This window comes from Bos grunniens, chromosome 16, assembly GCF_055505025.1.
Source record: "Bos grunniens cultivar Pamir isolate PY7600 chromosome 16, Bosgru_T2T1.0, whole genome shotgun sequence".
Taxonomy (NCBI): domain Eukaryota; kingdom Metazoa; phylum Chordata; class Mammalia; order Artiodactyla; family Bovidae; genus Bos; species Bos grunniens.
Window position 1 is genome coordinate 21,573,823 of NC_141180.1, and position 914,756 is coordinate 22,488,578.

The 914,756-nt window shown below is 41.7% G+C and overlaps 2 protein-coding genes and 2 long non-coding RNA genes across 25 annotated transcripts; 3 read left to right on the plus strand and 1 right to left on the minus strand.

Moving 5' to 3' along the window:
• Positions 1-36,119: 36,119 nt before the first annotated feature.
• Positions 36,120-68,700, plus strand: LOC147356308 (protein Cryzl2). Its single transcript, XM_086343674.1, has 10 exons — positions 36,120-36,395; positions 36,477-36,585; positions 38,617-38,713; positions 40,997-41,055; positions 41,862-41,927; positions 42,683-42,792; positions 44,191-44,272; positions 48,888-49,069; positions 51,065-51,293; positions 66,955-68,700. The coding sequence occupies exons 1-10, from the start codon at positions 36,220-36,222 to the stop codon at positions 67,021-67,023; spliced, it is 1,179 nt and encodes a 392-aa protein (XP_086199800.1). The 5' UTR covers positions 36,120-36,219; the 3' UTR covers positions 67,024-68,700.
• An 8,559-nt stretch (positions 68,701-77,259) lies between these two features.
• Positions 77,260-154,936, plus strand: SEC16B (SEC16 homolog B, endoplasmic reticulum export factor). 11 transcript variants are annotated; one of them, XM_086343668.1, is made up of 27 exons: positions 77,260-77,313; positions 78,018-78,137; positions 110,750-111,099; positions 112,569-112,681; positions 113,925-114,052; positions 114,799-114,907; positions 116,349-116,493; positions 119,639-119,790; positions 120,181-120,242; positions 122,237-122,372; positions 123,129-123,363; positions 128,698-128,791; positions 131,151-131,232; positions 135,160-135,277; positions 136,490-136,601; positions 138,431-138,536; positions 140,195-140,335; positions 141,717-141,836; positions 142,688-142,760; positions 144,048-144,332; positions 145,157-145,212; positions 150,270-150,422; positions 150,571-150,669; positions 151,084-151,192; positions 151,326-151,405; positions 153,066-153,164; positions 153,787-154,936. In XM_086343668.1, exons 4-27 carry the CDS (start codon positions 112,625-112,627, stop codon positions 153,853-153,855), a joined length of 2,820 nt encoding a protein of 939 aa, XP_086199794.1. In that variant the 5' UTR covers positions 77,260-77,313; positions 78,018-78,137; positions 110,750-111,099; positions 112,569-112,624; the 3' UTR covers positions 153,856-154,936. The 11 variants fall into 11 exon arrangements, 10 of the variants coding, with proteins under 10 accessions (XP_086199794.1, XP_086199791.1, XP_086199789.1 ...); XM_086343672.1 differs by lacking the exons at positions 77,260-77,313; positions 78,018-78,137 and adding exons at positions 89,531-89,603; positions 119,065-119,186; XM_086343665.1 differs by lacking the exon at positions 77,260-77,313 and having other exon boundaries at positions 78,023-78,137; positions 113,932-114,052.
• A 3,106-nt stretch (positions 154,937-158,042) lies between these two features.
• On the plus strand, positions 158,043-725,490 carry LOC147356310 (uncharacterized). Of its 12 annotated transcripts, XR_015142699.1 has the most exons (11): positions 158,088-159,628; positions 160,918-160,977; positions 161,503-161,628; positions 195,105-195,193; positions 205,776-205,905; positions 228,953-229,025; positions 347,771-347,871; positions 550,932-551,082; positions 663,137-663,221; positions 721,648-721,752; positions 724,805-725,490. It is a non-coding gene; the product is annotated as an uncharacterized LOC147356310 (long non-coding RNA). The 12 variants fall into 12 exon arrangements; XR_015142705.1 differs by lacking the exons at positions 347,771-347,871; positions 550,932-551,082; positions 663,137-663,221; positions 721,648-721,752; positions 724,805-725,490 and adding an exon at positions 294,598-296,448 and having other exon boundaries at positions 158,089-159,628; XR_015142701.1 differs by lacking the exons at positions 347,771-347,871; positions 550,932-551,082; positions 663,137-663,221; positions 721,648-721,752; positions 724,805-725,490 and adding an exon at positions 283,271-283,929 and having other exon boundaries at positions 158,095-159,628.
• LOC147356311 (uncharacterized) lies at positions 301,747-309,853 on the minus strand. The gene is made up of 3 exons (XR_015142711.1): positions 309,721-309,853; positions 303,095-303,207; positions 301,747-301,970 (listed from the first exon to the last, which is right to left on the minus strand). It is a non-coding gene; the product is annotated as an uncharacterized LOC147356311 (long non-coding RNA).
• Positions 725,491-914,756: the final 189,266 nt, after the last annotated feature.

Consider the following 914,756-nt stretch of genomic DNA (forward strand, 5'->3'; position numbering starts at 1 on the left):
CTTCAACCCGTTACTGCTCTATGACCACAGCTCTCAAGATGACTTCAGGCAGATACGTTGAAAGTCCTATATTGCAACGCATCTGTGACATATAACAATCCATTCCTTCTTAAAAGTTACTCTTAATTTTAATTACACTCACCCGTTCTCTCATTTGTCTCCGAGCATTCCTTCTCTACCTTCTTTTTTGGCTTATTTATCTTCTCCTTGGAATCTCCCTTGACGAGCACTCTTTTCACTTTTCAAGTTTTCCTCGTGATCCGACACAACCTCAGTGTTTCAACTATGCCGATTACAGAGATGAATTTCATTGCTGTACCTTTATCTCAGATCTCTCCCTTCAGTTCTAGCTGATCCTGGCTCAGTCTAGCTGTCCCAAAGTCAGCTGGGACTTCACATGTTTAGAATATAACTCTCTGTCCTCTCCATCAAATTAGTTTCTCCTCCTGTAGACAGAATCCTAACTCTTGACCCCATATTTGTCATCCAAGAGAGAATTCTTTGGATTTTTCTCTTTCATTTCTCAAATCCAATCAATTACCACGCCTGGCAATTCAATTTGCTCAACATCACTTGATGTGTTCCACCTCTCCACCTTCACAGATGGTGTTCTCTTCCTCTTTCACCTGCTGCTGCTGCTGCTGCTAAGTCGCTTCAGTCGTGTCCGACTCTGTGCAACCCCATAGACAGCAGCCCACCAGGGTCCCCCATCCCTGGGATTCTCCAGGCAAGAACACTGGAGTGGGTTGCCATTTCCTTCTCCAATGCATGAAAGTGAAAAGTGAAAGTGAAGTCGCTCAGTCGTGTCCGACTCTTCAAGACGCCATGGACTGCAGCCTACCAGGCTCCTCTGTCCATGGGATTTTCCAGGCAAGAGTACCGGAGTGGGGTGCCATTGCCTTCTCCTAGACTAGATCTTCTCCATCTTTCACCTAGACTAGAACAAAATTTATCTAATAAATCTCCTTTGTTTTGTCTGCCTCAAAGATAGAGGGCACCATGGGTGCCACGACAACCACTTTCTAACTGTTCTCTTTACAATTTATTTAAAACTCAAATCTTGCCATCCCACTTTTCTGCCCCCAAACCCTCTGTTTCTCCATTACAGGTAGAATTATCTACATTTTGTAACACAGCATTCAAATCCCAGGGTTATTTAGCCTTTACCTTTTTCTCTAGCTTCGTTTATGTCTTAATCTTGTCTCCAGCAACTCAAAACCCTGCGTAGCCTATGCAATTTTTTTTTTCCCTTCCATGTCTTTGCCTTGTTGTTCCTTCTAGAAAGCTCCACTTCCCTTCACCTCATCTACCCCAACCCAAACCTAATTGCCCATCCCCCGATCTCTACATGATTAACCTTTCATATCCTTTAAGATAGAACTCAGTTGTCAGCTCGTTCAAAAGCCAAACTGATGCTGACCCCTCCTGCAGTTTTCACTAAGTGCCTCTCTTCAATGAGCTCATAAAAGTTATTGTTATTACTATACTTTGCAACTATCATTGCATTGTAATTATTTGTTTATGTATCCCCACTGGATGGTGAACTCATCAAGAGAAACAATTGGGTTTTATTCATATTTTAAGTTGGAGAGCTTAGCAGAGTATCTAGCTCAGAAATATTTGTTGATTTCAATTAATAAATGATTTAGTTGAACAGAATATGCTCTTTGAAGAAGCTCTGTGTCTTTGTGATTATCATTGCTTAAAATGTAGCTTTCACTGGGCTTTTCCTACCATATAGACTTCATAAATTTAAATGTTTTTGTTCTGGCGAACCAACTCTAAGAGTATTAATAGTAAAAAACAGTGACCTATGAGTGTAGCTAATATGGTCTAGACTGGAGTATGGAACCACATGGGACCATAGAAACAAAGCAGGACAGAATGATGGAAGGAGAGGATACAAGCTGGAATGAATACTGCCTGCCATCTCTAACTAGGGTTTTCACTAACACCGTGGTGCCGAGTGATGGATATTTATCAGCAGAATTTCGCTGATAGTGGCTCCTGGATTGTCTGGGAAGTCAGATATCACCTTGAGGTTTACATAAACTCATCTGGAAACCCCATCCCATGTCTTATGGGGAAACCAATGCTCTCCCCAAACTCCCTGAAGTTTTTCTGGGCTCCCCATTCTCTTGATAATCAGGGTTTGATTTCTGGCTTCTGCTGAACTCTGCTTCTTCACTGTCTGTCCTGCAGCTGTTCCTTTATCTTCATTTGGCACTGACTCGAGGGTAGGTTATAGCCCCTTCTCCTAGATCTCCCACCCCAAATTCATGAGAGGCAGCTGTGTGCAGTAGACTCTTCCTGGAGATTCAGAGATAACATTTGCCAGATAGGTGGCTAAATGGTAAATACTCTGTACTCTTCAGCCGCCAATTTACAACTGCAAATTTGATCTTCTTGCTCTTTCTACCAACCAGAAGTTCAGCCTCCTGACATTTTGCCTAGCCTCCTCTCCCACTCTTTCTCCTCATTTACTTCTTTTCTCTTCTTGTATTTTCCAATTTCTTATGAAGAATGATTTTGTGATCTTTTGTTGTTACTTTACAACACATACAGAGCTTGTACTTTCACTCCTTAGGCATCTCTCAAGATATTATTCTAAACAAAGACAAGTTTTACCTATAAAGAAGGTAATGCCAGTTCATTAAATAATATTTTCTTATGACTTGATTAGTTTCTACTTATGATACATATATGTTTATGTGTCAGAGAGCTAAAAATGTAATAGTCTTCATTTTAATTCATATGATTGCTTCTTCCCAACTAAATTTTTTTTAATAAAATCTTATGTAAAAGAACACCTTTAGTTCTTACTAATGATTGGTGCCTGTGCCAGGAGGTACCAACCAACACATATAATCACCATCCTGGCTTATAAGTTGGGACAACCAAGAAGTAGTTGTTATAGAATTTTGTCTGAACTGGGCCTTAAAATAGTCTCAACTCAAGTCAATACCTTTAAATAAACATTCCTCATGTTTGATACATGTGAGGTGTGTGTACTAAGTCACTTCAGTCATGTCTGACTCTTCATGACCCTACAGACCATAGCCAGCCAGGTTCCTCTGTCCATGGGATTCTCCAGGCAAGAATGTTGGAGTGGGTTGCCATGCCCTCCTTCAGGGGATCTTCCCAACCCAGGAATTGAAACTGCATCCCTTATGTCTCTTGCATTAGGAGGCGGGTTCTTTACCACTAGCACTACTTGGGAAGCCCTTGATACTGTATGTGTGGCTAATTGGAATGGAATATTTCTGAAGAGCAACAGAACAAATATCGATGGTTCCTTAGCTTCTGGAATCCCAAAGAGATTTTTCTCTTTTGGAAAGACTTTAATTCATTGTTTCCAGCAAATATTTGTGAAGAGCCTACTGTGGGTCAGGCAGTATGGTGAACCCTGGGGACTGAGTGGCAAAGAAAAGAGTTGAACTCCCTGCTTCATTGGAGCTTATATTCTAGCAGGGAACACAGTCAATAGAAAGGAAACAGATAATCACACACTGTGGTGAGTTCAAAGAAGAAGGTCAGCATGGCAAGTTGATAGAGAACAGGTGGTGGGTAGGAGTAGTTTGGGAAGTCCTCTTTGAGCTTTGACCTGTTATCTGAGACCTAAAAGATGAGAAGGAACCAGTCATGTAAAGAAATGGGGAGATCAGTTAAGAGGCCGTTGTAGCAGCCCAGGTAGAGTTAATGGGGGTTTAGGCTGGGGTTGTAGCAGTGGAGAGAAAAGAAAGAGGTAGTCCAGATAAGTTTGGTGGTACAACTATAGTAACATTGGCTGATATTCCATATATTCAAAGAGAGAGAGAAAGAAAATGAGGGATAATTTCTATGTTTGTGGCTTGGACATCTATGTAGTTCATTTGGACACTAAGATGAAGATCAGAAGAACAGGTTTAGGTTTGGAAATCTAGTGTTCCATTTTGTATCTATACATTTAAGATGCCTCTTGAACATTCAGATGGTGATATCGAATCTATGAATCTGAAGTTCTGGGAAAGGTTAGGGCAGGAAATACCTATTTGGAGTCATTCAGCACACAGATACCATTTAAAGTCACAGGATTGGATGAGCTCTCCAAGAAAGTTATCCCTGGAGAAGAGGACTCAGGCCTGAGCACACTTAGAGGTTGTACAGAGAAATGAGAGGCAGAAAATGACTGAGCAAGTGTGGCCCACGAGGCAAGCTAAAGCCCAAAAAACATTGTACTTTGAGGTCAAAGAAAAGATGGGACAATTAAGCCAGGGACAGACCCATGTCCACTCTATGCTGCATACTTCAGTGTAAGATTCTGCTCAACCTGTACATTTTCTTAGCCTGTAGGTAGAGGTGAAGAAAGGTTTCTAACATCAAACCTTCCAGAAAAGCTTTTGCAACCTAACTGGGTGTCTGAAGAGGTATTTGCATGTGTTCTGGTTCTTCCAAGGCTGTGACTGAACACAGTAGTGCTAGGTAGTCAACAAGTGACTCCAGGCTGCCTTCATGTTGGCGTGAATCTGTTGGCTGCTTCTTGGTGGATAATTCCAAAAGATCTTTGTGATGAGAACAAAGTGTAAAGGCATGATTATAAAATTAGTATGGGAGTTTCACAATTTCCATGGTAAAAGCTGGATCATCTTTGTTAATCTGTGCCTAATTCCTTTCTGCAGGAGGCAGGAATAGCTAGAAATAAAGAGCCGTGCCTCTTTGTCATCCAGTTCCTTTGGTTAAGTCCAGCTCCCTGCTGAAAGTAGGAGCATCAGTGGAAAGAAACCCAACATTTCATCTTATCTTACTATAAACAGCACTGACATTTGAAAAAGCATGCCTTTGATGGCAAGTCCTGTGCCAATGCAGGATACAGCCATTTCGATACAGGCTGTTTTATTACAGTCAATTTGCTGACACACAGCTTTGACACAGTCATTTTGATGCCAGGAACATCTTGATGTGGCTGCCTTGAAGTGGCTGTTTTGATATGGGAACATTCTGATTCTGCTTAAAAACAAACCAATAAACTTTTCGCCTAAAAAAATTATTGCCAAGTAATGCACATTGACAGACCTCCTCAGCCATTCCCTGAGCCCTATCTCAATCCCACCTCCCTCCAACAGATGCTGGACTGTAAAGGTGGACAGGAGGACCCCTGAAAGGAGAAAATCATGATGAAGGAGGAAGGAGACTGGAACTGTGGACCCAGCTCAGCAATACAACCTGAAGAGAAAGGTAACTGCTCTTGAACCCACCCTGTCTTTGCACCTTAAAAAAGTCAGTTCATCTCCATAAAATGGCAAGTGGCTGAATAAATTCTGCTCTAAGAGAAACCCCCATCCTTAATCCCATCCCCTCACCTTGCAAGAGCTGTGCCATGACCAGGCATTTCTTCTCTTTTCCAAAGAAAAGAAAACTAAACAGAAGCTTGCTGCTAAGTCACTTCAGTCATGTTCAACTCTGTGCAACCCCATAGACGGCAGCCCACCAGGCTCCCCCATCCCTGGGATTCACCAGGCTCCCCCGTCCCTGGGATTCTCCAGGCAAGAACACTGGAGTAGGTTGCCATTTCCTTCTCCAATGTATGAAAGTGAAAAGTGAAAGTGAAGTTGCTCAGTCGTGTCTGACTCTTAGCGACCCCATGGACTGCAGCCTACCAGGCTCCTCCATCCACGGGATTTTCCAGGCAAGAGTACTAGAGTCGGGTGCCATTGCCTTCTCCAAAACAGAAGCTTAATAACATCTATACTTCCTGTGTGAATGGGAGATACCCAAGAAACAGTAACTCCAAGCAGGCATTTCTTTGGCAGGATATGTACAATTGAATGAAACATCTACTTTTAAGCAGGGAGCTTAGAAAGAGCTACAGCCCTGCATACTCAAACTGGAAGCAGCAACTCCAGGCTGCCAAGCAACAGAAGTGGACGTGGCAGAATCATATAGTTGGGTTGGTCCAGGATTGATATTTTGCCATTCAGATGTGACTAGATGATAGGGAAAGAAAATAAAATGCCTTAGGCCCATGGTCTCACTTATATTATCAGGGACCCATCAGGGATCTATTATCAATTGTCCAATTAGTTGAATGGAGAATATAAAATGACTTTCTCTAGAGCAAATTCTTTTTTCTCTCCAAGAGCTCACTCTTTAAGCAATAATAGAACTGAAACACTCTGGGAAACCAGTTAAGTTATTAATATGATTAATGGTATAATTTCTCCAGTACTAGGTGTTCATATCATTAACATACATGAGATAAAATATTAAATATTTTCAAAAGATGAATCTCTGTCTATTTCTGCCACCATTATCTCTTTAAAGATTTGAAATGTTATTTAATTGAATTTGAAGATGTCCTTGGAGGGTATTGAATGAAATGTAATATGAAAATCTATGCAGTGCACATGATTTGTTTTCTCAAAATATGAATTTCCCCCCTCCCCAAACCCATTTACTTCTTTTACTGCAAGCATTTCCTATTTTATTTTAGTTTCAATCCTTCCCAAATACTCTGATTTCAATTGAGGTCAGTAGATAATGTATTAACTCCGCTATGTGCCAGTCATTTTGCTAGGTAATACATTTTGCTAGGGAACAAAAATATAAATATGAATCAGAAATAGCCTGCTCTCAGAGAAATATTGGGGGAAATTAGACTTGTCTATAAACAAAATACAAAAATAGAGTTGTCACCAGGCACTCATGCATTTGAATATCATCTGATAAACTGGCATAATTAGAATGACTTGGGACCACAATGACTAGATTTATTAAGCCCCATTGGGAGAAGGAAAGGGAAGATGGCATTTAACTGTGGATATCCTACTTGGGTGATAAGCACTGTGTTGTTTCACGAATCTTATCTCATTTAATCCTTCGAACAGTCCTATTTTACAAAGGAGTAAACAGCAATTTGGCAACATTAAGTACCTTGCCCAGGATCACACAGCTCAGGTTTGGTGTTGGAGGCTTAATTTAAACCTGGAGGAATCCATGCTCCTTCCAGTCCCCTCAAGGAAGGCAGCAGTGTGAATTACAGTTGAGTCAAGAGAAGGATTGGCAGCTCTTGACACTGATGTTTGAAAGACTGACTTTGGGTTATTAAAACTATATAAATAGAAGGGAAAACACACGGTAGTCATAGCCAATCTAGATCCACCGCTGAGCAATTCTGCAGGCACTTCAGTCAAAACGGCTTGGTAAATATGACTTGGTAAAAGCTTTGTTGGGCTGTCAGTGAGAGTAACAAAAAAGTAACAAAAACATAAAGTTTACCTTTTAAAATGACTACACCAATTCTTTAGCTTCTTTTTTAAAAATGTTAAAACAATTTTTTTTGGAGTATAGATTTACAATGATGTGTTAGTTTCAGGTGTACAGCGAAGTGAATCTGTTATATGTATACAATATGTCCACTCTTTTTTTTTAGATTCTTTTCCCATCTAGGTCATTATGGAAATATTGAGTAGAGTTCCCTGTGCTATACAGTAGGTCCTTATTAGTTATCTATTTTATATACAGTAGTGCCTATATGTCAATCCTAATCTCCCAATTTATCCCTTTCCTGCCCTTAACCCCTGGTAACCATAAGTTTCTTTCTACATCTGTGATTCTACTTCTTTTTTGTAAATAAGTTCATGTGTACTCTTTTTTTTTAGATTCTTCATATAAGTGATATACTGCTACTGCTGCTAAGTCACTTCAGTCGTGTCCGACTCTGTGCGACCCCATAGACGGCAGCCCACCAGGCTCCCCCGTCCCCGGGATTCTCCAGGCAAGAACACTGGAGTGGGTTGCCATTTCCTTCTCCAATGCATGAAAGTGAAAAGTGAAAGTGAAGTCACTCAGTCGTGTTCGACTCTTCGCGACCCCATGGACTGCAGCCTACCAGGCTCCTCCATCCATGGGATTTTCCAGGCAAGAGTACTGGAGTGGGGTGCCATTGCCTTCTCCGATAAGTGATATATATTTGTCTTTATCTGACTTACTTCACTCAGCATGACAATCTCTAGGTCCATCCATGTTGCTGCAAATGGCATTATTTTGTTCTTTTTTATGACTGAGTAACATTTTAGCTTCTTGAATGTAGAAATTTACTTTTTACTCCAATGAGAAAAAATAATAATTATAATCAACATTTATTGAATACACACTAATGCTGGGCTCTCTGCTGAATATACAGAATCACAGATTGAGATCATGGATTTAGAACCAGGTTTAGAGGGTTCAAATCTTGATTTCACTACCTGTTGCCTATTACCTTCACTGAGTTACTTAACTTCTCTGGGCCTTAATTTCCTCATTAGAAAGACTCCATAGTGTCTGATAAGTAAGCATCAGTGAGATCAGCCATTCTGATGAAGTTGGAGTGTGTTTAATGACTATCCTGGGTCATGAGTGAGTTTCCTGAGTTCATCCACCCATCAATAAATCCAGGCCTCCTTCCTTGGGGTTCACTGCAAGGTGGGGGGTCACGTACACAGGGTGAGCAGGATGGAACCAAGTGTCAGAGCACGGTGGTCATCACGGCTGCCGGAAGGCACTATAAAATAAGGGGAAGTCTGTGGTAGAAGCAAGGTCCTCATATGATGCCAAAGGGAAGTTGAGCTGGCAGAACCACCAATGTGGATCACAGTTTCAGGGAAGTCAGGTGGTCTGCTCCCACTCATGCCTGGCTGCTCCAACAAAGGTCCCACAGTGTCTCTGATAGCCAGACTCTGAAATAATCCCCAGTGGTCCCCATTGTTTAGTAGTCACTTGCTCATACAGTTCCCCTCCCACATGGCATCAGGGTTGATCTATGTAATAGGGCAGAAGTGATCCTATGACACTCCCAAGATTAAGTAATAAAAGACACTGTGACTTCTGTCCTGGTCTCTCTCTTCTCTTTTTCAGATCACTCATTCTGGGACAAGCCAGCTGCCCTATCTTGAGCATCCAGATGGAAAGGCTCACATGGTGAAAAATGGAGGCTTCATGCTAACAGCCATCTAAGTGAACTTGAAAGTATTATATTCTCCAGTTCCGATCAAGTCTTCAGATGATGGCACCCCAGCAAGTTGCTTCATTGCAATCGAGAACCTGAGCAGAAAAGTACCGAGTTAAACCACTCCCAGTGGGTTCAATCCCTGGGTCAGGAAGATCCCCTGGAGGTGTGTATGGCAACCCACTCCAGTATTCTTGCCTGGAGAATCCCATGGACAGAGGAGCCTGGAGGGCTGCAGTCCATGAGGTGACAAAGAGTTGGACTCAACCGATTTGACTTGGCATACACACAAGCCACTCCCAGATTCCTAACATTCAGAAACTGAAATAATCAATGTTTGTTTGTTTTCTTTGATGCTAAGTGTGGAGGTGAATTGTTAACAGAGCAACAGATCACCAGCACACACACACACACACACCCTCCTCTCTCCACTCCTTTTATTTTTCGACCATGGACATGTGGCTTGTGGGAACTAAGATTCCCAATCAAGAGCACGGCAGTGAAAGCACCAAGTCCTAACAATTGGATCACCAGAGCACAGCCTCAGCTTCTTTTCTTTCTCTCCAGGAAGGAGGGAATCTTTTCTACTCTTTAGGGAAAATCAACTGCCCAGAGACAATGCTTCTCTTCCTATCGGATTCAGATGTATTGATTGACTGGCATAATCTTCTTAATGGGTTTGTGTGCGTGCATGCTAAGTTGCTTCAGTCATGGCCAGCTCTTTTCCACCCTACAGACTGTATCCTGCCAGGCTCCTCTGTCCATGGGATTCTCCAGGCAAGAATACTGGAGTGGGTTGCCATACCCACCTCCAGGGGACCTTCCCCACTCAGGGATCAAACTGGTGTCTCTTGCAGCTCCTGCACTGGACACAAATTCTTTACTGTTGAGCCAATGGGGAAGCCTCTTTAATGGATTTGGAGGTTCCCCAAAAAGGAGACACTTTTTTCTCCTTTTTCTCTCTTGTCCTCCCTCCCCTACTCTACTTTGAAGAAAGGGGATTTGCTAATAACTTTAAATTAATATATCAAAAATATTATTCTACCAAATGCATTATCTCCTTTAATAACCCTATGAGATGAGTGTTCTTATTATCCCCATTTTCTCACAAAAAGTTATCTTGCTTTAGGTCATGTAGCTGGTAGGTAGCCTAATCAGGATTGAACCTCAAGTTTGACTGACTCCAGAAACCACCTCCTTACACCAATTATTCTGATGTGTGATATTAGAATCTAATGAAAAGATGAGATTTGTGGAGTCTGCATATCCACAGTAAAGTACAGCACCTAAAATGAATCATTAGTGAGTATTGGTTCCAAGAAATATTTATTTATTCTAAGTACAGTTAAGTAGCTGACATATCCACCTATGTTTCAAACTTGTTTCTAGAGTAGGATAAAACACTTTCCCAGGCAATCTCCTCCATCTCACACGAAGCAGGCAATTTGGCTAAAAGCAGACGTAATAGTGGGAGAGGTTCTTCGACTTCACTCCAGACCCAGCTGAAACCCTTCCACATTCCCTTCCATTCTCCAACGTGGCTCTCACATGTTCTTCTTTCTCAGCAAATCTGCAGCCATCCTTTCCACCCACACATGTCACTTCCCCTTCACTCTCAGCAAGTGACTCCACAGCCACTGACAGGGAAAGTACAAGCCACCCTAGACAACCTTGGATTCCTCCCAGCATCCTGCAGCCTGGCTCCCACCAGACATACCCCGTCCTCCTCCTCTGTGGTTACAATGGAAGTCTCTCTCCTTCTCTCTGCAGCTGAAACCCCTGCCTGTCCTTTGCATCCCAAACCCTTCCACTTTCTCAGGAATCTACTGTTTCCTTCTTCTCTCTTTACTGCCCACCTCACCCTCCCCGGTGAAATCCTTTCATCAATAAATAAAAATGTTTGTTTCAGCTTAATAAAAACAAAACAAACAAGCATCCTCCCGTGGTCTCTGCTCTTTTCCCCTTCTCAGCCACTTGTCTTAGGAGTTGCCTGTGCCTGGTGTCCCTCATTCTTTACCTCCCATACACTCCTCACCCTCACTACATCTCAGTTCATGCCATCAACGTTTTTCTCAAGCTACATTACCAAGGACACCAATGATCTCCTTACTGTAAAATCCTAGGACACTGCGCACTCCATTCATTTCCTCCCATCTCAGGGTTTGACACTATTGTTCACCATCTCTTAAACTGCTTTCTTTGCTTGGCTGGACTGTCTTTCTACCTCTCTAGCTGTACTTCTTTAAAGCTCCTCTTCCACTGACTTTCCCTTGGAGCCCTGTCCTTTTCATTTCTCAATCTGTACCCCATTTCCAGTCAAAACTGATGATCACACCTTTGACTATCTCTGAAATCAACTCACTTATTTTCATTTCCTCCTCCACTGTCTAAGCCAAGCCTGTCTCCTCTAACCAGGATTACCACCAGCATCCCCTGACTGGTTTGCTTGCCTCCAGTCTTGTCCTTCCCTAATCCATTCTTTATCCTGCAGACAAAGTGATCTTTCTAGAGTACAAAATTTTCAAGATAAAACCCTAACTTCCTGGCATGGCATGTGTGACCTCTTGTGACCTAGCCATCTGGCACAAAAGCTCTCTCTCCTTTGTGCCCTCTCCATTGACACAGTCTCCTGTCTGATCTCAGTGAATGGATGCTGGATTCTCTGCTAGCAATCTGTCCTTCAGTTCAGTCGCTCAGTCGTGTCCGACTCTTTGCGACCCCATGGACTGCAGCATGCCAAGCTTCCCTGTCCATCACCAACTCCTGGAGCTTGCTCAAACTCATGTCCGTTGAGTCGGTGATGCCATCCAACCATCTCATCCTTTGTCGTCCCCTTCTCCTTTTGCCTTCAATCTTCGCAGCATCAGGGTCTTTTCAAATGAGTCAGTTCTTCGTGTCAGGTGGCCAAAGTATTGGAGTTTCAGCTTCAGCATCAGTCCTTCCCATGAATATTCAGGACTGATTTCCTTTAAGATGGACTGGTTGGATCTTCTTGCAGTCCAAGGAACTCTCTAGAGTCTTCTTCAACAACACAGTTCAAAAGCATCAATTCTTTGGCGCTCAGCTTTCTTTATAGTCCAACTCTCACATCCAGCTTTGACTAGACAGACTTTTGTCGGCAAAGTAATGTCTCTGCTTTCTAATATGCTGTCTAGGTTGGTCATAGCTTTTCTTCCAAGGAGCAAGCATCTTTTAATTTCATGGCTGCAGTCACACAAAAAAATAAAGTCCGTCACTGTTTCCATTGTTTCCCCATCTATTTGCCATGAAGTGATGGGACCAGATGCCATGATCTTAGTTTTCTGAATGTTGAGTTTTAAGCCAACCTTTTCACAGTCTGTCCTTTGTATCAATTTAAGTAACTCCTCCTCTTGGACATCGCTCCTCCACTAACTTATATGCCTGCATGTTTCTACCTATTGTGGATTAGGCTGAAGTACTTTCCCAGGCAGGCTTTTGAGTCTCATGTAAAGTCAGGAATTTGGCTAAAAATGTATATCACAGTGATGGGTAGCTTGAGCCAACATATCTCCTAAATACTTTCTGATTTCCTTCATTTCCTTCAATCATAGAACATTTGTCTGATTTCTCTCTTTAGACTCAAGGCACTTAAGACCATGACCATCAAGTACACTGGTTAAGAATTTAGGCTCTGGAGAAAGATTGCCTGAATTCAGAATCAGACTCTGCAATGTCCTAATTTTGTGACATTAGATGACTCGCTAATCTATGCTTTAGTGTTGTCATCTGCAAAATGGAGGTGATAAAGTACTTATAGAGTTACTGTTAAGATCAAATGAGAGAAGCTAAAGAAAGCATTTTGCATGGTGCCTGGCATATAGCAAGCACTCAAAAGAGAGCTGTTATTATTTTTTAAATATAATTTTATTTATTTTTTACTTTTGGCTGTGCTGGGTCTTCATTGCTGCGAGGGCTTTTCTCTAGTTGTGGCAAGCGGGGACTACTCTCTAGTTGCCATTTGTGAGCTTCTCATTGTGATGGCTTCCCTGTTGCAGAGCATGGGCTTTCGGGTATGTGGGCTTCAGTGGCTGTGGCTCCCAGGTTCTAGAGCACAGGCTCAGTAGTCATGGCACATGGACTTAGTTGGTCTGCGGCATGTGGGATCTTCCTGGATCAGGGGTGGGATGCTTGTCTCCTGCATTGGCAGGTGGATTCTATACTGCTGAGCCACCAGGGAAGACTTGTTATTACTTTTGAAGGCCGGTACTGTACCATTTATGTCCATAGAGCTACTCACTAAATATTTATGAAATGAATATATGAAGGAAATGTTTGTATCTAAGCTTTGTCATCAAAATTCTTAATCTTAACCCAAAAGTGATTAATAAATAAGCTAAGCATCATGCATACAAATTACACCAATACTGTCACTGGTCACTTGGAGCTTTTTGGAAATGAGGTCATTCTATTTCTACCCAAGCGCTCAGGGAATTATTCTCCCTAGAGGAGGGAGGTCTGAATCAAACAGGACACCTCAATGTTCTTGAAGGCGTCATGACTGACTCTGAGGTAATGTCTTCTTTACATAAATGTGACTGTTAAAAGCAAGGAAACATTAAGGTAACTGTTTCATGTTTTCCAGTAATTTAAGACTACTGGGCCTTCCATTCTGCCAGTGTCACAGACACCTTCATCTCTCTCATCCTGCTCAAGGGGAGGGGCTGTGTTCTTAGGGTGCTTTCCCTTCTCTCCCATAAAAGCTAGACTTTAGTTTAGACTTCACAAACTTTTGTGATTTAAAAGTCAGGTTTTGGACTTACCTGGTGTTCCAGTGGTCTGCCTGCCAAGGTAGCGGACAGACATTCAATCCTTGGTCCGGGAAGATCCCATAGGCCTTAGAGCAACTAAGCCCGGGCACCACAACTACGGAGCCTGTGCTCTAGAACCCTTGAGCCTCTCCACAACAAGAGAAGCCACTGCAATGAGAAGCCCACTAACCGCAACTAGAGAAAGCCCCGCCCTGTGCAGCAGGGAAGACCCAGCAGAGCCAAAAAGAAGTCAGTTTTTAATAACAAAAGTACCACCACTAGAGGCTTTGATCAGGGGAGAGATAAAGCAGAGTAAAATTATTTAACAAAGGAGGGTTTTTTCCCCAAAGAAATAGTCAACAAGGGAACTGAGGAGCCTAAGACAAGTATCAGAGTAAGAGAAAAAACTGCACCAGACATGCACAGCAGCAAGCTGCCAAATATGTGTGTGTGTGTACGCATGCATGCGTGCTGTGTCTGACTCTGTGCAACCTTATGGACTGTAGCCTGCCAGGCTTCTCTATCCATGGCAAGAATACTGGAGTGGGTTGCCATGCCCTCCTCCGGGGGATCTTCCCGACCCAGGGATTGAACCTGTGTCTCTTACATCTTCATTGGCAGCTGGGTTATTTACTACGAGCGTCACCTGGGAAGCCTGTGTATGTGTATACATATGTAAATAAATAAATGTGCATCCCACTCATTATTACTCATTGCCTCCCTCATTGGCCTCCTGCCTCTTCTAGGGATAGGGAGGCACTGACACAGTATTTTTGTCTTCATAAAGGAAGGCTGGCATCTAGGGAAATGACCTTGATAGACTGAACTATAAATACAATGTTAATCAGAGCAATTTGCTCTTGAATTGTTCCCCCTTTCCCATTATCCCAAAGCAACTCTATGAGAGAGGCAAAAAAGCACATTCACTAGCCACTTAATGAGTGTGCAAGTAAAGGTCAAAGCTTTCAACCCAGTGAGAAGGTAACCTGAGTCCTGCTTCCAGAGAAAAATTTCCCAAGATCGGCTACATCTAAATAGATCCCATAGATCCCTGGGCCAAAGGGTCTCTGTCTCAGTGTCATAGAGCAAGATACTCAGGAAAATAAGGTTAGGGTTTTAAATAACATATAACTATTCATGTTTGCTCCCTAAACAACCCTGAATCCAAGACCAGCCGTCTTGCAAATGTCCGTCCTTCAGCATGTCTGGGATGGGGAGAAGCCTAAGAAAGAGGATCGGTCTATTGTCATTAATGGGTAAAGGAAACAGCCACTCATATTCAGAGCCTATTGGTAATAATAAAACAGCACATTACTTTTGTTTGTTGTATACTCTTTGTTGTTAGTGTTAAATGCTCAATTGTGTCCAACTCTTTGTGACCCCATGGACGGTAGCCTGTCAGGTCCCTCTGTCCATGGAATTCTCCAGGCAAGAATACTGGAGTGTGTTGCCATGCCCTCCTCCAGGGAATCTTCCCAACCCAGGGATCGAACCCTCATCTCCTGCGTTGCAGGCATCTGAGCCAGCAGGGAAGCCTATACTCTCTTTGGGTGAGCATTATTTTTCAGGTCAAATAAATGGTTGATTTCAACAACAGCAGCCCTCTAAATATCCTCCAAATAAACCTCATCAAGTGGACATTCCACCTAGTGAAAAGAATATTTTCAGCATAAAGGTTGAACACAAAGAGAAGCCCTTGGTCCTTTGGCCTAAGAGGCTCTGCGGCCAATTTAGCTGCTGCTTTACAAGTCAAAAGCTGGCTTTTCAGCTGCCAGCCCTGGGCCCTCCACGTGAGCCTGGGGAGCTCTGCCTCTAGTGACCCGCTGAGTAATAAAGGTTTGTGGAGTTGCTTTGTTTCTTTTTGTTTTTAAATCAGAGCTAAGCTGACAGTCTACATGAAGATGGGGAGGGCCAGGGCAAGTTAAAATCCACCTCCGGCTCCACAGGGAATGAAGAAGCTGAGGCTCGTTCCTGTCAGCAGGTGTGAGTCAGACACACAGGGAGCAGCCAAATGGAGTAAGAAGGTGCCATTTTGTCATCAATGTTCCCACCACCACCGCACAGAAATGAATAGCTGGAGAAAATGATCCGGGATAAAAGAATGGTCCGGCTGGGAGTCAGACTGAATAGACGGTTCCCACTGAACACTGCTTCGTTATGCAGCTTTTCCTTTCAGGGAGGGATTCCGATTCTTGGTGGAACCAATTGTGACAAGGGAGTGCTGACAACCCTGGGAACCAGTAACGCGGGCCTTTGATTTGTTGCTTTGAAGCCCAGTCCTGTCGCTGAATTGTTAGTCGAGTTAGGCAAGTGAACTTGGCCTCCATGAGTCTGAGTTTTTAAAATCTGGATCTGTAGGCTTTATTTTAGATTAATGTTTATGCATGGTGCCCAAGTTGAGGATATCATCAAGTTAGTTTTTCACCATCCCCCACACTTCCCCAAGAGTACTCTTTTTTGTCATTTTGTTTTACTTATTTATTTATCTGGGGGCTTCCCTGGTGCCTCCGATGGTAAAGAATTCGCCTGCAATGCAAGAGACCTGGGTTCGACCCCTGGGTTGGGAAGATCCCCGGGAGAAGAGAATGGTACCTATTCTAATATTCTTGCTGGGGAAATCCCATAGACAGAGGAACCTGGCAGTTTACAGTTCATGGGGCTGCAGAGAATCGAACATGACTGAGTGACTAAGCACACACACATACTTATTTACTTGGGCTGCACTGCGTGGCTTGTAGGATCTTCCCTGACCAGGAGTCAAACTCAGGCCCACAGCAGTGAAAGCATGGTGTCCTAACCACTGGGCCACCAGGGAATTCCCTCTTCTTGTTTGTTTCACACTAAGGGTTTGCCTTTCCATCTCTTCTCTTCTGGTCCCTGCCTGGAGGGATAGCCACTGGCTCGATGTTTAGCCCACACTAGAAAAGTATCAAAGGAGCCTAAATAGACTCAGAATAGAATTGTCTCATAACTAGTTTTCTAGTGAAAAAGATCAGAATTTAATCTCACTGCTTCATTCTATCTCATTTATCATTTCTGTATGCTTAACTGTTTCTATATGTTTCTGTAGCTTTAGCTGTTTTGTAAGCTAGATGTAGTTCATTCAAAATTAATTTTAAAAGAAGGACCTGCAGTTCATCCCAGAGAGTGGGAGAATTTCTAGAAATCCTTTCAATTGTCACAAAGTCCAGAATTTTAAACAGAAAACCCCACCAAATATTATTTTACAATTCTGTGGTTCTCAACCAAAGTGCACACTGAACATATTTTGGGACCCCACTCTAGATCTACTAAAGCCAAATCTCGGGTCCTTTGGCAAGTGAAATTGGCAAACTTGCTACCATGTGATTCTGATTCCTGCACTTGGATGAGAACCGCAGAAAAGGTTACTCAGATCAAATGGACCCCAGGTGACCCTGGTGGAGCCTTTTCTTTCTCAAGAGATGCTTATTTCTTCCTTCCAGTTGCTCAGGCCAAGAGCCTTGGCATCATCCTTAACTTTTATTCTCACACCTCACATCCAATCCATCAACAAATCTTGTGGGCTCTGTCTACTTTCAAAATGCTTCTAAGAAAAATAAATGTGTTCATATACTTAGGATTCATCACTTTTGCTGATACCCTAATACAGTCTTTTTTCCTATCAAGAAGCTATAGTGATTCTTTAAAATTAATCATTTCGTTTCTTTGCTCCAAAACCTCCTGTGGTTCCCCTTTCAGTGACAGTAAAAGACAAAGTCCTGACCTTAGCATTCAGGGCCCTGCTGACCTAGACCCTGCCACCTGTCTGCCCTCTCCTCCTATGCTCTGCTTCTCCAGCCACAGTGGCCTCTTTGCTCCTCTTAGCACATTCTCATCTCAGGTCCTGCACATTTGCTCTTCTCTCTTTGAAAACATCTGTCCTCCACAGGCATCCACATGGCTAACTCCATCACCTCCAACAAGTCTTTGTTCATGTGGCCTTTTCCGTGACCTCCTCATGGTTACTCTGACTGATCTTGGGTGGTCTCAGTCTGCAGGAGCTCGAAGCAGGGCTTGGGTTCCCAGCCAGAGATAGAGGCTAGGTCACAGCGGTGAGTGCACCAGAGCCTAGCCACTAGACCAGTGGTCAGTGACAAGGGCCCTGGTCCTTCAGCTTTGCAGAAAAGCATTCCTACAAAGATGGAAAGTAGTGAAGCAAGTGTTTATTAGGAGAAAAAAGAGTACAGTGTGGATAGACACACGGGTGGACTCTGGGACAGAATCACCGAGTTGCAATCTCGTGGCAGTTTGAATTACTTTTATGGGGCATTTCTTCCAGGTTTCCTTTGGCCAATCATCTTGATTTGCCTGGTTCACAGTCTCTATTTGGTATATCTCAGGATTCTCCCATGTAGGCACACCCATCTCCTAGCCAAGATGAATTCAACCAAAAATGTGTATGGGTATAGCATCCCTTGACATCACTCACTGTTTGATCTCCAAGAAAACTTTCTGTGCTGTTGTGTGGCTGGGGAGGTCTCCTGACTTCCAGAATGAGAAATATGTGGTCTGGGCAGGGCCCAGTCTCCCCCCTTAATTGTCCTGCTATTCTCTTCTTGGAGTTTCAGTCCACAGAGACTGAATCTCCAATTGCTTTACTCTGGGGGAGGGGAGCACCTAGCTCATGACCACATGAGGTCATGACCTCATGACCACCCCAATTTCCTTTATCCCAACTCTCCCAGTTGCTCTTATTCTGATCTACTTTTCCTTTCTCCCCCAAAGCGCTTATCACCTTTCCATAGATAATGTATTTACTGTGTTTTGTTTATTCTTGATCTTCTGTTCCTGGAATATAAGCCCCATAGAGCCATAATCTGTATTTGTTTTGTTTCCTAATGTATCCCGAACTGTGGTTTTGGAGAAGACTCTTGAGAGTCCCTTGGACAGCAAGGAGATCCAACCAGTCCATCCTAAAGGAAATCAGTCCTGAATATTCACTGGAATGCTGAAGCTGAAATTCCAATACTTTTTGCCACCTGATGCGAAGAACTGACTCATTTGAAAAGACCCTGATGCTGGGAAAGATTGAAGGTGGGAGGAGAAGGGGACGACAAAGGATGAGGCGGTTCAATGGCATCATTGACTCAATGGACATGAGCTTGAGTAAACTCTGGGAGTTGGTGATGGACAGGGAGGCCTGGCGTGCTGCAGTCCAAGGGGTTGCAAAGAGTCAGACACGACTGAGCAACTGAACTGAACTGAATGTATCCCAAGCCACCAGAACACCAGAATACCAGAGCACATAGTAAATGCTCAATAAATACTTATATCATTTAATGAATACAAATTCCTGAATCCAGAGAGAGCAAACTAAGTGCTGAATGCTGCCTCCACAAAGTTCGATTCTAACTGGGTTTGCTGCTATGGGGACAATCAGAGCCTGTCTGAGATTTTAAGACCTTTGTGGTCCTGTTGCCACAAATGCCATGAAGTAGGTTACCCCTGTTTTTCAAATCAAGAGCTGAGAGTTGTTGAACTTCTTCTATGCTGACAACCAACAGCTAAATCAAATCGTTGCTAGAAATTTTACTTTAGCTGCATGTTTGTGTGTTATGTTTTATTACGGAGGAAAAGGAGTGAAACAGAATATGGCTTTAGTCGTAGGACCTCCAGTTTCTACCTGATGGGTAGGGGTCAAATACCAAACTGTGAGAGGGTCCCTCTCTGAAACAAGTTAGTAATAGAAATGCAATTCATTGCAGAGAACTTTTTTTTTTTAAGAGAGGGAGATTCCACTTCAATATCTATTTTTATTTTATTGGATATTATTTTAATCTCCCCTCAAAATGGTTCGCCCAGCAGGGCAGAGAGATCAAGAGCATCATGGCGGCGATCTGAGGCGGTAGCACTCACCCTCACTGGAAACAGCCTCTGAAACCTTCCCCCTCCCAGGACAATGCTCTTAATTAGCCGCACCATATTTCTCAGAGAACAAAAGCTCCCCACCCCTCACAGGAAAAGCTTTTCCAGGAGATATCTCGTTGGGGAAGCGCCAGGCACACAACAGGGAGAGGAGAACAGACAGGCTGTTCTGGGCTCTGCAAAGAGACGCAAACTCTGGATTCCCGCGGGAGCTACAGAGGTTAGCGGGCACATTTTTTCTCCACGTGACAAGCATGTGCTTCACAAGCCCTGAGGTGACCAACTTCAGAGGCCCCCTTTTCTCCTCCCTCTCCCTTGGCTCCTCCTTGAGGGGGTTAGGGACCTTGGCGGTGGGTGGCAAAATCAGTTGGAACCATCTCCAGAATCGAGCATCTGGGGAGCAGTAGGGAAGGAACTGGGAGTTTATTTCAGGTGACAGACATAGAGCAGGCCCCTATTTTTTCCTGCGACTAGAATAATATTTCTGGAACGGGAGGCTTGAATCATATGTCTCTTCATATCACTGTGTGGGAAGTCTCAGTTACCAGCCTAACAATGGAAGAGATGTTGGTGCTTTTAGGACTTGGTGGGGGCCCAGCAAAGGAGTCTGGGAGCTTGAGGGGGGAGGAGGGGAGGAGGGGGAGGTGGGGGGAGGGGGGAGATGGGGGATGGGTGGGGGGGAGAGTGTAAGCAGACAAGGCAATTACCTACCGGCAAAAGGACTGCCTCACCTGAGCCTGTTTAGGGAGCAAAGAGGAGAGGGTGAGTCTTCTTTCCAAAAACAAATTTGCCCTTCTCCCCCTCCCCCGCCCACCCCCATTAAATGTGTTTTTTGAAAAACACTGAGAAAAAAAAAATCTTGTTTAAGTGCCTCTTCCTGAGTAAGTCCACTGTCAGGAAAGGAAAATCCAAACGGCTCAAATAGTCTATTTTTGTGCCCAGAGGCTCCAGGCCCTGCACACAGACTCTTCCTTACCCTGAAGGAAAGGAAACTGGGCGTGAGGCCTCCCTGTCACAGAGGCCGGAACTGAGGAGCTTGTATTACTCGAAGGCCTGGTCCCCGTACAACCTCCATTTTAGGAAATAAAGATACAGTACAGGATGCTTTGGGGCTGGCCTGAGTGGTATTGGTAAAGGAAAAAAAAAGAAAAACTTCTCTGATTGTTCTCTAGGCAAACAATCGTGGCACTAGATTTTAACCGGAAAATTCAATCAGTTGCCTCAGTGTTGTGCTTCTTCTGGTCGTTTGGGTTTATTGCTCTTGCCTGCCTCCTGGCTACCAGGCAGATAAGAATGAGAAGCCTGATTAAGGGTTTTGATACGTAGACCAAGCCAAAGTCCTAAGTCAGTAACAAGCATAATAAAACAGCAGTCACCGAGGTAGATAAGGCCTCCCCTTGTACATTTTGCTTCAACTGTCTACACCATTTGCAAGTTTGTTGTTTCTCCTCTGTACAGCCTTTTACCCAGTTCAAGTGTGGTGCTTAGGACATCCAACCAAGGAAATGGGGTTCAGACCACTCCCCCTTCCAATCCAACAAGGCCTTGCCTCCACTCTGCCTTTCCTGAGGACCACAGGGTACACTGCGAAGGGCGGCCAGCTTACAACAGCCACACCTCGCAGGCTATTCCTGTCTCCTCTGCTATCTCCCCTGTGAAGCTGACCTTAAAAAGAAACCTCTGCTTTTAAAGGGTTTCCTGGGGAGTTGGTAACTGGGGATGGAGGAAGGAAACTGGAGAGGTCCAGCTAAAGGCAGAGACTAATTCCTTATTGACTTATTAACAGTGACCCTGGCTCAGGCAGAGCCTCCTAAAATACAGATCTGATCGTGGCACTACCCTTGCTCATAATCCTTCAATGACTCCCCAGTACCCTTAGGATAGTCTCTATATCCCCCTGAAGGCTCCTCATGAGCTGGCCTTGGCTTGCCTTGCTCTCCCCCACCCCCCACCCCGCCAACACACACACACACACACACACACACACACACACACACACACACACACACACACACTGTGTAGCCGCACATCCCCTGCCCTCCCTGCCCAATTCCACCAGTTGAATTCTACTGAATTTCTTTATAGATCCTTAAATAGCTGCAGCTTCTCTTCCCCAGCTTTCAAGCATGTCTTTCCTTTCTGCTCCTAACTCATCCTTTAAATTCTTTCGTTGACTATTTCTATTTCATGAAGCTTTCCTTCACCACCATGACTCGGAGTTAGGTTTCTCCTCTGTGAGGTCCCACAAGCCTTCTACTAAACCTATCACTTACACACTACTTTGTAATTACGTGTTCGTTTGTCTGTCTGCCCTGCTGGATGGTAAACACCCAGGGCAGGACTAAGGCATCTGTCTTGCCCACGATTTTCTTCCCAGTGTGCTGGCCAGTGCCTGGCACGCCACAGTGCCCCGCAATGATTTGTTGAATAAATGGGCATTATGCCAACATGACAAAAGAAGTCCCTATGGTCCTCCCCAGATTTGTATTTGCATGTTTATTTAAGTGTCTGCTGAGACACTAGGAAGAGCCCTGAATTACAAAGACATGTTTTGGGACTTCCCTGGTGGCCCAGTGGCTAAGATTTTATTCTCCTAATGCAGGGAGCCTGCATTTGATCCTTGGGTCAGGGAACTAGATCCCACATGCTGCAACTAAGAGTTCAAATGCCATGACTAAAAGATCTCACAAGCTACCAGTAAGACCCCAGGCAGCCAAATAAATAAATTAATTGATATTTAAAAAGAAAAGGCTTGTGTTGGACTGCCCTGGACCTCCTTTCTCCTTTTCCATGATGCCTTCCCCGAGATCTGATGTGTAATTTTCCCAGTCAGCTCATGGCCACTGGTGGAGTTCCTTGTTTGTGCATATACTGGCACCTGTTTGTGTCATATTTAGTCATTTATTCTATTTTTCCTTACTTTGAAACTTAATTTACACTTAATTATATTTTCCAAATGGTTTCATACGTATGCTTTAATCTTTCCCTACATTTTTCTTGAAAATAGGAAGATTGTCTTCTTTTAGCAATCCTTTTGGTATCTAATGTTGTTCACAATCTGTGTTCAATGAATAGAGGTAGGATGACAAAGTGAAACTTTTCTGTAGGAATTGAATTTATTACAGCGCCATTGTGGACATGCCTGCTCGATATATTTGGTGATGTGGCAACTGGACTGTTTCTTAAAGGAAACTGCGGTTCCAGGACGGGCTTGGAAACTGTAGCCCAGAGCTACTAGGGCGCCACAGCCCTGGTCCATTGGCAGAAAGCCCACAGCCTGGGGAAAATGTTGTTCCAGGGTGCCCTCTAGTGATCTGAGGCACCACTAGATCAGAAGCCAGGGCCAGAGGCTCTTGAACTTCAGCAGGAAGCAGGATCCAGGGGGAAGCCTAATAAAACTACAGATGCCAGATTGCGATGCCAGCTGGGAGACCAGTCCTTCTAATCAGTACCTTCAGGGTTCTGATGCATGGTCCACAGGTCATACTTTGTGGAATACAGACTAGGTGATGCCCATCAGAGAAAATGTGCCAAATACATAGTCTGAGAACACTCAGTCTCATTTTTCTGCTTGTCAGGCTGGACCACTGACTGCTGGCTGACTCTTCAGATGTGGATGTGAGTGAGAAAGAGGGAGACACAGAGGTAACCTAGACCTCTGGAATGAAATACAATCCAGGATACACAAGAAGAGTCAGCAGCATTTTTAGCTGGAACACCGAGCAAACATTTTAGGTAGATCGTGTTATTAATACCGTCTCTTGAGGTCTGTTCTCCAGTCTAATGGAGGGGAGCCCCTCTCCTCTTTTTGTGCCCTTCCTAGCAATGGGTTCTTATTGCACACACACTCCACAGTGAACACTGTGTCAGACTGTTCACATATATCAGTATATTATCTCTGGAAGTCCCTGGAATGATCCCAAGTAAGGCATGCATTATGCCATACAAGCAAGGGGAAAGATTGCAGGGCAGCTAGTTCAAGCATAGGCACCAGCTAGAAACCACTTTCCTGAATTCTGTACTTATGTTCTGTTAAGAAAACTCACTAGCAAGATAAATAGAGCAAAAACCGCATCCTTTTCTCTATTGTAAAGGAGCTAATTCCTACTCTGAAACCAAGTAACATCCATCAATGATAAAAAAATATTTTCGTCTCTGAATTCCTATCTGTACAGTCATCCCTTGATAACCTGGGGGAGTGGGGGGGGGAGACTTTGTTCCCACACCCCCAGTGGATACCAAAATCTACAAATGCTTAAGTGCCTTATATAAAATGGTATAGTACAAGGACTTCCCTGCTGGTCCAGCGGTTAAGACTCCACGCTTCCAATGCAGGGGGCATGGGTTTGATCCCTAGTCAGGGAATTAAGATCCCACAGGCCACGTGACACAGCCAAAGTGAAAAAAAAAAAAAGTGTAGTACAGTCTGCTTCCATATCCACAGATGTGGCACTCATGGATGCAGAGGGCTGACTGTACTTTCCTTCCTTCCTCTTGATAATTTCAGTTGAAGGCTGCTTCTTTAATTAGGGGCTGTTAGCACATTAAAAGGCAATGGCACCCCACTCCAGTACTTTTGCCTAGAAAATCCCATGGATGGAGGAGCCTGGTAGGCTGCAGTCCATGGGGTCGCTAGAATCGGACACGACTGAGAGACTTCACTTTCACTTTTCACTTTCATGCATTGGAGAAGGAAATGGCAACCCACTCCAGTGTTCTTGCCTGGAGAATCCCAGGGATGGGGAAGCCTGGTGGGCTGCCGTCTATGGGGTTGGACAGAGTCGGACACGACTGAAGCGACTTAGCAGCAGCAGCACATTAAAATATTTGTTGAACCTTGCAAGGTGATAAATTACGCTGATTTGCAGTCTAGTACTTAGGGCTAATTATTTTATGTACTTTCTCCTGTGCTAACAGCACCTAATGAATTCAGTTAAATGGTAAAAATCACATTTATTGAGTGTCGATGTGTCCGGACACTGTATTGGCTGTGGAAATGTAAAGGAGACTAGGTGAGGTTGAGTGCCTACCCCACGGGGGATAAGAGTCTAGAGAGGACATTATCTCTGATGCGATGTGGTGAGTACCTTATCAGAAATATGAACCCAGGGTTAGGATAGCACAGGACAATTACTTGTCTCCATGGGATAGAGAAATGCTATCACAGATATACTCTAATATTCCAAACATTGACGAACATTAGGATTTTCATGGGGAGTGGGGAAAACCCCATCATTCATTTCCAAACTATTTTGGATCAAATCACTCTTCTTGCAAATAACAATATTTTCTTTCATACTACCCTCTCCTCCCTTACTGTATCTTTAAAACAAAACATAAGATGCTGGCCTGATACCATCTGATTTCAGTCCTGCTCTTTAGCTTGTCTGGAAAACTTTAAGCATAGGCTCACAGAGCCCTTAATGAGAAAGCTCATTAAAAAGCCGTCTGAAATGGGGAAACAAATTATATGCACAACACAGCCCACTCTTTTCCTCTTCATTTCCTTCTCCCCTTCCCAGACTGCGACATTATAAATGAGAAGGCGAAGTGAGTCATCAGATTGGAAAAAGGCACTGTCGCATGGATCTGTCTTTACCTTGCCGCTTTGATGACATTTATCTTGCTTCACTGCAGCACTGAAATGTTGCCCAAACAGCAGGAGGGCCCTGCGTGTGTAATGATGGCCTTGGTAAAGCCTTTGATTGTGTGTATTTGGGTGGAACTTGAGCTTGTAATTGGGGAATGTGCACATTGTCAGATTTCAGAGCCTCTCCCTAGAAAGCTTGTTTATTCCTGGGGAAAGGGGAAGTTTCTTTCCTTCTAGGTGTATCTGTGACCACCTTTGGAAGGTTTTCTCCAGAGTATGACTTCAAGATGGCAACAGTCATATTCAGGGCTGACCCAGCTACAGGGTGTCTTGTTAAGTCACCGTGTACTCCTCTCAAGTGGGGAATTTCATGAGCTAGGATTGGCTTCCAGCCTCCTGGCTCAAAAGGAAGTGATGGTAGTGATTGTCCACTGGGAGGAAGACATGGGAGGTGGGTTTTATTTTTTTCTTCCTTCTTTTCATCTTGGAGTTTGCAAAAGGAACGCTACAAATGCCAAAAATTCCTTCCACACCTGGTAGCTGGGCAATGTTTGCACTTGGGCAAAACTTTGCACTGCCTTGCCCCTTGATGTATATAAATTGCTAGGGTTGAAGCACTTACAATAAAACGCTTGCTACCTGGTTCTTTTCTGTACTGAGGTGGAGAGCTCCTATCCTTTAAAATCAGAAGACTAAGGTTGAGGTCCTGCCTGTAAGCTTCCTGGCTGTTTGACTCTTGAGAACTTGCCAAATGCCTCTGAATCTCTAAGCTTACCATGTGCCAGGCCCTGTGCCAGGCATCAAGAATGCAGAAATCGAGAAGTCGCTGGCTCCACCCTGCAGTCCGGTGTAATCTCTTGGGGAGACAGGTGCAAACACAGTTACAACACAATGTGGGATGTGCTTTATGGAAGCTACAGAGGAGTTCCCAGGGAAGTAAGAGGAGTGGGGACTCTGTATGTTCTGGAAATAGGAGAAGAGTGAGAAGGTGAGCAGTAGTGAGACTGTGGTTAGGGAAGGGCTCCCAAATCAGGAGCTTGAGCAGGATTTTGAAAAAACAGAGAGTTCACTTAAAGAGAAAGAGAGAGAGAAAGATGATAGAAAGAACCCTGGCTAACAACATTAAAGAAGTGGCAGAGGAAAGGAACCTTAAGGACAAAACTGGGCGGTGGGTTGAGAAGTAGGAGGAGAACCAGCAGAGACTGGCTTCAAATGCTGCAAGAGGGAGGCCAACGGTGATGGGGACTGACTGACAAGCATCCATCAGGCCAGTGGCATTTAGAGGAAGAATAGAGTGGAGAGCAAATGGGAAGAGAGCAACAGAGCCAATGAGCATCTGCCTTTTATTATTATCATTATTATTGAGGTATAATTGGTTTACAATATTATATTGATTTCAGGTGGACAGTATAGTGAGTCAGTATTTTTACAGATTGTACTCCATTAAAAGTTACTATAATTCCTTGTACAATACATCTTTGTAGGTTATTTATGTTATACATAATAGTTTGTACCTCTTAATCCCTTTCCCCATGGTGCCCCTTCTTCCTTCCCTCCTGCCACTGGTAACTGCTAGCTTGTTTGCTGTATCTTAAATGTTTCTTGTTATATTCACTGGTATGTTTTACTTTTCAGATTGCACATGTAAGTGATATCATACAGCATCTGTCATTCTCTATCTGACTTATTTCACTAAGCATAATAGTCTCTCGATTTAGCTATGTTGCTGCAAATGGCAGAATTTCATTCTTTTTTATGGCTGAGTAATATTCCACTGTGTTTACATCCAACATCTTCTTTTTTATCCATTCATCTTTTGATGGATACTTGGGTTGCCTCTGTATGTTGGCTATTATAAATAGAGCTGCTGTGAACATTGGGGTCCGTGCATCTTTTCGAATTAGCATTTTAATTTTTTTCAGGTACTTAGGAGTGGAATTGCTGGATCATATGACAGTTCTATCTAATGAGCATATTTTTAACATTGAATGGACTTGTGTGTGTGTGTATGTCGAGTTTTTTAGAATCACAAAGAGATGAACAAAGGTTTTTGTTGTTTTTGTTTATGATTAAAGCATGTATATGGTTATATACTATAGCACAGGAGGCTGTGGAGAGGGAGAAGTTAATTTCAAGGGGAGAGATGGGATTAAATGGGGTTAATTCCTACCTTATGGGGTCCTTCAGGAAATGGTGAAGGACAGGGAAGCCTAGGGTGCGGCAGTCCATGGGGTCGAAAGAGTGTCACACATGACTTAGCGACTGAAAAACAATGAGTCTTTCTGAGGATTAAATTAAATCTCCTGGGGAACCTTTTTTGTAATGAGATACACACATGTGAATATGATTATCCTGCTATTGAAATAAAACCTGAGTGCATCACAAGGCATTTGAGCTCACTTATCACTGGGCTCTGAGATAGGCAAATCTCCCTCTCCATAGCCTTTTTGTGTGAGTTGCTTTCCTGTTTCCTCTTACCACCACTTTAGACCTAGAGCCCAAGAATGAATTGAGCCTTCCTTGACATTTCTTCCTGCCAAACAACACAACTCACCAGTTCTCCTGGATCACAACAGGAAGCTGGGGGTTGATAAGTGAGAAGCAATTAAGGGAGAGGACAGGAGCCTCTGTTTTGTCAGGAGGTGGGACTCGCATCCAGCTCTGTTAGAAACTTGCTTTGTCAGTTTATTAACTTTTTATCAGGTAAGTCTGGAGCCACATGGGCTGTGAAGTAGACTGTCTCTCATAGACACCAGTGGCCCCTTTTCCATCTCAGTTTCATGAACTGTAAGTCTCATTAGGGCAGGGATTTTTTGCCTGTTTTGTTCACTAGCAATTAGAACAGTCTGGCACAGGGGTGGTGTCTAATAAGTACTAACATTAATAAGTGAATGAATTTATCCATTCATCCATCTTTCCATTTACTCAGTTGAAATGGACCAACCATTAAACTCATCCTAGATAAAGAGAGACAAATAATACTTGCTAGCATTTTTTAAAAAGTACATTCTGTGCCAGGCACTTTACATATATTAGATTATAATCATTTTACAAATGGGAAAACAAGACCCAGAAAGAGGTCACTTGGATGAGGATATATGGCTGGAAAGTGGTGAAGCTGGAATTCCTCCCTGAACCCATGCTCTTTCTACACCACCATCTGCTTCTCCATCCTCATCTCTCACCATTCTCTGACTCAAATCATAACTTCAGTCACAGCTGACCACCTATAATTCCTTGAATGTGCCACCTTCTCTCTCATACATTTCTTTGCCTGGGACATGTTTAATTCTGCTCTTTGTCTGGCTAATTCTTCCTCATCCTTCTTCTAGGAGGCTTTCTTGAAATGATGCTCTCTAGGTGGGGTAGGTTGACCTTCTGTGTGCTGTCACAGCCTCCTTTGCAGTGCAAGGTCAGGACATTTCACAGGCATTGTAAAAATCTTTTTTTTTTTTTTTCCCTCATGCTGCGTGGTTTTCAGGATCTTACTGCCTGGACTAAGGATCGAACTCATGCCTCCTGCAGTGGAAGCACAGATTGCTAACAACTGGACCACCAGGGAAGTCTCTTAGAAGCCTATTTTCATGTGCCTTTCTCCACTAGATGGTGAGAGGTTCAAGGATAGGACTGCCATCATAATAAGAGCTGCCATTCATTGAGGGCTGCCATGTGCTGGCTTTTTTTGATTTAATTCTCACAGCTACCACCTGAGGAGGCCATTATTACATTTGTTTTATCGATGAAAACAAAGATGGAGGCTCAGAGAGGTTAAATAACTTTCCCAAGGTCACAATGGCTAAGTGACTAAGGCAGGAATCCAACATAGGTACATCTGGTTCCAAGGCCTAAATTCTTTTCTTTTTCTTATGTTATCATCAGAACCATCCACAGTGCTCACAGCTTAACTGTTGGGATAAACAGATAAATACCACCTGAACAATGAGATTAGCAAGCTAATCCAAGTTTATAAAGCTCTTGGGGGAAACATGTAGAAGGAAAGGAGTTGTCCTCTTTGGGGGAGGTGGGGTTGGAAAGGCTTCATAAAGTTGCCAGACTGCTTGGGAACTTGTAAACTGATTCCATAATGATGGCTTAAGATGGAAAATAGATTCCTGCATCAAATGTTGGTGGTTAGTTTTGGGGCCCATGGCAGACATAGCCCAGGTCACCACTGCTTCCAAATGAGTCCCTCTGGGTGCCAGGAATTTAGTCCAAATGCCTGCTGGTACCTGCTTAAGTGGTAACCAGGCAACCAGTCAGCACATTGTTTCATTAAAATCTTTTTGTGTGTGTGTGTGTGGTGTGTGAAAACTACTTTACATAATCACATTTTTAACCTTACTACACTTTAAATAAAATCAATACATTTTCAAGCTCTTGGCTATAAGGAATAGGGTAGTACTTCTAATTATGTGTTACCTTTTCCTGCTCTTGTGTCTTAACTGCAGGCATCCCTGGAGGCTGGTTTCTCTCTATTCTCCTCTTCAGGGAATTCATCTATTTTCTAGGCTTGAACTACTGTAAAATTCCTATAAAATTAAACTTAAAACTACAAGTAAAAAGCATGGCTCTGTAATGTATGGCACAATACCCCCTTTGTCTGCCCCGGATCGGTGAGGGAGGAAACAGTGGGTGGCCGGCCTCTGGCATCAGGCAATTAGGAGGCTTCTAAACTGCTCCGGTTCCTAGCTGTGGTCTCAGGCAAGTTTCTTACTCTGCATTCCCGATCTTTAAAAGAGTGAAAATAATAGTAACAGGACTATTGTGAGGACTAAGAAAATAATGCAAAAGCACTTAGTGACTGGTTTGTTCTAAGTCACCAGTAAGTGCTGGTTGTAGCAATCACTATTATCACTTGCATCACTGGCAGGATAAAGCAATTTGGATGACAGTGATTTGAAACCTATGAAGTATTATGAAAATGTGAAATATTATTATGTGTATTGTATTGTGTTAAATCCAAAGAGCTTGATAGAAAGGGCATTGAATAAGAAATCAGGAAAGCCAGGTCCTAACAGATCCTAATGCTACTTTAGCCAGTGACGTGCAGTGTGACCTTGAGCCAGTCCCTCTTCGAGTCTTCACTTTCTCACTTGTAGATGAAGCAGTTTTTTAAATCATCTTTCTAAGAAACTTGTTTATTTTTAGCTGTACTGAGTCTTCCTCACTGTGATTGGAATCAGGTTTCAGTAGCTGTGGCTCTCTGGCTCCAGAGCGCAGACTCAGTAGATGTGGCACACGGGATTAGTTGCTCTGTGGCATGTGGGATCTTCCTTGACCATAGATCCAACCCGTGTGCCATGCATTGCAAGGTGGATTCTCAACCACTAGACCACCAGGGAGGCCCCATTGCTTAGATCATTTTGATGAGCCACCCCAGCTCTGAAATTCTATTATTCCATGAATTTCGGTTCCATGAAGCTGAAAAATTATGTCACAAATCTTACAGAATTCTTGGAATAGACTAGAAGGTTAATATGGCCCACATATATCAATAACCAAAGTCCGTCTCTGAGGTTGATAAAAGTTAACCCCAACTGCAACAGTCAGAAAGAGCAGTCTGGGGGAATCCAGTGAAAAGGCAAACTACAACAAAGCTCAAGACTCTTGGGAGACATCTTTTTGGTAGAAGATAATAACGTATCTCTAACGGCAATACTGCACTAGTCAGAAAAAAAGGATAAGATTATGTGTATCAGGCAGATGTGTTCTTAAACCGGAAAGTATGTGCAAGACCCTTTAACATTTTTGGATGTGGCTTTGAACAGTAAAGTGCTGGTAGCTCTCTTACACAGCTTGTGGGGCATCAGTCTTTTTTCCTTCCTCATGTCCTGAGTATCTACTTTGTGTTAGATGCGGTGGTAAACTGGGTTACTGAGACACACAGACTATTCTCAAGATGCTGACAAACTATTGGATAAAGCCTTTTAACCCTGTGAGCTTCTTTTACATGTTCAGTGTAGTCTTGCATGATGTTAATGTTGTTTATACATTGCTTTTCTACTATTCTGTGAAAGCATAGCTGTTTGTGTATTCATCTCTCTACCCTCAGCCTTCCAGCAGCTTCTGGGTGTTAAATATTATCTCTTCAAGTGAGTTGTACCAGAAGGAAGAGTCATCTGTTACTCTTTTACTTCCTAATGAGCCCTCAAACTGGTTTATAGGGCAATTATAGATGTGTTCTCTTTCTTCTCAGAGGACTGATTAGTCCAGATTTAGCTGCTTGTTCTCCCCCAGGACTCAAATTTTATTCTTCCTCCCCTCTTTCCTACCTTGTTGGTGGTGGTTTGGTGGCTAAGTCGTGTCCGACTCTTGTGACCCCATAAACTGTAGCCTACCAGGCTCCTTTGTCTATGGGATTTCCCAAGCAAGAATGCTGGAGTGACTTGCCATCTCCTTCTCCACTTTCATAACTTAATCCCACAGAAAACAAAATGACCAAAAATGATAACAAAAACTAGATAGTACTGTGTGGTGGCAGCACATTGATGGGTAAACGAAATACTTCTTTTGCCACTATAGCAACTACTATTAAATGTCTTATCACTTACCTTTGAAGTTCTTTGGAAAAATGAAAGTTATTTTGCATATAAGTGCTTAAAATCCCCTCAATTACCTGAGATACTTTCATTTCCTTCCAAGACTCTTCTAAAAGGGATGTCTGCTATTTTTTTCAGATACTGTTATGAATGTAGAATGAAGTATTGGTAGATTTCTTCAAACTCACTGATTTTCATTTTCCCTGAGGATGACAAGGATATTATGAAAATGACAATAGAAAAATTTCCATAAGAATACTTAATAAAAAATAAAAAACCTGATGCTTAAAGACACTTCCAATTATCTGAAAAATTGATACTATGTAACAGTGAGAGACTTTATTTTTTGGGGCTCCAAAATCACTGCAGGTGGTGACTGCGGCCATGAAATTAAAAGATGCTTGCTCCTTGAAAGAAAAGTTATGACAAACCTAGACAGCTTATTAGAAAGCAGAGACATTACTTTGCCAACAAAGGTCCACCTAGTCAAAACTATGGTTTTTCCAGTAGTCATGTATGGATGTGAGAGTTGGATTGTAAAGAAAGCTGAGTGCTGAAGAATTGATGCTTTTGAACTGTGGTGTTGGAGAAGAGTCTTGAGAGTCCCTTGGACTGCAAGGAGAACCAACCTGTCAATCCTAAAGGAAATCAGTCCTGAATATTCATGGGAAGGACTGATGCTGAAGCTGAAACTCCAATACTTTGGCCACCTGATTTGAAGAACTCTCATTTGAAAAGACCTTGACGCTGGGAAAGATTGAAGGTGGGAGGAGAAGGGGATGACAGAGGATGAGATGGTTGGATGGCATCACTGACTCAACGGACATGAGCTTGAGCAAGCTCCGGGAGCTGTTGATGGACAGGGAAGCCTGGCGTGCTGCAGTCCGTGGGGTTGCAAAGAGTCAGATACAACTGAGCAACTGAACTAAACTGGAATACTCATTCAACAATTCAGTGATAAGCGTGTATTAGGTGCCTAAAAGTTGCATTGTGCAAAGTACAAACATAAAGGAGATTAAGAAATGGGTGTTCTTTCAAGGAGCTCAATTAAACATTGCTTGCTTTATGTAAATCAACTATAATTCAATACAAAATTGCTCACTTTATATCTTGTATAAATACTTATGGGAACTTCCTTGGTGGCTCAGATGGTAAAGAATCTGCCTCCGAGGCAGGAGACCTGGTTCGATCCCTGGGTCAGGAAAGTCCCCTGGAGAAGGAAATGGCAACCCACTGCAGTATTCTTGCCTGGGAAATCCATGGACAGAAGAGCCTGGCAGGCTACAGCCCATGGGGTTGGAAAGAGTCAGACACAACTAAGTGACTCTTACTTCACTTGATAAATAGTTAATATTTTACAAAATATTTTCCACATGTAAACTCATTTCATCCCAAAATCAATCCTCATTTTACATTTCATGAACTTGAGATTTCTTGTTGCTCACTGTTATTTGGTAACCAGAATATTGACTGCTTAAAAAAATAGTTTTGTTTCTGGTTGAACTGGATCTTTGTTGCTGCTTGGGCTTTTCTCTAGTTGCGGAGATGGGGGGCTACTCTTTGCAGCGGTGCTCACTGTGGTGACATCTCTTGTTGCAGAGCACCGGCTCTAGGGTGTGTGGGCTTCAGCAGTTGCAGGCTCGTCGGCTCTAGAGCACAGGCGCAGTAGTTGTGGCACACAGGCTTAGCTGCTCTGCGGGCATGTGGGATCTTCCTGACCCAGGGATGGAGCCTGTGTCTCCTGCACTGGCAGGTGGATTCTTTACCACTGAGCCACCAGGGAAGTCCCAGAATGCCATTATGATGATGATAATGTTGGTAATTCTCTACTCCTTGTGGTTTGGTTTATGTACATAATGACTAAGAGTTTACAAAGTATTTCGTGGAAGATAATGTCTTCCACTTTCTCACCCTCCAGTCCTTGTTCCTCTTCTGCTTAGTTTGCCCCTGAGGGAGGTGGGGCTAAAATGACTACCAATTTCACCACCACCCCTGTTCCGCCCCTTGCCAGTGCTCTTAAGAGAACAGTGACCTTCACTTTTCTTAAATTCTTTTCCTACCAAAGCCTTTCTTTAGACCATAATTTTAGAAGTTCATTGCTACTTCATTTTTGCTTTCTAGTTTTCCTTTATTCCATTCCTGGTCATTCCATAATTCTGTGCTACCTTGGACTATTGTTTCCATCAAATAGAGAATTTAGCAATTTAGGGATTATTTTGCCTGATGCTTTCACTTTTGAGGGGAGGAACTGGACTCCACAGAATTGAGAATTGCCAAAAACACACAAATAGGTGGTAGAGTTGGGCTTGAACCTCAGAGGCTATATGCTCTTTGACCAGATGTCCTTTTTGAGGAGTTTATTTTTGTTTTTTGGCTTCTAGGCTTGCATGATATTAATTCTCCTACCAGGGATCAATCTAGACCTTCTGCAGTAGAAGCACAGAGTCCTAACCATTTGAACTGCCAGAGAATTCACCAGACTACCAAAGTAATGCTCAAAATCCTCTAAGCCAGGCTTCAACAGTATGTGAACCGTGAACTTCCAGATGTTCAAGCTGGATTTAGAAAAGGCAGACGAACCAGAGATCAAATTGCCAACATCTGTTGGATCATCAAAAAAGCAAGAGAGTTCCAGAAAAACATCTGCTTTATTCACTATGCCAAAGCCTTTGACTGTGTGGATTACAAAGAGCTGTGGAAAATTCTTAAAGAGATGGGAATATCAGATTACCTGGCCTCCTGAGAAATCTGTGTGCAGGTCAAGAAGCAACAGTTAGAATTGGACATGGAACAATAGACTGGTTCCAAGTTGGGAAGGAGTACGTCAAAGTTATATATTGTCACCCTACTTATTTAACTTATATGCAGAGTACATCATGCAAAATGCTGGGTTGGATGAAGCACAAGCTGGAATCAATATTGCTGGGAGAAATATCAATAACCTCAGATATGCAGATAACACCAACCTTACGGCAGAAAGCAAAGAAGAACTAGAGAGCCTCTTGATGAAAGTGAAAGAGGAGAGTGAAAAAGTTGGCTTAAAACTCAACATTCAGAAAACTAAGATCATGGCATCTGGTCCCACCATTTCATGGCAAATAGATGGGGAAACAATGGAAACAGTGAGAGACTTTATTTTCTTGGGCTCCAAAATCACTGCAGATGGTGACTGCAGCCATGAAATTAAAAGAAAAGCTATGACCAACCTAGACAGCTTATTTGAAAAGACCCTGATGCTGGGAAAAATTGAAGGCAGGAGGGGAATGGGACGACAAAGGATGAGATGGTTGTATGGCATCACTGACTTGATGGACATAACTTTGAGCAAGCTCTGGGAGTTGGTGATGGACAGGGAAGCCTGGCATGCTGCAGTCCATGGGACCGCAAAGAGTCAAACACTACTGAACAACTGAATTGAACTGAACTGAGGGTAAATACATAATTCATTAACATAGCTTAAGACAAACATAAGGGACTGAACTGAAGACAAACATTTCCATAAGAAAAATGCATTGGTTAGCTCAAGGTTTGACAAAAGTTAAGTTCAGGTGGAACCAGGTATCATCATGGCAACACAGAATTTTAAGAGAAACCTCTTTTTAAATTTGTGTAGAGAAGGGGAAAACATCTAACACTTGTTGGTTACCTCCTGCACCTTTAGAGAGAAACAAAAAATGTCTGACACTTGCAGCCTATTTCCTCCGTTTGGAGACCCCCAGCTTTCCTGCCTGTTACCCTCTCAAATCCTAGTAAGATGTTGAAGGCAGCCATAAAGCCTTTATGCATTTAGGATTTTGCACATGCAGAGGTCCACCCTCACGGACCGTAGTTGTTTATTTATACCTTGTTTTGTTGAAGTATAGTGGATTTGCAAAGTTATATCAGTTACAGGTGTACAATATAATCATTCAATATTTTTTAGAGTTATTATAAGAAGTTAAGGGAAGAGTTTATATCAAAAGATGTGAGGTCAACAGTGTCAAATGTCCTTTTGAAGCAGTCAAGAAATAGTCTATGAACAGAAAATACTTTTGGAAAAGAGTACTTTGATAAAAATCAATAATTACCCCAAAGTTATAAAATATTGGCGGTATTCCCTGTGCTGTACATTACATCTTTGTTTCTCATTTATTTTATACCTAGTAGTTTGTGCCTCATATTCCCCTTCCCCTATCTTGCCCCTCCCCTCACTTCCACTATTAACCACGAGTTTGTTCTTTATACAAGAACCTCAAGTGTGGGTTAAAAGTCTCCCGAATTGGCGACAAAAAACGATAACAAACGTTAATCTCCGGGAATCTAGTTCTATCTACTCTTTTTTTCCCTCCACCCTCCCTACACGCCCCGCCGCGGGCTCCACCTCCGGGGGCGGGGAGGGGGGCGGTCCCCGGGGGACCAGGGGGCTCCGGCGCCCGGGGGAAGCTGGCGGGTGGCGCGGTCCGGGCTGTTGCCGCCTGCCTGGGTCAGTTCATGTCACACGCCCCCGGGCCTGTCGCCCGGCGCCCTCGCGCTCTTCCGGTCACCGGGGCGGGGCAGGCGGCGGCCGGCTCTTACTGCCGCACTCGGACCTCTCCCCTCTGGCGACACTTGCTCTGGGCCATGGCGGCGGCGTGGGGACGGTTCCTGTCTCGGGCATGGCTCTGCAGGTGCGACCTGACTCATCCCCAGACCCCTAAGGGCGGCCCCAGTTTCGGCCCCAGTAACCCGACCCTTGTTCCGCTTTGCAGAACGGCCTGGCAGGGCTGCGGCCGAAACTACCGCGCCGCGCTGTGCGCCGAGTTGAAGCGGCCCCTGGTCATTGAGGAGGTGACCCCTCGCCCTGTCCAGCCGCACGAGGTAGGTGACTGGCCCGGCCCCTGGACGACCCCTTCCCCGCGGCCTCCACTCATGACCTGCTAGTCCCCTTTCGGACTGAGTTCCCGAGTGCTCAGCTAGGGGGCGCCCGTGAGACTGGAGCACAACTTTCTGCTGGGCTTCTTGATGGGCCCTTTCCAGGGTCACAAAAGCCCATGCAAAGGGAAGCTTGTTCCCCAAACACAAATGTAGAAGGCCCCAGAGCTGTTGCCTCAGAAACAGAGAATTCTAAAAAAAAAAGAAACAGAGAATTCTGATTTGCACACGACTTTGCATAACCGCCTGCAAGTTATTGATTTAACACAGATAAATGGACTCCATTCTTTGCTTTCCCTCCTTCAGTTGCGGCATCTAATTATCTGCCCTCCCTCCTCCCCTCAGCCAGCCCTATTTCCATGATAATGTGCCTTGTGCCCTCCTCTGGTGTACTGCAGTGATTTGGGGTGGGTGGGATTATGTTAGTGTTGTGGGCATCTACCCACATTTAGGGAGGTGGAAAATGTGGTGGTCACTTTGGCTTTGCCTTTCGATCACCCTGGTGACACTCATCTGGTGTGGAGAATGAGACCGTCTGACAAGGTGAAACAGACAGTGAGTCTCAGGGTTGGAGACCCCTGGGAGGGGAAGAAATGTGGCTGCAGTCCCAAAGTATCACTAATGCAGACCCTGGGACTAAATGGATAATTTGGGTGACTGTAGGCTAGCAGCCAGCCCTGCTTCCTGGGATTCACATGCTGAAAGACATCCATGTTGAGTTAAGGTAGAGTGGCTTCAGGAATTTATATGTGCTATGTGTGTCAGCACACAATGTTTGAGACAGTCATTGAGAGAGCACACAAACAGGTTGAGAGCTGGGCTTCTTCGTTCTGTTATTTGCCCAGACTGTTGTGTCAGGAATTAGCTCATGAGAGTTGGGACTATGTGTGTTTATCCATCATTAAATCTCCATAGTCTGGAATGGTGCCTGGCATGTGGCTGATGCTTAAAATATTGTTGAATGAATGCATTTTGTTCATAAAATATCTTCTCATCAATATGGTCACCTCTGTATGATATAGGAAATGTAAACAGATAAATGAATGTCACCGATTCTGTCTCAGCCTTCATTTCCTCCCATGATTCCAAGCCCTGTTGAGTTGGGTTGGTATGTGACAGTAGTTCTTTAACTTCAGGCTGCATCAGACTTATCTTGTCAAAGCAGGTTGCTGGTCCTCTAAAGTTTCTGATTCAGTAGGTCAGGGGCTGAGAATCTGAACATCTAACAAGTTGCCAGGTGACACTGAATCTGGTAGTCTGGGGACCACACTTTGAGAACCACTGCTTAACAAGGGCCACAGAAACGGCTACAGGGCTGCCTCTGCTCTCTCTCTGTCATGAAACACATAAGCTGGGGAGTCTAGTTCTCGCTTCTAGAATTCCTGAATCCCACAACAGCTGATCATATTACCCTCTGCTTAAAATCTTTTAATGGCTTCCTTGTTCCATCTATCCTTGGGTTGGGAAGATCCCCTGGAGAAGGAAGTGGCAACCCACTCCAGTATTCTTGCCTGGAAAGTCCCAGGGACAGAGGAGCCTGGTGGGCTGCAGTCTGCCGGGCCGCAAAGAGTCGGACACGACTGAGCAACTAAGCATACACTGGGCCTTTGCACAGGCCACTGCTTTTGTCTGTGCCAGGCTCCCCCTCCCCACTTTGAATAGTTAACTCCTCACAGTTCTTACTTCCCTCAAAGGTCAAATCTCCCCATTATGTGCTTTCATAGCACCATATATTTCTATCTAACATTTCGTGTAGGAGTTGTAGTTTAGCCCATAAACTTTCCTAATTATCTGGTTAATGTCTGTCTTCTGTACTATACTCTTAGCTCCTTGTCTATTTTGTGTTGTGATTGTGCACCAGTACTTAGTTCAGTACCTAGCATATAGTGGACATTCAGTAAATATTACCATATAATTGAATGAATTTGTCTCCAAAGATGTGTACTGATCTGCCTTGTTGCTCTATTTCCTTTGCAGGTCAGAGTTAATGTTCATTTCTGTGGGATTAACTTTGCTGATATTTTGGCCTGTCAGGGTCAGTATCAGGAGAGGCATCAACTTCCCTTCACACCCGGTGAGTATGAAAGGGCAAAGTGATTGCTTCAAAAAGAGAAGATATAGAGACTTTTAAAAGAGCTGCCTGATGGACATGTCAGATCAGATCAGATCAGTTGCTCAGTTGTGTCCGACCCTTTGCGACCCCATGAATCGCAGCACGCCAGGCCTCCCTGTCCATCACCAACTCCCGGAGTTCACTCAGACTCACATCCATCGAGTCAGTGATGCCATCCAGCCATCTCATCCTCTGTCGTCCCCTTCTCCTGCCCCCAGTCCCTCCCAACATCAGAGTCTTTTCCAATGAGTCAACTCTTTGCATGAGGCAGGTACACACTGCTATATTTAAAATGGATAACCAATGAGGACCAACTTTACAGCATGTGGAACTCTGCTCAATGTTATGTGGCAGCCTGGATGGGAGTGGGGTTTGGGGGAGAATGGGTACATGTATGGGTGTATCTGAGTCGCTCTGCTGTTCACCTGAAGCTTTCACAACATTGTTAATCAGCTATACCACAAAACAAAAAGTTCAAAAAAAATCATAATTGGTAAAAAAAAAAAAACGATCCATGTGCTTCATGAGTAGTTCCATGGTGGTGTTTGCCGGCTATCAGTGGTGATTCAGATATGTCAGCTGCGGTACTTCCCTGGTGGTCCGGGGGCTAAGACTCCATGCTTCCAATGCAGGTTTGATCCCTGGTTGGGAAACTAAGATCCCACATGCTGTGTGGTGTGGCCAAAAAAAAAAAAAAAAAAAAGACATCTCAGCCTCACTGTAATTAGAATCACTAGATTCTAGTGATTCTAGTGCTGTGAGGGAAGGTTCTATGACTGTCTTGTTCAACATTATCCTGCCTGCCCACCCTGGCCCCATTAGTACTCTTGTATCTGGCTCATACTAAATACTCAATAAATACTTGATGGATGGATTGATTGAAATACAGTTGACAAGCAATGTTATGTTAGTTTCAGGTGTACCAGTGACGTGACATTTGCATACATTATGAAATGACACTACAATAAGTCTAGTAACCATGTGTCCCATACAGAGTTATTACAATATTACTATTTCCTTCTGCTGTATATTACATCTCTGTGGTTTTATTGTTTTCTAACTAGAGACTTGTACCTCTTAATCCCCTTCACTTACTTCATCCACCCCTTAATAAATACTTTGAAAAGGCATAAATGAACAAATAAAATTTTATGTATTATTATGCTCACCAGAATCCTGATCAGAATCATCAATGGCCATAGTCATTCTCTTTCATTCCTTGACAGTTCCTCAATTTTACTTTTTCAATGAAGGATCATAAACATCTGGTTGCAGCTACAACTCTCAGTCCTCACGAATGCATTCCCCAAGAAACCTAATATCAAAGGATCAGAAAGAAGATATAGAGTTTATCCATTTCTTAGTGGGCTGCTCTCTGACTTGCATTATACTCAATCTGATTACATTTAGATCCCGAGTATGTGGACCAATGACTCATTTTTGTTGGTGAAATTTATTAAAAGAGATATAAGTATAGTTTGGTGTGTATCTATATATATACATAAGTAATATACAGTTATATACTGTAAATATACAGTACATGTATATTTTATACAGATAGACACCACTAAGGATACAGTGATTGCAAAACAGTTGCAGTGTTTTGGCCTTAGGGCATTTGGTTTTGCTTCAACAGTTGGAACCGGTTCCCTCTGTTTGTGTTTGCTGACATGCTGGTTGAGGGGGAAGAGGTCTTACTCAATTGAGTTTTTCTTCTGGCAGCTCAAGTGGGAAATGTATGATCATTAAACTCAGAAATTTTGGAGGTGGAGGAGGAAAGAGCAGACAACACCAGTTCATCCAACTGAACCAAGTGCTGTATGCATGAATATAGTTCATGTCCTTGAGGGGCCTCATAGTCCAGAAGAGGAGACCTGGGAACAGATAAATACCATATGATGCATATTATCATGGGGGTGCTGGAGGAGCCCAAGGCCCCAGAGATCATGGTCCAAAGTACTTGTATACTCATGATTCTCTATTTTTTTGCCCATTCTTGAAATTTTCATTTGTGTCATGGTAAGAATGGAACTGCTATAGCTTTTCAAGTTGTATCATGAAATCTTAATTCACTTTCCTGTGTGTTGGGTATAACACTCCTATTCTTCTTCCTGGATGGGGTAGGGGGCAGAACACAAACCCTTTTGGCTCCAGAAATCTCATAGGACACCCTGTCGATCAGAGTTTTCTTATCTCTCTGGTGCTGGGCTTTACAGATAACCTGATTTTTAAAATTTGTTTTAGGAATGGAGTTTTCTGGGATGGTACTGGAGACAGGCACAGATGTCAGCACGGTGAAAGAGGTAAATTAGTTGAATCTAGGGAACTGATGTGTGGGTAACTATGAGAAATAGTTTGTAGCCAGAGGGTCTTGCTTTTCCTGGACTTTGCCAGCAGACACCAAAGGCAGAGCGGGGAGAAACGAATTCTGAATTGAGGGAAGGAAGCCTGTCCTGGCTTAGTTAAACTTTTTATTACTAATGAAAGGCAGCACCTGGGTTTTAGTTACTGAAAGGATAGAGAATTCTCAAGTTTCAGTATTTTGTGAGAGAAATGAATACTGGGATTCTAATTCATATCAGTTTTTTCCTTTCTTGGTTAAGTCATCGTCCAAAATGTGCTCAAACTGGTTTGGCCGCCTGATGGGGGTTGTGTGAAAACAGCTGAATTATTTACTAAGTAGTAAAACTGAATAGATAATTAAGGGAAGCTGTGTCTTGCTGCTGCTGCTGCTAAGTCACTTCAGTCATGTCCGACTCTGTGTGACCCCATAGACAGCAGCCCACCAGGCCCCACTGTCCCTGGGGTTCTCCAGGCAAGAACACTGGAGTGGGTTGCCATTTCCTCCTCCAATGCATGAAAGAGAAAAGTGAAAGTGAAGTTGCTCAGTCATGTCTGACTCTTAGGGACCCCATGGACTGCAGCCTACCCGGCTCCTCCATCCATGGGATTTTCCAGGCAAGAGTACTGGAGTGGGTTGCCATTGCCTTCTCCACTGTCTTACTGGATCAGAAAGAACAATTTTCTTTCTTTTTTGGATTAATTTGGGAAGGGGTCCAATGGCAAGAGCGTACATTTGAACATACCCTTAATGGCATTTTCCCTTCAGGGAGATCGAGTCATTGGCCTGCCTGGCTTTAGTGGTATGGCTGAAGAATGCATCATTGACCACAAGGTAGCCCTACTCCTCAATATTCATCCTTGGAGATTCTTTTTCTGCTGTCTTTCATTTTCACCTATCCCTCAGTCCTTCTCCTTTCTTTTTTTGTATTCTTTTGGTTATATCTTGTTTCTCAGCCAAGCACTTCTTTCTTTCAAATGCTAAACCCTTTTTTTTGGTTTGCTTGTTTTGGTGTGACAACCATTGCATAGAGCTTTGTTTGTGTCGAGTGGTTTAATGAAGAAGGGCATTTTGTTTTCTGAGGCCTGGAACAATCGACTGGCTGTCCAACTGGACCATAGTTAGGTGGTTTTGGTAGAAAAACTGGTTTGAAGCCTGGATGTAATGAGCTTCTCCGCACCAAGCTTGTGAAAGACAATCCTCCTGGGAGGTAGCAGGCTGGTGTAGGGGTGTGGCTGTCCAGGATGTGAATGGTGCCCCCTAGTGGTGGCTAGTACACACCTTTTTTTTTAAACAGCTTTATTTAAGGTAAAATTTTTGTACCTTGTTATTCACTTATTATATTAATACCGCAGTGGCATGTGTTATAGCCTGTGCATATTGGTTCCTTCCTCATCCAGATGCCAGCTTTAGGATTTTTGAAAGCTGATGTGCCCAAGTCTTGAAATTGACCATCACTTGCTTGGTCTTGACTGGGCTTGGTTCCTGACATGTGTTGCCCTTTGCAAGTCAAGTCATAATATGTATTGAGCAGCCTTTATGAAGAGGTACAGTGCTTAATCTGTAAGTCACTGTTATCTCTTTTATAGAACCTGTGGCAGATTCCAGAAAAAGTGTCCCTCCGAGAAGCTGCTGCTCTGCCCGTGTCGTATGGCACTGCTATTTTCGCCCTGGAGCATCGGGCCTGTACCCAGCCTGGGTGAGGACTATGTCGACGACAGAGGGATAGATGGTACCTCTTCTAGTACCAGAAATGTCCACCAAGACCGTGGCCCTCTGTTTCCTTCCCTGACCCTGTGTACATTCTAAGTCCCTTCGGTCATGCCCGACTCTTTGCGACCCTATGGGCTGTAGCCCACCAGGCTCCTCTGTCCATGGGATCCTCCAGGCAAGAATACTGGAGTGGATTGCCATGCCTTCCTCTAGGGGATCTTCCCAACCCAGGGATCACACCGGAGTCTCTTACATCACCTGCATTGGCAGGCAGGTTCTTTACCACTAGGGCCACGTGGGAAGCCCTCCCTGACCCTCACGGCTATCTAAGGAAAAGCCAAAGGAAAGGAGTGGCCCAAGATTGGAGCCTGGTGACAGTGGGGATACCCTTTTGCCTGAGAGGGGACGGTAGACTTGGCCAATATGAATTTGGAGAAATCTTTCTCTCAAGTCTGACCCCTCTGGAGATCACTTCCTAGAAAACCTTACATTTTAGAGAGCTGGTTTATTTCAACTCATTTCACTCTGGTTTTAGTGGAAGTCAGTGGCATTTGTTTCTGTGAGGCTTGGCTGGGCATCACAGATCACAAATACCATAGGCAGGTGGTGTGTTGGTAAAGAATCCACCTGCCAATGCAGTGGACACGGGTTTGATCTTGGGGTGGGGAAGATCCCTTGGAGAAGGAAATGGCAGTCCACTCCAGTATTCTGAAAAGTTTCATGGACAGAGGAGCCTGGCAGTTTACAGTCCATGGGGTCTGTAGACTGGAGTCCCTTTGTGTCTCACAAAGAGTGAGACAGGCCTGAGCACTGAGTGACTGAGCCCAGCCCACACACAGTGGTATTTGCCTCTGTGAGGCTTGGCTGGGTATACTTAACAGGTATTTCAAGCTCAGAGGTGCTGAATTTCTCACTTCACCGGGAGCATTCCCACAGCTTCTTGCTCTTTTCTGAGAGCTCAGAATTGCTCCAGGGAGATGGGCTTAGAAGAGCGGCGACTGCTACGTGATCATCAACTTCTGAAAGTTGGCAATGTTTAGTATGGGAGTGATTTTAGGACAGAATTTAAGAAGCAGAAATTGGAGTGGTAGCGCAAAGGAAGGCTACCAATGAAATGAGGAAGAGGCTACCTAGAGAGATTAAGGACCCTCACCTGGGAATTCTTCAGGACTGGACCAGATTAGCACTGATCTACATATATGACACGGCCCAGGAGGCTGGAGAGTGTTCATGGACGTGTACCTGGACACGAGGGGGTTAAACTCATGTGATGAACTCTCAGTTCTCGTCTTGCTTTAAAATGTCCCATCTTCAGAATGTTCATGAAATCATATTGCTGGATGACTTTTGGTTTCTTGAGTAACACTCCTCTTTCCCTGCACAGAGAAACTGTTCTAGTGACGGCAGCAGCTGGAGCCACAGGCCTCGCCGTGATAGATGTGGCAACAAACATTCTTCAGGCCAAGGTATTTGCAAGTTCGAGTCTCCATTAAAAAATATCATACCTCCTGCTTTCAAACATGGAATATATTCCTTTATTTATAAAAAAATCAGGTGTGAGGTACTGGGAACGTTAAGTAGCCTGGAGTAGAGTCTTGCCATCTATTTGCTTGCAGACTAGTGAGGGGACTGAGGAGTAAGTCTCTTGTGCTTCCAGTTATTAGACCTTGGTAAGATTCAACTCGCCTCACAGCTTCTGAAGATTCTGTTCCTTCTACCTGTAATGCTCTAAACTGTCTTCCCCTGAACTTCAAATTTAAACTCAGATGCTGCTTTTTCAGGGGAGTACTCTCTGTCCCTCCCCTCCATGGGACTATCTCTATGTGGTCTCTGAGCGTCCTGTAACTCTCTTTCATAGTGTGATTAGCCCTGTTGGATCAGTGTCTCCTTCCCACTGGCCTGTAACCCCCCTCAAGGCAGGACCAGTATCGGTTTGATCCATTATTATAATTGCAGCACCTAGCATGGTGCTGAGACCATCGTAGGCATTCAATAATTATTATTATTATTTTGTAAATTTATTTATTTGGCTGTGCTGGGTCTTAGTTGCAGCATGTGGGCTCTTCAGTCTTCATTGTATCCTATAGCTGTGACATGAGTAACTCGTAGTTGTGGCTTGTGGGGTCTAGTCCCTTGACCAGGAATCAAACCTGGGCTCTCTGCTTTGGGAGTGTGTGGTCTTAGCCACTGGACTATCAGAAAATTCCCGAAATAATTATTTCTTAAGTGAATAAATAAATACATGAAAGAAAGACCCAGTTAAGTGGCAGAGAAGAAGAATTTCTTGGAGAAGGACATTTATGCTGACATTTACAGTTGAATAGCAGAAGAAGAGAAGGGAAGGGAAAGCCGTTTAAGCCAGGGGAAGACAGAGACACAGGTACTAACATGATTCCTTCAGGGAATGGCAAACAGCATCTGTGGAGCAAAGGATGTGGGCAATGGTGGGGGGTGACTCTAGAGAGGTGGAAGGGATAGGATCATGAGGCACCGAGGAATCTGAACCCTTCTTGGAAGCTGTCAGGAGCTATTGAAGATTTCGCAGAGGAATGACATGATCATCTTTGCATTTTTGCAGAGTTCACTTTGGTAATGATGGGGATGAGGGATGGGACAAGGTCAGGGGGTCAGGTGTAGTCTGGAGGCAGTAGGGCAGATTCTTGAAGCAGTTGAGGCCCGAGGTGATGATCCTTGAAAGAGGGCACTGGAGGTGATGATCAGAAAGATACCAAAGCAGAAGAAAATAGAGAATTTGGTAACGGGAGAGCATCCTAAAATAGTTGAAGGAACAAGGACCTTGAAGTTGGCCTGCTGCGTTGTGTTTAGTTACTCAGTCGTGTCTGACTCTGCATGAGGTCTGTCTGACCTCATGGACTGTAGCCTGCCAGGCTCCTCTGTTTCTGGGGATTCTCCAGGCAAGAGGACTGGAGTGGGTTGCCATGCCCTGCTCCAGGGGATCTTCCCAACCCAGGGATCCCCACATTGCAGGCAGATTCTTTACCATCTGAGCCACCAGGGAAGCCCTGGAGTTAGCCTGACCTAGGTGCAAGTTCTCGCTCTGTCTCTAGCTTAACAGCTTCAGTCACCTCATTTGTATGATAGTGCTTTTCTCATCGTGTGGTTGTGGGCATATTGAGATCACATGTGTCATGTACCAGTCTGAGGCATAGTGTGTTGGGGAGGATCCTTTACAAAGGGATCCTGGTATTATCAGACATTGAGTGGGAAGGCGCAAACTAGATGCACTTAGAGATTTGCCATTTGCTGGGACTGAGAGCCTCGGAGGAAGTGGTGAGCTCAGTGTTGGATGTGCTGAGTGTGGCTTCCTCTGGAGCCTAGAGGCACAAACATACTGTCCTGGTTTGGTGATAATTGGACTGATCTGGAATTTCTCCAGGTGGCAGCTCTCTTCTCACATTGACTCTCTTTTGGGAAGGACATGTGAGTTCTGAAACTAGTCTCAGATACCAGGAGGCTCCTCATGGGATATTAACACATTCACACTCAAAATAAGGGCTTATAGCACCTCTCTTAAGTGGGAGACCAAAATTAGTCTCATTGTTTAGAAACACTGACTATTTTACATTTCTGGGAAGACAAGACTGTACTGTTTGTTTTAAATAGATACAAGAAATTAAATACAAAATTTTGCTTTAATTCCAATGTTTAATCCCAGGAGATGTGGATTCGATCTCTGGGTCAGGAAGATCCCCTGGAGGAGGAAATGGCAACCCACTCCAGTATTCTTGCCTGGAAAATCCCATGGACAGAGGAGCCTGGTGGGCTACAGTCCATGGGGCTGCAAAACAGCCATGCTCGACTTAGTGACTGAGCATGCATGCGTGTATTTTCTTTAGCAGGAATAATGGTTTTAAGCAAAAGCAAACAAACAAAAAAATAATGTCATCATGTCACTGCTCAGAACATGTCATTTTGATAACACCTTCCATTCACAGCGTCTCAGGTTGCTTTCACATTGCCTGCACAGCAATTATCTTACCCTAGTCCTCACAGAACCCATGGGAGATGGGGAATGGAAATGTTTATTATCCCTATTTCACAGATAAAGAAAGTGAGGCACCTGGAAAGAAATGATTCGCAGCAAGCCTCCCTGGGACTTACAAGGAATCCTGGAGTTGGAGTCAGGTGCCCAGCCCTAGTCTGGTGTGTGCCCACTGTGTGCCCACTGTGTGTGGGTGCTGCTGTGCAGGGCAGCTGTTTGAGGGTTCCACTGGGGAGCATTTGAGGGTAACTTTTAGCTTCAAATAGTTAAGGGTGAGTCTGGACTCTTTTAAGGGCACAGATGTTCTTGGGTGTTTGAATGCACATTCTGAATGTCACCTTGAAGCCAAAGTGCTTGGGGTGGTGGGGGCTGCCCAGTGAACAGGCACCTCTAGGCAATGTTGAGGGATTCCCTGGTGGCTCAGATGGTAAAGCATCTGCCCGAAATGCGGGAGACCTGGGTTCGATCCCCGGGTCTGGAAGATCCCCTGGAGAAGGAAATGGCAACCCACTCCAGGATTCTTGCCTAGAAAATCCCATGGATGGAGGAATCTGGCGGGCTACAGTCCATGGGGTCGCAAAGAGTCGGACACGACTGAGCAACTTCATTCATGGAGGCGGTGCTTCAGTGTCCGAAGCTTTTCTGAAGACTTCCAAACCTCAGACCTCCTCACAGTATGGCCCACAGCCATTTATGTCCTCTTTGGCAGGCCGTAGGCATGGCTTTCTCCCAGCTCGAAGGAGTGGGCTTCAGTATCAGTAGCGTTGGATTTGAATAGTTGTTCTACCACCTGCTACGTGAATAATCCTGGCTTAAGTACTTAACCTCTCTGGGTCAATGTTTCCATCTTCAGAATGGGACTAACTGTAAGTCCCCCATGATGTTCTTATTAGGTTTAAATAGAATAAATAATTGCCTGTGTTTAACAATAGATTCAATTGATCTAACACTTTGTTTCCCAAGTGCTTATTCCTTTTAATTTTAAAGATATATCTTAGTTTATGGATGGGGGTAACTGAAACTTAGAGAAGTTGGCAGGTAATGCAGACAGATGTTGAAAGCATAAACTCTAGAGATGAATTACCTGAGTTTGGATCCCAGTTCTGCCTCCCATGAGCTGTGTGACCTTGGGCAAGATACTTGACTTCTTTGGCCTGTCTCTTCATCTTCAAAATGGGGATGATAATAGTGTGTATATTATTGGGCTATTAAAGTGAAATGAGTTATTAATATATGTAAGGCATTTAGAATAGTGTCTGGCACAGAGTAACCACTATGTAAATATTAGATCTTACTAAGTAATTTGCCTTAAGTAACACAGCTAGTTAGTAACAGAGTCAGGATTTGAACTCAGGTCTGTCTGACTTTAAGCTGTTTCCACCGAATCATGTTTTACCCCCTGAGAAGCCCTTTCTGATCTTCTGGCTCTAGGTTAGGTGCCTCTAGCTTGCACTTCAGAGCCCTCTGTGCTTTCCCCATCATACTGCTGGATCATGCTTTCTTGGCTCCAAGCTTGGTATTTAGGTTGTATCCTTACTACTTGACTCATAATGGGTACTCAGTAAATGATGGGCTTCCCCTGGTGGCTCAGATGGTAAAGAATCCACCTTCAATGTGGGAGACCTGGGTTCAATCCCTGGGTTGGGAAGATCCTCTGGAGGAGGCATGGCGGCCCACTCCAGTATTCTTGCCTGGAGAATTCCCATGGACAGAAGAGCCTGGTGGGCTACAGTCCATGGCGTTGCAGAGAGTCAGACATGACTGAACGACTATGCACAGCAATAAATAGTGGTTTTAATTTTCATTTGAAGAAGACGTTGTGTCTCCTGAATTATTTCTTAGCTAGACCCATTGAGCTTCCAGGGTTCCTGGAAATGTGGACCCGGTTGTCAGTGGGGCATGGAGAGGCCAGCACATTGATGCTGTGTGATGGGCCTGCTGTGTTGGATTGAGGCTGGTGCTAAGCAGAGGTCATATTGGTTTCCTTGATCAGCACCCTTTGTTTGGAGGCTGGGTGGGTCAGGTGCGCCCCTTGCTATGTATTCTGGACCATCTGAAGTGTTGTGTTCTTCATGTAGGTAATAGCTGCAGCTGGAAGTGATGAAAAGTGTCAGCTGGCGATGCAGAGTGGGGCACAGTCCAGCGTGAACTACAGTCGGGGCAGCCTTAAGGAGGCTGTGGGGAAGCTGGTGGGCAGTGGCGGGGTGAACGTGGTCATTGACATGGTGGGAGGAGACATCTTCCTGGAGGCTCTCCGCAGGTAGGTGAGGTGGTCCTCCTGGGTGGGCTAGACCGGGGGCTCTGCTGAAACCTTCCCAGACCTCTGGCTTCCTTCTGGCCTTCTGCTTTCTTGTTTTTGCTGCTCACTTTTCCTGTAGGCACTGGCAGCAACGGGAACAGCTGAGTGGGTGGGTGAAAAGGAATAGAAGCAGAGGGAAAATCAGGAAATGCTTAAATATAGCAAAAACAAAATAGCCAACTGGAAAATATCCAAAAAAAACAAAAAACAAAAAACTGCAGACTCTCTAGTTGGCAATATCAAATGCTTTAGAAATTATACATGTGTTAAATTCAGCTCTGCCTGCACCCACTAGCTACTTTATATACATGGTATGGGTAATTCTTTTTATTTTTAATTAAACTTTTTATTTTGCATTGGAGTATAGCTGATTAGCAATGTGATAGTTTCAGGTGGATGGCAAAGGAACTCAGCCATGTATATACCTGTATCCATTCTCCCCCAAACTCTCCTCTGTGGGTAATTGTTGAGGAGATCATTGTTTGGATGTTAGAATTACTGGGGTGGCAGACCCCCAGTTCATTATGCACCAAGGGAGAGTCTCTTTTGATCTTACTGGTTTCTGAAGCTACCACCAGTGTAGGTGTCTTCTTGACTTGTTTTATTTAAAAAAAAAAAAAAAAATCACTGGAGATTTCATGGGACTGTTGTATCTATACTAATTCTCATTCCGTTTCAACCAGGAAGTCTGCAGTGCTCTGATAGTATTAGCTTCATTTCTCATGTCATCCTGGCAAGCATAGTTTTGTGCTTTATCTTAGCTTAAGGAGAAGAAGCAGAGAGAGCAGCTTGCCCACAGAAGGGATCCGTGTGGTCCCCTTACAAGACTGGTTAGTTCCTCTGCTCCTTACTGTCTGTCTTGCTTATGGCTTATTTTTTGTCTTTTCCTACTGAGAAATCCAAACTGGTGCAGAATGGTTCCCCCCTGCTAGTTTGCAAGGTCAAGAGGAATTCTCAACTGGGAATTTAATGCATGTTGCTTTTTTTTTGTTAATTGTGGTAAAATACAGGTAACCTAGTATTTAACATTTTAACCATTTTAAGTGTACAGTTAAACTGGTTCACCATCTCCAATATTGTGTAACCATCTCCAATACAAACTCTGTACCCATTAAACAACTGCCCGCCAACTCCCATAAGCTCTATTCTATTTTCTGCCTCTCTTAATTACTGTCCGTTGCTTTTTCTTCCCTCATACTGTTTTTTAGTGTGGTAAAAAGGATATAACAAAAGGCTTGCTATATTAACTGCTATAAAATGTAGAGTTCAGTGGTGTTAAATATATTTACATTGTGAAACAGGTCTTCATGACTTTCTTCTTGCAAACCTGAAATTCTGTACCCATTAAATAACTCTCTTCTCCCCTTCTCCCCAGCCCTTGGTAATCGCTATTCTACTTTGTTTCTGTGAATCTGACTCTTTAGATACCCCAGATAAGCAGAATAATACAATATTCATTTTTCTGTAAGTGGCTTGTTTTACTTACCGTAATGACCTTAAGGCTCATCTGTGTCTTAAAATGGGACAGAGTTTCCTTCCTTTTTAAGGCTAAATAATACTCTACTGTATGTATATAACACCTTCTGTTTACCAGTCCATCAGTGGATGGACATTTGGATTGTTTCCACCTCTTGGCTTTTATAGATAGTGCTACTGTGAACTTGGCTCTTCAAATACCTCTTCAAGACTCTGCTTTCAGTTCTTTTGGATATAGACTCAGAAGTGAGATTGCTGGGTTATATGGTAGTTCTGGTTTTGAGTTTTTGAGGAATCTCCATGCTGTTTTCCATAACATTTGCACCATTTTACAATCTCAGCAATGTTCCTTGAGGGGTCCACTTCTCTAGATCCTTGCTAACACTTATTTTCTCTTTTATTTTTAATAGTAGCCATCCTGGTGGCTGTGAATGTGCATTGTCTTTTATAATCTTTGTTTTTTCCTCCTTTTCTCCTCAGCCTGGCGTATGAGGGCAGGATCGTAGTGGTAGGTTTCGCTGGAGGAACCATTGCTTCTGTACCAGCCAATCTGCTGCTGCTGAAGAATGTTACTGCCATGGGGCTGTACTGGGGCAGATACCGGCAGCAGAACTTTCCCATCTTCTCCAGAAGCCTGTCGTTAGCACTTCAGTACTGCCAAGAAGGGCGCATCCAGCCACACATTGGAGAGGTTTTTGAACTGGAAGAGGTGAGATGCTCTTGTGTTCAGTTGTTGAGTTGTGTTTGACTTTGCAACCCCCCTTGGACTGTAGCCCACCAGGCTCTTCTGTCCATGAAATTTTCCAGGCAAGAATACAGGTGTAGGGTGCCATTTCCTCCTCCAGGGGATCTTCCTGATCCAACAGTTGAACCCACATCTCTTGTGTCTCCTGCATTGGCAGGTGATTCTTTACCACTGCCCCACCTGGGAAACCCCTGAGACACTCTTAAGGAATATGATATAGCTAGTCAGTCAGTTCAGTTGTTCAGTCATGTCCGACTGTTTGCGACCCCATAGACTGCAGCACGCCAGGCTTCCCCATCCATCACCAACTCCCAGAGCTTGCTCAAACGTATGTCCATCAAGTCGGTGTTACCATCCAGCCATCTCATCCTCTGTCATCGCCTTCTCCTCCTGCCTTCAATCTTTCCCAGTGATATAGCTAAGGCCAGGAAATATGTGTCAAACTATGGGATAGTTTCTCTCTGCATGCGTGTGTGCTAAGTCACTTTAGTCCTGTCTGACTCTTTGTGACGCTATGGACTGTAACCCACCAGGCTCCTCTGTCTATGGGATTCTCCAGGCAAGAATACTGGAGTGGGTTGCCATGCCCTCCTCCAGGGGGTGGATATTCCCAACTGAGGGATTGAACCCCGGTCTTCTGCATTGCAGGCAGATTCTTTACCACCTGAGCCACCTGGGAAGCCCCGGTTTCTCTCTAGAAATTATAAATCTTCCTAATATGGAATTAAAGGATGAAAACACAATGGGGTCTCACAGGCTGCAGGATCATAGGATTTCTCTCTGTCTTGTAGGTTGTGTAGTTATATACTAAGGCTTAGTAAATCAGAGGGAAACTGAAACTGTGAAGGCCATGAAGGAGCTGGATTTTGAGGGCTCTGTCTACATTGCTGGTGTCTTAAACAGAGGGTTGTGATAGTACTTTAGAAAATGATTTACTGGTGTTGATATGAACTCTGAACTGCACAGCATACGAGTTTAAAAAGGAAGCCCTTCATTTGACCTTTGGTTTTAGAATGCAGACTCTTTTAAAGTACAACCAGATGATCTAAGCTGGAGTTCTGTGAACAGAACAGCAAATCATACTCGGTATCAAATGACTGTAATTCATCCATTAGTCACTGTAGTTAATTTTGTTGGCTATTCAAGCCCTTTTTTCACTACATTACAGTCCCATTAATGTGGCTTCAGCGTCCTCCAAAGTGTAATTATGTGCATGCATATGCAATGTAGTTGTAAATGCAAATCTGTTAGATATTCACTGTGAAGGGTTTTTCTTTTTGGACAGTGCTGCATGACTTGTGGAACTTTAGCTCCCCAGCCAGGGATCGAACCTGGGCCCTGACAGTGCAAGTGCTGAGCCACTGGACTACTAGGGGATTCATGGAGTTTTCTTTTTTTTTTTTTTCCCCCTTAATATGTTTTACTCTTGAAACGACTGTTTTGGTAACTCTAGTCAGCCACTGGTGGAGGCGATGGTTTGTTCATATGCAGATTAGTGGAGCCCCAGGTGCCAGGTTTCATTCTCTCCACCTTCCATTTTTATGGTTTTCCTAAGATGAGATGAGACACATTCTTCTCAAACGTGGTTTACTTTCTTCCTCATCTTTTTGGTATGTCAGTCAAGAAGGTAATCTTCAGTGGTAAAAAGAGAAACTTATTGGCCATCAGAAAACTGATTGGATTCTGTTTCCAGCTTTGTCCCCATCTATTTGCAATTTTGTGGACGTCCCCTCACCTTTCTGATCTTTACTTTCCACATGTGTAAAGTTGAGGAGTAGGCATTCCCTTGTGGTCCAGTGGTTAGGATTCGGTGCTTTCACTGCTGGGGCCCAGGTTCAATCCCTGGTGGGGGAACTAAGATCCCATGAGCCACATGTCATGGCCAAAAAAATGCTGAGGGTTAGTATCTATGGCTTTCAGTTTATACTTCTGAGCCACATTCTGAATGAGAGTGAGCTGCTCGGCTCTGGGGCTCCATCTCTGCTGGGACCTCAGTGAAGTGAAGTGAAAGTGGAAGTCGCTCAGTTGTGTCCGACTCTTTGCGACCCCATACTGTCTATGGAATTCTCCAGGCCAGAATACTGGAGTGGGTAGCCTTTCCCTTCTCAAGGGGATTTTCCTAACCCAGGGACCAAACCCACGTCTCCCACATTGTAGGCGGATTCTTTACCAGCTGAACCACAAGGGAAGCCCAAGAATCCTGGAGTATGTAGGCTATCCCTTCTCCAGCGGATCTTCCCAAACCAGGAATCAAATGGGGTCTCCTGTGTTGAACGCAGATTCTTTACCCATTGAGCTATCAGGGAAGCCCCGGGACCTCAGTACTGCATATTTTATTTCTTGTGTTCATGCTTTTCTTTTTGGAAAAGGTTCTGTGGCTTAAAAACTTGAAAACCATCAGTTTAGAGAATTTCTGTGTCCCTTTCCTCTTTTATTATGTGACTCGTAAACTGAGGTTTGCTTTACCTGAGGCTCATATACACCTGCTGATAGAGGATAAGAACAATTAGGCAGTAGCCAAGTGGAAACATGTGCTAGTTTGAGCTGTTTCTTCTCTGCTTTGACGTGTTCTAGGTACTGCTCAGGCATGAAAGAAAGCTAGAGGTGATTATTGTTTTAATTACCCACACTGAAGTTCTCTCTTCTCTTAAACATAGATTACCTAATTATTAACAGTTCTCAGCTTCCATTTGCCTACTCTGCAATGAGGACTCTGCATGTAGGATTTTTCTAGTTCTTCCCACTCTGCTGACTTTTCTGTGATTAACTGTTGTCCGAGGCCATGTTCCCTAACACATTTCAAGCATCTCATTCACACTCTGTCCATTTACTATTTCTTCCCTTTCTTCTTCTTTCAGTATGCAAGCTATTTAGAATACTAGTAATAATGGCAGCTCACAGACAGTAGGTGTTTATTATGGGTCAAGAGCTGTGCTAAGCACTTTACAGGCATTTTCTAATCAATCTTCACAACAAACCTTTGAAATATGAACAATCTTTTATCATATGCTACAGATGAAGAAATCAGAACTTGTAAATGGTAAGAAACCTGTCCAATGACATGTAGTAATGACAGACCTGGAATCTAGTTCAGGTATGTCTCTGACTCTGGAATCAGAGCTCCTTAAGGTAAGGTCAGACTCTGTCCTTAAATCAGAAAATTTCTTCTTAGAAACCGTATCCTAGAGTATGAAGTTTATCCATCTGTCATGCAGGCATCTATGTGAACAAACTTATTGTTAAAGTGACCAGGAGTTGTGAATTTTTAAAATGAAGATTAAATGAAATTATAATTAATTTCACTAAACTTTAAAGCTTTTGTAATAATATTTTTTTCATGTAAATCAGTCAACATATTGGACACATTTGTCAGAACCTGCTTGGGCTTGGAAAATGACCGTTGTACTTGTATTTCTATAATACCAGAGATATTGGTGCTTCCCATCTTATATTTTCTCCTGAATATGTAGACTATTGGTTTGACCTTGATAGTTGATATTAATATTGTTCCTGACCAGAGTTCTTGTACTCCTTAATCAATAGAAGTTGATAAGAGGCCAGAGGAAGAAATCAGGCAAGGCTTTGCAGAGACAGCAAAAAAAGGAGTAGTTTCCCTTGCTCACTCCCTGAAGTGGGGCAAACTGGGCCCTCAAATGGGCTGAGGGTAGGGTCGGGCTGGAGAGGGCCTTAGTGGTGTGCCCACCCCCTTGGTGGTGCCGTTTGCAGAGATCATGCCGCAGCCCCCGGCTTTTGCCCCCAACACCTCGGAAGTAGGTTTTTCGTCTTTTTGTATCATGTTGTTCATAATTTGCCCCAACTGCACGTGTGTGCAGTTATTAGACTTTTTAAAAGAATATTTGCCCGCTCTGTGTCTTAGTTGAGTCACACAGGATCTTCAGTCTGTTGCAGCATGCAGGTTCTTTCGTTACGGCATGTGAACTCTTATTGTGGTGTGCAAATTCTTAGTTGAAGCACGCAGGATCTTTAAGTTGCAGTATGTGAGATCTAGTTCCTCGACCAGGAATTGAGCCTGAACCCCCTGCACTGGGAGCATGGAGTCTTAACCACTAGAGCACCAGGGAAGTGCCCATGCAGTTATTTTTAGTCCCTTCCAGTTTCTTCGTGTTCTGTTGCTTGAGGGGACATTTGTCCAGGTTGTAAGCACCACAGCAAAGGGTCCCAGCTTCTAGTCTGTTTCAACATGGTCTCATATTTTGTATCATAGCCTTTTTAGTAGGCATGAGGTATGAACATCTGTAACCTTCTGTGCTTCTCCTTTACCTACTTGTAATTACTGGTTCCATGTTTGTCATTCCCATAGTCCATAAACTCCATGGAGGCAGGGACCATGTGCTGCTGCACCTCTGTGTCTCCAGATTCTGCCGGGTACACAGTATCGGGTACAAGTATGAATGATTGAGAGTATGGAGCTCTAGGGTCAGACTGCCAGAACTCACACCCTGGCACTGCAGCTTAACTGGCTGTGTGATTTACATCTTTGTGATTTAGTTCCCTCATCTGTTGGGAGGGCAGTAACATACCCAACTATTGCAGGAAGGGGGGCCCCTTCCAGGCCCCAAAAGTGGGCTCTTGCCTAACACTCAGAAATTAATTGTCTGAGGAGATACAGGTGCTGACAAAACAAGAGACTTTATTGGGAAAGGGTGCTTAGATGGAGAGCAGGAGGATAAGGGAACCCAGAAGAATTGCTCTGCCTCATGGCTTGCAGTCTTGGGTTTTTTGGCGATGGGCTTAGTTTCCCGGTTATCTGTGGCCAATCATTCTGACTCAGGTCTTTCCTGGTGATGCACACATTGCTCAGCCAAGATGGATGTCAGGGAAGAGGATTCTGGGAGGTCGTAGGACACCTCCTTTTGACCTTTCCCGGATTCTTCTGGTGGGTGGTGGCTTGTTAGTTCCGTGTTCCTTACTAGGACTTCCTGTTGTAAAATAACTCACACAAATGGTTACTACATCTGGCACTGCCTGGCCAGGGTGGGTGGTTGCAGGCAGTGTTTCCCCTGACACAGTCTCCTAGGGTTGACGATTAAAGAAGATAATACACATAAAAGCACATAGCAAACATGTTTAAAGGAAAACGTGTAGTCATTGTAAAATAACTGAGTTGAGCGTTTTCAGTCCCTAAACTGTAACACTTTGCATCGACTCTTTGTGCATAAGTCGCTTCAGTCATGTCAGACTCTTTGCGACCCTGTGGACTGTAGGCCTCCAGCCCCTCTGGTCCATGGGATTCTCCAGGCAAGAACACTGCCATGCTCTTCTCCAGGGGACCTTCCCAACCCAGGGATCCAACCAGCGTCTCTTATTTGTCTCCTGCATTGGCAGGCAGGTTCTTTACCACTAGCGCCACCTGGGAAGCCCGTTGACACTTTAGAGGACAGGCTTAGAGACACAGTCTTCAGATTTTGAATTTTTACTAGAATTTGTTGTTTTCTGAACTGTTATGTCTGTACCATGATGGGTGGATCATGAATTAGCACTGTGATCTGCTCAGAGGGTGGCATTATTTGGATGTGCTGGGTTTCTTTTCTGTAGGGAGCCGCCCACACACATCTCGACCTGACACAATACTTCACGGATCTAAACTTGTTCTGTGAAGGTTGGGTGAGATCACTCCATGAACAGATTTAATGGCTGGAAATTGTTTGAGGTTTCCTCAGTGTATCTGTGGAATATTCTAAAGAATTAAATTACTCTATTTTGATAGGATGTGTATTATTTTAGTCCATTGTTCTAGACCCAGTTTATGGGCCCCTCACATCAGCCAGCCCCCTGCCCTAGGCCTTGGCCACTTATCACACTTCTCTTGTCCCCGCAGTGATGCAGCCCAGGGCCCATCCCTAGGGTCCGTCTCCTGACGCTGTCGACTGTCTCATACTTTCCCTAAGTATAGGGCTGATCTTAGGCAAGGTCGCTGCTTTGTTCATTAGGGAGCTGCTGAAGCTCTAGCTTCTCCAGAAACCAGATGCGGGGCTCTGGGTAACACCATCCAGAAGTGTGTGGGGACTCCCCCGCAACTGGACAAGCTGGGACAAGTGAGAGACCGGAGATAAATCGCTTGCCTTTCCTCTTTTCCTGATGGCTGTTTCTATGTGCCTTGGGTCCTGTACTGCCTCTCCAGAGAGGACCCATGTGGACAACAGCCAGCTGCATCTGCCCCTGAAGCTATGAGCAGTTCAGGATTGGTAACACTCATCTTGTGCTTCTTCTTCCTTCTTCCTTGGTTCACCCGTTTCCCTCATCCTGCCCCGCCAGCACTGCAGTGCAGCATTAGAACATATGTTTTGATCAGGCTGTATTTTCTAGGGAACCCAGGCTGACACTTAATATTGAAAATTTATTTATTTTTGTGTTTAATAATATATGGCTTGACTTTTTTTTAAAAGTCAGGTTTATTGAGGTATAGTTGCATATTCAAAATCCAAAATTGCATATTCAAAATTCTCCAAGTCAGGCTTCAATAGTATGTGAACCATGAACTTCCAGATGTTCAAGCTGGTTTTAGAAAAGGCAGAGGAACCAGAGATCAAATTGCCAACATCTGTTGGATCATTGAAAAAGCAAGAGAGTTCCATAAAAACATCTACTTCTGCTTTATTGACTATCCCAAAGCCTTTGACTATGTAGATCACAACAAACTGTGGAAAATTCTGAAAGAGATAGGAATACCAGACCACCTTAACTGCTGCCTGAGAAATCTGTATGTAGGTCAAGAAGCAACAGTTAGAACCATACATGAAACAATGGACTGATTCCAAATTGGGAAAGAAGCATGTCAAGACTGTATATTGTCACCTTGCTTATTTAATTTACATGCAGAGTATATCATGCGAAATGACAGGCTGGATGAAGCACAAGGTGGAATCAAGGTTGCCGGGAGAAATATCAGTAACCTCAGATATGCAGATGATATCGCCCTCATGGCAGAAAGCAAAGAAGAACTAAAGAGTCTCTTGATGAAAGTGAAAGAGGAAAGTGAAAAAGCTAGCTTAAAACTCAACATTCAAAAAATTAAGATCATGGCATCTGGTCCCATCACTTCATGGCAAATAGATGGGGAAACAATGGAAACAATCAGAGATTTTACTTTTTTGGGCTCCAAAATCACTGCAGATGGTGACTGCAACCATGAAATTAAAAGATGCTTGCTCCTTGGAAGAAAAACTATGACCAACCTAGATAGCATATTAAAAAGCGGAGACATTATTTTGCCAACAAAGGTCCATCTCATCAAAGCTATGGTTTTTTCAGTAGTCATGTATAGATGTGAGAGTTGGACTCTAAAGAAAGCTGAGCGCTGAAGAATTGATGCTTCTGAACTGTCATGCTGAGAGTTGCTTGGACTGCAAGGAGATCCAACCAGTCCATCTTAAAGGAAGTCAGTCCTGAATATTCATTGGAAGGACTGATGCTGAAGCTCCAATACTTTGGTCACCTGATGCAAAGAACTGACTCATTGGAAAAGACCCTGGTGCTGGGAAAGGTTGAAGGTGGAAGGAGAAGGGAACGACAGAGGATGAGATGGTTGGATGGCATCACCAACTCAATGGACATGAGTTTGAGCAAGCTCTGGGAGTTGGTGATGGACAGGGAAGCCTGGCATGCTGGGGTCTCAAAGAGTCGGACATGACTCAGCGACCGAACTGAACTGCATGTAGTAGTGAAAGTCGCTCAGTCACGTCCGACTGTTTTTGATCCCACGGACTGTACAGTCCGTGGAATTCTCCAGGCCAGAATACTGGAGTGGGGATCCTCCTTCTGCAGGGGATCTTTCCAGCCCAGGGATCGAAGCCAGGTCTCCCTCATTGTAGGTGGGTTCTTTTACCAGCTGAGGCACCGGGGAAGCATATAGTAAAACTTTGTCTAGCTTTGACAAACATACAGTCATGTAAGCACCGCCCTGCAGTCAAAATGCAGATCATGTCTGTCACTCCAGAAAGTTCCCTTGAACTGACTCATTTGAAAAGACCTGGATGCTGGGAAAGATTGAAGGTGGAGAAGAAGGGGACGACAGAGGATGAGATGGTTGGATGGCATCACCGACTTGATGGACAGAGTTTGAGTAAACTCTGGGAGTTGGGGATGGACAGGGAGGCCTGGCATGCTGCAGTCCATGGGGTCGCAAAGAGTCAGACACAACTGAACTGAACTGAACATTTTTATTTACTTTATGACTGAGATTTCTAGGTCATGTGGTAAGTGTTATGCTTAACCTTTTTTTTTTTTTAATTTACACATTTAATTGGCTTTATTTATTGAGCAGCAGATCCCCCGACTGCCCCTGCCAGTCTACAGTGGTGGCTAGATAACATCATTAGATAGCAATACCAATTTAAGACTCTCTGATAGAGAACAGAACATCCCCCCATTTGGGGAAGGGGTGAGGAGGAATGGATTGGGAGTTTGAGATAAATAGATGCAAACTGTTATATGTAAAATGGATAAACAACAAAGTTCTGATATATATGTGTGTGTGTATATATATATATATGTATATAGTACAGGTAACTACATTCAATATTCTGTAATAAACCATAATGGAAAAGACTATGAAAAAATATATATCTTTAACTGAATGGGGGCTCCCCAGGTGGTGCTAGTGTTAATAGAACCCGGCTGCCAATGCAGGAGACATAAGTGACACAGGTTTGACCCTGGGTCGGGAAGATCCCCTGGAGAAGGAAATGGCAACTCACTCCGGTATTCTTGCCTGGAGAATCCCATGGACAGAGGAGACTTGTGAGCTATATAGTCCACAGGGTTGCAAAGAATCAGACGTGACTGAAGCGACTTAGCACGCATTCATAACTGAGTCACTTTGCTGTACATCAGAAACTAACATGTTGTAAATCAACTATATCTCAAGTAAAAAAAAAGAACGTCAGTTTAAAAGCAATCTATGCAGAATTCTAAATATAACGTGCTTATGCTCCTCAAGGAAGGGCAAGCTAGATAAATCAGTATTTTGCTCTCTATACCTCAGCTGCTGAGAAGCAATTCTGTTACAGGCTCTACAGCCCATGATTTTGAAGGCAAGGTTGCTACTATTGCATTTCTTTCAAAGCCCATAGTACATAGATTTTCTTTCTTTTTGTATATTCTGGATTAGAAACTGGTGCTTCAATATACGGCCTTCCCAGGTGGCTCAGTGCTAGAGAATCTGCCTGCAATGCAGGAGACCTGGGTTCAACTCCTAGATTGGGAAGATCCCCTAGAGAAGGAAATGGCAACGACTGTCTGTGTGGACATTTCAGTACAAGCATTGTACTGGTCTGATATGATATGTTTACCTTTTAATAACTATCAAACTGTTTATCCAAGTGGTTGTAATATTTTGCATGTCCCCCAACAATGTAGGAACGTTGCTTTGCCCCTGCCAGAACTTAGTGTTGTCAGCTGTTGTCTTTAAATCCATCCGTTCAGTGGGTGTGTAGTGTGGTATTTGATTCTCGGTTTAATTTGCATTTCTCTAGTGAATAGTGATCCTGAATATCTTTTCATATGCTCCTTTGCCAGCTGTATCTTTTCTGGTGAAATGCACTGACTGACTTGTAAAAGAAGATTCAGGTTCCCTTCTATCAGAGCAGTGGTCTGATAAATATAATTCAACTATGACAGTGTATCATTGACTAAACATTTCTACCTTTTAAAAACAATCCCACTCAGTCCCCGATATACTTATTCATTCATGAGTTTGTTTTATTCATCAAATGTTTGCTGGGTACATTCTGTAAGACTTAAGGAATTTTTTTTTTTTTAGTTGGGACAGTCTCAGGACAGTGCTGTGTTGGGAGGAAGAGCTGCTTTCTAATGGGAAACATGAATCAGCATAATATGTTTAGGGAACTGTAGGTTACGCTGACTAGGGTTCCCAGGTGGTGCTAGTGGTAAAGAACTCGCCTGCCAATGCAGGAGACTTAAGAGACCTGGGTTCTATCCCTGAGTCAGGAAGATCCCCTGAAGGAAGGCATGGCTGCCCGCTCCAGTATTCCTCCCTGGAGAATCCCATGGACAGAGAAGCCTGGCAGGCTACAGTCCATAAGGTCACACAGAGTTGGACACAACTGAAGTGACTTAGCACAAACACACACACACAGGTTACTCTGATTACTCCTGTCTAATGAGCTAATTAAAAATTCCAACAGCAGAACCTAAAACAGGTTCTCACCCTGCCTCTACATTCCAGGTTGCTTATCTCCAGAGACAAATGTAATTGACTTCAGCCACGGCAGGGCAGAGAACCAGGGTGCTGGATACAGTCTGTGTATCTATCTAGGCATCAGTATGGAGCAGCCTCTCTCTCTGTGACACAGCCTGTAGGATACAGAAGAGGTTGGGGGGGCAGGGATGTCCCCAGCTATCTGAATTATCTATCAAAAGACTCTGGTCTAAAGCCATGTGCTTCACTTCCTAGTCTCTGACTGAGAGTCTTATCACTCATTAAATATCTAGTTTCAACACCACCAGTAGTCTATTTTCCTAGCCCAGATAGAAATTGAAAGGTAGAAAGGGACAGAACTGGGTTATTTTTAGAAGCAGCTGTCACAACAGAGGTAGCATCTGGACATAGAGTTAACAGAGCATCTAAAAAACAAAAGGCAGAATAATGGATATTCAGAATTATGAGATTCCCAAGTCGTGGAACAAAAAGGTTCTATTTTCTTCCATCCCCCATATTATCTTCTAAAGAAGTTAGATAAATGTGCTACATTTTTATGAAGATTTATATGCAGACAGATTGAAAGTAAGTTTTAACATTTGAAGGGACAGCTCTATTTTTATGTTAACATTCATTTGCAGAGGATTCCTCATGTCTCTAGGATGCCAGGTGAAGAGAAACACCACTCTCTTCAGTTATGTTTGTTTCCCCAAGTATTTTCTGTTGTTGGCCTGTGACAGATCTCCGGGAACAAGCGACTTCTAACTGACAGGGAGAGTGATGCAGCTGTGAGTCACCTGGAGACGTATCTTTGAGTTATTGACAGGGTGAAGATGAGTGTTTCAGACATCTGTCTTAGACATCTCCCACCTCCTCTGAGTACATCTAAATCTGCATAGATTGGGAAGGTCTCTGTAAGGCACAAAGCCCTGAAAGACACATGTTCCTGAGAAACCAGGCATTTCATGCTGCGGGGAGATTGCCACGATTGATTTGCTTCTGTGCTTATTTTTATTTAGTTATTTTTCTTATGCTTTTGGGGGAGGATTTCAAGGGGAAAGGCTTGGTTAATCAAAATCCTTTTTCAAAGCACATTTTCATTGTTGGACCACACAAGGCCCCTCTTTGGCTTTTATGTCTGTATATTTATGGCTGTCTCTATTTACTTACTCCCTTATCTTCCTTTCCTCCCCTCAGAGTCAGTCTTTATAACGTATTTGATGCTTATCTTTGGATTTAAATTTCTCTGTAAAACACACAGAATCATTTTGTGTGCTAATCTATTTTCAAGTGATGTAAATGTGCGGTAGATCTTATTCTGTTTTTTATTTTTTCATGCTGTGCCATCTTCTAAAAAAAATATTGATTTATTTGGCTGCTCCAGGTCTGAGTTGTGGCCCTTGGGATCTTTGATCTCTAGTTTCCTGACCAGAAGTCAAATCTGGGCCCCCTGCACTGGGAAGTGTAGTCTTAGCCACTGGACCACCAGGGAAGTCCCAGTGCTGTCTTTTAAAGATCGCCTCACATTGCTGTTCCTATGTCCAGTTCATTACCCTTCATTGCTGCATAGTAGTCTCTGCATCTACCATGGTTTACAGATCCCTTCCCTAAAGATAAAATTGATGTGATTGCCTGCCCCTGTGATTGGTGCTATAATGAACAGCCTCATGGGTGACTGTTAGGACTTGTGCAAGTGTTGCTAGGGGAGTATTTTCCCAGGAATAAAGTAGTTGGGTCATAGGGTGTATGCCTATTTTATCTGACTGCCAACTGTTCTCCAGAATGACTTGCCCTGTCTATGCCTCTACCAGCAATGCATGAGAATGTTTTTATTTATTTACCACCCGTCGGTATATAGCATGGTGGCTCAGCTGGTAAAGAATCCACCCGCAATGCGGGAGACCTTGATTTCGATCCCTGGGTTGGGAAGATCCGCTGGAGAAGGGAATGGCTACCCACTCCAGTATTATGGCCTGGAGAATTCCATGGACTGTATAGTCCACGGGGTTGCGAAGAGTCGAACATGACTGAGCAACTTTGACTTTCACTTTCTTCCCAGCTTTCTGATGGCTTATTCAAATTTATAAGCATAAAGTGGTATTTTACCATTTTAATTTGCATTTCCCTGGTTTCTAATTATTTTTAGCATCTCTTTGTATATTTGCAAGCCTTTCAGGTCTTCAATTCTTTGAACTGTAATTTAGCCCTTTGGAAGTTTTCTATGGGAGATTGCTCTTTCTTACTAATTTGCAAAAGTTCCTGTATAACCTATGGTTCTCAAACTTTAATGTGCACAGGAATCATGTTAAGATACACATTATAATTCAATAAGAGTGGGGTGGGGCTTAAGGCTGTGCATTTCTAATAAGCTCCCAGATGATGCAGAAGCCTGTGGTCCTGAACCACAATGTGATTAACAAGGTTCTACGTGTTAGTTTGGGGGCTTCCCAGGTGGCTCAGTGGTTAAGAATCCACCTACCAAGCAGGAGATGTGGGTTCAATTCCTGGGTCAGGAAGATCCCCCGGAGAAGGAAGTAGCAACCCGCTCCAGTTTTCTTGCCTGGAAAATCCCATGGACAGAGGAGCCTGGTGGGCTACAGTCCCTAGAGTTGCAAAAGAATTGACTAAAACGACAATGTTGAGGCTTTGAGAAAGTCTGTCCTTCCAGAGTTGTCAAGTGTGTGTCACCTTTGTTTGCATTTAATATAATCAAACACATCAATGTTTTGCCTTGTGATTAGTGGTATTTGGAGCTATTTCATAAGTCCTTTGTCATCCCTGGTTCACAGTGATTTTCTTCTCTATTTTTCTTTTTTAACTTTGTACTTTCATTTCACATTTAAGGATTTAAATCCATCTGAAATTACCTTTGATTTAGATATAAATTAGGTAATCAATTTTAATTTTTCTCCTTATAATGAGCTTGCTTTATCAGACTCAGTAGTTCATTGTTTCTCTATTGATTTGTGATACTGCCTTTGTCTTATTTTAAGTTCCCAGGTACACATGTGTGTGTCTGCACTCTGCTTTCCATTCTGTTTCCTGGTTCACATGTTTATTCCTGTAATAGTATTTCACTGTTTTATATTTATAGCTTTGAAGTGTGTTTCAGTATCTGGAAGAGTATCTTCCACCTGTTCTTCTTTTTCAAATGTGACTTAGATATTTGTGAATCTTTATCCTTTTAGAAAAATTTTGAAATAAATTTCTTAAGTTCCTCAAAATTCTAGCTGAACTTTTGAATGGAACTGTGTTGACTTTACAGATTAATTTGGGGGAGAAGTGATAGTTTTACAGTTTTAAGTTCTGTAATTTGTAAACAGGGACATTTTGCTAGTTATTCAGATCATTCCTGTTTTTAAATAGAATTTAAAGTTTTTCTCCTTAAAGTCTTCTGGATTGCCTGAGTTATGTTAATTACAAGTACTTTTTGTTTTTGTTGCTCTTGAGAACAATATTTTCTGTTGTGTTTTCTAGTTGATTATTTTTGATATAGAGAAATATTAATAATTTTTGTAAGTTCATCTTATATCTTGTTAAGTTTCCTCCATGACTTTTCATGACTTGATAGCTCATTTCTTCTTATCACTGAATAATATTACGTGGTATGGATATACTACAGCTTGTTTGCCCATTCCCCTTCAGAGGGACATCTTGGTTGCTCTCAAGTTTTGGCAAATATAAACAAAGCTGCTATAAACACTCTTGTGTAGGTTTTTGTGTAGATATAAGTTTTCAACTCATTTGGGTAAATACTTAGGAACGCAATTACTGGATCATATGGTAAGAATATGTTTAGTTTTATAAGAAACTGCTGAACTATCTTCCAAAGTAGCTATATCATTTTGCAACTACGATTCCCACCAATGATGAATGAAAGTTGCCATTGCTCCACATTGTTATCAGCATTTGATGCTTAGTTTTGAATTTTAGACGTTCCAACAGGTGTGTAGTAGGATCTCACTGTTGTTTTAATTCTCTAATGACATATGATGAATGTCTTTCGTAGGCTTACTTACTGTCTGTATGTCTTCTTTAGTAAAATGTCTGCCTAGACCTTTTGCACATTCTTAAATGGGGTTGTTTGTTTTCTTATTGTTGAGGTTTAAGAATTCTTTGTGGATTTTAGATAAAAGTTCTTTATCAGATATACATTTTGCAAATACTTTTATCCCAGGCTGTGTTTTATATTTTTATTCTTTGAAGTGTCTTTTGCAGACAGCAGTTTTTAGTTTTAATGATGTCCAACTTACCAATTTTTAAAAACTTAATTCATTTTATTTATTTATTGGGTCTTTGTTGCTGTTTGAGGACTTTCTCTGGTTGTAGAGGGCTGGGGAGCTACTCTCTTGTCGCAGTGCAGGGACTTCTCATGTGGTGGCTCCTCTTGTTTTGGAGTATGGGCTGTAGTAGCTCTAGTTGGAGCTGACGGGCTCTAGAGCTTGGGCTCAGTAGTTGTGGCACACAGGCTTAGTTGCTGCACGGCATGTGGAATCTTCCCAGACCAGGGATTGAACCTGTAATCCCCTGCATGGGCAGGCAGATTCTAATCCACTGTACCATCAGGGCAGTCCTACCAATTTTTATTTTCCTAGATTATGCTTTGATGTTATATTAAAAAACTCATTGCCAAGCATAAGGTGCCTTAAGATTTTTTTTCTTGTTTTCTTCTGGAAGTTTTATAGTTTTGCTTTTTACATTTATGTGTAAGATTCACTGTGAGTTAATTTGGTGAAAGACATAAGGACAGTGTCTTGATTAATGTTTTTTGCATTGGATGTTCGTTTGTTCTGGCACCTTTTTTTTTTTTTTTTTTAAGAATATTCTTTCTCCATTGAATTGCTTTTGCTCCTTTGTCAAAGATCAGCTGACTGTATTTGTGTGGGTCTATTTTTTGGTTCTGTAATAGTTCCATTGACCTGTTTGTTTATTCTTACACCACTGTCACAATCTTGATTACTGTGGCTAATTTTTAATTTATGTTTTATATCTTTGTATTTCTAAAAAAAGGATTTCAGAGAGATTGTAATTTCAGTTGCACTGGAAACAAGGTAATTAAAAAGAAAAAGAAAAAGAAAAAAATTGTAAAAAATTACAGTATTGATCCTTCTGGCAGTGGCTCCATTCTTTTCAAAAGCTAGAATATTCAGAAATATTACAGTAGAGTATGGGCAGGCCTGAAGAGTTTTAACCTGATGTTATTTATCTGATAATATTAAAAATTATAGTTCAGACAGAAAAATTCTGAGGTTAGATTATCCTCACTGTTTTCCTTTGAGTTTGTGGTGATCAGTTACTTAGTTAATGTTGCATTAGATAGTTACCTACATTTTGTTGGAGACATGATAATACTTTAGCTATTTTAAGAATTGATCCAGTAACAAATCTTTGTTGAAATATGCATAGTTGCAAGTCTGACCACATATTTTTGGATTTTCTTTTTAGGTCAATGATGCCTTCCTTCATGTCACACAGCGTAAATCCACAGGCAAGGTGCTTCTCTCCCTTAAATAAATTTTCACTTCAGCAAACTCAGCATGTCTAAACCCAAACTCATCATCTTTCCAAAGAAACCTGATTTCCCATCCATGTTTTTTTTCCCATATTACCACCTTCCTTATTAATCCAGTTTCAAGATCTTTTAGAGTCATCTTTTATTCTGTTTTCTTATTCCTAGATAGTGTGATCATGTACTTTATTGTCCAGACTTGGACACAGTTGAGAGTGAAAGGATGCTGTTAGTAATTACACCAGGAGAACAGGTGTCCCAAGATGTATGATCACCTATTCATAACGCATCCGTGGCCAAGTTCCGTCATCTCCACCTCTAAGAAGTCTTACACACCACATCCTGTTTTCCATTCTGACTAATCACGTCATATCTGCTAATTCCAGTGACCTCCTAACTTTCCTACCTTTAATCTACCCCCTCCCTCTCCATTCTTGTTATATGTTATTGCCTTGGTGACCTTCCCAAAGTGCAGCTACAATTGTGTGTTGTCTCAGAACCCTACAATGGCTCACCATTGTCTCCGTGGTGGTGTTTGGACTCCTTGAACGAGCATTTCACCACGACCAGGATTTTGCCCCTCTCTGCTTTCCGGCCCATATTGGACAGCAGCGTTGGTCTCTCAGTGTACACTGAGATTGCTTGTCTCCTCCACCTTCCTCTTCTCAAGCTATTTCCTCTTCTCCCTTATCTTTGTTAAACATAAGCCTTCCTGGCCTCTGAGACCTACCTCTGCCACGAGCTTGTCCCCTCAGGTGCGTGGCCATCTCTTCTCTACTTTCCTATAGCACCTCCCTCAGGCTGTGTCACATTCTGCCTTGTACCAGCAGGAGTGGCATGTCTAAAGGAATGAACACAGGATTCTGAATTCAAGAGGTGGGTTTGAATCTCAGTCTCAGCACGTTGGAGGTGGTTAGTTAAGGTCTTCAAGCTTTCATTTTCTCCTGAAAAGTGGATGTTACAGTCTCCACCTCACGAAGTTATTCTGAGCAATACATGCAGTGATTGGGCAAAGCACCGGCACACAGTAGGTGATTAGCACTTGCTAGTTACTTGAGTTCTTTCTTTCTTCCCTTCCCAAGATAGCGTAAGTTCCTAGAGAGCAGGTACCATGTCTGAGTCACCTTTGTACCACACACACCTAGCACAGTGAGTTACCCTTGAACTGAATTGAATTTGAATGATCTGAAAGTCTTAAGTTGTGGGATTAAATTAAGAACATGTTACCTTGGGAACAGCCCAGATGTTCACCAACAGACCAATGTATATACATACAGTGGAGTACTATTCAACCTTGAGAAAGAAGGAAATTCTGACACATTCAGAACATGGATGAACCCTGAGAACATTGTGCAAATTGAAGTAAGCCAGTCCCAAGAGGCCAAATACTGTTTAATTCCACTTATGTGAAGTACCTAGAAATGTCAGATTCCTAGAAACAGAAAGTAAAATTGTGCTTGCCAGGGCCTGGGGTGGCGGGGGAGGAAATGGGGAGTTATTGTTTAATGGGTCTAAAGTTCCAGTTTGGGAAGACGAGAAAGTTTTGGAGATGAACAGTGACTGCAAAACAATGTAAACATAGTTAATGCCCCTGACCTGTTCACTTAAAAATGGCTAAAAGGGCCAATTTCATATTGCATATATTTTACCAAAATAAAAAATAAAAGAATATATTACCCTCACATCCGAGTGACTTTATTCAGAGAAGAGAGCAGAGAGTAAGGAGAGTGACTGGCTTAGGTTGAAGGATGCTCCTGTCTCTGCTTGAGTCCTGGTCTGTGGGGAGAGGTCCTTTCTTTTTTGGTTATAAACATTGTTCTCCAGTCCTCCTTATTGCCACTCAAAAGGAGGGAAGTAAGATGGGGGCAAAAACACACACCCGATACCACTGGAATGGAAGTACTTCTACTTGTTTTTGATGAGCTCCAGTTCCAATAAGCGTGGTAAGAAGCTTTGTTTTCTTTTTCTAACCATTTGTCAGAAGTTAAAGAAAACAGAAAACCATATAAGATGCTGTTGAAGTACGCTTACAAGCAGGTATGATATGATCATTAAACCAAGCAGTGAATTGACAACTAGATGAAACAGACAAATTGCTTGAAAGATGTAAAATAAGAAATTCAACACAAGAAACAGAAAATTGGAAAGAGGCTTTGTTTTCTGATAAATATCCAGGCCATTCAAAAACACCCATCTTCACAGGGTTTCCTCACCAAAAAGCTTTTGGAAAAACTGAATTATGAAATAGAAAGTGAACATTTAGGGAGAGAATTAAAACCGAGAAATTAGCAGAAGGAAGGGGGAGGGGGATGAGATCAGGGACCCACCATGTGTCTGTTGTGGGCCCACGTGGAGCTGCCATGAGAGCCAGAGCTCAAACTTCTTCCATGCCTGGCTGCCCATTTCAGTCTCTGGGGGCTGCATGCTCTGTGGTTCCATTGAATGACAAGGCTCTCTTCGCCTGCATTCTCCCCACACTTACTTCTTAACATGAGCTAATTTTGTATTTAAATGAAAGTTAGTTTTCAAAAATATCAAGACACCTATTTTAAAATTTTCTGATACCCTTTGGGATAATTGAAAGACATGCTGGATAGACCCCAGGAGAGAAGGAAGACAAATTAAGATTGAGAAGACTGTACAACCTCTCCCCCTCCCCCAGGCAGCTCCCTTTCCCACTGTTCAGAGCTGATCAGTAGATGTCACTAGTAATAAAGATCGATTGTCCCCAGCTCACTAATGTCAAAATGACTTAGATTGAAAGAGGCAGTCATTAAGGAGAGTGAGTTTCTTCAGGTTTAACAAGTATTGGTTAGAACCTCTAATGACCTGTTCTCTGCTTGCCTGTGTTCCTGCTTCATTGGAATGATTTGATTTGAAAGCATTTGACTCACATTTTAGTCATCGTTTGGTTGTTCCACCATCTGAGCCATTAGTTAGTCTGAAAAAAGAATCAGTGCAGCTCCAAGTGACAGCATTTATTCTATATTCACAGACTTTTCCCAGTTCCCCATTGTAGGCTGGCTGCTGAAGAAATCACTCCCACACAGCTCCCTCTTCTTTTTCTCTAACTGTGGGTCTATCCACCTGCACACACTTCTTTCGACAACAGAAGTGGGATTTTGTGCTGTTAGCTGTGGGGTAATCCTGTCTGCATATCACCCGTGTATTTGTCCCTGCTCCTTCCTCTGCAGTCTGCCTGGCTATAGAAAGCTATCTTTTCTGTTGGAACTATGGTTGTTGTTGTTCAGTGGCTAAGTTGTGTCTGACTCCTTGCGACCACAGGGACTGCAGTACACCAGTTTCCCTGACCTTCACTCTCTCCTGGAGTTTGCTCAAACTCATGTCTATTGAGTCAGTGATGCCATCCAACCATCTCATGCTCTGTCGCCCCCTTCTCCTGCCCTCAATCCTTCACAGCATCAGGATCTTTTCCTATGAGTTGGCTCTTAGCATCAGGTGGCCAAAGTATTAGAGCTTCAGCTTCAGCATCAGTCCTTCCAATGAATATTCAGAATTCCTTTAGGAATTCTTTGGACTGTAAAGATGGCTGAGCACTGAAGAACTGATGCTGGAACTATGGTAAAGACAACAAAAGATTTGCTCTTTGGCAAGTAAAGGAAAATAATAGTATTTAGACAAAATCACTTTTATTTAAAACCCAAACTAAGTAAACTAAGAAAAATTCACATTATTATTTCTTTCTCTTATTTGCCTTCCAAGATTGTATAACTGGATCAAGAGCAGTGATTTTTCAAAATGTTTACTGTTTATACAGGTCATGCAAGGGAAGGAAATGGTTGTATATGATGTACATCCTCATGCACTTGTTCAGTTGCTATGTCATGGTCAACTCTTTGGGACCTCATGGACTGTAGCATGCTAGGCTCCTCTGCCCTTCACTATCTCCTGGAATTTACTCACATTCATGTCCACTGAGTCAGTGATGCTATTTAACCATTTCATCCTCTGCTGCCCCATTGTCCTTTCCCCTTCAATCTTTCCCACTATCAAGGTCTTTTCCAGTGAGTTGGCTCTTCGAATGAGGTGGCCAAACTATTGGAGCTTCAGCAACAGTCCTTCTAATGGATGTTCAGGGATGATTTCCTTTAGGATTGACTGGTAGCAGTTATTGAAAAGAATGAGACAGGGATTTCCCTGATGATCTTGTGGCTAAGATGCTCCAAGTGCAGGGGACTTGGGTTGAATCTCTGGTCAGGGAACTGGATCCCACATGCTGCAACTAAAGATTCCATGTGCCAAGCTGAAGGTCAACTTGGTAAGTTGAAGTTGGTGAGTGCTGAAACTAAGACCTGGTGCAGCCAAATAAATCAATAATGAGAAAAATCAGGGAAGACAAGAATATGTTAGGACCCCGTGGTGAAAGAAAGCATGGTGAGTGAAAGGGGTTGAACAAAAGCTAGTGGTACTGGAGCCTAAGAAATGAAGGCGAGTGTTGTGGGATGAGGCTTCAGGGGGGACCAGGTTAGGCAGTGCTGGTGGGTCAGTTCTGGGTGTTTTGCCTTTACACTACAGCCAGTGGGATTCCATTGAAGGGTTCTAAGCAAGGGTTGGGAAGGGATGGAATGCCCAGAATGGAATAGTCTATAATGGGCAGAAAGGATTGGAGAGGAGGAGATCAATTAGGAGTCTGTGAAAGTCCCAATGAGATGGGATGGTAACCTTGGACTACGTTGGTGATGATGGGGAAGGAGAGAAAGGAAAGGATGAGAGCTGTGCAGGAGGAAGAGAGAAATGTTGAGATGACTCCTAGTTTCCTGAGAGGTTTTTTGAGAGGAGGGACATCAAATGAGAATTGGGGAGAGCAAGATGGTGGAGGAGTAGGTGGACGTGGAGTACATCTCTCTCCATGGATACATCAGGAATATACCTTCAGACACAGAAGTACATGCAGAACACCAGCTGAGAACAGACAGCAGTACCTGACCAGCAGAAGAGAATATATAGAACCACGCAAAACTCGGTAGGACTAAAGAACTAGGGGGAAAAACAGGAGTGTTAGTAGGACCGGACCTGCCCTTAGTGGGTAGGGGAGCTGAAGCAGGCGTCCGATCCCCACATCAGGGCAATTGTCTGAGTCAGAGGAGAAATATTTAAGGCTGAGAGTGTGGCAGCCTAAATGGAATGAGAATCAGACAGTCACTGCTGCAGCCATGCATACCCTGGACAGGTATGCAGGTTCCTTGGAAGGCGCAGCGGCTGGGAGCTGGAGTTTAGGGATTGTGGAGCAATCCCAGGTCGAGGGCTGCTGTTGACTGCAGAGAGATGGATCGAGAGGATGAGAGGGAGGAGACTGTGGTGGGAAATGCCTGTGGAGGAAAGCCAGGCAGCCATGGAAGCAAGGCGATACTACTGTGTCACATGTAGGGGGTGGAGCTATCACCATAGCCTCTCTCTCCCCACACGCTAGCTTCAGGCAGCTGAACAACAGAGAGGCTGGCCCATCAAAGGCCTGACGCACTGAACTACAGAGTAGGGTGCCAGCCAGGGGGTGCCCTCTAGGTGCCTGATGTGCTGAACAACAGAGAAGGACTCCAGGCAAGGGAGCCCTCTAAGTGCCTGAATGGGTGGAGCTACAGAGAAAGACTGACCAAAGAGGTCTTCTGATTGCCAGCTGCAAGAGGCTCAAAAAGAGACTCTGACAGGGCCATAACTCCTGCGGTGGAGGGAGTCCGTGTCCCTTCACACTTGGAACTGCCAGGGTCCCCACAAGCCAAGCAGCTGCGTCACCTTCATGCTCAACTCTCACTGGGGCAGAGCTGCCACAGGCAAAAATAGTGGTGTCTATGCGCGCCAGGTCGCTTCTGTCATGTCCGGACTTTTTGCGACCCTATAGACAAGCACAGCCGAAAGGAGCTACCCCGCGTCCGAGGTCAGGGGCGGCGGCCGCGAGGAGCTACCCGACATCCAAGGAGCGGTGGCTGCGCGGGTGCAGGAGGGCCTAGAGAAGCTATTCCACGTTCAAGGTCAGGAGGGGCAGCGGTGAGGAGATACCCCTCGTCCAAGGTAAGCAGCAGTGGCTGCACTTTGCTTGAGCAGCCATGAAGAGATACCCCACGTCCAAGGTAAGAAAAACCCAAGTAAGACGGTAGGTGTTGCAAGCGGGCATCAGAGGGCAGACACACTGAAACCATAATCACAGAAAATGGACCACAGACTCTTGTCTAACTCAGTGAAACTAAGCCATGCACTGTGGGGCCACCCAAGACAGGCGGGTCATGGTGGAGAGGTCTGGCAGAATGTGGCCCACTGGAGAAGGGAATGGCAAACCACTTCAGTATTCTTGCCTTGAGAACCCCATGAACAGTATGAAAAGGCAAAATGATAGGATACTGAAAGAGGAACTCCCCAGGTCAGTAGGTGCCCAATATGCTACTGGAGATCAGTGGAGAAATAACTCCAGAAAGAATGAAGGGATGGAGCCAAAGCAAAAACAATACCCAGTTGTGGATGTGACTGGTGATAGAAGCAAGGTCTGATGCTGTAAAGAGCAATATTGCATAGGAACCTGGAATCTTAGGTCCATGAATCAGGGCAAATTCTAAGTGGTCAAACAGGAGATGGCAAGAGTGAACATCGACATTCTAGGAATCAGCGAACTAAAATGGACTGGAATGGGTGAATTTAACTCGGATGACCATTATATCTACTACTGTGGGCAGGAATCCCTCAGAAGAAATGGAGTAGCCATCATGGTCAACAAAAGAGACCGAAATGCAATACTTGGGTGCAATCTCAAAAACGACAGAATGATCTCGGTTCGTTTCCAAGGCAAAGCATTCAATATCACAGTAATCCAAGTCTATGCCCCAACCAGTAACGCTGAAGAAGCTGAAGTTGAATGGTTCTACGAAGACCTACAAGACCTTTTAGAACTAACACTCAAAAAAGATGTCCTTTTCATTATAGGCGACTGGAATGCAAAAGTAAGAAGTCAAGAAACATCTGGAGTAACAGGCACATTTGGCCTTGGAATATGGAATGAAGCAGGGCAAAGGCTAATAGAGTTTTGCCGAGAGAATGCACTGGTCATAGCAAACAGCCTCTTCTAACAACACAAGAGAAGCCTCTACACATGGACATCACCAGATAGTCAACAATGAAATCAGATTGATTATATTCTTTGCAGCCAAATATGGAGAAGCTCTATACAGTCAACAAAAACAAGACCAGGAGCTGACTGTGGCTCAGATCATGAACTCCTTATTGCCAAATTCAGACTGAAATTGAAGAAAGTAAGGAAAACCACTAGACCATTCAGGTATGACCTAAATCAAATCCCTTATGATTATACAGTGGAAGTGAGAAATAGATTTAAGGGACTAGATCTGATAGAGTGCCTGATGAACTATGGACGGAGGTTCATGACATTGTACAGGAGACAGGGATCAAGACCATTCCCATGGAAAAGAAATGCAAAAAAGCAAAATGGCTGTCTGGGGAGGCCTTACAAATAGCTGTGAAAAGAAGAGAAGCGAAAAGTAAAGGAGAAAAGGAAAGATAAAAACATCTGAATGCAGAGTTCCAAAGAATAGCAAGAAGAGATAAGAAAGCCTTCCTCAGTGATCAATGCAAAGAAATAGAGAAAAACAACAGAATGGGAAAGACTAGAGATCTCTTCAAGAAATTTAGAGATACCAAGGGGACATTTCATGCAAAGATGGGCTCAATAAATGACAGAAATGGTATGGACCTAACAGAAGCAGAAGATTTTAAGAAGAGTTGGCAAGAATCCACAGAAGAACTGTACAAAAAAGATCATCACGACCAAGATAATCACGATGGTATGATCACTCACCTAGAGCCAGACATCCTGGAATGTGAAGTCAAGTGGGCCTTAGAAAACTTCACCACGAACAAAGCTAGTGGAGGTGATGGAATTCCAGTTGAGCTATTTCAAATCCTGAAAGATGATGCTGTGAAAGTGCTGCACTCAATATGCCAGCAAATTTGGAAAACTCAGCAGTGGCCAGAGGACTGGAAAAGGTCAGTTTTCATTCCAATCCCAAAGAAAGGCAATGCCAAAGAATGCTCAAACTACCACACAATTGCAGTCATCTCACACACTAGTAAAGTAATGCTCAAAATTCTCCAAGCCAGGCTTCAGCAATACGTGAACTGTGAACTTCCAGATGTTCAAGCTGGTTTTAGAAAAGGCAGAGGAACCAGAGATCAAATTGCCATCTGCTGGATCATTGAAAAAGCAAGAGAGTTCCAGAAAAATATCTATTTCTGCTTTATTGACTATGCAAATGCCTTTGACTGTGTGGATCACAATAAACTGTGGAAAATTCTTCAAGAGATGGGAATACCAGACTACCTGACCTGCCTCTTGAGAAACCTATATGCAGGTCAGGCAGCAACAGTTAGAACTGGACATGGAACAACAGACTGGTTCCAAATAGGAAAAGGAGTACATCAAGGCTATATATTGTCACCCTGTTTATTTAACTTATATGCAAAGTACATCATGAGAAACGCTGGTCTGGAAGAAGCACAAGCTGGAATCAAGATTGCCGGGAGAAATATCAATAACCTCAGATATGCAGATGACACCACCCTTATGGCAGAAAGTGAAGAGGAACTCAAAAGCCTCTTGATGAAAGTGAAAGTGGAGAGTGAAAAAGTTGGCTTAAAGCTCAACATTCAGAAAACGAAGATCATGGCTTCTGGTCCCATCACTTCATGGGAAATAGATGGGGAAACAGTGGAAACAGTGTCAGACTTTATTTTTTGGGGCTCCAAAATCACTGCAGATGGTGACTGCAGCCATGAAATTAAAAGACGCTTACTCCTTGGAAGGAAAGTTATGACCAACCTAGATAGCATATTCAAAAGCAGAGACTTTACTTTGCCAACAAAGGTTCATCTAGTCAAAGCTATGGTTTTTCCTGTGGTCATGTATGGATGTGAGAGTTGGACTGTGAAGAAGGCTGAGCACTGAAGAATTGATGCTTTGGAACTGTGGTGTTGGAGAAGACTCTTGAGAGTCCCTTGGACTGCAAGGAGATCCAACCAGTCCATTCTGAAGATCAGCCCTGGGATTTCTTTGGAAGGAATGATGCTCAAGCTGAAACTCCAGTACTTTGGCCACCTCATGGGACGAGTTGACTCATTGGAAAAGACTCTGATGCTGGGAGGGATTGGGGGCGAGAGGAGAAGGGGACGACAGAGGATGAGATGGCTGGATGGCATCACTGACTCGATGGACGTGAGTCTGAGTGAACTCCGGGAGTTGGTGATGGACAGGGAGGCCTGGCATGCTGCTGTTCATGGGATTGCAAAGAGTCAGACACGACTGAGCAACTGATCTGATCTAATCTGATCTGATTGAATATAGTTCCCCATGCTATACAGTTGGATAATTGCTTGATTTTTAAAGAGTATCTCTCAAATATTTCAACATTTGATTTTATCTGAAGCCATTGTGCTCTTTTATACAGAACAATGGACAAAGTGATGAGGGCCCGATGATCTGATATACCTCAAAGACATACAGAGCCAGACAGGATCCAGAGGACACCTAAATTGATCCAGAGGGTCAAAAGAGTCCTTTGTGAGGGATGATAAAAGAATTAGGGCTTTTCATTCTAGGAAGACCCAGGCTGAGAGGGGAATATAATTGAAATTTATAAAATAATGAAAATCATAGGATAAAAATATGAACTTACAAAATCCCAGAGCACAAGAACTAGGGACAACTTTATCATTTTAAAGAAATAGTTTTAGGGCGAAGTAAAAATAGCACTTCCTTCCACAGAAATAGTGAGTATATGGAACTTCATACTTAAAGGTTGGCCAGGACCAAACCAACAAGTATAAGAGAAACACATATTGTTGGACGGTAGAGTCATAGGAGATTATAAAATGAAATTAAAACCATTGGGTAAATCTTTCTAATTTTGGAGGATGACAACATGGAGACTGGCCATTAAGCTTTCCTGTCCCTATCTGGCATTTTGTCCAAATCAGGGTTCCTGAGTGAATATGCCAGAAAGGACAGAGCACAGTTCAGAGGGCATGGCTGCAAGTTTTACCTCCTTGACCTTAGGGACTTACTTCTTTATAATGTACCCTGGTTTCCTCAAGTGGGGAAAAAAAAGGTAATGTCAGCATTAAAATCTGCCTGACTATTGTGAGAGATTCAAATGAAAGCCTGTTTCTGGAAGTGCTTATTTATTTATTTTAAAATATTTATCTATTTGACTGTTTCAGGTCTTAGCCACAGTATGCAGAATCTTCATCGTGGTCCATGGACTCTCTAGTTTTGACATGTGGGTTCTCTAGCTGTGGCATGATGGTTCTGGGGCAACTTGGTTCTAGTGTGTGTGGGCTCAATAGTTGTGGTGCGTGGGCTCAGTTGCTCTGCAGCATGTGGGATCTTAGTTCCTTGACCCGGGATCACACCTGCATCTCCTGCATTGCAAGGTGGATTCTTAGCCACTGGACCACTAGGGAGGTCCCTGGAAGTGGTTTATAGTTGATAAGAAGATGTTATCTATATGAACTTAAAAAGTTCTGCTTTTATGGTAGCATTTCTAGTTTTCTGTCCACTGGGTGGGTTGACCTTCATCTTGCCTTGCCTGATCTTGCTTGGCTTCCTTGGGGAGCAATATTTCCCAGTTCAGAGCAAAGGAAAGGACTGAGGGCTAGGAACAATCCCGCATCTTCTCGGGAGGTGGAGAGAATGCAGATATATCTTCTCTCATCCCCCTTTCCTCCCTGGGAAGATGAGGAAGTAAAAGCTAAGGAGAAATTTGCAAGCATCTCTTCTCCTTTATATGTTTTGAGTGATAAAATGTCACCTAAAAAGCCAGTCTCTGGATAGCTTTGAGGGTTCTTTTGAATCTTGGGAAAACTACAAAAGGCCAATATAGGGGGCAGATGAGAAAAACCACGGGGACTGGTTTCTCATGGTTTCCTGTAGGTTTAGGATTTAACGGATAGAGAAAAATTGGGACTCAAATTTCCTTTAAAGATGGTCATTGCAGTTCACTATGGCCGGAAAGCTGATGGACATCCGGAGGGAGAGAGCACGTCTTGTCTGGAAGGTCATCTGAATTTTGGATGTGTCCCTTGGGAATCTGACTTAGAGCAGGTAAGGCAACAGCAGGAAGATACACTGATAACAAATAACTTATCTCCTTCATAGCAAATATGGACTGCTTCACCAGGCTTCCAAGCATTCCACCATCCACCCTGCCCTGACCTCATTTCCCATGAGGTATAGTGGGAAGGGAATGGCCCATGAGTCAGGCAGCCCTAGATTTGAATTTTGGCTTCACCACGAATTATCTGAGTGTGCCTTAGTCTCCAGTTCACAAAACGGTGATAATAGAAACTCCACTTATCTCTGAGTTGCAGTGAGGAGCAAGTGAGATTATATTTGTGGAGCACTTAACATAGTGCCTGGCACATCATAGTCCCTAAATCAATGTCAGCTTTTGTCACTATCCAGTACCCTGGACTCTAAGGAAACCAATCACTGGAGACTGCAGCCGTGTGAAAGCAGGGGCCAGGATGCACTGTGCTCACTGTTGCATCTGTGGTGCACACACAGTGCCCAAAGAAACACATCTTTTCACTCCAAGAAACTGTCATTCCCTTCAGTGCAAGTTGTGCCCATTCTGAGCTCAGCTGAAGTCTTGTTTTCTCAGTGAAACCAGCTTATATTGACCTTGCCTCCTGGTACCTCCCAATGGCACACAATTCAGCTCTCAGGTAGCCAAGGATTTGCACAGTTGCCTTGTTGCCAGGTGGCTCAAGGGTAAAGAATCCACCTGCCAATGCCAGAGGCACCAGAGTTGTGGATTCAATCCCTACGTTGGGAAGATCCTCTAGAGGAGGGCATGGCAAGCCACTCTGGTATTCTTGCCTGGAAAATCCCATGGACAGAGAAGCCTGATGGGCTACAGTCCAAGGGATCGCAAAGAGTTGGACATGACTGAGCATGCATGCCCTTGTATTGTATGTGGTAGTGTTATCTTTCAGTGATATTCAACATTTAGGGGGTTAGAGACCCAGCCTGAGAGTAAATTTGTTAGACTCAGAACCTGCCTCTGATACTCTTTCCCCTGCATGGAACCCAGGGGTGGAAAGTGACCATCGTATCGCAGACCTGAGAGAAACTGTTCTTCGGTGCTCCTTTCGACACATGACACAGTGGGATGCTTTGCAGAAACCTCTCACTCTGAGGTCCTGGGAAACAGAGTCTGTGGCACTTAGAGCTTCCTCATTCCTGGTCTCTTTGAGTTGAAGGGACAGCTGTGCAAAGGATGTTATATTTTTGCTGATTTGTCTCAAAAAACACAAAGCAGCATTCAGAGTATCTTTCATAAGACCAACATTCACATATCAATTGGAGCCACTTTTGTAACATAAAGTGATAGCTTAAAACATTACCCTTCTTTTCCTTTTGTTCTGAAGCTGCAAAAGCCAGTGCTAGAAGCTGGGAACCAGGTCTGCTGAGTTTCTCTCTCCCTTTCTTCTTGGAATAAAGGATCAAGGGTAGTGTCTTTTTGAAGGGAGAACAGGCATGGGGAAGTGGCACCCACACCTGGATGTCTCCTGCTGTTAGTCTGCTCCAGTCTCAAGTCCACTTTCTGATGTAGATTCCAGGGCACCCTTCTCAGTTCTCATGGAGCCAGGGACCACTGTGACCCACCAGGGACCCCTCCCTGCAAGTCAGCATCAATAACCTATTGAATAACTATTCAATAACCTGTTGAATAGTTCCCTTTTGACTTGAGCTTGTAACATTTCTTTTTTTTTTTTTTTTTCATTTTTTTATCCTGTCCTTTTCTTTAAAGGTTATATTTTTAAGTTAAAAATAAGCACAAGGAGACCTTGTGATCCTCTTCTCACTGACCCAGATATTTTAAGTGCTGGAGGATTGACTGCAGCATCTCATCTGGGGATATGGGCTGGCTCTCAGGAGCCAATTAGCTAAAGGTAATAATAAAATATTAATCCTATTTCCGACACATACGACCCTCTCCTGTTTTCCCTGTACCTGCTGCTGCTAAGTCACTTCAGTCATGTGCGACTCTGTGCGACCCCATAGATGGCAGCCCACCAGGCTCCCCCTTCCCTGGGATTCTCCAGGCAAGAACACTGGAGTGGGTTGCCATTTCCTTCTCCAATGCATGAAAGTGAAAAGTGAAAGTGAAGTCACTCAGTCGTGTCCGACTCTTAGCGACCCCATGGACTGCAGCCTACTAGGCTCCTCCATCCATGGGATTTTCCAGGCAAGAGTATTGGAGTGGGGTGCCATTCCCTGAGCCTATCCAACCCTATTCATTCTTCAGTGTGTTGTAGAAAAAGCCATGGACTTGAGGATAAAAGATTTGGATCAACTCCTGACTTAAAGTTACAAACTGTCTGACCTTGGGCGAGTCATGACATTGTGTCTGGGAACCTTGGTTTTTTTGCCTGTGAAAGAGGAACATTGATCATCTCATGGAGTGAGAATCGGGGGCTTAGGGTCCGGCCTGGTGACTGGGGTACACAGAACAGCCTCCAAAGAAATACTTACCAAACTCCAGAAAGCCCCATTTGAGTAATCCTGGAATCATGAATCCCTCCTATTTTTGGGTTTCTGTGTTATTGAGTCTATCTGCACCATACAAGTTAACAGTTAACTAACATTGACTTTAAAACGTGGCTCTAGTTTCTTCACATTCCCAGTTGGTGGATGGATAGGTTCTTTGCAGAACTGCACTGTGCATTTTTTTCCCCCTTGTGTCGTTGTTACAATAATAGGCACTTGATCATTGACTGATGGAGTACATTACTTTTTCAACTAAATTTGGGTTCTTAGCACAATGCAGGTTATTTTCCTCATCTTTATCCCTCCTTCACTGCTTGCTGCTAATAGTGAGGTAGCAGGAAGTCTTTGAGGCTTTCATTATCTTGTCATTTTGTAGCTTCTCATCAAATATATGCTCTATGTATATTCAAAGATACTGCTGACCTGCCATGAACACAAAATTGAATTGTTTATCCACTAGGAGGATGGGTTTTCCCCAAATCAGCTTTGTTTTCACACTTAGGCAGGGTTAAGGAGGGTCCATCGAGCTGGATGTGTGCCTGGTGAGGCTGCCCATTCCCCTGTTCTGACCCTGAGGTTTATAAAGAAGAGCTGAAGATGACCCTCTTAGGCGATGATAGGCGAGCAGTGAATTTAATAGAAGCCCCAAGAGTCTGCCCTTTGGATAAGAACACTATTCCAGCTGTAACATCACCTCCATGGATTGCCTCTTATGGGTTGAACTGTGTCCTTCTCCTCCTCACAAAAGGCATGTTGAAACCCTAGACCTTAATTGGAAATAGAGTCTTCATCAGTTTAGTTCAGTCGCTCAGTTGTGCCTGACTCTTTGTGACCCCATGGACTGCAGCACGCCAGGCTTCCCTGTCCATCGCCAACTCCCAGAGCCTTCTCAAACTCATGTCCATTGAGTCAGTGATACCATCCAACCATCTCATCCTCTGTCTTCCCCTTCTCCTCCCACCTTCAATCTTTCCCAGCATCAGGGTCTTTTCCAATGAGTTAGTTTTTTTGCATAAGGTTGCCCAAGTATTGGAGCTTCAGCTTCAGCATCAATCCTTTCAATGAACATTCAGGACTGATTTCCTTTAGGATTGACTGGTTTGATCCTCTTTCAGGCCAAAGGATTCTCAAGAATCTTCTCTAGCACCACAGTTCAAAAGCATCAATTCTTTGGTGCTCAGCTTTCTTCATAGTCCAACTCTCACATCCATACATGACTACTGGAAAAACCATAGCTTTGACTAGATGGACCTTTGCTGGCAAAGTAATATTTCTGTTTTTTAATATGCTGTCTAGATTTGTCAAAGGTTTTCTTCCAAGGAGCAAGCATCTTTTTATTTCATGGCTGCAGTTACCATCTGCAGTGATTTGGAGCCCAAGAAAATAAAGTCTGTCATAGATATAATCTTCTAGATATAGATATAATCAAGATGAGATCATGCTGGATTAGTGCATGTGTGCTAAGTCGCTTCAGTCCTGTCTGACTCTTTGTGACTCCATGTACTGTAGCCCGCCAGGCTCCTATGTCCATGGGATTCTCCAGGCAAGAATATTGGAGTGGGTTGCTGTGCCCTCCTCCAGGGGATCTTCCTGACCCAGGGATCGAACCCTCATCTCTTATGTATCCTGCACTGGCAGGCGGGTTCTTTGCCACTAGCGCCACCTGGGAAGCCCGTACTGATTACAGTGGACTCTAATCCAGTGACTGGTATCTTTTTATTTATTTATTTAGAAATAATTTTCCTTTTTTTTTTTTGGCCCTGCTGTGTGGCTTGTTTTCTGACTGGGGATTGAACCCAGGCTCTTGGCAGTGAAAGCACCTAACCTAAGCACAGAACCACTGACAAATTCCCCAGTGACTGATGTCTTTATAAGTAGGAGGGACTTGGACACACACAGAGGGAAGACAGTCATGTAAAGATGGAGTCAAACATTGGGGTGATGAAAGGTTGTTGAATCACGCGAATACACCGGGATTCTTGGCCCCCGGAGGAGAAGAGTTCAATTTGGGGCCAGAGATGAGGCTTGATTGCTCAGAGCTTTTGTGTAATAAAGTTTTACTAAAGTATAAAGGAGATAGAGAAAGCTTCTGACATAGGCATCAGAAGGGGGCAGAAAGAGTACCCGCTTGCTAGTGTTAACAATGAGGTTATATAATCCAAAGAATGTCTGGAGGTTGTAAAGACCTCATCAGACCTACTCCCATAATTTACATTTTAAGATAACACTGTCCTCAGGCAAGATACATCCTTGTAAAGACCAGGTCTACTCCCATAATTTACATTTTAAGATAACAGAAGGTTGAATCCGAAGACTGTCCTTAGGCAGAATACATTATTGTTATATAATCCTAAGGAATGTGGAGAAAGAAAAAAGTTTGTCCTTTCTTCCTCCTTGATAATTCTAGACCCCTCTCTCCTTGGGGACCCCTAGACTCCCTATCAACCTGCCTAGGAACTGACTCTCTCAGTGATGCAGCCGTAAGCCAAGGGATGCCAAGGATTGCTTAGAGTCATCAGAAGCAAGGACAAGGCAGTAAGGATTTCCCCCGTGGGGCCTTCAGAGGGAGCATGGTTCTGCTGATTTTCGACTTCCAGCTCCCTATGAGAGAATAAGTTTCTGTTGTTTGTGGTAATTTGTTATGGCAGCCCTAGGAAATGAATCCACTGCCTGAGAGTCTAAAGAAAATGCAAAAGAGAGGTTCTAATTAGAATCGATTACCCATCTTCCCTGAAAGGCATTGGTACTAATCCATCATGCCTTCCCTTGTCATTACTTCTGTGCAAGACTCCCAGACCCCCTTCCTTACACATCTTTGTACATCTCCTTATTTGACTCCCATCCTCCTGACTCCAAAACCATCTCCTATGTCCTCAGCCTCTTCTCTGAATGTCCTATCACCTCTTTGCTTGGATACCTGACTCACTCTTGGGGATGAGGGGACACCCCTCAGGTGTCCCAGGGCCTGATTATGGGATTGGTGTCTGCTTTGCTCCTCATGGCCACTCCCAGACCTATTTGAAAGACAGGCCCTTGAATCTCTAGAAACCTCTGCACTGTAGTCCTCCACCAACCTGCCGTCACCCCCTGATCCAGGGATGCTTCAACCCCTGCCGGCTCACTTCCACCCTCATCTGTCCTCAGTCTTGGTGGATGGCCTGCTTAGATCAGTCAGCCCCAGTGCTGACTACACTCTAAAATTATTCAAGAAGCTTAAAAAAAAAAAGCACAGGCACCACTCCCCCTCTTCCCAGTCGATTGAACTGGAATCTTTGGGGGTTGGAGGTCTGTGTAGGTTTTAAGAGCTCCCAGTCATTCTAGTATGTGAAGGTTTGAGACCATCAGTAGAGGTGATCCAAGTATTATTCTGGCTTCTCGATCCTTAAACTTCCTTACTTTCAACAATCCTTTTCCCCTCTCAGACAGCCACTCAGTAATACCGGTGTTTGTCATTACTAGTACCTGTCCCCACTCAACAATGTTGGTTTCTGGCATTTCACTGTGACTGCCACTTCCTCACTTCCAGCTCACTCCCTTTAGAACCCCAGTGCCAACCATCCTTTGACCTCGCTGGGTCCAGCAGGCCATCATCTCTACCTCTTTCCACTTGTCTGTTATGCCCCCTGGCCTTGCCTTCCACCTCCCCAGTGTGAGTCCATGGCCCAGCTCAACTCCGCTGCCTCTCTACCCTTCTGCTGCCTGCACCTGGCAGACCCCAGGATCTGATAACCCTCTACTCACCCGTTCATGTCTGCATCCAAGCACCAGATCTCAGATAGTGACTGAGTGAAAACACACAGCCCCTGACTGGTCTTAATTTTATGAACACAGGACTCAAGTGGATTTGGCAGTGCTACCTCGTTTCCTTAGTTCATTCATTCCCCTTTCTTTGAGAAGCTCTTTCACACCTTCCCTCTCCAGACCAGCTCACGGCAGGAGCCTTTTCACACCTCCAACAGGTCAGTCTTGTTCGTGCTTCACAAAGTGTAATCACAGTGCACTCTGTTTCCATTCTTTCTCCAGATCTTGCCTGGAGCACCCCTCACTGAACTGTCTCTCCTCAGGGAAGTATTCTCGGACTCTTCTACCTAAAGGAGCCCATCTCAACCCTGACACTGTCTATTCTCCATCGCTTTCTTATTTTCTTCAGGGCACTGACTGCTGTCTCTTTTATTACATGATGGATTGATTTTTGTTTGCTTGTCTGCCTCCCTTATCAGCATGTAGGCTTCATGAAGACAGTTTGCTTCTGGTTTGCCTAGGTCATGGCTAGATCCCCAACACCGGGGACAGAGCCTGGCACACACTAAGCTCTCCAGTGACTGAAGACATGAATGAATGAACGAACAATAACAACAAAAGGATCTTTGTTGTCTGTTTTTTTGAAAAAATTTTATTGGAGTGTATTTGGTTTACAATGTTGTGTTAGTTGCAGGTGTACAGCAAAGCGGATCAGTTATACACATGCACATATCACTCTTTTTTTAGATTCTTTTCCCATATAGGTCATTACAGAATATTGAATAGAGTTCCCTGTGTTATACAATAGGTTCTTATTAGTTATCTATTTTACACATAGTAGTGTATGCATGTCAATCCCAATCTCCCAATTTACGACCCCCCCCCCCCCCGCCCCCCGCCCCCATCGCCTGGTAACCATGTTTGTTACCTTGTTGACTTAGGAGGCAGTATAAACAATGATGAAACGTTTGTAGGCCTGGATTCAAAGTCTGGGTTATCCTTGCTGGCTGTGGGACTTTTGAGCAAACTGCTCATTCTCTGTGAGTTTTAGCTTTCTTATTTGTAAAAAAAGAAAGCTTTTCTCATTTTGTGTCAGTGACACATGGAGACATGGGTATCTGGGGAGAGTGGCATGCCGGGAGAAGGCATGGGAACTCCCTGTGCCTTCCTACACACCTCGTTCTGTGCGTCTCTCCTATCTGGCTATTACCAAGTTCACCCCCTTCACCCAAAAAATCAAGGTGAATCATGGACCTAACTGTGAAAGCTGAAACTGTGAAGCTTCTAGAAGAAAACATTGGAGAATATATTCATAACTTTGGGGGCAGGCAAAGATTTCTTTCATGAGATCCCCAAAGCACTAATTTTAAAAGAAAGAAAAATGGATAAATTGGACTTCATCAAAATTAAAAGTTTCTGCTTATTAAAAGACAGTTAAGAGGGAGGAGGGATAAATTAGGAGCTTGGAATTATATATATTTGTATATATCTGAATCACTTAGCTGTACACCAGAAACTAACACAACAGAAGAAATCAACATAGTAAATCACAACATAATAAATACATAGTACATATACAACATAGTAAATCTCAACTATCACAACGTAGTAAGTCAACTATACTTCGATAAAAAAGACCTTAAAAAAAAGACAGTTAAATGAAAAGGCAAGCCATAGACTAGGAGAAAATATTCCTAATAAATATCTCTAACAAAGGACTCAGATCCAGAATTAGAACTCCTATGAATCAATAATAAAAAGAAAAAAAATAAAGCTTAAAATGGGCAAAAAAAAAAAAAAAAGAAAGAAGAGCAATAATAGGAACTACTCCTTAAGGCAGCTGCATGGATTTTGTAAAATTAATCTAAATGCTTTTAGCTGTAATAATTTAATATCTATTCACAACAACCCCTGAGGGAGTTACTATTAACCCCATTTTACAGATAAGAAAACTGAGGCCCAGAGCTATTCAATGACTTACCTGATATCAATGGGGCTAGAGAGTGGCAGAGCCAGGACCTCAGCCTGGTAGTAAGGCTTTAGAGCCCACACACATAACCCTTGTAATATACTGCCTCTCCTCAAAAACCCTTTGCTTAATCTCTCCTGGGAAGTTTAAGATGTTTTCCCTTCTCATAACTTAGCCTTGAACATGAGTTTGAGCAAACTCCAGGAGATAGTGAAGGACAGGGAAGCTTGGCGGTCTGTAGTTCATGGGGTTCCGAAGACTCAGACATGACTTAGCGACTGAACAACAGCAACTTAGCCTTATGGTGGGTAAATGCTGAGACTGGACTGTCATTAGAAGTAATTTAATTTAAGGGATGGAGCGTAAACTTCTTTCAAGAGGAAACATTTGTGCATATTGTGATCTGCTGTCTGTTGTGGTTCACCAACATCTGAGTTGATTCCTTGAATCTGCTAGTGAAACTGTGAAGTAGGTGCCTGTGAGAAACCATGTATTTGGGAACATAGCAGTCATTGCATTTTCTCCTTTTTATTCAGTTGTTTGGTTACATATACACACATCTATACCTTTTCAATTTACTGGAGATGTCTGAGCCAAGGAAAATGCTAGTTTGTGAAAATATGGGTATACTTTTTGCATATTTTCCTAATGTGTCTCTTTTTAAGTGAGGGAAGTGTGTGGAAAATGAGATTGCTAGATGGTCTTTGGATCAGGGTCACAAGTCCCATGTAAACTAAGGCCCAGGATCGTCCATAATAGCCTGAGCAGTAGATGTGTTCTCAAACAAGAAACCTCATATTTTGAATATTCTTTCCTATCTCTTTTTGCATTGATTCCTTTTCTTCTCATCCTTGAAATTACCTTAGGTTTATTTTCCTCTCTTCATCTCTTGTAGCTGACATCACACATATGGCATTTATTTACATCTGCTTTTTACAGATTTCTGTTTGTATCCTTCATTTGTCTAAGTCAGTGATTATTAACAAGATAACAGAGCCTAAACTAATCATAAGACAAGATGGCAAATGCAGGTCATATTTAAGTATTCTTTGCATAAATCTAAGGAGGTGTTCTTTGCATTTAAGCAAGAGTATGGTAATTATGGGTGTCTTCACTAGTTATGACAAATCAGGTTATGTATGATCTATTCTTAATATTTGCAGCACAGTGTTGTGAGATGATCTCTGAGAGCCAGAGCCCTAAGTTCTACTGTGTGACCTTGGGCAAGTTATTTAACCTCTCTCATCTCTAATTATTTCTATCTAAAATGATGAGGTGAATCCAAGATCATTTTAGGTTAAAGTTTTTTGGCCTCTATTTTGTAATTGAAACTAAGGAACAACATTTATTTTTAAAACATTATTTTCAAAATATTTCTATAATTAAACTATTTTATCTACATCAGGTCTTTTTCTCATTTAAGTTTAAAATTGGGAGCTTCACCCATTCCAGAGCAATGAATATATATACACAATATATGCTTTCTGATTCATACACACATCTACTTAATACATAGTCTTTAAGGTGATGGGACATCTTGAATTTTCTATGATTGTACCAATTTAAAAAAAACAACTCTGTGGTGTTTCCATATAAGTAATTTTACATCCAAGTACATCCATATACCTCATTTCATTCTAATTCAGGAACTGTGGCCAGTGGATACAGAATGACCTTGCCTGTAGTTTAATTATGTAAAATATGTTGGCTGTTTGGTCACTGGTCAATAAGAGCTTATTTCTCAATTTCTGGCTTTGTTGCTGAAAGCAGGGATTGACTGGTCAATTCCAACTCCCTTTTCCTCAGGCGGCATTTTCCCAAATGATTCCTGAGTCACCCCGAGAGGCACAATCTGAGGCAGTATGGGTTACAGCTCTGTCACAGGGCTGTGTGCACATGCCATAGAGCCCCCTCACTGCACTGCACATCACAGGAAGGTGTGAAGGTGTGGCCCCCCTCTGCCATCCGTCTCAAAGGAGAGGAGGGCCATGTGAGGTCTGGGCTACAATAGTGTTTTACATTTCTCTTTGGCATGGCTTGTCTGCTCCAGATAAGCGCAAGAACATCTTCAGAATTCTTGAGTGTATTTGGAACATGAAGGAAAAAACCCAAATCTATTTAAAATTCAGCAGAGGGCCTCAGAAACAGAAGTGCTCAGGCAAGTTACCACTTGTCAATAATTTTTACATAACAGAAGCAGTTTTATTGCTTGTTCTGATTATATAAAGAAATTTTTTCTTTGAGAAAGATTGAAATACATGTAAAATTATAGAGAATAAAATAAAAATCATCTGGAAGCCCACCATCCTAAGATATCTAATTAACACTTTTGTTAACTTCCACACACTTCTCAAGTATACATGCCATTCACATACAGATACTTTTATATACATGGGATGTAATAAATGCTGTTTATTGTGAAGCCTTTAAAAAAATCACATCCATCCCTGGTTGTTGTCCTTGTATCGCCTCCCCCTCAAACAAAGCAAGTATTATTAACTGCTGGGGATATACCTTTTGTATACTTTTATCTATATAGATACATAGTTATATATAACCACATATTATAATATATATGCATATATAATAGCATATGGGATAATATTATACTTTTCACTCAATTATATGTCATAGAAACCCCAAACAGAATAACATTATACCTTTTTTATTTTGGCTCATTAATGTTTCATAGAAACCCCTTCAAATCAACCCCTTCAAATCCCGTCAAATTATATCTCTAATTCATTATTTGTCATTAGATACCTGAATATTCTACAACTTAAATGTCTCATAATCCATTAAAAAATCTCTCTATTTATGAGCATTTACTTTTTCAGTTTTCTGCCATTCCAAGCTCATGATTTTTTTCAGCTCAGGCTCATAATTTTTTTAACTTTCTAAAATCTATGATGCTGTCTACAAGTCTAAATTTTACTTTTTTCACTTGAATTTTTTGGTCAGTTATTAACTTGCTGTCATGATGTTTAGAAAGTCATCATGATGTTTAGAAAGTCATCATAATATTTAGGTTTCTTTTGGAATTCTCATTTAGATACATGAAAGGGTCTGCGATTTCTTTCTGTAATTACCCAGACCTTCTCAATATGGTGGTTAGAGCATGTTTCCAGCCTCAGGATCTACATACAAATAATTCCGTCTGGAAACTGTTGCTGAAGCAGAAAGGTTCTGGGCAGCTGACGTGGCAACACAGCTTACAGTGTCTGCCAGTTGTGAGGAACAGCAGGCTGTCATGTTGGGATATAGCAGAAGCAGCAGCAGCAACTCCTGATTTAGGGGCAAAAGATGTAAGTACTTACTTTGACCATTAACCAATTAACACAAAGCAAACTCAAACTGAAGAAGGCTAAGAGGGAATACAGTTCCCACTAGAGACCCCTTTAGAAGATTCATTTGAGAAACATTTGGTCTTAACCAGAGTAGAAAGTTTTCAAGCTGGCACATGGTTTTCAGCAGAAGGGGAACTCACAGGGTCTTGTTTGAAAAAAACAAGCTTTAACTGTGGCTAACGCCCCTTTCAAGTCTTAACTCCTCCAAGGACCTGCATACTCTGGCAGGGGCTGTTCCCTGTGGGATAGAGTGCATTGCTAATGTGCAAAAAGGACATGTGATTTCAGCAAAGATAAAAATTTTAGGCAGGTTTGGTTATGGGAAGATCAAAGGAGGCTAGCACTTACAGTGTTTGAGGGAGGGAGAGAGCCTGTTAAATATTTAAGGTGGATTCAAATTGGTGAAAGCTAACTTAGAGGCAGTGGTGGAAACTTCTATTCTCAAGCTATATAGATGACCAGGGGCGTGGGGCCTGCCAACCCAATGACAAATGAAACCCTGGCATGGATCCTTACCTTGAGCTGCTGTTCCTGAGACTGCCACCCTGGAAATCATGTCTGGAGTTCCTGGTATTTTCAGAGTTTCTAAACCATATGTTTATGTGTTGGTGATTTTTTTTTTTTTTTTCCTGTTGAGATCTTTTACTTTGATGTTCAGCTCTTTATAAAACCTCACAAAGGATCAGCAGTGGCCCACCCTAAGTGTGGTTAACTTACTAACAGGTATTTCTGATGGTTACCTCTATGCTGGGGGCACCTAAGTGAACAAGATGAAAGATGTCTCTGGTCCAATAATGTTTGCTGCCCAGCAGAAAAAGCAGATGTTATGAGAAGAGGGATGAACAGTGGGTGGGGAGTCAGGAGACCTGAATTCTGGGCAAACCATATGGCACTCTGGGCTGCAGTTTCTGTGCTATAAAATGAATGGGTGGGAGGGATAACTCTGTCAGTAAATGATTCCTTATCTACTGTGAGTTTTCCCCTTGCTGAACAGCTTTTTACCCAGCATTGAATTTGCTCCATGTCTCATTTGGGAATGAGTACTTTATTTATGAAATAGATTTCACATGTCATCATCTAGGCTTTATCAAATTGTGATTTTATTTTTTAAAATAATTTTTTATTAATTTATTTATTGGCTGTACTGGGTCTTCTTTGCTGAGTGGGCTTTCTCTAGCTGCAGCAAGGGGGCTACTCTCTAGCTGTGATGTATCGGCTTCTCACGGTGGTGGCTTCTCTTGCCGAGCAGGAGCTCTAGGGTGTGCCGGCTCAGTAGGTGTGGCTCCTGGGCTCTAGAGCAGAGACTCAACAGCTGGGGCACACAGGCTTAGTTGTTCTGCGGCATGTGACGTCTTCCTGGATCAGGGATCAAACCCGTGTTTCCTGCATTGGCAGGCGAATTCTTTACCACTGAGCCACTAGGGAAGCCCAAATTGTGATTTTCTGTGACCTAAACCTGAAGGATCCTTTTTGGATGGGTGCACATATAGTATGATATTGGTAAGAGGATAGATTGTTTCTGAAAAAGATGTCTTAAAGGTAGTGATTCCACACAGACTCATCTTAAATATCTATTTCCAAGTGGTTATCGATTGGAACTTTTCTAACTGCTGCTGATTTTTGAGGAGCAAAGACGCAAGAGCCTGGCACTAAGGAAAATGAAATTTCTTAAAATAGGTGTGACCCACAGGCTACAGCTTGACAGAAATTAAATTGAATCAAGAATAAGTCAGGCTGTGCTTCCAATAGAATAGGGAAAAAAAAAAACCTACAAGTGACTGTGTGTTGCGTCCTCAGCTTCCCGAAACCCAGCACCATCAGCTCAGTCATTTTTAGCTTTGGAAATTGTGGGCGTCTCATTAACATGTTTTAATAGAATCTGAAGGATAAGATCAATTTATTTAACATAATTAGTATGCATATTTAGCCTTGCCTAGCACCCACCCGGGCATTTATATGTCCCTTGCTGCCTCCAGCCCTTCTAAATGGCAGAAGTGTACTTCCTGACCCAAGTAATCTTCTCCTGGGCTATGAGCTCCATCCCTCTATGGCCTCCTAAGGAACCACATCCATCACTCATTTCCCTTGTTCCCCCATCTCTTTAGCTTCTCTTTTACACTGGCTTTCCACTCCACCATAGGGAAAAGCATGTTCAAGTGTCTCCCATTTTATACCAACCAAGCAGCCAGCCAATAAACAATCCTCTTTAATGTTCTACCCCTTTTCTCACCATTCCACGAACCCTATGGAATCCCGTGGGTACTTTCAAGTTCCTATGTAACTTGATCTCTTACTGTTTTTATTCTCTTTACCTCTTCCTATGTCTTATGCCCTGGTTTCCTTGATGCTGTTCCAACTCCTCCTTCTTAGTCTTCATGAACTTCTCTTTCTTTGCCTTTTACCTTTAATTCTTCATCTCATTTTTTATTTTAAAGTCTGTGCTGTTCCTTGACAATGTCATTCATGTCCATGGTTTTCATTATGACTTGTGTGCTGATAACACATAAATCAAAACATACACACATCTTCAGGAAAGAAGCAACATATAAACAAATAAATACCACCCACCACACATTTGAATCCCTGCAGACTTTTCTCAGGAGCTTGTGACTCATATTCACTGTCCAAAACAAGTATGTTGGTATATACACTCCCCTGAAAGGGCATTATCTTCCTGTCTAATTGAATATGGTGAGAGCCATATTCACCAGAGCCTGTCCAGCTGGGCCTCCCCTCTATGCCTTTGCACTTACTGATTCCTCTTCTGGAACCACCCCCATGCCTCAATTCACCTGATTAAGTCCTAATTATCCAATAAGGTTTAATGAGTTTTTTCCTTCCTCCTAGTAAGATTTGGTTGAGTTGGTTGCCCTTCTGTGATCATATAAGAAGCTATGTAACATTTATCACTTTTATCTAAGGTGATTATTTTGTTTGCCTTTCCAGTCGATCGTGAAAACCTAAAAAGCAGAATTATATCCTTATTCCTGTGTCCCTAACGTCTACAACAGCATGAGGCACATACTAGTTATCCAAGAAACTATTGCAGATTGAATGAATGGTGGGCCAATGGCTGCCCATGGCTCCAGGTTGCTATTTTATCATCTTAGTCAATCCAGTGAGAAGACTTATTTCCCAGCAGTTCAAGCATAAGCTCTGGGAGCATGCTTTGTGGACTTGTCCCTGGACATGTGCTAACTGCCAAATGAATCACTTCAGGCAGGGAGCTGCAGGACTCTGTCATGTATGAATTTTGTGTCCATTTTAGAACGGGGATGGGATCAGTCCTACCCATGCTACATAAACTGAGAGGGGGCAGGGAAGCTCATCATAGAAAAACTAATGCTTTATTACCAGAAGCTGGAGGAAAGGAGGCAGGCAGGCAGTAGTAGCACATGTCCTCCACACTGTGTGCAATCTGGATGCTAGGGACAGCTGGGGCTGCCCTCTGCTCCGCATGCTGGCGGAGGCAGCTAGGACAGTCTCCAGTCTCAGCCCTCATCACTGCTGTCTTTATCCACTCAAGCTGCTGTGATGTGGTACCATAGACTGGCTAGCTTATAAACTACAGCAATTTATTTCTCATGGTTTTGGAGACTGTCAAGCTGAAGGCCAAGGTGCTGGCAGGTTCAGTGTATGGGGAGGGCCTGCTTCCTGGTTCATAGATAGCCATCTTCTCACTTCTCACATCTTCTCACCTGTGTCTTCACAAGGGGCATGGGATCTCTCTGGGGTCTTTTTGAATAAGGACACTAATTCCATTTATGAGGACTCTGCTCTCCTGACCTAATCACCCCTCCTCCACAGTCTCCACAAATACATCAGTCTGGGGACTAGGTTTCAACATACGAATTTCGGAGGGATACAAAAATTCAGTCTTAGCAACTCTAGTTTTGCATTCTAGGCTCCAACCACACTGAACGTAAAGCCTACTGATGATGTGCTATATGCGCAGGTCCTCCTTCACCTCTGAGCCCTTATCATATCCATCCTCTTGCTGGGAACACCTGCTCTCTTGCTCTCCCTGCCCTGCTTCCAGGCTAACAGACTCACATCCTTCTTTCCTGGATGTGAGTCTTCCTTCACGTGGCCTTCACTGAGACATCTTTCTTTGCTGGGAAGACTTCTCTGACCAGGTTTGGCGCCTCTGGTGTGTGCTTCATCTGTTTCTTACTGCCATCCTCTCCTAGCACTGACTGCTGGCATTATTACTACTTGTCTGTTATAAACTCCAAGAGGATAAGGAACAAACTCACCGCGGTCACTTCCTGTGGCCTGCACTTAACACCTAAGACAGTGCGTGGCACATAGTAGGCACTCAGTAAATACATGATTAATGAAGTACTCAGCTCCTCACCCATTTCTTGGTTGTTAAATAGGAATTGGGATTTTTTTGGGTTTCTTCTACATAGTCCTGGGCTTAGCAGCTTTATTAGAGAAACTGTGGAGAGCCAGCTCGTACAGGAGAAAATATTCTTATTACAGTGAATAATGAATCATATGTGTCTAAAATATTATTTACTGAATGAAGGAAATAATTTTTAAAAATGCTCCCAGGGTGAGGCTATATACCCCAGTCAGGTTCATTCAGTGACATCATCCCTCTAATCAATGTCATTTGGACCAGCGCTAGGACATGGTGTCACAGTGTCACAATGTCATGGATCATAGAGAGTATTCATCCTTAGTGAAAAAGGAAGTATTCTTAGGAGGTTTGTACAGAAGCTATGTTGCAGAAGCAATGTGGAGCAAGGCAGTAAGTATTTTCTCAGCATGCAGAGAATCTATAACGTCCATATATGGACAGCTCCCAGAAAATAATGAACTTTGGCCATCTCCCTTTCTATGACTACAGACATTTATTCTTAGAAAAGAAACTTCTCCATCAGCTTGTCGTGTCCTTCAGTGTCCTCCAGAAACTGAAGTCTGAGCTTTGTTTTTTGGCATCATAAGCGGCTCCTATGGAAATTGTCCTGGTGTGCTAAATTCAGCATTAGAACAGCACTCCTGGGGATCTTGGCTTTATCTGCAGTCACTTATTCAGGCCGAGAGAACAAGAATGTGAGTGCCGCTAAAATACGTGTATGCACTCATGCTGTGCACACATGGGCTCTTTCTATATGTGGAACAGTGGGCAGAGGAGTAGAACCGTCAAAGTGGTATGCACCTTTACTGACTGACAAATGAGACAAGGAGGAAATACAGAAGTTAATGTTTGAGTTTCTATTTTTATGAATATATATTCCCATATATATGTCAAGTTCAATGAGCCTATTTACAGTGACTGATAACTTTGAAGTTTATGGAATGGGTATTTAAATAACTGCAATTTTGTATTAAATATGCTTGCATGCATGCTAAATTGCTTCAGTCGTGTCTGACTCTTTGCCACCCCACAGACTGTAGCCCGCCAGACTCCTCTGTCCATGGGATTCTCCAGGCAAGAATACTAGAGTGGATTGCCATGTCCTCCTCCAGAGATCTTCCCGACTCAGGGATCACACCTGTGTCTCATATCTCCTGCATTGGCAGGTGGATTCGTTACCACTAACACCACCTGGGAAGCCCTGTATTAAATATATCACATGGTTCTTACTAACCAGTACGCTTTTCTGAACAAGCCTTGACTAGAAGTCCTGTAATTGATTTTCTGCCACTTGATGACTGATACTGACACTGCATGAGTTTGGTGAAGTCTCTTACCTTTTCTGGACTCACTTTCATTGCCCCTAAATGGACAAACTCTGCCAATACCACTGGGTGATATAAATAAAGAACCAAGGATGCCTGTCTCGGGGGAAGACAAGCTATGAATGCAGTGGATTATGACGATGAGAGAGAGATCAGGAGAAAAATTAAAAGCAATAACCCAAGATTAGATTTGAAGCCAATAATAAAGACCAGCTAAGATAAAAGCTATGAACTACCATGATGAGAGAGCCTAAGAACTTATGCCCTGAACAGCCCAGAAGGGATCTCTCCTGTTAGGATCTTTTACACAACACTGGCACCAAGCACTGGTGAACACTTCCCATGTGCAGGCACCGTGCCAAGTGCTTTTCCTAGCTCGTGCATTCATCTGGCATCAAATATTCATTGAGCACCTCCTACATGCTGTGAACTGTACATTGTCTTACTCATCCTACAACAACCTTGTGAGGATATCTATTATAATACAATCACTTAACAAATAAGAACACTCAGGTTAAGTAACCTATTTGAAGTCTTACAGTTAGTCAAGGGATGCTCTGGCACTCGAATCCAATTCACACTGCAAAGCCTGAGCCCTTAACCATCATATTGTATCATATTCATGAGTTTTGCCACCGTTTAGATTGAAACACCTTTAACAGCAGGTAAGGAACCTGGAATACAGAGAGGCAGAGATTTATGGCAAACCTCTATTTAACAGGCACTGTGGTGTTTTGCCATATATGATTTCAGTCTATCTGCATCACAGCCCTGTAAGGTACTTTTTCAGTGCAGTTCAGTTCAGTCGCTCAGTCGTGTCTGACTCTTTGCGACCCCATTTCCTGCTGCACTCCAGGCTTCCCTGTCCATCACCAACTCCCGGAGTTTACTCAAACTCATGTCCATTGAGTCGGTGATGCCATCCAACCATCTCATCCCCTGTCGTCCCCTTCTCCTCTCGCCTTCAATCTTGTATCAGAGTCTTTCCAAATGAGTCAGTTCTTTGCATCAGATGGCCAAAGTATTGGAGTTTTAGCTTCAACATCAGACCTTCCAATGAATATTCAGGACTGATGGACGGGGAGGCCTGGTGTGCTGCAGTTCATGGGGTCACAAAGAGTTGGACACAACTGAGCAACTGAACTGAACTGAACTGATTTCCTTTAGGATGGACTGGTTGGATCTCCTTGGAGTCCAAGGGACTCTCAAGGGTCTTCTCCAACACCACAGGTCAAAACCATCAATTCTTCAGTGCTCAGCTTTCTTTATAGTCCAACTCTCACATCCAGACATGACTACTGGAAAAACCATAGCCTGGACTAGATGTACATTTTTTTGGCAAAGTAATGTCTCTGCTTTTTATTATGCTGTCTAGGTTGGTCATAGCTTTTATTCCAAGGAGCAAGTGTCTTTTAACTGCATGGCTGCAGTCACCATCTGCAGTGATTTTGGAGCCCCTTATAATAAAGTCTGTCACTGTTTTTACTGTTTCCCCATCCATTTGCCATGAAGTGATGGGACCAGATGCCATGATCTTAGTTTTCTGAATGTTGAGTTTTAAGCTAGCTTTTTCACTCTATTTCACTTTCATCATGAAGCTCTTTAGTTCTTTGCTTTCTGCCATAAGGGTGGTATCATCTGCATATCTGAGGTTATTGATATTTCTCCCGGCAATTTCAGCTTGATTGATTCCAGCTTGTGCTTCATCCAGCCCAGCGTTTCTAATGATGTAATTTGCATATAAGTTAAATAAACAGGGTGACAATATACAGCCTTGATGAACTCCTTTTCCTATTTGGAACCAGTCTGTTGTTCCATGTCCAGTTCTAACTGTTGCTGCCTGACCTGAATACAGATTCTCAAGAGGCAGGCCAGGTCGTTTGGTATTCCCATCTCTTGAAGAATTTTCCACAGTTTATTGTGATTCACACAGTCAAAGGCTTTGGCATAGTCAATAAAGCAGAAATAGATGTTTTTCTGGAACTCTCTTGATTTTTTGATGATCCAGTGGTTTTGGCAATTTGATCTCTGGTTCCTCTGCCTTTTCTAAAACCAGCTTGAACACCTGGAAGTTCATGGTTCACATACTGCTGAAGCCTGGCTTGGAGAATTTTGAGCATTACTTTACTAGCTTGTGAGATGAGTGCGTCTTGAGAAACCTATATGCAGGTCAGGAAGCAACAGTTAGAACTGGACATGGAACAACAGACTGGTTCCAAATAGGAAAAGGAGTTCATCAAGGCTGTATATTGTCACCCTGTTTATTTAACTTATATGCAGAGTACATCATGAGAAATGCTGGACTGGAAGAAACACAAGCTGGAATCAAGATTGCTGGGAGAAATATCAATAACCTCAGATATGCAGATGACACCACCCTTATGGCAGAAAGTGAAGAGGAAATCAAAAGCCTCTTGATGAAAGTGAAAGTGGAGAGTGAAAAAGTTGGCTTAAAGCTCAACATTCAGAAAACAAAGATCATGGCATCCGGTCCCATCACTTCATGGGAAATAGATGGGGAAACAGTGGAAACAGTGTCAGACTTTATTTTTCTGGGCTCCAAAATCACTGCAGATGGTGGCTGCAGCCATGAAATTAAAAGACACTTACTCCTTGGAAGGAAAGTTATGACCAACCTAGATAGCATATTCAAAAGCAGAGACTTTACTTTGCCAACAAAGGTTCATCTAGTCAAGGCTATGGTTTTTCCTGTGGTCATGTATGGATGTGAGAGTTGGACTTTGAAGAAGGCTGAGCGCCGAAGAATTGATGCTTTTGAACTGTGGTGTTGGAGAAGACTCTTGAGAGTCCCTTGGACTGCAAGGAGATGCAACCAGTCCATTGTGAAGGAGATCAGCCCTGGGATTTCTTTGGAAGGCATGATGCTAAAGCTGAAACTCCAGTACTATGGCCACCTCATGCGAAGAGCTGACTCATTGGAAAAGACTCTGATGCTGGGAGGGATTGGGGGCAAGAGGAGAAGGGGACGACAGACGATGAGATGGCTGGATGGCATCACTGACTCGATGGACGTGAGTCTCAGTGAACTCCGGGAGTTGGTGATGGACAGGGAAGCCTGGCATGCTGCGATTCATGGGATCGCAAAGAGTCGGACACGACTTAGCAACTGATCTGATCTGATCTGATCTGAGTGCAATTATGCGGTAGTTTGAGCATTCTTTGACATTGCCTTTTTTGGTACTTTTTAGACTTTATTTTAAAAATGAGGAGACTGGGACCGATAAAGTTGGAATGATGGTTTTCCAAAGGCACATGGCTGAGAAGTGGCAATGTTAAAACTAAATCCAGATTTTAATTCCTATTTCCTTTCTCCTGTGCCTTTGTTACTTCCCCTACTTCCCAAAGTGATTGAGGGAAGGAAATTGCACAAGGAAACATAAATGGGATTGGGGCTGTGAAACCTGGAGAGAAGAAGAAGGGTAAGTGGCATGACATTTCCCTCTATTTGAAGAGTTTAAGTGAGTTTGAGTCACATATGTGTGTTACCATCAAGGAGGAGTATCTTTATTTTTGAAAATATTTACTTATTTGGCTGCATCAGCTCTTAGTTGCAGAGGCTCAGTAGTTGCAGATTGCGGCCTTAGTTGTCCTGTGGCATGTGGGATCTTAGTTCCCCAACCAGAGATTGAACCCATGTCCCCTGCATTGGAAGGCAGATTTTTAACCACTGGACCACCAGGGAAGCCCAAAGGGAGAATATCTTAACTCTAAAATATTGAGGTGTGTTTCTATAAGGAGTCTGAGGACTTACCAACTGGAGAACAAACACTTCCTGCCCCAGGTAAAGCAAGAGAGTCACTGGCCACCTAGGTACCTATAGAGTCTTATGTAAGAGAGAATTTTTATCCAGCAGTGGAAAGTTTGGAGTGCTACAGGTCTGGAGATCAAAGAGCTGTATGCCTTGGCCTGAGTCTCTGGCTTAGACACTGCATCACCTGCACAGATGGATTCCTTCCAGAGATTCTTCCCAGCTCATCAGTTATGTGTCCAAATGTCTGCTCTTGTTCAAACATTTCCATCAAATGGCAGGGAGTGACTCCCGGGGATGCAAGGTATGTGTATGTGAACATGTGTCTGCGTGGGATGTGTGTGTACCTGTCGTGGTCCAAGTATGAAATTTTTTTTGAAGTTTTTCCTGTTTTGTTGTAAAAAGTAATACAGATTTGAGTTTTATTCCATTATATTCCATATTATAATATTTTTGTTTGTTAAAAATTAAGGTAATATTTTAATTTGCTTATAAAATAAAATTCGTGCTGATCCTGTGGCACCCTGACAGTGGCTACAAGTTGTCCAGTGTGAGAAGCATAGGACTGCATTGTCATGAAGTTTCTAATTCTGATGTTCTTACCTTAACCCATTGTTTTATGTCATGTGTTAGTTGTGTAATATTGTCTCTCAATTTTTCCCTGATCTCATGGTTCAGTGGGGACACTGGGTCAAATGTGGAGGAGGAGCTGTGGATTTCAGAGCAGTAATGGATAACCAATTAATTCCTGACTGATGACTGACTGATGACTTGTACCAAACGCTTCCTGAGTACTTCATAGCATTTTCAGGGAAATGGTAATAGTTAACATTTATTGAGCATTTAGTATACATCACGTTTGTAGTTTTTTAATCTAAAAGTGTACCCTTAAATGATAGCTTTCTGAGAAAGGTTCTGTTATTATTGTTCCCATCTTATAGAGCAGGAAAAGGAGATATAGAATAACTTGCCCAAGTTCACACAGCTAGTAGATAGTGGAGCTGAAATTCACACTCTGCTTTATCCTGCCCATTTCCAGTTGGCTTTGGGGGCTTGGAGGACTCTCCCAGCATGTATAGCCTTTTATTTCATTTAGCAGGTGCGTGAGTCATCTTTGCCTGATGGAAGCTTGACGTGGGGTTAAAAGTCAGAGCAGTATCCATCTGCCACCCCACTCGTCCAGGTTCAGGGGGCATCGATAAAAAGGGAAGGGTGAGGAGAGGAGAGAGTGAAGCCCTGTCTCCTTCACTTCTAGGGTAAGAGCAACAGTCCCAGGATTGGCACGGGTAGCTCATGCTGCCTGTGCCAGGGTAATTGTCTCTGGCCCTTACACCAGGTTTTCCTGGCACGTATCCTTGCTGATAATGGAACTGCTGACAGGCATGTGCTGCTATGCCTCTCACCTGCCACCCAACCCTCCTGAAGAAGGAGGTTAAACCCTTGGTTGCCAATCCCTGGCTGAGGCCATGAACTCTGTATCTCCAAGGCAGGCTCCAGGGGCTGGCTTTGCTGGAGTCTACGGCTGCTCTGGGCTAAACCTTCCCCTCCCCGCCCGCCCCCGACTCCTTGCTGGAGCCAGAGCTATGAGATGCTAGCTGACTAAAAAGCGCTTCACTGTATCAGATGTTTTTGGAAAGTCTGGGGTCAGCATTATCCAGTCATTCCCCTTTAACTGAAGTTTTACATTTTGAATCATGATTGAATGTTTTTCTTTTGCTGTCGTATTGGAGAGGCCTCTTATGTATTTCTAGGCACCTCACTTAAACAAGGTATGCAGAGAATTTGTGTTTCTGTCTCATTTATGCCCTATATGGCACCCCTTCAACCACTCTTCAGTCAGTCCCCTTAACTCACTGCCTTAACATTCCCTTTTACTTTCCCTAGGAACTCTCTGTCAGAGTTTAGTTCTATACTCAGGCTGGGAAAACTACTGGATACTATCTGCAGCCAAGACTGTTGCTGCTATACATTTCAGAGGTCCATTCATTTATAGGTAAAGTCTTTATTGTGCTCTTGTCACACACCAGATGCTGTGCTAGGCCCAGTGGTCGTAGCATGGACAGAACCACAGATGCTCAATATCCTCATGGAGCTTCAAATCCATCTAAGGGTCCAGTAACAGCTGCATTTCTTGCCTACTGGTTCCTCTGAGGACACGTTCCTGGTTAAAGCCCACTCCTGTTTTCCACACTGGCCAATCCAGACCATCACCACATTTCTCAAGTTTATCAATATAAGCTCACTTTGATCTCTAGCAGTCTACTCTGCAGAGAAGTCTCAGTAAGTACTCAGTCCCTTTTTGAACAGACTTGTCTCCATCCAAGCCTATCTTCACCACCTTAATCTCTTTCTTGGAGGGAGAAATGCCCTTTATTTAAGCTAGGCTTAACTTTTACTTCTATACTTCCATATGATCAGCCTCTTTTGAGATTTAGTCCTTCAGTAATTGTATTTCATTTCTGTATCTCCAATCTCCATATGAATCAGCATATAACCTTTTTCATCTTGTCTATGCTAAGCCAGTTCTTCAATCCTGAGTGCTTTATAGTAGTCCTGGCTATTGTCCCCTCTTCTTCATACCCAGGCTTCTCAAAAGAATAATTCTTACTGTCTCCTTTTACTTAATTTCCATTTGCAGCACAAGTGATTTCTGTGTCTAATTCCTCACACCATTGACTATAGTTCCAAGGAAATTGTTTGTGTTGTGATCATCAAACCTCCTTATTGGTAAAACCAGTGTAGGGAGAATACTTGCACTCTTGCCTCTTTCAATGTCTCTCCTACATTTGGCATTGTCGATGACTCTCCCATTTCTGAAGCCATCACCTTCCCTGGCTTCCGGGACACCATTCTCTCCTGGCTTTCGGCCCACCTTCATTATTGTCTTTCACAGGCTCCTCTTTCTGTGTGCAGCTTTTCGATATCTACTGCTTCAATGAACTGAAAACCTCTTTAGGGTTATTAATCTCACTGTCCCCAGTGCGAGTGACAATGCTGGGCATGGAGTGGGTGTTCAATAAAGATTTGTTTCGTGAACGTATGACTTCCAGAATCATCTTTCCAGAAGAGCAGACTGAGCACAGCCAAGCGATCTTGGAAGCTTCGGGGACTCACTGCTCCATTTTAGCAACTTGGGTAAATAATTAATTACTGCTATGACAGTACCACATTTGGATATAGTATTGATTAAAAACCATGTTAGTTGATTTTGTCTTTGAAAATAAGTTTATTGTAGGAAAAGTTAGAAAACATGAACAGCCAGAAGAAAAAAATAAAATCATCCATAGACCCATTACCCAGACAAATAATTACCGGTTATCTGTTGACATAGGGCCTCTCAGTTCATTTCCTAAATTTTTACTTTCAGTAAAGAAATGGGGTCAAGCCTGGAGAGTATCTCAGCTACTGAGCTGGCCTTTGCAAGGCTCACTGGTCATTAAATCCTAGTGCTCAGGGATTCATGGCAAACCTGACCTGGATCTAGGTGGGTGTTCACATCTAGCAGCACTGTTATGGTGGGAAGAGATTAGCTGCATTATTAGTGATGATGCTTTTGTTAGATAGATGTCACACTAGGATATTTGCACCTGGTTGAAGCAAGATCCTCTGGTGGTCTGGTATCTGGAGAGGAAGGCAGAGAAAGGAAATTCACAACAATTAGTAATTGATGAGGCTCCAGTTCCAGGGCTTAACTTCCCTGGTGGCTCAGATGGTAAATTGTCTGCCTACAATGCAGGAGACCTGGGTTTGATCCCTGGGTCAGGAATATCCTTTGGAGAAGGAAATGGCAACCCATTCCAGTACTCTTGCCTGGAAAATCCCATGGACGGAGGAGCCCGGTAGGCTACAGTTCATTGGGTTGCAAAGAGTTGGACACGACTGAGCGAATTCACTTTCACTTTTCTTTCCAGTTCCAGTGGACACTTGGCATACAGAACAGAAATTGGGCAAGATGACAGGACACTTGGGGAAGGGAAAAATGTTAACACTAAACTGTTTCAGCGTATGAGAGCCTATGAGATCATGTGAGGGCACTGCAATCAGGACTTGAGGTGACAAGACCAATTTTAGCCCAACTCCTTTTGGGGATGAGCTGCTAAGGTACTGTCAAACTGAGTGAATTTTGTTAGAAACCAGGAAGATTTGAGCTACCAGGTTGAAAGACTTAGTAACTGTTGATTTATGGGACTAGGGAAGGCAGGGACTGATAAATCCCAAACCTTTTGGAGTGCTGAAACCCCATACAATCTGTTTCATTTCATGACCCATATAACTGTGGTATGCCATATGTCTATATAAAATAATTAAAGCTAATTAAGATTAATTTTGGTTGGTGAGTATATGAAGAGTTTCATAATAACTCTTGAGATGACTGGAGATGCTTTGGGACATCACAAAAGGAGCATTTGCAATAATGGGGCTAGATGTTTAACCCAGACGCGTGAGATGAAGGCTAGAAACAGAATGACAATTCTGTGGTTGAAAGAACACTGAAATAGGAGTTAGGAGTTGTAACCACTGCGCCGGGAAAGTGATTATCTGAAAACAACAACAACCTGGTTTTGCAGCACTTGCCAGTTTCTGTGCTGTAAATACCCCTGCTGTGGTGGACTTCAAATTATCAACAGTTTTACTGTTGGCTCACATAATTCTTGGATAATTAATAATCACACTTTGGTAAGCCCAATGCAAGACAAGTCCAGTACATCTAGATCATCTTAACTGAGCTTCTAGCTAGCTTTGTGATGTTGACTAAATCACTTTATCTCTCTGGATCTGGTTTTATCACCAATCAAATGAAGTTGCTAAAATAACCTGTAAGGTCTTCCAAAGTTAACATTTCAGTGACAGAGCTGTGTTATAGGGCAGGGCTGTGCTGTGCTGTGCTTAGTCGCTCAGTCATGTCCAACTCCTTGCGACCCCATGGATTGTAGCCCTCCAGGCCACCTCTGTCCTTGGGGATTCTCCAGACAAGAATACTGGAGTGAGTTGCCATGCCCTCCTCCAGGGAATCTTCCCAACCCAGGGATCTAACCCAGGTGTCCCACATTACAGGAAGATTCTTTACTGTCTGAGCCACTAGGGAAGGCCAAGAATACTGGAGTGGGTAGCCTAGCCCTTCTCCAGAGGATCTTCTTGACCCAGGAATTGAACTGGGGTCTCCTGCATTGCAAGCAGATACTTTACCAGCTGAGCTACCAGGGGAGCCCTTGGGGGCACAGCTAACATCATGTTATAAGCCAAAAGAGTTATATCAGATCTTCATGAATGTTATTGTGAGATATTGGGACACATAATTTGACATGTGAGTCTGTGTTGTAATCAACCATGTTCTGATTCCTGTGGTCATTGTGTGTGTCCTTTTCCAGTACCTCTTCTCTGGAGGATTAAAAATGACAGTGAGGTTATTAGTGAGCCAAGGCTCAAAGCCCACCAGAGGGGTAATAAACCACGACAGGAGTCAGAGATTCTATATTCATCTGTCATGGCCTCGGAGTCAGTTGAAGGGCTGTGGCAAAATCTTTTTCTAAAAAACTTAATTAATGAAGCAGGCTCTGTCAGGTCTTAGTTTCAGCATGCAGGATCTTCCTTGTGGCGCACGGACTCCCTAGTTGTGGCACTCAGGTCCAGATTGTGTGGCCTCAGTTGCTCCGTGACCTGTGGGATCTTAGTTCCCTAACCAGGAATTGAGCCCTTGTTCCCTGCCTTGCAAGATGGCTTCTTAACCATTGGACCACCGTGGAAGTCCTCTGTGTCATAATCTTATAGCTTAGGTGCCTTAGCCTATTTGATCATGAGCTCAACCATGGACCATTAGTCCAGGCCTTCCCTGGACTAATAAACAGCATGACAGTTTAATTTGCTCAAAGCTTTTTGATGACAAGGACTGTGTCCTTCATACTTATGTGTGTCAAATCCTGACACATAATAAGGACTCAGTAAGTGTTTGTTGAAAGAAAGGATAAACATCTGAGCCTTTTTAGAGCAAATTCTGAGTTTGATTTGTATTTTCTCCCAGCTCTATTGAGATGTGATTGATGTATAACATTGTATACATTTAAGGTAGACAGCATGATGATTTGCTAAATTTTAAAATATTAATTCAAAAGTCGACATGAGCTTCTTTGTGTTCACCAGAAGAACTTTATTTTTCAAACAAGAGAAATTATTTTCTTGTTGTAATAGAAACTTTTCAGTGCCTTCAATTCAGTATTGAGCATTTAAATTTGCCTTCCATCTGGATAACACAATTAATGCACAGTCAGAATCCAATGGCGAGAAATTCAAATGAGAAAAACCTAAACCAGGCATTTACTACCCACCAGTGAATACTCTGGGCTTCTCCAGTGGCTCAGAAGGTAAAGAATTGGCCTGCAGTGCAGGAGACCTGGGTTCGATCCCTGGGTTGGGAAGATCCCATGAAGAAGGAAATGGCAACCCACTCCAGTATTCTTGCCTGGAGAATCCCATGGACAGAGGGGCTGGGTGGGCTACAGTCCATGGGGTCACAAAGAGTCGGACATGAGTGACCAACTAACACGCACAGTGTGTACTCTGCCTGCCTCAGCCAGTAGAATTAGCTCATCTCCTTTGAAATGAAAAGATAACATTTATTTATAAAGCATACATAATTATATATCATTCAGTTCAGTTCAGTCACTCAGTCGTGTCCCACTCTTTGCAACCCCATGAATTGCAGCACGCCAGGCCTCCCTGTCTATCACCAACTCCCGGAGTTCACTCAGACTCACGTCCATGGAGTTGGTGATGCTATCCAGGCATCTCATCCTCTGTCGTCCCCTTCTCCTCTTGCCCCCAATCCCTCCCAGCATCAGAGTCTTTTCCAATAGTCAGCTCTTTGCATGAGGTGGCCAAAGTACTGGAGTTTCAGCTTTAGCACCATTCCTTCCAAAGAACACCCAGGACGGATCTCCTTTAGAATGGACTGGTTGGATCTCCTTGCAGTCCAAGGGACTCTCAAGAGTCTTCTCCAGCACCACAGTTCAAATGCGTCAATTCTTCGGTGCTCAGCTTTCGTTACAGTCCAACTCTCACATGCATACATGACCACAGGAAAAACCATAGTCTTGACTAGACGAAGCTTTGTTGGCAGAGTAATGTCTCTACTTTTGAATATGCTATTTAGGTTGGTCATAACTTTCCTTCCAAGGAGTAAGTGTCTTTTAATTTCATGGCTGCAGTCACCATCTGCAGTGATTTTGGCTATACCTCATTTTATATCGCTTCACTTTATTGTGTTGTTTTACTACCTGAAATCTTGGGCCAAAGCTGCATTGAGCAAGTCTCATGGCACCACCTTCCCAATAGCACTTGCTCACTTTGTGTCTCCACGTCACATTTTGGTAATTCTGGCAATATTTCTCTTGTTTTCTTTTTCATTTTGTACGCTGGCAGTATTTTAGGTTTTTCCATTGTGATCATATTTGTTATGGTGATCTGTGATCAGTGACGTTTGATATTACTATTGTAATTGTTTTGGCAATTTTTAGCAACAGAGTATTTTACATTTATTTATTTGTTTGTCTTTGGCTGTGTCACCACCTAGTCGTGGGCTCAGTAGTTGTGGGTTTAATTGCCCTGTGGCATGTGGGATCTTAGCCACATGATCTGTGGGATCAACCAGGGATCAAATCTGTGTCCCCTGCATTGGAAGGCAAATTCTTAACTACTGGGTCACCAGAGAAGTCCCCAGGGATTTTAAAATTAAGGTATATACATTAAAAAAAATTTTGTTATTTATTTACGTTTGGCTGTACTGGGTCTTTTTTGCTGCACGTGGGCTTGCTCTAGTTGCAGCGAGCAGGTCTCATTGCAGTGGCTTCTCCTGTTGCAGAGCATGGGCTCTAGAGTGCAGGGGCAGTGGTTGTGGTGCATGGGCTTAGTTGTCCCATGGCCTGTAGAATCTTCCAGACCAGGGATCAAACCTGTGTCCCCTGCATTGGCAGGTGGATTCCCAACCACTGGACCACGATGGAAGTCCTACATTTTTTATAATTTTGTAGACATACAGCTATTGCACACAATAGAGGATGGTATCATGTACAACATAACTTTTATATGCACTGGGAAACCAACAGATTCGTATGACTCACTTTATTTCAGTGGTCTGGAATTGAACTCGCAATATCTCTGAAGTCAGCCTGTGGTCCTCATGATGACCCTCCTAAGTTAAGTATTGTTATTCCTCTTTCAGGGGATCTTCCTGACCCAGGGTTCAAACCCATGTCTCCTGAGTCTCCTGCATTGGCAGGCGGATTCCTTACCACTGAGCCACCTGGGAAAACCCACCTTGTTATTCCTCTTTCAGAGAAGAAACAGAGGTTGAGCAATAGAGCGTCCGTGGCCCAGACAGGAGTTAACAGCCCATAGGTGGCACTCTTCTCCCCAGGCCAGGCTGCCTCCGGGCTCTCTGCACTTCCTCTCCGTCGGGTCTCTGTCCTTTGTTTGCTGTGCAGGTTTGCATTCTTTCACATGTGCAGGAACCTGGCTCAGCCCACTACCAGGCAAACAGAAGCAGCAGCCTCTGACTGGGTTCTGGGCAAACACACCAAGCCGGGTCTGGACGAAGGAGGGAGCTGGGCTGTACTTTGCCCTCGTGAATCAGCCCATGGAGGCTGGGCAGTTGCAAAGGTAGCTGACAGGCTGTAGATCTGAGAGCCAGGTAAGTCTTGGGAGATGTGGCACCTGGACTTTGACAGTGTCTAGGAGGGGAGAAGACACTCCTGGAGCGTGCGAAGGGAAGGTGGCGGCTGTCAGAGCAGGTGTGTGGGGACTCTAGTGCCCTTGTAGGCTTTGTCTTGGCTGTGCTTGCTGTGCTGTCAAACTAGGAAAGGCAATATTGACCTTAGTGGGGCCAGGGAAGGTCATTTATGTGGATGTGTGAGTATGACTTGTCCCTGTGCATGTAATGCCTTCATTGGAGTATCTTAAGTGCTTTTCATTTGGGGTCCTTAATTGTAACCTGAGCCCTAACAAGCTGGAATTGGTATCTTGGCAACAGAAATCAACTGGAGTTGACTTTGGTGAAGGGAGTGGGTAATGTGTCTTTGCCATCAGAGAAGGGCTGTCTAGTGAAAATATCTGGGGATGAGGTGGAAGAGGCTTTCGTCTTCTTTTTTTTTAAATAGATTTCTTTCTTTCTTTTTTTTTTTGCTGTGGACCATTTTTAAGTTTTTATTTATAAATTTGTTTCAGTGTTGTTCCTGTTTTATGTTTTGTTTTTCTGGCTATAAGGCATGTGGGATCTTAGCTTCTTGACCAGGGATTGAACCCACACCCCCCTGCATTGGAAGGTGAAGTCTTAACCACTGGACTACCAGGGAAATCCTGAGGCTTTCTTCTTGTTGAGCTTCCTTGTGTCCAAATGCTTTCAAATCCCATAGGCCCCCTTCAGGAAGGACTCAGGTAGCCTTTCACTGTGTCTGGGGCATTTGGCCTTTGCTGAGATTTGCTGGAAAAGGCTCTCAGTACACCTGACTTTTTCAAGGATGTAAGCTGACAAGGGAAGGAAGGTGCAAGTTTAGCTGTGATTGTTCTGGAGGTAGAAGGCACTTCTGCGCCTTGTTCTTCTGGAGCATTCTGCTTACAGCTCTCTGCTCATAGCTGTGGACCCTGGCTCTGCGGCATTGGAGCAGAGTGACATCTTGATTTCAACACACACACCCTTTGACCTTTGCTTCTGATATTTATTATTATATTGAGCTGGGAGTTTCAGGAGTGGGAGCAAGTTGTGGATCCGACCCGAACTTTTCAACCTAATGTAGTTCCCAAGGGAGAAGGAGCATGGGGTCTGATGGAGCCGTGTATCCTCCTGACACAGGAGACTCCTGAGCAGCTGTAAGGGGTGATGGGTGCTTTCCTTTGAAGGCAGCTGGGTGCTGGTGCTGCTCTGTGATACAAGCAGAGAAGCTTGGAAGGTAACTTGTCATTGGGAGCTGTATCCCAGTTTGAAGAATAAGTGGGGAAAACCAGTTTGATCCTGGGGAGACTTCCAGGTTTTAAAATCTCCGGGCAGGAAGATTACTGAGACACGGCTCTCTAGTTTGTCACAGAAGCAATCCCAAACCCTGTGTCTCCTCACCTCCCCTGGAGGAGGGGCAGGCATGGGCAGGTTATAGAGCATAGTTCTCTAAGACTTTAAGGATTTAGAAAAGATGTCTCTTGAAGTCACTCTAAGCTGCTGCTTCTTCTTTTTAAACATCTATTTATTTGGCCACTTTGGGTCTTGGCTGTGGCACGTGGGATCTTTGTTGCAGGCGTGGGCTCCAGAACAAGCAGGCTTCAGTAGTTCTGGCATGTAGGCTTAGTTGCCCCGAGGCATGTGGGTTCTTTCTGGACCAGGGATCAAGCCTGTGTCCCCTGCATTGGCAGGAGGATTCTTCACTACTGCACCACCAGGGAAGTCCCTAAGCTTCTTTTTATTTAGGAAATCTTTTCAGCTACTCACCCCACGCTAATCTCTATCTCTGATGACACTGTTATTCACTGAACCACTACTGTATCCCAGGCATAGTGTTCAGCACTTTGCATAAGTATCTCTAACGCTGACAGTGTTAATTATTCCTTATTTTATGGGTAAGGAAATTAAGGCTGGAAAAATTTAACTTGCTAATAAGTGGCAAAGTCAAGTTTTTTTTTAATTAGAAAATAATGTATTTATTTGTTTTTTTTTGGTTGTGCTGGGTCCTTGTTGCTGCATGCTGGCTTTCTCTAGTTTTGGAGCGTTTATCATCCATGGGCTTCTCATTGCGGTGGCTTCCCGTCTTGTGGAGCACAGGCTGTAGGTGTACAGGCTTCAGTAGTTCCAACATGTGGGCTCTAAGGCATGTGGGCTTCAGTAGTTGTGGCATAGGGGCTCGTTAGTTGTGGCTCTTGGGCCCTAGAGTACAAGGGCTCCTGTAGTTGTGGTGTGTGGGCTCAGTACGTGTGGCTCACAGGCTTTAGCTACTCCTCGGCATGTGAGATCCTCCTGGTGTGCTAAATAACTTCAGTTGTGTCCAACTCTTTGTGATCCAATGGGCTGTATAGCCCACCAGGTTCCTCTGTCCATAGCATTTCCTAGGCAAGAATACTGGCATGGATTGCCATGCTCTTCTCCAGGGGGGTCTTCCCGACCCAGGGATTGAACCCGTGTCTCTTTTGTTTCCAGCACTGGCAGGCAGATTCTTATCCACTTTACCACCAGGGAAGCTCAGAGTTAGGATCTGAACTGGGTCTAGCTCTGTCTAAAGCCCACTTTATTTCTATGACAGCACAGGGCCTCCTGAATGACTGTTTGTTGGTGAAATAGGTGAGCACACATGTCTTTAATTGGAATACTTTGATTGTGTTTTGCAACTTCATATATTGTTCTTTCTCCCAGGCCTCCCACATCTATTGTTGCTCCAAATATACTTTAAAATTTTTATAACAACCTCAATATAATTGTCTAGCCTGTTATTTATTTCAAGTATCTGCTTGCGATTTTTTCAGATGTCTCTGTCTCAGCGCCTGTGTGGTTTGTTTTAGATAGAAGATTTTTGAGGACCATGGATGCTTCTTTCACAAAACCTAATTAAGCATCATGCTTGGATATAGGCCTAAAATGATCATTTGTTTTCTTTTTGTTTTGTCTGACGGGAAGATAAAATAACTACACAGCCGACTCAAAACATTAGAGAAATTCAGAAGATCTAGGATGGAACCTTGGATTCCCCAGTGGCTGCCTCAGCCATTGGGGAGGCCCCCAGCACCATCAAAGGATCCAGACCGAGGGCTTTGGAAAGATAGATACTATCAGCCTATTCCCCACTCTTGGCACAATGGAGAGAGGGTCCATCAAAGGCAAGATGTGGGCAGGAGCCCCCAGCCACAGCAGGACCCCAGGGAAGACCTCCAGGAGCCTCACTATGCAGCCAGATCTGGGGAATGGCGTCCACCTGTGTCCGGGGTTGACTATTACGAAGGCGGTTATCCCAGTCAATTGTATTCAAGGTATGAGTTTAGAGCTTGGACTTGATCCAGCTCTCCCAAATGCTTGTGAACAGATCGTTCTTTTCCGTCTTCCTTTTCCTTTTATTTCTCTTCTTCCTTTTCCTCCTCCTCCTACATTGACTTAGCTAAACCCTTTCCTTTCCCAGGCTAGATTGTGGTGACTGAAAATATAGTTTATTTCCCTTTGTTAGTCCCTAGGGGTGCTTCTTAAGAAGCCATCACAACACAATTGGGTGTTGGGGGCAGAGGAGAGAGTAGAAAGAATGGTGAAATTCAAGACGGCAGATGAGACCCTCTTACTCTGGCATCACAAAAGGCAGGATTTGTAGACTATGGAAAAGCTTTTCCTATGGATGTCTATAAAAAGCTCCTTATCCTCTTTGATGACTCTAACCCAGGGTTAGCACCGAACCCACCAGCAACATAAGAGTCCTAGTACCTAGAACAGCACCTACAGTGTGATGCCTACACAGAAAATATATACATTGAGTGAATGATTGGGAACTTCAAAAAATCAGAGAGCAGATAGAAGCTTGGAGTCTCCAAGTTCAGAATGAAAAGGTCTCTGTGAGGTAATTCTGGGAGAATCTGGAGTTTCTACTTTTGGCCTTCATGTTTTATGCAATGTTGCAAGCCATCTATTTTTCACTTTAGCTTTTTCAGGTGGGATGATATTTTCCTGCTTCTAGGTTTAAGGTTGAAATTATGACAGTTATTGTAAAGAATTCTGTCCCTATGAAATAGTAAAGAATTATTGATTGATAAAAATAGTGTTGAATTCTTGAAGGAAGGTCTGTTAAGGGTAGAGGCAATAACAGCAAGCAGATTTAAGATGGTCCAGTTTGACTTTTTCATCTCATTTCCATCTACAATATGCATGGGAATTCCAGTGGTATATTGGGTACTTTACACAGTTATCTTGGGAAGGGGGTTCCTAAGGTGATATCAGGGCAGGGTCTTCTTAGATAATATTTCATGTTGTTGGATGTGTGTATTTGAGGAGTAAGAGGGATCATGAGGAAGGAGAAGAGACACTCAGCTGTGGTTTTACTGTAAAAATTGCAGCCTTGTTCTGACACAATGATTCTACTCCTGCTCCGATTCTAGATTTTCGGTTGTAGGATGAACCATAGCTTTAGAGCAGATTCTAGACGGGTATCTCAGTTTTGTCCTCTGGAGTTGTTTTGTCTGTCAAGCCCTTCATTGTTTTTCTTTTTTTAAAAAATCGTTTATTTATTTGGCTGTGCCGGGTCTTAGTTGTGGCACTTAGGATATTTGATCTTCGTTGCGGTGTGTGGAATCTCTAGTTGGAGCATGTGCGATCTAGGTCACTGACCCGGATCAAACCCAGGTTCCCCGCGTTAGGATCATGAAGTCTTAGCACCAGACCACCAGGAAAGTTGCTCTCCATTGGTTTTTCTTTTGCTATGCTTATCCTTGAATGAGTGGCCTTTTTTGTGATTCTTTAGGTGGAGCATTGAGGATCTCTATCAGAGCTATTACTCTCCAGCCCTAAGGGAAGAATATGCTTATGGAAGTTATTACTACCATGGACACCCACAGCAGCTTCAGGAAGAAAGAGGTATGGAATAATCTCCAAGAAGCCTTTGGGATGGTACCACTGGTCTGACAGGGCAGAGGCCAAAAGGGCCATGCTCAGAGCCTCATCCTAGGCCTCCACCCCCACCTGCTTCTTTCTTGGTCAGATGCTGCTGCTGCTGCTGCTGCTGCTAAGTAGCTTCAGTTGTGTCCGACTCTGTGTGACCCCATAGACAGCAGCCCACCAGACTCGCCCGTCCCTGGGATTCTCCAGGCAAGAACACTGGAGTGGGTTGCCATTTCCTTCTCCACTTGGTCAGATGAGGCCACAGCAAACACACTGCTGCTAGACGTCTTGAGAAGAGATAGAAGAGTCATTTCTCTTTGTACATGTAGGTGTAGTTGATGGTACTGAAACTATTTTTATGTTATTAGTGTTATGGATAGTTTGTACTTCATCCATTTTTTTTCTACTCCTCATTATAACCAAGATTATAGTCTCTCCCTGATCAAGTAACAGTGAAGTCAGTTCTTAACAGTGGAGTCATCAAGTGTGTGGCTGGGCTGTAATGAGCCTGACCATCACAGAGTGGCAGATTTGCACAAAAAGGAATTTATACCCTAAACCAACAGTAAGGATTTAGGTATGTGTTAATGGCAGCTTCTGACCTGCTAGTAAAGAGAAAAATCTGTTTGAGTGCTGAAAACACACACACACACACACACACACACACACACACACACACGATCCCCACTGTTGTACTATCCTATACAGTCATGCTGATTGGTTCAGAGAAGACTGAGATTCATCTTACAGACTTGTTGGCTTTCACTTACCAACTTTATTCAATTTGACAAATACAGTCAGCCCTCCAAATTTGCAGGTCTGCCTCCAACTGATCATTGAAAATATTTGAAAAAAAGAAAATTCCAAAACTTAAAACTTGAATTTGTTGCTTGTTGGCAACTATTTACACAGCACCTATGTTGTATTTACAACTATTTGCATAGCATTTACATGGTATTATTAGTTTTAGAAGTCATCTAGAGATGATTTGAAGTTTATGGAGGATGTGCATACATTCTATGCAAATATTATACCATTTTATTAATATATAAAAGACTTTAACATTCTCAGGTCCTGAAACCAATCCCCTAAAGCATACAGAAGGATGACTGTATGTCTTTATACCTGCCATGCTCCAGTAACCCAGCTTCACAACTTGCTAGAATCTCCGAACTTTTAGGAATAGGAAGTGACCTGTCTTCGTTTTGTTTTCTCTGAGGGTGCAGTGCCAAGGCAAGGGAGTCCTTATATCTGGCAGGAAGATCATCGAGATCAAAAGTACCTCAATGATCATCAACATGAAAACCAGAATAGTCCATTTGGAACAAATAGGGAGACCCAGTTCCAGTAAGTATGCAAGGAGAGGCTGGTTCTACAGACTACGTTTGGCAAACTTGATGTCATCTGGTACTGGTCCCTCATCTTTAGAAGCCCGTCTGCTTTTGTTCTGGCCACAAGGATGGAGCTCAGGCTGGCCTGAGCCAGTTGTTCACATGGACCCTGGAAGGAGGGGTTCTTTATTCTGAGTGGCAGTTCCCCAAACCTGCCTAAGCCCCCAAACCTGTGAGGTTACTTGAGGTCCCTCTTGAAGGAGGGCATTAATTCTATGTTGGCCTTGGAACAGATGTGGCCTTGCATAAGTTCTTACAATTGCATCCTGCCTGGGGATGGGGTACTTCTCCTCTGCCCAGTCCTGTGCCCTAAGAACGGTCTCTCCCCTGGGATGAGAAGAGCAAGGAAGAGCATTTTGTACATGTACCTGTCTGGTACCCTTAGGCCTTTCCCTTCCTGAAACTCACCAACCCGCCTGCTCTGATTTAAGTCATTCTGGGATGTCAGGCCACAGAGATCCAGCCTTCTCTGCAGAGTTTGGGGGCCACTTCTAGTAACTGTGCTATGAACCCCGGACGTTCCTGTTTTTCTGGTTTAATAGACTGTGGCAGCACAAGAGAGGACAAGGCTTTTCCCTGTGGCACATGGGCCAACCCGACACCTGCCCACACTTTGCGGCAGAGCAGCCTCTGGTACAGAGCAGCTCAGCCTGCTGGCCTGCCCTGGATCCCCTCTCACATGCTCCTGTCATCTTGCTGCAGATCTAAGAGTCGGAATCCTTATAAAGACAGTCCTGCTTCTAACTCTGGACAGGAGAGGCCCGAGGACCTGTTCATGGAGAGTCCGCTAACTGGGGCACAGAAAAACAAGGTAACCTGAAGTGACACAGGGCGGGTGGCCTGTGACAGTGCATCACAGCTGACATCATCAGCAGTGGCAGGGCAGGGCCCTGGGGACGGGGGTCCCTAGTGCCAGCAGTCTAAGGGGTACCATTCCTCCCCTCTTGGCATAGCCTCCATGCCCATGTCCTCCTTTCCCTGATTCCTGTTTCAGTCTTCTGGGTCTGGGGCCCTTATTGAGCCCTTTTGCATTTTTTTTTTTTTTTGCCAAGTTAGCTGTCAGGAAATGTCACCCAAGTCACTCCAAGGTGGGAAAGAAAAGAAGTGTTACCGGTACCCCGGTGGACTAGCAATTTGGTTTACTCAGGAAGTGGGAAGTTGCTAGCATCTTTTAATTTGGGTATGAAAGCAGAATTTTAAACTTTTCTTGACTCTTCCTTTTCTCTCTTCTGAAATCTTACTGGGTGTACCAGTTGGGCTATGAAATGGAGCTCTTGAATATTTTAAACTTTCAATTTTGGAATAACTTTAGATGTATGGAAAAGTTACAAGAGACAAGGTCTTAATTTTTGACAGTCTTGTATTAATCTTCTATCCCTGATTAGGTTTGTATGATTTGGGGGAACAGTTTCTTCTGTACACCTAATACTTAACAGGGCCGGGCACCTATTAGGACTAACAGTAACAACAACGCAATAACAGCAGTCATATATGAGTACAGTACTTTACAGTGTGGACAAAGAGCTTTTGTATCCGTTGTTTGTATCTGTTTTACAATCCTCCCAGAATATAAATTCTGTGAATTTCTTTAAAAAAAAAAAATTTATTTATTTGGCTGTACTGGGTCTTGGTTGCGCATGCATCTTCACTGCAACACGCAGGATTTTTTTTTTAGTTGCAGCATGTGGAATCTTTTAGTTGTGGTGTGCAAAATTTCAGCTGCATCATGTGGGATCTAGTTCCCTGACCAGGGATTGAACCTGGGCCCCCTGTATTGGGAGCACAGAGTCTTAGCCCCTGAACCACCAGGGAAGTCCTTTTGTACCTGTATCCTTAGGGAAAGCATTGCACCTGGAGCATAATAAGTGCTCATTAAACAGTTGGCAAATGAATGCAAGAGGTAAGTACTTGAACTATATAGGGTAGGTATGATTATCTACATTATAAATGAAGGTACTGAGCTTAGAGAGTCTACATCACTTGTTCAAGGTCACAGAGCCTGGTATTAACAAAGCTGGAATTTGAATTAAAGTCCCCTGACCCCAGGACCTGCACTCTACCCACAGCCAAAATGAATCCTTTAGTGAGAATTGTCAGTTGAATGATCCCTTCTTTTCCTTTCAATATGTCCACATTCATTAGATTTATTTGAAAGTTTGAATTTTGTTGCTTTAAAGAAACACTTCGGAGGACTGTGTCTCTGAAAGTGCCTCTGATTCTTCCCATGTGTTCTTGTTGTTTTTAACTTCCAGCCATCACTGATGGAGGAGTCCAACCTTCTCTGGCAGCATGAGTCTGGTCTCACCTCCAGCAGCTACGAGCTCAGTCAGTACATGGCAGATGCTTCTGAGCTCTGTGACCCCATGACTTCAGCCATCTGGAGCCCAGTTCAGGCTGGTGGGTACTGACGTGATTAAAGGAGTTGGCTGAGTCTGATGAGAAGAGGGCTGGGTGGCACATTTCTTGGAAGGTCAACTTTACCTGGTATTTCCAAGAGTAGATCCCTTGTCTGCCTCATTTGCATATGTAGGTCCCCTGGGCAGAGTGGCCAGCTTTGGCTCCATTCCCCATCTTTTCTTTGGTACTGAAGAATGCATCATAGCTGATTCTTGGAAAGGAACACGGCCCACGGCCATCATCAGGTTGGGAGAGGAGGCCCTCGGAGGTACTGTAGGTAACAAGGGAAGAAAATAAAGACCAGAGTCAGTTCGGGAAAGTCAAGGCAGGCCACAAAGGTCTGGATGTAGGAGATTTGCCCTGAGTACTGGGACTATGAGAGCCAGTCCCCAACCTGTCACCCTTATGAGAGTCTAGGCCTGGTACATTATCATTTGGACTAAACCATCAATTCCTTGCATTATATTCTTCTTTTTTCTTTTTAAAATTAATTTTTTATTGGAGTATAGTTGATTTACAATGTTGTTATTTTCCGCTGTACAGCAAAGTGAACCAGTCATATGTATACATATATCCCCTCTTTTTTGGATTTCTTTCCCATTTAGGTCACCGTAGAGCACTGAGTTGAGTTTCCTGTGTATACAGTTGTTTCTCTTAGTTTTCTATTTTATACCTGATAGTGTATAGATGTAAATCCCAATCTATCGATTTATCCCATGCTCCTTTCCCCTCTTGGTGTCCATATTATGTCTGTGTCTCTCTTTCTGCTTTGCAAATAGGTTCATCTGTACCATTTTTCTAGATTCTACATATATGCCTTCATATATGATGTTTCTTTTTCTCTTTCTGACTTGTTTCACTCTGCAAGAAAGTCTCTAGGTCCATCTGCATCTCTGCAAATGGCACAATTTTGTTCCTTTTTATGGCTGAGTAATATTCTATTGTGTATATGTGCCATATCTTCTTTATCCATTCTTCTGTCAATGAACATTTAGGTTGCTTCCATGTCTGGGCTATTGTAAATAGTGCTGCAATAAATTTCAGGGTGCATGTATCTTTTGGAATTATGGTTTTCTCCAGGTATATGCCCATGAGTGGGACTGCTGGGTCATATGGTAGTTCTGTTTTTAGTTTTTTAAGGAACCTCTACACTGTTCTCCATAGTGACTGAACCAATCCACTTTCCTACAAACATTATAAGAGGGTTCCCATTTCTCCACACTCTCTCCAGCATTTTTTGTTTGTAGGTTTTTTGATGATGGCCATTCAGACCAGTGTGAGGTGATATCTCATTGAAGTTTTGATTTGCATTTTTCTAGTAATTAGTGATGTTGAGCATTTTTCATGTGCCTCTTGGCCATCTGTATGTTTTCTTTGGAGAAATGTCTATTTAGGTCTTTTGTTCATTTTTTTGATTGGATTGTTTGTTATTTTGATATTGAGCTACATGAGCTGTTTATATATTTTGGAGATTAGTCCCTTGTGTGTTGCTTCATTTGCAAATATTTTCTCCCATTCTGTTATTATTATTATTATTTTTTGGTCTTGTTTATGGTTTCCTTTGCTGTGCAAAAACTTTTAAGTTTAATTAGGTCCCACTTATTTACTTTTGTTTTTATTTTCATTATTCTAGGAGATGGGTCAAAATATCTTGCTGTGATTTACATCAGAGTGTTCTGCTTGTTTTCATCTAAGAGTTTTATAGTGTCAGCCTTACATTTAGGTCTTTAACCCATTTTCTGTTTATTTTTGTGTATATAGTGTTAGGGAGTGTTCTAATTTCATTCTTTTACATGGGTTGTTCAGTTTTCCCAGCATCACTATTGAAGATGTTATCTTTTCTCCATTATCAAATATTGGGTAACCGTAGGTGTGTGGGTTTATCGCTGGATTTTTTTATCCCATTCCATTGATCTATATTTCTGCGTTTGTGCCAGTACCATGCTAATTACTGTAGCTTTGTAGTATAGTCTAAAGTTAGGAAGCCTGGTTCTTCCAACTCTGCTTTTCTTTCTCAAGACTGTTTTGGCTATTCAGGGTCTTTTGTGCTTCCACACAAATTATAAAATCTTCTGTTCTAATTCTGTGAAAAATGGCATTGGTTATTTGATAGGGATTGCATTGAATCTGTAGATTGCTTTGGGTAGTACAGTCATTTTCACAGTATTGATTCTTCCAGCCCAAGAACATGGTATATCTGTCTATCTCTTTGTGTTGTCTTTGAAATCTTTCGTCAGTATCTTATAGTTTTCTGAGTACAGGTCTTTTGCCTCTTTAGGAAGGTTTATCCCTAGGTATTTATTCTTTTTGTTGCAATGGTAAATAGAATTGTTTCCTTAATTTCTCTTTCTGATCTTCCATTGTTATCATACAGGAATGCAAGAGATTTCTGTGCTTTAATTAAGTATACTGCAACTTTAGCAAATTCATTGATTAGCATCAGTAGTTTTCTGGTGGCCTCTTTAGGATTGTCTATGTTTAGTATCATGTCATTTGCAAACAGGATATTTTTACTTCTTTTCCAATTTGGATTCCTTTTATTTCTTTTCCTTCTCTTTTTGCCATGGCTAGGATTTCTAAAACTACGTTGAATGATAGTGATGACTGCAGGCATCCTAGTCTTGTTCCTGATCTTAGAGGAAATGCTTTCAGTTTTTCATCATTGAGAATGATATTTGCTGTGGGTTTGTCAGGTATGGCCTTTATTATGTTGAAGTAGGTTCCCTCTATGCCCACTTTCTTGAGAATTTTTTTTTATCATAAATGGGTGTTGAATTTTGTCAAAAGTTTTTTCTGCATCTATTGAGATGGTTGTATGGTTTTTATTCTTTAATTTGTTAATATGGTACATCACATTGATTGATTTGCATATACTGAAGAATCCTTGCATCCCTGGGATAAATCCCACTTGATCATGGTATATAATCCTTGTAATATGTTGTTGGATTTGGCATTATAGTCTGACGTATTCTTAAAGGCCTAAATCTGACTTGGAGCATGTATTTCTTCTAATTATGTAACCCACCCAGAACCTTATCTTGGTCCCAGTTGAAATTTGCAAAGAAATATGTCTGTGGAATATTTCTTACATAAAGCAAAGCAGTGGTTGTAATGCTAACAGTGTCCACCTGTATTGGTTGGTCAGAGGACATCTCAGCAGCTGGTCCCAAGGAACCCATGAAGTTCTATGTCCCTCACATGCCTGTGAGTTTTGGGCCAGGAGGTCAGCTGGTGTGTGTGAGTCCCAGCTCTCCCAGTGATGGACAGACAGCCCTTGTTGAACTGCACAGCATGGAGGTAAACAAGATTCTGTGTCCCCTGAATGTCAGCACGTTACTCCCTGCTTCCCTTGCCTGAGCCCTGGCATCTCCAGGAATAGAGTGCTCTTGGAGGGGCCTGAGCCATGTACCCTGTGGATTGGTGTGTGTGTGTGTGTGTGTGTGTGTGTGTGTGAAGGAATGTGTGGGGCTCTTCTCTGAAAGAAGTAATGCTAGACTGATGTTTTACCTGTGATACTGTTGGCTCATATCCAGCAACTAGAGAGCTCATTTTTGTCTTTCTTCTTTCTCCATGAGGCATTGAGCCACACCCTAGGACCAGCTCTGGGTTCTGATACTGGACTCACCTGAGGAGTGGGGCACTGGGGGCACATAATCTTGAAGACCAAACTTGAGTTTTTTGTTCCAGGTTATTCTGAATGATTCTGAGGAACAAGAAGAGATGAGGACTTTCTCAGGACCACTGATCAGGTAAATCGCCATAAAAGTTGCCAAATAAGGGCTTTTGAAACCTATAAAATCTTCCTGCATTTTGGGGATTTGGGCTTGGCTTTCTTGAAAGAAAATATCTGTCCCCATTGGAATGGAATCTCTGTGCTACAAGTTGGAGCCAGATGTGGCTTGAGTCATTTTGACAAGCAATTTGAGTGTTGAAAGACAGAAAAAGGTTTAAAAATCTGAAATCAGTTCTATTTTACAAAGGCTATGTGGTAGGAGGTTTTAATGTTCTGGGTACTTAATAATACTTAAACTGGTAGAAAAGTGGGGCACAGCCTCGGAAATCATAGGCAAGTTGCTCATATGGAAAACATTTTTCTGGAGAGATGTATAACTCAGTCAGCATGAGTTCCTAGACAGTGTGCAAGTCTGCCCTCTGCAGGATTGAGCTAGAACTGCTTTTACATTCCTAGTCATGTTTCTGATAAATACTGAGGATGTTCTTTGTTGTGGAGAGAAGAGTTCAGGCTGGTGTCAGAGGTGAGATAATGCATTCTGAAGCCCTTTAAATATCATCACAACTATACAGATGTGTCCTTATCCTGAAGCTTCCCCCTCCAAGAAAATCCCCGGGGTATTTTGACAGTTCCTTCAAGTAAAAATGAATTGTCTCCATTTTTACACACAGGTGTAGCAATGTGGCCTAGAGTACCGAGTTGGGTGTTTGGACACCTAGGGTACTGATCCCTATTTGACTGACTTCATTAAATAATCTCAAGCAAATAATAATTCCTGTTTATGGAGCACTTTATATATGCTACACAATTAGCTAATTCCTTTTTGTATAAGGTAGACTTTAAAACAGTGTTTTAATAGAAGTATAGTTGATTTACAATGCTGTGTTAGATTCATGGGTACAGCAGAGTGATTCAGTTATATATAAATCTGTTCCTTTTCACATTCTTCTCCATTATAGGTTATTATAAGACACTGAGTTAGAGGTAGACTTTTAAAGAAATTTTATTTTGTTTGTTTATTTTAGCTGCACTAGGTCTTCGTTGCTCCACACGGGCTTTCTCTAGCTGTGGCAAGTGGGGGCTACTCCTTGTTGCAGGGCACTGGCTTCTCACTGCGGTGGCTTCTCTTGTTGTGGGCACAGGCTCCAGGCGCGCAGGCTTCAGTAGTTGTGGGCACAGGCTCTAGGCATGCAGGCTTCAGTAGTTGTGGGCACAGGCTCCAGGCATGCAGGCTTCAGTAGTTGTGGGCACAGGCTCAGTAGCTGCAGAGCCAAGGTCAGTAGTTATGGCACGTGAGTTAGTTGCTCCACAGCATGTGGAATCTTACCAGACCAGGGACTGAACCTGTGTCTCTTGTATCCGCAGGTAGATTCTTATCCACTGTACCACCAGGGAAGCCCTGGAGGTAGACATTTTAATCACCCCTGTTTTATCAGAAAGAGCAGAGGCTCAGAGGAGATAAGCAACTTGTGTAGGCTGAGAAGTTTAGAAGGGAGCTTCCCTGGTGGCTCAGAGGTTAAAGCATCTGCCTGCAACGTGGGAGACCTAGGTTCGATCCCTGGGTCAGGAAGATCCCTTGGAGAAGGAAATGGCAACCCACTCCAGTATTCTTACCTGGAGAATCCCATGGACGGAGGAGCCTGGTAGGCTAAAGTCCACGGGGTAACAAAGAGTTGGACACGAAGGCTGGATTTAAATCCAGGGTTGTCTGATCTCAAAGTCTGTGCTCGAACCTGCCACCCAAATAGTCATTTCAGGTCTCTGGGCCTCAGTTTCTTCCTCTGCAAAATAGAGACCGTGGATGAGAGAATCTCTGAGGTCCCTTCCTGTTCTATATGGAAACAACTGCCCTGTAACTACAGACTCACTGTCCCCATCCTGGGTTGTCCTGTTTCTACTACTATCTCAGTCCCAGCCCAGGCACCGCCCTCACGCTGTAGGAGGGGCTTGTGGTCCTGCCTGGGGGAGGAATCTGTCCCTCACTCTTTGCTCCTTGAAATCTCTCCCTAGGGAAGATGTGCACAAGGTGGACATCATGACGTTTTGCCAGCAGAAAGCAGCACAGAGCCACAAATCTGAGACACTGGGGAGCAGAGACTCGGCTCTACTCTGGCAGCTGTTGGTTCTCCTTTGTCGGCAGAATGGGGTCAGTATCACCGCGGCCGGAGGATGGGCAGGTGCAGGCTGGACTGAAATTTAAATTTTCCTGGGAGAGAGAAGATTCATCTTGGGGCATAATTATAAAAGGTAGCATTAAAGAAGCAACAAATGGCCTCAAGAAAAGAAACTGCTGAGGTCAATGCCAGAGTGCAAATGCTATAACTTTTCCCTGCTCTTCTCCACTGCTGCTGCTGCTGCTGCTAAGTCGCTTCAGTCGTGTCCGACTATGTGCGACCCCATAGATGGCAGCCCACCAGGCTCCCCCTTCCCTGGGATTCTCCAGGCAAGAACACTGGAGTGGGTTGCCATTTCCTTCTCCAATGCATGAAAGTGAAAAGTGAAAGTGAAGTCGCTCAGTCGTGTCTGACTCTTAGCGACCCCATGGACTGCAGCCTACCAGGCTCCTCTGCCCATGGGATTTTCCAGGCAAGAGTACTGGAGTGGGGTGCCATTGCCTTCTCCACTAGCCTCTGGTTATTGCTCAGTTCTTGGGTTACTGCACCAAGCAGATAATACACCTATGAGAGTGTGCATATTTCTGGTCACCTTTGTGGCTCCTGACAGGCAGAAAATAGCCATGAGAATGAAGGTGGAGTTTCAACTACCACAATGCAAAAGGGACTGTCTTGTGTTTACATGTGGGTCTCCTCCTGAAGCGGACGGGCGCTCTGGTGCCCCGCCTTCTGCAGTCTGGGGTACCAGCATGGTGACGAATGGGAATGGGATTCTCTTTGCTTTGCAGTCCATGGTGGGGTCTGACATCGCCGAGCTGCTGATGCAGGACTGCAAGAAGCTGGAGAAGTACAAGCGGCAGCCGCCTGTCGCCAATCTCATCAACCTGACGGATGAGGACTGGCCAGTGCTGAGCTCGGGGACCCGGGACCTGCTCACCGGGGAGATTCCTCCCAGCGTGGAGACGCCTGCGCAGATCGTGGAGAAATTCACTAAGCTGCTCTACTATGGAAGGAAGAAGGCAAGTACCGCGCCCACTCCTGCTTAAAATAGTCTGGGCAGCTCTATAGCTCACCCCTCCCCAATGATATGAGTGACATATACTTATTTTATAACAGTAAGTTCAGAAAGGTACAAAGGAAAAAAAAAACATCCAAAGTCCTACCATTAAAAGATAATACCTGTTAAAATTTTGGTATATGTACTTCTAGTATTTTCTGTGCATATGTATCAATATTAAAAGTTAAATTAAATTACATATACAAGTTTTTTTCTTTTTTTCCCTTAAGACTATATGGTGAAACCCTCTCATGGCATTAAACTGTGCCACTAAAAACTAGATTATATTCCATTATATGAATGTATCGTGTTTTATGCACAATTCACTGCTGTTGACTGTATAGGCCATGTACACTTTTGCCATTCTCTGGTAACTCAGTGGGTAAAGAATCCACCTGCAATGCAGGAGACCAGGGTTACACCCCTGGGTGGGGAAGATCCTCCGAAGAAGGAAATGGCAACCCACTCTAGTATTCTTGCCTGGAAAATCCCATGGACAGAGGAGCCTGGTGGGCTACAGTCCATGGGGCTGCAAGAGCCAGACGTGACTTATCCACTGAACCACCACCACCATAATTATGCAATTCAAAAATCTTGTTATATAAATCTTTGGATGATCTTTTTATTATTTTTTAAGATAGATTCCTAGAAGTGGAACTACTAGGTTAAAGAGTATGTACTTTTAAAAGGCTCTTCACACATACACTAAATTAGTTTCCAGGAAGTTTGTTTACAAATGATACCTCCATCAACTATATCTAAAATATGCATTTCAATACTGAATACTTTAATTCCACTGATGAAGTGATGTCTTCCATATTTTTTGATATGTAAGTTAGACTTTGACATTTTTATGTTATTTATTAAATTTTAAATAGAAGTATATTTGACAAATGGCAAGATAAAGTGTACAATGTGATTTGATACATGGTGTGAAAGGATTCCCCTCACTGAGTTATTAACATATACATCACCTCACACATATCCCTATTATTTTATACCCTAATTTTGAAGTTGAGCTCACATTTTACAAAAGTCTGAAGTGAAGTGAAGTGAAAGTCACTCAGTTGTGTCCGACTCTTTGCTCCCCTCCATGGACTGTAGCCCACCAGGCTCCTCTGTCCATGGGATTTCCCAGGCAAGAATACTGGATTGAGTTGCATTTCAGTAAACTTAAATATTTGCATAAATGGTTGAAATCAATTCGAATCAATTAAAAATTAAAAGATAAAAGGAATATAACAGGAGAAATGATGCTGTTCCTCGCTCCCTCCCAACCACAAGATTTTTCCTCTCTGAAATATATGGAGGTATTTCCTCCATATATAATTATTTCCTCCCTCTTTGCCCTCATAGCATATTACATATCATGTCTTCACCTTCCTTTTGTCATTTAACAAAATCTTATAGGAAACACTCAATATTGGCATTGGTAAATTTTTTTTCCGTAAAGGAACAGACAGTAAATATTTTAGGCTTTGCTCAGGGACAGAGGAGCCTAGTGGGCTGCCGTCTATGGGGTCGAACAGAGTCGGACACGACTGAAGCGACTTAGCAGCAGCAGCAGCAGCAGCAGCTACTTAGTTCTGCTGTTATTGTGTGAAAACAGCCATGGATAATCTGAAAATAAATGGGTGTGGCTGTGTTTCAATAAAATTTTATTTATGGACATAGAAATTTGAATATATCACTTTCATGTGTAATGAAGCATTATTCTTTTTTTTGATCTTTTTTCAATCATTTAAAAGTGTAAAAACTTTTCGTAGCTTGTAGGCTGTACCAAAACAGCAGTGGGCTGAATTGGGTCTTCGGGCCACATTTTGGTGACTCTTGTTTCTTATTATATACAAATACCTTCCTCATTATTACTTAGAGCTACATGGGTTTATATAGGTGAATTATAATCAATTCAATTGAACTTCTGTAGATTGACACTTAGATCATTTCTAGTCTTTTGCAATTACAAATAATGCTGCAATGAATAACATTGTCATTTTGCCCTGGGGAGAGAATATATGTAAGGAAAGTTTGTAGAAGTGGAAGCTTTGGATCAAAGGGTATGTGGTTTGTAATTTTGATAGATACTTACAAACTGACTTTTTAGAGGTTGTACTGATTACTCTACCAATATAGAGAGTGCCTGCTTCCCCCCACTCTCACCAACCCAGTGTGTTTCTTTTTGATATGTGCCAGTGTGAGAGGTGAAAAAAATATATAGTAGTTATTTGCATTTTTCTTATTATAAATGAAGCTGAATATCCTTTAATCTGTGGATATTTTTGTCACAGATTTTCCACATTTTTCTGTGGAGCTTTGATACCCATATATTGATTTGTAGGAGCTCTTTACTTTTTTAGGATTTTCTGTCTGAAATAACTTTTTTGGAGTGATATATAGAAAGGCTTTTCCTGCTTCAAAATTAATTTATGAAAATAAAGTTGAAATACTTTTGTGACTTCACCTTTACCTTTAAATCTTTAATTGTGTGTGTCTTTGTATGTGATGTTATCTTTTAAATGAGAGATGGACATGATACTCAGTGAAAATGGGATCAACTTGTAGCATATATGTGTGTGTGTATAGTCATTATATATTTAATATATATATTCACTAAATAGTAGGCACTGCTATTTCTTGCCTGGAGAACCCCAGGGATTGGGGAGCCTGGTGGGCTGCCATCTACGGGGTCGCATAGAGTCGGACACGACTGAAGCAACATAGCAGCAGCAGCAGCAGCTATTTCACCAGTGATTCACTTACTCAATAAACATTTATGTAGCAGCCACTTCTAAGGCATCAAACCCAGTAGGGGATACAGAGATAAATCAGTGATGATCTCTTTCTTAAGAATAAGTAATGACCATAACAACAACAATAATAAAAGAAAATATTTGAAAAATACTTTCTATGTGCCAGATACTCACCCATCAGCTTATATGCATTATCTCATTTATCTTCATAGAAACCCTCTAGTTTAGGTTCTATTCTTATTCTACGTATTTATAAATGAGGAAAGTTAGTAATAAAGCAAGGTTTAGATTTAGGAAGCCTGGTACCTGAGCTTGGGCTTGTAACCACCCACCACGTCATCTGTCATACTATGACCCAAAGGTCGCAAGGGTAGATAGAGCCCTGTGGGAGTTCAGAGAGATCTGTGAGGAGCTGGACTCCACAATATTTTTAAAATCTTATATTAACATTTGACTAGGGTCTTAATTCTGGCATTGTGCAAGATTGATAGCCTCCATATAAGTTTCCAATTCATCACTTATTCTTAAATTATATTTTGGGGGATGCAGATTTTTGACTAAAGTAGTATTCCCCACCAATCAAAATGGTTGTCTGAGGAGGCCTTACAAAGAGCTTAGAAAAGAAGAGAAGCAAAAGGCAAAGGAGAAAGGGAAAGATACACCCAACTGAATACAGACTTCCAAAGAATAACAAGGAGAGATAAGAAAGCTTACCAGTCTTTAGTAAATCCTCCTAAAAAATACTACTATGAAATAGTTTAATGTACAAAAATATCTATCTTCTTTTCCCCAAAAAGAACATTTTCTTTTTTTTTAAGATTTCATCTGGGTTTCTTTTTTTTCAAATTGAAGTATAGTTGATATATAATGTTGTGTTAATTTTTGTTGTACAGCAGAGTGATGCAGTTATACATATAGATACACTTTTTAAATTTTATTTGGCAAAACTAATACAATATTGTAAAGTTTAAAAATAAAATAAAAATTAAAATTTTAAATATTTTAATTAAAATTTTAATATTTTAATTTAAATATTTTTAAATATTAAAACAATATTTTTTAAATATTGTTTTCTATTATGTTTTATTACAAGATTTTGAATATAGTTCCTGGTGCTATACAGTAGGAACTTATTTCAAAAAGAGCAATCTTAATGTCATTTTTACTTCTACTGAGGCTGAATTTCCTAACTGTGATTGTTTAAATTTATTCTCTCTTCAAATATGATAATGTGGGAGATGTTGGGATAATCAAATACATTTTCATTTGGAGGTGGAAATACCTCATTAGTAATCTCCTGTCCAAAAATCAAATTATTTTGGGGACAGTAAGGAAATTACGTGGTCAGTTACAAGGTTGTATCTGACTCTTTTGTGACTCCATGGACTATAGTAGTCCACCAGGCTCCCCTGTCCATGGGATTTTTCCAGGCAAGAATACTAGAGTGGGTTGCCATTTCATCCTCCAGGGGATCTTCCTGACTCAGGGATCAAACTGGCGTCTCCTGTGTCTCCTGCATTGGCAGGTGGCTCCTTTACTATTCAACCTCACATATAAATTAAACTCTTACTAAATAGTTTTGAAAATTAAATGAAGAGATAAATATATGTATGTGTATGTTTTTAAATTTGCAGCTTTTGACCCATGTCACCAAATTAATGGCATGATTACTTTGACATATGAAGTTGACTAGTTAACTAATAAGCACTTGATATTTAGTAAGTAGTTAGTTATGGTGTTAGGAGGGGTAGAATAATGGCTATGTATACTGGCTTAAACATAATAGCAGCCTTTTTCTCTTCATGTGATAGTACTGGGCAGGTGAACAGAAGATGGGGCAGCCCTCCTCCATAAGTAACCCAAGGGCTCAGCTGTATGAGGCTCTACCATCTTCAACATAGAGTTTCTAAGGCTCCTGGGTATCATCTGCATTCCAGCCAGATGGGGAAAAGGCCACGGAGGATTGAGCATGGGGAGTTCTATGGGCCAGACCCAGAGGCTGCATGCATTGCTTCCATTCCCGTCTGATAACCTAGAACTCAGCCACACCTCAGTGCCAGGGAGGTAAGAAATACAGTCCAGTTCTTGGCCCAGGAAGGAGAGCATGGATTTGGGTGAGGAACTAGGTGTCTCTGCCACAGTTGTTAATAAACAGTTCCTCTACTATGCCCTGTGAACACCATCTTACAACTCATCTTTAGAGACGCAGTCCTTGGTGTGAAATGCCTCTCATTCTTGGTGCTTAGGCTCATGAAAGTATCATGTGACATTTTCTCAAGAGATAAAGGTAACCATGTTTGTGGGGAGCTAATGAAATCATGTAATAGGTTCTGATAACATGAAGGTTGGAGAAAGGGACAATGGAGAGAGCTGCCAGCTGAAGCTGGTTCCCTACTCCTTCTTTCTCAGATTCACGTGGGAGGCTCTGCGAGTCTTCCTGGAAGCCTAGCCTCCACCTGCTCAGGGGGCAGCGGCGCCCAAGCACAGTTGCTGGTTGTGTTAGAGGAAGGTGAGCAGGGTACTGACGGTGGTGTCTGTGTTCTCAGGAAGCCTTGGAGTGGGCCATGAAGAACCATTTGTGGGGCCATGCTTTGTTCCTCTCCAGCAAGATGGACCCAAGGACCCACAGCTGGGTCATGAGTGGGTGAGTCGGGGACTTGCACAGGGAGAGCCCAGTGGAGCGGAGAGACCTCCCCTCCAAATGTGGGGATGAGGGTAGGGAGAAATACAAGACGCACTGAAGAGCTCCACCCTCCAAGCGTCTTTCCAATTCTAAGTCGGGTGTAGTATTTCTCTTCTCCAGATCCTTAAAACCTAGGCGCGGATACATTCTTTTTAGCTGCTGAGTTGAACAAAACATTTTACTGACATTTTCTCAGGGTCAGAGCTTTCAAAGATTAAACAGGATTCTGCATTGCAGTAGCCTTCTCTCATTGGAAGAGAGAAGTTCCTAGAACTCTAGAGAGTTCCATCAGTGAGGGGGTGGATCACTTAAGGGTGACTGACAGAGCCTTAGGACTGAGAGGTAGTAACTCACTGCTTAGTCCTGCAGTGGGGTGTGGGTGCTGGGAAGTAGGGAGGGATACAGAGTAGCAGGACTGTGAGCTGTGGTAGAAAGGGGTTTATCGGGCTGGAGATTAGATACAGAAGACTTCATCAAATGGGAGATGTCAAGATTGAAGGGATGCCCTCGGTCATAGTTTGCACTGGCATACCAGGACCTGGGTGCCAGGAGGCACTGGGAAGAGGGCTCAAACCAGAATGGGATGGGAATGGAGGTGTGAGTACCTAGCCAGGAGTTTAGAACAGGGTCGATGAAACAGTTAAGGAGACCCAGGATCAAATGGAGGTGGTGGGTGTAGCGGGTGCTGGGGTCAGCCCTTCAGGCTGCAGTTAGCATCCGCGGGTGGTTGGGGACAGATGTGTGGCAGGATTGGGGTGGGTGGGGGCCTCCCATAAGGAGCAGGCTGGGGTCAGACAGTGAGAAGGATGTTAACTCAAAATTTATCTTCCCGTGTTGGTTAAAGCCTTGAAGCTACCTTCTCAGCTCGTTGTTTAGTTGCTTAGTCATGTCTGACTCTTTGCAACCCTGTGGACTGTAGCCCGCCAGACTCCTCTGTCCATGGTCTTTCTCAGGCAAGAATACTGGAGTGGGTTGCCATTTCCTTCTCCAGGGGGTCTTCCGACACAGGGATTGAACCTGAGTCTCTTGCATTTGGCAGGCAGATTCTTTACTGCTGAGCCACCAGGGAAGCTTTATCTTATATTTAAGTGAAGTGAAGTTGCTCAGTCGTGTCTGACTCTTTGTGACCCCATGGACCGTAACCTACCAGGCTCCTCCATCCATGGGATTTTTCAGGCAAGAGTACTGGAGTGGGTTGCCATTTCCTTCTGCAGGGGATCTTCCCAACCCAGGGACTGAACCTGGGTCTCCTGCACTGCAGGTAGGCTCTTTACCATCTGAGCCACCAGGGAAGCCATCTTATATTTAAGTTGGCCATAAATCCTGCTGGGCAGAGTTGGATAAGAAGATGGACACCCCCACTTTAAGTTGGGTCTGTGGGGCTCACATCTGTCCCACTGCCTGGGAGTCTATTCTTCACCATGGTCCCTGCTGAGTCTCTTTATTACTCCGACCCTCAGTCTTCCCAGTAAATGGTGACCACCGTGTTCTTCATTATGTTCACTATGGGCCAGAATAGTAAGGAGCACTGAACTTCTATGAGGAGAAGCACTCCCAGCTCTGGAGGAAGGATGCTTTTAAAGACAGCATTCTGAGGGATAAATCTCCTTTAGGTTTTGGAAGTGAGCATCCCACAACCCTGAGCTGTAGTGTACATCTCTGCTACGGATTTCCGCCTTGGGCCATTGATGTTTGATGGGGCCCAGTGAATCGTGAAATATCTCTCTCACTGAGTATGCTTAAATCTCAAATCAGCCATAGAGCTTATTATATCCTTGTTAAGCAGATCCCACGGTTTGTCATCAGCAGGATCATTTCTGGTCCCTGCTCTATGCCTCTTCAGTTACTGAAAATGACTATTTAGTACTTGTGAGCAAAGGCACGAGAGACCCGGGTTAGCAAGAAGCCCCCCAAAACCAGCACTGAGAACTGTAGGCCAGGCCTGGAGGAGGACTGCCTCGGGGCAGTGGGTCTCGAGGGTGGCTGGGGAGGAGGGGTCTGAAAAGAAGAGGTTCAGGTTTACCGTTGGGCTCTCAGGGTTCATTGACTTATGTGTGGCTCATCTCCGTGATGGATGAAGGTCTATAAAAATGGTTTGCTCAAGAGTTAGGGTGTCAGTGCTGAAGTGCAGAAGGTTCTCCCCGGGTGGTAAGGTCTGTTTGGGGTGTGTGGTGGGATGGGTGTCCTAAAGTGGGATGGAGCTGAGCCATAACCAAAAAGCAGAGAGAAACTCAAGTTTCAACAGAAGCCACTGCAAGGCAACGGGTTAAAGGTGCTCTTGATTGGGTCCCCACTGATGGTCGGTCCCCTCTCTCTGCAGCTTCACCAGCACACTGGCGCTCAACGATCCACTGCAGACTCTCTTCCAGCTCATGTCGGGAAGGATCCCACAGGCAGCCACGGTACCCTTCATAACAGGAGCTCAGCATCCAAAGGGTTTAGTGTGTGGGGACTGCTCAGGGACAAAGTGATGGCTTTAGAGATGACAAATAAAATAACTGTCCCTTAATCCCCTCCCATGTGCCTGGCCCTGTGCTAAGTCCTGTGATGGATATTATTTCATTTAATGTGTGGAGGTAGGAATTATTATCCCTGTTTTGCAGTCATGAAAACTGAGATGCAAAAGTGTAAAATGACCCAAGATCACAGAGCTAGGGGCAGAGGAGTCAAGATCGGTACAGGTCTGTCCGATTCCGAAGATCTTGCTCTTTCCACAAATCCACAGCTACCTGCTGAGTGGAGAATAGTGAGTGAAGCTGAGGCTGCTCTCCCCGCTTACCACAACCAGGCTTCCTTTCTTCCCCACCACTGCACGGGATCCTTCAAACAGGGACACTCTAGATTCTACAGGTCATCAGCGTGAGATGTGGTTCAAGAGAACCCTGAGGCCACCTTGATAGTTTTCCCATTATAAGAGACTTGATCTTTTTGTCCTAAGGTATTCCTTCCTTATCCTCGAAGTCCAATAATTTTAGTAAGATATATCTTGTTGACCATCTGTGTCGATTTTTAGGGGAATAGAGCACGCTCTTTTAATATGTGCATCCATCTCTTTTTCAGGAAAAATTTCTTGAATTATATCCTTCAGTATTTGTTTTGTTCTCTTATATTGGTTTTCTTTTCAGGAACTCCCTCTATATATAAAATATAATATAATATATATATATATATATATATATATATATATGATTCTTTCTTTTCTTCTTTTTTGCTGTGTCCCTCCTGTGTGTCTCTTACTATGTTTTCATCAGTGACTCTTGCTTGCTATGCTCTTTGAAATTTTGTCATTAAAAAAATATATATATTTATTTATTTGACTGTTTCTGGTCTTAGTTGTGGTGCTTGGGTTCTTTGTTGTGGGAATGTGGGCTTCTCTCTGGTTATGGTGTGTGGGCTCCAGAGCACGTAGGCTCAGCAATTGTGGTGTCTAGGCTTATTTGCCCCATGGCATGTGGGATCTTGGTTCCCTGACCAGGTATAGAACCCACATTCCCTGCATTGGAAGGCAGATTCTTAACCACTGAACCACCAGGGAAGTCCCCTCCATTTTTGTCTTTATTTCTTTGATTTTCCTGCCCCCTCTCTCCTGAGCTTTGCAGGTTACATTTGTCTCCTCCTGTTCTCCACCATCTCTTTCCTCTGATCCTATAACTTAGCTTTAGGCCTTTGCTTCATAAAAGAAATTGTTTCATTATTTTACTTACATTCATGATGAAATATTTGGTGACCATTCTTTGTTTTGTGGTATCATTTTTTTTTTTGGTGAATGTTCTCTGTACTGTCTTCCTTCCTTTTATCTTGATGGTATATTTGTACAAATTCTGTATTTGTTCCTTCACAGGCTTCAAGCCTTCCTTGGGCCAGTTATTTACAGGAGGTTTGAGCTGGGGAGATGCCAGGGCCATCTTCCAGGCCAGCTGGCATTTCCACACAACCTGGTATTTTCTGTGAGCATCTTTGCTTCTCCCCAGCCAGTGGAGATGGCTGTGGGATCCCCTCTCTCTGGTGTTCTCTCTCTCTGCCTCCCGAACCCACCTCTGCTCAATCTCTTTTGGAAGCCTTTTCTTGTATTTAGAGGCTTGGGTTTTTGCTGACATTTAGTTTTAATGAAAACACACTCACACTTTTGCTTTTTTGTCCTTCTTATTGCTTGTGGACAATTTCAAGAAAAGAAAAGAGAAATACTGACTTTCATGCCCCTTTGTCAAACGAACTGGCTATATTAGAACATGGGATGCACCTCACAGTTCTGCCGAATGCCTGTGCTCTGCAGTGAAATCCTACCATGTCACAAAACGCTAAATGCAGGGAGTGATGTAATCAGCATATGGTCCATTGGGTCTCAGTGTACTGGTAGAGTTTGCTAAATGATCCCTGCTTTGGGGTGAGAAAACCAAGGAGCCAGAAGTGATATGACAGTGTGGTATTTGACACCGTGTTGGAGAGTTCCCTAGCATCATAGCAGCCAGTAGAAGGCCAGACTTTGGTCCTTAGAATAACAGGTGCAGTGGACGAAGCATGGAGACTGGAAAACAGAGATGTGGGCTTCTGTCACAGGCTTAACCTAGGCTCTGCTCCTCAGAGTCTAGCTGTGTGAACTGGGTCTTGTTACTTAGTCTCAGAGTCTCAGCTTTTCATCTTTGTGGGCATTTTGATGCCTAACAGAGCTATTGTAAAAATTAAAGGAGAGAGAATATCTGAATGTATTAATGACCATACTTGGCCCATTGAAGTTAGTTAATAAGTGTTCTTTCTCTCTCCCCACCTCCATAGACCTGCTTTACAGTGATTTCTGCTCCCCCGCCCCACCCCCCAAATCACCTGGGGAGAAGACAGAAGAATTGCTTCTAAGTTTTTGTTCTTTTAGCAAGAGCTTTTCTGTTGCTGGTTCCCTTAGTTCCAGCCAGAAAGAGCCTGGCTCACACGTTAAAATGGGGATAATAATAGTACTTAATGCATGTGATTGTTCATAGGAGAAATGCTTAGCACAGGCTGCGGCCCAGGGTTAGAGTGCAATAAGTGAGAACTGCTATTATTTTTGTGATTTATTATCATCATTCCTCTCATTCACACTGCTTTGCCCAGATAAACAAAGAGTATCTATAAAATGGAGCTGGAGAAAGCATCTTTTGTTCTGTGGGATAATTACAAATACAATAGCAAATAATTGTGAATTGTTTTGACCTCAGATCTTAGCTATTACTGTCAATCTCCTGTTCTGTCCATTCTGTGTAACAAATTGGAGGACAGACTGGTCTGCAAATCACCTCCTTTCCTCTGCTGTGCTTCCGTGTGTGTGAGTATTTACACCTACATGTAATTTATAAAGTGCAAACCAAGTGCAATCTTATTTTATCGTCAACAGTAATCCTGTCAGGTAGACATTATGATCTCGATTTAAGAAATGAAGAAACAAAGCTTCAAAGGCATTAAGAAACTTGCTCCAGAGGCAGGGCCCCTGTTGAATCCAGAGCCTGTGACATTGTTTTGTTTATTGCTATTTCCTCTGCCCTGAAATTCCCCGTCATTCAGGAGAAGGACGGCCCATCCGTTCCCATGGGGCTTCCACCCGCGTCCACTTCTCTGACTACCCTCTACCGCCTCTCACTAGCGACAGTGCTGGCTGGGCGCCTTGGCCTGTTTTCTCACTCCTCAAGAGGCGATAGGAATTAGATTTCACAGAGTTGTGCGAAGATTAAAGAAGGTCATGTGTAGAAGAGGACTCGGTAAAAACAGAAGACATTAGCCATTTGGTAAAATATTAAGGAGCCCAGTGTTCCCCTGTTTTCTTACAGGTTAATATGGAGTCCTCTCATGAACCAAGGGTTTGTGATCCTCCTTCTTCCATGGAAATATCAATATTTTTTTTAAAAAATTTTGTCCCCAGCTATTGAGATTAGGGGTATCAGGATGAAATTTGAAAATTAGTGACTAGTAGTGTGATTTTATTTTTATCTACCTCCCAATATTGGAGAAGGAAATGGGAACCCACTCCAGTATTCTTGCCAGGAGAATCCCATGGACAGAGGAGCCTGGCAAGCTACAGTCCATGGGGTCGCAAGAATCAGACATGACTTAGCGACTAAACCACCAAGGACCACCTCCCAATATTCCTGTGTAGGTGTGTATGTAATGTGTCTGCCTACCCATCCTTCTAAGAATTTTGCTTTGTTAAAAAAAAGAAAACTCAGAATCAATGAGTGGCTGCACTGCAGGCAGCCAAATAGGCATTCCTGGCAAATCAGAAAATAGACAACAGCCTTCCTTAACCTATGCTCTGGCCGGGCTGTATTACTCAGCCAATGTGCCATTTTTCTGCTACTTTTCAGTGTTGTGGGGACAAGCAGTGGGGAGACTGGAGGCCACACTTGGCAGTGATTCTGTCGAATCAGGGCGGGGACCCGGAGCTGTACCAGCGCACGATTGTCGCCATGGGGGACACCCTAGGTAAGCAGAGACCAGCTCCGACCCCTCCTCGCCTCTGTCTCCAGGCCAGCTTTAAACACCCCGTGCTTAGACTTAGGTTCCGTGTTGGGCCCGAATCTATGTCTCAGGCATTCCTTTGACCCAGGAGCCTCAGTGTTTTGGGGACAGAAAATCCAGGGAGAGGAGTGTCCTTACCTTTCCGTTTCCCAGATTTCTGCTGCGAGCAAGTGCAGGCCAGGCCCCTGAGACTCCGGGGTCCCGCCTCTGCAGGAGGCTGCCCTGAGTGGTTGCTTCCTGTGCCCGGGTCAGAGTCCCCAGCAGATGGAGTTAACACCTGGAGCATCTCCCCTACTGTTGTTGTCGGTCCCCCAGTGACCCAGCTCAACCAGATAGGAAATTCTATTTTTGCCTGAGCCCCCCTGGGTAACTGTGTAGCTTTTATTTCTATCATCTCTTTGTGAATGTGGCCTTTTAAACACTTAGGGGCTGTTGGATGTTGCAGATCAGTGGTTCTCAGATTGGGTCTAGGGACAGAATATTTAGAAAATCATTGCTTTGTGGCACTTCGTGAAATACTGCTCTGCTAAACTTAAAATAGCTACAGGTGAAGTTGTGCCCAGTCAAATGACAAGTTATTCAGCACCTGAGTAGAAAGAACTAACTTTTGTTGAACCTTCTTGGGTGCCAAGCTAATTACTTTGCCTGCTTGAATTAACTCAGTGTTGAACTAATGAAAAAGGTATGGGAGAACACTTAAAAACTGGGAACAATTTGGTAATGAATGTGATTTTTATGAGCACTGGGAAAAGTCTTCTGTTATTTGATTTTTGCAGGGGAGGCATTAATGCCCCAAGAAGCCTAGTTTAAAAACCGCTGCTTCCAACGGTCTGCTTCTCTGCTCAGGTGTAGGCATTTCTTACCTATTTCTCCCCTTCCAGAAGGACTAAAATGCTTAGAAACGTCCTCATCAAAAGTCCATTAGGGGGAATGTGAAATAGTGCCTTCTTCTAGCTGGAGAAGTGAAATGGAATGTCGGAGGGCAAAAATGGGGTGGGAGAGGGAGTGGGGTTTGGGGTCTGTGGCTCGTGTCATGGAGAGCTTGTTCTTTTATTCCCGTGAAGCTGTCTGCTCCCACCTCAGAGCCGCTCTCAAGCCCTCTCCCCTCCCACCCGGATGGTGGGTCCCTCCCTTGGTGGGCGTGTTCCCTGACCCAGGCTTGTTCTCCGCCTACAGCTGGGAAGGGGCTGGTGGAGGCTGCTCACTTCTGCTACCTCATGGCCCACGTGCCCTTCGGCTACTACACCGTGAAGACAGACTACTTGGCCTTGCTGGGCAGTAGCCACAGGTATGCCAGTCTTCTGGGGGACAGAGAGTGGCGAGGACGTCTTCCGGGGGATTGGGTTAGCCCTAGCTGGGTTTCATGGCTTCCTTTTTCCACGGTCTCTTGTGAATTTTCAGCTGCTGCTGATGGTTTTTCAGCACAGGTAGGCTCTGGGCTGAGAGATGCCGGGAAGAGTGCAGCATCACACCGCCAGGGGTACTCAGGCCCAGGCCTTGCTCCCGGAAGCTGCGAGCTGGGGCCCGTGGGTTGTAGTGTGCCTCTCTGGCCACTCGGTGGCGCCCTGGCTCCATGACCAGAGACTGACTCTTGGAAAATGCTAATACGAGCGCAGTGGCTTGAGGCTGTGCGTTAGGCAGCCGTGGACCTATTTTCAGAACCGGCCTTGGGCAAAATCTCCAAGTGGAAGAAGTTTGTGTTTCGCCCCCACAGCTTACACTGACTTGACATACAAGCTACTCAAAAGTCAGGCCTGTCATTTATTCCCTGCCGTAACATTAGACTTCTCACAAAGAAGGACCTTGATAAGCCCCTAGACAGTGAATAAATGGATGAAAAGACCAGGTTGCTCCCCAGCCACCCTCCACATTCTGGATCTTTCTTTCTCTCTCTCTCTGTGATAGTTAAGATTTCCTAAGCTCTTACATTGTACCAGCTGTTTTATTTGCACCATTTCCTTCAATCATTACACATGTACCCTGTGAAGAAAGTGTATTTTTAAGCTTCACTTTATAGAGGAGGGAAACTGAGGCACAGAGAGGTGGAGTAACAGGTCTAAGATTGTACAGCTGAAGTGCGGTCAGGCTGGACTTGGAATCCAGACTGTCAGGCTTTTCTTCGTAGAAACGCATCATCTCATGACCTGTCAAGGTCATGGTCTCTGATAGCACATAGTTAATTTGTCAGAGAAGCCTGTCTGGGCCAGATGTGACAAATAAGTGAAATGGGTTATGCAGTGTCCCCAACCCTTTTGGCACCAGGACTGGTTTCGTGGAAGACAATTTTTCCACGGATTTGGATTGGTGGGGGAAAAAGAAAACCTCGTATGGTTTCAGTATGATTTAAGTGCATTATATTTATTGTGCATTCTATTTCTGTTGTATTGCATCAGCTCCACCTCAGATCTCCAGGCGTTAGATCCTGGAGGTTGGAGACCCCTGGGTTAAGGTGTCCCCCTCCTGTGTACTGAATGAGGATGTTTCTGGAGATCCAGCCCTGACCCCAGGGGAAGCCCCAGTGATTATGGTTTCAGCCCCCACGGCAGCTGTTTTGGGGCCCATGTGGACTCTGAGGGCCCCCCAGATCACGTTTGCTCAGTCTGCTTTCTCACTGGAGCAAGCGTCCGGTGTAGGGACCGTCATTTGATTTTTGGCTCTGCGGTGCTACTCTCTCTCTGCAGGGCCTTCTTTCTTCAGTGCTCCCGGAACATCACATGGCTCCCTCTTTCCTGCTCTTCTGCTCAGGCTGGGGTGACCTGTCCCAGACACCCACTCTGGGCTCTCAGGGCACTAAGGCTGGTGCTCAGCATGTTTACATGCTGGGAGATGCAGTGCCCCTCTGAGCTGGGCATGAGAGCATCTTGCCTTAAGTGACCCTCCAGAAAAGATGGCAGGAACCGCCCCCACTCCCTGAAGTCCCCCCGCTTGGCCCCCACCTTCCCCCAGAGCTTTTGGGGGCACAGATTCTCCTTCTTCTCTTGGAGCTACCCCAGGGATCAGCCCAGGACAGAAACTCTGCCGTGAATGGATGCAACTGGAGTTTGGCTATCTATGAGTGAAATCCGTCCCCCACCCGCCCCAACCTCAAACTCTTTTATTGTTATTCTCTGGTTTTAGTCAAGAGTTTTTGAAATTTGCAACAACTGAGGCTATCCAGAGGACGGAAATCTTCGAGTACTGTCAGATGCTGGGCCGTCCCCGATCCTTCATCCCTTCTTTCCAGGTAACTGAACGCTCACGAGGCCCTTTCTGCATCTGACGGCTGTGGGCGGCTGGATTCTCAGCCTTGCTTTCTGGCAGGTAGTGGCTGGGCTAAGTCATCCACTGGACTTTTCCTCATGAGCTGGAGTGTGGGAAGGGTTAGGATGTCTTTCTAGGTCCCCCCAAGGTCTGCGTTTTTAAGACAGGAAAGCAAAACCTGGCAGCAGCCTCTGTGCTGTGGGCTCCTGCCGCCCTCCTGATAAAGGAGAATCGGGCAGGCACCCCTGGGCCCCACACCTGTCTGCAGCTCCTTCTGCTCTTCTGTCTCCAAACAGCTCCATCTTCTCCTCGGCTCCACGGCCATCCTGCCAGGAGCGGCCCCCGGCTGCTCACTGTTCCTACTCTCCTCTGACCTGCCGCTCCCATCTCTCTTGGATGCCTCCATCTTTAACTCTGGAATTCCTCCCTGCTCTGTCCTTTGGCCCTGTCTTCCTTCTTCCTCTCAGGGCTGCAGGTGTGTAGGCAGCATCCATGTCCAGGTTCTAACCTGTCAACCTCTCTACTGGATGCCCTGGTGTCCCCTTGGATCCCCAGAGACTTCTTCAGTGATTGTAGTGAGAGAGTATCTGGTGGCAACAACACACACACACTCACACACACAGACCACCACTACCACCACCACCACCAAACACAAAACAAAGCCTTGGAGATGAATGGATTACTGTCTGTAGGGCAGTGACCCAGTTAGTATCTTCTGTAAGGGTTTTACCAAAGACCCATCTTTTCCAGCGCAGCCCTGCCCAGTGGGCTCCTTTGTGTCCATGCAGGTCTTCAGTCTCTTTCTCTTCTGTAGTCATCCCACCTCTTAGCTGTCTTTGGACTGATAGCAGTGAGATCAGCTGTTTTTAGGGAATGAGTTTTGCACACCTGGCGTTGTGCTATGATCCCCTGACTGAGCGATCTCTAATTCTGTGAGGCAGGCATGATTACTGTCTTTTCGCAAGAGAGGTTCCAAGGAGTTACATGCTATTGGCTCACATCTCTTGGGTACCATTTGCTCTAGGGACTTTACGTGGGTTATCTCATTGAATCTTTGAAACCACCAAGGGGGAGATCGTAGTATCATCCCCGTATTAGAGTGAGGAAACCGAGGTGTAGAGAGGAGGTGGGGGAACTAGCTTCGTGCTCCATACCAGCATAGAGCTGGAGTTTGAACTTGGGTCTGCCTATTCCTAGCCCCTCTGTACTCCATCTGGCTCTGTCCCTCATGCTTCTCTGAGCCCTTACCTGTATCTGTCTATACTCTCCCTCTTAGGCTTGAAGCCCCTGGCACCAGAGGCATTTTTTTTTCTTCTTCTACCTGTGCCCCTGGCGCCTGGTTCTCTGCCCCCCACACACCAGCCTTCCCAGAGATACAGGCTGCCTGATAAGAAGTGGAGAGGCTGGTGGATTTCCATGGTGACCAGCACCTAGGGAGACTCAGCTGATGTGCCCCCGTTCTCTGCAATGATGGAACTGCAGGCTGGGTTTGGAACTGTTCCTATACACAGATAGAATGCCCTAAATGTTGCAAGGCCCTCTTTAATATTTGGACCCAGAGTTAGCGGAAGTTGGCAGTCCACTGACTTCCAAGAAGTCTTATCTCCACTTCTCTCTTTCTGGCCCTGCTCCTCTTCGCAGGTGTATAAGCTCCTTTATGCGTCCCGTCTGGCAGATTATGGCCTCACGTCCCAGGCCTTGCATTACTGCGAAGCCATTGGCACAGCCCTCCTGAGCCACGGAGAGAGCAGTCACCCTGTGCTATTAGTGGAACTCATCAAGGTGAGCTTCTCAAAGGGCTCTCTGCAGGTGTGTTATCTTCAGTGTTCAGAGAAAGCTATTGTAAAGCGGCTCAGAGCCCCATTTCATCTTCTTTGAACATGCTATAAAATTGGAGCCCCTGGCTGTCTTTGACCACATATGCATGCCCAGATGTGATAAGCAGAGGCCTGACACTGCATAAAGAAGGATGCTATGGGTGGAAGGGGCGGGGGACGGGAGTGGGTTTGAAATGGGACTGGAAACCAGGCGTGTGCTGTGCAAGGAAGTCATTCTTGCATCTGCCTTTTTGGTACAGTAAAAATGCATGTTATGGCAAACCATTTTAATTATAAAAGCTGGGCTTAGAAAATATATTTTAGTGATTAAAATGGGAAATGATCCTTATTAAAATGCTTTTAAATGCATGGAATATTTTATCACGTGTGAGATACATTCAAAAAAGAGAAAACAAAAACATCAACTTTTAGTTCCTGGGAAAGAAAACAATCAGGCAAATAGTTGTTCCAATTAATTGAAGAAAAATCCTTTAGCTGAGAGTGAAAAGGCAGCCTACCATCACTTTTTGCTTTGCTTTAAATGCGGCCCAAGTGTTGGATTCTGTAGCCAGTAAAATCTGTGCTACTGAGCGCCCTTAATGGCAAATTTCTGCCAACAGGATGATGGTTGTAGGCAGCTCAGGAGCCAGAAGGGAGGAGTCGGAAAGTTTGGGGACTTTATGATGGGATGTTGTTGTTTGGTCATTGAGTTGTGTCCTACTCTTTGCGACCCCATGGACTGTAGCCCATCAGGCTCCTCTGTCCATGCGATTTCCCAGGCAAGGATACTGGAGTGGGTTGCCATTCTCCCCTCCAGGGGAATCTTCCTGACCCTGGGATCAAACCTGTGTCTCCTGCATTGGCAGGCAGAGTCTTTACTGCCGAGCCACCAGAAAAGCAATGACTGAATAGTCTTGCAACATAAGCAGTCCTTCGACCGGCAGCATGGGCTTCACCTCATGGGGGGCTTGTTAGCAATGCTGGATCTCAGGCCCCACAGACTTCTGGCATCAGAATTAGCATTTTAACAAAATCCCAGGTGGTTCCTACCAGCTCTGAAGTTTGAGAAGCACTGCTCCTGAGAACAGCTTTGCAGAGACATAGAGCAGAGTAGCAGTTTCTCCTCATATTTTATTTAGTATCTAACACCAGGATGGTTTAACTGTTTATGTTGCGATTTGAGGAAGGTATCTGCTGAATTTGCTATTCGGCAGTTCTTTGTAATCTGATTTACAAGTGAGCAAAGGCTTCCTATCTTCTTTTTTCTTACTGCTTCTCCTCATGGTCCATTTCTCCTACTTTTCTCCCTCCTTTTCCCTCTCTTACCATCTGGAAACCGGGCACAGCTGGCAGAGAGACTGAAGCTGTCAGATCCTCTGGTTTTAGAACGCCGCCGCCACCGAGGAGACAGGGACCTGGAGCCGGAGTGGCTGGTGCACCTTCGGGGGCATCACAGGGAGCTGCAGGTGAGGGGGGGATGGTCAGCGGGTGGGCCTCTGCTCGCCTCTTGGCTCTTCTAGACACAGGGTAGGCAGGCACTGACCTCGGCAAGTCCCCAACACCATGGAGGGCCGTGGTGTCCTCTGTCCCCAAGGAAGCACAGCCTGATGGGGGGAGGGGTAGCACTCAGCTTCCACACCCCCCCCACCCCCACCCAGCCCCCTCCGCTAACGTGCTCCCCTCCCGGGTGGAGACATTTTCCTGTGTTCCCCTGTGTGACGGTGGGACCCTCTCCCGAGTCACCTGGCCACCCTTCTCCGAGGTCCCGGAAAATACATGTTATGACCATCAAAGCTCCCGTCTCTCTCTGTGAGGAACAGTGGCTCACTGTGGCCCGGTGTCACTTTCATGTAATGTAGGGCAAATGCTGAAAAGACTTCCGGACCTTTCCTTTTTTTTTTTGTTCTGACAATTGCAAAAGCGGCTGGTAGTAATTGTCATAGTAATTGGAACAGGGCCTCCTCCATTTCCTTTCTTCCTCTGTCTCTGAGAAAGGGGCAGGTGGATTTTTTTTTTTTTTTAGACACATGCGGCCCTTGCTTCCCCTGTGTGCTGTGGGCCCTGGGGCCTGTGGTTTAGTTCCCTCCTCTTGCCCCTTCCTCTGGGAGAGGAGGATGCCCTGGCCTCTGCCTGCTGTCTCCGAGCAGAGTCGGGAGGTAGGAAGACCCGTGGGCTCCCAACCCCTCACAGCCCCCACACTCACCTGAGGCTCCCTTACCTCATCACTGCTGAAGTGTCTTGACTTCATTTCAAATCATGTTTCCTTGTTTTTGTTTTCCTTTGTGTCACCTAAGAGGATTTTACTTTATCTTAATAGCAAAAGGAAGCAGGAGACATTGGCCGTCCTCAGTCTGCTCAAGCGGTTATTTCGGAAGCCAGAAAAACTCCAGGTACCTAAACTAATGAACTGAGTGTGTAAATAACTGACTCTTGGGATCTGATTATAGGAGATAACCTAACAAAAAACTTTTCCCCTTCCTTGCCTGGAGTGCCTTCCTCGCCCGTGTCAGTCTGACCTGTGGTCCAGGCTTCTCTCTGCACAGCCCCGCCGGCCACAGCCTTCCCTTCTGTTTCCGCATTGTTAGAGGTTTTGTTTCACATTCAGGCTTTAATCTTGTTGTTGCTGTGCTGTTATATAGTTGCTTCACTTGTGTCAGTACCATCTCCCCAGGTGGATGCATTTCTTGATGCCTGAGGTGGCGGATCATCTGTATTTCATGTTAGCGGTGGGTACATTGGAAGTGCCTATGGCGTTTGAGCATCAGCTGCTGCACACGTGAAATAGGCTTTTCAACAGATCCCTTCTTTTCCCTTAGGATGCTTCAATTGTTGGGCTGGGCAGACATTATTATCCCAGTTAACTCCATGCTGTTTCCCAAATAGCACTCACTGGTGGGGTGAGGACGGGGTCTCACGGCTTTGCTTCCAGCTGGTTCCCAGGCTTTTGTACCTCCTTTAGGAATGACTAAGGGGATAGCAAGTATGGGCAGGCCTTGGTCTCTGTTTCCCAGCTTTGCTGCTGTGCCCCAGAATCGGTGAGGGGAGAGGGATGCAGGAGAGCAGGCTGGGTGCTCCTGAGTGGTCACTTCCCCTGGGAAACAGCCGTGTCTCCTGTCACCCTATCAAGCGGGTAGGTCAGCCGACCTCACTAGTCCCATAATTTGGGCCAACCATCGTCCATGTCCACAGTCCACACCTTGGTCTGTCTCGTCAGCAACACAGTGGAGCCAGAAAGAATGTCACCAAGTCCCCTTCCTGGGCCAAAGCTCTTATCTTTCAAAACAAAGCCATCATTTCTGTAGTCTGATTTGGGTTTTACATTGAAACTTTCTAAATTCCAAGTGCCCCAGTCCATTAGTTAAATCCACAAAAAAGTTTATCCAAAAGCTAAAAAGTGTGGAGTTAGACTAAATGGTCATTCCTGCCATCCCGACCCCCTGGTTTAAAAAGCTCAGAGATCGTACAAGCTGTGAGGGAGATAGTTTTGAACACTCTAAATCCTAAGCAGTGGAGGTGTTACAATCGCTGCTGTGTTATACTCGTCACATCGATGGTGGCCACGTCAACTGGCCTGTCCTCGTCACTGCTTTCCAAAGAGCAGGCTTGTTCCTGGTGTTTAGTCCACACAAAGGCCACATTACAGCTCTCACCTCTTCTTCTTTGTCTTGTGTCCTTAGAAAACACTTTCTATCAAGGTCTTTCTGGACCTCAAGGCAACTCAGAAGCCTATGGTGACCGCTCAGCTCTGTGGCCAACTCTGGAGCAGTCGGGCCCAGCCCAGCTCAGCCCACAGCAGCCTGGCTCCTACCCAACAGGTGGCGGTTCCGGGCAGATGGGGGTCCCAGTGCCTCTCTACTCGGTTCCTGAGACCCATCTTCTGGGGACCAGTGGCAGCGTGGCAGTGACAGGGGCTCCCGGAGGAACAGCCTGGGAGGAAGCCCAGCAGATACACCTGCCCCCTGGTAAGAGCTGCCAGGAAGGCAGCGAGCCTTGGGTGGGGAGGTGTGGAGGGGACCAAGCAGAGGAGGGCGGTGCGGGGGCCAGTGTGAGGTGTGGGGTGGGAGCTTGTGAAGCCCTGGGTGGTGGGTGCGCATGTGATTGAGGGCTTCCGGGTGTCAGACCTGGGCTGGTAGCTTTGCGTTCATCCGAGGGAGATGGCTCTTTCCCATTCCAGCCCCGCTCTCTGCTGGGATAAACACAGCACAGCCTCCAGCAGCCGCTGCGCGCTCCCGTTGGATTCTGGGAGAGTCTCCGGGAGAGAGGCGGTAGAAGGCCAGACAGTGCCACTGTGCCTCCGGCTGCAGTTTAGGTCAAGTCCTCTTTCTGAAGTCAGCTGTGTCAGGGGCTGTGGGCAGAGGCTCGTGCTTCTGTCCATCAGGTCTTGGACAACGGGGGCTGAGTGTGGGTGAGCACTGCTGAGTGATGCCAGGGAAGTGCTGGAAGCCAAACAGAAGGGTCAGATCTTAGATCTTCTAAGACAAGGTCCTATCCAAGATGGGAGGCTCACACATAGGGGAAGCCTGGGAGGATCCCTGTGATCCAGCCTGACGTGGCTTTCATTTCCAGGGTTCCCATGGAATGATCTTGGTTCGGGGTGGAGGTTGGGTGAGTGGCATGTTCTGGTGTGGCTGGAATTGAGAGGCTTGTGCAAATGGACCTCATATTTATTCTGATCCACTGGGGGCTATGTGCCCAGAGCTCCAGCCATTTGGCAATTAGGAAAGCTGACTGTGGATAGAAGAGAAAGACCCAAGTTCACATCTTGATTTCTGTTGTGATTTCTCAGTGTCTCCAGAAACCCTCCAGCATCCTGATGGGCAGAAGGCTATTTCCAGACCCCAGGTGAGAGGATAGAGTCCCCAGATGACAGCACCCACTCTGAGCTGTGGATTCCCTCCAGCTGCCCCAGTTGCTCAGCCACATGCAGGCACCTTCCTGTGCCCTGCACCAGCCCTTCCTTCCACATTGCCCCTTGTTTCTTTCTACACCAGATCCTGAGAGGTGGAGAGGAGACTCGTTCTTGTTCATTTCACTCCTGCCAACCTGTGTCCGTGGGGGCAGGACTGGGTTTACCTCTGGTCTCGCACATCAGCCCCCTCCAATGCCCTCTTCTTACTGATGCACTGAAAACTTGCTGTGCTCTGCGCCATCAGGGAAGACTCTTGATATTTCTATCTTTAACATTTTTACCTTGCTCTATTTCTGAGAAGGACCTATGGCAGCTGTGTCTTTTCTCTTCAGGTCTTGGAGGTAACCATGTCTAGTTAATCATCTATTCAGCTGTTGAATGAATGAATCCCTCCACTAGTAACAGGCATTGCTGGTCCAGATTTAAGATTCTCTCTAGCTTTTCCTGGTTGGAAGTGATGTCATAGAACTATCTTGAGTAGTAACTAAGCTACAGACCTTAAAACTTGTTTTTTCCCCTAAATTAGTGCTTTATTGTTATATAAAATCTGAAAAACAAAGAGAATATGTCATATAAAGTGTCAAACAGCCATCACTCAGAATCACATAGCCAAATAGTCTATTTTATTCCTATATTTTTTCTATGTACACATTTCTCATGCTATCTAAAAGCAGAGCCTTCCTATGAAACCTTTTGTAAGTCTCAGTGATGTGAAGGGAAGAAGCAGTTACCTCAGTACACATCTTGCTAACAATGCACAAAATGAATCGAGATGAAGCGCAGATGCTCAGAGATGTGGTTCAAAGCCACGTGAGATGCTGAGTGTAGATTCTGGTAAAAAAGCTTAGTGGGGCCAGTCTCGCTGCTTGGGATACAAGCTGCCTCTAAAATGGCTCCTACAAAACAAACGCTGAATGCTTTTTTCACTTTCTAACTTTTTTGGTAAAACTGAAAGTCCTCTTTGGATTTTTTTGGTTGTTTGTTAGTGAAAATAGGTACTAATGTCAGTCTTTGGTAAAAGCAAAGTTGTATGATACAAACTTTCAAAAAGTGAAGGAGACCATCTATATGGGTGTATATATAGATGTGTATACGTCAGTTTTCGTTCCAATCCCAAAAAAAGGCAATGGTACTACCGCACAATTGCACTCATCTCACATGCCAGTAAAGAATGCTCAAAATTCTCCAAGCCAGGCTTCAGCAATATGTGAACCGTGAACTTCCTGATGTTCAAGCTGGTTTTAGAAAAGGCAGAGGAACCAGAGATCAAATTGCCAACATCCACTAGATCATGGAAAAAGCAAAAGAGTTCCAGAAAAACATCTATTTCTGCTTTATTGACTATGCCAAAGCCTTTGACTGTGTGGATCACAATAAACTGTGGAAAATTCTGAAAGAGATGGGAATACCCGACCACCTGATCTGCCTCTTGAGAAATTTGTATGCAGGTCAGGAAGCAACAGTTAGAACTGAACATGGAACAACAGACTGGTTCCAAATAGAAAAAGGAGGATGTCAAGGCTGTATATTGTCACCCTGTTTATTTAACTTCTATGCAGAGTACATCATGAGAAATGCTGGACTGGAAGAAACACAAGCTGGAATCAAGATTGCTGGGAGAAATATCAATAACCTCAGATATGCAGATGACACCACCCTTATGGCAGAAAGTGAAGAGGAACTCAAAAGCCTCTTGATGAAAGTGAAAGTGGAGAGTGAAAAAGTTGACTTAAAGCTCAGCATTCAGAAAACGAAGATCATGGCATCTGGTCCCATCACTTCATGGGAAATAGATGGGGAAACAGTGGAAACCATGTCAGACTTTATTTTTTGGGGCTCCAAAATCACTGCAGATGGTGATTGCAGCCATGAAATTAAAAGACGCTTACTCCTTGGAAGGAAAGTTATGTCCAACCTAGATAGCATATTCAAAAGCAGAGACATTACTTTGCCAACAAAGGTCCGTCTAGTCAAGGCTATGGTTTTCCCTGTGGTCATGTATGGATGTGAGAGTTGGACTGTGAAGAAAGCTGAGCGCCGAAGAATTGGTGCTTTTGAACTGTGGTGTTGGAGAAGACTCTTGAGAGTCCCTTGGACTGCAAGGAGATCGAACCAGTCCATTCTGAAGGAGATCAGCCCTGGGATTTCTTTGGAAGGAATGATGCTAAAGCTGAGACTCCAGTACTTTGGCCACCTCACGCGAAAAGCTGACTCATTGGAAAAGACTCTGATGCTGGGAGGGATTGGGGGCAGGAGGAGAAGGGGACGACAGAGGATGAGATGGCTGGATGGCATCACCGACTCGATGGCCGTGAGTCTGAGTGAACTCCGGGAGTTGGTGATGGACAGGGAGGCCTGGCGTGCTGCGATTCATGGGGTCGCAAAGAGTCGGACACGACTGAGCGACTGATCTGATCTGATCTGATGGGCTTCCCAGTGGTGCTAGTGGTAAAGAACGTGCCTGCCAATGCAGGAGACATAAGAAATGCGTATTTGATCACTGGGTTGGGAAGATCCCCAGGTTGGGAAGATGCCTGGAGGAGGGCATGGCAACTCACTCCAGTATTCTTGCCTGGAAAATTCAATGGACAGAGGAGCCTGGCAGGCTACAGTCCATAGGGTCGCAAAAATTCAGACATGACTGAAGCGACTTAGCCCACGTGCCTAAATGTGTATATATATATACACATACATGTGTTTTTAAATGGTTGAGAACATATGTAGATGAAGCTTTATTTTCTATTTTTAATACTATAAAATGAGATTTTCCATGTCATTCTTAAATATGATTTTTAGAATTGGTATGATAAATTCACATCATTGCTCATGCGTTTATTCATTCACAAATACGGAGATCCTGCAGTGTCCCTGGTCCTGTTATCGAGGGTGGGGATACGTAGGGAACTAGACAAAGCCTAATTTCATGGGGTTTCTGTTCAATAGAGGCAACTGCAAATACAGCACTGTATGCTTGAGGGATGTTCCTTTAGACGGTGTGTGGGAGGGAGTGCGTCTCTGAGCTCAGCATGGATGGTGGACATGAGCCAGGTGAGTATTCAGGGAACAAGTGTTCAAGGCAGAGGGCATAGCAAGAGCAAAGACCCTGTAATAAGATGACCTGGTACAACTGAGGGAGAGTATGGGCTGTATCTAGAGAGAGGGACGAGGGAACTCCTTGGTGGTCCAGTGATTAGGACTTTGCACTTTCATTACTGAGGGCTTGGGGTCAGTCCCTGGTTGGGGAACTAAGATCCTGCAAGCTGTTCAGTGTGGTCAAAAAAGTAAAAAAAGAAAAAAAAAAAGTTGAGAGGGCTAAGAAGCCAGACGAGAGAGACAGAGAAAGGCAGGATCATAGAGGGCCTGGTAGGCCCTGGAAGGAGCTCGGATTTTAATTCGTCTTTACTACTTTGTTAAACACTTCAAGTGTCTCTCTCTCCCTTTTCTTTTCTACTCTTTCTCCTTACTTCTCCCTTCCCTTCCCTTCAATATGTAAAACACAGTGATGGACATTCTAATATATAAGCCCTTGTGTATTTCTTAAATTACTCAGTTAGGAGAGAAATTCCTAGAAGGAAAGTCAGACAGCTTGGGTTTGAATCCTTGCTCTGCCCTTAACTAGCTGTGTGACCTTATACAGCTTGCTTAACTTTGCCGTGTGTTAGTTTTCTCATTTGTTAAATGGGATGATAATAACAATACCTACTAACAAGATAGTTGTAAGGTTTAAATGACTCGCTGTATATAAAATGCTCAGAATACTACTTGGTACACAGTAAGTTCTATACTCATTAGAACAAAAAATGAAACTTTTTCTGTATTTGCCAAAGTGTTTTTTCTAAAGGTTATACCAATTATCTTTTTCTGAGAGTGCAAATTGTAAATACAACACAAAAGGACAAATACCGTATGATTCCACTTATACAAGGCGTCTAGAATAGGCAAACTCATAGAGACAGAAAGCGTAGAGGTTCTCAGGGGCCAGAGGGAAGAAGGGAAAATGGGGAGTTAGTGTTAATGGGAACAGAGTTTCTGTTGAGGTTAATGAAAATTTCTGAAAATGGAAAGCGGTGATGGTTATGCAACATCATGAATATTCTAATACACTGAACTGTACACTTTAAGAGGTTAAATGTGTAAATTTTATGAAATGTATTGGGTTGGCCAAAACATTCATTTGGATTTTTCCATAAGGTGTTACAGACAAACCTGAGCAAACCTTTTGGGCAACCCGATATATTCTACCACACACACCATTAATACAAAGGGATGTGGGTGTATTTTACTCCCCCCGGTACAGTTGCTCACAGTTCATTTTGAGCAAGTCAGCTAGGAAGTGAGGTATGGGATAAGTTAGATTCAGTGGTTGTCACCTTCCCTGATCTTTGCATTTAGGGGTTCCCTGAAGGGTGTTTCCTGGCTCTCTTCGTCTCCAGTGGAAGCATTCCATACCCCTGCTCCCGGCCTTGGCATAGTTCTGGAAACCCCATGCTCTTGGGGACTAGTAGCACAGTGGCCAAAACCCTGTAGGATTAAGGATAATCTGAAGATGGAGACTGGGCTCTGCCCTTGTCCTGAGATGTTCAGCAAGTTATTCCTCGTGGCTAAATCGTGGTTTCCCTTCAGTCATATTAGATCCTGTAAGGCTGCTGCTGCTGCTGCTGCTAAGTTGCATCAGTCGTGTCCGACTCTGTGCGACCCCATAGATGGCAGCTCACCAGGCCCCGCCGTCCCTGGGATTCTCCAGGCAAGAACACTGGCATGGGTTGCCATTTCCTTCTCCAGTGCATGAAAGTGAAAAGTGAAAGTGAAGTTGCTCAGTCGTGTCTGACTCTTAGTGACCCTATGGACTGCAGCCCACCAGGCTCCTCCGTCCATGTAAGGCTATCCCTGCTGATTTATCGAGCAGGTCAGGTGAGGGAGTATATGTAAATATGCCTTTGTAACCTGTCAAGTGCTATAAAGATGTTACTTCTCTTTCCTCTAATTCCAGGTGCCACTGATTCCCAGAGCTCGAAGTATTTCTGATAGTTCCATCGTATCAGTCAAGGAAGATGAGGAGGAGTCCTCCGAGAAGGCAGATAAAAAATCTTCCCAAAATACCGTCCAGAGAGAAAAGCTCGGAAACGTGAAGGAGAACACAAAGGTGGAGGGGTCTTTTCTTCCAGATGGTGGTGCAGCGCTGGGGAGCCGGGCTCTTGTGGAGTCCCCTCCTCTCCTGTCTCACCACCGTCATGGTGAGGGGGAGTTAATCTCCACCCTATAGACCACAGAACTCCCCCTCTCTCTTCCAGAGCTCAGGGTTTGGCTGGTTCAGCTGGTTCCGCTCAAAGCCCACCCACAACGCATCCCCCTCTGGAGATGAAGATTCGTCTGACAGCCCGGACTCTGAGGTGACCTCGGGCGGAAGGTTGTGGTGGGGGGGGGCTGGATAGGGAAGCTCCCTCTTCTGTGGCCCCTTCTGAGGAAGTTTCCTCAACTCCAGGAGGGCCTGGAGCTGGCCTCTCCACCCTGGTCTGGATGAAACTGGTTTTGTGATGGGAGGTTGTGGGAGACAGATTGGTCCAGTGAGGGGAGAGGCAGATGACGAAAGGCCTGAAAAGTTAGGATGTAGAATTTTAACTTTCGAGAGCCGGCAGTGACTTGGCTTATTGAGCAGAGGAGTGGTATGAAGAGAATGGAGTGTGGTGGAGAGGAGGCCAGCCCTGGTAGAGGGTGGAGGCCGCCATGTGGGTGCTGCAGGAATGCAAGCAGGTGGCATGGACGTGTGGAACCATCAGCGCCACCCTCCTTTCTCCACTAAGCAGGAGATGCCCAGGGCAGCGTCTCTACCTCAGCCCAGCCCAAGCCTCTCACTGACACCTTCCCCAGATCCCCAGTCTCTGCTGGGTGCCAGTGCCTTCTCCAGGGACACAGGTATGCCAACCTCCTGTCCTCTGGGCCCGCTGTGGTCCTCTCTGCAGTTTCCAGGGTTTGGTGGGGAGCCTTCTGGGAGTGGGGACTCCTCTGTCCTGAGTAGTTGGAACACCCCTGACTCATTGCTTCCTAGGTGGAGATGAAGTCCGAGGGTCAGTGTCTGGTGTGGGGACAGCTGAGGGCCCGGGGAGTGGAGGCTTGTCGGGACCTGAGGTGAGCAGCCCACCTGTGTGTGAACTGAACTTTCATGGGGGCTGGAGGTGCTGCCCCGTGAGGGCCTGACTCGTGGAGAGTATGGAGAAAGCTTCTGTAGTGGTTTGCTAGGGCTGCCAGAACAAGGTGTCATAGACTGTGCCGTTTAAACACCAGATGAGTATCTCCTCACAGTTCTGGAGGCTGGAGAGCTGAGATGGAGGTGTCCGCAGAGTAGGTTTCTCCTTGGCTTATAGATGGCCATGTTCTCCCTGCATCTTTATGTGGTCTTTCCCTGGTGTGTGTCTATGTCCAAATTTCCCCTTCTTACAAGAATACCGGTCATAATGGGTTAGGGCCCATTCTAATCACCTTTAAAAAAAAATTAATTTCTGTTGAGTATGGGGCTTCTCTGGTGGCTCAGATTGTAAAGAATCTGCCTGCAACGCAGGAGAGAAGGGTTTGGTCCCTGGGTCAGGAAGATCCCCTGGAGAAGGGAATGACCACCCATTCCATTATTCTTGCCTGGATAGCTTTACAATGTTGTGTTGGTTTCTGCTGTAAGCAATGTGAATCAGCCATAAGTATACCTATATCTGTTCTTTTTTTGAATTTCCTTCCCGTTTAGGTCACCATGGAACACCAAATACAGTTCTCTGAGCTGTGCAGTAGTTAATCACCTCTTTAAAGACCCTGTTTCTGAATGCATTCTGAGGTCTCTGGGTTAGGACTTCAAGACAAGAAGTCTGGGGCAGGAACACGAGTTAGCCCACCACTGCTTCCTTATGTGATGTCTAGAGAGCGGCCTCGGGACTTCCTGGGAGTCCAGTGGTTAAGACTCTGTGGGTCCAGTGCAGGGGGCACAGGTTCAATCCCTGGTTGAGGATCCAAGATCCCACATGTCACAAGGCACAGCCAAAAAGACAAAAAAATGAAATGAAAAAAGGGAATGTCCTCTTTCCCTGTCCCCAGTAGGAGCTAGAGTTCACCAGTATCCCTTGCAAGGATTGTGATAAAGCCTTGACGAATTGTCCAGTATGGATTTCATGCCAGTTGCTAGGAAAACAATTTTATTTCTTGGGGCCTGGTTACGGCACTCTTGTAGTATTTTAGGCTTTTCAAGGAATATTAGATTACTTTTTATGATGCTATTAGTACGTTTTTTGTGGCCTTTTCTTCTCACACAGCAGCACCTGAGCCTCTGCAAAGCTCCCCCAGGCTCCAGGGGTGGCTGTGCCCACTGGAACTGTTTTTTTACTCAGGATTCCCTGAGCTGTATCACATTTGCATCTTTCTTTTAAATTTTTTAAAATTTATTTATTATTTGTTTATTTTGATTACGCTGGGTCTTTGCTGCTCTGTGGGCTTTTCTCTAGTTGCAGTGAGTGGGGCTCCTCTCTGGTTGCAGTGCATGGGCTTCTCATCGCAGTGGCTTCCCTTCTTGCGGAGCACAGGCTCTAGGCATATAGGCTCAGTCGATGTGGTACACAGGCTTAGTTGCTGTGAAATCTTCCTGGACCAGGGATGGAACCTGTGTCCCCTGCATTGGCAGGTGGGTTCCCATCCACTGCATCAGCAGGGACTGCATCTCTTGACCAAAGTTGATTCTCAGGGAAGCCCCTGACAGTCTAGAATCCAGGAAGTGGTGACTAAGAGGATTTTCTTTTATTTTCCATCACAGGGTGTTTCCACTGAGCTCTACTTCAACGCTGGTGTTCTGCTTCCCCCACCCTCTGTGAAAGGGAGTGTTCCTCTCTACAACCCATCTCAGGTTCCCCAGGTAAGGAGGTCCTGAGGGAGGGGGGGTTTGGAGCATGGGTTCTGAGTGAAGGAGACCCTGGTTTATAACTTACTGATAACCACTTACTATGCCTGAGTTCTTTAGCAATGACTAACCTCTGTAAGTCTCAGTTTCTGCGTCTGTATAATAGGGTTAGTAGTAACTACTTCACTGGATAGTTATGAGGATTAAATCAGGCAGTCTGAAAATGCTCAGTCAGTGTCACTATTATTAATATTGCTCTTGACCTTTCATAGGTCTTAAGACTCAAGAGAGACAATTTGTGTCGGTGTTGTGTGGTTGCACCAGAGCAGTGTCCTGAGGGTGAGGGGATCATTGCAAACTTTGGTTGAAACTAAACTCCCTGCTTCTGCATGATCTGAGGCAGACTGCTTGCTCGGATGTGTTATTGGCTTCTCTTCTTCATAAAATCAAATTTCTTTCTCCTTATTTAAGAGGTAAAGGTGTTGTGTGAAAGTGAATAATGAGAATACCACATGGGAAGCCAAATGCTCCTGAAGGGTTCTAGACTTTCAGGATGCCTAAGCTCAATCCAGCCAGTCAGCCCTCAGCAGAGTCATGCTTGGGGTTATAACCTCGTGCTGTGCTTGTCTTTTTCCAGCTCTCCACGGTTACCAGCCTGAACCAGCCAAATCGCCTAGCTCAGCGCCGCTATCCAACCCAGTCATGATGAGAAGGACCACCCATCCCAGGCTGGTCTCCCTGAAGCACAACTGTTATGTTGTTCTTGTTTCTTAATTTCCCAGCCCCTCTGCCATATTTGGGCCCCAAAGACGGTTGTGCTAGCCAGTTGCTTCCACGGGGTATGGAGGAAGCAAGGAGACAGGGTCTCCCAGGACACAGCTCAATTCAATCTCTTAAGATAAGCTTCACAGTGATGGTGGAAATGACTTCTTCAGGTGGAAAAGCTGGGTATATCATCAGTCTGGAGGGGACTGGAATGCCATGGTGGCAGCATTAAGGACGCGGCTGTAGATCCTTGGAAAAATCAGGGCTTAAGAATTCCTCTGCGGGAATTGAAGATAACAGCGCTGGACTCTGCAGCAGCAATTACTGGGGGAGAGGCACTCAGAGCAATATTCTAGATTAACTTTGACTCCTTCCACAGCCTTAGTTACAGACCAATTCATGGCTCGAGTTAGCAAAGGATTTTTGAATCTTGGAAACTCGATCATTGTTTCCTGTCATCATTCTCTCTTGGGTGACATTTCAGCAGTTTCCTTCTTGGTTTTGGTTTGTGCACATTTTTTTTTTTTTTTTTAATGTGGTTCAGATTAATTATATTTCTCTCACTTTCTTAGCTGGTCCTATTTTTTCACATTCTGGCATCTGGCTATCAAGTTAGATTGCTGTAGGCATCATATTGTCATGGTAACTACCGAACCTAATGATGCAAATGGATGGAACATCAGTGTAATAAAGGACGGAAAATGTTCCCTAAAAATTCACCCCTTGCATAAGAGGAGGATCGAGTGTCTGAGATTGTTAATACTTCCCTTCCTCCCTCAGGCCTTTGCAAATTGATGTTCAGAGGGTCAGAGGAGCCCGAGGGAGGAGGGGACCCTCTTGGAAATTTCCATTTCTCCTTTCAAACCCCCAATAGGAATGACTCTTGCTGTTTGTCAGATTTGTTGAAAATTGCTCCTCACACAGAACATTTCTTTGCATGTGTAATTGTACATACAGGTTTTGTACTTTAATGTACTACAGTTCTGATGTTGATAGTGATTAAACCAGATAATTTTATAGCAGATGCTTGTCTCTGGCTGATTTTTGCAGAGGGAGAGTACACACTGTGTGGTCTCTTCCCTGAGGTCTTTCTAATAATGGTTTCATTGGGTGATAAGGTGCAGACAGCTGGAAAAAGCCCTTAATTAATGAAGAATCTAGGGACTGATCCTCTTAACTTGTCTACCGTTATTTTTACAATTAAAAAAAAAAAAAGAACAAACCCACCTCTCATGAAAATCAGTTACTCCGTTAACTAAATGTTGCACATTCTGTCCTCTAAGAAGTTTGTTCATCTCTCAGATTAAATTAGGAAATGTCCGTGTAAGTGTTTTGCATCTAGAAGGGCCTCAGTGAGTGCTGTCCTTGTCTTCCTGAAGACTGCAGCCCCTTCAGTTTGGTGTGCTGACACCCAGTGGCGGAACAGTGTCAGTCGTGTGTGAGTTTCAGAGGCACCAAATTGTTTAGATTTGAATCCTGGCTCATCCACAGTTCACCTTGTAATCTTGGACAGGGTAATCTATTTGTTCTTGTCTTCAATTCCCTCTTCTATAAAATGAGGATACTAATTACCATTGCAATTATAATAATTACAATAGTAATTATAATAGTACTACCACATAGGACCCTGGAGGAGGGCATGGCAACCCACTCCAGTATTCTTCCTTGGAGAATCTCCATGGACTCCAGGCTCCAGGAGAGGAGCCTGGCAGCCTGCAGTCCATGGGGTCGAAAAGAGCTGGACATGACTAAGCACATGAGGCATCGCATATGGCAGAAGAATAGAGTCAATCTCTTAAAAAAGTACCTAGTACATGCTACACATTATATGTGTGTGTTTCTAAAAAATTATCAGTGTACAATCTAATAAGTAAAATCGCCTTAATCTTGTTGCCTACCAGATTAAACTGGATGTTTATTCACTTAAAAATTTTACTGAAGTATAGTTGATTTACAGTGTGGTATTAATTTCTAGTGTACAGCAGAGTGATCCAGGTATATATATGTGTGTGTGTTTATACACACACCTGCTTTTTCATCTTCTTTTCTGTATAGTTTATCACAGGATATTGAATTCCCTGTGCTGTACAGTAGGGCCTTGTTGTCTATCCCTTCTCTGTATAATAGCTTGCATCTGCTAATCCCAAACTTCTAATCCATTTCTCCCCTGCCCCCTCCCCCTTGGCAATCACAAGTCTGTTCTCTATGTTTGTGAGTCTGTTTCTCTTTCATAGATAAGTTCATTTGTTTATATTTAAATTCCACACATAAGTGATATCATATGGTATTTCTTTTTCTGATTTACTTCACTTAGTATGATAATCTCTAGGTCCATCCATGTTGTTCCAAGTGGCATTATTTTGTTCTTTTTTATGGCTGAATCATGTTCCACTGTATATATGTACCACATCTTCCTTATTCATTCATTTGGGTTGTTTCTATGTCTTGGCTATTGTCAATAGTGAACACTGGGGTGCATGAATCTTTTTGAATTATAGTTTTCTTTGGATATATGCCCAGGATTGCAGGATCATATGGCAACTCTATTTCTAGTTTTTTGAGGAACCTCTATACTGTTTTCCATAGTGGCTGCATCAACTTACATTCGCATCGACAGTGTAGGAGGATTCCCTTTTCTCCACACCCTTTCTAGTTTTGGTCGTTTGTAGGATTTTTAATGGTGGCCGTGCTGACCTGTATGAAGGTGATACCTCATTGTAGTTTTGATTTGCATTTCTTTAATAATTAGTGATGTTGAGAATCTTTTCATGTGCCTGTAGGCCATCTGTATGAGATTGTTCCTTCTTGATGCAGGTGTGTAATGGGAAGAATAAATTAAAATTAGTTTTCAATAGGTGTTCTCATGACGAAGCTGGTTTCTCTCCGTGCATCCCGGCTGCCACCAACGTTAGACCATGTGGCTTAGTGCCCCCAGGAACAATGACAGGGGAAGTCCTCTCTCATAAAAAGAAGCACTTTAGAGGAAGAGAGTGAGGACCTAAGAGGAAGGCAAAGATGCCTGTGTTCTTTCACTTCTGCCTCCTGTTGGGACTATTCATGGAAAACCAGGGACTACAGTGTCAACAAAGGAGGCCTTGAGCTTAGTCACTTTCCAGGCAAAGGAAGTAGTGTGTGCAGCAGCAGACACATTTTCTGAGGGGAAGATCAGAGGGTTTTATGCAGTGGAAAGGGCGGAGGCCTTGGCACTTATGCTAATTCATGTTTGGAAGCTTGTACTCCAGCAAAGTCAGAATGCATCCATTCATTGGTGTGTGGTTGGTTAAAACAAGTCCTGCTGTTCACTGGTCAGGAAGGAACCCTCAGTTGAGTGCAGTAAGGGTCTGATGGACTGGGGTCACTCAGAGGTCTTAGTAGTTTATCAGCTTTTATTAGTGGTGGTGATGGTGGTGAGGTTGCTAAAGGTCATGATTGTTTTAGAGCTCTAGCGGTTAAAACCAGTTGTGAAACAAAGCATATGCAACCTGTAAGAACAAGATATTTTTTCCCTCCTATATAGATAAAAGCTTGAGGATATAGAACAGGCTGTGCTAGAAATATGCTGCCAGGAACAGGGAGCCTGAGAACACTGGGGCTTGTGGCCTGTTGCCTCACCTACAGCTCCTGGGAGGCTGCAGGCCTCTGCAGGCCAAGGAGAAGCTGGCTTTGGCTTGGGAGCTGTAGCATCCTGGCCTTGGGGATGACCATGGTCTGAGGCAGAGCCTCCGGGTCCCTGCAACCTGGTGCCCATGGGACTCTTGGAGGCAATGACTGTGCACCAAAGGTCACAAGGGACCCGTCGTGCCCCAGCAGATGCCAAGTCAGGACTGGATCAGACCAGCCACCTGCAAGGAGAGGGGCTGGCTCTGTCAGCCACAGACCTTCTTTCTCATTTGGAGAGAAGAAATAAACAGATCTTTCTCTCTTTAAAAAAAAGACTTACCCAAAGACACTCTTTAAAAGGGAAGAGACTGAGATATTATTAATTGGCAAGTTTGTTTTTGCCCCCACACTCCTCAATGGGGTGTGAACTTGGAGGAAGAATAGTTATAGGAAATAAAGGCGCTACATTTTCCTTAAAAAACAGAGTGGTAATGTGCAAATTTGCAATCCTGCTATATACATATAATTTAATATTTATATGGAAACATTTAAACCTAATGTTCAGTAATTTGGAAGAGAATAAACCGTTAAATTCCATTTAAGTGTCTTTATCACATATCACCATTCCTGCCTTCTGTCTAATCCACTTATGTGGCTATAAAACTACAAACAAGCCTTGCTTCCTCAGTCACCTATACAGCCTCCTCTTTCGCCCTAACTTAAGCTTCAGGTTGTTCAGGATCAAAGCCTCTGCTAGCTTTTTTTTTTTCACCCTAGAAATCACCTTTCTCTTTGGTTTCTTCCTCTGAGCTACCAAGCATAGCAAAAGACTGCCTCCACCTCTTTACTAAAATCAGAATATTTTCTTCCCAAGAGAAAATATGTAAAACGCTCCTGAGCTTGGAAAGAATAATAGGTGTGTAATTTGGGTCTCTCCACTCACAGGGGTTTTTCTGTCACTTTCTCCGCCAAGAGAGTGAAATGGAAGTGGCCTTTTCCCCTCTTGTTTTTGCCATCTTAAGCTGGAAATTGCATATGGTGTGGTCTGAATATAATAGGATGTTAGATACTTTCCTGAGTTTGCCTCAAACATGACCGCCAACAGTGCCTTCTCTCATGAGGTACTTAATCCAGGTACCATTCATTCAGATCCTTCAGAAGTGATTTCTTAATGAGATTTAAAGTTATTGTGAATGAGGATTTAGAGCATGTTCAACAATTTTCATTGCAGTCTCACTTAGTAGAGGAATCTGCTTCCCGTACTCTTTCTTTTTATATGTATCTCTAGGTAATGGTACTTCAAGGGAACTAGGTCAATAGCAGTGTAACTCAAACTTGACTGACCCATGCAAACTGCTTGTTATTTTAATGTGAGATGCTTTTCTGGTCTTTATCCAACTTAGAGCCGATTCAGTGTCCCATTTTTAAAGAATCTCTAGAGAGGAGGATTCCATGGCTTCTCTTGAGGTTTCAGTGTAGAGTTTCACACTCTCAAACATTAGAAAGGTATTCCTAGTACTTTATACCCAAATTGCTCATGTGGCTCTTTAAGACTCTCAGCTGGTCCTCAGCGGAGATGGAAAACAGCTGCTCACCACCACCTGTGCTTGGAACTCTTCCACGCTTTGGAAGCCCATTAAATCATGTCTCAGCTTGTGAAATGAAGGCTCACAAAAAGGGTTTTTTTTTGACCAGAGTTGGGGATTAAATCAGCTAAATGTTTGGAATTTTTTGGTAGCTATGATGACCAGACATTCTGCATTGCAATAACAATAGATATGTATTTATTGAGTACTTATGTAATAGGAGTGGAGCAAGCATGCAGCCGTTAGTCTGTAATTCTTATCAGGAGACCTTGAGCGTAGCCAACAGTCAGTGTCCCAGTGGCAGAGAGTGCAGATTAAGGCCTTCTCCCCGGGGCCCTCTAGGCCCTCCAGCCTCCGGGCCAGTGGATGAGCTGGGCAGCCTGGGGACAGGCTGAGGGCTGGATCCTGAAAAGCTCCAGAGTCCTCACCGTGGCTGGGCACAGGCCTGGAAGCAGCAGCGAACCTTTTCCGCAAACCCACAGTCCATGGAGGCCTCAGCAACTGGAGTGTACGGACATGGCCTTTAAGGTAACAGCTTTAACCGGTTTCTCTCCAAGTTTCAAAAGTGGGTCCAGCTTAGATCAATTGTCACCTGGGAAGTGGCCAGAGGTCAGGGTTAAGTTGCAAGGACATTGTACTTCAGAGTGTCTCTGTGGTTGGGGCTGTTCTCAAAGAGGGGCCATTGTTGTGAGCTGGGGATTAACCTGAGTGGTATTTGCTACAATGTGTATTCCTATTGGTTCTATACAAAGGATTCTCTCCAGTTCAGATGAAAAGCCTGAGGTGCCAGCTGGGCCCTGGGCATCTGGCTCCCACAGTGATGGCGGCTGGGCAGGGTCTGGGGACCTGGCCCTGAGGGTGCTGCCAGTTCACCACCCCTCTTCAGCCAGGCCTGGGCACTGGCGGGAGGACCAAGACTGGTGCTGGATGAATTCTCCTGGGTGGATAACTGGCCCATGCAGGGACCCCTCCTTGTAGCTAAGGCCTGGACCTCAAACCCTGACATTTTGATATTGTTTGGCCTCACTGTGGGTCAGGCACAGTTACTTGCATTTGATAACACTTTGTGTCAGACACTATGCCATACACTCTGTGTGTGTGTATGTATGTGCTTAGTCATGTCCTGTATAGTAGTATTGCAACGCTTTATTAATGGGGAATCTGAAAACTCAAGAGAGAGTTTAAGCAATTTGTCCAAGGTCACTTGGCTCGTAAGGATGGAGCTGGGATTAGACTCCAGGTAGTCTGGCCTCAGAATCTGGGCTTTGAGCTACATTGTCCCTGGACATACATACATTTATCTGTTCACTTATTCATCAAATATTAATTGAATGATGTGTCAGACATTGCATTGCTTTCCCATCAAGAGAATCTTCTCTAAAAATACTCATAGTCTAGTGAGAGAGACAGACACATGAACACAGAAATTGCTGCTTAATGTCAGAACAGTTGTACTTAAAAATATATTCAAAAAACTTAATTACCTTGATATCTTTAATAATAAGGAGTTTCATCTATTTATATAATTTAAGAGCTAATATAATATGTAACATGTTCAAATGGTACCATCTATTGTTGGTTAAGATTAGGGTGAAGTTTACTGCTAGTAGGTAGAAGAGCAAATTCAAACTTTTGGGCTCAAGGGTAAAGTGGCATTAAGCTGCAGGGGGCGAGCATGAAGCCTGAAGGAACAAGAGCCGTGGTGCACTGTGATGACAAGGACAGGGAACAGTGGCATCGCAGAGGAGGATGGTCTGAGTTAGATGTGCCAGACTGCCATCACAGAACACCTGCTTGCTTCCTCCTGCCTTTTCCAGGATCCTGAGGCTGAAACAGACCGACTATTGCAGTGGAACTCTCTTAGGGAAGGGTCCAAGGTGAGGAGTGCGTGTGATGTGTGTGTGTGTCTCTTTTTACCTTTTTTTCTAGACTTTTATTTCCTTGTCACAGTTGCTGCCTATCTGGAAGACAGCCCCTCCTTTAAGCATCTTCCAAGTGGCTGATAGTATGTAGCTATTCATGGAGTCCTATTTACCAGAATAGGATATGACAGATCCTAGGTCAATAAATCCAGACTTAGGGCTAGAAAACTGTAGCTAGGATGTTATGTTCCCCCAGTCTGGCTTCTTAGAAATCTGGACTTTTAAAAAAACTTGTCTCTGAGTTCCAGAAGTCCATTTTGGAACATAAAGGATGATGATCACTGTATTTTTCACTGTCCTTGTGTTCTACAATCATGATTTGAGATCACAAGGAGATCTCATTGTCCTGGAGTAGACATAATCTGAGTTGGGGGCTGTAAGAATTTATTTCTAATACTTCTCTGAATATTTGGATGAATACTCATGAATTGAGAACAAATCAGAGCCTTACACTTGTGACTTCTTTATGTAATTTTTCAGCTGCTTCTCCTTGAAGACAACAACATACCAGCCCCAACCTCACAGATGGTGTTAGTCATCCTGATAATGCACCTCAGTTAATATTCAAGTCGGGATCCAGCTACACTTACTTGCTTTGTGCAACAGGTACTTGAACAACAAGCTGTAGATACATTGACGTTTGCTAAATCAAATTAGTTTTTAAATGTACTGGAGTGGCTTGCTATTTGAAGGTAATTGATGTTAAAACCCTAAAATAAAAAAAATGGTTTGCAAAGAAAATGTTCACTTCAAATGAATCACTCAGTTTATAGAGGCTGACTTTGTGGTCTTGGGGGAAGATACCACAGTAAGAGAAGACTTCCAGTTCTAGGCTCACATCTCCCACTAGCTAAACTGGTGATTTTAAGTAAATTAATAGAATCTCTCAGTGTCCCCAAACTTCTCAGCTAAAAACTTGGATTTGCTCATTCAACAAACAAATTAGGACCTCTCATGGAATAAATGGGCTTCCCTTGTAGCTCAGTCGGTAAATAATCTGCCTGCAGTGCAGGAGACCTGGGTTTGATCCCTGGGTCGGGAAGATCCCCGGAGAAGGAAATGGCAATCCACTCCAATATCGTTGGAAAATCTCATGGTGGGCTGCAGAAGAGCTTGGTGGGCTGCAGTCTATTGGGTCTCAAAGAGTCGGGCATGACTGGGCGGCTGACACTTACTTACTTACACTCATGGAATGGATAGGTGAAAAAAAGGACTAGCTCAAAGAGCTCATGGACAGGATGGGAAACCAAGTGAACAAGTATATTTCAAGATAGCGATTGCTCCAGGAGGTAGCAATGTGCTGCCGAGGGCCCTGATACTGCCTGCCAGGGAAGGAGGTGACTGGAAGGTTCTCGAGGAGGTAACTATGGATGAAAAGACCATGGATTGGAGAGGTTATGTTAACCTGTGTGTAGTGTTCAGTCACTCGGTCATGCTCGACCCTTTGCGACCCCATGGACTGTAGCCCATCAGGCTCCTCTGTCCATGGGATTTTACAGGCAAGAATACTGGAGTGGGGTGCCGCTTTCTCCTCCAGTGATTGAACTTGGAACTTCTGCATTATCTGCATTGGCAGGCGGATGCTTTACCACTAGCGCCACCTGGGAAGCCCTTAGTTAAAGTTTTGATTTCCAGGCTGATAGTCTTTTCCTTTGACTATGAGAACATAATTAAAAATATAAAGCTGTTTTATTAGTATATCGAGAGTGTGTCTGTAGTAATAAAAATGTCAATAATAATAACTGAGATTTTGTGCTAGGTGTTGTTACTTGAGTTCACATGTTTACATTCATTAAATTCTCTTAACATAAAGGAAGCAGGTATTTGGAAGAAATTAAACATGGAGTTCAAATAACTTGGACAGCACTGCACAGCTAACGATGCAGCTCAGAAAGCTAGGTATTGGGTGCTTCATGTATGTTGTCTTATTTAATCATTAAGATAACTCAAAGCAGGTGGCTTTATTTAGCTTCACTTCACACTTGAGAAAATGTAGGCGCAGAGAGTTTAGGTAACTTTCCCAAGATCACACAGTATTTTCGGGTGGGGGGCTGGGATTTGAACCTATGCAGTCTGGCCCCAGAGCCTAGACCCTTAACTTCTTTTTTTTTTTTTTTCTAATTTTATTTTATTTTTAAACTTTACATAATTGTATTAGTTTTGCCAAATATCAAAATGAATCCACCACAGGTATACATGTGTTCCCCATCCCGAACCCTCCTCCCTACTCCCTCCCCATACCATCCCTCTGGGCCGTCCCAGTGCACCAGCCCCAAGCATCCAGCATCGTGCATCGAACCTGGACTGGCAACTCGTTTCCTACATGATATTTTACATGTTTCATTGCCATTCTCCCAAATCTTCCCACCCTCTCCCTCTCCCACCCTTACCTTCTGTTCACTTAGTTTAAAGTGGTTGAATCTGTCCTGCAAACTTGAGCAGGACCACTGAATGTTATCCCCAGTCTGACACTTCTGTCTCATCTAGGGTGAATCTGTGTTCCTCTGTTTTCCATCTGTAACTGAGGAACACTACTCATGATCTTAAGTGTTTAGGCATATGTCTGTTTTTTCCATTAGATTTGTGACTTCACAGGGACAGGGCTGATACAACTTACCTTTATATTTCCAGAACCTTTCACAGTGCCTATGTATAATAAGGGCTCAGTATTCAAAGTAGACCTGAATGAATATTTCCTCGTTATGAGTACTTGAAAACTGTAAGAAAATATTTACAAATTATGTCTGCCCTAGAGGTTGCCATGCGGGATCATCCTATTGTTAGAATTTGATCCATCTCTGGGAAGATTCCCTGGAGAAGAGAAAGGCTATGCACACCAGTGTTCTTGCCTGGAGAATCCTATGAACAGAGAAGCCTGGCAGGCTACAGTCCGTAGGGTCCAAAGAGTTGGACACAACTGAGCGACTAACACTCACTGCATCTTTAGGAATTGAGACGGGTCTCAGTACATAGGAAACACTCAAAAAAAAAATCCATAAATAAATGATAGCTTAGTAAGGGAGGCAAGGGGTGCAAATGAGAATTATCACAACTTTTGGGAAACTGTCCGTGGGAGAGGTGATAGAGATCGCTGGGAGGGGGAGCCCAGGCTCCTTGCAGAGACCCCCAGCAGACCGCCTTCATGGCAGCTGATGGAAGGGAGGTACCTGCTTGAGGTCAAGGCTCGTGGTATTCTGCACTGACCGCTCCTCATTTGACCCTCAGGGGTGCTTATTTCTGGCAGAAGCATTTTTTGGTTTTAGAAGGCACTTCACCCCCTTTACAACCTGTGTAATTGCTATTGGAATGCTTTGCCCTGGTAGTGTCTTAATTAGGTCAAATTTTATACCAAGGGCTTTAACTTAATGCTACATTTGCAATTCTAAGACCCCACCCCTACTCTTGGCACTGCCAGGAAACACTCACATTTTCTAGACATGGCAACATCCTGACCTGGAGCTTGTTTTTGCATTCTTGCATGCAAATGCAGCATGGGGTTGTGGGTGGGAGTGCGGAGCCGGGGGAGGGGGGGGGCCGGGGGGGGGAGTGGGGGGGGTGGGGACGGAAGCCAGGCGAAAGGAGATATGTGTGTCAGGAGAATCATCTAAATGCTTTTAGAAGGGGAAGCCCATTTTTAAGTTGCCCTGCTCCAAGTGCTGCCTGGATGGAGATTGTTTGGATAATTGCAGGATCCGAGGCTGTTCGTGTTTAGTTAAATTATATAGTCTTGCTCTCTGTGGGTTTTACAAAAAGCCATCTTTTTATTATCTGCCTTTCATCAAGCAGAACACACCCCTAGAGTTACACCCTTCCTCTCCTCTCCACGCCACCCCAATAATGAGAAGGAAGCCATCTGCCAAGAAAACAAACACAATATAAAAATTACACAAATACATAATCCCCAACCCAGAAGGGAAGGAGCAGCTGCCGCCTGGTCCAAACAGAAAACAGCTTAATATTTATACAGAAGAGAAGGTCCCCCAACAGGCCATAATTCCTCTGTGGGGTGGGGGCAGATGAGGGGAAGTCAGGGATGGGAATCACCTCCAAGGTCTGGGTCTAAGTAGGGACACGCTGGGAATCAGTTCATTAAGCTCAGTGTTGCTGTCCCCTGTCACAAGGTGCATTCAGGCAGCACCTGGGGAGGCTATCAATCTGTCACTGGAAAGGAATTGGAGGGGGGAGAAAGGAGGCAATTGGAAATGAGGATGGCTGGGGACTTTTCCTCCAGCGGGAAGTGTCGCTAGAGAAATATGGAGCAGGGCCATCCCCAAGGTAAGGTAAACGCAGGGCTTTTGCCCTTGGCCTTGGGGAATGGTGCCTGGGAGAGATGAAAATCTCTGCCATCACATTTCAGACAAGCCTCTTTCCTTACTCCCGATCTGCTCCCGGGGAGAATTTTACTCCCCTCCCCTGAGAAGTGCGCTTTCTAACATTTCAGTCAACTCAGGGCTTGCACTGATTTATATATAACTTGTATCTAATTCCTTAATCAAATGCTCTCTGACTGAATAGAAATGCAGTTATTAGAAACTATGCAGTTGCATGCAAGCAAGGCAATCTTCCGTTTTATTGATAAATCAGAATGTTGAGACAATGCTGCCAAATGACATGACAGTTCTTTCTAAGGAAGAGGCAGTTTACAGAGCTGTGTAAATCAGAAGTGCCCTTAAACTGTGGTTGGGGAGACATGATATGGCAAAATGTCTACCAATAAAGTGGAGGATTACAGCAAATTACCCAGTTTATACATGCAGGCAAAGCTTTGTTTCTCGTGCCATGTTCGAGAGCCAGTAAAGCTTGCAAATGTGATGGGAGCCACTATTTCTGCCTCTGTGCAGCTGTTTATCAGCAGCTTTTTAACACATTTTCACATATTAATGAGGTGGCATAGCAGTTCCAGAATTAGAACAGTGGGATGTATCATTGTCTGCCTTATCTGAAGATATGCCTGCTGTCAGCATCACTGCCAGGGTGTGTACCACGGAAGATGGAAATTTTGGTGGATGAAGCAGGTGCGCGTAACCTCTGCTTCCCTGTGCCTCCAACCCCCTCTTCTCTGATTGTACCTACATTGGCCCTGGCACTGCTGTTTTCAGGTCTTGCTGCACTTTGCAGCTTTATCTTTTTGTTTCATTTTTTAAATTTAATTGAAGTATAATGATCTTATTACATTAGTTTCAGGTAGAAAGCAGAGATTCAATATTTTCATAATTATAAAATGATCACCATGATCAGTCTAGTTACCACCTGTCACCATACAAAGTTATTTTAATATTATTGAGTGTATTCCCATGCAGTACATTACATCCCTGTAACTTATTTATTTTGTAACTGGAAGGCCATACCTCTTAATCTCCTTCACCTGTTTTACTCATCTTCACGCCCCCTCAACCATGGCAATCCCCGGTTTGTGCTCTATAAGTCTGCTCCTGTTAGATTCTGTTTTCTTTTTTAGATTCCACATACAAGTGAAATCAGATGGTATCAATATTTATCTTTTTCTATGTGATTTAATTTACTTAGCAAAAGGCCATCTAGGTCCATCCAGGCTCTTGCAAATGGCAAGACTTCATTCTTTTTTATGATGAGTAATATTCCATTGCATAACTATATCTATATCCTGTGTGCTTTATCCAGTCTATTGATACTTAGGTTGCTTTCAAATATTGGCTATTGTAAATAATGGTGTGATGAATATTGTTTCGTGATTTATGTGTCAACACGGCTTGAGAATTCTTCTTTGCTTCTCCATTTTCTAAAATAATCCCTAATGTTTAGTCAGTGGTGGTGGTGGTGGTTTAGTCTCTAAGGCATGTCTGACTTTTGTGGCCCCGTGAACTGTAACCCACTGGTTTCTCTGTCCATGGGATTTCCCAGGCAAGAATACTGGAGTAGGTGGCCATTTCCTTCTCCAGGGGATCTTCCCCACCCAGGGATCAAACCCATGTTTCTGGCATTGCAGGCAGCCTCCTGTGTTGCCAGCAGATTCTTTATCACCGAGCCACCAGGGCAGCCCTGTTTAGTAGGTACTCCGTAAATAATGAACAAATGAATGAGTGGGTTGGTGGATGGATGAAAGTCTTTGTATCCTCAGAGACTAACCTCTGCAGGCAGCCTACCTGTCATAGTTTCAAGGAGCAAAACAGGTGTGAGGCATGGTTTTCCTTGAATTTGCCTACACGTGGTAAAGTGGCAAATGAGATCTCCGAACTAAGAGCCATCAGAGAATTTAGAGCATTTAACCTGGAGATTTCCAAACACAGCTGGAGCCAGAACACTGCAAACTTTTCACCAGTTTTGTTAGCCTTTACTTGGCAAAACAAAAAGATCCTAAGCCCCCGCATTTTGAGAGGATGAAGAGGGGAAGTTTAATTAGTCTGTGAGATCCCAAAATCTGGACCCATGTATTAACTCATCTCTGTCCTGAAAAAAAAATTCACTGAAACCACCCTATTGTTTTTTATTTATTATTTTTTTTTAATTGAAGATAATTGCTTTACAGAATTTTGTTGTTTTCTGTCAAACATCAACATGAATCAGCCATAGGTGTACATATGTCCCCTCTCTTTTAAACCTCCCTCCCATCTCCCTCCCCATCCTACCCCTCTAGGTAGATACAGAGCCCCTGTTTGAGTTCCCTGAGACATATAGAAAATTTCCATTGGCTATCTATTTTACATATGGTAATATAAGTTTCCATGTTACTCTCTCCATACATCTCACCTTCTCCTCCCCTCTTCCCAGGTCCATAGGTCTGTTCTGTATGTCTATTTCTCAATTGCTGCCTTGCAAATAAATTCATCAGTACCATCCTTGTAGATTACATATGTATTAATGTTAGTATATGGTCTTTATCTTACTTTTTCTGACTTACTTCACTCTGTATAATAGGCTCTAGTTTCATCCACCTCATTAGAACTGACTCAGTTGTGTTTCTTTTTATGGCTGAGTAATATTCCATTTGGAGAAGGCAATGGCACCCCACTCCAGTACTCTTGCCTGGAAAATCCCATGGGCGGAGGAGCCTGGTAAGCTGCAATCCATGGGGTTGTGAAGAGTCGGACACGACTGAGCGACTTCACTTTCACTTTTCACTTTTATGCATTGGAGAAGGAAATGGCAACCCACTCCAGTGTTCTTGCCTGGAGAATCCGAGGGATGGGGGAGCCTGGTGGGCTGCCTCCTATGGGTTCGCACAGAGTCGGACACAACTGAAGTGATTTAGCAGCAGCAATATTCCATTGTGTATATGTACCACAACTTATATTTCTATTCATCTATTAGTGGACATGTTCAAGCTGGTTTTAGAAAAGGCAGAGGAACCAGAGATCAAATTGCCAACATCTGCTGGATCATAGAAAAAGCAAGAGAGTTTCAGAAAAACATCTATTTCTGCTTTATTGACTATGCCAAAGCCTTTGACTGTGTGGATCACAATAAACTGTGGAAAATTCTGAAAGAGATGGGAATACCAGACCACCTGATCTGCCTCTTGAGAAATTTGTATGCAGGTCAGGAAGCAACAGTTAGAACTGGACATGGAACAACAGACTGGTTCCAAATAGGAAAAGGAGTTCGTCAAGGCTGTATATTGTCACCCTGCTTATTTAACTTATATGCAGAGTACATCATGAGAAATGCTGGACTGGAAGAAACACAAGCTGGAATCAAGATTGCCAGGAGAAATATCAATAACCTCAGATATGCAGATGACACCACCCTTATGGCAGAAAGTGAAGAGGAACTAAAAAGCCTCTTAATGCAAGTGAAAGTGGAGAGTGAAAAAGTTGGCTTAAAGCTCAAAATTCAGAAAACAAAGATCATGGCATCCGGTCCCACCACTTCATGGGAAATAGATGGGGAAACAGTGGAAAGAGTGGCAGACTTTATTTTTCTGGGCTCCAAAATCACTGCAGATGGTGATTGCAGCCATGAAATTAAAAGACGCTTACTCCTTGGAAGGAAAGTTATGACCAACCTAGATAGCATATTCAAAAGCAGAGACATTACTTTGCCAACAAAGGTTCGTGTACTCAAGGCTATGGTTTTTCCTGTGGTCATGTATGGATGTGAGAGTTGGACTGTGAAGAAGGCTGAGTGCCGAAGAATTGCTGCTTTTGAACTGTGGTGTTGGAGAAGACTCTTGAGAGTCCCTTGGACTGCAAGGAGATCCAACCAGTCCATTCTGAAGGAGATCAGCCCTGGGATTTCTTTGGAAGGAATGATGCTGAAGCTGAAACTCCAGTCCTTTGGCCACCTCATGCGAAGAGCTGACTCATTGGAAAAGACTCTGATGCTGGGAGGGATTGGGGGCAGGAGGAGAAGGGGACGACAGAGGATGAGATGGCTGGATGGCATCACTGACTCGATGGACGTGAGTCTCAGTGAACTCCGGGAGTTGGTGATGGACAGGGAGGCCTGGCGTGCTGCGATTCATGGGGTCGCAAAGAGTCGGACACGACTGAGCGACTGATCTGATCTGAGGCTGCTTCCATGTTCTAGCTATTGTAAATAGTGCTACAATAAACACTGGGATACATGTGTCATTTTCAATTTTGGTTTCCTCAGGGTATATATCTAGGAGTGGGATTGCTGGGTCATATAGTAGTGAAACCACCCTATTTGTTTTAAGTGAGACACTGGCCTGCTTAAAAGAATTAGCTCATTTCAGCAAATCATAAGCTGCCTGTAGCCCCACAGGCTCCTCTCTGTCTTGACTCTTCAGAGCAGGGGTCCAGGCTGGGCCACATGAGTCATGCAGGGATGCCATCACTAGGCGATAGGAGGCTTTTTACATCCAGGTCAGTCCCTGTAACAGGAGCACAGAAGCCAACACACTGATTTCTAATACATTTCCTTCTGCTCCAGACGTAGTTGCTCTGTCCTTAGGTGGAACATATATGTGTTTCAATCATGTAAATACATGTAAATTCTGAGCTACAAGAATTCTGGTTGGTATGAAAAAAAAAAGACTCTGCACAGACACATCTGCTCAATTATGTCTCCTTTATCTGAATCCCTGGAGCTCATACTGTCTATGCCACACAGCACAACAGCTCTTCGTTTTTACATTGTCTTCTGTGCTGTTAATTATTCACAATCTTATCTCTCCTAAAGAATGGAAACACTCTATTTGAATCCTGTTATTCATTGATAAACTTTTTTTTTGTCAACAGTCTTTTTTTTTGGAAGTGTTGGCTGCTCACAGTTCTACATATGTTGGAGAGATCAGAGATTCTGTCGACCTGGTTCCCAGCCCTGGCCCTATGACTGATGGATGACAAGTGTACCAGTGAGAACTGAAACTTGCAGCACCTGGATCCCTGTCGCTAAGAGGGAAGAACAGTACTGACCTACCTCATGCAATGCAGTGTCATATACATTAACTGTCTAATGATGCTAAAGCTCTTTGAGCATGTAAACGTGAAACATTATCATTATGGTTAATACTAGTCTCCAGGTTGTAAGTTTTTTCTTTCCTCAAAGAGAAGCAGAAAGATTATTTAAAGAAATACTGAATAGAAGGCTACAGTTTGTTCTTAAGTCATGATTGACTTTGATCAGAATGGTGTAAACAGTGCGTATGCGGTCTTGAAGTCCTCAAGATAATTATTTCTACTTCAGGGCATGAAGACTTCTCTTTCTCCTCCTCCCATCAAGGGAAAAAGAAAGAAAGAAAAAACTTGGAAAGCTAATGCTCTTAAAATATAAGACGATTTGTCAGGTCTGGAAATAGTGTTTCCTAAAACCCTTGCTACAAAAGAGGCCCAACTGAGTAGACAGAGCTGGACTCAGTCTTAAACATCTTGCTATGGAAAGACCCAGAAGCAGGAGAGGTTGCAATGAGTTTTTAAAGCCCTTCCAGTTATTTTTTAATTCTAGAATTTCAAGAGAGAAAGGATTCTTGGAGATCCAATATCCTTGTCCAGTGCCCTTTCCACTTGCACTGGTGAATCCCCAGTGGTATGTCTCCAACCGCTGTTGTAACAAGTTGCCACACACTTAATGGCTTAAACCAACATGAATTTATTATCTTGCAGTTCTGGAGCTTGCAAGTCTGAAAAGAGTCTTAGGGACTAAACTTAAGGCGTTAGCAGGGCTGGTTCCTTCTGGAGGATCCGGGGGAGACTCTTCCTTGCCTCTCTCAGCTCTGGTGGCTGCCCACATTTCTTGACTTGTGGCCACATCACAACAATGTCCACTTCCATCATCACATGGCCTTCTCCTCTTCTCTAGCGGTAATCTCCCTCTTCCTCCCTCTTATGATGGGCCTTTTGATTACACTGGACCTGCTTGGATAATCCAGGATAATCTCTCCATCTCGAGATCCAGGCCAAGGGAACAGCGAGTGTCAAGGTCTCAAGGTACAGCATGCTTGATGTGTAATAACAGCCATGAGGCCAGCATGCTGTAGGTGATGGAAGGGGAGGGAGTGGAAGGAGAAGAGCTCCCTGAAGCAGAGAGGCAGATCTCATAGGATGTAGGGTCAAGGTAAGGACTTTGGTCTTTAAGTGAGAGGGAGACTGTGGTTGGGTTTTGAGCAGAGCAGTGACTGACATGATCTTTACATTTTTCAGGGATCACTCTGGCTTCTGGGAGAGACAGGAGGCTCTTGGAATAATCTAGGCAATAGGTCATGGTGGTTGGATCAGGTGGTGGGAAGTGCTGAAATTCTGGATATATTCTCAAGGTTGAGCTGTTAGAATTTTCTGGGGGATTGGCTGTGGGACGTGAGTGAAATACAGAAGTAAAAGTTGACTCATAGGTTTTTGGTTTTAGCAGCGGAAAAATGGGGAAAACTGCAGGAAGAGAGAGATGTCGGGAGAAGATGGAGAGCGTGGTTTGGACATGTTAGGATCTGAGAATTACAAGTGGAGATGTGCCAAGCCATGCAGCTGGAGTTGCTAATCTAGAGTTCAGGGGAGAGGCAGGAGAAGTCTTCAGGAAATAAATATCAAAACCTACAATGTCTGCTTACTTGTTAAAGGACAAAGGCCAAGCCCTTTAATATGACATTTAAGGTTTTTTATGGGTTGATCTCAGCCTCATCTCTCACTGAGCTCCTATACCCAATGCTTCAGTGACTGATATTTTTCAAAACTCCTTGCCCTTTCCAGCTTCATAGTCTCTGGCTCGTGTTGTTCCTTTGACCTGGAAAAAGCACCCCTCCCTTGCTATCAGAATCCTGTTCATCCTTCAAGTCCTGTGAGTCTCTTCTGCTCGCTTTAGTTGAAATCCATCACGCCCTCCTCTGTGCTCCCAAGTAGACAGATGGTGCATTCTCCCTGATATCTGACTACTTTTGTTTGTCTGTATCCCCACTAGATTGTGAGTTCCTTGAGGGTAGGGAAGGACCATGGTTCATTGGTCCTTATATCTCTAAGATGTCTCCAAGATGGAAACAGACAGGGGTGAGATTCTGAAAATCGGAACCCTCAGTCCGTCAGTTTACCGTTGCTGGTTTTGGGGTAGACATGCCCGGAGGACATGGCCAGACAAGAGTAGACTATTGATGATCACACGGTGTTGGTTGAAACCCCCACATGGAACCCATAGACCAGGGAGCTGGCTTCACCCCGTGTGAGTCACACTTTCTTCTTGGTCTCCTGAAGAGCGCAAGGACGAGACTAAAAACTGGCTTCCTTGGTCCCTTTCTTATACCCAAGCCTCGACCCCTGTGTGAAAGCAGGAGGGCATGGACAACTGAGTCTAACAGGGAGATGGTCCAGGGGAATACAGCCTAGAGCAGAGCTGGCCTAAGTTAACCCCTGAGGCACTGGGAGATGGCACGGGGCGTAGGAAGCCAAAGGCTTAGCTTCTCTAACTAACCAATTAGAGGAACACATTCTGGAAATTAAATGAGGGGCCCGATAGGAGAGCAGAGAGCAGGGCAGGGATGTTAACAGCCTTTGACTTTTTAAAAACAATTGATATTTTCTCTATGGCTATGCTGGGTCTTGTTGCTGTGTTGGCTTTTCTCTAGGCGTGGTGCACGGGCTTCTCACTGTGGCGGCTTCTCTTGTGCAACGTGGGCTCTAGGGTGCTTGGGCTTCACTAGTTGTGGCTCCTGGGCTCTAGAGCACAGGTTCTGTAGTTGTGGTACACAGGCCTAGTTGTTCCTCACTGTGTGGGATCTTCTCGGATCAGGAATCAAGCCTGTGTCTCCTGAGCTGGTAGGTGGATTCTTTACCGCTGAGCCGCCAGGGAAGCCTTGACTTGTCGATTGCACGGCTGTCCCACCCCACGTCACGGCCCGGCAGTGCTCACTGTGGCGGCTTCTCTTGCTGTGCAACATGGGCTCTAGGGTGCGTGGGCTTCACTGGTTGTGGCTCCCACTCTAGTGCACCTCCTCCTTGGCAGTGAGCTGCAAGGGGAGGAAAGCCTGAGGCCCACCTCCAGATGGAGCCCGTCCCCACATCTGGCCCTGATTTTCACCAAGAAGGTGTTGAATAAGGTTTCACTGAACTTGCTGAATTGGATAAATCCTCAGGAATGCGCATGAATCCCTAATGTAAAGACTTAAGGGTTACTTTGTGTCAGTGATAGCAAGTGACATAAACATCTATGATTTTCCTGGAATCCTAGTGTAAGACATAGTATAGTGTAGTGGGTGAGAGTGAGGGCTCTGGAACTGTGTGATTGTGGACAAGTTAATCTTCCAGGGCCTCAATTTCCTCATCCATAAGGTGGGAGTAATGATATTTCTCACCTCATAGATTTTTTTTTTTTTGCATTGGTTAAACAAGTTAATACTTAGAGCTGGGTGCATAGTGAATGTTGGGTATGTTTTAGCTATTTTATGTGTCAGTTAATTATAAAATGTCAGAGTTGTATGTTAGAGGATATGTCTAGGTCTGTGTTTTAAGAAGGTTTAAAATTTCTGAGGAAGATTTAGATTTTTATCACACTGTCAGTCTACCCGAATAGTCAGTTCATATCCTGGAAGCAAAAATGACTCTTCTTGTCTAGAGGGACCATCTTATGGGAGCTGGTTATGGGACTGTTATTTAGGCAGCTGCTTTTTGGCATGATCTCAAGTGAAATGTTTGAGCTGGCTCTTCCCTCAGGCTCAGAAGTCACCTGGCTAATGTGAACTTCAATGGTCCTGGGATGCTCAGCTGGAATCTCTGGCTTGTGTTACCCCAAGCAGGTGTTCTGAGACCAAAGGGACAGTAATTGGCAACAATGGTTGTTGGAAGGTTACCAAAGACTGGCTGGGAATAGTCTCATCAGCGCGTGCGCGCGCGTGTGTGTGAATATTCTCATCAGTGTGTGTGTGTGTGTGTGTTCTCTCCAGATAGGTAAGAAGGGTCTTGCTGCATGCATGCTCAGTTGTGTTTGACTCTCTGCGACCTTACAGATTGTAGCCAGTCAGGCTCCTCTATCCGTGGAGTTTCCCAGGCAAGAAGGTTGGAAGGGGTTGCCATTTCCTATTCCAGGGGATCTTCCTGACTCAGGGCTTGGACCTGTGTCTCTTGCATCTCCTACATGGAAAAGTCCAAAAAGGGTCTCACTAGGAATCTTTGAAGCCATATTTTCTTCTGAGCTTTCCTGGCTTTTATTGTTCAGAATTTCACTTCTGTCTTGGTAGTCTGAGGATGTTTTTCTGATCTTTTTCTCCCTTCTATTAATATTGTCCGAATACAATAGTTAGAACTGTGTAGAACTGTGACCTGAGAATCCTCAGAGGCCTTTCTGATGGTGTCATTTTAATGCTGTTACTTACCTTTTTAAACTGCATTTCCCCCCCTTCCTATGAGGATCATCCTTGAACAGTGAAAACTCTTCATGGTATGAGGTACCTGGCAATGGCAGAGGGAGCTCTTAGGTAAACAAAGACTTTTGTTTTGCTGTCTGGTTAATTAAACCTCCCCTTTCCTCATATTCCTGTGTCAATAACGCTGGTCACTTTCTGAATTCCAAGAGGAGGATTTACTTTTGAAATAAGAAAAAAAAATCAATGCTTTAAGTCTTTTTTTGGAACCCTATTTAGTTGGATCACTTATAATCTTTTATTTCCTGTGATAGATTTTACACACGAATATTCATTCAACAAATATTAACTAAGAGTCTGTTGGGGCAAGACCCAGTTCTAGCATTGAAGGGGAATATAAATATGATACATTTCTCTCTCTCTATACATATGACATAGATTATTTTCTAATGATGGGACATGACAAATGCCAAAGTAGGGGACTGTGTGAAGAAAAAGTTGAGAAAGTTGTTACAGGGAGGGAGTAATTCTGATGTCATGGAAATGTGTGAAGATTCATCCTTCCCTAGAGGATATGTACATTCAAAGGGAGTGGTCCACACTTAAACTCTCCCCAGGGCATTGTTGCTCATGGCCCACGACCCCTTTGGGATGGACTTCGCGGCTGCCTATGGGGTCCTCTGCTCGCTTCTGAGAGGAGGCAGTTCAGTGTGAGGCAGACCCTGCCTCTGCTCTCTGCTTCTTCAGCTGCTGTGTGCCTTTGGGTGAGTTACTCAACTGCTCTGAACCTCAGTTTGATCGTCTGCCAAACAGAGAGAGTAGCACCTACTTCATGATGTAAAAGTTGAAATGAATTCATATATGTACCATACATGGTAACTAGAAAGTGGGCAGTTCATGTAAATTCCCTCCATTCTTATACCAAGATTTACATTTCCTTTTCCTTCTCTTTTTAATTTCCTTTTTCTCTTGTAGTAGGGGTGAATGCCCAAATCACTTCAATTATTCTCTCTGGGTTCCAGGCACATCTGAGATTAATATCAGCTAGAACCTGAGCATCATTGCCAAAACATGAGCTCCTTAAGCTGACATGTGGACCACAGGAAGGGACTTTTTTCTCAGTGCTAGGTGATGCTAATTGCCAGCTGATCTGAAGCCAGAGAGTTGCTTTCCTTTGTTTAATAATTTATATCTTCTCTGAGAACACTGAGCTAAAGTTTAAAACTACAGAAAGTAATGATTTATCTAAATGCCAACAAAGCTAAATGCAGTAAAATCGCCCAGACTCCCTTTGTGGGTTGCTACTCATGCACCACCCCGAACACCAGGTGACATTTGAGGGAGTATTCGTGTGGACAGCAAGAGAGTTAAGCTCCCGGGGTGTTAGGTCTCAGCACAGCCTTGCTCTGTAGGTGTCACCAGCTCAGGCTGGCTAAGACGCCAGTAGGACTCATGGAAATGGGTGTGTTACAGTCCCGAGGCCCACTGCATAGGGCTGCAATTTATTTCCATTTTTCTTTCATCAAGCGTTCATTGAGTACCTACTATGTGGCAGGTCATCTGCTGGGCATCGTGCAGAGTTACAGAGCTGGAGATTGCCTCTCTCAAGCCGCTCACTCACAGTCTGGTGCAGAAAATGTCCATCAGTGGTCAGTTATCCTGTTCTTCACCCTCCCCACCCATGCTTCCCAAGTAGCAACAGAGCAATAACCTTCTCCAGTATTTTTCCTTCTTTGTGGCATTTTGGGAGGTTGGGACTTGGGGAGGGTGGGGGAATAAGACTGGAATAACAGGAATAACCATTTAAAGCAATTGCAGCGTGCCCAGTATAGTACTTGTTGTTGCTCAGTTGCTCAGTCATGTCCAATTCTTTGTGACCCCACGGACTGCAGCACGCCAGGCTTCCCTGTCTTCCACCACTCCCGGAGCTTGCTCAAACTCATGTCAATTGAGTCGGTGATGCCATCCAACCATCTCATCCTCTGTCATCCCCTTCTCCTCCTGCCTTCAGTCTTTCCCAGCATCAGGGTCTTTTCCAATGAGTTGGCTCTTCACATCAGATGGCCAAAGTATTGGAGCTTTAGCTTCAGCACCAATGCTTCCAGTGAATATTTAGGATTGATTTCCTTTAGGATTGACTGGTTTGATCTCCTTGCTGTCCAAAGGACTCTCAAGAGTCTTATCCAGCACCACGGTTTGAAAGCATCAATTCGTTGGCATGCAGCTTTCTTTATGGTCCAACTCTCACATCTGTACATGACTACTGGAAAAACCATAGCTTTGAACATAGGGACCTTTGTGGGCAAAGTTATGTCTCTACTTTTTAATATGCTGTCTAGGTTCATCATAGCTTTTCTTCCAAGGAGTAAGTGTCTTTTAGGCATTTTATATCTAATATCTCATTTAACAGATCTATCCAGAAGGAAATGAGATTTATGAACTATAGATGGGAACAGATCTGGAATTGTCAGAAGTGTTCCTTCCTGGTCACACTGAGAGATCCAATTTCACTTCACGATCACACAGTTAACAAAGAGCTGTCACTGATTGTGGTTTGACTTTGTGGAAAGCTTGGTACCCTAAGCTGACTTTGATGGCTCAGGTGTCTAAGGAAACCCTCTCCATTATAAGAAGGCTATGAAATCAGTCACTAAGGTGTGGCCAGAAGATATAAACATATCTTTGCACCTTTGTTTTCCTCTAACCATAAATCTCTTCCCCTACACGCACATGGTTGGCTCCCCCACCTCCTTGGCCCCCTTCTCCAGCAGATCTCCCTTAGCACTGTTGTTACACAGAACGCCCCTGCTCCCTGGCATTCCTTTTTTAAAATGTAATTTTATTATTATTTTTTGGCCAAGCTGAGTCTTCGTTGTGGCGCGCATACTTTCTCTAGTTGCAGTGCAGCGGCACTTCTAATTGTGGGCGTGGACTGAGTTGCCCTGTGGCGTGTGAGATCTTACTTTCCTGACCATGGATAGAAAACATCATTGGAAGGCAGATTCTTAACCACTGGACCACCAGGGAAATTCCCTGCTCCCTGGCATCTTTTCTTTTTGAAAAGTTTAATTGGAGGATAATTGCTTTACCATGTTGTGTTGGTTTCTGCCATACAACAGCACAAATCAGTCATAATTATATATATGCCCCCTCCGTCTTGAGCCTTCCTCCAAACCCTGGTGCCACCTCTCTAGGTCATCACAGACACCATACTGGGCTCCCCGTGTTGTAGAGCAGTTTCCCACTTCTTGCTGTTCAACTTTTCTCCATAGCGCAGATAGTCATCAAACAGAACACATTTTACTTCTTTTTTCGTTTGTCTTCTCTTTCCCCTTATGAAAGGCAAGTTCCACGAGGCCTGACAGTCTCTCCATTTCTGTTTCCCTGCTACAGTCTCAGCACCCAGAATAGCATCTGGCCCAGAGCAAGTGATCAACAAATGTTTGTTGAATGAATCAGTGACCTGCTGCTATTAATATTAGGATGAAATGACTTCATGTAGCCTAAGTGTAGAGTGAGGCCCTTCCTACAACGACAGGATCAGGAAATGTACCATTCATTCATTGATTCATTCCTTCAGTGGGTATTTACTATGCAATTAAGTTGTGCCTGGCACAGTGCTGGGCTTTGGGGTAACGAATGTAATGAGACATGGTTTCTGCTTCCAGAGAACTCAGTCTATTGAGGGAAATGGACCCATAAATAATATTAATGGTGATAATGATGATGGCTTGCATTTAATGGAGTGTGCTACAGGCCAGATGCTGTTCTATGTATGACTCTTATGCCCAATTTGCAGATGAGGAAACAGACACACAGTCCACACATTCTGAAATGTGTATGGCATGTGTGACAACAGCTTGCATTGTAACTGGGCACTTCCTTAGAGTGGAGAGGGGCAGGTGGGCAGCTCTGAGAGGCTTATGGGTAAGAATCGCTCTCTTGCCCCCATTGCCTGATTCCTAGAGTTGCTGGACATGTCTCCTTCCCTCACTTCAAGCCTCGCTGCTCTGGACCTAGTCTCCCCTGAGCTCTCAGCAAATGCTCTCCTTCTGACCCTCATGACCCCCTGTTCTTTTGCTCCTGAGTCTGTAGGCCTCTCCAGTGCTCTAGAGCAGGCAGGATGGCTCAGCCCAGACCTCCCAATTCCTCACTCTGTACTCTCAAATCTGCCCTCAGACACCCGACATCAGGTCCTGTGTCCTCTCGGGGAGGGGAGACACTGAGACCATTTCCCAGATTCTGCTCGCTCTGTTGGGGGAGGGGGCTCCACGAAGGCCCACCTTCGCCAAAAGGGTCTTTTGGGAGTCTCCGAAAGGAGAGTGCAACACCGTCACCCCTCTCACCTTGTCTGCCTCCCCTCAGTCCCTTCTGAGCCTTGGGTGACCACCCTTTGCGCATCAAAATTCTAGGAGGTCACTTATCTTTCTCGCCTAATGATGTGTTACAGAAAACAAGCTTCCATTACTTGCAAAAGTGTGACGGGAACATGAATATTAATAACTCCCATGGGTTTCCTGCAAACATCCATCACTGCAGCTTAGAAAGCTTGTTCAGGGTTGCTTGGCATGGGGGTAACTGCTCAGCAGAACAATAATAAAGCATTCATGAACCCAGCTCAGGCGGAGCGCTTCCTGGGGCTTTGAGCTGCCGTGTTCCTGCAGGGCTGAGGTGGGGAAAGAGCTCCCTTGCACCTGGGTTTCGGCAGGAAGAAGCTTTGCTTTGGTTAGGGACAGGACTTGGCAGCTGCACGGGGACCCAGTGGCACTGCATCGGGGCTTTCTTTTGATCGAAAGGAAAGTTCTCTTTGGTGACAGCATCTTGGAGAGCGGGTGCATTAGATTTAAGCTAAGTCAGGTTGGAGTGATGGTAGAATCCAGAGCTGGTCCAGCACAGATTATTAGAACTTCCAGGCTCAGTGTCATCTCTCTGAATACATGGAGGCCACAAAAGCCAGGAGAAAAATCAGCAGCAGGGCCAACAGTAGAGAATCTGGAGAGGATCAGTCCTTTGGAGAACCCTTGAGCAAGGGCCATCCGGATAACGTTGCCCTTGTCCTACCTTCAGGGTTTCCTAATAAAGTCTGCTGATGTAGTTTTCTCCGCAAAAGTCGTTTTCTCCAGGGAGTCTTCAGGTATATACTATTTTCTGCTCCCTGGGTCTCTGGATGCCTATTAGGATCTCAGGGTTGACTCAGGCTGTGGTAGAGCTCCTAGGTTTCCCATCTCAGGCAGCGCTGTTCTAGTAACGAGTGCTCCCAAGATCTGAAGGGAATTCCTGGCAGAGCTGGAGAATGGTTAGATTAAAGGGAGATGGGGTTGAGAAACATCACAGCTCTGCTTCTTGGGTTCTGTTGCCCCAGGAACCCCATGTAATCTTTAGGGTTTGAGCTCCTGGTTTGATGGCTGTTCAAGAACACTATTGCCTGGGTCCCCTAGTTGAAAATTACTATTGAAATTTATTTTAATGTACACCGTGTGTGTTGTATTTAAACATTTGTTACTGTTGTTCAGTTGATAAGTCATATCTGACTCTCATGTAATCTCATGGACTACAGCACCCCAGGCTTCCCTGTCCTTCATTATCTCTCAGAGTTTGCCCAAATTCATGTCCACTGAGTCTGTGATGCTATCTAACCATCTCATCCTCTACCACCCCCTTCTCCTTTTACCTTCAATCTTTCCCAGCATCAGGGTCTTTTCCAATGAGTTGGCTCTTTGTATTAAGTGGCCAAAGTATTGGAGCTTCAGTTTCAGCATCAGTCCTTCCAGTGAATACTCAGGGTTGATTTCCTTTAGGATTGACTGGTTTGATTTCCTTGCATCCAAGGGACTGTCAAGAGTCTTCTCCAGTACCACAATTTAAAAGCATCAATTCAAAATCTTTCGTATTTCTAGCTCACAAAAATTAAACAAAATCATTTGGATTTTCTAGGGACAAATATCTTCTTAGGTAATTTCAATGTGATTAGGGTAGCATCTCTTTTGCTAACTTTAGGTCAATAATGAAATCTACAGTGTTAATGAAAATGCTCATTTTCTTGGGTAGCAGCATGCAAAATCTCTCTGATGCACAATTAACAGTGGTAGGGAAATTTCTGCCATTTCTTCTAGCTGTCAGATTTTCTTGTAGGTGGAATTCCATTGTCTCGCATCAGAACAGGCCATGCAGGTGAAAGTTATGGAAACAGCCATGGCTTTCTTCCTAATGTGCTTTATTGTAGGAGGTCATTGCCCCACAGAGTTTCTGGCATTGGGTGTGTTGAATCATAGTGGCCTCTGCCTGGAGATGTTTATCTGGGAGAAAGCTTGGTATCATCATGGAAGGAATAAAAAGTTGAGGTCAGAATATCTTCAAAGTGAATGTTCACTCTAAAATTTGCTAGCTATGTGATTCTGCCCTTTCTGAGCTTCAGTTTTCCCATCTGTAAAATGAAAATAAAAATAACAACTGCTCTTTCTACTTTATAAAATTATCCTGAGGATAATATGAAACCCTTTTATGGGTAATAGTTTTGAAGACTGTGTTGCTAAAGGGTTGTTGTTTTTGTTGAATATTGTATAGAAATAGAGTTAAACCTTTTCTAAGAATGCTCCCAAAACACTCTTTGAACTATTGTAAAGTGGTTGCCAGGCGTGTGCAATAAAAGTGTGTAACATAAGAAGGCTTCTTTTCCAGTCAGAAAGGGAAAAAATTTTGACTTGGTGATTATAGCATGTAATGTTGACTATTTAAGCAACCTCTATTCAACCTCTATTCTTACGTCAGTCCTTTCTTCTTTGTAAAAGAACCCTGATTTTGTTATATGTCTGCCCTTATCATGATTGCATGTTTCAAGGGAGGCAGGCTTTAGCCCAGAAGCAAGATTGGTCTAAGTCAATGGTTCCTAAACCTTGATGGGCATCAGAATCATGCAGAGGGCTTGTTAAAACACCAGTTGCTGAGCACCAGCCCTGATTTAGTAGGTCTGGATGGTGTCAGAGAATTTGCATCAAGTGATGCCGATACTATTGGTCTGAAGACCAGGCTTTGACAGCCACTGTCTGAGCCAATCCTGGTGGTCCCCTCCTCCTTACCCGTTGTTGTTGCTCGGTCACTAAGTCACATCTGATTCTTTGCAACCCCATGGACTTCAGTATACCAGGCTTCCCTGTTCCTCACCATCTCTCTGAGTTTGCTCAAACTCATGTCCATTGAGTCGGTGATGCCATTCAACCATCTCATCCTCTCTCGTCCCTTCTCCTCCTTGATGTTTAGTGGTTAGGTATAGATACATGGGGCAACTCTTCCCAATGAGATGTGGTAAGTTTGCAGGGGGCTTATGGGAAAGGGGTTCTCACTTTTCAAACGAGACACAGAGAAGAGATGGCTCCTTTTCCACCTCTGAAAAAAGTCTTTGAATGGAGCACCTGGGACTGCTGCAGATATTCTGGGACTATTAAGGGAGCAATACTTAAAAAGGACAAAGTGAACGCTCTTAGAATGATCAATCTTTTTTGGAACCAGGGGCTGGTTTTGTAGAAGACAGTTTTTCCACAGACTGCAGTGGGGGGTAGGGATAGTTTTGGTTTTGCCTGGCCCTCCACCTCCTACTGTGTGGCCCCGTTCCTAAGAGGCCACAGACCAGTGCCATCAGGGACCCTTGATGCAAAGCACCTGGGTCCTTACTGATGTCTTTAGGTTACCCAATTAAATATGGAGTTGCCTACCTTATTAAGTCATTTTTAGTTGGAGTTCTCTGTTACTTTCAGTCAAAGACAATTGATAAAACAACAATAATGTTAAAATTTCTTTTCTGTCATGAGGACAGTGGGGTAGGTTATGGGACAGGATCCCTGAGCCTTACTTCAGGCAATGTGAGATGCCTGGCATTAGAGAATGCACTCAACCGTGAACCATGTGCCTTCATTAAGGTCTAACTATTAGAAGGAGGTTCCGGAAGAACGAGTTTAGGAAGAGCTGGAGGTTCTGAGCAAGTCAGGGTATGAGTAAAGAGTTTCCAACCAACCTGGGAGATGTGAGCATATGAGAACAGGCTGGGCGCAGGAGGTGGAGAGAAGGTAAGCTCAATGCCTTAAGGATAGCAAACTTATGAGGATTTTGTGGGCTGGTAGGTGGGAAGGTGAACCCAGGGTTGGAAAGAACAGCTCAGGAAAGGCAGACTAAGAGGATCAGAATTGGAAGGTAGAAAATAAGCAAATGTCAGAGGAACTTGGGAGCTTATATGCTGATTGAGATATTATGTCCCCATGATACATTATTTTTTTACTATTTTGACACTGGTAAAGCTATTCTTGGGCTTCCCAGGTGGCGCTAGTGGTAAAGAACCCGCCTGCCAATGCCGGAGATGTAAGAGTTGCAGCTTTGATCCCTGGGTCTGAAAGATCCCCTGGAGAAGGGCATGGCAACCCACTCCAGTATTCATGCCTGGAGAATCCCATGGACAGAGGAGTCTGGCAGGCTACAGTCCATAGGGTTGCAAAGAGTCGGACACAAATAAAGTGACTTAGCACGCACACATGCAAAGCTATTTTCAGTTAAAAGACAACATGGGTTCCTGAGGTGGACTTTATCCAATGCTTAGTATGCCATCAGGTCCAGCCTGTGATTTCACGATAATTACTAGAACTCTCTTTCCCTCAAACTTTAGGATTGTTGCAACTGGGTTCTTCTAGTACTGGTGGGCCTGATCTGTGACCTTTCAGTGTTTATCCCATTTCCTTCCTATTGCTTACCCGAATGTCTTCAGTGGGCTGCTGCCTACCAACCCTACCTGCAAACATTACAGGCTGCGGTTCTGCTCCTGCTCCTCTGTTCTGTGCCAGGCCCAAGGGTCCTTGCCCTCAGCACTGGGGATGCAGCAAAGAAAAGAAAGAGCCTTGATCTCAGGATGCTCAGTCTAGGGCAGCACTGTCCAGCATAAATAAAATAAAAGCCACAAGTGTAGCTTTAAGTTCTCTAGTGACCACATTAAAAAAGTGAAATGAAATAGTGATATTAATTTTAATAGTCTATTTTATTTATCCCAGTGGTTCTCAACCAGGGGAGATTTTGCACCCTACGGGCATTTGGCAACGTTTAGCAATGTCATTAGGCAAGTTTTAGTTGTCACAACTTGGAGTGTACTGGTGGCATTTAATGGGAAGAAGCCAGAGATGCAGCTGAACATCCTACAATACACAGGGGACAGCCTCCCATAGCAAAAAGCCATGTAGCCCCAAATGTCTATGCTACTGAGGATGAAAAATCCAGATTTAACTCAATACATCTAGAACATTTCATTTCAACATGTAATCAAATGTAGAAAACTCATTAATTTGATATTTTACATTTTTTAAAATTCTAAGTTTTAAAGTCTGGTGTGTATTTTACACTTACATCTTAATTCAGGACAGCCATGTTCCAACTGCTCGATTGCCATGTGTGACTAGCAGCTACCGGACAGGCATAGGAGGTGTGTAGTCAGAGTCCAGGAAGCTCTGAATGACCTCAGTTTCCTGGGCATAGCATGCCTTTGTGAGACGGACTTGATAAGGAATTGGGATAAAAGGATTGCATGGAGTCTCTCTGATCATTAAACTAGGTAAGAATGCAAACATATTCAAAACAATGCCTATGCAGCCTCTTGCATTATTTCTCTGCAAAAATGTCATCAAGAGATTGTAATTTCTTATTCCCTTAAGGCAAAGATCAGCATACCCTGTTGGGAAGATTACGAAGGTGGTAGCTTCAATGCAGCTCTGAGGATTTAGATATTGATTACTGAGGCTTTCATGCAGTCAAACAAACAACCAAGCAACATGCTTTGCTTCTTCCTATAGTTTTTCCCTTTTGAAAAATGAGAAATGAAATGGGTTCAGGTTAAAAAGGTGTCGTGTAGTAATCAGAGCTTTAGAACCATCCAAACTGACCTTAGTATAACATGCTGTACTTGGTAATCCCCAATTTGAAGGCTTCGCAGTATCTCATTAGTCTGGAGTTGCAGTACAGATAACTCTGTATTGAGTGAGTAATTAAATGTGGCACAAGCAGGGGAATGGATTAGTGACACATTCAGGGGTTCCTCTGAGGGGGCCTTTCCTGCCTCTGCCTGTGAGGGAAAGTATAGAGAGGCTTAGCAGAACTCCTGCAAGGAGGATCCTGGTGCAAAGGCAGAGTGAGATGTCTCGTGTTATCTGCAGGCCAGGGTAACATGCCAGTCAGTGTGGGGATGGGACCTTTTGGAAGCAAGGCCTTGTCTATGAAGCAACCAATTCTGTGGTGCTGCTGGTCTTTTCTGGGCTAATTCTGGGAATTCATCCTCAGCTTTTCTGAGCAAGCTGTTCATTCTGTCTTTAGTAGGACAAGGGCTTGCTGTGTTTACTTGAAGTCAGAGTGAAGAATGCTTCCCATTCTTCTAGGACCCTCCAAATCAGAGCATACCCAACACAGGCAGGCTTTGTCTAAAATGAATAAAGACAAAAAGAGCACTTTCTCATTTTTTACAGTGTCAACATGATGCTTAATTTCATAGAATTGAAGGTTTGGAGAGAGACTCAAGTAGTTTACTTTTCGGCTTCCAGAAAAGCTGTCATTCAACTTTCTCACACACCTGAAAATCCACCCTAATTTTTTGAAGTCCACCAGGGAAGGAGGTTTAAAAAATCTTTTTGGAAACATTCAGGTTCTCTTCAGCCCTCAATGAACATATATAGGGCACTGGCTCTGAGCAAGAAATTATTTAGGAACCATGAAATTAAAGGAAAGAGAAGACAGCTTCTCTTTTGAAGGAGCTCATTAGAGAGACCTGAAAAAGCAGGGGCAACAAGAGCCAAAGGAATGGCACAGCCATGAAGGCCTGCAGGGCTCGAGGAGAGGACACTGAGCTGGGCTGAGCGAGGCGGAAGGCCAACCCCATCGGTCTTCTGCAGGGCTCGAGGAGAGGACACTGAGCTGGGCTGAGCGAGGCGGAAGGCCAACCCCATCGGTCTTCTGCAGGGCTCGAGGAGAGGACACTGAGCTGGGCTGAGCGAGGCGGAAGGCCAACCCCATCGGTCTTCTGCAGGGCTTGAGGAGAGGACACTGAGGTGGGCTGAGTGAGGTAAAAGGCCAACCCCATCGGTCTTCTGCAGGGCTTGAGGAGAGGACACTGAGCTGGGCTGAGCGAGGCGGAAGGCCAACCCCATCGGTCTTCTGCAGGGCTTGAGGAGAGGACACTGAGCTGGGCTGAGCGAGGCGGAAGGCCAACCCCATCGGTCTTCTGCAGGGCTCGAGGAGAGGACACTGAGGTGGGCTGAGCGAGGTGAAAGGCCAACCCCATCGGTCTTCTGGGGTTGGACGCAAGAGAAGGGCCTGATGTGAGGAAATGCCATCTCATGCTCTCCCATCCACTGTCCCCCCTTTAAAATCCAGTCCCTGCAATGTGACGTCAGCAATGCAAGGCAGCACAGGTGCAAGACAAGTCAGGCTCGGTCCCAGCTTCCAGGAACTCACAATGGACTAATGCAGATTTTCAGATCTTCCATAGACACGTGACTCTTGCTCACTCATTTAATAAATTTTACTGGTCTTCTGTTCTGTGCCTGGTCCTGTGAGATACAAGGATATAGAGGATACAGATGCAGAGGGTACAAGACAGATTTAAGTCCTGCTTTATAAAGTTCATGGTGTAGGGGGGTGGGAAACAACAAACACATAATTACAAGTGTGATAAGAATTATAAAAAGGGGGAAATACGTGCTATGGGAGTATATATGAGGTATTCCTCTGATCTAGGAGAGAAGGCTTCCCTTGGGAAGTGTTGTTTAAGTTGTAATAGGAAAGAACAAATCTGACTCCATGTTGGATGTTTCTTTTACTTTGTGTTCTACTGCTGGGCTTTCCGGGTGGCACTTGTGTTAAAGAACACACCTGCCAATGCAAGAGACATAAGAGATGAGGCTTCAATTCCTGGGTCGGGAAGATCGCCTGGAGGAGGGCATGGCAACCCACTCCAGTATTCTTGCCTGGAGAATTCCATGGACAGAGGAGCCTGGTGGGCTTCAGTCCATAGGGTTGCAAAGAATCAGACATGATTGAAGTGACTTAGCACACACATACACCTTCTATTGCTATAAGTTAAGAATGTTGCCTATAGCTTAAAATATACAGGGTAGCCCATTCTCAAGGCTCTGATCTTTAAAGGGATAACACTTCCATTCTTACAGAGGTAAAAAGTTGCAGAATAGAGAATGACATTTATCTTGTAGGAAGTTAACACGGACATCATGAAACGACCTACATGGACAGCTGCAAGAACAGAGGATTCTGACACTAAGAAGTTCACACCAACCAACCACATCCCCTCCCCTTTTGGTATAAAAGAAGCCTGCATTCTAACTTGGGGAAGATGGTTCTTTGGGACACTCGTCCGCTATCTTTCTGTTTGCTGACTTTCCAAATAAAGTCACTCTTCCTTGCCACAACAGCTTGTCTTTTGATTTATTGACCTGTTGTGGAGTGAGTGGTTTGAGCGTGGACCCTGTAACAAAGCCAACATATGAGTGAAGAACTGAGTAAACAGGTGAAGGAGGAGAGAGGAACAAGGGGAGAAGAATGTGCCTGTCATAAGGAAAAGACTCCCAAATATCCAAAGTGGAGACAGTGTGGTGCTTTTTGAAGAACAGAAAAGCATCCCAGATGGTGGCAGCAAGGATGGAGATGAAGCCCAAGAGTTAGGACAGGCCCATCCTGGGCTGGAACATGACTACATGTGCTCTGGGCACAATGGCCAAAACAAATCAAAGCTAAAACAAACATTTTGTCTTGTCTCCCAAAGACATGTGTGCAGGGGAGACTGCGAAGTTGCACAATTTCAGAAGACTGGTGAAGACCCTGGGCATCTTGTCTAGGAGGGTCTCTGCCCAGACCCCTGCACTTGCCACCTCCCCTCCTGCCCCGCCAGCCTCTGGACTCAGGACGTACATGCCCTCCACCTCCAAGCTCCACTCCACTGGTCCCCGGGTTTCTTGTGACTCTGGAGGAATTGCTGTGAGGCTGAGTTCTCAAGTATCTGGCACCCGGTCCACTCAATGAGTGTGTATTTCTGCTGTGTCAGGAGGGGTACCTGGTATTTGATTCTTTCTTCTGCTGAGCTAAGCCCCAAACCCTGAGGAGGCTCCAAGCAGCAGTCTCTACATGCCACTGAGTTAGTTCATCATTGTGCGCCTGCCTCAATTTCCCTGCTTAATACTTCCAGGTACCTGCTGAGGCTGGAGGTTTGCCCAGAAACTCTAGTCCTCAGTGTTTACTGAGTACCTGAGATAGTGATGGAGTGCTGGGGATGGTGTTAAAACAAAACAAAACAACACACCAGAAGAACTGGCCCATGATCACATACATTCAAGTGTTAGTAATAATTTAATGTGTTGAATTATCATTAGTGTTTTGAAAATGTGAAAATCATCTTTTTTATTACTTCAAAGGAGAAGATGATTCTTATTATAAATATGACACTTAAGTAATTTCATCGTTTTTTAAAAATTTTGATCTTGTAGGTGCCAACAATTGCTTCTTTCTCTTTTCAGTTGACAGATAGCAGTTTTAATATTCATTACACTTTTATGTTACAAAATCTGCATGAGGTAAAAACTGGCACTGGTTCCAGGGATGGAACTGAGTCCAAAGTTGTTAATTCGACACTGAAAGTATCTTGCCATTCAGCTCCAGCCTCCTGCCACTGCTCCTGTCCACGTTCTCCACCCTTAGGCTCTCTCCTCTATGTTTGTGCTCAAACTGTCCCCTCGGCCTGGAATGTTCTTCCTCTTCATCTTCACATGCCATCATCCTTGTCCATGAAGACCTCTTCTCTTCCATTTCCATTGGCTTGCCTGTTTCCTCCCCCAGCTCTGAATTCTTCCTCTACCCCTGGTTCCTCATTTTCCATTTTCTTTATAGTCTTTTGCTTGGACCCCTGCTCAGACTTGTGTTCATATGAATCAGCTGTGTATAGCTAACACCGATTTTTGAGGTCTAGCCTAGAAAGCTAATGACAAAATATCTTCCTGATTGTATAATACAATTAAAATAGTTTCTTTTTAAATTGAGGAGATATGGAAAGTATGAAGATCACAGGGCTTCCCAGGTGGCACTAGTGGTAAAGAACCCACCTGACAAGGCAGGAAATGTAAGAGATGAGGGTTTGATCCCTTGGTCAGGAAGAACCCTTGTAGAAGGATATGGCAACCTATTCCAGTGTTCTTGCCTGGAGAACCCTGTGGACAGAGGAGCCTAAAGGGCTATAGTCCATAGGGTCACAGATAGTCAGACACGACGGAAGCAACTTAGCATGCACGCATGAATGAAGATCACAAGGGCTTCTATCAACAATGGAGGGGTAGTCAAGAGTGCAGCTAAATTACTTAGCCTCTCTGAGGCTTAGTTTTCTCCTCTGTGAAATGGAAATGATAAACCCTGTCTCATTGGCTTACTGTATCAGTTGACTATTATGTGTAAAATGCTCAGGAGAGCTTCTGGCAAGCAATAAGTACTCCGTACTTCCAATCCCAAAGAAAGGCAATGCCAAAGAATGTTCAAACTACCGCACAATTGCACTCATCTCACATGCTAGTAAAGCAATGCTCAAAATTCTCCAAGCCAGGCTTCAGCAATATGTGAACCGTGAACTTCCTGATGTTAAAGCTGGTTTTAGAAAAGGCAGAGGAACCAGAGATCAAATTGCCAACATCCGCTGGATCATTGAAAAGGCAAGAGAGTTCCAGAAAAACATCCATTTCTGCTTTATTGACTATGCCAAAGCCTTTGACTGTGTGGATTACAATAAACTGTGGAAAATTCTGAAAGAGATGGGAATACCAGACCACCTGACCTGCCTTTTGAGAAACCTATATGCAGGTCAGGAAGCAACAGTTAGAACTGGACATGGAACAGCAGACTGGTTCCAAATAGGAAAAGGAGTACATCAAGGCTGTATATTGTCACCCTGCTTATTTAACTTCTATGCAGAGTACATCATGAGAAACGCTGGACTGGAAGAAGCACAAGCTAGGATCAAGATTGCCGGGAGAAATATCAATAACCTCAGATAGAAGACACCACCCTTATGGCAGAAAGTGAAGAGGAACTCAAAAGCCTCTTGATGAAAGTGAAAGAGGAGAGTGAAAAAGTTGGCTTAAAGCTCAACATTCAGAAAACAAAGATCATGGCATCTGGTCCCATCACTTCATGGGAAATAGATGGGGAAACACTGGAAACAGTGTCAGACTTTATTTTTTGGGCTCCAAAATCACTGCAGATGGTGATTGCAGCCATGAAATTAAAAGACGCTTACTCCTCAGAAGGAAAGTTATGACCAACCTAGATAGCATATTAAAAAGCAGAGATAATACTTTGCCAACAAAGGTTCGTCTAGTCAAGGCTATGGTTTTTCTAGTGGTCATGTATGGATGTGAGAGTTGGACTGTGAAGAAAGCTGAGCGCTGAGGATGCTTTTGAACTATGGTGCTGGAGAAGACTCTTGAGAGTCCCTTGGACTGCAAGGAGATCCAACCAGTCCATCCTAAAGGAGATCAGTCTTGGGTGTTCATTGGAAGGACTGATGCTGAAGCTGAAACTCCAGTACTTTGGCCACCTCATGCGAAGAGTTGACTCATTGGAAAAGACTCTGATGCTGGGAGGGATTGGGGGCAGGAGGAGAAGGGGACGACAGAGGATGAGATGGCTGGATGGCATCACTGACTCGATGGCCGTGAGTCTGAGTGAACTCCGGGAGTTGGTGATGGACAGGGAGGCCTGGTGTGCTGCATTCATGTGGCTGCAAAGAGTTGGACATGACTCAGTGACTGAACTGAACTGAATTTGGTAACTATTGTTATTAGAATAACCATGGTAACGTTTTCAGACTCTTATTTATACTGTTATTTCTATTAAAAGTACTTAGCAAATTCTAACCAACAGTCTTGCAGGCAAAATTCAGATCCATTCCGTTTTCAAGCTGTGGGCTGCTTCTCTCAGGGCAGAGAAGTGACCTGCTTTCCATCCCAGAAGCATCCACAGATGTCACCAGGAAGTGGAGCAAACATACTTGACTCTCTTGTCTGGGCCTTCAGATCGTGTGTAGCAGCTGAACAGTCACTTCGGGGTGAAACCAACAGAAGGTGAGGGTTCAGTCACTTGACTCAGTGACAGGTGCTGTTTATAGCACTCAAGCTCCTTCCTGGAATGGTTTCATGTTTGTGACACGCACCATGTGTTAAGAGTGCACGCGTTCCACGTTTGGTCATAACACGCCGACCAATGGTTGGCCTAGCCTTTGGTTTAGACAACCAGATGGAACCCCTGGGTTGAGGGTGAACTCCTCCTTATCTCACCCAGCCTTCCTCCTTGTACCACGAAGGCTGTCAGGATGACTGCTCACATCCTGTTAGGGAGAATTACCATAATCACTAATGGGTAGTTAGGGACAATGTTCCAGTTTAAAGACTTTCATGGGCCGTGAAAACTAGCACGTAAATAATAATTTATCAGCCAGTCACATAGAGGATGCCACATGGAATGACATTTCCAGCACTTCAAAATGCACAGAAGCCATATATCATAATGGGACATAAAAGTTACGTGCGAACAGGCTGTAAAACAACAACTGTTTACCTCAGTGAAGGTTTTATTTACATGCCCTCCGGCATGTAAATAAAAGACACTTAAATGTGCTTTATATGGGGCTGAGGATCACAGCTTCCAGCAGAGCCTGGGTTAAGTGGGGATGCTTTGGGTACACACACTGATTGCTGCGTGATTTCAGAGGCTCTGGTAAAGGTCTCTCTAGCTCCCTCCAAAACTCACTTTGCCTGCTTGATGCTTAAAAAAATCTCTTGGAATCAAAGCTTTATAATTACAGAAAATTTAATTTGACAAGTTCAACATTGGATTCAATGTGAAATACCATGGAATACACAAATAGCCAACATTTATAGCACTCTGTTCTTTATTGAGCACTTCCACATGCAGAACCTTCTTTATGCTCCAACACTCCAGTAGGTTGAATCATTGCCCCCAGTTATGAGCCGGGACCTGTAACTTAGAGAAGTTCAATGATTTGTCCAAGGACACATGCGAGTCCCGTCAGGTCTGGGACTTGAATCTGGTGTTTCTGAAGTTGTCTCCTTAGTGCGCTTTCCACAAGAGCAGGCTCTTATATGAAATACCCTACAGAGGAAGTCCTTGACTTAAATTTATATCACACTGAGAGCCAGTTTTTAAAGATAGGGATGCAGATGAGAGAGTTGGGTCAGCGGTCTTCCTGGGCCCTGCTCAGCTGGGGCAGGCCTGGAGGTCCCCTCCTCTGTGATGCCCTCTGCCTGCTTGCCCTGCCCAAGCTGATGGGTGAGTGTACACACACTTCCTTTAAGCTCGACCAAGTTGATCCCATTCCACATTTGCATTCCCTGCTGGGATTGGAGCTCTGTTCTGATTCCTAGTCTCCTTGGCCAAAGTCCTAGAAACTTGCTACCTCCTTGCTGGTTCTCTGTCCCTCTGCTCCCACCCTCAGCTGAGGTTTTGTTCCTCTGCACAGACTTATCAGGACTGGCTGCTGATTGTAGTTTTCTCTATTGTAGGAATTGCCAGTTGTTCATTATTCCTTCGTTCATTGAACACATTTTTATAGAGCACCCAAGACAGACAAGATACAGTTCAGAGTCAATTCTTCTCAGTTCTCAAGGTAACCCTAATGAAGCAGGAGCTTGCCACATACCTTTCGAGACTATGTGTGTGTATTAAGTTGCCTCAGTCATGTCTGACTCTCTGCGACCCCATGGACTATAGCCCGCCAGGCTCCTCTGTCCACGGGATACTCCAGGCAAGAATACTAGAGTGGGTTGCCAGGCCCTCCTCCAGACCTTTAGAGATTATGTAAGTGTTATTGTTGACTAGCTCACCAGATGCCTTGAAGCTGGGTCTTTTTCCTCTAAATCTCTGATCATCCACTGTCAGCCAGAAGAACTGATGGCTTAGTGGGGGCACTGAAGTGGCAGGAGGTGAGTCTGGATCATGGTTGGGGTCAGAACATGGGAAATGGGTTCCAGGAGACCTTTAAGACACCATGGGAATTAAAAAAAATTTTTTTTATCAGAGTACAGTTGCTTTAACCCACTCCAGTATTCTTGCCTGGGAAATCCCATGGACAGAGGAGCCTGGCAGGCTACAGTCCATGGGGTTGAAAAGAGTCAGACACGACTGAGTGACTGAGAACAGCACACCCACATAGTTGCTTGAAAATGTTAGCTTTTGCTGTACAATGAAGTGAATCAGCTGTATGTATACATATAACCTCTCCCTCTTGGGCCTCCCTCCCATTTCCCCTCCCACCTCCCACCCCTTTAGATCACCACAGAGCAGTGAGTTGGGCTTCCTGTGCTATATAGCAAGATAGCATAGGAATTTCACAGTATCAACAAGGTCTGGCTGGCCCTGGCTCCAGGTGAGTCTGTGAGTGCTCTGCTGAGTGACAATCGATGAGCCACAGAGGAAGTGGGATAATTTATAGAAAAGGGTGACAAGGAACGACCTTCAGCATCTTTGTTAAATAACATTACCTTCACAAGCTGCAATCCTTTAGTTTCACAGATACCAGTGGCAAGACTTGAATGAATTTTATCTGAATTTCTGCTTTATTTATTTCCCTGCTAGCTTCATTTCTAAAATCACCTTTGTTGAATGACAACTCAATCAATTCAATAATATGCAATTTTACACAGTAGGAACCTATTCCCATACCCCCCTTCATATTTAAAATTGTCGGCTGCTTCCTTGAATAGCCTATGTGTGTTTCAAAGCCAAGTTATTTTCATCTCCAGACCCCCGAGGGGGAATGACACTGTGAGATGGACAGAGTCCTGACTTGAGGTTGAAGATGCTCCCCTCTTCCCTTTCTTTTTTCACATGCATCTCTCGTTCATCACAGCCTGAGCTGCCAGCTCACGTTCAATTTCCCATCAGTTCAGTTGTGTTAAGGAATCATTGGCTTGATGGGCTTCATTTTAGAAGCTTTCTGAGATGCTTGGCTTTTTCTTACTTTGTTTCCCATGCTTTTTGGAATCTCGCCAGGGTTAATGAAGGTAAAATGAACGTGTATATTTTGGCTTTGTTCTCCACGGCCGGGTAAAGTGATGGACAGGATTATATTACTAGAGGAATTAAGGAGGATATGGGCTGCACACGTTGGTTGATCCACAGAGTCTGTGAGTAATGAACTGGAAAAAAAAAAGCTGCTGATTGAAAATTTGAATCATTAAAAGCTTTGAAATCAACAGCTTCTCTTAGAATTCCAATCTTCTGTGATTTGCTTAGAGTCAGTGCGGCAATGGTCTGAGCCATAGGCCACATTGTCAATCACAGTGAGCAGGGTTTGCTCAGGGCCTCTGTTGTTTCAGAGATTAAACACTTTAAAAAGCTACAGTAACTCTTCTAGGGTACTGGCGTGGTCATCATGGTATAGTGCTCCCTGGACTTTCACTGATTTAGAATTCACATTTTCCATTATTTGTAAATGACCCTCCAGGTTCAAAATATACTTTGTATTCTTATTGAAGCATGAATCAGAATTGCGCTTGCTGGCTGGGATGCTGGGGTGCAGTGGTAGATTGCATGGCTGGCCTAATGCTTTGCCCTCGCCACTCAAGGAAAAAACGTTTTTCACTTTTTGTATATACATATCATGGGGGAAATGATGTGATATAGTGGTTCTTTGTGAATTGAGGGGATTCATAGGGATATTGGAAAGAATTACTCATGAGTGTCAGGCTGTACTGTCGGTATGTCTTATTGTAATGAGATCAAGTACAGCAATGCTTTTCTCATCTGTGAATGACTTATCTGGACATTAAGAAATAACTTATTTTGTAATCAGCCTGTAAAGAAACGGACTGCTGAGAAGACAATATAGATGTTCCCACAGCCATCCACACTAAAACGCATGCTCTTAGCTCAAAGATGATCTCCTCAAGCCCTCATCCAGATCTGCCCTCTGCCTTTTTAGACTTAGATTTGTCTTCAGGTGCAAAGAGTTGAACCTAAGATGCTCATGGCATCTGTGTCTTCTTTGTGGCTCACATGGGCTCGTTTATTTCAGTATTTTCCATCTACATACCTATGTCTGTTATCTCCTTCATATCTAGTAAACATGCAACATGCATACTCATATGTTTAGAGTATGTTATAAAATGTATGGCATTTAGATTTATATAATAGTATTTCAGTGTATTTTTTTCTTTTTACTGTTTTATTTACAGCATAATTTTTCAGAATTTATCCATGTTGGTGAATGTGCTTGTGGTTAATTCTCCAGCTGTATTGTCTTCCAGAGCATGTGTCCACTCTGTTTTGCTCACAGGACCAGATATAGATGGCATTGTTGGCTCAATGCTTTGCTGCCACAGTGCTGTGAAGACCATCCTTTTCTATGCCTGCGTGTGGTCCTGGGTAAGTGTTCCTGGGTGGTAGCACTAGAGTCAGATTATAGGTTATAATAGAGGGGTAACTGAACACTGCATCTCACATGGTATTCTCCAGATGACTGTTCTACTTTTTTCTTCTATGGGAGAGAACCAGGCTTCCTGTATCTCCACATTCTCATCCATATAAATTAGGATATTTCTGGGTATTATTAATACAGAGCATCTCATCATATATTTATTAGTCATTTGGATTTGTCCTTCTGGGAATTGTGTAATCATATCCTCGTCCATTTTACAATTGGGATTCCTGTCTTTCTCATCAATTTGTTGGAATTCCATGTGTGTTTTAGACATTAATTTTTGTCAGTTTTAGCTGACGCAATTTTCTTCTGGTATCTTTTGTTGAAGGAAATTACTTTTTATATGACAAGTGTTTTATTTTGGAAGAATTTGAGATTTACAGGAAAGTTGTAAAGATACTGCAGTGTTCCCGTATTAGCTTCTCCCTAATGTTAGCGTGTTATTTATTTATTTTAAAACTATTTATTTATTTATTTGGCTGCCCCAGGTCTTAGCTGCAGCATTCAAGATCTTATTTGCGACATACAGGTTCTTTCCGTTGTGGCAGCAGGTTGTGTCTGGTTCTCTGACCTGGGATTGAACCCAGGCTCCCTGCATTGGGAGCATGGAGTCTTAGCCACCGGACCGCCAGGGGAGTCCCCCTAATGTTAACATAATTTTTGGCATATTTGTCAAAACCAAGAAATAACACTGGCTTAAGAACACTAACTAAATCACAGATTTTTTCAGGTGTCACCATTCTTTTCTTTGATGTCCTTTTACTGTTCCAGGATCTAATCCAGGATACTGCATTGCTTTTAGTTGCCATGTCCTTAGGCTCTTTTGATCTGTGCTAGGTTCTCAGTGTTTCCTTGCTTTTCATGATGTTCGATGTTTTGAAGAGTACTGGTCAAGAATTTTGTAGACAGTCTCTCAATTTGGGTTTGACTGCCGTTTTCTTATGATTAGCCTGGGCTTACACATTTTTTTGGAAGAAGACCGCAGAAGTAAAGTACATTTCTTAGCACATCACATCAAGGGGTACATAACATCAACATGACTTATTACTGGTGACGTAATCTTGAACACTTGGTTAAGGGGATATCAGCCACTTGTCTCTACTGTCAAGTCGAATTTGTTTCCTTTCCATACTCTGTTCTTGGACATGAGTCAGTGGGTTCAGCCCACACTCAAGGGGAGGGGAGTCAAACTTCACCTTCTGGACAAGAAAGTAACTACATATGTTATTTACAATACTATAAGGAAGAAGAAATCCTTAATTGTAATATAATCAAAAATTGCCAATTTTTCACCATATGGCTTGTGCTTCTGAGATCTTATTTTCTATCTGAAATACCACAAAGATATTCTTCTATACTTTCTTTACATGCACACACCAATATAATGCTCATTTTTAATATTTAGGTTTTTAATCCATCCAGATTTTACCTTTATGTAAGGTGTGAAATAGGGTCTAAGTTAAAATTTTCTCCTTAGGTTTTTTTTTTTTTTTTTAAACTCTCTTTCTTAAACTGATTCTTCCCCCACTGATTTATCCTGTCAGTTGTCCATATATCCCAATTTCTAACTTGGAACTCTTTGGGCTCTGTTTTGTCCCACTGGTCTATTAGTCTGTTATTGTGCCAGTACATAATAGAGTTATGCTATGGCCTCATAGTATGCCTTCATATCTGGTAGGGCATATCAGGGCATATACCTTCGTATCTGGCATTGTGAATTGAATTGTGGCCTCCAAAAAGATATGTCCAATCCAAATCCCTAGAACCTGTGAATGTCACTTTATCTTGGGGGGAAAGTTGTTACATATGTAATTAAATTAAGGTACTTGAGATGAAATGAGCCTGATGACCTGGATAGCTCCTAAATCCAGTAGCATGAGACAGAAGAAGGAAAATACAAACACAGAAAGACACAGAAAAGAAGGCTGAGGTGAAGACAAAGACAGAGGTTGGAGAGAGACAGCCGCTCAAGGACTGGGAAGCACTGCCTCATCCTGCAGAAGTAGCAGAGGCCCCATACCGATTCTACCTTAGAGCTCCCAGAGTAAGTGTGGCTCTGCCAACACCTTTATTTTGGACTTGTGGCCTCCAAAACTGTGAGAGACTGTATTTCTGTTGTTTTAAGCCACCCAGTTTGTGGAACTTTGTTACAGACTCCTCTGTCCATGGGATTTCCCAGGCAGGAATACTGGAGGGGTTGCCATTCCCTTCTCCCAGACTGAAGCCCTGCTGCTGCTGCTGCTAAGTCGCTTCAGTCGTGTCCGACTCTGTGTGACCACATAGATGGCAGCCCACCAGGCTCCCCCGTCCCTGGGATTCTCCAGGCAAGAACACTGGAGTGGGTTGCCATTCCCTTCTCCCAGACTGAAGCCCTAGGAAACTATAAAATACAGTAATTAACTGCTTCAGTCCCTTGTTTTTCAAAATTCTCTTTTATTCATGAGTACTTATTCTTCCATTCTCATTTTGGACAGTTTAATGAGATGTTTAAAATTATCCTACTGAAATTTGGTTCATAATTCCATTAAACTTATAAATTTATTTGGGGGAGATTTTCCATCTTTACAGGATTAAATAATCTTATCTTTTAGTTGTGGCAGCAACTATCTAAATCTATTAGCATTGGGTTTTTTTTTTCCCATTAATATGAACTTATATGACCTAAGGGTTTTAAGATTTTCTCTATAAAATTCTCATATATTCTTTGTTATTTCCAAACAACAACAGTTGTACTTTTCCCTGGCAATCTTCCTGTCTCATTGCACTGGCCAAACATTGAGGGCTATGTAAAGAAGCTGTGGTAATAGTAAGCATTTTTATCTTGTTCTGGTGTGAAAAGGAATGCATTGAAAGCATATTGATTACATGTGAGGTTTCCTGTGAGTGTTTTGGTAGACTGACTTTCTTCTTTAGCAACTTAAGGAATTTTTTTCTATTCCTGATTCAAGGGGTTGGGAAAATAGCCCCCACATCTTGATAGGAGCAGATGCAAAGTTATACTACAAAGGTCCTGGACAAAGTGATGAGTGGAAAATTGTGACCATTTTTGTGCTTTCACTTCCACAGGTAAGTTACTAGCTGTATCTTGCATAGAGAATTTCTGGTTGAAAGCCAGGTGGGGAGTTAGGGACTTCTTAGTTATGAGAGAAGAAAATGCCATGGATGGAAGAGCCTGGTAGGCTGCAGTCCATGGGGTCGCTGAGAGTCGGACACGACTGAGCGACTTCACTTTCACTTTTCACTTTCATGCATTGGAGAAGGAAATGGCAACCCACTCCAGTGTTAATGTCTGGAGAATCTCAGGGACGGGGGAGCCTGGTGGGCTGCCGTCTCTGGTGTCGCACAGAGTCGGACACGACTGAAGCAACTTAGCAGCAGCAGTAGCAGCATCCATGACTTAGAGGTCGGTGTTGATGAAATGAAGCTTTTAATTTAAAAAATTGAAATAGGGACAACAAAGGGGTGGAATACTGAAAAAAAACACCAGTAATGTTTTGTGAAATTTTTCTTTTTTCTTGTTTGGCCATGTGGAACGGGAGATCTTAGTTCCCCAACCAGGGATCAAATCCATGCCCCGGCAGAGGAAGTGTAGCGTCTCAACCACTGGACTGCCAGGGAAGTCCCTGGGATTTTTTTTTAAAAGTGAATTCCCAATAGGTACAACCATCAACTTGATCACAAATTCATCAGCAAATATTTGTTGTCATTATGATAGACCAAGCACTGTCATAGTGACTGGCGGAGAACAAAAAATAAGACAGTTTGCCCTCAAAACACTTTTAATTTATTAGGATTAGAAAGATACCGCAGTCCCTCAAAGAGGGCCAATAATACAAGATAAAATGTAAGAGACTTGAAAAGACAGGCTCAAAGAGATGGCAATAATGCATTCATCTCTTTAAAGAGATTAAAAATTTGAATGTATCTTCAATAATACAATAAAAACCAGTGGAGGAGATTCACTTTTCATAACTAGGCCACAAAAGTATTTGAATTCCAAAAGCAAGAGATGTTTATATTAAAATTTCTTCACAAATGACACCCTACTAAGTACATTTCCTAGAGATTTGAAAGAATTAGTGTAACTTTGAAAATAGCTTCCTATGGTCTGACTCTGAATTAAATGTAGGAGACACGAACAGGTTTCTATATCTGTATTGGAGTCTCTCCACTTACAAACCACTAATAACAAAACTAACTTGAAGCATGTGTTGACATGAGAATTGGCTAGTAGAAACCACTGTGGAAATCTTAAGTTGCTGTGGAACTAGGTCAATAATGGGCGTTGGCTTGCCTCCAGTTGCTTCTGAAAGGGAAAAGGAGTTCGATGACAGTTGAGTGACCATTTAACCTGCTATTAAGGCAGCTTGGCTGGCAGGATGCCTGGTGATAAACAGAAGAAAAAAATTTACAGAAGACAAAAGTAGGAGCTGCAAAAGAGATCAGATACCCTTCTTCTCATCCTGGGCACTGCAGGCTTTCTGAACAGGACAAGTCTTTGTCATATAGGATTGCTGTGTTGAGGGAGTTTGGCATCTCCTCTGGCTGAACATCAGTGAGGGTTTCCCAGTGGCTCAGTGGTAAAGAATCCACCTGCCATTTTAGGAGACATGAGAGACACAGATTCGATCCCTGGGTCAGGAAAATCTCCTGGAGAAGGAAACAGCAACTCACTCCAGTATTTTTGCTGGGATATCCCATGGACAGTGAAGCCTGGTGAGCTACAGTCTATGGGGTTGCAAAAAGTTGTACATGCCTGAGTGACTGAGCACACACACACTCTGAACATCACTGAGACAGCGAGCTAGGAGCCCTTAGGAAACAAAGTTGCCAGGGGGTTTAGAGGGAGCAGAGTCTGAAGATGCCAGTTAATGGAGAAACTGAAAGATTTAATGAGTGGCAGCCATATTGTAGTATTTGAGGGGATTTCAGTCAAGTTAATCCATTTTGCGCAGGGCTTCCACACTATTCTCTTTTTCTTTTGGCCATACCTTATGGCTTGTAGGATTTTAGCACCCCAACCAAAGATTAAACCTGGGGTCACGGCAGTGAAAGGCCTGAATCAACCACCAGGCCACCAGGGAACTCTCCAGACTATTTTCAAAAATTTGCTTTCATCACATCATGACTGTGTTCTAAAGCCTGAGATGACTCACTATGGCTTACAAATGTAGAACATATTCCCAGGCTTAACATTTGCTTTCTCTCCAAAACTCATCTTCAACACCCATCTTCCATTATCTTAAGTGGACTTTCCCTGTTCTAGTTAACAGAGCCCAACAACAGAATTTTGAATGGTCCAGAATGATCAAGATAGAAAATAAATTAATGCTGGTCTCGTGTTTCCAGTGGGGTTCAACACCAAGGCTTGTCTCTGTTGCTCTGAAGTTGCTATTTGTTAACAATAGCATTCTTGTGTTGCAGGAGTTACCTTTCCCTTTGCAGTTTCCTGATTTAAAATCAGCTCTCCAGTGTTGTTCTGATCACAGTCCTTCTATCTTGACCACAGACATTTGTCCTATACCTAAGTCTTTGCTTCTGTGTATTTCCCCACCCCTTTCATCTGTTCTTCTTTATATGAACTGTCATTTCTAGGAGACTGAACTTCAGTAGTAGATGCTTCAATTAGATTCAAGGTCTATTGCTACCCGCCTCCCCCCAACAACCAATTATCCATTTGAGGCTTCATGGTCAGAAATTATTTTCTTTGTGACCTAGTTGGTATGATAAAATTTTTATTTAGCATTGTCTTAAAATTATCTGTAATGTTGCACAGAAAACCTGTTGTATAAATCCAAATACTCTTAGGATTTCTAGTGCATAAATCAAACTTGATGTTTCATTTATGATAGAAATTTGGGACCCATTCATCTCTGTGTCCTCTCCCTTTTCTTCCTAAGCAGTCCCATAGTTTGGTGACCTAGCCTCCTAAATAGTTCTGAAATTAAACAGAAACTCTCTCAATTCTACTGACAGGTCTTTAGTTCAAATTCTTACCATCTCTCACTTGGATTATATAAATAATCATGAAATGTTCTCTGCTTCTAGATACTTCTCCCCTGTCCCACCTACCCTCTCACTTCTACCTAAATTCGACTTTTACCATGTTACTGCTCTGCTAGAACCTTTCAATGTTTCCCCTTTTGTTCCAGGATAATATTCAAAAGACTTCAGTCCTTTCATGGTCTAGTACCTGCCCATCTTCCATCTCCTCTCCTACCCCTCCTCCTCAGCCTGTGTGTGTGTGCTCAGGCACGTCCTACTCTTTGTGACCCCACCGACTGTAGCCTGCCAGGTTTCTCTGTCCGTGAAGTTCTCTAGGCAAGAATAATGGAGTGGTTGCCACTTCCTGCTCCAGGGAATCTTCATGACCCAGGGATCGAACCCAGATCTCCTGCGTCTCCTGCATCGGTAGGTGGGTTCTTTACCACCATGCCACCTGGGAAGCCCTCTGTACCCTCCAGTGGTGCCAAATAACCATAGTTACAAAAATCATACTGTATTTTTTATGCTGATATGCTTTTCTGGGGTATTTTATTTTATCACATCAGTTATTTGGCATGAATCCCCAAAGAGATTCTCCCTGTCTTGGTAAGGTAAGAGAGAAGTAGATTATCATATCCATGTATCTTTTCTTTTGATGGCGGTAGGAAGGACTCTGTCATTTTTTTATTATTTTCTTTATTATTTCTAACTTTTAATATTAGTTTTATGTGAGTTCTCATACTATTTAAAGAAGTGAAATTACCCCTCTCTTTTCCAGTCTCTCCCTAGAAATTTATAGTTGCTTGTTTTTCTTCTAGGTATTATTTCAATTATAGGAATTATACACTAATAACCTTCCTTAGCTTTGGCACTTTTTCTAGCCTGACATTTTCAAAAAGTAATTTTATTGGAGTATAGTTGCTTTACAATGTTGTGTTAGTTTTTGCTGTACAGCAAAGAGAGTCGGCTGTAAGTATACATGTATTCCCTCTTTTTTGGATTTCCTTCCCATTTAGATCATCACAGTTCCCTGAGCTATGCAGTGAAGTGAAGTGAAATTTGCTGTCGTGTCTGACTTTTTGTGACCCCACTATACAGTCCATGGAACTCTCCAGGCCAGAATACTGGAGTGTGTAGCCTTTCCCTTCTTCAGGGGATCTTCCCTACCCAGGGATTAAACCCAGGTCTCCTGCATTGCAGGCAGATTCTTTACCAGCTGAGCCACAAACAAAACCCAAGAATACTGGAGTGGGTAGCCTATCCCTTCTCCAGGGGATCTTCCTGACCCAGGAATTGAACTGGGGTCTCCTGCATTGCAGGTGGATTCTTTACCAACTGAGCTATGAAGGAAGCCCTGAGCTATGCAGTAGGTTCTCATTAGTTATCTATTTTATAGATAGTATCAATAGTGTATATATGTCAAATCCCAATCTCCCAATTCATCCCTCACCCTTTTCCCCTCTTGGATCCATACATTTGTTCTCTATGTCTGTGTTTCTATTTCTGTTTTGCAAATAAGATCATCTATACCATTTTTCTTGGAGAAGGCAATGGCACCCCACTCTAGTAGTCTTGCCTGGAAAATCCCATGGACGGAGGAGCCTGGTGGGCTGCAGTCCACGGGGTTGCTAAGAGTCGGACACGACTGAGCGACTTCACTTTCACTTTTCACTTTCATGCATTGGAGAAGGCAATGGCAACCCACTCCAGTGTTCTTGCCTGGAGAATCCCAGGGACGGGGGAGCCTGGTGGGCTGCTGTCTATGGGGTCGCATAGAGTCGGACACGACTGAGGTGACTTAGCAGCAGCAGCAGCATACCATTTTTCTAGATTCTATATATATGCATTAATATATGATATTTGTTTTTCTCTTTCTGACTTACTTCACTCTGTATGATGTGAAGTAAGTATGATGAGACCATCTGTATGATTGTCCACGTCTCTGCAACTGACCCAACTTCTTTTTATGCCAATATGCTTTAAAAATGCTATTCTTTTGTTAATGACTACTCACCCATCAAGATGCCTCTCTGGAGTCACCTTCTCCTGGCAGCATTTCCTGATCTACAGGCTGGGTTGGATGCCTCTTCTGTGTTCTCTACGAGCTCCTCGTGCATTTCTCTGCCTTAGCATATATCACATTGCATTGAAGTGATCTGTCCAGCTGCCTGTCTTCCTGTCTTGACTGTAACCTGAAACCTAAAGTCTGTCTCTGAGTCATCCTTATATCTGCAGCCCCAGCACAATTCGTGGCATAAAACTGATGCTCAGTAAATGTTTTCTGAAAGGTTCAATTCGAATTTGTAAACTTTCTGAGTAAGGCCGAAGAAAAGTGTAAAGTTGAGAAATACCTGGTAAGTTGAGGTGATACTGACAAGTCGGACATTTCAGGCCAAAAGACATCAATTTTTATGATCTCTCAACAAAGGGTTGGGTCAAATGATTCCATCTGACCTCTGACCTTCCCTCCTGCTGACCTGGGAGAAGCGAAGGCAGTCTGCTGAGTGAAGCAGATGCAGGATGCTGCTGAGTGCTGACTTGGTTTCATCAGGAGATGGTGGAGAACAGTGCTTGTTATTGAAGGCTCCAGGGAATCAGTCTTTTCTTGCCTCAGGGTTGGTACTGCTGAAGGCTGAAGGCTGTGTGTCTGTATGCATGTGCACCACATGTGGGCACATTATGGTCATGACAACAAGCAGGATGTTTTGTAGAAGCCCCAGGGTAAACAGGGAGCCATCTTAATCAGCCTGATTGTGAGGCACCTGAGACCTTGATGATGAAAGGCTTTAATAATTCGAACAGCTAATATTTTATGGATTACCTACTGTGTGCCAGGCAATATTCTAAATGTTTTGTGTTCATTAACTCATTTAATCTTCACAACAACCCCAGGAAGCAGGTCTTCGTTTTAGAGACTAGGAAACCAGGGCTTACATAATTGAAGTGATACACTCAAGATTAGTCAGTTAAGAGATGTTAGGGACAGGGACAACCCCAGGAGCAGGGCTCAGGAGCCCAGCTCTGGGCTGACTGCCTCGACTATCTCATCCTGCTGTCGTGTCATGAGCCGGAGCTAGTGCTGCTCACTTTTTGGGAGCCCAGGTCTGCAGCTGGTCACTAGGGATGACAAGGGGGCATTGATCTTTGAAGGGATGTGGGGAGTCCCACCTGGTGGACTTTTGGGCACATGGGCAACTGAGTTCTAGTCTGAGGGAAAGTCTCAATGGGAGCATATGTAGATCTGTGATCTGTGGGGGGAAGAGCTATAACCACTGGCCAGACAACAGGCTCCCACTGCACGCTCTAGTCCTGGTTAGAAGCTGGACTGGAGGCTGGTAGAATGAACCCACCCTATGAGCACCCTTGCAGTGGAACCTGCTGGGGCTGGAGGTGGCGGTGGAGTAATTCAGCAAAGATCAAGAGGCTAAGTGCCAAGATCTGGGCTGGGAATCTACATACATTGACTCTAATACTCACACTGACCCTGCAAGGTGGATATTCACCCTGTTTACTGATAAGGAAACAGTCTCAGGGAGGTAAAGAGCCCAACTTGCAGCCTTAGTCTGAGCTGAGGTTTGAATCTGTTTCTGCTTGACTCCAAAGCCCATCTTTTTGACCCATAAGTCCTGCCTTTCCTGTATAGTGCCTGCTTTTTTTTCTTTTACTCTTTTCTTTTCCTCATTCTCTCTTCCTTTCTTCCCCTTCCTCCATCCCTTCATTCCAGAACTTCCTTCTGGATCATTAAAGGAGAGCTGTGGCCTGTCTACAGAGTGGGGATATTTCCCCTGGATCTGAGGCAGCACGAGAATTGGGAGAATGGTGACCCACCCCATAAAAATTCACTGCTACATTCGATTTTAATCCCTAGGTGTCTGCAGTCAGATTTCACCTCAGATTCTGTCTTTGTCATTTTTCAACTTTTTCACATGCCTGGCAAGTTGGTGTGTGAACAAAAGCTGAGTATGCAGCTCAGGGAGGGCCCAGCACTCCCTGTGGGCCTGGAAAGAGGATTCATGGCGCAGCTGTGGGATACACAGCCAGCTGGGGGCTGTGAGGCTCAATTGTGGAGACCCCCTGTGAGTCAGCAAGAGCATGGAATCCTGAAGGCCAAAGGCACCCATAGCATATTGCTGAATTGGACAGTGATGAAATCAATATTTTATGTTCTGGAGTCATGTGCTTGTTGAATGGGGTGGAGGAGAGACTGAGAGATAGGAAGTCCTGCAGGAATGGAGACCATGTAATATGGGGCTGAAATTAGATGATGGAGTGGGGATGGGAAGTCATGGGGAGATGGAAAAGGCATCAAGATACTACAAAGGAGTAACAGAATGTGCTTGATTGTGGGCAGTGATAGTGCCATGGGATGAGAAGAGTAAAGCATCATAATAGAACCGGGGAAATCAGAAATGGGAGCTCATTTGGGGAGAAAAGGGTTAATTTTAAACAGTTTTTAGCATTTTTTGATTTTTAGGTAGGTATTTTGAAAAGGATTTGGTTGGAAATGCCTCCATTCTTGCAGAGACCATCCTTGTCTTTCAGAAATGTCTTTCAGTAATTTGAGAAATGTGAATCTCCTACCCATCTCTTCAGGACTCCTGAAGACAGAGATAAGCCTTCTGTTTCCAGTGATCATGGGCCAGATGAAGCCAGCCTCAGGATAATAAACCAGGTAATTATATCCATCCTTGCTATGACAATAATGGTGTCGAGGCAGGCAAAGATTTATCAGAGGCAGCTTCGTTGGCAAGCCCCAGGGAGACTTGAGATAAAGGAACTGATTGTCAGAATCCATCGCTGCAGTGTGACACCAGGGGGTTGTAATGATGGCCGAGGGCCACATTGTGCCTCCAGAGTAAAGAACTGTGGAGATGAAAAGGAGAAAGACACCTACATCCTTGCATGGTACCCTACCAAGTCTGCGTGGATGGTCTGGATCAGTAATTAGAAACATAGCGCAATAAATATTGAAAGAAACTTCTGTAAACATTCTAGAGGACAATGAAATTAGAAATAATAAGCAGATGGGCTTTTATTCAAGGCAAATCGTGCCAGATGGACTCAGTACCTCCTTCTTTTTTTTTTTGTTGGATAAAAGTACAAAGTTGGTGGATGAAGGGAAAATCGTACATTTGATGTTTTAGGTTTGAAGATAGTTTAAACCATTTGAATCTTCCAAGAAGTCTGATTTGCAGAATTGGCTCAGAATACCTGGAATAGAAGCACATACCTGACAAAAAAAAGTTAGATAAATGCTGCTAATTGGGCAATAGAAAATGCTGGAACTCTGGACTGGTAGGATAGCCTCAGGAGTGGTCTTTCAAGGGACCATTGAACTTTGGAGCCTGAAGGGACCTTAAAGATTGTCAGTTCCAACCCTCTAAGTATAAGGAAACTCAATCAAAAGGAGACGATGGCTTCACACAACCAAGGCTAGAACAAGGGTAACTTGACAATTAGTTCTGCAGAGTGCCAAGTCTGCTCTCTACCTAGCATCTCTCTTACGTAGGAAGGGAAATCAATACGTTCAAGTACATCCTGAAAGGATTCTAAATACAAAGACGAGATTATTGGACCCCAAGCAAACAAATGTGTATGTGTGTGTTCAGTCACTCAGACATGTCTGACTCTTTGTGACCTCATGGACTATAGCCTCTAGGTGAGGATACAGAAGTGGGTTGCCATTTCCTCCTCCAGGGGATCTTGCCAAGCCAGGGATCGAACCTGTATCTTCTGTGTCTCCTGCATTGGTAGGTGGATTCTTTACCACTAGTACCACTTGGGAAGCAAAGCCTGGGATACAAATCTGTTTTGTCAAAAGTTTTACTTTCATTTTAGGCTCAAAGGATTTATTAAGAAAAGAAACCACTTGTTACACACACAATGAACAATTTCAACATTTAAGAGAGGATTATTTGACTTGATTTCAATATACAGTCTTTAAAAGAAAACAGAAACAGTAGAGACAGATATTCGGAGAAGGCAATGGCACCCCACTCCAGTACTCTTGCCTGGAAAATCCCATGGACAGAGGAGCCTGGTAGGCTGCAGTTCATGGGGTCACTAAGAGTGGGACACGACTGAGTGATTTCACTTTCACTTTTCACTTTCATGCATTGGAGAAGGCAATGGCAACCCACTCCAGTGTTCTTGCCTGGAGAATTCCAGGGGCGGGGGAGCCTGGTGGGCTTCTGTCTATGGGGTCACACAGAGTCAGACACGACTGAGGTGACTTAGCAGCAGCAGCAGCAGTAGAGAGAGGTATTACATCACCAAATTGGGTTGAAACCTACATCTAGACTTGAACAACACTGGGAAGTCCTGAGAAACAGCAATCTGGAGTCCCAAATGGAAGAGGTCCTGGTTGGTACATCCAACTTACAGGTGAGACTTCACATTGCAGTTTTGGGGCTCCCACTTATAACCTTAGGCTGTGAATGTCATCATCCGTTTGTATGAAAAAATGCAGCTCTGGTTTTTCTTTAGCCTTTACAGTGCTGTTTCACCTTGTGAATCATAAGATTTTCCACACCCCAAAAGACTGACCAGGTCCTTGGGGCTCCAGAAATTCCAGGACCCTCTCCGTTTCTTATCTAAAGTGCTGCTTGGCTTGCTGGTAACAATTGGTGTGCTTGCAGGCTGGCACACAGTCCAGCTAGGGTCAGAAGTTAGTGAAAGGCCTGCTCTCCTACTTCTGAAGCCTCAACAAGACTACCTCCATTAAATTTCCCTAGCAGGATCACGTCCCCTGCAGAGGGTGGGGGCCTCCAACAAAGTGGAGATGGTAGTTGAGAAACAACTGGGAGGCCTCACTCCAGGCCGCACTCCTGAGATCCCGGCATGGCATTCAAGCCACTTTCAGTGGCACTAAGTCATCATTGCTGTGAAGCAACTATTGCCCAAGTGAGGGAATGACAGAAGTTGAGGAGGTTTGGTGACTTGTCCAACTAAGGTCCAACAGCAAGCTTGGAGCAGAGCTAGGATGAAAATTCCCATCTTCTGATTATGGTCAGGCTTTCTTTCACCCACGTTTTGCCTTTAGTAAAATTCTGATAGAAGCCCGGTCCTGCCTGACCCTGTTATTCCTCCAGAAAACTCCCTTCTTCCTCTCTTGGGTCCTTTCTCAACTTGTCTTTCTGCCCTTATACAGTTCCCGGATGCCTAGCGTAGCCTTCCTGACTTCACTGAATTCGCCCCGTTCTTGATCATATTGTATTAGTCTCCTTTCCCGTTGCTGCCACATTCTGAGCTCAGCCTTCTGTCACCCTAAAAACAAATTTCCCCCATTGCCTTTACAGGTGATGGTTTCATCTCCCAAGTGTGCTTCCTCGTTTAAAAAACAAAACACACAAGGACACCTAGTGTATCGTGACCTACAGGGAAGGAGCCTGTCTGAGCACCATCGAGTCAATGCCTAAGAAGTAGACTCTGCATTTATGAAGAGGACTGTGGGCTGGGAACTTTCCTAGGACCCCTCTCAATAGTTCTTCCTTTCTTATGCAGAGTAACTTATTTCCCCCAAACCCATATCCGAGCACCCTGTCTCTACATATTCAACAGGGGACCTTGCGATTATAAGGATTAGTCTTTTGGTGGGTGGCAGGTTGAATGGGGAGGGGATGTTAATAGGTAATTTTGCTCCCTTCACACATAATTTTTATTCAGTCAGAGTGTGGAAGAGTTTTTGCAACAGGTAGTGTTTTGTTTGTTTGTTTGAAAGAAGAGTCATTGTGATTAAATAAAAAATGTAAGCTTATCTCTATTTCCTTCTACTGCTGAAAATAGCTCCTTGACCTTCACTGGTCCAGACTTTCTGCTCTGGGCAACCCATGGGGCAACACTGTTAAATACAATTCTTGAAATTTTTTTCTAAACCTCTTTCTTTTGTTTTTTTTTGATAAAAATCCTTAATGCATCTGTACTAGGAAGCACTCTACTTATCATATGCTATGCATTGAATATTTGTTTCTGTTCAATATTCATAGGTTGAAATCCTTACCCTCAAACTGATGGTATTCAGAGATGGGGCCCTAGTGGGTGATGGGATCTTGAAGGTAGAACCCTCTTCAATGGGATTGCTGCTCTTCTATGGAAGATCCCAGAGTGATTTCCCATCCCTCTGCCATGTGGAGACATAGCCAGAAGGCAATGTCTGTGAACCAGGAACTGGGTTCTTACCAGATACTATTGGCACCTTGATCTTGGACTTCCCGGCCTTCAGAACTGTGAGAAATAAATTTCTGTTGTTTACAATCCACCCAATGTGTGGTATATTGTTATGGCAGCCTTAACGACTAAAACCCCATCCAATGACTACAATATTTTTATTTTATTTTATTTTTTCTTTTACTTACCTTCCATGCAGGGTGCACAGCACTAAAGAAATGTGCCTTTTCCCCTTCCTCATGGAATGTGAGCTATTGGAAAGAGTAGTGTCTGGGCATCACTAGACTTGTGTTTTTATCCTGAGTCTGCCACATGGGAGCCTTGGGCATGTGTCTTAACCTCTCTGTGCTGCAGCTGCTCCTGGGTCCGTTGAATTCAGTGCACTATGACCTCCCTGAAGGCAGGAAATATAGCCTATGTTTCTTTATAATGCCTGACACAACAGGAACAAATTTAGTAAACATTTGGGAATCTTACCTCTCAAAGTTGCTGAAACACATCATCACACACATCCATCACTAACAAATAGCCCTCAATACAATGCCAAATACATGCCTTTCATTACTTAATCTAATCACCATGATTCTGCAACACAGTTATTATCACTGTTTTGCAGAGAAGAAAACTGAGGTAGAGAGAGATTAAGTGATTTACTTCTTTGCCTAGTTGGTAGCAAAGTCGGAATTTAAACTCAGGTCCACCTGTCTTTGTTCTACTAATCTATAGTCAGGACCTAGGCTCCTCATGTAATAACAATACAGTTGCAAAGGACTTTTGACTTTTTAACTGTAACAATCAAGAAGCTTCTTTGCTCTAAGACACAGTAAGAAAAAGCCACAGATTCTGAAAAGGAAGACTGGTGGAGGTGGGAGGCGGGTATTATCTCGTCCTTGAATGGTTTTCTCCAGGACAGTCCTTCTGAGGCCCCACCCTCCCCCAGTACTTGACTTGATTGACCTTGGCTGGTGGGCAGTTTCAGGGTTTGCCTCACTTCTGGGTTCAGATGCTCTATTTCTTTCACTCAGCTAGAGACTTTGGTGAAGTTATGGAGCCCTTCTATGTGCCACACGTTGTATGGGCCCTGAGTATACCCTGTGAACACGATGGGGCTTTTCTGTTTCTTTTAGGGACTTACATGCAAGCCAGGCAGCTGGAGAAGTAAACAAGCAGTTTCTCTGAACAGGTGATTATAGAGAGCTGCACAAGTTCATGGGGTCACATAACTCAGCCTTGGGAGCTGGGGAATGCACGCGACAGGAAGCGGCTTCTGTGTGAGGACCTCGGGAGGAATGGCAGGCTAGCCTGGGGTAGGACAGAGGGAACAACCTAAACAAATCCCTGGAGGATAGAGAGAGCATTTTACATTTAGAGGCTAAAATTTGCATTGTTTTCTTTTGATCCAGAGCCACAGTATTTCAGGAAGAATCCTCCTCCACCCCACACCATGCCCTGGTTTCATTCAGTAATGTCACTGTGCTTGTTTTCTGGCTCTGAGGTCAGACAAACCATCTCCTTCCCCAGTTCCTTCTGGTGGTGTTTACTGGGGTCCAGGCCTCTTAGGACTCCTGGAAGAGGTCATTTTAGTAACTGAAGGGCTCAATGACACACCTGCTTCATATAAAATTCAGCCTCAAAACAAGTAATATTACATCTGAGAGCTGTCAGCGTATTTATCGGGCATATATTTTTTACTCAGTGACAAGTGGGTGCTTAGAAGCAGGTTATGATACTCAGTTTTTATACTGAGTATAAACTGGTTTTTGGTTTTTTTGTGTGTATAAAATGCATGTAGAACATCCCAAGTGGCTTTTACTTAATTATCATGTTTCTTTTTAACCTTCCCAGGGCTAATAATAAGCAAATCCTATTTTTTCTCTTAAATCTTTCTTTGCAATCCCTAGTTGAAAGTTTGTCTTTTTTCTTTTTTCTTTTTTTTGGTACCTCTTTGATAGGTTTGATTAATGTCTTTAGAAAAAGAAAAGATTAGTTTTTCTTACCCTATAATTAACATTACTGCAGAGGGAGCCAGAAGCTGGGGCTGGTGGAAGAAAGCCTGGGACCGTGGCTTCGTCTCCCGTGTGTGTGACCCCCACCTCCACGGGGAGCCGCAACAATGGGGCAGCCTCACTTGTGTTCAGTCTTCAAGTCTCTCCTCTTACTATTTTTGCAGTTAAAGATAGAAATCCCTCTATTTTCTCATTTGCTAGGAGGGGTCTCTCCAAGCATCCTGCCTATTGTCCCCAAAGCAAATCTACTCACAATGTGAAATATTGCATGTACAACTTTTTTTGGTTTTCTTTTTTTTCTCCCCCCAGGTTTTGCAAAGTAACACTGAAACCAACTTCTGCAGTGGAGTGAATCTGCCCAGGGGATATTTTTTACCCTGAATAACAATAACTCCCCTAAGAGTGGAAGTTGCTTTTTTGCAGAGCTATATTATTGTTATTTGGGACTGATTGACTGACTGTCAGTCCTTTCTGCCAGGAACAGAAATGCTAATCAAGGCTTCAGCACAATGGAACTGGGGCTCACACGTCTCTACATCGCTCAGATCCACGTGGACGACGGTTTTGCTAAATCTCATTTTTGTAGGTCTTTCTGGAGATGCGGCCTGTAAGAAACTCTAGCAATCTAGAGAATGTTCTAACTGAGCTCAAGGTAGTACATTTTTCACCAAATTACATTAGCATACAAAACTTGGATTATTGATTTCTTCTTTACTTGTGGTTTCTGGGCAGAAGTCCAGTTTATAGAAGCAAAGAGAACATGCACACACGAGTTGAGATTCATCTATTTGTTTATTTGTTCTTTATTTTAGAAACCTGGGGCGTGATTCAGAGAGGTGGTATGACTTTGTACTCTGATTTTCTCTACCTAACACCTCCATTAGGCTGCACTCAATCCTTCCATGGCACAGGCTTTATATTTTGAATCCAAACTGGAGAGGGAGGAGCAGGCAGGGAACCATTTGCTAGGGACAACAGAATACCTGCCTTTTGCTAAATACCTACTGGATGTCAGGCAGTGATGACCCTGTACTTACAAGATCTCTTCTGGGGTATATCCTCATTTTACAGATAAGGAAATTCAAGCTTACTGAGGTTAAGTGACTTATTTCAGGTCACCTAGAAGCAAGTGCAAGATTAGTGGCTGTTCATTTTAGAAAACATTCTGGCAGTTCCTCAAAAGGTTAAACATAAGAGTTACTGTGTGTGTGTGCTCAGTCATGCCCAACTCTTTGCAACCCCTTGGACTGTAGCCTGCAAGGCTCCTCTGTCCATGGAATTTTCCAGGCAAGAATACTGGAACGGGTTGCCATTTTCCTACTCCAAGGACAGAGTTAACATATGACCCAGCAATTTCATATATAAGTGTGTCCCTAAGAGAAGTAACAACATTCAGTTCAGTTCAGTTCAGTCACTCAGTCATGTCCGACTCTTTGTGACCCCATGAGTCGCAGCAAGCCAGGCCTCCCTGTCCATCACCAACTCCCGGAGTTCACCCAAACTCATGTGCATCGAGTCGGTGATGCCATCCAGCCATCTCATCCTCTGTCGTCCCCTTTTCCTTCTGCCCCCAATCCCTCCCAGCATCAGAGTCTTTTCCAATGAGTCAATTCTTCGCATGAGGGGGCCAAAGTACTGGAGTTTCAGCTTTAGCATCATTCCTTCCAAAGAAATCCCAGGGCTGATCTCCTTCAGAATGGACTGGTTGGATCTCCTTGCAGTCCAAGGGACTCTCAAGAGTCTTCTCCAACACCACAGTTCAAAAGCATCAATTCTTCGGCGCTCAGCTTTCTTCACAGTCCAACTCTCACATCCATACCTAGGAAAACCACAGGAAAAACCATAGCTTTGACTAGACAGACCTTTGTTGGCAAAGTAATGTCTCTGCTTTTCAATATGCTATCTAGGTTGGTCATAACTTTCCTTCCAAGGAGTGTCTTTTAATTTCATGGCTGCAGTCACCATCTGCAGTGATTTTGGAGCCCCCAAAAATAAAGTCTGACACTGTTTCCACTGTTTCCCCATCTATTTCCCATGAAGTGATGGGACTGGATGGCATGATCTTCGTTTTCTGAATGTTGAGCTTTAAGCCAACTTTTTCACTCTCCACTTTCACTTTCATCAAGAAGCTTTTTAGTTCCTCTTCACTTTCTGCCATAAGGGTGGTGTCCACACAAAAACTTATACACCAATGATCATAGAAGCATTATTCATAACAGCCCAAAAGTAGAAACAACCCAAATATTCTTCAACTAGTGAATGAATAAATAAAATGTGTTCCACTTGTATAATGAAATATTATTTGACCATAAGAAGAAATGAAGTTTTGCTGTAGGCTGAGCCTGGATGAATCTTAAACACATTTCGTTAAGTAAAAGAAGTCAGTCATGAAGGCACATACATTGCATGACTCTGTTTATACAACATGTCCCGAATGTAGAGAAAATAGATTAGTGATTGCCAGTGGTTGTAGGGAGAGAGCTTGGGGGCAATGGAGAGTGACTTATAATGGTTCCAGAGTTTCAGTTTTGGGTGATGAAAAAAAATCCCCCGGAATTGATTCTGTTTGCCTCTCAATGCTTCTAAATTCTAAATTGGCTTTAAAATTGATTGTGATGATAGTTGTACAGCTCTATGAATATACTAAAAACCACTGAATTGTACACTTTAAATAGATGAATGGATGTGAATAATATCTAAATAAAGTTATAAAAAAATCAGTGGCTACTGCCCATGATGCTTATAGGGAGAGATGATACTACTCAGATTGGGGAGTAATGCGAGATGTTTCTACTGACAGAGACCAAGGTACCAAACAGCAAGCAGCAGCATCTAGCTTTTAAAATATTTACTAAGTACCTGACACTGTGCTCAGCACCTTATATATGATATCTAATTTCATCATCGCGCTAACCCCATGAGCTTTGTGTTACTTTTACTCTCATTTTCTAGGAGGAAATTGAGATTTAGACTCCGTGATTTTCTCAAGGTTGCCTATCTATTAAGTACTATAGCTGCCTCTTCTAAATAAAGACCTTGGAAACAACTGTGCTGATTTATCCAACTTCCGCATGGTATAGTGGTGGCTAAGAGAGGAGAATCTGCAGCTAGATGACCTGGGTGTGACCCAGCCTCTGCCTCCTAGGTCCTGTGTACCTGTGAGCAAGTTGCTTAAAGTCTGAATTCCACTTTTTCCTCTATATAATGGGATAGTAAAAGTATTAATCACATAAACATAAATAAAGAGTGCTGCAGTCGTGTCCGACTCTGTGCGACCCCATAGATGGCAGCCCACCAGGCTCCCCCGTCCCTGGGATTCTCCAGGCAAGAACACTGGAGTGGGTTGCCATTGAAGGTTGGAGATTAAATGAGATAGTATATGGGAAGCATCTAGGACAGTGCCTGGCACATAGTAAGTGCTCAGTACATGTGAGCTATTATTATATACAGCCACTGGGGGATGGGAAGACAGGGATGCACAAGTCGAAGCTTTTGGCTCAGCTACAGTCTAGTGGGGAAGGCGAGTATAGACAGAATTGAAATCGGGGATGACGGTGGAGAGCAGAAGCGCAGAGGCAGAGTGACTAATGATGCACGAGGGCCACTCTCGCTTGTGGTCCTAGATCTTTGGTCTTCTAGGCTCTGGTATGAGAGTGTTAACTGCAGCCGGATTTTCCTCCCTTGCCCTCAAGGTTTCAGGCATATGTAAGAATCTGGGGAGTTTCATGGTTTTGCTTTTCCTGACAGCTTGGTAAAAACATAATACTAGAAAGGATAGAGCAGAGAGAGTAGAAAAGTTCTTTGATTTGGGCTTCTTGAATATTTACCATTAGATCCTTAGGCTATTATAACAGAAATTTGATCAGGAGATGAAGAGTCTTGAAAGAAGAGTCCGTGAGGTTTGTTCATTCTTGATGTGGGTGTTTCCTCCTATTCCAATTACATGAACCTGAGGGATATGTTGGAGGTTTACTATTCATTGAGAAGCATGAACTGAGATTTATAAGTAAATAAGCCTATATATATGTTATACCTAAAGGTTGAAAGAGAGAGGGAGAATGAATTCAAAACAGGAGATTAGGTTTCCAAGTATGAAGGGGCAGAAGGGAGAACCAAGTATATGGAGAAACTGTTTGATGCATGTGCTTCTGTTTTAGTTCCCCGCAAGGCTTAATACCTCTTGCCTGGAAAATCCCATGGATGGAGGAGCCTGGTAGGCTGTAGTCCACGGGGTTGCTAAGAGTCAGGCATGACTGAGCGACTTCACTTTCACTTTTCACTTTCATGTGTTGGAGAAGGAAATGGCAACCCACTCCAGTGTTCTTGCCTGGAGAATCCCAGGGATGGCGGAGCCTGGTGGGGTGCACAGAGTTGGACACGACTGAAGTGACTTAGCAGCAAGGCATAGTAGGCCTTCAACAAATATGTGTCCAATCTGAACAAATAGATGGTTTATATTTCTAGTTCATACATTGGGGATGACTTCTATGACCTTCAGATTCCAGATTTATGTTTACGCTCTGAGAAGTATTCAGAAAATCAAGCGATAAGTGAAACCACCTCTCTCGGGCATTCTCTTGGCTCCATTGTCCATCCTTGCAAAGAAGCCCCGGGAGGGCCTAGAGGCCAATCTGGTAACTCATCCTGGCTGCGCCTTAGAATCACGTGGGGAGCTTTTGAAACATGTGGCTGCCGGTTGGGCCTCAACCCAGAACAATCAAATCAGACTCCCTGGGGGAGGAGCCTGGATGTTGGCAATTATCTGTTCAAATCCTCCCCAGGTGATTTTCATAGAATTCAGTGGTGAGAAGCGTGGGGCTAAGGCGTCTGTAGATGGGAAATGCGGGTGCTACCTGCCAGAAACCTTGGTGTGTGGTTGACCAGAGGCATAAAACCACAAGTCTATCCTGAAGGAGTGTGGAAGTGTCCGTCACCCTTCAGGTTGCCAGGGTTATTTTCCAGAGATCTCTCTAAGCTTGGAGTGAAGACATCCCCACCTGCGGCTGAGAGGAAGCTGGAAGCTCGGCTGCAGAGAGGAAGGAAGCTGTGGTAATGAACAGGCACTGAACTCCCAGTGGCTTCAGTGCTGTAATTTTGAGATTTCCTATAACCTGAGACTAGGTACCAAGGGGAGGGCGTGTGGGAGGGGATGGGCCACCACAGAGGTGGTCTCCTTGCAGGTGCTGAGCTGGGTCAGCGGAAGGCTCCACGCCTCCTGCAAGGGCGGCAGCGTTCTCTGGAGACCCGGCTCCCACAGCAGCGCCGGCTGCACGGCACTCCGGGACTCTCACTGTCGCTCTCTAACAAGCCCATTAAGATGATCAAAGAGTCACTGGAGAGTTCTAGGGGCCTCTGGAGAGTTTGGAGAGTGTGTCTGCGACCACGGGAGCATATACATCTTGCCCTGAACTGAACGGCCGAGGGAGGATCCGCTTGTACTTTCAGTAGGACCAGACTCTCAGCCATATAGCTCTGAGTGCTCCCTACTTAGCAGAAGCATCCTAGAAAAGATACCTGGCTTCTAGAGGCAGCGTGGCTCCTTCAGGGTCTAAGCTTTCCTTCAGCAAAGGATGTTGTTGGGTCCCCTGTGGAGTTTGGGGCTATCAGGGAAAATGTAGGTTCCAGGAAGGAAAATTTTTATTGTTCTTGAATCAGGAGAATTAGATTATCAATGTCAACCCTTCTCCAAAATGCATTTGCACTCACATTGCTCTCTGCTGCCTTCTCTAGAATCTCTCTGCAACCCACTTTCACCACACCATATCCCCTTCCTGTCTCCCTTCCTCCTCCCTCCCAAAGATTCCATCTCAACTGTTCCCGCTTGATAGAATCTCCCACAAAGGTGCATTTATTACTGACCAGCTTCTTTATCTTGGATAGTATATCACAAGTAGTCAAGACTATTGCTCTTGAAGGTAGTTTCACAGATTTAAGATGAAGAAACAGTATCCATATAGTTCCAGAGTCAAGGAAGTGTGATAGCCAGACAGTAAAAAGAAAAAAAAAATAAGACTGTTGGAGAGTAGAATTTTACTCACTAGAGCCAGCTTGGACTTTAGATATGAAACATTTGATTTATAGTTTCTATTTCATGCTGATAGAAAACTCTGCTTACCCTTATTGGAAGGTCAAATGTGTTGGGTTCTCTAGCTAAGGTAGTTGTTAAAATCTATTTCACATTCAAGGAAAAGGGTGCTTGTTATTCACCACATTCCTATTTTAATTATGATTTTCCTGGCACCATTTTTAACAAGAGGAACCGAAGGCCTGCAAGGAGTGATTTCTCCTATCAGTTCGTAAGCCTGCCTTTCCCCCTCCAAGGAGCTGCTCCAGCTCCACAGATGAAACACGATGGAGGATTGAGTGATTACCTGGCGGATCTGAACAGTGTGGAGTCAGCAGTCAATTAGAATAGTTCAATTATGAAAATCCTTTTCTCTCCCATCTTCTTTGCTCTAGAGAATGATCATCTTAACTCCTGTTGCTCCACTCACCCTGACTTGCAGCTCCTTCTCATCCTCCTCTCTACTTGGGTCTTGGCCCCCCCACCAGCCTAGCCCTTATCTTCCATGCCTCCTGGGCGAGGGAGTCCTCACCTTTGTCCTTTCCCAGGTGAATGGACTCAGAATTGAGCCGCCCTTCAATTCTCATGGCATTTCCCAGGTGTGAGCCCACATCTCTGAGACTGTATGGCAGGCTTCTAGAACTGCCCTTGTCTGAGACTCTCTTTGCACATCCTTTGGCTCCATGGGCTTTTTCATGGATGCTGGTGCTGCCTGTTCTTGCCGGCTTCCCTCATGAGGGACAGAGGCCTGTTCCTAGCCCGGTGTGAGGAGGGGGCCTGCTCCCAGGCACAGACCTCAGGTCCAGCACACAGCCCCACAGGATTTTTGGAAACAGCTGTGTCCCCTGACAACTGGCGCCTCCAGGGACTTCCTCTTCACCATAGTGTCAAGCACTTGCTTGTGTCTTGGTTAGAGGCAGCCAATCCCATATTTGATTGATCCCCGACTGTCAGCCACATCTTCACCACAGCAGCTATTTGGTTATACGCCTTAAACTGGTCTCTGGCATTTCTTGCTGGCAATATGAGCACCCTGTGCGTGTGTGTGAGTGTGTGTGTTAGTTGCTCAGTCATTTCCAACTCTTTATGACCCCATGGACTATAGCCTGCCAGGCTCCTCTGTCCATGGGATTTTTCAGGCAAGAATACTAGAGTGGGTAGACATTTCCTCCTCCAGAAAATCCTCGCAAATCAGGTATCCAACCCACGTCTCCTGCATTGCAGGTGGATTCCTTACCATCTGGGCCTCCAAGGAAGCCCGTGAACCACCATACTAGATATTTATTCCTTTATTCCCTCACTTAATACATGTTTATTGAGCACCTAGTATGCACCAGGCCCTCTGCTGGATGCTGGGCACTAAGAGTTAAACACTACACACATCTTACCCTTAAGGAATATGTGTTAGGTTGCCAGGGCGGCAGAGTACCGCAAACTGCGTGGCTTAACAATATGAACTTGTCCTCCATGGTTCTGGAGGCTGAAACTCTGAGGTCAAGGTGCTGACAGGGTGGAGTTCTTCTGAGGCTGTGAGCAAGCGTCTATTCTAGGCCCCTTTCCTAGACTCATTGATATCATCTTCTCCCAGCATCTTCACATTGTCTTCCCTCTATGCATGGTTGTGACTGTGTCCAAATTTGCCCTTTGTATAAGGACATCAGTCATGTTGGATTTGGGACCCACTCTGCTCTGGTATGACCTCCTATTAACTAATTACATCTACAGTGACTATTTCCAAATAAAGTCAAATTCTGAGATATGAGTGGGTGTGGTTGGGACTTCAACATACTGCTTCTGAGGGGCTGAATTTCACCCATAGAGGTAAGCAGGTCATTTTATGGGGGCAGTAATGGTAATAAGAAGTGTGTGTGTGTCTATATGTATATATATCAGTTCAGTTTAGTCGCTCAGTTGTATCTGACTCTTTGCAACCCCATAGACTGCAGCATGCCAGGCCTCCTGTCCATCACCAACTCGCGGAGTTTACTCAAACTTGTGTCCATTGAGTCAGTGATGCCATGCAACCATCTCATCCTTGGAGTCCCCTTCTTCTGCCTTCAGTCTTTCCCAGCGTCAGGGTCTTTTCAAATGAGTCAGTTCTTTGTATCAGGTGGCCAAAGTATTGGAGTTTCAGCTTCAACATCAGTCCTTCCAATAAATAATCAGGATCAATTTCCTTTAGGATGGACTGGTTGGATCTCCTTGCAGTCCAAGGGACTCTCAAGAATCTTCTCCAACACCACAGTTCAAAAGTATCAATACTTTGGTGCTGAGCTTTCTTTACAGTCCAATTCTCACATCCATACATGACTACAGGGAAAACCACAGCCTTGACTAGATGGACCTTTGTTGGTAAAGTAATGTCTCTGCTTTTGAATATGCTGTCTAGGGTGGTCATAACTTTTCTTCCAAGGAGTAAGCGTCTTTTAATTTCATGGCTGCAGTCACCACCTGCAGTGATTTTGGAGCCCCCAAAAGTAAAGTCTGCCACTGTTGCCACTGTTTCCCCATCTATTTGCCATGAAGGGATGGGACTGGATGCCATGATCTTAGTTTTCTGATTGTTGAGCTTTAAGCCAACTTTTTCACTCTCCTCTTTAACTTTCATCAGGAGGCTCTTTAGTTCTCCACTTTCTGCCATAAGGGTGGTGTTCTCTGCATATCTGAGGTTATTGATATTTCTCCCAGCAATCTTGATTCTACCTTGTACTTCATCCAGTCCAGAATTTCTTATGATGTACTCTGCTTATAAGTTAAATAAGCAGAGTGACCATATACAGCCTTGACGTACTCCTTTTCCTATTTGGAACCAGTCCAGTGTTCCATGTCCAGTTCTAACTGTTGCTTCCTGACCTGCATACAGATTTCTCAAGAGGCAGGTCAGGTGGTCTGGTATTCCCATCTCTTTCAGAATTTTTCACACTTTGTTGTGATCCACAGAGTCAAAGGCTTTGGCATAGTCAATAAAGCAGAAATAATGTTTTTTTGGAACTCTCTTACTTTTTCAATCATCCAGCAGATGTTGACAATTTGATCTCTGTTCCTCTGCCTTTTCTAAAAGCAGCTTGAACATCTGGAAGTTCACAGTTCATGTATTGTTGAAGCCTGGCTTGGAGAATTTTGAGCATTACTTTACTAGCGTGTGAGATGAGTGCAATTGTGTGGTAGTTTGAGCATTCTTTGGCATTGCCTTTCTTTGAGATTGGAATGAAAACTGATCTTTTCCAGTCCTGTGGCCACTACTGAGTTTTCCAAATTTGCTGGCATATTGAGTGCAGCACTTTCACAGCATCATCTTTCAGGATTTGAAAGAGCTCAACTGGAATTCCATCACCTCCACTAGCTTTGTTCATAGTGATGCTTCCTAAGGCCCACTTGACTTCACATTCCAGGATGTCTGGCTCTAGGTGAGTGATCACACCATCGTGATTATCTGGGTCGTGAAGATCTTTTTTGTACAGTTCTTCAGTGTATTGTTGCCCCCTCTTCTTAATATCTTCTGCTTCTGTTAGGTCCATACCATTTCTGTCCTTTATTGAGCCCATCTTTGCATTAAATGTTCCCTTGGTATCTCTAAGTTTCTTGAAGAGATCACTCATCTTTCCCATTCTATTGTTTTCCTCTATTTCTTTGCACTGATCACTGAGGAAGGGTTTCTTATCTCTCTTTGCTATTCTTTGGAACTCTGCATTCAAATGGGTATATCTTTCCTTTTCTTATTTGCCTTTTGCTTCTCTTCTTTTCAGACCTATTTGTAAGGCCTTCTCAGACAGCCATTTTGCTTTTTTGCATTTCTTTTTTGTGGGGATGGTCTTGATCCCTGCCTCCTGTACCGTATCACGAACCTCCATCCATAGTTCATCAGGCACTCTATCAGATCTAGTCCCTTAAATCTATTTCTCATTTCCACTATTTAATTGTAAGGGATTTGATTTATGTCATACCTGAATGGTCTAGTGGTTTTCCCTACTTTCTCTGATTTCAGTCTGAATTTGGCAATAAGGAGTTCATGGTCTGAGCCACAATCAGCTCCCAGTCTTGTTTTTGCTGACTGTATAGAGCTTCTCCACCTTTGGCTGCAAATAATATAATCAGTCTGATTTCGGTGTTGACCATCTGGTGATGTCCATGGGTAGAGTCTTCTCTTGTGTTGTTGGAAGAGGATGTTTGCTATGACCAGTGAAAACATATATATATATGTTTACAGTGGACCTAGTGAGTGGAGATTAGTTCTCTTCACTTTTCAGAGTAGACACACCCTCACAGCAGCTAATATGTATCATGTGATAACTATGTACCAGGCATTGTTTGTGTCTCCTGAGAATATCCTACGTGTTGAACACTATCCAGTGATTTATGTGCATTGACATAACCCTGCGAAGAAACTGAGGCCCAGAGAGGTTATGTAAACAGACCAGCTTCATACAGTAAGGGATGAGAAGCAGATCACGTATATTTTATCCGGAGTGAATCACTTAAACTTTTTATCCCCCACCTCCCTGTAGCACCAGGCTCTAATATTACGGATCTCACTATTGTTTTAGATCTTGCCCCTCACAGGGTGAGGCTTACAGAGATTACCCTGTAAGGCAGCTCTCTGAGTCAGGCCTGCAGAAGCCCTATTGCTCCAGGCTTTTCATCCCTGTGAGCAGAACCTCACCCCTTTGGGCCTTTAAAATAAGCACCCCCCATCCATCTCGGGTTCTATTGGTTACCTGTGCTATATCTTTCAAATATAGTTCTACTCATTTGCTAACTTGCTTAGTGTTTCTCTTCCCGATAGAGTACAAGCCTCATGAGGACAAAGAACCAGTGTTACTGGTGCCTAGCACCCTGCCTGGACCATAGAGGCTTTACGGAAAGACCTATGGGTAAATGGAATCCGCTACAGATAAAGCAGATTTCTTTGGAGCCTTCTCCAAAACGAGATTTTGGTAACGCACAGGGCACGAAATGACTCTAGGAACTCTGGGAACTCATAATAGATAATTGAGTAAAAATTAGACACTTAGAGCATCCTCGCTGGTCCCTGGCACAGCTGCAGAGGACACTGAAGATGTGACTCCTTGCACCAAAGTCTCATTACAGCGATTACTGATAATTATCATCCTAAGTGGAGCAGAGAACCTTTCTACAGCTCTTGCATTGTAGCTACAGGTTTCAATTTCACTTAAAGTATTGATTTCCCTCCCAGAACCCCATCCGCATTTTTTCTTCTAACAGTGGTCCTCTCCTGCTGCTTTGTAGGAACAGGTTGTATGTTCCAGGCACACTTGACTGGACTGAGTTCATGTGGAGGGGAGTAATTTATGGACTAGGCATCCCTGAGGTGGTGGAGTCAGGGCAGGTTGCTGGTGTTGGAAGGCCTGTGTTCTTACCCCGGGATACATATAACTCATACTTTATTTTGAGATTGGGTGTCCTCATTTGGGTGAAAAGGGTAAAATAATTTCTGTCCTGCCCGCTTCACAGACTGTTAGAGTTCAATTAAGATAATGCACAGAAAGCATTATGACCCAGCATGTGTGTGTGCGTACACACATGCTAAATTGCTTCACTTGTGTCTGACTCTTTGTGACCCTATGGACCTCAGTCCTCCAGGCTCCTCTGTCCATGGGATTCTCCAGGCAAGAGTACTGGAGTGGGTTGCCATGCCCTCTTCCAGAGGATCTTCCTGACCCAGGGATCAAATCTGCATCTCTTATGTCTCCTGCATTGGCAGGCAGGTTCTTTTCTACTATCACCACCTGGGAAGCCCTCGTGACCCAGCATAGTGATTAGTGAAGTCGCTCAGTCGTGTCTGTCTCTTTACGACCCCATGGACTGTAGCCTACCAAGCTCCTCTGTCCATGGGATTTTCCAGGCAATAGTACTGGAGTGGATTGCCATTTCCTTCTCCAGGGGATCTTCCTGACCCAAGGATCGAACCCGGGTCTCCCACATTGTAGACAGATGCTTTACCATCTGAGCCACCAGGGAAGTCCTGACCCAGCATATCCACATGTATAGAGTAATAACCTGGTAGCAGCATGGCAGAGTGGAAAGAACAGGAGCATTGGTATCTGACACATGGGCTCAAATTTCACTGCTTATTAGCTGTGACTTAAGTTATTGAAAAATCTGTGTTTCCATTTGTCATCTGTGAAATGGGAAGAATAATATCAACTTTACATGCATATGAGGGCTAAAGGGAATGATAGTTGAGCGGCTCTTGGCATTTAGTAGGTGCAGTAGTAATAGTCTTCCTATTTGTTTTACTTTCTTACTTAGATAATGCCCTTCTATCAGTACTATATTGCTGTCATAACAAATTGCCACAGAGTTAGTGGCTTAAAACAATACAAATTTGTTATCTCATTGATCTTTAGGTCAGAAGTCTAGTGGGCTTGGCTGGTTTCTCAGACTATCTGACTGAAATGAAGGTGTATTGGCAGGCTCTGGGAGATGATCTGCTTCTAGGCTCATTCAAACTGTTGGCAGGATTGAAGTACCTCTGGTTGTAGGACTGAGGTCACCATTTCCTTTTTGGCTGGTGGCTGGGGAGTTGTTCTCAACTTCCAGAGGTTGCATACATTGCTAGGCTTATGGCTCCCTTCCTCCATCTTCAAGCCAGCCATGGCTGCTGGACTCCTTATATCAGATCTTCTGACCTTCTCTTCTGCCTCTCTTCCCTTTTTAAGAGCCTAAGTGATTATGTTGGGCCCACCAGAAGATCCAGAGCCCTATTTTGGGATCAGTAAACATAAATAGGTCCATTTTGCCACGTGACCATTTTGTGACAGTTTAACACACAAAAGTTCCAGGGATAAGAATGTGGGCATCTTTGGTGACCTTTATTCTTCTTACTACCACCCTATGTTGATATCCTATTGCTTCATATGTATTAACACTACTTCCTCAATAAGATCTAATATTCAAGGTACTCATTCAGTGCCTGGCATAGAGTAAGCGCTTGACAAATATTAGCTTCAATTTTTGCTATTGATAAGCAGTTGGCAACAAGTCTTTTAATTTTCCCACCAGTCCTAGCATATCCACCTGGCTGAGGGAATATCACCTTTACTCTCTATTTTCATTATCTCCAGAAAGTGTTTTTGGTCACAGCCCTCGCCCACTAGGCTGGGTTCAGTGCCAATCCTTTGTGTTAATGAATCATAGGACTTAACTTTGTTTAATTTCCCTTGCATCTCTCCTTATAACTCTTCCATCAGACTCTCAGCTTTTTGAGAACAGAAACTAATGCTTTTACTTGTATCATTTAGTAGAGTTTCTGGTATACAATAGATGCTCAATAAATGCTTATTGAATACATGAATGATGAGAATCTATTACACACTTAAAAATAATTGATCAAATAATTACTGGTTGGAATGCATCACTTGTACAACAAAAATATTGAAACACTCAAGGGGAAATGTATGTACCTGGATGCTGTACTTTCTAAGAGACTTGTCTTTACACAGAGGTTTCTTGAAAGATAAATATAGGTTGTGTTTGTGATTCTCTAGGCAGATCTTGTGGAGGAAGGCAGTACTGAAATTGCTGCAGACTTGTGGTAAAAATGGCTTGGAATTCACTGAATGATTTTGCCACTTTTTTTCTCTGAATGCATCAGAGAACAAACAAATACAGAATTGAAATCAAGCCATATCAGCTTGGCTTACTTCTCATTTGCTTACTTACTGGGACTTATTATATCTAACAGCAAAATTGGACCCTAGTGTTATTTCTCTTGGAAATTCTAAGTAGCTCTTCCTTCTGCTTTTTCCCTCCCACATGTCGAATGCTCATTTTCTATCCATTTTGTGAAGTCTCTTAACAATACCGCAAAGAGACAGTGGTCAATAATGATCAAATAAGAGCAATGTTCATAGCATGATATACTTACTGTTGATGTCTGTATGCTTGTTTTCAGCATTTAAAAATTTTATCTATTTCAGTTTGTTACATTGATTCCAGATCAGCCAGGAGGCTGGCTCCTCTTGCCTGGGCCTGAATCCGTTCACAGCTATTTTGAGCTTGGCTGGTCCTTTTGCAATAATTGCTCCCACTCAGGGACTTGGGTCTTTTGATATTTATTTTTAGGTTCAATATAGTCACCATTATTTTAAAGGAACAGTTTTATTATCTGAAACAAACAACCACAAATAAAAAATTGGAGCCAAATCACAGGTCTCAGGACTCAGATGAGGAGTAAAGAAAAATTGTGTGGAGCTATAAATGCTTTCTTCACAGTTTTCCTTCTATTGGGCTGGGGCACATTTTCTGCCATCACAGACCAGTGTTTGGACATCAGATTATGTCTTGATATAGTAAATGTGCTGCCCTCTAGTGGACGGCTGAGAACCCTAGTTTCCTTTGGATTCAGTGCTCCCGTTTTGGAATCTCAGTCCAGCTCGGGTGTGTGGCTTACTTGTGTCACTGAACCATTTTAGGGAAGGTGGTTCTCAAAAGGCACCACTTCTGGTTGATCACTCTTGCACAATTACTTTCAATTCAGAAAATGTTTCTTGAACATTCCCTGTGTACCAGACATCAGTCAAGGTACCTGATAAATACACAGACATCTAATACATGGTTCCTGATTTCAGAAGCTTATGACTTTGTAAAGAAGACAAACTTATACAAGAATAAGTAGAATGGGAAGCTGACTCTGTGAAGTTCTACAAATCCAAGGAATTTTTAAGTGCTATGTATGTAGTGGCACGGCCAAAGAGGGCTAGGACTTAGTACTGGACCAATGGTTGGCTCAGTGCCTGACTCAGTGGTGAGTGTTTCGTAGTGTGATATGTATGATTGTGAGAAGGTTCTGTAATTAGAACATGGTCAGTGGTGTCAGGAAGGGCTGCAGCCAGAAACTTACTGGCATCTTCCTCTCCTGTCACACTCTGACCATTTCTAGGGCCACACTGGATGACCTCAGCTGCAGCATAATAGCTGGCAGCATGGTCAGGAGCAACACACTGGCAAACCGTCCAGCAAGACCGTGTCCATTAACCGACGTGACAGGCTGATGTGCCACACATAGCAGGGCTATGCGAGCCTATGTGTGTGTATGTGACGGCCCAGCCTGCTGACATGAAAAGTAGGCACTAGGGACCCATCCATCGGAGAAGGCGATGGCACCCCACTCCAGTACTCTTGCCTGGAAAATCCCACGGACGGAGGAGCCTGGAAGGCTGCAGTCCATGGGGTCGCGAAGAGTTGGACACGACTGAGCGACTTCACTTTCACTTTTCACTTTCCTGCATTGGAGAAGGAAATGGCAACCCACTCCAGTGTTCTTGCCTGGAGAATCCCAGTGACGGGGGCGGGGGGGCCTGGTGGGCTGCCATCTATGGGGTCACACAGAGTTGGACACGACTGAAGCAACTTAGCAGCAGCAGCAGCAGCAGCAGCAGGGACCCATCAATACCAGCAACTTAGGAGGAAAAGGAGAAGGTGGGAGATGTGGGTAGAGTGGTCATGGAGGAGCAGTCATTAGGGTTTGGGCTGTCGTAGGGACTCTGACTTCCATTCTGAGTAAGGGGGAAGCTATGGCAGGGTTTTGAGGAAGGGGTGCTATAACCTGTTAAAGTTAGTGAAGCAGTCAGCCTGAGTGTTGGGTTGAGAATACACATCATCAGGGAAAGACAGAAGCAGGGACACCAGTTAGGAGGCCCTTTAAGTAATTCAGGTGAGAGATGATGGTGGCCTGGATCAGGGTGGTAGATTGGGGTTATGAGAAGTGGTCAAATTCTGGATACAGTTTGAATGAAGAGCTGATAGAATTTGCTAATGGACTAAATATGGGGTATGGGAGAAGTAGAAGAATCACAAAGGGTGCTAAGATTTTTGGCCTGAGTAACTTGAAGAGTGAAGTTGCCATGAGCTGAGCTGGGGAGGCCTGAGGGAGGAGGTTGAGGGAAAATGAAAGTTCAGATGTCTCTTCGATGTCTCTGTGGAAATTGTGAGCACTCAGTCTGGTGTTCAGAGGAGAGGTGTGGGCTGGAGATGCAAACGGAGAAGTTGTCAGCACAGTACATAGTGTTTAAAGCTAGAAAGACTGTGTGAAGTCACCCAGGGTATGACCATTGGTCAAGAAAAGAGAGCCAAGTACCTGAGCCATGAGATTCATTTAGAGTCACACTTGAGTTCTCAACTCTGACAATCCCAGAAGGAAAGGGAAAGATCGACCTTGTCTTTTCCCAATTTATTTGACCATGGAGCCTGCTTTCCCTCTGTGTGACTGTGGGATTGCTGTTTCATTGAACACATTTTCGAGAAGGCCACATTAGGCTTCTTAGGGCCATAAGGGGAGGAACTTTCTATGATCTACTAAGGAGTTTGGACTTTATCTTGTAGGTGGTGGGAGGTCCCTGAGGGATTTTAAGAGAGGAAGTAACAGGGTGGTATAGTTTTGTGGCAGTGTGGAAGGTAGTTTGGGGAGGGGAGTCTGAAGGAAGAAGACAAGTGAAGAGGTGATTGCAGTGGCCTAGGTGAAAGATGATGAAGCCCTGAAAAGAGCCTTTGGGAATGGAGAGAAAGATTCAGATGAAATGAATATTTAGGAAGTTTAAAATCTATAAAATTTGAAGAGCAATTAGCAATAGTATGTGATGAAAAAGATTCTATGATAACCCTGAGGGTTCTGGCTTACATAGGATTTTCTATAATTACCTATATCCCTTGGAGAGGTCTATCAATGCAAGCTATAAACCAGCATTTCATGTAACTAACTTTTATTTTTAACAAGGTTCCAGTTATATTTTATTTTACAAGGAAAAAAATGGGAATCAATTGACTGCTCAAACAATGCTGCCTTCTTTTTTTTCATTCATAAAGTCATACTGGTTTTACTAATCCAAAAATGCTTAAAAATGATACTTAATAGAGTGAATGTAATTGATCCATTTGAATGTGCTGGGAATTATGATGGTATTTTCTTTAACATTAAAAGTTATATTTTTGGAATTGGTATGTTTTAATCTTTTGTATACATACTACAGATCTAAGAAGAAAGCAGATTACACTGACTAGAAAAATGTTCCTAGGGCTTTGGTTAAGAACCTTGGATGTATGCCTGGGCCCTGTTTTCCAACACTGATAAAAAGTGGGAGACATTCCAGTATTGCTTATTTTGATTGTTCTATGTTCAGAATGCTGGCTGAGAAATGCTGGCATTCCTCTGCCTACTTCATGGACCCTGGAAAGAAAGGAGGCTTCTTTATGGTAGTGGTGGCATGTCCATAGCCTTTTAAATAATCTCTTGCCTGCAATGGTGGCATCTCCTGAATAGCTTAGGCTCCAAAAACTGAATTGAAGAGGACCAAGTCATTTAGGGTTATGCAAATGATGAATAATGTCATATCTTGACTATTAATGAAGTGCAGAAGAAAGACCTTCAGATCAACACCTAAGTAATTCTTCAGAAAAAAATGAACATTTTTGGGGGGGATAGTAAATATTCTGTTTAAAAATATTTTTGGTTTTCTTCTCTCTAGGCACATGTTGGATTGAATCTCCTGATCTGCATTATAAAAGACTGGTCATGTGACTGACTTCAGCCAATGAAATGTAAGTGGAAGTGATGCGCATCACCTCTGGATGAGAGTCAGTCAGAGCCAGTGTGTAATTTGCTTTATTTCCTTTCTGTCGTCATGGTGCCCAGTGATGCTTCAGATGACGGAGGCTCTATTGGGTTTTGTTCTTGAGGAAGGCAATGTGGGGATGAATGCCTACACGATTTGTAAGCTTAATTATTTTAAGTGATTGAGATTTGGGGCCTGTTTGTTATAAAGCTCGTTCTGACTAATACACTTGTAATCCTTCATTTACATATTTAAAAATACTGCTTATATTTTCTGATTACCATATGTTCATTGTAGAGAATTTTGAAAATACATAACAACACAAAAAAGAAATATTCACTGAAATCACCTACATAGAAATAGTTCCTGTTAATATTTTGAGGCATTTTTTTTTTCTCTCATATATTCATGTTAAAAAAATCGAGATCACATTATATACACAATACTGCTTTTTTACTTCATATTATAGCAATAGTCTTTAAAATATAGAAATAATCCTGTATAGTATTAATTGGTGAAGGAGTGTTGTAATCTATTTTTTGTATTTATATCATATAATTTAGAACAAAGTTGTATTTTATTTTTGTACTTTTTCTTGCTGTAAATAACATTCTGGTGAAATATTTATATCCATCTTTTCTTGGATTGCTGCTTATTTCCTTAGATTAGATCGTAGAAGGGGAATTATTGGGCCCAGGAGTATGCATATTTTTTATAATTTGCTACATATTGCAAAATCTCCCAGGAGAAAGGTTGTACCAATTAACACTCCAGCAGTGAGAGATGGGCCATCTTGCCACCCCTGTTGAGTATTCAAATTCCTTTTAATCTCTGTTAATTTGATAGGTGAAAATGCTATCTTGTTTTATATTTGCATTTCTCTGATTGCAAGTGATGTAGAACATTTATTTCATATGTTTATGAGTCATTTGCATTTTTTCTTTTGGGAATTGTCTAAATGGATTCTCAAGTCCCCCTAACGCCCAAACTGTTAAACAGAAAGCAACACAGGAAACCAGAAGCGCAGTTCTGCTGCCACAGAGCCTCGGCACACGTGTTTTGAAGTGTGAGCATCGAACAGGCTTCTCTTATTCCCTCTCATCATGCTTGATTATTTTCTCCGCAGTCATCTCTCTGCACAGCCCATGTCTCCCTCAAGCCTTGGTCTCCCTCCAAGCATCTTATTGCACCAGGCTGTAGTCATGCCTGAACCTGAAATTGTGAAGAGGGAAGGACAAATGTGATCAAAGTTAGTTTTGAGTGGAAGAACATTATTGTGGAAAAAATCCCTGAAGCGTCCCCCTTATGAAGGTCCCTCACTACCGACTGGTATGTTCCCAAAGCAAAGAGGTGGTGGGCACATCCTCTCCTAAAGGGTCAATGATTAACAGCACAGACTGCCTCTCTGGCTTTAGGCTTGAATCTACTGTCCCTGGTGATAAAGCTTAAATTACTCTTCCTGGAAGCATTCTTATTTATTTCATAGACATTGCATTACCCCTGATTGTCTATTTGGTGCTTTTAAGAAGAGAGAAGAAAGAATCTAAATTTCCCCAAAGTGAGTGTTACTTTTTAGCTACTGTGAGATAAAAGACAGATTGAAATGGAGCCAGAGGGACCTGCCCTTCACCCTCCATCTTCATCGGAGTTGGAAGCTCACATTGGTATGTCAGGCAGCAGCTGGCAGGCTCTTTTATCATCATTAATTGTCCGCTGAGTTGTCACAAGGAGAGACTAGAATTCGAGTTTAATTACATCTGTATCATCTCTGATAAAGTTCAGGAGATTCTGGTGGTGCAAAACAGGCATGGGCCAGTGATGTGCCAAGGATACTCTGCAAAGCAGAAACCATGTGTATTCTTGAGTGGGGAAAAAGGTGAATTAGCTGAATTCTGAGGGAAATCAGGTGTTATCAAGGCTGGACAACTCTCGTGAGATATGGTGATGGAGAAGATGGGGGAGGGAAGCTGCTGATGGCATTGAGCTGGTTAAGGGTGATTCGATTTCTGTGGAGCAGGTGTAGGGGACTTTCCAGGGAACAAAGATTCATCCAAGGAAATTTGCTTGTCTTTATGGACAAGAATCTACTGCCAGTGAAGGAGCAAAGACATATGTTGGGTTTTCTTTGAAGAAAATACAATAGCACTCCCACTCCCATTTCTTTTCTTCAGATGGTCTCTGATTTAGTTCTGGAAATATGTGCTGGTGTAGAGTGTGGCTTAAGTGACAAACCGGCTTTGACTAAAAGAAGAACTAAACTACAGTTTAGCAGAAATGGTTCAGAGTAGGTAGCATGGGAGCTGAGTGTATCTGTAGCTCATTGTTTCATGAAATAGTCAACAAGGGCTAAGAACCTTCATCACACTGCGGCAATGGCCCTTCTGCCTGGCTTAGCCACACAAGGTCGCATTCTGATCTTGTATCAGTCCTTATGACCTTCTGCTTCTGGTGCTTTCATTATTGACTGAACCTTCTGCCTCAGAATAAACTTTGGCCTCTGCTCTGTTTCCCTTCATTGGGGCATGGATCTTGTGCTCCAGATTGTGAACCACTAGGCTTCATCTTAACTCTCACTTTCTGAAAGACAATCTGAAGCTCTTTCAAGAGATAGCTCTTGTAGAATTAAGTGTTTTCAAAGAATCATATTGATTGGCCATCTGGCCCTCTGCTTTTCAAAAGGATAATTTTAGTGTGACTCTCATATCTTAGGAAGAACAATTTATTTTAGTCCTTAGCCCTCTTTCAGCATTAAAAAAGAGTAGATCATATAAATGCAACTTGAAAAATCTAAGAAGAATAATTATACATGGATGTATGTATCTCTGTACACAATAAAAGGGCTTTGCCTACATTCTAGATCTCCAGTGAAGTGTTATGGTCTTTTATGTTAGGTCTCTTATACAAACCACTAAACTAATCTTTGTTCTGATTTTTACAGTCAGGTACAAAACTGGTGGTTCACTTAGTAAAGAATCTGCCTGCAATGCGGAGACCTGGGTTCGATCCCTGGGTTAGGAAAATCTCCTGGAGGAGGGCGTGGGAACTCACTCCAGTATTCTTGCCTGGAGAATCCCCATGGACAGAGGAGCCTGACAGGCTACAGTCCATGGGGTTGCAAAGAGTCAGACATGACTGAGTGACTAAGCACAAAACTCACAGGGGTAAGTTTGGAAAAACAGGTACATCAAAATCAGAGTGCTCAGAATTTAAAATATGTTGATGAAGTATAGATACATAAGAAGATTAAAGTTAAATACAAAAAAATATATATGTATACACACACACACACACATATGCATGCTCAGTTGTGTGACTCTTTGTGACCCCATGGACTGCAGCCTGCCAGGCTCCTCTGCCCATGAATTATCCTGGCAAGAATACGGAAATGAATATATATATATATATATGCCAAAATTTTTATGTGATTGTAAGTTTCTTGAAGTCAGAGGTTCTATATTTGTATTTCTGTACAACAATATCAGGGTACTAGGGACAGGGTAGATGCTCAGTAAATATGTACTAAATGTATAGAATATTTACTGAGTATGTTAAGTAGCTGTTAGGAGAAGGCAATGGCACCCCACTCCAGTACTCTTGCCTGGGAAATCCCATGGATGGAGGAGCCTGGTAGGCTACAGTCTATGGGGTTGCGAAGAGTCGGACTCAACTGAGAGACTTCACTTTCACTTTTCACTTTCATGCACTGGAGAAGAAAATGGCAATCCACTCCAGTATTGTTGCCTGGAGAATCCCAGGGACGGGATCCTGGTGGGCTACTGTCTATGGGGTCGCACAGAGTCAGACACGACTGACATGACTTAGCAGCAAGTAGCTGTTATAGTTACCATATGCTCTGGTGGGCTAATCATGTTAATTGAGATGTAGACAGAAGTAGAAGTAGGTGTGGTGCACTAGATACTGAGCTATTATTGAGTGCATTCCACTTTACAGAAGTCATCAGGGTGCCCCTGAGGTCACAGAACAGAGGCACCTGCCTCTGGGCTGGGTTTGTACTACAGGGGCAGCTAGCTGGGTGTAATTCACGCAGGCCTCTGATAAAGGGGAAAGATATGTAAACCCATATAACCATGGAGTGAAGTCAGGTAATAATCACTTTCTTTGTCTCCCACTACTTTCTTTTCTTTTTTTTTTTAGTTGAAGTATATTTGATTTACAAGGTTGTGTTAGTTTCTGGTATACAGCAAAACGATTCAGTTATACATATATATGTGCATATATACACACATATTCTTTTTCAGATTCTTTTACACTATGATCTATTATAGGATATTGAATATAGTTTCCTGTGCTCTACAGTAGCACCTTACTGATTCTCCGTTTCACATGTACTAGTTTGTATCTGCTAATTCCAATTTATCTCCTCCCCCCTTCCTTTGGTAACCATACGTTTGTTTTCTATGTCTGTGTTTTTGTAAATACGTTTTTGTTTTTGTAAATTGTTTCTGTTTTTGTAAATAAGTGCATTTGTATCATTCTTTTAGATCCCACATATAAGAGATATCTTAGGATATTTCTCTTTGTCTGACTGTCTTTACTTAGTATTATCACATTCAGGTTCACCCATGTTGCTGCAGATGCCATCATTTCACTCTTTTTATGGCTAAGTAATAGTCCACTGTATGTTTGTACCACATCTTCTTAATCCATTCATCCATCAATGGGCACTTAACCTGCTTACATGTCTGGGTTATTGTAAATATGCTGCTATGAACACTGGGGCTCATGCATCTTTTCAAATCAGAGTTTTCTCCAGATATATACCCAGGATTGCTGGATCATACGGGAACTTTATTAGTTTTTAAGAAACCCCTTAGAAAGGCAGTTTTCCATTCTTACTGCCTTTCCAAGTCCTTTCTATGGGATTATTTTTTCCTCTGTCCCCAAAGAAATACAGGCAGGCCCTGTCACTCTTCTGTCCAAACCAGAGCAACACAAATAGTTCTCCCATCACTTCAAGTCACACAACATCCTGTTAGGATGGTAACGAATGTATCTAGTCCTGCTGCTGCTGCTAAGTCGCTTCAGTTGTGTCAGACTCTGTGAGACCCCATAGACGGCAGCCCACCAGGCTCCCCCGTCCCTGGGATTCTCCAGGCAAGAACACTGGAGTGGGTTGCCATTTCCTTCTCCAATGCATGAAAGTGAAAAGTGAAAGTGAGGTCGCTCAGTAGTGTCTGACTCTTAGCGACCCCATGGACTACAGCCTACCAGGCTCCTCCATCCATGAGATTTTCCAGGCAAGAGTACTGGGTATCTAGTCCTATGATGTAGTAAAAACTAATTTCGTTTAAAAATAACACTTTCCCCTTTCTCCCAGTTCAAGCTTATTCCAGGCAGAAAACCACGGTCAAGGAAAAGAAATGCTGTCAACTTCCCTCTCTTCTCTCCTCTCTGGTCACTTCTAATCCTCCTTCCACATTCTACTAACTCTGGGTTCTGACTAGGGAGATCATACATCCTAAGAAATTAGGCTAGTCTCCTGGGACCTAGTTATTAATATTCCCTTGTATCAGGGTTCTCCAGGGAAATAGAGCCAATAGGATATTATGTATATTATAAATTATAATTGTCTCATGCAATTATGGGGGCTGGCAAGTCTAAAGTTTGTAGAGCAGGCCAGTAGGCTGGAAACACAGGCAGGGTTTCTAGGGTATAGTCTCGAGGCAGAATTCCTTCTTTTCTGGGAAACCTTGGTTTTTACTCTTAAGGATTTAATAGCTGAATGAGCCCCCTAGTAATTGGGGGTACTCTCCTTTACTCAGTGTCAACTGATTGCAAACATTAACCACAAAATACCTGCATGGCAGGATCCAGGCTAGTGTTTGACCAAACAACTGAGCCCTATAACCCAGCCAAGTTGAAACAGAGTGAACGCTTGCACCTTCTCCTTGGCAGAAGCCTCTCTGTATGTAAAATAAATCACATGGCCACTCCAGCCATGGAAAGGAGAGGAGATAAGAATGCAGGAAACCTCTCTCTTAATGGCGTCTCAAGATGGCAGATATTTAAGCCTGACTCTTGCTCTTGGGGCATTTTTTTTTGGTTCTTTGGAGATGTTCTCTTCCCTCCCTCAACACTAGGGGTCTCTAAGCTTGGTTCCCCACAGGGCATAGGCGGCTCAATTCTGGTAGTCCGGACTTGGCTCCAAGGTAATGGATTCCCTCACTTTGCTGTCCAGACAAGCAGTAAGCCCACATCTCACCTTTGAGGTGGGAGTCAGATGTGCGCACAAGAAGCACATATTAGACTTTCTGAGGAGTCTTTTTGAAATATCTTGTCCTCTGTGTGAGATGAAGCCAGGAGCCACTCATCCCTTAAGGTGTTATTCGCTTAGTTGTGTCCGACTCTTTGTGGCTCCATAGACTGTAGCCTGCCAGGCTCCTCTGTCCATGGAATTCTCCAGGTGAGAATACTGGAGTGAGTAGCCATTCCCTTCTCCAGGGGATCTTCCTGACCCAGGGATAGAACTCTGGTCTCCTGCATTGCACGCAGATTCTTGACTGTCTGAGCCACCAGGGAAAATGAAAGTGTTAGTCGCTCATTTGTGTCCGACTCTGCAACCCCATAGACTGTAGCCTGTCAGGCTCCTCTGCTCAGGGATTCTCCAGCAAGAATATTAGAGTGGATTGCCATTCCCTTCTCCAGGGAATCTGCCTGACCCGTGGATCGAACCCGGTCTCCTGCATTGCAGGCAAATTCTTTACCATCTGAGCCACCAGAGAAGCCCAAGAATATTGCAGTGGGTTTCCTATCCCTTCTCCAGGGGAACTTCCTAACCCAGGAAATTAACCGGGGTTTCTTGGAGTGCAGGCAGATTCTTTACCCACTAAGCTACCAGGGAAGCCCTAGGCCACCAGAGAAGCCCATCCCTTATTACACAATTTTATATACACATACACACACCTTTATTGAGCCCATCTTTGCATGAAATGTTCCCTTGGTATCTCTAATTTTCTTGATGATATCTCTAGTCTTTCCCATTCTGTTGTTTTCCTCTATTTCTTTGCACTGATCACTGAGGAAGGCTTTCTTATCTCTCCTTGCTATTCTTTGGAACTCTGCATTCAGATGCTTATATCTTTCCTTTTCTCCTTTGCTTTTTGCTTCTCTTCTTTTCACAGCTATTTGTAATGTCTCCCCAGACAGCCATTTTGCTTTTTTGCATTTCTTTTCCATGGGGATGGTCTTGATCCCTGTCTCCTGTACAATGTCACGAACCTCTGTCCATAGTTCATCAGGCACTCTATTTATTAGATCTAGTCCCTTAAATCTATTTCTCACTTCTACGGTATAATCATAAGGAATTTGATTTAGGTCATACCTGAATGGTCTAGTGGTTTTCCCTACTTTCTTCAATTGAAGTCTGAATTTGGCAATAAGGAGTTCATGATCTGAGCCACAGTCAGCTCCCGGTCTTGTTTTTGCTGACTGTATAGAGCTTCTCCATCTTTGGCTGAAAAGAACATAATCAATCTGATTTAGGTGTTGACCATCTGGTGATGTCCATGTGTAGAGTCTTCTCTTGTGTTGTTGAAAGAGGGTGTTTGCTATGACCAGTGTGTTCTCTTGGCAAAACTCTAATAGCCTTTGCCCTGCTTCATTCTGTAGTCCAAGGCCAAATTTACCTGTTACCCCAGGTGTTTCTTGACTTCCTACTTTTGCATTCCAGTCCCCTGAAATGAAAAGGACATCTATTTTGGGTGTTAGTTCTAAAAGGTCTTGTAGGTCTTCATAGAACTGTTCAACTTCAGCTTCTTTAGCATTACTGGTTGGGGCATAGACTTGGATTACTGTGATATTGAATGGTTTGCCTTGGAAATGAACAGAGATCATTCTGTCATTTTTGAGATTGTATCCAAGTACTGCATTTCAGACTCTTTTGTTGACTATGATGGCTACTCCATTTCTTCTAAGGGATTCCTGCCCACGGTAGTAGATATCATGGTCATCTGAGTTAAATTCACCCATTCCGGTCCATTTTAGTTTGCTGATTCCTAGAATGTCAATGTTCACTCTTGCCATCTCCTATTTGACTACTTCCAATTTGCCTTGAATCATGGACCTAACAGAAGCAGAAGATATTAAGAAGAGGTGGCAAGAATCCACAGAAGAACTGTACAAAAAAGATCTTCACAACCAAACCAAGATAATCACGATGGTGTGATCACTCACCTAGAGCAGGACATCCTTGAATGTGAAGTCAAGTGGGCCTTAGAAAGCATCACTACGAACAAAGCTAGTGGAGGTGATGGAATTCCAGTGGAGCTATTTCATATCCTAAAAGATGATGCTGTGAAAGTACTGCACTCAATATGCCAGCAAATTTGGAAAACTCAGCAGTGGCCACAGGACTGGAAAAGGTCAGTTTTCATTCCAATCCCAAAGAAAGGCAATGCCAAAGAATTCTCACACTACCACACAATTGCACTCATCTCACACGCTAGTGAAGTAATGCTCAAAATTCTCCAAGCCAGGCTTCAACAATACGTGAACTGTGAACTTCCAGATGTTCAAGCTGATTTTAGAAAAGGCAGAGGAACCAGAGATCAAATTGCCAACATCCACTGGATCATGGAAAAAGGAAGAGAGTTCCAGAAAAACATCTATTTCTGCTTTATTGACTACGCCAAAGCCTTTGACTGTGTGGATCACAGTAAACTGTAGAAAATTCTGAAAGAGATGGGAATACCAGACCACCTGACCTGCCTCTTGAGAAACCTATATGCAGGTCAGGAAGCAACAGTTAGAACTGGACATGGAACAACAGACTGGTTCCAAATAGGAAAAGGAGTACGTCAAGGCTGTATATGGTTACCCTGCTTATTTAACTTCTATGCAGAGTACATCATGAGGAATGCTGGACTGGAAGAAGCACAAGCTGGAATCAAGATTGTTGGGAGAAATCTCAATAACCTCAGATATGCAGATGACACCACCCTTATGGCAGAAAGTGAAGAGGAACTAAAAAGTCTCTTGATGAAAGTGAAAGAGGAGAGTGAAAAAGTTGGCTTAAAGCTCAACATTCAGAAAACGAAGATCATGGCATCTGGTCCCACCACTTCATGGGAAATCGATGGGGAAACAGTGGAAACAGTGTCAGACTTTATTTTTTGGCGCTCCAAAATCACTGCAGATGGTGACTGCAGCCATGAAATTAAAAGACGCTTACTCCTTGGAAGGAAAGTTATGACCAACTTGATAGCATATTCTAAAGCAGAGACGTTACTTTGCCAACAAAGGTTCGTCTAGTCAAGGCTATGTTTTTTCCAGTGGTCATGTATGGATGTGAGAGTTGGAATGTGAAGACAGCTAGCACCGAAGAATTGATGCTTTTAAACTGTGGTGTTGGAGAAGACTCTTGAGAGTCCCTTGGACTGCAAGGAGATCCAACCAGTCCATCCTAAAGGAGATCAGTCCTGGGTGTTCTCTGGAAGAACTGATGCTAAAGCTGAAACTCCAATACTTTGGCCACTTCATATGAAGAGTTGACTCATTGGAAAAGACTCTGAATCTGGGAGGGATTGGGGGCAGGAGGAGAAGGGGATGACAGAGGATGAGATGGCTGGATGGCATCACCAACTCGATGGACATGAGTTTGGGTGAACTCCGGGAGTTGGTGATGGACAGGGAGGCCTGGTGTGCTGCGATTCATGGGGTTGCAAAGAGTCGGACACGACTGAACGACTGAACTGAACTGAACACACATCTTACAATCTTATACCCTTGACATGAATGAGAGGATGGAGGGTTGATTAGTTTTTGTTTATTCCTTTGAAATTCCTCATGATGGCAAAGTGATATCTATGTTTCAAGATTTTAGCCTTAAGTCCCATTTTAGTATCCTGTACAGAGGCACACAAAAATACATACTTCTGTACATTTGTCTATAAATATTATTAGTCCACAGAACTTCCAGTAACAAAGAAAAGTGGGCTAAGGAATTGCGCCTCACAATGCCCTTCTTTGTTTTCTATGTAATACTTTCTGCATGTTTATTGTGACCTCATTTTGCCAGCAGATAGGGGTGTGTGTGTGTGTGTGTGTGTGTGTGTGTGTTTGGAGGTGGTGGGGAGAGGAGGGTAGTACACAACTCTCCAGAGAGTAATTAGTCTGGGTTCTCATATTCTTCTGGGTTCAACCCGGGGTCTCACATCAGACAGCTGTATGGATGCTCTGTAAACCAAGAAGTAGGGTGAATGCTCCTGCTGGCATCACCCTTTGCTATAAAGACATTTAAAACAAGGCCCGAGGCAAGTGGGACATCAAATAACACTATTGCTCTTATAATAGCAAAATATTGAATATTTAAAAGGTAAGCAGGCTTGAAATTTGTAATGGAAAGAAAATACCCCTTTAAGTCATTAAGGAGTATGAGGAACCATAGCCTTTGAAAAATAGTTGGAAAAGTTTGGAGAATTCATAAGTCAAAAGAAGCTGGGTTACATTCATGAATAGGCAGAGCTTTGAGTAAAAAATAAGGGCCAATTCAGAGGTCCATTTAAGAAAGTGACCAGAGCATAATTAAAGTAACTGGCTTCATAGCCAATTTGGAACTCTGTCTCTAGGAAAATGGTTACTATGTGATATTCACAGACAAGCCAGAGAAAATGAGCACGCAAATTGGCATTGAAGAAGAACGTAAGCTGAGGTGGTTAAGAGGGCAGGTTCTTGAATGAGAATGAACAGACCTTGATTTGGCTTAAATAATTTATGATCTGAGTGGCATGAGGATACCTGTAGAACGTTCTCTACCTTAATTTTCTCACCTTGTAAATTGGTGCCTATCTCATAGGGTGGTTGTGAGAATGCTCTTGATACATAGTAAGTGCTCATTAAATGCATTGCTATTATACTTAGAATTTTTGTCTCCTAGAAGCACCAGAAGTCTGATATGAAGATGAACATTTCTGATAAAAAAGAGAAGACAAAGCTGAGCTCTACTAGAGAGTAGTTCAGATTTTCTGTTGAATGGATTTGATTATATAGTCACCAAAATAAATAATTCATTCTGTTTCAGATATAAAAGAGACAAAAGTATGCCAAAGAAAGTGTTTAATTCCACAAATAGAGGGAATGACTTTCCGTTTGCTCTTGTTTCTCAGTGTTTACATTACTGAATCTCTTTTCTCCATAAGAGACCAAAAATTCCCCAGAAGTTGTTTCATCTTCTGATTATATTGCATTATATTGGTTTATAGATATACCTATTAGAGACTCAGTTCTCTAGTCATGAAGATATGACTCATAATAATTAGAACAGACTGCACAGTATAACCAAGACACCCCAAGTCCCATGTTGCATATTAACAGAGGTTTACTTACCCCTTGGACTACAGCCTGTGGCTACAGCTCTCCTGAAGGTTTTCCCTCCAGAATTGAGGTAGTAACCTGGTACCGTTTTATCCTGTGGCTCCCATGATTGCTATGGCCTTTTTGATGTCTTCCAGTGGATCTTTAGTTTCCCCAACTGATAAGCAATGATATGATATGAAGATGATAATGTGAGATGTTCTATGTTCAGCTTGGGGATGGCAAACATTATTTATTCCCATATTCTTTTCACCAGAACCTGGTCACATGGCCCCAAACCTGACTGCAAGGGAAGCTAGGAAATGTAGGTTTTCTATATTCCCATGAGGGGAAAGAGGGACTGGAAAGCATTTTAGTTCATGTCTATGCATGACTTTTGTTGATGTGACGTTAGAGTTTTTGTACTTGTAAACTTTTATAGGATGGGTTGCAAGAGGATTGTTGAGAGATCTTAGCTACTAGATCAAGGCAAAAGCTTCTTGAACTTCAGAACGTGAATGTGTGCATTGATCTACATAGTGGAGAGGACTACTTTGAGTAGGATGGCCCTCGATCCACTGGGCAGGTAGAACTCATTTTTGCTTACATAGGTCAAGATGCTGAAGAAGTGGCAGGTACCATATATTTGCTTGATAGCATCAAGGTCCTTTCAGATATATTCCAGAAGATGTTGTGACCTCTTTCCTCTGGCTGATCTAATTTAACTTGACGTTAACTCGATATTACATATCTTCTATGTTTCTTCTCTAGAATTTCCCTTATTATGCTTCAATTTTCACATCTAAGTCTAGATCATCAAAATGGCCTTTGCTCTGTCTACACTCATGGATTCATACATCAAACAGTTGTTGAGCATCTCTTATGAAGAGACAAGAATGTGTGCATGCTAAGTCACTTCAGTTGTGTCTGACTCTTTGTAGCCCCATAGACTGTAGCCCGCCAAGGTCCTCTGTCTATGGGATTCTCTAGACAAGAATACTGGAGTGGGTTTCCATGTCCTCCTCTAGGGGATCTTCCCAACCCAGTGATGGAACCTGGGTCTTTTATGTCTCCTGCATTGGTAGGCAGGTTCATTTTTGGTTATATCTTCAGGTAGTAAGGTGGCTTTTTTTCCAAGGGGTAAAAGCTTTCATGAAACAATATATTCAATCATAGTCATTCATAGAAGGAGAATATAGTATCCTAAAGTAATAATAATACTATATATCTGCAAGCTTCTCATCTGTGTAGTTCACTCCAGAAGGGGATGGGCAATATGGTAGATTGTTGATCAACTTTGAGAGAAAGAACTTAAGACTGCTCTCACAAAGTTTTCAAATGGCAGTTGAACTGTATAATGGTTGTTTTGTACTATTCTGGGCAAGGCTGGATTGTCTGTGACCCTTAACATCTCTATTTCTTTGTTTCTTCATCTCAGTCAGTGTAAGCTGGACCAGATAATGACCATAGCTCTCTTCAGCTTTTATTTATTTATTTTTAAATTTTATTTTATTTTTAAACTTTACATAATCGTATTAGTTTTGCCAAATATCAAAATGAATCCGCCACAGGTATACATGTGTTCCCCATCCTGAACCCTCCTCCCTCCTCCCTCCCCATACCATCCCTCTGGGTCGTCCCAGTGCACTAGCCCCAAGCGTCCAGTATCATGCATCGAACCTGGACTGGCGACTTGTTTCATACATGATATTATACATGTTTCAATGCCATTCTCCCAAATCTTCCCACCCTCTCCCTCTCCCACAGAGTCCATAAGACTGTTCTATACATCAGTGTCTCTTTTGCTGTCTCATACACAGGGTTATTGTTACCATCTTTCTAAATTCCATATATATGCGTTAGTATACTGTATTGATGTTTTTCCTTCTGGCTTACTTCACTCTGTATAATAGGCTCCAGTTTCATCCACCTCATTAGAACTGATGCAAATGTATTCTTTTTAATGGCTGAGTAATACTCCATTGTGTATATGTACCACAGCTTTCTTATCCATTCATCTGCTGATGGACATCTAGGTTGCTTCCATGTCCTGGCTATTATAAACAGTGCTGCGATGAACATTGGGGTACACGTGTCTCTTTCCCTTCTGGTTTCCTCAGTGTGTATGCCCAGCAGTGGGATTGCTGGATCTTTTTAGAGTCGATCATTTATCCTTTCTGTTCTCGAACACTCTTAAGGTTCTCCTTACTTCTTTTTCTTCCATGCCATGGTGGGAGTATAAGAAGAAACAATTTAATTTAATTTTAATGTCATCTGAAGTCAGATGTATTAGGAAGACAAATCTTGCAGGGGAAAAAAATCTTCATCCCAAAGCTAAATACTATGGTGTTGGCAGTCAGATCAAGCACCAACTTTACGCATTAACTGTGCTCTGTGAGGTTTTCGCTAAAGGTAATAGTTTCATTTCAAGAGGGCATGATATGACCCATGATATTTTCACATTCTCAAGAGTAACAAGCCATGAAAACACAGGATTTATTTGTGTGCATGAGTTCCAAAAATCATCCTTTGATTTTGCATGCTAGGAAAAACATCAGACTGGGGCAATGTTATCAAAGGATCAACCAGGTTATTGTTCAAAACATGGAATTCTGGGCTCCACCCCATAATCATTAAGGTCAAGTATCTGGGGTAGAATCCAGTAATCTGAATTTCTGACAAATTCTCTGGTTTGGGAGCTTAATAAAATTTGGCAACCTCTAAACCACTAACCAAGTCACAGAACTGTCCTCATCTGTAGAAGGAGAATACTGATACTTATTCTTTGTCACACAGAATTGTTGCATAGGTTAAAAGGATAGCATGGACCCAAGGATCTTTACTGAATGAAAATTCCCTGCGAATATAACTTTGAGTTGTTACTGTTGGGGCAAAGCCTAGTCAAACTACCATCTTTTGATCTTGCATTTTCTTGAAAATGTCTCAGGTCCCCCTCTTCTCAGGAGCTTAGTTAGGCCAAGAGTATCAGCATGTGACGCATTCCTTCTGGACCCTCTGCTTTAGACGAGTTCATGTCAACTGCTGCAGCTCCAAAGTGCATGTGGAGTTAACTCGAAGCAAGGCTCTATTTGTGCGCTTGCAGATTTTAAAGGGGATAGCGCAGTGTTCTCTTCTGTTTGTCAGGGACAAACAAAGCTATTAGCTCTAGGTCTAGGGAAAGGAAAAAAAAATCACTTTTCATATTGTGCAACCAACCCTAAATCAGGTCAATCTCTCCCTCATTGCTGGCTAATACCCAAGCCACAGTGAAAAGCTGATGTTTTTGTTTAGAATGGATTTTTGCAGTGTTTATAAACCAAGACTCCTTGAAATTTTCATTAGGAGGATCATACAGTTCACCTCTTGTCCTGCCCTTTCTCCTTTCCCCTGGAATAGTTGAGTGATTTTGAAAATTCTCAGTAGTTTAATTGATTAGTAAGGAGAGTTCATTGTGAAAGTCACCTTTTGCAAAGCAGAACTGAGATTGACACACAGTCAAGATTCTGTGACCTTAAAGGATGAAGAACAAGGAACGAGGAGAAAGTGACCTTCCTTACAGTCCCGGATACGTGAGGATGAGAAGGGAGCAGTTATTTGGAACACGGTGCTGGCACTTTGTGCTAGGCATGGAAGATACATTGTATCATCAAATCCTAACAGTTTATAATCCCGTGATGTACATTTTATTATTACTATATTTATAGGCAAGGAAATAGAGGTCAAAGTGCTTAACTTGCTAATAGGTGGTAGAGCCAGGATTATTTCTGTGTAGCAAACCATCCTAAAGCTTAATGACTTAAAACGATAATCACGTATTGTTGCTTGCAAGCCGGTATCGGCTGACAGGTTCTGTTGATCTGGGTCAGGGTCAGCTAATCTTAGTCGAGCTTGTTCATGTATTTGCAGTCAGTCCCCTGGCTGGCCGGTGTGTGTGTGTGTGGCTGACTGGTTTAGGATGGTTTCCCTTGTGTGTCTGGCAGTCAGTTGACTGTTGACTAGACTGATGAAGCTGTGACAGGTTGTATTTTCCAAAGATGACCACAGTATATTTTTATTCCACATACCCTTTTTACAATTTGACATTGCAGTTTTCTCATCTCTGCCCCTTTCCTTTGAATCTGGGCAGGCCTTTGAGACTGCTTGGACCAATAGAAGGTGTCAGAAGTAATGTTCGGCTGATTTCTAGGCTTAGATCTTGAGAAAATGGCAGCTCCCACTTTCTTCCCTTCATGGCTTTGCTCCTGGAAGTTACCTACAATGCTGTGAGGTTGCAGAGCAGTCACTTGGAGGGGCCACGTGTGGATGTCCAGTCCACAGTCCCAGCTGAGGTCCCAAATGACAGCCAGCAGACGTGTGAGTGAGGGAGCCATAGGTGACCCCAGCTCCCAGGTGTCTGGTCCCCTCAAGCCCTTGAGCTGCCCAGCTGATGCCAGAGGGGGAGAGATGAGCTGCCAGGGCCAGGCCCTACTCAAAGTGCTGGTTTGTAAGGAAAATAAATGATAGCTGTTTTAAGTCACTGAGTTTGAGACACTTTGTTTTACTCCAATAGATAACTGCAGTGGTTATCAGGTCATGTGTCTTATATGATCCAGCAAGCTAGACCGGGCTTGTCTGCAGAGTGGTAGTGGGGTTCCAAGACAGAATGTAGAAGCATTAAAGGTCTCTTGAGGCCTAGGCTCAACACTGGCACACTCTCACTCCCAGTGCATTCTGTCGTGCAAAGCAGATCACAAGCCAGCCTGGTTCAAAGGAAGGGGAAAGAGACTCTGCTTTTTGGTGGGAGGAGCTGAGAAGTCACATGGAAAAGTGCTCGGATGAAGGCAGATGAAACCTCGTGGCCATTTCAGCAGTGTATTGCATTACACAACCTCCTGAGCCTTGGGGACAATTCAGGTCTGTAAGAAAGCTGAAGGGACACTTAGAAACACAATGATTGGTTTTCATGTAACAGTATATAGAGAATGAGGCCTGACTTCTGGCAAACTTGGCCATATAGAATGTCATTTGCAGGAAAGGAAAGTCAAGAAGAGCCATCTTCTTCACCAATGGCACAGGTATGCCATCTTCCTACAGGCCCAGTGGAGGAGGAAGGGAAGAGAACAATTTTTTTTATTGAAATATAGTTGGTTTACAATGTTGTGCTAATTTCTGTTGTACGGCAAAGTGATTCAGTTATATATATATATATATATATATATTCAGTTATATATATATATTCAGTTATATATATATATTCAGTTATACATATATATATATATATATATATATATATTTTCTTCTTGAAATAGTCTTTTCCATTCTGGTTTATCCCAGGAGATTGGATGTAGTTCCCTGTGCTATAGAGTAGGAACTTGTTGTTTATCCATTCTAAATGTAGTAGTGTGCATCTTCTGAATCCAGGATCCATCCCTTTTCCTCCTCCCCACTACCCTTGGCAACTACAAGTCTGTTCTCTGTCTGTGAGTGTTTCTATTTTGTAGATGGGTTCATTTGTAGCATACTTTAGATTCCAGATGTAACTGACATCATATGGTATTTGTTGTGTTAGTCACTCAGTCGTGTTTGACTCTCTGTGACCCCAAGGACTGTAACTCTCCAGGTTCTTCTGACAGTGAAGCATGGTGTGCTGGAGTGACTTAGCAACTCGTGGTTGTTCATGACTTAACAACTTAATGGAAGCAACAACATAATGGCATTTGTCTTTCTCTATCTGAATTACTTCACTTTGTATTATAATCTCTGTCCATCCATGTTGCGGCTGATGGCATTATTCCATTCTTTTTTATGGCTGAGTAGCATTCCATTGTATATATGTATCACATATCCTTTATCCACTCATGTGTTTACTGGAGATAGGTTGTTTCCATATCTTGACTTCTGTGAATAGTTCCATCATGAACATAGGAGTGCATGTATCTTTTGGAATTATAGTTTTATCCAGATACATGCCCAGGAATGGGATTTCTGGATCATACGGTAGTTCTATTTTTAGTTTTCTGAGCAAATTCCATATTGTTTTCCATAGAGGCTGTGCCAATTTACATATCTACCAACACTGTAGAAAGAGAAAATGGAACAATTTTATTCCTTTATGCTGCAGAATACATAGGACGCATATCAAAACCTGATTTACATTCATTTATTGATAGGAGAAACATATATTCACTGTGCCTACTAAAAGGTTGAAGTGATGGTTTGGGGACTATTGTCAAGGCCCTTTCTGCATCCAAGTTCATGAACATTTACTTGTGAAGATGGGTTATGCTGGGAAGCCAGGTTTATTTTGGGGGCAAACGGCATATTTTTGTTAGGTCTGGAGTAGGTTTAGTGGCTCCTGGTAGAGATCTGACTTGTGGGAAAGTTCTACCCAGTTGCCAAGTTACTGGGCTAGGGAACCAAGGCGTGTCCTCTGGCCCAGAAGCCCCAGGCATCTTTTGACTTCTTCTGACCAAGTGAATGGGATTCATTTCAGCTCACTGCTACTTAAATCAGCTAATAGTTATGGAGCACCTCCTGTGTTCCAGTCATATTGTAGGTGCTGAAGACATAGAGATAAAATAAGATCTGGGTCTTGCTTCACAAGTGTTCATGGTCTTGAAATAAGTCAGCGAACCAGTTCTTACCATGCTGCTGCTGCTGCTGCTGCTAAGTCGCTTCAGTCGTGTCCGGCTCTGTGTGACCCCAGAGACAGCAGCCCATCAGGCTCCCCCGTCCCTGGGATTCTCCAGGCAAGAACACTGGAGTGGGTTGCCATTGCCTTCTCCAATGCATGAAAGTGAAAAGTGAAAGTGAAGTCACTCAGTCGTGTCTGACTCCTAGCGACCCCATGGACTGCAGCCTACTAGGCTCCTCCGTCCATGGGATTTTCCAGGCAAGAGTACTGGAGTGGGGTGCCATTGCCTTCTCCAAGTCCTTACCATACAATGTGCTAATTCCTATGACCAGCCAAACAGCTGTAAACAAGAAAGACTGGAGAAGGACAATGAATGGAACCCATGAGTCTGGAACACTCTGGGATGAGAAGGGGTTACACAGAAGAAGTGGGTTCCAATAGGTTGGTGGAACAGCAGATGCAAAGTTCTGGAAGCAAGGCAAGTTAGGATAGGACAAAGAGCCCAGAGGTGCGGAGAGAAAAGCAAGAAGTGAACTCACAGAGGAAGGTAGAAGCCAAGGGAAGTGACACAGTTGGACTTGGTTTTAGGAATCAGAAATATGGAGAATTTATTCAGGGAGAAAACAAGACAGGGGAATTTTGAGAGACTTTTGTGATAATCCAGGCCAGCAGTGATGAGGGCCCCAACCAGGACAGTAATCATAGCACTGAAGTAAACGGAAGTAGAGTTGATTTTTAAAAATTAGAGTGTAGCTGATTTACGATGTTGGGTTAGTTTTAGGTGTATATAGCAAAGTGGTTCAGTTATATATTAGTTTTCAGATAATTTTCCCTTATAGCTTGTTATAAAATATTGAGTATAGTTCTCTGTGCCACACAATAGGTCCTTGTTGGTGATGTAGTTTATGTATAGTAGTGTGTATATGTTAATCCCAAACCCCTAATTTATCCCTGGAGAGGACATTTTAAGGATGTACTATCGTGGGACTTGGATTAAGGGGATGGAGCATCAGGGGAATCCAGGATGATGCTCAGGTTGGAACAGGTGGATGATATGGCCATTGTCTGACATAGGACATAAGAGGGTGAGCAGGCCCAATCAGGGTGATGCTGAATTTGCCTTAGAACATGCTGTGTTGGAGGTCCAGTGGGCATCTAGCCTGACAAAGTGTATCCTGAAGACTTCATGACTGTTTCCTGGGTTGTTCCAGTTTCTTTCTTCTCCCTCTCCTTGCCTGTCTCCATTTTTAACTCACCTTTGCCCTACAAAAACAAAACCTCCAAAATAGTGAAAACTACATTTGAGAGAGTCTCTCTGTTCATATGGAGTATTTATCATACAAGTCTCCACCACTTCCGAGGTCATGCAATGTACTCCCTTCAAAGACCCGTGGGTGCACAGTGCATGGCTCCCACATTTCGTAAATGACTGCTTCTACAAAATGCTGTCAAACATTGGGATGAACCCACTCCAGCCTCACTGGAATGCACAGCCTGGAAGTGGAGGTGTGGGTTGCTCTGTAAGGCCTTTTGCATCTGCTCCCAAACCTAAATCTATCACACAGTGCAAGAAAGTTACCTTCCATGACTTTATACCACTTTACAGTTTAAAAGTTACAACTCTAATTGGGATCTCACAACAATCACCTCAGGTCTGTGGGAAAGATATTGTGCATTCCATTTCACTGATAGGAATTGAGGTAAAGAAACATGGTGTATCTGGAACACAAAGCCAGGCCTTTTCCTTTAAGCTCAATATTCTTTCTGTCCTTGCATCTTGACCCTCTTTGTGCAAGAACAGCTAAGAAACAAAAGAGCTTGACAGGGTCTGGAATTAGATCCTCTAAGCAAACATGGTAGGATCTAGCTTAGGGGACATCGGCTGTCCCTACAAAACTGAAGCTCCTCCATGATGTTCCGGGCAGTGTCACTGGTCAGAGGCTGTTGCATTTGTCTGCTGGGCCCTTTACTGAGGTTGTCTGGTTAGAGTCGTCATCTAGTTTGAACTGTCACTACGGTTCTTTTGGGAGTGCTAATTCATAGAAATATGTATATTAAGTATAAATACAAACTTTCTGCTTTTATGCATAGGTATTGTTCTTCCTTGTCACATCGTCTTTCTTTCCAGCTTAGTAGCTGGTGAAGCTCAGGTACCACCACTTAACCAAGAGCTAAGGTTCATGTCTGAAACTGACAAAGTGGTGAGCAGCTTGCCCCTCTTCACTTACAGCCTACGTCAACAGGGCCAGGGATCTGCCAAAGGAAGAGCAGGGGAAAATATCTCACATGTTTTGTTTACTTGCTTAAGTTGGTGTGCCACTGCCTGGCAGAAGGAGTTTGAGAGAGGATATGTTTTAAACAGATATGCATAGATATTTGCTGGAAAACTACATTCCCCAGTGATATGATAGGAAAGGTATTGCCCAATGACCAATCTCTTATATAGTACAAGGAGAGGTAGTGAAAATATGAGTATAAAGGACTTTAATGTAAGATAAAGGATGCTCAAATGTAAAAAAGAAAAATATATAGAAGTAAAAACTCCTAAAAAATCATTCCCAAGGGCATTCTTTGAATAAATGATGAGACATATTAAAGTCGTTTGAAAGATATAGCACCAATTTCCAGCATGAACAAATGGAGATATTCTCATGAGAATAAGTGACATTCTTGTTTTTGCTGGGGAGATATCCTCTTTTGTTTAGGAAATTGACTAGTGAGAGTGGCTTCTTGGGCTGTATTTCTCTGTCCAGTGGCTCTCTCAGAACCTTGGAGGTTGAATATCACTTGGCAGGCGGTGGGAAGCTCAGCCAGGAGAGAAAAAACCAACACGCCTGTCTTCCTTTAGCCATGGGCCAGCTTTGTGCTCATCCCAATTTCTTGTCAGTCCACTCTTCCAAGCAGGGATATCTTTGGGATCCCTGACAACAGTGTGGAGGAGGGACGTGAACTGGAGGCACGGTAGCTTCAGAAGCTTACCAACGTTGCCCAAGAGAACCCTCGGGGAAGGGAAAATTAGAAGCCATCAGCGTTCCTGGTCACTTCTCCCTAAAGCCCTTTTGGGGTTGATGAAGACCTGGGCAGTAGCAGGAGACAGGCCTGTAGTTCTTCGCAGCCCATGGTCCATGCTCAGGAGCCCCTGCTCTGGTCTTTTGAAATTCCAAGTCACACCCTCTCCAAGAGGATGGTTGGAGTTCCTACACTGTCTGCTCTAGTTTAGCTTTGTCATAATCATTTGGGAAATTGTTTATTTGTTGGGAGGCAGTATGGCTTTGGGAAAAGAACCCAAACTGGCTCAAAAGTCCCTAAGTTCAGACCCTGTTGCTGGCTAGTGATACTGAACTAGTCGGTTTAGCTGTCCAGAGTGGTTTCTACATCTCTAAGATAAAAATGAAATGATTGTACATGGAAAATTCCTACATTAATGTGCACCTGCAATCAGAACTCAGACGTAGCTATTACTATATAAGTATTATTATTAGTAAGTATTGTTACTGCTTTCTATCACTGTTGCTGTCAATGGAGCTGGATGAAGGTTAGGGGTAACCCCTTCATCAAACCCCACCCCAGATTCCACAGTGGAACTTGCTTCCCGGCTTTTCCTAATGCTCTCCCCTGCCCACCCCACCCTCGTGGCACACTCTCACTGCTGGACCTCCCTTGGCAATTCCTTGAAGGTGGTGTTTATACTTGTCCTCTTAATAAAGATGATCCCTCAGCTTCCTGAATGCACAGCAATCTGCCTTGCCAGCCTGTCCAAGATGTTCTCAAATATAAGTGCTGCCACTCATTTTCCCTCCTACCCCTTCCCAAGCTCCATGTAAAGCCATAAACAGTGTGGGATAGATGACTTTTTAGCCAGATGGTATAATAATGATAATGATAAAAATGTAATAAATACTAATTACAGAATATCTACTATGTAGTTAGGTGTTTTCCTATTTCATTTCATTGAATCCTTATTGCAATCCTTTTGGATGCTAAGAACATGCTTGTTCCATTAAACGTTGACCAAACCTGGGGGTCCAGTCATCTTGCCCTCCTTCTATACCATTCATTCTTAAGGATCCCCAAGGCCCAGAGTTTCAGATCGTTTATTCATTTGGAACCAGCTAAGGAACCACAAAAGACAGCAATTAGTCTGATAGTAACAACTGGTTTCCTTTCTCCATCAATCAACACCCCACAGCCTATTGAACAAGCTAGGTGTATCCTATAAGTAATACATCTTATTATGGAGGAATCCCAAAGGTTCAGTACTGGGTCTCGGCCCCCCTGAGTTTCTCTGTGACCTTCAGTGGCTCAGCCAGGCTTTAGGCAGCAGGTGCTGGAAGGGAGGGTCTGTGAAGAGCAGGAGAGGTTCTCCTGGGTGAGGATCTCAAGCCTTACCTGGGCCTGAGCCTGGGAGTGCTGCCTCCTTCCTTAAAGTTTACACAGGATGACAGCTTTTGACTGGGTTATGCTCATGTAGTAGTAATCAGGAGACAGAGAAAAAAATGAAGATGTGTTCATGTGTGTGTGTGTGTGTGTGGTTGTGTGTGTCTTGGGGGAGGAATATGGAAAAGGGCATGACCACTCACATCAGTGTTCTTGCCTGGAGAGTCTGTGGACAGTGAAGCCTGGTGGGCTACAGTCTATGGGGTCACAAAGAATCAGACTCAACTGAGCGACTTTCACTTTTCATGGAGAATTGGGCTGCAGGTAGGTGACCAATCATCCCAGTTTGCCTATGTCTGAGGAGTTTCCAGGGCACAGGGCTGTCACTGCTAAAACCGATATGGTCCTAGGTTAGCCAGAATGGTTGGCAACCTTAGGTGTAAGAGGGGGTAACAGTTAGTCCTTATTCTGAGGGATAATGCACTATTGTGGCTGATGGTTGGCCTGACTGGGTGCAAAGTCTAGCTCTACCTGGGCAAAACAGACCCCGTGCCCCAGTCTCCTCATCTGTAAACTGGGGCTGATATGGTACCTGTGTCATATGTTGCTGTGAAGACTGAAGGACACACCGAATGTCAGGCCCCTGACATACACAAGTAACTGACAGTCACTGTGATGTGCTCTTACCTGGCAACACAGCCCAGTTCCATGGGTACTCCTTCCTGAGTCTAGTTGACCCAAGACCCTATGAGACCCCCTGTTGTCAGCGTTTGGTACAGAATGCAGTCTGATCTGTGCTGCATAGCAACTTCTTGTAGGGTGTTTGTTACTCTTGGAGGGCTTTTTGCCAGACTGAGAGCTCTGTGGGGGGTGGGGGAAACCAGGGCTGTGCCAGGAGTAGAATATTTCCAAAGACAGAGTCTGGTTCTAAGCACAGACTGTGATAAATGTCATAACCCAGGAAGGGGGCACTTGAGGTGTCAGCAGGCAGAGGGCCTGTGTCTCCATTAGTTAGTTAGTGTTAGTTGCTCAGTTGTGTCTGGCTCTTTGCAACCCTGTTGACTATAGCCCAACAGCTTTCTCTGTCTGTGGAATTCTCCAGGCAAGACTATTGGAGTGGGTAGCCATTCCTTTCTCCAGTGAATCTTCCCGACCCAGGGATTGAACCTGGGTCTCCTGCAGTGCAGGCAGGTTCTTTACTGTCTGAGCCACCAGGGAGGTCCATGTCTCCATTAGCCCCCCTCTTTGAAGAAGGGGTGTGGGTGGGGCGAGGGGAAGATAGGAAGGCAGAACGCTAATGAGCTGGCTAGAAACACTGGGGTCAGTCCCGCCCAGACACACCAGACCCTTCTCGTCATCAGATAGTCATGCTCTGAGCACACTCACACATCTAGACACACACACTTTCTGCTGGTTCAGCAGCCTCCAGAAGGCAAGATGTAGGGCTTGCTTTTCCTGAGTTGCCTGATCCCTCTTCTAGCCTCCGTTAGGTGTGCAGACACTGCAGACCTCCTTCTCCGCATTTCTCCCGGTGCCTCTTTCTGCCCGGGTCCTGTTCCACACCTGGCTTTTCTTCCCAGTGCTTTGAAGAGTGGGGACCCTGCTTTGTAGGATAACAAATAGAACTGTCAAACACATCAGCACTGCCGCCTGCAAAGATAAATGGGGCGACACATGGAGCAACCTCTGTGGATCCTGGGGCCCCAGCAGGAGCTGACATTGTGACAGATGGGGGGGCGAGTGGTGCTGACACAATCGGGTCACCTGAATGTCGAGGGGTGAGGGGGGTGTCTGCTCCTCCCTTGGCTCCCCTCCCCTCTCTACCTTACACGTGCTGTGTTGCTGGAGATCATAAAGAGATAGTAGGCAGGTCACCGCTCCTCACCAGCCTTGTGCATCTTCCCTGTCAGTGGCACGGGGCAAGGAAGCAGGCTGTCTGCAGAGCATCCTGTCATCTCAGGAGTGACAACTGAGTTATGTGCAAGGAGAGCCGGTCCTGGGCAAAGACCAGGGCAAAGTTTGTCTTTTTCCCTCGACTTGGTCCTTTTCCAGATCCACCCTGCTTGGTGACACTTTCTCATCAGTCCTTCCAGCAGGCTATGCTCATCTCTGGTTCTCACCCAGGAACCTCTCCCAGTCCTTGCCAATCAGCCCATGCAATCGATCTTTCCACTCTTTTCATATTGTACTCTGTGTCCTGCTTTATCAGGTATCAGAAGGTTGTCCCACTGATGGCTCTCAAACTGCCCTCCTTTCCAAACAGAATACACATCAGCACATTCCCAGCGAGGGGCTGGGCTGGGCTGGACATTCCCGAGTCCCTGAAGGAGGAAGGCCTACAAGAGTTGAAATTCTATTCCAAAGGGATGCAAATGCCTGGCAGCACTTAGGGACAGAGCTTCTGGGTGGTAACTCTTTCTTTCCAACTTTCTCTTTTATTCTGCTTAAAGAGAAGCTTTCCTTTGCTCACAGGTGCTGTTCTCAGCTGAGGTCTTCTCTGGGTCTCTGGTTTCAATATCTATTGCTGATGGGCTGCCAGGGCCCCAGGCAGTTCAACTCTAAACATGTAGTGAGGATCCATTCTCTGTTAAACTATGTGCTGACTGCTCTGAGTTGCGGGGCACAGATGGGTGGCTGTAAAGATAAGCAAGCTGGAATTTGTCACATCTGGGGATTCACAAGTTAGTTGAGAGGAGAGACATGTATGAGCTTTAATACAAGACTAGCCATGAAAAAGAGGTAATGGGGCAGAATGAGGACAGGAGGAGGAAGACTAATCTTGACTTGAGAGGAACAAGGACATGCTCAAGGAAGAGGTGGGTTTTGGTAGGGCTTTGGAGGATGAAGAGGATCTGGACAGGCTGAAATGGTGGGGAAAAGACTGTGTATAGAGAGGAATATGAATTCAGACAGATGGGAGATGCAGAGTCTTCTGGGGTCTGGACTTGATCAGATATGACTGAAGCACATGAAAAGTGTGTGTGTGAGTGAGAGAGAGAGAGAAGGAAAGAGAGAGAGACAGAGCAGGCAGAGAGGAGAGGGGGAGAGAGTGTTTGGTTGGGAGAAAAGATTGGATACAGCCTTAGGGTCTGTATTTCATTCTGTTTTCAGCTTTGGATGGGAAGACAATGCTTCGCTTCTTTACTTTCCATTTAGCTTCTCACTGCAAAATTCTCAGTGGAATTGGATGCTGCTCTAGTAATAAGTAAGGAAATAAACATCACACTGTTCTCTTGGATTCTCCAAAAAAAACCAACCAAACAAACAAACAAAAAAACCGGGGGTGATAGGCAGTAAGGAAAGAAAGGACAGAGGGGAGAAGAGACTGGTATAGAGTGCCTTTGAGTAGAATAAATGAGCTGGTACCAATTACTGAACCTCTTTTAGTTTCCCTGTCTTAAATGGGGATAATATATAACTCCTGGCCAAATATGGGGATAATAATACTTCCCCCATAGGGCTGTTGTGAGGCTAATGGAGAGAATGTATACAAAATGTTTAGTACATTACCTCTCAATACCTGGTGGCTATTATTATGACTATCCCTCTGTCTCCTGACCCATTTTAGCAGGCAACAGCTCTCAGACAGTGTTAATGGGTGGCTGTATAAAAAAAAGCACGTGGTTTGTCCACAGGAATGATGTTGCTGAGGGATGCTCAAAGTCCAGATGATGAGGAGACTTAACAAGATCAATACCACTTTTGGAAAAGATTATATGCTATACTAGGCAGCAAATAGACCATTGAAACTGGATTTGGAAGGCATTTATGGAGTCTATTAGAGATGGTTAAACATACCAACACAGAGAAAAATAAATAGTGGATCACACACATGCAGCCTGCTAGTACTCTTTCTCTGTGTGTGCCCTTTTTCTCTCCCTTCCCCTCTCCTTCCCCATTTTCAGGTTTAGGTAAGTAGGACTGAGTAAATAACTCTTCTGAGCAAAGCTGAAGGAGGAAACAACGTGGCATCATGGCTGTGCTTATCTAGTCATTTAGAGTGTGTGAAATTTCAGGAGCTGAACAGAAAAGTGATGCTTCTATTTACAGGGGGCAGTGAATGAGTTCTCCCTGGCTGATAAGCTGATGGGTTTTCCAGAAATAACTGAAATCTTTTGGTTAGCTTTTTAAGGTTACTAGTGAGCAATTTAGTGCACTGGAGCAATAATTTCGTATTCTCTAGTGGCTTGAAATAATTAGATTATTTTGTGGAATGAATAAATGAGAAGTTAACTCACTGGCATGGATCAGTGTGGTAACATGATTTATTTCTTGTAAAGGTGAATGCTCTAGAGTCTTGACCTTACAGATGATAGTTTTGACTCCCTCCCCCTTCTCATTTATAATATGTTTTGGGTTATTTTGTGAGGGAGGCTGCCCAGTGGAGTGGGAAGAGCGTATGGACTTTGGGATCAGCCAATTCTTGATTCCGTTTTCACGAGGTATGTGACCTTGGGCAAATCACTTGACACACCAGACCCCTCTTTCCACTAATCAGGAAAGGAGTGGTAATAATACTTACCTTATATGAGAGGCATATGAATTAAGCCCGTTACTGAAAGGAAAGCACCTATTACAGCTTCTAGCCCACACTGGGAACCCAAACAAACATTAGATTCCTTTTAGTCTTTCTTGCCACCATATTATCTTAAAATGATTAATGTTTATACCAAGGATAAACATCCAGCACATTAATTAATGGTGATTCTAATCATTTGTTAGGTTAGAAAGAACTTCTGCCTTGATAAAATGCTTTAATGAAAATGTTTACTGCCCTGTTCTTTTGGATGAAGGGGATGGTGTTTAGCATTTTGCTTTATGGCCACTAATGACCCATTTCAAGGCAAAACCTCTATCTTCAAACCAGCCAATAATTCATATATAAAGTTTAAATAGAATCTTGATTAGGGAAGTGCTTTTGTATTCTCCTCTGTTACAGCGTTGTACACAGTGGACATTCTGCAGCCCTTAGATAAAGCACAGAAAAGAAAAAACCAACAACTGAATAGTAGTTGGAGGTTAGAGAGCTGGGAGAGTTTTGGTCAGCTGATGATAGAAGCAGACCTTGCTTTTCATACCTTTGCTAACTTTTGAATATTTGCAGACTCCCCAGCCATGCTGGGTCCAAATGACATAATACAGCAGCATTGGATGGAGGTATGTGCTCTCAGCTTCTGCTAGAACATTACAGCATTAGAATTCTTGATACAATTTATTCCAAGCCTCAAATCTGTGTATCACTTATCTGCTGAATTGAACAAATTGAAAGTGATCACATTTAGGAACTATTAGTGGGAGGTTGGTTCTTCCTCCTCTTTAATAACATCTTGAGAGCTAACGGGGTTCAGTGCTATTCCTCACATCCACCCTGCCTCCCTCCACACAAATGAGCTCGGTTGGAGGTAGGGTTTATTGACATCTAAATGAGCATCTTTGGCTCACTGTAGCATGGATCTAAATGAACACTGCTTTGGTGCATTGAAACTTAATGATTTCCTCTGCATCCAGGTGAGACGGGAATGTTGTGGCATTCAGGTGGGGATGAAGACATATGGAACACAAATCTTCCAGTCAAGAATTAATATCTTGATTATATCATAGGTTATTTTAATATTGGGATGTGGGAACTTTAGGAATGTTCTTCTGAGCCTGGAAAAGTAAAACAATAGCTACAGAGGGGTTGGAAATCAGGAGGAATGCCTAGGTGAGATTATTGATAAGACTAGTTTTTTCTTATGGCTTCATGGTCTCTTTGGGGACTAAAGACACAACTAAAGACTAAAGTTGAGCTATTTCAAATCCTGAAAGATGATGCTGTGAAAGTGCTGCACTCAGTATGCCAGCAAATTTGGAAAACTCAGCAGTGGCCACAGGACTGGAAAAGGTCAGTTTTCATTCCAATCCCAAAGAAAGGCAATGGCAAAGAATGCTCAAACTACTGCACAATTGCACTCATCTCACATGCTAGTAAAGTAATGCTCAAAATTCTCCAAGCCACGCTTCAGCAATACGTGAACCGTGAACTTCCAGATGTTCAAGCTGGTTTTAGAAAAGGCAGAGAAACCAGAGATCAAATTGCCAACATCTGCTGGATCATCGAAAAAGTAAGAGAGTTCCAGAAAAATATATATTTCTGCTTTATTGACTATGCCAAAGCCTTTAACTGTGTGGATCACAACAAACTGTGGAAAATTCTGAAAGAAATGGGAATACCAGACCACCTGACCTGCCTCTTGAGAAATCTGTATGCAGGTCAGGAAGCAAGAGCTAGAACTGGACATGGAACAACAGACTGGTTCCAAATAGGAAAAGGAGTACGTCAAGGCTGTATATTGTCACCCTGCATTTAACTTCTATGCAGAGTACATCATGAGAAATGCTGGGCTGGAAGAAGCACAAGCTGGAATCAAGATTGTCAGGAGAAATCTCAATAACCTCAGATATGCAGATGACACCACCCTTATGGCAGAAAGTGAAGAGGAACTAAAAAGTCTCTTGATGAAAGTGAAAGAGGAGAGTGAAAAAGTTGGCTTAAAGCTCAACATTCAGAAAACGAAGATCATGGCATCTGATCCCATCACTTCATGGCAAATAGATAGGGAAACAGTGGAAACAGTGTCAGACTTTATTTTGGGGGGCTCCAAAATCACTGCAGATGGTGACTGCAGCCATGAAATGAAAAGATGCTTACTCCTTGGAAGGAAAGTTATGACCAACCTAGATAGCATATTCAAAAGCAGAGACATTACTTTGCCAACAAAGGTCCGTCTAGTCAAGGCTATGGTTTTTCCAGTGGTCATGGCACAGCAGCTGCTCCTCCAACCACACCCCTCCTCCTGCTCCCCCACTCACAGCCCTTGACCCTGGCCAGCCTCCCTTGACACAGGCCACCAGATGGGCTCCTGAGACCCTCCCCCACCCCCACACATGGCAAAAGGCTACTGTGTGCAGCTCATTCCGCTGGGGGTGGAGAGTGGGAGGGTGTACGCTAGACCTTGGACTGGCAAATACAGGCCTGGGGTGAGTGGTCAATGTGCCTCAGTTTCCTCCCTAATGACAATGGAATTTTTATTATATCTGAAAAGAGGGGACTTCCCTGGTGGCTCAGACAGTAAAGAATCTACCTGCAATGCAGGAAATGTGGGTTTGATCCCTGGGTTGGGAAGATCCCCTGGAGGAGGAAATGGCAACCCTCTCTAGTACTCTCTCCTGGAGAATCCCTTGGACAGAGGAGCCTGGTGGGCTACACAGTCCATGGAGTCGCAAGAGTCAGATATGACTGAGCGACTGACACACAAACACACACATGTATGGATGTGAGAGTTGGACTGTGAAGAAAGCTGAGCGCTGAAGAATTAATTCTTTTCAACTGTGGTGTTGGAGAAGACTTGAGAGTCCCTTGGACTGCAAGGAGATCCAACCAGTCCATTCTAAAGGAGATCAGTCCTGGGTGTTCACTGGAAGGACTGATGCTAAAGCTGAAACTCCAGTACTTGGCCACCTCATGCAAAGACTTGACTCATTGGAAAAGTCCCTGATGCTGGGAGGGATTGGGTACAGGAGGAGAAGGGGACGACAGAGGATGAGATGGCTGGATGGCGTCACTGACTCGATGGCCGTGAGTCTAAGTGAACTCCAGGAGTTGGTGATGGACAGGGAGGCCTGGCGTGCTGCGATCATGGGGTTGCAAAGAGTTGGACATGACTGAGCGACTGAACTGAACTGAACTGAAAGACACAACCCATTTGGTATTTGGTGATGGAGCTTAGAATCTCTGAGGGAAAATCATGGAAACCAAAGTTCATTCCCTGTAAATACTGGTCAGTCATGGAAGACTGCCTTCCTCAACTCCACATGCCATCCAGCCGTTCTCCCATTTCTCTGATATTCTCTAATGCAAATTGCTCCAAAGAGTTGTCTAAATACATTGTTTCCGTATCTTCACCTCCCAATCTCCTGTCAACCTACATAGCTCAAGCTTCTGACTTTACCAGTTGATTCAGTCCCCAAGTTGTATCTGATTCTTTTGACCCATAGCCTCCCAGGGTCCCCTGTTGATGGGATTTTCCAGGCAAGAATACTGGAGTAGGTTGCCATTTTCTTCTCCAGTTGGTGGAACGCAGTTTTGCCAAGATCACCAATGACCTATCTGTTCTGACATCCACTTTCTTTTCTCATCTTGATGACCTCAAAATATATTGGGGGCAATCCTGACTATTTTCTCCTTCTTGAAACAGTCTCCTTTCTTGGTTTCTATAGAAATTCTTTTATCTTGAGTCTTCTCTGACCTCACTGATCCTGCTTCCCTGGTCTCCTTGGCTGTCTCTTTCTCTTCCACCCAAACACAAAATGTTCCTGAGAGCTTGGACTTGAATCTTCTTTGCATCTCCAAAAGTTTCCTCCTGGGTGGTCTACTCTGGTTTCATGTGTTTAAATGCAATGTTTACAATGATGTCTCTGATATTTGTATTTTCTCTCTCAGCCTCTCTTTTGAGTTCTACACTTATAAATCCAACTGTCTCCTTGACATTGCTACTTGCATACATTCTAAACTGAGTAAGTCCAGAAAGGTACCCTGGGTACCTATTTTCCAAGTCCTGAATATTATATCTACCACCAAGTCCTGTCAATCCACATCCTACAAATACTTTGCTGTGTCCATTGCTATGCTTAGTCATGGCCTACGTCATCTTTCAACTGGACTAGTACAACTGCCTCCTGATTGGTTTTTCTTTCAGTTCATTCTACCCATAGCCGCAGCTTCCCTGCTCAGCACTTACCTGTCAATGTACCATGCCATACTTGCTCTGGCCCTTTCCTCTCTAGTCTTTTCTTACTATACAGTCCTCCTTATTCATCATGCTGTAGTCATGATGCTCTTCTTTCTGCCCCTTGAGCATACTGTACTCCTTTACACATCAAGGATTTTTCACATTCTGCCCCCTTTGCCTGGAATGGTAATTTACGTCTCCAGCTTAATGGCATTTATTATAGGCCAGGCCAGTTCTAAGTGCTTTTCATGGATTAATACATTAAATTCTCATATCACCCACACAAGATAGGAACTGTTATTCTTCTATTTAACTGATGAGGAAATTGATTCACATTTACTCATCTGAATGTTCTTTCCTCCTTTTCGTGTGGCATCTCCCTCTTATTTTTTAGATCTTATCTTAAATAACACTCTGAGGATGCTTTCTTTGTCTCCCATATCTAAAACACTATTTTCAATCTCAGTTCCTTGTTTACACTTTTATAGCATTAACTATAACTTGCAGGGTTTTTTTGTTTGTTTATTGGTTTACTTGTGCTTTTGTCTTCATGGACTGAGATTAGGTCTTTCTCACTCACTGCTATATCTTGTGGCTCAGAATGGCAGCAGACTCTTAAATATTTGTTGATTGAATGAATGAGGGAATGAATGACCACCTAACTTGGAACTTAGTCGATGAGGTAGGTAGGGAGAGGGAAGGAAAAGTGGTGGGAGGATATGTTGTGTGGTAGCACCAAATGAGTCAGAGACCATGATGTTCTTGTCCACATAACTTTATCTGTTCCATCCTAGTCTTCCTGAAACAACAACAAAACAAAATAAACAAACAAATGAGTGAGAAAGAGCTTAAAGAGGAGAAGGATTACTTATGTATATTTCTCTGATCAGTCTAAGCACTAAAGTAATGAAGACCTACAGGGTATACATTTAGTGGGAGGGAGGAATAGACAAAAGCCTAGAACCAGTAATCAGAGTTTGAAGGAGTGACTATAACAGTTTGTCTGGGTAGAGGATTTGAATGGGAGTGCACTGAAAGATAATTTCAGGAAATCAGGTTGGATCCTTGAGCACTGGCTTAGGGAGTGTGGATGTGAATCACTGAAGGTAGAAAGCCACTGAAAATCTTTGTACTAGTAGTTTTGGAATTACCAAGACTCAGGAATTACCAAGACTCAATATATTATAGACATTAAATTTGTGGCCTTGCTGGTATGTAAGCTATAAGAAGTGAGCAGGTTATAAGAATGTATTTCCTCTGTGTTACTCATTGTTCCATCTATGAGGACCCACAGTTTCAGTTCCAGTAAAGCTATGTTAGATGACATTAGCATATAAGTGAGCTTGTAGCTAATTGTAAGAATCTGTACATCAAATTTAAATGATTTAAATAATTATGCAGCTTTTATTTTTATTTTTTTGTCTTGCATTTCTAAATAGTATCACTCCCTGGCTTCACTAACTATCAGATGTTTATTATATTAATGTTGTTATCGTCATCTTTATTATTCTGTATTTTGCATATTTTTGTAATTTTCCATTAATACTTTTTGGTGTAAGAGGGTTAACATATACACAAGAGACAGTTTTCATAGGTTTAAAAATGTTTTTGGGGTGAATTATTCTTGCTTCACTAGCATAAAAGTGACAGTATTTATTTAGCGTGGAATTGGTACAGGGGTAATTGATTGTATCTTTTCCTCTAAACTAACTTCCTTTACCCTTGTGAATCACGTGGTACTCAAAAGACCCAAACAGGATTCATGGAGAGGAAGCACTGCCTTAACAGTGTAAGGCATAACAATAACCCTGCCTTAACTTTCATGAGACTTGATGCAGACAGTACTAGAAATTCTTGGGGAGTAGCCATCCAATCTTAAAAAAAAAAAAAAAATTAAGTGGTCATAGAAGAGGCTAGATTCTCAATCTGGCTTTCTACATTCTGCATGGGTACCTGTTCAGAGATTTGACAGGCCCAGGTACTAGCATTTCCAATTTCCCTCTTTTTTTTTTTTTTCCATTTCAAGGGAATGTTAGATTATATTCAGATCTCTAAGTGTGGTCCAAGGATCCTTGTGAGGTCCATAAGATCTACCAGTGGGTCCATGAAATCAAAACAATGTTAAAAATAATATTAAGACATTATTTAATTTTTCCACTTCCAGGTTCTCATGTGCACAGTAGAGCTTTCCAGAGGTTATGAGATATGACATCACAAGAGATTAAATTGGAGCAGATATGAGATTCTAGTTACTTTCTTTAAGCCAACATCTTTCTTAAAAATATTAGAAAAACTGCAAAATAGTGTGATTATTTTCATGAAAATTCTTTTTTACTGGAAAAATATAATTAAAAATAAAAATGTTATTTATGTTAACATGTGTTAGATAATATTTAAATGAATCAATAAATCACTGTTTTAAACATTTCTTATTTAAAATTTTGAATATGGTAAATATTGTGGCATTAACAATTCTTCTGGAAAATGTAAAAGAGATGTATTAAACAAAAGCCTTTTAGGGTCCTTAATAATTTTTAATAATGTGAAAGGATCCAGAATCTCCAAAGTTTGGTAATTACCACATCGAAGTGACTAGTGTTACTAGTAGTAACTTTTTCTTTGTCAACAGGAGGGACACTGAAGAATTAAAGAAATAGAACACCCGGTAATACTAGCGAGGAGATCAGAGTGGGGCCAGGCTCACATAGGCGAGGTCTCTTGGAGGGGGGAGATCAAGACCTGCCCCAAACCTCTCTATATCCCCATGTCCAGCATTATATCTAGCACAGGACAGTGGCTGCATACAATCTGGATATTGAACAAGCTAATGAGTAAGTGATAAAACACAGCTCATTCTCCTGATAAGGGCATTTGACATGGTGTGCAAGGTCTAATTAGGGCTAGGCCTGCCATCCACAATTGAGATGAGCTTTTATTCAATTTTCAATTCATCCATGTATTCAATGGTTACTTATTGAGCACCTATTATGTGCCAATTGCTATGTCTAAGTCACATTACATCTTCAATTTTCTCATCTCTGTAAGGGAAACTCAAATAATCTGTGAAAACCCTTCTAGCAATGTCTTCCTCTGGATAATACAAGAGCTCTCTCTTTGTCTCCCTTGGATAAGCTAACACAGGGAAGAAGATAACTTTCCTCAGGCAAAAAAGCATCGTCTGTTTAAGTGCTGCTGCAGAAACTTTAGAGGCAGATGGTTGACTGCCTTGGCATTTTACAGATAGAAATGGTCAAGTTTGGAAATGGAAAAAATTTAAACTAGAAATCAGCTAGCTCAATCTTATTTTCTAAAATTTATTCAGTATTAAACTCCAACTGAATAATTTCAATTTAGGGAATTTGGAAACCCTACCAGTGTCTCTCCCTTTGCAGAAAGATGATGATCAGAAGTCTTTTGTGAGAATCTGAGAAATTTTCTGCAGTCAATGCAAGCCAGGAAACTGTGTCATTGTGCTAAAATGGGTCATGAATTTTGAGAGAATGAATGATCCCTTTCCTTTAATCACTTGTCTACAACTTCCATTCTGGTTCACAAAGTCTTAAGTGCTCAAGTTCCATGGGCCTGTTTCTTGATTACTTGTGTGAAGAAGTTCCCACATGTATTTGTCAGTTTTCATTAGATTATGTTACAGTAACAAGCAACCTGTATATACCAGTGGCTTACAACGAAGGTATATTTCTTGATTGCATTTCATACTGGCTGTGAGTCAGAATTACACTGCTCCTGCACCAAATAGCTTCTTCCTTTAAGATTCTAAGTTGAAGAAACAGCCAGCATTTGGAATAGCTGTTACAATGGAAAATGAAAAAGAGATGTGGGCAAAGCATCCAACGGTTCTTATGTAGAATGTGGCATTCAGTTCACATTCAGTTGGCCAAAGTAAGTCTCAGGCAGGCTGCCGTCACGGTCACTGGGGGCAGGGGAGATGCTCCTCTCAAAGGGGGTTCTGAAATCGCCTGGCAGCAGGCAGGGATGAAACAATACTATCTAGCACACCATTCTTTGCATGATATTATATAAACAAACTGCTTTCTCCATTCGTTTCATTTTACTTTATGACAGTTAAGAAGGAAAGAGAATCTTCCTGGAGTTCATGAACTTAAAAGATATGCTTATGGGACTGTTAGAGCATAGTTTGGGGGACTTTCTTGGCATCAGAGATGAGTCTTGCTTTTTCTGCCATGGACTTAGAAAAATAGAGGAAAACAAAAGAAGCAAAATAAACACGTTCTCACTGACAGCATCTCAGTGGTGCTGACAAGGGGCCTCCTTGTCTCTGGCATTCTATAAGAGAGACAGTGAAGAAGAGATCTAGCTACTACACATTTTCTTCTTCATCTCTGTTTCTACCTGTGGAAACTCCACCTGTCTAACCTCTGACCTGAGAGTGTGAGCAGGGGCAATGGCCTGTCACTGAACTCGATCAATGAAAACTCAAGAAAAATGCCTGGAAATGCAACATGTACTCTTTATCTCCCTTTTCCGCTCAAATTCTCTAATGTCTCCTCTTCTATTTTAATTTATACCATTAACACTCTGCACCTGGACTCTTACAATAACCTTGTTTGGTTTCACTGCCTTCGCATTTATACTATGGTCATCTAGTCTACCCTTGAGCGATTGCTCTAATGTATACATGAAACCATGTTACCACCCTGTAAAATTATTCCCCAGGGCCTACATCTTTGATCCACAATTTCATTACCTGAAAAATGGGAAAATAATATCTATTTTGTAGGGATGAGGGTGAGGGTGCTACGTTATGCTAAGTCACTTCAGTTGTGTCCGACTCTGTGCGACTCTAGAGACGGCAGCCCACCAGGCTCCCCCATCCCTGGGATTCTCCAGGCAAGAACACTGGAGTGGGTTGCCATTTCCTTCTCCAATGCATGAAAGTGAAAAGGGAAAGTGAAGTCATTCAGTCGTGTCCAACCCTCAGCGACCCCATGGACTGCAGCTTACCAGCCTCCTCCATCCATGGGATTTTCCAGGCAAGAGTACTGGAGTGGGGTGTCATTGCTTTCTCTGGAGGGTGAGGGTAAAAGGAGATAATACATGCAAAGTGCCTAACACAGACTCTCAATAAATGGCAGCTAATGATGATGATTATGATAAATATCATAACAATCAAAATTTGGCTCCCCATCCCCACCCTGCCATCCCTACCTGCACTGTCTGCTCTCATTTTGTCAAATGATGCCTAGTTCCCTAATCGGCCACCCTGCTCTTCACCTTCATGCCACTGCCCTGGAATTCCGCATCTGGAATGCTTTTCCTCACTCAGTTCACTCAGGTCCCCGCTGCTTAGACTGAAGATGCAGAAGTACCTCACTGGCTGTGTTACTCCCGTCCCTCCAGGAGAATGAACTGTTCCCTGCACGGCCACCCTTGAATCCCTGTATTGTCCTCTTCTATATTCCTGTTTGTCTTTTCTGCTAGAGTGTGAGTCCTCTGAGGACAAAGACTCTGTCTTAGTTACCTCTACAAATGGGCCCCGTTGCCTGGCATGTTCTAGGTTCTCAAAGAAACGACAGACTGCAGGAAGGCTTTGAATCAAAGATAGATTATGATCAAGCAAAGGCCATGCTCAAATTCTAAGCTTGGAGTGGGAAACCGGAGAGCGGGTCTATATCCTGTACTGTGCGGGGGCTCAGCCCAGCCTTGGATAAAAGTGGCTTTGGGATATATGCCTTTAGGAAGATAAATTTATCATGAAAAACAAAAAAATCAAACCCTGAGTTAAAAAGACCTCCAGATGGGCTTTCTCTTGATATAGTAAGTAGGTCCTTTATAGATCCGCTCCTTAGCATCCTAAATCTTGAGATGTCATGCTGCTCCTGGGGTTAGCCAGTTGCTTTAGGCTGAGTAGGCGTGTGAGGATAAGATTAAAACAAGTAATTCTGTTTGCCTGCTGCACACACCATTGTTTAGCTAGAAAAATTAAATTCTTATTCAAGCCTCTCAGCATGTTTAATAAATGCTTCAGGTGCATAGAACCGTGTGTGAGGCAGGAAGGAATAAGGCTGTTCTCTGGGAGTGACACATTTATTAACCTCACTGAGTACTGCAAGCCTGGCACCTGGGATGCTGGTCAGGCCGTAGGCAAACCTGGCAAACATGGATGAGTAAGACCCCCCCGTGGCACTCCTGTTCTGTGATACAGCGTAGCTAGGAGGACAGAGCTCCTGTTTCAGCATCGGGCAGATCTGGGTTCAAATGCCAGCTCTGCTGCCTTGAAGCTCCTTACTTTGGATCTGCTACTTGTTACTCTTCTCATCCCAGGCTTCTCAGTTCAGTCACTCTGTCCTGTCCGAACCAGCAGGGAGGTCACAAGCTTGTTATTTTTTATTATGGTAAAACATTTATAACATGAAATTTGCCGATTTTTCCATTTTTAAGCTTACCAGCTCAGTGGCATTAAGTACATTCACAATGCATCTACTTTAATTTGACGTATGAGGAGGTATTTTTACCCCCTTCTTTCCACAGATGAGAAAACTGAGGCTCTGAGAAATTAAATGATGATGACTCTTTTAAGATTCCTGGAGTTAAACATGAGAAGCTATTATGATTTTCCTTTCAGGACACAGGCCAGAAAACCCTATTTAGACCATTAAGGAGGGAAAGCAGAGAATGGAAATTCTGGATTAGTTCATTCTTTTTCTCTTTTTTTTTAAATTTAGAGAACACGTTATTACTTTCTGTAATCAAACCCACATAGATAAGACCTTACATATTTAATACAGTGCATTACCCCTGTACAAACAGAAAAAATTGGTTTAACGTTTCTAGACCAATATGCTGTTAATTTCTGTACAATGCCAACCCAACATGGTATAACTGGGATTGTTTGTCGTTGTTCAGTTGCTAAATCAAGTTTGACTCTGCGACCCCATGGACTGTAGCATGCCAGGCTTCCCTGTTCTTCACTATCTCCTGGAGTTTGCTCAAAGTCATGTCCACTGAGTTGGTGATACTGTCTAACCCTCTCATTGTCTGCTGCCCCCTTCTCCTTTTGCCTTCAATCTTTCCCAGCATCAGGGTCTTTTCCAATGAGTTGGTTCTTTGCATCAGGTGGCCAAAGTAGTATTTTTTCCAAAGTTGAGAGCACAACTAAAGTTTCCAAAAATTCAAATTATATATATATATATATATATATATATTTATATTAAAGGACCAATAGCAGTACGTTATGCATCAATAGCAGCGACAGCTTTCCCAGGTTCAACAGTCATCTGAGCAGACTTATAGAGACACCCAGCGCATGCCATTTAAGAAAGAAAAGGAAAAAGGAAAACCTCGGAATATAGCAAAGTTCCATTCCTGTTGTGCTACCTGGCACCATTTTTTAAAAATTGGCTTCTCAATCGTCATCTAGAAAGAAAACATTCTAGAATTAGGTCATTAAAAACAGACCTGATAAAGCACGGTCACTACTATGTATCATGAAGCAGGCACGAGGCATTCTGTGTTCACAGAGGTATGATACAATTTTGTTAAGAGTCATTAGGCTTCCTGATGCTTTAGCAGAGATGCCTGCCTCACCCCATGGAGGGAGTGGAAACAGACAGCATGCCGAGACCCCTGCCTCCGCTGTCCGGCGGAGGTGGGTGTCCAGGCCCCAGCTTTGGTGCCGACCTCTCAGGCTGACCCACTCCAACCACAGCTCCAGGGAGGGGGAAGGGAAGGAAATGAGTTAAGTCTGTCTTCAGACGCGTTGGTATTGATTCTGTCAGTTTCTTGCTGCTTGCTGACAGAAGATAGATGGCTCATAACGCAGCTGGGCACAGCACATTAGATCTCCATCTCGGGGCTCCTAAATCATTTCGAAATTTTAAATTCCCTAATCAATATTTTATGGCAAGCACGAGACAGGGATTGGGCCCGCTTCTCTTCAGGGTGTGTGCTCGCACATGGGGTCCTGGTGGAAGTGAGTAGGCTAGAGGGGTCCTCCCTGCCTGGGGAGAACCTGAGGGCAGTCATTTCCTACCGGCCAGAACCAAGGGGCCCTCACAAGTTACATGATCCCAGTAATCACCTTTAAAGGGGAAGAAGTCTGAGGACAAGAGATGATGAGGTTGGTCCTTAGTCGCCTGACTTGTAACAAAACTGAGACCAGAATTCAGGTCTTCTGACTTCCAGCCCAAAGCTCTTTCTGTGAAAGCATGCCTAGCAGAGTGCGTGGTACATAGTAGATACTCAACAAGTGTTTGTTCAGCATTAAGCAAATGTTAAAACTCATAAACAGCCAAAGTTTGAGCCAAATGAGTTTTTGTGCTTATTAAGCGCTAAGTGTCAGCCTCTGTTCTCAGTTCTACACCTGTAAAATACCAGTCTGTACTCACGATCCCATGAAGCAGGGACTATCATTTTCCTCATTTCACATACGGCAGAACTGAGGCTCTGAGAGGTGAGTGGCTTGGCCAAGGCCATACAACTGGTGAGTAAGGAACCTGCATTGAAAGCCAGGCATTCGGGCTTGAGAACTTGTGTCTTAGCCTCTGTGCTGTGTTGGTGCCCCATAGAGACTGGGTTTGCTTTCATCAGTTGTGTTTAGACCCTTATCCAAAGTCCATCTGCGTTTCATCCCTTGAAAGAGACAGAAAAAAAGAAAGAAAAGGACTTTGGTTTTGTAACCAGACAATGGCTTCATCTGCTAAATAATCCACCTGCAATGCCAGAGACCCCAGTTTGATTCCTGATTTGGGAAGATTCCATGCAGAAGGGATAGGCTACCCACTCTAGTATTCTTGGGCTTCCCTGGTGGCTCAGGCAGTAAAGAATCTGCCTGCAATGTGGGAGACCTGGGTTCAATCCCTGGGCTGGAAAGATCCCCTGGAGGAGGGCATGGCAACACTTTCCAGTATTCTGACCTGGAGAGTCCCTATGGGCAGAGGCGCCTGGAGGGCTACAGTCCATGGGGTCCTAAAGAGTTGGGCACCACTGAGTGACTCAGCACATCAAAATGGCTCAAGAAGTAAGCAATCAGCTGTCTAATGCTAGACTTTCAGAGCTGATGAAAGTGAGGGCCAACGTGACAGTGTTTAGCAGCTGGTTTCCTGAGACTTGTAACAGAAAGCAGGCACTTGATGAAGAAATTTTGGTGATTCTGGCAATCAGCAGACCTGTTAAGTGCTGCAATAGAGAAAGGAAAAAAAAAAAAATCCTCACCAGTTCCACTGGCTCACAAAGCCTTTCCCCCTGGATCTGGTCCCTCCCTGACTTTTTCGCCATCTCTTCCCCTTGTTACTCACCCAAACTCATAGTGCTACAGGTTCCTGCTTAGGCCCTGCCTTGCTACCAGATGTTCCCTTGGCCTGAAATGCTTGTCCACATAGCTGTCCCATGGCTGGCTCCTTCCTGTAATGTCGATCTCAATGGAAAACACCAGCTGTTCAGAGAAGCCTTCCCTGCTCCCCCAGTCAAAACTGCCTATTAGACCAGAAGCTCCTTGAGAGCAGGAACCTTTCTGCTGATGTCTAGGACAGCACCTGGTGCACGATAGGTGAGGAATAAATACCAGCACAGTGCAAGAAGGGTAAGTTCTTTGAAGAGGGCCCCTCAGATGGTCAGACAGAGCACACAGAAACTAGGAGAGTAGGGCAGGAAGGGAAGGGAAATTATAAAAGATTTCATGCCTGTTTGTGACCAGCCCCTGGGTCAGGGATCTCACGCCCCCCTTCCCTGGGAAGTTCATGCTAGTTTCGTCTTCTTTAAAAGAATTTTTTTTATTTGTTTGTTTATGGCTGCGCTGGATCTTTGTTGCTGCTAGTGAGCTTTCTCTAGCTGTGAACGAGCAGAGTCTGCTCTCCAGCTGCAGTGCACGGGCTTCTCGTTTCGGTGGCTTCTCTCGTTGTGGAGCACGGGCTCTAGGGCACGCGGCTTCGGTGGTTGTGGTGCACAGGCTTAGCTGTCTCACAGCAGGTGGAATCTTCCCAGACCGGGGATGGAACCCATGTCCCCTGTGTTGGCGGGCGGATTCTTAACCACTGGACCATCAGGGAAGTGCCCATGCAACTTTCTGATGGCTGCAGGGTTCTTCCTTATTTGGGTGTGAAACCTGATTCCACTGCTTCTACCCATTCACTGGTTTTTGTTATTTCATTTTTAATTGGAGGATACTTACTCTACAATATTGGACTGTTTCTGCCATATGTCAACATGAATCGGTCATAGGTATAAATACGTCCTTTCCATTAAACCACTCTCCCACCTCACTCCCCATCCCACTCTTCTAGGTCATCATAGAGCACCAGCTTTGGGAGGAGGTGTGGAGAAAAGGGAAACCTTTTAAACTGTTGGTAGGAATGAAAACTGATGCAGTCATTATGGAGAAGAGTGTGGAGAGTCTTTAAAAAACTAAGAATAAAACTAACCTATGATCCAGCAATCCTACTACTGGGCATATACCCTCAGGAAACCATAATTGAAGAAGACATTGCTCCCAATGATCATTGCATTCACTGGTTTTGATCCAAATCCTGGGGCTGCCTGAAAGCCAGGCTCCATCTGCAAAAAGCTCCTGAGACCCCAAGAACCCCACCGCACTGGGAATACTGTAGGGCCAGGAACCAGAAGGAATCGTGTCAGGTCTGAGCTGCAGGGATTTGATGATACACCACGTACAGTTGAGCTGTCAGAGTCAGCTTGCTCTTCCAAGGGAACAAGCAGGGAATTCTGGGTCAATATCCTCTGAGAGCCGTAGGAGGTTCTGCCGAGAGCCAGGAGGGAAAGCCAAGGACTTGGCTGTGTTTCTTTTAAAGGGTCCTATTGCAAATGCTGGGGAATCATCACGCTCTCATCCATTTCCACATTGTCTGATGCATTGCAGAGCCCTTTCAGGCGTATTCTTGAATGTTCTCATCAATCTTAAACAAGATATCTGAGACAGGGATCACTGCCTCTGGAGAAGGCAGGACTTGCTGAAGATACTCTGCCTGTGACTTCAGGACTATCTGTGATTACACACAGAGTTGTGCTTCTCAAAACCAAGTATGTATAAAAGTCACTTGGAAAGTTTGCTAAAACACAGATTCCATGGGCCTGAGGTGGGTCTAACAAGCACTCAGATGATGCTGATGCTGGCGGCATTGGTCCAGATGGTCCCACCCTGACCGGGTGGCTGCATGTGACTGTCACACAGCTGCCTCTCTCTGAACTCTGGTAAATAGCAGATAACTGCAGAAAGCACGCCACATATGGTATCTCATCTGATCTCAGAGTGACCCATGAGATAACTATGGTTATCATTCACATTCTGCAGATGAGACTGAAGGTTCAAAGAGGTCAAGTAACTTGTCCAAAGTCCCTCGTTCTGTAAGTGCCTGAGTCTGAGTTTTGCTGAACTTTAGAGCAATGGATTTAACCACAGATGGCATTGTCTGTCATGATTAGGGAGCATGGAAACTGCTTCCTGGAAGTCAGAGGGATTTGGGGTTAACTAGGTCTCCTGTCCTCACTGGAAGAAGGGCCTTGCTTCCCACTGAGCACTGAGATGAAGGCTGAAATTTCTTGACTTTAGGGAAGAGCCTGACTTCTTTCCAGGAGTCAAAACTATCCCAAGAGCTAGGTGGTCTCTATGCCACTGTAGTTCCTAAGGCATCAGATCCAACCCAGAGGATTACTTTAAACTTCTGTTAAGATCCGAGTGCCATTGTCTAGGGTGGAGCCACCCTGGGCAAGAGAGCCAAACAGATGTGTTGTGGGAACCTCCAACCCTGTGTGTGCCTCCTTTCATGCTGCTCCCTGCTCTCCCCAGTAGCATTTGGGAACTTTCCTGCATTTTGGTCTTTTAAACTCAACAAGAGTTGTCAAACTCTCAAAATGGAAAGGTTAGCAAATTTACAAATAACTCCTCCCATAGGTCTTTGCATTTTAAAGAGTCTTGAGAGAGAAAAGCAATGATTTACCAGCTGAATTCATTTCTACATGTTTCATTTCTGACATCACAAGGGGTAAGTAGGACAGATGATTTGGGACCTGGGTCTTCCTCTCTTTCCTCCCTGTACTTCATGGCAGCAAGCACATCTGCTGTGCTGTAATTATTGTGAGGCTGCCTGTTTCATGATTGCCATCTCACTGGGTGACAAACTTCACAAGGAAGAGAGACTTCTGCTCTGCTCTCACTATTGCTCAAAACCAAGACCTGTGGTGGGTTTGAAGCTTAGTCACAGCTCAGACGTGCTCAATGTCATGCTGTTTTTCTATAACTGTCATTAGCCATCATTTTTTGCTGTTGTGGAAAGGCATATTCTTGAGAATTAAAGGTAAGCTTAGTCAAATTCTGGCTCAATTTGTAGTCTCTTTTAACTAATTCGACAGTCAAAACTCAGGTATTTTAGAATTCAAAAAGTTGTCTTTTATCAGTGTTCTTCTCTTGTCGCCTGCCTGGAATGGTGCCTAATGCAGGAACCATGGAATCATGGAAGCAGGAAGCAAGAAGTGGGAAGAAAACTGGCTTGTTTTCTGGCTTCTGGTCCTGGCTGGCCTCTGAGCTGGAGTAGTTGGTCTGTTTGGTTTGGGGATGTTATTCTCACCGCATTGGTTGTCTCAGCGTCTGTGGCTGATGTAACGTGTGGTTTGTCTTCCTGGTTCAGTCCGAGTGACTACCCACCCAATTTGTGTCTTGACTCACTTCTTGCTAGCCACAATGATCTTATGAAATTGCCAGGGTTAAAATTTGTGTGCATGTGTGTGTTTGTGTGTGCATACACCTGCCTGTGTGTGTGCTGCAGGATGATATATCTCCTCTGATGGGGGCTCCTCATTCCCACTTGGGGTGATGGAAGCAACAGCTGACTCTTATTATATCCTATCAATGGGAAATTGTGCCCTGAAGGGAGGGGGCCTTAGTTTATCTTTAGCCTGCAGCTGAGGTCTTGGAGTCATGTGGTCGGAGGGTTCTCATGGTCGGGTGGTCACATAGTCTTGAGAAACTGGCACCAGCAGGGAAGAATAGGATATCACCTTAAGGAAAAAACAGGATGCCCACCAGGGCAATGTGGCCACTGTGACTTCATCCCTTGTTTGGCAGGTCACCACAATGAGCCAGTTTTAAACTATATGCTATGAACCCCTTGTGGACTCTAACAGGGTCCTCTCAGGACACTCACTTACATGTAATTTAATTTCCTCGATGTCTTTCTCTGTGATTTTCCTTGAGTTTCTTCTCATCTAGTAGCAGCAAACTGTTCCCACCTCATCTCTTCCATCCTGCCTTCTCTATGGAGTCCAGAAAGGCTTTTTTCATTTTCTCAAGTGCCTGGTTCTTGCACTGAAAACCCTGGGCTTTCAAGATTGCTATCTTTTCTGTGAATTAAAAAAAATTAAATTAGGATGTCAAAGCCACCTTCTTCTTGGAAAACTTAATTCCTTGTTTTCTCTTCTACTCTACCCCCAAGCCATGGATAACTCTGACTCTGAGTTTAGAGGGCTGGTGGGCAACACAAGCTACCAAATTACCAGGAATGAAAAATGCATAGAAAAATGCTTCAAAATATTTTTCTGTTTGATGGAAGGCACCAGTGTTTATGGAGTAGACATTGGTAGCGTCGACCCAGAGTAAATTCTGAACTAACATTAAGGCTCATTTTGAGGTCCTTTGAGCCTTGGAATATTGAGTATATGAAGGTTGATTGGAGACTTTAAGATACCACACACTAGGGACAGCCCAGAATAATGTGGTGATGATTATGACAATAACATTTCATTTTACAAGTATTTTCCCTACAGACTATTTTATAATTCATCCTTTATTTTATTAAGCAATATATTGTGTGAGGCATAGTGCTAGGACATGTTCCTATGTGAGAAGACAAAATTTATTAAATTGGCAGTGTTTATGAATTTCCCTCTTTCTCCAGCCCATCAAAAATAATCTCGTTATTTAGTCCAATTTTCTCCTGCCACCTTTTTTTTTCCCCCAAAAAAGAAAGGATTCTTATTTGTCGAGAAAGAGCTTAAGTTAATGTATTTCACAAAGTGCTGAGAGGGAGGGCAAGAAGATGTGGAGGAACGTCTTTCTCTCCCTCCTCTGCCTCCTCCTCCCTCCCTTCCTCCTCCCTTCTTTCTTTTCCCTTTTCCTTCCATTTCTGCTCCCTCCACTCTCCTCCCCTTCCTTTGTTCCACTTCCCTTCCTCTTCCGTACATCCTCTCCCCTCCGGGGCATTCTCATCGAGGTTCTGGGTTTCTTTCCTATGGGACTAGCCAGAGGTGATGACTCCCAAAGTCTGGATTCAGGCTAGGGAGAGCCAAGAGCCTACACTTGGATTCCCAGCCTGAACCTGATGCTCAGTTAGCTCCATCTGAATTCTGAGACAGGCTGGAACCTGGGACCTGGGACACTTTGCTGCAGTTCTTGCACCTGGACAAACATCTCCTTGAGCAACAAAATACAAAGATATTATAGGGGACTAAAAATAACTGAAAGATGATGCTGTGAAAGTGCTGCACTCAATATGCCAGCAAATTTGGAAAACTCAGCAGTGGCCACAGGACTGGAAAAGGTCAGTTTTCATTCCAATCCCAAAGAAAGGCAAGGCCAAAGAATGCTCAAACTACCGCACAATTGCACTCATCTCACATGCTAGTAAAGTAATGCTCAAAATTCTCCAAGCCAGGCTTCAGCAATATGTGAACCGTGAACTTCCTGATGCTCAAGCTGGTTTTAGAAAAGGCAGAGGAACCAGAGATCAAATTGCCAACATCTGCTGGATCATGGAGAAAGCAAGAGAGTTCCAGAAAAACATCTATATCTGCTTTATTGACTATGCCAAAGCCTTTGACTGTGTGGATCACAATAAACTGTAGAAAATTCTGAAAGAGATGGAATACCAAACCACCTGACCTGCCTCTTGAGATATCTGTATGCAGGTCAGGAAGCAACAGTTAGAACTGGACATGGAACAACAGACTGGTTCCAAACAGGAAAAGGAATACATCAAGGCTGTATATTGTCACCCTGCTTATTTAACTTCTATGCAGAGTACATCATGAGACATGCTGGGCTGGAAGAAGCACAAGCTGGAATCAAGATTGCCAGGAGAAATATCAATAACCTCAGATATGCAGATGACACCACCCTTATGGCAGAAAGTGAAGAGGAACTCAAAAGCCTCTTGATGAAAGTGAAAGAGGAGAGTGAAAAAGTTGGCTTAAAGCTCAACATTCAGAAAACGAAGATCATGGCATCTGGTCCCATCACTTCATGGGAAATAGATGGGGAAACAGTGGAAACAGTGTCAGACTTTATTTTTTGGGGGCTCCAAAATCACTGCAGATGGTGACTGCAGCCATGAAATTAAAAGACGCTTACTCCTTGGAAGGAAAGTTATGACCAACCTAGATAGCATATTCAAGAGCAGAGACATTACTTTGCCAACAAAGGTTCGTCTAGTCAAGGCTATGGTTTTTCCTGTGGTCATGTATGGATGTGAGAGTTGGACTGTGAAGAAGGCTGAGTGCCGAAGAATTGATGCTTTTGAACTGTGGTGTTGGAGAAGACTCTTGAGAGTCCCTTGGACTGCAAGGAGGTCCAGCCAGTCCATTCTGAAGGAGATCAGCCCTGGGATTTCTTTGGAAGGAATGATGCTAAAGCTGAAACTCCAGTACTTTGGCCACCTCATGAGAAGAGCTGACTCATTGGAAAAGACTCTGATGCTGGGAGGGGTTGGCGGCAGGAGGAGAAGGGAATGACAGAGGATGAGATGGCTGGATGGCATCACTGACTCGATGGACGTGAGTCTGAGTGAACTCCGGGAGTTGGTGATCAACAGTGAGGCCTGGAGTGCTGTGATTCATGGGGTTGCAAAGAGTCAGACACGACTGAGCGACTTAACTGAACTGAGCTGAAAAATAACTGTGAGCACATGTAGCCATGACAAATTTGGGACAATAAGATACAAAAGGTCCAAAAACCCCCAATCGCCGTTTCTGAAGAGCCAAGAGCAAAATTAGGGTACTGTGCATGTCTCCTTGTACTTAAACCACCTAAGCCAGCCCTTGGCCCAACACCTGGACCCACCCCCTGTGCTCACCCCATATAGGGAACCAGCTCACCCTTCACCACCCCTGGGGAGTGAGCCAGGGAACCTGTTACTTGTTCTTCTGCCTCCTGCAGCCGCAGGAGCCTCCATAAAGCCTTGCCTGAATTTCTTGTCTGGCCTCTTATCAATTTCTATTGATTGGGGAAAACCAAGAACCCCAGTGGGTATCAGTTCTACTGTGGTGGGACTGAACAGTGACCCAGTAATAGTGGTTCCTCCCATCCTAGTGTGCCATTATTTCTTGCATGCCCAGCTTCCTCGGGAATTTCCTGGGTAAAGAGGGATTGTCAGGTTGGAATTTAAGCCATTGTGTGTCACGCCCTGGGGATCACAGGTGGTGAAGACAAGGGATCCAACCCTCCAGGAGGTCCCTGTGCAGCGGTGGAGAGGGCCAAATGCACGGGAAAGGACAGCATGGTAGGGTCACTGCTATTCTAGGCGTGTGTGCCAGGTGCTGCTGGAGCACATGGAGGGCATCTCATCCGGCCTGACCAGGGGAGGCTGCCTGGACAAGGGATGTCTAAGCTAAGAAGCTGAGAGCTCTGGCAGAGGCAGGGGAGCAAGCAGCTGTGCTGATTTGTGGAGTAATCAGATGAGGACGCTGAATCTAGGCAAGCTGAATAGAATAGACAATGGAATTCCAAGCAGAGACGGAGGAAAAGTAGGACTGAGGATCAGGAAGGGGAATCAAGAATATGAAGCACCTGATGAGAAGATCCGACTCATTGGAACAGGCCCTGATGCTGGGAAAGACTGAAGGCAAAAAGAGAAGGGGCAGCAGAGAATAAGATGGTTAGATAATGTCACCAACTCAACAGACATGAACTTGAGCAAATGTTGGGAGATAGTGGAAGACAGACGAGCCTGGCATGCTGCAGTCCATGGGGTTGCAAGGAGTCAGACATGACTTAGTGACTGAGCAACAACCTCTCTCCTCGAGGGTGAGAACTGGAGCTGGAATGGGGCTGAGGCCAGAGTTGGGGAGGAGAGAGAAGCACAGAGAATCAAAGGCTAAGCCTGGGAATGCCCAGGTTTCAGGGCTGAAAAGGCAGAGGGGCTAGAGAATAATTTAGAGAGCCAGCTGGGAAATCCTAGCAACCTGATCAAAGCACCACCAAACCCTAGGTCCTCTCACAGTCCAGCTTAAGAGTGTGCAGCCCTCACCCCTTTGTGTTTCTGGCCTTACAGGTGATGTTCACCACAGCTACCATCTCTCAAGGGAGTACCAAGCAGCAGGCACTATGCTAGACTAATATATATATTATCATCTGAAGTTCTTAGAATTCAGCGCAGTAAACATCAACTTTCCCATTTTACAGATGAGGAAACAGGTTCAGAGAGGTTAAGTGACTTTCTCAGGGCCCCTGTGCCACACAAGCTGGATCAGAACTGGGATCCAAACTTCTAAACTCCATGATAAACACGGTTGTTGTTCAGTTGCTAAGTTCACCCCATGCACTGCAGCCCACCAGGCTCCTCTGTGCTCTACTACCCACTGGAGTTTGCTCAAATTCATGTCCGTAGCATTGGTGATACTATCTAACCATCTCATCCTCTTTCGCCCCCTTTTCCTTTTGCCTTCAATCTCTCCCAGCACCAGCGTCTTTACCAATGATTACCAATGAGTCGGCTCCTCACTGTTTTTATCGTTCAAAAGGGCTATTGGAAGTGTAGCCTTTCCTGGGAGCTGGCAACAATGCAGAGTGTCAGGCACCATCCCAGAACTGCTGATTCAGAATTTGCATTTTAATGAGTGAATTAGCCACATATTAAAGTTGGTAAGCTCTGCTGCAAGCTACCTCCACACATCTCCTACCTTCTGACCTTGTGTCAGGGGTCCACGCTGCCCCTGATTCTTTGCCTCCTGTCGCCTCCTACAGTCCTGTTCTGGGAAGATGTGGGTTGGGTGCTGTGTGGTTTGCTTGGTGGCCCTACTCTGCTCGTGATAATTAGAGTTTGGCGCTACACTTCGGTTTCTCAAAGGGATGGTTTCTTATAGGAGTGTCGGCATGAAGGAGAGTCAGCTTTTCCATGGTGACGGTCTGTCCCCGGAGATCTGGCACTGGGCCTCGAATGTACTGCTCCCCAACTGTGCTCATCAGATCACTGTGATCCTGTTATTCTCTCTGAGCACACATGGAACCACTGAAGGTTGAAACTCTCCCCACCTGGCTCTCCAGTCTGCCCATCCCTCCCCTTGGGTGGATGTTCCCTGTAGTCTACTTACAGGAGAGGAAGAAACTCAATAGCATTTGGCTGCTGTGCGCAGTTGCTGATTGACATGAAGTGTTAGTGTTAGTAGCTCAGTCGTGTCTGACGCTTTGCAACCCCATGGACTGTAGTGTACCAGGCTCCTGTGTCTGTGGGGTTCTCCAGGCAAGAATACTGGAGTGGGTAACCATGCCCTCTTATGGGGGATCTTCCCAACCCAGGAGGGATGGAACCTGGGTCTCCTGCATTGCAGGCAGATTCTTTACCATCTGAGCCACAAAGGAAACCATGAAGCATCATGAAAATTATTACTTTCTGTTTAGCACATTCATATGCCAGGCACTGTGCTGGGTTTTATGATTTCCATTGTACAGATGTTGAAAAGAATTCTTAGAAATGTGAAGTGATGTACTGAAAGTCACATGGCTAGTAAGTGGTGGAGATGGGATACAGTCCCATAATTACTTGACTCTGAAGTTCATGCTTGTTTCACATTACCTCTAGAAAGGCTTATGATTCCTAATTTCTATTAATCAAAGTGACAGATTATTGTAACTTTGAATCTTTGCAGACTTCTAGTGCAGTGGCTTTTAAATGTTAGTGCACATCAGAATCAGCAGATGGGCTGGTTAAAACTCTGGTTTAGTAGTTATGATGTGAGGCTAGAGCATTTGCACTTCTCACGAGTTTCCAGGTGATGCTGCTGCTGCTGCTGCTCCAGGCCATGCTTTGAGAACCACTGCCCCTCTGGACTCAAAGGGGTAGAGAAGAGCAGAAAACAAAGCACTCGTTGTTCCCATCCCCTCAGCCTGCTGGGCAGTGCTGCTGAGATGCCTGTGCCTTGCTTTTTGCTTCCTGGACATTATTTCACAGGAGAGCAGAGGTCTGGCTACTTGCATCTGTTTCAGTTCAGTATCTCCTCTTGTCTGGGTAGTATGTAGGCTGGTCCACTGCCCTGAACTCAGGAGGGTCACCTTCTAACAAGCTGAGGATTTAAAAAGCATACAATAACACAAACAAAGGCCTAGAAACTGAAAGCATGTTGATTTACGGGCACTGCTCAGGAACTAGTAATCCAGTTCAGAGAATGAAAAAACCTTGGCTCATCCACCCAACTAGAGGGCTTCTCTGAAATTCATGAGATTTGTAAAAAATGGGATTCATCATTTGCCTTTCCCTAGAGTTCTTGCCTTGTTGTATATACCAAAGCTTCCAAACAGAGTTGACTTTGAATTTCCATGATGGACTATCTAAGCATGTTTGGGAGAACACTGGGGGTCTATCTACATGCTAACCCTATAGGCACTCTGGCAGTGAGAGGCACGGTGTACAGAGCATCGGGGCTAAGAGCAAGAGGCTATGGAGTGAGATAGAGCTGGTTGCGAAAGCTGGCTCTGCTATTTAACAGCTGAGTGTCCATGAGAATATTACTTAACCTGTCTGGATCTCATTGTCTCCAGAATCAAGGCTGATATAAAAAATATTTAGCCAACAGATATGGCATGAGCATCAGCCAGTCGGAATGGATGGAGGCCAAATCTGAAGCAACGCCAACTGTAAACAAGCCAGAACCAGGGTGGAGGACTGGCTTGCATTTTCAAATACGATGTGGGTTCCATCTGTGGTTTATCTCTGGGCAGGAAGGAGGGTGTGTGTATGTGTGTGCGTGCATGTGGGTGTGTCCCGCACACTCAGAGAACAACAGGAAGCCTTCCTGGGAGTGAGACCACCTGGCTGTTTCAGGGTCATGAGAGATATCTCTTTTGGAGGCCTTGGACCATAGTCAATTTGGCCTGTCCCTTTTCCGAATGAGAAAAGGTTCTGTGGGTTGATTCTTATTCGGCTATCTTTGGAAAGAGGCAAGGCCAGATTCCTATTATTGCTCAAGATATGGAAAAGTACAAAAGACTGCATAAAGGCCTCTCCCTCCAGACATGGTCGGGGGACCTGAATAGTCCTTGTCCTGGTATACAACCATTGGTTGACCTGGTTTACCTTTTCTGGGGAACAGGACAATGTACCTCACGGGCTTGAATTGAGAAGCAAACAAGACAATAGGTGTGAAACACCAGGCACCCAGCAGGAGCTCAGCTAACGGACGCTCTGTGTTGATCTTCTAGGCCGTGTGCCTAGTGCGGGAGCTCTGAGGCTCAGGGGAGCTCTGTCCACTGCCTGAGAGCCAGGGAGCCAGGTAAATTTCCTGTGATGTTGTATGGACCTTGCTTACTGATACCTGAGTGGGTCTTTATAGGAAACTTGTACTGAGTACTAAGACAGATGAGCTATTTGTTATGCAGGGAAAGTAAAAGAAAAGTACTGCTGAGTTCTAACATGCAGGGGCAGGGGGGAGAAGGCCTTCCTATCTGGGGCCTCGTGAAAGTTTCAAGATTGGTAGCAGTAGTGTAACCACAGTGCGAATAGCTTGGCAGCTGCAGAGGTGAGGGTATGGCTAGCAATGAGGTGGATGACTGCGTCAATGTGAGGACGAGGGAAGGTGGCCACGAGGCAGATGCACAGCCCCATGTCATCCTCAAGGTCAGCTGTGGCCCCTGGCGCCTCTTGCAGGGGCATATGGTAGCCGTGAGTGAGTGAGTGGGGGAAGGAGCGTCTCTGCTCCAGTTCTAGGGGAAACCAGGCTGCTGCAGCCCCCGGAAAACCTGGGATGAGGCAGTGGACCTGCCGCAGGGCAGATGGACAGGCAGATTCAGAGCCTTCCCTTGTCCATGTGCTCTTCTAGACTGCTGTGGTCCAGGAAACAACGACCGACTATGTCTACATCTTTGGATGTTACACCTGTGTCTCTTTCCTCTGTTCTCTCAGCCACTATAGTCCTCATCTTACTCTTGTTAGTTTAAAGTGGGCCACCCCCTCCTCACTGAAACTCTTTTGTCTTATCTATTTATTTATGGCTGCGTTGGGTCTTGCAGTGGGCAAGCTCTTCATTCAGGCATGCAGGCTCTCTCATCATGGCACGCGGGCTCCAGAGACCCTGGATTCAGTAGTTGTGGCACACCAGCTTATTTGCCCGGCAGCCTGTGGGATCTTTCCAGACCAGGGATTGAAATTGCATCCCCTGCATTGGAAGGCAGATTCTTAACCCCGTACCACCAGGGAAACCCCCCTCTTTTGTCTCTTGAGTAATGTGATTTCCTCTCTCAGTCGACCTCGTACTTCTAACACCCCTCCTTGGAAGACTCTTTCCTCCTCATGCATCTTTGTTTCAGGGCTTTCTCTCTCTCTCTCCAGGTAACTGCATCTGCATTCAAGAACTCAGTGGTCCCTGTGCAGGAGCCTGAAATCTCCCTCTCCAGTCAGGAGCTTGTTCTTTAGTATTTGGATATAGTTAGTATTTGGATGCCCTCTGGGTGTTTCCTCTTTGGTTGCTGTCTGGATTATTGTGCTGACCTCCTGATTTAGGAGCTGCTTCAGGTTTCCTCTCCTCTAGTCCACACTCCTCCTGCTGCCCAATTTTTTTCCCCCTAAATTACCCACTAGAACTTATCCCTGGGGCAGCTTCAATGATTCACCAATACCCACAAAAAAACTACCCAGTATGAGTGGTGATAGTGGTAAAGAACCCATCTGCCAGTGCAGGAAATGTAAGAGACACAGGTTTGATCCTTGGGTTGGGAAGAACCCCCTGGAGAAGGAAGTGGCAACCCACCCCAGTATTCTTGCCTGGAGAATCTCATGGACTGAGGAGCCTGGCAGGCTACAGTCCAGAGGGTTGCAAAGAATTGGATATGATTGAGCGACTTAGCACAACTTGAACTAAAGTGTCTCAATCTATGTTGCTCTTAAGTGGGCTAAAAGAACCTTGATGTTTGGGGTCTGCTCCCTTGCCAGCCTCCTTCCTCCTTTCTCTCCCACCCAGTTTGCAGACGCTGACCTTCTTGACCTTGTGTCAGTGTCTCAAATACAGTGCATCTCCTACCCCTCCGTGCCTGTAGACATGCCGCTATCTTTTTCTGAATTGTTCTTCCTGTTCATCTGCTGGTGACATTTGTCTTTTCAGACTTTTCTATGGAGGCATCTCCTCTGTGAAGTGCTTCCTGACACCCAGGCCTGGCTTCCCCTGCACAGTCATGCAGGGCCCCAGGCTCAGAAGGGCCCTGCGTTTCATGGAATGCTCTGCTGTCACCATCTTAAAGTTGTAAAGAATTTAAAAATAAAGGACTGTGCATTTTTATTTCACTCTGAGGCCCATAAATTATGGATCTGGTCCTGTTGCCATCCCCACAACAACACCCACACGGCACAGTCGTGACATTTACTAGGTTGTGTTGCAGTCACTGTGATCCGCCTGCCTCACCTACTGGCTGGTGGGGTCCTTGAGACCATGTCCCATTCATCTCTAATCCTTAGCCCCCAGGGCAGACAGTTACACAGAGTAGGGACTCAGTGAATGCTTGAGGATAGAGTTAATTCAGGGCTGTGAGTTTTTTCTCCTTAGTCTGGGAGAATCCCCTTTCCCTTTCCTTCTTTCTTCTTTTGTTTTTTAACATTTATTTCATTGGAGGACAATTCCTTTACTGCCTTTCCCTTTTAAAAACATTCCCCATGTGAAAAGCAGTTACCAGAAACAGTGAGCTCCAGTTTTAATTATTATTATTATTTTAGCTTGGCTTTATGACCTAGCCTGACTCTATTTACTTCTAGGGGCATCAGTTGACTTATCTGTGAAGTGAAGGGCATGACCAAACTTCAACACTTGGGGGGCTTTTGGGCTGTAACTCTCCAAGCCCCCCCCCCCCCCCCCGCCCTCTCTGTTTTGGTTCTCTCCTTCCGAACAGTCAAGAATCCTCATCCTTTATACTCCTTTTTGAAAAAAAAAAAAAAAAAAACTCGCCTTCTCTCTCACATTACCTCTTTTGTTTTTCATCAGGAAAAAGGCCAGACTCTTCACTCAGCAAAAGTGGTCTTTGTTGACATTTGGAGGGAAAAAAAATGAAGAGAAAAGTCAACGATCCTTCAGAATCTTGGTGTTTGAATATTTAAAGGCTCTGAATGCTAGAGATGTTGACAGGTCTGTGTCAGCTTTCGTTCTGATCCCTAGGCCATTGTTCGCTCTCCAGAAACAAAAGGAGCTCACTTCAAGGGTCCATGTGCAGAACAGATTTGCCGGCCAACTCTTCTGTCTGCCTGGCCTTCCCCGGCCCCCACGGCTGCCTGACTGACTGCTTCGATGCCAGAGTTCTCAGAATGCTCCTCTCCAGCGTGCTCTGGGGACTCCAGGGTGGGGCTGAGGGAGAAGGTGGGGGGAAATTGAGTTGGGAAGAGGACCAAGGCAGAGAACCAACCAGAGTTGGTTCTCAGGGACCCCTCTCTCATTTCTACCATTTTTACTGCTTTTCTATTTGAGGGCTCTGGGTAAGAGGTGACTGGAAAAAAAGGGTTGTAAAGCTAAAAAAAAAAAAAAAAAAATGCATGAAAGCCTCTGTCTATGGACCTAGTATAAAGTCTCAGTCTTGATATCTAGGGCCGCCGTGGCTGGCTAGACTGACTCTGTGGCGTGATTCTTGTCAATAGGAAAGAATATAAATTTTTTATGCTTCCTGTTCTTACTCTCAACCCAATTATAATGGGGAAGTACGGTTCCTGGACTGGTCTCTTCACCCGCTCTCCCTGGCCACAGGCTGGGTATTGGCTGGGGCTCCAGCTTCTTGGCAAATGCTAGGACAGGGTGGTTGATAACATTGCCATAGATGTTAAATGGCCGAGGAAGCCACCTCTTCACCTGAGGGCCTGGATCCTTGCTGAGAGACCATGCCCAGAAGGACTGGCAAGGATAGGTGACGGGACTTGCTGGCTGTGGACACCCCTGTCCTCCAGTCCCCAGACCCTAAATATCTTATTTGTTTTACCAGAGGGTCTTCTGGTAAGCCCAGCCATGGAACACCATGGAACAGAGGGTGGCACGGGATGTGGAGCTGAGGTGATGTGGAAGTCTGGAGCCCACCACACCTGGGATTGGGTCCCAGTTCTGCTGCCTAACTCGCTCTGAAGTAACTCCATGTGCCTGTTGCTATGTTAGATCCTGTAGGGGAAAAAGGAATTTGCACTCTAAATGGGGAGAAAGAAAATCCAACTTTTTGGCTGATAGGAAAGTTTACTTAGCCTCTTCAACTCCACCTCCACCTCCCAAACAAGCCAGACAGAAACCCAGGAATTGAAGAGGAGAAACTTGGCGCAGTATCTTTCACTGTGCAGGAAGATTGGGAGAGGACAAAGGCTGTTGGCAGAAAAATTAGTTCAAAATTACATTCACAGGAAAAACGTGTCTCCGTAGTAGCCCTCTTTAAGGATTTTGGCAGGGAATAAATCCTTACAGTTTCAGATGTCTGGTATGTTTAGATACATATTCGGGGAAAGAGCAAATGGCAAACTGGAATGGTAGACCCGGAAACCTTCCTCCTCCACAGGGACCCAGAGGGCCCCCCGCCACCATGCCCTCTGGGGCATGAGGAGACCCATCTTTGACTCATGACAGCGAGCAGAGCCAGAGCAATTTAGGAGCTACCCACGAGGACTTGGGTCTATGTGATGTGTGGGGAGGGGTGGTTCTGAGTGGTTTAGAGGGGAGAGTAAGGAAGAAGGGGAACTTTAGGAAGGAGTTGAAAGAGACAAGGACTGAAGGAAAAGGAAGGAAAAGGCAGCTTAGGGAAAGAGGGCTTGGTCCCATGGAACAGTGGTCCCCAACTTTTTGGCACAAGGGACATGGAAGACAATTTTGCATGGACAGCAGGTAGGGGATGGTTTCAGGATGATTCAAATACATTACATTTATTGGGCACTTTGGGGGCTTCCCTGGTGGCTCAGTGGTAAAGAACGCACCTGCAATGCAGGAGCTGTAGGAAACATGGGTTTGATCCCTGGGTCAGGAAGATCCCCTGAAGGAGGAAAGTATTCTTTCCTGGAGACTCCCATGGACAGAGGAGGCTGGTAGACCACAGTCCATGGGGTTGCAAGAGTTGGATATGACTGAAGCGACGTAGCAGGCATGCATTGGGCACTTTATTCTATTATTACATCAGCTCCACATCGAATCATCTGGCGTTAGATCCTAAAGTTTGAGGACCCTCTACCTGGAAGATTCCTCTGGGTTCCAGGGAGTGTCCATGTGTAGGCATAATCGGACTTCACCTCAGAGAAGGGAGGGTACCTCGAGGTGGCCAGGATGTCTCAGGGAACAGGCAGGATTTGAGCTGAACCCTGGAGGACAGAAAGATTTTCATAGCCAGGTAGAGGGGGTCAGTGAGGACACTTCAGGTGTAAGGCTGTGTGGTGAATAAGCTGTGTTTTGGTCCTAGCCTCTGCTGCATCCTCCTGTCTCCTTTACTGGCCGCCCTTCCCCACCCTCAACAGGGCTTCTGAGCCCATCCTAGCAGTGGCCGTGGCCCCATCTCCTTGCCCACAAGGCTGGAGCATTTACTCAGGTCTGGGACTAGCCCTTCCTGGGGTCTGGAGGCGATGGCAGACAGCCCTCACCCTGCCTTAAACATCTACGCAGCGGAAGGTGAATTTCACATTTCCAATTATGACACAATCTGCTTGGTGTGGAAGTGGGAGCCTGTTGACTTTAACAGCCCAGCTGTTCCTGTCTTCCGGACGATAGTGAAAATCTCTTCCGAGCAGAGGGGCGAACAGTCTGAAGTTCTGATGGGAGTCCTCCCGGCTGCCACAGAAGAGCAGTTTGTTACGGTAACGTGGCCCTGGGGGCCTCCGTGTTCCTTTCTCATGCGATGCAGATGGGACCACCAGGCCCGGCTGTGCTGGGAGCTATTTTCTAAATGTCACAATTCTCTGAGATGAGTGAGTCCCATATTTCTTACGGTTTCTTAAAGCCTGTATTACAGAGCTGTCATTTGTTTGGGCTTCCTACCAGCTTCCTTCCCTCCCCCTTCTCCCTGTCTTACCCTCCTTATGAGGAGGTGGAGGGAAAAGCCCCTATTTCTTTCTGCTCATCAAACTGAGCCCTGCCTGCTTTCCCAAGGCTTAGTCCTTCCTCTGAACCCTGTGCCTGGCTGCCCTCTCCACTGGAAGGGACAAGCCCTCTTACCACCAGGGATTTTTCAGAGGGGGCCCTTGAACCTGCTCTTGGCTCTTTAACTTCTAATTGCCTTTTAATGCCTCACCTTCTTCTATCTGCCTTTTGAATCCCATCACTCGTTTCCAGCCTTGTAGAAGAGGCTGTCTCACAAAATTAATTGCAAAGCAATGGAAAATGTAAATGTAGTAGAAAACATGATGAATCCCTCTTCTGAGACTAAAGTATGGTTAAAAATGGTTTATTCATTTTTAGCTTAGTCCTCTCTCTGATGAACAGCTGAGCTGGTACAGCTTTTTGGGCTTCTTGGTAAGGGTCAGTATGAACACTCTTACCATTGTTCACATCTGAGGTTTTACTGTAAAGCAATGAATGTAATTTTTTTTTTTTTACATAAATATACCACAATTTTGTGAAATGGAAAACTGCCTTCTTCAATGTTATCAACTGGTAAGTACTTTACACACACCAATTGTGTGTTTAGAATTGATAATGCAAAGGTTTTCATCAAAATTTCATCTGAGTCTGTTCATAAAAAATTGACATATGTCAGAAAGTACAATATTTCAGCATCTAAGTTATATTTGCAAAATGGCTTCTTAAATATGGAAGTGGCTTAAAAAGTGTTTGTCGGATCATAAGTTCTGATTTTTAGTTTCAGAAAGTATCACCCCGGTAACCATACCCTCATGCCCAGGGTGTGTCATTGCATACAAACATTGATCAGACTTCAGCATCAGTTTGTATGTCATACAAGAAAACCACATTCATCTCTCCACCGTCACCTTCATATTGACCCAAAATGTTTCTACCTGCTTTACTCCAATGACTTTAGACTGTCTAACCTTCAGATATGAAACGTTCTTATAATGAAAGGTATTGAAAGAATAGCTACAGGCTCTGAATAGGATTCTTAAAGAGGATCTCAAAAATATTCTAACAATTGTAGCACTGAAAAAAAGAGACTCTGTCCCAAAGGATCCACTTTTTAAAGTTGAAGTATAATTGCTTTACAATGTTGTGTTAGCTTCTGCTGTGCAGTGACGTGAATCGGCTATATGTATACATATCTATTCCCTCCATCTTTGACCCCCCACTATACTACCCATGTAGGTCATCACAGGGCACTCAGCTGAGCTCCCTGGGTCATATACGGCAGATTCCCACCATCCATCCATTGTACACATGGTTGTGTTGTTCTTGTTGTTCAGTCGCTAAGTTGCATCTGACTCTTTGCAACCCCATAGACTGTAGCATGCCAGGCTTCCCTGTCCTTCACTATCTCCTGGAATTTGCTCAAACTCATGTCCATTGAGTCAGTGATGCCATCCAACCATCTTACCCTTTGTCACCCCCTTCTCCATGTATTTAGGTCAAACCCAGTCTACCAGTTCATCCCACCTGCCCCTTCTCCTTCTGTACCCACATATCCATTCTTTACATCTTCATCTGTATTCTTGCTCTGCAAACAGGTTCACCTGTACCATTTTTCTAGATTCCACATATAAGTGTTAATGTACCAACAGGTCCACTTTGAAGGACATGGTTATTGGATTGTGGGCAGAGGAGGTGTCTTCCCCTGACTTCATGTATCTATGTGAAGAGCTACCTCTAGAGTAGCGTTACTGGCTAATCCATGCCTCCTGCACTCCTCCCAGGGGGCAAAGAATAACTGAGACTAATGGTGACTTAGGGAGAAGACTGGTAACTTAGGGAGGACCAGACACGCATGGCTCAGCCCCTTCGGGCTCAACTTTCAGATATGCCAGATCTCTTGGCCCTGAAGTGAGACGCCTGCCCTGGAGAGGTCTTCATGTGTGGGTCTGATTAACTTGGAGATAAAGTATTAGCAAGCCCTCCTGGCCACAGATCTAAAACCTCATGGTCAAAAAACTTGGCAATATTTTGAATTCTATCTTTAGGACTCAGTGTATTTCTCTCATTTAGTGTTTTATTTATTACTATTTACTTTTGGCTGTGCTGGTGTCTTCATTGCTGCACAGGCTTTTCTTTAGCTGCAGTGAACGGGGGCTACTCTGTAGTTGTGCACAGGCTTCTCAATGCAGTGGCTTCTGCTGTGGAGCATAGGCTTGCTCTAGGGCACGCAGCCTTCAGTACTGTGCTCAGCGGTTGTGGCTCTGGGATTCTAGAGCGCAGCCTCAGTAGTTGTGATGCACAAGCTTAGTCGCTTCATGGCATGAGGGATCCTCCTGGATTGGGGCTTGAACCCTTGTCTCCTGCATTAGCAGGCGACTTCTTTACCACTGATCTACCAGAGAAGCCCTCTCATTTGGTTTTAATCTCCAGGGGTTGAAGAAAGAGGTGTTATTTATTAGCCCCAATGGCACCCCACTCCAGTACTTTTGCTTGGAAAATCCCATGGACGGAGGAGCCTGGTAGACTGCAGTCCATGGGGTCGCTAGACTCAGACATGACTCAGTGTCTTCACTTTCACTTTTCACTTTCATGCATTGGAGAAGGAAATGGCAACCTACTCCAGTGTTCTTGTCTGGAGAATCCCAGGGACGGGGAAGCTGGTGGGCTGCCGTCTATGGGGTCACACAGAGTCAGACACGACTGAAGCGACTTAGCAGCAGCAGCAACATACCATCAACTATGTTCATTTGGCTGTATAAATTTTTGTTGCCTTTATGAAAGCAGCTCCTTTGCATTACAGTTATACCTGATGTAGTAAAAAGCTAGGAACAACAAAAGAGGAAGTCTTCCTTGGCCCTATCCCTTTATTTTATTAACTTAAAAAATTTCAAGAGAAAAATTTCATCAGGAAATATGAAAGAGGGAAATGCCCATTTCCTACTTGTGGAAGAAAGTTGTGAGTAACACCACTTGCTTTTGATAAAAAAGGGTGGTTTTTTTTTTTCCCCACAATAGTTTATTTTTATTTTATTTTACTTTTTTGGGAAGGTTTAATGTATCATTCTAGTGGAAGCCTTCCTTCATTGTGATAAAATTATCCCATTTCTTTTTAGAATCGATGGAAATGAACAACTTTTGCTGTGATTCTAATTTCTTCCTACAGTAGAAGCTCATACAGGGCAGGGCTATGCTGTTCAACGTGATCACACCTTCTTAGCTGCTGGATGTTCTGTTGTTTCTCCTTGCCTTCTCCTGAGGCTCAGGTGTGGTTGTTGGAGATTGTTAGGTGGAGGTTTCTGGAGAAAGGCCAAGGGATCTTTACCCCTGAGGACCAGCATCACAGCTGAACTCTAGAAAGATGCTTTTTTCTTCCTGGTCTCCTTGTGCCCATCTGACCTGAGAGCAGGGAGAACTTAGCTCACCTGTCCTTTGGGTTTCCTCACCGGGGACAGATATAGACTTTCCCCTGCTGGTGTGCGTGGTGTGTGTGTGTGTGCGTGCGTGCGTGCGTGTGTGCGTGGTGTGTGTGTGTGTGTGTGTGTGTGTGTGAGTGATCTGCACACAATGAGCTCTACTAGCATCTGCAGTTCTGATCTGGACATTCCGAAACTGGGCCTCCAGGCTTTCAGTAGGCCCCACAATGGAGAAAAATTTCACCAGTTCTAGGAAAAAAATCTAGAAGATCTAGAAAAATCTTACCAGGGTCCCTGAGGCTTCCCCTGTATTCATCCTGGTGCCTTTAAGCTCCAGAGCTCCTTTGGTTGAGAATTAGAGATACATTGGAGATAGACATGAGGCAGGCAGGGGGTTCGTCTGGGGGGAACATTGTGTGGTCAAACCACTCTCTTTCCAGAATCTTCTTGATTCCATCCTTGCCTGTCCCCACAAAGTAAATATTAATACCATCATGGTTTATAGCAGTCACCTTGGAAACCCCAGGCACTTGAGAGCTGGTTTGTCCCAGGTGGGAACAAAATGTATTAGGCCCTTCAGCAAGGGCTAATGTGATTGATGTGCAATATAACCCGACTGCTTCTGAGCCTGGGCCTGGTAATTTGGCCAGGCTTCCCTCTCATCTTGGTGCTCATGGGAATCCCTTCATACATATTCCAATCTAGTTTCCCTTTGGGCTTTCTCTACCCAGTTTTGAACTTCTGGCTTCCTTGCCTCTTGTGGTCTCTGAACTTCGGTTTGAATCTCATCTTTTCAGGAGCTCTGTCTTGGTTGCCCCTCTAGATCTTGTCTCTAGAAGGAAGTGCCCTCTATAGAACCCTATCCCAGCCCTGGACCCTTGGCTGATGCCCTCTCTGGGTGGTGGAAATCAAACAGGTGCCTGATGTCAGATGTGACAGAACCTGAAGGCTGACGCAGGGAAGTTTTGCTTTGAATAAGAGGTGGCCCCTTTTTATTAGCAGAGGGATTTCCCCAGTGGCTCAGTCCGTAAAGAATCTGCCAGCAATGCAGGACACCTGGATGGCCCCTGGATTAGGAAGATCCCCTGGAGAAGGGAATGGCTATCCATGCTAGTATTCTTGCCTGGAGAATTCCAAGGACAGAGGAGCCTGGTGAGCTACAGTCCATGGAGTCGCAGAGTCGGACACAACTGAATGACTAACAGGTTCGTGTTTTCTTATTAGCAGACCTGAAATTGCATGGTCATATCCTATGACATTTCCAGAGCAGGTTTGGCAATATGGTTTTTTGGATACCCCAAACTGTCTCCAGTGTTTTTACAACTTTCATGAAGTTTGTATGTATTTCTCAAAACAAAGTTATTTTAGCTTTTTATTGCAAACAGAGCAGTAAGCCAGAAAGCAGGATGAGCAGGAAAAGAAGTGGGATTGTCACACAAAGCAGAGACAACTTTGGTGAGATTCCTTTCTGTCCTACTGGCCTTGTCTCTGTGCATGTGAAAATTAGGCCAAAAGAGGCTTAAGTAGAGAAAAAGGATTTTAATAGTAGAGAAGACTTGCCTCTTGATGTTTTATTTTCTCCCTCCTCGAATACCGAAACCAGACCCATAAGTCTGGGTGTTTAATTTCTGTTTCTAGGACATGGAAAGGAATTTAGAGTTTTCAGAGCTGTAAGAGAATGAGAAGTGATTTGATTCAAATCCCTGTTCTATAGATGAGGTAGCTAAGGACCAAATTACTGAGCTCAGCCAGCTGAGGCTGCAGTCCGTTGGTGACAGGTATGCAACTCAATGCCAACCTCCTGACTGCCCGCTAGTTCTCTGTCCACTTATGTTCCTTCATGTTCAGAGAGGGGAAAGGAGGCTGGAGAAGTGGAAGAAGGTAGGTCTCAACATCCCTGCTCTCAGCTGACAGCAAGGATGCTGAGTGGAAGCTGCGAGAGAAGACACAGGAAATCAGTTAAAGTATAGCTTTGTGCTTTTCAGCGTCAAGCTTAGGTCAGCTGGGTGAGAAAAATGCAGAACTCGTAACTAGATGTTCCCTCGATTTCTCTAAATTTTGCAATAGAAGGTATGTAAGTCATATGTTTAAGGCAGTATCCAAAAACCTCACAGAAGCAGTTATGAAATATTTTGTTTTACTGGCAATGGGACAAAAAATAATTGGGCATTAAATCAAGGAAATGGGGAAAAGGGAGCTGCAAATCAAGGGAAATGGTAGAAAATTAGGTCTTAGTGGAGAGAAATGTGTACATATGAACTGCTTGATGTTTCAGGGGAAGAAAGATAGTCCTGTAAATCTCCCCCTTTAACCCTTTAAATGTGAGGACTGAGTTGTGCTTGCCTCTTGGTGTTTGGGGAGCCATCCACTTTGCTGAGCAGGCAGTGGGGTGGGGCTTGGCTTCTCCCTGTCCCATATTGTCAGAAATGGAGTGTGATGATTTAGAATTAGCTCTTCTCTTTTATGGGCTTCCCTTGTAGCTCAGTTGGTAAAGAATCCGCCTGCAATGCAGGAGACCTGAGTTCAATCCCTGGGTTGGGGAGATGCCCTGGAGAAGGAAAAGGCCATCCACTCCAGTATTCTGGCCTGGAGAATTCCATGGATTGTATAGTCCACGGGGTCACGAAGAGTCAGACACAGGTGAGCAACTTCACTTCACTTCACTTGTCTTTTACGGGCTTCCCAGGTGATGCTAGTGGTAAAGAACCTGGCTGCCAGGAGACATAAGTTTGATCCCTGGGTTGGGAAGAACCCCCAGAGAAGGGCATGGAAACTCACTCCAGTATTCTTGCCTGGAGAATCCCATGGATAGAGGAGCCTGGTGGGCTACAGTCCATGGGGTTGCAAAGAATCGGACATGGCTAAGCAATTTAGTAAGCACGCATGCACTTGTCTTTTAAGGGGCTTCCCATGTGTCTCAGCGGTAAAGAATCTGCCTGCCAATGCAGGAAACTCAGGGGATGCAGGTTCGATCCCTGGGTCATGAAGATCCTCTGGAGGAGGAAATGGCAACCCACTCCAGTATTCTTGCCTGGGAAATCCCATGGACAGAGGATATGGCCGGCTATAGTCCATAAGGTTGCAAAGAGTTGGACACGACTGAGCGACTGAGCAGAGCAAAGCCCTTGTCTTTAATGGGAGTTTGGGATCAAATTCCTGGGACTCTCACAACCTCTGCATTTCTCTTGCCTCTCACTGGGCAGAGAGTGACCTCAGTCTCTTGGCAGCTTAGAACCAGGGAGATAAGCAAAGGCCTTTGCTGGAGGGCACTAGGGCCCTGCCACCAAGCCACATAATTTCATTAGATCCCACTGAAAGCATGCCTTATTATCGGTCTCCTCTATATGTACTTTCTATAAATTATAAATTAAAAAATAAATAATAAACACCTTTTTAATTGCATATCCTCTATTTTTTCCTCTTGTCAGTTAAAGTGAACTTGCAAAGCTGCTTAACACAAAAAAGCTACACAGCCATCAACTCTTGTTAGATGTGGTACAAGCCGTTACACTGATTTTCCCATAGCTGCAAGGATTAATCACAGATAATCATCACAAAAGGATCACACCCGTATAAATAATATAAAAATAGCAAAATGCCCAAAGTGGAACTACTGACAAAAGAAGAAAACCACTTAAACATGGATACCTCTGACTTGCCACTTAGGGGGCAACGGAGTGGAAACAGAGAGATCTTAATGCTTGCTCTTGAAAAATCCTAGATCTGGTCCATTTGATGAGGGATGTGGGACCAGGAAAGTGCTGAAGTGATTGACTGGCTCTGGGATGGAGGCAGCCTTTATATATTCATTTTTAAAGAATTTATTTATTTATGATGGTGCTGGGTCTGCTTTGCTGCACCCAGGCTTTCTCTAGTTGCAGCGAGTGGGGCACCTGTCTAGTTGTGGGGCACGGGCTTCTCACTGTGGTGGCTTTTCTTATTGTGGAGCAAGGGCACTTGATGGTTACCTGGCTTGGGCAGATAGAGACTCAGTCAGCATCGTTTGGTTCCTTTTTGAGTGGATCACTTGAGGAACACGGGTGTAGGGCACTGGGTTAGGTGAGGAGATGTAGTCATCTTTCTGCTATGACCTTAGGGTTTCATGAAGGGTTGGAGGTTTGAAGCCAGTTTCAAAGCGAGAAAGGCACTTGCCCTGGGAAGAGGACCCAGGACCACAGGGACCACCACCACGTGTGGAGAATTAAGGTATTGGCATAACTGTGCCATCTTAGAACCAGGTGTTGGTGACGGCAGGCAGGCTACAGCTCACGGGTGCCGGCTTGAATAGTGTTCTGTCGGTGTTTGAGGCTATTGTGTGTGCTTTGCTTGTGTGGAGTAAAATGAAGTGGAGCTTGGGCGACATCTCAGCAGGTTAGATATGCTGAGGTCTAAAATGTTTCTCTTCAGATTGTGGATGAGAATACTGCTTCTGTTCTGACTGAATTGGTTCTGCATTTGAGGTTACAGGGCTTGTCCAATCAGTATCTTTTATCAACACTTGAAAGCTAACATTGGAAAAGGAAAAGGCTTAACTTCCCTCCTGCCTGGTCTTCCCAGCACCGGGTGAGGGGTTTCACACACTGCCTGTGCTGGGATTCACAGCTGGATCGACCGGGACCGAGCCCCAGGCCGCATCCCAGAGTCCCCAGTGATCACCTGGTCCTCCAGGAAGCCGAGGCAGGGCCTCTCAAGCTGTTCCGCGTGTTGCTCTCCAGTGTAACCTTCAGGTGGTTCTTCCCTTCCTCCCTCTAAACTCCTGTCTTGCTTTGCTTTGGAATCATGTGGTTGTCAGTCCTCAAGATGGCAAGACAAGGTGTCTGCAGGATAATGAACAGCTGTGGGAAGATAATTAATGCTCTCCGACCTTCCTTACAGACTTTACCACCTCGCCGCAGCACCGCCAGCAACATCTGTGCTTCCTAGCAGCTGAGCTGTAAAACACCCTTCTCCACTCTTTGTGAAACAACCGTCAGACGGGCCAGCACCCACATTAAGGGCAAAACTTACAAAATGCTACACGCGATGAGCTGCGCTGTTCCCAAGACACAGATGTTGAGTCTCTCCATGAGAGAAGAGGGATGAGAACTTTGGGATGTATTTGGTTCTGGTGTGGATGTGGAGGGAAGGCAGAGGTGGAGGACAGGAGGACCCGGGAGGAAAAGGCTTTCAGTCCTTTCTTCCAGGGAAGGTTGCTGAACCTGCAGGCTTTGGAGCCAGTCCAGAAGTGCTTCGTCAATCACCAGGGGAGAGGGTGGGGTCATCTGATAGAGGCCGCATTCAGAACAATGAGTAGAACGGCACAGGCACCATGCAGAGCAGACCTTTGTTGTAGGGACTTAGTGCAGCCGTTCCAGTGTGTACTTTCTGCGTATCAGACCTGGTCTCATGTTCCATGATCTCTCTTCAACCTCAGACATAACAATATTTTATTTAAAAAATTTATTGGAGTATATTTGATTTATAACATTATGTTAGTTTCTGCTGTACAACAAAGTGAATCAGTAATAGGTACGCATACACCCCCTCTTTTTTGGATTCTCCTCTCATTTAGGTCACCACACAGCACTGCTGAGTAGAGTTTCCTGTGCTCTACAATTGTTGTTGCTCAGTTGCTAAGTCGTGTCTGACTCTTTGGGATCCCATGGACTGCAGCATGTTAGGCTTCCCTGCCTTTCACTATCTCCTAAAGTTTGCTCAAATTCATGTCCATCGAGTCAGTAATGCCATCCAACCATGTCATCCTCTGCTGCCCCCTTCTCCTGCTCTCAATCTTTCCCAACATCAGGGTCTTTTCCAATGAGTCAGCTCTTTGCATCATGTGGCCAAAGGATGGGAGCTTCAGCTTTAGCATCAGTCCTTCCAATGAGTATTCAGGGTTGATTTCCTTTAGTATTGAGTGGTTTGATCACCTTGCTGTCCAAAGATGCTCAACATCACTCATTATCAGAGAAATGCAAATCAAAACCACTATAAGGTACCATTTCACACCAGTCAGAATGGCTGCAATCCAAAAGTCTACAAGCAATAAATGCTGGAGAGGGTGTGGAGAAAAGGGAACCCTCTTACACTGTTGGTGGGAATGCAAACTAGTACAGCCACTATGGAGAACAGTGTGGAGATTCCTTAAAAAACCGGAAATAGAACCGCCTTATGACCCAGCAATCCCACTGCTGGGCATACACACTGAGGAAACCAGAATTGAAAGAGACACATGTACCCCAGTGTTCATCGCAGCACTGTTTATAATAGCCAGGACATGGAAGCAACCTAGATGTCCATCAGCAGATGAATGGATAAGAAAGCCGTGGTACATATACACAATGGAGTATTACTCAGCCATTAAAAAGAATACATTTGAATCAGTTCTAATGAGGTGGATGAAACTGGAGCCTATTATACAGAGTGAAATAAGCCAGAAAGAAAAACACCAATACAGTATACTAATGCATATATATGGAATTTAGAAAGATGGTAACAATAACCCTGTATACGAGACAGCAAAAGAGACACTGATGTATAGAACAGTCTTTTGGACTCTGTGGGAGAGGGAGAGGGTGGGATGATTTGGGAGAATGGCATTGAAACATGTATAATATCATATATGAAACGAGTCACCAGTCCAGGTTCGATGTATGATACTGGATGCTTGGGGTTGGTGCACTGGGACGACCCAGAGGGATGGTATGGGGAGGGAGGAGGGAAGAGGGTTCAGGTTGGGGAACACATGTATACCTGTGGCGGATTCATTTTGATATATGGCAAAACCAATACAATATTGTAAAGTTAAAAAATAAAATAAAATAAAAAACAAAACAAAAACTGCTCACTGGGACGACCCAGAGGGATGGTACAGGGAGGGAGGAGGGGGGGTGGTTCTGGATGGGGAACACGTGTATACCTGTGGCAGATTCATGTTGATGTATGGCAAAACCAATACAATATTGTAAAGTAATTAACCTCCAATTAAAATAAATAAATTTATATTAAAACAAAAAACAACAACTCTTCTCTAACACCACAGTTTGAAGGCATCAATTCTTTGGCGCTAAACCTTCTTTATGGCCCAACTCTCACATAAGTACATGACTACTGGAAAAACTGTAGCTTTGACTACATGGACCTCTGTCAGCAAAGTGATATCTCTGCTTTTAAATACGCTGTCTAGGTTTGTCATAGCTTTTCTTCCAAGGAGCAAGTGTCTTTTAATTTTGTGGCTGCAATCACTGTCCGTAGTAGTTTTGGAACCCAAGAAAATAAAATATGTCACTGTTTCTGCTTTTCCCCCTTCTATTTGCCATAAAGTGATGGTACCCAGTGCCATGATCTTAGTTTTTTGAATGTTAAAGTTTAAGCCAGCTTTTTCACTCTCCTCTTTCACCTTCAAGAGACTCTTTAATTCCTCTTGACCTTCTGCCATGAAGGTGATATCACCTACATATCTGAGGTTGTTGATATTTTCCCCAGCAATCTTGATTCCGTTATATGTTCTATACAGTAGGTTCTCATTAGTTATCTATTTTGTATATAGTAGTTCAAGCATAGCAATATTTACTGAGTACCTATTACACCAGAAATGGCTTTAGCAGATTTTGTAACTTCGCACATGATGCAAATGCTTTAACAATAATGTCAACTTTCTCCCCTGGTTTATGAGTGCTAATTTGCATGTTTATGACTCGAGTCCCAGCTGCATTTGCAAAACCTTAGTCTCTTTGTAGTCTCACCCACCCACCCTCAGCCACCATCCACGTATTCCTGGGCATTCCCAGGGGATGTCTCATCAGTGATCAAGGATGTGCCACTCATGTTCTCCTGATCCTAGCTCTTGATGTTGTCTTTTATCCACAGGACCCTTGAGGGAGGGTATCCTGAGGCTGGTACCTTCCTGACTCAGGTGTTGGCTTTTGATGCTCTCTCCCGACATCGCTATTTGCACTTTACTGTACATCAGTGTCACACCTTGTTCTCTGTGCCCTCAAGTGGCACTGGAGTGTCTGGGGTAGCACAAATATTCCTGTGAAAAACAGCTCCTTTGCTTCTGCTTGTGACCCCTGTCTGTATTCGGCAAAGCCCAGCTGGAAATCTTACACACAGGATCCATTTATTTCCTTACTTCCTTTATCCCTCCATGGATGGAGCCCCAATCTCCTCTCCTAGCAGGCCACTTCCTCCCCTTGCAAGTAAGTACCTGGCCTGTGAGGTGGCCATACACCTCAATTGGCCTCACACAGGCCCTTTTTGACCTTAGCCCACCATCGAGTAATTCAGCTAACATCAGGTCTCAAATTGCCTGTCCAGGGGACGTTCACTGCTGTTACAAAGAAAATGACATGGCATGGTGCAGATAAGGTCTAAATAATTTTGAATCAAAGCAGAAAAAGACTTTCTACCAAACAAACTTGAATAGCACCCTTGCTCAGAAGAATATGGAGACTCTGCTGGTTAGAGAGACCACAGCCATGGAGCTCAGGATGGGAACTTGCTGCTGGAGGGTTAAAGAGGCATAGCCAGCACTTTGCAGAGCTGAGAAGGGTGGCACCTTCTTAGAAATGAACTGCAGTCAGTTCTTAAAAGGCTATTCTCTGGCTAAGTGCTTAAGACAAGACTAAAACTACATTTCAGCCTCAAGGAAGCCATAAAGACAGAACCATGTGGGGCCATCAGGAAAGGGCTCAGGCAGGCCCAGGCCTGGTCCCTGCCTACAACTTATCACAGATTCTTCGGCAAGGATGCACAGGAGAGAGACATTCATATTCACTGCCTTTCTCTACACATTCTTAATAAATCCTTAAAAAATCCTTGGTAAACCCCCAAGTTAAAAACTCTTTGTTGTTGTTTAGCTGTTAAGTCATGTCCAACTCTTTGCAAGCCCATGGACTACAGCCTGCCAGGCTCCTCTGTCCATGGGATTTCCCAGGCAAGAATACTGGAGTGGGTTGCCGTTTCCTTTTCCAGGGGTCTTCCTGACCCAGGGATGGAACCCATGTCTCCTGCATTGGCAAGCAGATTCTTTACCACTGAGCCACTGTGGAAGCCCAAACACTTGTTAGATGTTGCTAAAATAGAGACCTGGGCCCAGACAAAATATGCTTGACTAATGGAGTTGAGTCTCTGATGCCTAGACTTTTTAAAACTGTGATCTATTAGAGAGGCTTAGTTCTTTCTGAACCTACCAAGTAGTCAGTCTTCATTATCTGATTTAACGTTCTTCCTTGATCTATGGAATCCGTTTGTTTTGAGCCTGGCACAAGCCCTGACCCTCGAGTTGCTCACAGTCTAGAGGGAGAAAGGAATGCACACATGCTTAGTCACTTAGCCGTGTCCAACTCTTTGTTACCCGTCTTTTCGACTGTAGCCCGCCAGGCTCCTTTATTCATGGGGTTTTCCAGGCAAGAATACTGATGTGGGTAGGTATTCCCTTTTCCAGAGGCTCTTCCCAACTCAAAGATCAAACCTGGGTCTCCTGCATTGCAGGCGGATTTTTTACTGTCTGAGCTACCAGGGAAGCCCAGAGGGGGAAATGGACAAATCAATGGCACAGAGTGTGAGAGTTGGTATCCAGGAATGCATAGAGACAGTCAGAACTCATAGAAAAGATGCCAGCATCACATTTGATAGGGGTGGCTCAGGGGTGGGATTAAGGAAGGCTTCAGAGTGGCGGTAACTCCAGAGCTGAGTCTTAATAAGTGAAAGGGATTCTCAGAGTAAACAGTCGGCATAAAAATATGAAGCCTTGGGGAGCATGATGCATCTGAAGAACTATCGTCAATTCACTATAATTCAAAATTTTGATGTGAGTGTATTGGGGCTAAGTTAAGAGATCTGGTGAGAAACTAGATCGCAGAGGGCCTTGGAAATGAAGGTAGTCATGCTAAGGAGATCACAGATTGTCCAAAAAGCAACAGGAAACCGTGGACTGATTTAAGCATGGGATTGACATGTTTAGAGTTGCCTTTTAGAGTCTTCACTGCCCATTTGAGTGGGCATTTCACTTTTCAGCAGTTGCTGGTGTAGGTTTTCTTCTGCCTGACTTAAGAAAAACATCTTCCAGGTAGGTAGTGCTGTGAGGAATACATCAATTTTCTGAAATAACACGATATGGAAAAAAAAAAGTATTATTTTTGTCCAAATAATGGTGTGCTGGATAATAAAAACTTTAACAATAGCTGCATCATTCCTTATTAGAGGTGAGATGGAACTCAGTCTTGAAGGCAGTGGTGGAGAATCAAGAGAGTAGCTGTGATTCTTGGTTTCGTCATGGTTTTCCAAAGAACCGGAAGAGAAGCACTGTCCTCTTGGTTGAAGGTGTGAGTGGATAGCTACAAATCCTACAGAACTGGTATCTCAGAGGCTTTGGTGGACTGTTCTCAGTTTACATATTTTGACCAGCTCCAGCCTGGAAAGTTTTATATGTGCCCATTTTGGACAAAGTGAGTGATTGAAGCATAATGTCGAGGAGCCTTAACTCTTTGTCCTTGGAGAGCTATCTTGGTCTTTTTGGAGGACACATGTTGACATGGACTGAACCTTGTGAGTGAGAAGAGGAGGGGGCTGCTGGTTGGCTTAAGACAGTTTCATTGGCTGCTCAGTTAATACTGTTCTCAGCCTTTTGGATTTCAAGCTTTTATTATCCAGCACATTATTTGGACAGAAATAATACTTTTTTTTTTTTTTCACACCGTGTTATTTCAGAAAATTTGATGTATTCCTCCACGGCTCTACCTGCCTGGAAGATGTTTTTCTAAAGTCAGGCAGAAGAAAACCTACACCAGTGACTGCTGAAAAGTGAAATGCCCGCTCTTCACAATGTAATTACCTTGACAAGTATTTCTAATTGCCACTTCCCTTCCTCCAAGCCCTCCTTTTCTTCAGACATTGCGAATTTCTGGTAATCTTGGGTTATTATCACACTGAGCTGCTAACCTGAGTCTTGACACTCCTCCTGGAGACCTGTGTCAGAAATAATTATAGCAGAGAGAGGTGATTCTTCCTTGGTTATTAGCAGTTGCTGGTGTTGGTATCCAGCATTGATTAGCAATTTGGAACACCACGTTCCTTGGACTTTGTTTCTTCTTCTGTTCCTTGGAGGACAGAGCACATTGTTCTTCATTTCTTTTGCCTCTGTTTGCCCTTGTCTCTGTCTGTGTGTTTTGAGAAGGTTCCTTTCATGCTCCACTGATTTATTTACTTGTAACCTTATTTTCTGCTCTCTTGTTTTTCAAACCGTTTGCGGGCCATTGGTGAGGTTGAGAGACTTCACCTCTTGGAATTGGATACTTGGTGTGGTTGTGGGAGTTCTGGGAGCTGAGAACTCCCATCCAGGACCATTTAGCACCCAGTAACCCAGGGCTCCAGGCTCCCTTGGTGGCTTGGTGGTAAAAGAATCTGCTTGTAATGCAGGAGATGTGGGCAATGCAGGAGATGTGGGTTTAATCCCTGAGCCAGGAGAAGGAAATGGCAACCCACTCCAGTATTCTTGCCTGGGAAATCCCATGGACAGAGGAGCCTGGCGGGCTACAGTCCATGGGATGGCAAACAGCTGGACACAACTTAGCGACTAAATACCACCAACCAACCCAGGTCTCCAGCAGAAGCAATGGAGAGGATAGAAGGGAGAGGTGAGACTGGATTGAGCAGGAATTGGGAAAGTGAGGGGTTGTTGCCTGCACAGATGTCTGCTGCCAAGAAGCCTGCTTCTTTCCTTTTAGACAGCCTTTCTCCTGTTTGTTAGCTGGGATTGCTATGGGGTGGGAGATGGGGGGTGAAGTTTATAATCATAGCTCTGAAAGGATTCTCTCTGCTTGCATGGTGCATGAAGTGCATATCCTGCCTAATTAAATATCACCCCTGTTCTGAAGAGGCTTTCTTTTGTGTGGCTGCGTAGAGTCAAAAGAACTTCAGGAAGGAACACAGGGCAATTCCTCATCAGAATTCTAGCTCTGCTTCCTTCTTTCCTCCCTCCCCCTCTCTCTGTCTGTCTTTCTTGGATTAGCTGAGCAGAAAAGTAAAATTAAATTAAGATAATTTCTTTCCTGGTCTGTTTATTCTTCTTAAGGTTTACTGAAACCAGAGTCTCAGTCCCCAAGTACAGTTGACCCTTGAACAATGTGGGGTTAGGGGCACTGATCTTCTGCACAGTGGAAAACCTGCAGGTAACTCAAAGTCGGCTCTTTTTATCAATGGTTCCTTGGCACATGCAGATTCAACGAACCCTGGATTATGGAACCTGGATCACGTAGTATTTCCCACTGGAAAAAAAAATGGGGTATAAGTAGACCTGTGAATTCACGTTTGTATTTTTCAAAGGTCAGCTGTATAATATGGGTGCTTCTGTGCTGCAGTGGGGGCTTCCCATGTGGCTCAGTGGTAAAGAATCCACCTGCCAGTGCAGGAGACACAGGAGACATGGCTTTGTTTCTGGGGTTGGGAAGATCCCCTGGAGAAGGAGTTGGCAACCCACTCCAGTTTTCTTGCCTAATGTGGTTGCTGTGCCTTATGGAGACTCTTCCATACTTCTGTCCTTGGATAGACACAGTTTCTTAGACTCTGGATCCCAGCTCTTTGAAAAGACAACTGTCCTAAAGTTCCCCCTGTAATTGAATTTACTGCAGCATAGGATTGAATGGCCACTGGAAGTCTAGGATCTCAGTGTAACAGCCTCATGTGACATATAGTTTATGTGCTCATTTAGTTTTCCATTCAGTAAACCTATATTAAAACACTTTATCATGCTGGGTGATAATCTAAGCATTATTGATATTTATTGAGAATCAATTATGTTTCAGGAACTTGTACACCTATTATTGGAGCGACTCTGTTGCACAGAGCTTACTAACATAGACTTTGAACTTGAACAGATCTGTTTGAAGTCCCAGTTCCATCAGTTGATATACGTGTGACTTTAGTCATATCCACTAACTTCTCTAAGCCTCAACATGCTTATCTGTGAAATAGCGATTATATTACTTCCTACCTGGCAAAGTCGTTGATAGAAATAAATGACTTAATGCATATTAAGTGCTTATATTACCTGGCACAGCATAAATTTACATGATCTTTTCTCATTTAATCATCACAAGATCCAGAAAAATATGTTTGATTGTATTGTAATTCTATTTAGAGGACCCAATATTGGATATTTTGGAGAATTTTATCCAAGATTTTAGAACTTTAAACCATAATGTTAACACTGCTTCATAGTTGAAGCAACTGAGATGCAGAGAGGTGGTGGAATCAGGGCCCTACCCCAAGTCCCACTGACTCCCAGGCCAGGTCTCCACTGAGACTTCACATCCCCCCTCGTTTACATTATAATCTTCATGGCCATCTGGAAGGAATCTCTTTGAACTGTCTAAGACTGTCTACCACTTACCAATGTTAGAATCATCCCTCCCTTGTTTGAAGGGTGAGTACACAGTTCATATTTTCCAGACCATTTTCATCTCTTCTCTGTGTGCACTTTGGGCCTTCCGTCCTCATTAACACCTTGACCAGAAAGGAAATGTGAAAGGAAATAAACCTTAAGCCACTCAATTTTGTTCTTTATTAGCAGCTCTTTTTGAAAGATCTGGTGGATGGGGAGGCTGACTTTTAGCTACAGTGGGTTTTTTTTTTTATAGTCACAGATTTAAATTATTTGGGCTACCTTTCTGGATGTTACTGTGAATAAATGAGAGTTGTTTTTCTGAGTCCCATTGGGCCTGTGGTCACAGAAACCCCTGTCTGCCCAGCCAGCAGCTCTGGCCTTTCCAACTCTCCACCCTTTCTACTGGTGGTCTCTTTGTAGACACTGCCCTGGGGGCTTCTCATTCTGCATCAGAGATGGAAAGGATTCTCTTCAAGGTCACACATTTGTTAGGACCACCATGTTGCATGGGTGAAATGAGGCCTAGATTTGTGCAGGGTGGTGGCCCTGGGCTGACTGGAATTAGAAAAACCCCAAACTGGAAATCAAAACGTCAGACATTTCTCTTCCTTCTTTTTATGTTTTAAAACCTAGTTCACTTTCTAGCTGTACCACATACTCCTTGGAGAGTAAAGCTTTCCTTGGGGTCTCCCCGCTGCTTGTTATCTGGACTACATTCAGCCAGGGCCTGGGAGAGTAGCCTGGAAGCCAAGCCTCTATCAACCTTGTCAAGTGGACTTCCTTCTGTTGGTTTTTGATCTTGTGAGTGTCAGCAGAACACAGTCCCCACATCTTGTGCTCTTTTGGCCTGCTCCAGTTCTTAATTTCTTCTTCCCTGTTTATCACAGAACTCCAACATATCCTTTTGTCTTTTATCACCTAATAGCTTTCTCCTGTCACCTGACTTCCAGCAATCAAGTACGGGCTGAATTTTAATGGTGGATATTACGCAACCGCTTGGGAACTGGGGATGGCAGCTTGGCCGAATAGCTTCAGTTTTCTCATCTGTAAAAGCTTGGGGTTCTTCTAAATGGCACACATGGTCACATTTGGTACTACTTTCCTATGATCTTGTCAATACTTGTTTTAGGAAGTTCCTCTTGAGATTCACAGAGCCAAGCTGGAAATCAGGTAGAATAAAGAATGATAAGTAAAATAACCAAAATGAAAAATAGCTGGGTGACCTTGGGCACTGTGTTTAACTTTTCTGTGTCTTATTTCATTAACTCTAAAATTGAAGACTAGCCTCTGGGTGAGACACAGGATAAAGTGGCCCTGCTTTTGAGGATCTGGTAGAGTAAGAAGAGAGAACGTTCTTTTTATCATTTAAACCATTTTGTTTCTTTATTGGAGTTTAATTACTTTACAGTGTTGTGTTAGTTTCTGCTGTGCAATGAAGCGAATCAGCCATATGTAGACATATATCCCCTCCCTCTTGAGCCCCCCTCCCACCCATCCTCTAGGTTACCACAGAGCATGGAGCTCAGCTCCCTGTGCTATGCAGCAGCTTCTGAGAAAACCATCCTTCAAAAATACTCATGTACCCCAATGTTCATTGCAACACTATTTACAATAGCTATTAATAGGACATGGAAGCAACCTGAATGTCCATTGACAAATGAATGGATAAAGAATGTGGAACATCCCCTCTTAAGCGACCAGTGAGTCTGACTAGATGAGGAAAGGGGAAAGGGCATTACCGTTACTGCTGGCTATTCAGAGGAATGTGAGAAACTCCAGGAACCCCCAGTCCCGTGAGTTCCTGGGAAATTCCTCCACAGAGCAGCAGAACTTCTAGTAGGGATTTCCCCCTTTCATCCCTGTTTGTGTCTACATCACTGTCCTCCATCACTAACGGGTAGAATTCATCCTACTGAAAAGGCCTGAGCCTTCATTTCTTTGGAAGTCCTCTGCAAGCAATGACTTGTGACTGGCATCCAAGTGCTGTTTTCTGTTTGATCTTTAAGACATCCGATGGGGATATGCAACCTGGCAGGTTTAGATTGATGTGCTCACATTCTTCTGGCCCTCCATTCCCCTTTAAAGAAAACTGAGTGTTTTTATTTGAGTCGGCCGCTGTTCCCAGGGCTTCCCAGCTGGCACTAGGGGTAAAGAACCCACCTGCCAATGCAGGAGATGTAAGAGACTTGGGTTCAATCCCTGAGTAGGGAAGATCCCCTGGAGAAGGAAATGGCAACCCACTCCAGTATTCTCGCCTGGAGAATCCCATGGACAGAGGAGCCTGATGGGCTACAGTCCATGGGGTCCAAAGAGTTGGACATGACTGAAGCAACTAAGCATACACACATGCTGTTTGCACCAAGATTTGGGACTGATATGTTTTTAATAGTTTGAGAAAGAAAATTCAGAAATAAGAGAGGTGATTGGGTTGTCAGAACTGGAAGATTTGGGGTTGAGTCTTGGGGAGAGATAAAAAGGAACAGTAATATGTTTGGAGAGGAAGGAAGGAAGAAGGATTTAGGGATGTATAGCCTGCTGGGTCGGAGAAGGCAATGGCACCCCACTCCAGTACTCTTGCCTGGAAAATCCCATGGATGGAGGAGCCTGGTGGGCTTACAGTCCCTGCGGTTGCTAAGAGTCGGACACGACTGAGTGACTTCACTTTCACTTTTCACTTTCATGCATTGGAGAAGGAAATGGCAACTCACTCCAGTGTTCTTGCCTGGAGAATCCCAGGGACGGGGGGGCCTGGTGGGCTGCCGTCTCTGGGGTCGCACAGAGTTGGACACGACTTAAGTGACTTAGCAGCAGCAGCAGCAGCCTGCTGGGTGTTGCTGCCCCAGCGTGGAGTTCCAGGGAGGGAGACCTAAAGTCAGTACCCTGCGTACTGGGGTAAAGATTTGGAGAAGACCCTTTGGTGAGCAGTGAGAGCTCTCCTAGGTCATGGGGGGACCATGCAAGTTTGAAATAGAATCCTCAGCTTTTCCCATCAGGAGTATTTATACTATTCTGCTTCTCAAGAACCATAAATGTACTGGAAAAAACAAGTTAGCAAACAGGTCCCTCTCTTCAATTTTGGGAGACAGCCATGCTATATGAGCTTAACAAATATATTTTAAACTCTGCTGGGTTTCTGATTACAAAAGTCACGCTTGTTCATTGTAGAAAATACAAAAAAGCATCTAGAAGAACAAATATCAACTCAAATTCCCCTTCTGAGAGATGGCCACTGTGAACAGTCTGTTGGTGGACTGTGCAGTCCACACACACTTTTCTAACAAACAGGATGATCGTACCCATCATTTTGTAACTTGCTTTTTCACTTAGCAATAGAGTCTGGATATTTATATATGTCTTTATATATCTAGATTTCCCAGGTGGCTCAGTGGTAAAGAATCCACCTGCCAATGAAGGGGACTCAGGTACCATCCCTGGACTGGGAAGATTCCCCCGGAGGACGAAATGGTGGCCCACACCAGTATTCTTGCCTGGAGAATTCCATGGACAGAGCAGCCTGGTGCGCCAAAACCCCCGGGGTCTCAGAGAGTCAAAGACTGAGCAACTGAACGCACATGCATGCCTTATGTACTTGCCCTCAATGTGGTTTTTAATGTAGGGCACTGACTCTCAGCTGGATCTTCGTAGTTACTGATGTGACTGAGTAGATCAGGGCAAATATGGATTCACTACGTTTGCTCTGGTCCACGTGGAAGTTACCTCTGGTCTCTGCCTCACTCTGCTTTGCTCTGTCTCAGAAATTAAAGGGACACGACTGAGCCTGAGCATGATGATGACCTTCTTGTGAAGGTGAAGAGTGGTTCAACCCTTCTCTTGATCACATTCCTTTCAAAAAACTTGCTTGTTAGCCCCCTACACCCCATTGTTTTTCATATTTTTTGTGACCATGGTTATATCCCTAGCTCAGACCCTTAATTCTTCCCACTTAGTAAGCCATCATAAGAGAGTTCTTATTTGTCTTCTCAGATGGCTCAGTGGTAAAGAACCCAACTGTCAATGTAGGAGATGGAGGTTTGATCCCTGGGTTAGGGAGATCCCCTGAAGAAGGAAATGGCAACACACTCCAGTATTCTTGCCTGGGAAATCCCATGGACAAAGGAGCCTGGCGGGCTGCAGTCCATGGACTCACAAAGAGTCAGACACTATGTAGTGACTGAGCATGCATATATTTATCTTCTACCCACCAGGGTCTCTCCTCCAACCTGCTTTACAGCTGTTGGTATATTAATCATATTAAGCTACAGCCATGGTCTATCCTCTGCTTGAAATCATTTAGTGTCTTCCTGAAGCTGTCTATGTCAGGTTCAGACTCCCTAGACTAGCTTCTGGGATCTTTTTCATATGGCCTCTTGTCCCATACAAGGAAGGAAACTTCAACCTTTCTCTTTCTGTCTTCCTACCAAATCCATTTGGTCATAATCTCCTATGGATTCTACCCTGCTCTTACCTAAGAGCCCTCCTTCTTTCTACCCCTTTGCTCCTGCCTTCGCGTACACCCTGCTAATCCTCTGAACAAGAGTAGACTCTTCCCTGGCTTTCCTGCCTCCAGCCCTCCCCCTTCTACATTGCTCATCACACTGAACACAGGAAGTGCAATATGACCATCATGCACTCCCTTAAAATCTTTAATGGCTTCTCATAGCATCTGGAAGAAGTCCCTAATTTCTTAGCATAACCTAAGCTTCTTCCTGATATGTATCCCCCTGTGTCCCTTTAACACCATTTTGATGACTGTTTTTGCCACGCAGCATGTAGGATCTTAGTTCCCTGACCAGGGATTGAACCCACGCCCTCTGCATTGGAAGCATGGAGTCTTAACCACTTGACTACCAGGGAAGTCCTTGATGTTGGTCTTGAATCACTCTGAGTGCCTTTAGTTCCCTGTGTGCCCCAGAAGTGGTCTGGTCCTGTATACACTGCCCCGCCCTCTTTCATCTCCCCACCTTCCTCCTCCGTGCCCCTGGGTTTAGTGTCCATCCTAAGGGCTTCCTCAGCTCCTTGTTCTCCCTGGTACTTGAAGTCCAGTCACATTGCATTATTGCCTTTTTACTTGTCTGTAGAGAGACTTCAGCTCCATGAGGACAGAGATGATTTTTTATTTGTCTTAATATTTCCCTAACAGCTGATACAGGGGATACAGCAGATTCATTTAGTCATGTTTGGTGTATGAATGAATGGGTAAATACCCTAAGATTATGTAGTGATGCATCAAGCATTCAGACAGAGAGGGAATGGGGCAGTGGGTGCTGATGGTCCTTCTTTGATGATGCAGGCAAAAGGAATTTGATAAATGGTTGTATATAACACACAATTCCCATGATTGCTCTGTCTTCATCCCTCTGTCTGTGCTTGGGGCTGTTGATACCTACACTGTTTCTAGCCTTTACAGTCAGGGTCTCTTTATGTGTTTGTGTGTGGATTGTGGCTGGAACACTCTGCTGTTGGCTGTGATCCTGGGGATGGGGGGATCTCTGTCTGGGAATCTGAATGGAGTCATGACTAACACAGGATCACTTTGACCTTTGCCTATGATTTGATAATGATGGCAAGAGCAATGACAATGATGGTGATGATGGAAAACACACACAAATTTTACCTATATCAAGTTCAGGCTGGGATGTGAGTGATGCTTTTATTCCGAACTGATCACAAGGCCCATCCCTAGTTGACAGTAAGCTTGACATGTCCCTGGTATAAGCCACTAAACACTATGGAGTTGTTTTTAAGAGTCTCTGTGCTTTCATCCAAGGCTCACACATAGAAACATTCAGATTGCTTTGCCTTTCCTTTTAAGACCCTCTAGCATCGTCCTGTTGCATTTGGATCTGAGATCTTTTTAATGGACTGTGAGGTCTTACCATGATCTGAATCCTGCCTGCTCTTCCCACTCTCCTTTCTTCCTTAATCACCCTGTTCCAGTCACTCCAACCTTCTCTTTGCCTCTTCAGCATCTCTTCTTGTGCCATTCTCTCTGCCTGAAATTTTCTCCCTTTGCTTTTTGTGTGACTTATTGCTCTCTTGCTTCAAGTCCCAGCTTGGTAACCATGACCACCCTTCCGAAGAGAGCCCTCCACTGTGCACTGATCACTGTGAGCATCTCATTTTCTTCATAGCGTTGCTCAATAGCTGTAACTGTGAATTTATCTTTAGATATACCTATTGCTACTCTTCAAACCTAAACTCTAGAACTTACTAGCTGAATGACCTTGGGCAAATTATGTAACCCAACTTTCACCCCATCATCTTCATCTGAAAACAGAGATACTTTTCTTGAGAGCATTTACTCTGTGCTATTTATTTAATGTGGATTTATTTCAGCCTCCCAACAGAGGGGCACAGAGAGAGTACCCAATTGCCCAAGGTCACACAGCTAGTTAACGGGGATGGGATCTGAACACGTTTAGTCTGGTTTCAGAGTCCATGCTCTCTACTGCTTTGCCAGGCTAAGTGCAAAAGTTCCTGGATTGCACCAGTGAGAAGCTTCCTCCTGAGCCCTGCTGAGTTTTCTCTGAAAGTGTTTTGCATCATAGCAGGGATATTTACCAGCTTTCTAGATCCATCAGAATACTTGAATTCCCCCTCCAGCCCCTACCACCCCTCCTGGCCTCACTTACCCTCCTTGGAAGCAAATGTGGCTTTAGTGTCCCCCTGAAGGCTGGAAACCAAGCCCCATCTTTCAGAGTGGCCCTGATGAGGTAGAAGCAGGGGCCCCCGCCTTTATGCGTTGGTAGCAGCTTTTAGACAAATATGCTGCGTGTGCTCCTGGCTGCATCTGCTGCCTACAAATAGCCAGCTACAAGGAATTCACTCTGGGTTGATTCTCCTTTTCTTTTCTTCCAGAAAAGGCAAGAACTGTGTGGGGAGGAGAACCTTTACTCTGAAAAGAATTGTGACATGCAGAGCTGGCCTTACTGTTCCACAGATCAGTTCTGAGGACTCGAGCCTGGCGGCAGGGGCAGGGGGCTTGGCCCAGGAGGATGCAGGCACTGAAGCCCATCTTTCCCTAGTGGTCCTGCCATGAGCCCCTGACCGCGGCATGAGAGGTGCTGCCGACAGACAGGCTTTGCCTCCCGGCTGCCAGTGACAGATATCATCACACACGAGCCCGCATTTCCATTTCCAGAGCTGGCTCCTCCTTTCTTTTATGAACAGAGTGTGTTGAAGGCCTGTGGGGATTTCTTTGAGCATCCCGCCTAGTTGATGAGCCCCACCTTTGGGGCTTTTCCTGCAGTAGTTGTGCTCCTCTCTATCCTTCATTCTACCAAATATGTCCCTGTATACCAGGCATGCAGCAAAACACTCTTAAATGAATATATAACCCTCAGTGACTCTCAAATGACCCTGAGCAGATCTCCTCTGCAGGGAAGGGCATCATAAAGAGAGGAGGTGGTGTGAACAAAGACACAAGATCAGGGAATTGTGTATGCCATCAGGAAATCATAAGCTCATGCCTTTGGCCCAAGATAGGATGTAAGTGAGGAGTGTAGGGGTTATTCTTTTGATGCCCTTAGTACCTGTTTTTTTTTTTTTTTTAATTTATTCTTTGCCTTTCTTGTCCCCGCTCTGAGCCCCAGGAGGCTGACTTCTGTGGTTCAATCATACGGGCTCCCTTGCCCTGTGCTTTGCTGTTGGAATTAACGAATAGAAGGCCCGACAAGCCATCAGAGGTTGGGAATGAGGAGAATTCAGGTTGTTTATTTTCTTCCCACCCTCCTCTCCCTCCCAGGCTGGCTGAGGTTCTGGCAGAACTGCAGCCCCTCACTTCTCTAGCGACACTTGTGTCACGGCTCACCTTCCTTCAGTGTCAGCTCTCCCAGGGATCTGGTAATACCATTCCTACTCTTGCTCCTTCAGGCCTAGGGGCAGGTATGGCTTCTCACTGATTCCTGGTCCCTGCGGGACTCACCTTCCCTTGTGTGCTGTGCTCTGCTTAGTCACTCAGTCGTGTCTGACTCTTCGCAACACCATGGACTGCAGCCCACCAAGCTCCTCTGTCCATGGGGATTCCCCAGGCAAGAACACTGGAGTGGGTTGCCATGCCCTCCTCCAGGAGATCTTTCCAACCCAGGGATTGAACCCAGGTCTCTGGAATTGCAGGTGGATTCTTTACTGCCTGAGCCACCAGGGAAGCCCAAGAATACTGGAATGGGTAGCCTGTCCCTTCTCCAGGAGATCTTCCCTACCCAGGAATTGAACTGGGATCTCCTGCATTGCAGGTGGATTCTTTACTAGCTAAGCTACCAGGAAAGCCCTCACCTTCCCTTGCTGGTTACCTAATCCCTACTTGCACCTGCGTAAACAGTCCCCTGACTGAATTCTTTGTAGTTGAACCCTTTAGCGTGCGTGCCATCTATTTCTGGTGGAACCCTGACCAATGCAGAGAATAGTGGGAGACTAGGCTAGAAAGATGGCGCTTAGCTAGATTTTGGAGAACATTAAGGACTATGTTCAGGATTTTATATTCTTTTAATCAGGCTACTTGGAGGTCATTCAGTGTTTCTGAACACAAGAAGGGCTTGAGCAGAGGTATGTGGCGACAGTCAAAATGAAAAGCAGTGAATGCAGGAGAAGGTGCAAAGGTGAAGCAGTGATGAAGAGGCGGGATCACTGGTTGTGTGAGAAATGGAGAAGGAGCCTTTGAGGTTGAGTCCCTGTCTCTAGGACCAAACTAACAGGAAGGTGCCACCGCAGAACTAGGAAATAGAGGGGAAGTCGCTGTTACAGTTGGTTGAAGTTGAGAATGCCTCAAACCTTCATCTATAAATTGTGGTCATGGTTGTCCGCCTCAGAGGGACTGTGGTAGTGTCAACTAGTTCATCAATCACCCCAAGCCTGTTACAGCTCAGAAAATATCACATGGGGATGCTGCCTTCTTGGAAAAAGGCTACTTAGTAATCAAGAAAATAAAATTTTGGTGCCTTTGAAGGTTAATCCACAGCAAAACCATCTGGGGTTTGCTAGATAACAATGAGATCTAAAATAATTTTGTAGATGTGCTTTTTATTTAGACTTGAGATGAGGAGGCAAAATACATCAGATGAGGACACCTTGGGGGAATGAGGGCTACTGAGCTTAGAGAAGGCTGTGGGGAAAAGAGGTTCATTCTGACAGAGCCAGCAGCAGCTCTGAGAGCCATGAGTGGAGGTGTGGGGGAGGTAGGCTTCTACTGATAACACAGAAACAGCTTCTATGGATTGATTCACTCTGCCCATGGGTGGGATGAGCCTCTTACAGAGTGGTGAATGCCTGGTCCTGAATGGAATTAATTTGAAGCTCAACAGTTTCTGTTCAGGTACTTTGTGAAATGACTTCCTTCTTGTGCTATAAATCAGGGTGAAGAGAGTCACATCCTATTCCATTTCCCTCAGTTCCCGCCCAGTGACCCCCATGATTACTTCTCACCTAAACACAGATGCAGAGGTGGGTTAATGGCCACAAATCTACAGCCAGCAGTGTCCAGGGTCATGGCCTTTCATTGCAGGAATGTTCCAGAAGGAACGGGCAGGGGACAGAGCAAATAGAAAACCCTTCATGAGTCAGAAGTTGATAATACTTTTGTTGCTGTTATTCAGCCGCTAAGTCATGTCCGACTCTTTGCGACCTCATGAACTATAGCCCGCCAGGCTCCTCTGTCCATGGGATTTCCCAGGCAAGAATACCGGAGTGGGTTGCCATTTCCTTCTCCAGGGGATCTTTCTGGACCAGGGATCAGACCTGAGTTTTCTGCATCTGCAGGCAGGTTATTTACCACTGAGCCACTAGGAAAGCCCCATGATAATATCCTGTTTCCTATCAATTCAGATGAACAGCGTGAGTTTAATTGGTCACCCATGTGGGTGGCAGATACTCAGAAGAGAGAACAAATGTGCTTTGATTCCCTAGTGGTTCCACCAGCTGGGGAGTTTCAAAGATGACTTTTTAAATCTCAGTTGAAATGGGACAAAGGAAATGTGTTGTGATGAAAACATGTCTGCAATGTAGAAAGATGGCAAGTGAAGAATTTCTTGCTAAGTGGGGGCAGAGAAGAATCTCTTTAGGTCAAGTGGTGTTAAAAAAGATACATGCTATTATACATGTTTCAATGCTGTTCTCCCAAATCTCCCCACCCTCTCCCTCTCCCACAGAGTCCATAAGACTGATCTATACATCAGTGTCTCTTTTGCTGTCTGGTACACAGGGTTATTGTTACCATCTTTCTAAATTCCATATATATGCATTAGTATACAATATTGTAAAGTTTAAAAATAAAATAAAATTAAATTTAAAAAAAGATACATGCTTACATAGAACCCTAATAGTGTGAAGGAATTCAGAGATTTTTTTATTGCTCAGTCTTCCATTTGATAAAGCATACATATTATTTACAAAGCAAGTTCAAGTTTACAAACTGACCCATGCGCATTTTATCTTATGAGGCAGGTGTGGCAATAACTGTTTGCTTGATGAGCAAATTGAGACTCAGAGAGGCCAGGTTTCCTGTTCAAGGTTATGCATATGATAAAGAGGTGAGCCAGGCTTTGCCCATTAACCCTCTAGTCTTCCTGGTGGTGGTGGTTTAGTTGCTAAGTCGTGTCCGACTCTTTGTGACCCCCATGGTCTATAGCTCACCAGGCTCCTCCGTCCATGGGTTTCTCCAGGCAAGAATACTGGAGGGGGTTGTCATTCCCTTCTTCAGGGGATTTTCCCCACCCAGGGATTGAACCTGGGTCTCCTGCATTGAGGAAGATTCTTTACCAACTGAGCCACTGAGCCACCAGTCTTCCTACCATGGCATAATGGTGGATTAGATTATGACGAATGCTGTGTATTTATTTTATGCCAGATGCTGGGCTAAGCACTTTACCTAGGTTAGCCCACTCAGTCCTTATAACAATCCCCATTTTCCATATGGAAACAGAGGGTGCTCCCTCCAGCCTCTGGCTCTACTGAAGCACAGACTGCAGTTCAATGTCAAGGTTGTTACAGGCTCACCTTGTCTCTAAGACTATGATGAAAGAGAAAGGCCAGGAGCATTCAGTTCAGGGGAGTGTGTGCAAGTCTGCGCATGTACAGGGTATGTATGTACAAAGAGCTTCATACTTTTTCTAAACTGCCTTCTAGCCACCTCCACTTGGTTATACTCCCAGAAATGGAAATATCCCATTTCTCAAACTAAACTCATTAGCTTCTCCCTAACATTGTTCCTCCTTTTGCCTTCTCCGCCTTGTCCAGGTGCCTCACCCAGGCTCAGCACTGGGGATTTGTGTTGAAGACCTCTGGACTCTACTTCACCAGAATTGCTCACAGCCGTCCCAGTCGGTCCAGTCCCACTGCTGTGCCTCAGGTCACATCTACGTTACCTGGACTTTAGAAGTCAATGTCTAGTCTGGACTCTTTCTCCTGTTCCATTCCTCTCTCAGTCCACTCTTCTTGAGAGCATCTCATTTGCCAGAAACATGGATCTCATCCAGTTGTTCTCTTTCTTCAAACTCTTCATTGGCCTCTTGTAGTCATTTATTCCTCAGGTGTGAATTGAGCAACTGCTAAGTGCCAAATGCTCTATTAGCAGTGGGTATAGCAGAGTCAACAAAGCAGCTACAGAGCCCTGTCCTCGTGCGACTAGAAAAACGCATGCTCTTCAGCCTAGCATTCAAAACCATCTGCAATTTGGCTGAACTCATCTTTCTGGCCTTTGTCACCTCTCTGCTGATCTGCAGGTAATATCTATATCTCTTGTCATCCTGTCAAACTGTGTATCATTGGGGTCGTTCTTTGTGCCTAGTTGAGTGGTTACCTGAACCTGGAGTTTCTGCTCACTTGTCCAAATTTCCTGTGACCTAACTCATCTGTATCTCTTTCTTGAATTCTCTCCAGACCCTGCTCTGGCCTTAACAGCTCTGGTCAGAATTAGTGTCACCTATACAGTGAGCACAGTGATTTTGAATGTAATGGTCATGTTCACAGTCTGCATTATTTCTCTGCATGCCTGTCTTCTCCTTATACTGAGATGCTTGAGCATCCTTGAGAGGAATGTCTCATCTGTGTTTGTTTTCTTGAGACTTTGTTCGGTGCCTGGCACACAGTAGGTGCCTAATAAATACCAGCAACTTTGAAATGGTTAGAAGTGGAAGTTCTTAATGGTACTTCTCACCCTGCCATCATCTACCACCCCATTAAGAGCTCCTTAAACAAGCTTACTGGGCCTTCCCAGGTGGCACCAGTGATAAAGAACCCCGCTGCCAGTGCAGAAGAGATGCAGATTCGATCCTTAGGTTTGGAAGATCCCCTGGAGGAGTAAATGGCAACCCACTCCATTATTCTTACCTGGAGTATCCCTTGGACAGAGGAGCCTGGTAGGCTACAGTCCATGGGGTCACAAAGACTCAGAAAGACTGAAGTGACTTAGCATGCACGCAACAAGCTTTCTTATACAAATAAGATGTCTTTGTATCCTGGTGTACAAGTGCAGGAAGGCGCTCGTCAGCCTCTAGGTGGCAGTGTTACTGTGCTCAAAGTAAGGTCGTGTGTCAAGTCGGGAAATCTTAGCCCCTTAGGGCACCTGCCTTTCTTTCCTCTTCCTCCCTCTCTCTTTCCTTTCTCCCTTTCTTTCTCTATCCCTCTCCTCCTCCCATCTCCACTTCTACTCATCCATTCAGTCTCCTCATAGGTTTTCAGAAACATCAAGATGCCATTGTAAGGACCGAGACAAATGTACAAGGTCTCCTGGAGACCCAGCCTCCTCCACTCATACTTGGTGTAGAATTTTACTTCTGATACACTCCATTTACAATTTGAAGATGTGGATGGGTTATGCTTTTCTGAGAGCAGGAGATAGAAAGCAGCTGTTTTTAGAGGCAGCCAAGGAGGCAATTCAAAATGGCCTCACACTCTTGGCTGGGTGTGTCTGGGGTGCTGGGGGCTGAGGGAACACCTGGCTGTGCCTGGCAGACCTGAGACAGGCTTATGGACCAGGACTAGGGAGGCTGTGTCTACAGAGGGTGTTTCAGGTCAGCCCAAGATGAGGTGGCCTGGCAGAGTGTGCTGGGGACCCACCCCAGAAGAGGAACGAGAGCAGGGGGTGGTGGTGGCAGGGCCCAGCTGGGTGGAGGTGGGCAGCGGAGCTCCCAGAGGGGCTGCGAAGGCAGGTGGGCTGTGCTCTCTGGGGACAAATCTACATCTCTACGTGCCTGTTTTTCCAGCGTGCCCACTGTTTGAACAATTCAGCGTTTCAAAGTAGGGGTGGGGATGGAGGAGGAGGGAATTAGTAATTTAAGCATGAAAAATGTCCGTTTGCCTCAGAGCAGACTGCCTTTCTGTGCCCTGGCTCCTTTTGTGTGGTTTGGATTTAGACATATCTGGAAGATCCTTTGCCCAGGACTAATAGGAAGGCTCAGGGTGCTGCTTATTAGGAGATGTGACGGCACTTCCTCTCACTGTGAGAACACAGCGGCCTTGTGCCACTGGTTTCTATTTTTTGCCACCAAGAAACCCTCTCTCTCTCTCACACACATACCCCCCTCCACAAACTCCCTGGATTTCCACTCGTAAGTTTGTCTTTGAAACAATTAAAAATCCATTTGTCTTCCTCTAAATCTCATCCTCTTAGATTCTTTTCCTGCCATAGGTTTAAGGTCATTTGATTTAGCAGAGAGGCCCTTTTGTGTGCAGGCAGTTAATGAATCCTACTCTTTCCTCTTGCCAAATTCCTCAGTATCTTTTACGTTCTAAATATGAACTGTGTTTTCTGCTAATTTCTCCTGTGAGTAGCATGTGCTTAGTTATCTGTGACTTTGGGGATCTCACTGTTGTTGTTATCATTAAAAAAGTTGGGGTACTGCTTTAAAAGAGGTTTAGGACTTTACTTCATTTGCTGTCTCCTTATAAAAATATGTTCTTTTTAGGAAATCTTTGTTTTATTCTGTCCCCAGTTCTCTGATTGGTGCCATTGAGCACTGCTACACTTTGGGTATTTGGAGGCTCATGGGTGAGGTACCGTCTTTTCCTGAACCTGGTTGGAACTTGTAGCCCTGTTGTCTGTTGGAGAGTCAACCTTTTCTCCCTCCATGCTTTAAATATGGGGAAGAATGAAGAGAAGAATCTGTCAGGTGGGTCTGGAGTTCAGCCACAGTCTTTAAAATTCTGCAAAGTTCTTTCAACAAAACAATACATATTTTTTCTTTTTTCTTGCCTTCTCTGATGGGCTTTCCAGGTGGCTCAGGAGTAAGAATCTGCCTGCCAATGCAGGAAAAGTGGGTTTGATCCCTGAGTTGGGACGATCTCCTGGAGGAGGAAATGGCTACCCACTCCAGTATTCTTGCCTGGAGAATCCCATGGACAGAGGAGCCTGGCAGGCAGTTCATGGGGTCTCAGAGTCGGACACAACTGAGCACACAGGCATGTCTTCTCTGACGATTTCTCAAATGTGGCTTAAACTGCTTTGTACCTGGGCCGAGGCTGGCACCCTCTGTAACCCTTTGCTGGGTTTCTCCTCCTGTTGTTGGTTTCCTTGCAGCTTCACCAGTGAGCCTAAGGAAACTCACTGCCTACCCATGGGAGGTATGCAAAGCCTGCTCACTGTACCCCTCTCCACTAAAGGATGTTTAGCAAATTTCTAAAAAGTTTGCTATGATAGAAAAGGAAGCTGTTCAGGAAAAGAGATGATGGCTCTAAGGGCACCCAACGGGCTGAAGTGTGACTGTGGAAGTGGGATCAGATTGGCTTAGTGGTTGTAAGTGGGTTTGCAAGTTGGTCAGATTTGGGTTCCAATCCCCAGTCCTTCCTTAGCCTCCCCAGGCTTCCTTTCTTTATCTGAATAGGGATAATCATAGCACCCCAAAAGTTTATCCTGAGGACTACATGACATAATGCAGGCAAAGTTCTTACACAGTGCTAGAACATGCCATGTGCTCAGGGAATGTCATCTGTGATCTATGATTAAGGTGATGACTCTTAAGGCTGGAAGGTACCTTAGAGATTATCCACCACCATCAACTACCATTTCTTCCAGCTGAGCCGAGGCTCTCAGGCAGCTGTTCGCAGTCTCTCAGCAAGCTGGTGACAGCAGCTTCTGCTAGAAGGCAGGTCTCCTGACTCCTAACCCAGCATGCTTTCTCCTGCAGTTACAAGCCCTAGACCTTCCACCCTTTTCTGCTGATGGCAGTGGGTGGTGGTGACACACCAGTTAGGATTACACAGCCATTCATTCAATCACTATTTATTGAGAAGATGCAATGACAAGAATATATGGATCCTGTATTCAGCAATCCTATTGTGTCACTGGGGGAATAAATTATGCAACATTAACTAAAATTCAGAGCAATATAATAGGTGGGCTTCCTGGTGGCTCAGTGGTAAAGAATCCACCTGCCAATTCAGGAGACATGGGTTTGGTCCCTAGGTCAGGAAGGTCCCCTGGAGAAAGAAATGGCCACCCATTCCAATATTCTTGCCTGGGAAATCCCATGGACAGAGAAGCCTGCTACAGTCTACTGGGACACAAAAGAGTCAGAGTTAATGAGTAAACAACAACAGAACAATATACGAAAGTACCTGGGAAGGCAGAGAATAGAGGCCACACAGAGCTGAAGGCTAAGGTAATACTCAATGAAAACTTATTGGGCCCCTGTGACATGCTAGGCACGATGGAACATATAACTTTAAGAGCAGGAACTGTCTCTGATTTATCTTTGCATACTCAGCAGCAGCTAGCATGGTGCAGGCAAGTGGTAGGTAGACAAGAAATGTCTGTAGGGGGAATGAGTAACCTGAGTGCTCTATCTTCTATCATTAGGTTAGGATCCTCATGAGGACTAGCTGGCAGGACCACCATTTCTGCTGCTTCTTCCTCTTCTGCTTGTTCAGTTCTGTACGCTTAGGTGTCCACAGCAGGACAGCAACTCTTGGAAGTTAGCCCTGTGGTGGTTGCCATAATTGCTCTGCCTTAGGAAGGACTCTGCTCATAGGTGTCTGACTTCCCCTGGGGGGCCATTCTCTCCTTTCCATCAAAGCCCTTCCCATGAGGTGTCCTGCACCCTATACCCACAGCACTCTGTGCTATTCTGATCTGATCAGTGATTGCATTCTGTGGTGTTATTGCCCAGCTTGGCTGCTTTGTCAGCAAATGAGCTGAGAGGTGTGTTCTGATTTCTAGTGGGTTATGCTACTTTGGCTGGAGGGATCAAGAGGACCAGTGTGGGTAGATTTATTCCTCAAATAATCCTCCCCAGACACCTTCGTTGGCCGTCTTTGTGGAACAAATGGATGTTGTCAGCGTTATTGATTTGCCCTTTCCCCCTCTCCTGGTGGGCAGTGTCTGCGTCCTCATCCCTCCTTTCTCTCGGGAGCAGTGAGACACTTTAGAGCCATTTCTAGGAAACCTCTGCCCTTCCTTTCAGCATTTTGGAGAAGGGAAAAACATTTTTACATGAGTACGAAATAATGGAGTTGTGATACCCCAGACACTCTGCTTGTGTGGCACACTGGAGTCCATGGAAAACAATTTGGTGGACATAATTTTAATATGGGCTTTTATTTCTGATGGAGGTTCCTTCTCTGCTGGCTTGAGCTTTTCAGTGATTTGTAGATGGTATACAAAGGAGAACATTCTGATTTTTTGCTCTCTCTGCAGTAAGGGAAGGACCAGGGCTCAGAGAACCTTCTTTTAGTCTAGTAGTTAGATTGCTGCTGTCAGTGGCATTGTGTGTTCCTCATGTAGAGGGTGGGGAAAGGAAGCGGGCTCAGAAATGTTAGGCTTGGGTCACATAATCAATTTAAAAATGTTATATTTATTTGTTTTTTTCTTATGAAATTATGGAAGACTCTTGAGAGTCCCTTGGACAGCAAGGAGATCCAACCAGTCCATCCTAAAGGAAATCAGTCCTGAACATACATTGGAAGGACTGATGCTGAAGCTCCAATACTTTGGCCACCTGATGCAAAGAACTGACTTGTTGGAAAAGACCCTGATGCTGGGAAAGATTGAAGGCGGGAGGAGAAGGCAGGAGGAGAAGGGCATGACAGAGGATAAGATGGTTGGATGGCATCACCAACTCGATGGACATGAGTTTGAGCAAGCTCTGGGAGTTGATGATGGACAGGAAAGCCTGGTGTGCTGCAGTCCATGGGGTCATAAAGAATCACACACGACTGAGCAACTGAACTGAGATTAGAGAAAAATCAGAAAATGATGTAAACAAGATCAAGAAAGAATTCTTAAAACATCACAGTGCTAACAGCTTACAGATACATATCTTTTATGACTTAGCATGGCCACTTCTCAGGGTCAGAGTACAGAAATGGCATAACTCCTTCTTTCTATTGAAATAAAAATCAAATCAAGGGCTGCTTTATGTGAACTGAAGTTAATCATAAAAATATCTTGTATTTGTATCTTTTATTGAAATTATAAAATATACTTGTTTATCATATTATTTAATCTTATAATGACCCTTTGATTCAGGTTGTTCTCATCCTTGTTATCGGAGAAGGCAATGGCACCCCACTCTAGTACTCTTGCCTGGAAAATGCCGTGGATGGAGGAGCCTGGTAGGCTGCAGTCCTCGGGGTCGCTAGGAGTCGGACATGACTGAGTGACTTCACTTTCACTTTTCACTTTCATGCATTGGAGAAGGAAATGGCAACCCACTCCAGTATTCTTGCCTGGGGAATCCCAGGGATGGGGGAGCCTGGTGGGCTGCTGTCTATGTGGTCACACAGAGCCGGACACGACTGAAGCTACTTAGCAGTAGCAGCATCCTTGTTATAATAACCTCCCCATCCCAAGACTCAGAAAGATATAGTGACCTTTTCCAATTAATTTTTTAAAAAATCTGGCCACACCATGCAGCATGTGGGATCTTAGTTCCCCAACTAGGAGTTGAGCCCATGCCTCCTGCACTGAAAGCATAGAGTCTTAACCAGTGGACCCCAGGAAAGTCCTGACTTCCTCCAATTAACTAGCAGGTAAATGGCAGATCTGGGTTTTGAACTGAAGTTAATTTCAGAATTAAAGTTCAATCTACGAAATTCTAGAGACCTCATCATTTTATAGAGCTCTGTGTATCAGTCAGTGATTGGTACAATAATGCTGTGTAACAAACCACCTTAAAGCTCTGTGGCTCTCAACAGATTACGTATGCTGTCACTTACACGTCTGCAGATTAACTGTGGCTAGCAGGTTTAGCCTGGCTTTGCCTGGGAGGCTCTGCTTTCGGCTTCAGGTTGACTGTATTTGACTTAATCCTGTGTCTTGTGTTCACATCTGTTCCATGTTGTGTTTATTCTGAAGACCAAATAGAAGAAGAGGCTCTTCTCATGGCGGATCAGTGGAATACGAGATCTAGGATGAACCACATGAGCATATTTAAAGTCCTTGTTCCTACCATGCCTGGCCATAGTCCTTTGGCCAAAACAAGTCACAAGGCCAATCCCATGCAATGAGGAAGGTTATAACACCCACAGTAGGAGGGGAAGGGAAGTGAATAAGATAAGCCATCACAAATATGCAAAATATACTTATCCCCATCCCAACACTCTTAGATTACTCCCCCTCTCTGCACCAGGTTTGACATCTAAGATCTTGCAGTTATAGCAAATCCTATGTGGCTCCTATTGACTGAGACATTTATGAAATAAAGAGACAAGTTATTTGCTTTCCAACCATGTTAACAGGAACAGAATAAATTCAATAAGCACTCCCATTTGAAAAACGTAAGAATGGCAGGCGCATTGCAGTCACTATTGTTGTTCACTTGCTAAGTCATGTCCGACTCTTTGCAATCCTATGGACTGCAGCACGCTGGGCTTCCCTGTCCTTGGCTATCTTCCAGCGTTTGTTCAGATTCATTGTCCATTGAGTCAGTGATGCCATCCAACCATCTCATCCTCTGTTGCCCCCTTCTCCTTCTGCCCTCAATCTTTCCCAGCATCAGGCCTCTTTCAATGTGTTGGCTCTTCACATCAAATGGCTAAAGTATTGGAGCTTCAGCATCAGTCCTCCCAATGAGTAATCAGGGTTGATTTCCTTTAGGATTGATTGGTTTGATCTCTTTGCTGTCCAAGGTACACTCAAAGAGTCTTCTCCATCACCATGATTTGAAAGCATCAATTCTTTGGTGCTCAGCCTTCTTTATGGTCCAACTCTGTCACTGAGACACAGCAATTCTGAAACCCTGCTATACAAATTAGCCAGAGTTCCTTATTGTGTAGGTATAGAATGTTCTTTTATTATACTAGGCTGGGTGGTTGACAACTGTAAAGCCCAAGATAATAACTATTTTAGGTTTTGCAGGCCAGATAGTATCTGTTGCAACTTCTCAACTTGATGTTGTAGTAAAAAGCAGCATAGAAAATATTTAAATGCGTGGGTGTGGCTGTGTTTCAATAAAACTCTATTTACTAAAGCAAGTAACAAGCAGGGTTTGACCTGTGGGCTCATGGTTCACTGATTCCTGGATTAGGTCCTAGTTCTGTTCCCTGGAAGTGACTCACCAATCAATTGTTCTCCAATTCTTTTGGGCGCTAACATTCAGGGGTCTTTCTTTATTCCATTATCTCCCATGCCTATTCACTTCTGAAGAGACCTTTAGAGAATACACATTTCTTTCTGGATAAGCAAATTTTTCAGCCTGCTTTCTTTTGATTTTTTTGATGTGGACCATTGAATCTTTTATAACAATGCTTCCATATAAATTTTTGTTTTCTGGCTGCGAGTCAGGTGGGGTCTTAGCTCCCTGACCAGGGATGGAACACATGCCCTCTGCATTGGAAAGTGAAATCTTAATCACTAGACTGCCAGAGAAGTCCCTCAGCCTGCTTTCTGCTTATAGAAATTTGGGGACAGGAGATCTTATGGCATCTCAAACAGTTAGTCCCAAGTTGAGAATATTTTACCAATACAGATGTCTCAAAAGTTTTGTGTCTCCTATGTCTGATTTTAGTCAATTCCATGTTCAGTTCAGTTCAGTTGCTCAGTTGTGTCCGACTCTTTGCGACCCCATGAATTGCAGCACACCAGGCCTCCCTGTCCATTACCAATTCCCAGAGTTCACTCAAACTCATGTCCATCGAGTTGGTGATGCCATCCAGCCATCTCCTCCTCTGTCGTCCCCTTCTCCTACTGCCCCCAATCCCTCCCATGTTAGTTACACCTATAACATTAATAAATTCTGAGAGGTGCCTCCCTCTTGAGACTAATTTTAGGTATCTTGGGTTTATTAAGTGTCCATGGGATTATGCTTTCTGTCTTTCTAGGAGCACTTTCGGAGAAGGCAATGGCAACCCACTCCAGTACTCTTGCCTGGAACATCCCATGGACGGAGGAGCCTGGAATGCTGCAGTCCATGGGGTCACGAAGAGTCAGACACGACTTCACTTTCACGCATTGAAGAAGGAAATGGCAACCCGCTCCAGTGTTCTTGCCTGGAGAATCCCAGGGACAGAGGAGTCTGGTGGGCTGCCGTCTATGGGGTCACACAGAGTCGGACATGACTGAAGTGACCTAGCAGCAGGAGCACTTTGTTCAGCTGAAAGGAACTGATAATCACCAATGCAGTCCTTTCAAAAGTTGTGACAAAGGATGTGAGAACTGCACCCTTGATATAGTCTTTGTCCTGAGGCTGGTAAGATGGTAAAGTGAAAAACAGTTTTAAACCCCTGGAAATTCTGGGCATTCTATATTCTTTCTCAGTTTTGTTGGCCGGCTGCTCAGTTTCTTTTTAAACTCAAGTTTGTCTTGCAAAACCTTATCCAGCTGGTAACAACCAAATTATACTATCAACGTTCTGCCCTGACACTTTCTTACTCAATGCTTCAAATTCATTAAGCACATTTTCTATCTTCCAAGTTATCCCAGATGAGTTTTGCCAAGGGCTTCATCACTATATAACATGGGATGGCATGTTTCTAGCTCTCCATAATGGTTTCCTCATCATCTGCTGCCTAATCACCAAACTACGGTCACATATTTTAGACATTCATGATGGCAGACTGCACTTCTGCTCAATATTTGTGTTGCCTAACTATTGTGACAATAATACTGCATTGTAAACTACCCCCAAATGCATTACTTACAGTAATAAGCACTTATGCTCACAGCCACGTGTGTCCTGGGTGATTGTTATTCGACTGATCTCAGCTGACTTAAACTAATGAACCTGTCTTAGGCTGTGTATTGACTGATGTTGGATCCAGGCTAGGTTTTGGGCTCAGATGTTTCTTACTATTTCGGCCTAGACTGTAAAGGGCAGCAGCAGCTTGGGGATAAGCTCTTTTTATAGTGTTATCACTGAGTGCTAGCCCAGTTGAACTACACATGGAAAGCTTCTTCTTGCATCATACCCACCAACATTCCACTGGACAAAGCAAATGACATGATCAAACCTAACATCAGTGGAACAGGGAAGTATACTCTGTCTACAGTGGGAAGGGGAAGGAATGACTTTTTAGATGATTTCATTCAAGTGATCACCCTAGGATTTACTTTCAAGATATTGGTGTCAAAAAGAGAAAAGAAATGGATATTTATCCAATGTCTTACTCAAGATATCTGGCTTTTCAATTTATTCCTCACCATAGCTCTATGACCAAGTTCTGACAAATGGGATGCAAATGATGTGTGAACTTTTGGATTGTGTCCTTGAAAGAAATGGGTATGCTCTCCTGTTGCTCCTTTCTAACTCCTGATATCTGGGACTTTAAGAGCATCTTAGGTCCCAAATGAAAGCCATGCATTTTTGATGGCAGGCTGCTTTCCCAGTTCTGGACTATTATGTGAATGAGAATCTTTGCTCTTGTTTAAGTCACATTAAAAAAGAAATCTTTGTTACAGTAGCTTCACTGCTGTTGTTCAGTTACTAAGATGTATATGACTCTTTGCAACCCCATGAATGGCAGCACGTCAGGCTTCTATCCTTCACTATCTCCCAGAGTTTGCTCAAACTCATGTCCATTCAATTGGTGGTGCCATCTAACCATCTCATCCTCTGTCACCCCCTTCTCATGTCCTCAATCTTTCCCAGCATCAGAGTCTTTTCCATTGAGTCATTTCTTTGAATCAGGTGGCCAAAGTATTGGAGCTTCAGCAGCAGCATCAGTGCTTCCAATTAACATTCAGGGTTGATTTCCTTTAGGACTGCCTGGTTTGATCTCCTTGCTGTCCAAGGCATTCTCAAGTCTTCTCCAGCACCATGATTCATAAGCATCAATTCTTCAGTGTTCAGCCTTCTTTGTAGTTCAACTCTCATATCCATACATGACTACTGGAAAAAAACATAGCTTTTACTACATGGACCTTTGTTGGCAAAGTGATGTCTTTGCTTTTTAATACTCTGTCAAGGTAGGTCATAGTTTTTCTTCCAAGGAGCAAGCATCTTTTAATTTCATGGCTGCAGTCACTGTCTGCAGTGATTTTGCAGCCCAAGAAAATAAAATCTGTCACTGCTTCCACTTCCCCCCACCTATTTGCCATGAAGTAATAGGACTGGATGCCACAAATTGTACATAATACTTTTAGATTGTTACACCATAGGGGAAAAACTATCTTGTTTAAACCACTGCATTTTGTCTGTTAAAGGAACATAGTTGGTTTCTTAAAGAATAGAGATTGTTATACTACCCTTCATTGTGGTTGAAGGGATTAAGTGAGATGATGTGAATAAATCCAAGAACCTAGTAGACTTGATGCTTTTGAACTGTGGTGTTGGAGAAGACTCTTGAGAGTCCCTTGGACTGCAAGGAGATCCAACCAGTCCATTCTAAAGGAGATCAGCCCTGGGATTTCTTTGGAGGGAATGATGCTGAAGCTGAAACTCCAGTACTTGGGCCACCTCATGCGAGGAGCGGACTCATTGGAAAAGACTCTGATGCTGGAAGGGATTGGGGGCAGGAGGAGAAGGGGACGACAGAGGATGAGATGGCTGGATGGCATCACTGACTCGATGGACGTGAGTCTGGGTGAACTCCGGGAGTTGGTGATGGACAGGGAGGCCTGGCATGCTGTGATTCATGGGGTCGAAAAGAATTGGACATGACTGAGCAACTGAACTGAGTAGTAACATACTAGACACATATGTAATTGATATAAATATAAACAACTAATATATAATACAATTAATATAATTATTATAATAATAATTATAATAACTACTGATCAAGTTCTAGACAAAGTCAGTGAAGATTATCAGCTCTAAGAAACTATCGATTCTAGTTCACAGGGAACCCCCTCTTTCTTCTGTCTCCATCACCTTCCCTGCAGTAGTTGCCTCTATCATCTCTTCAACTGTGGTCCACTTAGACTTCAACTAGTTTGTCTATAAGTAGTCCTGAGAATAGTGAAGAGTTGGAAGTATTCAAGTGGGAGAACTCAGGCCTTGAGTGAGATATGCCAAGTGCAGTTGGGATGTTTCATTGGTTTTCAAAATAAAATAGCAGAAGTGCTGTGTATTTTTTCCCCTTCAAACCATGAGTCTAGATTTTTAAATTATAGCTCAATCCCTGCCAGACCCCTCTCAAATGCATACAGGGAGTTCAAGGAAAATTCATCACCATTTCTGGAAAAACAGCCTTACATTTAATAGTCTATGGACAGAAGATCAATAATAGTCTCTATGCATAAGTAGAATAATATATTTTCATTATATATTCAGGGTTTATGGAGAGGTGTTATGAGACTGGCAAAAAGAGTGGCTCTCATGCCTCAAAGAAAATCTGTCCTTTGTTCCTTAAGTAAGCATTTACTGAGCATTTTCACAAGCCTGGTGCTTAGTTGGGGATATAGAAATGAACGAGATGTATTTTCTACCCGCAAAGAGCTCGCTATCTTGTAGTTGCAAGAAGGCAATAGATGTCATGCTTAAGAGCATGGACTCTGGAGCTGGTCTAGTTGGGTTCAGTCTCTGGCTCTGATGCTTCGTGGCCTTATGACCTTGGAGTTCATGTAAGTACTTTGGGCCTCACTAGCTTCTGTCATTGTGTTAGTCACTCAGTCGTGTCCAACTCTTTGAGACCCCAAGGACTATAGCCCACCAGGCTCCTCTGTCCATGGAATTCTCCAGGCAAGAATACTGGAGTGGGTTGCCACTTCCTCCTCCAGGGGGACGTCCTGACCCAGGGATCGAACCTGAGTTTCTTGTGTCTCCTGCACTGTCAGGCAGATTCTTTACCACTGTGCCTCCTGGGAAGCCCTTTAAACATTAAGTCAGTTAATACAGGTAAGGCACTTAGAATACTGCCTGGCACATACTAAGGTGGCACATTCTATATTGGCCAGTATTATCCACTAGACTGTAAGCTCTGTGAGGGCAGGGATCTTATCTGATTTTCTCACTGCCGTGTATGTAGCAGCTAGCCTAGAGACTGGAGGGGGATTCCAACCGCTGGGTGGCGCAGTGGTGAAGAATCTGCCTGCCAATGCAGGAGCCACAGGAGAGGTGGCTCTGGGTCACCTGGGTCAGGAAAACCCCCTGGAGGAGGAAGTGGCAATCCACTCTAGTATTCTTGCTTGGAAAATCCCGTGGGCAGAGGAGCCTGGTGGGCTACAGTCCATGGGGTCATAAGGAGTCAGACATGACTGAGTACACACACACAGTAGGGCCTGGAACCAGTAAGCATTCAGTAAAAATTTGTTGATTAATGAGGTGGCACTAGGGGTAAAGAACCCGCCTGGCAATGCAGGAGACACAGGAGATGTTGGTTCCATCCCTGGGTCAGAAAGATCCCCTGGAGGAGGGCATGGCAAACTACTCCAGTATTCTTGCCTGGAGAATCCCGTGGACAGAGGAGCCTGGTGGGTAGCAGTCCTTGGGGTAGCAGAGAGTGGGACATGACTGAAGCAACTTGGTACACACACATGCTATGAATGAATTGAAGAAAAGGAGAACCACTAAACCATTCAGGTATGACCTAAATAAAATCCCTAATGACTATACAGTGGAAGAGACAAATAGAGTCAAGAGATTAGATCTGATAGACAGAATGCCTAAAGAACTATAGACGGAGGTTTGTGACGTTGTACAGGAGGCAGGGATTAAGACCATCTCCAAGAAAACGAACTGTAAAAAGGCAAAATGGTTGTCTGAGGAGGCCTTACAAAAGCTCTGAAAAGAAGAGAAGAGAAAGGCAAAGAAGAAAAGGAAAGATATACCCATTTGAATGCAGAGTTCCAAAGAATGGCAAGGAGGGACGAGAAAGCCTTCCTCAGTGATTAATGCAAAGAAGTAGAGGAAAACAATATAATGGGAAAGACTAGAGATCTCTTCAAGAAAATTAGAGATACCAAGGGAACATTTCATGCAAAGATGGGCTCGATAAAGGACAGAAATGGTATGGACCTAACAGAAGCAGAAGATGTTAAGATGAGATGGCAAGAATACACAGAAGAACTGTACAAAAAAGATCTTCATGACCCGGGCAATCACAGTGGTGTGATCACTGACCTAGAGCCAGACATTCTGGAATGTGAAGTCAAGTGGACCTTAGAAAGCATCACTATGAACAAAGCTAGTGGAGGTGATGGAATTCCAGTTGAGCTATTTCAGATCCTGCAAGATGATGCTGTGAAAGTGCTACACTCAATATGCCAGCAAATTTGGAAAACTCAGCAGTGGCCACAGGACTGGAAAAGGTCAGTTTTCATTCCAATTCCAAAGAAAGGAAATGCCAAAGAATGTTCAAACTTCATCTCACATGCTAGCAAAATAATGCTCAAAATTCTCCAAGCCAGGCTTCAAAAATACGTGAACCATAAACTTCCAGATGTTCAAGCTGGTTTTAGAAAAGGCAGAGGAACCAGAGATCAAATTGACAACATCTGTTGGATCATCGAAAAAGCAAGAGAATTCCAGAAAAACATCCACTTCTCCTTTATTGACTATGTCAAAGCCTTTGACTGTGTGGATCACAACATACTGTGGAAAATTCTGAAAGAGATGGGAATACCAGACCACTTGACCTGCCTCCTGAGATATCTGTATGCAGGTCAGGAAGCAACAGTTAGAACTGAACATGGAACAACAGATTGGTTCCAAATAGGAAAAGGAGTACATCAAGGCTGTATATTGTCATCCTGCTCATTTATGTTATATGCAGAGTACATCATGATAAATGCTGGGTTGGATGAAGCACGAGCTGGAATCAAGATTACTGGGAGAAATATCAATGACCTCAGACGACACTACCCTTATAGCAGAAAGCAAAGAAGAACTAAAGAGCCTTTTGATGAAAGTGAAAGAGGAGAGTGAAAAAGCTGGCTTGAAACTCAACATTCAGAAAACTAAGATCATGGCATCCGGTCCCATCACTTCATGGGAAATAGATGGGGAAACAGTGGAAATAGTGGCAGACTTCATCTTTTTGGGCTCCAAAATCACTGCAGATGGTGACTGCAGCCATGAAATTAAAATACGCTTACTCCTTAGAAGAAAAGTTATGACCACCTAGACAGCTTATTTAAAAGCAGAGACATTACTTTGCCAACAAAGGTCCATCTGGTCAAAGCTATGTTTTTTTGCTAGTGGTCACATATGGATGTGAGAGTTGGACTATAAAGAAAGCTGAACGCCAAAGAATTGATTCTTTTGAAGTGGTATTGGAGAAGACTCTTAAGAGTCCATTGGACAGCAAGGAGATCCAACCAGTCCATCGTAAAGGGAATCAGTCCTGAATATTCATTGGAAGGACTGATATTGAAGCTGAAACTGCAATACTTTGGCCACCTGATGCGAAGAACTGACTCATTGGATAAGACCCTGATACTGGGAAAGATTGAAGGCAGGAGGAGAAAGGGATGACAGAGGATGATGAGATGGTTGGATGGCATCACTGACTCAATGGACATGAGTTTGAGTAAACTCTGGGAGTTGGTGATGGACAGGGAGTCCTGGCATGCTGCAGTCCATGGGGTCACAAAGAGTCATACATGACTGAGAGACTGAATTAACTAACTAATGTGATGAATGATATAATGAATAGATAACTGAATGTATTGGCATTCAAGCTTTCTGTTGCTGCAGATCCTCCACACTTCAAAATGTTTCACTGAGCACTTACTATGCTCTGCTGCTGCTGCTGCTGCTGCTAAGTTGCTTCAGTCGTATTCGACCCTGTGCAACCCCATAGACGGCAGCCCACCAGGCTCCCTCGTCCCTGGGATTCTCCAGGCAAGAACACTGGAGTGGGTTGCCATTTCCTTCTCCAATGCACGAAAGTGAAAAGTGAAAGTGAAGTCACTCAGTCATGTCGGACTCTTAGTGACCTCATGGACTGCAGCCTACCAGGCTCCTCCGTCCATGGGATTCTCCAGGCAAGAGTACTGGAGTGGGGTGCCTTTGCCTTTCCATACTATGCTCTGACTCCTTGTTAATTGATTTCATTTAGCTATCTATAAGTTTCATGAGTTATGTATCATCAACACAATTCACAGATGTGGAAGCCAAGGCTCAGAGAGAGAAAATGACTGGCCTGAGTTCACACAGATGCTAATGGGCACATTCAGGATTTGAACAGAGCACACTGCTGCTCAACTGCTGGTGCTTTTGAACCCCTGCCCTCTCCTGCCTCCTGACGTTCTGTAAATGGCAAGTTGATGGCATCTGTACTCTCACATGCACTGACCCGTGTTTCCTTATGCAGGTGCCCATCTATAGTATGCAAAGGGAACTGAGCACATTGGGAAAGGGATCTTGGCTGCCATGTGCTCTTCACATGGTTTACCGGCTGAGAAGAGGAGAGCGAGCTTTGGCTCTGAATGCTGAAGGGCTCGTTGCCTTGGCAGATCCTGTCCTCCTTAATGTTTAGGAAATAGAAGATGCAGTTGAACTTGGAACTGATGTGTCTGTCCCAGTCATTATTTACCCAGGACACCGCTTTATCACAGGAACTCCTAAGTGTCTGACAACGAGGAAGGCATCTCATTAGTGTCTGGGAAGTTATGGGGTGGGCAGATGGCTGTTTTCTTCTTTTTCTGGACAGAAACACAAATGTCTCAGAGAATGGAGTGGAAGCTTAAATTCTGGGGACTTCGATAGCCAAGGCAGACCAGTCCCTCTCTCTGTCCCTTTCTTTACCTTTTGTTAATCGTAAAACAAAATGCTTTCTAGCCTCTTGCTGTCAAGTTGGTATTTACAGGCAGTGCAGTCCTAACAGGTCAAGGGAGAGCAGCAGTTCCTAGATGTACCCTGATACACATTCTTGACTTAGCAGCTGTCCCAAGCCCTGTGTGACTAGATGAATTAGGGGAGGGGAACTGCAGGTAACCTGGTACCTTTCATCATTGGCAGGGTTGTCTGTACATAACAAGATATCATATAGTGTCAGCAAACTCTAGTCAATTAAATCTAGGTCTTTCATCTTCAGGAACCAATGTCTGGAAGAACTGTGATTTGATTGTTTAATAATATCCTCACGTCAGATGGAAAACAATGATGACAATAATAGTAACCATGATGATAACAACAGATAATATTTACTGAATGCTTCTGTGTGCCCATACTGAGCTAAGTGCTTGGCATGCACTATCTAATTTAGTCATCAGAACAATCTTATGAGTGTTTAGTGTAACAAAAATTAAGCACCTGGTATCTGCTCTTCATTGTTTTAGGCATTTGGGATAGATCAGTGAGCCAAACAGCAGGGAAGTATAAACAACAGATGAAGTAATTGAGTTATATGGTATACTAGAAGGTGATGAGTGTTATGCAAAAAAAAAAAAAGAAAAAGAAAAAGAAAAAAGGCATAGAGGAGATGAGGGTATTTGGAGTATGCAGAGGGACAGTTTGCCATTTTAAATAGGGTGGTGGTGGATGACGTTGGATGGAAGACTCGGCAGATATGAAGGAATGAGTGCTGCAGAGAACTGGAGGAAAGGCGAACCAGTGAAGGCCAGGGGTGAGAGCATGCTGGGTACTTAAATTTTTTAATATTTCATCTTTATTTATTTTTATTTTTAAATTAATTTTTATTGGAGTATAGTTGCTTTATAATGTCATCTTTCTACTGTATAGCTGTTATACTGTATAACAGCTATAGTTATACACATATCTGCTCTTTTCTGGATTTTTTTCCCATTATGGTCACCACAGAGCATTGAGTAGAGTTCCCTGTGCTATACAGTAGGTTCTTATTAGTTATCTATTTTATGTCAATCTCAGTCTCCCAGTTCATCACTCTCCCTCTCTCCTCCTTGGTATCCATATGTTTGTTCTCTATGTTTTGCTTTACAAATAAGATCATCTTTACCATTTTCCTAGATTTCACATATATCACACTGGGTACTTTTGACAGCAGGGGGAGAGGTGTGGCTCAGTGTGGAGTGAATTGGAGGAGGGGAGAAGGAGATGACACCAGAGAGTTAACGGAAGGTGCAGATAGGGTAGGAATATAATGAGGCGCCCTCAGAGGGTTCTAAGCAAAAGAATATGATCAGATGTACTCTGACTGCTGTGGTAGGTGATTATCACTCCTATTTTATAACCAGGGTTTAGATGGCTTACCTGTCCAGCGTGACAGAGCTGATAAGTGCAAGAGCAGGACAGACTTCCAAGTCTACCCGATTGCAGACTCCATGCCTCTAAGCACACTATTTTCTGTATTATATGATCAATGCTAATTTCCCCACAAATAGATGATTTCCATTTGTTCTTCATAAGTCTTTCCTCTTCTGCCCCTGCCCTCTCTGCTCCTTGCCCAGCCAAGCTGGGATGTGGTGGTGATTTTTGTTCAGTCTTGTAAAAACCTTTCATTTCTTGCTATCAGTGCATTCTCACTTGCGGTTATTTATATGCTGATTCATTTCATACAAAGACAGAATATTGTCAAGTTCCAGCTTTCTCTTTTGTTACCCTGCTAAGTGAGTGCTGAGTGTGTGAGGACCGTGTTTCGGTCCGTGGCCACTTTGGGATGAGCAGAACAATTTCAGGCATTGGCCACTCTTAACATCCTCTTCAGTGGCCTAGAGAGTTGATGGCAGAGGGATCATAGCCACTCAGTGGGAAATCAGGGCTTATTTCATTCCTTTTTCCTGAAACTAGTGCTTCTGTCTCAGTAGGGGCTCCTTTAATGAATCAATTAAGGAGGGTATTATTATTGGGAGCTGTTTTCAGCCCAATTAAAACCTTGCAACATGTCGGTTGTGATAATAAAAGTGAGTTAAATCTCAATTTTTCTTTATTAGGGTGTTTATTGGAAGATTGAAATGTTCATTAGGTGGAGTAAAGTCACACATCTGTCTTTTGCTCATCAGAAGCACAGTGGAAACTATATTGCACTCGGGGTTAACGTGGTGGCCTTTTTGACATATATACGTAGAGCTGAGTTCTAACTCTGCTTCTGCTGCAGGAAAAAATACGTTTATCAGGTTGACAACTCAGGGAACTTTCTTTTGCCTCGTGTAACTATGGAAAAGCTGACCGTGTTTGCTTGTCTGGAAGTAAGATAATGGGTCAATATTTGCTATATTGATGAGCCAAATATATAAAGTTTGGGGAGGACAGAATCTCATGCTAATCATTTGTGATTAGCACAGGAACGAAAAACCACAGATTTTGTAAGCTTTATAATTTGGGGCCATAAAAGTTTTCAACATATGGAAAGCACATAAGGAGCAAATTATTGACACGCATATATCACTGCCAGCTTTATCAAATCTTAACATTTCCTTTATATTTACGTCTACATTTTTTTTGTTAAAACCTTATGGATTTAGGGACTTCTCTGGTGGTCCAGTGATTAAGACTTTATGCTTCTGGTGCAGGGGTGTGGGTTAAATCCCTTGGTTGGGGAACTAAGATCCCACATAACATACATATGGCCAAAAAATAAATAACCAAAAAATAAAAGAAAACATTGTGGATTGAAAACTACCTCTTGTGAAGTCTTCCCTGACTCCATTATCTGTCACTACTCGATTTCCAAGGGTTAACTATCCTCTGAATTTATCATCCCATACAAGTTTTTATACCATTACTCTATATATGTGTGTATTTGTAATCATACAAGCTATTGTTTTACTTGCTCTCAAACTTTGCAAAATTTTTAGCATATGGTGAATATCTTATGTATGTCTTTCTATAGCTTGCCTTTATTCATGCAATATTTTGTTTTTGAGATTTATTTATGTTGACATACAAAGATTAAGTTTATTTGCTTTTTGTGTGTGTATTTATTTACCTCAATTAACTTATCTGTTCTCCTATTGATCAACTTCCAAGATATTTCCAATTTTTCCTGATTACAAATAATATTGCGGTAAACTTCATAGTATGTCTTTTGGCTCATGCTTGCAAGTCCTAGGCTAGAGTTTTTGAAACTTAAAATGAAAAAAGGAAGAGATGAACTTTCCATCACAAATGTAGTACATGCATATTTCTTACTCATGAGTATACACCCCACAAAGGAAAGTTTTTTCAAACTGTATATTCTTATTTCCATGAAGCACTGTGATATTTACTTTGATTTCTGTTCTGTCCTGTCTTTACCCATTCTTTCCTATCCTATTCTATTTATTCCTTTTCCCATCCTTTTTTCTTTTCATCTAAAAAAAGTGCTGGTTGCAATTCACTAAATTGATTTTATGACCCAGGATTGGGTCATAAACTGGAGTTTAAAAAACTGTTCTATGATGTATTACCAGGAAATAAGAATTTTGGACATCTTGGATTTTATTAAATATTGAGAAAATACTCTCCTAAGTGGTGTACCCTTTATTTTGAATTTTTTGGATGTTTTGCTTTAGGTGTGTCTGTTTTTAGCAATAATAGGTGTATTAAAAACAAATTCCAATATGATGTTCTCTGATGTTTTATTGAGAGTTTAATCTGCACATGCACACCACGCAGTGATATATTTGGACTTATTTTGACATTTTTATTTTGTGTTTTTATCATTCTTTCCCCTTGTTTCTTTTATTTTTTGTCTTTTTGCCATCTGTGCGTTGATAAAGTTTTTATACTCCCATCATCAACCCCTTAGTTTTCCTCTGTTGGTTTGGAAGATAAAGATGGTAGTACTTTTTGTTGATAGCTCCCCCTAACCTTAAAAAATACACACTTTACTATAAATAATTAGTAATAATTTCAAGTTGTTAAGCACTTTTATCCTTCTTTTGCATATAATATGGACCTACCATCCTTTTGAATTGAGTTTATCTATTGCATCATGTTATTGTGGTCTAAAGTTTAACTTTACTTTTTTTTTTAACATATAAAAATGTTTTTGATTTTTATAGCCAGTAGTTAATTAAATTTATCAACTTAAATTATTTTCTGTTCTCATTGTTTTTTTATTTCTTGCATTCCATGCTTTCCTTCTGTATCCACTTTTTGCTGAAGTACATCCTTTTGTGTGAGTGAGGATATATGGAGAATACATTCTTTGTTTTTCTTTTTTTGTGTGTGACTAAAAACTACCTTTATTTTGTCCCTAAACACCAATACAGTATAATAACACATATATATGTAATTTAGAAAGATGGTAACGATAACCCTGTATGTGAGACAGCAAAAGAGACACAGATGTGTAGAACAGTCTTTTGGATTCTGTGGGAGAGGGAGAGGGTGGGATGATTTGGGAGAATGGCACTTAAACATGTATATTATCATATGTGAAATGGATTGCCAGTCCAGGTTTGATGCAGGATACAGGATGCTCAGGGCTGGTGCACTGGGATGACCCAGAGGGATGGGATGGGGAGGGAGGTGGGAGGGGGGTTCAGGATGGGGAGCACGTGTACACCCGTGGCGGATTCATGTCGATGTATGGCAAAACCAATACAATATTGTAAAGTAATTAGCCTCCAATTAAAATAAATAAATTTATATTAAAATATATATAATTCTAATTTAATATTTATTTTTCCTCAGCATTTAGACATAACTCCATTGTCAATTATCCTCTTTGTTGCAAGTAGTGTGCCATCATTTTAATGTCATTCTTTTGGGGGCAATTTGGCTTTTCTCTTTGGGGTTCTGAGGCATTTTTCTCTTTTTCTTTTCTCCTTGATGTTCCACGGGTTTACTAGTGTTAGAGGTAGATTTATCTTTACTTTTCCTTCTCAGAAGTCCGAAGGCAGACTTGATTTGATGATTCTTGTATTATTAATTCTGGAAAATTCTTAGTTCTTTAACTTCTGGGATAGCACTAGATATTTTTCATTCCATTCTCTTGTTTCTTAATTGCCTTTTAATTTATATTTTTGTTTTCTCTGTGATGTTTTCTGCATGAACTTCTCTGTATAAAAATTTTTCAACATATAAATTATTTCTTTGAATGTCCAATCTAGAGTTTATCTCACTATTTGAGATTTAAATTTTGTGATGTCTCTCATTTATAAGACTCCCCTCCCTAGATTTACTAAGGTATTGATAAATGCAAATTATATAGCATGTAAGGTGTACTTTGTGATTTGATATAGCTATACATTATAAAATGAAATGATCATCACAGTCAAGCTAGTTGGGATCTTCTCATTCCCATCTGGGTTCTGTAGTTTCACAATTACTCTTTTTAAATGGAAGTTGTGACTTCATTACTTTGAGTTATGTAAATGCAACTTTGTCAGAGGATGACACATATGCACTACTATGCATAAAACAGATAACAAATGAGAACCTATTGTGTAGCACAGGGAACTCTACTCACTGATCTGTGGTGACCTAAAGGGGAAGGAAATCCAAAAGAGAGGGGATATATATGTGTATATATATAGGTGATACACTTTGTTATACAGCAGAAACTAACACAACATTGTAAAGCAACTACACTCCAATACAATTTGAAAAAAAATCTCTGTCAGACTGTTTCATAAAGGTAATTTAGTCTGGGATGAATTTATGTTCAGAGAGTGATTCTGTTGACTGTTTTTCTTAGCATTAAATTTCTTCTGGTGTTTTGAAATTTTAGTTTTCTGGCTAAATACTGTTGGTCTCACGTCTCCCTCTCCTCCTCTCTCTCTTTCTCTTTGTCTCTCTCTCTCTGTGTCTCCTTTCCCCTCTTTACTCTTTTATTGTAAAAATTATTTATTTATTTATTTTTGGTTACACTAGATCTTCCCTGCTTCATGCCCACCTTCTCTAGTTGCGACGAGCAGGGGCTGCTCTTCGCAGCAGTGCACGGACTTCTCAGTGCAATGGCTTCTCCTGTTGCAGAGCACAGGCTCTAGGCACGTGGAGCTCAGTAGTTGTCGCTCGTGGATCCTAGAGCACACGAGCTCCAACAGTTGTGGTGCCTGGGCTTTAGTTACCACACAGCAGGTGGAATCTCCTCAGACCAGGGATTAAACCCATGCCCACTTAACTGGCAGGTGGATTGCTATCCACTTTACCACCAGGGAAGTCCACCCCTTCACTCTGTACTCATCCTCCATGTCCAGGGGCTTTGTCATTCATTCTATCTTGCTTCTGCCACGTCAGGTTTATACCCACTGGAACTCTTGTTCTGAAGTGAGGTTGGGGATAGCACAGATCCATTCATTATGTCATGAGCTACTGAGTTCAATTTCTGATGGAGAGGATATATCTGGTCTTCTAGCCACTCTGGTAGCTCTGGCCAAAGGGAGGTTGTGGGACAGGAAAATCTCCCTACCAAACTCTGGGCCTGAACTCATGAGCATTCTTCGATTCCTCTGTCTTGATGGTCAACTTCCTGGCCACCCTTTTTGTATACAGACCCAGAATCCAGCAGGCTGCAGCTTTTGCTCCACTTACCATTTTGTCTTTCTATTCTATTTCTGGATCATAGAAACTTTATTTTGGTTGTTGAGCTTGTCTCTTTAACTTTTTTCTATTTTCATGTTTTGCCTCGTTGGTAAGTGTGTGGAACAGAGAGTATGTTTCGAAGTGTAAACTCCCTGTGCATGCTTGATGAGGAATGATTGGTTTTCCTTTCATGGTCTTTCTCTGTTTCCTCTTCTCCGAAGTTAACGTTTCAGAAGAGCTTCCAATATCCTCTCTTTCTCTTGTCAAATAAGAACTAGATCTGTTTGCAAATGAGTTCATTTTTTTGTCACTACAAGAAGTCTGGTTAACATTCCTACACGTAGTTACTATTTTTCTCTTGTTGTAAGAACTTTTATTCTCCTAGCAACTTTCAAATACACAGTGTATAGCATTATGAACTATCATCACCTTGCTGTACAGTACATCCATTTTTGATTGCTTTTTTTTTTTGATATTGAATTGTTGCAGTTGTTCAGTCGCTAAGTCATGTCCAACTCTTTGAGACCCCATGGACTGCAGCAGGCGAGGTTTCCCTGTCCTTCACTATCTCCCAGAGTTTGCTCAAATTCATGTCCATTGAGTCAGTGATGCTATCTAACCATTTCATCCTCTGTGAACTGTTTAATACTATTATGTTTTGATTACTATGCTTTGCAAAATAGTTTAAAATCAGAAAGTTTTGTTCTTTCTTCAAGATTGCTTTGACTGTTCAGGGTCTTTTGTGGGTCTATATAAATTTTAGGGTTAAAATTCTTAGAATTATAACCTCATGCTCATCTTTCTTTGTTGAACTCTGATGTGGGCTATGTGCTGCTTCTGAAAAGACTGGCCTGAGAGCTTCAGGGTTCTCTTGACTCATCTAGGTTGGTTTAGGCATGTGAACTCTGGGGTTTAAAATGGGTATGAATTTCTAGAGTAACTATTAAGTGGCTGTGAGGTCTCAACTAAGTTAAATTAATTCTATGTCTTAATTTTCTCCTGTGTAAAACAGAGATACTAACTGAACTGGTCTCAAGCGTACAGTAAGGATTAAGTGAGATAATGCCTATGGGGTGCTTAATTCAGTTTCTCGGTATGTTAAACACTCACTAAAAATGGGAGACTGGCATTGACATATACACACTACTATATATAAAGTGGATAACTGAATAAGAACCTATCATGTAGCACAGGGAACTCTACTCAGTACTCTGTAGTGACCTCTATGGGAAAAAAAGTCTAAGAAAGAGGGGATATATGTATATGTATAACTGATTCACTTTCAGTTCAGTTCAGTTCAGTCACTCAGTAGTGTTCAATTCTTTGTGACCCCATGAATCGCAGCACGCCAGGCCTCCCTGTCCATCACCAACTCCCGGAGTTCACCCAGACTCACGTCCATTGAGTCAGTAATGCCATCCAGCCATCTCATCCTCTGTCATCCCCTTCTCCTGCCCCAATCTCTCCCAACATCAGAGTCTTTTCCAATGAATCAACTCTTTGCATGAGGTGGCCAAAGTACTGGAGTTTCAGCTTCAGCATCATTCCTTCCAAAGAAATCCTAGGGCTGATCTCCTTCAGAATGGACTGGTTGGATCTCCTTGCAGTCCAAGGGACTCTCAAGAGTCTTCTCCAATACCACAGTTCAAAAGCATCAATTCTTCGGCACTCAGCCTTCTTCACAGTCCAACTCTCACATCCATACATGACCACAGGAAAAACCATAGCCTTGACTAGACAGACATTTGTTGGCAAAGTAATGTCTCTGCTTTTGAATATGCTATCTAGGTTGGTCATAACTTTCTTTCCAAGGAGTAAGCGTCTTTTAATTTCATGGCTGCAGTCACCATCTGCAGTGATTTTGGAGCCCCCAAAATTAAAGTCTGCCACTGTTTCCACTGTTTCCCCATCTATTTCCCATGAAGTGATGGGACTGGATGCCATGATCTTCGTTTTCTGAATGTTGAGCTTTAAGCCAACATTTTCACTCTCCACTTTCACTTTTCATCAAGAGGCTTTTGAGTTCCTCTTCACTTTCTGCCATAAGGGTGGTGTTATCTGCATATCTGAGGTTATTGATATTTCTCCCAGCAATCTTGGTTCCAGCTTGTGTTTCTTCCAGTCCAGCGTTTCTCATGATGTACTCTGCATATAAGTCAAATAAGCAGGGTGACAATATACAGCCTTGACATACTCCTTTTCCTATTTGGAACCAGTCTGTTGTTCCATGTCCAGTTCTAACTGTTGCTTCCTGACCTGCATACAGATTTCTCAAGAGGCAGGTCAGGTGGTCTGGTATTCCCATCTCTTGAAGAATTTTCCACAGTTTACTGTGATCCACACAGTCAAAGGCTTTGGCATAGTCGATAAAGCAGAAATAGATGTTTTTCTGGAACTCTCTTGCTTTTTCAATGATCCAGCGGATGCTGGCAATTTGATCTCTGGTTCCTCTGCCTTTTCTAAAACCAGCTTGAACATCAGGAAGTTCACGGTTCACATATTGCTGAAGCCTGGCTTGGAGAATTTTGAGCATTACTTTACTAGTGTGTGAGATGAGTGCAATTGTACAGTAGTTTGAGCATTCTTTGGCATTGCCTTTCTTTGGGATTGGAATGAAAACTGACCTTTTCCAGTCCTGTGGCCACTGCTGAGTTTTCCAAATTTGCTGGTATATTGAGTGCAGCACTTTCACAGCATCATCTTTCAGGATTTGAAATAGCTCAACTGGAATTCCATCACCTCCACTAGCTTTGTTCATAGTGATGCTTTCTAAGGCCCACTTGACTTCACATTCCAGAATGTCTGGCTCTAGGTCAGTGATCACACCATGATTCACTTTACTGTATAGCAGAAACTAATACAACATTGTAAATAAACTATATTCCAATAAAATTAATTAAAAAATAAAACAGCAAAAGTGATTGCTCTCATAATTATTCCTGTGCTTAGTTGCTCAGTCATGTCTGACTCTTTGCGGCCCCAGGGACTGTAGCCCACCAGGCTCCTCTGTCCCTGGGGATTCTCCAGGCAAGAATACTGGAGTGGGTTGCCATGCGTTCCTCCAAGGGATCTTCACAATCCATGAATTGAACCTAGGTCTCCAGCATTGCAGGCGCATGATTCTTTAACTGTCTGAGCCACCAGGGATCCCTAAAAATAATCCTGAATATAATCCATCAGGATGGGAAGATTGCTAGAAAATTATTCTGAATGAAAGACAGGGGACTGTAAGGGACCACTGTGAGGGCACCAATAGAGTGAAGATAATTTAGGAAAGAGACCACAAAGTAATAAAGGGATGCCCTCTGATGCATTTGTCTCCTAAACCCACTACAGCTTTTAGTAACTCTCTTAATGTGAATGCCTCCTTCAAATTGCAAATGCAGCAGTTAATAGGAAAAATGATGACATTTTAGTTCTACTGGGCCAAAGCCTGAAGCTTAAGTCTAGAGGCAGCTGAGTTACTGTGGAAGGAGCCCTGTTCTGGGTAATGGAGACCTGGGTTTGATTTTTGTCTCTACTTCCCTGGGTTAGTCATGCCACTTCTTTAAGCTTCAGTTTCCTTATCTGTAAAATGTAAATGGTAATTCTGTTTCTTAGGGCTATGTTGAGGAAGAAATGAGATAATGTGTGTGTAAATGCATGATACCTAACAGATGCTCAGTGATTTTTATTTTATTTTTTTTACAAAGAGAGAAATCAAAGGGATTTAGTGACAAATGCCCCAAACACTGGCTCCTTGGATCCCAATCTCAACCCACATTTGTGCGACTCTAGCTGGAGGCCAGCACCCCTCCACTTTTCTCTGCCTTGCCTGCATGTTTAGTCATGTCTGACTCTTTACAACCCTTCTGGACTGGAGCCTGCCAGGCTCCTCCACCCATGGGGTTTTCCAGGCAAGAGTACTGGAGTAGGTTGCCATTTCCTTCTCCAGAGGATCTTCCTGTCCCAGGGATCGAACCCCTGTCTCCTGAGTCTCCTGTGTTGCAGGCGGATTCTTTACCCGCTGAGCTATAGGAAAGGTTTCTGTAGGCAGGAAGCAAGGAGGGGCGTTGGGGCTTGGTAAAAAGCCTGTGACAAAGGTGGTGGAGCCCTGTATGACATCTGTATGACAGATACTGCTCTGAAAAAAAAAATGACTTTTTGGGTTGCATCAGGTTTTTGATCATTTGGAAGTGAACAGTCTGAAGACATGTAGTCAGAGTACTAGGGGTTGGGACATGTGGCTGATGCTACTTTCACTCTCTTTGATTTTTTTTTTTTTTCTTTCCCAATGTCAGACTCAACTTGGAGGCTTCTCAGTACTGTCCCTTATAGGACTTTTTTCCCATCCCTTCCCATACTCTCTTCTGTTGTTTAGTCACTAAGTTGTGTCCGACTCTGTGAGACCCCATAGATGGCAGCCCACCAGGCTCCCGTCCCTGGGATTCTCCAGGCAAGAACACTGGAGTGGGTTGCCATTGCCTTCTCCAATGCATAAAAGTGAAACGTGAAAGTGAAGTCGCTCAGTTGTGTCTGACTCTTAGCGACCCCATGGAATGCAGCCTACCAGGCTCCTCCATTCATGGGATTTTCCAGGCAAGAGTACTGGAGTGGGGTGCCATTGCCTTCTCCAATTCAACTCTAAACATAACCCTAAACTTCCTTGAAGAACCTTCCACATAACTTCTAACTGTAAAAAGGACAGTTTTAGTAGGGATGCTAAGGGAGGGATGTCAACACAGTTCAAAGTCTGGGCACTGTTTGAAAAGAGAATGATTGAAGAACATTATTGAAGAAATTAAGGCATTCATATCTATTCATACAAGAGAGAAATCATCAAAATGAGTGCTTCCCCAAATTGGTCATGCAGCAGAATAGTCTAGGACCTTTTAGCCTCAGATTCATGTCCCTACTTCAGAATTACTGAGTCAGAATTTCTGGGAGATGGGACCTGGCAATTTAGATGTTTATCATGGGTCATTGAGCAGGGCCCAGGTGATTCTGATGCAGCCTATTGTTGTGAGATACTGGATAAAATGACCCTAAGACCTCTCATAGTGAGTTGGGAATCTCACAGCATCTTAGACTTTGGTTAATATTTTCAAAAATATTTTTGTCAAAGAGGAATGAGTTGGTTCAAGTAATATCCTGACATCTTACTGAAGGATAAAGGTCTTAATTCTCTAATTCATTAAAATGCACCCCCAAACCTAATAAAAAAAAAACCCCAGCCATCCAAATCTAAGCAGATCATGAATAGAACTGAACTCTTATACTAGCAGAGTCGGGGGAGAAGCTGGTTGCTTTTTGAGGGTAGGGACATAGATGATGAATTTATTTCACGTGGTAGAGCAGTTGTCATCAACCTGGCTGAATATTAGAACCACTCTCCAGAGCAATTAGGTCAGAAGCACTGGAGATGGAGCTTGAGTGTTGGTATTTTTAAAAGAGCACCCCCAGGTGATTCTAATATGTAACTATGCTGAGAACCACTGCATTAAAGAAAGAGATGTGCTCTCAGGGGAAAGGATAGAAAGGCAGGTTGTTAGCGCAACACAAGTGAATCTTCCCTGGCTAAGAATAGCAGCTCCTTTCTCTTTTAAACAATCAAGCTGGGTGGGCTTATTCTCTGGAAACTGAGGAGAGAAGGCAGGTACTGAGAGGAAAAAGGAGTGAAACAGAACCTGATTTGCACTTTAATTTGGAAGAAAGCTGGATATGCTGGATGGTTTTTGTTTTTCTTTCCCCCTAATATCCTAAAATGTATCCATGTCTCTATTCCCACCAACACCCCCTGGACTACTAAGTGAATGACTCTGATTTAAGCCTAACCTCAAAGAAACCAAAATAGGACAATATTTATAATAACCATACTCTGGAGTTCTTTTGATGAGGCTAACCTGTGAAGTAGGCAGACTGCAGGGAACCTTATTCGTTTCTTCTTCTTTTTTTTTTTTCCTTCTGCAAAAGGCTTTATTGTTTCCATTTGTTCCACAGCTGGGTCCAAGGCTCCAGGGTCTTTAAAAAGCTGCCTGGTGGCTGCAGGGAGAGACTCAGGTGGAAGCCTTGATACAGGGGATGCAAAAGGCCCCCCTGCCCTCCCCCCCCCCCAAAGGCTGCTGGGTTCCAGAGGCTCCGGTGCTTGAGGGTGAGCCTTGGACGAGATCCTTGTTCAGCCCAGTCTGGGGGCGGGGTGGGGCGCCAGCCTGCGGGGGGGGGGGGGGTGGTGGGGCACCAGCCTGCGGGGTGCAGTCAGGTGGTTGCCATCTTCTTGATGAGCTTCACCTCCTCATCTAAGGAGTTGTTCAGTTACTGCATGCAAGTTCACATTGATGGTGCATTCATGGTGTACAGTGAGGTCAATGAAACTGAAACATCGGAGTTTGGAGCAGAGAAAGGTTTATTGTAGGGCCCTCTAAGGAGAAGGGTGCTTATGCCACCCACCCCCAGTAAAAACCCAAATTCCCTGAAGGCTTTCAGGAAAGCATTTTTTTAAATTTATTTATTTTTTATTGAAGGATAATTGCCTTACAGAATTTAGCTGTTTTCTATCAAACCTCAACATGAATCAGCCATAGATATAGATATATCCCCTCCCTTTTGAAACTCCCTCCCATCTCACTCCCAATCCCACCCCTCTAGGTTGATACAGAGCCCGTGTTTGAGTTTCCTAAGCCATACAGCAAATTCCTGTTGGCTATCTATTTTACATATGGTAATATAAGTTTCCATGTTACTCTTTCCATACATCTCATCCTCTCGTCCCCTCTCCCCTGTCCATGTCTATTCTCTATGTCTGTTCCTACATTATTGCCCTGTAAATAAATTATTCAGTACCATTTTTCTAGATTCTGTGTATATGTGTTAGAATACGATATTTATCTTTCTCTTTTTAACTCATTTCACTCCATATAATAGGTTCTACGTTCATCCACCTCATAAGAGAATTAGAATTAGAATGAATTAGAATTAGAATTCACATTGGAATTAGAATGTGACTCAAACGTGTTTCTTTTTGTGGCTGAGTAATATTCCATTGTATATATGTACCACAACTTCTTTATCCATTCATCTATCGATGGACATCTAGGTTGCTTCCATGTTCTAGCTATTGTAGATAGTGCTGCAGTGAACAATGGGATACATGTGTCTCTTTCAATTGTGGTTTCTTCAGGGTATATGCCTAGGAGTGGGATTGCTGGGTCATATGGTGGTTTTATTCCTAGATTTTAAAGGAATCTCCATACCATCTTCCATAGTGACTGTATCAATTTACAACCAACAGTGCAAGAGGGTTCCCTTTTCTCCACACCCTCTCCAGCATTTATTGTTTGTAGACTTTTTGATGAGGGCCATTCTGACAGGTATGATGTGATATCTCATTGTAATTTTGATTTACATTTCTCTAATAATGAAACTCCAGTACTTTGGCCACTTCATGCAAAGAGTTGACTCATTGGAAAAGACTCTGATGCTGGGAGGGATTGGGGGCAGGAGGAGAAGGGGACGACAGAGGATGAGATGGCTGGATGGCATCACTGACTTGATGGATGTGAGTCTGAGTGAACTCCGGGAGTTGGTGATGGACAGGGAGGCCTGGCGTGCTGCGATTCATGGGGTTGCAAAGAGTCGGACACGACTGAGTGACTGAACTGAACTGAATGGAATAATGAATGATGCTGAGCATCTTTTCATGTGTTTGTTAGCCATATGTATGTCTTCTTTGGAGAAAAATTTGTTTAGGTCTTTTCCCCACTTTTTGATTGGGTTATTTGTATTTCTGGCTTTGAGTTATATGAGGTCCTTATATATTTTGGAAATTAATCCTCAATCAGTTGTTTCATTTGCTATTATTTTCTCCCATTCTGAGGGTTGTCTTTTCACCTTGCTTATAGTTTCCTTTGCTGTGCAAAAGCTTTTAAGTTTAATCAGGTCCCACTTGTTTACTTTTGTTTTTATTTCCATTACTCTGGGAGGTGGGTCATACAGGATCTTGCTTTAATTTATGTCAAGTGTTTTGCCTATGTTTTCCTCTAAGAGTTTTATCAGGAAAGCATTTTTAAAGGCCACGGTGGGCAAACAGATGGGGAAAGAGTGGAAACAGTGACAGACTTTATTTTCTTAGGCTCCAAAATCACTGCAGATGGTGACTGCAGCCTTGAAATTAAAAGACACTTGCTCCTTGGAAGAAAAGCTATGACCAACCCTAGACAGCATATTAAAAAGAAGAGACATTACTTTGCCAACAAAGGTCTGTCTAGTCAAGGCTATGTTTTTCCAGTAGTCATGTATGGATGTGAGAGTTGGACTGTGAAGAAAGCTGAGCGCCGAAGAATTGATGCTTTTAAACTGTGGTGTTGGAGAAGACTCTTGAGAGTCCCTTGGATAGAAAGGAGATCCAATCAGTCCATCCTAAAGGAAATTGGTCCTGAATATTCATTGGAAGGACTGATGCTGAAGCTGAAACTCCAATACTTTGGCCACCTGATACAAAGAACTGACTCATTGGAAAAGACCCTGATGCTGGGAAAGATTGAAGGCAGGAGGAGAAGGGGACGACAGAGGATGAGATGGTTGGATGGCATCACTAACTCGATGGACGTGAGTTTGAGTAAACTCTGGGAGTTGGTGATGGACAGGGAGGCCTGGCATGCTGCAGTCCATGGGGTCTCAAAGAGTGGGACACGACTGAGTGACTGGACTGAACTGAGGAGTCACAGGGACATTGTAGGGCTTGTGATCAGCTCATGCACAATTCTCTGACTGATGGTGGGTAACAGGGCTGAGTCACAGGGGTTACCATTATCAGTCCTTAGGCTCCAGAAGGCCTGGGGTTTATGTGCTCATGGTCCTCACATGGTTAATTTCCTCCACCTGGTGGTGCTTTCTGGCATCTGAAAAACTCAGGAAATATATATGTGGTACTTCAGGGAGGAGCTACAGCAGAGAACTTGGGGGAGGGATCTCACTGGGAGGGCCTCATCAGGTTCTGCTGGGTTAAGAGCTGGGCATTGGTCCATGCAAAGTTTGGGATACAGACTCCAAGAGGCCTGGGTCAAGTTCTTCTCCGGGGCCACCATGTCTTCCATGGTGTACAGGGCTTTACCCCATTCATCTTGGGATGGTGTTGGCCCATCCAACACCGTGAGATGGTGTTGCTCTCAGTAGAACAAGAGCAGCCTCTGCACTGGTTTTGTGTCTACAAGAGACACTGGGCACCCTCAAGCTTCTTCTTGGGACTCATGGAAGAGGTGGTCCAAGCCTTCTGGACCCCACTGTCACAGTTGAAATAGAAGCCCAGAGAGAGGGGTATGTGTAGGAGGCCCTCAGATACAGCTTGTCTTGGCAGCTCATGGTGGCCTGGGAGCTTGTGTTTGGTTGGTGATAAGCTAACGACAAAAGCTGGTGTTGGCTGGTGCTGGAGGCAGAGGACAGCTGAGAGCTTGCTTCCGAGGGAGGCTGTGCCTGGAAAGGAGGTTATAGAGTATGGTCACAAGCTGCAAAGAAAGGGAGTCCCTGGTCTGTTTTGTCCCAAAGCTGTTGAAACAAGAGGCAACATGGGGGTGCCAGCCTACTGTGTTAGTGTTAGTTTTGGGAGGAAAGAAATAGGGAAATTAAGGGACATAAAGGAAATTGGGGGAGGCAGGGCTAAAAATTGGGTTGGGGGTCTGTTGAAATATATTTCTAGGCCCATGATGGAGCCACTTCAGCCTGGGGTAGGATAAAGATAGCCTTCTTGTCCCTGAAAATACTACTCCTGAACAGAAAAACTCAGCCTGTCCCCCAAAGCTAAGTCCACTCTCTCCACACAAGGTTGACTCCATGACCCCAGCCAATCGTATTTTCTGTTTCTATCGTCCTTGTTCTTTCCCATAAAAGCTTCTGGCTTTCTGCCCTATCTTGCAGTTCTCTGAAAGAAGACCACCTACTTCAGGAAGTATTAAAGTTTGTTTTAATACTTTAAATAAGGTGTTTTAATTAAAAATCTAAGTTTAAAAAAAAATCATTTTCTTTTTAACAGTTTCTGTTGATGAGTGAGCTTGGAAGCTGACTGCTCGTAGCACCAGTGAGGCAGCCATGAGCCCTTTGAATTCATTGTTCTCATCCTTACTGAGGGACCTGGTGAGTCACTCTTGGATCTAAACTCCACTTACTGTGTGCAGCTCTCCTATCTAAACAGCTTTATTTAAAAACATATATACTGTTTCTGGAAAAGTTCTGCATTTCTGTGAAAGTTCAGGATTGCTCTATGGGAAATCCATAATGGATGACGGCTGTTAGGCAATTTGCAAAGCCTAGAGGTAAGTTCACAGCATAAGCTGCTGGGGGACTTAGGAAAATACATTCAGAAAAGAAACTGAGACTGTTTTGACCCTCAGTCTAAGTAGGCACAAGTTAAACTATTAAAAACCATCCAGGCATCTGCCACTACAAAGAAATCTATGCAAGAAAGGAAAGACCTACTGCGAACGGCAGTCTCAGAAGCCAATGATGTAAAACTTTTTGATGTTACAACTTCCTCAAATCAGTGTGTTTTTTTTTAATTTAAGTGTAATTGACCTTATGTTAGTTTCAGGTGTACAACATTCAGATTCACCATTTGTGTACATTGTGAAAGGGTCACCACACTAAGTCTAGCAACGTCCGTCACCATACATAGTTAAAACTTTTTTCTTATGATGAGAACTTTTAAGATTTACTCTTAGCAACTTTCAAATATGTAATACGGTATAATTAACTATAGTTACCATGCTGTGCATTATACCCCTATGACTCTGTATGACTATTTTATAACTGGAAAAGTTTGTACCTTGTCTTCCCTCCAATCATTTCTTTTCCCCCACCCCACCTCTGGCAAAGACCAATCTGTTCTTTGTATCTATGAGCTTGTTTTTTTCTTTTTAGATTTCACATATAGGTGAGATTACACATTATCTTCCTCTGACTTTATTTCACTTAGCATAATGCCCTCAAGGTCTATCCATACTGCTATAATTAGCAATATTTCATTTTTTTCCACAGCTGAATAATATTCCATTGCACACACATATACCACATTTATCCATTCATTCATTGGTGGACACTTAAGTTGCTTCCATATCTTGGTTTTTGTAAAAAACGCTGCATTGAACCTAACTTGTGGGTGCAGATATCTTTTTGAGTTAGTGTTTTCCTTTTCATTAGGTAAATACTCAGAAGTGGAATTGCTAGATTATATTGTAGTTCTGCTTTTAGTTTCTTTTTTGTTTTGTTTTTAGTTTTTTGAGAAACATCCATACTCTTTAATATAGTGGTTGCACCAATTTGCATTCCCAGCAACAGTGTACCAGGATCCCCTTTTCTTCTCATTCTTAAAAACTTGTTACATCTTGCCTTTTTGATAATAGCCCTTCTAACAGGTGTGGGTGATATCTTGTGGTTTTGATTTTTATTTCCCTGATTAGTGTTGTTGGTCACCTATAAATCTCTTGAAAAACTAGAGCCTGAGTTCTTAATATATTTTGGATATTAAACCATTATTAGGTATGATTTGAAAATATTTTCTCCCATTCAGTAGGCTGCCTCTTCTATTTCAGTTAATTTTTGTGTATGGTATAAGATAGCGATTCATTGTCACTCTTGCGTGTGAATGAGTTTTCTGCCTCTGCTTCTAAAAAATTCTCCATTGATTCCAGCTTCACTCACCCATTTTAGCTGCTAATCCTAATCCTATTTCTGCATGAGGAGGCAGAAAGGAATTTCTACTACCCTTTCTTGGCCCAGCATAAGCCTCAACTTCAGGGTTGTAGAACCCTCAATGAGAGTAGCAGCATCAAAGGACAGCCTTGGGGGAGGTGTGGGCAGCACCCTCATCATGGTGAAAACTCTAAGCTGTAGCAAAAGAAAGCAGTGTGCTTGTCGGGCAGTGCAGCCTTGACACAAGTCACACAGCTTGCTGCCCCTCCCTAACCCCACTATATAGACGTCCTGGAACTTTTACTTCTCCCACTCCATTATCTCTTTCTCTCATAAGCTCCACTGTACAAAGTCTGCAGCATGCAGTTTTGTTTATTTATTTATGGTTGTGCTGTGTCTTTTGTTGCTGTGCATGGGCTTTCTCTAGTTGCAGCGAGTGGGCAGCTTCTCTTCCTTGCCGTGTGCGAGCTTCTCCTTGTGATGGCGTCTCTTGTTGCAGAGCACAGGTTCTAGGGCCTGGGCTCGTGGTCTTAGTTGCCCCAAGGCAAGTGGGATCTTCCTGGACCAGGGATGAACCCATGTCCCCTGCATTGGCATGTGGGTTCTTAATCACAGGACCACCAGGGAAGCCTGCAGCGTGCAGTTTTGTTCTTATTAAGTGCTGCCTGCTGTCTTGTTATGTCCTCTCCCCAGAATGGCTGCACACGGGGCAGGGGCGACTTTTATCTCTGACGCAAAGCCCAACGTGGTAGGTGAGGCACCCGTGCTTGCTAGCGGCATAGACTTCCCACCGGTGCCTCACCTTCTCTCTCTTCATCTCTTGCTTCTGGTCTGCAACAGCACAATGTTGACCTCTAGGGGAGAGGTTTGACCTGAGGAACATAAAGACCTAGCTGAGAGGACAGCGTGACCAAGAAAACGTTCACGACCCGCTGAGTCACCGTCATACAACATTGCGCTGTGACAGCATGAGGGCTCCTGTGTGTGTGTGTGGCAGGGGGCGGTGGGGGGCGGGCAGCAGAAATCATCTTTCTTTTTTTGAAGGCACAGTAGGAAGGAGGGTTATTGAGCTGAAGATGTACTCTGGGTTGGGGTCAAGCTGGCTCTCTAAAGGCTGTGAACGGCCACTCAGAAATGCTCAGAAGTGTGGAAGGTTTGCAACCAAACCATTGCCTCCAAACTGGAGTTCCCTGAGTGTGTCTCAGAAGAAAGGCTGCATTAGCAGGTTTGGAGAGGGAGCAAAGATGCTAATGAAGCGTGAACTGGCTGCTTTCTGCAGAGCCTTCTGGGCACCACGCCACCATCTCGCTTTCTTTCCTACACATTTATTTATTTATATTCTTAATTAATGGAAATTTCAACTCCCATTAGATCAGGAGGAGTCAGTAATAAACAGCCGGAGCATTAGGCAGGCAGCTCTGCTGGAGAAGGGCAGAGGCTCCTCTGCCTGCTCCCAAATTCCGGTCACATGACTGGCCTGAGTTCAGGGAGAGAGAATTCATATGCTGGCTCTATGCATGAGAGCCAGGAGTCTGGGTTGAAGGGCCACTGAGTTCCCTGGTATCTACGAGTTTCTTTAGGCATCATTGAGACTTTCCCTATTTAGCTGTGTTGGAATCAGGCAACCCAGGTTTGAAGCCTACTTAGCTGTGCCAACTTGGGCAAGTTAACTAACCATTCTATGTCTCTTTCCGCTCTATTACATAGTACCCATTTCAGAGGATAGCTGTGGGTCTTAAATGAAGTCAAGTGTGTGAGTACTCACTGAATGTAAGCTGGAACCCACATGTGCTCATATCAACACAGCTCCCGTCTTAGGAACCTCAAACAGACCAGTGGAAGCTCCTTTAGGGAGAGGCCTGGCGAGTACCCTCTTTCAGGAATGTCCCAGACCGTGTTCTGCTCTGGGTTCTGGCATCTGATTTGGCGATGGCAGTGTGAGCTGGGTTAGGTGGGAGTCTGGAATCTCAGATACATCTTCATCACTTACGAAACTTGAAAACCTCTAAATGGGTATAATCCAGGGCTCAATGTGAACGTGGGTCTTAGGCAGAGTCAAAAAGCCATTGATGAACTGGGATGTGGTAGAGTCATAGAGTGGGAAGAAGTAGTTGATATCCCTTAGCAAGAGGAAAGCTCCCCAGCTTGGCTTAAACAGAAGGCTTCAGTGGGCTCCCAGATCACGAGGCTGAGAGCCCCAAGGAGATAGGGCTAGGAAGGGGAGTGATTATAGAGCTTCCATCTGATGTCACACCTGCTGGGTTTGGCTCCTGCTCCACAGCTTACTGGCATCTAGAACAAACTTTATAACCTTTCCAAGCCTTAGTTTCCTAGCATGAAAAGTGAGCGTGATAATAACAGTGTTATTTTCATGGAGTTATTGAGAGGTTGACATGAGATAACATACAAAGTGATTAATAGAATGCCTGGCAAGTTCTCAGAACTGTAAGCTATTATGATTAGATCTGTTTTACTCATCCCTCTTTTTCAGTTATAGTAAGTACTCAATAAATAAGTTGTTAGATGATCAAATGGAGAATGTGAGACATGAAACAACTCCCTAGCCTTTTGGCTTTGCTGACCTTGATGGAGGGTCCCATCAGATGTCCTCGCATGCCACTTCCAGATCAACACACAGGGGATTCTGTGCCAGGTTCATAGAGACCCGTGTGCTATTTCACCTGAAAGAACAAACTCCCTTCCCTCTTTTTTGAAAGATAACATTCTATATTGACAAAGAACAGAGTAGCCAAGGTCCTGGGTATCTCTGGAGAGGAAAAGAATTAAACTGCTGTGTTTGAGTTAAATTACCAGCACCTTTTTGGATAAGAAGGATCCACTAGTTATCTTGGCTGGGCTATTGGATTTCATTTCTAAAGGAAAGGGGCAACTCCAAAGGTGAGCAAGACATTAGTGGGTATTAAGAACAAACTGGAGCATAATTGGAGAAGAATTGTTATTCTCTCTGGTAAACCTGTGCTCTGTGGTCACCTTGGCCATCTCATTCACTTTGCAGCTCACCTAATCTCGGGTAGGACACAGCAGAAATAGAAAAGGTCCCTGGAAGGACAGAGCGGATGGCTATGGGGGAAGGGGTGACTTCCACACCAAGAAAGATGAAATTTTCCATTCTAAAAGGAGCAGGGGAAAGGAGTAAGCCTGCTCCGGGTGGCGAGTGTAATGAATGAGAAGCAGCCAGCCAACTGCAGGCTCCGCCTTGCCCTTTCCCCTCTTCAGAGAAGGAGGCAGCACTCCACGAAATTAAAAGGGAGCAAATTTAGAACTGAGGAAAGGAAATGCTCTCCACACAATGTATAATTAACCTATGAAGGAACCTAACCTGCTCGCTATTAACTGAGGCAAGCGGTTAGCCGGGCTTTCAGAGACTTGGAAGAATAACAGCCATGTGGGCAGTTACGCTGGTTAAGGCTGCAATTCCCGAGGTAATTCCTCTTCTGCCTCCAGACACAAAGTGATGGGCAGGAGGAGGAAATGCACCTCCCCTGGGCTGCAAAAGAAGGGGGTGAGGCTGGGCATTTAGTGGTGAGGATGTTGGTACTGCAAGAGGCTATGGGAATGCTCCAGGGAAGAGAGGAGTCTTGACTGAAATCAGATGGCCTTTTGGTGGTAGAGCCCAGGGGGCCAGAGTCCTCAGCCAGGGACGTCCTGTAACAGTATGTGGCCCCAGGAGGGTGTTAGGGTCCTGGCACTGACTCTTATTTCTGCCTTGCCCTTCACCCTGTCCTGTGCTCATGGCCCAGTTAGTGGGAAGGGTATGGTTAGAATCCATGCCTGGGAAATCATCTGGATACAGTCCTGGGCAGGAATTCGGACCCAATTAAAAAAAATTATATTTATCCATGTGATATCAAGTCTCGCACAAAGAGCAGAGTGACTGTATAGAATAGAGTAGAACAATGCTTATTTTTAGGGAAGAGGTTGGTATTAACTGGCTTCCCAGGTGGCCTAGTGGTAAAGAATCCACCTGTCAATGTAGGAGATGTAGGAGTTTGAATCCTTGGGTTAGAAAGATCCCTTGAAGAAGGAAATGACAGTCTGATCCAGTATTCTTGCCTGGGAAACCCATAGACAGAGGAGTGTGGTGGACTACAGTCCGTGGGGTCATGGAGAGTCAGACATGACTGAGCACGCATGCATGCTTGGTATTAACTGTTCAAATGTCATCTTCACTTCTTAAGTGTATGACTTTGGGCCCTTAATCTCTCTGAACTGTTTTGTTATCTTACCAATACCTTCTTCAAAGACATGAGGGTTAAATGAGACAATATTGAAAAGCATTTAGCATGTAATGGTACATGGTAACCATTCAAAAACTTGCAGCTAAAATTATTATTAGAACTAGAATTAGCATGAGCTGACCTCATGCTACAGGAGAAACCCTTTTTGATTTATTGTCTATCTCTTTATTCTCTCATTCACTCAACAGATACTTCTTGAACACCTAATATGTACTATTTTAGATACTAAATATGCAATGGTGGGTGAATATGGTTTCTATCCTGTTGGAGCTCATAATTAATTGGAGGAGACAGTGGTACAAAAAATTCAATGCTGTGTGACACATGCTGATTTAGAGGTGGGGATCTATCTTGTATTGTGGAATCGTAGGAGGACTTCTATTTGTTGAATATTAAGCACTAACTATCTGTTAGGCTCTGGTATATGCATTCATCAAGTTCAGTTCAGTTGCTCAGTCATGTCTGACTCTTTGCAACTCCATGGACTGCAGCACTTCAGGCCTCCCTGTTCATCACCAGCTCCCAGACTTTACTCAAACTCACATCCATTGAGCTGGTGATGCCTTCCAACCATCTCATCCTCTGTTGTCCCCTTCTCCTCCTGCCTTCAATCTTTCCCAGCATCAGGGTCTTTTCAAATGAGTCAGCTCTTCACATCAGGTGGCCAAACTATTGGAGTGTCAGCTTCAGCATCAGTCCTTCCAGTGAATATTCAGGGCTGATTTCCTTTAGGACAGACTGGTTGGATCTCCTTGCAGTCCAAGAGACTCTCAAGAGTTGTCTCTAACACTTCAAAAGCGTCAATTCTTCAGTGCTCAGCTTTCTTTATAGTCCAATTCTCACATCCATACTTGAGGAAAAACCATAGCCTTGACTAGACGGACCTTTGTTGGCAAAGTAACGTCTCTGCTTTTTAAGGTGCTGTCTAGGTTGGTCATAACTCTGCTCCCAAGGAGTAAGCATCTTTTAATTTTATGGCTGTGGTCACCATCTGCAGTGATTTTGGAGCCTTTTGTCATGTTACCAGTCAAGTAAATCCCACCCTCAGAAAAATGACATGCTGCAAAGTCATTCTGTACTTACTGGGAATTCCAGAGAACCTTCCAAGAACCCGAGTTTGCACTGACAATACAATTTCTATTAAACACTATTTACTACCAGACAACATTCTGAACCACTCAAAGGTGGTTCAAGGCAATGTTTATCATCTTAGGGAGAGATGTTGGTCAAGAAGCCCTGGAAAATAAAGTTCCTGGAAGACAGCCAGAGTTCTTCTAAGAATTTGAAGGCCCTAGGACCTCCCTCTTACATTTGAGGCCTTATTCTAGATTTTAGCAAACATTCCAAGGATATGATGTGATGTGAAATGTCTCCATACTTCCTGGTAAATTTATCTTTTCTTTTTGTTGTGAAAATTTTAAATTATTTTCTAGTTTTGATTTTAATATCATTTATGATGATTTTTAGAAATTATATCCATATTAAAGAATTCTCATGGGATTAGAAGACCTTAAATGGTTGTCTAATATAATGACTTTTTTGAGGAATGTTAAATTGAACAATTAATGAAGTTGATATAATATTACATCTTGTAGACATTCAATTAAACAATAATTTCAATGTTATACTTTTTTTTGTATTTGGAACCACTTCCTTTAGTTTTTTAGGTCCAAGACATTTCTATAGGCATTTGAGAGGCTTAAGCTGGAGGCCTGTTGCCTCTGGATGGGAGAGACTTGGGGCAGCAGCAGGTGTCTCTGGCAGGCCAGCTCTGACCCTTTTCCTCAGCTTTGAGGGCCCCTGAAGATGATCTGATGAGGTCTATATTAACATGCTGTTAATAAGCCACATTAGAGTAGATTTAGGGCAGGGTAGTAACTGTGAGGCAGATGTTGGTGAGCTATTTCCCAAGCATGCCAATGAAGTATGAGTTTCTTTTGGATCCTCTTTCCTATTTATCTTTCCCCTGTTCTGCTTCTCTTCATCCTCTCTCTTTAACCTTCTCTCCTGTCTATGGCTTTGTCCACCAGGGGAGTAGCTCATGGCCCCACTAGAACCCTCCCCACTCTGCAAGTGCTGCTGAAGTCACTTCTGGCCTCAGTGAAGGCATCATGGAAGGAGGGATGGCTATAAACCCAACACCTGCAGAATTAAAGACAATTATGGAGACACTTTTGATTTCCAGTTGATTAAAACTGGAAATACAAAGTAGTTTCCATGTATTTCTTTATTAAACTAATGTCCTAATGTCTTGTCAGAGTTCAGTTTAGTTCATTGCTCGGTCATGTCTGACTCTTGGTGACCCCATGGACTGCGGCACGCCAGGCCTCCCTGTCTATCATCAACTCCCAGAGTTGACTCAAACTCATGTCCATTGAGTTAGTGATGCCATCCAATCATCTCATCCTCTGTTGTCCCCTTCTCCTCTCGCCTTCAATCTTTCCCAGCATCAGGGTCTTTTCAAATGAGTCAGTTCTTCACATCAGGTGGCCAAAGTATTGGAGTTTCAGCTTCAGCATCAGTCCTTTCAGTGAATATTCAGGACTTATTTCCTTTAGGATGGACTGGTTCGATCTCCTTGCTGTCCAAGAGACTCTCAAGAGTCTTCTTAGTGAGAAATGAGTTGTTGAACTTTGATCCTTGGTCAATTTTACTGAGTGGAGAGACTGCTGAAACTTTCTTGTTGGATTGCTTAGAAGCATCCTTTGCCGCTATTCTGTGCAGAACACCCTTCTATCTGCCTCATGGCTGCATCCATTATAGCTCAGCAGCAAGTCACCTCCTGGGGAGCTCATCCTTGACCTCTCTGCCTGGTGCTTCTCCTGGCCTTAACAGTTGTTTACACACCTATTAAAGTGATGCCTGTCTCCTCTTGTAATGGTTTGTTTTACTGACATGTCTGACTCCCACTGTAAACTCTTTGTAGGCAAAGGCCCTGTTTGCTTCCATCTTGGTATCTTCATCTCTATGCACAGCAATAGGCATGCAGTAGGATCTAAAGCAATGAGATGACTGATTGGAAACTTGGACCCTTCTTGATCTGCTGATTTTTGAGTCATTTTCAACTCTGTCTAGCCAAGTCAGGAAAGACTGCATGTTTGGTCTATCTTCAAGAAGAAGTCATGTTGAACATCCACTCACCCCATGGTGTCCCTTCCCCTAAATGTCCCCAAAGCATGAATCATAAGACCTAGCATCTATCGCCCAGAAAAGGCAATGGAACCCCACTCCAGTACTCTTGCCTGGAAAATCCCATGGATGGAGGAGCCTGGTAGGCTATAGTCCATGGGGTCGCTAAGAGTCGGACATGACTGAGCAACTTCCCTTTCACTTTAATGCATTGGAGAAGGAAATGGCAACCCACTCCAGTGTTCTTGCCTGGAGAATCCCAGGGATGGGGGAGCCTGGTGGGCTGCCGTCTATGGGGTCGCACAGAGTCGGACACAACTGAAGCGACTTAGCAGCAGCAGCATCTATCGCCACCATAGATATTTTAAAAATTGCAATAAAGAAGCAAGGGTGCAAATAGGAATAAATACCTCTAGCTGTAGAAGTGAAATAAATCGATATCGCTTCTTTGTGGCCAGAGATGCTTAATAGGCAGAGATCACTGCCAGAAATGTGTTTAGCAGGTGATGAGGGCAAACCTGAGCTCCAGGAATGAATCACCCAACTGCTTTTCTCATCTTAGAGTGAAATACCTTTTTCTTTGGCATTAGATGATGAATATAAGTCTGTATTCACAGGATTTGATTCTGGTCTTGCTTCCAGGACCTGGAGGGTGTGAAGGGTTGAGGGTCACTGGCCACTTTCAGCTGGGGTTGAAGGTACTGGTTGAGGCTCTTCCATTGGCCTGGAACACGGCGTTACCAGCCCCTTCGGTGCATCATCTTATGCACCATCATCTGATTAAAGTAGGATAAAGTGCCTGCTGACACCCCTGCCTATCTTCCCAGTCTCCTTTTCAAAGCCCTTTCCAGGCACTTCTCTCTCAGGCGCTTCTCTCTCAGGCCCTCTGCTCAGGCCTTGCCAGGCTGCTTGGGCCTTCCCTGAATGCACCCTCTGTTCTTGCCCACCTACTTCTTTATGCTTCTTTGTCAGCCTGCAATGTCTCTTTGCCCTGTCTTGCCCACAAGGCTTGCTCTTCAAACCTCAACCCCAAAGTCAATGCTCCCCTGACTGGAAATTCTTCACCTTCCTGAAGGAGCAAGTTTCTCCTTAATCTTTGATCCTGTATGACCTTATGTATCCCTTAATTATGGCTCTTAACCACGTTCTGTCATAGTTTATTTTTACAGTGATTATAATAATTAATCCATCAGCAAATCCTGTCAGCACTACCTTCAAAATATATCTGAAACTTGACCACTTCCTACCACATCTGCCTCTGCCACTCCGGTGAGAACCATCATTTCTCATTGTAATTGTTGAGATGCCCTTGACCTGCCATCCTTGTCTCTATTGGGCTCCCTACAGTGTACCTTGCACATAGGAGCCGGACGGATTCTTCTAAAAGATGAATTAAACTCCATCATTCCTCTGCTCAGAACCTTCAGTGCTTTCAGAGTGTTTTAGGGTTCTCCAGAGAGACAGAGCCAGTAAGATGTGTCTATATGTAAAAGGAGACTTTTTTTTTTTAATGAGTCTTCTCATTGATACAGTATTGTTTTATTTATTCATTTTATTTTTGGTTGTGCTGGGTCTTTATTGCTGCACGCAGACTTTCTCTAGTTGTGGCAAGTAGGGGCTACTCTCACTGTGCAGTGGCTTCTCTTGTGGAACATGGGCTCAAGGGCATGCAGGTTTCAGCAGTTGCAGCAAGAGGGTTCAGTAGTTGAGGTACATGGGCTTTGTGGCCCTGTGGGCAAGTGGGTTCTTATTCCTGGACCAGGGATTGAAACCACGACCCCTGTATTGACAGGTGGATAACCACTGGGCCACTAGGGAAGTACCGGGAGATTTGTTATAAGGGATTGGCTGACAATGAGTGTGGAGGCTGGCAAGTCCAGAATCTTCAGTGTGGGCTGACAGTCTGGGAGACCTAGATGGGGCAAGGATACAGATGAAGACTGAAGGCAGTCTGCTGAAGAATTCTCTCTTGCTGGCGGTGACTGGTCTTTTTGTTCTATTCAGGCCTTCAGGTGGTTGGGCGAGGCCCACCCATATTATGGAGGGCAGCTGGCTTGCTGAAATTCACCGATTTAGATGGTACATATGTGCTAAGTCACTTCAGTTGTGTCTGACTCTTTGTGACCCTATGAACTGGAGCCCCTCAGGCTCCTCTGTCCATGGGATTCTCCAGGCAAGAATACTGGGATGGGTTGCCATGCCCTCCTCCAGGGGATCTTCCCTACCCAGGGATCAAACCTGTATTTATCCCGCATTAGCAGCAGGTTCTTTACCTCTAACGCCACCTGGGAAACCTCATTTAGATGTTAATTTCATCTAAATACACCCTCCAAGTTGACACATAAAATTATCTATCAGGCCGTGTCATTTGGTCCTCATCACATTCCCACCTGGCCCCTGGCTGAGTGAACAGTCTCTGGATATCTATCTTGTCTGTCCTTGTGTTCCAGCCACGACTGCCTCCTTGCTGCCCATGGCACATTCCTTCATCTGGGCTCTTCTCTCTGTTCTCAGAAAGAGCTTAGAGGAATTCTCCCCACTCAGTTGGTTGCATGTCTTTCTCCTCCTCCTAAAAGTCTGTCTATATTCAAGTGGCACCTTCTTAGAGAGGCCTTTCCTGACCTGTTTCTTCTCTCACATTTTCCCCCTGGCACCCTCTAGTGCTCTACCTGATTTATATTCTTCCTGGTCCTTTCCTGACTTTGAATCATGCATTTATTCATTCAATTTCTGTCTCTATCTAGAATACAAGCTCTGTGGGGGCAGGATCTTCATATATTTTGGTCACTGTTAATATCCTCAGCACCTAAACAGATGCCTAGCACACTAGAAGCACTTTACAAACATTTATTGAATAAATGAATACATTGAAAATATACTAATGGCAAGAGACCCTGGTTTGATTCCTGGGTCAGGAAGATCTCCTGGAGAAGGGATAGACTACCCACTTCCCTGGTGGCTTAGATGGTAAAGAATCTGCCTGCAATGTGGGAGACCTGGGTCTGATCCCTGGGTTGGGAAGACCTGGATTTGATCCCTGGGCTGGGGAATATTCAGGAAGATCCCCTGGAGGAGGGCATGGCAACCTACTCCAGTGTTCTTACCTGGAGAATCCCTATGGATACAGGAGTGTCATGGGCTACAGTCCGTAGGGTTGCAAAGAATTGGATGCAACTGAGTGACTAAGAACCTCAATATATATTAATTGCTTCCTATTCTTTTTATGTTTATAACAACCTATGGGGTAGATTCTGATCTCACACTAGACTTATACTAGACTGCAAGATCCTTGAAGGCTGGGACTTTGACGATCTTATTCAGGGCCATATTGCTAGTACCTAGAACATAACATGATCTCAAATATGATCAGTAAATGAATGCATGAACAAGGCACCATTTTTAACAGACAGGAGATTGAAGCATAGAGAGGGGAAGTGACTTTTCTAAGCTACTCTAAACAAATGCAAGAAACAGAATTTCAACCTGGATCATCTAACCTCATTACACAGCCTATAATGATGTCTGTTTCCCATTCCACTGATTGAGCTCTGTAAGGATGGCAACTATGACTTGTCTATCTTGATTTCCCCAGTTCCTAGCTTACTGTTGGCACTAAATAATTGTTTGTGGGCTGGAAGTAGCACAAGCTGGAATCAAGATTGCTGGGAGAAATATCAATAACCTCAGATATGCAGATGACACCACCCTTATGGCAGAAAGTGAAGAGGAACTCAAAAGCCTCTTGATGAAAGTGAAAGTACCCTCTCCCTCTCCCACAAAGTCCAGAAGACTGTTCTATATGACATTGATTTTGAGTTTACTGAGTGTGTATGTGTTCATCTGTCTGCATGTGCTTTTCCTAAAAAATACTGAATTTTGTCAAAAGTTTTTTCTGCATCTGGCTCTAATTGACCCTGCAATCACTCTTTTATTCAATCATATGATATGATGACCAGTTCTCTGTGCCATCCTTTATGATTTGATAAAATGCTAATCAAGTTGTTGCAAAGATTATTTTCTAAATGTGATTAAAATCTATATTCAGTTGACTTTAAATAAAGGAGATTATCCTGAATAATTTGGGTAGGTCTGATCCAATCAGTTGAAAAGCTTCAAAAGCAGAACTAAGGTTTCCCTGAAGAATACATTCCACATGTGAACTGCAGACAATCTACCCTACAGAATTTAGACTTGCCTACTTAGTTCCCAAGATCATCTAAGCCAATTTCTTGCAATAAATATTAATAAACCAGCTATGGTATAAAAAAAAAAAAAGAAAGAAAGTGAAAGTGGAGAGTGAAAAAGTTGGCTTAAAGCTCAACATTCAGAAAACGAAGATCATGGCATCTGGTCCCATCACTTCATGGGAAATAGATGAGGAAACAGCGGAAACAGTGTCAGACTTTATTTTTCTGGGCTCCAAAATCACTGCAGATGGTGACTGCAGCCATGAAATTAAAAGACGCTTACTCCTTGGAAGGAAAGTTATGACCAACCTAGACAGCATATTCAAAAGCAGAGACATTACTTTGTCAACAAAGGTCTGTCTAGTTAAGGCTATATTTTTTCCAGTGGTCATGTATGGATGTGAGAGTTGGACTGTGAAGAAAGCTGAGTGCCGAAGAATTGATGCTTTTGAACTGTGGTGTTGGAGAAGACTCTTGAGAGTCCCTTGGACTGCAAGGAGATCCAACCAGTCCATTCTGAAGGAGATCAGCCCTGGGATTTCTTTGGAAGGAATGATGCTAAAGCTGAAACTCTAGTACTTTGGCTACCTCATGCGAAGAATTGACTCATTGGAAAAGACTTTGATGCTGGGAGGGATTGGGGGCAGGAGGAGAAGGGGACGACAGAGGATGAGATGGCTGGATGGCATCACTGACTCGATGGACATGAGTCTGAGTGAACTCCAGGAGTTGGTGATGGACAGGGAGGCCTGGCATGCTGCGATTCATGGGGTCGCAAAGAGTCGGACACAATTGAGCGACTGAACTAAACTGAAATAATTGCTTATGAATAGAATGCATCCTAGTTCTTTCATCTTCCAAGCTCTTCCATGATGGAGGGAGACCCTGAGGGCTCAGCGGTCAGAATTTCTTTTAGGTGATGTTGCACTTAGCTTTCCAGTTCAGGCATAGGTAAAGAACTCAAAATTTGCCATGAAACAGAACCAAGTCCTTTACCTCTGGTGGTATGAATTCAGGCCTCCATTTTTCTCGATAAGGGATAACACTAGTGTCTACTTCCATGGATTACTTTTAGGGTTAACTGAAATAATATATGTAAATCATTTATCTCTGAGCCTGGCACACTTGGATTGCTTGACAGACGCTAGCTTTTATCATTTGCTGACCTCTTTGCTCTGAACTTGCAGCACTTCACTTGGTGTGACCCTTCTCAGATATCACAGTACATCCTTTACCTCCTGGGGAGCCTCCGGAACACCGGGCTGGATAGACACCATGCCTTGCACTTTTATGTTATTGCATAGGTAGGCTGAGAGTGCTGCTTTGTGCCTCATAGTTGTTCAGTACTTAAATAAACCAGTGTATTCCTGCAGTTCCTGTAAGAGAAGTCCATGTCACCAGATTCTGTGATGACTCCATGAAAGTCCGAGGCAGGTTTCAGCTGATGACCTTGGGAATTTTTGTCTACACCAGTACCCTAGGGAATTTTGAATCTGATGACAGTAGTTTGGGTGCCGTGAAAACAGATTACAAATTTATGTCTTAGCGCATCCCTTCGAGTCCTGCCAGCCATTTCTTTTTATCCAGGAGAAGAATCATAGTAATGTGGATGTCAAACAAAAATACTGAAAAATTTTGCTTTGACCTTAATTTCTAAACACTTGAATTTAAAAACAGAGCACCTAAAATTCCAAAGGAATCTAGGTCATAACATAAACCAAGTGATGTGGGTAAGGAGTCAGGAGAAATAGGAGACAAATACTGGATAACATGGGCATGGAAGGACATATTTGAGCAGAGTTCTGAATGACAGGAGAAACCAAGCCTTGCACATCTATGGGGGAGATGAGCAACCAGGCAGAAGGAACAGCGGATGCAAAGGAGCTGAGGCATAGAGTGTTAAGTGTGTGTGAGGAACAGCAAAGAGACCAGTGTGATAGGAGCTCAGTGAGTGAAGGGAAGAGGTTGGAGATGAGGAAGCGGAGCAATCAGGGGGGTGGTTCATCCAGAGCTTGATGAACAGGCTGTGACAGGGGATTTGGCTTACACAGTGAGTGAGGTGGGCAGCCCCAAGGGGTTCCAAAGAGAAGAAAGACATCATGGAATTTACATGATTTACTTTTCTAAAAGATCGCTCTGACTGCTTGGTGGCTTGCAGGAGGACAAGGGCAAAAGTAGGCAGACCAATTGGAAAGCTGTTAAGTTTGAGTGAGAGTATGGTAGCCCTCACAAGTGGGGGTAAATAGAAGTGGTTTATTTTGAGACGTATTTTGAAGGTAGATCCCATAGAATTAGTGGATGGATTAGAAGTGTTTAGAAGTGTTTGAAATGATATATAGGATAAAAGAGATTTAAAAAAATTTTTTTTTTCTGGAGCAACTTATCAAATAATTTGATATGTTGAAATGAAGAGTATATAATAAGGAAATAGCTTTGGGGGGACAATTGTGGAAATTAATCAGTTTTGGATATGTTAAATTTATATATCCCAGTGGAGATTTGGATAGAAAATTAGATGGAGAGGGCGGAAGTTCAAGGGGGAGAACAAAGCTCATGGTGTACTTTTTGAAATCATCAACAAAAAATGGGATTTATTTCTGTCTTTTTCCCTTTATTAATTGAAATATAGTTGACATAATATTTCGTGTATACAGCATAGTGACTCAGTGTTTTTATAGATTATATTCCCAATAAAGTTATTACAAAACAAAGGCTACATTTTCCTGAGCTGTGCAGTATACCCCTGTTGCTTGCCTATTTTATATGTAGTAATTTGTGTCACTTAATCTCATACTCTTATCTTGCTCCTCTCCTATCCTCTCCCTACTGCTAACCATTAGTTTGCTTTCTATATCTGTGGGTCTGTTTCTATTTTTGCTATATACACTTATTTGCTTTTATTTTTTAGCTTCCATATGCAAGTGATCAGTTCGGTTCAGTCGCTTAGTTGTGTCCGACTCTTTGCGACCCCATGAATCGCAGCATGCCAGGCCTCCCTGTCCTTCACCAACTCCCGGAGTTCACTCAAACTCATGTCCATCGAGTCAGTGATGCCATCCAGCCATCTCATCCTCTGTTGTCCCCTTCTCCTCCTGCCCCCAATCCCTCCCAGCATCAGAGTCTTTTCCAATGAGTCAACTCTTCGCATGAGGTGGCCAAAGTATTGAAGTTTCAGCTTTAGCATCTGCTACTGCTAAGTCGCTTCAGTTGTGTCTGACTCTGTGCAACCCCAGAGATGGCAGCCCACCAGGCTCCCCCGTCCCTGGGATTCTCCAGGCAAGAACACTGGAGTGGATTGCCATTTCCTTCTCCAATGCATGAAAGTGAAAAGTGAAAGTGAAGTCGCTCAGTCGTGTCCAACTCTTCGCGACCCCATGGATTGCAGCCTACCAGGCTCCTCCGTCCATGGGATTTTCCAGGCAAGAGTACTGGAGTGGGTTGCCACTGCCTTCTCCCCAGAATGCTAGTTACTCCTAAAGGAAATGTACAACGTCTTAAGAGTCAGGTACTTAACTTCTAGTTCAAGAACTGCCATCACTGATTTAACTTTCTTTCAAAAGGTATGATTCTGATTTGTTCTTACAAAGTTGGTCATTGATTGAGGGCAGAATTTGACATACGGTAGAAATTGCTTTCAACTCAGCAACTAACACCTGAAGAACACCCAGGACTGATCCCCTTTAGAATGGACTGGTTGGATCTCCTTGCAGTCCAAGGGACTCTCAAGAGTCTTCTCCAACACCACAGTTCAAAAGCATCAATTCTTTGGCGCTCAGCTTTCTTCACAGTCCAACTCTCACATTCATACATGATCACTGGAAAACCATAGCCTTGACTAGATGGACCTTTGTTGGCAAAGTAATGTCTCTGCTTTTGAATATGCTATCTAGGTTGGTCATAACTTTCCTTCCAAGGAGTAAGCGTCTTTTAATTTCATGGCTGCAGTCACCATCTGCAGTAATTTTGGAGCGCCAAAAAATAAAGTCTGACACTGTTTCCACTGTTTCCCCATCGATTTCCCATGAAGTGGTGGGACCAGATGCCATGATCTTCGTTTTCTGAATGTTGAGCTTTAAGCCAACTTTTTCACTCTCCACTTTCTCTTTCATCAAGAGGCTTTTGAGTTCCTCTTCACTTTCTGCCATAAGGGTGGTGTCATCTGCATATCTGAGGTTATTGATATTTCTCCTGGCAATTTTGATTCCAGCTTGTGCTTCTTCCAGCCCAGCGTTTCTCATGATGTACTCTGCATATAAGTTAAATAAACAGGGTGACAATATACAGCCTTGACGTACTCCTTTTCCTATTTGGAACCAGTCTGTTGTTCCATGTCCAGTTCTAACTGTTGCTTCCTGACCTGCATATAGATTTCTCAAGAGGCAGGTCAGGTGGTCTGGTATTCCCATCTCTTTCAGAATTTTCCACAGTTTATTGTGATCCACACAGTCAAAGGCTTTGGCATAGTCAAGAAAGCAGAAATAGATGCTTTTCTGGAACTCTTGCTTTTTCGATGATCCAGCGGATGTTGGTAATTTGATCTCTGGTTCCTCTGCCTTTTCTAAAACCAGATTGAACATCTGGAAGTTCATGGTTCACGTATTGCTGGAGCCTGGCTTGGAGAATTTTGAGCATTACTTTACTAGCGTGTGAGATGAGTGCAATTGTGTGGTAATTTGAGCATTCTTTGGCATTGCCTTTCTTTGGGATTGGAATGAAAACTGGCCTTTTCCAGTCCTGTGGCCACTGCTGAGTTTTCCAAATTTTCTGGCATATTGAGTGCAGCACTTTCATAGAATCATCTTTTTGGGATTTGAAATAGTTCAACTGGATTCTATCATCTCCACTAGCTTTGTTTGTAGTGATGCTTCCCAAGACCCACTTGACTTCACATTCCAGGATGTCTTAGTATCTCTAATTTTGTTGAAGAGATCTCTAGTCTTTCCTATTCTATGTTTTCCTCTATTTCTTTGCATTGGTCACTAAGAGAGGCTTTCTTATCTCTCCTTGCAATTCTTTGGAACTCTACAGTCAAATGGGTATATCTTTCCTTTTCTCCTTTGCCTTTAGCTTCTTTTCTCAGCTATTTGTAAGCCCTCCTCAGACAATCATTTTGCCTTTTTGCATTTCTTTTTCTTGGATATTGTTTTGATCCCTGCCTCCTGTACAGTGTCCTCCTGTACAGAACCCCCATCCATAGTTCTTAAGACACTCTATCAGATCTAATCTCTTGAATCTATTTGTCACTTCCACTGTATCATTATAAGGGATTTGATTTAGGTCATACCTGAATGGTCTAGTGGTTTTCCCTACTTTCTTCAATTTAAGTCTGAATTTGGCAATAAGGAGTTCATGATCTAAGCCACAGTCAGCTCCTGGTCTTGTTTTTACTGACTGTATAGAGCTTCTCCATCTTTGGCTGCAAAGAATATAATCAACCTGGTTTCGATGTTGACCATCTGGTGATGTCCATGTGTAGAGTCTTCTCTTGTGTTGTTGGAAGCGGGTGTTTACTATGACCAGTGCATTCGCTTGGCAAAACTCTGTTAGCCTATGCCCCCTCTTCATTTTGTACTCCACGGCCAAATTTGTCTGTTACTCCAGGTATTTCTTGACTTCCTACTTTGCATTCCGGTCTCCTATGATGAAAGGACATCTTTTTTGGGTGTTAGTTCTAGCAGGCCTTGTAAGTCTTCATAGAACTGTTCAACTTCAGCTTCTTCAGTATTACTGGTTGGGGCCTAGACTTGGATTACTGTGATATTGAATGATTTGCCTTGAAAACAAACAGAGATCATTCTGTCATTTTTTAAATTGCACCCAAGTACTGTATTTCTTTTGTTGTCTATGAGGGCTACTTCATTTCTTTTAAGGGATTCTTGCCCACAGTAGTAGATATAATGGTCATCTGAATTAAATTCAACCGTTCTAGTGCATTTTAGTTCACTGATTCCTCAAATGTTGATGTTCACTCTTTTCATCTCTTGTTTGACCACTTCTAAGTGATAACAAACTATATTTGTGTTTCTCTATATGACTTATTATTTGGGCTTCCCTGGTGGCTCAATTGTTAAAAGAATTCACCTGCAATGTGGAAGACCTAAGTTCAATCCCTGGGTTGGGAAGATTGCCTGAAGGAGGACATGGCAACCCACTCCACCATTCTTGCCTGGAGAATCCCCATGAACAGAGGAGCCTAGTGGGCTATAGTCCACCAGGTCTCAAAGAGTTGGACATGACTGAGGAACTAAGCACATATGACTTATTTCACTAAGCGTAGTACTCTAGGTGCATCCACATTGTTGCAGATGGTAGAATTTCATTATTTTTTATGGCTGAGTATTATTCCTATGTATGTCTGTGTGTATACACCATATCATCTTAGTCCACTCATGTGTTGGTGGACATTTGGGTTGCTTCCATATCTTAGCTATTGTGAATAATGCTGCTATGAGCATTAGGGTATATTTATCTTTTTGAACTAGTATTTTCATTTTCTTTGGATATATACCCAGCAGTGGAATATCTAGATCATATGGGACTTATATTTTTAGTTAAATGAGAGTTAAAGCCATAGGAGAAAATGAGATTATCTGGGAGTGAAAACAGGGAAGGGAGGAATGACAAAGTCTGTCTTGGGGTAATTCAGTACTTAGAGGCTGGAAGAGAAGCCACAAAGGAGACCGAGAAGTAGCAGTGATATTGAAATAAAAAGAAAACATGAAGAATGTGGTGTCCCTAAATCAAGTTAAGAGTCCATTTTAAGGAGAGAACGATTACCCATGTCAAATGTCTCCAGGAGGTAAAGGTAGACATTGAGAATTGACCCCTGGAGTCCATACAAGATACATACTGAATGCTATTAGAAGCACTGTTTATTTTTAGCAAAAATATCAGAAGCATTCCTAAATGTCTATCAGTAGGAGAATGGGTAAATATGTGGTGCTATGTTTGCATGATGGGATTCTGTTCACCTGACAAAAATTAATGAGAGTCACATGGATGAATCTCACAAATTCGGTAGTAAGAGCGAAAATGGAAGAATCTTTATAGTTGAATACCATTTATGAAGTTGAAGAATGCAAAACAAGCATATTGCTTAGAGAAACCTACGTACTAAAAGTGTAAAGAGATACGTGGAAATTAAATATACTAAATTCAGGATACTAGTTACTTGAAGACTGGAAGAAGAGGAAGCCATCCAGGAAGGACACACAGGAGATGTCTGACAATGTTGGTGATGCTCTGCGCTTTAAGCTTGGCGGTGGGAATGCAGATAACCACTGAATTATTTATACTTTTCATATAATCTAAATATTGCCTAAGAAATTCTAAATGAAAAGGAAAACAATAATTTAACCGCTGAACTTGTCAATGAGGAAGTCATTTGTGACCTGGATAAAAGCAGTGTTGGTGAAGTGTTTATGAACAAGCTGATTGAAGTGGATTTGAGAGAGAAAGGGAGGGAGGAAGTGAAAATGAGGCAGACAGACAACTGTTTAACGAAGTTTAAAAAGAAGCACAGAAATAGAGTGCTGGCTGAAGCGGACTTCGGATAAAGGAGGAAATGATTGACAGAGTGACTCCAAATGTAAAAATTCCCAAGGCCAAGTAATGGAACAAATGAAAACATAGTTTGTTTATTTAGCATTAGCAGATAATCAAAATCTCTTGGTTTCCCTTTGGTGTTTTGGCATTTGATTTGTTCATTAGCATCTTCACCGGAGAAGGAAGAACTCAGATCAGTTTTTTTTTTTAATTAAAAAAATTTTTAAATAAATCAATTACTTTGGATTCTGGTGAAAATAATTTAGTAAAAACCAACTGGGAAGGCATTGGAAACAACTTGTATCAATGAGGTTTGTAATTACTGGTGGATTAATAGAGATGGAACATTGAATAAAAGCATTGCACAGACTGCAGAAATTATTTCAGGTGTTTTAGAGTGTGTGGTTTCTGGAATTAGGAAGGTTGTTCAGACTGGTGCTCAAAGGCCACTTAGAACTGTAGCTTTCAAGAAAATTTCTTGAAGGTGGAGAGGCTTTTCAAGTAATTATTGTTCTGTATACAAGACCTGTTGCCATAAGGGATGGGACTTGTATTGCTGTGCTGGTTATTGTTGTTTTTCTAGTAGCTGGTGTGGATCTGTGAGCATCCTCTTACCCTATCTACTGAAGCTCATTTAGACCAGGCATACCTATGAGCAAGATAATGCACATAATAATATAATACGGATTATACTGAGTATCATTTACAAAGAATCTGTTCTGTGTCATGCACTTTCCTAGGCATTATGGCCCATTTCATTAAACTCTTACAACCTCCATGCAAAATAGGTTTTATTATTTCCATTTCAGGTGGGGAAACTGAGGCAGTACTGAGTTCCATAGATATTAAGTTCCAGGGCTGGAACTGGAACCAGGCTAACTCTGTCCTGCTCTAGTTTTCTGGGCAGCCTGTAAGGATGGCTGTGATCAAGCCTGTGACATAGACTCAGTCTCACCCCCTCCATGGGACTGCAGTTTCTCACTAGGAAGGCCAGTCTTCTTATTTCATGGTATTTGTGTTGCTACTGGACATGAGGCAGTCTGGATAGGAGTGGTCGTTGTGGGAAATAGAGCAGCACGTCAGTCAGAAGTTTTGAAGCTCTATGATGAATTGGGAATAAAACTGTAACAGCACGTTATGAGCCCTTTGACTTTATAAAACATCCTGTGTTTCTAAAACATCCACAGCAACTGTTGTTGTTCCATATTATTTAAATGAGCAAGTGTCCTAGTTTCAGGAGGAAGAGATTTTTTTTTCATCAAATTTACCGTACATCTGTTTAAAGGATGTGGCAACAGTATGTATAAATCTTCAATCAAAATATTACAGAACAGCCAATTTTATGATATTAAAAATGTATGGCCAGATACAATGTGCTGGAAATATGAAATAATCATGTGATGCCTTTTCTGCTCTGTTTATATTGGACTGTTTATTCCCAAATTAAATCTTGTGTAAAAAATATACCAGACAAAAAAGGAGTTAAGCTTGGCACTGAACAATTAAACTGATGCTATAAAAGTGTGTCTGTATAATATGCCAACGTGGCAGATATAATTTAATAGCTATAGAAATTTTTGTAATATCTTAAATAGATTTTGAAACATTCAAATTATATATGCCATTACATATAATGACGTTTTATGGGTATTCTATAATATAATATAGAAGAATTTTAAAGCTCCTCTAGTAGGAAAATCTTCAAATGTTTTATAAGTAACAGGGGACCTGCCTTTGAAGGACATCTAGTGCTAATTGATATTTTGTTTTCCTTGGGGTTAAGATCCAGCTGGACTTCTATATAAGCAGACTAATACCTTCAGATTTTCAAAATAGAGATAACATCTTCTTTCATGGAATACCATCACCACCACCACCATCAGACCAACACTGAGATTTACGATTGCCTTCTACATGAGTAAAGCATTAGTCAAGTTCCGTATAATATTTAATCCTCAAAGTGGACTGTGAGGTGATTCTTGTTAATTCATCTTATAGATGGAGAAACTGAGGTTTAGAAGGTTAATTAACCTTGCTCTAGGTCACACACCAAGATCTCTGCCCCGAGAAGCTTGATGTATGTAGCATTGATAATTCACAGCACGGTTTTAGCAGTATCACGTTGGATGGTTCTCACAACCTCTCTGCTGTAGAGGAGGCAGATAGGCGTGCTACTCGGAACAGTTAAGTGGCTCTCTCAGGGTCACCAGTGGCGAAGCTTGGCCTTTGGATTACTGACTAGTGTTTTCCATCAAACTTCACAGAAAGCTTCCATGTGAAAGGAAAGCCCTTTATTGATTGGGCCTGTGATGCAGCTGCAGGAGACAGATGGGGTTGGAGATGGGGAGTGGGGGATGGACGGGAATTCAGAGAAAATCAGTTTTGTTTTCACTTTTCTCACAGAGATTTTCTCTGCCAGTCTGAGGCCTTGCATCTGATTCTTGGGAAGCGAGAGATTGTAAGCAGGAACCCAGAATGTAGATTTCATACAAACCCTTTGTGATGCATTGGGAATACCCTAAAGCACACTTTAGGATGAAAATTTTAGACCGAGGTCCCCTGGGGTGTGGGAGATGAGGGAAGTCTCCCCTCTTCATGGACCAGACTGCAGTTCAGAATGATGCTGGCACAGGAAGACTTGGGGTGGGACTATGCTCAGGAAATGGCTCTGTTACTGGGGGGAGGGTCAGCACGTGGGGCGTGTTGGACAATGTTGCTGCCAGGAGTGGAGAGGGGAGGAGACACAGTGCTGGCTGCAACAGGTGATGAAGGTGCTTTGTGGTATCCTGGGCCCTTTCAGAAAAACCTGGGAAAGTTTTGGCAGGGTATGGCCTTACAACAATAATTCAAGACGTACAAGTATACACACAGGCTTCTCAGGTAGCTCAGTGGTAAAGAATCCACCTGCCAGTGCAGGAGACATAGGTTCAATCCCTGGGCTGGAAGAGCCCTTGGAAGAGGAAATGACAACCCACTCTAGTATTCTTGCCTGATAAATCTCACCTACAGAGGAGTCTGGCAGGCTACAGTCCATGGGGTCACGACTGAGCAACTGAATATGCACGCAAATGCATGCACACACAAGCATACACACACACACACACACACACACACCTTCCTACCTTGAGAGAAAGAAAAAAACGTGTTGGAAACATAGATGGGAAGTAAGTTCAGGGTGACAGAGGATATTAGAAACAGACAGGAGCAACATAAGGTCAGAGAGGTGGGTTGGTTCTGGAATATAAATCTCAGATGGGTAAAATTATTTTGATAGGCCATTGGCATTACTTGAAAGTTTGTGAGCAGGGTAGAAGGGGGATCAGAACTCAGCTTTAGGAGGATGAATCAGGAGGTGATGTAATAGATGTTTTAGAGTGGAAAGAATCTAACACACAAAGAGCTTGGTGAGGAGCCTTTGGGTAATACTGGGATATCCCATTTAGCACAGGGCATAGGTTTCTGAAAACGGGAGTGCTAATTGGATTGGTGCTGTAAAGACTCTATATAGCAAAAGAGTGATTCAAACAAAGGGTCATGGAGTATGAGAACCACTGGAGAGAAGAGGGAGCTGAAGAGAAATGGGTGACCTGGGGGTCTCGGTAATGGGGAAGGGCTGGTATGATGGGAGAAACTGGGGCAGCTGGAAGGAAGGAGGGACTGTGTGTGGTTATGAAGCACACTCCTGGGAGTGAAAGAGTTGCAGGTGATGATAAAGAACTGGAGAGAGAAACCCTTTAGAGGTTAGAGAGTCAAAGAACTCAAGAATCAGGGTGTTTGGGGCCAATCACGATGGTGGCAGGACAAAGTACAGATCCTGAAGATTTCAGGGAATGAAGAACAGTGTCCTTGAGGGCAATAGATCACAGAGCTGAAGATGGTGCCATGTGCCTCAGGGAGAGGGTGCTGGGCTTTTTTATCCATCTTTTTTAAAAATTTTATTTTTATTGGTGCATAGTTGCTTTGCAAAGTTGCATTAGTTTCTATTGTACAGCAAAGTGAATCAGCTACGCTTATAGATACACATCAGTTCAGTCGCTCAGTCGTATCTGACTCTTTGCAACCCCATGGACTGCAGCATGCCAGGCCTCCCTGTCCATCACCAACTGCCGGAGTTTACTCAAACTCATGTCCGTTGAGTCAGTGATGCCATCCAACCATCTCAACCTCTGTCATCCCCTCTCCTCCTTCCCTCGATCTTTCCCAGCACTAGGGTCTTTTCCAATGAGTTGGCTCTTTGCATCAGTTGGCCAAAGTATTGGATATACATGTCCCTTCTTTTTTTGGACTTCTTCCTATTTAGATCACCACAGAGCGCTGAATAGAGTTCCCCGAGCTCTATTAGTTGTTTATTTTATACACAGTAATGTTGTTGTTCAGTCGCCAAGTCCTGTCTGACTCTTTGCGACCCATAGACTGCAGCAAGCCAGGATTCCATCCTTCACTATCTCCCAGAGTTTGCTCAAATTTATGTCCACTGAGTTGGTGGTGCCATCCAACCATCTCATCCTCTGTTGCCCCATTCTCCTCCTTCCCTCAATCTTTCCCAGCGCTAAGGTCTTTTCCAATAAGTTGGCTCTTTGCATCAGTTGGCCAAAGTATTTGGAGCTTCAGCTTCCAATCAGTATCAGTCCTTCAATGAATATTCAGGGTTGAATATTCAGGAGTGTACGTATGTCAGTCCCAATTTCCCAATTTATCCCACCACCCCTTCCCGCCTTGATGTCCATAGTTTTTTTCTTTATGTCTGTGTCTGTATTTCTGTTTTGCAAATAGTATCACCTGTACTATTTTTCTGGATTGTACATACGTGTGTTAATATATGGTATTTGTAGAGACATGGATGGACCTAGACACTGTCTTATGGAGTGAAGTCAGAAAGGGAGCTGGGCTGTTCATATAAGAAGGTGCAATAATGTCTGAGAGGTGCAGGAAGGATGATTCTAGACCTGACTCCCACTCCTGAATGACAGGGGTGTTGGGAGATTGGGGAGCTTCCACTTGTGATGTTACAGGGGAAGTAGGGTCCTCAGGGGACAGCCGTGCCAGGATAAGGGAGTAAAGGGACATTCAGTGGAGAAGATAAGGATGTGAGGAATTTGTTGGAGATTCCAGACAACAGGTGCAAGGACTGAGGAGAAATGTGAGTGCTAGAAATTGGATCAGGGTGATGAAACATCAAGCTATTGGGGAACAGAGGAAACAAAGAGGATAAACCACTAGACAGGCCTCAGGTTAGGAAGGCAGAGTCATGAGGCTGCATGTTTGCCAAGACAGCAGGTCCTGAGAGTCTGCTGAGGGTGAGGTGCTGGTGGCCCCCAGGGCTCATCTGCAACCTTATAGGGGGCCTGGGCTCTGGGTAGCAGTAGAATGGAGGGGTATCCTGCAGGCTCGCATGCTCTGAGTGCAGAGACAAAGTTGGGTGGGCAACGTGCTTTGAGCAATTGAGCCTGGATACCCAGCTCTGACAAGGCAATTTCGCTAAAAAACAATCTGTCACCTCCACCATAAACCCACTCACGTGGCTCCACCTCCCCTTCATCCCAAAGTAAAAGTGCTGGACATAGTTTACAACCCCCTCCCCCAAACTGTGCTTCTGGCTCCCCCTTGAGACTTCCTTTACAAATCATGTTCCAGCCATCCTGAGATGCTCGTAATTTCCTCAACATATTCTGCAGCTTTTGATTAGAATTCTTTCCTTCCTATGTATCTTTCTCTGACCTCTATAGACCAGTGGCCTCACTGTGGCCTCCAGCTCAGGAATCTGCTCCTCCAGGAGGCCTTTCCTGACCATCTAATGTTGGATCAGATGCCTCATTTCTCATAGAACCTCTGCTATTATCAATACCCTCTTATTACCTCTATTATGGGATGTGATCTCCTTTCTATAGAAAGCCTTCACTAACAGCACTTGCCTCTGAGAACTTTTCTAGGCAGACTCATATCTTATTCACCATCACATCCTCAGCATCTTTCATGATACCTTACAATAGAAGACTGCCCATTAAGTATTCAGAGAGAGATTGAGATAACAGGAGCTGAATTAGGTCAGTGCTGGAGGGAAGAAAAGGAAAGCATGGATTTTAGAGTCATAGAATTAGAGAACTGGCAAGAATTAGCAAATTTGTAATGTGTGTGCATGTGTATATGTACACTTGTGAGTTTAGTGGGGAAGAAAGGAAGGTCTCAAAGTCTGACTTGGGGTTTTGAACCTGGGTCAGAGATAAGATTGGAGTATCATTAACAGAAACAGAGGGGGCAAGTGGAGACGCAGTGTTGGAAACAAAACTGTCGCCTTCAGGATTGAGGCTCAGGTAAGATACACAGATATAGAGAGACAACTGAAAGTGGTAACCTTGGGTGGAAGGTGATAAATTCAAATTAATGAAAATCTAGAGAGGAGAGAGACAGAAGTGACTGGCTAGGTTGTAATGGAAGACCAATCACTGGAGATTCACGCTCTTCTCTTCAGGCATTTAGTAGAAAGAGCAACAGCAACAATAACATCATCATCATACTATTATTATCCTCCTCAATACATGAATACTACAGATTTAGGCTTATTTTTAAAAAAAATACTTATTTGGTCATGCCGGGTCTTAGTTGTGGCATGTGTGATCTAGTTCCCTGACCAGGGATTGAACCTGGTCAATCTAGCTTGAAGTGCTAGTCACTGGACCACCAGGGAAGCCGCCCTAGGCATTTGTGTGTGTGTGTGTGTGTGTGTGTATAAACATGGAATCTAAAAAAAAGATACAAATAAACTTACTTATGAAACAGAAAGAGACTCAGAGACATAGAAGACAAACTTATTGTTACCCAAAGGCGGAAAATTTAGCAGTTTGGGATTAACATATACACACTACTATTCTTCAAGAGATGGGAATAGCAGACCACCTGACCTGCCTCTTGAGAAACCTGTATGCAGGTCAGGAAGCAACAGTTAGAACTGGACATGAAACAACAGACTGGTTCCAAATAGGAAAAGGAGTCTGTCAAGGCTGTATATTGTCACCCTGCTTATTTAACTTGTATGCAGAGTACATCATGAGAAATGCTGGGCTGGAAGAAGCACACGCTGGAATCAAGATTGCCGGGAGAAATATCAGTAACCTCAGGTATGCAGATGACACCACCCTTATAGCAGAAAGTGAAGAGGAACTCAAAAGCCTCTTGATGAGAGTGAAAGAGGAGAGTGAAAAAGTTGGCTTAAAGCTCAACATTCAGAAAACTAAGATCATGGCATCTGGTCCCATCACTTCATGGCAGATAGATGGGGAAACAGTGGAAATAGCATCAGACTTTATTTTTTTCGGCTCCAAAATCACTGCAGATGGTGACTGCAGCCATGAAATTAAAGGACGCTTATTCCTTGGAAGGAAAGTTATGACCAACCTAGATAGCATATTCAAAAGCAGAGACATTACTTTGCCAACAAAGGTCCATCTAGTCAAGGCTATGGTTTTTCCAGTAGTCACGTATGGATGTGAGAGTTGGACTGTGAAGAAAGCTGAGCGCCGAAGAATTGATGCTTTTGAACTGTGGTATTGGAGAAGACTCTTGAGAGTCCCTTGGACTGCAAGGAGATCCAACCAGTCCATTCTAAAGGAGATCAGCCCTGGGATTTCTTTGGAAGGAATGATGCTAAAGCTGAAACTCCAGTACTTTGGCCACCTCATGTGAAGAGTTGATTCATTGGAAAAGACTCTGATGCTGGGAGGGATTGGGGGCAGGAGGAGAAGGGGACGACAGACGATGAGATGGCTGGATGGCATCACTGACTCAATGGACGTGAATTTGAGTGAACTCCGGGAGTTGGTGATGGACAGGGAGGCCTGGTGTGCTGCGATTCATGGGGTTGCAGAGTCAGACATGACTGAGTAACTGAACTGAACTGATATATAAAATGCTTCCCTGGTGGTGCAGTGGTAAAGAATCTGCTGTCAATACAGGAGAAGTGGATTCAGTCCCTGCGTTGGGAAGATCCCCTGGAGGGGGAAATGTCAATTCACTGCAGTATTCTTGCCTGGGAAATCCCATGAACAGAGGAGCCTGGTGGGCTATCGTTTATGGGGTTGCAAAGAGTCATACATGACTTAGCAACTAAGCAATATCATGTATGAAATAGTTGACAAGGACCTACTTTATAGCACAAGGACCTGTGCTCAATATTTTGTGATAACCTATAAGGGGAAAGAATCTGAGAAAAAAAAAAGACATATAAAACTAGGACTTCCTTGATGGCTCAGATGGTAGAGAGTCTGCCTGCCAGTGCAGGAGACTCAGGTTTGATCCCTGGATTGGGAAGAGCCCCTGGAGAAGGGAATGGCAGTCCACTCCAGCATTCTTGCCTGGAGAATCTGATTGGACAGAGGAGCCTGGCAGGCTACAGTCCATGGGGTTGCATAGAATCAGACATGACTGAGCGACTAACACTTTATGTATATAACTGAATCACTGTGCTGTATACCTGAAACTAATTTGACACTGTTAATCATCTATAACTCAATTTAAAAAAATTAGTAATCTCTGTTACCTCCTCTCAGCCTCCTCAAAATTTTATGAAGTTTGTAGGGTAGATATTTTCATTTTGTGAGTGAGAATGAGACATGGTGATTATGCTGTCAATAGGGGCAAAATAGACTTCAGAGTGGGGCTCTTAGTTTCCAGCTATTGCTCATTCCCCTGACTACCCTGCTTCCCTCAGAGAGGGAGGGATTAGATTTCTCAAGGGTATAGTAGATCTCCACTTTATTCTAGTTTTTAGCATACTGGTGTTGGAAGTAACATCCGTGTGTCTGTGGCTCTCAGGTCTCCTCTGCAGCCCATGTCATAGAGAGAAGTCACTCTGGCAGTCTGCCACTCTGATGGCATGTGGCCATTTGTAACTGCAAGGTTGCAACTTGGCCAGCAGCCTCACAATTTCATCCTTGAGTTCCTTCAGACCCTTGGGTTGGTGCCATCTACTCCTGGTAATTTATTTGTTTCTAAATTTGTCAATTAGATCTAAAGCATCTACTGCTTTACCACCACATTTTCTTTTCCCTTAATCCCTATGTTCTGAAAGATAATTTGTGACTAAGAATTTCTTTAGCATATTTCTCAGTAAGTACTTTATAAGTATAGTTGGAGTTTAAGTAGGACCAAGACTGATTTATATTGGCTGAAGACTCAGAATATTTATCTGTTGAAATTTATATCCTATAGAAAGTAGGGAGAAATATTCCTCTTCTCTCATCAAGAGTTGTGGTTGAGGTTGGGATTGCATAGAAAAACAGTGATCTCTTACTCATGGTTGATATTTACCACCCTTCCCTCCCCTCTCTCTAGCATCTCCTTATCCCTGTTATTCTCATCCTCCTAAAGAAACTGTTATGAAAAATGTCTACAAATGGTCTCCTGAATATCAAACCTAAATAGCTGGCATCTCTTTTGTTCTACTGGGATTTTTGGAAATGTTGGACGCATATTTCCAGGCCCAGATCCTAGGATTCATTCTTGATTCTTTTTTAACTCTTATTTTCCTTATACTGTTGATGATCACATGTATATTTTCTTTTTTAGCTTGTTAATATGGTTAGTTACATCGACTGATTTCTTTTTTTGGATGTTGAATCATCATCGCATTACAGGAATAAATTCTTCTTGGCCATAGTTTACTATCCTTTGTATATATTGTTGAGTTGTTAAAATTTTGTTTAGAAATTTCAGGAGAAATTTCATCTGTTTTCATGAGAAATTTTGTTTGGCCATGTTCTACATGTACTTTCTTTGTTTTGGGTATCAGGATAACACTGGTCTCATAGCCTCAGTTGAGAAGTATTTCCTCCTCTGAAATTTTGCGGAATTTGGTTTAGAATGAAACCAAATTATTTCTTTAGCATCTATTAGAATTCACCAGTGAAGCCATCTGGACCTGGGTGTTTTCTTTTTGGGAAGACTTTTAAGTATAAATTCAATTTCTTTAATAGAGATAAGTCTAATCAAGGGTACATTTTATTGTTATTATTTTTAAGAGATTCTTTTTTTTTTTTTTCAAAATTGAATGCAGTTGATTTACAATGTTAGTTTTTGGTATACAGTTGAGTGGTTAAGATTATATATAGATAAGTATATAGATATGTGCTTGTGCATAGTCACTTCAGTCTTGTCTGACTTTGCAATCTATGGACTGCAGCCCACTGGGCTCCTCTGTCCATGGGATTCTCTAGGCAAGAATACTGGAGTAGGTTGCCATGCCCTCTTTCAGGGGATCTTCCCGACTCAGGGATTGAACTTGTATCTTCTGTATTGCAGGTGGATTCTTTACCACTGAGACACCAGAGAAGCCATATATATAAATATATAAATCCACTTTCATGCATTGGAGAAGGAAATGGCAACCCACTCCAATGTTCTTGCCTGGAGAATCCCAGGGACGGGGGAGCCTGGTGGGCTGCCGTCTATGGGGTCGCACAGAGTCAGACATGACTGAAGTGACTTAGCAGTAGCAGCATGTGTGTGTGTGTATGTGTGTGTGTGTGTGTATGTGTGTGTGTATATATATATATATATATTTCCAGATTCTTTCCCATGATAGGTTATTGTAAGATAGTAAATATAGTAGGTTCTATACAGTAGGTCCTTGTTGGCTATTTAATATATAGTAATGTGTATATCAGATCAGATCAGATCAGTCGCTCAGTCGTGTCCGACTCTTTGCGACCCCATGAATCGCAGCATGCCAGGCCTCCCTGTTCATCACCAACTCCCGGAGTTCACCCAGACTCACGTCCATTGAGTCAGTGATGCCATCCAGCCATCTCATCCTCTGTCGTCCCCTTCTCCTCTTGCCCCCAATCCCTCCCAGCATCAGAGTCTTTTCCAATGAATCAACTCTTCACATGAGGTGGCCAAAGTACTGGAGTTTCAGCTTTAGAATCATTCCTTCCAAAGAAATCCCAGGGCTGATCTCCTTCAGAATGGACTGGTTGGATCTCCTTGCAGTCCAAGGGACTCTCAAGAGTCTTCTTCAACACCCCAGTTCAAAAGCATCAATTCTTCGGTGCTCAGTCCAACTCTCACATCCATACATGATCACAGGAAAAACCATAGCCTTGACTGGATGAACCTTTGTTGGCAAAGTAATGTCTCTGCTTTTGAATATGCTATCTAGGTTGGTCATAACTTTCCTTCCAAGGAGTAAGCATCTTTTAATTTCATGGCTGCAGTCACCATCTGCAACCCAAACTCCTAATTTATCCCTTCTCCACCCCTTTGCTCTTTGGTAACCGTAAGTTTGTTTTCTATGTCTCTGTGTCTGTTTCACAAATAAGTTCATGTGTGTCATATTTTAGATTCCACATATAAGTGATGTAGTATGGAATTTGCCTTTCTCTGACTTACTTCACTTAATGTGATGATCTCTAGGCTCACCCATGCTATTGCAAATAGCATTCCTTCATTCCGCATGTTCTTTATCCACTCATCTGTCCATGGACATTTAGGTTGTTTCCGTGTCTTGGTTAGGGCTCAGTAGTAAAGAATCTGCCTACCAATGCAAGAGACATGGGTTCTATCCCAGGGTCAAGAAGATCACTTGGAGAAGGAAGTGGCAACCTACTCCAGTATTCTTGCCTGGGAAATCCCATGGACAGAGGAGCCTGGGGGGCTACAGTCCATGGGGTCACAAAAGAGTTGGACATGACTTAGTGACTGAACAATACCAGCAACAACAACATATCTTGGCTATTATAAATAGTGTTGCTGTGAACATTGGGGTGAATGTTTCTTTTGAATTAGAGTTTTTGTCCTTTCCAGATATGTGCCTAGGAGTGGGATTCCTGGATCTTATGGCTGGATCATAAGGAACCTCCATACGGTTCTCAGTAGTGTCTGTACCTATTTACATTCCCACCAACAGTGTAGGAGAATTCCCCTTTCTTTACACTCTCTCCAGGATTTATTTGTAGACTTTATTATGATGGCCGTTCTGACTGGTATGAGGTGACATCTCATTGTAGCTTTGATTTGTGTTTCTCTGATAATTACCGATGTTGAGGGTCTTTTTTTAATGCCTGTTGGCCATCAAGGCTGCATATTTATTGTTGAGTAAGGTTGATAGTTTGTGTCTTTCAAGATGTTTGTCTATTTCTTCTATGTTGTTGATTTTCTATGTATAAAATTATTATTATCCTTTATTACATATAGAATCTGTAATAATGTCTCCTCTTAGACCCTATATTGGTATTCATGTTTTCTTTTTTTTCATTCCCTCTGCTCAGTGTTACTGGAGGGTTATCAATTTTATTACTTTTTTCAAATAACCAGCTTTTGGTTTCATATTTTTTACATTTTTTTATTTCCTTGATTCCTGTTTTGACCTTTATTATTCCTTGCTTGTGCTTATTTTGGGCTTAACTTGCTCTCTTTCTAGTTTGCTAAGTTTAAAACTGATGTGATTTGTGACTTTTCTTCCTTTCTAACATAGGTCTTTAGTGCTATAGATATCCCCTTAAGTACTATGTTAGCAGTATCCCATGATTCTGGTTTGCTGTGTTTTCATTTTCATTCAGTTCAAAATTCTTTCTAATTTTCCTTTTGACTTCTTATTTGACACATGTGTTTTTTTAAGAACTGTGTTATATACTGAGAAATACTTGGGGGATATTTTCCATATAACTTTCTATTATTGATTTGTTACTCCATCGTGGCCACAGACATATTTTGTATAATTTGAATCCTTTAAAATTTATTGAGATGTATTTTATAGCACAGAATGCTTTTTTAAAATCAGAGGGATTAAACTTTTGGGGATCACATTTATGATGGTCAGCCAACAATGCCCTGGTTAGCAATTTACCACTTTTCAGCAGCGACATCCAAGCAGCCCTCTCCTTATAAAACTCCCTTACTTCCTCTCTTCATCCTCCTAACCTTTTATATGCCTCAACTCAGAAAGGCCTTTCCCAGGGCAAGCCTGAAATTCACTTGCTTTATTTGATAGAATGGAAGGCAGGAGTGTGGAGTTAGGCTGAATAAAGTCAGAAGAAAGGACACAAGGGCAAATAAAGAGGTAGCCCGAGGAAAGCTGAATTGTGACTGTAAGAGACATTTCATTCTACAGCTCACAAACTGACTCAAGGCAATTCCAAAAAATATTTTGAGCAATGGCAGCATTACTGGTTGAAGAGTTGTAACCTTGGAGATTGCTTTGAATGACAGTACTCATTTGGATGTGTGAGGTCCCTGAGTGCTTTAGAAAAACATTAATCATTATTTTTTGCTAAACATGTAATTATTTTAGTGAACATTCCAAACTGAATGCAGTACAAGCATGAAACAATTTTCCTCTCTCTGATTATTGCTTTCCACCAAATTTCATCCAACCTTCCTTCCTTAGAATAGTATCATAGATATTTTCCCAGAGCTTTGTGATCATTTTCAATTATTAAAAGTCCAGTACAAAGAATCCACCTGCCAATGCAAAAGATACTGATTTGATCCCTGTGTTGGGAAGCTCCCCTGGAGAAGAAAATGGCAACCCACTCTAGTATTCTTGTCTGGGAAATCCCATGGACAGAGGAGTCTGGTGGGCTACACAGTTCAGGGGTTGCAAAGAGTCAGACATGACTGGGCAACTAAACAACAACAGACTTATTTAAATTCCTGTCCCATTTCCTAGACTGACCATGGTGGAGGGATCTACTGTGAGGATGAGACCAAGACCCTCCTTTGTAGTCTTTTTATCCTCAAGCCTGTTGGAAAGAGGGACTGAGATGAACAGACAGACACACAGCACATATTCAACTATTGCTTATCATCCTGCTCAGTCCAGTGAGGTGTGTGTGGGTGGTGACAGTGAAGCGGGGGGAACCCAGAGAATCCTGTAGAGAAACTGGAATAGCCTGCCTACAGGGAAGCTTGGCATTATGCTTCCCAGGTGAACATCTGCTTCTCCAGTGGTGGTGATGATCTGCATGCGGATAGAATTAACCAAGGTGACCTGCAAGGTTTCTCCTTTTGACCTACAGGGCTCTCTCATATTCTTAAATACGACAGTGGATGTTTAGTCAGCTGAACTTGTATTTGTTTCTTTGCCTTGCTGTCTCCCTCTCGTTCATTTTTTACTTGCTCAAAATAGTCATCAGTAAGCAGATATTCAACAGGGGAAGAAAGGGCATTTTCCTTTTTTTTTTTTACTGAGTAGTTTTTTTTTTTAATTATTTAATTTTTGGCTGCACAGTTTCTTTGTTGCTGTGTGAAGGCATTCTCCAGTTACAGAGAGCAGGGGCTACTCCTTGTTGCAGTGTGTGGGCTCATTGCAGAGTACAGGCTCTAGGGTACGGGCTCAGTAATTGAAGCACTCGGGCTTAGTTGCTCCCAGGTATACGTGATCTTCCCTGACCAGGGATTGAACCCATGTCCCCTACATTGGCAGGGAGATTCTCAACCATGGGACCAGCAGGAAAGTCCCTACTTTCCCTTTTTTGCTGGTATCCTCAGTCTCTAAAAATACTTCCCTTCCAGTCCCTACATTTGTCATGGAAGATGATAAGGGAAGGGGAAGACCATGTACTCTCTCCTTTAATGTAACAATCTGTATGGGCTAAGTTCTGTCATGGTAACAAACTCCCCAAGGTCTTAGGAGCTAAACACAACCAAGAAAAACCTCTCAAGTTACTAGTTCATCCTAGTTGGTAGGGAGGCTCTGATCATCACTGCTGACATAGAAGCTACCATTTGAATGGTGCCAGCCACTGTGTTAGGGAGGAAGAAGAGCTCTGGAAGGTCTCACACTGACCATTTGCTATTCTTGCTGAGAATGACTCACGGTCTATAACTAGTCATATGGTCCTATCTTAACAAAAGGGTTAGGATGTGCAGCTCTACTGTGTGCCCCAAAGGGAAAAGAACCAGAAAATTCCACTGACAGCACTAGTCACCACCATGTTGGTCTCCATGGAATGTCGTCCAGTGGGTCTCTCTCTCCGCTCACATATCCCCAGTCTCCTGCTCTCATAGGCAGTTGGGAGGTAGGGGTGGCACACAGGCGGATGAGGCCATGGCTAAGGCAGGCTGATTCTTATTCCACCTATTGTCATATACACATTTATGGGCATATGAATGACACCTGCTATAGCAAGTAAAGTTCAAGAATACTTGTAGGGATGGAAAACCTTGGGTTTGTAGATTCACCCCAACACAGGGCTATTTAAATACAGCCTCCGTTATACATTATAGTTATTTGAAGAACATTGTATGAAAAACTATGTGGCAGAGACTAAATGGATGAGCTTCAGTGTAGACAAGATCTGGTTTATACATGTTAAGACCCAGGTACGTTCCATATGCTTCCCTGGTGGCTCAGTGGTAAAGAATCCACCTGCCAATGCAGGAGACACGGGTTCAATCCCTGGGTCAGGAAGATCCTCTGGAGAAGGAAATGGCAACCCACTTCAGTGTTCTTGCCTGGGAAATCCCATGGACAAAAGAACCTGGCAATTTCAGTTCATGGGGTCGCAAAGAGTCAGACATGATTTAGTGACATGTTATTTAGTCGGACATGACTAAATAACAACAAAATGTTCCATATAAGCTAAGAGTCAATGTGAATCCAAGGGCTGTGTTAGAACTATAAAACTTGGTGAAATGGTAGTTTAAGAAAGCTGAAATTCTTTATACTTTACAAACACCTGACTGGTAAATAGTATGATTGCAGTGTCTAGACTTGTGACAGGGATTTCTATTGAGAAAAGTGGATAAGAGCAAAAGTTAGCAAGCAACGACTGAAAAATCCTTAAGCCTTTCAAAGTTTTACCACCTGAACATGGTGCTTTTGCAGCTTTTAATTTGTTGTTAACATAGAGCCATTATGTCACTTCTCCCTGCCAGGCATCTCCTTATCTTTTGATATCTTTGTTCCAGGATGTTTTCTATGTAAAAAATGGGCCCATTTCTTGAATCTCCCCAAACCAGTATAGCCCACAGTCATTTCTCCCCTGTTTGAACCACTGCCATCAGACTCACTGCCACACAGCTGTTCCTTCTCTGAGCCCCAGTGGCTGAACTGGGTGGTAATTCGAGAGCAGGGGCGCACACTGTGGTTGAAACCCTACCTTATAAGGACCTCACTGATGTTAGAACAAGTGAAGGACAAAAGAGGCTCTATTAGAGGTGTTTGGGAGGTAACAGGATTGTGTGAAGGACCGTTGTTCTGCTCTCTTAGGCATATTTTTACTATAAATGAGACATTTCAGTAACATTTTCATTTTTGGTTGTAGAGGGAGAATGATATGTTGAATTTGGAATCTGGGTCTTAGACACATGGATTTCAGCTTCTGGGCTGCACAAGTCAGCTCGGGGAAGATAGGTGTGGGGGAGGAGAAACCGAACAAGCCTTAATCCCTTCCAATTCCTACATTACAGTGTTTCAGCAAATATTTTGCAAAAGGATTTTCTGGATGAACTTCAAACTGAAAGAGGTTCACTTTTGTGGCTCAGAGAGCTGTGCAAATGATTCTTTTTTCTTTAAAGGAAATGAACATTGTTTCAAGCTGACATTTAAACCTCTATTCTCTTACTAGTCTGTCACATTGCTTCATATGTTTTGGTCAGACACACTTCCCAGAAGAAAAGGATATTTATAGGATTGTAGGAATGTGGAGTCCTGGTTTTTGTCATTTTCTGCTTATATAAAAATTCTAATAATAGGGCTCAGAACCCTGACCAGCTTCTGCCTCTCTTATGGATTTGGTAGCTCCCATGGAAATAGCAATTTAAAGGATGAATAGAGTTTCAATAAGAATAACTCTACCTAGAGATCTTTTCAACTCTGTCTCCTCTTTTTGCCTGGAGTCTGAGACACTAAACCCAAGGGTTGTTTGAAAGAGTTTTGGATTTTTATTCCATTCTATTGCTCACAAAAATACATTGGCTTTTTTCAGGCTACATTGAGAAATTTTCAGGCTACATAGCCAGATTAAAAAAAAATACTTTATTATTCTTATTGTTGTTTAAAAAATATTTTTGGCTGTGTCATGTGGAATCTTAGTTCCCTGACTAGGGATTGAACCACTGCCCCTGCATTGGAAATGCAAGAGTCTTAACCAGTGGACCACCAGGCAAGGCCCATAACCAGAGTTTTGGATCTGGTTGAAGAAGATCCAATATGAAGAAGTGCAGTCTTCATAATAAGGAGTCCTTTAGTGTACCTGTTATAATCTCAGGAGTCTAACTCAGTAGTCAGCAGACTACAGACTGTGGACTACATCAGCCCACCAACTTTTGGTGAATAAACCAGGAACATAGCCCTACTTGTTCTTTACATACTGCCTTCAGTTGCCTTCTTGCTATAATGGCAGAGTTGGATAGTTGCAACAGAAAATATTTTGGCTCAGAATCTTCAGGAGGAGACTGCTGAATTAATTATTCTCCTGACTTCATGAGTGTTATTACATGAGTCTGAGAAGGGCCCTCTTAGGTTTTACTTTATCCCCACCTCCTACCTCCATTCCCTTCTTTCCCAGAGGCAATTATCTCCCTTTAAAATGTGTATCATTCTGTTTAAGCATGTTCTTAGAAACTGTTTTTGTTTTGTGTACATGTAGTCTTGGTTTTTGAAAAGCATGTATATTTTGTACTCTCATTTTATTTATGACTTTTCCACTATGCTGTAAGATCTCTTCTTGTTGGCGCGTGTATATGTATCTGTTGCCTCTAGCACACAGTGCGTATCTGCCGCATTTAACTTACTCCCTGACCCAGTGATGGACGACCAGGTTCAGGCCACTGTGCACAGCCTACTAGGTTGGCACCTGCACAACTCCACAGCTGCCACTGACATACCCTGCAAATAATTTACAGTGAACATCTTGAACACACCCTTTGGACCTGTGTGAAAATTCCTTTTAGCTATATAATCTAGGAACAGATTTGCCAGCTCATAAGGTATGTGCGCTTCATTTTGTAAGTAATGCAAGACTGTTTCCCCTGAAAATACCATTGGTCTCTATTCCCCCCAGCAATATAAAGGAAGTCCAGTATACATGTATTCTCTGCCCCAATACCTGGCATCATCCAGTTTTCTAATGTTTGTCAGTCTAATTGGTATAGAGTGAAATCTCAGTGTTGTTTTAATTTGCCTGCTTCTGACTACTGATGAGGTGGAGTATCTCTTGATATGCTTCTCAGGTTTTTGATTTCCTCTTTTACAAATTGTCTGTTTATATTAGTTGCCCATTTTTCTAATGGAGATGCTCTCTTCTTGAATTTACTTTGCAGCTCTACTTTCTAGATATTAGTTCCTTAGAGTTTTAAGTATTGAGCATGTCTGTCTTCTAGCTTAGTTCCTGATGTCATTCAGTGCATGTGTTGCTATTTGGCAGAAACAAACACAATATTGTAAAGCAGTTATCCTCCAATTAAAAATAAATAAATTTAAAAAAGAAATAATTTTGTTGCCATATAATTCATTGAGTTATTGTTTTAGGATTCAGACTTGGAAAGTTTATTTAGACAGTTCTATACTCTTACAGACCACCTGACCGGCCTCTTGAGAAACCTGTATGCAGGTCAGGAAGCAACAGTTAGAACTGGACATGGAACAACAGACTGGTTCCAAATAGGAAAAGGAGTACGTCCAGGCTGTATATTGTCACCTTGCTTATTTAACTTATATGCAGAGTACATCATGAGAAATTCTGGGCTGGAAGAAGCACAAGCTGGAATCAAGATTGCCAGGAAAAATATCAATAACCTCAGATATGCAGATGACATCACCCTTATGGCAGAAAGTGAAGAGGAATTCAAAAGCCTCTTGATGAAAGTGAAAGAGGAGAGGGAAAAAGTTGGCTTAAAGCTCAACATTCAGAAAACTAAGATCATGGCATCTGGTCCCATCACTTCATGGCAAATAGATGGGGAAACAGTGGAAACAGTGGCTATTTTTTTGGGCTCCAAAATCACTGCAGATGGTGATTCCAGCCATGAAATTAAAAGACGCTTACTCTTTGGAAGGAAAGTTATGACCAATCTAGATGGCATATTGAAAAGCAGAGACATTACTTTGCCAACAAAGGTCCATCTAGTCAAGGCTATGGTTTTTCCAGTAGCCATGTATGGATGTGAGAGTTGGACTGTGAAGAAAGCTGAGAGCCAAAGAATTGATGCTTTTGAACTGTGGTGTTGGAGAAGACTCTTGAGAGTCCCTTGGACTGCAAGGAGATCCAACCAGTCCATTCTAAAGGAGATCAGTCCTGGGTGTTCTTTGGAAGGACTGATGCTGAAGCTGAAACTCCAGTACTTTGGCCACCTCATGCGAAGAGTTGACTCATTGGAAAAGACCCTGATGCTGGGAGGGATTGAGGGCAGGAGGAGAAGGGGACGACAGAGGCTGAGATGGCTGGATGGCATCACTGACTCGATGGACATGAGTCTGAGTGAACTCCGGGAGCTGGTGATGGACAGGGAGGCCTGGCATGCTGCGATTCATGGGGTCGCAAAGAGTCGGACACGACTGAGTGACTGAACTGAACTGATACAGAAGAATGTTTCATGATGTAAGAGTATTTCTTCTATGTGATATTAATTAGGGATTCCATTTTATTTCTCTCTAGCAAATCAATTTCAGCCAAATGACTAATTCTTTCTTCACTGATTTATAGAACTATTTTAGTGTGTATAATGGCTTCCCCGGTGCCTCAGCAGTAAAGAATCTGCCTGCATGCAGGACACGTGGGTTTGATTCCTGGGAGATCCCCTGGAGAAGGAAATGGCAACCCACTTCAGTGTTCTTGCCTGGGAGATCCCATGCAGAGAGGAGCCTGGTGGACTACAGTCCATGGGGTCACAAAAGAGTTGGATACAACTTGGCAACTAAATAACAAAACATGGTCGTATGATGTCACAGATCTCTGAGTTTTCTCTTCAGTTCCTTGGTCTATTTACCTGTTTTTATTTTAATGCCAGAGTTATTAAAAAACTGTCATCTTACAATGATATTTTGCAGGACAAGTCCTTTCTATTTAGTCTTCTCTTTTAACAACAACTTGCACATTAATAGAGACAGTTTTCCTTATACATGTTGTTGTTCAGTTGCCAAGTTGTGTCTGACTTTTCGTGACCCCATGGACTGCAGCATGCCAGGCTTCCCTGTCCCTCACCATCTCCAGGAGTTTGCCCAAGTTCATGTCCATTGAATCGGTGATGCCATCCAACACCTCATCCTCTGTCTCCCTATTCTTCTTCTACCTTCAACGTTTCCCAGCATCAGGGTCTTTTCCACTGATTCAGCTGTTCACATCAGGTGGCCAAAGTGTTGGAACTTCAGCATCAGTCCTTCCAAAGAGTATTCAGGGTTGATTTCCTTTAAGCTTAACTGGTTTGATCTCCTTGATTTCCAAGGCACTCTCAGTGTCGTCTCCAGCACCACAGTTCGAAAGCATCAATTCTGCACCGCACAGTCAAAGGCTTTAGTGTAGTCAATGAAACAGAGGTGGATGTTTTTCTGGCATTCCCTTGCTTTCTCTATGATCCAGTGAATTTTGGCAATTATCTCTGGTTCCTCTGCTTTTTCTAAACCCAGCTTGAACATCTGAGTTCTCAGTTCATGTAATGCTGCAGCCTAGCTTGGACAATTTTGAGCATAACCTTACTGGCATGGGAGATTAGTGCAGTTATTTGGTGGTTTGAACATTCTTTAGTATTGTCCTTCTTAGAAATTAGGGTATGTTTATTATGTTTCATGGAAATTTGAGTTAAGGTTTTATTTTGATTGCTTTAATTTAAATATTAATTTGGAAGTAATCCACATTTTAGACTATTAAATCATCCTATCTAAGACCATGGGATCTCTTCACTTATTTATTACATGCACATTACCCTCCTGTATGTCTTTTATTTGTATTTTATGTTATTTTTATAGAGGTCTTGTATGCTTAAAGCTCAACATTAAGAAAACTAAGATCATGGCATCTGGTCCCATCACTTCATGGGAAGTAGGTGGGGAAACAGTGGAAACAGTGTCAGACTTTATTTTTTGTGGGCTCCAAAATCTCTGCAGATGGTGATTGCAGCCATGAAATTAAAAGGCGCTTACTCCTTGGAAGAAAAGTTATGACCAACCTAGACAGCATATTCAAAAGCAGAGACATTATTTTGCCAAGAAAGGTCTGTCTAGTCAAGGCTATGGTTTTTTCAGTAGTCATGTATGGATGTGAGAGTTGGACTGTGAAGAAAGCTGAGCACCGAGGAACTGATGCTTTTGAACTGTGGTGTTGGAGAAGACTCTTGAGAATCTCTTGGACTCCAACCAGTCCATTCTAAAGGAGACCAGTCCTGAGATTTCTTTGGAAGGACTGATGCTAAAGCTAAAAGTTTAGTACTTTGGCCACCTCATGGGAAGAGCTGACTCATTGGAAAAGACTCTGATGCTGGGAGGGATTGGGGGCAGGAGGAGAAGGGGACGACAGAGGATGAGATGGCTGGATGGCATCACTGACTTGATGGACATGAGTTTGAGTGAATTCCGGGAGTTGGTGATGGACAGGGAGGCCTGGCATGCTGCGATTCATGGGGTTGCAAAGAGTCGGACACGACTGAGCGACTGAACTGAACTGCACTGTATACTTTCAGTGATGTTGACTTTTACTTTGTTGCTGTTGATATTGCAATCAGTATTTTTCACTCTTTAAAATGAGATTTTCAGTTGGGTTTTACTAGTCTAGGGACATTGACTTTTGTAGGTTGATCTAGTATCTGGCAGCTGTTGATTGTGCTGATTTTTCTAGGTAGATTATCACATTTACATAGAAGACAATTTACCATCTTCCAATCTTTACACCTATTATTTTCTTTCACTTTTTTTTTTGCAACATTGACCTCTTATACTAAGTTAAATTAGTAGAGATGATAGAATACAGCACCATAGGAGTAATACCTTATCAACTGCTTTTTCTGAATCAATAGATATTATTATACAATTATTGTTCATTGATATTTTATAATTTATATATAGCTATATATACACTATGCTAAGTCACTTCAGTCGTGTCTGACTCTGTGTGACCCCATAGACGGTAGCCTACCAGGCTCCCTGTCCCTGGGATTCTCCAGGCAAGAACACTGGAGTGGGTTGCCATTTCCTTCTCCAATGCATGAAAGTGAAAAGTGAAAGTGAAGTCGCTCAGTCGTGTCTGACTCTTAGCGACCCCATGGACTGTAGCCTATCAGGCTCCTCCGTCCATGGGATTTTCCAGGCAAGAGTACTGGAGTGGGGTGCCATTGCCTTCTCCAATAGCTATATATATTTAACTACAATATAGTGGATTTACAATGTTAGTTTCAGGTATACAGCAGAGTAATTCAGTTATACATATCTATGTATTTTCAGATTCTTTTCATTACAAGTTATTATAAGTTGTTATAGGATATTGAATGTAGTTCCCTGTGCTAATCAGTAGGTTCTTGTTATTTATCTATTTTTATATAGTAGTGCGCATCTGTTAACTCAAACTCCTAGTTTATTTCCCCCTTTCCCCTTTGATAACCATAATCTATGTCTGTGAGTCTATTTTATAAATAAGTTCATTTGCATCATTTTTAAAGATTCCACAAATAAGTAATACCATGTGATAATTGTGTTTCTCAGTCTGGCTTACTTTGCTTAGTATGGTAATTTCTGGGTCCATCCATGTTGCTGTACCTGTCATTATTTCATTCTTTTTTATGGCTGAGTAGTATTCTATTGTGTGTGTGTATATATAATACACTATATATATATATATACACACACACACACACACACACACACAAACACCACATCCTCCATGTCTTGGCTCTTGTAAATAGTGCTGCTATGAACATTGGGGTGCATGTATCTTTTTGAATTAGAGCTTTGGCATTTCCAGATACATGCCCTGGAGCGAGATTGCAAGATCATATGGTAACTCTATGCTTAGTTTTTAAGGGAACCTCCTTATTGTTGTTCTGTATTTTTCTTCATTTTGATCATGATAAATTATGTTGTTAGATTTTTGATGCATCCCTGGTTAATTTCACTTGAGCTTGATACACATAAATCATTGTTGATTCTGCTAGCTTCTATTTTATTTTGTATCTTTGTATTGAAATTTATAAGTGAAATGACTCTAGAATTGTCTTTGCTTATGTTTATCTAGTTTCAGAATCAAAAGTACATTTTCTCCTAAGATGAGCTAGGTGAAGTTTCCCTCTTTTGCTATTTTTTAGAAGCAGTGCTTAAAACTGGAATTCATCATCCCTTGAGAATTTTATAGAACTCTTCCATAAACTATCATGCTAGTTTTGGGATAGGAAATTCATTGAATTTCTTTTATAGCTCTTAACTGGTTTCTTTAAGGTCCCCAAATCTTGTTGCTATAATTTTGACAGTTACAAATTTTTAGTCTTCTATTCATTTCATCAGTGTTTTCAAATATACTCACCAACAGCTGTTTCTTAATGTCTTCCTTCCTTACTCCCATCCATCCATCCTAATTTCATGAGGAGGGCATGCAACTTTCCTCTTTTTTCCCCTTGATCAGTATTGCAAGAGATTTATATTTTATTTTCCTTATGAGACAAGAAAATTGTCTTTTGAATTTGGTAATCTTTTGTTGTGTGTGTTCTCTATTTCTTTGATTTTTGCCCTATTATTATTTCCTTAGTTTTCATTTCCTTGGGTTTGCTCTAAGGCTCTTTCCCCAACTTATTTAGTTACATGCTTAGCTAATTTACTTCTAACTTTTCTTATTTCCTGATCATTTATTTAAACCTATAAATTTTTCTCTAAGCATGACCTTACTAGTGTCCTGCAGAATTTGACAAGTGGTATTTAAATTATCATTCAGTCCTGAATATTTCTAAATTTCCTTTACCACTTCCTGCTTAACTGAACAATTATTTGATAAAATGTGACTTCATGTATATAAAAATGTAAGTTATCCTTTTGCAGATAATTTCTGTTTCATTGTTGTTGAAGTCTGATATTGTTCTTCAGTAATATATTGAGATTACTTTAATGATCCGACATGTGGCCTATTTTTGTAACCAGGGTGTGATAAAAGCTATATTCTTTATTTATTGTTCCCATATATATTCTGTATATACTTAGTGTGTTCTCAGTTGCTAAGTTGTGTCTGACTCTTTGTGATCCCAGAGGCTGTAGCCCTCCAGGCTTCTCTGTGCATGCGATTTCCCGGGCAAGAATTTTTCTATCCCTGACTCTTCCCTCTAATAACACACAATACATCAGCATGCTCTTATGTTCTTATCTTTGTCTCCCTACCTTCTTGGCTGTTAATTAGGATTGACAACAGGTTTCTGTGATGTGTAAATATCCATCACAATTCAAGACACAAAATAAGTATCTGATGACATTGTTCCTTTTTCTCCTTTAAAGGAAGTTTGTTTCTTTTAAAAGAAAAAGTTTGTCTACTGTCATCCCCAAACTAATGTCATTAACGGAAAGTTTTTCTGCTAAAATAATCAGTATCAATTGATTCATTTATTGAACTCCTATAAGGTGTTATAGCACATAAAAAAGAAAATGACACATGTACATCTGAAGAAAAGTACCTCTATGCTGTTATTTAACTGTGACAGATAAAGAAGTTTGTGGCAGTCTATATGAATTGGGTTGGGGCTTCCCAGGTGGTAACAGTGGTTAAAGAACCCATCTGCCAAGGCAGGAGAGGTAAGAGACACAGGTTCAATCCCTGGGTTGGGAAGATCCCCTGGAGGAGGGTATGGCAACACACTCCAGTATTCTTGCTTGGGAAATCCCATGGGCAGAGGAAACTGGTGGGCTACAGTCCATGGGGTCTCAAAGAGTCGGACACAGCTAAGTGACAGCATGCAGATGACTTGATATATGTAAAGTATGGGTATGAAGACATAGAAGACACTGACCAAGCTTTAATTCCTCTTTCTCTTGTCCATAGGGTCTTCCTTTGCTTACTCAACAACGGTCAGATAGAAATCTTTAAAATCCCTCATCATGACATCTAATTATGGTTGAGATTTAAAATCAAGTGACTGCTATCTATTTTAATAAATACATTTTCTGTGAAAGATGTCTAAGATAAGTTTATTCTTGTAGCCTCAGGATCCTGATAGATACAGGGATTATACACCACATATTGGGTTTTATAACTCAGACTCTTCTGGGATTTTTAACACAGGTTGGAACTGTCACTCATACTCAGTGGAGTAGCTCCCTGGAGTTTTTTAGTAACAAGGTGCTAATTTAGTAATAGCCCTGAGCATTTGTGAATATCCTGTTATAGATATTTTATAAGCATTAACCATTTAATCCTTTACAACTGGAAAGGTCGATGCATAATCCCAATAATTCACTTGGGGAAACTGAGGATCTTCAATAACTCACCAAAGTCAGGTAACTAGCACAGGACAGAGCTGGGGTTTGAACTTGTCTGTGCTGACTCTGGTGCTTTTCTTCCTTCCACTGTACCGCAGCTGCTCCAATATGACTTCAAACTGGAAAACTCCATACACACGTCTGAATCTCTTTTATTTCAACCTATTGTAAGGGGCTCACTTACACACCTTACCAAGCACACACATACATGGTTAAAAAGGATCAGCACCCATCAAAATCATTTCACTTGTGATCTGAAATCCTATTGAAACGCTGATCTCCTGAGAGAGGTAATGCTGGAGGGTTATGGCATTTCTTGGTTTCTTGATTACAGTAATTTGGCCTATATTTCCTTATTTGTTTTTCTTTCCCTAGTGCTCAGGTAGAGGATGGGGCTGGGGGTAGGAGCTAGGCAGGGGAGGCAGGTCTGGCTTTACTTTTATTGGCTCTGAGGACCATGAAAAGCTTAAGGGGAGCAGGCTTCCTTGCTAAAGTTTGTTCCTAGCACTGCCTCTCGGGAGGTGGTGGGTGGGATGCAGGGAGGCCTGGGTTTGGACAGCCTTGATGGGCAAGGAGAAGATGCTGGGGCAAATGATGAGAGAGGCCTCTCTGTTTCTGTTTATTATGAATAATTTCAAAAAGGTAAAGGCAAGAGACTGAGACTATAATGGTGAAAAGGAGATAGCACAGCCCGGAGCCCAGGCTCAGCTTCCCAGGGCGTCTTCATCTGTCCCAGGGAGGCTGGTGCCTGCTGTCACTGACTCTTGCTCCTGAAGCCAATCTCTCTCTTAGGAGGCTCCGAATCTCCCAAGAACCAAGGAGTGCAGTACATATTCCTGAAAGTCACAGTGACAGGTGGGAATGTAGCCAAATGCCCCACACCATCCATTTATCATTTCATGTAACGGGCTGCTGCTGTGCAAGGTTCCTGTGGGCCAACTCTTGCAGCCAGTTCCTTAGTATCCCCTCCTTCTTCAGGAAGCTGACAGTTTTACCTTGACCGACCTTGGGGTGGGGTTGTGAACAGTTTCCGAGAAGTGGATCAACTGTGTCAGAGACTCTGCCTAGTGTTTTATTTTGTGCTACACATACAGAATAAACTCATTTCATTTCCACGATAACTCTTTACTGAACGTTAGATATAATTTTCCCTATTTTACAAGAACTGAGGTCTAGGAAGTTAAGTGAGTTCCCTAAGACTCCTCAGGATGAGTAAGTAGTAAGAGTGGGATTCAAACTCATCTTTGGCTCCTTGTCTTCTTTCTGGTGACATGGATCTCTCTCAGCTGTGCTGTTCACCCCATTGAGAGGACAGCCCCTCCCTAGCCCTTTAGAAATGTGAACAATAATGATAATGATGAACAAGGATGGTGATCATCCCAGCAAGAATGAATAAACCTTCCATTGAAAGCTCTTGGAATTTGTTTGAATTTCCTCTTGTCAGAGTTATAGAAATTAATGAGCTGCTAGATCTGGACCTGGTGTGCCTTGATAAAAGGACTTATTTTTAGTGCTTTAGCATTTAAAAGGATCTGTTATAATTTCATGCTTATAATAACACTAAATAAGGGCCTGTATTTGTCTAGCATAATTGGAAGAAGCAAAGGAAAGGGGAAACAGTTACTTCCAAACAAATGGCATGACTGCTTCTTGCGAGAAATTGGAAGACAGAGAAACCCCCCAATGAAACAAACACCCGGGCTTTAATTATCCTCCATGGAGAGCATTTCCCACAGACCAGAGATGGCCTTTAGGAACACAAAGTCCCACCCAGCTAGGCTGGGAGTGTGTGGGTGGCTATGGGGGTTAGAAGGCGGGGCAGGGTTGTTTCAGTTAAGGAGTGATGCTGTCCATGAACAGCTTACTTGAGTTGCTTTAGGACCAGAGAGAAGGCACAGGCGTGCCGGTCCTTCCCTTTTTTTGACTGTCTCAGGGATGATTTATTGACCTGTCCTTTTGTCTTTAACCTCACTGTCTTTGAGGCCTCTGAGAACATGGTGGCTGAAATAAAGAAGGATGAGAGAGGGTTAAAGCCTAGGATGTAGTAAATGGACTACTCTCCCAGACTTCCAGATCAGCCCAGGGTCACTAAGTCTCATCCCTCCCTTGCTCTCTGCCCGGAACCCTTTTGTTGAGCACCCTCCTTACACGCAGCACCTGGGGCCCCGCCCCTCTCATGGCCACACCCCTTTCGTGGCCACACCCTCTCCCCATAATCTGCACCCAGTCCTTCATCTGCCAGTCTCTTTCTCCCACAGTAAAATTTTTTGCTCTCTTTGTGCATTTGCATTTCTGCTGACTGCTAAGATCAGTTTAATTTCATGGGTGTCATTTCCTTCAAGAAATCTCTCTCTGAGCAGCAGCCCATCGAATCCCCGATAAAACATATTTTCCTATGGTAATGATTTTATGGGCCCATAAGTCATGAATTTATTATGATCTCAGCTCCTGCTGCTGATTGCTGTAAAATGCAAAGTAATTAACAGCGAGCGGTAGCAGTTATTCCCACCTGGTAACGTGTTCCTTCGTTCACTGATGGGTTTGATTAAAGTAATGACTAAAGAGTAAAGCCCCGCTGTAAAATATTAGCATGATTAATACTGTATCCTAAATAAGAAACAAAACTAACGGGCACGGTCGGAGAAATTAAAAAAAAATGTATACACATAATCCTTCCTCTTCCACCCTCTCCCCCTCCCTCAAGCAATTGTTCTGGCTCATTTAGGGTAAGTCTTGCTTCCATTAAATAATGTATGGCTTCCAAGGCTAGGGGCTGGCTAACAGAGCATGTTGCACACTTTCCATAACATCTTAAGTGCTGGTGTTAATTTTTTCCCCTTTCCTCTTTGATGTGCAGAATGGAGATTAGATGGCAATGTACTTCGGACTACAGCCTAGATATCAGTGACAGGGTCCCCTTCATTTCTGTGTGGGGAATGGGTCTTCATGGGCCATCTGGGACAAGAGCAAAAGGAGCTTTGGTGACTTTGCTTCTCTCCTTGACTAGCTGGAGCCTGGAGAAAGCTCTGTGGGAGTTCAGGGAAAGTATTACTCGGGCGATCCCCAACCAGAGAGCTACAACTGAAGCTGATGACCTTCAACTTTACCTTTCGTAATGTTAGAAAAAACTTGTAGTGTTGGACTGTTCTGTGGAGAAACATATATGCCTCCTCGGTGCCTGAACACTTCATTGTCCTTATTCGTGGTGCTATAAAGAGGTACAACTTTCTTGAAGCCTCACTTTTCCTGAAGATGGAGTTGGAGGCCCTCTTCACTGTGGGGTTGGAGGCAGTTCTGTGTGTGGAACTCCAGAGCATCTATACCTCTCAACTCTGAGGAGAACTGCTGCTACTGCTAAGTCACTTCAGTCGTGTCCGACTCTGTGCGATCCCATAGACGGCAGCCCACCAGGCTCTCCTGTCCCTGGGGAGTTCTTGCCTGGGATTCTCCAGGCAAGAACACTGGAGTGGGTTGCCATTTCCTTCTTCAATGCATGAAAGTGAAAAGTGAAAGTGAAGTTGCTCAATGGTGTCTGACTCGTAGCGACCCCATGGACTGTAGCCCACCAGGCTCCTCCATCCATGGGAGTTTCCAGGCAAGAGTACTGGAGTGGGGTGCCATTGCCTTCTCTGCAACCAGGCACAGCCCTCCTGAAGTGGCTGTGGGCAGGTAGAGGTTGACCGGGGGCTGAGGGTGAGCTGGAAGAGATGGCCTGCTGAGAGAGGTCTTGGAGAAAGGGGAGAGATATGCCTTTGTCTTCCTCCAGTTACTCTGAAATTAATTTCACACCTACCTCTGTGGGCTGGGGGAGAGAGAGACAGAGAAATATAGGAATATGTGTGCAGTAGGAGGACTCTCAAGCATTTGACCCAGGAAAAATTTAGGAGCGTCTTTCTTATGAGAGAATTGCTTGGCCAAGTGTTGAAAGACGGTCTATGGGAAGACAAGAGCCCACTTCTTTAACTCTTTGTGTGTGCATGCTAAGTCTCTTCAGTTGTGTCCAATTCTTTGCCTCCCCTATGGACTGTAGCCTGCCAGACTCCTCTGTCCATGGGGATTCTCCAGGCAAGAATACTGGAGTGGGTTGTCATGCCCTCCTCCAGGGGCTCTTCCCAACCCAGGGATCGAACCCATGTCTCTTACGTCTCCTCCATTGGCAGGTGGGTTCTTTACCACTTGGGAAGTCCCTGGATGCCTATTATATGCCAGCCACGGGACTATAGTCTCTGTCATTAAGAAACTCCCAGGCTAAAAACTCAACTAAGAGAGAAGATGATAAAGAAAACCTCATGGGCAAAAGCATGAGTAAAAGAAGAAATGGGGACCTTGGGACTCTTGGTCTTCACTGCCTTGTGTGTCTGAGGGGCTGGAGAGAGAAAGCCACACTGCTAGGTAGGAGACAGAAGTGGATGACATAGGTGGTCCACTTCGTGAATTTGGAAGGGAAGAGACCATCTTTTATGGGAGCAGTGGGCATCCTTTTTCTGACCCATAGCCACAGAGAGCATGGAGAAGAGTGCCATCAGTTTACACCTCTCCTTGATTTAGGGAACTTTCTTGGTGGTTCAGATGGTAAAGAATCTGCCCCCAAAACAGGAGACCTGGTTTTCATCCCTGGGTCAGGAAGATCCCCTGGAGAAAGAAATGGCAGCCCATTCCAGTATTCTTGCCCGTGAAATCCCTTGGACAGAAGAGCCTGGAGGGCTACAGTCCATGGGGTTGCATAGAGTCGGACACAACTGAGTGACTTTCACTTCAGTTCGATCCTTGGTTTAGAAGAGCTCAAAGCACTTCAAAGTACAAGATCCTTGTTGGGGGAGAAGTGAAGGACAGATATAAGTGGAGGCTTCTTAATGATTTGGGGCCCTAATTCTGAAGAAGGAAATGATTTGTTCAAAGCTGCTCTTAGTAAGGGGCTGGTGTGAGATCAGACCCCATGTCTTCCCCATTAACCAGTCATGCCTATTTGCTTAATGGATTATGCTTCAGATGCCAGGTTTCTGGAGGCCATGCTGACAGGCCACCCAACTGGGTTTGAGCAAACTACAAACAATGGCAATTTGCACAGCTCTGTTGTGAGTCCCTGGAATAATATCACATGGGCTGCCTGGGAAAGAATCTGACAGAAAGGCATCAGGTGGGTTTTTTTTTTCTTTTCTTTTTTTTTCCTGTACTAAAAATGACAGCTGCTTCCAAAGTGCAAGGTATTTTCCTAATCAAGGATGAAGCTGCGATGAGGTGAGGTTGGGGGTTAGGTGAGAGTAAATCGATCTCTAAAAATACTTTTTCCTCTTCTCTTCCCTTCTTAACAAATTAGGGAGAAACCCCTTGTTGCATGATATTTCAGAAATAATACAATAGACATGTGCCTTTCTGCCTTTACTCCTGGAGCCCTTGCTTCCCAGGGGTAGAGGAAGGAAGAGTTATGGGGATCGAGGTGCTGGCAACCAGGAAGATAAACGCAAGGCCCTCCCTCTCTCCACCGCTGAGCAGGTCAAAAAATGATTGCGTTGGGTGTGAAGGATTTATGTCTGCCGTGAGTCAGTCAGAGTGTCGGGGTAAATCAAGGCTGACATTTTTAGCATCTGGGGAAAAAAAAGCAATTGCATTTTATGTCTACATTTTGCTCGGCTAATCAAGGTGCGGAAGAGACAGTCTGCCTGGGGAAGCTTTTCCACTTTTTATTATTTAGGTAGGGTTTGGTTCGCCCCATAGAAACATGGAGCAAATCTATAAAGGCCTCAGTTTAGAGTCAGGAAGAAAGGAAAAGGCCCTCCCTGTCACATTTGATTTGGAGAGAGAAGTTGGCAAAATGTATCAACAGCTGAGGAAGGGGATTTGGGGAGGAGCTGGACATGGGGGGTTTCTGAACAATCTTATGAACAAAGAAGTGAAAAGTCATCTTTGCAAAGAGTTTTTCTCTCACTGAGTCTCCAACAGGACCTAGGATATACTAGAACTTTTAGAAAACAACTAGCTTGATGTTTTTAACTAAATTAGCCAGCTGCTAATTGACCATTTGTTAGTCCTTGAGCTGAAGCAACCAGCGAAATAACTAAGTAGATGAGATGGAGCTGTTAAAGCAGCTGATGTATACTGACATGGTTCAAAATCAAGCCACAGTTAATGTGTGCAAGGGGAAAAGAAAAATGAACAAATGCACTAGTCATATTTCTTTTTAGCTTTCTGTTTTCAAGGCTAATTATTGGTTTATCTAAGTGCTTTGCTTTCATAAATGAGAATGTATTTGGATTTCAAAAATCTTCTATTTTACACCAGGGACTAGATTCAGCAAATATACTTTCATATGTTAGTGGATAGTAATCATGATAGCTAACTTTTCTTGAGAGGGAGGGGATTTCTTATTAAATCACCAATGCCTCAGGAGAGGGTTGCAATCTCTGTTTTACAGAAGGGGAAACTGAAGCTTAGAGAGGTTGACTCCTATATTTGAGGTTGTATCTGGCTCTTCCTAGCTGGTAATAACTAAAAAGTTCTTTGAACAGAGACAATTCTGCCTCCACAACCCTCATGCCTAACTTCTTTGTGGGCTGCATCAGAGTTGATCTCAGCAGAGATGCACAGTTACACTAATAATGTTAGGATCAAGAGCTTTTATGAAAACACATTTTGTTAATAACTAGATTTTCCTTTTCATGGCCCTGAAAAAACTTGGGAACCAGCCACAGGTCCTGAAAGTGTGAGATGATGATGGTAATAGCTAAAATGTGTTACTTACGTGGGCTTCCCTGGTAGATCAGTGGTAAAGAATCTGCCAATGCAGGGGATGTGGGTTCAATCCTTGGGTTGGGAAAATCCCCTGGAAAAGGAAATGGCAATCCATCCCAGTATTCTTGTCTGGAAATCCTTATGGACAGAGGGGCCTGGTGGGCTACAGTCCATAGGGTCGCAAAGAATCACACATGACTTAGCAACTGAACAACAACAAATTGCTGACTTGTCATATGCCAGACACCATGTTAAGTTCCTTATACTTACTTACTCACAGTATCCATAGTCCTAAAAAATGAGCCAGTTAGGAACCCAAGCTTCAGATGAAGAAATGGAGGGCCCAAGAAGTTCAGAAAATTTCCATGCTTTTAACTAAGAAGCCAGGATAGGAAGCCAAGAAAATGAGATGGTGTCAGAGCCCAGTACTGCTAGTAATGGCTTGGCCAGGCCAGGACGTGTTTGGGTGGGACAAGAGTATTGCAATAGTTTGTTCATTACCTTCTTGTGTATGTGTGGCCTCAAATGATTACTTTGTGGTGTCTGATTTAAGAGACTTCCAAGTTTTCTTACAAGCAATTAATACTCTTGGGACTTCTCTTGTGGCTCAGATGGTAAAGAATCTGCCTGCAATGTGGGAGACCAGGGTTTGATCATTGGGTCAGGAAGATCATCTGGAGAAGGGAATGGCTACCCGCTCCAGTAGACAGTTTTCTTGCAAACAATTAAAGCTCTTCCTCTATTAGCACATATTTAGTTTAAAAAGAAAGGGTCAATAAAACTGGAAGAAAAATAAGGAAAAAAAGTTGCCAACAAAAAGACAAAGAAGAAAATACTTGTCCCTCCTAAAGGAAATCAGTCCTGAATATTCACTGGAAGGACTGATGCTGAAGCTGAAACTCCAGTACTTTGGCCACCTGATCTGAAGAGCTGACTCATTTGAAAAGACCTGGATGCTGGTAAAGATCGAATGTGGAAAGAGAAGGGGACGACAAAGGATGAGATGGTTGGATGGCATCACCGACTCAATGGACATGAGTTTGAGGAAGCTCTGGGAGTTGGTGATGGACAGGGCGACCTGGCATGCTGCAGTCCATGGGGTCGCAAAGAGTAGGACACGACTGAGTGACTGAACTGAACTGAAGAATCTTTTATCTGAGATTTCAAACACTGCTTCCCTTCTTAGGGCCCTAGGACCCCTCCCTAGATGTCCTAGAAGGGGGTACAGGGACCTTAAAGTTATCTTCAGTATATCAAAAAGTCAAACTAAAATTGATTTACAGATAATAAGGCATCTTAGTGTAAGTCAAACAGCATGTTCATGGAGTTATATTTGCTCAGTGAGGTAATGCTGATTACTGCATACTGATTGATCTTTGATGAATAAAGATAGGGGAATATTCTTTAATAAAGGTCGTCAATTAGACAAAAAATATATTAAAAAAAAAGAAACCTCATAAGGAAAAGAATAAAAGGTCTTTGGTGACAGAAAGCCTAGAAGCCCCTGATAAGAAGAAGGTTATTTTTTCTTTTTGTTCTTTGTGGCTCGGCTATTTGTTGGAAATGTTAGCAAAATAGCTTTCAAAGCCCAATGAGATAATTTATGTAAAGTGTTATGCAAATACTAGCTTTTTTGTTATTAATATTAACAGTAATAGTCATGATAATGATTTTGCTGTGGAGCAGGTGAAATTGCATCAAGAACCTTAATTTTAAAACTTTTCCTCAGTAGAGATTTGTTCTCTTCTGCACCAAATCTTGTGTTAGTGTAGGTGTATCCTGTATGGTGTGTGCTGTGTGCTCCCGCGTGTGTCCACTGCGTGTGTCACGCTGTATGTGCATGTGCGGTGTGTACACACACACGTGCCATGGTTTTGTGAAAATACCGTAGCCCCCACCCGCTGTGGCTCATCGTGCAGCTGCACATTACACAATTCTTTGCTCTGAAAACTTATTTGAAAGGGTGATGAAGCATTTGGGTTGTGCTGTGGGTTTTCACTCCCCAATTTTTGCCATTAATTAGACAAACCTCCCCACCAAATCCTCCCAAGGAGGCTGAAGGGTCTGGGAGAAGCTGGACCTGAGAATCTGGCCGTCTTTATCTTGGGCCTGTGCCTCTGAACACAAGGTGGTTTGAATGTCACAATGAGGCTGTGAAATCGGTGTCTCAGGTACGCCTCCAACACTATGGACTTGACTTAATGCTTCCTTTTTAACTAGTTGTTTTGATGCGCTGTGGAGACAGTGTGAGTCACACTATTAATTGGGCAGAGATTAGCACATAATCAAATCACATCTGCTTAAAAAAATAGTCAGAGCTCTCTTTATTAAAATGGAATAAAGTGTAAATTGATCTATAGCAATTTGACTCTGCACTCCTGGTTAAGAAAAGGCTATTGAGTGGAATGAGATCGGTACCTACTCTAATCTTTGTTATCAATCTCTTGTTGGTCTGTCTCTGTACTTCTTTAGTCTTATTTCAGAGAAAGCCTTGGTAGTCTCCACATGGCTCTCTGAGGTTCAGTCTGTCCACACCTTCTCTGCCTGCCTCATCAGCTCCTTCTACTGCTGCCTCACTCCAGCTCCAATTGAGGCTCATATTTACCATCAGCAGGCAAAGGTGCCTCCTGAACACCCCAGTTTACTCTGCATGTCCACTTACTCTAGATCTCTCCTCTGCTTCTCTCTTTTTAAATTTAATTGTTAATTCTTGGCCACTCTGTGTGGGATCTTTGTTCCCAGACCAGGGATCAGGCCTGCATTGGAAGCAGGAAGTCTTAACCACTGGACCACCAGGGAATTCCTTGCTTATCTCTTTGCATGAAGTTAGCTGTCCTCTTGATCTGGCGTGGGTACTACTGGTCTCTTTCCAGTATCTGAAGCCATAGGCCATCCCTCCCCATCACCTGCGTGCACACACGAGCAGGTGTGTTCTAACCTGTGAGGGCCCGCTTACCAAGCATTGTTGTTTCTTTTTTGTTCTTAAGCTCATTATTTATTACTCATCTCTACATAGACTAGGCCTCTTCAACATCATTTTTCACAGTGTACCAAAGACTTTGCCAGGGACTTAATTCCACCCCCCGCCCCATCTTATTATTTCTATTATTTAGATTGACCAGTGTGGTCAAAGACAGTGTGTAGTGGTTTCTCACAAAGAGGAAGCACTACCATGGCCTCCAGGGGCTACAGGTTCACTGGGTTAGGCATTGAGTTAATAGGGGATATGAGTTGATTTGAATTACTGTTTTTCTTCACAGCAATCTCGGCAGCTTTAGGGAGCTGGAACATGGAATAAAATGGTGGCTGAAAAGACATTCCAAGTGACCACTGCTATCCACTTCACAGCATGGCAAAAGTGGGAAGGTTTTAGGCTTTTGAGTGTGACATGTATGCAAATCCCAACTCCTGTTATTTTGCCTATGTGACCTCTAAGTCTCAGTTTCCTAACCCATAAACTAGGAATGATGATACCTTCCTCACAGGTGGTTGTTAGGGAAAAAATGAGATGATATATTTAAAACAGATCACAGAACACACTATAGGTCCACAAATGTCATGGGCTAAAGTACATTATCAGAGAGGTGGATATCCTTGAAGTGAAAGTGTTACTTTTACTCTCAGTCATGTCCAACTCTTTTTGACCCCATGAACTGTAGCCTACCAATTTCCTCTGTCTATGGAATTCTCCAGGCAAGAATACTAGAGTGGGTAGCCATTCCTTTCTCCAGGGGATCTTCCCAACCCAGGGATCAAACCTGGGTCTCCCGCATTGCAGGCAGATTCTTTACTGTCTGAACCACCGGGGAAGCCCCTGGGGGCAATGTAAAACTTAAATTATTAACACAGCCATTCCTCAAGTGAATTCTGAACACTGAAAATAAATGAGCATAGAACTGCCAGAGATGAAGTTCCTAAGGAAAGCATATCCTTTACTGCAAGCTGAGCCCTGCACTTCCTGGGATGCTTGGGGTATGTTGCCCGTTTGGTGGCAGGGAGGCAGAAGACGATGAGCTGTCTCAGCTCAGTTCTCAGCCTTAGGGCAGTGCCTTGGGTGGTAAAAAGATGCAACTCAAATCTTTAGAAATTGAGAGAAGGAACAGGAGAGAAGTCTCTACAAAGAACTGAGAGTCAGAAAGAGACTTAGGAGAGCCCCAGCAGGGTTACTTAAGAGAAAATCAGGTGCCAAGGTCTGAAGGTTGAAACATGGAGGGAAAAGGATGCAGACTTTGAGATGCTAGAAGAAAGATTCAAAATATCTGTACAAATTAGAATTCTGTTTGGATTTTGGTCTAAATCAATAAGGTAATATGGATACATGAAGAGTCTTGAAATTCCGATGCCAGTTACAGAGGTATAGTGGTGTGTGTGTGTGTGTGTGTGTTTATATGCATGTGCACATACATGCAAAGGATGATAATCCTCCTCATAACAAACACTGGTTCCTTCAAGTGTGCCCTGGGTCCCATTTCTTTCTTGCTTCCATCTTCAGGTTTTTGGTTTTTTCCTCTCTCCAGCGTCATCAGTTTTTCCTTTTCTTACTGCATTGTATGTATTTTCCAAGGTAAATCAAAATGAAGTCCTCTTTTGATTGCTTATTTTCTCTAACCAAAGCCTCAATTCTCTGCTATCCTTTAAGATCAGATTTCTTCTAAAAGTTGTTAAATTGTGTTTTAATTATGTCCATTCATTCTTCAGTTCCCTCCTCTATCCTGAAGGTGGCTCAAGGCACTGCCAGCTTATTCATTGTGCCATCCAAGGGTCAGCTTTTCAGTCTTCATCTTCATCAGTCTCCTAGCCACCTTATCCAGGGCTGGTCACACTCTTCTTGGCATAGTTCTCTCCTTCCTTCCATGACATCACATGTTTCCTGGTTGTCCTTTCCCCCTCTAGTTCCTCCCTTCAGTATAGGCTCTCTGAGTGTGGTTATGCTCTAAGGCTTGGTTTTCCCTCTTCTCTCCATGTACTTATTTCCTATGTGATCTCTTCTATCCTTATAGCCCCAAATTTCCTCTATATGCTAATGAGATAAATAAATAAATAAATAAATATATATTTATGTCTCCAGGCCAAAAATCTCTTCTGAGACTCAGACTCATATATCTACCTGGCTACCTGACATCTCTACCTGGATATCTCAGTTAAGTTCAGTCCCTCAGTCGTGTCCAACTCTTTGCAACCCCATGGACTGCAGCACGCCAGGCCTCCTTGTCCATAACCAACTCCCAGAGTTTACTCAAACTCATGTCCATTGAGTCGGTGATACCATCCAACCATCTCATCCTCTGTTGTTGCCTTCTCCTCCCACCTTCAATCTTTCCCAGCATCAGGGTCTTTTCAAATGAGTCAGCTCTCCACATCAGGTGGCCAAAGTATTGGAGTTTCAGCTTCAACATCAGACCTTCCAATGAATATTCAGGACTGATTTCTTTTAGGATGGACTGGTTGGATCTCCTTGCAGTCCAAGGGACTCTCAAGAGTCTTATCCAACACCACAGTTCAAAAGCATCAATTCTTCAGCACTCAGCTTTCTTTATAGTCCAACTCTCACATACATACATGACTACTGGAAAAACCATAGCTTTGACTAGACAGACCTTTGTTGGCAAAGTAATGTCTCGGCTTTTTAATATGCTGTCTAGGTTGGTCATAGCTTTTCTTCCAGTAACAAGCGTCTTTTAATTTCATGGCTGCAGTCACCATCTGCAGTGATTTTGGAGCCCCCCAAAATAAAGTCTGTCACTGTTTCCACTGTTTCCCCATATCTCACAGACATCTCAAAAGAAAGATGTGAAAATGGAATTTTGCATTTTCCTTGCACACCTGTTCCCTTTTTAGACTATCCTCTCCCCATTAATGATGCCACCATCAGTGTAATTGTTCAAGCCTACAGCCCTCAAATTATGAATAGGTACTGCCGTATCTATTGCATTCATTTGTTCAGTTAGCATTTACAGTTGATTCTCATTATTTGAGGCAGTTATGTGCTATGAAGTTGCTGAGAATACCAGTATAGTGAATGCTGAACCATTGCTCCTAGGGAGATTACAGGCTTAGGTTCCTCTAAGCATCTGGTCAAGCATTTTTGCCAACTGCTGAATACATTCCATGTGTGTTTCTGTTCACAGACAACTTCTTTTATGTATATTGTTGATTTGTCAACACTGTACTCACGGCCAACAGCACCATCACTCTTGCCTGAATGAAGTTTATCTGACACACGTATTTTCTCCATAAGGTATATGACAGCCTTCTTGCACTCAGGAACACTGGAAAGCACTTGAGCAATATACTTGGGGACCATATTAAGCTCAAAAGTGCCAACGAAAAGCACACAAATGCAAGAAAGTGGCACAGAGTAGACAAGGAAAAAGATACCTCTGTACAGCATGAGAGCTGGAACAAGAGGGTGGAGCATGGCTTTATGGGCCATCAGCTAGGAACACACGCGTCAGGCAAATCAAAATTTTCACCTGTCTGCAAATGTCTGTGAATGAGGGCAAAAGTACCACAAGTATCAATTTGGGCATTTCATTTAGAGAGTAGATGAATTCGCACATGTGGAATCTGTAAATAATGGAGTCCAGTATATTAATATTTATGTACTAGATGTACTATGATGTACTAGATGCTATGTTTTTGAAGATAGACTACTAAGACCAAAACACGCATGGTCTCTTCCATGGAAGGTATTCATTCTGACTCTGGAGTATGTATTTTGAACCCATCTGCTTTTCTCCACTCCCTCCCTCAACTACTCTGGTTCTTACCACTGATATTTCTCATTTGGGCCATTACTTATTAAGTAACCTCCTTCAGTTTTGCCTCTTCCAATCCCTTCTCCCAGCATGACCAGAGTTGTCCTTTCAAACATGAATTATGCCACTGTTAGCATTTTATCCATTAATGACTTCCTACTCACCTATCTACTGAGGCAGCAGTCTAGCTTAGCTCTACAGTCTCATCTCGAACCACAGCCTCCCTTTACTCATGTTCCCACCACACTGACATCCTTTCAGATACTGTGTGGCCAGGTTCTTTCCTGCCTCTGAGATTCTGTCCATATCTTTCTCTGTCTGTGCCCAGATCACTCAGCACACTTTGGTTCATCCTCAGGTCGAATACTAACTCTCTCCTCGAAGAAAAACCTTCCTTGAACATAAGGTCTGCCTTGTTATTCTCCATACAGATATACCTTATTTTTTTAAACTCCTTGTAACATATTTATATTTTTCTTTCTTACTAGTTTACTGTGTCATCCCTACTAAACTAATTCCATGAGTTCATATACTATCTTTGCTCTGCTTAGTACTCATTCCTTGTATCTAGCACAGTGCCTGATTATATTAATCACATAATCAGTATTATGAATGAATGAATTTAATGAATTACTAAATGAATAGCTTAGAGTGTCAAAGGACCACTGTATATAGGCTTATACCAGCTGAGGTAGAGAAGCCCTGGTATTGTCTTCATCCAAATTTCTCTTGCTATTTCCAGTCCTCCTAGGCAGCTATATTCTATATTCTAATTCCTTACTTTGGATTTATAATTCAGCATTTTTGTTAGCTCCAGTAGTCCATCCTCTAATAAGCAGAACCAGATATTTGCCATAGCAGCCTACCTTCTTGGAGCAGGTTCCTAGTGCTCACTGTATCACCATGGTCCTAGAGAGGATTCCTGGTGCTCTCCTAGACAATCAGTGCCACTGTGGTCCTTGCATACTCACCAATGTATCTGGTTTACATTAGGTCCTCTCACAGGTGGGCAAGAGCTGTCAAGGTGACCAAATCTTCTGAACCATCACCTGAATCTAAACTGCCCTGTTGATCATCTGTGACCTTAAAATACTGCGAATTGCACAAAGGAGAACTGATGCCAAAGGTCAGAAATTTCAGAAAGTCCTCTTTGGACCCAATATAAGGAAGAACTTCTAAAGCTGGCTGATTGAGTAGGTAGTGAGCACTCAGTCCTTCAAGGTGCGGAATGAGGATGATTGTATCTGATGAGTCAATAATCTTAGAGACTTCAGATTCTGGTCTGTGGACCACCCATGCCAGAATCATCTGTGGATGGTTGCAGGGCAGTGGGGTTGAGTAGTGTCCGGGACAAGTTGCACATCCACGCATGGTGGCCCTGGTATGTTTGTTAATAATCATTTTCTGGACTCAACCCCAAACTTTGACATAGGTGCTAGGATGCAACATGGAGAGATCTCTGAAGCTTGAGCATTCTGGCCTAGATAGTCTCTAAGGCTATCTCCCACCTTCAGATTGTGGCCTTGTAATCTCATGTATTGAACATCCATTCAACAACTGTTGATGGAAAGCTTCTGAGTGTCGGTCACGGTTCTTGGCTTTAGATATTGTGATGATTAACTTTCTGTGTCAACCTGGTTAGGCTATGGTACCTAGTTATTTAACTAAACACTTATCTAGATGTTCCTGTGGATGTATTTTGTAGATGTGGTTAACATCTATAATCAGTTTAAGTAAAGATAATGTAGGTGGGCCTCATCTAATCAGTTAAAATCTTTAATTGCAAAATAGCCTTTTTGCAGAAGAAATTCTACTTCAAGGCTAAAGACAAGAGACCAAAGACTTCAAGACAAAACCCTTGCTTGAGCGTCCAGTCTGCTGGTCTGCCTTACAGATTGTGGACTTGCCAGGCCTCACAACTGCATTGGCCAGTACCTTAAAATAAATCTCTCAAATATATGTCAGTTCAGTTTAGTCATTCAGTCGTGTCCAACTCTTTGCGACCCCATGAATCGTAGCACGCCAGGCCTCCCTGTCCATCACCATCTCCCAGAGTTCACGTAAACTCACGTCCATCGAGTCAGTGATGCCATCCAGCCATCTCATCCTCTGTCATCCCTTTCTCTTCCTGCCCCCAATCCCTCCCAGCATCAAAGTCTTTTCCAATGAGTCAACTCTTCACATGAGGTGGCCAAAGTACTGGAGTTTCAGCTTTAGCATCATTCCTTCCAAAGAACACCCTGGCTGATCTCCTTCAGAGTGGAGTGGTTGGCTCTCCTTGCAGTCCAAGGGACTCTCAAGAGTCTTCTCCAACACCACAGTTCAAAAGCATTAAATATGTGTAGGGCTGGCCAAACTGTTTATTCGTTTTGTTCCATAAGATGGCTCTAGTAGCGCTTAGTTGTCTTTAACTTCATTCAAAACCATTTTGTTAGACGGTATTGTGACAGCTGTCCTATCAGCTTGCATTTTAAAAACCTTATCAAAGTTGGTGAAGTTTTGTGTAGCATTTTAATGAAGATGGAAGAAAAAAGTGACATTTTTAGCATAATATGCTTTATTACTTCAAGAAAGGTAAAATGCAACTGAAATGCCAAAAAAAAAAAAAAAAAAAACCACATGTGTAGTATATGGAGAATGTGCTGTGACTGATAGAATGTGTCAAAAAGTAGTTTGCAAAGTTTTGTGCTGGAGATTTCTTGCTGGATGTTGCTACAACGTTTGGGTAGACCAGTTGAAGTTGATAGTGATCAAATTGAGACATTAAGTGAGAACAATAAATCGTTAAACCTCTCGGGAGATAGCTGACATACTCAAAATATCCAAGTCAAGTACTGACAATCATTTGCACCAGCTGGGTTATATTCCTCACTTCATGTTTGGGTTCCACATCAGGCAGTCGTGTCTGACTCTTTGTGACCCCATGGACTGCAGCACACCAGGCCTCCCTGTCCATCACCAACTCCCGGGTTCCACATAAGTTAAGCTAAAAAAACCTTTTTGACCTTATTTCTACATATGATTATCTACTTAAATATAGTGAAAATGTTCCATTTAAAACAACTTAGGATGGGGAATGAAAAGCAAATACTGTACAATAATGTGGAATGGAATAGATTGTGGGGCAAGCAACATAAAGCACCAGCAACCATGCCAAAGGCTGTTCTTCATCCAAAGAACGTGATATTGTGTATATGGTGGATTGGAAGGGAGTCGTCTATTATGAGCTCCTTTTGGAAAACCAAATGATTAATTCCAACAAGTACTGCTCCCAGTTAGACCAACTAAAAGCAGCACTTGACAAACATTCGGAAGATGCATAATCTTCCATCAGAATACTGCAAGACCACATTTTTCTTTCACCAGGCAAAAACTGTTGCAGTTTGGGAAAAAAAAAAAAAACCAACCAAAAAACTGTTACAACTTGACTGGAAAGTTCTGATTCATCGTATGTATTCACCAGACACTGCACTTTCAAATTTCCATTTATTTAAATATTTTTAAAATTCTCTTAATGGAAAAATATTTCAGTTCCCTAGAAGACTATAAAAAGCACCGGTAAGAGACTGTAAAAGGTACCTTTTGCTCAAAAAGATAAAGTTAGGGGAAGATGGAGTTATGCAGTTGCCTGAAAGGTGGCAGAAGGCAGTGGAACAAAATGGTAAATATGTTCAATAAAGTTCTTGGTTAAAATAAAAAATATATCTTTTAATTTTTACTTAAGAACCAAAGGAACTTTTTGGTTAACCCAAAACTTCACAATAAAAACGTACCTTCTTTCTATCTTTTTCTCTCTCTTTCTCTCTCTCTCTCTGCTTGATCCAGACATAGAGCAAAGAATGAAACAAAATCTTTTATCTCATCAAGCTTAAATATTAGGTTCCACAGAGGACTATTATGTTTTCAGTGGTTTAAAATTTATTTAAACTTCTTTATGAATCAGGATTTATGGAGAAGGAAATGGCAACCCACTCCAGTACTCTTGCCTGGAAAATCCCATGGACGGAGGAGCCTGGTAGGCTACCGTCCATGGGGTGGTGAAGAGTCGGACACGACTGAGTGACTTCACTTTCACTTTTCACTTTCATGCATTGGAGAAGGAAATGGCAATCCACTCCAGTGTTCTTGCCTGGAGAATGCCAGGGACGGGGGAGCCTGGTGGGCTGCCGTCTATTGCGTCGCACAGAGTCGGACGTGACTGAAGTGACTTAGCAACAGCAGCAGCATGACTCAGCATATGGTCTATTTTGATAAACTTACCCCATGCTTGCAAAGACTATGTATTGTGATGTATTATGCAGCTGTAAGGTCAAGGAGGTTGAATGTCTGGTTTACATCATCTATGTCTCTCCTGATTTTTTGTCTAAGAGTTTTATTAATTGTTGAGAGATGTGTGTTAAACTCTCCTCTATGTAGTGGAATTGTCTATTTCTCCTTTAATTCTATACATTTTTGGGTTTTGTGTTTTGTAGCTCTGCTATTAGGCACATGCCATATTGATGATTGTGAAATCTTTTTGATGATACAAACAAATCACTCCATTTGTTATTTTGAAATGTCCTTTATCTTTAATGTTACTTTTTGTCTTGAAATCTATTTTATCACATACTAAAATAGCCACTCTGGACTTCTTTTTACTATTTGCTTGTATATTTTTTCCATTTACTTTCAACCTATCTATAATATTTATTTCTGTTTCAAGTGGAGTCTCTTATAGACAGCATGTAGTTGAGTGTTGACTATTTTAATTATTCTTTCAATTTCTGACTTATATTGAAAGATTTAGTCCATTAAATTTAATGTAATTATTAATATTGTTTGGATTTGGGTCTGCCTTTTATTATTTGTCCTTTTCTACACTGTTTTTTGTTCCTTTGTTTTAAGTTTTAGAATTCCATATTAACTTATCTACTAAACTCCATTTTAAGAACATTTTTTGTAGTGGTTCTAGGAACTATAATGTAAATTCTTAACTTTTCACAATTAAGTAAGAATTATTATTTTACCAATTCAAGTAAAGTGTGGAAAATTTGCAACAGTATGGGTGCATTTACCTCCCACTACCATGCCTTTATGCTATAGTTGTCATATGTATTAAATCTATATAAACCCTAAAAGGCTGTGTTATAGTTATATAAGTCTGTATATTGTTTTTTAATTAAGAGGAAAATAGTATTATATATATATATATATATATATATATAAATCAGTTCAGTTCAGTCACTCAGTCATGTCTGACTCTTTGGCACCCCATGAATCGCAGCACGCCAGGCCTCCCTGTCCATCACCAACTTCCGGAGTTCACCCAGACTCACGTTCATCGAGTCAGTGATGCTATCCAGCCATCTCATCCTCTGTCGTCCCCTTCTCCTCCTGCCCCCAATCCCTCCCAGCATCAGAGTGTTTTCCAATGAGTCAACTCTTTGCATGAGGTGGCCAAAGTACTGGAGTTTCAGCTTTAGCATCATTCCTTCCAAAGAAATCCCAGGGGTGATCTCCTTCAGAATGGACTGGTTGGATCTCCTTGCAGTCCAAGGGACTCTCAAGAGTCTTCTCCAACACCACAGTTCAAAAGCATCAATTCTTCGGCACTCAGCTTTCTTCACAGTCCAACTCTCACATCCATACACGACCACTGGAAAAACCATAGGCTTGACTAGATGGACCTTTGTTGGCAAAGTAATGTCTTTGCTTTTGAATACGCTATCTAGGTTGGACATAACTTTTCTTCCAAGGAGTAAGCGGCTTTTAATTTCATGGCTGCAGTCACCATCTGCAGTGATTTTGAAGCCCAAAAAATAAAGTCTGACACTGTTTCCCCATCTATTTCCCATGAAGTGATGGGACCGGATGCCATGATCTTCGTTTTCTGAATGTTGAGCTTTAAGCCAACTTTTTCACTCCCCACTTTCACTTGCATCAAGAGGCTTTTGAGTTCCTCTTCATTTTCTGCCATAAGGGTGGTGTCAGTCATATAGCATGGTGATTTGGTTTTATATATATATATATATTTGGTTGTATATATATATATGCACATGTGTGTGTGTATAGAAACACACATATACATATATATTCTTTTTCAGATTCTTTTCCTTTATAGTTTATTACAAGATATTAAGTATTATTCCCTGTGCTATACAGTAGGCCCTTGTTGGTTATCTGGTTTATAATAGTAGTGTCTATATGTTAATCCCAAAGTCCTAATTTATCCCTCCCTCTGCCCTTTTCCCTTTGGTAACTATAAGTTTGTTTTCTATGTCTGTGGGTCTATTTTTGTTTCATAAATAAGTCATTTGTATAATTTTGCTTAGATTCCACATATAAGTAATATCATATGTTGCCTTTGTCTGGCTTATTTCACCTAGTACGATAATGTCTAGGTTCATCATGTTGTTGCAAATATTTCACTCTTTTTTATGTCTGAGTAATATTCCATTATATGTATGTACCACATCTTCTTTATCCATTCATCTGTTGATGGACATTTAAATTGCTTCCATGTTGTGACTATTGTAAATATGTGCTGTAATGAATACTGGAATGCAAGTATTTTTCTGGATTATATTTTCTCTGGCTATATCTAGTTCATTTTTAAAGTTGTAAAAAAGGGAAACTCACTTCATGTAACTTCCTTCTTCAAAGTCTTGTTGTCCCTCTGAATCTGACTAGTCTAGTCTTCAGGTTATTATTTTTTTTTCTTTTTGGATTTTATCCAGAGTTTATAGTTGTTATCTGAGGGAAACTTGGTGTGATTGGCGCATAATGTTACCTGGCCATAGTGGAAGTAACACTGAAAATTACCTTGACTTTTGGACAGACATATCTCCGTGCCCTTGTGAAGTGTGTGCCTCTTAGAACAGATGGAAACAAAGAATGGAGCCAAAGTTATGGTGGGTCCATCTCAGAAGAACATCTTAGAGGCATTGTCTAGTAACATGTTGCTGACCTTGGTGTCAGATATTTAATGTAAATTAATGAAGAGGGAAGCATCTCTGCCATCTCTGTGTGGTAGTAGTTGAGGTTAGAAGAAAGAAAATGCTTGGGCTTGGTAGACAGAGTGACAAGGATCAACTCTGCGTACAACTCACATGGTTTGTGACAGTGGGTCCAAGTTACCTAAAATTCCTCATTGGAAAAATAGATGTAATGATTCCTATCCTGCCCAGTTGGTTGTGTAGGTTCAACAGGATAAAGTGTTCAGGGGCCCACTGACAAGGTCCTTAAACCGTTTCCTCCTCTTTGAACTTTGGGAAATGGCCTGCCTTTGCCTTGAAGTACACGTCTCCTTGTGATCTTGGGGAGAATTGAAATTAGGTCTGCCTCCCAGGTATATATATACAAGGGATAGCAGGATTTCACTAGGTTCTAGAATGAATTTTTTTTTTTTTTAATTGTGCTGCTTTTAACTGTGTCTGACTCTTTGCGACCCCATGGACTGTAGCCCACAAGGCTCCCCTGTCGTTGGGATTTTGCAGGTAAGAATACTAGAATGGTTGCCATTTCCTCCTCCAGGGGATCTTCTTGATTCAGAGATAGAACCCACACCTCCCAGATCTCCTGCACTGGCAGGCGGATTCTTTACTACATTACAGAGAACCATACAGAAGATAAGCATTGTCTTTGAAGTCAGTGATCTGGTTTGAATCCCAGCTTTGTCAGTTCCACCCAATGTAATTTGGGCCAATTGATCTCTCTGAGCCTCAGTTGTTTAAAACATTTTTCATGGAGTTTTATGAAGGTTGTATGAGACCACATACATAAGGCTCCTATATCATCCATCAGGGCCTTGTGCAGAGGAAGTATTCAGTAGATGTTAGTTATTGTCGTTATCACTGTTGTTTTCTAAAAATGGGGGCCAATGTAAAACCATTGGCTTATTTATTTATTTATCTTTGGCTGCACTGGGTCTTCATTGATGTGTGTGGGTTTCTCTAGCTTTGGTGAGTAGGGGCTACTCTCGAGTTGTGGTGTGTAGAATTCTCATTGCCATAGATTTTCTTGTTGCAGAGCTTGGGCTCTAGGGAGTGCAGGCTTCCATAGTTGTGGCACACGGGCTCAGTAGTTGCAACTCCTGGGCCCTAGAGCACAGGCTCAGTAGTCGTGGCTCATGGGCTTAGATGCTCTGCGGCGTGTGGAATCTCCCTGAACTAGGGATTGAACTCTGTCTCCTGCACTGGCAGGTGAATTCTTAACCACTGGAACACCAGGGAAGTCCAATCACTGGGTTTTAAAACTGGGAAAGAGTCACTGGGAAGAAAGAGGAGCCAAAGAGGGTAGTGGGTAAGTGCTGGAGCAAGTCTATTAAATATTTTTTATAAGCGGGGAGTGTGTTTTGACAGTTGGGGAAGGAAACGGCAACCCACTCCAGTATTCATGCCTGGAAAATCCCATGGACCGAGGAGCCTGGTGGGCTACAATCCATGGGGTCGCAAAGAGTCAGATATGACTGAGCGACTTCTGTGTGTGTGTGTGTATGTGTTTTGACAGTAAGGCTAAACTTCCCATGGGGAAAGATTAACATGGGAAAACTGGAGTTTTGCCCTTGGAACAAGTCAGGCCCACTGTGGGCCTCTGCCTCGAGGACTAAAGATGAGATTAAATATTTAATGTTCATTTGTAATTAGGTCCTTAGGGGTCCTATGGAGCGTTTCACTGACACAGACATTTTTATCTATTTACATTTCCAGTTGTATGGGTAAAAGCATTGATCTTACAGTCCAATGTACCTGTGTGGAATGATAGTTTATGAGCAAAATCATAGCTCAGTTATCCAGCATTTGCAGGTTTAAGGGGTGGAGGGTGGCCATAGAATCCTAGAGGATCGGATTGTAGCCCTCACCTAGGACTGGGGTTGAAGGAGGCAGAGCATATTTTCAGGTTGTTGAGGAAGTGGATAGCATGTGGAAGCAGAAGTCATCCACCTTATCTTGAACTCTATAAAACTCTCATTTGGATGAGCATCCCTCTAACTGCTTAATTACTATTTGCCATAGATCTCCTGTTTGCTTTCCAATACTGCAACTTCACATCATTCTCCACAATGTTCCTTAGATCTGCACCTAAATGCATATTCAGATTTACTGTTTCCTGAATTGTTTTGGTAAGAGAAACAGGAGTGGTCAGAAGAGTAAGATCACATCTAGAGGAGGAACCAACCCTGAGAGCTGGAGGAGACATTCAGAGGGCCAGGACGGCTCTGCATCCTCAGCAGGAGGAGCAAGGGACAGAGGCAGTGGTAGGTGAGCCCAGCGCAGCCTCCAGGGCCTGTGAGTGGGAGGAACCAGCCTTCAGCTGCCCCATCTTCCTAAGCAAGGGGAGTCACTGGCAAATATCAAGCCTGAAGGTAACAAGCTGGACTCAGTAGCCTCAGTCCAATCACATGATTTACTGATTTATTTGACTTATTTTAAAATATGTCTCCAGCTCTAGGGCCTCTAGATCTACTCCAAACCACTACCTGACATTTAATGGAAATCAGAGATTCTCTTTTCAAGGACACCAGGTCAGAAGGTTGGTCCTTAGGGGTCAAAGGGAGGAGAGGTCCTATGGTCCTTCAGATTGGAAATTGGGGATCAAACCATGAACTTACTGTGAGTCCTTGGGGAAAATTCCCTTTTCATGTCATGCCTCAGCTTTTCCATTTTGTAATATTCTTCTTGGCACCCACCTGCTTGCAGATGAGGATGGGTGCAGGGTTTCTGGAAGATACCTGACCTCCCTACCTCCCTCCCTTTCTCCAGGTAACCAAGTTGGTAATAGAAAACTTTGGTCCCCACTCTGGGCTTTTGTCCCCTCTTATGTTTCCTGTCTTATCAAAGCGCCTCACCATTCCCTTAGTGAAAGCATCTTCTGAGGTCCCATCTCTCCCTTCTGAACCTCTGTCCTCAGTCACTCATTTACTCTTGTCAAGTCTACCTCATGTATATTTCTAAAATATATCTACTTCTCCAAAACTCTACGGCCATTCACTTGGTTCATACTAGAGTCATTTCTTGCTTCGGTGACAATAATCTTAATTCTTTCCCTTATTTCCAACCTTGTTCCCTGTACCCCTTACTCTCTCAACCTGAATGATCTTCTGAAATGTGAACTGCATCCTGTTGGTTCCTGCTTAAAACCTTTGAGTGGTACCCTGCTGTTGCCAGGTTAAGATCCCAACACTTTGGATTTTCAAAAAATTTTATCTTACATTGGACAACACATGCTTTATTGTGTTGCTTTCTTTCATACATCAGCATGAATTGGCCGTAGCTATACATGTGTCCCCTCCCTCTTGAACCTCTTTCCTATCTCCTACCCCAACCCACCCCTCTAGGTTGTCACCGAGCACCAGGTTGAGCTCCCTGTGTTATACGCCAACTTTCCTCTATCTATTTTACATATCCACAGCTGGGAATTATTTTTGCTTTGGCTCCATCCCTTCATTCTTTATGGAGTTATTTCTCCACTGATCTCCCGTAGCATATTGGGCCCCTACTGACCTGGGGAGTTCCCCTTTCAGTATCCTATCATTTTGCCTTTTCATACTGTTCATGGGGTTCTCAAGGCAAGAATACTGGTTTGCCATTCTCTTCTCCAGTGGACCACATTCTGTCAGATCTCTCCACCATGACCTGCCCATCATGGGTTGCCCCACGGGCATGGCTTAGTTTCATTGAGTTAGACAAGGCTGTGGTCCTAGTGTGATTAGATTGATTAGTTTTCTGTGAGTATGGTTTCAGTGTGTCTGCCCTGTGATGCCCTCTTGCAACACCTACCATCTTACTTGGGTTTCTCTTACCTTGGGCATGGGGTATCTCTTCAAGGCTGCTCCAGCAAAGCGCAGCCGCTGCTCCTTACCTTGGATGAGGGGTATCTCCTCACCGCTGCCCTTCCTGATCTTCAACGTGTGATAGCTCCTCTAGGCCCTCCTGTGCCCGCGCAGCCACGGCTCCTTGGACCTGGGGTTGGTCCTCCCGGCCACAGCCCCTGGCCTCGGACGCTGGGTATCTCCTCTAGGCTGCGCCCCCTGACCTCGGACGCGGGGTAGCTCCTCTCGGCCGTTCCTGCACGGTCACAGTCTGGCACTCTTGGCCGCTGCCCCTGACCTCGGACGTGGGGTAACTCCTCTTGGCCGCCACCCTTCGGGCATGGGGTCCTCCCGGCTTCTGCCCCGACCTCGGACATGGGGTAGCTCCTCTCGGCCGCACTTAGCGCACTGGTCGCAGCATCCTGGAATGTGAAGTCAAGTGGCCCTTAGAAAACATCACTATGAACAAAGCTAGTGGAGGTGATAGAATTCCAGTTGAGCTATTTCAAATCCTGAAAGCTGATGCTATGAAAGTGCTGCACTCAATATGCCAGCAAATTTGGAAAACTCAGCAGTGGACACAGAACTGGAAAAGGTCAGTTTTCATTCCAATCCCAAAGAAAGGCAATGCCAAAGAATACTCAAACTACCACACAATTGCACTCATCTCACACGCTAGTAAAGTGATGCTTAAAATTCTCCAAGCCAGGCTTCAGCAATATGTGAACCGTGAACTTCCTGATGTTCAAGCTGGTTTTAGAAAAGACAGAGGAACCAGAGATCAAATTGTCAACATCCACTGGATCATGGAAAAAGCAAGAGAGTTCCAGAAAAACATCTATTTCTACTTTCTTGACTATGCCAAAGCCTTTGACTGTGTGGATCACAATAAACTGTGGAAAATTCTGAAAGAGATGGGAATACCAGACCTGCCTCTGATCTGCCTTTTGAGAAATTTGTATGCAGGTCAGGAAGCAACAGTTAGAACTGGACACAGAACAACAGACTGGTTCCAAATAGGAAAAGGAGTATGTCAGGCTGTATATTATCACCCTGTTTATTTAACTTATATGCAGAGTACATCATGAGAAACGCTGGACTGGAAGAAACACAAGCTGGAATCAAGATTGCTGGGAGAAACATCAATAACCTCAGATGTGCAGATGACACCACCCTTATGGCAGAAAGTGAAGAAGAACACAAAAGCCTCTTGATGAAAGTGAAAGTGGAGAGTGAAAAAGTTGGCTTAAAGCTCAACATTCAGAAAACGAAGATCATGGCATCCGGTCCCATCACTTCATGGGAAATAGATGGGGAAACAGTGTCAGACTTTATTTTCTTGGGCTCCAAAATCACTGCAGATGGTGACTGCAGCCATGAAATTAGAAGACGCTTACTCCTTGGAAGAAAAGTTATGTCCAACCTAGATAACATATTCAAAAGCAGAGATATTACTTTGCCAACAAAGGTCCTTCTAGTCAAGGCTATGGTTTTTCCTGTGGTCAGGTATGGATGTGAGAGTTGGACTGTGAAGAAGCTGAGCACCTGAGAATTGATGCTTTTGAACTGTGGTGTTGGAGAAGACTCTCGAGAGTCCCTTGGACTGCAAGGAGATCCAACCAGTCCATTCTGAAGGAGATCAGCCCTGGGATTTCTTTGGAAGGAATGATGCTAAAGCTGAAACTCCAGGACTTTGGCCACCTCATGCAAAGAGCTGACTCATTGGAAAAGACTCTGATGGTGGGAGGGATTTGGGGCAAGAGGAGAAGGGGACGACAGAGGATGAGATGGCTGGATGGCATCACTGACTCGATGGACATGAGTCTCAGTGAACTCCAGGAGTTGGTGATGGACAGGGAGGCCTGGCATGCTGAGATTCATGGGGTCGCAAAGAGTTGGACACGACTGAGTGACTGATCTGATCTGATCTGATCTGATTTTACATATGGCAAGGCATATGTTTCAGTGCTCTTCTCTCAATTTGTCTCACTGTCTCCTGCCTCATTGCAAACACTTTGGATTTTAAAATCCCGAAGCATTGGACCAGTCTCTGTTGATGCCCCTTCCTTGTTTCTTGATGTTCCCTCTGCCTCTGGGTACTCGACTCCTCTATCTCTCCCACTCCATTTTCCTTACTCTGCAGTTTCCCTTATCTTACAGGTTTTACTTTTGATATGACCTCCTCAGGGATGTCTTCCTTGAACTTTCAAAGCCTGGACACAGTGCCCCTCTCATGTGTGTTTATATCCTATGCTCCTCCTCTCATATAGCCCTTCATCATTACAGCAAGTGCTTTTGACTCATCTGAATTCTTCAACAAACCATGAGCCCTGTGAAGGCTGGGCCACACCAGCCTGGATTCACCTGCATATGTCCACCTCCTAACACCTGCCTGCCTCAGAACATATTTGTTAAATGAATAAATAGAGTTACTCAAATGTAAGTTCTGTTTTTTTGAGTGGAGGAAATTTGTTATTCATTTAAAGAAGAACCATGTAAGGACATTTTTATTCCAAAAGGTCATTGACTTTTCTCCAACACCTTGTGTACTTTTACAGGGATAGGAAGGAGATGAGATTGGTCATTTACCCCTGCAAATGTTGTCTGGAAGGTCTTCCTTGTAAGATTGGCTGCTAATTTGTGAGGGTCCAAACTTGCAGGCAGAAAATGGCTTTCAAGAAAATTCAAAGTCTTACAACTCCTCACTTGCTTATCTGGTAGGCCCAAGAAGAGAGAGTGTAGAAGAAATGGGCCCTCAGTGGGCAAGGTGACCTTTTAATGTCTCTGGGCCACTGAGTTCAGAAAGAGTCTGGCTGATCCTGCTTGCCCTGACAATAATGCACAGGGAGTGAGTGTTGAGCCTCAGAAGAAGCCAGCAGCTTGGTTCCCTCTGTTTCTGGATGATGAGGCTGGGCCCTCGGGCTCCTGACAGGCTGCCAGCATGGGTCTCATCCACAGTGTTTGATTGCTGCCCTGCTGCTGGGAGAACAGAAAACAGTGGCATGTCAGCATGGAGGAGAGGCCCACTGGGAAGACAGGATTGGAACAGAAAACGTTTTATTCTGTCACCTGATTTAAAATCAAGGGGACATGGTGAGATCACAGGAACTAGACTAAAGGAAATATCTCTGCCTCTGTTGTGTACTAGAGAGCTGGTATAACTGTGGCAACAATATTTTGGGTTTTTAATAGATCTTTCTTCCCTAGGGTGTGGGGTGCTTTATTGTCTATTAACAGACTTTGAGTTGAATGGGTTCTCCTAGGACCTCAGTTCTGATAACTGTAGCACTCATTTTTTTTTAAGAATTATTACTATGGTGCCTGAAATATGAGTTGGGAAGTCATCTGTATTGATATGAACAGAGGGCTAGATAGGGGTGTGTGTGTGTGTGTGTGTTTTAAATTACACCATTAAATATTAGATGAAATAGGAGGGTGAGCAATGAATAGATGGGAGCTAAAGAGGAAACAATTTTGCACAAATCATTACAATTCAGTTGTGGCATTGCTTGCAAATCAAGGCCAGATCAGGCTTCGAAAAAAGGGGATAATTAGGAGAGGAAGTTTCTCTCTTATGCACAAAGACACATTTCTTTTCAGAAGAAAATCTTCCCTTGTTCTTGAAAGCCATCACCAATCAGTAAATATGAAACATGTAAAATAGTTTCATATGAGGCCATCAAAATGACTGAACCTTTGTTTCTTGGTTCTTGGCACTGACGAAATTGTCTCTACTTTGTGGTTGTTCAGTTGCTAAGTCACATCTGACTGTTTGCAACTCCACAAACTGCAGCACGACAGGCTTCCCTGTCCTTTGCTATCTTCCAGAGTTTGCTCAAACTCATGTCCATTGAGTCCGTGTTGTTATCCAACCATCTCATCCTCTGCTGTCCCCTTCTTCTCTTTCCCTCAATCTTTCTCAGCATCAGGGTCTTTACCAATGGGTCTGTATCCCCATCAGGTGACCAAAGTATTGGAGCTTCAGCATCAGTTCTTCCAATGAACATTCAGGATTGATTTCCTTTAGGATTGACTGGTTGTTCTCCTTGCAGTCCAAGGGACTCAAGAGTCTTCTTCAGCACCACAGTTAGAAAACATTAGTTTTTGGCACTCAGCCTTCTTTATGGTCCAACTCTCATATCTATACATGACTGCTCAAAAAATCATAGCTTTGACTATATGGACCTTTGTCAGCAAAGTGAGGTCTCTGCTTTTTAATACACTGTCTAGGTTTGTCATAGCTTTCCTTCTAAGGAGCAAATGTCTTTTAATTTCATGGCTACAGTCACTGACTGCAGTGATTTTGGAGCCCAAGAAAAATTCTATCACTGTTTCCACTTTTTCCCCATCTGTTTGCCATGAAGTGATGGGACCAGATGCCATGATCTTTGTTTTTTGAATGTTGAGTTTTAAGCCAGCTTTTTCACGCTCCTCTTTCACCCTCATCAAGAGGCTCTTTAGTTCCTCTTTGCTTTCTGCCATAAGGGTGGTGTTATCAGCATCCTGAGGCTGTCCATATTTCTCCTGGGAATCTTGATTCCAGCTTGTGATTCACCCAACCTAGCATTTCATATGATATATTCTTCATATAAGTTAAATAAGCAGGGTGACAATATACAGCCTTGACATATTACTTTCCCAATTTTGAACCAGTCTGTTGTTCCATGTCTGGTTCTAATTATTGCCTCTTGACCTGCATACAGGTTTCTCAGGAGACAGGTAAGGTGGTCTGGCATTCCCATATCTTTAAGAATTTTCCACAGTTTGTTGCTATCCACAGCAACAAAGGTCCGTCTAGTCAAGGCTATGGTTTTTTCAGTGGTCATGTGTGGATGTGAGAGTTGGACTATAAAGGAAGCTGAGCACAGAAGAATTGATGCTTTTGAACTGTGGTGTTGGAGAAGACTCTTGAGAGTCCCTTGGACTGCAAGGAGATCCAACCAGTCCATTCTAAAGGAGATCAGTCCTGGGTGTTCATTGGAGGGACTGATGTTGAAGCTGAAACTCCAATACTTTGGCCACCTGATGCGGAGAGCTGACTCATTTGAAAAGACCCTGATGCTGGGAAAGATTGAGGGCAGGAGGAGAAGGGGACGACAGAGGATGAGATGGTTGGATGGCATCAACAACACAATAGACATGAATTTGGGTGGACTCCGGAAGTTGGTGAGGGACAGGGAGGCCTGGTGTACTGCGGTTCATGGGGTTGCAAAGAGTTGGACATAACTGAGCGACTGAATTGAACAGTCAAAGGTTTTTGCATATTCAGTGAAGGAGAAGTAAACATTTTTCTGGAATTCTCTTGCCTTTCCTATGATTCAACGGATGTTGGCAATTTGATCTCTGATCCCTCTGCCTTTTCTAAATCCAGCCTGTACATCTTAAAATTCTCAGTTCTCATATTGTTGAAGCCTAGCTTGAAGGATTTTGAGCATTACCTTGCTAGCATGTGAAATGAACACAACTGTAGAGTAGTTTGAATATTCTTTCGCATTGTCCTTGTTTGGGCTTAGAATGAAAACTGATCTTTTTTTTTTTTAATTTTAATAACTGACATGTTCAGTGCAGCATTTTAACAGCATCATCTTTTAGGATTTGAAATAGCTCAACTGGAATTCCATCACCTCCACTAGCTTTATTCATAGAAATGCTTCCTAAGGCCCACTTGACTTCACACTCCAGGATGTCTGGCTCTAGGTGAGTGACAACACCATCGTGGTTATCCGGGTTGTTAGGACCTTTTTTGTACAGCTCTTTTGTGTATTCTTGCCACTGCTGCTTAATCTCTTATGCTTCTGTTAGGTCCTCACCATTTATGTCCTTTATTCACCAGGGAAGTCCTTGTCTCTACTTAGACTTCTGTATCTAGTGTGATTACAAGTAGTGGGAACCAAGGTAGAAAAAAAGGCAATAAGAATTCATAATGTTTCAGTGAAACTGTTTACTGTAGAAAACAGAAAACAATTAATGAAACAGTAAACCTAAATATATATTTATATGCAGAGCTAAGGAACATCCTTGAGAATGGCTAAGTTGTAATACTGGAAGGCACATAGGTGATCTCCTTGATTGAGGAGAGAGAGAGCTGGGAGTACAGGGAGGCCAATGTGATTAGATTTTGCAGGACAGTGTTTTAAGGAGAGACTTGCATAGAGCACTTTGGAGATCTGCTTTGTGGAGCACTTTGGAGAATCTCTTTGTGTCTTCAGGTATTAATAGATACTGGTCAGCACATACTTTTAAGGAAACTACCTGAAGCTTAGAGAAGAATAACTTAAGGGGATTAGAGGGGACAGTATCCAAAACTCACACAAACTGGAAATATATTCAGCTCCCAATAGAGTGGAAAATCTCATAAGTCATGGGATATCAGTAAGAGAAGTCTGAAGGGTCCTGCTCCAGTAGTGGGTTGAAATTAGCACTAAACTAAGCACTGCTCTGGTTCTACCTAGCAAAATTATATATATATATATATACACACACATATATATATACACACACACATATACATATATACATATACACACACACATAAAAGACCAGAAAGAATCAAACTGTCTCCAAGTAAATCAATGGTGAAGCAGAACAAAACTCAAGAATATTAATAGAAGTACAACAATATCTAGCACCCAATAAGATAAAAACCGTAACTCTAGCACTCAATAAGAAATTAAACAGGTCTGCAAAGAAGAAAAGGTGATTTATAATCAGAAAAATCAGTCAAAACCAACTGAGAAATGGTATAGATGACAAAATTATTAGATAATACATTCTATATGCTCAAGCTAGAGACAAGATTGAGTGTATTAAGGATTGTATAATGGAAAATATAAAAAGAACTTCTAGAGATAAAAACCACAATTTCTGAGATTAAAAATACACTAATGGCAAATTAGATAATGCAAAAGAAAAGGTTACTGAACATGAAGAGACAGAGTAGAAACTATCCAAAATGAAACAGAAAAAAAAGACTGGAAAAAGTAATGGACAGAGCATCCATTAATGTGGTATACTTCCAATATCCTGGGATACATGTAATTGGAGTCCTTAAAAAAAGAACAAATCACCAAATAATCTGAAGGCTTAATGGCCAAAGTCTGTAAAAGTTTGATGACAACTATACACTCGTAATTCCAAGGCTCAACAAAAGCCCAATAAATGTCAAGAAAAATATACCAAAGCAGATTATAATCAAATTGTTCATAAATAAGTGATAAAAAGAAAAATCCTAACAGCAGCCAGAGAAAAAGATACCTTATGTGTAGGAACAAAGTTAAAAATGATAATAGATTTCTTACTAAGCAATACAAGAGGAAAGGCAAGCAGCATTTAAAGAACTGATGGAAAACAACTGTCAACTTATAATTTTATACCCAGAAAAAAAGTTTTAAAAGCTAATGTTAAATAAAGATTGGTCAGATATACTTAAACTGAAAAAACTGGCTACCAACATATTCTTATTACATTGAAGAAATTCTTCAGGCACAAGGGAAATGATACGATGGAAATGTGGATCTACACATAGGACTGAGGAGTATTGGACAAGGTCAATATGTGAATAAATGTAAGACTTTAAAAATTGTTTTAATTTATTTAAAAGAAAATGATCATTTAGAGCAAAAATAACAACGTTTGTTGGACTTTATACCATAAAGCAAAATGTATGACAACAATATTATAAAGACTAGGATAAAAATGAAATGTGGTTGTTAAGTTCCTTTACTATAGGTGAAGTGATATAATATTACTTGAAGATAAATGGTGATAAGTTAGAGATATATTTTACATGAACCTTAGAGTCACCACTGAAATAATACTGCAAATAATTCTAGCAATTATAGAAATCCAACAAGGCAGATTATATGAAATCATAAGGGATGCTCAACTAATCTCAAAGTAGGGGTGATGGATATTGTCTTGTTTGTATAAGGTACAAACAAGGCAAGATATATCAAATTATAGATTTTAATAAGTGCATTTTATGATGTTTTATCCTAATAAAACTGTTAAAAAAGATAAGATGAATTTAATTACTTAATATATCTATAAATATTTATTTTTAAGTAATAAAGTATTACATAGTTCAGATGAAAGTTCTAGAAACACCTACACCTACATGATTTGGTGAGAGTAAATTAGAATTATAGAAGTTGTGGCATTTACAAGAGTGAGAAAGTATCCTTGTTGTTTAGTTGCTCAGTTGTATCCTACTCTTTGTGACCCCATGGACTGTAGCACTAAAGTTCCCCTGTATATGGGATTTCCCAGACAAGAATACTGGAGTGGGTTGCCATTTCCTTCTCCCGGTGATGTCCCCAACCCAGGGATTGAATTGGATCAATCTCCCTGCATTGCAGACAGGTTCTTACCACTGTGCTACCAGAGAAGGCCTTCTAATTCTAGTTGTGGTTGTTAGGTTCTTTAACTATATATGAAGTGGTATAATATTACTTGAAGATAGATGGTGATAAGTTAGAGATATATATTACATTAACCTTAGAAACCATCTAATTCTCCTTCCCTATTTCACTTATATAGAAATGAAGGTTGAGATACATAATATGAATTACTCCAACATATCACCAGTCATCCAGGATGAGAGTGAACAATAATAATAAGAAGAAAGAAGCCAGTCCTTCCTCAATTTGTTTTCCTTTGACACTCCCCAGGTGTAGATCTCCATGGATTATAGGCAAAAGTGTATCCATCATTGTGTCCCAGGAGAGGGAGAGGACAGTGTTTTGACTAAAATGTTAGCAACTCAAGCTAAGAGTGGAACAGGACTAGAGCTCCTGGGACTAGCAACTGCTGCATTATATAGTTAAAGCCAGAAAGCTGCCTTGTTAGTAGTAATCATGATCTTCTGGAATTCTTTAAGTAAGCAGTGGCTTCAAAGACCTAGGGTATTAAACTTCAAAAAAAAAAAAAAAAGCACATTTAGAGAATTAATCTAATAAGTATGATGCAGAGGGAAGGAGGAAGAAGTATTAAAGTCTATAACTAGATGGCATTTTGAACATCTGAATAGACACTGTAATTAAAGCATAGTGGATTACAATTGCTTTGGAAAAGAAGATTGGAGATTGCTTGCTCTTTGCAAAGTGGATTTACAAAGGGTGGCTTAAAAACCTGTGAGCAAAGAAAAATCTGACTTGGAAAGGAAAGGGACAGGAGGGAATCAAATGAGGGTGTGCAACTCAAGTTAGGGCAGCCAAAGAGCAGGGTGAATTAATGTGAGCAAATGAGAATGAGAAAGGCTTTTCTGAATAACCAAGAAAAAAATGGAGGCAAGGGAAAAGAGAGGCTGGCTGATGAAGATGATTATAAGATTAAAAAGGACTTTGAAGGTTGCTGAGGTACCCCTACATTCCCCCTCATCCCCTCTGCCAACTCCGCTTTAGTAAGAGGAATGAAAATAAACTTGGACAATTAAAAGACAATGAAGACTCCCCTAAGGAAGCATTTGATAAAAAGCAGGGAAGGAAACATGTTACAACTTTAGCCTTCCATTTGGAAAGCGCCCTGCTAATCAAAACTGGAAGGCAGTTCAGGATGGAGCTCACCTTTAGAGAGTTTTTGGTGTTTGTGTAGAATTGAAATAAACTGAGAAAAATATCAACCTTTGGAAAAACTAGGAACATCTTTGTAACGTCTGCCAAACCTGATGTCAGTGTTTACAGAATAGTGGAATTGATTTGGACATTAAAAAAAAAACTATAAAATTCTGAAGAATAAATGTTACTGTAGTTGTCAAATGGGACTTCCCTGGTGGCTCAGAGGGCAAAGTGTCTGCCTGCAATGCAGGAGACCTGGGTTTGATCCCTGGGTCAGGAAGATCCCCTGGAGAAGGAAATGGCAGCCCACTCCAGTACTCTTGCCTGGAAAATCCCATGGACAGAAAAGCCTGGTAGACTACAGTAATAGCCCATGTGTTTAGGTATTTAAATTAAGCAGGTCATGCTTTAACTCTTTTAATCAAAATTACAAAGGCATGGACTATACGGTGTGAAAAGGAGAAAATAAAGTGCTCGTAACTCCCTTTTCTAATAGAGCTGTGGAAATAAGTCCTGGTTGTCAATTTCTAGGCTTAGGGCTTTAACGAATTTGAACAATAAGCCCAAATCTTTCTCCACATGTTGAAACAATAGACATCTACCTGCTTCACTTGATATCAGGAAATCTATGAATCCTGTTCACTTGATGCGCTTGTCCTTTACATATCCCAGGAGTTTGGGATTCTCCAGGTATCGCCCTCATTGGATGAAAACATCCTTTCAGGCTAAACGCAGTTATCTTACCTGGAGGAGGTAAAAATGCATTGTCCTTCAATACTACTTAATAGAGGGATTGATTTGGACTGATTATCTTAAAAAAATAACCAAGATATAAAGGTTTAATGAAATAATAAGAGCTAACACTTATTGAGTGCCAGTTTCCATGCTACTTATTCACATAAGATTATCTCATTAATCTTCTGGCCAATCCCTTGAAAAAGGTACAATATATTAATAATCCCACTTTGCTGATAAGAAAACAAAGGCACAAAGAGATTTAGATAGTTGCCCAGGATCAAAGAGCTCATGAAGCGTGGAGCTACTGTTTAGAAGGGTGCAGGGGACAGGGTGCTATAGAGAAGAGAAGGGGGACTTGTCAATAGCAAGGGGATCCAAAAACCCCTTATCCCCCCACTTCTTATAAGAAGCATCCTCTGACTTTTTCACACTTTGGTTGATATCTTTATGCTCCCATTTTATGATTAGATTGTTTATACCTCAAATTCTGTGATTTTATAGTTACATTAGAGAGTAGGGTCCTAGGAGGAAATATTAAGGATGTGTGAATATTGATGGGAGATGGGGAGAAAATTGAGAAAGCAATACAAGAGGGAATGCAAGTGAAACAATGGGAAAAACTGTGAAGTTCAGAGCAGCTCAAGGGCTTCTCTTGGTGGCCTCACTTCCTTACCCATTCTGGCAGTGAATTTTCTACTGCTAAGTGAAATCCTTTCTCAGAAACACAGGAAAGATCCTGTTATCACACACGTTTGCCTGAACCACACTAATTATCATCTCCAAATCTCTGTGCATTTGTAAACCTTTTACCTTGCTGGGGCTCAGGGAGAAAGCAGATTGTGGATATCTGTGAAGTCGCTCAGTTGTGTCAGACTCTTTGCGACCCCATGGACTGTAGCCTACCAGGCTCGTCTGTCCATGGGATTTTCCAGGCAATAGTACTGGAATGGATTGCCATTTCCTTCTCCAGGGGATCTTCCTGACCCAGGGATCGAACCCGGGTCTCCGGCATTGTAGACAGACGCTTTACCGTCTGAGCCACCAGGGAACAGAAGTTGTGGATATCTGTGTGAGGGCTGCAAATAGGTTGTGTGACCAAGACTGGGGACTAGGGATGGGGGTTATCAGTGAGTCAGGCATGAAGAGGAGGCTTGAAGGGTAGCCTGGAGGCTCATGTCCTCACTGCTTTTAGTAGCTTAGCCAGAAGCTGATTAGCTGAATTAGTTCCCTGGGAGGACTGATTGATAGCAGCAGCTGATCCCTTTAGTCCTAAAGTTCTTGTCAGGCAGTCAGCTAGATGTTCCTCAGCGCCCCTGCCTCTTCTACTTCGTATACAGTTTTTAATAGTTTGACTTTTTTAATTTAAATTTTAAAATTTGCATCCTCCTTAAAAATTTTTTTTAATTAGAGTATAGTTGATTTACAATGGTGTGTTAGTTTCAGATGTACAACAAAGTGAATCAATTATATATATATATATATACATATATATATATATATATTATATATATATTCCCTGGTGGCTCAGATGGTAAAGGGTCTGCCTGCAATGTGGGAGACCCAGGTTCAATCCCTGGGGCTGGGAAGATCCTCTGTAGAAGGACATGGCAACCCACTCCAGTATGGTTGCCTGGAAACCTCCACGGTCAGAGGAACAAGGTAGGCTACGGTCCATGAGGACGCAAAGAGTCAGACATGACCAAGCGACTTCACTTTCTTCTTTTTAGATTCTTACCCATATAGGGCACTATGTAGTATTGAGTAGAGGTCCCTGTGCTGTACAGCATGTTCTTGTTGCATGCCAAGTTACTTCAGTCATGTCGGACTCTTTGTGATCCTGTGGACTGCAGCCTATCAGGCTCCTCTGTCCATGGGATTCTCCAGGCAAGAATACTGGAGTGGGTTGCTGTGCCCTTCTCCAGGGGATCTTCCTGACCCAGGGATGGAACCTGCATTGGTTATGTCTAACCTCCATTGACAGGTAGGTTCTTTACCACTAGCACTGCCTTGGAAGCCCATGTTCTTATTAGTTACCTATTTTTCTTTGGCTGTGCTACATGGCAAGTGGGTTCTTAGTTCTCTGATCAGAGATGGCACCCATGCTCCCTGCAGTGGAAATTCAGAGTGTTAAGCACTGGACCACCAAGGACATCCCTATTTTATATTTAGTTATATATATACACACATATATACACATATACATGTCAATCCCAATCTCCAAATTTATCCCTCCCCACTTATCCTTGGTAATCATATTTGTTTTCTACATCTATGACTATACCTCATTTATATTATGTAAATAAATTCATTTATACATTTTTTAGATTACACATATAAGTGATATCATGTATTTGTCTTTCTGTGTTTGACTTACTTCACTCAGTATGACAATCTCCAAGTCCATCCATGTTGCTGCAAATGGCATTATTTTGCTCTTTTCTATGACTAAGTAATATTCCATTGAATATATGTACCACATCTTCTTTTTTTAAATTTTTTTTTAATATTTAATTTTTTAATAACCTTGGATGGCAAGGCTTTTACAAGAAGATACAGTGGAAACAATTTAAAATTGACTACAATTTATTTTTCAATTCTGTACAATAAAAATGTCATACACAAAGCAAGAATCCAAATTGTGTTCAGGAAATAATATTTTCTTTTTTTTTTCTTTTTTAACTTTACAATATTGTATTCATTTTGCCATATATCAACATGAATCTGCCAAAGGTATACACATGTTCCCCATCCTGAACCCTCCTCCCTCCCCGTACCATCCCTCTGGGTCGTCACAGTGCATCAGCCCCAAGCATCCAGTATCATGCATCGAACCTGGACTGGCGACTCGTTTCATATATGATACTATTCATGTTTCAATGCCGTTCTCCCAAATCATCCCACCCTCTCCCTCTCCCACAGAGTTCAAAAGACTGTTCTATACATCAGTGTCTCTTTTGCTGTCTCGTATACAGGGTTATTGTTACCATCTTTCTAAATTCCATATATATGTGTTAGTATACTGTATTGGTGTTGTTCTTTCTGGCTTACTTCACTCTGTATAATAGGCTCCAGTTTCATCCACCTCATTAGAACTGATTCAAATGTATTCTTTTTAATGGCTGAGTAATACTCCATTGTGTATATGTACCACAGCTTTCTAATCCATTCATCTGCTGATGGGCATCTAGGTTGCTTCCATGTCCTGGCTATTATAAACAGTGCTGCGACGAACAGTGGGGTACACGTCTCTTTCAATTCTGGTTTCCTCAGTGTGTATGCCCAGCAGTGGGCTTGCTGGGTCATAAGGCAGTTCTATTTCCAGTTTTTTAAGGAATCTCCACACTGTTCTCCACAGTGGCTGTACTAGTTTGCATTCCCACCAACAGTGTAAGAGGGTTCTCTTTTCTCCACACCCTCTCCAGCATTTATTGCTTGTAGACTTTTGGATCGCAGCCATTCTGACTGGTGTGAAATGGTACCTCATTGTGGTTTTGATTTGCATTTCTTTGATAATGAGTGATGTTGAGCATTTTTTCATGTGTTTTTTAGCCATCTGAATGTCTTCTTTGGAGAAATGTCTATTTAGTTCTTTGGCCCATTTTTTGATTGGGTCATTTATTTTTCTGGAATTGAGCTGTAGGGGTTGCTTGTATATTTTTGAGATTAGTTGTTTATCAGTTGCTTCATTTGCTATTATTTTCTCCCATTCTGAAGGCTGTCTTTTTACCTTGCTTATAGTTTCCTTTGTTGTGCAGAAGCTTTTAAGTTTAATTAGGTCCCATTTGTTTATTTTTGCTTTTATTTCCAATATTCTGGGAGGTGGGTCATAGAGGATCCTGCTGTGATGTATGTCAGAGAGTGTTTTGCCTATGTTCTGCTCTAGGAGTTTTACAGTTTCTGGTCTTCCGTTTAGATCTTATCCATTTTGGGTTTATTTTTGTTTATGGTGTTAGAAAGTGTTCTAGTTTCATTCTTTTACAAGTGGTTGACCAGTTTTCCCAGCACCACTTGTTAAAGAGATTGTCTTTTCTCCATTGTATATTCTTGCCTCCTTTCTCAAAGATAAGGGGTGTCCATAGGTGCGTGGATTTATCTCTGGGCTTTCTATTTTGCTCCATTGATCAATATTTCTGTCTTTGTGCCAGTACCATACTGTCTTGATGACTGTGGCTTTGTAGTAGAGCCTGAAGTCAGGCAGGTTGATTCCTCCAGTTTCATTCTTCTTTCTCAAGATTGCTTTGGCTATTCCAGGTTTTTTGTATTTCCATACAAATTGTGAAATTATTTGTTCTAGCTCTGTGAAGAATACCATTGGTAGCTTGATAGGGATTGCATTGAATCTATAAATTGCTTTTGGTAGTATACTCATTTTCACTATATTGATTCTTCCAATCCATGAACATGGTATATTTCTCCATCTATTAATGTCCTCTTTGATTTCTTTCACCAGTGTTTTATAGTTTTCTATATATAGGTCTTTAGTTTCTTTAGGTAGATGTATTCCTAAGTATTTTATTCTTTTTGTTGCAATGGTGAATGGAATTGTTTCCTTAATTTCTCTTTCTATTTTCTTATTAGCTTGGGGGTCGCGTAACTAGTTAGCAGGCCAGAGACTCATTCGTTATCGGAATTAACCAGACAAATCGCTCCACCAACTAAGAACGGCCATGCACCACCACCCACGGAATCATGTACCACATCTTCTTTATCCATTCCTCTTTTGAAGAACATTTAGGCTGCTTACATGTCCTAGCTACTGTAAATAGTGTTGCCATGAACATTGGGGAGCATTTATCTTTTTATTAACTTTTTCTTTTTTATTGGTGTATAATTGCTTTACAATGTTGTTTTAGTTTCTGCTATATAACAAAGTGAGTCAGATATATGTATACATATCTGAGCTGCCTGTACTATACAGCAGCTTCCCATTAGCTATCTATTTTACACATGGTAGTGCAGCAGCAGCAGCAGTGTATATATGTCAGTCTTACTCAATGGAAGGACTGATGCTGAAGTTCCAATACTTTGGCCACCTGATGTAAACAGCCAACTCATTAGAAAGGACCCTGATGCTGGGAAAGATTGAAGGCAAAAGGAGAAGGCGGCAGAGGATGAGATGGTTAGATAGCACCACCAACTCAATAAACATGAATCTGAACAAATTCTGGGAGATAGTGAAGGACTAGAAAGCCTGATGTCCTGCAGTCCATGGAATCACAAAGAGTCAGACATGGCTTAGTGACTGAACAACAACAAATATTTCAATCTTACTTTCCCAGTTTGTCTCATTCTCCCCTTCCCCTGCTGTGCCCACATGTCTGTTCTCTACATCTGCATCTCTATTTCTGCCCTACAGATAGGTTCATCTGTACCATTGCTCTAGATTTCACATTTATGCATTAATATATCATATTTGTTTTTCTCTTTATGACTTCACTCTGTATGATAGACTCTAGTTCCATCCACATCACTGCAAATGACCCCATTTAGCTCCTTTTATGTCTGAGTAATATTTCATTGTTTATATGTACCATGTCTTTATCCATTAACCTGTCGACAGACATTCAGGTTGCTTCCATATCCTGGTAATTGTAAATAGCACTGCAATGAACATTGGGGTACATGTGTCTTTTTGAATTATGGTTTTCTCAGGATATATGCCCAGTAGTGAGATTTCTGGGTCATATGGTGTTCTATTTTTACTTTTTAAAGGAATCTCCATAATGTGCATGCATGCTCAGTCATGTCTGACTCCTTGTGACCCCATGGACTGTAGCCTGCCAGGCTCTTCTATCCATGGGATTATCTGGGTAAGAATACTTTAGTTGGTTGCTATTCCCTTGTCCAGGGGGATCTTTCTGACCCAGGGATTGAACCCATGTCTCCTGAATTGGCAGGCAAATTCTTTACCACTTAGCCATCTGGGAAACCCACTGTTCTCCATAAAGGCTGTACCAATTTACATTCCCACCAAGAGTGTAAGATGATTCCTTTTTCTCCAAATTCTCTCTAGTGTTTATTGTTTGTAGATTTTTTGATGGCCATTCTGACTGGTGTGAGGTGATACCTCATTGTTGTTTTGATTTGCATTTCTCTAATAATTAATGATGTTGAGCATCTTTTCATGTGCATTTTGGCCATTTGTATGTCTTGGGAGAAATGTCTATTTAGATCTTCCCATTTTTTGATTGGATTGTTTGTTTGATATTGAGCTGTATGAGCTGTTTGTATATTTTGAAGGTGAATCTCTCATTGGTTGCTTCGTTTGCAAATATTTTCTCCCATTCTGAGAATCGTCTTTTCATTTTGTTTATGGTTTCCTTTACTGTGCAAAAGCTTTTCAGTTTAGTTAGGTCCCATTTGTTTATTTTTGTTTTTATTTTCATTACTCTAGTTCAGTTCAGTTCAGCCACTCAGTCATGTCCAAATCTCTGCAACCACATGGAGTGCAGCATGCCAGGCCTCCCTGTCCATCACCAACTCCTGGAGTTTACTCAAACTCATGTCCATTGAGTTGGTGATGCCATCCAGCCATCTCATCCTCTGTCATCTCCTTCTCCTCCCACCTTCAATCTTACTCAGCATCAGGGTCTTTTCATTACTCTAGGAGGTGGGTCAAAAAGATCTTGCTGTGATTTATGTCAAAGATTATTCTGCCTATGTTGTCCTCTAAGAGTTTTATAGTATCTGGCTTACATGTAGGTCTTTAATCCATTATGAGTGTATTTTTGTGTATGGTATTAGGGAGTGTTCTAATTTCATTGTTTATATGTAGCTATCTAGTTTTCCCAACACCACATAATGAAGAGACTTTTCTCCATTGTATGTTCTTGCCTCTTTTGTCATAGATTGCGTGACCATGGGTTTATCTCTGGGCTTCCTATCCTGTTTCATTTATCTGCATTTCCATTTTTGTGTCAGTACAATACTGTTTTGATTACTTTGTAGCTTTGTAATATAGTCTGAATTTAGGGAGCCTGATTCCTGCACTTCTAATTCTCTTTTTCAAGATTGCTCTGGCTATTTGAGGTCTTTTGTGTTTTCATATAAATTATAATTTTTTTAATTTTAATTCTGTGAAAAGATACTATTGGTAATTTAATAGGAATTGCATTGAATCTGTAGATTGCTCTGAATAGTATGTTCATTTTCACAATAATCAATAATATTGATTATTCCAATCCAAGAACATGGTATATCTCTTCATCTGTTTGTGCTATTTTTGATTTTCATCAGTGTCTTATAGTTTTCTGAGTACAGATATTTTGCCTCCTTAGTTAGGTTTATTCCTAGATATTATACACAAACACACTCACACACACACACACACACATATATATATTCCCCCCCCCCCCCCCCCGCCAGTGGTAAATAGGGTTGTTCCTTAATTTCTTTCTTTGTTAGTATATGGGAATGCAAGAGATTTCTGTGTGTTAATTTTGTATCCTGAAACTTTGAGCTCTAGTAGTTTTCTGGTAGCATCTTTAGTGTTTTCTACATATCATGTTATGTCATCTGCAATCCATGACAGTTTTCTTTTCCAGTTTGTATTCTTTTTATTTCATTTTCTTCTCTGATTGATATGGCTAGAGCTTCCAAAACTATGTTGAATAGTAATGGCAAGTGTGAGCATTCTTGTCATGTTCCTGATCTTAGAGGAAATGCTTTCAGTTTTTCACTATTGAGAATGATGTTTGCTATGAGTTTGTCTTCAGTTCAGTTCAGTCGCTCAGTCGTGTCCGACTCTTTGTGACCCCATGAATCGCAGCACGCCAGGCCTCCCTGTCCATCACCAACTCCTAGAGTTCATTGAGACTCACGTCCATCGAGTCAGTGATGCCATCCAGCCATCTCATCCTCTGTTGTCCCCTTCTCCTCCTGCCCCCAATCCCTCCCAGCATCAGTGTTTTCCAATGAGTCAACTCTTCGCATGAGGTGGTCAAAGTACTGGAGTTTCAGCTTTAACATCATTCCTTCCAAAGAAATCCCAGGGCTGATCTCCTTCAGAATGGACTGGTTGGATCTCCTTGCAGTCCAAGGGATTCTCAAGAGTCTTCTCCAATGCCACAGTTCAAAAACATCAATTCTTCGGCGCTCAGCCTTCTTCACAGTCCAACTCTCACATCCATACATGACCACAGGAAAAGCCATAGCCTTGACTATATGGACCTTTGTTGGCAAAGTAATGTCTCTGCTTTTGAATATCCTATCCAGGTTGGTCATAACTTTCCTTCCAAGGAGTAAGCGTCTTCTAATTTCATGGCTGCAGTCACTATCTGCAGTGATTTTGGAGCCCAGAAAAATAAAGTCTGACACTGTTTCCACTGTTTCCCCATCTATTTCCCATGAAGTGATGGGACCGGAGGCCATGATCTTCATTTTCTGAATGTTGAGCTTTAAGTCAACTTTTTCACTCTCCTCTTTCACTTTCATCAAGAGGCTTCATCAAGAGTTCTTCTTTACTTTCTGCCATAAGGGTGGTGTCATCTGCATATCTGAGGTTATTGATATTTCTCCCAGCAATCTTGAATCCAGCTTGTGTTTCTTCAAGTCCAGCATTTCTCATGATGTACTCTGCATATAAGTTAAATAAGCAGGGTGACAATATACAGCCTTGACGTACTCCTGTTTCTATTTGGAACCAGTCTGTTGCTCCATGTCCAGTTCTAAATGTTGCTTCCTGACCTGCATATAAATTTCTCAAGAAGCAGGTCAGGTGGTCTGGTATTCCCATGTCTTTCAGAATTTTCCACAGTTTATTGTGATCCACAGAGTCAAAGGCTTTGGCATAGTCAATAAAGCAGAAATAGATGTTTTTCTGGAACTCTCTTGCTTTTTCCATGATCCAGCAGATGTTGGCAATTGATCTCTGGTTCCTTTGCCTTTTCTAAAACCAGCTTGAACATCAGGAAGTTCACGGTTCACGTATTGCTGAAGCCTGGCTTGGAGAACTTTGAGCATTACTTTACTAGCATGTGAGTTTGTCTTACATGGCCTTTATTATGTTGAAGTAGGTTCCTTTTATGCCCTCTTTCTGAAGAACTTTTATCATACACTTGATCATGGTGTATGATCTTTTTAATGTGTTGTTGGATTTTGTTTGCTAGTATTTTGTTTAGGATTTTTGCCTCTATGTTGATATTGGCTTGTGATTTTCTTTTTAAAAATATCTTTGCTTTTGGTATCTGGGTGATAGTTGCCTAAAGAATGAGCTTGGGATTGTTCCTTCCTCTTCAAGTTTTTGGAAGGATAGGTGTTAGTTCTTCTCTAAATATTTATAGAATGTGCCTATGAAGCCATCTGGTCCTAGATTTTTGTTTATTGGAAGATTCTTAATCACAGTTTCAATTTCATTACTTGTGATTGGTCTATTCATATTTTCTGTTTCTTCTTTGCTCAGTCTTGGAAGTTTGTACCTTTCCAAGAATTTGTCCATTTTATTGTCATATAATTGCTTTTCAGATCAGTCGCTCAGTCGTGTCCGACTCTTTGCGACCCCATGAATTGCAGCACGCCAGGCCTCCCTGTCCATCACCAACTCCCAGAGTTCACTCAGACTCACGTCCATCGAGTCAGTGATGCCATCCAGCCATCTCATCCTTCTCCTCCTGCCCTCAATCCCTCCCAACATCAGAGTCTTTTCGAATGAGTCAACTCCTCGCATGAGGTGGCCAAAGTACTGGAGTTTCAGCTTCAGCATCATTCCTTCCAAAGAAATCCCAGGGCTGATCTCCTTCAGAATGGACTGGTTGGATCTCCTTGCAGTCCAAGGGACTCTCAAGCATCTTCTCCAACACCACAGTTCAAAAGCATCAATTCTTTGGTGCTCAGCCTTCTTCACAGTCCAACTCTCACATCCATACATGACCACAGGAAAAACCATAGCCTTGACTAGACGGACCTTTGTTGGCAAAGTAATATCTCTGCTTTTGAATATGCTTTTAGCAGTCTCTTATGATCCTTTGTACTTCTGTGGTATCAGTCGTAACTTCTCCTTTTTCATTTCTAATTTCCTTGGTTTGAGTTCTCCCTCTTTTTCTTTTCTTGATGAGTCTGGATAAATGTTTATCAATTTTGTTTAACTTCTAAAAGAACCATCTTTTAGTTCCATTGATCTTTGCCATTGTTTTCTTCACTTCTATTTCACTTCCTTCTGATCTTAAAAATTTCTCTCCTTCTACTAACTTTGAGCTTTGTTTGTTCTTCTTTCTGTAGTTGCTTTAGCCATTTTCTACACAGTTTTAGAACCTAATGGGAATGAGTTCTTCATATTGAAGCCCTTTCTATGGTATACTAAGTTGTATTCCACTCAGAAAACACTTTCTATTATGGGAAAAGGATGGAAATCCATGCACTTGGCTGTTTTCCCAATGAGCTTCTTGAAAGAAATATTTTGTGTGGCACAAGTGGTGGTTCTTCTATGCCCTTTGCATGCCTGGACAATGATGAATCAGGTGAGCAGTGCTGGGAGGGTACCCATGGAAATAAAAGAGTGGAGTGTGCAGTGGAGAGGGTGCTCAGGCACGATTTGAGGGTGTCTTCAGTCATATCTATAGGCGCAGGGCTCAGTCCTGATTTCTGAGAGGTAGCTGGATGATTTCTAGGAGAAATGATCACTGAGTAACCAGGAAGTAGAACCCAAGCCAATGCTAGGATAATGGGAGTCTAGAAACCCAAGTTAAAGCACAGGGCAACAGCAATTTGCAAACAGAAGTAAGCAGGTGGGATGCATACAGTGCTTCAGTCAAGAAGAAACTCGAATAGCAATCCCTAGTGTGTGATACCTGTGCACAGACCTGGGCAAAAAGAGCTGACAGTGTACAGGGCAGTTTCCAACATGGGAAGCCAAGGATCTTTGGTCAGGGCTTGAGTCTATTTACAGAATGTGGGGCAAGGGATGAGGAAATGCATGTTTGCACACGGTGTCAAAGTAGCGTGAACCCAGGGTCAGGCTGAACTTGCCAAGAAGGCCAGAAAAGAGGTCAGCTCTTGTGGTGGTCTGGGCAGAGCCTGCATCATCTAGACAGGACTCAGACCCACAGAAGAGGGTCCCAGGAACAGAGAGCAGAATGTGGTGTTATCTGAGGTCAGCTAAAGGAAGATTGACAGCTCAGCAAACTTTCAAGAAGATAAAGAGGTTCTAGTGAGATGAATCATAAAATACCTACGAGAGCATTCGAGGCGCTTGGCTCAGACAGAGTCCCCTGCCCCATGAGATCTTTTCTTCTGAACAGTTTCTAGAAACCCAATTGCCCCTTCCTCAGGGTTTAGCCCAGAGGCACTAGAGAATCTCTTCTGGCTTGGGAAGCTCTGTGTCTCTTGGGGAGGAGAAAGGAGGCATTCTCCCCATTTGCCTTGGTATATTGGAATCTGAATTTGGAGGGAAGTCGTGGTCTTTGAGTGAAGTTCTGTTGGGGTGCTTATTTCTGGACCTTTGAGGGTTGGATGCTGCAAGAGTGATGATCATCCTGCAGTAGCTTATCTTCCCAGTCTGAATCTTCTTTAATATTCAGTTCCTTTCACTTTTCTGTGAAGAGGTAGAGATCCAGTCATGTAAGCCCTGAGGAAAAAAATAACATTAGTTTACTGATTTATTGACTCCTTTGCTCATTCATCCAGTGAAGGCTTATTAAAAACATATGAAGCATGGTGCTCTGGATACAATGGCAAACTTGTTACATGTAACCTCTGCCCTCCAAGCTCCCAAGCCCTTTCTTGGAGGACTTTCTTACCCCCCAAGAAAGCAAGATAGAGAAGTAAACAACAATCGTGACTATGTAATCAGTGGGATATGACACATGAGTGCAGTGGTGCTGCAGGCAAGAGGCATCTGAGTTTGACCTGGAAGGTCAGGGAAAGTTCTAGGAGATGGTTAGTCTTGGTTTCTGAAACCCTCCTTAGTGACTGCACTTCCTCACACATCCTGGTACTGAATTCTCTACCCCTTTCTACATGAAACTCACCCCATAAACAGGCAAGACTGTTGTCATTATACACATTTACCTGAAACACACTAACATATTATTTCTAAGGCCCTGTACATTTGTAAACCTTTTATCTCTATTTGTGGAATGAAAGATTACTTTCTGTTCAAAGGAATTTCAGCCTTCAGCAAATGGATATAATGGGTACTATTTCTACATTTTAAAAAAAATTGTGAGCAGGCCAGTATACTGCTAAGAAAGTAAGCACATGGATTTAATCAGACCAATTTTCTTCTATGTACTCTAATATGCCATTGAAGTTAAAATTCCAAACTGGAAAAAATATTTGCAGCACATGTGATACATAAAAGAATTCTCTCCTCAATGCATAAAGACTATTTAAAAACCATTAAGGAAAAAGACAAACAGCCATCTAGAAATATGGGCAGAGGACTTGAAAAGACAGTGTAGTTCTGTTAATTTACAGTCCTTTTCCTTGCAGAACTCTAGTACATGAAGAAAGCTCAGAATTGTTCCGGTAAATTTACAAGAAAGTTAATCTGACACATTAGAGTGATAGACATATTATTATTGTGTTGCATGATAATTAGACTTAATTTGCATAAAGGCTGTAATTAGTATTACTCTTAGCTAGCCAAAGCTTCAGTTCTTTCTCTCACTTTTAAAGTTTCTTGGTAACTATAATTATTGTCAAAGATGTCGATTTTCCCTCAGCACACTCATGTTCTCTCTCTCTCTCTCACATATGCACACACAAGGTCTTGCACAGGCAGGGAAAGTAGTAAGTATCCTAGATCATGTTCTGTGTCTCTACTTGCCCTTCCGTGGCTGAAGCTCCCTCTGTGATGCCCCTAGGCACTCCTCTGTCTCCGGAGCCAATATTTGTTGGGCAATAACAAATTTTGAGCTCATTCTCCCTTCCCACATTCACAGGGGTCCCTTTTCAAGGCAGAGAACTCTGCACTGAGGGAGTGGCCTGTCTTCTAGAGGGAAAGGGGCAGCAGGGTGTAGGGCTGGGAGATGAACTTGGGGAGGGAGCACAAACAGGTCAGTGATGGTGGCTCAGGGGAAGTAAGAGGAAAGAGACAGAAAGACTGTGCAGTCCCAGGCCCTGGAAAGAAGCTGGGAAGACCAAAGGAGGGAAGACGGCTCAGATATCTCTGGCTCCAGGCCCAGGGGCCACAGTGCAAGAAACCAGCTATTTCAAGACCTTTCCCTTCACAACCACTGCAGAAAATAGCATTTTAGGGAGCAGCCTAGATATGTGCCATGAGGACAGCCAAGTGAGCAGGAGAACAGAGAAGTCACGGAGTGAGTGCTCCTTGATGTGGGCCATCTTCTCTGAGTTCTGTCTGTCCTTCTGTTCTTGACGCAGCATCTGTTCTGGCCCCTCCCCAAGGCTGGGCATGGTTTTTAGGAGCCTGGGGAGGCTCCCTTTCATCTCTAACCTGCACACTGCTTAGTTGGTGCATGAAATTCCTTGCATGGGAGATAAAACCCTTAATTCCCACAATTAAAGATAAGAGTCTTAAAATTACCTAGGGAAACTAATGCATTATTATGAAGGTGGTTTTGTTAAATTGTAAAAGACTTAAAAGGTCATATATCCTGTTCTGTTTTGATGGGAGCAATGAGAAGAACCAAGAGATCAAGACTGGGCTGACTATGTTGGAAAGAACCACCTCAGCTTGACTGATACCTGGAATCTTGATGACCTTTCATGAAATATCTTTTAGAAATGAAACTGCACAAAGCCTAGTGTTCCTCTGGCTCATATTATAGAAATGATGCAATGAGCCCGAGCCAGAGCACTGGGTGAGGAGAGGTGGAGATGGCAGGTGACAGACAGACTATACTTTCTAATAACAAGCATTTGTCCCCACCTGAGCCTCCCAGTTTTCGCAGGGTCCATTTGCTCTTTCCAGGGCAACTGGAAACTCTGAAGGTCAGAAGTTTGCAAGGTTGTGAGACCTGGTTCTCCTGATTTTTGGTCCTTCCCCCAGTACAGTTCTTCGCTTTCTCTGAAGACAGCTGGGAGGGAGTAAACAAAGAGGTCTTGGAGTGAGCAACCAGCTGCCAGATACAATGACCAAGATGAGTTTTGCTCAGACTTGTGTTTTCATCCATAGAGCCCCTCTTTATCTTATGGTCCACTCTGGATGTTTCATAGTTCTAGAGCTATGCAGGGACTGACCGGCTGTTTGTGTGTGTGTGAGGACATGCCATTCTGTTATTTCAGTCTATACAATAGTTTGTATCAACATTATTAAGTAGAACTGACCAGACCCAGGAAACAGGAATTGGAAGGTTGAAGAGGTTAATGAGAGAGTCATAAAGAAGCTGGTAGACTCTAGGCAAACATTACTTCACACTGAGGTTGTTTAGAAATTTGGAACTTACGTGAGTCCCCGGAGGGAAAAGGGGATATTACATACACAGATATTTTATTTATTGTCTTCTCCCCAAACAGCAAGTAATAAACAGATGAAACCACAGGGTTATAGAATTGTATTACCTTTTGGCTTTGACCAAGTAGAACTTTAATTTTCCAGCTGGCGATAACAGACAGCTCCTATTACTCTGAGGAGGGGAAGGGCTACTGCAAGAGCTTCCCATAAGGGGATTTGTTCTGGGCTTTAGTGGCTCCTGGAGGGAAGTGCACAGGAAGCTGGATGATCCTGGGAAGAGTGTCATGGATTAGGGTAATCTCCCTTCACAGCAGGCCAGTCAGATGTACGGTGATTCATGAACTGAGTTTTCTGAATTCTGGTAGTAGATCATGGTTTATTTTCCCTGCCCAGCTGCTCTTCACACCAGTCTCTAACTTCACATTAAAAGCTCAAAAGGCCAGTAGGTCAGTGCTGGAATCTTCCTAGCATTCATATTCTTCAGGATCTGGGGGTCAACCATTCCTAGCTGTTTGAAAAAGGATACTAATGATTAGTACATATGAATAAATCAGTTAGATTAAAGCATGCTGCAGTTATAGACAACCTCAAATCTCATTAGCAACAGAAGTTTATTTTTGCTTCTGTAAAATCTGCGAGTCTAAGCCACTATCCAGGAAACTATTCCCATCTGTCCATCCATCCATCCATCCAGGCTGTTCCCATCTTTAGGCCCCTGTCATGTCAACCCATGATCTCTAAACTGTCCACCGAAAGGAAAGAGGGAAGCTGGAGGATTTGAGACTTTTTTTTTTATTCTGAGTCACTTACCATATGATATGATCTTGTAAACTTAAACGTGGCTGAAATGTATAATCTCCCATGTGCCTAGGAAGGAAAAGATAACTGCATATTGGCGAGAATTGGTGCCATCTACCCTAACATCCTTCCCATGTGTCATACTTTTGAAAATGAATGATGTGGCCGTCCATGTTATTATCGGTGTTTCAGAGCAAACATTGGGTTTCAGAAAAGTTGAGGACTTGCCAACATTCAAGACAGGTCTGCTCGACTGTCATAGAGAGGTTATATGTTTGTTTGATTTTTACCTTGGGTACAAAGGGTTGTTTTCATTATATACATTATTATCATCAATCCAAACCAAGTTTTAGTGGTTTCATTTATGTATGTATTCCCTTTTATTTCCTTTACTCAGGCCCAACTATTCCCTTAGGGAATTATTCAAATCTATTCATAGATACGTATTTTTATATTTATATACTTTCTGTGTTCTTGCAAAATGTGTGTTCCTTTGAATGGTCTATGTGCTTTCAACCCTGGCATACCATCTCTCAAAAAGTGCATTAATGATCTCTGGCAAGACCTTATAAGCATAGTGACAGGGAGAGGGAAATAATTATTGGGTATATGTAGTCAATGTATATAGTCCAGGCAGAAATCCTTCATTTTCCCTGCGGTAGTCTCTGTTGTGTGTGTGTTTGTTTCCCTTTTAATAATGTACACAATTGCCCCTATGTTTTGCCTCTGCTAGTCATATTTAACCTTTGATAAGGTAGTAAAGAATCCACCTGTCAATGCAGGAGACATAAGAGACATGGTTTCGATCCCTGGGTTGGGAAGATCCCTTGGAGGAGGGCATGGCAACCCACTCCAGTATTCTTGCCTGGAAAGTACCATGCACAGAGGAGCCTGGAAGGCTGTAATCCATGGGGCCGCAAAGAGTTGGACATCACTGAGTACAAGGCAGTTAATGAGTGTCTCCAGGTCTCAGTTGTACCATCTATGATTTGAAGCCAAGGAGAGTTTCCCTGTACACCCAAAGGATGTCTTGATGTTTAATTCAGAAAGCAGTCTGAAAAGGAAATCACCAGGGTTTCCTGGGAGGCTAGAGCTTTGCAGATAAAGGTATCCCCCACTTTTGCAGTTCTTTTTATGCCATTCTTTGCTTTATGAAGGAGCTCCATTAGGACCAGTTTTCATTAACAGAAAGAAATCCAAAGAGGATTTTCACTTTTATGAAAAAAGATGAAAAAGCAAAAATAGTGTTCAAGGCTTGTTTTTCAGTGAGCTGTTATAGGCAAGGTACACCCCAAGCATAGAGAGTGGCACCACCAAGCTCCTTTGCCAGGAACTACATTCAGCATGTCAACATCAAGACGTCAAGCTTTTTAAATCTTATTTATTTATATTGAAATATAGCTGATTTACAAGGTTGATTCCTGTTGTACATCAAAGTGATTTGGTTTTATATATATATACACACACACACATACACACACAATTCTTTTTAAAATATTCTTTTCCATTAAGTTTTATCATAGGATTTCTTTTAATTGGGGGATAGTTGCTTTACACTGTTGTGTTAGTTTCTGCTGTACAACAATGTGAATCAGCTATAAGTATATACATATTGCCAAACTTTAAACTGTGTCTGTGAGCACCTGTGTTTCATCTCAGTTTCTTCTGTGTATCCCTTAATAAGATATGTCCTAAGGTAATTACTTTGTTTTACACCATTTTGACTTAACGAAAACTTTCCCAGAAACACTCTACTTTTGGATAGGGGGATAAGTGTGTAAACTCTTACCATCCTTAACTTCCTTGTGACAGGTTTATAGCCTGTTGGATTCACTTGGTACCTGTCACTTACCTTCTTCTTAATCCCTTGCAGAGCTTTATCTGTTGTACATCTCAGGATCAAAAGAATATATAGAAAATTGAGCTCATGGGGGATGGTGCTGACAACACACTGCTTTCTCTAAGGCACAATAGATGCTAGGCTGCCTTCTGCAGTAACAGGAGGTATTTTAAGAGAGGTTGAAATCTGGTCTACTTGTGGTTACTCAGTTTACACTGCTGCTGCTGCTGCTAAGTCACTTCAGTCATGTTCGACTCTGTGTGACCCCATAGATGGCAGCCCACCAGGCACCGCCGTCCCTGGGATTCTCCAGGCAAGAACACTGGAGTGGGTTGCCATTTCCTTCTCCAATGCATGAAAGTGAAAAGTGAAAGTGAAGTGGCTCAGTCGTGTCTGACGCTTAGCGACCCCATGGACTGCAGCCTACCAGGCTCCTCCATCCATGGGATTCTCCAGGCAAGAGTACTGGAGTGGGTTGCTATTGCCTTCTCCACAGTCTATACTAACTAGCCCCAAATATATTAAGAAATGTGAATACTTTCCTTGGGATAGAGGAACATGTCTTTATTTATCTGTCTTTTCTAACTACTGGCTTTCTGGTCCAAATTTTCTGCAATGACATCCTCCATTATTCCCAGTTGGCTCATTTTTTTCCCCCCTTAACCCTTTGTGCTACCTCACATTTTGTATGTTTGTTTATTATTTACCATCTTCACCTCACTCAACAACATAGACAACTGGAATATAAGCTTCATGAGAGCAGGAACTCTGTTGTATTTACTGTTCCTTTCTCAGTGCCCAGGTGGTTCCAGGAATGTAGCAGGACACATTTGTTGAATGAATGGCCCATATGTACCCTTGAACACTGCCTTTTCTATGTATCTGTACCACAAATGTGTGTCCCTGAGCTGTGTATACAGTGATAAGAGTGTATATTTAAAAGTAACACCTAGTACTTTGCCATAAGTTACAGTGTAGTTAGGAGGCAAGGTTAAGTTGTGTGAGATGAAATACCACAGCTCTCTTGAGTGATTCTAATTATACTCATTGTACTGCATCTTCTAAGCTTCTCTTGGGCAGGACTTGTGGGCAGGCAGTTTTTCTTTATTCCCTTTCTTAAATTGAGACTCTTTGCTCTAAAAGTTAACAGCTGTGGTATTTCACCTCCAAGTTGTCTGGTGCTCAGTCATGTGTTAGCTGATCCATATCCATTTGGTACATCTGTCTTGGAGACTAGCTCCTTCTCAGCCTGCCCTTTAACCCTGTGAAGTCATTTTAATCTGAGATGCTCTGCAGATGAAAGTTATATTGCACATGCCATATAAATTAATATTATGATGCTGAGACCGTTCCATTTGTCTAGAGATTTTCAGTGATTTACTTTTTATAGGTAAAGTTGTATTCAACTCTTAACAATGAAACATAAAACTGTTACAATTGTAATGAAACTTATAAAAGCACAGAGGGTAAAGTGAAGTCACTCAGTCCTGTCTGACTCTCTGCGACCTCATGGACTGTAGCCTACCAAGCTCCTCCATGGGATTTTCCGGGCAAGAATACTGGAGTGGGTTGCCATTGCCTTCTCCAGGGGATCTTCCCAATCCAGGGATTGAAGCTGGGTCTCCTGCATTGCAGGCAGACGCTTTACCCTCTGAGCCAATAAAAGTCTCAGGTAAAATGTCCCTTAGGGGAATGATGATACCTCTGAGGACAAATTGAGGAAAGCTTTAGTCAGTCGTTCACAAAGATGCCCTCAGTATATTTAGGATGATCCCAGACCAGGGCCCTGAACCAGTCTTGTTTATAACTGGCTCGAAGCCTCTAATCAACATCAAAATTAGAAACTCCAAGTGTTTACAGAATCTGAAAAGTGTCCTTAAAGAAAGGTGAACTTATTTTTAACCCTTCTGGAGCAGGTTGGCTATAGTAAGGAATCAATGGAAGGATTATATTAGACTCATTTTAGGAGATTTTTATAAAAGAAACCATTTTTAAAGGGATAGCAGTAGGAAACTCACATGTGATGATGCAGTACCTTGAAGCTAGCAGCAGAGGGGCTTCAGTACCACCCCTCCGTCTGCAGGAGTTGGGGGAACAAGTGGTTCCTGGAGCCCTGGGACAAACAAGGTTTCTGGAGGGCTTTCGACTATAGCTGAGATCTTTGAAAACACAGCCTATAGCAGTCTATAGCAACACAGTCTATAGCAACCTTTCAGGAGGGAAACTGGGGGAATTCTTTCCTCCCTCTATTCTTTTGTCATTGTTCCTGTTGGGCCAGATTCAACTGGAAGTCACAGGACAAGGGGACTCAGGTAATCTATGCAGGTTAGACTTGTGGGGAACAGAGCTGTGTGGTACATAATCAAGATCAGATCAGCAAGGGTGGAAAGGCTTCCTTTATGGGAAGGAAAATAGCCATGGGGAAAAGGTCAATGCCAGGATTTCGGCCATCATAGCAGTGGAGATGATAGCTCTCAGCTCAAGTACCGTGAAAATCCTGGCAATGCACAAGTCCACTGGAAGCTCTTCTTAGGCAAAAACCAATCACATGGTTTTTGCTTCCTTCTCAGTTTTCTGAAAGTGTCAGAGTATGGCAGAAGGGAACAGGAAAGAGAAGTAAGAGTCTGGAAAGTTGGGCTCCAAACCTAAGGAGAAGGCTTTTGATATTGTAATAATTATTCATGTACAAATTTCACCATTAAATTACCTCTTTTACTTTCCCTTTAGACTTTAGGATTTCAAAGCTTTATTTTATAATTTAGGGTAAAGGTGGGAAATGTTTCAGGATCAAGGCAGGTATTTATAATGCTACCAACATGAAGCAATATTTGCGTGTGTAGTCTTCATCAGCCTCTCCTGAAAAGCTGTGCTAATCTTGCTAGTCTCTCAGAAAGGATTTAGAGTGATGAGAATAAGCAGAAGTGGCTGAGACTAGCCTTGACAAAGAAAGTGGTTTGGGACCAGAGAACTGATGCTGAAGCTGAAACTTCAACACTTTGGCCACCTGATGCGAATAACTGACTCATTTGAAAAGATCCTGATGCTGGGAAAGATTGAAGGCAGGAAGAGAAGGGGATGACAGAGGATGAGATGGTTGGATGGCATCACTGACTCGAGGGACATGAGTTTGGGTAACTCCCGGAGTTGGCGATGGACATGGAGGTCTGGCGTGTTGCAGTCTATGGGATCGCAAAGAGTTGGACACAGTCGTCTGAACTGAAGTTTGAACCATAAATCAAAGCTATAGTTTTTCAACCTTTTTTTTTTCCACACACAGTTGATTTTGCCTTGCATGTTTAACTTCTCAGCTTTATCTCTTCACTGTTTTTCTATCTTAAGAATGCTGTCTAACAAAGGTACTTAAGGATTCTAAATTAAGAAATTTGTTGATGAATGTTAACGTAATCATACCTTTCCATTTATGGTAAGTTTTTATTGGTCCACATAAGGTTATTTATTTTTCATTCCCTCCTACCCTATTTCCTCTCCATGCTCATAGGTAGCCATTCTAATGTGCATCTTTTGGTTGGATGTCTCTTAAAATGTATATTATTACTTTGTACACATATATTTTAAACTTACATAAATGGTATTATGTTGTATATGTAGATGCACTGCGTTTGCAGATCCATTGATGTTATATACATATATATATATGTATATAAACACTATTGCTTCTAACTTATTGCATGAAATGCATTCATCTGGGCAAAGAATATCATACTAATGATATTCAGTTCAGTTCAGTAGCTCAGTCGTGTCCGACTCTTTGTGACCCCATCAATCGCAGCACGCCAGGCCTCCCTGTCCATCACCTACTCCCAGAGTTCACTCAAACTCACGTCCATCAAGTCGGTGATGCCATCCAGCCATCTCATCCTCTGTCGTCCCCTTCTCCTCCTGCCCCCGATCCATCCCAGCATGAGTCTTTTCCAAAGAGTCAACTCTTCGCATGAAGTGGCCAAAGTACTGGAGTTTCAGCTTTAGCATCATTCCTTCCAAAGAACACCCAGGACCTATCTCCTATAGAATGGACTGGTTGGATCTCCTTGCAGTCCAAGGGACTCTCAAGAGTCTTCTCCAACACCACAGTTCAAAAGCATCAATTCTTCGGTGCTCAGCTTTCTTCACAGTCCAACTCTCACATCCATACACGACCACTGGTAAAACCATAGCCTTAACTAGACGGACATTTGTTGGCAAAGTAATGTCTCTGCTTTTGAATATGCTGTCTAGGTTGGTCATAACTTTCCTTCCAAGGAGTAAGCGTCTTTTAATTTCATGGCTGCAGTCACCATCTGCAGTGATTCTGGAACCAAAAAAAAATAAAGTCTGCCACTGTTTCCACTGTTTCCCCATCTATTTCCCATGAAGTGGTGGGACCAGATGCCATAATCTCAGTTTTCTGAATGTTGAGCTTTAAGCCAACTTTTTCACTCCCCTCTTTCACTTTCATCAAGAGGCTTTTGAGTTCCTCTTCACTTTCTGCCATAAGGGTGGTGTCATCTGCATACCTGAGGTTAAATTAATATTTCTCCCAGCAATCTTGATTCCAGCTTGTGCTTCTTCCAGCCCAGTGTTTCTCATGATGTACTCTGCATATAAGTTAAATAAGCAGGGTGACAATATACAGCCTTGATGTACTCCTTTTCCTATTTGAAACCAGTCTGTTGTTCCATGTCCAGTTCTAACTGTTTCCTGACCTGCATACAGGTTTCTCAAGAGGCAGGTCAGGTGGTCTGGTATTCCCATCTCTTGAAGAATTTTCCACACTTTATTGAGATCCACAGAGTCAAAGGCTTTGGCATAGTCAATAAAGCAGAAATAGATGTTTTTCTGGAACTCTCTTCCTTTTTCAATGATCCAGTGGGTGTTGGCAATTTGATCTCTGGTTCCTCTTCCTTTTCTAAAACCAGCTTGAACATCTGGAAGTTCATGGTTCACGTATTGCTGAGGCCTGGCTTGGAGAATTTTGAGCATTTCTTTACTAGCATATGAGATAAGTGCAATTGTGCAGTAGTTTGAGCATTCTTTGGCATTGCCTTTCTTTGGGATTGGAATGAAAACTGACATTTTAAATTGAAGAAAGTAGGGAAAACCACTAGACCATTCAGGTAAGACCTAAATCAAATCCCTTATGATTATACAATGGAAGTGAGAAATAGATTTAAGGGACTAGATCTGATAGATAGAGTGCCTGATGAACTATGGACAGAGTTTCATGACATTCTACAGGAGACAGGGATGAAGACCATCCCCATGGAAAAGAAATGCAAAAAAGCAAAATGGCTGTCTGGCTACAAATAGCTGTGAAAAGACGAGAAGCGAAAAGCAAAGGAGAAAAGGAAAGATATAAGCATCTGAATGCAGAGTTCCAAAGAATAGCAAGAAGAGATAAGAAAGCCTTCCTCATTGATGCAAAGAAATAGAGGAAAACAGCAGAATGGGAAAGACTAGAGATCTCTTCAAGAAAATTAGAGATACCAAGGGAACATTTCATGCAAAGATGGGCTCAATAAAGAACAGAAATGGTATGGACCTAACAGAACTAGAAGATATTAAGAAGAGGTGGCAAGAATACACAGAAGAACTATACAAAAAAGATCTTCACAACCCAGATAATCACGATGGTGTGATCAGGTCCCTAGAGCCAGACATCCTGGAATGTGAAGTCAAGCGTGCCTTAGAAAGCATCACTACAAAAAAACAAAAAAACAAACAAAAAAAAAAACAAAGCATCACTGCAAAGCTAGTGGAGGTGATGGAATTCCAGTTGAGCTATTTCAAATCCTACAAGATGATGCTGTGAAAGTGCTGCACTCAATATGACAGCAAATTTGGAAAACTCAGCAGTGGCCACAGGACTGGAAAAGGTCAGTTCTCATTCCAATACCAAAGAAAGGCAATGATATTAGCCCCTTAATAAATAAATATCATACTACAGTTTACATATCCTCTGTCCCATTGATGGGCGCTTGGATGACTTTCAATTGCTTACCATCTCAAGCCATGTTTTCCTGAATGATCTTGCACAGGGATCATTCTACTATTCTATAATTAAATGATTATAACCATTAATTTATGGCTTTCTGATTGCTACAGTTTTGAGCATGCCTTCGTATATTTGGTGGTCACTTAGGTTTTCCTCTGAGAATTGTGATTCGTATCCTTTGCCATTTGCAAATTGATCTTCCTGTGTGTGTATGTTTGTGTGTATTTTAATGTCTTAACGTATTTTAAGTTGCAGAAGTTCCTTATCTATTCCAGATGGAATTTTTTGGAGGGGTTTGAACTGTTGTATGTATATTCTCCTAGTCTGTTATCTCATTATTACCCTTTGTTGAATAGAAAGAAGTTTAATTTCATGTCAGACTTTTTTTTTGTCATGATTTGTGCTTTGTAGGTTTTAAGAAATCTTTCTTTACACTTAGTCTATCTACATAGATATTCTCCTACAGTTTTTTAACTTTTATAAAAAGTTTATATTGAAATCTTTAATCCATCTACTTTGAAGTTCTGTATGAGATATTAATTAGAGATCCAGTTCTAGTTTTCTCTGTGTAACGAGTTAGTTGCCCAAATCTCATTCAATAAGAAAGCATTCTTTCCACTTTCATTTGGGTTGCCATCTTGATCACACATTAAGTTCTCACACATGCATGGCTCCTGTCTCTCAACTACCATTGTTTTTTATGGAACGATGCCGTTCCATTGCCCATATTTTGTTCTTGTGCCAGTATCACCTCGTTTTTATTGTTATGGTTTTATGACTATTTTTACTATCTGATAGAATAACTTTCTCCTTCTTGTCTTCTTTTTTTCAGGGTTGCTTTAAACATTTGTGCACCTTTAACTTTTCATATAAGATTTCAAATGTTTATAGAGCTTCTCAAAATTCCAGCTGATATTTTGAATGAGATTATATTGAATTTATAGATTAATATGGGGGAGAACTGACATCTTTATGAATTAAAATTCTATGGATTTTTATTATTGATCTTGTAACCTCCAAACTTGCTGAATTCTTTTTCATCTGTATGAAAATTGTGAGTTTTTATCTCTTTTTCAGAAAATCTTATTTCTCTTATTTCTTCATTTTATTCCTTATTGTGTTGGCTAGGACTTCTAGTATTATGTTAAAAAGTTGTAGTGCTAACAGTGACTTCCTTTTTTTGCTCCCAATTTTATAGCAAAAATACTTAAAATACTCTATTAAATGGAATGTTGCTATAGGTTATTATATTGCTGTTAAAATTTGAAATTGGCTGGATTACTTTTTGATAAGAATATTTTAAAGAATTTATCATAATGGAGATCAAATACTATTTCTACATCAATTGAGAGAATCATATTTTTATGTTTAAGTTTACTACTGCTGTGAATTACATTTATAGACTTCTATGCTTTTTTTTTCTTTCCAGTTTTATCAAGATATAATTGACACACAGCACTATGTAAGTTTCAGGTAAATGCATAATGATTTGATTTACATGTGTTCATGGAAGTAAAATCATTACCCATTATTGTGTGAAATCATTAGCATAATAATGGGTATTGGGGAAGGAAATGGCAACCCACTCCAGTTTTCTTGCCTGGAGAATCCCAGGGACAGGGAAGCCTGGTGGGCTGCCCTCTCTGGGGTCGCACAGAGTTGGACACGACTGAAGCAACTTACAGCAGCAGCAGCAAGGAGCATCTATCATCTCATATAGACACAAAATAAAGAAAAGGAAAACATGCTTTTTCCTTGTGAAGAGAAATCTTAAGATTTGCTCTCTTACTTTCTTATGTAACACAGCAGTGTTATATTTATCATGTTGTACATTGTATCCCCGACACTTATTTATCTAATTGGAAGTTTGTACCTTTTGACCACCTCTATCAAGTCTCCCTCCCTGACTTATGACATGGCGATTTGGTATTTCTATATGTTACATTTTTCTGATTATATACATTTCTCTGATTTTTGAAACCACTGTTTTAATAGTGAAATGACCTACATATAATCATTTTCTTTATTTTTTATGCAAAATTAAAAATAACAGTTGAGAGAATAGTATAACTACCTCTTACATACACATCACCAAACTTCAGTAATTATTAACTCATAGTCTATGCCCTGTCTTCACATCCCTCAAACTGATCATTTCAAGAAAATTCCAGACATTTTATTATTTCATTAAAATATACTTCATTAAAATATTTTTCAAAGAAAAGATCTTTAAAACTGCATAATCACTGTCATCATGATGCATTTATTTTTTAATCATTTTGCTAAAATTTTAGATTTTTCTTCTGCATTTCATATTAACTTTAATTTCTTACTATCTTAATTTAGTTTTAAAGAAAATATTGATTATTATTGCCTCATGAAATTATCCCGGTGATTTTTGCTTTTCCTCTTCCTCTTGAAAAATTGGTACAATTTAAAAAATAGCTAATTCTTATAATTTTGGTAGAATTCATCTCTAAAACAGTCTGAATATGGGAGTATAATTTTAATTGAAAGGAAGGTTTTTAGCTTCAACTTTGCCTTTTAAAAGTATTTATTTGCCTATTTCTTTTTTTCTTCTTGAACTAATTTTGGCATGTCACATTGTCTATTTATTCTAGGTCTCAAAGTTATTAATATGTAGGTGCTCACAATATCATTTAAATCTGTTATATTTGTAGTTGTTTGCTATTGCCCCCTGTGTTTATTTGTGTAGTTCCTTTTTCTCTTTAATCTGTATTACTGGTCTCTTGCCTGTGATCTTTTCAAAGTACCTGTTTGAACAATGAACACTATATATTACCAAGATATTAAAAAACTATTGAAGTATAGTTGATGTACAGTATTATGTTAGGTTCAGGTATACAACATATTGGTTTGACACTTAAATCCAATGCAAAATGATCACCTTAAGTCTAGTAAACATTTGTCACCATGCAAAGTTCTTGCAGTATTATTTATATGTTCCTTATGCTGTATATTACCTGCCCATGTACCTCTTAATTCTCTCCACCTATTTCACCCAATTCTTGACCCTTCTCCCACCCCCTTACAACTATCAGCCTGTTCTCTACATCTATGAGTATGTTTTGCTTTATTTGCTTATTTGATTTCGTTTTTTAGATTCCACATATAAGTGAAATCATATGGTATTTGTCTTCTCTATCTGACTTATTTCACTTAGCATAATACTGTTTAGATTTGTCCAAGATGTCCCGAATGACAAGCTTTCATTTTTAATGGCTGAGTGATATTCCATTCTGTTTAGATACATACATTTTCTTTATCCATTTGTCTATTGATGGACAGTTTCCACAATATGGATATTGTAAATGCTACAATAAACATAAGGGTGCATATGTATGAATTATTTTTGTTTTCTTTGGGTAAATACTCAGAAGTGGAATTTCTGGATTGTATGGTAGTTCTTGTTTTAATTTTTTGAGGAACCTCCATAGGGTTTTCCATAGTGGCTCTACCAATTTGCATTACCATTAGCAATGCATGATGGTTCCCTTTTCTCCACATCTTCACCAACACCTGTTATTTATTGTATTTTTGATGATAGTCCTTCTAAGAGGTTTTAGGCACTATATCATTGTGGTTTTGATTTGTGTTTCCTTGATGATTAGCACTGGGGAGCGTCTCTTCATTTGCCTCTGTTGGCCCTCCATATCTCTTCTGAAGACGGATGGGATGGGGAGGGAGGTGGAAGAGGGGTTCAGGATGGGGAACACATGTACACCCGTAGTGGATTCATGTCAGTGTATGGCAAAACCGATACAATATTGTAAAGTACTTAGCCTCCAATTAAAATAAATAAATTTATATTAAAAAAAAAAAAGAAATGAAGAGCATGGAAAAAAAAACCAAGTTCTCAAGTCTTTTTCTTTTAATTGGATTCCTTTTTTTATATTGAGTTGTTTGAGTTCTTTATTTTGCACATTATCTGATATGTCATTGGCAAATATCTTCTCCTGTTCAGTAGGTTGTCTTTTCATTTTGTTGATGGTTTATTTTCACTGTGCAAAAGACTTTTAGGTTGTCCCATTTGTTCGTTTTTGTTTTGTTGTCCTTGCCTAAAGAGACAAATCCAAAAAAGTATATTGATAAGATTGATAAAAAGTTTACTTCCCTTTTCTTCTAGGAGTTCTATGGAGTCAAGTATAATATATAATAAGTTTTGAGTTTATTTTTGTATATGGTATAAGAAAGTTTTCCAGTTTCCTTCTTTTGCATGCAGCTATCCAGTTTTCTTCACACCATTTATTGAACAGGCTGTCTTTTATCCATTGTATATTGTTGCTCCTGTGTCAGATTAATTGACCATATGTGCATGGGTTTATTTCTGGACTCTCTATTCTGTTACATTGATCTGCTTTTGTGCCAGTAATATATTGCTTTGAAAATTATAGCTTTGTAGTATGGTTTGAAATCAGGAATGTGATATTGTCAGCTTCATTCTTTCTCAAGATTTCTTTGCCTATTTGGTCTTTTGTGATTCCTTGCAAACTATAGGAATATTTCTTCTAGTTCTTGGTATACTTGTGTTCCTTTCTGTTTTTTTTTTTTTGTATATCTATTACAGATTTTTGATTTGTGGTTACTATGGAGTTCATATAAGCTTCCCAGGTGGTGCTACAGGTAAAGAGCCTGCCTGCCAATTCAGGAGATATAAGAGACGCTGATTCATTCCCTGGGTCAGGAAGATCCCCTGGAGGAGGAAATGGCAACCCACTCCAGTATTCTTGCCTGGAGAATCCTGTGGACAGAGGAGCCTGGAAGGCTACAGTCCATGGGGTTGCAGAGAGTTGGACACGACTGAAGTAACTGAGAACACATGGGATTTATATATGTTGATCTATAACAATATTTATTTATTTTAGGCCATAGTAGTCGTTTAATTTCAAGCACATTCTAAAAGACCTATTTCTGTTTAAGTTCCCATTCTGTTCCTCCATTCTTGAGTTTGGTGAGTACTTTTATGAACATTGCTTTGAACTCTTCATCTGGAAGATTGCTTATCTCTGTTTCATTTAGTTCTTTTTCTGAACTTTTGTCTTGTGTGAGAAATAGATTTAAGTGACTAGATCTGATAGAGTGCCTGATGACTTATGGATGGAGGTTTGTGACATTGTACAGGAGACAGGGATCAAGGCCATCCCCAAGAAAAAGAAATGCAAAAAGGTAAAATGGCTGTCTAAGGAGGCCTTACAAATAGCTGTGAAAAGAAGAGAAGTGAAAAGCAAAGGAGAAAAGGAAAGATATACCCATTTGAATGCAGAGTTCCAAAGAATAGCAAGGAGAGATAAGAAAGCCTTTCTCAGTGATCAGTGCAAAGAAATAGAGGAAAACAACAGAATGGGAAAGACTAGAGATCGCTTCAAGAAAATTAGAGATACCAAGGGAACATTTTATGCAAAGACGGGCTCAATAAAGGACAGAAATTGTATGAACCTAACAGAAGCAGAAGATATTAAGAAGAGGTGGCAAGAATACACAGAAGAACTATACAACAAAGATCTTCATGACCCAGATAATCATGATAGTGTGATCACTCACCTGGAGCCAGACATCCTGGAATGTGAAGTCAAGTGTGCCTTAGGAAGCATCACTACAAACAAAGCTAGTGGAGGTGATGGAATTCCAGTTGAGCTATTTCAAATCCTACAAGATGATGCTGTGAAGGTGCTGCACTCAATATGCCAGCAAGTTTGGAAAACTCAGCAGTGGCCACAGGACTGGAAAAGGCCAGTTTTCATTCCAATCCCAAAGAAAGGCAATGCCAAAGAATGCTCAAACTACCACACAATTGCACTCATCTCACACGCTAGTAAAGTAGTGCTCAAAATTCTCCAAGCCAGGCTTCAACAATATATGAACCTTGAACTTCCAGATGTTCAAGCTGGATTTAGAAAAGGCAGAGGAACCAGAGATCAAATTACCAACATCCACTGGATCATCGTGGAGAAGGCAATGGCACCCCACTCCAGTACTCTTGCCTGGAAAATCCCATGGATGAAGGAGCCTGGTAGGCTGCAGTCCATGGGGTCACTAAGAGTCGGACATGACTGAGAGACTTCACTTTCAACTTTTCACTTTCATGCATTGGAGAAGGAAATAGCAACCCACTCCAGTGTTCTTGCCTGGAGAATCCCAGGGATGGGGGAGCCTGGTGGGCTGCCATCTATGGGGTCGCACAGAGTCAGACACGACTGAAGTGACTTAGCAGCAGCAGGAGCAGCAGCTGGATCATCGAAAAAGGAAGAGAGTTCCAGAAAAACATCTATTTCTGCCTTATTGACTATTCCAAAGCCTTTGACTGTGTGGATGACAATAAACTGTGGAAAATTCTGAAAGAGATGGGAATACCAGACCACCTGACCTGCCTTTTGAGAAATTTGTATGCAGGTCAGGAAGTAACAGTTAGAACTGGACATTGAACAACAGACTGATTCCAAATAGGAAAAAGAGTACATTAAGGCTGTATATTGTCACCCTGCTTATTTAAGTTATATGCAGAGTATATCATGCAAAATGCTGGGCTAGATGAAGCACAAGTGGAATCAAGATTGCCGGGAGAAATATTAATAACCTCAGATGATACCACCCTTATGGAAGAAAGTGAAGAAGAACCAAAGAGAGTCTTGATGAAAGTGAAAAAGGAGAGTGTAAAAGTTGGCTTAAAGCTCAACTTCAGAAAACTAAGATCATGGCATCAGGTCCCATCACTTCATGGCAAATAGGTGGGGAATCAGTGGAAACAGTGGCTGACTTTATTTTTGGGGGCTCCAAAATCACTGCAGATGGTGACTGCAGCCATGAAATTAAAAGATGCTTGCTCCTTGGAAGGAAAGTTATGACCAACCTGCTGCTGCTACTGCTGCTAAGTCGCTTCAGTCGTGTCCGACTCTGTGCGACCCCATAGACGGCAGCCCACCAGGCTCCCTCGTCCCTGGCATTCTCCAGGCAAGAACACTAGAGTGGGTTGCCATTTCCTTCTCCAGTGCATGAAAGTGAAAAGTGAAAGTGAAGTCTCTCAGTCGTGTCCGACTCCTAGCGGCCCCATGGACTGCAGCCCACCAGGTCCCTCCATCCATGGGATTTTCCAGGCAAGGGTACTGGAGTAGGGTGCCATTGCTTTCTCCAACGACCAACCTAGACAACATCAAAAAGCAGAGACATTACTTTGCCAACAGAGGTCCATCTAATAAAGGCTGTGGTTTTTCCAGTAGTCATGTATGGATGTGAGAGTTGTACTATAAAGAAAGCTGAGCACCACCGAATTGATGCTTTTGAACTGTGGTGTTGGAGAAGACTCTTGAGAGTCCTTTGGACAGCAAGAAGGAGATCCAACCAGTCCATCCTAAAGGAGATCAGTCCTGAGTGTTCATTGGAGGGACTGATGTTGAAGCTGAAACTCTAATACTTTGGCCACCTGATGTGAAGAACTGCCTCATTTAAAAAGAACCTGATGTTGGGAAAATTGAAGGCAGGAGAGGGGGACCACAGCGGATGAGATGGTTGGATGGCATCACCGACTCAATGGACATGAGTTTGGGTAAACTCCAGGAGTTGGTGATGGACAGGGAGGCCTGGCGTGCTACAGTCCATGGGGTTGCAAAGAGTTGGACACGACTGAGCGACTCAACTGAACTGAACTGTCCTGTTCTTTTACTTTGAATATTTTCTTTTGTCTCTGCATTTTGCCTGATTTTCTGTGTTGTGTTTATGTATTAGGTAGATTAGGTACATTTCCTGGTCTGAGAGGAGTAGCTTTATGTAGAAGGTATGCTATAGAGTCCAGCAGTGTAGTCTTCCCTGGCCATCAGAGCCAGGTGTTCCAGAAATGTCCCCTCTGTGGGCTTCCACCTGTTGCTGCTGAGCTGCAGTTGCTGTAGGCATGTCAGTATGCTAGGCCTGGACCTTGTGCTGCTGGCCATAAGTCCTGGTTCTGACTACTTGGGGTGCTCTGGTGCACTAGTTCAGTCACTGGGACAGGAGCTTCTTTGGAGTGACTGTGGTGCCAGCCGAGGGCACTTGCCTGAGTGATGAGTGGGGCATTGCGTTGGAGAGGCCCTGGTTCCAACTGAGGGCATCTGCCAGTGTGGTGGAGTGGAAGACCTCTTTGGAGGAGTGCCAGCTAGGGCAGGTCCCCCAAGGTGGGGACTATTGTGCTAGTTAGGTAGATGGGGAGAATAAACAATGGCACCTTTCGGTGCTGGGTCAGCTAGGTAGAAGGTGAGCAAAAGTAACTGTCCCTGCCAGGGCCTCTGAACCTGAAGACAGTTCCAGCAGATCTGCCTTGCTGGCACATGCCCTAAAATTATTAACTTTCTTCACATATGACAAAGGCACTTTTCAAACTGATGCCTCTGTGATGAGACTTGAAGTGAGGGACTTTTTGTGTGTGCCCTTTAAGAAAAGAGTCTCAATTTCCTACAGCCCTTTCCCAGACATAAGCCTGGTTAGTATTCAAAGCTAGATGTTATGGGGGCTGGCCTCCCCGGTACAGGCCCTCTGGGCTGGGAGCCTGATGTAGGCTTCGGGCTTTCTGCTCCTCGGAGAGCACCTCTGTGGCTGTGGTACTCCTCCCACCTGTGGACTTCGCAGTTGAGGGTATGAAACTAGCCAGACTGCAACTGCCCTCCCCTCTGTTTCAATGTGGACTTTCCTTTTCACTTTTAGATGTGAAAATCTTTTCTTCTAGTCTGTGGGTCATTCTCAGAGATGGTTGCTCCATGTGTGGTAGTTCCGGTGTGTCCATGAGAATAGAGAAGCCACGATCTTTCTGCTCTGGCCTTTTGTCCTCCTCCCTGATATATTGAGCTATGTTTATTTTGTCTATCTCCTACAGCATGTCAATTTTTTTTTTCTTATTTGAATATCCTGAAAGAGTGTTTAAGTTGGGGTTTTTTGCATGTGAAACCTCCCGAGGTCTTATATAGTCGTAAAGGGTTTTGTTGTGCCCTCATATTTGAATGATACCTTTCTAGATTTGAAAGTGTTTTCCTTTCAGTGCTTAAAAATTATGCTCTGTCTTCATAAAATATTCCATTTTCATCTGTTTTCAGTGTTCTTGGAAATTCTAGTATTAGCCTGATTTTGCGTATTTAGAATGACTTTTACCTTCCATTTAATATATTTTTCTTTGCTTTAATATTCTTTAATATAAAGTGACTAGGTATGAGTTTTTTTTTCCTTAGCTGTTCTATTTGGTTCTCTAAAAGTCCTTTTGTTCTGAAGAATTCTATCATTCATGAAACCTGGAATATTTATCTTCATTATTTCTTTAAGTAGTTTCTCCTTTCCATTTCTCCACCCTGTTCCTCTGAGATCCTATTATCCTTCATATTTCTCAGCTTTAAATTTTTTCTCTATATTTTCTGTCTGTCCTTAAAGAATATTTATATGGACCTTTTTAAAGTCTTTATTGAACTTGTTACAATATTGTTTCTGTTTTATGTATTGATTTTTTGACTGTGAGACATGTGGGATCTTAGTTCTCTGACCAGGGATCAAACCCACACCCTCTGCATTGAAAGGCAAAGTCTTAACCTCTGGATCTCCAGGGAAGTCCCACTACTCTTTCCTACTGCTTTTAGGAAATATTTCTCATTGTGATCCTCCAATTCAGTATTTCTTTCTTTAGCTCGATTCCATCCTATTATTTATTTCATTTCAGCTATATGTTTTGCATCATATCTTTCTTGGTTGCTTTTAAGATTTCCTACTCTTGCTTTATTGGTCTCTCCCCACATCCCCTTAAGCATTAGAGTAATGTTATGGTCTTCTACTTGTTCAAAAGATTCTGCTTCAGATAGTGTATGCTGTCTGTTTTTGTCTTTCTTTACTGGATCTTGGCTATTCAGCTGTGTAAGCTCATGCTCTACTGTGGATATCAGCTATGTTTGTTGGGAAAGGCAAAATATTAGATTCTAGTCTCCATCTGGTTAGACATGTTTAAAATAATGAGATATGTGGAGCCCCAGGGCATGATACCGTAGGAGCCATAACGCTCTTTGTGTCGTTCTCTTCCACTGACTCTCCCCTGGGCAGAGTTTCTCCTCTAAAATGAATTACTGGGGAGATGCAGAACTGAGCTGAGTCAGTCTCCATTCCACAGTTTGTAATTCTCGCAGGCATGGGAGTCTGGAGGAGGAGTGGGGATCAGGATACTGAAGGGCAGGGCTGCTGCTCATAATTAAGCAGGTGGCCTCGACTAGAGGAGGCTTCCCTGGTGGCTCTGATGGTAAAGCATCTGCCTGCAACGTGGGAGACCCGGGTTTGATCCCTGGGTTGGGAAGATCCTCTGGAGAAGGGAAATGGCAACCCACCCCAATACCCTTGCCTGGAAAATCCCATGGACAGAGGAGCCTTGTATGCTACAGTCCACGGGGTCACAAAGAGTCAGACACGACTGAGCGACTTCACTTTCCTTCTTTCCTTTTTCCCCACTATAGGAGAGAGGGGACAGGAACTGCCATACACCTTCTCTCCCAGGCTGTTTACCCTGCTATGAGGCCTGCCCATCTGGAGGCAGGAGTGCCTTTTCCTAATGCACACAGTGTTACCACATGTTCTATCAGTGGCCTTTCAAGAGTTCCTGGTCAGCTGCCCCTGCTTTCAGCGTCTCCTCACCCCAGTATCCACCTGCACTTCCTTGACTTTACTGCCAACACCAGTGATCTGGAATCTGTAAAAGGATTTATCCAAGGAGGTAGTTGGTGAGAATTGTCTCTAAACAATGAAGGGTAGAAGTCAAGAGCAGTAGTAAAAAGCTTTTCTCCAATATACCTTCTCACTGCTACCTCTCATAGCCTTTTGTCTTTAATTGTAATATACTCCCCATGTATAGTTCAAACGAGCTTCCCAGGTGCTTCTGGTGGTAAAGAACCCGCCTGCTAATGCAGGAGACATAAGAGATGTGGGTTCGATCCCTGAATTGGGAAGATCCCCTGGAGGAGGACATGGCAACCCACTCCAATATTCTTGCTTGGAGAATCCCATGGATAGAGGAGCCTGGCAGGCTACAGTCCATAGAGTCGCAAAGAGTCAGACATGATTGAGGTGACTTAGCATGCGCACACACCAGTTCAAAACATCCTTCAGTCTCCTATGAGAGTTACATGCTTTTTATTAGCTCCAAATATTCATATTTCCCTCCTACTTCTTCATATACTCCAGGGCTGAATTTGAAGGAGGAGTCAGCAGGTACTAACTCTTCATTTTCATTAGATCTGGAAGCTTAAATGTATATCTTTAAAAATATTGCTTTACTTGACTTTTATTTTGGAAATAATTGTTTTGACCTATTTCTTGAAGACCTTTAAGGCAAATGAAAGAGAACTTGGGTGTCCCCAAATGAGGGTGGGTTGCTACATTATCAGAGTTCTCCAAAGAAATAGAAGTAGATATTTATAGAAAAAGGTTTATTGTGAGGAATTGGCTCATGCGATTATGGAGGCTGAGAAGTCCTACCATCTCCTCTTTGCAAGCTAGAGACCCAGGAAACTTGGGGTGTAATTCCTATCTAAGCCTGATAACCTGACCACTGAGGGAACCACTGTGCAAACCCCAGTGCAAGGACAGGAAAAGACTGATGTTTCAGCTTAAGCAAGCACACAGGAAAGAAAAGGAGTAAACTCCTCCTTCTTTCCCCTTTTTGTTTTATCCAGACCCTGAACAGATTGGGTAAAGCCCACCCTCACTAGGGAGGGCCATTTATTTTACTGAGCCCATCAACTCAAATCCTAATCTCATCCAGAGTCACACTCACAGACACACACACCCAGAAATAATATTCAATTTGGGTGCCCCTTGGTCCAATCAAATTTACACATAAAATTAATCACCATAGTTGGGAATCATAGATGAAAGTCAGGTAAAGAAGAAAAGACAGCACTGCCCAGAAGACAAGACTCAGAAGACCATGACTGCATCCTTATTCAATCAGTTACCTTCTCTATCCTCAAGTTTCCTTGCCTGTAAATTGGGAATAAGAATAAATGTTCCGTTTTCATCCCAGGGTTATTTTGCTGCTCAGTAGGATAATATCTGTGGAAGGCACTCTACACGCCACTACCAAGGGAAAGCAGCACTGTTTAGCATGAACCAAAGAGCATTTGAAATGATATTAACTCTCGGGGGACAGGATGTTCTTTGGCTGGAAAGGTGGTAATCCCTCCCCTCTGCGACCTCAGTGAATTTCAGACAGATCTTCAAAGCAGATCAGGTCTCTGCAGCCCAGAGTGGTGAAAATAGTCCAAGTTCTCTGACCTCTCTAAGCTGGGGAAGGTTGGCATCAAGGACAAAAGCTTTCAATTGCATTGAACATGGCCTGGACAGGTTCCAAGTGGGTAATTACTTTATGCTTACTTACAATTTCCCCTTCAGCTTCGAAGGGCTAGAGCATCCCTCATTTCCTAGACTAGCAGGGCCGTTCAGTGTTGCTAGGCATATGTTGAACAGCTGCCCCAGTCACCTACCTCAGCAGCCACCGTATTTTAGTAATGAAGTCAGGGCTCAAATTGGGCAAGATGGTAACACATTTCTTTGATTAGTGTGTAGGACAAATGTGGCCTCTCTTTGAACAGAAGGGGAGGGCATTTGATTATGTTTTTTTTCTCACTTGCATCAGAAGCAGGAATAAACTGAGCAGGTTCTCTATGAGCCAGCTTTGAGAGGTTCTCTGAGATGAATCTTACTAAGAAAAATAGATTAATTTTATCGTCAATAGTTACATCAGACTCTTCAATTATGAAAAATACATGCTCATGAAAAGTAGGATGGCAGCAAAATTTCATCTAAGGAACTGCATCCTCTGAACATCTTGTTTTAAAACTGAGAATGTTTGTGGGCAAAGAAATATTTCCAGTCTATAGGGTGAAGGCAGGATCTAGGCAATGAGGGATTTCATGTAACTGCAGATCAGAAACTTGAGTGTTCTTTGATGTGCTGATCCATTTGCCTCTCTCCCACCCTTCATTTTTCCCATTGTCTAATTAGCATAGTGATTTGGGTCTAGGCCCTTAACTTTTCTGAGCAGCAGGTACTTTTATCCACAAAATAGGGGTAATAGTGGTGCCTGTCTCCTCGAACTCTTGTAAGGAACAAAGGAGGTAATATACTTGGCATATAGAAAGAGCTCAATAATTGTTAGTCATTATCACTATCGTTGTTATTATCTCTCAGGTCTTATTTTAAATATCCCTTTTTTTGTTAACAATAATTTCCATCCCTATTTTAAGACTAGGTTAGGTAAATGACTTGGTGCTTCCATAGAACAGCTTACAACATTATTGTAAAGTAATTAGCCTCCAATTAAAATAAATAAATTTTTTTAAAAAAAGAAATTCCATTGTTTTGAGTACATACCAGATTTTCTACACTATTTGAGCTGTTTTCCATGTATGCATTATTAATTATCCCACTTTACAAACAAAGAAACTTAAAGAATTCATGTAGCTGACAAGGGTGAGATTTGAACGTAGATATTTAAACTCCAAAGTTCATATTCTTAATGATAACACATCATGTTTTATGGTGATTATTCATGTAATTTTCCTTGCCAGACAATGAACTCTGTATATTCCCAGACCCTCAATCTTTTTGAAGCTCCCCTAATTTACACATGGTCTCACCCTCTCCAAAACCCATTGATGCGAGCAGCTTTCTTAGCTTGTGACTCCTTGGCTTCACCTCAGCTAGAAACATCCTTCTCTGTGTTCTTGACTTTGAGTCTAATGTCTACTATTTCAGGATCAGTTACATCAGTATTGCCCTTGCTTTCATCCTTCTGACCACCACACTATGTTTCAGTTAGGGGTTTTGGTTGCATGTGAGAGAAACTGTCTCTGGTAGTTACAAGCAGAAAGGACTTACATTGGAAGAACATAAAGTGCTCAGAGCGTTGATGAGATCAGGACTAGGCTTAGAAAATTCGAAGGAGTCAAGGCCCTTATCAGAGCCTCTACCCTTCCTGGCTCCTTGTCTTATTTGTTCAGGATTCAAAGTCCTGGAGTCTGGATAGCTGAGCACAAGGTCAGTGCCCACTTCCTAGAATGGCAAGATGTGGGAGGATCCAGGATCTGGCTCCTCTTAGCTTCTGTAATAGCAGATGTAGGAAGGCACCGTGAATCGCCTGTGCTTGACCATAAACACACAGGTGGAAGGATATTTCCTCACAAGGAAAGATAATGAACAGTTGATAACAAAAAAATTACATTTGTCTACTGCACACTTGAATGGTTAGCTCTGGTCATCCTGCCAAGCTATTTCCCAATGCCAATTTCAAAATTCAAAAAGTCTCTCCAAAATATAGCCCAGGTCCACTAATATACTGCATGACCTCACCTAAGAAACTTCTTGTGCTGAATCCTTTATGTCCTCCTGATTCCTACACCATATACTCCTATGGAGGTATCTTCAGGCTTGGCACAGGCCTTAAAAACTGGGGACAGACCAAGACTACTTCATGGATAGTCACAGTCATCCCATCTTATTTACAGCATAATGTCCTGGCTCTGGGCAAGTATATTTCCCCAGATGACTCCTTTGAAATATCTTTCCAGGCCTGCTCTTGTGTTCCAGACCCTTGGCCATATAAATGCATGTACCTCCCTTTCAACTCCTGCTCTGTACTTCAATTTTAAAATGGACTGATTTTCATGTCTCTCATTGCTATAGCCTACAGTTCCTATAGGCTATATATAGGACGTGCACCTAATTTTGACCAGTGGCTTTCACTTCTGCATAGCTTGTGCTGGTTATGTCCACTCCCCTGGCTTTATGGTTCTAGGTCTAGTTCATGTATGCGGCCTCACCCTGGCCAATAGGTCTTCTGGGATGCTGTATCCAAACCCATCTGCACCATATCATGAGCTTTTACATGGTCACCTCTGGTTCAGTCCTTCTATGTCCAGAACTCATGTTAATAGTGGTAGGAGAAATTAATGTAATCTGACCTTTGCGACTAGTTAGAAGAGAGGCCCAAAATTTGTCACATTTTAAAATTCTAGTCCTTTACCTCTCAGTCTCATATTCTAATAAATGGCCACTCTACCTTTTCCTCATGAACTAATTGTCAAAGCGAGTCTCAATTCTAGTGTAAAGCCTTAGACTTCTTCCCTTTGGGGGCTTCCCTGGTATCTCAGTTGGTAAAGAATCTACCTGCAATGAAGGAGACCACGGTTTGATTTCTGGGTCGTGAAGATTCCCTGGAGAAGGGATAGGCTACTCACTCCATTATTCTTGGACTTCCCTGGTGGCTCAGCTGGTAAAGAATCCACCTGCAATGTGGGAGACCTGGGTTCAATCCCTGGGTTGGGAAGATCCCCTGGAGAAGGGAAAGGCTACTCACTCCAGTATTCTGGCCTGGAGAATTCCATAACTATACAGGACTGTAGTCTTTCCTCTGTACCAGTCTTGCTTTGGTAATACCTCAGTGCTCTAGTCTGTTGCAGGATTTTAATGTGTCTTATGCTAGAGTCCTGACGCTGACGTTGAACCCTGCTGGTTGTGACACATCTCTCTGGTGCCATCTGCTTGTTTATTGATGCTAAAGGCCAAGGACACCTTTAAAATGCACTAAAAAGAAAGTGACTACAATTGTGGACAGCTTGATAGAATGTAGCCAAACAGCCTTGGATGTTGTGAAATAGTAGAGTTTCCTGAACTGCACTGGTTGGAATTCTGATGGATACTTATCTTTCCTCTGTTTGCTTCTGAGCTCCTGTGTCAGTCTTCACTACTCAGTTTGGTCTTTACCTTTTTGAACAGGTATGTGATCTCTCTTTTTTGATCTCCTGTGTCCTAGGATCTGACGCAACACTTCTCTGGGTTTCATTTCCCTTCCTTTCTCCACTACTCTGCTATAGGATGCACTTGAGCATGACTTTGCCTTTCCTGAAAGTGGTCTACACCAGCCTGCCTGGAAGAAAGCAGCCTCATCACAGTGGAAGGTCTTATGTCAGGTGTTCCTCATACATCTGCTCTGTTTGCTGAATATAAGACATCTGACAGAGACCACGTTCTCAGAAAGGCTGCTTCTGCATATGAGCTCTTCTACACCCTCTTCAGGAGAAGGCAATGGCACCCCAATCCAGTACTCTTGCCTGGAAAATCCCATGGACGGAGGAGCCTGGTAGGCTGCAGTCCACGGGGTCGCTAAGAGTCGGCCATGACTGAGTGACTTCACTTTCACACCTTCTTCAGCTTCCCTTGGTGGCTCAGTGGTTAAGAATCCACCTGCAATGCAGGAGATACAGGTTTGATCCCAGGGTCAGGAAGATCCCCTGGAGGAGGGTGTGGCTACTCACTCCAGTATTCTTGCCTGGAAAATCGCATGGAGAGAGGAGTCTGGTGGGCTACAGCCCATAGGGTTGCAAAGAAGTTGGACATGACCGAAGCAACTGAGCATGTGTGCATACACACCCCATCTACTGTCCTTAAGTTTCCCTCATTAGCAGTCCTCTTGCCCTTTCATCAAATGGTCTTGCTTTGTGCATTTCTGGGGCTATGGAAACCATCTGGCACGTTCTTCTCCTCCACCTGCTTCCTCAGAGTCTCTGCCCTCCTTCTCCTATCTTGGAGAAGGAGGTGTCTCTCTTTCCTAGGCTTACCCCTGGCCCCAGGAGGTAGTGTTGGTCCCTGTCTCCTCTTTCAGAATGATGTTCTCTCAGGTGTTCTGCCTTCCCTGGGTATTTGAAAACTGTTCCTCTCTGTGGGATCCTTCCCATCTGCCTTTAAAGCAGCTTGATCGATTGCCTCCAAAGAATGGTCCTCTGTTCTCTTCTTGCCAAACTTCTTGAATATGTGAGTGCCACCCACGGACTGGGCTTCTTCACTATTTCACTCCAAATGCCCTGCAATCTGGCTTCTATTGTCACTAAATTCTGGAGATCCTCTCTCAAAGTTTACTGTTAACCTCTTAATTGCCAAACATAAAGGCTTGTTCTCAGATTTTGTGTCCTTCGTTCTATCAGCCACTTTGCAGTGTTAAAATATTTGATCTTACCTTTCATGATTGAAATTTCCTTTTCTATATTACCATCTTTTTCATTGACTATTTGAATGTTATTTAGCTTTTCCTATGTGTTTCTCTGTTCTTACCAGCTAGATGTAAATTCCTTGAGGCTGGGAGCTGTGCATTTATAAACATTGTTTCACAATGCTATGTGCCTAATAGGTGTTATGACAAATACTTTTTAAGTGAAGAAATAGAACTATTCAGAGTGAATTATTCATTCGGTCATTTATTCATTGAAGAACAAATGCTTCTTATGTACCCCAATATACGATTATTATAGTCTGTGAAACAGTGATTCATAAGACTTGCTTGGGTTTCCCTGGTGGCTCAGCGGTAAACAATCTGCCTGCAGTGCAGGAGATGCAGAAGACACGGGTTCGATCCCTGGGTCAGAAAGATCTCTTGGAGGAGGAAATGGAAACCCACTCCAGTATTCTTGCCTGGAGAATCCCATGGACAGAGGAGCCTGGCGGACTACAGTCCATAGGGCCGCAAAGAGACTCGACGGAAGCGATTGAGTGAGTGGAGACACACTTAGTTCCTGCTTTCAGAGACCTTATAGTCCAGTGAGGAATGTATACATGATAATATACACTCATAGTACAAAACGATAAATACCACGATGAGGAGACATTTAACTGGGGGTGGAGGGGATCAGGGAAGGTTTTCTGGGAGAAATAATATTTAAACGAAGTGGTAGCAAGGTAAAAAGAGGAAAGAGGAAGCGTGAGTTCCTAGCAAAGGGAGTAGTGTCTTCAGAGGCTACACAGTGTGACACTTTTGAGAAACTGACTGAAAAACTGTCAGAGACGTGAATATGGTGAAAAAGGGAGATGGGGCAAACAAGCAGGTGGGCTGTGCCTAACGCAGAACAGGCATTTCACCCCTTCCCATTTCTAAGCAATTCCCTGTTTACTATGTAATCCTCACAGCCTTTGAGTGGTAGGTGGCAGCTGTCTTACAGAGGGAGAAAGTGAGTTTTGTAAAATTGAAACTCACTAAGTCAATAGTAAGCCTGAAAATATCATCACTTCTTGATGCAGCTTCCTTTTTGAAAACAGTAATTTTATTGGAGTGTAGTTGATTTGCAATGTGTTTGTTTTAAGCGTACACCGAAGTGATTCAGTTACACATATTCATATATTCATTCTTTTCAAGATTCTTTTCTCATATAGGTTATCACAGAATATTGGGTAGAGTTTCCTGTGCTATACGGTAGGTTCTTGTCGGTCATCTATTTTATAAGAAGTAGTGTGTGTGTGTTCGGGCTTCCCTGATGGCTCAGACGGTAAAGCGTCTGCCTGCAATGCGGGAGACCTGGGTTCCATCCCTGGGTCAGGAAGATCCCCTGGAGAAGGAAATGGCAACCCACTCCAGTATTCTTGCCTGGAAAATCCCATGGACGGAGGAGCCTGGTGGGCTACAGTCCATGGGATCGCAAAGAATTGGACACGACTGAGCAACTTCACTTCACTTCACTTCTTCAGTGTGTGTGTTCATCCCTAGCTTCTGATTTATCCCTCTCTGTGACATTTCCCCGTTCATAATCATGTTTGTTTTCAGACTGTAAGCCTGCTTCTGTTTTATAAATAAGTTCACTTGTAGATTCCACATATGAGTGATATCATACTATATTTGTCTTTCTCTGTCTGACTTACTTTACTTAGTATGATCATCTCTAGTTCCATCCATGTTCAGATACAGCTTCCTTTTTCATTGACTATCTAAGCACCCAGAACAGACTGAGGAAAATATAAACTGTAATTTTAAAAAAACCCATCAGAGAGCTGAAGATGAAAAGAAACCTCAAGGAGTTATATTTGAGGAGAAAGGAGACACATGGCTGTGTTCATCACTGGAAGAACAGTGGGAAAGGGAAGAATCCACCACAGACAAGGGTAAAGAAAACTCAAGCTAACTGTTAATGAATTTGAATGACTGCGTGGGTGCTGGTGGGATGGTATCCTTAATCACAGAGCGTGTTGGTACCCACCTGCCAACTCTGTTCTGAGTCTTCACCTAGGACACAGGGAAAGGATGTCAAAGGTGGGGGATCAGGCAAAGGTGATAAGAGAAAGTCCCCTGAGAAATATAGGGTCTGCCTAAATGAAAGGCAGGGATATTCTCAAATACAATATAGTTGCTGATGAGGGGTGGTGGAAAGCAAATAAACTGAACACATCCTGTACCCACGCTGGGCCTTTCCTGAGTGCAAGGCAGTGTCTCACTGAAGGCTGGCATTAGGGCAGAAGAATTTATGAAACTTCTTCTAAGGCCCACTAAATCTCTCATGGCTCTTTACCAAATGCACGGAAGGCTGGGGAAAAAGAAGCAAAATTGGAAAAAACCTCTCCTAGACACTTCAGGTCTTTACTGAATCCATTGCTACAGCCCTCCAGAAACTGGGGACAGAGCATCAGTACAGGTAGTTCTCCTGAGCTAAGACAGTCAGAACTAGGGCTGAAAAGTCAGAACTGATCACTCCCCAGTGACCCCTAAAGCATCTTTCATGGTCCAGAAAGTTAGGAACTGGGAGACAAAGCATAATTTTTTTTTTTTTTGAAGCCTCCCTGGCGCTCATATCCTATGTTATGCTAAAGGAAAATTCTAATCCTATCCCCAAAATATTTAAATACAGTTGTAAACTGAATATAATTAAAGATACAACATAGGCCAGTTTAATACAGATTAGATGGAAACACATCTTTACCATAGTGGACTGACAGAAAAAGGGATGTACTGTTTTTTGAGTAAATATTTACTTTTCGGTCTAATTTTTAAAAAGTACACAATGTCTGACATAGGAAAAATTATGACAATGAAAGAAGCACAAATGTAATACATAATAAAGAATAAATAAAAATAGACCCTCAGATAGCCAGAATGTTGAAATGGTCAGATGAGGAACTTTAGAATGACTATAATAGATACATTAAAGGACACTGTGAAAAGTGAACAACACACATGACTATGTGGGGAATTCAAGGAGCAATGGTATTTGTTTTTTTTTTTTAAAGAAAAAAGTGGACATGCTAGAAAAAATATATACAGTGATGAGCTTATTCAATCTTCATTTTAGTTATCTATTGCTGCTTGGTAAGTTTCACAAGCAGAGGATTTAAAGAGTTAAAACTTATTTTTCCTTTCTGCTATCTGGGCTGGGCTCAGTTGAATAGTTCTGTTTCAAGTGGAGTCTGCTGGGCTTTGAATGTTCAAAATGGCTTCCTTACTCCTATATTTGGTGCTCAAAACTGCAGTGCTTTCACCAGTGTGATTTGCCAGAAAAGTTGGAGGTTGACTGATCTTTCTTTCATTCTATGGGCACTCTCCAAATTGCTAACCTAGGCTTCTTCACAGAGTAATGATCTTAGGGTAGTCGGGTTTTTAACCTATGGTGTCTGATTTCCAACAGAGAAGTGGAAACTGAAAGTTCTCTAAAGATATGGACTCATAAATCCTAGACCATAATTTCTCTTTTTATTTTCTTCTTTTCCTCTTTTCTTTGGCCATGATGTGTGACTTGAGGGGTATTAATTCCGCAACCAGGGATTGAATCTCTTGACAGTGAATGCATGAAGTCCTAACCATTGAAATGCCAGAGAATTCCCTAGACTGTAATTTTCAATGCATTGTATTTTTCAAAGTAAGTCACAAGTTCAGCCTAGATATCACCACTGAGTATGTGGAATAGTATATATGTGCAGGAGAAGAAGAATTGATGGTGGCAATCTTGGAGACTACATCCCTCTTCCCCCTGGCCACCACAATTCACATCCATCCTATGTGAAAACTACACCACACACCCCCACCATGGTCACCAAAGTCTTTTTAATTATGGCATCATGTGCAACTCTTGCATCTCAAGACCCACATCAAGTCGAGATGTGGATGAAGCTTCTCAAGCGCATCTCTTCTCAGTCTGAAGAGAAGGTTACTCCCCCGCCCCACAGCCATCCAGTGTAAAACAATGAGACAGTGATAGAATAGCTCCAGTAGTTGCTGCTGCTGCTAAGTCGCTTCAGTTGTGTCCGACTCTGTGCGACCCCAGACGGCAGTCTATCAGGCTGTCCCATCCCTGGGATTCTCCAGGCAAGAACACTGGAGTGGGTTGCCATTTCCTTCTCCAATGCATGGAGGTGAAAAGTGAAAGTGAAGTCGCTCAGTCATATCCGACTCTTAGCAATCCCATGGACTGCAGCCCACCAGGCTCCTCCGCTCATGGCATTTTCCAGGCAAGAGGACTGGAGTGGAGTGCCATTGCCTTCTCCGAGCTCCAGTAGTTACTCCCATTTAAATAGGAAAATGGAAAGGACATAGCAGTCAATGGTCCACAGTCATTCTAAAATACAGTTGGCCATATATCCAAGTACTACCAACTCTGAGGAAGTATGGAACATTCCATGATTTATCCCAATTCTCCTTTTTGAGATTAATTCTTTGGAGATTTTGACTATGTTGTTTGGGATCTGGGCTATGATCTCTGAGGTATTCTTAGGAAATGGTCTTATTTTTAACTGAATTTTTTTTCTTAGCCTTCTTTATGCCCATGGAAGTTTTATGAGCTCTCTCTAGGCATTTTAGTTAAAACTTGTGGTGCTTTTATTAGGAAAGTTATCTTAAAAACTTTATAAGTTTTCTATGAAGCATACTGGGGGTTACATTTTACAAAGCCACACCTGCAAATCTCTTTGAGATAGGCCTCTTTCCACTTTTAGCTGCTTTTGTACAATGCCTGAAAGATCCTTAGAAGATTTTATGTTTAGCTAAAGGTGTCTATGAGACACCATCATAAATCTTTCTGAAGTCTTAAAAGAAGTCTTGTAACCATGTTCTTAATTTGATCTTTAACTTGAGCCTACATTGTACTGTCAGTGCCCTGAATTTGGTCTTTGCTATAACCCTAATATTCTTTTTTTTTAATTTAAGTATAGTTTCTGTACAATATTACATGTTACAGATGTATAATATAGTGATTCATGATTTTTAAAGGTTATACTCCACTGATTGTTAAAAAGCATTAGCTATATTCCCTGTGTTCTACAATAAGTTCTTGTAGGTTTTTTTTTTTTTTTTAATATATACCTAAAGGAGGGCAAAGGCTAATAGAGTTTTGCCAAGAGAATGCACTGGTCATAGCAAACACCTTCTTCCCACAACACAAAAGAAGACTCTATACATGGACATCACCAGATGGTCAATACCGATATCAGATTGATTGTATTTTTGCAGCCAAAGATGGAAAAGCTCTATACAGTCAGCAAAAACAAGACCAGGAGCTGACTATGGCTCAGATCATGAACTCCTTATTGCCAAATTCAGACTTAAATTGAAAAAAGTAGGGAAAAACACTAGACCATTCAGGTATGACCTAAAACAAATCCCTTATGATTATACAGTGGAAGTGAGAAGATTCAAGGGATTAGATCTGATAGACAGAGTGCCTGGTGAACTACGGATGGAGGTTCAAGATATTGTACAGGAGACAGGGATCAAGACCATACCCAAGAAAAAGAAATGCAAAAAAGCAAAATGGCTGTCTGAGGAGGTCTTACAAAGAGCTGTGAAAAGAATGGAAGTGAAAAGCAAAGGAGAAAAGGAAAAATATAAGCATCTGAATGCAGAGTTCCAAAGAAAAGCAAGGAGAGATAAGAAAGCCTTTCTCAGTGATCAGAGCAAAGAAATAGAGGGAAACAATATAATGGGAAAGACTAGAGATTTCTTCAAGGAAATTAGAGATACCAAGGGAACATTTCATGCAAAGATGGGCACAGTAAAGGACAGGAATGGTATGGACCTAACAGAAGCAGAAGATATTAAGAAGAGGTGGCAGGAATACACAGAAGAACTGTACAAAAAAGATCTTCACAACCCAGATAATCACGATGGTGTGATCACTGACCTAGAGCCAGACATCCTGGAATGTGAAGTCAAGTGTGCCTTAGAAAGCATCACTACGAACAAAGCTAGTGGAGGTGATGGAATTCCAATTGAGCTATTTCAAATCCCAAAAAGATGATTCTGTGAAGGTGCTGCATTCAATATGCCAGCAAATTTGGAAAACTCAGCAGTGGCCACAGGACTAAAAAAGATCAATGTTCATTCTAATCCCAAAGAAAGGCAATGCCAAAGAATTCTCAAACTACGGCACAACTGCACTCATCTCACATGCTAGTAAAGTAATGCTCAAAGTTCTCCAAGCCAGGCTTCAGCAATATGTTAACCGTGAACTTCCTGATGTTCAAGCTGGTTTTAGAAAAGGCAGAGGAACCAGAGATCAAATTGCCAACATCCGCTGGATCATGGAAAAAGCAAGAGAGTTCCAGAAAAACATCTATTTCTGCTTTCTTGACTATGCCAAAGCCTTTGACTGTGTGGATCACAATAAACTGTGGGAAATTCTTCAAGAGATGGGAATCCCAGACCACCTGACCTGCCTCTTGAGATATCTGTATGCAGGTCAGGAAGCAACAGTTAGAACTGGACATGGAACAACAGACTGGTTCCAAATAAGGAAAGGAGTACATCAAGGCTGTATATTGTCACCCTGCTTATTTAACTTATATGCAGAGTACATCATGAAAAACGCTGGACTGGAAGAAACACAAGCTGGAATCAAGATTCCCGGGAGATATATCAATAACCTCAGATATGCAGATGACATCACCCTTATGGCAGAAAATGAAGAGGAACTAAAAAGCCTCTTGATGAAAGTGAAAGAGGATAGTGAAAAAGTTGACTTAAAGCTCAACATTCAGAAAACGAAGATCATGGCATCTGGTCCCACCACTTCATGGGAAATAGATGCAGAAACAGTGGAAACAGTGTCAGACTTTATTTTTGGGGGCTCCAAAATCACTGCAGATGGTGACTGCAGCCATGAAATTAGAAGATGCTTACTTCTTGGAAGGAAAGTTATGACCAACCTAGATAGCATATTCAAAAGCAGAGACATTACTTTGCCAACAAAGGTCTGTCTAGTCAAGGCTATGGTTTTTCCTGTGGTCATGTATGGATGTGAGAGTTGGACTGTGAAGAAGGCTGAGCGTTGAAGAATTGATGCTTTTCAACTGTGGTGTTGGAGAAGGCTCTTGAGAGTCCCTTGGACTGCAAGGAGATCCAACCAGTCCATTCTGAAGGAGATCAGCCCTGGGATTTCTTTGGAAGGAATGATGCTAAAGCTGAAACTCCAGTACTTTGGCCACCTCATGCGAAGAGTTGACTCATTGGAAAAGACTTTGATGCTGGGAGGGATTGGGGGCAGGAGGAGAAGGGGACGACAGAGGATGAGATAGATGGCTGGATGGCATCACTGACTCGATGGACGTGAGTCTGAGTGAAGTCTGGGAGTTGGTGATGGACAGGGAGGCCTGGCATGCTGCGATTCATGGGGTCGCAAAGAGTCGGACACAACTGAGCAACTGAACTGAACTGAATGATATATGTGGAATTTAGAAAGATGGTAAAAATGACCCTATATGTGAGACAGCAAAAGAGACACAAATGTATAGAACAGTCTTTTGGACTCTGTGGGAGAAGGCGAGGGTGGGATGATTTGAGAAAATATCACTGACACATGTATATTATCATGTGAAACATATCACCAGTGCAGGTTTGATTCATGAGATAGGGTACTCAGGCCTGGTGTACTGGGACAACCCAGAGGGATGGGATGGGGAGGAAGGTTGGAGGGGGGTTCAGGATGGGGAACATATGTATACCCATTGCTGATTCATGCCAATGTATGGCAACAACCACTACAAGATTGTAAAGTAATTAGCCTCCAATTAAAATACATAAATTTTAAAAAATAAAAATGAAAAAAAATAAAATAAATGTCCATCCACAGAGAAAGAAAGTATAGAGGAAATACAGAATGTTTATACACACATACACACAGATTGGAATACTAATCAGCTATTAAGAAAAAAACAATTTTGCCATTTGCAACAAGGTAGATGGACTTGGATGGTCCTAAAAGCGAAAGTGCTAGTCGCTCAGTCATGTCTGACTCTGTACAGCCACATGGACCATAGGCCACCAGGCTCCCCCGTCCCTGGGACTCTCCAGGCAAGAATTCTGAAGTGGGTTGCCACTTCCTTCTCCAGGGAATCTTCCCAACCCAGGGATCGAACCTGAATCTCTTTATGTCTCCTACATTGCAGGAATATTCCTTACCATCTGAGCCACCAGAGAAGCCCCGCACAGCATTATGGTCCTTGAAATAAGTCAGGCAGAGAAAGACAAACATTGTACGGTATCACTTACATGTGGAATCTAAAAACGACAGCAAAGTAGTGACTGTAACAGAAAGGAAGCAGACTCAAAGGAAGAACAAACTAGTGTTTACCAGTGGGGATAGGAAACAGAGGCAATATACGAGTAGGGGAATAAGAGCTACAAACTATTCAGTTCAGTTGAGTCGCTAGTCGTGTCCGACACTTTGTGACCCCGTGGACTGCAGCACGAGAGGCTTCCCTGTCCATCAACAACTCCAAGAGTTTACTCAAACTCATGCCCATTGAGTCAGTGATGCCATCCAACCACTTCATCCTCCATCGTCCCCTTCTCCTCCCACCTTCAATCTTTCCAAGCATCACAGTCTTTTCAAACGAGTCAGTTTTTCTCATCAGATGGCCAAAGTATTGGAGTTTCAGCTTCAATATCAGTCCTTCCAATGAATATTCAGGACTGATTTCCTTTAGAATGGACTGGTTGGATCTCTGTGCAGTCCAAGAGATTCTCAAGAGTCTTCTTCAACACCACAGTTCAAAGCATCAATTCTTCAGCACTCAACTTTCTTTATAGTCCAACTCTCACATCCATATGTGACTACTGGAAAAAACATAGCTTTGACTAGACAGATCTTTGTTGGCAAAGTAATGTCTCTGCTTTTTAATATGTTGTCTAGGTTGGTCATAGCTTATCTTCCAAGGAGTAAGCGTCTTTTAATTTCATGGGTACAGTCACCATCTGCAGTGATTTTGGAGCCACAAAATACAAATTCTGCCACTGTTTCAACTGTTTCCCCATCTATTTGCCGTGAAGTGATGGGACCAGATGCCATGATCTTAATTTTCTGAATGTTAAGTTTTAAACCAACTTTTTCACTATCCTCTTTCACTTTCAACAAAAGGCTCTTAAGTTCTTCTCTTTCTGCCATAAGGGTGGTGTCATTTGCATATCTGAGGTTACTGATATTTCTCCAAGTAATCTTGATTCCACTTGTGCTTCCTCCAGCCCAGCATTTCTGATGATAACTTATATACTCTGCATATAAGTTAAATAAGCAGGGTGACAATATACAGCCTTGATGTATTCCTTTTCCTATTTGGAACCAGTCTGTTGTTCCGTGTTCAGTTCTAACTGTTGCTTCTTGACCTGCATACAGATCTCTCAGGAGGCAGGTCAGTTCAGTTCAGTTCAGTCGCTCAGTCATGTCTGACTCCTTGTGACCCCATAAATCGCAGTATGCCAGGCCTCCCTATCCATCACAAACTCGCGGAGTTCACTCAGACTCACGACCATCAAGTCAGTGATGCCATCCAGCCATCTCAGCCTCTGTTGTCCCCTTCTCCTCCTGCCCCTAATCCCTCCCAGCATCAGAGTCTTTTGCAATGAGTCAACTCTTCGCATGAGGTGGCCAAAGTACTAGAGTTTCAGCTTTAGCATCATTCCTTCTAAAGAAATCCCAGGGCTGATCTCCTTCAGAATGGACTGGTTGGATCTCCTTGCAGTCCAAGAGACTCTGAAGAGCCTTCTCCAACACCACAGTTGAAAAGCATCAATTCTTCAACGCTCAGCCTTCTTCACAGTCCAACTCTCACATCCATACATGACCACAGGAAAAACCATAGCCTTGACTAGACAGACCTTTGTTGGCAATGTCTCTGCTTTTGAATATGCTATCTAGGTTGGACATAACTATCCTTCCAAGGAGTAAGCGTCTTCTAATTTCATGGCTGCAGTCACCATCTGCAGTGATTTTGGAGCCCCCAAAAATAAAGTCTGACACTGTTTCCACTGTTTCTGCATCTATTTCCCATGAAGTGGTGGGACCAGATGCCATGATCTTCGTTTTCTGAATGTTGAGCTTTAAGCCAACTTTTTCACTCTCCACTTTCACTTTCATCAAGAGGCTTTTTAGTTCCTCTTCATTTTCTGCCATAAGGGTGGTGTCATCTGCATATCTGAGGCTATTGATATTTCTCCCGGCAATCTTGATTCCAGCTTGTGTTTCTTCCAGTCCAGCGTTTCTCATGATGTACTCTGCATATAAGTTAAATAAGCAGAGTGACAATACACAGCCTTGATATACTCCTTTTCCTATTTGGAACCAGTCTGTTGTTCCATGTCCAGTTCTAACTGTTGCTTCCTGACCTGCATACAGATATCTCAAGAGGCAGGTCAGGTGGTCTGGGATTCCCATCTCTTGAAGAATTTCCCACAGTTTATTGTGATCCACACAGTCAAAGGCTTTGGCATAGTCAAGAAAGCAGAAATAGATGTTTTTCTGGAACTCTCTTGCTTTTTCCATGATCCAGCAGATGTTGGCAATTTGATCTCTGGTTCCTCTGCCTTTTCTAAAACCAGCTTGAACATCAGGAAGTTCACGGTTAACATATTGCTGAAGCCTGGCTTGGAGAACTTTGAGCATTACTTTACTAGCATGTGAGATGAGTGCAGTTGTGTGGTAGTTTGAGAATTCTTTGACATTGCCTTTCTTTGGGATTGGAATAAAAACTGACCTTTTCTAGTCCTGTGGCCACTGCTGAGTTTTCCAAATTTGCTGTCATATTGAGTGCAGCACTTTCACAGCATCATCTTTTAGGATTTTAAATAGCTCAACTGGAATTCCATCACCTCCACTAGCTTTGTTCGTAGTGATGCTTTCTAAGGCACACTTGACTTCACATTCCAGGATGTCTGGCTCTAGGTCAGTTATCACATCATTGTGATTATCTGGGTCATGAAGATCTTTTTTGTACAGTTCTTCTGTGTATTCTTGCCACCTCTTCTTAATATCTTCTGCTTCTGTTAGGTCCATACCATTTCTGTCCTTTATTGAGCCCATCTGCATGAAATGTTCCCTTGGTATCTCTAATTTTCTTGAAGAGATCTCTAGTCTTTCCCATTCTGTTGTTTTCCTCTAGTTCTTTGCATTGATTGCTGAAGAAGGCTTTCCTATCTCTCCTTGCTATTCTTTGGAACTCTGCATTCAGATGCTTATATCTTTCCTTTTCTCCTTTGCTTTTTGCTTCTCTTCTTTTCACAGCTATTTGCAAGGCCTCCCTAGACAGCCATTTTGCTTTTTGCATTTCTTTTCCATGGGTATGGTCTTGATCCCTGTCTCCTTACAATGTCATGAACCTCATTCCATAGTTCATCAGGCACTTTATCTATCAGATCTAGGCCCTTACATCTATTTCTCACTTCCACTATATAATGATAAGGGATTTGATTTAGGTCATACCTGAATGGTCTAGTGGTTTTCCCTACTTTCTTCAATTTAAGTGTGAATTTGGTAATAAGGGGTTCATGATCTGAGCCACAGTCAGCTCCTGGTCTTGTTTTTGTTGGCTGTATAGAGCTTCTCCATCTTTGGCTGCAAAGAATGTAATCAATCTGATTTCAGTGTTGACCATCTGGTGATGTCCATGTAGAGAGTCCTCTCTTGTGTTGTTGGAAGAGGGTGTTTGCTATGACCAGTGCATTTTCTTGGCAAAACTCTATTGGTCTTTGCCCTGCTTCATTCCGTATTCCAAGGCCAAATTTGCCTGTTACTCCAGGTGTTTCTTGACTTCCTACTTTTGCATTCCAGTCCCCTATAATGAAAAGGACATCTTTTTTGGGTGTTAGTTCTAAAAGGTCTTGTAGGTCTTCATAGAACCGTTCAGCTTCTTCAGCATTACTGGTTGGGGCATAGACTTGGATTACTGTGATATTGAATGGTTTGGCTTGGAAACAAACAGATCATTCTGTCATTTTTGAGATTGCATCCAAGTACTGCATTTCGGACTCTCTTGTTGACCATGATGGCTACTCCATTTCTTCTGAGGGATTCCTGCCCGCAGTACTAGATATAATGGTCATCTGATTTAAATTCACCCATTCCAGTCCATTTGAGTTCTCTGATTCCTAGAATGTCAACATTCACTCTCACCATCTCTTGTTTGACCACTTCCAATTTGCCTTGGTTCATGGACCTGACATTCCAGGTTCCTATGCAATATTGCTATTTACAGCATCGGACCTTGCTTCTATCACCAGTCACATCCACAACTGGGTGTTGTTTTTGCTTTGGCTCCATCCCTTCCTTCTTTCTGGAGTTATTTCTCCACTGATCTCCAGTAGCATATTGGGCACCTACTGACCTGGGGAGTTCCTCTTTCAGTATCCTATCATTTTGCCTCTTCATACTGTTCATGGGGTTCTCATGTGTTAGTATATGTATCAGTGTTTTTCTTTATGACTTACTTCATTCTGTATAATAGGCTCCAGTTTCATCCACCTCATTAGAACTGATTCAAATGTATTCTTTTTAATGGCTGAGTAATACTCCATTGGGCATATGTACCACAGCTTTCTTATCCATTCATCTGCTGATGGACATCTAGGTTGCTTCCATGTCCTGGCTATTATAAACAGTGCTGCAATGAACATTGGGGTACTAGCGTCTCTTTCAATTCTGGTGTCCTTGGTGTGTATGTCCAACAGTGGGATTGCTGGGTCATAAGGCAGTTTTATTTCCAGTTTTATTAAGGAATCTCCACGCTGTTCTCCGTAGTGGCTGTACTAGTTTGCATTCTGTGGATGGACATTTAGATTGCTTTCATTTCTTGGCAACTGTAAATAAGGCTGCTATAAACATTGGGTCACATGTTATTTTCAAATTAGTTTTTTTTTTTTTTCTTCCCAGAAAAGACCTGCTGGACCATGTGGTAGTTTTATGTTTAGTTTTCTGAGAATCCATACCATTTTCCATAGTGGCTGCATTAATTTACATTTCCACCAACAGTGGAAAAGTTTCCCTTTTCTCCACATCTTTGCCAATACTTGTTATTTCTGTTTCTTTCTGATCATAGCTATTCTGACAGGTGTGTGGTGATAGTTCATTGTGGTTCTGATTTACATTTCCCTGATGATTAATGATGTTAAATGTCTTTTTGTGTGCCTGTTGACCACCTGTATGTCTTTAGAGAAATGTCTATTCACTTCTTATGCCCATTTTTTTTTAACTGGGTTGTTTGTTTCTTGTTGTTGAATTGTATGAGCTGTTCCTATATGCTTTGCATTAATCCCTATTGGTCATATCATTTGCAAATATTTTTCTCTCATTCAGTAGTTTTTCTTTTCATTTTGTTTTATGATTACCTTTGCTGTGCAGAAGTTTTTAAGATTAATTAGGTACCATTTGTTTATTTTTTGGTTTTATTTACTTTAGGAGATGATCCAAGAAAAGTTGCTGTGATTCATGTCAAACAGTGTTCTGCCTATGTTTTCCTCTAAGAATATTATAACATCTGGTCTGATATTTAGGACTTTAATACATTTTGAGCTTATTTTAGTATACGGTGTTAGAGCATGTTCTAATTTCATTCTTTTACATATAGCTGTCCAGTTTTCCCAGCACCATGTATTGAAGAGACTTTCTTTTTTCCACTGTATATAATAGCCTCATTTGTCATAGATGAATTGATCATAAGTGCTTGGGTTTATGGGCTTTCTATCCTGTTTTGTTGGTATTTGTATCAGTTTTTGTACTTGTACCATACACTTTTGATGACTGTAGCTTTGTAATGTAGCCTAAAGCCTGTGCATATAATCCCTCCAGCTCTGTTTTTCTTTCTCAAGATTGTTTGGCTACTTGGGCAGTAATAAAGGACTTATATGACAAACTCACAGCTAACATCATACTCAACAATGAAAAGCTGAAAGCATTTCTTCTAGGGTTGAGAATAGGACAAGGATCCCACAGTTACCACTTTTTTTTTTCAGCATAATTTTGGAAGTCATAAGCCACAACAATTAGAGAAGGAAAAAAATTCAAATTGGAAAAGTAAAACTGTCACTGTTTACAGATGACATGATACTATGCATAGAAAATCCTAAAGATGCTACCATGAAACTGCTAGAGCTCATCAATGACTTTGGTAAAGTTGCAGAATACAAAATTATTACACAGAAGTCTCTTGCTTTCCTATACTCCAGCAAAAGAAGAACAGAAAGAAATTAAAGAAACAATTTCACGTATCATCACATCAAAAAGAATACCTAGGAATAAAGTTATCTAAGGAGGGAAAAGACTTGTACTTGGATAAATATAAGACACTGATGAAAGAAACTGAAGACAACACAAACAGAAAGATATACTGTGTTCTTGGATTGGAAAAATCAATATTGTTAAACATGACCATACTACCCAAGGCAATCTACAAATTCAGTTCCATCTCTGTCAAAATACCAATGACATTTTTCACAGAACTAGAAATAATTTAAAAATTTTTATGGAAACAGAAAAAAAAAAGCCAACCCCAAATAGTTATGATCCTAGTCTTGCTTTTTTAAAACAAACAAACAAACAAAAAAAAACTGCCAGCTGGAAAATCTCAAAATTAAAGGAGCACCAGTAGGGTAAATATCAGGCTTCCCTGGCTGCTCAGTGGTAAAGAATCTGCTTGCCAGAGCAGGAGATGTGGGTTTGATCCCTGGGTTAGGAAGATCACCTGGAGAAGGAAATGGCAACCCACTCCAGTATTCTTGCCTGGGAAATCCCATGGGCAGAGGAGTCTGGTGGGCTACAGTCCATGGAATCATGAAAGATTAGAACATGACTTAGCACCTAAACAATATCTCTGTTAATTGAATAATCTCTGTTAATAATGTAAATATCTCTGTTAATTGAAATGACCCAGGAGCAACAATAACACAGCATCTCTGAGCACCCCAGTATCCAGTCTGTGTTCTTTAAATACTATTCTCAACTTAAAGGAAGGAGAACTTCGTAGAGAAATGGTTGGTTTAAAGTTTAGAGCAATAAATGTGCAAGATGATTTTGAGCGTTATGTGTGCCAGAAAACTGGTAAGCTATTGAAGACTGATGAGTCGTGTTGAGAATATGGAGAAATTGGAGCCCTTATATATTGCTGGTGGGCATGTAAAAATGGCTCAACTGCTGTGAAAAACAATTTGGCAGCTCCTCAAAAAGTTAAATACAGAATTACCATGTAACCCAGGCATTCCACTCCTTGTTATATATGTTCGAAAGAATTGAAACAAGGGACTCAAACAGATATGTGTATGTCAGTGTTCATTGCAGCGGTATTCACAATAGTCAATAGGTGGAAACAATGAAGTGTACATTGACAGATGAATGGATAAACTGTGGTGTATACACAGCGTAAAATATTATTCAGTCATAAAAAGGAGTGAACATAGGTGAAACATAGATCAATATTGAAAACATTATGTTAAGTGAATTAAACCAAACACAAAAGGACAAATGTTTTTGATTTCACTTATATGAAATATCTAGAACTGACAAGTTCATACTGACATAAATAGATTTTAGTCCAGAAGCTGGGAGTGGAGATAGGGAATTATTGTTTAGTGTTAATTAATGTTTAATTCTGTTTGGAGTAGTGAAAATATTTTGGAAAGAGTGGTGATGGTTGCACAATACTGAAGTAGAATTAATACTACTGATTTGTACACTTAAAATGATTCAAGTGACAAATTTTATGCATACATTTTACCACAGTAAAAAGTATATTAAAAAAACCTAATGGTCATGTCAAAAGAACAATGAAGCCAACTCAAGGGTACTCCTAATTGGCTTATTCTTTACTGTCTGAGCCATCAGGGAAGCCTAAAAATACTGGAGTGGGTAGCCTGTGTCTTCTTCACTGGATCTTCCCAACTCAGGAATTGAACCAGCATTGCAGGAAGATTCTTTACCAGTTGAGCTACCAGGGAAGCCCAATTAATTGGGCCAAGTTTATCATTAAAAAAAAAAAACACAACACACTACGTTTTAGTTGAAACACATGAAACATATAAAAACTCATGACTTTAATGTTAAAAAAATAAAATTGGTCACTACTATGTCTTTCTAAGACATAACTTATTACTCTGAAGATTATCAAAGAATGGGAAAGAATTAAGCAATTATCTTGCCTTTCCTACAGGAACTGTATTTAGGGATATCACTGGCTGATAAAGACAGATTCTTCTTTACAAAATTCCCATTAATAGATGGGAATTACAAGGAGTAATGGGATTGAAAATTCCCATTCTCAACTGCTAATGATACAACAGATCATCAGCTGGTCAAGTGGTACATAATTTTTAGGTGAAAAAGAAAGGTGATATAATGGAGGGGTTCTCTGTTCCCACTGGAAGTCTTATCATCACGAAAGATAAGACTCCAAACATCATGTACCTTATGACATGATGTAGGAAGAACTATACAGCACATTCTATGAATGATTTTCACTTAAAGAAAATCTGAATTTGATCCTAATCAAATCTCCAGCTTTAACCTTTAGTTTATGGGAAACTTGAGAATAGAAGAACAAGTTCAATAACACTATGAGGAAGTGATCAGCCAAATTTGGAATACAGGATGTTTTAGCAAACAGAGGGCTCAGTTTTACTAACTTTTCTGGGAAAAAGGATGAGAGTGAGGAAAGGAAAGGAGCAGTTTATGGAATAAAATCTAACAATCAAGAGCAATGTGTGGAGCTTGTATAGATCCTGAATAGAAAAACCAATTATAATTTGACGTTTTTGAGATAATCAGGGAAATTTGAATATGTTCTCATTATTTGATGGTAATAATAAACACTTGTTAATTTCTGTTAGGCTTTCTAATGCCATAGTGGTCATACACACATGGATAAATGGGTAATGGCAACCCTACGGACTGTAGTCCTCCAGGCTCCTCTGTCCATGGAATTTTCCAGGCCAGAATACTGGAGTGGGTTGCTGTGCCCTCCTCCAGGGGCTCTTCCCGACCTAGGGATTGAACCTGTGTCTCTTATGTCTCCTGCATTGGCAGGTGGGTTCTTGACCACTAGTGCCACCTGGGAAGCTCCTTATCAGTTAGAGATCCATAATAAAGAATTTTTAAATGGAGTGAGATGATATTTAGGTTTTGCTTTAAAAAATTCCAGGAAAAACAAAAGCAACATATTTGGGGAGATAATGAGGCAAGACTGGTAGAAGGTTGATGATGATTGAAGAATGGTTTGTTCATCAAGGTTCATTGGTTATTCTACTTTTGTGTGTGTTTATACATAATAAAAAGTTACATTTGCTTTTCCTGAAGAGGAAAATTACAATCCAAAAATGAAGAGTAGGACTTTACTCTCACTTTGCCTAGATTTAAAGACATAGTAAAAGTAATTTGGAGAGGCATCAGCACATGCCATGGCAGGAAGGAACTGTGACACATGGAGGCTGCTTGGGAACACAGAAATATTTTGAGTGGCAGCTTTGAGGAGCTGAGATCGAGTTGAATTAAAAGACATGGCCTACATACGGTTGGATCATATCGATGAGGGACTTTCTGTTCCTTTTGTACTTCTGGCCTGCCAGTCCCCTCTTTGTGCCAGCAGCTCTGTCTCTCACAAGCTGGGGGCCGATTCTTCATTCAGTGAGTTAATTTTAAATGAAATGAAAACCCAAGTCATAACGTTTGGTTCACTACACAGGCAACAGGCACTGTCTGCCTCATTAATGATTAACATGGCAGCTGGTAATGTCTTGCAGCTGGTTGACCAGTTTAATGATGCCATATTTGGCTACATCCTCCTGATCTGACCAATGCAGGGATCAGCTTTGCTCACAGTGGATCAAGGTTGGTGCTGGGTAGACACCTTGTCCATCACTCCACATGGATTATCAAGAAGAAGGAAAAGTGTTTCCCCCACTGTGACCAACGCAGATGCAAAGGCTCCGGTGCTTTTTGCTGAGTTAGACACAAAGAATGGAGGACCTAGAATACATTAATCTCATGTGGGAAGCCACAGAATGTTAGCTATCCTGAGAGGCAAGGCTGCATCTCAGAAAGGATTAAGGGGCCACTGTTACTAGAGGCTAGCTCAAGGAGGCGGTCTTGGAGGTCCCAGATAACTAAGGAAAGCATTAAGGACTTGTTCTACCAAGAGGTGCATATAGGGTCCAGAATTGAAGGTTAAAGAGCACTTCAGGGCAGGTAAAAGTTTTGAAACCTAGGCTCGAGTAACCTGCCAAAAAGATACAACCTTCACAGCTTTGTGATATGAATATCAAAATTATTCCACTTATATTTCTGCAAAGACATGGATCTGAGAAAACCTCACCCCAGAAATGTGAGTGAGGAAATGCCTGCTTTTGACTGTTGTGGCCAACATGGGGAGGCAGGCAGAATGGAATGAAATGAACACGCAGGCTTTGAAGTCAACAGCCTGAAGTTTCAGTCATTCTATTTATACTAATATGACTTTGGACAATATTCTTAACCTCCTCATGTATATTATATAAATATGATAAGTAGTAGTATTAATAATGGAATATCTCAGATACTAACTTTGTTTTTTCTTTGTCAGGTATAGTTTTATGCATACTTCATCTCTTATTTACTTGGGAGAAAAATTCCTGTGGCATGGATGATGTTATCTTGATATATTATGGGTGAGGAATCTGAGGCTCAGGATCCACCCTGATCATTGGCCCAAAGTAGCAGAGTTGAAACTAAGCCAGTTCTGCCTTCTGAACTTCTTACTGCCTACTCTGCCACAGTTTAACAATTCCTTAACCTCTCCTAGTCTCAACTTACTATTTGCTCTAGAATCTTTGATGATCTTGAACAGACTCCCCCCACCGCCAACCCCACCACACTCAGACTGCTTTGCAGAGCAATTCATAATATACGACAGCATAAACTGACTTATTACAGAAGGTACCACACCACTGAGAACAGAACTCCAACTCTGAGGCCATCTCTGTTTCGGCTGCTTAACTTTCTTAAGGCTCTTGATTAAGATGCTGTTGATATTCTGGGCTGTGAAGGCTGATTCTGAGTTAAGTCCTTGTACACTTAGTTTGCTTTTCCCTGATGCGTGTTGTGACTGTTTTTTGTGCCCATTCTGTGACTTATGCTTTTTATTTTTCAGCATTAGAGGTTGAAGGACACCACAGGAGTGTGGAGGTTTAGGAATTACACCATCTCCCAGCCTTCTGTTCACACAGGCACTCCGGCACGTGCACACAGGCATATGCAAGCCTCTGAGTGCTCGTGTTGGAATGAAGCCTCCACGGTGCCAGAATAGACACTATTTCACTTGGAAGAAGTGTTTTATTTCTACCCTTCTCAAACCTTGTCAGGGTAAGAAAAACGGAAGCTGTGACTTTTCAATGCCATCTGGTAAGTTAGATTGAGCATCAGCATCAGGGTGCGTGTCTGTTGTGCTGAAACAGGCTTCTCTAGGATTGAATAGCTGACGTTCTCTAAGAGATCTCAAGGGAAAGAGGCATTTCTGAGGCCTGCCTCACTGAGAAGAGTGTAAGGAATTAGAGACCCTTCCCCCTCAACCATCACTGTCACCTTTTGGATGTGCTCCTCCTAGGGAGTCACGCACGTGCTCAGTCCCAGAACACCTGCCCGAGGTCCTGGCAAAGCCCCGGCTCAGTTAATGAGGAGTTTAATGATCTCTGTGCATGCCAACCTGGAGCTATAACATATAACTCCTTTCTATCCAACCCCAGGCAGTTTTCCTCCATTTTCATCATTGCATTAGTAGAACACAGCTAATTGTAAGTCCCTGCAATGAAAGTCATTATCAAAGTGAAAATTGAGGATGAGGAGAGCCTTCCTGTTGGCTTCCTCTGGCAGAGCTGAAGCCTCCGTCTATAGCAGTCAGTGCTGAATGATGAAATGACCAAGTCCCCAGCCCAGGCGGAGACAGGAGTATCTGCCAGTGGGCTTGGAGACATGGCAGTGCATGGTCACTTGACTAGTCCAAGTGGGGCTGGAAAAGAAGGCAGAGGCTGTGTCAGGCCAGGCCTCCCTCTCCATCACTGTTCCTTGACATGTTTGTGTTACTCTGGAAACTTCTACTCAGCTGTTCTTCGGTGTCCTTCCTCCAGTCCTGGCATGGGCCAGTGCCACAAGCCTAGAAATTCTGCTTGTGATGCCCTGACACTCAGCCTATTGGCAGAGGCTGAGCCCGGGACCTAATCCATCCCTGTTGAGAGAGAGACTTTTGAGAGCATGGTGCTTTTGTGATAAGTGGTAGACTGAACTGCATTCCCCAGACTTCCCTTTCCTCTATGTTTCCTGTTGGATAAGCCACAAGAGAGATTCCTGTATGGAAAGTGGAGGGTGTAAGTGAAGGAGCAGCCATTTGTGGCTCACACACCTTGTCACTGATTTACTGATTCACCTCATCAGCATGAAACAGCATTTTGGCCTTCAGTTGTCCTGCCTTCTTCTAGATCTATTGGTTTTACTGTTAGGCAAGATTCATGTTTTTAGCTCCATGACAGAGGGCCTTGGCTTCTGCAGGACAGTCACACCACCAAGGCCAGAGGGAAGAACTCATGCACATTTCACTCCATTTTGGTGAGTTTGTGGGCTTCTATTTGTTCTTCCTTTCCCTCTCTTTCTGCCTGTCTGCCCCATGGACTCCTAGCTCCAACAGCAGCTATATAGATACTTAGAAGAAACCTGCTTAACCAGGTTTCACAGTTGCATGAAGTCAAATCCCAATAAGTCTGTTTGCCTGCCTGCCTGTCAATGATCCTAGTGGTTCTGCTACTTTGACTGTTTGAAATAGAGATGAGAGCCCTATGAATCTCCTGAAGCTGAATTCCCTTAAGAATGCTGCCTGCAGACTTGAAGACTTGAAGTGTGCCTCATGGCTAGGCACACTCAAACATATTTTTCCATTTTCAGTTCTGGGAAATGGCCCCCTTCCCTTACAGGTGCCACATGTATAGGAAGTCATATTGGCCACATGAGTAGGTGTATTCATGTTGCAAAGGCCTCTTCTAGCTACCTTTAAGTGTCTCCTCTACTGATCACATATATATGATCACACACATATATATACAAATGCTGATCACATATATATGCATATGTTTTCCTCCTTCGAATCCTCATCTACACTTGAATCTTCGGGAAATTTGAAACTGTCTCGTCCTGAGTCATCCTAAGCCTAATAGACCAACTTCTCTGTAGGAGCCAGGAGGGTAGGAGACTTCAAGGAAAGGGCCCTGCAGGGAAGTCAGGTCAGCAGTCCCTGATTACAGCCCCTCCAGTGAGGGCAGACAGATGAAGGAAGAAGCATAATTTGTTTTTTTCTGACTGTAGTGTGGGAGCATCGTCTTCCTGTCGCTCAGTCAAAGATCAGAGAATACTCCAAACAGGAAGACAGCTTGGCCAGCTGTTACTCCTGCCCCCTGCTGACTGCTGGTAGCTGGCTGGGAGCTGAAACCTGACACTCCCTTCTCTAATCCCAGGCAGCAGAAACCTGGCCCTTCCTACTCCCACCACAAAAGACATGCCTGGAAACCCTGGTACCTCTGACTAATCTACCCCGAGTCCCTTGTCATAGGATGCTTAGTGTGTATTACATTTTGACGTTTGATAGGTGGGTCAATGCCTCTTGATAATTTCTCAGTACAAAATAATGACAGCTTGAATGAAATCCAAACATTACTATTTATTTTCCATATAATGTCTATTTCCCCTAATATATTACTTATTTATTGTTTTACACCAGCTCGTTACTTCCCCTAGTTGAAACTGGTAGCAAAAGCAGAAGGGGTGAAATACCACCAAGGGGGCTATTCCTTCCCTGTTCATAGCAGGTGGCTCCATTAGGCTTTTCCTCAGAGCCACATCCAGGTGTATCAAATTAGTTAAAAGGGCCATGGGTTCATTTGCTTGTGATCTGCATATGGTTTCTGAATACCTAGACAAACAGTGTCTGCCTGGCATGTTCCAGGCAATTTCAAATTTAAATTGTGTTGCTACTTCTTCAGTTTTTCCTTTTTCATCCTTTTCTTCTGTTTCCTACCTGTTTGTTGTTCAGTCTCAAAGTTGTGTCCGACTCTTTGTGACCTCATGGACTGCAGCCCACCAGGCTCCTCTCTCGTCCACTGTCTCCAGGAGTTTGCTCAAATTCACGTTCATTGAGCTTGTGATGCTATCTAGCCACCTCATCCTCTGCTGCCCTCTTCTCTTTTTGCCCTCAGGGTCTTTTCCAATGGGTCAGCTCTCTGTATCAGGTGTCCAAAGTATCAGCATTCGTCCTTCTGATAAGTATTCAGGGTTGATCTCCTTTAGGGTTGACTGATTTGATCTCCTTGCAGTCAAGGGACTATCAAGAGTCTTCTCCAAAACCAGTTCAATAGGTTTAAGTCTTCGGCACTCCGAAGAATTAAATTCTTCTTTAATTAAATTAAATTATTCTTTATGGTCCAACTCCCACATCTGTACATGCCTACTGGAAAAACCATAGCTTTGACTATATGCGTGTTTGTCAGCAAAGTGATGTCTCTGCTTTTTAATATGCTGACTAGTTTTGCCATAGCTTTCCTTCCAAGGGGCAAATGTCCTTTAAATTTCATGGCTGTAGTCACCATCCGCATGGATTTTGGAGCCCAAGAAAATCAAATCTGTCACTGCTTCCACATTTTCCCCTCCTATTTGCCGTGAAGTGATGGGACTAGATGCTATGATCTTAGTTTTTTTTTTTAATGTTGAGTTTCAAGCCAGCTTTTCTATGATATCTGGCTTCATACCAGAATGCATATAATCATATACATGGAAGAATGTTTAAGAGGTGGAGGAAAGAGGAGAGAGCTATGTGGGAAGAATTTCTGTGCTGCTGGGCCAAGGGGTCTGTTAATTAGAAGCCTTAGGGTGAGAAGGGAATTTTGAGATACAAGGAGCCTATTCTTAAAGGGTTTTCCCATCTAAAAGATCAAAATGGTGAAAGTGGTGTTGCTGCTGCTGCTGATACTGGTGACAGTAGTAACTAATCATTTAAGTCTAACATGCCATGAAGTTTCCCTATGGTTTCTCCAGGCTCAAGAGCCACCCATTCAAGAGCCACCCATTTGATTTCTACATTAGTGTACATGCTGGTATAAGTCACTGATCCAAAACCTTTGTGGCAAAATCAGTGAAGTCTATTGGTGTTGAGTATCGCTAAGTGAACCAACATTCTACATCCAAAGGACTCCTCTCCTAGTATCCTTTAAGGAAAAGCCAATCACCTCCCCCAACTCCCACCACCCCCACTCACCTGTCCTTATTTTTCCATTCATTCTTTCTTGCTGTCACTGGATTCAGGGTCTATTAGGAGGTTTATTTTCCTTGCCAACAGCCTGCAGGCTTAAAAATATAAGCTCAATCTTTCCTTTGGCTGAGTTAAGAGAACATCTGATTTCCTTAGGGACTCGATACCATTTTCTCTAACTTTCCCTGTCTTTTCCCTCTCTCTACCTGTCTTTTTTACATCTGTCTTTCCACTCCCCGTCTGTACTCTGCAGAGAATCACACAAAGCTTAGTCCTAGCATAAAGGCAGCGGTGGTGGCAGCAGAGGGCGGGCAGTGGGAAGCAGTGCATGTCACTGAGGAAGCTGGAGCCATGTAATGACGGGCACAGAGTCCTGCAATGACACACTCGGTAAAACCTGCCCTGCTGTAGCTGGATTCCATGCCAGGAGGATTAAGCGGGTTTTGTTAAGACCCTTAAAGAAGTAGTGAGTGGCAGCCGTTTACTGGGGCTGTAGGAGATTTGTCAGAGTAAAGTGAAACTAGGCAGCTGCCCTGGTCAGAGGGAGGAGAAGGCTTTTATCCAGATCTGCAGTAAGGCCTGGAGCATGGAGGGACATGAAAGCCAGGATGCCAGGGTGCAATGGGATCCACTGGCCTGCCTTTCAGCACCAGAGCGAAGCAGGCCTTATAGCAGACCCCAGCGAGTATGCAAAACAGCCTTTTTGTTGTGTTTCCTTCTTTTCTCTCCAAGGAGCTCAAAGGGTTTTTTACCTCCCACGGTTTCAATTGATCTGGTATTTCATCCCACACCTTGTGCTGAGAATGAGTGTGGTAGACGCCAGACATTCTGGATCATGATCAAAAAGCCCGTGTTTAATCCCCGTGAATTCATCGCTTATCCAGGCCAAGCCTAGGGTCTCTTAGAGGAGTAGACGTGACTGGCAATCTCAGTTTATTGATGTGCAAAATCACCAATGGGCAAAAGGGGTATTTGCAGAGCTTCTCACTAGGTGGCTCAGGTGGTAAAGAATCTGCCTGCAAAGCAGGGGACCTGGGTTCAATCCCTGGGTCAGGGAGACTCCCTGGAGAAGGGAATGGCTTCCCACTTCAGTATTCTTGCCTGGAGAATTCCATGGACAGAGGACCCTGGCAGGCTACAGCCTATGGTCGCAAAGAGTCAGACGTGACTGAGTAACTAACACTTTCACCAGTAGAGGCTTCTTCTATGGCATGGGGAGAGACCTGTTATACAGTCCCATGATTATGCATTTTGCATAGTAAAATTTTTTTAACCACAGTTGGTTAAGATCATTCTCTTTTATCTTCAGCTTCCACAGTATCTTACTTCCCTTTGTGTTGGGAGATGTTGAAATGCCTTGGGCAATTTGGAACCCAGCTAAGGAGAAGAAATGAGACATGTAGTCTGGGTATAGTGACTTTATTAATATAGGTCACTGTCCTTTCCATGCACAGTTAAGTTATTGCCAGCTGCCCCAATGTAGGAATGGCTTCTGGGAATATTTCTACATCCTAGTGTGCCCCTAAATCAGCGTCCAAAGTTGTAGGGCTGGAAGTTATAACAGGAGGGTGTGCTGTGATGGCTGCTACTGGATGGATGTGGCTAGTAGGGGAGAAACGAGATATGAGATATACGGAGTTACAAGCTTTCCAATAAAAAATTCTTAAATCATACAGCTCACATGAGAGAAACTTGACGGGAACTCTCCCAGATTTGTCAACAACTCTAAAAATTTACATGTCATTGCTAATTACAAGTTATGAAGTCAAAAGAAACTTCTCTAAATTATCAATGATAAAAAACAAATGCTCATCAATTATGTAGAGGAAAGACTAAATTATGTTTCTATTCTCTCTATTGAAACTGTTATAACTGCTGTCTGAGGAGGTGGTTATGCATTTAATAATGTATGGGAAATGAAGCAATGGAGAGATTTGTCAGACAATTAATAAAAGTACTAAGTTATTTTTAAAAGTTAAAAAACTGGTGTTTGTGATACGTCAGCTTTTTAAAAATATGTAATTTATTGTGATGTATTTTCTCATTCTAAACAAACATTCACTTTTCCACTTAAGTTTGAATTTGTCAACTTGTATTCTTTTCTGAGAGAGCGATTCCTAAATTATATAAGCTTAAGGCTACAAATCCTGAATCTACCCCTGGGTGTTTGACTTGCCTCTGGGAATCCAGGTTTCTGGTAGCTCTTGCTTTTCTGCTATCTGCCTATTAAGCTGGAGCTTAAGCTACAGGCAGATCCAATGAATGAATCCTCCCAATCACTTGTTAAACTTGCATGCGTAGAACTAACGTGCCCTGGACTGCCCTGCCTTTCTTAAGACTATGTTTTTCTCCAGGGTTACAACCTGTGAGACTTAATGGAAAGATCCCTGATTGTAGTTGAAAGTTGGACATGATCTAATTGTGTGAATTTGGTCTAGCCAGCACATCTTTTTGGAACCCCAATTTCCTCATGTCTCATCTGAGCATAACTATGATGGCCTACTCTCTGCCACGGGGTTATGGCAGGTACTATTGGGATTAAAGGAGAAGTGAAAGTTGTCTGAAAAGTACAGAGTGCTTTGCAAACAAAAGGGGTTATGTTTTATTTATAAAGCCAAAGCAACCATCTTTCAAACCCGAGCCTTTAGGTACTTACACTTGCTTTCCGTGTGAGTCAGAATTTTCTACATTTGTCTTTCTGACAATCACAACCACTTTGTGTGCAAAAACCCTTGGTACTTTGACTGTAGCACATGTTATGGGGCAGGCCACCATATCTCTTAGATGTCAGAGGTTATTAGAGGATCTGGAATATAAGAGGGGGCTTAATTCAACCCACATTTTCAGGAGCTGCTCCTTTGAGGTGACTTCCTCCTCTGTGCACAGAATCCTCTGATACTTCTAATTTACTTGAAAGCATCTTGTCTCTCCTTAGAAATGTCACCTAGCCCTTTTCCAAGTGCATTTCCAGGCAATCAGGATCAATATATCACTTAGGTTAACCATATGAGATAGCAATTGACAGCGCAAATGAGCTTACATTTTGACCCTCAGCATCAGTTCTGATATTAGGAGCTGCTAAAACCCATTCATATCTATGAGCAGAGATCAATGACCTAGAAAGACAATGTCTTGAGAACAGGTATAGCCTAGAGTAGAGTCTATCACAGCTGGCCTCTAGGTTCAAGCTGGTCAGAGGCCTCAGAATTCAAAGTCAATTCCAATTAAATAGTTACTTGCTGGGTCCTGTTTTGTTCCAGACATTGTGTTGCCATGAGATATAAGGAAGATCAAGCTTGTGCCTTCCCATAATGAGCTTACAGTATAGTAGGGGGTTAACACGCACGCACAATGTGCTCGTGTCTGTTGGACTAGGGCTGTAACAGCAGCAGAAAAAATAAAAACTTCCAAGATCCGACAAAGGAGAGATAATATCCTATCTATTTGGCCTTCATTTTTCTTTATTTGAACAGTGGGACAAGCCTGAGTAAAAATAGACTTAGCTTGAGAAATTGCAAAGTTAACCCTTTCACCAGCTTAGTCCAGAAACAACACTTATCAAGCACTTCTTTCCCATAATATATTAATCACGGCACTGGGTCCTGCTTAAATTAAAGAATATTCACTCTCTTATGAATAGAAAGATCCCTGGTTTTCTAAGGTTGTGCACAAGAATTTGACTGAACTATAAAAGGGCACAAGGGAACTTTTTTGGGTGATGGGAATGTTCTAAAACTAGATTGTAGAGCTGGTTGCCTAAGTCTTTAATTTTAATAAAATCATGGGAATGTACAATTAAAAAAAGAATATTCACTCTCTGACTTCAAGAAGAATATGGTCTGATACTATGATCTTTTATTCACAAAGACAGTACTGGGGGCTGTCAGGAGTAGGACGTGTGTTGTAATAGGGAGCATTTGTACTCATTAATGGCCACTTTCCCATCCATTTCTTGGTGGCCCCTTACTCTTGGCTGCAGGACAGCGAAACAACTTTATGGGGTGTGTCTGTGGACATAGACCACTGGGACCTGGCTCCCATGGGGACTAAACACACAATCTTGGCTTCATTTGTTGTGGCCCAGCCACCTGTCCAACCACAGCTTCCTGTAGTGTTCTGCCATTTTGGGGGCTTTTGTCCTTACAAGTTGAGGGGTGGCAGTAAACACCCATAAGATGTAGAGGGAAGAATCATGGACTTGGAGTTCAGAGACCTAGGTTCTAATCCCATCTCAGCCTGTTCCTGCCCTCCCTTGACTCTGCCTACATACTTTCAGTCCAGTCGGTATGTGTGTTTCTGGATGTTATTACCTTTACCTGCAGGTTGAAGGCTGAGAGCTCTCTTGGAATGAGTCAGTCCCAAGAGTTCTTGTGAACCTGGGACAGGGGGCCTCACTAGGGGTTCTTTTCTTGTTCCCAGGGCTGAGCCTCCTCTATTCTCCTTCCTGTTTGGCTCTGCTCCCTCAGGGTTTATTCTTGTAAATCTCCTCTTAGATGCCTGATCACCTGGCCCTCTGGCAGCTCCAGTGGCTCTCATTATTATTTATGTGGACATTGTGCCCTGCTAAGATCCTGGTTTCCCTGGTACCTGGATTTTCTGTGAGTTTATGCTTTCAGGCAACTCTTTCCATGTGAAACATGGAATGAGATAAACATCCTGAGAGAGAAAATCCTGGAACTTACAGAGACCAAGGGGCACTAGATTTGTTGTTCGGTCAGTAAGTTGTGTCTGACTCTGCAGCGCCATGGACTGTAGCACGCCAGACTCCTCTGTCTTCCAGTATGTCCTGGAGTTTGCTCTAATTCATGTCCATTGAGTTGGTGATACTATCTAGCCATCTCATTCTCTGTCATCTCCTTTTCCTTTTGCCTTCACTCTTTTGAACATCAGGGTCTTTTCCCGTGAGTCAGCTCTTCGTACCAGGTGGCCGAAGTATTGGAGCTACAACTTCAGCATCAGTCCTTCCAATGAATATTTATGGTTGATTTCCTTTAGGATTGACTGGTTTGATCTCCTTGCTGTCCAAGAGACTCTCAAGTCTTCTCCAACACCACAGTTCAAAAGCATCAGTTTTTCAGCACCCGGTCTTCTTTATGGTCCAGCTCTCATATCTGTACATAACTACAGGAAAAACCATAGCTTTGACTATGTGGGCCTTTGTCAGTGAAGTGATGCCTCCATTTTTGAATATGCTGTCTAAGTTGGTCATAGCTTTCCTTCCAAGGAGCAAGCGTCTTTTAATTTCACGGCTGCAGTCACCATTTGCAGTGATATTGGAGCCCAAGAAAATAAGATCTATCACTGCTCCCACTTTTCCCTTCTATTTGCTATAAGGTGATGGGACTAGATCCCATGATCTTAGTTTTTTGAATGCTGAGTTTTAAGCCATCTTTTTAACTCTCTTCTTTCACCTTCATCAAGAGGCTCTTTAGTTCCTCTTCACTTTCTGCCATTAGAGTGGTATCATCTGCATATCTGAGGTTGTTGATATTTCTCCCAGTAATCTTGATTCCAGCTTGTGATTCATCCAGCCTGCCATTTCACATTTCACATTCAGGAAAGTTAAATAAGCAGGGTGACAAGATACAACCTTGATGTACTCCTTTCCTTGTTTTGAACCAGTCCGTTGTTCAATGTTCAGTTCTAACTGTGGCTTCATGACTTGCATACAGGTTTCTCAGGAGACAGGTAAGGTGTTCTGGTACTCTCATCTCTTTAAGCATTTTCCACAGTTTTTTTGTGATTCACACAGTCAAAGGCTTTAGCATAGTCAATGAAGCTGAAGTAGATGTTTTTCTAGAACTCCCTTGCTTTCTCCACGATCCAACAAATGTTGGCAATTTGATCTCTGGTTCCTCTGCCTCTTTGAAATCTGACTTGTACATGTGGAAGTTCTTGATTCAAGCTAGCTAAAGCCTAGCTTGAAGGATTTTGAGCATAACCTTGCTAGCATGTGAAATGAGCACAATTCTGTGGTAATTTGAACATTCTTTGGCATTGCCCTTTTTTGGGGATGGGAATGAAAACTGACCTTTTCCAGTCCTGTGGCCACTGCTGAATTTTCCAAATTTGCTGGCATATTGAGTGCAGCACTTTCACAGCAGCATCTTCTAGAATTTTAAATAGCTCAGCTGGAATTCAGTCATCTCCAGTAGTTTTATTGATAAATACTAGAATAGGTACTAGTTAAAGGATCTAAGGAGTGGAAAACCCTTAGCATATTCTTTCGAGCAGTATAATCTCAATAAATCCTGTAATTCTTTTTATAATTACTTTTGGTTGCACTGGGTCTCGCTGCTGTGCATGGGCTTTCTTTAGCTGTGCAGAGCTGGGGCTCTCTTCCTTGTGGTGCACATGCATCTCGTTGCGGTGGCTCCTCTTGTTGCAGAGCACGGGCACATAGGATTCTGTAGTTGCAGCGTGCAGGTTAAGTAGTTGCGGCTCATGTGTTCAGTTGCTCCAAGGCATACAAAAGCTTCCCAGATCAGGGATCGAACCTGTGTCCCCTGCCTTGGCAGGCAGAGTCCTGTCTACTGCACGACCAGGGAAGTCCCTATTATTATTATTACTAGTAGCAATAATCATTCTGTTATTTGATTATTATTATCATTAGTTAACATTTACTATCCTGTCTTCACTCTGAAAGAGAAAGGGACCCCCAGCAGTGCTCTTTGAATTTCAACATGCAAACAAATCTCCTATCTTGTTAAAATAAAGATTTTCTTCAGAAGTTCTGAATAAATAACAAGTCTTCAGATGATGCTGGTGTTCCTGGTCCATGGACCACAGTTTCAAAACCCTTGGGGCAGGAGAAAAGGGCAGGAGACTGAAGGTGGGGGTTGGAGGAAAGAATAGAATTAGGGTGTTTGATCTCTGAGTACCTCTGAAGTCAAGAGCATCAGTGGGAGACAAGGCTGCTGGAGGCTTTGTAATTCCCCATTTTCATAATTTTTATAATTATGGTTAGATGATTGCTTTCCTGTGGAGATAGCAGAACAAATTATTAAATGAAAAAGGTGTGAGAACTTGTTTTTGCATCATATCCTGAGATGGGTCAAGAAGAGACTACCTGCTACCTAGCAGTCAGCACTAGGGAAGAGGACCCTTCGTCTTGCTTTGGGTGAGTCATGGCAGATTTATGGAAAGAGAAAGGGAAAGGTTGTGGGAAGCCTAGGACAGCAGTGACCCTCTACAGGTCACATTTTGTGTGACTTGTAGTTCATTCCTTTGAACTGCTGTTTCCCCTAATTTAGTAGATTAGAAACTTATTAGGGAAGATGAACTCCAAGCAGAAATAGTATCTGTTTCCTATTAGTGCTTTCTTAATAGTAATGCCAATTGCAATATTAGAGCTTGGTTAGGCCCAGATATTATTTAATATGCACAACTATTTTAAGAAATAGGTGCTGCTTAATTCTAAGACCCTTTTCACCCTTTAACATCCTTTATGTTTTGCCTATTTTATTCATTGTCTCTTCCAACTAGGCTGCACTCTTCATGCAACTTTGTTCATTTCTCCCCCACCCTGAGAATAGCATCTCACACATAGAAGTTGCTCAGTATGGGCATGGCGCTAGTGGTAAACAGCCCACCTGCCAATACAAGAGACATAAGAGACATGGGTTAGATCCCTGGTTTGGGAAAATCCCCTGGAGGAGGGCATTACAACCCATTCCAGTATTCTTGCCTGGAAAATCCCAAGGACAGAGAAGCCTGGCAGGCTGCAGTCCATAGGGTTGCATGACTGAAGTGACTTAGCATGCATGCACACATGCATTTGCCAAACAAATGAGTACATAGACAAAAAGATCAAGAATTAGTAAGGTCAAATAATTTGCCCTAGGTTACCCGGATGGTAAGTGCTATAATCAAAACCCAAATTCTGTGCACCTGGCTTTAAAGCTCTTCCTCACCTTGTTGTGCATGCTCCCTCTTATTTTTGCTGCACCCTAAACCCATTGCTGGCTCCCCAGGTGGCTTGGTGGTTAAGAATTCATCTGCAATGCAGGAGAGGCAAGAGATGAGGGTTCAATCCCTGGGTCAGGAAGAACCCCTGGAGAAGGAAAGGCAACCCACTCCAGTATTCTTGCCTGGAAAACCCCATGGACAGAGGGGCCTTGTGGGCTACAGTCCATGGGGTCACAAAGGAGTCCTATAGGACTTAGCGACCAAACAACAAAAACAAAGCCCATTGCTATAGGCTTAGGTAGAGCGTGTTTCCGTTCTGTTGAGTCTTTGGCTGGTGAGGACAAAGTGCTGTGGGTACCACCTGGGTACTTGCATGTTAGTTATCTATGATCTCTGGGAGGTAACAGGAGAGCTGACTGATGAGCTGGCTCCAAGGCATCCCATGTCATCTGCCCTCCCATATAAGTCAGGTGGAGATGCTTCTAGAGATCACTCACCCCAATATGCCTGGGTCAGCAGGCCAGCTTAGAGTGAAGTTTTCTGTACAATGCCCATATATATTTCTTTATGAGGATTGTCACCTACCGAGCCCCAGGAGAGGATTGTTTTATTTATTGTTGTTTTTGGCTCCCAAGGAAAACCTTGTAAGGTACATGTTTTAGTTGGAGGATCTGGGATCTCCAGGGGAAAACAGTACGGCAAGGCTCCCAAGCTGCAGACTCCATGGGCAGAGAGCCTCCTATTTTCCCTATTAGAGACAGCAGTGGGTGCTGACAACAGTCCTTCTGATGACCAATATACACTGCCTTAAAATACCATCAGAGACTCAGGATGGCAGCTTTGGCAGAACAGAGAAAAAGAAAGTCAACTGGTTTTCTAAAGATAAGTTCTTGAGTCAGAATTAGCATCTCTGAATCTCCTGACATAAAGATGAGATGTATACCCAGAGCTAGGTGACCCTTATTGAGTGAGGCAGTCACATCCTGCCACACCACAACCTTGGACCAAGGGTGCAGAAGATTGACACTGATTGATCCCCACCCAACCTCATGGGTGTAAAGTGCAAGTGATTACACCTGCCACTTAACACATTCCCAAATGTCCTTGAACATAACCAGGCCCAATGGGCATGAGGCCAGAAATGAGATTCAAGTTGAAAATAAAATGTGCTTCCTTTCCTGAGATAGTTATTACCAGGAAAAGACAGAAGAAAGGGATATTATTTTATGCCAGCAAACTGAAACTTCTCAGTTCTGGTTATTTTAAATAGCTTATTCTGAGATGGAAGCCACGATTCATGCAAAGTGAACATCAGAGGATTACCTAGACTTTCATCATGTAATCAAGACAGGATCTCTTCTAATTGGTTCACTGTGTATCTACAGTGGCCCCAAATGAAATGCTCAATTTTTAATGGCTTTATCCAATGAAAAATAAGATCTGTTGTTCCTATTATGTCACTTAAAAGCCTTTCAAATTATCCTTGTGAGAAATTTTTGTGTCTAACTGGCTTTATGAATCTCGAGGAAGGACTTCCATATTCCTGTAACCCAATCTAAAATGGAGTTTCCTGTGGCTTAATTGATGAAGGGGTTAATTTTTAGGGGCCTTCTATAATAAATTATAAATAAGGAAGCATGAGCAAGCAAACAAATCCTCTCAGATTTAGGATGATCAGTGACTCATACCTTCCCTTCAGCTCATGAGTTCATTTTGTAACAAAGAATTGAGGAATTTTCTGCTTGAGGTACATACATCACAGCAATCTCCAAACCCAAATGAGGGCCCGGCTCCATCAGGAATAACAAATGTCCAAGCTGTTTCAGACTATAATTTATTTCTGTTCCAGGAGTTCATCACATGATCTGCCACCACGGCTCATTTTCTGAAAATAATTTCTCTAGATGTCCATGGGTTTCTAGCTCTCATCAAACAGAGCAGTAAAGAATAGTCATCACCTTACATATTTTATCCCACTGTCCACAAATCTCTCTAGGTCTCCACAAACAAAAGCAGAGTGTAAAATGAAGAATACAATTGCTCATCAGTGCATGGGCATGTCTCCAAGTGCATTATAGAAACTGTGGACAAAGGAGGAAATTGTCTGCTTGGGACTTTTAGCCAGTGGCCCTGATTTTACCCTTGAGTGCATGCTCTGTCCCTCATTCGTGTCCAACTCCTTGTGACGCCATAGACTGTAGCCTGCCAGGCTCCTCGGTTTATGGGATTTCCCAGGCAAGAATACTGGAGAGGGTTGCCATTTCCTCCTCCAGATTTTACCCTTGCCTCCCTCTAAACTAAATGGGCTCCTGGCTACTGAGATTCCCATCATAGATGATCTAATGCAGTTTGCTCTAAAATCAATCTGGTATCTGTCTCCGTTGTCTGAGGAAATATCATAACTGGAAACAAAGCAAGCAAGAGTCAGGTTTCAGGCCAGAAGTAGGAAGTAGTTTAGACCTTCCAAGAAGAGCATGCCCAACACCATCTCCATATCTGTTTGCTTTAGAGCCATTAGTATTTGTGGTCAGTAGCAAAGTTACAGAAAAGAGATATAAGGCCAGGAATTCAGGGGTATCATGGCTTGAGTCAAGATGATTATATCTTTTCTTACAATTACATTCAGATAAATACTATGTTAGGAAAAGGTAGAGGGGAAAATTACAGCGAACAATTCACTGCAAGTAGCATTAAATTCAATAAAGCAAGTCCCATGAAAGATTCCAGTCGGATGCTGCTTTTATGTTTTGAGGAAGTAAATCAAATACAGCCAGGAAATACTAGGGAAATAACTACAATAATTATCTGGGAATTTGTTCAGCCAGGGTAAATCACTCACCTACTTCCTGCTGTACCATTTCTTTTCCCATTTCAAGCCAGTTGTATACTATAGAGTGACCATTGACTTTTTTGACTGCCTCCCCTCTCCTTTCAGCACCACTCCATTCTTCCACTGCACCTCTCTATCAGCAGGAGAATTTAATCATTGCCTGTATTCAGTAATTGTTTCTTAGTCTTACCATCATCCCCAAAGAGCTCACTGTTTTGTTATCATAAGTACCCAACTCTCTCCAGCATTTGACTATACAGCTGGCCCTTGAGCAGTGGAGGCGTGTCAGGGGCCCCAACCCTCTGAAATCCACATATATCTTTACATTTGACCCTTGTACCCACATTTTTGCACATGTGGATTCAACCAATCAACTGCAGTTGGTGTAGTGCTGTAGGATGTATTTATTTTTTAAAAAAATTCTGAATATAAGTAGACCTGCACGGTTCAAACCTATGTTGTTTTAAGGGTCAACTATGTCATAATCATCTTTGCAGCCCTGTGCCCAGCACCCTACTGGTCATATAGCAGGGCTTCATTTCAGTTATTGAATGAAAAAAGATTTGGAATAAAGAAGAAAATCCCATTTTCTCATATTTTGTGGGCTTACCTGGTGGCTCAGTTGTAAAGAATCTGCCTGCCAATGCAGGAGACCTGGGTTTGATCCCTGGGTCAGGAAGATCCCCTGGAGAAGGAAATGGCAACTCACTCCAGTATTCTTGCCTGGGAAATCCCGCAGACAGAGGAGTGTGATGGGCTACAATCCATGGGATCGCAAAGAGTTGGACGTAACTTAGTGACTGAACAACAAGAACAATACATGTGTATATGTAATATCTGAGCTATCTTTAATAAATTGAAATATATAAGAATCATTGTCTACATATCATACATAGGGCTCTTGGTTTGTTCTTGATTCTAAACTTGTTGCATTTAGACACAGTTTTAAACATTAAAAAATATTTTCTCATACCATGTTAGAAATACATGAATCAAAATGGAATTAAACTCAACAAAAAACAACCTTCCATCTGAAACAGTCAAACTCATAGAAGCAGAGTAGAATGATGGCTGCCAGGGCTTGGGAGAAAACAGGGAGATTTTGGCCAAAAGTATAACAAACTTTCAGTTACAAGATGAGTATGTTTTGAGGATCTAATGTATAGCATGATGATGATAGTTAACAATACAGAATTACATACTTGAAAGTTGCTAAGAGAATAGATCGAAAGTGTTCTCACCACACATACACACATACACATACACCAAGGTAAATATGTGAGGTGGTGGAAGTGTTAACCAACATGACTGTGTTAATCCTTTTGCAATATATAGAATATATATATATATATATATATATATAAAAACAAGTCACACATTATACCCCTTAAACACACATACTGTGTTATATGTCAATTATATCTCAATAAGACTAGAAGTAAAAGAAAAAAATAAAACAGTCTTCCATCTGAAAGTAAAGTTTGTCTTTTTTTTCTCTTCGAGTTGCATTGTCTCTTTTGAAGATATTTGAAATACCCTCTTGCATCCTAGAATGGGCCATTTGCTAAATAACGCCCTTTGCTGACAAATTCTAACTTTTCCTTTGAAAAGTATTGCATTTCCTTTCTGTCAGACGCTTCTGTGAAATTCTAAAAGTTCTAAAAATGTGCGAGATTAGTCATATCTTGTAACTGTCAGTAAGTGAGGAACTGTGGAAATTATTTGAATAATTAATTTGCACAACCAGTTGAGGCAAAGGGATTTATCTTCTGCCCAATTATCTACCAGTTTGCCCTAGTTCTTTTTGCATGAAGCCCTAACCTTGGTTGTCTAGAGGATCTCACATCTTCTTCCATGAAGGTCAGTACATTTTTTCATCATTGCTGTCTCTTAAGTCTCCTCGGGTCTCTTTTCTTTTTTTTCTGTTACTTCAGCTGCCCTAGAATAAAAAAAACAAATCCTTCCATCTTCCCTCTCTTTGACACAGTGGATCTGTTGTCTCCTGCTGCATATCTCTGAAATTAAGAGGTTATAAATGTACCTCTAAGTGGTAACTCCCGTGTTTCTATGATGAGTGGCAAATTAATTTCTTATCTGGTGGTATTGGACTATCCTTTTCTCCACACTCCAGACCTCAAAAAGCACCTATAATTCTCCAGATTGCCATGCTGCTAAGTTACCTTTGCCTTTCCCTTTCTTCCTTTATTTCTCTTTTTCTTCCCCTGACTTTGCGGTTGACCTTGAACAGAATGCTTTCTTGAGCATCTCTGGGTACATCGTGTGGCTTGCCATTGCTCATTGGATGACTTGACATCCCTAGTTCTTTTTCCATTATTCCTGCCCCTTTCTCATACCCAATCTATAAAATATTCTTTTGGCTTTGTTCTTGAAATGAATGAGGTAGATTGCATGTTAAGAATGGGTACTGACACATACGATTAGCTCTGGGGAGATTGCTTTAGTTATGAACAGTACTGATCCTCCTTCCTACTGTGTGACTGCGGGAGACTTTTGAACCTTATCCTTGGTCTATAAGGGTCTCTTGAGCCTCAGGAAGCTGTAGGTGGTGGTAGTAACAGAAAGTACAAGGGTAGAGACAGGGAATGAAGCCATACCAGGTGTTATACTTCCTACATAATAATCCAAGGCAATTTATCCCAATTATTTTATCGACTCTTATGTCCTTTAGAATATATCCAAATCTCCTCCCCCTCTTTTTTGCCTAAAACAATAATACAATTATAACTAATATTGATGATGCTTTGCAGTTTTCAGTGCAGGTCCAGAGATTCTACTTCATATGATTTTCAAAACAGCTCTGTAAGGTAGGCAAGGCTGGTAATATTTATTATTACCATGTGCACACTTCCTTGATCATGCTTTTGCTTTGTATATTGATATAGAACATGGACATCAAATGAACTCCGAGCTAGTTTTACATCCTGCTCCACAGGTAGGAAAACTGAAGCCCAGGGAGAGATGAAGTGATTTGCCTAAGGTCCATGGGTAAAAGTTAAAAGAAGTCAGGTCTTCAGTCCATATTGTCTTAACGCTTAAAAAATAGATTATTTTGAAATAAACATAGATTCACAAGAACTTGTTAGAAATAATACAGAGAGATCTGTATTACCCTGCACTCAGTTTTTCTCAGTGGTAGCATCTTCCAAAACTGTAGTACAATGTCACAACCAGGATATTGACAGCGGTTCAATCAAGATACAGAGCATGTCCATCACCACAAGGATCAGACTCACCTTCTGCTTCCACCCTGTCTTTAACTTCTGACAACCATTAATTGGTTCTCCACTTTTATTATTTTGTCATTTCATGAATATTATATGACAGAGTCATATAGTGTATAATCTTTAGGTATTGGTTTTTTTCACTTGGCATAATCCTCTGAAGATACATTCTGGTGGATGCATGTACCTGTAAGTTTTTTCCTCTTTTCATTGTTGAGTAGCATTTCATGATACACTATACCTCCACAGTTTGTTTAACCATTGATCCACTGAAGGATAGCTGAGTTGTGTATAGTTTGGGATATCACAGAAAAAAAGCTGCTGTAAACATTCCATAGGTTTTTGTGTGAACATCAGTTTTTGTTCTGCAGTTTCTGGGCTGTATGGTAGTTGCATATTTTTAGCTTTTTAAAGGAAGGGCCAAACTATTTTCCAGAGTGGATGTACCATCTTATTAATACATTCCCATCAATAATGCATGAATGATTCAGTTTTCCCACATCTTTGCAACCTTTTGTGTTGTGACTATTATTGGATTGTAGTCATTCTAATAGATATGTAATGATGTCGCTGTGATTTAAATATGCATTTCTCTAATGACTAATAATGTTGAACATCTTTTCATTTGCTTATTTGTCATCTGTATATCTGCATTAACAAAATGTCTCTTTATGACTTTTGCCTATTACTTAACTGCATTCCTTTTTTAAATGTGTGTTTTTTCCAATGTGTGTTTTTTCCTTCCTTCCTTCATTCTTTCCTTTCTTCTTTTGAACTGAGAGTACTTTATATATTGGATGTGTGATTTGCACATATTTTCTTCCAGTCTGTAACTTATCTTTTCATCTTTTTAACAAGATCTTTTGCAGAGCACAATTTTAAAATTTTGATGAAGTTCAATTTATCCATTTCCTTTTATGTATTATGTTTTTTGGTGTCAAGATCTAAGAAAACTTTGTCTAAACCCCTAGGTTCTGAAGATTTTCCTATGTTGTTTTCCAAAAACTTAATAGTTATAGAAGGAGTAAGACCTATGTTGATATTCTTTTTTTCTTTTTATTATGCCATTGGCTGTGCAATTGATTCAGTGCCATTTATTGAAGAACTTTCTTTCCTTCATTGGATTATTTTTGCATCTTTGTCAAAAATTAGTCTGGCTTATTTATGTGAATCTGTCTATCCTGTTCTATTGATCTGTCAGTTTCTCCACCATCACACAGTATTAATTATTGTGTTATATACTAATTACTAATACTAAGGCTAATTACTAATACTAAGTTATATACTAAGACTAATTACTAAGTTATATACTAAGACTAATTACTAATTATTAATACTAAGGCTAATTACTAAGTTATATGCTAAGACTAATTACTAATACTAAGGCTAATTACTAATACTAAGTTATATACTAAGACTAATTACTAATACTAAGTTATATACTAAGACTAATTACTAATACTAAGACTAATTACTAATATATACTAAGTACTAATTACTGTGTTATATACTAATAATCAAATAGAATGATTCCTCTCACTTTATTCTTACTCAGAATTGTTTTTAGCTATTCTAGTTCCTTAACTTTTACTTGTAACTTTTTGTATCTATAAAGTATTTTTGAAGATTTTATAGAAAATGTATTAAACTTTTTTTTATCAATTTGGGGGAAAATCAGCATCTTTACTATAGAGGTTATTACAATTCATTATCATGGTATTTCTCCTTACTTATTTAGATCTTCTTTGATTTCTTTCATCAGCATTTTGAGGTTTTTACATACAAATTTTGTTTGTTTTGTTAGTATTTTTTGTTATTGTAAATGGCGTTGTTTATATTTTGGTGTCCACATGTTCATTACTAGTACATAGAAATATAATTGATTTTTTAATGTTTATCCATATAATCCAACCTTGATGAATCAACTATTAGTTCTATGAGATAAAACTTTTTTTGGGGGGTATATTCCTTGGGAATTTCTGTAAATAGTCACAACACCTAAAATTAGACAGTTTATTTCTTCCTTCCAGTCAGGATGTGTTTAACTCCTTTTCTTGCCTTATTGCACTGGCTAGAGTCTCTCAAAACATGTTGAATAAGAATGATGAGAGTCAAAATTCGTTGGACATAGTTAAAGCATTGCTGAGAAGGGAGATTTATAATGCTAAACGCATACATGAGAAAAAGTCTCAAATCAGTTATCTAAACTCCTCAAGAGTAAGGAAAAAAGAAACCACTGAAACTCAAAGCAAAACAGAAAGGAAATAATAAAGACAAAAGCAGAAATCAGTGAAATGAAAAACAGAAAACAAATAAACCAGAAACTTTTTATTTGAGAATATGAATAACTGATACATCTCTAGCAATATTGTAAAGGAAAAAACCATAGAAGGCACAAAATTACTAATATCAAGAATGAAATAATTCTAAACACTATCTCCAGAAAATATGAGACAGAAACACTTTAAAATTAATTTGTAAAACCTATTATTACACTAATAATAGGGCTCCCTTGTGGCTTCAGCTTCAGCATCCCTGGGTTGGGAAGATCCAGTGGTTTCAGCTTCAGCATCAGTCCTTCCAATGAGTATTCAGGGTTGATGTCCCTTAAGATTGTCTGGTTTGATATCCTTGCTGTCCAAGGAACTTTCAAGAATCTTCTCCACCACCACAGTTTGAAGGCATCAATTCTTAGGTGTTCTGCCTTCTTTACCGTCCAGTTCTGTCAACTGTATGTGACCACAGCCTTGACTATGGAAGACCATAGCCTTGACTATACAGACCTTTGTCAACAGAGTAATGTCTCTACTTTTCAACACACTGTCTAGGTTTTTCATTGCTTTCCTGCCAAGAAGCAATCATCTAATTTAATGGCTGCAGTCCGCTGCAGTCACCATTAGCAGTGATTTTAGAGCCCAAGAAGAGGAAATCTGTCACTATTTCCACCTTTTCCCTTTCTATTTGCCATGAAGTAATGGGTGTAGTCAAGGCTATGGTTTTCCAGTGGTCAGGTATGGATGTGAGAGTTGGACTGTGAAGAAAGCTGAGTGCCGAAGAATTGATGCTTTTGAACTGTGGTGTTAGAGAAGACTCCTGAGAGTCCCTTGGACTGCAAGGAGATCCAACCAGTCCATTCTAAAGGAGATCAGCCCTGGGATTTCTTTGGAAGGAATGATGCTAAAGCTGAAACTCCAATACTTTGGCCACCTCATGCGAAGAGTTGACTCATTGGAAAAGACTCTGATGCTGGGAGGGATTGAGGGCAGGAGGAGAAGGGGACAACAGAGAATGAGATGGCTGGATGGCATCACTGACTCGATGGATGTGAGTCTGAGTGAACTCCGGGAGTTGGTGTTGGACAGGGAGGCCTGGCGTGCTGCGATTCATGGGGTTGCAAAGAGTCAGACACGACTGAGTGACTGATCTGAACTGAACTGAATGGGGCTGGATGCCATGATCTTAGTTTTTTTTGATATTTAGTTTTAAGCTGGATCTTTCACTCTCCTCCTTCACCCTCATCAAGAGGCTCTTTAGTTCCTCTTTGCTTTCTGCCATTAGAGTGGTATCATCCACATATCTGAGATTGTTGTTTCTCAGCGGATGTTTTTCCCACCTATCTATTTTTGCTTATCCTGTATTCCTTCCTGATATTTCAAAATTCTTTTCTTGTCGTTTCTTTTCTGTTTAGAGAACTTCTTTAGCTATTGCTTTTAGGGTAGATGTGCTGGTGACAAAATTTTCCTGCATCTGAAAATGCTACTATTTTTCCTTTATTCTAGATTAATGGCTCTGTTTTTTCAGCAGTTGAGAGATATTGTGCCACTTTCTTCTTACCTCCATAGGTTTTGAAAATATATATACTATCATATATAGGTTTTTCTACCTATAGGCGAGGTGCCATTATCCTCTGGCTGCTCTCAAGATTATTTCTTAGTCTCTGGTTTTAAAAATATGACTCTGCCATGTCTTAGTATAGATTTCTTTAGGTTCATTCTTTTGGGGATCTATTCAGATTCTTTATCATTGTAGTGAACGAGATACATATAGCATAAACTTTGCTGTTTTAACCACTTTTCAGTATACAATTTAGTGGCATTAATTACATTCACAGTGTTGAATGACCATAATTGCTACCTATTTACAAACTTTTTATCATCCCAAACATAAACTCTGAATTCACTTAAGCAATAATTTCTTTTCCCTTCCTTCTAGCCTTTAATAGCCTCTAATCTACTCTTGGTTACTATGAATTTGCCTATTCCAGATGCTTCATCTAAGTGGAATTGTACAGTGTTCGTTCTTCTATGTCAGGTTTAGTTCACTTACCACAATGTTTTCAAGGCTCATCCATGTTGCAGAGTATCAGAACTTCATTCAGTTTGGAAGACTGAATAATGTTCTAAGTAAAGTGAAAGAGTTAATTGCTCGGTTGTGTCCAACTCTTTGGGACTCCATGGACTGTAGCCCACCAGGCTCCTCTGTCAATGGAATTCTCTGGGGAAGAATACTGGAATGCATATTCCTACTCCAGGGGATCTTCCTGACCCAGGGATCAAATCCCAGCCTCTTGCATTACAGGGAGATTCTTTACCATCTCTGCCAATATTCTGCTGTATGACTGCCCTACATTTTGTTTAGCCATTTATCTGTTGATAGACACTTGGATTATGAACAGGTCTGCTACAAACATTGGTGTACACATACCTGCTTGTGTTCCTGCTGTCAGTTCTTTTGGGTATAAACCTAAAAGTGGAATTTCAGGGTCATATGGTAATTCTATGTTTAAGTTTTTAAAGAGTCACCAAACTGTATTCCACAATGAGTACTCCACTTTAAATCCACATAGAGTGTATATGAGGAGAAGGCAATGGCACCCCACTCCAGTACTCTTGCCTGGAAAATCCCATGGATGGAGGAGCCTGGTAGGCTGCAGTCCATGGGGTCGCTAAGACTCGGACACAACTGAGCGACTTCACTTTCACTTTTCACTTTCAAGTATTGGAGAAGGAAATGGCAACCCACTCCAGTGTTCTTGCCTGGAGAATCCCAGGGATGGGGGGGCCTGGTGGGCTGCCGTCTATGGGGTCACACAGAGTCGGACACGACTGAAGTGACTTAGCAGAGTGTATATGAGGGTTCCATTTCCCTATCTCCTCACAACACTTATTTTTCATTTTATTTATGTTATAGACATCATGGTAGGTATGAAATAGTGTGGTTTTGATATGTGTTTCCCTAAAAACTGATTATGTTGAGCATCTTTTCATGTGTTTATTAGCCATTTGTACATCTTTGAAGAAATGTCTATGCAAATACTTATGTCCTTTTAAAAAATTAGAATGTCTTTTTTTGTTGTTGAGTTGTAGGAGTTCTTTATTCTGGATAGTAAAGTCATATCAGAGGTATGATTTGCTAATATTTTATCTCATTATTTAATAGGATTCTTTTTAAAGATTTTAATAGGGCTTCTTTTTAGAATAGATACAGACTCATAGAAAAATTAAGAAGGTCCAGAAATTTCCCATAAACCTGCTATCCCCACATGTGCATAGGCCTTCATTATCAACATCTCTCACTAGATTGGTACCTTTGTTACAGTTGATTTACCTACTTTGACACATCAAGGGTTTATAGTTTACATTAAAGGCTCACTTTTGGTGTTGTACGGTCTATGGGTTTGGACACATGTGTAATGAAACATATCCACCACTGTAGTAGCACACAGAGGAGTTTCACTGCCCCCAAAACCCTCTGTGCTCTACCTATTCACACCTCTGTTCCCCCTAGTCCTTCAGAACCATTCATTGATCTTTTTACTTCTTCCATAGGTTTGTCTTTTCTAAAATGTAATATAGATGGAATTGTATAGTATATAAGCTTTTCAGATTGGCTTCTTTCATTTACTAAACTGAAGTATAGCTGATTTACAAAGTTGTGTTAGCTTCAGGTATTCAGAAAAGTGATTCAGTTGTGTGTGTGTGTGTGTGGTGTGTGTATATGTATATGTGTGTGTATGTGTATGTGTGTGTATATGTATATGTGTGTATGTGTATATGTGTGTATGTGTATATGTGTGTGTATATGTATATGTGTGTGTATATGTATATGTGTGTGTATATATGTGTATATGTATATGTGTATGTATATGTATATGTGTGTGTATATGTATATGTGTGTGTATATGTGTATATATATATGTGTGTATATGTGTGTATATGTATATGTGTGTGTATATGTATATGTGCGTGTATATGTGTGTATATGTATATGTGTGTGTGTATATGTATATGTGTGTGTGTGTGTGTGTGTGTATCTGTGTGTGTATGGGGGCTTCCCAGGTGGTGCAGTGGTAAAAAATTCACCTGTCAAGACAGGAGACTCAGGAGACACGAGTTAGATCCCTGGGTTGGGAAAGTCCCCTGGAGTAGGAAATGGCAACCCACTCCATTATTCTTGCCTGGGAAATTTCATGGACAGAGGAGCCTGGTTGGCTATAGTCCACTGGGTTACAAAGAGTTTGACACGACTGAGCATGCATGCGTGTACGTATGTGTCTATCTATATACATACATACATGCATGTGTGCGTGTGTGCTCAGTCATTTCAGTTGTGTCTGACTCTTTGCCACCCTATGGACTGTAGCCTGCCAGGCTCCTCTGTCTGTGGGATTGTCCAGGCAAGAATACTGGAGTGGGTAGCCATGCCCTCCTCCAGGGAATCTTCCTGATGCGGGGATCAAACCAATGTCCCCTGCATTGCAGGTGAATTCTTTACCACTGAGGCCCCTGGGAAGCCCTACACATGTACATATATTCATGTTATTTTTCAAGTTCTTTTCCATTATAGATTATTGTGATAGTGAATATAGTTCTCTGTGCTATACAGTACACCTTTGTTGTTTATCTGTTTTGTATATAGTAGTCTGTATCTGTTAATCACAACTCCTAATTTATCATTCCCTCTCTCTCTTTCCCCTTGGGTAATCATAAGTTTGTCTTCTATGTCTGTGAGTCTATTTCTGTTTTGTGAATAAGTTCAGCTGTATTATCTTTAAGCATTCCAAGTATAAGTGATATCATATATTTGTTTTTCTGTCTTCATTAGTTTGATAATCTCTGGGTCCATCCATGTTGCTGCAAATGGTATTATTTTATTCTTTTTATGGCTGAGTAATATTCCATTGTGTATATATACCACACCTTCTTTATCCATTCATCTCTTCATGGATGTTTAGGTTGGTTTCATGTCTTGGCTATTGTAAATAGTGCTCCTATGAACATTGGAGTGCATTTATCTTTTTAAATTAGAATTTTCATCTGTTCCAGATATGTGCACAAAAGTTGGATTGATGGATCATATGGTAGCTCTATTTTTAGTTTTTTAAAGGAAACACTGTACTGTTTTTCCACCAACAGTATATAAGGGTTCCCTTTTTTCCACAAGTGCTCTAGCGTTTATTATTTGTAGATTTTTAATGATGGCCATTCTGATGCATGAGATAATACATCATTGCAGTTTTCATTTGCATTTCTCTAGTAAGTACGGATATTGAGCATCTTTTCATGTGCCTGTTTCTATTTATATATCGTCTTTAGAGAAATGTGTATTCAAATCTTTTGCCCATTTTTTTTATTGGGTTATTTGGGGTTTTTTGATACTAAGTTTTATGAGCTGTGTGTATGTTTTATAAATTAAACCCTTGTATGTCACATCAATTGCAAATATTTTCTCCCATTCTGTAGATTGTCTTTTTGTTCTACTTATGATTTCCTTTGTTGGAGAAAAGACAGTCTCTTCAATAAGTAGAGCTCTGGACGCTCACATGTACAAGAATGAAATTAGAACATTCTCTAACACCATATGCACAAATAAACTCACAATGGGTTAGGTTAAAGACCTAAAGGTGTGACTAGATACTGTAAAACTTATAGAGGAAAACCTAGGCAGAACAGTATTTGACATAAATAACAGCAATATTTCTTTGACTCCACCTCCTAGAGTAATAAAAATAAGCAAATGGGACCTGATTAAGCTTTAAAGTTTTTACACAGCAAAATGGGAGAAAACATTTGCAAACAAAGTGACCAACAAGGGATTAATCTCCAAACTATACAAACAGTTCATGCAGCTCAACATAAAAGCAAACAGTCAAATCAGAAAATGGACAAAAGTTCTAAATAGACATTTCATCTAAAGATGATATACAGATGGTAAACACACACACACACGAAAAGATGCTAAACATCACTAACTATTAGAGAAATGCAAACCAAACTACAATGAGGTAGATCATCACACCATTCAGAATGGTCATCATAAAAAGTCATAAACATAAACAACAAAAGCTGGAGAGGGTGAAGAGAGAAGAGATCCCTCCTACACTGTTGGTGGGAGTGTATATTGGTAAAGCCACTATGCAGAGCAATATGGAGGTTCCAAAAAAATATATAGAACTACTATATGATTCACCAATCCCACTCAGTCAGTTCAGTCGCTCAGTCGTGTCCAACTCTTTGCAACTCCATGGACTGCAGCACACCAGGCTTCCCTGTCCATCACCAACTTCAGGAGCTTACTCAAACACATGTCCATTAGTCAGTGATGCCATCCAACCATCTCATCCTCTGTCGTCTCCTTCTCCTCCCACCTTCAATCTTTCCCAGCAACAGGGTCTTTTCCAATGAGTCAGTTCTTCACATCAGGTGGCCAGAGTATTGGAGTTTCAGTTTCAACATCAGTTCTTCCAATGAATATTCATGACTGATTTCCTTTAGGATGGACTGGTTGGATCTCCTTGCAGTCCTCTCAAGAGTCTTCCCTAACACCACAGTTCAAAAGCAACAATTCTTTGGCGCTCAGCTTTCTTTATAATCCAACTCTTACATCCATACATGACTACTGGAAAAACCATAGCTTTAACTAGATGGACCTTTGTTGGCAAAGTAATGTCTCTGCTTTTGAATATTCTGCCTAGGTTTATCATAGTTTTCCTTCCAAGGAGCAAGTGTCTTTTTAATTTCATGGCTACAGTCACCATCTGCAAGTGATTTTGGAGGCCCCCCAAAATAAAGTCTGTCACTGTTTCCATTATTTCCTCATCTGTTTGCTATGAAGTGATGGGACTGGATGCCATGATCTTAGTTTTCTGAATGTTGAGTTTTAAGCCAACTTTTTCACTTTTATCTTTCACTTTCAGGAAGAGGCTCTTTAGTTCTTCTTTGCTTTCTTCAAGAAGAAAGGGTGGTGTCATCTGCATATCTGAGGTTACTGAAATTTCATGATGTCCAATAAAGGACAGAAATGGTTTGGACCTAACAGAAGCAGATGTTAAGAAGAGGTGGCAAGAATACACAGAAGAACTATACAAAAAAGATCTTCATAACCCTGATAACCAAGCTGGTGTGATCAGTCACCTAGAGCCAGATATCCTGGAATGCAAAGTCAAGTGGGCATTAGGAAACATTGCTGTGAACAAAGCTAGGGGAGGTGATGGAATTCCAGTTGAGCTATTTCAAATCCTGGAAGATGATGCTGTGAAAGTGCTGCACTCAATATGCCAGCAAATTTGGAAAACTCAGCAGTGGCCACAGGACTGGAAAAGATCTGTGTTCATTTCAATCCCAAAGAAAGGCAATGGCAAAGAATTGCCTTTGCCAAAATTGTTTAAATTGCCAAAAATGTTCAAACTACTGCACAATTGCACTCATCTCACACACTACTAAAGTAATGCTCAAAATTCTCCAAGCCAGGTTTCAGTAGTACGTGAACTGAGAACTTCCAGAACTTCCAGAACTTCAAATTAGATTTAGAAAATGCAGAGGAACCAGAGATAAAATCGCCAATATCTGTTGGATCGTCAAAAAAGCAAGAGAGTTCCAGAAAAACATCTACCTCTGCTTTATTGACTATCCCAAAGCCTTTGACTGTGTGCATCACCACAAACTGTGGAAAATCCTTCAGGAGATGGGAGTACCAGACCACCTGACCTGGCTCCTGAGAAATCTGTATGCAGGTCAGGAAGCAGCAGTTAGAACCGGACATGGAACAACAGACTGGTTCCAAATCAGGAAGGAGTATGTCAAGGCTGTATATTGTCACCCGGCTTATTTAACTTATATGCAGAGCAATCCCACTGCCAGATATGTATTCTGCAAAAAGCCTGTTTCAAAAAGATACATGCACCCAGTGTTCATGGCAGGACTATTTACACTAGCCAAGACATGGAAGCAACCCAAATGCCCATCAACAGATGAGTGGATAAACAAGAAATTTACATTTGTACAAGGAATATTACTCAGCTATAAAAAAGAATGAAATAATGCCATTTGTAGCAATATGGATGGACCCAGAGATTATCATACGAAGTGGAATAAGTCAGACAGAAAAAGACAAATATCATATGATATCCCTTATATGTGGAATCTAAAAACATGGTATAAATGAACTTATTTACAAAATAGGAACAGACTCACAGACAACAAACTTATGATTATCAAAGGGGAAAGGTGAGGGGAAGGAATAAATTACGAGGTTTGCATTAGCATAAGCATATGTTCCAGTTCACTGATTCCTTCCTCTGACTCATTCATTCTGTTGTTGAATTTTAAATTTGGTGACTGTATTTTTCATTTCTAAAATTTCCTGTTGGTTCTTCTTTATATTGTCTATTTATTTTCTATTTGTTTCTGTTTTTGTATGGATTTTATATTTTTTTCATTTATTTCAAGTGTGCTTGTACTTGGTAATTGAGGCATGTTTATGATTACTGCTTTAAAATATTTGTCAGATAATAATTCTAAGATTTCTGTCATTTCTCCAACAGGCCTACTGCAGTGGAGAAGTGGAAATTTGTTTTGGTAGTACTGGGTGGAGATGGATGCCCAGGCTCCTCAGAGTGTCTCTGATAACATTATAGACAGGGGTGAGAGGAACTCATTACCATCCAACGGAGATGGAATTTCAGCTCCCTACTCATCCTTCTCTGACATCAGCATACTGGGTGGTTAGAGCGTCTCATTATAGCCTCATCTAGGCTTTCCACTTGGACTTGGCTGACATGGGTAGGGATGGGAGCCACGGTTTACCTGTTGTGTTTGGCATAGAGTGTTTATTGTCTATAATATATCTTTGTAGGCTTCCCCTTTATTTTTTCTTTGTTTAGAGAGTGTTGACTTCTACTGTACTTGTTGGCATTTCTAAGTTGCCAGCTTCTTCAGTTCCAAGTCTGAGACATGTGAGGCCAAAAGAAAAGCCACAAATTCAGCAGTACATCATTCCTTGGGTCCTCTAGTCCCTAGATTGTCTGACTTCTCTGCCTTAGCCTTTCAGAGTCTTCTTATGTTTATTTAAATATAATTCTTAGAGTTTTTAGTTTTACTTGGTAGGAGGAATAGGAGAAGGACATTGTTCTCTCTTAATAGAACTGTACATACACTTTTAACAGAATTTTTCTCCCATATCAAGTGTGAACTTCATTTACTGCTTTTCCAGACTAGTAGCTCCTTATTAAAAGTCTGGCTCCGTGTTTTTAAAACAATAGGCTGTGACTCATTAGTGAGTCATAAAATCCACTTTATGGGTCATAACTAGCATTAAAAAATGAAATATAATAGTGTGAAAATCAAGTACATAGTAAGGGCAAGAATTGTTGCATAACATTTTTAATAGTCTCCGTGTGTGTGTGTGTGTATGTGTGCATGCACACATATGTCTGAATACTGGGTTGCAAAGTTAAATGCATTTTTTAAACTGTGAATTACAGTCAACATAGTCTGAAAATCACTCACTTACATGGGGGAAGAATGGTGAGAGAGAGAAGGCAAGACTCATTCAAGCTTAGATGAAACCCCTGCCACCCAAAGGCATTAGTTGACTTAGGGTATTGTATGTTAGCTAGTTTCGCAGATTGGACTAAAGAGTCATGTTTAGTCCATTGCTTTTTTTTTTTTTTTTGCTTTTTAAAAATGCTTTTATATCCCCCCAGAATCACTTGCCTGTAGGTTGAAAGGGAGAGACCTCACTATCACAACTGGCCCTAAACCTGAGACTTCCATTCCAACTGTTGAGCTTAGAAGCAAGTAGATTCTTATAAGGAATGTTTGGAGGCAATTCCATTGTATTCCAGACATAGATTCCTCCAGGAAAATTCTCTTAGGAATAAAAATTAAATTAGTGCCATCCTCACCTCCGCCCCCAGTGCATTTCTGAGTTAAAAGCAAGCTTTTACTCAGTACATTTTGTGCTCTTTTGATATCGAGTGAGGAAGAAGCAGTAGTGGGTGACAGGAAGCCAGACTCTGGTGGGGAGTCCATAGGACTATTCCTTGGTGGAGAAGGTAAAAATAAAATGTTTCAAATATTGTAAAGCAATTATCCTCCAATAATGAGAGAGAGAGAGAAGAAATTAGCTGCAAGTTGAACTATAGGACCTGTATTACTAATGGATAAGACGAGGAGGTAGTAAATTAATCAAGTAAATCTTAAATGGCCAGAACACCTTAAATTGCCATGGAGTTCTTCATATTACTTCAACTTAGGAGACTCTGTGTAAATCACTAATTCTTGTGATCTCATTATAGATGGATTGTGTGTGTCTTGGAGATTCTGATAATGAATTTTGATGGTCTATTTTGGGCCCAGCTCAGTGATAGACACTTTCACATGGGTACTCTATTGACTTCTTAGAATAACCCTGTGGACAAGTAGTATGAGCCCCAGTTCACAGATGAGGATGATGAAGCTTATAGAAGGTAAGTGATTTGTCCCAAATTATAGAGTTGGCAAGTGGCAGAGTCAGAATTTAGACTCAGGTAAGCTGAGTAGTTTCCATATGCCTCCCACTTTACTACAACTGCTTTTGTGAAATGAGGCCATGAGAGAATACAGTTAACCTCTATGAAAATTAAGAGGCTCAAATATTTTTTAAAAAAGTTCTGTTGTTATACTATTATTTTTATAGCTTATTTTTAATTTTTGACCATGCTGGGTCTTCATTGCTTTCTGTGCACAGGCTTTCTCTAGTTGCAGTGAGTGCGGTTGTTGCTTTTCCTTGCAGTGCTCGGGTTTCTCCTTGCTCTGGCTTCTCTTGCTGTGGATCATAGGCTCTGGGTCCGCAGGCTTCAGTAGCTGTGGCACTCTGGTTTAGTTGCTCCTTAGCATGTGCAATCCCGGACCAGGAATCAAACCTCTGTCTCCTGCATTGGCAAGCAGATCCTTAACCACTGTGCCACCAGAGAAGTCTGAAAGTTCTGCTCTTTTAAAGTTCTGCTATATTTTAAAGTTCTGGTAAAAAGCAACCCACTGTTGCTATTTAGATCTGTGAAAAGATTTCATGATATAGGACTTTTTCTGCAACTTTACTGTTTAAAGAAAACTTGTCTTCTTTCCTGGGCTTCTTCAGTGGCTCAGCAGTAAAGAATCCACCAGCAGTGCAGGAGCTTCAGGAAATACAGGTTTGATCCCTGGGTTGGGAAGATCCCCTGGAACAGGGCATGGCAATCCACTCCAGTATTCTTGCCTGGTAGGGATCCCATGGAAAGAGGAGCCTAGTGGGCTGCAATCCATAGGTCCCAAAGAGTTGGACACAATTGTGAAGCAACTTAATACGCATGAATACATCTTCTTCCCTAAAAATATTTTACTGGTTAAAAAAGGATCATAGTGAAATCTACCAAAGCATAAAACAAAATGTGAAATATGGCAGGAGGCATAAGCTGTTTCACCAAACACTGAATGGTATGTTTTCAGAAATGGCTGTAAATTAAATAAAGCAGCAGCATTAGAAACTGTTTAAGCCCTTAACAAATATTTGGGATAGTGATGCTGTTAGAGAAACTTACTGCCAATGATTAAAAAAAAAAAAAATAACCAGTAGAGATAATAAGCCCTGGTTAATAAACCCTGTTATTTTATCAGTGAAGTAGAAAAAATACTTTCAGTACTTTCAGCAAGAGATTCATGATGCAGGAGGTGTTCCAGAGACCCTTTCTGCAGCATCTGCACTATGTGAATGAGTGACTGACTGACTGAAAGTTGCTCAGTTGTGTCTGATTCTTTGCGACACCGTGAACTGTAGCCCACCAGGCTCCTCTGTCCACAGAATTCTTCAGGCAAGAATACTGGAGTAGGTTGCCATTTTCCTCTTCAGGGGATCTTCCCAACACAGGGATCAAACCCGATCTCCTGCGTGGTAGAGAGGAAATTCTTTACCCCCATCTGAGCCACCAGGGGGACCACCAGGTGGCATGGTCTAAACCCAAACATCAGCTGAAAGCAACCAAATAAATTACAAACAGGCATCCGAACAACCCCTAACCAGCGTCAGAAATAGCAAATTGGTTCCTGAGTAGATTAATAGGGACAGTATTAGGGGGAAAGTGCAGTCTAAGCAATACAGGTACAAACCTTAATAATTGACTCTATGCTGGCTCTGAGTAGCTGCAAAGGATTCTTTGGGGACAGTATTTTAAAAGGCAACACTATTGCCTGAATCAGCTAGACTGGCTCTCTTAGCTGAGTTGGAGGGTTCTGGAAAGATTTGACTGTATGAATAAGATGCTTTATTCCTGGGCAGAGGTTTAATTAAAAAAGAAAAAAAAATCATATGTTGAGACCTTAGGTAGGCAAAATGTCTTTAAAAAAATATTCCAGTGACACCTGGATCATTACAGCAAAGAAGAATTTAGAATTTAATTACCTACAGGGTGTTTACATATGTTATCATCAGGAGCTTAGAGAGCAAATTAAGATAGACCTAGGCACTTTTTATTTAACCTGCAGTCAGTCTTGTCTTTCCTGTTCCTTAGATGCAAATACAGTATCATTAAAGAGGTGACTCAATTTCCATAGATGTATTCCTGAAAACCAGATGTGCTGTGAGCAAACCAAATTGTTGGGAAATCAAATTATGTTTTATATCCTAAGGGAACTTGTTATTTAAGCATCTGTGGTGTTTGTTATGGCTTAAAGGATTGGCATTTATAGGCCAAATGGTTACCTCTGCTAAGATGCTGTGTCTATGTTGTAGTCAGGGTCATGTTAGGCTATGCTGTAGGGAAAAAAAAAATATAAGTGTCAGTGACTTAATACAGTGATTTATTTCTTATTTTTGTCAGAATCTGATGCAGGTTTGGACAGCCCTCTGGTGTTCTTGTCTTCCAGGGACCTAGTGACTCAGGGACTCAGAGTATTCCCTTTTTGCATTTCTAACATTTCAGTGTCATATGACCCCAAACGACACACAGAGGCAGTAAAGGTAGTATGTGAGTGCCCCAGAAGTTGAAAATGGTTTGGTGACCACAGTCTGCCACCCTGGGGTTTATTTCTGTGTGATTATCTTTGTGGGTTTTAGAAGCATTGATGAGACTCTGCTACAGTGAAGTGATTTTCAGAGCCCTTGGTATATTACACATTTAATAATGCTTTTTGTATACAAATATAGCTTATCATTAAAGTAATGATAAAGGCATCTCTTAAAAAGGATACACTGGCCATCAGATTCAGGAACCAGAGGAAGAAAAGACATCCATGGGAAATTATCACAGACCCTGAAAATGGGTCTTCGCACAACAAAAAACACTTTGTGTTACATTATTGGTTCTACAGTTCAGGCTTTCAAGTTCTCTTTGCCTTGACTTTATGGTAATTTCCTGGATGTCATCTCAGACGGCTCCCCTGACTTTGGTCCTTCTGTTTTCTTGTGTTTCGCCTGCGTGTTCCTGACTTGGTCTGCAACCTCAACCTGCAGCCCTGATCCTTGCCTTCATTCTAAATCTTCGTTGGTAGCTTGCTTATGTGGCCTTCCCAGTATCTAACCACTCTCCGTATTCTGCCCATATTATTGCTTCTATGTAACTCATGCTACTGTATTTCCTAAAGCCTGCTCAGGGATACTACTCTGGCATTCACCCCCTCTCTGCCCTATCATTGTTCTTCCCCCATTCTACTGAATATTCCCTACTAAATATTCCTTTCTCTATTGCGTTCAAACAGTCTATTGTTTCTCCCACCCTGAAAGAAAGAAAGAAAACCTCTCTTGACCTTAATTCCCATTCCAGTTAACTCTATTATCTCCTTCTCTTTACTTCAAAATGTCTTAAATTTCTTTAATTGCTTTAATTTCTCTCCTCCACCCTCACTTGAATCTACTCCAATTAAGCCTTCACCAGCACTACTCTTCCGAAACTGCATTTGTCAAGGTCACCCTTGAGTTCCATGTTGCTAAATCCAGTGGTTATTCTCTGTCTTCATCTTACTTAAAATCTCAACAGCACTTGACACACAGCTGTTCACTCTCTTCTGTGTGAAAATTTTTTTCTTCTTTGCTTCCATAATACTACTCTTGCCTGGTTTTCCTCCTACCTTTTAAAATGCTTCTTCTAAATCTTTTTTCCCCCTGTTTTCTCATTTCCTCATCTCCTAAATATTAGAGTACCCCAGTGCCCTGCTCTTGGACCTCTTTTTTTTTTTTCTCTATCTATAATTCCTCTGTAGGTGATCTGATCTGGATTCATGGTTTTAAGTAGCATCTCTGTGCTGATATTATTCAAATTAATATCTCCAGTCTGGATGCCTTCCCTGATTCTGAACCTTCGTCACTTGATGGGCATCATCTCTTGGATGTCTAATAGGACCTGGAAACTTTAACATTTCCAAAGCTAAGTTCTAGGTTTTTCTCTAGATGAGCTTTTCTTATACGTTTCTCCATTTCAGTTAGTATAACTTCAGTCCTTAAATTGCTAGGATAAAAATGCATTGACCTCAGCCTTAACTCTTCTGTTTCTCTGACAACCTTTATTGATCCGTCAGAAAATCCCGACAAATTCTTCTAATTTGACCATTGCTTCTCACCTGATTATGTCTCACCTGTGTTACAGTAATTTCCCAATTAGTGTCTTGCTTCTGTCTTTGCCCCCCTTGCCTCCCGCAAACCTATCTTATCACAGCAACCAGAGGGATCCTCTAAAGATATGTTAGATCATATCAGTCTTCTTATCACTCTCATCTGAGTCTCATCTCATCAGCCTAAAGCCCAAAGTTCTCACACTTACCTACAAGGCTCTATGGGGCCTGGCTCCTGGTTGTGTTCCTTCTTCTCCCTGCTCTTCCCGCTTCAGCCACATTGCCTCACTGCTGCTCTTGGACAGTCTAGGCAGCCTTCCTCTTTTCATCCTTGACCTTGCTGTTTCCGTTCCCTGGCATTCTAGCTTCCTAGAATGGCTCACTTGCTCATGTCCTTCAGATTTGCACTCTGCTGCACCATTTCTGGGAAACCTTACCTCATCATTTATCTAAAAGTTGCAGCCATTTCCCCTGATATTTTCTACTCCATCTGCCAAGATTTATTTTTCCTTCTGCTATTGTCATTTTTCAACCTACCTAATTTTCAAACTTATTTTGTCTTTTTATTTTATCTTCCCCATTAGCATATAAGCTCCCTGAGGGCCATATATTTGACTGGTTGATTAACATTGTATCTCTTGTGACTCAAACAATGACTGACATATAGTAAATGTTCAAGAAACACTTGTTGAATGAAAGAACAGATCAATGATAGGATTGTGTTCTCAAAGTTAATTTAAAATTCTGCTATGTAGAACACTGTTTACGTTTCCTCACAGAGACAATACTATTCATGGTAGATAAGTCCTGAAATACTTGCTTAAAATCTAAATTCTACAATATGCCCAAAACTTAGGGCATCAGTTGAGTTATCATACAATGTTCCCAGGTCTCCCACATTGTAGGCAGATTCTTTACCAGCTAAGCCACAAGGGAAGCTCAAAAATACTGGAGTGGGTAGCCTATCCCTTCTCCAGTGGATCTTCCCAACCCAGGAATTGAACTGGGGTCTCTTGCATTGCAGGCACATTCTTTACCAACTGAGATATCAGGAAAGCCCCAAATAATTACTTATTTGGCTGTGCCAGTTTTTAGTTGCAGCATTCACTATTTAGTTCCCTGACCAGGGATCGAACCTGGGCCCTCTGCATTGGGAATGTGGAGTCTTAGCCACTGGACCACCAGGGAAATCTCAAAAGTGAAAGTTGCTCAGTTGTGTCCAACTCTTTGTGGCTCCATGGACTATACAGTCCATGGAATTCTCCAGGCCAGAATTCTGGAGTGGGTAGCCTTTCTCTTCTCCATGGGGTCTTCCTAACCAAGGGGTTGAACCCAGGTTTCCCGCATTGCAGGTGGATTCTTTACCAGCTGAGCCACCAGGGAAGCCTGATGTCCCCTATCTATCTACTTTCAGTAAGACACAGTTGATCACAATATAACTTTGTGAGGATTCTAAAAGGGGGATTAGAGAGTCCAGTGGGAAAACTCAGAAAAAGGAGCTATGGTTTTGGAATTTGAGTTAATTTCACAGAAGAAATTGTATTTGCATTAGGTCTCTAAAAATGAAATGGAAGTTTGCCACAGAGAGAAAAGGAAAGAAATGTTAATAGGCAGAAGGACTAGCATATCAGAAGATGTAAGTGTAAAGTAATATGGTTTGTTTGTGGAAAGAAGAACAATTTTTATGTGACTGGAATATTGGTGAGAGAGGCAGAGGGGTCAACGTTGTGAAAAATTCTATCAGCCATGTTGAGGGGCTGAGGTTTATTTTGTCATTGCTAAGAAAGTTTTCTGAATTGAATAGAGCCCTGGAGACTGGTAAAGAAGCAAAAAGCTCATTTCTTCTCTGAGAAATTTTCTTAATGCTTTGTGGCTTATAAATTGTGGTTCTCAAATGTGATTTGGTTTCTAAGCAATTTCAAAGTTGATTGGGCTGCCTCAAAGTATGCGTGTGTATATATACACACATGTATACATGCATGTATATGTATGTATGTATACACACACAATGTAATTTACTGTTTTACCCAAACATTACTTTTATGATATCCACATACACCCTGACTAAATCTTGCCATGTTATATCTTTAGCCATAACTGCTTAATAAAGTCAAATTTGATCTTTAGGAAGAGACTGGTGACTTGGAAGAAGGCATGGGAAGTTTGCTTATCAAAAAGGCAGGTGCTCAAGTCCTGGGAAAAGAAATTATAAGGAAAGAGATGAGGGAACCAAGATTCAAAAGTATCTGGAGCCTGAATCCTGAGTACTCAGTCCACATTAAGAAGGAAAACTTTAAATATAGAAAAGCTTAATGTCCTGAATTTAGGATCAACAATTTAATTATGTAACTCAAGACTGGGAATGCTTAGGCTGGCAGCTGATATGAGGCTAAGTATCAGATACTATTCTAAGGGCACTTTGCACAGCAAAATAAATGATCACCAAAAATACAAAATGAATGGGAGAAAATATTTGCAAATGATATGATCAACAAGGGATTGATATCCAGCATATATAAACAGCTTACACAATTCAACATCAAAAAAATAACTCAGTTGAAAAATGGCCATAAACAGTGAATAGATATTTTTCCAAAGAGCAAATGCAGATGGCCAACTAGCAAATGAAAAGATGCTTAATACTGCTAATCATCAGGGAAATGCAAATGAAAACCATAATGAGGTATCATCTCACACCTGTTGAAAGACATGATCAAAAAGAACACAAATGACAAACACTGGTGAGGATAAGGGGAAAAAGAAAACCTTGCACACCGCTGGTGGGAATGTAAATTGGAGCAACTGCTGTGGAAGACAGTATGGAGTTTTCTAAAAAAACTAGAATGAGAACTTTCATATTACCCAACAATCCCACTTCTGGGTATACATCTGAAAAAAACCAAAAACATTAATTAAAAAAATACATACATTCCAGTGTTCATAGCAGCATTATTTACAGTTGCCAAAACATGGAAGCAACCTAGGTGTCCATTCATAGGTGAATGGATAAAGAAGATACAGTGTGTGTGTGTGTATGTATATATGTATACACACAATGAAATACTATTAAGACATCGTTGGCCACCTGATGTGAAAAACTAACACATTAGATAAAACCCTTCACTTCTCTTCGTTTCACAGCTATTTGTAAGGCCTCCTCAGACAGCCATTTTGACTTTTTACATTTCTTTTTCTTGGGGATGGTCTTGCTCCCTGTCTCCTGTACAATGTCACAAACCTCCGTCCATTGTTCATCAGGCACTCTGTCTATCAGATCTAGTCCCTTAAATCTATTTCTCACTTCCACTGTATAATCATAAGGGATTTGATTTAGGTCATACCTGAATGGTCTAGTGGAAACATTTCATGCAAAGATGGGTCAGTTTTCATTCTAATCCCAAAGAAAGGCAATGCCAAAGAATGCTCAAACTTCCGCACAATAGGCTGCAGTCCATGAGGTCGCTAAGAGTCAGACATGACTGAGCGACTTCACTTTCACTTTTCACTTTCATGCATTGGAGAAGGAAATGGCAACCCACTCCAGTGTTCTTGCCTGGAGAATCCCAGGGACAGGGGAGCCTGGTGGGCTGCCATCTCTGGGGTCACACAGAGTCGGACATGACTGAAGCGACTTAGCAGCAGCAGCACTCATCTCACACGCTAGTAAAGTAATGCTTAAAATTCTCCAAGCCAGGCTTCAGCAACACATGAACCGTGAACTTCCAGATGTTCAAGCTGGTTTTAGAAAAGGAAGAGGAACCAGAGATCAAATTGCCAACATGCTCTGGACCATCGAAAGAGCAAGAGAGTTCCAGAAAAGCATCTATATCTGCTTTATTGACTATGCGAAAGCCTTTGACTCTGTGGATCTGGATAAAGTGTTGAAAATTCTGAAATAGATGGGAATACCAGACCACCTGACCTGCTGCTTGAGAAATCTGTATATGCAAGTTAGGAAGCAACAGTTAGAACTGAACATGGAACAACACACTGGTTCCAAACAGGAAAAGTAACACATCAAGGCTTTATATTATCACTGTGCTTTTTTGATTTATATGCAGAGTACATCATGACAAACGCTGGGCTGGAAAGCACAAGAAAGCATAAGCTGAAATCAAGATTGCTGGGAGAAATATCAATAACCTCACATATGCAGATGATACCACCCTTATGGCAGAAAGTGAAGAAGAACTAAAGAGCCTCTTGATGAAAGTGAAAGAGGATAGTGAAAAAGTTGGCTTAAAGCTCAACATTCAGAAAACAAAGATCATGGCATCTGGTCCCATCACTTCATGGCAAATAGATGGAGAAACAGTAGAAACAGTGGCAGACTTTATTTTTAGGGGCTCTAAAATCACTGCAGATGGTGACTGCAGCCATGAAATTAAAAGACGCTTACTCCTTGGAAGAAAGGTGTGACCAACCTAGACAGCATATTGAAAAGCAGAGACATTACTTTGCCAACAAATGTCCGTCTAGTCAAGGCTATGGTTTTTGCGGTAGTCATGTATGGATGTGAGAGTTGGACTGTGAAGAAAGCTGAGCGCTGAAGAATTGATGGTTTTGAACTGCAGTGTTGAAGAAGACTCTTGAGAGTCCCTTGGACTGCAAGGAGATCCAACCAGTCCATCCTAAAGAAAATCAGTACTGGATATTCTTTGGAAGGACAGATGCTGAAGCTGAAACTCCAATACTTTGGCCACCTGATGCAAAGAACTGACTCATTTGAAAAGACCCTGATGCTGGTAAAGACTGAGGGCAGGAGGAGAAGGGGACGACAGAGGATGAGATGGTTGGATGGCTTCACAGACTCAATTGACATGAGGTTGAGTAAACTCTGGGAATTGGTGATGGACAGGGAGGCCTTGTGTGCAGCAGTCCTTGGAGTCACAAAGGGTTAAACACGACTGAGCAATTGAACTGAACTGAACTGAATGCTAATTGAAAAAAGTCAGACAGAGAAAGACAAATACTAAATGTCATTTATATATGAAATCTAAAAAGTATAACAGACTAGTCAATAAAAAAGAAGCAAATTCCCGGATATAGAGAACAAACTAGAGGTTACCAGTGTGGGTAGTGGTGGGGGCAGTATAGGGGTGAGAAGGTGAGAGGGACAAGAGAGTGAGAGATGCAAACTCTTGGCTATAAAATAGGCTCAAGGATGCATTGTAGAAAATGGGAAATATTAGCCAATGTTTCTTAAAAATTGTAAACGGAAAGTAATTTTTAAAAGTTGTTTAAAATTTTTTTCAATTATTTTTTTCATTTTATTTTTTAACTTTACAATATTGTATTGGTTTTGCCATATGTCAACATGATGCGCCATAGGTATACACGTGTTCCCCATCCTGAACCCTCCTCCCTCCCCGTACCATCCCTCTGGGTCGTCCCAGTGCACCAGCCCCAAGCATCCAGTGATATTATACATGTTTCAATGCCATTCTCCCAAATCATCCCACCCTTTCTCTCTCCCAAAGAGTCCAAAAGACTGTTCTATACATCAGGGTCTCTCTTGCTATCTTGTATACAGGGTTATTGTTACTACCTTTCTAAATTCCATATATATGCGTTAAAAATTTTGATCTTTTAGCCTAGGCTTTTGTTTTGTTAATGAGGACACCATGGCCAAAGTTATGAGTATAATATGAGCCAATAGTGAAGTGGGGCTTCACATACATAAATTCTATTTTTCTTTGTATCATCCCATAAAAATTATTTTATTGTGGTAAGAGCAAAACATGAGATCTACTCTCTTCATAAATTTTTAAGTGTATAGTACATTATTATTGATGATAGGTAGAATGTTATACGGCATATCTTTAGAACTTATTCATCTTCCTTAACTGAAACTTTCTGCACATTATTTAGTAGCTCTCCATTTCCCTCTCCCTAGTCCTATTCCACTCTTTGATTCTATGAATTTGACTATTTTAGATGCCTCGTGAAAGTAGAATCGTGCAGTATTTGTTTTTCTATGACTGCCTTATTTTATTTAGCATAATATCCTCAAGGTTCATCTGTGTTGTCTCATATTGTAGAAGTTTCTTCTTTCAAACTAAATATGTATGTGTATACCACATTTTCTTTATCCATTCATCTGTCAATGGACATCTAGGTCATTTCTCTATCTTGGTGATTGCAAGCTGCAAAAAGCATGGGAATACTATCTTTTTTTTTTTTTGAGATCCTGATTTCAATTCTTTTGGTTAAATGTTCAAAAGTGGGAGTGCTGAGTCATATGATGGTTCTATTTTTAATTTTTAAAGGAAACTCCATACTGTTTACCAAAGTATCTGCACCATTTTGCATTCCCAATAGCAGTGCCAAAAGATTCCATTTTCTCCACTTTTTGGCCAACCCTTGTCTTTTTTTTTGGTAATAACCATCCTGATAGATGTTAAGTAATGTCTTATTGTGGTTTTGATTTGTGTTTCCCTGATGATTATGACAGTAAGCATTTTTCTATAAACCTGTTGGCCATTTGTATGTTGTCTTTGGAGAAAAGTCTATTTAATTTAGTCAAATGTTAGTCTTTGGTGGGATTAAAAAAGACATCATGTTCCATGAACTGGGGGTGAATATTTCCTCTTGCACCATATTTGAAGTACTGTGCTTAATTCAGGGGTTGTATTTTAACTGACCTACAAAGTGGCCCCAGAGAAGGAAGTCAGGATGTTGAGGGGTCCCGAAATGTGTACGGAGAATGGCTGAATTGATTAAATTTGTATAGCCTGAAAAAGAGATAAAGGTAACGCTTAACAGTGGCTTCAAATATGAAGGGCAATTGTGTTCAAGAAGGAAAAGTTGGAGGGTTCAGGATGGGGAACACATGTATACCTGTGGCGGATTCATTTTGATATTTGGCAAAACTAATACAATTATGTAAAGTTTAAAAATAAAATAGAAAAAAAAAAAGAAGGAAAAGTTGGGGCTTAAAAAAGTTTTGCCTTCTAAATTCTAAATTCTAAATAAATATGAGCAGTTTTATATTAGAATTCCAAAAGTGGAAAAGGTGTCTTGTGAGGCAGTGAGGTCCCTGTCATGAGGTGTATCCAAGTCAGGTTGTGAACCTTGTGGAAATACAGTAGAAGTCATTACTCCAGTGGTCAGAAGGTTTGAAAAACTGGCTTCTAAGACCCTTTTAAACTGTAAGAATATATCCGTCTAAGAGGTCCTCAGTCCAAAGGGTAAGCCATTAAATCTTTACAGTCCATCTGATGTTACAAAAACCATTTTAGATTATATTCTTTACTGAAGGTCATTTACCATAACCCTTTATATAAATCAACCGATGATATGATTTTAGCAATTCCCACCTGATCTAACAATACATCAATTCTAAACATAGAATACACATTAGATTTGGTTCACAGATCAAAGAGTTTTGGAGCTATGAGCTATGAGGTCCTTAGAGATTGTCTGGTTAAATCCTTTTATTGTAGAGGTGACAAAATTGAAGCTAAAAGTCACTGTATTTATTCCTGTCTTACCTAGCTCCTTACAGGAGCATAAGGAATTCCTTTCCCCTATAGGCTCAACTTTGTTAACTTTTGAGACAATACAGGTGAGGGCAGGCACTTAACAGCAGTCTTTGTTTCAGAAATGGTAATGCCTAGAATTTATTGAATAACAATAATTGCAATTTATTAAGCACCAACTCTCTACCAAACTCTGATATGGATGCCTCTCAGATGATATGAAACTTAGTTCTGTAAGAGCAGGATTATTATCTTTATTTTACAGGCTAGGAAAGTGATTTATCCAAGGTCACACAGCAAGTAAGAGAGCAGACGTTACCTTCAGATCCACAAAGGTTTGACCCCAGCACCTGTGCTTTTACCCACTTTACATTGCCACTCAGTCATAGCCTGTACTTGCCTATATCACCTGGAGCATTTCTTTTGCTCAATAGATTGAATCTGTCTGGCCTGAACATTCTCTTGGATCATACCTGTTTTTAGTACTCCTCTTGGACACAGAACATGGAATCATTGACCTCAGGGCCAGTCTGGCAGCCAGAGCATTGCCAAGTCTTTGAGACGGTAATTTCCACATAGTTTTCACTTTGAGTTGGGACAGGTGAGTAAGTCAGGACATCCTTACTTACTCAAGGATGCAGAGGGTAAAGGGGACATCTGGGACCTGGACCCCAGAATTCTAATACCCATTATAGCGCATATTCCTCTATACTTGATTTTATTTCCCCATAAAACTGTAAATGAGATATATAATTTAAAAAAATTTTAAAACTCAATCTTCACAGACTAATCCAAAGTAAAAAGCTTTGAGTTATGCTTGATTGTCTCCTGGATATCCAGGATAGAACGGGTTTCTAATCCCACTGTAGACAACTCAGTATTTTTCTCCTTGTGTAACATCCGTCTGCAGGTTCGAGTATTTCTCATTCATGAAGGACTTTTTAAAAGTATTTATTCTGGACCATTTGATGCATTCTATTCATTATGAGCACATATTATGTATATCTTGGATCTCATGTGTCTTCCATATCTGTCAGCTTCTTGTTAATCATTTTTATAAGGTTTCTATTCATTTTTCCTAGTTTATTTATATTTAGAAACTATTTAAAACTTAATTATATAGTGTTGAAGTTTCCAACTCTAATTGTTGGTTTGTTTATCTCTCAATTCTGTCAGTTATTCATGAATTTTGAAGCTCTGATATTAAGTACATGCAAGCTTAGACTGTTCTTTTTTAAAAAATTAATTTATTTAAATTGGAGGCTGATTACTCTACAATATTGTAGTGTTTTTGGCCATACATTGACATGAATCAGCCATGGGTGTACATGTGTCCCCCATCCTGAAACTCCCCCCCACCTCCCTTTCCATCCCATCCCTCAGGGTTGTCCCAGGGCACTGGCTTTGAGTACCCTGTTTCATGCATCGAACTTAGACTGGTGATCTATTTCAGTATGGTAATATACATGTTTCACTGCTATTCTCTCAAATCATCCCACCCTCACCTTCTCCCAGAGTCCAAAGGTGTGTTCTTTATATCTGTATCTCTTTTGCTGTCTCACATATAGGGTCATCGTTACTTTCTAAATTCCATATGTATGCATTAATATACTGTATTGGTGTTTTTCTTTCTGGCTTACTTCACTCGGTATAATAGGCTCCAGTTTCATCCACCTCATTAGAACTGATTCAAATGTATTCTTTTTAATGGCTGAGTAATACTCCACTGTGTATATGTACCACAGCTTTCTTATCCATTCATCTGCCGATGGACATCTAGGTTGCTTCCATGTCCTGGCCGTTGTAAACAGTGCTGTGATGAACATTAGGGTACATGTGTCACTTTTAATTTTGGTTTCCTCGGTGTGTATGCCCAGCAGTGGGATTGCTGGGTCGTATAGCAGTTCTATTTCCATTTTTCTGTCTTCTTGCAGTTATTATCATTAAAAAATGTCCCTCTTAATTCACAGTAATAGCCTTTGTTCTGAAGTTTGCTTTTCTGATATTAAGATAACTATTTTTGCTATTTTATCCTGAGTGATGCATATCTTTTTCATTGTTTTACATTTAACCCAAGTAACCCAGTTTCCTTTTTGGTTAACGTTGGCCTGATATATCTTTTTCTATTATCTTACTTTCAACTTACCTATGTTGCTGTTTGAAGTGAGTTTCCTATATGCAGCATGTAATTGGGTAATTCTGATTTTAATCTACCCTGCCCATTTCTGTTTTTTAATTAGTGTATTTGGACCACTTATATTTAAAACGATTTATAGGGCCACTGATATTTTCATGGTAGAGAATCCATATCTATGAACATGGTATGAATTTTCATTTACATAGTTCTTTATACTTTCTGTGTGTGTGTGCTGTGGTCACTTGGTTGTGTCTGACTCTTTGGACCCCTTGGACTGAAATCTGCCAGGCTCCTCTGCCCATGGAAATCTCCAGGCAAGAATACTGGAGTGGGTTGCCATTCTAGGGGATCTTCCCAATCCAGGGATTGAACCCAGGTCTCCCACACTGCAGGCAGATTCTTTACTGTCAGAGCCACCTGGGAAGCCCCCTTTTTTCTCATTGTAGCTTTATACCTTCCCCATGAAAATATGGCCTATGTTTTGATACATTTATGTCCAGGTACCTTTTATATTTTATTTAAAATGATATATTTAAAAATATTTTGCTTATTGATGTATAGAACAGTCTTATGGACTCTGTGGAAGAGGGAGAGGGTGGGAAGATTTGGGAGAATGACATTGAAACATGTAAAATATCATGTAAGAAACGAGCTGCCAGTCCAGGTTCAATGCATGATACTGGATGCTTGGGGCTAGTGCACTGGGACGACCCAGAGGGATGGTATGGGGAGGGAGGAGGGAGGAGGGTTCAGGATGGGGAACACACGTATACCTGTGGCGGATTCATTTTGATATTTGGCAAAACTAATACAATTATGTAAAGTTTAAAAATAAAATAAAATTAAAAAAAAGAGAAAGATATTATATAGAAGTACAATATTCTAGCTAGACTAGCATTTTAGTGTAACTGCTGCCAAATTTTCTGATTAATTCTAGTAATTTGGAAAATCATTTGGGTTTTCTATGTAGACAGTTAATATCACCTCTGAATAGTGATGGTTTTGTTTTTATCATTATCTTCACCGCTTCTATTTGCATTCTTGTATGTCATGTATTTCATATTTCTCTTTCTTGCTTTACCTTCTACTTTTGAAGCAACACTCTCTTTGATAATTTTCTGAGAAAGGGTATGTAGCAGGAAAAAGTTTTAGATTACTTATTTCTGAAAATACCTATACTTTCCCCCCTCTATTGGTGTTGGTATTGGGTGGGCATAGAAATCTAATTTAGAAAATATTCTTCTTTGTATTTTTGAAGTAACTGCTCAATTTTCTGCTAGTTTTCTGTACTGGTATAGAAATATCTGAAGCCATTGTGGTTCTTGATCTCATCTGTGTCACTTATTTTTCCCTCTGTTGTTTAAGGACTTTCTTTTGGTCCTCAGTGGTCAGAAATTTTACAGTAATATTCCTTAGAGTGGGCTTATTTTAATCCATTGTGCTATACACTTTTACTCTGAAAAAGATCGTGTCTTTCATTCCTGATAAATCTTGAATTATTTCATATGATATCCTCCTTTATTTTATCTGTTTTCATATTTTTGATGCTGGAGATAGTAAAGTCATTCTCTAGTTTGATTATCTTTTGTGATCAACTTATCTACTGTGATCAACTTACGCTCTTTTTACTTTTTAGTAAATTTATCTCATTAATTTTAAAAATTCTGCTATTATACATTTGATTTTTTTCCCCTATATATTTCTTTTATTGTTCTAGCATTCTGTTATTGCTTCCTTAAAACCTTGTCTTTCCTTATATCTCTAGGGATATTAATAACTTTTTCTGAAGCTTTTTCTTTTCCTTTCTGAGTAATCTCCTCTTTATCTGAATTGTTTTTCCATTCTCCTTCCCTCATTTGTACAGTTTTATTTGCCTTTTGTGTTAGAGACTTTCCTTGTATTTTTGATAATCTTTGGTTGAACATTAGTGATTGAGACCTAAACATTTATTTGGAAGCTCTGAGCACATAGACGTGTAGTTGTCAGTTTTGAGCATCCCTGTATTCAAAAGCAGAGACATTACTTTGCCAACAAAGGTCTGTCTAGTCAAGGCTATGGTTTTTCCGGTGGTCATGTATGGATGTGAGAGTTGGACTATGAAGAAAGCTGAGTGCCGAAGAATTGATGCTTTTGAACTGTGGTGTTGGAGAAGACTCTTGAGAGTCCCTTGGACTGCAAGGAGATCCAACCAGTCCATTCTAAAGGAGATCAGTCCTGGGTGTTCTTTGGAAGGACTGATGCTAAAGCTGAAACTCCAGTACTTTGGCCACCTCATGCGAAGAGTTGACTCATTGGAAAAGACTCTGATGCTGGGAGGGATTGGGGGGCAGGAGGAGAAGGGGACAACAGAGGATGACATGGCTGGATGGCATCACTGACTCAATGCACGAATTTGGGTGAACTCCAGGAGTTGGTGATGGACAAGGAAGCCTGGCGTGCTGTGATTCATGGTGTCGCAAGGAGTCGGACATGACTGAGTGACTGAACTGAACTGAACTGTGGGCCAAACTGTGAAACTCTTGTAAATAACTTAGTTTCAATTTTTACTACCCTTCTTTCTCCCTCTCTCTTTTTTTAAAATTTTATTTTATTTTTAAACTTTACAATATTGTATTAGTTTTGCCAAATATCAAAATGAATCTGCCACAGGTATACCTGTGTTCCCCATCCTGAACCCTCCTCCCTCCTCCCTCCCCAAACCCTCCCTCTGGGTCGTCCCAGTGCACCAGCCCCAAGCATCCAGTATCATGCATCGAACCTGGACCTCTCTCTTTTTAATTGCTTCCTATGCCATATTTGGATTTATTTTTTCTTCTTTTTTTTCTGGCCTGATAGGTGGTTTTCTGTTAAGTTTCACCTTTTCCACATTTCTGTCCTAAGTGTTTTAATATATTTTTTCTTTAAGCATTACCTTGCCTGATGGTGCTAAGTCACTTCAGTCATGTCTAACTGTCTGTGACCTCATGGACTGTAGCCTGCCAGGCTCCTCTGTTCATGGGATTCTCCAGGCAAAGATACTGGAGTGGGTTGCCATTTCCTCCTCCAGGGTACCTTGCCTATGTCCTGCAAGATTTGATTAAGAATTATCTTGCTTGTATCTTAGCAGTCCCGTTGCTAGTTAGTGCTAAATATGCTATGATTTCCATTAGGGTTCCTTCTTTCTCTACTCATGAATTATTTAAAAGTGTGTGTGTGTGTACATGGGTTCCCCAGGTGGCGCTAGTGGTAAAGAATCCACCTGCCAATGTAGGAGACATAAGAGACTCAGGTTTGATCCCTGGGTCAGGAAGATCCCCTGGAGGAGAAAGTGGCAACTCACCCCAGTATTCTTGACTGGAGAATCCCATGGACAGAGGAGCCTGGAAGCCTGTAGTCCCTAAGAACACAAAAAGCAGGACACAACTAAAGTGACTTAGCATGCACACATGCATGAGTGTGCATATGCATGTTCACCCCCTTGTTCTCCATTCACATGTGCTTTCTTAAATTGCATTGTGGTCAGAAATATCTGGTCTTTATGATAGTAATTCTTGAAAGTAGTTGGAATTTTGCATTATGGCTTAGGATGTGATGAATTTTCATAAATGTTGCCTGTGTATTGGTTAAAGACTATGTTACCAAACTTTTAATTGCATATTCTGTATATGTCTTGTATAACCCAAGTTTGTTCATGGTGTTGCCCAAATATTTCATACCTTTACTATTGATTTCTGAGAGAGATGTGTTAAAATTTCCCAGTAAAATGATGGATGTTTTTTCTCCTTGTAGTTCTTTTTATTTTCTTTATGAATTTTAAGTTATTCTATTGGGTATATTCAAATATAAAACTATAACTTTCTGGAGAAGTGAACATTTTTATCATAGTGAAATCGTTCTTTTTATTTCTGGTAATGCTTTGCTTTAAAGTTTATTTTTGCCTGATGTAGTTATACAAGTTTCTTTTTGTTAATGCTTGTATCTTTTTAAAATTTTCCAGTATTGCTTTCAATTTTTCTATGTCTTTATGCTTTAGGTGTATCTCTTATAAACCCCATACAGCTTAAAAAATCCTGTCTGACAATCTGTGACTTTTAACCAGATTTGTTGATGTTGTTGTTGCTAAGTCATGTCTGACTCTTTCCCACCCCATGAACTGCAGCATGCCAGGCGTCCCTTTCCTTCACTCTCTCCCTGAGTTTTCTTAAGCTCATGTCCATTGAGTCGGTAATGCCATCCAAACATCCTCTGTCACCCCCTTCTCCTCCTGCCCTCAATCTTTCCCACCATCAGGGTCTTTTCCAATGAGTCATTTCTTTGCAACAGGTGGACACAGTATTGGAGCTTCAGCTTCAGCATCAGTCCTTCTAATGAATATTCAGGACTGATTTCCTTATCCAACTGAAAGGTTGGATCTCCTTTCAGTCCAAGGGACTCTCAAGAGTCTTCTCCACCACCACAGTTCAAAAGGATCGATTCTTCGGCTCTCAGCTTTTTTATGGCCCAACTCTCATATCCATAAATGACAACCGGAAAAACCATGGCTTTGACTACAGGGACCTTTGTTGGCAAAATGATGTCTCTGCTTTTTAATACACTATCTAGGTTTGTCATAGTTTTTCTTCCAAGGAGCAAGCATCTTTTAATTTCATGGCTACAGTCACCATCCACAGTGATTTGGGAGCCCAAGAAAATGAAATCTGACACAGGTTCCACTTTTTCAGCATCTGTCATAAAGTGATGGGACCCGAGGTTGTGATTTTCGTTTCTTGAATACTGAATCTTAAGCCAGCTTTATCATTCTCCTTTTTCACATTCATCAAGAGGCTCTTCAGTTCTCCTTAATGTTCTGCCATTAAAGTGATTTCATCTGAATATCTTAGGTTATTGCTGTTTCTCCCAGCAATTTTATTCCATCTTGTGCTTCATCTAGCCCAGCATTTTATATGATGAACTCTGCATTTAGGTTAAATAAGCAGAGTGACAATATACAGCCTTGATGTACTTCTTTTCCAATTTTGAACCAGTGCGTTGTTCCATGTCCAGTTCTGTTGCTTCTTGACCTGCGTACAGGTTTCTCAGGAGGCAGGTAAGGTGGCCTGGTATTTCTATCTCTTCAAGAATTCTCCAGTTTGTTGTGATCCACACAAAGACTTTAGTGTAGTCAGTGAAGCAGAAGTAGATTTTTTTTTTTCCCAGAATTCTTTTGCTTGTTCTACGATCCAACAGATGTTGGCAGTTTGGTCTCTGGTTCCTCTGCCTTTTCTAAATTCAGCTTATACATCTGGAATTTCTAGATTCATGTACTGCTGAAGCCTAGTTTGAAGGATTTTGAGCATAATCTTGCTAGCATGTGAAATGAGTGAAACTGTGCAGTAATTTAAACATTCTTTGGCATTGCCTTTCTTTGGGATTGGAATGAAACTGACCTTTTCCAGCCCCGAGTGTTACAAATTTGCTGACATATTGCATGAAGCCCTTTAACAGCATCATCTTTTAGAATTTGAAATAGCACAACTGGAATTCTATCACCTCCACTAGCTTTGTTTGTAGCAAAGCTTCCTAAGGCCCGCTTGACTTCACACTCTAGGATGTCCGGCTCTAGGTGAGTGACCATACCACTGTGGTCATCTGGATCATTAAGAGCTTTTTTAACCAGAGAGGCTATTTTTTAATGTAATCACTGATATATTGAGCTTTATTCTGTGTCTCCTTTTCTTTTTTTCTTTTTTAGGTGTTAGAGATTGTGTCCTTTTCCCCCTATTTTCTTTCCTTTTTTTGAATTGATTCAAGTTTTCTTTCCCTTTATACTGGTTTTGAAGATATTAATTTTATTTCTTACAGTGGCTATCTTTGAATTTTTTAAAAATGTATTCTTTACACAATATAAAGTTTAGTAATATTTTTACCTTTCTTCCCTCCAAATTTAAGACCTTAAAATTGATTAATTCTTATTGCTTCTAACAGGTGTCTAAGTGACCATCCTTTTAGCTTTCTCTCTAGTAGATCATAAATTAGACACTTTATTATTGTTTTATAGAATCACTTTTATTTAAAAGTTACATATATATATATATATATACACACATATATATACACATATATATTTCACTTGTATTCCTTCTTGAATGTCAAAACTCCTTTCTGCTATTTTCTTTCTTTTGGAGATACATACTTTAAATTTTTTTTAGTACAAGTCTAAAAATGGTAAACGTTTTCAAATTTTTGTAGCTGAAAATATCTTTATCTCATCATTGTTCTTGAGATATAGCTTAATATGTGTACAAATTTAGATTGATGCAGTAAAATCCTAACATAATGCAATAAGCAGGTGCACAAATATTCATATTCATAAAATGAAATGACATATTATTTTAGGGTTAAAATGACTTGGTTGAACCTAACTGGCTGGTAGTTCCCAAGTTCTAGTTACATGATGCAAATCTATCCCTATCCCAGCATTAGTGAGGGACTGTCTTTTGGCCTTTGTGTGTATTTTAGTCTCAGTAGTGATGGGGACAATTCTGGGTTCCATGCCCAGCTGAGACTTCCAAGAGAGTAACTGTTTCTGAGGGTTTCCTAGTTAGTTAAGGAGATTGGGATTCATCTTTTTTCCACTCTCCCTACCTCTTTAACCTTTAATCTACAGAAGGTAAGAAACTGAGCCAGAGAAGGGGCCTGTCTTCCATTGTCTTGTATTTGTATTTTACTATATGAAGTAATGCATCACTACATGGGGTTTTACTATACTTATCCTTTGTCATTATTGAGGAAAACTAAAATATTATTTTCTGACTTCACAGCTGCTGCTGAGGTGTTAGCTCTCAACTTAATTATAATGATTCCTATCTCTAATTGCTTTTGAGGTTTATAATTTATCTTTGGTGTCCTGCAATTTTACTATGATGAATCTTGGAATTGTTGAGATTCCTAAAACAAAATTTCATGATTTTCAACAGTTCTAGAGAATTCTCATCCATTAAATTTTAAATATTGTTTTTATCTTCTAGTTTAAGTCCTCCTGAAACTTTGATTAAATCTATGTGTGTTGCTGTTCAGTCGCTCAGTTATGTTCAATTCTTTGCAACCCGATGGACTGTAGAATGCCAGGCTTCCCTGTCCTTCACCATCTCCCTGAGTTTGTTCAAACTCATGTCCATTGAGTCGGTGATGCCATTCAACCATCTCGTCCTCTATCATCCCATTCTCTTCCTGCCTTCTACATTTCACAGCATCAGGGTCTTTTCCAGAGAGTTGGCTCTTCACATCACATGGACAAAGTATTAGAGCTTCAGCATCAGTCCTTCCAATGAATACTCAGGATTGATTTCCTTTAGGATTTATTGGTTTGATCTCTTTGGTATTTAAGGGACTCTCGAGTCTTTTCCAACACCGCAGTTGGAAATCATCAGTTCTTTGGCCCTTAGCCTTCTTTATGGTCCAACTCTTAAATCCATACATGACTACTGGAAGAACCATAGCTTTGAAAAAGAAGGACCTTTGTTGGCAAAGTAATGTCTCTGCTTTTTAATACACTGTATAGGTTGGTCATAGCTTTTCTTCCAAGGTGCAAACATCTTTTAATTCCATGGTTGTAGTCACCATCTGCAGTGATACTGGAACCCAAGAAAATAAAGTCTTTCACTATTTCCATTGTTTCCCCAACTATTTGCCATGAAGTGATGGTATCAGATGCCATCCATGATATTCATTCTTCAAATGTTGAATTTTAAGTCAGATTTCTCACTCTCCTCTTTCACCTTCATCAAGAGGCTCTTTAGTTCCTCTTCACTTTCTGCCATAAGGGTGGTGTCATCTGCATATCTGAGGTTATTGATATTTCTCCCAGCAATCTTGATTCCAGCTTGTGCTTCTTCCAGCTCAGCATTTCTCATGATGTACTCTGCATATAAGTTAAATAAGTAGGGAGACAATATGCAGCCTTGACATACTGCTTTCCTAGTTTGGAACCAGTCTGTTGTTCCATGTCTAGTTATAACTGTTGCTTCTTGACCCACATACATGTTTCTCTGGAGGCAGATAAGGTAGTCTGGTATTGCCATCTCTTTAAGAATTTTCCACAGTTTATTGTGAACCACACAAAGGCTTTAGCACAGTCAAAGAAGCAGAAGTATATGTTTTCTGAAGTTCTCTCTTTTTTTTCTATGTTCCAGCAGGTGTTAGCAATTTGATCTGTTTCCTCTGCTTTTTCTAAATCCAGCTTGTACATCTGAAAGTTCTTGGTTCATGTACTGTTGAAGCCTAGCTTGGAGAATTCTGAGCATGACCTTGCTAGCATGTGAAATGAGTGCAATTGTGCAGTAGTTTGAACATTCTTCAAAATTGCCCTTCTTTGGTATTGGAATGAAAACTGACCTTTTCCAGTCCTATAGTCACTGACGGGTTTTCCAAATTTGGTGGCATTTTGAGTACAGCACTTTAACAGCATCATCTTTGAGACTTTGAAATAGCTCAGCTGGAATTCCATCTCCTCCACTAGCTTTGCTCATAGTGATTTTCCTAAGGCCCACTTGACTTCACTCTTCAGGATGTCTGGCTCTCGGTGAGTCATCACACAATCATGGTATCATGGTTATCCGAGTCATTAAGATCTTTTTTATATAGTTCTGTGTATTCTTGCCACCTCTTCTTGATATCTTCTGCTTCTGGTAGCTCTATACTGTTTCTGTCCTTTCTTTGTGCCATCTTTGCATGAAATGTTCTCTTGGTATCTCTAATTTTCTTGAAGAGATCTCTGGACTTTCCCCTCGTATTGTTTTCCTCTCTTTCTGTTGCTCACTTAGAAGGCTTCTTATCTGTCCTTGCTATTCCTTCAAACTCTGAATTCAGATGGGTATATCTTTCCTTTTCTCCTTTGCCTTTTGCTTCTCTTCTCAGTTATTTGTAAGGCCTCCTCATACAATCATTTTGCCTTTTTGCATTTCTTTTTCTTGGGGGTGGTTTTGATCACTGCCTCCTATATAATATCACAAACCTCCATCCACAGTTCTTCAGGCACTCTGTCTATCAGATCTAATTCCTTGAATCTATTTGTCAGTTCTACTGTATAGTCGTGAGGTATTTGATTTAGTTCATACCTGAATGGTCTAGTGGTTTGCCATACTTCCTTCAATTTAAGTCTGAATTTGGCAATAAGGAGTTCATGATCTGAGCCACAGTCAGCTCCTGGTCTTGTTTTTGCTGACGGTATAGAGTTTCTCCATCTTTGGCTGCAAAGAATATAATCAATCTGATTTTGGCATTGACCATCTGCTGATGTCCATGTGTGGAGTCTTCTCTTGTGTTGTTGGAAGAGGGTATTTGCTATGACCAGTGCATTCTCTTGGCAAAACTCTGTTAGCCTTTGCTCTGCTTCATTCTGTACTCCAAGGCCAAATTTTCCTGTTACTCCAGGTATTTCTTGACTTCCTATTTTTGCATTCCAGTCCCCTATAATGAAAAGGACATCTTTTTTGGGTGTTAGTTTTAGAAGGTCTTGTAGGTCTTCATAGAACCACTCAACTTCAGCTTCTTCCACATTACAGGTCAGGGCATAGGCTTGGATTACTGTGATAATGAATGGTTTGCCTTGGAAATGAACAGAGATCATTCTGCCGTTTTTGAGATTATATCCAAGTACTGTATCCAAGGTATCTCCTGAATTCCTACTTTTGCATTGCAGTCCACTATGATGAAAAGGACGTATGCTTTTTGGTGTTAGTTCTAGAAGATCTTGTCCATCTTCATAGAACTGCTTTTTCTGACTATTGTCTTGAGCTTATATCTCCCTAATATTTTCTATTTTTAAAATGTCTCTGAGAAGCATTCTCCATCTATCTTATTCTCTAAGATAAGATCTTAGAGATCTTATCTGACTTATCTGACTGTGGCTCAGACCATGAACTCCTTATTGCCAAATTCAGACTTAAATTGAAGAAAGTAGGGAAAACCACTAGACCATTCAGGTATGACCTAAATCAAATCCCTTATGATTATACAGTGGAAGTGAGAAATAGATTTAAGGGCCTGGATCTGATAGAGAGAGTGCCTGATGAACTATGGAATGAGATTTGTGACATTGTACAGGAGACAGGGATCAAGACCATCCCCATGGAAAAGAAATGCAAAAAAGCAAAATGGCTGTCTGGGGAGGCCTTACAAATAGCTGTGAAAAGAAGAGAAGTGAAAAGCAAAGGAGAAAAGGAAAGATATAAACATCTGAATGCAGAGTTCCAAAGAATAGCAAGAAGAGATAAGAAAGCCTTCTTCAGCGATCAATGCAAGGAAATAGAGGAAAACAACAGAATGGGAAAGACTAGAGATCTCTTCAAGAAAATCAGAGATACCAAAGGAACATTTCATGCAAAGATGGGCTCGATAAAGGACAGAAATGGTATGGACCTAACAGAAGCAGAAGATATTAAGAAGAGATGGCAAGAATACACAGAAGAACTGTACAAAAAAGATCTTCATGACCCAGATAATCATGATGGTGTGATCACTGACCTAGAGCCAGACATCCTGGAATGTGAAGTCAAGTCGGCCTTAGAAAGCATCACTATGAACAAAGCTAGTGGAGGTGATGGAATTCCAGTTGAGCTATTCCAAATCCTGAAAGATGATGCTGTGAAAGTGCTGCACTCAATATGCCAGCAAATTTGGAAAACTCAGCAGTGGACACAGGACTGGAAAAGGTCAGTTTTCATTCCAATCCCAAAGAAAGGCAATGCAAAGAATGCTCAAACTACCGCACAATTGCACTCATCTCACACACTAGTAAAGTAATGCTCAAAATTCTCCAAGCCAGGCTTCAGCAATATGTGAACTGTGAACTTCCTGATGTTCAAGCTGGTTTTAGAAAAGGCAGAGGAACCAGAGATCAAATTGCCAACATCCGCTGGATCATGGAAAAAGCAAGAGAGTTCCAGAAAAAACATATATTTCTGCTTTCTTGACTATGCCAAAGACTTTGACTGTGTGGATCACAATAAACTGTGGAAAATTCTGAAAGAGATGGGAATACTAGACCACCTGATCTGCCTCTTGAAAAATTTGTATGTAGGTCAGGAAGCAACAGTTAGAACTGGACATGGAACACCAGACTGGTTCCAAATAGGAAAAGGAGTACGTCAAGGCTGTATATTGTCACCCTGGTTATTTAACCTATATGCAGAGTACATCATGAGAAACGCTGGACCTGAAGAAACACAAGCTGGAATCAAGATTGCTGGGAGAATTATCAAGAACCTCAGATATGCAGATGACACCACCGTTATGGCAGAAAGTGAAGAGGAACTAAAAAGCCTCTTGATGAAAGTGAAAGTGGAGAGTGAAAAAGTTGGCTTAAAGCTCAACATTCAGAAACTCAAGATCATGGCATTCTGTCCCATCATTTCATGGGAAATAGATAGGGAAACAGTGGAAACAGTGTCAGACTTTATTTTGGGGGGCTCCAAAATCACTGCAGATGGTAACTGCAGCCATGAAATTAAAAGATGCTTACTCCTTGGAAGGAAAGTTATGTCCAACCTAGACAGCATATTCAAAAGCAGAGACATTACTTTGCCAACAAAGTTTCATCTAGTCAAGGCTATGGTTTTCCCTGTGGTCAAGTATGGATGTGAGAGTTGGACTGTGAAGAAGGCTGAGTGTTGAAGAATTGATGCTTTTGAACTGTGGTGTTGGAGAAGGCTCTTGAGAGCCTTGGACTGCAAGGAGATCCAAACAGTCCATTCTGAAGGAGATCAGCCCTGAGATTTCTTCGAAAGGAATGATGCTGAAGCTGAGACTCCAGTACTTTGGCCACCTCATGCGAAGGGTTGACTCATTGGAAAAGACTCTGATGCTGGGAGGGATTGGGGGCAGGAGGAGAAGGGGACGACAGAGGATGAGATAGATGGCTGGATGGCATCACTGACTCGATGGACGTGAGTCTGGGTGAACTCCGGGAGTTGATGATGGACAGGGAAGCCTGGCATGCTGCGATTCATGGGGTTGCAAAGAGTCGGACACGACTGAGCTACTGATCTGATCTGAGAAGCATTCTCCATCTATCTTATTCTCTAACTCTCTCTTGGATGTATAATATTCTGTTTAATTATTTCATTGACTTTTTTTTTTAAAATTGAGATATAGTTAACATAGTAGAGTGCACAATTCTTACATATTTAGCTTATGAGTTTAGGCAATTATTTATATAGCCACATACCAACCAAGCATAACGAATTAGAAAATATTACCGTTTCCCCCAGGAAGTTTCCTGGAACCTCTTTGTAGTCACTTATACTGAACTTTTCAGTTATTTGTTTATTTCAATAAATTATATTTGATCTTCAGATCTACCTGGTCAAGTTTGATAATATTGTGTCTTATTTTAGAAATTATTTTCTCCAAAAAAGGAGCTATTTAATACTCTTCTTTCTGATAATTCAAGCATCTGGGTTCTGTTTTATCATTGTCACTGTTGTTTCTAGCTGATTTTTATAAAAAATTTAACCCTGTGAACTCATTTATTGGAACACATTCTGTGGGAGGTTTATGTGGCCTGAATTGAAAGATCTTTTCCCCCCCACAGGATGCTCTCTGTTTTCTCTTATTGTTTTATAGTGTTCTCTTTGAACTCTTAATTTTCTCCTTTGAACATATACGTTGAAATTTTAATCATTATTTTTCAAGAGAGAGATTAGTTGTGTATAAGTAGAAGAATTACTTATTTAAAAGAGCATTTCCTCTCTTTTGGTTACTTCTCTTTGAATGTTTAATATAATCACATGTTTTTGTCCATATTCCCTTACTTAATTCCTTATTTTGCTCTTGGAATATTAGTTGCCCACAATTTTCAGCTTTTAAGATGTTGGTTAGGCTTAGAGTAGGTTCTCAGAAATCACAGGCTTTCTGCCTCATGATCTGGTGATCAAGATGTCATTTTCACCTTGTTTAACCCCTGTCGCCCCACCCTTAGCTAAGGGTTAAGATCAGAGACAATATAAGTCAGATGTCAGCATTGTTTTTTCGTACAGTTTTTCTCCCCTGAGTACTGTAACATTCATCTGCTTCTCCTCAAAATTTTTATTAACCAGCCTTCCCTGGGTATTTGCTTTTAAGGATCTTTTTTGAAGAACTGAGGAGCTATGTCAGTTTCTAGAATCTTCCTTCCCCTTTGTACAGATTTCTCAGTATTTGGAAATCTGCTTCATTGTTTATAGCTGTTTGCTTGTTTTATAGGCAAAGTTTTAAAAATGATTTTTTGTTATTCTTTTGTGACTTTAGAAAGAGGCTTTTGGAGTATAATTACCCTTACTGAATCAGCTTTACATGGAAGTCTCCATATAATGTTTAATAGCTCAAAAATTTATTAGAATGAAGTAACTAGTTTGGGAACAAGAATCATGGGAGAAGCCAAAGGATTAAAGTTTGTTGGATTGTTTTAATCTATGTTTTGCCTCTCCCCTGAAGTCACTTATCTCCTCTTCAATAACAAAAATAATTGATAACACATGTTGACCACTGTGTAGCCTGGCTGCATCTGATCCTCCTGGTTTGCTGTGGTGTGTATCTCTGAGGCAAAGATGGCAAACTTTAAACCAAAATTCATGCGTGTCCTCCTGTATTACTGAGTTGTTCTTGTAAAACAGTTGCACATTTAGGAATTCTATTTCCCAGTTCTTCTGCACCTAGGGAGGCCATATGGCTAGTTCTCACCAACTGGAATATAAACAAAAATAATAGTGCCAGCTCAAGGCCAAGGATATTAAGAAGTGTGACTTTTCTGCCTTATGTTTTTTCAGCCAGAGTAGAACATATGACTTCAAGGCTCTAAAGGAATAACAAAGGCACTAGAAGGGTCTTTCAGTCACCAACTGGAGAAAAGCAGCTTACCTACCAGGAACACCACTGGAATGCTCTTTAAGTGAGAAATACACCTCTAGTTTGTAAGGGTACTAAAATTTTGAAATAGGTTTGTTACAACTGCTTACATTACCTTAACTTATATAATCCAAGTATTCATTTGGAAAGATCTGTTCCTTTCTAAGAGGATCAGAAACAGTAGGAAATCACACTAGATACTCCATGCTAGGCATATCAAGCCCTTCCATCATCTTTAATGCTCATCCAATTTTGAGTCCTTGAATGAAGTTGCCTTCCACACGTGGGTTTGTATAATGACATGTACCTCTTTAAGGTTTTATTTTATTTATTTTAGTTTTTATATTGCCTGAGAGGTGTTTTCCTAATATAGTACTTAAGGAAGTACATTCCTATGCAGTCCACAAGATTTTTTATAAAACTAATTATCTGATTGTGTTGGGTGTTAGTGGGATCTTTCATTGTGGCATATGAACTCTCCAGTTGTGAGGCGTGGGCTCAGAAGTTGCAGTGTGTGGGCTTAGTTGCTCCGCAGCCTGTGGGATCTTAGATCTCTTACCAGGTATCAAACTCACATCCCTTGCATCGCAGGGCTGATTCTTAACCACTGGACCACCAGGAAAGTCCCAGTCCACAGCATTTTTATGTAAGGGCAGAAATGAATCTTATCTCCCTCTTGAGACATTTTGCAAAATGCTTTTTAAAAACCCCAGAACTTGTAGATATTTTATGTTTGCTCTGTTTCCCTGTAACAAAAGTCCTTTTTTTTTTTTTTCATTTCTTCTTGAGACTTGATACATGGTCTAGCGCTATGATTTTGAACCCTGCAATGTTCTCTTCCAAGTGTTTTGATGAAACGTGATGTTCTTACTTTCATCCCAAATCTAAAGTGAGTGCATTGTTGATCCTTGGCAGAGATCTTTCCACCCATATAATAATAGCTTATTGTGACAGTTTTAGGAGAGAATAATCTATTAGTCAGTTGTGGACTCTTACTAGTAATTGGATATAAGTAAAGAGTTTCATGGACTTCCCAGGTGACTCAATGGTAAAGAATCCACCTGCCAAGCAGAAGACATGGGTTTGATCCCTGGGTTGGGAAGATCCCCTAGAGGAGGAAATGGCAACCCACTCCCAGTATTCTTGCCTGGCAAATCCTATGGACAGAGGGCCCTGGTGGACTACAGTCCATGGGGTCACAAAAGAGCCTGACGTGGCTTAGCATCTAAACAGCAATAGCAGCAAAGAGTTTCATAGAGCTGGTCAGATCCCAGGCTTACAAATCAGTGCATGTAGGAAGGAAGAGGAGCTAGAAACTCAATAGTTGTTGGAGGTGGGAGGGCCATTAGACTCTGTCTCGTGTTCCAGACTTCCTGCAGTCACTGCTCATATCAGACTCAGTGTCCTGGAAGACAAAGCACAGAATGGGTTGAGTGACAGCAGCCAAGGATTTTCTTATATGCATTTATGAAGTGACTTGGTAGGCATGGGTTACTGCTCCTGGCACTAAGACTTCACAGGTGCAAATAGATGAAAGTGGGGACTTTGTCCTGAGAATGGCAGAGGGGACTGCCAGTCCTTGGCACAAACAGACTTAGGAGCATAGTGGTTGTGCTGTGTCCTGTCAGCTTGTCTTGATGGATGTCCTTGGAGCAGCCTACATGACGAATGTCCCCTAGGATGGCTGCAGAGGGACTCTATGCTCTCTCTTGCCTCCTTCAGGTTTATGGAGGGGCTACCCATCCCTTCATTTAAAAATCTCAACACTTTGACTTAGGAATCTCTTATCTCGAAGCATTTCCACTGGCTTCACTAAGCCCGGGGGTTAATAAAAGCTGCAGAAAGAGGCAGGCTATTTGGCTCTTCCTCACAGCTGGGTTGGGAGGCCACAGGCTGGCCAGTTTGAGTACAAACTTGGACAGACTCCCAACTGGAATGGAATCAAAGACTTCTGTGGCCTCAGGTTTGTTTACTTTGGTATTATCCAAGGTTTCCTGGCCCTCTGGTTGTTTGAGAGACAAGAGGCTCTGTACAGCTCTCATCCAGAGTCAGGTTCAATATTGGGAAGAATTACATGCAAGTGAGATGAGCAACATACTGGGTGTTTTCCCTGAAACACACATGGGGTGAGGGCTGGGCCAGCTGTCTGAGTCATCCCCTGAAACCCCCAGTGCAGCTGGATTTTCCCCTCCCTTGTGCCAAGCAGGCCTATCATTATTAGATCACACTGCTCTGGGCCATGTGACAAGCATACTTTGGGGCAAATAATACAGTAAAGAAGAATGGAAAAGGAACTGCATTTTCTTTTCTTTCATTCTCTTGCAGAAAGCCTGCAATGTTATGCTAAAATCTGCCTATTGATTTGAGTATAAATAGCCCCCTTTTTTATAATCCAGATGCAGCTATGTGCCCCTCTGTACAGGGTTGGAGATTCTCTGTTGTGTCTTGGGAGTAATAAGAAGATTCCACTGGAAAGAATGCAGGCAAATCAGCCCAGCTGAGATTACATAAAAGGAGAAGGAAAAGTGGAGAAAGTGTGTAATAAACCTCAATATCTAGTTGAGTGTGATTTTTAACAAAAGGCTCTTGCATTTAGCTCAATGACTTAAGATCTTTAGATAGTAGCTAAATGCATTTTATTCAAACTTTTCTAGCCCTGGGCAGGAGCCATTTCAGTAGGCAAGTTAATTCTTCTGGAAAGGCATAAGCCACTAAAATCAGAGGCTTAGGAGTGGATTTCAGCTCCTTGGTGATTTGTATTTAGAACTTCAGAGGCTTGGGCCCTGCTAATGAGCAACTAGCCATCTTATGGGAGATGGGCTAGATCTAGGAGTGAGGCCTCTTGTCTTGAAAGATCTGATGAATCTTTGATTCATCCTTATATTTTTACTATTCCATAACTCTACTATTCTTGGACTTCTATACCTACTTTTTTTTTTTTTTAATCTTGTCTCCTGCTTTTCTTCTTCAGTGCTACACATTCCCTCTTGCCCTTAGATATTTTGGCCCTGTAGGGAAGTATTTCCCAAACATGTTCTCATTAGATCTGTAGAATGTGGCACAATAAAATATTTCATGGTCAATTTAGATTGAGAAATGATGCATACAGTACACCTCTCTTGGAAATGTGTAATGAGATTTTTAAAAGACACTGAAGGAAAGTTATTTACATTTGTTTATGTAAATATATGCACACTTATTTATTTAATATCACAGTGTCCATTAGCCTCCCATAGAATTACTAGTTTTCAGCATTTTGCTTTAGGTATTGTTACTATCAATGCCCACAGGCTGAAAATTCAATATAGACTACTAGACATGAAAGTTACGAAGACATGGCCATGGATCATCAAACCCTTTGAAAAGGCTTACTTTTGAAGGCAAAGGATAAGCACTGGCTAATCATGTAAATAGAAGCCAAAGGAATCAAATGTTCAGTAAAGCATAGACTAACTAGAATAAACTGGGTTGGCTGCTGTCCATGTGCAGAGGTGCTGAAGCAGGGATATGCTGTGAAAAATGGATCCCTGAAGGAGTCCTTAAAAAAGAACTGTTGAGAGAGTGAGGTTTTGGGGCTACATTGAACACCTAGATACAAAACGTGTAGTAAAACTGCACAGAGACAGCATGGGAGAAAAGAGTCTTATACTGGGTAGGAAATTAACGGCCATGGTATTTGATCTCATTGTTCCAACTAATTGGATGTGTGAGCCTGGGCAAACCATCCAATCTCCCATGCCTTATTTTTCAAAGAAGATGATTGGACAGGATGTAAGTTCATTCCCAGTTCTAAAAGTTATAATATATAATGATTCTTCAAGTTGGTCTTTATGTGAGCATGGGAGAAATCAAACTGATGGGTACTTGCCCCAGGTTTCTGGGCTTCTCTAGGGAGAGGATGTGCTTCTGAACCATATGTGTTGCACTCATTGGTAAGAACATTCAGTCTTGAGTCAGTAACAGATCACAATTTGGGAAAGGAGAGAGTGCCTGAAACAAATGTTACAAGTTTCAGTTACCATTATTGAGAAGAAAATTTCTCTTCCTCCTGACTTCTAAAAGGAGACAGCTTTTAATAATGTGTTTAGCAAATGTTTAATTATGAAATAACTATTCATTACCAGACTCTGTTCCAGATGCTTGGGTTACTTTGTGTGTGTGTGTGAAAGTGTAGGGGAGACAAAATAGACAAAATTTCCTACCTTCAAGGAGTTTATATTTTAGTATAGGGAGACAGGTAATAAACAGTGCACCCAATAAATAACATAGATAGCAAAAGTAAATTATATAGAATGTTAGATGTTAAATTTTATGGACAAGGTAAGGGGGCATGAAGGGTTGTAATTATAAATAGAGTTGTTTGGGTGAGCCTTTTTGAGAAAGCCTTCCTTGGTGGCTCAGATGGTGAAGAATCTGCCTCAATTCAGGAGACCTGGGTTGGAATCCCTGGGTTGGGAAGATCCCCCTGGTGTAGGAAATGGCAACCCACTCCAGAATTCCTACCTGGAGAATTCCATGGACAGAGGAGCCTGGCGGGCTACAGTGCATGGGGTTACAAAGGGTCAGACATGACTGAGAGACTAACACATAAATTGAGTCAAGACCTGAAGGAGGTAATGGCGTGAAACTCGTGTCTTTCTGGAAGAAGGATGCAGACAGAGGAAACAGGGCAGAGGCAAGAGTGTGTCTGGCAGGTTGCAGGAATAGTAAAGCAGCCTGTGAAGCTGGAGTAGAGTGAGTAGGCAGCTGTGCTGTAAAGATGGAGTCTGGGCTGCTTTGTCTGGCGGGAAGAAAGACATTGAACCTGCGAGAGCAATTTGCACACCCAACAGCAGCATAGCCCGACCTCAAACTTCTTTTCCTTGTAGGAAGCCCTGTAGCAGTCCCGGAGTGATGGGACTCCCTGCCTGGCCTGAGATACCCAGTTAGCACCTGCGAATCAGAATTTCCTCTTCGCAGCAGTAAAGCATCCAGCCTTTGCATCTGTGACAGCCTCCCCTGTAATTTATGCATTCTATGGTGAGTTTAAACGCTGACTCTATCATTATCTGAGTTTATTACCATGGCCATTTGCATATGTTTGATGGGGACGGGGTGGGCAGGAATACCTCTGGATAGATTCCAAGTTGAAAGTCTGCATGTCTCTCCTCACCCTTACTTCCTCCCCAGTCCTACGCCTAGAGCAGAGCCTGGACCAAGGCCAAGTGTGCACAGTGCTAAGGAATGGCGAGTGTTCTCAGTAGCCTGCCGCCGTCTTCTGTCTCCTTTCTTGTCCCTATTGTGCGTCTCTCCCAACATTCTTGACGTCTCAGCACCCAGTACAGTACAGTGAACCTGCGTCCCTCCCTACAACCCTCAGTAGCCACCAACCCTGACTCCCAACCTGGAACTGATAAATTTGCTCAAATTAATATGAGCCTGATGGTTACCTCTTGGGGGGCAAGATTCTCCTTTTTGACAGAGAATAGGAGAACTCCTGTTTCATTGTGCCATTTCCTCTCTCATCAAGATTTAATGGGGAGGTGTTGAGGAGACTTCTTAGCATCCTGGAACCCTGAAAATGAGCACCAGATGGCAGGCAGCCTTAGATCCCACTGCCCACTTATCCCTAGCTCAGCTCTACCTGTTTTCCCTAAATCACTTTTCTGCACAGAAATTTGTTCACTTTTTTTTTTTTACAAGAAGCCTTCTATATATAGTAAATTTTCAGGCACACCTCATTTTATCAGATACTGTGTTGTTTTTTTGTTTTATAAATCTGAGATTTTCAGCAATCCTATATCAGGGCAAGCTTATGCGCACCAGTTTTTCAACATTATTTGTTAACTTCATGTTTCTGTGTCATATTTTGATAATCCTCACAGTATTTCAAGCTTATCATCATTATTATATTTATTATGGTGACCTGTGGTCAGTGATCTTTGATGTTACTATTGCCGAAAGATTAGCATTCATTGAAGTCATACATGATGGATAGCACTTTTTTTAACAAAGTATTTTTAAAAATAATTTTATTTATTCATTGGCTGTGCTGGGTCTTCATTGTTGAGCAGACTTTCTATAGCTGCGGCAAGCAGGGAATACTCTCTAGTTGTGGTTCATAGGTTTCTTCTTATGGTGGCTTCTCTTATCGCAGAGCGCAGGCTGTAGGACATGCAGGCTTCCGTAGTTGAGGTATATGGGGTCAGTAGTTGCAGCTCCCAGGCTCTAGAGCACAGGCTCAGCAGTTGCGGTGCACAGGCTTAGTTGTCCCATCGCATGTGCGATCCTCCCAAATCAGGGATTGAGCCTGTATCTCTTGCATTGGCAGGTAGATTCTTTACCACTGGGCAACAAGGTGTTTGGTATTAAAAATACCAATAAGGTATTTTTAATTAATGTATGGACATTGCTTTTGGGGGCTTGCCAGGTGGCATTAGTGGCAAAGAGCCTGCCTGCAAATGCAGGAGGCTTTAGAGATGCAGGTTCAATCCCTGGGTCAGAAAGATCCTCTGGGAGAGGGCACGGCAACTCATTCCAATATTCTTGCCAGGAGAATTCCATGGACAGAGGAGCTTGGTGGGCTAAGGTCCATAGGGTGGCAAAGGTTGGACATGACTAAAGTGACTTAGCAGAGCACAGCACATTGCTTTTTAGACTTAATGCTGTTGCACACTTAATAGGTTACAGTGCAATATAAACATATTTTTTATATGCAGTTTGATCTGCTTTTGGTGGTGGTCTGGATCCAAATGTATAATGTCTCCCAGGTGTGTCCATAGAGTGAAATGTTTGTGTGAGCCTCTGAATAGCTCTTAGGAGCCAAGAAGCAACTCAAGCCCTAAGGAGAGGGTGGAAGGAATTGCTGCCCAATGGCAAGCAACTGGGTTTATTTCACAAGATTGTGTTTTTCATGTTGCTTGCATTGTGAAATAGTGTGCACAGGTGCCCCTGTTTGATTCAATTTCAACTCTCATCATGATTGATAGTCCCACCTGGTCATAGCCAGCTCACTTTGCTGTTTGCCCTTGTCTGCTGGGCTGCAGTCTATGAGTGGGGAGCCAGAGCCAGACATTTTAAGGACTCAGAATGAACAAGCATGTCTGTCCCTCTTCTTCCCAGATTTTCACCCTTTTAGATCTTTTTAATCCATCAAAAAAATCTAATCCACATTTTTTGTAAAGAGACACTACCAGCCTATAGACAATATTAAACTGAATGAAGGAATTATAAATATTGGAAACGCGAAACCCTTGAAAGAGCTAAAAGGAGAAAGAGGACATTTTAAGACTCATTTATGACCTTGTGTTCCTGCCATTGCCATCATCAGTATCATCATCATATCACTGGCATCATTGTCAAGTTAACACAATAACCATCACCCAGGTGGCACTAGTGGTAAAGAGCCCACCTTCAATACAGGAGACATAAGAGATGCGGTTTCAATCCCTGGGTCAGGAAGATCCTCTGGAGGAGGAAATGGTAAGCCACTCCAGTATTCTTGCCTGGAGAATCCCATGGACTGAGAAGCCTGGTGGGCTATGGTCCATGGCATCGCAAAGAGTCGGACATGACTTGAAGCGGCTTAGCACACAATGAATATGTATTGTTACTTTGACAAGTATTCTAATGAGTTTTTTAACCTAGGAATCTTTCCTGGTGATTCAAGATAGGACTCTGTCACATGTGCTGCCAGGACCCTTTGTCTCAGGACCAAGAGAAAGAGACAGGGAAGGTAATGTAGAACAAGCCCTGTCTGACCCAGACCTTCTCTCTTCTCGTCCATTTGCTTCTAGGCACAAGCCCTGAATTTTCCCTACGCAGACTGCCTTTATCTCACCCTCCTTTCTTCTCTCAGCTAGATCTCCGTCGTAGCTCCAGTCACACCTCATCACAACAGTCTATGCATGTCTGTCTCCCCTCCCTCCCTGCTACCCTGAGAGTAAGAAACATGAGGGGATGACCTTGTCTTCATCATCTGGTGGACCAGAGGGACTGGCCTACCAGACTTCCCCAAGCCATGTTTCTTAAAGGATGCTTAGCCATTGCTAGACCTGGTCCAGGTGGGCAAAGAAAGTATGGGAAGGAATTGTTTAGCATTTGAAAACCAAAACAGAACAAAACGAAACACAAAATAAGACTGTAATCTTTGGCCCAAGGAACTGAGAATTATTTGAAACTTGTTTCTCATCCTCTTCCCTCTCTATTTCGCTCTGGCTCTTGTCATTTGGTAAGTGATGCAGACATATTCTTTTCTCAGGATTGGTTTAGAGAGTCTGAAAAGGTAGCTGGACGGGGTGGGGGTAGGGAGTCAGAGGAAGCATAAAACAATAAAGATGATTTAATTTATATCTGATTGCAGCAACCAGCTGGCTATGCCATCAATTATTACACCCTCAAAGTTGTTAAAGAGCACCTCTGTCATAGGTACCTTATTAGCTAGGGATTTATGGAGCACAGAGCCATGGCAGGAAATATTGATATTTCACTCACAACATCACCCGTGAATGTCTGGGTTGTCTGTCTCATAGCCTTATCTCTTCTCCTATATCTTCATTTGTAGGTCCCATCACCTCAGGCTCGACTCCCACAATGTTTTGCTCCTAAAGTATGCATGATGGTAAACAGTCTCACTCACTTGTGTTTCAATTCATTTTGTGTCTGTTTCACACCTATGGCTATAATATTTCTACTTTCTAGGCAGAAAGTGTTCTGGGCTCTATCAAATATTTGATTTGAACAATTTCTGTGTTGTAAATCACCTCCTGTTATAGGACTTCTGGTTTCAATTTACTTTGTAAGAGAAAAAGCTAGACATTGGATTTCATTTATCCAGGTCACATGCTGTGGCTTGAGTCCCAGAACCCAAGCCCTTAGTTTCCTTGGCCTCTGTTTTCCCTCAAAGCCCCAGTGCCCATGAGTCTTAAATTTTATCCAACGTGGCTTCCAGGTTTCTTACAAAAGTCTCCGGGCAAGGTAAATAAGTTGCTTTGACATTCAAGGTACACTTTAAACACCATTAGATACTGTACTCATTCCTAGAAGCAATTATTCCTAATTATAACCAATTATTATGTGTGATATCAGAAAAAAACACCAAACTGCAGTTTAAAATTGGAAATCTGTATGGGGAAGAAGAGTGATACAGAGCTATTCGTGTCAACTCAGAGAATTTCTCCTTTGAAGGTAGCATTTTTAAGAACTAAAAGAATTTCCACATTTTGATTCTTTGAAGTACCAAAGTGACAACACAGGAAGAGATGACACAAGAAAAGTGGCAATTTAGATATTTACCCAGAAATGCAGAATTAGGTGTTATTAATGAGTGGCTAGATCACACCTGACGTTTTACAAAGTGATATGCAATTGCATCTGTGTGAGCGGTTGCACACACACACACACACACACACACGCACACACGTGAATACATACTCCATGTGGAATAGAATGAAAGAAGAGGACAATTAGGTCTCATCCTTAGAGGCAGAATCTACTGTAAATGGTGCCTGTCTTAGCAAGATGGAATAAAAAATTATAAGCAGGAGATAGAGAGGGAAGGAGTTAAATCCATGAATGATGAACACTAGCTGGATGAGGATTATGATGTATCCACATAAGTCAGACCACTCTATTCACACATGCACATGCACTTATGGTTTGTTATAACTCCTCAGAGGCTTCCCTGATAGCTCAGTTGGTAAAGAATCCACCTGCAACGCAAGAGACTCTGGTTCAATCCCGGGGTTGGGAAGATCTGCTGGAGAAGGGATAAAGCTACCCACTCCAGTATTCTGGCCTGGAGAAGTCCATGGCTTCCCTGGTGGCTCAGATGGTAAAGTATCTGCCTGCAATGCGGAAGACCCAGGTTCAACCCCTGGATTGGGAAGATCCCCTGGAAAAGGAAATGGCAACCCACTCCAGTACTCTTGCTGGAAAATTCCATGGACAGAGGAGCCTGGTAGGCTACAGTCCATGGGGTCACAAAGAGTCGGACAGGACTGAGTGACTTCACTTTCACTTTTTTAACTCCTCAATGAGTCTAGATTGCCACTACTGCTCTGAACTTACAGGTTGAGGAAATCAGCCTTTGGGATTGTCTATGGGAATAATGTCCAGCGTTGCATTACATCATGGAGTTTCAGATAATTACACTCTTACTTTGTTGCTGACCTTTTGGTGTCTCAAATAGTAGCTAGGAGAGACGGGTGGTGGGTTGAACTCTTAATTTATTTATTGTATGTTGATGCATTTTTCCAGCTTTATTGAGGTATAATTGACAGAAATATTATATATATTTAAGCTGTATGATGTGATGACTTGATATGTGTATATATTGTGAAATGATTGCCACAATCAAGCTAATTAACACATGTATCATCTCACATAATTATCTTTATTTATGTATTTTTTTGATGAGAGTACTTAAGATCTACTCTTTTTGTAAGTTTCAAGTATATAATACAGTATTGACTAGAATAAGCATACTTTACATTAGACCCCACAACTTAGTCAATTTATAACTGAAAGTTTATACCCTTTGACCAACATTTCCCCATTTGCCCCAATCCCCAGCCCATGACAACCACCCTTCTTTGTTGCTTCTGATTTTGACTTCATATTCTACACATGAACGAGATTATGCAGTATCTGTATTTCTGTGTCTGATAATGTACATGTCCATTCATCCATCAACAGACACTTAAGTTGTTTCCACATCTTGGATGTTGTGAATAATGCTTCAATGACCATGGGAGTGCAGATATCTCTTCCAGATACTGATTTAATTTCCTTCCTGTGGTTATCCAGAAGCAGAATATCTTGATCACATAAAGAGTCCTATTTTTGTTTGAGGAATGTCCATAATATTTTCCATTACAGCTATGAAAATTTATATTCTCACCAACATGTACAAGAGTACCCTTTCCTCCATCAGATAGATGGCATCACTGATGAAAGGGACATGAATTTGAGCAAACTCCAAGAGATAGTAGAAGACAGAGGAGCCTGGCATGCTGCAGTTCATGGGGTCACACAGAGTCGAACACGACTTAACGACTCAACAGCAACCCTTTTCTCCATACCCTTGTCAATGCTTCTTATCTTTTGACTCTTTGATAATAGCCATTCTGATATGAAGTGATGTATCATTGTCGTCTTGATTTACATTTCCCTGATAATTAATGACATCGAGCACCTCTTTCTACATGTTTTGGCCACTTGTCTGTCTTCTTTGAAAAATGTCTATTCAGGTTCTTTGCCCATTTGTAAATGGAGTTCTTTGGTTGTTATTATTGTTTGCTATTGAGTTCTATGAGTTTGTTTCATATGTTATTAACCTATTATCAGATATTTGAAAGATTTGAAAATATTTCTGGTCATTCATACATTGTCTTTTCTTTTTGTTGTTTCCTCTGTCATGTAAAAGTGCTTTAGTTTGATGTAGTCACAATATTTTATTTTTACTTTTGTTGTCTTTGTTTTTGGTTTCATACCAAAAAGTCATTGCCAAAGCTAATGTCAAGGAGCCTTTTCTCTGTTCTGGAGGTTTATGGTTTCAGGTATTACTCTTATATCCTTATACCATTTGTAATTAATATTTGTGTGTGGTATAAGTTTCAAGTGCTATTCTTTTGCATGCAGATATCCAGTTTTTCCCATACCATTTATTGAGGAGACTATCCTTGTCCCATTCTTGTCACCCTTATCAAAGATGAGGTGCTTATGTATGTGTGGGTTTATTTCTGTACTCTCTAGTCTGTTCCATTGGTTTATGTGTTCATTTTATTGGCAGTACCACACTATTTTGGTTACTACGGCTTTGCAGCATAATTTGAAATCAGGAAGTATGATGGCTCTAGCTTTGTTCTTTCTCAAACTGCATTGTGATATGGGATTTTTTAATTGGTTCCTTACACAGTTGGGGGATTTTTTCTATTTTTGTGAAAAATGCTATTGGGATTTTGATAAGGGTTGCATTGAATCTGTAGATTGCTTTGGGTATTATGGAGATTTTAAAAATATTAATCCTTCTAATCCATGAGCATGGGATATTTTCCATTTATTTGTGTCTTTAATTTCCTTCATCAATGCTTATAATTTCAGGGCACAGATCTCTCACCTTTACCTTCTTGGCTAAGTTTATTTTTTAGTATTTTTGATGATGTCATAAATTGAATTGCTTTCTTAATCTTGGTGGGAAGGGGACCATTTTCTGTTAGTGTATAAAAATGCAACTGATTTCTGCAAAAATGCAATTGTATCCTGCTGCTGCTGTGGCTAAGTTGCTTCAGTCGTGTTCGACTCTGTGTGACCCCATAGATGGCAGCCCACCAGGCTCCTCTGTCCCTGGGATTCTCCAGGCAAGAACACTGAAGTGGGTTGCCATTTCCTTCTCTAATGCATGCATGCATGCTAAGTCGCTTCAGTTGTATTTGACTCTGTGCGACCCTATGGACAGCAGGTTCCTCTGTCCATGGGATTCTCTAGGCAAGAATACAGGAGTGGGTTGCCATTTCCTTCTCCATTGTATCTTGCAACTTTACTGAATTAGTTTATTAGCTTCAAGAATTTTTGGTTAAGTCTTTAGGGTTTTCTGTATATAAATAAGATTATGTTATCTGCAAACAGTTTTACTTCTTCCTTTCAGATTAGGATGCCTTTTATTTATTTATTTTTACCTAATTGCTGGGGCTAAGATTTTTAGTGCTATGTTGAATATAAGTGGCAAAAGTGGGCATCCTTGTTTTGTTCCTGATCTTGGAGGAAAAGCCTTCAACTTTTCACCATTGAGTATGTTAGCTGTTGGCATTTTCTATATGGCCTTTATTATGTTGAGGTACATTTATTCTATACCTAATTTGTTGAGAGTTTTTCACCATGAAAAGATGTTGAATTTTGTTGAATGTTCTTTCTGCAACTATTGAGGTTATTATACGATTTTTATCTTTCATTATGTTAATATGGTTTATCACATCTATTGATCTGTGTATTTTAGCCATCCTTACATGCAAGGAATAAATCCAACTAGATCATGGTGTATGATCCTTTTAAAATGCTGTTGAATCCAGTTAGTATTTTGCTGAAAACTTTTGCCTCCATGTTCATCAGGTATATTGACCTACAGTTTTCTTTTCTCATGATGTCCTTATCTGACTTTCCTAGGAGGGTAATGCTGGTCTCGTAAAGTGAGTTTGGAAGTGTTCCCTGCTCTTGCATATGTTGAAGATTTTGAGAAGGATTGGCATCAGTTCTTTAAATGTTCAATAGAATTCACCAGTGAAGCCATCTGGTCCTGGATTTTTCTTTGTTGGGAAGTTTTTCATTATTTATTCCATCTCTTCACTAGTAATTGGTCTTTTTAGATTTTCTATTTCTTTATGATTCAGTCTTGATAGATTGTATGTTTCTAGACATTGATCCATTTCTTCTAAGTTGTCCAGTTTCTTGCATAATTGTTCATAGTAGTTTCTCATGCATTTCTATGACATCACTTGACTCTATTAATGACCTTTGGGATTCCTAGATGTGTACATTTCCCATAGTAGTCAAAGAGACCTAATCCCCTCCTTTTAAAGAGACGGAAACTATATCAGAGAGGGGCCAGATCTGTTTAAGGTCCTATAACCTTTTGGTGGGCTTCCCTGGTTGCTCAGACGGTAAAGTATCTGCCTGTAATGCAGAAGACCCAGGTTTAATACCTGAGTCAGGAAGATCTCCTGGAGAAGGAGATGGCTACTCATCTAGTATTCTTGCCTGGAGAATTCCATGGACAGAAGAATCTGGTGCCCTACGGTCCATGGGATGGCAAAGAGTCAGATATGACTCAGCAACTAACAGTTTCACTTCACAACTTTTTAGTGTCTGAAGTCAGACTTTCCTACTAAAAGCTCTTCCTATCATTGAATGGTCCTTTCTAGGCTAGTAGGGTACCTGGCTAGCAACACTGGTACCAGTGATAAAGGTCATAAGTATGAACTACTTTCCATCATTCTCTTTACTCTGGATGTGTCCCTCAAGTTGAAATGAAGTGCCCTGTGGTTGAAATCTATCTCTACACAGTTCCCTTATTCCAGAGCAATCAGATGTATTGCATTCCTTTAAGAGAACAAGGACTATCTTTAGACTAAAGATAGAATACACTGTAGAGCTTCCAAAATGGAAGTTTCATTCATTCAGAAAATATTTATTTAGTGTCTCCTATGTGTCAGGCCCTCTTCGTGCATTGGAAATACAACAGGGCATGTGACAAAGTCCTCATGCTCATAGAACTTATTGTCAGAGAAACAGAATCCACAGCCTCAACTGGATGTTGATGAGGAGCAGCTGCTCTTTTTAGGGTGATATGTGGTTCCTGTGGTTTACTAGTTCCCCACATTCATTTGAAATACCAGTATGTCCTAAGGTCTACCAACTTTCTTGCTTCAGTTTTCTGCCTGGCCTCTGTGAGAAGTTTAAACCCTCCAAGTTGCAACTTTACCATCATAGAATAAGTACCTGCTGACTACCAAATGTAAGCACAAGCACAATTTCAGGCTCTCAACCCCATCCAGTTGGGTACAGTCTCTGGCTATTAAAGAATGAAGTAAGTCAGGCTTTGTGATCAGGACATATGCGTGAGGAGACAAATTTAGACTGAGCAGAGGATACTGCACATCACAATGGAGGGATGTCAAGAGAGATAGAAGTTGGTGCAGGAGGAAGTGCAAGGTTAATCGGAGAGAGTGATTATGGAATCTAATTAGCCTCTCATTTTCATTTGCTGAAGGAACATTCAATTCACTTAACACCACTCTAAAGATCCTTCTACGCTCATCTGTACCCAGGGGAAAACAAATTCCAGTGTAATAGACCATTTGGACAGCAGCAGACTTTAGCAGGGAAAGCATGTAGCTGAAAATGTGGAGTCCTGGGTCCCAGTCTTGGCTCTATGTTACTAGCTCTGTGACCCTGGGCACAGTGCCTGCCTCTAAGGGGACTAAGGGCCCATCTGCTGAGTATGGAGATTGGATTAAAGCATTTTAAAGGTCTTTTTAACTCCAAAATGCTATGTTTGTTTTTCAGTGCATATCTCCATGCTATGGCTTAGTAAGGCATGTGGTTACAATTTTGTAATCACTTACTATGGTTCGGTCAATAAAAGTTTGAGCTTTGAAATCAGAGAAACCTGAATTCCAATGGAGGAGACCCTAGTCATTTAACTGTGGGCCAATTACTTAAGCTTTCTAATCCTCAATTTATAAAAACAGGGCAATAATAATTGTATTTATTTCATAGATGTTTTTGTGTGTATGTGTATTAAATGGATGAATGCATTTGAAGCACTTTGTACAGTGTTTGGGACATAGTAAGACTCAAATGTTTAGCTGTTACCTATTTTCAGAGTACTTGGATATATTATCTCAGTTTTTAAAAATATGGGCTGGGTCTCTCTTTTAAAAGAAACCGCTTGATGACATGGTGGGTAAGTTAAGTAATGGAGTGAGACTGAAATAGCTCCACAGAAATAAAGCATTTAATGTGGGAATAAATGAAGTTGCCACCCAGAACTAACAGCCAGAGTCTTGGTTGGGCTGTAATTGATGAATACGATGGCCAAGATTTATAAGGATATTTTAAGAAGTACCCACACTGCATGGAGCCCTGAGTTTTACGCCTGGGCTGAAGGAAGATCAATGAGAAATTCATTAGATCCAAGATTTAATGGGGGATGAGGTTTTGTTCCCTGTGTTGGGGCTTTCTGCATGACAGCTACTTGGGATGTTTTCTCTGAGATGGAGGGCAAGGGGATGAGAAAATTTGTTGATCACTTAGAACTAAAGGAGAAAGAAAGATGTTGGAAAATGCAGAGAAGAGACTCACAACCCAAACTTTTTTGAAGACTTTCTTTTTTTTAGTACCTTAGACACAGCCCAGCTAGTTGGTGGGAGGTGTCCTCAGTCTTCCATTCTGAGGAAGCCTTTGGACAGAGCTGCCCTGAGAACAGGGGACACGCTGCTGCCAGAAGCTTGGGCACCCTGAGGATGTGGGTGCCTGAATTAGCAGTCAGCACTGCTAAAGCATCTTTAGACAGGCCTCTAAAGATGGCTTTGCTGTCAACAGGGACATCTTATGCTGGTCCAGTGGGTTCCAGGTGGCCCCTTATACCCTGAGGCCAGGTAGTAAGCTGGAATTTGTGGCTTGCTTCTTTTTTATCAGTAGCAGAGAGAGGTGGCTTGTAATGTCCTGCTAAGAGTTCTGTTCTGCCCTGGAATTTGGGGATCAAAAGCACATATATGTTTTCAGTTCCCCTTTTAATGTGTGCTCAAGGAAGACCAAAAATCAGAGCACAATTTGCCAAGTCTCCCTGGACTTTACTTCTGAGTACATGAGGCAGGGAAACATCTAATTTAGGCTCACCCTTGGGGAAGGAGATTTTCCATTTTCCCTTGATTCGTGTACAATGCTTTTATGCTGCACCAGTTTTGTGCTCCTTCTGCCTGCATGTTCTTCTCTCAGGAGCCCAACTTAGCTCCTTTAAGGGTCCTCTCCTGGGATAGCAGTGACCTTGCCTGAATATAAATCTGGCACATTTTGTTCTCATTGTTCATGGATTTAATACATGGCCCCTTCCATTTCACTTGCTCGTACTTTATGTAGCTGCTCAGCTCTTTCTTTTTCATAGTTCACCCATTTTTAAATCCTGCCTTCTATTAATCCTTCTTATAAGTACTCATCTTCAGTTGTAGAAATTTTGCTGTATTTTCTCGATATGATTCTTATATTTCTCCCTTAATAATGTTCTATTCTGTGGGCAGAGTCCCTGGTGGTGAGATCTATCCCTCCATCAGTCTCAAAGATATATTTCATGCATTTGTATGAAATTTGATCTTTTGCAAATAATTGTAAAACAGTTATCATTCATTGTGTTTAGTTTTATCAGGTGCTGTGCTGAATGCTTTGTATACACCATCTCATTTTATCAAGAGTCACACCCTTATTCCCACTTACTTAATTTGGTTTTTTAAAAACTATTATTCTTTCCAGTTTTATTGAGATATAATTGACATACAGTGCCATATAACATTAATGTGTACAGCATAATGATTTGGATTATATACATTATGAAGTGATTATCAAAGTGTATTTAGTAAACATCTATCATCTCATATAGATGCAAAGTAAGAGGAAAAAAACCTCTTTTTGTGATAAGAACTCCTAGGATTTACTCTAATAACTTTCATATATATCACACAGCAGTGTATATCATGTTGCACAACACTCCCCTAGTACTTATTTATCTTGTGACTGGAAGTTTGTACCTTTTAAGTATTGACTAATTGATTATCTTCCAGGTTTATTGATCTCTAATTGACATAAGGCACTGTATAAATTTAAGGTACAGAGTATAATGATCCAACTTACATACATAATGAAATTATCATCAGAATAAGTTTAGTTAATATCCATCATCTCATACAGATACAAAGTTAAGAAAATAGAAAAAAAAGATTTCCTTGTGATAAAAACTCTTAGGACTTGCTTTCTAAACAACTTTCATATATAACACACAACAGTGTGAATTATATTTGTAATTTTGTACATCACATCCCTAGTACTTATTTATCTTATAACTGGAAGTTTGTACCTTTTGACTACTTTCATCCAATCCCCCATCTCCAGCCTTTGGGAACCACAAATCTGATCTGTTTTTCTATAACTTTGTTTTTGAACTATAATTGGTATACTGTACTATGCTAGCTCCTGTTACACAATGTAATGATTCAATAATTCAATACATTTCAAAATAATCACCATGATGTCTAATTGCAGTCTTTTTTACCATCCAAAAATATCATATAGTTATTGACAGTATTTTCTACATCATGCATTTCATACCAGTGACTCGCCTGTTTTGAAACTGGAAGTTTGTGCGTTTTCATCATCCTCACTTACTTCATTCATTCCCTGGCCCCTTCCCCTTTGGCAACCACCTGTTTGTACTCTGTATCTATAACTCTGTTTCTGTTTTGCTGTGTTTGTTTACTTGTTTTGTTTTTTAGATTCCACATATAAGTGAAATCATAGTATTTACCTTTGATTTATTTCACTTAGAATAATAACTTCTAGGTCAACTCATGTTGTTGCAAATGGCAAGATTTCATACTTAGGGCTGAGCAATACTCCTTTATATATTTGCGTGCTCCATATTTTTAATCCATTCAGCTAATTGATAGACTCTTAGTTTGCATCCATATCTTGGGCATTGTAAACAATACTGCAGTGAACATAGGGTGCAAATATCTTTTCTAATAGTATTTTTTCTATATTCAAGTAAATACTCAAAAGTGGAATTTCTGGATCATGTGGTAGTTCTATTTTTAAGTTTTTGTGAAGTCTCCACACTGTTTTCACAGTGACAGCACCTATTTACCTTACACCAACAGTACACAGTGGTTCCCTTTTTACCAATACTTGTGTTGCCAATACTTGTTATTGTTGTTTTAATAATAGCCATTCCTACAGGTAAGGTGATATTTCGTTGTTGTTTTCATTTGCATTTCCCTAATAGTGAGTGATATTGAGCATCTTTTCATATGTATCATAGTTATCTGTATGTTTTCTTTGGATAAATGCCTATTCAAATTCCTTCCTTTTTAAAAAATTGGATTGTTTGATTTTAAGATAGTAAAGTGTATGATTTCTTTGTATACTTTGTGTATTAACCCCTTATTGGATATATGGTCTGCAAATATCTTCTCCCATCTATTTTGTTGATAGTTTTCTTCATTGAGAAAAAGCTTTTTATTTGATGTAGTCCTATTTGTTTATTTTTCTTTTTGTTTCCCTTGCCTGGAGAGACATATCCAAAAAATACTATGAAGATCAATGTCTAAAAACATATTACCTATGTTTTCTTCTAGAAGTCTTATTGTTTTAGGGCTTACATTTAACCTCCATGTGTTCATGTATTTTGCATTTTTATCTTGTAATTGATTTCTTTACTCATAGTGTTGCACTTGGAAAAAATGCGTGATATGATTTCAGTTTTCTTAAATTCACATATGTGTGTGTGTTGCTCTCTAGAGTAATCAATTAAATCCATCCAATCTGGTCTTATGTTTCATTTAAGTCTAGTGACTTCCTTACTGATTTTCTGTCTGGATGATTTGTCCATTAATATAAGTGGGATATTAAAGACCTGTATAATTATTGTGTTGATTTTTCCCTTTATGTCTGTTAATATTTGCTTTATGTTTCGATCTTCCTATGTTGTAAATATTTACAATTGTTACATATTCTTGGATTGATCCATTGATTATTATGTAATGTTCTGCTTTGTCTTCTATTATAGTCTTTGTTTTAAAGTCCATTTTGTCTGATATAAGTGCTGCTAATCTGGCTTTATTTAGATTTCCATTTGCAAGGAATATTTTTTCCATCCCCTCACTTTCAGTATGTGTTTGTCTTTGGAGTTGCTTGTACTGTTTCTCTTCTCTGGGTCTTGGAGTATATGAAATTTTGTGTGCATCCTTAAGAGTGGATTCTCTATTTCCCACAGTCTTTTGGCTCTCACAAAAGTAAACCCCACTGGCCTTCAAAGCCAAATATTCTGGGGGCACATCTTCCTGGTGCAGGATCCCCAGGCTGGAGAGCTCAATGTGGGGCTTCAATGCCTTACTCTTTGAAGAGAATCTCTGTAGTTGTAATTGTCCTCCTGGTAGTGGGTCCCAATAATATTGCCTCTCTATCCCTCATATCTATCTCATTGTGTTCCTTTTAGTTGTACATGGTATTTTCTGCTAGTCCTCAGTTTGTTAACATTGATCAATTCAGTTCAGTTCAGTTGCTCATTCGTGTCCGACTTTTTGAGACCCCATGAATCACAGCACGCCAGCCCCCCCTGTCCATCACCAACTCCCGGAGTTCACTCAGACTCACGTTCATCGAGTCAGTGATGCCATCCAGCCATCTCATCCTCTGTCGTCCCCTTCTCCTCCTGCCCCCAATCCCTCCCAGCATCAGAGTCTTTTCCAATGAGTCAACTCTTCGCATGAGGTGGCCAAAGTCCTGGAGTTTCAGCTTTAGCATCATTCCTTCCAAAGAAATCCCAGGGCTGATCTCCTTCAGAATGGATTGGTTGGTAGCTGCTCTGTAAGTATGTTGTTTTGGTGAGCCTATGGGAAGAGGTGAGCTCAAAGTGAGCTCTTCCTACTCCACCATCTTGGTCACTCTCTGGAGTAATTGACTAGGTCTGCATTTAAAGGAGGTGAGAGACCAGAGGCAAGCATGCAGACATGGGCCAGGTCTGCTTCTTCACTGCAGCCTTGCATATGTTTGCACAGGGCAGCTCAGGATGGAATCTAGATAGTAAAACATGATCGAGGAAGATGCTACTAACTGAGATGGCAAATTTGGAATGAAAAGAGATTGTGAGGTTGAGAGCAAGGGGAAATTGGGTTAGAGATAGTGAACTTCAAATATATCATGTTGAATTTGAGATGACTTTGGGAAATCCAAGGAGACGTATTCAGGAGATAAGTTGAGACATTAGACAGGATATTTGGAGAGAACTGAGGTCTAGAAATTTATATTTAGAAATTAATAGCATCTAGGAATTATGTACTATTGGTATGAATAAAGTCACTTTTGGAGAGCATTATGAAAGGGCTTGGAAAATGCCTTTTTGGAGTTAACCATCTCTCACACTGATAAGACAGTCTAAAGTATTGAGTCCCCTTTATATAGAATCATCTTTTCTGGTATTGTTGAAAAAACCTATTTTATCTCTGACTCAGTGAGAGGAAATCTTGATTATTTTTGTGAACTTTAAGGGGAGTCTCTCATTCATTCCTTCATCCTCACTAATACCATTCAGGCCAACTCAGTTCAGCATCTTGACAGAGCCCCTAGTGTATGAAATTCACAGTATTAAGATCTGTAGGGTATATGAAAGGAGTGAGCCCTGTTTTCAAGGAACTTTCAGCATCTTAGAGAAAAGTAAACAAGGGTATAAATGACTAAAATGTAATATGGGAGAAAGTAAGTACCATTTTTATTAATAAATTGAATGCTATGAGTATTAAAAAGACTGGAGGAATTAGTATTTTGTAGAGATCAGGAAATGTTCTGCAGAGAAGGTGGTCTTGAAGGATGAATAGATTAATGATCAGCAAAGACAGAAATTATTGATAGGAGAAACAGTAAAATGAAAGTGACATTTGCTGACTTGTAAGGGGACATTTGGAGGTAAGCCTGGGAAGACGGATTAGGGCCCTGAATGCCAGGGTGAAAAGACTGTATTTGATTTCATAGTTCAGAGAACTTCAGGTCTCTTCCAACAATATTTCAGAGGTCAATACTAGGCCTTCCTCAATTTCAGAGCAAATGGGTATTAAAAGAACAGTGATCCTTTTTCAAGGAGAAAATTAATTAAGTATTACAGAATCATCATATGTAGTAAAGCCAAAATTGGAAATCCACCTCCAAAGACAGATAGTTTGTTTAGAGTGAAGCCACAGCCCCCGTTCCCATTCCCTTAGATCCAGATCTGTATTTTCTTAGCACATGATTCCCTTGAGGGCACTGCTCTTTTTTTTTCTTGTGAGTCATTTGTTATCTTAAATATTGGCATCTGTGAGATAAGAGTTTTCTAAATCACATTTACAGAATGCTTGTAAACACTCTTCATGTTTAGAGCAGGTTCTTCATTGACCTTGTGCCATTGATGTGCTCCAAGCTACTTCGGGGTGTTAAATTCCCTGGAGCTTCACCATGGAAACATATTCTCTGGTCATAAGTCTTCCCTGTGCCTGGGTGTGGGCCCCAGTGGTTTATGTGGTGGCTCACATAACCAATCTAACAGGATTTTCAGTAAAACCTGAGCTGCCATAGGGATACAATATTTCTTTTCCTAATTGCTCATAATTTTATCCTATTTCTTCTAACAGCAATTGAAGATGACATTACACTCCCTTTTTATGTCAGTTGATGATGCATAATTCTCCTGCAACAGCCAATGACTGTATTTACTAACACATTAAAAAACATCGATATGTATTCAGGTCAGAGCCATTTTTACATCAGTATTTTATGTGTGCGTCAGATGGTGGAATGTTGAAAAGGGGCTTCATTCTTAGAAAAACTACCTCCCACCCTTGCAAACAAAATGTACAGCTGAAGGCCTGTGAATCACCAGATGTATCCCCCACTGACTCCCACCCCAGCCCCAGATTTGTTCGCTGTCCTTCCTTGGCTTGCTCTGTACTTCCGAAACTGTCTATTACAGACTGTATCATCAGGACCCCTTTGCTCACTGGTCTCTTATGGGATAGTAGGAGGCATCAGCAAGAGACCAGAGGATGGCAGGAGAGAAATTATAATATTTCTCTCGTGCTCTCTCCCAGCTTTAGTGCGGTGTGATATTTTTGGCAGTAGCTATTCCCCGTCATCATTGTAGCCTTCACTGGCTTCAGATGACACTAATTCTTCCCCTTGCCCCTTCTTCCCTGGCAGTGTAACAGCTTTCATCTGTTGTCAGTCTCTGGGTACCTCAGTATCCTGACCCATTGCTCTCTGGGTAACCCTTCACATAGGTCTCTTCATTTGACCCATTTGGGGATGTATTGCATTTCCTGTTGGAATTATGTTGAAAGCACCAGATATTGCAGTTTCCAAATAAATTATTTGGAAATGAGCTATATGTTCACCTTGCCTATAACCCGCCTGGACCTTTCTTTCATGGCCATCAAGGGACCCACCATGAAAATGTCATCAGAAGTAATTAATTTTAGAACATTGGAGCTTACTTTGGAAGCAAAATGAGGCCAGATTATCCTACTTGGAGTGGAGACACAATATATTCTAGATTTTATATGCAGAGCTTATGGAAGCACATAAGATGATAAAAGTTTTCCTATGAATAATGTGTTCACTGATGAAAGGTCAGAGGAAGAGCCATAGTGGATCAGCTCCATGTGATTCAGCAGATTTATATTTTTAAGTGAGAAAGAAAAGGTGGGTTAGATGGAATATTAACATATTCTAAAGCCTTGTCCTACATATGCTGGTTCCTGATAAAGGTTTGCTACAGCTGATCTGTGTGATTAGGATAGGATGGAAGTTATCAAAATTATATGCAATGCCAAGGGCTCTTTTTTTAAGAAGTGCAGAGGTTGTTCAGTTTCAGATTACTGGAGATCTTGCTTCACTCTCACTTAGTTCTACCACTGTGAAGAGCGTTAGCATGTCGATAAGCCTCAATTTTACCATGGGCAAATGGGAATAATTATAGCCAGTTTAGTTATTTCATGGGATTGCTATGATGATGAAATTTAATTACAGATATGAAAGCACTGGGGTATACATACATACTATCTACTACCAAAACGGGATCTTAATTTATTTTATCTTATTAGCAGAAATGAAGGTGAATTTTTTTCTTTAATGTAAAAATATATATGATTTGGAAATCACACTTGCTGCCTAAGGCTGTCTCTTGAGGCTCATTAGGACCCAGAACTCAGATATAAACCAAAAACCATTTTGCCTCTATGATGTCCTGTACACACAGGAGACTCAATAAATATTTGTAGATTAGATTTATTTTATCTAGATTGGTTTGGGTGTAATTAATATTTTAATGACTGCAGTGGCATAGACCGAAACACTAGGTTATTTTTCCTATAACACCTTACTTCTGATTGGATCATAGCTAAACTAGTTGACAGGTTCTCATTTTCAGGATAAGGACTCAGAGTGATGGCCAATTCCCACTGGGCTTCCATAATGATTGACAATACAGAATGTGCTGGAAACTGTTGTGCTCAGACTCTGTAGGGCAAGTAATGAGGCAGTATGGAGAAAATTCTGAGTTTGGTAGAAATAATAATAAGATTTCAGTAAAGGAAAGTGAACACAATTGAGGTAATCTCTTGCAAAAATGGAAAGAGGGAATCTTTACTAAGAGAGAGACATAAAATCATTGAAGTAGCCTAAACTCAGGCATCAGAAAATCTTTATCACTAACTGTTTGACCTTGGAGCAGCTTTTTGTAAACCTCTCTGAGTCTCAATTATCTCATTTGTAAAATGGGTAATTGTTTATTTACAGACACACACTTACTAGCTCTTTAAGCACAGTGCCCAGCATAGAAAAACATTGTTAATAGCAGTTGTTATTAATGGAAGCAATAATCTGACTTTAATTTTCTGTCTTTTCCACAGTATGTATTCATCAGTGTAGGCTATACTATGTTAAAGTAACAGATAAACTCTGAATTATCTGTGGCTTAGCATGAGAAAGGCTTATTTATTGCCCATGTCACTTTCTCATATGGATTAGGTGACTCTTCTTCAGGAAGTGACTCAGAGATCTGGGATTCATCCATCATGTAGTTATGCCAACTGAAACTCATAGTTTCACTGGAAAGAGAAGCAAGGGGTGGAAGTTGCTGGCATGATGCTTTTTTAGGACCAGGACTAGAAGTGGCTTTACATCTCTCCTATTGATCTTTCATTGGCAAAAACTTAGTTGCATGGCCTCTAACCTAATTGTAAGAGAGACTGGAAAATGTAGCTTTCATATATCTTTGAGAAAGCAAAAATGGTGTATATCTCTGCTACACATAGCAGGTGTTAGCCTCAGTGATCCTAAGGAGATGGATTGATAAAATTCTTCTTTTGTATATTTGATAGTTTTCCTAATTTTTTGTTATAGTATGTCAGGACCTTGGTTTGTAAATCCCCCAGCCCTTGGAAAGGATCAAGCATGCTCTAGTCTGCTATGAAAACTGCAGCTTAAGGGGAGCTGAGACTTGAGCTTCTTTCTGCCCCCGCCCTGGCAAGCTGAAGTGGTAGAAGTGAAGGTTATCAGCCTGGAGACTGGGAAACATGTGAGCAGTTGTTTGGCCACAGGGATCTGCCAAGAAGAGCAGTGATGTAAAGCTGCCTTGGGCTTTAGCAGATGCAGCCAGAGACCAGAAGATCATTAGATATTAAGAAGGAAAGAAAGTCTCAGTGATCTTGGGTTATCATGGCAGTTGAAGGAAAGCTTCATTTTACCTTGTTGGGTGGTGGGGCTATAATGGCAAGGTGCCATTGGAATCATGACTAGGATTAAAATCTCAGGAAATAGTTACTATAAAACCCAGAAGGAGTTTAGTTTAGGGGGAAAAAAGTTTTAATTGTTCTGTTCTTTTTTTTCCCCCTTATCTGGCCTCTAGTTAATTTCTTTTTAATTCATTTTTAATTGGAGGATAATTGTTTTTAGAATGTTGTGTTGGTTTCTGCCATACAACAATGTGAATCAGCCAGAAGCATACATATATCCCCTCTGTCTTGAACCTCCCTCCCCCACACACCCCTGTTCTGCTCCTTTTAACAAATTACATTGGCCCAATAATCTTTTACAGTTGTTTTTAGTACCAGTAACCTTTTCACTTGAGATATTGATATGACTAGTGGTAGGACTTAAACTTTACATTTGACATTTTATTAATGATGTACTTTTTTGTGTGTAAAATGCATGGACAACTTAGAGCTCAAACTCACAAGTCTTGCTCACTCCTATCTATATGTTTACACTAATTCTCTTAGACTCTTTGTTCAAATCCCTTCTTATGACTCAAGTACTAAAGTACTACCTTTTCCACGAAGCTGTCCCTGGGATTTCTGCCTACATGGTCTATTGCTAAGGAACTAATGTCCACGTGCCTTCACCAGACACTTTATCACACATCACCTTGTAATGTTTCTTGGTTTGTTTTATATCGTTTAATTCTAGGGTTGCTGTCGAGCATCGCTTGTCATCATGTCTGGGCTTTGCAACCTGAGATACCCAGTGCACATTATACAGTGTTAATAGAAGTTCCATAAATGTGTGCCATAGCCAGATAAGTGAGGGGTAGAGGCTGAATGAGGGAGCTTGAAATGAAAACATGCCCCCAAACACAGTTGCCTTTGTAAGAGTTCAGACTTGGAAATGTGGTATTGGATTTATCTCTTTGGGTGCTTTGCTGCATCACTGAAAAGAGATGTTGTTCACAGACGCATCATCCTTTTTTTATTTTTCTTCTTTTGTTAAGTAAAATGGCAGGGAATTAAGCTGAAACCTCATAGAGCACAACACGAAATGCACAGTTGTCAATCTCCTATCAGAAGAATGAATCATCCTCTTGTACTTTGTGAGTTTAAGAGGAAATGAACTCTGTAGACATGTCTAATTTTGTCTGTGGTTGTTGTTAGTATTGTTCTTGGGGGTAGCTATAAATATAAATAGAACTGCAGTCTTATGGGAAATAGAATTTTCTGAGGGCACCTGGAGATTGGAGAAAAAGCTTGTAAGTTAGGCAGGTATCTGTCTACCTATATAACAGCCTAGTAACTCTGGTGCCCAGTGGATTTTAAATTTGGCAACTGACTGTTTCAAGGCCCAGTACAGCTCTGATGCTCACTTACTCCTCAGAGGGGCAACCCCCTTCAGATTTTTATCAACACCAGAGGGAACAATGTGACCAGTCTCCTGCAGTTTCAGACTCATCTACTTTTACTTTGATTGAATAAAATTATATTGAGCATCTACTGCATGCAAGAAGATGCTGGGGAGAGAGAACTGATTTGGGCCCTAGTAGAAACACATATCTGGAGAAGGAAATGGCAACCCACTCCAGTATTCTTGCCTAGAGAATCCCAGGGATGGGGGAGTCTGATGGGCTGCCGTCTATGGGGTCGGACAGGGTCAGACACGACTGAAGCGACTTAGCAGCAGCAGCAGCAGCAGCAGAAACACATATCTGGCTTCGTAGGTGGCGCTAGAGGTAAAGAAACTGCCTGCTACACAGGAGACGTCCCTAGTAATATCCCTAGACGCAAGTTCGATCCCTAAGTTGGAAAGATCCTCTGGAGGAGGACATGACAACCCATTCCAGTATCTTTGCCTGGAGAATCCCATGGAAAGAGGAGTCTCAGTTTAGTTCAGTCGTTCGGTCATGTCCTACTCTTTGCAACCCCATGGACTGTAGCACACCAAGCTTCTATGTCCATCACAAACACCTGGAGCTTGCTCAAACTCATGTCCATTGAGTCAGTGATGCCATCCAACTGTCATCTCATCCTCTGTCATCCCATTCTTCTCTTGCCTTCAATCTTTCCCAGCACCAGGGTCTTTTCCAGTGAGTCAGTTCTTCTCATCAGATGGCCATAGTTTTGGATTTTAGCTTCAGTATCAGTCCTTCCAATGAATATTCAGGACTGATTTCCTCTAGGATTGACTGGTTTGCTCTCCTTGCAGTCCAAGGGACTCTCGAGAGTTTTCTCCAACACCACAATTCAAAAGCATCACTGGGGGTCTACAGTCCATAGGGTCTCATAGAGTGGGACACAACTGAAGTGACTTAGCATGCACACACACAGAAATACACATACAGAACGTTAGTAAAAACTCATTATACAAAGTCAGAGTTTAGCCTCAGAAACCTAAGGCTTGGGGCTCTATTTGCTGTTTATATTGAGCTTTCGTTTGTGGAGCACTGACTATGTATAATTTTACATGTATTATCTCATTTAATCTGTGAAATATTCCTTTTTTCCCCTCATTCATTCAACAAATATACTGTGCCTGGCAATGTTCTAGACCCAGGGAGTACAACAGTGTATAGGATGGACAAAAAAACCCACCTTATATGGACCTTACATTTCTGGTAGCTGAAACACATATGAGCAAAATAAAGAAGTAAAATTATCAGTGTTTTAGATAGTGATAAAATTTAAGGAAAAAAAAAATAGACAGGGAGTGAGGATAGGATAGCCAGGAAGGCCTCAGAGAGAAGGTGAGCTTTAAGTAAAGACCTGGAGGAGAGAAGGGAGTGGGCCACGCAAGTATTTGAGGAAATGAATATTGCAGAGAAGGGAAGCTAGAAGTAAAAAGCTCTGGAAAATAGCAAGGAGGTTCCTGTGGCTACAGTGTGCTGATTTTTTTTAAAAATGCATAAAATGAGAGTTGTGAGTTAAGTTTTACTTGGAGCAAAATGAGCACCATCGCCCAGAAGACAGCACCTCAGATACCTCTGAGAAACTGCTCCAAAGAGCTAGGGGGATGGTCAGTATATATGTGATTTTGATGAAGGTGGAGTCCATGCAATCAAGCACATATTTTTTGCAGAAGATTTCTGCTAGTCTCATGAGTAGATGTCACCATGAAGGATTTTAGTACTTTTCTAGATAGGAGGAGTTATAAGAATTGGGCTCATAAAATCATCTCCTGAAAATATTTAAGTATCTGAAGACCTGTTCTGCCAGTTTTTCCCAGAGCACAGAGTGCCTCATTTCTGCTCCCCACCCTGAACTCCTTTTAAGAGGGTGTTGAAAATCAGCAGCTACAGCAGCTCATGATTTAATCCTTGTAGAGGTCCATGGCAAGTGCCAATGACAAGTGCTAGTCTGTAGTTGAAGTAGAAAAAGCAAAGTACTGGCAATAAGATCCTGAGGCCTAGTAGGCTATGTAAGGAATCTGGCATTTACAGTGAGTGAGATGGGAATCTGTTGGAGGGTTTGAACAGAAAAGAGATGCAATCTGACTCACTGGCTAATGGCATTATTGAAGGTGTCTAGGGGCAGAGAGACTGTTGGGAAACCAAAGCAATAGTCCATGTAAGAGATGATGGTGGCTTGGACAATTGTTCTCGAAGTGAACTTGGTGATGAGTCACTGGGTTTAAGAAATATTTTAGAGGCTAAGCCAGTAGGCTTTTCCTGAACATTGAATATGGGACATAAAAGCAAAATAACAATAAGACTTCAGGTCTGATCAGTTAGAAGAATGAAGATGCTAGGCCATGAGATCAGAAGGAGCATGGGAGGAGCAGATTTTGGGGAAATGTTAGGAGAGCCACTCTAGGTATATTTAGTTTTAGATGATAGTGACATATCCAAGCATAAATGTGGATTAGGAGATGTACAAATATGGAGCCTAGGGAAGAACTGGTATTAGAAATTCTAGCATCTCATCAGTTTATGGATGATATTTAAAGCCATAAGGCTAGATAAGATAGCCAAGGAAACAATAATAATATTTGATAAGGAAAGTAAGATTTAGGGCAGTTAAATAACTTAAGATTATATAGCAATAGCAGACCAGGGACTCAAATCCTGGTCTGTCTGACCACCAAGACTGTGCTCTTCATTCGTAGAAGATCTTGCCTTCTTTGATGGCTGATAGTTAATAGTGTTCCTGGACTTGATCAGCTAGGGACTGCGGGACTGATGGCAGAAAAGAATGATGTATTGGAATCTTGAAGAGTCCAACACTGAGAAGCCAGAAAGACTCCTGCTGTTTCCCCGGTTCTCTGGAACACACTGGCAATAGTCTCTTGCCTTTTACAAATACGTACAGTAGATTGTATCCATTTCTTTAACTCTTTACCTTTCCCTGCACCTATGCACTTTGTCATGGAACCTTCCAGTTACCCACTACCAAGGCATATCATATCCTCTGCCCCATTACTTCAGTGTCACCAATGTGAATTGTTTTGGCTACTGATGTGAGCAAAGGTTTGAGAAGTTCTCATGTAACTGAGCTTTCTCTCTTATTCCATTGTCATGAGAGGAACACATCTGGGGTAGCCTGATGATTTCGGGAGCCTGAGAAACATGTGGAACAGAGATGATTGGTGTCAGTAAGCCATGCCTAGATCAGTTGTCTCCAATTTGATCACCAAACATATGCATGAAGCCAGCTGAGGATCAGAAAAGTTGTTCAGCTAAGCCCTAGTGAGCCCAGGCTGAATCAGCCATTCGTGCATCAGTGAGAATAAACAAATGGTTTAAACCACTGAGTTTTAGGGTGGTTTGTTTATGCAGCATGTTTTTTGGCAGAGCTAATTGATGCAACACCTTACAAAACACCTTCATGGCATTGCCTCATGTAAATCTCATAGCAATTTTGTGAGTTAGAAATTATTACCCCTTTTATACATCTGAGGGAAATGAAGGCTCAACAAAGTCTCCTGACTTGCCTTAAGGTATGTGTTGATAGCTAGTAAATACTAGAGCAAGAATGCAAGCAAGGACCAGCTCCTGATGAAGACTCTTGTCCTCTTGAGTCTAACACTTTACCTTGTTTTCCATTCACTTGCCATTTGGGAAGACAGTTTGCTCTTATGGGATCCTGGGAGCAACATCTTCCTTGTCAATTTAGAACTTTCATTCACATAATTAAGTATTTATGTAATTGTGCTGAGCTGTGCTTACTTGCTCAGTTGTGTCTGACTCTTTGTGACCCTATAGACTGTAGGCCACCAGGCTCCTCTGTTCATGGGGATTCTCCAGGCAAGAATACTGGAGTGGTTTGCCATGCCCTCCTCCAGGGAAACTTCTCAACCCAGGGATCAAACCCAGGTTTCCTGAAAGGCAGGTGGATTCTTTACCATCTTGGTAAATTCACACACACATATATATAATGTGCACATACACACTTACAGTCACTAAATGATATAAATCCTGCTCTTCTCTTATGGTTTAAGGTAACAACAGTTTGGGGACAACATCTTGTCCCTAACCTCAAAGAAGAGTCCACCTCATTCTTGAAATCCCATGATTGAAAGCTTTCTCTCAGCTTCCATGTCTTCTGCTCCTACTCATCTCATAGACCTCCTACCAGTGTCCAAAGACTTCTCTTTCCCAAAGCACCTCTCTTTGGGAGCATGCTGAATTCCAGGAAGAGAGCTATGTGAAAGGAACATTGGTTTATCCACCTCATTATCCATCATCTCTGAAAATTAAAGCTATTTTTGGATTTCCTGCCAGGGAAGGTAGTGCCTTACATGTTGTCCTGGGAAGCTTTTGTTTTCTCTGTTTTTTATTTATTGGGGGCATGGTTGCTTTACAATGTTATATTAAATTTCTGCTGTACAATGAAGTGAATCAGCTATATGCTTACAATATGTCCCCTCCTTACAATATGACTCTCCCTCCCCTCTAGGTCATCACAGAGCACCAAGCTGAGATCCTTATGCTTTATACATGGTTGTGAATTTATGTCATTCCCAATATGTGATATAGAATAAGAACTGTCAGAGACCTCAGGCAAATGAAAAAAACAGATCCTCCTGACAAAAAGGGCCTGCATTTTTAAACAGATGTTAAGAGTAGGATATCAGTTATCTCTGGCTGCGGCAGAGGGTGCTCGATGTGGGGAGACTTGGCCTGGAAGAAAAAGAACCCTCATCCTCACAGTTTCAGCCTCAATCCCCACTTTCCTCCAGAGCAAAACTCCCAGTCTTGCCAAGTGAGCCTCCTCACTCCCTCCCCTCCCATTTCACCTGGTACTTTCCCATCTTTGTGATTTCCTTCATACCATTCTTTAGCTCAATGTCCTTTCCCAACCACCCAAGTTAATGAGCACCTAAGACACAGAAGAAACTGTTCTAGGTGCTGTGAAAAAACAAAAGACAAAACTCCTCCTGATATGCAGCTTGTGTTTAAGTAAGTAGAGACTGATTGTAAACAAGTCATGTATCAATGGCATCAGATTGTGATAAGTTACAGAGAAAGATAACAGAAACAGATAATAGAGAGTCTTGGGGATTTTTGCAGCATTAATTAGTGTGGTATGGGAGGGCCTCACTGAGAAGATGCCATTTGAGCAGTGACCTGAAAGGGGTAAGAGTGAGCCAGGCAGATGTCTGGAGGGGCTCCAAGAGCATGTGAGGTGTGTTTGGAGAATATTAAGAGGCTCAGTGCCATTGAAATAGAGTGAATTGGGGGTTGGAGGATAGTAGTAGTAGATGAAGGTGGAGAATTAATGAAAGGTCAGACTGTCTGAGCTGTGTAGGGCATGATAAGGAGTGAGATGAAAAGTCAGAGGAATGGCATGATCTAACTTAAGTTTTAAGTAGACCTTCCTGACTACGGTGTGAGCAATAGTCTGTGTGGAGGCAAACCCCAAAGTAGGTAGACCAGTGAGAGGCATTTACAATGATCTAGGTGGGAGATGGTGGGGCTTTGGATAAGGCGGTAGTGATGGAAGTAAGAGAAGTATTTGCATTCTCTATATATTTTGAAGGTAGAGTCAAGAGAATATGAACAGAATTTAGATGAGAATATTAAAAAAAAAAAAGAGGGATGACTCCAAGGGTCTACAGGGTTGAACTGTAGACTTGCAAAGTGTTATCTGTGCTTTTTCAAGGGCCAACTCCAGCACCTGCTCCCTAAGCTAGACATCATTCCTCACTCCAGAATCCCTCTAACTCTTCTAAACGATATCATCTATAGGCCACTTATCAAATACTGCCCTGAACTGAGAGCCTTTCCTTTTCATGCTTCTGTCTCATCTTTCTGAGAAGTCCGTTAACTGTTAAAGAGCAGATGGTGTGTCTCAGCAACTCCCAAAGTTCAAGAAATAGTGTCTAGTCCGCAATGTATGGCTTCCCAGGTGGCTCAGTGGTAAAGAATCTGCTTGCCAATGCAGGAGCTGCGGGTTTGATTTCTGGGTCAGGAAGATCCCCTGGATAAGGAAATGGTAACCCACTCCAGTTTTTTTGCTGGAAAATCCTGTGGACAGAGGAGCCTGGTGGCTTACTATCTGTGGGGTTGCAAAAGAGTCAGATATGACTTAATGACTAAACAGTAACAGCATAAGGAATTAAAAATGGTCTTCTGGAGATAAGTTGATGTAAGATTGTGGAGACTTAGCATTCCTACCCCCAGAAACTTGTCACAGCCACAGGGACAGGAGTGTGTGTATGGGTGAAGGATCTAGGGCCTGGCCACTAGTGGATGGACTTGGGGTAGAGCAGGTGCAATGGCCTGAGCAGTCTCTCACAGGCAGGTCTGCATGCAGAAAAGTCTGGCCTGACACCATGTACCCTGGTGTGGCACTCATGGTTTTTTTTTTTTCTTTTTCTTTTTAATTTAATTTTATTTTTAAACTTTACATAATTGTATTAGTTTTGCCAAATATCAAAATGAATCCGCCACAGGTATACATGTTATTTTTTTCTTTCTGAATCCACTGAGTGGTTTGTATTTTTTATTTTTTTAAAATTTTATTTTATTTTTAAACTTTACAATATTGTATTAGTTTTGCCAAATATCGAAATGAATCCGCCACAGGTATACATGTGTTCCCCATCCTGAACCCTCCTCCCTCCTCCCTCCCCGTACCCTCCCTCTGGGTCGTCCCAGTGCACCAGCCCCAAGCATCCAGTATCGTGCATCGAACCTGGACTGGCGACTTGTTTCATACATGATATTATACATGTTTCAATGCCATTCTCCCAAATCTCCCCACCCTCTCCCTCTCCCACAGAGTCCATAAGACTGATCTATACATCAGTGTCTCTTTTGCTGTCTCGTACACAGGGTTATTGTTACCATCTTTCTAAATTCCATATATATGCGTTAGTATACTGTATTGGTGTTTTTCTTTCTGGCTTACTTCACTCTGTATAATAGGTTCCAGTTTCATCCATCTCATTAGAACTGATTCAAATGTATTCTTTTTAATGGCTGAGTATTTATGATAAGAACTCTCCAGAAAGTATTTTTATTTTTTAATATAAATTTATTTATTTTAATTGGAGGCTAATTACTTTATTGTATTGGTTTTGCCATACATCGACATGAATCCGCCATGGGTGTACATGTGTTCATCCTGAAACCCCTTCCCACCTCCCTCCCCATACCATCCCTCTGGGTCATCCCAGTGCACCGGCCCTGAGCATCCTGTATCATGCATCGAACCTGGACTGGCGATTCATTTCACATATGATATTATACATGTTTCAATGCCATTCTCCCAAATCATCCCACCCTCGCCCTCTCCCTTAAAAAGTGGTTGTTTTTATTTGAATATATACAAAGAAGCCATTAATTTTTTTAAAATTTTATTTTATTTTTAAACTTTACAATATTGTATTAGTTTTGCCAAATATCGAAATGGATCCGCCACAGGTATACATGTGTTATTAAATTAAAAAAAATTTATAGTTAACAATATTGTGTTAATTTCAGGTGAACAGCAAAGTGCTTCAAGTATACATACACATCTATCGATTCTTTTCAAATTCTTTTCCCATTTAGATTGTTACAGAATATTGAGCAACATTCTCTGTGCTATACAGTAGGTTCTTGTTGGTTATCTATTAAATATTTAAATATAGTAGTATGTGTATGTCAATAAGAGCATTCCAGATGTGGCAAATGAGAAGAATGTAAAACCAAACACAATGGCTCCAAGAAAGGGTTGGACTGAGTTTTAGTTTCTCTTGGTTTTTATGCTCAGAGTGCTTCAAAAAGTTCTTTTTTCCTTAAAAAGATTCTCCAAAATGTTGGGTCCCAAACAATTTTTTTAAGAATGTTATTATTCTGAAATTGTGTGTGTATGTGTAGTTAGCTTTTGGGACTGATGGGTCATTCCTCCTCTGCCCCAGTTGTAGGTAGCCAGGTGAGGAGGCAGATGGCTGATGCTTCAGGGATGAGGGACATATGACTTCTCAGTGTATATTTATGACTAGTTGATAAAATGACCCTCAGGACTAGGAAGTCAGATCCCAGCCTCAGTTGAGAGATTCAGAAAAGGGAAACCTCCTTGTGGTTTTTAGCTTCTAGACCTGTATTTTTCAACCTCTGAATTGAGATATATTGGTGGGTTATGAGCTCAATCTAGTGGGTTGTAACCCACATATTTTAAAGATGAACTAAAATAGACTGTACAATAGAAAAAATGCCTTCATGAATGGTGGTTTTACTTTGGTAGATTTTGTTTTGGTGTTGTGTAAGTATGGATGTGTATGGATAAATCCTAGGTACTAACAATGTAAACTTTATTTCAAATAAGTTTAAAGTCTACTTCAAGAAAGAAAAAACACTGTTTAAGACAATTTGGAGACAAGTAGAAAATCTAGTTTAGGGAGAGACCCTTCACTCCTTGAGCTCCTCCCACAAATGCCAAGCACCCTGGGTCCTGGGTCCTGGGTCCTGGGTCTGGGTTTTCCAGGAGGCGGCCAGCCTCATGGGCCCCATGGGCCACACTCACACCTGAGTCTCGTAAAGGGCACGATGTGCTCCAGTTTACCATCTCAGATACACACACAGGTGCTAGCACGTATGTACACCCTCACTTGGGACAGCATTCCGCCCTTTCTGAGAGACAGCACTAAGCCCCAGTAGGTTCTCAGATCAGCGTCCATCCAAGGGTAAAATTCAAGAAAGGGGGGTTGTCACTTTCTTGCCCTAAGGGGCTATAAAGCTTCATTAGAAAGGTCTCTCCTCCTCTGCTCCCTGCCACCTACTCCTGTGTGCCGGAGCCACGTGTGAGCCCTTATTAAGCATGCACTTCTAAGCAAGGAGCATTGACTTCCTCTTAATTGAGGCATAATAATTAGAGCATTAGCACATTAGGAGGGTGAGACAGCATGTTTAGCTTTTGTGATTAATTATCTGAGGATTGTAATAAGTTGTTAAGACATTAATTACACTGGCATGTTTACTGCTCTCAGTGGCACAGGCAAGGCCTCGCCATGGCATGTCTAAGAGGGTAGCCGGGATGGGAGGCATGGTGGGTGGGTTACAGAAGCGAATCTGTGAATCCCTGTGGCCCATCTGAGGGGGTTGGGGTCAAGGTCTGCTGATTTTCTTCCAGGTCATGTGTGGTCCCAGGATGTAGAAGAATTTTTTTTTTTTTCTTGTAATGTAGAGTTGATGAAACAAAGACACTGAGTTCACCAAGTTCAAAGCCTTTTCAATCCTAGAGGTCAGTAACAATATAAACCATGTCATGACAGGCTTGTGGGTCTTCCCCTCAGGCTACCCCACAAGGATGTGTCTCTCTGTCGTGTGGGAGGGAGATTTCATTAGGGAAGAGGAGAGGACGATGGGTGAGACCTGGACATTTGAGCTGGGTAGGGGCAAGAAGGGAGAGCCTGGAAGCCTCTGAATGGAAGCCTCTGAACAGAAGCCTGAAGGAGAAGGTACTGTCCACCTTGTTTCCAATGTCATGGGTTGTGGGTCCCATGCTGGAAAGGCACTAACATAGGCTGGGTGTGCAGAATGTGTTGGGTGCAGTCAGCTATCCATGTATCAAGAATATTGGAGTGGGTTGCCATGCCCTCCTCCGGGGCATCTTCCTGACCTAGGAATCGAACTGGGGTCTCCTGCATTGCAGGTGGATTCTTTACAGGCTGAGCTACCAGGGAAGCCCGACTTAAATAGATAACAGACTTATTATTAGGGGAGAAAGGCAGCTTAGGGAGCTCAAATCTGGAGAGATCATTTAATAATTGTTTTAGGCTCTTGTGTAGACTTCCTTGGGATGTAGTTACCTGTTGTTGCTGAGAGAGGAGGTTAGGGAGAAGAGCCTAAGAGGTGAGTGGAATACATGTTTATATTCCTAGAGATGAAGAGTCAGCTGTTAAAAATCAACATTTGGCTAAAGCCAAATATGACTACTAGAGAATGAACTTTTTATTTTTAAAATGTATTTATTCCAAAAAGTTCATTATGGAAATTGTAGGAGTCCTGTTTTAAGTTTGACATGATGGTGCATGACCAACAATCTCTTGGCTCTGTCAACCAGTGGTTAGGCACTAGGTTTCCAGGTTATATAGCTTCCATCCTAAAGGCATGTTCATACTCAGTTCATGTGGCTGGAGGAGTAGGGAACATGGCCTAAAAGAGAATAATAGCCAGTTCATTTTTCCAAGATGACTTTGTCTAATGTTATGAATGCCAGATTTTTAAAAACCAGCACAGATTAGGAATATGACTTTTTTCTTACGCTGTTACTCTGCCTGGGGTTGTTTCTGTTATTGTTCAGTCAGTAAGTCTTGTCTGACTCTGTGTGACCCAATGGACTGTAGCATGCCAGGAGACTTCCCTATCCTACACCATCTCCCAGAATTAGCTCAAATTCATGTCCAGTGAGTCAGTGATGTTATCTAACCATCTCATCCTCTGCCCTCCTCTTCTCTTTTTGCAGTCAGTCTTTCCCAGCATCAGTGTCATTTCCAATGAATTGTCTCTTCACATTAGGTGGCCAAAGTACTGGAGCTTCAGCTTCAGCAGCAGTTCTTCCAATGAATGTTCAGGGTTGATTTTCTTTAGGATTGACTGGTTTGATCTCCTTGCAGTCCAAGGGACTCTCAAGAGTCTTCTCCAGCTCCACAATTAGAAAGCATCAGTTCTTCAAAGCTCAGCCTTCTTCATGGTTCAACTCTCACATCCGTACTTAACTACTGGAAAAACCATAGCTTTGACTATATGGACTTTTGTTGTCAAAGTAATGACTCTGCTTTTTAATATGCTGTTTGTTCAAGCTGGTTTTAGAGAAGGCAGAGGAACCAGAGATCAAATTGCCAACATCTGCTGGATCATCGAAAAAGCAAGAGAGTTCCAGAAAAACATCTATTTTTACTTTATTGACTATGCCAAAGCCTTTGACTATGTGGATCACAATAAACTGTGGAAAATTCTGAAAGAGATGGGAATACCAGACCACCTGACCTGCCTTTTGAGAAACCTATATGCAGGTCAGGAAGCAACTGGACATGGAACAGCAGACTGGTTCCAAATAGGAAAAGGAGTATGTCAAGGCTGTATATTGTCACCCTGGTTATTTAACTTATATGCAGAGTACATCATGAGAAATGCTGGGCTGGAAGAAGCACAAGCTGGAATCAAGATTGCCGGGAGAAATATCAATAACCTCAGATATGCAGATGACACCACTCTTACGGCAGAAAGTGAAGAGGAACTAAAAAGCCTCTTGATGAAAGTGAAAGAGGAGAGTGAAAAAGTTGGCTTAAAGCTCAACATTCAGAAAATGAAGATCATGGCATCTGGTCCCATTACTTCATGGCAGATAGATGGGGAACCAGTGGAAACAGTGTCAGACTTTATTTTTCTGGGCTCCAAAATTACTGTAGATAGTGATTGCAGCCATGAAATTAAAAGATGCTTACTCCTTGGAAGGAAAGTTATGACCAACCTAGATAGCATATGCAAAAGCAGAGACATTACTTTGCCATCAAAGGTCCGTCTAGTCAAGGCTATGGTTTTTCCAGTGGTCATGTATGGATGTGAGAGTTGGACTGTGACGAAAGCTGAGCACTGAAGAATTGATGCTTTTGAAGTGTGGTGTTGGAGAAGACTCTTGAGAGTCCCTTGGACTGCAAGGAGATCCAACCAGTCCATCCTAAAGGAGATCCGTCCTGGGTGTTCATTGGAAGGACTGATGGCTGAAGCTGAAACTCCAATACTTTGGCCACCTAATGCCAAGAGTTGACTCATTGGAAAAGACTCTGATGCTGGGAGGGATTGGGGGCAGAAGGAGAAGGGGCCGACAGAGGATGAGATGGCTGGATGGCATCACCGACTCGATGGACATGAGTTTGAGTGAACTCCGGGAGTTGGTGATGGACAGGGAGGCCTGGTGTGTTGTGATTCATGGGGTTGCAAACAGTCAGACATGATTGAGCGACTGAACTAACTAACTAGGTTTGTCATAGCTTTTCTTCCAAGGAGCGAGTGTCTTTTAATTTCATGGCTGCAGTCTCTGTCCACAGTGATTTTGGAGCCCAAGAAAAAAAATCTGTCACTGCTTCCACTTTATTCCCTTCTATTTTCCATGAAATGATGGTAGGATCTTAGTTTTTTGAACATTGAATTTTAAACCAACTCTCCTCTTTCACCCTAACCAAGAGGCTCTTTAATTCTTCTTCACTCTCTGCTGTTAGAGTAATATGATCTGCATATTAATATTTTCCCCTGCAATCTTGATTTCAGCTTGTGAATCATCCAGTCCAGCATTTTTCATGATGTACTCTGCATATAAGTTAAATAAACACGGTGAAAATAGACAGCCTTGATGTACTCCTTTCCCGATTTCAAACCATGCAGTAGTTCCTTGTAAGGTTCTAACTGTTGCTCCTTGACCTGCATACAGGTTTCTCAGGAGACAGGTAAGGTCGTCTGGTACTCCCATTTCTTTAAGAATTTTCCACAATTTGTTGTGATCCACACAGTCAAAGGCTTTAGGGTAGTCAATGTAATGGAAGTAGATGTTTTTTCTGGAATTCCCTTGCTTTCTCTATGATCCAATGAATGTTGGCAATTTGATCTCTGGTTCCTTTGCCTTTTTTAAATCTAGCTTGTACATCTGGAATTTCTCAATTCACATACTACTGAAGCTTAGCTTAGGTTTTTAAACATAACATTACTAGCATGTGAAATGCATGCACTTGTCTGTTAGTTTGAACAGTCTTTGGCACTGCCCTTCTTTGGGATTGGAATGAAAACTGACTCTTCAGTCATGTGGCCACTGCTGAGTTTTCCAAATTTGCTGACATGTTGAGTAAGGTACTTTAACAGCATCATCTTTGAGGATTTGAAATTGCTCAGCTGGAATTCTATCACCTCCACTAACTTTGTTTATAGTAATGCTTCCTAAGGCCCACTTGACTTCACCCTCCAGGATATCTGGCTCTAGGTGAGTGACCACGCCATCATGGTTAGCCCAGTCATTAAGATCTTTTTTTCTTGGTATAGGTCTTCTGTGTATTCTTGCTACTCTGTCTTAATCTCTTCTGTCTGTTAGGATCTTATTGTTTCTGACCTTTATTATGCCCATCCTTGCATGATATGTTCCCTTGATATCTCCAATTTTCTTGAAGATATCTCTAGTCTTTCCCATTCTATTGTCCTCTACTTCTTTGCTATGTTCATTGAGAAGCCTTTTTAGCTCCCCTTGCTATTCTCTGGAACTCTGCATTCAGTTTGATATATCTTTCCCTTTCTTCCTTGCTTTTTGCTTCTCTTCTTTCCTTGACTATTTGTAAAGCCTCCTTAGACAACCACTTTGTCTTCTTGCATCTGTTGTTCTTTGGGATGGTTTTGTTCTCTGCCTCCTGTACGATGTCATGAATGTCTGTCCATAGTTCTGGGATGGTTATTTCAGTTCAGTTCAGTCACTCAGTTGTGGCTGACTTTTTGTGACCCCATAGACTGTACCATGCCAGGCTTCCCTGTCCATCACCAACTCCTGGAGCTTACTCAGACTCATGTCCATAGAGTCAGTGATGCCATCCAACCATCTCATCCTCTGTCATCCCCTACTCTTGCCTTCAATACTTCACAGCATCAGGGTCTTTTCCAGTGAGTCAGTTCTCCACATAAGGTGGCCAAAGTGTTGGTGTTTCAGCTTCAGCATCAGTCCTTCTAATGGATATTCAGGACTGACCTCTTTTAGGATTGACTGGTTGGATCTCCTTGAAGTCCAAGGGACTCTTAATAGTATTCTCCAACACCACAGTTCAAAAGCATCAATTCTTCAGCACTCAGCTTTCTTTATAGTCCAACTCTCACATCCATACATGACTACTGGAAAAACCATAGCTTTGAATATATGGACCTTTGTTGGCAAAGTAATATCTCTGCTATTTAATACGCTGTCTAGGTTGGTCATAGCTTTTCTTCCAAGGAACAAGTGTCTTTTTAAATTCATGGCTGCAGTCACCATCTGCAGTGATTTTGGAGCCCAAGAAAATAAAGTCTCTCACTGTTTCCATTGTCTCCCCATCTATTTGCCATGAACTGATGGGACCGGATGCCATGATCTTAGTTTTCTGAATGTTGAGTTTTAAGCCAACTTTTTCACTCTCCTCTTTCACTTTCATCAAGAGGCTCTTTAGTTCTTCTTAGCTTTATGCCATAAGGGTGACGTCATCTGCATATCTGAGGTTATTGGTTATTTCTCCTGGCAATCTTGATTCCAGCTTATGCTTCATCCAGCCCAGCATTTCTCATGATGTACTCTACATATAAGTTAAATAAGCAGGGTGACAATATATAGCCTTGACATGCCCTGATCTGGAACCAGTCTGTTGTTACATGTCCAGTTCTAACTGTTGCTTCCTGACCTGCATACAGATTTCTCAGGAGGCAGGTCAGGTGGTCTGGTATTCCCATCTCTTTCAGAATTTTCCAGAGTTTGTTGTGATCACACTATCAAAGGCTTTGGCATAGTCAATAAAGCTGAAGTAGATGTTTTTCTGGTATTAACTTGCTTTTTCGATGATCAATTTTATCTCTGGTTCCTCTGCCTTTTCTAAATCCATCTTGAACATCTGGAAGTTCATGGTTCACGTACTGTTGAAACCTGGCTTGGAGAATTTTGAGCATTACTTCTCTAGTTTGAGATAAGTGCCATTGTGCGGTAGTTTGAGCATTCTTTGGCATTGCCTTTCTTTGGGATTGGAATGAAAATGGACTATTTCCAGTCCTGTGGCCACTGCAGAGTTTTCCAATTTGCTGGCATATTTAGTGTAGCACCTTCACAGCATCATCTTTTAGAATTTGCAATAGGTCAACTGGAATTCCATCACCTCCACTAGCTTTGTTTGTAGTGAGGCTTCCTAAGGCCCACTTGACTTCACATTCCAGGATGTCTGGCTCTAGGTGAGTGATCACACCATCGTGATTATCTGGGTCATGAAGATCTTTTTGTACAGTTCTGTGTATTCTTGCCACCTCTTCTTAATATCTTCTGCTTCTGTTAGGTCCATACCATTTCTGTCCTGTATCGAGCCCATCTTTGTATGAAATGTTGCCTTGGTATCTCTAATTTTCTTGAAGAGATCTCTAGTCTTTCCCATTCTATTGTTTTGATGGTTATTTACACTGTAATAAATATTTGTGTTTGTAAAAGGATACAATGCTCCTTCTGAAGTTGTTTAGATAACACACTCATATTAACTCCTCATTAATTTTCCTATTTGCTTAGCAATTTGAAAGTTCTAAATAATTATTTTTGTCTTAAAATTAACAACTTGTAGAATCATCATTAATTTTTGTAGTGTTTTACAATAATAAATGTATATTTAACCATAACTCATAGAATTCTAAGACATAGACTTTCATTCCAAGGTCCTTGCACAATACTTTCCCATATTTGAAAATATTCAGATGACAAGAAATTCAAATGACATGGCTTTTTTTTTTCCTGGTTGGATTTTCTTGCATTAAAAAGTAGTGATGTATGATTACACAGTCATTGATCTCACATACATTCAGGGGCCCCAGAAATGATTTTTGAAGTGAGTCTTCAGTTATTTAGCCTTTTGATGGCTGCAGCTCAAACAATGGGAGATTTTGGCCAAGCACCAGGGTTGAAGGCTGAGTTTGGTACATTCTAGTCTCATTTGTGAAAATGAAACTGCACCTTTTGTATGGAGTGAATTACCAGCATCAAGAGTTTGGGACTGGTGTCTTTAGGGCAGGGTTGGTAAGGGGCATGCAATTTAAATGGGAGGAACTGATATCCGAGACTATATAAGAAGTCAGGGTAGAGCCTGGACAGAGGCTGCTCATCCCCACTAATATCTCGCCATATTGACAAGGGACAGGCTTTTCATCCAGCCTAGTCTGACTGGAGAAGGAAGCATAGAAGGGTGATAAGTCAGCCTGAGCTGAAACTGGTGGGAATCACCAGCCTTCAGAGCTCCAAGAAGGCCTGTCACTTGGAGATGGGGGGAGAAGTGGAGAGGACCCTATTTCCTTTTATCCCCTATCTCCTCACTCCAGAAAGGTTCTTCCTCAGCTCACTTTGACACATAATTGACCAGAGACATATTAATATCTCTTTTGTTATTATCCAAAGGTTATTGCCCATAGATATATCAATATGTTTTTAGGGAGTGATACAGTTAACATCACCATGCAAGGTTGTTAGGGCTTAAAATGCATCAAGGGTTTATTATACAACTTATGATTGTAGTTATCATTCCCATTTTGCTCCATTAGGATTTTATTCCAACCTGGTGTATATTACAAACACAAGTTTATTACCATAAAATTTTCAAAAATGACACATCATATCCATCTTGTGGATGGAGAGCCCCCCTGCAAAGATCCACCTTGTCAACTAGCAGGAAAAATAAAAGAACATATTCTAGAGGAAATAATACCCACAGGACTAAAATTAAATGCCGTCAGAAAGTGTAGAGTCTGCTTTTCCAGGGGAGAGCACCGTGAAACACGGTACATTTGTCACAATATTCTGTTTTCCTGCACAGACATGACTGCTGTACTGCCTACCACACTCTAATGAAATAACAGAATGCTTTTAGTTAAGACATGTACAAAGGTTCAAATAAATACATTAAGTGCCAAAAAAGTTGTTGATATTTACTCAAATTTGGGTGTTTTGATATTCACTTACATAACAAATCACCAGCCACAAGCGTTAGTTTCTGCAAAAATTCCCCAGTTTTTTATCTTAATCTTAATTCTTAACCATATCTTAATTCTTGATCTTGAGATCTTAATCAATATTAAGAATGTTCAATTCCAAATGCAGAGCGATTCTTTCTTAGCCTGTTTCCCTGGGGGTCTTTAGGGTCTGCCCTGCCTAGCTGGCTCAGAGAGACCCCCTAGACTGGAGTGTATACCACTGACCTGCAGCTGAAGGCCTGATGAGCTTCAGATCCTACAGAGCAAACATTCTTTCTCAACTAAAAACTGTCCCCCCACTTTCCTGTTCTTTCCCGCTGCCTTAGTCTGCTCAGAGCATTAAGTGTGGAGCTGTTTGGTTATATTCCAGTAGGCCAGCACTAGAGCTTGGAAGGTGGAAGTTATCATTATTAAATACATTTCAAGTCTTCCACACATATCTGCATACAGCAAACATTAAAAATTAATGCCTTTAATAATAAAACCCAGAATAACGATGCTGTTATTACTAATTGTAATTTATGGCCAGCTGGTAGTGTGTTAAGTGCTCTGAAGAACATAAAGGTACAAAACAGCCTTCTTTGAATAGGTGAGTAGGATGAATGATTTCCTTGCTCTTGAGATCGCCTGCACATTTGATGCTTACTCACAGAGTAAGCAAGGAACCCCTTCTTCCTGGTTATAGGCCAGTCTGCCCCTTTAACAGTGTGGGAGGAAGAAGGAAGTCTTTGAGGCATTTCAAGGGGTGATTATAACCATTCTTTTCTGTGGTCCATGAAGTTATGATTCACATGACTGGCATCAGCTAGCATTTGATGTTATTAGTTATCTTCTCCTGTATGCTATCAGTCCCTCTACAAAGTAATAAGTCCCTTGAGATCTGGATCATTTTATATCTCCCAGCGACTGCTACAGTGTCTTAATTTGCATTATTGTAAAAGCTCTTAAAATGGAATTGTGTGTGTGTGTGTGTCTGCACTCACAAGTCTTTTGGCCCTTACAAAATTTTAAACTTTTTGATGTTCAAGGCAATGTCTTACTTATTATCTGTAGTTTTTAGTAGAGCCCTGTTCTCCCTATTAACATATATTGATTGATTAAATATTAAGCTATGATCACTTTTCTCATAGCTCTGCTATTATTACACATTAATGAGACACAGGGAGAAAGCAATGGCACCCCACTCCAGTACTCTTGAATGGAAAATCCCATGGGCGGAGGAACCTGGTAGGCTACAGTCCATGTGGTTTCGAAGAGTCGGACACGACTGAGCGACTTCACTTTCACTTTTCACTTTCATGCCTTGGAGAAGGAAATGGCAACCCACTCCAGTGTTCTTGCCTGGAGAATCCCAGGGATGGGGGAGCCTGGTGGACTGCTGTCTCTGGGGTCCCACAGAGTCGGACACGACTGAAGCGACTTAGCAGCAGCAGCAGCAGCAATGAGACACAAGATTCTCCATTTACTCATTCACTCATTCATTCATTCATAAAATATAGGCTTTTCCATTTTTCTAAGCATTATACTAAGTGCCAAGGATACAGAAGCAAAGTAGACAAGTCCGTGCTCTGTTGGAACTTATTCTCTTAGGATAGACAATAATCAAATTAGAGCATGGACAGGCAGGATGACTTCTAACTGTGGTGAGTGCTGGTAGGTAAATTATGGGCAGAAGGGGAGAGGTGGGAAGGATGCCACTTCAGAGAGTCACCAGGGAAAATCTCTACAACAAGGAGAGGGCTGGTTGGGCATTATCCACAGATGCTCTGAGATGATGCTTCTGAGGCTGAAAGCATTTAGCTTCTTAAGTTTGCTTTATCTAATTTATTTATTCATTCAGTAATTCCTTTATCATTTATTATGCCCGTGAGTGTGGGGTTCTGAGTACTTGGCCCTGAGGATCCAGAGATGATGATGGCATGACCCTGCCCTTGAGGAATTTGCAATGCAGTGGTAATGAGCATCCTGGAGATGTCAAATGCAGTGGACTCCTCTGAGCTGAAGGCTGAAGGAATCTGGGATATGGTTCATTTTTCATGTGCTCACTCAGCTCCTGGCCCAGGGCTGCACTGGGGTCAGCCCTCAGTGAAGGAGGAAGTGGGAGGACAGGCGGAGGGGCAGAGGTCACTGAGAACTCGAGCAGCTCTGGGCCTGAAGTAGGGCTCTGGTCAGAGCCTGGATGGCTGCCTTGTTCTTCATTTGAATTCGCTCTCTGCAGAATTAATTGCTAAAATCCTTCAGAAACCAGCAGGGAGGTGTTACTTGCCCAGAAGACATTTTCATTTAGCGAAATTTGTGCCTATGACACATTTCTAAGAGGAACCAGATTTCATATCCTTTATATTTCTTGCAGGACCTGTTAGAGGACTTTGTGTGTATGTACATGTGCATATGTACATATGTGTATGTATTTGGTTGGTTGATTGACTTGAGCTCTAGAACCAAAGAAGGAAAACGATTTTTGGTTTCTAAAAGGCTGTACTCTTGGTCCCTGAATAGAAGATGAGTCATAAGAATGTCAAAAGACAGTTTAAAAGGAGAAACACAGGATTATGCGTTCCTCCTGGTTATTGCATATAAATTGCTTCTTTGCCTGAAAGATCATGTTCCATAGGGACTAGCAAGTGCCTGGCTTCATTTGTTGGTTCCTGTGCCACGGAGTGAATTGAGTTCTTCCCCCTAGTAGTGGGGTGATTGTGTCTAGAATATCAAGCACAGAAGGTGGGCATTAATTAGAACTAAAGGCCTGTAATTGGAGTTGCCTTTATCCCTCCTTCCATTCTCCAAGCCTGAGACTGTCAGAAGGCTCGTTTTCACTGAAGCATCATAATTAACGCAGAACCTAATGTGAAAGGCAGATGAGGTTGAAACCCAAAATAGCTCAGCACTACCCAAGGGTTTATATGTGAAGAGCTGTGGCAAGCAGGCCTAGGAGAAGAGGAGGCCGGCATTTAGGTTGACCTCCAAATGTTTTCTTTTCAGAGAGGGAGTTTAGAAGTCAAGCCGGTAAGTACCCTTTCATATTCCTAAAAGGAACGTTCTAAAACATTGAACTAGTCACTGATGGAATGGGGTGTAGAACCCTGGTCTCCAGAAGTTGCAGGAACCACACTGGCAAGTCTCAAATCCTCTGCTTTCCTTTTATTGCCCCTGATTGTAAGAGAAGATTTCCTTCTTCATGAGGCTGACATCTTTTTTTTTTTTTTTGGTGGGATCTGGGAGGGCTGGTAAATGTAATAATGTCCACAAAGTCCTTGGAGTGTCTTGGAAGAAAATTCAAGGTATTTCTCTTGTTACTGCTGGTCTTCCAATTCCCCTGAACTCTGAGAACCCATTTAAGTGATTACTTCATGAGGAGGTTAGTAGAAAAGCAAGACTAATATATTTCTTCATTTGGCAGCTCCCACACAGCAAAGAACCCTAAGTGCACTTACAATCACTGTCATAGTCTCACACCTTCCCCCTGGGTTCTGCTTAGAACATAATACACTAAACACCTGCTATTTGTCTCCTAAGAAGACCAGATTTCATGAATTTCCACAGATTGCTTGCAGCACCCCTTGTGCACAGCACAAATATTTACTTAATTCCATGTCATGGGGGAACTAAGAGAAAGATAAGGGGAGTGCCTGTGCCACCTTATAATTCCAAGTCCCCAATTCAGAGAGAGGCAAAACAGGAAAAGAGAAAACTGAGGAATAGTTTAGGTTCTCCACACCAGGCTTCCTTGGGGGACTCAAAGTCATTGGCTTAATTTCCATCCTGAGCTATTTGTTGAAAGGAAATCCCCTAAATATATACAGTGTTCCTCTTCCCATCAAGAGGAGGTTCCAGAGGAGTGTCACATGATATTAGGTGTAAGAACAAGGACAACAATTGCTAATTTGATACACAGATGATTGGCACGTTAGGAAACTGTCTCATTGCACTTGCTGCTACAGGGTGCTCCCATGACTTGGGGGCATCAACATGCAATTCCTCTGGTGATGATGGAAATGGCATGCAGATTATTCACAGCCAGATGCAGATTCAGGAATGCTGGGGGCACCCACATGCAGAAACCAGCTACTTTGTTTCTACGTTGTTCAGTGGCTCAGTCTTGTCTGACTCTTTGTGACCCCATGCCAGGCTTCCCTGTCCTTTACTATGTCCCAGAGTTTGCTCAAACTCATGTCCATTGAGTCAGTGATGCCAGCCAACCATCTCATCCTCTGTCTCCCTCTTCTCCTCCTGCCTTCAGTCTTTCCCAGCATCAGGGTCTTTTCCAGTGAGTTGGCTTTTCATATCAGGTGGCCAAAGTATTGGAGCTTCAGCTTCACCATCAGTCCTTCCAATGAATAGTCAGGGTTGATTTCCTTTAGGATTGACTTGTTTGATCTCTGTAGAATATTTTTATTCCCTAGTGGTTTTTTTCTTTAAATCTTTTCTTATGGATGGTAATCTACTATGTCATTAAGTTGCTTTATCAGTAGATTTCCTAGATCATGTGGATTTTTATTCTCTTTTAAATATAAGTTTATTTATTTATTGGCTGGGTTGGGTCTTTGTTGCTGTATGGGCTTTTCTCTAGTTGCAGGGAGCTGCGCCTGCTCTCTAGTTGTGGTACATGGGCTTTGCATTGCGGTGATTTCTCTTGTTGCAGAGCACAGGCTCTAGGCACACAGGCTTCAGCAGTTGTGGCTCATGGGCTTCAGCAGTTGTGGCTCATGGGCTTCAGCAGTTGTGGCTCATGGGCTTCAGCAGTTGTGGCTCATGGGCTTCAGCAGTTGTGGCTCATGGGCTTCAGCAGTTGTGGCTTGTGGTCTCTGGAGTGCAGCTCAGTAGTTGCAGCACATGGGCTCAGTTGCTCCGTGGTGAGGGGGATCCTTCTGGACCAGGGATTGAACTGATGTCTCTTGCACTGGCAGGTGGATTCTCTACAACCGAGCCACCTGGGAAGCCCTGGGTTTTTATTCTGATGCTTGGCCATTTTGGAAAAATCAGGGATAAATTGTTTTCCCAATCAAGATATAATCAGGGCTGGCTTTATTTTAGAGACATTGCTTTCTGATTTTTCAAACTTCCTCTGACATTTAGTAATTTACCTGAACTGAAATACTTGCTAGTACAAATAACTTGAGCCAAAGTCAAACAGTGTAAACAGTGTAAAGACTTTTGGGGAAGAGTCACTGGGTAGCTGTGAACATGAGCTTTGGGGTTGACTGAGATATGTAGCTAGGGTTAAAAAATGGTGTCAAACTGGTACACTCTGGCTGATGTGGCCCTACTGATTAGTGGGTATATGAGATACTATTTATTCCTTAGAGTGAATATAACATCTGCATGCAGCCCAGTCCTCTGATTTTGACAGTGGCACCAAGGTGTTTTGCTCCTTGGCAGAAAACTTTTGACAAACCTAGACAGAATATTAAAAAGTGGAGACATCACTTTGCCAACAAAGGTCCATCTAGTCAAAGCTATGATTTTTTCAAGCAGTCATATATGGATGCGAGAGTTGAACCATAAGGAAGGCTGAGCATGGAAAAATTGATTGTTTTGGATTGTGGTGTTGGAGAAGACTCTTGAGAGTCTCTTGGACTGCAAGGAGATGAAACCAGTCAATTCTAAAGGAAATCAGTCCTGAATATTCATTGGAAGGACTGCTGCTGAAGCTGAAGCTCTAGTACTTTGGCCACCTAATGCAAAGAGCTGACTCATTGGAAAAGACCCTGATGCTGGCAAAGATTGAGGGCAGGAGGAGAGGGGGCCGACAGAGGATGAGATGGTTGGATGGTGTCATTGACTCAACAGACATGTTTGAGCAAACTCTGGGAGATAGTGAAGGACAGGGAAACCTGGCATGCTGCAGTCCATGGGGTCACAAGAGTCAGACACAACTGAGAGGCTGAACAACAGCAAGGTTTTTGAAAGATGGTGTTGCTTTCCATACACTCAAACTTAAAAGACTGGAGATACATAATTTAAATATGTACAATTGTTATTTTTTTGAAAAGACTGGAGATAAAGCTTCAGATCCCTTCACTTTCTCCATAATGTCTTTAATAGGCTAACATTCTTCATATTTTTTGCCAAATTTTCTAGAATGATAGAAGTTAAAGGTGCCTGAGGAAACAGGCTGTTTTTTAGGAAACCTCAGGTTTCAGACAACTAGAGACTAGGAAAGATAGGTGGGAAGAGACCAACAGATAAAGCTGTAAATGTGCCAGTAGTGAAGGGCATTGAATACAGTTATATAGGAAAGAACACCAACATGGGTTAAAGTTTCAGCTCCACTAAAAGTCGCATCAGCTATCTATCCTGATTCTTAAGGTGACAGATGGGTAGAAGACTTCACTGAAAAGACCCAGATTGAGTTTCCATATTTCTGCTCTGCTAGCCTCAAACCATCAGAATTAGCTCCTCTCATGCTTGCACAAGTGTTGCTGCAGCTTTTGTATCACATAATTATGCACCAATATCTGAAGATGAATACAGGGTCTACTTTACTTTATAAAACCTAAGATGTCTTTGTTTGGAAGATGCACTATTAATATTTTATATACTACCGCAAAAGGAACAATACTGCCAGTTGGATTTTGACAAGCCATTTATTGTCAAATGCATCCTGAATTAACCAATCGATGAAATGTTTCTTATGTAAGAATGCCTTTGAAACCTTTTATCATAGCATTTCCCCTCTGTCAGCAGACTTCCCACATACCAGTCCTCGAGCCAGTCCCTGGTAGTACCCCATGTCTTGTGTATGTCCTCCTCTTCTCTCCGAGGGCCTTGGAAGTTTGCAGCTTCGGCTGGGCCAGTTCCATGCAAGCCCATCATTTTACGAAGTCTCTGGCTTCTCCCACCCTTCTGGATTTTGGCAAACACCACGCTAGCAGTTACTTCTTATGGGACAAACTGTTACGAGTGGAAGAACAGAGAGTGGGATGGGACTTGTAGACAGATTGCTCCCTCTCTGACCCAACCACCCCGCAACACCGCCTCCCCCTCATCCCGTTCCATAGCATGGGTTTTGGTTGTAGCTTCTTTGGAGATAGTCTCAACTGGCTCAGTAACTTCGGTTACTTCGGTAACTGTTAACGTCGGTAACTGTGTCTCTATGACATGGTGGGCCAACCTGAAAAAGAATCATGTTTGTGTATTTTCCATTCTTCCTTGCGCCATTCCCTCCTTCCTTCACTCCTGATGCCCCGGCGTCATACCTCTCAATAACATATTCACACTTTACCCTTGCCTCAGACCTTGTTTTCTAGGGAAGGAGGCTGATCCAACCACCACTATGACCTCAAATCAATCCAGATTAGTTCTAGCTACTTGAGGGAGAGGTAGACTTCAGAAGAAAACTAGGGCTCTGCTGATATGGAAGGGAAATGGTATAGCTGGAGAGTGGGCCATCAGCGGAATTGACTAGTACCTGCCCTGCTTCCCAGGGTTGTCAAAGAGTTAAACAGATAATGAGGTACAAATGTTCTCAAGCGTAACATAAAAATGTAGAGTTGTCATTGGACTCATGACTCTTCACAAGAACTTTACTAATTCATTCATCTGACAAAAATTATTTAATGAGCATGTACTGTTTGCCAGTCCAGTGGCTGGCAGAGGTAATACAACAGTTTCTGATTTGCAGGAGCTTCTTATCTATAGGGAAAATAAGCAAATAAATTACATGTGATTACGGATTGAGGGCAGGAGAAGGGGATGACAGAGATGAGATTGTTGGATGGCATCACCGACTCAATGGACATGAGTTTGGGTAAACTCCGGGAGTTGATGATGGACCGGGAAGCTTGGAGTGCTGCGGTCCATGGGGTCTCAAAGATACGGACGTGACTGAGCGACTGAACTGAGCTGACTGAACAGTTTTCTAAGGGAAATGGAGGGTGTGTTGTAAGAACTTAGGTTTGGAGTCAGGGGTCAAAAAAAGCTGCATGGGCAAAATGACGTATAAGCTAAGAGCTGGAGGAGGACTTGGGGATAGGTGGTTGGGAGGGGGGCACAGAGGTGTGATAGGTGGAAGGAAAATCATCTACAAAGGTGAGGAGATAAAAGAGGGCTTGGGTAGGATGGCAAAGCCCAGTTTATGGCACGTGGCTCCCTTGGCTTGAATTAAGAAGGCAATGAGGAACCACTGAAATGTTTAAGAAGCATAGTTTTAGGCTGATTCATGTTGATGTTTGGCAGAAACCAACAAAATTCTGTAAAGCAATTATCCTTCAATTACAAAATAAATTAATTTTTAAAAAAATTTTATTTTATTTTTAAACTTTACATAATTGTATTAGTTTTGCCAAATATCAAAATGAATCCGCCACAGGTATACATGTGTTCCCCATCCTGAACCCTCCTCTCTCCTCCCTCCCCATACCATCCCTCTGGGTCATCCCAGTGCACTAGCCCCAAGCATCCAGTATCGTGCATCGAACCTGGACTGGCAACTCGTTTCATACATGATATTATACATGTTTTTAAAAAGCATTGTTTTAGAAAAACCTCTTCAATAATGGTAGAATGAATGGAGTGGTGAGGAGGATGCTAAGCAGTCAGGAAGCTGAGACACAATCATATAATGTGGCATTTCCTTTTCTTTATTTAATTGAGTTTGGAGGAGTTTTTCTTAGTTAAATATTCTTTGTAATTTATGATTTAGGTGGGATGAATTGAGAGAGTAGCACTGACACGTACATACTACCTGGTGTAGAATAGCCAGTAGGAAGCTGATGTACAGCACAGGGGGCTCCGCCGGGTGCTCTGTGACAACCTAGAGGGGTGCAATGGGGTGGGGGGGAGGGCTCAGGAGGCAGGAACGTATGTGTACTTGAGGCTGATTCACATTGTTGTAGGGCAGAAGCCAACACAATGTTGTAAAGCCATTAGCCTCCAATTACAAATAGAAAAAAGTTTTAAAAAGAATATTACAAACCCTGCATATGTCCCTAATGTCCCCACATATATCAACTTGCTCAAGGACAGATTAACCTTTTCAAATAAAGGATAGGAAGGATCTTTGTGACCTTTAACCCAGACAGTCATGTGCATAACAGCTGTCTTTTGTTTGTGCTGTTAGTTCTGATTAGATCTTGGGGGTACTGATGAATGCAAGGTCAATAATGTGACTCCCCAGGGAGTCAATTACCCCTGAAGAGAGAAGCACCAGCAGACTAAATTTCTGTATGTGGCTGGTCATCTGCAGCCATTGTTGCAAAGTGTACAAGGGGAAATCTACTAGGTAACTTACTCATCTATTTTTGTTTTTTTATGTATTCATTCATTCGTTTGTTTCTTCGTTCTTATTCAGCTCATGCTTTCATAACAAAAATACCCTAGATTATTGGGAGGCTTAAACAACAGATATGAATTTTCTTGCAGTTTTGGAGGCTGGGAAAATCCAACAGGGTGCAAGTCAGTTGAGTTCCTGATTAGAATTGTCTTCCTGGCTTGCAGACAGCTAACATCTTGCTGTGTGCTCAGATAGCCTTTTCTTAGTGCTTGTGGAGAAAGAGAGTGAGAAAGCTCTCTGATGTCTCTTCTTATAAGAGCACCGAGTCCATAATGAAAGTCCCATCATCAGGACCTCATCTAACCCTGTTTATCTCCCAAAGGTTGCGTTCAAATACAATCACATCAGAGTTAGGACTTTAATATAAGAATTTTGGAGGACACAAAAACTCAATCTATAGCACTTTTTTATTTCCTTTTCTTCCTTCTATCATTTTATTTCATTGAACTTGCATTTATTGAATATCTTCTATGGATTAGCTATATTATTAGCCACTGTTGGTAGGAAAATAAACTAATATAGGCCTTGTTTCAAAGAGTTTATAGTGGGGAAAGAAAAGTCAGAAAATAAAAGATGTCAGTATGGTGTGAGAGTGCCAGAAGAGAGTTACACATGAAACGCTATGAATGTATAGGGGAGAAATGTAAACCTTCATAAATGCAAACTTCATGGTGTGGGACAGAGAGAAAGAGGAGGGAGAAGAGTGAATGGTGGCATATCATGGAAGAGAGAACATTAGGAAACCCTCTGAAGGGGAAGAGGTGCTTGAGCAGAGTTTTCAAGCAAGAGGGCACTGGCTTGGTTGTGGTGTTGGGTGTGGGGCCGGGCTTGGTACTCCAGATAGAGGGATCACACAGGAAGAGTGTAGAGGTATGTGACAGCATGATGTGTGCAGGGACCAGCAAGGATGTCATGAATGGCAGTGAATGGAAAAAACCTTGGGAGACTGTGGGGAGGGTCATCAGAGAAGGCTAGGAAAGGGGGCAAGGAATAGATCATGGGTGCCCTTCTGGACTGTGGTATGAAGTTTGAATTTATTTTGAAGATATGAAGAGGCGTTGATGGTTTTTAAACAGGAGAATGACATAAATAGATGTGCATTTTTAGAATGTGGATGAATTTAGGAATATGAAGGGTAGATGAGTTTCCTGGATGATGCAAGAGGTAAAGAACAGTCTGCCAGTGCAGGAGATGTAAGAGATGTAGGTTTGATCTCTGGGTTGGGAAGATCCCCGGGAGGAGGGCTTGGCAACCCACTCCAGTATTCTTGCCTGGAGAATCTCATGGACAAAGGAGCCTGGTGGGCTACAGTCCACAGTGTTGCAGAGTCGGGCATGACTGAAACAACTTAGTAGGTATGGATGAAGGGTAGATAGGCAAGGTTGAAAGCAGAGAGACAATTACAGATGGTGTTTATTTGAAAATCTGCTTTCAGTGTTGTTTGTCCTATTGATGGGGGGACAGTAGCCTCATTGGTTTTACCCATACAGGGTGTGACATAGAGAAGGAGAGCAAAACTACCGGATAAAGATATATGGATAAAGAATATATGAAAGATGCTTGCCATTTGTGGGAGATAAATTCTAGAAGACTTGATGACTAAGGAAAGTTGTGAATCCCATAATAATGAAATGTTCACCCCCTTTGAACTCTCATTCATCTAGCATATCCTTTTTCCACTTTTAGTTGCCAAGATCAAGAATATCAACCATTCTGAACTGCATTTTGGGTTTGGAAAAGGGGCACATCTCCCTGTGTCAGAACGTGGCTTGTTACCATAACCTGTGATGAATATTATAAGGTCAGAACTGTGAGAATGGTGACTGGAACATTCTTAAAAGTTTTCCTCCAAACTTGAAGTGTAGAATCAAGAAAGAAATGAGGATATTATTAGATTTTCTAAGCTTTCCCAAGTACTTTTCATTTGGATTCTGAAATTAATATAACTCAGAGCTTCTTCTCTTCTTCAAGTGTACATCTACTCAATGGGATCTACCACCATATGGAAAGGTGAAATGATAATGAATGACACTTTGCTTCATCTTATTCAGAAATAAAGCATGCTGTTCAGTCATCCCACCCTCCCCGAACGGAGAAAGGACATTTAATCTGTGTAACACTTTCTTTTGCCAGGAGTCAGTAACCCTCTGTATTTTTAGGTCCTCTTGAAAGTCCATTAATAATGTAATTTTTTTTTTTTTTGAGATCTTTCCTGCCTTATGCACTGACATCGGCATATTTCTGGTTTTCTGTTTGGACCTATGGGAGAGTTTCTTTCATTCACTCTCCTGTTGATAAAACCTGTTAGATTTTTTAAGTCTTCCTATCTTTCTACTTGTTATCCATTAAGTCTTGCTCTCATCTTTATCCTTCCTTATTGCTAACAGTTGTTTCTAGACTGTGTGTCATCATGGATAACCACTGATATACATCACAGGTTCAAGTTCTCACGCTTGTGTTCTATTCCCTGGGTGGGTGACCACCTCTCAGATGTAGGATATGAGAGCTGTGTGGGATTTAATGCTGTATGTGACACACAGAATTTGTAGGCACACAGTGATCAAAAGAACTGTAACTCTAGTTGGAAGAGCATCATGATTGCTTGATTTTAAATCTAGGCAGATGATAGGCAGAAAACAACTTCTGGTGGGTATGTCTTCAGTTGACTTGCTCAGTCCTGTCTGATTCTTTGCAACCCCATGGACTGCAGCATGCCAGCTTCTCTGTCCATTACCAACTCCCAGAACTTGCTCAAACTCATGTCCATCAAGTCAGTGATGCCATCCAATCATCCCATCCTCTGTCATCCCCTTTTCTTCCTGCCTTCAATCTTTCCCAGAATCAGGGTCTATCTTAGTGGTTAACTTATTAAATACCTAAAATCAATTTAAAAAACTTGAATGAGTTTGTGGTATAAGGTCAGAGAAAGTGAAAGTGGGAGTTGCTCAGTTTTGTCTGACTCTTTGCAACCCCAATGGACTATATAGTCCGTGGAATTCTCCAGTGCAGAATACTGGAGTGGGTAGCCTATCCCTTCTCCAGCGGATCTTCCTGACCCAGGAGTCAAACTGGGGTCTCGTGTATTGCAGTCAATTCTTTACTAACTGAGCTATCAGGGAAGCCCTATATGATCAGAGAAAGGCAAATGAATGGAATGATCCTCACACTTCTAATTGTTACTCTTCCTGGGTTTTCTGATAAGAGAGGTGATATTTTTGAGGTTCAAATACTGACTCATGTATATAGGCATTAAAGAGTTTAAGAATAAAGCCCTAGTTACCACACAGAACAGATTTTAACTTCAATCTTTAGCTGAGGACATTTACTATGTGAGGCAGGAACAGCCACAATTAGGCATTGTAGTAATGAGAGATCTTCCAGGAAGTCCAGAAAATAATTATTTTTCATCTAAGATCATGCAAAACCTGGACAAAGCAACATATAATAAAATTACTCTTGTGGAGCAGGAGTAGGCATTTGATGAATTATATAGGCACAGTCACATGACCTGTTGGCCTACATTGCAAATACCTGTGCTGTGGCAATTAAAAGGTAGAAGTAGAATAGGAGAGTTGTGGAAATAGACACTTAACTTTTGCGTAATGTGATGGTAGAGCTGCCTTTGAGAGGAGAACAAGTATGATTTCAGTACTATAGGGCTTATTTGAAGACTGATTTTTTAATTTCATTTAAGTATGTGATAAATTTTCAGATGATTCACTGATATAGAAATAATAGGATGAAAACTTGTTGCACAAATGTTAATATTAAAGAAATAATTGCTTTGTAAAATTTTTCTAACTATACCTTCACTTTCTTTTGAGGAATTAAAATTTATGTAAGACAAGATTTCAAATTTTCAAGTGTTTGTTTTACTGAATTTTGACAAATATACACAATACCACAATCAAAATTTAGAACATTTTCATCAACCAGAAAGTTCTCTCTTGCCAGTTGTAGTCAATTTCTGCATCCAACTGGCAACCAGTGATTTGAATTGTATCATCATAAATTAATTAGTGTTGCCTGTTCTTAAATATTATATAAATGGAAAAAGAACCCAGAGAGAAAAGAATGCCCCAGGGTAGGATTCCATTTACCCTGGGGCATTCTTTTCTCTCTGGGTTCTTTTTCCACTGTCTCAGCCATATTTGCTGTTGTCCATTTTTTAAATTTTAGTTTTACTGATTGCTTTACAATAGCAAGTAATATTTTATTGTCCTTTTAATCTTGCAATTCTTTGCTGAATAATGGTTTTGAATACCTACTTATGTGCTACTTAAGTGTTGCAGCCTGTGCTCATATCTTATTCTTATGAAATGTCTGTTCAGGTCTGCAGTCTACTTGGTAATTTAGCTGATTGTCCTCTTATCAGTAAAAATTCTTTATTCTGGATACAAATTTTTGGCCAGATATGTGTATTTTAAATATTTTCTATCAGACTGTGACATGCCTTTTTATTTTCTTAATAGTTTTTATATGTAAATCTTATGAGTACTATGGATTTATTTTGTCTCATCTAAGAAATCTTAGTCCCCCAACTAGGGACTGAATCCAGTTTCTGGCAGTGAAAGCACAGAGTCCTAATCATGGGACTTCTGGGGAACTCCCTTGTTTTTCTCATATGTTGCTAAAAAAAGGTTTTCATTTCTCCTATTGAATTATCTTTCCATCTTTGTCAAAATCAATTGATTCTATATGTATGGGTGTATTTCTGAAATCTTTTTGAATTCTATTCTTAACCCAGTACAGCGGTGTTTTTTACCATGTTGTAAACTCATTGTAAATCTTTCACTTCGTTTTAGTTTTTCAACATTACTTGGTACATTCTGGTGACTTTGCATTTATATAAAAATTTGGAATTATTTCATGTTTTCTACAAAGACTGAAGTATTATTTGGAATGATACTGAATCTGATTATCTTAAAGATATTAGATCTTCCAAGAGTTTAATTTACATAGATTTCAGTATGGCGGTCTTGTTTACCTTCATCAAATTTACTCCCAAAGATATTTTTAATAGCTATGGAGGTGTAACTTACATATTATGAAAATTGTCCACTGTAAGTGTACAATTCAATGCTTTTGTTCAATTTATAGATGACACAAACATCATTTCAGTCCAGTATTATAACATTTTGATCACCCAGAGAAGTCTCCTCACACTTATTTACCATTAATTCCCTTTCACCCTCATAACCCTAGGCTGCTATTGATCAAAGTTATATCTCTTTAAATGTCTTTACATTTAGTATTAAAGAATCATGTAATGCCTTTTTTTTTTGGCAGCTAGTTTCTATCATTATCGTAATGTTATTGAGGTTCAACTTGGTTGAAGGATATCAGCGGTTTGTTCCTTTGGATTGGTGAATAGAATTTCACTGTTTTTCACAAATATTCATAATTTGTTCATTCTTTTACTAGTTGATAAGCATTTAGATTTCCCCCCTTGTTTTTGACTATTATGAATAAAACTGTCATGAACATTTCTGTACAAGTCTTTGTGAGGACACACATTTTCATTACTTTTAGGTAGACTCCTAGCAACTGGATTGCTTTGTTCTATGGTAACTTTGTGTTTAGCTTTCTTTCCCTGCCCCAAATGAGTTATAACTGACTTATTAGCTTCAAGTGTACACCGTCATGATTCAATATTTTTATGTATTAATATATGGTCATCACATGTTAGCTAGACTTGTTTTTAGCTTTTAAAGGAATTGATAATCTATTCTGTGAAGTGGTTAAACTCATACTTTCATGAACAACCCACAGGGTTCTGGTTGCTTCAAACACTTGCCAAAATTTGCGACTGTCTTATTACTACAGCCATTCTACTAGATATGTAGCATTTCATTGTGGTCTCAGTTTGTATTTACCTAATGAATAATGATGCTGAGCATCTTTTCACGTGCTCATTAGTGATTCCTATATCTCCTTTGGTGAAATGTCTATTCAAATCTTTTGCCCATATTTAAAAATTGGATTGTTTGGCTTCTTATTATTGACTTACAAGGAGTCTCTATGCATTGTGAATACAAGGCCTTTATCAGATAAATGATTTGTAAATATTTTCTCCCAGTCTGTAGCTTGCCTTTTCACTTTCCTAATGATGTCTTTAGAAGGATAAGGGTTTTAAATTATGATGGTGTCTTATTTACCAGTTGTTCAACCTTTAGCTGTTAAATATGATGTTGGTTGTGCCCCTTCAAAGATGGACACATGCTTATTCCCAGAACCCCAAAATATGTTACTTTACTGTCAAAAGGGACTTTGCAGAAGAGATCAAGTTTATAGACCCAGAGATAGGAAGATTATCCTAGATTATGAAGGAGGGCCCTTTGTAATCACACATATTCTTAAAGGCAGAGAACCTTCTCAGGCCATGGTCAGAGAAGGAGATGTGGTGATGGAAAAAGGGACAGAAAGGTGCTACATTGCTGACTTTGAAGAAGGAAGAGGGGGGCCATAAGTCAAGTAATGCACCCATCCTTAGAAGATGGAAAAGGCAAGAAAACGGATAGTCCCTCAGAAACTCTGCAAGAAAAAATAAGCCCTGCAGACCTTTTGTTATTTTATTATTATAAGATAATTTTGTTTTAAGTTACTGTTTGTGGTAATTAGTTATGGCAGCAGTAGAGGTAATACAGTTAAATTTAGAAAGCTTTCTTATCCCTAGATGGAGAGTTTTTATCATGAATGAATGTTGGGTTGTCTTAAATGCTGTTTCTGGACCTATCTGCATATGATAATGTGGTTTTCTGTCTTTTATCCTATTGATGTGGCATTATATAACTTGTTACTGTTCTTTTTATTATATATTAATATGCTAATATATGGTATGTTATATTAATTGATTTTTCATGTTAAACCAACGTTTCTTTTGTGAGATAAATCTACTTGGTCATGGTACATATTCCTTTATAAATGTTGCCAAATACACTTTGCTACTATTTTGTTGAATATTTTTTAATCTGTGTTTATGAGGTATAGTGACCTATAGTTTTCTTTTCTGGTGATATCTTTGACTTTGGAATCAGAGTAATATCAAGGATATTTTCATGCTATTGTTAAGTGGTATTGCTTTCTAATTCATATTCCAATTGTTTACTTTACTGTTAGTTTTTTTCTTGTATCAAACATGAAAGCACTTTTTCCTATGACACAGTTATTGTAATGCTCTCATAAGTTTTAATCCAGAGGCTTTATAACCTTAGCTATTAGATTTAAGTCTGTATTCATCTCAGGTTAATTCAGGAGCGTGGGGTTTGCTTTATTTCTCCCATTGCATTTTTAGGCTTCCCAGGGGTTGCTAGTGGTAAAGAAACTGACTGCCAATGCAGGAAAGAGGAGACGTGTGCTTGATCGCTGGGTCAGGAAGATACCCTGGAGGAGAACATGGCAATCCATTCCAGTATTCTTGCCTGGAGAATCCCACGAACAGAGTAGCCTTGTGGGCTACAGTCCACAGGGTTGCAAAGAGTTGGACACAGCTGAAGCTACTCAACACACACACACACACACACACACACACACACACACTGCATATTCAATACTTTAAAAAATTGAATTTCTTTGAAACATTTGTTCAATACTACTTTACTGTTTAGGTTTTGGACTATTTAATTAAATTATTTGTTTGTATTTTTGCCATTATTACCATGGTTTTGATTACTGCATCTTGGTAGTAAATCTTTGAAGTCAACTAGAAAAATCCTCAAACTTAGTTTTCTGATTTCAATATTGTTATGACAATTCTATGTCCTTTACAGTTTATTTAAAATTTAGGAAGTAATTACCAATTTCTATGAGAACATCTGCAGATATTTTCTTCAAATTTCATTGACAATATAGACTCAATTTGAGAAAATTAATGTCTTAAAATATAAAGCTTTTCAATTCATGAATACAATACAGTTTCATTTTATTTGAATTGTCTTTTTTTTTTTTTTTAAGCAACTTTTGATTTTAGTTCTCAGTGTAGAAGTCTTATATCTCTTTTGTTACATTTTTTCCTAAGCATTTTTTAAATTTATTTTTTAAAATTTTATTTTATTTTTAAACTGTATATAATTGTATTAGTTTTGCCAAACATCAAAATGAATCCGCCGCAGGTATACATGTGTTCCCCATCCTAGACCCTCCTCCCTCCTCCCTCCCCATACCATCCCTCTGGGTCGTCCCAGTGCACCAGCCCCAAGCATCCAGTATTGTGCATCAAACCTGGACTGGCATCTTGTTTCCTACATGATATTTTATGTGTTTCAATGTCATTCTCCCAAATCTTCCCACCCTCTCCCTCTCCCACAGAGTCCATAAGACTGTTCTATACATCAGTGTCTCTTTTGCTGTCTCGTACACCGGGTTATTGTTACCATCTTTCTAAATTCCATATATATGCGTTAGTATACTGTATTGATGTTTTTCCTTCTGGCTTACTTCACTCTGTATAATAGGCTCCAGTTTCATCCACCTCATTAGAACTGATTCAAATGTATTCTTTTTAATGGCTGAGTAATACTCCATTGTGTATATGTACCACAGCTTTCTTATCCATTCATCTGCTGATGGACATCTAGGTTGCTTCCATGTCCTGGCTATTATAAACAGTGCTGCGATGAACATTGGGGTACACGTGTCTCTTTCCCTTCTGGTTTCCTCAGTGTGTATGCCCAGTAGTGGGATTGCTGGATCATAAGGCAGTTCTATTTCCAGTTTTTTAAGGAATCTCCACACTGTTCTCCATAGTGGCTGTACTAGTTTGCATTCCCACCAACAGTGTAAGAGGGTTCCCTTTTCTCCACACCCTCTCCAGCATTTATTATTTGTAGACTTTTGGATCGCAGCCATTCTGACTGGTGTGAAATGGTACCTCATAGTGGTTTTGATTTGCATTTCTCTGATAATGAGTGATGTTGAGCATCTTTTCATGTGTTTGTTAGCCATCTGTATGTCTTCTTTGGAGAAATGTCTATTTAGTTCTTTGGCCCATTTTTTGATTGGGTCATTTATTTTTCTGGAGTTGAGCTGTAGGAGTTGCTTGTATATTTTTGAGATTAGTTGTTTGTCAGTTGCTTCATTTGCTATTATTTTCTCCCATTCTGAAGGCTGTCTTTTCACCTTGCTGATAGTTTCCTTTGATGTGCAGAAGCTTTTAAGGTTAATTAGGTACCATTTGTTTATTTTTGCTTTTATTTTCGCGGATAGCCAAAGCGATCCTGAGAAAGAAGAATGGAACTGGAGGAATCAACCTACCTGACTTCAGGCTCTACTACAAAGCCACAGTTATCAAGACAGTATGGTACTGGCACAAAGACAGAAATATAGATCAATGGAACAAAATAGAAAGCCCAAAGATAAATCCACGCACATACGGACACCTTATCTTTGACAAAGGAGGCAAGAATATACAATGGATTAAAGACAATCTCTTTAACAAATGATGCTGGGAAATCTGGTCACCCACTTGTAAAAGAATGAAACTAGACCACTTTCTAACACCATACACAAAAATAAACTCAAAATGGATTAAAGATCTAAACGTAAGACCAGAAACTATAAAACTCCTAGAGGAGAACATAGGCAAAACACTCTCTGACATACATCAAAGCAATTTATAGATTCAATGCAATCCCTATCAAGCTACCAACAGTATTCTTCACAGAGCTAGAACAAATAATTTCACAATTTGTATGGAAATACAAAAAACCTCGAATTAAATTTTTTTTTATTGAAGGATAATTGCTTTACAGAATTTTGTTGTTTTCTGTCAAACTTCAACATGAATCAGCCATAGGTATGCATATATCCCCTCCCTTTTGAACCTCCTTCTCATCTCCCTCCCCATCCTACACCTCTAGTTTGATATAGAGCACCTGTTTGAGTTTTCTGAGCCATACAGCAAGTTCTCATTTGCTATCTATTTAACACATGCTAATATAAGTTTCCATGTTGCTCTCTCCATACAGCTCACCTTCTCATCCCCTCTCCCCGTGTCCATAAGTCTATTTTCTATGTCTGTTTCACCACTATTGCCCTGTAAATAAATTCTTCCGCACCATTTTTCTAGATTCTGGAGAAGAAATGTGTATATATGTGCGTTAGAATATATGTTTATCTTTCTCTTTCTGACTCACTTCACTCTATACAAGGTTCTAGGTTCATTCACCTCGTCAGAACTGACTCAAATGTGTTCCTTTTTATGGCTGAGTAATACTTCATTGTGTACAGGTACCACTACTACTTTATCCATTCATCTGTCGATGGGCATCTAGGTTGCTTCCATGTTCTAGCTATTGTAAATAGTGCTGCAGTGAACAATGGGATAATGCATCTTTTTCAATTTTGGTTTCCTCGGGCTATATGCCAAGGAGTAGGATTGCTGGGTCATATGGTGGTTTTATTCCTAGTTTTTTAAGGAATCTCCATACCATCTTCCATAGTGGCTGTATCAATTTACATTTGCACCAACACTGCAAGGGCGTTCTCTTTTCTCTACACCCTCTCCAACATTTATTGTTTGTAGACTTTTTGTTGAGGGCCATTCTGACTGGTGTGAGGTGATATCTCATTGCAGTTTTGATTTGCATTTCTCTAATAATGAGTGATGTTGAGCATCCTTTCATGTGTCTGTTAGCCATCTGTATGTCTTCTTTGGAGGAGTGTCTGTTTAGGTCTTTTTCCCACTTTTTGATTGGGTTGTTTGTTCTTCTGGTATTGAGTTGTATGAGCTGCTTGTATATTTTGGATATTAATCCTTTGTCAGTTGTTTCATTTACTATTATTTTCTCCCATTCTGAGGATTGTCTTTTCACTTTGCTTATACTTTCCCTTGATATGCAAAAGCTTTTAAAGTTTAATCAGATTCCACTTGTTTACTTTAGTTTTTATTTCTGTTATTCTAGGAGGTGGGTCATAGTGGATCTTGCTTTGATTTATGTCATTGAGTGTTCTGACTATGTTTTCCTCTAAGAGTTTTATAGTTTCTGCTCTTACATTTAGGTCTGTAATCCATTTTAAGTTTGCTTTTGTGTATGGTGTTAAGAAGTGTTCTAATTTCATTCTTTCACATGTCACTGTCCAGTTTTCCTAGCACCATTTATTGAAGAGGCTGTCTTTGCCCCATTGTATATTCTTACCTCCTTTGTAAAAAATAATGTATCCCTAGGTGCATGGGTTTATTTCTGGGCTTTCTATCTTGTTGCATTGGTCTATATTTCTGTTTTTATGGCAGTACCATACTGTCTTGATGACTGTAGCTTTGTAGTATATTCTGAAGTCAGAAAGGTTGATTCCTCCAGCTCCATTCTTCTTTCTCAAGACTGCTTTGGCTATTCAGGGTCTTTTTATTTTCATATGAATTGTAAAATTTTTTGTTCTAGTTCTGTGAAAAATGCGATTGGTAATTTGATAGGGATTGCATTGAATCTGTAGATTGTATTTGGTAGTATAGTCATTTTCACAATATTGATTCTTCCTACCCAGGAACATGGAATATCTTTCCATCTGTTTATGTTGTCTTTGATTTCTTCCATCAGTGTCTTGTAATTTTCTGTGTACAGTTCTTTTGTCTCCTTAGATAAGTTTATTCCTAGATATTTAATTCTTTTTGTTTCAATGGTGAATGGGGTTGATTCCTTAGTTTCTCTTTCTGATTTTTTATTGTTAGTATATAGAAATGTAAGTGATTTCTGTGTATTGATTTTGTATCCTGCAACTTTGCTATATTCACTGATTAGCTCTAGTAATTTTCTGATACTATCTTTAGGGTTTTCTATGTACAGTATCATGTCATCTGCAAACAGTGAAAGCTTTACTTCTTTTAAAATCTGTATTCCTGAGAGGAGCCAAGATGGCGGAGGAGTAGGACGGGGAGAACACTTTCTCCCCCACAAATTCATCAAAAGAGCATTTAAATGTCGAGTAAATTCCACAAAACAACTTCTGAATGCCAGCAGAGGACATCAGGCACCCAGAAAAGCAATCCAACTCTTCGAAAGGAGCGCGACTGAACAAAGAGAAGAAATACAGCTCCACCCATCAGAACACCGACACAAGCTTCCCTAACCAGGAAACCTTGACAAGCCACCTGTACAAACCCACACACAGTGAGGAAAAGCCACAATAAAGAGAACTCCAAAAACTGCCAGAATACAGAAAGGACACCCCAAACTCAGCAATTTAAACAAGATGAAGAGACAGAGGAATAGCCAGCAGATAAAGGAACAGGATAAATGCCCACCAAACCAAACAAAAGAGGAAGAGATAGGGAATCTTCCTGATAAAGAATTCCAAATAATGATAGTGAAATTGATCCAAAATCTTGAAATTAAAATGGAATCACAGATAAATAGCTTGGAGACAAGGATTGAGAAGATGCAAGAAAGGTTTTTTTTGTTTTGTTTTGTTTTGTTTTGGAATATATAATGGCACTACTCAGATATCTTGCCCTATCTTTCCTTATTTTCACTGCATGCATTTAATCACTGTATTACTTAATGTTTGATTTGTTATTATGGGCATTTCAAATAGACAAGCATGAAATTGTAATGACAAGAAGCCTATTTTATATTGAGGATATATGCATTTGTATTTCACACACCAGAGATATTAAACACTGATTAATTTTATGCTGCTGTTTATTAAAAATGTTTACCATAAACTATTTCCTGAATATTGCTATCATGGAGGTATTTGGGAATTTTAATATTATTTCTCCTGATGTTTGACATTTCATAGAAAGAGGAATCATAATTTCTATTTACTGCTATTTCATTGAAATGCTTTTTTTTTCAAGTAAGCTGTTTTTTTTTTTTTTTTCCATGTGCGCTTAAGAAAAAGGTGAAATTCATTGTTTTGGGATGAAATGTCCTATAGATATCAATTAGGTCTAACTGGTCTATTGTATCGTTTAAAGTTTGTGTTTCTTTGTTAATTTTCTGTTTAGTTGATCTATCCATAGGTGTGAGTGGGGTATTAAAGTCTCCCACTTTTATTATGTTATTGTTAATTTCTCCTTTCATACTTGTTAGCATTTGTCTTACATACTGCGGTGCTCCCATGTTGGGTGCATATATATTTATAATTGTTATATCTTCTTCTTGGATTGATCCTTTGATCATTATGTAGTGACCTTCTTTGTCTCTTTTCACAGCCTTTGTTTTAAAGTCTAATTTATCTGATACGAGTATTGTGACTCCTGCTTTCTTTTGGTCCCTATTTGCATGGAAAATCTTTTTCCAGCCCTTCACTTTCAGTCTGTATGTGTCCCCTGTTTTGAGGTGGGTCTCCTGTAGACAACATATGTAGGGGTCTTGTTTTTGTATCCATTCAGCCAGTCTTTGTCTTTTGGTTGGGGCATTCAACCCATTTATGTTTAAGGTAATTACTGATAAGTATGCTCCCGTTGCCATTTACTTTATTGTTTTGGGTTCGAGTTTATACACCATTTTTGTGTTTCCTGTCTAGAGAATATCCTTTAGTATTTGTTGGAGAGCTGGTTTGGTGGTGCAGAATTCTCTCAGCTTTTGCTTGTCTGAAAAGCTTTTGATTTCTCCTTCATACTTAAATGAGATCCTTGCTGGATACAATAATCTGGGCTGTAGGTTATTTTCTTTCATCATTTTAAGTATGTCTTGCCATTCCCTCCTAGCTTGAAGAGTTTCTATTGAAAGATCAGCTGTTATCCTTATGGGAATTCCCTTATGTGTTATTTGTTGTTTTTCCCTTGCTGCTTTTAATATTTGTTCTTTGTGTTTGATCTTTGTTAATTTGATTAATATGTGTCTTGGGGTGTTTCGCCTTGGGTTTATCCTGTTTGGGACTCTCTGGGCTTCTTGGACTTGGGTGATTATTTCCTTCCCCATTTTAGGGAAGTTTTCAACTATTATCTCCTCAAGTATTTTCTCATGGTCTTTCTTTTTGTCTTCTTCTTCTGGAACCCCTATGATTCGAATGTTGTAGCGTTTAATATTGTCCTGGAGGTCTCTGAGATTGTCCTCATTTCTTTTAATTCGTTTTTCTTTTATCCTCTCTGATTCATTTATTTCTACCATTCTATCTTCTAATTCACTAATCCTATCTTCTGCCTCTGTTATTCTATTATTTGTTGCCTCCAGAGTGTTTTTAATTTCATTTATTGCATTATTCATTATATATTGACTCTTTTTTATTTCTTCTAGGCAAGAAAGGTTTAACAAGGACCTAGAAGAAATAAAAAAGAGTCAATATATAATGAATAATGCAATAAATGAAATTAAAAACACTCTGGAGGCAACAAATAGTAGAATAACAGAGGCAGAAGATAGGATTAGTGAATTAGAAGATAGAATGGTAGAAATAAATGAATCAGAGAGGATAAAAGAAAAACGAATTAAAAGAAATGAGGACAATCTCAGAGACCTCCAGGACAATATTAAATGCTACAACATTTGAATCATAGGGGTTCCAGAAGAAGAAGACAAAAAGAAAGACCATGAGAAAATACTTGAGGAGATAATAGTTGAAAACTTCCCTAAACTGGGAAGGAAATAATCACCCAAGTCCAAGAAACCCAGAGAATCCCAAACAGGATAAACCCAAGGCGAAACACCCCAAGACACATATTAATCAAATTAACAAAGATCAAACACAAAGAACAAATATTAAAAGCAGCAAGGGAAAAACAACAAATAACACACAAGGAAATACCCATAAGGATAACAGCTGATCTTTCAATAGAAACTCTTCAAGCCAGGAGGGAATGGCAAGACATACTTAAAATGATGAAAGAAAATAACCTACAGCCCAGATTATTGTATCCAGCAAGGATTTCATTTAAGTATGAAGGAGAAATCAAAAGCTTCTCAGACAAGCAAAAGCTGAGAGAATTCTGCATCACCAAACCAACTCTCCAACAAATACTAAAGGATATTCTCTAGACAGGAAACACAAAAATGGTGTATAAACTCGAACCCCAAACAATAAAGTAAATGGCAACGGGAGCATACTTATCAGTAATTACCTTAAACATAAATGGGTTGAATGCCCCAACCAAAAGACAAAGACTGGCTGAATGGATACAAAAACAAGACCCCTACATATGTTGTCTACAGGAGACCCACCTCAAAACAGGGGACACATACAGACTGAAAGTGAAGGGCTGGAAAAAGATTTTCCATGCAAATAGGGACCAAAAGAAAGCAGGAGTAGCAATACTCATATCAGATAAAATAGACTTTAAAACAAAGGCTGTGAAAAGAGACAAAGAAGGTCACTACATAATGATCAAAGGATCAATCCAAGAAGAAGATATAACAATTATAAATATATATGCACCCAACATGGGAGCACCGCAGTATGTAAGACAAATGCTAACAAGTATGAAAGGAGAAATTAACAATAACACAATAATAATGGGAGACTTTAATACCCCACTCACACCTATGGATAGATCAACTAAACAGAAAATTAACAAGGAAACACAAACTTTAAACGATACAATAGACCAGTTAGACCTAATTGATATCTATAGGACATTTCATCCCAAAACAATGAATTTCACCTTTTTCTCAAGCGCACATGGAACCTTCTCCAGGATAGATCACATCCTGGGCCATAAAGCTAGCCTTGGTAAATTCAAAAAAATAGAAATCATTCCAAGCATCTTTTCTGACCACAATGCAGTAAGATTAGATCTCAATTACAGGAGAAAAACTATTAAAAATTCCAACATATGGAGGATGAACAACACCCTGCTGAATAACCAACAAATCACAGAAGAAATCAAAAAAGAAATCAAAATTTGCATAGAAACGAATGAAAATGAAAACACAACAACCCAAAACCTGTGGGACACAGTAAAAGCAGTCCTAAGGGGAAAGTTCATAGCAATACAGGCACACCTCAAGAAACAAGAAAAAAGTCAAATAAATAACCTAACTCTACACCTAAAGCAACTAGAAAAGGAAGAAATGAAGAACCCCAGGGTTAGTAGAAGGAAAGAAATCTTAAAAATTAGAGCAGAAATAAATGCAAAAGAAACAAAAGAGACCATAGCAAAAATCAACAAAGCCAAAAGCTGGTTCTTTGAAAGGATAAATAAAATTGATAAACCATTAGCCAGACTCATCAAGAAACAAAGGGAGAAAAATCAAATCAATAAAATTAGAAACGGAAATGGAGAGATCACAACAGACAACACAGAAATACAAAGGATCATAAGAGACTATTATCAACAATTATATGCCAATAAAATGGACAACGAGGAAGAAATGGACAAATTCTTAGAAAAGTACAACTTTCCAAAACTCGACCAGGAAGAAATAGAAAACCTTAACAGACCCATCACAAGCACGGAAATTGAAACTGTAATCAAAAATCTTCCAGCAAACAAAAGCCCAGGTCCAGACGGCTTCACAGCTGAATTCTACCAAAAATTTAGAGAAGAGCTAACACCTATCCTGCTCAAACTCTTCCAGAAAATTGCAGAGGAAGGTAAACTTCCAAACTCATTCTATGAGGCCACCATCACCCTAATACCAAAACCTGACACAGATCCCACAAAAAAAGAAAACTACAGGCCAATAAAATCTGTATTCCTTTTATTTCTTTTTCTTCTCCGATTGCTGTAGCTAGGACTTCCAGAACTATATTGAATAGTAGTGGTGTATGTGGACATCCTTGTCTTGTTTCTAATCTTAGGGGGGAATGCTTTCAGTTTTTCACCATTGAGAATAATGTTTGCTGTAGGCTTATCATATATGGCCTTAACTATGTTGAGGTAGGTTTCTTCTATACCCATTTTATGAAGAGTTTTAATCATAAATGGGTGCTAAATTTTGTCAAAGGCTTTTTCTGCATCTGTTGAGATTATCATATGGTTTTTATCTTTCAATTTCTTAATATGGTGTATCACATTGATTGATTTGTGTATATTAAAGAATCCTTGCATTCCTGGAATAAACCCAACTTGATCATGGTATATGAGCTTTTTGATGTGTTGCTGAATTCTATTTGCTAAAATTTTATTGAGAATTTTTGCATCTATGTTCATCAGTGATATTGGCCTGTAGTTTTCTTTTTTTGTGTTGTCTTTGGTTTTGGTATCAGGGTGATGGTGGCCTCATAGAATGAGTTTGAAAGTGTTCTTTCCTCTGCAATTTTTTGAAAGAGTTTGAAGGATATGCATTAGCTCTTCTCTAAATGTTTGGTAGAATTCTCCTGTGAAGCCATCTGGACCTGGGCTTTTGTTTTATGAGAGATTTTTGATCACAGCTTCAGTTTCAGTGCTTGTAATTGGGTTGTTCATAATTTCTATTTCTTCCTGGTTCAGTCTTGAGAGATTGAACATTTCTAAGAATCTGTCCATTTCTTCCAGGTTATCCATTTTATTGCCATATAGTTGTTCATAATAGTCTGTTATAATCCTTTATATTTCTGCATTGTCTGTTGTACCTTCTCCTTTTTCATTTCTAATGTTGTTGATTTGATTCTTCTCTCTTTCTCTTGATGAGTCTGGCTAAAGGTTTGTCCATTTTGTTTATTTTCTCAAAGAACCAGCTTTTAGTTTTACTAATCTTCACTATTGTTTCTTTCATTTCTTTTTCAATGATTTCTTCTCAGATTGTTATGATTTATTTCCTTCTCCTAATTTTGGGTTTTTTGATGTTGTTGTTGTTCTTCTTTCTCCAGTTGTTTTAGGTATGAAGTTAGGTTATCTGTTCAATGTTTTTCTTGTTTCTTGAGGTGGAATTGTATTGCTATAAACTTCCCTCTTAGAACTGCTTTTGCTGCACCCTATAGGTTTTGAGTTGTCATGTTTTCATTATCATTTGTTTCTAGAATTTTTTTAATTTCCTTTTTTATTTCTTCAGTAATCTGTTGGTTATTTAGAAATGTGGTGTTTAATCTCCATGTGTTTGTGTTTCTTACAGTTTTTCTTCTTGCAATTTATATCTAGTCTCATAGGGTTGTGGTCAGAGAAGATGTTTGATATGATTTGAATTTTCTTAAATTTACTAAGGTTTGATTTGTGACCCAAGATGTGGTATATCAAGGAGAATGTTCCATATGCACTTGAGAAGAGGTGTATTCTTCTGCATTTGGATGGAATGTCCTGAAGATGTCAATGAGATCCATCTCATCTATTATATCATTTAAGATTTGTGTTTCCTTATTAATTTTCTATTTTGATGATCTGTCCATTGGTGTGAGTGGGGTGCTATAGTCTTCTACTATTTTTGTCTTACTGTCAATTTCTCCTTTTGTATCTGTTAGTGTTTTTCTTATGTATTGAGGTGCTTCTATGTTGGTTGCCTAGATATTTACAGTATTATATCTTCCTTTTGGATTGATCCCTTGATCATTATGTAGTGTCCTTCCTTATCTCTTGGAATATTCTTTATTTTAAGGTCTGTTTTGTCTGATACGAGGATTGCTACTTCAGCTTTCTTTTGCTTCCCACTTGCACAGAATATATTTTTCCATCCTCTCACTTTCAGTCATATGTGGCTTTAGGTCTGAAGTGAGTTTCTTGTAGACAGCATGTATATGGGTCTTGTTTTTGTATTCATTCAACCAGTCTGTGTCTTTTGGTTGGAGCATTTAATCCATATACATTTAAAATAATTATTGATATATATGTTCCTATTGCCATTTTCTCAATTGTTTGGGGTTGATTTTGTAGATCTTTTTTCTTCTCTTACATTTCTTGACTATACAAGTCCCTTTAACATTTGTTGTAAAGGTGGTTTGGTGGTACTGAATTCTAACTTTTGCTTGTCTGAAAAGCTTTTTATATCTCCATCAATTTTGAATGATATCCTTCCCGTGTACAGTAATCTTGGTTATAGATTTTTCCCTTCAGCACTTTAAATATATCCTGCCATTCCTTTCTGGCCTACAGAGTTTCTGCTGAAAGATCAGGTATTAAGCCTTTGGGATTTCCCTCATATGTTGCTTATTGCTCCTCCCTTGCTGCTTTTAATATTCTTTTTTTGTGTTTAATTTCTGTTAGTTTGATTAGTATGTGTCTTGGCATGTTTCTCTTTGGGTTTTTCCTGTATGGGACTCTTTGTGCCTCTTGGACTTAATTGACTATTTCCTTTTCCCTGCTGGGGAAATTTTCAACTACAATCTCTTCAAAAATTTTCTTGTACCCTTTCTTTTTCACTTCTTCTTCTGGGACCCATATCATTTGAATGGTGGCATGTTTGATATTGTCCCAGAGGTCTCTGATACTATCCTCAGTTCTTTTCATCCTTTTTACTTTATTCTGCTCTTCAGAGGTTTTCCCCACCATTTATCTTCAGGCTCACTGATTTGTTCTTCTGCTTCAGATATTCTGCTATTGATTCTTTCTAGAGTATTTTTAATTTCAGTAATTTTATTGTTTCTCTGTGTATGCTTATTCTTTAATTCTTCTAGGTCTTTGTTAATTGAATCTTGCATTTTCTCCATTTTATTTTCAAAGTTTTTGATCATCTTTACTATCATTATTCTGAATTCTTTTTCAGGTTCAGTTCAGTTCAGTTCAGTGTCTCAGTCGTGTCTGACTCTTTGCGACCCCATGAATCACAGCATGCCAGGCCTCCCTGTCCATCACCAACTCCTGGACTCAGACTCATGTCCATTGAGTCGGTGATGCCATCCAGCCATCTCATCCTCTGTCGTCCCCTTCTCCTCCTGCCCCCAATCCCTCCCAGCATCAGAGTCTTTTCCAATGAGTCAACTCTTTGCATGAGGTGGCCAAAGTCCTGGAGTTTCAGCTTTAGCATCATTCCTTCCAAAGAAATCCCAGGGCTGATCTCCTTCAGAATGGACTGGTTGGATCTCCTTGCAGGCCAAGGGACTCTCAAGAGTCTTCTCCAACACCACAGTTCAAAAGCATGTCTATTTCCTCTTCAAATATTTGAACTTCTGTGTTTCTGGTTTGTTCCTTCATTTCTGTAGTATTTCTCTGACTTTTTGTTACTTTAGAAAAACTTATTGTGTTTGAGGTCTTCTTTTTCCAGGCTTCAAGGTTGAATTCTTTCTTCCTTTTGGGTTCTGCCTTCCTAAGGTTGGTCCAGTGGTTTGTGTAAGCTTCATATAGGGTGAGATTTGTGCTGAGTTTTTGTTTGTTTGTTTTTCCTCTGATGGGCAAGGCTTAGTGAGGTGGTGATCCTGTCTGCTGATGATTGAGTTTGTATTTTTGTCTGTTGTTTAGGTGAGGTGTCCTGAACAGGGTGCTACTGGTGGTTAGGAGATGCTGTGTCTTGTACTTAAGTGGTTTCCTTTGTATGAGTTCTGACTATTTGATACTCCCTAGGGTTAGTTCTCTGGTAGTCTAGGGTCTTGGAGCCAGTGCTCCCACTCCAAATGCTTAGGGCTTGATCTCTGGTCAGGAATGATGATTCCATAAGTGGTTTGTTATGGCATTAAGTGAGATTAAAACAAATATCCAAAAAGGAGAAACCAAAGTTGAACCCCAGACAAATGGCAGTTACAAAATCAGGCAAATAATAATTAAAATAATGGAATATACACATACACATACATGAACAAAATCAAAATAGTCCACCAAAAATAAAGTACAATAGATTGATCTGGGGAACAAAGAAAATTGAAAATTATATTTATCTGTTAAGAACAAAACTAACTAAAGTTCAAACTGGAAAACAAAGCAAGGTGTCAAGTGGGGAATAAAGTGATAAAAACAAAACTAACAAATACGTTGAGAGGGAAGGAAAGAAAGAAAGAATATATGCAAAGTTAAATAGAGGTAGATGAAGAAAACTTATATACATTAAAGATTAACTGCAAGGGGTAAAAGAATAGTAGGAAAGGCAAACAAATGAATAAATGTAGAAAAAAATACAATAGGTTTAAAAAATTAAAAACTAAAATTATAAAAAAGAGAAAAGAATAAAAAAAAATGGAAGAAGAAAGTAAAAAGGAAAAAAAAAAAAAAAAGCAAAACTCCCCAGAACTGCAAAAGCCCAATGTAAAGGCAGAGGTTTATAACAGCAATAAAAAATGTGGCTGAATATACACATATACATATACACCCATAAGCAAAATCAAAAGAGTCCAACAAAAATAAAGTATAATAGTTTGAGCCAGCGAATAAGGAAACCAAAAATTTTGTCTAGGAGAACAAAACTAACTAAAGCACAAACTGGAAAACAAAACTAAAGCAAGGTTCCAAATGGGGAATATAGCAATGAAAATAAAACTAGCAAATATGTTGCAAAGAAAGGAAAGAAAGAAAAGAAAGAAAGAATACTTATGCAAAGTTAAATAGAGGTAGATAAAGAAAATTTATATAAATTAAAGATTAATTGCAAGGCAAAAGAATAGTAGGAAAAGAAAACAAGGAATAAATGTAAAAAAAATAATATGTTTAAAAAATTATTTAAAGAGAAAAGAAAAAAGAAAACTCCCCAGAACTCCAAAAGCCCAATATAGAGGCAGAGGTTTATAACAATAATAAAAAATGTGACTGAGAAAAAAAAGAAAAAAAAATCTCAAAAGCTTAATTAGATTTTACAGTGCCGATAAAACCAACAACTACAAAAGAGGGAGGAAAAAGGGGGAAAAAATCCAAAAGAATCTACAGAACAAGTCAAAACATTAGAATAGTAAATTTTTTCTGAGTCAGTGCTGTCACAGTCCTTTCCCTCACTGGGAGTCACAGTCCACCTCACCTCCCTAGGATGCCCTCCAACACTGTGCTGATCTTTGGACCTGCTGTGGGGGCAACTCAGACTCTAATCTGGTCCTACTCCAGTGTGTCCTTGCCTCCAATGCCCAGAACTATCAGAACTAGTGTGTTTTCTTTTGTGGGAGCTCTCAATGACCTTTAATATATTCCATAGACACACTCTGCCTAGTTGATTGTGTGGATTTAATCTGTAGCTTATACAGCTAGTGGGAAGTTTTTGGGTCTTCTTCCTTAGTCACACTGCCCCTGGGTTTCAATTATGGTTTTATTTCCACTTCTGCATGTGGGTTGTCCATTGGGATTTGCTCCTGAGGTTGCCCTGGAGGACTTGGATCTGCCCCAGTGAAGGCCAGGTGTGGAGGTGGTACAGCTGCTTGGGTCGCAGGGGTTCTGGCAGCACCAGGTACTCAGGGGAGTTGGTTGCTAGGGCAGCAGGAAATATAGTGCTCTAGAAGGGTATGACAACTAGAATTGGCCAGTATGCTCCAGTATTCTTTCCTGGAGAAGCCTCCTTCCTGACAGAGAAGTCTGGCAAGCCACAGCTTAAAGGGTCACAAAGAGTCAGACACTACCAAAGTGACCCTGTGTGCATAGATGCAAGACCTTTTTTGCCTGTGGCAGCTCTGCCCCAGTGAGAGTCAAGCGTGAAGATCACGCAGCTGCTTGGCTTGTGGGGACCTTGGTAGTGCCAAGTGTGCAGGGACACAGACTGCCTCTGCTGCAGGAGTTATGACCCTATCAGAGTCTTTTTTCGAGCCTCTTGTAGCTGGTGACTAGAAAACCTCTTTGGCCAGTCTTTCTCCATAGCGCTGCTGTTTCAGGCACTTAGAGGGCTCCCTTGCCTGGGGTCTTTCTCTGTTGTTCAGCATGTCAAGCACATAGAAGGGCACCCTTGACTGGGGTCCTACTCCGTAGTTCAGTGCCTCAGGCCTTTGATGGGCTAGCCTGTCTATTGTTCAGCTGCCAATGCTGGCATATGGGGAGAGAGAGTCTATGGTGATGGCTTCCACCCCACCCTGACTCAGCAGTATCACCTTGCTTCCCTGATTGCTGGGCTTTCCTCCACAGGCATTTCCCACCACAGTCTTCTCCCTCACAGCCCCTCAATCTGTCTCTCTGCAGTCAACAGCAGCCCTCCCCCTGGGATTGCTCCACAATCCCTAAACTCCAGCTCCCAGCCACTGCTCCTTCCAGGGAATCTACATCCCTGTCTGGGGTATGTATGGCTGCGGCAAGGACTGTCTGATTCTCATTCCATTTAGGCTGCCACAGATCAACTGTTTCACTCTTAGCCTTAAATGTTTCTCCTCTGACTCAGACAATCGCCCCGATGTGGGGATTGGACCCCTGCTTCATTTCCTCCACCTACTGAGGGCGGGTCCAGTCCTACTCACACTCCTGTTTTTCCCTAGTTCCTTCATCCTACCAAGTTTTGCATGGGTCTATATATTCTTTTCCACTGGTCAGGCACTATTTGCTCTCAGCTGGTGTTCTGCATGCACTTCTTTGTCTGAAGTTGTATTCCTGATGTATCCATGGAGATGGATGTACTCCACATCCACCTGCTCCTCCACCATCTTGTTTTACCTAAGCATTTTCTATTTTTGGATGCTATGTAAATGGTATCACTTTTGAAAATTTGTTTTCCCATTGTTCATTTTTAGTATATATCAATGCAGTTGGTTTTCAGATAAAGACTTTGTATCTTGTGACATTGCTAAATTCGCTTATTATTTCTATTCACTTTTAAGACTGATTTCCTTCATGTGCAATCATGTCACTTGCAAAAAAAAAGACAATAAAAATTCTTTGTTCTTACTTTTGTATGCCTCTTCTATTTCTTTTTCCATTTTAATGCACTGGCCATTGAAGTTGAATATTAAAGGTGAGAAAGGACATTTTTGTCTTATTGTTGATTTTAGAATTTAATGTGTTACCATTAAGAATGATATCAGCTATAATTTTTTAGATGCCCTTTATCAATTGACTTCTTTTTATTTTTAATTTGCTGCTTTAAATAATTTTTTAAAAAACAGTGAATGGCTATTTTCTAATTTATTTTGATTTCTCTACTGACCCATAAATTACTTAGAAAAGTATTTTTAAACTTAAGTCTTTAGATATTTTCCAATTACATTTTGTTTTGAATTCTAACACAGTTACATTTTGTTCAGTACATTTCAATCATTTTAAACTTTTTGAAACTTGTTTTATATCCCAATACTACATGATCTTTCCTGGTGAATGTTCTAAGTCCTGTTAAGGAAAAAAACAAAAGTGACATTGGGTGTAAGGTTATCTAAATGTTAATTTGTCCAAGTTGTGACTGTGTTATTCAAATATTCATACTGATGGCTGTCTTATTTATTGCCTAAAGAAGGGGGTTAAAATTTTCAATTTTGTGGGTTTATTTCTTTAATTTTTAGTTCTGCTTCATTTATTTGGTAGGTTTGTTATTAGTTACCTACATTTTAAACATTGTTTTGTCTTCTTGGTGAACTGAACCTTTCTTCATTCTCAAATTTCCCTGTTAATTTTTTTGTAATAGTGTTTGAGTGTAATTTTTCTCATAATAAAAACTTGCATAGCTTTCTCATGCTAAGTACTTGTATTGCTTGATTTTATTTTTATTCTTTTACTATATACCCATTTGTTTCTTTATAATGAAAGTGTTATCATGCATGAAAATCTTTGCTTTTAAATTAGCATGTTGAACCCACTTATAGTTAATATATATATTTTTATATTTGGATTTAAGTATGCCACTCTGGGGAGAAGGCAATGGCACCCCACTCCAGTACTCTTGCCTGGAAAATCCCATGGATGGAGGAGCCTGGTAGGCTGCAGTCCATGGGGTCGCAAAGTGTCAAATATGACTCAGTGACTTCACTTTCACTTTTCACTTTCATGCATTGGAGAATGAAGTGGCAACCCACTCCAGTGTTCTTGCCTGGAGAATCCCAGGCACAGGGGAGCCTGGTGGGCTGCCGTCTATGTGGTCGCACAGAGTCGGACACGACTGAAGCGACTTAGCAGCAGCAGCAGCATGCCACTATGGTGTTTGTTTTGTATGTATCTTATACAGTGTTCTTCTGATTTTTATTTACTTTTGTTGGTGAGTCAAGTATTTTTTAGTGTTCTATTTTTTTCTTCTCTATTGACATTTTAGTTATGTTTGTGTTTTTATTTTTTTTTCCTTTTTTAAAATTTTATTTTATTTAACTTTACAATATTGTATTGGTTTTGCCATATATCAAAATGAATCTGCCACAAGTGTACATGTGTTCCCCATCCTGAACCCTCCTCCCTCCTCCCTCCCCATACCATTCCTCTGGGTCGTCCCAGTGCACCAGCCCCAAGCATCCAGTATTGTGCATCAAACCTGGACTGGCGACTCGTTTCATACATGATATTATATATGTTTCAATGCCATTCTCCCAAATCATCCCACAGAGTGCAAAAGACTGTTATGTACATCAGTATCTCTTTTGCTGTCTCGTATACAGGGTTATTGTTACCATCTTCCTAAATTCTGTATATATGCATTAGAATACTGTATTGGTATTTTTCTTTCTGGCTTACTTCAGTCTGTATAATAGGCTCCAGTTTCATCCACCTCATTAGAACTGATTCAAATGTATTCTTTTTAATGGCTGAGTAATACTCCATTGTGTATATGTACCACAGCTTTCTTATCCATTCATCTGCTGATGGACATCTAGGTTGCTTCCATGTCCTGGCTATTATAAACAGTGCTGCGATGAACATTGGGGTACACGTGTCTCTTTCCCTTCTGGTTTCCTCAGTGTGTATGCCCAGCAGTGGGACTGCTGGATCATAAGGCAGTTCTATTTCCAGTTTTTTAAGGAATCTCCACACTGTTCTCCATAGTGGCTGTACTAGTTTGCATTCCCACCAACAGTGTAAGAGGGTTCCCTTTTCTCCACACCCTCTCCAGCATTTATTGCTTGTAGACTTTTGGATTGCAGGCATTCTGACTGGCATGAAATGGTACCTCATAGTGGTTTTGATTTGCATTTCTCTGATAATGATGTTTGTGTTTTTAAGTTGTTGCTCTGTACATCTTTAAAACTTACTATAGTCTACTTTAAAGTATATTATATTACTGTATGGTCAATTTGAAAATCTTACAACAATATGCTTCAGTTTACCACCCTCCTACACTTTCTGTATATTGTATAGGTTTTTGTTTTTGTTTTTGTTTTTTTTGTATTTACAGCTTACTCTTTTTAGTGTCTTTCATTTTTCAAAGTCAGGTCTTTTTGGTATCATTTTCTTCCATCTAAGTAAAAGTTTTGGCAATTTTAAGAAGTCAATTTCTTTGAGAAAACAAAATTTTGAGTATTTGAATATCTGGAAATATCTAATTTTGCTACTTTTGAAAGATATTTTCTCTGAAGATAGAATTGTAGATTGAAAGAGTTTTTCTTTCAACACTTGAAGGTTGTTTTTCTATTATAATATCTCCTGGCCCATTGTTTTTAATGAGAAGTTGGTCAATATTAGTAAAGATATACCCTTTTATGTAATTTTTTCTTTGCTTTTAAGATCTTTTCCTTACCTTTGGTTTTTTAGAATTTGACTATAATGAGCCTAAGTGTAATTTTCTTCATATCTATCTAGTGTGAGTTTTACTGAGATTTTGTGATCTTCAGGTTGATATTCTTGTTCAGTCTTAGAAAGTTCTTGGCTCTTGCTGCTGCTGCTGATGCTAAGTCATTCAGTCGTGTCTGACTCTGTGCGATCCCACAGACGGCAGCCCACCAGGCTCCCCTGTCCCTGGGATTCTCCACGCAAGAACACTAGAGTGGGTTGCCATTTCCTTCTCCAATGCATGAAAGTGAAAAGTGAAAGTGAAGTCGCTCGGTCATGTCTGACTCTTTACAACACCATGGACTGCAGCCTACCTACAGGCTCCTCTGTCCATGGGATTTTCCAGGCAAGAATGCTGGAGTGGGGTGCCATTTCCTTTTTCAGGGGATCTTCCTGACCCAGGTATCAAACCCAGGTATTCTGCATTACAGGCAAACTCTTTACCATCTGAGCCACCAGAGCCATTGCATGTTAAATTATTTGTTCTGTGCCTTCTTTGTCTCTCCCTCCTAGGGTTTCAGTTATGTATGTGTTAAGTGATTTAATATATCTTCCTTACCTTATCTTAAATGCTTTGTATCATTTATTATTATTATTATTATTTTATATTTCAACTTCAATTTGTATAGCATATTGCCCCATGTTAGCACTTACTGGCGTTTTAATTTTATTTCATTTCAAATACAGTTTACTCTGTTTAAAATGATAATCCCATTGAAAAAAGTTTTTCATGTATTACATCCGTATACTAATTTTTTGTTAAAAGACAGCAGTGAAGTAGACTTTATTTAAGGGGACTACTACAAAGAGGCTTTTTAATAGGAAAGAGAGATTTCGTTTAACTCCTTGGTTCTTTTTTTATAGTTCACATCTCTGATGAAATTCTCCATCAGTTAACTTTTTTTTTTTTTTGCCTTTTGCGTTAGAAATATATGCATATGTTTCTCCACCTGAGTCTTCTCTGTGTCTGTCTATGTTGACTGTTTCTTCTCTTCATAGTGGGCCAGAAATTTTTACTTTATATGTGTTGGATATCATATCTAAAATAATGATAGACTGAAGTAAGTAAGATGAATACTAAAAAATTAGTGTTTTTTTTCTGTCAATAATCTTTCAGGAAGCACAGTGATTCTGGCTTGGAGTTGGTGTTGACCTAGGCTTTTTTGTTTGTTTTTGTTAGATCATTTTATCAAGGCTTTAGATTACTTGAGGGCAGGCAGTGACTTTTCCTTTAGCAAAGCTTTCAATACGGAGGTTAGTGACTGTTCTATTGTATGCCATTAGACTTTAATAGGCCGTGTCCATGTGCCTCAGTGGTTCATTGTCAGGTCCTATTGCCCACTCTGGGTGCAGAGGCTACTGCCTTGTACTCAGTGTAATGCTTGGGAGTGCGTGTGTCATTTCTTTTAGTTTTTGTGTTCTACCTTGAGACTTCTGCAGGATCCATACTGATTTTTTTTTCCCCATTCATTGTCACTTGATGGTTGTGCCCTTGTCTTAGCAACTAAAGTCCATGTCCTATACTCAGACAAAGCCCCAAAATGCTAGTGAGGTTTCTTTAGGTTCTCTTCCAATTTCTTCAGACTTCAGCAGGCCCCTGAGCCTGTACCTCCAGGATTCTCTCAGTTTTCCTTCTGCATCCCTGTTGTAGACAGTCACTGCCTGGAATTTAGTGAAAAGTTTTGAGCTGTCACGGAGTTTCCTTTAGTTCTTCTGCTCTGTTTTGAGTCTTCAGCAGAGGGTGACTTTTTCTCTCCTGCTCTGACTCCAATCTTTCTCAAAAGTATTCAGGAAAAGCTCAGAGAAAGAAGTTGAGGGTGGGAGCAGGTTTCCCTTGAGTCTGAAGCTTCTACAGATTATCAGTTGTTATGCCAAACCTCACTTGAGCTTTAGTAATCAAAGCCCAGCTATTTTCATCGTATGCTTTCTACAGCAACTTCCTCCTCCAGCTATTGCTCCAACAAAAATGCAAGCAATACTAGGTCCCTTCTCTCTTATGAGTGACTTGTAACTTTTTAGAGTTTATTATGTTTTAGTTTTTTGTGATTTCAATTAAATTTTTTACATTATGTAGAAGATGCAGCCCACTCAGTAAATTTTTAGAACGTTATATAACATAATATAATACACTATTCCAGTGTACTGTCTAGACCTCCTTTTGGTTGTTATTTTAGTTTTCATTTCTATGTTTCAATTTCTCCATTGGTTCATACATTAGCTCCATCTTCTTCATAGTGTCACTAAGCATAATGTTAATAGCTGTTTTAAGATCTCTGTATAAAAATTTCAGCATTTCTTTCTATTAAAAACTTTGTGTCCAAATTAGAGTCATGTTTTGCTGATTATTTGCATGTCTACTGATTTTTAATTTTGATATGTGTTTTGGTATAAATTTGCAGTTCTTTTGCGTTTAACCCAGTTGTATATATTTAAAGTGGAATTCTTATAGATAACATGTAGCTGGATCTTGCTTTTATCTAAGCTGATAATTATGGTGTTTAGACCATTTATATTTAATGGAAATTAATATGATTGGGTTTAAATCTACTCTATAACCATGTGTTAGTTTGTCCCATCTGTTCTTTGTAACTTACTTCTTTTTCTCTTTTCTTTTAGATTAGTTTAGTAGAATTTATAATTTTATTTTACTTCCTTTTTGGTTTATAAACTACATTTTTTTCTTTCATAGTATTTGCTTTAGAGTTTGTAGTATACATTTATAAATAATCATATTCTACTTTCAAGTAATATTATTTCACTTCTTACTGAAGGGACTAAATATTGTTTTCTCTTTGACTTGAGGGGTATCATTAACAGCTCCTGTAGTTCAGGTCTCCTTGTAATTAATTCTTTCAACTTTTATATATCTTTAAACATCTTTATTTTGCCTTCAGTTTGACAGACTTTCACTGGGAATAGAATTCTGTGTTGAAAGATTTTTCTTTCAATATTTAAAAAATCTTACATTACTGTTCTTTCTTCTGTTGTCTCTGACAAGAACTCTGTTGTCATTCTTGTATATATTTTCTTTCTAATATTTTTAATTTTCTGTTTATTACTGATTTTAAACAATTTCAGTTCATTTGCTCAGTTGTGTCTGACTCTTTGTGACCCCATGGACTGCAGCATGCCAGGCTTCCCTGTCCTTCATCATCTCCTGGAGTTTGGTAAGACTCACGTCCATTGAGTCAGTGATGCCATCCATGACATCCATGCCTTTATGAAGTTGTTTTTATATTATCAAATTTGAGGTTTATTTGACTTTGTGCATCAGTTAGTTTACAGTGATTATCAAAAATGAAAGAAACCTTAAAAATATTTGATTAATTGGAAAAGTTGCCTGAACTTGTGTGTAGACACTCACATTTGCAACCTTCCAATTTTTTTCTTCCTTCCTCCTTCCCTCACTCACTGCCCCGTCCTTCCTTCTTTGTTTGCTTCCTTTCTCGCTCTCTTTCTTTCTTTTTGATGTACAGTTGGTTTACAATACTTTGTTTCAGGTATACAGAATAGTGATTCTGTTAATTTTTATTTTCTGCAGATTATTTTCCATTATGGATTATTACAAGATTTTTTTAAGTTTCATCTGAAAACAGTATAGTTGGTTTTCTTGATAGAGTTTTGTTAGTTTCTCATTAAGTTTTTCTTTAAGTATTTTATGCTGCAACTATGTTGGAACAAATGAACTCTTAATTTTCCTGATAGATTGCTGCTGTTATTAGAAAGTTTGGTTTTTTTATTTAATACCGGACTGCCACTGAATTATTAATAATTCTAATTCTTTTTGTTTGGCTATCCTTTTCCTTAAAAGAAAAGCCAAAAATATCAGAGATGTAATGCATGTAAACTTGTCATTTATAATGATGATTTTTTCCTAAAATAATTTTTAAAAATTGATTTAAAAATTTGGCTATTTCTTCAACTGTTTTTTCCCGTATACTGTGTCATCTCTTCTTTCTGTGTGCATGCTAAGTTGCTCAGTCATATCCCACTCTTTGTGACCCCATGGACTGTAGCCTGCCAGGCTTCTCTGTCCATGGGATTCTCCAGGAAAGAATACTGGAGTGGGTTGCCATGCCCTCCTCTAAGGGATCTTCCTGACCCAAGGGTCAAACCCCATGTGTCTTATGTCTCCTGCATTGTAGGCAGGTTCTTTACCACTTGCACCACTCTCTTCTTCAGGGACTGAAATTACATGTAAATCAGAAGGTTAAAGGTCACTGTTGCTCAGTTTTGCTTTTTCTTGTGTTTTTTTCTATGTTTACTTTTGATTAGTTTCTGTTCCTATGTTTTCAAGTTTAGTAATCCTTTTTTTTTGTAGAACTTAATTTGCTTTTAGCACATTATTGACAAAACATGTATTAATACATCTTTTGTTACCCAAAGGCTATTGACTAGAGATGTGTCAGTATATTTTTAGAGAGTGATACAATTAACCTTACCATGCAAAGTTGTTAGAGCTTAAAATTGATCAAGGCTTCATTATACATCTTGTGGTGGTTGTTATCATTTACATTTTGCTCCATTAGGTTTTTGTTCTAACCTTGTATATAGTATAAATGCAAAAATTTTTTAAATGATGCCTTGTAAAAATTTTGAGTGAAGAATTTTTTGGTGAATTTTATGCAGATACTTTTGGTTGTCCAAGTGACATATATATTAATGTATCAGAAGATGGTAGTTCTTCAGAACATAGTTCTGATTCAGATGATGTGAATATTAGATGAACAAAAGGACAAAAAAAATCTTTCATGATTGATTCTGATATGGAAGGTGTAGAATGAAACTCACAGTGCTAGAGAGTGCTTCTACAGAACAGTGGATTTAAAATAGCATTTCAAAAAAATCAGAAGACTTTACAGGTGTATCAGTTTTAACTATTGAATTTAATGTAACCCACTAAGTGTTAGTGAAATAACAGAATTAATATTTGGCCAGCCAAAAGAAAAATCACTGGCCACAGGCATTAGTTGTTTTAAAAATCCCGTGGTTAAAATGAATTAATCTCATCCAGTGTACTTTTCATCTCTCATATTGAAGTTTTTTTTTCCAAACTTTTTTATTTTATATTGACGTATAGCTGATTAACAATGTTGTGATAGTTTCAGGTGGACAGCAAAATGACAGAGTCATACATATACATGTATTCATTTTCCCCTAAACTCCCTTCCCATCCCAGCTGCCAGATAATATTGAGCAGAGTTCCCTATGCTATACAGTAGGAGGACTTTGTTGGTTATCCACTTAAAAGGCAGCTATGTACACATGTTGATCTCACATTGCAGTTTTATCTCTAGAGGCACAGTTTGGATCTTTTTAATATATTTCTTTCCTCTGTTTAACATTCATGATCTTCTACCTACTTGAACAACTGGAGAATAGTCATAATATCTGTTAATATCCTTGTTTACTAATTCTATCATTCATGTTATTTATGCGTGTATTTTCATTGATGGATTTGTCTTCTTAGTTTGGGCTTTATTTTTTAGCTTCTTTACATGTTTCATAATTTATGACTAGATGATGGTGATTTTGAATTTTACCTTGTTGAAATTCTGTATGAAAGTGTGAAAGTGAAGTGAAAGTGTTAGTCACTCAGTTGTACCTGACTCTTTGCAACTCCATGGAGTGTAATTTTCCAGATAAGAATACTGGAGTGGGTTACCATTTCCTTCTCCAGCGGATCTTTGTGACCCAGGGATTGAACCTGTGTCTCTCCCTCATTGCAAGACTATTAATCATCTGAGCCACCAGGGAAGCCAGAAAGAATTCTGTATATTTTCATATTTCTCTATCTATTCTTGAACTGTGTTCTGGGGCATAATTAAGTTATTTTAAAACCATTTGAGAAAGCCTTTGACAAAATTCAACATCCATTTATGACAAAAACTCTCCAGAAAGCAGGAATAGAAGGAACATACCTCAACATAATAAAAGCTATATATGACAAACCTACAGCAAATATTATCCTCAATGGTGAAAAATTGAAAGCATTTCCCCTAAAGTCAGGAACAAGAAAAGGGTGTCCACTTTCACCACTACTATTCAACATAGTTTTGGAAGTTTTGGCCACAGCAATCAGAGCAGAAAAATAAATAAAAGGAATCCAAATTGGAAAAGAAGAAGTAAAACTCTCAATGTTTGCAGATGACATGATCCTCTACATAGAAAACCCTAAAGACTCCACCAGAAAATTACTAGAACTAATCAATGAATATAGTAAAGTGGCAGGATATAAAATCAACACACAGAAATCCCTTGCATTCCTATACACTAATAATGAGAAAATAGAAAGAGAAATTAAGGAAACAATTACATTCACCATTGCAACGGAAAGAATAAAATACTTAGAAATATATCTACCTAAAGAAACTAAAGACCTATATATAGAAAACTATAAAACACTGGTGAAAGAAATCAAAGAGGACACTAATAGATGGAGAAATATACCATGTTCATGGATCAGAAGAATCAATACAGTGAAAATGAGTATACTACCCAAAGCAATCTATAGATACAATGCAATCCCTAACAAGCTGCTAACAGTATTTTTCACAGAGCTAGAACAAATAATTTCTCAATTTGTATGGAAATACAAACAACCTCAAATAGCCAAAGCAATCTTGAGAAAGAAGAATGAAACTGGAGGAATCAACCTGCCTGACTCCAGGCTCTACTACAAAGCCACAGTCATCAAGACAGTATGGTACTGGCACAAAAACAGAAATATAGATCAATGCAACAAAATAGAAAGCCCAGAGATAAATCCATGCACATATGGACACCTTATCTTTGACAAAGGAGGCAAGAATATACAATGGAGAAAAGACAATCTCTTTAACAAGTGGTGCTGGGAAAACTGGTCAACCACTTGTAAAAGAATGAAACTAGAACACTTTCTAACACCATCCACAAAAATAAACTCAAAATGGATTAAAGATCTAAACATAAGACCAGAAACTATAGAACTCCTAGAGGAGAACATAGGCAAAACACTCTCTGACATAAATCACAGCAGGATCCTCTATGAACCACCTCCCAGAATATTGGAAATGAAAGCAAAAATAAACAAATGGGGCCTAATTAAACTTAAAAGCTTCTGCACAACAAAGGAAACTATTAGCAAGGTGAAAAGACAGCCTTCAGAATGGGAGAAAATAATAGCAAATGAAGCAACTGACAACTAATCTCAAAAATATACAAGCAACACCTGCAGCTCAATTCCAGAAAAATAAATGACCTAATCAAAAAATGGGCTGAAGAACTAAACAGACATTTCTCCAAAGAAGACATACAGATGGCTAACAAACACATGAAAAGATGCTCAACATCACTCATTATCAGAGAAATGCAAATCAAAGCCACAATGAGGTACCATTTCATGCCAGTCAGAATGGCTGCAATCCAGAAGTCTACAAGCAATAAATGCTGGAGAGAGTGTGGAGAAAAGGGAACCTTCTTACACTGTTGGTGGGAATGCAAACTAGTACAGCCACTATGGAGAACAGTGTGGAGATTCCTTAAAAAACTGGAAATAGAACTGCCATATGACCCAGCAATCCCACTGCTGGGCATACACACTGAGGAAACCAGAATTGAAAGAGACACATGTACCCCAATGTTCATCGCAGCACTGTTTATAATAGCCAGGACATGGAAGCAACCTAGATGTCCATCAGCAGATGAATGGATAAGAAAGCTGTGGTACATATACACAATGGAGTATTCCTCAGCCATTAAAAAGAATACATTTGAATCAGTTCTAATGAGGTGGATGAAACTGGAGCCTATTATACTGAGTGAAGTAAGCCAGAACGAAAAACACCAGTACAGTATACTAATGCATATATATGGAATTTAGAAAGATGGTAATGATAACCCTGTATGGGAGACAGCAAAAGAGACACTGATGTATAGAACAGTCTTTTGGACACTGTAGGAGAGGGAGCGGGTGGGATGATTTGGGAGAATGGCATTGAAACATGTATAATATATGTGAAACGAATTGCCAGTCCAGGTTTGGTGCATGACACAGGATGCTCGGGGCTGGTGCACTGGGATGACCCAGAGGGATGGTATGGGGAGGGAAGTGGGAGGGGGTTTCAGGATGGGGAACACATGTACACCCATGGTGGATTCATGTCAATGTATTGCAAAACCTATACAATATTTTAAAGTAATTAGCCTGCAATTAAATAAATAGATTTATATTTAAAATAAATAAACAGAAAAAAATAAAACCATTTGAACTTTTGGAAGCATTTTTAAGGTTTGTTTTTTTTTTTTTTTTGGTGGCACTAAAGAAGCTATTACTTAGGGATGACTTTTCCCCCATTGCTACAGCAAATACTCTTGTGAATTATGAGGTTTTTCTACTCTGGTGTTGGGAACATGAATTACTTGTGGCCATGTGTGATCTTTGAGAAGTTTCCCCTCTATTCCTTTCGGGTGTTTCTTTCCCCAGCTTTGATAATTTCTTTATATACATACTCTGATTACTACTCAGCTAAAGACTTGAGGCAAACCCCCTTGTAGTTCTCTTTCAGTGAAGATTTCTCCTCTTCATTACATTGCCAATGTGAAAAGCAGAGACATCACTTTGCCAATAAAGGTCCATATAGTCAAAGCTATCGACTACTGGAAAAATCAGTAGTCATGTATGGTATATGAGAGTTGGACCATAAAGAAAGCTTAATGCTTCATTGATGAAGAATTGATATCTTCAGACTGTGGTACTGGAGAAGACTTTTTAGAGTCCCTTGAACAGCAAGGAGATCAAACCAGTCAAGCCTAAAGGAAATAAAACCTGAATGTTCATTGGAAGGACTGATGCTGAAGCTCCAAAACTTTGGCCACCTGATGTGAAGAGCTGACGCATTGGAAAAGACCCTGATGTTGGGGAAAATTGAGGGCAGGAAGAAAAGGGCCTGGCAGAGAATGAGATGGTTGGATGGCATCACCAACTCAAAGGACATGAGTTTGAGCAAACTCTTGGAGATAGTAAAGGACTGGGAAGCCTTCACTTCCCAGTGTGTGCTGCTGTCCATGGGGTTGCAAAGAGTCAGACAAGACTTAGAGACTGAACAATGAACAATGGAGAAGGAAATGGCAACCCACTCCAGGGTTCTTGCCTGGAGATTCCCAGGGATGGGGGAGCCTGGTGGGCTGCTGTCTATGGGGTTGCACAGAGTCAGACATGACTGAAGCAACGTAGCAGCAGCAGCAGCAATGAACAACACATTAGCTTTCCTAGTATCACATCTAGATCTCAACTGAGGGAAATTACTGGGTTTAGTCTTGGTTCTGCCTCCCTTGCCCTGCATCTTAGAAGCTCTCTCCTGACAAAAAAGTAAAAAAATTATAGTTCTCCCCTCATTATTTTTGCTTTCTTCATGATCATTTTCTTCTACTATCTGATATCCATTAGTTTATGTATGTTGTCCATTTTTTAGATGTATAAGGTAAGAAGATGAATTCAGTCTCTATTATTCCATATTGGCTCAAATGGGAAGCATATTTTGATGTAATTTCAAATATATAGAATAGTTTTAAAACTTTGTAAAGTATTCCCATATACCTTTTACTAATTTCCATGAAGCATTTATATTTATCCATTTGCTTGCTCTCCCTCTCAATGTATGTGTTTTTTCCTGGAAAAAATTTTTGAATAAGATCAAGACATCATGTTTTTTTATACTTAAACATGTCAGTGTGCATGTACTAAGACTAAGAACAATGCCATTCTCTTACACAAGCAAATTTATAAAAAATAGGAAATTTGATATTAATGTAATAGGTCATTTTTTTTCTTTTTATCAACTGTCCTTAAAATTTCCTGAATACCAATTGATTGTTTCTTGTCCAGGATCATATCCAGGATCCTGATTTACATTTAGTTTTCATATCTCTTTAGTGTCTAATTTGGAACAGTTTTTTAGACTCTTGTGCTTTTTGACTTTGATATTTTTGAAGACTTTAAGCCATCTGCTTTGTACAATGTACCTCAGTTTTGATCTGTCTGATATTTCCTCATGATTAGATTCAGGATATGCATTTTTGGCAAGAAAACCACCGAAGTGATAGTGTGTTCTCCTCAGTGAATCTTATTAGGTAGGGTGCATAATGTCATTATGCTCCCAAATTGGCTGTGTTAGCTTTGATAAGTTGGATAAAATGGTGTTTTCTACATTTCTATAATTTAAAAGAACTTCTCCTGTGTAATTAATAAGTAACTTTGGTAAAATATTTTAAAAATGTACTTTTACCTACCAGTTTTAGCATCTAATAATGATTTTCTAACTCCATTAACCTTCCCATATTTATTAGTTCAATTTTATTATGAGGAAAAACTTTTATGGTAAAAAAATTTTATGATGGAAGACTCAAATTTTTAATTTTATTAATGGAGAAGGCAATGGCACCCCACTCCAGTACTCTTGCCTGGAAAATCCCACGGACGGAGGAGCCTGGTAGGCTGCAGTCCATGGAATCGCAAAGAGTCAGACACGACTGAGTGACTTCACTTTCACTTTTCACTTTCATGCATGGGAGAAGGAAATGGCAACCCACTCCAGTGTTCTTGCCTGGAGAATCCCAGGGACAGCGGAGCCTGGTGGGCTGCCGTCTATGGGGTCGCACAGAGTTGGACACAACTGAAGAGACTTAGCAACAGCAATGGATTATAATATATTATTATCATTATTTTTATACTCAAATTATTCCAGACTTTAAAGAAAAAATTCAAAACCATAAAAATATTTATTAATGCCATTATTTGTCCTTGGCTTCTTATTTTGTCGTCCCCTCCTCCAAAATGCTCTTCATCTTCCTGTTCCTGGTCAAACTTCATCCATGATTGAAGTTACTCAGCTCAGGTTCCATTTTACCCATGTAGAATTCTTTCACTAATCATGTAATTATCCCAGATTTGGTCAGTGGAAATTTCCTCTATCTGCTTCTGTTATCTTTTGATATATCTCCATGCTTCTTTGAGTATTTTCTTAGTCTCTGGCATAGTTAGACACTCTGGGCTTTGTTTGTACTTTCCCTGCAGTAGCCCTGAAGTCATCATTTCCCTGAGACGTTTTTGGTTCAGAGTGAGGATGATAGTATTTAGAAACTAAGATATGGGGACAATGTATTCATATTGTTACTGATGTGTCCTAGTTCTAGGCACTCTTAGTAAACATAGCCTGGGATTGTGTGTATACTCAAGAAAACCCTGAGAGGGTCCTAAACCTTTAGCTCTGATCTGCTGAATACTTTATAAGCAGGAAGTGAAGGTTATAGAAGACACGTAAATTATGTGGTTGAGTGTCAAAGGTATGTTCTAACACATTCATAGAGTCCATCTGTAAGACTAGGAGGTTTTCAGGTTTCACACATTTGAGGAAACTTGTGTCTAATCACTATGTGGCCACTAATCTGATGGAACAGAGATTTCAGTGGCTACACATGAAGGATACAGACTTTAAAAAGATTCAGAAAAGTCACTAAACAAGCAACCGACAACAAATAACAACAACAGAGACGGTAAAATTAGGAGTTGGGGGAGAATCTGGTTTTCATATTTGCTATATCATATTAAACACACTTTCAACAATTACAGGGCATACAAAGAGAAAGTCTGACCTGTGCACAAGAAAAGCTGTCACTGAAAACCGTCTCTGAGGCAGTATAGACATTGAACATACTAGACAAAACTTTAGCTATTTTAAATATATTCAAAAAGCTAAAGGAAACCATATGTAAAGAATAAAAGGAAACAATAAGATTGATCTATCAAACAGAATACATCAGTAAAGAGTTAGTGATGTGAAAAAGAGCCAAATGGAAATTTTGGTATTGAAAAATACAACTGAAATGAAAAATTCACTAAAAGGACTCAACAGCACATTTTAGTAGCTGAAGGAAGAATCAATGAACTTGAAGACAGGTTAATTGAGGTTATCCAGTCTGAGGAAGATAAAAAAAAATGAAGAAACATGATTGGAGCCTAGGTGACTTATAGGATATTATATAGCATACTGCTGCTAAGTCACTTCAGTCATGTCCGACTCTGTGCGACCCCATAGATGGCAGCCCACCAGGCTCACCTGTCCCTGAGCATATGCATAATGGGACACCTAAAAGGAAAAGAGAGAGACAAGGAAGAAAGAAAATATGAAAAATGGCTGAAATCATTGAGGCATTGATGAAAAATCTAGAGCTTAAATCCAAGAGACTCTGTGAACTCCAAGTAAAATAAACTAAAATAGATCCACATCAATACATATTTTAATCAGCCTGTTGAAAGACAAAGAGAGAATGCTGAAAGCAGCAAGAGAGAAGCAACTGATCATAAACAAAGAATTGTCAATAAGATTATAATTTTTTTCTCATCAGAAACCATGGAGGCTAGAAGGCAGTGGTTAGTGTGTTCAAAGGGCAAAAGAAAAAGTCCCTAACAGTTAAGAAGTCCATCTGGAAAAAACTATCTTTTGAAAATAAGAGGCATTAAGACATCCTAAGATAAACAAAGACAAGGAGAGTTCATCACTAACATATAGCAACTTGAATACACACACACACACACAAATCAAAACAACTAATAATGATAACTATGTGGGCTTCCCTGGTAGTTCAGTGGTAAAGAATCTATCTCCAACTCAGGAGATGTGGGTTCAATCCCTTCATTGGGAAGATCCCCTGGAGAAGGAAATGGCACCGCACTCCAGTATTCTTACCTGGGAAATCCCATGGACAAGGTTCCTGGTTGGCGACAGTCATGGGGTCACAAGATTCAGACGCAACTTAGGGACTAAACAACAACAAATGGTAAGTACACCTGAAAATGCAAAATTTGTTTAATGTATTTTTGTTCGTGTTTTCTCTTTATTTAAAAGACAACTGAATAATACAAGGATTAAAATCTATGTTGACAGTTGCACAATGTGTAGATATAATTTTTTACAAGAATAACATGAAGTGGGGCAGACATATAGGAGGAAAATTTTTGTATAATATTGAAAGTGAAATGTTCACAGGGTTCTTAAGGCAAGAATACTGAAGTGGATTGCCATTCCCTTCTCCAGTGAGCCACATTTTGTCAGAACTCTCTACCATGTCCAGTTCATCTTGGGTGGCCCTACATGACATGGCTTATAGTTTCATTGAATTAGGCAAAGCTGTGGTCCATGTGATCAGGTTGGTTAGTTTTCTGTGATTGTGGTTTTTCAGTCTGTCTGCCCTCTGATGGAGAGGATAAGAGGCTTAAATACAGGACAGTGAAAGATGAACTCCCCAGGTCGATATGTGCCCAATATGATATGCTACTGGAGATCAGTGGAGAAATAACTCCAGAAAGAATGGAGAGACGGAACCAAAGAAAAACAACACCCTGTTGTGGATGTCACTGGTGTTGGAAGTAAAGTCTGATGCTGTAAAGAGCAATATTGCATAGGAACCTGGAATGTTAGGCCCATGAGTCAAGGCAAATTGAAAGTGGTCAAACAGGAGATGGCAAGAGTGAACATCAACATTTTAGGAATCAGCGAACTAAAATGGACTGAAATGGGTGAATTTAACTCAGATGACCATTATATCTACTACTGTGGGCAAGAATCCCTTAGAAGAAATGGAGTACCCTCATAGTCAACAAAAGAGTCTGAAAAACAGTACTTGGATGCAATCTCAAAAACAACAGAATGACCTCTATTCATTTCCAAGGCAAACTATTCAATATCATGGTAATTCAAGTGTGTGCCCTGACCAGTAATGCTGAAGAAGCTGAAGTTGAACGGTTCTTTGAAGACCTACAGAGCCTTCTAGAACTAACACCTGAAAAACATGTCCTTTTCATTACAGGGAATTGGAATGCAAAAGTAGGAAGTCAAGAAATACCTGGAGTAACGGGCAAATTTGGCCTTGGAGTACAGAATGAAGCATGGCAAAAGGTAATAGAGTTTTGCCAAGAGAATGCACTGGTCATAGCAAACACCCTCTTCCAACAACACAAGAGATGACTCTACACATGGACATCACCAGATAATCAATACTGAAATCAGATTGATTATATTCTTTGCAACTAAAGGTGGAGAAGCTCTATACAGTCAGCAAAAACAAGGCTGAGAGCTGACTATGGCTCAGATCATGAATTCCTTATTGCCAAATTCAGACTTAAATGGAAGAAAGTAGGGAAAACCGCTAGACCATTCAAGTATGACCTAAATCAAATCCCTTATGACTATACAGTGGACGTGACAAATAGATTCAAGGGATTAGATCTGATAGACAGACTGCTTGAAGAACTATGGATGGAGGTTTGTGACATTGTATGGGATGCAGGGATTAAGACCATCCCCAATAAAAAGAAATACAGAAAGGCAAAATGGTTGTCTGAGGAGGCCTGACAAGCAGCTATGAAAAGAAGAGACATGAAAGGCAAAGGAGAAAAGGAAAGATATGCCCATTTGAATGCAGAGTTCCAAAGAATAGCAAGGAAAGATAAGAAAGCCTTCCTCAGTAATCAATACAAAGTAATAGAGGAAAACAGTAGAATGGGAAAGACTAGAGATCTCTTCAAGAAAATTAGAGATACCAAGGGAAATTTTCATGCAAAGATGGGCACAATAAAGGACAGAAATGGTATGGACCTAGTAGAAGAAGAAGATATTAAGAAGAGGTGGTAAGAATACACAGAAGAACTAAACAAAAAAGATCTTCACAACCCAGATAATCATGATGGTGTGATTACTCACCTAAAGCCTGACATCATGGAATGTGAAGTCAAGTGGGCCTTAAGAAGCATCACTATGAACAAAGTTAGTGGAGGTGAAGGAATTCCAGTTGAGCTATTTCACATACTAAAAGATGATGTTATAAAACCATCATCAATATGACAGGAAATTTGGAAAACTCAGCAGTGGCCACAGGACTGGAAAAGATCAGTTTTCATTTCAATACCAAAGAAAGGCAATGCCAAAGAATGCTCAAACTACTTCAAAAATGCCCTCATCTCATACACTAGCAAAACAATGCTCAAAATTCTCCAAGCCAGGCTTCAACAGTATGTGAACCATAAACATCCAGATGTTCAAGCTGTATTGAGAAGAGGCAGAAGAACCAGAGATCAAGTTGCCAACATCCATTGGATCATCAAAAAAGCAAGAGAGTTCCAGGAAAACATCTACTTCTGCTTTATTGACTATCTCAAAGCCTTTGACTGTGTGAATCACAAGAAACTGTGGAAAATTCTGAAAGAGATGGGAATACCAGACCACCTGACCTGCCTCCTGAGCAATCTGTATGCAGGTCAGGAAACAACAGTTAGAACTGGACATGGAACAACAGACTGGTTCCAAATCAGGAAAGGAGGATGTCAAGGCTGTATATTGTCACCCTGCTTATTTAATTTATATGCAGAGTACATCATGAGAAATGCTGGACTGGATGAAGCACAGCTGGAATCAAGATTGCTGGGAGAAATATCAATAACCTCAGATATGCAGATGACACCACCCTTATGGCAGAAAGTGAAGAGGAACTAAAGTATCTCTTGATGAAAGTGATTTCAATGCACGATACTGGATGTTTGGGGCTAGAGCACTGGGATGACCCAGAGGGATGGTATGGGGAGGGAGGAGGGTTCAGGATGGGGAACACATGTATACCTGTGGTGGATTCATTTTGATATTTGGCAAAACTAATACAATTATGTAAAGTTTAAAAATAAAATAAAATTAAAGCAAGAAAAAAAAAAAAAGAAAGTGAAAGAGGAGAGTGAAAAAGTTGGCTTGAAACTCAGCATTCAGAAAAGTAAGATCATGATATCTGGTCCCATCACTTCAAGGCAAATAGATGGGGAAACAGTAGAAACAGTGAAGACTTTATTTTTTTTACTCTCCAAAATCACTTCAGATGGTGACTGCAGCTATGAAATTAAAAGATGCTTTCTCCTTGATGAAAAGTTATGACCAACCAGACAGCTTATTAAAAAGAAGAGACATTACTTTGCCAACAAACGTCCATCTAATCAAAGCTATGGTTTTTCCAGTAGTTATGTATAGATGTGAGAGTTGGACTATAAAGAAAGCTGAGCACCGAAGAATTGATGCTTTTGAACTGTGGTGTTGGAGAAGACTCTTGAGAGTCCTTTGGACAGCAAGAAGGAGATCCAACCGGTCCATCCTAAAGTAAATCAGTCCTGAATATTCATTGGAAGGACTGATGCTGAATCTGAAATTTCAATGCTTTGGCCACCTGATGCAAAGAACTAACTTAATTGAAAAGACCCTGATGCTGTGAAAGATGGAAGGTGGAAGAAGGGGATGACAGAGGATGAGATGGTTGGATAGCATTACTGACTCAGAGGACATGAATTTGAGTAAGCTCCGGTAATTGGTGATGGACAGGGAGGCCTGGCATGCTGCAGTCAATGGTGTCACAGAGTTGGACATAGCTGAATGACTGAACTGAACTGAAAGTGAACAGGTATTATGTTAGTAATTAAGATTATAATACAATTGCTATAAATTAATATTGTTGTAAATTTTTATTAGTTCTAATTATCAGGGCATCCTCTAAAATATTAGCTCAAAACGATGTAGTAAAAGAAATGGAAAGGAAATTAAAATGACACACTAAAAACACTATTTAACACTAAAGACAATAATGGAAAAATTGAGAAATACTGATAAGATGTGTAGGAAAGAAATAACAAAATGGCAGAAGAAAGTATTGTTTTATTGATAACTATGTGAAATATAAATGGATTAATCTCTTATTAAACAGCAAAGATAAGTGAAATGGATCTTTAAAGAGTACGGTACAACTGTGTGCTATACAAGAGACTCACTCAGATTATGTTAGAAAAAAAAGGATGGAAAGTGATTTTCATAAAACAACATACAAAGGAGAGCCGGAGTGAATATACTAATATTATACAAACTAGCCTTACAGAAAATTTGACAAAGAAGCACAGTATATAATGATAATAGGGTAAATTCATCAAGAATATTTAGCAATTATAAACATTTGTGCACCTAACAAAGTTACAAATATGTGAGGCAAAAACTAACAGGATTGAAGTCAGATGTAGTTTAAAGATAATGATTGGAGGCTGTACTACTCCAACTTCAATAATTGGTAGAACAACTTGACAGAAAGGCAGCAAAGAAACTGAACTGTACTATAAGCAACTATACCTGACGAACGTCTATAGAACATTTCACCCAGAAGAAGCAGAATTCATATTCCTCTCAAGTGCACATAGAACTTTGTATACACCCAAGAGGATTGAAAACATATGTTTACACAAAAATTTGTACGTGACTATTCACAGCAGTATTTTTCACAATAGTGAAAGTGTGGCACCACCCGAATATATCTATCAGTTGATCAATGGATAATTACATAGTTATAAAATGGCATATTACTTATTTATACAGAAAAATGAGGTACTAGTACATGTTGCAACATGGATGAATTTTGAAAATGTTACACTAAGTATAATAATTCAAACACAAAAGTGCACATATTATATGGTTCCATTTATATGAGATGCCACGAATAGGCAAATCCATAGAGACAGGAGATTAGTGGATGCCACAGGATAGTGTAAAGAGAGAATAGGAATGGCTACATATTAATAGTAAGTACAGGGTTTCTTTTTGGTGTGATGAAAATAATTCTGCAAACGTACGATGGTGATGGTTGCTTAACATTGAGAATACATGAAAACCACCTACATTTACCCTCTGAAATGGCTAAATCATGAATGCTATGTTCTGTAAAATTTATTTCAATAAAAAATAAAATACTGAGTAAAGAGAAAAATAAAATCATTTTATTTACATTTTATTTATTTATTATTATTATTATTTTTTACTTTACAATACTGTATTGGTTTTGCCATACATCAACATGAATCCGCCATGGTCCTCGTGTCTTTCCATCTACTGTCATTTCCCTTCATTCTGAGGAAACTCTTTTAGAGTTTTCTCCAATATAGTTCTGCTGGATGTGATTTATCACCCCAGTTTTTTTCTTTGACTATTCTGTCACATATTTAAAGAACATTTTCACTGGATTTAAGGTTCTAGGATGACAATTTTTTTCCAGCAGTATAAGATTTTTATCTGACCTTTATTCTTTCTAATGTGAAACTCGCTATAGTATATCTTACTGTTTTCCTGCATATTATATGTCTTTTTCCCTTAGTCTGATTTTAAGATTTTTATCTTTGTCTTTCATCTTCACTAGTTTGATTATAATATGCCTAGATGTGATTCTGTTTGTGTTTATTGGCATTGGTGAAGATTCTTGATTCTGTCATTTTGATATTTTCCCTTAAACTTGAGAAATTTTTAGCTATTAATTTTCAAATACATCTTCTTTCCATTTTATATTTATTTTATTCCTGAGATTCTAATGATGAGTATTAAGCAGATTAATATTTTCCTATGTGTCACACTGTCTCTATATCAATTATTTTATTTCTGTTCTTCCTACTAGATTATTTACATTGATATATCTTCAAATAAACTGTTTTCCTTTCTGTCAAATATTCTTGTAAGATTTTACATTAAATTTTTTATTTCAGTGATTGCATATTTTAATTCTGGTATTTTAATTTTTTATTGTTTCCATTTTTTGCTGACATTCCTCATATGATTATTGATATTTATCATAAATTCTTTTACATCCTGAACATATTTAAAGTATCTGATTTAGACTCACAGACATAAAGATCAGACTTGTGAAGGGGGAGAAGGGGAGGGAGAGAGATGGGGTGGGAATTTGGAGTTGGTAGATGCAAACCATTACATTTCAAATAGATGAACAAAAAGGTCCTAGCATATAGCACAGGGAACTATATCCAGTCTCCTAGGATAAAGCGTAATGGAAAAGAATATTTAAAAAAAATGTATACATGTATAAATCTGAGTCACTATGCTGTATGGCAGACATTGGTACAACATTATATACCAGCTATACTTCAATAAAAAAATAAAGTAGCTGATTTAAAAATTTTATTGCTATTTCTACCATTTGATTCTTTGGAGTATCAATTTCTATTGAATGCTTCCTCTCTTGACTTTAGGCACATTTCTCAGATTTTTTTTTGATAAGTCTAGGATTTTTTTTTTTTTTCTAAACTGGACACTGATAAGTTTTAGAGGATTGAATTCTGCTTTTTCTTCTGTTGAGTGTTGATTTTTGTTCTAGCAAGTTAATCAGGCTGGATTTAAACTCCAAACAGTATCTTCCCTGTGGTGGACAGTAGCTGAACTATGCTGTCATACCTTTCAACTTCTGTTTTCACCAGGCCCCCTAAAGCTTTCCCCATGAATGTGGATTTCAGTTGTCAGCTAAGCACTGGGCAGAATGTATGTTCAGATATAGGGGCAAATCCCACCCTCCGTGGCCCCATTCTCCACATCATTTTTATTCTATCCCTCCAGCTGCTTTGCCAGCCCCATTTTCTTCCTCAAGTCAGTAAGGCTACAACTTTCTTCCACTCCACACCATGCATACCAGGTGAAAAGCTCACATTTATATCAGTCTAACCTAGTGGACTTTGCTCTTTCAAGGGTCTCTTTCTCTAAATTTTCTGCCTGTTCTTGGTTGCTATATGGGTTTCCTAGAGTTGTAACAAAGTGCCACAAATTGCATAGCTTAAACAATTATAAATTATTTCATAGTCCTAAAGACTAGAAGTTTGAGGCCAATGCGTGAGAAGAGTTGGTTGCTTCTGAGGGATGTGAGGGAAAATCTGTTTCATTGTGGTTTGCTGGAAATCACTGTCATTGATTGGCTTATAGGTGTATCACCCAAACCCTGCATTTGTCTTCATGTGCTGTTCTTCCTTGACGTCTGCATCCAGGTTTCTCTTTTTCATAAGGACAGCTGTCCTATTGGTTTAAGGCCCACTCTGTTAAACTCACTTTAACGTGGCTACCTCTGTAAACACCTTCTTTTCACTTAACGTTACATTCTGAGATACTGGGGATGGAGACATCAAATGGTCTTTTTTGGAAAAGACACAAGTCAGCCAATAGCAACCTCTCTTCATGGCCTTCAAATCGTTTTTTTTTTTAATATTTTATCCGCTTTTTACAATTTTTACGTGTGAGTATTCTGCCATTATCGGAAGCAGAAATTGAATTAAAGATGTTGATAAGGTAGGCATTTTAGGTAATATGTAGAGGACAGCTTGCTTTACCTTGTCTTCCTTTACACAGTGTTTGTTAATTTTGTTCTGGCAGATGGTTAACTGCTGACTCTCCTTCCTGAAACTCTCAGACGTTGTTTTATGCATTCCTGGGATAAAACTCTTTCTAATTTTTCTATATTTTGGGTCATGGTCCTAAATCTTGGCCAAGAGTCTGAAAACTCTGACTCATGGCTTTAATCTGATCTTCAAATAGTTTTTGTATGCCCCATAGTTAAAAATGATGTGTTTTTTTTTTTTTTTTTTTTGTAAGAACAGAAAGAGAAGGAGGAAAAGATGGGAGAGGAGAGAGAAAGATGACTATATGTGGTCTGCAATCCCTAAAATATTTACTATCTAATTCTTTACAGAAAATATTTTGACTCCTGCCCTGGGGCTTGGTTCTTTATTCTAACATGTACTCCTTTTGTAGTCACAAATTAATAAAGAGGTGCTGACTGAGGTCTCTCCACCCTGGCTGGGCTGGCACTTCAACATCTCCCTGCACTACGTGACCTTTGGTTTTCTTCATTCAATTTTTCCCCTGTTGAAGCCACTCTCTTAGAGGCTTCATGGAGTTTTACCTTGTACAAATGCAGTCCAGCCCTTAACTAGAAACTGAAGGGGAACCTCCCTGCAGATCTCGCGGTCCTAATATGTGTAGGTTTTCCTCTTTTATGATACGGTCTACAAATTCCAGCTACTTCAACTACCATGACTCAGATCCCAGCCTCCTCAGTAGTAAGTCTTTTGCTTTGCTCTGACTGTACCTTTTAGAAACTGCACCATGGTTCCCCGGCAAAGCAGTTGTGAACACAGACTCAGTGACAGCCTTTCCCCTCTCTCACAGTCTGCTCCACCTGTTATTCATACCTATAAACAGTAGTCTCATGTGTTTTGTTAAGTTTCATAGCTGTATAGGTTGTTGTTCAGTTGCTAATCGTGTCCAGCTCTTTGCAACCCCATGGACTGCAGCACCCCAGGCCTTCCTGCCCCTCACCACCTCCCAGAGTTCACCCAAGTTCGTGTACAGCTGTATAGGATGAGATGGTAAATCAATCCTAGTTACTCCAACTAGGCCTAACTTGAAAGCCCATGTTTTAACCATCTATGTTCACGTTGGTAAAAAGCATGAAGCCTTGGATCTAAAAGGCAAACACTTGGAACTAACAGTACCTTGTTTAACATACTTGTACATGTGTAAGTCAGAACCATTCAAATGCTATAACTTCGAGTGAAACGTGCATTTTAAAAACAACCTCTGAAGGATCACAGGAAGATGGCAAGGACATTTTTATGTCTTAGCCTAGCTCCTGGATAGAAAAAAAGAGTCATTCCTGATTTATTTTAAGCCAGGTCTATGAATCACAAGGGTAGTGTTTAGAATTTATACTAGATTCTTGTCCTGAGAGATGCCAAATTAAGAAATTAATATAAAATTCAGTCCCACGCTGCTGATATTTTGAGTGACAGAAACAAATATAAAACCATTCTTCAGAATTAAAGCCTCAACCTTGTCTGCACTTATCTTTCACAGATAAAAGTATATTAAAGATTAAATAAGTTAAATAATACAGGGAAGCTTCTACCAAATGCAGGAGTCAGCAGATGCTCCAAACATCAGGGAATTGGACTAAGAGTTTCAGATTATTGAACAATCTGAGAGGTATGTCTGAAATGATTAAATACATGACAGAAAAAATTAAAAAAATACAAGAACAAGATGCTACAAAAAGTCTAAGCAGTTTCTAAAAGGAATTATTGATAGGTTAAGGCTATGGTTTTTCCAGTAGTCATGTACAGATGTGAGAGTTGGACTATAAAGAAAGCTGAACACCGAAGAATTGATGCTTTTGAACTGTGGTGTTGGAGAAGACTCTTGAGAGTCCCTTGGACTGCCAGGAGATCCAATCAGTCCATCCTAAAGGAAATCAGTCCTGAATGTTCATTGCAAGGACTGATGTTGAAGCTGAAACTCCAATACTTTGGCCACCTGATGCAAAGAACTGACTCATTTGAAAGAGACCCTGACACTGGGAAAGATTGAAGGCAGGAGGAGAAGGGAATGACAGAGGATGAGATGGTTGGATGGCATCACCGACTCAACGGATGTGAATTTGAGTCAACTCCGGGAGCTGGTGATGGACAGGAAGGCCTGGCGTGCTGCAGTCCATGGGGTTGCAAAGAGTCTGACATGACTGAGTGACTGATCTGAACTGAAAAACTATAAATAGAAATAATTAGATAAAACTTAATAGTTGGGTTAAATAAGGATGTCCTCTTCAACCAAAGAGATAATTGTAGTTTTTTTTTTAATTGAAGGAGTTTTGACTTACTATGTTTTGTTAGTTTCATGTGTACAGCAAAGTAACTTAGTTATCTATACCCATCCATCTACTCTTTTTCAGATTCTTTTCTATTATAGGTTATCCCAAAACATAGAATTTACTTCCCTGTGCACAGGGATGGTGGAGCCTGGTGGGCTGCCATCTGTGGGGTCGCACAGAGTCGGACACGACTGAAGTGACTTAGCAGCTATACAGTTGACCCTTTTTGTTTGTCTACTTTCTATATAGTAGTGTGTGTTTACTAATTCCAGGCTCCTAATTTATCCCTCTCCTACCCTCTTTGCCCTTTGGTAACCATAAATTTGCTTTCTGTGTCTGTGAGTCTATTCCTGTTTTGTAAATAAGCTTATTTGTACCATTTTTTAAGATTCTGTCTGTAAGAGATATCACACAATATTTGTCTTTCTATATATGACTTACTGCACTTAGTGTGATAATCTCTAGATCCATCTGTGTGGCTTCAAATGGCCTCACTTCGTTCTTTTTGATGACTGAGTTACATTCCATTGTATATAGGCACCACATTTTCTTCATTCATTCATCTGCTAATGGGCATTTAGGATGCTTCTATGTCTTGGCTATTGTAAATAGTGCTGCTATGGACATTGGGCTGCATGCATCTATTTGAATTAGAGTTTTCATCTTTTCTGGTATGCATGCATGCTTTGTTGTGTCTGACTCTTTGTAACCCTAAGGACTGTAGCCCACCAAGCTCCTCTGTCTATGGGATTCTCCAGGCAAGAATACTGGAGTGTGTTGCCATGCCCTCCTCCAGGGGTTCTTCTAGAACCAGAAATCGAAACCAGGTCTCCTATGACTCCTGCCTTTGCAGGTGAATTTTTCACCACTGAACCAGATGGGAAGCCCTCATCTTTTCTGAATATATGCTTAGGAGTGGGGTTGCTGGATCATATGGTATTTGGTTGGCAAAAAAGTTCACTCAGATTTTTCCATAAGATGTTGCAGAAAAAACCAAACAAAATTTTTAGCCAACTTTATAACCTTATATTTATAAGGTTATATTTATAAGGCAAAATTTATAAGGTTACATTTACTTCAAAAGGAAAGCAAAACAGGGATTGTCTCTTGCTATGTGGGAGTTTTCTCCTAAACTACAGCTTCAATGACTCACTGATGAGAACATTTTCATAGAACTGTACCAAGTCAGCTTTCCAATTCCATTCATGTACTTTGAATGAGATCACGTTGTATTTGAAAAGAAGCAGGGATTTGTAGAACCCAGAATCTATGGCAGCTTTGAGTAAGACAAAAATGTCATACAGGATGAGAAGGGAGAGGTGTGATGAAATTACTTCCCCACATTTGTGACAGGCTATACTAGGCACTTTATGGACTTTAATACTCCTAATGTTATGTGATATAGATTATCCATTCTAGGGGTGAGTATATTCAAGGTTATAGTGAATTATAAGATTGGATTCAAATTTTGAACTGTAAAACCCTAAAACTGTTTTCTTAACACTACATAAAGCTTACACATAACCCTCCAAAGTAAAGTGGAGAGCTGTACACTGCTTCAAGAATTGGCGTGTTACCAAATAGTGGTGTCAACTGCAGTATTGATTAAACAAACTTGATAAGCCTTGTCTGCTTTAAAATTTGCCTTGATGCAAAGTCATCAAAGGAAAAAGCTCTACAGAAACTCAAAGATTTCCTTTTTTAAGGTGACGTGGAAGGGCTATATACAGTAAAACAACTGTAGACTTTACAATTTATGTTTTGTTGGAACATAATGGGGGCCGAGGGAGTTTAAAAGTCTCTAGGAAAGTAAAAGTTAACCTTGCTTTATGTACTAAATGCACTACACTGGGTAAAAAGCTAATATTTGAATATGAAATCTCTTTTGACATAAGTTGAAGCTTTGCTCCTATTTAGAAAGCACACAGCTAAAATTCAAAGTCTTGAATACAAGACCTAATAAAAACAACTCTTAAGCATCCTAACAGTCCCTTCAGAGGAGCATGTTGTCTGTAAATAATGCACTCTCAAATGAATTTAATTCTCTGAGCAATCTTCTGTGAGCAGTTGGCTCAGAGGGTAATTAATTCACCTGATCTTGCCGAGTTCAGTGAAAGCATAGCTATCAGAACAGACACTGCCTCCCACAATGGAAATGGCAAGAGGAACTGGCAAGCGGAAGCTTCCAGCCCAGATGTGGCATGCCCTCTTCTGCAACTTCCTCAGTGACATGAAAGGTGAGAAAATGGCAGAGGGCAGCCCATTTGACACTTCCTCACATGCTTAGTTTTCTCTTGCTTTTAACCATGTACTATCTTTCTCTCTGCACAGTCACTCCTTAGCGGTTTTTGTCTCTCCATTTCTCTTTTACCTTGTCTCCTCCTCCCCTCTTCTTTCCTTCTTTCTAGGCCAACTTTGGTTCTATTGATGAGATTTCTCAATATAGGTATGACATTAGATATTTATTAACTATGTTGATTATAATCCCACTCTAAAACCAATTACCAAAAACTCAGAGGCTGGAATTTCTTCAAGAAGTTTCTTTATTAGGCTCACTTTTTCAGAGATAGAATGAACCATAATTTTCATTCATTCACTCAACAAATAATTTATTCCACATCAGGCACTGAAATAGAGAAGTAAAAATAAAGAAAACAAAAATATATATACACATTCACAGAGCTTTCATTCTTGGCTGGAGATGGAGAGATATATATAATTTAAAAAGTAAATTATATAGTGTGTTGTGGGTAGTAAATGCTGTGGGAAAATAGAGGAGGGGAAGAAGGATGAGAATGCTGTAAGGCTGCAATTTTAAAAGAGATTTCAGGCGTTGCTGAAATGGTAACATTTGAACAAAAAATTGATGGAAGAGGAGGTAAAAGAGTAAGTTGTATGTCTCTCTGGGAAGATTTTTAGAGGAAACAATTGCAAACTCCCTGAGGTGGGAGAACTCAAAATATTTGATGAAAAGCAAAGAAGTCTGTCCATATAGTCAGAGTGGAGTGAACAGGTCTGACTTTTCCTGCAAAGTTGCCATTGACCTTTAAAGTATAATTCCTCAGGTGTCCAATAGCCATTTCTTAATACTGATGACTGATTAATTGATTCTAAAGAGATTCCTAGATGATCTCTTACAAGATCGAAAAGTACACAGGCTGCTAAAACCAAAAGGAGCAATTGGCAGTGTTGTGATATCATAGAAGGTTTAAGCAAGTGAACACATCAGGCTGATCATCAGCCTTTTATCAAATGTTTGTTCATCATTTCATTGAAACCAGGGTATATATAATACCCCATACCACTAGTGGACGAAGAGCAGGGAAATTAGCAGACTTATCAAGGTAAAGAACACATTTCCTCTATTGCACACATTCTCTGTTCTCCTTTTCAAACCACTTTCAGCCAGTATCTCCAACCTCATTGAGAAGGTCACAGCCGTCTGACCTTGCTTCCTTACTCTCACCCCTGCTGTATCTGTTCCCAAAGGCGTTTATTCCTTCTCACATGACCAGCCTTTGTGTTGCTCTCCAACTTCTGCTACTCTCCAAAGAAGCTGCTGATTTTCCCATTTGATGAAATCCCTTCTTCTGTTTTCACATGACAGCAGTTTTTTGTTTGTTTGTTTGTTTGTGTTGCTTACTGTTGGATACTTCATACCTGGCACTTCCTGGTACCAAGTAAACATTTCAGAAATATTTGTGAGTTGAAAGAATGGTAGTTATCCCTTGTCTTAAAGTGAAAATAATTCCCTTTGATTATTTAATTATTTGTGGATGAGGAGCTCCTTTTCCTTTCTCCATCTCTCTCCTAAAACCTACTTTTCTCTTTTCCTAAAGAGCAAACCTTCCTAATACCCTAAACCTCAAAGTTGTGCATGTGTCAGTTACCTGTCTGTGTCTTCCTCAATCAAAACCCCATTCCTTCAATGAGGGCACTTCTTTGCAAAAAAAAAAAAAAGTGGGGGGGAGGAAAATAATCTATTGAAGTCATTTACTTTGTTCCAATAATTACATCAGAACCCTCCTTGGGGTGTCTGAATTTTCATGAGAGGAAACCTGTACTTCTACATGATATTTGGTTTCAGGAATATCATGGCAGAAAAGTTGCCAGTGATTTTAAAAGAATTCAGGTAGTTTGAGAAAATTATCGTCTGCTTCCTTTTATGAGAGAGATTCCCTTAGAACTGTGTTTTTGTTTTTTTGTGTGTGAACCTGTGTTTTGCCCCTTTAAAACCTTCTAAGTGTGCTGTCTGTTGGTTTCATCATGGTTATTTTCAAACATCCTTTCTGAGATGTTTCTCTTGCAGGTGAGGCATTTCTGAGTGACATTTCCCATCAGGACTGCAGGTACATCTGACCGACCTCCCTGATTGTCCCACGTCAACAAAGGCCAGACCAGGCTCTGTGATCATGGGGCAGCAGGCATTCCTAGCCAGTGAGATTAGTTCTGTTTCACTCAGCATGCTCTTCAGCTAAAAACTCTTATTTTAAGGGCCATTCAAGGAGCAGAAGATATAAGTATGGAAGTGTACCTTGGCAAATCAGCAATCCTATTATTTGGGAGAGAACCATTTTCAGTGATTTTGGAATCAGGACAAGATACATCTGTATTGAAGGACCTGACATGTCTGAGATAACTGCATTGGCTCTCTAAAAAGTGGAAACATTCACGAAATAAGGCCGGGTGGATAGGAAATATAGACACTTTCAAATTACTTTAACTTCTCTGGTTTCTTGCCAGATTGATTTCTTTCATTAGGGGAAGTTCCATCTACATACCATTCTAGCCTCAGGAGGTCGGAGACTGATTTAGTGGTCTTAATTTAAGAGCATCCTGAATTTTCAGGAATTTATTGTTTAATATTTGAATGCCCATATGTGACATTTGGATTAATCGACTTGATTTGGGTATAAGTCCTTTGTGAGTTATGCCTCAAGTGGAATTTGAAGCACAGTTTCCAATTAGTGGTGCCACCATCTTGGACATCCAGCCTAGAGGTAACAGATTTGAACACTATTTTCAGCACAGTCTCAATTTAAGGCTCTCAGTAGCTTCCTGTTTGCTATTTTCTCTCCCTTAACCTCCATAGCTTCACATCGGGACCAGAGACCAAAGGCTTCCTGACTGCTTTTCTGACCTCATCTCTTTTTATTCTCTGGCCAATACCTTTAATAGAGGCATTACTGCTCTATCCCTACCTCCAGGAGGGAAGTTTGGAAGGATGGGGGAATTTACTATCACTCGGGGATAGGACCAGCACTTGATGGGTGGCATTTAGGGATGAAAAGAGTCCTGCAATGTGCGGCAGTCCTATAAATAAAGAACTGTTCCCAGTGCCAAAAGGACTCTCATTGATAAATGCCATTTTTAAAAATTTCTATCTCCCCCTGTCACCTCTGCCTCTTTATAATTATCTTGCTGCCCTTGCTCATATTCTTTTTCTACCTTCTTCATATGTACTAATGCTTACCCTCTCTTCTTTATACCTGTCTCACCTGAGATGTCCGCTTGGTAATTTCTCTCTGAATCCCCTCGGATTCTATCCATAAAGGCCCAGCATTGTTTCTACATCCTCCTCGAAACCTTACCCAATCATGCCACTCTGAGCAACCTCTCAACACCATAAATTCCCTCCCCATCTATTTTATGCAGCACCCCGAGGAGAATCAAGCTCATTTTTTTTTAAACCTTTTATGTGTGCCTGTTCTTCCTCTCTAAGCTCCTTGAGAGCAATCTTGTGTCTTACACTTTTCCGTCTTTGATTTCATCTATTTCTCTAGCCTCCTCTGCACCAGCCAATTAGGTGTTCAGTTGAGTTCAGTCGCTCATGTCCGACTCTTTGCGACCCCATGGACTGCAGCATGCCAGGCCTCCCTGTCCATCACCGGCTCCCAGAGTTTACTCAAACTCATGTCCGTTGAGTCGGTGATGCCATCCAACCATCTCATCCTCTGTCATCCCCTTCTCCTCCTGCCTTCAATCTTTCCCAGCATCAGGGTCTCTTTCAAATGAGTCAGTTCTTTGCATCAGGTGTCCAAAGTATTGGAATTTCAGCTTCAACATAAGTCTTTCCAATGAATACTCAGAACTGATTTCCTTTAGGATGCACTGGTTGGATCTCCTTGCAGTCCAAGGGACTCTCAAGAGTCTTCTCCAACACCACAGTTCAAAAGCATCAATTCTTCGGCGCTCAGCTTTCTTTGTAGTCCAACTCTCACATCCGTACATGACCACTGGAAAAACCATAGTCAGTTAGGTGTACTTTCTCCCAAACACACTGTGGCAGAGACTGCTTTGTGGTGGTCACAGTCACAGCCATGTCCTCCTGGACACATCACATTTCCTCCCTTGCAGTTAGGTGTGATGTTTGGACTGAGTTCTAACCAAAGGAATGTGGGTGAAAGTGAGGTGTATCTGTCACACTTATGTCTGCTCTGTTAACATTTTCCATATTCAGTCAGTCCTCCTCACTCCTCTTTCCCACCCATCAGCTAAAGGTAGAGAACTCTACATACCTAGGAACAGAACCACAAGATGAAGAGTCAGGTCCTCAAATAACTGGACAGAAGCTCCCTCAACTCACTGGGAACCTCTGAGTTTGACTCTATACGAAAAAGGAATAAACTTTAATTTTGTTTAGCCACTGAGATTGTTGCACATTCATTATAGTAGCGAACATTATTGTATAACCCACCTGCCATCTGCTTTCTTATCTACATGAGTTTATTTGCATGGTTACCTTTGCTTGGAATGAGTTTCCTCTTCGTATTTTAAACTTTTATGCTTTGTCTGATACCTGGACCATTCCTGCCACCTCCATGGGGCTTTCTACAATTTCACCAATCCAGAGTGACTTCCTCCTCCTCCTTTCTTAAAAGTCACACAAACTGCTTTACCACCCACTCAACAAATACTATGATACTGCACATATTTTTATTTAGTTTTAATGTGTATATCCTATCTTCTCTGATAATTTTTAAGATCTTTCAATGGTAGTACCTTTGTCCTGTGCTTCACAGTATTGGGGATGTTATAGGAGCCCAGGAAATAATTGTAAAATGAATGAATTTTGTTACATCTCATCCTTTCTTATTGATACATCTTACACTGTAATAGTTTGCTCCTTCCACAAGGGATTTTGATGGCATTTCTTGTTTCTCTGCCTGACTCTCAGAAATGCTGTTAAAAGAAAATCACACCTTCCCAGTATTCCTTCTCTTTTACACAGTTCACTTTAGTGCCACTTACTTGTTTGTGTTTAATACATGCTAGTTTTGCATTGGAGAAGGAAATGGCAACCCACTCCAGTGTTCTTGCCTGGAGAATCCCAGGGACAGGGGAGCCTGGTGGGCTGCCGTCTCTGGGGTTGCATAGAGTCGGACATGACTGAAGTGACTTAGCAGCAGCAGCAGCAGTTGAGTAAATGATTCTAATTCTTTTCTCTGTATACAGGAAAAATATAGGTAAAGCATCTTAATTCTCCAGTTTGGGGAGATATCAAAACATTGTATCTGATTTCTATATTTTCTTTGTTATCGTAGGAGTAATCACACAGGGCTGGCTGACTGTTGTGAATGAGGTCAGTCATGACTCTATCGACTTTTTGTCTAACAAAAGAACAGATTCTTCAGTCTGTGACTGTAGTGTGATCATCACTTATGCTAGTTTCATCTTTGAGTTAATGTATCCTTATGCGTATGGTACTTTTCAAATTGGTGGGGTAGTCCAGTGAGACTTTGCTTGCAGGGATTTGCTTGAGGGAAAGCCTACAGAGGCAGAGGCCTTGCCAAGAAATCAAAGGTATTGACTTTGCTCTTCTTTTCTTCCCCACTGGGACTTGAGATCTCTGTCAATAGTGGCCATAAAGAAGAGACCCACAAGTCAAGTGTCAGGAGGCCTGACTTACTCTTACAACTTGACTCTCAGCAACCCACTTCTTTCTGCACTGGAAAATGGGTCAATACTATTTGTCATATCTTTTTGGTGTCTTATTAGAGTCAATGAGGTAGTGTGCATATGTGTGTTCTGTCATGTCTGACTCTTCGTGACCCCATGGACTGCAGCCCACCAGGCTCCTCTGTCCATGGAATTTTCCAGGCAAGAAACCTGGAGTGGGTTGCCATTTTCTACTCCCGAGGATTTTTCCAACCCAGGGATCAAACCCACATCTCCTGAGTCTCCTGCATTGGCAGACGAGTTCTTTACCAGTGAGCCACCTGGGAAGGCCCGATATCGTAATATCAATTCCCATATAGGTAATTTCTGACTAATGGACAGATAATAGGCAAAAACTCCCATGACACATTGGTGTTGGAATCTGTTTGAATTGGTATTGAACAGATGGCTTAAGTCTCTAGCTAGTCTCAGTTACTTGGATGTAGCAGGTGTAGCCCTAATTACAGGTCTACATCCTTTGCTACGATCTCTGAGTTTCTTTAAATTCTGAAGGGGCAGATGTTAGTATAGGAGGGAGAAGGCTCCCGACTGGGAAATTCCTGAGCAGTAAAATGAGAAATTTCTTTCAATGAGGAGGTGAGCAAGCAGCTAAGCCAAGCCTCCAATGGCTGGTCCAATCAGGGAGAGTCGTGGAGGAAAGAGACGCATAATGGTAGAGGAAACGATCAGTGATGGGGGGTAGGAAACATCCGAGCCTCCAGGCAAGGTTATACAGATTTATTAACTAATTAGAGTTTTCATTTAAAGACCACCAGTACTTGTCCATAAACTCTCTCATTCACTAATTATTTAATAGGTCTACTCAACTTAAGTGCCTGCTTATTATGGACAATAACCAGACTTGTTTCATGTTGACACTGTGTGCATCAGGGGACAGAGGAAATGTCACAGACATACCTACTAGAGGATAGTTATCTGACATTGGTTTCTGTTTAGTTCTTTCTCTCTTGTCTCAGATTCTAGGATGTACTTTCATAGCTGCATTAGATATCCATCCCTTTATTCAGTCAATAATTATGTATTAGATACCCAGTACTATCCTAAGTGCTAGAGATATAGAAAAAGTTCATACCCTCATAGAGCTTACATTCTTGCAGCAGCAGAAAGAGTGCATGTGTGGATATATCTGATATGTATATGACTTTAAATATATAAAATTATATATATAAACACCAAAATACTTTCTGACTTCTTCCTACACCACTTCTCCCTGTCCTTTGCAAGTTCTTTCTCTGTTAGCTTTTCAAATATTGCTGTTCCCCAGGGGTTTATTCTCTGCTCTCTCACTTTCTCACCCTATCCACTGTTCCTGGGGTTTTCATCCAGTTATGGGGCTTAAACTATTGCACTTATGCAAATGTCACCTTAAACGGAGTAGTTTCTAAACTGAGCTTGCAAGACTCAACCTTCTCTAGGATCAATCTGCCTTTCTTTATTAATTCTGTTTCTTGGTTTGTGGAGCATTCCCCTGCCTTTCCACCCAGCCCCTTCACCTATCAGTCATTCATCCAGTCTTGGCAATTTTGCCCCTAAATAGGTTGTCTTCTCTCCTGGACTCTTACCTCATCTCCACACCTCTCATCCATGTATCCAAAGTATTCTCTTCATTCTCTCAAGGATCTTCCTATTCTAAAATGTGGTCATATCACTACTTTGCCATAAACTTCAAAGGGTTCCTATCACCTATAGTACACTGTTAGACTCCACAGGAAATCACACAGGACTTTCCCTGTGATGAACCTAGAGCAGTGACTGGTGTGTGGAAGACATATTCATTAATAACTGTTAATATAATTACAATATTCTAATGTAATAATTATAATTATATAATAAGTATCAATAGCTTTTGTTACGATAAAAGTATTTATAATGATAATTAGCATATTAGTGATAAAAAGACAACCCCCCTCCCCAAGCAGTCCCTCTCTACCTAACTGTCCATTATGTAATTCTAAAGTGCTCTGGCAAAGTGGACATGCCAGAAAAAATATGAGTTTTTCTACTTTGTAAGTTAGTTATAACTAGTTTTGATCATGTGAAAACATGAACAAGCCTGTAATGAAAAACAGAATGCAATCAGCCCCTGGCTGTGACATAAAGCTCCTGACCCAGTAATGAGAAAGGCCATAATTTTCCAATCATGCTGCCCAGTCTGCAGCATTGCCACAAGTTAAACAGATATCAAAACAGAGTGAAATTATTGACTCTGACGGGCTCTGTGTCCTAATAAATGCAATATCATATAGCAGAAAATGTTCCAGACAAGGAAAAATGTGGGAAGGAAACAGACACTTACTAAGCAGCTATTGTGCATTAAATGTTTTCTGTATACATGCCCATTTAAAGCTCATAAGTCTATCAATTAACAAACATTATCCTGCTTACTGCTGAGGCAAAGAGGCTTGTAAGTTGTGCTGTGTTATACAGCTAATGAAGTGACCCTGAGCAGACCACTTCACTTAAGCAGCTACTACGCTCTGTTAGCCTGATGTGTTCATACCACTCAAGTCAGTTTCTCAGGAAATTCCCATACCTGGCCATCTTCACTGTTAAAATTGTAATACAGGGTCTTGCCTTTTATCACTCCCCCCCCTGCTCAATTTGTAAATTCCACAGAGAGCTGTATCTATCTGGTTCACACCTTTGGGACCGAGAGCTAGCATAGCCCCTGGCTTCTAGTAGGTGCTCAGTAAATGCTTGTTTAATTAACTTTCTCATTTTTAAAAAGAGATACCTGGAGCATGGGACCTGTAAAATTCCTGTCAGTTCTGTGTTGCTGGTGATAAGGTTCTGACCTGGCCAAGACAGAGACCTGAGAAGGACTTCGTATTTCCCAGCAGCTGATGTTGTAGGAAGAACATGAATGCAGATGCCCTGGGTGTTGGTTCTTGTCAGAAATTCTATCCAGGTCCAGACCTGTATAGGAAGTAGGGTTTAGTCTTCCTGAAAAAAGATGCACACAGTCCATTTTATTGTACAGAGTTTTACATGAATCACCACAAAGACACAGTTGGTGGAGCTGAAACAGTAAATATGGAGAAGCCATGAAGATTAAAATAGAATAATAATGATTCTTGGTTTCTAGTTCCTGTCTACGACTTGCCCCTCAGGAGACAAGTCAGGACTGTTCACCATCTAATCCTAGAAGCTTAGCTGGATTCTAATCCTGGCTCTTGAAATTTCAGATTGCTGTTATTCAGTTGCCCAGTCATGTCCAACTCTTTGCGACCCCATGGACTGCAGCATGCCAGGACTCCCCGTCCCTCACCATCTCCCAGAGTTTGCCCAAGTGCATGTCCATTCGGTGATGTGAACTAGCCATCTCATCCTCTGATACCCTCTTCTTCTGCCCTCAATCTTTCCCAGCATCAGGGACTTTTCCAATGAGTCAGCTGTTCACATCAGATGACCAAAATATGGAGTTTCAGCTTTAGCGTCAGTCCTTCCAACGAGAATTCAGGGTTGATTTTCCTTAAGATTGAGTGGTTTGTTCTCCTTGCTGTCCAAGGGACTTTCAGGAGTCTTCTGCAGCACCATAGTTTGAAGGCATCAATTCTTCGGCCTTTCGCCTTCTTTATGGTCCAGCTCTCACAGCCCAAACACTCATGTTTAAAATGGAGGTAATGTATCTGTTAGATTGAAACATATAAAATTACCATTTTGGTGGGGCACATGGGTCAGATATTGACAACTTCATATAACTCAACTTAATACATTATAGGATTGTTGTAGGTGAAATGAATAATGCATGTAGAGCACTTACCATAATGCCTGTCACAAAAGTACTCAATATATGCAAGCCATGATGATCATAATGATTTTTATCTGAGATGGCAACTGAGGTCTTACTGGACTCCTGCCTTTGGTTTAATTTTTCTAAGTGGTACCAATCAAATGACTAGCTTTATCTGACCATATTTTAAGGGTAAAGAGCAAGCAGGTAGTCCCTGAAGCCCACTCTTCCCAGTTTGTTGTCTTGGACATAATACTGGACAAGAATTACAGGGGTCCCAAATAGACATGTTCATGCTGCAAAGACCCTTGTGGACATATTCCCAGAGCTTCTCCATATACTGAGTGATCACCTTGAAGACTTGACCTCACACTGCCCACTTTGTGTTGCTGTGACCCCAACTGAGTCATTTAATATTTGAGTGCCATGTCATTTAATATTTGTTTCATTTTCTTTTTCTTTTTTGGATTTTATTTTCTTTTTTTAATTTTTTAAAAATATAAATTTATTTATTTTAATTGGAGGTTAATTACTTTACAATATTGTATTGGTTTTGCCATACATCAACATGAACCCGCCACAGGTATACACGTGTTCCCCATCCTGAACCCCACTCCATCCTCCCTCCCTGTACCATCCCTCTGGGTCGTCTCGGTGCACCAGACCCAAGGATCCAGTATCCTGCATCAAACCTGGACTGGCAATTCATTTCATATATGATATTATACATGTTTCAATGCCATTCTCCCAAATCATCCCACCCCCTCCCTCTCCCACAGAGTCCAAAAGATGTTTTACACATCTGTGTCTCATTTGCTGTCTCGCATACAGGGTTATCGTTACCCAACAAATACTCATTGAGTATTTCCTTGATTTTACTCATTTGAGTATTTCCTTGGTTTTAGGCAAAAATGTACTGCTTTCACAAACAAAACTTTACCCTCATGGTAATGTTGTCATTCATTATCAATTCATTCCATACATATTTATTGAACACTTAGTAGATGTCAAAGATTATATTAGTCAATGGATAAAATGGTGACTAAGTGAAAGATAGTTCCTGGGAGCTAAAACAGACATTAAAAACATACCCTTATACAAGTAAACGGGCTTCCCAGGTGGCTCAGTGGTAAGGAATCTGCCAGCCAAGGCAGGAGACACAGGAGACGTGGGTTTGATCTTTGGGTTGGGAAGATCCTCTGGAGGAAGAAATGGCAACCCCCCTCCAGTATCCCATGGACAGAGGAACCTGGTGGGCTACAGTCCATGGGGTTGCAGAGTTGGACATGACTTAGCATTTGAGCATGGACATATGCATATACAAGTAAATATAAAATTTGAATTGTGTGAAGTACTATGAATGGTATCATGGTAGCAAGAAGTATAGAACTTTTTAAAAATTAATTTTTATTGGAGTATAGTTGCTTTTTGACATTGTGTTAGTTTCTACTGCACAGCAAAGTCAATCGGCTATACATATACCCATTCTTTTTAGGATTTCCTTCCCATTTAGGTCACCAAAGAACACTGAGTAGAGTTCCTTGAGCTTCACAGTAGGTTCTCATTAGTTATTTATTTTATGCATAATATCAATAGTATATACATGTCAATCCCAATCTCCCAATTCATCCTACCTCCACTTCTCCCCACCCTGGTGTCCATACATTTGTTCTCTACATCTTTGTCTCTAATAAACACAGAGCTTTGACCTAGTTGTATGAGGGCTTCTCAGGTGACTCAGTGGTAAAGAATCTGCCTGCCAAGCAAGAGATGTTGGGTTTGACTCCTGCACTGGGAAGATTCCCTGGAGAAGGAAATGGCCATGTACTCCAGGATTCTTGCCTGGTAAATCCCATGGGCAAAGAAGCCTGGCAGGCTACAGTCCATGAGGTCGCAAAGAGTCAGACACAACTTAGCAACTAAACAACAACGGATGTAGGACAGATGCTGATGACTAGCACTCAACACCTTTGAAAGATGTCTAGGACATGTGGTTCTGTGCCAGAATATAGGGATTAGAGAATGGAGTGTGGACCACTTGCATTCATAACTTGCCCCTCAACCAGATGCTCTTGGGTATGGTGCAACCTACACAGATGTATGGGAAAGCCTGGATCAGGGGGCTTTCTGGAGGAAATACTGTTAGAACTCTTGTTACCTGAGATGTGTAGAAACTAACTGTAAATATGAGAAGATGTGTGTTTGTATTCAGTAGCGTTGAGAGTTGGAGTAGTGCTTGAGGCAAAGAAAATTGTGTGTGCAAAACCCTGTGGCAGGAAAAAACAGGATCCACTTTAAAAAAAAAAGGCCAATGAAACTAGAGTTCATGGAGTAATGAAGGGCAAAGTGGCAAGCAAAACCCAAGAAATAAGCAGAGATCAGAATTTATGTGCCTTGCAAGAATATACAATGGAGAAAAGACAATCTCTTTAGCAAGTGGTGCTGGGAAAACTGGTCAACCACTTGTAAAAAAATGAGACTAGAACACTTACTAACACCATTCACAAAATAAACTCAAAAATGGATTAAAGATCTAAATGTAAGACCAGAAACTATAAAACTCCTAGAGGAAAACATAGGCAAAACACTCTCTGACATACATCACAGCAGGATCCTCTATGACCCACCTCCCAGAGTAATGTAAATAAAAGCAAAAATAAATGGGACCTAATTAAACTTAAAAGCTTTTGCACAATGAAGGAAACTATAAGCAAGGTGAAGAGACAGCCTTCAGAATGGGAGAAAATAATAGCAAATGAAGCAACTGATAAAGAATTAATTTCCAAAATATACAAGCAGCTCATGCAGCTCAATACCAGAAAAATAAACCACCCAATCAAAAAATGGGCCAAGAACTAAACAGACAGTTCTCCAAAGAAGACATACAGATGGCTAACAAACACATGAAAAGATGCTCAACATCACTCATTATCGGAGAAATGCAAATCAAAACCACAGTGAGGTACCATCTCACACCGGTCAGAATGTGAAGCTCGCTCAGTCGTGTCCAACTCTTTGCGACCCCATGGACTGCCTACCATGCTCCTCCATCCATGGGATTCTCCAGGCAAGAATACTGGAGTGGGTTGCCATTTCCTTCTCCAGGAGATCTTCCCAACCCAGGTATCAAAGTCGGGTCTCCCGCATTGCAGGCAGACACTTTACCATCTGAACCACCAGGGAAGCTCAAAATGTCTACAAACACTAAATGGTGGACAGGGTGTGGAGAAAAGGGAACCCTCTTACACTGTTGGTGGGAATGCAAACTAGTATAGCCACTATGGAGAACAGTGTGGAGGTTCCTTAAAAAAATGAAAATAGAACTGCCTTATGACCCAGAAATCCCACTGTTGGGCATATACACCGAGGAAACCAGAATTGAAAGAGACATGTGTACCCCAATGTTCATTGTAGCACTGTTTACAATAGTTAGGACATGGAAGCAACCTAGATGTCCATCAGCAGATAAATACATAAGAAAGCTGTGACATATACACAATGGAATATTACTCAGTTATTAAAAAGAATGCATTTGAATCAGTTCTAATGAGGTGGATGAAACTGGAGCCTATTATACAGAGTGAAGTAAGTTAGAAAGAAAGACGCCAATATAGTATATTAACACATATATATGGAATTTAGAAAGATGGTAATTATGACCCTATATGCGAGACAGCAAAGAGACATAGGTGTAAAGAACAGACTTTTGGACTCTGTAGGAGAAGGCGAGGGTGGGATGATTTAAGAGAATAACATTGAAACATGTGTATTACCATATATGAAATAGATCGCCAGTCTAGGTTCGATGTATGAGACAGGGCACTCAGGGCCAGTGAACTGGGACGACCCTGAGGGTTGGGATGAGGAGGGAGGTGGGAGAGGGGTTCAGGATGGGGGACACATGGACACCCATGGCTGATTCATGTAAATGTATGCCAAAAACCACTACAATATTGTAAAGTAATTTGCCTCCAGTTAAAATAAATAATTTACCAAAAAAAAAAAACAAACCAAAAAACTGTGGGCCTTGGAAGGGATTTTGGCCTCATCACGAATGCAATGAAGAGTCATGTAACTGTTTTTAGTAGATGACAGTAACAGAATTACATTTTTGTTTTTCAGGATTATTTTGGATGTTAAGAGGAAAGTGGATTGGAGAAAGTTGGCAATGGTGCATACAGGGCAGTCAGGTTGGATGATGCTACAGGTGAGAATTGATAGTAGCTTGTAATAGTGTGGCATTCAAGGAGATGGGAAAATTGTACATTTCAATAAATACTAGGAGGTGAACTTGATAGAGTTGCCGATTGATTGAATACTGGGGACACGGAGAGGAAACAGTCAAGGACAATGCCAAAGGTTTTGGCTTGTGGAATGGTATGGATGCTGAAGTCATATCTTGTGATAGAGAATCCTTGAAGAAGCCCGTGTTGGACAGGAGAGAGGCTTAAGTGGCATCCAAGTGGAATTATCAGATAGGTCATAAGACCTATCAGCAGAGGAGAGAGATGTGTCAAAGACAGACATTTCTGAGGTGACTTTACAAAAGTAGCAATTGAAATCATAGGCATGATTGAGATCACCGAGGTAAGGAACATAAATAAGGCTAGATGGCTTAGAAATGAGCCTGCAGGAACTCCAAACTTGCTGGCCAGGTGGGTGAAGATAAAAGTTCTTATATTCATTTTCCAGAAATTATGGTTCTGAAAATTTGAGTAATTTGCCTAAGGCAAGCAGCTAGCAAATGGTGAAGGTGGAATTTAAATCTGTATTCTTTATATTCCAGAACTCTCATTCACCTACTATATCACAGTTTTCAGTCTTTAAACAGTTTTTGAAAACTTTGAAGACTGTTCCCATTATTTGATTCAGCATTGAATAACTATTTTCTTCAATACAGCTTTCTTAAAAAGTAGCCTAAAAGAAACACATAGCTGAGAGTGAGGAGCAAAAGGCAAAGTGGGCGCTCTAAAGAAGGATAAAAGCCAAACTCTACCAGCCCCCGGGAGCCAAGAATTCACCAGCCTAACATAATTAGGTGTTCGCTTAACACTCAGTGATTAAATGACTTGACACCAACTTCTTTATGAGGGAAAAAAAAATTAGTGTGAGGTGCAGCAGACACCTTCAGGCTCTTTAACAAAACCTGCCATCATGGCTGGAGTCTGCCGCTGCCTGCTTCCTTAGTAACTGCACTCTCACACCTCCGTGGAACATGCTGGCACTCCCCTCTCCCTGTTTCAGGTCAAAAAGCTGAGAAATGGGTCCCAGCAAGTTCTGGTTATGAGGTGCTGAACTGCTGCTGCGTCTGTTGTAGGCAGCATCCCCTGGCATTGGATGGCATGGGAATAAGTCCAAGAGTTTTGTGAAATAAGCTAGAACTTAGAAAATTTGGGGAAGAGCTTTCTAGGTCGATTCTGTCCTGAGATGACTGGGTGGCATTGGTTGCATCTTATAAATTCCATTAGATTTCTCTCTCTTCATAATTAGAAGCCAGGAGGAGATTCTGACATGGAAACAGCCCTAAAAGGAAAACCGAAAAGAAGGGTTTAAATGACATGGCTCTGATAGGCCAGGAGGACTGAAAATTTCACTTTAATTTTTTAAGGGCATGAAAGTGATTCATGTAATCAAATGCTAAGCAAACTCAAACAAAGTATTCTCACCTACCCAGTTCAGTTCAGTTCAGTCACTCAGTCATGTCTAACTTTTTGCAACCCCATGGACTGCATCACGCCAGGCTTCCCTGTCCATAACCAATACGCACCCACTTACATAAATGAAATTTAAGGTTTTAAAATGTCTTACCTAGAAGCAGGACACTTGAAAAGAATCCAAGTTAGGAAAAATTTGGGGCTGCATAGAAATTGATTGCAGACAAAGGTGTCCCTTCTGGGATAGCCACTTCATATTCCTTGTTTTGTAGAAGTTCAAATTAATATTTAGCTATCATGGAACCTTCTTCTACCTCCAAGAGCTCACAGGGATCAGGAAGTGGCCTCTACCTAAACTGATCAGTTTTCATCTGGTAATGGTGACTCTCCTTGGCTTACCAAAAAAGCAGTAACTTGTACATCTCAGAAGATGGAAGTGACTAGGAGCATTGGGCTGTTGTTCATAGCTTTTAGATTCTTATGACACTTCTCAGTTTCTCTAATATGACCATGTGGGTGGGATGAAGCAATGAAGAAAGCATTAGGTATGGAGTCTAAGAATCTTAAGTTTCAGTCCTTATCCCACAATTTGCCAGGTGTGTGACCTTGGCTAAGTCTTCTAATTTAGGTAACCAAACATGTGTTGATTCTGACTAGCGGGCTTGCTGCTACTGCTAAGTCGCTTCAGTCGTGTCCGACTCTGTGCAACCCCATGGACTGCAGCCTACCAGGCTTCACCATCCATGGGATTTTCCAGGCAAGAACACTGGAGTGGGTTGCCATTTCCTTCTCCAATGCATGAAAGTGGAAAGTCGTGTCTGACTCCCAGCGACCCCATGGACTGCAGCCCAGCAGGCTCCTTCATCCATGGGATTCTGCAGGCAACAGTACTGGAATGGGGTGCCATTGCCTTCTCCCAGGCTTAGGCAATGCTTTGAGAGGCTTTGGGGGCGAAGTGGGGAACTCTTGGGCCCTGGAAGGCGCAAATGGAGGCGGCAGCGATCACCTAAATCAGAAAGTGGCGGGTAAGTTTTTTCAAAGGTTTGCGTAGAGTGGGAGGGAGCTCGCCAGGGCGCCTGATCACAGCATCCTGTAAGTCCTCGCCTCTCTCCTCTGCTGATTTTTTCTTCCTTCTTCTCTTTCAATCTTTCCACAGCCAAATAATTGGTCTTTCAGGCTTTTTCAAAGAATTTGTAATTTTTTCTAAGGGCAGTGGGAGCTAGGGGATGATCTTGAGCCAGAAAGTAGCATAGTTAGGTGTGTATGTTAGAAAGATCTCCCTGGTGTCAGGTGGGTTGGGTAGAGATGAGGATAGATACAGAAAAACAATCAGGAAACATCTGCAATTTTCTAAGCAAGATATATGAGTGCAAAAATTAGGAAAATGATAACAAACATAGAAAGAAGGTGACCGATATGAGACATATTAAGAAAATAGGAAAGTGGAAGTTGATATGAGCCTAAGGGAGGAAAAATGACTTACAGATTTCTGGTATGCACTACTCTATAGATTAAGCTGCCTTTACTGAGCTAATAAATAAAGGGAAAGGGTCAGGCTTTATGTTTGATGAACATGAATTTCTTGGGAGAAAGCTCAATTTGAATTTCATATAAAAGATCTTAGATGGACATGTGTGGTGAACAGCTCTGGTACAAACCAGGAGAGAGTCTTAGTAAGAGATAAGGCTTTTGACGCCAAATAGTTATACATAGTAGATGAAGTTGTGAACGCAGATAAATCACACAGAGGGGGCACTCACAATAAAAAAAGGACTGAGAACAGAACCCTCTGGGAACATTAAGCACTTAAGAGGCAGATGGTAGAAGGAGAGCCAGGAAGTACAATAAGTAATTATCAAAGCAAGTAAAGGACAATCAGAAGAAAGAATAAAGTAAAAAGCAAAAAAAAAAAGAAGAAGAAGAAGAAAAAGGTCATAAGGAACCCTGGAGAAGAAAAAGCTTCAAGGAAAGCATGGCCATTAGTGTCAAAGTCACTAGACAACTAAGTATGATAGGAACCCAAAAATAGTTGCCTGAAATGAGTTGAAAAGATGGAATAAGAGGTATGTGGAGGCATTGTGTAAGTTCACTTATAAAAGGAAAATAGCTTATAGATAATAAGTAGGGGGATAAAAGAATTTTTTTTTTTCAATTAGAAGAGACTTGAGCCTATTTCTATCCTTACAAACTAGGAAGAAATGGCCAGAATGAAAGAGAAATTAGATAGAGGAGCCTATAGATGTGGTCAGAGTCTTAGAGGTTGAGTGACTAGAACCTTGTTTAAGGGAGAAGGCTAAACTTTAGGTAGGTTCTTTTCTTCCTTTGAGACCAGTAAGAGGGAAATAAGAAAAGTTGTTTGATTATTTTTAAAGGGGTGGGTAAGAGCTCATGGAAATTCTCAGTGACAATTATTGTTTTTGTGGTGTGAGAAAGTCAAATTCAAAGAGTGTGGGAGAAAAGGGCTAATTATGTGTTCAAGGAATCTGATAGTTTGTAGTAGCTGTGAATTCAACAGACCCAGACCAGGGAAATATTCAAAGATTAAAGGACATCAAGGAAGATCCAGCTGAAATTTAAGGCCTTATCTCAAGGGTGGCGTCAATCTAGAGAATAGTGATTTTTCTCCATTAGTACACAGCTACTAAAGTATAAGAATGCAGAATGTGAATGTTTGCATTCATTTATGATGGGGATTTGCTTTAAGGTAGACAGCTAAGGAGCCAAGGTGGAAGGAGTTCAAATTGTAAGCCAGGGAGTTGTTGATTGATGAACCATAAGGCTCTGTGTGAAAGGATGAAAGTCCACAGAAGAGACCTGGTGGACCTGGAGTAAAGTGAGGGGAAAAGAGAGAGAGAGAGTTTGAAGGTTAAAGTTAAAAAAAAAAAAATGGATTTTAAAATTCGGCATGGGGCAGAGCTGGATGTGTCAGAGCAAAGCAGTCGGAATGGATTGCTAAGTGAAAAAGTGGGTAGACTGAGAGGGATTGAGGACACCTGGATCAAGGTTACTGATCTGACTGTCCACAAATGAAGGCATATAGGATCACGACAGGGGCATGGGTAAAGAGAAAAATTGCTGAGATGTTACATAGAGTTGAGGGTGTTACAAATAACTGAATTATAGTGTTAGAGTTTTATATGGGATCCCATAAGCAGAATCTTTTGTTCAATGTCAGTTTGAAGCCAATTAAGACAAGAGTTAAAACAGGTGAGAATCAAAAAGGTGATCTTTATCACTGATAAAATTAATTTTCAACAATGTAGCTTATACCTGCCCATAAGTCTACTGTCCAATAATATTGAACCCTAGGCTGAGATACCCAGGCTTAGGAAACCCTGAACCTCTACAGGTTTCTTCTAGGGAGTGAGAGGCAGATGTCTCTCATATGACCAGAAATTAGGAAAGAAGATCCGGGGAGGGAGGAGCGTTCAGGATGGGGAACACGTGTATACCTGTGGCGGACTCATGTTGATATATGGCAAAACCAATACAATATTGTAAAGTTAAAAAATAAAATAAAATAAAAAAGAAAGAAGAGATTCTAAAAGGAGAGGGACAGAAAGGGACAGATGTAGGCATGCCTATATCCTTGGCCAGGCTCATAAATCATTTAGGTCATCCAACTTCATGAAGGGAGAAGAAAGGATCTAAGAGTATAAAACTAGTGATACTTTTTCCACATGAAAGGAAGTATAAGGATTAGAAACAGATTTTTACCTCTCATGTCTTGAATCAGAAAAATACATCATCCTAGGTGTTCCAAGTAGAAAGACTTAAAAAAAATGAAGCATACAGTTATATACAGTAAACATGCAGAGTAGAATTCTAGGAAAATTCTCATCAGCCTTGTAGAAAGGAGTAACAATGGTGAGATGCTTTAGAGCAATTCAGCGCATGAGCTTATGCCACCTAATCTATAGCACGAAGAAACTGACGCAGATGGCAGTTGATTATATGTCAAAAGAAAGTTCTGTGGTATAACACTGAAGTGGTAGAGGGAAGCCAGGAGGACAACGATTCCTTCTCAGGGCCCCATGATACATATGGTGTGGGAAAGTAAGTACCGTCTGTTTTGAACTGAAAGTGAGAACATGGCTTTTGAAGGCAGCCTTATTTCCACTTAGTAAGAAATTGAAAGGCTGAAAAGGTAGAGGTTTTCATTTTCCATGAAATGTGGATCCCAGTGTGCACAATGAAAACAGGAGAGTGAAGAGAGTACACATCAGTGACTTAAAAAGAGAGAGAGAGCAAGAAGTGGAATAGAGATATCAATGTTGTTAGCTTTTACCATGAGATGGGAGAGACAAAGCTGGTTCAGCTTGGCTCCAACCAACAAGTGGATGTTCACAGGGCATCCATGTGACTCCACTGAAGGGGAGATGGATATGATCTTTGTCAGGGATATCTTGGTTGTAAAAAATACAAACCTCTCCAGCTAAAGAAAGGGATTAGAGAAAATGTATAAAACCGGGCACAAAAAAGAAAGTTCGGTCTCAGGAACTGGAAAAAACCTAGACTACTCTGTCTGTCTCTCTCTGCAACAAGTATTCCCACTGACACTTTGATCAGCGCATCTACTTCATTCTTTTCTCTGTCAAGACAAGTTTTATCTGCCTTGGCATGAACGAAGTACATGGGATAGACATGCATCTAAGAAGTTCCTGCAGTGCAGACAGAGTCTAAAGGAAAAGTACAGATCCTGGAACAGTGAGGACATAGGAAAAAGCAAGATGAGAGATAAGGTCTTATCTATTCCATTATCTCTAATTCCTAGGATTAATTTATCAGTCTTCTCTAAGGTTGTTATGAGAATCACATGAGAGAAATTTATAAAAGTAGAACATAAATATAAGGTATCTATTGAGATTGGACCAGGTAATTATCAATCCAGAAAATTTGAATTCTGTGTTCTACCCTGAGTTGTTTTTGAGTTTCCAGTCTTTTTCTTGGCTTCAATTATTGGGAATCTTTTGGAGATACATATATACATGCTCCAGTCCATGGGGTCATAAAGAGTCAACCATGACTTTGTGACTGAACAACAGCAACAAAATTTTACTTCCAGAAAAACATCTACTTCTGCTTTATTGACTATGCCAAAGCCTTTGACTGTGTGGATCACAACAAACTCTGGAAAATTCTTAAAGAGATGGGAATACAAGACCACCTGACCTGCCTCCTGAGAAATCTGTACGCAGGTCAAGAAGCAAGTTAGAACTGGACATAGAATAACAGATTGGTTCCAAATCAGGAAAGGAGTATGTCAAGGCTGTATATTGTCCCCTGCTTATTTAACTTATATGCAGAGTACATCGTGAGAAATGATGGACTAGATGAAGCACAAGCTGGAATCAAGATTGCCAGGAGAAATATCAATAACCTCAAATATGCAGATGATACCACACTTATGGCAGAAAGCAAAAAAGAACTAAAGAGCCTCTTGATGAAAGTGAAAGAGGAGAGTGAAAAAGTTGGCTTAAAACTCAACATTTTGAAAACTAAGATTATGGCATCTAGTCCCATCACTTCATGGTAAATAGATGAGGAAACAGTGGAAACAGTGAGAGACTTTATTTTCTTGGGCTCCAAAATCACTGCAGATGGTGACTGCAGCCATGAAATTAAAAGACACTTGCTTCTTGAGAAAAAAGTTATGACCAACCTAGACAGCATATGCTTTTGAACTGTGGTGCTGGAGAAGACTCAGTTCCTTGGACAGGAAGGAGATCCAACCAGTCCATCCTAAAGGAAATCAGTCCTGAATATTTATTGGAAGGACTGATGCTGAAGCTGAAACTTCAATGCTTTGGCCACCTGATGCAAAGAGCTGACTCATTTGAAAAGACCCTGATGTTGGGAAAGATTGAGGGTGGGAGGAGAAGGGGACAACAGAAGATGAATGGCTGAATGGCATCACTGACTCAATGGATATGAGTTTGAGTAAACTCCAGGAGTTGGTGATGGCCAGGGAAGCCCCGGTGTGCTGCAGTCCATGGGGTCGCAAAAGCCGGACATGACTGAGCAACTGAACTGAACTGAATCAGTTCTTTTTCTGTCCTTCATCACCATGATAACTATGTATTGACTTTTATACTCTAGCTTTTATATGTGTTTATAGGCTCAAATTAAATTCTTATTTAGGGTCATTAACCAAGATGTCTACTGTATCCTGAGTATAGCAGGACCCCTACTTTCTCTATCACCAGGTAGAAGACATGATCCTCAATGCCCTATTAACCTCTTGGTGGACCTTAGGCTTTTTGAGTCTTAAACAAGTCGTTTATAGTCCTAACCATGTAGTGGGTCACAAAGCAACTGATGATTTCTATGCTCCGTTGCCAGAGCCCACATGGTGATCAGGGTCCTGCCCCATTCCTGAACAGTACCATTTCTGCCTTTTCCACACTGCACACATTAGAGCCCTGATGGAAATTTAGGCAACTCTTTTCATGAAGAATGAAAAGGTATCCTGAGACAGTGCAAAGTGAGAGGATCAAGAATTGGGAAACTTACGTCACTAACTCATTCTCATAACACACCAGGGATAGATGGTCTCTGTCTCATAGTTTGAGTGTTTGGAGAGAGATCCACATGAATATGCCCTCTCTCTTGACAACTCTCTGTTTACCCAATTTACTCTTGTTCTCTTTATGAGTCACTCTTCAAGGTTTTCTCCCCAAATGTGGGGAAGCCAATCTGCTCTTTCAGAAAACCCATGAGAAAGGAATCTAGAGTCTCTGTGTCTACTTGAGTTTTGAAAACATCAGTATTCCAGATTTCAGGTAGGTAAGTAGATTCCTTTCTCCGCCCTGAGGTTTGCTGACTCTGAGTAGGGACAGACTGAACAGAGAAATAGTGAGAAGGATGATTTGCTTGTGGTTCTAACTCTCCACTCCTGAGGACTGGGATCAGTTTCCCAAATGCAAACATTTCTTGATACAGCTAGTTGAAGAAAATCAGTTTATTCCCTGAAAGAGGAAAGTATGTTCTTCCTGTTGACATGACTTTAAACCTGTATCTTGAGAAATAGAAACGCTGATAGTCCTTTTAAGGAATATTTGATTACTTTCTGAGCCTCTTTTTATTACAAAGAGCCTTCACATTGGTGGAAAACAGCATCTGAGTCTTATGTGATGAAAATGCCACTCCAAGTGGATTCTTTTTGATCCCCAAATTTCTTCTCTGATAAAATAAAGCCTGTTCTGCCACATTAAGATTCACATTATATCCTCTGTGTATGTGTGATTGTCATCAGATGTCTTGACCTGTCCCTAGTAGGTGAATCTTACTGTGCAGGACTCCACCATGTGGCACAAAAAATAGAATCACTTCTGAGGCACTGGAGGGAAGCCATGGCTAGCTGGTTCTGAAAAAGTTTGATCCTCCAACACTATTCTAAATGATGTACTTTCTCATATTTTGTCTCTGTTACTCTTGTAGTTAAATAGGATAAATGTGCTCTATATTTGGTAGTGTCTGGAATACCCTCCTTCAATCTGTTGGAGTGATCTAGTGGAGAAGTGAAAGAGATTAAAAGAGAAGAAAGCAGGGAGGGAAGAGGAAAGAAAATTAAAGGCCTAAGGATTTGAGCAATTTTGTCACTGGGAATTGCATTGAAATTGAAGGAAGTGCAAGCCAGTTTTAACCAATGAACTGAAAGAAAGTTTACTTTAAAAAGTAAAGATGATATACCTCATGGTAGATAAAATAGTGTGTGTTTATTATGACCTGGACATTTTACGAGAAGGATAGGAATTTAAGGAGAGCCACTTCCCTGCCCATAGACATGTTAGATAATATCAGACTTGAAAAAACAAAATTTGTAATATTGTTCTAGCCCTAAAGTCATGTAATTCTAAAGTGACAAGACTTACTAAGAAAACATCACAAGTGGGTCATATTAGGCTTTATGTAATCAGGAGCCAAAATACAGAATATAAGCTGTGGGATGACAGAAGAGAGCATCTCAAGTGGAGATGGCCCAGTTTTCATCCTTAAGATGCAGGATCATTCATCAGAGAAATACATCTCTTGGCTCAGCTGAGGCTTCATTGATTCCTTCTCCTATGGGCTGGTAGTTCTGTTTTTGATCTGTCAACTGCTGCTGCTGTTACAGATCTGGTAGCCAAGACCCATGGGTAATTCCTCCTCTCTACACTTTACTGTTAACAAGAATACTAGGTTTCTGACTCTTTTCTTTTTTACTAACTTGCTTCCTATACACCTTCAGCCATTTCAACTTCTTGTTCCTTTTTGGTTTTGAACTGTTTACTCCAGGGCTTACGATCAGCAAGATCATACTCAAAGAATAAGAGAAAGAGAGAAGGCTAAAGTTCAATGCCTTTGCATGTAAGCTCCTGAATATGGTTTCAGGGTATTTCAAATATTCTATTCTGAACAGTATGTAATGGTAATTGATAGTGCTGAAACTCAACAGTAGTTTTAAATGGATATCAACAGGATAAGATCCTGCTGCTGCTGCTGCTGCTGCTAAGTCGCTTCAGTCGTGTCCGACTCTGTGAGACCCCAGAGATGGCAGCCCACCAAGCTCCCCTGTCCCTGGGATTCTCCAGGCAAGAACACTGGAGTGGATTGCCATTTCTTTCTCCAGTGCATGAAAGTGAAAAGTGAAAGTGGAGTCTCTCAGTCGTGTCCAACCCTCAGCGACCCCATGGACTGCAGCCTTCCAGGCTCCTTCATCCATGGGTTTTTCCAGGCAAGAGTACTGGCGTGGGGTGCCATTGCCTTCTCCGGGATAAGATCCTACCTGTTCCCTATTCCGTTCCCAATTCTCTATCAGTCCTGCTCTCTTGGTTGCACCAAGGCTGCTCTCTCTTCCAGGTGACGGTTAAGCCTATCCCTCTCCTCCTCTCACATACGTTATGGAAGATGTCTTTGCTCTCTGCAGCTGTCAGGAGGATGTGGAGTAGGGAGTATGGCTCAATGAATACACAAATGTGCAGCTGGACCACAGCCCCTTCCAGAAGGTGGATGGAATATAAATCATTGAACTTGTACTTCTCAAGGAACTGGCTGCCATTGAAGGGCTTCTGTACACAAGGAACTGGAAGCAAGTGAGAAAAGTCCCAGTGGAAATAGGTCCTGCAATATTTGGAGAGGTTGGCTAAGACAGGGTATGAAAAGCAAATAATGAAACAAAGCTAAACACAACATGACGTCTGTTGAGCTTCAGTTTGTTTATCTCCGTTTGAGCTGAGGGGAGTCTCTGTCTTTCTTTTAGCATCTCCCTTTTGCCAGGTATTGGATCCACAATTTTTGTTTCTGAGTTAAACAAAATCTCTGCCCTAAAGTTTAGAAGTGGCAGGTATGGGGGTTGGCAGTGGTGATGGGGAAACAGACTTTTCTTTGATGGAATAATGGAACTTTAATGAAGTGTAATTGGTATACATTATTGTATTGTTTTCAGGTATACAACACAGTGATTTGATATTTTTATACGTTATGAAATGATCACCATGATAAGCCTAGTTACCATCTAAGTCTAGTATACCCAGCCATCATACAAAGTTATTGCAATATTATTGACTGTATTTCCTATGTCATACCTTACAACCCCATGACTTATTTGCTTTGTAACTGAAGTGTGTACCTCTTAACCCCCTTCCCCTAACTACCCATCTTCTCATGTCCCTTTCTTCTGGCCATTATCAGTTTGTTCTCTCTATGTTCTCTCAATCATCAAAACAATTTCTGCCTTGTTCGTTGGTTTTTAAGATTCCACACATAAGTGAAATCATACACTTTTTGTGTTTCTCTGTCATATATCAAAATAATACCCTGTAGATCCATCAGTGTTGTTGCAATGGCATAATTTCATTCTTTTTTTATGATGCGTTTTGTTTGCGTGTGTATACCACATCTTCTTCATTCATCTATCAATGGACACTTCAGTTGCTTCTATATCCTGGTGGTTGTAAACAATGCTGCAATGAATATTGGGGTGCATATATCTCTTTGAATTAACATTTTCATTCTTATTCAGATAAATACCCAGAGGTGAGATTGTTGAAGTGTATAGTAGTTCTATTGTTAACTTTTGGAGGAACCTCTGTACTGTTTTCAGGAGGGGCTATACCAATTCATATTCTCACTAACAGTGCTTGGGTTTTCCCTCTTCTCCACATCCTCCCAATACTTGTTATTTTTTTGTCTTTTTAATAATAGCCATTCTAACAGGTGTGAGGTGATATTTCACTGTGACTTTGATTTGCATTTCCCTATTGACTGGTGATGTTGAACATCTTTTTTTTTTAATTTTATTTTATTTTTAAACTTTACATAATTATATTAGTTTTGCCAAATATCAAAATGAATCCACCACAGGTATACATGTGTTCCCCATCCTGAACCCTCCTCCCTCCTCATACCATCCCTCTGGGTCGTCCCAGTGCACTAGCCCCAAGCATCCAGTATCGTGCATTGAACCTGGACTGGCATCTCGTTTCATACATGATATTTTACATGTTTCAATGCCATTCTCCCAAATCTTCCCACCCTCTCCCTCTCCCACAGAGTCCATAAGGCTGTTCTATATATCACTGTCTCTGTTACTGTTTCGTACACAGGGTTATTGTTACCATCTTTCTAAATTCCATATATATGCGTTAGTATACTGTATTGGTGTTTTTCCTTCTGGCTTACTTCACTCTGTATAATAGGCTCCAGTTTCATCCACCTCATTAGAACTGATTCAAACAACATCTTTTCACGTACCTTTTTTCCATCTGCATGTCTTGCCTGGAAAAAAAAGCTATTTAGATCCTTTGCCAATTTTTATTTTTATTTTTTCCCTCATCAGTGTCCTTTATTTTTTTTTTAATTTTATTTTGTTTAACTTAAATTGGCTTGTTGTGTTTTTTTAATGAGTTCTTTGTGTATTTGGGGCATTAACCTTTTGTGAGACATATCATTTGCAAGTATCTTCTCCCATTTAGTAGGTTGCCTTTTCATTTCGTTGATGATTTCCTTTGGTGTAGAAAGATTTTTTAGTTTGATGTTATCCCATTTGTTAATTTTTGTTTTATTGACATTGCCTGTGGAGATAGATCCAAAAAATGATTTTATGACCAATGTCAAAGAACTTTCTGGCTATATTTTCTTCTAGGAGTTTTGTTTTCAATCTTACATTTAAGTCTTCAAACTATTTTTAGTTTATTTTTATATATGGTTTAAGAAAGTGACCTCACTTCATTCTTTTGCAGAGAGTTGGCCAGTTTTCCCAACACTATTTATTGAAGAGACTATCTTTTGCCCTGTGGTATGTTGCTACCTCCTTTGTCATAGATTAATTGACCATATAAGTGTAGATGTCTTTCCAGGGTCTCTGTTTTGTTCTTTTGATCTGTGTGTGTGTTTTTATGCCAGTACCATATTGTTTTGATGACTATAGCTTTACACTGGTAGTATCGCTTGAAGTCAGGGAGCTTGATGCCTCCAAGTTTGCTCTTGTTTCTCAAGGTTGCTTTAGCTTTTTGAGGTCTTTAAAGTTCCATACAAATTTTACAAGTATTTGTTCTAGTTCTCCAAATATGTCATAGTATTTTGATATAGATTACATCGAACCTATAGATTGCTTTGGGTAATATGAATATTTGAACAATATTAATTCTTCCAGTCCATGAGGGTGATGTATATTTCCATGTATTTGTATCTTTTTCAATTTCTAGTGTTAATGTCTATTGTTTATACAGTATAGGTCTTTCGATTCCATGGTTAAATTTATTCCTAAATAGTTTTTATGACACTGGGATTTTTTTTTTAATTTGCCTTTCATAAAGATTATCATTAGTGCATTAAAATACAACAGATTTTTGTATATAAATTTTGTATCCTGCAACTTTACAGATTCATGTATTAGTTCTAATAGTTTTTTACTTTTATTTTTTTGTAGAGTCTTTAGGGTTTTCTATATATAGAAATCAGTTATAAATAGTAACAGATAGTTGCAAATAGTTACAGTTTTACCTCTTGTTTCTCTTCTGGATACCTTTTATTCTTCTTCATTTTCTTATTTCTATGGTGAAAATTTCCAGTATTGTGTTGAATGAAAATGGTGGACATCCATGTCTTTTATTGTTGAGTATGATGTTATCTGTTGATTTTTTATACATGTCCCATATTACATTGAGGCATGTTCCCTCTATACTCACTTTGTTGAGTTTTTATCATAAATGAGTGTTGAATTATATCAGAAGCTTTTTCTCTATTGAGATGATCATATGATTTTTATCTTTAATTTTGCTAATATGGTGTATCACACTGATTAAATTGTGGATGTTGAATCATCCTTATATCCCTGGAATGTCTCTTTTGGTCTTGGTCTTTTAATGTGTTATTGAATTCAGTTTGCTATTTTGCTGAGAATTTTTGCATTTATGTTTATCAGGGATATTGGCCTGCAATTTGCTTTCTTGTAGTGTCTTTGTTTGGTTTTGGTATCAATATAATACTGGTCTTTATATCTTTTAAAAATTCCTTCTGACAGTCTCTGTCTTTAATTGATTAATATGCTCTGCTGCTGCTGCTGCTAAGTCGCTTCAGTCGTGTCCGACTCTGTGTGACCCCATAGACGGCAGCCCACGAGGCTCCCCCGTCCCTGGGGTTCTCCAGGCAAGAACACTGGAGTGGGTTGCCATTTCCTTCTCCAACGCAGGAAAGTGAAAAGTGAAAGTGAAGTCGCTGAGTCTTGTCCAACTCTTTGCGACCCCATGGACTGTGGCCCACCAGGCTCTTCCGTCCATGGGATTTTCCAGACAAAAGTGCTGGAGTGGGGTGCCATTGCTCTATTTACATTTAAAGTCATTATTGATATAGTTGAATTAATATCTACTGTATTTGTAACTGTTTTCTGTAAGTTGCCTTTGTTCTTTTTCATTTGTCATCACAGTTTTAATTGAGCATTTACAATGATTATATTTTATCTGTTAGCATATTAATAATACTTATTTTAAAAATTAGTGTTTGCCTAGTTAAAAATGCAAATGTATTTTTAACTAAGTGCACTTTCAAGTAACACTATGCTATTTCATATGCAGTGTAGATACCTTATAACAGAGTATTCTCAATTCCTCCCTCTCATCTGTTGTGCTTGTTCCCATTCATTTCCCTTACCCATATGCTATAGTTACCCATTTTATTGTTAGTATTACTTTGAACAGTTATCTTTCAGATTGATTAAGGACAAAAATGAAGGCTTTTAAAAACTGTATTCCCTTTCTGATGTGCTTCATTGCTGTATGTAGATTTCTGCTTTTGATGTATCTCATTTTTCTTCTCCCTGAAGAATTTTTAAAATTTCTTTTAAGGTAGATGTACTGAGAGTGAATTTTCCAAGTTTTTTTTTAAGTCTTATTTCTCCTTCACTTTTAAAGGATAGTTTCACTAGCCATTTAATTTTAGGAGAGTGTCTTTTTCTTTCAACACATTAAATATTTCAGTTCACTTTCTTCTTGCATGATTTCTTATGAGAATACCATTGTAATTCTTAGGTAGGGTGATATTTCCTGATTTCTTTTAAGATTTCCTCTTTGTGTTTGGTTTACAGAAGTTTGAATATGACGCGATTAGGTGTAGAGGTTTTTGTTGTAGTAGTAGTTATTTAACTTGTTTGGCATCTTTTGAGATGGTTGAATACGTTCAGTGTCTTTGATTTTGTAAAGTTCGGTATTTCTTCAAGTGTTTCTTTTATTCTTATCTCTCTTTCTTCACCTTGTATTCTCATTATACATATGCTACATCTTTTGAAGTTGGCCCACATTTCTTAGATGTTCTATTACAGTTTTTTGCTGTTATTCCTTCTTCTTCTTCTTTTTTTTTTTTTTTTGCGTTTCAGTTTGGGAAGCTTATTGACCCAGCTTCAACCTTACTGATTCTCTCTTTGGCCATGTACAGTCTACTAATAAACCTGTCAAAGGCATTATTTATTTATGTTACAGTGTTTCTGCCTCCTCAATTTTTATTTAGATTCTTTCCTAGTGTTTCCATCACTCATCTGTCCTTGCTGACAGTTTATTTTTACATTTGAGCCCTTAACATATTAGTCATAGTTACATTAAATTTCATATCTGGTAATTCTGATATCTGTGTTATAACTGAGTCTGATTCTGATGCTTACTTTGGCTCTTCAAAGTTTCCATCTTCCCACCCTCCCTCCCTTCTCTCCCTTTTCTTTTCTTCCTTCTCCTTTCCCTCTTTCTTTCTCATGTCTTATAGTTTTTTGTTGAAAGATGTACATATATTAAGTAACTAGTAGTGAAGTATAGATGTCATTAGTGTGAGAATTTATGTTAATCTGGCTATAAGTTTGTGTTCAGTGTTAGCTGTAGCTGTAGTTGCCACAGACTTCAAATTCCTCCAGTGTTCTTGCTATTATCTCTCCTTTTATTTTTGAATTCCCGTCTTACTCTTCTGTAGAGAGACTCTACATCTTTCATCTGTAATTCACTGTACTCTGGATCCCTACTGGTGTAGTGGCCAGATGTAGGGGAAAGAAACAATTTTATAATTCTGTGGCTAAATCTTGGTTTAAGCTTGTGTCTCTGGTCTGTGACTGTTACAAATATTTTTCCAATGATATAGATTTTGTTCACTCTTAAAATGTAATGGAAAGGGTAGAGGAAGCCACAGTGGGAGAAATGTCCTTTCCCATCTGGGGAAGGATTTGGTAAAGTCTTTTTCCCTGGAGTTTAGGTCTTCCTGATGGAAAGTGCTCTGAATGCATTTTGCAGTGATTTTTCTTGTATCCCCAACCCTGCCAGAGCCATAAGGTATTCTTGAATCTTCATAGTGAGAACTTGGTGAGCTACATTGAACATGTGGTGAACCCCTTAGACTGTGATCTCCAGAATTTCCTCTTATACTAGTCCACACTATCAACAGTTCATCAAAATCACTATTTAAGTGCTCTTATCTGTTGCTTCAGCAGCTTCTGCTCCAGGTAAGCAGATCTTGTGTCTCTCTGAATGAGCCTGCATGTCCAGATTGTGGAGTGACAATTAGCCCTACAAATTCTGTTTTCTGTTCTGTTCAATAAAAGTCACTAGTTTTAGTTTATCAAATGTTTTCTTGTCTTAAGGACAGGTGTGATAGCTTCTCAACTTTTCACATGTTGGAGCTCTATCTGGAAGTGTTGTTTTTATTACCATTATTCAGAAATTATAATATGTTGGCATATTGATTTGAGAAAGCTGCTAACATATTTCTCAGTGGTCAAATTGTTTTTTGCATTTCAGTTCAGTTCAGTCGCTCGGTCATGTCCGACTCTTTGCGACCCCATGAATCGCAGCACACCAGGCCTCCCTGTCCATCACCAACTCCCGGAGTTCACCCAAACTCCTGTCCATCGAGTCAGTGATGCCATCTAGCCATCTCATCCTCTGTCGTCCCCTTCTCCTCCTGTCCCCAATCCCTCCCAGCATCAGAGTCTTCTCCAATGAGTCAACTCTTCACATGAGGTGGCCAAAGTACTGGAGTTTCAGCTTTAGCATCATTCCTTCCAAAGAAATCCCAGGGCAGATCTCCTTCAGAATGGACTGATTGGATCTCCTTGCAGTCCAAGGGACTCTCAAGAGTCTTCTCCAACACCACAGTTCAAAAGCATCAATTCTTCGGCGCTCAGCCTTCTTCACAGTCCAACTCTCACATCCATACATGACCACTGGAAAAACCATAACCTTGACTAGACAGACCTTTGTTGGCAAAGTAATGTTTCTGCTTTTGAATATGATCTAGTTTGGTCATAACTTTCCTTCCAAGGAGTAAGCGTCTTTTAATTTCATGGCTGCAGTCACCATCTGCAGTGATTTTGGAGCCCCAAAAAATAAAGTCTGACACTGTTTCCACTGTTTCCCCATCTATTTCCCATGAAGTGATGGGACTGGATGCCATGATCTTCGTTTTCTGAATGTTGAGCTTTAAGCCAACTTTTTCACTCTCCACTTTCACTTTCATCAAGAGGCTTTTTAGTTCCTCTTCACTTTCTGCCATAAGGGTGGTGTCATCTGCATATCTGAGGTTATTGATATTTCTCCCGGCAATCTTGATTCCAGCTTGTGCTTCTTCCAGTCCAGCATTTCTCATGATGTACTCTGCATAGAAGTTAAATAAGCAGGGTGACAATTTACAGCCTTGACGTACTCCTTTTCCTATTTAGAACCAGTCTATTGTTCTGTGTCCAGTTCTAACTGTTGCTTCCTGACCTGCATACAAATTTCTCAAGAGGCAGATCAGGTGGTCTGGTATTCCCATCTCTTGTGACCATTTATTCTTTTATAAGCATTATTTTGAAACTGATTTATGTTTAGAATGACTACCCAGACTGAAAAGAAAAAAAATTATAGTTTTGTTTGCTTCTCTAGAAGTCAGCTATCTAGTAATCCTATCTCTTATGCACTGTAACTGGAAACCAGGAAATAAGAAAAATAACCCCCTGAACAGTTAATCTAAATATCAGAAAATGCAGATGCTAAACTTCTTAAAGTATAATTTTGGTATAAGCAAAACTATATATAATGCCTATAAAAGTTATGAATCATCAACTATGAATCTACTACCTGTCATAAGAGCTAGACCATTGCTAATACTTTCAAAGCTATCACCCATCTGTAGGTCTGCTAATCTCCTAGAGATAATTACTCTTAATTTTTAGCCATATAATGCACCTGTTCTTGAAAAATTTTTTTCTTGCATATATATTCCTAAATAACATAATCTTGAGGATTGTTTGATTTTTTGTTTTAGTAAAATAAAGTAGCATTCTGTATGTAGTCTTCTATATGCAGTCTTCTGGATTTGCTTTTTTTTTAATTTAGTTTTTTATACACATTCTCTGTGCCCAGTGGAGGTAATAATGGAGCTAATAATAATTCATTATGCAAAATGGAGGTAATAATACTTCAATATTTCACTGTATTTTTATATAAGTTAAACAGGTTAATATAGGAAATAACTTAGAGAACAGTTCCTAGCATATAGATCATGCTTTTTATCTTTGTTAAAGAAAATATACTTGTATTCATCCATTTTTACTGCAATATCAGTTCAGTTCAGTCATTCGGTCGTGTCTGACTCTTTGCGACCCCATGGACTTCAGTATGCCAGGCTTCCCTGTCCATCACCAACTCCTGGAGCCTACTCAAACTCATGTCCATTGTGTCAGTGATGCCATCCAACCATCTCATCCTCTGTCACCCCTTCTCCTCCTGCCTTCAATCTTTCTCAGCATCAGGATCTTTTCCAATAAGTTGGCTCTTTGCATCAGGTGGCCAAAGCATTGGAGTTTCAGCTTCAGCATCAGTCCTTCCAGTGAATATTCAGGACTGATTTCCTTTAGGATGGACAGGCTGGATCTCCTTGCAGTCCAAGGGCCTGCAATACACTGCAGTATATATCATATTTTATATACAGTTGTTTCCTCTTACCCACAGTTTTTATTTCCAGAGTTTCACTTACCTGTGGTCAACCACAGTCTGAAAATATCAAATGGAGAATTCCAGAAACAAACAATTCACATTTAAATTCTTTGCCATTCCAAGGAATGTGATGAAATCTTTTGCTGTCCTGCTTCATTGCTCTGAGGATCCTGAATGATTGACATTGTCTGCTCTAAATATCCAGCCATCCACATTATCATGTCTCAGTGACCTGGGATCACTTGAAGAGGATATGCCTCCTTCTGAGGGGTCATCAGAAGGTCAATAGAAGCCAAATACTACATTGTTGTTATTGTTATTCTGTCGCTAAGTCATGTCTGGCTCTTTTGCGACCTCACGGACTGCAGCATACCAGGCTTCCCTATACTTCACTATCTCCAGAGCTTACTCAACTCATGTCCATTGAGTAAGTGATGCTATCCAACCATTTCATCCTCTGTCACCCTCTTCTCCTCCTGCCTTCAATCTTTCCCAGCATTAGCGTCTTCTCCAAAAAGTTGGGTCTTCACATCAGGTAGCCAAAGTATTGAAACTTCAGCATCAGTCTTTCCAATGAATATTCAGGGTTGATTTCGCTTAGGATTGACTGGTTTGATCTTGCAGTCCAAGGGACTCTGAAGAGTCTTCTCCAGCACCACAATTTGAATGCATTACGATGCATGAGTCATTTGCCTCACTTTTGTCTCATCACATGGACATTTTATAATCTCATATCATCATAAGAAGGATGAGAACATTACCTTATGATATATCGAGAGAGAGACCATATTCACAGTATTTTTATTACAGTATATTGTTATAATTTTCTATTTAAATATTGTTAACCTCTTACAGTGCCTAATTTATAACTTAAACTTTATCATAGGTATGTATGTATAGAAAAAACATAGTGTATATAGGGTTCAGTACTGTCTGTAGCTTCAGGCATCCACCAAGTTCTCAGAACCGGTTCCCTGCTGGTAAGGGTAGACGACTGTATACTCTAAATTACTAATCCGTTCTCCTGTTGATTGGCATTTGCATGATATCCAGGTTTCTGTTGTTACAAATAATATTGATTTGAATATTTTTACTCATGTGCTGTCTTATACCTGTGTGAGTTTCTTTAGAGAATATACTACCAGTATAATTGCTATATCACAGAGCTTGAGTACATTCAGCTTCACAACATGGTTGCCCCCGTTTATACCTCTATTAGTGCAACATAAGAGGTCTTGCTGTTTACATCCTCATTGTCACTTGGTATTGTCAAACTCGTAGATATTTGCACTCTAGATTGGGTAAATAATGGTTTATTTGTGTGCATTTGCAGAATTTCTAACATTGAACATTTTTAAAATGTTTATCCTTCAGATGTCTTCTACTATAAAATAAATATTTATATCATTTGCCCACTTTTCAAGCTGATTAGTGTGTGTGTGTATGCAGGATATTGTTGTACTCTGTAGGTTTTCATGCTAATCTTTTCCAGTTAAGTATTTTATAATGACCACACACTCTATGATTTATTTTTGTTCTTGCTTTGTGCTTTATTTGAAAAAGATTTATTTGAATTAGGTCTTAATTATGAAGTAATCAATCAAATCTATATTTTTCATAGGTTTACTGCTTTTTGTGTTTTGTTTAGGAAAATCTTTTTAACCTAAGTTACAAATTTATTCTATGTTCCAAAATGTTTCAAATCTGGGATTTCACATTGAAGTCTCTAAGTCATATTATATATGATATTAGGTATGGATTGCATTTTTTCCTAGGTGAAAATAAATATGTCCTAATATCCTTAAATCCCTATGTTGGTTGACTTTTTCATTCTTTGCACACTGATTTGCAGTGGCACCAAATCACAAATAAATCTTTCATATTTGCATGAGTCCATTTCTGAGTTCTGTATTCTGTTCCTTTGGTTAAACCATCAGTTTAAACACTAATCACACTGACTGACTTACACAGATTTTAAATGCATCTTGACTTTTATATTTTTCTCTTCTATAGAAGTGTCCTAACTATTCTTCATTTTATGCCCATATAGATTTTAGTATAAACTTTCTAAGAAGTTGAATGTTTATTGGAATAGCATTGAATGCAAAGATTAATGTGAGAAGAATTGATGAGCTATATTGAGACTCCTATCCATTTGCATGATATGCAGGTGTGTGTGTATACACATATATATATACATTTTATATATATACATATATATTATGTATATATACATATACACATTATATATATATACACATATAAATATATACATTTATTTAGGTCTTTTAAAATCTCTTTCAAAAAAGTTTAAAATTTTTTTTCCATAAAATTTTAAACTATTTTACACATCCTTGAGGTACTTTTTTTTGCTGCTGTTTAGAATATCTTAAAAAAAATTTTAAACACTATTGTTGCTATATAGAAATTTGTTTTACTACTTCAATATGTTAATAAGTGGATTTGCCTTCATATTTTTCTGTGAATTACCCTTAAGCTACTGTAGTCAATCAACTCATTTATGACATCATAATTTTCTATTAGACATTTGATAGATTTGTTAAACTTTTCAAAAAAATGTAACCATTTGTCTGTAACTTGTCATGGATTTCTTTGTAGATAGCCATATTATCTATGAAAATGTTTGTTTTGTTCTTTTTCAAATCCTTATATTTTTACCCTCATTTTATTTTACTCATTCAAATATTCAGTAGAATATTGAACACAGGTATAGTTGTAACTTTTCTTGGTTTAAAATAAAATTCTTCTAATATTTCATATTTAAGAATGATCAATAGACTTGGAATAACTGGCCTCTGTCACATTAGTTCCCTTATAGTTCTAGTTGTTATGATTTGGTGTTGAATATTATCAAATGCTTATTTCTGCATCTATTGAACTATTGATGTGGTTTTACTACTTCAATATGTTAATAAGTGGATTTGCTTTCAGATTTTCTGTGAATTACCTTTAAGCTCCTGTAGTCAATCAACTCATTTTAGCACTGTAATTTTTTACTCTTCTGAATTAATTTTTATAATATTTTTTGGAAACATTTTAATTACTGATTTAATTCCTTTAATGAATATAAGCCTTCTAGGGTAGATTTTCAGAAGTTATATTTTTCATGGTTGTCCTAAATTAAACTAACTTTTCAAAGTTTTTGTTAAGTTACTCATACCACTTTCTTCCTTTTTAAATTGAGATATAGTTGATTTACAATATTGTGTTACTTCCAAGTGTCCAACAAAAATCACTAATAATTTAAAATTCATTTTCATTATAGTCGGTTGCAAGATATTGAATATAGTTGCTTGTTACATACAGAAAATTCTTGTTGTTATTATATTTTATACATGATAGTGTAAAATTGTTAATCCAGTACTCTCAATTTATACCTCCCCCCTCCTCCTTTGGTAGCCATAACTTTATTTTATATGTCTAAGTCTAGTTTAGTTTTATAAATAAGTTCATTTCTACCATATTTTAGATTTCACATATAAGTCATATAAAGTATTTGTCTTTCTCTGATTGATTTGCTTAGTGTGATAATCTCTAGGTTCATTCATAATGCTGCAACTTCTGTTTTATGCTGAGTAATATTCCATTGTTTGTGTGTGTGTGTGTGTGTGTGTGTGCATACTCTTCCCAACCCAGGGATTGAACCCGGGTCTCCCTCATTGCAGGCAGACGCTTTAACTGCTGAGCTACCAGGGAAGCCCACACATATACATACATACCATATATTCTTTATCCTTTCATCTATTGATTGACATAGGTTGCTTTCATGTCTTGGCTATTGTAAATAGTACTGCTATGAATATGTGGGTACATGCATTTTTTTATTTTTCTGGATATATGCCAATGAGTGGGATTTCTGGATCATATGGTAATAGATGCAGATTACACCACCCTTATGGCAGAAAGCAAAGAAGAACTAAAGAGCCTCTTGATGAAAGTGAAAGAGGAGAGTTGGCTTAAAACTCAACATTCAGAAAACTAAGATCATGGCATCTGGTCCCATCACTTCATGGCAAATAGATGGGGAAACAATGGGAACAGTGGGAGACTTTATTTTGGGGGGCTCCAAAATCACTGTAGATGATGATTGCAGCCATGAAATTAAAAGACACTTGGTCCTTGGAAGGAAAGCTATGACCAACCTAGATAGCATATTAAAAAGCAGAGACATTACTTTGCCACCAAAGGTCAATTTAGTCAAGGCTATGGTTTTCCTAGTAGTCATGTATGGATGTGAGAGTTGGACCATAAAGAAAGCTGAGTGCTGAAGAATTGATGATTTTGAACTGTGGTGTTGGAGAAGACTCTTGAGAGTCCCTTGGACTGCAAGTAGATCCATCCAGTCCATCCTAAAGGAGATCAGTCCCTGGGTGTTCGTTGGAAGGACTGATGTTAAAGCTGAATAATACTCCAATACTTTGGTCACCTGATGCAAAGAATTGACTCATTTGAAAAGACTCTGATTCTGGGAAAGATTGAAGGCAGGAGGAGAAGGTCGGATGGCATCACAGACTCAATGGACAGGAGTTTGAGTAAGCTCCAGGAGTTGGTGATGGACAGGGAAGCCTGGCATACTGCAGTCCACGGGGTCACACACATGACTGAGTGACTGAACTCAACTGATGGTATCTCTATGTTTAGTTCTTTTAAGGAACCTCCATAACCAATTTACATTCCTACCAACAATGTAGGAGGGTTCCCTCTACTCAACACCCTCTCCATCATTTGTTATTTGTCAAAATTTTGGTGATAGCCATTTTGATAAGTGTGAAGTGATATCTCATTTTAGTTTTGATTTGCATTTCTCTAATAAATAGTGATATCAAACATCTTTTCATGTGTCCATTGAACATTGTATGTCTTCTTTGGAGAAACTTCTATTCAGATCTTCTGCCAATTTTTTGATTGGGTTGTTTCTTTTTTGATATTGAGATATTCATATATTTTGGAAATTAAACCTTTGTTAGTTGCAGCATTTGCAAATATTTTCTTCCAGTCTGTAGGCTGTCCTTATGTTTTGTTTATGGTTCCCCTCACTGTGCAAAAGCTTATAAGTTTGACTAGGCACCAGTTTTCTTTGTTTGTTTGTTTTGCCTTGGAAGACTCAAGAAAATATTTCTATGATTTATGTCAGAGAATGTTTTGCCTGTGTTTCTTCTAGGAGTTTTATGGTATCATATTTTATACTTAAGCCTTTCAGTCATAGTTGTCTTTTGGCCTGCAGGGTCTTAGTTCCCTGACCAGTGATCAGATCTGGGCCTCAGCAGTGAAAGCACTGAGTCCCAACCACTGGATTACCATGGAATTCTACCACCTTGCTGAGTTTATTTTGTGTATGATGTGAGGGAGTATTGTAAATTCATTGATTTGTATGCAGCTCCAGCTTTCCGGAAACAACTTGCTGAAGAGATTGTCTTTAAAAAAGAGAGAGAGAGACATTATCTTATATTCATTGTATATTCTTCTCTTCCTTGTTGAAGGTTAATTAACCATAGGTGTATGAGTTTTTTTCCTTGGCTTTCTATTCTTTTCCATCCACCTATATGTTTATTTTTGTGTCAATATCATGCTGTTTTGATGACTAGCTTTGTAGTATTTTCTGAAGGACCTAGAGGGTTATGCCTCCAGCTTGGTCTTTTTTCCCTCAAGATTGCTTTGGCAATTCTGGATCTGTTGTGGTTCCATATAAATTTTAGGATTATTTGTTCTAGTGAAAAATGTCAGGAGTAATTTGATAAACATCACATCAAATCTGTAGATTTCTTTGAGTGGTGTAGCCATTTTGACTACATTTATGCTTCTAATCCAGGAGCATGGGATATATTTTCATTTTCTTGAGTCATTTTCAGTTTTCTTTATCAATGTTTTATAGTTCTTAGCATTTAAGTCTTTCACATCTTTGGTTAGGTTTATTCCTGGGTATTTTTTTTATGTGATTGTAATGGGATAGATATTTTTTCTTTCTGATATTTCATTGTTAGTGTAAAAATGCAACAAATTTCTTTTTATTAATCTTGTATATTACCACCTTGCTAAATTCATTTATCAGTTCTAGTAGTTTTTGTGTGACATCTTTAGGGTTTTCTGTATATAGTATCTTGTCATCTACATATAATGTATATTTTACCTTTTCCCTTCTTATTTGGATACCTTTTATTTCTTGTATGATTGCTCTTCTAGGACTTCCAATATTATATTGAATATAGATGGTGAGAGTGAGAATCTTTGACTTATTCCATATTTTAGCAGGGAGGCTTATAGCTTTTCAACATTAAGTATTGTTGGGTGTTGGTTTCTCATAAATGACTTTTACTATGTTAATATATGTTCCTTCGATATCCACTTTGATGATAGGTTTTATCATGAATGGATGTTGAATTTTACCAAATGCTTTTTTTGCATCTGTTGAGATAATCATGTGTTTTTTGCCTTTTTTTGTTGTTGATGTGGCTGTATCACATTGACTCATTTGTGTATGTTGAGCCATTCTTGTGACCCTGGAATGATTCCAACTTGACCATGGTGCATGATTCTTTTTATGTGTTGTTGGATTCAGTTTTCTAATATTTTGTTGAGTATTTTTGCATCTATATTCCTCAGCTATTTTGGCTTATGGCTTTCTTTTTTGGTAGTGTCTTTGTCTGGTTTTGATATCAAAGGTGGCTTCCTAGAATAATTTTAGGAGTGTTCTCTCCTCTTCAGTCTTTTAGAAGAATTTGAGAAGGATGGGTATAAGTTCTTTGCATTTTGTAGAATTCCTCAGTGAAGCCATCTAGTCCTGGACTTTTGTTTACAGATAGCTTTTTTTTTTTTTCTAAACCACAGATTCTGTTTCACTTCTAGTGATCCATCTGTTCAAATTATCTGCTTCATCCTGATTCAGTTTTGGCAGGCTATAAGTTTCTATACACTTGTTCATTTCTTCTAGGTTGTCCATTTGGTGGCATATAACTGTTCATAATATATTCTTATGGTATTTTGTATTTCTGTGGTATTTGGTTGTTATTTCTCCTGTTTCACTTATCATTTTGTTTATTTGGGTTCTCTCTCTCCTTGGTGAGCCTCACCAGAGATTTGTCAATTTTATTTATCCTTTCAAAAAACCCACTCTTGGTTTTATTGATTTTTTTTTTCTATTTTTTAATCTAAATTTTAAAAGAATTCTCCTTTGACCTTTATTACTTCCTTCCTTCTGCTGCCCATAGTTTTTTTTTTTTTTTTTCTCTTTCTACTTATTTTTGGTGCTAGATTAGGTTGTTTACTTGAAATCTTTCCTTTTTTAAAAAATTTATTTATTTTTCAATCCTTGTTTTTTTTTTAAAGCCAGGTCTATATCACTGTGAATGTACCTCTTAAAACTACTTTTGTTACATCACATGTTTTTTGTGTTTGTATTTTCATTGTCATTTGTCTCTAGGTTATTTTTTAATTTCCTATTTAAATTCATTGTCGAGCCTTTGGCGTTTTTAGTAGCGTGTTGTTTAGTATATATGTAATCATTTTACCTCTTTTCTCATTCTGTGGTTGATTTTTAATTTTTATGCCATTGTGATTTGGAAAGAGGCTTAAAATAATTTCTATCACCCTAAATCTGTTGACACTTGTTTTGTGTCCTAGTATGTGGTCTGTGCTAGCAAATATTTCTTATGCTCTTGAAAAGGGTTTATTGTGAGGATTTTTTATTTTTTTTTAACACAGTGTCCTATAAACATAAATTAACTGTAAATGTTCTCTTGTGGCATTTAGAATGTCTGTTGCCTTATTGGTTTTAAGGATCTCTCGGTTGATGCTGGTGGGGTGGTAAAGTCTTCTGCATGCATGCCCAGTCACTTCAGTTGTGTCTGACTCTCTGTAACCCTGTGAACTGTAGCCTGCGAGGCTCCTTTGTCCATGGTGTTCTCCAGGCAAGAATGCTGGAGTATGTTGCCATGCCCTCCTCCAGGGGATCTTCCTGACCCAGGGATCAAACCCACATTGCTTGTAACTCCTGCATTGCAGGAAGATTCTATAACTGTGAGCTACTGGAGAAGCCTGGTTAAAGTCTCCTACTATTATTCTTATCAATTTCTCCCTTTATGTCTGTTAGTATTTGATTTACATATTTAGATGCTCCTCCCACCACTTCCTGGGAAATAGATGGGGAAACAGTGGAAACAGTGTCAGACTTTATTTTTCTGGGCTCCAAAATCACTACAGATGGTGACTGCAGCCATGAAATTAAAAGATGCTTACTCCTTGGAAGGAAAGTTATGACCAACCTAGATAGCATATTCAAAAGCAGAGACATTACTTTGCCAACAAAAGTTCATCTAGTCAAGGCTATGGTTTTTCCTGTGGTCATGTATGGATGTGAGAGTTGGACTGTGAAGAAGGCTGAGCGCCAAAGAATTGATGCTTTTGAACTGTGGTGTTGGAGAAGACTCTTGAGAATCTCTTGGACTGCAAGGAGATCCAACCAGTCCATTCTGAAGGAGATCAGCCCTGGGATTTCTTTGGAAGGAATGATGCTAAAGCTGAAACTCCAGGACTTTGGCCATCTCATGTGAAGAGTTGACTCATTGGAGAAGACTCTGATGCTGGGAGGGATTGGGGGCAGGAGGAGAAGGCGACGACAGAGGATGAGATGGCTGGATGGCATCACTGACTCAATGGATGTGAGTCTCAGTGAACTCTGGGAGTTGGTGAGGGACAGGGAGGCCTGGCATGCTGCGATTCATGGGGTTGCAAAGAGTCAGACACGACTGAGTGACTGATCTGATCTGATCTGATATTGGGTGCATATATTTTAAGAGTGTGATATTCTCTTCTTATATTGATTCTTTTATCATTATATGGTGTCCTTTCTATTACCCTTTTGCTATTCATTTCAGTTATAATCACTTTCATGAATTTTTTTATTGTTTTGTTATCTGTATAATGGCTTATTTAAGTGACATTCAATTCTTTTATATATTTACCTCTCCTATTGTAGTTTTACCTTTCCTAAAGATTCTTGCTTCTTTTCTATTTGGAGAAGACCTTTCAATACTTATTCTAGTTTGGGTATTGTTGTAGTATTTTACTTTTTGCTTATCTAAGAAATTGTTTATGTCTCCAATTCTAAATGAAAACCTTGCTTAGTAGAATATTCTCAGTTGCAAGATTTTTCCTTTCAGGTCTCTGAATATACCTTGATACTCCCTTCTGCATTGCAAAATTCGTGTAAAGAAGTCAGCTGGTACACTTTCAGAAGTTCCCTTATAAATGACTCTTTTCTCTTGTTGCCTTTAGAGGCTTCTTGTTATCTTTAACTTTTGCCATTTTGATTATGATATGTCTTTGAGTAGATCTCTTTGGGTTCAACTTGTTGGAACCCCCTGTGCTTCCTATACCTGGATGTGTGTTTCCTTCTTCAGATTTGGGAAGATTCCAGACATAATTTCATCTAATACATTTTTGAGCCCCCCTTTCTCTTTCTTCTTCTGGGATTCCTTTATGTGTAGATTGGCACACTTTCTTTTTTTATTTGTCTTTCATCTTAGGTTTCTTCTTATTTCATTATTCTATTTTCCATACCACTTATTCATCCTCTGCATTATTTATTTTGTCATTTATTGTGTTTAGCCTGGTTTTCATGTTGGCAATTGGGTTGTCGAATTTTACTGGTTTCTGTTTATGGTTTCTAGTTCTTTGTAACATTTCCGTTAAAAGTCTTTTAATTCTGTCAGCAATTTGTATAACTCCTTTCTAACCTTGATGTCTGGTAGACTTAAGAGGACTGTTTCATTGTTCATTCTTTCAGGAGGTTTCTCTTTTTCTTTTAATTGAGAGTAGTTCCTCTTATTTTCCATTTTTCTTATATTTATCTGACTCTATTAATTTAGGAGCAAACGTTATCTGCTGTGGTTCTAAATGGCTGTTTTTGTGTGGGAGCAACCCTGTATAAATGTATGAGTCCAATATTTTTGTTTTGAGAGCTATTTTTTAGTATGGATACTTGCCATGTCTTTCCTCAGGGTGTGCTGGCCCTTATCCCCTTGATGGTAAGGGTGGGGATGTGTGTTGTAATGACCAGAGCCTGCACAGGATATTGGGCAGGACCTATCTTTTCTCTGCAATTGTCACAACCCTATTGAGGGCAGGAGATGTTCCCCAGTTGCTGAAGAAGCCGCCCCCAGATCAGGTTCTAAGATGCAGTGTGATGTACATGGGGCTGGAGTGCTGCCTCTGAGGAAGGAGCCATATGTATGTTCTTCCCTAGGAACTGTCCTCTGGGATGTATCCCCTGGGATGTGTGACTCTGTGATGCTGCCTGCAACATGCTGTGCATCCACAAAGATCACTATTGTTGGCACTGCCTCCACCATGGGAGCACTGGTAATCAGGTTGGAGATCTCTTTGGCATTCATGTGCAGTCACAAAGCCCCTGGTCTGAAAACCCCTGAAGCTGCAGTGGGAGCTAGGAAATTGACTTAGATTTCAGCCCCGCCCCCCACATGCATGCATGGACCCACAAAATTTGCAAAACCATGGCAGCTGGAGCCTCATCTACTGTGAGTATGCTGATAATGAAGGCTTTTGGTGGACCCATGCCCCTCCCCTCCAGTGTTGACAATGGGGCTCCTATAGCAGACCTATATTCCATGCTATACGCACCCCCAGCTACTCCCAAGGCCACACTCCAGGACCTTCGGGCTGTCTCTGCACAGCCAAACCGAGTCCTTTCACTGAGTCTGCTCACTGAAACCAGAGAGTCAACACCCAGTCACTGTGCATCTCAGTCTGGGCAGTGCAGTGATACAACAAGGATCATCTATGGTGGTCTGTGTTTATGCTGTAGAGCTGAAGACCAGATTTTGCACTCTGCTTGTGAGTTTTTGAAGCTATCCATTCCTGCAGACCTTCTAGCTGGTGAAGGAGGTCCTCAGGGTGAGGGAAGCTTTCCTGTTTCACAGCTCCCTACCAAGGGTGTGGATCTCATCCCAATTTCTTTTTTCCCTCTTTTCTTTTCTCCTATCCAGTTATGTGGGGATTTTTCTTGCAGTTTTCATTGTATGATATCTTCTGCAAGCCTTCAGTAGGTATTCTGTGAGAACTGTTCCACAAGTAGATGTAGTTTTGATGTATTTGTGTGATGAGGTGTGCTCCACATCCATCTACTCTGCCATCTTGATCTCTTGTCATACGACTTTCTTATTGCTTTTAATGTCTGCTTTTTCTATACTTTTCCTCCAACTTCCATCTTAATATTTTTTTTCTTTATCAACCTGTCTAGAAGCTTTTCTTCTTTATTAGTCATTTCAGAGAATCGTCATTACCATTTATTCTTGTTTTCTATATCATTATTATTAGTTTTTTTCTTTATTTTCTCCTTCTAAGTATTTATTCTGTAATGTTTTTTTCTGTTATCATACTATTATTTTTGACAGAAAATATTTTGATTCATCTAAATATGTATTTTTCTTTTCTCACCACTATTACTCTTTGTATTGAATTATAGTTGATGTAAAGATTATATGTTATATGTACAATATAGTGATTCATGATTTTTAAAGCTTGTACTTCATTTATAGCTATTATAAAATATTGGCTATATTTCCCATGCTGTGCATCATATCTTGTTGCTTATTTTATACATTGTACCTCTTAACCCCTTACCCATATGTTGCCCCTCCTCTTTCCCTCTTCTCAGTGGTAATTACTAGTTTGTTTTCTGTATCTGTGAGTCTGTTTCTTCTCTATTATATGCACTAGTTTGTTATATTTTTTAGATTCCACATATAAGTGATATCATACAGTATTTGCTTTCTCTGTCTGACTTATTTCACTTAGCATAATACCTTTCAAGTTCCATTCATGTTGCTGCAAATGGCAAAATTTTTATTACTTTTTATGGCTATTGCTTGAATATATATGCAAATATGTGTGTATACACACACACACACACACACACCACATCTTCTTTATCTATTAGCTTTTGATGGACACTTAAGTTGCTTCCATATCTTGGCAATTGTAAGTAATGCTGCTTTGAACATTGGGATGCATGCATCTTTTCAAATTAGTATTTAAAAAAATTTTTTCAGATATATACATAGGAGTGTGAGTTTTGGATCACATGATCAATTCAGTAATTGCAGAGAAAGCTTTTGAGACAATTCAACAGCAATTTATGATAATAAAAAAACTCACACTATTTCTTACATCTCAGACCTTCTCACCGAAGCTATTTCATTATTCTTAGTGTATATCCTTTGGAAATCTCTTTAATGAAAACTTGGTGGTAAACTTTCTTAGGTTTTATTTACCTGAGAGTGTATTTATTGTTTTTCTCAGAACTTCAAATATTCCACATCTTCTAGCTTCTATTATAACACTACTTTTAGTCTAACTTCCATTCTTTTGTAGGTGACCTGTCTTTTCTCCTTTACTTCTTTTAGGATCTATTTTTGTGTGTGGTGTTAATCTATTTCACTACTGTATGTTTACATGAGGATTTCTTTGTATTTATCTTGCTTGTATATGCTTTTCTTCCTTTATCTCTGGATTCATGATGGTCACAGTTTCTCAAAAATTATTAATCACTGTTGTTTCAGATGTTTCCTCCTACTCTATTCACTGAGATTTTGATGAGAGATGAGGCTTTTTTATTCCATCCTTCTTCTCTTTCACAGATTTCTTTGTCCTCATCTTTCCGTTGTTTTCTGGGCAAGTCTCTGTTCATCTGTAACTGGTCTATCCAGTGTGTTTTAAATTTAAATGATTATATGTTTCACTTCTAAAAATTCTTTTTTATTTTGTATATTTTCCTGGCAATTTCTGATTAGATTTTTTTCCATGTTTATTTTTATTCTATCTTCGAAAAATCTCACTTGTACTTATTTTATATTCCCAAGGTCTTGAGGTTCTAAATTCTTTGTCCCCTAGGTTTTCTTTTTTTAGTCCTATTGGCTTGTTTCCATGTGTGTTCCATGAGTAGAAGAATTGTGAACCCATACTTGATTTAGTTTAATTTGTCTTATGCAGGAGGGCCTAAATTTGCTTTGCTTTCTTCCAGGTAGGAGTTTTATTCACTTCTTCAGATGCTAGGAAACACTATGGACTGGGGCTTCCTTAGCCCCCTTAGAGGGTCCCTCTTCATGGTAGCATCTCAGGTTGAGCTCCCCACCTTGCAGCTATGGTCTCTCAGTTCTAGTGCTGTTATTGACCTTTGTTCCCAGAGTGCTTTTAAGTTTGCCATTGGCTTCAGTTCACCATTTGAATTTCATCACTCCCTCTTTACCCTTGGCTACTTTTATGAGAGTCCAGCAGTACTTTTTTTTTTTAATTAATTTTATTTTATTTTTAAACTTTACATAATTGTATTAGTTTTGCCAAATATCAAAATGAATCCACCACAGGTATACATGTGTTCCCCATCCTGAACCCTCCTCCCTCCTCCCTCCCCATACCATCCCTCTGGGTCGTCCCAGTGCACCAGCCCCAAGCATCCAGTATCGTCCAGCAGTACTTTTAAAATAACATGAGTTTGAGCAAGCTCCAGGAGCTGGTGATGGACAGGGAAGCCTGATGTGCCGCAGTCCATGGGGTCTCAAAGAGTCAGACACAACTGACCAGCTGAACTGACTGACTGATATAGGGTATAGTTCTCTCACGTTGGAAAGGCCTTCAGAGTGTCTAATTCACCACAATAGTAGTATAATCATTACATTTTATTTCCTTTACTTATAGTAGAGTCCTTAGACCCTTATTCTGGACTCATTTCCCTTTTTATTTTATGCTTAATTATATGATTTCCTAAACAGCAGCTGAGTTAATGCATTAGTAAGAAAAGGGAGAAGAAGGATTTCTAGAAGCAGCTAGCAGAGAGAAAAGAGATAACAGCAGCTTAATGTAGACAGTAGGAGAAAACAAAAAACAGGAAAAGCAACAAAAAATCATAATAAAAACTCAAAAGGATCTTCTATAGGAATCCTAAATAATGATTTTACTCCCTGGTGGATCAGTGGTAAAGAATCCGCCTGCAGTGCAGGAGATAGCAGGAGACTCGGGTTCAGTCCTGGTGGGGAAGATCCCCTGGAGAAGGGAATGGCAACCCACTCCAGTATTCTTGCCTGGAGAACCCCATGGACAGAGGAACCTGATGGGCTACAGTCCATAGGGTTGCAAAGTCAGACACAAATGAAGTTACTGACCTTGCACATGCATGCACATTTTGCAACCACTTTTCTATCATTAGTTTTACACAATAATAAGCCACCTTAAAATTAGTGGCTTCAAACAACAGCTGTTCTTTTTTTAGTTCACACGTTGGGCTAGGATCAACTGGGAATTTCTGCTGGTCTCAGCTGGCCTCACTCCTGTACCTAAATTCAGCTGGCAGGGTTGCCTGCCTTGCATTGTCTGGCAGTCATCTGTCTATTGGCTGAGGTAGGGCATTTGTTCCTTGCCATCCAGTAGGTTAGCTGACCTGGTTCCTGGGGTGATGGCTTCAGGTTCCCAAGGGCCCTTGAAGACGAGGCTCATGAGACACACAGCATCACTTTTAGTCGGAGCAACTCACAAGGCCAGCAGATTCAAGGGTTAGGGAAGTAGATCTCTCCTTCTGGAAGGAGCTACAAAGTGTTATGGCCAGTTTTGCAGCCTAGCAGTGCCTTTTCTGGAGAAGGCAACGGCACCCCACTCCAGTACTCCTGCCTGGAAAACCCCATGGATGGAGGAGCCTGGTAGGCTGCAGTCCATGGGGTGGCTAAGAGTCGGATACGACTGAGCAACTTCACTTTCACTTTTCACTTTCATGCATTGGAGAAGGAAATGGCAATCCACTCCAGTGTTCTTGCCTGGAGAATCCCAGGGACGGGGGAGCCTGGTGGGCTGCCGTCTATGGGGTTGCACGGAGTTGGACACGACTGAAGCAACTTAGCAGCAGCAGCAGCAGCAGCAGCAGCAGCAGCAGTGCCTTTTCAGTGTATCAGAGCAGATAAGCCTCCTGTGTAGCCACAGGCTCTGCAGAGTCTCACAGGTTCTTCATCAGGACCCTGTTGTACTGCCTCTGCTCCTGAACTCCACCCCTTCTAAACACTGAATCATGGTGCAGCCTTGAGGGTAATTCTGGTGGTGAGTCAGGGGAGGTGCTCAGACCACTGAACCTCACTTTGAAACCTAGCTGGCCTGCTGGCTTTTCACAACTTTCTCCTCATCTGTAAGTGTTCTTTGATGTGGGACCACTTACTCCCTCTGTAGGTTGTAATATCTCCGGTTCCAGGGGGAGGGAAAAGGGGTGTGCTCTGCTTGGAAGTTTGATTTTCTGAACAGGTGCAGCCCGTATGGCATGGGTGAGGGGTGGTGGGAGGGAGCGGGAACATAACCTCAACATCTCTGGGCCTGCTTGCATTCTGCCTCCTCAGATTGCTCTCCCTTCTTCCCCACTCTGGGTAGCACCACATGGTGGGAAATTGCAACTTGTCACTTCTTCGGGTGTGATAGCAAAATCTTGGTTCCTTGAATAGAACAATTTAATGTTAATTTTCAGCCAAAGACGAACTGTGTATATGTGGAAGGTTGTATATGTGCTTGTGTGTGTGTGTGTGCGCATGTGCACAAGTGTTTGTCAGAGTGGGGGTTGCCATCACACAGACTAAGTTCAAACTAAATTGTGCTGTGTCTCTGGTGGAAGAAATATTCACCCCAAACCTTCCCAAGTCCTCCTCCTATGCCATGAGTTCCTTCAGAATGTCATCCTCCTTTGCCCATCACTGGCCTCAGATTTCTTTCCTCTCTCTAGCTGAAATCCAGAGAGATCCTCTGAATTTCCTCAGGCAAATCCACCCCCAGAATGTAACTTTCATTTTCTGCAGTTAGCAAACTCTGCCCTCAATTTTTTAATTTTTCCCTTCTTCTTACCACCTTGGATCTCACTTTCTTTCCTATTTCTCATTATATGTGTATTGTGATGTTTTTTCTTTCTTGTATGACACACTTCTAAATAAACAACAAAGGGGAGATGGAAGAAATAACAAAATACTAAGCAATATTTTTGACAGATATTTTTTTCCTTATCAGAGTATTAAGAATCTAGCTATAGGCAATTCTGTTGTAGGTAATGTACAAAGGAAGTTACACAGATATGATCCCCAGTACTAGAAATTTAATTCTGCTAAGGTATGTGCTCCTTGTAGCTCTCCTAAATTCAGAGGAGCTTATGGACAGTCATTTTATATTAGATTGAATCATATGAAATTGCTGATGCTTAACCATTGCTGACCTAAAAAAATGGCAGTTTCATATGGTTCAAACCATTTTATATTAGCCCACTAATAAATATTGTTAATCAGTTATTTGACAAGTCATTCTTCTCCTGAGTCTAGATTAAGCCAGGGAAAAAAAATTCCACTTTTCTCATCTTGCCTCTAGTATTGTAATAGTTTCCTGAATGATTTCTTTGTCTCTTTCTCTGATCCCCTGTTCCTCCCTTTAATCATGTCACTGCACTCATTAGAAGCATCAGTGATGCCTCTGGATAAAAACTAAATGATTTAGCTTAGCATATGGGTTTCTTCTATATGGTGGCCCCAATCTACTTCTCTAGCTTCATATACTATCACTGTGTCCCATATACCTTTGACTTTAGACGTGATTCCCTAAGAACTGAAGAGATGGAACACACCAACGATGTCCCCTTTTTTGAATTTGCTTGTGGTTCTTTCTGCCAAGAATGTTTTTCTCTACTTGGCTTCTGGAGTAACCCCTTCATATCCTGGGAGGCCTCACTTACAACAATACTTATGTTTCTTTATCCTTCTATGACCCACCTCTGGGTGGATTAATTTCACCTTTCCCTGGATTCCTATCATAAAGCACTCATAACTGCTACACCCTTTCCATTATACTATACACCTTTGTGGGGTGTACCCTTCTATAGTTTTAATCCTCTAAAGAGTTTTAATCCTGTTTGTATCCTAGCATTGCCTGGCCCTTGGAGAATGCCCCATAAATGTTGGTGAAGTTGGTTCCCAGCCCACAAAATTCATCAACATTTTCCTTTCCTATTTAGGATAGAAGAAAGATATTCAGAGGCAAGCAAGTTGCTAATATTAAAGTTAATGAGTTTGCAAACATTCCATTTACATTTGGATAGAGAGGAAATATTCAAGGCAGTCTTTGTTTTCCCAAAACCCTTTACCTGTCCCAGCTGCGATTAGTTATTTCAGAAAAGATTAATCTATCTTTAATCCAACTACATCACATATTTCTCACTTATTTTAAGCAGCCCAGGACACTTTCTGATTTAATGTTGAAACATGCAATAGCTTCTGTTTAAACATCACTTTATAACCAACAGATTTTTGTTTTCTCCCTTAATCAAATTTAACATAATCCTCACCATACCTCAAGGGAATGCACCTGGCCAAGAATATCCTGTGTTATTTTTTTTTTAAGGTGATGGAACTCCTGCTTAGTTCTGAGAGACTGAGGTTTTAAAATTTAAATTGAATTTAGCTTAGAGCTGGCTTCCAATGCTAAACCCTGCATCCGAGGGTTCTTTCGCTCTTTTTGACTTTCCAGTCTTAGCAAGTACCTTGAGAAAGTCAAGTCTGTGTCAGAGTTGGAAGAGTTCAGCCACAGAAAGTTTCTAATTTCTGAGACAGAGGCTGAGCTTCCTATGGCCCTGCAGAGAGCTATTAGAAGCCCTGGGACCAGGGATACAGAAGAGCAGGGGTCTGATCCAGTGGAAGGCCATAGAGTTCCTGATTTTGCAAGTTTTTCTGAAGAGGTTGGAAGATAGGTTGGGAGTGTGAGCACACAGTGAGAGGAGGAAGCAGTTGCCGTAGGCAGAGCTACCAACAACAGCAGCTCTAGCAGCAGGACTCAGAGGGGAGGGCCATTGCCAGCAGCTCCAAGCTAACAGTGCCCTCTTCTCCCAACTCAGCAGTAGCTCTGAGGCAGAGAGCAGCAAAACATGTGTCCCGAAAGGGATCTGTGTGATTACTCATACTGTGCAGTGTTTTTCCATTCTGCCCAGTAGATTTTTATGAAAGAAGTATAAAAGCATCAACACATTCAGACCATGACTCCAGCACCGTTTGGAGGTATGGGGGACAGACTCTGCCCCACCTCAGCAGCATTTACCCTCATTTCTCTCCTACTTCAAGTCACCTGGCTTGTCTTTGGGGAAAAGAGGGCAGGAGAAGAGAGTAGGTGTTGGAAGTTGTACTGATGGCAGGGTGTCTAAAGCTTGGTGATTTAGACCAATTGGTATGTTGGGCTTGCTTGAGGGACTTGGTCATTGTATAAGATTACTCACAACTTCCAGGACCCTTTTTTTTTTTTTTTTAATTACAAAATCTAATTCTACAAATTCGTGTGCCAAAATATAAATTGGCCTATTTTTATATCTTAAATTAATATCTTAAATATCTTAAATTAATTGCATCATCTTTCCACTGATGAGAAAATTTAATACTGGGCAATTCAGGGATGAACCCGATCCCTCAGTTTTTCTCCTCCTCCTTCTCTCGTTTGGGCACTTCTAATTTCCCAGGGACTCATGTAACATTAAGACCTTGTGGTCGAGTGGTTTTTGGTCTTTGGTCTTTGCCACATTTCCTCATGGCATTCCCATTTTCCCCTGGTATATCCAGTGAGAAGTGGGCATTTTCACCTGGTCTGGAGTGAGAGTTCTTCTCCTATCATTTTGCCCCCTCCTCAGGGAATAGGGAGGCTGCTTCAGACCCACCAGTCCTCCATAGCTGCCTCTTCAGGTCTCTGGGGTACATGAGAAAATTCCCCGTGCTTCCCCACAGGCACTTCAGGGTAGATCTCTGGTACCTAGACACTTTCATGACCCCTATCTGGCCTGTAGAGCACAGGTCCTTACTGATCTCTGAAACCTAAACATTCCTGAAATTTCTAACCTCGGCTTTCCTGAAAGTTGGCATGTGGTCAATAAGACAGGGTGCTTATTAGAAAACGTTGGTATCTAAGCTGGTTTCTTCTCCTTTTTAATTACCTTCCCTCATCTGCAGTGATGGACCCCCTCACCCAGAGAGGGTTGGTGGGTGGGGATCTGATTCTTCAGCTGCTCTCCCCAAGTCTGTTGTTCAGTTGCCAAGTAGTATCTGACTCTGCAACCCCATGGACTGCAGCATGCCAGGCTTCCCTGTTTGTTATGTTCATGGGATTCTTGTGGCAAGAATACCGAGTTGTTTGCCGTTCCTTGCTCCAGCGGACCACGTTTTGTCAGGACTCTCCACTATGCCCCTCCATCTTGGATGGCTCTGCACTGAATGGCTCATAGATTCATTGAGTTAGGCAAGCTCCTTCGCCATGACAAGACTGTGATCCAGAAAGGGGCCCCAAGCCTGTATCTATATGGAACAAAACTTTGATTTTAGAGTCTTTAAAAACTTGGGTTTTGATACTCAAAAACCAAGATTTTGGAACATAAAAGCCCCTTTCCCTGAAACAATTGCCTCTGACAATCATTTCAGAACACTCTCCTAAGACTCAAAAGCTATACGGTACTTTAGTATTTCTGTTATAGCAATCTTTCCTTGAGGTAAATGGGTATTTCTACTAAATGGAGGAGGGAAGGGCAATAAGGTTATTGGAGGTGGTGGGGGAACTGCAGTCAACACCCTAAATTGTTATCTTACCACACTTGTATTAAGTCTTTTCTCTGTCTTTGTGGTAGATGCCAGGAAAATCACTAGATTTCACATGAGAGATAATCTAGCAAGCTTTATATAGTATTGTAGCAATCATGAGGGGGTGAAATCATGGAGGATCTTGTCCCTTCCAAGAAGACTGAATCCCTGTTCCAAGGTATGGGATGTGAGTCCTGCTTGTTTAGATGAGTTTCACATTGCATTGGTCCCCTAACTTGCCCTAAGAGAAGGCTCCAGAAGAGGCCAAGATGCACCTTCCAAAAGAACCATTGCAAATCCCACCCTTCACTAGAGTTTCACCAGACCAGGCTGTGGAACATATCATTGGGATGGGTGTTTAGGCCAAATTTATGTTTTCACATCATCCTAAGAAACAGGTAGTTCTCAAAGAACTTTACACTAGAAGAGATGAAAAGAGATTGACTTACTAGGGAAAATTGAGAAAAGCCATTTCACATATGCATTTATTTTGCCTCCTGTGCCAGGAACTAATGAGAAGGAAGATAGTGATTGGAACAAATGACCACTAAAGAGTATGCAGATTGAAAGGAGAGTAAAGCCAAGGGTAGAACCCAGTGCCAACAATATTCGAAATAAGGGAATATTTAGAAGTATCCATCAGAGAAGTCTAGAAGTAGAGGAAGAGAGCCTGAACAGAAGATCAGCCAACATGTCAAAGAGCAAATGTCAAGAAGGAGCAAGTAGCCAACAGTGTCAAATGCCTTGGACAAGTTAAACAGGAGAACTGCAGATTAATTATTGACCTTAAGTAAAGGTGGTATCAATAGAATGATGATCTGGGGAATAAATTGTTGGGGAACAAAGGGCAGTAAAGCAGATGATGAGTGTAAATCATGATTTCCCAAAGTATGTTCTTTATTATCATTATGTCAGGCTACATGCTTTGAGAAGAGAATTTTGTGGTGGCATACAAAAATGACCAAAAAAATAATAAGTTCAAACCCAAGTGATTCTCTCATATTTTGTTTTTGGTTTTCTCATATGGCTGCTTTTGTGAATTCTTCAGAGACCTCTGCCCCATTGCTGGGACCCCCCCACCCATACCCCAGATATCCCCAGATATCACCCCTGACGAGGGTGATTTGATCACCCATGTATCTTGGTATCATTATTAACTAAGACCTGGTAGGAAGTCTGTGTGTGTTTATAACTTGATCAAATCATTAACTAAGACATTTGTGATGTCAGCATTTTTGGGTAGTTTCTCTTTTACTTCCAAACGATCAATTAATTTATTCCAACCATATGCAAAAGATGCTGGCCTTTGTAGTCGTGTTTCCATAGTAAGAGAAGAGGCTCAAATTGGAATTTAGGTATGGACTCTCAAGTTGGTGTCTGGTTCACAATAATTTCATGGCAATAATTCTCCATCTTTGGATTTTGAACCCCCATTATTTTAAATTATGATATTTATTTGCTTGTTGTTGTGCCTTAAGAATCCTACTTCTCTGAATCATCATGTTGTGACATTTCCACCTCAAATCATGATTGTTGTTGTTCAGTCTCTCAGTAGTGTCTGATTCTTCGCAACACCATAGACTGTATATAGCTGCCAGGCTCCTCTGTCCATGGGATTTTCCAGGCAAGAATACTAGAGTGGGTTGCCATTCCCTTCTCCAGGGGATCTTCCCACCCCAGGGATTGAGCCCGGGTCTCCTGCATTCCAGGCAGATTCTTTACTGTCTGAGCCACCAGGAAAGCCCACTCAAATCATGATGGAAGGATACAAATCAGATGAGAAGTATTTGCTGTTAGAGTTTTATCATACACTTTTTTCAGTAGAAATGCTAGCCAAAATATGCCTTTTACTGGCCACACTACATTGGAAAAATACTTTATCATTACACACTAATTTCCTTATAACCGTGCTTTTTAAAAGCCTGAGGTCTTTTTACCCCCACCAGGTCTATGTGTGTGTATTCACCTACCTTTGTTTTTATTCTATTTAGAGTTTCCAGATGGTTTTCTGGGTTCAGGAGTTTAAATATTGTGGGAGAGAATCATTGGCCTGCACCTGAAGGATACCGTGTCACTTCCTGCAACATTCTTCGTCCCTCCTTTCCCCTCTATTTCCCTCCTTTTTCCTCAGCTACCTGTATCTGACATGACTGAGCATTTCTCACCCTCAGCCTTGTGGTCTGCTCTCATACTTACCCAGCCCTCTCCATGCCTATAGGCTTCATGCAAGCAGCAAGTTCATCTCACCAATTTTTGAATTCCCGGAGTCGAGCACAATGCTATGACACATGGCTGATGTACACTGTTTTCCAAATGGGCGGATTCCACTTTGGTGGCCCAGTGTCAAGGCTTAGATTGGGAATATTCCCTGGGACTTTGGGGGCTTATACTCACATTCATTGCAGAAAATTGTATGTGTGTGTGTGTGTGTGTGGGCACACATGTGTGTATGCACATATATGTGTAAGGGTGTCATATTTAAGATGAAGGTAGGGAGACAATTCAAAGTCAGAGGAGAAAATTCCCTGGCCTTCTTTATAAATTGAACTGAGAGGGGTGTGAACTTTCTCCCTACTCTGAACTCCCTGTGCACTCATTTTAGCACTTAATTAGCATGTTGCCTTAAATGAAAGTTGCCCAGGATCATAGCAGGGTCTAATCTGCATAGTTACCTCAGGAATTCGGGGATGCCATGGCAGGTTATGTGGGGTTCTCTTCTCTCGAAGTCTACCAAGTCACTCGGGAGGAACTGTGATAGGAACTTTGGAGAACCCTGGGAAGGAAAGTGAGAAAGAAGTCTGCCCTGCTGTCCTTTGGGAAGGTGTTCCCAGGAAGTCAGAACATTTGTCCTGATGTGGGAAATGGTGGCCTGAACTGGACCTCAGATCCCATGATGAGGAGCAGATGAGCCAGGGTTCTGGTGGGTTCTTCTGAGATTTCACCAACCCTTCTCTGTCTGGCCCATCTTGGAGATTAGTGGAGTTGCAAACATTTGATGACAAAGGTCTGTCTAGTCAAAGCTATGGTTTTCCCAGTAGTCATGTACGGATGTGAGAGCTAGACCCTAGAGAAAGCTGAGCACTGAAGAATCGATGCTTTTGAATTGTAGTGCTGGAAAAGACTCTTCAGAGTCCCTTTGACTGCAAGGAGATCAAATCCATCAATCCTAAAGGAAATTAACCCTGAATATTCATTGGAAAGACTGATGCTGATGCTGAAGCACTAATACTTTGGCCACCTGATGGGAAGAGCTGACTCATTGGGAAAAAAAGCCTTGATACTGGGAAGGATTGAAGGCAAAAGAAAAAGGGAGCAACAGAGGATGAGATGATTAGATAGCTTCATTGACTCAATGGACAGGAATCTGAGCAAACTCCTGGAGACAGTGGAGGACAGAGGAGCCTGGAGCACTGCAGTCCATAAGAGCCAGACACAATTCAGCAACTGAACAACAAGCATTCAATAATTGAACCAAGATGCAAGGGCCATTCCGCAGGGAGGGAAGACCTCCTTTCACTTGAGGAAGAAGGTGCAGGCACCCTCAGTAGAAACAAATGGAGGAAGGCCCTGGGGGTGAAAGGCAGAGATGTAGGTGATGAGGGCACAGGCCAGGGCCTTGGTGAAGGAAGACTGAGGCCTGGAGACCATGACTCTTCTTTCACTACTTTCATTCTTTTGATCTGACAGAGGAAGTGGACACAGTAAGGCCCTGAAGAGCCCCCAGGCCACTAGTGGTAACACTGGTACATTTTGAGCCAAGGGGATTCTTGGTGTGGGCTTGAGTCAGCTCTCTCAGTCTGAAATGGACTGAGAAATCAAGGTGACAGTTCTTTAACCAATTCCTTTAATAAGTCTGTAAACGGCAAAATACCAAGTGGGAACAGCCCTTTAGGAAAGTCATCATAGCCTCAATTCCATGCCCAGGCTTTTATCTCTTGTTTTGTTGTTGTGATTATTATCATCATTGCCTCCCTCAGGCTTTCTCTGAACAAGTGGCTCCACTACCTGAATTTTTAAAAGCCCAGTACAACTGATATATATTAAACAGTTATATCTTTTAACCAACACATATAATTAAACATACAAAACATTCCCTCGCACCAGTTTGCCAAGACAGTTGCTGGGATGCAAATTACTGCCAGGCACATCCCCTATCTGTTTCCTTTCCAAAGCTTATTCTGCTTGTGGTGACTGGTGCTGCCTTTTCTCTTTCCTCTTGCTTCCCACAGCCCTGATAGGGAACAGGGCATGGATAATTTTCCGATCATCTGCTGCTTTTGATTATCTGCACCATTGCTCCCCAACATTAGCATGTATAATCAAGCATTGACTTTATATGTGTCCATCATGCATCCTCAATGATGTCCAGAGAGGTCAGAGGCGCTGTGGGATCTGTTCAGTGCCTAGAATGGTGCTGAGCAGACTGAGAGTGCCCTGGATACACTAAATGGAAGCCAGACTGGGCGCCAGATGGCAGCTCTTTGATTTGGCTCCTCTAGGGTGTATTTATCAAACTTGAGTCTGAGCAAGCTCCGGGCATTGGTGTAGGACAGGGAAGCCCAGCGTGCTGCAGTCCATGGGGTCGCAGAGTCAGACATGACTGAGCAACTGAACTGATACTGGGTGTTTTTAACCACAATTCAAATCCACTGGGATTTATATACCATTTTATAACCCATGGTCTTCTGATCTTGGTATGAAGAATGTGCTGGAACAGCTCTTGACTACAATTCACATTAATATTAAAAGCTTCTAACAGTGGACAGAGGCAGAACTGAACCAAGGTTTTCTATCCCAGGCATTGGGACAATTCAAGTGTGTTAGTCAGTTTTCCGTCTCGCCTGTGACAGTAATGTCTAATGGTCCCCTACTAGTGTCATTCTTTTTATTTCTCTTTCTCTCTGGAATGTTATTTTTTTAATGTAAATACCTATCTAGGGCTATTTGCATTTAAAGAATATAACATTCCAGAAAGGAAGGTAGATAGGTAACATAGTGTGTAGTTATTAGCCCCTAGTGTAAGTAAGCTTAAGAACCAAATTAAATTGGGATCTTTAAGATGGAAACTTAGGAAGGGATTAAATGTTTGTTTACATATCTATGACTATCTGAGATGGCAGAGGAGGGAAATGAACTTTCAGTGAGGAAGGTCCTTAGGGAGTAATGTGGTCCCAGCTTTCACTAAATGGTTGTCAGTATGTGAGGTGGGGTGTGGGGGCCAGGAAGGTTGATAGACTTCAACTTTAAAAGCAAGGGAAATCAAGTATAGTTTTCAGGTACCATCTTAAGGGGAGCCATAACATTAGCCTGGAGAGCAATGCTGTAGAAACTTTGAAGGATTTCCTAAGATTTGTAACTTCATTATTGTATTTATTATCACTGTTAGTGTTTTCGGCTATGCTTTTTTTCTTTTCCTACAGTTGTTAGAAATAAACCCTTAAAACCAAAAAGACCTTTATGGTTATCCTGGAGGAAAAAAAAAAGAGCTTGACAGACTAACTCTGACACTACTGCCACATCTTTGGGGTAAAAACCACATAGGTGATCAGTGAAATGAACTTTTTCAGGTGATAAAAATATTCCGTACCTTGTTTTTAGTGTTGTTTAAATGCATATACAATAGTGGAACACCTAAGGTCTTGCATTCTTTTGCAGGTAATTATACATCAATAAAATATTTTAAAAATAATTGAAAAAAAAAGGTAAAGAACAGAAAGGGGAGCAGAGGAAATGGACTTAAAAAGGACTCCGGGCTCAACAAGAAGGGCCCATTTGGTGAGAGAAACCGAAGCTTGCTACATTTGCCGGAAGCTAGAACAAAGCCATGCTGGGCAGCAGGTACTGGAGAGAACAGCAGGGAGAGCGTGGGCTGGGAGAAAGGACAGAAGAAGAGTTAGCCAGAAAGTAACTCTGTCACCCCAACCCCCGTGCTGATCTGTCCAAGACTGGCTCCAACAAAGCTCGAAGGAGTCATCTTCCATGAGGGCCAGGGGCCTCAAAGGGGAGAGAAAGCTCTTGATTTCAACTCCAGGCATCCATTTTCCTTCTTGATATGAATTTAGATCACATTTCAGCCAGTGTTCTTCTGCAGAAAACAGTCTTTGTGTTAAAAAGAAGGTTGGCTGAAGACACACTTGGTATTTCCAGTGGCATTTCTGCCTATCCAGTTTAGGGTGGTCTTAGCCCCATCGCTGCCTCGCCACTCTGCCTCAGGCAACTGAAGTTGCTGGATTTAATCTATAAAGTTTTAACTGTGTGGCACCCCAACACTGCACATCCCCAGATGGATGGAACCACATTCCTGGTACTGATTTGAATTTGCGAGGAATGGAGATGAAGTGTTTTTGGTATTGGGTCATAGGATGCTTCCTTGATGGCTCAGATGGTAAAGACTCTGCCTGCAAGGCAGGAGACATAGGTTCAGTCCCTGGGTTGGGAAGATCCCTTGGAGAAGGGAATGGCTACCCTCTCCAATATTCTTGCCTGGAGAGTTTCATGGACAGAGGAGCCTGGCAGGCTATAGTCCAAGGGGTTGCAGAGAGTCAGACGTGACTGAGCGACTAACTTTCATATGACACGATGCTGTAGAGGATATGGGGGCAAAGAGGTAGCTCTCATCCTTTTCTCTCCCATGGGTTCAAATCCCTGATGTACTGCAAACACATATTTGTTCTTAGGCAGTGAAGTCAGAAGATTGGTATCTCAATTATCTGCTTCACTATAGGATTCATGATGATTTTCCTTTAAAATAAAACTTCTCCTGAACAGGGTGAAAATATTATTTGGTTACCTAAGATCAGATTAATGTGTAGCTGATTGGATGTACAGTTTTCATCAATCTGTTGGTTGGCATGAATGTTTTGTAGCAACTTCTGATAAATATAATCCCCTTCTGACCTGGGTTGGGTAGGTATTTCAGGCTTCCATGTTGAAGCAGAGTGGTAGCCAATTATAACTTTAAATATATATACTTGCCAAATCTTGCAGTGGACTTTGGGTTTTTGTAAAAAGTGATATTATTAGCAGAGGCTGTAAAAATAAATGAGAGTGCACTCAATGTCATTCATAGAGTGACATCCTTTTAAAACTAAATGATGCTACAACACTCCACCGTACTTTTTCCTGGAGGCATCTTATGAAATCAGCTTTTAGATGGCCTCCCCTGGTTGGATGGAGGCTAGATTTGGACCCAGTATAGACCCTGTGGAAAATATAGATGTTCATTTGCTCCGCCCCTTAGGAGAGAAACTGAGAAACTGAAACCTTATAAGATCTGCCTAAAATGGTAGCAAACTAATTAAATGGAAAAGCAGAGTTATAGAATAAATCCAGCCTGGTACAAAGCAGGCTATGTGTAGGAGGGTGCGGGGGAGCCCAGCAGAGGGGTGGAGAGACAGTCAGGCCAATTTAGCAGAGATGGCGCCATGGCAAATTTGATGAAGGCACCCTCAGAAGTAATTGTCACTGTCGCTTTTGAACCCCTTGGAAAAATAACCTGAAGCACCAAGAGAAATGAATTTCCCCTTAAGTCACTAAGTGAAGAGCTCCTCAAAATGATGATTTTATTCCTCACAGAAGAGAGAGAATAGCAAAGAAAGAAGTGGTTTTACTTTCTTTCTGCTGGGAATTTTGAATAATGAGGCTCTCAGGCAGGAAGGGAGGGCTCCCAGGAGAGAAACTGGGGGCAGGGGCTGGACACAGAAGGAACTCAGATGGGCCAGTATCTGGAGCAATCTCTCTCTAATTTCCTGCATGAGTGAGAATACAGCACAGGGCCATCAATCATTGTCAAAACTACCTCAGAACACCACCCTTCTCTGCGATGCCTCTCACTTCCTTCTTCCTTGCCTCCTCCCCTTTGGAAAAACCAGGTGTGTAATGTGTGACTAAAAATTTGACCTGCTCCTTGGATGCTAGGTAATTTTGTTGTTGTGTGTTGTTTTCTTTAAACTAGTCCTGTGCCAAAGCTTGTCTGGGGATGACTACTTCTTTCTCTTGAGTTTTAACACCTAGAATTCTTTTAGATTCACCTGGCAAACATTTATTGAGCAAGAACTATATTGCTGCATTAAAACCTGCTTGTAAATCCTTCTCACCAAGGTCTCAGTGGTCACTTGCTGGAAATGCCACCCCTTCTTGGGGTTATCTGCATTTTCAAAGGGGCTTCCGTGGCAGCTCAGCTGGTAAAGAATTTGCCTGCAATGCAGGAAGACCCCGGTTCGATTCCTGGATCAAGAAGTCATTTTCAAAGACCTTGTAGATTTAGGTTGTAGGCAGGAAGTTGCATTCCAGTCCGAGAGAAGAGAGATTGCTAGTGGTGATTTTTGTTGGGAGGACATTTGCGACTAGAATCTTGATAGTGGCAGGAAAGGAAAGATAGGCATCTCCTTCCTTCAGAAAGGTGACCTCTGCCCACTCCCTCGGAGAGGAGTGAGGGAATAATGAGGCTGCATTGTGGTAGGAAAAGCACGTTACTCGTCTAAGACTGACTGGGGTTTTTGTTTTGAAATCATGGCTTCATTAGTCCATCCCTGTCTGTCTCCTTGATCTTTTATTTCAGTTTCTGGCAGGTTAATCAGGAGGCTGTAGCTAAATCATGTATCGTCTGCAGGACACTGGTCACCCACAGACACACCGCCGAGCATGAGAGCTGTTTGGTGACATGGGTTCCTTTCTGCTCAGGTTGCCGTATCACTGAGTCCCACAGCTGCTGGTTACCATGAACACTTCCTTGCGGTTTTGTTCTCAGAATGTCACAGTGACCAGCTTGCAGGTGGCATCCTACTGGAGAGGCTGGCACAGATTTTAAACTGCTCTGCTGCTTGTACTGATTTTTCCCTTATTTACTGCTAAGGATAGACAATGAATCTTCCTCTCTCCTCCTCCTCCTTTCTTTCCCCATGCATCAGGCTTCTTCTGAGTCACTCACGTTCCGGAATCAGAGAAAGAAGCATGTCCCTAAAGGCTAATCCTGGGATTTCTAGGTTTCTTTGGACTCAGATTCTGCCAGGAGCAACCTGAGCCCTGTGGGTCTCGCTGACTCCTTTCTCATTCTGTCCCCCAACTCCTGTCCCCTCCCCACTCTCTCCTGACTTTCTAGTCCTTCATAACATTCTGGGGACCACCAACCTCTGAACGGTCTCATGGTCCTCACCTGTCTTATTGCAGTTCATCAGGAACAAGCTGATTTCATGTTGAAATAAATGAGTTTTTCAGGGGTGGCAAATTGCACTTGTCATCTGTCACTGAAAATATGAGTTTGGGATGAAGCTGAGAAGAGCTTGTTTAGATTTGTGGGGTCTTGAGGAATGTATGTGATTTACTAGAAGAAACAGCTAACATAATGAGCTCTTCAAAAGTTCAGAGAGAATCCTCTGTCTGGAGCCACCTAGAAAGGGTGTTACTTCTGTTACAGGGAGTGAAACATGAATGGAATAGAGGAGGATGTGGGCAAGCAAACAGTTAATATGTGAGTTACTTTGTGCAGTGCTCATTCAGTCTAGCACCTGAAGATGATGGATACAGCTAACATTTACCTGGCATTTATTTCATCTCAGGGAGTGTTTCAAGTATTATACATACTGTTTCATTTAATCTTTGTACCTATGCTACAGTGAAATACCAGTATTATCTCACTTACAGAAATGAAGTCCTTTGTCTAAAATGATACAACTGGTGAGTGTTAAACCAAACTTTGAACCCAGACAGACTGCTCTAAGACATTCACTTTTAACCTGTGTTAATTCCACTCAATGACCATACTTCTTTCTCAGTGCCCTTTGTAACACTAGCATGTTGCTGTTGTTAAGTCGGAGTCGTGTCTGACTCTTTGTGACCCCATAAACTGTTGCCTGCCAGGCTCCTATGTCTATGGGATTTGCCAGGCAAGAATACCAGAGTGGGTTGCCATTTCCTTCTCCATGGGACCTTCCTGACCCAGGGATCTAACCCATGTTTCCTGCATTGGCAGGTGAATTCTTTCTGCTGAGCTATGAGGGAAGCCCTTAATGGTAGCATACTATAAACTCAATGCGTATTTACTGAAAGGAAGTATTTGTTCAAGAAAAAAAAACAACTGTTAGATCTCATCAGAGGAGGGTGTGAAGGATGCAGGATGCTGTCAACAGTGACTTCATCTCCTCAGGACTATAGTTTCAACTGGGTGAAGTGCTGGGTGTGGGATTTTACACAGCACTGTGGAAAGGATCAAGATGTCCCACCCCTGTCTCAAAGGTCAAAACCTCAGTTAGGACATAGCTTCTCCATTCTAGCCACTCCACACTCTTTACTGTTATTTCTTAGCCACACCTCCACACATTGGCTTTTGTCTGCATTGATTAGAATGTGCCCTTCTATTTGTCCCCAGGACAACTCGATCATTGTTCAAAGATCACCACTCCTCAATCATTTTCTCTGACCCTCCGTTTGTCCTCTTGATTAAGAAGTAGCTATCTTTTCACATTTCAATTTCTATAGTTGTTTAGGTGACAAAGGTCCATATAGTCAAAGCTATGGTTTTTCCAGTAGTCATGCACAGACGTGAGAGCTGGACCATAAAGAAGGCAGAGCACTCAAGAATTGATGCTTTCGAGCTGTGGTGCTGGAGAAGACTCTCGAGAGTCCCTTGGACAGTAAGGAGATCAAACCAGTCAATCCTAAAGGAAATCAACCGTGAATATTCATTGGAAGGGCTAATGCTGAAGCTGAAGATCCAATACTTTGGCCACCTGATGCAAAGAGCCAGCTTATTGAGAAAGACCCTGATGCTGGAAAAGATTGAGGGCAAGAGGAGAAGGGGGCAACAGAGGATGAGATAGTCAGATGGAATCTTCGACTCAAAGGACATGAGTCTAAGCAAACTCCAGGAGATAGTGAAAGACAGGGAAGCCTGGAGTGCTGCAGTTCATGGGGTCGAAAAGAGTGGGACACAGCCTAATGATGGAACAACATCCTTTGACATTTCAGTTTCTATAGTTCTTTATAGCCAATGTTACCATTTCACAATGTAACTGTCAGTTTCCCATCTGTTTTTCCCACTCAACAATGAGCTCTTTGCAGGCAGAATCATGTTTTATTCACCCATGTATCCACAATACCGAGCACAGAGCCAGATGTATACTGGGCACTCATTAATACATGTGGTCTACAATACAAACTGGACATCCTGCTAGTTATATTTCTTTTTAAAGCTTCAAAAGCTTAGTAGTTCTGCCAGGTGTTGAGGGCCAGAACCGTTGCAGGGCATGCGTTTACCTGTACCTCTTATCTTAGCTGGCCATTGGTTACTTCATCCAAGGGATGCTCAACTTGATTTAAAGGTGCAGGATTAAGGAAGAATATGTCAGGAACTTGACTAAATGATTCTCTTAATGTGTCAGCCCATTGAGCTGTCCTTTCAATTTTTAACTGTTCCATCAGCCAAACAGCTTACTCAGCTTTTCAGAGACCTATTACTTGATCTGAAAACACTGACAACATTTTGGCTTCCAATCTGACTTTAAGCCTGTTACAGATAATGTGTTTTCTCTGGATTAGGTGAAGCATCTTGGTTGTATTGGAGAAACATCAGTTATGTCTATGTCTTGGCTAGTATCAGCCAGAATTGGGAGCGTGCCAGCTCTCACATCATTGCTAACAGACTCCTTAATTAACCTGCTAAATCTAACACACAATTCACTCTTGTTTTAGAAATGAGATGCAGAATATGCACTCTTTTTTTTCCCCACTATGTCTTTTTAAAAATTTGTTCAAGGTTGTTAGATAGTTAAATTCTCTTGGGCTGTGAGTTAAACCAGTTCAGAAAAAGCGAGGATTTGAGAAATACCCAAATGGGTTTGTTTTCTTTTGACAAGACTTACTGTTGCCATGTTTGCTGCTGCTGCTGCTAAGTCGCTTCAGTCATGTCCGACTCTGTGCGACCCCATAGATGGCAGCCCACCAGGCTCCCCCGTCCCTGGGATTCTCCAGGCAAGAACACTGGAGTGGGTTGCCATCTCCTTCTCCAATGCATGGAAGTGAAAAGTGAAAGTGAAGTCGCTCAGTCGTGTCTGACTTTTAGCGACCCCATGGACTGCAGCCCACCAGGCTCCTCGGTCCATGGGATCTTCCAGGCAAGAGTACTGGAATGGGGTGCCATTGCCTTCTCCATGTTTACCCCTTGGTAATTGAGTTCTTCCCCCTAATATTTAAAGCAATCAACTCACTTAATCTAAAGTGTCTACCTTCCTTATAATGTCTCCATTTCCATAAACTATTATTTGTAATATGAAAGGCTGGAGAAGCCTTTTAAGGGAGTTTTCTTTTTACAGAGGTCTGTACATTGAGAGTAGAGGCTCTGGCTTTTCGTGTTTCTTGGACTATGCATACACATGCCTCCGTTTGTCATGCCTGAAATAAACCTGCTACCTGTATTTTTTACTTCATGCTTTGCACATAGTGCCCAAATTGCTACTCCTTGGGAGACTAAGCCAAGGACATTGTGTTCCATTTTCATGATGAAATGCAGATTTCCCATTGAACCTAATCAACCTTCATTTCAAAAGGTTGACAAGGTGGATACTTAAAGAATTCAGTTGGGTAAATTTATGGTACTGAAAAGAGTCCATTCCAAGAATATTCTCTGTTTCCAAGGCTATAGAATTTTTATTTGATTGTGAATTAAATTACATTTTCATTCACTTCAAGTTCTTGCTTCTCAATTTTGTGTCCCTCAAAGAGAGACAAACTTGTCGACAGTCACATTGGTCTCTGTAATATTTTGGCCCAGATTGAAAAGATCTACAGTGTTTTTTCAGTCTTTAATTTTACTTTCTATTGAAGTCTAAGTAATTTACAATATTACATTAGTTTCAGGTGTGCAACATAATGATTTGATATTTTCATACATTACTAAATGGTCACCATGATAAGTCTAGTTACCATCTACTTACCATCTATTGTACACAATTATTATATTATTGACTCTATTTCCTGTTCTGTACATTACATGCCCATGACTTGCCTACTTTATAACCAGAAGTTTGTCTCCTAATCTCCCTGTCCTGTTTCACTCATCGCCCACCCCCTCTTGCAAGAGCTTGTTTGTTCCTGTATCTATGAGTCTGTTTCTGCTTCATTTATTTATTCATTTGCTTTATGGTTTTCTAGACTGCATATTTAAGTGAAGTCATGCAGTGCTTGTCTTTCTCTGCCTGACTTATTTCACGTAGCACAATGCCCTCTTGGTCCATCCGTATTGTTGCAAATGGCAAGATTTCAATCTTGTTGGTGTCTGAGTAATTTTCCTATTTTTATGTATACACCCATCTTTTGCACTCATCTCACACGCTAGTCAAGTAATGCTCAAAATTCTCCAAGCCAGGCTTCAGCAATATATGAACCGTGAACTTCCTGATGTTCAAGCTGGTTTTAGAAAAGGCAGAGGAACCAGAGATCAAATTGCCAACATCCACCGGATCATGGAAAAAGCAAGAAACTTCCAGAAAAACATCTATTTCTGCCTTATTGACTATGCCAAAGCCTTTGACTGTGTGGATCACAATAAACTGTGGAAAATTCTGAAAGAGATGGGGATACCAGACCACCTGATCTGCCTTTTGAGAAATCTATATGCAGGTCAGAAAGCAACAGTTAGAACTGGACATGGAACAACAAGACTGGTTCCAAATAGGAAAAGGAGTTCGTCAAGGCTATATATTGTCACCCTGCTTATTTAATTTATATGCAGAGTACATCATGAGAAACGCTGGACTGGAATCAAGATTGCTGGGAGAAATATCAATAACCTCAGGTATGCAGATGACACCACCCTTATAGCAGAAAGTGAAAAGGAACTAAAAAGCCTCTTGATGAAAGTGAAAGTGGTGAGTGAAAAAGTTGGCTTAAAGCTCAACATTCAGAAAATGAAGATCATGGCATCCGGTCCCATCACTTCATGGGAAATAGATAGGGAAACAGTGGAAACAGTGTCAGACTTTATGTTTTTGGGCTCCAAAATCACTGCAGATGGTGACTTCAGCCATGAAATTAGAAGATGCTTACTCCTTGGAAGGAAAGTTATGACCAACCTAGATAGCATATTCAAAAGCAGAGACATTACTTTGCAATAAAGGTTCGTCTAGTCAAGGCTATGGTTTTTCCTGTGGTCATGTATGGATGTGAGAGTTGGACTGTGAAGAAGGCTGAGCGCCGAAGAATTGACGCTTTTGAACTGTGGTGTTGGAGAAGACTCTTGAGAGTCCCTTGGACTCCAAGGAGATCCAACCAGTCCATTCTGAAGGAGATCAGCCCTGGGATTTCTTTGGAAGGAATGATGCTAAAGCTGAAACTCCAGTACTTTGGCCACCTCATGAGAAGAGTTGACTCATTGGAGAAGACTCTGATGCTGGTAGGGATTGGGAGCAGGAGGAGAAGGGAACGACAGAGGATGAGATGGCTGGATGGCATCACTGACTCGATGGACGTGAGTCTGAGTGAAGTCCAGGAGTTGGTGATGGACAGGGAGGCCTGGCGTGCTGCAATTCATGGGGTCGCAAAGAGTCGGACATGACTGAGTGACTGAACCGAACTGAACCCATCTTTTTATCCATTTATTTATCAATAGACACCTTGGTTTCTTCCATCTTGGCTATTGTAAATAATGCTGCAGTGAACATAGAGGAATATATATCTTGGAAAAATCTGCAGTCTTGAATCAAGGTTTCCATCACATGATTTTTATACCAGTTGATAGAACTGAGATTTTTGGATGGAAGACCATGGTATCTTTGTGGTCAGAAAGGGGAACTACCATACTTTGAGTTACTAGCCATGTGCCAGGGACTGTGCTAGATTTTAACATATGAGAAATCATTTTTAGCAACTCCATGAGTAGCTGCTATTGTCACCATGACACAAATAAAGGTATCTGAACTCAGAGAGGCTTTTAAGCTCTTTGCCTAAAACACAAATACTAAATGGAAGAGTCAGCATTCAAACAGAAGCTTGTTTTTCTCCAAAGCAGTCACTTTCTCTTTATTCAACCAAACTCATCCTTGAAAATCCTTGATAGCATGGGAAGGCCACAAGTACTTAGAATACTAAAAGGGCCAAACTTTTACCTACTTACCCTTGATGTAACCTTAGAATCCCTCTTAACACAGTATTTAAATAACCATTACCAGCCAATTAGTGTTATTATGCAAGTTGAGAGCTATTTGCTATTACTTTCTCTAAAGTTATCTCCAAATTCTGAAAGTATGGACTTTGCTCCTTGATTGTAAAGATGAAAACCCTAAGCCACTCTGCCAAAGAAGCAGCTCTAATGACGGTGGGGATGCTAGCACAGAATTCTCAAGTATGAAGTCCCAATGACGTGGAGAAGTAAGGTGGGTGTCAGCAGAAGGCACTGATGAAACAAACAAGAGACACAGAACAAAATAGTCTTGTTTTTTTATTCAGCCAGTTCTGATTTCCTTCTTATATGAGGTTCATTAAACCTTCAAACTATCCCAAAAGTGTATAACAACCAGATTTCTCTCCAGTCGAATTCAATCTTTCAGGTTAATTTAAACATGGTGTATAATCATGCACTAAATCATTTGTACATGATCACACACTTCTCATATAGTTTGCCCATGCTCCCTCACATCATTGTATTCAGTGACTCGCCCAGGATCCATTTTCTCTTTTCTAGCTCACACCAGCATCCCCTGGTGTGATCACATCATCTCTCACTCTAGCAGCCTCAGGATCCTAGTCATACAGCTTGTGCATCAGACCCTCACCAGCCTGGAAGATTTCTCCAGGATTCAGGACATCCTACACTATGTGTGGTGTCTACAGCTTGAGTCACAAGGTTGAACAGCACGGTTTATAGATAACATGAATAGTAAAAATACATGGTGTTTTTTTTCCCTCCATACACACACACAAACTTTAGAATGCTTGACAGAGTATAGCTGTATAATGAGAAGGTTTATTTCCCACCTTTAACTAAGCTTGCTTCATAGCAGAGTATACTTGCTTCAACAGCAAGGCCTCAGTTTTTCTTAAGTCTAGGATAGACTTGGTGATGTGAAGTTGAAGGTACAGCCCTGGAGCCAAGGAGGATAGCTTTGCATAATAAAGAGGAAAGATGGTTGAAGGTTGGAGTCCAGGCAAGATCCAGGAGTAAGTAACAGGCAAAAGGGCAGTTGTGCAATTATTGCAGCAAACCCCCAGGATTGACATGGCTGAGAAGGGAATTTGAGGTATAGATAGATTCTAGTGGGAACGTTTAAGATATTTGTGGTGAGAGGGAGCTCAGCTTGGTGCTCTGTGATGACCTAGAGGGGTGGAATGGGTGGGGTGGGAGGGAGGTTCAAGAGGTTCATATATGTATATGTATACACATATACATAAGTATGTGTCTACTTATAGCTGATTCACATTGTTACAGAGCAGAAATGAATACAACATTGTAAAGCAATTACCCTCCAATTAAAAATAAACATTAAAAAAAAAAAGAAGTTTGTGGTGAGATGTATGTAAAAGTCCAACTTATGACTTGTTGATGCCAGCCCCTGTCTTAGGGTCATTGAACTCCTTTGGAATTTGAAGAGGTTTCAACTTCTACAACCAGGATAAAGCAAAAATAGAAGGAGCTGTAGGAAAGGCAGTGCTAGAGTCGGGGAGCTCACATGTTTTCAGAGAGAGACATTTTTGAGTTTGTGTGGGATTATTTGAGTTAAGGTGTCTACACTATTAAGTATAGCCTTTCCCACCCTAATATTCCTTGTCTGAAGCATAGAGCCCTGAAAATTATTTGAGGAACTCTTTTCTCAGTTTCCTCAAAGTTTGTATAACTAGTATTATTCTAGATGCACTTAGAGGGGCTTAGTTAGTACCTATTGGCTTGGCCAAAAAGTTTGTTCGGTTCCCCATACTCTCTCACAGGAAAACACCAAATGATCTTGGCCAACCTGATATATTAAACACTTCAGAGCAAGAGCTGACCAACTACTACTGGAGGCAGGCCAGTGCCTGATCTTGTAAATAAAATTTTATTGCAATGTGGCTACTCTTATTTGTTTATATATTACATATGGCGGCATTCATGCTATAATGGTAGGGTTGAGAAGCCGGGACAGAAAATCAAAGGTCCACTGTTTTGTATTCTTTCATGAAACGATCACTTAGGTGCTACCACAAGAGGAGACAGAGGAGAGGCCCAGGGAAACAAAGTGCATAATGCTTACAAGTCTTAGAAGCAGGAGGCACAACGTGCGCACATGGTCACATGACTAGGGTGGTCAGGAAGCAGAAAACAGGGGTGAAGGGTCAGGTGTGATTGCTCTGGTCACTTGCCAACTTTACTATTAATAGGGTTTCTGTTGGGAAGGCAGAGCGAGTCAGAGTGAACAGTTTAGCGTTGGTGAGTTTGCATAATTTCAGCAGGCTTTGGGCTATTGCTGTGCTGGGCCGTGTGCTTAGTCACTCATTCATATCCAACTCTTTGTAACCCCATGGACTGTAGCTCGCCAGGCTCCTCTGTCCATGGGGATTCTCTAGGCGAGAATACTGGAGTAGGTTGCCATGCCCTCCTCCAGGGGATCTTCCCAACCCAAGGACTGAACCCAGATCTCTTACATTGTAGGTGGATTCTTTACCATCTGAGTCACCAAGGAAGCCCAAGAATACTGAAGTGGGTAGCCTATCCCTTCTCTAGGGGACCTTCCTGACCCAGGAGTCAAACCGGGGTCTCCTGAAGGTGGATTCTGAGGTGGTCTCTAATTATCTGACATCTGGTTCTGGGATAGTTAAGGCAGAGATGTATTTCCTCCAGAGGTTCACAGAAGCCAGTTTCTGAAGGGTAGCATATATACCTGGCTGGGCCCTTTACTTTTTCTAAGAACTGGCTACTCCTGAGAGGGACAGTCTCTCCCCAACCAGAAAGAGTTTTTTAAGATGTTAAAACATCATAATATGAAGAAAATAAAAAATACGTGCAGTGCACCCACAAAACCTAAATTATGTTCTCTCTGAGCCTTTAATAAAGTGTGCCCGCTTTAGAGCAGTAGATCTTCATTGGGTCTTAATATTTTTAGGGAGCTCTGGTTGTGAAAAGCTGACCTAGTACATCTAGTAGCATCTTAAACAACCAGCTTAGAACTGAGTCTGGAGTGTGTCCTCATCAGGAGTGCCAAACTCTCAGATGTACACTGCCAGGGAATCGGGATTAGCTCTACAGACGATACTGGCTTCTGCCAATGACTATACCGGAGACTTAGTCATATCTGGAAGAATCTAGACCCAAAAGGGAAATTTCATAGTTGCAACTTTGCCAGGATGCCAGTCAGTTTATATACCATGACCTATGAATTTAAAGCCAGCTGGGGAAAAAAAAAATTCTTTAATGGCAATGGATTTATCAGAGCTTAGGGGAAATTTGAATCTACATGTAGTCCCCTTTCTCAGAAAAACAGAGTTCTTCTTATGTAGAAATATGCAGTGGTGGCAGTCACAAGCATCACTTTTATTTGAGAACTCTTTTTTTTACCCATCCTGCATATATAAAACCTCTTACTTTGCCTTTCTTTATTGGAGTCTTTGTACCTGCCTCCTGAGAGCCACATCTGGTGTGGGCTCTGTTTAAGGAGATTACCTCTTTGAGGCTTTCTGTGCAGATATTTATCAGTCCTGTGGCCTCAACATTGCTTTTCCCTCTGGCATTATTTATCCTAAGAAATCCATCATTTAAGAAGATTTTGACCCTTGCCCTGACATCCTTTTAGCCAGAGCATTACCCTGGGAAAATGCCTAAAGACAGAAGCTGCAGTTGACATTTCTGAAGTCTGCACCTCTGAGCACATCTGCCATGTGATTCTTATTTTCCCCCTATATCTGCGTGTAAATGTTACAGGCTTTAAGTAACATTTCTTTCCCCCATATTTTTTTTTTCCTGCAGTCATGGGATAGGCCTCCAGTGCTTCATTTTCCTTGCTAATTCTCCTATGCCTTTTAGAAAGGCTCAGCTGAGGTTCCGACAGTTTAACCTCCTTCTGTAGTTAGTTCCTTTCCTTCTCTACCACATGGAAGGTCGGCAGCATTTACTAGACTAAGTGCTCTCTTTTCTCTCTACTTTTTGATTTCTAGCCCAGACAGGAATCATACTCAAATATTTAACCTTCAGTATAGCACAGGCACTGACCAATCAAAAGAGAGGCTGGCTGTAAATAAGGCCTATGGGCGTGTTGTTACATACCTGTGCCTTCTAGCTAAATATCCATCCGGCCCCAGATATTGGCTTTTTAAAAATTTATGCTTGTGTATTTTTTTTTTTTTCTTATGGGAACCCTCACTGTGAGACATGAAAAGTTGGTACATTCTGATCAATAACATCATCTATTGTTCAAACAAATCCTCTTTACCTTCTACCCCCAAGTTGGTTAACCTTACCCAAGAAGTATTATTGCAGCATATCAGCATCTAAGGCAGTCCAGGACTCACTTTTCTGTAGTTTCCCCCAAGTCCCTGTTAGGATGCTTTATTTGTTCCCCACATTCCGTTGGAGGCCAAATTTCACACAATTCTGAGCATACTTCAGTAGCTGTATGCCCGCAGTGGGGTGCTGGAGTGGGCTCACATAGGCTTACAAAAGCTAGTCGTGTGCATCTATTCCCCAACCCATGTTCAGTGATACTGAATTCCAAGTTTGAAATTGGCCATGGAAGCAGTATTCATATCACAGAAATTGGCAAATGCTACCAATAAGGTTAGGATTTTTTTCAGAGAGTGGGTTGTTATATATTAACCATCACAAAAGTGCATTCCTACCTACACTAACTGTGTTACCTTGAAACTCACAGCAATATATGCTATGAGTATTTATGCTGGTCTTTTTAAAGTTATCTATTTTTCCCCCCCCTTGAAATCCTTTTCTATAGCTATCACAACTTTGTAGAGTGGTTCCTCGACTCCATTTAAAGACTAACTTCAGCTTTAAAATGGGCAGTTCCTGAATCCAAGCTCCTTTGAGGGAAAAATGACAGGTAAGACTGCACTCTTATTCTCTTGTTCTGTGGGGTTTCTTTGGGTTGTAGCAATTCTTTTGAGTCTAGAACAAGTAAAACTTCTCCTCTCCTTTTCTAATCCAGGAACATCTCTTTTTCCCTGTCATATCTGCCGAATGGCCCCCAAGACTGTATTTTCACATTCAGGTATCCCTAGGCAGTCTTCTAAGATCTTCCAAGGAAAGAATTCCTTCTTTCTCCCAGAGCTCCAGTTATGATAATAAGATGATGCCTATTTTTAAAGTAAATTTGTCTTCTTTCCTGAACAAATTTGATTCCTTGAAACTCATCCAGACACAGGCCTTTCTAGTCTTTCAAACTCAAAAAACACTGATTTTTTTCAGTTCCCTAATCCAAAAAGATACTGTATCTTTTATAAACTAAGAGTTTTTAGTCTTTTAAAAATGTCCATTAATAAAATCTACCCTCTTAGAATCTAATATACAGAGTGATGAGTATAGTTAATAATACTTTATCATATACTTTCAAGCTGATAAGAGTAGATCGTAAGTGTTCTCACCATAAAAATGGTGATTATGTGTATGAGGAAGGTGTTAACTAGTGCTTTATTGGTAATCATTTTGCAATATATAAGTATAGCAAATCAAGACATTTTATACCTTAAATTTACACAGTGTTACATGTCAATTACATATCAATAAAACTGGAAAATAAAAATTTACAATGGGTCTTTAAAACCTGATGCCATGGTCAAAACTTATGTATTTAATGATTAACAAATCTGAAGCCAACCTAATATCATGAAACATGGGAATCAATTGGAAACCTATGAATGTACTATACAACCTAGAAAATTCACCCTCCCCACTTTTCATATTAGGTCCTGAATGCAATTCAAAATAACATAAAAGAGCTGACTTCTAGAATGTGCCTTTAGCTCTTTCCTCCTAGTCATCTTTCAAGTTTAAGATCAAATACCACCTCTGTAAAGATCTCTCTGACCCTCCTGGCAGAGTCTTTCCTCGGTACTTTGTTCATTCTGTTTAATTATACTTGTATTGTGTAATAATTGTTTCATTAATTTCATTCTTCTACAGTACGCTTAGACCAAGTAATCTTAGACCAAGATACCTTTTATTCTTTATATTTCCAGGACTTATGACAATGCCTATTGTATAGATGGAACTTCCTAATGTTTGATTGATTAATCATAGAATGCAAATGTCTTTCTAGGATTTATAAAGTTTACATAAAAAATTAAGAAGTGTGATGGAAAGCTAAAGTCAGTGGCTGCAGTGTTCCCTTTGAAAACTATTGCTCCTTTGGTGTGATCTACAGTAGAGCAAACTGAAGGTAGTGATGCTACCGTTGAGATGAATCCTTTAGTTTTCTTGTCCTTTTCTAATGGATCAAAAATCTACTTTGAGTTTTACAACCCTGGTTATGGTAGTAGGTAGATGCAGAATCGCATCTTGCTTTGTTGATCCAATGACTTATTGTACTCATTCTTTTATACTTTAATGAAATGGGCCCAGATCTTGAAGTCAGAAAGGTTGGATTTCCACTTTTGGTGGTGCCAATTAACATCTCTGTGTCCCGAGGCAGGTCATTTAATCTTGGTGAGCTTCTGCTTCCTTATTCATAAAAATGGCCTAATAATACCTATATTTAAGGGTTGATTTGAGGGTCATGTTTGAGACCTTGCAGACAAGGATTCCTTAGAAATCAGTGTTTTTTTATGTGAGTGATTTCAGCTAGAGTCAGCTAGAGTTAACTGTGGACTTGGATCCTGAACAATAGAGAAGCTCTGTATAATTATGAACCATTGCCATTTCTCCTCTGACATTTCAGGATATTCATCTTTCTCATCATAAAAAGAGCTAGCCTGAAAATGGCCATGCTTCATGGCTCATCCTGAAGTGAGTTTTTTTTTTTTCTTTTGAAAGTTTGAACTGTTACAATTTCACCAGTGTCTCTGCCACCAAGTCAGACCACACAGGCTTTTTCCTCCCTTCAAGTCTCCCTCTCAAAGAAAATACTTCAATCTCTTTCTTGTGATTGTGTAGCTCAGAAAATGTCTAAAGCTATAAGCTTCAAACTTGGCAGAGTTATCGTCTTTGCCAAGAAAGAAAAATCAAGGAAAATCTGAAGGATAAACCTTTCACTGAATTTTTTTAGGTTAGGTAAATTTGAAAAATAATGGCTATTATTTACATGTTTTCATTCTCCTTGATAATAACATTGTGTGTTGCCTAAGGAGATTTCAATATCACCATCCTATTGACACATATAGGATGGAGACACATTCCTATTATAATCAGGGATCATGTGTAAAGCTTGTTATTGTCCTGCGAACAATGAATGCTTTTCGTCTTCTTTTAGAGTAATTGTACACAGGTCTTATATTGAAGTCAATGATAATAAGTAGAAGAGGTGATTATTTTTAAGGTACATCCCTACCCTAGAGGGAGGGTACTCCCCTACTTATAAGCACAAATGAAATTTTAACTTCAGATCTTCCTTTACCTAAATAGCTATACTTATGTGAAAAGACAAAAGGTGATTATTACCTAAGGACTGCTCTGAATGAATAGAGAATCTGAAAAGAGTCTTTGAAGGGAGTTGGAGGAGGTTGTATATATAGACTGTGTAAGCAAAGTTAGCAAAAAAAAAAGAGAGAGACAGACTCAGAACAAAGAAGATGAAGCAATGCCTTTTAATTGATTTATTTTATATATGAAGGAAGGAATATACTTAACTGCAATTCACTAAACACATCAGAGGACACTCTCAAAAATATAAGAAAGAAAGGAATAGTAAGAGTCTGGGTCAAGAGTATGGGATATGCAAAGCAACATGTGGATGTGAAATGAAGAGCAGAAAGATGCCCAGAGGATTTACATCTTAGCCTGTGCTCAAGAGTGACAAACACATGAGCCTGCATGACAGGCTTGGCTGGCTGAAGTTTGCTTAGGCATATTTGTAGTCAGCGGCCAGGTCTCCATGTGCTAAACACATAAAAGATAGAGCTCCAGGTAGTGTGCTAACCTTCACTTTACTCTTTTTCTAGATCTCCTCAACATTCACAATTTGTATTCCCTGGTGTGGCTTAGAAGTAAAAAGTCTACCTGCAGTGCAAGAGACCCAGGTTTAACCCCTGTGTTGGGAAAATCCGCTGGAGAAGGGAATGGCAACCCACTCCAGTATTCTTGCCTGGAGAATCCCATGGACAGAGGAGCCTGGCAAGCTACAGCCCACGGGGTCACAAGGAGTCGGACATGACTGAGTGAGTTTACTTCACTTCACAGAGAGAAAAAAGTAAGAGAAAGATGTTTTTTTAAAATATTGTTGTAAAAGATACAACTTATAAGTTATAAATTCTAGAATTTTATGAATGGTGAACTCAGATGAAAAAGAGTGTTAGGCATTTTGGCTGCAGGAAACAGTTACCTTAGTAATGGAAGTTTCTAGAAAGGGCATATGAGAAAATAGAGAAGAGAGTATTCTCACAGGAATCGAAGAACATCCATTACCCGAGATCCCACATAGTCCTGAGCACTAGTGTTATATCTGTTGTCTCTGTAGGAGCAAGAATTTATAGATCTATGCTCTGATACCATTAACAAGGCTCTATTATTCTGTGTTTATACTTCTCATTGTGTCCTTTATAATTTCTCTTCCCACTATTTGGAGATCCAAAGTGATGAAGACCATAGATTCTACAATTAAAATACCTGGTTTCAAACATCAACTCTATAACTTAGTAACTGTGCAAATCATTTAACCTCAATCTCCTCATCTGTAAATGGGAATAATAATGGTACTTTCCTCATTGGTTGTTTTGAATACTTAATAAGTTCATATACTTAAAGCCCTTAAGGCTAAAATATTCTATCAGTTTCCTGTATTCTTTTTTTTTTTTAAACTTTACATAATTGTATTAGTTTTGCCAAATATCAAAATGAATCCACCACAGGTATACATGTGTTCCCCCTCCTGAACCCTCCTCCCTCCTCCCTCCCCATACCATCCCTCTGGGTCGTCCCAGTGCACTAGCCCCAAGCATCCAGTATCGTGCATCGAACCTGGACTGGCGACTCGTTTCTTACATGTAATCTGGAGAAAGGTATTGAATGTCTTGGAAAATTATATTACTGCGTAGAGTTTTTCTTTTTTCTTTTTCTCCTTTTTCCTTCATTAAAAAAAAATGAGTTGATTTACAATGTTGTGCTAGTTTCAGATGTACAACAAAGTGAATCTGTTATGCATATACATATATCTGTTTTTTAAAGATTCCTTTCCCATATAAGTAAGTCATTATAGAATATTGAGTAGATTTCCCTGTGCTACACTGTAGATCCTTTTTATGTATTTTTGAAATTTTTATTTTATATTGGCACATAGTTGATTAACAATGTTATGTTTCAGGTATACAGCAAGTTACCTTCTTTACATATGCATACATACATATGTATATATAGATATGTGTATGTTATACATATCTCTTCTTTTTCAGATCCTTGTCTCATTTAGGCTATTACAGAATATTTAGTAGAGTTCCCTGTGCTATACAGTAGGTCCTTGTTGATTATTTATTTTAAATACAGCAGTGTGTACATGTCAATCTCAAACTCTCAATCTATTCCTCCCCCTTACCCTGCCCCTCTGTGGAGCTTTTCTTACAAAAGTATTGGATGATTGGTGACCATTGTGCATAGATTGACCACATTTGGGTCAGATGTCTATGTTGTTCAATCAGTGGCCAATCCTTATTTATGAAACACGCCAGGGCAATTACCCTCAGGAAAAGATTGTGGTATAGATAGTTTTCCTTAGAAGGAATGGTGAGTGTGGAAGCTCCATGACTGACAAGCCCATTTTAAGAGGGATTAGTGTAAAGAGAATGCCTTACCTAATTAACTGAATCCATCCATCATGCTGCTATTAAAATCTCTGACCCTTCTTTCTTTCTCATTTAACTCCTGTAATTACTTCAATTAGGCATTTCTTCAATTATTATAATTACATATTTTATTGAAGACATTCTCAGATGCTGTGATGTTGGTGAAATGATCTCTAAGGTTCCTTCCTGTCTTGATATTCAGTTAGAATGTCTTTACAATGACGCCTGTTAGTTTTGAGGGCAAGGACCCTGTCTTCTTGTTTGCTGCCATATTCCCAGCATTAGAGTAGTGACTGACATGTGGTAAGTGCTCAATAAATATAAGTTGAATAAATGAATAGAAAGGAGACTTGGTAGAGAAAAATGGTCAAACTCGATGACTGGACATATATTTCATCAGTCTTCCCTCCATGTTTAATGTCTAATATCCTATTATAAGATAGAAAATTATCCATCACTCATATTTTACTGGCATATTTTTCTTATTAGACTAAAATAAACTTCTGGAGGTCAGTGAAGTGAGCTGCCGCTGCTAAGTCGCTTCAGTCATGTCCGACTCTGTGGGACCCTGTAGATGGCAGCCCACCAGACTCCCCTGTCCCTGGGATTCTCCAGGCAAGAACACTGGAGTGGGTTGCCATTTCCTTCTCCAATGCATGAAAGTGAAAAGTGAAAGTGAAGTCGCTCAGTCGTGTCTGACTTTTAGCGACCCCATGGACTGCAGCCCACCAGGCTCCTCCGTCCATGGGATTTACCAGGCAAGAGTGCTGGAGTGGGGTGCCATTGCCTTCTCCAGTGAAATGAGCTAGCCAAGCTTTAAACAGGAATAGGAGATGGAGATGTACTTACCTAGAGTTGAACTAGCATGATGCTGATAACTAGAAAAGCCTCCACCAAAGTTGCTCTGCAGTTGCCATGGATACTATTTTGGGTGCTCTGAGGTGTCATTACATAGTGGAAAGAGTCAGGTATAGTTGGGCTCCAATCCAAGGCCTGTTCTTCACTGGCTCTATGTCCTCGAACAAGTTATTCAAACTCTCTGGAGCCTCAGTTTTCTTACTTTTAAAATGCATAGAAAGAGTTGGATTGAAGATGATAATAATGATAGTTACCATCATTTTCCATTAAGCAACACAAACCCACCTCAGTTACTTTATAAAGTAAGTATTATTATTCCTATTAACAGAAGAGATAACCAAGGTGCAAAGAGGCAAACTAGTTTGTTAAGATCATACAGCTAACAACAGTTGGAGCTAAAATTGAAACCCAGATTTGGCCTGAAGCTCACACCTTGAGTAGAGCTCTTTTATATAAAGTGCCTGGCATATAACAAGCATTTACTAAGTGGAAATGTTAAGATTACTTTCCAATACATGCTGCCCTCTGGACTTTCTCATCTTCACATTTCTCTCCTTTTATGAGAGCTTTTAAAATCCCCCCTTCCCCTTTCTACCCCACCTTATTTCCTTACACAAACTCATGAATTTCAAAGACCTTGTAAATGAAGTGAGAAAACAGTCAATACAACTGGCTCCTTTCTAGTCAATGTCAGAGAAAGAAAGTCTATTTCCTTAGTGTAGGATCATCCAGGGGTTAATCTGTATCTTATAGTACTGTGCTCAGACCCCCAGCATCTGGGTAAAAATGAGTCAGGTAATCTTCTCTACTCAAGTAAACACTGAGAAGTGGGTGTTAGAAGCTTTCTCCCAATCTGCATTGCTTTTTTCTAGTGTTCTGAGCTCCAGCCATGAGAGATTCTTTATAAAACCAAATTTGATTCTGTCTTCTGGATCAAAGAAATGATTACACCCTGGAGGGCTAAAACTATTATACAAGAAGAAAGGGAAGAAGAGGGTAAATGCTGAGATAGGGAATAATTACTGCCAAAGGTGAAGGAGATTGACTGGGAGTATGATACCTGTATAATTGAGGCAGAGAGAATATAAAAATCTGTGCTTGCTCATAGCATGCGCATTCAGAGGTCCTTGGTGGCCTGTATGTACAGCAGGTGGGGTGCTTAAATGTCTGCTTCTTTTGGATCTTTGCTTTTATAATCTGCTTTTACAAGGGCTATTTAAGGAGTCTACTTTACTGCTGGCAGGGGAGTAGAGCACAATAAAGCTATCTTTAAAAAATAATTCCAGTTATCTTAAATTTCTTACAGCATTCTTTGCGTATTAAATCCACAGAGGAAGGTGATGTGCAACTCTCTCTTGACCTTAAAAATAATTTCTGATAATGGTTGAGTTTCCCAATGTAAGCTCAGATGGTGGGGTGACTGGGATGGGAAATCAGAGAACCATATAGATGTGAATCTACATATGTAATTTCCTGCCTCTGTGGGTTCTGTTCTTTTCTGGAAGCTGGAGTTTTTTTCTGGTTTTTCTGGAAACCTATTTCAAGTTATCCTGGATTTTGGAGAGACTTGCATCCCCTCCAACAAGCTGTTGTTGTTGTTGTTTAGTCGCTAAGTTGTGTCTGACTCTTTGTGACCCCATGAACTGCAGCATACCAGGCTTCCCTGTCCTTCACCATCTCCCAGAGTTTGTTCAAACTCATGTCCATTGAGTCAGTGATCCTATCCAGCCATCTCATCCTCTGTCGTCTCCTTCTCCTTCTGCTCTTAATCTTCCCCAGCATCAGGGTCCTTTCCAAGGAGTCAGCTCTTTGCATCAAGTGGCCAAAGTATTGGAGCTTCAGCTTCAGCATCAGTCTTTCCAGTGAATATTCAGGACTAATTTCCTTTAGGATCAACTGGCTGGATCTTCTTGCAGTCCAAGGGACTCTCAAGAGTCTTCTCCAAGACCACAGTTCAAAAGCATCAGTTCTTCGGTGCTCAGCCTTCCTATGTCCGACTCTCACATCCGTACACAACTACTGGAAAAACCATACTTTTGACTATTCAGACCTTTGTTGCCAAAGTGATGTCTCTGCTTTTTAATATGCTGTCTAGGTTTGTCATAGCTTTTCTTTCAAGGAGCAAGCTGTATTGGACCAATAAACAAGGAGCAAGGAAGAGTTGTAGCTGAGGAAATTCTAAGATCTTTACTTCCTCACTGACCTTCATTTTCTCGATTGCTAGTTTTATTTCTATGATAAGATGCATGCTCAGTTTGGATGTGATGTGGTTTGTTAGAGAGAACGTGTTGCTCTGCTTGAAGTTTAGAGCTTGTACTGGTCCTTCCTAACCCTCTTTTTTTCTCTTTTCCTCTTCTTCTTCCTCTTTGTGGTCATGTTTCTCCTTCTGCTTTCTCCTTTTCTCTTTTTCTCCTCTTTTTTCAATGTCCCCACCTGTATTTTATTTTTTGTCCATTCTATTTCCTCTGCTTCAACTTTTATTTTACTTTGTTTTCCTTCTTCCATATTTCAAACTTAACTCTTCTTTAGTTTTGTCCTGAATAGTCCCCCTTTACAATATTTTCTTTTTCTCCAAAATAAGGCTACTTGGGTATCATCTTTTCAAAAAAGCATGCATCTTTAATGGTCATCAAACCCCCAAAGGACAGAAGTAGAGGTGAAAAGCTCGATTCCTCAACATTCAGATGGGCTGATAAAGGGTTGAGAGGTGGAGTTAGAGCCTGAAGACTTAGCTGGAGCACCGAACCATTAGTTCAGGATGCACACTGCCTACTTATCTCTGGATAACTCTCTTGGTCCCACTCAATAGGAGACCATTTTGTCAACCATCTGACCATTTATACCAGAGTTTTGAATTTATATATCTGTTGATTTCTGTTCCCACTGCCCAACAAATCTGTAATTATTTTCTTTTGAAGAAAAATATTAATACAGTTAAAAGCCTCCCATAGGTGCTTACTCGCTCACCGTGCTTAGTAACATAATGGGAGTACAGCAGAGATAACACTGCAAATCATTATTAATGAGGACCCAGACTGAGAGAAGTAGAAAATCAGTGTGAGAGCTGGACAAAGTATCTGTATCAGTCATCAGAAGAAGAAGGGAGCATGGGGTACAGACCTTGTGAAAAGTGTTGTGAAATGTACTGCAGCCAGAATCAGTGAAGAGGCAAAAGCAAAGCCAGTGGGAGTGGTAAGGGACCAACAGATGGGTGAAGCAGGAAGAGGGAGTTTGGGGGGTAAAAGGGCTAAGCTGAAGGCTGTGGTGTATACTTAGATATGCACTGCCCAGTCCTTCAAAGAAACATAGTCAACCCTTGAACAACAGAGTTTGAATCTTGGGAGCCTTGTGGGTCCAATTACATACATGTGGATAAATACTGCAATACTACACGATCTGAGGTTGTTTGAATCTGCAGATGCAGAACCACAAATGTGGAAGAACCATATATATAATGGGGAACTGAATATGGAATTTAACTATAATTAAAGACAGGTTTTTCAACTGGGCTAAAGGTCGGTACCTCTGAGACGCACATTGTTCAAGGATCAGCAGTCATTGCCCTAGTTTCAGGGAGCACTGTCTGTAGACAGCCTTCAGTTCTCAGTTCATTTATGGATTGGATCAACTACAGAGAGCACCTTGTGTGAAATGACATGCATCTAATTACTGATAGAAGTGGGAGGAAAAATATTTAGTCAGTGCAGAACAACTCCATTGATATATTTTAGCCCCAGGGCTCCCCATGGGACTGTCCACGGCTGAATTGCAGCTCAGCTTCTCCCTTTGCTCAATCTTCTTTCCTTTCCCCTCCACAGTTGCTTTCCTAATGAGAATCCTCCACACTAACCCTCATCTTAGTCTGTTTCCCAGAAAACTCAACCAGGGAAGTCAGTGCCAGGGTAGTCCAAGAAAGCAGGGATTAAGATGGAATTTTGGAGCTGAATGATTGACTACCCACCTGGCAATGAGTCTTCCATCACTAGCAGAGCAGAGAGAACCCCTGGCACAAGGAGAAAGTTCAGTTATTAAGAATTTTACCAGGGTTGGATGGTATACCAGTGAAGGAAATGCTATGCTTCAAATGTGAGAAATACAGGGAAAAATCTTAATTAGAAGAACAATGGAATTGAGTGGCTATTACTAAGCTTGATTTATGTAGTGAGTTAGGATATAGCAAACCAGGGCCCATGGGTGAAATTCTGCCCACTGCTTATTTTTATAAATAAAGTTTGATTGGAGCAAAGCCCTCTTTATCATTTACATATTGTTTATAGCTATTTTTGCACTACAAAGGCAAGTTGAATAGTTGTGATAGAGACTTTATGGTTTCAAAGCTTAAAGTGTCCATTATATAGCCCTGTAAAGAAAAGTTTGCTGACCTCTGCATAAGAAAAAGGAGAAAGCAATGGCACCCACTCCAGTACTCTTGCCTGGAAAATCCCATGGACGGAGGACCCTGGTAGGCTGCTGTCCATGAGGTCACTAAGAGTCCGACATGACTGAGCGACTTCACTTTCACGTTTCACTTTCGTGCATTGGAGAAGGAAATGGCAACCCACTCCAGTGTTCTTGCCTGGAGAATCCCAGGGATGGCAGAGCCTGCTGGGCTGCCGTCTATGGGGTCACACAGAGTCGGACACAACTGAAGTGACTCAGCAGCAGCAGCAGCATAAGAAAAAAGAGGAAGAGTTAGAATGATTAACAAGCAATTTCAGAACCAAATGTGAGACCCAGAAAGCCTTTTGGTAGACTACTCTCATCTCATGTAGTTGGAGGGCAGATAAAGCTATGGAGCTAAATCAGGACTTCATCAGTGGAGTGACTAAACTTCAAAGAAGTTTAAACTCCCAACCAAGGAAGGTCTATTATGCTAAGGTCAGGACTCGGGTTAGGAAAGAAGGGATCACTGACACATAAGATAGAAACATATAGATTTATGCCCCTAATAAAGTTGAAACTCCAATACTTTGGCCACCTCATGCGAAGAGTTGACTCATTGGAAAAGACTCTGATGCTGGGAGGGATTGGGGGCAGGAGGAGAAGGGGATGACAGAGGATAAGATGGCTTGATGGCATCACTGACTCGATGGACGTGAGTCTCAGTGAACTCCGGGAGTTGGTGATGGACAGGGAGGCCTGGCGTGCTGTGATTCATGGGGTCACAAAGAGTCAGACACGACTGAGTGACTGATCTGATCTGATCTGAATAATGTTAAATTTCTAGATAATCCTGAATCTTTTGAGCCTGTAGAGGTGGCCCACCCATCCCTATTAATAGATAACATACTCCTTTTCTTGCTTGAAGAAAATGGAGCCAGCTGTCCCCTGAGAAACATATGCTGTCCTCAGGATCTGTCCCATCTTCCTTTTTGGTCAGTAGACTTTGTAACTGGCGGCCAGAAGTGTACAGAGCCTGCAAAGGAAGAAAAGAAGCTATACTTTAAAAGAGATGCAGGACTTAGAATGTACTGACAGGAACTGGGAGAGTATATGTGAGACTGGATTCTGAGGGTGCTTGATCAAGGGGACTAAATATATTGCTGGATAAGGGAGATTTTATTGCATTAGGACCATTCCTCTGAGATACAGGATTTAATACTATGTCAAGAACCCTAGTAATATGGCTGACTTGCTACAAAGCCTAGAAGCATGAAAAATCAATAGCCTATGCTGAGTGAGGCTGAAATGCCAGAATTTCTGTGGAAGAGGAATGAGAAAATTATTAAAAGACCCAGGAAAGGAGGCATGCTGAAATGGATATACTGTGTAAAGCCACACCACCTACCAGCTGATTATGTTCCTTGGGAAGACCCAGAAGATACACAATTTACCAAAGTCTCAAGGAAAGCTCTGATGAGGTCACCAGCATCAAGAATTTCAGTGATACCTCTCACATATATAGGTCGTGGATAATGACAGAAGAAGCTGTCACAGGACAAAACTCATTAATAGCAAAGGGATGATTGGATCCCTAAAACAAATGAGGACAGGTGGCTGTGTTTAACAGTCAGAAGCCAGGTGGATGTAATTTTCATAAAGATCAGCAAGGTTGAAATAGCAAGAAGACGGGACCTGAATGAATTGTTAACAGACTCTGGCACCCAGTAGATGTGGGTGAATAGATGTGCACTAAACAAAATTATTATTCAACTTGTACCATCAGAGGATAAGGCAGAGGATAAGATGGTTGGATTGCATTATTGACTCAACGGACATGAGTTTGAGCAAACTCCAGGAGATGGTGAAGGACAGGGAAGCCTGGTGTGCTGCCATCCATATGGTCACAAAGAGCTGGACACGACTGAGTGACTAAACAACAACCATCAGAGGAAATCAAAAGGCTGAGGGCAGTCACCCAAATAAAAAGTCATGATTCTTTGCCTGTTTTCTGGATCTGAACCAGTTTTTGGATCCTGAATTTGTTGATTGAAGAGGAAATAGGAACTCCTGAATGAAAGACTGCAATACCATAGCAAGTTACGCAGTAATGTCACTCCAAGTTTCCTCAGAGCAATATATAGCAATTTACTCAGGAACCTTGTGAAAAAAATAATACTCAACTAATTTGAAGACTGTTGGATACCATGTTGAAGTTAACATTGACACCTGGAAACATGACATACTGTAGTCCCTCTATTAAGACAGAGACTATGGGGTCCAGGTAAAATATTGACTTTGACACAGGTATAGCTTGTTTTTTTCCTTGAGTTTGTGAATCATCCAATAGCAATCTCCCCAGTCTCCAAAAGTACAGTTGCTAATTGGGGCAACCTCCACATTGGGTCCTTGGCCAACTGAGTAAGAGCTTTCTATAGTAACAGAGGTCCAAGTGCAAGTGCCTAAACTTCCCCTATCTGTGCAAAAGACATTAACTTCTAAAAAGCATTGTGTTCCAGGGGTGGGAAGAACAGAAGTTAATGCTACTATTAAGGATCTAAAGGAAATGAGTTGTGGTCTCAATTATATCTCCATGTAAGTCACCATATGACACTTATAGCAAAACCAGACTGATCCTACCACAAATCAATCAAATTGTAGTCCTTATTGCACCTGCATGCCAAATGAGGTATCTCTTGCTAAGAAAGGTTAAAATGGCCTAGATACATGAATATAACATGGATTTAGCCAATGTTTGGTTTCCTATCCCTGTTGGAAGAGCAGATCAGAACAGTTTATATTTCTGCAGACTAGACAATAATACATTTGCATTTTATCCTCAGTTCAGTTCACTTCAGTCACTCAGTTGTGTCCAACTCTTTGCGACCCCCTGAATCGCAGCACACCAGGCCTCCCTGTCCATCACCAACTCCCGGAGTTCACTCAAACTCATGTCCATCGAGTCGGTGATGCCATCCAGCCATCTTGTCCTCTGTCGTCCCCTTTTCCTCCTGCCCCCAATCCCTCCCAGCATCAGAGTCTTTTCCAATGAGTCAACTCTTCGCGTCATGTGGCCAAAGTACTGGAATTTCAGCTTTAGCATCATTCCTTCCAAAGAACACCCAGGACTGATCTCCTTTAGGATGGACTGGTTGGATCTCCTTGCAGTCCAAGGGACTCTCAAGAGTCTTCTCCAACACCACAGTTCAAAAGCATCAATTCTTTGGCGCTCAGCTTTCTTCACAGTCCAGCTCTTATATCCATACATGACCACTGGAAAAACCATAACCTTGACTAGACAGACCTTTGTTGGCAAAGTAATGTCTCTGCTTTTGAATATGCTATCTAGGTTGGTCATAACCTTTCTTCCAAGGAGTAAGCATCTTTTAATTTCATGGCTACAATCACCATCTGCAGTGATTTTGAAGCCCAAAAAAATAAAGTCTGGCACTGTTTCCCCATCTATTTGCCATGAAGTGATGGGACCAGATGCCATGATCTTCGTTTTCTGAATGTTTTATCCTCAGGGCTACGTTAATTCTTCTATCTTCTGATGTTAGTAAAATTTGCAAGAGTCCAGTGATCAGGAGCTTTCTTGGATATTCCCTCAAAAATAAATGCAAATAATGGCATCTTGCTCTTCCCATCACAAAGAAGGATGCATAGGCCTTTTGAGGCCCTAATGAATGGAAGTCAATCAATCCTGTCCAACTCTTTGTGACCCCATGGGTTGTAGCCTGCCAGGCTCCTTTATCCATGGAATTCTCCAGGCCAGAATACTGGAGTGGGTAGCCATTCCTTCTCTAGGGGGTCTTCCCAACCCAGGGATCGAACCCAGGTCTCCTGCATTGCAGGTGGATTCTTTACTGTCTGAGCCACCAGGGAAGCTTAAGAATACTGGAGTGAGTAGCCTATCCTATCTCCAGTGGATCTTCCCAACCCAGGAATTGAACCAGGTTCTCCTGCATTGTAGGCAGATTCTTTACCAGCTGAGCTACCAGGGAAGCCCTGGAAGTAGCATATTTTACATCTAAGAACACTGCTTCATCTATTATACAAAAAAATTTGTATAATAAAGAAAGTCCCAGCTTTGAATCAGGCCCAGAGCAGGAAAGGATTCTTCAGAAGATCTGGGCTTTGGGCCAGGTAGCCTGCCACTTGGGTCATTCAGTATGGCAAACTTTATGGTATTAGAGATCAGTGATGAGAAAACATACCATGTGGAGTTTGTGGCAACATCCAATAAAAGAATCAAAAGGCACCTTGGGGTTCTGGAGCTGGGTCCATGCTACCTTCAGTAAAAAGTTATGTGCTGTTTAGTTGCTAAGTTACGTCCAACTCATTTGTGACCCCATGCATTGTAGCCCACCAGGCTCCTCTGTCCATGGGATTTCCCAGTCAAGAATACTGAAGTGCATTGCAATTTCCTTCTCCAGGGGATCTTCCCAACCCAGGGACTGAACCTACGTCTCCTCCATTGGCAGGCAGATTCTTTACTGCTGAGCCACCAGGGAAACCATACTGTTTCCAAAAAACAACTTCTGATGTGTCTTTGGGCCCTGATAGAGACAGAATAGAGATAGAACATGGAACGTCAAATGATCATTTGTTTAGAACTGCCATTAGGATTCGAGTTTGCTCAGGCCTACCAAATCATAGGATTACAATTTATTGTAAAATTTACAGGTACATTGTCCATTTTGGATCAAGTACAGGAAGGACAGGGCATGAGCAGGTAGTGTGAACAAGTAGCCTAGATTCCATGACATTAACCACTGTTACAAGAGTGTCCTTCCATAAGTCCATGTCAGTAACCTACATGTCATCTTACAACTAGCTCATGGGAGAGAAAAATAACTTAGCTTGATTTAAGGATGGATCAGCTTTTTATATAAAGGTATGTTGAAAATGTGTACCCACTGCAAAGCATGGTGTCTCAGGAGTGAATGTGCAAAACAGTGGCAAGGAAAGTCTGCCCCAAATGCTTGTGCACTGTTGTGGGAATGTAAACTGGTACAGTCATCATGCAGAATACTATAGTTAATCCTCAAAAAATTAAAAATAGAACTACCATATCATCCAGCAATCCTACTTCTGGATATCTATCAGAAAAAAATGAAAACAAATAATTCAAAAAATATATACACATCCCTGTATTTATTGCGGTATTATTTACAATAGCCAAGACATAGAAGCAACCTGTGTCCACTGATAGCTAAATAAATAAAGAAGATATGGTGATCTTTTGCCCCAGAGGGAAAACAGTTTCATCATTGAACTATAAGTTATGGCTACTACCTGGGAACTTGGAATTCTTTGAGTCCAGCTACCAGCAGGCATGAAGAGGTATAATCTTCATTATAATCTTGCCTTCAAAGAGGCAAGAGTAACTGACTCTGCTCAAAAAGAAAGTCTGTGCCTGTTACAGAATCTAATCTATGAAAGTATGACATTTATTTGGCATCTAGGTGATCTATTTGGATACTTCTTTGCCTAATCATGATGGGAAACAGATAAGTGAAGACAATTTAGCACGAGAAAAGCATAGTGATCAGGAACTCAGACCACTCAGGGATGAGGATCTGTGGTACATCATCAGATGAATCACTGGGAAGAACTGAAAAACTAGCTAAGGGTGAGGGGAATCTGGATTGAATAGTATAGTAGTGAGGTGATTAGTATCAGTTGTCACTCTGAGACTTACAGAAGTTTATTCTAGCCAGGGCCAGGGCTAGAGTGAGTCAGCAAAATATCTAGGGTGGAAAATTCAGAGATGGTCTCTTTCAGGGTCATGTAAGTGCTGAATGTATACTTTATGACTCTGGGAATGAGTGTGTACTTAAGAATGAAGAACCTACAATCCATCAGGAAGACATAGCAATTAAAAATATACATGAACCTAACAGTAGAGCCCCCAAATACAGAATTAAAAGGAGAAATGTACAATTCTGCAATAATATTGGGTTGGCCAAAAAGTTTGTTTTTCATAAGCTCTTATAGAAAAGCCCTAACGAACTTTTTGGCCAACTCAATAGTTGAAAATTTTAGTACCTCATTTTCAATAATACAGCATTTGAGTACAAGCTCAACAAGGAAACAAGACTTAAACAACGCTATACTCCAATTCCCAGGGCCTCCCAGGCGGCACTAGTGGTAAAGAACCCACCTGCCAATATAGGAAACACAGCAGATGTGGGTTTGATCCCTAGGATGGGAAGATCCCCTGGAGAAGGACATGGCAAACCACTCCAGTGTTCTTGCCTGGAGAATCCCATGGACAGAGGAGCCTGGTAGGCCACAGTCCATAGGTCACAAAGAGTTGGACATGACTGAAGCGACTTAGCCCATACTCCAAGTAGACCTAAATGATAACAGCAGAGCACTCTATCAACAACGTAACACATATTCTTTTTAGCTGCATACTAAACTGTGTGGATCACAATAAACTGTGGAAAATTCTGAAAGAGATGGGAATACCAGACAACCTGACCTGCCTCTTAGGAAACCTGTATGCAGGTCAGGAAGCAACAGTTAGAACTGGGCATGGAACAACAGACTGGTTCCAAATAGGAAAAGGAGTACGTCAAGGCTATATATTGTCACCATACTTATTTAACTTCTATGCAGAGTACATCATGAGAAATGCTGGACTGGAAGAAACACAAGCTGGAATCAAGTTTGCGGGGAGAAATATCAATAACCTCAGATATGCAGATGATACCACCCTTATGGCAGAAAGTGAAGAGGAACTAAAAAGCCTCTTGATGAAAGTGAAAGTGGAGAGTGAAAAAGTTGGTGGTTGGATGGCCTCAACAACTCAATGGACATGAGTTTGGGTGGACTCTGGGAGTTGGTGATGGACAGGGAGGCCTGGTGTTCTGCAATTCATGGGGTCGCAACGAGTCAGACATGACTGAGCAACTGGACTGAATGAAACATTCTCCAGGATAGATCATAAGTGAGGCATAAAATTAGTATCAATTTAATTTAAAAAGATTGAAATTTTTAATAGTGTGGTCTTCTGCTACAATGGAATGAAGTTAGAAATCAGTATCAGGATAAACTTGGGGAAATTCATGAATATATAGTAATTAAACAACACAAACAAATAATGGGTCAAAAAAGAAATCACAGGTAAGTTATAAAATACATTGCGATGAATGAAAACAATTCAGTTCAGTTCAGTTCAGTCACTCAGTCGTGTCCGACCCTCTGCGACCCCATGAATCACAGCACACCAGGCCTCCCTGTCCATCACCAACTCCTGGAGTTCACTCAGACTCATGTCCATCGAGTCAGTGATGTCATCCAGCCATCTCATCCTCTGTCGTCCCCTTCTCCTCCTGCCCCCAATCCCTCCCAGCATCAGAGTTTTTTCCAATGAGTCAACTCTTCTCATGAGGTGGCCAAAGTACTGGAGTTTCAGCTTTAGCATCATTCCTTCCAAAGAAATCCCAGGGCTGATCTCCTTCAGAATGGACTGGTTGGATCTTCTTGCAGTCCAAGGGACTCTCAAGAGTCTTCTCCAATACCACAGTTCAAAAGCATCAATTCTTTGGCTCTCAGCTTTCTTCACAGTCCAACTCTCACATCCATACATGACTACTGGAAAAACCATAGCCTTGACTAGATGGACATTTGTTGGCAAAGTAATGTCTCTGCTTTTTAATATAATCTAGGTTGGTCATAACTTTCCTTCCAAGGAGTAAGCATCTTTTAATTTCATGGTTGCAATCACCATCTGCAGTGATTTTGGAGCCCCCGAAAATAAAGTCTGACACTGTTTCCACTGTTTCCCCATCTATTTGCCATGAAGTGATGGGACCAGATGCCATGATCTTGGTTTTCTGAATGTGAGCTTTTTTCTGTTACTAATAGTATATTTTAATTTTTAAATCTTTATTTCTTTACTTCTCTTATGCAGTAATTCCATAGGTCTTTTACATTGCTTTAACAGTAATAAAAATAGTTAACATTATATAATGCTCACTATGTGCAAGTACCCTTCTGTATTCTTTTAAAATTTTTTAATTGAAGTATAGTTTAATTACATTGTTGTATTAGTTACAGATGTACAGCAAAGTGATTCAGATATATGTTTATATAGTCTTTTACATATTCTTTTCCTTTATCACAGAATATTAAATATAGTTCCCTGTCCTATACAGGAGGCCCTGTTGTTTATCTCTTCCATATATGTTGTTGTTCAGTCGCTCAGTTGTGTCCAACTCTGCAACCCCAAGGACTGCAGCACACCGCGCTCCCCTGTCCTTCACTATCTCCCAGAGCTTACTCAAACTCATGTCCATTGAGTTGGTGATGCCATCCAACCATCTCACCCTCTGTGGTCCCCTTCTCTTCCTGCCTTCAATCTTGACCAACATCAGGGTCTTTTCCAGTGAGTTGGCTCTTTGCATCAGATAGCCAAAGTATTGGAGCTTCAGCATCAGTCCTTCCCATGAATATTCTGTGTTGATTTCCTTTAGAATTGACTGATTTGATCTTCTTGCTCTACAAGGGACTCTTGAGTCCTCTCCAGCACGTCAGTTTGAAAGCATCAATTTCTTCAGCATTGTCTTCTTTATGGCCCAACTCTCACATCCATACATGCCTACTGGAAAACCCATAACTTTGACAATATGGACCTTTGTTGGCAAAGTGATGTCTCTGATTTTTAATACACGCTCTAGGTTTGTCATAGTTTTTCTTCCAAGGAGAAGCATCTCTTAATTTCAAGACTGCAGTCACTGTCTACAGTGATTTTGGAGCCCAAGAAAATAAAATCTGTCACTGTTTCCATTTTTCCCGATTTATTTGCCATGAAGTGATGGGACCAGATGCCATAATTTTAGTTTTTTTGCATGTCAAGTTTTAAGCCAGCTCTTTCACTTTTCTCTTTCACCTTCAAGAGGCTCTTTAGTTCCTCTTCACTTTCTGCCATTAAGGTGGTATCATCTGCATATCTGAGGTTGTAGATAGTCCATATACAGTAGTTTATGTCTGCTAATTCCTCCCTGTTCCTTTCCCCTTTGGTACCACGTTTGTCCTTTTTTTTTTACTAAAAAATAAGATAAAGAATACAATGATGATTTACAATATTGTGTTAGTTTCTGGTGCACAACAGATCAGTTATATATACATATATATATTCTTTTCATATTATTTTCCATTATAGTTTATTACAAGATACTGTATATAATTCCCAGTGCTATGTAGAAGGACCTTGTTGCTTATCTATTTTACATATAGTAGTTTATATTTGCAAATCCCAAATGTCTAATTTATCCCTGCTCCTCCCCACTCCTTTCCCCTTTGATAATCATCAGGTTATTTTTTTTCTATTTGTCAGTCTTTGTTTTTTATATAAGTTCATTTGTATGTGATATGATTATATAATTTCATATTTTAGATTCCACATATGAGTGATATGGTATGATATTTGTGTTTCTCTTTCTGACTTACTTCACTTAGTATGGTAATCTCTAGGCCCACCCTTGTTGCCGCAAATGGCATTATTTCATTCCTTTTTATGGCTGAGAAGTATTTGATTATAGATATATATCCCACAAATAAAGGTCTTTTTTGTGTATTCATCTGTTGGTGAACATGTAGCTTGTTTTCATGTCTTGGCTACTGTGAATGGTGTTGCTGTGAGCATGGGATGCATGCAGTTTTTTGAAACGTAGTTTTGTCTGCACACATGCCCAGAACTGGGATTGTGGGATCATATTTTTAATTTTTTGAAGAACCCCTATACTGTTCTACATAGTGGCTGCACCAATTTACATTCTGGTTTAGAAAGGTTTCCTTTTCACTACACTCTCTCCAGTGTTTATTATTTATAAACTTTTTTTTTTTTTTTTTTTTTTTTTTTTTATAAGTCATATTAAAATTTATTTTAAAAATACATGGTTAGAAAGCACATGTTACAGTGGTAAAGCAGCAGTTTTTATTTATTACAAATTCTAAAAAATAATCCAATGTTATAAGCAAAAAGGAACACTGATTATCATCAAAAACATGTAAATTTAGAATTATCTACAATCGTACACACACAAAAAAAATCTCTGTATTTGAGTAAGACCAAAGTATCTTTTGGTTTTTACAGACATAGAATTTTGGTAGAGTTTTAGGCCCTATCAACGGTTTCTATTAAGTACAATGATAACAGAAGAAAACAATGAAACAAATGGATACCAAAGATGAAGCAGAGCCTGTTAACCAGGCACGGGCCAGAGAAACCTGCCACGCTGGCAATACAAGGTTCTTTACCAACGGAGCCGTGGCGCGTGTACTTTCCCCCGCAAGGATGATGGTGCTGGCACGGAAAGTGCAGGGGCCAGGGCCTATGGTGCATTCCAGGGAGCAGCCATCCTTCCCGTGAGTCGGAGAGGGTCCTTGGTCCTTATCATTTACCTTGTACTCATGGGATGTTCGGAGCTGAAACGAAGGACCCCAAACTACCTTAGTTTTTCACTTCATGTCCTACCCTGTCATCCAAGACTCCCCAACAAAGGTAGCTATAGACACTCACACTTTGCAGCCTGCCTGACCCACGGTCCTGGCTATGATCCCCATGGAGCTGCTGCCAGTGGTCACTGAAGGCTCTTGAAAGCCAGAGATAGTGGCAGTGGCTTCAGCTAAGGTGCATAAAAGCTACAACAGTGCTGCTCCCAGGGTTGCCGACTGGGTTGAGCCGTAACAAAATGCATTTGAAATGAACAAGACTAAACTGCGTACATAAAAACAATAACGAATGTTACAAAAACCAACCCCTAAACCAACAACCACAACAACAGTAGATCTGGCCTTTCAAAATTCATAAACCAGAAAGCCATTAAAAATGTTTAAATATAATTATACAAGGAGATAAAAAAAGAAACTCGGCTAAACAATGAAGTCAAACAATGTTATTTTCACACATCTATGTGTCTGAAAATCAATGATCTGTGCTGGCATTAGTTCCTACGTGAACTTTGGTACTTCTTCCCTTGATATTTTAGAACAAGCTAGAAAATGTTAGGTAGAAAATGTAGAGAGAAGGCACTACTTTGGCACTAGTCAAAAATCAAAAACAAGCCCCCAAAACAAGCTAATAACACCCCCACAAGACATTCACACAAAGCACGTGTATATTAATATTTCCTGATGCACACTCTAAACCCAATCCTTTAAAATCAGGTGGGACATTGTATTCATATTTTTGGTTTGAATTCTACTGTCACTTGAAGCATATCAGCAGATACCCAGGCACAGAACATCACGGGCAACATCACAGGGAAGGAAGAGTTGGAATCTTGGCACAATTGCGTCTGAGGTTTATAATCTCAGAATATGCTGATCTAAGAGGAAAAGGAGCTCAGACTAATCTAGTCCCTCCAGCATTATCAGCCTTGGTGGGCGATTACTCTTCCTTATTCTCCCTGCTAAACAGTTAAATACATTTAGAAAATAATTTGGTAAATATAATTTCTAATTCAAAAGACTGTAACATACTCAGGACTTAGAAAATATTTTAAATTTATTATTTGAAATTTTAAAGTTTAAAAAATCCTTTATTCAGAAAAATTAAAAGATTAGGGTCTTGTCTTTTAAAGGAAACAGATAATTCTGAAACATATTTTCTATCAAGTGTGGCTGACAACAGAAGGTTTTATAGATACAACATTAGTTTTTCATTAATGTATATATCCCAAATGATGTTTTGGTCTTACTTTTCCAGATATTCGTCTGTGGGGAAAATTACATTAGTTAAGCAATAATTTGTATTTCAGTATATATCAAAAGTTCTTCCAGGTTCAGTGCACGATGCTGGACGCCCGGGGCCGGCGCGCTGGGAAGGCCCAGGGGGATGGCACGGGGAGGGGGGAGGGAGGAGGGTTCAGGATGGGGAGCATGTGTGTATCTGAAATTAAAAAATTTAAAAAAAAAAAAATCATTAGAGTATAAAATAAAAGTGCTATTATAAGAAGTTTCTCACTGAAAATGTTCAGAGAGCAGATTTCCTAGTGCAAATCAATCACAATTAAGAGAATGCATATGTATTTTTTTTAATTTCTGGAAAGAAGTCTATATAAGTGTGTCTGATTACTAGTAAAATCTACACAGAACATTTTGGCAATCCTAAGAAAGCAAAAACATTTTGTTCAAAAGGTTGTGAATTCAAATGTAGTAACAGACAGACAGAAGAAGACCTGGTAGTACTGACTTTTCCTTAAAAAGCGCAAACCAAGACAGAAATGTCAGAAAAGGCATAGCAGAAAAAAGTAAACAGAAATTCCCTAATGCCCCCACCCCACCGCATTTCAGATCATAAAGCACCTAATGTACTAGACTTGAGTGATTTCATATTAGAAACATTATAAATATATCTTTCTGAAAGAATCTATCTATAGAAAATATTATACATAAAAAATTGCCATATATTTCAGAATAGTTTAAAACCTAAACATTTTGCATAAGCATACCTATCAATACAAAACATTTTTTCTCTGTCAGTTGGGTTTTTAAAATCTAGACAACAGGATCATTTCCAAAGCCCATCATAAACCCAGCTGACTTAAACACCAACATTTGAAACACACAAACACACATATATACATGTGTATATATTAACATATACACTCACACATACATATGAACAGATATTTGAGTTTTCACAGAAAAAAAGGATAGTCACAAACAAAGCATCTTTCATAGACAATTGTGTTTGTAAAGTGTTTCAAGGTGGAAAAATTATTTTTAACTCAATTCTGCTCCTAATAAACTTTTTAATGACAGCCATACTGATGATGTGAGGTAATACCTCATTGTAATTTTAACTTGCATTTCTCTGATATTCAGCAATGTTAAGCATCTTTTTATGTGCCTGTTGGCCATCTGTATGTCTTCTTTGGAGAAATGTCTGTTTAGGTCTTCTGCCTGTTTTGTGATTGTTTTTTGTTGTTGTTGTTGTTTTTCTTATTGAGTTGTATGAGGTATTTGTATATTTTGAAAATTAAACCCTTGTCAGAAAAATTAACAAATATTTAACCAGACTGACCAAAGGAGAAAAGGAGAAGACCCAAATTACTAAAATCAAGAATGATATAGAGGACATTACTGCAACCTCATAGAAATGGAAAGGATTATAAGGAAATAATACAACTTAATATATGCCAATAAATTACATAACCTAAATTAAATGAGTAAATTCCTACAAAGGTAAAAATTCCTATTAAAAAAAACTGAAATTGACTCAAGAAGAAATAAAATATGAATAGATGTTAAAACAAGTATGAGATTAAGTTAGCTTTTAAAAAGCCTAAAATTAAAGCCCAGGCCCAGTTGGCTTCAGTAGCAACCTCTAAAAAATTTTAAGGTAGAATTAACACCAAACCTTCACAAACTCTTTCCAAAACCTAGAAGAGGAGAGGATAGTTCTCAACCCATCCTAGGAGGCCAGCACCACTGCTGCTGCTGCTGCTGCTTCTAAGTCACTTCATTCGTGTCCGACTCTGTGCTAACGCAATACAAAAATTATGTAAAAATTGAGGTACTACCTAAATGAAAAAGCCAAATTTTCAATAATCATTCATGGAAAAGACCTAAATTTGTCTTCAGAATGAAAGGGGGAAGGCGGCAGTCAATAAGGAAATGATTGTTGGAAAAGACCCTGATGCTGGGAAAGATTGGAAGCAGGAGGAGAAGGGGATGACAGAGGGTGAAATGGTTGGATGGCATCACTGACTCGATGGACGTGAGTTTGAGCAAGCTACAGGAGTTGGTGATGGACAGGGAAGCCTGGCATGCTGCAGGCCACGGGGTCACAAAGAGTTCTTTAGGACTGAGTGACTCAACTGAACTTATAGGTGTTAAGAGCAGCCTCAGATGCTGGCAGGGGTGGTAGACCATGGTGGGAGAGATGTGGTGTAGGCGCTGCTCTAAAGGGGCTTAGAGTCTTTTGATAGATGTGAGTGATAATCTCTCTAATCATATAACTGTTGTACAGGATTAATGATGAGAATTTGGAACTTCTTTTCTCAGAGTATTTCAGCTACCCATTCTTATTTCTTCTCTGCTTCCAGCCTCCTCACTCACTGACTTACTCTAGATACCCTGGTTCCTACTGCACATATATTTTGCCTGAGGGTTAGGATAGCCTCCCAAAATGTCTGTAGGGCAGACGATTGCATCATGGACTTGGATACAGGTTCTGGGATAAATCTATGTGTGATGAGAAGTTGCGGGTTTTTGATGAGCAGGTCATGGACTTCAGGGCATCAGCCAAGACCCTTAGTCAACATAATGTGGTTTTGTAAAACATTTCCCACATCTCATCTCTTATTCCATGAAAGTTGCTTAAAGACTGACTCTCACTATATACTACAACCTTCTGAAAAATGAAAAGGAAAAAGAGTATGAATTGAAATTCTACTGCTTATTACTTATATGATTCTGGCAAAGTTACAAAACAACTGTGAGCTAAAGTTTTCTCAGATATAAAATGAAATGGGAGTAGCTGTGCAGCCCACCTCTCAAGGATTGTTGAAAATATAAAAGTATTGAAAGTGAGCATTTCATAAACTATAAAACACTATGTAATTGTAAGGTTTATTATTTTCAGCTGTTCCTACTTCATTGTAAATATTGTAAATGATATTGCCTGTCAGTTTTCTTTCTGTATCTCAGGATACAAAAGGAAAAAAGGAAGGGATGATTTGGGAGAAGCTACATGATTTAGTTGTTAAGGCTGAATCTGAGCATGTGTCTAACTGGGAGGGAGATTGTACCGGATCAGCTTGAGAGATGTGAATTGGTGGTAGAGAAATCTGGCAGCATTAAATTAATTACCTTGCAGTTCTCCAAGAGAGAGCTATGGACCATACAGTGTCCAAAAAGATATGAGTACTGTAACTTCATTCATTCGTTCATTCATTCATTTAAAAAACATTCAGCCATATTTCACTTTGTGCTCAATCCCAGGAGACTTGAATAAGACAAAATTACTCAGAGTGATGGCGGAGACAGACCAACACCTATTTCAGTGTAACGTGTCAAAGCCAAGACAGAGGTAGCAAGGCTGTGAGAGGAGCCAGAGGAGCAGCATCTATATTGAATTAGGAAGCTCAAGAAAGATTTCTTGGAAGAAGTGATGCTTGAGCTGCATTTAGAAGAATGAGTAAGTCTTAGATGACGTAGGGACAAAGAGAGTGTTTTCCTGGAAGAGGGAACAATATGTGCAAAGATTTGGAAGCCTGAAGCAGTCTGTTGTATTTTAAGGAATCACAAGTAGTTTCAAATGACTGTTTTGAAAATGTGTGGTGAAGGGTGGGCGGAAGAAGAGAGGTGTGTATGGAGGTGGGACAAGAGAGAAATAGAAGAGCACATAACCAGAATATCTGAGCTTGATCCTGAGAGCTGTGTGGGACCTGAAAACAGGGCAACGGTGACATGGTCAGAATTACATTTTAGGAAGAGGGTGGAACTGATAGGAAAGAGTTAGGTCCAGAGGCAGGAAGCTCAGTTAGACATGGGAACAGCAGGTACAAGGGCAAGAATAAGGCTGTAGGCTGGCTGTGGGATGGAGAGGAGGGAACAAAGCTAAAAGAGGCTGCACAAGTTGATAGCACAGGGTTCTGTGGTTGAATACAGAAGGACATGTGTGACAAGACAAGACAAGACAGCCTCTCAGAAGCTGGAAAGTGCAGATCATTTAAGTTTGGTCACTTAACTCCTTCTATTAAAACCTTTCTAGTATAGGTATTGGAGAAGGCAATGGCACCCCACTCCAATACTCTTGCCTGGAAAATCCCTCAGACGGAGGAGCCTGGTAGGCTGCAGTCCATGGGGTCGCTAAGAGTAGGACACGACTGAGCGACTTCACTTACACTTTTCACTTTCATGCATTGGAGGAGGAAATGGCAACCCACTCCAGTGTTCTTGCCTGGAGAATCCCAGGGACGGCGGGGCCTGGTGGGCTGCCGTCTATGGGGTCGCACAGAGTCAGACATGACTGAAGCAACTTAGCAGCAGCAGCAGCAGCGCACCATCAATCATGCCCAGTCCATTATTTACTCTAAGAAATGGAGCTCATTTAAAGCAGACCCGGGTCTCCAGGTTCTTACATTCCCTGCAAGGTCCCAGATTCTCTGCCTTGCATCCTCCATGGAGCAGTGGGCAATGACCCGGTGCAGACTTCACCAAAGGATCATCCTCTTCAGCTGATGCTCCCCCTCCCAGCATCATGCCATACTCTGTCGGAAGTGACGGATGACTATTTTGGTCTTGGGATTTCCTTTCCGGAGTGTCTGTCACTTCTGCAGTCTGTGATGAATGCATTTTAAAGAGCTTAAAGGCTGTTTGACTGGGGCTGAGGCGTCTATTTTAGGTTGAGAATTGCTGACATCTAGGAGTGTGTGTGTTTTTTTTAAATAGAAAGAAGAGTATTAGAAAGAGATGCCTGCTCTTTTACACAGCAACATTTCTATGTTACCTAGTGATCTGGGATGGCATGGTGCACCTTGCAATCTGTAAATTGTGGCCCGTGGTGGATTACAGAAATGACCACAATGTCCTCCTAGAATCCACTCCCTTGCAATGTGACCTTGTGGTTCTTCCTATCAAGCCAGGAAGACTTTTTCTCATGACATTGAAAAAATGGGGATTTTAAAGGGAAAGAAGAAAGGGAATATTTGGGAGACATGATTGACTTGGCACAGTGCTCAGGGTGGGCAGGTCTTAGTGTGTGTCTTCTAACTAGGAGGCAGAATGTACTGGATCAATGTAGGAGATAGTTTTGGGGCATTTCTGGGGAAAATAACTTTTTTTGCAATTCTCCAAGAGACAGCCCTATGCCAAACAGTGTCCAAGAGGAGCTAAGTGGAGATAACTTCACTTAGTCATCCATTAATTCATCTATTTATAAACTCAAAAAAACATCTATTAGCTTTTAATTTATACCCCCAGGCACTATGAAAGTTGAGGCAAGTTCATAGGTCATTCATTTCAGTATAATGTACAATCATAACTGAGATTCAAGGAACCTACGCCAGCTGAGGCCAAAAGAATCACCTAGAAGGATTGTGAATTACATAAATGGAGATGTTTCTAAGCCTCTAAGTTTTGGGGCTGGTTGTGCAGTGAAAGCTAACTTAAGCAAGATCTAAATCTGAGGAATAAGTATTTTGGTCCTTATTTTTCTAGAAACCTCCCTAGGGCTCCCCTGAAGATGGGTGATGCCAAATTTTAAAATAAAAGCATTCCATGCACTACAGCAGAGCAGAAAATTCATGAAAGCAGATGAAAATGCTTGAGCCATCACTGTTTGAAATATAGAATACAACCAGGATTAATTTTTAAGTGATGCAAGGAAGGCTAGACCCCAGTAACCTTTAGAATTTAGAAGCTTACAAATGTAATTAAAGATACTCCTTTAATATTTTTATTTCCCCAGGTAATAATCGATTTGATGATTTTTTTCTATTGCCTCTTTATTAAACATTTTCAGCTCATAAACACCTTATGCTAAGCTTATTTATCACAGAAAAATTACCTTTCCATTTCTTCTGAGTAATCTTCAAATTCTCTGTGCTTTGCCAAAATGAACCATGTGATATCCTGGGATAATGTGAAACCTTTCAAAGGTTCTCTTTGAAAATAATAATATAAAATGTAAGAATAAAATTGCTATAGCTGTTAATATAAAGTTAATATGGATTGGACACTTGGCTTAAGACTCTACATTCACTGTTGCATTCAGTCATTTCCTTAGCTCATCTAAGGTTGAAATTACTTTCATCAGTGATTCCACTTCTCAGGTGACTGAGACACAGAGAGGAAGTTATAATAGGAGGAGGCATTTGTAGCATCCCAGGGCGTTGGATCATGGATACCATGCTCCTAGCTGTCATTTTGTATTGCCATATCTGACTGGGGTTGAATTCACACTCTGCCATTATTTTTTTGGTATAGTCATTCGCATTTTCTGCACTTCAATTTCTTCATCTATAACATTTGGTGAGAAAATACAGGTGCAGAAACGGAGGACTAAAAATGCCATTTTATATTAGTATAGTAGTAGATATGGAAGTGCTCTGAGAATATAAAACAGCTCTTTGCACACAGTAGGAAGTTCAGTTTTGTCCCTACAAAGATTGTCAAGGCAAGCAGTTAGAGCTTTGATTTCAACAGGTCTCCATATGTTTCTGTCTCTTCCCTCTTTCTCCACACTATATTTTAGAGATGTTCCAGAAATCTGAATGTCTTGAACAATTCCCGGTTCTGATCCACTAGACTGAACCCTAGCCACCTTTGACCTCAATGGAAGACAAACCTAGAAGCTCAGGGACACCAAACAATGTGGCATTCTCCCGTGAGAGTTGCAGAAACTGGTAGCAACAAGAATGTTTAGTGAGTGAGCGTGGAGGCAAGATGTCTGTGAAGGCAAATGGCACTCAGTGAGAGGGAAAGTTTAGGAACCTCGCAGATGGGGCCAGTGTGTACAGAGGAAATAGCCACTCCCTTTGTGCCTCCTGAAGAATGTCAGCCTCCTTCATGCACACCGTGGATGAATGGGATGGATGCTTAGAGGAAACGATTTTTTTTTTTAATGTAGCACTAGGATTTGTCCCTTGTGTGGTTCCAAGTAGTCCCAGCCACTTAGACACACAGGCAAGTGTTCGTGCAAGGCTACATTCGTCCACACTCATACACCCTCATGTGAATAGGGACACACATGCATACAGACCCATGCACATATCACAAATGATAAGCCTCAGCAGGATTTACCTATTATAGGAAACATTTAGGAAATATGGCAGAAGCAAAGGAAAATCAGTGGCTAACACAAGGTAAAATGAAGCCTCAATTGCTTAACAAAGAAGAAGGGAAAACGCATGAAACATCAGGCTCCAAGGCCAGTGAGGAGGACTGCCCCTCTGGTCTCATAAATCCTATGTAACAAGACAGAGATTACCAGCCATAAAGCATCTCTTTCTCATATGATGTCACTTCCATAAATATAGTATTTAAAGAACACAATGATGAGTGCTAACTCAGGCCGCTGGGGGAAAGACAAATGTGTTCAGAAAGGAGTTTTTGTTGTCAAAGTGAGGTTTTAGAACTTGTCTCAAAAGGATGTTACAAAACTGCTTTGAAGAAATAAATACACACATATGCATGAATTATTATTTTTCCTTCAGTTTTTCCACATTAGCAGGAATCTAGACTGCTGAATAAGGAAGCCAAAGGGGCATGATCTTTGAGTTCATGGAAGTATTTGCTGTTTTTTTCTTTGCGTGTGCCCTAAATCAGGCCACACCTGGGTACTACTGGAATACAGTTCAGGCCTGTTGGATGACTTGTCCAGGTCACCACAGTCACCTTTGTGTTGTTGATGGTCTTTCTAATTAAGAGAACTTCCATCAACATTCCATGCCCGTGAACAAAAGGGGCACCCTCTACTCTAAAAGGAAGTGAAACCAATCTTCATGTCTGTTATCTCCTAGTGTTTCTAAGCCTTTGTCACACCTACTCTACCTGTTGTCTACCTACTACTTTATTCTTCTAACTTGAGTCTTATGGCAATAACAGACACCAGACTATGGGGCTTAGGTTGCACTCCCATCTTCCCTAAGCACTGCTTAAATTAGTTGTGAAGTGAAGTCGCTCAGTCGTGTTCGACTCTTTGCGATCCCATGGACTGTAGCCTACCAGGATCCTTTGTCCATGGAATTCTCCAGGCAAGAATACTGGAGTGGGTTGCCATTTCCTTCTCCAGAGGATCTTTCTGACCCAGGGATCGAACCCAGGTCTCCTGCATTGCAGGCAGACACTTTACCATCTGAGCTACCAGGGAAGTTTAAATTAGTTGTAGGAGGAATTATAACCAACTTAGGAAACCAGGACATTTGACAGCAGACTCAAATCCCTTTCCATTTAAATCTGTGTTTCCTCCCCTCCCCACAACACCCACCTGAAAAGTGTGCCATTACACACATAAACAGTCCATGTAGAGCATATAGACACCTAAGCAAGCTAGGTTTCAAGAAGGATTTCAGTGTGGGCTTACACACATCCACTAATTCTTTTACTTATCCATCCAAGGGAAATTTATCCCAGGCTGGGTGCTGTGAAGTTTCGAATATAAAGATGTTATGCCTCTGCTTTCAATAAGCTTTAAGCTCTGATAGTTATTTGGGATTCCATTATACCTGAACTTTCCTGAAATTTTTAAGGACTCATTAAAAGGGGGAAAACGCATTTAAAGGGGCCACTGATTGAAAGGACATATAAATCTGAAGGATTGGAAAATGGAGACTATTTGGGAGAACCAGAGGAGACACTATTATTTAGCACAGGAAAAAAAAAAAAAGAGTTGAAATGATGACTGAATAAGAACATTTAAGTGTACAGAAGACAGACTCCATTATGGATCTATCATCCATGAATTTATCTAAAACCCTTTTCAATCAAATTATCTTCTTTTAGTTTGCTCTATCTCTTGGGATAATGAGTTCCTTTTTTCGGCTGCCTGCTGTGTGGAATAACATTCTTTTGTTTCTGAAATTTCTTCTTGTAAGTTTATAGGGACTCATAGGATTTGGTGAGTAGGTCATTGTGTGCCTTACCTGTACCCTGCATGATTTTGCGGGTGTCTTTCATATCCATGGGCTTCCCTTGTGGTTCAGCTGGTAAAGAATCCGCCTGCAATACAGGAGACCTGAGTTCCATCCCTGGGTTGGGAAGATCCTCTGGAGAAGGAAAGGCTACCCACTCCAGAATTCTGACCTGGAGAATTCCATGGACTGTATGCTGCTGCTGCTGCTGCTAAGTCGCTTCAGTTGTGTCCGACTCTGTGCGACCCCATAGACGGCAGCCCACCAGGCTCCCCCGTCCTTGGGATTCTCCAGGCAAGAACACTGGAGTGGGTTGCCAGTCTATGGGATTGCAAAGGGTCAGACATGACTGAGAGACCTTCACTTTCACTTTTATATCCATGGGCTTCCCTGGTAACTCAGATGGTAAAGAATCTGCCTGCAATATGGGAGACCTGGGTTTAATCCCTGGGTTGTTGGGAAGATCCCCTGGAGAAGAGAAAGGCTACCCACTCCAGTATTCTTGCCTGGAGAATTCCATGGACAGAGGAGCCTGGCAGGCTACAGTCCATGGGGTCACAAAGAGTTGGACATGACTGAGTGACTAACACTTTCATTTCTACCCTCAAGCTCCTATTTTTTCCAAAGAGTCCTTGTTTTTCCTTATAGAGGAGACCTTCTAATTTTGTTACAAAATTAGCTGCACAATTTCCTGAGATTTCCCTAGTGTGTCTTTTTGAGAGTATGCTACAAATGACAAATTTATCAATTAATCTAAGAGACATCCCCCACCCGCCTCATTTTAACATCTCTAAAATCAATATTTGTCCTACAGTTAATGTTAAGAAAGCAGTGTGTCAAATTTTGATTGGCAGATTTTTTTCCTTGATGGTAAAGAAAGATAATGGTGTGTCTTGACTGTCACTTTCAATTTCATGAAATACAATATTGATACATTGTTGGTCTTTTGGAACCATGGATGGTAGGACACAGCAGTAATGTTTATGGGATAATTCTTGGATACTCTAGGTTTTAGTTTATTTGGGTATTTGTTCAATGATTATTCAGATGTTTTTTCCCCCACTGACTTCTTTGTGGTCTCAAAGACTAGATCACCTTCTCTGCTATTTATAAGTTTTGGTATATCACCACATGGGCTTCCCTGTTGGCTCAAATGGTAAAGAATCTGCCTGCAGTGTGGGAGACCCAGGTTCAATCCCTGGGTTGGGAAGATCCCCTGGAGAAGGAAATGGCAACCCACTCCAATATTCTTGCCTGGAGAATTCCATGGGCAGAGGAGCTTGTGGGCTACAGTCCATGGGGTCACAGAATTGGACACGACCAAGTGACTAATACTTTCACCACATACCTGTAAGTACTTCAAAGATACTAACCAATAAGACTGGTGAGGAAGCCCCTGGACCCTGGCCTCAATTCCTAATCTGGCTCCCCATGCAAACCCTACAGGATTTTCCTCCCATTGGTTCTGTCTAGAAGACAGAGGCATAGAGAAAAGAGTCTCTGTCCCTCATCTTCCCAACTGGGTTCGAAGATAAAAGCTAAGACAATGTCAGGATGGTACTCTGAGTTCCTTGGGAAAAGGAATTATAGAGAACAGCATGATATCATTATTATTATCATGTTGACCATGTCCCTTGAAATCTAAGTCATTCTGGAGAATGGATTTTCAACTAAAGTACAGCTCTATAATCTGAGCTTAATTGGAAGCAGAGTCTGTTCGGCAAGCTTCTCTGCATGATTCTCATTTCTAAGGTGGATTGTATTTCACTTTGCATAATGAGGCAATCTTTCTATTTACTGATTATTTCCTTATATAACTTGATCACTGAAAAGAAGTCACCACCAAGACCTAAAACAACTGACTCACGAACATGTTCCCAACTCCTGATGTGCAGAGCACTTAAGATGCCTCTCTTGCTCGCAGATTGAAGTTTGCATGCACTGTGTATCAGAGGGTGCAGATTCCTGGCATTTTATATAGAAAGTCAGAAGGAAAAGAATGGGATAATAGCTGGCATCTGGAAGATAAGAGAAAGAATGCAAAATTCCTAGGGTTGATTAATAATGGCAAAGTCACATTTGTATACCACCTTATAATTCATATTAACTTGCTCCTCTCTTCCACTATAATAGAAAAAAGCAAAATAGGTGTTATCCACCTTGTGTGAGAAAAGCAGTAATTAAAGTTGTTGACTTGCCCCAAATCACAATTAACAATGGGCAGAACCAAGAATTGAGTCCAGCTGGACTTCCCTGGTGGCCCAGAGGTTAAGACTCCATGCTTCCACTACCGAGGGCATGAATTCGATCCCTGGAGGGGAACTAAGATCATGCATGCTGTGCAGTGCATCCAAAAGAATTGAGTCCAGATATTTTGATTCATAACCTTGAGTGTCTTGCTGCTTCTCTGTGAAAGCTGAATATGTTTCAGGCCTTACCCCAGCCCCCATGACAGCCATAGAGGCAGCTACCAATACTGTGTCGCCAGTGATTCAGATAAGGAACCAAAAGACTTATACTGGTTTCCTTAGATAATTTCCTTAGTCATCCAGTTTGTTTTGGTAGCACAGGTTGGAAACACTGCCTTTCTCCATTATTCCTAAGATTATCTCCTTGCTTGTTTTCTGTGTAGAACTTATCCTGATATATAACTTTTCTACGTATTAGTGCATTTGCTTAGTGTCTCCCCTATAGAATGCAAAGGTGCATGTGGGTATATACTGTTCCATGTTCAGGGTCCGGCACAATGCCTGACACACAGTAGGTGTCCAAAAAATATTTATTAAGTGAACTAATGGAGAAAAAATGCTTGTAAAGACTAAATTTCCCAATCAACACCAAAGTTAATAGAATGGACTTTTATAAGTGACCCTTTTACTAGAGATTTTATTTTCTTGAACAACAAATCTGTGTTCAAAGGAATCATGATATTTTGTTGTGTAAACCCAGAATCTTAAATTGTGCTGCCAGGAATACCATATCATCCGCATTTAATTATACATTTACTGTATTACAAACCTTGGTTATCTCATTACAACTGGAGGGAAATTAAAAGGAATGCCAAATAGCACACTAGGGACCACTGCAGGGATATAGTCTGGACTTCAGAATAGCCGTGGCCCTATTTATGGTCTTCTTCCTGGGTTCAACTACCTTCATAATTCTTGATATTAACTCAATGAACCCTCCAATCTTCCTAAACTTATGTAAGCAACCTTGGTAATGTGGTAAGAAAAAAACCTGTATTCAATGTAGCATGCATCTTGTACATTCAGTAAAGCTGGCTCTCTTCTGCTCATAAACTATCTCTTGTAAATCTCAGCAAAGCTTCAGGAAAAATTTCTATCTTTTGCAATAGCATCAAGTCCCTCTGTGCAGACATTGTGCTGCGTTGGTCGATGTGCTTGTTAAATTGATCCAGTGCTTATGTTTTAGTTAGAATTGATGACACTGACACAAGTCAGTGTCACTTATCACTCTCCTTGATCTGCTCCTTAGGTTAGTGGCTGCATACATCTGCTTCTAACAGGTTGGACGAACATCAGTAGTAAATAATAAATTATAAATATAGATCATCTGCCACTGTCAACTATAAGCTTTCTTCCTGGACATTTGCACCAATATCTCCTTCATCCATCTTTCCAAACCAGCCCCTTTCTAAATGTATCATGTTGCTTTTTAAAGAATCTTATTCATCACCCAGTATGAAAACACAAAATCTAAATTTCACCTCATCTGCCCCCAAGAATGTGATCCCTAATGCCAAGACACATTGAAGTGTATAGACATGTTTTTTGCTTTAAAAAAAAGTAATAATAAAGTGGCTTAGGGTCCTCAAGTTATGTGAATAAATATGAATTTTTGAATCTAAAAAAATGAAACAATACGCCTATCCTTGTTTTCTTAAAGCTCTATTTCATTTAGTTTTGACTGTGCTGGGTCTTTGTTGATCACATGGACTTTCTCTAGTTGCAAAGAGTGGGGGCTACTCTTTGTGCCCAGGCTTTCCATTGCAATGATTTCTCTTGTTGAGGAGCATGGCCCCTAGAGCACATGGGCTTCAGGAGTTGTGGTGTGTGGGCTCAGTAGTTGTGTGCACAGGCTTAGTTGCCTCAAGGCATGTGGGAACTTTCCGGACCAGGGACTGAACCTGTGTTCCCTGCATTGGCAGGTGGATTCTTAACCACTGGAAAACCAGGGAAGTCCCTGTGCCTATCTTTAGAATCATATGTTTGAGGAGGAGAAATCCTTGGTCATCCATCCAATCTGATAATCCAGCGTCCTCTCATTATGGATGAGGAAATGGAGACCCAGAGGAGAGAAGTGGTTTGTCTGAGGTTGTGAGGTTACTTAAACACAGGAATGGTGCTTCTTTTAGTCCAATTCAGTCTGATTTGTGGATGCCAGAAGAGAAGATACAGCTGGTTTTTTAGACTTGTCAGGTTTCGGTTTGTTCTACTCACTGGGAGCAATATTTCTAAAGTTTCTTTCTCAGTATTTGTGAAACTGTGGTTCACTGACTCCAACATCAAAGCTGCCTGGAATTAAGTTGGTCTTTGAGAACCCTAGAGGGTCTTTGTTGTCATCCTAGAATGTAGTTATCTGAGTGCATTGCCTTGGGTTGGTGGAGGAGGGGAATGATGATGGGTAAGGGGAGGGAGGAGTCAAAGGAAAATGAAGAAAGAGCAAGGCCTTTGTGGACACGGAGGAATAATCCGTGGTGGCAGAGATTGCCCATTCCTTGCCCCAGCTGTGTTACAAGAACAGACACAAAGAAAAATTCCTTATTATAGCTCCTGTTTGGCCCAACACAGGAATGCTGCTGCTGCTTCTAAGTCGCTTCAGTCGTGTCCGACTCTGTGTGACCCCATAGACCGTAGCCCACCAGGCTCCCCCGTCCCTGGGATTCTCCAGGCAAGAACACTGGAGTGGGTTGCCATTTCCTTCCCCAATGCATGAAAGTGAAAAGTGAAAGTGAAGTCGCTCAGTCGTGCCCGACTCTTCACGACCCCATGGACTGCAGCCCACCAGGCTTCTCCATCCATGGGATTTTCCAGGCAAGAGTACTGGAGTAGGACTGGCTTAAAAGGAAAAGCTTACCTGTTATGTTCTGGATGACTCTCTTCAATTTCAGGCTGATTTGCAAAGACTTCATCTGCTGATCAGTGCCCTAAATTTCAAAAAGCAGCTGCTCTTTGCGGGGGAAAACTTTTTTTAGACCCACCTTCAGCATAGTTTAGTTATATCTTTGGGTTGCTCTTGAACATTTAATGAAAAATACTATTTCTGATGCTTATTAAATGGTTACAATAAAATAAAAATATTTTATTTATGGTATCCACATGAGAGGTCACCAAAAAATTAAATTTCAGTATCCTATTTAAGGATTACTCTCATGTTTAGTTTTGAGGACAGGGCAAGAGTAGAGCTTTTACGGAGGTGGATAGAGGAGAAGTTAAACAGAGATTCTTTGACACTTTGATTCATCTCTACCTGACTTTGGTCTCCTCTTATTTACCCAGAGGGTTTTGCCTTTCATATTTTATGCATCTGAAATTTTAACGATTCTATCTGGCTCGCCTATTGATCCACCTTACAGTATATTGTGCCAGTGGGTTGAACTGTGTCATGGACTCTTTGAAGTTTCTTAAAATGTCAGCATCTAGTGACTTTGAGCAGGGTGATGATCAGTAAGGTGATCAAACTTGGTGTGATCAACATCTGTTAAATCTTTCTTTAACATAAGAAAACCAGACCACCATCTAAAACATTCCAAACAATGATTACATTAAGAAGACAAAAAGCACAGCCATGTCACCAATTATTAGTTTGTGTATAGGAAAGCACCAGAATTTACACAATTCAAATCAATACAGAATTTGCCAGAGTTACTTTGCTGGTGATGAACGTCTAGGATGTGATAGGAGAAGGCAATGGCAACCCACTCCAGTACTCTTGCCTGGAAAATCCCATGGACAGAGGAGCCTGGTAGGCTGCAGTCCATGCAGTTGCTAAGAGTTGGACACGACTGAGCGACTTCACTTTCACTTTTCACTTTCATGCATTGGAGGACGAAATGGCAACCCACTCCAGTATTCATGCCTGGAGAATCCCAGGGACAGCGGGGCCTGGTGGGCTGCCATCTATGGGGTCGCACAGAGTTGGACACAACTGAAGCGACTTAGCAGCAGCAGCAGGATGTGATAAATTGGTTCAGAGATATCCTTCTCTTCTGTCGTAGAGACTGGCTGGTCTTTGGCAGCCCTGGTAGATTTTGGAGAGACGATATAGCAAAGTATATAAGAACCTAGAATGAGGCTGCCAAATATGAAATGTAGACCTGCTGGCTATTAAGTATATGACTTTACATAAGTTATTTGTGCTTAAATTTCCCATCCATTGTCCATAAGACAAGAACAGTAATATCAGTAACCTCAGAGGGATGTTGAAATAATTAAATATACTAACATGTGTAAAGAATTAGAGCAATGCCCAGCACATAGTAAGTGCTAAAAAAAAAAAGTTACACTTACTATTAATGATAATTAGATCAAACTGTTGAAGAAGCAGCAAACCATGAAAATTAACCAATTTATTAGCCTTCATGAGAACTGCTCCACAAGCACAATGGAAACGTCATTGACTTAGACATTACTTTTGGCTGTGCTCTCTTGGGCTCACTGCCTTACCTCTGTAAGATCCAGTTTCTTATCTGTACAGTGGAGTAATAATATCTACCTCACAGCATTGGTATGAGGACTAAATAACATCCCATACAGGAAATACTGTGCCTGATACATAATGGCCAATGGATCTCATTTCCCTTCCCTTCTCCTGCTCAGCCAAACTGAGTTGACTAGGGAAAGAATGCAACACTTTTGAGTCAGAATTTTCAAAATGAGAAGGAAATTTATCTAATTATTAATCCAACGCATATTTATTAAGAACTACAGTGTGCCAGCTCTTATGCTAGTCACTTGAGGTGCTTGAGAATGGTTCCTGCTCTCTTAGAGTTTGCAATGTGCTGGGAATAGACAGCCTCAGTAGACAAGAAATCCTCACTTTGACATTCAAGGTATGGAAGGAAACATTGCTGATTGTCATCTCATAAAAAGAAGACCAGGGAAGTTTTTGTTTGAGAAGGGAGATGTCTTTGGATTCCTCTGTCTCCTTGAATTGGACTGCCAAACCCTATCAGAGCACAGCACCTGACCTGGGGCTTCACTCTCCATGGAGAAAATAGAAATCTAGAAGAACTGCATGTCACTGATTAGGTTAATTTCAATGCCCCATCTGTCTCCACGGCTCAAGATCCTCAGTTGGAGTTCCAGAAGCCTTCAGAACTTAAGACCAAATATTCATTCTCACTAAGAGCTTACTGGCTGATTTAGCAGAAATTTGTAAAGGTGGCTACATGCCAAAGTTCTCTGTGGAGTTTCAGAATCACAAAATTCTTCCCTGTGGAGCTGAAAGTTTAACTTCAACAAAGCCATCTCAAACCAAATGAGGAGTTTATAGGAAGAAAAATTCATCTGTAAATTGGAGGGCTATGTTCATGTGGAAAAGTATGAGCCTGGAATTGGATGGACCTGGAATCAGGAGGGGAGAATAGTTAGAGATACAGACTCTGGAATTGGAAATGCCTTGTTTCCATTATCTTAAGAGCTGTATGTCTTGTAAGATGTTACTCAACCATCCTGTGCCTCAGTTTCTTGAACTGAAATGTGGGGATATTAACATTAACAACTTCATTAGGTTGTTGGGAGGACAAAGTAAATCTAATTAAGATCCACTTGAAATTGACTAGGGGAGAAGAAGGAGAAGCTGGATAGTGCAAGTAGCGAGGATGCTACAGTAGGGTGCTACAGGGGAAAGCCACATGTTTATTGAGCATCTGGTATGTATTACGTTCTTTGCTGTGTGCCAATGAAAGAGGAGATACAGGGTAAAAATATTAATTGAGCATCTGAGTACCAGGCACCTTCTGCACGTTATTTAATTAAATCCAAACAACATCCTTAAATGTGGTAACTTATATGGTCTAAAGTTTGCAGATGAGCAAACAGAGACTACAAAAGCTTAAACAGACAATAAATGACAGAGCTAAAACTCTAAACGCCCAGCTCAGTTCAGTTCAGTTCAGTCGTTCAGTCATGTCCGACTCTTTGCGACCTCATGAACTGTAGCACGCCTGGCCTCCCTGTCCTTCACCAACTCTTGGAGTCCACCCAGACCCATGTCCATTGTATCAGTGATGCCATCCAAGCATCTCATCCTCTGTCACCCCCTTCTCCTCCTGCCCTCAATCTTTCCCAGCATCAGGGTCTTTTCAAATGAGTCAGCTTTCCGCATCAGGTGGCCAAAGTATTGGAGTTTCAGCTTCAACATCAGTCCCTCCAATGAACACCCAGGACTGATCTCCTTTAGGATGGACTGGTTGGATCTCCTTGCAGTCCAAGGGACTCTCAAGAGTCTTCTCCAACACCACAGTTCAAAAGCATCAATTCTTCAGTGCTCAGCTTTCTTTATAGTCCAACTGTCACATCCATACATGACCACTGGAAAAACCATAGCCTTGACTAGTTGGACATTTGTTGACAAAGTAATGTCTCTGCTTTTTAATATGCTCTCTAGGTTGGTCATAACTTTCCTTCCAAGGAGTAAGTGTCTTTTAATTTCATGGCTGCAATCACCATCTGCAGTGATTTTGGAGCCCCCAAAAATAAAGTCAGCCACTGTTTCCCCATCTATTTGCCATGAAGTGATAGGTCTGGATGCCATGATCTTAGTTTTCTGAACCGTGAGCTTTACACCATTTTAAACTAAATGCCCAACTTATTCCTAAAATACATACTCTGCCCACTCTCCAAAAGATGAACAAATCTAAATCTTTCTTCCAAGGAGCTCACAGTCTAGTGCAGTAAAAAACAAAACCAGCCTACTGTAGTTACGTAGATGGCATGAATTTCATAGTTAAAGACTCTACTGTATAAATGGAACTGTATTGTCTTATATCTGAGTTCACCTTAGTTCATAAATCTCAGACTCTACCAAGGGAAGAAATTTAAGGTAACAACATCATTTCTACCATTTTTTCCCTCAACTCTTTTGGATAAAGATTCTGTCAGTTCAGGATTTTTTTGTTCCCCCTTAATTGAAAGGAGGTGTAAATGTCAAGAACTCTGATAGTCTCTGGTACTTTTATTTTGGGTCTGTGGCTCTTCCCTGATCTTGCTCACCATTGTTGAGAAATTCACCCACTACTGTACCCACTGCTCCTCTGCTTATCCCCATGCTTCCATCATGGTTCACACCCCATCTTCCAGCTTTATGACACTCACATGAATGCCTTTTTCTCATTAGGCTTTTCAACTTGCTATAGTTCTTTGGGGAAATGCCAGGTTCAACACATAAGATAGTTGATGATTGGGAGTATAAACTATCAGCTCCTAAGCTGCGACTCTATGCTTCACTTGAAACACAGAGAACTCTCTAGATGCCTGCATCCATCAAAGAATTATTTTACTGTCCTGTCACATTTAATGAATGGCATGAAAGTTCTCTTTTACATCTCAGTCTGCCCCATAGAAAGTCTTCAGGATAAGGATTATGAATGTCTAGCATGAAACTGAGTGAGTGTCACGTGATGAATGCTCAGTCAATTGTCTATTTTAAAACAATGTATAAATGAATTCATAAATACTGAACAAATACTTAAAAACCAAAAGTAACTTCTCCTGGGTACATGTTAGTGATATATTTAGAGTTCTTCCTTGATAATCTTATTTTCAGTCATCTCAAATGAGAACATTGAGGTTTAGTTAAGGAAAACAGATAGAAAATAATAACTGGGAAGATTAATTGGGGAAAGAAACACAGAGATCAATATTGAGCACTAATTATGTTTGAGATCCAATGTCAAGTCACCTGCACTGATTTCTTTGAGGAAGCTTTGCCTGTGCTGGTCAAGTTATGATTTTTAAAATATAGCCAGCAATTTTTCATTCTTAGTTCAGAGAAAGTGATTTTGGACTTCTTTTTAAATGCCTTTTACTAAAACTCAAGGGACAACATCATGACAAACTATCTCACTTAGGTAAGGATACAGATTTTCCAAAATATAGGTGGTAATCTAATTCTGGATAAAATCTAGCTAAAACCTGGCTTTGATGTGAATACTTCCAAACTACTATACTTTAAGTCAAAATCACGAAATCCTGAAACCCAAAGGTTTTATTTCTGGGTGGATTTTCTCTGGTGAATTGTGACTCTGGGAGGAAAAGTTGTCAGAGTTAACATGAACAACCATGCTTGAATGCTAAGCAATGACCAAATAGAATATTCAAGAAAAAGAAGAAGGAAATAATGTTTCTCTGGTCCCTATTAATAACTGGGCATCTGAAGCCATCTCACCCTTAAACAACTGTATAAGATGGGCTAATTACAATGTTGTAGTGATTTTTGCCATACATTGACATGAAGCAGCCACAGGTGTACATGTGTCCCCCCGTCCTGAACCTCCCCACCTCTCTCCCCATCCCATCCCTCTGGTTTGTCCCAGAGCACGGGCTTTGAGGGCCCTGCTTTGTGCATTGAACTTGTACTGGTCATAAGATGGGTATTATTATACTTATTTTGCTGCTGCTGCTAAGTCACTTCAGTTGTGTCCGACTCTGTGTGACTCCATAGAGGGCAGCCTACTAGGCTTCCCAGACCCTGGGATTCTCCAGGCAAGAACACTGGAGTGGGTTGCCTTTTCCTTCTGCAATGCATGAAAGTGAAAAGTGAAGAGTGAAATTGAAGTCGCTCAGTCGTGTCCGATTCTTAGCGACCCCATGGACTGCAGCCCACCAGGCTCCTCCGTCCATGAGATTTTCCAGGCAAGAGTACTGGAGTGGGGTGCCATTGCCTACTCATTTTACACATAGGGAAAATAAGGGTCAGAGAGTTGAGAAAATTTGCTCAGTAAGTGGCAAAGTTTTGTACCTGAGGTCACTGTGTGGAGGGCTAAGACATGCTAAGAGTCATGGCAGGGGCTGAGGGCCTAATTTGGAAAGGCCAGTTGGACACTAAGCACAGGCAGAAATATGGCCAAAGCAGAGCTCAAGATCCAGAATCAGAATTTACGTACAGATGAAGCCTGATGAGAGGATTCAAGCTAAGTACAAGATAAAAGGGAGAATCCAGACTTCACCAGCTTGGAATACGACGCACTGGGACTTAGAACAGTCCATAGTGTATCTGCTACACTGAGTATTAATTGCAGGGAAGAAACTAAAGAGCTCAGAAACTGGAATGAGACTGCCTAGATAGGAAATGTGAACCCACCGCCTATTAGATAAATGACTATAAATAAGTTGTTTGTGCTCAAATTTTCCATCCTCCATTCATAAGATAGGAACAGTAATATCACCAACCTCAACAGGGAAGTTGAAATAATTAAATGTATAAATACATGCAAAACATTAGAACAATACCTGGCACACAGTAAGTGCTAAGCAAGTGTTACATGCCTTGTATGAAAGCTGCTTTCTTGACATAAACAAGTAAGGCAGGTAGGTGGATGAGGCCAGGGTCTACAAATGACCCTCCTCTTAGGAGGCCTCATACCTCTGTGGGTGACACAAAAATGAGTTTGATGATATATAGTAGTAGCTTTGGCATTAGAGATGTTAATTTAGATAAAAGCTTGTCTCCAAGTTAGGAAACAGAAATTTGGAAGTCAGGGGCAGGGCAAGGCTCATGAATTAGCTTAATGAGGGTGATGAGGAGGAGTTAGGTCAGTGATATTTAAGTCAGTGAACTTCTGACCTGGACGTGAAAGGTTCAGGGTTGTTCGATGATACTGGAGTATGGGATGTAATTTACCTATCAGGTAACTGACAAAAGAGGACATTTTTATCCTGTTGAAAATTACCTGGATTTTGAAGGTATATAAAAAGCCTGTAAAAGCCAATAACTTACTCTTTCTCCAGGGTTGGAGTCTGAATCAAATGAGTGAGCCGTTTCCGTGTGAATTAGTTATAATTTGGTAGAGAGTGTTACGATATGGATCATTCACTATAGAGACAGGGGTACAGTGAAGACTAGGTTATAGGTCCAGATGCAGAAAGGAGTGCTCTCCTCACCCTTCATTTATGATGTTGAGGAGCCTTTCATTTGAGAATTACCTAGTTTTTATAAAAGACTAAACTCTTCCATTTTGCCAGGATCTGCTCCCGGGTTTTTCCTTTTGAGAAGTGAGATGGTACTACCTTTTCCTATGTCCAATAAAATACAGGAAACGCATCCACACGGCCATTTTTAAGACTCTAACACATTAGCCCACAACAGGCTTGGCTGGTACCTCCTACAGTTAGTGGTGTTAGCATAAGCCTTCCTTTAATGGTGGCAAAGCTATCACCCAAAGAACATACCTTGCCCTTGGGATAAGTTTTTCAATTTTCTATGAAACATCCAACTTACAATCCAGTTTCTTCCTGATCCCCAGGCTGGGATGTTGATATTAGTTTGACTGGAGATGTGGTGTTCTCCTCAGGTGGCGTTTGCAACCGCTGTACTGCCTTATTGAATACCAGGCAGAGCCGCAAGTCTCTGCTCTGATTCTTTACACATCTACCACCAGCATCAGGTTTTATTAACAGGGGAGACAGCTTCTAATGAAATATAGCCCTTAACTTCCTTTTATATTTGGTAATATCCTGAACACTTTATCCAAATGAAGCATAAAGCACTTACAACTGTGTTTTGCCATTGCACTGACCGAGGAATATATTCATTTGCAGTAACATGGGATTCAATGGAGTGGAAAATAAGCTCTGAAAATTGCTCTTGCCACGAAATTGTATCAATAAATAGGAAAAGCCCATTTAGATTTCACTGACCAATCTCCCCCCTGTGACAGAAATTAATTTGGCCAAGTGGTGTGTATTGAAGATAAGAAGCCAGAGGTACCAGAGGCTGGGTGAGCCATGTGTCAAGACCTGTCTGGCGCAGCTAACCCATTTGACTGCTCACAAGGCCAATGGAGGGTGGCTTTGTGGATGTTTGTTGGGGGCAATGAGTGGGAGACAGGTGAAGGAGGAGGAGAAGGGCTGGAAGAAGTCCCCTGAGGGTCATTGACCATGCTCTTCCTATAGTATCTCTGAGTCTGCTGAAAACTTTCCCCAAAGGAGTCCAGCCCAAGCTAAGAAAATGAAAAGTAGTACAAAATGAATATTGAACTTCTTTGAGTCAGTATGGCTTCTGGCTGTTAATTTCAATACACCATATTCTCATAATAAAATCCTAGCAGACACATTGGAAAATAAACACATGGTTGATCTGAAGCTTATCCATGTGGAGATGAATAAAACATCAAGTTCAGGTGTGAAGTAGTCAATTATGATGTTAAAATTTGTGGAAAATACAAAGACTTGTGATAGATGATATGGAAATAAAGTTAAACCAAGAGTCAGAACTGACAGTTTGTGCCTGATTTTAAACAAGCCATATAATCTCAGGAACTCAGTCACCATATTTGGAAAATGGGCTTAATAAGGATGCTTGCCTATCAGGGTTGCAATCAAGTGAAGTTGTATATGTGAAACTATGGTAATTGTAATGATCTGAAAATATTTTAGATCATCCACATTGATTTTGAACATTAATCCTGATGGTCAATTGTACTTTTTAGAACTACTTCTTTGTGCCACTAGAAGCAGATTTTGTGATGAAAGATGAAGCACATGGGAATCTAAGGAGCTGGATTTGAGTACGGTACTGCCTCTCTTGCTGTAACACAGTGAGCCCTCAAGCAACTAACTTACCATCTCATTTTTCATATCTGCAAAATGAGATGGCTATACTGGATAATCTTTCAAATTCTTTCCAGCACCAAATTATATATGTCTTAGATCAAAGAGGTATAATGGAAACCCAGAGAGTAAACTAGGAATAAAACAGCACATGTTGTAATTTCTAAAACAAACAAAATACCACAGCTCTCATAGTTTGATGTTAAAGGACAAGATCATGGGGGAGATTTTGGAACTGTTTTTAGACATCTGTACTCTCTAGGGTAAACTTGAACTAAAATCACATTACTTGGACTACCATCTGAAACTTTAAGATTTCTCTTTTTCCCTCTCTTTTGAATCTTCTGTTCAATGTCAGTGAAGCCTGATAGAGATTACTATCTCTAAACTTCTCTCCTTTCCAGGTACCCACTGATATTCTTACGTTTTGGCAAAGATGTAAAAACTATGTTTTCATGTGCCCAGTGCCACCCTTGTTGAAGCTAGCTGTATTACTTCCTCTCCTTGCCAGGAGAGCTGCCTTGGGGACCCTCCTCTTACTCTGTATGTGCAGAAAAACACACAGGAGAGCATTCCCGGGCTCTTGCTTGCTAACTAAATCCCCCTAGCCCCACACCCCTGTCCTCTAAATGCTTGTCAAGGAACCCGAACAAGTGATAACTCTAAGTGGCTCCAAGTATAGCAGAACAAGGCTGTCTTCTCCCTCTGAATACTCTTGCCAGACTCTTGCCCCTTCCACCCTGCAGGGTTTCCACTGCTCTCATCAGTCAGAGTCTAGCAGATGATCACACAGAATTGTAGCAGGTGGAACATAGAGGAAAACATTAACTTGTAGTCTGTGTCCCTTTAGCAACGTGGGTGAAGAGAGTCTGTGTTCCATGGCTCCACTTGCCAGTTTCTACTCCTGGGGAAAGTGAACTCCTCCATCAAACTTTAAGAAGATCTATCAGTGCAGAGTCAATAGTGCTTAGCACAAAATGGTAGTCAGGTTTGAGGCTCCAACCTCAGCTTCCTTGGTTAAGTCACCCACGGTATCTATAGCAGCAAGCCAGTTTTCTTTTGGATTACTGAATTAAATATATAAAAACATTCTCTTTGCAAAAGCCCAAATAATACAGGCAAACTAAAGCCTATTTGGGCTTCCCAGATGGCACAGTGGTAAAGAATCTGCCTGCCAGTGCAAGAGATGCAAGAGAGGCCCGTTCAATCCCTAGGTCAGGAAGATCCCCTGGAGTCAGGAATGGCAACCCATTCCAGAATTCTTGCCTGGAAAATTCCACGGACAGAGGAGCCTGATGGGCTACTCTACAGTTCATAGTGTCACGAAGAATCAGCCGTGACTCAAGCACACATACAAAGCCCATCTACCACAGCTTATCATGCCGTGTTCCTACCCAGAGAAAAACTGTCAATTATTTTTTACAAAATGTAGCTGTATGTTATAGGATGATAGATGGGCATGCAGCTGAGGAGTCACTGGGAACCTCCCTGTGGTTTTTTAAGAAGCAATAGAACTGACCAGGTTACCACCACCCTGTAAGTCCCTCCTCAAGATTTATAAGAAAGGAAGTGGGATTGTGATTTGTTAGTTTAGAGAGGGTGCTGTGGGTTTCCCGTCCATCTCTGTGGGAAATAGAGGAGGTACTTTGGCCTAATCCTCAAGTCAAAGGAGGAAAGCTCCAAGAAAACCACTTTTATATTTTGAGGATGTCTACAAGAAGAGGAAACTGACTTCTAATTTCCTGATTGGACATCTGCTCAGGGAGTGGACTTGTTGATCTTCACTCAGCACCTGTTGGGGAAAGGTGAAAATATATTGATAGAGAGGGCAAAGTGGACATGGAGGTTTCTATGCCTGAAGTGGACATGGAGGAAGGGGGCTTAAATGCTCTCGTTGCTGCTCTGACTGAGGCAGCTGACTTCCACGAGAGGAGACTCTGTCAATAGGAGAGTGTGGTTTGGACCACTTGGAAGGTGGGTCAGTAGAGGTCAAGCCAGAGCTTTTCATGTTTTTCAGGAAGACTTCTTCCTAATGCCTGTCAGCTCAGTGGCTTCAGAGGCCAGACTGTGTCAACCAAGAACATATTTCAAAGACACAGCAACTTCAGCTCCACCTCTCTACTCCAGTACACTGGAGCTGAAAGAGAGACCTAGAAGAGACAGAAGAAGAAAAAAAAGAACAGACCAGGCATTCTCCTCACTCTAAGTTCCCCAGACAGGGTCAGGCTGAATGAGGTAGAAGGAAAGATGTGAGACTGATGATTTAAAATGGGAAACAAGTTCATTTGTATCATTTTTTAAAAAATCTGCACATAAGCAGATATCATAAAATATTTTTCTTTCTCTGACTTACTTTATTCAGTGTAACAATCTTGAAGTTCGTCCATGTTGCACAGATGGCAGTATTTCATTCTTTTTAATGGTTGAATAATATTCTATTGTATATATGTACCACATCTTCTTTATCCATTCCTCTGTCAACGGATATTTAGATTGCTTCTATGTCTTGGCTATTGCAAACAACGCTGCAACGAACATTAGGGTACATATATCCTCTATAATCATATTTTTCTCTGGGTATATACCCAAGAGTGGGAGTGCAAGATCATATGATAACTTTAGTTTTAAAGGAAACTGCATACCATTCTCCATAGTGGTTGTACCAATTTACATTCCTACCAACAGTATAGGAGGGTTCCCTTCTCTCCACACCCTTTCCAGCATTTATTGTTTATGAATTTTTTGATGATGCCCTTTCTGACTGGTGTGCAGTGATATCTCACTGCAGTTTTGATTTGCATTTCTCTAATAATTAATGATGTCGAGCATCTTTCATGTGCTTCTTAACCATCTGTATGTCTTCTTTGGAGAAATGTCTGTTTAGGTATTCTGCCCATTAAAAAAACATGCTAGGTATACTCAGGAATATAAATCTTAAAAGATACACTCAACTTCAAAGGTTTACAAACTGTTCAATAAATAATCTCTATTTGGAGGGTCAGAATTGCTAATTAAATTGTTTGAATATTAAAAAATTAATAAACTGGGATACAGGTATAGGACTAAACTGAAGTATTAATATGTGAAAGTGATCAAAAAGCTGTGAGTTCTGTGCTGCATATCATTAAGGGTTTGAACACAGAGATTCAATGTCATTAAAGATAGCTATTGAAAAAAATAAAGCAATTCCATATTTGTATCCCAATGAACTGAACTCTTCAATAAACCAGGTAGGTGCAGGAGGATCTTGGGTTATTTTTAACATTAATAATATCATAATGTATATATCATACTGTAACTTGCTTTTTCTCATTGGGCAATATGTCTCCAAGATCTTCATATGTTAATACACTTGTATTTTGTAGTAATTTATAACTGCTGCATAGACTTCCACAGTCTGGTGTTCCTAGAGTTTGTTTAGCCATTCTGTGGTTGATGGGTTTTCAGCTGTCATGAAATAGCCTGATGATTAGCCCAGTTAGACTGTGAGAGACAGCAAAGTTTGACACAGATCTCTAAAGTAGGACCATGCCTTCTGAACCACCTAAGGACATGCCCATAATTTCTGAATCCCTGGTCCTCTCTAAGGCTAGGTTTTAAGGATGAAGATCGGGGAAAGTGACAGAACAGGTTCCCTAGGGGGAGTACTGTCTTCTTCAACTTCCTAGTTATTGTTCTTCAAAACTCTGTTTTAATGAGGTAGAGCAAGGCCAGTTATTTCAGGTCAAAACTTTTTTTTCTCACCTAAGAACTGAAGTGAATTCATTCCTTCTTCCAAATTTTGGTTCTGTGGCAATTAACCACTAATGTTAGAAAAGTATTCCTAAAATCTTGAAATAGAGATTTACTGCAAACTCAAGGATTTATTAAAACAAATTTGCTTACAGTTAGATATAATATTTAGATATAATATTTCATGTGCATTTGTCAAATACATATATTTTAACCTCTAATTTATGTTTTCAAAGTAATACATCTTCATAACAGGAGGGTATTTTTCTGGTGATACTTTGCCTCATTGCCATAATTACTGAATAGGTATAAGGGTATCCAAATAACTACATGCAATATTAAACATACATATTAAAAATTCTGAGTTCAGAATACATTAATGATTTCACATTCTGTAGGCCTTTGGTCATCATGGTCAAATATCTATAAATATATCTTAAAATTTAGTGAGCTCCTTCTCCTAAGAATTTTTGAATATAGATTCCAGATGGTACAGCATTATAGTTCGACATCTATATACACCACAAGTCTAGTTGTAAGCCATCACCATACAGTTGACTTCCTTCACTCTCACCTCCCCCAACCCCCTTCTAACTAACAGATTCATATCAGTTCTCTGAGTTTGATTTTGTTTTATTTTGTCTTGGCTTTTTTTTTAGACTCCACATATGAGTGAAATTATACAGTATCTGTCTTTTTCCATCTGACATATATCACTTGGTATGTTTCTTTAGATTCTCTGCCCATTTTAAATTATGTTTGTCTGTGTTATTGAGTTCTTTATATTTTTGGATATTAACTCCTTATTGGATATGTGATTTGTAAATGTGTTCTCTCAGTTAGTAGGCCAGAGTTCCACAGAAGTCACCACTTACATTTTCTCATAGAAATTTTATGGTTTCAGGTCTTACATTCAAGTCTTTAATATACTGTGAGTTAATTTTTGTAAAAGGTATATGATACACATGATCTCTGCCAAAAGGCCAGGAAGCGATGCATATGATTTAAAATTATAGCCTAGTTTCATTCTTTTGCATTTTTCCCATTGTCCAGTTTTCCCAGGACAGTTTATTGAAGGGATATGCTTTTCTGAATTGCATTATATTCCTTTTCATAATTATCTGCATTTGTGTGAGTTTATTTTTGGGATGTCAGTTCTATTCGATTTATCTCTGTGTGATTTTGGGCCAGTACCATACTTCTTGATTACTATACTTTTGTAGTATAATTTGAAATAAAGGATCATGTTACCTCCAGCTTTGATATTCTTTCTCAAGTTTGTTTTGGCTATTCTGGATCTTTTGTGATTTAATACAAAATTTAGAATTATTTGTTCTAGTTCTGTGAAATAGGCCATCAGGATTTTGGTAGACATTGCATTGACTCTGTAGATTGCTTTGGGTAGTATGGCCATTTTAATTATTTTAATTCCTCCAATCCATTAACAAGTTATTATTAACAATATTTTTTTGTTTCATTAACAATATTTTTCTTTAATTTTTTTTTATCAGAAACTTTTAGTTTTCAGTGTACAAGTCTTTCACCTCCTTTATCAAAATTCACTGCTGGATATATTATGCTTTTTGATACAATTGTAAATGGGATTGTTTTTTCACTGTGCATTATTTATGTATGGAAATACCATAGATTTATGTCTGTTGATTTTATATCCTATAACTTTACAGAATTCATTGATTGATTCTAACAGTTTTTGATGGAGTCTTAAGGGTTGTTTATACACAATATCATGTCATCTGTGAATAATGATGGTTTTACTTCTTTGTCTCCAATTTGGGTGCCTTTATTTTTCTTGCCTAATTTTAGTGGAATTTCTAATGCCAAATTGATTAAGTGTGATGAGAGTGGGTATCCTTATCTTCTTCCTGATGTTAGAGGAAAAGTTTTTAGCCTTTCACCATTGAATATGATGTTGGCTGTGTGTTTTTTACACATGGTCTTAATAATGTTGAGGTAGGTTTTATCAATACTAACTGTGTTGAGAATTTTTATCATAAATAAAAGTTGAATTTTGTCAAATGCTTTTTCTGCTTCTTTAACACATTAATGACCAGGGGAATTTTGCAGAAACTAATGCCTGTGGGTAGCAGTTTGTTATCTAAGTGAATATTTAAATGTCTCCAATTAATAGCATTTCGTTAACAAAAGACATATTAATACATCTCTGGTCATTGATGTGTTAAGATGATCGTATGATTTTTTCCTTCATTTTGTTAATATGATGTATTATGTTGATTGATTTGTGGATGTTGAACCATCCTTGCATCCTTGGGATAAATCCTGCTTGATTGTGGTGTATGATCCTTTTAAAGTATTATTGGATTTGGTGTGCTAATATTTTGTTGAGAATTTTTGCATCTATGTTGATCAAGGATAATAGCCTGCATTTTTACTTTTTGTAGTGTCTTTGTCTGGTTTTGGTACAAGGGTAATAGTGCTCCAAAAATAGGTTTGGTAGGTTTCTCTTCTCAAGTTTTTAAAAAGAGATTTGAAAATAGAAATTAAATCTTCTTTGAATGTTTTGTAGAAACCTTAAGTGAAAACATCTGGTCCTGGGTTTTTGAATTTTGGGAAATTTTTATTACTGTTTCAATGTCCTTACTAGTAATCAGTCTATTCAGATTTCTTCATGATTTTAGTCTTAGAAGATGGTATGTTTTCCATAAACTTAGCCATTTATTTAATGTCCAGTGTATTGGCATATAATTTTGTATTAGTCTCTTATGATCATTTATAATTTTTGTGGTATCAGTTGTAACTTCTCTTTCATCCCTGATTTTATTCAAGTTCTTTCTCTCTTTCCCTTGATGAGTTTGGCTAAAGGTTTATCAGTTTCATTTTTCTTTTCAAAAAACGGTTCTTAGATCATTGATCTTTGGTAAGTCTCTTTTATTTATGCTCTGATCTTTAAAATTTCCTTAATTCTACTAATTTGGGGCTTTTATTTCTAGATTCTTTAGATGTAAGCTTAGATTGCTTACTTAGGATTTTTCTTATTTCTTGAAGTAGACAGTATTGCTGTAAATTTATTTCTTAAATTTTAGCATGTAATATTTCTGTTATCATTTGTCTGTAGTGTTTTTTTTTTTTTTTAATTTCTCTTTTGGCTTTTCAGATGGCCCATTGATTGTTCAGTAACATGTTGTTTAATCTCCATTTTTTTCTTGATTGATTTCTAATTTCATAGCATATGATTGGAGAAAGTGCTTGATATGATTTTAGTCTTCTTGGACTTAACTTAAGTGATCTATTCTGGAAAATGTTCCTTGGGCACTGCAGAAGAATATATTATACTGCCTTTGAATGAAATGTTCTACATAGATCTTTTAAGTCTATCTGATCTGATGTTTCATTTATAGCCAATGTTTCCTTATTGACTTTCTGTCTAGAATGATACATCCATTGTTATATGGGATATTAAAGTCCCTTACTATTATTGTATTGCTTTCAATATTTTCCTTTAAGTCTATTAATATTTGCTTTATATATCTTGATGATCCTCTGTTGGGTGCATATACATATATAAATGTTGTATCATTTGCTGAATTGACCCATTTCTCATTATGCAATGTTCTTCTTTGTATTTTATTACAGTCTTCTTTTTAAAGTCTATTTAATCTGATATGAATATTGCTTCTCCAACTTTCTTTTCATTCCATTTGCTAATGGAATATCTTTTTCCATCCCTTCATTTTCAATTTGTTTTTTCTTCTGAAGTAATTCTCTTACAGGCTGCATATAGATGGATCTTAGTTTTTTACATCTGTTTGGCCACTCTATGTCTTTTGACTGGTGAATTTAGTCTAGTCAGTTTTAAAGGAATTCCTGGTAGTTATTCAGGCTTTCCTGATAGCCCAGTTGGTAAAGAATCTGCCTGCAATGCAGGAGACTTGGATTTGATCCCTGGGTTGGGAAGATCCCCTGGAGAAGGGAAAGGCTACTCACTCCAGTATTCTGGCCTGGAGAATTCCATGGACTGTATAGTCCATGGGGTCACAAAGAGTTGGACTCCACTGAGCCACTTTCACTTTCATGTACTTATTTGGGTTTCCCTGGTGGCTCAGCAGTAAGGAATCCTCTTGCCAATGTAGCAGACACAGGTTCAGCCCCTGTGTTGGGAAGATCCCCTGGAAAAGGAAATGCAACCTACTCCTGTATCCTTGCCTGGGTAATCACATGGACAGAGGGGCCTGGTAAGTTACAGGGCATGGGGTTGCACACGTACTTATTCACATTTTATTAATTATTTTTGTAGTTCCTCTCTGTTTCTTTCATTTCTTTCTTACTTTCCTTGTGCTTTGGTGGTTTTCTTTAGTTTTATGCTTAGATTTCTTTCTTATTTTCTTTTGTATATTCACTATAAATCTTTTCTTTTTGGTTACTGTGAAGTTCACATATGATATCCTATGTAAGTAGTAGCCTGTTTTAAGTTTGTTGAAACTTAAATTTGAACATTTTCCAAAGCTTTATCTTTTTACTCCCCACCATGTTTTATGTTTTTGATAATACATTTTGCATCTTTTTCTTTTATACATCCCTTAAATGATTACTGTAAATTATTTTGTTATTTCTACTACTTTTATCTTTTAGCCAACTTGATGGACATGAGTTTGAGTAAACTCTGGGAGTTGGTAATGGACAGGGAAGCCTGGTGTGCTGCAGTCCATGGGGTCGCAAAGAGTCAGACACGACTGAGCAACTGAACTGAACTGATATTTTAGCCATTATGCTTGCTTTATAAATTATTGGCCCACTACCCTTATTATATATTTATCTCTTCCAGAGAGATTTTTATTTTTTTGTTTTTGTATTATTGATTAGTGCCATTTCTTTTCAGCTTAAAAATGTCTCATTAGTATTTCTAGTAGGGCTGATTTAGTGGTGATAAACTCCCTTAATTTTTTCTCTCTTGGAAACTCTTGATCTCTCCTTAAATTCTGAATGATAACCTTGTTTGATAGAGAAATCTTGGTTGGAAGCTTTTTTTTTTCCTTTTGGCACTCTGAATATATCATGCCACTCCCTTCTGGCCTGTAAAGTTTCTGATGAAAATCTGCTAGTAGCCGTATGGCATTTCCCTTGTACATAACAAGTTGTTTTTCTTTTGCTGCTTTTAGGATCTTCTTTTTCCTTAACTTTTACCATTTTAATTTTTATATGCTTTGGTGTGTCTATTTGAATGCTTCTCTGGGTTTCCTGGACCTGGATGTTTGTTCCCCTCCCTGAATTAGGAATGTTTTCAGCCATTATTGTTTCAAATAATTTTTCTGGCCATTTCCTTCTTCTCCTTCTGACACTCCTATTATGTGAATGTTATTCCACCTGATGTTGTCCCAAAGGTCCTATAATTTTTCTTCACTTTTTGAAAATTGAAAAAAAAAATGCTGCTCTGCTGGGATGAGTTCCATTGTTTTGTCTTCTAGCTTACTGATTCATTCTTGTACCTCATTGTATCTGCAATTGAATCCCTCTAATGTGCTTTTCAGTTTAGTTATAACTTCTGTTTGGTTCTTATTTTCTATCTGTTGAAGTGCACGCTGTGTTCAACCATTCTTCTCCTGAGTTCAGTGAGCATCTTTATGACCATGACTTTGAACCCTTTATCAGAGGGATTGTTTATCTCCATTTTGGTCAGTTCTTTTTTGAGGTTTTTTAAAATTTTTTTCTCTTCCTTTGATTGGAATATATTCCTCTGTGTCCTCATTTTGCTTAATTCTCTGTGTTTTTTCTATGTATTAGGTATATCAGTCATCTCCCAGTCTTGAAAGAGTGGCCTGACCTGTGGGGCTCAGAAGCTCAACCCTGCTTGTCCATCTTGTCCTCTTATTGTTATGGGGCTGCAGATATCATGGAGCACTAGCTGGCCCACACCAGCTATGGGGCCCAGCAGCTGCTGCCACAGTGTGCTGGAGGGAAGAGCTCTTAGTAGGGTGCCCCCACTGGCATAATAGGTTAAACGAAGACTTCCAAAATGGCTCCTGTTAGTGGCAATATTAACAAGGTAGCCTGAACGTACATAATGGCTCTCACCAGTGACCCATTCCTGGGGAGTGACCCAGCTGGCTCCTGCTTCTTTGGCAGACACTTCAAAATTAGTAAGTGGGTCACATTCATCTATGGTTCACGTGCTTTTCAAACTGGTGTTTTTGCACTGGTTTGGGTTTGAATGAGTCTGCTTGTGAACCCTTGAAGAGTGGGTTTTCTGTTCCCTGCAGTTCTATAATTTTCCTGGACATATTTTCTGTTGGTTTTCAAAGTCATATGTTCTAGGGGCTCATCTATCCAACAAAGGATCAAAAGGTTGAGGTGTTTGATGTTGGACTCATCTCTCACTCCTTTGTGGATCACTGCAGCTGGGGTGTGGGCTTTTCCTTAGCAAGCCCATGTCTCTGCCTCTCCTACCCATCTCAATGTTGCCCTTCACCCTTTGTTGTGGAGGCTCTGTTGATCCAGTTTTCATTCCCCTCCTGAGGGGATTAATCTATATATAGTTTTAGATTTGTTGTCTCTGTGGGAGGAGGTAAACTCAGGATCTTACTACACTGTCATCTTGAACCTTCTTTCTAGGAATTTTCTATTTTTTTGGCCTTTGCAACCTACCTCATGAAACTTTAGAATGAGTGCATCACACTATTCACCCAATAGATTTTTCTTAGAAATATCTCTTCTTTGTTTTCCCCTAAGAGAAGAAAAATATGACATAATCCTTTTCTCATCTATGAATGGGGCATTTTTGTAAAAATACAATTTGAGCATTTGTATTGATTTTCTGATTGTCTCTTGTATTTGGTTCTTAGTGTTAAATTTTTAGCAACAAATACATTATTGTTATTATTATGTACCAACCCAGGTTGCCTGATGGAGTGATTGTGTTCCTAGTCACTGTTAGAAAGAATGGCTGCTTCAGATATTTTCTCCTGATTTATAATTGTATTCTAAGCTCCATTTGCAGGTGTCAGTCAAGTGGCCACTATATATTTTACAGATAATATAATATCTGTATTTTATATATATATATATATATATATATATATATATATATATATATATATATAATCTGTATATATCTCCTTTCTCCCGAAAACTTGGCTCTCAGATGAACCAACTGCCAGTGGCTTTTAGCACTTTTTTCCTCTAAGGAAAAAGTAAAAACAAATCACTTAGTATATTTGGAAAATCTTCTGTTGGAAGGATTTATAGAACCACGGGACCATAAGGGAAACTAACCCATAGAGTCCATTCCCCTGCCCCAGGCAGGTCAGCAGTTGGTATCCCAAGTATACTGACCCTCCTCTTCTTATCGCTTTTCAGAATAAGAGATTGTATTTCTCACTCTGGATGATCCATTCTAATATTTAATAATCCTCAATGTAGGCTATTTCTCTTTTAGCCTCTCTAAGAGATAGAGTTGGAAACTATCGGTTTCTTGTCTGTATGTATCTACAGTACTTGGCTGAGACTTGGCATTGGTAGGTGAGGTAATTTGCTACATTTGAAAACATTATCTTTCTTTAACACAGTTTGTGTTTTTATCATTTGTGTGGTTTTCTTCGATGCTTTCTCCAAGTGCTCAGGGTCAGATCCAGAAAAGCTACCCGTGTCATGTTGCTGTGGGCATATAGTGGGCCAAATGCTAAGAGGACCCTCAAGATTTCCTAACAATAGACATGTGTGGAAAAGACAGATGGCTTCCTTTGTATCTGATAGATTCCCACTGACTGAACATCTGTGAGAGGAATGAAAGGTATTTACTTTGAGATCCCATTTGTATCAGTAGGAAATCAAATGTAAGCCTTTGAACAGTTTCCAGAAGTAAAGGCGGAAGGCTTTGCAAGTCTGTTGCTTCATTCCCCCTTCTAACCACCATTTCCCTCACTGCTTGACATTAAGCAGAGCTTGCTCTATTGTCTCATCTTTTGTGATGATACCAGCCACCTAAAGCTAGTTAGCCACAGGACACAGGTCAAACCAATAGAACATTCTGGCAGGGTCACATGGCCTACATCCTGGAGATGTATACCACAGTACAGAGTGACTTTTCCTTTTTTTTTAACCTCTCACCTTCATCTGTTCATCACAGGGAAGCAATTCTGGGATTGATATATGGTAAGAGAGTCCTGGGAGAAGGAAATGGCAACCCTCTCCAGTACTCTTGCCTGGAAAATACCGTGGACGGAGGAGCCTGGTGGGCTGCCGTCAATGGGGTCGACAGAGTCAGACACGACTGAAGCGACTTAGCAGCAGCAGCAGCAAGACAGTCCCAGATGGCCCAGTAGTAAAGAATGTGCATGCCAGTGCAAGAGATGCAAGAGACACAGTTTCCATCCCTGGATCGGAAAGATCCCCTGGAGTAGGAAATGGCAACCCACTTCAGTATTCTTGCCTGGAAAATTCCATGGACAGAAAAGCCTGGTGGGCTACAGTTTGTGGATCTCAAGGATTTAGACATGACTGAGTACACACAAGGGATTATGCATAGATTTTGTTGATAACTCAGATTATTTTTCATAATGAAAATATACATAGAATTAGGGATGCTTTTACCCTCTAGATTTCTTCCTAATATCGAGGTAACAGGGTACAGGAATAGTAACTTGAAGTTTCTCAGAAGGCACAGACTAAAAAGGAGTTGAAAAGTTTTCGAAGAAATCTCACATAGTCTACAAAAGATAAGAATTTTTAAATTAAGCATATTCTTATTGAGCCTTTGTTATGGCACTGTGTTATGTGCCACACAAGATGTGGTAGCTATCTTCAATAACTTACTTAGCCTAGTCAAAGAAGACCCTTACAGTAAGTGATATTAAGTAATAACAGTTATTGCAAATCAGGTGTGCCTACATTTAGTCTTGAAAAATTAGTGAAATCCAGTTAGGTAAAAGAGAAGAGGAGGGGCAAGAGAAGGCAGTAAGAAAAAGAATAGCTTCTGCAAGGAACCACAAATTATCCAGGATGGTGGAATATATACTACAAGGAGGAGAGATGATAAGATGTCAGGATGGATAGGCATGATGGGTGGGGAACAGTTTACAAAGCATTTGGGAGTTAACCTGAAGACAATAATAAATCATTGCTGGCAAAGGCATAATCATATTTGTGGTTTAATGGTCATTTGTGTGGGTGGGAGGAGAGAGGTTTGAAGAAGAATAAATTGATGGAGACAAAGTTGGAGTCAGGGAAACCATTAGAAAAATTGTTGAAATAATTGATGAGATAGACTTAAACTAAGGTAGTATCATTTATGATGGAAAGAGTTTTATTGGAAATGGAATGTGAACCATACTTCCGAGGAAGAACAAATAGAATTTCATTGATTGACTATGGCAGTTGAGGGAGAAGAACCTCCAAATTTTGGTTTCAGAAGAGAAGACACTGAATTTAGTTTTCACTTTATGAATTGTACAGTGTCTACGGGATATCCAAGTGGCAATGGCCAGTGAGTCTGGAGCTTTCTTTGATAGTCCTCAGTATATATCTATAAATGAAGTCATGACAGTAGGTGAAATTACAAAGGAATTTTACACTGCTCTTGCCTTACCCTAGAGCACACCTATCCTGGTATTGATTATGGTGTTCTACGTCTTCAGGATCACTTTTTTCTTGGACATTAGTGAGCAAATCCTTCCATTGTTTCTGCTTTCTGAACTCTATGAACTCTCACCTTCTATTATTACAATCTCATGAATATTTCATGATCCATTCTAGTTTTCATGAGGATATGGACAAATGTCATCTTCTTTGTGGCATAAATAAATGTCTTAATTTGGGTATTAGCCATGCTCATACATCAAAGTAAAATGAGATTAAAGAAAAGCCCTTCTACTGTATGTTGATGCTTCTGAGGTAGCTTCATCAGTGACAGTTCCTTGCCTTGTTACTAGATGTGGAGGCGGTTGTTTTACTTGTAATTCTATTCCTTGACTACAAGAATTAGAATCTAAAAACCTTTGTCACTGTTGTTTTCCACAGAATAGTCTATATATCTATTCATCCCTGACCGTGAGTTGTGAGTGTTTATAGAAATGGGGGTGGGGAAGAGGAGGGGCTTTCAGAACTTGGTTTTCTAAGGCCTGACAAAAGAGTAAATATTTTTAGATTAAAAAAAAACCCAACAATTTAGAGCAGCAACTAAATGCATCTCAGTGTTCTGATGATTTGAATGTTCTAAATGAGGAAGCACTGGAGCAGCATCTGTGCTTGTCTCCTTGCCACATCTCTGATTCCCTTTGAGTCCCTGGGAAGTAAGATGACTCTGAGCACCAATTGCTCACAAATTTCTTCTTCTCTTCTGAAATAAATCTGTGCTAGCAAGTCTCCTAATATGCAGATGCTGCTCTGTTGAGTCAAAGAACATTCTAAGTAGAGGCATTTGCATTCTGATGATGAGTTTCTGCACTTTTAAAATGAGACTCTTGAGGAGTCAGGTATGTTTCCTGAATCTATTAGAATAGATGGAATAGATTCCATGCCCATTTTTCTGCTATTTTATTTGTTCTGGGGTTAAGACCCTATTGGAGATGTATGGCTCTATATAAAAAGATGAGCTTTGCCCCAAATATCTAGATGATTATACCAGTTCTCTGCTTTCTTTGACTAGTGAAGACAGAGCACAGCTCTCCTTGAACACATGGGGGATGTGGGTATGGGAGGAAGTTGCTGATGTGAACTGGATTCTCATGGTTCACCCTAGCTCATTTGATTTTAGGGGTAAGGCTTCTGTATTAGTAAAAAAAAAAAAAAAAAAAGCTGCCAATTGGAGTTCATGTTGAAGGTTCCAGTACATTGTATTCAGGATAGTTTTTATTTAGATGGTAAAAGAGTCAAAAATTCTAATGAGTCTGATGGACTTATTGAACTTGAGAGAGGTAACCGTCTGGGAGCAGGAGAATGAAGGGTGAAAGAGTAGGTTTGAGGCAGAAATATGGCCATCAGGATGGGCTCTGGAGATGGACCAACCATTTATCATAGCAAGAGGGTCATGCAAACTATTTTGGAGTTCAGAGTGGTACTGAAAACAGAAATTTGAAAAATGTAAAAATTACTCAAAATTGGGTAGGATTTATCTGGTCTGGTACTTACATCAGAACATTTAACTACAAAGATTAAGAAATGACCATCTTTATAACCAATGTGAAGCTAATTCACCCAGAAGCAGCAGCCTGGTATTAATGGTGGCATTGGTGCCAAAGAAGTTGGCAGGCAGCTTTCTGGGTACTGCCATAACCAGGGGTGTTGTTAGCATGTACCTTCATAGACTTTTGCATAAGTTGTAGTAGCAGCAGTTAAGTGCAGTGACCGGAAAACTAAGAGCAGTCTCAATGAATAATTGTCTTTCTTGATGTTATTCCCAGGCTCAACCTGGCAAATTATTTTTTACCTCCATTTATCTACTGTGGTTATATGCACTGCTGTAGCAGGGCATGTTTAGGGTTCTCTCTGTCTCTCTCTTTCTTTCTTTCTCTTTCACATACATCTACAGACCCCTATAGGTCAGATGGCATTGTTTAGAGGCTGTAAGATTTATCTGATGACCCAGAATTTTGCTGATACAGGTCACCACAGAATATAATGTGGCCATTTTAGGATAGATCATGACCATCTAAACAGAAGGCAGGGGTCTGAAACACTTTTGAGCCTGGTGGACCAAGAAAAGTCAACTTAAGTGGCAAGATCAGCTCCATAAACCAGGACAGTTAGGGTACAAAATAATTCTATGGGCTCAAGTCAGAAATGGTAAGAAAACTACTGCAACTCTTTTACCTCTAAACTATACCAAGTTACATTTCATTGTCATGCTCTGGGGCAGCTATTGTTCACTGTCTCCGGTTAGGTCTCTTAAAGTCAGAGCCCAAGTCAGAGATTTGAGTGCACATGATTTATAAGGGGGATGTTCTCAGGAGAAAGGGAGAGAAGGTAGTAAGATAGTGTCAAGGAAAGAGTTAAGCAAACATTTGGGCTCAGCTTGATCCTGTGGGAGCCCTGGAACATAAAATGCACCGTGGAGTTCTACCTTGAAGGGAAGGGATTGCATTTTTGTACACGGATTCCCCCCAGTTCACTTAGCATAGGCGTAGGCATGGCCTAACACCTTGGGCGAAGTGGCTTTTGCCTGGATGTGGGCAATTACCCAGAGAGGATCACTCACAGCTGCAGGCAAAGATTCTCTGTCTATAACACAGGATAGAGGAGTTAGCAGGTAAACAGAAGTGTTGACCCCACCCTGTGTTTTCAGATGAGATAACTGAGACACAAAGTGAGGCTTTTTTAAGAAAATGTTTAATTGGAGTATAATTGCTTTAGAAGGTTGTGTTAGTTTCTGCAAAGTGAATCAGATACATGTATTACATATATCACCTCCCTCTTGAGCCTCGTTCCCAGCTCCCTCCCGCATCCCACCCTCTAAGTCATCACTGAGCGCTGAGCTGAGCTCCTTGTATTATACAGCAGCTTCCCACAAGCTGTCTGTTTTACACATGATGGTGTTTATATGTCAGTGCTGCTCTCTCAGTTCAGCTCTTCCACCAGTCAGCGGCAGAGCATAGACGTATATGGAGCTAGTGAACATAGATTACAGGATAGAGGTTGACTGGTTTTTACCCTCTACTGTTCTGTCTATGCACGTGTCCCTGGGTATATAACTAGTGTGTGCGTGCTCAGTCACGTAGTGTCCTACCATTTGCAACCCCATGGACTGCAGCCCACCAGGTTCCTCTATCCTTGGTATTCTCCAGGCAGGAATACTGGAGAGTGTGGGTTGCCATGCCCTCCTCCAGGGGATCTTCTTGACCCAGGGATTGAACCCAAGTTTCCTGTGTCCCCTGCATCGCAGGCAGATTCTTTACCACTTGAGTCCACCAGAGAAGTAGGTACCAAAAACAGAAATTAAAGCATGGAATGGAATTCCTGGAATCTTGGATGTACCTGAGGTACACACGGAAGCACCAGCATTACTTCAGTTGGTCAAGACGCAGTTCTCCATGAATCTCTTGCATTTCCCTAAGTCTTGTGAGAAGAAGGACTGACTGCCTTTACTCCTAACTATCTTTTCAGTAATGTTGTATAGTCAAAGTCTTGGAAGATGGAGATAGTGTCTCTTTCCCTCTGAGCAGGGGCAGGCATGCTTGCTCTCTATTATATAAGGTTTGGGTTTCCTAAGCTCAGTTTTTCTCTCTAGTAATGTAAAGTATTGAGTACATAGATGTCACTTGGCCCAGTATGCATTGCCTGATGAGAACTGGGCTCAGGGAACTGATGCAAAAGTGATATACTCTAGCCACTATTGCTATGAGGAATAAAACCTCCTTTGTTTCTGACCCAGAAGTCTCATGTCTTCTGCCAGTGCCCATGAAACTGTGGCGGGCTAACTTGTTACTTGTTAGCATGCAAGTAGTGTAAAATCTTAGACCTGTCAAGTGATTGACCAATATATTACCACTTCTTGATTAATGAAAGGAGCTTTAACTTTGTGATTGGTAATTTGACTGTCTAGGAAAGCTTTAGAAGTTGCTTTTCCCCCAGAAAAAAGTATTCATGACAGTGCCAAACAATGATATGTCTACAATGTGCCTTTAAAATAATTTGCTCTCACAAGGATGAAGAGCCTCTTCATTAGATTAGTCAATTAAATTAATGTAATTAGATGGATTGCTTAATGGCCCCAGTTCTTCATCCCCTAGATCAGTAAGATGTTAACAGGTGTTCCGCAAGCAGAGTTTTAAAAATGCTTGCATGATTTAGGTTTGCCCTTTTATCTCTGCCATTACCACGAAATAACAAGCCCACTAGTCCTAGGATGTAATTTGAGGCGCATGGAGTCGACACTGTCCCAGGCTTACCCAGACTAGGCCAGCTGACCCCTCGCTGTCCAAAGGCATGTGAGAGTACAAGCCAAGGCTAGCCAAACATCTCTGCTAAGGCCATTCTAGATCAATCAACCTACAAACTTGACAGTTAAGTGAATGGCTGTTTTGTTTATCTTATTAATTTGGGGGATAGTTTATTACACAGAAAAAAAAAATTGTCACAGCTTTCCAAATGAATACATTGCTTTCATTTTTTTTTTTTTTTTAGTAGACTTGGGGACGGTGTTGCTCAGAGTTAGCTGTTGCAGCTCCAAACTACACATCTCAACTTTCAAAGCTACATGAACTCTGCTCTCTCTCTATTTGTTTTATATGGACAGACTAGGAGGCTTCCTTCCTTCCCTGCCTCCCTCCTTCCTTCCTCCTTTCTTCCTTCTTGGCCTCCCTTCTTTCCCTCCCTCCCTTCTTTCATTTGTTGCTTAATTTATTAAAGATTAATAAACTAACTTTTAGCAGACAGGTCCTGAGCATACAAAGATTAAAAGCTCATATATATGAGTTTTTTTTGAGGCAGGCAGATTCTTTACCACTGCCCCACCTGGGAAGCCCTTTGAGGACATACACAGAGGAAAATATAAGTAGATATAAGTATTAACAGGATGTGTGCCTGCTGGGAACACAAAGGGCCAGTCAAAAGCCTCTGAGACATGGGCATGGGCAGCTTCACTAAAGAGGCATGGACTCAGGATTGAATAGGGACTGCCACAGTTACCCCTGAGTTCATGCTGGTACAATCAACATGGATTTTCCTACTCAGGAACCTACTCTATGCTATGCACTTTGCTAGGCATGACTTGTATTCAGTTCTTTCAAGGACTTTATCTTTTTAGCTTAATTGCAGTAGCTTGGCATGCCTCCTTTATTTATGGGATAGCTATCTCTGAGATAAGTTGCACTTTAATCTGATGTCAATATTTAAACCTTATTGTGAGTCTTTCAGTTCCTTCCATCCTCCCTTCCTTCCTTCAATTGTTTTTTTTTTTTTTGGAATTGATATGATCTTTATTTTTTTTTTTAAATTCTCTTTTCAATTTTATTTTATTATTATTTTTTTAATTTAATTTTATTTTTAAACTTTACATAATTGTATTAGTTTTGCCAAATATCAAAATGAATCCATCACAGGTATACATGTGCTCCCCATCCTGAACCCTCCTCCCTCCTCCCTCTCCATACCATCCCTCTGGGTCGTCCCAGTGCACTAGCCCCAAGCATCCAGTATCATGCATTGAACCTGGACTGGCATCTCGTTTCATACATGATATTTTACATGTTTCAATGCCATTCTCCCAAATCTTCCCACCCTCCCCCTCTCCCACAGAGTCCATAAGACTGTTCCATACATCAGTGTCTCTTTTGCTGTCTCGTACACAGGGTTGACAGAAAGGGTCAGACTGGATTATTGCAGGATGCACCCCTACACACACACACACACATACCACACTGGAGAAAGGCAGGGGTCCGGTGACTGATTTGCTGGGTCTAAGTAGTCAAAAGGAAGGTCTCCATTATGGACTGGAAAATCTGTTTTTACATCCTTTCCCTTATGAATGTTCAAGGTGCTATAAATACACCATTCTCTGTCTTATCAACTTGGCCCCTATAATCGAGGAAGTAGTCCTCATTCTCAAACCTAAGGTACCATGAGATGGTGTCTCCGGGACTATTGTCTTGAAAGCGGGTTCCTTCACTGGTGTGCGTAACCTCAGCTCACACATTCTCTGCCCATTAATAAGACTACCTAAGGCTGTACCAATAATGGCTATTCTTAAACTTCCTTTTTTTGCTATAAAAAGATACTCATTTATTGCATTACTGGAATTATTAGAAAAATATCAGTCTCACATATTCAAGGACTCAAAAAGTGTAACAGATATTCCCATGAAATGAAAGAAATTCTCAAATACATAGTCTACTCATCACAGAAAGTTTCCTTTTTTGCCTCAGCTAATCACTAACTCCAAAACTTTATGCACCTTATTTGTTACCATTTGAAGGAATAAATACATCCTATACATAGACAAATTAATTTTATTTAGTTGTAACTGGTAGAATTCTTTTAAGCAAACAAACAATAGATTGATCTACAACAACCAAATCATAAGCTGGTAGCTCTGGCCTTAGGATACACTGGAAACAGAGCTGTTGTGTGCATTTGCACATTATGTCCCTGGACAAGGGAGCAAGTAGAAGCTGGTATCCAATCCTTGCTTCATTCCTCAAGCTGTGCTCTTTAACATGATTTTATGTCAGTCCAAGGTATCTTCTGTTCATCTTCAGGGCAAGGTCTTCTCAGAGGCAGCACATTCCTCTAATTGGTTCTCTCAAAGGAGATGTCCATTTTCTCCCTCTCATCTGCTCGTTCTTTGCTCTTTTAGCTCAATAAGAGTCTCACTGTAGAGCTTAAGTCAACTAGATTCTCACAGTTCAAGCATGTTTGCAGGATATACCTCACTAGCTAACCGAGTGTGATAATTGAGTTGGTGTGGCAATAGCATTAGTGATGGTGTCATTCACAGTCATTAACTAAACTTTAATATTAGTTTAGATCATTACTGTGATCATGCTAAGAATAATCATAGCAACTGTGGGAATGAGGAAGTACAAGTCTCTTAACTATAAATCAGAATCTCCTGTAGATGGATTTGAGTCTGCATCAGAAGCACCGAGGAATAGAATTGATTCTGCAGGGGAAAAAATGTGAATCACAATTCACAAGAGCAATGTGAGAAGCTCTTCAGGTATGCAGAGGAGATAGGGGGAAGATGAGAAATATGACTATGAATGTAGAGGAAAGAAGGCAACAGCTTTACCAGATAACTAAAAGTGCTTCTGAATAGGGAACCCAAACTATGGGAACCAGATTAATTTAGGAAAAAAAATATTGAAAATGTTTCTTGATTCAAGAAAAGATCTCACACTGGGATGACCAAAAAGTCTTACTTATATTGGCAAAATTAATAAAATGATTCCTACATCTAGATATAGTCAAGCACAACTTTTGAATTGTAAAGAGGAGAAAATATCCTATGGGTACCTCCAAAAAAGGAAGAAAACAAATAGAATGTTTATCCACAGAGACATTAATAGTAGAATGGTGACAATTGATTTCCTCCAAAAATAAATGCTAGAACACAATGGAACAACATCTGGAATTTTGGTAGCTGTGAGAATAAAGATTATTAGCCCAAATTTTATACCTAACCAAACAGTTGTTCAAAATGTTTTCATATAGGAACTAGTAAATACACTACCCTTTAATCCTTTTTTAAAAAGCTACTTGAAGACCCTCTCCAACTGACTAATGAATTTGTAATAATTACATGAGAATTAATTATTAAAATACAAATCAATACAAAACTGCCAAGAGAAACTTTTGGTATTGGTAGAGTTCATAATTATGGTTTTAATACTTTTCAAGAAATCCCAAAGGCCTGTGATATGTAGCAGTTTTTCATTGTGTTAAAGCTGAAAGCTGAAGAGTGGATCACAAAGCCAAGGAGCTAATCTGGTCAGTACTGCAGCATCTCTATCTTTGTATGTGCAGTGTCTTCCTTAACAGAGTAAACCTAGTGTCCTAGTTTAAAATATGTCATTTCTTTGTTTTAAAAATGGACATCAGTTGAGAGAAAAATCATAGAAAAAGTCAACAAAGCAAGTAATGCTGTGAAGATTGGCTCAGAAAGAGACCTACTAGATGTATGTCAATTATTTCATTCCATAAATTACTGAACACTTATTACATTCTTGTCATTGTCTTGAATCTGGGAAAATGATGATGGAGGCAGTTGGGGGCCTTTTACATTGCATGGATTTGGCATTTGTACAATCATTAAGCAAATAAGTAGTGAGATAAGATGACCTGGTTTACACTTTGAAAGACTACTTTGCCATAAGGATGAAGGCAAACATGGAATCTGAGTTCCATTTGAGATATGATGACATCCACATGATAGGTAAAAAATAATGGCATAGAAAAGTGTAGTAGCAGTGGAGAAAATGAGAGAAAGTGTTCTAGTCTAGCACACAACAAATCTGAGATGTCTGTGAGACATTCAGGTGGAGATATCCATCTGAATAGTTGGGGATTCAATTCTTGAGTTCAGAAATGTTGAAGATACAAGCACAGAATATAGTTGAGAACCATCAGCATATAGATGACATTTGAACCCATAGAAATTGATGATGTCATTAAAAGAGAGAGCACAGGGAAAGAAAAGGAGACCAGAACTGATTACTGAGGACCATGAAAAACAGGACAAACAGCAATGGTATTTCATATTTCTGAGGGAAAAAGCTCTCTTGAATATAGGCATTGTAGCAGGTATTCAGGTTCCCCATTGTTTGTTACAGTCATGGTCAAGGCTCTGAAACTTAACAGGGTCAAATTCTGGGCTCCAGCCTTGGACTATGGGACTTTTCAATTGTCTGACCGAGAAAGCATAACCCCTTCATTTGGCAGTCAGTGGCATTTATTTGATAGAATGCGAGTTAGCCCAGTTCTGCCAGTTCCATGTTTAAGGGTGATAACTCACTAGCCGCACTCCTGATGTGAATAGGGAACTGGGATCTAAGACTTGGTTACAACTGTATAACTTAGTAAATTACTGGAAAGATTACCTATGTTAGCATTCTGAATTGGAGAAGCATCATACCCTCCTATGGTCTGATAAGGTTCTCGGTGTCCAAGTCTTTTGGCTGACTTGTGTTGACTGCTTGAAGCCCTGAGCTCTAGCCAGTTTCTGTGAATGTAGTTGCTAGGGTCCCACAGGAGATGCTTTCAACCTACATTCTGATTCTGAAAGTTCATGTCTATGTATTATATCCAACTGTCAGAAACATACCTTTTCAATCCTGAGAGCTATGAGGCTAGTCACTGGCATCACTTTTAGAGACACTGGAAGTTAATTAGTAATGGTCAATTGACTACCCTCAGGAGGCTGGTCCTTTTCACCTAAGGCAGCCAAAAGAGTTCGTTCCTAAGAACAGTCAGGAGAGGAATATTCTTAAGTCTGAAAAATATAGCTGGATCAATAGCATCCTCAGCTGTAGCTCAGAGGTTGAGAAAATGCTAACAGAATTCACAGCATTACTCTCAAGCCTTCTCCAATGACTCCTGAAGAGAGATGAGACATCTTATATAGCTTTCTAGTCTCTTCTTCTATGATTCATTGTTGCTAGTTTCATTAGCAGGGTACTTGTATGGATGTGAAATTTGGACTGTGAAGAAAGCTGAGCGCCGAAGAATTGATGCTTTTGAACTGTGGTGTTGGAGAAGACTCTTGAGAGTCCCTTGGACTGAAAGGAGATCCAACCAGTCCATCCTAAAGGAGATCAGTCCTGGGTGTTCTTTGGAAGGACTGATGCTAAAGCTGAAACTCCAATACTTTGGCCACCTCATGAGAAGAGTTGACTCATTGGAAAAAACTCTGATGCTGGGAGGGATTGGGGGCAGGAGGAGAAAGGGACGACAGAGGATGAGATGGCTGGATGGCATCACTGACTCGATGGACAGGAGTTTGGGTGAACTCCAGGAGTTGGTGATGGACAGGGAGGCCTGGCGTGCTGCGATTCATGGGGTCGCAAAGAGTTGGACACGACTGAATGACTGAACTGAACTGAACTGAACTGTTGTGGTTATAGGAATCAGCAAACTAAAATCGACTGGAATGGATGAATTTAACTCAGATGACCATTATATCTACTACCGTGGGCAAGAATCCCTTAGAAAAAATGGAATAGCCATCATAGTTAACAAAAGATTCTTAAATGTACTTGGATGCAATCTCAAAAACGAGAGAATGATTTCTGTCCGTTTCCAAGGCAAACCATTAAATATCACAGTAATCCAAGTCTATGCCCCAACCAGTCATGCTGAAGTTGAGCAGTTCTATGAAGACCTAAAAGGCCTTCTAAAACTAACACACAGAAAAGATGTCCTTTTCATTATAGGGGACTAGAATGCAAAAGTAGGAAGTCAAGAAACACCTGGAGTAACAGACAAATTTGGCCTTGGAGTATAGAATGAAGCAGGGCAAAGGCTAACAGTTTTGTCAAGAGAAGGCACTGGTCATAGCAAACACCCTCTTCCAACAGCACGAGAAGACTCTACACATGGACATCACCAGATGATCAACACTGAAATCAGATTGATTACATTCTTTGCAGCCAAAGATGGAGAAGCAATACACAGTCAGTGAAAACAAGACCGGGATCTGACTGTGGCCCAGATCATGAAATCCTTATTGCCAAATTCAGACTTAAATTGGATAAAATGGGGAAAACCACTAGACCATTCAGGTATGACCTAAATCAAGTCCCTTATGACTATACAGCAGAAGTGAGAAATAGATTCAAGGGATTATATCTGATAGACAGAGTGCCTGAAGAACTATGGACAGAGGTTTGTGACATTATACAGGAGAAAGGGATCAAGACCATCCCCAAGAAAAAGAAATACAGAAAGGCAAGATGGTTGTCTGAGGAGGCCTTACAAATAGCTGTGAAAAGAAGAGAAGCAAAAGGCAAAGGAGAAAAGGAAAGATATACCTATTTGAATGCAGAGTTCCAAAGAATAGCAAGGAGAGATAAGAAAGCCTTCCTCAGTGATCAGTGCAAAGAAATAGAGGAAAACAATAGAATGGGAAAGACTAGAGATCTCTTCAAGAAAATTAGAGGTACCAAGGGAACATCTCCTGCAAAGATAGGCACAATAAAGGACAGAAATGGTATGAACCTAACAGAAGCAAAATATATTAAGAAGAGGTGGCAAGAATACACAGAACTATACAAAAAGATATTCATGACCGAGATAATCATGATGGTGTGATTACTCACCTAGAGCCAGACATCCTGGAATGTGAAGATTAGTTGCAGAGGTCACCACCTGTGAGAAACACACCAAAGGGCTGAGAACGGCTTAGGTGACAATCCTTTAGGAAGTATTGAAGTTAAGTTATTATGGACCCCCTCTGTCTCATGATTTCAGATATTTCCTTTTGAATAGTCAAAGGGCCTCTTCTAGAATACTCTTACTGTCTGTTCCATACTTGGAGTCAGTCACCTTGGCAGGGACCTTAGAATTGTCCCATCACCTCCATATGGCTCCTGCCCCAAGGTGCTCTGATTGCTGAATTCATACATTTGCACTCAAGGTGAACAAAGTGGCATGGTGTACCTGGAAAGCCTGTGGCAAGAGTCTGGGTCCAGAATTTCAGCATCGCATGAGGTAAGGGAAATGTAGCATGGGTTCCCTTGAGTCATCTGGTTGGCTGGACTAGGACCAGTCAGGAGAAAGCAATTCCTCTCTGTGGTGTCTGCCTGTTCCTTAGCACAGTATGTAGTTTGCAATTCGCAACCTCTGAAGGAATCCAGATTAGTCCTACTAGTGCCTCTAATTAGCAGAATCTAATTGGAAACTATCTTTTAAGTAAGTCTGAAAGATGCTATTTTAGGCTCTACAATCTTAAGTAGTGAGAAGAGCTGAGAATGGCAGCAAAGGTACAGAGTTTAATAAATAATACCTGGTACAGTCTACTTCTTTGGATTTTCAGTGTCCAAACACACCCTTATATCCACATCTAACTCCTAAATAACAGCAATATCAGAATCAAGCATTCATCTAACAGTATACATTTATGTATTACATGCTGCTGCTGCTGCTAAGTCGCTTCAGTAGTGTTCGACTCTGTGCGACCCCATAGACGGCAGCCCACCAGGCTCCTCTGTCCCTGGGATTCTCCAGGCAAGAACACTGGAGTGGGTTGCCATTTCCTTCTCCAATGCGTGAAAGTAAAAAGTGAAGGTGAAAGTGAAGTCGTGCCTGACTCTTTGAGACCCCATGGCCTGCAGCCTACCAGGGTCTTCTGTCCATGGGATTCTCCAGGCAAGAGTACTGGAGTGGGGTGCCATTGCCTTCTCCTAAAGAGTTATTCTACCTCTCCCCCCAAAAAGGAGATAAGAATTCCATGTCTCTATGTAGGAAGGATATTTGCCCTTTCCTGGCACAGCCAAAATTCCCTTTGAAATCCTGTACTCTAAAGACCAAATAATAATTACTACCAATATACCATGTATAAGATGGTGGGGAAGAGAGACCATCATCAAAGTGGCATAAATCATTTCTGCTCACATTGTATTGGCCAGAACGAGTCACCTAGGTCAGAACCCAGATACAACCAGCTGAAAGAAAAATGAAGATTGTTGGGTGAACAATAGCACTGCCTCTGTCATACTAAGAGTGCAGAATATTTTAGCAAAGAGGAACTTCTGATTAAACACATATATTTATCTCTTATTTCCTTAACCTTGGAATAAGCCTCTAAAATGAAAATAAAGGAATAAAAAATAAAAAGGTAGAAGTTGAGAAGGGTAAAGAGAATGTGTGGCAAACAATGAGAGATAGTAACAAAATGTGGACGTGATGATCAGATGAGTTAGATGAAAAAATGGTAAATGTTTGAAAAGAAGACAACAAAGAGAAAATAGACGAGATTCCCACCCACCCCCAGCCCTGCTGTATTGGAGACAGCCAAGTGCATGGATTAAGTTTAGTCACAGTAAAAATGTATAACAATCCTAAAACCTCAGCAGCATGCAGGAACCTTCTGTCGTTCACACGTCTGAAGATTAGCTGGATTGCTCATGCATTTGTGGGTGGGCTGGGGGGCATTTCTCGAGGCTGGGTTTGGCTGGGGCTCCTTGAGGGGGAGGCTGTGCTCAACATCCTTTGCTCCAGGCCAGTTTACTAGCGCAGTCATGCCTTTCCCTGCCAAGGGCAGAGGCCTGGGAGCACAGGGGGCAATTCTAGACCCCCTAAGGATGGAGCTCTGAGCTGGAATGCTCACTCAGCTCTCATTGTATTGGCCAAAGCAAGTCATATAACCCAGCCTAAATTTAAGGGATGAAGAAGAGACTCTTTGGTGAGAGGAGCTGTGGCAAGGCCACGTGGCAAAGGCCATAGATCAAGGGAGGGGAGAAAAGAATTAGGTCCATTTACTGCAGCAGGACTGAGAGGATGAGCTGAAAATGAGAGAACTGCCTTGAAGTCCTGTGAAGAGCAATTAGACCCCCAGATTTTCCTCCAGCCCCATGAACAACAGAGGTGATTGCTAACACAAGGTGGGACGGTGGGAGTGAAAGCCTGCATTTTGCAAAGTAAGGCATCAGCCTCCTTTCCCTATTTATTTCCCAGAACTCTAGGAGGTCTGGAGAAGAAATCAGTAGTTTTTTCTGAAGAAACTAAATAAACCCCGAGATAAGAGCTACAGATAATGCTCACTTGGGGCTGAAATTATGGAGGTACATGAAGGAAATTTTGAAAACAAGCAATCACTAATTATATATAACTATGTAATTAATCAACAGGTGCAATTATTTAATTAAATGAATAATAAATTATGAAATGAATTAATAACAAGATATCTATAAATTATAAATACAATAATTTTTAAATAGGAATGAATTAGCGATGAAGTGGCATCAGCCTATGAAAACAATTCTCTCAAGAGGGGAATATGAGAAATGAGGTGGTAGATGGAGGACTGTGTGTGTTTAACATTTTATAAGTCTATTTTACTGTCTTTTTAATGGCATGCTGATTTATAAGCACATGGAAGTATGCTACACAAGGGGAAAAAGTGCCCCAATTATAGGTAGATTTTGTTCTTGTTATTGGATCATCACAAGTGAAAATAAATGTTGCCAGTAATGGAAAAAAACAAAGTCTATTTCGTGATGCAGAAGCAATAGGGCATAAATGAAGGCTGAAAAATCTTGGGTAGTTCTGGAGAGTACAAGGGTGTGAGGAACGCTGATTTCTATTCGGGTATTTAGAGATTCGTAAACGTTTCTGTTTGTTACTTTGCCACATCATGGATTTATCATATATATGTATGTATATATATATGTGTATATATATGTATGTATATATATACACACACACATATATATAGGCTTCCCAGGTGGAACCAGTGGTGAAGAACTCACCTGCCAGTACAGGAGACATAAGAGATGTGGGTTCAGTCTTTGGGTCAGGAAGATCCCCTGGAAGAGAGCATGGCAACCCACTCCAGTATTCTTGTCTGGAGAATCCCATGGACAGAGGAGCCAGGTGAGCTATAGTCCGTATACACATACACACACACACACATGCACACACATATACACACATAGGGAGCATGGAATCAATATATAAAATGCTAGTAATGGTAATATTTATGTGGTGGAATGAGTGATTTTGTTCATAATGGTTTTCTGTACTTTCTAAATGTTATATAATAAGCCTGCATGAATTTCAAATCTGGGGGGGGGGTTGGAAATATTATCTCTCTCCCTACTTATTTATTTTCTTCGTAAAATAGATGTTCCTAAAAGGGCAGGTTGACTACCAGGAAAGTGGTGCTTTAACTAAGCTGGCATAATTTAAAACGCCCTGCCTTTTTTAGGAATGGTCTGCCTGAGGGGATGAATGGCTGGTTTAAGAACCCTGAAGGAGAAGCAGCCCATCTCGCCCTGGCTGCCCCTCTCCCTGCCTCCTGCCCTTTCCTCCCACGTCACAGTTGTCTCCGCCTTCCTTTCACTGTCTCACTTGTTTTGTCTCTCACTCCCTCAGGCTATTTTTGGGTCGCCCCCTCCCACGGCCTGATCTATTTTCATGTAAGGAACATGATTTCTGAGAGTCCTGTTTCATTCTTTCTGGTCCCCCTGTGGACTGGCCTAAATGCAGGTTGTCAGAGAATTCTGTTGCACCAACTGCAGGGAATGGATTAAATTAGTAATAGAGCATTCTCTCTCAGGACCCAGGAAAAAATGCAAATAGACCAGCTATGTAGTCTTAGCTCCCTATGACTGCACTCTGGTGTGCTGCAGCTCCGGACTGTCTCTAATTCTCAGGCTCTCTGGCCTCCCTCTTGAGCTCTTACACCAAATGGACTTGGATAAGAAACTCTACCCCTGATTAGCTGTGTGAGGAAGTTCTTAGGCTCCCTGTCTAGGAGTCCTTTATTGTAAGATGGGCATAATTACACCCATCCCACTGACAGCTGCTCCAGTCAGAAGAGGGATTCAGCAAATGGCCATTTCATCCTTTCACCCAGCTTCTTCTCTTCCGGTTTAGTTTAACTAGCTCACTCCTGTGCTCCTGTCACAACCTAACGGGTGCCCTGCCTTCATCTCCACAACTGTGTTAGGGCTAAGCTCAGAAAGAAACCAAGGATCCTAACGGAATGACAGTAGAGAGCTGCTCTGTTAAGGGAATCGTTCTCAGTTAAAACAAACATGTAACAACCTCACTACTTCCCACACTTCCTGAAGGATCTTAGGCATTTACTTACCCACGTACCAGGATAAGTTCTTTTTATTTTGATCTTGTTTAAACTTCAGGCAATCGTATTGAGATAGCACCAGTCTGATAGAAAAGAAGGTGACGCTCAGAAAGGTTGCTCAAAGCCCAGTTGCTATAAGTTTTAGAGACATGGTTTTATCCTGCAAGAAATCTGTAGTCTGTGTAAGCTCTTGGGTAGATTCACCTGCCTGGATTTTACTGCAGTTTCCTGTGCCTGTTGCAAGTACAGCCACAATAGGAAACTGAGTTTAAAGATACTAATTAATCCAAAATACTGACATCTCTTCAGTTATTAACCTGTTCTCTTTGAAAAGGCTCTTCTTTCTCTTTGTTTCTTATTTGTTACCTTCCTTTTAATACCAGCTCACTGGAAAAAAAACCTGATAATGGGAAAGATTGAAGGCAAGAAGGAGACGGGGGCGATAAATTGTGACTTGTTGGATTGGCTTTTCAGGATTATCACGGGATTTATCCATTCATCTGTTCATACCTTATACATTCATCAGCCGATGGTGTGCAGGGAACTGTACGAGACACTAAAGATATTGATGAGGTCATAGTCTGTAAATTGCTATGACATACTCCAGTGTTGGGGGGTGGGGAGCATCATGGAATGCGAACTCTCTCCAGGTTAAGGAGAGAGGATACATTACGTAGGAAGCATTCAGCTGCAAGTACCGGAAAACCCAATTCAAATTGAGTTAAACAATAAGAAAATCATCTCTCACAAAACACAACATCCAAGTCATGGAAAGCAAAAATTATAGTCTGGCCAGGGTACCAGCTCCATTTCTCTGCTATTCTCTCAGCTCTGCCCTCCTTTAAAGGCTGAATGTGACCTCAGCTTCCCTAACTGGCTGCAAGATAATGGCCAGCAGCTTCTTTGTTTGTATCCGGTAGGAATGAGAGTCAAAATTCTGCTTCAACTGTAGAAAAACATTTCCTTCCTTCAGTCATTTCAGGTCATATACTCACTCTAAGGACAATAAGAGTCATCTGAAACATTGACGAGGATGGAGGTTATCTTGATGGGCTTTAACTGAAAAGGTCCTTTCCCTGAAGTGAACTTTTCTTGAGTCATATGCATGGCTTCCCAGGTGGCTCAGTGGTGAAGAAGACGCCTGCCAATGCAGGAGATGTGGGTTCAACCCTAGGTTTGGGGAGATTCCCTGCAGGAGGAAATAGCTACCCCATCCAGTATTCTTGCCTCAAGAATCCCATGGACAGAGGAGCCTGGCGGGCTATAATCCATGGCGCCTCAAAGAGTCAGATACCACTTAGTGACCGAGCACACGCATGCGTGCTGTAGGAAGTGCTATACAGGAGGAAGGAAATAGATGCTAGGTGAATAACCAACAAAGTCCACAGCAGTAGGATTCAGAGGGAAAATGACATTTGAGCTGGGTATTAATGATAAATAAGAGTTTGTGAGGCAAAGAAGGTTCAGAGTATGTTTTCAGACTAGGAAATAGCTGTGCTTTTGCCCAAGGACGAGACACGCTGGGCACCTGTGGTGGCAGCTATGAGGCAGCAAAATGGAAGGAGACAAAGAGGGCTTAAAAGAGGTGGGGGCACTCTAGGAATGGTCCTGCATCCCATGTAAGGTCTCAGTTTTCAGTCTATAGGCCATGGAGAACCAGTGGCAGATTCTGTTTTATCACAGGAAATGTGGGGTAAAATTTCTCTCAGGCTGGTTATCTCCATAAACTGGAGCATAGAAGAATGGAGAGACTAGCAGCAAAAAGACTGCAGGAAGTTTCAGGTTGAAGATACTGCATTCCTAGCTAAATCACACTGGACGTGGATGCAGTGCTAAAGAGGTAGGGTGGCCTGTGTGAGGTCACATTTCATCCTGAAGTCCCTAGCCAGGGTCGCCAATACACAGAAGTGAATTGATGGTGATGACTGGGTGGCAGAGTGAGGCTAGTTGGGCACATATCAAACCCCATGACCCAGGAGGCCAGAGCCCTCTGTGTAGAGAGGGATGAGAGGTTTGCATTCAACTTCCTTACTTCCTGGGCTTACCAGGGTTCTGTCATGTTCATCCTTTGCACAGAGACTCCCAAGTTATTAATAATTCATGGTCTCAGAAAGAGATGGAGGGAGCCTCTGCACCTCAGTGGAGCATGGAGTTCATTGTTCTCTTTCAGGGTCGGATGTTTCTTCCCTTCACTTTCACTCTGACACTGGCCAGTTCCTGATCTTGTTACCAGAGGCAGCGGCTGTTTCTGCAATTCCTGAGGCTGATGTAACAGGTGGTTAGGAAGGGTCTCGGAGTTGAGGATTGGGTCAGTTAGATCGTTTCTCAGGCAAAACCCACTGCCAGTGGGTAGCAGAGGAGAAGATGCTCATCTACTCCTGACTCATGGTCTACATAGAGGTGCCAAGACTGGAGTATTGTTCCTCGGTGGTCTTCTATTTTAGAATTCTAAGTACTGTGGAATTTTTTTTCCCACCCTAATAACTGAGCAGCTCCTACAACTCTATTCTAGGAGGGAAATTTGATGGCAAGATATTTACTAACTGGAATGGGAGTAGTGTCCCACCCATGGTGTAGCAAGGGTTCCCTGTTGACTCAGTCGTAAAGAATCTGCCTGCAATGCAGGAGCCTCGGGAGATGTAGGTTTGATCCCTGGGTCAGGAAGATCTCCTGGAGAAGGAAATGGCAACCTACTCCAGTACTGTTGCCTGGAGAATCCCATGGACAGAGGAGCCTGGCAGGCTACAGTCCATAGGGTCCCTAAGAGTCAGACACAACTGAAGCGACTTAGCACACACATGGTGTAGCAGCAAGATGGGGTGCTCACCTGACTTCATATCTTCTCCGAGGTGGATCAGTCCTGCTGGCGTACAGACAGTCCGTTGCCTCACATGGTACAAATAACAACAACCCAAATGAATGCCTCCTAGACCACTTGTACTCTCCAACTGCCACTCCATTCCTCTTTTTCCTTCCATAGGAAACGATTCCAAAGAGTTGTGCAGACTCTGCTTCTACTTCCCTGCTCCTCATTTTCTCCTTAATCCACTCCAATCTGGTTTCTGTCTCTGCCCATATGGGAACCATCCCTGTCAGAACGTCAATCATTTCAATCTGAGAAAACAAAATGGTCAGTTCTCAATCTCATTACCTAATCTCTTGGAACATTTGACATTTTTGCTCATTTCTCTTTTGTGAACCGTTTTTCACTTAGCTTTTCTGTCAACAAACTTTTCGGACCATCTGCCTACATCACTGGCCACTTCTTGATCTCCTTGGCTATACATTTTTAGTTTGATTGACTCCTACAAGTTGCAGTGTCCCAGATCTCAGTCGACTGCTTTCCTTCTTATACGTTTTCACTCCCTGGATGAGCTCATGTAGCTCCATGGCTTTAAACATGATTCGTATGCTGAGGACTCAGAAATGTACCCCTGCAGTCCTGAGCATCGTTCTTGTGTATCCAACCACCTCTAATAGCCTCCATGAGGATATCTATGAAGCCACTTGTGATATTGTCTGTCATCTGCTGTATAATACTGCAACCAAGAGAGAGTTCTCCAATACTTGCTTCAAGGTAAAGACAGTCACTCTAATCAGGACTGTGCACTACAGCTGCTTCGTTACAGAGAGGCCATTCTCCAGAGGCAGCTCCTACAAGCACTTCAGCTATCTTTAACTCTGATCAACACCAGACATTTTGCTAATTAGCATGCTGAAGTCAAAACTGGGTTTTCATTTGTGAAATTAGTGGCTTGTTAATCAGCATAATGGATGTTAGAAATGGGCTTTCATAGGTCAAATTAGAGGTAATCAAGATATGGGAATTGGCTGAAATATTTTAGGGACATTCTCTACCCATATGAAAACAAGATGTAAGTGTCTAACAAAGCTGATAGGCTGTCCCTTTAGGGATAGGACCTGATTCTTACAATCAGTTCTTAAACAGTTCTGTTTCCAGCCATTAAAGCAAAGGATTTCTGGATGTCTGACTGCCCTGAAATATGGTCTTCTGCAGGGTGAACACCCCACACAATGCAGGCCTTGGAGTACTGGGAGGCCAGTGAGTTGGGACTACATCAGGCTTACAAAGCAGGTGTATACATTGCTTTATGCCTCCTTGTTATGTCTGCATATGGGGTAAAATCTGATCTGAGCCTGCTTTCATTATAACTTGGTAATGAGGTTGCTGATTTATCCATTGCAGCTTTTCCGAGTCTATAGTTGTGTACCGCAGTGAACCTAAGAGTTGTGCATTATCAAACTGGTTTATGTCAGGTTTCAATACAGCTCAAACATAACATGGCCAAATTAGAACTCTTTATTCACCACCACCCTCCACAGTAAATGCCCATGCTCTCCCTCAGGTTTCCCCTCCACAGTAAATGGCAGCAGAATTCATCCAGTTGCTCTGGCCCAAATACGGCGCCTTGCCTCACACCCACAGCCTTTCCACCAATGGTTGTCTGGATCCTGCCTTCAAAGAATATCCTCAGCTTGTGCACTTTTCTCTGTGTTCACAGCTCATCTCTGCACTCTAATACTACAACAATCTCCTAGCCCATCTTCCTGTTTCTACTCTTGCCTTTGGTCTGTTCCCAGAGGGCTGCCGGAGAGTTTGTCCAAGATATCAAAGAGATCACATTACTCTCCCTCTCTAACCCCTGCAAAGTTTCCTATCATACTCAGAATAAAATCCCAACATGTTATTGTGTCCTTTAAGATTCCTTGTAATCAGCCCCCTAACCACCTCTTCAACCTCATCCTCTCCCACTCTTCCCTCACTCCACACTCAGTCTTCACACGTCCCTCTATTCCTTTAACTTCTCAAACTCCTTCTTGTGTCACGGCCTTTAAGTTTGCTGCTTCCTTATCAGAAGTGCTCTTTCTCTGCATCTTTATTCATGTTTCCTCTTCAGAGAGGACTTTCTTACCAAGCACCTTGTCTAAAACAGCCCCATTCCCGTCATTTTCTATCCTGCTGCCTGCTTTACTTTTATTCTTAACATATACATATATCTCATGAGATGACAAGATAATAGATCTCTGTTGTCAAATATATTGTGATATATTTCCTCCATGAGGGCAGACACTACACTGACACTTTGTTAACTGCAACCCCAGTGAAGATAACAGTGGTGGGCACATAGGAAATAAATATTCCTTCAACCTTTGTGGAATGAATTAATGCTTCCAATATTCTGACATATTTCTCCCACGTTATAATGTCCAAACCCAATGCAATGAGAAAGGCAATTGGGAGGAGATGTCTTTCTGTGAGATATGCTAATATTCACCCAATAATTGATGAAACTAAACTTTTTTACTTGCCTTCTATCAATCAGACCCTGTAGTAGGTAAGGATGCAACTGTGAGCCAACCAGACACACTTTCTACCTTCATGGGACTTACCATCCTCTGGGAATTATAAATGTTAAACAGCAACAAATAATTATGCTGTTGCTGAGAAGAGGTATAGAGTGCGGAGACAGAGAATGGTAATGGAACATTATAAAAGCTAGTTACAAGTAGCATGTCTGAAGAGATGACTTTATGCTGAGGCCTGCAGGATGAAAATGAGCAGTAAAGGGTAAAAAGTATGTCAAGGGAAAAGATTCTGAGGCAGGAAAGAGAGAAGCTTGTTCAGAGGACTAAGTGACCTACATGGCTAGACAGTTGTGACTGAGGGACAGCTAGAAATGAAAAGAGAAGCAGAGCTAGATAACCAGGGCTTACCCACAATGGGTATTATATTTTATATTAATTGTAAAACATTGAAATATTTTGGGTTTAGTGAAATCATTCTGTGGTAAATATTTCTGTGGAGGCTGGGTGAAAAAAAGGATGGGTGTGAGGCTGGGATCAGAATGAAAACAAGGAGATCGGTTAGAAGGTGAGTGTGATGTTTGAACTGGAAATGATGGAGGCTTGAAAAAAAGTGGAGGCCAGGGAAGGGAAAGATGTAGTCACATTAGAGGTAGACTTTGGAGGTAAAATCAATAGGAGCTGGAGAAGAATGGAATGTGGGTACCCTGGGCTAGGGACGTGACAGATTATCAAAAAAAATGTGTGATCAAATTGAAACCAGGGCAGGGGAGGCAGGAAAAAAAAAAAAAGATTTCCCAAATTTTTGGATTTCACAACAAGGAGGAAGGGTATTGTTGTTTCCAGAGAAGATGGGGAAGAAGCTTGGAGAGGAAAATTCACTTCTGATTTGAACATCTAAAGTACAAGATGGCTATTGCTCATCATGTCACGTTGACAGTTGAATATGCAAGTGGGGAGCAGAAGGGAAGTCTGAACTGGAGATTGCAACTTCGTTTCCATAAGAATATAGACGGTATTTGTGGCTATGAAATGAAGGTCATCACCTAGGAAAGACTAAAGAAGAGGATACATGCCAGAAAGAGGGGCTGGGGAAGTCTAACAGCCTCGGTCAAGTAGAAGAGGAGAGACGTGGTGGGTAATTTGACAAAGGTGAGTAAGAGGAAATCCAGGACTGTGTGATATCCTGGGGACAAAAGAGGAAAATGTTGCTAATGGGGAGTTTGTCAGGTTGAATACTGGTACACTCCAAAAGATGAGGAAAGAGCAGTGTCGATTGCATTTGGCAACATGAAGGTTGTTAACTTTGACAAGAGTAGTTTCAGTTGAGCAATGGAGACGGAATCAGACTTGGGTGAAGAGTAAATTGCAGACATAGAGAGTGGAGATGGCTTGTGTGGAAAAACCTTTTTAGGAAGTTTGTGAAGAGGAGCAGAAAAATGTTGCAATAATAGAGAGGTACATGGGGTGGAGGAAGATTTACCAATGTTTTTTGTTTTTTAAGATGGGAGATTATAGAGCTTGCTTTATACTGACAGTACTGTTTCAGTAGAGAGGGAGAGCTTGTGTAGAAAATGAGGGGAGGATGCCTTTGAAACTTCACAGAGAACAGGATCCAAAGTAGAAGCAAAGTGATTAGATATGGGAAGGAGAAATTTTATTTCACTGATGCAGGGTCTCAAGAGTACTTACATCTCTTATTTTGTTGCTTAGGCCCCAAATCTGAAAATAAGAGATGGTGAATATTCCTACATTCTGAACTAAGGCATGGCATCATTTATGCAGGGTCTAGAAAGAGGCAGATCCAAGCCTGTCTTGTCCCATTAGCCCATCAACCAACTCCAGGGAATGTAGCAGAAGTTGGCAGTGAGTTTGGAATCTTGGGAGAGCGTCAATTTGCTGTTCCCCCCAGACATGAGAGGTCAGGGCATGTTTTCTTCTCCACTTCAAGTTAATGAGGGAAAGTCTTCATATAACAACCCAAGAAACTTGATATGTATTCCCTGAAGCTTGGTGCACTCAGGGGCCTACCTGACTACACCCAAAAAAGTCAACAGCTGAAAGGCTGCATGAAGTGATTGGTAGCAGCAGAATAAAGAGGGCCTCATGGAGGATGGCTTGCACTTCCATATTCACCAGATTTAAAATATTTTCCCCCCATGAGTCATATGTGCGTGCTCAGTTGCTAAGTTATGCCCAACTCTTTGCAACCCCATGGACTGTAACCACCAGGCTCTTCTGTCCATGGGATTTCCCAGGCAAGAATACTAGAGTGGGCTGATATTTCCTCTTTCAGGGATCAAACCCGCATCACCTGTGTCTTCTGCCTGAGTACTCAGATTCTTTACCAGTGAACGACCTGGGAAGCCCTGTCAGTCATATATCAACCTCACAAATAAGTAGGTAGTCTTAGGATTTTGTAAGAGAAACTTTCCTATTGGGACACTCCGGAGAAATAAGGTACTATTTTCAAGAGACAAAGTCTGTGCTAATGGGCCAGGATCGAGAAATGATAAAGGAATCATAAAAATCCCTTTGGAGAAGATATCTCCCACAAATGGGAAGCCGTGGGTGGGAATTATGTGACAGACACACCCACAAATTTGACTTTTAAGGAAAAGACTCAAATGTGGGCTTCTGATACCCTAATACAAACATACCATCAAAGGAATACTGTGACCTTTTCTCTGATCACTCTTCTCCTGTGTCCAGCCTGTGAGGAGAGCACAAATAGGATTTAGAGAGTTGGAAAGAGGTAGAGAAGAAAAAAGTAGAGGAGGACAAAGAATGAAGAAAGTAATCTCAGCCTGCTTCATCCCAGGCTTTTGGACCTGAGTGAGCCTCCAGTTGATGTATAAGGCCAGCAGTGGGGCACTTCAGTTGGACAAGAAATTGAAGTTTCAGTGTCAGACTGGACTGGACTTTCTACATACTATATAAGTCAGGTTTTTCATTAATGCCTTAAAGTGATGGAAAAAATAAGGACATGCCCAAGAGTCATCCAATGGTGGGGAAGAATAATTCCACAGAGGGAGTAAAGGGGGCAGTGGTAAGAGAACAGAGTTGCTTTCTGCCTCCCCCTTTCTCATTCCAGCTGGATCAGTAAACTGAACTGGTTATCGTTTACATTCATTTCTGTCTTGAAACTCTGTTTACAGAGTTTTCTGTCTTACACTGTTGCAGTCCAAATAAAACCTGGGTATGGCAATTTATAAGTATTGCCATATTTCCTGTTTTATCATGTTTTAGACCAGGTTTGCACATTGAAAAGCATCCCAAACCTAGCAGGTAGAAAAAATGAATGATTCAGGCCAAGAGCAATACAGTGGAAAAGAACAGAACCTGGACAATGCTTGGCTCCTAAATGTTTTAGGAACCTTCTGTCGGTCAAGTGCCCTAAACATGGAGACCACTGGTTGATGACTTCTATGTGAGGTGTTAGACATAACCCTTCCCCTACCCCGGGCACTTCAAGCTAACACTGTGCCAACTGTGGCCGTGGGATGGGCACAAGGGACAAGGCAGTGTCACATGAACCCACCTCACATTCTGAAATACTAAGCTAATGCCATTTTCTAGGTAAGTGTACAAATATGTTGGAATTTTCCAAATCTATAATTTATAATTTCTTGTCAACATTCTTGGTACAAATAAGAAAGCATCAACCTGTCATTTCCACATTAATAAGAGGTTAGATGAGGGAAGAAACAGAAAGTGTGCTCATCAAGATGCCTTTCCCCATCCTCTGCTAGGTCCTGGTAATGAACACCAACACAAGCCATTTGCTTTAGTAAGGAAACCACTTTTAAAAAGGTTTCTGTTCAACTCATTAACTATTTACCAAGCACCTACTATGTGCAAGCAAATATTAGGTCAGTTTTGACCAAAAGGATCTGAACTCTCTAGTGTACAATTTTGGAATTATGCCTGAGTAGCAATATGCTAGCCTCCAGCGAAATCTCATGCCGGCCTAATAAGAGCTTCGTCAACCCCTCCTCCTCCCCAAAATGAGAGAAATCGAAAAACAGAATTTCAGGATGAGAATAGACATACACTAGGGAAAAATAAATAATTTTATTTCATGAAATGTCTGCTTTCAAAATGATTCCCCCAAAATGACCCAGGATTTGTTATTCTACATAGTGTCTGAAAATATCACAGAATCTTGGGTGTTGGGAGGGTCTTCAAAGGCCATCCATACTTCACCCCCATGTGGGGCAAGTGTCCTCCTAAGAGCAGGACCCTTTCCACATTCTTCATCCCACCTAAGCTTGGCCACTCATGATGATGACAACCTGGTTCTAGTGCCATGAGTAGCCCCAGACCAAATGCAACCCAGTGATGGGATCTAGAAAGATTTGTGATGCTGGGCAAAGCTTAAGGCTCTTTTACAAGACATATGACATGAGTCTGAGAGTTGGTCTGTAATCAGGATGCAACCCCAATTGTAATGATGGGTTGTAATGAAGGACTTGAGAAGTTAGACCATCATGGAAATGGTGGTGGTAGTGAGGTCTGACAGCAGAAATCAGAATCTAACTGAGGGTAGAGTCCTGCAATAGATGAGAAAAACCTTCCTGAGACCTGAAAACAAGGAAGGGACCCAGCTTTAGGGAAATGAGTTTCCAAGGGTTCAGTAATATCTCTTAACAATACTGCCCGGAGGCCAAGTCTTGAACAACCAGTAAGAGTCTCTCTGTCCCTTCTTTAGCACCAGTCCTGGTCTGGGTGCTCTGCCTGCTGGCGAAGTTGTCTTCCTCATCCAGAAGAGGAGAGATAGGGAACAGTAAGGTCTTCACAGGGGACTGTGAATTTCCTTCTACAGTAGGAAAAAATCTAATTTTCATGGAATTTTCCTTAAATGGAGTGACTTCTTCAAACACTTTCTTCTTTCAATTTTCATTATTCTATTAATACCTTCTCCTGGTTTGTCTCTTATCTCATTCAGTTCAGTTCAGTTGCTCAGTTGTGTCCGACTCTTTGTGACCCCATGAATAGCAGCACGCCAGGCCTCCCTGTTCATCACCAACTCCTGGAGGTCACTGAGACTCACGTCCATCGAGTCAGTGATGCCATCCAGCCTTCTCATCCTCTGTCGTCCCCTTCTCCTTCTGCCCCCAATCCCTCCCAGCATCAGAGTCTTTTCCAATGAGTCAACTCTTCGCATGAGGTGGCCAAAGTATTGGAGTTTCAGCTTTAGCATCATTCCTTCCAAAGAACACTCAGGACCAATCTCCTTTAGAACGGACTGGTTGGATCTCCTTGCAGTCCAAGGGACTCTCAAGAGTCTTCTCCAACACCACAGTTAAAAAGCATCAATTCTTCAGTGCTCAGCTTTCTTCACAGTCCAACTCTCACATCCATACATAATCACTGGAAAAACCATAGCCTTGACTAGATGAACCTTTGTTGGTAAAGTAATGTCTCTGCTTTTTAATATGCTATCTAGGATGGTCATAAATTTCCTTCCAAGGAGTAAGCGTCTTTTAATTTCATGGCTGCAGTCACCATCTGCAGTGATTTTGGAGCCCCCAAAAATAAAGTCTGACACTGTTTCCCCATCTATTTCCCATGAAGTGATGGGACCAGAATGCTATGATCTTCGTTTTCTGAATGTTGAGCTTTAAGCCAACTTTTTCACTCTCCACTTTCACTTTCATCAAGAGGCTTTTGAGTTCCTCTTCACTTTCTGCCATAAGGGTGGTGTCATCTGCATATCTGAGGTTACTGATATTTCTCCCGGCAATCTTGATTCCAGCTTGTGCTTCTTCCAGCCCAGCGTTTCTCATGATGTACTCTGCATATAAGTTAAATAAGCAGGGTGACAATATACAGCCTTGACGTACTCCTTTTCCTATTTGGAACCAGTCTGTTGTTCCATGTCCAGTTCTAACTGTTGCTTCCTGACCTGCGTATCTCATTAGTTATCGTTTTTACTGATTCTGCCTTCTGTAACTGATCTCTAAATAGTAGAAGTCCCTAAAGCTCAGTTTGGGGTCTCTTTTATTTCCTCCTATTCCTGGTCCCATGAATCATGTCTCATCTATGTGTTGATGATTTCCAATCTTTATTTCTGCAGCTGTGACCTCTCTTGTGAGCTCCAGACTCCTGTATCTGACTTCCTACATGATATATTCCCTTGAGAGTCAATTGAGATTTCAGCACAATATATCCAAAACATAACTCTTAACCCTGTTTAGTGTCCACAATTTGTTCCTCCTAGTATTTCTTCATCTTAATAAGGGTCAGCACCATTCAACTGAATAGTTTAGCCAAAAACCCAAGAGTCATCCTTAATTTTCCCTTTTCTTCACCAATACCTCCCCACAACATTGAATTCACCAGCAGCTCCTCACATTTCTATTTTTAAATGTTTCTGGAATCCATTCATTTTTCTCTTTCTACAGTATTACCAACTTGTTTCAAGCTACTGGCTTTTTTCCCCTGGAATTCTTCCATAGCATCAACCCCCACATTCCATTCTATGCCCAATGGCCAGAGTGATCATTCAAAATAGAGTTTTGATCATTTTACTTCTTGAACAAATCCTATCCAAAACTTTCACAATACATAGTCTCCCATCACACTTGGGGAAAAAACAAAAGAGAGACCAGATGAGCATTATCTATCTAATATCTGACTTCATCTGATTCCCCATTCTCCTCCTTCAATCACATTGACCTACTTTCTTGTCTTCATGAGCTCGGGCTCAATCCTGAGTTGTAGCCTTTCACTGCATGTCGACGCTGCCCAGATAGCTCTTCCTAAGACTGGCTTCTTCTTGTCATTCTGACTTCAGCATGTCACTTCCTCGGAAGGTCTTCTCCAGCATCCCATCTAAGGAGTGTGTCCCCCATTTTGTACCCCCCCTCCACTCTCTTTCTTTGTATGCACTCCTTTCCTTATAGTTCTTACCAATACCTAAAGCCAATTATCTTGATTATCTGTCTAGTCCTATCACTAGAATATGGACTTCAGGAGAAAAGGGACTTTATCTATCAAGTTCCTCATTAGAGTCCTGTACCTGTACCTAGAAACAGTGCTTACTAAACATAGGCCCTTAATATTTATTTATTGAATTAATATTAACTCTTCCTGCATATGACTTTCATTCATTGATCTGCTGGAGATATGTTCAATAAACAATTGTTTCTTCTATGTGATGACCATTTAAATGTTTGGAGGATGATGGTAAAGCATCTGCCTACAGTGCGGGAGACCCAGGTTCAATCCCTGGGTTGGGAAGATCTCCTGAAGAAGGAAATGGTAACCCACTCCAGTATTCTTGCCTGGAAAATCCCATGGACAGAGAAGCCTGGTAGGCTATAGGCCATGGGGTCACAAAGATTCGGACACGACTGAGCGACTTCACTTCACTTTTATTATATATGCAACTATCTGTGTGAGTGTTTGTGTCTGTCTGTGTGTGTGTTTCTCTGGATGAATATCTGAAAGTGTTTAAATTGATCCTAATATGAAAAGATTCCCAGATAGTTCACTATCCAGGTCACCTTCCCCTGGATAAAATTCAAGAGGAGATTCTCCAAAATTAATTCCAATGGTGTCTAAAAATAAACTGAATGACACCAAAAATAGGTAAAGGGGAAAAAAAATGCTTTCAGGCTGGGATTAACAGCCAACTCCTGTCCTGGTCTAAAGTATATTTTTCTGTACTTGAGAATCTAAGGCATAGAAAATCTTAAAAGATTTTCTTTACTCTCCTTTTCTATAGCAAATAGCTCTGTCCTTTGGCCCCGAAGAAGTCAGCCTTAAACTTGTAACATTTACTTTCTTCCTTCCTACCTCCCAAGCTCTGATCTAAGAGAGGAGAATTAGAAGACAAGTTCTCTGCTTGTATTTCCAGCCCCAGCCTCTCCTCTGAACTTTTGACTTGTCCATCCAATATCCTATTTGTTATCTCCCACAGTTGTCTGTCAGGTGCCTCAGATTCAACACATATCCCAACGCGGACTTCTCTTCCTCGCCCTATCCTTTCTGTTCTTTCATTTCTTCCAGTGCCTGTAAATGATACCACCATCCACCTTGTCCTCCAAGCACTCAACTTCAGAGTCATTAGACTCCTTCTTCCTCAATAGTCACACCCAGTTTTCACCTCCAAAGTTTTACCCTTCTCTTCCCCTTTATTGTCACAGCCTAGCTCACATCTTCACAGTCTCAAGTGTCTGCCTACAATGCGGGAGACCCAGGTTCGATCCCTGGGTCGGGAAGATCCTCTGGAGAAGGCAATGGCAACCCACTCCAGTACTCTTGCCTGGAAAATCTCGTGGTTGGAGGAGCCTGGTGGCTACAGTCCATGGGGTCACAGAGTCGGATGCGCTAAACTTTCAACTTTCCTGAACCAAGCTCCATTTCCCACCCACTGCTTTGCTCCGTTTAACCCCATTCCCTATATTACAATCTCAGTGACTTTCAGGGCAGCTCCTCTATCATGGGACCTAAACTTCCTTCCATGGTACCAAAACCTCCTTAAGCCTGGCCCACCTATCTTTCCAGGAGCATCCACCATGTCCTGACATGCACTTCATTCAAAAAAAATAACTAATTAGGAATCCTCCCCAAAACACCATATACATTTTTTTGGTTGATGATTTTTTGGTTGATGATTGCTTTATAATACTGGTTTGATTTCTGACACCACATACTTTTATCCTCCGTGGCTTGTCTTCTCCCTGTACCTAGACTTCCCTTCACACCTTTCTTCACCTGACCAAACCTCAAGGCCTAGAAGAACAGCTGCGTCTTCAGCAAACCTTTCAAACCCTCTGCCTGGACTATGCACTCCCTTTTTCTGCTAGGATAGTGTACTGTGTGCTTCTCTGCCTAACTATCTAACATTAGTTATTGAAATTATGTTTTTGCACCACTTGCAAGGTTGTAAACTCCTTTGAGGCAGGAAATGTGTCTTAATTATCTTAGCACCTACTCCCCAGGACCCAGCTAAATGGGCAACTCATGGTAGGTAGTCCACAAATGTTTGCTGATCCAAAAGATGCTTTAGGAGGGAGAAACTTTGAGTTCTAGATATGGCATCTTTACACCTAAGATAACATCAGGACATCCCTAACCTACAAATTAAAAGTGTCTGTAGTTCTCCAGATTTCATAGTTTCTAATATTTCAAACCTTGTATTCAAAAACACTTTCATGACTTCTCCCCACCACCACAGCAGGATTCAGAGGCCTTAGCATATAGTTATAGCACTAACCAGGGCTTCCCAAGTGGCTCAGTGATAAAGAATCCACCTGCAATGCAGAAGACACAGGAGATGTGGGTTTGATCCCTGGGTCAGGAAGATCCCCTGGAGGAAGGCATGGCAACCCACTGCAGTATTGTTGCCTGGAGAATCCCATGGACAGAGGAGCCTGGCAGGCTACAGTCCATGGGGTCGCAAAGAGTCGGACAAGACTGTGCAGAAATTGCAGAGCACTAACTGCTCTTTTTTACCTTTTTATTTGTGGTGTCCGTACTAAGTCACTTCAGTGTGTCCAACTCTTTGCGACTCTATAGACTGTAGCCTGCCAGGCTCCTCTGTCCATGGGATTCTCCAGGCAAGAATACTAGAGCAAGTTGACATTTCCTACTCTAGAGGATCTTCCAGACCTAGGGATGAAAGCCACATCTCTTATGTCTCCTGCATTGGCAGGCCGGGTTCTTTACCAGTAGAGCCACCTGGAAAACCCTGTGGCTAAACCTATATTAAATAAGAGGTTGGTAAGATACATGTCCATGGCCTGGGCGATGAAACTTCCCATGATCTAACTGTGTCGAGTTATTAGACAGTAGAGGCTCCAGTGTTCTCTTGTTATTTATGTAACATGTCTTAGTGTCTGCTCCAGTGTTTCCACCTGGAAGACAAGGCTCAGGACTCATTTATCCTTGAGACTCTGAGAGACTCTATCACAGTGTCCCGCACAGAGAATGGCCTCCATAAATGCGGACTGAATTGAACTGAGACTACAAAGTGGGACAAAGTTACTTTGAGGTACCACTTTCGTTGCCATCAGTCATGGGAAAAAGTGGAGCGACCATTTCCTTCTCGTTACAGTGAGTTTCCTTGTCAAGTGCCTCTTTAAAAGCCAGGTGAGGATAATTGCAAGTCAGCTGGAAGTACTGCCAAGATATGACCTCTGGGAAGGCCTAGAAGACAAGTGGTATTGTGCTGCACGGCTAACACGCAATGTCTAACTGCTGCAAAGTGAAGAATCAATTTGAAATTAAGATGAGGAATGGCATCAAGTACTTACAGTCATAGTGAAGGTCTTTGTGACCAGGCCCTGGGGGAGAGGAGGACCCTTTTCTTCCCTTCTCAGCTTCCCCTTGTGCTGTCAGACTCCAGCTGCTCAGACCCTCCCATGCTCTAAAATATCTCCTAAGTGAAGCACAGTATCTCTGCCACCTTTTGAATTCAAAAATATGAATCTTCCCCAACATTCACTCACTCATTCATTTGGTCAAAAGTCATCCATTAAATGCAAGTCACAAGTGTAAATTTAAGGAATTTATGGCCGACATTCTTCATGGTATTTCCCATGGATTGTCTGAAGGCACATAATACATAAAATGAGGATACTTGTCTAAGGCAGACATGCAATTAAATTAGAGAAACGAGTGACTCTGCGTTCAAAAAGTTCTCACAGTCTTCAGAGACTCCATAGACTGCTTGGAGAACACATTTTTGGAGAGTATCAATGTTAACTTACTCTCGCCTTCATGTAAGGAATTCCAGTAATGTATAGAAGAGAAACAGTGACTTTTCTGGGAAATAGAGCATAGCAAGAATTCTCAAGCTGGTAAAGCCCTATCTCTATACATCACAAAGGCAATTTGTACGCAGCACTTCCAGAGGACTTAAGAATCATACCTTTGTCCTCCTTGTCCTTAAAGGCCATGAGCACCTTTAAGTTGGTGTTATAAAATTGAAACAGAGCCGGATATGGAAACAGAACAACCCTTTACTTTTCATCCTTCTTTTGTTAAAAGCTGACAGAAATATTATTTAACTTCTCCAAACCTCAGACTTCTCATCTGCAAAATGGGATCATAAATTCACCTCACTCTGTAGCTATGAGGGTTAAATAAAAAGAAAAAACAAATTTGTTTGGTATTGAATCCTGATTTGGGGTCTGGTGACCAGTAAAACTCATTAAGATACATTGTTCAGAAATCCACAACTTTTTTTTTCCTTTGTTGCCAATTACTGATATTTGGTCCAGTGACTAAGACTCTGTGCCCCCAATACAGGAAGGCTGGGTCCCATCCCTGGTCAGGGAACTAGGTCCCACATGCTGCAACTAAGAGTCCGCATGCCACAGCTGAAGATCCCAAAAAAGTTTCTGCATGCTGCAAGTAAGACCCAGCGCAGTCAAATAAATTCAAAAGAATAAATATTTTTAAATGGACTAAAACTACCTGGAATTTCTGCAAAACTGTTAGTTTGTGATAATCCATGTAAATCTCCACTTTCACGCAGGTGAATCAGAGCTCACAGCAAACTAGCCAGGCTAAGGCTTTGTTGCTGTAGTTTCTGTGGCTTCCCAAAACAAACAGGAGCATCTAACATCTAATAAGGAGAAGGCAATGGCACCCCACTCCAGTACTCTTGCCTGGAAAATCCCATGGACAGAGGAGCCTGGTAGGCTGCAGTCCATGGGGTCGCTAGGAGTCGGATACGACTGAGCGACTTCACTTTCACTTTTCACTTTCATGCATTGGAGAAGGAAATGGCAACCCACTCCAGTGTTCTTGCCTGGAGAATCCCAGGGATGGCGGAGCCTAGTGGGCTGCCGTCTATGGGGTCACACAGAGTCGAACATGACTGAAGCAACTTAGCAGCAGCTTAGCAGCAGTAAAATTTAATAAAGACATCCTCTTTGCCAGGCTCTAGGCTGTGGCCTTGATAGACATCCTCTCCTCTAATCCTCAGTATAACCCCAGGGAACTTGAGCTCCTCAGTGCAGAACCCCAGCACCCAGTGTGGCCAAGGCAGACCACAGACAGCCTGCTTGAAAAAGGAAGGTTTGTTATTCCAAGTCTGAAACTGGAAGGATGCTCATTAATGAGCAGTCTGTGTCCCTAGCTGCCTGGCTTCCTTTTTACTTTATTCTCTCTCAATCTATGGTAACCTCTTGGGTCATCAGCCTTCCTCTTATTGCCTCTTCCACAACTGCCAGGGTGACCTTCTGAACCTGGGCCCCCATGGTCCTGGGAAGGTCTCTGAAATCCTGGGTCTTTTGTCTTTCTACCCTCTGAGTGCCAGTGCACTCAGCAAAGGGCACTGTGGTTGCTTTTGTGACTTAGTCTCAGGAGAGTGAGAGATTCTGGAAGAGAGGGACTGTCCCTCATGTATCTTTATAACATCTGGACTTCCCCGATGGCTCAGATGGTAAAGAATCTGCCTGCAATGCAGAAGACACAGGAGACGTGGGTTCAATCCCTGGGTCAGGAAAATCCCCTGGAGAAGAAAATAGCAACCCACTCCAGTATTTTTGCCTGGAAAACCCCATGGACAGAGAAGCCTGGCAGGCTATAGTCCATGGACTCCCAAAAAGTCAGACACAACTAAGCTTGCAGGCAGGCTGTGCAGAATGGGGGCTCTTTTCCCCTCACTCCCTATTAGGTGATGCTCAACCCCTGATCCACATAGAATTATGAGGGGAGTTTAAAAAATTCACACCTATGCACAATCAATGTCTGATAGAATCAGAAGCTCTGGTTTGGGGGACTGAATCTACGTTTTGCTAAAGCTCCCAGGTGATCCTAACCTACAGGCAGGGCAGAGAGAGTGTTTGTGTGTATGTTCTGGTCTTTCCCTGTTACTCTCTCACTCATGTGAGTAGAAGAGGAAGACTGGCCTGTAGCCACTCCTAGCCGTCCTCTCCTCCCCTGCCCTGCTGACCTGCTCTGCTCCTGGAGAAGCCTTGAGATAAACAGTCAGGGCTCTGCCCTTCTGGGTAAGCTTGCTGTCCTCCAGTGCTGTCTGCGTCAGGGCAGATGGACTTGTCTAATCCTAGAGTTTACCATTAGGAAACCCATTCTTACCCCAACCCAATAATGGATACTTGAGAATTTGTTTTCAGTAACAAATTAGGCATTTATATCTTCATTTTCCTGATCTTCACTCTATCAATTGATTTAGAATTTTGGAAGGGAAGATATTTATTATCTCCCTCTTTTTCTTGCCTGGTTCCCAGGCCATAATAGATGTTCAATAAATATTTGTTGAATGAGTCAATTCCCTATGCACCTCTAGTAATATCCATTCTCTGTATTTCAGCCTCACTTTCTCTCTGTCTCTTCCTTCCTTCGCAAGCTACAGATGGTATAAATGCTGCAGTCCTTGTGAAGACAGCAAAAGCAGTCAGACAGATGTGTTGTTCATAGCTCCCTAGTCAGGCATAACTAAACATTTACATTTATTACCAATTAGAGGGGAAACAGACTGTAGTTTTATGCACTGTATGTGGCTGGATATATTTCTTTTTGGGATCTCACTAAAAACTTCAAAATGTATCACTGCATCTCCCTCTCTTACCACCTCAAACCTCATTGAAAATGCCATTTAAATAGAGGTCTGCCAATGACAGCACAAATCTACATATAATTCTCCTACCCACCCATAGAACACCATGAAGGTGGCAAAACAATGTTGCAGAAGGGCCCCTGACCAGTGTGATTGAGTTGAGCACGCTCCACCAGGAGTCTGTAGCACACGCAGAATTGAGGGAGTTATGGGAGACTTTATTCAAGGCGATGCATGTTAATTTGTTGATGGTATCCAGTGTACAACACCGTGTGTGGGCACACAGTGCTTTTTGCTGTGTTTACAGCCCTTTTTCTATGTAGAACAAAAACAGAAGGAGTTAAAATAGTGCTACAAATAGCTTTGGATTCATCAGTTCCACAGAACATCAGACCTGACACTGAAGAATTCACTGTTTTTTAGCTGAGTTTCACCCAATTTGCAACACATCTGACATGTGAAAAACTGACCCAACCTCATAAAAAAAAAAAATCAATGGAAAGCACAGGCTGAGGTATAAGGCAACCCAAGTTATGGTCCCAGCAAATGTTAGCTTCTTCATCTGCAAAATCAGATGACTGCCCCCAGGAACTTTCACTAAGAAATAATGAGATTTAATTAAAGACTTATGTATTGGGTAAGGATTTCATCACTGCAGATGGTGATTGTGGCCATGAAATTAAAAGACGCTTACTCCTTGGAAGGAAAGTTATGACCAACCTAGACAGTATATTAAAAAGCAGAGACATTACTTTGCCAACAAAGGTCCGTCTAGTCAAGGCTATGGTTTTTCCAGGGGTCATGTATGGATGTGAGAGTTGGACTGTGAAGAAAGCTGAGCACCGAAGAATTGATGCTTTTGAACTGTGGTATTGGAGAAGACTCTTGAGAGTCCCTTGGACTGCAAGGACATCCAACCAGTCCATCCTAAAGGAGATCAGTCCTGGGTGTTCATTGGAAGGGATGATGCTAAAGCTGAAACTCCAGTACTTTGGCCACCTCATGCGAAGAGTTGACTTATTGGAAAAGACCCTGATGCTGGGAGGGACTGGGGGCAGAAGGAGAAGGGGATGACAGAGGATGAGATGGCTTGATGGCATCACCGACTTGATGGACATGACTTTGGGTAAACTCTGGGAGTTGGTAATGGACAGGGAGGCCTGGCGTGCTGCGATTCATGGGGTCGCAAAGAGTAAGATACGACCGAGTGGCTGTACTGAACTGAACCAAAGGATTTCATCATATAGCTATTTACAGTAGGGACAATTTCAATACAAACTAAATGCCAAGAAAGGATAGGAACTGGTTAACATATTATGGAAAAACCAGATGACATTTAAAAATTGTGGTTTTACCATAATGAGGTACCACTTAATGCCCACAATAAGAGATGGCTACTATAGATTTTTTTAAAAACATAAGATAGCAAGTAATGGTGAGGATGTGGAGAAAATACAACCCTTGTGCATTGCTGGAAAGTGTGAAAGCGAAAGTGTTAGTTGCTCAGTTGTATCCAACTGTTTGTGACCCCATGGACTATGGCCCGCCAGGCTCCTCTGTCCATGGGCTTTTCCAGGCAAGAATACTAGAATGGTTTGTCATTTCCTCCTCCAGGAGATCTTCCCGACCCAAAGATCAAACCCAGGTCTCCTGCACTGCAGGCAGATTCTTTACCATTTCAGCCACCAGGGAAGCCTCTGGTACATTGCTGGTAGAAATGTTAAATGATCCAAAAGCTATGAAAAATAATTTCATGGTTACTTAAGGAGTTAAATGGAATTATCATATGATCCTATAATACCTCTCTTCCATATTTACCCGAAAAAACTGAAAACAAGGACTCAAAGAAGTTTATGTATACACGTGTTCACAGCAGCGCTGTTCACAGTAACCAAAAGGTGGAAACAGCCCAAATACCACTAACTGGTGAATGGCAGAGTGAATTGTGATATATACATGCTGTGAACGGCTTCTCAGCCATAACAAAGTATGAAGTACTGATACACTGTACAATATGGATGAACCTCAAAAATTTTATTCTGAGGGAAGAAAGTCAGACACAAAAGGGTCACATCTTGCATGATTCCATGTATATGAAATATTCAGAATAGGTAATTCATAGGGACAGAATGTAGAGTGGTAGTGCACAGGTTATGGAAGCAGGGGAGGGAAGAATGGAGAGAGACTCTTTAATGGATGTGGGGTTTTATCTTGGAGTGACAAAAATGCAGTGGAGCTAGAGACAGGTGGCAGTTGCACAGCATGGTGAATGTGCTAGATGCCACTAAATTGTTCATTTTCAAAAGGTTAACTTTATACTATGTGTATTTCACCTCACTTAATTATATTTTTAATTGTGGCTTTTGAAGAACATTTACTGATATAGGAAAATTCACATCATGTACGTATTGTTAAAAGCTGGACTTACAGTATAATCTCAATTTTGTAAACTTAAAAATGTGTGAGCATGTGCATATGCATATGTTTGTATATATATATATATGCACACATATATATTTACCATATATGCAAATATTTTTATATGTATATACACCATCCTCCCACCAAAAAAACCTAAGAAGAAATTCAGAAAGGATAAGTGAATTCTAGGTTATTTCACTTTTACACTGTTTTTCATATTCCATATGAAGAGTCCATGCCAATTTTATAATTTGAGAGAAATACATGTTATTGAATAAGAATTGAGTTTTAAAGTATCTCTAAGGTTTTCTCCAGCCTACAATTCTAGGAGTCCAAATGCATTACATCTAAGTGATTGCCCATTAGATGTTGGGTCAGAGCAGATAAGCCTTTTGGGTAGGTACCTAGGAAATGGTGATTTAAGGCAGGCAGGCAATAGAGGAGCACAGAGACATTTAATATGCAAACAGTTGTATCGGCAATCTGCATGCAGAACTTCAGTCCTTGTCACATTGTTCATAAGTGGGACTGCTAGAAGGACATACACATCCGTCATCCAGCTCCATAACCCATTCTCTTTGATGGCTCCTTCAAGAATTATGGTAACATTCATGGCTCTCATGTGGACTCTTTCCATAATATGTGCATCTGAAAATAAAATAGATGTCCCTATCCTGCACAGCTACCCTAGCTGAATCCCACTCGTAAAAGGAAATTGAGTTGCTTGACTTTTTCTTTTCTTTATTTTTAAGCAATAGTATATTCCAGCTGATGTATTCCAAGTGGTGGCTTCCTAAAAGGATCATTTCATGTTTGGCTTGTCACTCACCATAGGAAACTGAACTTTTTACATCCTCAATTCAACCCATCTCTTTCTTTTCCTGCCACTCTGTATCAAGTGACTTATTAACAATACTGAGGCTTAAGAAGGAGAGTTTGGTTAATGCTCACACAGTCTGAACATTTTAGTCCATATTAACAGATTTTTTAAATGTGTCTTTTTTTTTTCATTTTTGAAATCTTCAATGATTCTCTCTAAGCTAAATTTTCTTTATAGATAAAGAATTCCCACTTTTCACCCCACTACTGTTGGGTCAGTAGATATAAGAAAAAAAAAAAAGCAGGGTTATTAAAATATTTGCACTGAGGTTTGTTTCCACTGGTGGAAAATCCCTGTATAGAAGGAACATGTGCTTGGACCTAACAGAAGTGCAAAACCTCATCTAGTGTTCAGCAGAGAGAACATTTTTAAAATAGATGAATTTGGGTGTGGTCACTTTCTGACTGTGAGTCAAAAAGTGTGAAGTAATTCGTAACAGAAGATACAAAAGGTTGACAGTATGTTCACAAACACCCCAAAACACAGACACTTCTGGGGTTCAGAGAAGTTCTGTGGACAGAAGGTAGGAATGTGTCCAGGCTGAGTTCTGAGCGAATGGGAGGTGAGTCAGCTGAGTATGGGTTCTACAAAACTGAGACACAATTGAGTTGAATTCCTCAGTCACTAAGAAGATTGAGGCGTTGCTCTAGATTTCTACATATAGAAAAGCCTGGAAGGAAAAACGGAGGTATCAAAAACCTGATGTGTGTGGACTTCATGGCTGCCAAACTGAACTGAATAATGAGTCATTACTTCCTATAGTCTCAGATATGGTTGTATCTCAAGTAAGATCCAGCCAGGGCAGTGGTGTGTGCCCTCTGGTGTCTGGATGTGCATGTGCATCCTAAAAGTTGGGAGTGGGAGCTTCTGGTTAAAGGGAAAACCTGGGAATTTTGTTCTAAATTTTTTTTTTTATCACATTTGCATTTTGTCTCCTGTCTCTCAATAGATAGATCAAGCAATCAATCAATAGATTTTTTTTCTATATATTTCTTGTATGTGAAATTTGTTTATTTAAAATTTTATTTTATATTGGGGCCAAAGTACTGGAGTTTCAGCTTTAGCATCATTCCTTCCAAAGAAATCCCAGGGCTGATCTCCTTCAGAATGGACTGATTGGATCTCCTTGCAGTCCAAGGGACTCTCAAGAGTCTTCTCCAACACCACAGTTCAAAAGCATCAATTCTTCGGCGCCTTCTTCACAGTCCAACTCTCACATCCATACATGATCACTGGAAAAACCATAGCCTTGACTAGACGGACCTTTGTTGGCAAAGTAATCTCTCTGCTTTTCAATATGCTATCTAGGTTGGTCATAACTTTCCTTCCAAGGAGTAAGCGTCTTTTAATTTCATGGCTGCAGTCACCATCTGCAGTGATTTTGGAGCCCAAAAAAATAAAGTCTGACACTGTTTCAACTGTTTCCCCATCTATTTCCCATGAAGTGATGGGGCCGGATGCCATGATCTTCGTTTTCTGAATGTTGAGCTTTAAGCCAACTTTTTCACTCTCCACTTTCACCTTCATCAAGAGGCTTTTTAGTTCCTCTTCATTTTCTGCCATAAGGGTGGTGTCATCTGCATATCTGAGGTTATTGATATTTCTCCTGGCAATCTTGATTCCAGCTTGTGTTTCTTCTAGTCCAGCATGCGAAGAGTTGACTCATTGGAAAAGATTCTGATGCTGGGAGGGATTGGGGGCAGGAGGAGAAGGGGATGACAGAGGATGAGATGGCTGGATGGCATCACTGACTCAATGGACGTGAGTCTGAGTGAACTCCGGGAGTTGGTGATGGACAGGGAGGCCTGGCGTGCTGCGATTTGTGGGGTCACAAAGAGTCGGACATGACTAAGCAACTGAACTGAACTGAACTGATAGTTGATTTACAATGTTATCTTACTTTCAGTTATATAGCAAAGTGATTTGGTTATACATACACATATATCTGGGACTTCCCTGGTGGCTCAGCAGAAAAGACTCTGCCTTCAATGCAGGAGATGCAGGTTCAACCCAGGGTCGGGAAGATCCCTTGGAGGAGGGCATGGCACCCCTAGAAAAACTTGCCTAGAAAATCTCATGGACTGAGGAGCCTGGTGGGCTACAGTCCATAGGGTGGCAAAGAGTTGGACATAACTGAAGCGAATGAGCATGCACACATGCACCCATATATCTATTCTTTTCCCATTTAAGTTATTACAGATTATTGAGCAGTTTCCTGTGCCAGACAGTAGGTCTTTGTTTGTTATCTATTTTAAATATAGGAGTGTACTATGTCAATCCCAAATTCCCAATCTGTCCCTAGCCCTCACCTTTTCTCTGGTGACCATAAGCTTGTTTTCTATGTCTATGAATCTGTTTCTGTTTGTAAGTAAATTCATCTGTATCACTGCTTTTAGATTTCTCATATAAATTATATCATATGATATTTATCTTTCTCTGTCTAACTTACTTCGTTTAGTATAATAATCTCCAGGTCCATCTGTGTTGCTACAAATGGCATTATTTCCTTTTTTAATGGCTGAGTAATATTCCGTTGTATATATGCACCACATATTCTTTATCCACTCATCTGTAGATGGACATTTAGGTTGCTTCCATGTCTTGGCTGTAGTATAGTTGTGCTGCAATAAACCTTGAGGTGCACGCAACCTTTGAACCATGGTTTTCTCTGGATATATGCCCAGGAGTAGATCAAGAGGTAGCTCTGTTTTTAGTTTTTTAGGGAACATACTGTTCTCCATAGTGGCTGCACCAATTTACATTCATGGCGTTTTAAAAGAGACTACATCCCTACCTAAGATCGCCCTTGAGTGACTGTTATTTGTTGAATGGTAAAGCTGTGAGCCCTCAGTTGATAAGCTGACACACTGATTTCTGTTTTTCTGGCCCTTTCTTTGAAAGGACACTAATCCAGCCCCAGGGGAAATAGGTAGCACTGGGATTAACAAACAAAAGATATTTCTTCCCTCACCTTGACCCAGATCTCCAAAGGAGGTCAGCCTTTGTCTGGAGGACACTCTGGTAGTGTAACTAGCCAAGCAAAACATTCACTCATTTGCCTGGCCCACTCTGGACCCATAAACTCTCACACTGGGCTCACTCCATGTATCCCCTGCCAAAGTCAACACTTCACAGTTGTCTACACTAAATTGCCCATTGTTTTCTCCAGGCTCAGGTTACCCTGAAAAAAAAAAAAAAAAGATTATTTTAAAGTTCCTCTGCATTCAGCACATGGGACCTAATTAGTTGCCCCATCTGCAAGGGTAGTTTATCGGAGGAAGATTTGGTATTCTAGAGCTGATAGGCTCCTCCAGCGTCATTTCTATGGACAGGTTTTGTGAGGTATTGTACTACAAGAATGGCATATCGCATGCTTTAAGCAACGTGAAAAGCAGTCTATGTTGTCACTTGCAGCATCACAGATGAATTCCTCTCCAGTTGCATTACTCAGGGAGCCTTCATCACTTGATTTCTGGAAACTCATTATTAAGGCAAAGAGACAGGAAGCAGTGTCAGACATGACAGCTCTGAATGGACATCACCTCAATGGTAACAAAACTTCCTCTTGTTTCCCAGGATCTCTCTGTGTTAGTAACACCAGGACATATTTCTCCCACGGTGCTGTCTTTCCATTTCGAAGAATTAGTTGAGGGCAAAGAACAAGAGAAATCTGCGAGATTTGCTTCCCCATAAAGTGTCTCGATTTTTAAAAATGAATTGGCCTGCCCTCACACAGGAGCGTGATGTGATGGGCTTATTCTTCATACAGCATGTGTTGTGCTTTGTTTTTCTAGCAGCCAGGATGGTTTTACGCAGAATCAGAAACATACTCTCCTGGTCTCCCTTGTGACCAATGCTGTAAGATAGCTGGTTGGAATTAGAGTCAGAGTATGTTATCACTGGAAGAAAGAGAAGCTGCCTTGCCCAGGCTTACACAGAAATAAGGTCAACACTATGGGATATTCAGGTGTGCCCTAGAGTACCAGAAAGATGTTGACCTTAGTTCATGATCCAAAACGCAGGGTCAAAGAGTGGGAGTGCACTGGGAGATGATGAGACAAGCCAGATCAGTCTCCAGACATAACAGGACAAAGACCTGGGAAGCAGAAAGGGGAAAACAGCTGGGACTCTGGGAGACAGGACCTAGGGAGACCCTATGGCTCCACTTGACAGCCTCGCCTTGGCCCAGCTTGGTTTTTGATGTGCTGGATATAATTTAGTTACTGATATGTTTTTCAACATGTGGTTTTTCAACATCAGACAAGCAAGAGTGGTTAGGAGATTGGCAGCAGCAGTCAGGTCTCTGTGGGGGCAGTGTGGGGTCATAAGTACCAGATTCCTGACTCTCAAGCCAAGTGCTCTGATGCAGAGCTAACCTAGGGCTGAGAGTAGAGTTTTCCTTCTGGGAAAAGGTAACATCGAAGCTTGTGGCATCTGAGGAGGTTAGTTATCTGTGGCCCAGCTCTGGAAGACCTATACATCTTTCCTCTTCCTCATAGGCAGAATGAAACTGAAGCCTGGTTCAGTTCAGTTCAGTCGCTCAGTCGTGTTGGACTCTTTCCTCTTCCTCATAGGCAGAGTGAAACTGAAGCCTGATATTGTGTCAGAAATCTCCAGAAGCACCCTAGGGTCAAGATAGAAATGGCTGCATTTGACTCTAGATACATTTGTCTCTGATAAGCAACAAGGATACTGTGGCCAGAGAAGCCTGCTTCCTGTTCATAAGCTGAGGTTTCAAGACCCTCCCATCAGACCCTCTCTTATTTTTTCACCAGCTCTTTTTTCTCTTCTTCTCTGCCCTTCCCCCCACCTCCTGGCCTATGAGCTTGTTCTTTCCTTCTATTGATTTTTAGCCCTGGTTCCCCAAAGCTCTAAGTTTATCTTTGGATTTTAGCTTTATCATACTCTTACATCTTTTAACTCCACATTTTAATCTCTTGACTTGATAGCTCAGGGCTTTTGTTTTTTTCCTTACCAGTTATTTGGCTCCACCTTATTTTCTAGCCCTTAATCATTTGAGATTTTTAGCCTAAACTTTAAATTTATTGTCTTGTTGCTTCCCATTATCTGTTATTCTTTTTAACATTTCTGGTCTTTTACTTGTAGTCTGCATTTTATCTGGGTTTTTTTTTTTTTTTTTTTTTTGGCCCTGCTGAGTCTTCATTGCTATGCGTGGGCTTTCTCTAGTTATGGAGAGCAGGGGCTACTCTGTAGTTGCTGTGGGCGGTTTTCTCACTGCAGTGACTTCTCTTGTTGTGGAGCCCGGGTTCCAGGACCCTCAGGCTTCAGTATTTACAGCACATGGGCTCTGTAGTTGTGGTTCACCACTTACTTGCCAGAACAGGAACCAAACCCGTATTTCCTGCATTGGCAGGCAACTCCCAGCCACTGGACCACCAGGGAAACCCTCATCTGTTTTTTTAAACTATCTTTTATTTTTTATTTTTTCCCTTTAAAATTTTTGTCTTTATTGATTTATTGGTTTCAGATATGTTTATTTTTTATTGACTATAGTTAATTTAAAATGTTGTGCCCATCTCTGCTGTACAGCAAAGTGGCTCAGTTATACACATATACATATTCTTTTTCTTCCTTCTTACCATTTTCTACATTCTGTAATGCCTCAGCAGAATACCGGTCTGAAGCTATGCAGGTGATCAAGAGCTCCTGTGCTAACTTTCTCACTCCCACTTGCTCCCATCCGCCCCTATACGTGTCTTTTCCATTTCTCTTCATAGATTTCCTAGCTTAGTTGAAGATGACTTTGTAAAGACACTTGCCTTGGGAGACTTGGGAGACTTATGGATAGAATCTCCTAAGAGCCAAAAATCCTACTGTTCAAGTAGCAGGTTTTATTTGCTGAGTATTAGTTATTTACAGCTCATGTTATCCAGGCATTTTCAGAAAAGTCAAGCATTTTAAAATCTATGTTCTCCAACATTTACACCATTGGCTTATGAGTAAATCATCTGAGTAACTTGGGGCTGGAGCAAGTAGTACTTCTAGTCTGACTTGGTAAAGAGCCAGGTAGGGCTGAGGGGAGGGAACGAGGGTGGGTCTCTGATACCACACTGCCATCTCTCTGCTCCTCCCTGAGCTGGTTCTCTGCTCTCTCTGGGGAGGATCATTGGACAAGCCCATCTGAATGTGGGCATCATCCTTCTACCTCCTTTTCCTAATCATGAGAACAAAAAGAAGCTCTTTAGAACAGACATGATTACGAATAGGTTCCTAAGTGGGAGTAGATAGCGACCTTTCTAGGTGCTTCTTTCACACTACAGGCCCTGCGCCAGGCAACAGAGGCCTGCAAAAGGGTCTTCAGACATGGCTGTCCTCACTTTCTGATGTGGCTAGGTTTCCCAGATCTCCTGACTTCCCTGTCTCAGCATATTGCCAGTGTACAGGATTATAGTTGAGGGTGGAGATGTCCCATTCTCTTCTAGACTCTCTAACAAAGAAAGAGTGGAGGATTCCCCGTCATCTGCATATTATGACCATCTTTTTTTGTCAGTTATGGCAGTGGATGAGCAGGCTGTCTCCCCTGAAGGCTAGTACTTTTCCTCAGAATTTGACAACTAAGACACATCAAAATGAGATTCTCCCAGTCGCCAGTAGATACAGTTTGCCTGTTAGAGACAGGTCTTCATATTAGGTGCCAAGGAAGTGACATAATATGTGTTTTAGTTCCTGCCTTTAGGGACCTTACGATGAAGTTGGTGATACAAGAAATATGCATAACATAGTTACATGGCTTACAAATCCCTTACATCTTCAGGTGTTTCTCTCCTTCTCCCTGTATCTCACTAAAGACTTATTCATCCTCAGATCAAATTTTGTGGCTACCTTTTTGAGGAAATCCGCCCTTCCTGGGTTAGGTCCCCCACTTATTGGCTTTAATTGAACTCTTTTCCTACCTTCACCTTTGCACTTTGAGTTTCCTGTGTTTTTACCTGTTTTTCTCACTAGAAAGTAAGCTATTTATTTTTTTGGACACTGAATTATTTTCATCAGAGATGACCATGTTGTTTTTATCACCAGTGTACAATATAGAGAGATAATAAATATTTTTGAATGAATCAGTCAATCAACTAGAAGGTAATGTATGTCATGTGTTAAGAGCATAAAAGAAACAACATATTCTGAAAGAATTTAGAAGGGGATGGAGAAAACAATTTCTTGAAGAACTATGGTAAAATTGTGGAGATTTTTGTGATCCTAGGCACCTGATTGCAGGCATAGTCATATCTCAAAATCAGGTGTCAGATTAAGTTATGGAGTCCCTCAATCATAAGGAAGTTGATATGAGTTGATTAACATTCTTCTGGAAAGGGTGACATTGAGATTCTGCTGCTAAGTTGCTTCAGTCGTGTCTGACCCTGTGCGATCTCATAGACGGCAGCCCACGAGGCTCCCCCGTCCCTGGGATTCTCCAGGCAAGAACACTGGAGTAGGTTGCCATTTCCTTCTCCTAATGGAGGTCAATGCTTCCAGATCTGTGTGTGTGTGACAATGTTAACAAGGTCAGATTCCCTCTTTTAGCCAGCTTCCATCACCGGCACTTCCTGAAAGCCATTGCATGTAGCAGTCTGTGGGGTGACAGAAAGGACCTAAGTGTAACAACCCTCTACTTCTGTTCTGGTAGGAGAGCTTAGGCATTCATAAAAAAAAAAAAAAAAAATTTACACAGCGGGGTAGGCAGGAGGTTCAGGAGGGAGGGAACATATGTATCCTTATAGCTGATTCACATTTTTGTACAGCAGGAACCAACACAATATTGTAAAGCAATTATCCTCCAATTAAAAATGTATACAAAGACCCCTGAGTAGAACTGACACTCAGAAATCTTTACAAACAAGCAGACTGCAGAAGGAATACAGATACAAAAACAACCAGTGGGCAGCTGGCTCCAGCTGCATAAATAGATCCCATGTAAAGGTCAAAAAGAAATGGATTCATTTTGATATTTGGCAAAACTAATACAATTATGTAAAGTTTAAAAATAAAATTAAATTAAAAAAAAATAAAAGAGAATGAAAAACCAAGAAAAAAAAAAAAAGAAATGCCTACAGATGTAAGGACCTTGTAAGCCATCGTAACTATCTGATGTACCCTTCTTGTATCACCAACTTCATCTTAAGGTCCCCAAAGGGGGATTAAAACACACATCAAGTAGCTTTCTTGGCATCTCATAGTAGGACCTGTAAATAACAGGCACTCAATACCAATTGGCTGCTGTGGAAGAGAGTCCCATTTTGAAATAGACCCCATGGAAGAATATTTGGGAGGGTGTTTGGAGGGGCTTCTGCTGGAGGGGACTCAAACACAGTTCTAACTGGGAGATGGGCCCATCTCTTGCTGGAGAAGACTGGGGAGAGTGGTTCTGTGGGGTGACAGCAAGCATATTGTGCAAAACGTGAAGGATAATGGATGCCTGTGTGGGATTGGTGGGTGAGGGAATTGCTGCCACCAAGCCAGGGAAGGTGATGAATAAGAGGGCAGCTACTGGTATACAGGAAAGGAGAAGAAGGGTAAATATCATGAATTACCACCCTCATTGGAGATGCCTGTATCAAGTATTTTTTGAATACCTGCTATGAAATTTGTGGATATGAGGTGTGGCTGGGAATTTGTGAGCTTGTGTATAAGGACACAGAGGGGAAGTTGGAAGAGTGGCTGCTGTGTAGGGTTCAATCTGATTCCTCTAAGTGAATAAATTCATATCAAGGATCTAGTGGGGACTAGTACTCTGCAAGGAGATGGTAAATACAATGCTAACTGGACAGTCCCACCCCACCTAAACTCTGGGCTCTGAGAGCTGGAGGGCATCCAGTTAAAGGTTCAAATTCCATGAACGGGGCTTTTAGGAAAAGAAGCAAGCTGAAGCTGCTTGAAGGGGTTGAGAAGGGCAGTCACATGTTCACATGATGCTTGATAAAGCTAACTTAACATCAGAGTCCAGACTGGAGTGTGATAGGGGAAGGAGTCCAACTCAGAGGCTGACTGAGGGCTGCCACAGTCTTTAGTAAAGAGGAGCAGCATCTGGCCTTGAGTGAGGATAGAGACAAGAAACAACTGAAAAAATGTTTCCAATCCTGCTTTGATGTGGTGACACTGAGAGATGAGAACAGAGAAGGGAGAAAGGCAAACATTCAGCTTCTATCCTTACAACAGAATCTGCTAAATTGGCCTTCTAGGAGCTGCTTTGTGGAAGGGGTTCAGGCCAGGAGTCTGAAACATGACTCCACTTTTGGCTGTTAGACCTTGGAACAAAATAATTTTACATCAACTTTGACTTACTTATCTTAAATGACCTGTGATATATGACAGTACTTTGGTGGGGAAAGTATGGAACACATGACATCAATTCATGGCATGCTAAGTTACATTATTGATGGCAATAATGACTGAGATTTGTACACTGTTTTACAGTTTGCAAGGCATCTTTGCATGCATTATTTAATTTCATCCCTACCAAAACCACTGAGGTAAATATAATTATTTCATTCATAATTTATAAAGGAAGAGGCAGAGACTTGGAGCCTTGTCCTAAAGACATAAGGGTATAAAGGGGCAGAGGCAAGACTCAGACCCCCCAGATCTTGGCCTTCTGTACTGTGTGAGAACTTAGAGGTCTCATTAATTGAGTATCAGCTATGAATTTCTGATGCAATGGAAAGTAGCATTATGTGATGGTCTTGGTCATGCTGATGATGCTGACGGTGATGACTGTCTTGGGATGTTGATTCACCCATCCATTTATTCATCATATGTTTTCACTGAAGCACATGTGAAAGATACTGTGAAATGGTGTGCGTACAGATCTGTTTCATCTGTGGCTGGTGCCATATGATTCCACTCAGAGGACGAGCCTCTGACAGTTGGTTCAAGGACCCCTCCTTGATCAAGGCTCCCCTGGCTTCAAGTCCCAATACTCCACTTTTTCAGAACCCTGCTGCACTCTGCCATATGGTCTATGGTGTCTTCGTTTTCATTTTCTCTTTATTTATTGTTCACTACATGTTTTCAGTACTTCTTCTGTAGAAGGCTCTGTGGTAGATATATAGTATTTTGGGGCAGGAGAGTACCAAAGCTAACATTTGTTATTTAGTCATAGCACTAGGTCTGAACATGGTAGGAAATCAATAAACATTTGTTTATTGATTAAGATTCCCAGACTGAGAATCCGCATGGTTGGGAGGTGCCAAAATGAATCCGCTAAAATTACTGCCAGTAAACCAGGAGAGCAAAGTCCAAAGCAGCTGCAGGACTATTCAGGGACATTTTCACGTGATCTCTGTAGTCCACAAGCCCACCCTTGACCCGCCTCTCCGTCCGCAGTGTCAGGGCTTAAACAATTACATTCAGAGAATATAAAGTCACCATGTTGGGGGAAAAGGAAGAATCTGGCTCTTTAAACTCGTTTTGTGAACTAGATCTTGATCCAGTAGGGAAGATGTTAAGAAGCAACAAAAAAGAGAAAGAAATGTATTGTTATTTTTACCTGCATCCTGTTTCTGGCTATGCCACCGCTTTGTGAATGGGCCTTGGCACATATGCTGCTTTTGAGTGCCAGCTTTCCCATCTGTAATATAATCCCCACCCTTGATCTGCTGAGGCTCACAGGGGTGTTTGGAAGCCCAGGGAGGTAATATCTATTCTGTGCTTGCAGGATCCTGGACAAAAGGCATTGTAGAAATAAAGGCAGTCACTCCTATTAGAGTGTACACCATGTTCAGAAGTGTGTTTAATGCCCTGCCACCTTTTCTTGTGTCTCCTTGGCCTAAAGTCTTCCCTCTGCATGTTCCCACAAGCACAGCTGTTCTGATCTGCCCGCAGTCAGATTAATTGAACGAGATCCTTTGAAATCCCATTTTGTTTACCCAACCTGCCCTCTTTCAGGGCTTTCACAAGCTCTTCTCTTTATTGAGAAAGAGATAAAGCTATCCCTTGGAATGACAAATCCTTGGTTCCTTTATCAGGGCAGCTTTTCTCCTGAAGGGTCCCCTTGCTCCTCAAGTGAGCTCATCTCAAACTCCCTTCACACCCTGTTGGCTGGATGCAGGACTCTCTGGTGCGGTTGCCTTGGCAACAACTTCTGTTTGTTGCAAGTGCAGATGAGTGTTGGGTCACTGTTATTTTCCCCTCTGCCTCATAGTACAAGAGGGGCAAACAAACTGTGGATTAGGCGAAACAAAGGAAGTAGTCCAGTGAGTGTGAGGAGGAGGGGGAGAGCGGGCACAGGAGGCCTCTAGGAAGACCTCTGTCGGTCCTTGGGAACCTATCGGGTAGTTAGACATTTAGCAAAAATATTAACGCCAAGAAGCAATTTTTTTTTTTTTTCCAAGAAGCAATTTATCTAGAGTGAGTTAAGGCAAACACGTAGAGACTGTGACACGAAGGACTAATTCCTATGAGACTCATAAGAAGAAGCGGCTTCATAGGCAGAGCTGAGTATCTCCTCAGGGTAGTAGAACTATACTTGGTGTATTTTTCTCATCCTCAAGGAACTTAGACTTTGGGAATCCACTGACATTTACTGAGCACCAGGGCCTGCTTTGAAGGTAGACCCTGAGGTTATTTTTTTTAAATAGCATTTTATTTATTTATTTATTGCCTTACATGCAAATTATAAATGCTTCTCACATAGTAGGCATTCATAATTACTAATTGAATTTTAAAAAATTATCCTCTTTAGCAACTCCAGGAATGACAGGGGACTCTGTATAAGGGTCCTCCAATGTATATATTATTCTAGCATTTTGCTTATTTTTTTCTTATATTGTGCACAATGTTTTCTCCCTGTAACATCCACCAACTGGACTTTGTTCTGTTACATGAAATCAATCCATTTATTATCTATGTAAATTCTTCCAAATACTTCATGTAGCTTTTGTGTCTCACCACATTTTCTGTTTTCCAAGCTAAACTTAGTTTCTTTAGCCATTTGACCTGTGTTGACTTTAAAATCCTTCTCTGACTTGCTTCTTTTTCCCTTAAAACCTACCAATTTGCCTGGTTCTCTCTTAAAGTGCAGCAATTGTTCTAGTTATATATCACAGCTACCAAGGGAAGACAGGATGAGCCGATTAACAGGAAACGTTTGGCTAGTGAATCAGAAACTTGATCCAATGTTATAAAATGTTTATCGATCACTTACATGAAACTAGTTTAATGTCTAACCAATTAAACCTAATTGAAGGCAGTCTTCTGCCAAGCCAAGTATACCTTTCATTGGATTTTGAGCAATGAACCAATGTGCATATTAGTGAGAAGAGGTGAAACTAATTCTCTGTTCTTAATCACTCATAATACATGCTGGTCCTCAATAAATATGATATCAAAATAATTATAATAAGATTATGTGAAATCTAAGACATGGTAATTAATGAAGAAGTATTTGAACTGTCAGTGGTATCTTGAGTCCTTAAGGGAAAAATAATAACCTGACAATACAAGTGAAATATGAGATCAACCAATTAATTAGCAGAATAATTTAATCTGATGCTCTGAAAGTAGGCCAATTAAAATGCACTGTTACTATTTAACATTGATTAAGCAAGGTGCTAGATTCTGAACACAGTTTGAAAATAGACCTTATTTCTATCTTCTGGGAACATAAAGCTAATTTAAGCAGTTGTATATAAAAGGACAAAGGAATGAGAGGTGTGGTGTTGTCTTGGTTATGTATTGACGCTCCTTCCTCTAGTGCTAGGCACGAGTAGGGAAAGGCTGTGAATACCATGATATTCTTCCAACCTTCTCACTTCCTCTCCAGCCTCCTCCTCTTTGTAATGTTCATTGGAGGATGGGGAGGGATCAATTTGAGGCCAAATGAAGATCAAAGAAATGAGTTTGGGGGAAAAAAAAAAAAGATTTCCAAAAAATACTGTTTTCTACACTTGAGAGAGTGGGAAAGAGGAACCTGGTATCATCAGTGCCTTTGTTAATTCTTTAGGAGTAATTCATTGGATATTAATGAAAGAACAATAACAATAAATACAAAAAACTGAAACCATCTTGCCTTCCAGCATCCTTAAGAGAAAACTCTCTAATTTAATGATGATACAAAGATAAAACATAAAGTAGCCCATTAACTGTTCATTTAACTTTAACAAATTCTGATCTCTGGAATAAACAATAATAATATAAATGTATTTATAATTTGAAAAAAGTTCTTTAACCTCTTATAAGCCTTTTCCTTGTGAGATATTGAAGTCTTATGGTCTCCTCTCCCATACCTTGCTTATGTACTGGATGATCAGTATGTTGGTGTTATAACACTCTCCCTGAAAAGAGAATCCTCCATTCCTTCCATCTCATGAGAAGAATATACAAAAGGGCCCCTCCCCCCTTCCTGGATTAAAAGCATCCTATTGGGCTGCCCTTTGAATAACTTTTTAGTAGTTCAAGTAGGTATGTTGAGGCATTAATCTTCTTGTCTTCTCCTTGGGAACCAGTGGCATTTCTATCATAGAGATTGGAGAGACCTGGTTTAGCTGGACACCAACCATGGCTCTTTGAATCAAATGAGACTCACCCTAAGGCTTAGGACTGACAAGCATGCTTTTGTTAGAGTATTCCATCATGTAATATACCATAATGAATAATAATTTGCTGAAAGTTATTGTGGGTTTTTCAAGCACACTAAATTATTGTGCTTAAACACAAAAGAGCTCTGCACTCACCTGCTAAAACTATTACCAATTCACTGTAGGTTAAGAAGTATGAGTATTTGCCTAACAATAGCACTCTCCTCAGCTTGACTTTATTTCTCAGTGCACATTTACATGAAAACAGGATAATAACACTATGATGATAAAGTTATGAGTAATTGGATTCTTACTAAAGTCTACTAAAGCTAAGTGCTTTCCATGCATTATTTCACTAAATCCTTACGACTTATGAGGTAGACATCATCATTAATTCCCATGTTGTAGAGATAAAGAAGCTGAAACCTAAAAATGAAGTAATATGGCAATTGGTGATGGAAAAGCACAACTCCAAGCCTGTCTGAACCTCACTGCTCTATCATCCCTTTGGGAATAAAGTGTCAGTGTGTAGAGCTTACAAACATCACTTGGACATGGATGGTTTTGACATCTGAAACATCATTGCTGTCCCTAATGGATGCATCAGGCTTGTGTCCCCTGAATTAATCTTTACATACATTATATGTATAACTTGATTATTATAATAATTTTACAACAAATTGCTGAGACCCAGACCCTGATGCTGGGAGGGATTGGGGGTAGGAGGAGAAGGGGAAGACAGAGGATGAGATGGCTGGATGGCATCACCGACTCGATGGACGTGAGTTTGAGTGAACTCTGGGAGTTGGTGATGGACAAGGAGGCCTGGCGTGCTGCAATTCATGGGGTCACAAAGAGTTGGACACGACTGAGCGACTGGACTGGACTGAGCTGAAAGGTATGGAGCATCTCCTTGGTGACCACTCTTTCTCTGCTGTGTCTTTCTCTATGGTCATGTTTGCATTGTTCCCAATCATCTAATTAAATTACTTTACTTATTTAAATCTCTACATTATCTTTCTCATCAACCTAGTCTGAAATTAGCAATGTTTACCTGTACTTCTACTCAGGAAGAAGAAATAGAAAAAAAATGAAATAGGGGCTGCTTTGTTGTTGTTCTGAAGGTTGCAATGTATCACTTTCTTTGTCTTGAGGGCTAAAATAATGTTTGAAATTGCAAGAAATTAGGATCTCAGAGCCAAATCAATCTTCCTCTGTAATTCTGTATACTTCCTTGGAATTCCTTGGGGTCTCCCATTTATTTAGTGTTGTGAATTTAAAGTCTGGATTCCCCAAGTTAACTGTCCAAAAGCCCCTCTCTACCTCAGTTCCCCAACCCAGCAGCCCCAAGCTAAACAGCCCCCAGGGAAGGCTTTGTCTGCTTATTTTTTTACCTGATGCTCTTGAATTTGAAGGGGCTTCCCTCGTGTCTCAGACGGTAAAGAATCTGCCTGCAATGCAGGAGACCCAGTTCAATCCCTGGATCAGGAAGATCCCCTGGAGAAGGAAATGGCAACCTACTCCAGTACTTGCCTGGGAAATACTATGGACAGAGGAGCCTGGTGGGCTACAGTCCATGGGGGTGTAAAGAGTCGGACACGACTGAGTGACTAACACTTGCATTTTTTCACTCTACCACTCAAAGGGCAAAAATGTTGTGGAACATGGGGAAATTCATCAGTGTCTTCCTTGGGCTAGTGAAGTAAGAGTGCATTCAGATAATAAGGGGTAAATTATCTTGTGATTGTCTCTATTTTCTGACCCTGTGGCTGGAGAGAAATTATTAAGAAATGATGAGAAAACCTTGGCAACTGATGAAATATAGAAGAAAAGGGAGAAAGAGGAGTCCAGGATGATGCGCATACTGGATTTCGGTTCCTGTGAGAAGGACGATACTATTAATGGAGTACAAAAGTCAGATGGAAGAACCGCAAGGGTTGAAGGGAGGAGGGGAAAGAAATGATGAATTCAGTTATAAAGTAGTTGAGTTTGAGGTCAGGCTGCAAAATTAAGCAGCAGGTGTCCATCTGGCAGTTTGAATAGTGGAAGCAGAGTTTAGAGAAAAGGTCCAGGTAGGAGATAAAAATGCGGTCATGAGTGGAGAAATGGATGATGTTTCTGGGATAGAGAAGAGAAGTGAGGCTTGGGCCTTGAGAAATGCTCACCCTTAAACAAGCAGCCAACACAGAAAGCCTGTTAGGAAGTTAGAGAAGGAATGGACCATGAAAAGGAGAATAAATAGTACAGTACCATGTGTTGGGAGCCCAGAAATGATAATGGGGTTTTTCCTGATAAGGCTGTGAGGATTCAATCAGATTAAATGTGTTGAAGCAATTCATAAGCTATCAAATGCTATACCAGCTTTTACTTATAAAGTTGTTATTTAAAACCAACATACATTGAGAAAATGTATTGAAGGAGATCAGCATCTGAACCTCTAAGACCCAGTTAGGAAACTCCAGCAAAACACATTTTATAACTAAATTGAACCATATAAAATGGCCACTTGTTTTCTCAGAGAAAATGTACTTTTCATATGATTCATTCTGATACTTGAGCAGGGTTCTCCAAACCCACTGTGATGAGCTCAGCCACATTCAGGCTTTAGGAAGTGATTTTATCTAATCCAGATCCTTTCCCTTGGCCCTCACTTTGGTACCTCTGGTCATTCTACCTAAGGTCTTCTGAGGGATGGAGAAGGGGACATGACTGATGAGAGTTACACAGCCCAGTAGCCACAAACTTTAGATCAAAAATATATTCTCTTAACTTCTACGTGGTCCACTCTTTTGGCCTCCCTTCCACACTCTTTTCCTGAGTTCAATGAGTGTAGTCAAGAAATCAAGACTCAAAACTTGTGACTCTGACTCTGTGTTTCCCCAAACTAAAAGTAAGAGAAAAATCCTCAGTGATCTAGTATACTGGGTACATCACAGGGAAATAACCAAATAACCTGCAGGTACAATTTGGGCAGGGAAAGGGTTAAGATCTGTCATCATTCTGATTGACACTTAGACCCTTTTCCATGGTCTAGTGAATTTTATGGTCAGACTAAAGCAGAACACCAAGGGAATTGCTTTAATTATGCAAATCAATGACCCAATTAAGAACTTTCTTTTGTACATAGAGTCCCAGCATTTGCATGCCTGGTCAGTTGTTCAAATTACCAAATTTTACTTGGTCTCATTAATGTGTAATCTTTAAAATGCATATTCACCCAACTAATGTTGTAGCGTGGTCCCTGCAAATGGAATTCTTCCCAAATGTGTAAGTGGCTCTAAGTAGTTTTAAAAGTTTTAAAAGCACAGTAAGTACCTTGTATATAGCCTGTTGATCATTAAAAGAAGTTCTGCAAAATGGAAGTCAGCAGAGAGAACCATTAAAGTGCAAATGGGGCAATTACAGACTGCCAGCCTGACTCTCCCTGTCACTCTGCATGACTGCCGCCCCTTTGCCAACTCCACAGTAGTCTGAAGAAGCTGACATGTATTCTTGATTCTTTGGTGTGGTTTCAGGGAAGGGAGATATTCCAAGGCACAGCTTTATATCTAGGACAATACACAAGAGGTTGAGAAAATGCCTGGTTTTAAAACAAAAATTAAGCCCGGCCTTATATTTGCCCTTTGAAATGACCATTGGTTTCAAACTTTATCTTTGCCTCCTCATCTCAGATTCCTATAATACCTACCCCCATGACTGCTGATTTTCATAAATGCAATTTCTTAAGGAAAATATGAAAAGAATGTGGCAGCGGTTGATGGCCAGTTGCTCTTCTTAGAGAGACAGCAATAAAACATCAGTGAGATTTTTCATTTTAAATAATCAGAGAGAAAGATGCTTATGTAGAGAAGCTGAATCAATCTCAGATACGGAATATAAAATTATCATATAATTCTATTAAGAACTGCATCTATATGCAGGTCAGGAAGCAATAGATAGAACTGGACATGGAACAACAGACTGCTTCCAAATCGGGAAAGGAGTACGTATGTCCTACATATATTGTCACCCTGCTTATTTAACTTAATATACACAGTACATCATGAGAAACGCTGGGCTGGATGAAGTGCAAGCTGGAATCAAGATTGCTGAGAGAAATATCAATAACCTCAGGTATGCAGATGACATCACCCTTATGGCAGAAAGTGAAAAAGAACTATAGAGCCTCTTGATGAAAGTGAAAGAGGAGAGTGAAAAAGTTGGTTTAAAGGTCAACATTCAGAAAACTAAGATCATGGCATCTGGTCCCATCAGTTCATGGGAATAGATGGGGAAACAGTGAGAGACTTTATTTTGGGGTGCTTCAAAATCATTGCAGATGGTGACTGTAGCCATGAAATTAAAAGACGCTTGCTCCTTGGAAGAAAAGTTATGACAAACTTAGACAGCATATTAAAAAGCAGAAACATTACTTTGCCAACAAAGGTCCATCTAGTCAAAACTGGTTTTTCCCTAGTCATGTATGGATGTGAGAGTTGGACTATAAAGAAAGCTGAGCACCGAAGAATTGATGCTTTTAAACTATGGTGTTGAAGACTCTTGAGAGTCCCTTGGACAGCAAGGAGATCCAGTCAGTTCTGAAGGAAATCAGTCCTGAATATCCATTGGAAGGACTGATGATGAAGCTGAAACTCCAATACTTTGGCCACCTGATGCGAAGAACTGACTCATTTGAAAAGACCCTGATGCTGGGAAAGATTGAAGGTAGGAGGAGACAGGGACGACAGAGGATGAGACAGTTGGATGGCATCACCAACTCAATGGACATGAGTTTGAGTGAACTCTGGGAGTTGGCAATGGACAGGGAGGCCTGGAGTGCTGCAGTCCATGGGGTCACAAAGAGTCGAACACGACTGAGAGACTGATCTGATCTGATTTTATTCCAAAGCACAGTCTTAGGAAACCCAGCAATATATTTCAGAAAATTGAATGCTAATTTTAAAACTTAAATTTTTGCACCTATGGGATACTTTAGAAAGCTAATTTTCACCACAGACTGTGGTAATTTTAATAAGAATATCCTAATATGACTGATGCTCATGAACAACTTCCATGTATTGAAAATTGGGCTTGAAATGGGATTTGAGGCTGTCATTTTTATAAATGAGATATATTTTGTGCATGTAGTCCCATTTTTAATAATTTTAAAATTGGAAATTAATAAAAAAGAAAAACTCCATAGCAGTTTTTTTAAGGGAAAGGGCACTGTTTATCTTCATTTGATTGCTTTACTTTATAAAATTCCCTTAGGGCTTCATCCAGACATTGCATCTTTTCAGCAGCCATATTGCTATTACTTTGTTAATGTATTTTATAAAGACAGCAAAGCTAAGTGTATAGATTTACCACAGGCTGAAAGTCGCCTAGTGAGTTGTCTGGCAAGTGGTAGCTTGTTTCTGAAAATATCATAATTATGCTTTGTGGCTATTCTATGTAGCTTGTTTTGTCTATATTTCTTTATTAATAATTGCAATTTTTATCATAATCAAGTACTTCTTTGTAAGGTTTGGGCTGAGATCACTAGATTGCCAGGATCACAGATGCTAATCTTTGCTCCCGAAGGTCAAAGTCTTGATTGGTAGACCAGCCTCCCTGTCTTTGCTGCAAATGAAACAAGGATGAGTCGGAAGTAGTAACCAGGCTCAGAAAGAGAACATTTGTATGGGATTAATTTCTCAGTCTTTACAGTAACATCACACCTTTATTTTAATGATGTATGTGAAATACAAGCCTGCATAGATGGCCTGTAAAGTAGGCATTGTTACTTCTGTCCTCTCCACTTCAAAATTCCTCTGGTGGCCTTCTCTCAGGATGGGTTCAGGCATTCCTGGTTTCTGGGCATGCCTACTCTTTGAGGTGGATATACCACCTCAAACCATATCAAACCTGTTTGTCTATTATATATGTATTTAATGCACCATACCTCACATGAAATCACATTTATGTATGATTATCAAAGAGAGAACTTGAATTTTCTCAGACTATTTGATATAATAACATTTGTAGATACTTAAAGCTCAACATTCAGAAAGCAAAGATCATGGTATCCGGTCCCATCACTTCATAGGAAATAGATGGGGAAACAGTGGAAACAGTGTCAGATTTTATTTTGGGGGGCTCCAAAATCACTGCACATGGTGATTGCAGCTATGAAATTAAAAGACACTTACTCCTTGGAAGGAAAGTTATGACCAACCTAGATAGCATATTCAAAAGCAGAGACATTACTTTGCCAACAAAGGTCCGTCTAGTCAAGGCTATGGTTTTTCCAGTGGTCATGTATGGATGTGAGAGTTGGACTGTGAAGAAAGCTGAGCGCCGAAGAATTGATGCTTTTGAACTATGGTGTTGGAGAAGACTCTTGCAAGTCCCTTGGACTGCAAGGAGATCCAACCAGTCCACTCTGAAGGAGATCAGCCCTGGGATTTCTTTGGAGGGAATGATGCTGAAGCTGAAACTCCAGTACTTTGGCCACCTCATGTGAAGAGTTGACTCATTGGAAAAGACGCTGATGCTGGGAGGGATTGGGGGCAGGAGGAGAAGGGGACGACAGAGGATGAGATGGCTGGATGGCATCACTGACTTGATGGACGTGGGTCTGGGTGAACTCCGGGAGTTGGTGATGGACAGGGAGGCCTGGCATGCTGTGATTCATGGGGTCGCGAACGGTCGGACACGACTGAGTGACTGAACTGAACTTAACTGAAACATTTATTATTTTTCCTTTTCATTTTTTCACATTTTGGAGGGATTTTTTTTTTTTTTTTTGGTTTGTTTTTTGGTCCCAAATATTATGGAAGCCCTTGAAAAGCCTATCAACCCTAGATACTAAGCATAGAAGACTTCCCTTGTCTCCTATATTAGAATAAAAGTTATCTTTCCTACTGGCCAAGACTAGCTCCTTCTCTTATGCCTTCAATCCTGGCCCTGCTCCCATCAACAAGCATTTGGAGAAAGTCTACCATAGGATCACATGACTGGAAGCAAGTCTACATGATAATGTAGACTGAGAATTCCTGTAACAGAGAGAGGACAAGATCACTTTTTCTTAGGACCTGGCTTAGGATGGTTTCACAGAGGAGGTGGCATTCACAGTGAGCCTCATAGTTTAATTGGACTTGGATAGATGGAGGAAAGTGGAGGTGAGGTAGGCATTCTAGACAGAAACAGCATTGGCAAAAGCAACAGCTTTCTGTTAGATCTTGGCCTGTAAAATAGCTCTGCCTTCCTCATTTTCAAAGACTAGAGACAATGGACAAGTTTCAGTTTCCTTCTATTTCTCAGACTACCCTTGTTAGTCTACTCTTGCTGCTACTGCTGCTGCTAAGTCGTTTCAGTCGTGTCTGACTCTGCACGACCCCACAGATGGCAGCCCATCAGGCTCCCCCGTCCCTGGGATTCTCCAGGCAAGAACACTGGAGTGGCTTGCCATTTCCTTCTCCAAGGCATGAACTACTTGTATGAAATCAGACGTTGCCACCTAGAGCCTGCCTGTCTCCTCTTTTTCTTTCTCGTTGTAGTTCCCTTAGTAATCTGAGTTTTCTCAAGGCTAAAAACCATTACCTTTTGCAGAATACTATTTCCTATCTCCAAGGTCAAGCTTTCTTCTAAACTAAGGGTGTTTTGTTTTCATTTGTATGGTGGGCATCTCTTTGCATCCCAAACTAAGCATAGCAATTCCTCCAGACGAGTCTACTCTTTGTTCGGTGCTCCTTATTCTTGTTACTACCCTAAGATTTTCTTGGGCATCCTTGGACCACAACATCTCCTGGCTCTTCCTTCTTATCTTTCACTCCCTTCCCACCTCACTCTCTCCTGGCTAGCTGATCATTCATTTTCCTTTCACTTAGATGATGACCAAGCCTCCTACATGGCCCTTCTGTTTCCATTCCCACTAACACAGGCTACACCCTCAAGTTACAAAATGCCCATTTCCGATCATATCTCTGCTCCATTAAGGGTGTTAAGGACATCAGTATCTAACAAATAGGTTCAAAATGCTCAGGTAATATGTGAGCTCTCTATTACCTACCTGTCCAATAGCAAATCAAATATTCACTTTTATATACTCTTTGCCTCATCAAAACAAACTTATTTACTACTTCCCACAGTCACCTAGAATTTTTGGTTCTATCTTTTTGTGTAGAAAACTCTTGCTTCCCATGTTGAAATCTGCCTTCTCCTTTAAGGTTCAACTGGAAACTACCTCCTTTGCAGAGTATCTCTGTATGTTATACTTTCTTCCCCATCATTCATTTCCCCTCCCCCAGTCCCATAAAGTATTGGAAAGGAATTCTCCCTCTTTTGAATTCACATTTTTCTAATTAACAAACTTGACTGTGTTATTTCTCTTTATAATCCCATAGCATTTTACTCAAAACTCTTAGGGCAATTATTGTACTTTGCATTGATTCTGGAGACATTCCTCCATAAATATCTAGTGGATGAATGAGTGTAGCCTTTATAGATTTTTTTCCCCCTCTAACAAGTCTGCCTTCCCATCTCTAAGTCAATTGAAAGAGTATTATACATGGAGTGAATTTATGTATGCTCGCAACAAGTTATTTTAAAGGATAATTTGAAAGGGTGCTTATTTCTGGTGTGGAATTACTATTCTCTGTGTAACTATAAAAAGAGAAATTAAACTGGTGATTGGATAATTTTCATTATATCCTCTTACAGAATATTTGAATTAAATTTTTATATGATAAAATAGGGAAGAGTCAGGACAATGAACAACAGTGATAGTAATTATTTAATAGCTATTGTTTATTAGGAACCAGATGTGTGCTACAACCTGATCATATGATATGTACACATTATTTCTATTCTCACATTTTGTAGATTTGAAAATTGAGTCTCAAAGAGACTAAATTCAATTATCTAAACACTGATGATTACTATTTAACATCCACTCTTAGATCTTATTTCTCTGGATCAGAATCAACTTGTCAAAATATTTCTGGTTACTTAAACATCAGATGATTCTAGGTGTTTTTCTTTTCTCTAGTAAAGCCTATCACAGTATTGATCAACTGTGCTTTGCCTCTACTCTGTTCATGTGAAGTTATATTTTCCTTACTTCATACATTCGTGTGGTGGTTATTCCCAGAGTCTGAAAAACATCAAGTTATCAGTGCATGAATTGAGACTCTCCTCATGATGATTCATGGTACAGTTCCATAATGCCTGCATCTGAGAGTGATGTGCATTTGCCCACCAAGCACTGCTCTTTCTGTAATATTGGCAGGATTTTGCCTAAAATATTAAATTTTTAAAACTTGGCCATTGTTAAAAAAAATGTTTGCACTGATCTGTTCTAACAATAGGAGATCCCCACCTTCAGAGCTGCTTTGTGGAGCTAAGGAAGCTCAGTGTTATATTACAAGAGCTTATTTGAGGAAGTTCCATATGAGCAGGGCGGTGAGAAGAAAAAGTGTGGGCTTCAAATTGTTGCTGAAATCTGGCCTCTGTTCACAGATGCCTAATAGAAACACAAAGACAGGGTTTGGGGCAGAGTAGAGAAGAATATCTGTTAATTGCTTTGCCAGGCAAAGGGGGCCACAGTGGGCTCATGCCCTTGAGACTGTTTGACCCACCCTGGAGGGGGTAGTGAGAAGTTTTACAGTGTTCAAGGAGCAGGGCGTGATCAGCTCATGGACAGTGCTTGGATTGATTGGCATCAAAGTGAAGTTTCAAGCATCATCTACCTTCTGGTTTCAACTAGCCTGGGCTCTATGTTCTTGTGGTCAGCAGTTTCCATCTAGAGGGGGTCTGCTTCATACAAAAACAATTTTGGAATGTGTGTCAGGCCTTTATTTCTATCTTTCAGGGAACTGGGAGTTCACTGATTCTGCTATGTGACAGAATTATGTTCTAAATTGCTACCAGCTCCCCAGCCCAGTAGCTGTTGTTTGTTTCTACATCTTCACAGTTCCCAATCATTAACGCTGGAGTCAGTCTTTTCCTTTAAAAGACAAGGACACAGGGGCTGTACACAGTTTCAAAACCTTGGCTCTACTGCTTAGGAGCTGTGGGCTTCTCCATTTCCCTGTTTGTGTCATGAGTTGGCGTTAGGGGTGGGAGAAGAGATAACACCTATCATAAAAAGTTACATGTCTCCTTAATTGCTCAGTGGTGTCCAACTCTTTGTGACCCCATGGACTGCAGCCCACCAGGCTCCTCTGTCCATGGGATTCTCCAGGCAAGAATACTGGAGTGGGTTGCCCTGCCCTCCTTCAGGCAATGAGTGATATGGGGATTGGAAAAAACATATGTGCCCGGTACAAATGAAGTAGTCAACAAATTGTTTTTAGTCTCACAGGAAATTCCTATTCCCTGGAGAAGGAAGCATCCTGTGTTGGTTTTCTGTGGCTGCCATAACAAATCACAATTTATTCTCTCATAGTTCTAGAGGCCAGATTTGTCAAGGTTTGGCAGGGATGTACTTCCCCTGGAGGACCTGGAGGAAATGCACACTTTGCCTCTTCTCGCTGCTGGTGGCTGCCGGCATTCCTTAACTTAGGGCCACATCACTCCAACCTCCATCTTTGTTGTCCACGTAATCTTCTTTCGCCTCCCTCTTATAAGAATGCTCATCAATGGGTTTCAGGCCCACATGGCTAACCCAAAATTATCTCATCTCAACGTCTTTAACTTGACATGTGCAAAGATACTCCTTGTACATAAGATGGCATTTATAGGTTCTGAGGATTAGGACATGAATATCTTTAGGGGGCATCATTTAAACCACTGTAGGTCCTGGAGGAATGGGTAAATTATCTTGTTTTGTTTCCTTTTGGCATGTAGAATGTGTGAGGTACACAGAAGATTCCTGAGTGGGGTTTTTGTTGTTCAGTCACTCAGTCATGTCTGACACTTTGTGACCCCCATGAACTGTAGGACGCCAAGCATCCCTATCCATCACCATCAGCTGGAGCTTGCTCAGACTCATGAGTCAGTGATGCCATCCAGCTATCTCATCCTCTCTAATCCCCTTCTCCTCCCGCCTTCAATCTTCCCCAGCATCAGGGTCTTTCCTAATGAGTTGGCTCTTCACATCAGGTAGCCAAAGTATTGGAGTTTCAGCTTCAGCAACAGTCCTTGCAATGAACACCCAGGACTGATCTCCTTGAGGATGGACTGGTTGGATCTCCTTGCAGTCCAAGGGACTCTCAAGAGTCTTCTCCAACACCACAGTTCAAAAGCATCAATTCTTTGGCGCTCAGCCTTCTTTGTGGTTCAACTGTCACATCCATACATGACTACTGGGAAAATCATAGCTTGGATTAGACGGACCTTTGTTGACAAAGTAATGTCTCTGCTTTTTAATATGCTGTCTAGGTTTGTCATGGTTTTTCTTTCAAGAAGCAAGCATGTTTTAATTCCATGGCTGCGATCACCATCTGCAGTGATTCTGGAGCCCCCACATTAAGCTGTCTCTGTTTCCATTGTTTCCCCATCTATTTGCCACAGAGTGGAGTAGTGCAATGATGCTTCTGAATGCCAGGGGGCAGTAAAGAGGCTGAAACAGATTATGAGAGGATCCTAATGCAGCCAGAGAAGCTGGGAGATGGCAGGAGGCCTGCAGAAGGGAAGATCTAAGCTCTAGGTGTAGCCTTGGCCTCAATTCACAGTGTAGCAGAAGATCAGACACTTCTCCATGGGCCTCAGTTTTCTTATTTATAAAATGAGAGTATTGAACCAGATAAGAAATTTAAAACTGACTGCATACAGGTTGAATGCAACCTTCCTAGGTGTTTTATTTCTACCTTTAAAATCTGAACTTTTTAAAAATTGGCAGACACCATATGAAAATTAGTACAGCTTCTTTTGACAGTTGGACGTGGCAGCCATAGGCCACTCAATCTCCTTTGCTGGCAGTAGGTTGTAGGGAGTGTGGCCGCATCATTACCATCCAGCTTGCCACCTCTCCCTCCACATCCTATTGGTTTCCAACACTGAGGCTGAGTGCCAGGGGCCCGCGGCCATTCTCTCACACTGCAGATTTCCTGATGGTAGAGAAATATTTGTCTGCATCCACATTTCCATCAATTGTGAAATCTAGATAAATGGCTTTTCCTGTGCCTAACTGGGTTCACTCACTTGGCCTGCCTAGAGTCTTGCTTCTGTGATGTCTGAGTTGGAGGCTGCTCATCTCTATGACACTGATGATCTAGATGCCAGAGAAGGAGGTTGGGGTTGCCAGGGGTGATCTGACCTGTGTCTGCAAGTAAGCTCTTCATACGCCCTTCAAGGCACACCAATCCACTATGATCTAGACCTGTTACAGGGATACCTTGCAGTTCATAGGATGAGATTCATGACCTCTGTTATTGCTCCTTATAACCTGATCCTCCCGCCTCCCCCACCCCCAATTTTCTCAGTCCTCAGGTTTCTTGCCCTTGTCTTTCTGTACATTTCCACAACTCTCACTGCACAATGTTTTACCCTTCAACTCCTGCCGGCAGTAGCCTTCCTGAGGTTTTTCTGGGAGTTTATTACAGCAGCCTGCCCTTCGTCTGGACTTTACTGCTCTCTCTTGCATGATTCATGATTTAGTTCTGCAGAGCATTTTTAAAGCCTTGTTTGCCATGGAAGAGAACTAGGAAACAAAGCAGCATATTGCCTTCAATCTGGTCCCTCTCATAAGGGGGTTAGTTAATTTTTAAAATTGTAATCCTCCAGTAATGGACCATCTGAAAAGACAGCCTCTCTCTCGGTTGGAGCCTCCTGTGACACAGGAGCCTGTCACATGTCCTGTCCTGGGCTTGCCTGCTCACCTTTCAAGGAAGCTGTCTTCTCCCATTCCCCTGGTCTCCAAGTCTCAATGTTCCTTGTCTTTCCCAGGATATTTCTAACTGAAGGTGGACAGTGATGCCATCTCATCACCTCTCCATCCCCAACAATATTCTTAAGCTCCCAGGAGCTACCAACTCACTTTGAAGACCAGGTTCTACTGAGGTAGTTACCTGAATATGCTAATAATGGAGAAGGCCAAGATCTCTCAAAAGAAACCTTGGATTTTATTTTAGTTTCTATTTAATTTTTTATATTCTGGAGCTTCCCTAGTAGCTATCAAGCTAACAAAGTTTTAAACACTATTAAAGCTACAGAAAAGCTTGGATCTGTCTTAGATCCTTAGTTGTATGGAGTTCAAGTCAGCAAACAGCTGCTCCGGATGCCCTGGCTGTGCTTGCATTCAGTGTGAGCTAACAGACTGTGGAGATAATGCTGCCTTAACAGGAAGGGTACACGATCACTGAGGTGGGGTGCTCAAAAGACAGGATAGAAAGAGAAGCCTGGTAGACACAGAGGAAGACAGATCAAGAGATAGGAAACTGATTAAAGCATATTAGAAGCATGCTTTATTATATTCTTGGTAGTTCAAAGTGTGAATGATGGTAGACATAAGGCTTTTGCAGACTCTGAAGACAGAAAATATTTCTTGAAGACCCATGTAGTTTCCTGAAAAGCATACACTTGTTTCAAATGATGTCCCATCAACTTTGCTTTCATTTTTCTCTATTATCTATTTTATTTTTAATTGGAGGATAATTGCTTTACAATATTTTGTTGATTTCTGTCATACAACTTTGCAAATCAGTCTATAACTGTATATATATATATATATATGTATATGTATATATATGCTTAGTTGCTCAGTCATGTCCGACTCTTTGTAACCCCATGGGCTGCAGCCCACCAGGTTCCTCTGTCCATGGGATTTTCCAGCAAGAATACTTGAGTGAGTTGCCATGCCCTGTTTATATACATATACATACATATATATACACACACACACACACACACACACATATATATATATATCCGCTCCCTCTTGAACCTCCCTCTCACCCCTCCCATCCTGCCCCTTTGGGGGCCGCTATTCACCCAGCTGCTCAAGTCACAAGCTCAGATGCCTCCTGACGTCCACTCCCCACCTCTCTTTCCCCAGTCACCTGATTCAGTTGCCTCTGTTTACTAAGTACTGAATCCATTCCTGCTTCTTCCCACCAGTGCCCTGCTGGGTCCTACCATTCCTTCTCCTTGGGGATTTTAATCTGGTATAAAGGTCACTCAGGCAACCTGGCTTATGTCAGGATTCCTTCCAGCATTATACACACACACACACACACTTACCATCCACTCTCTCACACAACCCTCACAACACCCTCTCACATATATGCACACACACTCAGTCTCTCACACTTATTCTCACGCACACTCCCCTTCACACGCATGCTCTCACACATAACAAGGTCCCTATGATAGAACCTCACTGATGCTGTGCAGCTTATAATGGGCCCTTGAAGAAGGGCCCCGGGGCAGTGATATCCCAGAACCAGCTGTCTGTCAGCTTTTCCTTCCTCGGGCTCTCATTTGGGGGTACGTAACTTAAGGACTGGTCTTGGGTCACAGGTCAGTTTTCATGTTGCATCTGAAGCTCCTTCTGCTCACTCTGCTCTGCATGAATTCTGGTCTGTGACATTACCCTTTCTCACCTACGGCTACCTGCCTCTGAGTTCCTTTTCCCAGGAGAATAACTCTCATGTTGTGGAGAACTCCCACACCTGTGATGTATAGGGGAACCTCCACCACTGCCCTGGGAAGACTTTCTAACACGACACTGCTCTCTGATGCAGGAACAGCTCTATTCTCTTAGCGTGGAACTCTCATTTCTGGGCTATGCCCCCACCCCGCACCCCCCACCCCCTGCCAAGAGGGCAAGGACTTTTCTGATCTGACCAAGTGACCCTGACTGGTATTATCTAGTGAAACTTCACTTCATTGACCAGAGACATTATCATCCGGTCAAGGAAGAAATGAAATTACTCCGAAGTTAGAAATTGAATTAATTAAAACAATTATCACTATCATCCCCGGGAGTGAGATGGAGCTGTTAGGTAAGATTGTGGTTGTTTTTTTTTTCTTCTTCTTCTTCTTCCTCTCTCTGGATGAAAGAAGAATCTTCTCTTTTTCTTTCCATTTTGAGCCTCAGTAAGTAGAAAAGTAGGGCCACATTTCTGAAGAGGGCTGGAAAATGGAAAAAGAACGATAATTCATTATTCAGTAATCAACTTCCCTGACAAAAGCAGCAGATTCTGCAGAGAACACAGGGCTGTGGTGGAGGGGAGGGAAGGCAAACTCAGACTCTGCCCAGCTCACACCTCTGGGGCAGATGCTCTCCACAGAGACCTTATTAAGAGGAGAAAGACGGGGAACCAGCATGGGGCACCGCTCTTCACAGCCTCTCTACCTCTGTACAGCACATTAATATGCAGAGTCATTGTTTTATGGGCCAGCACTCCCTCCTCCCCGAATCCCACTCTCAGATTAAGAAGTCACTGTATAATCACATGCCTTAAGGTTCCAGAATGGATTCCTCTCCACTGGGACCTCTGAGTACAGAGAAAGGGAGCATCTTTGTAAGAGGACATGCCTATGAAGCAGCTTCTGTTCTTCAGTCTCTTCTGTGCTCTCCTGCTGGGCAGGATTCCAGGATGGTCTCCAAGATCCCCATCCTCTCCCACATATTCAGGCAAGCACCGATCTAGGTGTTTGAAGGAATTGTGTTTGAAGCGTGTTGTGAAGAGATCTTGCAGACATCATTAAGGTCCAAAATCAATTGACTTTAAAGAAAAGAGTATGCTGGGGAAATCTGATCTAATCAGAGGAACTCTTAACAGGCACTGGGCTGTTCCTAAAGAGTTTGAAGTGCGAAAGGGATTTAACAGCAGGGTGGCTCTCCATCACTAGCTTTGAAAATGGAGGGGCCAGGGAATGAGAATTATGGGTGACCTCTAGGAGCTCTGAGGAGCCCGTGGCTGATAGTCAACAAGGACCCAGGGGCCTTAGTCAGTGCTGTGACCTCAAGAAACTGAATTCTGCCACAACCACATGAGCTTAGAAAAGGTCCCTGAGCTTCAGATGAGATTGCAGCCTGGCTGATACCTTGATTTTAGCCTTGAGGGACCCATGTTCAGAGAACACACCCATGCTGTGCTAGGACCTCCGACATTCAGAACTGTGAGCTAATGAATGAGTTTTTAAAACCATTAATACTGTAGTTAAATGGTTGGATGGCATCACCAACTCAATGGACATGAGTTTGAGCAAGTTCTGGGAGTTGGTGATGAACAGGAAAGCCTGGCGTGCTGAAGTCCATGGGGTCTCAAAGAGTCAGACATGACTGAGCAACTGAACTGAAGACTGTGGTTGTTTGCTATGAAGCAACAGTCAACTGATTCAGCTCTCATGGACCCCCACAGCCATCTGCCAGCAGAGCCAGACCACTGACACAGTCCACTCTGTGCAATATTCCCAGGTATGTACTTGTGCCATGGCTTTCACAGGTTTGTTGTTTTTCAGTTGCTAAGTCATGTCTCTTTGCAACTTCATGATCTGCAGCAAGCCAAGCTTTCCTGTCCTTCACCATCTTCTAGAGTTTGCTCAAACTCATGTCAGTTGAGTCAGTGATGCCATTTAACCATCTCATCCTCTGTTGTCCCCTTCTCCCACCTTCACTCTTTCCCAGCATCAGGGTATTTTCCAGTGAGTTGACTCTTCACATCAGGTGGCCAAAGAATTGGAGCTTCAGCATCAGCATCAATCCTTCCACTGAATATTCAGGGTTGATTTCCTTTAGGATTGATTGGTTTGATCTCCTTGCTGTCCAAGGTACTCTCAAGAGTTTTCTCCAGCATCACAGTTCAAAAGCATCAATTCTTCGGCACTCAGATTTCTTTATGGTCCAACTCTCACATCTATACATGACTACTGGAAAAACCGTAGGTTTGGCAATGTGGATATTTGTCAGCAAAGTGGTGTCTCTGCTTTTTAATATGCTGTCTAGGTTTGTCATAGCTTTGAAGCCCCTCAAAGTTGGGGACTATGAATGTGTCACCCAAGCGGGGATTGTGGGGTGGTTATGAACACTAAAGTCAGGCATTTTATCTGAATAGCTGGTCCTGTTCTATGAGCTACCTCAGGCAAATTCTGGGAGTTGAATACCCTGAATTTTATGTTTTTTATTCTTAAGATAAAGTAAATAACAACTACCTCTGAGGATCACTGTAAGGATTAAGTGAAATAATCATAGGAAACTAAATGCTAGGATGAAATAAATTATCAACAGGTATATGGTAATTATTACTTGCTTTTAACCCATAAGCATGTATTAAGCAATTACTCTGTGCCCAGTTAGGATCCATGCTAGGTGCTAGGGTAGGATGACAAATGACCCCAAGACCCAGCCTTCAGGTATTTACAATCAGTCCAGTCTCCCACAGTGCCTGGGGCAGGGTTCTGTCCAAAGAAGGCACTCAGTGTCTTGGAGTGACTAGTATTGGGCAGTGGGCTATGGCCACACCCAGGCCTTACATAGAGTCCTCCAGAAGGTACAACAGAAGAATCTAGGTGCTTTTATGCGTGATCCCAAGCATATTTCAGAAAGTCATAGAGTCACTGTGAAGATTAATTCTCCAACTTGTTTGAGAATATGAATCACCTGAAGGGCCTTATTAAAATATAGATTCAGGGCACCACCCGAGACAGAGGAAGCTCCTGATGTGTATTTCATTAGCACTGCACACTGGTCCTATTCCAGTTATCTCTTATTATATGACAGACTCCCCCAGAACATAGAGGGTCTATACAACAGTCATGTTATTACATGTACAGGTTTTGTGGGTCATGAATTTAGGCAAGACTTGACTAGCTAGATCTTCTGTTCCATGTGATTCTGACCGAGGATCCTTGGTGGCGGTCAGGTAGCAGATGAGCCAGTCTGGAGGGCCCGGGTGGCTTCACTTCATACATACAGATGTCTCCTATCTGGGAATTTCAGGCTCCCAGAAAGGGAGTCCCAAGAAACAGAAAGAGGAACCTGCCAATTTCTCAAGGCCTTGGTCCCAACACTGGCTTAGTACATGTCCTCAGTGTCTTATTGGAGTCACAGATCCCCCCCAGAGCCAACAGGCAGAGACACAAACCAATGGGAAGAATGTAAAAAAATTATGATCATATTTAATCTGTCATATAACCTAAGAAAAGTTAGGAAATAACTGTTTTTCAAGTATATTAAATGACTAAAGCCTCCAATATGGACAGTTTCTGGGTATTCTAGAGCAGAGATCAGCAAAGTTTTTTGTGTAAAGGGCCAAATAGTAAATATATTATGCTTTGTGAGCCACATATAGTCTCTGTCACATATTCTTTTTTGTTTTATTTTTAATTTTTTTTAATGTTTTAACCATTTTCAGACTGTGGACTGTACCAAAACAGGCTGCAAACCAGGTATGACCCATGGGCTGTAGTTTGTCAGCCCCTGTTCTAGAATAATCTTTCATGACACAGAGTCTGGTTGAACTGTGTGTTTAGTGACAACCTCTACCCATTGTATTCCCTGAGTAATTCCCTCAGAATCTTAGAGCCAGAAAGGACCATAAGAGTGACCTATGCCAATCTATCCATCCTACAGATGTGGAAACCAAGGTCCAGAGAGGTTAAGAGACAAGGCAGAAAAATGATGCTAATTAATGGTAGACCCACGGATGTGGGTGGACCTCCACAGATGGACCTCTTCACTTCTAATCCAGTGCTCTTCCCAATGCATCAGACTGTTCTAAAAATGCTGCTTCCCTAGTCAACAGAAATATCAGGTTTCTAGTAAGGTTTAGATGTAACAGTTGGTAAATATGCTTGGACCCTAGGCCCTCAGGGAGAAGGCAATGGCACCCCACTCCAGTACTCTTGCCTGGAGAATCCCAGGGATGAGGGAGCCTGGTAGTCTGTAGTCCATTGGGTCATGAAGAGTTGGACATGACTGAGTGGCTTCACTTTCACTTGTCACTTTCCTGCACTGGAGAAGGAAATGGCAACCCACTCCACTGTTCTTGCCTGGAGAATCCCAGAGACGGGGGAGCCTGGTGGGCTGCCGTCTATGGGGTTGCACAGAGTTGGACACGACTGAAGTGACTTAGCAGCAGCAGGCCCTTGGAGCATGTTTTTCCATGGCTGTGGTCAAAGATGTGAGTGTGGGGCAAGTTTGTGGCAGTACTGCTTGGCCTGTCGCTGCCTCAGTTGAGTTCAGCTGCTCAGTTGTGTCTGACTCTTTGTGACCCCATGGACTGCAGCATGCCAGGCTTTCCTGTTCATCACCAACTCCCAGAACTTGCTCAAACTCACGTCTATCGAGTCAGTGATGCCATCCAACCATCTCATCCTCTGTCGTCCCCTTCTCCTCCTGCCTTCAATCTTTCCCAGCATCAGCATCTTTTCCAATGAGTCAGTTCTTCACATCAGGTATCCAAAATATTGGAGCTTCAGCATCAGTCCTTCCAGTGAATATTCAGGACTGATTTCCTTTAGGATAGGCTGGTTTGATCTCCTTGCAGTCCAGAGGACACTCAAGAGTCTTTTCCAACACCACAGTTCAAAAGCATCAATTCTGTGATGCTCAGCTTTCTTTATGGTCCAACTCCCACATCCACACGTGACTACTGGAAAAACCATAGCCTTGACTAGATAGACCTTTGTCAGCAAAGTAGTGTCTCTGCTTTTTAATATGCTATGCAGGTTTGTCATAGCTTTTCTTCCGAGGAGCAAGAATCTTTTAATTTCATGGCTGCAATCACCATATGCAGTGATTTGGGGACCCAAAAAATAAAGTCTGTCACTGTTTCCGTTGTTTCTCCATCTATTTGCCATGAAGTGATGGGACCAAATGCCATGATCTTAGTTTTCTGAATGTTGAGCTTTAAGCCAACTTTTTTCACTTTCACTTTCCTCAAGAGGCTCTTTAGTTTTTCTTCTCTTTCTGCCCTAAGGGTGGTGTCATCTGCATATCTGAGGTTATTGATATTTCTCCTGGCAATCTTGATTCCAGCTTGTGCTTCATCCAGCCCGGCATTTCACATGATGTACTGTGCATATAAGTTAAATAAGCAGGGTGGCAGTATACAGCCTTGACATACTCCTTTCCCAATTTGGAACCAGTCTATTTTTCCATGTCTGGTTCTAACTGTTGCTTCTTGACCTGCATACTGATTTCTCAGGAGGCAGGTAAGGTGGTCTGGTATTCCCATCTCTTTAAGAGTTTTCCACAATTTGTTGTAGTCCACACAGTCAAAGGCTTTGACAGTCAATAAAGCAGAAGCGTATGTTTTTTTGGAACTCTTGCTTTATTTTTGATCCAGCAGATGTTGGCAATTTGATCTCTGGTTCTTCTGCCTTTTCTAAATCCAGCTTGAAAATCTGGAAATTCACAGTTCACATACTATTGAAACCTGGCTTGAAGAATTTTGAGCATTACATTGCTAGCATGTGAGATGAGTTCAATTGTGCAGTAGTTTGAACATTCTTTGGCATTGCCTTTCTTTGGGATTGGAATGAAAACTGACCTTTTTCAGTCATGTGGCCACTGCTGAGGTTTTCCAAATTTGCTGGCATATTGAGTGCAGCATTTACAGAGCATCATCTTTTAGGATTTGAAATAGCTTGATTATCTCTGCCTACTGGCTAAAAAACAGCATGCAATCTATTGCTTCTACCAGGACAGATCATCACCAGCTAGGGGTAGAGAACAGGTAAAGAAACAGGGTATGGAGAGCTTACTTATGGATCTGCAAGAAATCAACTGGGATAACCATGCCTTCCACTGGAGAAAAGCTGTCAGGGTTTGAAGAATCATTTATGCCCTTCCCAGGTGGCTCAATGGTAAAGAATCCACCTGCCAGTGCAGGAGACACAGGTTCGATCCCTGAGCTGGAAAGTTCCTCTGGAGGAGGAAACTGAAACCCACCCCAGTATTCTTCCCTAGGAAATCTCATGAACAGAGGAACCTCGCGGGCCCCAATCCACAGGGTAGCAAAAGAGTTAGACACAGCTTAGAGACTAAACAGCAACAAATGTCCTTAGAGGGAAGAATCACATAGGGGAGATTCTCACTTTGCTAAGTTCCTCCAGAAGCCTCTGATCTACTAGGAATTGCTCTATGCACCATGCTCTTGTGTCACCATGCCTTCGTGTGTGCGGTCTCTTCTGTCTGGGAGGCAGCCTGCATGCCTTTTTGGAAAACTTAAGTAGTATCTCCTCTAAGAAGCCTTCCCTGACCTTCCTAGGAAGATTAAGGCACTTATCCTAGACTCTCATACCTTTTAAATTTTATGTAAATAATATAAATAATCTGTCCCTAAGTCACTTGCTGAGCTTAACACTAATGGTAGCTATTTCCGTTTCATGCCTTTTTTGGTAGATATTATCTAATTGTGTTGTACTATAATTGTTTATTTTCATGTCGGCTTCCATATTAAACTGTAAGCTAATTGATGGCAGAGACAAGTGTTTTTTCTTCATGTCGACATTTTTTCATTGCTGGTTTTGTAATCAATTGAAATATTCCCATGAGGAATTTATTAAGTATAGTTGACCCTTGAACCACATGACTTTGAACTGCGTGGGTTCACTTACAAGTGAATTTTTTTTTTTTTTTTTTTTACTAAATGCATACTACACAATCTGAGGTTGACTGAATATGTAGATGCAGAACCACAGATGCCCAGAGCAGACTGTAACTCAGATTTTCACTGCATGGAAAATGGAGGGATGGGGTGCCATGTTGTCTGAAAGTAAACTGCATTCTCATTTGGGTCTTAAATGTTAGAACCATTTCTTTAAAGAGATGCTTAGGCATAATTCTGTTCCACTGGCCTTGCAAGTCTTACCTTTTAAGTTGTGATTTGGGTATACCCATATCTCGTCCTCCATGTCCTAAATATTGAGCCTCTGAACTAATCATAAAATACATTCTGTTTCTTTCAAAGGAAAGCACACGCGGTCAACAGTTGGCTTTTGATAGCTTGTTTCATGAAGTATTTGAGGACATTTTCTTAACATATAACTCATACTGTAGAGGAATATCATTACAAACTCCTGCTGGGGTCTTCTCGGATGTATCTTGGCAATCCTAGCTGCTCTTCACAGGATCATGTGCTTTGATTCAGAGTAACTAGACACTGGCCGATCATTACCCCTTTCTACGTATCAGTTTTGTTGCTTACATTGATTCCTGCATCTTACTCACATGATGAGAGCTTTGATTAAATCCACCTTGACCTCTTGCAATGGCAATGCAGAGTAGCAAGGCACCTTTGTTTTTCCAACCGATTGAGTAGATGACCAGTTGGTTAATATTGATATGGATTCTAGGCCCTTGGGGAGATGAGTTCTCATTCAAAAGAAGGACGCTTTGCTTGTCTGCTTGCAGGCAGAAGGGAGGTTTGGCGGTTGGTACAGCACTTCCCGGCTGCCCATCCCTACAGCTATGCTGCTGCTGTTTTGCTGTTGTTAAAAATAACTAGTTGGAGGGAGAGTGTGGGCTTGCAGTGATATCAGACTATGTAGAGAGATTTAAAATGCTGTGAACATGTTCAGACTTTCCCCAGCTCTCAGGAACCTCCCATCGCTTATTGGCTTCTCACAGGCGAGTATCGTTAAGCAGACAACATAGATCACAGGGGAAGGACAGCACCAGAGTAGGGACGAAGACTTTTTGTTTACAACGTGTACTTGTCTTTAGTTCAGTGATTTTGCTTGTTTTAGATCTAGTAGAATTTCTCCCATTCCCAGAACCTGGGGGTGGAAGAGGGGCTGCTTCGTGTATGACATTTATTAACCTCGTGCCATTGCGTTTTGGCAAATGTCATGGCTATAGAAATGCTAGAGTGCTCACAGTGGACAAATAAAGTAACAGATATTTATACAGGACTCCTATAATAGAGACCAAGGACTGCTGATAGAGAGAAGTCTTTGTGATTTCCTACAGCAGCAGCTGTATCTCACGTTGTGACTGTGGACATTTTACTTCCTGACTTTGAACCTCAGTGTCCCTGTTTACAAATTAGGGGCAATTTAGCACTTTGCTTGGCTCCTCACATATCATTTAGCTCATTATAGCCAATTAAGGTCAGGGTTGGCCTGAGGCAAAAGTGTACCCCACGTGAAGTTCACATGCACTTTGCTTGGAGGTCCACTTCTAATGCCAATTCTGTGCTTCTGGATGAGAACTCAGAGACAAGACACAGTGAGCCTCTGAATGTCTCCACTTTACCTCCAGCTCTCGGGTGCGGAATGAATGTCAAATCGGATTCCAGGGATTCCCCCAGCAGGGAATTGGCATGGGACATGGGTGATACGATTTGGGAATTGGTAAGACTGGTATAGGGAGCAGCTGCCCATATGGTGGTGCAGTAAAGAGTCTGCCTGCCAATGCAGGAGAAGCAGTTTCAATCTCTGGATTGGGAAGATCCCCTGGAGGAGGAAATGGCAACCCACTCCAGTATTCTTGCCTAAAAAATTCCATGGACAGAGAGCCTGCCAGGCTACAGTCCATGGGGTGGCAAAGAGTTGGCCGCAACTGAGCAACGAAGCACACACATATGTGGGTGATGGTACCTATGCTTCGTGAGCCCCTATTCAGGGGCCCAAATGACTGACCAGGTCCCCATCCTCCTCCACACACTTTCTGAAGCGCTGGCTGTGGTTGTCTGGTAGGAACATGTAGAGAAACATGGCTGATGCTAAGACACAAGATCTGTGAAGGCTTTTGCCCCCTCCCCACTCCTGAACAGGAGTAAGAGTTCCCATTCTCTGGAGGTGAGAAGAAGGAGCTTCTTTGAGAAGGGTATCTAGAAAGGTATCTCCTCAGTGTTATTTTCCCCTAGAAGAAATAACAGAAATCCCCACTCTTTGGAAATAGAATAGAGAAAAAACAGAGAAGGATTCCATAGATACACTATCTGGCATATCAGGATGCCCTTGATAACTTTTGGAGGTGAAACAGGCACAAGCTGGAGGTAGAGAAAGAAAAGAGAGAGAAGAAGTAGAGAGGGGCGAGAGAAGAGGGCAGGGCAGGGAGGGAGTTAGACAGTCGGTAAACGTCTGCAATATAACACTTGAAATCAGAGTCAGCAACTGCAGCCCGTGTGCCAAATCCAGCCCACCACCTGTTTCTCCACAGCCCATGAGCTACAAATCGTTTCTGCATATTTAAATGAAAAAAATAAACTGAGGAATAATATTTGGTGCTGTGTGAAAATTATATGAAATCCGAATATCAGTGTCCATAAATAAAGTTCTCTTGGAGTGGGGCTCTACCCATTGATTATTGACTATCACCGCCTTTGCACCTCGGCAGCAGAGTTGAGCAGGTGTGACAGGGGCCATATGGCCCCCAAATCAACAAATTTACTATCTGCCCCTTTCCTGGCAGATTTGCTGTCTGCTGACCCCTGCAGTAGATAGCATCTTAAACGTTGGCCTGTCAATTGAATTTAGTAGTCTCAGTTTCCCACAGCAAGAAGCGCTTAGCAGTTCTTTGTTATTGCGTATCTTTTCTGAAAGGCCTTCCGATTCTCTCTCTGGCTCTGCCCTGCCCCTCAGCACCTGCATTCCTCGTAGGTACATCTCACACTGCTCTTTTTGGAAGCCAGCCTGCTTCCAATGTACGCGAGACTTTTATTTGAGCAGTCCCATGAGGACAATATCCAACTTCTTGAAATATCACAGAAAAATAAAGTTATGGATATGGAAATATGTGTGAAACGTGTTACAATGATTTCCATTTCTTACAAAGAAACTATAAGCGCAGCACAGCCATATTTGAATAATTGAATGTATATTAATCACAGTGCGATATGTCATGTTATTAAACTTCATCATAATAGTGACTGTCTGATAGCATATGGTATAGATCGTCTCTGGCTAATTAATCACACTTGTGGTATATGTTTTGTATTGCTACAGTGAATACTGCTATATTTGAACAGTTGCTGTACCTCGGAAAGCACATATTAGGTATTCAAAGATGCCTCTTCCCCCCAGTGGCATTTTTCATCCTGTTAATGCTTGCAAAATGGCTGTCGGATAAGAAACTAACATTCACCAACCTAGAACTGTCTTGATTCCCACTACTTTCCACCAACTAGATCTCTCTCTAATTAGGTTCCTATGTAAACTAGCCATTTTTTTTAATAGGTTTTTTTTTTTTTTGGCAGTTCGCTTTACTTTTGACTGGCTGAATCCTCATGTATTCCCTGAGGAACTTGTTACATAATCCAAAGGCAGGTTTTTTAACTCAGGGGAATCTAGTTCAGTTGGAAGGACAGGAATATATTGAGAGAGAGAGAGAGGGAGCAATAAAATAGTTATAAGACTGCCTCGCATAGAAGCTTCTTGTGAGCTCCAGGAGGAGAGTGGGCAGGTGCTGAATTGGCCGCTGAGAGGTGGAGGGAAATTAGAGCCATGGTGGAGGGTTGGGTTAGGGAAGGAAGAGAGGCAGGGATGTTTTTCTGAACGATTGTGTATGAAAAGAAGATGGGAGCAGGTTCAAGGTCAGGGAGATGAAATGGCAAATGAATGTGTGCTGAGTGCTCAATTGTGTTCGACTCCTTGCAACCCATGGCCCATAGTCCACTAGGCTCATCTGTCCATGGAATTTTCCAGACAAGAATACTGGAGTGGGCTGCCATTTCCTTTTCCAGGGGATCTTCCCAATCCAGGGATTGAATCTGCATCCATGTCTCTTCTGTCTCCTGCATTGGCAGGCAATTGTTTACAGCTGCACCAGAACCTGTTTAGACGAAAGTATGGATGGAAAAGAAGGAAGAGTCTGTGAGTCTAGATGTAATCTGAGACGGAGAGGTCCACATGTAAATATGGTTTTTCCTGCTAGGTGTGCTCTGAGAGAACCACTGTGCAAGGAGCTTGGGTGGGCCAGAGAAAGCTTGTCAAAGAGTATTTAAGGCCAGGGATGGAGTTGGGTTTGTGAGCACGCATTGGGTAGGAGGGAAAATAGAAGGAAAGGGGCTGTGGGGAAAGGCATTAATTGTTTCCCGCCTGTTCTGTAACCTGGCCATAAACACAGTTTCCCCATCAGGCTTTTTAATGGACCATTGAGGTGGACGCGTGGCTCTGTGCCCTGTCAGGAGTGATGGTATTGAGGTGGACAGCCCTGGGGCTTTGCTTCTCCCCTGCTGTTCATCATGTCTGAATTAAAAAGGGAATTGTTTGGACAAGCCTGCTAAGTGAATGTTTTTCCAGCGTTAGTGGGAGAGCATAAGGAGCTCCCATTGGATAGAAACAGCATCTAACCACCTCAGGCTGTGCTGGGAGAGAAAATTTATATAACATCATTCACATAGCATCTTTCCTTTGCTTCCCTGGTTTCCCTGCATCTCAGATTAGTCTAAAGCATCTGTCCAAAACTGCCCAGGGTTGACCTTACCCTGCATCCATCTCCTAAATTGTCCAAAACCATCAGTCCTGTTTGGACACTCTGATTTGGTCCTGCTCCAGCAAGACTGTGAGTGACCATGTTTTCATTTGAACGTGTGTGTGTGTGCATGTGTATATACACGTGTGTGCTGGCAAAACACATGTGCACTTTCAGTCCCTCAGTCATGTCTGACTCTTTGTGATTCCCTGGACTGTAGCCCACCAGGCTCTTCTCTCCAAGCAAGAATGCTGGAGTTGGTTGCCATTTCCTACTCCAGAGAATCTGCTTGACCCAGGGATTGAACCCTCGTCTCTAGCGACTTCTGCATTGGCAGGCATATTCTTTACCACTGTGCCACCTGGGAAGCCACACACACACACACACACACACACACACACACACACAAGTGTGTACTGCTGAAGAGAGGAACTCTGGTTGTAGAGGCTCTCCAAAGATTCAGTTCCTATAGGAAAGTGTTCAAGCAATATTATCTGCATGAGTTTTTTTCTTCTCTGTAAAAGTCACATTGAACCACAGGAACCCCTACTCCAGGGATATTTGTAGTTATTCCATCCTGTCTGTTTTCCAGCAGAATATACTGAGGAAGCCAAATAAAAGTAAGCAGAATTGTCCAAGGCTATGTTATGCAGGACAAAGTCCAGTGAATAGTTTTGGGTCTGTACATTTGGAAGGGGAAGAAGAAGCCACTTGGCAAGGGACAGACCAGCAGCTCATCTCAGGGGAGAGGTGCTGGGATTCTTGTGTGTCTTGGAGCAGGTCTCTCTGAGGCTACCTAGTAGGTGGAGTTGGGGACCAGCATGGAGACTGCACACCTCAGCAGCAGAGAGGCCTGGAAGGAGAAGCTGACATGGGGCTGGAGAGAAACCTGCTCTGCCAGTAGAGAGGGTGGGGCCAAGGAGGAGAGAAATGGTTGTCGTGGCCAAAAGCATTCCTCGGTTCTGCTTGCTCCATTAACTCTGCGGAAGGAGGGCCTCGGTCCCAGCCAGTGCAGGTGTGAACACTCAAGTCATCAGTCAGAAAATTGGGCCCTGGAGGCGGGAGCCGTCAGCTGCTCCGTGATGGGCTCTAATGCTTTCCAAGTCAAGGCTGAGCCCAGTATCCTACCCTGGCGCCCCTTTCCCAGCAGTGTACTTGGCCCCCCACTGCCATCCTCCTCCCTCCAACCCTTTGCAGCTTCCCATGTAATTTGCTTGTAACAAGCCTCATAAAGTTTGATCGTGTTGCTAGGCTAGGACTGCAGACAGACCAGTGGAGTGAGCCCGTTTCTGGCAGTGGAGCACTTGGGTTAATGCAAGTCCCAGAGGGAGCTGCCTGACTGGGCTTTTTCAGGAATGGGAGGCAATTTAACAACCTTCAGGCTTTCAAAGTGCTGGGAAAGTAAAACCTGACCTGCTCTTGGTGGGCTATATAGCCACGTTCTTTGAATTCTTATGGTTTTTCAGCTCCTTTGACAAGTCCCCTCTCTCTTCTGGACTTCCTTGGTGGCTCAGACGGTAAAGCGCCTGTCTACAATGTGGGAGACCCGGGTTCGATCCCTGGGTTGGGAAGAATCCCTTGGAGAAGGAAATGGCAATCCACTCCAGTACTATTGCCTGGAAAATCCCATGGACAGAGAAGCCTGGTAGGCTACAGTCCATGGGGTTGCAAAGAGTTGGACACGACTGAGCGACTTCATGTTCTCCTCTCTTCTCGGCCCTCATCTCCTGGGACCTTCAAATCATCATGAAACCAAACCTTTATTGTCATCTCATTGCCTTGAATCATTGGCCCAGCCAGCATTTCACTGTCTCTTCCATCACTCTCCATCCTCCCAACCTCTCTTAATTCCTTCTTGGTATGCTGTCGTACCCGCCTCTTCCTCCTTTACCAAAAATCCTCACCTCCTACTACCCACCACCCCCTACTCCTGTCTTCTCCCTCCTTTCCTCTCCCTCCCCCCATCTCTCTAGCTTTCCCATATCCTCTGTACTTTCCTGGACATCTGCCATAGGCTTATTGGCTTGGCATCTCAGTGGTACATGGACAGATGGACAGAGACCAGAGCAATGAAGCAGATCATTTCCCAAGGTGAACTAAAAGGCTTTACTCTTGATTCTTTCAATCCACCCAAGGCACTTCTCAATTTAGCAAACATGTGTGGTACATCATTATGAACAGCCACCATGTTAAACCCTGGGCCTTAACTCTACTGTTTACCTTGGAATCTGAATCACCACAACTTTTACTACGGATATTGTCACTAAACCACCTTTTGCAAATAATACTGCTATTAATTTTCAAGCTTATTAAATAACTCTTCCAATATCATCCATTCAAATAAATGCATCTTTGTTGGGTACCTTCTATGCGGCAGTCATTATGCTAATCATTGGAGACATAAAGTGCTCTTAATGGGACTTACAAAAATCTTTGAAATAGTCAGGCCCCAGAATTATCATTGGCTAGTCCAAGATTACAGAGCTAATGAATGTACAGCTTGGATTTTTTTCTCCATTAGAGCTAGTTTTTCAGTTAGAGCATGGTTTCTCAAACTTGGTTGTAAGACACTGGGATCACTTGGGCAACTAAAATATACTGATGTCTGGGTTCCACTCCCAGAGATTCTGATTTCACCTCGATGGGGTATAGCCTGGGCTCATGATTTTTAAAAGTTCCCCCAACCAGTTCTAATATGCAGCAAAGAACTGCCATCTAGAGCACTTTGTGAACTGCACCATCTCAAATTGTTTCTGTTTTTCTAGTGCTCGCTTACACAGGAATGAGCCCTGTTCCCTCTGTGAAGCTAGAAACTTAGGTACATACCTGTGTCTCCTATATTTTCTATATGACCCATAAGGTTTAGCACAATGCTTAATGTGCCAGAAAGAGGCATCACTACTTGTTGGATGACTACGAGTAGTATAACAAGTTGGAGGGTGGGGTTTGGTGGCAGGAAAGATTAGCAAATGAGTTTTCCGCTCCTCACCTGGTTGCAATGGACCTGAGCCATCTGACAACTCTTAAAAACACCGCACAACAAAATGGCTCCTTGTTTTATTTGTTTGCTTGTTTGTTTTTGGCTGCACTGGGTCTTCGTTGCTGTGCACAATCTTTTCTAGTTGTGGGGCACAGGCTTCTATCGTGGTAGCTTCTCTTGTTGCAGAGCATGGGTTCTAGAGCACGTGGGCTTCAGTAGTTGTGGTGAATGCGTTTAGTTGCCCCACAGCATGTGGGGGACAATCCCTGACTAGGAATTGAACTCATGGCCCCTACATTGGTAGATGGATTCTTAACCACTGGACTACTAGGGAGGTCCCTGGCTCTCCTTTAGAGTCCATTCCTTTACTTGCCCTCTCTCTCTCAGTTTTCCCCACTTTTATCTCTTGCAGGATTCCCCAGAAATTGTCTCTTTCCATTTAAAATGTTCTGTTTTCCAGACTAGACCAATTCCAAGTTAGCTTTCTAGAACACTATCCCCCTATCAAAGCTAGCACCTGGAAGCCAGGCGTTGCCACCAGCACAAGGAGGATCCAGTCCCTCTGCTTTTCCACTGTTGCCATGTTGCCCAAGGGCCTCCGTGTAAAGGAGCCATGGATGTGAGTGGATCTCAAAGCCTTTGAGGAACACAGCCACGCTTTTTGTTCCACACTGTCTGAGCCCACACCAGAATACCTTTAACTCTCCTTTCTTGGCAATATGGGCTCTTTCCAGCAAGCACCTCAAGACTCTTCCAGTTCCTGCTCTCTGCCCAGTTCCACATCCATATTGTTAGGTACTTGTTACAGCAGTATCCCATGATCAATACCAATTTCTGTCTTAGTCTGCTGAGGCTGCTATAACAAAATACCACAGACTGGGCAGCTTATATAACAGGAATTTATTTCTCACCATTCTGGGAGCTGGGAAATCTAAGATCAAGGTGCTATCATAGTTGGTTCTGTTTGGGGAGGGCTCCCTTGCAGATGGCTGTCTTCTTGCTGTACCTCACATGGCAGACAAAGATCTCGTGTCTCTTCCTTTCCCTATAAGGGCAGTAGTCCCATCATGAGATCATAACCTCATGTAACTCTAATGCCTCTCCCAAAGGCCTTTTCTCCGAGTGCTAGTGCAGTGGGGATTAGGGCTTCAGTGCATGAATTTTTGAGGAGACACAAATATTCACTCTATACTCATAGGTAAGGGCTTCCCAGGTGGCTCAGTGGTAAAGAATCCATCTACCAATGCAGGAGATGCAAATTGAATCCCTGGATCAGGAACATCCCCTGGAGGAGGAAATGGCAACCCACTCCAGTATTCTTGCCTGAAAAATCCCAGGGACAGAGGAGCCTAGCAGACTACAGTCCATGGGGTCGCAAAGAGTTGAATGCAGCTAAGCACACGTGCACATAGATAAGATATGTTCTATATCTATGGTTGGGTAATGGGATTAGAGTCTTTATCTCACAAGAACTCAAAGGACCATTTGTCAGCAAATCCTTACCCCTCAAAACTTCTTGGTTCTAGAACAAAGTACCATAGTTGCATCTTTCAAAATGTAGAGTTGTGAGAGATGGAGGTAGGGAAGGGTCGGATTTTTGCTTTTAAGGAGTTACTGGAAATGATCCATTCATTTATTCATACATTCGGTGAGGGGGACAGTGGGTTGTGGAAGAGGGGCAAGTAAAGGATAATTTAGAGAGGAAAGCCTGTGGCATATCAGGAAAGCCCTCAGGTGTCACACTGGAGAGTCTGGGCTTCTTGTCACACCCCTAGACTCAGGGAAGTGACCAGCCAGTCTCTGCCACAGAATCTCTTCTGCCACTAAGCATTTGGGATACAAGGGTGGCTTCAAAAACAACTTCTCAAGTGCCTAATTGATTGTCAGATGGCAATGCCATCTCTACCTATGAAGGCACTCAGGTCAATGCTTCAAGGACATTTCTCCCATCATATTGAGCTTGTCTGCAATAAAAGAAAAGAGTAGGCGATCTCTAGTTGGGTATTATACTCTCTTTGAGGACTGCAGTTATATCACTAACCTATTTTGAACAAGGACTCACCCACCCCACTGCCAAAAAAAAAGAAAACTTATGTTTCCAGAAGCACCTGCTGTATCTATTCTCTGTTGATGCCAGAGATTTTTAGGAATGAAGTGTTCCATAGCTGTAATTTTTTAAATCCCACCTAAAACATGGCTCCATTGTTCTTCTGTCTGACACTACAGCTTCTATTCTCTCTCATAAGTCCCTTCTTAACAGAAAAAGGGCAAGAATCATTCCAGAGCTGAGGCCAGAAAAGACCTCACTGAATATATCTGTTTGCTTTTTAAACATCATTATAGGAGCCTCTAGAAATTCCATGTGTTCTGTTTGCCAAAGAGCCTTGAGTTCTCAATGAAGTTGAGTTTACAGATGCTCCGAGGGAATTTTATGTCCCTCACCACACACCCAGGGACAGGCACCTCTGACTCTTTTCTCAATGTGTGTGTGTGTGTGTGTGTGTGTTAGTCGCTCATTCATGTCCAACTCTTTGTGACCCTCATGGACTGTAGCCCTCCAGGCCTCTCCATCCATGGGATTTTCCAGGCAAGAATACTGGAGTGGGTTGCCATTTCCTTCTCAAATATATATATATATATATATATATATATATATATATATATATATATAGCTTTTGGAGAAAGTAAAACACTTATTTCTGTTAATTCTGGGCCATTTTCTGTTCACCTTAACTTTTTTCCAGTCCAATTTTGCCATTCAGTCTCTGCCATAAGACAGTCACATTCAAAAGTAGAAGAAGGAACTATTGAAAGAGAAGGAAAGGATTTCTGGGCGAGAAGACTCAGACTGCTCTGAAAGATAGCAAGAACTTTACAGGTTTCATCCTCATGACAACTGGGCTGCTAAGTCACTTCAGTCGTGTCCGACTCTGTGCGACCACATAGACGGCAGCCCACCAGGCTCCCCCGTCCCTGGGATTCTCCAGGCAAGAACACTGGAGTGGGTTGCCATTTCCCTCTCCAATGCAGGAAAGTGAAAAGTGAAAGTGAAGTCGCTCAGTCTTGTCTGACCCTCAGCGACCCCATGGACTACAGCCCACCAGGCTCCTCCGTCCATGGGATTTTCCAGGCAAGAGCACTGGAGTGGGGTGCCATTGCCTTAGGGCAAGTAAAAGCATCTCCATTTCACAAATGAGGTTACAGAAACTCGGAAAATTTGAATAATTTCCCTGAGATCACAAAGGTGGAAAGTAGCAGACTGGGTTCTACAGGTGTGCTCACAGGGCAGGCTCCTAATTAGTATCTGTGGATTTGCAATCCCCTGTATCATATTAGCTGGGGGAAGAGAAGGCTTTCTCTGATTAATTTGGGAGAGTGATTAATGAGGGATGTAAAATTTGATAAAAAGAATATGCCATCAGATTTGTAAAGTGCTTTTCTACCTTAGAAAACCTTCTGCAGCTCTTTTCTCATGAGACAGAAGGACCAAGTGAAATATGGATGTTCTAGGCAAAGAAACTGCCACTTGCCAGGATCTTTCATGAATTAGGGACAGACTAGGGGATGAACCCAGGCTCCTGGCACCTAAGTCAGAGACTTCAGCACTGCATCTGTGCTTCACAAGTTTTGTTATTCTTCAAAAGCAGTACAGATTTCCAGAGACCACACCACATCTACTGTATCACTGTTTCTGGGATTGGGGATGCTTTGTCCTGGCACCAAGTTTGTGAACATTTGCACTATTTTCTTGTTTTTTGGCTACTTGGACATGTCCCCAGAGAAGGCAATGGCACCCCACTCCAGTACACTTGCCTGGAGAATCCCAGGGCCGGGGGAGCCTGGTGGGCTGCTGTCTATGGGGTCGCACAGAGTCAGACACGACTGAAGGGACTTAGCAGCAGCAGCAGCAATGCCCCTTCTGTGCACTGAGGTGAAACCCGTAAGCCTCCTCTAAGACACTGGTGTCTTTAATCCATATACTGACTATTCAAGAACAGAAACAGGAAAATACCCCTTGTTGGCTCTCATTTTCCACAAACATCACTGTTAGCTCATTCTTCCTTATGTCTAGCTAGCTTTTCTTTATTCAAGTGTTTTTTTAAATTAATTTTCTCGTCATTAGGAATAGAGAACATATGATTGCCATCTTTCTTGTAATAGCAGTCCCTGTAATTGAAAGCACCTCTTCTTTCTTCAGAATCTTCTACCTCAGACTGAATTGTTGCCCTTGTAGCATTAGAGTTATGAAGTATTTTTAGACTAAGGCAATTCTGAGTTCTGGATCCTGAGGAGAACTTCAGAGAGACATCCCGAAGATATACTTTTTTTTTTTTTTTTTTGATGTGATAAATTGTGATTAATATTATTAAAGATTCACACTAATTTCACTTAAGAAAACATACATTTCAATTTCCTTTTGTTGCCCTATATTTCATTTTTTAAAAACCTAACCTAAAGTTATAAAGCATATAAAATTGAAAACAATTTTTAAAATCACAGATCACAGTGATATACTACAAAAATCACTGAAAGTGACCAGACTTCTTTTACACATTGCTCAATCCAGATTTACAGCTGCCCAATACCTAGAGGGAAGGGCGGGTCAGAGAAGCTCATATTTTTTCTCACGTTTCTGTAACCTTTTTCCCCTCTTACAAGAAAGAAAGTGTCAAGTAAAAAATGAGAAAACACCCTCTCTCTCTCTACCCCCATCCAAAATAACCCAAACTGTTTGTTTTACCAAATCCCTAGGAGATAATTTTAGTTTGGACTTAAAAAGAATGTTCTTGTGTATATTTCCTCATGTCATGAAAGATCACAGGAGTGCCCTGGGTCGGGGGAGGACATATCTTTGGGAGCTACAACAAGGTTAACAGAAAGGAGTAGAGATCTCCATCCACAATCAAGTCACTTTGACCACATGTTCCTCCTCTTGTTGTTTAGTCATTAGGTTGTGTCCAGCTCCTTTATGACCCCATGGCCTATGGCCCCTCTGGCCATGGGATTCTCCAGGCAAGAATACTAGAGTGGGTTGCCATTTCCTTCCCCAGGGGATCTTCCCTACCCAGGGATTGAACCCACATCACCTTCACTGGCAGGTGGATTTTTTACCACCTGCACCTCCTGGGAAGCCCACTCCTCTTCCAGCACTTGGATAGTAGTTGTGTTCACTTAGTCAGTGACACCTCTGGTACCACTAGGGGCTTGGGACTTTCTTGTCTCTCTTGTTGGATTCTAAAAAGTTTATTAAATGTATGCATTAGCACCAGGTTCAATACCCAGTCAAATTCTAAATTCTGAATCCAGCAAAAAAAATTATAATAATGTGTAGTTAACTGCTGTTTATTTCCTTTTATTCTACCTTTTCCTTCTGCTTGTTAGAAATTTTTAAATATTTGGAAATAGCCAACTAAAAAAATAAACTCACTGAAGAAGGTGTTCATGTCAGCACAGTTTTCCTTCCCAGTTCTACCAACAGAAGCTCCACAGGCAGAATTATTCAGCAAAGAAACCTGGAAGCCCCATGGAGAAGGAAGTGGTGACATTAACACATGGGGTTGGCACACAGAGTAAGTGCCTGTCGGCAGGAAATATGTACAGACATGGTGCTTTATGACCCGTAGACGCCACTCTTCCCATCACCAGCCAACTTTATCTGGAACGACCACTCTGCCTGATGTCCTAAATGTCACAGACAAAAAAGAGCTTTTTTGTTCCTAAAGAATCATTTCTTTACTCAAGGCTTTGGGCTGTCAATGCATAAAATCTACAAAAGAAAAAAACAAACAAAAAAAAATGTACCTGGGAAAGACATCAATGGCAACACCTTCCTCTAGCTCAGGGGATCAGAGCTGGAAAGGAAGACACAACAGACATAGCCAACCCCTTTCCATCACAGCCAAAAAGCAAATGTGCCTTGCAGATGCCTTGGACTGCAATGGACATTTGGCTCAGGACTGCCTACATTTGTTTCACAGTCAACCTCACACATACCCTGACAGGAGCAATCAAACGGTCTCTCTTCTGCTGTACTCTGAGCATATACACACTCAACTGAGCATATCGGATGTTCCACTATCCACCCTAGGAAACTTCAGGAAGGGAAAATGCACAAACATCCCTTCCACCCAGTAAGTCTTCTTTGAGAACCATGGTTATAATGGCTTTACAGAAAGAGATGGATGATTGAAAAGCAGTTTCTTCAAATTAAGACATCACTATTCTGTTGCAGCCTAGAATGCCAATCAGATCAAGACAACACAAGCAAACTCCTTGACTCCTTAGGCTATGAATTGATGAGATATTATCTGGTGTCTCCTGCTGGAGGAAATGTCTTGAATCTCCACATGCACATGTTATCACAAAAATGTACTCAAGAGGCATCCCCAAAGGTTGGCCTAATGACACACAGTTTTTGGGGGCTTTCTGCCTTCCTTTTTTGGCATTCCTCCTTTCCAGCCTACCCACCTTCTGTGTTGTTGTCCAAGAATGACTCCTCTTTAGACCTGACCTTTTGTTCCTTCCTGAGGTGATTCCCATGGGGATCTAACTTTCTGCTTGCTTTCTACCAGCCTAATTGGAATTGAGTTAACCATGGCTGGCTGTTTCATGTTGCAAGTTTTTGTGCTGGTATCATTCCCAGGTGACATTATCCTTTAAAACTTTTGTTGATTTTGCAATCTGAAGAAATGGCAATTGTGGCTGTGACAACAGAGTTAGGTCCGTAGGAGCCTACATGCAAATGGTGATCAGGAGTTCTCATTTCTACAAAGACTCCTGAGTTCTAAAGCTCTTTCTTCAAAAGATGATACCTGTATGCAATTCTTCTTTTCAATCTAATCCAGCAAATATGTTGCTGGTAGTAACAGAACTGTGTTCTGGTACATCACTGACCCAGGTGCTACAGAGGAATAAAAGAGGTATGTCTTGTTTTCTTCAAGGCACCTGTTGGTGCAGATTAGATCTGACAACACGTGAAACGGCCACAGAGCAGTAGGATAAAACTCAAAATCAGACACTAAATTCTGTTGCAGAGCTGACAATACTACACAAGTTCAAAGTGGGATCGATCGATGTGAATGGCTATTCTGGAGGGTGAGCGGGTTAGCAGTTGACAGGCAGAAGGGGCAAGCCATTCAACGTATGGAAAATGTGCTCAGCTATAGTAGGAACCAGAGCTAACCGAAAGCTGATGCTCTGAGCTGTCTCTAAGCACTGAGTGAAAGGCTGCCTCTTTTGAACTGTATTTTGTACCTTCAGATGGCTCCCCAGGGGAAGGTGAGACAAGAAGCCATTTGCCCACGAGCAGGCCATCAACACTGTCCGTGCTGGTGATCTCAAAGCCTGGTTCTCCAGGCACAGCATGAGCAAATATCTGCCCCAAATGGGAAGTGAAATATTTCCAAATGATCAAGTGCCCAAGGTCAACTGTTCAATCCTGGGTAGGCCAGTTAGCTTTGCCTGTTTCACGACATAAGTGTGTGCTTTCTAACACCAGGTCAACTGTTTCATGTTAGTTATAAGAAATCTAGAGAAGAACATAAATGAGTTGTGAAGAATCTGCCACCACTGTAAAAATATCCAATTTTACACTGGCTGTTTACCCATGTTGTGTTGGCAATCTCAAAGCTTTTTTTTTTTTTTATCTGTTTGTTTTTGTTTCTATAGAGCACATAATTAAAACATACTCATAATAGCAGTATAGCATAGTGGCTGAGTGTAGGCAACCCACATTGCTGGGTTAAAATCCTAGCTCTTCTTTTTAGCTGAATGACTTTAGACAAGCTGCTTGATGCAATTGTGCCTCAGCTTCTGTCAACTTGAAAAATAGGGATGATGATAATAATATTTGAATAAGATTATTTTGGGAAATAAATGAGATAGTATATGTGCAAGGGTTAGAAGACTGCCCTAGTATGTTGGGCATGCAATAAATAGCAAGTCATCACTAGGATGATGGTCATTATTCATCCAGAAGGGATCTTACAGAGCATCTAGTTAAATAATACCATTTTTACAAATACAGAAACTCAATTCTCCAGAGGTAAAGTGACTTTCTGAGGCACATTAGTTAAGTGGGTATTAGTACCCTTGGCTCCTGACTCATTAAAAATACAATGTACATGCACGCGTTATCTCATTCATTAACAAAACACACTCACATATATTATTCCCCAAACTCTCCCTGTTACACCACGTTGCCTCTCCTAAACTGAGTGCTGAAGCATTTTTCAGACACCCAAGTATCAGAGTTCCACAAGCTATGGTTCTCAGTGAGATCCGGAAAGAGGTACTTGTGTAGTGAGATGAGGGAAGGGCATGGAGAGGCCACATCCCAACATGGCAGCAGACAAATGTGAGGCCTTTGGTGCTGTGGCAAAGTTATGTTCCATTATTAATTTGGTCCTGTGTTGCTGCTGCTGCTAAGTCGCTTCAGTCGTGTCCAACTCTGTGCGACCCCATCAACGGAAGCCCACCAGGCTCCGCCGTCCCTGCGATTCTCCAGGCAAGAACACTGGAGTGGGTTGCCATTTCCCTCTCCAATGCATGAAAGTGAAAAGTGAAAGGGAAGTCGCTCAGTCCTGTCTGACTCTTAGCGACCCCATGGACTACAGCCTACCAGGCTCCTCCATCCATGGATTTTCCAGGCAAGAGTACTGGAGTGGGGTGCCATTGCCTTCTCCGGCTCCTGTGTTAATTTGGTCATTTAAGGCAATGGCACCCCACTCCAGTACTCTTGCCTGGAAAATCCCATGGGCGAAGGAGCCTGGTAGGCTGCAGTCCATGGGGTCTCGAAGAGTCGGGCACAACTGAGTGACTTCCCTTTCACTTTTCACTCTCATGCATTGGAGAAGGAAATGGCAACCCACTCCAGTGTTCTTGCCTGGAGAATCCCAAGGACAGGGGAGCCTGGTGGGCTTCCGACTATGGGGTCACACACAGTCGGACACGACTGAAGCGACTTAGCAGCAGTAGCAGCAGCATAAGCAGCAGAGAGGATCCCTTCAGGGGGAGCTGCATGAGATATGCCGTGAACCCAACTGTCCCAACAGGCTGTCAAGACAGTACCTGTTTCTCTTTGATGATTAGGAGCCATGGCTACAATGACACCAGGTTTGCTGCACTTTTTTCTTTCTGTTTTAAAAATATTTATTTAGGGTCTTGTGGCACGTGGGATCTTTAGTTGCTGCTTGTGAATTCTGAGTTGAGGCTTGTGGCATATAATTCCCTGATCAGGGATTGAACCTGGGCCCCCTGCTTTGGGAGTGCAGAGTTCTAGCCACTGAACCACCAAGGAAGCCTTATTTCTTCTTTCTTAGAGAACTTAATCTGGCCTTCATGAAACAATATCAGCTTGTCTTTGGTCACTTGAAGTCCACCTCTTCCTCCGCCCTGTCCCTTGCCTGAATCATCCCACCTCCACCAGTGACTAACCAGCTGTGTCACAGTCATCCATTTAAGGGTGTCCTTTTGATGGAGTGTAGCTGTCTTGTACAGGCCTCAAACTCCTTGAACACTTCTATTTTTCTTCAAGTAGAAGGAGAAACTATGTTTTACCAGAACTTTTTCAAGGGAGACCATTGTGCGTTTGAAACGAATCACTTAGGCTGGTGAGATGAGACTTCACATTTATGTTATATTACATAACAGCAACCTGGTGGAGTATTCAAATTAGGGGCAGAATTACATGGGACATTAGAGGAAAAAAGGGATGACTCCAGGTGTGGGAATTCTGTATGAGGCCCACAGTGGAAATATAAGAGAGTTATATCTGGTAAGAAGAGGTACTTTGCTATGGGGCGGGGGGTGAAATATAAACTCTGCTTTCTGTTTTGCTATGATTCTTCAATAAAATCTATTCACAAACATGAACAGGATTTCTTTTGAAAAACAATGAAGAAGCTGATATTGACATACAATCTGGTAAAGACAAGACAAAGACATTCTGCCCAGTTGATGGAAACCCAGGGCAGGAGAGAAGTTGAATAAAAATGAGCTGAGCTGCCCAGTGACAATGTAAACAGTAGAACTCTTCTTTCCAACAATGATTAGCTAATCCTTAGTAGGAATGACTGTCCTAATTTTGGAAACATTTTTCTTCTTTTTGTTCACAAGATGTACATTATAGATTGAACTGTGTCCTTCCAAAATACATAAGTTGAAACCTTGATCTCCAATGTGATAGAGAGTGGAGATAGAGACTTCAGTGAGGTAACCAGTTCAATGAGGTTGTAAGAGTGGGGCCCTAATCTGATAAGATTGGTGTCCTTATAAGCAGAAGAAGAGACACCAGAGAGTTCTCTTTGCACACACAAAGGAAAGGCTGTGAGAGGACAAAATGAGAAGGAGCTGTATACAAGCCAGAAGGAGGAGCCCCTTCCTAAAACCAGCCCTGACGGCAACTTGACCTTGGACTTCCAGCCTCCACAACTGTGAGAGAAGACGTTTCTATTGGTTGAACCACTAGGTCTCTGGTATTGTGTTACGGCAGCCTGAGCAGACCAATACAAGGTGCTGTTCCATTTAAAGAACATGCTCTCTGTCACTGTTGGACATGGATTTATATTAATTTTTCCCACTTACTCTTTTACCTAGAATACTGTTCCAATCAGTCCTCTCCTCTCCTGTCATCTTAACTCTTTATATAAGCTTATTTAGCTGGTGGATAGCAATGGTTTTCAAATGTGCTGCAGTTCTCCTGTCTCTCAGTATTTGTATCAGAGTGCCACCAGAGGAGCTTGTGTATGTAGCTGTGTATATCTATGTATAAGTTTGTATGTATTAATTGTATACATATGATTAGTTACAAGACATAGGCTTATGTACTATAGGAGCTGGCTTCATAATCCTGAAGTCCACAGGGCAGGCAATCAGGAAGGAAGAGAGCAGTTGTAGCTCCAGCTGTTGCTTCATGTCAATGAGGTGAGTGTATAAATCTCGGAATGTGGCGATATTTTACTGTTTACTTTCTCTACTGCCTGGAATCTTTGCTATTCAAGGAGGGCTTAGTCTTCAAAAGGCTTCCACCTAATTCAGTCAGGCCCATCCACAATACTCTTGCTTTTCCTTAGTTCAAAATCAACTGATGTGGGGGTTCAATTGCACCTGAAAAATCCTTTCACTGTAGCACCTAAGACACATTTGGTTAAATAACTGGGAGCGGATGTTTGTATGTAATAAAAAGGCTCTTGTCTCTCTTTGACACTCCGGTTCTCCTGAAAGAATCTCCCTTGTAGCCCACCATGGCCAGAAGCATACTAGAAAAGGAATTCTAGGGAATGTAGTTTAGTTTAGCCAACTTGACATGTTACAAAACCATCATAATGTTCAACACTTACATATGTTCTGCGCTCTCATGGTTTTAATCCCACCGCAGATGGAGGGCTGGTCTATCAAGAAGAAATTCTTCCCTGAATTCCATGGGAAGGACCATTAACCTTTAGAAAGACACATTCTTCTCTCCTGTTCTTCCTTTAGTTGTCCTTCTTGGGTGTGAATCCTGCCTGGTTTCACCATGTATGTTTTTGACTCTGTTTGCTGGAATGTCCTAGAAAGGATGGGCCAATCCTCTTCTCCTTGTGGTTTGCTTTGTTGCAGTCCCTCCAGGTATGAACTGGGCTTGAATAATGGCTTTTCCACTTACAAGCTATAAAGTTGGGCCAATCCCTTACATCCCCAGGGTTCAAAGAATAATCCCCTCTTAGGGTTGCTCTGTAGCTCAAGTGACAAAATAGAGGTAAAACACTGTGCTGCCTACACTGAGCATCATAATCATCATCTCAATACTTTTTAATTTTCTTTAAGTCTTTAAGGACAGCCATAGAATAAGTTCTTTACCCAAAGCCAGAGCTCAGAATTTCTATCAGCTGGTTTTCTCCTCACCCCACCAAGAGTTATCTCCAATTTCTAGTTACTTGAAGGGCTCTAATTGATATCAGCCCTTCACCATTTTCTCCGAAATATTGCCTACAGCACTAGCAGAGGCAGTGATAAATATAATAATGATAATTTCACAAAACCTCAGTGTGTGCTAAAGGATCCAATGACAATCTGAACAGCAGGAGAGAAAGTTTCTTCCTACCAATTAATGGGAAGCCACGTCTAATTTGCCACCTGCTCAGCACTTTTGAACCTGTCAGGGAAAAGGAAACCAGCGAACCTTGATCTTGTCACTAGTCTTCTTGGGGACTTCTCTCTAACACAAATGGAAATAGCGTTCATTAGAGTAAAAAATAGAAAGCCTGTGTCAGCTGCCTCTATTCTCTTCTTGGCTAGAAGTAAAATCCATCCTTGTCAGTGAGGAGGTGGTTCCGAAAGCCCACTGGACCCATATGCTCATCTCCTGATGCTGGAGAATGAATATCGCCTTAAACTCTTTAGAAACGTTTAGAGTGTTATTAGTTCTCCTGTGACTTATGAGTCAAGGGATATTAAAAGAAAGAGTTCTACTGTTTCAAAACTTCTAAATATGAGAAAATGCTCCAGAAGCCAAGATAAATTCCAAGTAAATAAGGTAGGACTTCAGAGATCATTTTTTCTTTTGGCTCTCCTGATCATTTCGAATAAAAATACAAGCCTTTATACAACCTATCATTAGTATGTACTTAGTCACTCAGTCGTGTCTGACTCTTTATGACCCCATCGACTGTAGCCTGGCAGGCTTCTCTGTCCATGGGATCTTCCAGGCAAGAATACTGGAGTGGGTTGCCATTTCCTTCTCTGGGGGATCTTCCCGACCCAAGGATCAACACTAGTCTCCTGTGTCCCTTGCATTGCGGTTGGATTCTTTACCCGCTGAGCCATTGGGGAAGCCTTTGTTAGTGTATTTCTTGTTAAACACAAACAAAAATAAAACAAACCCACAAACCCCTTGCCAGTATTATTTACTAATATGTCAATGTTATTACATTTCTTCTCATCTGGCACTTTTTGCTTACAATTAGTGAAGCAGCCAGTAGTTTCTTAGGCTACCTGGATCTCATTAGGTATATCATTTAGGCCTGTTTGTGTATTGAATCAGAACATATCATATGATCACTTGTTTAAGACTCTGGGCTACTCATGGTCATAAAACCATGAGGTTAAAAATACAGATTAGATCTTATTTATTTAGCAAGTCACTAATTCAATGGATATTTAGTAAACCTACCATGTGCCTGGAACATTGCCAGGCAAAATTACTTACATTCTAGAAATTTTGCCTGACATGAAAGTAATCATATACTTATGGCAATAATATAGAAACTTTATACTATCAATTTCTAATTTATTGATGATGCACCTAATCAGAAAGAACAGGCTCTTAGGGAGCATTTCTCACAAATTATGATAATCTAATTCTCATCTTATCCTCATACCTTGATTAAAATTGCCTCCTTCCTTTGTAATGAACTCTGAATCCCATCATGGTGCCATTCTTCGGAACTGGCATATTAGTTTGGAATCTTTTTGCAACAGCAACCCCTCAGGGGCTGGGACTCCCAGAGATTCAGGGACTTCTTTTCCTTTGTCCCCTTTATTATTGGTCTATTCACCCTGTCTGCAGTTTAGAGCTGGATGCTCGGCTCAGGAGTAACCAGATGTCCTCTCTACCAGCTTCTCCCCTGACTTACCCCATCCCATAGTGAAGAAGGGATGATGTGATATAATCAACCCAAGTCAAGGAATTTATAGAGCTGCAGTCTGAGTCTACTCATCTCTTTGGGGATCTTTCTTTCGCGGTCCTCTTTTTCATAGGATGTCAGTTAGAGTACGGACTGCTCTGAGAAGGCCTGAAGTGTGTGAACTAGAAGTGTGAACCACTTCTAGTGTTAGGCACTGGGGGCTCTTGAATCTCACACCTCAGGAATAGCACAGGGCATAGTGGTTGAGGAAAGACAGAAGCTGAGTCCTGATTGTGTCTCTAGCTCTTTATTACCAACAACCCAACTTCTTTTAAATTAGAGGGACAAACTTCATTTGTCTTTTAAATCTGTGTCTCATATTCTTCCTGACAGCCCTGTGTGTTCTCTCCCATAGGCTAGGCTGACATAGAAAGGGTGAGAAAAGCCGCATAACAGAGCCTTAAGACCACTTCCTCTGAAATGATGATATATATATTCTCCGCCCCACCTTGGGAAGTCCTTCATGTTTCTGTCTTTCTGATCAGTACTTTATTTGCAATCAGTGACTCAGGTTGCCTCTAGAAACAGTTTTAACTTAAGCATATCATCAGGCATACCTTCTCCTTTCAAGATTTGTTTTCCATAAGCTTGTATCTCTTACCACAGAACATTTTCCAACATGTATAAATAGGAGACAATGAATCTTAACAAATGGGAGACAAAGCATTTTTTTTTTTTTTTTGGTCAGATCAAATTGCCATGACAGGGACATGTTATTGGACTGAAATATTTATTATAGGATTACCTCTCAATTTCATGTTATATATATATATATGTGTGTGTGTGTGTGTATATATATATATATATATATATATGGAGAAGGCAATGGCACCCCACTCCAGTACTCTTGCCTGGAAAATCCCATGGACGGAGGAGCCTGGTAGGCTGTAGTCCATGGGGTCGCTAAGAGTTGGACACAACTGAGCGACTTCACTTTCACTTTTCACTTTCATGCATTGGAGAAGGAAATGGCAAGCCACTCCAGTGTTCTTGCCTGGAGAATCCCAGGGACAGGGGTGCCTGGTGGGCTTCCGTCTATGGGGTCGCACAGAGTCGGACACGACTGAAGCGACTTAGCAGCAGCAGGATACACACACACACACACACACACACACATATATATGTGTGTGTGTGCTCAGTAGCTAAGTCATGTCTGACTCTTTGCAACCTCATATACTGTAGCCTACCAGGCTCCTCTGTCCATGCGATTTTATATAATGTTACATAAGACAATGTAAGTATTGCTTTTGCCTGTCTATAATATTAGATACAGCATGGACAAAATAGAAATAGACTCAGTTCACAAGATATTAGGATGGAAACATAAAAATTAAGGTAAAATAGGAAAAGCTAATTGAATACATTTATCTTGCTACATGTTTTCTTCATGTGTAGAGCATGAACCCAGCCAATAGTTTTCTTAGGCTACCTAAACATCATTAGGCATAATATTTAGGCCCATTTATGTATTAAATCAGCATATTCCATATTATCATCTGTTTAAGACTCTGGTCTGCTCAGGTCCAAGGAAATTCAGGGTAAGAAGGATAAGAATTTCCTGAAATTCAAAAAAGTCTACTGTTATGGCAGTCTGCCCCTAGACCTCTCCTCTCAGGAAGGAGAGATGAAAGAAAACACTCCAAATTCAGAATACTCTAATTTGGAACACCACTTGCAATTGGAGATATAATTTTCAAATGCCATTTACAGCTCTGCCTTAAATAAGTCTCATATATGATCATATATATTTTATGATTCATATATATATGATTATATATAAATATGATTCACAGGCAGAATGTTTTTAAGGCAATGAGTCACAATGGGTAAAACCTTTATAAACTTCACATCTCAAACTAGGGAAGTCTAAGAATGACTTTGAACTACTTAAGAGCCTTACAGGTCAAGTATAGTTGGGCTAAATTCAAAATCCCATGAGAACAAAACCTCCCATGATTGGTTTTGTCCCTTGTCTTTGTCCTGGCAGGGCCATCTAAGACAGATGGTCATAGATCTTTCTAGATCCAGAGGTGGCCATTTAATCTCAGTTGTATCATCTAGCTGCAGTTTTACTCATTAACTCTGTAAGACATAGCATAGACTCTTCCTAGAACTATGGTTAAAAACTCCAGAGAATCCACCTAGACTGTGGATGAGGATTATTTCTATCAAAATATAAAACTTTTAAAAGGTATATGGATATTAATTTTTAAATGCAGAATGCCATGAGGCCTTGAAGGAGAAATCCCAAGGGAAAAATGATCTCTAAATTGAAGGAAGAGTTGAGAAGGGAGTGTTACTGCTTCCTTTTGGACAGAGAGACAGAGAGTAACAAAAGCAAACTGGAATGTGGAAGGAGTGAAGAAACGAAAGATAGGGTTGAATACACTGACATGGCAAATAATATCTGAAACGGTGCCTGGATTGTGTAGAAACTCAACACAGTCTGTGTGAGAACTCGTGTCACAGGTTGCAGAAAGGCAACAGAAAAGTCAAAATGTCCCTGGTAAGAGCCAGGTTCACATGCTAGTCTGGGAAGCCCCACTGTAATCAACATTCTGTTGATCAAGAGCTGACTGGTGATTTAATGAAGCAGAGGGAAAGAGATCCCTGGAGGAGTATTACTTGTTGAGCTATTGACCAATATTAGCAAACAGAGCTATTACATGATTTAATACCTAAAGGTGTAACAAAAATTTTTCTTTTATAGAAAACAGTAACTTCATTAATTGATTCAACAGATACTTACAAAGGACTTGCTATGTGCAAGGCATTATGGTAGATGCTGGAAACAATAAAGAATAAGATAAAGCCCCTGCCCCATAGAGTTTTGATCATATAGGGCAGATTTAACACAATACATCAATAAATATGTAAGAATATATGCTATCATTAGCACCATAAGGATAACACACAGAGAGCCATGATTAAGAAAAATGAGTAGAGATAGGTTTATGAGATAGAGTGGTTTGGGAAGACCTCCCTGGGAGAACTGAAAAGTAACGATCAGTCATAAAAAGAGTTGTGAGGAGGGAGTTCCAAACCATGAAGGCAAAGGAGACAGCAGGCACAGTGGCCCAGAGGGTAAGACAGCTTGGTATGTTCTAGAAACTAGCAGCAGGCAGCCTGGTGGGAGATATGTGATACTGTTGAAGGATGAGGGAACAGTAGGCAGTTGGAGATAAAAATGGAAGCTTTATAGCTGAAAAAAGGCAGATTAGAGGGTATGGCCTGGCTATCTGGGTAAGGAGCTTGCTAATACACCTCAGAATTAAACTTGCCTATCCAAGCCTGGTTTAAAGACACCAGCATCCCACTGAAATGCGTGTACGTGCTGAGTCACTTCAGTCATGTTTGACTCTTCATGACCCTATGAACTGTAAGCCACCAGGCTCCTCTGTCCTTGGGATTCTCCAGGAACAAATACTAGAGAATTGCCATGCCCTCCTCCAAGAGATCTTCCCCACCCAGGGATCAAACTCATGTCTCTTATGTCTCCTGCATTGGCAGGCAAGTTCTTTACCACTAGTGCCCCCTGGGAAGCCCTCCTGGACCTGGACCTGCAATTTACCCCATGGAGAAACAGAGGATGAGGCTTGCCACTGAGTAGGCTGCTAACCCCAAAAGAGAGAAAAAAGAAGACTGGACCACATACATAACTCAGTTCCTTCTCCCAAACCCACCAAACAAAGAGATCATTGTTCCTGAAAGCAGAGGCCAGGAGGCTTATGCATTTGGTAGTTTATGCATTACCAAATGAGGTCCCTTCATTTGGAAACTTGAAACCAAATAAGGTGTTTCCTCCACAACAGCTCCTTGGGTTAGTACCTCACTGTGTGTTTGGTCTGGAGAAGGCAGAAAGGAAGAAATGAGATACTGCAATGAAATGGGAAAAGACTGTGGCTTTTGATGGGTGAAATCCCTCACAATCTTCACCAATATTTTTCTCTTTGGATGGTGCCAACCAAAGGCACCCATCAGAGATGATGGCAGAGATGGATGAAGTAGAGCTCTGTTTCAGTTTTAATCCAGTTATGGCTAAACCAGATGTGCAAGGGGAAACACTGTCCATCAGGATTCAAGTTAAGTGTCTAAGATGCTTCCTATGCCTACTGTGGTTATATGCATGCAGGTGTGTGCCTGGCCACGTGCATTCCCTGTCCCTCCATTAGTGTGAAAACCTCATTGGCTGCTTTTATATCTCTCCATAGTGTCTCATTCCATTATAGAAATTCCATCTTTGCTGTTTGACCTACTGATTAATAAGGTTAAGAACAGAGCTGGTCTACCTTGTTGGGCTCAGGCCAACGAGAAAAATAACCTCTTCCCTATTTCATTCAAAACATTAATCCGTCTTCCTTAGTATTGTGGTTGCTGTGAAACAACCTGCCTTGAAAGGGGAGAAAAATCCTAGTTAGAGTGAAAAGAGCCCTTTATCCTTTGGGAAAGCAGGCCAGGCTCGCTCTGATTCACACGCAATGAAATCCTGCTTATCCCAGTGTTTCCTGTTGCGTCCCCCAGGATCCATTAGCAGTGAATTTCTTGGCATTTGTGGCTGGCAGAAATGAGATCACCCAGGCCCAGCAAGCTCCAGTCCACTGAGGGTTGAATTTCAGCACAGAGAAGCTCCCTGGTAACTAGTTGGAAGCAGTGTTCTCACAAAAGAAACTGTAGTAGTCCAGTCAAAATGACCCTTTAGTGTCCACTGGATACTGCCCTCAGTAAGACAAGTATTGTTCTTTAAAAAAAAAAAAGTTTTAATTTTGACAAGATGTACACGATTCAGAAAGCCCACATAGTTCTTTGAGGTTTACAATAGAACCCTCACTGCCCTGCCCCAGCTCCAAATTCTTACTCCCCAGAGACAATTTTTGCTTTCAATTATTTAATCCTTCCTTTGGTAGTTACCTCAGTAATTTTAAATAACATGCTTACACTGCTAGTTTTTCAATGGTATGCATAATCTACTGATTTTACTACTACTAAACATTGAAATTTAACTCTCTGATGCATACCTATACATACACACACATGTGCTCACGAGCATGCACGTGTGTGCATACACACACACACACACCCCTCTTCCCTTCATTATCCTACTACATTTATGGCTTTTTTTTAATTGGCAGGTAATTACTTTACAATATTGTGATGGTTTTTGCCATACATCAACATGAATCCATCATAGGCTTACGTTTGTCCCCTCCCTCCAGAACCAGCCCCCCTACCTCCCTCCTCACCTCATCCCTCCAGGTTGTCATAGAGCCCCAGCTTTGGGTGCCCTGCATCATGTATCAAACTCCCACTGGCTGTCTGTTGTACATATGGTAGCATTTATGTTTCAGTACTATTCTCTCAAATCATCCCACCCTCTCCTTCTTCCCAATGAATGGATAAGGAAGTTGTGGTATATATACACAATGAAGTATTACTCAGCTATAAAAAGGAATGCATTTGAGTCAGTTCTAATGAGGTGGATGAACCTAGAGCCTATTATACAGAATGAAATAAGTCAGAAAGAGAAAGACAAATATTGTATGTTACTATATATATGTGAATATATATATGGAATCTAGAAACATGGTCACAGTCCTACATGCAGGGCAGCAAGGGAGACACAAAGAACAGGCTTTTGGACTCAGTGGAGGAAGGAGACTGTGGGATGATTTGAAAGAATATCGTGACTTTTCATGGGATCAATACACATTGTTTACTTACTGTGAAGTTATAAATAAGATGCTTATACTGTTGAATCATATAGAACACTAGGATTTTTTTTTCTTGTAGTTTTTTCCCTAAAGTGAGTATTTTGACTAGGTTATCCTTTCAATCAGTTATACATGTAACCACCTTTAATTCATCCCCCAACCAGATCCCCTCTCAAACGTTTCAAAGCACATGGGGTATAATCTCTCCTTGTCACTCCTTTTTTTGGAAGCATCCTTCGTGGAGCCTGCATCCTCTCCTGCCATTAGATAGCTGCTCTCTGGATCTGCTTCCAGCTGCCCTCCTGACAGCATCTTTAACTTACAGTTGTACACAGGAATGACACTTTCCTCTGTGCTGGGGTCCCTGATTCCCTAGATCCCTTTTTCCCCCTCTTTCTCAGTTTACTCTCAAATCTACGCAGTAGTTTTCCAAAAAGGGTACACGAATTGAAGATAAATTTTAGATAACTTTTATATCTGAAAAAAATCATTATTCTATTCAAATAGATTGAGTGCCATCTATTTGAAATAGTTTTTCCTCAAGAACTTGAACTCATCTATCTATCCATTGTCTTCTAGTTGCCTATGTCACTATCAAAAAAAATCTCAGACTGTTTTTAATCCCACTTTTTAACATTTAATCTATTTTTTTCTTTTTGGAAAGCATTTAAGATCTTATCACTTTCCCAGAAACCCTCGCATTTCATTATAGAGTGTCTGCATGTCCCTTTTCATTCTAGTAGGTACTTTCATTCTAGAAACTCAGGCCTTTGTGTTCTGGAAAGTTTTCTCAAATTACTTCTCTAATAATTTCTTCCTTTCACATTCTCTTTTCTTTTTTTGGAGTATTAATCGTTTGTTGTCCGCCCCCCCTTTTTTCAGATGGGGTTGCTGGGTTGGTCCTAGAGATTTAGGGGCAGGGAAGTGGGTTATTTTGTTTGTTTGTTCTTACATGTTCCGTCCTATTGCTTCTCATTCTATATCTCTGTGTTTTGCTTTCCGGAAGATTTCCTTGACTTTATTTTTCAGTAATGAATGTTTCATTTCTGCAATTGTAGTTTTAATTCCCAGTAACTCTTTTTTGTTCTCTGAATGTTCCCTTTTATGGCCTCTTAGAGCAGCAGAGTTTGCATGATGGTTGAGCTCATAAACTGAACAAGCAGATTGCCTGGGTGAAAACTGCAGCTCAACTGCTTAACCAGCTGTGTTAACATTTGACAACATACTTACACCCTCTGTGGCTCAGTTTTCTGAGCTGTAAAATAGGGATAGTAACAGCATCCACTTCACGCAGGTTAGTGTGAGGACTCAGTAAGTTACTTTGAGAGTACTTGCCCAGCATATAGAGTGCTCAGTACATGTCAGCCCTTATTATGATGTATGTTATCTCTTCTTTCATCTTTGTACAAATATTAATTACAAGGACTTTTTCCCTTGAAAATTCATTTATGCTTCCTGCTTTGTCTCTGCTTTTTTTTCCTGTTTGTTTTGGTTTCTCTCTCTCTCTCTCTTTTTTTTTTTTTTCCATGAGGCTTTCCTCCAGCATTTCAGGATCTTGTAACAGTGAGAAATTCACATGATGATTTGATACTCTGGTGTTTATACTTGGCTTGTGCATAGGTGGGTTTCACCGTGGGTAATCTGGACATTTCGTTGTAGAGTCCCTGAGGGGTATAGGTCTTAGGCTGCTTAATCTCTTGCCTGGATTGTGGGGGTCTAAACCTGATAGCCAGAGTTCTTGACACTGAGCTGGGTGAGGGGCCCAGATGCTCCAGGGCACTCTGCTGGCTTTCCTACAGCCCACTGTGTTCCACACGTTGGCTTGTTGCCTCTGCTGAGCCTCGTATTCCTCAGCTAGACGCATCTCTTCACAGACTGCACATCTGACCACATCTGGTTTTGAGTTGACCGTCGCCTAGTTTTGCAGAGTAAGAGAGGGGCTCTGGGAACTTACCTGCTTCTTACATAGTCATTTAACAAATGCTTTTTTGTTTGTTTTTTAGCCTTGCCTGTACTCCCACTTCTGAAAGTATCACTACTTACTATTCCCGGGCTTTTCTAGGCTTCAGGGGTACAGACCTGCTTGCTTCTGAACTTTTCTCATGGCAAGCTCTGTTTTTGCCCTCCTCTGACATGCTAAGTTTATTACCACTTGTTCATCTATTCCCTCTAGAGCTAAAGTTTTGTGGCCTTCTTCCCCACTTTATTTTTCTTGACTCTTATGACCAAATGCCGCCTTTAAAAAATCATCCTATTTGTGGGTTTTCAGGAAGATGCAGAAATATGCAAGTGTGTTTGTCTGCCACTCTTCACAATTATACTTCTCAATGCATTTCTCATGATTCTGGTTCTGCCTTTTTGGGCTATAAATAATGAGGGCTGCCATCCAGATAATTAATAAATGGGTTACCTTAGTCTATGAAGCTGCTGCTGCAAGTCATTGGTGAGGGATTTGAGCTATGAGTCTTGAGAGGGAATTTTTCTGATCAGCCGACAGGCTCTCGGTGTGTGATCAGCAGTTCACATGTGTAAACTGGTTAGCAAGGCTCAGGGGAACGGTCTGTTTTCCCATGATGGTGATTCATGTCTCTGTGACCTTGGACAATTAAAGCATCTGACGTCAGTTCTTTCCCTTGTGAAGCAAACACACCTCTGCTTCCATATTTTGTGTTAGGCTTAGAAATTGTAAACTGTAATTGAAACTGAAAGTGTTAGTCGTGTCCGATTCTTTATGACCCATGGATTGTAGGCTGCCAGGGTGCTCTGCCCGTGAAATTCTCCAGGCAAGAATACTGGAGTGGGTTGCCATGCCCTTCTCCAGGGGATCTTCCCTACCCAGAAATCAAACCCAGACCTCCTGGATTGCAGGCAGATTCTTTACCCACTGAGCTACCAGGTAAAGCTCTGTATAATTGATAGGAAACATTATATTTTCATTGCTCCCCTTTCTTGGCTCCCAAACATATCAATCTATACACATTTATTTATTTTACAATAGAAACCACACTAGAGTGAAATGCCTATTTTCTGTCCTTCTCCTATGTTAGACTGAGCAGCTTCTGGGCAGGCATATCGGTTGTGATTTACTTAGCCTGGTATCATCAAGTCCTAGCCCTGGGCATGGTATATAATAGTTGTTCACTAAAATGTTGACTGAATACAGAGGAGACAAAGCTATCTAACACCAGGATTGAACCCATAACCTTGACCTCCTTAGTTGGAACTTCTAACCATCTGCTGCTAAGTCGCTTCAGTCGTGTCCGACTCTGTGCGACCCCAGAGATAGCAGCCCACCAGGTTCCCCCATCCATGGGATTCTCCAGGCAAGAACACTGGAGTGGGTTGTCATTTCCTTCTCCAATGCATGGAAGTGAAAAGTGAAAGTGAAGTTGCTCAGTCATGTCCAACTCCCAACGACCCCATGGACTTCAGCCTACCAGGCCCCTCCGTCCATGGGATTTGCCAGGCAAGAGTACTGGAGTGGGGTGCCATTGCCTTCTCCGTCTAACCATCTACATACAGCCTTATGAGAACCCACTTCCATGACAGAGAAGATCCATTCTTCGCTGGCTCTGAGCAGTGGTAAGCTGCTTCGCATTGCCTGCCTTGAATACCTGGGGGGAAGACCTGAAAAATGATCTTCCTGCTAAGCCTGACTCCACATCCTATTACCCATCCCTTGAGCCATATGTTTAGCAACTTATATTTAATAAATACAGCAGCAGAATCCGATTAGAGTGAGCCCAGTGATAGTTAAACTCGATTGCCAGGGAAATCAAGTTAGAATCCTGAATTGTTTTTATGTATTGCAATGGGCAACTGGAATGCCTGTTCCATATGGCGCGGACTCTGTCTGCGGATTGCACAGCCCATTCCCTGTCAGATGGTCCCATTTGGGGTCAGTGACGATGGCAGGAAATAGTGTGGAGAGGCAGGTGAGCCCCAGGGGCATCCATTAGATTTCAGTTGTCTCCCCTCCATCACTGGCCCACTGCAGACCCACAGACTCTGGCACAGTTGCGCTTGCATCCTTACATTTCTAATTGGCGTGTTGGTATTTACGACACTGGCTCCATCCAGGGCTTCAGAAAGGCAGAGACAATGATGGGGAGAGAACAAATGCCTCATATAAAGGTTAGTGGAGAGTGTTTCCCTGTTTCCAGAGGTGGGGTGGGCTCTTTTATCTGCACCAATCCACCTGTTTCCAGCTGTCACCATTCTGAGGCACATCCACAAAGCTGCCAAGTGCTCAGCCAGAGAGGAGGGGGTTGCCTGCTGCTCAGCCTCCAGAGTGATATTTTTTCCTTCTCTCACCACCCTCCCCGCCCCTAGAATGTACTCTCCTTCCTTCTTGAGGCTGCCTGGGGAGTTTGCCCTCCTTTACCCTGGCAGGAAGAAGTGGCTTCCTCTCCCATCATTGAACGGAAATTATAGAAACTTCTTTAAAGATGTACCCCTTGGGCTGACCTGTTCAGATTTATTAATAAAGCAATTCTGTAGCTTCTGGGGGTGAAATGGCCTTCCAGGAGCCTGAGGTCACTCTGAAAAAAGGATTCCATTCAGATCTCAAGAAGGGATGCACGCGCCTCTCAGTGCTCCTTGCTAAGGCTTTTGTGAATGCTTTTAGAGTCTATTACCAGGAGGCTGGCTTCTGCACATTACAAATATCAATCGAGTTCACATAGCCATTCTCCCTATCATAAAGGAGCATTCATAGAATATTCAGCAGCCTGGTGGAGACAATAAGTCTGTTTCCCTCCCTGGGCCCTTTCCCTTCCTTGTCAAGAGGAATCAGCTCAGTGAAGAGCATGGGCAGCCTAGCTTTAAGTAATTGTCCTGAAACCTGGCCTCTTGAGCCCTGCAGCCACTTTTCTTCTGTCTGTCACATGTCCTTTGTGGGTCCCTTCTTCTGTAAACATTCTTCCATCTTGAAGTCATCTTGCTCTGTTTCTTGCTTTCTTTCCAAATGTTTTCCTAAAAATCCATAGGCAGGAGAACTCATACAGCGGCTGCTAGAATGTCGTGGTCAAAGACTCAGTGGCCAGGACACCAAGTCCTTTGTCCTTCACAAAAAGGCCAGATGCCTTCCAGCTGGAGTGTACAAATGTCTTGAAGTCATAACACGTTCTTATTTAAAAATCAAGTTAGGCCTCCTTGCTTGAGTGGTAAAGTCTTAATGGCCTACATAAGGCAAATGGCCATAAAGAAAACGAGTACTGCTTTATAGCCAGCCATTCATGTGAAAGAGGTGTGTAAAATAATGCTAATAGTCACAACAGCAAGCAGATATTAGGGAAGTCAGGCTGGAAACGGGGGCTGTAATAAAACACATCTTCCCCATTATTGCAATTCTGTATGTAACTCCTACAAAACAAGAGGGAGGCATTTCCTTCCTGGGCTGGGGGACGACCACACTGACCTTATGCCTTGTGTTTTGACTTGGTCCTTGATTATGCACAGATGCATGGTGAGGATGAGGGTGTCATCTGGAGTTAGATGAAAGGAAGGAGTGGGTTGCATTGCTTTCTGCCATGTTTATCTCTTGCACTACTACTAAAGATACCCCACCATGGTTGGACACAGTTATTATGCGAGGCCCAGCAACCACTGAACAGGTCTTGTTACTGCAGAAAAGCCGTCTCAGACAGACTTTTTTTTTTTTCAGAAGCTGTGCAGAAATCCTTTATTCACATGTCTAAAATATTATGAAACATCTATGCAAAGTGAAGTTTCACAAGAAAACAAAAGATGTTGACAGATTTACTTTTTAGGTCATTGATAAATTTTTTCTTTCAGAAGCCCTCTGCACAATGTTGTTTTATTATTATTATTATTATTTTTTTACTTTACAATATAGTATTGGTTTGCCATACATCAACATGAATCTGCCACGGGTGTACACATGTTCCCCATCCTGAACCCCCCTCCCACCTCCCTCCCCATACCATCCCTCTGGGTCATCCCAGTGCACCAGCCCCAAGCTTCCTGTATCCTGCATCGAACCTGGACTGGCGATTCATTTCTTATATGATATTATACATGTTTTAATGCCATTCTCCCAAATCATCCCCCCTTCCCTCTCCCACAGAGTCCAAAAGACTGTTCTATACATCTGTGTCTCTTTTGCTGAGAAAGACTCTTTTTTAAAAAATTTGTTTTATTGAAGTATAGTTGATTTACAATGTCATGTTTATAGTGTACAGCAAAATGATTCAGTTATATATATGTGTATATATATTCTTTTTCATATTCTTTTCATTATGTTTTTTTCTTTATTTTTAATTAAAGGGTAATTACAATATTATGTTGGTTTCTGCCATACATCAACATGGATCAGCCATAGGTATACATATGTCCCCTCCCTCCCATCTCCCACCCCATCCCATCCATTTTGATTTATTACAGGATACTGAATATATCAATAGTTCCCTGCGCTTTAGAGTAGGACCTTGTTGTTTACACACTCTCTCCCTTCTTTTTTTTTTTTTTATTGGAGTATAATTGCTTTACAGTGTTAGTTTCCGCTGTACAACAAAGTGAATCAGCCATATATATCCTCTCCCTCTTGGACCTCCCTCCCTTTCCCCTCCCACCCCACCATCTAGGTCAGCACAGAGCACCTCTTTCTTTACACGTGGGTTTTTCTCTCTAGAGCAAAGCCTAGAGGCATTTCAATATGCTCTAGGGTATTGGGTTTATATTTGGGGCCCTATGCCATTGGTAAGATACTAAGCAAGGCAATATCCCATCAGGGAACGCTGATGGACCCTCCCTGCAAAGTTCTTTGGCAGCATCATCATCTAGTTTTATGTTTATAGCCCTCTTGGTATTCTCCTTTTGTTGTCCCCAGCCTTCAGAAAGTCTTGTTTAAATACTCCCCCTGGTTTTAGCTGTGCTATAGAGTTGGCAGGACAGTATCCTGGCTCATGTTTGGCCAGAAAATGAAGTAGGAGCAGCTCTGTCCCCAGATGAGCAGTGGTGGCCCTGGTAATTAACAAAAGATTTCCCTTAGGCAGTGTTTTCCAAAGTGGGTTGCATGTAATGTGAGTTCCGTTTGGATATTAATAAGCCTTGTAGGGAAAAAGAGCACCATGGCTAACCAGGTTTGGGGAATGCTGGGTAAAGCATGTTAAACGAGTGGATTCCTAGCAAGACTCCTCAAGGCTTTTCCACTAGTTTTCTGTAGCTCCTGTAACTAACTGCTTACACTTGGTGACTTTCATTCTCACAGGTCTGGAGCTCAGAAGTCTAAAGTCAGTATAACTGACCTGAAATCAAGGTGTTGGCAGGGCTGTATCCTCCACACAAGCTCTAAGAGAGAATCTTTTCCTTGCCTCTTTCAGCTCTGGTAGGTGTCCATATTTTTTGGCTTATGTCCTCATCATTCCAATCTTCAATAGCATCTTCACATCTCTCTCTTTTCTCTATCTTCACAGCATCTTCTTCTCTGTGTGTCCGTATGTGTGTATTTAACCTCCCTTTGCTTCCCTCTTATGAGGATACATGTGATTGCATTTAGAGCCCACCTAAGGATAAACTACTCCTCTCTAGATCCTTAATTTAATCACATCTTTTGCTGTATTAAGTAATATTCACAGGCACCAGGGGTTTGGAAGTGAATATGTCTTTTCACAGGGTCACCATTTAACACACTAAAGCCCAGACTACATTATAAGCAGTGTGCATCTCTAGGATGAGGTAAGTGTTGTGAAGTGTTCCTTAAACCTCTGTGATAAAACAACCCTCTTTTCAGGAAATTTTTGTAGCATCAGTGTTTTGAAGAACACACTTTAAGAAATTTTGCCAAGGGAAGATGAATCTTGGGGGAAAATGAAGGCCAATCTGTCTTGCTGCCCTTCTCCTTGTAGATCTAGGTTTTATTTTACTGAGGAAGATGGCACTTTCCTTGCCTTAGGAGATGATATTATTGCACAGATAAAATATGAAAAAAATATCAGCAATTTCACAGGGACATCTAAGCCAAACTCCACAGATGAAGTGTCTCTAGGGAATAGTTAAAATAGCATTGTATTTGGAGTTTCAAAACCTGGATTGGATTCCTGGTCCTCCTACATAAGAGCTAAATGATGCTGGGGAAGTAATTAAACTTTTCTAAGCCTTGGTTTTCTCATATATGAAGTTAGGATAATAACCATAGCTGCCTTGTTGTAACATGTAACTGCTGTGTGTAAAAACACTTTATTAAATGTGAAAGTTTATATGATCTAACTAATTATTTCTATTTTCTGAGACCCAAAGTTGAAAAAAAAACATCTTGTCCTTTGGTTGATGATAATGATGGTGGTGGGAGTAGATTTCTCCTGGACTTCTCTGGAGGTCAGGCTGTTTTTACTCAGAGAGACGCCATAGAAACCTGGTTATACTTTCTTATCTACTGTTGTATTTCCAATACTTGGCGTCTAGTGTATGCTCATATGGCATGAATGAACTCCCCTTGCCTGGATCTCTACCCCCGGTGTCAGTTTTACACAATTGTGGAATCCTTGGGTTGGAAAGGCCCTTGAGATGTCATCTAGAACAGTAGTTCCCCAGTGCTGATCTGGGAACTGTTAATGGATGGCTACATGAGAACCAGCTGGAAGTGTATTAAATACAGTTGTCAGGCACCACTCTGAGGATTCTGATTCAGTAGATCCAAGGTGGCACCCGGGAACCTGTACTTTTATTAAGTTCCCTGGGAGATGTGATACAGCTTGTCCATATACTAATCAAGCCTTCCCACTATCTTCATAAGGAACCACTCCTAAAGCATCACACGAAATAGTCTATTTCTTTTTAAAGATCTCCATGGAATTTTTGCAACTTCCTTTACTAGAGATGCTCTTTTTATCAAGTAGTCATATGAGTCAGCCACAGCTCAGTGCATCTTCATGATTCATGTATTCATTCATTTGTCCATTCATACAGACATTTATTTTGCACCTATGATGTGCCTGGCACAGTGCTAATTTATTCCACTGTATTCCTTTTCAGAAGCTCCTTAGTCAACATGAGGCCCATGATTTAAAGCCTTTGATTTCTTCTTTTCTGACTTGAATAAGTAGAGAAGTAAGACGACGTGACTTTCTGCTTCACTGTTTGCTTTTCTCTTTCCGGGGATTATCTTTAATGTAAGAAGGAAGCTTTTCTTCCCTTCAGTGGTGAAATCTTGAATGCCTCGGATTCATGGATCAGACAGTTGGGAGGGGCCTCAAGAGACCCAGTCCTCAAAAAGGTAAGGGAGCATCAGCCTCATTTCCCCATTCACAAAATAAACTAAATAGAAGTCAGGAGCCCTAAATGATTTTCCCAGCATCAGAATCAAGAAATGTAGGGCTTAGATCTCTCCCTTTTATTTCTTAAAATAATTTTATTCAGAACTTTTTATTCTAAAATAAAGTATGTGGAAGCAATATTCTCCCATTTAAAAAATAGTTCCTTTCATATATTCATCTAGCTGGCTTAGGGAACGGGCCTTCTTCTTCAGGGTTCATAATTACTTATCTGATATTCTCCCTGTTGGCTTATAAATAAATATCACATTCTCCCAGACTGAGCCAGCCAATGTCTATTACATGGTGGATAAGTGAAATGTTAGCTGAACTTTATTTTCCTAGGCTACACGGGGCCGCAAATGTTTTTCAGAGAGTCTCTCTAGCCCTAGAGGATGACAGTGCTTCCCCAAGCTCTGCTCCTCCTCTTTTTACTGTGTTTCTGTTCCGAGATGCTCTGCTCACCTGTCACCAGCAGTCTCCAACACTGATGTGGAAGCAGGTCTCCAGGCAGTTCTAGAAGCTGTCAGGGGCTCTGCTGGAGTGGGGCTGCAGCAGCTGGGAGCCCTGCTGTCCCTGTTCCTCTGGGTCCTCAATAGGAACTTCACAGGGTCGAATGCTGCTGCCATCCTGTGGCAAATCACACCCTTTGGAGGGTAAGGGAGTGGACCCATATCTCTGACCTGTGTGTCAGGGGATTGAGCTAATCAGAGACTTGATATTTCTCAGTTTAAACCGTATTGCATTGTGTTCTTGTTAAAAAGAGTTTCTGGACAGAGTAGATTCTGTAAGCTGCCCTTTGCTCACATCCATCCAGAGGCCAACAGGGGGATGTGTAAGCACCAAAGGCCCCGGGGCCATCAACTGTGGACTCAAATCCTGGGATAGCTTATGGGAACAGGATTGTAATGGTCTTTGTAAGGGCAATGAGAAGTTGGAGATTTGCTGCATTGTCTGAGCCAAATATAATTAGATGCCTGTTGGCCCCAGGAAAAGGCAAGATACTCTGCTTTGTGTGTGTGTGTGTGCACCTAGCTAGCATATGGAAGAGACTCTTGATTAGATGAAGGTGGATTCTTTTTTCTTTTTCTTTCAATATTTCTTTTAAATTACTGATATTTGTATACACCATTAGTATCATGAATTTTCACTCCATTTTCTGGAAATCTAATCATTAAGAATCCACCTGCAATGCAGTAGCCACAGGAGATACAAGTTTGATCCCTGGGTTGGGAAGATCCCCTGGAGGAGGAAATGGCAACCCACTCCAGTATTCTTGCCTGGGGAATCTCATGGACAGAGAAGGTTACAGTCCATGGGGTCGCAAAGAGTCGGACACGACTGAAGCAACTTAATATACATGTAGTCATTCAAAATAGTCCCTTCATGCTGTTAGCAGTGAAATCTGAAATTCAGAGAATCTAAAGAAATTAACTGAATGCCAACAAGTAGGACCATTTATGAAACATATAAAATTCCCATCTTTTCTCTCTCTCTCCTACTCTCTCACTTCACCCAGTTTGTCCAAATCACTTGAAAGGGGATAAAACTATTTTGTGTACAAATATACAAAGCCTTCCTTTTCTTTCCTTTCCCCAGCCCACTGTCCTCTCCCACCACCTCCCTGATCCCAAGAGAGCCTAAATTAAGCAACTTTTGGCTCTATTTGTAAACCTGTGAATTTGGGACCAGCCCAGCAGCAGACCAGTCCCTTGGTGTTTGTCTCCCAGAGTGTTCACAGAGCTATCTGCATATGTCCCGAGGGAGAAGCATTCTAGGAAGCCACCAGCGTCAGCGGCCATGGCCACCCTTCTAGGATAACTGGAGTGGAAGGACATGTCTCATGGAGTCTCAGCTTTGGATTTATTCTGATGCCGGGAAATAGGGGGTGGAAGGCGAAAGTATAGGGCAGAAGGAAGACAGATGAATGGTTAATGGGGGCTGAAGTGGCAGATTGAGAGAGAGCACAAACACAATAGACAGAAGGATGGATTGATGGATTGGACCCGGAGATGTAAATAGGATAGTTTATCTAAGCTGTTTAGGGTCTCTCCTTCTTATCTATCCGTCTATTTATCTATCTGTCGTAAGCACGGACCAATAGGGGAACAGACAGATAACATGAGTAGGATGGATTAGTGGCAGGCACAGGTGCCTCCTGACATCCCAGACTTCAGGACAGGGAAGGGGATTGGGGACCTGGAGGACAGGTTCCAAACACTTCCCTGAAGGATTCCCACCCCTCCTGTACCCCGAATAAAAAGACAACTAGCACCCAGACAGAGAGGGTTCCTCAGGAATCTCAGTGACCGCTCACCTTCTTCGTGCTCCAGACCTTTCCTCTAACAATCTGCAGTTGTTCTGTTCTCAGACCCGGAAAGTGGGCAGCTGTCAATCTGAATTGGGAGGCTGGGAGAGCACGGCTTGGTGCTAGCATACATTTTTATCCCAAAGCCTTGCTTTAAATTCCAGTCAGGCTTCCAGTCTTGCAACAACACCAGGGGAAAGGAAGAGCAGGAAAAAAAAAAAAAGAGAGAGAGAGAAGGAACGCTAACTGGGCTCCGGCTGCTCCGGAAAGCTGTCAGCTGTCAGGGCTGCTTAACTGACAACCAGAGCCCTGGGAGCCCAGCCCCGGGAGAGGACAGGGCTGGCTGCCAACCAGTGGGCAGTGAGGTGGGGGTGTGGTCTGTGGTCAACCAGGGGAAGCAGGGGGCTCAGGGTATAAAGGTAGCTGTGTGGAGGGGAGTCAGGACCTCTCCGGACACCCTCTCTTAGCTGGAATAGGACAGGTGCCTCAGAACTAGGGAGGGTGGAAGTGAAGGAGGCAAGGGGGCAGAGGAAGTTGAGACATTTCCAGAGCTCACTCCAGGCACACAGGTGCAGGGACCCCACCTTTGACCCCTGTCACCTCAGGACTGAGTAACAATAGCCTTCCGGTTAGCTAGCAGTCACTACAGGAATGAGCTGGCCTTTCCCTTTTCTTATCCACATACCCCAGGATCCCTCTATCTTTCTCCTCCTCCCTTTCTTTCTGCTGGACCCAAATTCCTAGGTTTGAAATTCCAGTCAATCTCAAGATCACCTTTTGAGAGCAGACTCTTGTGTTAATTGGGAAGATGTAGCTGGGCTCTGTTCCAGTTCCCACTATGTAATGGCTCTGTGACCTTGATCCTAGTCCCCACTGCTTATTATGTGACCTTCATCCTATCCCCCAGTTTATTCACTGCGACCCTGATCCCAGTCTCCACCACTGATTTTGTGACCTTGGTCTCAGTCCCCACTACTGACTATGTGACCTTCAGCCTAGTTCCCACTACCTACTTATGTGTGATTTTGAGCAAATAAGCCTTATCTCTAAGAGGGAGATAATCCTTAATCCACTGAGCGAACAAAATACGCGTACAAAGACATTTCATAAACTATAGGAGTCTTATATAAGACAGCATTCTTCCCTGATTTATCTTTGTTTTTCCCTGACAGCCCTGGCACAAAGACTTACACAGAGTAGGCACTCAATAACAGTCAAATGAGCAAATAAATAAGTGGATGAAGGGATGTAGGCGAGAAATGTTTCTCTAAATTTGATTGTGGAATGTCTGAACTCACAGAAACCCTAGACTTGGGAACTCTGAAATGGGACCTGGGAATCTGTATGTCAGCTGGTTACATGGGTAGTCAGTGTTTCAAACCTGGGAAATTTCTCCTCCAAATGGGAAAGTGGAGAACGTATAACGGGGTTTTGGGATTTTGTTGTTATTGCTGTTAAAGGGCATGGAACATCATTGTTGAATCCCCAGCACAGAGCACAGTGCCTGAAAAACAACAGATTGACATTCAGGACAAATTTTTATTTTACAATGTTTTGGTGGAAAGCAGGTTTCTGGAGTTTCAGTAATGATTGATGCAAAAAACTCAGCCTCTGTGTACCAGTGCTAAATTGAATTTTGGAGACAGAGTTTTGGGCGATGAAGAAAAGAATAACTATTGCTTTACCAGGCAAGAGGGACATAGTGGGCTTGTGCCTTCAAAATTGTGCATCCCAACCTGAGAGGTTTTGGTGAGGAGTTTTATAGCAGTGGGTCAAGGGCAGGACAGGATTGCTGATAAAGGTCAAGGTTGGTGCCGGGCATGAACTCTTTTATCTAGCCTCAGGTGGTCTCCTGATGAATTTCTGTGGTTCTCAAGGTTATCACACTGTACCATCTCTCTGGAATGAAATGTTTCATCAAGTATTAACATCTTCTGTTGGTTGGGGTTATTAGTTCTTCAGTCAGTTCAGTTCAGTCACTGAGTCGTGCCCAACTCTGCAAACTCCTGGACTGCAGCATGCCAGGCTTCCCTGTCCATCACCAACTCCTGGAACTTGCTCAAACTCATGTCCATCAAGTTGGTGATGCCATACAACCATCTCATCCTCTGTTGTCCCCTTCTCCTCCTGCCTTCAATCTTTTCCAGCATCAGGGTCTTTTCCAATGAGTCAGTTCTTCCATCAGGTGGCCAACGTATTGGAGCTTCAGCTTCAGCATCAGTCCTTCCAATGAATATTCAGGACTGATATCCTTTAGGATTGACTGGTTTGATCTCCTTGCAGTCCAAGGGATGCTCAAAAGTCTTCTCCAACACCACAGTTCAAAAGCATCAATTCTTCGGCGCTCAGCTTCCTTTAGAGTCCAACTCTCACATCCATACATGACTGCTGGAAAAACCATAGCTTTGACCAGAGGACCTTTGTTGGCAAAGTAATGTCCCTGCTTTTTAATATGCTGTCCAGGTTTGTCATAGCTTTTCTTCCAAGGCACAAACGTCTTTTAATTTCATGGCCACAGTCACCATCCACAGTGATTTTGGAGCCCAAGAAAATAAAATCTGTCACTGTTTCCATTGCTTCCCCATCTATTTGGCATGAAATGATGGGACCAGATGCCATGATCTTCATTTTTTGAACGTTGAGTTTTAAAACAACTTTTTTACTTTCCTCTTTCACTTTCATCAAGAGGCTCTTTAGTTCCTCTTCACTTTCTGCCATAAGGGTGATGTCATCTGCATATCTGAAGTTATTAATATTTCTCCCAGAAATCTTGATTCCAGCTTGTCCTTCATCTAGCCTGGCATTTCTCATGATATATTCTGCATATAAGTTAAATAAGCAGGGTGGCAATATACAGCCTTGACATACTCCTTTCCCAGTTTGGAACCAGTACATTCGTCCATGTCCAGTTCTAACTGTTGCTTCCTGACCCACATACAAATTTCTCAGGAGGCAGGTAAGATGGTCTGGTATTTCCATCTCTTAAAGAATTTTCCACAGTTTGTTGTGACCCTAACAGTAAAAGGCTTTGATGTAGTCAATAAAGCAGACATAGATGTTTTTCTGGAATTCTGTTGCTTTTTCTATGATCCAATGGCTATTGGAAATTTGATGTCTGGTTCCTCTGCCTTTTCTAAATCCAGCTTGAACATCTGGAAGTTCTTGGTTCACATAGTGTTGAAGCCTGGCTTGGAGAATTTTGAACATTACTTTGCTGGTATGTGAGATGAGGGCAATTGTGCGGTAGTTTAAACATTCTTTGGCATTGCCTTTCTTTGGGATTGGAATGAAAACTGACCTTTTCCAGTCCTGTGGCCACTGCTGGGTTTTCCAAATTTGCTGGCATATTGAGTGCAGCACTTTCACAGCATCATCTCTGAGGATTTGAAATAGCTCAGCAGGAATTCCATCACTTTCACTAGGTTTGTTTGTAGTGATGCTTTCTAAGGCCCACTTGACTTCACATTCCAGGATGTCTGGCTCTAGGTAAGTGATCACATCATCATGGTTATCTGGGTCATGAAGATCTTCTTTTGTACAGTTCTTCTGTGTATTCTTGCCATCTCTTCTTAATATCTTCTGTTTCTGTTAGGTCCATACCATTTCTGTCCTTTATTGTGTTTATCTTTGCATTAAATGTTTTCTTGGTATCTCTAATTTTCTTAAAGAGATCCCTAGTCTTTCACATTCTATTGTTTTCCTCTATTTCTTTTCACTGATGACTGAGGAAGGCTTTCTTATCTCTCCTTGCTATTCTTTGGAACTCTGCATTCAGATGGGTATTCTTTCCTTTTCTTCTTTGGCTTTCGCTTCTTTTTTTTTCTCAGCTATTTGTAAGGCCTCCTCAGACAACCATTTTGCCTTTTTGCATTTCTTTTTCTTGGGGATGGTCTTGATCACCGCCTCCTGTACAATGTCACAAACCTCCACCCATAGTTCTTCAGGCACTCTGTCTATCAGATCTAATCCCTTGAATCTGTTTGTCACTTCCACTGTTTAATAGTAAGGGATTTGATTTAGGTAATACCTGAGTGGTCTAGTGGTTTTCCCTACTTTCTCCCTTTTTGCACAAGGAGCTCATGATCTGAGCCACAGTCAGCTCCCAGTCTTATTTTTGCTGACTGTATCAAGCTTCTCCATCTTCAGCTGCAAAGAACATGATTAATCTGATTTCTCTGAGTTCTTCAGAAAAGCTCAAAGACAGTGTTCTGTTATCCCTTGAGGTGGAGCCAGGACCCTGCCCCAAGGCTACCCTATTGTTTCTTGGCTGCTCCTCCCTTGTCTCTGTATTGCCCCCTTTGCCTGATTAACAACTGTTTGAATCTGCCCTTTGGAACTCAGGAAAGGTCTTGGAGGCTGGAGTCTATTCCCTGCTGCAAGAGATGGGAGACACAGAAAGAATTCTGTTTCCAGGACCCTGTGTCACACTGAAAGATGATTTTAAGACATCGCTACAGTGCAGCCATAGACTTACATAGGGACGTTACTCCAAGGGGGAGAATATCCAACAAGATGGTGCTGGGCTGGCTAGGCTGAGGCCAGCTGGGTGTCTGGGGCAACAGGGTTAAGGAGGCACTCCTCTTAGATTTGTAGAACAACCCATTTACATTTTGTGCTATAGGTGCCCTACCTCCCTTACCCTAGGTCTGGCCCTGAGGTAAGGAGAAGGGTTAGAGAAGGTTTCTGGAAGGAGTCTTTCAGTCTGAAAAAATGAATAGGAAGTAGTCTTGCAAGGGTCTCTTAGGAGAAAGTTATTTCAGGCAGAAGGAAGAATATAAACAAAGCAGAGGCGCTAGAAACATTATGATGTGAGTGAAGAATGACCCCCCTCGTTGAGGTAGCAGAAGCATAAAATTAAAGGTGGAGGGTGAGGAGACATGAGACAGGTGAGAAAGAGAACATGGTGGGGTCTTGTCAGTCTTGGTAATGACCTTGGGATTTATCCTGCTGGCTGTGGAAGCAGAAGAGTAACATGCTCTGTCTGTGCGTCAAACAGAACATTCTGGTCAACCTCTGTGCCATCCGATTCACAGATATTATGCACCATAAACGCAAGCCACGTGTATAAACTTAAATTTGGTAGTGGCCGCATTTAAAAAGGGAGAGGAAAAGGAGAAACTACTTTGAATATTTTATTTGACTTGACATTCAAATATAATCATTATAACCATTTCAGCATGTAATCAATATTAAACATTATTAATGAGATATTTTATATGCCTTTTTTATTGTACCAAGACTTCAAAATCCAGTGTGTAATTCATGCTTATAGCACATCTCAATTCTGAAGAACCACATTTCCAATGCTCGGTAGCTGGCTAGCGGCTACAAGGCTACAATATTGAATTATGCATGTCTCAAGGATGGACACCAGATGCTAAAATACTGAAGCAGACTTTTACAAGGTTTGGGGGAAGATGGTAGGTTTCTAATCCAGCGTGTTGCTAATGGAAATGGAGAGAAAGTGATAGATTGTCCAGTGACTTAGCTTCTTCTAGCTTCTTTTTTTGTGAAATCAGGGTACAGCATTTACCTTCCTGGATGATGCAAAGAATCTCTGAGATGATGTATATAAAGCACTGAGCTTCCCAGGTGGAGCTAGTGATAAAGAATCTGCCTACTAATACAGAAGATGCAAGAGAGGCAGTTTCGATCCCTGGGCTGGAAAGATCCCTTGGAGGGGTAAATGGCAACCCACTCTAGTATTCTTGCCTGGAAAATTCCATGGGCAGTGGAACCTGGTGGGCTACAGTTTCTGAGGCCACCAAGAGTCAGACATGACTGAGCAATTGAGCACATATAAAGCACCAGCCCAGGCAGACAGGGAAAGTAGGTTCAGCCATCATTCTTCCCACAACCCAAGCTGTATGCTCTCTCAGAAATAAGGATTGACATCTGACTTGGATAAGGTGGGGTTTTAAAGCACCGGAATGGTGCAGTAACATGCATAGACTGTGGTCCCTAAAACAAATGATGGCACAGTAACCCCACTGCACCTTCAAAGGTGTCTCCCTTGATATCACCCAAGTGAAGGGAAGTTTGTTCCTGACTGTCATGGGAAGGCTGGAAGAATACATGAAGCCAGTCCAGAACAGGCAGAAAAGTGGAATTGCTGACATTCTGGGCAGCAGCCACTCTGACTATCAGCAGCCAGCAGTTGGCAGCAAGCTCCAGATGATTGAGAACTGAACAGCTTAATTGGAAGAGTACAGACACTGTGGAGTGTCAGCCTGGCATGGCTAAGTGCAAGTGTTTCCCTGCAGCCCACTTTCCTTGCCTTAGGTTGATAAACGTGTATTTTCTTGGGAAATACCCCCAGCCCAAAACCCTGTGAACAGATCTATGTTCCTTGGAATTATTTTTAAAAAGCAAAACAAAACCCTTTCCGGGTAGATGCAAGATACAGCCCTCCAGATAGAGCTGATTATATTGAAGAAAGGGGTGGGGCATAGGATGGAGAGAAGATAGGTCATTCTGTGCTCCGTGAGAACTCCATCTGCATGTGGGGTGTCCAAAGAGTAAGACAGGGGCTGCACAGAAACCTCAGCCTCCTTAAGACCCTTCTCATCACAGGAAACTCCAACTTACCTCATCTTTCCACCAGGGTAACTTTCAGATGAATCTTTGTTCATTTCCAAAATGATGATTTTGATCAGCTGAAGTCACTGAGTAGGTGCTGAGGATTTTTAAAAGTGACTGAGTAATAAACACCTAGAGCTGCAGAGAAGTACAGCTCAGGTTCCTTTGGGTTCCCTCTGATTCACATGAATTTGCTTATCTCTGTATTAGTCAGTGTAAGCCAACTGTTGTAACAAACAACCTCCAAATTCCACTGGGATATAGCCTAACAAATGATTGTGTCACAGTCTGATTTAGAGGAGCAGTTTCCCTGGACAACTATCTTCCAAGGAGACCTTACATGTCATGGCTCTAACCGTCAGCCCTCAGAACAGTTTCCTGTCTTCTCATAGGAGAGGAAAGAAAAAAGAGAATTGCATTTGTGGAGTGTCCATGGGGCAGGCATGGGAGAAGGTGCATCATCTCTGCCCGATTCCTTTGTCCACAATTCAGGCACATGGGTGTGCTTAACTCAAGGAGGCTGGCAAAATATACAGACTATGTGTGAAGGAGAAATAGGAAAAGGTTTGCTAGCATCTAGTAGGTCTTTGTCACTCTTTCTTTCTCTCTTTCTCTGATGAGAATAAAATGGACAGTTTCAGGCTCTGACTTGACCCTGAAGGTTTGGGGGTCAGAAGACTGCGGGAGAGGGGCAACTTTAATTAGAGGGCGATGATCTGTAGTTTCAAGGTGATTATTAATCAGCAAAATGTCATGGGCAAGAAGTTGAAATGCCAATTTATATTTTTTTCCTCGTATTCCAGACCTATTTTGTCAGTTTCTGGGCCAAAGAAAGGAAAGGTGTTGCAACCAGTGTGCCAACAGAGTGGTGGGCTGGTCTAGTCTTTCATCACTAATTGGCACCATGTTGTCATCTAGGGTTCTAGGTACTTTTGCCATAAGCATCTTTGCCGCAAATATTTTCACCACATAATTAATTGGCCATAAGGCAATTTTGCTGTAGAAGATAAGATAACTGGTTGATGGGTTTTAGCTTGACAGTTTGGTTTCAACTGATGGAAATGAGTTAGTATTTCTTCCAGTTAGCAGCTTTATTGATGGCTTTATCCAGCTGTCAAGTGACAATAAATCATCCCCCAGTTCAGTTCAGTTCATTTCAGTTCAGTCACTCAGTCATGTCCGACTCTTTGCAACCCATGCACAGCACACCAGGCCTCCCTGTCCATCACCAACTCCTGGAGTTTACTCAAACTCATGTCCATTGAGTCAGTGATGTCATCCAACCATCTCATCCTCTGTCATCCCCTTCTCCTTCTCCTCCCACCTTCAGTTTTTCCCAGCATCAGGGTCTTTTCTAATGAGTCAGTTTTTCACATCAGGTGGCCAAAGTATTGGAGTTTCAGCATCAGTCCTTCCAATGAATATTCAGGACCAATCTCCTTTAAGATGGACTGGTTGATCTCCTTGCAGTCCAAGGGACTCTCAAGAGTCTTCTCTAATACCACAGTTCAAACTGGTTTCTTATTTTGAAACACTACATTGGAGGAAAGAGAAACCAAGGGCCCCGAAGACACAGGGTTGAGCCTACATTTCCCATAGCACTTTGGAAAGTCTATGAAGTTGCCTTCATTGACAAGATGTTAAGGACAAACAACAGTTCAGAGACTTTCACAACACAATATAAAGCTTGGTTACAAACATTCATCCTAGTATTGGGAAACTGATACCTCTTCTTAATGAAGGAAGAAATTTAAGCAAAAAAGAAAAAGTGCAATGCTGAATGAGGAGACAAATCAATGAGCAAAAAATAAATGTTTATATATACACATATATATATACACACACACAATACACACACACATATATAAAAACTAGGAACAAAAGACTTGGAAGACAACCCACAAAATAAAATCAGTTATTTACACACTCTTGCCATGAATCTTTACCCATTTAAAATATATTCAAATACTTTGTATTTTTTAATAGTCTTTTTAATTTTGTTATTCGTTTTTCATGTTTCATTATGGCCTTTTATGTTTTATTATTTTATTTTTTACAACGAAATCACTTTATGTCCAATTAGTTGTGGTGAAAATATCTGTGGCAGAAACACTCACAGTAAAAAATGCTTTTGGCAAAAATACCTGATATGATCACACCCAGGACCCCTATTGCCAGCCAAGTATCTTTTGGATCCAGCCAAGTGGATCTTTTGTGATGGTACTATGGCAGCAGAGTATTTTCTATTTACTAAAAAAAAAATCTATCCTGAGGGGGGAAGAAAGCACCCCAAATGTCTAGAATAAACAGCTATAGCTGCAAGGGTGTGGAGATGCCAGTCTAGTAAAATACTGTGAAATGCAGGCAGTGGTCCTGGTTGGGTGATAATAGAGATGTCATTGTAACAGATGCTGTGATGTGCCATGGAGGTTCCCTCTTCAGGGTTGATGACGTATCCCCTTACTTCTTGGGGTACTAACTGCTGGCTGCTCACAGATCACAGCTATGCCTCTCACTCAGAATTGCCTTGACCAAAGTTATGCCTCCTCCCATGCATAGCTCCTTCCAGGTAACCTGTGGCTAATGACTGTCTACCTAGAGATTTAAAAGCCTGGCTGTCTTTCCTCAATTTGGGACAACTCTGAAAGGCCATTCAAGCTCCAAAACTCCTCATAGAGTCTGCTTAGGTCTCAGTTGAAAAGTGAAAGTATTAGTTGCTCAGTTGTATCTGACTCTTTGTGACCCCATGAACTGTAGCCTGCCAGGCTCCTCTATCCATGGAATTCTCCAGGCAAGAATACTGGAGTGGGTTGCCATTCCCTTCTCCAGAGGATCTTCCCAATGCAGGGATCGAGTCACGGCAGGCAGATTCTTTACTGTCTAAGCCATCAGGGACAACCTCATTATAAGTCATCCATTGCTTCTGCTCAAACTTTCTGTCTTCACTTGCTTACATATGTATCCCTCAAGAACTTCTCCCATTAAAGCTTCTGCATGAAGCTTCTAATCTAGGAATTCATTGTTACAAAGAGCAGTTGTAGGAAGCTGACTTTCAAAATGGGTTTTTGAGATGGATCTGTCATTGGATCTCTGGCAAGGAAAAACTCATCACTGGTAGTAGATAGAGTTGAATTTACCCCTGAGATGCTGTGGCAGTACAGTTGTTAGAATCAGCGAGATTTCTGTGCAATTGTTAAGATGATCACCAGCAGTAGAATGATATGGGATATCCATAGAAGGGGATACATGCCCTGGTGCAATGTTTCTCGTGATTGAAGGGATAAGGGAAATGTAATTATAAGGACCATGGAATTGGGTGCCTATTGCTGAGCACCATTGATTTTTGAAAGATAAATAATGACAGGCTCAAATGATTAATCACCATTTCAAGACAAAACATGAAAGCTAGAGGGCCTTCTTAGCTGCACTTAGAGAAACCCTGGTCTCCTACAACCAGAGTACATAGCAAGAGAATAAAAACCTAGGCTCAGGACTTAATCATTAAAGTAGTAGAACTTCAGATTGGATTGAATTCTCAGCCTCAGTAAGTCCCTATGCCAAATACAGGGCCCTATTGGGGAAGAAATAGGATGCTGAGACTTGAAATGGGCTAAGTAGATACAGTAAAGACCTTGACTTGCTAGGCCTTCAGAAGTCCCCTCCTCCCATCTGCCTTGTTAGGAGACAGTATCCCTGCCTTTGCTTGAAGATGTTGCAGAGACCTCAAATGAGACATTCACTTTATAAGGCAATGATTGCCTGCCTCAGGATCACTCCCAGAACCCCTCTTGGCAACCAATCCAATAAGGAATATTGAATCTCAGTAAATCAAACTAGAGATGTGCTAAGCTTGCTGTAGAAGAGAGAGGGAATATTCCAAAGGATCTGTAAGGCATGGCTAATTGATACTTGTAGTAGCTGATACCAAATGCACGGGACTGAATCCTGGAGTCCTGGGTCTAGAAGGACAGAATATAAGATTAGATAATACAGGCTAGTAAAGCTAGCCTGATTAGCTAGATTGATGAAGCTTATCAATTCAGAACAGTCTTCTTTTTATATGATTTAACACCCTCACAAAGACCTAAGAGATGTTACCAACCTATTGCTAGAAGGACTTTAGATCTGGAAAAAGGCTGCTGCTGCTGCTGCTGCTAAGTTGCTTCAGTCGTGTTCAACTCTGTGCGACCCCATAGATGGCAGCCCACCAGGCTCCGCCATCCCTGTGATTCTCCAGGCAAGAACACTGGAGTGGGTTGCCATTTCCTTCTCCAATGCATGAAAGTGAAAAGTGAAAGGGAAGTCGCTCAGTCATGTCTAACTCTTAGCGACCCCATGGACTGCAGCCTACCAGGCTCCTCTGCCCATGGGATTTTCCAGGCAAGAGTACTGGAGTGGGGTGCCATTGCCTTCTCCAGAAAAAGGCTAGGCACACATATTGTGAATTAGAAATGCTAAAATTTCCATGGAGTATGTTGAAGGAACAGATCAAAAATTTCAAGGAAGTTGACACGTGAGACTTCATATACTATATAAGGTTGGAAACCCACCTGTTGAATATGTTCCATGAGAGGGCCTGAATGATACTCCAAGTGTCATACCAATAAGGAATACACTGGTGAAAGTCAGATCAGCTTGGTGATGACAGTTCTCTATAGATCAAGACTGATGATACGAAAGGCTACTGTAGAGACTAGACCCCCAAACAATAAGGGTTCACATGGTAACACTCAAACCCTCTGAAGCAAGGTAGTTGCAGTTATTGTAATTAAGAAAGATGCCCACAGATACCACATTATGTGGCAAAATCCAAGGGCCTTTGGATTGGGCTGGAGAGGGAATTTAATTTCCAAATAGCTAAGGAAATATTAATGGGAACTTTGATGTTTTCAGAAGGAAGTTAGAGGATAATTAGGCAAAGTGGATATTTCTTAGTTAACATATACAAAAGGTATCTAGGATGGACAATAGGAAGGGATGAAGGCAACTTCTCAAATTAAAATTCTTATTTATTTTGTCATTTCCAAACTTTTTGGGGGGTTGTGCTGGGTCTTGTTGCCGTGTGCAGGCTTTCTCTAGTTGTGGCAAGTGGGGGCTACTCTTCACTGCTGTGCGCGCTTCTCATTGCAGTGGCTTCTCTTGTTGCAGAGCACAGGCTTTAGGTGCATGAGCTTCAGTATTTGCAGCACGCGGGCTCAGTAGTTGTGGCTTGTGGGTCCTAGGGCACGTGGGTCCTAGGGCACGTGGGTCCCAGGGCACGTGGGTCCTAGGGCACGTGGGTCCCAGGGCACGTGGGTCCCAGGGCACGTGGGTCCCAGGGCACGTGAGTCCTAGGGCACTAGGGCATGTGGGTCCTAGGGCACGTGAGTCCTAGGGCACTAGGGCATGTGGGTCCTAGAGCACATGGGACCTAGGGCACGTGGGTTTCAGTAGTTGTGGTGTGCAGGCTCAGTAGTTGTGGCAACTGGTGGTCTCTAGAGTGTGGGTTCAGTAGGTAAGTTATACAGGTCTAGTTACTCTGCAGGATGTGGAATCTTCCCAGGTCCAGGGGTCAAGTCCGTGTCCACTGCACTGGCAGGTGGATTTGTATCCACTGTACTACCAGAAAAATCCTCAAGTTTCCAAACTGGAGTCAGTTCTCAGAACCAGAACACCAAAGGCAGAAAGAGATTCTGGTTCCCTGTGAAAAGGAATCATGCGATTGTGTTCAGTTGAAACCTCCTCTAGTCCCTCTCTCAGGAACCATAGCTGTTTTATTTCCTGACATGCATTTGGTAGAAGAGAATACCCAGTCTTCAATATGGTAAAAGAGCTTTTCTGTTAGAGTTGAATTCAGAGGTCAATCTGGGGAGCATTGCCATACAGTGATGCTGTATGTGCCAGAAAATAAATGAAATTCTGGAATCCTTGGTCTGGCTCACAGTGGGTCTACAGGATTTAAAGATACACCTGATGGTCATCTGCTGGTATAATTGAAATTAGCATGCTTGGCATTTGGCAGAAATTTGGATTTGGCATTCGTTCTTTAATCCATAGAGTAAGAAATATAGGGAAAAGAGTGAAGGCAGGAGGAGAAGGGGATGACAGAGTACAAAATGGCTGGATGGCATCACAGACTCAATGGATATGAGTTTGAACAAGCTCCAGGAGATGGTGAAGGACAAGGAAGCCTGGCATGCTGCAGTCCATGGGGTCGCAAAGAGTTGGACACAACTGAGTGAGTAAACAACAACAACAATGAAATATAGTAGTAAAAACTGGATGGAAGTCTCTGCAACTTCTAATCAATAGTAAATAAAACAATGATATTGCAACCTGGGGAGAATAGCAAACATTAGTGTTATCTTAAAAGAAGTAAGGAATACAAGGGTGACGGTCTGTGACAAATCCCCATTTAATTCAATAGAATGTCCCACACAAAAATAGAATGAATTGCAACTGAATGATGCAAATCAAGTAGTGGCTCCAATTGCAGCTGCTTCCCCAGATGTGATTTTACTAAAGCAGATTAATATAGCCTCCAACACATACTAAGTGGCCATTGATCTGATGAGTGCATTCTTTTCTATCCCTGTACGAAGAAGACCAGATACAGTTCATATTTATGTGAGATGGTCAGAAGTATACAGTTATGGGTCTTGTGTCAGTTTATATTAACACTTTGACTCCCTGTTATAATATTGCTAGTAGGGATATGAAGTGTCTGGCATTCTACAGGATATCATGTTGGCCCATTATATTGACAGCGTCATGCTAATCAGGCCAGATGAGCAAGAAATAGCAGGTATGTTGGAAGCCTTGGCAAAACAGATGTGCCCTGGAGGGTGGAGATTAAAACTTCAGAACCCCAGCACGTTAATCAACTATTTAGGGATCCAAATGTTTGGATCTGAAGAAAGCTAGACCATCCTCTCCAAATTAAACAACAAGATATTATATATCCCACTACTACTAAGTTGCTTCAGTCATGTCTGACTCTGTGCAACCCCATAGACGGCAGCCCATCAGGCTCCTCTATCCCTGGGATTCTCCAGGCAAGAATACTGGAGTGGGTTGCCATTTCTTTCTCCAATGAATGAAAGTGAAAAGTGAAAGTGAAAGTGCTAAGTCATGTCTGACTCTTTGAGACCCCATGGACTGTAGCCTACCAGGCTCCTCAATCCATGGGATTTTCCAGGCAAGAGTACTGGAGTTCTCCCACTACTAAGAGAGCATAAATGTTAGTAGCCTTTTCAGGTTCTAGAGGGAGCATATTCCATCCCTGGCAGTACTGCTTCCCTGTTTACTGAGTGACATTAGAATAGTGTCTCAGTCAGGAAAACTTATCAGAAGGGCCAAGCCGTGCACATTGGTCTTGACACTTGAGCCGTATGCCCCAGGAGACCCTATAAGACTAACAGCATCTATGGTGGGTGAAGATAGTGTGTAGAGTTTGTAGAAAACCTAAATAGAAGAATCCCAATATGGACCTCTGAGGTTCTGAAGAGAGTCCCTACCATCTACAGCAGAGGACTATCAGCCTTAGGAAGCAGTTTCTGATGTGCTAATTGACTTTAGTAAATACAGAGCTGCTCACTATGAGATACCAAAGACACTGTGACCAGAGTATCCATCATGAGCTGGATTCAGTCAAAGCTGCCTTGTCCCCAGTAGTCCACTCTAATGTGGATGTGGTATATCCAAGATTGGGAACAAGCAAAGTTAAGAGAGCGCAAGTAAACCAGTTGAGTAGCTGTCCAGAGCCAAGTGGCATCCATCAGTGTTGCACTAGTGTACTTCCCATAGCTCATATCTGTGGCCTAATCAGAGGCCTTTATGACCAGATAACAGAGAAATTAAAAGGCCAACCTTAATTTGTAGGGTGGTGGTGATAAATCGTGATGAGGGCATATCCTCTTAGTGAGAAGAATTTTGATGTCAGGTGCAGTCAGTAGGTCATCAACTTTTGGTAGAAAGAGAAGTGGTCTGAGATTAAAATATATAGAAACTCATGGGTAGTCATGAATGGCATGGTTGGTCAGACATGGTCCTGGAAGGAGAAAGATTGAAAGATCAGACAGAGAAGTCTAGAAAAGAGGTGTGTGGATGGATCTGTAGACGTGAACAGGAAGTGTGAAGGTTTTTGAACTACATATTAATGCTCAGCAGAGAACTACTATGGAACAGATACTATACATTTAGACATATGAATTGGTCAGCTGGTCAAAGCCAATATCTGTCATTTGACACTCTAGTGCTGGCACAATGGCTGCATGAACTAAAGAGTCATGGGAATAAGTATGGAGGCTGTGTGTGTGGTTTCCCATGCTGATCTGGTCACTGCTGCCGTTGAATGGTTCTTGGAGGCAGCTGAGAACTTTGGAGATGGGCTAAGAGTATTGATTATTCTCACTCTTTCATCATGTTAGCTTTCGGATGCATTTGTGTAGGTGTGCTCAATTGCTCAGTTGTGTCTGACTCTTTGTGACCCCAGAGACTGAAGCCCACCAGGCTCCTCTGTCCATGGGCTTCTCCAGACAAGGATACTGGAGTGGGTTGCCATTTCCTCCTCCAAGGGATCTTCGTGACCCAGGGATTGAACCCATATCTCCTGCATTGGCAGGCAGATTCTTTACCACTGAGCCACCTGGGCAGCCCTTTGGATGCATCTGTGTGCTCACAAATAGTGCTAAGAGTGATATATTTTTCTATAGACCAATCTGACTCTGCAGTAAAACAATTTTCTCAGGTGCTCCCAGTAGGATCATAAAGAAAAAATTCTTTTGCCTTCACAGGAGGCAACAAGAACAAGAATGCATCTTGACAGCAAAAGCAAGAATGCATTGGCTGAGGAAGAGTCATTAAAAATAAGGGGCACAGTAAGACTGTGTTTGAAGATGATATGCCTTTGTAAATCGAAAATTCTGAAGGATCCACAAAAAATTAGAACTTATTAGTTCAGCAAGGTTTCAGGTTGTAAGATCAATGTATGGAAATCTATTTTAGTTCTATATATGGTACAAACACTGAACAATCCAAAAACAAAATTAAGGAAGAAAACCCATTTATAATAGCATCAAAAAGAATAAAATATTTAGGAATAAATTTAGCAGAAGTGTGAGGATTTAAGACCAAAACTACAAAATATCATTAAATTAAACATTTAAATGGAAAGACGTTCCATATTTATAGACCAGAAGATTTAATGTTGTTAAGATGGCAATACTGGGCAAATTGATTTACAGATTCACCACAATTCCTATCAAATTTCAGCTGTATTTTTTATAGAAAATGACAAGGTGAACTTCAAAAAAACCCAGAATAGTCATAATATATTGACAAAGAAAAAGTTGGAGGTCACACATTTCCTGATTTCCAAACTCAGTACAAAGTTACAGTAATGAATGCAGTGTGGTACTGGCATTAAGATAGACATAGAGATCAATCAAATATAATTGAGCTATACATATACGGTCAATAAATAAATTTTTAGCACATGTGCTAAGACAATTCCATGGGAGGAAAAAATCTTTTCAACAAATTTTGGGACAACTGGATATACACATATAAAAGTATAAAGTTGGACTCCCATCTCAAACTGTATACAAACATTAACTCAAAATGGATCAGAAGTCTAAATATAATAGCTATAAGACTCTTAAAGGAAAACACAGGTATAAATCTATATGACTTTAGATTAGGCAGTAGAGTTTTAGATACGACACCAAAGCAACAAAAGAAAAAAAAAACAAATTGGACTTCATCAAAATTTTAGTGTGTGCTTCAAAGGATTCTCTCAAGCAAGTGAAAAGAAAATCATACATATTATATGATTCCATTTATATGAAATGTTCAAAATAGGCAAATCCACTGAAACAGAAAAGAGATTAGTCGTTGTCAAGGGCTGAGGGTCAGGGAGGAATGCAGAGTGACTGCTGATAGTAGTCACAGGATTTCTTTCTTGGGGCAGGTGAATGTTCTGGAATTAGAGAGTGGTGCTTGATGTACAAAGTTTTGAATAAGAACTACTGAATTGTACACTTTAGAGAGGTGAAATTTATAGTATGTGAATTGTATCTCAATAAAGCTAGTATTTTGTTTCAATATTTACTTATTGGGCTGTGCCAGGTCTTAGCTGCAGCATATGGGACCTTTGATCTTCATTGCACGATGCAAGATCTTCTGGTCGTGGCATGTGAGATCTATCTAGTTCCCCAACCAGGAAACGAACCCAGGCCTCCTGCATTGGAAGCATGGAGCCTTAGCTACTGAACCACCAGGTAAGTCCCAGAGCTGGTGTTTTAAAAAGAAAAGAATGGAGGGCAGGAGGATGGGTCTGGGATGTGAACATCAGGCTGACTTGTCACTGTGTCTAGGAACATGGGCCTAGGCTCATGGTGCTACCACTTCTTAGATACCACTTTCCCACCTTTCTGTCTATTCACATATGTCTTCTACTTCTAATGGAACTGGAGGAGACACTCTGCCTCCCTCATGTCGGTATCTAAAAATATTATGGTAGAACTATATTCTGGTTTTCCATCACGGAATTCAACTAGGAATTGCCTGCAACCTGGTACTCGCTAGAAGTGCACTTAGGATGTGCACTCTTGAAAGAGACGCACATCTTTGAAAGAGATGGTCTAATGGGAATGTTAACTAGCCATTCTCTCTGATGCTTCAAGCTCTATCATTCTAATAATTTATATCATCAGAAACAATGTACCTGGGCCATGTAACCTAGTCAGACACGGGCATTTTGGTGATAGGTGATGTTATAATATTATATTCTCTGCCTTTTTAGAGGATTTATCTAAGAAATATCTGTTTGAATGACTTATCTATGTCTGCCACAAAACTGTCATTGAAGACCTTTCTATTATATTAGCCAGTGACCCTGATGTAAGGGCCCCAGATGATAAATTTCTCTGTTTCGAGGACGAAGTTTGCTGTGAGTAGTATGAGTATTCCTTTTACCTTTCCTTTGCTTCCCTGTCCTTTCTTTCCTCTAAACACGGAGACTATCTATATGTGCTGTGAGCTTGGGCCTCCCTGATGGCTCAGCAGGTAAATAATCCTTCTGCAATGCAGAACGTACAGAAGACATAGGTTCAATCCCTGGGTTAGGAAGATACCCTGGAGGAGGAAATGGTAACCCATTCCAGTATTCTTGCCTGAAAAATCTCATGGACAGAGGAGCCTAGGGGGCTATGGTCCATGGAGTTGCAAAGAGTAGGACACGACTTAGCAACTAAACGACAATGCACATCTAATGCGATATGTGCTGTGCGCTTACTCTACCCTTTATAGGATTTACCTTATTTGACCATCACAACATCCTATGATGTACACAAAGTTATCACCCCTCTTTTACAGATGTGCAGACTGAGGCTAAAACAGATGAAATGACATATCCCGCCCTTCGCAATTGTAAAGGACAGGGATGGGATTTGAACCAAAGCAGCCTGACTGCCGAAAGCATGCTAAGTTCAGCTTCTGCTTTCACTTAGCTGCATAGCCTCTCCCACGTTTCATTCTATAATTCACCTGCACAATTTTTGAATTAAGGGAATGTACATACTAAATACATGGGTGTTTTTAACTCCCCACTTCTCCTATCTTAAAATGCTCAATAAATAACACTGATTGATGCATTCCTCCAAGTTTGAGATCCTTGGAAGAATGACCCTACATAAATCCTGGTGGCTGTTTTTATTAATGATGCAAGGGCAGTAATCACACAGACTGGAGGAGAGGAGGACAGAATTGAAAAGCAGAAATAATTCATTTTATTTCTTAGATTAGGTGCCTGGAGGTGGCATGGCACCTTAGCAGTCTAAAGTCTGGGGCCTCTGGGTGCTTGCACATTGCTGCTGCAGATTTAATCATCTCATCTGATATATGTTTCTGTAGAGTGACAGGTACTCCCTATCCCACTTCTGAACAGATTTACTCTGATAGGCTTGGGGGAAAAAGCCTTTTACTCAGCCAGCATGATTCAGCCAGTCTGTGAGGCTGCTTACCTGTAAACACATTCACAAGCAGGCTAGCTCTCAGCCCATAGCATTTTGATTTAGTTAAGTTTCCTTTCTACTTTCTCTCTTTTTTTTTATCTTGGACTACCAGTATATATAGGTCAGGCATCTGCCCCCTAACCAGTTGAGAGATTAAAGGCTAAGGGAGCTCCAAGATTTTCATAAGCAAGTCATCACACCATTGACCCTTTGCTCCCTTAGCCCCTGTTCTTTCTTGGAGGCTCTGTTTTTTTTTTTTTTTTTTTTTTTTTTTGAGTCCTGAGCACTACAGGAGGATGAGAGACATTCTCTCTAAAAGAGTGCTCCTCCAAGTGTGATCTTCAGCTCAGCAGCAGCAGCAGCAGCAGCACCTGGGAGCTTCTTAGAAGCACAGAATCTGGGCGCCTACAGACCAGCTGAGTTCAAATTACAGGTGAATCATACACACATTAAAGTCGGGGAGCCTTGATTTTAGAACTCTTCATCCTCCAGGGGAGGAGGCATCTCCTCCACAAAACAGATCTCCCAAGGCAGTGCTGTGAGTGTCTTGGAGTGCATAACAAGCTGCTGACATGGGGCTCAGGAGCTGCAAATAAGGGCACCAGCCAGATGAAGTGTGAGCCTTCAGTGAGGCTCCGCTACTGTCGTTGCTCTTCTCTGCCCTCTGAGAGGGGAGATACATGTTAGGTGCTCAGTCTTTGCCTCATAACTATGTAGATCATCTGGAGACCTGGAGTATTGCTTCCATAATTATTAGAAGGTTCATAACAGATGTCACCTATGTGTCACCCAGGAAGGGATTTGCTCTCTTCCTGTGCTCCATCAAGACTGCATATCTCCACTAGAGAATGCACCACTGTGATTGGTTTATGCATCCCCATCCCTTACTTTATATTGTACAACCCTTCATGACCCAGATGAATACATAAGAGGAGGAAAGGAAGAAAGGAGAGAGGGAGAGAAGTAATGGACCTGAGTTTTAGAGAACTGAAGGTACACAAATACCCTGGATGTTGGAGAGTATGATGAAAGTATGCTGAGAAGTGAGTGTTCAGAAAGAAAAAAAAAAAAAAACATCTTAGGGAGGTAGGGATGAAGCTGTTGGGTTACAGATAAGAGAATAAACTAAGAATTAAGGTCACTTGAATACAAGTGTGGAGCCAACATGGGAATCCAGGCCTGTCTCATGGATGGCTTACGTGTCTTCTGTATCACCCTGCTTTGAATGTCATAAAAGGATAGCCCTAGAAGTTTTCGCCAGTACCTGCAGAGCACACCCAACTCCCTCATCCACAGGGACACAAACTCCCAGAGAGGTGGAGTGACTTGTCCACAGTTACAGAACTGGCTGGTGGCAGAACCAGAATAAGAAACCAGAAGAAAGGTATGTGTCTTCAGCCTAGTCATACCACCTGAATTTCCCTATCTTATCTTTCCAGATCTGGAGTGCAGGCCTTAGTTTCGTGTCTTGGATGGCTCCTTCAGTCCACAGTCTCTTGCTGTTCCTCTGCAAGAAGCAAGGACTCTTAGTGCACAGCAGAGTGTTGCCATGGTGATTATATAGTTTAAGGCCTTTGGAGGTTAGTGGTACCCAGATGCCTTTAACCTTTACCTGGAAGATGTTTTGCAGAAACTATCAGATTTATAAAGATATTCAAAGTCTAATTAGTGACAGGATGCTATAATTAAAAACCACTGAGCTGATAGAGTCATCAGGAAACTAGAAAGTTCATCCCTCCATCTCAGACGGAAACGTGTCTACTCCGTTTAGAGCTTCCCAGGGGAGAAACTTAAGTCTTTTGTCTTTCACTTGTTATAGCCACTGATTATTTTTGCTAGAAAAAAATCCCAGGAAAAGATGTAAGGATTCTTTCACCTATTTACTTATTTAGTCTGTGCTGGGTTTTCATTGCAGTGTACAGGGGTTTCTCTAGTTGCAGTGCATGGGCTTAGTAGCCCTGTGGCATGTGGGACCTCAATTTTCTGACCAGGAATCGAACCTGTGTTCTCTGCATTATTACAAGACAAATTCTTAACCACTGGGCCACCAGGGAAGTCCCATTCTTGCCTCTTTAGTAGTCCTCTTCTGCTTTCTGGAAAATGGTCTTTGCTTCTCCACCCTCATACTTCCAAGCCCTGAACTGAGTCCTTGTCATCTCCCAAGATGCAGATGTCATTTACTGGCAGAGAGAGAGGTAGAGAAAGCAGATTCAACTGCTATTCCTAGTCCTGTTAATAGATACAACCTTGGCAAAGTTCCGTCACCTCTTGCTTGTGTCAGAAATCAGTAGACTGGATGATCTCTAAAAAACTTCCAGTTCCAAAAATCTAATCCTCTAGTTTGCCATTGAGCTAAACTTGACTATTTCTTCCTCAGTGTTATTTTATTTTTAAACAAAATATAATAGCAAAAAGGTCTCTTTTGTATGCAAGAGAATAAACTTACATGATGAAATTACATATACTAGAAGTGCTATTTTGGGGCAAGTCACCATGTAGGCAATGTCTTCTGTCCACTCAAGGCAGTTCTGCCCATCATGACCACTATTTTCATATTTAGTGAAATTTAGAAAAAATTCACTATTTTCATATTTCATATCAGGAAACAGATCTGAACTATATTTGATACCCAGTATTAGAAGCAATCTTCATTTCTGTTTTTGGCTATGCATGCATAAGTATGCATTATATTATCAGCTGCTGCTGCTGCTAAGTCGCTTCAGTCATGTCTGACTCTGTGCGACCCCAGAGATGGCAGCCCACCAGGCTCCTCCATCTATGGGATTCTCCAGGCAGGAGTACTGGAGTGGGGTGCCATTGCCTTCTCCATATTATCAGCAGAAGATGTTAAATATATAATTTAGTATTAGTGGTTTTAGTCTTGAGTATTAGGGCAGATTAGCATTTGATGTATTAGTTCTCCAGGGGTTACAATTAAAGCTTGAATTTCCAATTGTTATATCCACTAACTGAATTGTGATTTGGCTTTTAATTCCACAATGAGTTCACCAACACTGACAACCTAGTACTAATTAGTGACGATTCTTTATTTGCAACTGTCTGAGAATAGGTAAGTCACATCTTCTGATTATTGTAGACTCTTCAGGCAGACATTTGGAGATGGCCTTTCCTTATTATGGCATTTCTCAGCCTAGCTGTCTGAGAAACACATACTGAATTCAAGCCTTTAAAAGCCTCATAAGAAAACCTACACATTGTTTACTCTCCCTCTTCTTCCCACCCGCCTTCTAGAAGCTGAGTCTTTGGTCTGCTGCTTTGATCCAAACTCTTCTATACCAGCTACCCCATCACTGTCTCAGAACAGAGGCGTCAGGCATCCATCACAGATGACAGGTGAGTAGGTCAAATATAAACTTGTCTACTACTATAATTAGTAATGTCTTTTAGGCCTTCTATCAATATGGTGCTTACTTCTTGGCTCAGATGGGCACTCCTAAATACTTACCAACCTGTAATAGTACTTTGGGGCTTCCCTGGTGGCTCAGCGGTAAAGAATATACCTCCCAATGCAGGAGATGCATGTTGAATTCCTGGGTTGGGAAGATCTCCTGGAGGAGGAAATAGCAATCTGCTGTAGTAGTCTTGCCTGGTAAGTCCCATGGACAGTGGGACCTGGTGGGCTACAGTCCATGGGGCCGCATAAGAGTCAAACACAACTTAGCAACCAAACAACAAAAATAAATACTACTTTTAGATGGAGTCGATACACTCAGCTTCATGGTTTAAACCTTGATGCAGGCAAGAGTTGGAAATCTTTGTAACTGAATGCATATATTTTCAAAACCATGTCACACCAGAATCTTCCCAGAGCTTTCCTAAGAGAGTCTGAGATACGGAGATGTAGCATCCTTCCTAATAACCCTGTAGGTGGGCTCTTCCCTGGTCTGCTCTCCAATTCAGAGACTGACAGCTGAAGTCTCCCCCACCCTCAGCTGGGACACTGGCTCAGGCGGGATGTGAGCCCTCACATGCTGACTCAGTTCCCCCTGGGACAATGACCTTCATGCTACTGAGGATCCAACTGCTACTTTTGTGCACAACACTTTCTCAATTGCTGTCCTCCACACTCTGAACATTGCTGTGTACAACGTGCCTTTCATCTGTGGGTGAAACCCTCTGCCCACCCATTCTGATGGCATGCAGGCAACCAGACTCTCCTGTCTGCCTTACACCTCTCAAACCCCATCCAGGAAAGCTATCAAAGCCTTACAACTAGTTGCAATCCCTTTCTCAACAAAAGCACACTGCTCTGGCACATCCACACCCCCACTGATGAAAATGACATCTGATGGCTCCATGTTCCACAGAAGAGGAACTTGATACAAACTCCCTGGAGCAAGCAGTGATTGAAGCATTAATAGGCACCCAATACCTGCGTTCGTCCCCACATCATTCCATCACTCTGGATTTCTACACTAAAAGCCTTTAGGGGAATTGTAAAGAATGAAATGCCTTAGGCTGCTTATGTCTACCAAGGATTTCAGGTCGTCTTGGATTGATGGTATAGTAATAGAATGCTGAATTCTTCTCTCTATACAACAATAAATGTAGATAGCCCTGGGAAGAGACACATTACCATCCTTTCTGTCTCCCAGTTCATTTTGTACCAACCGAGATGTACCACAGGTAGGGAATGAGGTACTTAGTATGTACCTGGTGACTTCTGCCTGAATAAAATGGGGGTTGTCATGCCTACTCATTGTACTTGGATCACGTGGAGAATAGACAGGGAATTGTTCTCCAAAAGATTTGCTATGAAATGCTTCTCATACCACCTGAGGGAGGCACTAAGGCAGAATGATGAATTATTCTGTGTGGCTTATGTCAAACCTGCTTTTTAGGATGGGGAAGTAGTCATCAGACAGAAGGGAGAAAACCAAGGCCATCACTGCATGGTTCCCAATTTTAGCAAAGGGAGATCCCAGACCATAAGATGCAGAGTATGGAAAAGTCTCCTGATGTCCGCAGCATGGTGGGCAAAGGGGAGCCCCCCCGCCCCCACCCTTGGCAGGCATCTACCCTAGACCAATGGCTGCAGTTTTCCTAGAGAGTAGGAGCTT

Bases quoted from the DNA above. Each gene is read 5' to 3' on its own strand.
- LOC147356308 (XM_086343674.1), top strand. From the start codon at position 36,220: ATGTCACACGCCCCCGGGCCTGTCGCCCGGCGCCCTCGCGCTCTTCCG. The intron at 36,396-36,476 runs GTGCGACCTGAC...TCCGCTTTGCAG, and splicing joins TCTCGGGCATGGCTCTGCAG to AACGGCCTGGCAGGGCTGCG. The intron at 42,793-44,190 runs GTGAGGACTATG...TTCCCTGCACAG, and splicing joins CGGGCCTGTACCCAGCCTGG to AGAAACTGTTCTAGTGACGG.
- SEC16B (XM_086343665.1), top strand. From the start codon at position 110,804: ATGGAACCTTGGATTCCCCAGTGGCTGCCTCAGCCATTGGGGAGGCCC. The intron at 111,100-112,568 runs GTATGAGTTTAG...GTGATTCTTTAG, and splicing joins CCCAGTCAATTGTATTCAAG to GTGGAGCATTGAGGATCTCT. The intron at 142,761-144,047 runs GTACCTAAACTA...TTGTGTCCTTAG, and splicing joins GGAAGCCAGAAAAACTCCAG to AAAACACTTTCTATCAAGGT.